The following is a 1,089,609-nucleotide window of genomic DNA, read 5'->3' on the forward strand; positions in this document are numbered from 1 at the left end:
AGGAATATTTTCCATTACTTGAAGCTGAAGAAACAAAGTATAACAATAATTGACATCTCGCATACTGGATTTTAAGTGTTTGGGCAGGCAAGCTATTCACCTTGTCCCACTATAGCTTCTTGCTACCTGTTTCACAGAATTTCCAGCCGTACAAAAAAAAGTCATTCACTCCACTCTGGAGCCCATTGTAAGAAAAGTTCAGCTGCTCGCTCCCTTATGCTCTCTCCCAGTCCTACAAATTTTTTCTATTTGGATATTAACCTCCCATTTAAAGAATGCAATAAAATCAGACTTCCCTATTAAATCTGCATTATACCCATCAGATGTGATGTTGGATTTTTGAGAGGGGGGGGGGTTGGTTTTTAAGTTGCATTGATCATTCCAGAGGAAAAGCACCATTATATAGTCTTAACATTGCCATAAATAGCAATTGCCCAAACAGTTGAAAACTTAACAGATGCCCAAGAATAAATGGAACAATATCAAACTTTAGTGATATTTTAAAAATATTTTATTTTTGATTTTCAAAGACTCCCACAAATCCAAACAAGAACTTAAGAAAACCCCAAAGTAACCAAAAATACAAAAGCTAACAAAGAAAATACAAGAGCACATCACCTGCATCACGACCCATTTCATTGATCTCAATCATTCTACCACTGGCCCAGATCATTACCTTTTTTATTCAGAAGGGTTATAATTATATCTATATCAATGTGTTGCAGATAAGGCTGCCATACCCTCATGAATGTCATATTTCCTCAAATTGTATGCGATTTTCTCTAGGGGAATACAACTGCATTTCTGTATTCCATCATATAATATTTAGTTGGGAGTCGGACTTCCATGAGACGGCTATACATTTCTTGTTACCACCAAGGTAACCTTCACAAACAATTTAGTTTCTGAGAAGGTACAATTTTGGATCCTGTGGAAAATCACCTTTGTAATTTTTTTTCAGAATGTCCCCCAGGTCCTCCCAGAAGGATCTCGCCTTTCTACACAGCCAGGTTGAATGAATAAATGTTCCAATCTCCACACCATACACTGATTTAGATCAATGTAATTTTTGAGATGTGAGTGTACAGATGATGTAGGAAATTGTATTGCACCAACCTACACCTTGCATTAATAACTGCTGTTACCCTACACAGGTCTGACCAGCACCGCTCATGGATTGTTGTGCCCAAGTCCAACTCTCATCTTTCCCTCACCTTGTGTAAGCCCAGCTTTGGGCTCTCACTTTAGAGTAAGAGATCCATCATAGTGTGACAGAATATAGAAATGTATTTGGGAGATAAATTGGAGCAGATCTTATTTAAAATACTGGATCACTGCTCATGCTAGACATATTTGGGGCAACAGTCTTTGCAAAAGCTTTGGAGAGTGCCCAAGAGACTTCACTAATGGATTCTTTACAAAAAGGCAACGGGTGAAAGAGCTTGTCGGAGCCACATTCTTTCTGGAGTGGAACATGTGGTTTTGCAAGCAGAGAGAGTAAAAAAGGCTGTGTGTGTGAGAGAGAGCGAGAGAGAAAGTTTCTACAGTTTTACAGTCAGCTGCAACTGGAACAGGACAAGCTGGCAACCTTGTGGAAAACCCCCATTTGGAAGGTGGGTTGCGAGTGCTTAGTTCAGTCTAGTTGGTTGATCAAGCCCTTGTGGTTGATGCAAGAGGAGAAGACTGGCTGTCTAATGTTTCACTTGGAATAAAAAACAAAAAGGCAAAAATGGAGGATGGAAGAAGAAAGAAAAATGGAGGGCGGAAGGAGAAAGAGAAAATTGAATTTTGAGTTGCAGAGACAACAATATGAGGCTGAAAAACAGGCTATACAAGGCAGAGGAAAATTTTTTAAAAATATGACTTGGAAAAGATTGAAAAGGACAGACAGTTTCAATTAGAGAAGTTAAAAATTGAGATGGAAAGAAGTAAGAGAGTTGAGGCTGTAATGCTTGGGGAGAAATTTTTGGCTAATAGAGAGCAGGGCCGGGGCTAGGAATTGCGGGGCCCAATTAGAAAATTGATAGCGGGGCCTCTACAAAAGTCAAAATTGAAGTTTTATATTTTGTGTACTATGCCAATCTTGGCATAGTACAAGGCATTGGTGAGGCCAAATTTGGAGTACTGTGTACAGTTTTGGTCACTAAATTATAGGAAAGATATAAACAAAATAGAGAGAGTGCAGAGAAGGTTCACGAGAATGTTGACAGGATTTCAAGGTTTGAGTTACAGGGAAAGGTTGTGCAGACTGGGGCTTTTTTCTCTGGAGCGTAGAAGATTGAGAGGGGACTTGATAGAGGTGTTCAAGATTTTAAAAGGGACAGACAGAGTAAATGTGGATAGGCTTTTTCAATTAAGAAAGGGGGAGATACAAACTAGAGGACATGGTTTAAGATTGAAGGGGGGAAATTATAAGGGGAACATGAGGGGAAATTTCTTTACGCAGAGGGTGGTGGGGATGTGGAATGAGCTTCCGGCAGACGTCGAGGCGGGATCATTGGTTACATTTAAGGAAAGACTGGATCATTACATGGATAGGAGGGGACTAGAGGGGTATGGACCAGGTGCTGGTCAGTGGACTAGGAGGGTGGGGATTTGTTACGGCATGGACTAGTAGGGCCGAACTGGCCTGTTCTGTGCTGTAAGTGGTTATATGGTTAAAGCATTAAATGCTTGATATACTAAATATTGAAAGACAATATGAAAGTTTTATTTTTTTAATACAATTACAGACATACTGTTTATGCACAAGTCTTTTAGAAACAGATTTTTCTGTTTTTTTTATTTGCAAAATCAACATAATTTCAAAGTCAATGGTTTTAGTAATGTCATTTTCTATAGATAGAGCATCACCAAATTGTTTAGTCTCTCGTGAAATTGTTGACCGTAAGTATGTTTTAATCAGTTCTAGTTTTGAAAAACTTCTTTCGCCCGATGCGACTGTAATGGACATTGTTAAGTAAATCCTCAAAGCAATAAAAACTTTAGGAAATGCTGTGAATCGATTGTTTACTACCAGGTATTCAAACAGAGCTTGAGACTTAACGACACTGAAGCGAAGAAAAGTTTTCAGAACTTCAAGTTCTTCGGCCAACAGATAACTATCCACATCTTTAGTTGTTTCAGTAACTACCCCTCCATCAGTGCTCTGTTTTAGTATGGTGTCAGTTAAAGCTGCTTCAAGGTCTGCTGTGTGTTTCCTTATTTCCAGAGCTTTGTAAGCTCTGAAAGTTATTTAAAATTACAAATGATTTTACATGGCTTTTAAGCTGCTTAAATCTCGACAAAGATTGAATAGCTTTGTCTAGCACTAAGCTGAAGCACTGAACTCTGTGCTTCTTTTGGATCATCTAAAGCTTGATCTTTTGCCTCATATGAAAACATTCTCTTCCTTCTACGTAGTTTTTTTTTCTTGAAATTGTCTAAACTCTAATGGTAATTCAACTGCTTCAGCCAATTCATTTGCGCCTATTAGGACATCATTAAAACTGCCCTCTCTATAAATTCTTAGCCATGATGATAGTTTTTCAAATGACTCCATGCCTTCATCAATGCCCTTTGTTTCACCTTGTAGTTCCTTGCTTACATAGTTAACTTTAAAAAGTACTTCATGCCAAAATATCAAAGAAACTAAAAATTTGTAGTCTTTTAGCTGGTTTGCTAAAGATTCAGCTTCTGCTTTTACCTTGGGCTCATCTGTTATATCTGATATTTCCACAAGTGCATCATATACTTCTCCAACCTGATAACGAATAGCTTTAACACTATCAATCCGACACTCCCACCCTGTGTTGCTCAAGGGTTTCATTGATAACCCAGGTGCATGTTTGTTAAAAACTGTTCACCTCTTAGTTGAAGCTGAGAACAATATCCCAAAAAATGTTATAGCATCTGGACAACACTTGGCTACACCTCCAAGTAAAAGGTTATAATTGTGACATCCACAGGGTACAAAGAAAGCTCTTGAATTATCCTTCAGCAGTTGTGCTTGTACTCCAGATGTGTGACTTTTCATGTAACGTCATAGCCTTGGCTTCGAATGTCTTTCTCCTCTAAATTTAATTCCTTCAGCATGTTTAATAATGCTCTATATAAATCTCCTGTGCTACTTTCAACCTGCATAAACTATGAAATGATCATAAACACCTGAAGGAGCCAAGTTACCATCAGATACATACCTGATTGTTAGAGATATTTGCTCTTGGTAACTCATCAGGTGTGCAGTCTAAAATTATGGCGTAGTACTGAGCTGCTTTTACACGTTTCACTATCTCATTCAAACAGCTGTAGTCATAATGTCTAGTAGTTCATTCCGAGTATTTTTTCCTAACTAGCGATTACGAATTTTGTGGGTTTTAACTTCGCAAATGTTCAAGAACAGGGTCAAACTTTCCAAACAGCTCAACAAGACCTAAGAAGTTTCCATTGTGTACATTCTTATTACTAACTTTTTCCTCTGTTCCTCTAAATGCTAGATTTCTCTCAGCAAGAAACTGCACTATTGCTATTAGCCTTTTGAAAACTTGCTGCCAGTGTTTTGCATGTTCATTGATTATTATTTCAAGTTCTTTGTCAATTGTCTATCTACTACAAAGTCTTTGGTGTAACTCCCAGAAACTCCATGTGGCTTCCAAATGGTTTTTAGAATTTTCATGCTCACACATCCTTATGAAAATTAGACCAGTTGTTGAATGCACTTGTTGATAATGCACTGGTTATGTTCTTACTAAAAAGTTTACAATAAAAGCAATAAATTCTATCAGCAGACTGAGTATATAATCCATGGACTTTCAACACACTCTCCATTTGTAAGTTTCTTCTTACAGTGAAACTTTGAAAACAATCCCTTTTCATTTTGTGGAAAGTTGTTCACTGGAATAGGAGGACCTTTCATTGTTAAATAATCTCATATTTTGATTTATATATGCTGGCCAATTGGCTAGGTTATCATAAATGTTAATTACAACTACTCATGGATGATCCATCACTGTGTGATGTTTGGGCTTTCCACTTTGGCACTGTCTTCTAGTGTATTGAGATTGTCTTCAATTTGATTCACAGCTGCATCATCCTTTTATAACTTGTTATCAATTTCATAATTGTATTCATCAACTGTAATTGGACTCAAGGCTATTGTCATTTTCTTAATTGTTTTTGTTTTCTTCATCCTCAATACATAGGCGCTTCAAAGATGGAGTGACAAGAAATTTTGTGATAGCACCTCTGTTTTTCATTTTCAGCTACCTTAGCCTTGGTCAGTGCTCGTTTCTGGTTGCCGCTTAAATACTTACACCCTTTGTCTCTATCTCTGCTTGTGCTTGCCATGTAAAATGACATACAAATTTTAAGCTGCTAATTCTCTGGGCTATATTTTTAAGGTAAAATAAGTATATTTTAAAAGGTTTAGATTTAAAATTATACAAAGACTTGATTTGTTACAAAAGCAATTTGTTATAAAATTGGACTCGACATCCCGGATAACAGTGGAACAATGTTGTCATCATCCTTGGTACAACGTAAGTAACCAACGTCAATCCCTTGTCATTTTGCTCATGAGCATCCAACTCTCAACTTGTGAACGCCACTGAACAGCAAAACAAGCGACCAATTCTGGATTTGTTGAATGATGACAACTTCAAATAAGGTAAGAATTGTTTTTTTTTAATGGCTAGGAATTACATTCCAGAGTGGGGACGCACTTTAATTTTGCCATTTTTTTTTAGCTGATTTTCTAGTCAAATGTCTAGCACTAGTTTGTCGCTAGATATTTGGCTAAAAAATCAGCGGAAAAACTAATGTGTGTAATGGATGAAATTTGCCCCCCAAGAAAACAATTTCTGCATGGTCAAGCTAAACTGCACCTGTTCCAAATAACCAAGAACATGAAAGAGGCTATATTAAGCCCTAGTAGTGCAATAGCATAGTTAGTAACAGTAGCCTAGAACTATTTTGATACTAAATCAAACCACTGCAAAATTATGAAACAATGACAGAGGCATCCTTGCTAAGAATATCCAGATCTTGCAATGATGAATAACCCTGAGACATACAGTACATGCCCCTATAGCTAAATAACCTTGTAAACCAGCTCATAAAGATGTAGACTATAACCGCCCACAGCGACCTAGCCTAGTAAAGATCAACTTAAAGTAACCTAACTTCGGGGTTATTCATCTTTACAAGTCCCAAATATCCTAACCAATTCCATCTACAATTGCTAACATTGTTAGAAATTCTACGCTAAGGCTTAGGCTATTTACATTCAGGCTAACTGCTTAAGTCTCGGGTATAGGTTAGGCCCTAGGTTAGCATGATGCTATCTCAATCTCATATTGAAGTTCTCATTGATTAGCCTATAGCCTGTTTTGATATTGATAATAAGAGATGCTTCATCAGCTCCGGAATACATCTATCTTACTGGGTCAAATGAAGATGAAACGTGAAATTTTTGGCTAGGGAGACAAAGGAGCCTATAGGCAGTGGTTTAATCGAAGACATACTTTCTAAAAATATTTCACTGAGGTAATACGATCAATTAAAGGCAATAACTTCACGAGTTCACTGACAAATCCCTTAGTTTATAAGGCCTATAGTTTATTATTTTCTTACCAGTTTAAATGAAGTTTAAACTGCTCAAGGTCTGGGCTCAAACATGTGCGCGGGGGCCCCTTGAGGCGCGGGGGCCCCTTGAGGCGCGGGGGCCCCTTGAGGCGCGGGGGCCCCTTGAGGCGCGGGGGCCCCTTGAGGCGTGGGGCCCAATTTTATCAAATTTTTCAAATAGGCTTAAAACTGGCCCTGGTAGAGAGGTAAACCTAGTTCCTCCTTTTGAGGGAGATATAGATACATATTTTTTAGCTTTTTGCAAAGCCTCATGCTTTAAAGTGTATTGAAAGGAAAAGCACAAATTGCATCCTCTAGTTTGACTACAGAGCAAGTTACAAATTATGATACTGTTAAACAAGCAGTATTGAAAGCTTATGAATTGGTTCCACAAGCATATAGACAAAAATTTAGGAGTTTGGTGAAAACATGGAATCAATTTTATATGGATTTCGCCCTGAGAAAATGTGTATGTTTTGACCGTTGGTGCACCTCAAAAGGAATAAATAATGATTTTGACCAATTGAGAGAATTGATATTGAGGAAATTAAAAGGTGTGTTCCAACTGAGATTAAATTATACCTGGATGAAAGAGACGTGGGGACGTGGTGGCAAATGGCTAGATTAGCAGGTGAATTTGCTCTAATTCACCAAAATACATTCCAGAACAGTAAGCATTTTCAGAGAGTTAATGTGGAACAGATTAATAAGATTGTTCAGAAGATTAATGTGGAGCGGACTAGTAAGCCTGAAATTAAGTCTGGAGAGAATGTTAATAGAAATGATGAAGGTAAGGTGGGAAAGGACAGAACTTCTGGATTTGTATGTCATTCTTGTAAGAAACCTGGTCATGTTCTTGCGAATAGTCTAGTATTGAAAAAGAGATGAGAAAAGGAGGAGAAACATGTATTCAGATAGTTGAATTTAAGGAGAGCAGATGATCCAAACCTAGTAATGATGTCATGGATGTTTTCCTACCTTTTGTGTCAGAGGGCTTGGTTTCAGTAAAGGAGGGAGAATCACAGGTTCCAGTTAAAATTTTTAGAAATACTGGGGCTTCTCAGTCACTTTTGTTCGAAAATATTTTAACTCTTGATCAGATGACTGACACAGGGGAGACAACTTTGATTAAAGGTGTTGGAGGTGAGGTAGACTCAATATCTCTTCACAATTTAGTGCTGAATTCAGAATTAGTTAAAGGACCGGTTGTAGTAGAAGTAATTTGAAGTTACCCATGCAGGGTGTCTCATTTTTATTAGGAAATGATTTAGCAGAGGATAAAATTGGGTCAGTTTTGAGATGAACAAATCGGCCTAGTAAGGATGAAGTTGCAGAGGATTGTGAGATATGTCCTGCATGTGCTGTTACAAGGTCTTTGTCTAAGAAAATGATGAGAGCTGATGAAGATCCAGTTGATAGAGACTTGCCCAGCGCTTCAGAAATAGTTTTGAAAGAGCAGTGTAATTGTGAGAGAAAGAATTTCTCTTTGTCAAGGAAAGAGTTAATTCAGCAACAGTGGAGAGATGCAGATCTTCTTGACTTAAGGGACAAAGCCGGAAGAAAACAGGAGATTAAAAGAAGTGGCTTGTGGATATTACTTGAAGGGTGAATTGTTGATGAGGAAATGGAGACCTCTTGATATTCCTGCGAATGAAGAGTTGGGGATGATTCATCAGGTGGTCATTCCTAGAAATTACTGGAATTAAATTTTAAATCTAGCCCACAGTACACATTTGGGTGGTTATCTTGGTGTAAAGAAATCCATGAATAAGATTTTGAGACAATATTTCTGGCCTGGTTTGAGGAAAGATGTTGTAAATTGGTGCCGGACATGCCAATTTTGTCAGGTGGTGGGGAAACCTACTAACCATGGTCCTCCACTAGCTCCATTGCAACCTATTCCTGTTGTTGGGGAACCTTTCACTCGGGTTATTGTGGATTGTGTAGGTCCCCTGCCTAAATCTAAGTCTGGGAATCAATACTCATTAACAATTATTTGTACAGCGTTGAGATTTCCAGAGGCTATATCCTTATGGAATATTAAAGTCAAAACGGTGGTAAAGGCTCTGGAAAGATTTTTCAGTTTTTGGATTACCTAAGGAGATCCAGAGTGATCAAGAATCTAATATTATATCTGGGTTGCTTCAGCAGTTGATTTATAAGTTGGGAATAAAACAGATCACATCATCTACATGCCATCCTGAAACTCAGGGAGCTTTGGAAAGATTTCATTCTACTCTTAAAAATATGATAATTTATTGTCTGGAGAATGGAAAAGATTGGGATGAAGGTATTATTGTTATTTGCAGCAAGGGAAGGTGTACAGGATTCATTAGGTTTCATCCCTTTTGAAATTGTGTTTGGACATCAAATTAGAGGACCTTTTAATGTTGATAAAAGAACAGTGGGTTAATGAGGAAGTGCAGTTGGACTTGTAGGATTATGTAACTAAATTTAAAGATGGGTTACATAAAGTGGTGGCTTTGGCTCGAGAGAACTTAGAAATGGCTCAAGGTAAAAAGAAGCATTTATTTGACAGGTAATCTCAAGTGAGGAATTTTAAGACAGGAAGTAAACTTTTGATTTTGTTTCCAACACATGACAATCCTTTGAGAGCTAGATTTCTTGGTCTGTATGTAGTAAAATCAAAACTAAATGATGTTTACTATGTTAAAACTCCAGGTTGAAGGAATAAAACTCAGGTTTGTCATATAAATATGATACAATTTTATTATTATATTAAGGGTAGTGGAGGACAATCTGTATCAGAGGTGTTAGCTGTTGACAGGGTTGAGGAAGCTATGGATCATAAGATTATGGAAACAGAATCTTGTGAGGGTAACCTTAAAAAACCATGGTTCCTGTGTGCCTGTCTAACTCGGCAATATTGGAAATGTTACACCATCTTAATTCACAAGAATAGATGCAGTTGAAATAATTAATTTTGAAATATACAAATTTGTTTCCTGATTTGCCAAAAAGGACATCAGGCAAGTTCCATAAAACAACACTCGTATAGAATAAACATTCAGAAGAGTAAAACCAAACCATGGATCAGGAGGTGGAATATACATTGAGAAATTATATTATTAGACCTTCAAATACAGATTGGAGTTCTCCTTGTATTCTGGTACCAAAACCAAATGGAACTGTTAGGTTCTGTACAGATTACAGGAATGTTAATTCAGTAACTAAAACAGATGCTTATCCTATTCTGAGAATAGATGACTGTATTGATAAAATTTAGAAGGCTAAATTTCTTACTAAGTTGGATTTGTTGAAGGGTTACTGATGTGTGCCTTTAACTGAGAGAGGAAAGAATATTTTGGCTTTTGTAACTATCTGGTTTATATGAGTATAATATGTTTCCTTTTGGCATGAAAAAATGCTCCTGCAACATTCCAAAGAATGATTAATTTGGTAATACAAGGGTTAACACATACAGATGCTTATATTGATAACTTGATCACAAAAAGTGACACATGGGAAAAACATTAAGGGAATTGGACAAAATGTTTGCAAGATTATCCAAAGCAAATTTAACTGCTTTAGCAAAAAGTCAATTTTCAAATGCCACTGTAACATATTTGGGTCATGTAGTTGGTCATGGCAAAGTTGCACCTATTCAAGCTAAGGTGAATGCAATTTCTGAGTTTCCTATTTCCAATGGCAAGAAAGCAGTGAGAAGGTTTTTAGGAATGGCAGGATATTATAAGAAATTTTGCTGATGTTTCTCTTCCTTTAGTAAATCTTTTGAAGAAAGGTGAGAAATTTGTGAGGACTAAGTTTGTCAGAGAGCTTTAGAAAATTTAAAGGAGATGATATGCCATTACCCTGTGTTAAAATCTGAATTTTGGCAGGCCATTTTCTTTAGCAGTGGATGCCAGTGAGGGAGCAGCAGGTGGATTTTATTACAAAAACATAATGAAATTGAACATCCAGTTGCCTACTTTTCAAAAAAATTCAATGTTCATTAAAGGAACTATTCCACTATTCAGAAAGAGCTGTTGTCTATAATATTTGTTCTGCAGAATTTTGATGTATATCTTGGTACCTTTCATGAATCAATTGTGATATTTACTGACCACAATCTTCAGGTGTTTTTGAATAAAATGATGAATAAAAACAGAAGATTGTTAAACTGGTGTTTAATATTACAAGAATATAATCTGCAAATTAATCATATCAGAGGTACAAATAATGTGATAGCAGATTATTTGTCAAGATATTAAAATTGATCATGTATAGAAAAATATACTCTCATCATTGGGTCACTTTATTATAACATGTTATATATTGTGTATTGTTATTTCTTTAGTGATTTTAAAGACAGTTTAGTTATAACTGAATTTTAACTCGAGTTAAAATTCATTGTGACAGAATATCGATATGGTTTTGGGAGATAAATTGGGGCAGGATTTTTAGTGTAGGTAACAAACAAATATATTAAAACAAATCTTATTTAAAATACTGGACCTCTACTCATGCTAGACATGTTTGGGCCAACAGTCTTTGCAAAAGCTTTGGAGAGTGCCCAAGTGACTTTACTAATGGATTGTTGCTTACAAAAAGGCAACAAGAAAGAGCTTGTTGGAGCTGCATTCTGTCTGGAGTGGAACTTGCTGTTCCAGGAGGGTCATGTGGTTTTACAAGCAGAGAGATTAAAACAGGTTTTCTTTGTTTGTGTGTGTGTATATGAGTGGGAGAGAGAGACAGAGATCAGTTGTACAGTTTTGCAGTCAGCAGCAGGAACTGGAACAGGATAAGCTGGCAAGCTTGTGGGAAAACACCATTTGGAAGACTGCATGCAAGTGCTTAGTTCAGCCTAGTCAAAGCCCTTGTGGCTCATACAAGAAGAGAGGACTGGCTGTCTAATATTTCACTTGGAATAAAAAAAACAAAAAGGCACTCTTTGGTGACCTGAAAGAAAGAGGTTATCATCTGGAGAACCCTGAGGGGGCAAGATTCGTCAGCTAGACACTGAAGTGGCTGATGGAAGTATATCAGTTGTGGATGTCCTGGAACAACAAATTTCTCCCTGAAAACTGAAAAGAACCTTCCTGAGCAGTAACCATTTACCTTTCAATCACCAAAGCCTGGTGAACTTTATAAATGTTAAATTCTCTGCACAGTATAAGAATTGTCTGCAACCAGTGAACTTGGAGGAATGAGAAGTGAGATTGGACTGTGAATCAAATAACTTTTCTGAAATTACACACACATTACATACACATGTGCTTAGAATTAGAAGGGGTTAAATTGGGTTAGTTAAGTCAATAGTGATAAGTTAAAGTGAGATTTTGTTTTCATGTTTAAAAATATTTAAAGCAACTTTTGTTTGAGTAACCATTTGACTTGGTGACTATATTGCTGCTGGGTTTTGCGATCCTCTGGGCTCATAACAATAGAAATAAACTATGAGTATTCCTCCTTCAAATTAGAATCTCCATGTCACTAAACAGAGGCAGGCCCATACATGGTCTGAAATTATCCCTTAAGAAAGATCTTAGCTGAAGATAGCAGAAGAAAGTTTTATTCAGCAAATCATACTTATTCCTCAGCTGTTCGAATGACGTGAGCTATGCCCATTCTTAACAGTCCTCAATACACCTGATCCCCTTCCAGCACCAGGTGTCCAGGATCATATTATCCAGATGCACAGGTATTAATTTGTTCTGAGACAATTGCATTTAGGAGATAATAACACTTTAGCCCAATATATTTTTTTAACCATGTCTGAATTACATGTTTTAATATAGGGTCACCTGTTTCCCTTGATATCAATTTAGTGTCCCACTTCTATATTAAGCCTTCTGCTATTTTTTTAAATCATACCATGTGTGGTCCAATTTGTGTTGGGGGGGGGTTACCACCTCCCTCACAGAGAGGTAATAATCCTCGACTGGGCCACCCAATAGTACTTTTTAAAATCTGGTAATTTAATACCTCCCAGTTTGTAACCCTGTCAATTTTTACACGGAGACCTTGGCCATCCTTCCATTCCACAGGAATTACTGACATGTCTGCAGAGAGTTTTAAAGAAGCTCTTGGGCAATGGAATGGGCAAGAACTGAAATAAATTATGTGGTCTTGGCATCACTTTCATTTTAATAGTAGTTTGCCCCAGTCCAGGCACAGGGAGAGCAGCAGCGGCCCCGGCCCCGGTCCGGGCGAAGGGTAGACGGCGGCGGCCCCGATACGGGCAGGAGCAAGGGGGAGACGGCGGCCCCGGCCTCGGTCGAGTGAGGCAGGCGGAGGCCCCGGTCCGGGCAGGGATTGGGAGGCGGCGGCCCCAGTCCAGGCACAGGGAGAGCAGCAGCGGCCCCGGCCCCGGTCCGGGCGAAGGGTAGACGGCGGCGGCCCCGATACGGGCAGGAGCAAGGGGGAGACGGCGGCCCCAGCCTCGGTCGAGTGAGGCAGGCGGAGGCCCCGGTCCGGGCAGGGAGTGGGAGGCGGCGGCCCCAGTCCAGGCACAGGGAGAGCAGCAGCGGCCCCGGCCCCGGTCCGGGCGAAGGGTAGACGGCGGCGGCCCCGATACGGGCAGGAGCAAGGGGGAGACGGCGGCCCCGGCCTCGGTCGAGTGGGGCAGGCGAAGACCCCGATCCGGGCAGAGAGTGGGAGGCGGCGGCCCCAATTCAGGCACAGGGTGAACTGCGGCGGCCTCGGCCCCGGTCCGGGCAGTATGGACCGACCTAGGAGGGGAGGCAGGCCCCTCCAGCCCGGGTAACAAACCTGCATAGGAGAAGGCCACTCCGATATAAAACCTACGACCCAAGGACCTCGCTGCCACGTCCCAGCTTGCTCGGCCACGGCACACGAACCATGGGTGTAAAGGGTGGGGCCAGTACTGCGCGCACTGCACTCCACCTAAAAGCTCCTTTGCGCAGGCCCGAGGACAGGTCCACGTCCTCCCCCTCCACGTCCTCCCCCTCCACGTCCTCCCCCTCCACGTCCTCCCCCTCCACGTCCTCCCCCTCCACGTCCTCCCCCTCCACGTCCTCCCCCTCCACGTCCTCCCCCTCCACGTCCTCCCCCTCCACGTCCTCCCCCTCCACGTCCTCCCCCTCCACGTCCTCCCCCTCCACGTCCTCCCCCTCAAAAGATGCTCACAAACTCAAGCTAGCATGCTGGAACATCAGAACCATGCTAGACAAGGCTGACAGCCACCGACCTGAACGTCGGTCTGCCCTCATTGCACATGAACTCCTCAGACTTGACATCGACATAGCCGCTCTCAGTGAAGTCCGCCTGGCAGATGTAGGCAGCCTCCAAGAACGCGGCGCGGGCTACACACTCTACTGGTCTGGCAAGCCTTCGGATGAACGACGCCTATCTGGTGTAGGCTTCATGGTCAAGAGCTTCATTGCCTCCAAACTCGAAAACCTTCCGACAGGCCTCTCGGACCGAATCATGTCCATGCGACTCCCACTTCAAAACAAGCATCACATCACCCTCATCAGTGTCTATGCTCCAACCCTCCAGGCGGAACCAGCAGAAAAGAACAAGTTCTACACCGACCTGCGCAACCTCATCCAACGTACCCCTACAGCCGACAAGGTTGTCATCCTGGGCGACTTCAACGCTCGTGTCGGCAAAGACTCAGAAACCTGGCCAGGAATCCTGGGCAAGCATGGCGTCGGCAAGTGCAACGACAATGGGCGCCTCCTGTTGGAGCTCTGCGCAGAACAGCGACTTGTCATTACAAACACCCTTTTTCAGCAGAGGGACAGCCTTAAGACCACCTGGATGCATCCCCGATCCAAACACTGGCACCTCCTGGACTACATCCTGGTGCGAGAAAGTGACAAACAAGATGTGCTCCACACCAGGGTCATGCCTAGCGCGGAATGCCACACTGACCACCGGCTGGTTCGCTGCAAGCTCAACCTTCACTTCAAGCCAAAGCCCAGGAACAATAAAGCCCCCAGAAAGAGGTTCAATGTTGGAAAACTGCAGTCAGACAAAGCGAGAGGAAACTTCCAGGCAAACCTCAAAGCAAAGCTCGACGTTGCAACCCGCCTCACGGACCCGTCCCCTGAAACCCTCTGGGATCAGTTGAAGACTACCATACTGCAATCCACTGAAGAGGTACTGGGCTTCTCCTCCAGGAAAAACAAGGACTGGTTTGACGAAAACAGCCAGGAAATCCAGGAGCTGCTGGCAAAGAAGCGAGCTGCCCACCAGGCTCACCTTACAAAGCCGTCCTGTCCAGAGAAGAAACAAGCCTTCCGTCGCGCATGCAGCCATCTTCAGCGCAAACTCCGGGAGATCCAAAATGAGTGGTGGACTAGCCTCGCCAAACGAACACAGCTCAGCGCGGACATTGGCGACTTCAGGGGTTTCTACGAGGCTCTAAAGGCTGTGTACGGCCCCTCACCCCAAGTCCAAAGCCCGCTGCGCAGCTCAGACGGCAAAGTCCTCCTCAGCGACAAGATCTCCATCCTCAACCGATGGTCAGAACACTTCCAATCTCTTTTCAGTGCCAACCGCTCAGTCCAAGATTCCGCCCTGCTCCAGCTCCCTCAACAGCCCCTAAGGCTAGAGCTGGATGAGGTTCCCACCCTGGATGAGACATATAAGGCAATCGAACAACTGAAAAGTGGCAAAGCAGCAGGTATGGATGGAATCCCCCCAGAAGTCTGGAAGGCTGGCGGCAAAACTCTGCATGCCAAATTGCATGAGTTTTTCAAGCTTTGTTGGGACCAAGGTAAACTGCCTCAGGATCTTCGTGATGCCACCATCATCACCCTGTACAAAAACAAAGGCGAGAAATCAGACTGCTCAAACTACAGGGGAATCACGTTGCTCTCCATTGCAGGCAAAATCTTCGCTAGGATTCTACTAAATAGAATAATACCTAGTGTCGCCGAGAATATTCTCCCAGAATCACAGTGCGGCTTTCGCGCAAACAGAGGAACCACTGACATGGTCTTTGCCCTCAGACAGCTCCAAGAAAAGTGCAGAGAACAAAACAAAGGACTCTACATCACCTTTGTTGACCTCACCAAAGCCTTCGACACCGTGAGCAGGAAAGGGCTTTGGCAAATACTAGAGCGCATCGGATGTCCCCCAAAGTTCCTCAACATGATTATCCAACTGCACGAAAACCAACAAGGTCGGGTCAGATACAGCAATGAGCTCTCTGAACCCTTCTCCATTAACAATGGCGTGAAGCAAGGCTGTGTTCTCGCACCAACCCTCTTTTCAATCTTCTTCAGCATGATGCTGAACCAAGCCATGAAAGACCCCAACAATGAAGACGCTGTTTACATCCGGTACCGCACGGATGGCAGTCTCTTCAATCTGAGGCGCCTGCAAGCTCACACCAAGACTCAAGAGAAACTTGTCCGTGAACTACTCTTTGCAGATGATGCCGCTTTAGTTGCCCATTCAGAGCCAGCTCTTCAGCGCTTGACGTCCTGCTTTGCGGAAACTGCCAAAATGTTTGGCCTGGAAGTCAGCCTGAAGAAAACTGAGGTCCTCCATCAGCCAGCTCCCCACCATGACTACCAGCCCCCCCACATCTCCATCGGGCACACAAAACGGTCAACCAGTTTACCTATCTCGGCTGCACCATTTCATCAGATGCAAGGATCGACAATGAGATAGACAACAGACTCGCCAAGGCAAATAGCGCCTTTGGAAGACTACACAAAAGAGTCTGGAAAAACAACCAACTGAAAAACCTCACAAAGATAAGCGTATACAGAGCCGTTGTCATACCCACACTCCTGTTCGGCTCCGAATCATGGGTCCTCTACCGGCACCACCTACGGCTCCTAGAACGCTTCCACCAGCGTTGTCTCCGCTCCATCCTCAACATCCATTGGAGCGCTTACACCCCTAACGTCGAAGTACTCGAGATGGCAGAGGTCGACAGCATCGAGTCCACGCTTATGAAGATCCAGCTGCGCTGGATGGGTCACGTCACCAGAATGGAGGACCAACGACTTCCCAAGATCGTATTATATGGCGAGCTCTCCACTGGCCACCGTGACAGAGGTGCACCAAAGAAAAGGTACAAGGACTGCCTAAAGAAATCTCTTGGTGCCTGCCACATTGACCACCGCCAGTGGGCTGATAACGCCTCAAACCGTGCATCTTGGCGCCTCACAGTTTGGCGGGCAGCAACCTCCTTTGAAGAAGACCGCAGAGCCCACCTCACTGACAAAAGGCAAAGGAGGAAAAACCCAACACCCAACCCCAACCAACCAATTTTCCCTTGCAACCGCTGCAATCGTGTCTGCCTGTCCCGCATCGGACTTGTCAGCCACAAACGAGCCTGCAGCTGACGTGGACTTTTTACCCCCTCCATAAATCTTCGTCCGCGAAGCCAAGCCAAAGAAACCCTGCCCAACAAAGTTATGGGCAGGTTTCTCCATCTACGAAGGTCATCCTCAATCTTCTGGAGCAAACGGAGATGATTGTGTTTATATAAATTATGTAAATCCTTGTCCAATTTCATCCCCAAATATTTGATGCCCTCTTGTGGCCATTTAAATTAGCTCCCTTTTTTATGTGATTTCCATTTGCCAAGGGCATGATTTCATTCTTGTCCAGATTTATCTTGTATCCTGAGATCCTGCCATAATCCTCCCATGTGGTCCTCAGCCTGGCCAATGACCCCATGGGGTCCATCATATATACTAGCACATCAGTGAATAAATTGATTTTATGCTCTTCCTGGCCTTCTCTGAACCCCTTTATATCTGGATCCTGCTGAATGGCTTCTGTTAGTCATTGAATGGCCAATATAAACAACACTGAGAACAACAGGCAGCCATTTTTTTTAAACTGAAGAATTATGTGTGGACAATACAGCCCATCAAAGTTTTTTGAGATGGTAAAAGGCTAATTTACAGGATGAAACTTTGAATCCAGTCCTTTAGAAGCTTTTTTTTAAAACTTTATTTATTCGTTCAAAAAACAAATAATATATGACATATACAGCAATTAAACATGAAAGTTTATATATATATCTTCTTTGGCTTGGCTTCGCGGACGAAGATTTATGGAGGGGGTAAAAAGTCCACGTCAGCTGCAGGCTCGTTTGTGGCTGACAAGTCCGATGCGGGACAGGCAGACACGGTTGCAGGGGAAAATTGGTTGGTTGGGGTTGGGTGTTGGGTTTTTCCTCCTTTGCCTTTTGTCAGTGAGGTGGGCTGTGCGGTCTTCTTCAAAGGAGGTTGCTGCCCGCCAAACTGTGAGGCGCCAAGATGCACGGTTTGAGGCGTTATCAGCCCACTGGCGGTGGTCAATGTGGCAGGCACCAAGAGATTTCTTTATATATATATATATATATATATATATGTATATATAAAATATATATATGTGTGTGTATATAATATGTATATATATCTCGAAAAAAAAAGAAAAGAATCCCCCCCTTCAGCCAACTCTCTTAAGGAGAGCCATAAAAAACAAAAAAGAAAGAACATTAAAAAAAAGAATTAAATATACATATTAAAATATAATCAATATAAATTTAAATGTAAATATTCCAAGTATAACAGCCACTTATTAATTAAAAATTATAATTATCATGTGAAACATATGTAATTTTTTCCATTATTAAGCAATATTTCATCTCATTATGCCATCTATTAATATAATCATATTTGTATCTTTCCACATTCTAGCAATACATTTTTTCGCAACGGATAAAGCTAAATATACAAAAACAAGCTGGAATTTATCTAATCCCAAGCCTTTCAAAGGTTGCAAACTACCCAATAAAAATACTGTTGGATCTAAAACTATTTTAATCTTATACAGATATTCTAAAAACGATTGAATTTTTTCCAAAAAGATTGTATATGTATACATAACCAAACAGCATGAAAAAAAGTTCCAACTCTATCACCATATCTAAAATACAAATCTGATTCATTAAAACCATTTTTTAAAATTTTTCAGGTGTCAAATATAATTGATGTAAAAAATTGTAATTAATCATTGCATAATGTGCATTTATCAATCTAGTTACACTATCATAACAAATATCTAACCAATCATCTTCAGAAAAAATAAAATCAATATCCGCTTCCCATTTAAGTTTAGATCTATCCCAACCCTTTTTATCCATACCATCCTGTAGTATTTGATACATAAATGAAATATAACCCTTCTCTGGTACCTTCATAAGAAAAGTCTCAAATTTACTCATTTTGGGTAAAATCATCTCTACCAAACATACATTTTACCAAAGATTGAATTTGATAATAAAGAAATAAAAAAATTCTTATCAATACCAAAATCTTCCCTCATTTGATTAAAAGACAAAAACTTACTCTCTTTAAAACAATCTCCCAAATTTTTCACACCTTTAAATCTCCAATGCAATAAACTTTGATTATGTATTGAAAAAGAAATAAGTTGATTATTATACAATGGAGTTAAAGCCAATAATTTACCCCTAGAGCCTATCATTTTATTTTTCTTTATCCATAACTTCATTAAATGTTTCAGTATAGGCACATTATATTGTTGTAACAAATTTATATTCCACCTAAACAAAAATTGGCTTCTTATTTACTTGAACTGCAAAAATTGATGTGTTTCAAATTCAGAAATACTTGCCATCTCAATTTTAGCCCAACTAGGAGGCCATACCAAATCCATCAATGAACTAATAAATTTAAGTTGGGCTGCCTCATAATAATTTTGAAAATGTGGTAAACGTAGTCCCCCTAACTCATATTTCTAAGTTAATTTATTCAAGGCTACTCTCAAAAATTTACCCCTCCATAAAAATTCCCTAACCATTTTATTTAAATCTCGAAAAAAAATTTATCAAGTAAATACGAAATAGATTGAAAGATATTCATCTTAGTTGTATTTATCCTTCCCACTAAATTAATAGGTAAATCTTTCCATTTAATCAAACCAGTTTTAATTTTTTTTCATTAACAGAGCATAATTTAATTTATATAAAGATTGATAAATAACATTCGAAATTATACCCAGATAATTTAATTTGATCAGTCCACTTCAAATTAATGATATTCTTATTATGTTTAATCGGACTATTTAAATCCTCGAACATTAAAAGTAGCAAACCTCAACTTTGACATATCTACTATTATTATTAAATACCAATAATATCTTTATATAAAAACTCAAATCAATGTATATAGGCCCTCCAATAAAAAAATCACAAAATAAAAACTAAAAAAAATAATTAAAAAAAAGAAAATCCCCTCCCCCAAAAAAACTACCAAAAGGTAGTAATTCCCTAAAGAAAAATTGAGTGTGGGTCACCCACCAGTGGCTGATGACTAGTAAAGAACTTAGTGCAAATCTCTCCCTCACCAGCCAGTCAGTGACATCAAAATATCATTACAAAAGAAAAAATAGAATAAGAAAATTATTTTCATCCAGAAGATTCCAATCTCGAATATCCCATTTCAGAAGCAGGTAGACTCTTTCCATTCCCATTTTTCCAATTTCTGGCATTTCTTCCGTTTCTAGAACAACCAGATTTTTCTTTAGGAAACAATGGTGGACTACGTCTTTGTCCTCTTGTATCTGGCAATGAATCAACAAAAGTCATTGCTTCACGATCAGTTTCAAAAAACCGAAATTGATAGTCTCCATAAAACACCTTCAACATTGCAGGGTAACAAAAAGTAGACTTAAAACCTTTACGCCATAAAACTTCTTTAACTGGATTGAATCGACGTCGACGTTGAATGACCTCTTGACTCAGATCAGGATAAAAAAAGACTCTGCTATTCTGAATCAATAATGGGATTTGTCGTTGTCTCGCATTTTGTACTGCAAGTTGAAATATTGCTTCTCTATCCAAATAACTCAAACATCGAATTATTACTGGTCTCGGTGGTTGACCAGCTGAGGGTGTTCTTCTTAAAGCTCTATGGGCTCTTTCCAGTGCCAATCCCCCAGAGAAAAATTCTTGCCCTAATATTTGCGGAATCCAGTCTTTAAAGAAACGAAGAGGATCTTGTCCTTCTATACCTTCTGGCAAACCAACAATTTTCACATTATTCCTTCTGCTTTGATTCTCCAAATAATCTATTTTTCTTTCTAGCTCCCTCTCACATTCTCCTAATTCTATGACTGATTTTTTTCCACCTTCAACACTTTTTCTGTGTTAGAAGTTACTTGTTGTTTACAGTCCAAAAAAGCAGTCTGAAATTTTTTAAATTCTTCATAAGATGCATCCACACGTGTCTTAACCATATTTAATTCTGAACTTATACCAGCATTCATATGAACCATTTCATTCATTTGAGATGTCAACAGAGGTTTTATAACAGCTTGGATAATTGCATTCAATTGCATGCACTGTTGGTCAGTAAAGCTCAGCTCTGCTCTCTCTGACAAGGTAACTGCAGCTCCTTCTGCAACTCAACAGAAGGCATTTTAAAAGTTTTACTGCGAGTCTGGACTCTCAGCGATGGCACCCCGACTTCCTCATGGGGTTGCCGCTGGTCTCCCCCCGTATCTCGTTTTTTCATTAATTCACAAAGAAAAGCGATTTCTTCAGATTGAAATACTACCTGATGCATTTCCAACAATGAAGTCGTCTTCCTGCGTGCTCCCTCCGTTGAAATGGAAAAGCTTTCCAAATCTGGGTCCACTTCTTGGGAACACGCACCTTCTTCCGGAGAACGGGTAATTCCAGCGCCATCCTTCATTTAGTGAGCAATAGATTATTTTCAGCCCCCACAGGCGATCTTTGGGGTTTAGACAATGAAGAGATTGAGCCTGGGGCTGTATCAAGTCGTCTAGGCCCCAAATCTTCAGCACTTCAAAATGTAACTTCTTTTGAACTTGAGGTTTAGTCTTTTTACCATTAGTGGCCATAATAATTCCTTAATACTTTAAACTAAAATTTAAAAAGTTTAAACTTGAAACCAAAGGGTTAAAAAACGGGTATTTAAAAGTCTGGCCAGAGAGGTCAAGATTGTATGTCTAGACTCTACGCCATCTTGCTTTTGAATTTTTTTTTACTCCGTGCATTGTAGGCACAAAGGATGTGTGACTATCATCATTTCATCCAAGAGCCGGAAACTTCTGTTGCAAATTTCAGGTATTTTGACAGATTTGAACTAGGTCTGTTTATGATGCACTGACTTTCAATCTGGGCAAATAAATTAAACGAGGTCAAAACATGTTTGAGGCAACTTTTGGGGAATAATGAGTGATCTGTAGCAGTGTTTTTGTTCTTAATTCTGATCCAATTTTAAACTATATGAACAAGTAGAATGTAATATTTAATCTAAAAATTTTTTTTCCAGAGTTCCATGTCATTATTCTGACATGACATTACAGTATGGCATTGAGCAAGAACTGCCCAATCAATATTTTGTCTTAAAGTGGAATTCGAAGTGGGAACTCGCTGGTTTTCAATTTGTACAAAGTGTTTTATCCAACTGAAAACCAGTGTACATTTCTACCACTGAAGATCAGCAACTGAGGCCTGATGAATTTTGACAGTCATACTAGTTAAATTTAAAAGTTATGGTAAGAAAATCTGAAAAGGTAGAAACTACAAAATGAGGAAGGAATTACAGGAACCATATAATGGATTCAAGGAACAACAACATATTCCCAAAGAAAAGATTCAGAGTAATTGGATATAAGAGGATAAATTTTGATGTACCAACTTTAAAATTATCTGACATGTTAAATTCTGATGTGCGCAAGTATTAAGTAAAATATAATGCTAGAAATACTCAGAAAGTCAGGTTAATTTTTCAAGTCAAGTTTATTATCTGATTGCACAAGTACAATCTGCCACTAGTGGGTTTTTCCACACCCAGTTACTACATTGGTGTAGTTTTGGGAATTTTTTTTGTTTGTGTAGGTTTTTTTCAATATATTAGGATTTTTTTCTGTATTTTACTTAAAGGGAGTTTTTAAGCAAAGGGAGCCTTTTTTGTTATAGTATGAATTTTGTTTTTAGTAAAAAATGTCTAATTTGAATTTCGTGACTTTTAATGTACAGGGATTGAATAATCTGATTAAGAATAAACATGTGAAGGTTGATATTGCTTTTCTGCAAGAAACACAATTAACTGAAAAAGAATATTTAAAATTGAAGAGAGATTGGGTAGGGTATGTAGTTGCTTCTTTTAATTCTAAGGTGCGAGGAGTGGTGATTTTGGTTCATAATAAAATATGGTTTGAGTTGGAATCATTTACTGAAACTGCAGGTAGGGTTTTAATAGTGAATTGTAAGGTATTTTGCAGAATCGTGGATGTTGTTGAATGTTTAAGTGCATAATGTTGATGATGAGCGATTTATATCTGAAATTTTTTTGACATTAAATCAGGCTAATGAAAACATTTTAATTGGAGGAGACTTTAATTGTCTTTTTGATTCGTTATTGGATAAATCTTCAAAAATATAAATAAATCTAAGATGGCTGTACAAATGGGGTCTTTGATGAAAGATTTGAATTTGGTTGAAATATGGAGAAGACTAAATCCAACAGAAAACAATTTTTCTTTTTATTCATCTAGGCATGATTCATTTTCTAGAATAGATTTGTTCTTGATATCAGTAATTCTTCAAGCTCGAATTGTTCAGGCTGAATATAAGAATAGGATTGTGTCCAATCATTTTATCTTATTTATATCTTGTGCTGGTTCTGAGGTGATGCAATCAAAATATCGGTGGAGATTTAATGTAATGTTACTGAAAAAATCTGAGTTTATTACTTTTGATAAGGAACAAATTGCTTCTTTTTTGAGTACAAATACTAATTCAGTAGAGAATTATTTTATTTTATGGGATACCTTGAAAGCATATTTACGGGGCCAAATCATTAGTTATTCAGCAAAAGTTTTTAAGAAAAGCAGTATTTGGCGGAAAGTTTGACTTTGAGAAACAGATAACTGAGTTGGAAAAAGAATTTCAGAAGAATGTTACAGAAGATTAAAAAAAAGCAGTATTAACTAAATTGAAATTACATTATAATACTTTGCAAACATATAATTATGAGTAATTAATTCAAAGATCTAAGCAGGGTTATTATGAATTAGGTGATAGAGCTTATAAGGCATTAGCTTGGCAACTAAAAACAGAACCGGCTTCGAGAACTGTTAATGCTGTTTAAAAAGAATTCAATAGTTACTTATAAACTTCAGGAAATGAATGACCAATTTGTTTATTTTATCAGAAATTATATACTTCTGAGGGAATTCAAGATGATGGTTCTATTGAATTTTTAAAAATCTTATTTACACTTGCCAGTTTTAAGAGAAGATTAAGTGAAAGAATTGGAGTCTCCATTTACAGATTTTGAGATTAAAGAGGCTAAACAGGAGATGCCAAATGGGAAGTCTCCAGGTGATGATGGATTTACAGTAGAGTTTTATAAGGTGTTTTATGAGGATTTGTCCCATACATTTATGGATGTGCTTCAACAAATAACCGATGAACAATCATTGCCAGAATCTTGTTCGAGTGTGATAATTAAAGTAATTTCAAAGATAGACAGAGATCCATTGAATGTGGCATTATATCGACCAATTTCTTTATTAAATGTAGATTATAAAATATTAATTAAAATATTAGCAAATAGTATATGTTGATCAAGCAGGTTTTATTAAGAATAGGTATGCTTCCAGTAACATCCTTAGACTGATTACGTTGATCAATGCATCGAGGCAGCAACCCAACCAATCAATGGTGGACGCACTTGATGCTGAAAAAGCATTTGATCGAGTTGAATGGAATTTTTTACTAAAAGTGTAGGAAAAATTTAATTTTGGGCCTTTTATTTACTGGTTGGGTTAAGGCACTATATAAAAATCCAGTTGCTAGGGTGGTGACAAATGGCCAAACTTCCTTGCCATTTAATTTAGCATGATCAACAGGTCATCAACCTTATTTACATTGGTCATTGAACTGTTAGCCCAAGCAATTAGACAATATTATAATTAAAGGGATAAAAATTGCAGATGATTAATATAAGATCAATTTTTTTGCTGATGATGTATTGATTTATTTGACACATCCAGAAAAATCTAGAAATAAATGGGAAAGTGATTTATCTTATGATATACCTCAAGAAGATTGGGAGGTCATGTGTCATGAAGGGGTAACTAAATTACTTAATGTAAGATATAATTTGGTTAATTATAATTTTTTACATCAGTTGTATTTGACACCTGAGAAATTAAAGAAATATGGATTTATGTTTTAGATGTGGATTACATACTGGAAAATTTTTACATGCAGTGATAAAATTCAGCCATTTTGGGAAAAAATTAGAGTATTTTTTGATAAATTATTTAAGATTAAATTACTGTTAGACCCAGAAATTTTTTTGTTGGGTTTTACTGTTTCATTGACTGGTTTAGGGATGGATAGCTTTTATCATTTTAGCAATAGCAGTGGCACAGAAATGTTTTACGATTACTTGGAAAACTCATTGGCATAATGAATTGAGATCTTGTATTTATATGGGAAAAAACATATAATTTGCATGACAATTGTTCTTTTTTTGTTCAGAAGTGGTCACCTTATTTGGAATGTATGGGTTTAGAAATACCTTAAAATATTGTATAGTTTAAGTGTAATTATTTGATTTTTTTAGCTCCCCTTGTGGGGATGGCTGAAGGGGGGAGGTTTTTTTGTTTAGTATGTTTTTGTTTTTATGTATTATTTATATGTAATTTGAAAATCTTAAAGTTTTTAAAGAAAGTACCAGCTTTACCAGTATCTGACATGTTAAATTCTGATGTGCGCAGTGTCAAGTAAAATATAATGCTAGAAATACTCAGCAAGTCAGGTTAATTTTTCAACTCAAGTTTATTATTTGATTGCACAAGAACAATCTGACAGAACAGTGTTCTCTGGTCCTCAGTGTAAATCACACAGACACACAAACAGACATAGCACACATAAAGATAAACAATACTATTGCAGGACAAAAAAATAAACAGTGTTTTGTAATTTCCTTTGCTTGTTCAACATTCTCACTTCCCGTGGGAATTCATGGAGAGATCTCAAATTTGTTTTTATTTCAGATTGCGAGCATTTGCAGGCTTTTGATTTCCAATGTTGTTAACAAAAATTATGATGAAACAAAACTGTTTGCAAATTAATCTCAAAATCAGAATTTATTGTCATGAACAAGTGACGAAATTCAGTGTTTTGTGGCAGCGTCACAGTGCAAACATTTATATTATGAACCATCTTACAACACTAATATATAAATAAAAATAATAGTGTGTGAAAAGTAAGAAAGTGTCTGGTTCATTGATCATTCAGGAATCTTGATGGCAGTGGGGAAGAAGCTGGCCTTGTCTTTAGGCCCCTGTACCTCCTTCCCAATAGTAGTAGAGTGAAGAGGGCATGGCCTGGGTGGTGGGGATCTTTGAGAATAGAGACTGCTTTTTTTTAAGACACTGCCTCATTGTGGATGCTTTCGATGGAGTGAAATCTGGTGCCTGTGGTGTCACAGGCTGAGTTAACAACCCTAACCCTAATCTTCCAAGATCCATAAAATCTGCAGGAATTTATCTCGAGATCTTCCACATGTTGAATGGGATTGGGGAACTCTTAAGACAAAGCAAGGTAGCATAAAATAAACGTAAGTTCTATTTAAATCTCTAGAAGAATAAAAACCGGTAAAGGTATGTGAGATGAAAACAGCAAAAATAATAATTGCATTATTTTTTTGTCATTAAAACTGCTATATTAGATTACCTTTTGCAAATGTGACTTGAAGCCTATTAACGAAGAATATTTTCAGAGCCCTAGAGGTTGATCATCAATAATCATGATGCTGTATGTGTGAAGACTGGAGGAGAAGGGTATGACTGACAGCAATTTCAGCATTGCCACATTTAACTATTCTGTCTGCCTTTATGTAGGTGAAGTGATTGTGTTGACCAATAGAGGACTGACACTATTAATATTAATAGTACAAAATCTAGACCAATATTAGTAAGGGAGCATATTGGTAAAGAAAGCAATTGGTGGGCATACAGAGGAACTGTCATGGAAGCTATTTATCAGGCCAGAGGTAGTAAAGACAATGGAAGGAGGCATTGTTTAAAAATAAGTTATGCAAAACAAAATAATGCAGACCAAGGATCTGGGAAGAAAATGGTCGAAGAGGCAAAGGGATTGGAAAAAATGTTGACATTTGAGGGATTTCAAACGTTTTAAAAATATTGCATAAGATATTCAAGACTAATACAGAATCTTTGATAATAAAAATTAGAAAATGGCAGACATTTAAATAAATCAGTTTTCACATTGGAGGAAGGGGATCATGTGTAGTGGAGTAACAATTGGAATTTATTTATGTTGCAAAAGTGAAAACAAAACGATATTAGAAAAAAATAATTGTGCTAACGACTTGATGGATTCCAGATGATGGTTTCAATAAAAGGGGGAACAGCAGATTGAAATGCTATTCATCAATTAAAGCATTTACCTCAGATTTTTTTTATATCTCAATTGATTAAACTGAACTGAAAACTGAAAAGATGGAAAATAGCAAGGGAGTACTGAAAATTTCTATAATTTTCTAAATCTGTTATTCAATGTTCATCCCTTTATGATTTGCAGTTGCATTTTCCCTCAATATATTACACAAAAGACAAGATGAAGAAACCAAGAAATTATAGATACTTGTCTGATGTCTACTTTGGGGAGGTATCAATCATTAAGAATGGTGGCATTCTCAAGTAGATAAATTTCAGATGTTGGTCAATTAAGTCCAATAAATCCAAATGAATTTTTTATTTGAGGATATAAATAAAGTATGAATATAAAAACACAATTTCAAAATGATCTGATAAAGATGCCAAGAAATAAAGCTTATGGCTTGGAGACCAGTATTGGGATCCCTGCAAGATTGGTTAGAAAAAGTCTATTGGGGGGAAAATATGGGGAAATAATCTAATTGGAATGTTGTAATCAGTAGTATATCCATGGGGATCTCCGCTGAAACTTCAAACTTTTAGCACGATTGTTGACGTTTTTGCTGACACAATTGACAGCTGGATACTTCTACTCACGATTGAATTTTAAAGACGCTAAAATTACAAAGACATGTTGATTGAGAAAAGACTGGCAATGCAGGTATGTTTTAATGCAGAAAATTGTAATATAATCCAATAAAAATATGAGCAGAATTGGTCTTGAGAGGAATTTGAGGAAGATTGAAGTTATCGCCATATGCTAAACACTCAAACTCAAAGAAAATAGTTATTTAAAATTGCAAAGTTAATCAAAATTAAGATCTAAATTATGTTCTAAGTCATGGGTGGCCAAACATTTTTGGTTGTGGGCCACAAACAGCAAAATATAAGGAGATACAGGCCAAACAAAATTAAGCCTGGCAGTTTTCAACTGGTTACGCCGCAAAAAAAGTTTTGAGACTAGAAAACACCTGTGCCATCAAAAATTAATTTTCTATCAAAATAACTATATGACACTACTGAACAGTTTAACTATTGACATTGATGTGCTCACATATTACAGTAAGCATTTCTGTACCTGCTGCTCTTTAATCAAAATGAATACAATAAAACTCTAAAACTCATTCAAAAAGCAGGACTAAATAACAAGCAGTACAAAATAACAAGTGGTAAAATAAAAACAGGAGATATAATCAAGAAAGGGACAAGACAGTCTCCAACATTCTTCCACAACACTCAGTTCATGGGCCTAATGAACATATTAATTATTATAATGCAATATGTAATCTGTAGTGGCTATTAACTGATTCCTTGCAAATCAAACAAATACACTTCCCCTTGACTTCTGTGGAAAAAGTATTCATTTTCCCACACTGTCTAAAATTTTCAGCACTCCTTTGCTATTTTCCATCTTTTCAGTTCTGCCAAGTTTAATCAATTGAGGTAAATTATTTTTTTAACTGAGGTAAATATTTTAATTGATGAATAGCATTTCAAAGTCCCGGCTCAGCTAATCTTGCCTCAAATGACTTATTTTCCATTCCAGGCAATAGCCTGGCAAATCTCCTCTGTACCCTCTCCATAGCTTCCACATTCTCCTATATGAGACCAGAGTACAATACTCTTAAGTGTGGCTTCATCACAGATTTGTAGAAATGCAACATGATCTCTCAACTCTTGAAATCAATTCCCTGTTCATGAACCCCAGCATCCCATAGGTCTGCTGAAGTATTCCATCAACCTGCAATGGCAACCTTGAGAGATATATGGATTTGGACCCCAAGGTTCCTCTGTTCCTCCACACTGTTAAGTACCTGATCAGTAACACTGCACTCAGCCTTCTGGTTTTGCCTTCCAAATGCATCATCTCACACTTCCCTGGATTGAATTCCATGTCACTTTTTCACCCAACTCTTCATTCTGTCCATATCCTTTAGTAAACACAACTCCTCCAACCTTCAAATCATCTGCAAAATTACTCATCCTCCTCCTTCTTCATCTTGGTTATTTATGAAAATTGCAAAGAGCAGGGCTCCCAGAACAGATTCCTGTAGAACTCCACTTGTCACTGGCATCATGCATAATACTTTCTTTTGATACCACCTCAAAAAAAGTTCATAAATCCTATCCTTAAGAACCCATTCCAATGGCTTCCCTACCATAATTCCCAGGATTTGCCCTATTACATTTTTTAAACAAGGAGACCAAATTTTTCATTTTTAAAAATATTTTATTTAAATTTCCATACATGTATTAATATCCAAATACAAAAATGTAACATATTCCAAATTAATTACACATGTTATATATTATACCCCCCTTTAATCCCTCTCCCAATAATAATTCCCAAAGAATAGAAAACAACAGAAGTATAAGAAAAGAAAAAAAAGTAAAAGAATGTAATAAAAGTAACAAGAAAACAAACCTGGTTATCAAAATATCACCACCATTTGGCCTTCTCAATATAATTCATTTACTTATCCCAAGGAGTTAGTGAGGTTTCATGAGGTTCACAGAAAACTGTATAAATTAATACCTACAATATGTAAGTATAGGGACCAAATTTTCAAAAAGGTATCATATTTATTCCTTAAATTATATGCAATCTCAAGAGGTATACATCTACGTACTTTTGCATGCCATCTTTCCATTTCCTAAATGGGAATCTGATTTCCATGTCACTGCTATACATTTTCTTGCAGCTAATGTAATTTTCACAAATTTTTTTAGGAAAAAAAAATCAATTTCAATTTCAGTCTTATCACCAAAATATTACCCATTTAAAAAAACATTGGATTTTGTGAAAATTTAATTGCCTTAACTTGTTTTCGAAATTTTCCTAATTCTATCCGAAATGGCCTCAATTTTGAACATGACCAGGGAGAATGCAAAAGTAGTACCTAAAACATTTATCTGATAGATCTGATTTTAATCTATTTATTTTTTGTGGAGTAAGGTACAACTGATGTAAAAAGAATTATACTGAACCAATCTATATCCAACATCTATTATCGTTGTCATGCTACCGTAACATAATTCCTGCCAATTTTTCTCCACGATGCTTATATTTAGAGATGTTTCCCATCTCTATCTCGATCTATGGATTCCCTGCTTCGAAGTTCTCTTTTGCAAAAATATATACATAATAGAAATAAATTTCTTAATGGATCTATTGCAAATCAAAGTTTTTTTAATTTCACTTCTTTCAGGGAGTAACATTGTTGGACCTAATTAATCTCATAAATATGCTTTTATATGATCATTGTATTTTGTTTTTTTTCTAGACTTTATTTAAAATTTTATAACATGAATACAATAAAGAATTACATTTAAAGAAAAATAGAAAAAAAAAATTAAAAAGGTATGATTACAAGATCATTGTATTTTGTATTCCATATTTATTTTTTTAATTGGTCAAATTACATTAAATTTCCTCCTTCACATGTTTGCCATTCTCAAATCCTCTGGTACTTCCCCTCTGGCCAGTGAGAACTCAAAGATCATAGCCAATGCCCCAGTTATCTCTTCCCTCCATTCCCACAGCAACCTGGGATATATTACATCTGGTTCTAGGGACATCGTTCTTAATGTTTTTAATCTTCCCTAATCTCAACATCATCCAGAACACAAGTCTGTTCTATTCTGACCTCACCATAATCAAGGTCCTTTTCTCTGGTGAATACTGAAGCAAAGTATTCATTTTGTTTTTATATTAACCTTGGACTTCTTAACCAATGGGCAATGGGCCTTAATTGGCCCAGGACCATAGTTTGGTCACACCTGCTATTTGTATTCTTGTCTTCTGAAACAATTAACAATGAATTCTAAAGGTAATATAGAATTCATTTTAAATTAAAGCTAATTTTGGGACAATGCTTAATGTCCATATTTCTTAGCCCAGTGGCATTTTCTGTTGAAATAAAAGATCTGGTTGTATTTGGACTATCTTAAGTTGTGTAGTTGGGGGTGAGATTTAAAATAATTGTTTTGCCTTAATTTTTTAATGTAGGTTCAAAGACCACGAGTATAATTAATCTATCCTATTGCTTAAGCCTACCACACTATTCAATAAGTTCATGGTTATACTCACTTTAATACATAGTCCGAGAAATCAGACTGCTCAAACTACAGGGGAATCACGTTGCTCTCCATTGCAGGCAAAATCTTCGCTAGGATTCTACTAAATAGAATAATACCTAGTGTCGCTGAGAATATTCTCCCAGAATCACAGTGCGGCTTTCGCGCAAACAGAGGAACCACTGACATGGTCTTTGCCCTCAGACAGCTCCAAGAAAAGTGCAGAGAACAAAACAAAGGACTCTACATCACCTTTGTTGACCTCACCAAAGCCTTCGACACCGTGAGCAGGAAAGGGCTTTGGCAAATACTAGAGCGCATCGGATGTCCCCCAAAGTTCCTCAACATGATTATCCAACTGCACGAAAACCAACAAGGTCGGGTCAGATACAGCAATGAGCTCTCTGAACCCTTCTCCATTAACAATGGCGTGAAGCAAGGCTGTGTTCTCGCACCAACCCTCTTTTCAATCTTCTTCAGCATGATGCTGAACCAAGCCATGAAAGACCCCAACAATGAAGACGCTGTTTACATCCGGTACCGCACGGATGGCAGTCTCTTCAATCTGAGGCGCCTGCAAGCTCACACCAAGACACAAGAGAAACTTGTCCGTGAACTACTCTTTGCAGATGATGCCGCTTTAGTTGCCCATTCAGAGCCAGCTCTTCAGCGCTTGACGTCCTGCTTTGCGGAAACTGCCAAAATGTTTGGCCTGGAAGTCAGCCTGAAGAAAACTGAGGTCCTCCATCAGCCAGCTCCCCACCATGACTACCAGCCCCCCCACATCTCCATCGGGCACACAAAACTCAAAACGGTCAACCAGTTTACCTATCTCGGCTGCACCATTTCATCAGATGCAAGGATCGACAATGAGATAGACAACAGACTCGCCAAGGCAAATAGCGCCTTTGGAAGACTACACAAAAGAGTCTGGAAAAACAACCAACTGAAAAACCTCACAAAGATAAGCGTATACAGAGCCGTTGTCATACCCACACTCCTGTTCGGCTCCGAATCATGGGTCCTCTACCGGCACCACCAGCGTTGTCTCCGCTCCATCCTCAACATCCATTGGAGCGCTCACACCCCTAACGTCGAGGTACTCGAGATGGCAGAGGTCGACAGCATCGAGTCCACGCTGCTGAAGATCCAGCTGCGCTGGATGGGTCACGTCTCCAGAATGGAGGACCATCGCCTTCCCAAGATCGTATTATATGGCGAGCTCTCCACTGGCCACCGTGACAGAGGTGCACCAAAGAAAAGGTACAAGGACTGCCTAAAGAAATCTCTTGGTGCCTGCCACATTGACCACCGCCAGTGGGCTGATAACGCCTCAAACCGTGCATCTTGGCGCCTCACAGTTTGGCGGGCAGCAGCCTCCTTTGAAGAAGACCGCAGAGCCCACCTCACTGACAAAAGGCAAAGGAGGAAAAACCAAACACCCAACCCCAACCAACCAATTTTCCCTTGCAACCGCTGCAATCGTGTCTGCCTGTCCCGCATCGGACTGGTCAGCCACAAACGAGCCTGCAGCTGACGTGGACTTTTTACCCCCTCCATAAATCTTCGTCCGCGAAGCCAAGCCAAAGAAAGACATAGTCCCCATATTACTTGATACCATTTCAGCCCCAAATTCTGTGGATCTGTTTTATTTATGCTTAGCATAAAAGGAAGTCTCGGATTCAAAGTGCATTGAATACTGAATAATCTCTGTTGTAGCTCAAAGCTAGGGAATGTTAAGGCTTTAATTCCTCAAGTCTACTCAGTAGGTGATCAACGAAATAAATAAATCACCTCTTGTTTCCTTCTAAAAGAACAAAACACATACTGAGAATTGATCGAGTAAAATACAAAATTACTGGAAATGCCAGCATTGGACAGCACACGTGAAGATGGAAAAATGGGACAAAAAGGCAGCAGAGGTTGATGAATTTCTTTTGATAGTTGCTAATGTATAAAATATTGCAGTCACTTTGTGAACAAAAGGCTCTACCTATCAATGATGATAATTACTTTTATGATGTTGAGAGATAAATATTAGCCAGATGATCTATCAACATTTTGCAATCTACATAAGAAAGCTCATTGTATTTTACATCTGCCCTGTTTGATCAAACCAGTGTTCTATTTGAATGTATGCCTCCTGAATCTTGAACATTAATTACACATGTTCCAATTGGCAAAAGTTGTTTTAAATTTGTTTATGTTGAGCATGATCTCATATCTTTTGAATTTGTTACACTCACTTGTTGCTGTTAATACATTAATTGGTACTGATATTATTGGCATTAATTGATATTAATAGACTATTCCTTCCTCTGCTTGGGAAGGAAAATGCAATCTATACTCATCCTTTGTTTTTCTTTGGACTACTAAAACAGATTCTCAGTGAGCACCATTGAAAGTATGACCTTGAATAACAATTTTGTTTCTGTGCTGCTCAATAATTCCTCAATTAATTCTAACAATGCCAACAAAGTGTCTTAAAATGTTGCTAATGTAATCTGCTTTCAAATATGGTATCTGGAAATGGTAATTGTACCTCACCTACATAGACCCCTCTCGTACATAACATTTGTTAACAAATTCAAGTGTTTCAACCAATTGGGATTTGAATGGAGAACATTTGATCTTTGTTTGAGTAACCCTATTAATGTTGTGCAGGTCTAGATGCTATGGAGAGCTAATATTATTCATGTGGGGTCATGTTACTGCAAGACTCGAGCACTAAACTTGGCCACATTTACACATGCTGAAACATAGCTTGCTGGAATGAACAGCTTCATGGTGGTACAAATAAGATGGTTCCCTACTCTCCTTTCTCCATCACCCCTTACCTACCATAGCTGTTGACCAGGATGAATATAAACACCATCCCTTCTTTCACTGGAACAGTTCATTCAATCTGCCACCCTGTGACATCTTTAACCTTCATTTAGGCATGGACCTTAGGAGGTTCCAATGATAAGTAGGTTATCTAAAGTTAATTGAAGCACTTTGTACTAAAAGTCCTGACTTAGTGGGTAAAAATGTTTGAATGTGCAAGGCCCACTAATCATCTTTGCATTAACTGCAGTCCTGTTAGAGTTTGCATCCTTTTGGCATCATCCAGCTGTATTGGAATAGATTTAAGTGGACTCCACATTTGTATTAATTACATGTAAAATAAATAGAAAATTTGAGAATGACTATTGTACTTCTCATTGAAGTTTACATTCCATACCAGTTCCAATTCACTCTGTGTGCCATTGTTGGATGTACAAGTTCCTTGGACTTCATATAATTAGTGACCTATCTGGACACTCAACATCTCAGTTTTTAGGGTTACCAACCATCATTATGTCAACCTTCTATAAGTAGGTCTATGGAGAGCGTCCAGACTGACTGCATCACAGTGAAAATGATCAGAGGTCAATCCTGAGGATTAAGAGTGGCGGAGAGGATCAGTGGAGTTTCTCTCTCTTTCACCACCCCCACAAATTGACGTGATCTACGGGGATCATTGTGTAGAGGAGGTGCAAAATTATTGAGGACACCTTCCACCCTGTACATAGCATATTTCAGCTGGGGGGGGGGGGGGGGGGGTTGGAAGGAGAGAAGAGAGGAGATGCAGCCTTATCAAAGCACCATCAGCCAGAAGCAATAAGAATGTTGGAAGACCAAAGGAATTGCTCACACAAACCATCTGAGGCTCTGATTTGTACAAAGCTATACTTGTATGTTTATTTTTATAGGTAAAATACTTGTCCTGCAAATGTATTATTTGTCTGTATGTGTGTTATGTCTGGTTATGTGTCTGCATGTTTTGTACCGGAGAACGCTGTAAACTTGACTAATTAAAAAAATTCAAATAAGTAAAATGGCTGTTAATGGTTGGACTTATTTTAAAGAACGGTAGTGCTGAGTTGACTCGTGTATGCTTTAATTCTCTTTGGACGTTATGGGCGAGCTAAGCTTTCGCTATTTATCTGAGTCGGCAACATATGTTATCAATTTACAAAAGAAGCCACGGTTTAATTGTGACAATATTAAGTATATTCTTTGAAAAGAGATTAGATTCTTGCTGGAATGGTTCCAAACATGAGGAAAATACAAGGACATCACGAGGTTTGTATTCGCGCGAGTATTTTGGATAAATGTAGTGTCAAGATATAAAGGAGTGAGACAAATTGTAAATGATGTAGGATTCTCGGGTAGTCATGAGGAATTCAAAAGAAGTGTGGGTCACAAAATAAATATTAAAATCCAACCAAATATGCCTGATAACATGGGGTTTAATTTAAATTCCAAATTAAAAATTGTTTGGATTTTAAATCGTTTAATTCATCCAAATCACCCCGGTTGTTCTTCTACCTGCAATTTTAAAAGATTTATAAAGCCACAATACTTTAGCTGATTAAGTGTCAACGAAAATTCTCTGAACACGGTTTGGATCATCTGATATTTTAAACTTCATTTCTTCGTTCGTGATTACCGGGTAATCAAACGTAACACCGGATTCCACCCGTAAACTAATCTTGTCAAAGTTTAAAAAATGTAATGGGTACGAAATTCGATGCACTGTCCCCGTCTTGAATCCACTATTCGATGTAGATTAATCAATAGATTAATTTTACCTGATATCCACATTCACTTCAAATTGTATTTGCATAATGACAAGAATTTCGTTAAATAGATAGGAATGAAACATGGATAGAAATGAAAAAGTATCTAAATGCATTTTCTATAATCTGTATAAAACATTCGGTGAATGCATGGGATTCTTTTGAGTACACAGTACATCATTCTCATAACTGAAGGGCAACGCTTTAAACATCCACACGTTCGTCCTTTTTCTTTCTATTTGAGGTGTTGATTTCCACTGCTTTGTTTCTCTAGAAATAATTATGCAATTGCACGTTGTTCAATACTTGAAGATAAACCATTTACGCTATCCTTAGTCACAGCAAACCCGAAGGCAATATGCACCTAATGCCCGCCACCTTCATTTCATTCCCAGCTGACGGGTCATCAGAAGTACGAAGGTGCATCGTCCCCATCAGAAGGGAATGATTCTGTATTAAACGCTGTCCTCGCAGGAAGATTGGGCGGTTCCAATTTCTGATTCCAGCGTCCTACATTGGTTACAGCTGCTTTCCCAGGTTTTCTTCTAATAACTGTTTTATTGGAGGTCCATCCCTTCGCGATTAGCATTTCGCGAGATGCAGCTGTCACTCTGCAACCGCGTAACCTGCGTCTCACAAGTGCAACCCTGTTTCTCTCGTACCAAAGCCAAACGGGTTGAAAGCTACCTCTTTCTATTGCTGCTTTCAGTCATCGAGCAGCGAGCTTGTGCCAGAATCCAACTGTCTCCATCTAGCTGGCAATAGGGCCACTTCTTCCAACTGGTTCGCTGTGTACGCACAGGCAACAATGAAATTACATTAACGACATTCACCTTGCAGGTAACATTGATTCTATTTCCCATCCTCTTCGGTTTTTTTAAATTGATATTTTGCTTTGTGAACCAATCCTAGAGGAATCGTAGAATTGGTGTACTGGAGTTGCGAAGAAAACTAATTTGACTATTTTGCATCAGCCTCTCAAAAAATGGGATGGATAAACAAGAACAGGATTTTTCTAATTATGCTTTACAGGCGGTCGTGTTCGTTAAACCGTTTACTCCATATTTGCTATTGGAAAGAAGCCCGATCTCCTCACTTTGAGGTATCTGTAACAATTGCATTTCCAGATATATATTTTAAAGTAGATTTGTTTGGTAGTTGTCGATCGTTTAAGAACATCTTAAGTATATCTTCGTATTGTCAATCAGACTAAAAAATGCGTGCTCGATTTCTCAGGATTGTGTTTCTTTGCAATGATTGCGTTCGGTTATTTAAACTATTGCGAGTATTTGGGGCTGTTTTTCGGTTACGCTGCTAACTGAGTAATAACGAACCAGGGTCACAAATATTCACTGCATTTCGTGGTATCAAAAGTACTAGAATGTAAGCATTATGCAGTATGGTACTAGAGAATTGTTAGAAATCATAAACCAGTATTCTACATCCTTAAACTGCAACTTATCGAAAGTTACACGGCAATCTGATCGGTCAAACGACTAATGTTTCAGGTGCCCTTTCAGAAAAGAATCTCTCTGTTGATTTTTGCATGGTGGTGGTCTATTTTCGTTACACATTCCCGTTTCCTCAGTTGGATCGGTGCCCTGCTACTATTGCCATTGAAAAGCCATTGGACAAGTCGGAAAGAGTTCAAGCATCTGAAGAGCCTGGGCTTCCATGATCAAAGGCAGATTCCTTGGCCCGATGTCCTCAGTTGTGGCCCCAGCTCAAGAATTCAACAGGATGGAGACCAAGAAGGTGGAGCTGATCTTAGTGAAAGAACAGAATGGCATGCAGTTTCTCAATTCGACGCTGGTCCGCTCTCCCCAGTCGCCCGCGGAAGGAGAGACCGAGAGCCAGGTTAGAGAGACCTGGGCCAAGAAGATCGATTTCCTCCTCTCAGTTATCGGCTTTGCGGTGGACTTGGCCAATGTCTGGAGATTTCCTTATCTCTGTTATCGCAACGGCGGAGGTAAGAAACGCTACTTTCGTCCGCTCACTGGCAAAGAAAATATACACCGTCTTTAAAATCTGTACTAAGAGCGACTTGGATAGGAATGGAGAGCGCAGAGGAACAGGATATTAAACGGAATACGGTGGCAGTAATGGCTTGACTTTTTAACCCAGAGACTGGGCAATAAGTCGATGATTCTCCACCTTGGCATGTTCCCATCACTATTTGGCCATTTAACCGAAAAAAAATGTTTTCAGAATTGAATGTTTTATTGCTATTAATTATCCGCGAAGTGTTTAAAACTTAAAATAGCGAACAACAGATTGCAAGTCGTTGAAGTCCACCTATTTATTCAGAGCGAAACGTAGTCTGGGTGGGCGGCCGACGAGTCGAATGTGTCCGCACAGCTTGCCTCTCCCCTTTCATGGTGCTTCGCGCTAAAGAGATTCTGTTTACGTCTAGGAGCCTTTCTCGTTCCTTACTTGTTCTTCATGTTCATCGCTGGAATGCCCCTTTTTTATATGGAATTGGCACTGGGACAGTTTAATCGCCAAGGCGCTGCAGGGGTTTGGAAGATCTGTCCCATATTTAAAGGTAACCCGAGCTTTTCCATTTTCCAGCAAACTCTGATTTTAATTCCCGGTCACTTCTTATTGTTTTCGGTGAAAACGGATTGTTTCTTTATTATTCAGAACCACAGCTTCTGGTAATCGCGCCCTTCTCAATGTTGTTTGGAAGGACAAGCCAGAAGGCTGAGTAGATGCTTAATGGTAGATTATTTATGAGTGTGGATGAATCGAGGGACCTTGGGTCCAAAAACCATGGTCCCCACACAGGCTGAAAGGAGAATCAAGAAGGCCTATGCGATGCTTGGCTTAATTAATAGGGGATTAAGTTCAAGAGCAGTGTGGTCATGTTGCATCTCTACAAATCTCTTGTGAGATCACACTTAGAGTATTGTGTTCAGTTCTGGTAACCTCATTAGAAGAAGGATGTGGAAGCTATGGAGAGGGTGAAGAGGAGATTTACCAGGATGGTACCCGGATTGGAAAATAAGTCTTGTGAGACGAAGTTAGCAGAGATGGTAAATCTCCTCTGCACCTTGGAGTGTAGAGGGTTGGAAGGAGACTTAATAGAGGTCTACAAGATTATGAGAGGCATAGATAGGGTGGACAGCCAGCACCTGTTTCCTAAGGCAGGAATAACAAACACCAGAGGACATATGTACAAACTGAAGGTAGGAAAGTTTAGGGGAGACATCAAAGGTAAGCTTTTTTGTACAGAGTTGTGGGTGCCTTGCCAGGGATGATGGTGGGTTACGGGATAGGGAGGGATTAGTACTTTTTTTGTCAGGAATATAGGGGTCAGCACAATGTCGAGGCCTGAAAGGGCTGTGCTGTAGTGTCCTATGTAACTGCTTTTTTTGTCTAGTGGTTGTACTGAGAGTGCAACTAGCAGTCAACAGAGCTCAAATGGGGGTTAAAAAAAAACACTTCAAAATTGGAGCTATAAAGAGGTATGTGCTCTGGGTATCCTACAGAGATTTTAAGACAATCATCTCTTTTTGAGAATTAAATGCTTCTGTAAAGTACTTGAATGAAGGTTCTTGCAATTGGGAACACCTTAAACATCCTTAGTTTTTTTACACCTTGGCGATTATCAATATTTTCTCCATTGTTATCCAGATTGGTGGCACTTTACTCCTCATTGAAATAAGAAGATTATGATTTTAAAAGTTGCTTTTGTTACTTTTAAAATAGCAATCATGGAAATTACACCAGATTTTGATTCCCTGTTACCTGCTCCATTGTTTTAGGTGTTGGCTTCACAGTTATCTTGATTGCACTGTATGTTGGTTTCTATTACAATGTAATCATCGCCTGGGCACTCTATTACCTTTTTTCATCCTTCACAATGGAACTACCTTGGATCCACTGCAACAACAAATGGAACAGCCCCAATTGTTCCGATGTCACTAACTTTACCCAGCAGAACTCATCCACCAAGTATTATGAGTACAAAAACAATCCTGCAGCTGAATATTATGAGTAAGTAATTATTTATCATAATTACTCGTTATCTGATGTAGATATTGGCCTAGTATTCTTACCATACTGTAACCCTCATTCTCATAGTAGTGGGAATATGTATCATTAAAAATGTCACCATTCAGAAATGTTATCGGGAATGTAATTCTCAAACTGACAGTAACTGAAAGTTGTATTGATCTTTCTGACATGTACATTAAAAGTATGAAAGTTTGAGATGTTTTTTGCCCTCTCATGTTTTTCTTTACCTTTGCTTTTCATTTTCTCTCTCAACATTTAATATTTTCATGATTGTATTGTTCCACTATCCTCCTCATCTGACCATTTTAAATATATCCTTTGATGCAGGGTAAAGATGAGCAGGTTTACACTATTCTCATTGGAATTGAGAAGAACCAACGTTGATATTAATATATAGTATAGTATTCTGAGGAGGATACTGAGTTCTATAGTTTCTGGGATGAGGAATTCTGAAGTTTCTGAGTCTGGAATTTTCTAACACAGAGAGCTGTGGAAATTGAATTATGGTATCTATTCAAATCAGTGATGACCAGACAATCAAATAAAAGGTCAGCAGGGGATGTAAGGAGAGAGCAAAAAGTGGTGTTGAAGCTGAGATGGGATCAGCCATGATCGGATTGAATGGTGAAACAGGTTGATTGACCTACTGTGGTTTCCACTTCCCATGGAGTGAAACATGATTGTAGTAAAGCACACACTCGACATTACATACAACCCTGAGATTCTTTTTTTCCTGTGGGCAATGCAGAATTACCAATTATTGGGAGTGCAAAAAAAATGTACACGATGTGCACGTGAACAAATAACTGTAAATAGATAACAAATGTAAACAAACTGTGCAATACTGAGATACTTTAAAAGAGATGATAAACTGCACGACTGACAGTCCTTAAATGAGTCCCTGATTGTTGTTGAGGAGTCTGATGGTGGAAGGGTAGTGCCTCTTCTTGTACCTTGTGGTGAGAGTCTTGTGGCACCTATTCCTCTCTCCTGATGGCAGCAGCAAGAACAGAGCGTGTGCAAGCTGACGTGGATCCTTGACGATTACTGTTGCTCTCTGACGGCAGTGCTCCCTGTAGATGTTCTCGGCATTGGGGAGGGGTTTGTCTATGATGTCCTGAGGTGTGTCAACTAACTTTTGGAGGGGTTTACACTCAGGGGTATTGGTGTTCCTATACCAGACCCTTGATGCAGCCAGTCACCACATTTTCCATCACAGAAATTTGCCAGGGTTTCTCTTGTCATACAGTTGTAGGCGCAAAGTGAGTAGAGCAGGGGACTAAGAACACAGCCCTGTGATGTTCTAGTATTGATGGAGATTGTGAAGGAGATATTCTTAGTAATCCTCTTTGAGAAGGTATATAACCAACATTTTGGCCTGAGCCCTTCTTCAAGGTATGGTCGAAAAGCAGGTAGGTGCCTGAATAAAAAGACTGGGGTAGAAAGGGCAGGGGGAGGGGTATAGACAGCAGACAAAAGGTGATAATGGGACATGAATAAGAGGACAAGAGAGGAAAGGTGAGAATTGATCAAGCGAGTTAGCTCAGCGAATGTAGTGCTGAAGGAAAAGAGACAGAGGGAAGGAGAGAGCTACAGGAAAGGAAAAATAGGGATCAGGAAAGGGAGGGATGTGGGGAGTTGGGGGATGGGCTAATGCCATCTGGTTGATGTTAATGCCATCTGGTTGAAAGGTGCCCAGATGAAATATGGACTGCTGTTTCTCTGATTTTCCAGTCCTTAGGCATCATTTGTAAATTTGTGGGTGTTCAGAAAACTATATTCAAGGCTTCCATAATTTCTTCCCTCCACAATCAAGGATGCACCTAGACTATGTGATGTATTCATTCTAAGTGTAGCTAGCTTTTCAAGTACTATCACTCAACCTTTACTCATCCAAAACCTCAAGATCATCTTTCTTTGCTGATACTATTTTCAAAATTGTCTCCTTTGTTGGAGAATGACATAAAGTAATTAGTACCTCAGCCATCCCCCTTGCCTTTCACTAGTAGATTTCCTTGTTTGTTGTGAATATCCCCATTACTCCTTTAACAACACTGCTCACATTCACTCCATTAGAATATTTTTGGATTCCCTTTCACATTTACTGCCAATTTAAAAAAAAAATGTTTCCTAGCCTGCCCTAATTACTTTCTCCTTTTAAACATTCTATTGTTAGCCAGGTCTCTCTTGAGCTAATTTGTTTTTACTCTACATTTATGGTCAACCTGTGAGTTCTGGCCTTAATTTCCCTACCCGTCTCCCTCTTCCATCCAGATTTTGGTTGAAATATTTCCAACAAGAAGGTCCTCTAATTATTTTATTTCAGTATTGCTTGTTAATCTTTGACCTGAATCTATTCAGAACTAAATTCAACAATATCAGTCCTGGAAAGTGTTGAGCCAGAAATAAATTAAGTTCCTTGAACACACATCCGAAAGTCCTCCAACTTATTTCCTTCTATTATTGCTATCCTTGTCCATATTTGAATGAATGAAGTACCTCATAATTACTACAAAATTGCATTTGCACCTCTCAGTAATTCCTAACAGATTTGCTGCACAATATCCTTCCCACTTAATTGCCTGTGATGTAGTTCCAGTTGTATAATTGCATCTTTCCTTCCCCCTTTGCTCTGAACCAGTAGATTTATCCTTAATCTTTCCAGGCAATGTGTGCTAAGAAACATGTACTAATGAGGGGGAGACTGAGTTATTGCTTCAGTTTGATAACTTTTTATTATGATGATGGGTTATTGACATGAAACATTCAGAAAGGCAAACAGAGTTGATGTTTCTATTTTATGACCTTTCATTCAAACTAATGAAGAGTCAATGACCTGAAACAATTTCTCTGCTTTTCCCTCTACACACACTAAATGATCTGCTGAGTATTTTCAGCACCATGTTTTTATTTGTGGTGGATACTGCTGTTTCTAGTTAGAGAGGGCTTATATTAAAGTCCAAGACCCATTAAAGTTTCAATGCCTTAAAGCTACTGGTTTTAAATGAAATAATGTTTTCCATTTGGGGAAGATTCACCTGATTGACCTTTAGATATACTATGAAGTTTCTCAGCTGTATTACTTTTAAAATATACCTTTTGCCCTTCTTGACAAGGACACCATTGATAAAAGTCCCCTTACCCTTTTGATTTGATCAGTAATTCATTGGACTGGACCTTTCTTATATGGTGTTGTCCAGAATCAAGTTGGATCATAGAGGAAAATATGTAAAAAAAAGTTATGCAGTGCAGTCTGTCACTGGCTGATCTGAATTTTTCTTTGAAAATTTGACAAGTCGGTTATTTTTCAGAAATAAATGTTTTATTTCAATTTAAATTTTGTAGTTATCATTTTTATTAATTGTTGCTTGTTGGAATACTGTGCTGGTGTTTTAGGTTTGTTGTTATGTTCAGATATGGAAGGAAGCATGGGAGCTAAAAGTGTACAAAGTATGTCATTTAGTCCACAGAAGTCAGCTCATTTTGGTTTTAATTTTCATGGGGTGCCATTATTAGCAGCAGGATTTAGATCCAATGTTATCGACGGACTAATGGTTTCAAATCAGGTTGGTGTGCAACTTTGGGAATGTGGAGGGGGTGGGAGTAGTACCTGCAGATGGTGGTATTCCCCATGTTTACTGCCCTTGTCCATGTTAGAGAGATGACAGATTTGTGAGGTTCTATTGGAGTAGCCTAGGCAAATAATTGCAATGCAATTTGTTTGTGGTTAACTGGACAGCTCACTGGTAAATGCTTAGGATCATTGATGGGGGTCAGTCAAGCAGACTGCTTTGTCCTGGATGGTTGTGAGCAAAACCTGGTGGAAAAGATTTCATCATGCTTGTGGATGATGGAAATATGTTGGGATGTCAGGATACTCAGCAACTGAACTGGTCTTGCATCTGTGGTAAGGCTGCGGTGTGGATGCCAATTGAAAATATAGGGCAGATAGTTAGACTCTCTGAGGGAAATGGTCATTATTTGGCCTTTTTTTTTCAGGATGAATGCTACTTTACGGTGCTTGACCCATAGACGGCTTCACTTGCTGAGGAGCTGTGAACAGAATTGAGCATTGTGGAGTTGTCGATGAGCTTCTCCACTTAGGATGTTGCAGTGGAAGGAAGATCAATGAAAAGCACCCAAGGATGACTCGTATTGCATGAAGAGCTCCTGCTGTGCCAAATAATCATAAATGTCTTCCCTTGCGCTGTTTACCCTTGAATGCCCATTTAATTCATTTTTTACTGGGCCTCCCTGGTGCATTTATGATAAGGATAGTCATTTTCTTCTCATCTCTGGAATTGGTCTGTTTGGTCTATGTGATGAGATTTGCAGTGGAGTGATCCTTGTGAACCCAATTGTGTATCAGTGAGTAAGTGCTGCTTTATAACAGGGTCTATAATAGGTTTAATCACACTACCAATGATTGAGAGTTGACGTTCAATCAATCAGCAGTGGAGGAAGAAGAGTGTCCTACTGTTTTAGACTGTTATCATTGTCTGACTTTAGGTAATCCCAAATAGCACCAGTCTACCTTCTCCCACCTCTGTGTAGGCTTGTTCGAGATTCAAAGGAATGTCTGGGCCAAATGACGACTGGGATTGTATCCCTAAATGCTTCATACTGCTGAGTATTCAGAATGAATATTACTTCATGTTATAATGTGCCACATGGATGTTTAGGTCATGTATGATTCTTGGTGGGCTCCGTTCTCCATTTCTGGTCTCTTCCCTGATTCTTGAATAGCTTCACCATTTTAAAAACCCTGTCTTCATCTGGTTTGCCCTCAAGCTCTGGTATTTCTATGCTAAAACCACTGTCAATCTGCTTCTTAAATCCTATTTTAAGGTTCCTTTATTGTATACAAAAATCACATTATTTGTTTTTGTTTGCCCTGTAAAGCCATGCAAAGAGCTACCACTTGTCCTGCGCTCCATCAAGAAGAGAAAGAAAAACAAGAGAGTCCCTTCTGAAAGATTATGGCCGTGGATCCCACCACTTACTCTGATTCTGCCACCTCTTGTGGTCTCCTATCCTGTAGGATCCTCTCTCAGGCTTTTCACTTTCAGTAGAGGGAGGTAGGTATTCTCCCGCTCCAATGGCCTGTGGAGGTCCGCTTCTCCCCTGGAGCCTGCAACCTATGTGGTCTGGGCTGTGAAGCATGGGTGCTTCTTCTTGGTCTTGGACCTCGGCGAGTGCTCTGATGTAATAGAAGCAGCACTGGGCCTGTCAGGCAATTTGGATCTGTGCAGGGCTGAAATGTTTAACGTCCAAGCAATAGGACCCCATAGAACAGCTCTGGAACACATCTCTGATCTCCCTCACTCCACACCAGTGACAGTGCGACCATAACAGCAGATACAGCAACGTTGTCATACTTCTTTGTTCATCCATCTAAATACCCATTTATATGATTTGGTATCTAATGCTTCTATGTAGTAGAATACTGTATTAAAGGGCATATAAAATACTAATTGTTTAGAAAAGGCTACATCCTTTGCTAGCTGATATCAAGAGTTATAATTCATCATGCTGTACCTGATACATTAATCCATTGAACATGATGCTGGAGGTATGGGGTGAGGATAATAGTCATGGATTTTGTGTGCCCTCCGTTTCCTTTGCATGGTTAAATTCAGTTAGTAGTTACAATACCAATCTGATATAACCATTTTGTGATCACCATTGCTTCTCAGTCTGTTTTGTTTCCTGTTCGCTTCAATTGTAGAGTTTCCCTGCAGCTAGGTTCACAATTACCACTACAAAGGTATTTGTAATGTAAACAGACCTTAATAAATTCCCACTTATGGATTCTTTCAGCATCTACATGTTCAAGCTGTAACAATCACATGATCTGTTCAGTGTTACTGGGGCTGTAAAATTTGTACTTCTGAACAACATTACAGGTTGCAACCCCTCGCAAACACTTCAGAACATGATTGCAAGACAGATAGATGGGGCTGAATTTGTCAGATGTGTTTGAGGGATTTCTGACACAATATGTGGACCAGGCAATGAGAGGAGAGGCCATACTGGATCTAATTCTGGGTAATGAACCTGGTTAGATGGTGAACCTCTCAGTGGGAAGCATTTTGGTGACAGTGACCACAATTCCCTGAGCTTTAGCATGGCTATGGATAAGGATAAAAGAAGACAAAATGGGAAAGCATTTAATTGGGGAAGGGATAATGACGATGCAATGAGGCAGGAATGAGTAAGAGTAAATTGGAAACAGATGTTCAAAGGTGAAAGCACCGAACTAATGTAAAGGACATCTAGGGACCTCTTGTGCTGGGTTCTAGATGAGTTTGTTCACTGGGACATGGAAAAGATGGTAGGAAAAGGGAACCATGGTTGACAAAACAGATGAGGCAGCAAATCAAGAGGAAGAGGAAGCATACATTAGGTTTAGGAAACAGGAAGGGCTCATGATAAGTATATAGTAGCCAGGAAGGTGCTAAAGAAAGGACAGAGGAGAGCTCAAAGAGGACATGAGAAGGCCTTGACAAATAGAATCAAGGAGAACCCCAAGGCATTCTATGTGTATGTGAAGAACAGAAGAATGGTGAAAATGAAAGTGGGGCCACTAAAGAATAAAGGAGGCACCATGTGCCTGGAGGTGGAGGAGGTTGGGGTGGTTCTAAATGAATACTTTGCTTTAGTATTCACAAAAGAAAAGGACCTTGATGAGGGTGAGGTCGGAATAGAACAGGCTTGTGTGCTGGTCGGTTGAGATTAAGGGAGAGGAAGTGTTGGATCTTTTTAAAAACATTAAGATCTTTATGACCCTGGAGTGGACATGATATGCCCCAGGCTTCTGTGGGAAGTGAGGGAAGAGATAGCTGGGGCAGTAGCTATTATTCTTGAGTCCTCTTTGGCCACAGGGGAGGTGCCAGAGGATTGAAGAATGGCAAATGTGATCCCCTTGTTTAAAAAAGATGATAGGGAGAATCCTGGGGATTATGGACCATGAGTCTGACGTCAGCGGTGAGCAAAGTATGGGAGAAGATTCTCAAGGATAGGATCTATGAGCATTTGGAGAAGTACAATCTACACAAGGAAAGTCAGCATGGCTTTGTGAAAGGAAGGGCCATGCCTTGCGAGCTCAATTGAATTTTTTGAGGATAGGGTGGTTGATGTGGTCTATATGAATTTTAATGAGGCAGGCAGCATTGTTGGCAAGATGGTTAGCATAATGCCTTTACAATGCCAGTGATCAGAAATGAACTGGGGTTTGAATCCCACGCAGTCTGTAAGGAGTTTGTACGTACTCCCTGAGCCTGTGTGGGTCTTCTCCAGGGGCTCCAGTTTCATCCCACCATTCAAAATGTACTGGGGTGTAGGTAAATGGGGTATAAAATGGGCAGCACTGATTCATAGGGCCAAAGTGGCCTGTTACAGTGCTGTATGTCTAATTTTACAAAAGAATTGGAAAGGCCATCCATGAGGGACTTGTTCAGGAAGTTATGAAGCAAGGGATCGATGGAAACTTGGTTGTGGGTATAAAAAAAAGTGGCTTGCATGTTGAAAGCAGAGACCAGTAGTGGAAGTGGAGGTCAGTGACTAGTGGAGTTCCATGTGGATCTGTTCTGGGACCCCTGCTCTTTGTGAATTTTATAAATGACCTAGATGAACAGGCAGAAAGATGGGTCAGGAAGATTGCGGATGGAGGAATTGTGGATAGTGCTGAAGGTTCTGTCATAGATTACAAGAGGATATAGATAGGATGCAGAGTTGGATGAAAAAGTGGAAGATGAAGTTCAATCCAGTGTGAGATGATGCATTTAGGAAGATCAAACCAGAAGGCTGAGCACAGGATTAATGGTCAGTTACATAAGTGTGTGGATGAATTAGGGTACCTTGGGATCCAAATCCATACATTTCTCAAGGTTGTTGTGCCTATAGGATGCTGGGCTTAATTAGTAGGGGGATTTACTTCCAGTCAAAAGATCATGTTGCAACTCTACAAATCTCTGGTGAGACCACACTTAGAGTACTGTGTTCACTTCTCATCACCTCATTTTGGGAAGAATGTGGAAGCTATGGAAAGGATACAGAGGAGATTTACCAGGATGTTGCCTGAATTGGAAAATCTGTCCTGTGAGGCAAAGTTAGAAGAGCCGGGATTTTTCTCTTTGGAGCAAAGAAGGATGCGAGGATACTTAATAGATATCTACAAGTTTCTGAGAGGCATTGACAGGAAAGACAGCCAGTGTTTTTTGTTTTCCCAGGGCTGGAATAGCAAACGCCAGATGATGTATGTACAAATTGAAGGGAGGGACATTTAGGGGAGACATCAAGGGATGTGGATGCAGGGATTACCTTGTCAGATGATGATGGAGGCTGAAGCATAAGGGGCATTTAAGAGACTCTTATACAGGCACATAGATGAAAGAAAAAAAGAAGGTTGTGAGGCAGGAAGGGTTTAATACTTTTTTTTTGGAAGGAATATATGCGCCAGCATAACATTGAGGGCCAAAGGGCCTGTAATGTGCAGTGGTGCTCTATGTTTGACCATAGAGTAACACAGGGCAGGAGGAGATCCTTCAGCTCATGATATCTGCTTTGAACATGATGCTCATTAAAATAAGACTGTGCCTATTGCTCTATTTCCTGCATAGCCATGTCTATCTAGATGCCTCCACTTTGCTGATACTGTCTCAGAATTGAAGAGGGCTGGTGGGTTCCTCCCCATCAATCCAGCTGAATGTAGTTTTAGATTGCAGATAGAAGGGCACTCACCCAGAGCTGCTGAGGTTCTTGTCTAAAGTAGAATGCCTGAAAAAGAATGCTCCAAACATGTCAGGATTGAAGGCCAGAAGAAGTTTGTCTTGGGTCTCCCCTATTCTTGGTTCACACCACCCATAACAACCTACTTTGTAGCCAGAGTTCTGCTACTGCCTAAGTTGGTTCAGTAGCACCAGGTGCTGAGCTTACTTGAAGTTGAAATTTATTGGGGTGCATGGTTCGGGTAGCAGTTTGTGGAACACTATTACAGGATCAGCAATCCAGTTTTGCATCCAGTGCTGTCTGTAAGGAGTTTGTCTGTTTTCCTCGTGTCTGCGTGAGTTTCCTCCAAGTGCTCCTGCTTTCTCCCATCTTCCAAAGATGCGCGGTGTTAGAAGGTTAATTGATCACATGGGTGTATTTGGACAGCATGGGCCGTAAGTGCCTGTCAACATGATATATCTCTAAATTATGCATGTACATTTATAGCAGCCACGTGTAGTTTTTAGAAAGATGGATTTTTAGCAAATTTAAATTTCAATCTGAAGATTATTAAGTTTAACCTCTAATCAAAACTCATTCAATGAATTCCATTGTCTGATCTGAGAGTTATATATTTTCAAAAATAAACTGGTAAAGTTTCCACACTGGTTCATAGTGTAACCTTCCTGTCTGCAGAGGGTCTGTTTATGTGCTGTAACACTCTAAGGTGTTTTTTATTGTTGTTTCTAAACAGACGTGGCATGCTTCACCTCCATGAAAGTGCGGGGATCCATGATATTGGCAAGCCCAGGTGGCAGCTCACCTGCTGCTTATTTGTAGTAATTGTGATCCTTTACTTCAGCCTGTGGAAGGGAGTTCGAACATCTGGCAAGGTGAACTCATAATTCTGTTAAATTCCACCATGGCACTGACATCAAATTTGACCAACTGCTTAGAAGGTGGATTATCTGCCATTATCATATGATTACTAATGTACTCTTAAATGTACTCGCTTCAATATGAATTGTGTCAAATTATGAGATGGCGAAAGTCATTGGTTTCAGAGACCAGAATAGAAGGCCTTTGTTTGGATGGTCAGATCTGCTCTGACACCATCCAAGAGCAGTCCACTCTCCTATCCCCATGTCTCTGCAAATTCTTTGCAAGTTCAGCTCTCTTTTGAACATAATCAAACTTCTCTCCAGTGCTCCCCACCCTCCAAGCAGTGTTTTCCAAATTCAACATGTTAATGTACTTTTCCTTCCTTCACCTTGGTCCTTTTTGCACACGATCTTAATTTGATGCCCTCTTTTTTCCTTGACCCTTTGCTAATGGAACAGTCTTTACAACTATATTCTGAATTTCTCCATAGGTTTCCCTCGTAACCTCCCATCTTCCAATAGGAGGAACCCCAGATTCTCCAGTCTATTTCCACAACAAATTAAAACCATCATTCTTGGAATCATTTTGGTAACTTTCTCCTGCATTCTCACCAAAAACTATACATCCTTCCTAAAGTATGGCACTTGGATTGGACACAAAACTCCACCTGTGGTTCCACTTGTGTTTCTAAATGGTCATCATGAGTTTCTTGTTTAATACACTTCATTGCCACTTTTCACAATCACGATTTCAACCTGCCCTTCCACTTTGAATGAAATATTCACAAATACCTCAAATCTCTGTTTTTGTACCTTGTTTATATTTGTGACCTCTAGATTTGTATTGTTTCTTCTTGTTCTTCCTACCAAAATACATCAACTCACATTTCTCAGCATTAAATTTCCCCAGTCATCTGTCTGCCCGACCATTCTGTCATTTCCTTGGTGTATTACTATCCTAACCTGAAATAGTACAGTCCTTATTTTTAGTGACAGGTAGTACAGTAAAATCCTTGATATCTGTCAGCTAAAGGGATTGTTAGCTGCCAGATAAGTGAATTTCCCAGATGTTTGAGACTGCGTGTTGTGGAAATGTAGCATGAACGATGAGGTGTCCAATTTTAAACTTCCATATTTTTCTTTTTTAAAATTTATTGATTTTTATCATACAACCGTACAAGTCCATATAAATTAAATATAATATCCATTTGGATTGGCATCAAATAGAAATAATAATACATGGACTCCTTTCTAATCTAAACATATAAATAGTAAAAAAAATAAAAGGTTGATTATAAAGATTTAACCCCATTCACCCATCAAGTTGAAATTGGTATTCAAGTAGACTTGAAATTCAGCAATGGCTGCCAGAAATCCAATGAAATATGACAATTTACGGCATCCTCTTTCCTTGATCATTCCAAGTAAGCTATAAATAAACCCCAAATCTTATCAAAAGAGATCTTGATCTTCCTAACATTATGTCTGATTTTTTTTCCAAACTTAGAAAGGACATAATATTCAGTAACCAGTCTATGGGTGAGTGGAAAGTCCTCTTTCCATTTAATCAATATTTGTCTTCTAGCCAGTAATGTAGAAAATGCTAAGATCTGTTTTTGGTTAGATGTTAAATATATGTTTACATCACTAGAGAAGCCAAACATTGCAATCAACAGACATGATTCTAGATGGATCCCAAAAATGGTTGGAAATGTTCTGAAAATAGCTGTCCAATATTCTACTAAATTTGGACAAAACCAAAACGTGTATCAAAGAGGCTTCAAATCTTTTGCGTTTTGTCACACAATAAGTTGATATCTGGGTAGATTCAAGCAAGCGTAACTTTAAAAAAATGTACTCTATGCACCAATTTAAATTGAATCAAACTGTACCTAGAGCACAGAGATGAGTCATGGATTAGAGCCAAATTGAAATCAGTGTCTACTGGGTGTGGAGCATCTGGTTATTGTGCCCTCCCCATATAGTAAAGGTAAGTGTGGGTGATCGGGTCTGGGCAGCAGCCCAACTCCAGCTGAAATAGTCCATTATGCACATGCCCAAATTAATTCTGATATGATTTGACAGATATTTAAATATGCCATCACATTAAGTAGCTTTGTCTGTCATTGTACAATTATCTTTACATACACTTGTTTATCTAACTTAATTTACAGAAATATTGTGTTACCTCCTCCTCCCTATTTGATGGAAATATTTAATGTATTACATCATTTGTCTTTGTATTAAATATTCACAAGTTTCAATGTTGAAGAAATCCAGAAGAAGTAGTGAGGGTGAATATGTTTTTCCTTGAAATATAACAGGTTGTCTGGATTACTGCTACAATGCCTTATATTGTTCTTACAATCCTGCTGCTTCGTGGAATCACCCTCCCTGGAGCAATAGATGGTATCAAGGCCTATCTAAGTGTTGACTTCTTGCGGCTGCGTAAGGCCTCGGTAAGTCTCTAAGATCAGCATGTCCCTTCTTTTGCATCGAGTTACAAATGGGCACTTGTTTCTCCCCATGTTGAAATATGACTGGCCATCAATCATTTTGTACATATTTGGTATTATAATACCACTTTTTAAAAAGCACCAGCCAGATTTTGAAATACTCTATTGAAAAGGTTAATTTAGAAAGAGTAAAATAAAAGTTAAAATAATAGATGGAAATTCTAAATAGAATAACTGGAGACTTGATTCAGAAAGAAAATGTTGAAGGTGCACAGGCCAGTATCTGAGGATGGAGAAAAAAATAATAACGATCTGCTCAGCAAAAAAAACATAGCAGTTTCTGAAATTCAGAAATGGAAAAAAAAACACTAATTTCAGCAATTGTGTAGCATCTGTTAAGAGAAGAAACGATTTTAGACCTTTGTCTTTGCACTTGGGCTATTTTTGATCAAAGATCTTTAACCCATTTTTTTCTCTGTCCTAAATGTGGCTGAATCTGTTGGGTTTTTCCAGCATTTCTATTTTATTTCAAATTTCCAACAACTTAATTTTTCTGCATATCTCTGTTCCAGTATTTTTTTCTCCCTATTTCTCTTTTGTCCTTCTATTTGCATCTCCACCAGATGGATCAGATATGATTAATAAATCACTTTTTTTAGCTCGTGCGCCACCATTTGTGTCATTCAGTCTCTCCACTCTATTCCCTTTGTTCTTCTCACCCCTTTCCCTTCCCTGCAATTTAAAACGTGTTCATTTACTCACTCTACCTAGTTCTAATGAAAGATCATGGGCCTGAAACGTAAATTCAATTTCTCATTCCACGGAGGCTGGTTGACCAGAAAATATAATATTTTGCCAATGGACTAAGAAACAATATCCTTTTTTTGTTGCGTAAATCTTTGAGTTGGTTAATCTAACTTAATCATAGAATCTCAAGGGAAGTTCTGAATCCTCTGTTAAAATAATAATAATTCTGGATAAGGTTGTGAAATGTGTACAATATTATAGCATTTGTTGTCATACATTAATAGTCATGGTTTAGTAAATCCCAGTACAGCACTGCCAGGCAACAACAGTGTGCACAGATCTAGAGGGTTTACTATTGAAATCAGAGAAAACTATGTGCATCCAGGGAATGGGTATAGTCTTGAAGAAAGCCTTTGAAAATGGTGTGCAGGGCTCTGATGTGATTGACTGCTTAAGAATGTGCAAGTCTGAGAGAGAAAGAAAATTAAAGCACCCCAATCCTGATGATTTCAATTGTTCTGAAATGGGAAGACCTCAACATTTGTGACTCCAGATTTCACCTGTCACTTCCCTCCACACTCAAATGATGGTTCTAAATAGAGCATTGATGATCTGATATAATAAAAGAGATGCTATTTAGGTAAGCAAGGCAGCACTGTGGTCTGCACTCCAGGGAAGTACTGAAAAAGTACTTAATTCCTTTTCAAATATTTTGCCAGCTCAAGAATATCTCAACCAGATCAATTATCAGGCTTCAGCCAAAAGAAGCAATATGAGGGCATTGAATTAATTGGCCTGTTGATTGGCATGTTTAAAATGATGATGATAACCGGATGAGCTGTTTAAACAGAGATAAAACCTCCAGTCCATGATGCAAGTAAAAAGAAATTCTGAGCATGTACTATATGTGGAAAAATAACTGAATTCTTGCTGTTTTAACAGGAAAACAGACCTCCATCTCACCAAATCTGTTAAACTTTACCATGTAACCTATTTAATAAAATTTAATTTTCATATAATTTATTTCACTCTTTGTGTTCTTAATTATTTTGATTTCCCTTTGAAAAGAAAAACAAAGTTCGTGCAAAAATGTTTGGGCCATTATTTTTTATTGGGAACTAAATTCTGCCACCCATTGAATTCTTTCATAATTTGGAAGAACACTTGGAGCAGCCATCATCTGATGTGACATCAGAGGAAATCAAAACAAGAACAACCTTGTGCAATGGACAAAGTTAAAAGTTCAAATTTATTGTCAGACTACATACAACCCTGAGATTCTTTTTTTCTGCATTCAGACAGAATTTCTATATCAATAACTATACTCAAAGAAAGAACTGTAAACAACCTGTGCAGCTGCAGATGTAGGTATATACAGTAATAAATAACGAGTCTCTGATTGAGTTTATTGTTCAGGAGTCTGACAGTTGAGGGATAGCATCTGTACCTGAACCAGAAGGTATGGGTCCTGGGGCACCTGCACCTCCTTCCTGATGGCAGCAGTGAGAACAGAGCACGTCCTGGGTAGTGTGGATCTTTGATAATTGATGCTGCTTTCCAGCAACGTTCCACGTAGATGTCCTGGATGGTGGGAATAATTTTGCCTGGGCTGAGTTCACTACCTTTTGCAAGATTTTTTACTCAGATGTTGGTGCCCTCCTACCATGCCGTGCTTCAGCTGGTCAGCCCGCTTTCCACCACACATCTGCAGCAGTTTTCCATGGTTTCCAATGACATACCAAACCTCAGCAGATTCCTGAGGCTCTGTCATTTTTTTAACAATGGCATTAATGTGATGGGTTTAGGGAAGGTTATCTGAAATAGTAACACCCAGGAATTTAAAGATGCTCACGCTCTCCACCTCTAATTCTCCAGTGTTTGCTAGATTGCAATCCTCTGGTTTTCATTTCCTGAAGTCCACAATCAGTTCCTTGGTCTTGGTGACATTAAGTGAGTGGTTGTTGTTAGTACACCATTCAGCCAAGTTTTCAATTTCCCAACTGTATACTGTCTCATTACCCCTTTTATACAGCCACTACAGTGGTGTCATCAGCAAACTTATTGTTTTTGTACTTAGTCATAGGCATAAATCAAGTCGAGCAGGGGGATAAATACATATCCCTGTGGTGCTCCAGTGCTGATGGAGATTATGGAGGAAATACTTTTGCCGATCTAACTGGGGTCTAGAGGTGAGGAAATCCAAAATCCAATTGCATAAATGGGTGTTGAAGCCCAAGTCTTGGAGTTTACTAATAAGTTTTAAGGGATGATGATGTTGAATACTGAGCTGTCAGTAAAGAGCATCCTTAAATATGCATCTTTAATGTCCAGATGTTCAAGGGTTTTGTGAAGAACCAGTGAGATGACATCTGAAGTAGACCAGTTGCTATGATTGCCCATGTCCATGTCACTGTTCAGACAGGAACCGATATGCTTCAACACTAGCCTCTCAGAACACTTCATCACCTTGGATGTGAGTGTCGTTTAGACAGGTTACCACGCTCTTCTTGGGCACCAGTACGATTGAAGCCTATTTGAAACAGGCGGGTGAAATGTTGAAGGTATCTCTGAATATATTAGCTAGTTGGTCAGCATAGGTTTTCGGGTCACAGCCAGGCACTCTACACCAGATTCTTTGGTTCACTCTCCAAAAGGCAACCTGCATGTCATCTTTAGATACTGACAGTGGATGTGAGGGTGAATGGTGTTTCCTCCTTGTTCTGGTGGTCAAATCAGGCATAGAAGGCATTAAGCTCATCTAGCAGTGAAGCTTTGCTGTCTCCTATTGCACAGGATATAGATTTTGAGCAGGTTATGTCATTTAAAACCTTCCACAGCTGTCAGGTATCTTTTGTTTATTCCATTCTACTCTGGAATCCCCAATTCACTCAGGAGATGTCTTTCCATGGGTCATACCTACGCCTTTTATAGTGTTCTGGATCTCTGGACTTAAATGTGCGTGATCTAGCTTTCAGATTTAATTGTTCATCCAGGGCTTTCGGATAGGCAAATCCCTGAATGATTTGGTGGGGGGAACTCTCATCCTCAACTCTTTTAATAAAGTCTGTACCAGCCCTGGTGTAATCATTCAGATCCTCAGCTGAGTTCTTGAACATAGTCCAATCCACTGACTCGAGGCAATCCTGTAATCATTCTTCAGCTCTCGCAGCCAGATTCTTGCTGCCCTGATCTCTGGAGCCTTGCTTTTTAAGCTCTATCAGTATGCAGGTAGCAGGATAACTGCCTAATGGTCTGATTTGCCAAAATGTGGCCTCGGGGAAAAATGATGGGCATTCCTTTTTGTAATCTTGGAGTAATCAAGTGCTCTGGGACCTCTGGTACTGTAGGTTACTTGCTGGTGATAATAGACAGGGATTTCTTCAGACAGTCCTGATTAAATACACTGACTATAATTTGTATTTCTTATTTGCAAACCACATTATGCAGCTCGGTGAGGGAAAATGGACAAGATTGGGGAAAAATAATCCATATGAACAGCAGTGGTGACACAGTTAGCATTGCCAGCAACCTGGGTTTGAAACCAGCACTGTCTGTAAGTGTGTCTTCGTGGATTTCATCCGGGTTCTCCGGTTTCCTCCTACCCTTTTCAAAATGTTAAAGGGTTGTAGGTTTATTAGTGTTTTTGCACGGCATCAGCTCGTGGGCTGGAAGGGGCCTATTCCATTTTTTTTTTAATGGAAAGAAAATTCCAGCTTGCTATTTCATCACCATCCTGTGGTTGTGAAATCTGGACACTCATCAAGGCACTGGAAAAATGATCTGGGTATTTTTAAAAATGTGATGCTTCAGAAGACTTCCATGTATACACTATGTTATATGTGTGGCAAGCAGCGCCTGTCAAGGATCACTGGGTATAGCCACTTCAGGACACTCATAACAAACCTCAAAAACTGGCTGAAACGAACCATCAACATCCCCTACAGGATGGATAGGAAGAAGGGGAGGAGGAGAGGAGGAAGAGATAAAATAGGTAGTCATTGTGTATTACTGAAATTAATAAATAAAATGAAGATGCAAATGCTTGGAATTGTTTGTTTCCACCTTCAAAAGGGAAGATTAGAAAAACAGGAGTGGGCAATTCAGTACATTGAATATGCTTCATTCCATACATTGATGGCTAATATTTAATTTCAATATCTTATTCCCTATCTCCACCCATATCTCTTGATGTTTTTTGTATTTGACTCCTTAAATCATTCAGTGACTTGACCTCCACTGCCCTCTGCATGAAGAAATGCTTCATCTCAGTCCTGCATACCTTGCCCTATATTGCAGGATGACCACTTCTGGGCTCGCTTAGCCGGGGCAAACATCCACACACTGCAGGCAGCATATCAAACCCTGTCAGAATTGAATGTTTTTGAAGTGAGTCTCTTATTTGTCTATCTCTAGTATATAAAGTAGAGGTGTTGGTGTGTCTTCTTAACATTTGCTTGACTATATTGGACAATATGGTTGAATGACTTTATTATTAAGTTAGATGACAAACAATGAACTCAGCACCAATCCCTGTGGTACACCACAGGTCACAAGTCTCCACTCTGAGTAGCATCCCTTCACTGCCACCCTCTATGTCCTACCATCAACCTATTTTGTATCTAATTGACCAGCTCACCCTGGATTTATGCTATCTGACACCAAACCAGCCTACCATACAGGACCTTGTTACTGCCTCACCAATGTTCAGGTAGATAAAATCTGTCACTTCTTCAAAAAAAAACTCAATCAAAATCATGAGACAGGATTTTCCATATACAAAGCAGTGACTATCATTGATCGATACTTGCTTTTCAAATCCAAGTGGATTCTGTCTCTCAGCATTCCCCTTGTAATTTCTTTATGGCTGACATTAGGTTCATCAGCCTGCCTGGTTTGTCCTTACAGCCTTTCAAAATAAATGCACAACTTAGTGGCCCTCCAGTGGCACCTCACCCACGCTCAACATTGAAGATAATATCTCTGCCAGCACTCCTGTAATTTCTTTCCCAACATCCCATAAATTCCTTGGACACACACTTGATCAAAATTTTTATGCACAAGACCACCAGCACTCCTCTTTTATCATGTGGGTTCTCTTCAAGACATCACAATTTACTTCCCAAATTCCCTAGTCTCTATGTCTTTCTCCATGGTAAATACGTAGAGAAATACTCACTTAGGACCTCACCCATCTCCTGTGGCTCCACACATATTGTAGATGACCTTGTTAAACTTTAAGGGATCCCATTCTTTCCCTTGATATGCTTTTGGCTTTAATACACTTGTAGACTAGGTAAGTGGCAAAGAGAAATCAAAAAAGGAGATGATGGACTATGAGAGAAATAATTTGAAAGGCAACATAGAAAGAAGGAGGGGGATGTGGAACTAATATGAATTCTCTGTTGGAGCTGGCAGGGACACAATGTCCCATCTCAGTGCTACTTGGGTAAGCTTGGTTGATCAAGAACAGCAAGCAGCAAGCGCACTTTGGGACAATATGAAATATTCTCCCAGAGAGCATTCTTACAGGAGTATTACAAAGGGAGTGACATCTATGAAACTAAGTGGAAATTACATCATCCATGCAACATCAAGTAATTCCTGGAAGTGCCCAAATTTCTGAAGTGCTGCAGTTTGATCCAGACACAATTGCAAAGATGGTCCACTCTGAAAACGAATAACTTTTATTGATGTAACATAGAGCAAAATCTTTCAATGAAACTGAATTTATTGATCATTTAATTTTACTTCAATCTTTGGGAAACTACTGAAACAAAATTATTGTTCCCTTATTGAGCAATTCAAATTACAGCATTGTGCAAAAACTCCAGTTACTCATTTGTCAGCATCCCTTCCAAAATTGTGTCTGCTGATCAGAATGCTTGGATCAAGAATTCATGACGCTAGTAAAATACTGGGCAATTGAAAAACACAAGATTCTGGGAGCTAGTCAGCACAGATTGTTAAAGATACAATAGTCTCTGATGAAGCAACAGATGAAAAAAAAAGGAAAGATCTAGATTCATTAAAGCCTGGCATCAGTAGTGTGGAAAATGAGAGTTTATTGTTAAGGATGTGAAAGTACCAGAAAACATCAATGGGATTAAACAAACGCAACAAAACGGAAAAAAAAAATTGACAATCTCATTGGAGTTTGGTCAGAATGCAACTCGAGGAATAGATCAGATAGACTAGCAGATATGGTGCATTTGGACTTTAAGAAGACTCGATGTGCCACACAAAATGTTATCAAGTAATACTGGAAGCACATGTGTGGCACTATCCCGCCATTGATGACAAACAGGAAATGGAGAGGAGGATAAAAGGATATTTGTATTTTTCCAGCTTGCAAGTAACATACAAGTGCTTGGGCCCCAAGATATATGAATGAGTTGAGTGTACCCCCACATAAACTGTGAGTTTTGAAGAGGACGGAAGGAGGCCTCAATGCAATTTGGATATATTCAGCAAATGTGTATATGGCAGATGTAGCATAATCGTAACGTGCAACATTAACCACTGAGATAGGACAAACATAAATATGTTGATGCAGAAAGGGGTTTGGGTATTCTTATATACAAGTCACCAAAAGCCAACAGTTAAGACAAACCAAATGGTGCATTTCATTGTTCCTACAATCGAAATGTCTTGAAAATTAAGTCCAACCCTACAACTTCAGTGGACCTTTGCTGGATCACCCCTGGGGTATTGTCCACTAGTTTTGCCTCCTTACCCAAGGAAAGCTGCTGAGAAAAGATAAAGATTCACCAGACCAATCCTGAGAGAGCGGAGCTGCTGTATGAACAGATATTGGATTGACTGAGGAGATTTTGCATGTTTTTAAATGCAGGTACTCCTCAACTTATGACCTAAGCGAGTTATGTCCACCTGCATATACAACTGAATTTTTAAAAAATACTGTACATTTGCTGAGATTCTTCATTAAAGATTCATTAGTTGAAAATATTTTTGAAAATTTGCTTTAAAACCTTGTTAAAACATGGGAATCCAACTTATGCCCAATCCGAGTTTTGACCAATCCTTTGGTCCCAATTATTGTCATAAGCTGAGGACTACCTGTACTCTATCAAACATCTATAGATGAACTATGGAATGTACACTGATGGTTATATCACAGACTGATTTGGAAACTCAGGTAGCCAGGAGTGTAGAAGGATGCAAAGTGGTAAGCCAAGCTAGGTCCGTTACAAACATTATCCATTGAAGACAAATATTTAAGGTCCTGCCTCAAGAAAGCAACCAGCATCCAAAAGGATCACCATCATCCTGGGCACAATCTCTTTTCACTGCTCCCTTCAGGCAGAATGTATATAAGACTGAAGTCCAGTGTCGCCAGGTTTTTATTCAATGGTTATCAGGCTCTAAAGCATCCCTGTACTGCCCTAATCCTAACTGTAAACAAGTGCGGGACCACCAAAAGATCTGCTTGTGCTTTTGAGAAATATGATTTTTGCACTAACTGAAAATGTGGACAATTACCAATTTTGTATTTAATATCTCTCTCTGTCTTGACATAGTATGTAATCTAATGCATATTATTGTAGTTGGTGCACCTTGCAAAGCTGTTTGCAGCAAGTAAGAATTTTGATGCGTATGTATATTGTACTTGTGTACGTGACAATAAACTCATTATTCATTAGTTAGCATGGCTAGTAAATTTGAGGATAATGATAAAATTAGTTGTATTGCAGATAGTGAAGGTTATTTAAAATTACAGCAGGATCATGATAAACTGGGAAAGTGGATGTAGGAATAGCAGATGGAATTTAAGTCAGACAAGTGTGAGGTGTTTCATTTTGGTAGGTTAAACCAGAGCAGGACTTGTATGGAGAATGATTAAGACTCCGAGGTGTGTTGTAGAACAAAAAGATTTGGGAGACACAGACATAGAATTCCATGAAAGTAGCAACATAGATGGACAGGGTAGAAGGTATTTGGCATGCTTGCCCTTCATCAGACAGGGCATTTAGTACAGCAGCAGGGACATCATATTACAACTGTACAAACTTTGGTGAGACCACAATTGGAATATTGTATGCAGTTCTGGTCACCCAGCAGTAGGAATGATATCATTAAGCTGGAAAAGATACAGAAAATATTTCACAAAAATGTTACAGGGATGGGTAGCCTTGAATTAATAGGAGAGGCTGGATAGGCTGGGACTTTTCTCCCGGCCGTGTAGAACTCTAAGATGTTTATAAAATCAAGAGAGGTGTAGATAAGGAAAACTTGTAGTGAGTGGTGCAGTGAATAAAGCACAACAGAATTTGTCTGAGCTGAACCAAAAGAACAGTTTAATGGAATCTTTAAGGCGTTTAAATAATTACATTTGGCATGCTATCACAATCACCCGACTCGGAAATCATGCACCCCCCCCCCCCCCAGAGTTCTTTGCGCTACAAGGAACTCCTGATCCTGTGGGGGCCCACAACTATGGAGTGATAATGGAGTGGTGAGGTTCGTTACAACTTTGTCTTTTTCTGCAGGGATATCAAAAAATAGTGGGCATGAATGTAAGGTGAGATGTGAAGGATTTAAAAGGGACCTGAGGGACTGCCTCCTCACAAAGAGAGCCATAATTATATGGAATGAACTGCCAAAGACAGCGGTAGAAATGGTTACAAATGTAATGTCCTAAAGTCATTTAGATGGGGTACGTGGATAGGACAGGCTAAGAAGAATATGGGCTGAATGTAGGTAAATGGGACAACCTTGGTCAGCATGGACAAGTTGAGTCAAAGGGCCAGTTTCTTCACTGTAGAATTCAGACCTAAACTAAGGGATAACATTCAGTGGACCCCACATATTTTGGGATGTTGGAGGAAAACATGGGATCTTATGAAATCCTTCCCAGGGGCTCCCCATAAATTCTCTATTCAATTTACTCACATTTTCAACCCTTCTCTCCACTTCCCTGCACCCCCAAGGCCTCAGTCAGACTGCACTGGAATTCTGCTCCTCCACAACTGTCTGGTCGCAGGCTGTGACCCTTTACTTGCCTGCTGATGGTGCAGGAGGTGAAGGGAAGTAAGTAAGGGCCTTTCCATCTTGCTTTTTGCTCTGGGCCTTGGGTAACTTTTGGATTTTGAAGGATAGACCAATAACTGAAATGGACATCCATGCACTTTGTAAATGTAATGGACCATGGTTTCCTTGAGGACAATGAATTTGTAGGCCCTTAGCATTTGATTATCTTTGCTCAAGTTGTACTCCAAGTGGAAAGTCACATTTACTATTGTCCAGTGTTTTTAACAGGTTCCCATTCTATCCAAAGCCCTTCCCATTGGTGCTATTCACCATGCAGACCCATAGTCTATAATCTCTCTTAACCTCCCAGGTTCCAATTAACACAAAGACACCATCAGTTTTCCCTCAACCCCCAATGTTGCTGGTGCTTCCATCTTTTGCTTTTAAAGAATTATGTCACAGTGTAACCAGAGGTTGTGGTTGTTCCTACAACAGCTTTCCTGACAAACTTAAATTTAGATCAATAGTTCCCATTAGATGAATGGGAGACATGCTACAAGGAATAGGCCCTTCAGCCCAACTTGTCCATGCCAATCAATATAGTATACTGGGCTACTCCCATTTGCCACCATTTGGTCCAGATTCTTCCAAGTGCTATAAGATAAATCTGTCAAAATGTCTTTTGAACATCAGAATCATGCCTACTTTTGTAGTCTCTTTTGGCAACTTGTTTCAGATACGAACTACCCTCTGAGTGAAAAGGTTGCCCTTCAGGTCCATACATATTTCCCCTCTCACATTTCAACCTAGGTACTCTAGTTCTAGAATCCATCTATCTTGCGACAAAAGACTGAAAATCCACTTTATTCATGCCTCTGATAATTTTATAAACCTACAAGGTCACCTGTCAGCCTCCCATACACTAGAAAATATTCAAACTCTCCCTATAAATCAAGCCTTCCAGTCCTGGCAACATCCTGGTGAATCTCCTGTGCATTCTTACAACTTGTATGTCCTTTCTATAGCTAGTTGACCAGAAATGAACAAAGTAATCAAGGTCTTGTTTCGTCAATTCATTGAAGATCAAAACCTTTCATCTCGATACTCCACTCATTGAGGACAAGGATGCCAAACAATTTATTCACCACCGTGCCCACGTGCGTTGCCACTTTCAAGGAAGCATGCACCAATACCCTGAGGTTTCTCTATTCTACAATACTCTTCAGGGGCCTCCCTTTCATGGTGTAAGTTCTACTCTGGTTTGACTTACCAAGTGCAACACTTCACACTTCTCAGAGTTAATATCCATTTGCCACTCCTCGATTCGCTTCCCAACTAATCTAGATTCAATTTTAACTTTCATATCCTTCCTCTTTGTCCACTGCACCACTAAGTTTGGTGACATCAGCAAATTTACTAACCATGTTAACTGCATTGCCATCTAAACCATTAAGACAGTAAACATCAGTGGATGCAGTACTAATCCCTGTGGCACAACACTATCACAGGCCTCCAATCAGAAGAATATTCCTCTGCTGCTACTTTCGGAATCCTTCCATTAATTCAATGTTGGATCTAATGGGCAAACTTCCCCTCTTCCTTTGGATCCCTATGTGATCTAACTTTCCATGGGGACATGGGGGTCTTGTCGAAGGCTTTGTTAAAGTCTACATGTTCAATGTCCACTGTCTTGCCCTCATCAATCGTCTTCATCACTGCTTTCAGAAATACTCTATCAGAATCATGAGACATAATCTCCCATTTACAAAGCCATGCTGACTACCTCCAATCAACTCCTGCCTATTCAATTGCTGGCAGATTCTGCCCCAGAATTCCCTCCAGTATTTTTCTGACCACAGGTATTGAGCTCACTGGCCTGTAATTCACTGACTTGTTCTCCCCTGCACTTTTTAAATAATGGCATGATATTGCATAATGATTACTTTTAATGTTTACTGGTTTAATAGGTGATGGAACACAGGGAGGCTTCAAAAATGGAAAACAAAAGAAATACAATTGCATTTAATCTTATGGACCTGGTCGTGCTGAAAATGCATATTTGTGCTTTCTCTGCATTACGCTGTCCTCTACATTTGCAAGTTTCCATTCCTACTAGTTCCATATTATCAGCTGGTGCAGCCCAACATCAGTGGATGTAATCTGCTGAATCATCTTGGAGCACCCCTTTCCAATGATATTGGTTACATTGCTTAAGAATGGAAGCTGACAGTACCCGGTTATGGCGAGAGTTAACAAATGAAAATCACGAATAGGCACACACGTGCTTCTGCTAAAAACAGATTAGAAAGAGGATCACATGTCTGAGTAATTTGTGTGCAAATATGTTATTTTAATGAAAATAATTCAGTGGGAAGATAAAGTGTGTGCTTGTAGTTTGCAATAAAAACATGGCTTTAATTTGTTGTTTCAAAACCACAATTTCCAGATCATTTGAAATTATATTTCTAATAATTCTGAGAAAAGTGATATTTGCTTTGATTATTTTATGATTTTATTTACTTGTGGAAGTTGCCATGGAAATAGATCCTGGCTTTTCAATGGCAGGTATAACAGCTCTGATTTAAATGCCAGTAACCGATCAATATTAAATAATTCAGCACAATTTCAGAAAAATTTCTCTGTACATTTATTGACTCCCTGCACAGAATGTTTTAATCCAGTTTTGTTTTTGCTAAATTTTCTGCAAATAGAAATATATATATATAATATATATATATATGAAGAATCAATTTATGCATCTTTCCCTAAATGCCTAGTAACCAAATTAGGAACAAAAAGAATTCTACAGATTGCCCTTATTTTAATATTGTCTTTCATCTCAGTGCTGAATAGGTTCCTGCAATTATCTCTAATAACAGCTTCTTTGTGTATCTGTTGTTGTAGGTCTGGATAGATGCAGCCACACAGATATGTTTCTCTCTTGGAGTGGGTTTTGGTGTATTAATAGCATTTGCAAGCTATAACAAATTTCATAACAATTGCTACAGGTAGGCTATTTTGCTAGGTCTTGTTTATTTGTGTCATGGTTCTAATGCCTTTTTGAATATTCAAAACCTTAACTATAAATTGACTAGTAATTTGTTATCGCCATCTGAGTTATTATTTTCTAGTTACCTTATCAAGAGACAAAAGTAAGTCCTTCTAAGGTAACATGTGCACTTAAAAATCAACCACATGGTTCATTTTTTTATTCTCTCATGGATATGGGAATGTCTGCCAATTCTTCGTCACTAATTATCTGATTCGGGGTTCGCAGGTGAGGTAAACACCTCTATGATCAACCATTACAGTGCTAAACCATCTCCTTTGACCAAATGCAATTTGTGAAGACACATCCATTTGTGTGGTTGGGTAAGAAACTCCAGCCAAGAACAATAAAACACAATATATCTTCAGTTTGACTTGGAGGCTGGTGGAATCCCCATGCACCTGCTGCCATTGACCTGAAAGATCATGGCATTGATGGGGAGGGTGTTGTGTCAAAGCAGCCTTGGTGAATTGATGCAGAGCATTATGCTGCAGCTGCAGTGCCATGGTGTGGAGTGAGTGAATATTTAACTTGAGAATCAGAATCAGGATTTATTGTTGTGAAATTTCGTGTTTGCAACAGCATCGTAGAGCAAACATTCATACATATAACCATCTTAAAACATTACTATTAAAATAATACCAATAACAGTGCATGAAAAGTAAGGTCTTCAATTCATTGATTATTCAGGAATCAGATGGCAGCGGGGAAGAAGCTGTCCTTGTGCTGCTGCGTGCTCCACTTTAGGCTCCTGTACCTTTTCCCTGATGGTAGCAGGGAAATCTTTGCGATTGCATCAACATGGAGGCTCCAGGTCAGATCCTCAGAGATGTTGACACCCGAGAATTTGAAGTTCTTGACCCTCTCCACTACTGAGCCCTCGATGAGGAGTGGGTTGTGTTCCCCTGACTTCCTCTTGAAGTCCACAATCATCTCCTTGGTTTTGCTGATGTTGAGCACAGAATTGTTGTCATTACACCATCCAATAAGCTGATTTATCTCCCTCCTGTATGCTTCCTCATTGCCATTTGTGATTCTGTCGACAGCTGTGTTGTCATTGGCAAACTTGTAGATGACATTGGATTTGTGCCTGGCCACACATTTGTGGGTGTATAACGAGTCCAGCAGTGGGCTAAGCACGCATCCTTGGGGTGTGCCTATGTTGATGAGGAGGAGACGTTTTCAATTTGTACTGAGTGTGGTCTTCAGATGAGAAAGTCAAGGATCCAGTGGCAGAGAAGGGTACAAAGGCCTAGAGTTTGTAGTTACTTGACCAGCACTGAGGGAATAATTATATTGAAGACTGAGCTGTAGTCAATGAAGAGCAACCTTATGTATGAGTTGTAGTTTTTGAGGTAAGTGAAGAGCCAGCAATATTTCAAGAACTGAGGCTCTTGAAAATATGAACTGCATTCATCCACACAAGTGGAGAGTTCTCCATCACATTGCTGACTTGTGCATTAAAGATGGTGGAAAATATTTTGGGAGTAAAAGGATGGGGAATTGCTCTCCACAGGGCAACTAACATCTGACCTGCTCTCATAGCCACAATACTTTTGTTGCCTTGCCCTTTTAATGGTTGCTCTCTCGATATGGGAAATGGTAATTCCATAGAATGTTCAGAAAGGAGACGGACCCTTTCAATTGTCTGAGATAATTGCCCTTTGTCTAATCCAAGAAGATAACATTCGTGCCAATCATTCTGTGTAGCCACAATCTAGTGCAGAGTAACTGCCGTGGATAAGAACTATTATTATCTGAAGAAATACAAATGAGTATTGTACAGTCACCAGAGCACATTCTGGTTTCTGACCTTGTGAGGGGAAGAGACAACCAAGGTCATTGATGAACCAGGTTGGCCTGGGAAACTATGCAGATTGGTTTCAGATCCAATACAGGAGACTAGAGCTAGTTAATATACTCAGGAAACACAATAAATAATTTTCTGAGGAATTTTCTTTTCCTTCCCTTAAGACCGTCACATCTCTTGCATTCTGAGATTATGGTAGACCAGCAGAAACTATCAAGAAAATACACAAAAGCCACTTCTGGATTTTTAATCTCCTAATCTCCTCTTAAATGCATAAAGGTAAACCGAGAGCTCCCACTTAAAGAAAAAAATAAGGAATAAAGAATGTAAGAGAGATGACTATAATAAGGAACAAAAGATAATTATATCATTTTAAATTATGACAAGTATATTTTAAACTACAATGTAGGCAACTGATAAGGAATTAAAGTACTTCATGTTTTATTGTAATTCCATTGCTGTAAATGGTGTTACTCCTATTGATGTACAATTGTCTACACGTGCCTGCTCCATCTCAGTCTTTTGACTCATCATTAATTATGGATGTAGAATATTTGTAAACATCTGGGTAAATACATGGTTCTAAGTGTAGTTTGAAATGGGGATACAAATGCTCAAGGCACTGGGCCAATAATGGGGTGAAATGCAAAGGGATGGTCTTTGCAAATATCTGGGTGTGATCCAGTGTCCTGTGACAGCAATGAACGGGGGTCGTAGATTACGTTTTAAAGACAACAAATATAGTGTGGAAGACAACAGGGAGAAAGTTTTTTTTTAAAAGATGGCAATAACACAATGCATTGTTTTTGGTAACAACAAGCAAGAGGTGGGTGTGCGGAACTAAGAGTTGAGGGGTCTTGGCTGTGTAGACTGCTCCACATAGCCAAAAAAAAGCAGTCATAGCTGGAGCCCTTTCACTTAGATGGGATAGCCATTGGTAATAACAACCAGACTGTGACATAAAGGAACCATCTGAATCAGTATATAAGGAAAAATGTAAAGATAATAAATTAAAATGAAAAGCTCTCTATCAAAATTGAATAAGCCCATAATGTGATAGATGAGTTACTGCCAACAACAGAGAGGAACAGATTTAATCTAAAAGGCATAGTGCCAAGGTGACCAAGATTAGGTGCTGAACATTCCAGAGAATCTGATGCTTTGGAAAGGCAGACAGTGGGATGAAATGGGCTGCTGATGCATGGACACAAAAAGATTATCTTATTCCAATAATGAGGAAGAATCTGAGCTCAGAAGTAAAGTCAGCTTTATTTTGATAAGGGTGGATAATCATGGTGATAAAGGTAACGAAGATGATGCCATAATTAATGGGGACTTTCATGTATGCACAGGTGGTGGTGATAACAAGCATTTCCACCAGTTCCTCTGAATTGTCCTAGATCCCATGTTGTGCTGTATGTATTTATTGCTAGTGTAAACCACACTGCTTAATGCTTTCCTGCAATTATTGGATTTGTCACTCACTTACCCTTTGAGTTTCAAAGGCTAAGACCTGAGATTACTGTGCCTAGTTTTAGGCTATAGCACCCATGTGAATCAGAGCAGGGCCAAGATTGTTTAAACCTTAACTTGGTACTATTAACTTGATTCTGGGCATAAATTTTCATCAGTAGTTACTTGGTACAAAAGGGCCATTCCACTGATCCAGACACTACAATCTGAGTCACTGCTTTCTGGGGTCTCTCTTTTTGATTGACAGCATTCATTAGGAATATTGCTTAAATAGGGATCAAAGAATTATTGAGGACTCTTTCCATCCATCACATAGTATCTTTGACTACCATCAAGAAGAAGGGGTACAGGAGTATCGAAATCAGGGCTGAGGATAGTTTCTTCTTGCAGGCTGTGTGATTGTAAATTATTACAAATTATTTTACAAATTAATTACAAATTAATTTACAAAGTAAATTATTACAAATTATTGATATTATGTATCTTATTTAATGTTCTTATATTCTTGTGATATGTATATGTGATTATTATGTGTTGTGCATTGTGTGTTTGTGTGTGTGTATTGGCACTGTGGTCTTGTTTTGTTTGGTTGTATATGTACAGTCAAATGATAATATACAAGAAGATTTGATATGCTCTCATATTTTGTGTTTGGTGCCTTGTAGAAGGTAGGCTTGCTGAGGCATGCAACATTATGATGAAGACTTGGTTCTTTCCAATGCTGAGAAGCCATGGATCAATCCCTGTAACTGACATGTCCACCAGAGATGCTTCATCAGGATGCTTCTTAATACTGTATTTCAGGGATGTGTTGTCCTACTAGAAGCAAAATCTTTGTCTATGATACATGGCCCTTCATTTCTCTATCCCCCTCAGACCATAACTTAATTTTTTTTTCAGGGATGCCATTATTACCAGTTCCGTCAATTCGGTGACAAGTTTCTTCTCTGGTTTTGTTGTCTTCTCTTTCCTGGGCTACATGTCAAAGCGGCGTGGGGTGTCTCTGGAGGATGTGGCCACCGGCGGTGAGGACATGGAGTTTATTTCTCCCCTATTCATTCTATGCAACCAATAATCACCTGAATAAAACAAAACACCAGTGTACAGTAAAACCCCCGGTATCCAGCTCCTTTGGGGTTTGATAGAAGCTGGATAAGTGAATTTGCCGGTTGTTTGAGACTGTGTGTTGAGTGGATTGGTGAACTGACCACTAGGGGGTGCCAATTTTAAACTATTGCATTTTTTATCTATTTATTTTCCCCAGTTTTTTTTTGCCAGTTGCTTGGGGATGCTAGTTGCATGAATTTTGGATAATAGGGATTTTACTGCACTTTGTTTTTGCAAGGAATGGCTTGGCATCTTTGCATGAGAATAGGTTCAAAGTCAAATTCACAAATGTTTCTTTTAATGAGCTTCAAATTTTAAATTAGTGAAATACTTTTCTCCTTTTAAAAATATTATAAGAGCTGATAAACCTTGATTAATTTTTGTTTTTGATAATTTGCCTTCTTTGAAGGGGAAGTGATGCTGGGCTTTAACAGCATCATCCAATGGATCACATTATCTTGAAATTTTAAAAAAAGTAACTTTTTTTCAGAAGCCGGATTGGTCTTCATCATTTACCCAGAAGCAATTGCCACTCTTCCTGGTTCGTCAGTCTGGTCAGTCATCTTTTTCATCATGCTTCTGACTCTTGGGCTGGACAGTGCAGTGAGTGCATAATTTTATCATTTAAAGATCAATAAAACAAATGGGACTCTTCACTACCAATATAAGGACGCACCATTCTCAAAGCTTTCAGTTTTCTGCAACATAAATCTGAGAAAGGCATTAATTCATTTCAATGTCCCTACTGTGAATTCATCATTCATACATTCTCCTGGGGGAAAAAAGAAATTCTCCAAATCTGCTTCAATCCTGTTCACTCGATGTCTGTTGGGGGGGGGGGGGGGGTGGGGTGGGTGTTAAAGTGGGGTGGGTGTTAAAGTGGGGTGAGTGTTAAAGTGGGGTGAGTGAAGGATGCAGGATATTAAGAGGACAACTTCATTGACAATCCTTTCAACTCTGCCTCATTGCTTACCACAGGCACATCTTTCTCTAGCTCTTTGATGCTACTGGCCATTTTGTGCCACCACATTCTACAAGAAAGAAGAGCAAAATTGTGCCTGTGTTGTCTTTTTTTATGTTTCTGCCAATGGTCAAATACAGCCAATATGTGTTCATGCAGCTCAGTTTACCAAACTTCATTGCTGCAACTAGTGTGAAGATGAGCTTAAGATTGCTGAACTCTGATTCACAGGAATTGGTAAAAGTAGGTAATGGAGCTGCAGTGAATTGAAAAGTTAATGAACTTTTACAGTTACTGAACAAGAAAATTCTTGATGAAGGAAAATGGTCCTGATTGTTGACCGTCAATCATCTTTCAGACCTCACTGCCAGAATACTTCAGGCAGGTGACGACAGTATGAGCAACTTTAGCTGTTCTCCAGAGACCTTACTTTCATCAGGAAGTCAATGGGGAGGTCGGGGGGTGTGGGTGGTGGGAAATTATCACTGATCATTGGATGTACACCTTTTCAGAGAGTGAAACAACACCAAGTCCACATGACATTGTTCGTCAAGTATCGTTGGCCGTGAGCAGACTGAGTCTAACAATCCATCCTTCACACACTGTTACCAATACTGAATCTCCCACTCTCAACAATCAGGGTATTAGCAGTGGGCAGAACCAACAAATGTCTCTCATCTCACTTTTGTTTATTGTTGTTCAGCTTGTCTTTTTTTACATGACTTCAACTTTCTAATTCACAACTAGCATTTAAAAAAAAATATTCTCTCCTCAACATTTAACCCATGGCCTTCACTATTTCCTTCTCCTCTGCATCTCTCTCCCCATCTTGCTTCCTACCTGTCCTTTGGCTACTTTGTCTATTTTCTAACTTTTTAATCCCATCGTGGGCCCATTCCTTCACTCTGTGCAGCAAGTCTTGCGTCATATCTTGGCCGATGCTCACTTCAGGATCGCTTCTTCCTATCCTTTCTTGCTGTTTGCAGCCAGAATTGGTTTCCATTTCCAAGGAGCCAGAAAGCTGCCATCCAGGGGTTGCTGGGCTGGGTGAAGTGCAAGTCATCAATGCAGTCGCACCCTGATCACAGTAGCATTTGAAAGGGAAGCTGGTAGCAAGTACGTGAAAAAAAAGTTGTGACAGCTTATGATGTATCTTTTCAGTAATTTACAAAGAGGTACAGTCCCAGCATTAAGAATCCTCTACTTCTGTAACTGTTTTTCCTGTTCCTACAGATGGGCGGCATGGAATCGGTCATCACAGGAGTGATTGATGAATTCAAATTCTTGCGTAACCACAGAGAAGTCTTCACATTTTGCATTATTACAATTACTTTTCTGGTGTCTCTCTTCTGTGTAACCAATGTAGGTCACTCTCAGATGGAATCATTTTGAAAAATAATAACAAAAATTTCCTTTGCTGGTAAACATTAGAATACAGCACAGGAATAGACCATGTGATTGCACCAAGAATGATGCCCAAATTTACCACGTTAAACCTCTATTGTTTGCAAATAATACATATCTCTCTAATCCCTGCATGTTCATATTTATCCCGAAGCCTCAAATATTTCTACCTGCTTCCATCGCTACTGCTAACACTCTTTTGAAGTCACCTGCCACTGTGTAAAAAAAAGACTTGCTCCATGCATCTACTTTAAACCTCCCACCCCCCACCCTCTACCTTAAATGTAAATTCCTACCTTTGTACCTTACAAAAAAAGTTTCTGTCGATCCTATCAATGACTCTCATAATTTTCTAAACTTTATCAGGTCACCCCTCAGCTTGCAACATTCCATAAAAAAAACCAACCCAAGTGTATCCAACCTCTCCTTTAGGCCATATCTTCAAATTCAGGCAGCATCCAGGTAAATCTCTTCTGTACCTTTCCTGTACTGGAGGTGATTAGAATTGGGCCCAATACTCCAACTGCGGTCTGATGAACCTTTTGTGGAGCTGCATGATAACTTCCTTACTTTCATATTTGGCACTCTGCCCAATGAAGCTAAGCTCCTTACTTTTACCATCTTTTCTACTTGTGTGACCTCGACCACTAGATCTCACTGCACATTCATGCTTTTAAGACCCATGCTGTATAAATTCCCCTTGCATTTGATTTCTGAAAGTGCAACGCCACACACTTGTCCCAATTCTCAGTATTGTTTAAGAAAGTTGACACTGCAGTTTGGTTAAATGATGTCATCATGGTCCTAAACCTTTACTTGATTGGACAGAGATCCACCATTGCAGATTGGATTTGATTTTCAAATGTTGTTTGCCCATCACACATATCATCTGTTGTTACCTCTCTTGGAATGTCTTTTGTGTCTAGGGTGGCATCTATGTGTTCACGTTGCTTGACAAGTTTGCAGCAGAAACAGCCATTTTGTTTGGAGTGCTTATTGAAACCATTGGAGTATCTTGGTTTTATGGTAAGTTCATTTTGACTGGTCCTTTAACCCTGAGAGCTGAAATTTTAGTCCATCTGCCAAATTTTGATTTTGCTGATGATAATGGAAGTATTGTGGTTTATTGACAGTTATTTGTCAATCTTTGTTCAGTTAAGCTAGTAGTGGAAGGCCAGATAGTTCCAATTCTGTGTGCCACCTCCTCACCCAGAAGAATGCTTCTTTCTTCATTCTCTTATTCACAGGAGTGATTGATGAATTCAAATTCTTGCATAACCACAGAGAAGTCTTCACGTTTTGCATCCTTAAAATTACTTTTCTTGTGTCTCTCTTTTGTGTAACCAATGTAGGTCACTCTCAGATGGAATCATTTTGAAAAATAATAACAAAAAGTTCCTGGAAACTCCTGTATTGTATCATAATAGTTTCTGAACAAGTGTGATGGGGGCTGTTTAAAACTGGATAGCATGCTGATCTCTTTGATCTATCTCCTTGCAGAATCCACAGGTTCTTCCTACCAGGTATTATTATATGCAGGGAATGACCAGATGTCTCCTTATTTCACACTTATTCTTGTCTTTGTTGGAAATGGCTGCACCTTCGTGCAAGAAGTTAGAGGCAAGCCAGTGGTCGCTTGGTTTGAAATACTTTATCAGTGCGCTCTCTCTTTAAATATACAGAACAATGAAGAGAGACAACTGAAAGCAATTAGACACATGCCCAGTGTAGCTATAGATACTCCACTCATGCACTGTCATGGAAGGAGAAACTTAGTGACCCAAAAGTTCAGATGTAAATCACGAAGTTCTGTCGACACCGTGGTTGAAGTAAAAAAAACACAAAATCCTGGAAAAGCTCAGAAGGTCAGTGTCCTTTATGTAGGAAAGGTACATAACTGACATTTCGGGCTTGAGACCTTCATCAAAGTATGAGAAAATGTCTGCAAGCATCCGAACAAAAGAATGGGGTGGGGGTTACATAGGAACATAGGAAGTAGGAACAGGAGTAGGCTAAAAATGGCCCATCGAGCCTGCTCCGCCATTTAATACAATCATGGCTGATCTAATTTATGACCTAACTCCACCTACCTGCCTTCTCCCCATATCCCCTAATTCCTCTATCATGTAAAAATTTATCTAATCGAATTTTAAATATGTTTAATGAAGCAGCCTCAACCACTTCCCCACTTCTTGCAAAGGCAGGAGATGAGGGGACAGCAGCAACAGGGGAAGGAGGGATGGCTGGGTGGGTAGAAAAACTGGAAAGACAGGAAAAGGGGGAGAGGAAAGAAAAGGCAAGGAGGTTTAGTGGAAGGAGGTTTAGTGGAAGGCAGTAAAGTCAATGTTAATGTCATCTGACTGGAGAGTGCCCAGACGAAAAATTAGGTGTATTCCTCCAATCTGCGGGTGATCAGGGTCGGATAGAACACAAGGCCGTGGACAGATGTAAGATTGGGAGTATGACTTGGAATTGAAACAGTTGGCCACTGGGCCATTGTTGTGGTTGTAAATGGAGTGGAAGTGCTGACCACTGTGATCTCCTAGTCTGTGACCGGTCTCTCCAATGAAGAAAATGCCACAAAGGGTGCACCAGATGCAGTAGATAAGTCCTCTGGATGTACAAATGAAGTGTTGCTTCACTTGAAAAGCCTGTTTGGGGCCCCAGACCATGGTAAGGAAGGAGGTGTGGGTGCAAGAGTTGCACCTCCTGCAGGCATAGGGGAGCGATGAGTTTATGATGGAATCACAGAGGGAAGGAGAAAGAAAATTGTATCTGGTGAAGAGATCCTGTAGTAAGTGCTGGAAAATTCTGGCGGATGATGTGTTGAATGTGGAGGCTGGTGGGGTTGTAGGTGAGGATGAGGGGGATTCTATATTTGTTACATCTGGTAGCAAAGAGGGCCAGGGCAGATGATCGGGAGATGGAGGAGCTGCAGGTGACGGCTGAGTTGATGGTGGTGGAGGGGAAACCACATTTGTGGATGAAGGCAGATATTTTGGAAGATCAGATGCTCAGTTCTGGGTCAACTAACAGCACTCCAGAAATTCAGCTGAGCATTTTCACTCAGGGTGAGATTCCAATGTCTGTCATACATATTGCAAAATAAACTTGACCAAATTGTCCTCACACCAACCATCATTGGGCATTCCCAAAAAAAGGTGGCTTTCACACCATAGTATACAGCCTATCCTGCATTATGGGGTGGTGTGAGGAGGGGTGTTGAGATCATAGAAGACAGCCTGTGTCATGATCTTCCATGATGCTAAATCATATTATCTGTGCCTGTGAGTTAGAAGGAAAAAAAAGTTTTTTTTTAATTTCATAACTTTTTTTTTCCTCTGGTAGTAATTTGTGAATTACATAACCATATAACCACTTACAGCACAGAAAAACCCAGTTCGGCCCTACTGGTCCATGCTGTAACAAATCCCCACCCTCCTAGTCCCACTGACCAGCACCCGGTCCATACCCCTCCAGTCCTCTCCTCTCCATGTAACTATCCAGTCTTTCCTTAAATGTAACCAATGATCCCGCCTCGACCACGTCTGCCGGAAGCTCATTCCACATCCCCACCACCCTCTGCGTAAAGAAAATTCCCCTCATGTTCCCCTTATAATTTCCCCCCTTCAATCTTAAACCATGCCCTCTAGTTTGAATATCCCCCACTCTTAATTGAAAAAGCCTATCCACATTTACTCTGTCTGTCCCTTTTAAGATCTTAAACACCTCTATCAAGTCCCCCCTCAATCTTCTACGCTCCAGAGAAAAAAGCCCCAGTCTGCACAACCTTTCCCTGTAACTCAAACCTTGAAATCCTGTCAACATTCTCGTGAACCTTCTCTGCACTCTCTCTATTTTGTTTATATCTTTCCTATAATTTGGTGACCAAAACTGTACACAGTACTCCAAATTTGGCCTCACCAATGCCTTGTACAATTTTATCATAACCTCCCTACTCTTGAATTCAATACTCCGATTTATGAAGGCCAACATTCCAAATGCCTTCTTCACCACTCCATCTACCTGAGTATCAGCCTTGAGGGTACTATTTACCATAACTCCTAAATCCATTTGTTGCTCTGCACATCTCAATAGCCTACCATTTAATGCATATGACCTATTTAGATTTGCCTTTCCAAAATGTAACACCTCACACTTATCTGCATTAAATTCCATCAGCCATTTCTCAGCCCACAATTCTGCCAGGCGAATCCCTGTTGCCTGAACTGTTTAGAAAGACACGGCTCACCTATACTTTTTTTAATAACCCTGGTCCCCATCTTAATTCTTGTATCAGAAACCCTGATTTTCAACTGTTACCACCAAACCTGATGATTAAGCCAAATGTCACCATATCGCTCATGTCCCAAACTTGCTCACTGATAGAGTTCCTCCCTGATCACAGACCTTCTCACTAACCCCACAAAAGGACAAGATTAACCAGTGGTAATGTTCATTACCTAGACCTAATCCTGAGTTCCTTCAAGGCTTGCACTTTGAACACTACTGAATTTTGTAGTTTTTTTTAAAATATGCTGCCATTATGCCATCCAGTGTGCCCATTAGAATATCTAGGCCACTATCTCTGTTCATCAAGCATTTCTCAACTGCACTGGAGTCTTTATCTTCAGGATGCTTATATTGGCTGCTACTGTAAGGCAGTTCTATCACTCTCTATTGTACTTTAGCCAGGTTGCACTGCACATGCAAAAATCCAATCACAGACATCACCTTAATAATATTTCATTGTAATGTTAGGAGGTATGAAAATTCCCATTCAACCATGAACTGATGATCACTGCACTTTTGAGACATACATTATGAGACATACCTGAAAAATAAATCAAAGTTTGTGTCACAGATAATAATTTCTTTACTAGGAGTTGACCGTTTCAGCAATGACATTGAAAAAATGATTGGTGCAAGACCTGGCTTATACTGGAGACTGTGCTGGAAGTTTGTCAGCCCCTGCTTCCTTCTGGTAAGTCAAAAAATTGCTTTATTAGTGTGGATTGCTATTGAACCCAACATTTAACGTCTCTTTCTTTTGCCTCAGTGATACAACTGAGTAGCTTCCCAGGTCTGTTCAAAAAGTAGCCAAGAGTCAATGATAATTATGGATTTGTAACCTAGAGCATTGTAGGACAATCTCGCCCTGAATTTCTGTATGGTTCTCCAACACTTTGGTTGATTCAGATGGTCAATCATTGCTGCCAATTGACCTGTTCCCAAAAATTAGAAGAGAAACTTCCCCTGACATTGTAGGTGTCTTTAATCTGAACACTTTCTGTTAGAGAAGGTTTTGATTACAACTCAAAATATAAAAGCTGTTTTAGACATTGTTTGACATCTTTCTTTCTTCATCTTTGAAGTCTGTTGTGGTCATCAGCATTTCAACATTTAAAGCTCCAGAATATGACAATTACATCTTTCCAGACTGGGCCAATGTGATTGGATGGTGTATTGCTACATCTTCAATGGCACTCGTACCCATTTACGCAGTGTACAAATGTATCAGCGTGCGTGGGTCTCTACGTGAGGTGAGCACACCTGCAAGGTACAGTTGATTAGTTTGCAGATACCTTTTCTGTTCTTGTAGTCGGCTTTTTAAACAAAACTTCTGTTCTTTATGATATCTTCTGTTAGGAATTTAAACTGCACCTATTTCTTTGAATTTTCTGTTCTGGCACGCAAAATTAGATGATGAGCACCAACCAGTATAACTCAGAAACCTTTTATTAATACCTGACAAATGGAGCAATACAAATACAAGCACAACAAATTATATTACACATGTTACATGGCATTACTAAAGGTAAGGTATAAAATGTTGCAAACTAACTTTGAAACCTTATCAACTTTGGACTCAAGTGCCAGTAGACTGGAGGGTAACTAAAACATTATTTCAAGGGCAACAAAAGACAAGCCAGGAAACTGCAGATGTCAGCAGTGGGAAAGTTACTTGAGGGAATTCTGAGGGACAGGATGTACCAGCATTTGTATAGGCAGGGATTGATTAGAGAAGGTCAGCATTGATTTATTTGTGGGGGATCTGTCTCACGAATCTGAGTTTTTAAAAAAAATGTGACCAAAAATATTGATTGATGATGGCAGGACGGTGGATGTTATCTTGTTATCTTTATAGACAAGCAAGCCTTTTGAAAAGATCCCCCATGACAGGCTAGTCTGGAAGTTTAAAATCACATGCTATTGGCCTACTGCAGGGGACAACCATTGTACCTGCAGGTAGGTAACCTGAGAGGCTGACCCCACCTTGCTGACTGTCAATCACTAGCCCATAAAAAGATGAATTGGGCTCAAGGGCTTGTTCTGTCATTGCAGCTGCTGCCTCATCTCTGCCCCCAAATGGCAAATCCAGTTTGCAATTGGCTTGTGAGCTACCCTTTCAATTTGAAACACGAGTTAATCTCCAACTCTATTTAACTTTGGCTAGAACTTACCCTGACCACCACTCGGGTTATTCTGACTGCACAAATGGACCAAAGCAATAAAACAGCAAATTTTTAAAAAACACTAAGGCAAATTAGAACTATGAATCTGTTCCATTAATTGGCTATGGTAAGTAAAATAATGAAAGGGAAGGTAGGGGATATATAAGAAAGGGAGTAGGATTGGGCAGATGTAGCTTTGTTAGGCCAAATGGTGGATTCCATTGTCTTAAAATGATAAAATATCAAAAAGAGAAAATAATTGAAAGTCAGTTTAGATAAAATCCAGAGGATTTAAAGGTTTTAAATAATCAACAATAATCCATGCAACATTGTTAATCATTTCAGAAGCTAGCTTTTGCAATAACATCAGAGAAGGACCACCACCTGATGGAAAGGGGAGAGGCCCGTCAGTTCACTGTGAGTAATGGATTTCAGAGAAGTGAACAAACTTCAATCTCTCCCCACCTCCTCCTCCTCATTCTCTACCCCTATCTTCCCCCCTCTCTCTAACCCCCACCAGCCCTGCCCTCCCTCCCTGCTCCCTACACTCTCCCTCTCTACACACCCTCTCCACCTCACTCTCTCTCCCCTCTCCTCCCTCATTCCTCTTCAATGAACCACCCTCCTACCCTCCTCTTCCCCTCCTTTCTTCATTCTTTCTCCTCCCTCTCCACCTCCCCAACCCCTCTTGCCTCTTCTCCACCCCACCCCTCCCCTCCCCTCCCCTCCCCTCCCCTCCCCTCCCCTCCCCTCCTCTCCCCTCCTCTCCCCTCCTCTCCCCTCCCTTAGCATTAATTGTTCCTTTCTCTTTCAGCTCCACCATTGGCTTATTGTCTGAATATGTGAAAGAGCGATCCCACCCAAAAGGATAATTATACAAAGGAGCAGCAAGATGTATTTACTCTCAACAACCAAGTTATAACAGAACAGCCCGACGCTTTACTTAAAATATTGTCTCTGTTCTGTACATGATGGTACATTTATTAAGGCATGGGAAATTCTTCCACTTCTTTGATCATGCTTGCTCCGTTAGAAAAATGTTGGATCTATTTTCATTGGCCAAAGATTTTGATGACCCATTTGGTGCATTAATACATATGGTTAACTAACCTATCTAACTTTACTACCATAAATGTACAACGGTGTTGGATTTATCTGCAGTTCATAAAATCACCTACTGGAACTCTGATTATCAGATGCTAAAATACAAGCTTTATTTCCTACAAACCCACTTTGTTTGCATTCTCATATTTGGGCAGATGTTTGTGGGTTCCAATGCCGTTCCAGATTTCAGCTATCATTCTACATCCTTTGTGCGTGATGTTAAATTGAAATCCCACCTCAAGTGGTTTAAGTGAAAAACCTTAGAACTGTGATAAAATCTGAAGGATAACTTTTAGATAATATCCAATCAATATCATTAAAATGGATAACATCACTATAACCAAAAGTAGTATGTCTTTCATTGATAAAGACATATATAGTCTTTCAGGACCAGCTTGGGAAAAGCAACATCCATTAAATTTTAGTGTTTAATAGGCAAGTCCCTTGAAATCCAAACCACATAACATTTTATGTTAACTATTCTAATACAATAACAACCACATCCATGTAATTTTGAAAAATGATGCCATTTCCCCATGGTCTTTGACACGTTGGAAGAGAATGTGCAGTCCTGCGCGCTTGAGAGTGAGCACAACAGAGCTAACATGGGTCTTTGTTTTTTAATTTTTTTTATTTTTCACACCATAAATCACATTTGCCATGATATACACTTTTTCTTTTTCACACATATACAGTGACTTTTTCTTTCCCCCCCCCTCCCTCCTCCCAAGCCACCCCCCCACCCCCCCCCCCCATCCATTTTAGGTATACAATCTAGGTTGTCTTTGTGATGCAGGTTAGATAGGTGAATCACTTTGTTTGGTTCTTTGAAACCACATCAGCAACTCACACACTGCTCTTTATTTTGCTCATTTTTCACCTCCAGCATCCCATCAGCTTCCACTCTCCTGTTCCTAAATATCAAGCAGCCAGATCTAGCCTCAGGAAAACAGAATTGACTGCATATTTACAGGTTCAAAATCTGCAGTGGCCAGATTGTTGAACTCAAGGGCCAAAGGTTTTCATTGAAAGGTTCGACATCCCACTCCTGGAACCTCAAGGCTTTTTATCAGTTACATTAGGATTGAGATTCTAAGATTATGAGGGTAACTCATTTCCCATTGCATAACTTTGTCATACAATTGGGTGAATGAACACAGTGGCATATAAATGAATATTAGTTGAAAAAGAGCACAGAATAAAATGCTGAAGACATTCCTGTTCAACACAAAAACATCCCATTCGGTGAGTGATATTCACATTTTCCACAAGGCCAGTGGTGATATTAAAGAGTAGTTTTCTTATTGGAAAATGTGAAGCAACTTACCAACACTATCACTGGTGAACTACAAGCCTCAATCTAATTTCCCTTTCAGTCCTTTTGATGTCATCTCAACAATTCATTTTGAACACCAAAGATGAACAAAACTTGGTTGCTTTTAATGAAGTGCTTTCAGAATTCCTACCTTAAGGTGTATCTGTAGAGATGGAGATGCTCCAGTATCCTGCTCAAGGTCTTATAATTGTGCAGCCACATTAGATGTCATGAAGTCTACCCTCCAAGAAAGCAGTTCTTTCTCAAGCGACAAATGATTACAAGCCCAATGTCTATCCAAGGAGACCATAACAGAGAGAGCAGATGAAAGATGATCAATTAGAGGACAAATTTAAGAATGAAATTTAGCAGCAAACTAGTTTACCTCTTTGTGCTCAGTGTTAGTGACTTAATAATAGTACCTTCACAAGACTGTTATTGTAACATTGTGGATAATGAATTATAGATAACTTTGGTATAACTTGTGACTTTTTTGTTATTCTGTGTTGAATATTTTTTCAATTTTTACGATGATGTCATGAGTTTTACTGCCTTGATTATTTACAGTGTTTGTTGTTTGCTCTCCATTTTGTTCTTGTAACAGATTTCAATGTCTCATTTATCAATGTGGAGTGAATAATGTCTTGTAATACTCAAAATCAACTTCAAAATAAACATACATGTCCTTAAAATTTCTAAAGCATCTTGAGGATGCAATTTCACGGAGTTTCTAGAAATGTTTTCACCACAGACATTTAATATATCCATGAAATCAAAACATTTATGTCGAGGGGACTCCAGACTACCAAAACTGAAACAAGCACCAATTATATATTTATCCTGATTCATCACATCCCTCTTTATTCTTGCCACATTCCCTTCAACTCCCCTAGATTCCACCAATAACCTGCACATGAGGAACAATTCACAAAGGCTAATTAAATCTATCAACCTGCACATCTTTAAGATGTGGGAGGAAACCACAACTAGTTGCAGGTAGAGCTCACAAACCAGAGGGAGCTGGCTCCACTGCTAGAACAATAGAATGATCTATTGTCACACCACTGGGTTTTAAGACTGTCCTGGTGGAAGGTAATGTGTTGTTCCTGAAATTTGTTTGACATGCATAAGGCAGAGGGCAGTCATATCTGTGTAGAGATGGTTGAGAGGGCTATCTTCGGCTCACAAATGGGGCAAATAGGCGTTCAGCAAAGTTGTTGCCAAATCAGTGTCTGGTCTCACCGATGTAGAGGAGGCTATTCCAAATATAGTAGATGAGGTTGGAAGATGACCATGTAAATCTGTTTGTGGCCCTGCATGGAGGTGAAGGGAGAGATGTAGGGTCAGGCTTTTATACTTTTTGCAATTTCAGTGAGAAATGTCTGAGGGGTTGGAAGAATGGATGGGGAGAGAAAAATGGACCAGGGAGTCTTGGAGAGAATGATCCCCACAAAATGCAGATTGGGGGATGGAGGGGAGGATATGGTTATTGGTCGGATTGTACTGAAGTTGGTGGTAATATTGGAAGATAATGTGTCAGAATCAAAGGTTGGTGGTGTACAAGGTGAGGACCAAAGAGACCAACAAGCACCATGTAGTCATCCATGTAATAGAGAAAAGGTTGGGGAGTGGTGCCCAAGTGGAGCACAGACTGCTGCCTGTCTCCAAGTTCCTCAAACAGCCCATCGCTTGCATTGGATATGCTGGAACATGGCAGGCTAAAGGGTGACCTTCCAAAGATTTACAAAAATCACAATGGAGTGAATGAGTGAGGTGGTTAGATTCATTCGCCAAGGCAGGAGAATCTAAAACTTTAAGGCACAGGGTTAAAATGAGAGGGAAAAAATTTAAAGACGATTTGAAGGGCAAGTTTGTCAACACACAGGGTGGTGACCAACTGGGATGCAACACAAAGAGGGGCAGTGGAAGCTGTTATGAAATATAAAAGGCATTTGTACAAGTACATGAATAGCAAAGGAGTTGAGGTTTACAGGCTTACTGCAGATCAATGGGATTAATGTACAAAGGCATCACGATCAGCCTGGACTTGATGCGCTAAAAGAACCAGTTTCTGTGCTGTGCATCTCTAGGATTATCATTCTATGAGCCTTACTTTTTCAATTCTCACAGCTGAAATGAGAGAGTTTTTGAAATTTGCTTCAGCTTCCATAATAATCTGCCATCTGAGATGCATTTCATTTGAACCAAAAATTTACTTACTTCCTCACTATAAAAATCAACATTGTGGGTGGTACAAAATATAGGCGAACATGTTTTCATTGCCTCTTCCAAAGGAAAGTTGTTCATCTCTTGCAGACCTGACTCTTTCGGTCATTACACACTTCTTTCAATTTTCTTTTGTGTTGTCTGTAAGTCTTTTTTTCATGCAGTATTCGCTTTCAGCCCGACAAACTCCTTTCGCTGCTGAACCATCTCAGAGATCCCAGTAGCTGACACCTTATGCAATTTGCCGTTCAAAGAACTCCAAATTTGACAAAAATCACAGTAACCTGAATTCATCCCAGTGCTCTAACACAGATGGCCACAGTCCATTTTATTCAACTTGGAACCTGTTGCTACTTGAAACAGATGCACTTCTCCAGATATTCAACATAGTTCTTATGGGAAAGTGCCAAAGCATAAATACTTGAGTTAAGTGTCAATATTTGATTGGGACTTGGATAATCTTGTACCACAGGTTAAATTTGGGACACAGAAATAGAACAAGGAATTCCCAGAGTCAGGAGAGACTGCTCAAGAACCAGAATCTTACAGTTAGATGCTGGACACTGAGGATCAGGTATGAGGTTCCACTGAGCCCTTTAATTCAGCTAAGCAAGGATACACCTGCACCATTTGTTTCCAATGAAACAAGTTCCTCGCTTTGTTTTCATAAATCCCTGGGATCAGGAAAACCAGTCTTAAGAAAAAGAAATCAAGAACATATCTACTTGTTACAAGAATTCCTCTTGGCTTACCTCATCAATTTGACGTCAGCAAACCTAGAGAGAAAACAACGCAAGGCCCATCTTCCAGGCTAAATTTGCAATAATAATGAGATTTTTCAAAATGTTATCTATATTTTCTAGTATTTTACCTTTAAAATATAGCCAAAGATAAATATTAGAATAAAATTTAGTCATGCAAACAAAACTTACAACAAAAAATCCATTATCTTCCAAAATTATCAATTACAGTGATGAAGATGTTCACAACATAATGGTGAAAGGAGAATGGGGAGATAAAACCCAGCCCACTAAAGCATTGGGGGTGGATTGGGGATAAGGCACAATCAAATCATCCCATTTTTCTAGTTTTCTCACAAGCAGTTAATTTGAAAATAGAAAATAAAATATAAAACATTGTATTGTACAGCAATGAAACAGGCCCTTCAGCCCATATGTCAACACCAAACATGATTTTCAAATCAAAATTCTGCTACTTGCACACACTCTGCATATTCAGGTGTCCATCCAGAACAATCTTAAATGCTCCAAAAGTATATGCTTCCACCACTTGCTCCTGATGGCCCTTTCTAGGTAACCTCCACTCTAATCAGTCTGCTCTGCGCATTTCCTTTAAACTCCCATCCCCCATTTGATGAATGTCCTCTAGTATTTGACATTTTTACCCTTGGAAGATTTTTTGGACTGTCTAGCATATTATGCCTTGCATAATTATATAAACCTATCAGGTCTCCCCCCTCAGTCCTCAACATTTCAGAGAAAAGAACCCAACATTGTGCATCCTATCTCCATTATCTAATTCAGGCAACTTCCTGGTAAATCTCTTCTGTACTCTTTCTATTGCCTCCACATCCTTCCTGTAATTGGATACATAATGCTCTAAGTGTAGCATAAACAAGCTTTTATACAGCTACAAGATGATGTTTTTACACTCAGCGTCTCACCTAATGAAGGCAAACATATCACACATTGGTTTATCACATTTTCTATTTGCATGGCCCATTTCAAGGATCCCTTTGTGCTTTTATGTATATTTTCCCTTACAAGATTCAATTTATTGTCATGCAATAAAACACTGTCATATTACACAAGGTTGCTTTTTGCCTGCTCTAATGCAAAGATTCACTATTGGCAGAATTTGCCTGAAGCGCCTCTTACAGTCAGAGAAAGAGAAGCAAAAAAAAAGTCCTTTCAGAGTCACTAAGTGTCCGTGGATTCACCTCCTGCACTCTTGCAGTCTCTGCAGGCTCAAATGACTCCAGTTCAGTTCAAACCATCAGCAATCCAAGCCCAGATCCAAACCTTTGACATGATGAGGGAGCCCTACAGGAGCCCTTCCTACCTGTAGCACCCCAGTTCTGAAACCTGGTTCTCATGAGCCATTTGACAGCAGTCCACAACCTTTTGACCTCAAGTCACCAGCAGCCCGCAGCCTGTGCATATCCTTCAGTGGCAGAGCCCATCGCTGGTCCGTATCCTTAGGGTCACCATCGTTAGGGTCATCTTCTCGGTTTCTCCTTCTCAATGGGGGTGGGGGGGGGGAGAAGGGGAGAGGGTGTTCTCCCTATTTTCTGATACCCTGCACCAGTGTGCTGCTGTGCTGGAGTTTGCAAGGCCTCGAGGCAGCTGCCAAACACAGACTTCCATCTTGGGCCCATAATTTTAAATAAAACAACATCAACTCCTTGAACAGGCTGCTTATAGCCTATACAGAGCTGGCAGCAGTTGGACTAGGTAGTAAAACCCTGGCGGGAAGTGCTGTGTCTCCTCGTCCCGCTCTCCTGAGACAGTACAAGCAGCAGCGGTGCCTTAAGTTTGAAGTTTAAAACATTTAAAATGCTTTGGGATTCTCTTCCATTCTGCCACCAAGTACATTTCGTAGCCCCTTTTGCCTTCCTGATTTCCTGCTTGTAATCATCCGGCAATCTTTATATTCCTCCAGGAGCCTGACTGATTTTTAGCTTCCTAAATCTTATACAAGCTTCATTTATCTTTTTAACTAAAATCACGATCACTTTCTAAGGTTCTTTTCCCTTACATTCCACACATCCTTGCTGGAACATACAGGAACTGGATTCCAATTAAGTGATCCTTAACTAACTCCACATGTTTGTTGTGGACTTGCCCAATGACAGCTTCTCCCAATGAACTCCTCAACTCCTGTCTAATATAACCACAATCTTACCTCCCCAGTTTAGAATTTTCCCACAATTTCCTATAAACATGTAAAACTATATTGCATCTTCCAAATTTGTGTATATCATGCAACTTTAAGGAAGCCAAGACTTTTCCTCATAACCATCTTGAAACTTAATGATGGTGATCACTATTCCAAAAACGTTCTCTCACTGAAGCTCTGATCACCTGGCCAGACTCATTTCCCATTACAAGGTGGACCACGGCCAAGTACTGGTCCAAGTACTTGTGGTGGGACATGGTAATGCAGGTGGAGGGCCTCACTGAACTGCTCAAGTTGGCCTGCCTCCGACCTGGTAACTCCTCCCTGAAATTTCTCAATAAAGGCTGATAGCTCTAGTCTCCTTCCTCAATCCCAGCCTTGGATTCGGGCCAGAAGCACATAGTTGTATGCTGGAGATTTGAAGACCTTTATGAAGCGCCGTAAGATCTCAGCTGATGGCGATGAGTATGATCTGTTTGTTGCATCAATGGACCACTGAGCCTACCAAATAATATGGGACTGTGAAAACTACGACGACATGATAGCCCTCCCGTGACAGCAATATGGGGCTCCCATTAATTCGATTTATGCTTGGTCTTACCGGGCAGCTGACACCAGGGCCCTGGGGAGTCTGTTGATCATTTTGTGAGGGCCATGAGAGAGCTGGAATAATCCTGCTGATGCAAGGATGTAAGGGTTGCTGCCTACCAAGAAGAACTCATCTGTGATGGGTTAGTGGCCAACTTCCACTCAAACCACATCCACAAGCTCCCGGAGAAGGGTGACTGGACCCTTGCAGAAAGTCATACAGGTGGCTCGATCATTAGAAACAGCCCAAAAGAATGCGGAAGCCTACTCAGCAAACCACGTGGCTGCTAGATGGGGTGTATGGGTGCTGCCATCTTGGGACTCAGGGACCATGACTGTTGTTGCAGCTGCTGAGCAGACAAAGTGGAATTACTGTGGCCAAACCCAACACCCGAGAAAATATTGCCCAAACCGTAGAGCGACCTCACTCCCTTCCTCCCTCTCTGAGAGCAAAGCTGTTCTGTCCCTGCCTGCAAAGATCACATGCTCTCCCAGGCCAGCCATATTCTGCACCTTTGTTGCTCTTTCTGCAAAAAGCACTCTGCAAAAGTCCTGCAAATATTCTGTGTTTTAAAATGTGTGTGTGCAAGCTGCTCTAGCAATTCCTCTCAAACCACCTCTAAATAATCTGTCACACATCATTTCTGGTAGCCAAGAACCAAACTGTGGGAATGGGAGAATGATGACATGGGATGGCATCACATTTGCATCCCTTCCAGACCCTGCCATGTGTGATCCATCTTCGAGATCCCCTGGGCAGCCATTTTGGAGGCATCCATCCCAATGTTACAGCAGCAGTGACTCCAACAACTAGTTGACACTGGCCTCTTTCGTGCTGGATCAGAACAGGCCACGCCCACTGGCACGATCAATGATGGACATCGAGGTAAATGGCCACACCATGGGATGTTTGTTTGATACTAGGAGTACTGAGAGCTTTATACTTCTGGACACAATCCACTGCTGCACCCTGCCAGTGTCCCCTGCCAAGTGCAAGGTAGTGTTGGTGGCCAAGTCCCACTCCATGGAAATCCATGGGTGTTGAACCTTGACCCTAACTGTTAGGGGCACAAAGTATAAAAACCTCAAACTGGTAGTAATGCTCCATCTCTGCATGCCAGTCATACTGGGGCTAGATTTCCAGTGTCAGCTTGAGAGCATGCTGAAGCAATTTGATGGCCCCACTCCCAATCAGAAATAATCAATTCCTGGAGGGCTCACTCCCCCCTCTTCGATCGCAGCCAATCACACACCGGAACGCCATCGAGGGCAACTGACCTGTGGGATGGCCACATTTCGGGTCCCTCCACCCTTCCTGTTCCTGAGCCTCCCACTGATTGCAAACCTGTCGCCACGAAAAGCAGGCAATACAGCACCAGGGACAGGGAGTTCATAGAAACTCAAGTGGGGCAGCTACCAGTGGAGAGTATCATAGAACCCAGTAACAAGCCCTGGAGGGCACAGGTGGTGATAGTTAAGTGGGGATAAGCATCAGATGGTCATCGATTATAGCCAGACCATCAATAGATTTAATGTATTGGATGCCTACTCCCTTCCTCGCATAGCCGACATGGTGAATGAAATCGCCAAGTTCCAAGTCTTCTCCACCATAGATCTCAAGTCAGCATACCATCAGATCCTGATCTGCCCAGGGGACCGTCCCCACATGGTATGAATCAAACTTGTGTTTTAGATGTGGTGATACGGTTGGAACTTTATTTCATGCTGTTTGGTCATGTATACATATACAATCATTTTGGAAGAAAATTCAATCGTTTTTAGAATATCTGCATAAGATTAAAATAGTTTTAGATCCAATAGTATTTTTATTGGGTAGTTTGCAACCTTTGAAAGGCTTGGGATTAGATAAGTTTCAGCTTGCTTTTGTATATTTAGCTTTATCCGTAGTGAAAAAATGTATTGCTAGTATGTGGAAAGATACAAATATGATTGATATTAATAGATGGCATAATGAGATGAAATATTGTTTAATAATGGAAAAAATTACATATGTTTTGCATGATAATTATATTTTTTTATTAATAAGTGGTCGTTATATTCAGAATATTTACATTTCAATTTACATTGATTAGATCTTAATATGTATATTTAATTTTTCTTTAATTTTTTTTCTTTTTCTTTCTTTATGGCTCTACTTAGGAGAGTTGGCTGAAGGGGGTGGTTCTTTTCTTTTCTCTTTTTTTATATATATAAAAAATAACGTTCATGTTTACGGTTAATCATATGTCATATATTATTTGTTTTTTTGAACGAATAAATAAAGTTTAAAAAAAAACAATAAAGAGTGGGGAAAAAAATCAAAAATGACGAGATCATGAGGTGGAGAATTGAACTGTTCACCTTCAATTATGAGATCTTGTATCGGGTGGGGAAGCACAACGAGCCACCTGATGCTCTGTCCAGGGGAACCTATTCCAGGGTGCGAGTAGTTTGCATCCAAGCTCTCCATGATAGCCTCTTCCATCCTGGGGTTACCAGGCTCTATCACTTCGTGAGGGCCTGCAACCTTTCCTATTCAGTGGAGGAGATCAGGGAGCTGACTTATAACTGCTCGGTCTGCATAGAGTGCAAGTTGCACCTCTACTGGCCAGAGAGAGCTCATCTGATCAAGGCAACTCACCCATTTGAATGTCTCAGTATGGACTGCAAGGGGCCCCTCTCATCCACGAAGAGGAACATCTACTTCCTGAATATCATGGACAAGTATTCACATTTCTCATTTGCAATTCTCTTCCCAGATAGGACCACGCCAATGGTAATTAAAACCCTCTGCAATCTCTTCACTTTGTTTGAATTCCCCAGTTATATTTACAGTGACCGGAGATCCTCCTTCATGAGAGAGGAGTTGTGTCAATACTTTCTGACCAAGAGGATAGCAACAACCCCCGCAGGAATGGGCAGGTAGGAAGGGAGAACAGCACTATCTGGAAAGCAATCCTCTTGGCCCTCAAGTCAAAAAGGAATGTCCATCTCCCTGTGGCAAGAGGTCCTCCCAGAAGCACTGCATGCCACCAGGTTCCTACTCTGAATGGCCACAAATGCCACCCCATGAGAAACTTTTGTCCTTCCCTCGGAGGTAGGCATTGGGAACCATGCTGCTAGTTACTAGCACCTTGTTATATAGTCAGGGTAATGTGGTAATGTCAGGGTAATGTTGTAACCGTTTAAGAATGCACCATTCTCACTGTAGTAACTGTAGTGCATCACTGTGGGGCATGTGTGTGTGTGTGTGTGTGTGTGTGTGTGTGTGTGTGTGTGTGTGTGTGTGTGTGTGTGTGTGTGTGTGTGTGTGTGTGTGTGTGTGTGTACACAAGTTTCCTGAGATGGTAGAAGACATCAGTAAGTAAAATCTCTTCTGTTATTTGAATCTTGCATCTCAGTTATTTAAGAAGCCTCCCAAGTAACACAGAGACATAACATGGTGGCAGCGGTATAAGAGAACAAGAATAAAGCCATAAAATTGATGGGAAGCCACTGAAATATGAAGGGGAAGAAGAAAAAATACATTGAAAAAAATGCTGCATTAACAGTGGTTCATCCAGTGATGGACTGGGAGGCTGAAGACATTGTTGAATTGTTTAAAAGGTTTCATCAGAAGTGTAATTTAGCATTTAAAACCTATTTTAAAAATGCAACAGCAGAGGAGAAGGTCAGTTATATACTTCTCTAGACAAGTGAGTGAAACCTTGACTTATTTAATAGCTGGGAGCTTACAAAAAGGTGGGGGAAAATGATCCCGAGCAGATATTTGCAAAGTTTGCTTCTCATCTTGAACCCAGGTCTAATCATAGAATTAAACGCTATGAATTTCAAGGCTTATTTTTTTTTTAATTTTTAATTTTTCACACTATGAACCATACTAACCAAAATACACACAAACATTTCCCTCTTGAATATACACAGTGTCATTTTCTCCCCTTTTCCCCCTCCCTTCCCTTCCCTCCCTCCTTCACCCCCCCCCCCCCCCTCACCACCCACTCAACGTTCAACCTATATGATACATTAAACCCATTAAATAATGTCATCACACAATGAAAATAAACAAGAAATTTGTGTCTTCTACTTTTACCTACTGGGTCAGTTCATTTTGTCTTCTTCTCCTTCAGTCATTTTAGGTGGTGGAGGTCCACGGTAGGACTTCTCTGTTGTGTTCTATGTACGGATCCCAAATTTGTTCAAATACTGTGATGCTATTTCTTAAATTATATGTTAATTTTTTCCAATGGAATACATTTATTCATTTCTATGTACCATTGCTGTATTCTCAGGCTATCTTCTAATTTCCAGGTTGACATAATATATTTTTTTGCTACAGGTAAGGCTATCATGATAAATCTTTTTTGTGCTCCATCCAAATCGAGTCCAAGTTCTTTACTTCTTATATTACTTAGAAGAAAGATATCTGGATTTTTTGGAATGTTGCTTTTTGTGATTTTATTTAATACCTGATTTAGATCTTCCCAAAACTTTTCCATTTTCTCACATGCCCAAATTGCATGTACTGTTGTTCCCGTTTCCTTCTTACAACGAAAACATCTGTCTGATACTGTTGGATCCGATTTATTTAACTTTTGGGGCATGGTGTATAGCCTCTGTAACCAATTATATTGTATCATGCGTAACCTCGTGTTTATTGTATTTCTCATAGTTCCGGAGCATACTTTTTCCATGTTTCATTCTTTATCTTTATGTTTAGATCTTGTTCCCATTTTTGCTTGGGTTTACAGCTTGTTTCCTCATTCTCTTTCTCTTGCAGTTTTATGTACATATTTGTTATAAATCTTTTAATTATCATTGTGTCTGTAATCACATATTCAAAATTGCTTCCTTCTGGTAACCTCACCCTGCTTCCCAATTTGTCCTTCAAGTAGGTTTTCAGTTGGTCGTATGCAAACAGTACCATGAGTTAAACCATATTTGTCCTTCATTTGTTCAAAAGATGATAATTTATTTGCCAAAAAACAAATTTCTATTCTTTTGATCCTTCTTCTCTCCCATTCTCTAAAGGAAAGGTTATCTATTGTGAAAGGGATTAGTTGATTTTGCATCAATATTAATTTTTGTAGTTGATAATTTGTTTTATTCCTTTCTATGTGAATCTTCTTCCAAATGTTGAGCAGATGGTGCAATACTAGTGAATTCCTACGTTGCACCAGCTTTTCATCCCACTTATATAGTATATGTTCAGGTACCTTCTCCCCTATTTTATCTAGCTCTTATCTGGTCCAATCTGGTTTTTCCCTTGTTTGATAAAAATCTGATAGGTATCTTAATTGTGCTGCTCTATAATAATTCTTAAAGTTTGGTAGCTGTAAGCCTCCTTGTTTGTACCATTCTGTTAATTTATCTAGCGCTATCCTCGGTTTCCCCCCTTTCCATAAGAATTTCTTTATTATTTTCTTTAGCTCCTTGAAGAATTTCTCTGTTAGGTGAATTGGTAACGATTGAAATAGGTATTGTATCCTTGGGAAGATATTCATTTTAATGCAATTTACCCTTCCTATCAGTGTTAGTGTTAAGTCTTTCCAATGTTCTAAGTCGTCTTGTAATTTCTTCATTAATGGCTGTTAATTTAGTTTGTATAGATGGCCTAGATTATTATCTAGTTGTATACCTAGTATCAAATTGCTTGTGTTTGCCATCTAAATGGTGATTCTGTCTTAAACTTTGTGAAATCCGCATTATTCATTGGCATTGCTTACTTTTATTTGTGTTGATCTTGTACCCCGATATTTCTCCATATTCCTTTAATTTCTTATGTAATTCTTTTATTGATATTTCTGGTTCTGTTAAGGCCACTCCGATATAAAACCTACGACCCAAGGACCTCGCTGCCACGTCCCAGATTGCTTGGCCACGGCACACGAACCATGGGTGTAAAGGGTGGGGCCAGTACTGCGCGCATTGCACTCCACCTAAAAGCTCCTTTGCGCAGGCCCGAGGACAGGTCCACGTCCTCCCCCTCCACGACCTCCCCCTCCACGTCCTCCCCCTCAAAAGATGCTCACAAACTCAAGCTAGCATGCTGGAACATCAGAACCATACTAGACAAGGCTGACAGCCACCGACCTGAACGTCGGTCTGCCCTCATTGCGCATGAACTCCTCAGACTTGACATTGACATAGCCGCTCTCAGTGAAGTCCGCCTGGCAGATGTAGGCAGCCTCCAAGAACGCGGCGCGGGCTACACACTCTACTGGTCTGGCAAGCCTTCGGATAAACGATGCCTATCTGGTGTAGGCTTCATGGTCAAGAACTTCATTGCCTCCAAACTCGAAAACCTTCCGACAGGCCACTCGGACCGAATCATGTCCATGCGACTCCCCCTTCAAAACAAGCGTTGCATCACCCTCATCAGTGTCTATGCTCCAACCCTCCAGGCGGAACCAGCAGAAAAGGACAAGTTCTACACTGACCTGCGCAACCTCATCCAACGCACCCCTACAGCCGACAAGGTTGTCATCCTTGGCGACTTCAACGCTCGCGTCGGCAAAGACTCAGAAACCTGGCCAGGAATCCTGGGCAAGCATGGCGTCGGCAAGTGCAACGACAATGGGCACCTCCTGTTGGAGCTCTGCGCAGAACAGCGGCTTGTCATTACAAACACCCTTTTTCAGCAGAGGGACAGCCTTAAGACTACCTGGATGCATCCCCGATCCAAACACTGGCACCTCCTGGACTACATCCTGGTGCGAGAAAGTGACAAACGAGATGTGCTCCACACCAGGGTCATGCCCAGCGCAGAATGCCACACTGACCACTGGCTGGTTCGCTGCAAGCTCAACCTTTACTTCAAGCCAAAGCCCAGGAACAGTAAAGTCCCCAGAAAGAGGTTCAATGTTGGAAACCTGCAGTCAGACGAAGCGAGAGGAAACTTCCAGGCAAACCTCAAAGCAAAGCTCGATGATGCAACCCGCCTCACGGACCCGTCCCCTGAAACCCTCTGGGATCAGTTGAAGACTACCATACTGCAATCCACTGAAGAGGTACTGGGCTTCTCCTCCAGGAAAAACAAGGACTGGTTCGACGAAAACAGCCAGGAAATCCAGGAGCTGCTGGCAAAGAAGCGAGCTGCCCACCAGGCTCACCTTACAAAGCCGTCCTGTCCAGAGAAGAAACAAGCCTTCCGTCGCGCATGCAGCCATCTTCAGCGCAAACTCCGGGAGATCCAAAATGAGTGGTGGACTAGCCTCGCCAAACGAACCCAGCTCAGCGCGGACATTGGCGACTTCAGGGGTTTCTACGAGGCTCTAAAGGCTGTGTACGGCCCCTCACCCCAAGTCCAAAGCCCGCTGCGCAGCTCAGACGGCAAAGTCCTCCTCAGCGACAAGATCTCCATCCTCAACCGATGGTCAGAACACTTCCAATCTCTTTTCAGTGCCAACTGCTCAGTCCAAGATTCCGCCCTGCTCCAGCTCCCTCAACAGCCCCTAAGGCTAGAGCTGGATGAGGTCCTCACCCAGGATGAGACATATAAGGCAAACGAACAACTGAAAAGTGGCAAAGCAGCAGGTATGGATGGAATCCCCCCAGAGGTCTGGAAGGCTGGAGGCAAAACTCTGCATGCCAAACTGCATGAGTTTTTCAAGCTTTGTTGGGACAAAGGAAAACTGCCTCAGGACCTTTATGATGCCACCATCATCACCCTGTACAAAAACAAAGGCGAGAAATCAGACTGCTCAAACTACAGGGGAATCACGCTGCTCTCCATTGCAGGCAAAATCTTCGCTAGGATTCTACTAAATAGAATAATACCTAGTGTCGCCGAGAATATTCTCCCAGAATCACAGTGCGGCTTTCGCGCAAACAGAGGAACTACTGACATGGTCTTTGCCCTCAGACAGCTCCAAGAAAAGTGCAGAGAACAAAACAAAGGACTCTACATCACCTTTGTTGACCTCACCAAAGCCTTCGACACCGTGAGCAGGAAAGGGCTTTGGCAAATACTAGAGCGCATCGGATGTCCCCCAAAGTTCCTCAACATGATTATCCAACTGCACGAAAACCAACAAGGTCGGGTCAGATACAGCAATGAGCTCTCTGAACCCTTCTCCATTAACAATGGCGTGAAGCAAGGCTGTGTTCTCGCACCAACCCTCTTTTCAATCTTCTTCAGCATGATGCTGAACCAAGCCATGAAAGACCTCAACAATGAAGACGCTGTTTACATCCGGAACCGCACGGATGGCAGTCTCTTCAATCTGAGGCACCTGCAAGCTCACACCAAGACACAAGCGAAACTTGTCCGTGAACTACTCTTTGCAGATGATGCCGCTTTAGTTGCCCATTCAGAGCCAGCTCTTCAGCGCTTGACATCCTGCTTTGCGAAAACTGCCAAAATGTTTGGCCTGGAAGTCAGCCTGAAGAAAACTGAGGTCCTCCATCAGCCAGCTCCCCACCATGACTACCAGCCCCCCCACATCTCCATTGGGCACACAAAACTCAAAACGGTCAACCAGTTTACCCATCTCGGCTGCACCATTTCATCAGATGCAAGGATCGACAATGAGATAGACAACAGACTCGCCAAGGCAAATAGTGCCTTTGGAAGACTACACAAAAGAGTCTGGAAAAACAACCAACTGGAAAACCTCACAAAGATAAGCGTATATAGAGCCGTTGTCATACCCACACTCCTGTTCGGCTCCGAATCATTGGTCCTCTACCGGCATCACCTACGGCTCCTAGAAAGCTTCCACCAGCGTTGCCTCCGCTCCATCCTCAACATCCATTGGAGCGCTTTCATCCCTAACGTCGAAGTACTCGAGATGGCAGAGGTCGACAGCATCGAGTCCATGCTGCTGAAGATCCAGCTGCGCTGGGTGGGTCACGTCTCCAGAATGGAGGACCATCGCCTTCCCAAGATCGTGTTATATGGCGAGCTCTCCATTGGCCACCGTGACAAAGAAAAGGTACAAGGACTGCCTAAAGAAATCTCTTGGTGCCTGCCACATTGACCACCGCCAGTGGGCTGATATCGCCTCAAACCGTGCATCTTGGCGCCTCACAGTTTGGCGGGCAGCAACCTCCTTCGAAGAAAACCGCAGAGCCCACCTCACTGACAAAAGGCAAAGGAGGAAAAACCCAACACCCAACCCCAACCAACCAATTTTCCCCTGCAGCCGCTGCAACCGTGTCTGCCTGTCCCGCATCGGACTTGTCAGCCACAAACGAGCCTGCAGCTGACGTGGACTTTTTACCCCCCCCATAAATCTTCGTCCGCGAAGCCAAGCCAAAGAAGAAGTATACTATGATGTCATCTGCAAATAGACTGATTTTATATTCCTTCTCTTTTGTTTTTATCCCTCTTATTTTATTTTCTGTTCTTATCAATTCTGCCAGTGGTTCTATAGCTAATGCAAACAGTGAGGAAGATAGTGGACATCCCTGCCTTGTTGATCTGCTTAATTTAAATTGGCTTGATATATATCCATTTACTTTCACCTTCGCCAATGGTCCCTTATATAATGCTTTAATCCAACTGATATATTTCTCTGGTAGGTTGAACCTCAGTAGTACTTTGAATAAATAATTCCATTCTACTCTGTCAAAGGCTTTCTCTGCATCTAAGGCAACTGCCACTGTTGGCGTCTTGTTTCCTTGTACTGTATGGATTAAGTTAATGAACTTACAGATGTTGTCTGTTGTTCGTCTTTTCTTAATAAATCCAATTTGATCTAGTTTTCCTATTTTTGGTACACAGTCAGCCAATCTGTTTGCTAATAGTTTAGCTATTATCTTATAATCTGTGTTAAGTAGAGATATTGGTCTATACAATGTTGGTGTTAGTGGATCTTTCCCCGTCTTTAGTATTAATGTAATTATTGCTGTTTTGCATGAATCTGGCATGTTTTGTGTTTCTTCAATCTGGTTCATTACTTCCAGGAGAGGAGGAATTAATAAGTCTTTAAATGTTTTATAGAATTCTATTGGGAGTCCATCCTCTCCCGGCTTTTTATTGTTCAGTAGTTTTTTTAATATATCCTGTATTTCATCTATTTCAAATGATTTTATTAATTTATTTTGCTCCTCTTCTTGCAATTTCGGTAGTTCAATTTTAGCTAGAAATTCATCTATTTTGTCTTCTTTCCCTTCGTTCTCAGTTCGATATAGTTGCTCGTAGAATTCCTTGAAGTTTTAATTGATTTCCGTTGGGTTATATGTAATTTGTTTGTCCTTTTTCCTTGATGCCAATACCGTTCATTTAGTTTGTTCTGTCTTAAGCTGCCAAGCTAGTATTTTGTGTTTTTTTCTCCTAGCTCATAATACTTCTGTTTTGTCTTCATTATGTTCTTCTCCACCTTATATGTTTGTAGTGTTTCATATTTTATTTTTTTGTCCGCCAATTCTCTTCTTTGTTGTATCTTCCCTTATTGCTAATTCTTTTTCTGTGCCTGCTATTTCCCTTTCCAGCTGTTCTATTTCCCGATTGTAGTCCTTCTACATCTTAGTTACATAACTTATTATCTGCCCTCTGATGAACATTTTCATTCCATCCCATAGTATAAATTTATCTTTCACTGATTTCGTATTTATTTCAAAGTACATTTTAATTTGTCGCTCAATGAATTCTCTAAAATCCTGTCTTTTAAGTAGCATGGAGTTTAATCTCCATCTATACATTCTCGGTGGGATGTCCTCCAGCTCTATTGCTAATAACAGGGGTGAGTGATCCGATAACAATCTAGCTTTATATTCCATTTTCCTAACTCTCCCTTGGATGTTGGCTGACAACAGGAACAGGTCTATCCTTGAGTATGTTTTATGTCTACCCGAATAATATGAGTATTCCTTCTCCTTTGGGTGCTGTCTCCTCTATATATCCAAATGTTGCATTTCCTGCATTGGTTTAACCATAAATTTAGTTACTTTGTTCTTTCTGCTAGTCTTTTCTCCAGTTTTATCCATCTTTGAGTCCAAATTAAGGTTAAAGTCCCCTCCTATCAGTACATTCCCCTGCATATCTGCAACCTTCAAAAAGATATCTTGCATAAATTTTTGATCCTCTTCATTAGGTGCATATACATTGAGCAAATTCCAAAATTCTAAATATATCTGACACTTTATCATTACATGCCTCCCTGCTGGATCTATTATTTCCTCCTCTATTTTGATTGTTACCTTTTTATTGATTAATATAGCTACTCCCCTGGCTTTTGAATTATATGATGCTGCCGTTATGTGCCCTATCCAGTCTCTCCTTAATTTCTTGTGTTCCACTTCAGTCAGATGTGTTTCTTGCATGAATGCTATATCAATTTTTTTCTTTCTTCAGTAAATTTAACAGCTTCTTCCTTTTGATTTGGTTATGTATTCCATTAATATTTATAGTCATATAGTTCAACATGGCCATTTCATACTTTGTTTACCTTTCCTTTCCGTTTCCTCATCACCACCTTTCCTCCTTATCCATTTCTGTTTTCTTTTTTTGAACACATTGTAAGACAACACTTCTAAAACATAAAATATTTCCACTATTCCCACATCTAAAATTCCCTTAACCCCAAATGCCCCCTCCCCCCTCTCTGAGTTGCTCCTTGTCCCTTGCCGGGCAACCACAACTCCCCTCTCCATTTGGATTGCGAACCCACTTGCGAGCATCAACTGATTTCGGAGTGACTGTTATTCTCTCCCACCCAGCCCCCTCCAGAAAAGACTTTTATCTTCACATCTAACAAAGCTCTTCCTCTTAATTCCTCCCTTACTTCCTTTCTTCCCTTTCTTTCCCTTCTAAGTTCTTACTTATACATTATTTTTCTTCTTTATATGAAGTTTGTCATCATTCTTGTTCTTGTTACATCTCTTCATCTCTCTGTCTGCTTTGCAAGCGTTCTGCAAATTCTTGTGCTTTCTCCGGATCCAAGAACAGTCTACTTTGCTGCCCCAGAATAACTATTTTAAGCATCACTGGATATCTTAACATAAATTTATTGCCTTTCTTCCATAGAATTGATTTTTCTGCATTCAACTCCTTCCTCTTCTTCAGGAGCTCAAAACTTATGTCTGGGTAGAAAATTTTTTTTGACTTTTGTATTCCAGTGGCTTTTTCATTGCCTTCTCCAATATATTTTCTCTTGTCGTATATCTCAGGAAATTTACTCGAATGGCTCTTGGTTTTTGTTGTGGCTGTGGTTTTGGGGCTAATATTCTGTGTGCCCTTTCTATTTCCATTCCTTCCTGTATTTCTGGCATTCCTAGGATCCTGGGGATCCATTCTTTTATAAATTCTTTCATATCTTTGCCTTCTTCATCTTCCTTAAGGTCCACTATCTTTATATTGTTTCTCCTATTATAGTTTTCCATTATATCCATCTTCTGAGCTAACAACTCAAGTTTCTTTAACTTTTTTATCAGATTCTTCCAATTTCCTTTTTAAGTCGTCCACTTCCATTTCTACGGCTGTTTCTCGTTCTTCCACCTTGTCTACTCTTTTCCCTATTTCTGTCATGACCATCTCTAATCTACTCACTTTTTCTTCTGTACCTTTTATTCTTCTTTTTATTTCATTAAATTCTCATGTCAGCCATTCTTTTACTGCTTCCATATATTCTTCAAAAGATTTTCTATCTATGTACAGTCCATTCCCTTTATCTTCTATTTCTCTGTGCAGAGCTTTATGTTCTCCCTCCTATTCCCCTGTGTCCACTCAAGAACCTGTGTCATCTACCTCTCTTCCTTGTATCTGTGTCTCTTCTGACTTTCTTGTTGGGCTGTTTATCTCAGGTTTGCTGTTTTTTTTTTAAATGGTGTCTTGATGTTGGTCCTCTGGGCTGGTCATCTGCTGTGTCTCTGATTTCCTTTTTTCATTCTCCTCCCTCCCGTTCCCGTTATTTTCTATATCTTCCCGCTGGGAGCCCTGCTGTCGGGTCTTTCTCAGCTGTTCAAGCTGTGGAGTTCCACTCCACAGCTGATCCCCCCTCCCGTCAGTGTTGTCTTTGTCGTGCGCATCGTGCATGCATGAGGAATCGCACATGCACGGTTGCGCACCTCTGATTGGCTCCGTGACCCATCCTTGTAGTCCTGCGTTCAGTGGGTCACGACCCTTCGGGGTTTCCACTGACCTCAGGGAGTGGGCTCCTCTTTCCACAGTGGGTCCCTGCTTCTTCGTACAGGTAAGGCCTTCACCTTTCTCTTCTGGCGTCTTTCCTTCTTCTTTTGGTGCCATTTCCTCCACACCTTTATTTTTTATTTGTTGTGGTTTGTGTGTCTGTGGCTTTGCTTTTTCTTTTCTATTTTCCTTCTTTTCTGGAGGGGGCTGGTATTCTCCTATCGGCCACTACTCCATCACAAGACTCCTCCCAATTTCAAGGCTTATTGATAACTTCTTCACTAGACTAAAAATTGTTGCTGCAAAATGGAGATTTAAGGATATAGAGGATAGATTAGTTGATCAACTAATATGGGGGTGTGCCCACCCCAAAGTGCAAGTCTCTTATAGGGAAGGATAGCTTGAAGTTGGCCAAAGCTATAGACACAGCCAGAGCCTTCGAAGCCACAAGAATGCAAATGAAATTGCAATCTATGGAGAACCACCTATAGCAAAGAGAAGGAAAGGTTGATGCTATAAAGAACACAATCAGAAAATTGCAAACTCCCAAGACCTGCAGGAAGTGTGACAGACAGCAACCTTTCCAGGACCAAAACAAATGACCCTCATATGGTTCTGAATGTAAAGCCTGTGGTAAAGCAAACTACTGGGTGAAGATGTGAAAGTCTGGTATGAAGAAAGCAGTAATACAAGTGAAGAAAAAATAAAGGAAGAATATCCACCACATAAAAGGAAACCACAATGTGAACTCTGACACCCAGATACTGGACATAGAATCCATACACCTTTACGAGAAGTTGGGCAAGATGAAAGAAGGAAGAAAGTTGCATACAAGGATCCAAATTCAGAGGACAATCCAGAACAAGCCTATGATATTTAACCTCAAGGTGGATACTGGATCACAAAGTAACGTTCTTCCACCCAGACTCTACGGCCAGATGTTACCAATGTACATAATAAAAGAGTATTCATTAGACAGTGCTTTGGAAACAGCAAATGTCACATTAACGGCCTATGGTGGACCCATAATCAAGCAACTAGGGAGAGCTAAGATCAATGGCTGCCATAAGGGAAAGGACATCCTCTGTATGTTCTATGTGGTAGATGCAGATGGACCAGCAATTCTAGGACTGGATAGATTGCAAGAGTTGCAGTTTATCTCTGTCAATTATGAGATCCAGACGAAGAAGATATCCAAAACCATCAACAGAAATACACAATAAAAAGAGGAAATGATTTCCACAGAAGTACCTGCCAAGCCAGGACACACTGTGGGAGCCAACTTGTTCACCGAGAATCAAGAGTGGTGTTTAATAGTACTGTTACTACTCTAAATTTCCATTCATCAAAAGCATGAAAGACCTGAAAGCACTTGGCTGCCCAAGAAATATCCGAGCAAGTAATATGTGACTATGTAATATGGAACACAGATCACGTCACAAGAATTCAGAAAGATGGCTGCAGAATATGGGTTTGTTATCACTACATCATCCCCATACTACACTAAAGGTCATTGAAAGACAAGTGCAAACTGTGAAACACACACTAGTTAAGTGTCGTGAAACAAAAGAAGATCCAGACTTAGCTCTCCTATCATTACGAGCAACACCCTTAAGGGCTGACATGAAGTTCCCAGCAGAATTTCTAAATGGCAGGAGATATAAAACAACTCTGCCAAGCAAAATACCAGAAGACCAGGAGAAAACCAAAAGACTGGCTGACACACAAGTAGAAGGATGTCAGCATTATAACAAACATGCACAAACATTGCCAGAACTCTTCAGAGGGCAACATGTGCAAATTCAAGAGCTAATGTTGAAAATACGGACCCCAGCAAAGGTCATCAGAGAAGCTGGGACACCAAGATCATACATTGTCGAGACAAACTCAGGCAATCAGCTGAGGAGGAACAGAATTCACATCCAGCCAACATAAAATGTGATGAAGCAGAAAGCTTTAATACCAGCAAAGCCTGCAACACCAATATCAAGTGAAGAGACCACAACCACTAATACTGAAACATCAACACAATAGTTGTCAGATGAAGTGCCACAAGCTACATCACCTACACATGTTCCAGCAACACAGAGCCCAATGGTCACAGCCAAATCCACAAGATGGTGAAGGAACATACTGCCACCAGTGCGATATCAATAAGAACTATTTAAAAATAGTTGTGTAAATAAACTAGTGTACAAGTTCGATTACTTAAGTTGAACTGGAAATAAAGTGATAAAGAACACTAAATTATTTTCTTTATCTTGAGAAGGAGGGATGTTATATAGTCAGGATAATGTGAACTATTTTGTAACTGTGTAAGAATACACCCTTCTCTCTGTGGCAACTGTAGTGCACCACTGTGGGACATATGTATATGTTTATATGCAAGTGTGAACAATTTCCTGAGATGGTGGAAGACATCAGTAAGTAAAATCTCTTTTGTTATCTGAACCTTGCATCTCTAAGTTATTTACAAAGCCTTACAAGTAACTCCAGAGACATAATAACCCCTAGGCTGGTGCTTCTCCTCAAACACATTAGGACTCACAAGGCAGACCTGCTAGTCAAGGAGATGCACCTCTATGCTAAACCCCAGTATGCCCACGTACAGTACCTGGATGGATGGAAGATATAGGGACCATCAAGAACCTGACTCAAGCATGGGCCCCAGCATGGGAGATGCACCCAGAAGCCTTTGTTAGTGAATAGCTGGCCCCAGGTATCATTCAGGTAAATGAGCTGTTACAACCATCACCATGACCACTCAGGCCTCCGCCCCATACACCCCTGTAACTCCCATCGGAACAACTAACATTGCCACCCCCACCCCCTCCACAACTCCGAACCAGTTCATACTGGCACAGCTCAGCCCCCCGAGCACTCAGCCTGCCAGACGGGTTTCCACACCACAGGAGCAGATGACGACACCACCAGTGCTCCTCCCCATAGTTTCCCAATAAAGGCTGAGAGCCTTGGATCTGGGCCAGAAGTTTATAGTTGTATGCTGGACGTCTCAGGACATTAAAGCCTTTGGCCATGATTGAGCTACAGTACTGATCAAGGCTCAGTTCATCTGCTGAAGAGTTTATTTATGAGAAACCCTCCCTACAAGGATATTGGCTCCTGTCCAGTTTAGTGTGCAAATCCCACCTGCCCTGAACAGAATTCAATAATCTATAAATCTGAAGCATTGCCTCCTTCACCACCAAATGCATGAAGTATATTCGTAAATGTTTCTGCACATTTATTCTATTTTCCCCTGAACTGGAAATGCACAAGACGATTATTTTCCATCTCTCGAATTGAAAGTTCTAACTTTCCTTTAGGAAATTGTAACAATTTTCTGCTCTGTCATTCAATCAAAATATTGGAAACTTCCTGCATTTGAAACATACTGGAATGCTCTCCAATATTCCTGCATACCATCAGTTAACCCTGTAACAGTGAGAAAAAGCCGGAGAGGCACTCAACTTTTTTTCAAAAGATAGAAGTGTAAAGGTTTGGCCAAGCAATATGGCTACTATGTAAGCAATTTTCTTTTTGAAATCAAAATAAAGGGAGATCATCTCACAGGTAGTGTGCACTGAAAGCAAAGGCTGGAATAATATCAATTAAATTTCAGTTATACCTCTCAGTGGTTTACTGCAGAGTAGGTACTACTTTTCAATGGCAAGCATTATGTTGCAGGACCAATTTTAGACTGGAGGAACAATTGTTTTATATTAGAAAGAAAATAATTTAATGAGAAAATATTTGGCTGGAATATTCCTCCTGAACAAACTTTGTTGATTCAGGAGCCCAGATTTTTGAATGCAATTCAAAATTATCAGGAAAACCCTGATTCAAGCAGGGATTCCAGAGAGCAGAAAAATCAGTCAAATTATTACAGACAAATGCAGATTCACAAAAACATATCCAACCAACACATTAAATTATATTACATCTTCAAAATGTGTGTATATGATGTAACTTTAACACTTCCATCTTGTTTATGAATATATAAAATGCTTCTTCCTAAGGATTTAGTAATGTGAGGTTTTAGAAGTGCAGAGAAGATCCCAGCTTGATTCAGTCAAAAATTAAAAATAAAAATTAGAGCATCCCATACAGCCTGTTCCATCATTCAATAAGATCACCAGTGAACTTCAATCCCATTCTCTTCTGTTTAACCCCCATACACTCTAGTTCCCAAATATTTACCGTATCACCCTGGGAAATACTCTTTGACTATGCACAACAGACTTCTGGCAAAGAGAATTCCAAAGCTTTACCATCCACCAAGTAAGGAGAGTGAAACATGAAAGACTGCAGAAGCTGTGATTGTAGTCGAACACACCAAAATGTGAGAGAAACTCAGTCAGTCTCTCAGTGTCCATAGGAAACAAAGATATATTGCTGATGTTTTGAGCCTGAGCCCTTCTTCAAGGAATAAGCAAAGGTAAAGGCAAAGATTCCATTATTGCCACATAAAGAATATAACATTCATGATTTTTTTTTGTCTAATGTGAGGCAGACAGGAGGCCCATTCACACTTGCAAGTGGTCCCAGGAATTCATGGCCAAGTGGCCTAAAAAAGGATCTAGTGTGAAAGGAAAATCTCAATACTGGCATGAGATGATATCATCTGACACCAGGGATTGACGGCCTCGACCCCACGTACAATCCTCTGCAGACGCCAGCGTTGCAATCATGTAGAATGGCCAATTGCATTCTGGGATAGAAATGACCTAAATTTTTGCATGAATGCAGGAATGTGAAGGAAGAAAAGATTAAAATGAAGGTATAAACTTTGCCATGGGAAAGTTGCAATGGGGGGGGGAGAGAGAGAGGAAATAAATAGCAATAAATAGCAATAGCGAACAATTTTTTAACAGCCTGGGAAAGTTGGTAGCGCTATAGCGCCAAATTTATAAAGACCATGGGAAAAAGTGATGGCGGACCTGACTTCCCAGAATTCCGTGCAGCAGAAAACCCGCTCCCCCCCCCCATAAGTGCTCCATGCATGCAGCTGTGTATGCAATTCTGGGAGGACAGGTTTGTATAGCTTTTTCCCACGGTATTTATAAATTGTACATGATAGCGCTACCAAATTTCCCTCGCTGTATAAATTGCACGCAATAGCTGTGATACCATTGTATTACTATTGGTTACTATCTCTGTGCCGACTGTAATAGTGACTCCTCCCATTGGAAACCCCTAATAAAGGCTGTTACGCCCAGACACCTTCCCCATTATGAGCTCTGGAATCGAGTCAAGCAAAATGAGTGTACATACAGTTCTAAGCAATTAAAAGCCTATCATTCTGGCAAATTATATTCTTTGTAGTTATTGATAGTGTGAAATATAAAGTGTTCACAATCACTACTTTGGAGACAAAGTCTTGGAGAACAGGTTCAGCTTTATTTTGGGTCTGCAGAGCCGGATATCTCTCAGTCCAAAGACACACTGGAGGTCCAGAATCGTCACTCTTTTGTACAGTACCACGCTCAACATCACCACACCTTCATTTAGTCTCTTCCAATTGGAATTTCAATACCTTACTACCTTCCCCTTTTCTCTTCCATCCCTGCAGATACCACACAGTACCTCCAGTTATGTTAATTAAGCAGTCCCATCCTTAGAGGCTTCTAATTTATATTCATGCCTTTATTAAGCAAGCACAATAGTGGCTATGGGGTACCCTACGTCACTGTACCAGTCTGTACCAGATTCCTTCGTCCTTAAGGATTCTGATAAGAAAGGGGCCCACTAGCTAGTGTTGTCTATTCTCAAGCTTTAATCTAAATATTTTGCATTCCATCACCTTTCACAGAATGGTGCAAGTTTAATCATCTTTCAGCCATTTTGCACAATAGTGCATCAATTTTAATTGCTTAATTTATTTTTTGCCCACTATGGACAAGTTACTGGACAAACTTGAAATTAATCTGTGAGCGCCCAAAGCTTTAGGCAAATTTGAGGTCTGGCTACAGTGCTTCAATGCCTTCCTACTGGCATCTACCAAGGTCATTCAATCAGAAGAAGACAACAAAAAACTTCTGCTATTCACGAGTCAACCATCATGTGTACCCGATAGTCAAGTGCTGCACAACATTCACAGCAGCCTTGGAAAAGCTGAATTGACAGTATCTCAGGCTAGGATGAATGAGGTCTATGCGAGGCACCGTCTGGCCAACAAAAGCAGCAAGCCAGGGAGCCAATCAACAAGTAGATTTGTGCCTTGTGTGAGTTGGGAGAGGCCGAGACTGCAGAGACATCATGGCTGGGACATATACTGACAAACTCATCCGGGATGCCTGTGTAGTAGGCATCTGATTGGACTGTATTCACCAGAGACTGTTGGAGGACCAGGGCAATCTGAAGCTGCAGAGAACCGTCGACCTAGCCAAAGCGCTAGAAATAGCCATTCACAACATAGACTCCTTCTCTTCTGGCAATGGCCCAGCTTGTGGGGGTTGCAGGCACTGCCATCTTAGGACACAGGATCCCAACCCGCCACCTAGGCCTTTACCTGCATCAAAGGAGACATCATCAAGGCCACAATGCATGCTGTGGATGAAACTGGAGAGCAGTGCCTCCAGTTTTGCCCTGGCTGTCACTCTTAACCAAGTAGGCAGACCTGCAGCCTTTATCTCCTGCATCTTCCAGGGACCCAAACTCTGACACTCCTCCATTAAGAGTCCCAGGCTATTGTTGAGGCACGACACTGGAGGCACTAACTGGCCGGGAAAAGATTTACCATGCTGACTGACCAACGTGCAATGGCTTTTATATTTAATAATAAACAGCGGGGTAAAATCAACAACGACAAGATTCTGTGGTGGAGAATCAAATTCTCCACTTACAATTATGATATTTTGTACTGGCCTGGGAAGCTCAACAAGCCTTCAGATGCCCTGTCCCGGGGGACCTGTGCTGGCACGCAGTCAGACCAACTACAAGCACTCCTTAATGACCTCTGAAACCCTGAGGTCAACAGACTCTTCCACTGACTCAATAAAAGCCCGGTCCCTGAAGCCTGAAACCTCCCCTACTCTACTGAAGATATCAGAATGCAAACCACACTTCTACTGTCTTTACAAGTCACACCTGATAAAGGCCACCCAACCCTTTGAATGACTCAGTATGTTCAAGGGACCCCTGCCCTCCACTAAGCACAACGTGTATTTCCTCAACATCATTGATGAGTACTCCCACTTCCCCTTTGCTATCCCCTGCTCGTACATGACCATAGCCATCGTTGTGAAGGCACTGCACAATATCTTTACACTATTCGGGTACCCGAGCTACATTCACAGTGATCAGGGATCCTCCTTCATGAGTGATGAGTTGCGTCAGTACCTGTTGATAAGGGGTATCACAACCAGCAGGACCACTAGTTACAACCCACGAGGGAATGGCCAGGTAGAGAGGGAGAATGCCACTGTTTGGAAGACATACCTCCTAGCCCTGAAGTCAAATGGCCAACCTGTCTCCCCCTGGCAGGAGGTCCTCTCTGAGGTATTCCACACCATTAGATCCCTCCTACCAATGTCACCTCATATGAAAGACTGTTTTCCTTCCCCAGGAAGTCCATATTGGGGACCACACTGCCATCCTGGTTATGTCCCCAGCAGTCTTTGCCTCTTGTTGCCCTGAGATTTGAACTGAATACTGGAGTTGTGACTGAAAAGAGGAATTTTTGGTGACAGCATAATACGTTTTAAAATGTGTCTTATATGTTAACCATATAACCACACAGCACAGAACAGGCCAGTTCGGCCCTACTAGTCCATGCCGTAACAAATCCCCACCCTCCTAGTCCCACTGACCAGTGCCTTGTCCATGCCCCTCCAGTCCTCTCCTATCCATGTAACTATCTAGTCTTTCCTTAAATGTAACCAATGATCCCGCCTCGACCACGTCTGTCGGAAGCTCATTCTTCATCCCCACCACCCTTTGCGTAAAGAAATTTCCCCTCATGTTCCCCTTATAATTTTCCCCCTACAATCTTAAACCATGCCCTCTAGTTTGAATCTCCCCCACTCTTAATTGAAAAAGCCTATCCACGTTTACTCTGTCTGTCCCTTTTAAAATCTTAAACACCTCTATCAAGTCCCCTCTCAATTTTCTACGCTCCAGAGAAAAAAAGCCCCAGTCTGCACATCCTTTCCCTGTCACTCAAACCTTGAAATCCTGTCAATATTCTTGTGAACCTTCTCTGAACTCTCTCTATTTTGTTTATATCTTTCCTATAATTTGGTGACCAAAACTGTACACAGTACTCCAAATTTGGCCTCACCAATGCCTTGCACAATTTCATCATAACCTCCCTACTCTTGAATTCAATACTCCAATTTATGAAGGCCAACATTCCAAATGCCTTCTTCACCACACCATCTACCTGAGTATCAGCCCTGAGGGTACTATTTACCACAACTCCTAAATCCCTTTGTTGCTCTGCACATCTCAATAGCCTACCATTTAATGCATATGACCTATTTAGATTTGCCTTTCCAAAATGTAACACCTCACACTTATCTGTATTAAATTCCATCAGCCATTTCTCAACCCACACCTCCAGCCTTCCTAAATCACCTTTTAATCTACGGTAATCTTCCTCACTGTCCACAACACCACCAATCTTTGTATCATCCGCAAACTTGCTTATCCAATTCTCCACCCCTACTTCCAGATCGTTAATATATATAACAAACAATAGTGGACCGAGGACCGATCCCTGAGGAACTCCACTAGTCACTGGCCTCCAATTGGACAAACAATTTTCTACCACTACTCTCTGACATCTCCCATCAAACATTGCTGAATCCATTTCACTACCTCCTCATTTATAGCTAATTCCTCCACCTTTTTTCCTAACCTCCTGTGGGGAACTTTGTCAAAAGCTTTACTAAAGTCTAAATAGACAACATCCACAGCTTTCCCTTCATCAACCTTTTTTGTAATCCCCTCGAAAAACTCGATCAGGTTTGTCAAGCATGATCTACCCCTGACAAAACCATGCTGATTACTCCCTAGCAATCCCTGTACCTCCAAATAATTGTAAATACCATCCCTCAGAACACTTTCCATCAACGCCCACCACAGACGTCAGACTCACAGGCCTATAATTCCCAGGTTTACATTTAGACCCTTTCTTAAACAGCGGAACCATATGCGCCACCCTCTAATCCTTTGACACTACCCCCGTGGCCAGTGACATCCTAAATATCTCTGTTAATGGCCCCACTATCTGTCCACTAGCCTCCCTGAGTGTCCTTGGGAATATTTTGTCCGGTCCTGGAGATTTATCCACCTTTATCTTTTTCAACACAGATGAATGTTTATAGCTGTTGAATCTATTCCCATATTCTAAGCAACTCAATGGGAGGTATCCCTTCAAACCCAGCCCTACCCCATTCAGAAAATAATATAATGGATTTTGAGACAGAATGGACTCCAGTCAAGGACATAAACATGTGGAGGACAACAGGATAGAACATGACATCTTTTATTAAATGGTATCTCCAGTCATATAGCTATACTAAACCTGGGAGAAAGGTGATGCAAGGCTCTTAGTGTATACAATGAGACATTTATTTTGACATAAAGCATATCGGTGGCTCACTACTAATTGGATGGGTTCCTGTTAATTGAAATATGTGAATCCCTCTACACATCATGTACAAGAGCTACACCAGTCAGAAGTTAGGGCTATTGGCTAATGAATCGCTTAAGTGGTTCCAAGCAGCTAAAGGAAGGTGTATAGAAATCCAGCCATACTTATTTGATCAGACAGATAATATGACTCGAGGAGGTTGTCAGGGTACTCGCTTTTACAACGCAATCACTTCTGAATTAGCACAGTCAGCATATTTCTTAAATAATAGTTTTGATAGTACAGGATGGGAACGTGGGTTAGTAAAATTAAAAGATGATTTGTCTTGTATAGAGAACACTGCTGGGAGCAATTAAGGAAGGACACTTCTCATGTGCTTGTTTAAGGAAGGAATGTTTGAATCTAACTCGAGGAACTCAGGTAGTTTGTGGGGATGCTGCTAGGAAAAACAATGGAAAAAATATTGTAAGAATAGGAAAAATCACCCTCGATTGTATCTCTCTCTCTCTCTCTCTCTCTCTCTCTCTCTCTCTCTCTCTCTCTTTCTTTCTCTATGTAAAAAAAGAGAGAGAGAGAGAGAGAGATCCCAGATATTGGTACCAACAAATGTACTGAGACCCCACCGCATGTATTCAATTCAAGAAAGCCTATGTATTACAGGAAACAGCCTCCTTGACTTGTTTGCCATGGGGACGTTAGGACTTCTTGTCATCCCATCCCCAGAAAACACTCGAGTTAGAAGATGGATTATCGCTGAGGGTTGTCAAAGGAACTTGTACGGACTATAACAATCCTGTTATCCTAGGATCTGACATTGGATGGGGAGTCTTCAGCTCTATATCCCTTGGAAGATCAGCTGGGGTGGTAGCTGCCGAGAATCGCAATCATCTCATCTGTGACTTAACAGTGTTGGGCGATGAGACCGTGGCAGGTTTGGAGGCTGTTAATTGAGAATTGAGGCTTTTCTCATTCTCACAACAAACCAGATGTGCGATGGATTATCAGTTTGTTACCCAGGGTGGTATCTACTTGATTGTAAGGGATAAGTGAATTACAAGGATTATAGATGAATCTTTCAATATCTCAGAAGTGATGCAAGATATCCATAATCAGATCGACAGTTTCAGACAGGGACCAAGTGGCAGAATGGATGGTTGCTTGGCTAACCTGAATATTTGAAGGGTCATGGGGGTTGCATATATCTTGCATGCAATTTTGATATTAGCTAATTAAAAATTATAAACCAAAATACAATACTAAGAAAAGGAATGTAATATTAAAGTGAATATTAAAATAATTTAGGTATCTGTTTGGAGAATATTGCTGCACTTTTATACCCAATAACACTAATCCAGAGGGATCATTTACTAAGGCAATGAACAAGCTAAAAAAAAATTATAGAAGTTAAACAAAATGTAGGTTTTGGACATCAGTTTTTTGATTGGTTAGAACCCCACCTAGGTGGTTAGGGAGCATGGTTTACCAAGATTGCATTGATTGCTGGCTGCCATTGTCATGCTAGTCTGTATACTTGTAGTGTGTTGTTTTCTACCCTTTCTTAAGTCCCTTCCAGTGCAGGCTACAGTGAAGCGATTCCTGATGTTCCCGGAAGTTGTGGAAAGGCACCTCCAAAGATGTACTGATTTAACCTGCACAACATGCAAAATGATAATACTGAAAATAGTCCTGGGTCTTTTTTTTCTCATTTCAGTGGCCCAGGGAGTGAAAGAGAGATACTTTGAAGACTAAGCACAAAATTTTGAAAATAACCCAGTTTTAGAGATAGCTATTGTAGTTTAATCTGACCTTTTAAGCGTGCAGCTTTTGTCTTCTCTCTCTCTACGTGAGACCATTTAGGGGGTATGTACCTATGTACTATTCATTATGTATTCATTAATCCATTAATATGTAACCATTTACTATGTACTTCAACTAAACTGTTTATGGGGAACATTAATGTAATTAAGTCACAGTATGTAGAAAAGTTGTCTGATTATAGTATGTGTAGAATTTGCTGGCTCCAAAGCCTGCTAACTTTAAAAGACAAAGAAGGAAAATATTTTCTTCCCCAAGGTTACACAAAACTCCTAACTTTAAAACACAAATCCAAAGAGAAAGCATCAATGTCATACAGTCAAATCTAAGAATATAATAGTGGTTACAGGCACCAGAAGAACAAGCAATTCCAACAGGATGAGATCAGGGGAGTAACAGGAGATCAGATAGAAGTTAGACAAGATGAGGTAGGAGGAAACCATAGTGGTGAGTGATTTATTCTGAAACAGGCTGGTTACAAGATAAGTGTAGCACAAGGAGAAGTGATGAGAGTACCGTGACCGAGAAACAAAACCAGGATGAGCTAATTGGTACAAAACATCAAAGTCGAACGTTGGTAAGTAACTGAAAATATGTATAAAAAAAGGAGTGTGTCTCATAGCAACAGGCATTTCAGAGTCCAGGCTTTGATTTGTCTCAGCTTTGGTTTGCAAATAAAGGCTTAAACTTTTCTAAAGAATTCTCTGAATTTCCTGACCCATTTTTGGATATCAAAACACCAGAATTACTTCAGAGATACAGCAGTTAATATTTTGTATTCCTTGGTGAACCTCTGACCTCAAAATTGAAGATGACCTCAAAGTGACCCACTGATCAGGATATTCTGGGCAAAAAATATTTGGCACAGAAGCAAAACAACATCTACCTGCACTAAAACCCCAGAAACACTGCTCGCAACCCTCAATGGGCCATAGATGCACATACACTGACGTCATGTCATTACACTGATACCATGTTATTCCAACCTTCTACAGAGCTTGTGTAACCTGAATGCCTATTGTCAACATATTGCCACTCAACTGTCCAGAATTAAGTGTCATTCAAAGCCATCATTTAATTTTAACTCTGCAGCACAGGAGAAAGCCTTTCTTGTCTGTGAAACCTGTGCTGCCCCATTATATTTAATTAACCTGCCAATCCTGTATCTTTGGAATGTGGGAGAAAACCAGATCACCCAGAGAAAACTCATGTTGGTCATGGGGAGTATGTACAAACTTCATACAGAGAGCACAGGATTCAAACCCAGGTCAGAGGCACTGTAATGGCATTGCATTAACTATGTCACAGAACACTTATCAGTATTACCCCAAAAGTTCATCATCTGTATTTGATGGTAAACTGAAATTATTTATTGATAGTTAATATCCTTTATTAACATGGCTCAAATTTCCAGAAATATTTTAATGTTTATTTAATAGGAAAAGATTCAAAGACTTCATTATGCTACATTATAAAAAATGTGGAAAAATACAAATCCTATTCATCTAATAATTAAATATCAGAAATTGCTAAAATGCTAATTCAACCTAACCCTTTTTGCAATCACTTTTCAACACTGAAGATGAGTTAATTTTGTTGTGCATACTGATCTGAATAGAAGGAGGAAAGCCATTTTGCTTTACAGATTTGCTATGCAAAGCTACAGCTGATACCCTTTTAGTGTAGAGTATTATAAATATGAAGCAACACACTTTTTCCACAGACACAAAGGATACAATGATCCTTTATCATAAGGTAAAGTGGAAGACAGCTGAGCAGGCAGGGTCTGCATGTTGTCGAACGAGACGTTCTGTGTGCTGCATATATTTTTGGCAAGAATTAAATCTCAGTACTAATCTAATACAAGCCTGTACAAATATATCTCTCAGCAAAAGTCTAAGTGATGGAGAAAAATCAGTTGATTAATATAAAATATTTGTGTCATCAATTGTACATGTGATGGACATTGCAACTAAAGAATATACTGTATGAAAAAAAACTAACAGCTTTTTAATATAAAAACTATTTAAAAATGTTAAAGAACAAAAAAGGACACAGCTGTTTACGTAAAAATGTTGAAATTGCACAAGAGATTATTCATATAGTTTTCAATTGTCATTATAATTGTCTCTCACCAAACAAAACTGCCTTAAAGAAAAGGGCAGTTACAAATATTGAGAAGGCAATAAATGACTCAAGGATAACAGTGGAAAAAAAGGTCTAATTTCATATTAAATTAAATATCAACATTTGAGGGGGTGATCTTTGGAATAGCTGTTCTTATTTTTCCTCTTTTTAAAGATTCATAGCATCTCAGAGCAACCCCAACATTCATTCAATGCATGTAGTCTCCTACAACAGCTTCAAGTGAAGCCACAGAGGTAAATGCAAATAGTGGAAGACTTCCAGCCCACTATCTCAACTATTAAGTTAATACAGAATGAGCAATGATGTTCCACAAGTATTTATTAGGTTAAATTCACTGCAATCGGTTGACAATTCACTGACTTGCCCAGTTTAAGTAGCATTGCCCTTCCTTTGTATAGCTTAATTATCCAAATCCATAAACTAACTATAGAACAAGCAATATCTCCACTATTACTTGCTTCTGAATTTGTCTCACAACCTTCATTCTCCCCTTTTCATCTACCATTGAACAATGGTAGAACAGGGTTTAAATGCCACAGCACCGACACTTGCTCCCAATTCTTATTTCATTTTTTTCTGATGTCATACAATTCTATTCACCCATCAAATCTAGATCAGTATAAAGGCCAACTCACCAAACCCATTCAGCGTATTTTCCTGTAACTTTCGTGCCTCCCATGCTCATCACCCTTGGGTTAATTTACAGCAGATAATGAATACCGGTAACCAACCATTTACTTTTGGGATACGAGAAGCACCTTCACAACCATCTTCAAAAGTTTACTCAGGGCAACCCTGATTCCACATGAAATTACATTTTTATTTCTTCTGTACATCAGGCTGGCTCAGTGATGAATCCTCCTCCTGTCTGGAGAGCAAGGCTTTGCAACATTGGTGGAAGAGTTGCTGTCAGACACTTTGGGCACTGAGATCCTGCAGATTTCAGATCTTCCTGGATTGTGGACAATGCAAAATTAGAGTTTGGCAGGTGAGAGGAGTGGCCTCATCAGCCATCTTAATTATCCACCGGCAAAAAGACCAAACAAACCAGGTGTTGGAGGCTGGGCATGGCTAGTCCACTCAGAAGAACTCCAACAGATGCTAAGTCTAAATCCTGAAATGAACCAACTTTCATACTGCTTAATTTTGGGCATCAGCAATCTATTAAAGTGGAGTTGAAAATATCCATTGGCCTCTCTTAGTAAGAGGTACAATTCACCTCTCACCAGTTACCACTCAGCCAGCAACATCTGAACAACGTAATTTTTCTTTTATCTGATTGTTCACAGTTAATCACGTTACATGTAACTTCCACTATTAGCCATCAGAACATAGATCACACTAAGTTGCAATTAATTGACTGTGAAAAATTCTGTCACGCGATGAAAACATTGTTTTTAAAAAGTTATTATTTTCCATATTTGTATTTCTTTTCCAAAGAAAACTTTATTCACAATAAAAAAATATATATATATACAAAAGAAAAATAGTACGAAGTATCATTACCTTCTCAATGTCATATTGCCACATACATTCTGTACATCATAGTGTTAGCCCAATAATTTATTTTAACCACATTGCCACTAAAGAAGTTTCCTGAGGTTACACACACTTCACTTGTTTGTGAGGCTTCCCTATTGCACTCAGTCCATAAATCAGAGTTCTCTGTAAAATGCTGAGGATGAACTGTGCCAAGGACCTTTGCATCTTTCTCCATAGTCTCTTAGCAAATTTATAGTCTGCAAAGAGGTGGACAACTGCCTCATCCCTCTCACAGTTGTCTCAGAGATTGCGTGCATTGAAGGATCTGACTGGATGGATTCCTCTCCCTGCCAGCCAAGCAAGGTCCCTGTGCTTGTTAGTGAGATATGGCAATGAGATATCCTGTCAGATGGTCTGGATAGTGACTTCAGGACATTCTATGGTGACCACTGCATCAGGGACTTGTGGTCAAAAGTATTTGTCTTGAAAATATTTTCCACAAAGAACAGGAAATATGGCAATGTCCAACTGACTGGAGCATTGGATGGCAACAAGGCCAGGCCCATCCTTTGCAACACCTGGGAAAGATAGAACATCAGCACATAGTGGCAGTTGGATGCCTCTGTATTTTGATTATATGCACAGCCTAATGCAGTCACACATGGAAGTAGTGATCAGAATGAGGCTCACATTGAAAACACCCTTGCCCTGGTTGTCGTGATCCCAATGGCATAGCTGGCAGGGTACTGAAAATCTGTCCCCAACTAACTAGCTGGAGAGTTCAGAAATATCTTCAATCTCTCAGTGCTGCAGTCAGAGGATCCCACTTTCTACAAAAGGGCATCAATCCTACTGGTGCCCAAGAGCAGAATGAGTTGTCTCAATGACCATCGCCCAGTAGCATTCACATCTACTGTAATTAAGTTCTTTGAGAGGTTGATCATGGCTCGAATTAACACACACTTAAGACCTGGACCCACTGCAATTTTCCAACCACCACTGTTTTGTCTCTGTGTTACTTGGGAGGCTTCTTAAATAACAGAGATGCAAGATTCAAATAGCAAAAGAAACTTTACTTACTGATGCCTTCCACCATCTCAGGAAAGTGTTCACACACTCGACATACATTCCCCCACAGTGGTGCAGTACAGTTATTACAGTGAGAAGGGAGTATTCTTACATGGTGACAAAATAGTTCACATTATCCTGACTATATAACATCCCTCCTTCTCAAGATAAAGAAAATAATTTAGTGTTCTTTATCAATTTCTTTCCAGTGGAGCTTAAGTAACTGAACTTGTACACTAGTTTATTTACACAACTATTTTAAAATAGTTCTTATCAATATCGCACAGACGGCAGGATGCTGTTTCGTCATCTTGCGGATTTGGCTGTGACCATTGGGCTCTGTGTTGCTGGTACATGTGTAGGTGATGTAACTTGTTGTACTTCACCTGACAACTGCAGTGTTGATGTTTCAGTATTAGTGGTTGTGGTCTCTTCACATGATATTGGTGTTGCAGGTTTTAATGATATTAAAGCTTTCTGCTTCATCACATCTTGTGTTGGCCAGGTGTGAATTCCGTTCCTCCTCAGCTGATTGCCAGAATCAGTCTTGACAATGTATGATCTTAGTGTCTTAGCTTCTCTGATGACCTTTGGTGGGGTCCATGTTTTCAAAATCGGTTCTTGAATATGTACATGCTGCCATATAACCATTTACGGAGCGGAAACAGATAATGTCGGCCTTTCGAGTCTGCACCGGTTCACTAGAACAATTTCACTAGCTCAAACCTCCCGCTCACCGCCAATAACCCTCCAACCCCCTCACCTCCATGTACACATCCAACCTTCTTTTTAATGACAAAAGGGACCCTGACACAACTATCTCATTCTGAAGTTCATTCCATTCTGCCACTACTCGCTGAGTGAAAAAGCCACCTCTAATATTTCTCCTAAAGTATAGAATATACCCATTAAAAGATTCATCAGACACGCCCTGTTCAATGATTTATCAGATACTTAATGAGGAATATGAAAAATATCACACAAGGACGGACTGCAGGTGGCAGCAGCGCTCCACTGTGCAGACACCAGCTCGCCCCCCCTCCCCCCCCGCCGGTGGTCTGGAGGAGGAGGAGCTTCAGTGACAAGTGCCCCTTGCAAATCACCTCTTGCCCCTCTCCTCCATGGTGCCCCTTGTGTGGCAGCTCAGAACTTTTCCAGGATTCTTGGCAGTGTTTTCCCTTTGCGTTGAAGGCTCCCTTTGAAGAGCTTTGGCAATGTTTGTGCATGTTTGTTATAATGCTGGCATCCTTCTACTTGTGTGTCAGCCAGTCTTTTGGTTTTCTCCTGGTCTTCAGGTATTTTGCTTGGTAGAGTTGTCTTATATCTCCAGCCCTCTTAGAAGTTCTATCAGGGACTTTATGTCGGCCCTTAAAGGTGTTGCACGTAATGATAGAAGAGTTAGATATAGGTCTTCTTTTGTTTTGCGACACTTAACTAGTGTGCGTTCCACAGTTTGCACATGTCTTTCAATGAACCCTTGACCTTTGGTGTGGTATGGGGATAATGTAGTGATAACAAACCCATACTCTGCAGCCAGCTTTTTGAAATTTTGTGATGTGAACTGTGTTTCATTGTCACATATTACTTACTTGGGTATTCCTTGTTCAGCAAGGTGCGCTCTCATTTCTGAGGTGATAGTTGATGGTCTCAGATCTTTCACCCTTTTTGATGAATGGAAACTTAGAGATGTAACAGGCTACTATTAAATACCACTCTTGATTCTCAGTGAACAAGTCTGCTCCCACTGTGTGTCATGGCTAGGCAGGTACTTCCTTGGAAATCATTTCCTCTTTTTGATGTGTGTTTCTGTTGATGCTTTTGGATATCTTCTTCATCTGGATATCATAATTGACAGAGATCAACTGCAACTCTTTGCAGCTATCCAGACCTTGAATTATTGGTCCATTTGCATCTATCATGTAGAACGTACAGAGGCTGTTCTTTCCCTTATGGCAGCCATTGATCTTAACTCTCTCTAACTGCTTGATCATGGGTCTACCATAGGCCATTAATGTGACATTTGCTGTTTCCAATTTACTTTTTTTGGATACCCTTTATTATGTTCTCTGGGAACATCTGGTGGTAGTGTCTGAGTGGAAGGACATTGCTTTGTGATCCAATATCCAGCTTCACCTTGAGGTTAAATATTGTAGGCTTGTTCTGGATTGTCCTCTGTATTTGGATCCTTGTGTGCAACTCGTTTTCTTCTTTCATCTTGCCCATCTTCTCGTAAAGTTGTATGGATTCTATGTCCAGTATCTGGGTGTCGGAGACCTCATTGTTGTTTCCTTTTATGTAGTGGAACAACTTCTTTTCTCTTCTCTTCACTGGTATTACTGTTTTCTTCATACCAGTCTTGCATATCTTTGCCCAGTTGTTTGCTTTACCACAGGCTCTACATTCAGAACCATACGCAGAACTTTTGAGGGGTGTTGTCTGCCATGCTTCCTGCAGGTCTTTGGGGTTTTCACTTTTCTGATTGTGTTCTTTATAGCATCAACCCTTCCTTCTGTTTGCTCTGGGTGAATCTGCATAGATTGGGAATTCATTTGCATCCTCCTGGCTTTGAAGGCTCTGGCTGTGTCTACAGCTTCGGCCAGCTTCAAGCTATCCTTCCCTATAAGAAACTTTTGCACTTTGGGATGAGCTCTCCCCCGTATTAGTTGATCAACTAATCTTTCCTTTATATCCTTAAATCTGCATTTTGCAGCAACAACTTTTAGTCTAGTGAGGAAGTTATCAACCTCTTGCATTAAGCCTTGAAATTCATAGTGTTTAATTCTATGATTAGACCTGGGTTCAAGATGAGAAGCAACTTTGCAAATATCTGGTTGAGATCATTTTTCTCCACCTCTGTAAGCTCCCAGCTATTAAATAAGTCTAGGCCTCACTCCCCTGTCCAAAGAAGTATATAAACTGACCTTTGCGGTTACATTTTTAAAATAGCTTTTGAATGCTAAATTGCACTTTTGCTGAAACTTTTTAAACATTTCAGTCTCCCCATCCATCATTGGGTGAACTGCTGTTGTTCGAGCCATTTTTTCCAGTAATTCAATTTCTCTTCTTCCCCTTCGTATTTCAATGACTTACAATAAATTTTATGACTTTATTCTTAGTCTCTTATACCACTGCCACAATGTTATGTCTCTGTGTTATTTGGGAAGCTTCTTAAATAACTTAGAGGTGCAAGATTCAATTAAAAAAAGAGACATTACTTACTGATGCCTTCCACCATCTCAGGAAACTGTTCACACTCGCACATAAACATATACATATGCCCCACAGTGGTGCACTACAGTTACCACAGTGAGAAGGGTATATTCTTATGCATTTACAAAATAATTCACATAATCCTGACTATACAACATCCACAATCGCTCCAGAACAGATGCAATATTATTAGCTCTCCATTCAGGTCTGGATCACCTAGACATCAGCATTATATACATCAGGCTCCTTTTCATTGATTACAGTCAGCAATCTCAAAAATCTGGACCTCGGCACCTGCCTCTTCAACCAGATCATTGACTTCCAGATTGGAAGACGGCAGTCAGAGCGAATTGGTAACAATGTCTCCTCTTCACTGACAGGTGCATGTCAAGGATTATCCCACTATCCCCTAGCTCCACTCCCATGACTGTGTGGCTAGGCAGAATTCAAATGCCATCTACTAATTTACTATGATACCATGGTTGTCAGTAGAATCACAGACAGCAATGAGGAAGCATACAGGAGTAAGATAGATCAGCTCGTTGAGTGGTGGCACAACAATAATCTTGGACATGTTAATAAAACGAAGTAAATGATTGTAGACTTCAGGAAAGGGAATCAATCCTGATAGGATTGGGGATGATATAGTGATACTCTGCAGCCACCTTTCTGAATTTTTGTGACATGAACTGTTGTCACCAAGGAGTCAGCAGTGGAGAGGGTAAAGAACTTCAAATTCCTGGGTGTCAACATCTTTGAAAATCTATGCTGGACCATCATGTCAATGCAATCATGAAGAAGGCTCACCACGGGCCATACTCGTTAAGATTTTGTGAAGATTTAGTATGTCACCAAAGACTCTTGCAAATTTCGACAGGTGTACTGTGGAGAGTATTCATACAGCATCTGGTATGGAGAGCCACTGCACAGGACAGAAACAGGCTACAGAGAGTTATGAACTTAGCCAGCACCTTCATAAGCATGAGTCTTTACTCCATTAAGGACATCTTCAAGACATGGTGCCTCAAGAAAGCAGCCTCTATCATCAATGATCTTCACCACCCAGGCCATACCTTTTTCTCATTGCTACATCAGAAAGGAGCCTGAAGTCAAACACCCAATGGTACAAGAACAGCTTCTTCCCCTCCACCATCAGATTTCTGAACGGACCATGAACCACAGACATTACCTTACTTTTCTTTTTGCACCAATTTATTTATTTTGAAAAAATGTCATTTTTGGCAATTTTTGCACCTGCATTTGCTGCAACCAAGCAATGAATTTTGTGACACATTCATGGCAATCAATTCTGATTCTGATCGCAGATGGTTCCCCAGATGAACTGAAGACAGCATGAATGACTGACAAGGCAGAGGCACAGGGGATGGACCATACCTGCACCAAGTACAGCAGTACAGAGAGCAGCTCACACCAATGAACTGAATACTACTCCAGTCTAAGATGAAGCTATAAACAAATCCAAAATCTCATTATTGATTAGTCTAAAACCATCTCAATTGTTTCTGACCGCACCCTTCTTGTACTACTCTCATAAGCTGATGGCATTCACTACTTCAATGTGCTTTTCTGTGACCACTACCCACCAGCTTCAACAAGATTCCACCAACAGAATCTTGAAGGAATCACTTATTACACAACTCATGGTCCGCTCTATGACCGTGCCTTCCCCTCTTCCCTTCCCATGATCTGAGATCCAAAAAGTTTTTGCAGTGAAGCTGTGATTTATTTGCACTTCTTCCAACTCAGTGTGTCATATTCAGTGCTCCAGATATGGTTATGTCTACGTTGGAAAAAACAAACTCAGTTTGAGTGATCCCATTGTGGAGCACCTGCATTCAGTCACCAGGAGTGAACCTGAGCTTCTGGTCACCTGCCACTTTAATGGACCATCTCACTCCAAACTGCCCTGTTACAATACAAGGTTAAGGAACAGCAGCTTTCTTCTGGGCACATCACAGCATCAAATTGACCAAGTTTAAATAACTCACTTTTTTTTGTCTTTTTTGCTTGTGAACTACCTTAGATGTTGACTAAGTTTTTCTTTCTCTATGAGTTCTTCCTGGACTGCTGGTTTGTCCATTAACCATGTTACTAGCCTCAGCTCAATATCAAAATCAGTGAGGATTGGTAAGAACATCTCTTCCACAATCTCTATCAGTATCGGAGCACCAGATGGTTGTGTTTTTCGCCCCTGCTCTACTCACTTTACACCTACAACTGTATTGCTCAGTATGACAATAACACCATTCATAAATTTGATGATGATGCCAAAAAGGGGACAATGAGTTAGGGAGATTGAAAATTGGATGAATGGTTTACTAACTACCTCTCACTCAATGTCACCTGTTATGAGCCCAGAGGACCCCAAAACCTAGCAGCAATAGATATTTACCAAGACAAATTATTACTTTAACAAAAATTGCTTTAATTATCTTTAAACATGAAAACAGAATCACACTTTAATTTATCACTATTGACTTAACTAACCTAACTTAACCCCCTTCTAAGCGCATGTGTATGTAATGTGTGTGTAAGTTCAGAAAAGTTCTTTGATTCACAGTCCAATCTCACTTCTCATTCCTCCAAGTTCACTAGTTGCAGGCAATTCTTATACTGTGCACAGAATTTAACATTTATAAAGTTCACCAGGCTTTGGTGCTTGAAAGGTAAATGGTTACCGCTGAGGAAGGTTCTTGTCAGTTTTCAGAGAGAGATTCATTGAACACTGGACACCCACAACTGATTCCTTTTTAATCAGCCACTTCAGTGTCTTGCTGATGAAATTAGCCCCCTCAGGGTTCTCCAGATGATAACCTCTTTCTTTCAGGTGACCACAGAGTTCCTTTTTGTTTCTCTTATTTCAAGTGAAACATTAGACAGCCAGTCCTCTCTTCCTGCATGAACCACAAGGCTTTGACCAGGCTGAACTAAGAACTCACAACCTGTCTTCCAAATTGGGTTTTCCACAAGCTTGCCAGCTTGTCCTGTTCCAGTTCCAGTTGCTCCTGCTGACTGTAGCACTGCAAAACTGATCTCTGTCTCTCTCGCTCTGAGAGAAAGCCCATTTGACTCTCTCTGCTTGCAAAACCACATTACCCTCCTAGAAGAGCAAGTTCCACTGCAGACATTCTGCAGCTCCGACATTCATCTGTTGCCTTTTGTAAACAACAATCCATTAGTGAAGTCTCTTGGGCACTCTCCAAAGCTTTTGCAAATGCACTGAAGCCCCGACATGCATGAGCAGAGCTCCAGTATTTTAAATAAGATCTGTTTTAAAGTGTTTGTATGTGACCTACACTAACAAACCTGCCCCAATTTATCTCCCAAAACATATCTGTATACTGTCACACACCAAAACCAAGGAGCTCATTGTCGTCTTCAGGGGGGAAAGCGAGAAGTTTACAATCCAGTGATCATTGCAGGATGACAGGTGGAGAAGGTGAGCAAATTTAAATTCCTTGGAGACACTACCTCAGAGGTCCTTTCTGGACCCAATACATGAATGTCATCATGAAGAAAGTACGTCAGCACCTCTACTTTCTCAGGTGTTTGCGGAGGACAAAAGCTTTTGCAAACTTCTCCAGATGTGTAGTAAAAAGTGTGTTGACAGCTGCCTCACAGTCCTATACCTCTGAACAGAAAGCCCTGCAAAAGGTAATGGAACAGTCCAGTACATCATAGGTAAAACTCTCCCCGCCATCAATAAAATCTATGTGGAACAGCAAAGAGCAGCAAAGATCAACAAAAATCCACATAACCCAGGACATGCTCTGTTCTCACTGCTGCCATCAGGAAAGGGCGATACATGCCACAAGACTTATACCACCTGGTTCAGGAACATTTGCTACCCCTCCACCATCAGACTCCTGAACAACAGAGACTCATTTAAGGACATTATCATTAAATATTTTTCTGTATTTACACAGTCAGTTTGTTTACATTTCCTTCTTCTATATTTCATTCTTTTATACACATATCTTCCCCTTGAGTACAGTTTGCATTACTGATAAGTAGAAATTCTGCCTGGCCCACAGGAAAAATAACTTTAGGGTTGTATGTGATGTAATGGATGTACTCTAACAATAAATCTGAATTTGGAACCTTATACCAACAAAGAAGCATAATCCATCACATTGGTAAAACCTATCAAAAAATCCTATAATTCTCCTCATCCCTTCCTATTCTATAGTTTGAAGCTTAGTTGCTTTCTCTCTTTCCTTGTTCTGATGAAGGGGCCTAGATGTGAAATGTTACATCTACAGCTCCTTTCAGCATCAACAATGATTTTGTTTTCAAATAAATCCCAATCTGCTCCTCAATATGAATAATTTCCTTTATCTTTAAAGTATTCAGACTTTTTGCCTTTATTCAGTTGTGCACCACAGTTTCACTGCATGTCCAATTGTGGTCCAATGGTCATCTGAATTCATACTGTAGGTTAAGACTTCAAAATTTCACAGATTATGATACCAACAAAATATGCATCAAGGTTACTGATTATTGAATACCTGAAATCAGGTATTTCATGTTTTCAAAGATAGTTTAGTATTTTAGCAATTATTAGCAAAGACTGCTTAAAGAAATCTCTTGGTGCCTGCCACATTGACCACCACCCGTGGGCTGATATCGCCTCCAAACGTGCATCTTGGTGCCTCACAGTTCGGCGGGCAGCAACCTCCTTTGAAGAAGACCGCAGAGCCCACCTCACTGACAAAAGACAAAGGAGGAAAAACCCAACACCCAACCCCAACCAACCAATTTTCCCTTGCAACCGCTGGAACCGTGCCTGCCTGTCCCGCATCGGACTTGTCAGTCACCAACGAGCCTGCAGCAGATGTGAACATACCCCTCCATAAATCTTCATCCGTGAAGCCAAGCCAAAGAATACTATTTTGCAAGATACAAAAGTTATTTTAATTCTCAGTTACTTTGCTGCCAATATTCCATCTGGATTTTAACATGAAGTCCTTATCAGGATCTAATTGGGCACAATTAGAGCAGCAGATAGCACAATGGTATTATAGCACCAGAAACCTGTGTTCGAATTCAGCATTGTCTGCAAGAAGTTTGTGTGTTCTTCCTATTATATGTGTGGGTTTCCTTCGAGTGCTCCAGTTCCCTCCCACCCTTCAAAAAGTGTGGGTTAGTAAGCCCGTTCCTGTTCAAGCTACTGACTCACGACTGCATGGCTAGATCCAGCTCCAACAGTGTCATCAAGTTGGCAGATGACACAACAGTAGTTGGCCTCATCAGCAACAATGATGAATTGCACTACAGAGAAGAGGTAGAAAGTTCACTGGCTCTCCCGAGGAAAAGTTTTAAAAAGTGGAAAAAGAGTGGGGACAAAAATTAAACTATCGGAAACTGTTCATAAACAGACAGAGAACATTTTACAAATATCACCAAAAAAGGATAAAAATGACCCTGGCCTATCAGGAGCACAACAAAGAAAACAGCAAGGGCAAGAAGAAAGGCCTACCTTGCAGATGGATCCGGGCACTGTGCTGAAGGCTCCCAGTTGAGTGGAAAGAGCTCCTAAGGCAGCAACACAGCGAATTGTAGTGCTATCGCAGCCGCAGCAATGGAGGCACAACGAGGATGAAGAAGATGTGCCACTGCGCAAGCGTGAGAAGTTATAGATGGAGGTTTAACTCTATTGTAGCAACTGTATTGCAGTGCGAAATGAAGAACAAGAAAATGATCAGACGTCGTCGAGTCAAAGTTCAATAAAAGTTATTTACTCAAACAGTCACCTGTAGCTTTTAAAACCACCCACGTTCCAAATGACATTACTGCATTGTGATATCATGACATCACTCAGAGCCTCCCAAGCCAGTTCAATTAAGCCTCCGGTGAGCCGCTACATGCGACCCCCCCCCCCCCGAACTAGGAGGCTAAACCTCTGGTGCCATTATTGTCCACCGCTCTTGGGCAGTCATCTGCGCCTTTGCATTCGGGGTCGTAGCAAGGGCCAATGAAGGTTGAGAGGAGCGGGCTTTAGTCAGTCAATTGTAAATATTTCTGGATACCCCCAATGTCCAGTACACAAGTTGTACGATTGTTTCATGGCAATCTAAAGGGGACCTCATACGGCCTCTGTGAGGGTAGACCATGTGCACCATATACTCAAACACAAACTCACAGTCCTGAAGTTCCTTTGGGATGAAGGGTGTCAATGTTCCATGCTTTGATGTGGGAATTTTCCAAGCTGTTCCCGCAGTCTGCCTAAGACTTCAGTCAGTGGCAACTCCTGTCCATGTGCTGCAGGCATGAACTCCCCAGGTACAATGAGTGGGGCCTCATAAACTAACTTTGCCAATGAGAAGTTGAGATCCTCCTTGAGTACTGTTCTTATTCAGGCCAGCTCATTCGCCCAATCAGTGCAGCTTTCTTGTGCCTTTGGAACCACTCCAACATGCTATTTGACTGCAGGTGGTAGACTGTCATATGGTGGAGCTGCATACATAGCAGTTGTGACAAAATGTCCCAGAGTGTGGAAGTAAATTGTGGGCCTCTGTTGGAGGTGACGTGTGTGGGTAGGCTGAACCAAGATACCCAGGAAGAAATAAAAGCTCTGGCGCATGAATCGGTCAATGAATCTGTCACCTAGTGAATCTGTCGATGACCATTAACAAGTACCTAGAACCCTGTGACGCCAAATGTGGGCTGACAATATTGACCTGCATGTGGTTGAATCTGCGCTGCAGTGGCTGGAAAGGCTTAAGCGGGTGCCTTCATGTGCCTTTGCACTTTTGCAGATTGACAGTCTGTGCACGTCTTTGCCCAGTATATGACCTGCTGTTTGAGATCATACCACACACACTTGTTGGCTATCAGGTGGACCGTAGCTCAAATTAAAGGGTGCAACAGTCTGTGAATGGCATAAAAAATGCAACGTCTCCACACAGCAGGGACAACAGAGCGAGGCTGACCTGTGGAAACATTGCATAGGAGAGTGGTACCTTGTGGCCCAAAGGCTACATCTTCGAGTTACAGGCTCATGACAGCAGTTCTATAAGCTGGGAGATTGTCTTCCTGGGCTGAACTTTAGCGAGTGCCATGTGGTCTACACCGAGAGAGAGGGCACGTACTGCCTGAATGGAGGAAGAGCATTAGTCACCACATTACTCTTACTGGAGATATTTAATCCTGGTTGAAAACTCAGATACATAGGATAAGTAGCATTGCTGGTAGCTGACCAGGGATCTGATGCCTTCGTGAAGATGAATGTTAGTGGTTTGTGGTCAATAAAATCCGTGAAGTCACTGCCTTCCAAAAAAATAGCTAAAGTGTCTGACCTCTAGGTACAACACCATAAATTCCCTATCGTATGTGCAGTATTTCATTTCTAGAGGGCAGAGGTGCCGACTTAAAAACACTAGAAGCTTCCATTGTCCATTGGTGTACTGTTCCAAGACTCTGCCTACTGCCATTTCAGATGCATCTATCGTCAAGGCAGTTGGTGCATCCATTTGTGGATGGACCAGCAATGTTGCCTTCATTGGAACATCTTTGGTCTGCTGGAATGCTACCTTCTTCTCCTTTGTCCACTCGAGTTCTTTGGCGCTGCTGAACATGAGGTCAAAGAGGGATTTCATAATATGAGCTGCAGAGGGTATAAAGCAACGATAGAGTTTGACCATCCCCACAAATTCCTGGAGTCCTTTGATGGTATTGGGCTTTCGAATTTGAGGATGGCTTCCACTTTGCTAAGCAATGGAATGACACCCCGGCTACTGATCTGATGTTCCAAGAACTTGAATTTGCACTTAGCAGGGTACACAGTTAACATCTGTAGGTGGTGGCAGAGTAAACACAGATGCTGCAGATGCTCTTTGTCGTCTAAGTATATGGAAAAGGAAGTCCATGCCACGCCCCATTGTGTCAATTAGTTGCTGGAATGTTTGTGCAGCATTTTTGAGCCCAAAAGGCATTCTCAAAAATTCAGAGATTAAAGGGTGTTATGATGGTGGTCTTGGGCATATCCTCCGAGTTTACAGGTATTTGGTGTTACCTAAGCACCAAGTCAATTTTAGAAAATATCCTGGCCCCATGAAGATTAGCTGTAAAGTCCTGTATATGGAGTGGTCTGCAGTGGTAGCATCGTTGAGGCACCTGTAATCCCTGCAAGATCTCCAGCCTCCCATGGGTTTTGGCACCATATGCAATGGCGATGCCCTCAGGCTATCAGATGTGTATATGATTCCAATACCTCCATTGAAAGCCTCAAATATTTGGGTGGCAGGGGTCGGGTTCGGACATGTAGAGGAGGACCTTGGGTGAGGATGTGGTATGTGATGCCATGTTTAGGTGTGGCAGTGGAGAGTTGGGGAGTGACAATGTCAGGAAGCTCCGCAATAAAAGTGACGAATTCATTGCTCGAGTACTTCCAGCGTCTAGGTGAGGGGTGAGTAGTTTGACTTTTCCAAGGCAGAAAGTCTGGAACGTTGTGGTGTTCACCAAATGGCGCCCTTTTAAGTCAGCACCTAGCAACAGCCAGGACACAGCATCAAGAATGAACTTCCATGTAAACATATTGCCGAATTTTAGAGTATAGTCTGTGTCCATACGTACAATTTGAACTCCCCACAGCGAGCACTGGATCTGCACTCCTGGAATACGGGTGTCAAAGCCCGAAGGAGGAAAGACACAAACCTCCTCACCTGTGTCGACTAGAAATATGCGCTGGGAAAGTTTGTCCCAGACATGGAATAGGCTATTACAGTGACCAGCCTTCATAGCCATCATCACGGAGTCATGCTTGTCCATGGGAACATGAGCCCTTGTTGCCATTGCTCATGGAGCCTGCACCTTTGGGTGTGACACAGCACTAATTCTGTGGGCCTTGCGTCTTAATGTTTTGTGCACCACAGAATGTCTGCACAGGCAGCCACTGTTTGAAGGTTATGTCAGCCAACATGACGTGGATGTCTTCTGGGTATATGCTCTAAAAAGAACTCCTCAAAGAGCAAGCAAGGCCTATGGCCCTCTACCAGTGCCAACATGCCATTCATTAACTCTGAAGGGGCGCAGTCCACAAGGCCATCAATGTGGAGGAGCCGTGCAGCTCACTCGCGTCGACCGTAAATCCTCAGAAGGAGGGCTTATAAAGCTTTGTATTTGCCAAGAGCTGGTGGGTCCCGAAGGAAATCCACTACTTGACTGGCCATGTCCTGGTCGAGGGCACTTACCACATGATAGTACTTAGTGGCATACACTTTTACCTTGTAAATGTGGAACTGTACCTCAGTCTGTCCGAACCAAACTTCGGGTTGAGTGGTCCAAAAGACGGGCAATTTGAGCGAAACCACTGTGTTGTCCATGTTGGTCCAAAATTCATTTGAGACCATCAGGTTTACCAATGTAGCAATTGTGTCGCAATGTGAAATGAAGAACAAGAAAATGATCAGACATAGTCAAGTCAAAGTTCAATAAAGTTGTTTACTCAAACAGTCACCCACAGCTTTTTAAAACCCCGCAAGTTCCAAATGACTTCACTCAGAACCTCCCGAGCTGGTTCGATTAAGCGTCTGGTGAGCCACTACACTATGTTATCTAAAAAGGAAAGATTTTTGTGAATTTATTAATAGATAAGAATCTTCTTTGAGACTAACTCTAATTTGGTTACAAATAAATTTACTATATGAAGGAGATGAAGGCATATATACGTGGTCAAATAATAAGTTATACCTCTAAAATTAAGAAGGACTATATGAAAGAAGTAGGACAAATGGAGATAACGAATTTAGTAAAAGATCTACAGATTCAAGTAAGTGAAGATAAATGAAGATCTCATAAATATAAAGCTTCAATATAACACTTTACAAACATACAGAATATAAAAAGCGATAATGAAAATTAAACAGAGGTACTATGAATTAGGTGAAAGAGTGCATAAGGTTCTTGCATGTCAATTAAAGACAGAACAAGTATCAAGAATGATTATTGTAACTAAGAATTATTTAAATTTAATTTATTATAAACCTCAATAAATTAATGACAACTTTAAACAATTTTAATGTTGTATCAATCAGAGTCTTGAAAATATGATAATAAAATCAATATTTATTTTATCTCAAATTAATTTACCTAATTAAATTTGGATGATCAAAGAGAGTTGGCTGTTCCTTCTACATTAATAAAGGTTAGGGAGGTACTGAGTTCATTACGAAGTAATAAGTCTCTGGGAAAGGATGGTTTCCCATCCGAATTTTTTTAAAGAGTTTAAGGATTTATTAATTCATGTTGGCTTCTCTCCTCCAAAGAAGGAAGAAAGAAATCTCATTTGTACTGATTTATCAGAATTTTTAAAATATGGAAATTGTAAATATCCCAATTCAAATTTCCATGTTAATTTTTCTAATGAGACCCTTGGCATTTTGCCCTTCTAAAGAAACTTTCTGACATTTATTTAATAATTGAAAAGTTTTCTGTTGAATAAATATAGGCAATGTTTGAAAAAGATACTCTTTTTTCATTCTTTCTTTCTGTTTTTATGTTCTTTGGGGTTATTATTTAGGGGAGGGGCTGGGATATTGATTTGAGATATATGAGGGAGATTTTTCTGCATCTGGATATTAATGCATATATGGAAATTTAAATAAAATATTTTTTAAAAATGAAAACCGCGTGACATGGTGCAAGAGTCACAACCTGAGTCTAACGTCATTTATAGGGAGGGGTTGGATTATTAGGATTTTTTTCTCTTTTCTTTATTTTTTCTTTTTATTAGTAGAGATAAAATAGGTAAAATGGGTTTAACTGTGGATCATTAATATCACAGAATAAGATCAAAATACCTGAGAAGTATAAAATTCCTTTTGTGTGTGATATATATATATATACGAATCTTAATTCTTTCTAATCTATTTTCTATTCAACATTAATTTTGGCTATATTATGAGGAATGAATTAATTGTTAACTCAATACAATTATAGAATTTGATATTTTGAATGGGTTAAGTAAATAATTATGGTTATATTTCTGATTTACAATTTTTGTTTGATATATATACATGATTTGATTTATTAATTAGAAGACCATGTATAAAGGATTTTTAAAATATATTAAACTCAATAAAAATGTTTTAAAAAGAAAGAATAACCTGAATCCCAATGTGACAGGACGAAGGAGATGGTCAGGGACTTCAGGAGGACGAGGAATGACCACCCTCCATTACACATCAACAACTCTGTAGTGGAGAGAGTGAACAGCACGAAATTATTTGCAGTTCACTTAACTAGTGAACTACTGTGGAAACACACCATCTCTTCACTTGTCAGGAAGGCACAACAGTGTCTGCCCTTCCTGAGAAAAATGAAGTGCGCAAGATTACTGGACACCATTATGTCAACCTTATACAGGAGCTCTCGAGAGAGTGTCCTGGCTGGCTGCATCAAAGTGTGGTATGGTTGCTGCAGTGAAATGGATTTGAGGTCAATCCGTAGGACCATACGAATGGCAGAAAGGATTCCCTCCCCTCATTGACGTGACTTTCTGGGATTATTGTCTGAAGAAGGCATGCAAAGTCATTGAAGACCCGTACAACTCTGCACACAGCATCTTTCAGCTGCTCCCATCAGGAAGTATCAGAGCCAGCACCACCAGGCTAAGGAAAAGTTTCTTCCCATGGGCAGTGAGAATGTTGAACGACCAAAGGAACTTCTCACACTGAACATCTGAGACTCTCATATTCATGAAACAATATGTATTTACTTGTATATATTAATACTTGTTCTGCACGTGTATTGTTTGTCTGTATGCATGCATATTATGCCTGGTTTTGTGTCTGCATGTTTTGCACTGAGGAACACAGAACACTGTTTTATCAAGTTGTACTTGTGCAATCAGATGACAATAAACTTGACTTGGCTTTATTGGGTATCATTGGGCCACACGGGTTTCATGTGCTGAAAATAAAAAATAAAAATTTAATCTTTTAATGGTTTCCTTCTGTAAATATGCAGGATCTGAAATTAGTGGTAAAATAAGAAGATCAATGATCAACATGGGACAGAAGGTCCACATTTGATGGATTGTGGTTTTGCTGAATTTGTGTCTTGGAGGAATCAACAAATAATCTTGAAATATGTATTGTGTCAAATCCAAACATAGGAGATTGACAAAATTAATTCAGTTAAATAAAAAAAATCTTGAATTTTATTAGAACCAATAAAAGTCATTACAAAATGGTTGAGTTGTGTCAAGAGCAAACTGGATCTGGAGGGACACAGCAGGTCTGGCAGCATTGAGGGAGAGAAAAGGTTAGGAAACATTTTGGGTCATGACCCTTCTTCCAGACTAGGATGCAAAGAATGGATATAGAGCATTAATGGGAAGGATGGGAGGGCCAAGAGCTAACATGATACTGGACAAATGAAGGAGGGAGTGGTGGATAGACAAGGAGGGGAGAAGACCATGGTGGGGGAGCGGGGAAACAGGCAGAAAGTACAGCTGTAGGTAAAGGACAGATAGAAAGTGGAACTGGATCGTGAAATTGGAAAAGTCAATGGTCGTGTGATTGGTTTTAAGGTGACCCAGGAACACGAGGTGTTATTCCTTATGCTTACACAGTCTCATCCAATAATGGATGAGGCCAAGAATGGTGAGAGAATGGGGAAAAAGACAGGCAGCTAAGATGTCCAGCCAACCCTTATGGGCATTGTGCAAGTGTTCAGGAGAGCACTTGCATGCTTTGCATCTCAAAGTTATGAAAACATATTTATGAGGGAAAGGGACCTACTGTTGGTACCTTGCACAAGCTTTATCAGTGAGATTCACCAATTTGATTGATTGATAAATTCTCTCCTCAGTCACCTAATTACATAAAATGACAGAAACACTAATATACAAACTGCCATAATTTAATAATTTAAGGACCATCACTTTCTCTATCCTTATGCTCTGAGAATGAATGAAACAACCACTCTTTCCTAAAGTTGGACTATATTGAACCAGATGATGTCTTTTGCAGACTTATCCCTGGAATTATGAACATCAAAGCTATAATTCACTCCATCCCATGAGAAAATATACAATTTCTCAAGAAAAAGAAGCCACTAAATCATAATCATCAGACAATTCCATTGGGCAACATCATCTCCTTGTGACTTGAGCTCCAAGCGCAATATTAATTTTTGGAGCTGAACGTCGATTGCATATCCCGTAAGTTTTTACTTCAGAAAGGTAGAAGAGAAAATTGAATGATACAATCAGAAGCTAAACTCTTTGAAGCCAGGCTGAATAGATGCAAGAAGACTATAATCAAGTCACAGACATCATTGAGGGAAAGCAATAAAAGATGAATGCATCCATCTTGGTTCCAATAATTGCGGTCTCTATCAATTTATATGAGGCACAACATGGATACTTAACTGCTAATAATGGACAAATCGGAACAACTATGCAATTATAATGACATCTATAACATAATAAAGTTGAAAATATTGTTAGATCAGGAAAATAAATCCCAAGCCGGTAATAAGCATTTTAAGGATGTGCAGTTACTTTTAACAATGAGTCCCTTGCCTGGGATTAATTCAGTTAAATGTAACTAGTGGAGATATGTATTAAACAATGATTGGTACCATGTGGATCCTGCTGTCAAATTAACACAACAATTTACAGCACGGAAACAGGCCATTAGGCCCTTCTAGTCCGCACCGAACCAAACACCCCTCTCTAGTCCCACCAATTAATGAGGTGTCGACAACAACTTAAAGAGGGAGTTCCACCACATCCAACTGATACCAGATTCTTACATTTCATGATTCAGGCACATTTTCTCACACAATCAAATTTCTAGCCACTGAGATATCTACATAATGTTATCGACATTGCTGTTAGGTAATAGAATCTAATATAATATTCTGCTTCCATCCCTGGCACACTATAGCTTGTATGCTCTTCATGACTCTGTGTCTCTACTTCATTATGATTCCCAGCTAAAATTCATTATCTTTTATACTTGGGCCCAAACAGAAGTCTCCCAATCCCAAATGATGGCTCTGCATTTGCCATCACTAAAGGATATTGGCTACGCAGAAGCATATGACTTAATGTGTAATGAAATATAAATACAAAAACTATTGATAATCTTTTCAGAAAATATATTTCTATTGAAATTGAACACTGAAATGACATTTCAGTAACACCTGTATTACTATGGCCTTATTTTACGACCAAGACAAACAGGCACATTTGTGTAATAACTCAGTTACCAATAAATCAACAGGAACTCGCTGATGAGTGACAGTCCAAACCCTCTGCAGTCAAATAGTCTGCTGTTTTCTTGATCTGATTTACCACTTCAAGATCCACTGCATTTAACGCACATTTCTTCCCTTAATTATTTCTGTGTATATTTGGCAAAATTTGACAAGGAACGGAATATCCTTGAGGCAGGGTGAAGTGATTAAAAGATTTCATGAGAGCATACGTGCCTGTGCAAACAGTCAGTTGATAATAGTCAGGGAGTAATATCCCTCAGTGGTGAGAGAATTGGCTGCAAACCCAATCAAAGCACACATGGTTTCAGTTGTATGGATTTTTAAAGATTGCATTTGTTAAGAACCCTGGTTGAAATCAATACAAATCAAAATGATCTTTGTGAAGAAATTGAACGAGGCAGCAGCAAAAACATGAGTATTATAAGAAATAACAAATGTCCTTTAAGCCCACAAAAACTTGCGATCTGCAAACCCATGAAGATTGTAAAAGTCAATTGATTTCAAAAGCCATCAAAGTGAAGTATAGGCAGCTTTCCATCATAAGGGGAAATAAAATCAAGGGTCAGTGACAATATGCTGAGGAAGATTAGCTGCTGGGCACATTTGTAAGGTATGGCAGTATTTTTCATCGGAGTTAAGTATTTTGCTAAAAAGAGCACACATAGACATCACTCGAAACAAGATGCAGCTGGATCCGGCTAAATATTAGAAAGTTCTGCAAAATAAGTAACTTCTTCCATACTAAGTAATGAAAGTCCACCACTGGGCTAAACAGTAGAAATATTTGTTTATCAATTGGCTGGCAATTTCAGCATTTTTGGGGGTTTATTTCAGATTTCTAACATCTACTTCACACTGAAGTTAAGCCTCCTCTGCAAGCTTTATTTCCACCCATATGGGTGGGATTGAGCTGACTGGAGTAATTGATTTTGAAGGTGAGGCCGTAATCAATAAGCAGTTGTCTGAGATAAGTGTTCTTGGTGTCCAGGAGTTTCAGGGTCAAGTGGAGGGCCAAGAGGATGGCGTCTGCCACGGGCCCGTTTGAACATAAATGAAGTGGGTCAAGGCTGGCTGGGGGCTTGAGGTGATGTGAGACATGATCATACTGTCAAGACATTTCATGATGCTGGATATCAGAGCCAGTGGTCGAGAGTTATTCAGGCTGTAGCGTGTTTGGATCCATGAAACCTGATAATACAAGTGTCTCCAGATGCATATACAATAATCTTAAACAATCTTATCCAATATAATCCTCATCTGCTATCTCCAGAGAAGGACATGTATACACATGGTTCCACTGCAGGACCTTATACAAGATGCAATCTGATCCTGGCACAGTTGTAGCTGCTTGTCTGTGATAACCACGAGGTGCAGAGCTTACCTCCAATTCCAAACTATGCTGCGATGTCATGGACTGCCTTTATCTGAGCTGATGGCTATGAGCGTTCTCATCCATTTCTTGTGCCTCACCAATTCCAGTGAAGCTAAAAGATCAATGCATGTGGCAGGCTGGTGATGACTCAAAGCGAGGAACTCACAGAGGATGTGGGCTGCTGGAGACTGCTGTTGGGAGACTCGCGCCCGGATCCAGACTGATGGAGACTGGCTCAAAGCTGGCTGAAGGGGTCCAGGTATCAGAACCGGGATGCGAGGGGGTGCTGAAAGATTCCTGACCTTGTCAGAGGTTTGGATCAGGAACTTGGCTTGCCAGTGGTTGGGATTGGACTCTGTGTGGCTGCGGAGGCTGCAGAAGCCCTGGAGTGAATCCATGGACACTCAGTGACTCTTAGGGAACTTTGTTTGCTTCTCTTTCTCTAACTTAAAGATATGCTTCAGGCAATTCCTGCCGATAGTGAATCTGTTTGCCTTACAGCAGGCAAAAGCAATTTCACATAATATGACAGTTTTATGACAATGACAATAAACTGAACCTTGAATCTTGAGCTCCAGATCCAAACCTCTGATACGATCAGGGAAATTTCAGTGCCCATGGACCTTCTTGCCCTTAGCACTCTCTTGAATCCTGGTTCTCATACCTGTGTCCCATGAGCAAGTCTCCAGCAGCCTGGTGTGAGTCCTTCGACCGTAAAACATCAGCACCTGCAACCAATTTTGGTCCTTTAACCACAACTCACCAGCAACCCTCACTGGTCTGCTACCATGGTCACCTTCCTGTAGGGTCCTTCGACTGTAAAACATCAGCACCTGCAGCCAATTTTGGTCCTTCAACCACAACTCACCAGCAACCCTCACTGGTCTGCTACCATGGTCACCTTCCTGTAGGGTCATCTCCCAGGTTTCTCCTTCTCAACGGGGTACCCTACACCAGTCCACTGTTCCATCAGAATGTGCAACTTTCTTTTTCAAGACTTGATTATTTTTTAATTTCGGCACATTTACAGGATAAGGTTATATCTGTGGATTATAAGGCAAGGTTAGTCTCGGACCATTCATTGTTATTACTGGAATATCAAAGTTCTCAAGTTACACAACATACTTTAAGATGGAGATTTAATACTATGTTACTACAAAAGCCAGAATTTATTGTTTATTTGAGAAAACAAATTGAGGATTTCATTGCTAATAATGTTCACTCTGTTTCTGATCAGTTTGTTTTGTGGGACGCAATGAAAGCTTTTTTACGAGGTCAAATTATCAGTTATGCATCCAAACTGAAGAAAGAGAGAGTTAGAGAAACTGAGGATTTGGAGAAGAAAATAACAATCTGTGAAAAAGAATTTCAAAAGAAAGCTACTGAATTCCAAAAGATCCAATTAACTAATTTAAAGTTGAAGTATAATAAGTTACAGTCATATCGATTTGAATGTCTGTTGAATCGTTCAAAAAATAAATTTTATGAATGGGGTGAGAAAGCTCATAAAGTATTAGCTTGGCAATTAAAAAAAGAACAGTTATCTAGGATTATACCAGCTATTAGAAATAAATCGGGTATTAATTTTAGTCAAAAAGAAATTAACGATGAATTTTGTAATTTTTATAAAAAACTTTATTTGACTGAATGTAAAGAGATAAAAGAAGATGCAATAGACTCTTTTTTGAAAAATATTAATTTACCACAGTTATCTCAAGAAGACAGACAAGAGTTAGATAAACATTTTACGGATAGTGAAATTGAAATGCCTATAAAAGATATGCCAAATGGAAAAGCGCCTGGTGGAGATGGTTTTTCTATCGAGTTTTACAAGACTTTTTATGTTGATATATCTTCCTTATTTAAGAATATAATACAACAACTTTGTGATACTTTTCAATTACCTGAGTCCTATTCTAATGCTATAATTACAGTTATACCAAAAAAAGATAAAGATCCCTTACAGGTAGCTTCTTACCGTCCTTCTTATTTCTTTGGCTTGGCTTTGCGGATGAAGATTTATGGAGGGGGTAAATGTCCACGTCAGCTGCAGGCTCGTTTGTGGCTGACAAGTCCGATGCGGGTCAGGCAGACACGGTTGCAGCGGTTGCAGGGGAAAATTGGTTGGTTGGGGTTGGGTGTTGGGTTTTTCCTCCTTTGCCTTTTGTCAGTGAGGTGGGCTCTGCGGTCTTCTTCAAAGGAGGTTGCTGCCCGCCAAACTGTGAGGCGCCAAGATGCACGGTTTGAGGCGATATCAGCCGACTGGCGGTGGTCAATGTGGCAGGCACCAAAAGATTTCTTTAGGCAGTCCTTGTACCTTTTCTTTGGTGCACCTCTGTCACGGTGGCCAGTGGAGAGCTCGCCATATAACACGATCTTGGGAAGGCGATGGTCCTCCATTCTGGAGACGTGACCCACCCAGCGCAGCTGGATCTTCAACAGCGTGGACTCGATGCTGTCGACCTCTGCCATCTCGAGTACTTCGACGTTAGGGATGAAAGCGCTCCAATGAATGTTGAGGATGGAGCGGAGACAACGCTGGTGGAAGCGTTCTAGGAGCCGTAGGTGATGCCGGTAGAGGACCCATGATTCGGAGCCGAAAAGGAGTGTGGGTATGACAACGGCTCTGTATACACTTATCTTTGTGAGGTTTTTCAGTTGGTTGTTTTTCCAGACTCTTTTGTGTAGTCTTCCAAAGGCGCTATTTGCCTTGGCGAGTCTGTTGTCTATCTCATTGTCGATCCTTGCATCTGATGAAATGGTGCAGCCGAGATAGGTAAACTGGTTGACCGTTTTGAGTTTTGTGTGCCCGATGGAGATGTGGGGGGGGCTGGTAGTCATGGTGGGGAGCTGGCTGATGGAGGACCTCAGTTTTCTTCAGGCTGACTTCCAGGCCAAACATTTTGGCAGTTTCCGCAAAACAGGACGTCAAGCGCTGAAGAGCTGGCTCTGAATGGGCAAATAAAGCGGCATCGTCTGCAAAGAGTAGTTCACGGACAAGTTTCTCTTGTGTCTTGGTGTGAGCTTGCAGGCGCAAGATTACCGTCCTATATCTTTGTTAAATGTAGACTATAAAATAGTGGCTAAAGTTATGGCTAATAGGTTGGCTCAGTATTTACCAAAGATAATACATCGTGATCAAACAGGTTTTATAAAAAATAGGTATGCTTCGGATAATATTCTACGATTAATTACTTTGATAAATAGATCTAAATCTCAGAAGAATTATCCAATGGTGGTTTCATTGGATGCAGAAAAGGCATTCGAAAGAGTAGAATGGAAGTTTTTATTTAAAGTACTTGAAAAGTTTTCGTTTATCCTGTCATTTATTGGTATGATTAGGGCTCTGTATAATGGTCCGAAAGCTAGAGTTGCTACTAATGGTTTGCTTTAAGAATCCTTTAATTTAACAAGATCTACTAGACAAGGATGTCCATTATCACCCACCTTGTTTGCTTTAGTTATTGAACCTCTAGCACAATTAATACATCAGAATGATAGTATCAAAGGTATGAGAGTCTTGAATGAAGATTATAAAATAAATTTATTTGCGGCTGACGTTTTGCTGTATTTGGTGGATCCTGATGTTTCTCTGCCAGCATTTATGGTCAATTATCTGGTTATAAGGTTAATTGGACTAAAAGTGAAATTTTATCAGTTAGTAAAGATGATTATTCAATGTTTAGAAATATTACGAATTTGAAGTGGACGAAACAAATTAAATATTTGGGAATTAATGTTAATACTGACTACCAAAATTTATATTCACTTAATTATCTTCCTTTAATGAAGAAGATTAAGGCAGATTTAGTTAAATGGAAAGATTTACCTTTGGGTTTATTAGGAAGAATTAATACTATAAAAATGAATATTTTTCCTCGTATACAATATTTATTTCAATCAATTCCTTGTTGTTTACAAAAAAGATTTTTTAAGGATTTATATAAAGTAATTAGGGATTTTTTGTGGAAAGTAAAATTTCCTAGGGTGGCGTTGAAAAAATTGATGTGTGATTTTCAATTTGGAGGGTTACGGCTACCTAACTTTCAATTTTATTATGAAGCAGCTCAATTTAGATTTCTTAGCGCATTAATGGCCACACAAGATACGCCTAGTTGGGCACAGATAGAATTGGCAGTTATTTCTGAAAAATTTTCGAATGAATTTTTATTTCGATGGAATAAAAATTTGTTACGAACTTATGATGTACCAATATTGAAACATTTAATGAATTTATGGACAAGTAAATTACATAAAATGGGATTGAAAAATAAGTGGTCAGGAAGATTACCATTATATAATAATCAACTTGTTCCTTTCACGGTATCTAATACTATTTTGAAACAATGGGAGGAGAAAGGAATACATAATTTATCTGACTGTTTTTTAGAAGGTCATTTTTGTTCTTATGTAGAATTGCAAAAGAGATTTGATATAAGTGGTTATTCTATATTTGTGTATTATCAGTTAAGATCTTTTGTAAAACAGGTATGCGGTCGTCAAATGAATTTACTGTCTGAAACTGATTTTGAGAAATATGTGCTCTCATTTCCAAAAAAGGGTTATATATCAGGTTTGTATCGTATTTTGTTGGAAAGTGAAAGTAAAATAGATTGGGATAAAGATAAAATGAAATGGGAAAAAGATTTAAGTTTAACAAAAACTGAAGATTGGTCTGAAATCTGCCGTAATAGTGTTCGAAAATTGATTAATGCTAGATTGGCGATGATTAATTATAGTTTTATACATCATTATATTTAACACCCGAAAAATTTAAAAAATTTGGTTTTAGTAAGTCAGATCTTTGTTTTCATTGTGATCAGGTTTCTGGTACTTTTTTACATGCTGTTTGGTTGTGTGATTGGTTACAACAATTTTGGAAAGGTATTCAATCTGTATTTCTTTCTTCTTTCTTTGGCTTGGCTTCGCGGACGAAGATTTATGGAGGGGGTAAATGTCCACGTCAGCTGCAGGCTCGTTTGTGGCTGACAAGTCCGATGCGGGACAGGCAGACACGGTTGCAGCGGTTGCAGGGGAAAATTGGTTGTTTGGGGTTGGGTGTTGGGTTTTTCCTCCTTTGCCTTTTGTCAGTGAGGTGGGCTCTGCGGTTTTCTTCAAAGGAGGTTGCTGCCCGCCAAACTGTGAGGTGCCAAGATGCATGGTTTGAGGCGATATCAGCCCACTGGCAGTGGTCAATGTGGCAGGCACCAAGAGATTTCTTTAGGCAGTCCTTGTACCTTTTCTTTGGTGCACCTCTGTCATGGTGGCCAGTGGAGAGCTCGCCATATAACACGATCTTGGGAAGGCGATGGTTCTCCATTCTGGAGACGTGACGCACCCAGCGCAGCTGGATCTTCAGCAGCGTGGACTCGATGCTGTCGACCTCTGCCATCTCGAGTACTTCAACGTTAGGGATGAAAGCGCTCCAATGGATGTTGAGGATGGAGCGGAGACAACGCTGGTGGAAGCGTTCTAGGAGCCGTAGGTGATGCCGGTAGAGGACCCATGATTCGGAGCCGAACAGGAGTGTGGGTATGACAACGGCTCTGTATACACTTATCTTTGTGAGGTTTTTCAGTTGGTTGTTTTTCCAGACTCTTTTGTGTAGTCTTCCAAAGGCGCTATTTGCCTTGGCGAGTCTGTTGTCTATCTCGTTGTCGATCCTTGCATCTGATGAAATGTTGAGCCATGAAAGACCTCAACAATGAAGACGCTGTTTACATCCGGTACGGCACGGATTGCAGTCTCTTCAATCTGAGGCGCCTGCAAGCTCACACTAAGACACAAGAGAAACTTGTCCGTGAACTATTCTTTGCAGACGATGCCACTTTAGTTTCCCATTCAGAGCCAGCTCTTCAGCGCTTGATGTCCTGTTTTGCGGAAAATGCCAAAATGTTTGGCCTGGAAGTCAGCCTGAAGAAAACTGAGGTCCTCCATCAGCCAGCTCCCCACCATGACTACCAGCCCCCCCCCACATCTCCATCGGGCACACAAAACTCAAAACGGTCAACCAGTTTACCTATCTCGGCTGCACCAATCTGTATTTAATAATCTATATAATCTTCATATTGTGTTAGACCCTGATATATTTTTATTAGGGAATATGCAACCGTTGATTGATTTAGAATTAGATAATTACCAGATCTCTTTTATTTACTTAGCGCTGGCAGTGGCCAAGAAATGTATAGCGATTACTTGGAAGAATAGAAATGTATTGTCTTTAGATAGGTGGTATTCAGAGATGAAGTTTTGTTTGGTTGTGGAAAGAATATCTTTTTCTATACAAGATAAGATGTCTTTTTATGAGTTAAAGTCGACCCCATTTATTGATTAGATACAATTTGAATAAGTCTGAATTAATCATTTTTTTCTTTAAAAAACTTTTTTTTATTATATATTTTTTCTATATATATGTTTTCTTTTTCTTTCTTTCTTTTTTTCTTTTTTTTTCTTTTTTTCAGTTTTTTTTATTATTAGTTGGTGTTTTTTCATTTAAGTTCTTTTTGTTTCTGTTTTTTCATATATATTCTTATATAATAAATTTTTTTGGATTAATAATTAATACTTAATTAATATTTTTTTTGTTTTTTTATATATATCGCCATCTTTTTTTTAAGATATATATTTTTTTATTTTTTTTATTATACTAATAGTATTAATTCTTCACTCTTTATCGTGGGGGTGGGGAGGGGGGTTTAGGGGTTAAAAATCGTTTTTTTTTAGTCTTCATTTTTAGTTGTTAGGGGGAGATGCCGAGATTGGTATTGTATTAACTATGTTACTTTGTACTTGTATTACTTTATTTTGTATTTTTTCTGTACGTGAATTACTTACTTTTTTCATATGTTAAAATTAATAAATAAAGTTTCGAAAAAAAAGGAAGGGAAAAAAAAAGAATGTGCAACTCCTCGTAGTCTGCTGTCCAGCACAGGCATTGCCATCTAGGGCACAGACGTCTGTGGTTACAGGATGTTAAACAAAACACCATTAGCTTCTCTAACATGCTGTTAAAGCCTATACAGCTGTTAACATCAATCGGGCAATAGGATTCTGCAGAGCAGCACTCTTTGCTCTCCTGGATTTGCACCTGCGGCACCACTGCCGTTACAGCTGTTTTATCTCTATCTTTATCTACCTTAAAGCTGCAAAGACAGAGCTTCATTGCTGTTTTATACTCATAATATTTGTTGAAGGAACAAACAAATGAAAAAAGCAATAAAGATATATATGCCATCAGAGCGAATTTGGTCAAGGTAGACAATGCTGCAAGAGAAGGTTCTTTGTGATCTCTCTGTCCTTTCTCCATATGTCTTCATTATTAAACATTCTAAGTTTCATCTTTTGCAGGGTGTAGAAATGACAGTGTTGTTGTTATGGGAGACTTCAATTTCCCCAATATTGTCTGGCACCTCCTGGCTCCGAGGGAGAGATGGGGCAGAATTTGACAGGTGTGTCCAAGGAATCCTAACAGAGTATGTGGACCAGCCAACTAGAGGAGCATTTTCCGGATCTAATTCTGAACAATGAACCTGGTCAGATGGCAGGGGAGCATTTTGGTGATAGCGATCACAACTCCCTAAGCTTTAGCATAGCTATAAAGGATGATAAAAACATGCAAAAATGCAAAAGTGTTATTTGGGGAAGGAATAATTATGATGGGATGAGGCAGGAACTGGGGAGAGTAAATTGGGAATGAACGTTCATGGGAGAAATCAATGTGGAGAATGATTAGACACCCCAATAGTACTAGGTTTAGGACAAATTATTCCCAATGAGACAGGGAAAAGATGGTAGGAAAAGGGAACCATGGCAGACAAAACAGGTGAGGCAGCTAGTTAAAAGGAAGAAGAAAGCATATATTAGAAAAAGGAAACAGGAAGGGGTCATGAGAATTATATGGTACCCAGGAAGGAATCTAAGAAAGGACTTAGGAAAGCTTGAAGGGGACATGAAAAGACCTTGTAAAATAGGATAAAGGATAACCCTAAGGTGCTCTATGCAAATGTGAAGAACAGAAGGATAATGAGAATGAAGCTGGGACCATTTAAGGATTAAAGGAGTCAACATGTGCCTAGAGATGAAGGAGGTTGGGGAGATCATAAATGAATACTTGCTCTTTAATATATTTTTATTAATTTGAAAGAGTAATATTACATGTCATGTGTAGAACAGAAAATAGTCATCAATCTTAATGCATTAACATACAAAATAAGAATTAAATGAATGCTTGCATCAGTATTTTACAGAGAAAAGGACATTGATCGGGGTGAGAACAGGCTTGTGTACTGAACAATGTTGAGAATGGGGAAGGACATGTATGAGATCTTCTTAAAAATATTAAGATTGATAAGTCTTCAGAGCTGATTGTGATATACCCAAGGTTGCTGTGGGAAGTGAGGCAAGAGATAGCTTGAGCGTTGGCTATGATCTTTGCATCCTATTTGGTCATGGGGAAGTGCTGGAACATTGGAGAATTAAAAATGAAGTCCCCTTGTTTAAAAAATGGAGAATCCTTGGAATTATAGATCAATGAGTTTTACATCAGTGGTGTGCAAATTATCAGAGAGGGCTCTTCAGGACAAAATTTATGTGTATTTGGAGGAGTATAGTCTTCTCAGGAATAGTCTGATAGCTTTGCGAGGTGAAGATCCTGCCTCATGAGCCTAATTGAGTTTTTTTGAGGAGGTAACAAAAGAAATTCATGAAAGCATGGTGATAGATGTGGTCTATATGCATTTTAGTAAGGCATTTGACAATGTCCCCATGAGAAATTTATTCAGAAAGCCATGAGGAATGGCATTGGTTGTGTGGATTAAAAATTGGCTTGCATGTAGAAAGCAGAGAGTAGTAGAGGACTTCTGCAAGGTTCTATTCTGGGACCCTCTGCTCTTTGTGATTTTTATCAATGAGCTAGATGAAGAAGTGGAAGCATAAGTCAGTATGTTCGTGATGATACAAAGGTTGGAGAAGTTGTTAATAGTGCAGAGGGTTGTCATAGGTTACAAAAGGAGGTAGACAAGATGCAGTGCTAGTCAGAAAAATGACAGATGGAGTTCAGTCTGGATAAGTGTGAGGTAATCCATTTTGAAAGGTCAAACTAGAATGATAAGTACAGGGTGAATGGTTGGTACTTAACAGTGTGGATGAACAGAGGAACCTTGGGGTCCAAATCCGTACATCTCTCGAGGTTGATGCACAGCTTGATAGGATAGTTAAGAGGACCTATGAGATGCTGGGCTTCATTAATAAGGGGATTGAGTTCATGTTGCAACTCTACAAATCTCTGGTCAGACCACACTTGGAGTATTGTTTCACTTTTGGTCATCTCATTATAAGAAGGATGTGGAAACTATGGAAAAGGTGCAGAGGAGATTTATCAAGATGTTGCCTGGATTGTAAATAAGTCTTAGGAGGCAAGGTTAGCCAAGCTTGGATTTTTCTCTTTTGAGTGAGGAGGTATGAGAGGTGACTTAATACAGGTCAATAAGATTCTGAGATGCATAGATAGAGTGGACAACCAGTGCCTTTTCCAAAGGCCAGATGACAGCTGTACAAAGTGAGGGGAGGAAAGTTTAGGGGAGACATCAGGGGTAAGTTTTTTTTTGTTTTACACAGAGGGTTGTAGGTGCCTGGAATGCTTTGCGGGGTGGTGGTGGAGGCTGAAATATTGGGGGCATTTAAAGAACTTTACACAGGCACATGGACAAAAGAAAAATGGAGAGTTTTTAGGTAGGAAGAGTTTCTTAATTTCAGTAGGAATATATAACTTTGGAAAACATTGAGGGCTCTGATGTGATGTTCTATGTTCTAATATAGCCCTTCTAACAATTTTACCTTTAGCAAAACATATGATTGATTTCCTTTTGCAATCTTCAGATTTCTTTACTGTTGTCAATCAGAGTGAATTGTTGATCTATCTTCAAATTAGTTTATCAAGACCTTGAGATTCATCTGTAAATTACTGATATATAACACAAAAAGCAAGGGGTATAATATTAGCCTAATGCCATTACAATGCCAATTTTTTCCCATTAATAAAACAGCCATTGAACATTATCCTTTGCTTCCTCTACTTCAAAACAAATTGTGTCTAACATTATTGAATTTTAAAATCCTTGAGTTTTTTTTTTTAACCTGACCAGTCTGGCTTGTAAAATTCTTGCCAAAATCTGTATTGACTACTGTACATCAAATATTTCAGCTCATTAATTCTTGTTGTTTCCACATAAAATCAGATCAGACTAGTCAAGTATATGTTCCTTTAATAAATAGTCACTGAGCATTTTCAATCAATCCATACTTTTCAAAACAATTATTCATAATTTCCCTCCAAAGTTTTTCCAGCAACTTCACAAATCTTGATGCAAGGCTGGAGACAAGTAAATGCACATAATGGAATCTGGATCTGCCATTACCTGATGTATGCCTTCTTCTCCCTGACCAGCCTCCTAATGTCAATCATCAGCCAAGGTTTTCTGTTCTTGCCAGCCTTGCCTGTCACTCTCACAGGATCATGCTGGCCTTGAACTTATTTTTGAGAGACTCCCACTTGCCAGTCATCTCTTTACCTGCAAACAGTCTCTCTCAATCAATTCTTGTTTATTCCTGTCTAATGTCACCAAAATTAACCTTCTCCTATTTAAGTTGAAGAATCATCTTATCTTTTTCCATAAATATATTAAAACTAATAGCATCCTTGTTACTAGTCCCAAAGAGCACATCCATTGACAGACACATCAACCATTGACTCAGCCACATTTCTAAAGTGGAGACCAAGTGTAGCTCCTTCTCTCGTAGGTCTATCTACATATGGCTTCAGAAAAATTAAATAGAGTGCAATACTGGTTCTCCTATTGGGGAATGAGACAAGACAGGTGACAGAAATATGTGTAGGGGAACATTTTGTATCCAATGATAATAATGCCATTAGTTTCAAGTTAATTATGGAGAAGAATAGTCCTGGGCCTTAGGTTGATATTCTAAATTGGAGAAAGGCCAACTTTGAGGAAATGAGAAAGAATCTAGAATGCGTGGATTGGGATATATTGTTTTCAGGCAAGGATGTGAGAAGTAAATGGAGAACCTTCAAAGATGAAATTTTGAGAGTACAGAGTTTGTATGTTCCCGTCAGGATTAAAGGCAAAGTAAACAGACATAGGGAGCCTTGGTTTTTGAGAGATGTTGAGGATCTGATTCAGAAAAAGAGAGTGATGTATAGCAGGTATAGGCAATATGGAGCAAATGAGTACTTGAGGAGAAGAAAAATGCAAGAAAAACCTCAAGAGAGAAATCAGGAAGGCTAAAAGGAGACACGAGGATGCATTGGCAGAAAACGTGAAGGAAAATCCTAAGGGTTTCTACAGGTATATTATGAAAAAAAGGATAGTAAGGGACAAAAATTGGTCCCCTTGAAGATCAGAGTGGTTGGCTTTGTATGGAGCCAAAAGAGATGGGGGAGATCTTAATTATTTTTTCCCATCAGTATTCACTCAGGGAACAGGCACACAGTCATAAGTAAGGGAAACAAGCAGTGAGGTCATGGAACCTCCTTTGTCATCACCCCAACAATATCCAAAGCAATATACCTTTTCAAGAGCAGAATAGCCATATGGGTTGGAGTATCAGAAATACAATGATAGAAAATGTTGGCTTGGCTGCATGTGGAGTATTATGTACAATTCTGATCACATTGAGCTCGAGGTGGTGCAACGAAGAATCATGAGAATATGGCCGAGATTTGGAGGGTTTGAGTTATTTGGATAGACTGAGTCTGTTTTCCTGGAACAAAAGAGACTGAGAAGTGAGATAACAGATTTTAGCAAAGCTTTTGATAAGGTTCCACATGAAAGGTTAGTAAGGAAGGTTCAGTCACTAGGGATTAATATAGAAATAGTAAGATGGGTTCAGAGGTAGCTAGAGGAAAGACAGCAGAGTGTTAAGGTGGACAACTGTCTGTCGGGATGGAAGCCTATGACAAGCAGCGTGCCTCAAGGATCGGTGCTAGGTTCCCTGTTGTTCATAATTTATATTAATGATTTGGATGATGGGGTGGTTAACTGGGTAAATAAATACGCAGATGATATGAAAATAGGGAGAGTGGTGGATAGTGAGGAAGATTTTCAGGGATTACAGAGGGATTTGGTTTGTCTGTAAAATTGGGCTGAAAGATGGCAGATGGAATTTAATGTAGAGAAGTGTGAGGTGCTTCATTTCGGAAAAAAAATAATCAAAATAGGACATATGTACTAAAGGGGAGGGCATTGGGGAATGCACAAGAACAAAGAGATCTTGGAGTTATGGTGCAGTGTTCCTTGAAGGTGGATTCCCATGTTGACAGGGTGGTTAAGAAGGCATTTGGTATGTTAGCCTTCATCAATCATAGCATAAAGTATAGGAGCTGGGAAGTGATGCAGTGACTGTTTAAAGCATTGGTGAGGACAGATTTGGAGTATTGCATTCAGTTCTGGTCTCCAAATTATAGGAAGGATATAGATAAGGAGGAGAGGGTGCAGAGAAGATTTACTAGGATGTTACCTGGCTTAAAATACCTAGAGTACAGAGAAAGATTGAAGAGGTTAGGATTTTATTCATTGGAACGTAGATGGTTCAGAGGGGATTTGATAGAGGTGTTTAAAATTATGAAGGGAATAGATAGACTAGATGCAAGTAGACTCTTCCCCCTGAGAGCAGGCGAGGTTGAAACAAGAGGACACAAGTTGAGGGTAAAGGGGAAAAATTTTAGGAGAAATATTAGAGGATGCTTCTTCACTCAGAGAGTGGTGGCTGAATGGAATAATCTTCCAGAGGAAATAGTTGAGGCAGAGCCAATTCTTTCATTTAAGAGGAGGCTGGATATATACTTGGATAGGAGGGGGTTGGAGGGTTATAGGCGGAGAATAGGTTGGGGGATCTAGCAGAGTTGTTTGAGTGAACCAGCGTGGGCAGAGATGTCCTGTTTCCATGCCATAAACTGTTATATGGTTATATAAAATGTTGAGAGGCATAGAAAGGGTGAGTTTGTTTCCCATGGCAGGGGCATCTAAAATTAGAGGACATAGGTTAAAGGTGAGAGGGAAAAGGTTCTAAGGGGAACAGAGGGATGCATTTTTCATACAAAGAGTATTTGGAATGAGCTGCAAGAGGAGGTGGTAGAGACAGGAACAGTAACAACATTTAAGATCTAGACAGGAACTTGAATGAGCAAGAAGTAGAATGATAGGGATTACTGCATGCAAGTATGATTAGTATAGATAGATATGATCATTGGCAGGTCCTGTTTATATGCTGTGCAATTCTATGACTGTGACACTTGGTGTACTGAGTATATAGGAATGTTGAGTCATAAATGACAGGAGCATTGATAGAAGAGTGCATTACAATTCCTTTTGATTCTGCGATCCAGAAAAAAAAACAGAAGCATGTGCAAAATTACAAGAAAAATCAGACAGAAATGTCAAACCAACACTGAACATGCTGTGTATTTTGGTAAGTAATGTCAATCTTTTAATCCATAGACATGTACTTACTGCAATTACAAAGCATTTACCAAGTGCACTGCTGAGAATGACAATTTCCCTGATGGGGGTTTCAATTTAGGAATAATTTGCATTTACAAAAACTGCAGATTTTCATCTGTCGAGCTTGAAGCAAAATCATTCTGTTGAGGAAATATTTGAAACTTGAAGGTTGCCAGTCATGGTTCTGGAAATTCAACTCTTGATAACCATTCCAATATCCAAAATGTCAACTATACAGTTGTACATCCCACTAATCTTTGTTATTTTGCTTTAGGTGTTTATGCTCTCAGACCTATGTAAATTTTATTTGAAGCAATTTCCCATAAATGTACAGTATATTATGTGTTGCAATTATGCACTTTAGTTGTTATAATTTATTTTATGTCATTTTGAAATGATTATTGCTGAAACATAGAAGTCCAAAAGTCCAAACCCCAGAAATCCAGGCCTCCCACGAATCCAGACTTTCCAAAAGCTCTCAAACTTTGTAAATTTAGCGGGCTTTTGTGTGCATGTGTGTGCATTCATAAGTGCCACAGATACACAGCCACAACATGCGACCATGCTAGTTGACTTTATTTTTCTTTAAAACTGTTCATTTTGACAAATGAAGCAAGCTGTATTTGCTAATGAATAAACCATCAAAATTTACCTGTTCATCTCTTCTTTATTCCTCCTTAAAGTTGAATTTTAAAAGTACTGCCTGAGAATCTGGAAACCCCAAAAATCTGGACTGATCCAATCCCCGGGCAGTCCAGATTTTCCGACTTCCACTGAAACCAGAACTTATAAAAGTAATGTAACTCATTATTTTCATAATATAGGACAGACTATCCGAGCACCATAATAAAATGATCAAGAGCTTGGAAAGGAATATTCCAATAATAAATTATCATTAGTACTAATCCACAACAGCAACAAAAATTGCAAGAAGCCAATTAGTTGCACCTTGAGAAAAAATTCTGTACTTCATTCATATTTCTTAGATCTAAAGACTCGTGCTGCTGAAGATTAATCAATCTCTTTCGCCCAACAAACTTTAAGGTTTATTATGTTGTGGCTTTAAGAATGATTAGCTTTACATGAACAGGCATAAGGTACCAACTGCATCCACAGCTCTGCCTGTGGGGAAGGATTTCAACACTCTTTTCCAATAGGTTTCTTCAAAAGGCCTGTGAAAATAAATTAATGTTAATGATGTTAGCAGATAATATATAACTTGTTCTGCTAATATTCCAATGCCCTCCAAATTTCACATTCCAAGTTGTGGTAGTTTATAGTCAAAGGACTATAGACATATGTCCAGAATATAAACAACCGTTACAACCCACCAAACTGCATTGAGCATCAAGCATCCAGCATCCATTAATGCCATTCCCACACTAATCCCACATTCTTCACATATTTCCCTCAACATCCTCCAGATTCTATCACCTTCCTACACAATAGAGGCAATTTGGTCAACAACCAATTAATGTGGCAATCAACATGGTGTATGATGGAATTTTTTAGAAACAAAATTTTGATTTTTATTAAATCAATAGACAATGAAAAGAATGAAAGTGATTGCTTACTGAATAAAAACAACTGCATCATAAACCAATACAGATCAGATAATTGCATGCATAAACAATAGTTTGCATCAAAGTTATTAGGCAAGGGCTCGAATAGCGCAACTTCTCACTGCCAATACTTACCCTGTTGCTCCCTTTATCAGGATCCAAAGCTTGAAGTTCTCTCTATTTTCAGCTCCAAGTCAACTTGTCCATAGGATTCACGTTTTCATTTTCTATGTCATTTGTGCTCACTGCAAAGCCTTTTCTGATCTTCATTATCACGGACACGTGTTACTTTCTCTCATTTTTGTGACAAAGTGCTTCCAAATTGCACAATTTCTCTGAGCCAGAAAGGTATTTTAATTATTAAGTTAGAAATACCAGTACAGTAACAGGATCTTTAAACCCACAAGCCTAGGCTTCCAAAATACACTCATGCCACTAATCAATCTATTAACATCATGCATCTTTGAAATGTGGGAGGAAATCGGATCACATGGAAGAAACAGGAAGAACATAAAAGTTCCTTGTAGACAATGAGGGATTCGAACCCAGATCTCAGGTGCTATAGTGGCTTTGTGCTAATCACTAACCATGCTGCTCTAAAATAGCATATGAGGTCAATCCAGAATAGTTCTGTTTGGTATCTCCCATCCATTGAGATTGTGAGTAAAGTGCTGGTAAGAAGATGAGCCCTTCAGACATCTGCTGCTGAGCCTCAATTGTTTACTTCCAATGGTGATAAACCCACATTCAACATGTTCATCCATCTCAGCAGAAAGTGAATTTGCAATTCTTGAGTGAATGCCATCACTTTCTGATCTTACTCTCTTATCAACTATGATTTAACCATATAACTATTAACGGAGTGGAAACAGGACATGTTGTTGATTGTTAACCCATATAATTGTTCACATTTCTTCTGGGTGTCCAAGAGTCAATTAATGACCTGTATAAATCTGATGAATGTTGTTTATTCAATGAGTGTGACAATCGGGAGCTTGCACTAAGAATGCCATTGCCATATAAATAAGGATGAGACAAGTAAAGAAACATGGATGATTTCCTAAAAATAGGGGTGTAAAAAGGATAATGTGAGGAGATGGAAAGTATTTTGAAGTTAAAAAAGCTGCTGCTTAGATGTAATGAGAACATAGAGAAATGTGACAGAATATGTTTAACAAGACACAATGAAAAAGTGAAGGTGGCACATTCATTTTCCCCAGTATGGTTGCCATCTTACTGTAGACAAAATGATAAACTGAAGGTCCTTCTGTCTTCTTGGACAGGCACAAGAGATCCCTTGACATTATATTCAATTTGTGTAATTATCCCTAACAACCCTCCAATATATATATCTTGCAGTCAACATTAGAAAAGTAGATTATCTGGTCACAAACATATGGCTGTTTGTGGAAGTTTGTTGCTTCTAAATTGTTTGCTGCACTTGATAAATGATTGCAAGGACTACACTTCACCAATGCTTAATCACCTGTTAATGCTTTAGTGTGACCCGAGCCCATAAAGGGCAGCCCAAGTCTTCCCTTAGTTCCCTTCCACTTAAATACATTGTATTTATAATTAATGCATGAATGCAATTTCGTTCAAATATATAATTTGTCTAAATTCTTCTGCTAAAGCACAGCCACGTTGTCTGGTATACCCATCTTTAACATGTGAAAACATGAGAAACATGTTTACTTTTACACGACAGTTAACTTTCATACTAGAATTGATCCCAAGTGAGTATAGCTATCTCTGAGCTGTCATCATAATTGGATTCTTTAAATCTTCCAGCAGCAATGGTCCTTGCTTCAGTTGATCTCATTTATAAACATCTAATGGACAAAAGTATTTTGTCTCCTTTATTTAATGTGACCTGCAGGATTAAAAAAAACCACTTTGTTTAAAAGTGTTTGAAAAATAAATACTGTGCTCCCAATGAATTGTTTGCAGTGTTTAAAATTGTAAAGAAGAGTACATTCCACTCCACAACAGTATTTTTATATTCCAGAACCTTTCCACTATTGTGATTTAAAATACATTTCAATTGGACCACACAAATATATACTTGAAATGTTTAAAAATCCATGAATCAACCAAGCATTCAATAATAGTTTATAGCTAACCTTCATATTAGGATTATCTTTTGTTATTTCCTCTAATGCCATAAATTGAGATCCAGTTTTCTCTTTGCTCTTGTTCATGAACTGATTAATGCATGTTTTAAATCAGTGATTCTCAACCTTTTTCTTTCCACTCACATGCCACTTTAAGTAAACCTGATGCCATCGGTGCTCTGATTAGTATGGAATTGATTAAGGTGGGAAGGGAAGGTTGAGAATCACTGCTCTAGACCCCATTGTGACTGAAATATTTTGCTTGATAAAAATTGTCACTGGCCCATTTCCTTTGGATTTATGAAACCGTGCACATAATGCTTCAATTAGGTACAATTAAAACAGTGATTTTCAAACCTTTTCTTTCCACCCACAAAATACCTTAAACAATCCCTTACTCATCACAGAGCACTTATGACATAGGGAATACTTAAAATGGTATGTGAATGGAAAGAAAAAGGTTGATAACTAATTTTTTAAATATTGAGTAATTATTTTAAATGTTATCCCAGTGGAAAATAAATAGATTGATATCTGCATTCAAAACAAAATCACCTAATCAGAAATTTAAAACTTAGATTAGTTCATGGCAAGAATTGTTTAAGTTTAAGTTTATTTACCATTCAATAACATCAGTGCAACCCAACAAAACAGTGTTCTTTAAGGCCTATGGGATATTGGGCTTCATTAATAGGGATTGAGTTTAAGAGTCAAGAGCTCATGTTGCAACTCTATAAATCTCTAATGAGACCATACAGATTATTGTATTCAGTTCTGGTCGCCTCATTATAGGAAGGATGTAGAAGCTATGGAGAGAGCACAGAGAAGATTTACCAGGATGTTACCTGGATTGGAAAATGTCTTATTAGGCAACATGAACAGAGCTGGGACTTTTCTCTTTGGACCAAAGAGGATGAGATTTGAGAGGAGACTTAATAGAGGTCTTCTAGATTCTGAGAGGCATAGAAAGGGTGAACAGCCAGTGCCTTTTTCCCAGGGCACGAATAGCAAATAACAGAGGGCATATGTACAAAGTGCAAGGAGGGTAGATTAGGGGAAACATCAGGGGTAAGGTTTTTTTTAGACAGTGTTGTGGGTGCCTGGAATGCTTTGCCAGGGATGGTGGTGGAGCGTGAAACATTAGGGGCATTTAAGAGACTCTTAGACGGGTACGCAGATGGAAGAAAATTAGAGGGTTACAAGGTAGGGATGGTTCAGTACTTATTTTTCTGAAGAAATATATGGGTTGGCACAACATTGAGGGCCAAAGGGCCTGTACTTTGATGCAGTGATCTATCTTCTAAATAGTGTAGTCTCAGAGAGTTGTTTTAGTATTTCAGCATTCTCACTGCCCATGGAAGAAGCTGTTCCTCAGCCTGGTTGTTCTGGCTCTGATACTCCTGTATCTTTTTCCTGATGGGAGTAGCTGGAAGATGCTGCATGCAGGGGTCTTCCCTAAATTTATGAGCTACTGTTAAACAACATTCCTGGTAAATTGCATCAATTAGGGGGAGGGGAGGGGGGAAGGGAGAGGGAGGCCCCAGTGATCCTCTCTGCTGCTTTTATGGTCCTGTGGACTGACCTCTGATCAGATGCTCTACTACTATGATGCAGCCAGTCAGGAAACTCTTCTTCAAGCTCTGAGAGAAAATGAGAGAATGGTCGCTGGTAGCCTTGCCCATCTCAGCCTTCTAAGGAAGTGTAGTAGCTGTTGTGTCTTCCTGTCAAGCAAGGAGATGTGGCATGTCCAGGTTAGGTCACTTCTTAAGTGGACTCCGAGGGACTTGGTGCTCGCTACTTTCTCCACTACCGACATGGTGAATTTCTCCTGGTGCTCCGTACAGTATCACTCTCTAAATAATAATGATGGCAATCAGAAGATTACCCACAAAATCTACAACCTACTGCACAGTTTGTTCATTCAAATTTCTTGTTATAAAAGTTCTGTGTACTAGCATTAGAAGGTAAATATTCATATATTTAAGAGTAGTAAATTAGCGTAGATTTACAAATGCATTTAAGAATAAATTTGTCATGAAAAATTATCAATTTTACTTTGATTAAAAATAATAGATAATTAAATACATTTGGACAATTCACTGGTTCCACTTGAGTGAGTTTCTTTTTTAAAACTGAGCCTCTTATGCCTGTGTGGAGCCAAATTATTGTACACACAAGGAAATTAGCAGAGGATGATTTTGATTCATCTACCTCTGGATTATCGGCCCTGCTTGCTTCCACTATGCCACTCTTCCAGTGGCCACCCATTTCAATTCTCCATCCCATTCCCTTGCTGACATGTGTGTCCATGGTCTCATATACTGCCAGACTGAGACCACCTGCAAATTGAAGGAATAAAACCTCATCTTCTGAATGGGCACCCTCCACATGGATGGCATTAATATCGACTTCTCTGCCTTTCATTACAACCCTACTCCCTTGCTTCTCCCGCCGTCTCTCCATTCCTTGTCTCCTTTTGCACAGATATGATAAATTCTACCTACTCCCTTATCGCATCCAATTAACACCTATTGTTGGTCTGGATTCTTCCCCTGTTGTTTGAATTCTGAGACTTTCAAATATATCCTGCTTCTGCCTTTTTCTGATTTTTCCTTGAAGAAGGGCTTAGGCTCGAAACATTGGCAATATATCTTTGTCTCCTATAGATGCCGAATAGACCTAGTTGAATTCCTCCAGCATTTCAGTGTTTTTTCTCTTATGCCTGTGCACCTAAGAACACTAATGCAGATTTTAAGTCATTGTTACCAGCTTAACTTTGTCAGTCATGCAGTTTATTTTACAGTCAGAGCTTCATACTGGTGAATTGAATTGAAACCAGTGTAAAGATTATAGTGGGTCTGGGTATAATTCACAGGTTCAAAATTCTTTTATTTTGGCTCAGTGAATTTTGCTTGATTTACCTGGCAAAAATAAGCAGAAACATGGCTCCAGTATCTTTATGCCTTCAAGAAGTATCAAATAGGTTAAATGATTTAAACAAAATTTTGTGGAATTATATGATTTCCAGCAACACATCTGTTTGTTGATTAAGGAATAACCGAGACTTTCACCTACAGAGTTGAGATTAAAGTTGGATCTTTCATGATCTCTTTAAATGATGGAGCACTTACAAATGGCTGTAATCTGCTCTTCCTAATTTATAACTTCATATGTAATTTAAAATATAAATTTAGACATACAGTACATACAGTAACAGGCCATTTCAGCCCACGAGACTGTACCGCCAAATTTACACTTCATTAACCTACAACCCCACTATATTTTGAATGGTTGGAGGAAACTGTAACCTTTGGGACTAGAGATGCTTACAACATCTACTGGAGCTATTTGGCCCATGGTGACTCTTTTACTTCTTTATTGGAGAAATCTAACATTCAGTTCAATGCTTAGTCTTCATCTGAAAATGCCAGTTTAAACTTCTCAATGCAACTGTCTTCCAGTTCTACATTATATGAGGAATCATTTAGAAGAATAAAACTTCCAGAAATCTGAACCCAGAATTTCATTTTTTTTAAATTTAACATAGCCACACATGGATAAATTCCACTACAATTGTCCATCAGATCAATAATACCAATTGCAAAATGGTCATCAATGTTCCATTTATCAGAGCCCAATAGGGACAGACTGATTCAAACAGTATGGATGCAGCAATTTTAAACACATTTAATCATTTAAATGAGATTTTCATAATCTCAAATACAATTTTCCTTTGTGCAAAGATGGATAATAAATAAATTATACCTCAAATTCAAAATATGTTCTTTCCTTTTATTTTAAACTAGGATATTTAACTCTCTCACACACATACACAGGATAAAAGTCTTTTGCATTTTTAAATAGTGCTCACAATCTATTTTTATGAGCTGTTTTTAAAATAAGGTTGTTCAAACAAAAGCTGATTGTTTGATATCAATTTAAGAATCAGATTACAAAACATGAACATTTAGAGAGCCTTTCATATGTTGGAAGACAAGACCGACATTTTGACAAACAGTGGACACTTTCATTTTTGTTCTGTTTAAATGCTACATTGTCAAAGAAGCCCAATTATGCAGCACTTTGGGCTGAAGAACACAAAGTAATAATGCTATTACACAGCCAATTCTCCAGCAATTATAGATAATTTCTATCCTAGGTTCTGAGGACAAGGTCTAAAAGCACAGATAACAAGATACAAAGCATGATTTTGAAAAACAAAGACAAAATTGATTTTGGTTCCTGAGCTATCTAGTTTAATGCTAAAAACATTACATAATTCAAAACAACTTTGTCTTCTCTCAGCTTTGAATAACAGTGATCTATTAATCAAATTACAATTATTTAGGACATATTTTATATTCTGCATTTATCAAATTGTAAGGAAAACTATTAAAAAGGGATATGAACTCAAAGTTACCTGCAGAGAGGGGGGAATAGGGCAAGCAGCAGACATTTTTTCCATTGGCATTAATTTTAGGTCTGTGCCATTTTAACTTGCAGCTGGCTAGTTAAAATCTAAAAGCCCAGAACAAATCTGCCATTTGTTAGATAAATGTTAATGCTTTCTCTGCAGCGTCTTGTGATTGAGAAAATCACATTTACAAGATAAAGGAGAAGTGGGCCCATTGGCCCATCAAGTCTGCTCCTCCATTCTAATCATGAGCTGATCCATCCACCCACTCAGCTCCACTGCCTTGCTTTCTCCCCAAAAAACTTGATGCCATGACTAATCAAATACCTGTCAATCTCTGCCTTAGATAAGCCCAACAAGTACTACAGACTCACAACCCTCTGACTAAAGAAATTTTTTCTGCATCTGTTTTAAATTGATGCCCTTTTATCCTGAAATTATGTCATCTTGTCCTAGAAACTTGTGCCATGGAAGACATCTTTGCCACATACACTCTGTCCAGGCCTTTTCTGCATTTGAAATACCTGTACTACCCATCAACCACAAACAGATGGAGAATCATGATTAATAGGCTTTAATCACTTTAAAGTGTCAGCCCAGCTTGCATGTTGCTGGGCCAGTTCGGAGGCAGGTACTGAGGGAGGGGTTTGGGCATAACAGTCCTTATGGGGATATCTTGGAGGAGTCACAGGTTCAGGGGATGGGTCAGCCCATAAGGTACCTATGTACATCTATATACATAGTGGTGGCACCACCTTCACTCCTCCTTTTTAAACAAAGTTCGGTGGGGTGGTATGATTTAATGTTTGTTGGAATTTCAAGTCCCTAACAGATTCAGCCTGTCCAGTGGTCTTGTCTGTCACTGCGACCGTCACAGGGTCTGCTGTGGCACAGCTGTTGGTTCCTAGGCGGTGCCTCTGGTGGCTGAGGGGGTGTTGGTTCCGTGGTGCTGTTTGGGTTGGTTGGCGTTTGGGGCATAAATTCGGGCACCAATAGTGGGGCCGATTGGTCAGGGTTACTGGGGGAGGGGATTGGCTGGTTGGCCCAGCGGTCTCCTGTGTGCACCAGGTCCTGGATGGAGCCTGTGTCCTGTTGACCATCCTGAAACTCCACATAGGCATATCAGGGGTTGGCATGGAGGAAGTGGACCTTCTCGACCAGGGGATCAGTTTTGTGGTGTCTGATGTGCCTTTGAAGCAGCACAGGCCCAGGGTTCATCAGCCAGGATGGTAGAGTGGTTCCGGATGCTGGTTTCCTGGGGAAGGAAAAGAGTCTTTCATGTGGTGTTGCATTCTTGGCTATACAGAGAAGGGATCTAGTAGCATGGAGTGCGTCAAGGAGGGCGTCCTGCCATCGATAGGTTGACAGTCCTTTCGATTCAAGGGCTAAGAGGTCTGCCCTCCAAATGGCGGCATTTTCCTTCTCTTCCTGCCTGTTATCCCAGGGGTTATAACCTGTGGTCCTGCTCATGACTATGCCCTTGGCAAACAGGTACTGGCACAGCCCCTTGCTCCTAAAGGAGGGCCCCCAGTTGCTATGGATATACCAGGGGTACCCAAACAGAGCAAAGATCCTACATTATGCTTTTATGACCATGGCCATGGTCATATCTGGGCAGGGGATGGTGAAGGAGAGGTGAGAGTATTCATCCACGATGTTCCTGATGGTGGATGGAAGAGGTCCCTTAAAATCCATGCTCAGCCACTCGAAGGGGCAGGTGGCTTTGATAAGATGGGTTTTGTCTGGCCAGTAGAACTGGGATTTGCATTCAGTGCAGACCGGGCGTGTTATCTCCCTGATGTCTTCAACTGAGTAGGGGATGTTGCAGGCTCTAACAAAGTGGGAGAACCTGGTGACTCCAGGATGGAGAAATTGTTGTGAAGGTGTCCCCTGGGACAGGGCATCAGGAGGCTCATTGAGCTTCCTAGGCCAGAACAAGATCTCATAGTTGTAGGTTAATAGCTTAATTCTCCACCTCAGGATCTTGTCCTTGTTAATTCTTCCCTCACTCTTTGTTGTCGAACATAAAAGTGACTGCACATTGGTCAGTCACAGGGTGAACGGTTTTCCAGCCAGGTAGTGCCTCCAGTGGTACACAGTTTCCATTATGGCTTGGGCCTCCTTCTTAGTGGTCTTCTCCAAGTTTTTAAAATTTTCCAGTCCTCTATCTTCCCACTTATTTTTTCTTCCTTTCCTGCTCTCTCTTTTGCTTTTACTTTAACTTCCCTCATTAGCCACAATTGTCTAATTTTTCCCATTCACAATTTTATGGTTAATGTAGCAGTTAGTGCAATGCTGTGACAGCCCCAGCAATCAGGACCTGGGTTCGAACCCCGCACTGTTTGTAAGGACTTCATACATTCTCCTCGGGGGCTCTGGTTCCTCCCATCTTGTAGGTCAATTGGGTGTAATTGTGTGACATGGGTTGGTGGGCCAAAAGGGGCTGTTACCATGCTGTATGTCTAAATTTAATTTAAGTGTAAAATTCATGATTATTTTTGGTATGTGCCTGTCCTGCACATTCTTCATTTCGTACGTAAACTCCAGCTATTGCTGATCTGCTGTCTTCCCCATTACTGTGCTTTTCCAATCAACTTGCACCAGTTCCTCTCTCATACAACTGTAATTTCCTTTACTCCACTGAAATACCAACACATTGGACTCTATCTTCTCCTTTTCAAATTTCAAAGTGAACTCAATCATATTGTGATCACTGATTCCTAAGGGTTCCTTTACCTTACACTCTCTAATCACCCAATCCAGGACAGCCAATTCCCCCAATGGGGTCATCAACAAATTGCTCCAAAAAACCATCCCGTAGGCATTCCACAAAATCCCTCTCCTGATTCAGACATTAAAGTTATAGAGTGGGCCAGGATGAGCACAAAATTAACATTCACCTATGACATACTGATATATCTGACAGACCCTGCGACTTCTCTGCCTCAACTGCACATGGTTCTAGAAGACTATGGGAAACATTATCAATTGGGAAAAGAGTGATGTGATGCCACTCAATTTAAATAAAATTTAAATAAAATAGTAATTGAAAGTGGCTGTAGGAAGGGATCAAATACCTAGGAATTAATATTGATGGTAACTTGAATAATATATACATTAAACTATGCCCCCTTGCTGGAAAGAGTTGAGGAGCACCTAAATAGGTGGATGCCCCTGCCCATAACATTGGTCGGCAAGGTTAACTGCATCAAAAAGAATGTGTTGCCAAGATTCCAGTATCTTTTTCAAATATTGCCTGTGCTGTTGCCCCAGGGTTTATTTAAACAGCTGCTACATAAGGTTAGAAGGCTTCTCTGGAGGGATAAGGTGGCAAAGGTCTCTATGGAAAAATTAACATGAGACTATAGTCTTGGCGGATTGAGAATGCCAGACTTCAAAAAATATTTTTGGGCATCTCAGTCGAGATATATCACCTCTCTTTTTCAGGGAGGAGGTATACCATCCTGGGCATAAATTGATCTGCACTTGAGAGAAGATAACAGAGGATTTAATTTACAAATGGGACACCAAATTGCTGTCATGGAAGGACAGCCCCATACTAAAACAAGTGATTAGTATCTGGACCAAATTAAACAAGTATCTGAACACTAAAGTGAAGCTGTGACTAAAAACACCCCTGCCTCCTAGTAAATTAATACCATTAACAGTACATAACTAGATCCTGGACACCTGGCACTGTAATGGCATCAGGTGCATAGAGGACTGTTATGAGCAGGGGCAATTATTGTCATCTGAGCAGCTAAAAAATAAATATGCTTTGCCAAATCAGACATTCCACTGCTATCTTCAAGTAAGGTCTTTTCTATGGGATGTATTAGGTCCAAATATGGCCCTACCTTGATGCAGTAACATAGAGGCCTTGATTCAAAGGGAGAGCAGTAAGAAATTTATTTCAGCAATGTATTACCCATTCCAGTTGGAGAGACTCAAACCAGGCCTTCATAGGTTGAGAGAAAGAGGGAAGCCGGACTTGGACATTGCAATTGATGAGAGATACTGGTTCAACAGTCATCAATCTAAGGTACATGCTGATGCAGTATAACTTTTTGCACCAGCTGTATCTAATGCCGCAGAAAATAAACCAGTCAAAGCCAGAACTCTCAGATCAATGCTTCAGATGTGTCACTGTGACCAGGACATATGTGCATGCAACCTGGTCATGTACCAAGGTGAAGCCCTTTTGGGTAGATCTAGGCCAAGTCTTGGAGAAAATTATAGGCAAGCGATTCCCACAGAACCTGCTGGGAAATATATTGGAGATAAGGCTTACAATGAAGCTGTCCAAATTTCATATCCAATTTGTGTTAATCTCATTGGCAGTGGCCAGGAAGTACATTGCAGCAACTTGGAAGTCAGACATTAATCTCAGTGCAGAATGATGGAACAAGGAAATGCAGAGCTGTGTTCCCCTGGAGAAAATAAGTTATAACCTGAGAAACAAATATGGTATATTTCGTAACATCTGGCAGCCATATATGCCCTTCATAGGTACATGGCGGTGATTGGTTTCCCCATTTCTTGCTGCGGCTTCCTCTCCCTTGCACTGATCTTGATCAAGGAAAGTCAGATATGAATATTGGCCCTGAGACATCCTATTGAGCTGCGACAATCCCTGCCCCTTATTTATTATCCTGATGTTAAAGTTTTGTTGTTGTTGGTTGAAGTTTGAGTGAGTCATCTTGTTTCATATGTGGGGGGAGGGGGTGTTGGTAGAGACACGGGCTTGTATAACTATTTTAAAAATTTATATATATATTTATATCTCTCTCTATATATATTTTTATATATATAGACACATAGTTATAAAGAAAATGAATATATGTATATTTGAATGTGAACTGCCATTGTTGGCAGGACACTGTGTATGGCTGTACATACTTGTGTGAAAATATAAATATTTAAAAAATTAATTGCAAGGCACATTTTGGAGATTCAATCCATATCAAAGAATATTATTATTCATATTAAGAAAACTATTCAAAACTTGGTTAAAATATGATTTTTTAAAAATTGAATAGAACTGTGCATTATCAGATTTTGTTAAAAAACATTTGACCACGTAACCTGGACACATGGCTTTGCCTTTGCCAAATTATGATTTGAAGGTGGGTGATGGTAGTGTTGGGGGCCAGCGAAGGCAGGCATGCAGATATGGATGGAAAACTTGGGAGAAGCTGAAAAACAAGAGCAGATTACTGGTCATGAGGAGAGCGGCAAGAAATATACTCTAAAACAGAATGAAGATATTAAATTAGAGTTTTGGGGGTTATAGCAAGACTCAACTTTAATCACAAAGGACATGTAAAAGGAAAGGCGCAGGTAAAGAATTGGACAGCAGAGAACATTATGAGCGTAATTTAGAAATGAAAGAGAATAGAGTGTATAGAGGTTAAAACGTGTTTATGATTTATGTTTATTTTATGACTTCCCCTTTAAGGATTAATTTTTTTGTAGAGTTACCAATAGTTACTATGATGTCATATGTTGTAATATCCAAGGAGACGAGAAGCTCATTCTCATTCTTAGAATAACCCTGGAAGGAGAGTAAAGTCACTCAAGAAACTTTTCTTTGAATTTATCATTATCCATCATCATTATTATTCATTGTTAATCATTTATTATCATTTTAATTTGTTTATCATTTGATTATCAAGTTGAGTATCGCTATCATTGACAATATTCTTTGTTTTACTCATCGTTATGAAGTGCGAAGCTATGAAAATTTTTATTCGCTTTTATCAGTGAAAAATTAAAGCTATTTACAGCTGAAATTATGAAGTTTGATTCGGAATATCGAGGCTTACTTTTCTTAGAAGATGACATGTTTGAGATTAGAAAATATTAGTTGCTGGGAAATGTCATCTACACTTTATTCAAATAAAAAGTGTTTTATAAAATTGTGTATTTGGTTGGAAGAAAGAAGATTTAAAGAATGTCTTTTAGAAAATTCTGGAAGCTTCTATGAGAACATTTCTGGAATTGTACAGATAGAGCATGTCTGTCTGACTGCAGGCACCTGTAACCTTGAAAGAGAGATAAAAGCTCTCTGATTTGCAGAAGAAAGGAGCCATGGGCAGTAAGCCCAGATTCCTTATTCTATAAACAGATATTGCTGTCAGTTTGCAAAACACAAAACTAAGAAATACTCTTAAAAGGACCATGCAAAATAAAAAAAAATTGTTTACAGTTCCAAGAATAAGCTAGGAGAAGACAGGCTCCAGTGTGAAGAATTCAAGATAGAGAAGAAGAAGTCTCATCGGACTAAAGACCTCAAGCAAACAGCTCCTCTTGCAAAGCTGTCTGATCGTGAGTTGAACCAGCAAGATGGATGGATAAGGCTTGGTGAAAGGTTGGAGTCAGTGACCAGAGAAGAATCTGCTTCAACTACCAAGCAGAAAGAAGATTCCATTAAGGCACTGCAGGCCTCAAATGGGTATTTTAGAGGTTAGTGGAACTGGAACAGATGAATCTACAGTGAAAAACCCCACTGGTGCTGTACCGAGTGAAATGCTGAAGATAAAGACTCATTGGTATCTGAATGTTCAGATGTGAATCCTGATGATAGTATTTCCAGGGTTATGAGTGCAGGAAGATCTTCAAATTCTTCAAAGACATCTCGAGCAAGAACAACTTAGGATGCTTCAAGCATATCACTCTGCATGCAGGCTTGGCTACGATCTGTGCACAACATGAGTGGTTTGTGATTAAAAACATGCTTTAGAAGATATGGAAGCTGAAATGAAGAAGTAGCAACTTAGGCAAGAAGCTGAAATGAAGATTCAGCAAAAAGAACAAAAAAGATTCTTGGAGAGAGAAAAGAAAAGACTAGAGCTTGAGGAACAACATGCTATGAAGGTAGCCAGAGTAAAAATATTAACTTAGGCTTCTGCAAGATCTATCACTCAGCCTGAAGTACCCAAGGAGCCATCAGCAACAAGTATACTCAAGCAAGGAGCCACAGGTGGTGCTGCTAGTGTTTGAATGTCAATGACCAACCCTGTGGGAAGGGTTAGCAATATTCTATTTTTTGAGCGCACCATTTATGAATCTTCCTGAAAGAAGACCATTTCAACCAGTTTCAACCATGCGAGTTGATCATACTCAACAACTGATGTCTCTTTGTGTTGTTTAGAACCAGCGATAAGTCAAGGTTTCCATCAATGCCATCACTTACATACCAAGGAACCCCATCAATGCCATCATTTAAATATCAAGGTCCAATACCAATGGCACCAGTTCTAGTTCAGTCAGCTCCATTGACAACAAAACAATCATTCGCAAGCCATGGTGGACAAGAAAATATATTATCACTCATAGCAAAACAATATGAAATTTTTGCTGTGTTAGTACAGCAACAATGTTTATATGGTTAACTAAAGGAAATTACAGTTTTTACTGGAGATCCATTGCAATATCTGAAGTTCATGAATTCCTTTGAATATCACATTGAAAGTAATACTAAAAACGCCAAAGATCATCTATATTACCTGGAGCAGTGTACTGGAAGACAAGTGAAGGAATTAGTCAAATGTTGCCAATATGTGGATCCACATCAAGGTTTTAAAAGGGCAAAAGAATTATTGGATCACCATTATAGCGATGAACACAAGATCACAAGGGCCCATAGCGACAAGATTCTATTTTGGCCAGCAATAAAATCAGAGGATGCAAAGGGTTTACAAGCATACACACTCTTTCTGAGAGGATGCTGTAACACAATGGGAAGCCGTGTACATTTGCAAGAGCTGAATTTGCCTTGTAATTTGAGGATTATGGTCAATAAATTACCTTACAAGTTGAAAGATTTATGTAAACCTAAAGTTACAGAGCTTAAGATGCTTTCTGAAAGAGACACTTCCATTGAGAATGTTGTACAATTCTTGGAATGGCATGTGCATGTTAACACCATACAAGCATTTAGAAATATTAAGGATATTTCAATAGTTCCTAAGAATAAAGAAGTCTAAATCATCGTCTCAACAGAACCCAAAGGGAAGGACCTTTGTTACTGCTATATCAGATACAACCACAAGAAAGAACAAGGAAACAAAGGAAAAAGAAGATCAGACTGTTCAGGAAAGTTGTTTGCATTGCAAAAATAAGCATGCTTTAGAAAGATGTTCACGATTGGAGAAAAAATAGTATGACGAGAAATTAACCTTTTTAAAGAAGAATGGAATATGTTTTGGTTGCTTGTGCAAAGGACACATCAGTAAAACTTGTAACAAGTGCTCAGTTGTGATATATGCAGTTTAAAGCATCCCAAGTTACTGCATGCTCAACGAAGTAAATTTGAGAAGAATGTCAGTTATTCTGAATCCAAGACTAAAGACATAGTCAAAGAAATGCCTCAGCTTCGGTTCAGAGAAACAGTCTTACTGTGGCCAGTGACAAAGCTCTCTCGATAGTTCCTGTACAGATTAAAGCTAAAAAAGTTTCATACTGAAGATATATGCATTTCTCGATCCAGGAAGTACCGCATCATTTTGGACTGTTGAATAAATGAATAAATTTAATCTTCATGGTAAAAGATCACAAATCTTCTTCAAGACAATGAATGATGAAAGGAACATTGAAACTAATATATATAGTTTTAAGTTTACAGATTGCCGAATTGGATAGCAATAAATTTTGCAAACTTCCAAGTTTATATACTCAGAAGACTATGCCTGTGAATAGGGAGAATATTCCTACCAGAATGACAGTGGAATCATCTAAAAGAGATTTGCTTACCCGAGATTGATGCTAAAATCAAGTTGTTAATTGGATTGCATGTACCAAAGGCTCGCGAACCTCTAGAAGTAATAAGGAGTCAAAACAACAGAACTTATGTCATGAGAACATTGCTTGGATGTCCAATTAATGGATCATTAGGAGAAAAATTAAATAATGATCAGGAGTTGTTGAATGTTAATGTCAACAGAATTTCAGCTGTCAAATTAATGATCTATGGGAATAACAGTTTAATATTGATTTCCCTGAATGTCACAAAAATATTCAAGAACATTTGAAGGAGTATAAACAGTTTTTGGATTCAATTTTAAATTCTGTGAAACATGTTGATGGACATCACCTGAGAAAGAAAAAATAAATTTGTATGCCAGATAATAAAATAATTGTAGAACAGGGTATGCTGAATTTGAAGAGAAAATTCAAGAGAAATCCTTTCTTTCATTTGGAATATACCAATGTCATGTCGGATATGATAAACAAGGGTTATGTGGAAAAGGTATCAGAAGATATCTTGGAACGTAAAGATGGTAGAAAATGGTATTTACCACATCATGGAGTTATACATCCACAAAAAGAGGAACTACGTGTAGTATTTGATTGTGAAGCATCATTTCAAGGAGTTTCATTGAATTCTCAACTTTTACAAGGCCAAGACTTAATCAAGACTTTAATAGGTGTTCAGATAAGATTTTATAAAGAGCCTATTGTGATTGCAGCAGATATTGACGCGATCCTTCATCAAGTGAAAGTACCATCAGAAAATTAATTTTCTACTATTGTTATGGTGGCCTAATGGTGATTAATATGATTGTATATAGAATGACAGTTCATTTATTTGGAGCAACTTCGTCACCAAGTTGCGCAAATTTTGCTCTCAGGAAATGTGCTGAAGATAATGAAGAGCAATTCAGTTTTCAAACCATAAACATCATCAGAAATAATTTCTATGTTGATGATTGTCTTAAAGATTTATTGCTTCTTTTTCTGAAAATACTTATCATGAATTAAAAGAGATCTGTAATTCAGGAGGTTTCTTCCTTATGAAATGGATTAGCAACAGTCGAGATGTGTTGGCTGTTATTCCTGAGGCTGAAAGAGCAAAGGGGATAAAACATCTTGATTTGGATTGTGACGTTCTACCCGTCAAAACAATTCTGGGGTGTGTTCAATTGGATGTTTTCTAATTCAAAAGTATTTTGAAGGAATGGCCTTTAACAAGAAGAGGTTTTCTTTCGATCGCAAGATCAATATATGATCCTTTGGCAATACTGGCCACCAGTATTATTAATAGCCAAGAAAATTCTGCAAGAATTGTGCAGAAGAAAATTTGGATGAGATAAAGTTATACCAGATTCCATCGCACAAGATTGGGTGAATTGGATTGAGAGTCTTAAAATGTTAGAAAATTTTGAAACCTTCAGACTTTGGAATTGTCACATTTGCTCAATGGTGATTTTGGTACTGTGAAATAACTCAAGAGTGAATAAATTGTGGATTTGTAATGGGAAAGGCCAGAGTGGCTCCACTAAATGAAATTGACTGCTGCTATTATAGTGAGAAAAATGGACGCTGTATTAAGAAGAGAATTACAGGTGGAGTTAGCAGATTCTATGTTTTGATCTGATAGTACATCAGTGCTCAAATACATTAATAACAAAACCACCAGGTTTTGTACTTTGTGACTAATAGAATTAATGAGATTGAGAAAGTTTTGCATTTTTAATCAATGGAGATATGTTAAAACAGCAGAAGATCCAGCTGACATGGCTTCACAAGGATCAAAACTTCAAGTGTTTCTGGAAAGAGCCAACACCTGGATATTCAGTCCTCAATTTATTTCATAATCTCAAGGAGATTGGCCTCAAAATCCAGAAAAGTTAAAGGAAATTTCTATGGAGGATCCAGAAATCTAAAACACTATCGTGAATACAATTCAAATACCTGATGAGGAAGATCCGATTATTCAATTAATTTACAATTATTCCTTGTGGTTTCATTTGAAAAAGGCAGTAGAATGGATTTTCAGATTAAAGGCTAAATTTTTACATTGTATCAGGAAAGAAAATTTGAAGTCTCAAAGGAGCTGTTATCTGACAGTTGATGAATTGGAAAATGCTGAATTAGAGATCATTTGTTTTTGTCAAAGCAAAGCGTTTGTTAATGAGATATCAAAATTAAAGAAAAATCTGAATGTTACAAAGGCAAGTAATGTTCACAAGTTAATTCCTATTCTTGTAAATGATGTATTGAGAGCAAGAGGAAGATTGAAAAGAAATTGAGAAGAAATGAAATATCTAGTTATCTCAACTAAAGAATTTCATATTTCTGAACTGATTATTCAACATATACATGAGGAAACAGGTCATGGTGGTTGTAATCACATATTATCAGAATTGCACCAGAAATATTGAATACTTGGTGCTTTGTCATTGATCAAAAGAATGATATCAAAATGTGCTATTTGTCAACAGGCAAATTCTAAACCGGTTTTGTCTGATGAATCCCCATTTACATATGTGGGAGTTGATTATTTTGGTCCTTTTCAAGTAAAACGAAGAAGTGTTGAAAAATGATACGCAGCTATTTTTACTTGTTTAACTATGAGAGCAATTCATATTGAAGTAGCGTCATCACTTGGTACAGACTCTTATCAATGTTCTTCGATATTTTATCGCCAGACGTGGTCAAGTGAATGAGTTATGTTCTGATAATTTTATAGGAGCTCAACTAGAGTTATGTAAAGCAATTCAAAATTGGAATCAACATCAAATTCAAGATTCATTACTTCAAAAGGAAATTAATTGAATATTTAACCCGCCTACAGGGTCACATCACGGCAGTATGTGGGAAAGAATGATTAGATCAATCAAGAACATTCTTAATTCCATTTTAAATAATCAAACGCTGAATGATGACAATCTTCAGACAGTAATGTGTGAGATTGAAGCGGTTTTAAATAGTTGTCCAATAACTAAAATTTCTATCGATTCAAATGACATTGAGGCACTTACACCGAATCTCTTACTTTTTAAATCTAAACTTTTAATGCCTCCGGGTTAATTTCACAAAGATGATATTTATGCAAGACACTAATGGAGACAAATGCAGTTCATTGGAAATTTATTTTGGAAAAGATGGATTAAAGAATATCTTTCATTATTACAAGAAAGACAAAATGGTCTAAAGCTAAACATAATTTTGTATGTGGAGACATTGTAATTATTATGGATGATTCTGCACCAAAAAATTCTTGGTTGCTGGGGAAATTCGTGGAAACAGTTCCGGACAAAAAAGGTTTCATTTGGCAAGTGTGGATTAAAACCAATACTGGTTACTGAAATTGACCTATTAGTAAAATCTGTCTTTTACAAAAAGCAGAAAGTTTTGATTTTTAATTTGATATTTACCATATTTAATTTTGTATCTGTAATAGTAATTATGTATTATTCATTAATGTCTATTATAATAATAATGGGTTATAATGTAGAGGTTAAAACCTGATGTTTATCATTTGTGGTTGTTTTATGACTTTCCCTTTAAGAATTAATTATTTTTTGTAGAGTTACCATAGTTACTAGGACGTCATATGTTGTAATATCTGAGCAAATGAGGAGCTCATTCTCATTCTTTGAATAACCATGGAAGGAGAGTAAGCTCACTCGAGAAACTTTTCTTTGAATCCATCATTATTATTCATCATTATTATTTATTTATTATCATTTTAATTTGTTTATATTTGTTTGAAATTGAGTATCATTATCATTTTGTTTTACTTATCATTATGAAGTGCAAAGCTATGAAAATATTTATTAGTTTTTAATCAATGAAAGATTAAAGCTATTTACAGCTGCAATTACGAAGTTTGATTTATTTGGATGAATAGATACAATTCAGAATATTGAGGCTTTTCTTCGAAGGTGACATGTTTGAGATTTGGAAATATTAGAAGCTTGGATGTTTCATCTACAGGGTGAGGTTACGGCAGTGGTGGAAGAGAGAATTGCAACAAAAATAAAATAGGAATACCATGGCTCAAAAAAGTGTGCGATTTCAATTAAGAATTATGAACAGATTCAAGCCTCAAACATGGTCTGTCATTGAATAAGATTACACGATTTTATTGGAACCTCGATTTGGTTTTCCACCTTATTCCAGGTAACCTTTCATTTGCTTACTCATCAATATTTCTAAAGTACATACTTTCAAAATATGCAAAATTTCTGTCTCCATCATCCTTTGAGGAAATCTTCCAAAGTCAGAGAGCCTATAGAGGGAAAAGATGACAACACTTATAGTGCCAGGGACCCAGGTTCGAATACTGTGTTGTCTATAATGAGTTTTACATTCTCCCCATGCCTGCAGGGAGTTTCCTCTGGGGGCTTTGGTTTCCTCCTACCCTTCAAAACACAGGTGTTGTAGGCTATTCAGGATATTTTGGCACCACAAGCTCATGGGCCAATAGGTTCTGTTACTGTGCTGTATGTCTAATTAAAAAAAAATAATTTAATGCACAATGACTATTTTTATAAAAATGATTTGCCACCATATTGTTTCACAGAAGGAAACATGTTCCACAATGCCTCCAATCTTAGTGTCATCTGGAAGCTTGCTTATGCAAATTAACACATTATCATCCAGATTAAACAACAATGGTCACAGCACCAATCCCTAAAGCTCACCACTAGTCACTGGCCTCCAGCCTGAGAAGGAATCATCCACCACCACTCTTTGCCTTTTCCTGTGTAGCCAATACTGAATCCAGTTGACTACCTCCCCAGGAATACCCACCAATTGAACCATTCTAACTAATCTCTTATGTGGAACCTTGTCAAATATCCATGTACACATCATCCACAGACTTTCCTGATGTTTTTTGAGGAGAAAATTCTTTAATATTGGTTAAATGACCCATCATGCACAAAGCTATGTTGACCATCTCTAACTAGTCCATGGTCATCCATATATTTGTATACCTGATCCTTAAGAAAACCTTCCAACACCTAGTACCAGGCTCAGCAGTCTATAATTTCCAGAGTTACTTTTGGAGTCTTTTTCAAACAATGGAACATGAGTTACTTTCCAATCATCTAGCACCACACCTGTGTTTAAGAACGTTTTAAATATTTCTTCTAGAGCTCCTACAATTTCTGTATTAGTCTCCCTCAAGGTCTGAGGGAATACTATGCTCTTTGTTAAAAGCTGCCTCTTAGATCTTTCCATCTTACAATAAACATTTTCACAGGCCTCCAAATGAAACATAAACCTTCACTGCCACCCTCTCACATCTACCATCTAGTTAATTCTGTATCCAAATGCTCAGTCACCCTGGATCCCAAGTGATCTGACCTTCTGGACCAACCTACTGTGCAGGATATTGTCAAATGCCTTGCAATAGCTGATGTGAACCATATATACCTTTATGCCTTCATCAGTCTTAGTTGTGATGTTTCCTTTATTATAATAAAGAAACTGGTTATTTTATAACAACAATACTTTATTACACAGTATTCACCACCTCGTGGAGACATCCATTTTATATCTACTCCTAGCTGCAACAACTTGTCTTCGACTCATGGTCAGGATCATCTCTAGCACTCTATCATTACATCCCCTTTCTTTGAAATGTTTAATATAACAACCTGACTCGCTAATACAGTATTCATTTCAATTTAAAGTTCAACACAAATGTAAACATAAACATCAGCAACAAACTTTTTAAGTGTGCAGTTTTTCTTCTTTTAGAGATTCAATCTGTCAGGTGCTTTGATAACATGTCTGGATCTTTTTAAACACAGGTGCTTATGTTGGTTCTGTTGCTCCACTATTGTCTAGCACTGCTGGTGTTTCCTCTTCTGGATTTGTCTGTTCCTGCAGTGTTTCTTGCATTTTCAGCAGGTTCTTTCAATTCAGTATTTGACCATCCTCTGTTCTGACAATGTAGGATCTTAGATTTACTACCTTCATAACATTAGGCTTTTTGTCCCAAGAGTTGGAATCTCTGAGTCTCACTGTGTCATGTTGTGCCAGTGGCCCTAAGCTTCTTGCTGACTTGTCATAGTTTGCCTTTTGTCTCCTTTGCAGAAACTTTAGTTTCTGTTCGACATCTCTGTTCTTGTTTGGGTCTGCAGAGTAGACTAGTGTGGTGCACAGTCTACATCCCATCAGGTTCAAGTGAAGAAGCTTGGTAACTCCATGGAGCTAGCTAAGGATCTGAGCCACTGTCTAGTGCTTTCTTAAGCAACTGTTTAACAATGTGAACTCCTTTCTCTGCTTTACCATTTGACTCTGGATGCAGAGGACTTGAAGTCACTTGTCAGAAATCATACTCTTCTGCAAAGTTCTGTACAACTGTAGCATGGTTCATTGTCACTGAAGACAGTTTGAGGAATTCCATGTCTTGCAAAGATAGATTTCATATATTTGATCACACAAGCAGCAGATATGTTAGGAAGCAGCACAATCTCCGAATAGTTCAATAGATAACCTATAACCAGCAAGTAATTCTTTCCACCCACGTGGAACAGATCAGTCCCAACTTTCCGCCATTATTCTGCTGGTAAGTCAGTTATTATCATGGGTTCCTTTGCCTGCTTTGCATGATGTTTCAAAGTTTTCACAGCTTGAAACTATCCTACCAATGTCAGCAGCATTTCTGGCCCTCTTGCATTTTTCCATCCCATTGTTCCCCTCATGCACCTGTTCAGCATCTCTTGTCTAGGTGATTGTGGAATGATAATTCTGCTCTGTCTGAGTAGAAGCCTATTGATAATACTCATCTCACTTCTAGGCCATCCTTCATTCAGATTCTTGATGACCTTCTGTAGAATTGTGTCTTTTTTCTGTTTCAGCTGTAATCTGCTTAGATTTCATGTCATATACGGGAAGAAACTCAGTGATCAGCTTCATATGGAGACTTACATCTGTCTCTGTGGAACTCTCATTGTATGCTTCGCTCTGTATCATTGCCCTAGACACTACATCAGCTAACAAAATAGGTCTCCCTGGTGTGTACACCCTCTTGACTAGGCTTAAGTTTTCACACGATTTGCCACCCAGCAGTGATTCATGTCCATCTGGGACTAATGTAAACCTGAGGTGGTGCTCTTTAGCTTTAACTTTCACCTCCAGTTCACATGCAACTTTTGTGTCAATGCTCTGTCCATTTTAGGATTTGAGCTGTACAGGATACACATGGATGTATGGCTTTATCTTCATTGCCCTGATGTCACATTCACAGATCAAATTGACCTTTGCCTAGCCAGATGACCAGGGCAAATTTGACAAGATTGTGAACATTGTTCACCAAAGAAAAATGAAACATTTGAGAGGTAAGTGTTCCGTTCGTACTTGCAGCAGCAGAGAGAGGCCTTGGATACTTTTTTTTTATAAATGGACTTGAAATTAAAAGCAATAGCATACAATTTAGGACCACTGCAAGATTCAATGATCTGTGATCAAGTTGTTCTTGGGATTATTGAAAGAAGGTGAGAGAAGGGTTGCTTTTAGAGACAAAGCTTTCCTTAACTGGAGTGGTGAAGATATGCCATACCATTGAAATAGCTCTTCAGCATGCATAAAGGTTTGATGATGGTGCAAAAGCCAGTGAAAATGAAGGCATAGTTGTAGTCACAGTGTCTGGCATACAGAAACAAAAAATGAGATAGAGGAAACAGCAAAAAGGTGGAGAGACAGGCAATTGTAAACAATTTGGCACTCAACATGCACCAAAATGAAGCCCAGCCTATGGAAAAGTCTGTAATAAGTGCAAAGGGCAGAATCATTATGCCACATCGCCAATATCCCTTGAAAAAAAGTTCAGGGTTCCCTATGCCTGGTAATTTTTTTTTTCTAAAGGGAAACAAAGCAGAAGTGAAAGTGTGCACACTATATGGACTATAGAAGAAACTTCCCTCGGTGATGCACTCTTCATTGGCATGGTAGCACAGAAAGACACTGTACAGCCAGGCATGAACAGAATTGAGCAAGAGAAGTGGACTGTCATTACATACAAATAGAACAAATACTCCTTTCAAGTTGAAAATCTGTAGTGCTTGAGGTTCCCACACAATCTTCCATGCATCCAGTTTGTCATCGAGTCCAATGGCTTGCAGGTACAGCATAAATCGATGTTTGAACAACCTCTACGTGGTTGATATTTTCAGTCCAATTGACAGGGTCAAGAGTCTTTATACTCTCCATGTTTTGTGCTTCCATCGACTGATTCTCACTTTGTACCCTCCTGGTATTTCTTACACTCCTGGTACCATGTGATATTTCTCTTATTGTAATAAAGAAACTTTTGAATATACTCGCAGCTGAAACAACTCATCTGACTCCCTCTAGTGGTCAGAAGTATTACTATCACTCTATCATTACATTGGTCATCTCTTTAAAAATAACTCAAATTAAATTCTTGGGACACAACTTCCCATGTGCAAAGCTATGCTGACAATCTCAAATCAGTCCTTGCCTGTCTAAATGCTGGCGGATCCTGCCTTTCAGAATTCCCTCCAGAAGCCTACTCACCACTGATGTTAAATGGGTAGCTTGTAGGATGGTGTGCTCTTTCACCACTTACACAGGGCTTCTCTGTACATGCAAGGCATGCACTCAAGATTCCTATAATCTTCTTAATGCCCCTTTTTCCACTTTGAATGACCATGCACTAGGTATTCCAAAGAGTCAGGTCAATGCTACATTTTTTTTCAAGTGGCTTTTAGCACATTTTGTATCTTTTTCCTCATGAAGGAGCAGAGGAATGCATCTCCTTCCGGAGCAAGCACATGAAAATTGTGTTCTGTCCTATGTAACCTGTCAAGTGTAACTGGGCTGCTGGTGCTGGGGATGCAGTCCTTGACAAGGAACTCATGTTGGTTTGATTATCCTTCCAGTGAATTTGGAGGACTTTATGGATACATTGTTAGTTTTACCTGTCCTCTGTCTGAAGTTTCTTGCTGCAGGTGATCCAGGTCATAGAAACACCTGGGAGAAGCAGGGATATCCATTGCTCAGTGAACCATTAGTTCTGTTCTGGGGTGAGATCTTGGTCTTTCATCCACTATTTCCCTTAAGGAACCAACAAATATGTAGTGAATTGAAGGCAAAGGTAAGATCTTCCCCCATTACTTGAGGTTCCACACATAGTTGACCACTAATCCTCTAGGGAACCAATTTTGTCCCTTTTACTCATAATATTCTTGTAGAAAGCCTCCGGGTTTACCTTCACATTATCAGCCAAAGCAACTTCATGTCTTCTTCTTGCCTTTCTGAGTATTTTCTTGCATTTTCTGTACTCTTCAAGAACCTCATTAGCTCCTTGTTGCCTATACTTGCTATACACCTCCCTCTTGTTTTAAGGACATCGCCAATATCCCTTCAAAAAAAATTCAGGGTTCCCTATGCCTGGTAAGTTTGCTTTTAATCCTAACAGGAACATGCAATCTCTGCACGCTCAAGATTTCACATTTTAAAGCCATCCACTTACATAACATCCTTACCAGAAAACAACTTATCCCAATCCACTCTTCCAAGATCCTTTCTCATATCCACAAAATTTACCTTTCTCTAATTTACAATGCCAACATGAGGACCAGACTCATCCTTTTCCATAATTAACTTGAAGCTAATGACATTACAGCACTGAAACAGGCCAGTTTGACCCTTCTAGTTCATGCCGAACACTTTCTCCTACCTAGTCCCATTGACCCACACCTGGCGTATAACCCTCCACACCTCATGGTCACTGGATCCAAAATGTTCATCTACACATTCATCTGTCACCTGACCTGTCTTGTTCCCCAATAGGGGATCAAGTACTCCACCCTCTCTCATTGGTTCTTCTATATATGAATTTAGAAAACTTTCCTGACATTTCAAAAACTCTAAGCCATCCAGCCCATTCATACTAGGGGAATCCCAGTGAATATATGGAATGTTAAAATCTCCAGATAGAGGAATGATGCAGGAGGTAACAGAAAAATAGCTAATCATTAAACACTTCAAATAAAAACATTGACAATTGACTCAGAAATTCTCCAAACATTATTATAAAACCATTTTAAAATTACAATCTTTAAATGCTTTCTAATTGAGCATTTAAGAAACAAATGATGAAATCATTCAGCAGCTGAAAGGGCTCAGCCTGCTGAGCATTTCAATCATCTTAATACATCAGCCATTTTTCAAACTGTGGAACAACACGATGGGCCAAGTGGCCTAATTCTGCTCCCACATCTTGTGGTCTTACTGCCATAGTTCATTTCAATTCTTTGCTTTAAGGTCCACTAACTTATGAAGATTCAATTTTCAAATTTCTTCAATCCTCATTCAAAATATACACAATATACATTTTGAAAATGACAGTCTTCAGATTTTTCAAGCATAAATCAACCAAAGTAGAGCTTGTAATACTGTTACACATTTTGAAAATGAAACTGTACCCAATATTGAATCAAAGTGTTGATTTTATTCCTTGATACTCTATTTCAAAATGGAGTTTAATAGCATTTTAAATAGTCAAACTAGTTTATTTCTGTGGCAGACTGGGCAGTGACTCAAATATAACTGAACAAGCAATATTTTTAGCCTCAGTTGCAACGGCCGATGGTCATTCACAGAAGAAAATTAACATGTAGCTGAAAGTGGTAAGAAGTGCTAGTCTGCCACCAAGTGGTGGACAATATGTTTGCAGGAAGATCCAATTTCTCCAGTAATTCAAATAGAATTCTCCCCCTGCAGCTATAATATCCTAGTCTGAATAAAGAAGTAGAAAATAATAGGTTCTAATATTTGCAACCCATTTATATTATGGATTTTTATTTCACCTAGAGACCTTAAAATACTAGTACAGATCAACAGAAGTTTAACTGTTGTGGTGACACCACCACTACACTGGCTGCACTCCTACCAGCCTACTGTAGGGGGTAACCACTGTACCGGCAGGTAGGCATCCTGGGAGCCTGGCCCCACCTGCTGGCTGTCAATCACCAGCCCAAATAACGACTCAAGTTGGCCCCTTTGGAGACAGTCAGACATGTGGAGCCAGCAAATATACTAAGACCATAGTGTACAAGTTTAAGCTAATTAAAACCTGTGTACAGTCTGTGGACTTTGTGTCAGAACTATTCATACAGCAGCACCCACAATCGTATCAGCATAACGTCATACAATGAAGTTGTAGATGGCAAACTAGGTTGTGGGAGAGTACAGACTGTCACATTTGTGGCCCGAAATGTGAAGTTAATAAAACATTAAACACAAGTTTATCTGGTAAACTTCTTAGTGTCTTTTTATTCTCCGGTTTCCTTTGTTCTCCTGCTTGTGTTCTTATCTTTCTCTCATACCACGTGACTTCCGGTATATCTCATACATATTCATTATCATGACATCCCTCCTTTAATCAGAAATAAACTTTACCTTCACTTATCAATATTCCTCGGAAACATACAAACATCGTAACTAATGGTAATACTATAACTCAACTACATAAAATTTACTTCCTACAGCATTCATACATGCACTTTATGATATAACATTAAAATACTGTCCCAAAGTTCTTATTAAAACTATGGCACAAAGTCTTCGTATCGTTTGGGCACTTTCCGGTTTCGTTTCGGCCTGCCTGCGATATTGTCGTCGCTTCTCGGTTGTTCACTCTCAGCGTCGGAAATACTGCTCGCCACGGCTTCAGGTGTTTCTGGCGCTCTAGTCACTTCATCAGGAGTGCTGGTAACTGCCTCTGGAACATCATCAGGTCTCTCAGTTTCAGCATCTCGTATTGGCCTTTCAACCTCTTCGCTCGATGTATCTCTGGACTGGTACCTTTTTACACTTGATACATTTCTCTTATACAGGACTCCAGTCGGAGACTTGACTGTCACCATACTGCCACTTCTGGATACGACAGTATAGGGTTGATGGTAATAAGGTGTGTCTAGCTTACCACCAGTTTCATGCCTCACTAGAACATTATCTCCTGGCATGATGTCTGAGTACTTGGCTCCACGTTTCGAATCTGTGTACAGCTTTGCTGCACCTTTCTTTTCTGCATCGTGGTCCCTCATCTCCTGGTCGTCTCGGATTTCCTTTATTTCTGGCATTTTTGTGCGGATTTTTCTCCCAAAAAATGCTTCTGCAGGACTTTTTCCAGTGGTTGCATGAGGCGTTGCTCGATAGACAGCCACATAAGATAGCAATGCTTCTCGCCAATTTTGTCCTTCAGCGTGTGCAATCCTCAATCGTTTTTCAATGGACTGATTTTGTCTCTCTACTTCTCCGTTGGCTTGCGGCCATTTCGGAGTTACTTTATGATGGTGGATATCTGTGGTCCTCATGTATTCTGCAAATGTCTCTGAAATAAATTGTGGACCATTGTCAGAGTATAATGTAACAGGTAATCCATATCTTGCGAATATCTCTGCTAACGCTTGTATTGTTTTTTCAGTGGTTGTGGACTTCAACACCACGTAGTCATAGTATCTGCTGTAGTAATCTATCACTACCATAATTGATTCACCCGTCGGTAAAGGTCCAAGAAAATCAACAGCTCCGGATCGGTTCTGGCGGATTACTCCTACTTGTGATTTGACATCCGTGACAAGTTTTAACAAATCTCTCTGCGTCTTTATCACAACCTGGCCACCATACCTTGGTTCTGAGGTTTTGCTTGGAACCAATAATACCTCGGTGTCCTTCATGCGCTAAGGATACGATCTTCGGTCTCAATCTTTGCGGAATCACCAATCTGCAACCTCTCAATACACACTGTCCGATGCAACAAAGTTCGTCTCTAATGGGAATGTAAGCCTTGTGAGTACACTTGTCCCATTGTCCACTCTGTATGCATTCTCTTACTTCCTTGAGTTCTGGATCACGTTCGGATTCTCTCTCGACCTTCTTCATAGTCACAGCTTTTGGTGTCGCCTGAATAGCTACGAAGCATACAAAGCTCTCTGTTTCTGTTCCCAATTCTGACTTGGATTGTGGACATCCATCCTTCACCATCTGGACAGCGGATCTGCAATGTTTGCTTTCCCTGCAATGTGGATTACTTTATATTTGTAGAGTTGTAGTCTGAGTACCCATCTCTCTATTCTGGCACATGGTTTGGATCTAGGTGCATAGATCACCTCTAATGGCTTATGATCTGTGATGAGTTCAAATTCAATGCTGTATAAATATGCATGGAATCTCTCACAGGCCCATACAAGTCTGAGTGCTTCTTTCTCTGTCTGAGAGTATCTTCTTTCCACATCTGATAACGATCTGCTGGCATAGGCAATGATTCTTGGTCCTCCATCATGCATCTGGACCAACATGGCTCCTAAACCAACTTGGCTGGCATCCGCTATGACTTTGGTTGATGCCGCCGGATCGTAATATCCAAGAGTTTTTGCATCTGTCAGGCTTTGCTTCAGCGCTGTGAACACTTTCTTCTGCTCAGATCCAAAATGAAATGATACACCTTTCCTGGTTAGTTTCCTTAGTGGTTCTGCCACTGTAGCGAAATTAGGAATGAACTTTGCACAAAAATTGACCAATCCCAGGAAACTCCTCACCTCTGTTGCATTCTGAGGTGCACGTGCCTCTTCAATAGCTTTCACCTTGGCCTCTGCAGGGTTTAGTCCTTTCCGTGTAAGTCTGTGTCCCATGAAATCCATTTCTGACACACCGAACTGGCACTTGTTTCCATTCACGGTAAGGCCTGCCTCCTGTAGTCTAGATAGTACACGCTTCAACCGTTTGTCATGCTCTTCCTTCGTTGGTGCATGGACTATGATGTCGTCAGAAATGTTGGCAACTCCAGGAATGCCTTGAATCACTCGATGGATTTCATACTGGTAGATCTCCGAAGCTGCATTAATTCCAAATGATAGTCTCTTGTAACGATACAATCCACAGTGAGTCACAAATGTAGTTACATCTCGGGAACCTGGATCCAGCTCTAATTGATGATAGCCCCATTTCAGATCAATTTTTGAGAATACCTTGCTGGTAGTTAGTTCTTGAAGTATTTCCTCCACCGTTGGTATAGGGTGTCATTCTCTAATTATAGCTTCATTGGCCATTCTCATGTCAACACATAGTCTTATGTCACCCTTTGGTTTGGGCACAATCACTACGGGACTGACCCATTGTGTCGAATGTTCCACCGGTTCTATAATGTCTTGTTCGATCAATTCTTTAATTTTGGCTTCGACTTTCCCACGAAGTCCAAACAGAGTTCGGCGCATTGGTTGTGCCTTGGGTTTGACCGTTTCATCTACCGCTAGCTTTAATTGTTGATCTTTCAGTTTTCCTACTCCTTGGAAGACTGCGGGGAATTCTTGCTTCATATCCTCGTATGACTGAATTGAATTGACACAAGCTCAAATATGAAGTATTGCCAGGTCTTGCGCTGTGCTTCTACTCAGCAATGGTTCTCCCCTCTCTTCTATGACCATAAACTCTGCTTCGGTGTACTTATCTCCAGCTTCAACAGTTGCAGTAAAACATCCAATGGTCTGCAATGGCTTGGTTGCTGTGTATGGATACAGTTTCTTGGAACACTTCTTTGAGGTACAGATGATCTTTTTCCTTTTCAACTTCTCCCATAAATGTCGATCAATCACATTACTGTCACTGCCTGAGTCTACAATGACCTGCACTGTCACTCCACCAATGATCACTGGGACCTTCTCATGATGTACTTCATTCAACGTAAATTGGTAACAAATCTGTTCCTCCTGGGTATCATCATCGTCACCGTCTATCTGGCGAATGGTATCTTTCTTTCCAGGATACATTCCTTTCCCCCAGGCTTTGCCTTTGGAAGTTGTACTCTTCCTCTTCTGGTCTGCATTGGACTTGCTTTTGCACTTCTTTGCAAAGTGGTCCTTACCTCCACACTTTCTGCAAACTTTGCCTTTGGCCGGGCAATATGGGTCTTTTCCAAAGTGACCTCAGTTTCCACATCGATAACACTCCACGTCATGTGTCGGCGTATATCTTGGCTGATTATGGCGATGTGAGAGCCTCTTAATTTGCTGGCTTGAGTTGTCTTTCAGGGTCATGGTATGAAATTGCCCTTCAACAGCCTCTAATGCAGCAGCAATGGTTAAAGCATCAGTGAGTTCCATCTCACTACCTCTTTCCAGTAGACGTCTTCTGAGTTTATCTGATCTGCAGTGCTGTACGACTTGATCCAATAATTGGTTGTCCAAATCAGCTGGCATGTAATTGCATCCAACAGCTAGCTGGCGTAGTCTCGTCACGTACTGAGCAATTGTCTGGCCATCTTCTTGTCTCGTTCTCCGAAACAAATGGCGTTGAAATGTAGCATTCGGTGTCACTACATAGTGTGCATTTAATGCATCTACCGCTTTCCAGTACTCATCCTTTCTTCCAGTATTCAAAAGTGTCTTAAATGTTTCCCAAACTGAGGCTCCAGCAGTGAAAAGAAGTAACGCCCTTCTCTGCGCTTTTTGTTCAACTGTACTGGTATGTAGAAATAGGCCACGACTGTCAGCATAGGATTCAAATTCTTCCAGCCATGCCTTCCACTTCACACTTACAGTGCTTGCATCACCAGTCGGGTCAAAATGAGCAATTCCACTATGTGTTAGAAAGTCACCGTCTGCCCCAGCCATGAGGAAATATTCCAGCCCCAAAAGTACTGAGACAAAGAGAAAATTCTTATCACCTTGAAGTTGTCTGTAAACCTCTGTAATCTTGTTTAGTCTTTAATTTTCTTCAAGCTTATCCCATCCTCGTCGCCAATGTCACATTTGTGGCCCGAGATGTGGTTAATAAAACATTAAACACAAGTTTATCTGGTAAACTTAGTGTCTTTTTATTCTCCGGTTTCCTTTGTTCTCCTGCTTGTGTTCTTATCTCTCTCTCATACCACGTGACTTCCGGAATATCTCATACATATTCATTATTATGACACAGACGGGCACAGATCAACTGGAAAGTTGGGTGGAAGGAATTTAATTTGGACATGAGGCAATGCACCTTTGAAAGTCAGCTTCTGGAAAGACTGACAGATTAACTGGTAGGGAGTTGAAGAATTTTAATGAACAGAGGTACCCAATGAATTAAGTCCATTTGGTGATGGCAAGTGGTAACACAGGTCGACGGGGTAGATAGAAAAGCATTTGGTGTCAGCAAAAGAGGATGTGGAAGAGGTTCACCCCAATGTGGCTTGCAACAGATAGCTGTATTTATAATGGGAGGTTTGATAGACTGGGTTAATTCCCACTGGAATGTAGAAGGCAGAGGTGTGATCTTAATGAAGTTCATAAAATTATGAGGGTCATGGATAGGATGGATACTTGGAGTCTGGGCGAGAAAGCCTAGAAGTAGATGGCACAGAAATTGAAAGGAATCTGTGGGGTAAGTTTTCTTTACATAAATGGTGGTGGTTATTTAAAATGAGCTGCCAGAGGAAGCAGAAAAATATAAGTTATAATGAATGAAGGGCATTTGGGCAGATAGTGGGATCACATTCACTAGAAGAATTTCAGAACCTATAGAACACTAGAAAATTACAAACCAGAGCACCTACCATCTTTCAGACTACAGTTTCAGAATTCCTTGATGTCAATCATCAGATACTTGGAATCAAGTTTCAAACACACCAGCATTTCTTTTAATTTTTGGCTATTTTTTAGTTCCTTCAATTCCTCCTCCTACTGGACCCTTAATCCTCTAATATACAATATTCCTACACTCTCCAAAGGGATTGTATTCTGAGAGAATAGTCCTCATCATGCTTTCTGTAACATTAGCTAGAGGGAAAAAAATTGACAACATTGATTGTTCATTTCAGTTTTTATTTAGCTTTTTGTAAATTCTGTGGGACCAAATGGTAATCCCTCCCTCAAATTTCTGATTAGTGAAGACAGCAAGGATGACATTTTCCATTCAAACTGTTGTGCCACAAACGTACATTATGTTTGCTACTCTTGTGTTTCTTCAGCTCTGAAGATAGAAGCCAAGAAAGTATAATACTATTGAAAAGACAAGCTGTGTGCTACCTTTCTTCAATCTGTTTCCAATGTAATTTTATCTTTAGTTCTTTGCAAATTTTAAATTATTGTCACAATTATTGGCATTGCAAATCAGTATTGCCAAAGAAATTCTTAAAAATCTATTGCGACAATATTCAGTAAAACACTGGTATCTGAAAACTAAACTGATTTTTGCCAAAAGTTGGAAATGAACAATTTCAGTAAAGGATTATTCATGAATATTTATTTATTATCTATGGATTGTGAAAGGTTATGGAATTACAATCTGTCATATCAATTTCAATGGACTTAAAGAATTAATGGATGTCACATTGTTCAATGAAGTATTTTTACTTGTCAACAGTAGAGATTTGCTACATTGGTTTCCCAAGCAAAACTCTTAAATAGTTTCCTGCTGAGAATTGAATGCTCTTTCCTTAAAGATGAGGCATCCGTTTGATTACTATAGAGAGGTTAAATAGAACAAAGAAAATAGAGCAATATAGCACAGGATTAGACTCATCAGCCCACCATGTCTGCACTGAACATGATTCCCAAGTTAAAGTATAACTCAGTTGCTTGCATATCATATATATCCCTCTGTTCACCATAAATTCATGTGTCCATCCAGAAATGCTACTATTGCAATTGTTCCACCATTATCCCTGGTGACTCATTCTACCATAGTCCCTATTAATTATTTGCTTTGTACTTTAAACTAACATTCCACTACATCCACCTCCTCTTCTATGCGACAATTTTATCCTGAGTTAAGGATTCTGACTGTCTACCCATACGAAGTCCCTCATGATTTTTTTTCTGCAAGGTCTTCTCTCAGCCTGCTACTATCAAGAGAAAACAACCTCTCCACAAAGCTCATACCCTCTAATCCAGGCAACATCCTGGTAAATCTTTTGTGCCCTTTCCCAAGCCTCCACATCCTTCCCTAATGAAGTGGCCAGAAGGATGCAAAGAGTTTCTTTGAAGACCGGTTGTCCTTTGAATTAATTAGCCCTATATCCTCAAGATGTTTGCAATTCTGTAATTTTATAGACAATTGCTTTAACATTTTAAGGGAAAATTTGCATTCAGTCACAGTTCTATAAGTCAGATCTTCTCGAACCCAAGGTACCCTGGTATATATTAAGACAAACTATTGCAGCCAAGCAGCAGAGACATGAGTCATGTTGATGTTTTGGGGTCACCATCCTCCAACAGGACACTCGAACGTTTGTTTTGTAATTATCTGCATGTGTGGGTAACCTATAACAAGTGCCTGAAGCAGCAAACCACATGGGATCTCTTTCTGAACTCAGTGGCTTTGCAGAATTTGATAATGGCCATTTGCAATCAGGAGTGAATCCAGCATCTGGCAAACAAACATTTTTTCCCTTCTTAAAATCGCTTCTTGGCTTTTGTCATCAAGATGGTATTTAAAGTCTATTATTCTCTCCACAAATATTGCCTGATCTGTTGAGTAGTTTCAGAAAGTTTTTGATATATTTTAGATTTCTAACTCTTTCAACATGTTATTTTTAGATTACTGTTTTTTCCTGCTTTATTGGTAAAGCAACCAGATTTTCCCACAAGATTCTGAAATCTCCTGCGCTTTCATATAATTACAGTATAGGGTTAAATGTTAGGAAATTAGAATGCAATATTCCCTTCCAAGGTTAGTAATTATGGAAGAAATAATGATAGTGTCCAAGATTAGATAGTTTATGAACAAAAATTGTACGTTGGAAATGCAATATGTGTCAACATGATTACTACTTTTGACTTGTATGGGACATAAATACTGATCAGGATTATTTAAGGTCATTGGCATGCTCCTGTATTGAAACTTCATTTCCTATGAAATAAATCCTTATTGTGTTGCATTTATGAATACAAATCAATACATAATCATTATAGAATAAACATTAAAGCCCATTGCCACAAAAACAAAAAAAATAGTTCACATGCTCTCAAATGGGAATTGTTCTCTGGCCTAAATCTCAGGTGAATGTCCTGCAATATCCAATTAGAAAAACATGATTAAATTCAGATTAGAATCAACTATTGGTCCCTTTCCTGAATTTTGATGAATGGAATATGTTCATCTTGGGTCAGAGAAATGCAATTTATTTTACACTCTCTGATGATCAATGTCTATTGGATCAACGGCTATTGGATCAATGGCTATTGGATCAACGGCTATTGGATCAACGGCTATTGGATCAATGGCTATTGGATCAACGGCTATTGGATCAACGGCTATTGGATCAACGGCTATTGGATCAACGGCTATTGGATCAACGGCTATTGGATCAACGGCTATTGGATCAACGGCTATTGGATCAACGGCTATTGGATCAACGGCTATTGGATCAACGGCTATTGGATCAATGGCTATTGGATCAACGGCTATTGGATCAACGGCTATTGGATCAACAATTTAAAATGGTACCACAAAAACAGATTTGCTTATTTGCAATTCATAAACATTGAGTAACACCTTCTTGCAATCACTAATATAATATTTTACAACTGTTTTATACAATACTGCAATTTATATATATATATACATCAACAGTTGCATTGCTGACCATAATTATCTGAGAACAAAATATAAATTCTGCCTCTGTTCTAAAACAAATCAACCATACAAGGAGAAGAAGCATATCAAATTTATTACGAATTGCTTAAACTTCTATTTTTATGTAGATGATATACGTAGAAATGGGATGGGCCATTGTCAACCTTGTTTTAATCAGGGAATGTTTACTTCTGCAAATATGTCTGGAAATTTGAATACACAAGCGTGTAATCAAAACAAAAGTCTTTATGCAATAAACTGATTAAGAACAGCAAGAAAAGACAAATTCCAACACATTTCTTTATGCCATTGTGGCTGTGTACATGATTGATGAACAGGCAAACCAGCTTAATATGTCATGTGCACACCCACTGGAGCAGCCGCATCAAGCATGACGCTGCACATTCATCTCTTCCGCTGGAGGCTCCAGGCCTGCATACCCACGGACTGCATACACACAGACACAGCTTCCAGCATAGGGGTGGGATTTCCAGTGACCTTAAAGTACAGTGTGCTAAAAATCCATGTATTTTACAAGGGTAGATGCAGAATTACTGACATTTAAAAATGAAACCTTCAATTTAATCAGCAATATTTTGAAAAAATATTTTAATGATTTGAGTATCTCAGCTTAATTCAGAGTCAACAAAGTGGCCAGCTGGTCACCACGCAATCCTTTTGCATTTGCCTTTTAGAGTGCACTTCATCTAATTTTAACTCCATTTGCTAATTGAATATATGCACACCATATAGTTGGCTGCCAGGGTAAATAGTTGGTAACAGCTTTCATTTATTAATAACAGCAAGTTATTTAAAAGGGTGCAAACACTGATTAGATGAGTGAGGTGTTTAATTCAGTAAGGTGAAGGATTGTTGGATTTATCATCATGTGACTGCAAATGATGCAGAAAGCTGAGAGAGAGAGTGCTGGATAGTTTGGGAGTTAGGATATGGACCTGGTACTAAACTGACATAAGAAGTAGAGAAGTAATCATTATCTGGAGCTGTGTTGATCAATGCAAGGCTGAATATTCAGAAATGGAATTTGACTGAAATTACATAAAGGAATGGAAAGGCACTGCTTATTTGAAACAAAGGATTGTGAATTGTCCATTTGGCCCCATGAGTTGAGCAAAGGTTCAATTTGTGCTGAGGCTTGATTTTATTTCCAATGTTGTTTTTTGCCCTCCTCCAGGAAAGCCACCTGCAGTGGGGGGTTGGAGAATGGGGGGCAAAGGATGGAAATTGTTAAATAACAAAGACACCACATCCTGTTGTGCCAGACTGAAAATTAAAAAGACAAGTGATATCCTGCTGCTCAGAGTGTAGAGGAATTACAAATCACAGCCATATCCCCAATCTTCTGTGACAAGTGCAAATAATTCTATGGATTCAGTTATTGTTAACTGGGCTCATGACTCCAGCACTTAGATGGATGACCACCGGATTATACCTTTGGTTTATATTATTACAAGATCAAACCAGACACCACAAAGAAGGCATATCACACAGGAGTAAAGATGAATAATTATTTAATTAACAAAAATTCACCTTCAAACTTTAATTCAAAATCCCCCCTTTTATAACAATGTCCACTGGTTACTATGCAAATTTCTATAACAGTAAAACTAATAAACTCCCCAGCCTAAATATAACATATGCAATTAAAGTCTAAGTTATTTTTCCAACCAGCCCACCGAAAAACACAAATCAAACACAAAGCACACAAGAGTCACAAAACTTCGATCTCAACTGAAGCAAAGATCAAACAAAATTCAGTTTGATTGGTAAACTGAATCCAAAAGATCTTGGGGAGAGAGAGAGAGAGAGAGAGAGAGAGAGAGAGAGAGTGAAGAGAGGAGAGTGAGGAGAGAGAGGAGAGAGATGATAGAGAGGATAGAGAGGAGAAAGAGAGGCGAGAGGAGAGAGAGGATAGGAGAGAGAGGAGAGAGAGGGAGAAGGAGAGAGAGGGAGAGAGGGGAGAGAGGGGAGAGGAGAGAGAGGAGAGAGATGATAGAGGACAGAGAGGAGAAAGGGAGGAGAGAGGAGAGAGAGGATAGGAGAGAGGAGAGAGAGGGAGAAGGAGAGAGAGGGAGAGAGGGGAGAGAGGGGAGAGGAGAGAGAGGAGAGAGAGGAGAGAGAGAGAGGAGAGGAGAGAGAGGAGAGGAGAGAGAGGAGAGAGGAGAGAGGAGAGAGAGGGAGAAGGAGAGAGAGGGAGAGAGGGGAGAGAGGGGAGAGAGAGAGGAGAGAGAGAGGAGAGAGAGGAGAGAGAAAGAGAGAGGAAAGAGAGAGGAGAGAGAGGAGAGAGAGAGGAGGGAGAGAGAGGAGAGAGAGAGGACAGAGAGAGGACAGAGAGGAGAGAGAGAGGATAGGAGAGAGAGGAGAGAGGAGAGAGAGGAGAGAGAGGAGAGAGAGAGGAGAGAGAGAGAGGAGAGAGAGAGGAGAGAGAGAGGAAAGAGAGAGGAGAGAGAGGGGAGAGAGAGAGAGGGGAGAGAGAGGGAGAAAGGGGAGAGAGAAAGGGGAGAGAGAAGAGTGAGAGAGAGGAGAGTGGGGAGAGAGAGGGGAGAGTGGGGAGAGTGGGGGGAGAGAGAGAGGAGAGTGGGGAGAGAGAGGGGAGAATGGGGAGAGAAAGGGGAGAGTGGGGGGAGAAGGGAGAGGGGGCAGAAGTGGAGAGGGGTGAGAGGGGGAGAGGGGGGAGAGGGGGAGAAGGGGAGAGAGGGGAGAGAGAGCAAAATTCAAAGTTCTCTTGTGTTCCTTGCAAAGAGAGGAACAACTGGCTTGGTTTGGATCCTTCTGGCTCCCCTCGGAATGTTCATCCTTTTTGAAATTCCAACATTCTAAACTGTCTTTCTGACCATGACTCATGCTCTGGGCCTTATTCCACTCCACAGCACCACCCAGTGGTGGCTTATCATCCAAGTCCAGAAATTTTTAGATCATTTTCTGCACATGCTCAGTCCGTCTCCCACTCTCTCAGCAGTCCACATTCACCTTGGCTCTCTAAGGCAAACTGTCACTTTTCAACACCAAATCACACAACACGTAGGCCAATAAACAACACAGGACTCTAACAATATCAAGAAGTCATTGATAATCATTGGTCAGAGGAAGGGTCATACAAACAGACAGAGGGACATTTGACCACCCAAGGATCTCAAATGCAGAAGTTGACATTTATGTCCATGTGGATGTCTGCTGTACAAAATCACTGCACATCTTCCTCCATCTCTCCTCCCTATCACAGAGAAGGTAGCAGACAATCTCATCTGAGTAATATTGGTGGAGTTGGCCTTAAAGACAAAAGAGTTTTAATGAGTCCATTCTTGGGGCCAGGATCCGTGGAAACAGCTCCATTGCATCTGACATTTGAGGCATCATTCAATTCACAGGCTTGCTCGAACACTGTTGCAAGATGGTGAATCTCACCAACATTTGCAATGATTCAACTATTGCAGCCAAGCAGCAGAGACATGAGTCATGTTGATGTTTTGGGGTCACCATCTTCCATCAGGACACTCGAAAGTTTGTTTTGTACTTGTCTGCATGTGTGGGTAACCTATAACAAGTGCCTGAAGCAGCAAACCACATGGGATCCCTTTCTGAACTCTGGCTTTGCAGAATTTGAGAATGGTCATTTGCAATCAGGTGCTGAGATCCTGCAGTTAGTGAATCCAGCATCTGGCAAAAAGACAGGGAGGCCCAACAGTATCCAATTTTCCCTCATATATAGAAAAACCCACTGGGTTTGGAATTCAACCAACTGGCAAAACATTTAGAAAAGGAATATAAATGTTAAGAAAAATAAAATAACAAGCAAAAAATACTAAGTTTAAAATAGTAAAAGTAAATGTTCTCTGAAGTAACAGATAATTCTTTTGTGAAGATGGAAGCAAATATTTAGCCAGTGGAGTGCTTTGCTGACAGCACTTGTTTGAATAGCAATAGCATCACCCAGGATACCGCTTGCCATTGGGGCGACTTTCTTAAAGTGTCTCCCTATCCCTAATGAGTAAGGGATAAAGTAATTTTCGGGGGGGTGGGGTAAATGGGGGGTTAATTATCTATAATCTTATTTTTTTTGGTGGCCCTGTGGAGGGGGAAGGAATCTGCAGATGTAGTGACAGTGAAATGTTAACAAAGAATATGACTGAAAATAAAAATACTTACATGTTTATATATTCATTCAATAGACATTTGTGCAGTGCAAGTACAGTGTAATATTTTTACCTTTTAAACTGTTATTCTTAATTCAGGAGTATTAGTTAGGGATTTACAAGAGCAAGTCTCAAGAAACCAGAAAATACAGTCCCAATAGGTACCAGCAGATGGACTGGTGCTGCACCATTGTAATTTAATTGGACATCTGTTGGGGAAGGTTTAAACTAGTTTGGTGGGGGTGGGGGGGGCGGTGGGAATCAGAATGAGAGTACAGAGATTAGGGAAGAAGAACACCTAGATTGGAAGGAATGGAGGGAACAGAATGCAAAAGTAAATGGGGTAGAGAAGGTAAAGGTAGTTGGTAACAAAAGGAGTATATGTGGAGGACAGTCTCTCAAGTGCACATATTTTATTGCAAGGAGCATTGTAAATAAGGAGAATGAGCTTAAGGCATGGATAAACACCTGGAAATATGATATTGTGGTCATCAGTGAAACTTGGTTGCAGGAAGGGCATGTTTGGCAGTTAAATATTCCAGGTTTCCATTGTTTCAGGCATGATAGAATGGGGATAAAAGGTGGAGGAGTTGCATTGCTTATTACAGAGAACATTATGGCTGGTTTCGTGAGATTGTCCAGCAAGGCTATTTGGGTAGAATTGAAGAATGGCATGAATGCATTAATGAGAGTGTATTTATAGACCACCAAATGGGCTGAGGGAATTAGAGGAGAAAATCTGTAAGGAGATTCCATATATGTGTAACAAACAATGTAGTAGTTGTGTGAGATTTCAACTTTCCGAACATTAAATGGGACGCCCATACAGTAAGAGGGCTGGATGGGGTAGAGTTTAAGTGTGTTCAGGAAAGTTTTCTTAATCGATACATAGAAGAACTGACTCGAGAGGGAGCAGTATTGGATCTCCTATTAGGGAACAAATTAGGTCAGGTGATTGAGGTTTGTGTTGAGGAACACTTTGGGTCTTGTGATCACAATACTATTAGTTTTAGGCTAGTAATGGAAAAGAATAGAGGTGGGCCAAAGGTTGAGATACTTGATTGGAAGAAACCAAATTTTGAGGGGATGAGAAAAGATTTGGAGGGTGCGGATTTGGGTAAGATATTTTCAGGGAATAATGTAGCAGATAAATAGAGGATATTCAAAGGAGAAATTTTGAGAGCAGAGTCAGTATGACCCCGTGAGGATTAAAGGAAAGGTTAGAAACTGTAGGGAGCCAAACTTGGTTCAGAGGAAGAAGGATGTGTCCAACAGGTGTAAACAGCAGGGAATAGGTGAATTGCTTATGGAATACAAAGAATTATAAAAAATCTTAAATTATAAAAACTTTGGCAGACAAAGTAAAAATAAATCTAAAGGGTTTCTATAGGTACATTAAAAGAATAGTGAGGGATAAAATTGGACCCCTTAAAGATTTGGGGGTAGGTTCCATGAGAAGTCAAATGTAAACTTTTGTTCAGTATTCACTAAGGAAAAGAAAATTTAGTCAGATGAAGTGAAGAAATATGGTAGGGATGTCATGGATAATACAAGGATTAATGAGGAGGTAGTGTTGGCTATATATAAAAAAGTCCAAAGTGGATAAATCTTCAGGTCCTGACAAAATATTCCCTAGGAGCCTGAGAGAGATTAGTGAACAAACAGTGGGGGCGTTGACAGAAATATTTAAAATGTTATTGGCCACAGAGAAAGTGCCAGAGGACTGGAAGGTGGCTCATGTAGTTCTGCTGTTGAAAAAAATATCCAAAAGTAGACCTAGTAATTATAGACCTGCAAGTCTGATGTCAGTGGTGGGTAAATAAATGGAAAGTGTCCTTAGAGATGGAATATCCAACTATTTGGAAAGACAGAGATTGATTCGGAGTAGTCAGCATGGCTTTGTATGTGGTAGATCATGTCTAACAAATCTTAGTTTTTTGAGGTGGTCACTAAAAAGGTTGATGAGGGGAAGGCAGTGGATGTCGTCTATTTGGACTTTAGTAAGGCTTTTGACAAGGTTCCCCATAAGAGGTTAGTAAGGAAGATGGAAGCAATAGCTGTTAATGATGAAGTAGTGAAATGGATTAATCAATGGTTGGATGGGCGATGCCAGAGAGTAGTGGTGGAAAATTGTTTGTTGAATTGGAAGCCAGTGACAAGTGTAGTACTTCAGGGATTGGTACTGGGTCCACTGCTGTTTGTCATATATATTAACAATCTAGATGATAGGGTGGCAAATTGGATTAGTAAATTTGCAGATGATACAAAGGTTGGCAGTGTTGTGGACAGTGAGTAAGATTATCAAAGCTTACAGGGTGATATAGGACAGTTAGAAGAGTGGGATGAAAGGTGGCAGATGGAGTTTAATACTGATAAATATGAGGTGCTACATTTTGATAGGACTAATTAAATAAAACATGTTAAATGGTAGACAATTGAGGAGTGCAGTGGAGCAAAGAGATTTAGGAGTCATGGTACACAATTCCCTGAAAGTTAATTACATGTGGATAGGGTGGTGAAAAAGGCATTTAGTATGTTGGCTTTCATAAATCAGAGTTTAGAATACAGGAGTTGGGATGTTATGCTGAAATTGTACAAGTCATTGGTGAGGCCAAATTTGGAATACAGTGTGCAGTTTTGGGCGCCGAATTACAGAAAGGATATAAACAGAATAGAGAGAGTGCAGAAGAGGTTTTCAAGAATGTTGCCAGGGTTTCAGGGTTTGAGATATAGGGAAAGATTGAGCAGGCTGAGACTTTATTCCCTGGAGCATAGAAGATTGAAAGGTGATTTGATAAAGGTATATAAAATTATAAGGGGGACAGAGAATCAATGTGGATAGGGTTTTTCCATTGATGGGACTGGGAGGGAGACTCCAGTGATCTCTGCCATTCTTATGGTCCTGTTGATTGACCTCTGATTTATTTCTCTGTACCAACCATACCACAATGTGATGTAATCAGCCTGAATGTTCTTGATAGTGCACCTATAGAAGGTTGACATAATGGTGGCCAGAAGTCTTGCCTGTTTCATTCTTCTAAAATGCAGTTGCTATTGTGCAAGGTGACAGGTGAAGAGATGTTGAATGCCCTCATTAGTAAAGTAAACCCCAAAGAATTTGGTGCTCTCCACTCTCTATCACAGAGTTGTTGATGTGTAGTGGAAGGCAGTCCCCCTGAAGTTCAAGATCATCTCCTTCATCTTGTTCTCATGGAGTCTTGGGTTGTTTACTCTCATACATTTCACAAGATTTTCCAAATTTACACACAATCCATTAATGAGAAATGAGTTGAGAATTTGGGCTCAATTGAGGAAATTCTTCAGAATTAATGCTTTATTTTAAACTGGCCAGTTCTATTATATATAACCATCTTTTTCAACTGTCTTTGTTGGTTTCATGGAATGGAATAGAAATTCAAAGTTTTAAAAATAATTTTATTTGAGATAATTATGCCTTTTTCAAACAATTATCAGAAATTTAATCTTTTTCACAGACACTTAGATATTTACAAATTAAGCATTTTGTTCAGTCTAAGCTTTGATTTTCTGTGAATTTCCAATACTAATATTCTTCATCAGATTTTAAATTTACATTTTTATTTTCATTGTAAATTAACATCATGCATTTATAAAAAGATTGAATAAAAAAACGAGTCCCCATGGCTGGGATTAAGAGCAATTGGGAACAACATTTGAACATAAAATTTTCAGATTAAGATTGGTATTCTACTCTCAGCTGGATTAATGATTCCTCATTTTGTACAAGGTGTTGTTTATTACAATTTAAGGTGATACACAGAACATGTCCAAACTTACATCATCTTGCTTTTATGCAGATATTGATCTACAATGTGAAAACAATTTTTGAAACTTCTTGAATTTAGAGAGATTCTGGAAAGACATTTTCCAAACTTTATCAATGATTCTTAAGTTTAATATAGAACCTTGCCACTAATTGCTGTTTGGTTTTTCTCATGATTCAGCTAAGTCTATATTAGCATCTCAGGAAAAAGTTGTAGATTTTGCAACATTGATAGCCAGATAAGCAATTTCATTGAAATAGAAAGATATTAATCCCCTACTCATAGGTATTGGTTAACTGATGTAATGTCCTATTTATGTTTAGATAAAATGAGATACAGTATTAAAATTAGAAGGTACCAATTTATGAAATTGTGGGGCCCATTCTTAGAATATTTTATAATTGGAAGAATGAACAATTATTACATGCTCCAGTGATTAATTGCTTGTCCTCCAGGGTCACCAGTGGTTCCACCATAGAACACTACAGCACTGAAATCAGGCCATTCTAATCTGTGCTGACCATTGTTCAGCTAGTCCCAATAACCTGTTCCCATTCCATAAACTTGCATAACTCTCCCATCCATATATCTATCCAATTTATTCTTAAAACTCAAGATCAAGTCTGCATCCACATCAGAAGGCAGCTCATTTCACTCACACCACTGAGTGAAGTTCCACTTAATGTTTCCCTGAAACCAACATCCTCTAATATTTAACTCTCCTAATCTAAGTGGAAAGAGACCATTTGCATTTACTATCTATACCCCTCAATTTTGTAAACCTCTATCAAATCTTCCCTGATTCTTCTTCATTCCAGGGAATAAAGTCCTAACCCAATGGTTCTCAAACTTTCTTTCCATTCACATCACTATTAAGTATTCTCTATGCCATAGGTGCTCTGTGATTAGTAAAGGATTGCTTAAGGTGGTATGTGGGTGGAAATAAAAAGTTTGAGTACTACTGTGTCCTGGGTAAACTTGTACCTCTCACTTTGTTCGTTTTAGATTGGTCACAGTGTTTGAGCTACCGAAAGAAAATAGACACCTACACCGAGAGCAGTTCACTTTATACAAATGTTTATTACAAATTCAAAAGCTGATTTCAAACTACAATATGCAAGCCTTTCCCAATTATACTTATCAACGCCTGGACTGGTCCCAACTGCCGAAGCGAGGCAATGACTGTACACTTGTAGTAGGTTGTCGGGGCGCCGGTAGCAGCTTCTCCACCTCCCCCGACCGGGACATTAGCTGGACTTTAGAAGTTGTTCTTCTTGCTGAGAGACATTTCCACCCCTCAGAGAGTGGGACCATGGCTTATATTACCCAAAAAAATTGTTTACTCATAGCTTATCTCTTTGAATAAATGATTTAATTATCTTCAAGGTCTCCTGACAGTCTGCGACCAACAAAAGGCAACTAGATCTCTGGGCCTCATGGTGTAAATTAGATTATGTCTACTTGATTCATATGCATGCCTGGGCTCCATGATGGAATTTAGATGTGTCTACTAATTCATATGCACCCTGGGCCTCAAGGTGGAATATAGATTATGTCTTCTGATGCAACTGCATCTCTTCTTGCACAAGCTGGTCTAAATCCTCCATTACACACTGTTTTAATCGTACCTAATTGACTCATAATGTGCACTGTTTCATAACTCCAAAGGAAATGGGTCAATGGATTTTCCTCAAGAAAGATTTCAGTAACAATTGGGTCTAGAGCAGTGATTCTGAACCTTCCCTCTCACATACTACCTTAAGCAATCACTTACTAATCACAGAGCACAGATGATATAGGGATTACTTAAAGTGGTAGATTAGTGGAAAGAAAAAGGTTGAGAACCACTGTCCTAACCTGTTTAATCTTTCCCTGAAACTCAACTCCTGAAGACTCAGCAACATCATGGCAAATTTTCTCTGCATTCTTATTGATATCCTTCCTGTAACTAGGCAACCAAGACAGCACACAATATTTCAAATTTGGCCTCACCAATGTCTTACATAACTTCAACCTAGCATCCCAACTCCTATACTCAACACTTTGATTTGTAAAAGCCAAGATACAACCTACCACACACAAAGCCATGCTGACTATCCTTGATCAGCCCATGTCTGTCCAAACACTGATATATATTAATTCTTAGAAATCCTTCCAATAGTTTACCTATTACTGATGTCAGGTTCACTGGTCAATAGTTACCTCGTTTACATTTGGAGACATTCTAAAACAGTGGGAGAACACGAGCTACTCTCCAATCCTCCAGCACCTCTCCTGTGGCTAAGGAGATTTTGAATACATCTGTTACAGCCCCTGCAATTTCAGCATTCATCTCCTTCAAGGTCCAAGGGAATATCATATCCAGCCCAAGGGATTTGTCTACCTTTATTTACTGTAAGGCAGCTATCACCTCCTCAATCTCCATAGGGTTCATGACAATTCTATTTGTTTCTATTCCACCCATATGGCACTATTCCAGTTTCCTGAGTATATATTGATGCAAAAAAACTCCAAAGATCTTCCTCATTTTGTGAGGCTCCACATATAGTTGACCACTGATACTCTAGGGGACAAATTTTGTCCCTTATTATCCTCCTAATCTTTATACTTGTCGACACCCTTCAGATTTAGCTTCACATTATCTGCCAAAGCATCTTAATGCCTTGATTTCCTTCTTTAGGATTTGCTTACATTTCCATACTCAGCAAATACCTCATTTGCTCCTTGTTGCCTATACTGGTTAGACACCCCTTTCTTAATCATGCCATCATTATCCTTTAAAAACCAAGGTTCCCTATGCCTGTTAATTTTTCCTTTGATCCTGGTAGGAGCATGCAAACTCTGCACCCTCAATATTTTGCCATTGAAGGCCTTCCACTTGCTGGACACATCCTTGCCTTATTCTTATTGACTTTTCCAAGATCTTCTCATTTCAACAAAATTGGCCTTCCTCCAATTTAGAACCTCAACTCAAGGACCAGACCTATCTTTATCTACAATTAACTTGAAGTGACATTATGGTCACTAGACCCAGTAAGCTCACCTACATAGATTTCTGCCACCTGACCTGCCTGGTTCCCTAATAGGAGATCAAGTATTACATTCTTTCTCATTGTAACCTCTACATATTGCTTTAGAAAACTTTCCTGTATACATTTGACAGATTCCAAGCCATCTAGTCCTTTTAACAGTATGGGAGTCCTATTCAATATGCAGAAAAATTAAAATCTACCACCACAGTTTTGCTTCTTACAATAGTTTGCTATCTCCTGACAGATTTGCACCTCCAATTCTCTTGGGCTATTGGGCAGTCTATAATACAAGCCTATAGTGTGCTTACATCTTTCCTTTTCCTTAGCACCATCCATATAGCCTCTGTAGGCAAGTCCACAGGGCTATCCTGTCTAAGCACAGCTGTGATATTTTCATAGATTAACAAGGCCCCTCTATCACATCTGAAATATCAGAAACCCAGAAGATCAAGCTGCCAGTCCTGCAACCATCTCACTAATACCAATATCATAACCCCACTTGCAAATCCACACTTTAAGATCATCTCCCTTACCAACAATACTCCTTGCATTGAAATAGATGCATTCGAGATCATTTATTTTATGTACAAACCTCTGCTTTGTCTTTACATGCAATCTTCTCATAACCCTTACCATCCTCTACCTCATCATCTGCTCTATCACTCTAGTTGCCCACCCCCTGCAAATCTAGTTTAAACCCCCAAGAACAGCACTAGAAAACCTACCCACAAAGATACTAATCCCCCTCCAGTTCAGGTGCAAAAGAACCCATTGGAACAGGACTCACCATCCCTGGAACAGAGCCCAATTGTCCAGAACCATGAAGCCCTCCAACCTGTACCATCTCTTTAGTCACACATTCAGCTGCATTATCTTCCCATTTCTAGTCTCACTAGCACATGGTACAGGTAGCAATTGTGTAATTGCCACCCTGGAGGTCCTGTACTTCCACTTTGCTCCTAACTCTCTAAAATTTCCTAGCAGGACCTCCTCACATCATTGGTCCCTGCATGGGCCAGAACATCTGGTTGCTCACCATCCCTTCTTTATGTTTAAAGAAAATTAAAAGCATAAGCAACTATTTGTCATGATTCATTTCTATTGCTGCTGGGTTTTGGGGTCCTCTGGACTTGTAACAATGCATAACTGATGTTTCAGGCTTGAGCATTTCATCATACATTGCTGAAGGGCTTAAGGCCAAAACATCGGTTCTGTATTTTTACCTTTGCTGCAGAAAGGACACTGTTTGACCTATTGAGTTTCTCCAGCATTGTGTTTTTACTTCAACCATGAAATAAATGGGACCCAACAGTATCAGATAGATGTTCTCGCTGTAAGGAGGAAACGGGAACAACAATGCATGCAATTTGGGCATGTGAGAAAGTGGAAAAGTTTTGGGAAGATCTAAATCAGGTATTAAATAAAATCACAAAATGCAACATACCAAAAAATCCAGAGATCTTTCTTGTAAGTAATATAAGAAGTAAAGAATTAGGCCTCAAACTGAATGAAGCACAAAAAAGGTTTATTATGATAGCCTTAGCTGTAGCAAAAAAATGTATAATGTCAAAATTAGAAGATAGCCTGAGAATACAGCAATGGTACATAGAAATGAATAAATGTATTCCATTGTAAAAAATAACATATAATTTAAGAAATAACATCACAGTATTCAAACAAATTTGGGAACCGTACATGGAACACAACAGAGAAGTCCTACCGTGGACCTCCTCCATCTAAAATGATAGAATGAGAAGAAGACGAAATGAACTGACCCAGTGTGTAAAAGTAGATGACACAATTTTCTTCTTTATTTTCATTGTGTGATGACATTGTTTAATGGGTTTAATGTATCATATATGTTGAATGTTGAGTGGGTGGGGAGGAGGGTGGGAAGGAGGGAGGGAAGGGAGGGGGAAAAAGTGGTGAAAATGACAGTGTATATTCAAGAGGGAAATGTTTATGTGTATTTTGGTCAATATGGTTCATGTGTGAAAAATATTTTTTTTTAAAAACCACGGTATCTACAGATTTTATGTATTACTTGTGTTATGTCTCTATGTTACTTGAGAGGCTTCTTGAATAATTTAGAGACCCAAGATTCAAATAACAAAAGAGACTTTACTTACTGATGTCTTCCATCATCTCAGGAAACTGTTCACACATTCATATACATATACCCCACAGTGGTGCACAACAGTTACCACAGAGAGAAGGGTGTATTCTTACATGGTTACAAAATAGTTCACTTATTCTATCAAGCTAAAGAAAAATTTAGTGTTCTTTATCACTTTCTTTACAGTACAACTTAAGTAGACTAGTTTATTTACACAACTATTTTTAAATAGTTCTTATTGATATCGCACTGGCAGCAGTAGGTTGCTTCGCCATCGTGTGGATTTGGCTGTGACTGTTGGGTTCTGTGTTACTGGTACACGTGTAGGTGATGTAGCTTGTTGTGCTTCACCTGACAACTGCTGTGTTGATGTTTCAGTATTAGTGGTTGTGGTCTCTTCACTTTATACCTCACTTGATATTGGTGCTACAGGCTTTGCTGGTATTAAAGCTTTCTGCTTCATCACATCTTGTGTCAGCCGGATGTGAATTCTGTTTCTCCTCAGCTGATTTCCAGAGTCTGTCTCGACAATATATGACCTTGTTGTCACAGCTTTCTGATGACCTTTGGTGGGGATTATGTTTTCAACATCAGTTCTTGAATATGCACATGCTGTCCTCTGAAGAGCTTTGGCATTGTTTGTGCTTGTTTGTTTTAATGCTTTAAATCTGTACCTGATGCCTGGATCTGCCCATTCAAGGGATGTAATGATTGAAGGCATCCGACAAATCCTGATGAGACTCAATTTTATCCTCAAGCAATACTTTCACTGAAATGGACCGTAAACAATTTTATTTTTGACTGAGGACCGGACTGAACCTACTGTGGAGGATATGACAGCTGCTAGGAGCTGAAGAGCACCAGGCTACCACTGGGGAATTTTGACAGCTGTCAAAGCATGGGAACCACGCGCTGGAAGTCCGTGGGCTCGCAGAAGAGCAAGCCTGCGGCTGTTAACCTCTCTCCACCAATGGGGAGAGCAGGAGGCAGTTCTGGGCAGTTTAAAAGCCCAACATACTGGTTTTGGAGAGGTTAGTCAGTGGATTGGACTGCAGAGAGTTAGACAGTTGGTCTGACTGTGCATGCTCACCCAGCAGCTTCAGCAAGCCACCTGCTGAGTTACTTTGTTCACAGGTGCTAGCACTGCTGTCTGGAGCTGTAAGTCAGCATGTTCACCCAGTAGTTTCAGTGGGAAAAGAAAGACTGAATTACTTTGTCCACGAGTGCCAGCCCTGTTTTTCTGACAGAAGTTTGGGGGGTTCTGATACCCAGAATTTGCGAGGGGCTGACCAGTGCCTCTCCTGTCCCCTTTCAAGAGGAGGACTTCGTGTGACAGGAGTCACGGGACCACTCAGGAAAGGAGAGGACTTGTTAAAACTAAAGAGGGCTTTAAAAAGACTTGTGTGACAGAAAGTCAATCGTTAACCCTAAAGAGAGCTTTGGAGGAGTGAACCTCATGTGGTGCCCAGGAGGTCACTGGTGAAGGAAGTAAAGGTGGTTGTTCCAGTCTCATGTTCCCCTGATACGGTTGAAAGTCTATTGGGACCACAGTTGTCTGGATACAGCCTCAAACTAAAAGACCAGTGGGCATGGAAACAAATAATCCTAAGTCTGGAGACCAGATTTGTGAGCTGATCCTTCTTGACAGACTTGTCGTGACTGACTTGGAGGGTTTTTTTGCTTTGTGAACTTTGGTGATTTTTCGGGGCATTTCAGCTTGGACTGTAATGATCTGGGTTTTTTTTTTCATATATGCTTTGTTTAGATAGAGTGGCCATTAAGGCTGGTGTTTGGGTGTTAAGTTTATCTTGTTAATTCTATTGTTGTTAGTTTGTTAATAAATTTTGTTAAATTTAACCCGTTTGTTTATGTGCTTCCCAATTGCTGTCGGGGAGTGTAACATCACATATTAATATTCTGATTTGCTTGAACATCAGCTCAGTCGGGCAAGTAAAGGCATTAAAAAAACATACCTGATTTGACATCAAAAAGCCTTTCTGATTTAGTTCTTGAGTTTTCTTGTGCATTTTTTAATGAAACTCAAGAACCTCATTTGCTCTGTGTCCCCTCTACCTGCTAAACACCTCTCTCTTCTTCTGGACCAGATCCCCAACATCCCTCAAAAGCCAAGGTTCCTGGAGCCTGTTAACTTTGCCTTTAATCCTTTAACCCCCCCCCCCTCCCCATATCTCCATCGGGCACACAGAACTCAAAACGGTCAACCAGTTTACCTCCCTCGGCTGCACCATTTCATCTGATGCAAGGATCGACAAAGAGATAGACAACAGACTTGCCAAGGCAAATAGCGCCTTTGGAAGACTACACAAAGGTGTCTGGAAAAACAACCACCTGAAGAAATACACAAAGATCAGCGTGTACAGAGCTGTTATCATACCCACACTCCTGTTCGGCTCCGAATCATGGGTCCTCTACCGGCATCACCTACGGCTCCTAGAACGCTTCCATCAGTGCTGTCTCTGCTCCATCCTCAACATTCATTGGAATGACTTCATCACCAACATCGAAGTACTTGAGCTGGCAGAGTCGGCAAGCATCAAATCCATGCTGCTGAAGACCCAACTGCGCTGGGTGGGTCACGTCTCCAGAATGGAGGACCATCCCCTTCCCAAGATCGTGTTCTATGGCGAGCTCTCCACTGGCCACCAAGACAGAGGTGCACCAAAGAAAAGGTACAAGGACTGCTTAACTGTTGCTATCCTTCTCTGTTAGTCTGCTGCACATCATTCTTGTTAGTGCAAAGCTTATCTTGAGTGTACAAGGTCACATTGACCACCGCCAGTGGGCTGATATCACCTCAAACTGTGCATCTTGGCGCCTCACAGTTCGGCAGGCAGCAACCTCCTTTGAAGAAGATCGCAGAGCCCACCTCACTGACAAAAGACAAAGGAGGAAAAACCCAACACCCAACCCCAACCAACCAATTTTCCCTTGCAACCGCTGCAATCGTGTCTGCCTGTCCCGCATCGGACTTGTCAGCCACAAACGAGCCTGCAGCAGACGTGGACATACCCCTCCATAAATCTTCGTCCGTGAAGCCAAGCCAAAGATATTGATTTAGAAAACTTTACTGAACACGTTTGACAAACTCCAAGTGATCCAGCCTTTTTCCAGTAATTAATTTAATATTTTTTGTTCTGTTACACATATGCTGTTTAAAGCAGCAATAAAAAAAGTTGATGCTCCACCAAATAAAATCTGAAATTTAAGCACAGTATCATACCAGGACATTTCCAAAATAATGATACAATAGGAACTGTGAAATTCCTGCCCTGAACTGCCTGAATAAATAAATCATACCTTGATGAAGGGTTCAAGCCCAAAATGTTGGCTATGTATTTTTACTTTTGCTCTATAAAGAACACTGTTAAACTTTTTCCAGCATTGTGTTTTTACTCCAATCAGCACATCCTTGCCATGCTAATTACTGAAAAAAGCATCAGGACAATAATTCCAACCATAGACCTGCTGAAAAGTCTGCAATGGCAGTACAATCACCAAAAGGAAGGGGTTGTGATGATCAACCACAACACAATTGATGGCCCTAATTAAATCCCATGCATCACACCACTGCAAAATGCAATGTGATCAAGGTACTGGATGATTTATTGAAATATGGAAATGTGGTGATCAATGAAGGGAGCCAGTGATTTTTTTTTTAATGAACTGGATATTAGAAAATGAAACTGCGGATCATTTAATTAACCTGAGTTCAAAGTTATTTTCATCGATGTTCAATGAAGCTCCTAAGATACACCTAATAACTCCAATACATTCCTCTACCAGTACTATATGACACTGTGATGTGGATGCTCTCGATAGAGCTCCTATAGAAAGTTTTCAGGAATGTGGCCAGTTGCCTTGCCTGTCTCAGTCTTTTCAGGAAATGCAGTCACTGTTGTGCCTTCCTGACCATTGAGGAGATGTGTGTCCAGCATAGGTCATTTCTTAAGTGGACTCTGAGGAATTTGGTGATCTCTACTCTCTCCAGTACTGAATTATTAACGTGTAGTGGAGAGTGGTTGTTCCTGCTCCTCCTGAAGTCCACAATCATCTCCTTTGCCTTCTTGTTGTTTTTTCCCCATTTCACGAGATTTTCCACCACTTCTCAGTAGTGCGACACATCATTATTGTTTATGAGGCCAACTACTGTTGTGTCATCTTCAACTAGATTATTCTTTTGGAGCTGGATCAAGAATTACAATCGTGGGTCAGTAACATGAATGCTGAGCACACAGTGATCCTAAGCCAGTGTTCACCATGATGGTGTTCATGTTCTGCTGCTGACTGACCTGGACAGTCTGTGGTTTTCCCATTAGGAAGTCCAGAATCCAGTTACCGAGAGTGGTGTTGAGTCCCAGCTCTATCTGACTCATGCTCACACCCATTGCTACATGAAAAGCGAACCAACAGGCTAGAACATAATGATGCAGATAATGATGATCATAATAATGTTTATTGTCATACACATTGTACAGGATACATAGAAGTAGGGGACTGTTAGGTCTGCTTTGTTCATGAATGAGTGAGTCAGACACCAGACTGAGTCGAAATCAAGGTTCTTTGTTCTTTATTACCAGATTGTAACACTTGCAACTAACAGTGTTAGTTGGAGAAGGCGCATTCTGCCGTTATCAGCAAGTGGTGTTTTTTTTATACCTCAAGATACATACTTAGTAAATTATCATACCATTACACTGTCCAATGAATAAACTGTTGCTATCCTTCTCTGTTAGTCTGCTGCACATCATTCTTGTTAGTGCAAAGCTTATCTTGAGTGTACAAGGTCACATCTGCATTCTGTTACTCCTTAGTACTGGGTGACTCCTTCTCCGGTCCCATCTCATGATGTTTTTACCTTACAGGGACATAACTTCAAGTTCCAGGGTCGTAGATAAGGATGGAGATGAGGAAGAACTGCTTTTCCAGAGGGTGGTGAATCTATGGAATTTGCTGCCCATTGAAGCAGTAGAGCCAACCTCAGTGAATATATTTAAGGTAAGTTTGGATAGATTTTTACAAAGTAGAGGAATTAAGGGATATGAGGAAAAGCATGGAGATGAGTCTATCAGATGATCAGTCATGATCTCATTGAATGGTGGAGTAGGATAAGCAGGCTAGATGGACTGCCCTTGCTCCTATTGCTTATGGTCTTATGCACCAAAATTCCCACACTGCCACTGCCCGCCCTCCCCCCCCAATCCACCCACCTACTCACAAACACACACACACAAACACACACACACACAACACTCCTTTTTCCTGGTATTAACTCTACTACAAATTTAAAACAACTACTAATCTAACACTATAAACAAGAATTTAGCAACATGAAAGGATAAATATACATCTCTACATCTCACCTGTTTTAATGGGATCGCAATGTAATTACTAGGAAAAGTACATGACACAATAATACAAGTATGAATGTGAAACTAAAATAATCAAATACTTAAGAACTACTTAACATTAGAAGTTACATTTAGATGTAAATACATAATGAAAACTAAGACGTGTAGCTGGTAACACAACATAGCCTATATATGTATAACATGTATTTGAGCATTCATGAAATTTGAGTTAACGCTGCCTGATGTTACATAAATATAAATAAATTGTTTGTCACTAAAGAGGAGAATGACAAAACAAAGCATTTCTAGCGCCAGCCTGAGGGGGACACCAAAATCAGAAAAAAATAGGGACCCCAGAAAGTAAAGCATGAGGCTAGTGCAGTTTTGACACACACTCTGCAAGAAAAAATGTCAGAAACCATGCTAGAGTTTATTTTTTTTATTTTTTTAGGGTCAGTATTCTTCCTTTGATTCGATCATTAATTTTATTATATTTTTCAATTCTAAAACATAATGATTAATTTGTTTCAGGGAGCTTACGCTGTTGTATTAATCTGTTTCAGGGAGTTTGCGCTGTCGTATATTCAAAATGAGCAGACCAACCAAGCAAAATGTTCGTCAATATTAGTGGAGTTCTTGAAGTTTGGGTTTATACCTACTGTACATGATGAACATGCACCTTTTTGCCTATTATGCCAACAGATTTTGACAAATGAATCAATGAAAGCAGGCCATCTTGAAGCTCATTTGAGGGTAAAACATCCTAACTATATCAATTTGAAATTGAAATATTTTAATATTTGCCGTACATCAGATGTATTGATCAGGAAGAGTTTCAAGAAGAGATGTTGTTTTGTGAATCACTGAAGACAACCACTATTGCAGTTGATATCTACAGCAAGCTCAAAAATTATTTAGATGAAAATGAAATACCAAATGGAAACATTGTATCTTGTACTGCAGATGGTGCACCTGCTATGCTGGGTCAAAAAAACAGGATGTTTAAAATTAATGAAGGATTAAAATCCAAACATTGTGTTATCCATCAGGTTGTTGCCAAGTAAATTTCCCCTATTCTACATGAGATACTGCATTCTGTGATCAAGTGTATCAATGCCATCAAAGCCAATGCCAAATGTGAACGTCTGTTTAAGCAGTTTTGTTTTGATGATAAAAATGCTGAACATGTGAAATTATTGCTTCACACTGAAGTAAGATGGTTGTCAAAGGGTAACTGCATCAAGAGATTTATGGAACTGTTTGATCTCCTCAGTGAATATTTGAAGGACAAACCTGAAATGAAGCTCTTGCTAACAACAGATGGCAAAGCTTATGAGAGTTACTTGATAGACATTTTGGAGAAACTAAGTACATTGAGCAAGCAGTTCCAAGTAGCAAATATGACACCCATTGATGCAAAACAAAGATATTTAGATTCATGATACTTCTAGAATTATGCCAAAGGAATATTTCTTCAAGAAATTCTATTGGTTGAATAAGTGTGGGGTAACTAATGCTCCGACAAATATCATTATTGACCATTTGAAAATGTTGGTTACCGAATTCAGTGATAGATTTTGTGATTTAAAAGCAATGGATTTTCCCTCTTGGTTAACGCAGCCATTGCTGGTGGACTTATTTGAAGTTCCAGTGGAATACCAAAAGGAGTTATCTGAGTTTCAACATGAAGAATCTGTCAAAACTCTGTTCAAAGTGAAAGGAACCATGATGTGGCTGCCTAACAAGATTGAAAAGAAATACCCAAACTCAGTTACTTTAGCAAGGGAACTATTGATACATTTTCCATTTTTCTTATTTAGTAGAAAGTGGCTTTAGTGCTGTTAGTAATTTGGAACAAGCTAAGAGAAACAGACTGGAAATTACAAAATGTGGAGATTTAAGGTTGAAACTAATAAAATTAGTCCCTCAAATCAAAAGAATCTGCAGCCAGCATCAAGGGCAAGGTTTCCAATGAAGTGACAACAATTGCTGAATGTGTGTTTGAGATGGTTGACATATTGAAGTAGTAGTTGAATATGAAATATGTGTTCCAATGTATTCCTGACCTTAATTCCATTGAAATACCGGGCACAGGGAGAGCAGCAGCGGCCCCGGCCCCGGTCCGGGCGAAGGGTAGACGGCGGCGGCCCCGATACGGGCAGGAGCAAGGGGGAGACGGCGGCCCCGGCCTCGGTCGAGTGAGGCAGGCGGAGGCCCCGGTCCGGGCAGGGAGTGGGAGGCGGCGGCCCCAGTCCAGGCACAGGGAGAGCAGCAGCGGCCCCGGCCCCGGTCCGGGCGAAGGGTAGATGGCGGCGGCCCCGATACGGGCAGGAGCAAGGGGGAGACGGCGGCCCCAGTCCGGGCACAGGGAGAGCAGCAGCGGCCCCGGCCCCGGTCCGGGCGAAGGGTAGACGGCGGCGGCCCCGATACGGGCAGGAGCAAGGGGGAGACGGCGGCCCCGGCCTCGGTCGAGTGAGGCAGGCGGAGGCCCCGGTCCGGACAGGGAGTGGGAGGCGGCGGCCCCAGTCCAGGCACAGGGAGAGCAGCAGCGGCCCCGGCCCCGGTCCGGGCAAAGGGTAGACGGCGGCGGCCCCGATACGGGCAGGAGCAAGGGGGAGACGGCGGCCCCGGCCTCGGTCGAGTGAGGCAGGCGGAGGCCCCGGTCCGGGCAGGGAGTGGGAGGCGGTGGCCCCAGTCCAGGCACAGGGTGAACTGCGGCGGCCTCGGCCCCGGTCCGGGCAGGGAGTGGGAGGCGGTGGCCCCAGTCCAGGCACAGGGTGAACTGCGGCGGCCTCGGCCCCGGTCCGGGCAGTATGGACCGACCTAGGAGGGGAGGCAGACCCCTCCAGCCCGGGTAAGAAACCTGCATAGGAGAAGGCCACTCCGATATAAAACCTACGACCCAAGGACCTCGCTGCCACGTCCCAGCTTGCTTGGCCACGGCACACGAACCATGGGTGTAAAGGGTGGGGCCAGTACTGCGCGCACTGCACTCCACCTAAAAGCTCCTTTGCGCAGGCCCGAGAACAGGTCCACGTCCTCCCCCTCAACGTCTAAAGGTACAAGGACTGCCTAAAGAAATCTCTTGGTGCCTGCCACATTGACCACCGCCAGTGGGCTGATAACGCCTCAAACCGTGCATCTTGGCGCCTCACAGTTTGGCGGGCAGCAGCCTCCTTTGAAGAAGACCGCAGAGCCCACCTCACTGACAAAAGGCAAAGGAGGAAAAACCCAACACCCAACCCCAACCAACCAATTTTCCCTTGCAACCGCTGCAATCGTGTCTGCCTGTCCCGCATCGGACTGGTCAGCCACAAACGAGCCTGCAGCTGACGTGGACTTTTTACCCCCTCCATAAATCTTCGTCCACGAAGCCAAGCCAAAGAAAAAAAAAGAAATGATTTAATTAAAACTTCTTTTGAACATATAACTTCTTTATGCTAATGGTGGGGCGTACATTTTTTTGAAAAATTAAAGTGGAGCCAAAAAGATTGAGAACCACTGCTTTACATGTGAACTCTGTGTGCAGTTTATTTTTATGTGCTGTGCAGTTCTTTTACTTGTTTACCTGTTTGTGCTGTGTATAGTTTATTTTGCACTACCAATCAACCATGCCCGCAGGAAAAAGGAATCCTAGGGTTATATGTGATGTCTGACAATAAACCTGAAATTGAATGTTTTTGATGCATGTTTCATTGGTTCATGAAGTCTGGGGATTGCTGACCGGGCTGCAATGTATCCCCCCTCTCTCTAAAGAAACACTTGGTAATCAAATCTCATGTAAGGTATTCATTTCAAGTACAGATCTGAAGTCAATCACCAAAAACAAACCTGAGTGTCCAAAGTGGACCAGAGGTTCTCTTCTCCTCTGAAAACTCTTAGTGATCCAGTTTGATATTTGTCCAGCAGTTTTTATGGTCATTTTCGCAAGTGGCAGCTCCTAAAACACCAGAACTTTTGTATTCCTCTTCACAATTAACCCTTGGGCCGCAGGATTTTGGTTGTGACTTAGCATTGTAACAATGACACAATTGTTCCTTATGAAACTATGTGCAATGTTATGCACTTCTTTGCTTTTTTTCAGATTATCCTTTCATCTTGTTTTTGTCATCCCCGTGATTCCCCAAGTATGAGATGAAGCGATGGACATTTTCACCTCAAAGACTGATCTACCAGCGGAGGAGTGTAGACATTTAGATTTATTTGTATTATAACTTATGTTTATACAGTAGGTCATTACGTGCTTCAATGATTTGCAACAAAGCTTCTGGATCATAATTACAAGGCACTGAAATTGAACAGTTTGCTGCTTATCATGGTAAGTGGGGTGTACAAACTGAATCAGGGCAGTGGAAGAGTGGAAGCGATGCAGCCAAAAGGAAATGGTTAGTTCAAGGCTGGCACTGAAATCCACAGAAGGTCAAGGTAAGTATGAGGTTAAAGCATTAGAAAAGGAAAAATCTGAGAACAAAAGGGAAGGAAAGTGCAGAATGAAAACAATCTGAATGGAGGCAGTGGAATGATGGAATGAACATAGCCTTGAGCAAGCACAGGGTCATTTCAAGGTCAAGGTTATAAGCAAAGGAATGAGCTCAAAGGGGTGAGCGAAAGAATGCATGAATAGGAGCAAATAAACCAAAAAAGATGGACATGAGATAGAAGCAATAGAAAAGAAGAGAAAGAAAGCAGGGTTAGAAAGGACAGTGACAAAGGAGAGAGCAACAGTAAGGATGGGAAGAGACAGTAAAAGGAGAGTGTCAAAAATGCCTTGTTTGGGGTCACCTGATGCAGCAGAACTAGGAGGACATGGGCCCTTGGTCTCCCCAGTAGAATCTTATTTTTACTTTTTCTTTTCTTTGGCTTGGCTTCGCGGACGAAGATTTATGGAGGGGGTAAAAGTCCACGTCAGCTGCAGGCTCGTTTGTGGCTGACAAGTCCGATGCGGGACAGGCAGACACGGTTGCAGCGGCTGCAGGGGAAAATTGGTTGGTTGGGGTTGGGTGTTGGGTTTTTCCTCCTTTGCCTTTTGTCAGTGAGGTGGGCTCTGCGGTCTTCTTCAAAGGAGGTTGCTGCCTGCCAAACTGTGAGGCGCCAAGATGCACGGTTTGAGGCGATATCAGCCCACTGGCGGTGGTCAATGTGGCAGGCACCAAGAGATTTCTTTAGGCAGTCCTTGTACCTTTTCTTTGGTGCACCTCTGTCACGGTGGCCAGTGGAGAGCTCGCCATATAACACGATCTTGGGAAGGCGATGGTCCTCCATTCTGGAGACGTGACCCACCCAGCGCAGCTGGATCTTCAGCAGCGTGGACTCGATGCTGTCGACCTCTGCCATCTCGAGTACTTCGACGTTAGGGATGAAAGCGCTCCAATGGATGTTGAGGATGGAGCGGAGACAACGCTGGTGGAAGCGTTCTAGGAGCCGTAGGTAATGCCGGTAGAGGACCCATGATTCGGAGCCGAACAGGAGTGTGGGTATGACGACGGCTCTGTATACGCTTATCTTTGTGAGGTTTTTCAGTTGGTTGTTTTTCCAGACTCTTTTGTGTAGTCTTCCAAAGGCGCTATTTGCCTTGGCGAGTCTGTTGTCTATCTCATTGTTGATCCTTGCATCTGATGAAATGGTACAGCCGAGATAGGTAAACTGGTTGACCGTTTTGAATCTTATTTTTTTCTTTGGCTTGGCTTCGCGGACGAAGATTTATGGAGAGGGTAAAAAGTCCACGTCAGCTGCAGGCTCGTTTGTGGCTGACAAGTCCGATGCGGGACAGGCAGACACGATTGCAGCGGTTGCAGGGGAAAATTGGTTGGTTGGGGTTGGGTGTTGGGTTTTTCCTCCTTTGCCTTTTGTCAGTGAGGTGGGCTCTGCGGTCTTTTTCAAAGGAGGTTGCTGCCCGCCAAACTGTGAGGCGCCAAGATGCACGGTTTGAGGCATTATCAGCCCACTGGCGGTGGTCAATGTGGCAGGCACCAAGAGATTTCTTTAGGCAGTCCTTGTACCTTTTCTTTGGTGCACCTCTAGAATCCCCTCAAACTAGCTGAATAGCTAGAATATGATTTTTAAAATTAAGAAACAAACAAAGTAATTTAGTCAGCAATCAAAATCCAGCTTCTACAGTAGAAACCATTTCAGGAATGGGCCGTCGAGAAAATGGCACAATGGTGGCCATGAAAGCCTCGATGTCTGTGGAGGGATTCATCCACGGAAAGGGCCAGCCCAATAGCAACTTGTCCTCCTCCAGGAGATAAACAGTGGTAATTGTGATGCAATGGGTTAATTAAATATATGTTTATAAAAGGGATTAGAATTGGGTTAGCTGTTTGGTTGCATGCATTTTACAGACAGAATGATGCCTTGCAAAGTTCCAAGGGCAGGTGCAAACAGAAGGTTCTGGACTTTAGCAACATTTGCAAGCACACTCCAGAAATTGAAACATTTGCAGAGAGTTGGGGCGATGTGTTTTTTGTAAAGCCTGGAAATTGCAATATTTGCAAACTGAAATCAAAAAATAAAGGTGCCTGGAACATCAGAAGGGGAGGGGCAGAGAATGAGAGAGAAGGCAGTGAGCAGAAAGCAGTCTGAGAGGGGGCTGGTCAGTAGCGGAGCCTGCGGAAAAGGTGCCTTTCTCAAGACTGGACAGATTCTGATATGGTAGCCTGAATGTACTCTCTATGGAAATCAGGAGTGGTGGCTAGTCTTCCTGGTGTGGCGAAGAGGAGCTCTGTGAGAAGAACAGAATTTGGGGCGTCCAAAAAGCAACAACCATCTCTCTGTAACCCTGCACAACTTTCCAGACAGGTAATTCTAAGTAAAGCACTCAAGTTTGCTTGAATGTAATGACTGTTTGATTCTGTGCACAGGATGGAAGATTACAGGAAAATGTAGCCTTGAAAATGTGGAGAGTGGAAGAACAGCCAGTATAAAGGACTTTCTTAAAAGCACATTGTAATGTATGTACAGGATGGCCCGCCCTCCCAAAAACATCCTTTTCTAGACTCCTCCCTGGACTCCTCCCATGTGGCCCAGGCCATAAAGATTGAGTCCCCTCTTCCTCTCCTCATTTCCCTAGCCTTAACCCGGGGCAGCAATCTCTAGTTTAATAAAGCCTATCATTCCACTCAGTCTTTGTCTGTGTATTATTGGGGCAACTGGTAGTGCCCAACACACATTACACACACTTGCACTTAGATTAGGTTGGGGGGGGGAGAAAGGATTGTGTAAAAAACTTAATGTTGATAAGTTAAGTGTTGATCTTGTTGTTCTATACTCAGAGAATTAAACTAATTTTGTTTAAGGAACCATTGCTTTAGTGTATTTCTATTGCTGCTGGTACATGGGGTTCACTGAAATCATAATACTAGAATTGATTCATTTTTACTTTCAGTCCAGAACCAATTAAGAGTTTTGAATATTGATTAGAAAACAAGAATAATGTCTGATTATTCCCCATTATTAATGGAATTTGAATTCACTGAAAAACATCAGCCAGTATATAGATGGAGATTAAATTCGATGTTATTAAAAACAAAATATTTTCATGATTTTATAAGAGAACATATCAAACTATTTTGTGATATTAATTTACAATCGATGGATGATATTTTTTTTACTTGAGATGCGTTGAAAGCATATTTGAGAGGATAAATAATAAATTTTACTTTGAAAATTAAAAAGGAATAAGTGAGGGATATAGATAAATTAGAAAAAGAAATAACTGTATTGAAAAAGGTATAAAAACTACAAACAGAAGACAAACGTAGGTATTTAATTTATAAAAATGTTACAGTATAATGCATTGTCAACTTACAGAAAAGAAAAAAAATATTCTTAGAGCTAAATAAAAATATTATGAATTAGGTGAATATTATGAATTTGGGAATGAAAAGCAGAACAAGCTTTGAGAACAATTGATGCAATACAACAAGATAATAAGAAGGTGACACTTAAATCTCAAGAAATAAAATAAACTTTTAGAGAGTTTTATGAAAAATTATACACTTCAAAATCATTACAAGATTATAATAATATAGATAATTATTTGTCATAAATAATATTGCCGAGATTAACTGAGCAAGATAAAGATAATTTCGATAGACCATTTACAGAACAAGAAGTTAAGGAAGCACTTAATAGTTTACAGAACAATACATCTCCAGGAGAGGTTAGATTTCCTGTGAAATTTTATAAAGAATTAAAAGATTTAATAATTCATTTACTTATGCAAGTAATGGAACAAACTTCTAATGTGCGTGCTCTCCCAGAAACTTTTTCAACAGCTATTATTATGGTTATTCCCTAAAAAAGATAGAGATCCATTAAAACCAGCTTCATACAGACCTATTTCATTGTTAAATGTTGACTATAAAATTATGGTGAAGATACTAGCAAATAGAATTTAAAAATTGTCTTCCGGATTTAATAAGCATAGATCAAACTGGTTTCATTAAAAATAGACACAATTTTGAAAATATAGTAAAATTATTAAGTATAGTTCATTTAGTACAAAAAGAAGGAGATTTAAGTGTAGCAGTTGCACTGGATGTGGAAAAGGCTTTTGATAGATTAGAATGGGATGTTTTTATTTAAAGTTTTAGGTAAGTTTGGTTTGGGGTTAAATTTTGTAAATTGGATTAAAGTACTTTATAGAAGTCCTAAAGCTAAAGTAATAACTAACGGGCAAATATCTCAATCATTTAATTTGACTCAGTCATGTAGGCAAGGTTGACCTTTATCTCCTGCTTTGTTTGCATTGGCTATAGAACCTCTTGCACAAATGATTCATGTAGATCAACAATTAAAAGGTTTTATGGTAAATCAAACTGAACATAAGATTAGTCTATTTGCAGATGATATGTTGGTATATTTGACTCAACCACAATTATCATTACATAGACTTTATAAGCAATTGATAGATTATGGAAACGTTTCTGGTTATAAAATAAATTGGGATGAAAGTGAAGTTATGGAATTAGTACATGGTGATTATTCGCAATGTCAAAAAATATATTCAATTTAAATGGACTAATATTTGGATTAAGTCATTAGGAATACAAAGTGATAATAATTAAAAATATATAAATTAAATTATATTTGGGTACTTAAGAAAGTAAATGAAGATTTGAAAAGAGAGATAAATTTGCCTAAAAATTGGAAGAGTTAATTATATTAAGAATAATATCTTTCCAAGAATTCAATACTTGTTTCAGACTTTGCTAATTTCTATACCACAAAAATTTTCAGGAACTAAATAAACAAGTTAGAAAATTTCTTTGGAAATGTAAGCTGGCAAGAATATTGATAGGAAAAATTAACATGGAAATATAAACAAGATGGGTTACAACTTCCTAATTTTAAGAATTATTATAAAGCAGTACAATTAAGACGTCTTGTCTCTATATTTGGAAATATTAAACTATCATGAGTGGGGGTTGAATTAAATAAAATCAAATAAGATATAGCTGAAGAATTTATTTATAAATGGAAACTAAAATTAATGACTGTTGACAGGGATCCTCCATTATTGAAACATTTGATCAATATTTGGATTAAGATTTAATTAGAAAAATGATGGAAGCTCTCTGCACAAAAAATGCCATTAGTTAATCTTCTTATAACTTTTTCAAAAGATAATCCTTTTTTAAGTATATGGTATAGTAAAGGAATTTTTAAAATAGGAGATTGTTATGAGGGTGGTAGACTAATGTCATTTGATCTATTGAGAATTAGATATAACATTCCAAGTAATACTCTATTTTGTTAATTTCAATTGAGAGCTTATTTGAGAGAAAAACTAGGACCAGAAATAGTTTTAAAGGACTGTACAGAATTGTCAAGAAGTTTATTTCATTAGCATATGTGAAATTACAAGAAAGAACACCTAAATTAAGTTTATTTATGTCAAAGGAAAGAAGGGAACACAATTTAAATATATCAATAGATCAACATATTTGGCAAAATCTATGTAAAGATGCGATATAGATTACTTCAGTATAATTTTTTACATCAATTGTATTTTATCCCTCAAAAGTTGAATAAATGGAAATCGGACATATCAGATAAATGTTTTAAATGAGGTGAAGATACTAGAACTTTTCTTGATTCTATATGGTCTTGTTCAAAAGTTAAACAATTTTGGATTTCTGTAAGTAAATTTTTGAAACAGGTGTTTTTCAGTTATTTTTGATGGGGAGTTTTGAAAATATAATTTCTAAATTACATTTATCAGATTTTTGGTAAATTTGGTAAATTAGCCCTGGTGATAGCAAGGAAATGTATTGCTGTTACTTGGAAATCAGATGTTATTTAACATTAGGAAGATGGCAAACAGAGGTTCAACGTTGTATTCCTTTAGAAAAACATTACATATAATTTGAGAGGGAAATATTTTATATTTTACAGATTTGGAGATATATGTTCAAATATTAGGTCAAAATTTATAAATAATTCCTTTCAATCCTTCAGACTAGTGAAGTCTTCCCTTAATAAATTATGTTCCTTTGTGAAATGTTTTTTGGATCTTTGAATGTTTCCTAAAGCAATCCAATTTAATATATATCCATTTTTTATATAATATTTTAGCAATTTAGTTTTTTTTTAGTTTAGTATAGTTTTAGAGGGGATAGATAGGAGATAGGGTTGGGAGGGGGTTTTAGAGGGGTTTTCTTTTTGTAGTTTTTCTTTTTTCTTCTTTCTTTTTATAGAGTTCAACATGTATTCAATTAATTATTTGTAACAATGTGATATATGCTTTCTATTGTTTTACATATGTTGACTTTACCTAAAGTATTCAAAAAATAGTACAGACGAACATTTTTATCCTAGATAAAATCACTTCCTGGTTTTTGTTATCAACATGGTATTTAAAGTTTGTTATTTTCTCTACAAATGTTCCCTGATCTATTGAGTAGTTTCAGAAAGTTCTTGATATATTTTAGATTTATAACACATTAAAAGTATTCTTTTTAGATTAGTTTTTTTTTCCCCACAAGACTCTGAAATCTTCTGCACTTCCATATAATTACAGTATAGGGTTAAACATTAGGAAATTAAAATGCAATGCTAAAGGTTTACATTATTCCCTTCAAGGTTAGTAATTCTGGAAGAAATAATGACAGTGTCCAAGATTAGATAGATTATGTACAAAAATTTACATAACATGTAAACAAATAAAGAACTATAAACAGATAACAAATATAAAGAAACTGTGCGATGCAGAGTGAATTTTTTTTTTAAATCAAGGGAGTGCACAGGTAAGGGTCCTTAAATGAGTACCTAATTGAGTTTGTTTTTGAGGAGTCTAACATTGAAGGGGTATGAGCTGTTCCTTGACTTGATAGTGTGAGTTTTGTGGCACCCATACCTCTTTCCTGATAGCAGCAACAAGAACAGAGTGTGTGCTGATTGGTGTGGATCGTTGATAATTGCTGCTGCTCTATGACGGCAGTGTTCCCTGTGGATATTCTCAATAGTGGGGAGGGTTTTGCCTGTAATGTCCTGGGCTGTGTATCTGAACTTTTGGAGGGCTTTTTGCTCAGGGATATTGGTGTCCCCATACCAGAATGTGATGCAGCAGGTCAGCACAATTTCCACCACAAATCTGTGGAAAATAGCCAGGCTTTCTGGAGTCAAACCAAACCTCAGCAAACTCCTGAAGAAATTGAGGCACTGATGTGCTTTCTTCATGATGCCATTAGTGTGTTGGGTTCAGGAAAGATTGCCCCATGATAGTTATTGCCAAGAACTTAAATTTGGTCACTCTCTCCACCTATTACCCCTCATTAATCGTTTCATTGTATACCTCTGGCTTTCCCTTCCTGAAGTCAACAACCAGCTCCATATTTTGCTGACATTGATTGCAAGGTTGTTGTTGGTGCACCATTCAGCCAAGTTTTTAATCTCACTACTGAATGCTGAATCATCACCTTTTTTTACACAACCCACTACCATGGTATCATCGGCAAATTTGCAGATGGTGTTGATGTTGTACCAAGCTATACAGTTATAGGTGTAAAATAAAAAGAGCAGGGAGCTAAGAACACAGCCCTGTGGTTCTCCAGTACCGATGGAGATTGTGGAGATGTTCTTACCAATCCACACTGATTATGATCTGGAGGTGAGGAAATCCATCATCTAATTGTACAATGGGGTCTTGGTGTTTGCTGATCAGTTTTAGGGGATGATGGTATTATATGCTGAATTGTAATCGATAAAGAGCATACCAATCATTGCATCTTTCATGTTCCAGGGTTTTGTGTAGAGCCAGTGAGATGGCATCTGCCGTAGACCTGTTGCTATGATAGGTGAACTGGAATGTATCCATGTCTGTATTCCAAGCTGTAGTTCAAGAGTCATAGAGTCACAGAGATCAGATCATGGCTTGGCTTTGCAAATGAAGATTTAGAAAAGGGGCTGTCAATATCTGCTGCAGACTTGCTGGTGGCCAATGCAGGACAAACATGCCCGACCACAGTGGCTGCAAGGGAAATTCTGTTCTGGGTTTGGTGCTGCTGTTTCAAGGTTATTTTCCATTTCCTCAAGGCCAGCCCTGCAAGCATTCTCCAAGGATGAGACAGACTAGTGAATGGTTGGTCGGCAGGCCATGCGATAGAAGGCTAGAGCAGACCACTGGTAAAGGTGAATATGACAGACATCAAGGGATTTCTTCAGAGAAGTCTTTGTACCTCTTTTTCAGAGCCCTTCTGTCATGGTAGCCAGTGGAGAGTTCGACATACAGCACAATCTTGGGCAGGCAATGAACCTCCATCCTAGAGACATGCCATGCCCAATGTAGCTGTGTTTTCAACAGCCTGGTCTCAATTCTGGTAACCTCCACCTGTTTGAAGTCTTCAATGTTGGTGATGAGGTTACTCCAGTAGATGTTGAGGATGGTGCAGAGGCAGCACTAGTGGAAGCGCTCAAGGAGTTGTAGATGGTGACAGTAGATGACCCATGACTCGGAGCCTTACAGGAGGGTGATCAGTACAACAGAGATACACAGAGATACACAGCACACAAATATGAACTTTGGCCAAATGTCCTTGACAACCAAGTTACCTATCTGAGCTAGATATATCTGCCTGCACTTTGTCCATATTCCTATAACCCTTTCATATCCATGTATTGCCCTAATGCCAAAACTGTACCCACCTCTTCCACGACCTTTGGCAGCTTGTCCATGATCCCCTACACTCTGTGTGAAAAAGTTGCCCCATGGCTCCCTTTTCAACCTTTACCCCCTCATGTTAAAATATATGTTGCTTGAACTTCAGTGCCCGACATACCATTGACAGATGTTCATCATAGTGGGCTGAAGGGCCCATTTCTCTGCTGTATGACTGCAATTTTACAGGAAGTGACTATGCTACATTATAAGTTAATGGCTGCTTGGGATGGTAATATTTAAGGGAAAAAGCCACTCATTTCACTGATATGGACCAGCATATCCTTTCTGACTACAAAAATATGCCCTGCATCAAACAGTTGTGTTCAAGAATAAGTTAGATGGGTTCAAAGAGAATCAAGGCTGGACGCATTATCAACAAACAGTGAGCATTATTTACACAATGGGGAATTCACAAAAGAGAACACACTCAGACAAACCATCCCAAATAATACACAAATAACTACACTCCGGTTGAGAATAAATAACTACAAAACATTCTCAACTCTCTTTATCTCTAGCAGCCACAGCAAACAAACAAACAGGAAATTAATTACAACTAACAAGTATATCAAATGGACCTGGTTTCCAGCATCACTCACGGTTTGGGATCCATTGCATTCATCCCTCCGGAGCTGCCCGTGGCCTGCAGTCTGAAGTTCAGTCATGGTCTTTATGTAGCAGCAGCAAACAAAGAGAGAGAGAGCAAAGACCACATGTGCGTGGCTTTTTCAAGGCAAGACCTGTCCATGTGACCTGTGAGGACCAATCATATATCTGCCTCACCAGTGGATGATCTAACCCTTGACTGGCAGGTGAGGTGACATCCAACTTGGCTCCAGCCAGAGTGGTCACATGACCCTCCACAATTCACACTGCACAAGCATGTCAGAAAGACTGTCAAAAATGAAATGAAGCTCCTCTGGTAGGAGGTGGGCAAAGAAATAACACGGTGAATTGAATCAATCTGGAACTGGAAAAATGGGCATGCATGACCGCATTCATTTGTTGCTCTAATCATTCAGAATGTTACTGTGGCATTCACAGCACCCAAATATCAAGAAGCAACATACAAGCATGCAAGCACATGCACATATACAGGCACACATGTACATACACACATGCATACTTGCATGCGCGTGCACACACATGTGCAAACATACATACACACACATATGCTCACACATACTGAACATGCACACACACGTGCACACATACATTCACGCATACACACATGCATATCAATACATTGATGCACAAATACACATGCAACATGACAGCCGTATCTCCACATTTACTCCTTACAACGTCTCTTTCTTCACCTTCAACAAACAACTGATTTGTATGTTGATAAAAAAAACCTTTGTTATAAACTCTCCTTTTTGCCTTCTTAGATCCCTACTGGATCCCAAAGCCATCTGGTAGGAAACTATCAGAAGGGAATCATTCTGTCTCCAAAGTATCACTAGTTCAAGAACGTTGCCTCTAGGAAATTCTCAGTTCATCATTTTTCTCCAGATGGGTATCTCGTAAGTGAAGAGGACAATCATATTTCTTTTTTTAAAAATGTTTTAAATTTCTTGCACTATGAATCATATCAATAACAACATTCACAAATGATCATCACTAATATATATACTCAGTGGCATTTCCTCTTTTTCCCTCTCCCTTTTTCCCCCTTTCATCCCTCTCCCCCTCCCCAGCCCCCTTCAAAAACCAATAAATAATGAAACACATAAAACAAAGAAATAACAAAAAGCAAAGAAGTCATATCGTGCACTTTCACATATTTGAATCTTACTGTGCTCACAATCATGTTGTTTTAAGGTCTGTGGTCGGCATTCTCTAACATATTTTATGTATGGTTCCCAAATTTGTTTGAATAATGTATATTTATCTTTCAGGTTGTATGTAATTTTTTCTAATGGAATACACTTGTTTATTTCTGGATACCACTGTTGTATTTTAAGGTTTGTTTCCATTTTCCAGGTTGTCGTAATACATTTTTTTGCTACTGCTAGTGCTTTCATAATAAATCTTATTTGGGCTCTGTCTAATTTTAGTCCTAATTTTTTGTCTCTTATATTATTTAACAGAAAAACTTTTGGATCTTTTGGTATATTATTTTTTGTGATGTTGTTTAATATTAGGTTTAGATCTTCCCAGAAAGTTTTTACTTTTGAATACGTCCAAATTGCATGTAATGTTGTTACAGTCTCTTGTTTACAGCGAAAGCATCTATTCGATGCTGTTGGGTCCCACTCTTTTAATTTCTGAGGAGTAATATATAATATATGTAGCCGGTTATATTGTATCATACGTAATCTAGTATTTATCATGTTCCTCATTGTTCCTCTACATAACTCCTCCCATGTTTCGTTCTTTATGTTTAAATCTTTTTCCCAACTTTGTTTCAGTTTATACTTTGTTTCATCCTCTTCCTTATATTGCAGTTTGATGTACATGTTGGTAATAATTATTTTAATTATCATTGTGTCTGTAATTAAATATTTATAGCTGCTACTTTCTGGTAATCTCAAGCTATTTCCCAGTTTATCTTATAAATAAGTTTTCAACTGGTAATATATAAACATTGTGCCTTGTGTTTTTCCATATTTATGTTTTAATTGCTCAAATGTTAATAAATTATTTCCAAAAAGCAATCTTCTATTTTCTTGATTCCTTTTCTATCCCATTCCTTGAAAAATAAATTATCTATTGTAAAGGGGATTAATGGGTTTTGTGTCAATAACATTTTTGGTATTTGATAATTATCTTTTTTTTCTCCAGGTGTATTCTTTATCATAATTTAAGTATGTGATGTAGTACTGGTGAATTGTTGTATTGCACCAATTTTTCATCCCATTTATAAAGTATATGTTCTGGGATATTTTCTCCCAATTTGTCTAATTCTAACTTAGTCCAGTCCGGTTTTTCTCCTCTCCGATAAAAATCTGATAATTGCCTTAACTGTGCTGCCCTGTAGTAATTTTTGAAATTTGGTAGCTGTAACCCTCCTTGTTTGTAACTCCATGTTAATTTTTCTAGCACTATTCTTGATTTCTTACCTTTCCATATTTTCTTCAGTTTTGGAAAAAATATCTGTCAAGGGATTGGAAACGTTTGGAATAAATATTGCATCCATGGAAACACATTCATCTTAATACAGTTTACTCTCCCTATTAAAGTTAACGGTATCTCTTTCCAATTCTCTAAATCTTCCTGTATTTTTTTAATTAATGGTTCATAGTTTAATTTGTATAAATGTTTTAAGTTATTATCTATTCTGAAACCAAGGTAACATATCGCCTGTGATTGCCATTTAAAAGGGATTTCTTTTTTAAATTCTGAATAATCAACTTTGATCATTCACATCACTTTGCTTTTATTGGTGTTATTTTTGTACCCTGATATCTCTCCATACTCTTCCAGTTTCGTATATAGTTTTTTTATTGACCTATCTGGTTCTGTTAAATATACTATGATGTCATCTTCAAATCGGCTGATTTTATATTCTTTCTCTTTTATTTTTATTCCTTTTATCATAGTTTCCTTCCTTATCCACTCCATCAATGTTCCAATAACCAAAGCGAACAGTGAAGGGGATAATGGGCATCCCTGTCTTGTTGACCTGCTTAATTTAAAGTGATCTGATATATAGCTGACGTGGACTTTTACCCCCTCCATAAATCTTCGGCCGCGAAGCCAAGCCAAAGAAGACTACCTTTGCTAACGATCCATTTTACAATGCTCTAATCCAGTTAATAATTTTTTCCAGGGTAGTTTAAATTTCTGTAACACTTTAAACAAATAGTTCCACTCTACCCTGTCGAAGGCTTTCTCTGCATCTAACATAACAGCTATCATGGCATTTTATTTATTTGTGCTTCATGAATTAAATTGATAAGATTACAATCATTATCGACTGCCCGTCTTTTTTTAGCAAATCCAGTTTGGTCTTGCCTTATTAGTTTCGGTACACAGTCATTCAGTTTGTTTGCTAGTAATTTTGCTATTAATTTACAAATTGTATTCAATAATGATATTGGTCTTTATGATGTTGGCAATAGCGGGTCTTTTCCCTCTTTCAGAATTACTGTGATTATTGCTGTTTTATATGATTCTGGTAAGTTTTGGGTCTCTTCCACTGATTCATTACTTTTAGGAGGGGAAGGATTAATAGATACCTAAACATTTTATAAAACTCTATAGGGATTTTTTGGTGTTTTATGGTTTGGTCGTTTCATTCATATATCCTGTATTTCTTCAATTTTTTTAAGGGTTCTTTCAATTTATTTTGTTCTTCTATTTGTAGATGTGGTTATGGTTTGGTCGTTTCATTCATATTTCCTGTATTTCTTCAATTTTTTAAAGGTTCTGTCAATTTAATTTGTTCTTCTATTTGTAGATGTGGTAGTTCAATATTAGATAAAAATTCATCAATTTTGTCATTTTTTTCCTATATTTTCAGTTTGGTATAATTGTTTATAGAATTTTTAAACATTTTCATTAATCTCCAATGGATTACATATTGAGGTTGTGAGTCAGGGCGCTCTGGGAGCTGATAATCCACTCTTTGCAGCTGTTCATGAGAAGAGCTCAAAACCGAAACATGTTTATGTGCTTTTATCTTTGCTGCATACATAAAAGACAGTGTTTGACCTGTTGAGTTTCTCCAGCAATTGTGATTTTACTTCAACTACAGTGTCTACAGATTTTTGTGCTTTTCTTGTTTATAAGTCCTGATCTGTGGTGACAGAAACTTATCGATAGACATCTATCCAAGCATTTTAAGGTGGATGGACTGGGAAAAGACTGGTGTCAGACTTACACTAAAGTAAATGACCAAGTGAATCCATGTGATTCACATTGTATCTATAAATGCAGTTTCCCAACATCTCCATCTGGTGTTATCTTCTCATGACTGTCTACCAAACTCAGGGATCTTTCCTTTATTGGGAAAGTTCACTTTAGTTCACACAGTAAATTGTGAAAACAGAATTAGCAGCCAAAATGACTGCTTAGGCTATGGTCCCATTTTATAGTTGAAAGAGAAAAAAGTCATAAACTACCAGTATTTGTAGTGTGGATTATGGAGAGTCATGGGACCCCCTCCACCTAGAACCTGATGGGAATGTGGATTACGAAAGGGCATGTGATCTCTCCAACTAGAACCTAATTGGAAGTCACCTCACCTGCCAATCAAGGTCAAGCCTTGCCCTCAGGACAGTGCACACCTTGTCATTGGCCCCTTTAATTGCTTCATCGACATCTGGGCCAATCTCTCCAGCTGATGGTACTATAAAGCCCACCACATGTGAGCCATCAGTCTTTTTTTCTTGGATGAACTCTAGCTCCATTCCAGATTGAGAACTATGGGCAATGCTGGAGAGTCATTGTTAAGGTAGGCACCAACAAAGGGTGGAGAGGTGTAGTATTGTGTGTCTGGAAATTATTGTCCCTAGATTAGTTTAGATCAGAGGCATGCCAGCTAGAGATATCAAAGGGTGGTGGGTATCATATATTGTAACTTGATGGTGTAGCTTTCTATCCGTGAGTGGTTGCAAGTGTGTCATTTAATCCGGCAAGTGTATGTGTGTCTTTTACCCCTTTTGTGACTTCTCTACACATGCAAACAGCCATGTTCAGATTCATTGCCCTTGGGACTCATCGAACCGGTTTCACACACACAACAATATTGAAGCTGTTCTTTTGCAGATTTTATTAATGAGATATTCTCCAAAGATCAGAACACTGCCAAAAGATTTCCTGAAATATTTCTTCAGAATAAAATTCAAAATATGACATTAATCACTATGAAAGCAAAATTCATTTTTAGAAATAAAAGTATTTTCTTCCCAAATTAAAATACTTATCAAACTTTATATATATATTTGATTTTTCTTTGTTTTATTCAAATGACTTGATTTGAGTTACTGAATAACTTGAATTGTTGAAGATAAAATTGGTTTTTGAATAATAAGAAAAGGAATTAAAAAGATAACATTTAACACCTCAAAATTTTCAAGTCAGTGAAAGAAAAACATACAGAAAATATTTTATCACCTTTAAGATCTGGTTGAAAATTACATTCCAGAAGACAGCAGTAAATACACAGCAGTAACCAAAAAAAAATGGGGTAAATGAGTCAACCTTTTGTAAATCCAATCAGCCCAATACCAGATAGTCTCCACACACCAAAAAGTAATTGAGACTCTCCCTACATAGGTAATCACGTAGGGAATGCAATATGTTTACTTGAATCAGAAATTGACCCTTCTTATCTCTCCAGCTATTCCTGTCATTTTGCCTGCACCTCCACTTTCTGGTGAGGAGTAACGACCAAAGAACAAAATGCTCTGTGTTTTGTTGTGTTTAATGAAAAACAGGAAAGGATGATCTGCCTTAAATATTGGTGCAATGGAAAAACCAACAACGGTTGCAATTATTCCTGTAGCCGCAGCTGCTTCTGTGCCCTCTTCATTAACATCCACAAAGGATTTATGAATAACCTTTGACACAGAGAGATCTTTTTTCTCAGACATGCGAGAGAAATTGGCCCTTGACCGAGCAAAAGCGTTGATCATACCCATTGCTGAAAGTATTTCTTCAAGATTGAACTGATCTTGCAGTTTAAATCTGGGCAGGTGAACGTCAACTTTCCTTTTCATCATTTTTTCCGAGTTAATCAATGGGAGCAGTGTATTGTTTGCAAGTTCTCGTTCAAGCTGTCAAAAAAAAGCATAGTCATGAACTTAAAGCAAGCTGTTAGTTTACTGTGTAGCTTAATAAGGAAATTTAATTGTTGTGACACAATGTGGTAGCAGCAAGCAGACACAAAACACAAAAGACTACTACAGGCTTTATTCTGCTAAAAGTCTGGACACACCATAGAAACATAGAAGATAGAGCAGGAGTAGGTCATTCGACCCTTCGAGCCTGCTCCGCCATTCAACGAGATCATGGCTGATCTTAAAGTTCAGTACCCTGTCCCCGCCTTCTCTCCATAACCTTTAATACCCTTATACTGAAGAAATAGATCTAATTCCCTCTTAAATATATTTAATGAACCTGCCTCTACTGCCCTCTGTGGCAATGAATTCCACAGGTTCACCATCCTCTGGGTAAAGAAATTCCTCCTCATCTCGGTCCTAAATGGTTTGCCTATTATCCTCAAACCATGGCCCCGGGTTCTGGACTTTCCCATCATTGAAAACATCCCATCTGCATCCATTCTGTCCAGTCCTGCCAGAATTTTATATGTCTCTATGAGATCCCCTCTCAATCTTCTAAACTCCAGGGAGTACAATCCCAATTTGCGCAATCTTTCCTCATAAGTCATTCCTGCCATTCCAGGTATCAGCCTGGTGAATCGCCTCTGCACTCCCTCCATTGCAAGAACATCCTTCCTTAGATAAGGTGACCAAAACTGCACACAATACTCCAGGTGTGGTCTCACCAAGGCCCTGTACAGCTGCAGTAAGGTATCCTTGTTCCTCTACTTAAACCCTCTTGATATGAAGGCTAACATACCATTTGCCTTTTTAACCGCCTGCTGTACCTGCATGCTCGCCTTCAGAGACTGGTGTACAAGTACCCCTAGGTCTCTCTGCACTTTCCCCATCTCTTAATCTATTGCCATTCAAATAGTAATCTGCCCTCTGGTTTGTATTACCAAAGTGGATAACCTCACATTTATCCACATTGTAGTGCATTTGCCATGTATCTGCCCAGTCCCTCAATTTATCCAAATCACACTGGAGCTTCCTGACCCCCTCTTCCATGCACACAACCCCTCCCAGGTTCAGCTGTGGTGGCTCCCAAGTGACTGGCTCAGGAGGGGCTGGCTCAGGCTTATAATCGGGTTGGTGGATTGACAGACGGCCAAGTGGAGTCAGCCCCCAGGTGGTCCTTCTGCAGGTACGGAGATCATCCCCTTGTGGTTGTATCACCACATTCACCCCCTTCTTAAAATAGTCTTGGTGGGGGGGGGGGGGTTAGATGGTCCAGTGGCTATCAGAGTCTCTGTGACCATCGCAGGGTTGGTTCCTGGTCAAAGGTCGGTGAGGGTGTGGTGGGTGCCGGAGGGCTAGTCAGGTCTGGTGTGGTTGGGTCCAGTGCTGGGGCGGGCAGTGTAGCATATGTCCGTGGTGGTGTGGCTGGGTCAGCATGGATCAGCAGGAGAAGGAGGCGCTGGAGGGTTGGGGAGAGTGGTTTGGCCCCTTGGTCCTGGGAGGGCCAAAGATGCTTGTGATGGGGAAATTGCGTCGGATCAACGGATCAAATTAAAGCCTGTATTTAACGTTCACTCTGCTTCATGAGGTTGATGTCGGTCACAATTTAATAGAGTGATTTATATCCAGGATGGAAGCTACTCCTGTCCTTGCCCATGCTCCTGACTCCACCAAAACCAGATCTAAGGATCCAAAAATGGAGGTGTCCCCCACGCACATGCAGCCAAGTATGGACCAGGCGGGGTGCTGCAGGACAAAAGCCATGGCGCAGAGAGGGACTCACCCAGTGACCGAGGACTGCAAGAGAGTCAGAAGCATCTGGGAACAGGTAAAGAATGGCCCAGAGCCCTGTCTGTTAAGTAACTCTCTGGGACTGGGTCCAGCCACGCAGCCCACTGGGCTCCTGCTCGATAGTCAAGGATTGCGATAAGCGTGGGCAGAAGGCATACGGCAAGTATTCCTCCCGATCTCGATCTACTGCCAGGACCACAAGGACAGTCCGCTCCCCCAGAGGCAACCTCAGCTAACCCTGACTCCTTAGAAGGTGCACATGCTTCCCCAGGATCGAGTAGCCGCATGGGGAAGGGATCAGGCTCGGTATGTGCCCCCACTGCCACAGAATCGGAGACTCTAGTTCAGCCAGGTGCTGAGGCCAGACAGGCTGGAACTGGAACTGGACCCCCGGGGCAAGCACTCACTTCAACTGGTGGCAGAGGTGTTTCCTCAACTACATGGGGGTTGATGGGGCATTGGAGGAAGAAATACTTATGCTACAGCTTGGGGATTCGCCCATACTCCCTTATATGGGATGCTAAGTCCTATCAAGAGGCTATGAGCACTTTGTAGAGACACTATAATAAAGGGCACAGCGAGCTCCACTCCAGGCACAGGCTCATGACTACCTCACAGCCAGGACAACATATAGCAGCAGTATCCCCCTGGAGCGATCCAAGTGCTCCTTTTGCGGACAACACAAGCACCCCAGAGCTCTCTGCCCAGCAAGAGAATCGAGCTGTTCAAACTGCAGAAAGAAAGGGCATTAGGCAAAAGTCTGCTCCTGCCCAAGCCTCTTCTTATGTAAATGAGAGGCAGGAAAGCTCTGCTTCTTTCTCCTCAGGTAGACAGAAACAGAGTGCCACGTGCAGCCGGCCATGTTAGACAAAGGATGCCAGACAGAAGACACCACCATTGGGGAAGGAATATGACCCAGAGTTCTACTATGATCAGGACATTGAATACCAGAATGGAGGACATGCCATGCTGGGCTCCCTACGTCTGAACCAGACGAGTCCACACGATTTATCAAATGAGACTGTTATTATTAAAATTAATGGGTCGAAAGTAAATTGCCTGATGGACAGCAGGTGTACTGAAAGTTTCCATAGACCGGGAGCTAGTAGAGCGCCTTGACCTGAACACATATTCTAGTGACCAGCAGATTTTGTTTGTGTCCAACAGCCACACAGCTAAAATGTCACACTTCTGCAAGGTCATGTTGGAAATACAAGGTACAGAGTATGAGGAATTTAAATTGTTAGTTCTTCCCCCGTCTCTGTGCTCCGGTTTGCTTGGGCTGGACTTTCAATGTCAATTGGAGAGCATCACAATGGTACACAATGGGCCCCTTCCCCCCCCCCCCCCCCCCACCACTGCTCCTTAAGAACAAACAGCCAGCCCTGAATGTAGAGCCTCCCCTGCTATTCACTCATCTCACCCTGGACTGCACGCCAATAGCCACCAAGAGCAGGAGGTACAGGCCGCAGGATAGAGAGTTCATTAGAGCGGAGGTTTGCAGACTCCTACAAGAGGGCATTATAGAGAAGAGCTCCATCCCCTGGAGAGCCCAAGTAGTTGTAGTAAGGTCGGGGAAGAAGCAGCAGATGGTGGTCAACTACAGTCAGACCATCAATATGTTTACACAGCTGGACGCCTACCCACTACCACGCATAGAGGACTTGGTGAACAGCATTGCGCAGTAATAAGGTGTTCTCCACTATAGACCTCAAGGAAGCGAATCACCAGTTGCCCATTAGAGAGCGCAACTGCATGTACATGGCGTTTGAGGAAGATGGCAGACTGTACCAGTTTCTCCATCTCCCCTTCAGCATCACTAATGGGATGTCACTGTTCCAGATGGAGATGGACTGCATCGTTGATAAGTATCAACTCCAGGAAGTGTTCCCTTACGTTGATAAAGTTACGATTTGTGGCCACTCTCAAGTCGACCATGATACAAACCTCAAGCGCTTCTTCCAGGCAGATAAGGAACGTAACCTAACATACAATAAGGACAAATGCATCTTTCGCGCTAATAAACTGGCCATCCTGGGATACATAGTACAAAACGGGGAAATCAGCCCAGACCCTGCCCGCATGCACCCACTCATATAACTCCCAGTCCCTCATACACAGAAAACGTTAAAGAGATGTTTGGAACTCTTCGCATACTAAGTGGGTTCCTAACTATGCCGACAGGGCCCGCCTGCTCATAAAAGCCTCTGTGTTTCCCCTCGGCCCAACGTCTGTCAAAGCCTTTACAGAGATTAGGGACCTGATTGCAAAAGCAACCTTGCGGGCCATAGATGATACAATCCCCTTCCAAGTGGAGATGGATGCCTCAGATGTAGCACTAGTGGCCACACTGAATCAGGAGGGGCAACCCATAGCCTTTTTCTCGCGGACCCTACAGGGGTCAGTGGTGAGACACTCGGCAGTGGAGAAGGAGGAACAGGCCATTGTAGAAGTGGTGAGGGATTAGAGACATTACCTGGCTTGTAAGCGCTTCACTCTGGTCATGAATCACCGATCCGTGGCATTCATGTTCGACAACCAGAACAGGGGGAAAATTTTTAAAAATGACAAAATTTTGTGCTGGAGGATAGAACTGTCCACGTACAATTACGATATTCTATACCAGCCCAGGAAGCTCAATGAGTCCCCAGATACGTTGTCCATGGGAATCTGCGCAGGCCTCAATCACACATACTAGCTGCAGAGCTTGCATAATGAACTGAGCCACCCGGGGGTCGCTACATTGTTCCATTTTATAAAGACCCATAATCACCCATTCTCAGTGGAGGAGGTAAAGATAGTAAACAAGGGCTGTCCCACCTGCACGGAATGCAAACCGCAGTTCTACCGGCCAGACAGGGCTACATTGATAAAAGCCACCAAATCCTTTGAATGCCTTAGTCTCAACTTTAAAGGCTCGCTTCCTTCCTATGACAGGAACATTTACTTCCTTAATTACATAGATGAATACTCCCACTTCCCTTTCGCATTTCCATGCCCCAATGTGTTGACAGCCTCAGTAATAAAGTGTCTGCAATCTATTTTCAGCATGTCCAGCTATATACACACCGACAGGGGTGCTGTATTCATAAGTGCAGAAATTCAGCTCTACAAGCTACAACCCCAGGGGAAATGGGCAAGTGGAAAGGGAAAATGCCACTATTTGGAAAACAGTACCGTTGACCTTAAAGGCAAAAGACCTACCCATGGCCAGATGGCAGGACATGTTACCGGAGGCTTTACATTTGATACACTCACTCTTGTGTACTGTCACAAACACAACTCCACATGACTGCTTGTTTTCATTTTCATTTTCAAGGAAAGCCGCGACGGGCACAGTGCTGCCTAGATGGCTGATGGCTCATCTGGAAGTACTGCAGGCCCCACAAAATGGACCCGCTGGTGGAGCCAGTAGAGCTGAGGGTACGCGAACCCCCACTACGCAGTTGTTGCATTCAGGGACGGACGGGAAGATTCAGTAACCCTTAGGGAGATTGCGCCGGCTGGTATTGTGTATGATGAGGAAGGATCACAGACCCCAACAGACCAGAAAGATGGACAGCAGACATCAGGACAACCGACCATCATATCACCCCAGAACCAATGACCAATACACTCCCAACAGCCGGTACCCATCCGGAAAGCCCTACATCCCCTCAGCATACCCCCTACTCTGCAGCTGCCGAGCATCCATGCACCCTCAACCACCCAATGACAGGACCCCCTGCCACCAAATCCCTCACCTCCCCTGCCCCTGTACCCGGAAGGTCCAAGAGACAAAGGAAAGCCCACCAGATCCTGGACTTGTGAACTTGTGGGGGGCAGGGAATGGGGCTGTGTGGCCAAATTCCTTTAAGTGGGGGTGAATGTGATGATATGCCATTACACCACTAGGTCACTGGGGGCTACTGTGATAGTACAGATCTATCACCAATGTACATAGTGTATATAGTTACTGTATCTAGACTGTGCTTACAGCGATTGGCTGAGAGCTAAGCCACACCTATTGTCTGGGCCTTAAAGGGTTGTGTCCCTAGCCAGGTCGGATCATTCCGGACTGGTCGGCCACCTGTGAAGAGCTCCGGTCTTTTGCTAATAAAAGCCTTGGTTTGGATCAACAAGTCTTTGGTTCTTTCGACGAGCTCTACAATTTTATTAGCAAAAAGAATTTTTTTGAAAGGGATGGAGCGTTTAACTCGGCCAGAAAAACTTGATATCGACCCACAGTCAGCTACAGCCTTCAAAGCCTTTAACTTCTGGCTGCTGAACTTTGAAAACTTCCTGAGACTCATTGAGGTGGAGGAGGATAACCAGCGTCTAACAGCATTGCTGTCTATGGTGTCCTTGAGAGTCTACGAGAACATCCAGGATGAGACCACTTACACCGCAGCCATAAAGGTACTGAAAGGACTGTATGATCAACCGGTGAACAGAGTTCACGCCCGGCTTGTGCTTGCGTCGAGGAAGCAACAGCCCGGTGAGTCCAGCAGGGCATATTTACAAGTATTAAAGGCATTGGGCAAGGACTGTAACTGTGCGGACAAAACTGCTGCCGAGATCACAAATGACCTCGTCCGGGATGCCTATGTGGCTGGGCTCAGATCAAATGAAGTGAGGCTGCGCTTGCTCAAGCAAGGGGTAGAAAAACTAGAGGACGTGGCCCGGATTGCAATCACAATGGAGGATGCAGCCTTAAAGTCCACCGAGCTCTCTAGGGACTGGACCCCTCGTTCTGATGTGAGTAGAGTGCCCTTCTACCCTACCACCCCACGAGAAACTGACGGCCTGTCGGCTGCTGCTACACTGCCCCGTGCGAACCCGAAATGTTATTTCTGCGGGAGGGACAAGCACAGCAGGTCCCAGTGCCCAGCAAGAAAAGCCAGGTGCCAGAAGTGCCTTAAAAACGGCCACTTTGCTGCAGTCTGTAGGTCTAAAATGGCCGCCAGCAAACACAGTGCCTCGTGTGAAGCCCAATCGCCGCTATCCCATTCAAATTCTTCTTCCCCAGAGCTCTCGTCCAATGAGAGCGAGGGCTCCCCTGCACGGCAACGCCTGACGTCACGGAGACGCCGAACCCAGAAGGGGCAACCCACCCTCGCAACCATGGTGATGGCCCGCCTCTCGCCCCCGTGCGGAACACTCCACGCTACCGCCGCTGCTGCTGCCGCCACAGACACCCCCGGGGCCGACGCTGCTGCCGCCGCCACAGCCACCCTCAGGGCCGACGCTACCGCCGCTGCTACCGCCGCCACAGCCACCCCCGCGGCCAACCAGGTGCTCACCTTAGCATCCATCGCCGACGACCGCCAGGGCTCGACCGCCGCAACCACCGACCTACCCACCGCCAATCGCGAGCAACTACAAACCCCACTACTTACCATTCACCCGCCAACGCCGCCACAACAGCACTTCCGGGAGGTGCTCCAACCTGCTCCTCGAGCGTTGACTACGTCATCCCGTTGCGTGATGTCATCCCGTTGCGTGACGTCATCGCGCAAAACTCCCCTGTCAACTGCTTCAATAACATTAAACCAGCAATGCTCTCATCCCCTCACCAGAGCAATGGAACTGATTAAAGTGCATGGACACTACACCAATTGCTTATTTGACTCTGGGTCAACTGACAGTTTTATCCAGCCAGATCTGGCTCTCTGTTGGGGACTTGACATTATCCCCACTACCCAGAGGATTTCATTAGCAACGAGGTCGCACTCGACTGGGATAAAGGGGTATTGCATCGCCACGCTGGAAGTACAGGGCGTGACGGTCACCCACTTCAAATTATTCGTCCTTCCCCAATTGTGCGCCCCAGTGTTGCTGGGATTAGACTTCCAGTGTCAGTTCCAAACGGTGTCCCTACACTTTGGTGGACCCCACGCCCCCCTCTCGGTCTGCCATCGCCCCACTCCCGAAGCACCCGAGCAACCCGCCCCCGTGCCCCGGGGCCAATCCTGCGGCCTTTCCACACTCCGGATTGCCCCGCCAGCACTCTTCGCAAACCTCACCCCTGGCTGGAAGCCTGTGGCCACCAAAAGTCGGCAATATAGTTACGAAAACAGGCAATTCATTAGGAGTGAGGTGCGTAGATTGCTGGATGAGGGTATCATCGAACCCAGTTCAAGCCCCTGGAGAGCCCAGGTGGTGGTTGTCAAGAATGGGGAAAAACTACGGATGGTGGTCGACTATAGCCAGACCATTAACCGTTTCACGCTCCTGGATGCGTACCCCCTGCCACGCATCACGGATGTGGTGAACCAGATCGCCCAATACCGCATTTTCTCCACTATTGACCTACGTTCGGCCTACCACCAGCTCCCGATCCGCTGCGAGGACCGACCATTCACGGCCTTTGAAGCAAATGGGCGGCTACATCAATTTCTCAGGGTACCATTCGGGGTCACGAATGGTGTCGCAGTCTTCCAGCGGGAAATGGACAGGATGGTGGACCAGAACGGGCTAACCGCTACCTTTCCGTATCTGGACAATATCACCATCTGCGGCCACAACGTGCAGGACCATGACGCCAACCTAGACAAATTTCTTCAAACTGCCCGTCGGCTAAACCTGACTTACAATTTGGACAAGTGTGTCTTCCGGACCACACGACTCGCTATTCTAGGTTGTGTGGTGGAGAACGGGATAGTCATGCCAGATCCTGACCGCATGCGTCCCCTAATGGACTTACCCCCGACCCCCCCCCCCCCCCCCACATACCCAGAAAGCTCTCAAACGTTGCCTGGGCCTTTTCTTATATTACTCCCAATGGGTTCCACACTACGCCGACAAGGCGCGTCCTCTTATCAAGACCACCTCTTTTCCCCTCTCGACCGAAGCCACAGCGGCTTTCGATCGAATCAAATCCGACATCGCTGCTGCGACGCTGCACGCGGTCGATGAGTCTGTCCTGTTTCAAGTCGAGAGCGATGCATCCGACTTCGCCCTGGCAGCCACCTTGAACCAGGCCGGTCGGCCTGTAGCCTTCTTCTCCAGAACCCTCCAGGGTCCGGAGAGTAGACACTCCTCGATCGAGAAGGAGGCCCAGGCCATAGTTGAAGCGGTGCGTCGTTGGAGACATTACCTCGCTGGGAGGCGCTTTACACTGTTGACTGATCAACGCGCGGTCTCCTTCATGTTCAGCAACACCCAGCGTGGTAAGATAAAAAATGACAAAATCGCCAGATGGAGAATCGAACTCTCCACCTTTAACTATGACATCCTGTACCGGCCTGGTAAGCTCAACGACCCGCCTGACGCGCTCTCCAGGGGGACGTGCGCCAGCATACAGATGGACAGACTACGGAAACTCCATGAGGCGCTCTGTCATCCAGGGGTCACTAGGTTTGCTCACTTTGTCAAGGCGCGCAACTTACCCTACACAGTCGAGGAGATCCGCTCCATGACCCGAGCCTGTTCGGTGTGCGCTGAATGCAAGCCCCACTTCTTCCGTCCGGATAACTCACACGTTATCAAAGCCACCCGCCCCTTCGAGCGTCTTAGCGTAGACTTTAAGGGGCCCCTACCGTCGACCAACCGTAATACCTACATCCTTACAGCCATCGACGAGTACTCCCGCTTCCCATTCGCTGTGGCCTGCCCAGACACCACTGCCACCTCAGTGATACAGGCTCTTCACAGTATTTTCACCATCTTCGGGTACCCCAATTCTATCCACAGTGATAGGGGGTCCTCATTAATGAGTGCAGAGCTGCAACAGTACCTTCTGGAGTGTGGTATTGCTTCAAGCAGGACCACGAGCTATAACCCACGCGGTAATGGCCAGGTCGAGAGGGAGAATGCCACCATATGGAGAGTGGTTACACTGGCTCTCCGGTCTAAAGGTCTCCCCACCTCTCACTGGCAGGAGGTTCTCACTAGTGCCTTACACTCCATCCGCTCCCTCCTATGTACTGCAACAAATGCCACCCCCCACGAAAGGATGTTCCTTTTCCCGAGGTAATCCGAATCGGGAACCACTGTACCGGCATGGCTCACCGTCCCTGGCCCCGTCCTTTTGCGACGCCACGTCCGGCACTCCTTGGTCGACCGAGTGACTCTACTCTACACGAACCCACATTACGCCTACGGGGAGTTCCCAGACGGGCGGGAGGACACTGTTTCGGTGCGGGACCTAGCTCAGGACGCGGTAGACCCAGCAAACCCCCCAACTCCTTATTCTCCAGGCCCCGTGCCTCAACAGAAGGACCAACAGTACCCCAATGACCCGGGCCACCCTGCCGACAACACGACTGGGGAATTGAGCGACGGAGCAGTCGCACCCGACGAGCCCGCTGGCGACACCACTCCAGCGACCCCAATCCCGGCACCACGGCGGTCACGCCGGATGGTCAGACCCCCTGACCGCTACAGTCCTTGACCTACCCCTTCCTTTCATTCTCTCCCTCGTTTTTGTTTTTTTTTCCCCAGGGTCAATTCTCCAAGAAGGGGTGAATGTGATAGTACAGATCTATCACCAATGTACATAGTGTATATAGTTACTGTATCTAGACTGTGCTTACAGCGATTGGCTGAGAGCTAAGCCACACCTATTGTCTGGGCCTTAAAGGGTTGTGTCCCTAGCCAGGTCGGATCATTCCGGACTGGTCGGCCACCTGTGAAGAGCTCCGGTCTTTTGCTAATAAAAGCCTTGGTTTGGATCAACAAGTCTTTGGTTCTTTCGACGAGCTCTACAGCTACCACCTGACAATTGGAGCTCATGCTCCTCCTTTTGACCAGGGCTTGCACAGAGGCAAGACTTAGCTGTATATATCACTCTATTAAAGCTTGCACTTAACCTTCACTCTGCTTCGTGTGGTTGATGTCGGTCTCAGTTAACTAGAAGCATTAATGGATATGGGTGATTGGAGTTCGGTTAGAATCTTAGTGAATGTTAGAAACATAAAACAGTACAACACAGAAACAGACCCTTTGGCCCACCTTTTTTTTCAATCACAATTCCACCCTGAGCTAAACCATTCTCACATCTCGTTCCAAATTCCAGCTTTTTCCCTATATCCCTTGATATAAACTACTAACCTTCAGCTCCCCCAGTGATCCAGCCTCCACAGCTGTATGTGGCAATGAATTCCATAAATCCACCACCCTCTGGCTAAAGAAATTTCTCCTCATCTCTGTTTTAAATGGGTACCTTCTAATTCTAAGACTCTGCTCTCTTGTCCTGGATTCACCCACCAAAGAAAACATTTTATTCACATCTACTCTGTCCAATCCTTTCAGCATTTGAAATGTTTCTATGAGATCCCCTCTCGTTCTTCTATACTCCAATGAGTACAGTCCAGGAGCCTCTATATGTTCCTCATATGTTAGCCCTTGCATTCCAGGAACCATTCTGGTGAATCTTCTCTGTACTCTTTCCAACATCTAAGATAAGGGAGCCAAAACTGCACACAGTATTCCAAATGTGGTCTCACCGAGCTTCATCAACACCTCTTTACTCTTATACATTATTCCGCTTGAAATAAATGCTAGCATAGCATTCGCTTTCTTTACTGCTGATCCAACCTGGTGGTTAACCTTTACGTTATCCTGTACGAGGACCCCCAAGTCCCTTTGCACTTCTGAATTGTGAATTTTCTCTCCATCCAAATAATAATCTACCTGTTTATTTCCAAAATATACAACAGTACATTTTTCAGTCAGTTCCAAATGATTATTCTGCCTACTCCCTTTGACCAGCACCCACACTATGGTCCTCCTCTATGAATCTATCCATTCTTCCCTTAAATGTTGAAATCGAACCTGCACCCTCCACATCAGCTGGTATCTCATTCTATACTTTTACCCCTTACATATAACATATAACAATTTACAGTATGGAAACAGGCCATATCGGCCCTTCTAGTCCACACAATTTTACGTGAAACTCCACTAGTTAAACCTATCCACTCCCCTGCCCATAATCCTCCAATCCCCTCACATCCATGTACTCATCTAACCTCCTCTTAAATGACAGAATTGACCCTGCCGCAACTATTTCTTCCAGTAGATCATTCCACTCTCTGAATGAAGAAGCATCCTCTTATATTACTCCTAAAGTTTTGCCCCCTAACCCTTAACTTATAACCCCTTGTTCCAATCTCCCCTATTCTCAGGGGAAAGAGCCTATTCACATCTACTCTATCTATTCCCTTCATAATTTTAAATATCTCTATCAAATCCCCTCTCAACCTTCTATGCTCCAATGAATAAAGTCCCAATCTACTCACTATATGTTGACTGTGGAGAAGGACTTGGAAGTCAGCGAGTTCAGGAGAAGGAACAATGACTTCCTGGAGCGCATCTACATCATAAAGGTGTTGGAGATCATGCTATGTGTGAAGAAGTTCTCCCTCATGTTGCCTTTAAATAATTTTATCTTTCACACTTAACCCATGTGCTCTAGTTCTTGTCTCACCCAATCTCAGTGGATAAAGCCTGCCTGCATTTGCCCTCTCTATACCCCTGACAATTTTCTATACTTTGATGTTTCCTGGATTGGAGAATAAGTCATTGAACCAAGGTTGATAGTTTTCTTTTTGGAGCAGCAAAGGATAACATGTATCTTAAAAGAGGTAGATAAGATTATGAGGGGATTAGATAGGGTGGTTAGTTAGGACCTATTTCATGGAGTAATAAATAGCAATTACCAGTAAACTTCTGTTAAAGATGAGTGGAGGAAATTTTAGGGGAGATGTCAGAGGTAAGTTTTTTTTAAACTCAGAGCGTGCTGGGTGCTTGGAATGTATTGTTGGGGGTGGTGGTGGAAGTTGATAAAAGAGGGAAAATTGAAAGATTCTTAGATAGCCACATGGATGTAAGAAAAGTAGAGGGTTATGGGTGTGAGTTGAGGAAAAATTAGATTGTTGTGGAGTAGGTTTACACAGTAAATATCATACAATATCATAGGCTGAAAGGGCTGTACTGTGCTCTAATATTCTATCTTCTAAACATCTCCTTATTTTCCAAAACTCCACGGAATGATGTCCAAATGTATTCAACTTCCCCAATAACTCAGATCCTGAAGACCTGCCAACATCCTTGTAAATTTTCTCTATATTCTTTCAATCTTTTTGTTATCTGTCCTGTAGGAATGTGACTAAAACAAAAATGTCCATTTAGATGTTGAACAAGATCTGATCCTGTTCCTATAATCATCTTTCATTTACTTTTATGGAACTATGTAATGGAGATGACTATTTAATGATTAAAAATCCAGTGATCAAATCAGCCCAGGAAATCAATCTCTCTGTCTCTCTCTCTCTCTCTCTAAGGTTCCCCTCTCATTGTAATTGATCTTCTCATTACCTCTTCCAGTCCAGTTGTGTCATCATTGATGCCATCAGGTAGCAGTACAATCATGCTCAGTTCCTCCTGTTCATAAGGAAGCTCAAGGACACTGGTCTTGAGTTCCTCAATGTAACCAATTTTAAAGTCATTCGTCTGGAACATCATCTTTACTGATTTGGTCTCCCTCTGTGAAGAAAATAAAAAGTAACATCAGTATGAGTTTGAGGGTATAATAAATGTAAAATTTTGCTTAGAACTATTTTAACACCAGAGCAGCATACCTTGTTCAACTTGAAAGGGGAAACATAGGTGTCTTTTTCATCAAATTTGCTCTCCCACTTCCCTTTAAAGTAGATGGCATTTACAAGAACAAGAACTGTTGCAGGACCAACTGAATTCTCTGGCAGTAAATTTTTTATTTTACCTAAGTTAGAGATCATAAATTGAATGCTCCAGTTAACGTATGCATAAGTAGTTTTTAAACAAATTTGCCACTGACAAATAGGGGACTATTATATCGCATTGCAATGGCCATAAGTTTATGAACACTCCTCAAGTTGTAATCCTGTCCATAGACACAAAAAGGATTGCAGATGTCTGAATCTTGAATGAACAAAGAGAAGTTGGAGGGACTCAGTGGGTCATAGCAGATAAAGAGACCTGTCCCAAAATATGGACAGACCATTTTACTCCATAGATGCTGCCCGACCTGCTGAATCCCTCCAGCTGCTCTTTATTCACACCAGTCATCCAGGTGCCAAACTAAAATCCTGGACAAATGAGTTCAGATCTCACAATGGCAGTGAGAAACTTTAAAAATAGTGAAATAAAATGGAATTATAAAGTATAGCAACCATTAGAGTAAAAAGTTGGCAGAAAAACTTGGCTAGTTTGTGAATATTCTTTCAGGAAGGAATATTTTTGTCTTTGCCTACTATGTGGGATTTCACATCCATCTCACTGTGCCTGACTTTATGTGCCCTCTGCAATATGCTCAAAGGCCATCAGTTGAACCAGTTACTACTTCAATATGTTCCCTGTCTGATTTATAGCCCATTTGATGCTCGCATGAACCAGAAGAGATAAATGCACTCCAAATAGTGACAGGTCAATATAATTAGATGCCCAATGCAATAGATCCTTAATGGAGGGATAATTGGCCTCATAGAGGGCATTTAAAATGGTTTGGAGATTTGAGGGATTCAGTGGAACAGCGTCAGTGGCATTTCTCTGATGCTTTGAAGTGCATGATGTCTCTAACTTGTTTGTATATTTGAAGTATACAAAACTCTGAAATGAAAATCAGTGCTACAATGCAGACCTTGCGCTTTGAGCTGGGATTAAAGCCTTGATCCTTGAACACCTCTTTCCTGAGTAGGACACATGTTGTACTGACTACACAAGAGAATTTCATCACCGATGCTATATTTGCTGAGAGGTGGCTCCAGAGAGATGAACAGTGCCTCTCATTTCCTTTTCTAAAACATGACAGAGATCCAAGATACAAATTCAAAAATTATGAATCTTTCTGATCTGCGAGGTAGGCATGTCAGGGGATTGCAAAGTCAAAACAATTGTGATCATTTACTTCAGAGGTGTCACGGTACTGACTGGTGCAATGGGATGTTATTTGGTGAGGTGGATGAATCATTACTTTATCAGCATGAAGTGCAATTGTCTTTAAAAAGAGAATACATCTTACCCTCAGTCTTTTTTTCGACAAAAGTATTGATGTCATTCCTGGCAGCTTCTGGTTGTTTTAGAAAACTGACAGGAATCAATTTTGCCTCATAGTATTTCCAGCTGAGTTGTTGAAATTCCTGCAGAAAAGAAATAGAAATGTTTCAGCATTTTACACAGAACAACATAAAGTTTATTTCCAGCCAAAGGTGAAATCAGAACAGACATACATTTGTGAATCTTTCTACTGTTTCTGATGCATTTAAGGAGCTTTTGGAGGACCATTGTATGTGTTATCTCCTTGTAGGGGGGAAATGTGTGTGAACACATCCATAATCTCATTCAATTTTATTTAGTTGACCATTGGTCTCCACCTGATCCCTGCACCATGCCCACCAGACATCAATATGTATCAGTTAACTGATCATTAATTTGATAGGTCTGAACTATTAAGTTTTCTAAACTTCCACCGTCTGCCCCCAGGAGTCAGAGCAACCAGCTCAGTAACTACAGAGGAGCAGAGAAATAGAATAAGAAAATACACAGTGTTCAGTACTATACTTGAATTAATTTGTGAATTTATGTTAGCTATGTTTTATCAAGACTTTATGAACAGTTGTGATCATTTGTCCTCCGTTTGATCTTACTTTGAGAAAGTTGTAGGTTTCTTCTCCATATAAACGGTTGGCCAGTCGAAGAAGATAAGGAGCATCATGTTTGTTGATATGAGACATTAATTCCCTGAAACTTGCATGGACATCTGTTTCTGTGTGAAAATGCAGAACCTAAGATGAAAATAATGTTGAGGATGAGAGTCGAGGCTTAAGTCAGAATTAGTTATCAGATAGAATTCCCAGCTTTCGAAAAGCCCGCATCCCATCTTCATGTCACTCATGCAAAAATTTTCTTGTAATTTATTGATTCATGAGCAGAAATAGTACAAAAAATATAAATTTATAAATGGAGAAAAGGACATACACACCAGTTCACATAACTTATTCATAAATTACTATTTCTCAAGATGCTGGTAAGGCCCTTCTTCAATTGCCCTCAGGACATGGTGATTGGTTAATTTCTTGAACTATCGAAATTCTCCATTCTTAAGTGTGTTGAGAAGGTGGAAGGATATATCCAATGGATATGTGTTATTTTGTATTCATAAATGCAACACAATAAGGATTTATTTCATATACAAAGTTACAATACAGGAGCATGCCAATTACCTTAAATAATCCTGATCAGTATTTATGTCTCATACAAGCAAAATGTTGTAGCACATTCCATTTCCAATCTACCATTTTTGTTCATAAACTATCGAATCTAATCTTGGGCACTGTCATTATTTCTTCAAGATTTATTAACCTTGAAAGGGAATATTCCTATATTTAAATTGTTAATTTAAATGAAATTCATGGACTGCCTAAATTGCATTTGGCACTGTGAATGATGTTGTTTCTTCATTGGAGAACACATCCATTTAGGGTGCAAGTGATACAATGAGTAAAGTTCATCTGTTACTTTAATTTTCTCAACCCTCTCTTACTCTGTCCTCTTTGACTTCCATCATTCCAATCAAGTCCACAAAAGTTCAAGGGGCACCATTTTACCCTCTGAATGCAACACAGAACTCAACCATTTTAGATAACTAGTCTTTCCAATTTATATCTGTATTGGCAAGCTTTGAGCGAGATTTCATATTAACATTTTCGAATCTGCAGGAGTCATGCATTAATTTGACATAATTCGATCAGACTGAGAAGTGGAAAGCCAACAGGATTGGGTTGAATGACAAGATGTTATTTAACAAGTCTTCTATATTCTAACCCAACAAAACCCCACACAACAGTAAAGCCATGCAAAATGGACCCTTTCATTCCCTTGTCCTGATTTGCCCATGTTGTTAACCCTCACTTACCTTGGCCATCTCAACTGCAGTGTTCCCTTTAGCACCAAGGTACAGCATGCCCAGAGCAACTGAGATACTTAATGGAGACATAAACATGTTCTCAGTTTTATTTTCTTCATTTAGCTTTGTAAATAGAGCACTGGCAAATGTGTCATTTCCAGCAATTAGAGAATCCATTGCAGAGTCTAGAAGAAACAAGATGTGCTCAAAATGCTAATTTGTGGCAAAATATGTAAAGCAATGCTACTTCCAATTGGACTGATTTATGCAGACGTACTTCAATCAAAGATCAATGTTGGAATTGATTGGCAGTGTACATACATGACATTTACATACAACTCTGAGATTCTTTTTCTGCAGGCCAGGCAGAATTTCTAATTAATGTAACCTGTGCTCAAAGGAAGATAGAACTGTAAATAACTGGCTGTGCAAATACAGAAGTATAAATATACAGCAACAAAAAATGAGCAAAGCACAAGTCCTTAGATGAGTGTGTGTTCAGGAGTCTTATAATTGAGGGACAAGAAATATTCCTGCACTTAGAGACATGGGTCCTATGATATCTCTACCTTCTTCCAAATGGCAGAGCAAGGACAGAGTAATGCCTGGGAGGTATGGTCATCAAATATCTAGTTTCAGACACTACCTCAATTGAAATAAAGGATATTTGAACAACATTCTCAATAAAATATTGAAGGAATTTTGAAAATGCAGGTCATCTGTGGAGAGAGAAGCAATAATTTCTGTCAGTGATCTTGCATTAGATACAGCTGAATATTTAACATCAGCAGAAGGCCATTCAGGCCCTTGTGCCTGTTCCACGATTGCAAGAGATCAAGGCAGAACTTTGATCTCAGCACCATTTTCTATAGTAACCCCATCTCTATGAAATACAAATTCACATCTGCCTTGAATATAATGAACCAAACCTTTTGAGTCCTCTTTAATAGAGAATTCTAAAGTTCACTCTCCTCTATGTGAAGACATTTCTTGTCATGTATATTTTTGAAAGTAAACTTGTCCAGGCTGCACTTACCAATCTCTTCATCCCTTTAATAAATGTGACTGAACAGATCCATTGAATGAAGTTGTGCATAAAGTGAGAAGCGCTACAAGTTGTACTTTAGGAACAAGTCTCTATAAAAGCACAAACTGGAGATGGGGATGGGAGGGAGGCAGTACGTTTTGTTTGTCCTGCATCATACAATATTCCAACACACACAAGGAGTATGACATTGTGTACAATATGTACCCAATTGCATTTAGTGACTGGGCCTTGTGTAAACATTATTCTACATCATCCAACATTATACTGTGCAGTGTAATTTCTGAGCTTAGGTTTAAAATGAGCACAGATTCATTTAAGGCATGAGGATCCATTCATCTCATGCCCATATATTTCATTCACTGGATTCTGTTCACCATCTGGTTGCATTCATCTCTTCCTTAATGGTTCCCATAACCAGCTTCTTTCCATCCAACTTTACCACCTCTAGTCTTTGAGTCACTGCTTTTTACTCCCAATAGCTGTCTCCAACTTCACTCACCCTTCTCCATAATGGCTCAGTTCGCTTTCTTCCTTGTCTGTTTCCACCTACTCATCATTCTTCTATCCTCCTTTTTTCACCTATCACCTGCTGACCCTTGTCTTACCCATTCCCCTGTCCTCATTGTACTGGTTATCTTCCCTCTCCACTCTAAGGAACTCAAACCAAAATGTCAGCAACTCTTTTCCTTTCAGAGATGCCTCTCGACCCATTGAATTCCTCCAAAACTCCTTTGACCTCTTCCCACTGTCAATTCATTACTTTCTCTGTAACCAGCGAGACCAGTTCAATGTCACAAACCTATTCATGACTCAGCTATAATTTTAGCATTAAATTACCATCCTGATTGGGAAAAAAGCAACAGAATATTTGGTGTAAAAAGGGACATTCAAGGTTCTGAGTTTGAAATTGCAGCATATTATCAATCTAGTCCCACTGTGCCTCATCCGAGAGAGTACGATGCTGGTTGTCATAAATATAAATAGATCAAAAGGTTTTAAATCTTCCAATTTCAAATTAAAGACAATGTATTCTATTCACAAAAAATTATTCTTAAATATGTTAAATTATGCAACTTAGAGATATTAATTTTGGTCAAGAACTTCTACATAATTAAAATGTCCACAAGTGCCCAGTAAACCTATTGCATGAAGGAAGTTAATCTTCACCTATGAGGACATGTGTGCAATTAGAAAAGATAAAGAATTAATCTTTATCTAAACATGAAAATTAGTAACTAAAAACTCTCAAATACTTCCTTAATTAACATGTCATTGTCAATAATATTAATTTCCTTTCCTGAAAAATCTCTATGTGTTCAAGATTATTTGCTCTAGAATGCTCGGGATGTTTTAAATTATTATTTTTTTAAATTTAGACATACAGCATTGTAACCGGCCATTTTGGCCCACGAATCCATGCCACCCAATCTACACCCCAGTACATTTTTGAACTGTGGTTGAAAGCCCATGCTGTCACGAGGAGAATGTACAAACTCCTTACAGACAACACAGGATTTGACCCCAATTTTGATCTCTGGCACTGTAAAGGCATTGTGCTAATTGCTATGCCAGCCATGATTTGTTGATATATAAAGTGCCACATGCTCTATTCTTTTCATATTGAACTTAATAATGTTAGCATCAAGCAAACCATTTGGAAATAATAAAGATTTTCAGTGATTGTTTCAATATTTATCTGATTGTCTTTTCTGTTTATTTTAGTGTAATGTGTTCATTTATGTGTTAACAATTAAAGCCACCATGATTCTGTTACTTGTATGTTAGTTTCACTGCTGGTGCAAATCTGTGAGACCAAAAAAGTGCAAAATCCTTTGAGTGCTTCAAATTTGTTCTTGATGCTTGGATCCTGTTTGCTTTCAGCTTGTTTAAGGGATGTAATGAATGAAGGCATCTGACAAATCCTGATGAGACTCAATCTTATCCTAAAGCAATACTTTTGCATTCGCACATCAGCTCAAGTCAAGCAAGTAAAGGCATAAAACAATTCCTGATTTGACTTCACAAAGCCTTCCTGACTTTGTTCTTGAGTTTCTTCATGCATTTGTATGCTCCTTAAGTACCCTATTTGCTCTGTGTAGCCTATACCTGCTCTATACCTCTCTCTTCTTCCAAACCAGATCCCCAATATCCCTCAAAACCAAGGTTTCCTATACCCGTTAACTTTGCCTTTAATCCTGACAGAACATATAAATTCTATATTCTCAAAAATTCACCTTTGAAGGTCTTCCACTTACTTTGCACATCCTTGCCAGAATACATCCTTATCCCAATCCATGCTTTCTAGATCTTTTCTCATTTCCTGCAAATTGGCCTTTCTCCAATTTAGAATCTCAACTGAAAGTCCAGACCTTCTCTATAATTAACTTGAAACTAATGGCATTATGACCCAAAAGTTGAAGCCAGAGAGTGGTAGTGGATGAATCTCCTTATCTTCTCACATCTGGACTACACTAACTCTCTATCTTCTTTGGCTTGGCTTCACGGATGAAGATTTATGGAGGGGTAATGTCCACTCTCTATACACTGGTATTAGCCAGTCCTTCCTATCCCACTTGCTTTCAGTTCAGAATACCATAGCTTGGGTCCCGATAGGTGCCAATAAGAGGGACCATATCACCCCAAATCCCCAATGCAGCTCAGAATCAACTTAAATCTACTGCTATTTACATATAAGGCCCTCAACAACCTTGTTTCCCCCCCCCCCCACCCCATATCTCCATTCTGCTTCCACCTCACTCCACTCCCAAGCGGCTCAGACCAGCTACTGCAGGATGCCTGGCTGTTCCATGCACTAAGCACACACAAAAGGGAGACCGGGCCTTTGTGACTGTGTTCCCCAAACTGTGGAACAGCATTCCCCTGACCATTAAACTAGCCCTTTCCCTCAACCGATTTGAATCCAGGTTAAAAATGTACTTTCCGTCATTAGCGCTTAATCTCTGAAACCCTTTGTACATTCCAAACCTCCGACTGTGTTGCACTATTCACTGCAATTGTGGTTTATTTATTATGTCTGTAAATAGTTGTACCTTCCTCAATTGATTGCCTTGGTTTGTACGGTACCTTTGTCAATGCAGGTTGAAAAAATATGCTACATAAATAAAGAACTTGAACTTGAAATTGAACGCTTCTCAGACTGCAGGACTGTGACTCGCAGTGTGCCTCAGGGATCAGTGCTGGGACTATTGTTGTTTGTCATTTGTATCAATGATCTGGATGATAATGTGGTAAATTTGATCAACAAGCATGCAGAAGACACAATGATTGGAGGTTTTGTGGACACCAAAGAAGGCTTTCAAAGCTTGAGAGGGATTTGGGCCAGACAGAAAAATGGGCTAAAAAATGGCAGATGGAATTTGATGCAGGCAAGTGTGACATGTTGCATTTGGAAGAACAACCCAATTAGGACATAGATGGCAAATGGGAGGACACTGAGGAGGGTGATAGAATTAAACAATTGGAGAATATGGATACATAATTCCCTGAAAGAGGGGTGACTGGCAGATAGCATTGTAAAGAGAGATTTTGGCATATTGAATCATTATTCAAATTTTAATATCCAAAGGTTAATGAATATTATTTACTCTCCATCAAATACAATTCCAGAATGTATAATATCATTAGATGCAGAAAAGACTTTTGATGCAGTGGAAGGGAACTATCTGTTTGAAATTCTGGAAAGATTTCATTTTGGCCCTGGTTTTATTTCATGGATTAATTTGATTTCTCATGCTCCTGTTGCTGCAGTACTTACTAATGATCAAAAGTCCTCTTTCTTTTAATCAGTTTCAAGGAACTAGACAGGGTTGTCCATTCAGTCCTTTATTATTTAACATAGTCTTCAAACATTTAGCACTTCATGTCTCCAGTGATATTCGGGTATTAACAGAGGAGATGTAGTTCATAAGGTATCTTTATATGCAGATGATCTTTTAGTATATATTTCATATCCTGAGAAATCTATTTTCTCAATGCTCTCATTGCTTTCCCAATTCAGTATTTTTCCAGATATAATTTGAATCTCCACAAGAGTGAACTATTTCCAATGAATATGCGTATACCTTTTAGTGTGGTTAAAGAACATTTTACATATCTTGTGGTTAAGATCATTTAAAAAGTTAAAGATATATACAAATGTAATGTTCTTCCTTTGATTGACTATGTGAAACAAACACTATGTGAAACAAACACTTTGTAGATGGTCTCCTTTGGCCATAACTTTAATAGGCCATATAAATACTATCAAGATGATAATTTTACACAATTTTTTGCATATATTTCAAGCAGTTCCAGTTTTTATTCCCAAATCATTTTTTGACAATATTGACTCTAAATTTTATTATTCTATATGGAATAACAAGAATGCTAAGTTGAGTAAATTTAATTTGTGCAGAAATTAAAGAAAGATGGCATGTCTTTACCTAATCTTAGATTTTATTATTGGGCAGTTAATATTCATTGTATTATTTTCTGGGTATATTATTCTGACAAACCTGAATGCCCTCATTGGACTGATTTGGAATTGAAATATGTAGAGGTATTCATTAGCTTCCTAATTGGGAGCTGCTAAGATTATTACTTAAACATACATTATAGATTTGGTTTGAATTTCACAAATATTTGATTTAAAATATTTTAGTTTATTAAATCCTATTTATCACAATTATTTTTTCTCATCATCTATAATGGATCAAGCCTTTTCTTTTAGAAAAGCAAAGAAATTGTCTATTTTTCAGATCTGTTTATAGATGGATGTTTAATGTCTTTTGATATAAATACCTATTAAATATAATATACCTAAAGTCATATCTTTTTAGATATTTCCAAGTTTTTTAAATAAGATATTAACTACCTTTCCTATATCATATCAACCTGATTTGGTTGATACTCTTTTTCATTTGAATATGTAATATTTACAATAATTTACTAAAATTGCAATTGATTTCTAATGATAAACTTAGAGGAGCTTGGAAATTGGAACTTCAGTCATTTCAATACCACTTTATTATGTGCTCAATGCACATTGATTCAGTTTAAGGTAGCACATCGGGTTCATATGTTGAGAGATAAATTGCCCTTCCTAATTTAGTCCTATGTGCGTAAATCACAAGTGGCCACATTAACACATATGATTTGGTCTTGCTCTATATTGGAGAAGTATTGGACAGATATTTTCAAGATTTTGTCAATTATACTGGGTATAGATTGCAACCTAATCCATTGACTGCTATTTTTGGAATAATAGTTCCAGAGGTGGGTCGAGTTCCCACTTCTGCAATTCAGGCTGTAGCCTTTTCTAGACTATTGGCCAGAAGAGCCATTCTATTTAAATGGAAAGATTCTAATTCATCTAATCTGATGCAATGGCTTTCTCAAGTTATGTCATGTACCTCTGTTAAACTTGAAGAGACTTGGTATCATTTTTCAACTATTTTCATATGAATTAATTTGTATTTTGACTTTACCTTCCAGACTGTTTTGGATTTCTGTTGTTTTTTTTATTATTAGCAAAGATCAGTTAAATAGTTTGTATTGATCTGTTGGAGTGAACTCTCCAGCCTTTTTTTTTTTGCTGTTTTTTTATTTATTTTTGTAACAGATGGGGTTTAAATAATAATTTTTTCACTTTTTTAAATATTTCAAATTGAGGAGAAAGGGATAATATTGTTCAATATGTTATAATATTGTTCAATATTTCTGTATTCTATTCTCCTCATGTATTGTTTACTAATAATATGTTTAATAAAAAGATTGAAAAGAAAGAAAGGTAAATTGGATTAGCAAGTTTGAAGATAACACAAAGATTGGAGGTGTTGTGGACTGTTAGGAAGGCTTTTAAAGCTTGCAGAGCAAACTGGACCAGGTGGAAAAATGGACTGAAAAATGACAGATGGAATTTGATGCAGACAAGTGTGAGATGTTGCATTTGGACGGACAAACCAATAAAAAGACTCATGGTAAATGATAGGGCAATGAAGAGTGTGGTAGAACTAAACAAACTGGGATACATCATTCCCTGAAAGAGGGGTGACAGGCAGATAGTATAGTAAAGAGAGATTTTGGCATATTGGCCTTCATATATCAAAGTATTTAGTGTAGGATTTGTGATGTTATGGTAAAGTTGTATAAGACATTTGTGAGGCCTGATTTAGACTGTTATGTTCAGTTTTGATCACCCACCTACAGGAAAGATATCAAATATTGAAAGAGTGCAGACAAGATTTACTAGGATTTTGTCTGCACTTCAGGAACTGAGTTACAGGGAAAGGTTAAACCAGTTAGAACTTTATTCCCTGGAGTATGTAACCAGGGGAGGTTTGATAGAGGTACTTAAAATTATGCAGTATTGACAGAGTACATGTAGGGATGCTTTTACGACTGAGGGTAGGTGAGATACAAACCAGAGGACATAGGTTAAGGATGAAAGGAGAAAAGTTTAGGAAAAATATTAGTGGAAATTCTTCACGCAGAGTCATGGAAGATTGGAACAAACTGCCAGCTGAGGTAGTAAATGCGTGCTCAGTTTTAACTTTTAAGAAGAATTTGGACAGGTGAATGGATAGGAGGGGTATAGAGGGCTTTGGATTGGGTTCAGGTCAGTGGGATTAAGCAGATGAATAATTTATCGCAGACTAGAATGGTCGAATGGCCTATTTCTGTGATGTAATATTCTATGGTTCTATGACCAGGATTCAGTTGTTAGAATTTGGTTTTTAATGAGCATCCGAGCTGAGTCATTTCATAGTCGCAGTCATATTGCACCATAATGAGCTGTGTTTCAACATGTCCATGCCAACATTTTAAGCAGTTTCCCTTATTCCATTGAACATATGCTTTTCTGCTTTGCTAATTTAAGTGACATTCTGACTACTTTATAATGTATTCATTACATCTGATTCTACCCAATCTTCGGGCAGCATTTCCAGATATCGACCAATCATGATGTTAAAAAAATGTTTATGCCTCAGATCCAGTTTAAACCTATATCTTATATTTGACATTCCTTCCATGATAGAAAGATTTTGACCATCTCCCATTATCTATGCTGTTCATAGTCTTACACACTTATATCAGATGATCCTGCATCCTCCTTTGATCCAGAGAGAACAATCTCTCCTTGAAATGTAACTCCTAACCAGATAACATTCTGGTGAATTTTCTCAGCTCAATCACATCATTTCCAGAGAGTAGCAACCAGAACTGCACCCTGTACTCCAAGTGTGGCCTGAGAAGAGTTTTGTTAAGTTGCAATATAATGAATGTCCCAACTTTGTAATCTTTACCATGAACTATGAAGACAAGCCTACTATATGCCTTCTTTACCACTACATTGACTTGTGTTCTCACTTTCAGGTTAACATGCACTTGGACACTTGGGTATCTCTGTTCATCAATGCTCCTTCATGCCCTACCACTTACTGTCACCTCACTGTTGTTGGGATTAAATTCTGGTAAATGTGCCGCCCAATTAAATACTGGCTTAGACTACAATGGGTAATTTTGCATACATTTCTGAGCATCTTGCTACCTGTGGGGAAATACAACTCCTGGCTTTCAACCGATATTTTCATTTGCCCTAACATAATTTTTCTAGCATCAAACGTTCCTGAATTAGATAGACCATAGTGTAACAAGCAAAATTCATTTGCAGTGAGATTTTCAAATTTACCACGCTGAGACATGACTGGCTAGAAGTTAATTTCACCTTTTTTGTTCTGTTACACACATGCTGTTTAAAGCAGCAACCCCAAAGTTAATGCATCACAAAAAAAATCTGAAATTGAGAAAACTATCTGAAGCTCAGTGCCATATGTCCAAAGTAATGATACAATGGGAACGGTGGGATTCCTGCCCTGAGCTGTATGAACAAATAAATTCCAATCAGCATATCCTTCCCATGCTAATCACAGGATAGGACAAATAATTCCAACTATAGTCCTGTTGAAAAGGATGCAATGGCAGTTCAAGAACCAAGAGGAAGCAATCATAATGATCAACCCCAAAACAATTGATGCCCTGATTAAGTCGCATGCATCACACCACTACAAAATGCAATGTGATCAAGACAGAGGTCACTGAATGTATTCTTGAGGATTTATATGGAAATGCATTGATCAGAGAAGCGAACCAGCTGATATTTTTAGGAACTGGACATTAGAAAGTATAATTGTAGATGTGTGTAAGATTGGAGATAAATTAACTGATCTGAGTATAACACATGACCTGTGAAATCATCAAGTGAGGAAATAAAGCAGGAGAAATGGACACAGGCACGTTTTGTCAAAATCTGCAATGGGCAATATTTCCTCTGAAAATTATTACGGGCATGAAGTATCTCATGCTAAATTACTTTCATGCATTCTTTGTGTATGATAAATGACATCAATAGATCCAATTTCCAGCCTGACAGTTCTTACTGAAAAACAAAAACCTGTTTTACTAACCCAGTTTCCCCAGAAACAAGGCAGCTGAAAACACCAACATTTTCCATTGAGATCAGAAAGCAACTGCAACTTCAAAATCAGTCTCACCTACATGCCTGGATTGCTCTGACCATGGAGGTCAATATCACTCACAGCTTTCTAGCATAATCCAAACTGCTCAGCTCAGTTTGCTCCAATAGGGAGGGACCCTGATCTCCATAATCAAAGCCAATCTTTTCGACCCACAGGAGTAGTCATGCTGGCTACTTTTCCAAATTCATTGTTTGAGCTCAAAGACATCAAAAGCAACTCTTTGCCAGGGATGCCTGGCTGAAAGGCCTGGAGAGACATCAACAGTACCTTGAAAAATAGTGTGCCTTCTACAGACACAATAGTCCACCAACCTCTCCAGGTGCCTTTGACCCACAGGGAATACCCTCCCATTAATAGTTGTTTGCATTGTGAGGTCTCTCTATGAGTTGCCTTCATGCTGTACTAAAAGCCTACATCTCTAAGAACATCCAAAACTTCAATAAAAATGCTCCACCAAATATGTTAGCTTCAATGCAGTATTATATATGAAAACTAATACTATTCTGTCATCCCATTATTAAATGCTGCTTCAACATTACAAGGAATTTCTCACCCTTGATCTCCATGTTTTACCTCTCCTTTTTGGCTCTATCTAGTTTTAATCTCTTTTGCTGCCCAACCTGCATATATGTTTATATCTCTCTTTCTCTTTTCCCTTTCTCCCTTTATCATCTTTCTTGTTCTACTCATCCTGGTCCAAGAGTGAAGTTCAAGTTAAATTTATTATTATCTTATTTTACAAGTACCACCTGACTAAACAGTATTTTCTGGTGCAAACCACCCGAACAAGCAACAAATATAACACACATACAAAAGTACGATACATGTGCAGTACATATACAGGAGCTCCTCTGCATAGGTTTTGACTTACGATTTTTCAAATTTACAATGCTGTGAAAGTGAGACGCATTTAGTAGAATCCGTACTTCCAATTTTGAATTTTGATCTGTTCTTGTGCATGTAATATGCGGAACATTCTCTATTGCAATGCTGGGCGTTGGCAGTATTTTCTGGTGCAAACCACCCAAACAAGCAACAAATATAACACACATACAAAAGAACGACACATGCGTAGTACATATACAGGAGCTACCGAAAGAAATAGACACACACACCGAGAGCAGTTCAGTTTATACAAATGTTTCTTTCTTTTTCTTTGGCTTGGCTTCGCGGACGAAGATTTAAGGAAGGGGTAAATGTCCACGTCAGCTGCAGGCTCGTTTGTGGCTGACAAGTCCGATGCGGGACAGGCAGACACGGTTGCAGCGGTTGCAGGGGAAAATTGGTTGGTTGGGGTTGGGTGTTGGGTTTTTCCTCCTTTCCCTTTTGTCAGTGAGGTGGGCTCTGCGGTCTTCTTCAAAGGAGGTTGCTGCCCGCCGAACTGTGAGGCGCCAAGATGCACGGTTTGAGGTGATATCAGCCCACTGGCGGTGGTCAATGTGGCAGGCACCAAGAGATTTCTTTAGGCAGTCCTTGTACCTTTTCTTTGGTGCACCTCTGTCACGGTGGCCAGTGGAGAGCTCGCCATATAACACGATCTTGGGAAGGCTCCATTCTGGAGACGTGACCCACCCAGCGCAGCTGGATCTTCAGCAGCGTGGACTCGATGCTGTCGACCTCTGCCATCTCGAGTACTTCGACGTTAGGGATGAAAGCGCTCCAATGAATGTTGAGGATGGAGCGGAGACAACGCTGGTGGAAGTGTTCTAGGAGCCATAGGTGATGTTTATTACAAATTCAAAAGCTGATTTCACTCTACAATATGCAAGCCCTTCCCAACTATACTTATCAATGCTTGGACTGGTCCCAACTGCCGAAGCGAGGCAACGACCGCACACTTGTAGTAGGTTGTCGGGGCGCCGGTAGCACCTATTCCCAGCACAGTAAGAAAGATAAGCGAGGAAGCTAGCATGCTTAGGCTTCTATCGAATAACGTAATTTTCAGCTTATCACTTTGAATACAATGGTTTATTTTGCATCAAGGCTAGGCCTCTGACAGTCTGTTACCAAAACAAGCAGGAAGATTAAATGTTCTTGGTACACAGATGTCCTTTCGTCAGATAACAGCATCTCTGGCCCCTTGGTGGAATTTAGCTTATGTCTGCTGATTCTAAAACACAAGCAGGTTCTCAGCCTTCCAGAACCCAGAGCTGCAAGTTTAAAAACACAGGTTAGAATCTTCCATTACATTTTACCCCTTGGTCACAGGCTGTCAGACACGAGACTTGACAAGCATAAGAGTACAAAAAAGAGTAAAAGAGAAATTAAAACTACAATAATCACAAAAACAAGCAATAATGCGAGCAACCAACGGAGAATATTGTGGCCCAACCCCCCAAATGTACCAGCTAACCATGAAAAAGGATTCCAACCAAGGCTCACATTATCCTTGTTGGCCACAATACCCAGACACTGAAGCTCACGAAAAGATTGCCTTCCCGGAGAAGTGCGAGCCATTATCAGACTGAATCTCTTCTGGTACATCATAATGAGAAATTAAATGATTTAGTCCTTGGATAGTGCTAGCTTGGTCAGCCGTCTTGGTGGGAAAAGCAAAAATCAGGCCCGAAAAGGTGTCAACCATTACTAGGGCGTAACGTTTACCCATACAGTCTGGCATAGGGCCTATGTAATCAATTTGCCAAACCGCAGCTGGGCGAGCACCCCATTTTATTCGGCCATGCGGACCAGGAGGAACGACACGGGACTTCACAAGTTGACATTCTGGGCATGTACGCACGACCATGCGGACATCATCCTAATGGACGGGTAAAGCATGCGTACGGGCCCACATAGCTGATCCCTTCTCCCCCAAATGACCACTCTGTTTATGTGCCCATTGAGCCTGGGGGACAGTATCAGCACGGCTGATAGTGGCAAGCTGATCTGCAACTGCATTATGTTGAGCCATGTTAGTCGCCACATTAGTATGGGCATCAACGTGATACACAGTTATCTCACGGTGGTGGGAAGCATTCCACAACAGCTGCCACAGCTCTTTTCCCCACACTGGGTGGTCATGTATCATCCAGTCATTCTTTTGCCAATCAGGCATCCATACCACAAGTCCATTAGCCACAGCCCAGGAATCAGTAAAAAGGCGAAGAGGGTGATCATGGGGATCTAGTGGTAAAGTGACTGCCTTCAACTCAGCATACTGACTGGAGCCACCATCCCCCTCCTCTGATAAGTGAGTTCCTGACTTGGGATGGTAAGCCACTGCCTTCCACTTTTGCTTTCCTTGCACCCACCGGCTGCTACCATCAGTAAACCAGGCATCCTCTTGTTCTGCTTTCTGTACCATCTCTTCCGTGGCCCCTTGGATTATTACATCATCAGTATAATGGTGAATTGAGATGGAAGGGGATACTGGCACCGCCTCTAAATCATGGGCAATTAGGCAAATAGTGGGAGAGTGTACATAACCATGAGGGAGGCGGTGGAAGGTATACTGGCGCCCCTTCCAGGTAAAGGCGAACTGATCCTGTGAGTCTTCAGCTATAAGAATACTGAAGAACGCGTTAGTGAGATCAATGACAGCATACCATGTTCCCGAGTTCCCAGTAGCAATGTTTTCAATAAGAGTAACAATGTCCGGAGCTGCTGAAGCAAGTGGTGGGGCATGTTTGTGCAAAAAGCGATAATCAACTGTCATTCTCCAGGAGCCGTCCGGCTTCTGGACCGGCCAAACAGAGCTATTAAAGGGCGACATTGTGGGCCTCACTACCCCTTCTTCTTGCAAAGCATCAATGGTGGCACTAATCTCTTCTTGCCCTCCAGGGAGGCGATATTGTGGAATGGACACTGGTTTCATGGGGGGTGGCACCATCACAGGATCCCACTTAGCCTGACCCACTACTAGTTTTTTTGTAATAGTCCGAATTCCAAATGCAAATCCCCCTTGGCTAGTATTAAGGGCTGTACCGGCCAACATATTAATACCCAGGATACACTCGTCAGTTCCAGCCACAAGGGCATGTAACCAGATAGGGGAAGGGCTGTCACCCACCGTGGCACGGACTTTTATTTCCATTGCCAGAGTGACCGCTCCTCTCAACCCCTCTATTCGAAAGGTCGGTCCAGTCCAGAGGTCGGGGTTACCCGGAATCACCGAGTGCTCCGAACCGGTATCGACCAAGACCAAGTATTGGCGGTCATTACCCCCACCCCAATGGATTGTTAATGGTATGTAGGGCCTTGGGTCCTCGTGTATCCGCTGTATCTCAATGGTGTAGACACGGGAGCCCTGCCCACACCTTCATGCTTTAGTAGGGTTTGGGGGCTTCCAGGCCCACATGCCACTATTATCCATAAGAGCCTTGTTAACCATTTGTTGTACCTCATCACGGGTAACTGGAGCAGGAAAAGCCTGCTCGATAGAAGCAGCAGGGGGAGCAGAGGGCACAGCTGAGCCAGGAGGACTCAGCAGCTGGGGATGATGTTCCACTGCTTTTCTCTTATAAGGGCATAAAGGACTGCAGTAGGTTTCCCATCAATATCACTTTTAGGTACGCCTAACTTTAACAAGGTTAGAAAAAGGTCCTTCCTTGTTGGTCCGTTATTAGCAGCAGCCCCTCTCCCTTCATCCTACTTGTCTGATTTAACCTGGGTTGAACGTGAGTGGATTTTACCTCCCAACTCTAATTCTCGAAGCCCAGATAAGGCATGCACCGCCTCAGACACAGGGTGCCCAATTAGCGGACTAGTTACGGACAGAACCAGCCTCCGTGTAGTGAGTTGGTTGAACAAACCAATCTGGTATGCATTCCAGCCATGAATATCTCTTCATCAGGGCTCCCCCCATGTACCCACAGCCTCAAACGCCCTGCATACAAGGCAGAGGCCAGGGCCTGTTGACGAATTACTGCTACACCCTCCTCTGGGGTTCTCCAATTGTTCTGCAAATGTAAATCCTAATCTACTGGTGATGGGTATACTCGTAGCAGGGCATCCCCTAGAGTAGTATGTAAGTAATCCACCTCTCTTCCTTTACCCCGCAGCTCAGCAGTGTCCCTGATATCAGTAGTCAATGTTCCTAATCCCAACAATTCCTCAGGGGTTAAATATGCATTCCCCCCTCCTTGTTTCCAGACATGCAGGAGCCAGGCTGCCAGAGTTTCTCCTGCCTTTTGCCTAAATCGATCTCCAATAACAGCCAGCTCTTTTATAGGGAAGTCACGTATCATTGACTGTTTCCGACCCCTGTTCCCACTTTGGCCCGCAGGGACCTCCACCCAGTCTAGGGGAGGAGGTCGAGGCCATCCCGTAGAGGGAGTAGGCCATAGAGCATAAGCAGGGGTTTGGGTGCTTTCCTCTGGATCTACTTGGGAGATCGGGGTATCTATCCCTTCAATCTCTACCCTTACATCATCCCCCCTTCTGTATGTTTGGGAAGTCTGCTGCCTTATGGGGCGGGCATGAACAGCAGGTGGAGAGGGCAGTATGTTAGGCACATGCTGAGGAGTCTCTGCATTATTACCATTGTCATTCCAGATATTCCCATCCCAATCCTCAATTACATCAGGATCGTCACCATTCATTATCATGGCACGAATATGATATGGATCGGGTTCTACTCCTTGCCTTTCCTTATCTGCATAGAGCTGCTGCCAGAGTTTAATATTACGGCAGATTGTTTGGACATGCTTATCTTCCATTCTTTGGCTCTGTCCTGACTGGTGCGAACAATCTCACTCATCATGGAACAGTGTTGTCGCATGGCTTCTAGCTCCTCCTCTAATTGCTTTCTCTTGCACTGAGATTCTACTTCTCTTTGAACTGATTCTGCTTCACGCTGAACGGAGTGGCGTAAGGCTGTGGCCAGCAACCAAAAACCATCCGTCAGCGTCCCCTTTTTATCAGGAAATTTTCTTTCTCGAAGGAGAGTGGCAACCCGCTCTCCCAGAGGTGCACTTGATGAATCTAATTTCTCATCCCAACTAATGGGTGGTCCCAACAAAGACAGGGTATTGGCCAACATTCCAAACCCATCGTCTTTGGAAGTCCATCCAGGAATCAAGAACTGCTCAGGCTCACCCCTTTCTTTCGGCGAAACATCTAGAGAGCAACCCTGCTCGCTGCGCCAATTGTCTTGGGTAAACTTATACCTCTCATTTTGTTTGTTTTAGATTGGTCACAGTGTTTGAGCTATCGAAAGAAAATAGACACACATACTGAGAGCAGTTCAGATTATACAAATGTTTATTACAAATTCAAAAGCTGATTTCACACTACAATATGCAAGCCCTTCCCAACTATACTTATCAACGCTTGGACTGGTCCCAACTGCCGAAGCGAGGCAACCACTGCACACTTGTAGTAGGTTGTCAGGGCGCCGGTAGCAGCTTCTCCAACTCCCCTGACCGGGACGTTGGCTGGACTCCAGAAGTTCTTCTTCTTGCTGAGAGATGTTGCCACCTCTCAGAGAGTCTCAAACTTCAGCAGCAGGACCATGGCTTATATTACCCAAAAACTGCTTACCCAAGCACCTATTCCCAGCGCAGCAAGAAAGATAAGCAAGCAAGCTAGCATGCTAGGTTAACGAATAACATAATTTTCAGCTTATCACTTTGAATACAATGGTTTATTTTGCATCAAGGCTAGGCCTCTGACAGTCTGTGACCAAAACAAGCAGGAAGATTAAATGTTCATGGTACACAGATGTCCTTTCCTCAGATAACAGCATCTCTGGGCCCTTGGTGGAATTTAGCTTATGTCTGCTGATTCTAAAACACAAGCATGTTCTCAGCCTTCCAGAACCCAGAGCTGCAAGTTTAAAAAAAACAATAGACAATAGACAATAGACAATAGGAGCTGGAGTAGGCCATTTGGCCCGTCGGGCCAGCACCACCATTTTAGATCATGGCTGATCATTACCATCAGTACCCCTTTCCAGCCTTATCCCCATAACCCTTAACTCCGTTACCCACAAGAGTCTTATCTAACTCTCTTTTGAACATAGTCAGCGAATCCGCCTCTACCACCCTCTGTGGCAGAGCATTCCACAGATTCACACTTCTCTGGGTAAAAAAATGCTTTCTCATCTCCGTCCTAAAGGGCCTACCCTGTATTCTTAAACTATGCCCTCTAGTCCTCGTCTCCCCCATCATTGGGGGGAGACAGCTGCCCAACCTGCATGTATGTTTATATCTCTCTTTCTCTTTCCCCTTTCTCCCTTTATCATCTTTCTTGTTCTACTCATCCTGGTCCAGGAGTCAAGTTCAAGTTCAAATTTATTATTATCCTATTTTACAAGTACCACCTGACTAAACAGTATTTTCTGGTGCAAACCACCCAAACAAGCAACAAATATAACACACATACAAAAGTACGATACATGTGTAGTACATATACAGGAGCTCCTCTGCATAGGTTTTGACTTGAGATTTTTCAAAGTTACAATGCTGTGAAAGTGAGACGCATTTAGTAGAATCCGTACTTCCAATTCTGAATTTTGATCTGTTCTTGTGCATGTAATATGCGGAACATTCTCTATTGCAATGCTGGGCGTTGGCAGCAAGCCACACCATTCACTCAACTATGCGCACAGTCAACACTTAACAACATTTGAAATTCAAAACTCTTCTCCAACAGGGATTTCCCCCTACTGTGCTCTTTCCAGAACATAAAAAGCAGAGGTGGGGATCCTTTTGAATGTGAGTGCACTCAACAACGGCACACACCAACACCATACACAACTCTTTATGGGAAAACCGGTGGTCCTTGTCACCTACCCAAACCTTGGTCTGGTAGTCTTGACTGGGAGCCCCCCCCCCATCCTGCTCCACATATTCAAGCACTTCTAATAATCTGATGGCTTCCAGGATGAATTCCTGGTTGCCATTCCCATGAGAGGTAGGACCACTAATTTTTGTAGTCTGCTAGGACATCAGTCACCTTTGTGTTCTCAGGGAAATGGTACTTGCTGGCACAGGGAAAGCAGCGGCGGCCCCGGCCCTGGTCCGGGCAGAGGGTAGGCGGCGGCGGCCCCGACCCGGGCAAGAGCAAAGGGGAGGCGGTGGCCCCGGCCTCGGTCGAGTGAGGCAGGTGGAGGCCCCGATCCAGGCAGAAAGTGGGAGGCGGCGGCCCCAGTCCGGGCACAGGGAAAGCAGCGGCGGCCTCGGCCCCGGTCCGGGCAGTATGGACCGACCTAGGAGGGGAGGCAGACCCCTCCAGCCCGGGTAAGAAACCTGCATAGGAGAAGGCCACTCCGATATAAAACCTACGACCCAAGGACCTCGCTGCCACATCCCAGCTTGCTTGGCCACGGCACACGAACCATGGGTGTAAAGGGTGGGGCCAGTACTGCGCGCACTGCACTCCACCTAAAAGCTCCTTTGCGCAGGCCCGAGGACAGGTCCACGTCCTCCCCCTCCACGTCCTCCCCCTCCACGTCCTCCCCCTCCACGTCCTCCCCCTCAAAAGATGCTCCCTCTCCATAAATCTTCGTCCGCGAAGCCAAGCCAAAGAATATCCCCTCACTAATCGTGTTCCATTGTGGCCAATTGTATAGATCCCATTCTAGCAGAGTGGTGTGTCGGGCTTGCACTGCAGTCACCACCTGATCCCATAAGGAGGAGCCATTGCCGAATCTTTCAGGCAGTACCCACAGGACATTATTAATTGCTGGTCTGATAAGCTACCCAAGCTGCTCGCTTCCTGATGGGAGGGATTCACATTGGGGTCCCCCTCGTCCCACGGCAAGGTGTTCACGTGGGCATTGGCCATATTGGTCAGTCAGCACAGTCAGTTTTCACTGAATATTCCTGTGTCACTGTGGTTTTACAACAGCCATGGGCATGTCCAGCAGAGGTCCTCCCGTGACAGATTATGTTATATTTTATATTGTATATAGATATGTTTTAAAGGAGATAAATTGTGGCAGGTTTTTTTTAGTGTAGGTCACATGCAAACACTTCAAAACACATCTCATTTAAAATGCCGGAGCTCTGCACTAGCCAGACAGTCCAGACTCCAAGTGCCTTTGCAAAAACTTTGAAGAATTGCTATAAGGATTTCACAGTTCTACAGTTCAGCAGCAGCATCTGGAACTGGAACAGGACAAGCTGGCAAGTTTGTGGAAAAACCTCATTTTAAAGATGGGTTGTGAGTTCTTAGTTCAGCCTGTACAAAGCCCTTGTGGTCCATACAAGAGGAGATGGCTGGCTGTATAATGGTTCACTTGAAATAAGGGAAACAAAAAGGAACTCTGTGATGACCTGAAAGAAAGAGGTTATCATCTGGAGAACCCTGATGGGCAAGTTTCTTCGACAAGACACTGAAGTGCTGATCAGAAGGAATCAGTTGTGGGTGTCCAACGAGCAACAAATCTCTCTCTGAACACTGGCAAGAACCTTGCTGAGTGGTAACCATTTACCTTCCAAACTCCAAAGCCTAGTGAAATTCATAAATGTTAAATTCTGTGCACAGTATAAAATTTGCCTGAAACCAGTGAACTTGGAGGAGTGAAAAGTGAGATTGGACTGTGAATTAAAGAACTTTTCTGAACTTATACACACATTACATACATGTGTGCTTAGAATTAGAAGGGGGTTAAGTTACGTTAAGTTAGTAGTAATATGTTAGAGTTTGATCCTGTTTTCATGTTTAAAGATAATTAAAAGCAACTTTTGTTTAATTAGCCATTTGTCTTAGTGTATTTCTATTGCCGCTGGGTTTGGGGCCCTCTGGGCCCATAACACTCCCATTCTCTGATGCTTGTCTGTTCTGTAGAGTCAGTGGAATGCCTTGGTGGTGGATCTGTGACTGCATGGTCACCAGTCTAGCCTGCAGGATTTTGGGTGTGAGGGAGGGAGGATGCCTGGGCAGATTTAATCCTCTACACTCTCATCACTGCCCATCCACATGGCCCCCTCCACCGATCATGTGTCAAGCCCATCCGCTCCTACATCTTGCAGTCTTACCGCCATATTTTCAAAATCTACACATTTATTTTTTTCATTTAAACATTTAGATATATTTTAAAACAATTAAGATATCTAAATAAGACTGATCAGCCGCCAGTTCAGTAGGCATTTTCCCTGGTAGCTGAGTTGGAGAATTTCTATAAGTTCGATGCAATACAGAAATTTACCAGCAAAGAGTAGCCAGCAGGTTCTGGACTTCATTTTTGCTCAGAATTCCTCAATTTGTTGGCACTGATGTGGGAAAGTCCTCCCAATTTCATTTCAAATTTTTGCATTAAAGTCCATTCTATTTTTAATTTCCTTCAATCATATTCAAAATGTACACAATATACATTTTTTAAATGACTGTCTTCAGATTTTTTTCAAGCATAAATCAACCAAAGTAGAGCTTGTAATATTGTTACACATTTTAAAAATGAAAATGCACCCAATACTGAGATCAAAGTGTCAATTTTTTTTTCCTTGACATCGATAAATGGAGTTTAATAGCATTTTAAATATTCAAGTTGGTTTATTTCTGCTGCAGACTGGGCAGTAACTAAATATAACTGCAAAGGCAATAATTTAGCCTCAGTTGCAACGGCTGATGGTCATTCACAGGAGAAAGTTAACATGATGCTGAAAGTGGTAAGAAGTGCTAGTCTGCCACCAAGTGGTGGACAATATGTTTGCAGAAGGATCCAACTTCTCCAATCATTCAGATCGAGTTCTCCCCCTGCAGCCACAATATCCTAGCCAGAGTTCAGAGGCAGAAAAATAATAGGTTCCAGCATTAACAACCCCATTTAATGTTATGGATTTTTATTTCACCTTGTGACCTTAAAATACCACTTGTACAGATCAACAGAAGTTTAAGCGTAACAGCATAAGGTTATACAATGGAGTTGTAAATGGAAAACTAGGTTGTGGGAGAATACAGATGGGCACAGATCAACTGGAAAGCTGGGTGGAAAGAATTTAATTTGGACATGTGTGAGGTAATGTACCTTTGAAAGTCAGCTTCAGGGAGGTGACACAGTAACTGGCGGGAGTAACCATGACTATCTTAGGAGAGTTTTCCCTCAAGAAGAGGGAGGTAACCGCCCCACCACTTCACCATGAACTCTTACGGGTTCTGTGCCATAGAGGATGTACCTCCACACTGGAAATGCCTGCAATGAAGAAATGACGGGCGGCAAAACTGATCCCTCGAAGCAACTCCAATAGCCGTATGCGACCCAGGTAAAGCCAGAGGATGAGAACAAGCCTGAAGACAGCTTCAACAGAGATTCTGTCTAGCTTTAAATGCAGGCTTGGTAACTTAGGTTGCCAGGGTCTGCACGATATTGCTAGAGAAGCGCTGTGGTGCTCCAGCCCCGGAGGAGCACTGGAACAAATTATTCCCATCTCTGAGTGGCAGAGATTCAAAGTGACTAAGGACTACAACCCGGTTGTAGATACTATTGAAAAGACATTTACGAGTTTTAGACTGCAATGTTGGGAAAATCACAGAAATAAATAACATGATAACTGTCCGTGTGATTGTTCACACTGGATGCCTTTTTAGTGTGCAAGTACCTGAGTGCAACAGTCCCGGTGGTTGGACATGCACTAGAGTGGATGGCTGTCGTGAATTTGTCTGGTACAATTTACACTACAGGCTTCATCCAAAAAGTTGCAGTGCAAGCTAAATCACGATGCGGGAATTGACTCAAAATTCCTGCACATTCCTTTTTAGACTGCCCGTATATCGGCAAAATTCCTTGATTGTGTCGTTATATGCCTGCAGTCTAAAAACCATAAATTTCCAATGAAATTTATCTTCAGTTCCTTGCAAATTTTAATTTATTGTCACAATTTTTGGCATTGTAAATCAATATTGCCGAAGTAATTCTTAAAAAGCTATTGTGACAATATACAGTAAAATGCTGGTATCTGGAACCCATAAACTGATTTTACCAAACGTCAGATATTAACAATTTCAGTGAAGGACGATTTAATATGAATATTTATTTATTATATATCTATTGTTTGTTACAGTGATATAGAATTACAATCTATCACATCCATTTCAATGGACTTAAAGAATTAATGGATGTTATATTGTTCAATAAACTATTTTACCTGTCAATAGTAGAGATTTATTACATCAGTTTCCCAAGCAAATCTCTTAGTTTCCCACTGAGAACTGAATGATTTTTCTTTAAAGATGAAGCATCCATTTGATTACTGTGGAGAGGTTAAACAGAACAAAGAAAATAGACCAATATGGCACAGGATTAGCCTCATCAGCCCATCATGTCTGCACTGAACATATTCCCAAGTTAAAGTATAATTCAGCTGCTTGCATATCATAAATTGAATCTGTTCCCCACATATTCCTGTGTCCATCCAGAAACTTCTTAAATGTTAATATTGCAACTAACCCATTCTAAGTACCTACCACAGTCTATATAAATTACTTGTCTTGCACAACTCCTTTCAGTTTACATTCCACCACATCCATCTCAATGCATGTCCTCTCAAATGTTGAGTTAAGGATTCTGATTGTCTACCCAAATGAAGTCCCTCATGATTTTATAAATGTCTTACAGGTCTTCCCTCAGTCTGCTACTCTCCAGAGAAAACAACATCTCCCCAAAGCTCATAACCCAGGATCAGCGCCAAGAGGGAAAATCCCCATGCCGTTCTGGTGCTAATGCTGTCATATCCTCTAATCCAGACAACAACCTGGTAAATCTTTTCTGTGTATTTTCAAAAGCCTCCACATCCTTCCATAATGAGGTGCCCAGAAGCATGCAAAGAGTTTCTTTGAAGACTGGTTGTCCTTTAAATTAATTAGCTCCACATCCCCTCAAGATGTTTGCATTTCTGTAATTTTACTGACAATTGCTTTAACATTTAGGAAAAATTTGCATTCATTCACAGTTATATAAATCAGATCTACTCTAATCCAAGGGACCTCAATATACATTAGGACAAATTAGAAATGAACATATTTTTCCTAGTTAAAATAGCTTCTTGCTTTTTGTCATCAACATGGTATTTTAAGTTACTTAGGAGAAAGATCTCTGGATTCTTTGGTATATTGTTTTCTGTTATTTTATTTAATATCTGATTGAGATCATCCCAAAATTTTTCTACTCTCTCACATGTCCAGATTGCATGAATTGTTGTTCCCATTTCTTTTTTACATCGAAAACATCTATCAGATATTATTGGGTCCCATTTATTTAACTTTTGCGGTGTAATGTATAGTCTGTGTAACCAATTATATTGTATCATACGTAGCCTCGTATTTATTGTATTTCTCATCGTTCCAGAACATAATTTCTCCCATGTTTCCTTAAGATAGCCCTAGCCGTAGCAAAAAAATGTATTATGTCAACCTGGAAATTGGAAGATAATTTGAAAATACAACAATGGTATATAGAAATGAATAAATGTATTCCATTAGAAAAAAATAACATATAGTTTAAGAAATAATATTGAAATATTCGAACAAATATGGGAGCCTTACATTAAATACAATAGTGAAAACCTACCGGGGACAAACATTACCTAAGTTGATGGAAGGAGAAGGAAAGAAAAGAATGGACTCAGTAGAATTTCTGGTGTATTTTTGTTGAATGACAACATTGTCTGACTGGTTTAATGCAACCTAGATTGTATACCTAAAATGGATGAGGGGGGGGTGGGGGGGTGGCCTGGGAGGAGGGAGGGGGGGGGGAGAAAAAGTCGCTGTATATGTGTGAAAAAGAAAAAGTGTATATCATGGCTAATGTGATTTATGGTGTGAAAAATAAAAAATTTTTAAAAAAAACATGGTATTTTAAGTCTGTTATTCTCTCCACAAATACTGCCTGATCTGTTGTGTATTTTCAGAAAGTTCTTGATATATTTTAGATTTCTAACACTTTCAACATGTTCTTTTTAGATTACTGTTTTTCCTACTTCATTGGTAATGCAACCAGATTTTTCCACAAGACAAATCTCCTGCACTTCCATATAATTACAATATAGGGTTAAACATTAGGAAATTAAAATGAATTGTAATATTCTCTTCCAAGGTTAGTAATTCTGGAAGAAATAATGATAGTGTCCAAGATTAGACAGTTTATGAACAAAAATTGTATGTTGGAAATGCAATATGTGTCAACATGATTACTACTTTTGACTTGTATGGGACATATATACTGATCAGGTTTATTTAAGGTAATTGGCATGCTCCTGTATTGAAACTTCATTTCCTATGAAATAAATCCTTATTGTGTTGCATTTATGAATACAAAACAATACATAAACATTAAAGGCCATAAACATTAAACAGAAATAGTTTACATGCTTTCAAATGGGAATTGTTCTTTGGCCTCAATCTCAGGTGAATGTCCTGCAATATCCAATTAGAGACACCAATGAAATTCAGATTATAATCAACTATTGGTCCATTTCCTGAATTTTGATGATTGCAATATGTTCATCTTGGGTCATAGAAGTGCACATTATTTTACACTCCCTTTGATAATCTTGTCTATTGAATCAATGGATTTCATGGTACCACAAGGCTCCAAAAGTAAATCTGGTAATTATAGGCCTGTGAGTTTGACGTCGGTGGTAGGTAAATTCATGGAGAATGTTCTTAGGGATGGAATTTACAATTATTTGGATAACCAGGGACTGATTAGGAGTAGTCAGCATGGTTTTGTGCATCCTAAATCATGTCTAACAAATCTTATTGAATTTTTCAAAGAGGTTACAAAGAAGGTTGATGAAGGGAAGGCAGATGATACTAAGATTGGTGGTGTTGTGGACAGCGAGGATGGTTTTCAAACCTTGAAGTGAGGTTAAGGCCAGTTAGAAGAGTGGGCTGAAAGATGACAGATGGAATTTAATACTGATAAGTGTGAGTTGTTGCATTTTGGTAGGAATAAACAACAAATGTTGTATATGTTAAATGGTAGACTGTTGAAGACTGCAGTAGAACAAAGGGATTTACAAATTATGTGACATAATTCCATGAAAGTGGAGTCACATGTAGATAGGGTAGTATTTTGATCTTCATAAATCAGAGTATTGAGTACAGGAGTTGGGATGTCATGTCAAAGTTGTATAGGGCATTGGTAAGGTCAAATTTGGAGTACTGTGTGCAGTTTTCATTGCCAAATTATAGGAAGAACATCAACAAAATAGAGAAGGTACAGAGAAAATTTACAAGAATATTGCCTGGGTTTCAGGGTTGGAACTACAGGGAAAGGTTCAACTGGCTAGGACTTTATTCTCTGGAGCATAGAAGATTGAGGGGTGATATGATAGTGGTATTTAAAATTATGAAGGGGACAGATAGAATAAATGCGGATAGACCTTTTCCATTACGATTAGGTTCATACAAGGGGACATGGATTGAGATTGAAGGGGGAAAGTATAGGGGAAACAGAAGGGGGAATGTCTTCACTCAGGGGGTGGTGGGAGTGTGGAATGAGCTGCCGGCCAAAGTGGTAGATGCGAGCTTGATTTTAATATTTAAGGAAAAGGTGGATAGATATATGGATGAGAGGGGTATGGAAGGTGATGGGGTGGGAGAATGTGTTTCAGCATGGACTAGAAGGACCCAACTGGCCAGTTTCTGTGCTGTAATTTGTTAAATGGTTATACAAAAACAGATAACTGTTAATCTGCAATTCTGAGTAACCCCTTCTTGCAATCACCAATCCAATATTTCACAACTGTTTATGTAATACTGCAAGTTTTAGACACTGGCATTGCTAAGCACATAATTATCTGAGAATAAAATATAAAATTCTGCCTCTGTATTAAAACAAATCAGACATGTAAGAAGAAGACGTTATCATATTAATTATGAATTGCTTAAACTTCTATTTCCTGTAACTGATATATGTAGAATTGGCTGAGCTGCGGGTGCATGGTCAATCTGGTTTTGATCAGGGAGCATTTAATTCTGCAAATGTCACAATACATAAGGTGTGTCTGGAAATTTGAATGGATTACTTACCTGTGCATGTAATCAAAACAAAGGTCCTTATGCAATAAACTGATTCAGAGCGCAAGAACTGACAAATTGCAGCACATTTCTTTATACCATGCATTTTACAAGAGTGGATGCAAAATTACTGTGACTGTGGGGTTTAAAAATGAAACTCTCAATTTAATCAGCAATTTTTTGAAAAAATATATGTTAATGATCTGAGTATCTCAACTTACTTCGGAATCAATGAAGTGGCCAGCTGGTCACCACACAATCCTTTTGCAGTTGTCCTTTTAGAGCAAACTTTATCTCATTCTATGGTTCTATTTTTAAGAATAAATTGGATAGATACCTGAATGGGAGAGGTCTGGAGAGTTATGGACTGGGTGCAGGTCAATGGTAATAATGTTTTGGCACAGACTAGAAGGGTCAATTCTTCTGTTTTCTGAGCTGGAGTGTTCTATGGTTCATTTTAACTCCATTTGCTAATTGAATATATGCACACCATTTAGTTGGCTGCCAGGGTAAATAGTTGGTAACAGCTTTCATTTATTAATAACAGCAAGTTATTTAAAAGGGTGCAAACACTGATTAGATGAGTGAAGTGTTTAATTCAGTAAGGTGAAGGATCATTGGATTTATCATCATGTGACTGCAAACGCTGCAGAAAGCTGAGAGAGAGTGTGCTGGATGGATCGGGAGTCAGGATATAACCTAGTCCTAAACTGACATGAGAAATAGGGAAGTAATCATTATCTGGAGCTGTGTTGATCAATGCAGGGCTAAATACTCAAAGATGGAATTTGATTGAAATTGCATCAGGAATAGAAAGGCACTGCTTTGTTTCTATAAGGATTGTGAATTGATCATTTGGCCCCTTAAGTTGACCAATGGTTCAATTCATGCTGAAGTTTGACATTATTTCCAATGTTGTTTCCTGCCCTCCTCCAAGAAAGCAACCTGAGTGGGGATTGGGGAAGGGGCTATGGTGATATGGCTATATGTACTGGCTGACCCGCCCTCTGGGTGTCTCCCTGCCTTAGCTGCACCCTTGATCCTTCCCATGTGACCCCTGGCCATAAAGGTTGAGTCCCCTCTCCTTCCATCACATTTTCCTAGCCTAGACCCGGGCCAGAAGTCTCTTGCTCAATAAAGCCTATCATTCCCCTCAGTCTTCTGTCTGCGTCATTATTGGGTTACTGATAGTGCCCAACAATTTGAGCAAGATTTTAGAACTCTCCGGTTATGGAGAAATTGCTGCGCCCTGAACGGCTGGAAGTAGACCCCCAAGTCCCGAGTGCATCGGTACTCTTCGAACAGTGGGTGAACTGTTTTAATAATTTCCTCGATACTGCTGTGGAGGTGATCGACTCAGATGAAAAGAAGCTCAAGATCCTTCAGGCACGAGTCGGCCAGAAGGCCTACCTGACCATCCAAGTCTGGATGACCTACACCGAGGTGATGGCTGAGCTGCGGGTGCTCTATAAACCCAAGGTGAACTCGGTTTACTCCTGTTACCTGTTGGCGTCCCGGAAACAGCAGCCTGGTGAGTCTGCCAAAGAGTTCATCTGGTCCTTGGTCACACTGGGAAAAGACTGTTTGGGGATTTTCACGGGCCCAGGCACGATATTGCTGAACCAGTGCGTGGAAGAGCTGATCAGAGATGCCTTTGTGTCAGGGTTGAGGTCAGACTACATCCGGCAAAGACTCCTTAAGGAGGACCCGCTACCTCTCAAAAAGGCAATCGAACTGGTCAGAACTCTGGACTTGGCCCAGCACCAAGCAGTGTCGATCGTGGGCAGAAGTGGGCCAACTGTGTACATTCCACCACGAAGGCCATCGGCCTGGGACTTAGTGGCAGGCGTCAGCGACCCAACCGCGGCTGCAATCATGCCGACCACATCGTCGAGATGCAACTTCTATGGGCAGGCCAAGCACGCAAGGCGCCTCTGCCCCACAAAAGGAGCAACGTGCTTGGTCTGTGGAAAGAGGGGCTACTACCAAAGGGTCTGTAGGTCCCGATCACAGCCAGCAAGCAGTGAGGCGTGTGTTCCTGAAGAGCTTCCAGTGCTGACCGCGTGCACGGTGAGGGGAACGCCATCTTACTGGCCACCACTCCCAATCTCGGCACCTCAGCCTACCACGCTAATGATGTCACTTCCAACCACCTCAACTCTACTTCTGGCTTCTTTTTCATCCAATGCTGCGTGATCAACTTGGAGGTCACCATCTTGGGTGGGCCTCCCCACCGATGACAACGATGAAGGAACACCACTCCTCACTTCAGTGACACTAAATCAAGCAGGTCCTCATCCAATCTTGAACTCAATGATGCAGATCGAGGTGAATGGACATAAAATTAACTGTCTTTTTGATAGCGGCAGTACGGAAAACTTCGTACACCCCGATGTGGTCCAGAGACTCTCCCTCTCGGTCTGATCCATGACCAACAGATGAGTATCCAGGTGTATTGTGTAGCGTTGCTGATGGTGGTGGGGGGCGGGTGTTATAATGACTTTGTGTTATTAATCATTCCCTGCCTCTGCGTGCCAATCCTCCTAGGCCTTGACTTTCAGAGTCAGTTTAGGAACGTGATGATGGCGTTTGGAGGCCCCCAACCACTGTCGACCATTCGCAGCCCTCAGCATTTGGGTGATGATCCCCGACTGGATGGCCAGTCCCTGTTACCGTCCTGTAGCCCCAGCACCCAATCTCCGGCAGTCAGTCCTCTGTACTGTCCAGCAGTCCCAGCACTCTGTCCCCAGCTACAATCTGTGGCCTCACCACCTTGAGGGTGCCCCCTTCGTCGCTGTTCGCGAACCTCACCCCGGATTGCAAACTCATCGCCTCCAAATTTCGGCACTATTGCTCGGAGAATATGCAATTTATCCGGTATGAGGTTCAGCGACTCCAGGCGGAGGGGATCATAGCCCCTAGCACCAGTCCCTGAAGAGCACAGGTCCTCATGGTTAGAGGGGCAGGCAAGCCCTGGATGGTCATTGATTGTAGTCAAACCATCAACCGCTTCACCCAGCAGGATGCATACCCGCTCCCCTGAATAGCCAACTTGGTCAATAAGGTTGCCAAATACAGAATTTTTTTGACTATTGACCTCAAGTCGGCTTACCACCAACTCCCCCTCCGTCCGAGTGATCGAATCTATGCCGAACTCGAAGCCAACGGGAAACTCTTCCACTTCCTGCAGGTGCCCTTCGGCGTTACTAACAGTGTTTCTGCTTTTCAGAGAGTAATGGATTAGATGGTGGAGGAGCACGAGCTGACGGCAACATTCCCCTACCTCGACAATGCCACCATCTGCGGCCATGATCAGCAGGACCACGACGCAAACCTCACCAAGTTCTTGCGTATGGCCAAGTAACTTAACTTGACGTACAACAAGGACAAGTGCGTGTTCAACACGGAGCGCCTGGCCTTTCTTGGATGCGTCATGGCATATGGTGTCATTGCTCCCGACCCTGACCGCATGCGACCACTTCTGAAACTCCCTGTCCCAAACACCCTGAAGGGACTGAAAAGATGCCTAGGGCTATTCTCATACTATGCACAACTACCCCGATAAGGCCCATCCCCTAATTCGGTCAACCACTTTTCCACTATCGGCAGAGGCCCAAGCTGCTTTTAATCAGATCCGTGGGGACATTGCTAAGGCCATGATGCATGCTGTGGCTGAGTCCATCCCCTTCCAGGTGGAAAGCAATGCCTCCAACTTCACGCTGGCCGTCACATTAAACCAGGCAGGCAGGTCAGTAGTATTTTTTCCCCACACCTTTCACGGTCCCAAACTCCGGCACTCCTCCGTTGAGAAGGAGGCGCAAGCGATCGTTGAGGCAGTGCGCCACTGGCGGAACTACCTACCCGGTAAAAGATTTACCCTGTTGACTGATCAGACGGCAGTGGCCTTCATGTTCAGTGCCAAACAATGGTGTAAAATCAAAAATGTCAAGATTCTGAGGTGGAGGATTGAGTTATCCACCTACAACTATGTAGGTGACCCCCCGGATGCCCTATCCCGAGGGACGTGCGCCAGTGCGCATCTTGACCATCTCCAGGTCCTGCACAACAGTCTGTGCCACCTCGAAGTTTCGAGGTTCAATCAGTTTATCAGGTCAAGGAAACTCCCCTACTCCGTTGAGGATATCGGTCCATGACCAGACGCTGCCAAATCTGTGCCAAGTGTAAGCCTCAGTTCTACCGGCCAGAAAAGGCACACCTCATCAAGGCCACCCGCCCTTTCGAACAACTCAGTGTCAATTTCAAGGGCCCTCTCCGTACCACAAATAGGAACACCTACTCCTGATGGTGGTGGATGAATTTTCCAGGTTCTCCTTTGCAATTCCCTGCCCGGATATGACCACAGCCATGGTCATCAAAGTCCTGAGCAGTATCTTCACTCTGTTTGGGTACCCCGACTGCATTTATAGTGACCGGGGGAACCTCGTTTATAAGTGAGGAGCTGCATCAGTACTTCCTGACCAGAGGCATAGCCACCAGCAGGACCACCACCTATAACCCTAGAGGTAATGGCCTGGTGGAAAGGCAGAACAGCACCATCTGGAAGGGGGTGCTCTTGGCCCTCAGGTCCAAATATTTACCAGTGTCCCGCTGACAGGATGTTTTGCCTGAAGCCCTCCATGCTATCCGGTCGTTACTCTGCACCCCCTCAAACACCACCCCGCATGAACGCCTCTTTGTTTTCCCTAGGAGGTCAGCGAATGGTTCTTCTATCCCTCCCTGGCTGACATTCCCAGGGCCAGTTCTCCTTCGAGGGCATGTCAAAGGCCATAAGGCAGATCCACTGGTTGAACACCTCATTCATGCCAACCCCCAGAATGCATTTGTGAGGTACCCGGACGGCCACGTGGACACTGTGACCATATGAGACCTAGCAAGGGCTGAAGACCCCAAGATTGCCTTGCCAGCAGCCGACCACACTGCGGACCCGATGGTGCCACATCCAAGCACAGCCCTGGAGTCCAAGCTGCCTACCCTGCAGCCGGACATCCAGGCTCCTACCACTCCTGCAGCTGCGGAGGACCCCACCAGGAGTCCACTGCCAGCACCCCAACCCCCACAGTTCCTGCAGCAGATAATCCTCCTTCTTCGAAGGATATCCGGATCCAGAAGCAGGAGGTTATGAGTAAATTGTTGGGACTGAGGGCTGATAAATCCCCAGGGCCTGATGGGCTGCATCCCAGGGTGCTTAAAGAGGTGGCTATGGAAATTGTGGAGGCACTGGTCGACATTTTCCAAAGTTCCATAGATTCCGGGGAGGTCCCTGAGGATTGGAGAGTGGCTGATGTGGTGCCGCTTTTTAAGAAAGGAGGGAGGGAGAAAACGGGAAATTATAGACCGGTTAGCCTGACATCAGTGGTGGGGAAGATATTGGAGTCCATCATAAAAGGAGAAATAGCAGAACACTTAGTCAGTAATAATAGTATAAGGGCTAGTCAGCATGGATTCCTTAAGGGTAAGTCATGCTTGACTAACCTTCTGGAATTTTTTGAGGATGTGACAAAGAGGGTGGATTCGGGAGAGCCAGTAGATGTGGTGTATTTGGACTTCCAGAAGGCCTTTGATAAGGTACCGCACGGGAGTCTAGTGGGCAAGATCAGGGAGCATGGTATTGGAGGTAAGGTGCTGACATGGATAGGAAATTGGTTAAGAGATAGGAAACAAAGGGTTGGAGTAAATGGGTCTTTTTCAGAATGGCAGGATGTGACGAGTGGAGTGCCTCAGGGATCGGTGTTGGGTCCTCAGTTGTTTGTAATTTATGTTAATGATTTGGATGAGGGGATTATAAATAACATGAGCAAATTTGCAGATGACACTAAACTGGGTGGCGGTGTGGGGTGTGAGGAGGAGGTAAGGAAAATGCAGAGGAACTTGGACAGGCTGGAGGAGTGGGCGGCTAAATGGAAGATGAATTTCAATGTGAACAAATGTGAGGTTATTCATTTTGGGGGAAGTAATAGGAAAGCTGAGTATTATTTAAATGGAGACAAGCTAGGGAGTGGGGAAGTGCAAATGGATCTGGGTGTACTTGTTCACCGGTCACTGAAGGCTAGCATGCAGGTTCAGAAAGCTGTGAAGAAGGCAAATGGAATGTTGGCTTTCATAAAGGGGATTGGAGTATAGGAACAGAGACGCCCTTCTGCAGTTATACAGGGCCCTGGTGAGACCCCACCTGGAGTATTGCGTCCAGTTCTGGTCTCCAAACTTGAGGAAGGACATACTAGCTATAGAGGGTGTGCAGCGCAGATTTACAAGGTTAGTTCCAGGGATGGCAGGGTTGTCATATGCAGCAAGGCTAGAAAAACTGGACTTGTATCCATTGGAGTTTAGAAGGATGAGGGGGGACATGATTGAGGTATACAAAATCATCAGGGGGATAGACAAGGTGAAGTCTGATTACTTGTTCCCAATGATGGGGGAGATGAGGACTAGAGGGCATAGTTTAAGAATACAGGGTAGGCCCTTTAGGACGGAGATGAGAAAGCATTTTTTTACCCAGAGAAGTGTGAATCTGTGAAATGCTCTGCCACAGAGGGTGGTAGAGGCGGATTCGCTGACTATGTTCAAAAGAGAGTTAGATAAGACTCTTGTGGGTAACGGAGTTAAGGGTTATGGGGATAAGGCTGGAAAGGGGTACTGATGGTAATGATCAGCCATGATCTAAAATGGCGGTGCTGGCCCGACGGGCCAAATGGCCTACTCCAGCTCCTATTGTCTATTGCCGTACTGAAACGCCGGTTCTCCAGCGGTCCGGCAGACAGAGGAGGCCTCTTGTGTGGCTCACCATCCAGCGGGGGGGGGGGAGAGGGGGGTCCACTTTTGTAGCCAGTTGTCGTTAATTGTTAATTATTATTGTTCTGTTGTTATTGACTCCAGGTTTTGTTATTACAGGTGGGTTTTTTTTTTAAAAAAGGTGGGGGTGAATGTGGTGATATGGCTGTATGTACTGGCTGGCCCACCCTCCGGTATCTCCCTGCCTTAGCTCCTCCCTTGATCCTTCCCATGTGACCTTGGGCCATAAAGGTCGAGTCCCCTCTCCTTCCCACTCATTTTCCTAGCCGAGACCTGGGCCAGAAGTCTCTTGCTCAATAAAGCCTATCGTTCCCCTCAGTTTTCTGTCTGCGTCATTTTTGGGCTACCAAAAGTGCCCAACAGGGGCAAATGGTGGAAATTGTAGACAACAAAGACACCACATTCTGTTGTGCCAAACTGAAAATTAAAAAGAAAAATGGTATTCTGCTGCTCTGAGTGTAGGTTTTGTGCAAGAGCTTATGTACTCTGGAATTACAAATCACAGCCATAACCCCAATCATCTGGGTCAACTACATTTACAATGATTCAACTATTACAGCCAAGCAGCAGAGTCATGTAGAGCCATGTTGATTTTTGGGGTCACCATCCTCCATCAGGACACTTGACAGTTTGGTTTTGTTTAATATTTTTCATACTTGCCTGCATGTGAGGGTAACCAATAACAAGTGCCTGAAGCAGCAAACCACATGGGATCCCTTTCTGAACCCAGTGGCTTTGCAGAATTTAAGAATGATTGTTTGCAATCAGGTGCTGCAGTTAGTGAATCTAGTGACTGCTAAAAAGACAGGGAGGCCAGCAGTATCCAATTTGCCATCAAATATAGAAAAACCCAATGTATCTGGAATGCAGTCACTGGCATATATATAGATCTATATATATAAATTGAGGAATATAAATGTTAAAAAATAAAAATAAAAAATACTAAGTTTAAAATAGTAAAAAGTAAATGTTCTCTGAAGTAACAGACAAATCTTTTGTGAAGATTGAAGCAAATATTCAGCCAGCAGAGGGCCTTGGTCGTGCTTTGCTCATAGCAGGTTTCTGAATAAAGTCTTGTGAAACAGCAATGGAGTCTCCAGGATGAAGAGCTGGTTGATGCCGTTTTCCATTGGGGAACATAGGAAGTAGGAACAGGAGTAGGCCAAAAATGGCCCATCGAGCCTGCTCCGCCATTCAATACGATCATGGCTGACTCTCTTAAAGTGTCTCCTTATCCCTGCTTAGTAAAAGTTGCCTCAGTCTCTAAACTTGGGTGGGGGTGGGGGCTCTTTAATTATCTATAATATTATTGTTCATTTTTTTGGTGGTTCCGTGGAGGGGGAGGAACCTGCAGATGCAGCGATGGATAAATGTTTACAAAAAATGACTGAAAATAAAGTGGTGGTTTATCCAGTGTAAGTACAGTGTTGTGTTTTTGTCTTTTGTCTTTTAAACTGTTTATTCTTAATACAAATGCATTAGATAGGGATTATAAAACTAACTCTCAAGCAACCAGAAAATACATTTATCCCTTTAGGGTCTGTATAACAGAGGATTTACTGTAGTGCAACATTGTAATTTAATTCTTAATTGCTTCCAAATGTTGCATTCAACAATTAAGGGGAAATCATTTAAAATTTCTTTTGGAATAAACAAAAGCATTTCCTGCACCTATCTCTTTTTATCAACAATGATTACTCATCAAGTCAGGTCTATTGTCATCTGATTGTTTTGTTGGGTTGTGCTTGTACAAAGTTTTCCGGTCCTCGGTGCAAAACTTGCAGGCACACGTAACCAGACGTGCACACATACAGACAAATAATACATATGCAGGACAAGTATTTTATCTAGCATAAATAAATAAATAGATTTTGTTTTGTGCAAATGAGAGACTCGGATGGTTAGTGTGAGCAGTTCAGCATTCTACTGCCCATGGGAAGCAGCTACTCTTCAGCCTGGTGGTACTGGCTCTGATAATCCTGTATCTCTTCCCTGATGGGAACAACTGAAAGATGCTTTGTGCAGGGTGAAAGGGGTCCTCATTGATTTTGTGTGCCCTCTTTAGACAATGATCCTGGTAGGTCACATTGATGAGGGGGAGGGACACTCCAGTGATCCTCTCTGCCACTCTACGGTCCTGTGGATTGACCTCCGATTTATTTCTCTGCAGGAACCATAGAGCTCCTATAGAGGGTTAACATAATGGTGGCCAGTAGCCTTACCTGTTTCAGTCTTCAAGAATTGTAATCACTGTTGCACCTTCCTGATAAGTGAAGAAATTTGAGCGTCCACAATAGATCAATAGTTAAGTGAACTCCAAGAAACTTGATGCTCTCCACTCTCTCTGCTACAGAGTTGTTGATGTGTAGTGTAGGGTGGTTGTTCCTCATCCTCCTGAAGTCATAGATCATCTCCTTTATCATGTTCACATTGAGACTCAATTTTTTACTCTCACACAATTTCACAAGATTTTCCACCTCTTTTCTGTAGTGCCGACTGCTGCAAAAACAACACTGTTGGAGCTGGATCTGGTGATGCATTTGTGGGTCAGTAGTGTGAACAGGTGTTGGCTAACCAAACAGCCCTGAGGTACACCAGTGTTCAGCGTTATGGTACTCGATATTCTCCTACCATCCCAGATGGACTGTGGTCTTTCCGTTAGGACGAGCAGGATCCAATTACAGATGGACGTGCTGAGTCCTAGTGAGAACAGCTTTCCATAAGCCTCTGGGAATAATTGTATTAAACACCAAGCTGAAGTCAGTGAAGAGCAGCCTGGTGTTTTTCAGGTGGACCAGGGTGGAGTGAAGTGACAAGGCTATAGGATTCTATGTGGAACTGTTTCTTCATAGGTAAACTGAAATAATCCAGTGTCTCCAGGAGGTGTGCTTTGATGCTCTTCATCACCAGATACTCAAAGCATTTCAGAATGGTGGTCAGTCCCACAGTATGGTAGTCATTGAGAGTTCAGACCTGGCTGATTTTAATGCCATCCTACACCCTGTCCTGAAGGCAGCATCATGAGTTCTGAGAAGGACCTGGATCTCTGCATCCAACCATGCTTTCTGGTTAGTTCTGGTTGTAAAGCATTTTATTCCTTTGAAGATAACAGGAAAAAAATGGCATTTTGAAGCTCTATGTATTACAAGAGATACCATATTTTATTAGAAGCTTACATGGAACTAATAATCAAAGTGGCTATTGCAATACATGAATACATGACAAAAACTGGTGTACTAGCAGATTTGCAAAATTTGGTAAATACACAATGACATAATCTTTAGTATTTCTAGGGATGTCGGTTGAGAGATGAATAATCATCACCATCTAAGTCAAATCCTCAAATAATGCCTCTAAGAATGCAAAGGAAGAAGGGGTCTGAAATAATTTTTTTGAGGTAAGATGAGAAGGTTGATTTTTGTGAGTAGTCCATCCATACATAGTTCAACAATAAAAAAAATCTCTATGGAATGCAGTCAACGCATCTGCCTGCATGTATTTAGACTCCCCCTGTAATGACTCCGTAGAGTCCAAGTAACATACATTATAATGCAACTATGAATTTCCTCCACTGCAAAGACCAAGGAGTAATCCAGATGTAGAATTATAAGATGAGATAGAGGAAGATGAAAAGTTTCTTGAAGCTCAAATAGTGAGGTGCTTGCGTCGTGAGTTATCCTTTCAGGAATGATATTTTGAAGTATTTTTGAGTTCAGCCTTCAGAGACTTGGCTTATTTCTAATTAATTCTGACAGTGAATCACCTCAGTCATTATTTTATTTTTATTCAGAATTCAGATTTATTGTCAGAGTACATACATGACATCACATGCAACCCTGAGATTCGTTTTTTTCTGGGGATGAGGCAGAATTACTACTTACCGGTTGTGCAAAAAGAAATGTAAACAGCATATACATGTAAATCAGTGGTTTTCAAACTACCCCCCTAAACTCACATTCCACAAAAAAATAATTCGATAATACAGTAATTATTATAAGTCATACAAAATGATACAAACATTTTTTAATTTTTCTCCCCAACCCCCCCTCCCTTCCAAAAAAATGAAGGAAGAAAAAAAGAACACCTTTACAAATATTTGGAAGAGCAGGGATTGATAGGAAGTAGTCAGCATGGTTTTGTCAGGGGTAGATCATGCATAACAAACATTAGAGTTTTTCGAGGGGGTTAAAAAAGATTGATGAAGGGAAGGCTGTGGATGTTGTCTATTTAGACTTTAGTAAAGCTTTTGACAAAGTTCCCCACAGGAGGTTAGGAAAAAAGGTGGAGGCATTAGGTATAAATAAGGAGGTAGTGAAATGGATTCAGCAATGGTTGGATGGGAGGTGTCAGAGAGTACTGGTAGAAAATTGTTTGTCAAATTGGAGGTCGGTGACTAGTGGAGTTCCTCAGGGATCGGTCCTGGGTCCACTACTGTTTGTTATATATATTAACAATCTGGAAGAAGGGGTGGTAAATTGGATAAGTAAGTCTGCAGATGATACAAAGATTGGTGGTATTGTGGACAGTGAGGAAGATTACCGTATCTTAAAAAGAGATATAGGAAAATTAGAGGAGTGGGCTGAGAAATGGCTAATAGAATTTAATACGGATCAGTGTGAAGTACTGCATTTTGGAAAGGCAAATCTAAATAGGTCATATACATTGAATGGTAGACAATTGAGGAGTGCAGAGCAACAAAGGGATTTAGGAGTTATGGTAAATGGTACCCTCAAAGTTGATACTCAGGTAGATAGATTGGTGAAGAAGGCATTTGGAATTTTGGCCTTCATAAATCAGAGTATTGAATTCAAGAGTTGGGATGTTATGATGAAATTATACAAAGCATTGGTGAGGCCGAGTTTGGAATACTGTGTGCAGTTTTGGTAACCAAATTATAGGAAGGGTATAAACAAAATAGAGAGAGTGGAGAGAAGGTTCACGAGAATGTTGACAGGATGTCAGGGTTTGAGTTACAGAGAAAGGTTGAGCAGCCTGGAGCTTTTTTCTCTGGAGCGTAGAAGATTGAGGGGGGATTTGATGGAGGTGTTCAAGATTTTAAAAGGGACAGAGAGAATCAACGTGGATAGGCTTTTTCAATTAAGAGTGGGGGATATTCAAACCAGAGGCCATGGTTTGAGATTGCAGGGGGAAAATTATAAGGGGAACATTAGGGGAAATTTCTTCACGCGAAAGGTGGTTGGGATGTGGAATAAGCTTCTGGCAGAGGTGGCTGAAGCAAGGACGTTATTTACATTTAAGGAAAGACTGGATAATTACATGGAGGGGAGAGGATTGGAGGGGTATGGACCAGGTGCTGGTCAGTGGGACTAGGAGGGTGGGGATTTGTTCCGGCATGGACTAGTTGGGCCAAACTGGCCTGTTCTGTGCTGTATATGGTTATATGGTATTATACATATATAATAGTATTAGCATATATATTCATTGATACTTGTCAGCCACAATCGAGCCTGCAGCTGACGTGGACTTTTACCCCTTCCATAAATCTTCGTCTGCGAAGCCAAGCCAAAGAAGAAAGAAGCATATATATTCATTGATTCTTTTTGTAGTTTCAAATGGAGAGGGGTAGGTTAAGTGGAGAAGGTGGATGGAATTTTATTCATAAAATCCACATATGGTTTCCAAATTTTATAAAAGTTTTCAACTCGATTTCTTAAACTATGTATAATTTTTTTCTAAAAGTATACAAATTTGCCTTTCAAAATGCCATCTGCCTAATAATAACACATTTTCAGTTTTCCACGTTACCACTAGAGATTTCTTTGAAGTTGCTACTACTATATTTAAAATAAATTCTTGATATTTATCCAATTTCAGTTTTATATCTTTTTCATATATATTCATAAGTAAAAATACTCTTGGATCTTTTTGTATCTTTATCTTCATAATTTGTCCTAGTAATACACTCAAATCCTTCCAAAATCTTTCCAATCTTTCACAGGACCATATCAAATGCAGAAAAGTCCCTGTTTTCTTAATACATTGAAAACACTTATATTAATAATTAGAATCTAGTCAATTTAATTTATGTGGCATATTGTATAATTGATGAAGAAAATTATATTGAACCATTTGATATCTTGCATTAATTATATTTGTAACACTCCCTTGATGCAATCCTCTTGGATTTGTACATTTAAAACTCTCTCCCATCATAATTTTGATTTGTACAAATCTTTTTTCCTTGTAGTTTCTTGTAATTTTATATACATATTAGTAATAAATTTCTTAATAATAAGGCATCTGTTATTATACCTTCAACTTGACTTTGTTCTGGGAGTCTCAAATCTGTTCCTAATTTCTTTTTTAAGTATGATTTTAATTGGAAATATGCAAAAAACTATTATTTCGCATATTATATTTATCTTTTAATTGCTCAGAAGGTAAAAAGAAAGATCCTAAAAAAAAAAACAATTTTTTATCCTCTGTAAGCCAACTATCAAATAAAGAGTTATTCAAAGCAAAAGGAAAAGGTTGATTTTGTTTTAACAACATTTTTAGTCGTTGATAACCCTAACCCTCTCTCCATATGAATCCCGTTCCTTTCAATCTGAACCCAAGCTATTTTTTTACCCATTTGATAACAGGGAGACAAAAATATTAATTTAATTTTTAAAATTTGGAACTCTTCGTCCTCCCTGATCAAATTTTCATGTTAATTTTTCATGACCAACTCTTGACATCTTATCTTTCCAAATGAATTCTCATATAATTTTATTCAAACCCCAAAAAAAAATAATTCTGGAACATGATTGAAATAAATATTGTATTCTTGGAAAAATATTAATCTTAATACAATTATCATTATTGGTAAATCTTTCCATCTTCTCAAATCTTCTTCTATCTTTTTCAGCAGTGGTGAATAATTTAACGAAAATAAATTATTTATATTTCTATTAATTTTTAATTCCTAGATATTTAATTGCATCATTTTGCCACTTAAATTTTGTCAATCTGTTACATTTTACACCCATATCCACCATAGGCATCACCTCACTTTTATCAACATTGACTTTATAACCCGAAACTAATCCATCTTCTTCTTAATCTCATATTCAGCTTATTTAATGATATTTCTGGTCCCGTTAAATAAACTATAACATTGTCTACAAACAAACTAATTTTATGTTCTTTATTACCTATCTCAAATCCTTTGATTTCTTTATCAATTTTTATTATTTCTGCTAATGGATCCATTGCTAATGCAAATAAAAAAGGTGACAATGGGAAACCTTGTCTCGAAGACCTTTCTAACAAAAAAGGGTTTGATATTTGTCTATTTGTAACCACTTTTGGTTTTGGCTGATCATACAATGTTTTTTATTCAATTTACAAAAATATCTGAAATCCTAAAAGCATTAAGTGTTTTAAACAAAAAATCCCATTCCAATCAATTCTACATTATGTTCTTTTAAGATTTTTTGTAGAAGAAATAATTTGTCCTCTCAGTTAAGCTTTAAGCATATCCCATATCAAAAAGCTGTTATTAGCAGAGGAGAGATTTATCTCACAAAATTATTCTATCTGTCTCCTAATAAACTCACATACATCTGTCATTTTCAACAACATGGCATTAAAACACCATCTGTGCACATTTTCTTGTTTTTCCAGTATCGCATTAGTTAAAGTCTGACAGTAGCCTCGCCAAGTATTCCATTTTTATCACTCTACTTTTTAACTGTGCAGATATTAAAAATAAATCAATCCTTGTATGTGAGTCATGGACCCTTGAGTAGAACAAGTAGTCTCTCTCTGTGGGGTTGAGCTGCCTCCAGATATCAATCAGATTTAAATCTTTCAAATATTATAATGCTGTTTTTGTGACCTTTGCGCTTGATACCATTCTCGCTGATTTATCCAATATTATATCTAGACAGAAATTAAAATACCAACCCCCCACCCCCAGCCAATATATATTGTCTACCTTCTGCTGCTTTTAAAAATATATCCTTCATAAAGACTACATCATCATAATTTGGAGCATAAATATTCATAAACATCCAGGATTCTGCATAAATTTTACACTGTACCACCACAAACATTCTGTCTTGGTCAATCAATACATCTTCTACTATTGCTGGTACATTTTTATTTATTATAATTGATACTCCTCTCACCTTTGAACTGAGAGAAGACGATATTACTTGCCGCCCCACCCATCCTCTTTTTAATTTACCATGTTCCACTTTAGTAAGTTGTGTTTCCTGAAGGAACACTACATCTGCTTTTAGTTTGTTTTTTTAAGTGTGGCATGACCCTTTTCTTTTTCACCAGCCAATTTAGCCTGTTAACATTCAGACTAATAAATTTTAACATCATATCCATACCAATATTATTTTTTTAAATTGTTCAGCAATAAAAACCTTTTTGATTTATTCAAATAATAGTTATCGTTCCCCTTTAAAAAACATGTATCTGTCTGACGGTGACGTGAACGAAAATTCCCAGCAGCCCACAAAAAAAAAAGTCCAGCATATCCTTTCCAGCTACAAAAATATGCTCTGCATCAAACAGTTTTATTCAAGAATAGGTTTGGTGGGTTCAAGAGAATCAAGGCTGGACACGTGTTATCAACAAACAATTAACTTTATTTACACATAGGGGAATTCACAAAAGAGTACACATTCACACAGACCAACCCACAAATGATACACAAATCGGACACATCGGGTGCAAATAAATAAACATTCTCAACCCTTGATTGGGAATGAGAGGGTTAAACACATGGTACCATACACTCTCTCCATCTCTTGCAGGCACAGCACCCCAACAAACAGCAAATTAATTACAACTAACAAATATATCAAATGAACCTGGTCTCCAGCATCACTCACAGGTCAGGATCTAGGACAAGCTCATTTTATTCAGCCCTCCAGAGTTTCTTGTGGCCTGCAGCTTGGAGTTCAGTCATGGTCTCCTTGCAGCAGCAAAGAAAGAGAGATTGCATGACCATGGCTTTTTTTCAATGCAAAACCTGTCCACGTGACCTGTGAGGACCAATCATCTGTCAGCCTCACCTGTGGGCAGATCTAACCCTTGACTGGCAGGTGATACTCAACTAGGCTCCAGCCACCGAGGTCATATGACTCTCCGCAATCCACATTTCCACCAGATTTGTGACAGAGGTGCCATATTATCCTGACAATCCATACTCCCACCAGATTCAAGAAAGAGAGAGGTCACATTACCCTCCACAATCCACACCGCACAAACATGCCATAAAGACTGTCAGAAATTAAACAAAGCTCCTCTGGTAGAAGGTGGGCAGAAAAATAGCACAGTGCATTGAACTATTTAGGCCCTGGAAACATAGCATCCATGACCTCATTCATTTGTCGAGGCAAATGCTCTGAGCCTTCAACCCTTCAGAATTTTGCTGTGGCACTTGCAGAACCCAAATATCAAGTAGTAACATAGAAGCATACACATACACATGCACATGCACACATACAGGCACACATGTATATATGCACATGTGCACACACATATACACACACATATGCACATGCACACACATAATTGTGCACACGTACATGCAGACATGCACACATGTAAATACATGAATCCACAAATATACAAGCACACAGACACATGCTCTGTTGTGAGTGAGGAAACAAGTTTGGTAGGTTATTTGACAATTAATAATGAATGTGGGGGTACTAGCATGGGAACAAAATACACACACACACACACACACACACACACACACACACACACACACACACACACACACACACACAATGAACTGCACATACAATGATCAAGGAAAAATCACTATGATGGCCGACTACCCCTTGACTCAGTGCAAGCATGGCTCTCTGCTACAAGGGACACTAATTAAATGCTCTCAACCCTTTTAGCAATGCACATCTTACCAACAGTTTCTCCAGCACCATTCCACATTTCTAGGCCTGGAGTGAAGCAGGGTAATCCCAAGCTGGCAAAAAGGGAGAAAACAAAGTGCACATGACACCTTTATAGTGCTGAAGGGTCCAGCCCAGGTAATTTACATGGACACAACAGCGAGGTATGCACTAATGGGTGAGGTGGAACAAAACCTTGATTGGCAGCTGGTATGTCCTCCGACTAGGTAGGAGGCAGAGTTGTCACATGACAGTCGCAACCCTTCCCAACACCACTCGGAGGTCACATCACTCACCAATTATGAGACAATCAATAAAAAAGACATTTTAAAAAAACAATACTAATCAAGTGGGTCAATATATACACCAGTGCCTTCCAAATGCTGGACAAATTCCACATAGTCAAATTAAATGGCAGCGCCTCATCAGTCCCCCACTCCTGTTGTGTAATCGATGGAGCAGGGTGCTGGGGGAGCTGCTCCCCAGTGTCAGAGGGGAAGGTAGAAAAAGGAATTTGTTTGGTCACTGACTTATATGCTTGTCTTCTCTGGCTTGGCTGGCAAACGTGAGCACCTTTACCACCAATGTCTGCAAGCAGGTAGTGCAAGGTCATCCATCAGGTGCAAGAACCCTCTCTTTGGTTGCACATCTAGCACCTTAGCATCATGTATGGGTGCTCCCTATGCACAAAGCCCAGATGCCTGTCACCATTCTATCCTGAGGTGAGGCAGGGGGCAGGCCAGCAGGTATACATCCAAGATGTACCTGGAGCACCCATTTTTCCAGGCTGATGTTTGACACCAGGATGCCATTCTGTGGTGATACCATCACCGAACTGTCTGTGACTGCCTATGCCCATCTGCATTTCTATCTACCTACAGCAGGTGGAAACCTACTGTTCCTGCAGGGAGGTAACCTGTGAAGTTGGCTCCATCTACTCCTTGTCAATCACAAGCCCTATATAAAGGTTCACACCGGGCCTTGTGTAGGCAGTAGAACACATGGACCCAGAAGGGATAATGAACCATTTTTGCAAGTTTTAAGCTAACTAAAGCCCGTAGTTTGAGCTTATTTGTTCGCACTGCAGTGTATCATGTGTTCCCGCTCGCATTCTCTTTCAATGGGTGCCTCAAGTGCCTGTGTTGGATCCCAGTAATGATAGCTAGGAGGAGTCAGGATGGAAAGTACATCAATTTAGTATTTTTAAATAAAGGCTCCCACACAGCCCCACCCCATGAGATGCTTTTTTCTATTAATGGGAGTTCTGGCGTGATGTATTCATCGTGAAACAAAATATACACAATGTTTCCTACCATGGTCTGATCGATGCCAGTTAACTTACAAACTGTAACTTTGCATCCACAGATTATGTACCTATAAATTATATGTTCAGTTTCTCTGAGTGTGCTTAGATATCATGCATAGCTCGGGGTGCCATTTTTTTAAAAATCGATTACAAAGGCTTGATAAGCTAGAATGTCCAGTGATAGTTTCCATGGCAACACCTGTTCTCTTGCTGAAACTTTTTTTCATAATGTGGTAGAACAAGGTTCTGCAGGAATGTCGGGGGATGTCCTCACTGGGCTGGGGAGGATGGCCCGCCTTCTGTTCCTGTAGCTCCTCCCCATAAAGGCTGAAAGCCTTAGTTTCCTTCCTCCTGCCTTGGACTTGAGCCAGTAGCAATGTAGAGACAGTTCTGTGTCTTCTGATCAATAAAGCCTTTGACTCTTGCTTCGTGTATGCGAGTGGTCATTGATTGCGTCACAGTTTATTGATCAGAAATGTTAAAGTGCCCTGGACAAGGCAATCCAACTGGAGAAGCTGGAGATTGATCTAAAGGATCCAGAGGCCTCAGTAAAGTTTGATATGTGGCTACACTGTGGTATTAATTGACAATGTAATGAAATGTGAGAGGCCAAGGAAGCTCGGGGTGGTGGCCCTTCAACGTACTAGGGGACTCGTGGGGGGCATTCCTACATTACGGTTCTATTGTACTCCTGGAAATTCTCATCGTCCTTTTGCTTAAAATTATATGCTCCATACACCAATGTCTAAAAACATACGGCTTCAACCACATTATTTAGAATTTAGTTAATTATCATTTCCATGATAAACAGGGGGAAAGTGGTATTGGTTGACAATGTAATGAAATAAATGAGCTGTGTATAAGAGTTAAGATGTTGGATACTTTGAAACAATTATTATAACCGTATTATGAAAGGTAGAGTAGACTTTTAAATGATTGCTGTGACTTACTAAAAAATGGGTGTTGGGACCCCCACACAGACAGGTTAGCTGCAACTAACAACATTCCATATAACTATCCACTATCACCACTTGCATGAAGCCATCTCCAGGTCCCCTACAATAGTGCTATTGCCCGCCCTTACACATAATGTTCTGTCAGACACAGCCCATTCATAAACGGGTTCCAGTCCAAAATCAGCTGACGGCACTACAAGCTTGTCAAGAATGTGGAAACATCAAAAGCCTGCAGAACGACCAACTTGGTGCTGATGGCTTTGTTTCAGCATCTAGTTGAATTAGGGTCATAATGAATATGGAGAATGCTGGATAAGCAACCATTTACATGTGCCAAGAGCCAGGCTAAACACTGTCTTAAAGGACCCTTTTGAACTATTGTTATCATGTCTGCCACAAATCCATATCCTTTATAGAAATAATCAATGATAACCATTTTCCTGCCTTTAGAAATGAGCAAACACTGACTGTAACACCTCAGCTTGTAACAATCCCCTCAAAGGAATGTTACTTCATCATATGCTGCAAAAGTGCCTTCAATATTGTCCTCTGTAACTATACTTTGAATGAGGTTCAACAGTATTAGGGAGGTGACCGTGTCTACCCAACCCTAACTACTGCTCATTCCCGCTAGCATGACTCTAATAAATTCTCTGTGTGTTGTATTTTGTGATTTGGTTGTACTTCTTGTACCTTGACAGGGCTAAACTATTATACACTGTTTGAAGCCCTACCTGAGGTTCCACAAAATCACAACTGATGGTGATCAGAACAACATGCTCTTCGCAGCGGTGGGCCACCGTGGGTGCCAATTAATTTGCGACTGCACTGAATACGAAGAGGCAATGGCCCTAGGGAGTCCCGAAGAATGTGATGTATGCACGTTTCCAGCTTGGCTCCCAACACCAGGATCCAGGTTGTTTGGTCGACGGTTTTGTGAGGGCCATGCGGGAGCTGGGACGAGACTGCATATGCTAGGATGTGACTGAAGTGACCTACCAAGAGGAGCTCATCCGCCATGGGCTAGTCACTGGATTCCACTCCCATCAAATACAGCAACGACTCCTGAAGAAAGGAGATCGGTCCCTACAGGAAGTGGTGCAAATGGACTGAGTGATTGAGACTGCTAAAAAGAATGTGGAGGACTACTCAGCGGGCCATGCAGCCATCAGGTAGGGAGAACAGGTGGCGCCATCTTGGGACTCGGGGCCCCTGCATGCCACTGCCACCAGTGAGCACTTGAGGTGCAACTACTGCGACCAAAGCGAACACCCGCAAAAGTACTGCCCGGTCTGTAGCACAACCTGCTCGGAATACTGGAGGAAAGGACATTATGTCATTCTAAGCCCCTCTCTAGCCGTGCTATGTGTGCACCACGACCCATGTCACCACCTTGGGCTGACCCTCTTCCGTAGTCATTTCTGGTTGCTGAGAACCAAACTTCTGGGCCAAGGGCACAAAGACATGGAGGGACGTCACATCTGGCTTCACTTCCAGACTCTACCGTGTGCAATCCATGGAGATGGCCATCTTCGTAATCTCCCGGGTGGACATCTTGGCAGCAGCCAACCCAACAACATGGCAGCAGTGATTCAGACAGTGAGCTGATGGTGGCTTCCATTTTGCTGGACCAGAGTAGACCACACCAGATGGGACGATTGATGATGGACATTGAGGTAAACAGTCACACCACTGGCTGCCTGTTCGACACGGGAAGCACCAAAAGCTTCATACACCTGGGCACAGCCGAACGTTATTCTCCGACCATATCCCCAGCCAAATCCCTCTCTACGGAAATCCATGGGAGATGCACCGTGTCTCTAACCATGGGGGCACCAAATAAAAGAACTTCAAACTGCTGGTGATGCCCCACCGCTGTGCACCCGTCATATTAGGGCAGCTTAAGGGTGTGCTGATGCAGTTTGGCGGCCCCACCGCCCCCTCACCATCAGTAATAACCAATTCTGTGAGGTCCCTCCCCTCCCCCCCCAAAGAGGCCCAATCACTTTCCTGAACGCCAGGCCAAGCTTCTAACCTGCAGCCTAGCCATCCTCCAGGTCCCTCCACCTCCACTGTTCCAAAACCTCACCCTGGACAGAAAACCTATGGCCACAAAGAACAGGCAATACAGCCCCAAGGTCAGGGAATTCATTAAGTTGGAGATGGAGTGGCTGCTGGGGGAGGGCATAATAGAACCAAGTATCATTCCCTGGAAGGCACAAGTAGTGGTGGTGAAGAGTGGGGAGAAATACTGGATGGTGATAAACTACAGTCAGACCACCAACTGTTTCCCTTTACTGGATGCCTACCTTTGCTCTGCATAGCTGATATGGTGAATGAGATCACCAAGTATAGTGTCTTCTTTACCATAGACCTCAAATCGGCATACTACCAAATCCCGATTTGCCCAAAAGATCAGCCATACACAGCATTCTGACTCTATCATTTCCTATGGGTCCCATTTGGCCTCATGAATGGGGTGTCAGTGTTCCAAAGGAAAATGATTCGCATGGTGGATGACAATGAACTAAAGGCTACAGGGGTGACTACCATAGGATGAGGGAGGAATTGGGAGGAATTGGGCAGAGTGGACTGGGAGCACAGACTAATTGATGTTGAGGAACAGTGGAAGATTTTCAAAGAAATATTTTGTAATGCTCAACAAAAATATATTCCGGTCAGGAAAAAGGGCAGCAAAAGAGGGAAAAATCAACCATGATTAACAAAGGAAATAAAGGAGATATAAAATTGAAGGTGCAGGTGTACAAAGCTGCAAAGAGCAGTGGGAAACTGGAAGATTGGGAAAACTTTAAGAGTCAACAAGGGGTTACAAAGCGGGTAATAAGAAATGGGAAAAAGGATTATGAAAGTAAAATGGCACAAAATATAAAAACAGAAAGCAAAAAAATTTATACATATATGAAACGGAAGAGGGTGGCCAGAGTTAACATAGGACCCTTGGAGGATGAGAAAGGAAAACTGGTAGCAAAAAAATGAGGAAATGGCCGAGGCATTAAACAAATATTTTGTGTCAGTCTTCACGGTGGAAGACACGTCCAGCATGCCCAAGTGCAGAGTTAAGGATGTGAATGTTGGGGAGGGCCTTGATAAAATAGTTGTTACAAAGGAAGTAGTGATGGAGAAACTAATGGGACTAAAGCCAGACAAATCGCCTGGTCCTGATGATATGCATCCAAGGGTTCTGAAGGAAATGGCAGAAGTTATAGTTGATGCATTGGTGGTCATATACCAAAATTTCTTGGATTCTGGGCAGGTCCCGGCAGACTGGAAAACGGCAAATGTCACGCCACTTTTTAAGAAGGGATGTAGGCAGAAGACTGGAAATTATCAGCCAATTAGCTTGACGTCTATAGTTGAAAAAATGCTTGAAGCCGTCATTAAAGATGAAATAGTGAAACTTTTGCAATGTAAGGGTTCAATCAGGCAGAAGCAGCATGGTTTTAGAAAGGGAAGATCTTGTTTGACAAACTTGTTAGGATTCTTTGAGGATATAATGGGTGCGGTGGATAGAGCGGAACAGGTTGATGTTGTATATTTGGATTTCCAGAAAGCGTTTGATAAGGTGCCGCACAAGAGACTTCTCAGTAAGTTACAGGAAAGTGGAGTCCGGGGAAGTATATTGGCCTGGATTGAAAATTGGTTGTATGACAGGAGGCAGAGAGTTGGGATAAATGGGAATTTTTTAGGTTGGCAGAGAGTGGTAAGTGGGGTGCTGCAGGGGTAAGTGTTAGGCCCACAACTGTTCATCATTTACATTGATGACTTGGAGGAGGGGACAAAATGTGGTGTAGCCAAGTTTGCAGATGACACCAAATTGAGTGGAAGAGCAAATTGTAATGAGGATGTGGAGAGTCTGCAGAGGGATATAGTTAAGTTGGATGAGTGGGCAAAGGTCTGGCAGATGGAGTACAATGTTAGTAAGTGTGAGGTTATCCACTTTGGCAAGAAAAATAAAAGAGCTGAATAGTATTTAAAGGGTGAAAAACTACAGCATGCTGTTGTGCAGAGGGACTTGGGAGTGCTTGTGCATGAATCGCAAAAAGTTAGGTTGCAGGTACAGCAGGTTATTAAGAAGGCAAATGGAATGTTGGCCTTCATCGCTAGAGGAATTGAATTCAGGAGTAGGGAGGTAATGTTGCAACTGTATAAGTTACTGGTGAGACCGCACCTGGAGTACTGTGTCCAGTTCTGGTCTCCATATTTGAGGAAGGATATACTGGCTTTGGAGACGGTCCAGAGGAGGTTTACTAGGTTGATCCCTGGGATGAAGGGGTTGACTTATGATGAAAGATTAAATTGTTTAGGATTGTATTCGCTCGAGTTCAGAAGAATGAGAGGAGATCTTATAGAAACATATAGGATTATGAAGGGTATGGATAGGATAGATGTAGGAAGGTTTTTTGAGCTGGCTGGGGAAACTAAAATGAGAGGACATAGTCTCAAGATTCGGGGGAGTAGATTTAGGACAGAGATGAGGAAAAATAGTTTTTTCCCAGAGAGTAGTGAAAGTTTGGAATTCTCAAACCAGGGAAGTGGTTGAGGCTGCCTCATTAAACATATTTAAAATTCGGTTAGATAAATTTTTACATGATAGAGGAATTAGGGGATATGGGGAGAAGGCAGGTAGGTGGAGTTAGGTCATAAATGAGATCAGCCATGATCGTATTGAATGGCGAAGCAGGCTCGATGGGCCATTTTTGGCCTACTCCTGTTCCTACTTCCTATGTTCCTATGTTCCTATGTACGTATCCATATCTGGACTATGTCACCATCTGTGACCATAACCAGAAGGAACACGACGAGAACCTGCAGAGATTCCTGGCCACCGCAAAGGCCCTCAATCTCACATATAATAAGAAAAATAGTGTGTTTAGCACCAAGTGGCTGGAAATTCTGGGGTGCATGGTGGAGCATGGTGTCATTGGCTCCGACATCGAGAGCATGTGGCCCCTTCTGGAATTATCTCTGCCACAGAACTCCAAGGCTTTGAAAAGGTGCCTGGGGCTTTTCTCGTATTATGCTCAATGTATCCCCAACTATGTAGACAAGGCCCAACCCCTAGTGAAAACCATGACCTTTCCCCCATCAGCGGAGACCCATAAGGCTTTCAAGGACATCAGGGACAAGATTTCCAAGGTGGAGATGCATGCCATTGATTAATCCGTCCTGTTCCAAGTGGAAAGTGATGCCTCCAACTTCGCTCTGGCCACCACACTGAACCAAGGAGGCAGGCCAGTGGCATTTTATCCCACACCCTCCAAGGCCCCGAACGCAGGCACACCACTATCGAGGAGGCACAAGCTATAGTGGAGGCTGTGCGCCATTGGAGGCACTATTTGGCCTGAGAACCATTCACCCTGTTGATGGACCAGAGATCCATCACTTTTATGTTTATCAATAAACAGCAGGGTAAAATCAAAAATGACAAGAAAATGATGTGGAGAATTGAGCTGTCCACCTACAAATATGAGATCTTGTACTGGCCAGGCAAGCTCAATAAGCCACCCGATGCCCTATCCAGGGGAACCTGTGTCAGGATGCAAGTTGATCGCCTCCATGCCCTCCACAATAGACTCTTCCACCCCGGGGTCACAAGGCTCTACAATTTTATGAGGGCCTGTAACCTCCCCTACTCAGTGGAGGAAGTCAGGGAGCTGGCTCATAATTTCATGGTCTGTGTGGAATGCAAACCACAATTTTACGGACCAGAGAAAGCCCAACTCATCAAGGCCACTTGCCCCTTCGAACGTCTCAGCGTGGACTTCAAGGGGCCCCTCCCATCCAGAAATCTGAACATCTTCTTCCTGAGTATCATGGACAAGAACTCATATTTCCCATTCGCCATCCTCTGCCCCGACATGACCATGTCCACTGTCATTAAAGCACTCGGTACAATATTCACTCTGTTCGGGTATTTCAGTTATGTTCATAGCAACAGAGATCCGCCTTCATGAGTGAAGAGTTGTGGCAATATTTCCTTTCCAGGGGCATAACTACAGCAGAACCACCAGCTACAGCCCCCACAGGAATAGGCAGGTGGAGAGGGAGAATGGTATGATCTGGAAGGCAGTCCTTTTGGCCCTCAAGTCGAAAGGATGCCCATAGCCCAGTGGCAAGAGGTCCTTCCTGAAGTGCTGCATGCCACCAGGTCCCAACTTTGCACAGTAACCAATGCAATGCCCTATGAAAAATTGTTCTCCTTCCCTAGGAGGTCAGCACTGGGAACCACATTGCTGGTCTGGCTGATGTCCCTGGGCCCAGTGCTTCCCCGGAAGCATGTTAGAATTCACAAAGCAGACACATTGTTCAAGGAAGTGCACCTCCTTCATGCGAATCCCCAGTATGCGCTGGTAAGGTACCCGGACCGATGAAACAATACAGTGTCCGTCTGGGACCTGGTGCGAGTGGGGGCCCCAACAGGCAGCGACCAGTCAGCATCAGGGATTGCCCTGATAGACAAAGTAATGATCCCACCTCCAACACAGCCCCACCGAGTGTTTCTCCCCCCCCCCCGGAGTGTTTCTGCCCCCCTTCTGCCACATTTACAAACAAATATCCCACCCCCTACAGACCTAGTAGAAACACTGTTCAGCCCTCCAACATTCAGCCCGTCGAACAAGCCACAGTTCCGCTGGAACCAATATACAGCCAGTTGTACTTTGGAGATCTCAGCACTGAATAAAACCACTGAAGTGGTGAACCTTTAAACTGTATGGACTACAAGACCCGTGCCGATTGACATTGCCCCACCGCATTTCATTCAAAAAAGGAGGAGTACAAGAATGTCCGGGCATGTCCTCACTGGGCTGGGCAGGCCGACCCACTTTCTGTACATGTAGCTCCTTCCCATAAGATCCCCTCTTAAAGGCTGAGAGCCCTAGACTCTTCCCTCATACCTGCCTTGGACGTGAGCCAGCAACCAGCAGCATGTAGAGGCATGTCTGGGTCTTCTGCTCAATAAAGCCTTTATCTCTTGCTTCGTGTCTGTGAGTGGTAATTGATTGTGCCACACATAATACATGACAAAATGTTTTGTTGGTCAGTAGTCAGTTCAGTGTCTTTGTACAGGGGCTCGCAAAATCATAAGCGGCCCTGAGGAAAGTCTTGGCCGATGTCCCTGCATCGAATGGTTGTAGCAAGCGGTGGCACCAGGCGGAGATTTTGTCCAGAAGCCTGCCAAAGGTCCCATTCAGCGACCGACTCGCTGGCCGAGATCTGTAATTTAAAAGAAACACCTGCCTGGCTGTGTCAAAAACAGCCTGTTGTTCTCGTCCCCATAAGAATGTGGGTTTCTTATGGGAGACCCCATGAGGTGGTTTAAAGAGCATGGTAAGGTGGGATATGTGCTGTCGCCAATAACTTAGGAGGCCATGAAGCTCTGGGTGTCTGTTTTATTTGAGGGGATGGCAAAATTCAACGTTTCCTTCTTGGCAGTCTGTGGTGGTAAACCACCGGCCTACTGCAGGGGGAAACCTCTGTACCTGCAGGAGTGTAAGGGGACAGGACAACACCTGGCCAGCTGTCAATCAGTCGGCTTGAATGGATCAAGCCCCACCCGGTTGGGTGTCAATCATCCTCCGGGATATATGCCTGCGCCGGCCTCCCGAGGCCTCACTCAGAGTTGCTGCAGCCACAGCCAGCCTAGCTCTGTGGAAGTCTTTGTGGATTAAAGCCTGTTGTACAGTCTTTATCTTTGTGTGTTTCTGATTCTGGCTAAGAGTGCACCACACAGTCTCAGAAATATCTCTTTGGCCTGAGCACCCAGGAACCGGACATTCTGGCTGGGGACTGGACCCTTTCAATATTAATGAGCCAGCCCCACCCCATTTCCTGAGGTAGATTAGCATGTGAAGGGCCTCTGAAACAATGGTATAATGGTCAATTGACACCTCTGGGAGAGGGTTGAATATTGGACATTGCAGCAGATTAAACTGTGGAATGTGTCTTGCCTCTCCTCTTTGTCCCAAGTAACTGCAAATTGCTCTTGTGAGTTGAATTAGAGAGGAATGGAAAAGAAAGTATTCTTATTGCAGGGTCTGTACCAAGGGATACAGACAATCTTGGAGGGAGGGGAACAACAACTGATTCCCCTTTGACTGTCCCATCTACAATTGAAGCCTGTGCAACCCCAAATGTAAACTTGCTCCTGTTCCTTTAAAACATTGATCCCTAGAATGCATTCAGGGAAAACAACTGTTAAAGGTATATGTGGCCTCGGGTCCCCCAGGCAGGAGTGGACAATGGAACAAACATGATGGGGTCCTGGCCTTAATCCTATAGGGGGGGGGGGGGGTGTGGTGGACAGTGGAGGTCTGCCACCCTGTGGGTGAGGATTCCTGCTGGCACAAATGGGGACAGTTCCTGTCTCATCTGGTGTCTGAGCTCAGCCTTGAGGGCAGAAGAGACTGTTTCAAGTGGGGGAGGAGCAGAGACAGTACCAGTGTCACCAGGGGCAGCCCTAGGCTTTATCCCAGGGTGGTTGTAGGTTTTCCCTTGGCCAAATTTCCCCATTCAAAGCTTTTTCCACAGGGCATAAATGGCAGAGGGTGGGATCTCATCTACGCTGACATGGTCAGCCCCTGTTCTCAACAGTTCCAAGTACAGCTGCCTGCACGTAAAGCAGAGAGGGAATGTGTTTCCAGACCTCACTGCTCCCCTACAGACCTGGGTGGGAGCTCCACACTGCATGTATTCTAGTCCTTCCAAGAGGGTGATGGCATCCCACACGGTCTTCCCATTAGCCGATGCCATGACTTTGAATGAGGGCATGTGGAGGTGACCAGGTATCCTGCTTTTGTACTGGTCACCTGGGTATTTTCTAAAAAGTTATGGTCACAGGCTCCCTGGTAGATGTCGTTGACCAGCGGCCACTCTCTAATGACTCAGGTACCCTCAATGACCATACCCCATTGTGGGTGCTGGTGTAGATCCAACTCTAAGATGGTTGGGTACTGGACCCTCACCACAGTCACTACCTGATTTCACAGGGTAGTCCCTTCCCAGATCTCTGACTGTGGTGCCAGAAGGCCATTGATGATGCTTTGTTGGTCAGAGAGGCTCCCTAGGGCATTCATCTCTTGCTGAGAAAGGCTCAAGTTGGGGGCCTCCTCATCCCACAACCAGAGAAGACACACGGCCAGGTGCTCATCCAGCTATTGGCAGTAGCAATCCTCTAGCTGAGTCAGATACTTTGGGGTCTCAGAGTGGCCATGGGCATGCCACTTGGTCATCTGCATCCTTCTCTCCAGTGGACCTGGGACCACGTGGTGATGGGTTGAGCATGTAGGGGTATGGATGCATAGAGGGGAGAGTGGTTGTGGGCTTAGGCTCCTCAGGCACCCACTCCTCATCACTGTTTAACTATATATCCCTACCCCCAGCCATGCATCCAGCTTGTTGTCATGCTGGACCAGGGCTCGGAATTTTGCTGGTCTGTCTGGCAGCCAGACCTGCAGCTTGAGCTACCCATGCCTGCTGCAGCTGTATTAGCCTGCAGGCGACTTCAGTGCCTCCGTTGTTACAGAGTTCTGTGTTGTGTATTGGCCTCAAACCGTGCATCTTGGCGCCTCACAGTTTGGCGGGCAGCAGCCTCCTTTGAAGAAGACCGCAGAGCCCACCTCACTGACAAAAGGCAAAGGAGGAAAAACCCAACACCCAACCCCAACCAACCAATTTTCCCTTGCAACCGCTGCAATCGTGTCTGCCTGTCCCGCATCGGACTGGTCAGCCACAAACGAGCCTGCAGCTGACGTGGACTTTTTACCCCCTCCATAAATCTTCGTCCGTGAAGCCAAGCCAAAGAAAAAGAAAGAAAAAATTGGCCTATGTGTTGTGTGGTTTTGTGTTGGAAAGTGACAGTTTGCCTTAGAGAGCCAAGGTGAAGGGTGAACTGCTGAGAGAGTGGGAGATGGAATGGGCATGTGCAGAAGATGCTCTAGAAATTTTTGGTCTTGGAAGACAAACCACCACTGGGTGTGGCTGTGAAGTGGAAGGAGGCCCAAGCAGAGTCATTGTCTGGGAGGCAGTTTAGAATGTTGGGCATTTTAAAAGGGTTGAACATTCCGAAGGCAGCAAGAAGGATCCAGACCAAGCCATTGTTCCTCTCTCTCCAAGCAACACAAGAAGACAACTTTAAATTTTGTGCTCTCTCTCTCTTTCAAAGATCTTTTGGCTTCAGTTTACCAAACAAACTGAATGTTGTTTATGACCTTTGCTTCGGTTGAGATCGAAGTTTTGTGAGTCTTGTGTCTTTTGTGTTTAAGTTTTTCTGTGGGCTGGTTGGAAATATAACTTAGACTTTAATTACATATGTTATATTCAGGTTGGGGAATTTGTTTTACACTGTTATAGAGATTTGCGTAGTAACCAGTGGGCATTGTTATAAAAGGAGGGTTTTTGAATTAAAGTTTGAAGGTGATTTATTTGTTAATAAAGTAATTGTTCATCTTTACCCCTGCGTGATATGCCTTCTTTGTGGTTGCTGGTTTGATCTTGTAACAGCCAGACCTGCAGCTTGAGCTACCCGTGCCTGCTGCAGCTGTATTAGCCTGCAGGTGACTTCAGTCCCCCTGTTCTTGAGATTGTTGGCTCGAGTCTGGGCAGGCTGGACTGGCTCCTGTAGCATGCAGCAGTGCTCTTCTAACTCCCTATCCTTTTGGATACATAAATGCTGGATCTGGTTAGTAATCCTGACCTGGCATCTCAGGAGCGACGCAAATAGCCAAAAGGCACTCCTTTGACTCCCTTTGGCTTTTTGGGAACCGCGTCTTCTTAAGGAGGGAGACCACACGTTGCCCCAGTTTTTCACCATGTGGGCCCAACTGCTCAGACCAGTCCACTGGTTTACCGTGGTCTGCCAGCAAGCTGGTCATGCCCTCAAATCCCTCCCTCTCATCTAGCCACCCGGGAATCCTATCCTTGGTGCCTGCACTGGCTTTTTTGCCCCTGTTCTAGAACATTTCCCCTTGACTTGTCCAGCTAAGACCCCTGAGACCCTGCTCGCAGCATCAATTGTTGTGAGAAGTAAACAAGTTTGGTAGGTCTCACCAAGAACTCTGAACACAGTTTTGTTAGCAAATGATTTTATTTACAGAAGGCAAGTGTGGGAAATGGTAACTGATGCAGCATGCACGCACACGCGCATGCACAAATGCATGGACACAGGCACACACAAACAAACACACACACACACACACACACACACACTCTCACACACACACACACACACACACACACACACACACACACACACACACACACACACACACACACACACACACACACACACACACACACACACACACTGAACTGGTACATTCAATGAACAAGGAAAAATCACTATGATGGCCCACTATCCCTTGGCTCAGTGCAAGCATGGCTCTCTGCTACAAGGGCACTAATTAAATGCTCCCAACCCTTTGAACAGTGCACATCTTACCAACAGTTTCTCCAGCACCATTCCACATTTCTCAGCCTGGAGTGAAGCAGGATAGTCCCAAGCTGGCAAAAAGAGAGAGAACAAAGTGCACATGGCACCTTTATAGCACTGAAGGGTCCAGCCCAGGTAATTTACATGGATCCAACAGCGAGGTGTGATCTAATGGGTGGGGTGGAACCAAAGCTTGATTGGCAGCTGGTGTGTCCTCTGACTAGGTAAGAGACAGTGTTGTCACATGACAGCCACAACCCTTCCCAATACATGCATGGACATGCACACACATGGCATAAAAGTTCTGACTCAACATATACTCTTCAGACCCTCACTTTCTTCACAGCACATAAACCTTCAACTTAGAGATGATATAAAACTTTGTTATAAACTCTCCTCTTTGCTTTGCTGGATCCTTATTGGATCCTAAAGCCATCTGATATGAAACTACTGGCTCCTCAACATATCACAAAGAAATCATTCTGTATCCAAAGTCTCATCAGCTCAAGAACATTTCCTCCTTATTAAACTAGGGAATTCTCAGTTCGTCATTTTTCTCCAGCTGGGTATTTCATAAGTGAAGAGGACAACCATATTTCAAACACTACTTTGGAAGACATCTGTCTGCATACCAACTTCTGATAGCATTTCCAGATCACAGGCAACATGATCTGCAAAGCCAATTGACCCCACTGAGGGGAGAGGAGAAAGTACCCATGAATTCCAGGTGAAAGATTCTTTATCTAAAAATGGGTCAGTCAGAAATCAAATTTGTTTTAGCTGTAGAAAGGACCATTTAAAACTAATATTTCCTCAGTATCCCAGCTATTACAAAGGGGCTTCAACCTAAAACATTAACTCTGTTTCTCTTTTTATGGATGCTGCCTAATCTGCAGAGCTCTTCTAATATGCTAATTTTTTACTTCAGATTTCCAAACATATGCAGTTTTTTAAAAAAATTCAATTGTGCACAAGGTTTGATGAGAATTGCAAGTTTCTTGTATGGGTTCCCCGCGTCATGATTGGACAGCAGCTATAACACAGCTCTAATGAATTATCTGACAGTGAAAGGACCCACAAAAGAAGACAAGAAAAATGGACAAGGCCTTCTGGAATCTTTTTCTCAATCTTTGGTGGAAGTAAACATATTTCCTAGGCCAGCAGTGATGAGGAGCTCAACATCAACCAATGGTGATGGCTCCATGGTTTAACATTTCATGGAGTTGGTGTTTCCATCCAATCAAGTAGGTTTCAGAGGAGCTTTGATCTGTTCTACATGAGTTTTATTTGCCATCCAGAAATTGAAACCTGTTCTCTGGGAGCAGACTTTTTCCAGAGGTCCTACCAGGGATCAGTTTACTGTGGTCCAGGAGCAGGCAGTTGTTCTAACAGGTATCTGTTAGTAGTCTCTTACCATCATAGATCATTGGTCTTGTGGGCCATTTTGAAGCTGTAATAGCTAAAGACATTGATATCGCCAGGTTTTTCTGATCTGATAATTGTCTGGAATAGGTGTCCAGCCTGGCCAGGCCTAGAGAACGTGAGCAATTGTCTCCAACCATGGTTTCCATAGAGAACAGGAGATGCAGGATTTAAATGACAAGGGGAGGAAATGTGAATAGAGGCAGCAGGATAAGCAAGGAGGCAAAAGAGGCTTGCGAGGCTGACAGGAAGGGTGGCAAGGATGCTCAGGGCAACCTGAGAAGATGGCATGTGGAAGCTGTACACAGATAATTTGGGTGGCATGGTTACCGTAGCATTTAGTGCAACACTATTACAATGCTAGCAACCCAGGTTCAAGTCTACTGCTGTCTGTATCTTCACCTTTACTACATAAAGGCACTGTTTGACCTGCTGAGTTTCTCCAGCATTTGTGTGTTATTTCACTTAACCACGGTGTCCACAGAATCCAGTGTTTTACTACTATGCCATAAGTGTTCTGTGATTAAAAAGGGATTGCTTAAGGTGGTATGTGAGTGGGAAGGGAAGGTTGAGAATCACTATTCTAGACCCATTTGTTACTGAAAAATTTTGCTTGAGAAAAATTGTCATTGGCCCATTTCCTTTGGAGTTATGAAACTGTGTACATAATGAATCAATCAGGTACATTTAAAACAGTGGTTTTCAAACATTTTTCTTTCCACTCACATACCACCTTAAGCAATCACTTACTTATCACAAAGCACTTATAGCATAGGGATTGCAACTTCTCTACATGTAAATAAAAATTACTGTACAACCAGCTGTGTTCAGGTTCATTCCTCTTGGTACCCATTGAAACAGTTTCACACACACAAAAATATTGAAGCTGTTCTTTTGCATATTTTATTAATGTGATATTGCCCAAAAATCAGAACACTGCCGAAGGTTTTCTTGAAATGTTCCTTCAGAAGAAAATTCAAAATTTGACATTAATCACTATGAAAGCAAAATTAATTTTTAGAAATAAAAATATTTTCTTCCCAAATTAAAATACTTATCAAGCCTTATATATGCTGTATGTAATTTTTCTTTATTTTATTCAAATTACTTGATTTGAATTACTGAATAACTTGAATTGTTAAAGATAAAATTGGCTTTGGAATAATAAGAAAAGGAATGAAAATAGATAACATTTAACACCTCAAAATTTTCAAGTCAGTGAAAGAAAAACATACAGAAAATATTTTATTGCCTTGAAGATCTGGTTGAAAATTACATTCCAGAAGACAGCAGTAAATACACAGCAGTAACCAAGAAAAGAATGGTGTAAATGAGTCAACCTTTTGTAAATTCGATCAGCCCAATACCAGATAGTTTCCATACACCAAAAGGTAATTGAGACTCTCCCTACAAAGTAGTATAGGTAATTACGTAGGGAATGCAATATATTTACTTGAATGAGAAATTGACCCTTCTTATCTCTTGATCTATTTACAGGTATGTGCATTTTTGGACCTGCTGTGTCGTGTCGCTTGCACCTCCACTTTCTGTGATATCACCCACTGGTGATGTGTAACGGCCAAAGAACAAAATGCTCTGTGTTTTGTTGTGTTTGATGAAAAACAGGAAAGGATGGTCTGCCTTAAATATTGTTGCAACGGAAAGAGAAGATCTGAGTAAATGTATGGATGTAGCTGCAGCTGCTTCTGTGCCCTCTTCATTAACATCCACAAAGGATTTATGAATAACCTTTGACACAGAGAGACCTTTTTCCTCAGACATGCCAGAGAAATTTGCCGTTGATGGAGCAAAAGCATCGATCATACCCATTGCTGAAAGTATTTCTTCAAGATTAAACTGGTCTTCCAGTTTAAAACTGGGCAGGTGAACTTCAACGTTCCTTTTCATCGTGTTGTCCGAGTTAATCAATGGGAGCAGAGTTTTGTTTTCAAGTGCCTGTTCAAGCTGTTAAAAAAAACATACTCATGAACTTAAAGCAAGTCGTTAGATAACTGTGTAGCTTAATAAGGAAATTTAACTGTCACGATACAATACAATCTTGAGTAATGTGTGATAATTTTGTTCTCAAGCCAACTGTGTCAGCTGACTACAGTGTTGAGTTAACTGTACTCTGTTTGGTATCCCTTTGTTCAAAACAATTTCTCCAAGTCTCTTCAAACCTCCATCCATAGACTATTCTCACCCATCAATGTTTCTTTAAACTGATATGAATCTTTGCATCTCTTCTAATGATAAATCCAAGGCTTAACACTGCACACCTAAATCCATTCATTTTAAAGGCATCTGTTATATACAGAGGAAACTTGGGACTCTTTTATGCTGGAGCATGAACACTGCAAGTCTGTAAGAGCCACATCACACTTGAGTGGTGAGCATGCTCAGTAAGACACGTTGTAAGAGCCACATCACACTTGAGTGGTGAGAATGCTCAGTGCGACAGTGTATCAATGCCAGATGGGTAGCCTAATGTAAGTAAAGATTTGTGCTGTTAAACTTGCAAGCTCTCTTAGTGTTTATTAAGATCGCCGATGGTACAATGAGGACACAACCTGGTGGCAGCGTGGGATCGATAGAAACCCATACCATATAGATAAAAAATCTCTATAAACCAAAATAAACACGAAGAGAAGGAAACAAAGAAAAAGCAGCATTACCTGACTACCAGAGCTGGAGAAGAAGATGGCCACAGCAGTAGCAACATTACACCCAGTCATGGACGGGGAAGCTGACGATATCATAGAGGCTTTTAAAAAGTTCAAGCAGAAGTGCAAGCTGGCATTCAAAAGTCTCCTCAAGGGAATCACACCAGAGGAAAAGGTTAGTTACATCCTTCTTTGGACGGGGGAATGAGGACTAGCCAGCTGGGAGCTGGCTGAAGGAGAAGAAAATAACCCAGAAAGGATATTAGAAAAAATTTTCTCTCATCTGGAACCCGAAATCCAACCATAGAATAAAGCGATATGAGTTCCAGGGATTAAAACAAGAGCCTGATGATTCGGTTAAAGAACATGGCAGCAAAATGCAAGTTCAAAGGAATAGAGGAGAGAATAGTCGACCAACTATGTGGGGAAGGGCTCATCCTGAAGGGCAGAAAGCTCTCATAGGAAAAGACAGCTTGAAACTAGCAGATGCCGTAGACACAGCCAGGGCCTTCGAGGCCACCAGGAGGCAAATGCAATCCCTCTCCGAGCAGGCCAACATGCAGCACAGAGATAGAAGGGTTGATGCCATAAAGCACACAGAGAGAAAGTCCCAGACATCCGAGAACTGCATGAGGTGCAGCAGACGACACCCCTTCAATGACTGCAAGAAATGCCCCATGTATGGTTTGAAGTGCAGGACCTGTGGGAAGGTCAATCACGGGGAAAAGATGTGTAGGTCTGACTCGAAAAGAGAGAGAAACCAAGAATACAGAAGGAAAGTGTGGTGATCCTTGGTATTGCTTGCTTGTATGTAGAAGTAGCTGCTTGTAGTTGCTTGTTCTTAAGGAAGACTGGCTCTGTAGACTAACCTATATATAAGTGTCCTGATCTCTGCTCTTTGTTCAGTTTGGGACTAGCCTTGTGGATGGCTAGCACTGCTGTGTTCTTGCTAATAAAAGCCTACATTATTCGTTTGACTCAATTCTCGTGAGTTATTGACTGCGGTTCAGAAAGTACACTATGTCGAGAGAAGTGACAGCAGTGACTCCGATTCACTGAGGCTCGGCATTGAAACAATACTCCTCCATGAGACGTCCAAGAAAGGGAAGGGAGAAAAAAATGAATTACACACCATGATCCAAGTAAAACGAAAGATAGGAAAAATATTCAACTTGAAAATAAAGTTGGATACAGGATCACAAAGTAATGTCCTCCTGATTAGACTGTATCGCCAGATGTTCCCCGATCACATAAAGAATGGGTACCCGGAGGAAGGCACACTAGAAGCCATAAATGTCAAGCTCACAGCCTATGGTGGCCCCGTGATTAAACAACTAGGAAAATACCAAGTAAAAGGCAGATGTAAGGGAAAGAGCATCATATGTACATTCTTCATGGTTGATGCCGATGGACCAGCAATCCTAGGCCTGAATAGTCATCAAGAATTATAGGTAATCTCTGTAAACAATGAGATCGGGGAGAAGAAAATGTCCAAGAGGATCAATAGTGACACCCCTCTTGCGCCACGCCTTCTGATCACGAACAAGGCAGAGCTCATGGACATGTACCCTGAATGCTTTGATGACACAGTCGGGTGCTTTGGGAACTTTGAATACCACATTACTATAGACCCAAAATACAAATCCATGATCCACGGAAGGTGCCAATAGAGCTGAAACAAAGGCTAAAGCAAGAGCTGGAAGAAATGGAAGAAAAACGAGTCATAGCAAAAGTAGTCGAGCCAACTGACTGGATAAATTCTATAGTAGTAAAAGAAAAGCTGAATGGCCACCTAAGAATATGTCTGGATCCCAAAGACCTAAACCAAGCAATCAAAAGAGGGCACTATCTAATACCAATGCTGGAGGACATCACTTCGGAACTAGCGGAATCCAAAATCTTCAGTAAGCTAGATACCAAGAATGGGTATTGGAATGTGAAGCTGGTTGAAGTATCGACACTGCTAACAACTTTCAACACTTCATTCGGCTGGTACAAGTTCCTGCGCCTACCTTTTGGCCTAAAAGTGAACCAAGACGTCTTCTGGCAAAAGATAGATGAGACCTACAGGGGATGAAAGGGCACTGTCGGCATCGCAGATGATATCTAGATCTTTGACAGAGACGAGAAAACTCACAATCTCCACCTACATGAGGCCTTGGAGAGAACAAGATGGGCCGGGATCAAACTCAATACAGACAATGCATCATTAAGGTGGAGGAGAGCCAGTTCTTCGGAATGGTAAACACACCTGAAGGGGTCGGGCCAAGCCCAGAGAACATAACAGCCAGTGCTGAAATGGACCACCCAAAGGACATAAAGGAACTAAGAAGCTTCCTCGGCCTGGTCCAATATATGAGTTCCTTCACCCCACACATGTCAGACCACACAGCCAACCTCAGAGAGTTGCTGAAAGAGGATGTGGAGTTTCAGTGGTCACCATCACATCAGCGAGATTTCAACAAGCTAAAGGAAGTGGTCTGCAGAGAAGTAGAACTGAGCTACTGTGACAGAAAAAAAAACTGTCACATTACAAATAGATGCTTCCACCAGAGGCCTCGGGGCATCATTGGTGCAGGAAGAAAAACCAATAGCCTTTGCATCAAAAGTCCTGACAACAGCAGAGACCCGATAGGCCAATATTGAAAGGGAGCTGTTGGCAGTCGTATATGGATGCAAAAAATTCCACAAATTTCTCTATGGGAGACAGTTTGTGATAGAGAGTGATCATCGCCCATTGGAGCACATCCAGAAAAAGAACCTAAGCAAGGCACCAGCTAGATTACAGAGGCTACTCCTCCAGCTCCAATGTTACAACTTTACTTTGAAGTACAGGCCAGGGAAGGAAATGGTGCTTTGTCACGTCTTACCCCAAATGAAAAATACAAAATGAAATCAAGATGCATCACCTCGTCAGGGTGACTAATAACAAACTAAAGCTGATTAAAGAAGAAACCACAAAGGTTGAAGAACTACAGCTGCTCTCCCAACAGGTGATACAGGGATGGCCAGAAAGGATAAAACTGGTACAGGCTACAATATACCAATATTGGTCTATCAGGGATGACATATCCCTGGAGAATGGTGTACTGCTGACAGAGTCTCAGCTGATAATACCAAAGTCAATGAAAAAAGAAATTCTCCAGAAAATATACCAAGGCCACATGGGAATGGAGAAATGCAAACTTAGAGCAAAGTCAGCAGTTTACTGGATAGGCATGTATAAGGACATCGAAAACATGGTGACTATGTGTCCGGCATGCCAGAAATACAAAAGGAAGAGATGATACCCGCGGAAATACCTGCCAGGCCATTGCACACAGTGGGAGCAGACCTGTTCACAGAAAACCAAGAATGGTTTCTGATTGTGTCCTGCTACTACTCCAAATTCCCCTTCATCAGGAAAGTGAAGGACCTGAAAGCACCAACCATCACTGCTGCAGCACGTGCACTCTTCACTGAACAGGGGATACCCGAACAAGTGATATGTGACAATGGGACCCAATTCACATCGCGTAAATTCAGAAAAATAGCTGCAGAATATGGGTTCACCATCACTACATCATCACCACATTACCCCAAGGGGCATGGATTCATTGAGAGGCATGTACAGACAATTAAACGCACTTCACAAAGTGTTGAGAGACGAAGGAAGATCCCTATCTCGCTCTTCTGTCACTGTGAGCAACACCCTTGAGGGCCAACATGAAATCCACAGCAGAGCTTCTGAATGGCAGAAAGTACAAGTGAACCCTGCCAAGCAAAATCTATTCACCAGATGACCAAGAGGAATCAAGAAGAAAGTTGACTAACATGCAAGAGGAAAGTCATCAACATTATAATAAACATTCACAAACACTTCCAGAACTCTTCAGAGGGCAGCATGTGCATGTTCAAGAGCCAGTGATAAAAACCTGGGGTCTAGCAAAGATTATTAGAAAAGCTGAAATGCCAAGGTCATACATCATTGAAAGTGCCGGAAGCACCAGCAGCTTCAGCTTCTGAAATTAAAGAAATCATGGAAGATTTAACGGAACTAATGGCTCAAGTAGAGGGTGAGCTGGATAAAACAAAAGACAGATTAAAGGACCCAGAAGAAAAAGCAAAAATATGGGACACAGACAGAAAAGGAATGATGGTCAAAATCAATTTTATGGAAAATTTCAGCGGATACAACAATTCAAGAATTATTGGACTGAGAGAAGGAAATAAGGGAAAATTTGCAATGAGCTTCTTTGAAATATGGATCCCACAAATGCTGCGACAAAGCAAGTTAAATGTAAAGCTTCAAATTGAAAAGCTTCACCGGACCCTCACACCCAAAAGAACTAGTGAACAGCGACCATGACCAGTCCTAGTAAGACTTTTAAGTTACCAGGAGCGAGATACAATCTTGGGAGCAGCATACAAATATTTTTAAAATAACAATGGCCCATTAGTGGTGGGCAACGAAAAAATAATGTGTTTTTTCACGACCTTAGCCCTGCCTTAGTCAAACAAAGAAAAGAATTTGATGAGGTAAAGACACAACTGCAATCCAAAAATTAAAATATTCAATGATTTTCCCAGTGATGCTGAGGGTTGATGTCCCAGAACGTATTGATGAATTTTCAAGTGTAACAAAGAGTGAAAGTGTTTTTACAAAAGTTTTGAAGATATTTGAGTTGCCATATAGGATCAAAAAGACCATTTTGGAATGGGACTAACTGAAAGCTGTATCTTTTTTTTCTATTTTGTAGTCCTGAGTTGTCTTGTTTTTGCTGCTAAAAGGAAAATCATTGTAATATACAATGGAAAGAAAGGAAGATAGTGAGAAAAGCGGCAGAGTGGGGACCATGATTGACGGGGGAAAATGACACCAGGAGAGGAGCAGTTTTAAAAAATGGCGCTAAAGGGAGGGGTTCTTCTTCTTTGAAAGATTCCACGGACTTTTATCATGGGCTTTCGGGTTGTATTGTTTACATTACTATCAGAGTTAGGGATTTGTGTGTGTTTCTTAAAATGGGAAATGTTTTTTAAAAGGGAAATTATTCTTAAAAGGGAAATAAAATATCTTGGAATAGCAACTGACAACAATTTACAAAATCTGTATAAACTAACTTATGTTCCTCCTTTGGAGAAGATAAAAGAAGGCATGCAGAAATGGAAAGACTTGCCGATTACTCTAGTGGGTAAGGGTTAACTATGTCAAAATGAATGTAATGCCAAGACTGCAGTGTCTTTATCAATCATTACCCATTCTGTTACCTAAAAATTTCTGTAATTATTAAGCAATCATATGAGACAGTTCCTATGGAATAATAAGGTAACAAAAATTGCACTGGAAAAACTGACATAGAAGAGGACTTAAACTTCCAGATTTTAAGAAATACTGCTACGAGCCCAGAGGACCCCTAAACCCAGCAGCAATAGATATTCACCAAGACAAAAGTTGCTTTTAATTATCTTTAAACATGAAAACAGGATCAAACTTTAACTTATTACTATTAACAACTTAACCTAACTTAACCCCCTTCTAATTCTAAGCATACGTGTATGTAATATGTGTGTAAGTTTAGAAAAGTTCTTTAATTCACAGTTCAATCTCACTTCTCATTCATCCAAGTTCACTGGTTGCAGGCAATTCTTATAATGTGCACAGAATTTAACATTTATGAAGTTCACCAGGCTTTGGTGCTTGAAAGCTAAATGATTATCACTCAGGAAGGTTCTTGTCAGTTTTCAGAGAGAGATTTGTTGTACGCTGGACACAAACTGATCCCTTTTAATCAGCCACGTCAGTGTCTTGCCAAAGAAACTTGCCCCATCAGGATTTGCCAGATGATAACCTCTTTCTTTCAGGCCACCACAGAGTTCCTTTTTGTTTCTCTTATTTCAAGTGAAACATTAGGCAGCCAGTTCTCTCCTCTTGTGTGGATCACAATGGCTTTAACCAGGCTAAACTAAGTACTCACAACCCATCTTCAAAATGTTTTTCCACAAGCTTGCCAGCTTGTCCTGCTCCAGTCCTAGCTGCTACTGCTGCTGAATTCACTCTTTTTCACTCTCTCTCTCTCTCTCTCTCAGAGAAAAGACTGTTTTTTTCTCTCTGCTTGCAAAACTACATGACGCTCTTAGAACAGCATCTCCACTCAGACAGAGTGCGGCTCCAAACTTAATCCTCTCAGTTCTTTTATCTGTTGCTTTTCAAAACAATAATCCATTAGTCAAGTCCCTTGGGAACCCCCCAAAGCTTTTACAAAGATATTCGGAGTTGGCCTGTCTGACTTGAGCAGAGCTCCAGTATTTTAATATATAGAAGATAGGAGCAGGAGTAGGTCATTCGGCCCTTTGAGCCTGCTCTGCCATTCAAGGAGATCATGGCTGATCTTAAAGTTCAGTACCCTGTCCCCGCCTTCTCTCCATAACCCCAAATTCCTTTATACTGAAGAAATATATCCAATTCCCTCTTAAATATATTCAATGAACCTGCCTCTACTGCTCTCTGTGGCAATGAATTCCACAGATTCACCACCCTCTGGGTAAAGAAATTCCTCCTCATCTCGGTTCTAAATGGTTTGCCTATTATCCTCGAACCATGGCCCCAGGTTCTGGACTCCCCCACCATTGGAAACATCCCTTCCGTATCCATTCTGTCCAGTCCTGCCAGAATTTTATACGTCTATGAGAACCCCTCTCAATCTTCTAAACTCCAGCGAGTACAATCCCAAATTGCACAATCTTTCCTCATAAATCATTCCTGCCATTCCAGGTATCAGCCTGGTGAATCGCCTCTACACTCCTTCCATTGCAAGAACATTCTTCCTCAGATAAGGCGACCAAAACTGCACACAATACTCCAGGTGCAGTACAGCTGCAGTAAGGTATCCTTATTCTTATACTCAAACGCTCTTGATATGAAGGCTAACATACCATTTGCCTTTTTAACCACCTGCTGTACCTGCATGCTCACCTTCAGTGACTGGTGCACAAGAACCCCAAGGTCTCTCTGCATTTCCCATCTCCCAATTTATTGCCATTCAAATAATAATCTGCCCTCCGGTTTGTATTACCAAAGTGGATAACCTCACATTTATCCACATTGTAGTGCATTTGCCATGTATCTGCCCAGTCCCCCAATTTATCCATATCACACTGGAGCTTCCTGACCCCCTCTTCAGTGCACATAACCCCTCCTAGCTTAGTGTCATCTGCAAATTTGGAGATATTACATTCAATCCCCTCATCTAGATCATTAATGTAAATTGAGAACAGCTGGGGTCCCAGTACAGATCCCTGTGGCACCCCACTGGTCACCGCCTGCCACTCAGAAAACGAGCTGTTTATCCCAACTCTCTGTCTTCTATCTGCCAGCCAGTTCTCAATCCACATCAATACCTTGCCCCCAATCCCATGAGCCTTGATTTTGCATGCCAGTCACTTATATGAGACCTTATCGAAGGCCTTTTGGAAATCCAGGTACACCACATCCACTGGCTCTCCCCCATCTATTTTACCTGTCACCATCTCAAAGAATTCCAATAGATTTGTCAAGCACGATTTACCTTTTGTAAATCCATGTTGACTCTGTCCAATCCCTTCTCTGCTAGTCATATGCACCGCTATTACATCCTTAATAATGGATTCCGTCATTTTGCCCACTACTGATGTAAGGCTCATCGGCCTATAATTCCCCGCTTTTTCTCTACACCCCTTTTTAAATAGTGGGGTAACATTAGCTACCCTCCAATCCATGGGTACTGATCCTGAGTCTATCGAGTTCTTAAAGCATCTGCTATCTGAATGTCCACTTCTTTAAGTACCCTTGGATGTAGATTATCAGGCCCTTGGGATTTATCAGCCTTCAATCCCTTCAATTTCTCTATGTTTCCCAACATCCTTGGGAGGTTATTTGTATCCTCTCTTGTGAAAACAGAACTAAAGTAAGAATTTAATTGGTCTGCCATTTCCTTATTCCCCATTATATATTCCCCTGATTCTGACTGCAAGGGACCTACTCTGGATTTCACCAATCTTTTCCTCTTGACATATCTATAAAAGCTTTTGCAGTTGGTTTTTATGTTTGCCGCAAGCTTACTTTCATAATTTATTTTTGCCCTCTTGATTAATCCCTTTGTCCTCCTTTGCTGCATCTTAAACTGTTCCCAGTCTTCGGATTTGGTACTTTTTTTGGCCAATTGATATGCTCTCTCCTTGGACCTAATGTTATCCATGGTTGAGTCACCTTTTTTGGTTTATTTTTATGCCAATCCGGTATATACGATTTCTGTAATTCTTCCATTAGATTTTTGAATGCTTTCCATTGTCTATCTACTGTCAACCCCCCACCCCCCCACAAAGACCACCCAATCAATCTTACTCAACTCCCGTCTCATACCATCATAATTCCCTTTATTTAAATTCAGGACCTTAGTCTCGGTTTTAATTTCTTCACTCTCTATGTCGAGTGAGAATTCAATCATATTGTGATCGCTCCTACTCAAAGGGCCTCGTACAACAAGATTGCTGATTAGTCCCTTTTCATTTAATTGAGATCAATTTTGAAATGTTTGTATGTGACCAACATTAAAAAAAACCTGCTACACTTTATCTCCCAAAATCATATCTAGAAACAATATAAAACACAACATATTCTATCACAATATTATCAGGTTGACAGGATAGATTTCTCACAGTCTCCTTTGTGGAAGACCATTTCACACCCCCCCCCCCCCCCGCCCCACCCAATTCTTGGATTCAGATGAGAATACACAAAATGAGGGAGAGGGAAGTGAAAGATTTTATCTATAAATAGAGTGTCAAATCTATAGAAAAAAAGACAGATAATCCCATACTAAAACATATGATCAGAAAGTGGCAAGAAATTAATGAATGTATAGGAAAAAAAAGTAGGGTTATCAATAAAAGCTCCACTATGTGTAATTGCCTATGCACATGGGCAAAAGAATATTAAATTTGTGACATGCCAAATGCAGAAGATATATTATAGACTGCTATACAAAAGGAATTCATATGTCCTTCAAACAACTAAATCACAAACATGGAGTGACCAATGGACCTTCTTTTGTTGTCTCCAACTTAGATCATTTTTAAGAAAAAGATGGGGACCAATTTTGATCCCACCTGAAATAAGTGAAACTAAACAAATTGTTATGATGGGGAATACATCGAAATTTATAACAAAAATGTCCTATGTTCTCCAGAATGAAAATGCAAAATCAAGGTTACAGAGGTCGGGGAAAGATGGGAGTCAAGACTTGGGTGTGGTGATTTCAGAAAAAAGCTGGTCAAATTGGTGTAAGGGCAGCTTAACTTCAATTATAAATGCAATATAGGGAATGGTTCAGTATAATTTTTTTTAACCCCAATTATATTTTACCCCACAGAAATGATATAGATCAAAAGCAGAAATATCAGAGATGTGTTTCAGACGTAGGACTGAGACAGGAACCTTTCTACATGCCACATGGTCATGCGTGAAGCTGAGGTCATTTTGGCAAAATATCACAGAAAATTTAACCAGGATAACAGGAGTGGTCTTCACGGGCTACCTGGAGCTATATCTACTAGGTAATTTCATGGAAATAAACAACAAATTGAATAAATATCAAATCTCATGTATGAAAATAGCGCTGGTTTTTTTTAAGCAAAAAATGTATTGTGATTACTTGAAAGTCCGACGCCCCTCTACTTATAGCACAATGGACTAGGGAAATGAACAGCTATATACCTATGGAAAATAAAATCACATTATAATTTAAAGAATAAATATGACACTTTTGTAAAGGTCTGGGCATATAGGGGCCCAAATACAGTAATTTTAAAAAAAGGACTTTTTTTCTTTTTTCTTTGGCTTGGCTTCGCGGACGAAGATTTATGGAGGGGGGTAAAAAGTCCACGTCAGCTGCAGGCTCGTTTGTGGCTGACCAGTCCGATGCAGGACAGGCAGACACGATTGCAGCGGTTGCAAGGGAAAATTGGGACATATCCAAATGTGATTTCCTTAATTGCATTCTATATATTTAAAAGATATATAAGCTATGACTTTGTGTGGATCTGTATGTATGGAAAGGGGGAGGGAGGGAGGAACTGTTTTGTTTTTGTTGTTTGTTTGTTGTTTGTAAGAAAAAGTTATTTTTAAAAATGTTGAAATCAAACCCACACCCACCATACTCTACCCCCCTATGTGTGAAGAAGTACCCTCTCACGTTCTCTTTAAATAATTCATCTTTCACACTTAACCCATATCCTCTAGTTCTTGTCTCACCCAATCTCAGTGGAAAAAGCCTGCTTGCATTTGTCCTCGTTATACTCCTGACAATGTTCTATACCCCTGACAATTTTTTAAACCTTGATGTTTCCTGGATTGGAGAACATGTCATTAGAGCAACAAAGGATAACAAGTGGCTTAATCGAAGTAGATAAAATTATGAGGGAATTAGATGGGTGGACAACCAACACTTATTTCCTATGGCAATAATAGCAATTACGAGTGAACTTCTGTTAAAAGAGAGTGGAGGAAAGTTTAGGGGAGACGTCAGAGTTAAGTTTTTTTTAAAACTCAGAGAGCGGTGGATGCTTAGAATGCATTGTCAGGGTAGTGGTGCAAGTTGGTATAATATGGAAATTCAAAAGACTATTAGATAGGCACATGGATGTAAGAAAAGTAGAGGGTTATAAGTCTGAGGTGAGGAAAAATTAGATTGTTGTGGAGTAGGTTTACACAGTTTGGTACAATATTGTAGACTGAAAGGCCTGTACTGTGCTCTAATATTATATCTTCTAAATCTTTCCTTATTCTCTAAAGCTCAAAGGAATAATGTCCAAATCTATTCAACCTTCCCCAATAAATCAGATCCTCAAATCCTACCAACATCCTTGTAAATTTTCTCTATTCTTTCAATCTTTTTGCTATCTGCCCTGTAAGAATGTGACCAAAACTCCAAATTTGGCCTCACCGATCTCCTATACAACTTCCACATAACATTCCAATTCCTGTTCACAATATTTTGATTTATGAAGACCAATATGACAAAGCTCTCACCACAGCCATATTCAGAGCAAAAGGTCCATTGAGATGTTTAACAAGCCCTGCTTCTTCCAATAATATTCTTTCATTTATTTTTGAGGAACTATTTAATGAAGATGGTGATTAAAAATTCAATGATCAAAACAGTCCAAGAAATTAACATCTCTTTCTCTAAGGTTCCTCTCTCATTGTATTTGATCTTCTCATTACCTCTTCCAGTCCAGTTGTGTCATCAGTGATGCTGTCAGGTAGCAGTACAATCATGCTCAGTTCCTCCTGTTCATAAGGAAGCTCAAGGACACTGGTCTTGAGTTCCTCAATGTAACCAATTTTAAAGTCATCATCCTGGAACATCATCTTTACTGATTTGGTCTCCCTCTGTGAAGAAAATAAAAAGTAACATCAGTATGAGTTTGAGGGTATAATAAACATAAATGTTTGCTTAGAACTATTTTAACACCAGAGCAGCATACCTTGTTCAACTTGAAAGGGGTGACATAGGTGTTTTTTTCATCAAATTTTTTCTCCCACTTCCCTTTAAAGTAGATGGCATTTACAAGAACAAGAACTGTTGCAGGACCAACCGAATTCACTGACAGCAAATTTTGTATTTTACCTAAGTTAAAGATCATAAATTGAATGCTCCAGTTAACAAGTATGGTTAAGTAGTTTTTAAAACAAATTTGCCACTGACAAATAGGGGACTATTACATCGCATTGCAATGGCCATAAATTTATAAACACTTCTGAAGTGATATCCAATCCAGACAAACGAAAGGATTGCTGATGATTAAATCTTGAATGAACAAAGAGAAGTTGGAGGAACCCAATGAGTCATAGCAGATAAAGAGTCCTGATCCAAAATAGTGACAGACCACTTTGCTCCATAGATGCTGCCCGACCTGCTGAATCCCTGCAGCTGCTCTTTATTCACACCAGTCATCCAAGTGCCAAAATAAAAGCCTGGTCAGATGAGTTCAGATCTCACAATGGCAGTGAGAAAACTTTAAAAATAGTGAAATAAAATGGTAAGGTATAGCAACCATTAGAGAAAAAGGTTGGCAGTAAAACATAACTGGTTCATGAATATTCTTTTGGGAAGGAATATTTTTCTCTTTGCCTACTATGTGGGATTTCACACCACTTCACTGTGCCTGGCTTTATGAGCACTCTGCAATATCCTCGCAGGTCATCAGTTGAACCAGTTGCTACTTCAAGATGTTCCCTGTCTAATTTATAGCCCATTGTTGATCACATGAGCCAGACAAGATAAATGCACAATGAATGGAGACAGCTCAATGTAGTTAGATCCTCAATGCAATAGATCCTTAATGCAGGTGTAATTGTCTTCATAGAGAGCACTTACAATGGTTTGGAGATTTGAGGGATTCTGTGGAACAGCATCAGTGGCATTTCTCTGATGCTTTGAAGTGCATGTTGTCTTTAACTTATTCATATATTGGATGTATGCAAAAAAAAAACTGACACCATGACTCTAAAATGAAGGTCAATGCTACAAAGCAGGACTTGAGCTTTGATCTGGGATTAAAGCCTTGATCCTTGAACACATTTTCCTTGAGGAGGATATAGGTTGTACTGCCATACTATATACACAAGAGAATTTCATCACTAATGCTATATTTGCTGAGAGGTGGCTCAAGCGAGATGAACGGTGCTCCCCATTTCCTGCTCTGAAACATGGCAGAAATCCAAGACACATATTCAAAAATTATGAAATTTCCTGATCTGGGAGGTGGGGGGTTGGGGGGGGTGGTAGACATGTCAGGGGAATTTCAAAGACACCACAATTTTGATCATTTTCAAGGAGGAGACAAATGTAGTTATTTCATTACAGAGGGGTTATGGTACTGACTACTGCAATGGGATGTTATTTGGTGAAGTGGGTGTAGCAGGAATAAAATCTCTCATGACTGGAGGGAGAACAAGTGTTTTTATTAGCTTATAACTAAGGGTAGGGTCTCACAGTAGTCTTCAGAAGGTTTCTGGGTTTAGGCGGGAAACCAGGGTTATAAGTGAGCAGATGGGGGCGGAGCTGGGAGGCAGGGCCAGCCAATAACACAAAACACTACCAGTGAATCCCAATTCATTGCAGTGGGTGAATCATTTCTTTATCGGCTTGGACTGAAATATGGAGTGCAATTGTCTTTACAAAGAGAATAAATCTTACCCTCAGTCTTATTTTCTACAAAAGTATTGATGTCATTCCTGGCAGCTTCTGGTTGTTTTAGAAAACTGACTGGAGTCAATTTTGCCTCATAGTATTTCCAGCTGAGTTCTTGAAATTCCTGCAGAAAAGAAATAGAAATGTTCCAGCATTTTACCCAGAACAACATAAAGTTTATTTCCAGCCAAAGGGGAAATCAGAACAGAATTAAATTTATGAATATTTCAAATATTTTGAGGACCATTTTGTGTATTTTCTCCTTGTAATGGGGAGATATGTGTGCACACATCCATAATCTCATTCAATTTTATTTAGTTGACCATTGGTCTCCACCTGATCCCTGCACCATGCCTACCAGACACCAATATGCATCAGTTTACTGATCATTAATTTGATAGGTTTGAAATACAGTATGTGCCTGAACTTCCACTGTGCTCCCCCAGGAGTCAGAGCAACCAGATCAGTAACTACAAAGAAGCAGAAAAATAGAATAGGAAAATTTACAGCATTCAATACTCTACTTGAATTAATTTGTGAATTTATGTTAACTATGTTTTCTCAAGACTTTATGAACAGTTATGATCATTTGTCCTCTGTTTGATCTTACTTTGAGAAAGTCATAGGTTTCTTCTCCATATAAACGGTTAGCCAGACGAAGAAGATAAGGAGCATCGTGTTGGTTGATATGAGACATTAATTCCCTGAAACTTGCATGGACATCTGTTTCTGTGTCAAAATGCAGAACCTAAGATGAAAATCATGTTGAAGATGAGAGTCAAGGCTTAAGTCAGAATTAGTTATCAGATAGAATTCCCAGCTTTTGAAAAGCCCACATCCCATCTTCATGTCACTCATGCAAAAATTTTCTTGTAATTTATTGATTCATGAGCAGAAATAGTAAAAAAATATAAATTTATAAATGGAGAAAAAGACATACACAGTTCCACATAACCTTTTCACAAATTATCAATTCTCAAGATGCATGTATTACTGGTAAGATCCCTCTTCAATAGTCCTCGAGACAGTGGTGTCTGGTTAATTTCTTGAACTATTGAAATGCTCCATTCTTAAGCATCTTAAGAAGGTGGAAGGAAGCCACTCTTGAACTGCAACATTCACGTTTCTGACGAGTTATAATGAGAGTTTAAATATTGAATGAATCAACAATGATATCTTTCAAAAACAAAGTCTGATTTGCAGATGGTGGTTTGGCAAAAGCCAACTGCTCTAAATCATTTTGGAAATAGAGGTCAGGGGTATGGGAGGAGTTGACAAACAAGCCTCAGCACAGTTGCTGATGTACATTGCTAAGAAGGTACTGCAAGTGGAGAAAAGGATTGATTCATTGGTATCAATGATCCTTTCAAATTCTTATGTTCCACATTTTAGATTCTGGAGATACTATGACCTAGACCAGCAGCCATAGAAATTCACCAAGATAATGGTATCTTTAAAACAATATTTTTTATTAATAACTATTAATAATATAACATTTCTTAACTCTAAACATAACTTTACTATGCGCAAATGTGTGTAGGGCAGGTCCCAAATGTTTACAATTTAGGCACAATTGTGAAAAGTCAATTTTTGAAATTCAGTTTGAGAAAACATTTGTGTTGAAACTCAGAATCTTTACTGTTCAAAAGTAATTTATGGAGTAGGTGTGAGGCAACAGACCTGTCAAAACTCAAAAATATTTTGTAAAGTTGTTTACAGAGAACTATTTCTTTATACGAATGATTTTCCACAAATGCCCCTCCCTTTCATGGAGGTTCTAGAAATTGTATTTTACATGATGAGTTCACAAACCCAGGCAAGGGTTACATGCATGAATTGGCCATTTAAAAATGAATATGATAAAATTGCCCACTCTTGACAAAGAGACAGTGAAGTGGTTCTTTGTTTTCAAAACAACTGATTCTGTGCACCTCCCATGATAAGGAAAATACCACAAAAGACCTTCTCCTAAATATGTCTCTGCATTTTCTGACTTCTAATGAAAACTGGTGCTGTATTAAAGATGCCTTCTTGAAGGTGTAATCATATGACATAATTCAAATGTTTATGAGCAAATGCCTCTGAGTTGTCTGAACAGCTAATCAGCAGATGATTTTCTTGTGTACACAATTGTTTCTCTAGCAAACATTCATTGCCTTCAACATTTCAATGGAAAATCACTTCATGTTATGGCAGTTGATATATTTCATCTGAACAATGAATTTGCAGATATTTCAACTCTCAACATTAATTTTCCATGTCCCTGTTGTGACAAATTATATTTTTTATTGTATATAGATATGTTTTAAAGGAGATCAATTGTGGCAGTTTTTTTTTAGTGTAGGTCACATACAAACACTTCAAAACAGATCTCATTTAAAATGCTGGAGCTCTGCTCAAGTCAGTCAGTCCAGCCTCTGGGTGCCTTTGCAAAAACTTTGAAGAATGCCTATAAGGACTTCACAAGTAGGTGTTAATTGGACATGCTGTGGAGTAATGGATTATTGTTTTGGAAAGCATTAGATGAATGGACTTGGAAGATTAGGTCTGGAGCCACAGTCTGTCTGAGTGCAATTGGTTGTTCTAAGAGGGTCATATGGTTTTCTCTCTGTGTGTGTGTGTGTGTGTGTGTGTGTGTGTGTGTGTGTGTGTGTGTGTGTGTGTGTGTGTGTGTGTGTGTGTGAGAGATAGAGAGAGAGAGAGAGAGAGAGAGAGAGTTCAGCAGCAGCAGCTGGGACTAGAATGTGATAAGCTGGCAAGCTTGTGGAAAAACCCCATTTTGAAGATGGATTATGAGTTCATCCTGGTCAAAGCCTTTGTGGACCATACAAGAGGAGAGGGCTGGCTGCATAATGTTTCACTTGAAATAAGGGAAACAAAAAGGAATGCTGTGGTGACCTGAAAGAAAGAGGTTATCATCTGGAAAAACCTGATGGGGCAAGTTTCTTCAGCAAGACACTGAAGTGGCTGATCGGAAGGAGTCAGTGTGGGTGTCCAATGAGCAACAAGCACTTTCCTGAGTGGTAACTATTTACCTTTCAAGCACCAAAGCCTGGTAAAATTCATAACTTAAATTCTGTGGACAGTATAAGAATTGCCTGCAACCAGTAAACTTGGAGAGGTGAGATTGGACTGTGAATCAAAGAACTTTTCTGAACTTACACACACATTACATATACATGCATTTAGAATTAGAAGGGTGTTAAGTTAGGATAAGTTAAGTTAATAGTAATAAGTTAAAGTTTGATCCTATTTTCAAGTTTAAAGATAATTAAAAGCATTTGTCTTGGTGAATGTCTATGGCTGCTGAGCTTTTGGATCCTCTGGGCTCATAACACTGTATACAACTCAAAATATGTTAACTAAAATAATATATTTTATTACTAAAGATTAGTAATAGCACAATTCCATCACAGGAGGATATATTTTTTCCAACCTTTCAAAACTTCTCCAAGACAATGTATGGATGGTAATGACAGGACATTTTTGTTTTCTGTAGTATTCTGTTACTAAAAATATGTCCTTTTCAGATCCTGCACATTTTCAGTTTTTTTAAGAGATAGGGAGGTGCCAAGTTAAGGGCAGGGGACAGAAATGTGGTGCTTGTTTGAAGCTTTTAGATATTATCAAGCAGAAGTCAACCACATGAGGGGAGGTTCTGTCTTAGAGGGGAAATTGGATACAGATGGTCTCACTGTCTTTTTGATTCACTAAATGCAGCATCTCAGCACATGATTGCATCTAACCAGCTGCAAATTCTGCAAAGCCACTGAGCTCAGAAAGGTCTTCCATATGGTTTGCTGCTTTAGGCACTTGTAATAGATTACCCATCCTGATAGAGGGTGGTGACCCCAAACATCAACATGTCTGCACATGATTCTGCTGCTTGGCTGTAATAGTTGAATCATTGCAAATATAGGTGAGATGCACCATCTTACAACAGTGTTCACGCAGAGGCAAGCCTGTGAGTTGAATTATGCCTCAAAAGTTAGATGCAATGGAGCTGTTTACACAGAACCTGACACCAAGAATGTACTCATTAAATCTCTTTTGTCCTAAAGACCAGCTACACCAGTATCACTCAGGTGTGATCATCTGCCACCTCCTCCATGGTAGGGAGGAGAGAACAATGGAGGGAGACATGCAGTGACTTTGTACAACAGTCAGCAACAAGGACATATATAGCAACTCCTGCAGCTGAGAAGTTAGTGGGTGGGGATCACATGCCCCTCTGTCTGTTTGTTTTCCCCTTTCTCTCATAAATGATTATCAAGGACACCTTGATATATACCAGTTATCTGACCCAAGATGAACATATTCTATTCATCAAAATTCAGGAATGGGACCAAAGGTTGATTCTAATCTGAATTTCATCCTGTTTCTAATTGGATATTGCAGGACATACACCTGAGATTGAAGCCAAAGGACAAATCCCATTTGAGAGCATGAAAACTATTTCTGTTTTTCTGACAATGGCCTTTAATGTTTATTCTCCAATGGATATGTGTTATTTTGTATTCATAAATGCAACACAATAAGGAATTATTTCATATGGACTGAAGTTACAATGCAAGGAGCATGCCAATTACCTTAAATAATCCTGATCAGTATTTATGTCCCATACAAACAAAACATTGTAATCAAGATAGCACATCGTATTTCCAATGTACCATTTTTGCTCATAGACTAACGAATCTAATATTGGGCTCTGTCATTATTTCTTCCAAAATTACTAACCTTGGGAGGGAAAATTGATTCACTTAAATTGTTAATTTCTGACTTTCAGCAACATCAGTTTATAAATAGTTCTGAGCAACAGGCTCCTTACAAAACTCATGGACTGTCTAAATTGCATTTGGCACTCTGAATGACAATGTTTCTTCATTGGAGAACACATCCATTCAGGGAGTGTAGTGTAACACTGAGTTAAGTTCATCTGTCACTTTAATTTTCTCAATCCTTTCCTACTCTATCTTCTTTGTCTTTGGAGCTTCCGTCATTCCAATCAAGTCCTCAAAAGTTCAAGGAACAGCATTTTATCTTCTAACTTGAGTCCTCAGAATGCAACTCAACCATTTTAGATAACCAGTCTTTCCAGTTTATATCTGTATTGGCCAGCTTTGAGCAAGATTTCACATTAGCATGAATTTACTTGATCCATAGATGTTGCATAATCTATTAGGTGTTTCCAGCATTCTCCTATTTTTCATATTTCCAACTTCCTCGGGATTCTGGCTCTCAAAGTACTAAAACTGCTTCTCTCTTTTCTCCGTCATCTGTCATTCTTCCACATTTACATCTCTTCCAGACAGATCATCTACAATTAACAATCCATCAACACTTCTTTGGCTGGAACCACCAACAGTTACATCATTCAATCTCTCTTGGTCTCCACCATGTTACAAATGTTCCATTTGGTCTCTTCACCCCATCCCTATTCTCTGCAACTTAATAATTGTACCAAACTCTGAGCAAGGTCACCTTCCTGAAATGTTCATTCTGTTTTATTGTCTGATCTGATGAGTAGGTCCCCACCATTTTCAAATCTACAGGGGGCATGCATTAATTTGATATAATTCGGTCAGATTGAAAGGTGGAAAGTCAATAGGATTGGGTTGAATGACAAGATGTTATTCTATATTCTAACCCAACAAAACCCCACACAACAGTAAAGCCATGCAAAATGGACCCTTTCATTCCCTTGTCCTGATTTGCCCATGTTGTTAACCCTCACTTACCTTGGCCATCTCAACTGCAGTGTTCCCTTTAGCACCAAGGTACAGCATGCCCAGAGCAACTGAGATACTTAATGGAGACATAAACATGTTCCCAATTTTATTTTCTTCATTTAGCTTTGTAAATAGAGCACTGGCAAATGCGTCATTTCCAGCAATCAGAGAATCCATTGCAGAGTCTAGAAGAAACAAAATGTGCTCAAAATGCTAATTTGTGGCAAAATATGTAAAGCAATGCTACTTTCAATTGGACTGATTTATGCAGACGTACTTCAATGAAAGATCAAAGTTGGAATTGATTGGCAGTGTGCATACATGACATTTACATACAACTTTTTCTTTTTCTCCAGGCCAGGCAAAATTTCTGATTAATGTAACCTGTGCTCAAAGGAAGATAGAACTGTAAACGACTGGCTGTGCAAATACAGAAGTATAAAAATATGGCAACATAAAATGAGCAAAGCACGAGTCCTTAGATGAGTGTGTGTTCAGGAGTCTGATAATTGAGGGCCAGGAAATATTCCTGCACTTGGAGACATGGGTCCTATGATATCTCTACCTCCTTCCAAATGGCAGCAGCAAGGACCTGGGAGGTGTGATCAACAAATATCTAGTTTCAGACACTTCCTCATTTTAAATAAAGGATATTTGAACAACATTCTCAATAAAATATTGAAGCAAGTCTGAAAATACAGGTCATCTGTTGAGAGAGGATCAATGATTTCTGTCGATGATCTTGCATTTGATACACATGAATATTTAACATCAGCAGAAGGCCATTCAGGCCCTTATGCCTGTTCCACAATTGCAAGAGATCAAGTCAGAACTTTGATCTCAGCATCATTTTCATGCAGTAACCCCTATCTTCAAGAAATTAAAATTGACATCTGCCTTGTGTTACAGAACTCTGTGTTTTTTATTCACCTATTTGTTGTGTGGTTTTATGTTAAAAATTGAGTTTGCCTTTGAGAGCCAAGGTGAAGGTGAATTGCAGAGAGGGAGAGATGGACTGGACATGCGCAGATGATCTAGAAATTTCTGGACTTGGAATACAAACCACCACTGGATGTGGCTGTGAAGTGGAAGGAGGCCCAAGCATGAATCATTGTCTAGGAGGCAGTTTAGAATGTTGGGCATTTTAAAAGGGTTGAACATTCCAAAGGCAGCCAGAAGGATCTAGACCAAGCCATTGTTCCTCTCTCTGCAAGCAACACAAGAGGACAACTTGGAATTTTGTGCTCTCCCTTTCTCTCAAAGATCTTTTGGCTTCAGTTTACCAAACAAATTGAATTTTGTTTATGATCTTTGCTTCAGTTGAGATCGAAGTTTTGTGAGTCTTGGGTGTTTTGTGTTTGTTTTTCTGTGGACTGGTTGGAAATATAACTTAGACTTTAATTACATATGTTATATTCAGGTTGGGGAATTTATTAGTTTTACACTGTTATAGAGATTTGCATAGTAACCAGTATGCATTGTTATAAAAGGGGGGTTTTTGAATTAAAGTTTGAAGGTGAATTTTTGTTAATAAAGTAATTGTTCATCTTTATCCCTGTGTGATCTTGTAATATAATTTGGGAGAATCGTCCAGAATCAAACCAATTTGGGAGCATTAGGGGCGATAGACTTGTGCTTAGTTATCATTTGTCTGAATTTGACTCAAGCTCCAGCTTGAAATTTTAAAAAAAAGGTGAGTGTATAAATCACCAGCAGAAAAACCAGCAACTATGAATATTGACCAGTTCATAGCGAACCCTTCAGTGGATAATTTAATAAAGGCTAAAAAGTCAGAAGTGATGGTTATAGTTGCCAAGTTAAAACTTCTTACAGTAAGAACTGGGATGAAAAAAAAGGAAATTGCCCAAAAGATTGTTAAGCACAATGTAGATGTAATGGAAGATTTAAACCATGTTTTTTACTTTTGCAGCCTTTGCTTCTGCAAGGCTGAGAACCTGCTTGTTTTTTAGAATCAGCAGACATAAGCTAAATTCCACCGAGGGGCCAGAGATGCAGTTATCTGACGAAAGGACATCTGTGTACCAAGAACATTTAATCTTCCTGCTTGTTTTGGTCACAGACTGTCAGAGGCCTAACCTTGATGCAAAATAAACTATTGTATTCAAAGTGATAAGCTGAAAATTACGTTATTCGATAGAAGCCTAGGCATGGTAGCTTGCTCGCTTATCTTTCTTACTGTGCTGGGAATAAGTGCTTGGGTAAGCAGTTTTTGGGTAATATAAGCCATGGTCCCACTGCTGAAGTTTAAGACTCTCTGAGAGATGGCAACATCTCTCAGCAAGAAGAAGTAGAACTTCTAGAGTCCAGCCAACGTCCCGGTCGGGGGAGGTGGAGAAACTGCTACCGGCGCCCCGACAACCCACTACAAGTGTGCAGTCGTTGCCTCGCTTCGGCAGTTGGGACCAGTCCAGGCGTTGATAAGTATAGTTGGGAAGGGCTAGCATATTGTAGTTTGAAATCAGCTTTTGAATTTGTAATAAACATTTGTATAATCTGAACTGCTCTCGGTGTGTGTGTCTATTTTATTTTCGGTAGCTCAAACACTGTGACCAATCTAAAATGAACAAAGTGAGAGGTACAAATTTACCCAGGACAATTGGCATAGTCAGCAGGATTGGTCTCGAGATGTTTTGCCGAAAGAAAGAGGTGAGCCCTGAGCAGTTCTTGATTCCGGGATGGACTTCCAAAGACGATGGGTTTGGCATGTTGGCCAATACCCTGTCTTTGTTGGGACCACCCAAAAGTTGGGATGAGAAGTTAGATCCATCAAGTGCACTTCTGGGAGAGTGGATTGCCACTCTCCTTCGAGAAAGTAAATTTCCTGTTAAAAAGGGGATGCTGATGGTCGGTTTTTGGCTGCTGGCCACAGCCTTACACCGCTCCGTTCAGCGTGAAGCAGAATCAGTTCAAAGAGAAGTAGAATTCCAGCACAAGAGAGAGCAACTAGAGGAGGAGCTAGAAGCCATGCGACAATGCTGTTCCATGATAAACGAGATTGTTTGCACCAGTCAGGACAGAGCCAAAGAATGGGAGGATAAGCATGTCCAAACGATCTGCCGGCAGCAGCTCTGTGCAGATAAGGAAAGGCATGGAGTAGAACCTGATCCACATCGTATTCGTGCCATGATAAGGAATGGCGACGATCCTGATGTAATTGATGATTAGGACGGGAATATCTGGAATGATGACAATGGTAATAATGCAGATACTCCTCAGTATATGCCTAACATTCTACCCTCTCCACCCGCTGTTCACGCCCTCCCTGTAAGGAAGCGGATTTTCCAAACAGATGGAGAGGGAGAGGGGTGGAACGTAACTGACAAGATTGAAGAGGGAGATGATCCCCTGATCTCAAGCGATCCAGGGAAAAGTACCCAAACACCTGCTTATACTCAATGGCTCACCCCCTCTACGGGAAGGCCTAGGCCTCGTCCCATCCACTGGGCAAATGACCCTGTGGGCCAAAGTGAGGGCAGGGGTCAAGAGCAGTCATTGATACGTGACTTCTCTATAAAAGAGCTAGCTGCCATTGGAGATCGATTTAGGCAAAAGGCGGGAGAAACTCTGGCGGCCTGGCTCCTGCATGTCTGGAAACAAGGAGGGGGGAATGTATATTTAACCCCTGAGGAATTGTTGGGATTAGGAACATTGACTACTGATATCCGGGTCACTGCTGAGCTGCGGGGTAGAGGGAGAGAGATGAATTACTTACTTGCCACTCTAGGGGATGCCCTGCTACGAGTATACCTGACACAAGAAGATTGGGATTTACATTTGAAGAATAATTGGGGCACCCCAGAGGAGGGTATAGCAGTAATTCATCAATAGGCCCTGGCCTCTGCCTTGTATGCAGGGCATTTGAGGCAGTGGTTACAAGGGGGGAGCCCTGATGAAGAGATATTCACAGCCAGAATGCATACCTCATTGGTTCGTTCCGCTCAACCCACTGTACGGGGACTGGTTCTGTCCGTAACTAGTCTGCTAATTGGGCACCCTGTGTCTGAGGTGGTGCACGCCTTATCTGGGCTTAGAGAATTAGAGGTGGGAGGTAAAATCCACTCACGTACAACCCAGGTTAAATCAAACAAGCAGGATGAAAAGAGAGGGGCTGCTGCTAATACTGGACTGACAAGAAAGGACCTTTTTCAAACCTTGTTAAAGTTAGGTGCACCTAAAAGTGATATTGATGGGAAACCTACTGCAGTCCTTTATGCCCTTTATAAGAGAAAGGCAGAGGAACATCATCCCCAGCTGCTGAGTCCTCCTGGCCCAGCTGTGCCCTCTGCTCCCACTGCTGCTTCTATCGAACCGGCTTCTCCTGCTCCAGTTACCCGTGATGAGATACAACAAATGGTTAACAAGGCTCTTATGGATAATAGTAGCATGTGGTCCTGGAAGCCCCCGAACCCTACTAAAGCATCAAGATGTGGGCAGGGCTCCCCATGTCTACTCCATTGAGATACAGCAGATACACGGGGATCCACGACCCTAGATACCGTTAGCAATCCATTGGGGTGGGGTTAATGACCACCAATATTTGGCCTTGGTCGATACCGGTGCGGAGCACTCGGTGATTCCGGATAACCCTGACCTCTGGACTGGACCAACATTTTGAATAAAGGGGATGGGAGGAGCGGTCACCCTGGCGAAGGAAATAAAGGTCCATGCCACAGTGGGTGATAGCCCTTCCCCTGTATGGTTACATGCCCTGGTGGGTGCCACTGATGAGTGTATCATAGGTATTAATATGTTTGCCGGTACGGCCCTTAATACTAGCCAAGGGGGATTTGCATTTGGAATTTGGACTATTCAAAATGTTAAATCTCCAGGTGAAGATGGTTTTTCATCTGAATTTAATAAGGAATTTAAAAATTTGTTAATGCCTCCATAATAGAGGTATTGAAACATTCCATTCTTTACCAGAGTCTTTTTCTAATGCAATTATCACAGTAATACCTAAGAAGGATAGGGATTTCTTAAAGATTGAATCTTATAGGCCAATTTCATTATTTAATGTTGATTATAAAATAGTAGCTAAAGTTTTAGCAAATAGATTGGCTAAATATCTACCAAATTTAATTAATTTAGATCAATCTGGATTTGTTAATAAACAATATTCTGCAAACAATATTGCTGTTAGTTTAATTCATGCTACTAAGAATAAATCTGATTTAGCAATGATCTTATCATTAGATGCTGAAAAGGCATTTGATAGATTGGAATTGAGTATTTTATTTTATTTAAGGTGTTAGAAAATTTTGTATTTGAGTCAGAGTTTATTAGCTGGATTAAAACTTTATATAAAAATCCTTTTGCTAAACGTGACAAATGGACAAATACCTTCTGGCTTTTCATTAACTAGATCAACTAGACAAGGATGTCCTTTGTCCCCAACTTTATTTGTTTTAGCAATCAACCCTTTAGCACAATTAATGACAAGATATAAATATTAAAGGAATTAAAGTTATTTCAGATGAATTTATTTGCTGATGATGTTTTGATTTATTTACTGGATCCTGAAAATTCTTTGCATTCATTGTATATGAGGTTAAAGGAATATGGTGAAATATCATGTTATAAAATTAATTGGGATAAAAGAAAATTTATGCCTTTGGTTCAGGGAGATTATACTCAATGTAAAATAAATTGTTCAATTTCATTGGTCAAATAATGGAATTAAATATTTAGATATTAAAATTGATAAAAACTTGGATAATTTATATGTTTACTTACCATTATTTTTTTAAATAAAGAGGATTTGAATAGATGGAATGATTTATCTATATTTTTAATAGGTAGAGTGTATTTAATTAAGATGAATATTTTCCCAAAGGTTCAATATCTTTTTCAATCTATCCCTTGAAATATACCTCAAATCATTTAAGGATTTAAATTCAATAATTAGGAAATTTTTGTGGAAATGGAAAATGGTAGGAGTATCTTTTGAGAAATTAACTTGGAAATTTGAATTAGGAGGTTTACAACATTCATGTTTTCAAAATTATTATAAAGCTGTTCAGTTGAAATTTATTAATGGAATGTTTGACTTGGAATGTTTAACATGGGCTAATGTAGAATTAACTAAAATGGATGAAGAACCTAAACTAAAATGTATTGATAAAAGTAATACTAAATTATTGATTGGTAATAAGGACCCATCTATACTGAAACATTTAACTGAATTATGGAGTAAAATAAATTATGAGATAAGTGGGAAAGGTAAGATTTCATGTAAAACACTTTTATATCAAAATGAACATTTTCCTTTCAATAATAATAATATTTTTTTAATATTGAATTAAATGGGGATTAAAATGATCAAAGATTGTTTTGAAGCTGGTTATTTTATTTATTTTGAATGAATGAAAAATATAATGTTCCAAATAATACTTTTTTGTTATTATTAAGTTAAAGATTTTTAAATTGATAAATTAGGTCAAAGTTTAAGATTACCTAGACAATCTGAATTTGAATTTTTACTTATTAAATGAGATATTAATAAATTTATTTCAGAAATCTATAAATTACTTCAAAGCAAAATGCCTAAATCAAATATTCATAAATCAAGATTAAAGTGGGAAGTTGATTTTGATAGAACAATAGATCAAGATGAATGGAGAATGTTATGTAAAGATAATATTGTGACAGAGTATTTAGAGGTGTTTTGGGAAGGAATTATTAGAGCAGGTTGCACACAAACATTTTAAAACACAGAATATTTGCAGGACTTTTGTAGAATGCTTTTTGCAAAGAGAGCAACAAAGTTGCAGCATACAGCTTACCTGGGAGACCATACGATTTTTGCAGGGAGACAGAACAGTTATGCTCTCAGAAAGGGAGGGTGTGAAACAGAGAGAAAGGAGAGATAAATCAGTTCCAGAAGGACAAAGCTGGCAAACTTTTGGAAGACTCTTTGGTCAAAGGAGAAGACTGGCTGTCTGAAAGGTGACCTGAAACAAGGTGGATCATCTGGAGAACCCTGAAGGGGGCAAGTTACATCAGCAAGACTGATTACACTGGTATTAGGTGTGGATGTCCTGGAACAAAAGGAATTTCTCTTTGAAGAACAATAAGAACCCTCCTTAGTGGTTACCATTTGCCTGTTAAGCACCAAAGACTGGTGAACTTTGTTAATGCTAATTTCTGTGCACAGTACAATAATTGCCTGCAACCAGTGAGATTGGATTGTGATCCAAAGAACTTTTCTAAGCCTATATACACATTGCACACATTTGTGCTTAGTATTAGAGGAGCGGGGTTAAGTATATTAGGTAGGTTAAGAAAGTAGGTTAAGTAATAAGTTAAAACTTAATTCTGTTTTCTTGTTCAAATATAATTAAAAACTACTTTTGTTTAAGTAACTCTGTGTTGTGGTGTACATCTATTGCTGCTGGGTTTTTTTGGGTTCTCTGGACTCGGTAACAATATGACTGAAATTATTAATGTAAGATATAGATTAACACAATGTAATTTTTACATCTATTATATTTAACACCTCAAAAATTAAAGAATATTTAATTTCTTCAGAATTATGTTTTACAATGTTTAGTTTAAAATTAAATTAAATTGAATTTTTACAATTGGCTCTAGCTGTTTCAAAGAAATGTGTAGCTATCACTGGAAGATTCCAGACACCCACAGCTCCAGTGATCAAGAAGAGGATCTGCAAAAGCAAAGGAAAGTTCAAGAACGACCTACAATCAAGAAAAAAGCAGAAAAAGGTACAGAGGCTTCTTTATCTTCTGGAGAAATGAAGCAATTTTTAGACTTATTTTGACAATCTATGAAAGTATTAACTGATGAAGTAAGGAAGATGGAAAGATTAATGCAACAAGTTGATACTAGATTGGAAATAGTAGATGGTAAAATTAAAGGGAATGAATTAGAGATTCAAAATCTCAAAAACCAAATGAAGAAAGTATAAACAGAGATGCTGCTGCAAAGCATGATCAGTTAATGCAAAAGATAGATGTTTTTGAAAACTTTAGCAGACAGAATAATATTAAAATTGTTGGACTGAAAGAAGGGGATGAAGGTCAAGATATGAAAAAAATTGCAATGGTGGATATCAGAATCTTTGGGTCAGACTGAATTTCAAGGAAATCTGGATATTGAATGAGCCCATAGGGCACTGAGACCTAAACCTTAGCCTGACCAAAGGTCCCATCTAATACTTGTCACATTCCTTCGATATGAAGTAAGAGAAAAGATATTGGAATTGGCAGCAAAACAAGCTAAAGAAGGACAATCAACTTTGATTTATAATGGAAATAAGATATTTTTAAAAATCTAGACAGAAGTTTTGAATTGTTGAAAAAGAGAAAAGAGTTTAATCCGGTTAAAGTTGTGTGATGGAAAAAAAAGCCTATGCCTTTGTTTTGAGATATCCAGCTGTATTGAAGGTCTTTGTCCCGGAAGGGAGGAATAGATTTTTTACTGAGCCGAATGAAGCAAAGGTATTTGCCAATTCATTGGCTGCTAAAGACCAAAAAATGGTCATTGATACCTGAATTAATTGCACAATTGAAAGTTTTTTGCTGTAACTGAAAGTATATTGCGTTTCAAGAGATTTTAAAGGGGGAGAAAGGTTTAACCTATAATGTGTGTCATCTATTATATTTGATAAGATTAATCAATTATAAGGTCTTTTAAAGACTTTTGTAAGGGGTGGTATGGTATTTCTTGTGACTGCCTAAAGAAAGCTCTTGGTGCCTGCCACATTGACTTTTGCCAGTGGGCTGATATCGCCTCAAACCGTGCATCTTGGCGCCTCACAGTTCGGCGGGCAGCAACCTCCTTTGAAGAAGACCGCAGAGCCCACCTCACTGTCAAAAGACAAAGGAGGAAAAACCCAACACCCAACCCCAACCAACCAATTTTCCCTTGCAACCGCTGCAACCGTGTCTGCCTGTCCCTCATCGGACTTGTCAGCCACAAACGAGCCTGCAGCTGATGTGGACATTACCCCTTGTCTTGGGTAAACTTGTACCTCTCACTTTGTTCATTTTAGATTGGTCACAGTGTTTGAACTACTGAAAGAAAATAGACACACACACTGAGAGCAGTTCAGATTATACAAATGTTTATTACAAATTCAAAAACTGATTTCACACTACAATATGCAAGCCCTTCCCAACTATACTTATCAACACTTGGACTGGTCCCAACTGCCGAAACGAGGCAATGTCTGCATACTTGTAGTAGGTTGTCAGGGCGCCGGTAGCAGCTTCTCCACCTCCCCCGACGGGACGTTGGCTGGACTCCAGAAGTTCTTCTTCTTCTTGCTGAGAGATGTTTCCACCTCTCGGAGAGTCTCAAACTTCAGCAGTGGGACCATGGCTTATATTACCCAAAAACTGCTTACCCAAGCCCCTATTCCCAGCACAGCAAGAAAGATAAGCAAGCAAGCTAGCATGCTAGGCTATTAACGAATAACATAATTTTCAGCTTATCACTTTGAATACAATGGTTTATTCTACATCAAGGCTAAGCCTCTGACAGTCTGTGACCAAAACAAGCAGGAAGATTAAATGTTCTCGGTACACAGATGTCCTTTCTTCAGATAACAGCATCTCTGGCCCCTCGGTGAATTTTGCTTATGTCTGCTGATTCTAAAAATAATTAGGTTCTCAGCCTTGCAGAACCCAAAGCTGCAAGTTTAAAAAAAAAGGTTCTCAACTCTGCAGAACCAAGAGCTGGAAATTAAGAAAAAACAGGTTAAAAAATAGGTTAGAATCTTCCATTACACCCCTCCATAAATCTTCATCCGCTAAGCCAAGCCAAAGAAGAAGAAAGAAAGAGTGGGAAATATGATGCTGACCTCTGCAGAGTCATGGGCACTAATGTGATACTTCTTGCATCCCACATATGTCAGGGAATAGAGAATCTTCAACATCACATGGCTCTGTGGTTTTTATTTACTTTTTTCTTCTCTTTTCCTTTCTCTACCTTTTTTTGTGTTTTATGCTTAGACTGTTCATATATGTAGTATATTATATAGAGAGGGTTGTGGTGAGTAGGAAGGGGAAGTGGGATGCTGGATGGACAAATGATTTAATTTTGGTGTCTAATGGTGGGGAAATTATCTTTTATTAGTATTAATGTTAACAGAATTCAGAATCTGATAAAGAGGAAAAGGTTATTAAGCTATATGGAAAAAAAACTAAAGAAGATGTAGCTTTTTTTACAAAAAAAAACTCATTTAATGGAAATAGAATATGTGAAATTAATGTAAGACTGGATAGGAATGGTATTGTCTTCATTTAATTCTAAAGCTAAGGGAAGTGGTGATATTAATAAATAAAAATTTATCAATTAAAATATTTGATGTAACTATTGATAAAGTGGGGAAATTTGTTATGGTAAATTATAAAATTAATTCTGAATATTCGACTTTGATGAATATATTCTTTCTTTCTTTGGCTTGGCTTTGCGGATGAAGATTTATGGAGGGGGTAAAAGTCCACGTCAGCTGCAGGCTCGATTGTGGCTGACAAGTCCAATGCGGGACAGGCAGACACGGTTGCAGCAGTTGCAGGGGAAAATTGGTTGGTTGGGGTTGGGTGTTGGGTTTTTCCTCCTTTGTCTTTTGTCAGTGAGGTGAGCTCTGCGGTCTTCTTCAAAGGAGGTTGCTGCCCGCCGAACTGTGAGGCGCCAAGATGCACGGTTTGAGGCGATATCAGCCCACTGGCGATGGTCAATGTGGCAGGCACCAAGAGATTTCTTTAGGCAGTCCTTGTACCTCTTCTTTGGTGCACCTTTGTCACGGTGGCCAGTGGAGAGCTCGCCATATAACACGATCTTGGGAAGGCAATGGTCCTCCATTCTGGAGACGTGACCCACCCAGCGCAGCTGGATCTTCAGCAGCGTGGACTCGATGCTGTCGGCCTCTGCCATCTCGAGTACTTCGATGTTAGGGATGAAGTCGCTCCAATGAATTTTGAGGATGGAGCGGAGACAACGCTGGTGGAAGCGTTCTAGGAGCCATAGGTGATGCCGCTAGAGGACCCATGATTTGGAGCCGAACAGGAGTGTGGGTATGACAACGGCTCTGTATACGCTAATCTTTGTGAGGTTTTTCAGTTGGTTGTTTTTCCAGACTCTTTTGTGTAGTCTTCCAAAGGCGCTATTTGCCTTGGAGAGTCTGATGTCTATCTCGTTGTCGATCCTTGCATCTGATGAAATGGTGCATCCGAGATAGGTAAACTGGTTGACCGTTTTGAGTTTTGTGTGCCCGATGGAGATGTGGGGGGGCTGGTAGTTATGGTGGGGAGCTGGCTGATGGAGGACCTCCGTTTTCTTCAGGCTGACTTCCAGGCCAAACATTTTGGCAGTTTCCGCAAAACAGGACGTCAAACGCTGAAGAGCTGGCTCTGAATGGGCAACTAAAGCGGCATCGTCTGCAAAGAGTAGTTCACGGACAAGTTTCTCTTGTGTCTTGGTGTGAGCTTGCAGGCGCCTCAGATTGAAGAGACTGCCATCCGTGCGGTACCGGATGTAAACAGCGTCTTCATTGTTGAGGTCTTTCATGGCTTGGTTCAGCATCATGCTGAAGAAGATTGAAAATATATGAATATATATGCATCGAATATAGATAATGAAATATTTATACAGGTTGTTTTTTTATGCAATTAGCTAAAACAAAGGGGAAAATAATTATGGGAGGAGAATAATTTTATTTCTGATTTGAAGTTGGATAGATCAGGTGGAATTATGGATTAAAATGAGGTAGTTAAAGTTGTGAAGAATTTTATGAATGAAATGAAACTTGTTGATAGTTGGAAGAGAATGTATCCTGATGTTAATGATTATTCATTTTATTCCATTAGACACAAGACATATTCATGTATAGATATGTTTCTAATCTCCTCCCAACTGCAAGCTAGAGTTGAAAATATTCAATATCAAGCAAGGATAATGTCTGATCATTCACCTTTGGTTATGTCAAATTTATTGGAGGAAGATCAAAATATAAGTTATAGATAGAAGTTTAATACTGCATTGTTAAAAAGGCAAGATTTTTGTGAATTTATAAGGCAAGAGATAAAAAATTTTAGACATTAAAGGTTATTTAAAAGGACAAATAATAAGTTAAACGGCTAAGGTTAAAAATGAATATATGTCTGAAGTTAAGCATTTGGAAAATAAAATAATAAAAATGGAAAAAGAATTGAAAAATCAAGTAAATGATGAGAAACGAAGAATATTAGATTTTAAAAATTTGATATTTCTTTGGCTTGGCTTCGCGGTCAAAGATTTATGGAGGGGGTAAATGTCCACGTCAGCTGCAGGCTCGTTTGTGGCTGACAAGTCCGATGCGGGACAGGCAGACACGGTTGCAGCGGTTGCAGGGGAAAATTGGTTGGGTTTTTCCTCCTTTGCCTTTTGTCAGTGAGGTGTGCTCTGCGGTCTTCTTCAAAGGAGGTTGCTGCCCGCCGAACTGTGGAGAGAGGCATAAGGCAAACCCCACAAAAATATTATGATAGAGCATATAGAGTTTTAACATGGCAATTGAAGACAATTATTGAGAACAATTACAGCTATAAAAGATTCAAGTCATCTTACTTATAAAACACTGGACATTAATGGCATTTCTGTGAAATTTTATAAGAAATTATATTAATCAGAATGCTTGAAGATGGAGATAAAATAGATGAATATGTGTCACAAATAACTTTGCCAAAATTAAATATAGAAGAGGAGGCCGAATTAACCAATCCATTTACAGTTAGAGAAATATATGACATAGTGATGTCTTTACCAAATAATAAGGTTTTGGATGAAAATGTTTTTTCTCTGGAGTTTTATAAAGAATTTAAAGAGTTATTGATTCCTATACTTATGGGATTGTAAGGCCAAAGGAAGATCTTTGTGATTTACCTCTGTTATTAAAAACTGCATTAATAACATTTATTCCAAAAATAGATTAGAGTGGGACTATTTATTTAAAGTCTTGAAGGTTTTTGGAATTCCTATAAATTTTATAAAATGGATAAGAATATTATATAATTGTCCAAAGGCTTGAGTAATTATAAGTTGACAAATATCAAAATCTTTTTTTATTGGAAGGATCATCTTGACAAGATTGTCCACTATCTCTTTTTTTATTTGTGTTGGCTGTAGAAACTTTAGCAGAGGTGATTAGAAGAAATAATGAGATTGAGGGATTTAAGATAAATGATCTTTGGCTTGGCTTCGCGGATGAAGATTTATGGAGGGGTATGTCCACGTCTGCTGCAGGTTCATTGGTAACTGACAAGTCCGATGCGGGACAGGCAGACACGGTTGCAGCAGTTGCATAGGAAGATTGGTTGGTTGGGGTTGGGTGTTGGGTTTTTCCTCCTTTGTCTTTTGTCAGTGAGATGGGCTCTGCAGTCTTCTTCAAAGGAGGTTGCTGCCCACCGAACTCTGAGGCACCAAGATGCACGGTTGGAGGTGATATCAGCCCACTGGTGGTGGTCAATGTGGTAGGCATCAAGAGATTTCTTTAAGCAGTCCTTGTACCTCTTCTTTGGTGCACCTCTGTCTCAGTGGCCAGTGGAGAGCTTGCCATAGAACACGATCTTGGGAAGGGGATGGTCCTCCATTCTGGAGACGTGACCCACCCATCGCAGTTGAGTCTTCAGCAGCATGGATTCGATGCTTGCGGACTCTGCCAGCTCGAGTACTTCGATGTTGGTGATGAAGTCATTCCAATGAGTGTTGAGGATGGAACGGAGACAGCACTGATGGAAGCATTCTAGGAGCCGTAGGTGATGCCGGTAGAGGACCCATGATTCGGAGCCAAACAGGACCGTGGGTATGACAACGGCTCTGTACACGCTGATCTTTGTGTGTTTGATAAAGAACATAAAATTAGCCTTTTTGCAGGTGATGTAACATTACATCTTACAAACCCTAAAAGTTCATTAAAAAAAAGTTCAATTGGTGAAGTATAAGTTAATGTCAGATTAAAAGGTAAATATTGATAAAAGTGAAGTAATGCCAATGACTGAGACAGATTACACTCAAGTTAAAAAAAAATGACAAAATTTAATTGGCAGAAGGAGTCAGTCAAGTATCTAGGAATTAATATTGATAAGAATTTAAATAATTTATTTGAATTAAATTTACATTAAATTGAATTAAATTGAAAATTAAATTGAAGAAAATTAAAGAAGATGTCATAAGATGGAAGGATTTGCCATTTTTTTAATAGAAAGGATAAATTGTGTGAAGATTAATATTTTTTCCTAGAATGCAATACTTATTTTAATCAGTACCAATAATGTTTTAAAAGTGTATGAAGGTTTATTTGGTGAGACAAAATGCTTAGGATGGCATTGAAAAAACTAACATGGAAATATGATCGGGGGGCTACAATTGCCTAATTTTAAAATTTATGAAGCATCTCAACTTAGATTTCTGTCCTCCTGTTATCAGATAGGTGAAAAGATAACATGGGTACAAATTGAAATGAGTAAAATAGGAGAAAATAATTCTGAGCATATTTTGTATAAATAACATGAAAGAGTGTTGAGATGGGAAATTGATACACCAATTTTGAAACATATACTTAAAATATGGAATGGAATACATGTAGAAAGGGGAATGATCAGTTGGCTAGAAAGTTCTGAAAGCAAACTCCTTTGATTTCTTTTGTTAATAATGTTTATTTTAACAGCTGGTATAATTGTGGATTAAAAAGGATAAACGCTTATCTTATCTTTTCCGTTGTCATACCCACACTCCTGTTCGGCTCCGAATCATGGGTCCTCTACCGGCACCACCTACGGCTCCTAGAACGCTTCCACCAGCGTTGTCTCCGCTCCATCCTCAACATCCATTGGAGCGCTCACACCCCTAACGTCGAGGTACTCGAGATGGCAGAGGTCGACAGCATCGAGTCCACGCTGCTGAAGATCCAGCTGCGCTGGATGGGTCACGTCTCCAGAATGGAGGACCATCGCCTTCCCAAGATCGTATTATATGGCGAGCTCTCCACTGGCCACCGTGACAGAGGTGCACCAAAGAAAAGGTACAAGGACTGCCTAAAGAAATCTCTTGGTGCCTGCCACATTGACCACCGCCAGTGGGCTGATAACGCCTCAAACCGTGCATCTTGGCGCCTCACAGTTTGGCGGGCAGCAGCCTCCTTTGAAGAAGACCGCAGAGCCCACCTCACTGACAAAAGGCAAAGGAGGAAAAACCCAACACCCAACCCCAACCAACCAATTTTCCCTTGCAACCGCTGCAATCATGTCTGCCTGTCCCGCATCGGACTGGTCAGCCACAAACGAGCCTGCAGCTGACGTGGACTTTTTACCCCCTCCATAAATCTTCGTCCGCGAAGCCAAGCCAAAGAAAGAAAGAAAAAGGATAAAGGATTTTTTTAGGTTCTTTTTTTTGACTTTTAATCAATTGAAAAATAAAAATTGCAATTTTTTTCTTATTATCAGATTAAATCATATTTTAAAAGAAAGTTAGGGATGAATTTTAGATTACCGGATTAAAGTCAAATTGAATATTTAATAACAGATAGGTTTACCAAAAAATTTATTACTAGTATGTAGATAAAATTGCAAGAGACTATGCACAAAAAGGATTTATTTAAATCTAAATTGAGATGGGAAAGAGATTTAAATATACAAAATTCAAGAAGAAGTATGGTCAAAATTATTTCTTGAAAATATAACTAATACAATAAATGTTAGATACCAAATGGTACAATTAAATTTTTTATATCATTTACATTATACTGCATATAAATTACATGGAATTAATTCAAATTGTTCTGATAAATGTTTTAAATGTAATAAAGAAGTAGGAACTTCTCTCCATGCAGTTTGGCAATGTGAATAGTAGGAACATTTTGGAAAGATATAAGTATTCTATTGGGACGAGTTATGAAGGTGCAAAGTTTTCAAAGATCCCAAAATATTTTTATTATGAGATATTTTTGATTTGAAGTTAGATACTTAACAGAAGTTTTTAAGTGTAGCAATACGAAAGGAATGTATAGCCGTATCATGGAAATTAGACAATAATGTGAGGTTGAATAAATGGCAAAAGGAACTACTGAATTATATACCATTAGAGAAAATAATGTATAATTTATGGAATCAACCAGAAAAATTTGATAAGATTTGGAAACCTTATTGGACTTTATTGCCAGGACTTTATCTACTGTGCCTGCCACTCCCATTGCAACTCACCTTAGTTAATTCAAGGTACAAGATCATTAGGTAAATTTAAATTTAATTAATCAAAAGGTTATATGATTATCAGCCGTTTTTTTTTCTTTTATCTTTTCTACTTTTTTGGGGAAGTGGGGGTGTATGAATTTATGTACTCTTTTTGCATTGTTTTTTAATTTTTTTATGATATAAATACTGTAATTGTATTGATGCAAATTAAAATTAAAATTTACAAAAAAAATGGATGAGATGCTTGTACTAGCCGAGGGCCATAAGCCCTGTCATATACACTGATGATAAACCATTGACCTTCACCTTCACCAAGGTTTTGGATCCGTGGACCGCCCACCAGCAGAGACACCTGTCATATATCTTCAAGTTCACTACCTCCTTCCATCATCTCTCCAGTAAATGCAATATCATCATTGATGCCCTCTCCAGACCAGCCGTGTACACACTATCGCAGGATGTAGACTTCCATAAACTTGCCAATGGCCAGGAGTCCAACCCTGACATGAACTACTTCCACATAGTCATCACCGGCCTCCAGCTGCAAGACTTGCTTTTAGGCGATGGCAATGCCACCATCCTCTCTGACGTCTCCACAGGCACCCCCCCCCCCTAGCCAGTAGTACCAACAAAGTGGCAGAAGGCAGTTTTCGACTTCATACAAGGTTTGTCGCACCCCTCCATCCAATCCACAATCCAGATAATTTCCAACCAGTTTGTCTGGCATGGCATGGTCTCTGCAAGAGTTTCATGGGATGGGCGTGGGCCTGCCTAGACTGCCAGATGGCGGAAGTGCAGACTCACACACAAGCACCCATCCAGCAGTTCAATTCTGCCACATGCTGCTTCCAACACGCTCATGTTAACATTGCAGGCCCCCTGCTCTTTTTGAGGGGGTATCGTTACCTCCTCACCATGGTGGATCGATTCACCCGGTGGCCAGAGGCAACCCTTCCCCCTTCTCGACATTGCCGCTGACACCTGTGCAAGGCCTTTCCTGTCCACTTGGGTCTCCCTTTTCAGTGCTCCCCTCCCTCATCATCACCGATTGCAGCACCCAGTTCACATCGTGACAAAGAAGGCAATGTGTCTCCTTCCCTTCTGTGTCAGAAAGGAGGTTGGCATGCGCGATGGGTTAGACATGATGCAAGCAACGGGATGCACGCGTGGTCCGACTGGCAGCCTAATAAGCGAGTGCGCAAAGTTTAAAACAACATTCAGTTGTGACACTCGAGCCAGTACTCTGCATCTCCAGTCTGTGCAACCGTTCTCTCTCACAATGCACTACACAATATAAATTTTCATTTTTTTAAATATAAGCTGAAACTTTTTTCTCTCAATTTCATTATAAAGCCCATACATATTAAAACTTACAAATTTTAATATGTTCTAACCGCCATTTCTTAAATCAAAAAATTAAAGAAATCTCACCAACACCACCCCACCCTACAAAATGGACCCTCCTCCATAAAAACCTTCAATTACCTTTAACATCTCCAAGCAGAAATGAATAAAAAGAAAAAGGAAACCAGAAAAAAAACTGGGGGAAAAAAACATTAAAAATGTAATGATAAAAAAAAACAGTACTACTTCCGTTATTGTGCGGGAAATGGCCTTCGCCACAAAATGGCACATGGTTACGGAAGGAGAAGATAAAAAGGCCACCTCTGCTGAACAGAATATACATTACTTTTTAATTAAGTAGTTCATTTATAAATGTAAAAAACTTCTTCAAAGTCTTTATTCACTTGCTCATCATCGATTTCAACCAATTCTTGCTGCTTTGACACCTGTTCTGCAACTTGCATCTTCTCAGGTTGGTCTGTCAAAATTTGCTGAGTAACTGAACTCTGCACATCCATTCATTGATCTTGTTTAATATGCAGAAAAGAATTTGCAAATTCCAAAGTTTCTTCTTCATTTGTAAAACAAAACATGATTTATTTTCTCCAGAAAACACTTTAAGTGTAGCTGGGTGTCAAAAAGAAAATTTATATCCTTTTTTCCAGAATACTGATTTCACAGGGTTAAAGTCCTTTCTTCTTTTCACAATTGATATGCTTAAATCTGCATAGAAAAAATCCTTGTCATTTTCCACTGTTAATAGACCTTGATATTTTCAGGCATTTTGTACAGCCACTCTTAAGATCGTTTCTTTATCTTGATAATGTAAACATTGAATAAAACCACCGTGGTGCTTGTCACGCGAATGGCTTCTTTCTATTAGCCCTATGTGGTTGATCCAGTTCAATTCCATTTGAGAAATTCTCAGGACCCAGAACTTCTGGAATCCATTTTTGAAAAAAAAAATTTTTTTTTTCAAAATCTTCAACCAACCCAACAATCTTCACATTATTCCTACGACTATGATTTTCCAATGCATCAATCTTTTGTAAAAGCTCTTTCCTTTCTCTGCCATAACAGAATCTTCCATTTTATTAACTATCTTTACATTATTCAACTTCATAACGATAACCTTGAATATCATCTTCAAGTTTCTGAACTTGAATTTTAACTTTAGTATATTTTGATATTTCTTCTTTAATATTTTTCATTTCACCCTTAACATATTCAAATTCTGCTTTAACTTCACTTCTGACATATATAAATGGCAAATCCATATGTTTATACATTAACTGCATTTGGTTGATTTGAGGTTGTACCTGAGCTTCCACTCCTTGAGTTCTGGCTTCAGGATATCTGAATTGTACATGTACAGCTTCAATCCCTTGTATCAGTTGGGCTTCATCTTTTTTATATTCTACTCCTGTTCTCTCCAATGCTTCGTAAGTTTGACTTCTTTCTCTTTATCTTAGTCTTCATCCTTTTGTCCCTCTGAGTCACTTCCAGATGGTCCTGGTGCTGTTTCTGGTGAGCAACACTGCTGACAACAGCTTTGATAGGTTCAGTTTGCTCCATTGAGCACTGTGTGAACTTTTACCCATGTGCAGTTGTTCCTATGGCGTCTGTAGTTCAATTGTCTTCCTCTGGAGTCATATGGATCCTTGCCATTGCAGTGTGGGTTGCTCTTGGAGGAGAAGGAACTTGAACCTGAATCTCCATCGTTAAAGTAGGCCCAACTTCTTCAACGATACTAACCTCTTGAACCACTGCATTCTTAATTGTTTAAATCTTCTCTTTCCTTAAAACCATAGTATATCGATTAATGAATAAATTTCCAAAGTTTTAAAGTTGAAGAAAATTTGAAAAAAAATAGCCTTTGGTTGGTTTTTGATTAAGTCTGCTGAGAGTTTCGCATCTCCATTCTATGCCATCACGCCATACACCACACCCCCACCCCCCCCCACACACACACACACACGCACACACACACACACACACACACACACACACACACACACACACACACACACACACACACACACACACACACACACACACACACACACACACTCGTGTTTGACCAATCTTATAGAGTGTTTGAGGAGGTTACCATGAAAATTCATTAACAAAAAGCTTTGGATGTTGTCTACATGAACTTTAGTAATGCCTATGACAAGGTCCCACAAAGGAGGCAAGTCAGGAAAGTTCAGTTGCTTGGTATTGATGGTGAGGTTGTAAACTGGATTTGAACCTAACTATACAGGAGAAACCGGAGAGTAATTTTGGTTGAAAAATCACAGACTTGGAGGCCTATGTGCTTCAAGGCTCAGTGCTGGGACTATTGCTAGATCAATGATCTAGATGATAATGTGATACATTGGAGAAGCTAGTTTCCTGATGACACAAAGATTGGAGGCATTGTAGACCGCAAGGAAGGCGTTTAAAGCTTGCAGAGGGATCTGACCAGCTGGCAAAATAGGCTGGAAAATGGCAGATGGTATTTGATGCAGAAAAGTATGAGGTGTTGTATTTGGAAAGACAAACCAATAAGAACATACATGAAAAATGGTAGGGCACTGAGGAGTGCAGTAGAACTGAGGGATCTGGGAATACAGATACATAATTCCCTGGAAGTGTGGTGAGAAGCAGATAGTGTGGTAAAGAGCTTTTGGCATATTGGCCTTTATCAATCAAAGTATTGAGGATAGGAGCTGTAATGTTATGGTAAAGTTGTATAAAACATAGGTGAAGCCAAATTTAGACTAATGTGTTCAGTTTTGATCGCCTAACTAGAGGAAAGAGATCAATAAGATTGAGAGTGCAGAGGAGATTTACCAAGATTTTGTTTGCACTTCAGGAACTGAATAATAGGTAAATGTTAAACAGATTAGAACCTTATACCCTGGAGTTCATAAGAATGAGGGGAGATTTGACAGAGGTATTTAAAATTATGGAGTATCGACAGAGTAAATGTTTGCAGGTTTTTCGCACTGAGGGCATGTGAGATTCAAAACAGAGGACAAGGGTTAAGGATGAAAGGAGAAAAGTTTAGGGAAAATATTAGTGAAACCTCTTCACACAGACAGTGGAGGAAATGTGGAACAAGCTGCCAGCTGAGGAAGTAAATGTGGGCTCAATTTTAACATTTAAGAAAAATTTGGATAGTGGCATGGATAAGAGGGGTATGGAGGGCAATGGAGTGGGATTAGGCAGAATAATAGTTCAAGACAAACTAGAAGGGCCGAAGGGCCTGTTTCTCTGTGTAATGTTCTATGGTTCTATGACCAGCCCTCAGATTGTTGGAATTTTGTTTTTTATGAGCATCCCATCTGAGTTATTTTATTGTCACAGTCACTCTTTTAAGCCATTTGTCAACATGTCCATTCCAACATTTTAACCAAGTGTCCTTATTCCATTGACCATATGCTCTTCTGCCTTGCCTGTTTAAGTGACTGTCTGGATACCTAGTAATATATTAATTGCATCTGATTCTACCATGTCCTCGAGTACCATTTCCAGTTATTGACCAATCATGATGTTAAAAAATAGTTATGCCTCAGATCCTGTTTAAACCTATGACCTGTGTTGACACCCCTTCCATGCTGGAAAGATTTTGCCCATCTACCCTATCTATGTCTTTTATAACCTTACACACTTATATCAGATGATCCTGCATCCACTTTTGTTTCAGGGAGAACAAGCTCGCCGAATCCACTCTCTCCCTGAAATGTAACTCCTCCTATCCAGGTAACATTCTGGTGAATCTCCTCAGCTCAATCACATCATTTCCAGAGTATGGCAACCAAAACTGCACCTAATACTCCAAGTGTGGCATAAAATCCCAACTCTTGTATTCTTTACCAGGAACAATGAAGACAAGCCTATTGTATGTCTTAGTTAACACCACATTGACTTATGCTCTCACTTTCAGGATAATTTGCGCTTCGACACCTGGGTCTCTCTGTTCATGCCCTACCAGTTACTGTGTATGAACAAAATGAGTCACCTCACTGCTGTTGGGATTAAATTGTGCTCAATGTGCCGCCCAGTTAAAAACTGGCTTAGACTACAATGGGCCATTTTGCATACATTTCTGAGCATCTTGCTACCTGTTGGGAAATACAATCCTGGCTTTCAACTAATATTTTCATTTGCTCTAACATAATTTTTCTGGCATCAAATGTTCCTGAATTAGATTGACCATAGTGTAACAAGCAAAATTCATTTGCAGTGAGATTTTCAAATTTACCACATGACTGGCTAGAAGTTGATATCACCTTTTTGTTTGTTTTACACACATGTTGTTTAAAGCAGCAACACCAAAGTTGGTGCACCACAAAAAAAAATCTGAAATTAAGAAAAATATCTGAAGCACAGTGCCATATGTCCAAAGTAATGATACAATGGGAACAGTGGGATTCCTGCCCTGAGCTGTATGAACAAATAAATTCCAATCAGCATATCCTTCTCATGCTAATCACAGGGAAAGACATCAGGACAAATAATTCCAACCATAGTCTTATTAAAAAGACTACTATGGCAGTTCAAGAACCAAGATGCAAATATACAAGTATATTAAGAGTAAAAGGATAGTAAGGGTCAAAATTGGTCTCCTAGAAGGTCAGAGAGGTCAACTATGTGTGGAGCTTCACGAGATGGGAGATCTTAAACAGTTTTTTTATGTAAATATTTACTCAGGGAACTGGCATAGTGTAGAAGGAAGGGAAGGAAACAAGCAGTTGTTTCATGGAACATATAGAGACTAAAGAGGAGGAGGTGCTTGCTGTCTTACAGCGACTAAAGGTAGATAAATCTCCCTGGCCCGACATGATATCCCCTCAAACATTGAGAGATACTGGGGTAGAAATTGCACGGGGCTTGGCATAAATATTTAAAATGTCCTTAGCCGTGGGTGAGGTGCCAAAGGATCAGAGGGTAGCTTATGTTGTTCTATGTTTAAAAAAAGTAAATCACTTTTACTACAGTCCGGTAGTAGGTAAATTGTTGGAAGGAGTTTTGAAAGACTGCCAAATAGAAAGGACCCACCCGTTCCTCTTTCCACGGCAGGGTCTGAGTCGAAGACCTCGTTTTGTCCTGATTAGACTCCTGAGGTATGAGGATAGGAAATGGATTCTTGGAGAGGCAACTGTGGGCACGAGGGAAAGAGGAAGTCCGATGGAGTTTGAAGGGGCTAAGGTTTTTTTTTACCCAGATATCAATGGAGTGCTGTTAAAAAGGCGCAAAGAATTTGACCTGGTCAAGAGATCCTAAAGCAAAAGAGATTTAATTTCCATCTGGCGACCCTGAAAGTGATGTTGCCTGGGGGCAAGGTGGTGGCGGGGAGGAGAAGTTTTTTTATAGAGGCCAAGTAGGCAATGATCGCTGCCCAGGACAGTCCCTGAGGAAAGCCAGCCAGGAGAAAATTAAAGAAAAAGGAGGACCTGGCTGTAAATACTGTAGATATAACAGAAAATATTATTGTACTTTGCCTGTTATTAAAATAAAAACTAAACAAGAATTTGTTGGGAGCTCTGGGGTGGTTAGGGAGGCTATGAACTGGGTACATGGATACAATGAGCATGCTCCAGGATATGGAGGGAGATGGCACCAAGGTTTTGTGGGTTGATTCCAGGGGGGCCATTAAAGTTTTTTTTTGGTCATGTATTGTTAGGGAAAAGATGTTAAGATAATATGTTATTTTTTTTTATCTTTTGTTTTCACTTTCCAGAGCCAAAAGCATGAATATCATGGACCGGGTGAGGGGCAAGTCTTTTAAGAAAATGATAAAGGGAAGGAATCTGGAGAAAGAGCACCAAGGCGATGGAGGAAACAGTTAAGTTCTTGAGCTTCAAGGTCAATGGCTTAAATGGAAAGTGAAGAGAAAGAAGGTCTTGGAACACGTTAAAAAAAAAGCAGGTGGATGTGGCTTTTTTACAAGTAATGAGCTTCAAAAATTAACTCCAAGGCTAGGGGAGTAGCTATTTTAATAAGGAAAATGTTCCAATAAAGGTGGAAGAAACATTTATAGACCCAGAGGAACACTGTCAAATATATTCAAAACCATGGACACTAATGATGATGGAAAAAAATATCCAAAATGTAATTTTACATTGGCAGAAGGGCAGAAAAATGTCTTAATTGGAGGGGATTTTAATTTTTGCATGGATCCGGCATTAAATAAATCTGAAAAAAAAGTGACAAGAGCTACTCTAGCTCTCGTGAAAGAGTTAAATGTGGTGAAGGCTTGAAGATGTTGGCATCCGAGGAAAAGGGATTATTTCTTATACTCAAAACAACATGATTTTTACTCCAGAATTAATTTGCTTCTAGACTTGGCCCAGTTAGAGGGCAGAATTGTAGAAACTGAGTACACAGCAAGGCTATTATCAGATCATTCACCTTTGACTTTAACCATTTTCATGCCAGACAAACAAGCGATGGTGTACAAGCAATGCCTTAATTTGTTGCTATTGAAAAAACAGACTTTTGTACTTTTATTCGAGCTCAAATAGAAATATTTTGTTAGACAAACAGTACCTCTACTCCCAACAAATTTCTGTTATAGGATGCATTAAAAGCTTATCGGAGAAGCCAAATAATTGGATAAACTAAAGGCATTAAAAAAGAGTATATGAAGGAGGTCAATGAATTGGAACAAGAGATAACGCAATTGGAAAAAGATTACCAAAAATTAGGCTCTGAGGAAGAATACAGAATGCTAATAAATAAGCATTCTGTCATTCAAAAAACTCAAATACAAAACCATGCAAGCATGCAAGGTCTGGAGGGTTATGGACTAGCAGAATAATATTTTGGCACAGACTAGACAGGCCAAATGGCCGGTTTTATGTGCTGTAGTGTTCTATCATTCTAGGGAGGAGTTGTGATAATCAATCCCAACACAACTGACTTCCCCGATTAAGTCCAATGCATCACACCACCACTGAAAAATGCAGTGTGACCAAGGTAGAGGTCACTGAATGTATTCTTGAGGCATTGGATGGAAATATGGTGATCAGTGAATGGAGCCAGTGATTTTTTTTCGGAACTGGATATTAAAAAGTGTAATTGCAGATCTGTGTTAGATTGGAGATTAAATGATCTGAGTACAATGATTATTTTCGTAGATGTTCAATGAAGCTCCAAAGATACCCCAATAACTCCAATATATATTGGTCAGGGAGGAAACACATAGCACATGACACAGCACATGACCTGTGAAATCATCGTGAAGAAATAAAGCAGGAGAAATGGACACAGGCGCGCTTAATCAAAACCTGCAATGGGCAATATTTCCTCTGAAAATTATTACAGGCATGAAGTACCTCATGCTAAATTACTTTCATGCATTCTTTGTGTATGATAAATGACATCAATAGATCCAATTTCCAGCCTGACAGTTCTTACTGAAAAACAAAACCGGTTTCACTAACCCAGTTTCCCCAGAAACGAAGCAGCTGAAAAAAGCATTTTCCACTGAGATCAGAAAACATCTGCCACTTCAAAATCAGTCTCGCCTCCATACTTGGATTGCTCTGGCCATGGAGGTAAATATCACTCACAGGTTTCTTTCTAGCATAACTCAGGACTGCTCGGACTGCTCTCTCCTCAGCTCAGTTTGCTCCAGTAGACCTCTATACTGAAAGGCAATATTCTTCAACCCACAGGAGTAGTCATGCTGGCTTCTTTTCTAAAATGCAGGCACTCCTAGTTTAAGCTCATTTACATACATAGACATCAGTAGCAACTTCTTGGCCAGGAATGCCTGGCTGAAAGCCCTGGAGAGCCATTTTCACTCCCCACCTGAGAAGGAGAAGCAGAGAAGACAACCTGCAGGGACAGTGACCACGGCGGTGGACCAGTGAGCTCTGTGACCGAAGGGCCGGTGCATGCGGCTGGCTTCTGGTGACTCGAGACGAGGAACCTGTGGAAGCTGTGGGCTGCTGGATACTGCTGTTGGGAGACTCGCCCTGGACTACGGACTACTGCAGACTGGCTCAAACTGGCTGGAGGGGCACCACGTATCGAAATCGGGATATGAGGAGTTGCTGAGGGCGCTGAAAGGTTCCTGTCCATGTCAGAGGTTCAGATATGAGTTCAGGTTGCCAATGGACTGGAGTTTGTGTGGCTGTGGGGGCTGCAGAAGCACTGAAGATGAATCTACAGACACTCAGGGACCCTGCGGGGGACTCTTCTATGCTTCTCTCTCTCTGACTGTAAGTCTGACTGTAATGCTGTAAGAGGCACTTAGACAATTCCTATTGGTGGTAAATCTGCCTTGCAGCAAGCAAGAAGAAATTTCATGTTCTATGACACGGTTTTAATACTATGATAATAAATTGAAACTTGAATCATTACTTTGAAAAATAGTGTGCCTCCTGCAGACACACTTGTCCACCAACCTCTCCGGGTGCCTTGGATCCACAGAGAATACCTTTCTATCAATAGTTGTTTGCATTGTGAGTTGGCTTCAGAGATCACACATGCTGTACTAAAAGCCTATATTTCCAAGTACATTCAATACATCAATAGAAAATGCTCCTCCAAATATGTTAGCTTTAATGCAGTATTATATATGAAAACTAATACTGTTCTGTCATCCCATTATTGAATGCTGCTTTAACATTACAAGGAATTTCTCACTCTTGATCTCCATGTTTTACCTCTCCTTTTTGTCTCCATCAAATCTTTAATCTCTCTTGCCGCCCAACCTGCACTTATGTTTATCTCTCTTTTCCCCCTTTCTCCCTTTATCCATCTCTCTTGTAAAATAGGATGAGAATAAATTTGAACTTGAACTCATTCTGGTCCTGAGGCAAGTTCAAGTTTAAATTTATTCTCATCCTATTTCTCAAGTGCAACCTGATGAAACAGCTTTCTCTGGTCCTTGGTGCAAAAACATGGAAAAAAATAACAAATATAACAAACATACAGACATACGATGCATGTGCTGTACATATACACACACACATACATCCAAAAATAGAGGGTTTGTATCAGCAGTTCATTCAGTCATTCAGGAGTCTCATTGCCCATGGGAAGAAGCTGTTTCTCACTCTGGAAGTTATCACTCTGATACTTCTTTATCTCCTCCCAACAGTAGTAACTGAAAGATGGTCTATGTGGGGTGGTCCTCAATGATTTTGTGAGTCTTTTTCAAACAACAATCCTGGTAGATCACATCGATGGGAGCCGGGTTGAGGGTGGGGAGGGAGACCCCCAATAATCCTCTCTGCCACTCTTATGCTCCATTAGATTGACCTCTGATCTATTTTTCTACACTTAACAACTGTACCAAACCATGATGCAGCCAACCCAGACACTCTCGATCGTGTTCCTGTAGAAAGTTGACAGGAAGGTGTCCGGTAGCTTACCTGTCTCAGTCTTTTCAGGAAATGCAGTCACAGTTGCACTTTCCGGACAACTGGGACATGCGTGTCCAGCAAAGGTCAATTCATGAATGGGCTCTGACGAACTTGGTGATCTCTACTTTCTCCACTACCAAGTTATTAATCTGTAGTGGAGAGAGGTTGTTCCTTGTCCCTCTGAAGTCTACAATCATCTCCTTTGTCTTGTTCACATTGAGACCCAGGTTGTTGTTCTTGCACCATTTTACAACTCATTATTATTACTTATGAGGCCAACTATTATTGTGTCATCTTCAAATTTGATGGTTCTTTTGGACCTGGATCAGGCATTGCAGTGGTGGGTCAGTAACATGAAGAGCAGCAGGTTGAACACACAGTGATGCTGAGCCAGTGCTCAGCGTGATGCTGTTCGATGTTCCTTTGCTGACCCAGAAAGACTTCCCATTAGGAAGTCCAGAATCCAGTTACCGAGAGTGGTGTTCAGTCCCAGCTCTATCTCACTCATGCTCACACCCATTGCTCCATGAAAAGTGAACCAACAGGTTAGAACATAACAATGCAGATAATGATGATAATAATAAAGTTTATTGTCATACACATTGTACAGGATACATAGAAGTAGGGGACATAGCTTCAAGTTCCAGGGTCGTAGATAAGGATGGAGATGAGGAGCAACTGTTTTTCCCAGAGGGTGGTGAATCTATAGAATTTGCTGCCCATTGAAGCCATGGAACCAACCTCAAGGAACATCTTTAAGACAAGTATGGATAGATTTTAACAAAGTAGAGGAATTAAGGATTATGAGGAAATGCAGGTAGGTGAAGATGAGTCTGTCATCAGATCAGCCATGAATGGCAGAGTAGACTTGATGGGATGGATAGACTGACCTTGCTCCCATTGCTTAGAGCCTTATGCACAAAACTTCTTACTTGCTACAACTGAACAGATATATACAGAAAAATCTATAATATAAGCTAATGGAATTGAATTAAAAGAAACAATAAATGTATAATGCAGATAATATTTACTGTAATCCTTATGCACAAAAACGTTTTATTGTGAACTTCAACTGTTTATGCAGGTGCTTGACCCCATTCACAGCATTGACCTTGCTATAAAATAGTGTAAGAAGTAATTTCATTAATGGGATGCTCTGTTTGGAAAATTATCCCACAGACAAGTCCAGCAAAGTTCCACTGCAATCATATTTACAGACTGAAATTTATCACAGTAAATCATCATTGCTGGAAAATATGGATCCAGAATCTACTGAGACTAATCATCAACATTAAACTTTATATACAGAGAATTCTCATGAATTCAGCAGAAATAAAATCAAGTAAACTTGCTTAATATCACCACCCAATGAATGGAAAGAAAATTGGGGGAAATGTTAAACCGACTGTTGAATCAATCAACGCCATTTCATTAATTAACAGTTCACTTTACCTCAATGTATCTGATTGGAATGATCACAATTCTCCCTTCAAAAAGTGGAATTCCAGGCAAGAAAAAATAGAATATAAGCTTTACAATCCAAGTTGGCTTGGCAGTTTGATGTTTAATGAAGCATGAAACATTGTGTTTGTCCAGGTTTTCTGCCACACCTCATCTCAATTTGAGTTCACACCCATCTCTAGTCTCATTGATGAGTTCACACCCATAAACAGCATTCTTTGCTAACTAACTCAAAGCTGGGAGGGTTTTGGTGTGTATTGCAATCCAGTAAAAAAATACTTCGTGGAATAAAAGTTACAAATTTATTCTATGTCTTCCTGCGACTCCCAATATTTTTGTGCAAGGAGGAGCGAATAAGTTCTTTACAGACCCTGGACGAGTGCAAGAATATGGAGATGTCTTTCCAACCATTCATCGAGAAGAAGAAGAAAAAAGAAGTTGAACAGAGGGCATCTGGAGTTTGAAATTCATCTTGATTGATGAGGAATGAATTGAAATTACTTTATTCCGTTTAATGGAAATTATTCAGAATAATAATAAACATTCAGGTGGCAGGGGGGGCACTGGAGAGAAATGGACTGACATCTATTGAATCATGTGTGCTTTTGTGGCATGGGCCACAACCTGTAAAATAGAGGGGAGTAATATTGTGTATTATTTGAACAAGGTTAGTGGGGGGAGGGGGTTCTATTATTTTTATTCAAAATATGTTCTTTTTTTCTTCCTTTTCTGCCTAGATTGATGAGATGGATATATTTTAATATAAGAGTTAAAAAAAGATTTGAAATACCAAGGATTTGGAAGGAGAGAGGTGAAGGGGAGGTATAGTTGCCAATTATTTTTAAAAGAGATCAATGGATAAATTATTGAACATTTTAAGTTTTAATAATAACGGGCTTGACAGCTCAGTGAAAAGGAATAGGATTTTGGCATACATTAAGAAAATGAAGGTTGATATAGTCTTTTTGCAAGAAACTCATTTAATTGAACAAGAACATCAGAAGTTAAAGAGATATTGGGTAGGATATGATGTGGCTTCTTCATTTTATTCAAAAGCTAGAGAAGTAGCAATTTTAATACATAAAAATCTCCTGATTAAAATACAAAATGTAGTTACTGATCCCGAAGTGAGATATGTTATATCTTTTTTTCAGAACATTGGACATTTGAATATATATTCATCAAATAATGATAACAAAAAAATTATAAATTTAGCAAATGCACATGAAAATACATTAATAGGGGGAGATTTTTATTTTTGTTTAGACTCAGCTGTTGATAGATCTACAAGATAAATAACAAGAACAAAAGCAGCTAAAGCCATACTGTTGCTAATGAATGATTTAAATCTAATAGAAGCATGGAGAAAAATTCATCCAAGAGAAAGAGACTTCTCTTTTTACTCAAACAGGCATAATTCTTACTCTAGGGTTGATTTCTTCTTAATATCTGCACAACTTCAAGGTAGAATACAGCAAATGGAATATAAGGTGAGAATGTTATCAGATCATTTCCCTCTGTTTCTGACAATAACAATGTTGGATAGAGAAGAATCAGTTTATAGATTGAGGTTTACTTTTCTATTAAAAAGAAAAGTGTTTTGTGAATTTATTAGAAGACCAATAAGGAGTTTTTTTGAGACCAATTCTAATTTGGTTACTAATAAATTTATTTTGTGGGATTTAAATGGTCAAATAATGTTATACTTCTAAAATTAAGAAAGATTATATGAAAGAGGTCGAACAATTAGAGATGGAAATAACGAATTTGGAAAAAGATTTACATTGACAAGTAAATGAGAATAAACAAAAACAACTTATTAAGTAAAAAGCTTCAGTATAATACTTTACAAAAATATAGAACAGAAAGAGTGATAATGAGAACTGAACAGAGCTATTATGAATTTTGTGAAAGGGCACATAAGGTGCTGGTATGGAAGTTAAAAACAAGAATTGAGAATGATTATTGCAACTAAAAATGATTTTAATTTAATTACTTATAAACCACAAGAAATTAATGAAAGTTTTAAACAATTTTATACAAAATTATATCAATCAGAATCCTTAAATGATGACAATAAAATAGGTAATTTTTTCACAAATAAATTTAAATTTAGAAGAGCAAAGATAATTGACTTCCCTTTTATCCCTAGTTGAGGTTAGGGAAGCTTTGAATTAATTACAAATTAATAAGTCGCTGGGAGAAGAAGGTTTACTGCCAGAGTTTTATAAAGAGTTTAAGAACTTATTAATTCCTTCATTTATGGAAGTATTAGGACAGGTGGCTGAAACACATACTTTATACGAATCTTTCAATACAGCAATAAATAAGGTAATACCAAAAATGATAGAGATCCTTTAAAACCAGTATCACATCGACCAATTTTGTTGTTAAATGCAGACTATCAAATAGTAGCAAAATTAATAGTAAATAGGTTGGCAAAATATTTGCCAAAATTGAGAAACATGGACCAGACTGGTTTTGTTAAAAAGAGAAAAGTAGAAGATAATATGGTTAGATTATTGAATATAATAAATTTTGCACATAAAAGAAGAGGTCTAAGTGTAGCAATGGCCTTAGATGCTGAAAAAGCATTTGATAGGTTATAATGGGATTTTTTATTTAAAATGCTTGATGAATTTGGATTGGGACCAATATTTGCTAAATGGGTTAAAGCTTTATATACTGTACCAGGAGCAAAGGTTGTAACCAATGGACAAATGTCCACTTCTTTTCAATTAACTAGGTCCAGTAGACAAGGACATCCATTAATTTCAGCTTTATTTATTTTAGCAATAGAACTATTAACAGATTTGCTTCAGTCTAAACCTGAAATTAAAGTTTTAGAGTTAGCACAGAATATAAGATTACTTTGTTTGTAGATCATGTAATAATTTATTTGACAGAACCAGAACATTTATTGTGTAAATTATATTTAAGATTAAAAGAATATGGAATAGTATCTGAATATAAGGTAAATTGGGGTAAAAGTGAGATATGCCACTAGTGTAAAAGACTCTCTCAATTTAAATGGCCGTTGAATAGAATAAAATATTTAGGGATACAAGTAGATAATAATTTTAAAAGTATATATAAATGAAATTATGCCCCTTTATTCAAGAAAGTTGATGAAAATATTTAAAAATTGGATGAAATTGCCAATAACACTATTGCGAAGAGTTAATTGTATAAAAATGAACGTATTTCCAGGCATTCAATATCTTTTTTAAACATTACCTACATCTCTTCCATAAAAACAATTTTCAGGAACTAAATAAATAAATATGTAAATATGCATTGCACAAGTTGAAATTCTGTCTTGTGGCAAATCTTCCATTTGTTGTTGTCCAGGTTTAGCAGTTGCACGTCGACAAATAACATATTTTGATATAATTCTTTTGATCAATGAAGAAGCACCAAGTAACCAATATTTCTGGCGCAATTCTGATAATACGTGATTACAACCACCATGACCTGTTTCTTCATGTATATGTTGAATAATCAATTCAAAAATATAAAATTCTTTAATTAAGATGAATGGATGTTTTATTTTATCTGGCATTATTACTTTTTTCAATCTTCCTCCTACTCTCAACACATCATTTACAAGAATAGGATTTAATTGTAAACATGACTTGCCTTTATAACATTCAGATTTTTCTTTAATTTTGATATCTCATGATGAAACGCTTTGCTTTGACAAAAACAAATTATCTCTAATTAAGCATTTTCCAATTCATCAACTGTCAGATAACAGCTCCTTTGGGACTTCAAATTTTCTTTCTTGATGCAATGTAAAAATATAGCCTTTAATCTGAGAATTCATCCTACTGCCTTTTTCAAACGAAACCACAAGGAATAATAGCAAATTAATTGAATAATTGGATCTTCCTCATTAGATATTTGAATTGTATTCACATCAGTGTTTTGGATTTCGGGATCCTCCGTAGAAATTTCCTTTAACTATTCTGGATTTTGACGCCAATTTTGTTGAAATTGTGAAAGAAATTGAGGACCGAACAACAAAGTGTTGGCTCTTTTCAGAAACACTTGAACTTTTGATCCATGTGAAGACATGTCAGCTGGATAACATGTCACTGTTTTAACATATTTCCATTGATTAACATGCAAAACCTCAATCTCATTAATTCTATTAGTCACAAAAGTACAAACCACCATGGTTTGTCTATTAATGTATTTAAGCACTGATGTACTATCAGATCAAAACACAGAATCTACTAACTCCACCTGTAATTCTCTTCTTAATACAATGTCCATTTTGCTTGCCATAGTAGCAGCAGTCAATTCCATTTGAGGTGACAGGCTTTAATTGAGCCAATCTGGTCTTTCCCATTACAAATCCACAAAGTATTCGCTCTTGAGTATTTTGCAGTAGTAAATCACTGACAGTACCAAAACCACCTTTACTTGTGTCAGCAAATGTGACAATTCCAAAGTCTGCTGGTTTAAAACATTAGTCAATTTCAAAATTTTCTATCATTTTAAGACTTTCAATCTAATTCACCCAATCTTGTGCAATGGAATCTGGTACAGCTTCATCCTATCCAAATTTTCTTCTGCACAATTCTTGCAGAATTTTCTTTCCTATTAATGCTACTGCTGCCAATATTAAATTGTAATTATATTATATTATATATAAAATATTATATATTGAGCTTACGATCAAAAGAATATGTCTTCTTGTCAAAGGTCGTTCTTTCAGAACAATATTGAATTTGAAAACACCATTGCACTCCTGGAATTCTTTCGACAGATAGAACGTCACAATCCAAGTCAAGATGTTTTATCCCCTTTGCTCTTTCTGTCTCAGGAATAACAGCCAACAAAGCTCGACTGTTGCTAATTCATCCATTTCGTAAGGAAGAAATCTCTTTTATTACAGATCTCTTTTAACTCGTGATAAAGATTTATTGCTTCTTTTTCTGAAACTACAAATACATGATCCTTTATACAGACATCTAAAATTTGGAAACCTCCAAATTCCGGCAAGTGGGGACCAGCGGTCGGGTGAGGCATCTGAGAGATGGGCAGTCAGGGGAGGCAGTTGAGGGACTGGTGGTCAGGGTAGACTGCTGGGTCATCGTGGGAGACTGTTGGGTGGTCGGTGGGAGGTGGCCGGGGAAGACTGCTGAAGAAACGTGGTTGGGGGAAGTGGCTGGATGGCTGAGGGACCGGCGGTCGGGAGAGACTGCCAGGTGGCCGAGGGACCAGCGGTCGGGGGAGGAGGCTGGAGAGACTGCTGGGTGGTCGGGGGGGAGGAGGCCGGGGAAGACTCCTGAGGGACCGTGGTTGTGGGAGGCAACGGACGACCGAGGGACCAGCAGTCGGGGGAGACTGCCAGGTGGCCAAGGGACTGGCAGTTGGGGGAGGCAGCCGGGGAAACTGCCAAGCAGTCAGGGGAAGCAGCCGGGGGAGACTGCCAGGCGGCCGAGGGACTGGCAATTCGAGGAGGTGGCCGAGGGACTGGCAGTCGGGAGAGTCCATATAACCAGATAACCATATAACCACTTACAGAACAGAACAGGCCAGTTCAGCCCTACTAGTCCATGCCGTAGCAAATCCCCGCCCTCCTAGTCCCACTGACTAGCACCCGGTCCATACCCCTCTAGTTCCCTCCTATCCATGTAACGATCCAGTCTTTCCTTAAATGTAACCAATGATCCCACCTCGACCACGCTGCCGGAAGCTCATTCCACATCCCCACCACCCTCTGCGTAAAGAAATTTCCCCTCATGTTCCCCTTATAATTTTCCCCCTTCAATCTTAAACTATGTCCTCTAGTTTGAATCTCCCCCTTTCTTAATTGAAAAAGCCTATCCACATTTACTCTGTCTGTCCCTTTTAAAATCTTAAACACCTCTATCAAGTCCCCTCTCAATCTTCTACGCTCCAGAGAAAAAAGCCCCAGTCTGCACAACCTTTCCCTGTAACTCAGACCCTGAAATCCTGTCAACATTCTCGTGAACCTTCTCTGCACTCTCTCTATTTTGTTTATATCTTTCCTATAATTTGGTGACCAAAACTGTACACAGTACTCCAAATTTGGCCTCACCAATGCCTTGTACAATTTCATCATAACCTCCCTACTCTTGAATTCAATACTCTGATTTATGAAGGCCAACATTCCAAATGCCTTCTTCACCACACCATCTACCTGAGTATCAGCCTTGAGGGTACTATTTACCATAACTCCTAAATCCCTTTGTTGTTCTGCACTCCTCAATTGTCTACCATTCAATGTATATAACCTATTTAAATTTGCCTTTCCAAAATGTAGCACCTCACATTTATCTGTATTAAATTCCATCAGCCATTTCTCAGCCCACACCTCCAGCCTTCCTAAATCACCTTTTAATCTACGGTAATCTACCTCACTGTCCACAACACCACCAATCTTTGTGTCATCCGCAAACTTGCTTATCCAATTCTCCACCCCTACATCCAGATCGTTAATATATATAACAAATAATAGTGGACCCAGGACCGAACCCTGAGGAACTCCACTAGTCACCGGCCTCCAATTGGACAAACAATTTTCTACCACTACTCTCTGACACCTCCCATCCAACCACTGCTGAATCCATTTCACTACCTCTTTATTTATACCTCATGCCTCCACCTTTTTTCCTAACCTCCTGTGGGGAACTTTGTCAAAAGCTTTACTAAAGTCCAAATAGACAACATCCACAGCTTTCCCTTCATCAACCTTTTTTGTAACCCCCTCGAAGAACTCAATCAGGTTTGTCAAGCATGATCTACCCCTAACAAAACCATGCTGATTACTCCCTATCAATCCCTGTACCTACAAAAATTTGTAAATAGCATCCCTCAGAACACTTTCCATCAACATGCCCACCACAGAGGTCAGACTTATAGGCCTATAATTCCCAGGATTGCATTTGGACTCTTTCTTGAACAGAGGAACCACATGCACCACCCTCCAATCCTTTGGCACCACCCCCGTGGCCAGTGACATCCTAAATATCTCTGTTAATGTCCCCACTAACTGTCCACTAGCCTCCCTGAGTGTCCTAGGGAATATTTTGTCCTGTCCAGGAGATTTATCCACCTTTATCTTTTTTAACACAGCCATCACTACCTCCTCGGTTATCATTATATGCTTCATGACCTCCCCACTATTTTTCTTTACTTCAACTGGTTCAACATTTTTTTCCCTAGTGAATACCGAGGCAAAGAAATCATTCAAAATTTTCCCCATTTCCTCAGACTTCTCACTCAGTCTACCCTCGCTATTTACAAGGGGTCCAATTTTATCTCTCACTAATCTTTTACTTTTAATGTACTTATAGAAACCCTTTGGATTTATTTTTACTCTGTCAGCCAAAGCCTCTTCATGCCTTTTTTTGGCCTTTCTAATTTCTTTCTTAAGATTCCTTCTACACTTCTTGTAGTCCTCCTTCAACTTCTCAGCTCCCTGCTCTTTATACCTCTTGTACACCTCCCTTTTTCTCCTAACCAAATTTCCAATATTCCTCGAAAACCAAGCCTCCCTATGACTTCCAGCCTTTCCTTTGATCCACACTGGAACATAACTACTCTGTACCCTCAAAATTTCTTTTTTGAATATCCTCCATTTTTCATTAACATCCTTACCTGAAAATATCCTGTCCCACTCAATACTCCCCAAATCCCTTCTTATTCCTTCGAAATTTGCTCTTTTCCAATCCAGAACCTCAACTTTAGGCCTCTCCTTGCTCTTCCCTAAAACTACCCTAAAACTAACAGAATTATGATCACTAGACCCATTTGGTTCTCCAACATTAATGTCCGCTACCTGACCTAGCTCGTTCCCTAACAGGAGATCCAGTATTACACCATCCCGAGTCGGTTCTTCTACTAACTGATTTAGAAAACAATCCTGAGCACATTTAACGAACTCCAGCCCATCCAGCCCTCTAACCGTATGAGTATCCCAATCAATGTCTGGGAAGTTAAAATCTCCCATGATCACTACCTTATGATTTTTACACATATACGTTATCTCCCTACAAATTTGTCCTCTAATTTTCTTGGCCCATTTGGTGGTCTATAATACACCCCTATTAGCACCCTCTTGCCTCCTCCACCCCTCAATTCCACCCAAACAGCCTCACTGGTCGATCCCTCCATACCATCCTGCCACCTCACGGCAGTAATGTCCTCCTTAACAAGGAGAGCAACTCCTCCTCCTTTTTTTTACCCCCTGATCTATCACATCTAAAACAAATGTATCCTGGAATATTAAGTTGCCAGTCCTGCCCCTCCTGTAGCCAGGTCTCACTAATTGCCACAATATCGTAACCCCAAGTATCTATCCGTGCTCTCAGCTCATCTATCTTGTTCACTATGCTTCTTGCATTAAAATATATGCATCTCAGAGAATGACCCTCACATATATTCTCTTTTTTACCTTCTACCCTAATCTCCATCCTACCTTTGTTATCTTTTTTATTCCTATCTAGGTGGCCATAGTCCCTGGACACTGCTCTCACACTCTGTTCCCCACCCCCCTGCCAAACTAGTTTAAACCTTCCCCCACAGCTCTAGCAAATCTGTTTGCCAGCACATTGGTCCCCCTCCAGTTCAAGTGGAGTCCATCCCTCTTGTACAGGTCCGACCTTCCCCAGAAGAGATCCAAATGATCCAGAAATCTTATCCCTTGCCCCCTGCACCATCTCTTTAGCCATGCATTCATCCTCCGCATCCTCCTATTTCTACCCTTACTAGCTCGTGGCACGGGCAGCAATCCAGAGATTACTACCTTGGAGGTCCTGTTTTTTAACTTCCTACCTAATTCTACATAATCCTGTTTCAGGACCTCATCCCCACTTCTAACTAAGTCATTGGTCCCCACATGGACCACGACTTCTGGCTGTTCTCCTTCCTCTTGCAGAATACTATGTACTCGATCAGAGATATCCCTGACCCTGGCACCAGGGAGGCAACATACCAACCTGGATCCCCGATCTCATCCCACAAACCTTCTATCTGCCCCTCTGACTAATGAGTCCCCAACTACAAGAATCCTATTCTTATCCTTCGGCTTATAGTCAGCTGGGGAGACTGCCGGGTGGTCGGGGGGAGGCAGCTGGAAAAGACTGCTGAGGGTACATGGTTGGGGGTGGTGGCCGGGCTGCTGAGGGACCGGTGGTCGGGGGAAACTACCAGGTGGCCGAGGGACTGGCATTTGGGGGAGACTGCTGGGCAACCAAGGGACCGGCAGTTGGGGGAGGCGGCCAGGGAGACTGCTGGGCAGTCGGGGGAAGTGGCTGGGGGAGACTGCTGGGTGGCTGAGGGACCGGCGGTTGGGGGAGACTGCCAAACAACCGAGGGACCGCGTTTGGGGGAGGCAGCTGGGTGGCTGAGGAACCAGCAGTCGGGGAAGACAGCTGAGGGACTGCGGTTGGGGTAGACAGCCAAGGGACCAGCAATTGGTGGAGGCAATTGGGCGGCCGAGGGACCGCGGTTGGGGAGACTGCCAAGGGACGGATGGGGGAGGTGGATGGATGGCCAAGCAACTGGCGGTCGGGGGAGACTGCCAGGTGGCCGAGGGACTGGCAGTTGGGGGAGGCAGCCGGGGGAGATTGCCGGGCAGCCGAGGGACCAGCAATTGGGGGAGGCAGTTGAGGGACTGGCGGTCAGGAGAGTCAGCAGGGGAGACTGCCGGGTGGTCAGGGGAGGCGGCTGGGGAAGACTGCTGGGTGGTCAGGGGAGACGGTTGGGTCCGCAGTTGGGGGAGGTGGTTGAGGGATTGGCAGTCAGGGGAGACTGCCGGGTAGCCGAGGGACTGGCATTTGGGAGAGACTGCCAGGCAACCGAGGGACCGGTGGTCTGGGGAGGTGACCGGGGAGACTACTGGGCAGTCAGGGGAAGCGGCTGAGGGAGACTGTCAGGCGGCTGAGGGACCATGTTTTGGGGAGGCAGCTGGGTGGCCGAGGGATCGGTGGTCAGGGGAGACAGCCGAGGGACCACGGTTGGAGGAGAGAGCCGAGGGACCAGCAGTCGATGGAGGCAGCTGGGCGGCCAAGGGACCGCGGTCGGGGTAGGCAGCCAGGTGGCTGAGGGACCATGGTTGGGGGAGGAGCCTGAGGGATCGCAATTGGGGGAGACAGCCGGGCAACTGGAAGGGGGTGGGGGTAGATACAGCAGCACAATTTGGGTGGGCTTTACGAAATCCAAAAAAATCCGAAATTCGGAACACACTGTCCCCCAAGGGTTTCATAAGGAAGAAACCTTCTTTATTACAGATCTCTTTTTACTCATGATAGCTTCTTTTTCTGAAACTACTGAAGTAAGACAATCATCAACATAGAAATTATTTCTGATGATGTTTATAGTTTGAGAACTAAATTGCTTTTCATTATCTTCAGCACATTTCCTGAGAGCAAAATTTACACAACTCAGAGATGAAGTTCCTCCAAATAAATGAACTGTCATTCTCTATTCAATCATATCTTTATTAAAATCGCCATTAAGCCACCATAATAATCGTAGAAAATCACAATCTTCTGATGGTACTTTCTCTTGATGAAACATCACTTCATTATCTGCTGAAATCACATTAGGGTTTTTACAAAATCTTATCAGAACACCTATTAAAGTACTGGCTAAGCCTGAACCTTGTATAAGTCATTTTCAGCCAGGGACATGATCTGTTCATGTAAGCAGCTCATCCCTACAGGATTGGCCCCTGCACAGGCCACTATATTCTACTTCCACTTAATTATGGAGGACAGCATGATGGGGAGGTGTGCCCGGATTGTGACTTTCTCTGTAGCTAGTAGTGTAAGGTAGCAGGCGAACTGCTGACACTCAAATATGGAGTAGCGGGAGGCAGCTTCGGGGAGGGACTTGATTCAGAAGCCAAGTGGGACTGCGTGACCTTGCCTTTTTTGCCAGAGGCTCCACTAACCTATTGTCTTTGTGGCAGAGACTTGTAGTTCAAAAGACACTTCACTCTGGCCCTTTCAGCCCACAAGCCCGTACTGCCCAATTACTCCCAATTGACATAAAACCCCCAGTACATTTTGAAGGGTGGGAAGAAACTAGAGCCACTGGGGAAAACTCATACAGATATACGGAATGAACTTACAAACTCCTTCCAGATAGTGCATGATTCAAACCCTGGTCCCAATCGTTGGCGCTCCAACAATGTTGGGTTAACCACTACACAAATCTTACTGCCACTCAGATCCCCACTGAAACATTGCTTTTTGTCAAGAAACACTGTAGAGTACATGGAGGAGCATGGTGAGGTGGGGTAAATGTTGGCGTCAGTAACCCAAAAGGCCCACAGAACTTTGCATATCAATGTTGTTGGGCATCACAGCGGGAATATTTCTTTTGCAGCCACATGGAATTTCTCTGCTTCCGAAGTGCCATTGGATGCCCTTCTTGGCTGGGTTCCTATACCTTTTCTAAGTTAATAGCTCATTCTTGTGTCTCCAGGGAGATATATAATACGTTGAGGGATGTGCTACTGAGTCCTCTGAATGGTGCTAGAGGAGGATATCATCAATGTAATATGCCACTGAAATATTAGGAGAGAGTGCGATGTTATTTAAGTCCAGGACAAACAAGTAGTGCCACAATGCTGTGCTGTGTGCATAGACCTGGGGCAGATGGAAAATGGTGCATTGTCTGCCCTCCCAGATAAATGCAAATTGATCCTGGGAGGCAGGACTGAGGGAGATGGAGAAGAAAGTATGATGAATATTGACAAAAGCTTACCAATATTTGTTCTCCCATCATCCAATGTTCCCCACCAGAATTACCCCATTGGGAACTGCACCGATGAGTGGTGGGGGTGCGAATTTGTTCAGTTGTCTGTAATCAATGGTCATGCCCCATGTGCCATCATTCTGTCACAAGGGCCAGACCAGCCTGTTAAATGGTGAGACTGCAGACTGGATGACTCCTTCCCGCAATAGACTGTCAATGGATTCTGTAATCTCCTTGGTGCCCCCAGACACCCGCTATTGTCAATTAATGACAAGCTTGGAGAGTGGAAGAACAATTATGGGATCCCATTTGGCCACCCCAACTAACATGGTTGTGCGGGTGACCCAATGTTGAATTTTCCTTTGTTGATGTGCAGGGATTGACCCTACCATAAGTTCATGCCCGATATATACTGGACATTCAGCAATCAAGAGGGAGGCACCACTCAGCTCTTCCCCCACCCACAGTGGTGCCTCACTCCCTTATGAAAGAGTTGGGAACTCTGCTGAGAGAAGAATGTGCCTATATCAGGCAACAGGAAACATCACCCACAGGATGGCAGACCTTCAGGCCCATCATGGGTGGTTATGGGTGGTGTTATGAGTCCCGAGGACCCCAAAACCCAGCAGCAATAGAAATTCAGCAGGCTTTGGTGTTTGAAAGATAAATGGTTACTGCTCAGGAAGGTTCTTGTGTGTTTTCAGAGAGAGATTTGTTGCTCATTGGACACAAACTGATTCCTTCTGATCAGTCATTTCAGTGTCTTGCCGAAGAAATTTTCCCAATCAGGGTTTTCCAGATGATAACTTCTTTCTTTCAGGTCTCCGCAGAGTTACTTTTCTGTTTCCCTTATTTCAAGTGAAACATTTCAAGTGAAGCAGTTTTGATTCATTGTTTAAAATACCTGGATAAAGAAATGATTTTACGTATGGCAGTACAAAAAGCGCGACAAAACCAATCTCCATTAATGGTTCAAAATAATAGAGTGCTTTTCTATGCTGATTTGAGTCAGGAAGTTATTCATAGATGGCGAGAATTCAATACAGCCAAAGATGTTCTGTGGTGATAAGGTTATAAATTTGCTTTTCATTACCCTGCAATTTTGAAGGTCTTTTATGGAAACTTTCAATCTCAATTTTTTGAAAATGATCATGATGCCTTAGTTTTTGCAAACTCTCTGCCGGAATTGAGAAGAAATGGTTGTTCTCCGCCTTTGTCTCCAAAAAGGAGATTAAAAGGAAATGGAAATGGCAGTGGTAATGGAAAGAATAGGAAGAATGGAAAAAGATGGAAAGAAAGAAGAAATTCAGAATCCTCTTGATATTGAAGATCCGGAGCAATCGTTGGGTGTAGAGTTACTGGGTTGAAGTATGGACTATATTTGAATGTGTTTATCTATATAATAAATATGTATCTGGCTGGGGTGGTGGATGACACTGAAAACTTTGCTAGTCATCTGCCACCAGTGGGTTTCCCACACCCAGTTTTTTAGGGTAATACTGCCTTTGGGTGATTTTTCTTTTGCTTGTGTTGTTTTTTTATTTTTGTTTTATTTTTTAAAGAGGGTTGTTTTCCTCCTTTTTTATTTTTGAAGGATTACAAAGGGCAGCATTATTTTATAGAGTTTAATTTTTTAGTGTGTGTATTTACTAATAGTTAAAATTATGTCTAGATTGAACTTTGCAACTTTTAATGTTCAGGGGTTAAATAATCCAATAAAGAGAAAGAGAGTATTGGCGAATATAAAAAAGATGAAAATTGATATTGCTTTTTTACAAGAAACACATTTGACTGAGAAAGAACATTTAAAATTGAAAAGAGACTCGGTTGGTCAAGTTTTTTATTCTTCTTTTAATTCTAAAGCAAAAGGAGTAGCGATTTTAATTCATAAGAACTTACCATTTGAATTGGAATCTACTGAAGGGAATGCTGGTAGAGTTTTAATTTTTGCGGAATTTTGGACACTGCTTAATTTATTTGCACCCAATACAGATGATGAGCGGTTTATTTCAGAAGTTTTTTTTCTTGTTAAATCAGGCTAATGAGAATATTTTAGTGGGTGGTGATTTCAATTGTGTTTTGGATCCTTTATTAGATAGAAATCCGAAGAGTATAAGGAAGTCAAAGTGGCTATACAACTTAATGCATTCATGAAAGATTTAAATTTGGTAGATATTTGTAGAAAAGTTAATCCTACAGAGAAAGATTTTTCTTTTTATTCTTCAAGGCATGACTCATTTTCCAGAATTGATTTATTTTTGATATCAGCACATCTTCAGGGTAGGGTACTGCAAACTGAATATAAAAGTAGAGTTATATCAGATCATTCATTATTAATCTTCTCTTGTGAAAGTTCGGAGATAATACATTCAACGTATAGATGGAGGTTTGATGCAATGTTATTGAAAAAAACAGAATTTGTTACCTTTGTAAAAGAGTATATTTCTCTATTTTTGACCAAAAATTTTATTTCTGTGAAGAGTCATTTTGTAGTATGGGATGCTTTAAAAGCTTAGTTGAGGGGACAGATCATTAGCTATTCTACGAAAGTTAAGAAACAATATATGGCAGAAAGTTTACAGTTGGAAAATCAGATTGCTGAACTAGAGAAGGATTTTCAGAAAGATATGACAGAAGATTTTAAAAAAGCTCTATTAACAAAGTTAAAGTTACATTATAATACTTGACAAACTTACCAGTTTGAGCGCTTAATTAATAGATCTAAACAACATTATTATGAGTTGGGGGAAAGGGCTCACAAGGCATTTGAAAGCTGAACAGGTGTCTTGAACTATTAATGCTGTTAAGAAGAATTCAATAATAACCTATAAGCCTCAGGAAATAAATGAGCAGTTTTATTCATTTTATCAAAAATTAAATACTTCTGAGGAGAAACAGGATAATGGTTCTATTGATTCTTACTTATCTAAATTAACATTACCGATACTAGATGAGAAAGATATTCAGGAGTTGGAATCTTCATTTACAGATTTTGAAATCAAGGAAGCTATTTAAGTAATGCCTAATGGTAAGTCCCTGGGAGATTATGGGTTTCCTGTGGAATTCTATAAACTTTTTTATGATGAATTTTCTAATATATTTGGGAAAGTGTTAAATCAAGTTACTGAAGATCAGAAGTTACCAGAAACTTGTTTGAGTGTTTTAATAACTGTTAGCCCAAAGAAAGATAGAGATCCTTTACAGGTATCTTCATTGAATGTAGACTATAAAATTATGGCGAAAGTATTAGCTAACAGACTTGCTAAATATTTACCTAAATTTGTATATATTGATCAAACAGGTTTTATTAAGAATAGAAATGCTTCAGATAATATACTTCGATTGGTTACTTTGATCAATGCATATCGGCGGCAACCTAATCATCCTATGGTAGTTGCATTAGATGCCTAAAAAGCTTTTGATAGGGTTGAATGGGACTTTTTATTTAAGGTATTAAAGAATTTAAATTTGTCCCTTTCTTTATTGGTTGGGTTAAGGCCCTGTATATGAATCCAATTGCTAGGGTGGTGACAAATGGACAGACATCTTTACCTTTTAAATTGACTTGATCAACTCATCAGGCCTGCCCATTGTCGCCAGCCCTATTTGCATTGGCTATAGAACCATTAGCACAGGCTATTAGACAAAATGAGTATATTGGAGGGATGAGAATTAAGGATGAAGAATATAAAATTAATCTATTTGCAGATGATGTGTTGATATATTTGACAGAGCCTAGAGATCGTTGAAACAATTACATGAGTGTATATCAAAATTTGGAGAATTGTCAGGATATAAAGTTAATTGGGATAAAAGTGAAATTTTGCCAATTGGAGTAGAAGATTATTCGTAATTTTAAAATATTAAAAAATTAAGATGGATGAATAAAATTAAATACTTAGGTGGGTTTGTGGATAATGACTATCAATCGTTATATCAATTAAATTATGTACCTATATTGAGGTGGATTAAAGCAGACTTAACTAAATGGAAAGATCTTCCATTAACTCTAATTGAATGTGTTAATTGCATTGAGTGGTATATCTTTCCTTGAATTCAATATTTATTTCCAAAGAGTTTACTTCCAAAGAGTTTTTTTCAGGATTTGAATAAAGCAGTACGAGTTTTTGTGGAAAGGTAAATTAGCTCGAGTAGCATTGCACAAACTTACTTGGAAATATGCATTGGGTGGCTTACAACTGCCATATTTTCAAAATTATTATGAGGCAGCTCAGTTGAAGTTTATTAGTAGATTGATGGATTTAGATCAACTTCCTAGTTGGGCTAAGGTGGAGATATCATGTCTACCTAGAACAGAGACACATAAATTTATATTCTGTTGGAATTTGATTTTATTACAGGAATATGATATGCCAATACTGAAACATTTATTAAAGATTTGGATTTTTTTAAAATTTTAGGATCCAAAGATAAATTACCAATTTTAACTCCATTAAACAATAATCGGCTTGTTCCTTTTTCAATGTTTAATAATTATTTAAAGATTTGGAATTCTAAAGGTATAAAGACAATACAGGACTGTTTTCTAGAGGAACAATTTCTTTCTTTTATCCATTTGAGAGAATGATTTGAAATACCTTTAAACTCTTTATTTGTGTATTATAAGCTTAGGGCTTTGGTAAAAGATAATTATGGTAGGGAGATGTATTTACCTACTTTGTCGAAATTTGAATCTTTGACTTCTACTATACCAAAGAATGGTTATGTTTCAGTTATGTATAATCTATTACAAGACAATATGAATACATCAGATTGGGGAAAATCTAAACTTAAATGGGAGACTGATTTAGTGTTTACTTTTCCTGAAGATGATTGGGCGAACGTGTGTCAGGACTAATGTAAGATATTGTATGGTCAATTATAATTTTTTACATTGATCGTATTTGACCCCAGAAAAGTTTTTTTTTTAATGGGTTTAGTAATTCAGATTCTTGCTTTAGATGTGGTTTATGTATTCATAGTTTTTTACATGCTGTTTGGACCTGTGTGAAAGTCCAACCATTCTGGCAAGATATTAAAATAGTTTCAAAAAAATTGTATAATTTTTAACTACCTTTGGATCCAGTGATTTTTTTGTTGGGAGATTTGTATTAATTCAGGGGAATGGGTTTGGATAAAGTTCAAATTGCTTTTGTACATTTGGTGTTATTGGTAGCGCATAAATATGTTGCTATTACTTGGAAAGATGATGTAGAAATTAATATAATATGCTGGCATAATGAATTGAAAGTTTGTATCATTATGGAAAAAATTACTTATAATTTACATGACAATTATTCTTTTTTCGTTGATAAGTGGTCTCCGTATTTGAAATATATGCAATTAGAATTATTTTGAATTGTTATTAACATTTTTATATATATAAAATCTATTTATTTATTTATATATATAAATGATTTAAAATTTTAGCTCCCCTTAAGGGAATTAGCTGAAGGGGTGGGGTGGGGTTGTTGTTTTTTTAAAAAAAATTTTTTATTGTTTGTTGTGTTTTTTTTAATATATATAACTAGATGCAATGCCTCTCATCACCAGGAACTGGTGCAACTCTTCACTCATGAAGCTAGACCTGTGAATGAATGTGGAGCATCCGAACATGGTAAAAAGCTGCACCAGTTCCTTGATAACAGAGGCCGTGGAGGTATCGGGTCAAAGGATGGCAAACAGAAAATGGGATTATTCGTCTATAACTGAGAGGAAATAGACGATCTTGTTTGTGGAAGGCAGTAGACCTTTAAAGTCAATGCTGAGTCGCTCAAAGGGCCAAGTGGTCTTTATTACATGGGCCTGCGCTGGATAAAAGAAGCCCGGTTTGCATTCTGCATGGACCTGGCTATACTCAGTCATTGTCCGGACTTCCTGGACAGTGAAGGGGAGATTTCAGGATTTCACAAAATGGTACAAGCATGTGACGCCCGACTGGCAAAGGGTGTTGTGCAGTGCCTGAAGTTGGTCAAAATGGCGCAAGTCTGGGACAGAGCATCAGGGGAGTCATTGAGCTTCCCCAGCCTATACTGAATATCATAGTTGAACGTGGCCAGCTCAACTCTCCAGCGCAAGATCTTATCATTTTTGTCCTTGCCTCTTTGGTGGTGCTGAACATGGGGGTTTAAGAGTCTTAATGAACAGAGGTACCTGATGGTGTAAGTCCATTGGTCATTGGTGACACAGGTCGACGGGGTAGATATAAAGGCATTTGGTGTCATAGCAAAAAGAAAGTGTGGAAGAGAATCACCCCAATGTGGCCCGCAACAGATAGCTGTGTTTACAAAGGGAAGTTCGATAGGCTGGGTTAATTCAACTAGAATGTAGAAGGCAGAGGTGTGATCTTCCTGAAGTTCATAAAATTATGAGGGGCATGGATAGGATGGATACTTGGAGTCTGGGTAAGAAAATCTAGAAATAGAGGGCACAGGTTTAAAGTGAGAGGACAGAAATTGAAAGGAGATCTGTGGGGTAAGTTTTCTTTACACAAATGGTGGTGGTTATCTAAACTGAGGAAGCAGAAAAAAACATAATTGCAATGAATAATGGCCATTTGGACAGATAGTGGGGTCTATCTACTACTCTACAATCCTCTGGAAGAATACCAGAACCTATAGGACCCTAGAAAATGACAAAACAGAACTTCTACTATTTTTCAAACCACAATTTCAGAATTATTTGATGTCAATCATCTTTCAAACACACCAACATTTCTTTTAATTTTTGCCAAATTTTTAGTTTCTTCAATTCCTCCTCCTACTGGACCCTTATTCCTCTAATATACAATATTCCTGCACCCTCCAAAGGAATTGAATTCTGAGAGAATAATCCTTATTGTGATTTTTTTTGGTAATACAAACTTGAGAAAAAATTGACAAAATTGATTGTTCATTTCACAAATTGTTTTTATTTAGCTTTTTGTAAATTCTGTGGGACCAAATGGTTATCCTTCCCTCAAATTTAGTGAAGACAGCAAGGATGACATTTTCCATTCAAACTGTTGTGCCACAAGCATACATTATGCTTGCTACTCTTGTGTTTCTTCAGCTCTGAAGATAGAAGCCAAGAAAGTGTTTATAATACTATTGAAAAGACAAGCTGTGTGCTACCTTTCTTCCATCTGTTTCCAATGTAATTTTATCTTTGCAAATTTTAACTTATTGTCACAATTATTGGCATTGCAAATCAGTATTGCCAAAGAAATTCTTAAATTTGTGACAAATATTGTGACAATATCCAGTAAAACACTGGTATCTGAAAACTAAACTGATTTTTGCCAAAAGTTGGAAATTAACAATTTCAGTGAAAGACAATTAATAGAAACATTTATTTATTTATTATCTATCCATGGGTTGTTACAGTGATATAGAATTACAATCTGTCACATCCATTTCAATGGACTTAAAGAATTAATGAATGTTATATTGTTCAATAAACTATTTTACCTGTCAATAGTAGAGATTTATTACATCGGTTTCCCAAGCAAAACTCTTAAATAGTTTCCCACTGAGAACTGAATGATTTTTCCTTAAAGATGAAGCATCCATTTGATTACTGTGGAGAGGTTAAATAGAACAAAGAAAATAGAGCAATACACCAATACAGCCTCTTCAGCCCACCATGTCTGCACCGAACATGATTCCCAAGTTAAAGTATAACTCAGTTGCCTGCATATTATATATATCCCTCTGTTCACCATAAATTCATGTGTCCATCCAGAAAACTCTTAAATGCTACTATTGCAATTGTTCTACTACTATCCCTGACAACCCATTCTACCACAGTCCCTTTAAATTATTTGTCTTGTACAACTCCCTTAAACCACACCCACCTCAATGCATGTCCTCTCACACGTGACAATTTTATCCTGAGTTAAGGATTCTGATTGTCTAACCATATGAAGTCCCTCATGATTTTATAAACCTGTCAGGTCTTCCCTCAGCCTGCTAGTCTCCAGAGAAAACAACCTCTCCACAAAACTCGCACCCTCTAATCCAGGCAACATTCTGGTAAATCTTTTCTGTGCCCTTTCCAAGCCCCACCATCATTCCATAAAGTAGTCCTGCAATTTTTAGACACTTTCATTGCTGATCACATATTATCTGAGAATGAAATATAAAATTCTGCCTCTGAATTACAACAAATCAGCCAGATAAGGAGAAGAAGCATATCAAATTTATTATGAATTGCTTAAACTTCTATTTGACATACGTAGAATTGGGATGGGCCATTGTCAATCTGGTTTTGATCAGGGAGCATTTAATTCTGCAAATGTCACAGTACATAAGGTGTGCCTGGAAATTTGAATGGATTACTTGCCTGTGCATGTAATCAAAGCAAAAGTCCTGATGCAATAAACTGATTCAGAGCAGCAAGAACTGACAAATTCCAGCACATTTCTTTATACCATGCATCTTACAAGAGTGGATGGAAAATTACTGTGACTGTGGGGTTTAAAAATGAAACTCTCAATTTAATCAGCAATTTTTGAAAAAATATATTTTAATGTTGAGTATATCAACTTACTTCGGAATCAATGAAGTGGCCAGCTGGTCACCACACAATCCTTTTAAAGCGAACTTCATCTCATTCTATGGTTCTGGGTGCAGGTCAATAGGACTAGTTAATAATGTTTTGGAGCAGACTAGAAAGGTCCGTGCTGTCATGTTCTATGGTTCATTATAACTCTATTTGCCTATTGAATATATGCACACCATTTAGTTGGCTGCCAGTGTAAATAGTTAGCAACAGCTTTGAATTACTTAATAATTGCAGTGAGTTATTTAAAAGGGTGCAAACACTGGTTCAGTGAGTGAAGTTTTCAATTCAGTGAGGTGCAAGATCATTGGATTTGTCATCTTGTCATTTCATTAATGGAGGAATTAAAATGTAAGGGACAGGTGATGCAAATGGTGCAGAAAGCTGAGAGAGAGAGAGAGTACTGGATGGTTCAGGAATCAGGATGTGGTCCTGATGCTAAACTGACATGAGAAGGAGAGAAGTAATAATTATTTCAAGCTGTGTTGATCAATGCAGGGCTAAATGTTCAAAGATTGAATTTGTCTGAAATTACATCAAGAATAGAAAGGCACTGCCTATTTGAAACAAAGGATGTGAATTATCAATTTGGCCCCTTGTGTTGAGCAAAGGTTCGATTCATGCTGAGGCTTGACTATATTTCCAATCTTGTTTCCTGCTCTCCTCCAAGAAATCTACCTGCAGTGGGGGTTGGAGAAGGAGGCAAAGGGTGGAAATTGTAGATAGCAAAGACACCACATTCTGTTGTCCCAGACTGAAAATTAAAAAGAGAAGTGCTCCGAGTGTAGGTTTTGTGCAAGAGCATATGCACTCTGGAATTACAAATCACAGCCATATCCCCAATCTTCTGTGGGGATGCAAATATCCCCAATCTTCTGTGTAAAGTGCAAATAATTTCATGGATTCAGTTGTTGTTAACTGGGGTCATGGCTCCAACACTTACAGATGGATGACCATGGATTACACCATTAGTTTATATCAAGATGTCATTGAAAATCATTGGTCAGAGGAAGGGCCATACAAACAGACAGAGGGACATGTGAGCCCCCACTCCCGCAGGAACTCAGATGAAGGAGTTGTTATATATGTCCATGTGATTGATTGCTGTATAGAGTCACTGCAAGTGTCCCTCCATCAATCTCTCCTCCTTACCACGGAGGAGGTGGTAGACAATTGCTCCTGAGTCATACTGGTGGAGCTGGTCCTAAGGACAAAAGAGATTTAATGCATCCATTCTTGGGGTCAGGATCTGTGGAAACAGTTCCTTTGCATCTTACTTTTGAGGCTTCACTCAACCCACAGGCTTGATTCTGCTCGAACACTGTTGCAAGACGGTGCATTTCAACTACATTTACAATGATTCAACTATTACAGCCAAGCAGCAGAGTCATGTAGAGCCATGTTGATTTTTAGGGTCACCATCCTCCATCAGGACACTCGATAGTTTGGTTCTGTTTAATACTTTTCATATTTGTCTGCATTTGAGACTAACCAATAACAAGTACCTGAAGCAGCAAACCACATGTGAGCGCTTTCTGAACTCTGGCTTTGCAGAATTTGAGAATGGTTATTTGCAATCAGGTGCTGAGATGCTGCAGTTAGTGAATCCAGTGACTGCTAAAAAAGACAGTGAGGCTAACAGTATCCAATTTCCCCTCCTATGTACAGAAAACCCTACTGGTATTGAAATTCTTACCAATCTTCACTGATTGTGGACTGGAGGTGAGAAAATCCATGATCCAATTATGCAGTGGGGTGTTAACTCCCAAGATTTGGAGTATGCTGATCAGTTTTGAGGGGATGATAGTGTTAAATGTCAAACTGTAGTCTCTAAAGATCTTCCTACTGTATGCATCCTTATGTCCAGTTGTTCCAGGGTTTTGTGTAGGGCCAATGAGATGGCATCTACCGTAAACCTGTTGTCACGTTAGCCATGTCACCACTTGGACAGGAGCTGTTATGCTTCATCAACAGCCTTTCAAAACACTTCATCACTGTTGATATAAGTGCTTCTGGTCGATAATTGTTAAGGCAGGTTACTGCGCTCTTCTTTGGCACCTGTATGATTGACGCCTGTTTGAAATGCAAAACATGCTGACATACATAACCAGACATACACACACATACAGAAATATAATACCTATGCAGAACAAGTATTTTAACTATATACATAAATAAATAAATACTTTTTTTTTAACAAATGAGAACCTCAGATAGTTAGTGAGAGCAGTTCCTTTGGTCGTCCAGCATTCTCACTGCCCATGGCAAGAAGCTGTTCCTCAGCCTGGTGGTACTGGCTCTGATACTCCTGTTTCTCTTCCCTGATGGGAGCAGCTGAGACATGCTGTGTGCAGGGTAGAAGAGATCCTCAATGATTTTGTGTCCTCTCTTTAAAGCGTGCAAGACAATAATCCTGGTAGATCATGTTGATGGGGGGCGGGGTGGGGTGGGGGAGGGAGACTCCAGTTATCCTCTCTGCCATTTTTATGGTCCTGTGAATTGACCTCCAATTTATTTCTCTGCAACAACCATGCCACACTCTTCTGTTCTATAAGTCGATATTGTATAATATTGTAACTTTTTAAAATTAATTAACTGCCAGTGTTTATCTTCCGATGATATTTTTTGTATATCTTTTTCAAATACTGCTATTTCTTTTTCTAATTTATCAATATCCTACATATATTCCTTCTTAATTTTTGAAGTAAAACTTATTATTTGACCTCTTAAATATGTTTTCAATGCATCCCAAGTAATAAAGTTATCAACAATATCACAATATCACAAAATAATTTAACATGATATATTTTAAAAATCACAAAAATCTTTTCTTTTTAATAACATGGGATTTAATCTCCATCTATATACTGACCGTTGCTTTTCAGCAAATTCAGTTACCATCAATAATGGAGAATGATTAGACATTATTCTTGCTTTTTAATCAACATTTTATACTCTTAATTGATTTTGAACTGAAAGTAAGAACAAATTGATTCTAGAATAAGAATCAAACAGATTAGAGTAAAAAGAATACTCTCTATCTCTAGGGTGAATTTTCCTCCATATATCAACTAAATTTAAATCCTTCATCAATTGATGCGGAGCTTTAGAACAAACTACTGTTCTTGAAGATCTATGTAAAAAAGGGTCCAAACAAAAATTAAAATCACCACCTATTAAAACATTCTCATATGCATCCGTCAAGTTAAGAAAAGTACCTTGTACAAATTTTTCATCATCTAAATTAGGTGATTAAATATTTAAATGAGTCCACATTTCAGAAAATGTTTGACAATTCAAACAGGATCTGTAACAGGATCTGTAACAACATTATGAATTTTAATTGGTATTTTTTTCTTAATTAAAATTGCCACTCCCTTCACCTTAGAATTAAATGGAGAAAAAAACTACTTGATCTACCCAATCTCTTTTCAATTTCAAGTGTTCTTTTTCAGTTAAATGAGTTTCTTGTAAAAAAGCAATATGTAGCCCTAATTTCTTAATGTAAGATAGTAATTTCTTTCTTTTTATTTTTCTGCTAAATCCCATTAATATTGAAACTAATAATCTTAATTGCTTTATTCATATTTCCTTATTTTTAAATATTTTAATCCTTTCTCTCCAGGAAGAATTCTCATATGTTAACATATGATCTCGAGCGTTACCACCTGCAATCCAAAAAAACTGTACATAGTATATACATGTAAACAAATAAAGAACTATAAACAGATAATGAATGTAAACAAACTGTGCAATGCAGAGTATTTAAAAATCAATAAAGTGCTCAAGAGTCCTTAAATGAGTACCTGATTGAGTTTATTGTTGAGGAGTCTGAGGTTGGTGGAGTAGGAGTTGTTCCTGAACCTGGTGGTACGAGTTCTGTTGGCAGCTGTGGGAAACAGAGCATGTGCTGGGTGGTCCTTAATGATAGCTGCTGGTCTTCAACAGCAATGTTCTCTGTAGATGCTCTCGATTGTGGGGAGGGTGTTGCCTGTAATGTCCTGGGCTGTGTCCATGAACTTTTGGAGGGCTTTTCACTCAGGGATATTTGTGTCCCCATACCAGACCGTGAGGCAGCCAGTCAGCACAGATTCTACCACATATCTATAGAAATACTCCATGGTTTCTGGTGTCATACCAAACCTCCATAAACTCCTGAGGGAGTAGATGAAATTATGTGCTTTCTTCACAAGTGTATTGGGTCTGGGAGAGATCATCTGTGATAGTGGCTTCCAAGAACTTAAATTTGCTCACACTCTCCACCTATGATTGTATACCTCTGGCTTCCCCCATCCTGAAGTCAACAATCAGCTTCAGAGTTATGTTGACATTGAGTGCAAAATTGTTGTTGGTGCACTATTCAACCATCCTGAATGCTTTACAATCCACTACTGTCAGCAAATTTGTTGATGGTGTTATTGTCATACCAAGGTTTAAAATGAGTAGCTAAGAAGACAGCCCTTTTGTTCTCCAGTACTGATGGAGATTGTGGAGGTGATGTTTTTACCAATCCTCTGTGACAGAGTGTATAGATATGTTTCTGGGAGATAAATAGGGAAAGATTTGTAAGAGTAGATCACATACAAACACTTTAAAACAGATCTTATTTAAAGAACGGGAGCTCTGCCCCATGCTAGACATGTCAGGGCCAACAGTCTTTCCATGAGCTTTGGAAAATGCCCAACAGACTTCACTAATGGATTGTTGTTTACAAAAAGGCAATAGATGAAAGATCTTGTTGGAGCCGCAGCTTGTCTCGAGCTGTTCTAACAGGCTTTCTCTCAGAGAGAGAGAGAGAATGAGACAGAGATCTCTTCTACAGCATTAGAGCCAGTAATAGCAGTTGGGACTGGAACAGGACAAGCTGGCAAGCTTGTGCAAAGCCCCATTTTGGAAGACGGCCGGGTCAAAGCCGTTGAGGTTCATACAAGAGGAGAGGACTGACTGTCTAATGTTTCACTTGGATTAAGAGAAACAAAAAGGCACTCTGTGATGACATGAAAAAAAGAGGTTATCATCTGGAGATCCCTGAAGGGGGCATGTTTCGTCAGCAAGACACTGGAGTGGCTGATTAAAAAGGAATCAGTTGTGGATGTCCTGGAACAACAAATCTCTCTCTGAAAATTGACAAGAATCTTCCTAAGCTGCAACCGTTTACCTTTCAAGCACCAAAGCCTGGCGAACTTTATAAATGTTAAATTCTATGCAACCAGTGAACTTGGACGAATGAGAAGTGAGATTGGACTGTGAACCAAATAACTTTTCTGAACTTACACACACATTACATACATGAGCCCTTAGAATTAGAAAGGGGTTAAGTTAGGTTAATTACATTAAGTTAAAGTGTGATTCTGTTTTCACGTTTAAAGATAATTAAAAGCAACTTTTGTTTAAGTAACTATTTGCCTTGGTGCTTGCTGCTTGCTGCTTGGTTTATGGGTCCTCTGAGCTCATAACACCTCATTGATTGTGGTCTTGAGGTGAGGAAATCCATCATCCAATTGTACAATAGGATCTTGGTGTTTGCTGATCAGTTTTAGGGGATATGGTGTTATATGCTGAATTGTAATCGATAAAGAGCATCCCAATCATTGCATCTTTCATGTTCCAGGATTTTGTGTAGAGCCAGTGAGATGGCATCTGTTGCTATGATAGGTGAACTGGAATGTATCCATGTCTGTATTCCACGCTGTATTTCAAGAGTCATAGAGTCACAGAGATCAGATCATGGCTTGGCTTTGCAAACGAAGATTTAGAAAGAGGGCTGTCAACATCTGCTGCAGACTTGCTGGTGGCCAATGCAGGACAAACATGCCCAACCACAGTGGCTGCAAGTAAAATTCTGTTCTGGGTTTGGTGCTGCTGTTTCATGGTTCTTTTTCCATCTCCTCAAGGCCAGCCCTGCATGCATTCTCAAAGGAGGAGACAGACTGGTGAATGATGTGTCATGTGATTGGATGGATTGGTTGGATTGGATTGGATGGATGTGATAGGCACCAAGGGATTTCTTCAGAGAGTCATTGTATCTTTTTTTTTTCAGAGCCCCTCTGTATGATGGCCAGCAGCGAGTTTGGCATGATCTTGGGTAGGCAATAATCCTCCAGCCTTGAGATGTACCATGCCCAGTGTAGCTGTATCCTCATCAGCAAGGTCTCAATGCTGGTAACCTCCACTGGTTCGAGGATTTCAATGTTGATGATGAAAACACTCCAGTAGATGTTGAGGATGGTGCAGAGGCAGCACTAGTGGAAGCGCTCAAGGAGTTGTAGATGGTGATGGTAGGTGACCCACGACTCAGAGTCTTACAGGAGGGTGATCAGAACAACAGAAATACACAGCACACAAATACAAACTTTGGTCAAACATCTTTGACAACCAAGTTGCCTATCTGAGCTAGATATATCTGCTTGCACTTTGTCCATATTCCTCTTTCCTTCCCATGTACAACACTAATGTCTTATACATCGCAAAACTGTACCCACTTCTACCACGAACTTTGGTAGCTTGTTCATAATCCCCTACACTCTGTGTGAAAAAGTTACCCCATGGCTCCCTTTTCAATCTTTATACCCTCAACCTGATAGATCTTATTCTTATTCCTTATTCTAATATATCCGAATTTTAAAGTATCATCTTCCAAAAGCATGTACTACGATATTCTGAATTTTGATCTCTTTAACCCATAAATCAAACTCTGTGGTGTTTAATGTAGTTTTAATTAATTAATAAAACAGATAAAGATTTTGTATAGCTTCACATTAAGACTTTCATAATGATGAATAACAAAGTATTTACTACATAATGATACAAAGGCTTCAAGATTATAGCTTAAAGAAATACACAAACTTTAAAGAGATGAAAAAAGTATTTAAAGAGACATGTACATGTCGAACAATCAAATCAGAAATATGAAATTCCTTAGCACTTCTGGCATTATTGCTTTTTCCATTCTTCCTCCTACTCATTTACAAGAGTAGGATTTAGCTTGTAAACACGATTTATTTTTGTAACATTGAGATTCTTCTTCAATTTTGATATCTCATTATCAAACTCCTTTTTCTGACAAAAATGAATTATCTCCAATTCAGCATTCACCAATTCATCAACTGTTAGGTAACGGCTCTTTTGAGTCTTCAGATTCTCTTTCTTGATATGATTTAAAAGCATAGTTTTTAACCTAAGAATCCATGCTACTGCCTTTTTCAAACAAAAGCATGAAGAGTGATAGCAAATTAATTGAGTGACTGGATCATTCTCGTTAGATATTTGAATAGTACTTACATTAGTATTTTGGATTTCAGGTTCCTCCATTGAAATTTCTCCATTGATTAGCATGCAAAACCTTTTCAATTTCTTTAATTCTATTAGTTACAAAGGTACGAAACCTTGTGGTTTTGTTATTAATATATTTAGGCACAGATGTATTATCAGTCCAAAACATAGAGTCTGCTAACTCCATCTGTAATTCTCTTCTTTATTTAATTTTTTTTTAAATTTTTCACACTATGAACCATATTAACCAAAATACACACAAACAATTCCCTCTTGAATATATACAATGTCATTTTCCCCCCTTTTTCCCCCTCCCTTCCCTCCCTCCTTCCCACACCCCTCCAAACCCATTAAGCGTTCAACATATACAATACAATAAACCCATTAAACAATGTCATCACGCAATGAAAATAAACAAGAAAATTGTGTCATCTACTTTTACACACTGGGTCAGTTCATTTCATCGTCTTCCCATTGTGAAAGCAAAACATACAGAAAATATTTCATTGCCTTAAAGATCTGTTTAAAAATTACATTCCAGAAGACAGCAGTAAATACACAACAGTAACCAAGAAAAAAATTGGGTAAATGAGTCAACCTTTTGTAAATCCAATCAGCCCAAGACCAGATAGTCTCCACACACCAAAAGGTAATTGGTATACTCCCTATAGGTAATCACGTAGGGAATGCAGTATGTTTACTTGAATCAGAAATTGGCCCTTCTTGTGCCTTGATCTATTTAGGTGCATTTTTGGACCTGCTGTGTCATGTTGCCTGCACCTCCACTTTCTGTGATATCATCCACTGGTGATGTGTAACGGCCAAAGAACAAAATGCTCTGTGTTTTGTTGTGTTTGATGAAAAATAGGAATGGGTGGTCTGCCTTAAATATTGTTGCAATGGGTTGAGAAGTAACTTCTATAATTATTCCTGTAGCCGCAGCTGCTTCTGTGCCCTCTTCATTAACATCCACAAAGGATTTATGAATAACTTTTGACACAGAGAGATCTTTTTTCTCAGACATGCCAGAGAAATTGGCCCTTGACCGAGCAAAAGCGTCGATCATACCCATTGCTGAAAGTATTTCTTCAAGATTAAACTGGTCATGTAGTTTAAAACTGGGCAGGTGAACTTCAATGTTCCTTTTCATCATGTTTTCCCGATTCATCAGTGGGAGCAGAGTATTGTTTGCAAGTGCCCGTTCAAGCTGTTAAAAAAAAATACTCATGAATTTGAAGCCAGTTGTTAGTTTAAAATGTGGCTTAATAAGGACATTTAACTGCCACGATACAATACAATCTTGAGCAATCTTTTTGTCAAGACAACTGTGTCAACTGAGAACTCATTGTTGAGTCAAATGTATCCAGTTTGGGATCACTGTTCACATCAATTTCTGCAAGTCTCTTCAAAGCATAATGTGCTTCAACCCTCCACCCATAGACTATTCTCACCCATCAATGTTGCTGTAAACATCTCTTTCTTTAAACTGGCATGAATCTTTGCGAATCTTCTCATGAAAAATCCAAGGTCTAACATTGCATCACCTAAATCCATCCATTTTAATGCCTGCATTCATTCATAGCATAATTAAATTGCTTGCTACAAATGTGGATTTGCAATTAGATCATGTGTTACAATGACCCCATTTTAAGAATATAGCTCATTGAATTTGAAATGACCACAAACTTTGAGAAATAGCAATGAAACGAAGGGAAAAACTTAAATTAAATTTTGTTTCCATGTTAGGCATATTCTTTAAACTAAGGCTGGCAAGATAGCTCCCTGGAAAGACAGGTGCAGTGGAGATTTCAAACATATTTCCACCAATGACAGTAGATGATGGTCAACTGCTAATTTTAAATTTGAGACAAGTTACTTTTGTTAACTAGAAGTATTAAGGGATATGGGTTATTTGAGTTCTGTTAGAATCTCAGTGAATGTTAGAACCATAAAACAAGCCAATTAGGCAGCCGCCTAGGGCACAGACTTCAAAAGGGCACTCAGAGTGGCTAGACGTCTGGTTTCAGGCTGGACATTCTGGCTTTTGACTTTGAGGTGTCCCGGAGTTCATATGTTTCCGCATTGGGTGCAAGTTCAGCAGTTCAGTTTTGTTGGTACCAGGCAACTCCCTCCGTCTCCATGCCCTACACCCTCGCTCCAGTTTCACTGCCGGACTCCAGTTTGAAATTGCCTCTGATACTGGGAGGCATGGATGCTCAGATCCTTGGCCCAGGCCCAGTTTTGGGTCTGAATTCCAACATGGAATGCTTTCAAGCACGCTGGTTTGAAAACTTGGAATAATTTCAAAACATTGGCACTTGTTACATTCGCTGAGCTCCTGTGCAACACTAAACTCTGAGTGGATGGTTCCAAATTCCGTGGTGACCCTCTGGACAATCGCAGCTCAGACTTTATTTAGCCCTGAACTGAGTAACGTTTACGTTTGAATCCTGCAAACCGCAAGGGGAGAGATTATGTTCATGGAGCAGGAAAAAAACCTACACCTGACTTGCCCTATGTTTATCTTCACTGAGAAACCCCTAGTGTTATCCATGGCCTGCAGAGGATTCTTGCAAAACAAATGGAGAGTCAGAGTGAGAATTCAAGAATTCACCCTAACCCCTGATGTGCATGTTCTGTTCCCCACTGAAACTGGCCAGGGTTATTCTGCTGTTGAATCAGGCAGTAGTGAGAAAGTGAGAATGTCGTAACAGAGTCTAGATGGCTTGGCAATTATATCAATTGAAAATACCCAGACATCATCTCTCAATCTGATTGAATTGGTGACAAAATTTGCAAAGGAAAAGGCTTTGCAAAGTGAGATTTTTATGTGCCTGGAATTGAAATTTTTAAGAGACTTAAATTTTAACCACACAATTCACAAGATTATTACCTCTGACAAGGAGGCAACGTTTTTAATCCTCTTTGTCTATTTTTTGTTTGTTTCTCTGCCTGACTGTAAGCAAAATATTATCATAACATGATGGGCTGGTTATATCAAGACACCTTTAAAGGTATATAGATTTAAAGATGTGTGAAGTAAAAGGGTTTAATGTTGTGTTGGCCTTGGTGGAGGTATGCATTTTACCAAGTGCCCTTTAGTTCAAAATGATTTGTTTGCCAAAATATTTTCTTCTGTATTTGAGAAAGATGATCAAAAGTTGATGTATTACTTATTCTTGCAATTTAAAATAAATTTAGCCATTTCAGGTTTTGTGCTTTAAATTTTTTCTACAAAAACATATGGTTTTTGAAAATTGAAGTTTGGAATTTTATTTGGTAGGGTGCAAGTAGTTGGGTTTGCCTAGGGTGAAAAATATCCGGGACCGGCCCTGACTACTACACAGAAACAGGCCCTTCAGACCTTCTAGACCATTTCAAACTATTATTTTGCCTACTCCCTTTGACTTGCACCCAGACCATAGTCCTTCATACCCCTCCCATCTATGAACCTATCCAATCTTCCATTAAATGTTGAAATCAAACCCGCACGCACCACCTCTGCTGGCAGCTCAATTCACAGTTTCACCACCCTATGTATGAAGAAATTGTCCCCTCATATTCACTTTAAATATTTAATCTTTCACACTTAGTCCATGTCCTCTCATTCTTGTCTCACCCAATCTCAGTGGAAAAAACCTGCTTGCATTTGCCCTCTCTATATCCCTGATGATTGTCTTTACCTGGATGCTTCCTGGATTGGAGAACATGTCATTGAAGCAAGGTTGACAGAGCTAGGGCTTTTCTGTTTGAGTGACAAATGTAACAAAGAGGTAGATAAGATTATGAGTGGATTAAATGGGGTGGTCAGCCAACACCTATTTCATGGGACATTAATAGCAATTACCTGTGAACTTCTGTTAAAAGTGAGTGGAGGAAAGTTTAGGGGAGATGTCAGAAGTAATTTTTTTTCCCCACTTGGAATGGTGGGTGCATGGAATGCATTGTCAGAGGTGTTGGTGGAAGTTGGTACAAATAGAGAAATTCAAAAGACTCTAAGAGTCCCAGTGAGTACCGGCGAACTGTGAGGGGCCTGGATATGGTGAGGCCCAGTGAGGCTCAGAGGAAGCAGTGGCAGGCAGTGGGAGCAGCAGCAAGGTGCTTGATCATGGTGATGCTCGGTGAGCCCCAACAGTGAGTCCTGACAAGCAGCAAGGAGCCTGAACACCCGAAACATCGGCGAACATTGACCTCACACACACCTTATGACCTGTTGAGTTCTTCCAGAGCTGTGTAATGCACTTGGTGGGGGGGGTTGGTGGGAGGATCTTGGAAGCCTTCCTATTGCTTCAGATTGACAGGAGAGACCACAGCAAAATCTGCCCAGAGAAGGAAGATCACCCGAAGAAGAAGCGAGCGAAAGGTCATCCAAGAGGAGTGGGAGTATGCCCAAGAGGAGATTTAGTATTAGAATAAGAAATAAAATGAGTATATGGTTTGCTGGTAGTGTAGTGTATCACAACTTTCAGTGATCTCCTGGTGCTCTGCTTGACTGCCATTAAGGAGTCGGGGAGAAATTTTCCAAAGTTTTTCCTGCAATTGGCCAAAACAGATTTTTACTTTCGTTTTTAGCCTCCCCCAGGAGCTACGTTATCAGCATATTAGGGCAGAGAGTCAGATAGAGAGAAATAGGGTCAGAAAGAGAGCAAATTAGAGAGTTGGACATGGCAGCCAAGGCAGAGGAATGCCCCTCTTGCAGGATGTGGGTGATCAGGGAATCCTTGGTATCCCTGACTACCTCATCTGTGAGAAGTGCATCCAGCTGCAGCTCCTGAAAAATGAAGTTTAAGGAAATGGAGCTGGAGTTAGATAAACTCTAGAACATTCAGGAGACAGAGTGGGTGGTTAATAGGAGTTATAGTGATATATTGCACCTGGGATGCAAGAGAAAGGTAGATGGGTAACAGTCAGGAAAGGGAAAGGGAAGAGTGCAGTGCAGGGGACCCTATGTGGGCATTCCCCAATAACAAGTATACCATGTTGGATAGTATTGAGAGGGATGACGTACCAGGTACAAGCCATGGATATCAGGTTTCTGGTACGGAGTCTGGTTCAGTGGTGATGAAGGAAGGGTTGAGAAGAGGGGAGCTGCAGTGATAGGGGAATCCAGTAGGCAGTGGGACAGATAAGAGGTTTTGTGGAGCAGATCAAGAATCCTGAATGGTATGTTGCCTTCCTGATGCCAGGGTTTGAGATATCTCAGATCAAGTTCACTGTATTGTCAGGAGAGAGGGTGAGCAGCCAGAGGTCATACTCCAAATAAGGACCAACGGCGTGGGTAGGAAGGGTGAGGAGGTCCTGAAAGGAGAGTTCATGGAGTTAGTCACAAGGTTGAAGGAGAGGACCTCTAGGGTAGTAATCTCTGGATTGCTGCCTGTGCCACATGCTAGCGAGTTTAGAAATAGGAGGATAATGCTGCTCAACAAATGCCTAGAGACATGATGTAGGTGGGAGGCCTTCAGGTTTCTAAATCATTGAGTTATCTTCCAGGGAAGGTGAGACCTATTCCGATGGGATGGTTTGCATCTGAACTGGAAGGGGACAAATATCCCTGCGGGCAGGTTTGCTAATGCTGCCCTGGTGGGTTTAAACTATATTTGCAGGGGAAGTGAAACCAAAGTGTTAGAGTAGGTAGTGAGGTGGAGAAGGGTAAAGGTCATATAAGGATTTCATGTATGGACAGAAAGGTTTGTAAATGATAGAAATGCTTTCAGGTGCTTTTGTTTCAATGCAAGGAGTATTGTCAGAAAGGCAGACGATTTTAGGGCAAGGATTGGCACATGGGATTATGGCATTATTGCTATTAGTGAGACTTGGTTGCAGGAGGGCCAGGACTGGCAGCTTAATGTTCCGGGGTTCTGTTTCAGATGTGATAGAGGGAGAGTGATAAATGGGGGAAGAGTAGCAATGCTAGTCATGGAATATATTACAGCTGTGCTCAGACAGAACAGCCCAGAGAGCTTGTCTACAAGGGCCATAAAAGGTGGAGGAGTTGAGGAACAGGAAAGGTGTGACCACACTGATAGGATTGTATTATTGACTGCTCAAAAGTCAGAGAGAATTGGAGGAGCAAATCTGTAGGGAGAGAGCAGACTGATGTAAGAAACAGAAATGGTATGAGATTTTAATTTTCCATATATTCACTGGGACTCCAATACTGAATGGCTTGGAATTTGTCAAATGTGTTCAGGAAAGTTTTCTAAGTCAGTGAGAGAGGATGATCTCCTATTTGGGAACCAGACAGGTCAGGTGACAGAAGTAAGTGTAGGCCAACATTTTGGGTCTGGTGACTATAATGTCATTAGATTCAAGTTAATTATGGATAAGGATAGGTCTGGTCCTTGAGTTGAGATTCTAAATTGGAGAAAGGCCAATTTTGTGGAAATGAGAAGGCATCTAGGAAGAGTGGATTGGCACGTTGTTTTCTAGCAAGGTAGTGTTCGTTAAGTGCAACGCCTTCAAAGGCGAAATTCTGCTAGTGCAAAGTTTACATGTTCCTGTCGGGATTAAAGGAAAAGTTAACAGCAAAGGGAACCTGGGTTTTCGAGGGATATTGGCGATCTGTTTAAGAAGAGAGAGGTGTATGGCAGGTTTTCAGCACAGAGGGCTGAATGGCTTGTATTCTGTGCTGTAGTGTTCTATGGATTCTATTGTATAGGCACATAGATGTAAGAAAAATAGAGGGTTATGGGTGTGAGGTGAGGAAAAATTAAATTGATGTGGAGTAGGTTCAATATTGTAGGCTGAAAGGGTTTAATGTGCTCTAATATTCTATCTTCCAAACTTCTCCTTATTCTCCAAAGCTCCTGGGAATAATGTCCAAACCTATTCAACCTTCCCCAATAACTCAAATTCTCAAGTCCTGGCAACATCCTTGTAACTTTTCTCTGTATTCTTTCAATCTTTTTGCTATGTGCCCTCTAGGAATGTGACCAAAACCCCAAATTTGGCCTCAATAATGTCTTATGCATCATAACATTCCAACTCTTGTTCGAAATATTTTGATTTATGAAGGCCAAGGTGACAAAGTTCTATCCGCAGCCTTCTCTACCTTATCTGTATCCAGAGTAAATATAGATGCAAAAAGATCTGCTCTTTCCTATAATCTTTTTTCATTTATTTTTGTGGAACTATTTAACGAAGATGGTGATTAAAAATCCAATGATCAAAACAGTCCAAGAAATTAAAATCTCTCTCTCTAAGGTTCCTCTCTCATTGTAATTGATCTTCTCATTACCTCTTCCAGTCCAGTTGTGTCATCATTGATGCCATCAGGTAGCAGTACAATCATGCTCAGTTCCTCCTGTTCATAAGGAAGCTCAAGGACACTGGACTTGAGTTCCCCAATGTAACCAATTTTAAAGTCAGCCGTCTGGCGCATCATCTTTACTGATTTGGTCTCCCTCTGTGAATAAAATATTAAAGTTACATCAGTATGAGTTTGAAGGTATAATAAATGTAAAATTTTGCTTAGAACTATTTTAACACCAGAGCAGCATACCTTGTTCAACTTGAAAGGGGTGACATAGGTGTATTTTTCATCAAATTTGCTCTCCCACTTTCCTTTAAAGTAGATGGCATTTACAAGAACAAGAACTGTTGCAGGACCAACTGAATTCTCTGGCAGCAAATTTTTTATTTTACCTAAGTTAGAGATCATAAATTGAATGCTCCAGTTAACAAGTATGGTTAAGTAGTTTTTAAACAAATTTGCCACTGACAAATAGGGGACTATTATATCGCATTGCAATGGCCATAAATTTATGAACACTCCTCAAGTTGTAATCCTTCCATAGACGCAAAAAGATTGCAGATGCCTGAATCTTGAATGAACAAAGAGAAGCTGGAGGGACTCAGTAGGTCATAGCAGATAAAGAGCCCTGACCCAAAATACTCCATAGATGCTGCCTGATCTGTTAATTATCTCCAGCTGCTCTTTATTCACACCAGTCATCCAGGAGTCAAACTAAAAGCCTGGATGAATGAGTTCAGATCTCACAATGGCAATGAGAAACTTTAAATATAGTGAAATAAAATGGTATTATCAAATATAGCAACCATCAGAGTACAAGATCGGCAAAAAAACTTAGCTGGTTCATGAATATTCTTTCACGAAGGAATATTTTTGTCTTTGCCTACTATGGTACATGTGGGATTTCACACCCACGGCACAGTTGATCGCATGAGCCAGACAAGATAAATGCACACTGAATGGAATCAGCTCAATGTAGTTAGATCCTCAATGGAATAGATCCTAATGCATGCGTAATTGGTGTCATAGAGGGCACTTAAAATGGTTTGGAGATTTGAGGGACTCTGTGAAAAAGCATCAGTGGTATTTCTCTGATGCTTTGCAGTCCACGTGGTCTTTAAGCTGTTCGTATACAAGAAGACTATAACACTGTGACTCCAAAATGAAGATCAGTACTACAAGGCAGACCTTGCGCTTTGAGTTGGGGTTAAAGCCTTGATCCTTGGAACACCTCTTTCCTGAGTAGGACACATGTTGTACTGACTACACAAGAGAATTTCATCACCGATGCAATCTTTGCTGAGAGGTGGCTCCAAAAAGATGAACGGTGCTCCCCATTTCCTTTTCTAAAACATGACAGAGATCCAAGATACAAATTCATAAATTATTAATTTTTCTGATCTGCGAGGAAGACATGCCAGGTGATTACAAAGTCAAAACAATTGTGATCATTTTCAAAGAGGAGACAATTGTAGTTATTTTACTTCAGAGGTGTCACGGTACTGACTGCTGCAATGGGATGTTATTTGGTGAGGTGGATGAATCATTACTTTATCAGCATGGAGTGCAATTATCTTTAAAAAGAGAATACATCTTACCCTCAGTCTTATTTTCGACAAAAGTATTGATGTCATTCCTGGCAGCTTCTGGTTGTTTTTGAAAACTGACAGGAGTCAATTTTGCCTCATAGTATTTCCAGCTGAGTTCTTGAAATTCCTGCAGAAAAGAAATAGAAATGTTCCAGCATTTTACCCAGAACAACATAAAGTTTATTTCCAGCCAAAGAGGAAATCAGAACAGACATATATTTGTGAATCTTTCTACTGTTTCTGATGCATTTAAGGAGTTTTTGGAGAACCATTGTGTGTGTTCTCTCCTTGTAGGGGGGAAATGTGTGTGAACACATCCATAATCTCATTCAATTTTATTTAGTTGACCATTGGTCTCCACCTGATCCCTGCACCATGCCTACCAGACATCAATATGTATCAGTTAACTGATCATTAATTTGATAGGTTTGAAATACACTATGTGCCTGAACTTCCACTGTGTTCCCCCAGGAGTCAGAACAACCAGGTCAGTAACTACAGAGGAGCAGAGAAATAGAATAGGAAAATATGCAGCGTTCAGTACTCTACTTAAATACTACAAGAACAATTGTGATCATTTGTCCTCTGTTTGATCTTACTTTGAGAAAGTTGTAGGTTTCTTCTCCATATAAACGGTTGGCCAGTCGAAGAAGATAAGGAGCATCGTGTTTGTTGATATGAGACATTAATTCCCTGAAATTTGCATGGACATCTGTTTCTGTGTCAAAATGCAGAACCTAAGATGAAAATAATGTTGAAGATGAGAGACAGGGCTTAAGTCAGAATTATCAGATAGAATTCCCAGCTTTCCAACAAGCACAGATCCCATCTTCAAATCACTCCTCATCCAATAATATTCTTGTAATTTATTGATTCATGAGCAGAAATAGGAAAAAAACATAAATTTATAAACTGTTTGAGTAAATTACTTTTACTGAACTTCGACTCAACTACATCTGATCATTTTCTTGTTCCTCATTGCACACTGTGACACAATGTTGGGCTGTCCTGGGTAAATTTGTACCTCTCACTTTGTTCGTTTTAGATTGGTCACAGTGTTTGAGCTACCGAAAGAAAATAGACACACATACCGAGAGCAGTTCAGTTTATACAAATGTTTATTACAAATTCAAAAGCTGATTTCAAACTATAATATGCTAGCCCTTCCCAACTATACTTATCAACGCCTGGACTGGTCCCAACTGCCGAAGCGAGGCAACGACTGCACACTTGTAGTAGGTTGTCGGGACGCCAGTAGCAGCTTCTCCACCTCCCCCGACCGGGACGTTGGCTGGACTCCAGAAGTTCTTCTTCTTGCTGAGAGATGTTGCCACCTCCCGGAGAGTCTCAAACTTCAGAAGCGGGACCATGGCTTATATTACCCAAAAACTGCTTACCCAAGCACCTATTCCCAGCACAGTAAGAAAGATAAGCGAGCAAGCTAGCATGCTAAGGCATCTATCGAATAATGTAATTTTCAGCTTATCACTTTGAATACAATGGTTTATTTTGCATCAAGGCTAGGCCTCTGACAGTCTGTGACCGAAACAAGCAGGAAGATTAAATGTTCTTGGTACACAGATGTCCTTTCGTCAGATAACTGCATCTCTGGCCCCTCGGTGGAATTTAGCTTATGTCTGTTGATTCTAAAAAACAAGCAGGTTCTCAGCCTTGCAGAAGCAAAGGCTGCAAAAGTGAAAAACACTGTGACACAATGTTGGGCCCAAACAGATTTTGGACCCAACATGGACAACACAGCGGTTTTGTTCAAACTGCCTGTTTTATGGACGACTCAACCTGAAGTTTGGTTCAGACAAACTGTGGCGCAGTTGTACATTCGCTGGACAGAAGCGGACCCCACTTACTACAATCATGTGGTACGTGCCCTCGACCAGCACACGGCCGGTCGAATAGTGGATTTCCTTTGGGACCCACCAGCTCTCGGCAAGTACAAAGCCCTAAAAGCCCTCCTTCTCTGGATTTACGTTTCCTCACAGTGTGAGCAAGCCGCATGACTCCTCCATATTGATGGGCTAAGGGAACACGCCCCTTCAGACTTAATGAATGACATGTTGGCACTGGCAGACAGACATAGGCCTTGCTTGCTCTTTGAGCAGTTGTTTTTAGAGCATATGCCAGAAAACATCCACCTCAAGTTGGTTGACGAGGACATTAATAACCCTCGAACAGTGCTAGCCTGTGCAGTCATCCTGTGGCACGTGAAACAGCAAGGTGCATGGCCCACAGAAATGAGTGCCGCATTACACACAAAGGCCCAGGCTCCACGAATACTAGCGATGAGGGTGATCGTTCCCCCAGACAAGCATGACTCTGTGACAATCACCTGGTGTTTTTCCAACAACGCTGGGGTTCTGCAGCTTGCCGTTGCCGACCCCCTTGCATCTTTCCAGGAAAACACCATGGTCATTTATCACTAATGCCTACAAAGTTTGGCCACCATAACAGACTAGTCTATGTCTGGGATGAAATCTCCCAGCACAAATTTCTAGTCAACACAGATGAGAGGATAGTGTCCTTCCTGCTTTGGGCTTTGACACCCGTAACACAAGTGTGGGTGCAGAGCTCACTGTGGTGAATAACAGTTTGATTCATTGTGATAGTATAGATCTATCACCAATGTATATAGTGTATATAGTTACTGTATCTAGACTGTGTTTACAGCAACTGGCTGAGAGCTAAGCCACGCCTACTGTCTGGGCTTTAAAGGGTTGTATCCCTAGCCAGGTCGGATCATTCCGGACTGGTCGGCCACCTGTGAAGAGCTCCTGTCTTTTGCTAATAAAAGCCTTGGTTTGGATCAACAAGTCTTTGGTTCTTTCGACGAGCTCTACATTCATATTCAGTGACAATAAGTTCATATAGAAATTCATTCTTGCTGCTGTGTCCTGGCTGTTGCTGGGTGCCAACTTCCTCAGAGCCCACTCACTGATGATGGACTTAAAAGGGTGGCCATTGGTGAACACCACAACGTTCCAGACTCTCTGCTTTGGAAAATCCGAACTACCCACCCCACACCTAGACACCTGGGAGTACTCAAACAATGAATTTGACAAACTTATGGTGGAGTTTCCGGACATGGCCTCTCCCCAGTTCTCCACTGCCACACCCAAACATGACATAGTACACCACATCCTCACCCAAGAAACTCCTGTACATTCCTGAGCCTGACAAGTTGCAGCTTGAAAAACAAGAGTTCACAAAATGAGGAACTTGGAATCATATGCAGGCCTGAGAGCCCATGGGCTTCCTCGCTGCATAAGGTGCCAAAAATCATGAGAGGCTGTAGGGGATTACAAGCATCTCAACAATGAAACCACTGCAGGACCTTACAGCTAATTTTCATGGGGCCAGGATATTTTCTGAAATTGATTTGGTATGTCGGTACCATCAAATACCTGTAAACACGGAGAATGTGCCAAAACTGTTCAGCCTCTTCAAATTTTGAGAATGCCTTTTGGGCACAAAAATGCTGCACAAACATTTCAGTGACTAATGGATGAAGTGGGGCGTGACAAGGCGTTCCTTTTCATATACTTGGTCAACATATTCATCACCAACCACTCCCACAAAGAGCACCTGCAGCATCTGTGTTTATTCTGCTGCCGCCTATACGAGTTTGGGCTAACTGTGAACCCTGCCAGGTGCAAATTCGGGCAGTCTTCTATCGAGTTCTTGGGACTTCAGATCAGTAGCTGGAGTGTCTTCCATTGCCTAGTAAGGTGGAAGCCATCCTCAAATTCATGAGGCCCGGGGGGGAGAGTCAATTTCTGTCGCCACTTTCGACCCTCTGCTTGTTTGAAGCTTTTGGATGTAATCAAGCAGAAGTAAACATCACATGAGGGGAGGTGGTATATAAGAGGGGAAATTGAATATAGATGGTCTCACTGATGTTTTGGATTCACTAACTGCAGCATCTCAACACATGATTATGAAACCTCTCTTCGACCTCATGCCCAGCAGTGCGAAAGAACTGGAGTAGAGAAAGGAGATGACGGTAGCATTCCAGCAGACTAAAGATGTTCTAGTGAAGGCAAAATTGCTGGTCCATCCATAAATGGATGCACCAAACGGCTTGATAATAGACATGTCCAACACAGCAGTAGGTGGAGTCTTTGAACAGTAGACCAATGGACGATAGAAACCTCTAGCATTTTTTAGTAGACACCTCCACCCTCCGGTAACAAAATACAGCACATTCGATAGGGAACTGCTGGTGCTGTACCTAGTGGTCAGACACTTCTGCTATTTTTTGCAAGGTAGGGACTTCATGGTGTTTACTAACTACAAACCGCTGGTATTCATCTTTATGAAGGCATCGGATCCCTTGTCAGCTCGCCAGCAACTCCACCTGTTTTACATATCCAAATTTTCAACCAGGATTAAACATATCTCCGGAAAGAGTAATGTGGTGGCTGATGCCGTGACCCACGCCTCCATTCAACCAGCGATACACTGAGTTAAGTTCATCTGTCACGTTAATTTTCTTAACCCTTTCCTACTCTGTCCTTTTTGTCTTTGAACCTTCCATCATTCCAAACAAGTCCCCAAAAATTCAAGGAGCAGCATTTTATCTTCTGAATGCAACACAGAACTCAACTATTTTAGATAACCAGTCTTTTCAGTTTTTATCTATATTGGTCAGCTTTGAGCTAGATTTCATATTAACATGGATTTTCTTGATCCATGGATGTTGCATAACCTATTAGGTGTTTCCAGCATTCTCCTATTTTTCATATTTCCAACCTCTGCAGGGTTCTGGCTCTCAAAGTACCAAAACTGCTTCTCTCCTTCCTCTGTCATCCATCATTCACCCACATTTATTTCTCCTCCAGACAGATCATCTACAATTAATAATCCATCAACATTTTTCCTTGGCTAGAACCACCAACAGTTGCTACATTCAGTCTCTCTTGATCTCCACCATATTACAAATGTCCCGTCACCCCATCCCCATTCTCTGCAACTTAATAACTGCTTTGATGCCATTTTACCAAACTCTGAGCAAGGTCATCTTCCTGAAATGTTCATTCTGTTTTAATCTCTAAAAATGTTGTCTGATCTGATGAGTGGATCCACCATTTTCAAATCTACAGGAGTCATGCATCAATTTGATATAATTCAGTCAGACTGAAAGGTGGAAAGCCGACAGGATTGGGTTAAATGGCAAGATGTTATTTAACAAGTGTTCTATATTCTAACCCAACAAAACCCCACACAACAGTAAAGCCATGCAAAATGGACCCTTTCATTCCCTTGTCATGATTTGCCCATGTAGTTAACCCTCACTTACCTTGGCTATCTCAACTGCAGTGTTCCCTTTAGCACCAAGGTATAGCATGCCCAGAGCAACTGAGATACTTAATGGAGACATAAACATGTTCTCAGTTTTATTTTCTTCATTTAGCTTTGTAAATAGAGCACTGGCAAATGCGTCATTTCCAGCAATCAGAGAATCCATTGCAGAGTCTAGAAGAAACAAGATGTGCTCAAAATATGGAAAGCAATGCTACTTCCAATTGGACTGATTTATGCAGACGTACTTCAATGAAAGATCAAAGTTGGAATTGATTGGCAGTGTACATACATGACATTTACATACAACTTCGAGATTCTTTTTCTGCAGGCCAGGCAGAATTTCTAATTAATATAACCTGTGCTCAAAGAAAGATAGAACTGTAAACAACTAGCTGTGCAAATACAGAAGTATAAAAATACGGCAACATTAAATAAGCAAAGCACGAGTCCTTAGATGAGTGTGTGCTCGGGAGTCTGATAATTGAGGGCCAGGAAATATTTCTGCACTAGGAGACATGGGTCCTATGATATCTCTACCTCCTTCCAAATGGCAGCAGCAAGGACAGAGTATGCCCTGGGAGGTGTGATCAACAAATATCTAGTTTCAGACACTTCCTCATTTTAAATAAAGTATATTTGAACAAGATTCTCAATAAAATATTGAAGGAAGTCTGAAAATGCAGGTCATCTGTGGAGAAAGAAGCAATAATTTTTGTCAATGATCTTGCATTAGATACACCTGAATATTTAACATCAGCAGAAGTCCATTCAGGCCCTTGTGTTTGTTCCACGATTGCAAGAGATCAAGGCAGAACTTTGATCTCAGCACCATTTTCTGTAGTAACCCCATCTCTATGAAATACAAATTAACATCTGCCTTGAATATAAATGAACCAAACCTTTGCAGTCCTCTTGAATAGAGAATTCTAAAGTTCACTCTCCTCTATGTGAAGACATTTCTTGTCATGTATATTTTGTAAGTAAACTTGTCCAGGCTGCACTTACCAATCTATTCCTCCATTTAATGAATGTGACTGAACTGATCCATTGAATGAAGTTGTGTGAGAAGCGCTACAAGTTATACTTTAGGAACAAGACTCTAGAAAATCAAAAACTAGAGATGGGGATGGGAGGGAGGCAGTACCTTTTGTTTGACCTGGGTCCTACAAGATTATGACATTGTGTGCAATATGCAACCAAACGCATGTAGTGACTGGGCTTTGGGTAAACATTATTGTACAGCACACAATGACATTATGCTGTACAGTGTAATTTCTGAGTCTAGTGTTAAAATTAGCACAGATTCATTTAAGGGACAAGAGGATCCATTCATCTCATGCCCACATATTTCATTCACTGGATTCCCTTCACCATCTGGATCCATTCCCTTCAATGGTTCCCATTAGCAGCTTTTTTCTATCCAATTTCACCATCTCTAGTCTTTGAGTCACTGCTTTTTACCTCCCAGTAGCTGTCTCCATCTTCACACACCCTTCTCCAAATTGGTTCAGTTCGCTTTCTTTCTTGTCTGTTTCCACCTACCTGGATCCATCTGCCCGTCATCCTTCTCCCCTCCTCTTTCCACCACTTACCTCCTGGCCTTTGAGTCTCCCATTCCTCTGTCCTTGTTGTACTGGATATCTTCCCTCTCAACTCTAAGGGACTCAACCCAAAAATGTCAACAACTCCTCTCCTTCCCAAGATTCCTCTCGACCAGCTGAATTCCTCCAGCATTTATTTTTGCTACTGATTCGTTTGACCTCTTCCCACTGTCAATTCATTACCTTCTCAGTAACCAGCAAGACCAGTCCAATGTCACAAACTTATTCATGACTCACCTGTAATTTTAGCATTAAATTACCATCCTGATTGGGAAAAAAAAGCAATAGAATAATTGATGTAAAAAGGGACATTGAAGGTTCTGAGGTTGAAAGTGCAGCATATTATCAATCTAGTACAACTGTGTCTCATCTGAGAGTGTACGATGCTGGTTGTCATAACTGAAGGAGTTTGGGTTTAACGACCTTTATAGGGATTTCCCGGAGGGAGGAGTCACAGGTTCAGGGAGGGGGCCAGCTTATACAATATATATAATACAGTGATTGCACCACAGATATAAAAATTGCCACATGCTCCATTCTTTTCTTATTGAACATAACACTGTTGACAAAATGAAAAGCATTTGGAAATAAAAATGATTTTTGATAAGTTTGCTTCATTATTCATCTGATTCCCTTTTCTGCTTATTTTAGTGTAATGTGTTCAGTTGCATGTTAACAATTATAGCCACCATGATTCTGTTACTTGTATGTTAGTTTCAATGCTGATGGAAATCGTGAGACAAAAAGCTGTAAAATCCTTTGAGTGCTTCAAAACTGTGCCTGGTGCCTGGATCCTGTTGGCTTTCTTCCCGTTCAAGGCAGCTGACAAATCCTGATCAGACTCAATCTTATCATTAAGTAATACTTTCGTATTCACACATTAATCTTCTGATTTGCTTGCACATCAGCTCACTCAGGCAAGTAAAGGCATGAAAAAAACATTCCTAATTTGACCTCAAAAAGCCTTCCTGACTTCAATCTTGAGCTTTTTCATGCATTTTCTTATGCTCCTCAAGTAGCTCATTACCTGCTATACACCTCTCTCTTCTCTGGACCAGATCCCCAATATCCCTCAAGAGCCAAGGATCCCAATGCCTGTTATCTTAGCCTTTAATCCTGACATGAATATATAAATACTGAATTCTCAAATATTCATCTTTGAGTGTCTTCCACATACCTCGCACATCGCTTGCCAGAATACATCTTTATCCCAATCAATGCTTTCTAAATCCTTTCTCATTTCCTCCAAATTTGCCTTTTCCCAATTTTGAATCTCAAGCTAAGGACCAGACCTATCCTTCTTTATAATTAACTTGAAACTATTCACATTATGAACCAAAAGGTTCCCTGCACAAGCCTCTGACACATGTCCTGTCTTGTTCCCTAATAAGAAATTCAGTATTGCATCATCTCTGGTTGGTACCTCAATATATTGATTTAGAAAACTTTCCTGAATACGTTTGACAAACTCCAAGTGATCCAGCATTTTTCTAGTATGGGAGCCCCAGTAAATATGTAGAAAATTAAAATCTCCTACTTCCACATGTTTTCTTTTATCTCTCTGCAGATTTGCTCCTCCAATTCTCTATTGGGTGGTCTATAATACAACCCCATCAGTGTGGTCATACCTTTCCTATTCCTCAGCTCCACCCATAGAGCTCTATAGTTGACCAACTCTGTAGTTGGTCTGTCCTATCTGAGCACAGATGTTATATTTTCCCTGAAGAGAAATACCACTCCTCCATTTTCATCCCCCTGATATATCATCTCTGAAACATCATAAGCTTGGAACATTCTCTTATAACCAAGTTTCACTAATGGCCACAATGTCATAATTCCACGTGCCAACCCACGGACTAAGCTTGTCTGCCTTTCCAATAATACTCTTAATTAAAATAACTGCATCTAAGAAAATTTCCACCACGGACATCCTTTAACTCCACGTACAACTCTTTGATGTCTTAAAGTAAATAAGGCTGGATAGATCCTCAGGGCCAGACAAGATATTCCTTTGGATCTTGTGGGATACTATTGTAAAAATTGCAGGGACTGGTGCAGGAATATTTAAAATGTCCTTCACCAAGGGTATGGTGCCAGTGGATTGGAGGATAGGTCATGCTCTGAAGTTTTAAAAAAGCTTCAAAATTAACCCAAGAAATTATAGGCTGGTGAGCCTGTCACCAGTAGTAGATAAATTATTGGAAAGTGTTCTGAGATATTTAATATATAAGTATTTGTGTAGCCAGAGAGTGATTAGGGATAGTCAACATGGTTTTATATGTGATAGATCATGTTTAATAAATCTTATAGAGTTTTTTGAGAGGTTACCAGGAAAGTTGATGAAGGAAAGGCTGTGAATGTTGTCTACATGGAACTTAATAAGGCCTTTGACAAGGTCCCACATGGGAGGTGAGTCAGGAAATTAAAGTTGTTCATTATTCATCCTGAGGTTGTGAACTGGATTCTATATTCGCTTTACAGGAAAAGCCAGAGAGTGGTGTGGATGATTGCTTCTCAGACTGGAGGCCTGTGACTTGCAATGTGCCTCAGGGATCTGTATTGGGACTATAGTTGTTTGTCATGGTCATGAATATGAATGATCTGGATGATAATGTGGGGAAATTAGAGAAGCAAGCTTGCAGGTGACACAATAGGCCATTTCATGCCAGGCCTCTGCCTGGAGGCCGGCTACCTTTCATAGAGCAGCCCTAAAAGGTGGCATCAGCGTCACATTCATGTCAAGTGGCATCTCGTATCGCCCTCTGGAGCCGATGGCAGTGGGGAAACTGGTGCCATAGCGCCACCTGTCATAAATACAGGACAGAGCAATAGATCTCTTCCCTACCCATAACACCCATGCAGCTGTTTCCCAGAACAGTTCCAGCTACATTTGGGATTATGGGTAGGGAAGACAGCCATTGATCTGCTTCATTTTGAGTCACAGAGAGTGGCCCTGAAGGTGGAAGCAATCCAGTGAGACACCTGCCCTGATGGCCTCCATCACTCCCCGCTGTCTTGATGGCCCCCACCATTCCCCGTTGCCCTGATGGCTCCCACTGGCACCTGCTGCCTTGTTGGCTCTCACCAGCCCTTGCTGCCTGACAGTTCTTGCCTGCAACCCCTGCCTTGAGGGGGTCATGGAGGGAGACGGGTGAGTTGGGAGATGGTTCATGGTCTGATGGCGACATCAGCCTACCCCTAACCAACTGCTTGTAGCACTGTGCTCCACCGATTAACCTTCTCTGAGAAGGGTTGCATTCGACGCCTGGGCGCCGGCCATGATGCATTCAGAAAGGTAAGTCTCTAGTTGTAAGGGCGGAGATCCTCTGACTTACAGTCGGGCATTTTCCTTGCTTGAAAGGGCCTAATGATAGGAGGCACTGTAAACAGTAAGGAAGGCTTTCAAAGCTTGCAGAGGGATCTGAACTAGCTGGAAAAATGTAGTGAAAAATAGCAGATGTAATTTGCGCAGACAAGTGTGAGATGTTGCATTTGGAAAGACAAACCAATAAGGACATATATGGAAAATGGTAGGGCACTGAGGAGTGAAGTAGAACTGAGTGATCTGGGAATACAGATACATAATTCCCTGAAAGTGTGGTGAGAGGCAGATTGCGTTGTAGAGAGCTTTTGGCATATCGGCCTTTATAAATCAAAGTATTGAGTAAAGGATCAATAATGTTATAGTAAACATTGGTGATGCCAAATTTAGACTATTGTGTTCAGTTTTGATCACCTAACGAGAGGAAAGATATCAATAAGATTGAAAGAGTGCAGAGAATATTTACTAATATTTTGTCCGCACTTCAGGAACTGAGTTACAGGGAAAGGTTAAACAGGTTAGAACTTTATTCCATGGAGTGTATAAGAATGAGGTGAGATTTGATAGAGTTATTTAAAATTATGAGGTATCGACAGAGCATATGTAGGTAGGCTTTTAGCACTGAGAGTAGGTGAGGTACCATCCAGAGGACATAGGTTAAGGGTGAAAGGAGATAAGCTTAGGGGAAATATTAATGGAACTTATTCACACAGAGAGTTGAGGAGGTGTGGAACAGCTGCAAGCTGAGGTAGTAAATGTGGACTCAATGCTTATATTTAAGAAGAATTTGGACAGGTGCATGGATGGAGGTAAGATGTACGGAAGGTGTATGGAACCTTGGTTTTCAAGAGATATCTGGTTAAGAACGGGACCATTAGAGGGCGCACAAAATCAGTGAACCGGTGCGGACTAGAAAGGCCAACATGGCCTGTTTCCGCTCCGTAAATAGTTATACGGTTATATGGTTATATGGTGGGCTATGGTGTAATGATATAGATTGTGTATGCTAATTAGCTCAGTCTGGCCCGCCCCTTGATGACACTCTTACCTGGACTCCCCCCCTGGGACCCAGGCCAAAAAGGTCGGGCCACCTCTCCCTTCCCTGTACTTCCCTAGCTTGGATCCGGGCTAGCTCAAGCCTTCTGTACAATAAAGCCTAACGTTCCCCTCAGTCTTTGTCATTGTAATTATTGGGGCAACTGGTAGTGCCCAACAATTTATTGTACAGAAATTTTAATGTTTCCGATAATGGAGAAGCTGCTGTGCCCCGATCAGCTAGAGGTGGATCCTCAAGTCCCGGGTGCATCAGAACTCTTCGAGTTGAATTGCTTCAACAATTTCATGGAGGCAACTGCCGGAGTGGTTGATTCAGACAAGAAGAGGCTGAAAGTCCTACAGGCAAGAGTCGCCCAATTTGGTAAGATGTGTTCCATATAGAAAGATTACATCTGCCTTTAATTGTTTTTAAATGTGCCAAGACCTGATTCATTTTCAGCGGCCCATTTAGCCCATTAACAGTAAAACTAATAAATGTTAACATTCTATATACCAATTTTTAGACAAATATTGTTTAGCAGTGAACCATGTTTGATTATTTAAATAATACAGTGACCTTTCCCTTTTAAGAAACACATACAATGACCCTGCCCTGATGGTGAGGTAAACATGAAACCTTGAAAGTCTGCGAAAAAAGCCATGGATCTTTCGAGGTAGAAGAAACTCTCCCTTTAACACCATCCTTAGCACCTTTCCCAGTGTTATTATCCCCATTAGACTGGAGTCTCCACCCTGATAATACTTTTACCAAGTTTTCACTCTTTCCTGATCTCTCCGTGAACATTTCGATAAAATTTCCTTTTAACAAAAATACAAGTTGTTTAAAAAGTACAACTTTTACTCAGCCCCATTGTAAATATTCGTCTTCTTTGGTAACCTTAGTCTTTTCATAATCCTTCTAAAATAATCTTCCAACTCTTTCTTAGTCTTCAAAAATTGCCGATTACTTTCCGTTACTTCAACCCTCAGATTTGCGGGGTATACCATCAAGTATTTCAAATGTTTAGAACACAATTGTCTTTTTACATCATCAAACTCCTTCCTTTGCTTAATCAAAGTAGAACTAAATTATTGAAAGAATAGCACTTCTTCATGGTAAATCTCAGGAGGGGCATGATTTTGCTTAGAATATTCATATGCTGCTCCCAGAATTGTCTCCTGTTCCCAGTAGCTCAAAAGTCTTACTAGGACTGGTCATGGTCACTGATCACCAGTGTTATATAGTCAGGATAATGTGAACTATTTTGTAACCACGTAAGAACACACCTTTCTCACTGTAGAAAATGTAGAGCACCACTGAGGAGTGCATGTATATGGAGTGTGTGAACAGTTTCCTGAGATGGTGGAAGGCATCAGTAAGTAAAGTCTCTTCTGTTATTTGAATCTTGCATTTTGAAGTTATTTAAGAAGCCTCCCAAGTAACACAGAGACATAACTTGGTGGCAGTGGTATAAGAGAACAAGAATAAAGCCATACATACAATTGATTGTAAGTCACTGAAATACAAAGGAGAAGAAGAGAAAATACATTACTGGAAAAAAAATGGCAGCAGTAACAGTAGTTCACCCAGTGATGAACTGGGAGTCTGAAGACATTGTTGAATTGTTTAAAAAGTTTCAGCAGAAGTGCAATTTAACATTCAAAAGCTATTTTAAAAATGCAATAGTAGAGGAGAAGGTCAGTGATCTATTTCTCTGGACAGGGGAGTGAGGCCTTGACTTATTTAATAGCTGGGAGCTTACAGAGGTGAATAAAAATGATCCCGAGCAAATACTTGCAAAGTTTGTTTCTCACCTTGAACCCAGGTCTAATCATAGAATTAAACGCTATGAATTTCAAGGCTTAATGCAAGAGACTGATGAAACTGTTGATAACTTTCTCACTAGTCTAAAAATTGTTGCTGAAAAATGCAGATTTAAGGATAGAGGAAAGATTAGTTTAACAACTAATATGGGGGAGAGCCCATTCTGAAATGCAAAAGTCTTTTAATGGGAAGGATAGTTTAAAGCTGGCTGAAGCTATAAACACAGCCAGAGCCTTTGAAGCCATGAGGACATAAATTAAATCTCTATCTAAGCAGAACCACCCACAGCAAAAAGAAGAAAGGGTTGATGCTATAAATAGCACAATCAAACACTCAGGGAGGCTTGTGGACAGATAGTGGGGCCATTAACAGAGATATTTAGGATGTCACTGGTCACGGGGGTAGTGCCAAAGGATTGGAGGGTGGCGCATGTGGTTCCGCTGTTTAAGAAAGGGTCCATATGTAAACCTGGGATTTATAGGCCCGTGAGTCCGACGTCTGTGGTGGGTAAGTTGATGGAAAGTGTTCTGAGGGATGGTATTTACAAATATTTGGAGGTACAGGGATTGATAGGGAGTAATCAGCATGGTTTTGTCAGGGGTAGATCATGCTTGACAAACCTGATTGAGTTTTTCGAGGGGGTTACGAAAACAGTTGATGAAGGGAAAGCTGTGGATGTTGTCTATTTAGACTTTAGTAAAGCTTTTGACAAAGTTCCCCACAGGAGGTTAGGAAAAAAGGTGGAGGCATTAGGTATAAATAAGGACGTAGTGCAATGGATTAAGCAATGGTTGGATGGGAGGTGTCAGAGAGTAGTGGTGGAAAATTGTTTGTCCAATTGGAGGCTGGTGGCTAGTGGAGTTCCTCAGGGATTGGTCCTGGGTCCACTATTGTTTATTATATATATGAACGATCTGGAAGTAGGGGTGGAGAATTGGATAAGCAAGTTTGCGGATGATACAAAGATTGGTGGTGTTGTGGACAGTGAGGAAGATTACCATAGATTAAAAGGTGATTTAGGAAGGCTGGAGGTGTGGGCTGAGAAATGGCTGATGGAATTTAATACAGATAAGTATGAGGTGTAACATTTTGGAAAGGCAAATCTAAATAGGTCATATGCATTAAATGGTAGGCTATTGAGATGTGCAGAGCAGCAAAGGCATTTAGGAGTGATGGTAAATAGTACCCTCAAGGCTGATACTCAGGTAGATGGTGTGGTGAAGAAGGCATTTGGAATGTTGGCCTTCATAAATCGGAGTATTGAATTCAAGAGTAGGGAGGTTATGATGAAATTGAACAAGGCATTGGTGAGGCCAAATTTGGAGTACTGTGTACAGCTTTGGTCACCAAATTAAAGGAAAGATATAAACCAAATAGAGAGAGTACAGAGAAGGTTCACAAGAATGTTAACAGGATTTCAAGGTTTGAGTTTCAGGGATAGGTTGTGCAGACTAGGGCTTTTTTCTCTGGAGCGTAGAAGATTGAGGGGGGACTTGATAGAGGTGTTTAAGATTTTAAAAGGGACAGACAGAGTAAATGTGGATAGGCTTTTTCAATTAAGAGTGGGGAAGATTCAAACTAGAGGGCATGGTTTAAGATTGAAGGGGGAAAATTATAAAGGGAACATGAGGCGAACTTTCTTTACACAAAGGGTGGTAGGGATGTGGAATGATCTTCTGGCAGACGTAGTTGAGGTGGGATCATTGGTTACATTTAAGGATAGACTGGATAGTTACATGGAGAGGAGAGGACTGGAGGAGTATGGACCGGGTGCTGGTCAGTGGGACTAGGAGGGTGGGAAATTGTTACAGCATGGACTAGTAGGGCCGAACTGGCCTGTTCTGTGCTGTAAATGGTTATATGTTATATGGTTATATAAACCCCCAAAACCTGCAGGATATGCAGCAGATAACACTCATTTGATGACCAAATCAAATGCCCTGCATACCGTTCTGAATGTAGAGCCTGTGGTAAAGCAAACCACTAGGCAAAGATGGTCTAGTATGAAGAAAACAGTAATACCAGTGAAGAAAAAATACAAGAAGAATATCCACCACATAAAAGGAAACACAATGAGAACTCTGATACCCAGATACTGGACATAGAATCCATACACCTTGTCAGCAAAGATGAAAGAGGAAGTGAGTTGCAGACAAGCATCCAAATACAGAGGACAATCCAAAACAAGCTTACGATATTTAACCTAAAGGTGAAGCTGGAGACTGAATCACAAAGCAACGTCCTTCCACTCAGACTTTACCTCCAGATGTTCCCATATAACATAATAAAAATGTATCCAAAAGACAAAGCATTGGAAACAGCAAACGTCACTTTAACGGCCTATGGTGGACCCATGATCAAGCAGCTAGGGAGAGCTGAGATCTATGGCTGCCATAAGGGAAAGAGCATCCTCTGTACATTCTACGTGGTAGACGTGGACAGACCAGCAATTCTAGGTCTGGATACCTGCCAAGAGTTGCAATTGATCTCTGTCAATTATGAGATCCAGATGAAGAAGATATGCAAAAGTGGCACACAGTGGGAGCAGACTTGTTCACCAAGAATCAAGAGTGGTATTTAATAGTATATGTTACTACCCTAAGTTTCCATTAGTCAAAAGGGTGAAAGACTTGACTAAGAGCATCAACTCTCACCTCAGAAATGAGAGCGCTCCTTGCTGAACAAGGAATACCCCAGCAAGTAATATGTGACAATGAAACACAGTTCACATCACAAGAATTCAGAAAGCTGGCTGCAGAGTATGGGTTTGTTATCACTACCTCATCCCCTTACTACCCCAAAGGTCAGGATTCATTGATAAGACAAGTGCAAACTGTGAAATGAACACTGGTTAAGTGTCCTGAAACAAAAGACCCAGTCCTAGCTCTTCTATCATTACGAGTAACACCTTTGAAGGTTGACATGAAGTCCCTAGCAGAACTTCTAAATGGCAGGAGATGTAAAACAACTTTGCCAAGCAATATAAACCCTCCAGAAGACCAGGAGGAAACCAGAAGACTAGCTGACACGCAAGAAGAAGGACGCCAGCGTTAAAACAAACATACACAAACACTGTCAGAACTCTTCAAAGGGCAGCATGTGCATATTCAAGAGCCAATGTTTAAAACATGGACCCCCCCCCCCCCAAAGGTCATCAGAGAAGCTGAGACACCAAGATCGTACATTGTCAACACAGACTCTGGCAATCACCTGAGGAGAAACAGAATTCACATCCAGCTGTCACAAGATGTGGTGAAGCAAAAAGCTTAAATATCAGCAAGACCTGCAACAGCAATAACAAGTGAGGTATAAAGTGATGCATCAGATGCAAGGATCGACAATGAGATAGACAACAGACTCGCCAAGGCAAATAGCGCCTTTGGAAGACTACACAAAAGAGTTTGGAAAAACAACCAACTGAAAAACCTCACAAAGATAAGCGTATACAGAGCCGTTGTCATACCCACACTCCTGTTCGGCTCCGAATCATGGGTCCTCTACCGGCACCACCTACGGCTCCTAGAACACTTCCACCAGCGTTGTCTCCGCTCCATCCTCAACATCCATTGGAGCGTTTTCATCCCTAACGTCGAAGTACTCGGGATGGCAGAGGTCGACAGCATCGAGTCCACGCTGCTGAAGATCCAGCTGCGCTGGATGGGTCACGTCTCCAGAATGGAGGACCATCGCCTTCCCAAGATCGTGTTATATGGCGAGCTCTCCACTGGCCACCGTGATAGAGGTGCACCAAAGAAAAGGTACAAGGACTGCCTAAAGAAATCTCTTGGTGCCTGCCACATTGACCACCGCCAGTGGGCTGATAACGCCTCAAAGCGTGCATCTTGGCGCCTCACAGTTTGGCGGGCAGCAACCTCCTTTGAAGAAGACCGCAGAGCCCACCTCACTGACAAAAGGCAAAGGAGGAAAAACCCAACACCCAACCCCAACAACCAATTTTCCCCTGCAACCGCTGCAACCGTGTCTGCCTGTCCTGCATCGGTCTTGTCAGCCACAAACGAGCCTGCAGCTGACGTGGTCTTTTTTACCCCCTCCATAAATCTTCGTCCGCGAAGCCAAGCCAAAGAGAGAAGAGATAAAGTGAAGAGACCACAACCACTAATACTGAAACATCAACACAGCAGTTGTCAGGTGAAGCATAACAAGCTACATCACCTACACGTGTACCAGTAACACAGAACCCAACAGTCACAGCCAAATCCACAAGATGGCGAAGCAACCTACTGCTGCCAGTGCGATATTGATAAGAACTATTTTAAAATAGTTGTGTAAATAAACTAGTGTACAAGTTCCATTACTTAAGTTACACTGCAAAGAAAGTGATAAAGAATACTAATTTTTTTTCTTTAACTTGAAAAGGAGGGATGTTAAATAGTCAGGATAATATGACCTATTTTGTAACCACGTCAGAATGCACCCTTCTCATTTTAGTACATTCAGTGCACCACTGTGGGGTGTATGTAGATGTGAGTTGTGTGAACAGTTTCCTGAGATGGTGAAAGACATCAGTAACAACCAAGTTATTAATGTGCAGTGGAGAGTGGTTGTTCCTGGTCCTACTGAAGTCCACATTCATAACCTTTGCCTTGTTCATGTTGAAACTTGGGTTGTTATACTTGCACTATTCCATGAGATTTTCCACCTCTTCTCTGCAGTATGACTCATCATTATTGCTTATGAGGCCAACTATTATTGTGTCATCTTCAAATTTGATGGTTCTTTTGGACCTGGACCAGGCATTGCAGTGGTGGGTCAGTAACATGAAGAGCAGCAGGTTGAACACACAGTGATGCTGAGCCAGTGCTCAGCGTGATGCTGTTCAATGTTCCTTTGCTGACACAGAAAGACTTCCCATTAGGAAGTCCAGAATCCAGTTACCGAGAGTGGTGTTCAGTCCCAGCTCTATCTGACTCATGCTCACACCCATTGCTCCATGAAAAGTGAACCAACAGGCTAGAATATAATGATGCAGATAATGATGATTATAATATAGTTTATTGTCATACACATTGTACAGGATACATAGAAGTAGGGGACATAGCTTCAAGTTCCAGGGTCGTCGATAAGGATGGAGATGAGGAGCAACTGCTTTTCCAGAGGGTGGTGAATCTATAGAATTTGCTGCCCATTGAAGCCACGGAGCCAACCTCAGGGAACATCTTTAAGACAAGTTTGGATAAATTTTTACAAAGTAGAGGAATTAAGGAGTATGAGGAAAGGCAGGTAGGTTTAGATGAGCCTGTCATCAGATCAGCCATGAATGGCGGAGTAGACTTGATGGGTTGAATGGACTGACCTTGGTCCCATTACTTAGAGTCTTATGCACCAAACTTCTTACTTGCTGCAACTGAACAGATATATATATAGAAAAAACTATAATATAAGCTAATGGAATTGAATTAAAAGAAACAATAAATGTATAAGGCAGATAATGAATATTTACTGTAATCCCTATGCACAAAAACATTTTATTGTGAACTTCGACTGTTTATGCAGGTGCTTGACCCCATTCACAGCATTGACCTTGCTATAAAATAGTGTAAGAAGTAATTTCATTAATGGGATGCTCTGTTTGGGAAATTATCCCACAGACAAGTCCAGCAAAGTTCCACTGCAATCATATTTACAGACTGAAATTTATCACAGTAAATCACCATTGCTGGAAAATATGGATCCAGAATCTACTGAGACTAATCATCAACATTAAACTTTATATACAGAGAATTCTCATGAATTCAGAAGAAATAAAATCAAGTAAACTTGCTTAATATCACCAGCCAATGAATGGAAAGAAAATTGGGGGAAATGTTAAACCGACTGTTGAATCAATCATCAATTAACAGTTCACCTTACCTCAATGTATGATTGGAATGATCACAATTTTCCCTTCGAAAAATGGAATTCCAGGAAATAAAAAGTAGAATATAAACTTTACAATCCAAGTTGGCTTGGCAGTTTGATGTTTAATGAAACATGAAACGTTGTGTTTGTCCAGGTTTTCTGCCACACCTTCTTCAGTGGTGAAATACAAGTTCACACCCACAAACTCTATTCTTTTGCTAACTAACTTAGAGTTGGAAGTGTTCTGGTGTGAATTACAGTTCCTCCCATGCAGATAAGAGTGCCAAACATTTTTACTACTTAAAAGCCAGGAGAACAGACAAAATATTGTAGATTTAGATGTGGGGGATAACTTAAATATCCAGTTCCACCAGCAACATAGCTGCAAGATTAGCAATCCCTCACGTGTGACTTTCACAAAATTTAACATTAAATTGGATGTTAAACCAAGAGATTAGAAAATCTTTTTTTTTGCATTAAACAAAAAATAGTCAGGCAGCATTTGGGGAGAGAGAAGCAGAAAAAACGCTTCAGGTTAATGACTTTTCAACTGTATTTTCAGTCGAACTTATTCACATTTCTGAGTTCAGGTTCTATCAGTATTTTGGCTTTTCAGTGCGAGTTTTATTGGTTCCTGAAGTCTGGAGATTGCGGCGACGCTGCACTTGTCTCTCTCTCTCTCTCTCTCTCTCTCTCTCTCTCTCTCTCTCCCCCCCCCCCCCCCCCAACCTCTCTCTTAAGGAAACACCAGACAATCAAAACTTCAGCAATGTACATGCTTCAAGTACAGATCTGGTCAATCACCAAAAACAGACCTGAGCGTCCAAAGCGGACCACAGGTTCTCTTTTCCTCTGAAATCTCTTAGTGATCCAGTTTGATATTTGTCCAGCAGTTTTCATGGTCAATTCCTCAAGTGGCAGCTCCTAAAACACCAGAACTTTTGTATTCCACTTCACAATTAACCCTTGGGCCGCAGGATAGTGGTTGTGACTTAACACTGCAACAATGACAAAAGCATTCCTTATGAAACTATGTGCAATTTTATGCACTTCTTTGCTTTTTTTCAAATGATCCTTTCATCTTATTTTATGTCATCCCCTTGATTCCCCAAGTATGAGATGAAGCGATGGACATCTTCACCTCAAAGACTGATCCACCAGTGGAGGAGTGTAGACTTTTAGATTTATTTGTATTATAACTTATGTTTATACAGTAGGTCATTACGTGCTTCAATGATTTGCAGCAGAGCTTCTGGATCATAATTATGTTTGCTGCTTATCATGGTAAGAGGGGAGGACAAACTAAATCAGGGAAGTGGAGAGTGGAAACGATGCAGCCAAGAGGAAATGGTTAGTTCAAGGCTGGCACTGAAATCAAGAGTAAGTGAAGGTAAGTCTGAGGTTAAAGGATTAGAAAAGGAAATGTCTGAGAACAGAAGGGAAGGAACGTGCAGAATTAAAACAATCTGAGTGAAGCTCAGGGCCATTTCAAGACCAAGATTATAAGCAAAGGACTGTGGTGATATGACATTACACCACTTTGTCACTAGGGGCCGCCACCTGATCAGAGCTCCTCCTCTGACCTGGGCTTGCACAGAGGCAAGGCCTAGCTCTATACTTCACTCTATTAAAGCCTGCATTTAACCTTCGCTTTGCTTCGAGTGATTGATGTCGGTCTCATTTGAATAGAGTGAGTTATATCTGGGAGGAAGCTACTCCTGTCCTTGCCCACGCTCCCGACTCCACTGAAAGCAGATCTAAGGATCCAAAAATGGAAATGTCCCCCATACACATGCAGCCAAGTATGGACTAGGCAGGGAGCTGCGGGTCAGAATCCACGGTGGAGAGAGGGACTCGCCCAATGACTGAGTACTGCGAGAGGAACAGAAGCACCTGGGAGCAGGTAAAGAATGGCCCAGAGCCCTGCCTGTTAATTAACTCTCCGGGACTGGGTCCAGCCACGCAGCCCACTGGGCTCCTGCTCGATAGCCAATGGTTGCGACAAGTGCGGACAGAAAGCATACAGCAAGTATTTCTCCCGATCTCGATCTACTGCCAGGACTGTGAGGACAGTCCCCTCCCAGAGACAACCCCAAATCCCCAGAAGGTGGGAACTGGACCCCAGGACCCCTGGGACAAGCACTCACTTCAACTGGAGGCAGAGGTGTTTTCCTAAACTATGTGGGGGTTGATGGGGCATCGAAGGAAGAAATGCTTATATACTGAAAGCACAGCTGGGAATTCGCCCATACTCACTTATACAAGATGCTAAGTCCTATCAAGAGGCTATGAGCACCTTGCAGAGACACCATAACAAAGGGCACAGCGAGCTCCACTCCAGACACAGGCACATGACCAGGTCACAGCAAGCCAGGGAGTTTGTAATGGATTTCATCCTCGCCCTGAAGGACTTAGCTAGGCAGTGTACTTTTAAAACTGAATCTAATCAAGAGTATTCGAAGGAGCTCATAAGAGACAGGTTTGTAGCAGGCGTCAGATCTACCGAGATCAGGCAGAGGCTGGAGGATACCAGAAAAGAACTGGAGGAGTATACTTTGCTGTACTCATTAGCCCTGCACAAGGAGAGGAACACTAGTGCCCAAGCGCAACATATAGCAGCAGTATCCCCACTGGAATGCTCCAAGTTATCCTTAGCGGGCAGCACAAGCACCCCAGATCTCTCTGCCAAGCTAGAGAAGCTAGCTGTTCAAACTGTAGAAAGAAAAGGCATTATGCAAAAGTCTGCAGAAGCCCTAAGGCTCCCGCCAAAGCCTCTTCTCATGCAAATGAGAGGCAGGAAAGTTCTGCTTCTTCTTCATCAGGTAGACAGAAATAGAGTGCCATGTGCAGCCGACTGATACACCCCCAACAGCCGGTACCCGTCTGGAAAGCCCTTCATGTCCCCACGTACCCCTACTCTGCAGCTGACGAACATCCCTGTGCCCTCATGAACTTGCAGGGGTGGGGGGGGGGGTGGTTGTGTGGCCAAATTCCTTCAAGGGGGGGGTGAATGTGGTGATATGCCATTACACCACTAGGTCACCAGGGGCCACCACCTGATGACCCTGTATATAAAGTCGATCGTAGCTCATGCTCCTCCTTCTGACCTGGGCTTGCACAGAGGCAAGACCTAGCTGTATAGCTTGCTCTGTTAAAGCCTGCATTTAACCTTTGCTCCGCTTCGTGCGGTTGATGCCGGTCTCAGGAATAAGCTCAGAGGGGTAAGGGGAAGAAGGCATGAATGGGAACAGATAAACCAAAAAATGGAACAGAGAAGGAAGCAATAGAAGAGACAGAAAGCAGGGATAGAAGGACAGAGACAAAGGAGAGAGGAACAGTATGGATGGAAGAGAAATGGAAAAAAGGCAGATAGAGATGTGTCAAAATTGGGGTTGCTGGAAAGGAGGGATAAAAATTGGGGAGAAAAGTAAGGGAGAGAGAAAAAAAGACCAACAGCGAGGGGTGAGAAAGGGAGAGGTTAAAAGCACTTTCAGCTCTATGGCCTTTATAGAATCGAAGGATCCAAAGGAGGCCATTTGGCTTGTTGATCTGCTTGAAGAACAGGAAAACACATTAGTTCTCCTTTTCCACACCCCTTCCATTTGCTTTCAAATATTTCTCCGACTCTTTTTTACCGCGACTGTTGCACCTGGTTCCATCATGACCTCTGGAAGGGCATTCCAGACCCTAAGCACTCATTTGAAAAATAATTTCCTCATGTTCTCCCAATCATCCTCATTCTACCTCCAATTAGTCTTAACTTTTGCCAATGGGATCAATTTCTGGCAATATATATCCATCATGATTTTATATCTGTTAATCCAATCTCCTTGTCCCCTGTGAATCATAGTATTACCCAGCATGTTCAGACCACCACATGGAATGTGGCCATGCCATGTCCAACATGTTGCAAACCCTTTCATGATTACAAGAACAGCATCACAGTTCCTCAGGCCATCAATATAACAAAAGTCCCTCATCCTCGTATTTTACTAATCTGTTCTGTAGTTTTTCTGAGCTATTACATTTGTCTTACAGCATGATACTCAGAATAAGATATAACACCCAAGTTATAATCTAACCAATGTATTACAACTTCCTTTTACTTGCACTCACTTCCTTTATTGACAAGGACCAGGGTTCTTCTTGTCTTTTTAAACATTTTCTCAATCTGCCCTTCAACTTTCAGTGAATTATGCTCCCACACCAGAATCAATCTGTCTTCTACACTTTATTTGAATAGCACTCTGTTGTGTGTGAGAAACTGGTTTGATGGGTCCCAAGGCAACAAATTTGAACACTATTGGTTGAACAGTAGTTTTTACTTACATGTGTAGGGCAGTCGCAACAGGCATAAAAGACCCACACATATGCACACTCACCAGATTATATGACACACTTGCAACCAGTCGCGGATAGAAGGCTATACAATCTAGTTACAACATACGAACCCTGCAACCCTTTGATATCTCTGGCAGGTCCAACATTGAATAACAAAATTAGAGACAGTCATTTCCAGACACACAAGACAACAGCGCCCAACCCATTTTACATCACATACAACCCTAAGATTCTTGTTTTACCTGCAGGAGAAGCAGAATTACCATTTATTGGTAGAGTAAAAAATACTGTACACAAATAATGAACTGTAAACAGACAACAAATGTTTACAAGTACAATTTTTCTTTGTTAAATGTATGATTTTGGCTAGTAGTATCTGCAGTTTTTAATTTTCCCACCAGGTGTCACTGTTTTCACTTTGTATAAATAGGTTTTTTTTAATAGTTTTCAAAGACTTGAAAGTGTGAAATGTTTTCCTAGCAAATCATAAAATCTAATACCATGTACACTGTGTTGAGTACATATTGAAATGTTAAAATAAAGTATCTGTGGGTAATTGAGGAACAGAATGATGTGTGTGACACTGCTTGTTACTACCTTCCTAAGGGAACAAAGGGGCAGAAAAAGGAAGAAAAACCAGAAGGCATTGGTTGAATTATTTTGTCTTCTACATGGGGAGTGAATTCCATGGGTTGTCTCTTTTTCCTCGCCCAATGTAAACCTTTTACAACTGCTCCTTCAGCACTGACAGATGCATCTGTGGTAAGAGAGAGCAAGGCCTTGGGGTTCTGAGGTAACAGGATTGTGGTATTCACAAGTGCAGTCTTTACATCGTTGAAAACCTGTATGTCATCGTCTCACAAAGTCAATTGCCTTTTGGACATGGACTTATCAGATCCTTTCATTTGTCCAGTAAGGGGTAAGAGAGATGCTGCAACTTTTGGCAGGATTCGGCGATTAAAAATTCATCATGCCCAAAACGCGTCACAATTGGCCAAACGTAATGGGTGCAGGATATTCTTGAATCTCTCATATTTTCGATTCATCAGGCAAAATACTGTGTTGGTAACTCTATGTCCCAAGAATATAAGATCAGCAGCACCAAAAACCCATTTATTGGGATTGGTCACAATGCCAACCTCATCAAGCCTCTGAAACAATGAGATAAGGTGGCGCTTGTTCTCCTCTTCATCCACACTTGCGACTAGAATATTGTTTTTTTTTTGGTTTTTTTTTTACCTTTTCTTTTTTTTTAAATTTTTCATTTTTCACACCATAAATCACATTAGCCATGATATACATTATTTCTTTTTCACACATATACAGTGCGACTAGAATATTGTTGATGTAAAGTTTATATTGTAAACAAACACAAAATCGAGGCTGGCGAGTATGTGGTCTATAAACTGTTGGAAAGTCTGAGCTGCAGTCCGTAGACCGAATGGCATTCGGAGAAACTCAAACTTGCCAAAAGAGATAATAACTCCCATCTTTGCGACATCCAAATGAGCAACTGGAATCTGATAGTCACCAGCTACCCCCACTCTCTGTGTGTGTCTCTCCCACTCCCTGTCTGTTAGAGGCTATCACTCTCTGTGTGCAGCTCACTTGCTCTCTGTGCCCTCCCCACCCTCTGTTGTGGATATACCCTTCCCCACCCTCTGTGCTGGAGACATCCCGCCGTCTGCACGAGACTCCCCCCACCACTCTTTGTACTGGAAACCCCCCACGCCACTCTCTGTGTGAGATCCCCATTACTTTCTCCCCCTCTCGTGGTATCATTCTCCCTCCTCTTACATTATCCCGCTGTCTGTGAGAACCTTCTCCTCTGCGTGAGACCCTTCTCTTCTGTGAGAGACCTGTGTCTATGAGAATCCACCTCTCTCTCTCTCTGCAACACACATCATTTTTGTAACGTTCTTTAAACTTATCTCTGTATGGTACTTCTCTCTCTCTCTCTCTCTCTCTCTCTCTCTCTCTCTCTCACTCACACACTTCTTGTTTCTGTATGTAGGACATATTCTGTGTGTGCATATGACACTATCTTTCTCCCCTTGTCTCTCTGCCTCCATGGGTTGGACTCCCCAGCTCTCTCTATGTGAATCCTTTGTGTGTGGCTCCCCCTATCTGTGCGTATAAATCCTTCTCACTCTATTACTTCCTCTCTCTCTTAGCCTATATATAAGCTTTTTCAGGTGCATTCTACGCTAAAAATGTGCCTGAAGAAGCAGAAACGGCCCTTTAAATTGCTGTTCAGGTGGCAGCGTTTAAAGCGCAACGCTGGCCACCTGAAGGACACAGCTGCACAGGATGCGGCTCTGAGCACACTCCGACTCCTGCCCAGTGTCAGCTGTGATCTTGCCCACTGATGTGATGTCATTTTGAGCACAACAAGAAGGAACACAGGACAATGGCAGACCCTGTGAAGAAAGGAGACATAATGATGATGATTTCAGCGTTTCTGAGTGTACAGAATGAGATACGGCAGATCCTTGGTAAGGCTATTTGTGCTGTTGAAGCTCTTCAATCGTCCTTGAGATCTGAAAATCGCATGGGTGCAATCAGGAGAAGGTTCCTGCAAAGGTTGAAGGCAATAAGAGGGCAGTCGAAAGGCGCGTGGAGCAAAAGCGCTGCAGACGAAGGTAAATGCTGCTGATCAGTCAATTAGTTCTGGAGTAACGTCCTCACCAAATTCGATGATGCTGAGTGGAGCAGACTCTTTCGTATGTCGCGTGGCACATTTCACTTCGTGCTCGAACTCATAGAACCTCACCTGAAGACGCATATACCAGACTTGCAGCGACCATTGGAGCCTGGACTTCGATTAGCTGTGGCCTTGTGGTGGTATGCCACCCCTTGTGAGTATCGATTCATCAGTACCATCTTTGGCATCAGCACCGTGTGCATGGTGGTGCAGGAGGTGACTGCTGCCTTGAGGAAGTTCCTTGGTAAATGTTTCATCTCCCTGCCAAGTGGAACACGTCTCTAGGAGACCATTGATGGCTTCACCCAAAGGGGATACCCAATGTGTGGTGGTGCCATTGATGGGTCACACATTCCCATTATCACACCCACCATGGATGCTGCAGCCTACTGCAATTGCAAAGGGTGGCATTCGGTGGTTCTGCAAGTGGTGGTTGACCACAGATTCCGGTGAGTTAAGCCTCTATTGATGTACATCACATCACATTTCCAATGACTATAATTTCACTGTATGATTTCCACTGTGATTTCCATTCATATTACAGCTTCTCAGATGTGTTTGTGGGGTGGCCAGGCTGCGCACATGATGCCCGAGTGCTTGCCAACTCTCCTCTGTATAGAAAAGCTGAGGACCAGGGTGGATACCTCTTCCCACGTGATGTAAGTGTTCATCCTTCAAAGCTCCGTGTTTCAAATGTTATGCATGCTTGCTGTGTCAACGTTCAGGTGCATGAATTAACTACATTTCTGCATCGTTGTTCCTGCAGGTGTCCAAGGATGTTGAGGGAGTGAGGTTCCAGCACATCTTGTGGGTGATGCGGCATACCCCCTACAAAGCTGGCTGATGAAAGGGTTTACACAGCACTGAGTACTGGATCAGGATCAGAGAAGATTTAAGAAGGCCCTTAATTCAGCAAGGATAGTGGTGGAACATGCATTTGGCCATCTAAAAGGCCGCTGCCGATGCCTGTCCAAGTGTCTAGATATCTCTACCGCCTTAGTCCTAGATGTTGTGTTTGCCTGCTGTGTACTGCACAATATATGTGAGATTAACAAGGAAGACTTCTCTTCAGAGTGGACATTGGTTGAAGCAGATGGTCCTGCACCCAATAGCGCAGATTGTGCTGCTCAGCAGGGCCATGGGCACCAGGTCATCCATTCTGCCATCATGTCCATCCTGTAAGGGTATGTCCCTGCTACCCAGCTCCCCATTTTCCACAACTTGTACCCTCCCCACCCAATGTGGTGACATGAGTCTGCTGCCTGGCATGTTATGTGTCCTCGCGAATGAACGGGTGCATATAATTGAAACTTGTGACTTGTGTGCTTGTCAAAAATTTAATAAAATTTTATAAAAGATGTTCTTTGAGAAATCACACTGCTTCATAAATATCTGAGGTAGATACCTCAACGTTAACATTTCACATCATTCTTAAACTTGAAGGAAACCATGAGAGTGCCGCCTCGCCACTTCCAGGGAGAGTGACCTCTCTCAGGGGCATCCAAATCGGTAGCTGCCGGGTCCTCAGTGGTGGCCTCCTCCTCCTGGACCAGCATGTCTCCTCCATTGCCCTCAGGGATGAGCTCTGGGGATTCAGGGGTCTCAAGAGCGCTGGCTACATTCAAGGGAGTAGCTGAGCATCTAGCTCCCCAAAGAGTGTGGCACTGGTCGAAGTACTGCTGCTCCTTGTGCCCACTCCTCCTGTTGTGGTCCAGGACTGCGTGGAATTTCTTCCTCATGCTCTTCAGCTTCGTGACCACTTGGTTTTTACTACGCTTGTGCCCTTGTGCTACGAGCACTCCAGACAGCCGCTCAAAAGTGGGACCATCCCTAACTGTCCCAGTGAGCTCCTTTTCCTGGGATTCCTGAGTCAGATGGTCTAGAAGCAGTCTTACCTCTTCTTCAGACCGGTTACTACCCTTTCTTGGAGCCATTGTTCAAATGCAGTTTCCTTTCATTGCTAAACAAAATGACTGAATCTGCACAATGTGCTTCAAGATTCGCGGCAGATGTCTCAGGTTGACGATGTCACAGCCACGTCAGCAGCCTGATTTTTAACATCCTCTTTCAGCTAGCTGCATTCAGGTGGCTGGGGAAGCCACTGAGCTGAGCTGATTATCCCTCTTGGAGGAGGGTTACGTAGCTCACCTCAAGAGTGCCTCCTGCACATTCAGGTGGCCTCAAAACAGCCGCATATTGCCTAAACCTGCGGCTTTACATGCGGGGCAATTGGCCACCTGAAAGTGCCTTCTGTGTGACTCATCCTCTCTCTGAGACACGCCCCTCCATCTGCATGACCACCCCTTCTCCTTGTGTGAGGCTCACCCTCTCTTTGTGTGGCATTCCCCCTCTCCAAAGTGACGTCCTCCCCTTATCGCTGCAGTCTGTTTAGGGGTTAGTTATTTTGTTTTCATTGTGACTCATTTTGTTCCTTTTGACTTTTATATTTTTTTAAATTGTGTCATTTTATTGTGATGGCTTTGTGACTTTGTGGTCACCAGCCTGCAGGGGTTCAGGTACGACGTGGGAGGAAACCTGGGACACCTGCCAATCCACGTCCCTTTCTCCCAACCATGTGTCAAGCCTGTTCCCATTTCAGATAATGGCCCGGACCTTAACCGTGTCTGTCTGCCACCTGGACCAGTGAGCTGCAAGCAGCTGCTGCATTTTAAGCAGCCTGCAGGCTTCCTCTGTACCTTTCACCTTGAGATCAGTAGCTTGGATTTGGACAGTCTGTGCTGCCTCCTGCAGTGCATAGCAGTGCTGTTGGAGTGCCTCCATCTCTCTATTTTTCTGGGAACTCTCCCAATCTTTCTTTTCTATAATCTCAATCTTTAGCCAATAAATGAAAACGATTCTGCTTTAGAATCAGAATTTATTTTCGTGACCATGTTGTCATGATAGAGTGCTAGTGATATTCCTGACCACCAGAGGGAGTTGGAGATCAGTTGTTGCAGCTGGGAGCAGATTCAAAATGGATGCTTGCATGAGTTGTGAGCACATAAGCCAATAAAATATAGTTGAAATAAAAGAACCCAAGTTACTTTATTACAGTAAAAGAAGCATCGCATGGTCCCAGGAGTAGAAAATACACTAGAAATTGAAGAAATACCAGGAGTGTGCAGAATGAGAATCAGTCGATATCAGCAGAAAACATGGAATCTGTAAATTGGACAGGAAATGTCGACCATGAGTGGAGGTTGTTCAAACAACGATTTATACTGTACCTGCAACCCATTGGACTCGATAGCAAACCTGTTGCACGAGAGCCATGGTTTTCAAAGGATACTGGAAACTTTATTCGAAAAAAGAGGGAGACCAACAATAAATATAAGTAACAAGGAAAAAAGGAGATGCGTGAGAATACATTGAATGTAAAAAGAATCTTAAGAAAGAATGTAGAAAAGCTAAAAGAAGGTACGAGATGGCTATAGCAACCAGGGTGAAAATAAATCCAAAAGGGTTTCTACAAATATGTTAATAGCAAAAGGAGAGTGAGGGATAAAATTGATCCCTTAGAGAATCAGAGCGGACAACTATGTGTGGAGCCAAAAGAGATGAGGGAGATCTTGAACAATTTATTTTCTTCAGTATTCACTAAGGAGAAGGATTTGAATTGTGCAGGGTAAAGGAAGCAAAGAGGGTAATTATGGAAACCGCAGTGATTAAGAAAGGGGAATACTAGAGCATGTGAAGCATATTAAGGTGGATAAGTCTCTCAGTCCCATAGGGATATTCCCCAGGGCCTTGAAAGAAGTTAGTGAGGAAATAGCAGAGACTCAGACAGTGGTTTTTCAAATGCCATTAGAGACATGTAAAGTGCCATTGGATTGGCATATTGCACATGTGGTTCCTTTGTTTAAAAAGGGTTCGAGGAACAAGCCTAGCTATTATTAGCCTGTATGTTTGACATCTGTGGTAGGTAAATTAATGGAAAGTGTTCTTAGAAATAGCATATATAAGTATCTGGAGAGACAGATCAGGAACACAATACGAATTTGTGCATGGAAGGTCATGTTTAACCAATCTTGTTGAATTTTTTGGAGAGGTGTTTCAGAATGTTGATGAGGGCAGAGCAGTGGATGTTGTCTACGTGGACTTCAGTAAGACCTTCAATAAGGTTCTGCATGGAAGTTTAGTTACGAAGGTTCAGTCGTTAGGTATTAATTTTGAGATAGTCAAATGGATTCAATAGTGGCTGGAAGGGAGATGACAGAGAGTTGTAGTGGATAACTGTTTGTCAGGCTGGAGGCTGGTGACAAGCGGTGCGCCTCAGGGATCTATATTGGGTCAATTGCTGTTTGTCATATACATAAATGATCTGGATGAAGGAGTGGTAAGTTGGATTAGTAAATATGCAGATGATAATAAAAATAGGTGGAACTGTGGATAATGAAGATTGTTTTCAAAGATTGCATAGGGATTTAGGCTGAAAGATGGCAGATGGAGTTTAATGCTGATAAGTGTGAAATGCTTAATTTTGGTAAGAATAATCTAAGCAGGACACAGTAAATGGATGGGCATTGAAGAATGGAATGGAGCAGAAAGATCTAGGAATAATGGATCATCATTCCCTGAAATTAGAATCTCATGTGGATAGGATGGTGAAGAAGGCTTTTAGTATGCTGGCTTTTATAAATTATAACATAGAATACAGGAGTTGGGAAGTGATGTTGAGACTGTACAAGGCATTGGGTGAGGCCAAGTTTGGAGTACTGTGTGCAGTTCTGGTCACTGAATTTTAGGAAAGATATCAACAAGGTAGAGAGAGTGCAGAGAAGGTTTATGAAAATGTTACCTGGATTTCAGAATCTGGACTACAAAGAAAGATTGAGCAAATTAGGTCTTTATTCTTTGGAATGTAGAAGGTTGAGAGGGGATTTGATAGAGGTATTTAAGATTATGAGAGGGATAGATAGAGCTGATGTGGATAGACTCTTTCCATTGAGATAGGAGAGCTTGAAACAAGAGGTCACAAGTTAAGAGTTAAGGGGCAAAAGTTTAGAAGTAACATGGGGGGATCTTCTTCACTCAGAGAGTGGTGGCTGTATGGAATGAGCTTCCAGGAGAAGTAGTGGTGGCAGGGTCAATTTTGTCATTTAAGGAAAAATTGGATAGGTATATGGATGGGAGGGGAATGGAGGGTTATGGACAGGGTGCAGGTAGGTGGGACTAAAGGATTATTTGGTTAGGTATGGACTAGAAGGGCCAAAATGGCCTGTTCCATGCTGTAATTGTTGTATGGTTACATATGTTTTTCCAAAGGGAAAACACTAGAGGCAATCTCCAGGTTACAAACATTTGGATTATGAACAACTCGTACTTACAAATGGGCTATTCCCCAATTCATGCATGTGCATAATTATGCCCCAATTTGTGTGTCTGCATAAATGCACATAATGTCACCTCATGAACGCTAATTAAGAACCGCAAGTACCTGTTCCGCCTAATGTACAAATTCAGCTAATGGTCAGGCCCAGTAACGGATCTCATTTGTAACCTGGACACTGCATGTATAGAAGAAACTGCTCTCAGTGATGCATTCTTCTTTGGCATGGTAGTGCAGAAAGACTATAAACCAACAGACACTGAATGGCCAAGCATGAACGGAGTCAAGCAGGATAAGTGGACTGTGTCATTGCATACAAATGGAACAAATATTCCTTTTAAGCTGAACACAGGGACAAAGGTCAATTTGATCTGTGAGCACAACATCAGGGCAGTGAAAATAAAGCCATACATCTATGCAAATCCTGTACAGCTCAAAACCTACAATGGACAGAGCATCGACATGTAATTCAATATGAAAGTTAAAGATAAAGAGCACCACCTGAGGTTCACTGTAGTCCCAGATGGACATGAATCACTTCTTGGTGACAAAGCATGTGAAAACTTATTGTGTTGCCTGATGTATTATCCAGGGCAATGACACAATGAGAGTTCCACAGAGACAGATGTGAATCTCCATGTGAACCTGATTACTAAATCTCTTCCTGTATCTGAAATGGAGACAAGCTAGGGAGTGGGGAGGAGCAAATGGATCTGGGAGTACTTGTTCACCGGTCACTGAAGACTAGCATGCAGGTTCAGAAAGCTGAGAAGAAGGCTAATAGCATGTTGGCTTTCATAAAGAGGGGATTGGAGTATAGGAACAGAGACGCCCTTCTGCAGTTGTACAGGGCCCTGGTGAGACCCCACCTGGAGTATTGCATCCAGTTCTGGTCTCCAATTTTGAGGAAGGACATACTAGCTATAGAGGGTGTGCAGCGCAGATTTACAAGGTTAGTTCCAGGGATGGCGGGGTTGACATATGCTGAAAGGCTAGAAAAACTGGACTTGTATCCGATGGAGTTTAGAAGGATGAGGGGGGACATGATTGAGGTATACAAAATTATCAGGGGGATAGACAGGGTGAAGTCGGATTACTTGTTCCCAATGATGGGGGAGACGAGGACTAGAGGGCATAGTTTAAGAATACAGGGTAGGCCCTTTAGGACGGAGATGAGAAAACATTTTTTTACCCAGAGAAGTGTGAATCTGTGGAATGCTCTGCCACAGAGGGTGGTAGAGGCAGATTCGCTGATTATGTTCAAAAGAGAGTTAGATAAGATTCTAGTGGGCAAAGGAGTTAAGGGTTATGGGGATAAGGCTGGAAAGGGGTACTGGTGGTAGTGATCAGCCATGATCTGTAAAATGGCGGTGCTGGCTCGACGGGCCGAAGGGCCTACTCCAGCTCCTATTGTCTATTGTCTATTGTCTATTGAAATCCAAGCAGATCACAGCAGAAACAGTAAAGGACACAGCTCTACAGAAAGTCATCAAGAATCTACATGAAGGATGGCCGAGAGGTAAATGTCAGCCATAATACAACATCAGAGATGAGCTGAGTGTTGTCAATGGGGTTATAATCAGACACTTTAGAATTATTGTTCCTCCATCACTGCGACAAGAGATGCTGGAAAGGGTGCATGAGGGGCACCTTTGAATGTAAAAATGTAAGAGGATGGCCAGAACTGTTATTTATTGGCCAGGGATAAATGCTGACATTGAAAGGAAGGTTTCAACCTGTGAAAGCTGTTTGAAACATCATGCAAAGCAGACAAAGGAACCCATGATCATAACTGACAACAGTGGAACCATAGCAGAAAGTTGGGACTGATTTGTTCCACATGGATGGAAATAATTATAGTTGCCTAACCTTTTATCCATGATTCCAAACACCAGAAACCTCCAAACATCAGCACTTTTCTCAGTAATGAAAATGCCTGACTGCCTCGCTCCTTGCCCTTCCCACTGGCTGTCCATTGGTTGCTCGTCGGTCACCCCCCCCACCCTAGTAGTCTGTTGGTCACCCCAACCCCCAATCCCAGCCATCCATCGGTCATCCCCCTCCCATCCCAGCTGTCCCTCCATCCACGGCCATCCGTCAGTTACCCCCGCCCCCCAACTATCTGTCGGTCACTTTTGCCACCAGTTGTCTGTCTGTCGATCCATCACCTGCCCCCATCTAACTCCCAACGCAGTAGCAGAGGTGCAGTGCTTCTGAGCCTGATGTTCATTCATGGCAATGGCTGTCTTTGTTACCCATAATTCCCCATGAAGCTGGAACTGCTCTGCCAGCACCAGAATGGTTCCAGCATGAGGGATTATGGGTAAGGAAGACAGTCATTGCTCCTGCATTGAGGCAGCTGCCAGCCGCTGCCTGCTTCTCTTCCACCAGGTGCTCAGGCCCAAGAGTCTCCTTCCTACTGAAGGTAGGAGAGGGCAGGGACGGTGGGGATGGGGATAGTGGGGAGGTAGGGACAGGGACCAGGACAGGGATGGAGGCTTGAGCCAGTTTTATTTAAAAATAAAAAAAGACATGCTAGTGATATTATGGTCTTTTATGGTCTTTATTTATCTAAATTCATTTTAACACCACGCACCACCTGTTTTGTGCGATTTTGAAACATTGCATTTGTTTAAAGGGACCACCATTTTATAATGATTCCAAAATCAGAAAGATTCCGAACAATGACAGGTGTCCAATCCCGACAATCCTGGATAAAAGGTTAGGCACCTGTATTTGCTGGTTATTGACTACCTAACCAACTATCCGGAGATTGCACTGCTTCCTAACCTGTCTACTGCTTGTGTGTTCAAATTTATTGTGATGGATTATATCATATTTTATATTGCATATAGATATGTTTTTGGAAGAGATAGATTATGGGAGGGTTAGCGTAGAAAACATTTAAAATGCAAGAACTCTGCTCAAACCAGACACTCTGGACCCAGTGCCTTTGTAAAGCTTTGCTGAAGGTTTTTGCAATGAGGTGAAAAAAGAAGAGCCCATATCAGGAACTGATAAGATCTTTCAGGAACTGAAATCTGTTTGGTGGCAGTTTGCTGTTTTATCAGAGGTTCTGGTTTTTACAAGCAGAGAGAGAGAGAGAAGAACATGTGATTCTTTGGAAGAGTTTTCTGCAGTGGCTTCTGGAGGCTGCAACACAATAAGCTAGTAGCTTGTTTAAACCTCATTTTGACGATGGGTTGTGAGTTCTGAGTTCAGCCTGGTGAAAACCATTGTGGTCCTTACAAGAGGAAATGGCTTGCTAGAATGTTTCACCTTAAATAAGGGAAACAAGAGGAACTCAGTGGTGACCTGGAACAAGAGATTATCATTTGGAAAACCCTAATGGGGCAAGTTTCTTCGGCAAGACACTGAAGTACTGATGGAAGTAAATCAGTTTGTGTGTGTCCAACAAATATCTCTCTGTAAACCGACAAGAACCTTCCTGAGCGGTAACCATTTAACTGTTTCCACCAGAGCCTGGTGAAAATTCATAAATGTTAAAATCTGTGGGGGAGTCACGTGATGGAGTAGTGGCCGGATGGTGAACTCCAGCCCTCTCCAGAAAAGTCGGGAAAAACAAGAGAAAATACAAAGGCACAGAAATACAAGTTAAAGAAAAGTGAGTATAAAGGTGGAAAGAAGATGGAGACAAAAGGAGAAAAATCAAAATCAACGGAAAGAAGAGAGGAAGAGAAGACAACGGAGGAAAAAGGTGAAGGCCTTACCTGTCCGAAGAGGCCCGCTGTGGAGAGAGGAGCCCACTACCTCAGGTCGGTAGAAAAAGAACTACAACAATGGCTCACAGAGCCGAGTAAAAGTTCGCAACCGCGCATGCGCGATGCGCATGAAAAAAAACACACCGACGGGAGGGGGGACCAGCTGGGGAGTCGATCTCCACAGCCGGCAACGACAGCTGCAGAACACCTGCAGCAAGAGACCACAGAAGACAATGGAAACAAGAAAGAAGAGGAGGAAAGGGCATCAAAGAAACAACAGATGGCCAACCCAGAGGAAGAAGAAGAGGAAGAATACAGTGAAATAGATAAAGGGAAAGGCAAGGTAAAGGATATACTTGCTCTTGTTAGAGGATACATGGAGTCATTTAAAGAATGGCAAACACAGGAATTCAATGATTTAAGAAGAAGAATAAACAACACAGAAAAGAAAATAAATAAAATGGATATGACCTTAACAGAAATGGGGAAAAAAATGGACAAGATGGAAGAACGGGCAATAGCAGCAGAAATGGAGGTAGAAGACTTAAAAAAGAAATTGGAGGAATCTAATAAAAAAACTAAAGAGACACAAGAATTACTAGCTCAAAAAATAGATATAATGGAAAATTATAACAGAAGAAATAACATAAAGATAGTGGGCCTTAAGGAAGATGAAGAAGGCAAGAATATGAGGGAGTTTATAAAAGAATGGATCCCTAAGGCCCTAGGATGTCCAGAACTACAGCAAGAAATGGAAATAGAAAGGGCACATAGAGCATTGGCCCCTAAACCACAACCACAACAAAAACCAAGATCTATTGTAGTAAAATTCCTAAGATATACTACAAGAGAAAAGGTACTGGAAAGACAATGGAAAAAGTAAGAGAGGGCAACAAACCACTGGAGTATAAAGGGCAAAAAATCTTCATTTATCCAGATATAAGTTTTGAACTCCTAAAGAAGAGAAAAGAGTTCAATACAGCAAAAGCGATTTTATGGAAGAAAGGATATAAATTTACACTGAAGCATCCTGCGGTATTGAAAATATTTATTCCAGGACAACAAAACAGACTGTTCTCGGATCCAGAAGAAGCACGAAAATTTGCAGAACAATTACAAAAATAGACTGAGGGATGAAGACGGGTAATGAGAGTAAAAATGATCACGATTGATATGTATGTGGGTAAAGACAAAAATAGACTGAGGGATGAAGACGGGTAATGAGGGTAAAAATGACCACAATTGATATGTATGCGGGTAAAGAGGTATAAGAGTGAATAGAGACAATGGGCATACGTGAAAGTATCTGTAATTAGAGGAAAACATAGATAGTATAGACAAGAATTAATAAGGGAAGGTAATGGAATAGAGAGAATAAGGAGGGAATTAAAAGAGTGACCTTTGTGACATATGAAAAGTGAAATCTTTTCTGGGGGGGGGGCTGGGTGGGGGAAAAGAGCGGTCACTGCAAAATCAGTTGACGCTTGCGAGTGGATTCGCAAATCCAAATGGGGAGATGTGGTTGTCCGACTAGGGATAAAGGACAACTCAGGAGGGGAAGGGGAGATTGGGGATAAAGAAGATAAAAATAGGAGAATAAGGAAAATGTTGGATGTTGTAGGAATGTTGTCTGGTAAAGATTTGAAAATAAGAAAACAGAAATGGAAAAGGAGGAAAGGTAATGATGGAAAAACGGAAAGAGAAGATAAACAAAATATAAAATGGCTACGCTGAACTATATGACTTTAAATTTTAATGGAATACATAACCAAATTAAAAGGAAGAAACTACTAAATTTACTGAAAAAGGAAAAAATAGATATAGCATTTGTCCAAGAAACACACTTAACTGAATTGGAGCACAAGAAATTAAAGAGAGATTGGGTAGGACATGTAACAGCAGCATCGTATAATTCAAAAGCAAGAGGAGTGGCTATATTAATTAGCAAAAATGTGCCATTTAAAATAGAAGAGGAAATAATAGATCCAGCAGGGAGATATGTTATGATAAAATGTCAGATATATTCGGAGCTTTGGAATCTACTTAATATATATTCACCTAACGAAGAAGATCAAAAGTTTATGCAAGATATCTTTTTGAAGGTAGCTAATACGCAAGGGAACATACTAATAGGAGGGGATTTCAATCTGAATTTGGATCCAAATATGGATAAAACGGGGAAAAAAATTAACAGGAAGAACAAAGTAACCAAATTTATAATTAAATCAATGCAAGAAATGAAACTTGTGGACATATGGAGGAAACAAAACCCAAAAGAAAAGGAATACTCATACTACTCGACTAGACATAAAACATACTCAAGAATAGACCTATTTTTGTTATCAGCTAGTATGCAGGATAGAGTAAGAAAAACAGAATATAAAGCGAGAATGCTATCGGACCATTCACCCTTAATACTGACAGTAAAGCTAGAGGACATCCCTCCAAGAATGTATAGATGGAGATTAAACCCCATGCTACTTAAAAGACAGGATTTTAGAGAATTTATTGAAAAACAATTAAAAATGTACTTTGAAGTAAATACGGAATCAGTGGAAGATAAGTTTATACTATGGGACGCAATGAAAGCATTCATTAGAGGACAAATAATAAGTTATGCAACCAAGATGAAGAAGGACTATAATCAGGAAACAGAGCAGTCGGAAAGGGAAATAATAAACATAGAAAAAAAATTAGCAATAAAGGAAGATACAACCAAAAGAAGAGAATTGGCAGATAAAAAAATGAAATATGAAACATTACAAACATATAAGGTGGAGAAGAATATAATGAAGACAAAACAGAAATATTATGAACTAGGTGAAAAAACACACAAAATCTTAGCATGGCAGCTTAAGACAGAGCAAACTAAGAAAATGGTATTGGCAACAAGGAAAAAAGACAAACAAATTACATATAATCCAAAAGAAATTAAGGAAAACTTCAGAGAATTCTATGAACAATTATACCGAACTGAAAACGAAGGGAAAGAAGGGAAAATAGATGAATTTTTGACTAAAATTGAACTACCAAAACTACAAATAGAGGAACAAAATAAATTAACAGAACCATTTGGAACAGTAGAAATACAAGAGATAATAAAAAAATTACCAAATAATAAGACACCAGGAGAGGATGAACTCCCAATAGAATTCTACAAAACATTTAAAGATCTAATAATACCGCCCCTCCTGGATGTAATCAACCAGATTGATGAGACACAAAACTTACCAGATTCATGTAAAACAGCAATAATTACAGTGATACTAAAACAAGGGAAAGATCCACTCTCACCAGCGTCATATAGACCAATATCTCTGCTAAACACAGATTATAAGATAATAGCTAAACTATTAGCAAACAGATTAGCAGAACAGGTACCGAAAATGGTAAATTTAGACCAAACTGGATTTATCAAAAAAAGACGCACAACAGACAATATTTGTAAATTTATTAACTTAATTCATGCAGTAGAAGGAAATAAAGCACCGGCAGTAGCAGTTGCTTTAGACGCAGAGAAGGCCTTCGACAGAGTAGAATGGAATTACTTGTTCAAAGTATTGCAAAAATTCAGTTTACCGGAGAAGTATATTAATTGGATTAAAGCATTATATAAGGGACCGTTAGCGAAAGTGACAGTAAATGGACATGTATCAAAGCAATTTAACTTAAGCAGGTCAACGCGGCAGGGATGCCCACTATCACCATTATTGTTTGCGCTAGCTATAGAACCACTAGCAGAATCGATAAGAATAGATAATAATATAAAAGGAATAAAAATAAAAGACAGGGAATATAAAATCAGTCTATTTGCGGATGATGTGATAGTGTACTTAACAGAACCAGAACTATCAATAAAAGAACTATATAAGAAATTGAAGGAATATGGAGAAGTGTCGGGATACAAGATAAACGTAAATAAAAGTGAAACAATGCCTATGAATAACGCGGATTTCTCAAAATTTAAGGAGGAATCCCCATTCAGATGGCAAATGCAGGCAATAAGATACCTAGGTGTGCAAATAAACAAAAATCTAGGCCAATTATATAAACTCAATTACAATCCACTAATGAAAAAATTACAGGACGATTTAGAGCATTGGAAAGAGCTACCACTAACACTGATAGGAAGGATAAACTGTATTAAAATGATCATTTTTCCAAGGATACTATACTTATTTCAGGCATTGCCAATACAACTGACAGAAAAATTCTTCAAAGAGTTAAAGAAAATAATAAGGAAATTTTTATGGAGAGGGGGGAAACCGAGGATAGCACTAGATAAATTAACAGAATGGTATAAACAAGGAGGCTTACAATTGCCAAACTTCAAAAATTATTATAGAGCCGCACAATTAAGGTACCTATCAGATTTTTATCAAACAAGGGAAAAACCAGACTGGACGAGACTAGAATTAGATAAAATAGGGGAAAAGATACCTGAACACATATTATATAAATGGGACGAAAAATTGGTACAACATAGAACTTCTCCAGTATTACACCATCTCCTCAATATATGGAAGAAGATTCATGTAGAAAGAAATAAAACAAATTATCAAATACCAAAACTAATATTGACGCAAAATAAGCTACTCCCTTTTACAATAGACAACCTTTCCTTTAGAAAATGGGAAAAAAAAGGGATTAAAAGAATAGAAAATTGTTTTTCAGGAAGTAGATTCTTATCCTTTGAACAAATGAGAGATAAGTACAATATAACTGGAGATACAGCGCTGGCATATTACCAACTGAGATCCTACTTGAAAGATAAATTAGGAAGCAATTTGAGTTTACCAGAGGGAAGTAACCTTGAATATGTGATTACAGATACAATGTTAATCAAAAGATTTATAACAAATATGTATATTAAACTGCAAGAAAAGGAGAATGAGGAAACAAATGGTAAAACTAAACAAAAATGGGAACAAGATTTAAATATAAAGATAAAAAAGGAAACATGGGAGAAATTATGTTCTGGAACGATGAGAAATACAATAAATACGAGGCTGCGTATGATACAATATAATTGGTTACACAGACTATACATTACACCGCAAAAGTTAAATAAATGGGACCCAACAGTATCTGATAGATGTTTTCGATGTAAAAAAGAAAGGGGAACAACAATTCATGCAATCTGGACATGTGAGAGAGTAGAAAAATTTTGGGATGATCTCAATCAGATATTAAATAAAATAACAGAAAACAATATACCAAAGAATCCAGAGATCTTTCTCCTAAGTAACATAAAAAATAAAGAATTTGGAATTGACTTGGAAGATGCACAAAAAAGATTTGTTAAGATAGCCCTAGCCGTAGCAAAAAAATGTATTATGTCAACCTGGAAATTGGAAGATAATTTGAAAATACAACAATGGTATATAGAAATGAATAAATGTATTCCATTAGAAAAAATAACATATAGTTTAAGAAATAATATTGAAATATTCGAACAAGTATGGGAGCCTTACATTAAATACAATAGCGAAAACCTACCGGGGACAAACATTACCTAAGTTGATGGAAGGAGAAGGAAAGAAAAGAATGGACTCTAGAATTTGTGGTGTATTTTTGTTGAATGACAACATTGTCTGACTGAATTAATGCAACCTAGATTGTATACCTAAAATGGATGAGAGGGGGGGGGTGGGGGGGTGGCTTGGGAGGAGGGAGGGGGGGGGGAGAAAAAGTCACTGTAAATGTGTGAAAAAGAAAAAGTGTACATCATGGCTATTGTGATTTATGGTGTGAAAAATAAAAAAATTTTAAAAAAAAGTTAAAATCTGTGCACAGTATAAGAATTGTCTGATGCCAGTGAACTTGGAGGAGTGAGAAGTGAGATTGGACTGTGAATCAAATAACTTTTCTGAACTGATACACATTACATACACATGCACTTAGAATTAGAAGGGGGTTAAGTTGGGTTAGTTAATGGTTAATAAGTTAAAGTTTGATCCTTTGTTTATGTTTAAAGAAAATTAAAAACTTCCTTTGTTTAAGTAACCATTTGTCTTGGTGAATTTCTATTGCTGCTGAGTTTTGGGATCCTCTGGGTCTGTTACAATATGAAATTGATCTTTGCAAGACATGGAATTCCTCAGTTTGTATACAGTAAAAATGGACCATGCTACAGCTGTAGAGAAATCCAGAATTTTCAAAAGAGTATTATTTTATACATGATGTGACTTCGTCCTCTGCATCCACAGTCAAATGGTAAAGCAAAGAAAGGAATTCACATAGATAAACAGCTGTTTCAAGAAAGTGCAAAACAGTAGCTCAGATCCTTATCTAGCTCTATTGTGTTACAGAGGTTCACCACTTGAACATGGCATGTCACCCACTGAGCTTCTGATGGGATGCTGACTATACACGGCATGTCCCTACTATGTAACCCCAAACATTGCCATCTGTGATTGTGTTGACAATCATTGTGTCATCTGCAAATTTGTAGATAGCATTTAAATTGTGCATAACCACACAGCCATAGAGTAGTGTGTTGAGCATACATCCTGAGGTGCACATGTGTTGTACAGCATTGAGGAGGGGACATTGTTTCTAATTCGTACTCACTGTCTTCTGATGTGTAAGTCATGGATCCATTTGCAAGGGGTTTGGGGGGGGAGGTACAGAGACCCAGGGTTTGGAGCTTGTTGACCAGCACTGGGGGAGTAATGGTATTGAAGGCTGAGCTACAGTGGATGAAGAGCAGCCATATGTATGTGTTGCTATTTTCTAGGTGATCCTGAGCTGAGTGGAGAGACAGTGATATTGCATCTGCTGTGGAGCGATTGTGATGCTTGGTGAATTGCAGTGGATCCAGTCCTCTATTTAGGTATATGTAATTTGTGGCTTTGATCAACCTCTCAAAGCATTTCATCACAGTGGATGTGAGTGCTACTGGGTGATATTTGTTGAAGCAGTTCACTCTGCTCTTCTTAGATTGATGTTCTTTTGAAGCAGGTGGGAACCTCTGACTGCAGCAGTAGGAGATTGAAAGATTGAACCCTGGGTTCTGTTTTTCTTGTGATTATTTTACCACATATCATTTGAATGAAAATCTTTGTTTTTCAAGATTGCTCCAAAGCTTCAAACTATACTACATCCAACATATGCTTTTATTTACAGGTAAATACCTGATAAAAAGGCAGACATAGCTGAGGCTAATACGTGTGCCCATCGTTGCACCCTGGATCTAGAGGAAATGGCAGGAGTCAAAGGAGCACAAACCAATTCCACCAAGCAGAGCAGAGTGTTAGTTGATAAGGATTGAAGGGTTCGCAGTTAAAAAAAAAACAATTGGAGGTCCCTGAGGTCTTCTTGATAGTGAATGGTTATGTAAAAGGATTGCACATCCGTTTCTTGGTGGGGGAGAGGGGGGGGGTGGGAGGGCTCCTCTTATTTTGTTCTTATTTCTTTCTATATTTTTCTCCCTTTGGTTGAACATTGATATTGAATTTTCAGTTTTGTAGTATTATTGTATTTTTTCTTTCTTTATAATAATTGAATCACATGCTGACTCTTCTTTCTCTCTTTCTTCAAATTCGACATATGGATCAATATTTGGATTATTTTGTTAATATTATTGATATCGATGTTTTACTTTTTTATGATTCTTCATTTCGACTGCATGTTGATTGATTGAAGTTTCTCAAAATAAACTATTCAAAAAAAAACTGCACATCCCTGGTAAAGATAAGGCGGGGGTGGGGCAGAAAATTGGAAATATTCAAAGAAGTGGTCCTGGATGTTGAGGTGAAGGGACTGAATGAGGGGGGACTGGGTCAAGATGGTGAAGATCATGTATGAGGATATAAGTTCAGCGGGGCAGGAGTTGGTGAAGCAATGGGTCTACCAGCCCAGTAACGTTTGTAAATTTTGGGTATGAGATAGTGGTGTGGTGTGGGGTTGGGGAACTAACAGATTGGAGGTGATAGCAGGGAGATGATCTGAAGTGGTGATCTGGGATATGACATAACGTAACTTGAAGTTAAACCATGTTTTTCCTGGACAGTCGTAAACCTAGCAGTATGAACATTTTGCTCATTATAGGTAATTACCACTTCCATCTGGTTCTACTGTTTACTTCTTCCCCTTCCCCCTTCCTACCTATCTCTCCACCTCTCACCTCTTCTGTCCTATACCCAATTACTTCTGGGCCCCTCCCCCAGCTTCTTTCTAAACATAATATCACCCCTTTGTTTTGATAAAGTGTTCAGACCTGAAACATTGACTGATCATTTCTACCCAAGAATGCTGTGAGTTCCTCCAGCAATTCCTTTTGTTCTTGAGAAAGTAAGGGAACTTGGTGTTAAATTCAAAGATTCCTGAAGGTGGCAGCATTGGTCAATAGAGCGATGAAGAAGCCAGGCAGGATCGTGACACAAAGTTGAGCAAATAACAAGCAGCTGGAAAACTCGATAAAGCGTCCCAACATGCAACATTGGCTGCCCATTTCTACCCATGGAAGTTGCCTGACCTACTGAGTCTCTCCAGGTGCACATTGTTCACTCAAGGTCAACAAGATGTTTGCCTTCATTATTTGAAACATAGAATATTAGGTCAGGGTTTTTAAATTATTTTATCGAACAATGCGCAAGGCTGCAGCTGGAGTCCTGGTTTCCACATGATCGTATTAGAGAATGTGCAGGGGAGGTTTACTGAGACATCATCAGTTACAAGGAGAGACTGAACAGGTGGGGCTTTTTTTTTGTAATGGAAGAGACTTAGGAGACCCTAATGGAGATATAAAATTATGAGGACCATAGATAAGGCAGAGAGTAAGAAACTTTTTTCCCACGGCTGTGATATCTCCTACCAAAGGGAATAGGTTGTGAGGTGTGTAAAATCTCGTGCACGCTGCCTGAGAAGCGTTAGGACTTTCAAGACATTTAGGAAGCCCTTGAATCGGCAAGTGTAAGCGCAGACGTGCGGGAACATGAGATTAATATAGAAAAGTGCTTGATGATTGGTATAAACTTGGTGGGCCAAAGGACCCATTTCTGTGCTGTACATCTCTGTAACTTTACTGGATATGTTCATGATATATTGTGGATAAATAGTTGCTTGAATCGATCATGTATAAAAAGTGTGTGGTGAACTGCTGTACACTCTTTAATCTTGCTCTGCCCCACCCTATGGCTGGAATCATGGCCCCTCCTTTGACCCTGTATAAAGGCTCCAAACACCTCAACTCCTCCCCAGAAAGCCCGGGTCACAACACAGGATGACCTTTAAATTTATTGTAAATAAGTCTAAAGTTCCATAACTCTCGTCTTTTGAGTTGTTGATAGTGCATCAATTTTATTTACAATTTTTTTCTCCAACAATGGAACAACTCTTGAAGCCTGGTAAACTGGAGATTGATCCATAATCACCAAAAGCCTCAAACAACTTTGAACTCTGGCTATGCTGCTTTGAGGTCTTTCTGCAGAACTCCACCGGAATCATGGCCACAGAGGCAAACAAGCTGCACTTCCTCTTCTCCTGGGTCGAACATTGAGTGTTCTCAATGATCAGAGACACCTCAACGAACACGTAGGCAGTGAACATATGAGTACAGGGAGAAAATTAATGAGGTATACGCCAGGCAGATGCTGGCTACCCATAGACAGCAACTGGGTGAATTGAGCAATGAGTTCCTCCAGACCCTTCGTGGACTTGCACAAGCATGCAACTTCTAGTCAGTGTCGGCCACCCAAAACATGGAGGACATGATCCGGGATGCCTATGTCACAGGCATCAGATCAGACTATATGCGCCATAGGCTACTCGAGCAAAGAAAGTTAGACTCAAGAGGGGCAATTGACTTTGTGAAATCGCTGGAGATCGCCGTCTGTAACATGGAAGCATTTTCGACAAACGGCACAGGGTCCACAAGGGTGCCACCGTCTTGGGACTCAGGTCCACGGGCCAGAAACCCACTACCACATTCAATGAGCAAACTCACCACAGCCACAGTCTCCCACAAGCACATGAAGTGCTACTTTTGAGGTCAACCGAAGCATCCCTGACAACACTGCCCGGCAAAAGACACTACATGCTTGAAGTGCAGAAAGAAAGGACACGACGCGATGGTATGTCAATTGCAGCTGCCTTCCAGTCCCAATGCCGCATGGCAGCTGTTATCTTTGCTGCTGTCAGCTTCCGAAAATGACCATGTTGTGACACGGTGGCTGCCATCTTGGACATTGCCAACTCCTAGGGATAACCACGCCGTCGCCTGGGCACATTATGTTCACAGACCATGAGTCAACACGGGCCAGACTACAAACCGACACTAACCTCTGTGTGCTGGACCAAAATAGTCCACATCAACTCTACCAGTCTATGATGGACATCTCAATCAATGATCAGGTGACAAGATGCCTTTTTGATAGCAGGAACACAGAGAGCTTCATCCACCACAATATGGAGCAGTGTTACTCCCTTAAAGAAAAGCTAGTAAGCTATAAAGTCAACCTGGCCTCAAGGTCCCACTCAACTGAGATCTGCAGCTACACCACTGTGATGCTGACTGTGCAGGCCATAACTTATAGGAATTTTAAACATTTCATTATGCCCACAGCTCTGTGCACCAGTGCTGCTGGGATTGGACTTTCAATGCCACCTCAAGAGTGTCACAATGCAATTGGTCCCCTCCCCACCCCGGTTGGCAATCCGCTGTTCGTCAGCTCACCATCCACCACTGCCAGCCCAACCATATAGGTAGAGCAGTCTCTCTACTCTCTATATCAATCCTCCACCACTGTTGGTGAACCTCACCCCCAACTGTAAGCCAGTTGATCATTGAGCCCAGTACCAGCCCATGGCGAGCCCAAGCAGTGGTGGCCAAGGGAGGGGAGTAAACACATAATGGTGATTATAGCCTCATTATTAACACAGCTGGATGCGTACCCTCTCTTTTGCATTGAGAACATGGTCAATCAAATTGCCTAATATCATGTCTTTTCCATGATTGACTTGAAATCCACCTACCACTCTCTCCCCATCTGTCTGGAGGACTGCCAATACACTGCCTTTGAGACAGACGGCCGCCTCTACCATTTTTTTAGGCCGGGATCCCCTTCAGGGTTACCAACAGTGTCTCCGTTTTCCAACGGGAGATGGACTGGATGGTGGACCAAAATGATCTGCCACCTTCCCCTACCTGGATAACATCACAATCGGCGGCCACGACCTGCCATGACGCCAACCTCCGGAATTACCTCACAACAGCCAAATGCCTAAACTTCACCTACAACATGGATAAATGTGTTTTCCATACTACTCACCTGGTGATCTTTGACTGTGTTGTGGAGAATGGGGTTATTGGCCCCAACCCCCACCGCATGTGCCCACCGCTAGAGCTCCCCCTTCCCTACAACCTCAAGGCCCTTAAAAGGTGCCTGGCGTTCCTTTCCTACTACACCCAGTGGGTGCCCAATTATGCAGACAAAGCTTACCCCCTTATCAAGTCCACATCCTTCCCCCTGACAAAAGAAGCCTATGCAACCTTCAGTCAGATAAAAGAGGACATTGCTAAATCTGCAACGTATGCGGTGGACGAATCCAACCCATTTTAGGTTGAGAGCGATGCGTCTGATTTCGCCCTGGCCGCCAGGCTAAACCAGGCAGGTTGGCCAGTGGCCTTTTTCTCCCGTACCCTCCAGGGCCCTGAAATCCGACACTCCTCCATTGAGAAGGAGGCTCAGGCAATAGTTGAGGCAGTACAGCACTGGAGTCATTACCTGGCTGGCAGATGTTTTACCCTGCTTACGGACCAATAGGCTATGGTAAGATAAAGAATGATAACATTTTGAGGTGGAAGATTGAACTCTCCACCTATAACAATTATATTCTGTATCAGCTGGGGAAGCTCAACAAGCCCCCATATGCCCTATTCCGAGAGACATGCCAATTCCCAGCTAGACTGCCTGAAGACCCTCCAAAATGACCTCTGCCACTCCGATGTCACGAGATTTTTTTTCTCTTCATCAAATCTCATAATCTGCCGTACTCCATTGGGGAGGTCAGAGACATGATCAGAAACTGCCGGGTCTGTGCAGAGTGCAAACCACACCTCTACCAACCAGATAGGCTATGCCTGGTGAAAGACTCATGGTTGTTTGAACAGCTGAATATGGATTTCAAGGGCTCCCTCCCCTGCACCAACTGCAAAGTGTATTTCCCCATGGTCATTGATGAATATTCATGTTTCTCCTTCGCCATCTCTTGCCCAGACATGACCACCATCATAGTCATCAGGGCACTGCACAACTTGTTCACTCTATTCATGTACCCGTCATACGTCCATAGCAATCGGGTTCCTCAATCTTCAACAATGAACTGTGCCAATACCTACCTTGCCAGTGGTATCACCACCAGCAGGACCACTAGTTATAACCCCCGAGGGAATGGCCAAGTGAAGAGGGAGAACATCACCATGTGGAAGGCCATCCTCCTTGCCCTCAAGTTTAGGAAACTGCCTGCCTCTCACTGGCAGGAGTTTCTTCCTGAGGAGCTAAGGCAATCAGGTCACTGCTATGTACTGCCACCAATGCTACCCCTCATGAACTAATTTTCTGCTTCCCCAGGAAGTCCATCTCAGGGACCACCCTGGCATCCTGGTTAACATCTCCAGAGCCATTCCTACTACGGAAGCACGTGAGGGGCCATAAAAATGACCCACTGATCGAAAGGGTCCAGCTCCTCCATACAAACCACCGATATACATACGTGGCCTACCCAAATGGCCGCGAAGAAACTGTTTACATCCGGGTCCTCACGCGTATGGGGGCACCCAAGGAACATACCCACCAAACAGCATCCTCCTCTCCCATGGACGCACACTACATCCCACAGCATCCTAGCCCCATCCCCACTCTAGTCACTCCAGTTGAGCTACCACGCCCCCAGCAGGTTGATGCAGCACTGGAGGCCCAGGAGGAATCAACAGCCCCAGCTATAGCAGAATAACCGACTCTCCGCTGGTCTCAACAGAAAACCAGACTGCCAGACAGACTTAAACTTTAAGACTTTTGTAAGACTTTGTGCCCAATGTTACCCTGCTGGACAAAAAAAACAAATCAAAGGCCGAATGTGGTGAACTGCTGTACAATTTATAGTTTGGCTCTGCCCCTCCCTGTGGCTATACCCATGGCTCCTCCCTCTTGACCTTGTATAAAGGATGGATCACAGCACAGAATGAGCTTCAAGTTCAGTAACTCTAGTCTTTTGAGTTATTGATAGCACATCAAGGTGCAAGTCACATAGTTCTCTGATATAAGCCATCATATCCTTCTGATGCAAGAATGAGCTCTGCTTTATGCATGGCCAAAAGGGCTGACTGAAATGAAACCAAGCTCCCCTGGCAAGAGACAGGCAGAGAAATTATAGTGGGTTGGCCACTGTTGGAAATATTGCAGAGGAAAGATAATACCGTGATGTCATTCATTTTGTCTTGGTGTTCAGATTCTTCTGAATTTTACTTGCATTACAAAGCTATAAAGCAGCAACATATACAAGCAAGGATGGATTTTACATGACAGCCCTGTATTCATACATACTTTGCAACATACAGAAATTGATCTACAGCAAAGATCTTGTTATAAAAATTGGATGTAAACTTAACCTTTTGTCTTGAAGAAGAGCAGAAAAGACAATATAAAATTAACTTGCTTTCTCAATGCACCAGCTCTGATGAAGACTCTTCACCCCAAAATGTTAACTCCATTATCTTTCCAGAGACCAGTAAAACACAAAAGTCTGTAGACACCATGACTCAAGTAAGAGCTCAATGCTGGAGAAACTCAGCAGGCCAAACAATGAACTTAATATAGCAAAGATAAAGATACATAACCAACATTTTGACCTTTAGCCTTTCATCAAGGTATGACAAAATGGAGGCAGGCACCTGAACAAAATGTTGGGGTGAGGGGCAGAGGAAGGAGCACAGTCCCAAAGGTGGTAAGGGAGGGAGGGGTAGTGGCTCTATGAATGCAGAAGGGGTGGAGAGCTGGAAGAAAGAAAACAGAAGGAATAGGAGGGAAGGGAAAACAGGGAGTAGGCTAGCAGAAAATGGAGAAGTCGATGTTAATGTCATCTGATTGGAGAGTGCCCAGACAGAAAATCAGGTGCTGAAGTCTCTAACCTCATCACTTCTGCTTACCTCTCTCCCACAGCCTCCATCTTCATTGTTTCCAATCCCTGCATTGCCTGGTTTTACCTCCTACCCAAAATATACAAACCCAATTATTCACGTAGATCCATTGTTTCCACATGGCCCTGCTCCAACAAATTAGTATCATCTTATCTTGACTCCATTTTTTCTTCCCTGGTCAAATCCCTCCCCACCTACATCCTTGCTACCTCACATGCCCTGCATCTCTTCAATAACTTCCAATTCTCTGAACTTGATCATCTTATTTTCACAATGGATGTTAAATCCCTTTATACCTCTATCCCCATACTGAAGGTCTCAAACCCCTTTGTTTCTTTTCTTAACAAGAGACCTAACCAGTCACCCTCCACTACCACCCTCCTCCACCTGGCAAAACTTGTCAGGAAGCTCCAGTGTGATTTGGATAAATTGAGGGACTGGGCAGATACATGGCAAATGCACTACAATGTGGATAAATGTGAGGTTATCCACTTTGGTAATACAAACCGGAGGGCAGATTACTATTTGAATGGCAATAGATTAAGAGATGGGGAAGTGCAGAGAGACCTAGGGGTACTTGTACACCAGTCTCTGAAGGCGAGCATGCAGGTACAGCAGGCGGATAAAAAGGCAAATGGTATATTGGCCTTCATATCAAGAGGGTTTGAGTATAGGAACAAGGATACCTTACTGCAGCTGTACAGGGCCTTGGTGAGACCACACCTGGAGTATTGTATGCAGTTTTGGTCACCTTATCTAAGGAAGGATGATCTTGCAATGGAGGGAGTGCAGAGGCGATTCACCAGGCTGATACTTGGAATGGCAGGAATGACTTATGAGGAAAGATTGCGCAAATTGGGATTGTACTCCCTGGAGTTTAGAAGATTGAGAGGGGATCTCAGAGAGACATATAAAATTCTGGCAGGACTGGACAGAATGGATGCAGATGGGATGTTTCCAATGATGGGAAAATCCAGAACCCGGGGCCATGGTTTGAGGATAATAGGCAAACCATTTAGGACCGAGATGAGGAGGAATTTCTTTACCCAGAGGGTGGTGAATCTGTGGAATTCATTGCCACAGTGGGCAGTAGAGGCAAGTTCATTAAATATATTTAAGAGGGAATTAGATATATTTCTTCAGTATAAGGGTATTAAAGGTTACGGAGAGAAGGCGGGGACGGGGTACTGAACTTTAAGATCAGCCATGATCTCGTTGAATGGCGGAACAGGCTCGAAGGGTCGAATGACCTACTCCTGCTCCTATCTTCTATGTTTCTATGTTAATAATTTCTCCTTTGACTTATCCCATTTTCTTCAAATCAAAGTAGCCATGGATACCTGCATGGGTCCTAGCTATGCCTAGATTTTTGTGGGTTTTGTGGAGCAATCCATGCTGTAAGGCTGCGCAAGCAAGGATCCTCAACTCTTCTTCTGCTATAATAATTACTACTTCTGTGCTCGTCAACTTCATTCATTTTGCTGCCAACCTTCACCCCACCTCAAATACACTTGGTCCATCTCTGGCGACTCCTCTTTCTTGAACTCTCATCTCCATCTTGGGAGATAAGCTTTCTGCAGATATTTTTAACAAACCTACTGACTCTCACAACCACACCACTACATTTCTGTAAGGATTCTACTCCTTTCTCTTAATTTCTCCATCTCCATTCTTCTAGTCCAGATCATCTGAAATATCTTCCTTCTTCCATAAACATGGCTTCTCCTCCACCACTATCAACTCAGCCCTTACCCTCATCTCCTCCATTTCCTGTTCATCTGCCCTGGCCCCCAGATGCAACAGAAAGAGGATTCCTCTTTCCTCATCTACCACCTAAGTAGCCTCCTCAATCAACACATTATCCTTCATAATTTTCCCTACCTACAACATGATCCCACCACCAGACACATCTTCCCTCCACTCTCTACCTTCTGTTGGGACCTCTCCCCTCTGTGACTTCCTTTTACACTCATCCACTCCCTTTAATCACTCCTCCTTGGCACCTTCTCCTGCAGCTGCAGGAAGTTCCACACTTGCACTCACACCTCCTCCCTAACCACCATTTGGGGCCCCATAGTCCTTTCAAGTGAAGGAACACTTCACTTGTGTTGGCTGCAGGAGTCATCTACTGCATCAGTGCTCCCATTTTGGCCTTATCTACGTCAGAAAGACTGGATGCAAACTGGGAGATCACTCCACTGAGCATCTTTGCTCTGCCACATCAGTGACAGGGATCTCCCAGTGGCCAACCATTTCTATTCTGCACCCTACTCCCATGCTGGCATGACAGTCCACGGCCTCATGTACTGTCAAGCAAAGACCATCCATAAATTGAAGAAGCAACACCTAATTTTCTTTTGCTTTTTATACAGAAATCCTACAATATTACTGTAAAGAAGACCTGGCATTAAGCTGGCTTTGGTTGTTTACACTGAATCAAACAAAACCATCTTATTGTCGGGTCAGTGTGTTATTTAACACTGCAAGCCAGCATTCTGAGAGCAAAAGAGGCGGAAAGTGTTACACAACAGCGTCACGTATAACATACCATATTTGACAGTGTATTAGACTCACTTTTTTTCCCCAAAAAATGACTCAAAAATATTCACCAGTCCTATATGCCAAGTTGAAATTAGGGCTGTTGGGATCAGTGTGGAGGCTGCTGGTGAGCTGTCGGGAACGTCTCCTGGCAGTCCATTGTCGGTCCCTGCACTGGACATTGTTGTGTTGAGAAAGTATGTACTTCGATAGAGACAAGTCTGAACATAAGGGTTTGCAATCAAACGTTACTTTTATTAATACACAACAATTAATAAGAGTGTGGGAAAATTGTAGTGCAAATAAAACACACATGCACATTATAGATCAATAATGGATTTCAAACTTTTTCTTTCCACTCACATACCACCTTAAGTAATCCCTTACTAATCACTGCTGTTTATAACTGGGAGCTGATGGTAGGCTGTTGGAGGTGGTGGGGGGTGGGGGGTGGAGTGGGGCAGTGGGCTTTATACTTTTCAAACTGAGGCCAACCCCACAGACCAGAGCTTACTCACAACACAGGGTGACTCGAGTCACCTGGGGACAGCTGAGAGCGGGGCAGTTGGATCAGTGTGGGGTCTCTCTTTTATCAGAATACCACTCCCTAACACTAATCTCTTCTCCCTTAATGTCTGAAGGTCTGTCAGTGACTGACTTGAATACATTCAGTAACTAAGCATTCACACCCTCCTTCTGTATCTTTTATCTTCTTCACGAATGATCAAGCCCTATTTTGAAAGATCAACAGCCACACCACATCGGTCCTGTCAAAATCATGAATTATGTACTTATAAATTAAATCATCTCTCATTCTCCTCCTAGCAACACATCAATGCTTCATCCACCTAACGAAATGGTGAGTCTAGTAGAGGATGTGTCACTTTTTCATCTCCAGCTCCACCATTTCATCTGCAGCTCATTTCAGATTTCTAGATTTATAACAGCATGCATAGACATCCAAGATGGTCTAAACCCCAAGTTCCTGCATGTCAGGTATTCCCTAGTGACCAGCATCAACCTGGCAAGGTATCATTCCCAGTACATCATTGATTTGACACTAGGTCAGCCAGATTGACTCTGCCTTTTACCTTTGCTGTATAATTGCAGCTCAATCTGGCAGTCCTAGTGTCAAATCAGTGATGTACTGGGAATGATACCTTGCCAGGTTGATGCTGGACCAGCCACTTCAGACTGTTCAAACTGAGGACAAACCTACAGACTAGCTTGCACACAGCACAAGGGAGTAGAGGCACCTGGGAAGAGCTGGGAGGGGGGACGGTGGGATCAGTGTGTGGGATGATGGTGGGCTGTTGGGATCTCACCCGGTGGCCCGCTGTCAGTCTCCACACTGGTCCCAATGCCCCACTCCCCTCCAGGAGAGATTAGGTAGCGGGCTGACATAACAGGCCACTGGGAGAAAGCAGGCATTGGCTGCCGGGAGAGAGTGGGACAGTGGTATTATTATTAAAAAGATTTTTTTCTGTTGTCCTACTTGCATGTTTCGTTACTCATAAATACGCTAAAAAAAACACATACACATGCACATCCTTTCCCATCATGGTGCTGGAATGCCAGATTGCCCTTTTTACACAGACAGTGATCCAGTTACAACCTCTCCTGCCAGAAAAAAGCCGGAATTGGAATGACCAACCCCCCCACCATTCCGCGTCCGTACATTTTACACAGAAGGCATAGTGGAATAAAGCTGCAAATATCCTGAACGAAGTGGCTGTGTAAAAAGGCCATCTCTCTGGCCACTCTTCAACTGGATGTCATTAACAATGAATTCACCATTTTCTGCTAGCCTACTCCCCATTCTCCCTCCCTTTCCATTCTCTCTTACTTATTTCCTCCAGCTCTCCAGCTCTTTTCTTTTCCATTCAGAGCCACCCCCACTTCCCGTTTGCTGGTGTGCTCTCCCTCCATTATCTACCTACTACCTCCTGCCTGTGGGACTGTTCTCCTCTCCCTGCCCCTCCCCCCCACCATTTTGTTCAGGCATCTGCCTACATTTTGTCATACGTTGATGAAGGGCCAAGCCTGAAATATTGGTTTTGTATCTTTATGTTTGCTATATAAAATACACAGTTTCTCCAGCATTATGCTTTTACTCTTTTTCCAGAGATATTGCTTAACCTCATGAACATTTTATGTTTTATTTCAAATGCCCCAACATCTGCAGGTTTTTTTTGCTACTTTCAATTGACCATTATGAAACAGATCTGACAAGAGATCCAAGTTCCCATGTGTGAACACCCAGCAGTAGTGGGTAGCAATTACAACAGTGGTTCAATGAAACCAGCACAACTCCCTGGAATACAAGGATATACTAGTTCTGATCTGGAATGGGTAGAAGAATGATTTTGGGAAAGGTATTGCAGTATCTGTTGATATGCTTGATGTATTTTCTGACCAGTGAGACATAAGGATAATGGATGATTCCTTTTGGAAACAGGATCTTTAGTGGGACTAGGTTTACATTCTTTCCAGGCCAACAGAAGTAGGCAGCTCAAAGCCAGCTGATGGACATGGTGTTTGCCTCCAGTCAGTTAGGCTTGAATGGAATCTCGATCTGCTCCAGTTTGAGCTTTGCTCACCATTCAGGAGTTGAAACCTGCTCACTTGATTTCAACTGTGGGAGCAATAAACTTTTACCTGCTATCAGTTTAATGCCTTCTCTAAGAAGATAGCAGTTCTAACAGGGATGTTATTTGGGAAGCACACTCTTACCTTCAGGGATAGATGCTGCTAGCAAGCTTAATGTCATATGCTGGGAGAATGCCAATGGCATAATGGTTAAAAAAACGCTGTTCTCTCTCATTATATTGGCATACTTCCTTTTGCCATTAATTTTCTGACAATAACCTTTCAAATGCCTCACATTCAGCAATCCATCATTTCTAATGGGCAGCCAGTGATGTTGCAATGAATAGCTCCATCATGGATATCTGCTGCTCAAGCCTCTGAGAGAGAGAGTGAAGCCTTCTCCTAGCTCTGGGAAGACACTGCACAGAAAGAGTGGACAAGAAAAGCATATTAGGGAGTTTTCAATAAGTGCATGAGAGAGAGAGCTGTTCAGGTCATAATAAAACTTGTAAGTTTCTTCTCAATGCTCAATAAAATTTTATTCAAGTAATGGTTTTCTCCCATCAATTCCAGGCTATGCACTTTTTATGAAATTTGTTGGTGGGAGAAAGAGGAAGGCCCCAGGAAGATGGAACAGGTTATGGCGAATCGTGTGGATTGTTGGCGTAATTTAACTATTGTGAGATCTAACAGATCATTAAAGTAACCATTTCATCCCATGTTTGAAATGTAGAAATTCTCTTCAAATTTTCCTTCCCTCACCGAAATAATGCTGAATTTCTAAAATGTGGCAGAGAGGAGTTTCATTCACAAATTTACAACTTCACCTCCTTTGGGGTGAAGACATGTTTCAGGATCTCAAGGGAAGTTATAATCATTTCCATTTCAAGAAAAGACAAATTTCCCATTGTGTCACTGCAGAGAGAAGTCACCATTGTCGGTCAGAGGAAAAGCTACCTGTCACTTCCTGTGTTTAAAGAACTGCTTTACAAATCACAATGTAGATTTCATCCACCTGAGAAGTGATTTACTGATCAGAATGTAGACTTCATCCACATGAGAGCTGCCTCACCTTGAGGAAGGGCTCAGGCCCTATATATTAGTCGTATATCTTTACCTCAGATGGCTGATAACGGACCTTTCTCCAACACTTATGGGTTTTCACAAATCATAATGTAGATTTCACACCTGATGAACAGTAAACACTTTTAAAATTCACAAGTCCATTTCATTCATTAAAACATGTAAAAAATAAAACAAACAAAGGTTGGAGGGACTCAGCAGGTCAGGAAGTATCCGTGGAGAAAAAAAATGTAGCATCAATGTTTCAAGATTAGACTGGAAACATGTCTCGACTCGAAATATCAGCATGGATGCTGCCTGATCCGCTGACTCGAGCTCCTCATTGTTTGCTTAAGATTCCAACATCTTCAGATCTTGTGTCTCCATGCAAGCACAGAGCAAGATTGTCTTTATGTTGATCGTCTTTCCAATCGAAACAGCCAGGCATCAAGTGGATACATTCTTTGAACAAAGCATCAACGTCACAGAGGGTCGCAACAACTCAAAGAGAGATACAGGGGACATCATGAACGAGAGCTTTTCTTTATCCTGTTCTTGATCCTCAAAAGCCATGGCAACTCCATACAGAAGCATCTCAAGGCGCTAATGCTGTCTCCAAAAGAACCCCAAATCCACTGACAGCAGATGCACACCAACGTCAGCGTTCTCGACCCTAACTGCTCGGATTGATTTGTGCTTTCTCATAACTTTTGTGAATAGATCCAGTTTGTCAAATCTCTTTGTTTCCACCCTTTCCCGACATTCTGTCCCTCATCACCTGCAAATGAGCGGCTTGACGACTTCGGAGCACTTCCAGATTTGTCTCTCAGTTCAACTTTGATTCTTGTTTACCCTTTGTTTACGAATGATGTGACTCGTCAGGTCTTGACGAAAGGTGTCCACTCACCACCTTTCCAAGCGTGGCGAGGAGTTGGAGCTCGTCCTTCGGCGCACGTTGCCCGCCCCTGTGGGCAGAGCGCTGACCTCGGCGAACGGGGCTGGAATGCCGGAAGTTGCCGATGATTCCCGATGTTGGGCGGACGGTGTGACTCACGGTTCCAAGATGGAGGAGAACTGGTAGAGGTGGCGGCGATTGCTGCTCGCTCCCCTCCCTCCCTCCCTCCCTTCCTTCCTTCCTTCCTCTTTCTCCGCTTGGTGGCGGTTGCCGGCCGGGGTCAGGCTCGGGATCGGGATCCACGTTTTCCGGGAGGATTGGAACCGTGCAGTCCGAGGAGGGAGAGGAAGAGGAGGCCGCCGCCGCCGCCATGAGCTGCGCAGAGGGGGCGGAGGACGCGTCCGGAGACGCCGATATCGCCGCGTTTTTCCGATCTGGTAAGTTACTGGAAAAGGCGTCCGGCCCGGCCAGGCCCAGTGGCCGTGGGCGGGTGTCTCCAACCGTGGCTCCCAAAGGGAACGGTAGATGTCGGAGGTGGAAGACAAGAGGAGGAAGGGTGAATGGAGGCGGCAGGGAGGGGAAAGACGGAGATACAAGGAGGCAAAGGGGGGGGTTGCGAGGCTGACAGGACAAGAAGGGTGGTGAGAAGGTTCAGGGCAACCTGAGGCGGTGGAGTGTGGAAGGAGTGATAGAGATGGAAAAGGAGGAATAATGAAGACAGGATTGAAGAGGACGGGCGAGGGAATACAGAAAGGGGGCTGTCAGGTGGGACAGGAAAGGGATGTGGAAGAATGGGGGTCACTGGGGTTTTCTTTCAACGCGCAATGATTTGGTTAAACCCTAAAAAAAGGACAAGATTGTATCAGTCAGCGGCAGAGCTGCGTTTGTCTCAACCTCGTATGGTGCATAAGTGCACTTTTCGCTGTGAAGGAGAAAGTCGGGCTTCACTTACTTCCTCACTCGCCCGAGGATTCTTAAATCCATTTTATTATTCGTGCTATTTGTTAGAAATCTGACAAGTTTTTTTTTCCCAAAGAGGAAATACCTTCTAGCTTTTTGGTTATGAATCAAATGTCGAGTTAAAATTGTGGAGGGGAAGATGTAAGTAAACTAGAAGGGGGTGGATGTGAAAATTGGAAAATTAAATTATCCAAGCAAAGTAGAATGGTGAAGTGAGCAAGGAGAAGGAACATTGAGAAGATGAAAATTAAGATGGCAAAAGGAGAGGGAATGAAGTTGGGGTGAAGACAAGCAAGGGATAAGTCAACGCAACTTTGGATGTGGGAAGTAATGGGAACAACAAAACAATGTCAACTGCAGGAAGAATGAGTGTAAAAACACAGCTGAAGACACAAAAAGGAATATTTTTATGAGAAGATGGCAATTCTCCAATGAAATTCTGAAACTTTAGTTTGGAATTTAGCGAGTACACGAAAATACGTGACTCTAACTCGTGATGTTTTTATTTCTATTTTGCATTTTGTTCTTGAATGTTTTAAGGTGACAAGAACTGGAGATCTAATCAGTAATCGTATCTTAAGGTTGTTTTGAATCTGTGAAGATTCTTGTTAAGCCATAACAGATTTTCAACAGTTTCAGTATTACCTGATAGTAATCAGAGAAAAAAGAACACTGGTTTTATTGAGGGCAAAGGATTCAATTATTTGTTGTGTTTAGGGGTCCACCTAAAGTTGTCATCTTTTTGAGAAGGGATGTTTTTATCTGAATATTACAAGAGCTGTTACTTTGTTTGTAAACATGAAACTCACCTGCTCTCAGAATTTGGCATTGTGATTGTTGTGAAAAACTATAAATAAAACATTTATAAATGGGAACAAATGTTTTCTTTTTAGTGGAGATTGAATGGAAGTTGGATACTTTGTTTTTCTATTGGAATCTTGCATAACATATTTGTGAATTGGTAAAAATTGCCCATGTAAATATTAAAAACTACCAGCAGATTAAGCAGCATGCATGAAAGAGAGAGTTTATGATCTTTAATATTTCCTCAATTATCCAGCCTAATTACAATTCAAAAATGTTTTAAATTAGTTTTGAATATAGTTGATGACAGAGCACCCACAGCCTTGGGGCAGAGAGTTCCAAAAGTTTGGAACATTGCTAGGGATGGTGGGGAAGGGGGAGGGGTGAGGTGAGATTGCTCCACCAAGCATTGTTCCTTTCAACTGAAGAGTATGTCCCCTATTGTATCTTCCCATCAGAGGAATTTGCAGCATCTGCCTTGTCAAGCTTCCTCAAGGACATTTGTGTACTTTCAGTGAGATCACCTCTCTTACTTCAAGGTTTTGGAGTGTTTCCTCTTGGGGCAAAACTCCCATTCCTTGAATCAATCTCATGAATCCATACTGTTTGGATTATAAGGAAAAGATCATTAAATGTGAAGTCCAAAATGTTTCAGCAGTTGTGGTCCTCCTAAAACCCTGTTTAAATGCAATAAAACCTTTATACTCCAAGAAAGCTGCCATCCCATAATCCTAATTACTTGGTCCTTTTTCACACTAACTTTGTGTTTCTTATACAATGTCACCAGATATTTCTGAAATCTTTAAACTCCAACATTTAAATGTCTTGCATCATTTTAAAAAAGTTTTATTTTCCTATTGTACTTTTTTGAAAAATCATTTATAAGGTTAACAAAATACATAATAAACAAACTAAACAAAACTAAAAAAAAAACTAAATCCCTACTTACCCCCCCTCCTCTCAACCCCCACCTACCCCCCCCCCCCCCCGTTTCAGAGCAAAAAAAGTTATATTGGGTATTTAATAGTTGCTGCTTGGTGTGCCAACCCTTCACATCACGAAAAAAACCCAATTTATATCTAAACCCATACATTTCAAATATAAATTCCACATTTTAACAAAAAAAATTATTTTGCAAATTATAAGTTATCTTCTCCAAATAAAGACACTATTGTAATTCTGTTCTCCACATCGAAAACACAAATCTGAAGAACCAAAACCTTATTTTTTTCAACTTCTCAGGAGTTAAACACAACTAATGTAAAAAGTTATAATTAACCAAATTATATCTCACATTAAAGACAGCAACTTAACCAACCAATGATGGTAGTGCTAGATGTGGAAAAAGCTGTCAACCGTACTGAGTGGAATTTTTTATTTAAAGTGTTAGAAAGATTTAAATTTGGACCACTCTTTATTGGTTGGGTGAAGACATTATATACCAATCCTTCTGCTCGGGTGGTGACGGGTTTCACCTGCATTTAGTTTGTCTAGATTGACTAGACAGGGCTGTCCATTATCACCTGCCTCATTTGCATTAGTTATAGAACCATTGGCTCAAGTGTTAAGACAGGATGTTAATATTAAGGGAATTAAAATAGGTGAACAAGAATATTAAATTTTCTGAATCAATATGGAGCAATTTCAGGTTATTAAGTTAACTGGGATGAAAGCGAGACATTATCGATATCAGGTGAAGATTATTCAGACTGTAAACAGCTTACGGAGTTTAGATGGTCTAATAAAATTAAATATTTAGGGGTACTAGTAGATAGAGAATATCAAAATCAGTATGGTTTAAATTATTTACCATTATTAAATGATTAAATTTGATTTAAAGAGCTGGAAAGATTTACCATTAACTTTGATTGGACGAGTAAATTGTATCAAAATGAATATATATCCTCGTGTTCAATATCTTTTTCAGTCTATTCCATGTGCTATACCAAGGAATTTTTTAAAGGAATTAAATAAAGTAATTGTTTTTTTTAGAAAGGTAAGTTGTCAAGAGTTTCCCTGCAGAAGTTGATATGGAGATATGATTTAGGTGACTTCAATTACCACATTTTCAGAATTATTATGAAGCAGCGCAACTAAAATTTATCAATAGGATGCGTGATATTGATCAACCCCCAGTATGGGCGATGGTGGAATTGGATCAGATATCTGAGAATGAAGTACATCATTTTACAGATAAATGGAATTCTTTTCTTTTGCAAAAATACAAAGTGCCAGTATTGAGACATTTAATGGATATTTGGTATAAACGGGACCAGATTATAGGAACTAAAGGTAAAATTTCAGCTAAGGCACCATTATATATCAGAATAAAATAATTCCCTTTGCTCTTAATAACCCCTATCTGAAAGATTGGCAAATGAAAGGTGTGAAGTTGGTGGAAGATTGTTTTGAAACAGGTAGGTTTCTTTCTTTTACTAGACTTAGAGAGAAATTTGGGATATCATCGAACTCTGTGTTTACTTATTATCAAGTTTGAGATTTATTGTTAGAAAACTTTGGATGAGATTTGGTGTTACCTGGTCAAACTAAATTTGAGATATTAATTGCTGATAAGGGAAAGAAAGGGTTTATTTCTGAGATGTATGCGTTATTACAGGAAAAGATGACTAAAGTTCATGTATGTAAAAAGAAGGACAAATGGGAGAAGGATTTATCGATTACATTATCCTGGGAGGAATGGGCGAATATGTGTTGATAGTGTAACGAAATTAATTAATGTGAGATATAGTTTGGTTTATTATAACTTTTTACATCAGTTGTATTTAACTCCTGAGAAGTTGAAAAAATTGTACTCCATTCTTGATGTTTTTTTGCCAGTCTGCACAACCTCTTTTTATCGTCCATCAGTCACTTAGGTCACCTAAAATTAACTTGCCTGTTTTTGTGTTACCAACCTATATGGATATATTTCAATTGATCCCATCATCCAAGTAGAATGTATAATAATGATGCCCTAGCACTGATACCCTAATTCCTCACTAGTTCATAGTTTACTCCCTTCTTTGGTAGAACTTGAAATGTAATTTTTCTTTAGTTCTGCATGTTTTATTTTTCTCCTACCCCATTAATTCAAATTCATTCAAAATGACCGAGTACCCACCAGTCCACCTTTCTAGTATAGATGACCGACCCAGAATACCAGGTTCATTATTGGTTAAAGTTCAATGTTTTTCTCAACGATGTCGTACAAATTGATATAACTATCAGAGTGACACCATTATGATTGAACAGTTCAGCTATTTTTAAAGTGCGGTTCAAAAATGCTTATTTCAATTTCATGTTCTACTTCACAGATTGAAGAGACATGCTGTATAAGTAGTTATTTTTAGACAGTATACTGATAAGAAAGGAATGAGGAAAGATTTTGCTCCATAATTAGAGTTTGTTGCCTTCGATAGATTTTACTAAACTTCATATTTAAAGCCCTGCAGTTTTCCTGAATTTGTCTAAAATTGTCTTGTACTGGATATTTTTTTCATTGGATTAGTAACTATAGATCAATAGAATGCCATATCATATTCAGCCTACTTGAAACCACAGACTCGCACTGGATGTTACTGTCTTCTGCATGGGATCCAAGAACTGAGTTGAAGAAGATTGTATGCATCTTCTTAAATCAGTCAGATTGAAGGATTCACAGATTCAGGCAGAGTTTGAACGAGAGAGAGAGAGTAATTTTTTGTTAATCCATTGCAAAATTATGTTTTTAAAAAAAAACTAAAGAGAAATAATGATAAAATGAAGAGAAAATGAATGAATGAATGAAAGGGAAAATTTTATAAATAATTTAATTAAACGTACTGGTATGAATTTTCAGCATCAGGTTGTTTGGTAATAATCAATATTCTTGTGCTGTTTATCATGTGCTGAAATGGACAAGTTTCCAACCTTTTTTGAAGTGAAGATTGTGGGTATCAAATCAAAACTGCAGCATTGCTACTTGATGCTGAAAATCTGTGAGTATGCTGCTTTAGAAAAGATTCTGAAGGAATAGAGCAATGCCCTTGCCATTTCTTTCACTGCAATAACCAGGCCATTCTCTCTGCCCTTGTGTTGTCCAACTGATTCATACTTTTACAGCCAGCTTTCTTTCAGTTAACTACTTTTTATTCAGAAAGGAAAAAGCCCTACATGTTCACTCTTTTCTAGTAGCTGCAATGTCGGTTGTAAAACAATTCTTGTAAATACTTCACACTTTCTCCAGTGTCCCACTTTGTGTATAGAGTACAGACTAGGATAGTGCACAGAGCACTAAGTGGAGTCTCATTCAAGTTGATTTAGGTTTAATATAACTTAGTGACTGTTGGAATCTTATCAACTTATGAATAAATGGCCAGTGCTGCATTAGCATTTATGTTGCCATGCTGACCCATGATGCTGCTTTTAAATGGGTTTTTTAAAGCTAGGTCTATGGATCTTTCTGCTTCTGCCCATTTGGTTTTTTTTCTAAAGTGCAGCTGATGTTTATATTTTTCCTTGCTGGGGTATATCTCTTATCACATGTTAAAGTGTATTTGCTATTCAGCTAAATAGCACAAAATAATACAAGAAGTCTTGTCGGCTATGTTGAAGTTTTGCTTCATGCTGATTACATCCCTGCCAAGGTTTTGTGGAAAAATTGATTAAAGCAACTTATTCCCAAGTTGCCACAGCACATTTAAGGGGGGGGGGGGGGGCACGGATTGTAATCATAAAATATTTCTTGTTTTTTAATAGTTGGAGAGAGGTACTGAAGAAACAAGCTGAACTTTACTGCTTCACAGGGAATGGGGCCCATAATCTTTGAGCAGAGTCCTAAAGGGGCCATAGCTAAAAGAAAATGTTTGGGATTGGTCCAGTAGCGCCAGTTCTTCCTGTAAAGTTATAAACTAGCATTCTGTCAGTAAAGTGGAAAATTAGTCAGTTAGCATGCAACATGCACCAGGAAAAAACTGTTCTGACTATCTAGTGAAAATCTGTGGAGGCTGACTACCTGAAATGAGATCAGAAAATGCTGGATATGTTTGGCAGGACATGCAAAATTGGTGAAGAAAGAAGCAGAGTTGCTGACCTTGTATCAGGGATTTAACTGATGTGCAGTAATTGTCCTGTCAATGCTGAATGAAGGGGGAGTGGGGGGGGGGGGTGGGGAATGGGGGTTTATTACTCAGCCCTTACCAGTTATGCAGATCCTTGTGTTACATCTGCATTTGTATCCTGCCCGGTAGGGTATTTGCATATCATTTCTATTTTCTATCTTTGGTTGCTCAGCCAGTATCCCAGTAGAGATAATAAATTGACTTCAGTTCCATGAACTTATGCTTTTGTAAATGGTCGCCTATGGTATTTCATCAAATGTCTGCTGGAAGTGTATGTAAATAGATATTCCTTGGTCTCTTTTAGATATATTTTGGAGTAAAAAATCCTTTGGGCGTGTCAGGCATGATCTGCTCATAACAGATCAATATTGTTTGTGTCCAGCTGAAAAAAAAATCAAGTTGTTCTGTCATTAGTTGTAGATTATAGAGCTGTCAGTGGATGTTGGGTGAACTGGACTCATTCCTAGGGAACCCCTGCCTCCCCATCCTCCACTTTAAATTCTACAATTTTCCATTTATAGTTCCTAAATCTAAAGAACTATTGAGCATAAGCAATGTTTTTGTTTCTTTTCAAAACAGGGTTAATAATTGGACAATGGACATGATTTCGTTGAGACATTTTTATATTATTGTTCATTTTGATGGGTATCCATTTCTCATTCAATTTTCCCTTGAGGAAGTCAATGGCAGATATCCTGCTGTAGGTAAATATCCTGCTGTAGATAATGATGTAAAGTAACATGTCTGATCTCTCTTCCTTTTACTGTACATTCTCATTACTAAATTAGTTGTTAGGCTGCTTGTGTTGTATCTAACTGCATTAATTTTTCCTTGGGTAATTGCACATTGGTTGATTTTAATATCCCATGCAATTGTGTTCACAATATTTATGAAGGCATTTACTATTTTTCATCTGGTTGTTAGGCATGTTTTAGACTTTTTTCATGCTTTCAATGTTGTCGCTTCAAGTTGTCTGTGGGTTTTGGTTTGATAGCTAGGGATACTTGCTCCTTGAAGTTCTTGAGCAGATTCTACAACTTATTTCTGTCATATAATTCGTGTCATTTAAAATAATTTTACAAGAGGCAGATTTTTTTGCCATTATCAAAAATGTATGATAAATGCTGTGTTCTGTGTTTTAAGGGAGTGGCTATATTACGTATTTCACAATTTGGATAATTGTTATTATATGATAGAATATGAATAAAAGTTGTTAATCTAGGTTTTAGTGATGCACTTTCCTTTTTGACAATTGATTTAAAAAAAAAATATAACCACTAATTCTAAATATATGCTGCCAAGTTTGTTTCCTAATATAATTGCTTGAAATTAGTTAGTTTTCTCTGAAGGAATTGAATAAAAATACACTCATATTTTAAGATTAATTGTTCTGCATTCAATTGTGTAGGGAGATGGTTGGGATTAGAAACTGGTATCCCATTGGTTAATTTGAAACGTGTCTTCTCTCCAGGACATTCAGTCTTGCAGAGTTGCTTTGAGTGTTGTCAAAAAGATAAAGTTTTTGGAAATAAAGGTTTGACTATCTCAAAATTACAATACTGCTTTGCAAAAGTATCTTCTGCTTCCTTTAGTACGCTTTTAATTGTTTCATAAGATGCAAGGATCGACAATGAGATAGACAACAGACTCGCCAAGGCAAATAGCGCCTTTGGAAGACTACACAAAAGAGTCTGGAAAAACAACCAACTGAAAAACCTCACAAAGATAAGCGTATACAGAGCCGTTGTCATACCCACACTCCTGTTCGGCTCCGAATCATGGGTCCTCTACCGGCACCACCTACGGCTCCTAGAACGCTTCCACCAGCGTTGTCTCCGCTCCATCCTCAACATCCATTGGAGCGCTCACACCCCTAACGTCGAGGTACTCGAGATGGCAGAGGTCGACAGCATCGAGTCCACGCTGCTGAAGATCCAGCTGCGCTGGATGGGTCACGTCTCCAGAATGGAGGACCATCGCCTTCCCAAGATCGTATTATATGGCGAGCTCTCCACTGGCCACCGTGACAGAGGTGCACCAAAGAAAAGGTACAAGGACTGCCTAAAGAAATCTCTTGGTGCCTGCCACATTGACCACCGCCAGTGGGCTGATAACGCCTCAAACCGTGCATCTTGGCGCCTCACAGTTTGGCGGGCAGCAGCCTCCTTTGAAGAAGACCGCAGAGCCCACCTCACTGACAAAAGGCAAAGGAGGAAAAACCCAACACCCAACCCCAACCAACCAATTTTCCCTTGCAACCGCTGCAATCGTGTCTGCCTGTCCCGCATCGGACTGGTCAGCCACAAACGAGCCTGCAGCTGACGTGGACTTTTTACCCCCTCCATAAATCTTCGTCCGCGAAGCCAAGCCAAAGAAGAATGTTTTAGAGAGAAACCTTTCGAGGTCCAACTCTGCTCATGTACGCAGAAACTAGGTACTAAACCATGGGTTGCAGTTTGGAAAAAGGCCACTTATAGAGTTTGTCTCAGCTCTAAGCAAGATATATCCAGCTCATTCCCCTTCTGGCTTTCTTGCACAGTTCCTCATTTTTATTTCCTTTGACGTACTTGCTGTGTTTTGAATGCCAGGATTTATCTGCTTCTATGAAACCACCACCTCAACTCTAGCAGTATACTTTAGTATCTAAGTGGTTAAGTTGCTGGACTAGCAGCCAAAGGTCTGGACCATTAATGCAAAGATATGATTTTGAATCCTACCATATAACTGCAGAATTTAAATTCAGATAATTAAGTTCATATCTGGAAATGGGAAATAAAGCTTTTGTCAGGATTGGCAACTTTGAAACTGTCAATTTAAAAAAAAACTTCATTCTCTGATTTGTGTCAGGTAGGAAAATATACTTTCCTTAACCAATTTGGCTTCTGTTATTTCAGATTCACTGTAGTGTGGTTAACTTTTAACTGCCTTAGTTCAGTACATTGAGCGATAGCTAATACTTGTTGAAATGGCCGTTGATGCTCCCATCTGCCCTTTTTGTTTTTTTTTAGTTTCAGAAGACCAGCATCTATGGCATATTGCTTTACATTTTTCACAACCTGTTAACTATGATCATTATCCCAAACAATTCCATAATTTTAATAACCTTTCTGGTCAGATTTAAATATGGTATTTATTCAAATGTGTATATTTGTTATGACTTATTCAGTAAATCAAAGTTTTCTATATGTACACTGTAATTTTCATTATTTTTGTTTTGTGCCTTACTGAATGTGATGAGAATAATGTTGGGAAAATGCCATCTCTTTAGACCTTTATGTTCAAAAAAGAACATTGGATATCCTAATTGATCTTGAAATTGGCTTCTGACTCCATCTCCTCCATCAAAACTGCAAACTTGCATTTTTTTTGTCCAAGCCTCAACTTGTCTGCTGTTAACATTTTCAACCATGGTCCTGTTAACTCAGGACCATCAATTTCCATGCTTTCCATCTTGCGCACTCTGGAAAAATTTAGGTACTTAAACTTTCTGCCCATATCCTTGCTGAACTATATTTGCTTCAGTTATCTCTTCATATTTCTCTGCTGTCTTGCTCTTGTGATTTTCTGTAAGGTCTACAATTCTCAAGAATTTTGCTATCCCTTCATCTCTGCTGTCTGAGCCACCCATCTTCTCATTTATTGGACCAGTGGTGATTATCCTTTCAGCTATCTGTCGATTAAGCTAAGAATTGACTCTTTAAACCTCCAGCATTTCAGATCTTTCTTTTAAAATTCTCCTCAAGTGACCAAATTTAGCAAGCCTCATATATGTTTGGCTCTGTGAGTTCATTGCGATAAAATCTTTGGAGATTGTACTGTGGTTGCATTATTTAAATTAATATATTGTTAGAACAGTTTTGTCATTGCAAGTGGTTTTAGTAGAATACTTTAGATGTTGGTCCCCAGGATGCAGTAAAAAAGATTTGGATACTCTGAGTAATATAATATTGACATTACTTAAAAACTGTTAAATGGCAGTGTATGAAATTCCTTCATGTCTGGTTGGACTGATCAGAAGGCTTTAAATTTGATAGCTTTTCAGAGACGCTTGCCCAGGAGCTGTATAAATGCTGTAAAAATCAATACTTCAGGTGGCATTTGTGTAAAGAAAAATAATTAATGTTTCAGATCATTTGTGTTTCTTCACTGCTCTTGTATTAAGTGCCATTGCATCCCTTGAACATCCGTAGGCATGAAGAAGTATGACATTACAAAGAAAAATTCTAAACACTTAGCATTTGGAGCGGCAAATGTGGAGAGGTTTTTAAAGAACATTTCTAAGATCGATTCGGAGCTAGGAAAGGGGAGTAGGCAAGATTTTTCTTTAAAGTGAGCAAAACGAAAAGGATACACTCTAGAAAGAAATAGTAAGCAAGCAATGAAACACAAGTGGAGTTCAATGAAGCTTGTAAATTAGAAGAGGAAAAGGAGGGTGAAGAATGGAAAGTGTGGCAAATGGCAGTGTTTCAGTGGCCAGCGAAAAGTAGAAAATAAGCAAGTAGAATAAGTACACCAATATATTTTCCAGCCCACACTTCTACTTTCACTAACTTAATGGACTGAGAAGTGTTGTCTAAATCTCCACGATTTGAGTGAAGTGTTGTCTAAATTTCCACTATTTGAGTTTTCTTCTGAAATGTTTTGGGATTAATGACTGCGTAACAAGTATGTGATAAATGCAGGTTGCTGTCCCTTATAATTTAAAAAAGTGAAAGAATAATAGCTAATAATGGTTTAAAGAAAAAGTAAACAAATATTCCAAACCTAAAATTAAATTTGAGGTCTGAATTCTGGACATTACATGTTTGTTCATTTAATGTAAATATTTTAATCTGAATTAAAACAAATACTTTAGCTTCAACTGTAAATAGTTAATAAAGTTTCTGTTCGATTTTTTTTTTTCCAGAATTTATTGTCACAAAATGTGTCCTTTTACAGCAGCTTTACAGTCGAAATATTTCTCTCGACCACATCTCAAAGGAAAGAAAATAGTGCAGGAAAAAAAAAGAGGCTAGCTGCGCACTACAGGGAAGAAGACACAGGTCAAGCTCTACATTTTATTAGGGGCTCTGGCCCAACTTTTATGCTCCTCACGTTCCTGCTATTTCCCCCTTTTGCTTCCGTCACGATCCGCGTAACAAAAGCGGGTTTCCCACTCACGGTTACCTTCTTGAATAACAATCCCTTCTTCCCGGTGCGTTGTCCCTGACTATTGGCTGTGCAGCAAGGGCAGCACCCCGTTGGGGTCGCTGGCCTTTAAGCTGCCCTAGCTTTCTGCCCGCTGGTTTGCTTGCTGGGGATGGGGCCAGTGCCGCTGCATGGTCTGCTGGGCTTAAGTTGCGCTCACTTCCCAGAGAGCCGGCTTGATTGCTGCAGCAGCGTGCTGCCACAAGACAAAATAGGGCAGTGTGTGTGGTTCCTTGTAAGCTGTGCTTGTGCCACTGAGTACTTGTCTTCAGGCTCCTTTACCTTTTTCCCAATGGTAGCAGATTGGAAGGCGTGGTCTTGGTGCTGGGGGCCCTTGAGGATAGAGACTACTTTTTTTAAAGATACTGCCTCTTGTAGCTGTCCTTGATGGAGTGAAGACTGGTGTTTGTGATGTCGCAGGTCATTAACAACCCTCTGAAGTTTTTTCCTCTCCTGTGAGGTAGCACTTCCATACCAGACAGTGATGCAACCAGTCAGAATGCTCTGCACAGTGTACCTGTAGAGGTTTTTGAGAGTTTTTGGTGGCATACCAAATCTCCTCACAAATTATTATAAGCTTTCTTAATGATTGCATCAATGTGGAGACTCCAGGACAGATCCTCAGAGATGTTGACACCAGGAATTTGAAGTTTTTGACCTGCTCCACTGCTGACCCTTGATGAGGTCTGGATTGTGTTCTCCTGAAGTCTACAGCCATCCTCTTGGTTTTGTTAATGTTGAGGGCAAGTTGGCTGTTGTGACACCACTCAACTAGCTGATCTATCTCCCTCCTGTACCTTTCCTCATTGCTGTCTGTGATTCTGCTGACAACTGTGGTGTCATTAGCATATTTGTAAATAGCATTTGAATTGTGCCTAACCACACAGTCATGGGTGTAAAATGAGTAGAGCACTGTTCTAAGCATGCATCCTTGAGGTGTGTCTGTGTTGATCATCGCAGGGGTGGGGAGGAAGGAGAGATGTTGTCTCCAAATTCATACTGACCGTGGTCTTCCAATGAGGAAGTCAAGGATTCAGTTGGAGAGGGTGGGGGGGGGGGGGAATAGGGTGTGGTGCAGAGCCTCTGGCTTGTTGACCAGCACTGAAGGAAGAATAATAGTGTTAAAGTTTGAGCTACAGTTGATGAAGAGTAGCCAGATGTATGAGTTGCTGTTGTCTTGGTGATCAAGAGCTGGGGGAGAGCCAGTAATATTACTCTGCTCTGGAGTGATTGTGACGATAGGCAAATTGCTGTGGATCCAGTCCTTTACTTGGCTATGAGTTAATTCTGGCCATGACAAACCTCTCAAAGCAATTCATCACAGTAGATGTGAGTGCTGGTGGGCCAGTCATTGAGGCACCTCACTCTGCCTTAGATTTTTGTTTTGCTGATTGACACAGAATATGGTGAATGTTACTTTTTCCTGACTTAATTTTAGTTTTGGTAAATTTATAGGTGCAGTAATATTTCATTGTTTAATTATTTTTCTCTTTGTAATATAGACTATAAAACACCAGCTTTTCTGAGTCAGTAATGGATTTTGTTAAATCCTCCTGAGGTAGTTGTGGAGTGCAGTTGGTGCTTATCCTTTCACTGTGTATTTTTTCTTTTGGAGTAGTTATTCAGAATTAACCAATGTCTTAGTTTCTGACTGAATATTACTATCATCCAGATAACACTGAAGTGATTTTTGTCTTGCATTTAAATGCTTACAAAATGGAACTGTTTGATTGTAGCAAAAAGAAGTACGAAACTATTGAGACTTGACAACATGTGATTCTCCTAAATTCCTCCATGATTCATTATTTTCTTGATATTTCCTTAAAACATTGTGAAATGTTGTAATTTAGATATTTATACAATATTTTAAATCCTGTCGATTGAACTATGTGGGTTGTGATCAGTTTTGATTTTTGCTTTAGTGAGGAAGAATGATTTAACCAATAGTAATTTTTAATCATGAGTTAGACAGGAAATGATAAGAGTTCACAGAGACAATTTTTTTTGGGTGAATTAAAGTTGGTGAAGGAAGTGACTAAGTGCATTCGAATTTTCCTCCCTCTCTTTGGAGCCTTGTTTGGCAAGTTGGAACCCTGAGGCATGTCTCCTGAGGGTTAAAGCTAGATATTTTTCAAGAATGAGATTAGGGAGATAAGAAGGTTGAACTCTTGTATGGCCAGTACAGAAAGAGAATTAGTTGCCTAAATTTGGAGAGTTTGGCATTGACTCCAGAATACTAACAGAGGGAATGTGTTCTTCCTCAAGCTTGTGCTTTGCTTTGTTACAACAGTGAAGCAGGCCTTAGACAGGAATGCCAATGTGGTTTGGGGTTTTAAAATAGCAGACAACCTGGAGCTTGGGGTCACTCCTACATAGTGATCACCCAATTTATGTGTAGTGTTATGATCACAAATGACTCAAAAACTAGCAGGAACAGAAATTTACCAAAACAATGGCTACTTATACAAAACTAGTTTTATTTTCTTATTACATAGCAATATCTATACTTGGTACTCTTAACTTAACCCCTTTCTAATTCTAAGTGTACATGTAATGTTCATGTGTTCAGGAAAGTTCTTTTTCACTGTCCAATCATTCATTTTTCACTTCTCCAAGTTCAATGGTTTCAGGCACAGAATTAAACATTTATTATATTCACCAACCTCTGATGCCTTAACTTAAGTTGTTACTGCTTAGGAAGGTCTTCGTTGGTTTCAGAGATTTGTTCATTGGACACACAAGCTGATCTCCTTTAATCAGTAACTGGTGTTTTGCCGCCTCTTGGGTTTTTCCAAAAGATGACTTTTTCTTCCATGAGTTCTTCTTTTTCCCTTATTTCAGGAGAAATACAATAACCAGCCATAACTCTGCAATTGACTATAGAGAATAGGCTGACCTCAGAACTCAAAACTCATCTTGAAATGGGGTGGTGAAGCAGGTCTCCCAACTTGCAATCTTCACCACCAACTGTTGCAGAATACTCTGACAAACAATGAATGTTTTCTGTCTGTTTGCAAAGCCACTTGGCCCCTCTTCGGGTTACAAACTTCAACCAGACATTTAAAACTCTGACACCAGTTTAAAAGCAAAAGAGTTCTCAGTTCTTAGCCTGGAAACTGTTCAAACTTGCTGGTCTATTAACACCTACTTGTGAAATTCTCACAAGCACTTCCATTGTCTCTGCAAAGCCAACTGTAGACATAAAGTCTACCCTTTCATAGCTCTTGCATGGCAAATAAGATGTTTGTGAAATGTGACCTGATAACTAAATCTTACTCTTTTAAGATATATTTCATCATAATTTTATTAACTTATTCTGTAATACTCTTCTCCCTACAAAGGAATTTTGGCCTCGAGTTCAAATTCTTTTATAACCTAAACTGATTTCTAACTTTACAATCACTACATGTTACAGGAATGTATCCCAATAATGAAAGTTTTTCTTTTACATGTTCATTTTAACATCTAGATAAGCAATCTGTTATCATTATTTGTGCCTTTTGATATGATTAATTTGCAGATTACATTCTTGCAAGATCAAACTCCAGTTTAATAATCTTCTATTTGTATTCTTCATTTTATTCAAAAACACCACAGGATTGTGGTCATTAAATATCATTTCTGGTTCATGGGTTGTACCCAGATACACATCAAAATTCTGCAGAGTGAGTATTATGTTTATGTTAGCTGTGAACATGTATTGCCATTCTTCGAATGTAAGCAAATTTGCTGCACATCGTACAAAACTTGATGCGTACAATGGCAGATTCGTGCAAGCAACATGTTCATGTGATCAGAAATACGTTGAAGGAGAAATTAAAGAGAAACAGGGAGCTGTTTAAGGCAGAAATGTGCGCAGACTTTAGACGCTGTAGGCGGAGACGTTTCATTCTTGTGAGTCAATTTGCACTGTTCTCAGATAGAATAATGTGGAGAAGAGAGACCACACAGGCCTGAGTTCTGGTCAAATGTCCTCAACAATTTTGATGAAGATGAGTGGCAGAGTCATTTTCCTATGTCTTGGAACACTTTGGACTTTTGACTCGTCGAGCCATACCTGACGCACAAGGAAACAAACTGGCGACAGCCTCTGGAACCTCAGCTTGGACTTGCCGTTGCTTTGTGGTGGTAAACTACCCCAAGTGAATAGCGATCCATTATTATATTTTTGGTGTTGGTGTCACAACTGTGTGTGCGTTGGTATGCCAAGCATTGAAGAGGGTCCTTTTTAAATGTTTTGTTGACCTGCCGAGTGGTGCACATCTTCAGGAGACAATGGGCGTATTTGAAGAATGGGGGTATCCAATGTGTGCTGGTGCCATCGATGGCACACGTACCCCCATCATCGCCCCCCCTCCCGCCCCCATGACGATGCACCAGCCTACTACAGTTGGAAAGGGTGGCACTCCATTGTTCTTCAAGCTGTTTTTGACCACAACTGCTGGTAAGGATCACGGCCTGAGTTACAATTATTTGTTTTTAACAATTAATGTGTTTCATATATCGATCTATACACAATCTTTTTGTTGTTCCAGCTTCCAGATGTGTTTGTGGGTTGGCTTGGGTGCACACATGATACTCGAGTTTTAGCCAACCGGCTCCTCTACAGAAGGCCAAAGATCAAGGCGAGAACCTCTTCCCACGTGAAGTAAGCTTATATACCCCATTGTACGCTAATATATGTGTAGATCAATCAATCATGTTTATTTTTTACTGTGATTGTGTCCTATATGGTTACATATATATAATGTTTAAACTGAAAAAATGGTGTATTGAGTCTACTTCAAATAAAACTTATGACAAGTCCAAGGGTCATGTTCAATCCTTTTAGTGTAAAATGGCCACTGGAAAACAGTAGTGAACTGATTGTTTATGATCCAAGAGGTTGCATAAAGTACTTATACATCTACACTGCTCTGCCCACAGAAATCCAAAACTGTTAATGGAGTGGAAATCCCCATGCAGCTAATTGGAGACCCAGCTTACCCACTCAGGAAGTGGCTAACCACCACACACTTGATCAACGTCAGCGATGCTTTAACTACCGTTTGATCTTGGCAAGGATGGTGGTAGAAAATGCTTTTGGACGTCTCCAAGGTCGCTGGAGGTGCCTGGCCAAGCGACTTGATATTTTTTCCACTTTTGATTCAGACATTGTTGTTGCATGTTGTGTTCTACACAATATATGTGAAATTAAAAAGGAACACCTTGCCAGGGTGGAATACTGAGCTACCCGATCTCCCTGAGCCTGTTTGAGTTGCTTATCAGGGTGCAAAAGCATGCAGTCACCAGGTTATCTATGAAGCAATTAAGTCTATTTTGTAAACAAATAGCAACTTTTAAGTGATGTATATTGCCCATGTCAGAGAATAGTAGTGTACAGGAAACCTGTAAATAACAATAAAAAGGGTGAATTCAGTGGTGTATAGCATTTACAACTATGCAAATAAACTAAGCATCAATGACCATGTGTAAAAATAGTAAGGCATAACACAGTGTGGACAACTGTTAAATCACTTCAGCAGCTGGAGGAAGGAGGAGGCAGAAGGTAGTTGAAATAACTCGTGTCTCATCTATGTGGTAGATGCTGTTATTCTGCTGTGGTGGCAGAGAATAATACTACCTCTGGGGTGCTGGAGCAGGGTGCTGTGGTACAGGAGCTGCTATGAGTGCAATCAGGTCCTGCTTAAGTGAGGCCTGATTGTGCATCTCTCATTGAATATTTTAAAATGTGTTGTCAAACCCATTCATTTCATCTGCCCATTCCTGTCTATCAGCCTCCTGTGCTGCCATCTCCACCTCCTGCGCCTCTCTCCTCAGCTGCTCTTCATGGGCCCCCTGCATTTCTGTTCGAAGGCACTCCCTCTCTGTATCCTCATGGTCCATTGCCAGTAGTGTCCTTGATTTCCTTTGTCACCACCTGGGCTTTTGCTCTCAGAAATCTGACTATGCACATCCTCCCATAATTTTAAATCCTTATTCAAGACAGCAATGAACTGTTTTATGTTCATTAATGACTAGATACTGCATTTTTCCATTAGATTAATTATAGGTAGTGTTGGGGTGAATATTCAATGATATGAAAGAGTTATAGCAAGTAATGCAGAGAATTATGACATGGGTAACTACAGAAAACTGATATTTGTGATTTACAGAGAAAGCAGCTTGTCGATTCTTAGAAATGGAATTCCTTATGCAATCCTGTTGGCTTATTTTATTGGAGAGAGACAGGACAGCATTTGACATAGGGTCCTCTACATGAAATATTAACTTTTTAATACAGTGCTGTTTGATCTGCGAATTATCTCTAGCATTTTCTGTTTTGATTTCTGATTTACAGGGCCGACAGTGTTTGATTTTTCAATTTGGCAATCAGATTGTCAGGCTTGGAGGGATGCAGTAGAGATTGACTGGAGTGATCACAGGGATAAATTATGAAGACATCAGACATACAGAATAGGATGAATCTTAATTAATGCCTGAAAAGATTGGAGGGGATTTATGTCAATTTTCTATTCTTTAACAGTATTGCTATTTATGGTATTGTAGCAACTACTTCGGTAGAGCTACTAAAGCAATACACATACACCAGGTTAGTCAACACAAGAGTGTTTATTTGGGCTTTACTTCTTTTGTATCCCTCACATCCCGGGCTCCACAGGATGGGGTGGTGACATCACTGAGTTTGCCGCCGATCCGCGGGGCTGGCAGGTTTAAATTAGACACAGTGGGGGCCCTATGCCTTCTGGCAGGAGGCACAGCAAACCAATATGCCGTTACTCAACACGCAGCACTGTGCGTGTACAGTCCATTAACCAAGTGAGTTCCCTGCAGTCTAGCCTATGGCTCTGTGTGCCTGCCAAAGAACCGTGCCCGCTATACCATCCCCTCCAGAAACATCACCCGAAACCGGTCGCATGCACCTTAGGTGGACGTCCTCATCGTCTGGGCTGGGGCAATGAATGGGTGAAGTGGGATCCACGTGGGCAGGATTGAGTCTGTCTACACTGAACAGTTGCGAATGCCCCCCGATGTTCAACATATATACAACCCCGTCCTTCTTAATCACGTGGAAAGGGCCCTCATATGGTTGTTGCAATGGTGCTCTTGGGACCTGTGCGCAGAAAAACAAAGTCAGCGCAAAGAAGCGGTGGGGGCACATGCTGTTTAGGGGTTCCATGTCAGTTGTTTGGAATAGGTTTGCTGACTGCGACAGCATGTCGAAGCTGCTGAAGGACATCCAGTTGGATGTGAAGTGAATGTCCCCTGAAACCACAAGGACTGTACTATAAACCATCCCTGTGGATGATGCAGGCAAGTCTTCCTTGGGAGCAGTGCTCACTCCAAGTAGAACCCATGATAACTCATTGACCCAATTGGGACCGGTGAGTTGAGCCTTGAGTGTGGACTTGAATTGTTGGTGGAAACATTCCACAAGGCATTTGGCCTGCAGGTAGTACGCTGTAGTGTGATGCAGAAGTGTGCCACAAAAGGAAGCAAGAGCAATTCACAACGCAGAGGTGAATTGCGCTCCGCGATCTGAAGTAGTGTGTGTCGGGACACCAAATCTAGAAATCCAATTGACAAAGAATGCACTGGCGCGTGTCTCAGTCTCACTGGATGGCAACAGGATGGCCTCTGGTCAGCGCGTGAAATGGTCTACGACTTAGGGTGTATCTCATGTTTTGAGATACTCGCAATGGTCTGGCCAGGTCCACATGCACATGTTCAAAACGCTGGTATACCACCGGGAAAGGTTGGAGAGGTGCCTTGGTGTGCCGCTGAATTTTTGAAGTCCGGCAGGAGATACATGTCCAGGCCTACTGCGCAACGTCTTTTTTCAGTCCATGCCATACTTATTTATTCAACATGAGCTTGACAGTTGTTCTGATGGATGGATGAGACAAGCTGTGTACCTGGTCAAAAAGGCGTCGCCTCCAAGATGCCAGAATCACTGGTCTAGGGTAGCCTAGAGACATGTCACACAGTAGAATTGGATAGCCCAGTTGTGGTGCCACCCGCTGTATGTCCAGGTTAGAATTGACAGCACCGTATGCCTGAACATCGGGGCACATGGCCTGTGCACTGGCCAATTCAGGAATATCAACGCCACCCTGAATATGATGTACATTCGGCCTGGACAGTATGTCAGCGACAAGATTGATTTTACCTGAGGCATGGCGCACATCCATCGTGAATTCAGAAATGTATGACCAGTGACACTGCTGCCTGGCCGACCATGGGTCCATTATTTTGCTGAAGGCAACAACGAGCGGCTTATGGTTTGTAAAAGCAGTGAAATGCCGACTCTCCAAAACATTGGAAATGTCGTGTGGCTAGATACAATGCCAACAGCTCTCAATGCACTGTATTTTATCTCCGATGGCTGTAGGTGTCAGCTAAAGAAAGCTAGGGATTGGCAATTGCCATTCACTGCTCAAGAACTTCACCTACGGTCGTATCTGAGGCGTCAGTGGTAAGTGCCAGGGAAGCGTTGGGATTAGGATGTGAGAGCATCTCTATGTTGGCCAAAGCGTGTTTGGCAGTTGTAAACGCAAGCTCTGCCTCTGTTGTCCAGTTAATCTCCCTGTGCTTTGTGGTGAGGATCTGAAACAGTGGTCGAAGAATGTCAGCGACTGCTGGAATGAACCGGTCAGTGATAGTTTATCATGCCCAAGAATTTCTGCAGTCCCTTAACCATAGTAGGTTTCGGAAAAGCATGGACTGCGTCTACCTTGCCGGATAAGGGAAAGACACCGTTGGCTGTGATCCTATGCCCCAGGAAGTCGATGGTTGACTTGCCAAATTGACATTTGCTTGGGTTGATGGTAAGACTGAATTCCTCTAGCTGTTGGAACAGGCAGCGTAAATGCAAGTGTGATCCTGCTCAGTCTGACTAGCAATGAGGATGTCAACTAAGTAGATGTAAGTGAACTCGAAATCCCTGCTCAATGCATCCATAAGCTGCTGGAATGTTTGAGTGGTGTTCTTCAACCCAAATGGCATCCTAAGGAATTCAAAAAGCCCGAAAGTAATAATTGCTGTTTTGGGAATGTCATCCTTATGGACTGGGATTTGATGGTATCCCTTGACAAGATCAACTTTGAAGAAAACACTGCAATTGTGCAAATGGGCAGTGAAATCTTGTATGTGAGGAATAGGGTATTTGTCAAGTGTAGTTATATTATTGAGCCTACAGTATTCACCACAGGGTCTCCATCCACCTGTTGGGTACCATGTGTAACGGCAATGTCCAAGGACTGTTGGAATGCTGAATGATACCCAATTCTTCCACTGCAGTAAATTCTGCATTTGTCTGCTGCAGCTTACCAGGTGGAAGACAACTAGCTCTGGTGTAAACTGGCAGGCCTGAAGTGCCGATGTAATGGGACACACCATGGGCTGTTTTGGAGGTATTGAAATTGAGAGAGAGAATACCAGGAAATTCGCTGAGCAGGGCAGCATAGGCGTCTTTGTGCAGGGGGTGCACCCTGAGTTGGGAAACTCGCCCTTTGCTGCATACCAACGGGTATGTTTGAAAAGTGGTGGCATTAACTAATTTCCTCCGCTTCATGTCTACCAGCAATCAATGGGATCTTAAAAAAATCTACACCCAAAATGGGCTGTGCAACAGAAGCCAAGACGTAATTCCAATGGAATGTAGCCCTTCCTATCCCAATTTTGACGCGTCGTGTGCCAAAGCTGGACATGGAAGTCCCATTTGCTGCTTGAAGAGCCAGGTGTTGTTGCTTATGTGTCTTCTCAAATAGGTTGGCGGGAATAAACTGACCTCAGCACCCGTGTCTACGAGAAACTTACCATTGTCATCTTTTTTAAAAAAAATTTTTATTTTTCACACCATAAATCACAATAGCCATGATGTACACTTTTTCTTTTTCACACATTTACAGTGACTTTTTTCTCCCCCCCCCCTCCCTCCTCCCAAGCCACCCCCCCACCCCCCCCCATCCATTTTAGGTATACAATCTAGGTTACATTAAACCAGTCAGACAATGTTGTCATTCAACAAAAATACACCAGAAATTCTACTGAGTCCATTCTTTTCTTTCCTTCTCCTTCCATCAACTTAGGTAATGATTGTCCCCGGTAGGTTTTCGCTATTGTATTTAATGTAAGGCTCCCATATTTGTTCGAATATTTCAATATTATTTATTAAACTATATGTAATTTTTTCTAATGGAATACATTATTCATTTCTATATACCATTGTTGTATTTTCAGATTATCTTCCAATTTCCAGGTTGACATAATACATTTTTTTGCTACAGCTAGAGCTATCTTAACAAATCTTTTTTGTGCATCCTCCAAATCAATTCCAATTCTTTGTTTTTTATGTTACTTAGGAGAAAGATCTCTGGATTCTTTGGTATATTGTTTTCTGTTATTTTATTTAATATCTGATTGAGATCTTCCCAAAATTTTTCTACTTTCTCACATGTCCAGATTGCATGAATTGTTGTTCCCATTTCTTTTTTACATCGAAAACATCTATCAGATACTGTTGGGTCCCATTTATTTAACTTTTGAGGTGTAATGTATAGTCTGTGTAACCAGTTATATTGTATCATATGTAGCCTCGTATTTATTGTATTTCTCATCGTTCCAGAACATAATTTCTCCCATGTTTCCTTTTTTATCTTTATATTTAAATCTTGTTCCCATTTTTGTTTAGTTTTACCATTTGTTTCCTCATTCTCCTTTTCTTGCAGTTTAATATACATATTTGTTATAAATCTTTTGATTAACATTGTATCTGTAATCACATATTCAAGGTTACTTCCCTCTGGCAAACTCAAACTGCTTCCTAATTTATCCTTCATGTAGGATCTCAATTGGTAATATGCCAGCGCTGTATCTCCAGTTATATTGTACTTATCTCTCATTTGTTCAAAGGATAAGAATCTACTTCCTGAAAAACAATTTTCTATTCTTTTAATCCCTTTTTTTTCCCATTCTCTAAAGGAAAGGTTGTCTATTGTAAAAGGGAGTAACTTATTTTGCGTCAATATTAGTTTTGGTAATTGATAATTTGTTTTATTTCTTTCTACATGAATCTTCTTCCAAATATTGAGGAGATGATGTAATACTGGAGAAGTTCTATGTTGTACCAATTTTTCGTCCCATTTATATAATATGTGTTCAGGTATCTTTTCCCCTATTTTATCTAATTCTAATCTCGTCCAGTCTGGTTTTTCCCTTGTTTGATAAAAATCTGATAGGTATCTTAATTGTGCGGCGCTATAATAATTTTTAAAGTTTGGCAATTGTAAGCCTCCTTGTTTATACCATTCTGTTAATTTATCTAGTGCTATCCTCGGTTTCCCCCCTCTCCATAAAAATTTTCTTATTATTTTCTTTAACTCTTTGAAGAATTTTTCTGTCAGTTGTATTGGCAATGCCTGAAATAAGTATAATATCCTTGGAAAAATGTTCATTTTAATACAGTTTATCCTTCCTATTAGTGTTAGTGGTAAATCTTTCCAATGCTCTAAATCGTCCTGTAATTTTTTCATTAGTGGATAATAATTGAGTTTATATAATTGGCCGAGATTTTTGTTTATTTGTGCACCTAGGTATCTTATTGCCTGCATTTGCCATCTAAATGGAGATTCCTTCTTAAATTTTGAGAAATCTGCATTATTCATAGGCATTTCTTCACTTTTATTTACGTTTATCTTGTAACCCGACACTTCTCCATATTCCTTCAATTTCTTATATAATTCTTTTATTGATAGTTCTGGTTCTGTTAAGTACACTATAACATCATCCGCAAATAGACTGATTTTATATTCCTTGTCTTTTATTTTTATTATTATCTATTCTTATCAATTCTGCTAGTGGTTCTATAGCTAACGCAAACAATAAAGGTGATAGTGGGCATCCCTGCCGCGTTGACCTGCTTAAGTTAAATTGCTTTGATACATGTCCATTTACTGTCACTTTCACTAACGGTCCCTTATATAATGCTTTAATCCAATTAATATACTTCTCCGGTAAACTGAATTTTTGCAATACTTTGAACAAATAATTCCATTCTACTCTGTCGAAGGCCTTCTCTGCGTCTAAAGCAACTGCTACTGCAGGTGCTTTATTTCCTTCTACTGCATGAATTAAGTTAATAAATTTACAAATATTGTCTGTTGTGCGTCTTTTTTTGATAAATCCAGTTTGGTCTAAATTTACCATTTTCGGTACCTGCTCTGCTAATCTGTTTGCTAATAGTTTAGCTATTATCTTATAATCTGTGTTTAGTAAAGATATTGGTCTATATGACGCTGGTGAGAGTGGATCTTTCCCTTGTTTTAGTATTACTGTAATTATTGCTGTTTTACATGAATCTGGTAAGCTTTGTGTTTCATCAATCTGGTTGATTACATCTAGGAGGGGCGGAATTAATAAGTCTTTAAATGTTTTGTAGAATTCTATTGGAAATCCATCCTCTCCTGGTGTCTTATTATTTGGTAATTTTTTTTATTATCTCTTGTATTTCTACTGTTCCAAATGGTTCTGTTAATTTATTTTGTTCCTCTATTTGTAGTTTTAGTAGTTCAATTTTAGTCAAAAATTCATCTATTTTCCCTTCTTTCCCTTCGTTTTCAGTTCGGTATAATTGTTCATAGAATTCTCTAAAGTTTTCCTTAATTTCTTTTGGATTATATGTAATTTGTTTGTCTTTTTTCCTTGATGCCAATACCATTTTCTTAGCTTGTTCTGTCTTAAGCTGCCATGCTAGGATTTTGTGCGTTTTTTCCCCCAGTTCATAATATTTCTGTTTTGTCTTCATTATATTCTTCTCTACCTTATCTGTTTGTAATGTTTCATATTTTATTTTTTTATCCGCCAATTCTCTTCTTTTAGTTGTATCTTCCTTCATTGCTAATTTTTTTTCTATATTTACTATTTCCCTTTCCAACTGCTCTGTTTCCTGATTATAGTCCTTCTTCATCTTGGTTACATAACTTATTATTTGCCCTCTAATGAATGGTTTCATTGCATCCCATAGTATAAACTTATCTTCCACTGATTCCGTATTTATTTCAAAATACATTTTTAATTGTTTTTCAATAAATTCTCTAAAATCCTGCCTTTTAAGTAGCATGGGGTTTAATCTCCATCTATACATTCTTGGAGGGATGTCCTCTAGCTTTACTGTCAATATTAAGGGTGAATAGTCCGATAGTATTCTAGCTTTATATTCTGTTTTTCTTACTCTATCTTGCATACTAGCTGATAACAAAAATAGGTCTATTCTTGAGTATGTTTTATGTCTAGCCGAGTAATATGAATATTCCTTTTCTTTTGGGTGTTGTTTCCTCCATACATCCAAAAGTTGCATTTCTTCCATTGAATTAATTATAAATTTGGTTACTTTGTTCTTTCTGTTCATTTTTTTCCCAGTTTTATCCATATTTGAATCCAAATTCAGGTTGAAATCCCCTCCTATTAATATGTTCCCTTGCGTATTAGCTACCTTCAAAAAGATATCTTGCATAAACTTTTGATCTTCTTCGTTAGGTGAATATACATTGAGTAGATTCCAAAACTCCGAATATATCTGACATTTTATCATTACATATTTCCCTGCTGGATCTATTATTTCCTCTTCTATTTTAAATGGCACATTTTTACTAATTAATATAGCCACTCCTCTTGCTTTTGAATTATACGATGCTGCTGTTACATGTCCTACCCAATCTCTCTTTAATTTCTTGTGCTCCAATTCAGTTAAATGTGTTTCTTGCACAAATGCTATATCAATTTTTTCTTTTTTCAGTAAATTTAGCAGTTTCTTCCTTTTAATTTGGTTATGTATTCCATTAATATTTAAAGTCATATAGTTCAACTTTTATACTTTTATACTTTGTTTATCTTCCCTTTCCGTTTTTCCGTCATTACCTTTCCTCCTTTTCCATTTCTGTTTTCTTATTTTAAACCCTTTATAAGACAACATTCCTAAAACATCAAACATTTTCCTTATTCTCCTATTTAAAACTTCTTTAGCCCCAATCTCCCCTTCCCCTCCTGAGTTGTCCTTTATCCCTTGTCGGACAACCACATCTCCCCTCTCCATTTGGGTTTGCGAATTCACTCGCAAGCGTCAGCTGATTTTGCAGTGACCGCAACTCCTCCCCACCCAGCCCCCCCCAAGAAAAGATTTCACTTTTCATATGTAACAAAGGTCACTCTTTTAGTTCCCTCCTTATTCCCTCTATTCCATTTCCTTCCCTTATTAATTCTTGTCTATACTATCTATATTTTCCTCTAAATATGGATACATTCACGTATGCACATTATACATATACACTCTTATACCTCTTTACCCACATACATATAAATCGTAGTCATTTTTACTCTCATTACACGTCTTCATCCCTCAGTCTATTTTGTAATTGTTCTGCAAATTTTCGTGCTTCTTCTGGATCCGAGAATAGTCTGTTTTGTTGTCCTGGAGTAAATATTTTCAATACCGCTGATGCTTTAGTATAAATTTATACCCTGTCTTCCATAAAATCGCCTTTGCTGTATTGAACTCCTTTCTCTTCTTTAGGAGTTCAAAACTTATATCTGGATAAATGAAGATTTTTTGCCCTTTGTACTCCAGTGGCTTGTTGCCTGCTCTTACTTTTTCCATTGTCTTCTCCAGTACCTTTTCTCTTGTAGTATATCTTAGGAATTTTACTAAAATAGATCTTGGTTTTTGTTGTGGTTGTGGTTTAAAGGCCAATGCTCTATGTGCCCTTTCTATTTCCATTTCTTGCTGTAGTTCTGGACATCCTAGGATCCTAGGGATCCAATCTTTTATAAACTCTCTCATATTCTTGCCTTCTTCATCTTCCTTAAGGCCCACTATCTTTATGTTATTTCTTCTGTTATAATTTTCCATTATATCTATTTTCTGAGCTAACAGTTCTTGTGTCTCTATAGCTTTTTTATTAGATTCCTCTAATTTCTTTTTTAAGTCCTCTACCTCCATTTCTGCTGCTACTGCCCGCTCTTCCATCTTGTCCATTTTCTTTCCCATTTCTGTTAAGGTCATATCTATTTTATTCTTTTTTTCTTCTGTGTTGTTTATTCTTCTTCTTAAATCATTAACTTCCTGTGTTTGCCATTCTTTAAATGACTCCATGTACTCTTTAATAAGAGAAAGTAAATCCTTTATCTTGCCTTTCCCTTCTTCTATTTCACTGTACTCTTTCTCTTCTTCTTCCTCTGGGTTGGCCATCTGTTGTTTCTTTGTTGCCCTTTTCTTCTCTTCTTTCTTGTTTCCATTGTCTTCTGTGTTCTCTTCTTGCTGCAGGTGTTCTACAGCTGTCGTTGCCGGCTGTGGAGATCGACTCCCCAGCTGGTCACCCCTCCCGTCGGTGTGTTTTCTTTCATGCGCACCGCGCATGCGCGAGGAGTTGCGCACTTTTACTCGGCTCAGCGAGCCATTTTTGTAGTCCCATTTCTACCGACCTGAGGGAGTGGGTTTCTCTCTCCACCGCGGGCCTCTTCGAACAGGTAAGGCCTTCTCCTTCTTCCTCCGTTGTCTTCTCTTCCTCTCTTCTTACCGTTGATTTCGATTTTCTTTTTTTGTCGCCATCTTCTTTCCACCTTTATACTCACTTTTCTTTAACTTTTATTTCTGTGCCTTTGTGTTTTCCTTTTTTTTTCCGACTTTTCTGGAGAGGGCTGGAGTTCACCGTCCGGCCACTACTCCATCACGTGACTCCTCCCCATTGTCATCTTGAAGATACAGGAGGCCAGTACTTGTGCCAGCTGCTGAGGCCACTACTGGCAGCCGTCTTTGTCGTTTCCCAACTTTTTGCTGTGGTAGCTACATGGTGGGACGCATCTATGGGGATTTTTCCCCCAACGGTGCTGGTAAAAACACTATTCTCGCCGCCCCTCAGCACATTCCTCCTCCTTTCTTTGAACCACGGACACAGGAGATTCGTAAGGCACGGGAGATATATCTGCAGTAAAAATAGGCTGTATGTGAACAGACTCTTGCGTTGGTGTACGTTAGAGTCCGTCAGCCTCTATTTGTCTCATATTGAAACTCGACCCGGGAGTTTTGACAGGAATAGAGTCTCAAAAAGCAAGCAATGAGAATGAGCATCCGCTAATGCGAGCATCTCATTCATTAGATCGGATGGATTCCTGTTACCCAGTACCTCCATATTCAAAAGCCACTTGTCGCGTTTGTGCCTGGTCAATTCCAGCATGTCCAGGAGAAATTGGCGGAACCTGGTGTACTGGTTGTCCGCTGGGGGATTGGCAATAAATTCACTTACTCTTGCTGCCGTAGTAGTGTCCAGCACACAACGTGCCAGAATTTGGTGTCCTCTGCCGTTATGCCACGAAGACGAATCTGGGTTTCAGCCTGAAGCCATACCCAAGGATGATGGGTCCAGAAAGGAGGTAAGTGAAGTCCCACCGCATTAACTGAAGCCGTGGCGGCAGCTACTGCCGCTGCTGTAGTTGAGTCCATGATAACTGTAGATTCAAGCTTTGGCTGAATCTTGCAGTTGGGGTCACCAATTGTAGCAACTGCTTCGGTAGAGCAACTAAAGCAATATGCATACACCAGGTTAGTCAACACAAGACTTCTTATTTGGGCTTTACGAGTTTTATATTCCTCACGTCTCGGGCTCCACGGGACAGGGTGGTGACATCACTATGAGTTTGCCGCTGATCTGTGGGGCTGACAGGTTTAAATTAGATACAGTGGTGCCCGGTGCCTTCTGGCAGGAGGCACAGCAAACTAATGTGCTGTTAATTGACAAGCAGCACCGCGTGTGTGCTATGGCTCTGCGTGCCCGAAGAACTGCACTGGCGACAGTTCACGATACCCACTCAGCCCGCTACACAGCCACTACACCATGTGAATTGTAATTAGCTCAGAACAACAAATATTGCACATGACAATTTAGCTTTGTAAACTTTCTGAAGATACTGAATAGGTGAAATCATATAATGAATCAAGGTATTTTAAAAATTGTTATGTTTGTTGATACATGTCTAGCAGGATTGACATTTGCCTTCTCGTTGGTTAAGAACAATTCAGCACTAGTTCAGTATAGAAAGCCCTTTAAGTTCCAGTTACTGATAGGAAAAAAAAAGATGAATAGTCATCCACTTGAAGAAATTATCCTGAGTTTCTCACTAGTATTAAACTGCCAGTGGAGCATACTGATCAATGATGCAGAAAACAAACTTGACTTTCACAGATTTGAAGTTGTAAACTTGTGTTTCCAAGCTGGTTTGATGCTCCACAGTGAACATCCTATAGTTACGGCAGTTTAAATGATGTAATACCAATAGTTAGAGGTGGTGTTACAAGCCCAGAGGACCCACAAACCCTGCAGCAATAGATGTTCACCAAGACAAATGGTTACTTAAAAAAAGTTGTTTTTAATTATCTTTAAACATGAGAATAGAATGAAACTTTAACTTATCACTATTGACTTACTGAACCTAAATTGGCCCCCTTCTAATTCTAAGCGCACGTGTATGTAATGTGTGTGTAAGTTCAAAAAAGTTATTTGGTTCACAGTCCAATCTCACTTCTCATTCCTCCAAGTTCACTGATTGCAGGCAATTCTTATACTGTGCACAGAATTTAACATTTATAAAGTTCACCAGGCTTTGGTGCTTGAAAGGTAAATGGTTACCACTCAGGAAGGTTCTTGTCAGTTTTCAGAGAGAGAGAGAGATTTGTTGTTCCAGGACATCCACAACTGATGTACTTCCATCAGTCACCTACCTCCGTGTCTTGCTGATGAAATCTTCCCCTTCCAAGTAATACCCACAAGCCATTTCTTTAATCTCCTGTTCAGTTAGTGCTTTATCTCTGAAGTCAACAAGATCTGTATTTGTTTTCTGTTGTTGAATTAACTCTTTCCTTGACAAAGAGAAATCCTTACTCTCACAATTACTCTGCTCTTTCAAAACTATTCAGAAGCACTGGGCATGTCTCTATCAATTGAATCTTCCTCAGCTCTCATCATTTTCTTAGTCACATACCTTGTTACAGCACATGCAGGATATATCTCACAATCCTCTTTAACCTTATCCTTACCAGGCTGATTTGTTAATCTCAAAACTGACCCAACTTTATCCTCTGCCAAATCATTCCCTAATAAAAATGAGACACCATGCATAGGTAACTTTGAAATTACTCCTACTACAACAGGTCCTTTAACTAATTCTGAATTTAACATTATGTTATGAAGAGATATTGACTCTACCTCATCTCCAACACCTTTAATCAAAGTTGTCTTCCCTGTGTCATTCTTCTGATCCGGAGTTAAAGCACTTATCAACAACAGTGACTGAGTAGTCCCAGTATCTCTAAGAATTTGAACTGGAACCTGTGATTCTCCCTCCTTTACTGAAACCAAGCCCTCTGACACAAAAGGTAGGAAAACATCCATGACATCATTACTAGGTTTGGATCATCTACTCTCCTTAAATTCAACTGTCTGAATACATGTTTCTCCTCCTTTTCTCATCTCTTTTTCAATACTAGACCATTCGCAAGAACATGACCAGGTTTCTTACAAAAATGACATACAAATCCAGAAGTTCTGTCCTTTCCCACCTTACCTTCATCTTTTCTCTTAACATTCTCCCCAGACCTAATTTTAGGCTTACTAGTCTGCTCCACATTAACTCTCTGAAAATGCTTATAATTCTGAAATGTATTTTTATAAATTAGAGCAAATTTGTCCGCTAATCTAGCCGTTTGTCACCATGTCCCCACGTCTCTCTCATCCAGGTATAATTTAATCTCATTTGGAACACTTTTTAATTTCCTCAATTAATATCAATTCTCTCAATCTGTCAAAATCATTATTTATTTCTTTTGAGGCACACCAATGGTCAAAACATACAGATTTCTTCTGAGCAAAATCCTTATAAGATTGATTCCATGTTTTCACCAAACTCCTAAATTTTTGTCTATAAGCTTCCAGAACCTACTCATAAGCTTTCAATACTGGTTGTTTAACAGTACAGGTACGTGATCCTTTATCCGGAACCTTTGGGTGACAGTGTGTTCCGAATTTTGGATTTTTATGGATTTCGGAATGCCAGATTTAAACCCACCCGAATTGTGCTGCCATATCTACCCCAACCCCCTTCCAGTTGCGCTGCCATCTCTCTCCCCCCCCCCCCCGCCTCACGCTGCTGGTCTCCCCCCCCCCACCCCCCTGAGTCGCGCTGCTGGTGCCTCGCCTGCCCAACTCACTTTGCCGCCTCTCTCCCCAGTTGCTGGATTTTGGAGCTTTTCAGATTTTAGATGTCCAGATAAAGGATCGTGTACCTGTATCATAATTTGCCACTTGCTCTGTAGTCAAACTAGAGTATGCAATTTGTGCTTTTCCTTTCAATACACTTTGATGCATAAGAGGCCATTTTTCTTTTGGCCATCTTGAGCTCACAGCAACCTTTTCAAAAAGCTGAAAATATGTATTTATATCTCCCTCATCAAAAGGAGGAACTAGATTTACATCTCTACTAGCCAAAAACCTCTCCCCAGGAGTTACAGCCTCAATTCTCTTACTTCTCTCCATCTCAATTTTTAACTTCTCTAATTGAAGCAGTCTGTCCGTTTCATTCTTTTCCAAGTCATATTTTATTTGTCTTTCATCATCCTCCCAATATTTTTCAGCTACCTCTAACTCCTATTTCCTCCATTTTTCAGCTTCCTCTGCCTCATTCATCAGTTTCTCTCTTTCCTCTTCCACCCTCAATTTCACCAATTCCAATTGGATCTTAACAGATCTATCCACTGGAAAATTATCTGTCTTTCTCAACAAATTTCCCCTCACCTATATAACATTTCACTATAATCCTCTGTATCTGTATTTTCCTCATCCATAAAGCTGACTTTAGTCAGCTTTAATGCCTTAGAAGTAACCATCAGTTCTTCTTTTCTCTTGCTCTGCAGGTGATGGTTGTGACAAAAATGTATCATCATCCATTGCTGCTGTTTTTTCAACACACAAGCTTTAAATTAGCTTTGGAAAAAAACCCAATTAACTAATAAATCAGAAAAACTCCAATTTTGAATCCAAATGGACGAGTCCCCATAAAATGTTATGAGCCCAGAGGACCCATAAACCCAGCAACAATGGATATTCACCAAGACAAATGGTTACTTAAAAAAAGTTGTTTTTAATTATCTTTAAACGTGAAAATAGAATGAAACTTTAACTTATCACTATTGACTTACTTAACCTAAATTAACCCCCTTCTAATTCTAAGCGCACGTGTATGTAATGCGTGTGTAAGTTCAAAAAAGTTATTTGGTTTGGAGTCTAATCTCACTTCTCATTCCTAAGTTCACTGGTTGCAAGCAATTCTTATACTGTGCACAGAGTTTAACATTTATAAAGTTCACCAGACTTTGGTGCTTGAAAGGTACATAGTTACATCTCAGGAAGGTTCTTGTCAGTTTTCAGAGAGAGGTTTGTTGTTCCAGGACATCCACAATTGATGTACTTCCATCAGTCATCTCAATGTCTTGCTGACGAAATTTTCCCCTTCAGGGTTCTCCAGATGATGACCTCTTTCTTCCAGGTCACCGCAGAGTTCCTCTTTGCTTCTTTATTCCAAGTGAAACATTACACAGCCAGTCCTCTCCTCTTGCATGAACCACAAGGGCTTTGACCAGGCTGTCTTCCAAAATGGGGCTTTCCACAAGTTTGCCAGATTGTTCTGTTCCAGCCCCAGCTTCTGCTGCCTGTAACACTGTGAAAGTGACATCTCTCTCTCTCTCTCTCTCTCTCTCTCTCTCTCTCTCTCTCTCTCTCTCTCTCCTCATGAACATTTTTGAGGGTCTGTAATTCACAAACATAAAATGCTCTATTTGTGATCCATTGCTAGAGTCTGGTAATTGGTTGGTTGAAATTTTCAGATACACGAGAAATTATCGGCTGTTTTTTTTTTGTGTTTTGCAGCAGGAAAGGCTGAGGGGGAATCGTTAAGTATACAAAATTGAGATTCTCATTCCATTGTCTATGACCATATGGCCAAGGTTAAGTAGTCAAGCATGGATACATATGAGCAAGATTTTTTTTTATGCAGACAGTGATTAACATCTGAAATGCACTGCCTAAGAAGGTGATGGAGGCAGGTGTTCTCACAACATTTAAGCATCAGGAGGAACACTTGAATTATCAGGATATGGTAGGACATGGACAGAGTACTGGTAAATGGGAATAGTGTAGATTGGTACTTGATTGTCTGTCTGAACACATTGGACCAAAATGCTAATTCTATGGTGTTTGGCTCATTGATTCTGAGAGAGTGCTTTGGGGCTTTTGTTTGTCTGGGAGTTTTGCATTTGGTGGCACTTGCACAGAAAAGTGCTGGCAATTCCCAATGTGATCTGGCTCGCTAGCTCCTCTATTAAAGTAGCTGTGACTTGAGGTATTGGGGGAATTAGTTCTCTTTGATATTCCTTTCTGAAAAAATGGTCCTATATGCCTATATAACAACTCACGTAGTGAGTAAATTTGGCTGTGAATTTATGGCCACTCTTGTTTGCTCTGCCACATCCCAAGGAAAATCTTAAATCCCACAATTCTCTTCAATATTTATTCACAAGGTGATGAAGGATGTCCTGTGAAGATTAAAATAATTTAACCTTATTAAAAGGCATTAAAGGATTTCAGCGAAGTGAGTTAAAAAGTGAGTGGAATTAAGCAGTTAAGGATGAAATTTGGTGTTTTTGATGAGTGCATTGATTTGTATTATCCAGTTTGGCTCTGGAAAACTTCTGGCTCTGAGTTTGTTTCAGCAAGTGCAAAAGTTTGATTGGAAGTTCAAACAAAGAGTTATGGGTAAGATCAGAAAAAGAAATTGGGAGGCCAAATGTGTTTAGGATGTTGGAGAGCAATGGGAATTCAGAGATTGTGTGGTTTTCAAGGATCAAGTAGTTGAAGGTTAGTTTTGTGTGATGAGAATATTTGAAAAGGGAGAACCCAAAATTGTTTCAGCTAATATCGAGAATATATCAAGAAGAGCGTGGTAATTTTTTGTGAATCAAGTTGATGAAACAAGTGAGAAAAATGATTCTTGTCTGGTAGGAAATGATAATAGAAGTAGTGCAAAGGGAATTGGAAACACAAAAGACCTGAGATCAGGATAAGGAGAACCTTCAAAGATTGTCTTGGTGGCCGAAGAAATTGGAGGGGAGGAACCACGCAGTTTACCCAGATGGTGTCCAGAGAACTTGTTATGCTTACTGGAGGTCAGATTGAATTAAATGATCATAATGAGGATTTGCATTAACAAGGGAAACAAAAAAAATTAGCCTTTTAGAATGATATTAGAACTTAAAGCTTGCCTTAATATATATTTGAAATTATTTCTGTACTACCCAGATCTATTTAACATGTGGTTGATGGAAGTGAATAATTGAGGACATATTTTAGCAGAGGCTGTTTTAATTAGGAAAAATTACTAAACCAGAAATGTATAGCAATCTTTGGGGAAAGAATTTGCTTTCAAAAGGGGATGTTGCTTCTTTGTGATTAGTCATTTAATGTATGATGCTACTTCATTTTAAAATTGCTGCCAAAATTGGAACATGGCCATTGAAATAAAACTCACTTTGGCACTTGCATTTTTACAAATGAAAGACCAGTTTTTGCCTGCTCCAAACCTTATTCTTAAAAATGTTTAAATAGGTTGATTGTGACTTTCACTGAGACAACTGTAAATTTGTATGAAGCATTCATTAGTAAAACTAATGGGATTGAAAATATATTTTTGTATCTGAAGTGAGCAGAATGCAATTTAAAAAACATACTGGGATTTTATCACTGAAAAATTAGATTATTTTCTAATTATGAGTATATTTGTAAAAAAAAATAATAATTCTCCAAGTATATGCTTTGTTAAACTGAGATTAATAAAGTAACATCATATTTGTATTGATCTACATCAGCCATTCTCAGCAGGGACCCTACGGCCCTCTCGGGGCCACTATACATTTAAATAAAAGCCTTGTTTTTGTTTCATCTCATGTAACGTAAATTTTTTTTGTTTTTTATGTAGTTGGTAGGAGTTAAGTATGGAAGAAACCAAAATGTGACTGCTTCACAGGGAAGGGGTAGCATAAATTTTGAGCAGAGTCCTGGCTGTGGTGGTTGTGGGGGGGGTGGGGGGGGGGGGCAGGGGGCAGAGCCAAAAAGGTTGAGAATGGCTAATCTACATCACTGGCTTTTTAAACCTAGAGTACTACAGCAAAGGCCCTTCAGCCCACATTTGTGCTGAGCATGATGTCCAAATTAACGTAAAACTGCTCCTTACAGTTGATAAATATTCTGCTGGCGAACTGGCCCCGCTTGTATCGCCACGTGGTGGGGCAGCCATGAGGAAATGGCGTCGGCGGAGGTTTCTCTCTGACTCCAGCATCCCTTCCAGCGCCCACCCTGGGCAGCGATTATGATGTCACAATGCACCAGTTGACTGAGCTCATGCTGCCCTTAAAGGGGCGTGCTGAATTTGAATAAAAACAGTCATTATCGACCCTCAACGTGGTGACTGTGTTTCTTCCACTGCTCACACCGCCATAGTGGTGACCCCTGACGAGCCCAGACGTTTTTCTGGACTCAAAACACCATGGATTCAGCAGAGGTTTACTGTCTCCATCAAGCTTCCCCCCCTTTTTGGACCCACCAACCAAGAACATGGTTCAGGCAGGCGGAAGCACAATTTCAACTCTGCAACATCTCCTCAGACGCCACAATGTTCTATCATGTCGTGAGCGCTCTGGACCAAGATACGGCAGTGAGGGTGGACAACATCATCCACTACCCCGGCTATGGGCAAGTACACCGGCCTCAAAGACTGCTGCTTGGAACTTTGGTGCTAAGTCCGCAGCAACGGGCTTCCAGGCTCCTTCACCTAGATGGGCTTGGGGTAGTCTGTCGGCGCAGATGGATGAAATGCTGGCCCTGGTGGAAGACCACAAGCCTTGTTTTCTCTTCCGCCAGATATTCCTGGAACAGATGCCGGAGGACATCCAGCTGCTCCTCACAGGTGAAGACTTCTCGAACCCGAGGAGAGCAGCAGCCCGTGCGGATGCCCTCTGGTGCATGAAGAAAGAGAACGAGGCAGCTCTCAACGAGGTGGCACGACCAGGAGCCAGCTGACCCCAAGCCGCTCCCAAGACCAAGCCAGAGGAGGGCCATTCGACCTGGTGTTTCTACCACCAGCACTAGGAAACGCAAGCCCGTAAGTGACGCCAGCCCTGCTGGTTTCAGGGAAACAACCAGGCCAGCCGCCGTTGATGGCTGCGACAGCTGGCAGCACAAACAGCCTCCTTCATGTGACGGACAGATCCACTGGCCGCCGATTCATGAGCTCAGCATCTTCCCCCTCCCCCCCCCCCCCACCCCCAGCAGCATTAGAGACTCATACATGATCTCGAGGTCCAATGCTGTGGGCAGCCAAAGGCTCCACCATCAGGAGCTACGGCACCCACAGGGCACAGATCCAGATTGGGAAGGAGAAGTTCCACTGGAGGTTTGTCCTAGCCTCCATGGGTACCGTGCTGTTAGGGGCCGACTTCCTCAGAGCTCACGGCCTACTGGTTGACGTGAAGAGCAAAAGCCATGTCAACGCCCGAACGTTCCACTCCACCCGACTGGACACAGCAGAAGCCCACAGGCCTGAAATCACCGCCGTAGCCGCCACCAAGGACAAGTTCGAGATCCTGCACAAATTCCCCGCCATCTTAGAGCCACAGTTCAACGCTGCCCTGCCCCAGCATGGTGTCTTCCACCACATCGTCACACAGGGCCCCACGCTGCATGCTAGACCCAGACGGCTGCCTCCTAAGAAACTCCAGCAGGCAAAGGAGGAGTTCTCCAGGAAGTAGGAATTGTCTGGCACTCGGATAGCGCCTGGGCATCGCCGCTCTATATGGTCCTGAAATCGTCCGGGAGCTGGAGACCGTGTGGGGATTACCGTTGTTTGAATGACACAACCACCCACGACATGTACCCGGTGCCCCACATACAGTACTTCTCCGCCAACCTCCACGGCGCACGGGTATTCTCCAAAGTGGACCTTGTGCGGGGATACCATCAGATCCCGGTGCATCCAGATGACGTGGGTAAGATGGCCATTATTACCCCTTTCGACCTCTTCAAGTTCCTGCGTATGCCCTTTGGTCTAAAGAACACGACCCAAATATTTCCAGCGCTTCATGGACGTGGTTGGAAAAGACCTGGACTTTGTGTTAATTTACCTGGATGATATTCTCATTGCCAGTTGCAACCATAACGAACATAAAGCCCACCTCCGCACACTCTTTGCCTGGCTGGCAGACTTTGGCCTCACGGTCAACGCGGCCAAATGCCAGTTCGGCAAGGAGTCCCTCCAGTTCCTGGGGCACACCATTTCGGCAGCTGTGGCTGCGCCAGCGCCGGAGAAGGTAGTGGCTGTTTCACGATTTCCCATACCCTCCACCCTGAAAAGCCTCCAAGTGTTCGCGGGGATGGTGAACTTTTACCATCATTTCATCCCTTGAGCCGCGCGCACCATGCGCCCATTGTTTGCGCTTATGACCAGCAAAGAAAATACTTTATTGTGGTCAGAGGAGGCGGACAGGGCTTTCGTCGCGACAAAGGAGGCTCTAGCCAGCGCCACACCACTGGTGCACCCGCGGCCGGAGACGCACAGGCGCTCTCCGTGGATGCCTCAGCTACGGCATTGGGGGGGGTTCTGGAACAGTGGCTTGATGGACAATGGTGCCTGCTAGCCTTTTTCAGCAAGCAGCTGCGCTCGCCGGAGCTCAAATACAGCGCCTTCGACCAGGAGCTCCTGGCGCTGTATTTGGCCATCCGCCATTTCCGCTACTTCCTCGAGGGCAGGCCATTCACAGCCTTCACAGATCACAAACCCCTCACTACTGGCGATGGCCAAGGATCCGTGGTCCGCCAGACAGCAGCGCCACCTCTCGTACATGTCTGAGTTCCCGACCAACATCCGACACAGCTGGCAAGGACAATGTAATGGCGGATGTGCTCTCCCATCCAGCCATCAACACTCTCGCGCCTGGTTTGCATTACAAGCAAGTGGCTCAGGCACAGAGGAACGATGCGGAGACGCAGGCCTTGCAGACTGCCATCTTGGGCCTCAAACTCAAGGATGTCCGGGTGCCCAGCAGCCTGGACACATTGCTCTGCGACGTCTCAACAGGCACGCCACGCCCTGTGGTCCCGCCGCACTGGAGGGCGAAGGTCTTCAGTCTGATCCACAACCTCGCTCACCCAGCAGTAAAGACAACCGTGCGGATGGTCGCAGAGTGGTTTGTGTGCCACGGGCTGAAGAAAGAGGTGGTGGAACTGTCCAGGAACTGTACCTGGTGCCAGACCTCCAAGGTCCAGCGACACACGTGAGCCCACATCCAGAACTTTGACCTGGCGGTTCGTAGATTCCAACACATCCACGTTGATGTCGTCGGGCCCCTGCCGGTGTCCAAGGAGGCTCGTTACCTCCTCACAGTGGTAGGTCGGGCAACAAAGTGGCCAGATGTCGTCCCAATTAAGGAGGCCTCCGCGGAGACGTGCGCCAGGATTCTGGTCAGCCAATGGATCTCCCATTTAGAGTCCTGGCACACCTCATTAATGACAGAGGGGTGCAGTTAACGTCTGCCCTGTGGATTCAGAGGGTGAACCTCCTGGGGGTCAAGCTCCACCACACCTCAGCATACCACCCGTAGTCCAACAGGTTAGTGGAGAGGTTCCACAGGCACCTGAAGTCATCGCTTATGGCCAGGCTCTTCGGACCAGATTGGGTGGATGAACTACTCTGGGTCCTCCTCGGGATTAGGACAGCACCCAAGGAGGACCTGCATGCTTCAGCAGTGGAGATGGTCTATGGTGCACCACTTTCCCTGCCAGGTGAGTTTTTCGGCCCAGACCCTGACACCATGGCCACCAACAAAAACCTGCTGGTGGACCTACACAGGTGACTGGCCTCCCAAGCTACCCCACCCCCGGCACGCCACCGCACCCAGCTCTTTCATCTCCCCAAAGAGCTCAACTCAGCCCAGTTCGTTTTCGTGCGGAGGGGATCACGAGGTGCACCGCTCAGCGACAGTACGAGGGGCCATACAAAGTCTTGCACCGGTCTAGTGCAACCTTCACCCTGGACGTTGGGGGGAGAGAGGAACTTTTTACGGTGGACCGCCTGTAGGCCGGTGCAGACGGCTGCGCCCAAGCTCTGGGTCCGGCCACCAAAGTGACAGGACGCATAGCCGGTTCTAAGGTGGGGGGTTGTGTGGCGGCGCACATCCTCATGGCGAACCTGCCCCGCTTGTATGTACGTGACAAGGCAGCCATGGGGAAATGGCATCGTCAGAGGTTTCTCTCTGACTCCAGCATCCCTTCCAGCGCACACCCTGGACAGCGATTATGATGTCACATTGTACCAGGTGACTGAGCTCATGCTGCCCTTATAGGGGCGCGCTGAATTTTAATAAAAACAGTCGCTAACGACCCTCAACATAGTGGCTGTGTTTCTTCCACGACTCACACTGCCAACAATTTTCTGCCATTGTATCTGTTTCATTACTGTTCCTGGCAGCTTATTTTAGGTGCCTGCCAGTCTCTGTGCAAAATATTTGCCCCACACATCTCCCTTCAACTTCCATCAGTATCACATACTAGATGACATGCATTTACACTGATCCTAGGTTAAAAGATTCTTCCTCTTGTGATTTTAATAAACCAACAATAGGTTTTGTCTTTGCCAAAGTTTGTCCAATCTGTTCCCAAAACTCGTGCACACTAAACCAAGGATAGGCTAATAGTAGCTGGCGAGCCACATGTGGCTCGCAGAAATATGTTGGGTGCGACATGAGTCATACGAGCTGGTGCTCACAATGGTAGTTTTAGTGCACATGGCTTGTGATTGAAAATATTTGGTATGTATACCGTATATAAGTACGTAAAAGTCAACGCCATATTTTTGACTCCGGCCGCCCTTTGACACCCTGACCTACCACCCAGTCCTGGCCGAGCCCCACTTGCCCATCCGAGCTCTCGACGTCCCAAACATCGCAGGTACTTTTATGGTTGAAAGTAGTATGCATGCAATAGTCAACCCTCTAAATTTTACCATAAAAATTGGTCCACTTTACTTGACTATATGTGTACTTGTTGATTACTGAAGCTAATATAAATTAGCAGTTTAAAAATTACATACATGAATAAATATTATTACATGTATTTTTATATATTTGCTTAAATATTTTATAATAATGTGCACATAAATGAAAATATATTTTTCATTTCTTGTGGCTCTCAAACATCTGAAGTTTATTGTATGTTGTTCTGCACTCTCATCAACCACCTTTGTCACCTTTTTTAATAAAAAAAATCTCAAACTGTTCAGAGGTGACCTGCCCTCATGTTAAATGTCCCTAATATATCCATGACTTTCCAAATGTGCCATCAATCCATCCATAAGTATCTTTACTAGTAGTTTTCTTTGCATCGAGGAGAGTTTTACTGGCCTTTTTAATTTTCTGGATTTTTAAAAAATATTTTGTTTTTGATTTTTAAAGACTCATATAAATACAGGCAACAATACTTATGTATAACATACTAAGTCCGTTTTTCTCCTCCTTACCCCCTCCCCTCCCCATGCCCCAATACAACCAAGAATAAAATTATAGAAATACAAAGAAAAAAAACAGGAGCATGTCATAATTTTCTCGATTATCTTTGAACAAAGTTTTAACATTAGTTTGCTCCAGTACTCTGGGACCTCTCCTTTCACAAGTGAGAATGCAAAGATCTCTGTCAAGGACATAGCCATCTTTTCATTTGCATCTTTCGATAACATATATATCCCATCAGGCTAACGGGACATCTGTCTTAATTTGCCTCAAAAGACCCAACACCACCTATTTCTTGATCTCAAAATGCTCTTAACACGTTATAATCCAATCCTTTCTTCTATGTACTTCTCCTTGGTCAACACTGATGCAAAGTTCTCATTGAGTACCACATAAACTTCTACTCCAAGTATAAATTCCCTCCTTTATCCTTAAGTGGTCCTACCCTTTTGTTGGTCATCCTCATGAACCTGCATCTATCTTGTTTGAAGTGGAGGTTTAAGAGTATACCTGTTACTTGGGCCAAAAGAATTGCTCATCATTGGTGGTTGATTGATGAATTAATACTCAATTAATTTTAGAGAATTAATTGAACTCCAATCACCCATTTTGAAAATTTGAATGAAGACTTGCACTAATGACAGACCAAGAAAGCGATAATCCTTACATTGCCATCACTAAAATTCCTAATCTTTGAGATTAAGGTCTGCAATTGAGCTTGTCAATGATTTTTCACTGAACTTGCCTGTAACCTTTGAAATAAATTGAAGCATCTCTTTGTATTATTTCTCCTGATGGGAATTTTAGGGAGAAATCTTTCTGGCAAGGCAGAACCCATCTTAGAAACAAAACAAAAAAGTTGTGTTTCTGGTCTTAATTGGTAATTGATCTTTTGAAATATTGGCATCTTGCTATTGTTGTTGCAGAAAGAGGGGTGAGAGGAGGGATATAAAATTAAGGGTGAATTATTGAGTGAAGTGAGGTTGAGGCAAGGAGAGAGAGATACAGGAAGAGAAGTATCAATGACTAATCCTTTTTGTTAAAAAATGGAATGTTCACATCTCAAATTACTACTGTTACTATTAGTTTGGATTTGTGTTTTCATAATCGATGAATATGATTGAGTTATAAATGAGAGTGGTGGTGATAAATTGATGGGACACTTGTGACTATGTTCATTGTAGTTCTCATTACTTTGTAACACATGATGAGAAGAATATGAAGGTTTTGGAGAGAGGACAGAAGAAATGACCAGATTTATTTTCAGAGATGTGAACTGTAGTTCTAATTATAGGGGTTACATATAGCCTGACTTGCTAAATCTTTTTTTTTGAATAGTTCATAAATTTTAAGCCACAATATTAATTACATTTCATTAAATTCAAAAATTGTTCAGAAGGTTATACATTAGCATATTTTAAAAAAAAGAACAAACCCTACTTCCCCTCCCTCCAAAACCGCTAAAAAGAAATAAAAATTTAAAAAAGATTGAAGAAGGACCAGAGAATGTCAAGGAATAAAGCATTTGTAACATAAATTCTAATATTGGATGTTATCAAGAAGTGAGGGCTTCAGAGAGCTTACCAAACGTACAAACACACATTTTGTAAATATGGGTGCCATATTTTCCAAAACCAGTGATACTTGTTTTGTAAATTAATATGTAATCTTCTCTTACACAGGTACACGATCCTTTATCCGGAGCCCTTGGGGGACAGTGTGTTCCGAATTTTGGATTTTTCTGGATTTCAGAACAAAAGCCAGCTGCCCCAGATTTAAGCCCACCCGAATTGTGCTCCCATATCCACCCCCTTCCTGTCGTGCTGGTGTCTCTCTCCCCCCACCTACCTGAGTCACGCTGCTGTCTCTCTCCCACCCGAGTCACGCTGCCGTCTCTCTCCCCCCTGCCCGCCTGAGTCGCGCTGTCGTCTCTCTCCCCCATGCCCGCCCGAGTCGCGCTGCCATCTCTTCCCCCCCCCCCCACCTGCCTGAGTCTCACTGTCATCTCTTTTTCCCTCCCTCCCCCCCCAAACCTAGTCACGCTGCTGTCTCTCTCCCTCCGCTGTACCAGCACCAGGAAAAAAATTGCTGGTTTTTGGAGCTTTCCAGATTTTAGATGTCCAGATAAAGGATTGTGTACCTGTAATATACAACTATGAAGTTCTGTATGCCATCTTTCCATTTCCAAATCTATATATGACTTCCATAATATTGCTATGCATTTCCTAGAAACTGCTAAAGCAATTTGTACAAATTCAATTTGATGCATAGTTAATTTTAATTTAGATCATATAACTGATATTACTCAGTAAAAATAAGATTGGATCCTGTGGGAACTTGACCCCTGTAATCCATTGCAAATTATTACTGACTTCCAACCAAAAATGTCTGACTTTAGGACATTGCCAAGTAGAATGCAAAAAAAAAGTTTCTATCTTACATCCACACCTAAAACATAAATCTGACTGCAGGATTTAATCTATTTAATTTTTATGGAGTCAAATCTGACTCTACACAATTTCTTGCATGTTTTTCAAGCATTTTTAGTAATTTGCTTTATATATCCATTAATAACTGAATACAATTTATAATCCACTAGTTTTATTGCAAGTAGTGTTAGGATGAAATTTCAATGAAATAAAAGAATCACAGTAAGTATATGTCGAACAGTATGAAGTGTTTCGCTATAGAAAATGGACATTCAAACAGTTTTTAAACTATTCAGTTTTTAAACAAGAACAGAGATATAAATACCACCAATTATTTGACTTTGTACAGTGTTGATAAAATAAAATTTGGCTTTTTTGATTTTGAAGCAAATTGTGACTGAGGTTATGAAATATTTAGCTCATGCAGTTAACTAAAGATTGATTTCACACCTACGTGTGTAATAGTCGGTACATATAAAAATCAAACCCTCGCGTCCCCCCCCCTTATTTTTGGCCTGGACGCCCGCCCTCCAGAGCTCCCAATGTCATGGCTACCCTCCCTTCGAAGCTCCCAATGCCCTGGCCGCCATCCCATCTGAGCTCCCTACGTGTCAATTGTGGACTCTCGCGTAGACTTTGGTCAGCCTCCCTCCCGACGCCCTGACCGTTGTGTCTCACCTAAGCCCCATCTGAGCTCCCCACACCTGTTCGCGGAGTCTCAACTAGGCCCATCTGAGCTCCCGACACCTGACTGCGGAGTCTCACTTAGGCCCCAACTGAGCTCCTGACACTCGACCGTGGATTCTCACCTTGGTCCTGACTGCCCGTTCACCCATCCAAGCCTCAAATGATGCAGTACTTAACACTGTCAAAAGTAATAGTCAACCCCCTAAATTTTACCATAAAAATTGGTCTACAAAATTAGACTATTGCAAGTGTATGTACGGTAACTGAATCAGTGGAACGGAAAACTGACTGTTGGAGTCTGCATTCATGTGAAGACTCTCATTTTATGAGTTTACCATTCCATTGGGATTAACATTTATTTATGGATCTTGGAATCATCATTAAGGATCTTACTAGAGATTAGAATAAAGAACAATAGTTTGCTGATTGCTATATTTAAAAAAATGTTGTTTCATTTATAAATTACATTTTTATGTAGCTAGAATCTGTTTTCCTTTAACAGGATAAATGAGAGATAAATTTTCCAGAATTTTGTGGCGAATTGTGCCACTCCATTATCAGACCTGCATCTGTAGTTGTGAGCCCCGCAGGAGCAGGAATTCCTGGTGGCCAGGGGGCACAAATAACTCAAGGAGCACATGACTTCAGAAGTCGGGTGATTGTGTTAGCATACCAATTGTAATTATTTAAACTCCTGCGAATATTCCATAAAGCAGTTGTGTTGGTTCAGTTCACAGACATCTTCTGTCGTGTTTTATTCACTACACCACTTGTTATTGGTGATCCCGATAGTCGAAACGACATTTTGGACCTCACTACGGATGGACAGAAAGCCGTTGCGATCAAGCTTCCAATATTTTGGACCTTGTAGCCACAGGACTGCTTCAATCAGGCAGAGGTCCAGTCCATCTACACCAGATTACCCCTGGTGCATTGAAGTACTACTATGTCGTTGCATCACTGGACCAAGACACCATGGGGCATATTGTTGATTTCTTACGTCAGCCTCCAGCCAACGACAGGTATGAAGCCATCAAAGTCCTGGTCATACGTATTTTTGGCCTTTCCCAATGCAACAGGGCAGCCCAACTTCTCCATATGGAAGACCTGGATGATTACACTCCTCCTGAACTAATGAATGAAGTGCTGGTGCTCATGGATGGACACAAGCCCTGCCTGCTTTTTGAGCAACTGTTTCTTGAGCAAATGCCAGAAGACATCCGTTTGTTGCTTGCAGAGAAATTTTTAATGATCTCTGTCACTTAGCAGCCCATGCTAATAAGTTGTGACATGCTAAGCAGCATGGCAGACTTCTGATTGGGCGCATAGAGGTTCCTCAGCAAAGGGCACGAACCTTGCCCACTCCAGATAGCGGTGTGGTGTCAGACTTGACTGGATGCAGCGCAGACAGAGAGCATTGGTGCTATTACCAAAAGAGATGAGGAGCTGCAACCTGCTGCTGCCATCCCCCTGCACGCATCTGGGAAATGCTGAGGCCAGCCATTAGTAGTGGCCGTGACAGCTCATCACATGTACAACATCCTTTTTCTCTGGGATAGACACTCAGGCTGTCAGTTGTTGATTGACACTGGAGTGGAGGTTAGCATGTTTCCCTCCTTTGCCGAGACACGTTCAGGAAAGAAGGGCCCTCCTCTCACAGCCGCCAGCAACATCAGCATCCGGTCATACAGGTCACGGACAATTCCACTCAATTTCACCTCGTCGCAGTTCAACTGGTCCTTCACCATTGTTGATGTAACATTGCCACTCCTGGAAGCATTTTTTTTCGCAAGCACACTCCTAGTAGATCTCAAAGGTCACCATCTAGATAATTCGAAGACTTTCGACCCCTTCGCCTTGCACCCTGTGGTGTTGCCTGCCCCTCACCTCGACTCCAAAATTGACCTGGTACACCGATACCATCAGATCCCAGTTCACCTGGACGACATTCCTAAGACTACCTTGACAAGCTGTGAAACTCTTTGACAAATGAATAGGCCAGAATCCTAGCAGAATTCCCCAGCATTATTACTTGCATTTCTCGACGGGCCAACTGAAACGTGAAGTACAGCACCACATTCTGACTCATGGACTTCCTTTGCATGCTCGAGTGCGCAGGCTACCTCCAGATAAAATGCGATTGGCTAAAGACGAATTCAGACACATGGAGGAAATGTGAATTGTTTGCTGCTCTGCCACCCCTTGGACATCAGTGCTACATATGGTGCCTAAGGCGTCTGGAGAGTGGAGACCTTGTGGGGACTAGAGGTATATGAATGATATCACTGCGGCAGATTGCTACTTGGTTCCCCATACTCAGAATTTCTCTGCAATCCTTCAGCGCTAAGATTTCCTCAAAATCGACCTGGTGCCATCAGATCCCATTTCACCTGGACGACACTCCTAAGACTGCCTTGATTACCCGATTTGGGCTATTTAAATTCTTCTGTATGCTCTTTGGTTTAAAAAAAAGTAATATGGGCCAGACATTTCATCGCCTAACAGACACAGTTACCCAGGGACTTGATTTCGTGTTCATTTATTTGGATGACATCCTTATTGCCAGCCACTCACGGCAGCAGCACCGGGCCCATCTCCATTAACTCTGTCAACGGCTAGATGACCACAGGTTAGCGAACGATCTGGCCAAGTGCCAGTTTGTCCTCGCATCAATTGATATCCTCGGCCACCACATCAGTCATTACGGAGCAGTTCCACAACCTTCCAAGGTCAACACCATTTGCAAATTTCCAAGACCCTCTACTTGGCCATATGGCATTTTTGCTATTTCCTAGAGAGCAGAGGGTTCACAGTTGACACAGACCACAAGCTGTTAACTTACGCCTTTGCCAAGGTATCAGATCTGTGGTTAGCACAACAACAACAATTCTTCTACATTTCAGACTTTACGACTACAATAAAACCTATTGCCGGGAAGAACAACCTAGTCTCTGGCACACTAATCCGCACCACCATTGCTACCCTCCATTCACTTGCTCCTAGTATAGACTACACAGCTTTGGCACAGCAGTTCAGTAGGAAGATGAAGAGATGGCCAAGTATCGCACTGACATATTGGGACTGAAATTGGAGGACATACATTTTGGTCCAGCAAATGGCTCCCTACTTTATGACATATTCACTGGCCAACTGAAGCCCATTGTACCTGCTGCGTGGCGATGTCGGGTGTTTGATGCCATTCATAGTTTGGCTCACCCTTCGATTAGGATGAACACAAAGCTCGTGGTGGGCAAATTCATGTGGCATGGCCTGTGCAAGCAAGTCAGTGCTTGGGCAAGGATATGCATCCAGTGCCAGACCTCAAAAGTTCAGCACCACCCCAAAGCCCCACTCCAGGTTTTTGTACCTACACTGCTCAGGTTTGATCACATCCACATGAATATTGTCAGCCCATTGCCAAGGACACTATTCACCTCTTCACAATAGTAGACAAGTTCATGAGATCTCTGGACTCAATGACTTGTTGGCTTGTGAAAAAAAAATACATTTAAAAGGAGCTAGAGAAATATTATTTATTGAATATTTTATTTCTCATTTGTTAATGCTTCTTCTGGAAAGAGTTTAACCAAAACTATTATTAAACATTTATTTTAATAAGAAAAAGTTTAACATTGCATATGTTGAAAGAAGAGAAAACATGCAGATGTTGTTGAAAATTTTCAATAAATATTTAGTTTGGCCCACGACTTAGTCCAAGTTTTTAATTTTCGCTCTCTGTGAATTTGAGTTGACACCCCGGTCTAGAGGTTGTCCCACTCGCTGACATTTCCTCTTCAGCTTGTGCGGGAACCCTCATCACCAATTGAATAGCGCGTTTCAGACTATCCATGCATATCTCCTCTGACAGAGGACCTCAGTTTATGATCAGATTATGACCACAATCACACAGTTGCTGGGCACACAACTGCATAAGTTGACAGCCTATCATCCCCAGTCCAATGGCTTAGTGGAACCTTTTCACCGTCATACAAAAATAGCTCTCATGGCATGTCTTAAGGGACTGGATTGAATAGATGAACTGCCTTGGGAACTTTTAGGTTTCCGTACTGCACCTAAAGAAGATCTAGCTACGTCCTCTGCAGAATTGAGGCCCACCCTAACAGTCCCGGGGATTTCATTCTGGCAGCCAGTGGGCAGCACATGTTTAAAGGAGAAGGTGGGTACACTGGTGCCTATCCTGGCCTCCGGACATTTTGCCTGAACTCAAGGACTGCCTTTACATATATACACAGGATGCTGTTGCAAAGGCCATATGAAGGTCCTTTCAAGGTTGTATGGGATGATGGTTCCACATTTGTAATAGACATTGGCGGCAGGCAAGAAACTTTCGGTAGATCGCCTTAAGCCAGTAGATGTGGACCTAGATCATCCAGTATGGGTGGCATGCCCTCTGTGCAGGGGGTGTCCACCGGCCTGTTCTAGCCGTATAAGCGAGACTGTGGTGTGAACTCCAGTTTTGGGGTGGTGGGGGGGTTATGTGGCGAACTGTGCCACTCCATTATGAATCTGGCATCCGTAGTTGTGGCTCCTGCAGGATTAGGAGTTCCAGATTAGGGGGGGGTGCACAAAGAACTCTGGGGGCGGGTGATTTTAAAAGTGGGATGATTGTGGTTGCATGCCAACTGTAATTATTTATACTCCTGCGAAGATTCCATAAAACATATCTCTTGGTTCAGCTCACAAACAACTTCTGTTGTGCTTTATTCACTGCAGCACTCCTACATTAACCATCATTAAGGATTTTACTAGAGGTTAGAATTGCCTGGAAGTCAGCCTGAAGAAAACTGAGGTCCTCCATCAGCCAGCTCCCCACCATGACTACCAGCCCCTCCACATCACCATTGGGCACACAAAACTCAAAACGGTCAACCAGTTTACCTATCTCGGCTGCACCATTTCATCAGATGCAAGGATCGACAATGAGATAGACAACAGACTCGCCAAGGCAAATAGCACCTTTGGAAGACTACACAAAAGAGTCTGGAAAAACAACCAACTGAAAAACCTCACAAAGATAAGCGTATACAGAGCCGTTGTCATACCCACACTCCTGTTCGGCTCCGAATCATGGGTCCTCTACCGGCACCACCTACGGCTCCTAGAACGCTTCCACCAGCGTTGTCTCCGCTCCATCCTCAACATCCATTGGAGCGCTCACACCCCTAACGTCGAGGTACTCGAGATGGCAGAGGTCGACAGCATCGAGTCCACGCTGCTGAAGATCCAGCTGCGCTGGATGGGTCACGTCTCCAGAATGGAGGACCATCGCCTTCCCACGATCGTGTTATATGGCGAGCTCTCCACTGGCCACCGTGACAGAGGTGCACCAAAGAAAAGGTACAAGGACTGCCTAAAGAAATCTCTTGGTGCCTGCCACATTGACCACCACCAGTGGGCTGATCTCGCCTCCAACCGTGCATGTTGGCACTTACAGTTCGGCGGGCAGCAACCTCCTTTGAAGAAGACCGCAGAGCCCACCTCACTGACAAAAGGCAAAGGAGGAAAAACCCAACACCCAACCCCAACCAACCAATTTTCCCTTGCAACCGCTGCAATCGTGTCTGCCTGTCCCGCATCGGACTCGTCAGCCACAAACGAGCCTGCAGCTGACGTGGACTTTTACCCCCTCCATAAATCTTCGTCCGCGAAGCCAAGCCAAAGAAAAAAGAATTAAGGACTATAGTTTGCTGATTACTATATTTTTTTTAAAAAAAGTTGAGTCTCATTTATAAATAACATTTTTATTTATCTAGAATCTGTTATCCTTTAACAGGATAAATGAGAGAGAAATTTCCCAGATTTTCTTGTAATTTTAGAATTACTGACTTACGGACAGCCCAAGTTTTAACACACTTCATTAATAAATAGGGACATCATTGCATTCTGTGTTTTATACATCTGGAATTTCTTTTTATATTTTGAATAAACTGCTAACCATACAAAAAATTCATTTTAAGTTTCTTTATAACAAAATACAGTGAGAATAATTCTTCTGCTAACAAACTAACAGGTTATCTCTAACTTAGCACAGTTTGAGAGAGTATGGTATTACAATGAAAAGAGAGATCAATGCCATAAATAAGGTAGGATTACATTTTTTTACCAATGCTAAAATATAGAACAAATCCACCTTATGAAAATGCTAGTTGTCCAACAGACAACAAGATTTGTTCCAAGTCTGAAGAATCAACGAAAAAAGATACATCAATCTAACAAGTTGCCTCACAGGAGCATAAATAGCAAATTTTATGTTTGCTTAATTCCCAATTCCAAGTTAATTTCACAGGATCACATATACATAGGAGCAAGCATAATTTAAATCATTTCATAATCTATTTCACAATAAAACATAATACTAATTAATTCATTTCTATTTTTAAAGTGTCTTGCATTTTGACTCTCATTTATCCTTAATCATGACAGGACCAATGTACCCTTAAGATACCAAAATAATAAGCAGCTTTTAGGGTGATCCACAGACATTTCTAAAAAGAACCCAATTTTTCTTTCAAACTACTGCAGTATTGTTTATTTGTCCACAAAAATTGGCATAGAGTGAAAAGTGTTGGACAACGTACAGCAACACCGCAGCGAAGACTGGATTGGACTTGAAGCTAGACTTCCCATTATCAAAGAGTGATTATTAAACTGATTATATTGGTTGAATTGAAAGCATGAGGCAAATGGGATGTTTAATTTATCTTGTACCACAATTTTCTGTTCTTAGCCAAAGTAGTAATGAATGTGGCAGATAGTTTATATAGTTGATTGCACTAACATTTTCATTTTAAGCACACAATTTAACAAAAATCACCTAGTTAACTTTTTATATGTAGGATTATTTTCAGAAACCGATTTATTAAGACATTGATTGGAAAGGTGAGAGAGATTCAATGAATTGCAATTGTTACGAGCCCAGAGGACTGCAAAACCCAGCACAAATAGATATTAACCAAGACAAATGGTTACTGAAACAAAAGTTGCTTTTAATTATCTTTAAACATGAAAATAGAATGAAACTTTAACTTATCACTAACCACTTACTTAACCCCCTTCTAATTCTAAATGCATATGTATGTAATGTGTGTGTAAATTCAGAAAAGTTCTTTGGTTCACAGTCCAATCTCACTTTCATTCCTCCAAGTTCACTGGTTGCAGGCAATTCTTATACTGTGCACAGAATTTAACATTTATAAAGTTCACCAGGGTTTGGTGATTGAAAGGTAAATGGTTACCACTCTTGTCGGTTTTCAGTTTTGTTGTTCCAGGATATCCACAACTGATGTACTTCCGTCAGCCACTTCAGTGTCTTGTTGATGAAACTTGCCTCTTCAGGGTTCTCCAGATGATAGCCTCTTTCTTCCAGGTCACCACAGAGTGCCTTTTTATTTCTCTTATTCCAAGTGAATCATTAGACAGCCAGTCCTCTCCTTCTGCATGAACCACAAGGGCTTTGACCAGGCTATCTTCCAAATGGGGCTTTCCACAAGCTTGCCAGCTTGTCCTGTTCCAGTCCCAGCTTCTGGTGCCTGTAACACTGTGGAATCGATCTCTCTCTCTCTCTCTCTCTCTCTCTCTCTCTCTCTCTCTCTCTCTCTCTCTCTCTCTCTCTCTCTCTGAGTGAAAGCCTGTTTGACTCTCTCTGCTTACAAAACCACATGACCCTCTTAGAACAGCAAGTTTCCCTTTAGACCATCTACAGCTCCAACAAGATCTTTCATCTGTTGCCTCTTGTAAACAACAATCCATTAGTGAAGTGTCTTGGTCACTCTCCAAAGCTCTTGCAAAGACTGTTGGCCCCAACATGTCTAGCATGGGGCAGAGCTCCAGTAATTCAAATAAGATCTGTTTTAAAGTGTTTGTACTTAACCTACTCTAACAAATCTTTCCCAATTTATCTTCCAAAAACATATTTATATACTCTGTCACACAATACACAAAAGTGCTAGAGAAATTCAGCAGGTCATGCAGCATCTATAGGAAATGGTACATTGACAAGAGTGCTCTGGCCTGAAATGTTAGTCACCATTGACCTTTTATAGATGCTGTGTGACCTGGTAAGTTTCTCCAGCACTTTTGTGTGTTGTACAGCAATCTCAGGGTCTGCAGACATTCCTGTTTAACTTCAATGAATTGAAGATATTTGCACACAATGGAGCATCTTAAATTTCATTCAAAGGAAATGTATACTGTAATTGAACAGGGACCAATCTCCGATGGACCAGTGAATGATGGGGTTTTTTTGGGAGATTTAACATTTTTCATTTTTTATTTGCAATTTCGAGTACTACATTGAAAAGAAATAATTTTGCCATATCTGTTGTCAGGTTGCCTTTTTGCAGACGTATCTAGGACAAAACTAATTAATTATTCTGGGGAATTCTTTTTTGGCCATTATTGCACCACATTGTCCTATTACTGTCTGCATGTAGACAGTGTATGTGCTCTGAATGCTAATCAGATTAAGATGGAAAGTTAGTAATACTGCCTTTGTTTCATACATTTAAAGCATTCATCTTTTACAGTAGCAAGTTGAAAGATTTGTGTTAAAATTGCATCCCATAGAAAATGAAAATGTGCCCGTGTAGTTTTGTGTCTATCCTTTCACCCATTATCCTCTTGCTGTGGAGCAGCAATTGGCTGTAGTTACATGAATAAGATAAAATCAAAACCTGTTCCAACCAATGCCAGTACGAGCCTGATGACTTTTTTTGTGCCTGATTTGAATGATTGTACACAATTTGGGCAATTTAAAAAAAGTGCAGATGCCTGAAATTTGAAATAAGAGGCACATATTCTGGAAACACTGAACTGATCAGACATCACTTATGGAAGTGAAACAGTTAATGTTTCAGGCAAGGAACTGAGGAAGTGAAAAATCAAGTTAGTTTTAAGAAGCTTGGGGTCCTATTGAGGTTGGATAGCCCAGCAGTGCTTGGTGGAGGTGATGATTAGTAATTGCCACTTATGCCCATGATAGTATTCTTGCATTTATGATGTAGAAAGAGACCTTTCATGCCATTATCTGTGCTGGGTCACTGGCCTTTCCATCAATCCCATGCTCTCACATTTTTCTTAATTTGTTCTCTCTTGCATAGCCACCCCCCAACCCCGGCCCCCCAAAAACACAAGAGGTAATTTATAGAACCAATTAACCAGCTAATTTAGAATGCTCGGGAAAACCAGAGAACCTTGGAGAAGTCTGTATAAGGTCAATCAATGATTTCTAAGTTTGCAACAATCTTGAGTTTCTGAAGCTTTGCAGTAGCAGCTCTAATTACCATGTCACTGGGTCATACAAATGTATATTCAAAAATTAGGATGGAATTTCCATTGTGATTATTAACTCCCCTCTGCTTTCTTGCTTTATTCCTGTGGTGATGGGACTCAGGGCTGGAACTTGAAGTCAGTCTTCCCAGGTTGTGGGCCACTTGCATCCTCTTAGCAAATCCCTTTAATTCTGGATCCAAGGGATTATCTGTGAAGGCTCCCGCTCTCAGGCTCCATCTCTGAGCTTCGACGTACCAGCACTGTCAGCTCTTCAAAGTGAGTGTAAACTACCTTTTCCTAGCATTCTTAAATGCTTGTTCAAATATTGTTCTTGTGGCCAATCCAGCTTTAAAAAAATATTTATTAAAAGCTGGCCTAGTTTGGATTTGACCTGAACCTAGCCTGGCTCTCATTCAAAGTCATAGGCAATGTATATCCAATGTACCTGGAGCACTTAAGGTTTTGATTTCTTTAACATGTTAATTGGGTTAATTGCATTTTATTTTCTATTATTTTATTTCTAGGTTATAAGGGTGATATCTTTGAGCTAAAATAATTATCTTTTTCTATTATATTTAGAAAGTGTCTTGAGAAATCCACATGAGAATGTGTAGTAGACAGATTGTTATTTGACTATATTCATTCTATGATTATGCCATAATTAACTACTGCAAGACCAATGACATATCGGCCTTTTTTGGCATATGAATGTATCTGGCAGGGCAGCATTTATTGTCTATTCCTAAATGCCCTCAAAGGTGATAGTGCACCACCATCTTGAATTGCTGTCTTGTTGAGTGAAGAGCTCCAGGATTTGGATAGGTATTCAGATTGGGATGGTGTATGACTTGTCTTCTTTTGTGATGAAGTTGCAAGTTTGGAGTACATATTTTTGATGGCATCCATTTGTAGTCAAGATTGCAAGTGTTGTAAGAAATTAATGTTCAGAATGGTGGTTGGGATGATATCAAGATGGCTGCTTTATTATGTTGACCTGCTTACAAGTTGTTGGAGCTGAACTCATCCAGGCAAATGGAGAGTATTGCATCACTGTGCTGACTTGTGCTTTTAGAGGGTGAAAAATTCTTGGAATGTCAGGTGATGAGTCAATATCCACAACATTTTCAACCTTTGATTTGTGTATCATGTTAAATTTATGATCTGTAGTGTTCTTTAAGATTCTTGTGACGAGGTTTTAAATATCCATGTCACAAACTTGATATGTCTGGTTATCCCTTGATTTTCTGTGTGTGTTCTGCAGAAAGCTGCCTTTAACAAGTTTCAACTAATTAGAATGTGTCACATTGATGTCTGACCGAAACTAACAGTACCTGCAAGTCAGGTTGTTTAGGTTCCTTCAACACCCACTACTCCTGTGGTTCAAGAATCAGCCTGCTTTGACACTGTCATCTTATAGTGAATCATAAAAGTTTTTTTTGTGTGAAGGGTGATACTTCAGCATCTGAGGAAATTTTTGAATCTGTTTACAGTTTTGTACATATAGATTGGCTATTTAAATTGTACAAAGCAGTGTTATTGTCGCATCGCTAGGAATTGTCTTGATCCTCTTTGCTGAAGAAAATATGGATAGCAAATCTGTTTTTCCTTCAATAACCATATAACCACTTAGAGCACAGAACAGGCCAGTTCGGCCCTACTAGTCCATGCCGTAACAAATTCCCACCCTCCTAGTCCCACTGACCAGCACCCGGTCCATACCCCTGCAGTCTTCTCCTTTCCATTAACTATCCAGTCTATCTTTAAATGTAACCAATGATCCCGCCTAAACTACGTCTGCCGGATGCTCATTCCACATCCCTACCACCCTTTGCGTAAAGAAATTACCCCTCATGTTCCCCTTATAATTTTCCCCCTTCAATCTTAAACCATGCCCTCTAGTTTGAATCTCCCCCACTCTTAATTGAAAAAGCCTATCCACATTTACTTTGTCTGTCCCTTTTAAAATCTTAAACACCTTTATCAAGTCCCCCCTCAATCTTCTACGCTCCAGAGAAAAAAGCCCTAGTCTGCACAACCTTTCCCTGTAACTCAAACCTTGAAATCCTGTCAACGTTCTTGTGAACCTTCTCTGTACTCTCTCTATTTTGTTTATATCTTTCCTATAATTTGGTGACCAAAACTGTACACAGTACTCCAAATTTGGCCTCACCAATGCCTTGTACAATTTCATCATAACCTCCCTACTCTTGAATTTAATACTCTGATTTATGAAGGCCAACATTCCAAATGCCTTCTTCACCACACCATCTACTTGAGTATCAGCCTTGAGGGTACTATTTACCATTACTCCTAAATCCCTTTGTTGCTTTGCACATCTCAATAGCCTACCATTTAATGCATATGACCTATTTAGATTTGCCTTTCCAAAATGTAACTCTTCACACTTATCTGTATTAAATTCCATCAGCCATTTCTCAGCCCACACCTCCAGCTTTCCTAAATCACCTTTTGATCTACTGTAATCTTCCTCATTGTCCACAACACCACCAATCTTTGTATCATCCGCAAACTTGCTTATCCAATTCTCCACCCCTACTTCCAGATCGTTAATATATATAACAAACAATAGTGGACCAGGATCGATCCCTGAGGAACTCCACTAGTCACCGGCCTCCAATGGACAAACAATTTTCTACCACTACTCTCTGACACTCCCATCCAACCATAGCTGAATCCATTTCACTACCTCATTATTTATACCTAATGCCTCTACCTTTTTTCCTACCTTTGTCAAAAGCTTTACTAAAGTCTAAATAGACAACATCCACAGCTTTCCCTTCATCAACCTTTTTTGTAACCCCCTCGAAGAACTCAATCAGGTTTGTCAAGCATGATCTACCCCTGACAAAACCATGCTGATTACTCCCTATACCTCCAAATATTTGTAAATACCATCCCTCAGAACACTTTCCATCAACTTACCCACCACAGACGTCAGACTCACGGGCCTATAATTCCCAGGTTTACATTTGGACCCATTCTTAAACAGTGGAACCACATGTGCCACTCTCCAATCCTTTGGCACTACCTCCGTGACCAGTGACATCCTAAATATCTCTGTTAATGGCCCCACTATCTGTCCACAAGCCTCCCTGAGTGACCTTGGGAATATTTTATCCGGTCCCGGAGATTTATCCACCTTTATCTTTTTCAACACAGCCATCAGTACCTCCTCGGTTATCCTTATATGCTTCATGACCTCCCCACTATTTTTCTTCAACTAGTTCAATATTTTTTTCCCGAGGCAAAGAAATCATTCAAAATTTCCCCCATTTCCTCTGACTTCTCACTCAGCCTACCTTTGCTATCTACAAGGGGTCCAATTTTATCCCTCACTAATCTTTTACTTTTAATGTACCTATAGAAATCTTTGGATTTATTTTTACTGTTTGCCAAAGCCTCTTCGTACCTTTTTTGGCCTTTCTAATTTCTTTCTTAAGATTCCTTCTACACTCCTTGTAACCCTCCTTCAAACTCTCAGCTCCCTGCTCTTTATACCTCTTGTACACCTCCCTTTTTCTCCTAACCAAATTTCCAATATTCCTTGAAAACCAAGCCTCCCTATGACTTCCAGCCTTTCCTTTGATCCTCACTGGGACATATCTACTCTGTACCCGCAAAATTTCTTTCTTGAATATCCTCCATTTTTCATTTAGTTTTGAAAAGGAAATTACTACAATGCAAATTAAAGTTGTTCTGAATTTACTAGATGAGAAGAATCTGGAATAAATTTCAAGGAAAAGATATCAAGTTATCAGAGTTTAAAATAAACTTTTCTATCATTCCAAGAAATTGGATGCCATCATCGTAGTCTATTTATGTGTTATTCATTATCTATAATATTCATAACATTTTCTCTTTTTTTAAATGCTTGTTGGCCTATTGTAAAGTTAGAATTTTGAAAACAAATTGAAATGTTTTAATGGTTCAGCTAGTCCAGCAAATCTTAATAATTATTCTGTATAATTACCTGATATTCAGGTAATGTGGTATAAAAAGATTTGCAAAATCCAAATGATGCAAGTTAACAACATACTTGCTCATACTTGATTATTGTTTATTTCCTACTTGGGATCTGGGTGTCACAGGAAATGCTTGTACAGTATTTATTGTTTCTGAATAGCTGAGAAGGTTCAAGAACTTGAATGACTCCATCCTTAAGATGAAGGTCTTTCTATAGAACTGTTTGGTAGGGAATTCCAACATTACAACCCAGCAACAATAAAGTGAATACTTTCAAAGCCTAGTCTAAACAATTTGCTGTGAGCTTTATGTATTGTTTCCGGCTGTAATAATGCTTTGTTTAGAATGCCTTGCATTCAGGTGATCTATTTCCAAACAACATATTGAAATGTAAGCTTGCAAAATGTATGATTATTCAACTGGTGAATTAATGTGAATGCTTCAATTATACAAAATATATTAATATACTATTAACTGTGTAAAATATAGATGTAGATAAAGTAAAATAGGAGGTTATGGGTGTATCGTAGGGAATATTTAGTTTGCTGCGTAGATTATTGGTCAGCACAGCATTGTGGACCGAAGGAGTTGTACTGTGCTGTCATATTTTATGTTCTATGTCATTTACATTTGTTTAATGAAACATGAATATACTTTGTTGTATCCCAATAAACGGTAAGTTTTGACACTTGGGAGATTTTCTTCTGGCTCCATGGTTATGGGTTAAAACTTGAAGTCTTTTTGTTGACAAATGAATTTTTCTAATCTCTTAAGAGTAAGTGCAATATTGAATGTTTAATGAAAATCATTCATGAAATCTGTGTCTTCATTGAAGATATTATTGTACTCTTTTGTTTTGACTCACGTGTTGGACAGATATTTTCTTGTGATATCTCTTTTATATTGTGGGATAAAGTCACAGCGGGGTTTCAATATTATAAAATAAAATTTTACAAAAACTTAAGCCAGTTCTTTGAATTGGAAAGGAATTAGAAAAAACATTTTTGCACAAATATGATGTGACAACAAATTCTTCTGATCTTCATGGTCCTCATGAAAGCATCAGATGTCCTTAAAGATGCTGGATTGATGTGCCCTTTGAGCGTTACATTTAAATATTACGCTGTTACACCTTTATCGTTACAAGATTATAAATGTATAAAAGTCAATATTTGCTGTGAATTTATGTAATGACAGAATTCACAAATCAACTTGTATTTTGTGTTTTTTTTTTAAATGTGATGATTTGAGCCATCTATAGGATGAGAAGACTGGCTTAGGAGGTTTCAGTAAATATTCTTGTGATTTTTTTTCAGCTCAGGTATCTATCTGTCCAAAATGAAGGAGTTTTTATATTTGTATTCTTTTCACTAAACATTGCTGATGCTACTTAGTCAACTGGTATGGTTTCATCTTGAGGTATTACATTTGCAGTCAAAGGAATTTTAAAGAAAACTGAAATATGAAACTGAAAATCTTTTAATATTGCTGTTTCATGATGTAGTAGGTATCATTGAATTTGTCATATTTTTCTTTGTTTAAAAAAAAACTTTAACCTATATTTTATCTGATGAATACTGAGGTTATCAAATGTCATATTTATTGTCAGAGTCCATGTCCGACATCTCATACAACACTGAGATTCTTTTCCTCTGGCCGTGGCAGAATAACACTGATTGGTAGTGCATAAAATAATTGCAACACAAAGTACACATTTAAATAAACAAATTTTGCAATATAGTGAGAATAAAAAATAAAGTGTGAAAGTAAGAATCCTGATATTAGTCCCTGATTGAGTTTGTTGTTGATGAGTCTGATGGTAACATTTGGCTTCACAGGTGTTTGTTATTACTTAGGTTTGTTTAATTGCTTCATTGGTCCAGGTATAAGTGAGCTCGGCTTGCTTCTAAGCTTTTGATCAACTTTGGAGTCTGTAGTTTGCATTTTTCAGAGTTGTGCCAATGAAAGTCAAAGATGCTATTATAAGGCTGAAAAACAGAAGAATTCTCATAAAAATACCCAAATGTATGGCTGACAGATCAGAAACACACTTCAGATATGTCTTTGCTCTTGTCATCACTGAGCTACAGGTTAATCTTGGACTAATCTGCCCACAGATCCTTTTCCAGAAATTCTGCAGGCTCTATTAAATACTTCTTGGCAAAATGTAATCTGGCTTCCTTTCTGTGGCTAACTAGTGGTTTGCATCTTGAAGTGTAGCCTCTCTATTTCTTTTCATGAAGTCTTCTGCAGACAGTAGTCATTGACACATCCACAATTGCCTCCTGAAGAATGTTTTTGATCTGTCAGATAGATGTTTGGGGATTTTACTTCATTATGATGAGATTTCTTCTGTTATCAGCAGTGGAGGTCTTCCTTGGAATACCAGTCCCTTTGTAATTACTGAGCTCACCAGTACCCTCTTTCTTCCTAATGATGTTCCAAACTGTTGATTTTGGTTATCCTAAGGTTTTAGGTTTAGGTTTTTCAGATTCACAATGGCTTCTTTGACTTTTATTGTCTACAAGATTAGAGATGAGGAAAGTCGTAGATAGGGTGGATAGGTAGCATCTTTTTCCCATGGCAGGAATAGCAAACACCAGAGGACATATGTACAAAGTGAAGGGAAGGAAGTTAGGGGGAGACATCAGGGGAATTTGTTTTTTACACAGTGAGTTATGGGTACCTGAAAAGCCTTGCCAGGGATGGTGGTGGAGGCAGAAACATTAAGGGCATTTAAGAGACTCTCATAGGCACATGGATGAAAGAAAAATAGAGGGCTACAAGGTCGGAAGGGTTTGGTATTTTTTTTTGGTTTATAAAAAAAATAGGTTGGCACAACATTGAGGGCTGAAGGGTCTATGCTGTGCTGTAGTGTTCTATGTTCTAACTCTGGCTCTCATGTTGAAAAATAGCAACTACAGAGCAAGCTAAGCTCACTTATACCTGCACCAATGAAGAAATTAAACATATCTGAGTAATCACAAACACATGTGAAGCCAAATTACCCAAACATTATGGCGCACTGCAATGAGGGAACTGTGTTTAAAAGTGCTGTAAAATAGCCTTGAATAAAATATGGAATGTGCACTTTAATTACATATGAATTGCTGGATTTCAAATTTAAAACTGTGGACCACAGAAGCAAATTAAGGGAAAAAAAGGTGTCTCAAAAATTATGGAGGGCACTATATGTGCGTTAAACTGAAATTTGCCCAGGACCTTTCTCTATGCTGCTCCCATGATGTTGGATCTAACCCTATTCTGTGATATAGATGGAGAAACAAGAGAAGGGAAGAAACCAAGATAGAGCTTGCAAAAATGATACCCTGAGTTGAATTGAGTGAGTTCTGTATGATTGCCAGAAGCAGTATCAATACAATGTCAATATCATGGAAAAAAAGTTGAGGGAGGCAGAGTTAGACCTTTTTGCATCCTTTTGGGTTCATACTGAATTCAATACTTTTAGATAACTTGCCATTTCTTTTAACTTCAAAACTGGCTAGGTCTGCTGTAAGTTTTATCAGTTTGTTGTATTAACTCAGTTTTTCTTTCACCACAGACACTACCAAATCTGCTGAGCATTTCCAGCATTCACTTTTTTGTTTCAAGTTTCACCATCATCTCTGACATGCATTTCACAGTTTTATCATAATTGTTTTATTTTTCTATTTCTTTATCTGTTATGATTAATCAGATGGGACTGTAAATAGCAGGATTATTGTAACAAATCTGACCTGACCTCAACAATTCCCGAACCCCTCTGTTTCTGCAACTTAAAACTAGTTTGTCTTCTCACTTAAAAAAAATAAAATGCAGGAAAATAAAAGTAGGCAGATTGACAGCATCTGTGAAAAGAGAAATCATGTCTATGTTCCAGGCCAGAATTTTGATAAAATGCCTTTGACGAAACGTTAGCTTTCCATTGTCTAATCTTGTAGACATTTTTTAAAAAATGTATCGCAAGATTGACAACAATCGTATGCTGTGGCAGTTTCACCCATTTCTGACTGATGACCAGATTTTCCTAATTTAAAAGCTATTCATTTTTTTGATATTTAATAAGTGCTTTTGCCTCTTCCTGTGGTGTTGGCACAATCTGGAACTTATTTATTGATTGTGATCATTACTGAGCAATTAAATTTTCCTGCTCAGTAACATGCAAGAAATATTTTAAGTTTTGTTCAACACTTGTACATGATCTGCAATAAATAGATTGCCAGAATAATTGGAATAACTTTTCATAAATGCTAGTTGTCCATAAAATCAGATTCAACAAAATATGCACCAAGCTCAGCATCAAGTTCTGGAAACCTGAATTAAAGACAGAGGTTTTTGAAGAATAAGGTTTGAAGATGAGTGGCATGTGGAATAAGCAAGAAAATGGAGCTGAGTCCACAGATGATTTTCTTGATGGTGGAGCAGGCTCAGCAGGCCAGATGCCCCACTGCTGGTCCTATTTTTATGCTTTTTTTTGTGTAAAGGAGAACCAATTTAAAAATAAACACAGCTAATCTTTTCCAGTTTCCTTGGGGCTAGAATTCTTTTGCTGAAATTTCTTGGTACTTTACTAGCTCATTATACCAGTCTTAGGATTGTTGATTCAGCATGATCCTGACTTGATTTAGTTCCTGAATTTTATGCCTAGTTGTGCACGACTCCTCTTGCACACAGTTTTTTTTTAAACACTTCTGTTTAATCTATTTTGATAGTTTTGTTTGCATTGAAAATTGAATCTTTAGTATTGTCTGGTTATTTTTATTTTTTTTCTTACCTGAAAAACAGAAATTGTATGAAAATTAAAGTGGGATTGTAGCTAAAGGTCAAACATTTTTTTAAAAAAGGTTTCAGAGCAAAATGCAATTCAGTTACCCAAAAGAAGAAAAGTTGTTAATTAATTGAATAACTAAAGAATTTAAAAAAATGTATGTGAGAATAAAGTTGCATTCAAGAGAAACCATAACAGTCAAAACACCATTTAAAATTTAAGCCATTTTTACACAGGAATCCCACAATACTGCCATAAAGGAGACCAGTCATTAAGCTGGTTTTGCTTGTTTACACTGAACCAAGCAATGCCTGCATAATGCTAGGCACTTTATCTGAATGCCCGCAGTATTAGAAATAAGGTTAGTGAACTTGAGGCGCAAATCGGTACCCATGTCTATGATTTGGTAGCCATCACGGAAACATGGCTACAAGGTGACCCTAAATGGGAATTAAACTTTCAAGGGAATCAGGTGGTGCAAAGAGATAGACAGGATGGTAAGGGAGGTGGAGTTGCACTCTTAATCAAAGATGAGCTCCAGGCAGTAGTGAGGGATGATATAAGATCTAGAGAGCATAATGTTGAGATCATTTGGGTAGAGATAAAGAATAACAAAGGGAAAAAATTATTGGTGGGTGTTATCTATCGCCCACCAAATAACAATAGTTTAGTGGCACAGGAAATAAGTAGAGAGATAAGTGAGGCATGTAATAATGATACGGCAGTAGTCATGGGGGACTTTAACTTCCACATAGATTGGGAAAATCAAGTTGGTTGTGGGAGTCTGGAAGAGGACTTCATAGAATGTATCCGCGATAGCTTTCTTGAGCAGCATGTTAAGGAACCAACAAGAGAAAATGCTCTCGTGGATCTAGTGTTGTGCAATGAGATAGGTAGAGTAATTGATGTAATAGTCAGAGACCATCTGGGAAAGAGCGATCAAAGTATGATTGAATTTCTCATTCAGGTGGAAGGGGAAATAGTTAGATCTAAAACTAATATATTATGCTTAAACAGGAGTGACTACCATAGGATGAGGGAGGAATTGGGCAGAGTGGACTGGGAGCACAGGCTAATTGATGAAACAGTTGAGGAACAGTGGAAGATTTTCAAAGAAATATTTTGTAGTGCTCAACAAAAATATATTTCGGTCAGGAAAAAGCGGAGCAAGGGAGGGAAAAATCAACCGTGGTTAACAAAGGAAATAAAGGAGAGTATAAAATTGAAGGCGCAGGTGTACAAAGCAGCAAAGAGCAGTGGGAAACTGGAAGATTGGGATAACTTTAAGAGGCAACAAGGGGTTACAAAGCGGGTAATAAGAAATGGAAAAAAGGATTATGAAAGTAAATTGGGACAAAATATTAAAAACAGAAAGCAAAAAATTTTATAAATATATAAAACGGAAGAGGGTGGCCAGAGTTAACATAGGACGCTTGGAGGATGAGAAAGGAAAACTGGTAGCAAAAAAATGAGGAAATGGCCGAGGCATTGAACAAATATTTTGTGTCAGTCTTCATGGTGGCAGACACGTCCAGCATGCCCAAGTGCAGAGTTAAGGATGCGAATGTTGGGGAGGGCCTTGATAAAATAGTTGTTACTAAGGAAGTAGTGATGGAGAAACTAATGGGACTAAAACCAGACAAATCACCTGGTCCTGATGATATGCATCCAAGGGTTCTGAAGGAAATGGCAGAAGTTATAGTTGATGCATTGGTGGTCATATACCAAAATTCCTTGGATTCTGGGCAAGTCCCGGCAGACTGGAAGACAGCAAATGTCACGCCACTTTTTAAGAAGGGATGTAGGCAGAAGACTGGAAATTATCGTCTGTAGTTGGAAAAATGCTTGAAGCCATCATTAAAGATGAAATAGTGAAACTTTTGGAATGTAAGGGTTCAATCAGGCAGACGCAGCATGGTTTTAGAAAGGGAAGATCTTGTTTGACAAACTTGTTAGGATTCTTTGAGGATATAATGGGTGCTTTGGATAGAGCGGAACAGGTTGATGTTGTATATTTGGATTTCCAGAAAGCATTTGATAAGGTGCCGCACAAGAGACTTATCAGTAAGTTACAGCAAAGTGGAGTCCGGGGAAGTATATTGGCCTGGATTGAAAATTGGTTGTCTGACAGGAGGCAGAGAATCGGGATAAATGGGAGTTTTTCAGGTTGACAGAGAGTGGTAAGTGGGGTGCCGCAGGGGTCGGTGTTAGGCCCACAACTGTCCATCATTTACATTGATGACTTGGAGTAGGGGACAAAATGTGGTGTAGCCAAGTTTGCGGATGACACCAAATTGAGTGGAAGAGCAAATTGTAATGAGGATGTGGAGAGTCTGCAGAGGGATTTAGTTAAGCTGGATGAGTGGGCAAAGGTCTGGCAGATGGAGTACAATGTTAGTAAGTGTGAGGTTATCCACTTAGGCAAGAAAAATAAAAGAGCTGAATATTATTTAAAGGGTGAAAAACTACAGCATGCTGTCGTGCAGAGGGACTTGGGAGTGCTTGTGCATAAATCGCAAAAAGTTAGGTTGCAGGTGCAGCAGGTTATTAAGAAGGCAAATGGAATGTGGGCCTTCATCACTAGAGGAATTGAATTCAGAAGTAGGGAGGTAATGTTGCAACTGTACAAGTTACTGGTGAGATTACACCTGGAGTACTGTGTCCAGTTCTGGTCTCCATATTTGAGGAAGGATATACTGGCTTTGGAGTCGGTCCAGAGGAGGTTTACTAGGTTGATCCCTGGGATGAAGGGGTTGACTTATGATGAAAGATTAAATTGTCTAGGATTGTATTTGCTCGAGTTCAGAAGAATGAGAGGGGATCTTATAGAAACATATAGGATTATGAAGGGTATGGATAGGATAGATGTAAGAAGGTTTTTTGAGATGGCCGGGGAAACTAAAACGAGAGGACACAGTCTCAAGATTCGGGGGAGTAGATTTAGGACAGAAATATAGTTTTTCCCAGAGAGTAGTGAATGTTTGGAATTCTCTAACCAGGGAAGTGGTTGAGGCACCTCATTAAACATATTTAAAATTCGGTTAAATAAATTTTTACATGATAGAGGAATTGGGGGATATGGGGAGAAGGCAGGTAGGTGGAGTTAGGTCATAAATTAGATCAGCCATGATCGTATTGAATGGCGGAGCAGGCTCGATGGGCCATTTTTGGCCTATTCCTGTTCCTACTTCCTATGTTCCTAGTGTGTCACTTTACACAGCATTCCAGGAGCAACAGAGTCAGGATGTGAAACACAACAGTGTTGGCATCTAGTGTGATGTATAACATACCATATTTGATGGCATGCAAGACCCACTTTTTCCCCCCCAAAATATCCCTGGGTCTTGTATGTGAAATTGACATTAGGGTGATAATGGTGAATAATGCCGACAGTCATTGTCGCTGGGTGGCTCACTAGCATCACCACTAGCTATCTTTGGGGCCTGGTGGCAGGCTGTTGAGGGGGGAGTGGGATTTGTGTGGGGGCTGGTGGCAGTCTGTCGGGAGACTCTCCCAGTGGCCTTCTGTTGGGAGAAGGGCAGTGGGACAAGCGCAGGGATGGACAGCAGGCTGCCGGGAGAGAATGGGACAGCAGTATTATTATTAAAAAGATTTTTTCCTGTTGTCCTAGTTGCATGTTTTGTCCAAGTTTTAAATGCTTACCTGTAAATATTCCTTTAAAAAAAATCCTGAAACAGAGGGACAGTACACATCCTTTCCAGTCATGATCCTGGTCTGCCAAATCACCCTTTTTACACAGTCGTCAATTTGGCTCTGTGACTACCTCTGCTGCCGTCTTAAAGGTGGGTCTACAATGAGCCCCCCTTCACCCCCATTCCACGTTCATACCTTTAACACAAAAGGCAATAAAGGAGCAATATTCCCGCATTGAAGTGATTGTGTAAAAGGGGCTATAGATTTAGCAGCTAAATTCAGATTTTGCTTTGTTCTGTTTCAATTTTTATTTTAATCCTTTGTATCCAATTATATTTCTCCACTGCAGACAGTGAATGAGATGTATGGTGTACATTTAAACTCTATTTTTGATCTTTGAAGCCACTCTGTTTGTTGGCAGCTGTACTTGCACTTTCTTACAATGATGCTAAACTTCATAAATCTGGACAAAATGACAGATTCAGTGTGCAATCAGAATCTGTTATCCTTGGGTCTTTTGTAAAGGATATAGCTGAAAATATCTTCATAAACAGTTCCATGCATTTTGTGAATAACAATACCTTTTTCCATGAATCTGTGCAGTTCCCATTTGAATGTTTATGTGTCCGATGTGAGTTGGTCCAAAGTTCTGGGGAGAAAATAGAAGTGATAACTTTTAACCCAGCGTATTGCTCAATTAACATAGTTTTTATTTTGGAAAAACTGTAATATTTGGATGTCCTTATGATATACCTTTTTTCCCCAAAAATTGGCTCAGAAATACCCCCGGGTCTTTTATGTGAAGTTGAAATTGAGCAATTCGCCAGCTACTCGCTCTGCTTCAGGAAGCCTGTAGAGGTGCTGCAGCTGTCCAGGATGTGGGTCTGCAGCTTCATGGCCCTTGCTTTCCAGAGCCAATGCTGCTCACATCCCCCTGGTGAGAAGGCTGTCTGCAGCAGCCCCCACCAGCAGCACAAGAGGTACAGGAGGAACCCATTTGTCAACTTACCTGTAAATACACTAAAACTTTTTTTAGCACTGAAATGGGAGGAGTGGGAGGATTCTTGTATGCTGTCAAACACGGTATATTATCGTTGACAGTTTTCCTGCTGGTGATGTCAAGTTCTTTGTATCTATTATTTCTCATATGGATATTGCTTTTTAAGCAGTCATAATTTCTTTAAATAATTAACAATTTTAGAAAACAAAAATTGGAATAATAATGGCATGTTACTGGAAGAAAATAAATAGTGGTGGAAAATAAAAGTTGCAACTTCACCTCAGTTTGAAAAAGTAGAAGAAATGGGAGAGTAGATTTCACATGTTTTCTCCAATAATGTCAGAAGTTAACAGCTGGAACATATGAAATAAAAGCAAACTCAAATATTGGTATCCTAAAATGTCGTTAAAAGGTTTTGGGACTCACATTACAAGTTGATTGTAACTTTTAGTTCATAGCAATTTTGTAGAATCACTTGATTATTTTTTTTTGTTTGTCAATTGCCGGCATTTGCAATTCTGTTTGCCGTTATACTTTTTTCAATCTATATTTTTACCAAATGCATGAGGATTGCTCACTATTAAGCCAACAATGAATAGAAAGATGTTTAGCAGCCAGTTTATTGTGAAATTTAGAATAAAATTCTATCATGGCATATTTATTTCTTTATTTCTTTTTCTTTTTACTCTAGGCTTTGACAATAGTTAATGATTTGAAAAAGGCAGAAATGAGAAACAGAAATTTATCTGAGAAAGAGTTGATTGTTTCCACCTCCCATTTTGACCAAGGAGTGGTATGCAATTTTGTTTGGGGGCTGTAAGATTGATAAGCCAAATTCACTTCAGAGGAGCACTGATCTGAGACATGAACATGGCTAAGTCCTGATGTGTTCTGTCAGATATATGAAAAGTAAAAGCCTGTAATGTATTAACTGCTTACTTGCTGTTTCTTTGGTATCAAACAAGCTAGTAATAATTATCCATCCAGAAATTATCCAGAAATATCATTATATAAGTTGAATATGAGATTAATAGAATATGGATTAATTTAGGGTTATAAAGTTAATGTTGATAAAAGTGAGGTGATGCCTATGATCGATACGGATTATTCACAATGTAAGCGATTGACAAAATTTAAGTGGCAAAAAGAAGCAATGAAATATTTAGGAATAAAATTTGACATAAATATAAATAGTTTATTTAAGTTAAATTACTCATTGCTATTAAAAAAGAGAGAAGATCTGAGAAGATGGAAAGATTTACCAATAACGTTACTAGGACAGGTGAATTGTATTAAAATGAATATTTTTCCAAGAATACAATATTTATTTCAATCATTACCCATTCATGTGTCAGAAATGTTCTTTTGGAGTTTGAATAAAATTGTGCAAAAATTTATTTGGAAAGGTAAAATGTCAAGAATTGGTCTTGAAAAATTAACATGGAAATTTTTTCAGGGTGCTCAATTAAGATTTTGTCCTCCTGTTATCAAATAGGGGTGAAAAAGGCTTGGGTTCAGATTGAAATGAATAAGATTGGAAAAACCATCCCAGAACAAATTTTGTATAAATGCAATAGTGAATTATTTAAAGGAAAAATTGAAGTATCAATTTTAAAACATGTATTGAAAATATGGAATGGGATTAAAAATGATCAATTACCTAAAATGTTGTGAAAGCAAAATCAACGTATCCTTTTCATTTTGAATAATTCTTTATTTGATCATTGGTATAGTAAAGGTATGCAGAGGATAAAAGATTTTTTTTGGGATCTTTCTTTTTAACTTTTGAGCAATTAATAGATAAATATGATATACAAAATAATACAAGTATTTCATATTATCAATTAAAATATTTTTAACAATTAGAAATGGATTTGAGACTCATGGAACAAGGTCAGGTTGAATGTATAACAAATAGATTATTAAGAAATTTATTAATATGTATATAAAATTGTAAGAAACAAAAAGAAAAAAAGATTTATATAAATCAAAATTATGATGGGAAAAAGATTTAAATATACAAATCTTAGAGGAAATATGGTCAAAATTGTGTCAAGAGAGTGTTATACATACAAATGCAAGATATCAAATGATTCAGTATAATTTTCTTATTTAGTTGTTTTATGTTCCTCATAAACTGAATGGACAATTCTAATTATCTGAATAAATGTTTTTGATGTTATAAGGAAATAGGGAAGTTTTTACATTCAGTCTGGCCCTGTGTGAAAATGGAACAATTTTGGAAAGATTTGAGTATATTGTTAGGACAAATTATGAAGATAAAGATACAAAAAGACCCAAAAATATTTTTACTTTGGAAGATATATGAAGAAGATCTATAAAATTGAAATTTGATAAATATCAAGAAATTTTTAAAAATATAGCCGTAGTGACAGCAAAGAAATGAATAGCAGTAATGTAAAAAACTGAGAATTTGGTTTAAAAAAGAGACAGATGGCATATTGAAATGCAAAATTGTATACCTTTAGAAAAAAATATTTATAATTTAAGTAATTGAATTGGAAACTTTTATAAAATTTGGGAACCATATAGATTTTATGAATAAAAGTCCATTCACATCTTCCACTTTGCCCACCCCTCTGTTATTAATTATAAAAAATAGTCAATGAATATAATATATGTTGACATATATATGTAGAAGTAGGTGTTCTCTCCTTTTCTTTCTTTTGGGGTGAGGGGGTTGGGCAGAAAATAAAAAAAATATTGTATCATTTTGTATGGTTTATTAAAGTTACTATATTATTGAATTTATACTGTGTACAAATGATAAATAAAATTAAAAAAAAAGAAACCGTAGCTGATTTCCCCCCCCCCCCCCCCACTTTTGTTATTTACATACGCGACACAAAAATCGTCAAACTATTGAAAGGTTTGAATTTTATTATTTTTCTCTGCTTGGTGATAGGTAGATACCCATTTCTCCTAACCCACTCATTGAAGTACATTTTGTGAAATTAATCCAGCTAGTTTAAATTAGTTTGAAGGAAGACCTCGTGCCCATCAAATATGCAGTAGCTTAATTTGGTCAAGCAAAGTACAATCAAGCATTAGATTGTACCCAGTAGAATACTATACCAGTAAATCATTTGGCCCAAATGGAAGGTTAGGATATTTATTTTGGAAACTAAAGGAATTATTTTTCCCAGATAGGTATCAGGGATTTCCTCCAAATTATTTCCTCAGTACAGTACTTAAATGATACTAAGGCAGAATGGGAAAGTCATCTCTATCTGTTGAAACTCCTCATCTCCCATAAATCCTTCTCCATACTTTCACAACAATGAACATCAGCGTGCCTAACAATCATCATTAATGTGCCTCTCAAGCTTCAAGTTCTTTACAGTTTGTTGGAATAAGCTTGTCTCTGCCAGTGAGGTGCCCAAAATGCAGGGGATGTGGCCATGTGACAAGACTGAGCAGATGTGCTTTGGCTGAGCTCTCTGAGAAGAGTTTTTAAAAGACGACTCAAAAGTACCTTTTTGAGTTTTTTCTTTTACGAAAGCTTACTTGTATTGATAACTAACAAAGATGACTAGGAAAAAAAATTGAAATCAATGTTGTAAGAAGCTCTGAGTTTGCCTGTGACATCGACTGATAGTCTGAAAGGAACTGCTTCAACTTCAGGAATATCTACCCAGGTAATAGATTAGATAATAATTTAGGCCACCTATACAAATTAAATTATCAGCCATTAATGAAGAAATTACAGGATGACTTAGAACATTGGAAAGAATTGCCGCTAACACTGATAGGAAGGGTAAATTGCATTAAAATGAATATCTTCCCAAGGGTACAATACCTATTTCAATCGTTACCAATTCCTTTAACAGAACAATTCTTCAATGAACTAAAGAGAATAATAAGGAAATGCTTATGGAAAGAGAGGAAACTAAGGATAGAGCTAGATAAATTAACAGAATGGTACAAACAACGTGTTTTGTAGCTACCAAACTTTAAAAATTATTATAGAACAGCACAATTAAGGTATCTATCAGATTTTTATCAAACAAAGGGAAAAAACAAGTTGGACCAAGATAGAGCTAGATAAAATAGGAGAGAAGGTACCAGAACATATACTTTATAAGTGGGATGAAAAACTGGTGCAATTTAGAAGTTCACCAGTACTGCGCCATTTACTCAACATATGGAAGAAGATTCACGTAGAAAGGAAAAAAAAACAAATTACCAACAACCAAAATTATTATTGATGCAAAATCAACTAATCCCTTTCACAATAGAGAATGGGAGAGAATGGGAGAGAAAAAGAATTAAAAGAATAGAAAATTGTTTTTTGGGAAATAATTTATTATTATTTGAACAAATGAAGTACAAATATGGAATAACTCATGGCACAATGTTTGCATACCACCAACTGAAAACCTACCTAAAGGACAAATTGGGAAGAAGACTAAGATTACCAGAAGGAAGCAGCTTTGAATATGTAATTACAGAAACAACGATAATAAAAAGATTTATAACAAACATGTACATCAAGCTGCAAGAGAAAGAGAATGATGAAATAAGCTATAAACCCAAACAAAAGTGGGAACAAGATCTAAACATAAAGATAAAAAATGAAATATGGGAAAAGTTATGCTCTGGAACTATGAAAAATATAATAACCACGAGGTTATGCATGATACAATATAATTGGTTACACAGGCTATATATCACACCCCAAAAGTTAAATAAATGGGATCCAGCATTACCAGATAGATGTTTTCACGGAAAGAAGGAAATGGGAACAACAGTACATGCAATTTGGGCATGTGAGAAAGTGAAAAAGTTTTGGGAAGATCTAAATCCGGTATTAAATAAACTCACAAAAAGCAACATAGCAAAAAATCCAGAGATATTTCTTCAAATTAATATAAGAAGTAAAGAATTAGGCCACAAACTGGATGAAGCACAAAAAAGATTTATTATGATAGCCTTAGCTGTAGCAAAAAAATGTATAATGTCAACTTGGAAATCAGAAGGGAGCCTGAGAGTACAGCAATGGTAAATAGAAATGAATAAATGTATTCCATTGGAAAAAATAACATACAATTAAAAAAAAATAAAGTCACATTATTTGAACAAATTTGGGAACCGTACATGGAACACAACAGCGAGGGCCGACTGCGGATCTCCACCTCCTAAAATGATAGAATGAAAAGAAGACAAAATGACCTGATCCAGTATGTAAAAGTAGATGACACAATTTTCTTGTTTACTTTCATTGTGTGATGACTTTGTTTAATGGGTTTATTGTATTGTATGTGTTGAACGTTTATTGGGTTTGGAGGGGGGTTGGAAGGAGGGAGGGAAGGGAGTGGGGAGAAAAGGGGAGAAAATGCCACTGTGTATATTCAAGAGGGAAATGTTTGTGTGTATTTTGATTAATATGGTTCATAGTGTGAAAAAAAAAATCTTCAGGAATATCTGCTCGAGAAGAATTCCAGGGATTATAAGGGATAGAAGCCTTAGGAATGCGGTTTTCAAAAGTTGAAGGAGTAATGAAAGTTTTACCGGACTCTTGCAAAAACTTGGGTGAGTCAATCACTGATTTTATTAGAATGAATGAATGAACAGTGCTGAAAGAGACTTAAGAATGCACAATAAGAAATTGGAAGGACTGCACAACCAAGCAAAACAGTGAGCGATTGATAAACAAATGCTCCTTGATAAGATTGATCAAATAGAGAATTTTAGCAGACAAAATAATGTACGAATAATTGATTTAAACGAAGGTGTGGAAGAGATGAGGTTAAATTCTTTCAATCTTGGATTCCTGATGTATTTCGTGCTGAGTCACTCGACAGACAAGTAAGGACTGAGAGAGCCCATCAAATCCTTGGACCTAAAAAAAAATGTGGATATGTGTTCTCGACCATTCCTTGTGAGGGTGTTGAGCTTCAGCGATCGAGAAGCAATCTTATGAGCAGCATTTGAGGACTCTAAAATAAATAATGTCCTGCTTAAATGGGATGGACAAGAGATCATGTTTTTCCAAGATTTCAGCTCAGCAGTCATACAGAAAAGAAAAGAATTTGATGAGGTCAAGTGGTAGCTATGGGCAAAGAATCTCAGGTACTCAATGGTTTACCATGGTGATATTACGGGTGGAGGTGGTGAAAGGCAACCGGCAGTTTTTCAAGACAAAACAAGAGGCATAAGAATTTGTTCGTGGACTTTAAGAAGAAAAATGATTTTGAAAGAGAACTTTATGAAGATTTGTATTTTTACTTTGAGACCAAAACTGGGTCCAAGCAGAGACCCCAATCTATCCTGGTTAGATTTTTGAACTACCAGGATAGAGAGAGGCTTCTTGGTTTATCGATGAGAAAAGATTTTATTTTTGTGGACTAAGTAAATATTTCTTTTTGGAATCATCTGATATTTATTAGGTAATGTTAATCTTTCTTATTGATACTTCGCGGAGAGCTCAGGGAAATGTTGAATAAGAAACAGCAGGTCTAAGGGGTGGGGGGAATGGGATCAGGAGATATGTTTGTTTTAAAGATGGTGATTTAGGGTGGAGCTCTTCTTCTTTATCCCCTGAGGATTCCGTGGGCATTTTTCATGGGTTTCCGTGGTTTCTTGTTTATGTCATCGTCAGAGCAGAAACTTTGCTTTTTTTTCAAAAGGGAAGAGATCATGAGATTGTTTAATTATTTACTGTGATTATTACTGTGCAATATTTGTCTAAATCAAAATGGATAAGACGTTAAAGTTTATACGTTTTAACATTAGGTTTAAATGGGAAATTAAGAGAAAAGATTTTGGCTCGCTTGAAAAAGTTAAAGGTAGATGTGGAAACACATCTTACTAAGATGGAACATAAGTTTAAAAAGGGGATGGGTGGAGCAGGTTTTCTCTTCGTCGTTCAATCCTAAGGCACGAGCGGTTGCGATTTTAACAAATAATGGTTCAGGTTATTGTAGAGAATATATTAAAAGACCAAGTAGGGTAGATATGTGATGGTAAATTGTAAAATTTATTCAGAATCATGGATGTTCATGAATATTTATGCACCAAACTGCAATGACAAAGCCTTTAAGAAGGATATATTTTGAAAGCTGCTGAGGGGAGACAAATTATTTTGATCGGAGGAGATTTAATTTCTGTCTGGATCTGATATTGGATAAATCTGCAAGAACAGTAAATAAGGCTAAGGCTGCTAAAATGACATTATCTTATATGAAGGATCTAAATTTGATTGTTATTTCAAGGAGCTTAACCCAACAGAGAGGCTGTTTTTCTACTCAAGGGTACATGATTCACATACAAGAATCAATTTATTTTTTTTTGGAAAATTTTATTTAACTTTCCAAATTACACACGCAAAAAATCATAAAATTACTATAACCCCTCACCCCTACCCCTATAACATAAAAAAACCACCAAAAATCCAAAAAAAATCACCTAATCCCCCCTCCTCCAAAAAAAACTTACAGCAAAAACCAATATTCGCTGATTGGTGTGCCAAAATTATTACAGTTATCTAATTTCTATAGCCATATATTTCAAATATAATCCCCACATATTAATAAAAAAAATAATTATTTTTTACATTGTTAATTTTTCTAAATACAAACAAGATTGCAATTCATTATGCCATCTTTGCAAATTTAATTGTACATCATTCTTCCATATAATAGCTATACATTTTCTTGCTACTGCTAATGCTAACTTTAAAAAAGCTAAATATGGTTTAGGCATTCTTGAATCGTCAAATGGAATCTTATCATAACCCAATAAACATAACTGGATTGAACTGAATATCCATTTTAAACAAATCTCTCAAAAATTTTATAATTTCTTCCCAAAAATATTTAATTTTCTTACACGACCAAACTGAATGCACAAAAGTACCTTTCTGCTCTCTACATCTAAAACATAAATCTGTTATACTAAATCCATATCTTTTCAATTTCTCAGGAGTTAAATATAATTGATGCAAAAAATTATAAAAATTAACCATATTATACCTCACATTAATTAATTTTGTAACAATGTCAACATACATTTGTGACATTCCTCCCTTGCCAAAACAATATTTCAATCTTTTTCCCTTTTCTCTTTAATCTTGTACATATGCACTTTTTCCATTTTTTCCTGCAACAATCTATACATATCAGAAATAAAACCATTTTCACTTTTATCTTCAATCAATAATTCAAATTTCGTTTGACCTGGCAAATTTATTTCCTTACCTTAACTCTTCTTTAAAAAATCTTGAAATAGATAATAGGCAAACAAAGAATTTGACGCAATACCATATTTCTCTTATAATCTATTAAATGAACAAAACTTCCCTGCTTCAAAACAATCTTAACATTAACTATTCCTTTATTTTTCCAATCCTTTAAATAAGGACTATTCAATGAAAAAGGGATTAATTTATTGTGATATATTGGTGGTCTTATTGAAATCATCCCTTTAAACTTATAATTAAATTACGATTATACCAAATATTCATTATATGTTGTAAAACAGGCAATTCGAATTCTTGTATCAATGAAGGATTCCATTTATAAATAAAATGTTTGCTATTACCTTCCAAAATCTGATTCATCACTCTTTGCCCACCTAGAATATTGTTTAGTATCAAATAATCTATTAATAAATTCATCTGTGCCGCTTCATAATAATTGTAAAAACAAAGTAATTGCAAACCGCCTAATTCATAACTCCAAGTAAATTTTTGTAAAGAAACTCTTGATAATTTACCCTTCCATAAAAATAACGTAATTTCTTTCTTTATTTCCTCAAAGAACTTTTTTGGTACCAAAAGTATTGAAAAAAATACTGTACTCGAGAATAAATATTCATCTTTAAACAATCCACTCTTCCAATTAACATAAATGGTAAATTTTTCCATTTATCTAAATCAATTTTAATCTTATTTAATAAAGGTGCATAATTTAAATTAAACAATTCATGATCATTTTTATTTACAACTATTCCTAAATATTTAATTTTATTTGACCATCTTAATTTAGTAATTTGTTTACAGTCTTTATAATCTTCCTCCATTGTTGGTAAAATCTCACTTTTTTCCCACTTAACCTTATGTCCCAATAATTTACCATATTTATTCAATAAATCCTGTAATAACATTAATGAAACCTTTGGATTAGTTAAATATATCAAAACATCATCTGCAAAGAAACTAATAATAATTTACCAACATATGAGAAAATGATATTGAAGTCTAAGCAACATCGTTATGAATTGGGAGAAAGAGCACATGGCAACTTAAAACTGAGCAAGTATCAAGGACAATTAATGCTATTAGGAAGAATGGAGAAATTACTTATAAGTGAAAAGATATTAATATTTTTTTTTAATTTTATGAAAATTATATACATCAGAAGGCAGTCAAGATATTGATCAAATTAATTTATTCTTGGATAATTTAAATTTACCAATGTTGAATGAAGTAGAGGTAAAGAATTTAGGTATTTAATCTACTGAATCAGAATTGCAAGAAGCTTTACAATCGATGCCTAATGGGAAATCTCCTGGAGAAGATGGATTTACGGTGGAGTTCTATAAAGAGTTTAATGATTTATTATTTCTGTTATATAAAGATGTTTTGAAGCAAGCAACTGAAACAGGTATATTTCCAGATTCTTTCTCAAGAGCATTGATTACAGTTATACCAAAAAAAGATAGAGACCCTTTAAAAGTATCATCATATACACCGATATCATTATTAAACATTGATTATAAATTGGTGGCGAAAGTTTTGGCTAATAGTGAATTATTTACCAAAATTGGTTCATATTGATTAGGTAAATTTTGTTAAAGGTAGGTATTCAGCAGACAATACAGTTAAGTTGATTTCATTAATTAACGTTGCAAAACAACAAAATAATCAACCAATGGTTGTACCTTTAGATGTTGAGAAGGCGTTTGATCATGTTGAATGGAAATTCTTGTTTAGAGTATTGGAAAAATTTAATTTTGGCCCATTTTTTAGAGGTTGGGTTAAGGCCTTGTATGCGGGACCTACAGCAAGGGTGTTAACAAATGGTCAGATTTCAAAATCCTTTAATTTGTCTCGTTCTACAAGACAAGGCTGCCCTCTTTCACCTGCTTTATTTGCTTTAGTGATTGAACCTTTAGCTCAGGGGATTCAACAAAATTTAGGTATTAAGGGATTTAGAGTGAAGGAAAATGAATATAAAATCAATTTTATTTTTACTGTTGGCTGGACTAAAAGATGGGATGATGAAGTTAGAATATTTATTGAGGCTACTTTCTGATCACTCATGGTTTACGCTGACTATTTCAATGGTGAAGAAACAGGAAGGTGTTTACAGATGGTATTTGAACCCATAATGTTAAAGCAGGAGGATTTTAAACAATTTATTAGATGATAAATAGAAATCTTTTGTGAAACAAACTTGGGATCAACAGATAACAGCTTTTTAATATGGAATACAATGAAGGCTTATTTTTTGAGAGGTCAGATTATTTCATTTGGGAAAAATGTGAAGAGGGAATATAATGCAGAATTAAATAAATTTTAAAGATATTGGAACTAGAAAAAGAATATCAGAGAGCAGATGAACAAGATAAATATAGAACAATGAAAAACAAAAAAAATTATAATACTGTACAAACCTGTAGAGAGAATAAACAATACTTAAGACAAAGCAGAACTATTATGAATTGGAGGAACAGGCTCATCAGGTGTTGGCATGGCAATTAAAGGCAAAAGAGTCAGCAAGGGCGATAAATGCAATACAGAATGATGCCAATGTAGTTGCATATAATCCGAAAGAAAGAAATGATCCCTTTTGGCAGTATTACACTGAGCTTTATAAATCGGATATATCGGGGATGAAAACAAAATATGTGAGTTCTTAGAAGGGGTTGAACTTCCTAGATTGGATGAAAATTATAGAAATGACCTGAATGCTGCTTTACAAGGGAAGAGATTGAGAAAACATTGAGTATGTTGCAGGCTAACAAGCCTCCAGGAGACGATAGGTTTCCACCTGAGTTCTATAAAGAATTTAAAAGTATGTTAATGCCATTACTAATGGATGTATTCAATGGAGCAGTGGAGACAGACACTTCTGGAATATTTTTCAATGGCGATAATTACGGTATTACACAAAAAGTATAGAGATCCATTAAAAACGTCGTCATATAGGCCAATTTCTCTTCCTAATGCTGACTACAAAATTGTAGCAAAGGTATCAGCCATTAGACTGGGGAAAAATCTACTGAAATTAATACATCCGGACCAGGTGGGATTTGTAAAGGATAGATAGATATTCAGCCAATAATCTAGCTAGACTGTTTAATATAATACATATAGCAAAATCAGGATGTAATTCAAGTATAATAGTTACTCTGGATGCAGAAAAGGCATTTGACCGATGAGAATGGTCATTGTTGTTTAAAACATTGGAAAAATTTGCTATAGGAAGGGGATTTATTAATTGGATTAAGGTGTTATATCACAGTCCACGGGCAAAGGTAATTATGAATAGTCAAATGCTGACAGTATTCACTTTGAGTAGATCGAGTAGGCAAGGATGTCCTCTGTCTCCAGCATTGTTTACGATGGCAATTGAACTTCTGGCTGAAATTATTAGAAGAGATCCTGAGATTAAGAGTTTCATGGTCAGACAAGATGAGCATAAAATTAGTTTATTTGCGAATAATGTATTATATTTGTCAGATCCTGAAGGGTCCTTGGAAAAGTTACAGAAGACTCTCAGAAGATATTGGTAGATTGACTGGTTATAAGGATAATATGGTCAAAAGTGATATAATGCCCTTAACAAATCATTATTGTGAAAGATATAAAAGAAGCAGTAGGTTTAAATGGAAATTAGATTGGATGAGAAGGCAGAAATATTATGAACTGGGGGAATGGGCTCATAAGGTGTTGGGGCATGGCAATTAAAGGTGGAAGAGTCAGCAAGGGTGATGAATGCAATACAGAATGATGCCAATGTAGTTGCATATAATCCGAAAGAAAGAAATGATCCCTTTCGGCAGTATTACACTGAGCTTTATAAATCGGTTATACTGGGGATGAGAACAAAATACATGAGTTCTTAGAAGGGGTTGAACTTCTGAGATTGGATGAAAATGATAGAAATGACCTAGAAATAGTATAAGCTTAATTATGTCCCTCCAGGACTTACAAAATGGAAGGATTTGCAGATAACACTGATAGGAAGAGTGAGTTGTGTAAAGATGTAAGTAATGCCAAGACTTCAATACTTGTTCCAATCATTACCTATAGCTTTACCTAAGAATTTTTTTCTAATTTTTTTATATTTATTTATAATTATAACATTCATGCAGATATATAATTAAATAACCCCTCCCAATCTCCCTCATCCACCCCATTAACACCCTCACTCCTCCCCCTTCCACCTACAAAGAAAGAAAGAAGAAAGGAGATCATCATTTAAAAATGACAATTATCAACTTTTTAGCTATGGAAACTGAGACACCAGAGATTGAGAGATTAAATCTTCAAACCAAGAATTTTTAGATATGGGCTCCATACTTTTACAACCAAAAATATTTATCTCTCAAATTATACATTATCTTTTCTAAAGGAATGCAGGTTTCAATTCAGTATGCATCTTTGCATTCTTAAAACTAAATCAGATTTCAAGTGATGGTCAAACTTTTTTTTATAAATGACCAAAGCTAGACGTAAAAATTCAATTTGATACAAAGTCAATCTTAGTCCTAAAGCAATCGTCTTAATGTCCCCTAATAAAAACAACATTGGATCAAACAGAAGACTAATTTTTAATACTTGCTCCAAAAACAATTTAACTTGTGTCCAAAAAGTCTTAACTTTAGAATAAGTCCAAATCAAATGGGGGAAAAAGGTACCTATCTCTTGTCCACATCTAAAATACAAATCCAAAGAAATTAAATTAAATTTCTTTAAGTTTTGAAGGGTTAAATATAATTGGTGTAAAAAAAATTATACTACTACATATGTGTATATACACACACACATACACACACACACACACATATATATAGTACTAATCTATATTTTACATTGATAACCTTAATCATACTGTCCTTACACAAATTTCTCCAAAGATTTTCATCTACCTATTTAATTCAGATTCCCATTTTAATTTTGATTTATGAACATATAACCGAGGCATTTTATTTTGTAATAACTTATACGTTTCAGAAATAAACTTAATTTTTCTTCCTTAGTACGTAATAATTCCAAAGTAGAATGTTTAGGTAATTTTAAACTATAACTAGGAACTTGAAATCTCTCCTTCATCCGATTAAAAGATACAAACTTCCCTGCTTCAAAGCAATCTTCAATGTTTTAAATCCTCAATTGATTCCATATTTTTAAAAACTGATTATTAACAGTAAAAGGAAAAAGTTTATTTTAAAATAGAGGCATTTTTGCTGAAATCCTTCCTTTTCCACTTATCTCATAATCAATTTTATTCCATATTTCAATTAAATGTTTAAAATTTGGTGAATCCTTAGCAATTAACAATTTTGAATTCCAATTATAAATAAATTCTGATAAAAACTTCTCATCAATTTTATCTAACTCTATACTTGCCTAAATTAAAAGTTTATTTAAATCAAACATTGCATTAATAAATTCCAATTCAGCAGCTTTATAATAATTCTGAAAATATGGAAGTTGTAAACCACCTAATTCAAATTTCCAAACTTAATTTCTCCAAATGTACCCTATTCATTTTCCCTTTCCATAAAAAATTCCTTACAATTGAATTGATCTTTAAAAAAAATTGAGGTACTAAACAAGGAATAGATTGAAAAAGATATTGAATCCTTGGAAAAATATTTATTTAAATAAAGTTCACTCTGCCTATTAAGGTATAAGGTAAGTCATTCCTTCTATTTAAATCATCTTTAATTTTATTACATAATTTGTACAAATTATCTCAATTTCTATCAATTCTAATACCTAAATATTTAATCGAATTTTGTGTCCACTTAAATTGAGCTACATGTTTACATCGATCATAATCTCCTTCTACTAATGGCATAACTTCACTTTTATCCTAATTCTCCCATAATCTTGTAATTTTCTGTATAGAATAAAGAATTTAAAGAATTTTCAGAATCTGTTATATAAATCAATACATCATCTGCAAACAAACTAATTTTATACTCCTCCTTATCAACTTTTATTCCTTTAATTCTAGAGTCTTCCCTTATTGATGTGCCAACGGTTCAATTGCTAAAACAAATAAAGCAGGAGATAAAGGACATCCTTGTCTACCCGATCTAGTTAATGAAAAAGAAAAAAACTTGTCCATTGGTAACTACTCTAGCCAAAGGATTTCTATATAAAGCTTTAATCCAATTAATAAATATTGGCCCAAATTAAAATTTTGCAAAACCATAAATAAATAATTCCATTCTAATCTGACAAAAGACTTTTCAGCATCTAACAATAAAATTAATGCTAAATTTGTTGTTTCTGAGAGCTATGAATTAAACATTAATTTAGCTATATTATCAACAGAATATCTTTTTAAATAAATCCTAATTGATCTAAATGACCCAACTCAGGTAAATATTCAAACAATCTATTAGCCAAAACTTTAGCAACAATCTTGTAATCATCATTTAATAATAGTATAGGCCTATAATACTCAGGTTTCAATAAATCTTTATCTTTATTGGGTATTACTGTTATTACAGCATTTGAAAAAGATTCTGGTAATGAACATGTTACAGTCGCTTGTTTTAATACTTCCATTAATAAAGGCATCAATAAGTCTTTAATTTCTTTTATAAAATTCAGACATAAACCCATCTTCACCAGGAGATTTACCACTTTGCATAGAATTTAAAGCCTCAGTAACTTCTTTCAACATAAATGGAGAATCTAAATCCTTTCGAGCTTGGCAGTTCAAAGATGGAAGTTGAAGCTTCTGTAAAAAATCATTAATTTCACCTTCATTATTCAATGATTGAGATGAATATAACTTAGTATAATGCTCTCTTCTTGACAGCATTAACAGTTCTTGATGCTTGCTTCGTTTTTAATTGCCAAGCTAATATCTTATGTGCTAATTCTCCATTTTTTATTTCAGATGGGTTTTTTTGTAAATTTTTTGCAAAATTACTATTTCCTTTTGTAATTTATCTACTTCTTTAAAATAATTTTTTCTTAATTTTAGACTAATAACATTATTTGGCCCCTTAAATAAGCTTTTAATGTATTCCATAAAACAAATTTATTATCAATTGAATTAATATTTGTATCTAAGTACATCTGTATTTGACTTCTCATAAAGTACAAAATTCTACATTTTTTAATAGCGACAAATTCAATTTCCATCTATAAATTGAATAAATTCTATCAGAATTCAAACATGACATCAATAATGGTGAAGTGATCTGATACAATTCTTGGTATATATTGTACATATTCAATTCTTCCTTGTAAATAAGCTGAAACTTTAAAAAATCTATTCTAGAATAGATAAAATGAATAATCTCTCTCTAGGATTCAATTTCCTCCAAATAATTACCAAATTTAAATCTTCCATTAACATCAATATTCTTTTAGCCATTTTTATTTTCATTAAAGATTTTGTAGGTTTATCTAAAATTGGATCCAAACAGAAATTAAAATCTCCACCAGTTACTTATTTCCATTTACTTCCAGCAAATTAAGAAAAAACATCTTGAATTAATTTTTCATCATCTATATCAGGAGTTTCTTTTCAAATTGTTAAACAATCAAGAAAGACAATTCTTATTGAAAAACAATGTGCCCTAAATTGCATTGGAAAAACTAACCTGGAATTAGAAATGAACAGAGCTGAGACTTTCAGACTTAAAAAAAAAAGTTACATGGCTGCACAAATGAGATTTTTAGCATTTTTTTAAAGGGAATTGACCAAACTGAGTACATATGGAGCTACATTCCATGAATGAAGCAATAGCTAAAGACTTTATTTATAAATGGAGCATTAAATCAATAAAAAAGACAAGTAACCATATGGTGGAAATATGGCAGGAAATTAATAAATGTATCAGGGGGAAAAAAAGTGGGTATTTCAGTAGGACCTCCATTATGTAATAATGTATTGTTACCTATGAATATGTGTAACAGAATTCTAAACATATGCTTACCAAAGGGTATATGCTGTATAGCGTACTGTTATAAAGATGGTGTTTTGTTGTAATTTGAACAAATGAGACAGACCTATGGTGTACCTAATGGAACATTTTTATGTTTTCTTCAACTAAGAGCTTTCTTGATGGGGGCAGACTATTGAAAATTATTAAAAATCTGTTTTTATATTTTGCTGTTTTATGAATAAAAGTTGGCTTTAGGTGAAGTTCGGAAAACTGGGAAATAATGAACCGATTGGGAAAATTTTTTTTAAAGATTGATTCAATGTTTTGAGTATGCTAAGCTTGCTTTGAATGAGTACTTCTGAAATTTACACAGTGCTAATTTGCTGCTGACACAGGATTAAAATGCACACAATTTATAAAAGAGCATGGGAAAATACATGCACAATTTAATAAAGCATACATGCATTATTTATGAGAGTATGTGAAAATATACTGCATATTGATCTTTAGATGAGGTTCAATCAGATTAGGCCCTCGATTATCAAGGCAAGCAAAAAGAGCTAGGACCATTTTAGATTATTTAGAAAAAACACCGATTTCTCTGAGATTTACTGTAAATGATTATTTAAAAAAGGATTTGATTAGGTCCTTAGACTGGTTAAGGAGAGCCAGTTGTGTAACTCGCAGGAGAAAGCTGAAACACCAGAGAATCTTCAGCCGCATGAATTAAAGTCCACATGTAGTTTTATTCATTTGCTTTTTAATTTATGCTTCAATTCAGCAGTTTAATCATTATCTCTGATCCTAAGTATGTAATTTCACACTGTAATAGAGTTGTATGGATGTTGTTGACCTTCATTGGTATTTGTGAATGCAGTTGGTTGCGTTGATGGAGGGTAGGCTGACTCCTACAATCGTCACGTGGTGCCTGGCAGTCTTTCAACACTCATTTAGCAACTATTTAATGTTTCTTATGGACCATAGATCATGCAGTTTTTATCTCATTTCACACAGCAAGCCAGAATTTCGGGAGCAAAAGAGGCGGGATGTGTAATACAACAGTGTCTGATTCTAGCGTCACATGTAACATACCTTATTTGATGGCATGTTAGACCCACTTTCCCCCCCAAAAAATGGCTCAAAATACTCCCCCAGTCTTTTATGCAAAGTTGAAATTAGGGAGTGATAATGGTGAGTAACGCTGATAGTGACCATCATCTCTACGTGGCTCACTTCATCACCACTGTCTATTGTTGGGGGCTGGTTGTGGGCTGTTTGGGCAAATGGGGCAGTGCAATCAGCGTAGGAGCTAGTGGCAGTCTGTCGGAGACTCACCTGGTGTCTGCTGTTGGTCCCTGCGCTGATCATTGTTGTGTTGAGAAAGTTTCAGGTTCGAGAGGGATGAGTCTGGATACAAGGGTCTGCAATCAAATGTTATATTTATGAATACACAACAATTAGAAGAGCATGGGAAAATCATAGCAGGATTAAAATGCACACAATTTATAAAAGAGCATGGGAAAATACATGCACAATTTAATAAAGCATACATGCATTATTTATGAGAGTATGTGAAAATATACTGCATATTGATCTTTAGCAGTGGATTTCAAACTTTTTATTTCCACTCACCACTTTAAGTAATCCCTATACCATTAGTGCTCTGTGATTAGTAAGGGATTACTTGAGGTGGTATGTGAGTGGGGGGAAAAAATGGTTGAGAACTACTGCTCTAGACCCAATTATTACTGAAATATTTCGCTTGAGAAAAATTGTCATTGGCTCATTTCCTTTGTAATGAAACTGTGCACTTATCGAGTCATTTAGGTATGATTAAAACAGTGGTTTTCAAATGTTTTCTTTCCACTCACATGCCACTTTAAGTAATCCCCTCCTGATCACCGCTATCTATTGTTGGGGGTTGGTGGCGGGCTGTCTGGAGGAGTGGGGTGGTGGGCTTCAGACTGTTCAAACTGAGAACAAATCCACAGATCAGCTTGCTCGTAGCACAAGGTGACTAGAGATACCTGGGGACAGCTAAGAGCATGGCAATGGGATCAGTGTGGGGGATGGTCTTTTATCACAATGCCACTCCCTAACACTAATCTCATGCCTTAATATCTAAAGATGTCAGTGACTGTTTTGAATATATTCAGTTACTGAGCATTTACATTTTATATTCTTCATGAATGATCAAGACCTATTTTGAAAGACCAACAGCCACCCACATCTGTCCTGTCAAAACCATGAATTAAGTACTTATGAATTAAATTATCTCTCATTCTTCTCCCAGCAACACATCAGTACGAAACAGTAAGTCTAGTAGAGGATGCATCACTCTTTCACCACCAATTCATTTAATCTCCAGTTCCAGCCATTTTATCTACAGCTCATTTCAGACTTCTGCATTTATGGGAGCATGCATAGACATCTAAGATGGGCTAAACACCAAGTGCCTGCCGGCCAGGTATTACCTAGTGAACTACTCACTGTCAGGCAGATTGACTCTGCTTTTTACCTTTGCTATATAATTGTAGTCCACTGTGGAATAGCGGATTGCTGGGAGAGAGCGGGACAGCAGGCTGCCAGGATAGAGCAGGCCAGTGGTATTATTAGAAAGATTTTTCCTGTTGTCCTACTTGCATGTTTTGTCAAAGTTTTAAATGCTTACACTTTAAAAAAAAACCACTTACATGTCCTTTCCTGTCATGGTCCTGGAATGCTGGATCACCCTTTTACACAGATGGCGTTCCGGCTCTGTTACTACTTCTGATGCCGGAAAAAAGCAGAGGCTGGAATAATCCTCTCCCCTCCCCCCCATTCCTTGTTGGTGCCTTTTACACAGAAGAAATAGTGTAAAAAATCTGCACATATTCCGGAATAAAGTGGCTGTGTAACAGGCACCAATGTTTAAAAATGTGGTTGTGGCCATCAGTGGGTTTTTTTTTGCTTCGATTACATGGCATGATGAGTTTCTGATGTATTAAACACATCAGAATGTCAATAAAGTCTCTCATGTCTAATCCAGTTCTGTGCTTGCCTTATAATTCATACATCGATTTTCCAACGGAATAGTCTGTTTCTGTGTATTCTTCTGCCAGAATGGTAAACAAAACTGAAAGTGCTGGTTGCTGAGGTAAACAAGTGTTGATTGCCTCACATGATATAAAGGCATAGTAATAACCTCTGAATCCAGTTTATTTTCCCTCCTCAAGCCTCCATAAGCCACATACTCTGCTTACTGGGTCCCCCATCCACTCCCCTCTGTTCCCATCTGCCCACCATACATCACTTTTTTGGTTCCACTCTTTACCTTCCTTATCAGATTCCATCTCCTGCCCTTTATTAGCCCCTTTTACACTTGCATCCACTAAATTGGCTATTCAATGTCCTAGAATGGGAATGGGATTTTGCTTTTCACAATTGACTAACTGGAACACTGAGCACTTTCACACTTGCAAGGAGCCATCTCTGGGGTTCCTTCTACTGATGACATCATGATAAATCAAGTGATGGTGGACCTACCCTAAATCCTAATCAATTTATTATGATCTTATATTTGAACAAAATTAATCATCCCCAATTGTAACATAGTTAAGCTTTATGTACAGCACTGCTTGAGCCCATCAGCCACTGTTGTTGTGCCAAACTATATAAACCTTTATAAGGGACCATGGGAAAGTGCTAGCAATAGCAGACAATTTTTAAACAGCGTGGGAAAGTTGGTAGCTTTCCCCCCCACCATCTTTATAAATTGTGCGCTATAGCGCTGCCAACTTTCCCATGCTGTTTAAAAATTGTTCACTAGTGCTATTTCTTCCCCCCCCCCATCTCTCTCTCCCCCACTGTGACTTCCCATGGCAAGGTCTATACCATTATTTTAATCTTCTTTCACATACCTGCACTCACGCAAAAACTTGTCATTTCAATCCCACAATGCAATTATCTGTTGCCTGATTGGAACACCGATGCCTGCAGACGCCAGGGATTGTACTAGGGGCCGAGGCCATCATCCCCAGTGTGAGATGATGTCATCTGAAGCTGGAAGTGAGCTGATTTTGCTTTCACACTAGACACTTTAAAGGCTGATTGGCCGTTAATTCCTGGGATCACTTGCGAGTGTGAAAGGGGCTATTGTCTCCACTGATCATCACCCATCCTCAGTTATCTCTGCCCTTCCTTCCCTCTCCATCTGACTCTCTCTGCCAATTAATCCCATCGCTCCTGTATCCAACTATCACTTGTCAGATAATGTCTCCCCTCTTTTTCTCCCCCCCCCCCCTCACTTCTCATTGCCTCTATTTTAGCTATCTTCCTCACCTCTCTCAGTGCAGATGGAGTATCTTGTCCTGAAATGTTGACCTTTTCTCTCTTTGGATGCTGCTTAACCTGTTGAATGCTCCAGCAGTTTATTTTTATTAGTCTAGATTCCAACATTAGCAGTTTTTGCCTCCATGGTAACCACACAAACTGGTGAAGTATGTTTTTGATTTCATTTGAGATGTGTTGTGCATCCTTTTAACAATAACCAAATCAGATAATTTAAATGTTTTTTTTCCCCCACAAGAATTTTTGGGTGCTTGAATCTGGTATGAAGAAACTTAAATAACATCTTTGCACTAAAATTGATGAACACAAAAATCTTCCAACCCATAAGAATTTGAGATCCCCCCCCCCCATTTTATTTTTCATTGTCCTCTCAGCAGTCTACTTTGCGTGAATGCGTATTTGTATTAACATGTTTCTTGAAATCACAATGTGTTTGCTCTCAGTCAATAGTGTCATTGGGCTGGACTATCAATGGATTGACTTGATCATACCTACATAGCCTTCAGATGGCAGTCACTAAAATGGTCCACACAATCAATGCCATTGAACTTTGCTGCCTACAATGTGTCGAGTTTAAAGTTGGCACCAGTTTTTCTTCCTGTTTTTCAGATCAGCCCATTGATTAGTCTTATAGTTGCAGTAACTTCAGCTGTTGCCACATACTGATCAAAAATTTCTTTAATAATAAATGCTTCCAAGGAGGTCTTTACTGGTCTGCATCTGTGCTTTGCTGCAGGAGGAGCAGTCAGACTGTCTCTATGGCTTGGGACAGGCTAAGCCATGCAACAACTGCAAAATGTTGACTGCTGTACTTTGGATAAAGCCTGCTCTGATCTTATCTGAAATATTGTGAAGCATTAATATTTAAACTTGAAGAAAAACTTTCCATTCATAGGAATATACAACAAAAAATGGAAGTGTAATTTTGAGTAATGCACCCACGCTTCCCACCACCACCAACCTCCCTCACGGGCATCTGCACTCCCTCTCACTTGTGCTTTCTCTTGCACTTGCTCACATTCTCTCTCGCGCTCACTTTCGTATGAACAAAATTTGAAAGGAACTGTAAATAAATTTATTTAACAAATCTGGTTGAGGCTCACTGTTCTTTAGTATTGTATGTCGTGAGAATGTGAGTTTGTCATTCACGTAAGTACAATGTACATAAGCAGAAATTTCTTGCTCTAGCCGAACTGATATACCAGTAGTTAACTTTTATATTGCCTCAAATGCAAGAGAGATAGAGATATTAAGTACGAAAGGATAGAAAAATATTCACAGTTGCTGATGGTGCGTGGAAAAAAGTGAAGTTTCAATAGTGTAGAACGTTGCTGTTGTGCACTATGTAATGTTCTGAAAATTAAGAAGGTTGCAGAAGATTTAATTTTGTAGAAATATTTCCTAAATAAAGGGGAAAATATTCAGTTATTCTGAGAATTAAAGTTAAATCTGGCATTTCTCAAAAATAGCAACAAACGTAAGATTTCTTGGTTTTCAATCATATTTTGCATTTTTGTGTACATTATTCATGTCATAAGCTTTCTTCCATTTATCTTGTTAGGTCTACTTAATCTTTTGTTGCAAGATGTCGGATTTTAGATTTATTGTCAGACATGACATCACATACAACCCTGAGATTCCTTTCTCCTGCCGGCACAGCAGAATTGCCACTAATTGGTAGTGCAAAAAAAAACTGTGCACAGTGTAAACATGTAAACAAATAAGAATTGTAAACAGATAATGAATATAAACAAATTTCAATACAGAGAGAACAAAGAAAATTAATAAAGTGCACAAGTTGGTCCTTAAAATAGACTCTGATTGACTCAGTTGTTGAGGAGTCTGATGGTGGAGGGGTAGCAGCTGTTCATGAACCTACCTTGTGGTACAAGTCTTGTGGCATCTATACCTCTTTCCTGATGGCAGCAGTGAGAACAAGAGCACATGCTAGGTGGTGAGGGTCTTTGATTGCTGTTGCTCTCTGATGGCAGTGTTTCCTTTAGATATACTCAGTAGTGGGGAGGGTTTTGCCTGTGATGTCCTGGGCTGTGTCCACAACCTTTTGGAGGGCTTTATTCTCAGGGCTATTGATGTTCCCATACCTGACCATGATCCATCCAACCACCACATCTCTAGAAATTTGCCAGAGGTTCTGGTGTCATACCAAACCTCTGCAAACTCCTGAGGAAGTAGAGGTGCTGATGTGCTTTCTTCATTATGCCATTGGTGTGTTGCGTCCAGGAAAGATCCTCCAAGATGGTGACTCCCAAGAACCTAAATGTGCTCACTCTATCCATCTCTGATTCCACCGCCCCCCCACCAACCCACACCCTGTGATCACTGGATTTTATACCTCTGGTTTTCCTTTCCTGAAGTCAACAACCAGCTCTTTGGTTTTGGAGGCATTGAGTGAAAGGTTGTTGTTCGTGCATAAGTTTTCAATCTCCATCCTGTGTGCCGACTCATCCCCTTTCTTTATACAACCCACTACTGTCGTATTGTCAGCAAATTTGTAGATGGTGTTATTGTCATACAGAGCTATACAGTCGTAGGTGTAAAGTGAGTAGAGCCCTGTGGTGCTCCGGTACTGATGGAGATTGTGGAGGAGATATTCTTTGTGGTTTGGACGTCCAATTACACAGTGGGGCGTTAATTGGTTTTAAGGGGATGATGGTGTTAAATGCTGAACTGTAGTCTATGATATATGCATCTTTGCTGTCCAGATGTGCCAGGGCTTTGTATAGAGCTAGTAGCTGCTTTCAGGTGGAGCAGGCCAGAAGTGTCTGCGAAGGGATGTTCAGGTGACAGCACTGAAGGAGGTGTTCTGCCACCTGAAAGGTCTGAAGCGGGGAGAGGGGCCATAGAGCAAATGCCGGCTCCTGAGTCCGGGCAGCTCGCCTCCCCGCTACCTGACAGCCCCCTCCTCGCTGCCTGAAGCCCTCCGGCGTGGGACTCCAGGGCTGGGGCCGCCGGCCCCGAGAATCCAGACTTATCGGAAGCTCTCACCTTTTAAATTTAGCAGAATTTTGTGTGCGTGTGTAAGCCTCGTAGTCCCCTGCAAGGGGACTGTCAGGCAGCGGGGAGGGGTAGGTGTCCGCAGTGGGGAGGGTAGGTGTCACCAGCGGGGAGGGTGGCTGCCAGAGGGTCTCCAGCTGACTGTCAACAGCCTGCCTGCTGCTAGGTACCTGAAAGCTGCTAGCAGCTTTGCCTGAGCTGCTTTCAGATGCAACGGGGGATTCTTGGAGCAGGATATTTTACCTACAGGAGAAGGGTTAGGTAGGTAAACCTCCTGGCCGTGTTCTCCACTTTCAGGTGGCTACCCGACAGCCGCAAAGGAATACAATAAGCTGCTTTACAGTCAGGTATTGTGGCCACCTGAAAGTGGATAGTGAGAAGGCATCTGCCACAGACCTGTTGAAACAATTTAAAGAAACATACATTTTTAAAAGATTTTTTAGTTGCTTTTTTTAATAATTACTACTCATTTATGAACCTCTGCAAACATCAGATGCCATTAAGCATGGCTGTAAATGTAGCATTTTATAATGGTATCAAACATGCTCTCTGATCATTGCATTTTATTCTTGATTATAATTAAATATTGTATACATACTTTTTCTTGCATCATTGTTTGTTAGTGTATCCTCTGCTCTCAAATTGTGGTGGCATTCTTCCTTCAGAAGCCTATGTTGAAGTTGGAGGAATATTTGTGTACATTAATTTCATCACTTAAGCATTCATGAATAAGCCCATTTCCAAATATTTAAGGATAAATCTCAGTGCTCTTGAGAATGTTTAGAGGATTTTGTTTCCCATTTTTCTTTTGGTTTAAGATGCTTGCTTTTTGTATTAATAAGACTGACTTACATACTTATTATCTACATTTTGTAAAAGTATTTTAAGGTAGAGATGACACTAAAATTTAAACATTCCTTTTTGTAGTTATTACTGTACAAACAACTGAAGTTAACAGTTCTAAACCACTCCTTGGCTGTCGATTCCATTTGTTACCTTGTTCAGTGGCATGTAAGAGTGAACCACTGGCACCAGATTTCATGTGCCCAATTCATAAAATATTTTATTATTGAATTACTAAATGAGTGATAAAGATGTCATTGTTTATTATTAAGCATGCATATTTTCATAGTCAAAAGAGCCAACATTTTAGCCCTTTTGTGATTTGATCAGCTTGCTGTCAGCATATTAATGTTTAATCTGGCTCTGATAGCTCTGGTTAGAGCACTGGTCTGTTACACTCCCCAGCAGCAATTGAGAGACCCATAAACAAATGGCTTAAGTTTAACACTAAATTTATTGAAAAGCTAGCAATAATAGAAATAACCTGATAAGCTTAACACCCGAACACCAGCCTTAATGGCATCTCAATACGAACAACAGATTATTATATGGCATATATGGGAGGGAAACCCAGACCATTACAGTCCAAGCTCAAATGTCCTGAAAAATCAATAAAATTCCCAAAACAAAATCCCCAAGTTAGTCACTTCAGGTCTGTCAGTCAAGAAGGAACAGCTCATGGATCTGGTCTCCAGGCTTGGGATTATTTGTTTCCTTGCAGTTCCTTTCCTTTAAGTTTGAGGCTATATCCTGATAACCGTGGCCCCTGTAGACTTTTAACCCTATCAGGGGTACACGAGACTTGCTTGAGGTTCAAATGTGGCAACAACCACCTTTACTTCCTTCACCTGGGAATTTTCTCGCTGACCTCCTGGTCACCACTTGAGGTTCATGCCTCCTAAGCCCTCCTTAGGGTTACCAAGTGACCTTCTGTCACATGAGTCCTCTCGTTTGGATACCCTGGCTTGAGTGGTCCCGTGACTCCTGCCACACAAAGTCCTCCTCTTGAAAGGGGACAGGAGAGGCATTGGTCAGTCTCACATACACTCTGGGGATCAGAGTTCCCCAAACTGCTGTCAACAACAGTGTTGGCACCTGTGGACAAAGTACCTCAGTCTTCCTTTTTCCACTGAAACTATTGGGTGAGTACACTGACATACAGCTCCAGATGAACAAAGCAACTCAGCAGGTGGCTTGCTGAAGCTGTTGGGTGAGCATGCACAGTCAGACCGACTGTCTGACTGCCTGCAGTCCAATCCATCAACTGACCTCTCCAAAACCAGTGCGCTGGGCTTTTTAAACTGCTCAGCACTGCCTCCTGCTCTCCCTATTGGTTGAGAGAGGTTAACAGCCGCAGGCTCGCTCGCAAGTCCACTGGCTTCCAGCATGTGGTTCCCATGCTTTGACAGCGTCAAAATTCCCTAGTGGTAGCTTGATGTTATTACAGCTCCTAGCAGCTGCCAAATCCCCCACAGTAGGTTCAGTCCTGCCCTCAGTCAAAAATAAAATTGTCCAAGGTCCATTACAGGTAAAGCAGGGGTCATGAGTTTGCTTCATTACTGGGGCCTCATTTCTGTGAGGGATGTTGGACAAAGTGGCGACTCTGTGTCTTCCTTACGGTAGACAAAGTTAAAGAATTTCATGTATTTTACATTCTAAATTTAATATTATGTGACAACCTTTACCTTTTAATGATAATAAATTACATTTTAGATTTAACAAACCTTTCAAGAAAATCATAAAATAGTTAGAATTTTAGAAAATGGGCTGGCTGTAAAAGAGCAGGTAAAATTTAATGAAGACCAGAATGCGATGCTGCACTTTTGGACAACGAACCAGGCACATTAAATGGCAGGGCACAATGGAGGGCAGCATAACAGAGAAAATGTAAGAAGGATGTTGCTAAGACTTTAAAGCTGAGTTATAAGGAAAGGTTGAATAGGTTTGGACTTTATTTCCTGGAGTATTGGATAATGAGAGATTTGTAAGAGATATACGAAATTATGAGGGGCATAGATGGAGTAAATGCAAGTGGGCTTTTTTCCACCAAGATTTGGTGAGATAAGAACTAAAAGATACAATCAAGTCGTCAAGTTTATTATCTTCTGATTGTACAAGTATAACCCTAAGAAATTGCATCCTCCAGTCCTCAATACAAAGCAGACACCAACCAGGCATAATGCACATACAGACAAACAATACATATGCAGGACAAGTTTTTCATCTATACAATGAATTAATCAATATTGTTTTGTAAATATGAGAGTCTTGATTGATTAATGTGAGCAGTTCCTTTGGTTTTCCGCATTCTCACTGCCCATGGGAAGAAGCTGTTCCTCAACTTGGTGGTGCTGGCTCTGATGCTCCTGTATCTCTTCCCTGATGGGAACAGCTGAAAGATGCTGTGTGCAGGGTGGAAGGGGTCCTCTATGATTTTGTGCACCCTCCTCAGACAACGATCCCGATAGATCACATGGATGGGGGTTGGGGGGGGGGGGTATCTCCAGTGATCCTCTCGCCATTCTCGTGGTCCTGTTGATTGACCTCTGATCCGTATCTCTGCAGCAACCATGCCACCTTGTGATGCAGCCAACCAAGATGCTCTCAATAGAGCTCCTATAGGTTGACATAATGATGGCTGGTAGATTCTGCTTATTCCTTGAAAAAGGGCTCAGGGCCGAAATGTGTTACAGATGTGTTGCATCACAACCATTCTGTATGTTATTAATTGTGCATGTAACAGGTAAAAGCTTTTGGTTGATAATGTATCCATGAAATGTAGTGAGACGCATTATTAAGGCACAGCCATCAAATAATATGCCAGTTTGTTGCTGGCTAATTGAAAGCTGGCAGCACTTGTTATAAAACCTTGAATCTTGTGTGGTTTTTGAAATAAAGTGAAGCAACAAAAAGTTAAATTTAAATTTAGACTTTCTGCACAGTAACAGGCTCTTTCAGCCCTCGAGCTTGTGTCGTCCAATTGCACCCAATTGACCTATACCCCTCGTATTCGTTTGAATGGTGGAAGAAAACAAGAGCACCTGGAGGAAACCTATGCAGACACAGGGAGAGCGTACAAACTCCTTACAGGCAGTGTGGGATTTGAACCTCAGTTGCTGGTGCTGTAACAGTGTTGTGCTAACTGCTGTGCTAACCGTGCCACCCACAAGTTTTTCAATAGTATTGTAAAGTTGTTATTAGAAATTAAAATAGAAGAATTTTTCTGGTTGATGAAAATATTTTAAATGCATATGGTAGTAAAATTCATCACATTTTAACCTTTTAAAATACTTAGTATAGGGAATAGTATATAATTATACTATATATTAAGTATATAAATAGATGTACTTGCGGTGCTTATTTAAAATATTGAATGAAAATTATTCTTGTTAGTTGCAACAATGTTGTAAGAATATCTCTGTTTAAATCTGCCTGGGTAATTGTATTTGTTTGCTTTTATTTGTGTATTTATGTACAATCCAAGTCGTTTACTAAATGAAAGGGATGAACGAAAGGCTGCATATTCTTGTGAGGAGAGAGTTTAAGTACAGAAATGTAAATGTGCAGTTCAGTGATATCCCTTCATAACCATAAGGCACCTGGTGCTGTTGAATATTTGTTCATGATGAGTTCAGTCTTCGCATTAAGTAATCTCCTTGTCTATTGATATCCTATCTCAACCTTATCTGCTTTCCTTCTTCTTTGCCATGTTGTCACTGGCTACATCCTCTTATGTGGAAGGATTAATTTCCACTTGTTTGTTGATGGTAATCTCAGTAACTTCCCTTGAATGCCCCCCCCCCCCCCATCCCAAATATATTTATATGGAAAGACAATTTACTTCCACTTCACTGGGATTTTGCAGTGATCCATCAGCTAATCATAACTAAAGGATCCTCCACTGGATTCTGTACCCCTGAGCTGGAAAAGGAGAGAAGATCTGTTCTTATTTTTGGACATCAAGTCAATGGCCTTGCAATATTTAAGAAATTAAACAATGGTGTCTTCTTTAATTGAGCACTGTTGTAGCACAGCATGTACTTGTAAATTACATAGTCTGTCAAGTTAGCAAAGAGGACTGTCAAATATGGTGAAACAAAGTAGTTCTTTTTTATTTGCTTGGGCAGTTTCTTTCACAATGTGCTACTTGTGTTAACATATTCTTCAGTGGACATTTATTCTTGCAGCTGTCATTCTAAAGGGAAAGTACATCTAGGATCCCAGAAATGTGATCTGGCTGTAAAGACTTTGCTGTAAAGTTTTTCACTACAAGAACTTAGAAAAATATCTGTATCAGCTGTTACAGCTGCTTTTCATCTCCTATGTTTCAAATGTGAAAATTTGTCCTTAAAGGGGCAGTGAAAATGTCATAAAGTGCAACATAATATGAATAAGAAATTAAGTTTGGTTAATGGAACTGATAGAGTTGATGTATTTGCTGTGCTTATTTAAAATATTGAATGAAAATTATTCTTGTTAGTTGTAATATCGTAAGAATATCTCTGCCTAAATTTGCCTGGATAATGTTTTTTTTTGTTGTGCAATTCTGCACAATCTAAGTAGTTTACTAAATGGCTGTTGCATACTGAAGGCTTTTTGTGTAGAGAGAATTTGAGGACAGACATTTTAATATGCAGTAATATTAATAGAAAATAATAAATACCAGATGCTAAGCATCAAATAACTAATTGTTCAGAAAATAAAGTATGTTATCCTCAAACATGGTAGTATCAAAACTTGCTTTTGTAGAACTATTAGACCAGTGGTTCTCAATCTTTTTCTTTCTCCTCATATACAACTTTAAGTAATCCCTATGCCATAGGTGCTCTGTGATAGTAAGAGATTGCTTAAGGTGGTATGTGGGTGGAAAGAAAAAGTTTAAAAACTATTGATTTAATCGTACCTAATTGACTCATTATGTGCACGGCTTCATACCTCCAAAGGAAATGGGCCAATGACACTTTTTCTCAAGCAAAATATTTCAGTAACAATTGGGTTTAGAGTAGCGATTCTCAACCTTCCCTTCCCACTCACATACCACCTTAAGCAATTCCTTACTAATCATTCAGCACTGATGGCATAGGGTTTACCTAAAGTGGTATGTGAGTGGAAAGAAAAAGGTTGAGAACCACTATATCAGATGCAGGTACAATTTTTTTTAAAGTTAATATTTTTTGGACACTTTTTTCATCCCATTTATTGCTGTAATGATTTACAAATTAATTTTGTTTCCCCATATCTCTACTATGGAAATTTTACAAGTTCTGAACAGCATTTAATATATTTATTCCTCTTGGCAGTCTCTAAAGAGTTAATTTCATGTCTGACTTGGCAGAAGAAGGTCTTACCAGCTAACCACACCACTTTGGAAATGAAGTCAGATATTCCTGTAGAGCACCCATGGTCATAGTTGTTTCATGTCATATTTTCACATTGTGTCATTATTTTTTGACTGAAGACATTTAATCTATAAAGTCTATACGAACTCTGAACAATCCCCTTCCCCTGGTAGTTTTCAGAGTTCAGATATGTCAACCAGCTCCTCCTGATTTTCCCATCAGTCATATTAATGGGATAATATATGGCATTCCATTACCTTAACAACGAGCTGATCTTTGGGATGTGAAAAAAATAAACACGTGCATTCACAGGAAGAACAGATCACTTCCAAATCACGGTTAGCATAGTGATTAGTACAACACCTTTACAGTGCCAGTGATCCCATGCTGTCTGTAAGGAGTTTGTACGTTCTCCCCGTGTCTGCGTAGGGTTTTCCCGGGGACTTCGGTTTCCTTCCACTCTTCAAAAGGTACCGGGGATGTAGGCTAATTGGGTGGCACGGGCTCATGGGCCAAACTGGCTTGTATGTGTAAATTAAATTAAATTTTCAGGATACCATAAGACCAATTCAGGTACGAGCAGAAATAGACCATCAACCCATTCAAATCATGGCTAATGTATTCTTTCTTGCAACCACATTCTCCTGCTTTCTCCAAAAACCTTTGACCATGCAGCATTTTACCAAGTACTACCAAAATAGCAAGGTGCAGTACTGTATATACTCGTTGAATAGTTGAGTTTTGGGGATCAATTTTTCAGGTCAAATTTGGGATTGACTTTTTGCACAGATACTACCTTTGACCACAGTAAGTGCCTTTGTCGCTCAAGGCATTGGGAACTTGGATGGCCAGATGGTAAGTCTGCGTTCAGGGCATTGGGAGCTTGGGTGGGTGGGTGGCCGAGGCAAAAATTTGTGGTTGGGGAATCAGGAACTCAGATGGGCGTGTGTCCGAGGCCAAAAATAGGAGGGGTCAACTTTTACTTGGAATATATTGAAAATGTGCAATATTTGGGCCAAAAAAAGGGAGGTTTACTATTGGATCAACTATTACTCAGGTATAAACAGTACTCTATTAGAATCCTTCACCTTGTCAAGCAAAACTGAAATGAATAATGATAATTGAATTGTTGCAGAGGTCCAAACTGATAAATGAACGGAAATTCTTTCTCTTACAGTTGTTTATATCACTTGCATTCCTCTATCATATTTTTGCCTTGAGTAAGGTTAATGACCACTCTGAGCAATTCCCTTTGAGAAACTGCTGTGCTCAATGATAAAAGGGAACTGTGAAAATAATAACTCAGGACTACAGGTACATCAGTAAATGCCTGCCACCTTGTTTAAATCAGTTTATGCACACATTAAGCTTAGTGAATGCTTGAAACCGATTGATTTCTCCATTATTGTATTTAGCACTTTCTGTTTTAAAATATCAATCTAAGCTAAAATAGATAGTTTTGTTTAAAACAAGTTAAAGTAGAATAAAAAATTATTTTTTAAATGTAATCCAAATGGAGTTGTGGAATCAAACTTGACACACAGTAGTGAAGGAGTACTTTATTCTAAATTTATCTGAAGTCTTCTGTCCACCCTCAGTGGACAGGTGTTGCTACCTGACTGTCATTGAGGGATACTTTAAGGCAATGAGAATGCTGAACGACCAAATGAACTGCTCACACTAATCATCTGAGATTCTCATATTTATGAAACAAAATTTATTTTTTATTTGAATGGATGAAATATTTGCACATGTATGGTTTGTATGTGTGTTGTGTCTGGTTGTATGCCTGCTTTTGTTTTTGCACCAAGAGTGGGAGAATACTGTTTCATTGGGTTGTACTTGTTCAATCAGATGACAATAAACCTAACTAACGACTGGGAAAGTGCACCATGATCCCATGCAGCAATGCCCTATCCACTGCTGGGCTGACTATTGCTCACTGCCAGTGACTGACTGAAGATGGCCTGGGTAAAGTACTAAGCTGGGTGAGCATAGTGTGGCACAGCCAGTTGGACCTGAACTGGAATCATTGGGCCCAGACCTTTTGGATATAGTAGCATCCTGACAGACTTGGGCTGATGAACCAGGCAATTTCATTAAGGTGGCAAATGTAATTTACTCTGCGAGGCTCTGGTCTCTGTAAGCAATTTGATCAAGTTGTGAAATTTAATAGACTCTGTGTGGCTTTGTTGGGTGTATTTAAAGCAAATGCCATTTGTTATTAGAACTTGGGTTAATTTGTAATTTGGCCTTCCTCATCATGATCATTAACTGTAGCAATCCAGAATTCAGATTTGCCAATCTGTAAAGGTTGTCATGATCCTTTATGTCCCTTGTGACAGATTGTTATATTTTATATTGTAAATAGATATGTTTTAAAGCAGATAAATTAGGGCAGGGTTTTAGAGTAGGTCATATACAAACACTTCAAACAGATCTCATTTAAATACTGGAGCTGTTCATCTATTTGGACGATATCCTCATTGCTAGCAGCAGTTGCAAAGATCAGGCCACCCATTTGAGACAACTTTGCACCCGCTTAAGTGAGTTCGGGCTGACGATCAACCCTGCGAAGTACCAATTCGTTCTGGACACCATCGACTTCCTGGGGTACAGGATAAATAGACATGGGCTACACCCCTGACAGAGGTTGAGGTGGTCTGGCACTTCACTAAGCCATGCATGGTAAAAGGGCTACAGGAATTCACCGGTATGATAAATTTTTACCACAGATTCATACCAGCAAATGGCAGGCAAGTCAAAAGACATTACTTGGGACGATGAATCTTCAAGGGTGTTTCAGAACGCCAAAGGCGCACTAGCCAACGCCACCATCCTGGTCCACCCCAGTCCAGAGGTACCTGCCGCTCTTGACAGTGGTAGGCCAGTGGCAACCCCTGATTGCTCTCAGTGGGCATCCCCCCACCCCCTGAACTCAAATACACTGCCTTTGACCAAGAGTTATTGGGGCTGTACCTGGTGGTAAGATATTTCTGTTATTTGTTCAAGGGTCAGCAATTCAAGGTCTTCACCAATCACAAGCCGCTGACATTTGTCTTCCATAAGGTATTGCATCTGTGGTTGGCCTGGCAACAGACACTCGTCCTACATGTCCAAATTTACCACAGTCATACAGCACATCGCGGGGAAAAGCAATGTGGTAGCTGATGCTTTGTCATGCCCTGCGATCGAGTCAGTACACGCCCTGTCCCAAAGGGATGCCTATATGTTCCTCACCAAAGTGCAACAGCAGGACCCTGAGATCCTCGTGTATAGGACAGTTGTCTCCCTCCTTAGAGTGGAGGACATCCCCACTTGCCCAGATAACCTGACACTGCTGTGTGACGTCTCTACCAGCAGACTCTGCCCCATCATTCTGGTTGCATGGAGGTGCCAGGTTTTTAATGCCATCCATAACCTGCCATACCCCGTAATCCATATCTCGGTCAAAATGGTGGCTAGCAGGTAAACAGGTTAGCCAGTGGAACAAAACCTGCACAAACTCAGTTCTCCAAAGTGCAGGTTCACACAAATGTGCCCACATAGACTTTTGAACCAGCGCGGCACAGGTTCAGCCATGTATGTACACATCGACATAGTGGGTCCCTTACCAGTTTCCCATGGTTGACCACTTTACAAGGTGGCCTGAGGTGGTCCCTCTGGCTGATAGCACCACAATAACCTGTGCCAGGGCACTCATCGACACATGGGTGTTCAGGTTCAGGGTCCCAGAGCACCTAATCTCGGACAGGGTGTGCAATTCACCACTGAGCTCTGGGCAGTGCTGGCTAATGTTTTGGGGGTACAGCTCCACCAATGACCCAACGGGGACCCTACAAGGTCGTCAGCGACAACAGCTCTATCTTCGTCCTCTACATTTGCAGAAGGAGGAGTCATTTGCCGCCGACTGTCTGAAACTGGCATATCTGAACTGTAATGAGCTGGTTTCCACTCCTCCCCCATGATGCAGCGGCAGACTGCCCGAGGCTACAGACGATGGCCCAGACGTCAGTTCTGGGGGTGGAGGCCATGTAGCGGCCTCCACACGGAGACACAGACCGGCTCGCAAAATGGCTGATGAAAGTGGCAGCTGCCTGTACCTGGAGGGGTGACATCAGCTGTCATCCCAGGAGACCTCCACGTGGCTAGAAGCTGGGCAAGTGTTGCGGGAATGCCGGCTAATCCCAGACTGGCACTCCAATGATGCAAGGCCATGACGTCAGTGCCTGGGGCCCATATAGCGTGACAGCCAGAGCAATAAACCAGTCTCGTTTTCCAAAGCTTTGGTATACATGTCGTCCTTCTCCACGCTTGCGTCGAAAATGCTACAGGCTAACGGATTTTGGGGAAAGGTGGAAACACAGGAGACTGCAGATGCAATAATCTGGAACAACAAGCATTCTGCTGAAAAAACTCAGTGGGCTGTGGAGTAACAATGGGAGATGAGGAATTTCAATGTTTAGGGCTAGAACCCATCAAGACTTAAATCAAAGTTTGTCTAGAATATTGAGAGAGAAGTGGATGAAAGTTGGTATGTAATCAAGTTGGCGGTGACAATGAATTTTTTTTGTGTGGAGGTTGCAAACCTTCTGTTTGTAACCTGTGCAGGAAGCTACATAATGCCAGTGAGTTGAATCTGAACAGGATTTAAAATTATCTTTTTATCCAGAACCCGTGAAAAGTTTAAAGAACTTTTGTATGTGTATTCACACTATCCATTAGATCTACGTGCATGGAATCCATTTGCAAGTGACCTGATTGAACATCAGACCCTCACCTAACTTAAAGTGTTTGCTTCAACTTTCTAGCTTCTTTAGGTCATCAGTTGCTCTGTTCCTGAGCTTTTGGACAAAAATAAGTAGTTGCTTGGCCATTAAATTGATAGCCGACAACTTTCAATTAAGCCAGTACCCTGCATGGTTACATTTTTTTCTATATTTTGGTTTGAGGGATCAAGTGAATTTTGCCTTCATCAGTATCTAATCGCTACCTTGTGATGAGGAAGAAGACCATTGAATTGTGCAGAAGTAAGCCATTTTGTGCTGGCTTCTGATCTTAATTTTCATTTCTCTGCTCCTTCCACGTTATCCTGGCGATTATTCTGTCAGTGCCTTCCAAAGGGAATTGGAGGGATTTATTCTGCTTTCAGTACCCTTAAAGTTTATGAATTTGATATTCCAATGAGTAAGAAAAAAATATTCCTTGCATCATTTTTACCTCAAATTTTAAAGATTAATGAAGAAAATAACATAAATCAAGTTTTTGATATTTCTTTCCACAATACTCTATGTATTCTGTTTGCAAATAAATAGCATTACTGACACTAAATGTTATGAGATAAAAATATTACTTTCTTGAGGAAGGTAAAGAAAACTTGACTTTTCGCACTGAATTTTTCAGAGCACAAGCAAAAAATAACCAGTAGCGCCATCATCATTTTTTCCTGTTGCATGAAGGTTAAAGTTCATTCCATTTGTTTTTCCTGTTGCATTTGTACCATGGAGGATGCCTGCGAATTAAGTGTTTTAATTCCACAGTGCTGGCCACCATAGTATATAATAAAATCATTTCAATAGGAAGCAGTTTTATAACCTAAGATCAACATTAATGGTTTAAGGTCTAATGAAGTGCTCAGCTAAGCTGGTGGACTCATTGAGTTCTCTTCATGTACACTAATGCCAGGGTACAATTAGCAGTATAACCATTTTGTTCCACGAAAGGATTGCATATTGTAGACTGCACCTGTGACCGTTTGTAATAGCCTGCCTTGGAAAAACACCATACATGATATGTTTATTATTGGTTAATAATTAGGATTTGAGATTCTTAGATGACAGTGGTAAGTGAGGAAGGTGATTTTTTGATTGGGAGAGGATGATTTCCCCACCTCAACTTTACACCCTGGTTTCCAAAAAGTTAAGAAAGTGTTCAGTTCATACAACTTTCAGATTGTAAAGCCAGTTTGTGGAATATTAAGAAAAAGCCTTTGGACAATCTTTTATTGGTAGTTCAAAAAAAAAACTACACAGCATATACAAATAAGGAACTATAAAGAGCTAATGAATGTAAACAAATTGACTGTGTAATACAAAGCAAATATTTTTTTTTAAATCAACAAAGTGCACAAGAATCCCTAGATGAGTCCCTGATTGTATCTGTCGTTGAGGATTCTGATGGTGGAGGGGTAGCAACTTTTCCTGAACCTGATGGTGTGAGTCTAGTGGCACCTCTACCCATTTACTGATGGCAGTAGTGACAACAGAGCATGTGCTGGGTGGTGTCGATCCTTGATCATTGCTGCTGCTCTCCGTTGGCAGCGTTCCCTGTAGATGTTCTCGATAGTGGGGAGGATTTGGCTGTGATGTCTTGCACTGTGCCCACTACCTTTTGGAGGGTTTTATGCTCAGAGGTATTAGTGTCCCCATGCGAGACCGTGATTCAGCTGGTCAGCACATTTTCCACCACACATCTGTAGAAATTTGCCAAAGTTTGCGGTTTAATACCAAACCTCCGCAATCTCCTGTGGAAGTTGAGGAAGAGTCAAGACACCATTATTGTGTTGGTTCCAGGAAATATCCTCCGAGATAATGACTCCCAAAATTTAAATTTGCCCACCCTCTCTACCTCTGATCCCTCTGTGATCACTGGATTATACTTTGATGAAATTGCTTTATGTGGAATTGACCTGAATTTGTAGGAAAAAAAACTTCCACTCATCTTTGATTCAGTGTCTTATTCATTTGTCTATTTTGATATTTAAATAATTCTATTTCACGAATGATTATTGCTTGTGCTTGTTGCACAGTGAAATATTATTTTTACCTGTATCAGCTCTTGACATCTTTTTCAATTGTCCATTCAAGTATTGCAATAATAACACTGATTGATTAATGGGAAAAGAAGCATGTGAAATGTAATGAAATGATCCCTGTTAGAAAATTAGTATTGTATCACACAACTTGAAATTACAGTACATGTACCTCAGATATGACCATTTTGAATATGTGGGTATTCTCATGCCCTTCTGGATGGAATCATGATAAATGTCAGTTTTCGTTTATTAAGTAGATCTTAAAATTGTGTCCTGATTCCTACATTACAATGTTGGTTTACTTTATTTGAGTGGATGTTTTGGGCTTGTTTACATGTAAGGAGACATTTCTGTGTTTTTAATAATAAAATTGTGTCAACGATAGGGCATTAGATAACTTTTGGGGCACTAAATTATTGAAATAAACATTTTGGAAATTCATTTATTAGTAATTAAGTCATTCTTAATAAATAAAGTCAATTACCCAGACAAAGTTTTTTAAGTGCTGGTTGGTGTTGAATTAAGTGATTTAGATTTCAGATTTACTGTCAGAGAACACACATGACATCACATACCAACCGTAAGACTTATTTTTCCCATAGGTGTGGCTGAATTACTACTAAATGGTAGTGCAAAAAATAAATTGTACACAGCGTAAACATATAAACAAAAGAACTGTAAACAGATAACGAATGTAAACAAACTGACTACAATGCTGGGTGGTGTGGGTCTTTGAGGATTGCTGCTGCCCTCTGACGGCAGCGTTCCCTGCAGATATACTCAATAGTGGGGAGAGTTTTGCCTCTGATGTCCTGGGCTGTGTCCACTATCTTTTGGAGGGCTTTACGCTCAGGGGTATTGGCGTTCCTATACCGGACTGCGATGCAGCCAGTCAGCACATTTTCCACCACATATCTGTAGAAATTTGCCAGGGTTTTTGGTGTCATACCAAACCTCCGCAAAATCCTGAGGAAGTAGAGGCGCTGACGTGCTTTCTTCACAATGCCATTGGTGTGTTCAGTCCAGAAAAGATCTTCCGAGATGGTGACTCCAAATAATGTAAATGTTTTTAAAATATTTAATACTCCATACATGCAGTAACTCTTTGGCTAGGCTTCGTGGATGAAGATTTATGGAGGGGTATGTCCACATCTGCTGCAGGCTCGTTGGTGATCGACAAGTCCGATGCGGGACAGGCAGGCACGGTTGCAGCGGTTGCAAGGGAAAATTGGTTGGTTGGGGTTGGGTGTTGGGTTTTTCCTCCTTTGTCTTTTGTCAGTGAGGTGGGCTCTGCGGTCTTCTTCAAAGGAGGTTGCTGCCCGCCGAACTGTGAGGCGCCAAGATGCACGGTTGGAGGCGATATCAGCCCACTGGCGGTGGTCAATGTGGCAGGCACCAAGAGATTACTTTAAGCAGTCCTTGTACCTCTTCTTTGGTGCACTTCTGTCTCGGTGGCCAGTGGAGAGCTCGCCATTGAACACGATCTTGGGAAGGCGATGGCCCTCCATTCTGGAAACGTGACCCACCCAGCGCAGTTGGGACTTCAGCAGCATGGATTCGATGCTTGCGGACTCTGCCAGCTTGAGTACTTCGATGTTGGTGATGAAGTAATTCCAATGAATGTTGAGGATAGACGGCGCTGATGGAAGCATTCTAGGAGCCGTAGGTGATGCCGGTAGAGGACCCATGATTCGGAGCCGAACAGTAGCATGGGTATGACAACGGCTCTGTACACGCTGATCTTTGTGGTTTCTTCAGGTGGTTGTTTTTCCAGACTCTTTTGTGTAGTCTTCCAAAGGCGCTATTTGCCTTGGCGAGTCTGTTGTCTATCTCTTTGTCAGTCCTTGCATTAGATGAAATGGTGCAGCTGAGGTAGGTAAACTGATTGACCGTTTTGAGTTCAGTATGCCCGATGGAGATGTGGGATGGAGATGTGGGGGGGCTGGTGGTCATGGTGGGGAGCTGGCTGATGGAGGACCTCAGTTTTCTTCAGGCTGACTTCCAGGCCAAACATTTTGGCAGTTTCCACAAAACAGGATGTCATGCACTGGAGAGCTGGCTCTGAATGGGCAACTAAAGCGGCATCGTCTGCAAAGAGTAGTTCACGGACAAGTTTCTCTTGTGTCTTGGTGTGAGCTTGCAGGCGCCTCAGATTGAAGAGACTGACATCCGTGCGGTACCGGATGTAAACACCGACTTCATTGTTGAGGTCTTTCATGGCTTGTTTCAGCATCATGCTGAAGAAGATAGTAAAGAGGGTTGGTGCAAGGACGCAGCCTTGCTTCACGCCGTTGTCAATGGAGAAGGGTTCGGAGAGCTCATTGCTGTATCTGACCCGACCTTGTTGGTTTTCGTGCAGTTGGATAATCATGTTGAGGAACTTGGAGGGGCATCCGAGGCGCTCTAGTATTTACCAAAGCCCTTTCCTGCTCACGGTGTCAAAGGCTTTGGTGAGGTCAACAAAGATGATGTAGAGTCCTTTGGTTTGTTCTCTGCACTTTTCTTGGAGCTGTCTGAGGGCAAAGACCATGTCAGTAGTTCCTTTGTTTGCGCAAAAGCCACACTGTGATTCTGGGAGGACATTTTCGGCGACACTAGGTATTAGTCTATTAAGGAGAATCCTAGCGAAGAATAACTACAATTATTATATTAATAGATATCAAAAAAGAACAAATTGATTACATACATGATGATTTTCAGCCCACCCCAAAACTCCTCCCTCACACTCAACCAACCCCCAAAAGAAAAATAATATACAAATTGAAAAAAAGTTTAAAAAAAATAGATATAAAAAGATAAGAAAAAAGAGAAAGCAAATAAGATTGTTTGGATTGCAGAGGGAGATGCCGTGCAGTACAATTCATCAATTCTAACATAAACATATAGAGGGAAATTCTGCAGAACAAGAGGCATAAAGAGGACAACACTACAAATTTAATCCCATTATATGAGTATATGGGCACCAAATTTGTAAAAACATAGAATATTTATTCCATAAATTGTAAGTAATTTTTTTAAAGAGAGATACAACTTTGAATCTTGGCATGCTCCTGTGGCAAATTTAAAGATGTCTCCAATTTTAAAGTAATTGCAATATATTTTCTCACAACTGTTAATGCTAATTTAACAAATTTCAATTGATGAATTCAATTTCAATCTAGGAGTTGTACCTTCAATATTTCCTAATAAAAACAGATTGGGATGTAACAGAAAAACAACTCCTGTAACTTGTAAAAAATTCCTATAGATGCCCAAAAGGGTCTCCCATTTGGACAAGACCATGTTGAATGTATGAAAGATCCACATCCTCATCACATCTAAAACATTGATCTGATAAATCTGATTTCAATCTTTACATCTGTGGTGCAAGTTATAATTGATGTAACAAATAAATATTCTTGACAGTCCCCCTCCTAATAAGTTCTACCTTAGTACAATTAGGCAAAAGCATTGTTGGCCCTAATTTATCTCTCAAACATGCTCCTAATTGAAAATAACAAAAAAGGGTATTACATGTTATATCATATTTGTTCCTCAAATGTTCAAATGACATTAATTGTCTTCTTTCATAGCAGTCTTAGACATTAACAATCCTTTTATGATACCATATATTTAAGAACTAATTATCTCTTGAAAAAAAACCAAAAGAGGATTAATCAATGGCATTTTAGGTGATAAAGACCTAAATATCTTTATTCATTTTATTCCAAACATTAAGTAAATGCTTCAATAGTTGTGTGTCTTTATCAGCAACCAACGGCTTTGATTCCCACTTCTATATAATTCTTTTGATTTATTTTTTCCAATTTTGTTCAGTTCTATATTAACCCCCAAGAACTTAAATTTGTTCACCCTCTCCACCTCTGAACCTCCATTGATCACTGGATTGTATACCTCTATACCTTTCCTAAAGTCAACAGTCAGTTTCTTAGCTTTGATGACATTTAAGTGCAAGGTTGTTGTTGGTGCACCATTCAGCCAAGTTTTCAATCTCCATTCTGTATGCTGACACATTCCCATCCTTTATTACAACCCTCTACAGTGGCAAATTTGCGGATGGTGTTATTGTCGTACCGAACTACACAATCATGGGTATAAAGTGAGTAGAGCAGGGGGCTAAGCACACAGCCCTGTGGTGCTCCAGTACTGATGAAATTGTGAAGTAGAAGTTCTTACCAAACTTCACTAATTGTGATCTGGAGGTGAGGAAATCCATGATCCAATTACACAGTGGGGTGTTAACCTCCAGGTCTTGGAGTTTGCTGATCAGTTCTGAGGGGATGATGGTGTTCAATGTCAAACCGTAGTTAATAAAGAACATCCTGATGTATGCATCTTTGCTGTCCACCATGGCGTCCACCATACACCTGTTTCTACAAAGGTGAACTGGAATGGACCCATGTCACTGCTCAGACAGCTGATCTGCTTCATCACCAGCCTTTCAAAACACTTCATCAATGTTGATGTAAGTGCTACTGGTCGATCGTCGTTAAGTGGTTTTGCATTGTGAGCCCATGATAACTTTCTAGTCATTTCACATACAACTCATGCATCAATAAATATTGGAAAATCGTTTTTTTATTATTTGGAGTTGGATACGAAGCAGAGGTGAAATTGAGTGTGCATTCAATCTTTCCTACCTCTGTTCATTTTTCCATTCTATCCTGATATGTTCTTTCCCAAAATAGTTCTCGATTTCTGTCTTGAATGTACTTAACAATTAAAGTCCCTAGTTTCCCAGGTTGAGAATTCCAGACATTCGCTGAACTTTGGGTGAAGAAAATACTGCTCATCTCTGATCTGAATGGTTGACCCATTACTTTTAAGTTTCCCTTTTGCTCCATCTTGGGTGACCATCATCTCCCGTATGGCCCTATAAGAATAGATTAGCATTCAAAGATACTGTCTTTCCTTGTTTATACTCTGCAGAATAGGGCCTTTGTGAATTCACCTTTCTTTGTAGGATAATCTCTCATTGCTCTCTCTGTATCATTTTGTACCTTTTCATGGGAAGCAGACCTAGTTTCATGAGAACTTATATAATTGCAGTAAAAATCTTAGTTCTTGCACTCAATTCCTTCTGCAGTAAAGACTAACTTACAATTTTCTGCTTGCAGTTTCTGATATTTAGTTTTTTGTGCACAAATCCCTTGGAGCCTTTCAATCTCTTGATTAATAACATAATTTGCTTTTTTATTTCTTCTACCAAAGTGAAAAGCTTCATATTTTAACACATCATGCATCATCTGCCATTTCTTTGACCATTCACTTGACCTGCCTATGTTTCCCTCCCTCTCTCTCTGCATCCTCTTTGCAGCCCACATTGCCACCCAGCTTTGCATCATGTCTAAATTTGGATTTGTTATACTTGACCCCCTCATATATTTCATTAAAATAGGTTGTGAACAACTGGAGCCCCTATGCAGATGCCAGTGGCATTCCCCTAATCACTCAACCCCAAAATAACGTACATATCACTCCCCTTCTGAAGTGACATGGTACAGACAGCCATTTTCAATGTCAGTGCTCAGGGTCTCATTCCAAAATGACAAAGGAAGATTGGGACAATCTCTGCAAAAATGAGAGGATCATGTTATTCATTGCAGCATACTTTTGCAAGGGATATATCGTGAGGTAGTGAAAAATGCTTTGAAAATAAAATTTCTTTTACTTGTGCGTGTATTGAATGACCATTTTTCATGGGAACATAGGCACTACTTCAGGTTGGAAGATTAGGAAGTTGCCTCGTTATTTTGTGATGTAGACCTGAACCCCTCTCTGATTGTCAAGCAGTGGATATTTATCAATTTGTCAAACATAAAATAAAACATGATTATAGCTCAAAAATATAGTGGAAATACAAATTAACAATAATGGATAAAAGAATATTTTACTCTTCAGTTATATTTAGCTATATCCATTGTTTCTGACAGATTTTGGGCAGTATCAATTAATATCTTTCTCGCAGTATTCAGAAATTACCTTGTCTCTACCAGATCAGTTGAAGTTTAGTTTATTTTAGCCTTGTAATTTATGGATGTTGGGAAGAGTATGAAAGCATGCATCAACAGGCTTAGTTTTCCCTGCAGCCATCAGGCTCCTGAGTGAACCCCATGACTAAGTTCTCATGCTGCCCTTGTTTGGTGCTAATTGATCTTCCTTTTCATTGTAATCCTATACTCTGTAAAATGTGCCCTTTTCATGGCTATATGAATATTAAGGATAACTTGTTAGTTTGCTGGCAGAACAGCCCTTCTCACTATTTTGAGACAATTCTTTGCTAGTAGTTTAAAAAAAAATGTCCATGACACAGCTGAAATAGTGACACACCACAGGGACCAGTATTTGAACTAAATTGAGTTCTCCATTGGGAGAAGTCAGCTTGCTGCTGTGCAAAAGTAGAAAATACGTCATGGATTATGTTGAGTGGAATGAAAATGACCTATTTGAATTGAGATTTCTTTGGATAAAGAGGACAAGAAGAACTTCGTACTATCAGGTTCAATTTCTTTTCTCTTGATTTGAGCTATTAATTTACATAGAATTTGAACGTGAATTGATGAAAATAGGTTATTACTGGATAATTTAAAAATAATTCTTAATTTCCAGGTTCCATAAATTACAAGAGGCTTTTATTCTAAGATACTTCAGACAAATGAGACATTTAAACAGAGAAATGTTCATATGGTAGGTGCAGTGGAATACTTGGCATGGATGAAAAGTTAGATTTTTGACTGGTTTTAATTTCTGAATAAAATTACTTGCATGTCGGAGAAATGCTGTGGCATTTTTATTGTTGCTAGATTAAATATTTATGCAGAAACCTAACTTAGCTTAGACTGTCATAGAAAGTGCATAAAGTACTGTACAATTTTGATGTTTATTTCAAGTTTCTTTATTTATCATCCGATTTTTACAACCTGACGCAGTGTTCTCTGATCCCTGATGCAATGCACTGCAAACACATATGAACATAATAAATATATATTATATGCACACACACACACACACACACACACACACACACACACACACACACACACACACACACACACACAGACAAACATTACAGATATAAAATATTAAAATAGATAAATATTATTGTTAAATCAATGGTTGAGTCATGGATGGTTTGTATGAGTAGTTCTTCAGTCAGTCAGCAGTCTCACTGCCTGATTCTAGCTATGATACTCCAGTATCCCTTTCTCTCTATGAGTAGCAGGACGATGCTGTGTAGGGGTCCTCAATGATTATGCGAGCCCTCTTTTGACAACCATCCAAGTAAATCCCATTGTTAGGGGGAGGGAGACCCCTATGATTCTCTCTGCGCTCTTATGGTCCTGTGTATTGATCTCTAATATCTATAGTAGACATACTGTACGGTGATGCAGCTGGCCAGGATATTTTCGATCGAGCTGCTCTAGAAAGTTGACAGGTTGGTGGTCGGTAGTCGTGCCTTCCTTAGTCTTCTCAGCAAGTGCCCCTTCAAGACATGTGAGGAGATGTTGTGTATCCAGGATAGGTCATTTCTTCAGTGGATTCCAAGGAACTTGGTGTTCTCTACTTTCTCCACTTCCGAGTTATTAATGTGCAGTGGAGGGTAGTTGTCTTTGATCATTCTGAAATCCACAATCATCTCCGTCGTCTTGTCCACATTGAGCTTTAGGTTCTTATTCTTGCACCATTTCATGAGATTTTCCACCTTTTTATAGTGCGACTCATCATTGTTGCTTATGAGGCCAACTACTGTTGTGTATCTGCAAGCTTGATGACTCTGTTGGAGCTTGATCTGGTGTCGCAGTCATGGGTAGCGTGAACAGAAGTGGGCTGAGCACACCACCCTGATGTGTGCTGGTGCTTAGTGCGATGGTGATCAATATTCTGTTGCTGGTTGGTCTTTGGTCTTTCCATTAGGAAAGTCCAGATTCAGTCACAGAGAATTGTTGAGTCCGACTGTGAACAACTTCTCCATGAGCTTTTGTGGTGTGATTGTATTAAACGTTGAGCTGAAGTCAATGAACTTACGAGATATTGTTCTCAGGGTGGGAGAGGATAGAATGGAGGGTCAAGTCTATCGTATCATCAGTGGAACATTTATTAAACAGCTTTGGCATTTGGTAATTTGGTAATTGCCAGACGTGGAAACGCCACAAACCTATTCTTTAAAATGTCATTTAAATTTTAATATTTATACGGGATATCATTCCTTTGAAACCTAGGCATGCTGCAGCAATTATTAGTGACCCAGGTTTAGTTTGTAGGAAGTAAAAATAAAACCCCTAATAGCACATAGATTTTCCCACTTTTTTTTTACTGCAATTTCTGACTTAAGTTTCATTTCAATACTTAACAGGGATGCTGGGTTATGCAAGAGCAATATTTGAATTGGTGTTATTTCATTAACCAATCAGACAGAATAGTTTGTAAAATATATGAAGTTCATGCCAGTAAGTGAAACTCAAAATCTGTAGATCAGGGGTGGGCAAAGTACACCCCACTGGGCCAACTGCAGCCCATTGCCCTTTATTTAAAAAGTGGCTCAGGGTGAACAACTGGACCAATTGTTGCAATGTTACTCATCACTGAAAACATTTACCTCAATTGAATAAACATGGTGAGACCTTAAAGATGGAAAATAGCAAGGGAGTGCTGAAAATTTCAGACACAGTGGGAAAATGAACACTTTTTCACAGAAGTCAAGCGGAAGTGTGTTTGATTTTTCAAGGGATCTGTTAACTTCAATAATCTATCTTTAATAGCCTATCTACAGATTTACTCGTTGCATCATAATCATTTAGGTGGACACTTGGACCATGAACTGCATTCACTGAGAGTTGTAGAGGAATGTTGAGACTGTTTTGTCCCTTTCTTGATCTGCTTTTTGAATGAGAGTTTTAAAAATCTGGGTGAAAAATAAGAACAGGAGAAAACTCTCATTCAAAAAGCAGTGCAAAATAATGAGCTTTATTATATTCATTTAAGACCAGCAGATACTGAAATGTCTTCTGTAATATGTGAGCATATCAATAAACTACTGTAATGTAAAGTTAAACTGTTTAATAGCGTCTAATGTTAAAATAATTTTTTGATGGGACGTGGGTCTTCTGGTCTAAAAATACCATTTTTATTCGTGTAACTGGTTCAAAAGTGCTGGGCTTAATTTTGCTTGGCTCATGACTCCTTATTTTTTTCTGTATTTGCCCAATATCTTCTGTAGTTGGTAAAAGTCTGAAATAACAACAAAAGTATGGAGCAAATATACAGCAAGTCAGGTAGCATTAGTAGAAAGAGAAATGTTAATGTCCAAGATGTTCTATCATACTGGAGGAGACTTCAACTTGAAATGTTCACTCTGCTTCTCTTTTCATAGAGTATTTTTTATTTCAATCCCAAAATTGTAGGTTAGAATAATTAATAATGAGCAATGGGGAGATAGGTCCTTTGCTTTTTTGATACCTATTAATGATTTTATTAAGAAGTTTGCAAATTATAGCATAACTGACATTCTGGTTGATTGTGAAATTGTAGGAAGATATCATTAGCGAAGCAAGAAACAAATTGACACAAGGAATTAAATCCAGAGACTTGGAAGATCCTGCATTTGGGGAAGGCTGAGAAGGCAAATAAATACAGAGCAGAAAATAATATTAGGAATTCTAGAGAGACATGGGGATCTTTGGGAAAGTTGGTAGCACTATTGCGTACAATTTATAAATACCGTGGGGGGGGGGGGGGGGGAAGCGATGGCAGACCTGCCCTCCCAGAATTCCTTGTGGCAGAGAAAAAGCTGTATGACTGGCTGCAGCAAAGGAGCATTTACAGAAAGGTTTCTCTGCACACAGCATTCTGGAAAGTGAGGTCTGCCATTGCTTTTTCTCTGGTCTTTGTAAATGCTGAGTGGCAAAGAAAAGAAGACAAAAGGAGAAAATTGATGTATAAGGGGGAACAATTTGGCTGTACCAGTTTCCATCATTATCAGGGAAAAGTGGTTTATGTGGATGAAATTGCTCAAAGGTTCAACTATGTTAGATTGATTGCTGTGCTGACCCGCTAATTTTAGCAGTGATGTTGGGTGTAAAGCAGCGTTGCGCATACTGCTACACTAATCATGCTTTCCCAAACAGTTTCTGTTGTACTTGAAGCAAAATAATGAAAAATAAGTACAAAATGGTGGAAATCCTAATAAACAGGAATGTGTAGTTTAATATGTTATCAGATCAAGCATAACCTAATTGAATGGTGGAGCAGGCCAGAAGAACAGAATGGCCTCTACTGTTAATTAATATGTTTGTGTTCTTCTTTGGCTTGGCTTCGCGGAAGAAGATTTATGGAGGGGGTAAATGTCCACGTCAGCTGCAGGCTCGTTTGTGGCTGACAAGTCCAATGCGGGACAGGCAGACACGGTTGCAGCGGTTGCAGGGGAAAATTGGTGGGTTGGGGTTGGGTGTTGGGTTTTTCCTCCTTTGTCTTTTGACAGTGAGGTGGGCTCTGCGGTCTTCTTCAAAGGAGGTTGCTGCCCGCCAAACTGTGAGGCGCCAAGATGCACGGTTTGATGCGATATCAGCCCACTGGCAGTGGTCATGTTTGTGCATGTTCATATCAAATAGAACTAAGAAGAATAAGAAAACAGATGTGCTTTGAGTTGAAGAGAGGGTGAGGGGTAGAGAGAACAAAGAGCATGTATGGAACAGGATGGAGATGAAAGAAAAATGGATGAAATAGATTGATGTTGGCTGAGTAGGGATAATCAAGGTTTGTTAATGACAGTGAATCTCTCTTGAGAAGCTGCAAATAGAGTGAGACCATTAAAGGCATTAGAAAACAGTCCTGAAATTGTGAGGGATAGAAAAGGGCATTTGCTGGAATTCTGAAATAAATGCTAAACGTGGTGGGGGGTTATCACAACAGGTCAAACATCCAAGGAGTGACATGTTTAAATATCTAGATTTCTGTTCTTCCCTGTTATTAGTTTCCTGGTGCCGTTTACTCATAACAGATCTTCTTCAAAGGAGAAAAGTAAACCAGCATATTTTTTTGTCAACAAGCATTTTTTTCTCTACCTATGGACATAAATCTGCATTAATAATTTAGTTTTATCCTCTCCTCGGATGCTAGGCTTTTACAAGATTATCTTTTATTTCAAATTTCCAGCTAGTTTCTTCTGTACTTCACAAATCCGGCACTCTATTCTTTGATGAAGGCCTCAGGCTCATAATGTTGATTATGTATTTTTATTTTTGCTATATAAATGGAATTGTATGTCCTGATGAGTTTCTCCAGCATTTTGTTTTTACTTCAACCACAGTGTCTGCAGACTTTTGTGCTTTACTTTATTCTTTTCTTCCTCATGTTCTCCCTCCATTTGTACCGCTTCAAGATCGATTCACTGCTATTGACAAATCAACATCAACCTTGTTCAGCTAACACCAATCTTCGCCATCCTATTAAAGGCTTGCCCTTTATTCTTGTCACCCCCTCCACCTCTCCAGAGCAACCTTTATCAGTAAAATGCCAAAAAATTAAGCTGTTTAAAAACTGTTTTAACTTTGGAACTGTTATGCCTCATTGCAAAAGGTATAAGTGAGCTTTAATGTGTTTGAAGCTATAATTATTACTTCACAAACACTCAAACCCTTTAATATGATTATGGGTTGTTATTCCCTCGAGTCTTAGGTTTATTTGAAATAATTCAGCTTCTGCATTGAGGTGTGTTCTAATCTTCATACAGGTAGTCCTCGACTTCCAACCCATGTGAGTTCTGTCCACCCGCATATATGACCGAATTTTAAAAAATTCTTTATTAAAACTACTGTACAAGTACTTGTAGTTGAAGTACTGTATACAGTGGTCCCCGCACCCAACGGCAGCCCTAAGGTTCTCGATCCCTGTGGCAGCCCAAGGACCTTCACTCCCCGCAGCAGCCTTAAGGTTCCTGCTCCCAGTGGCAGCCCGAGGTCCCCTCTCCTCGCGGCAGCCGGTCGCCCGAGCCCATTGATTTTATTAAATACTAGAAGTTCGTATAGGGTTGGGAAGTATCTTTATTGAAGATAACATACTGTACATATGTTTACATTCTTCATTAAAGATTAATTTGTTAAAAATCTTTAAAAAAAATTATTTATGGTCTTGTTTAATTGTGTGTGGTGAATAAACCCAACTTACAGTCAATCTGAGTTACAACCAAATTGTCGGTCCTAATTACGGTTATAAATTGTGGACTACCTGTTATTGAAAATTGTTGACAATATTAGCAAAAAATTGCATTTGTTGCTCCCCAGTATGTTGTTTGTGAGAATATGTAGTTACCTTGAAGACATCTTTGCTAATGGAGGCCAGGCACATTGTAACTGGAAAGCCAAAACCTACTCACTGTAATGAAGAAAAAGTCCTTGCCACAGGGATCACTTGACCATATTCCTGGTCTTCCCTGAATTTCACCAATTTTTTTTCCGCCACAAAACAACTTGATTTGTTTCTCTGACATTTTAAAATTTCAAACCAAAGCTGCAACTAGAATCTTGAGCAAACAATGAACTACTGGAAGAACTTGATGAGTTAAACATTCAGTATTTTGATTAGAACACTTTAAGTTGAAAGTGGGAGTGACATCATGGGAGAAGGAAGCTGGGGTAGAGGTAAGTGGTGATTGGTTATTGGACAGAAGGTGGAAAGGCAGGCAGAGGGAGACATCACAAGGAAAGAGGAGAAATAAGTTATAGTGAAAAGAAAGAACAGGAGTAGGTAAAGGAGAGATGGAAACAGTGAAACCATTAGAGGTGGAGATTACCTGAAGTTAGAAAATTGTTATTCAGATTGTCCAGTAGGAACATGATGTATTGCCCCTCAAATTTTTGTTTAATCTTACCCTGGCAATGGAAAAAGCCAAGGATAGACATGTCAATGTGGGAATGGTGAAGTGAATTAAAATGGTTGGCTAATGGGAGTTCAAACTCATACATAGTACAGGAGTTTGACAAACCAGTCATCCACATCAAGGGAAGCATTGAGCTCATTGCAAAGTAATAAACCCGTGGGAGAGGAAGGGTTCGCATCTGAATTTTATAAAGAAGTTAAAGATTTATTAATCCTTCTCTTATGGATGTATTTGAACAGACATGGTAACACACATGCTCCTGGAAACTTTCTGTACAGCGATAATAATGTTAATATAAAAAAAAAAGATCCTTTAAAACCAGCATCTTATTGACTCTTTTCTTTGTTAAATGTAGATTATAAGATAATTGCAAAAGTTTTAGCTAATAGGGTTGATGAAGTTTCTACCAAAGTTGAGATATATGGATCAGACAAATCTGTGGATGATGTAACTAGCAAAATACATTTAGCACAAAAGAGGGAAGATTTAAGTGTGGCAGTGGCTTTGGACACAGAAAAAGCATTTGCTAGATTAGAGTGGGACTTTTTGTTTCAGGTGTTTGAGAAATTTGGGGTGGGTCAGGTGTTTATAAATTGGGTTAAAGCCTTATACAATAACCCTTAAGTTAAAGTTGTTACAAATGGGCAGGTTTCAACATTGTTTCCATTGACTAGATCTAGTAGGCAAGGATACCCTTTATCACCTACATTATTTATTAGCGATTAAACCTCTTGCAAAACTAATACAAGCTGATCTGGATATTAAAGGGTTTAAGATTAATGAAGAAGAATATTAATTTATTTGCTGACGATGTTTTGATTTATTTGACAGAGCCAATATGTTCCTGACGTAAATTATTTTTAAGATTGGAGGAATATGGTAAGGTTTCAGGTTATAAAGTAAACTGGGATAAAAGTGCAATTATACCTTTTACTATAGGGGATTATACTCAATGTCAACGAGATACTCAATTTAAATGGCTAGCGATTGGGATAAAATATTTAGGTATATGGATAGATAATAAATTAGAGAATATATATAAACTGAACTATGTACCTTTACTTAAGAAAATCAGTGAGGATTTGAATAAATTCAAGATGTTTCCAATTGCATTATTGGGTAGGGTTAATTATGTTAAAATGAATATATTTCAAGGGTTTAATATCTATTTGAAACATTGCCAATAATGATACCACAAAAGTTTTTAAAGAATTAAATAAATATATTCAAAATGTTCTTTGTAAGGATAAGGGAGGGTTTCTTTAGATAAATTGACTTGGAAATTTGAGTTAGGAGGTACACAGTGACCAATTTAAAAAAATTATTATAAGACAACTTGATGGAGATTTTTACATTCTTTATTTGATGCAGAAGAAAAACTAGCATGGATTAAAATAGAAATTGATAAAATAGGAGAGAGGAAATAGGAAGATTTTATATATAAATGGGAAGCGAAGTTATGATCTGGGGAACGGGAAGCACCTCTGCTGAAGCATTTGATTAATATCTAGAATAATGTAAATGATGAAATTGTAATGAGGAGTGCTGTCAGGTCTAAAATGCCTTTGATGCAAAACTGACTTAATGGATAATCAATTTTTAAATATTTGGTTTCAGAAAGGAATTAGATATATAGAAGATTGCTATGTACAAAGAATTTTATTGACATTTGATCAATAAAAAATTAATGTGGGATTCAAAATAATACCCCATTTTGTTACTATCAACTATGGACTTATTTGAGAGATAAACTGGGTCTGACAATGTCATTACCGAAATGTGATGTAGAAATATTGATACCAAGTAGATATATTTAAAAATTTATTTGGTTATGTGTACTCTATTGCAGAAAGGAATATTAAACAGGGGATAAATAAGTCCAGACAACATTGGGAGACAGATTTAAAAGTTAATGTTGATTAAATAAATTGGTCAGAGTTGTGTCAGAATAGTATGACAAATACTATAAATGTTATATATAGGTTAGCTCAATACAATTTTTTGCATTAACTATATCTTACTCCACAAAAGCTAAACAAATTAAAATCAGATTTATCTGATAAGTATTTTTGGTGTGGTCAGAAGGTAGGCACTTTTTAACATTCCACTTGGTCTTCCTCTAAAGTGAGACCCTTTTGGTCAAATTGGCATTTTATTTAGAACAGATTATGGGAATTAAATTTCCACAAACTCCAATATTATTTTTATTAGGTAAAATTGAGGAGATAAGACTGAAACTGAAACTATCTACACATCAAAAACAATGTTTAAAGATTGCCTTGGCAGCAACAAAAAAATGTATAGCAGTGACATAGAAATCAGATATCCACTTGCTTATGGAACATTGGAATACAGAAATGCACAGCTAAGTTCCTTTGGAGAAGATCACTTACAATTTGAGAAATAAATATGATGTATTTTTGAAAATTTGGTCCTGTACTTAAGAATCGAACTTCCATGAAAGTATTAAAAGTTATAAATGATTAATTTTGTGTGGTAAGGGGGAACTTACAGCAACCAGGTTTCTTTTCTAGTTTCTTATTTATTTCATTTCTTTTTCATCCTTCTTTCTCTTTTTCTTTCTCCTTTTTTCTTTTGGGGTTAGTTTAGTGGGGAGAGGGAGTTGGGGTTTATATCATCATGTAATAGATTTGATATTAAAATTTGATTGTTATACCTTGTACCTGGATATCATTATCGTATATTTTGGCGTATGTCAAGTCTTGAAACGCTCAAAAATCAAGGGGTTGACATATATACCAGATACAAAAATAAGACCTTATGTTCAACTGAAAAAAAACACTCAATGTAGATTTGGTGTTAAGATGACCCTGGAAGCACTTCCTCACCACTGGTGCCACCATCAAAAATGTTGTGTTGATTTAAGCATTGCTCAATGACACCTCCCCACAGCTGGGCGCCATCATAATCCACCCAGACAATGGTTGAGCCCGAGGTCCCCACTCCAGCTGGGAGCCTGAGGTCCCCGCTCATGCCCGATATGCTGAGGTCCCCACTCCTGCCCAGGAGCTGACACATAGCTGTTCCTGCACTGAGCACATTTGGGCAGTGAGGTGACTTCTTCGATATGGACGGCACCGCACCCAATGTTAAGAATGGAGTTGCCGTCACTTATTCCGGCTGCAGCCGATGTTCAAGACTTGAACTCAGCACTATTTGGCATCTTCCTGGTCAGGAGCTAAAGTTTTTTTTTAAACTATTTTTAATTTGCTTTATTTACAGATTTGTTACTTGACAATTGGGGTATTGTAACAAGGTTTGAATTGTTGCAGGGAGGCCTAAAACCATGAAAATGAGGCTGAAAAAGGGGACCCGATTTATCTGAAGGTCGACTTATATGCCGAAATATACAGTACATGTATGAAAAACTTAAATAAAAAATTCCCCAAAAAAATCAACAGGAATTGGAGGATCTTTCTTAAATTTAATAGGCCTCAGATTTGTCACCATTCTCCCATCTGTTCCACAGTGTTGATCAAGTTTGCCACAAACTCAATACCTATTCAAATTCAGGTTAAGCAATGTTATGTTGTTAGGGAAACTCTTGTTCATCTTTCATACCTTGATGCTTCACCTGAAAAAAGTTGCTAACTGGAGTGAAATTATCCTACAGGAAGAATGGCAAACTACTCAAATTTAACTGACTCCATTTAAGAACCAAACTCATGCCAGCTTCAGTTATTAAGTTAATAGTACTTTGATGATATTTAAGTTAAGTACATGCTTGGAGGTTGAGCTCAATATCAGTTTAGACCTTTTAATGATTAAAAAACACATGTGATAGAGATAGGCCATACTCACGTGTCTGTCTATGGCCTCACGTACCATCAGATTTCAGATATATTTCAGATTTATTGTCAGTACATTCATAACATCATATGCCATCCTGAGATTATTTTTTTCTGCAGGCGACACAGAATTACCACATATTGGTAGTGCAAAAAAATAACTGTACGCAGCATATACATGTAAACAAAGAATTGTAATCAGATAAGGAATGTAAACAAACTGTGCAATACATGGAGAATTAAAAAATCAATAAAGTGCACAAGTAAGAATCCTAAACGATTCCCTGATTGAGTTACAAGAGGCATAGCAGGCATTATATTCACTGTACAACAAGTCCAAGAAAAATGTGGATAGTAGTGGCATCATTCAATGACCTTTTGAGATCTCTAAAGCTTTAGATTCTGTTAATTGACAGGAATTGGAGGATCCTACTTAAATTTAATAGATTTGTCACCTTCCTCAACTATCCCACCAAGACCACCCATAAATCAGAGGACTACAACTTTATTTTCCATTTGGGCAATCTCTAACTGGATGGCATTAATATCGACTTCTTCGGTTTCTGCTAATCTAATCTTCATTCTCCCTTCCCTTTTCCCTTTATCTCCTTTGGCTTAGTTCTCCACCCTCTACCCCCTCCATTCACAGAGCTTCCCCTGCTTGCTGCTATGCCCTCCCTCCCTTATTCACCTACATGTGAGTCGCTGCTTCTACATCTACTCCTCCCCCATACCATTTTTTTTCAGGCGCCTGCTGACAATTTTCCATTCCTTGATGAAAGGGTCAAGTCGGTTATGATTCTTTGTCTTTGCTATAGAAAGTACATTGTTTGACCTGCTGAGTTTCTTCGGCATTGTTTTGACAGCAGACTTTCATGTTTTATATGTGATAGGGTAGGCTTTGTTCTATGATCTTTTCAAAGGTATAGGTCTTTCACCAACCTCTCATCACTGAAATCCAAGTCTCAACAATCAAGGTGCATAATGATACCGTGGCCCATGAATACCAATTTTGAAATTGTGGGAGCCAGCTCTCACCAAGGGTAAATGTCGATGCCAACACCCTGAGTGTGCTGATCAACATTCGACTATCTTGTGTAAAGATCATAGCCTTTACATCGAGCACTATACTTCTTGTCAACCAAAACAGCAGGAATCTTTGTCTTCCTATGTGTGTTGGATTCATGCAGAACTCACAATTTGGACCTCAAAGTACTGGAGAAGTAACACCAAAGCTTCCTTTGCAGCAGAGGCTCACTGATGATAGTCATGCTTGTCCGACTCGTGTTGATGAGCAAGATTGTCACATGCCTGACAAACCATTGGCAAAATGGACACTCTTTTCCAAGCTCTTTCATGGAACTCCTTAGTCATGCAACTGCCCATAGAACTGGAATCAAACCAAAGCAATCCTTGCCCCAGGATACTTCATAAGATGATGTTACTGTTGAGTGCAGGAGTTTAAACCAACATAGACAAAGGGCAACATATATCCTGATTGCAAAGATGCGTGATGTAGAGGAAAATTGTGGAGCTGGTTGTTTGCTCATATGTCCTTCTCAGAAGTACAAATTATTGGTTTAGGGGCTACTATCAAAGAAGCTGTTTGCTTCAATGTGTTTTGCTGATGCTATCCATGCAGCTCTTGCATACCGGAGATGAGAAAGATTTTCTTAGCATGATTGATGGGGTGCAATCAAGCATGTATTTTTTCCTGGAAATTGTTGAGCTTCAAGCTGCACTCATCCAATAAAGTGTTTCAAATTTCATCACTCTGCATTTGCATCCCGAAGACATTGGAAAGTCAGGAAATGAGCTATGTTGCAAAATGCAGAGTTTCTACCCTGGTTTTATAGCCACAATGTTTGTGTCAAGTTAATATAGGAGGATCCATTCCTACCCAGGTGTTGGAGGATGCAGCAATAATAATACAATTGAATGTCAAAGGTAAGTTGTCATGCTGCCTCTTGTTGGAGTTGCATTTTTTGTTACATTTGGCATTTTGCAGCCTTTGCCAGAATATTGTGCTGTTAGCAGACTACTTTGTTTTCTGAGGAGATTTGTAGATTTGTCATTAAATGTCATGAAATGTCAATAAATTTGATTTTGAGGTGGAAGGAAGCATTTGAGATATCAACTGTATATGATTGGACTGATGAGAATTTCCTAAAATCATGGAGTGATGTATTGGGGTTTGAATGTTAATCAATACCATTGTTCTTTTGTGCTGTTAAACTGCAGCAATGAAGAGAATGCCTCTTGATTCCCATTGCCAATTTTGCGAGGTTCCTTAATGGGACATTCAGTCATGTGCTGCCATGATATCTTTTATCACTCTTTTGGAATTTAACTTTTGGTCCATGTTTGAACAAATCCCTATTGTGATCTAGAGATGAAGGGCCTTGCTGAATCAATATTGAATATCATTAATGAAGGAATTGGCAAGGAAGTTTTGCTAGAAATCATTGTTGATAGTACTTTGCTAATGGTTGCAAATCAATTGATTAGGTAGATTGGATTTGATTTGCTTCTTGTGGACTAACTGGAACAGCTTGGAGAGTAATATGGCTGTTTACTGAGTGCAAGTCTTCAGCAATGGGTTTTACCAGATGCAGACCTCTGAGCTGTTATCATGTGGATTAAATTATATGTTTAAAGACTGGCTTCTGTGGTTTTGAATTTTCTGCTGACAATCAATAATTAAATTTTGCAAAAAAAGAAAATTCATTCCTTTGACAGGTATTTAAAAAAAAAATGCAATGTATCTTCGGATGGGAAAGCTTGATTTATTGAATACACCACATTGGTGTATTTCCACTCAGTTAAGCCTCCAATGTCCTGCAATCCATTGTAATGTTTGTCCAATTTACTACTGGATCACAGCTTTATATTCTTGAACCTTTTCTTGTTTCCTTTTTTTTTGGAAAACAATTATTTATATTTCAGTTATATTAGTCAGTAAATGTAACTGGGAAAGATATCCTTGAAAAGAGCATTATATTTGTGATGTCCTTGTCATATCTGTTTGAATATTTGGAGAAAGTTATGCTCAATTGTTTTAGTGTTTATGCTCCACACACAATTCCTTCTATCCTTTCTCATTTAATCATATTAGCATTTTTCATTTCTCTAAACTTTCCAAAGTTGAACATTTTATCTGTTCATTGTTCAAATGAGTATCTGAGCAGCTTAAAACTCATGGATTTATTAATAGTACTCTTGCTTCTAGTTTGGGAATCCTCACAAAGGGATGTACACTTTGTACACCCCATAACTTTTTAACTACCTCGATTGGGTTCTGTACTGCCATCTGTTTAGTAAGCTTGTGATATGTTTTAAGTGTCCATTTGGACATACTCCAACTTCAGGCAACTCACTTTCTTACTGTGTATCAGAACTGGCCATTTCCACTGTACATCTTTCAGTGGTGATATAAAACATAAGAAATAGGAGAAAGAGTAGGCCATCTGGCCTTCTGAGAATGCTCTGCCATTCAAAGAGATCCTGGCTAATCTCATAATAGGCTCATCTCCACTACCTGCCTTTTCCCCATATCGCTTAATCCCCCTACTTTGTAAAAAATCTATCCAACCTTGCCTCCAATTTCATAAATTCACTAACCTCTGGGAAAAGCAGTTCCTCCTCATCTTCTCTACTCTAAATCTACTACTCTGGATCTTGAGGCTATATCCCCCTAGTTCTAGTCTCCCCCACCAATGGGAACAATTTACCTATCTTATACATGTCTTTCATAATTTTGTACATTTCTCTAAGATCCCCTCTCATTCTTCTAAATTAAAGGAAGTACAGTTCCAGACAACTCAATATCTCCTCATAGGCTAACCCCCTCAACTCTGGAATCAACTTAGTGATCTCCCTTGCACCATCTCCAAAACCAGTACATCCTTCCTCAAGTAAGAAGACCAGAACTGCACACAGTACTTTAGATGGGGCCGTACCATTGGCTCAATGTTTCTTTCTCCACGACTTCATCTCAACTTGCAAGGAATGCCCGCCAGACCTTCTCTTTATTTGCACTCACAAACTGCCCTCATCTCAGAGCATCTTCATTTTTGATCAACTACGTACTCTATTAATGCATTGACAGGATAACCTCCGCACTGGCAGTTCTGCTTTTGTCCATGTTGCAGAAGGGCAAAATCTGTGTTATGATGATCAGTTAAATTAAAACAGAACTGGTCTTACAAACAATTGCACAAAAATCAATCTTTTAAAATTCATTAAAAGAAATCTAAAATATATCTTCTGTACTCCTAATATTCTCTGCCTCTCAAATATTTCTATTTACTCTATAGATTACTCTAAATCTACCCAAAATTGTTATCTCCTCACTAAGGGTAAGAAATAACTTTTAGTTCAAGCCACCCTCTTTTGAAGTAAACATTAAATCGTATTTGAAACATTAACCTTCTGAATGTAAAAAAAACTTATAAATTTTAATTTAAAAAAGTATTTATAACATGGTAGAAACTTTTTAAAATTTGAACCTAGGTTGCTGGTGCGTTAATAGTGTTATGCTAACTGCTACACTAATAGCAACACAAGAGACTGTAGATGCTGGAATCTAGAGCAACAAAGAAACTAGAGGTGCTGATACATTAACTCGTTCACTCTCTCCTTAGCTCGAGTTGGCTTCCAACAATTTCAAAGATGCCACTTCAGGTTTAAATTTATTAAGGTATTAAAGTTGCTAAGTCTATTGTAATCTCTGGATGACGTTGATAGTGGGTAAAAGTTTATCACCTTTTGTCTCTTATATCAATAGTATTTTAACAATCCGGGCAGCATGGTTAGTTGTGGACGGCATGGTTAGTGTAGCAGTTAGCATAATGTTATTACAAAGCCAGCAATTCGAACTGGGGTTCTGTGCTGTGCGTTCTTCCCCTGTGTGCGTGGGTTTCCTCTGGGTGCTTTGGTTTCATCCCACTGTTCAAAACCTACTGGGAGTTATAGGTCAATTAGGTGTAATTGGGTGGCATGGGCTCATGGGCCGAAAGGGCTTATTATCATACTGTACGCCTAAAAAAACAATTTGCAGAAGGTATTAAATTTATGACTGCAGAACTAAATTCATGAAACAACTTTGAACAAAGATAACTAAAAGCTGCCTGTTCCTCGTTTAATAATGAAAACTTTTTAATGAGGGAAAATAAAATCTTTCCAAGTTCCAAGAAAGAGAGTATGAACAATGCTTAAATCAACACAAAATTTTTGATTGGCTAATGTGAGATGTTTCATGAATCCAAATTCATCTTCCCTTCTGTAGAATATAAATTTCAATAACACAAAATTATAGTTCTGGAAGACTAAAACCCATAGTTATATTCTACCTATTTATATAAAATTATCAATTCATTGCTGTTTTGGTAGTGTTAAGATTCAGAGCACCTTCGTTAAAAATAATTCTACTCTTCATTTTGTTTCTCCTCAACTTCATTTGTAGACTTTGTTCAATCTCATCCAGAATACAACACCTTAGTATCTTCCTTCATGACCTCAAGTAGAATTTTAGCTTTTTGGGGAAGCAGCAGAGATATGATTTAAACTAAGCTGTGGCTCAGGATTGTAGCACACTTGAGCTGCCCTTCAGATGCTTCATAATACACTAGTTGGCATTCTGCAAAAGACCTGTGCATATTCTGAAGGCCACAGGACGAGGTCGTGCCCTTAACACTAAAAGGAGTGAACCTTCAAAAAAGACAAATAAACCTCAGGTGGGAAAGTCTAGAACAGAGCATGGAAGCTGAGGGTGTGTGGATGATAACTCATCTATGTACAGAATGAAAAAAAGGAATTTTCTGAGATACATTTTAATATTAGCTAAATACACATAACTGGAAAGAAATGAAATCTGAGATGATCATCAAAATCAGATTTAAAAAAAGGCTAATGTGAATGATGAATTAACTAGGCTAATTGATGCTGTCTATTCCAATGCCTTATTTGCCCAAAGCACAGAACCTATTGTCAGAGTACATATATGACATCACATACAACACTGAGATTCTTTTTCCTGCAGGTCAGGCAGAATTTCTACTTAGCAATAGTGTATTCAAGAAAAGATAAGTATACAAAAGAAAGAAATGTAAACAAACTGACTGTGCACTTTGGGGAAAAATATTCAATTATAAATAATGTGCAAAGTAAGAGTGTTTAAATGAATCTCAGAGTTTGTTGTTGTGGAGTCTGATGGTGGAGGGGTAGCAGTTGTTCCTGAACCTGGTGGTATGAGTCTTGTGGCACCTAGACCTCTTTCCTGATGCCAGCCACAAAAACCGAACATATCCTGGGTAATGTGGATCCTTGATGATTGCCCCTGCTCTCTAATGGCAGCTTTTCATATACATTTTCTCATTGGTTGGAAGAGTTTTACCTGTGATGTACAGGGCTGTGCCCATTAGCTTTAGCTGGGCTTTCCGCTAGAGGTATTGGTGTCCCCATACCAGGCCGTGATGGGACCTGTAGAAGTTTGCCAAGGTTTTCAATGTCATACCAAACCTCTGCAAACTCGAGAGGAAGTAGAGGGGCCTATGTGCTTTCTTCAGCACGACATTATAGTATTGTTTCCAGGAAAAGTTCTCTGAGATAGAGAGTCCCAGGAATTTTAATTTGGTTTCCTTCTCCACTCTGATTCCCCCAATGATAACCAAATCGTACACCTCTGGTTTTCCCTTCCTAAAGTCCACAATCATCTCCTTTGTTTTGGTGACATTTAGTGTGAGATTGTTGTTAGTACACCATTCAACCAAGTTTTCAGTCTCCCTCCTGAATGCTTACTCATCACAGCTTTGTCTGCAGCCCACTACTGTGGTATCGTCAGCAAATTTGTAGATGATGTTTTGTCATACCGAACTGTAATAGTTTAGCCCTGTCAAGGTACAAGAAGTACAACCAAATCACAAAATACAACACACAGAGAATTTATTAGAGTCATGCTAGCGGGAATGAGCAGTAGTTAGGGTTGGGTAGACACGGTCACCTCCCTAATACTGTTGAACCTCATTCAAAGTACAGTTACAGAGGACAATATTGAAGGCACTTTTGCAGCATATGATGAAGTAACATTCCTTTGAGGGGATTGTTACAAGCTGAGGTGTTACAGTCAGTGTTTGCTCATTTCTAAAGGCAGGAAAATGGTTATCATTGATTATTTCTATAAAAGATATGGATTTGTGGCAGACATGATAACAATAGTTCAAAAGGGTCCTTTAAGACTGCAGAACTGTTAGCCTGGCTCTTGGCACATGCAAATTGTTGCTTCCCCAATGATCTCCATATTCATTTTCTTTAACAGGGTTAGTTGAATTCTAGATACTGAAACAAAGCCCTCTGCACCGTTCTGCAGGCTTTTGATGTTTCCACATTCTGCTTGACAAGCTTGTAGTGCCGTCAGCTGATTTTGGACAGGAACCCGTTTATGAATGGGCTGTGTCTGACAGAACATTATGTGTAAAGGCAGGCAATAGCACTATTGTAGGGGACCTGGAGATGGCTTCATGCAAGTGGCGATAGTGGATAGTTATATGGAATGTTGTTAGTTGCAGCTAACCTGTCTGTGTGGGGGTCCCAACACCCATTTTTTAGTAAGTCACAGCAATCATTTAAAAGTCTACTCTACCTTTCATAATACGGTTATAATAATTGTTTCAAAGTATCCAACATCTTAACTCTTATACACAGCTCATTTATTTCATTACATTGTCAACCAATACCACACTCCCCCCTGTTTATCATGGAAATGATAATTAACTAAATTCTAAATAATGTGGTTGAAGCCGTATGTTTTTAGACATTGGAGTATGGAGCATATAATTTTAAGCAAAAGAACGATGAGAATTTCCAGGAGTACAATAGAAGCGTAATGTAGGAATGCCCCCTAAGAGACCCCTAGTACGTTGAAGGGCCACCACCCCGAGCTTCCTTGGCCTCTCACATTTCATTAAAAAAATGTTTCTATCTTGTCTATTTCTTGGGAGATATGTTGTGACAGATCAGTAATATTAGAGGACTTGTCTAGAATGTAAGTACAGCATTCCTTCCTGATAAGTGCGCAGGTCCCCCCTTTCTCGACCAATATTAAATCCAGAGTCATTCAGTTTTGTATAAGCATGTGTCTTATAGCAGTCATTTCAGTGGTGATGGCAGATATCTGGTCCTGGGTGTGGGTTAGGGATAGTGCAGTGGAGTTTGCCACTTACTCGTTCAAGGGCTGCTGCTAGCTAGATTGATGATTTCCCGTGAGTTTCTAGCTGTGCCACATGCAGGGAAAGCAATCAACCAGAATCTCTCACCTTCTGTAATGGCCCAGGGTTGTCTATTTAAATGAGGGTGGCTTTGTAAGAGATGTAGGGTTCAGAGATGGGGGACCACAGAAACCAAGTAGCAGCAACCCGTCCATAGCATGTGGTCCGTTTGATGTCCGTCCTGTGGGCAGTTTCCCCAGGGAGCCAGGTATAGGCTTAGATAGCACAGACCCAATTTGTGCCATTTACTGGTCTGGGCAATGGCCCTGTGGCCCTGGAGTGGGTCATGCAACTGCTGTTACCAAAGAGAATAGTGTCTCCCCTCCTGTCAAAATTACAGAAACAGACGGCCTTAATGGGGTTCCCTTAATGTGGCTCAGGCACTTGAATGTAGGGCCATCAGATAGGTGCCTTTTTGTCTGGTGTGTAGCTTATGTGAGGCCTAACGTACCACCCTTCAAAACACTTAAAACCACAGTCGCCCTTAGTTCCCTGGCAGTTTGAGTGTAATTAGACAGTGTCCATGTAGAGCACAACTCCCACATATTGAGGTGAACAACTGAGATGGGAATCATACTTCTGCCATGAGGCAGGATCTCAGTGCACACCCAGCAGTGGTTACTATGGGCGATCTTAGTGTAGTGGAACCATAGTGACAGGAAGGTGTTTTTGACTGAATTCCTTGCCGCAGGTAGGATGGTGGCTGTTGAAAGATTAAGGGAGGTGGTGGTCCCGTTACCTGGACTGGGGTGGCCGTGAAGAAATCTGGATCCACCCCAGGGGTGGGTGATCCATACTACGGTTAGGAGCATAGTATAAAAGAACCACATTTTTCAGTTCAGTCACTCAAAATGTTTTTTTCTCAGCTGTGGTGGTGATTCTCTTGCAGTCAGTATGGTGGATCTACCTGGGATTTCCCGAGACTTTCAGTGTGGTTGGCGTGGAGAGAAGTACTTGGGCAGGTCCTTTCCACTGTGGTTCCAGCTTCTTATGGTCCCAGTTGCGAATGAGCACGAAGTCCCCTGGTTGGAGGTAGTGTCGCCTTGTCCTTCGGGTACTGGCTTCTCAGTCACAATAACCTGTGAATATAGAGCTGACAGCATGTGAATTAGTTTCTTTACGTACTCAATCATTCTCTCACTTAGGGCATGTAGGTCGAGGGTCACCTGCACGCTGGTCTCTGCTGCCCATGGGGTGCGCAAGGGTTGGCCAAAGATGATCTCCACTGGAGTTAAGCCGGTGGATGTTTTGGGGTTACCCTTATTTAGAATAGCACCAGCGGCAGGACCGTGACCCATTTCAACCTTGTCTCCTCAGTCAGCTTTGCTAACTTTGTTTTTAAAATACCATTGGTTCTTTCTACCACCACTGCTGCCTGGGGGCAGTGGACACAGTAAAACTGCTGTTTCATTTTAAAGTGATCACATTTTTTTTGTTAAGTGCAGCTACGAAGAGTGGCCCGTTGTCTGAACTGATGATATTTGGGGAGTCCAAATCTAGGGACTATCTCTTGTAGTAGGATTTCCACCATTGTTTCCACAGTAGCATTAGTGGTGGGTATGGCTTTGATCCATCTGCTGAAAAGTTCAATTACTATTAAACAAAACTTATAATTCTGCACTCTAGACAGTTCTATGATCTCTATCTGTAGAGCAGGGGTGTCAAACTCAAATTCATGGAGGGCCAAAATTAAAAACTTGGACTAAGTCGAGGGCCGAACTAAATATTTAATGAAAATTTTCAACAACATCTGCATGTTTTCTCTTCTTTCAACATATGTAATGTTAAACTTTAGGATATAACTTTAGGAGGATAATGTTACAGGTCAGGAGTAGGTAGCTCAAGTTCACCCTTTGCTTGACCTGAGGGAAACCTATTTGGTCCCTGTGGAGATGTAGTCAGCATTCACAGGCTGTGTCCATTTTGGCCTGCATCAGGACTCAGCATTTCCTGCTCACTCCTCTGGCTCTAGGCCTCTATTCACCCTCGACCCATCATCCCTCTACCTGACCAGTCCTTTACCCAACCTCTACTCACCCCTCACTCCACTCGCTCTGCCTATACCCACCCCATCCTATACACGCCCCTCTACTGCCTCTCCCCTCAACCTGTTCCTCCCTCGACCCGTCTCTCACCCTCTAATCAGCCCTCCCCTACTCGCCCTGCCCTTCCCCTTTTACCTCTTCCCTATCCACCCCTCCTTCTACTCATCCCTCCCTCTAACTGCCCCTCGCACCACCATAACTTCCCCTGCCCATTACTCCTCACCTACACCCTCCACCCATCCCTGCTTACCCACCCACTCAGGCCCAGCGCGCTGCCGATCAGCCTTTGCGGACAGCCACCATCTCTCTCTTCACGTGCAGGGCCGAACCAGCCGTCCCTGGGGTCCGCGCGGGTGCAAGCGCTGAAGGCCGTGGCGACTGGGAGAAGTGCGCTCGCACTGTGGAAGGGCCGTCCGGTGCCAGTCGCGCGGGGCTCGCGCTGCCCGGGGGCCGTGCGCAGCCTGCCATGCCCGTCGCGCCGACAGGAAATCACAGGCGCTCGCCAATCCGCCGCACCGCTCGACAGGTGGGAGAAGTGACTGGTTGTGCGGAGAGCCTTCCAACTGGCTTGCCGGCTGATGACATCGACAGACTTCTCGTGTTACAATTTCTCGTGTTACAATGGGGAAGGATGTGCAATGAAGGGGGAGGATGGTGGGGGTGACATTACCAAAAAACAGCATCGGCTCTCGCTGCAGGGCGGGCCACCTCTAATACATTTTTGAAATGATCTTGTGGGCCAAATATAATTGGCCCGCGGGCCAGAGTTTGACTTGTGTAGAGTATTGAATGGCCATTGTGGCATTGGAGTAACTTCCTTCATACATTGAAGTGCTTTTCCCGGGTTGTAACTTTTACATATAACACATTCTGATACCACCTTTAGGGCTTCTTGGTTGATCTTTTGGTGCCACCAAGTTTGTTTAACCATTTTTACCATTCCCTCCTTTCCAGAGTGTGTTAAGAAGTGTACATACATAAGGAGTAATGGCAAGAAAGTATCAGGTACACAGGATTGTCTGAGAGGGGTGAGCCAAAGACCAGTAGCATCGTCTATTCTACACCCTTTTCATTTCCATTCAATGCGTTGCTCTGCAGGGGTGCCCCCCCTGCACTTTGATTATCTCTTCTCTGTCTGGCATAGCCGGTCTATTTACCAGTTGTTTGTTGACCCCCGTGGGGATGAGGAGGTACTGTCCTCATGCTGCATCTTTGTCTGCAAATGCATTACCCAGGGTGACAGGATCCTTACCACTAGTATGTCTTCTTTGGCTTGGCTTCGCGGACGAAGATTTATGGAGGGGGTAAAAAGTCCACGTCAGCTGCAGGCTCGTTTGTGGCTGACCGGTCCGATGCGGGACAGGCAGACACGATTGCAGCGGTTGCAAGGGAAAATTGGTTGGTTGGGGTTGGGTGTTGGGTTTTTCCTCCTTTGCCTTTTGTCAGTGAGGTGGGCTCTGCGGTCTTCTTCAAAGGAGGCTGCTGCCCGCCAAACTGTGAGGCGCCAAGATGCACGGTTTGAGGCGTTATCAGCCCACTGGCGGTGGTCAATGTGGCAGGCACCAAGAGATTTCTTTAGGCAGTCCTTGTACCTTTTCTTTGGTGCACCTCTGTCACGGTGGCCAGTGGAGAGCTCGCCATATAATACGATCTTGGGAAGGCGATGGTCCTCCATTCTGGAGACGTGACCCATCCAGCGCAGCTGGATCTTCAGCAGCGTGGACTCGATGCTGTCGACCTCTGCCATCTCGAGTACCTCGACGTTAGGGGTGTGAGCGCTCCAATGGATGTTGAGGATGGAGCGGAGACAACGCTGGTGGAAGCGTTCTAGGAGCCGTAGGTGGTGCCGGTAGAGGACCCATGATTCAGAGCCGAACAGGAGTGTGGGTATGACAACGGCTCTGTATACGCTTATCTTTGTGAGGTTTTTCAGTTGGTTGTTTTTCCAGACTCTTTTGTGTAGTCTTCCAAAGGCGCTATTTGCCTTGGCGAGTCTGTTGTCTATCTCATTGTCGATCCTTGCATCTGATGAAACATATAAGGCAATCGAACAACTGAAAAGTGGCAAAGCAGCAGGTATGGATGGAATCCCCCCAGAAGTCTGGAAGGCTGGCGGCAAAACTCTGCATGCCAAACTGCATGAGTTTTTCAAGCTTTGTTGGGACCAAGGTAAACTGCCTCAGGATCTTCGTGATGCCACCATCATCACCCTGTACAAAAACAAAGGCGAGAAATCAGACTGCTCAAACTACAGGGGAATCACGTTGCTCTCCATTGCAGGCAAAATCTTCGCTAGGATTCTACTAAATAGAATAATACCTAGTGTCGCTGAGAATATTCTCCCAGAATCACAGTGCGGCTTTCGCGCAAACAGAGGAACCACTGACATGGTCTTTGCCCTCAGACAGCTCCAAGAAAAGTGCAGAGAACAAAACAAAGGACTCTACATCACCTTTGTTGACCTCACCAAAGCCTTCGACACCGTGTGCAGGAAAGGGCTTTGGCAAATACTAGAGCGCATCGGATGTCCCCCAAAGTTCCTCAACATGATTATCCAACTGCACGAAAACCACTAGTATGTGCGTCACATTTAATGACAGCCAGGGAATTGGGAAGGGAAATGGCTTCCATTAAGTTCTGGACAAAGAGTGAGTTTTTGATCAGGGTGTCTGTGGTCGTGAGGAATCCCCTGTGTTGCCCCAAAATCGTGTGCCACCCCAAAAGCATATCGGGAGTCGTGTATATATTCAAAGACTGACCTTGTGCAAGGATACAGGCTTGTGTCAGGGTGAATAGTTCTGCCTGCTGGGCAGAGGTGTGTGCCTGGAAGACGGCTGCTTCAATGATTTTAGACGTCCCTTTAATGATTGTATATCCTGAATTTTTGAAACCAAGCACGTTGATGAACGCTGAGCCTAGGTTTGCGTTCCTGGTATTGGTGTGTCCTTTAAATCAGGTCTTGTTCCTGCGAGAAGTTTGTTCCTGCGAGAAGTTTATTCCTGTGGAGACAATGGGGGGTGGCTGAGGTAAGCAGAAGGGTTGATTGTAGTTCAATTGTGAAAAGTCAGATAGGGGTTTGACAGGAGAGAGATTTTGTAGCGTTCAGCCTTGCCTGCATAAAGTGCCGTGATTGTGTAGATGTTAGCAGTGAAGCCACATGGTGCTGTGTATAAACTTTAACTTGCTGATGGAGCATGGTGTTTGCGGCAGCCATAACAATGGCAGGAAGGACCTGGGTGCACGGAGGGAGCCCCTGGGCTACGGGGTCTAAATTAACTGAAAAATATGCCACCGGTCTCTGTACATCCCCATGATATTGTGTCAGAACCGCTGTCACACATTCCTCTTTTAAGTTAACAAACAGCTGAAATGGACAGTCATATAGCGGGCGTCCCACAGCTGGTGCAGAGCCTAGGGATGTTTTTAGTGCCCGAATGGCAGCTGCTTGCTCTGTTATGAGGGACAGTTTGCGTGGGGCATTCTCAGAAGCAAATGGGGATAGAAGTTTTGTGGATAAGGCAACGTTGGGAATCCATTGTCTACAGAAGTTTACAAGTCCTAAAAATACTCGCATTTGCTTCATTGACTCAGGTTGGGGGAACTGGGTAATTGGTTCCAGGTGACTTTAGGTGAGTCGTCTTTCTTTGGCACTTAGTTTTATGCCTAGGAATTTTATCTCCCTTTGTCCTTTGGAAACTTTCCTTTCTGGGATTACATATCCCCAGTTGTGTAATGCCTTCAGTAGAGCGACAGTGTCTTCCTTGTTCCGATCCTCTCCTGTACTCGCAAGTAGCAGGTCGTCAACATATTGAATGATAGTAGATGTCCTTGGAAGTGACAAGTCTGACAGTTGTCCCTGTAAAACTTGTGAAAACAGTGTTGTTGAATGCACAAATCCTTGCGGTAAGCGGGTCCATGTGGACTGCTGACCCTCGTAGGAGATGGCAAAGAGGTTTTGGCTGTCTTTGTGTAGTGGAATAGCAAAGAAGGCATGCTGAAGGTCCACCACAATAAAGACGCAGGCATCTGGGGGTACCAGGCTCAATATGGTTGCTGGGTTAGGGACAATCGGATGCAAGGGGGCCACAAAGCCGTTTACTGCCCGCAGGTCCTGTACCAGGCACCATTTGGTTCTCCCTGGCTTTGGCACCGGGAATATAGGAGTGTTGCATGGTGATTGGCAAGGGACTAGGATTCCTTGAGCTACGAAGGATTTTACAAGTGAGCAGATTCCCTCCTCTGCCTCCGACTTAAGTGGATATTGTGGAATGGACAGTAGCTTCACCGAGGGCTTTAAGAGTATCTCAACAGGTATGCAGTTAATTTTCCACACCTCGTATGGGGATGCGGACCATAGTTGTTCTGCGATGGCGAACCACATAGAACGTAGTTGTAAATTGAGCAGAGCTGGGGGGGTAAGTATGCAGCACTGTGGTGTTCCAGTACTGATTGAGATTGTGGGGAAGATCCCAGTTTTTGGAGTTAGCTGATCATTTTTGCAGGGATGATAGTGTTGAATGCTGAACTTTAGTCAATAAGGAGCATCTTGATATATGTGTCTTTGCTGTCCAGCTGTTCCAGGGCTTTGTGTCGAGCCAGTGAGATGCCATCTGACTGAGACCTGTTGCTGTGGTGGGCAAATTGGAATGCTCAGACAGGAGCTGATATGCTTCAACAGCAGCTTCTCAAAACACTTCATCACAGTGGATGTAAGTGTCATTGGTTCGTTGTTGTCATTGAGTATAATCTCCTCAGTCTCCCATAAGATTAAAATATAATGTTCACATGAATGCACACATATACAAGGATATCACTGAAAAATTCTATATTTTCAAACTAGGTTATTGCTTATTTCTAGAACTACAATCAACTGGCAAAAGCTGCTTAAATGAATAAGGGAAACAAGAAAGTCTGCAGATGCTATCTCGGCTGCACCATTTCATCAGATGCAAGGATCGACAATGAGATAGACAACAGACTCGCCAAGGCAAATAGCGCCTTTGGAAGACTACACAAAAGAGTCTGGAAAAACAACCAACTGAAAAACCTCACAAAGATAAGCGTATACAGAGCCGTTGTCATACCCACACTCCTGTTCGGCTCCGAATCATGGGTCCTCTACCGGCACCACCTACGGCTCCTAGAACGCTTCCACCAGCGTTGTCTCCGCTCCATCCTCAACATCCATTGGAGCGCTTACACCCCTAACGTCGAAGTACTTGAGATGGCAGAGGTCGATGGCAGAGGTCGACAGCATCGAGTCCACGGTGCTGAAGATCCAACTGCGCTGGATGGGTCACGTCTCCAGAATGGAGGACCATCGCCTTCCCAAGATCGTGTTATATGGCGAGCTCTCCACTGGCCACCGTGACAGAGGTGCACCAAAGAAAAGGTACAAGGACTGCCTAAAGAAATCTCTTGGTGCCTGCCACATTGACCACCGCCAGTGGGCTGATAACGCCTCAAACCGTGCATCTTGGCGCCTCACAGTTTGGCGGGCAGCAACCTCCTTTGAAGAAGACCGCAGAGCCCACCTCACTGACAAAAGGCAAAGGAGGAAAAACCCAACACCCAACCCCAACCAACCAATTTTCCCTTGCAACCGCTGCAATCGTGTCTGCCTGTCCCGCATCGGACTTGTCAGCCACAAACGAGCCTGCAGCTGACGTGGACTTTTTACCCCCTCCATAAATCTTCATCCGCGAAGCCAAGCCAAAGAAAAAAAAAGTAAAAATACACAGAAATGCTGGAGAAACTCAGCCGGTCTCACCATCCATAGGAGTTAAAAATATTGTGCCTCCCAATTTCACCCAAATGAACTACACCACCAGTATGTTCTGAATGGCGGGAAAACCAGAGCACCCAAAGGAAACTCACACAGACACGGGCAGAATGTACAAACTCCTTATAGACAGCACAGAATTCAAACCTGGGTCGCTAACAATGCAAGACTAACCGTGCGCCTGTTTTGGGCCTGAGTTCTTTCTTCAAGGAATAAGCAAAGAACAAAAAGGCATCAGAATAAAGACTGGCAGGGGGAGGAGTCCAACCCAACAAAAGGTGTGGATTGGATATGATAAGAGGAGAGGTGAAAATTGATTTTTGGCTCTGTGAAAGGAGACCGAGGGAAAAGGGAAGAGAGAGGTGGAGAGAGCCAGAGCTGAGGAAAGGCGATGGGAAAGAAGTCGGGGTGAGTGGGGGTTTAACGGAAGCTGAATAAGTTGATGTTAATGCCATCTGGTTGAAGGGTGTCCAGATGGAAGATGAGATGTTGTTCCTCCAAATTGCAGGTGGTCTCAGTCTGACACTAGCAGTGCATGAGACCATGGAGAAACATCAGCAAGGGAATAGGATAAGGAATTGAAATGGGTGACCACTGGGAGATCCATGTATTGCGATGGACAGAGCTAAGGTGCTAAACAAAGCAATCTCCCAATAGTTTGGGGCCTCAAATCATGATGAGGGAAGATGTGTGGGCACAAGTGGAGCATCTCCTGTGGTCACAAGGGAAGATGCCAAGGTGAAAGGAGTGGACAAGGGAGACATGGAGGGAGCACTCCCTGCAGGGAGGAGAGGGAACTATGTGTCTGGTGGAGGAATCACATAGGAGATGGCGGAAATGGCAAAGGATGAAATGTTGGACACAGAGGCTGGTGGGGTGGTAGATGAGGACAAGAGAAATCCTGTCCTTGTTACGCGTGGGGATGGAGTGGGCCAGGGCAAAGGTGCCAGAAATGGACAATATGCAGGTGAGGGCCAAGTTGATGGTAGTAGAGGGAAATCCATGTTGTTTGAAGAAGAAGGACATCTCTGATGATCTTGCATGGAAGACCTTGTCTTGTGAGCAGATGCGCGAAAATGGAGGAATTGAGAGAAAGGAATGGAATCCTTCATGGGGAAAGGGTGTGAAGAGTTGCAGTCGAGGTAGGTGTGGGAGTTAGTAGGTTTGTAGAAGACATCTGACAAGATTTTGTCTCCTGAGATGGAAACAGAGATCAAGGAAATGGAGAGTTTTGCTCAATGGGTGGCACGGTTGGCATAGCAGTTAGCACAACAAATTTACAGCGCCAGCGATCAGGACCAGCATTTGAATCCCGTGTTGTGTGTAAGGAGTTTGTATGTTCTCCCCTTGTCCACGTGGGTTTTCCCCAGGAAGTTTGGTTTCCTCCCACATTCAAAAAGTATTGGGCGTGTCAGTTAATTGGATGTAAATTGGGTGGCGTGGACTCATGGGCTGAAATGGCCTGTTACTGTGCTGTATTTCTAAATTTAATTTAAAGATGGACAAAGTGAATTTAAAGTCAGGGTGGAAGTTGGCAGCAAAGTGAATAAAGTTGATGAGCTCATCATGTGTGCGTAAGGCAGCACCAAAGTAGTCCAATAGCAGTAGATATTGCTGATTGCTGGCGATACTGTTTGATTTCTGGGGAAATTGAATTGGGAATATCACTGAATTAAGTGGAAAATTGACCCTTTGCATGATGATGAATCACAAATTGGGTGGAGAGCTATTGAACAAATTATTTTGTGCATAAAAGAACTATATTATCAAAATGGAAAAAAAAAAGAGTTTTTACTTTTTCCAGAGATGCTGACATCTAAATTTTGGTCAGTAATGCTAATGCATTTAGAGATCTATGGTTGAAATGTCTTTAAAATTAATATTCCCATTTGAAGAACATAAATCTGAACGGCCTCCTTCCTTCCTGCAACTAGCCCCTCCTAACATAAATCTGAACGGCCTCCTTCCTTCCTGCAACTAGCCCCACCTAACATAAATCTGAATGGCCTCCTTCCTTCCTGCAACTAGCCCCTCCGAACATAAATCTGAACGGCCTCCTTCCTTCCTGCAACTAGCCCCTCCTAACATAAATCTGAACGGCCTCCTTCCTTCCTGCAACTCGCCCCTCCTAACATAAATCTGAACGGCTTCCTTCCTTCCTGCAACTAGCCCCTCCTAACATAAATCTGAACGGCCTCCTTCCTTCCTGCAACTAGCCCCTCCTAACATAAATCTGAACGGCTTCCTTCCTTCCTGCAACTAGCCCCTCCTAACATAAATCTGAATGGCCTCCTTCCTTCCTGCAACTAGCCCCTCCTAACATAAATCTGAACGGCCTCCTTCCTTCCTGCAACTAGCCCCTCCTAACATAAATCTGAACGGCCTCCTTCTTTCCTGCAACTAGCCCCTCCTAACATAAATCTGAACGGCCTCCTTCCTTCCTGCAACTTGCCCATCCTAACATAAATCTGAACGGTCTCCTTCCTTCCTGCAACTAGCCCCTCCTAACATAAATCTGAACAGCTTCTTTCCTTCCTGCAACTAGCCCCTCCGAACATAAATCTGAACGGCCTCCTTCCGTCCTACAACTAGCCCCTCCTAACATAAATCTGAACGGCCTCCTTCCTTCCTGCAACTAGCCCCTCCTAACATAAATCTGAACGGCCTCCTTCCTTCCTGCAACTCGCCCCTCCTAACATAAATCTGAACGGCTTCCTTCCTTCCTGCAACTAGCCCCTCCTAACATAAATCTGAACGGTCTCCTTCCTTCCTGCAACTAGCCCCTCCTAACATAAATCTGAACGGCCTCCTTTCCTGCAACTAGCCCCTCCTAACATAAATCTGAACGGCCTCCTTCCTTCCTGCAACTTGCCCCTCCTAACATAAATCTGAATGGCTTCCTTCCTTCCTGCAACTAGCCCCTCCTAACATAAATCTGAACAGCTTCTTTCCTTCCTGCAACTAGCCCCTCCGAACATAAATCTGAACGGCCTCCTTCCTTCCTGCAACTAGCCCCTCCTAACATAAATCTGAACGGCTTCCTTCCTTCCTGCAACTAGCCCCTCCTAACATAAATCTGAACGGTCTCCTCCCTTCCTGCAACTAGCCCCTCCTAACATAAATCTGAACGGCTTCCTTCCTTCCTGCAACTAGCCCCTCCTAACATAAATCTGAACGGCTTCCTTCCTTCCTGCAACTAGCCCCTCCTAACATAAATCTGAACGGCCTCCTTCCTTCCTGCAACTAGCCCCTCCTAACTTAAGTTACTGATAGCAATCTCTAGACATTGACAACTTTGTGCATGCTTCCCAACTGTTAATATTTTAATTCCTTAATGAAATCTTAGCAAAGCCAGAATAGATGGAAGTGGAATTGAACTAGTTAGCTCTTTTTTTTAGTTGACATAGATGCAAATGGCCACATGGGCTCCTTCCTTGTTGCAGTCTTTTTGTCCATGTACCTTAACAAATGCTGCAGACTGATGTCGGAAGAGGCCTGCAATCAGGTCAGCTGTTATCACATCTCACCCATGCATTGTCCAGGAAGATTAAGAGCTTGCTAAGTGATTGAGTTCATTGATTACTTTGAGTACTTCCAGAGCATTATGAAGTTTAAGATTTTGGGAGAAAAAAAATTAAATGACATTTAATAAGCTGCTTACTGATGCAGTGCAGCTGCTTCAGCCATTCAGCGCTGGACTACACTTGATCTGTATTGTAAATCACAACAGAATTGGCACCATAAATAATCATACCAGTCCATTCATGTATGTCTGCATCCTCAGCATAAAATGAGGCTGATGTCATCTATTTAAACTCGGCTCTCTGCAAAGAAGGTTATATCCATGACAATTAGTGCAGTGGTTGTAGTGAAAATTCTCTGCAGATCAGAGATGCACTACACCGACAGGACTGATGTTAACATGATCAATCAGCATGAAAATATTTTTCTGCTATAATGGGAGTGAAATTTCAATCTGTTAAATTGAGCACTCCTGATTCTCAGCAGAATTGCAGTTTTTAGTAGTAGGCACTAAATCTTACTAAAATGTGAAAAAAGAACAAACATTTGAATTTTTTTGTACCCATGTGACTAGATTAATACATTGGCACAAAGGATTAATTAATGTTCCATGAATTTCTTAAATATAACATCTACACACCTATTAATTGAGATCTTACATTTATATTTTTAGACCAGATGATGAGGAATGACTTCCTCTGGTAGGGGAATCTAAAGCCAGGAATGATTCTTAAATATTAGAACTTGGCTTGTAATAGGTTTTTACCCATGATGTTCAAAGTTCATATGTTCAATGCAGATGTATCATTTTTTAAAAAATTACATGATTACATGAAGGGACATGTATCAAAACTGGATAATTGGCTTGGAGGTATAACTCAATTACAATTGTTATGAACCTGGGACATTTTTTAAAAAAAGTATATTTGGGATCTGTCTCTAATCACAAGGCTTGCTTTTATTACTCATCTCCAATTAAAATTATTTTAAAAAATACCTGATCTTGATGATTTAGCTCCTTGAATCACAGCATCCTTTCTGGAAAAGATAAACCCAGAGTGCTGTGGAAAAGAGCAGTCCTGGAGATCAAGTACTGACAATATATTTCCAAGTCAGGACCAGTTTGTTTGCCAGTTTGTTCCACATGGCCACTATCCTCAGAGTGAACAGCTTTCCCTTCATGCTCCTAAATCCCATCACCCTGTGATGGACACAGAAGACTCCAAAACCCAGCAGCAATAGAAATTCACCAAGACAAATGGTTACTTCAACAAAAGTTATTTTTAATTTTCTTTAAACATAAAAACAGGATCAAACTTTAACTTATTACTATTAACTTAACCCCCTTCTAATTCTAAGCGCACATATATGTAATGTGTATAAGTTCAGAAAGGTTCTTTGATTCATTGTCCAATCTCATTTCTCACTCCTCCAAGCTCTCCGGAATCAGACAGTTCTTATACTGTTACATAGAATTTACCAGGCTTTGGTGCTTGAAAGGTAATTGGTTCTTGTTGGTTTTCAGAGAGAGATTTGTTGCTCATTGGACACACACAAACTGATTCCTTCCGATCAGCCACTTCAGTGCCTTTCTGAAGAAACTTGCCACATCAGGGTTTTCCAGATGATAAACTCTTTCTTTCATGTCACCACCAGATTTCCTTTTCTGTTGCCCTTATCTCAGGAAAAACATTATACAGCCATCCATCTCCTCTTGCATGGACCACAAGGGCTTTGAACAGGCTGAACTCAGAACTCACAACCTGTCTTCAAAATTTATTCCTGTTTTTCAAAACAAAGAGGGATTTCAAACAAGCTTCCAAGAGCCACTGCCGAAAACCTGCACTCTCTCTCTCTCTCTTAAAGAAAACCTGTTTGGTCTCCTCTCTCTCTGCTTGCAAAACCACATGACCTTCTTGGAACAGCAAACTGCATTCAGACAGATTGCAGCACTGGACCCCAATCTTCTGAATCTGTTCAACTGTTTGATTTCCAAAACAATAATCCATTACTCCTTAGCATGTCTAATTAACACCTACTTGTGAAGTCCTTCAGCAAAGCAGTTCTATTGTCTTTAAAAAGGCACTGGGTGCCTGGACTGTCTGGCTTGAGCAGAGCTCTCGCATTTTAAATGTGTTGTGAGATGTTTGTGTGTGTTTGTTTGTGACCTACACTAAAAAAACACTATTTATCTCCTATAAAACATAACTATATACAATAAAAAATTAACATAATCCATCACAACACTGCTTTTACAGTTATGCCCATTTGTCTTAGACTCTCTTCCTCTCAGAAGCACACTGTCACTATTCATCTTACCTATGCCCATCATGATTTTATAGAGCTTAATAAGATCCCATACAGTAGGACTAGTTTTTTTTCCAGTCTCTCAAGGTAATTCAATTTCCCTAGTCTTCTGCATCCTCTCCAAATTATAATATCCTTCTTATAGTTAGGGAATCAAAACTGCACACAATAATCCAAGTGTAGGCTCACCACTATCTTGTATAATTTCAACATGACATGCCAGCACTTGAATTTAGTTCTGTGACCAATGAAGGCAAGCATCATGAACATGCTCTTCACTACTGTGTCTATATACACTATTTACCTGCACCCCAATTTCCCTCAGCTTCATAACTCCCTTCAGGGCAATGCCATTAACAAAGTAAGTACTGCCCTGATTCAGTTTACCCAAATGGAGCACCTTGTACTTCTGAGTTTAACTGTATATGACATCCTTAGTCCAGTTCCCATCTGATCTTGATTTCATTGCAAATGCAAGTGACCTTCTCAGTCCACCATTGGACATATTTTCTTAACATATACAAATGTACAAAAAAGAAAAATAAATGGTGGAGATGCCAGAGTTGCTGCAACAGCGACACTACTGCTGGTACGCGGGGAGAGGAGACAGAACTCCTCAGCAGAGTTGTACAGCCCAGTCCAAGTACCAGTGGCTCAGTGCAGGCTTTAAATGGCCTGTTAAAGGAGACGATGGTTGTTTTATTTTAAAATCCTGTGACCATGAGGACTGGGCACAAAATGGAAGCGCCTGTGTTTGGAAGCAACCTCGGTGGGTTGCAGACCCCGGGGAAGTAGAAATCTGGAGCAGAGCACCAGAAAACATGGAGACCACCCCTTGTTTGAGAAGGAGAAGCAAAGGAGACAATCCAAGAGACAGTGACCACGGTGGGGTGGCTGACCAGTGGGGTGCTCTGCAGCTGGAAAAATGTAGGTAGTGTGGTCGGTGTTGGCGACTGCAGGCAACAAACCCACACAGGCTGTGGGCTCCTGGTGACTAGTGGTCAAAGGACTCACACCAGGCTGCCAGCTGCTGGAGACTGGCTTGTCTGGCTGAAGGGTATAGGAACCAGAATGCGAGAGGATGCCGAGGGTGGTAAGGGATCCCTAGGGCCCTTGGGTGCTGAACACTTCCTGTTCGTCGAAAGTTTGGATCTGGACCTTGGGTTATTGATAGTTTGAACTGAAGTCTGTGTGGCTTCAGAGACTAAGAATGCATTGGAGCTGAATCCACGAACACCCTTTATAGCAGACTAAATGCAGTTTAATGTAATTTTACTTCTATTTTATTACATGACAATAAAAGAATCACTTGCCTTTCCACAAAAATCCTTGTCCAAATCGTTTATGCTAATTCAAAAGCAAGGATCCTAGTACTGAACTCCAAAGCCCTCTACTGGTCACAGACCTCCGATGTTGAAAAATTGCCCTCTGGAACTACATTCTGATTCTTATCATTGTGCCATTTTTTTTAAATCTAATCACTAATTGGCATCCCATTCCATGTGCTCTAACCTTCCATACCAACATAACATGTGTTTTAGTAAAATCCATATAAATAACATCAACTACCTTGCCCTCGACAAACTACCTTTGTCATCCCTTTTAAAATTTCTATTGTTTGTCAGACATGATTTTCCATGCACAAATCTCCTTAGATTTCTCCTGGCCATTTAAATGTTGATAGAATCTATGTCCCAGAATCCTTTTCAGCAGTTTTTTTATGTGATGGGCCCAGAGGACCCCAAAACCCAGCAGCAGTAGAAATTCACCAAGACAAATAGTTACATAAACAAAAGTTACTTTCAATTTTCTTTAAACATAAAAACAGGATCAAACTTTAACTTAATACTATTAACTTAACCTCCTTCTAATTCTAAGCACACGTGTATGTTCAAAAAGTTCTTTGATTTCACAGTCCAATCTCACTTCTCACAATTTAACTTTTATGAATCTTCACCAGGCTTTGGTGCTTGAAAGGTAAATGGTTACTGCTCAGGAAGGTTCTTGTCAGTTTTCAGAGAGAAATTTGTTGCTCGTTGGACATAAGCTGATTCCTTCCAATCAGCCGCTTTAGTGTCTTGCCGAAGAAACTTGCCCCATCAGGGTTTTCCAGATGATAACCTCTCCTCTAGGTCACCAGAGTTCCTTTTTGTTTCCCTTATTTCAAGTGAAACATTATACAGCCAGTCATCTCATCTTGTATTGACCACAAGGGCTTTGAACAGACTGAACTAAGAACTCACAACCCATCTTCAAAATGGGGTTTTTCCACAAACTTGCCAGCTTGTCCTATTCCAGTCCCTGCTGCTGCTGCTGAACTTAGAACTGAATCTCTCTCTTTCTCTGTCAGAGAAAACCACATGATCTCCTCAGAACAGTAAACTGCATTCAGACAGACTGCGACACTGGACCCAATCTTCTGAGTCTGTTCATCCAATGTTCCACAGTATGTCCAATTAACACCTGCTTGTGAAGTCCTTCAGCAAAGCAGTTTCTATTGTCTTTACAAAGGCACTGGGAGCCTGGACTGTCTGTCTTGAGCCAAGCTCTTGCATTTTAAATGAGATCTGTTTTGAACTGTTTATATTTGTTTGTGACCTAAAAAATACCCACTATTTATCTCCTTTATAAAATATAACACAATTTGTCACATTTACCACTGATGTCAGAGTCTTGTTGTTACCCAGAGCACTTTAAAAACAATGTCACCACATTTGTCATCCTCCAGATCTTTTAAACCTCAGCAATGAGTTAAAAATGTCTATCAAAGTCCCAAATCCCTGCCTTCCCACAATGTTCCCTGATGCACCTATTCTGGACCCTGAAATTTGTGTACCTTGATTTGATCTAAGACTGTTAACACCTCTTCACTGCTGATGCAGATGTAACCCTAACCCAACTTTGATTTTTACCTTCATAAAGCGATGTTGATTGTACTTAATTGTATTATAATGTTCCTAGAACTCCTTCAACTACTTGATGAATTCTGGCATTTTGCCAATAGTCAAACCTTTTTTGAATAAAGGTGAATTCAGTTAGGTCGGACTGCCTTCTTCCATGATTCTAACACTTTATTAATCAACTCCACAATTGTGGCCAAAGTAATTTATGCCTGGGTGTTAAATTTAGCTTTGTCTCAAAGAAAACTGAGTTTTCTTGTGCAAGAAACAGTGTGTAACTGGGAAGGCAGATGGCGGCACAGGACCACTTAAATTTATTTGGCACCATTCTGCAAGACATCAGGCCTCGCTTCTGCAGGATCTGGTTGCGCACATGCCCTTCAGATTTCAGATTTATTATCAGAGTACATCACATACAACCCTTAAATTCCTTTCTCCTGTGGGTGTGACAGATTTACCACTAATTGGTAATGCAAAAATTAAACCACACATGGTGAATATGTAAACAATCAAAAAAACTGTAAATAGATAATGATTGTAAACAAACTGTGCAATATAGGGAGAGCAAATAAAAATCAATAAACTGCGTCAATAATTAGTCCCTGATTGAGTTTGTTGTTGAGGAATATGATGGTAGAGGGATAGCAGCTATTCCTGAACCTGGTGGCGTGAGTCTTGTTGCACCTATATCTCTTTCCTGTTGGCAGCAGCAAGAATAGAGCATGTGCTGGATGGTGATGGTCTTTGATGATTGCAGCTGCCCTTCGACAGCAGCATTCCCTCCAGATGTACTCAATAGAGGGGATGGTTTTTCCTGTAATGTCCTTTTGAAGGGCTTTGCATTCAGGAGTATTTTTCCATACCAGACCATAATGCAGCCAGTCAGCACACTTTCCACCACATATCTATACAAATTTGCCAGAATTTCTGATGTCATACCAAACCTTCGCAAACTCCTGAAGAAGTAGAGACACTGACATGCTTTCTTCACTATGCCGAGACTCCGAGACCAAGACTCCAAAAAACCTACATAGGCTCACCCTCTCCACCTCTGATTCCCCCAATGATCACTGGATTGTATTTCTCTGGTTTTCCTTTCCTGAAGTCAACAATCAGCTCCTTAGTTCTGGTGGCATTGAGTGCAAGTTTATTATTGGTGCACCATTCATCCATGTTCACCTGCAATGCATCACCCTTCTCCCTCTCCATCAAACACTCTCAGGCCAGTACCATGCTCCTGCACCCCAGAGGCAATTCTATTCCCCACCTACAAATGACAGTCATAGCCTTGTCCAGACAAATGAAGCATATGAGTCGTATGATCTCCTTCATCCTCCTCCTTCCTCCATCTGCTGCAGTGATCACCTCTGAGCATACTTATGATTGTGCTTTTTATTTTGCACTGTTGAGAAAAGTTTACTGACATTAAATTTGCACTCTTTATTGTTATTGCTGTTTAATTTTACCTTCGCACTACATTTCTCAGACAAGTGCCGTAGATCTTTAATGAAAATCATTAAATTTTGCCTTAATCTGCCTACCAAGTTACTTTGCCTAAGTGACATAATTGGTTCACGGATAGCTTGGTGACTCTGCTTGTGCCCCCCAGATAGGTAATTCGGTCAGGCTCAGGGAAATGGGGTAGCTTAGTGGTCCACTCAGGCACAAAGTGCTCCTTTTTAATTTCACAAATATTGTGCAGATCACAACAGGCAACAACAGCATCTGATCCTCGACTGGTATTAATATCAAGTCTCTTGGCCAGGCACCTCCAGTGACCTTTGAGATGTCCAAAGGCATTTTTTTTTAACCACCATTCTTGCTGAGCTCAAACATTGATTAAAGGTCCATTGATGTTGATCAAGTGAGTGATGGTTAGTGAACCCCTTTATCAGCCACTTCCTGAAGAGGTAGGCTGGGTCTCCAATTAGATGCTCAGGGACTTCCACACTATTGACAGATGACAGATAAATGTAGATGTATAACTACTTTAAGCACCCTATGACATCTCAAACAATGCTTTCTGGTGACTGTTTATAAAATGATAGCACCTGACCCCTTGTACTTGTTGAAAAATCTCATTTGAAGTAGAGTAAATCACCCATTCTTTCATTTAACAAGCATGTATCTCATTGTCATTGCATCCTGTTTGGTTACACGTGACACGAAAAAAAAAACAAGAGATTGCCTGATCCCCACATACATCACTTGTATAATGGGGAATAGAAACTTACTTAATGTGGGAAGAGGTACCCACCTTGATCTTCGGCCCATCTGTAGATGGATGAGTTGGGTAAAACTCGAGCATCATACGTTCAGCCAGGCCAACCCATCTACACATCTGTGAAGCTGGAATAGCAAGACACAAATGCATTCATTGACATTTGCTGCAGATTAATTGATAATGACAAAAGATTGTCATTCAGTCCGAGATCCTTACCAGAAGCTGTGGTCAACAACAGCTTGAAGAAGAATCGAGTGCCACCTTTTCTGATTGTAGTAGGCTTGAGCATCTTTGAGCATTTTTGGGGGGGTGGGGGGAATGATGGGAACATGTGTGCCAGCAATGGCATCAGCGCACATTGGATATCCCCATTCTGGAAATCCGTTCATTGTCTCCTGAAGATATGCATCACTTGGGAATTGGACATAACATTTGGTTAGGACTGCCCTCAGTGCTCTGGTAACCTGGCATACCAGCACACACACAGTGGAGACACCCACTCCAAAAATACAACTGATGGATCAATATTCATTTGGGGTTGCATACCACCTCAAAGCAACAGTGAGTCTAAACCGAGGTTCCAGAGGCTATTGCCATTTTGCTGCCTTGGCCTCAGATGGGGCTGAATAAGCCCCAATACAAAGTTGAAAGTGTCCCCAGATATACGGAAATGAGTCCGCCACTCCACTTCATCTAAATTGTTGAGGACATTTGACCAGAACACAGGCCTGTGTGGACTTTCTCTCCTTCACTTTCTTCTATTGGTGACCATTGTGAATCGACTCATAATGTCAGCACGCCTGTCTGCCTCAAACTGCTCCCTGCTTTTCTTTAAATTCTCCTCCAACACATTTCTGATCACACGAATGCATTGTTCACATGCATGTGACAATGCATGCATCAAAAGGGTGATTACGACATGGAGAAGATTTGCCTGCATCTTAAGACTGCTATGTTTCATACCCCGCCTCTTTTGCTCCATCAAGCGGGCTTGATATGTGAACAGACACAGTGACCGTGCTTTTTTTCTGCTGTGTGTGAACAGCCAGTCGGGCTTCCAGAGGCAGTTCATCCATACGCCAACTAGGTTTTTTTTTCTGTGTGAAAGGACCTTTTAATTCCGAGGCAAGTACATTCTTAAATAATTTATAAAAGAGATTCAGCAAGTTGACCCATAGGGTAACCGAGTAAGGTCAAAGAAAAGATAAGACCAATGTTCTCTGATGTTTAGAGGAATTTACAGGTGATCTTACTGAAAAATACAAAATGAGGGAGTTTACAGGGAACATGTCTGATGATGTTTTCCCCAGTGGGAGTTTTGAAAGAGAAGCATCAACTCTGGATAAAGGAGGATCCATTCAATACTGAAAATAAGAGCATTTTCTTCCTTCAGTAGATTGTGAATCTTGGAATTATCAACTGCAGAGAGCTGTGAATGCTGTGTTATCAAGTGTATTCAAGGCTGAGACATTTATCGTGGAATCTAGGGTTCTGGATATCAGGCTGGAAAATAAAGATGGGGCATTCCGTCAAATAAGACATGATTTTGTATGGCAGAGCAGACTCACGGGATAAAATGCTCCCTTGTCCTGTTCAAGGTCAAATGGTTTCTCCTCTGTTTATTAAAGTCAGAAAATTTAAAAAAAAATTGGAAGCATGTTACTTTGCCTTTAAATAAGGTGTGCATGAATGAATTTACACACTTTGGAGTTATGGATCAGAGCACTGGGCTGTTGTAATTAGCAACTTTATTCAAGGAAATGTGGTCCGGTTTGGGGGTGGGGGGTGTTGGACAAGTCAAATTTTTACTTCCTCTTTGGAAATGGTACAATGCATAATGCAAGTCACAGTTGAATAATAAATGTTATATGGAAAGACATAAATAGAAGAATATTCTGTGTTTCGTAACTGCTAAACTTAATATCTGGTTTTAGTCAAATAATTTGTTTTTTTGTTAATAGTTCATTGCAGAACTGATTGTGTTAACAGTTTGGATTGTGGCAGTTTTAATGCATATCTGAAGGTGAGGGCTGCAAGAAAATGATCAAAAATATAAAAATACCCAATTAGCATTGTTAAAGAACATTTAAAAGTAGAAAGTTGGGTATCATGTTGATGTTAAATTTCTTTTATCTGACTTTAATATAATTGTTTTTCAGGTTTTCGTAAAAATGATGAGATGAAGGCAATGGAGGTTCTGCCAATACTGAAAGAAAAGGTTGCATTCCTCTCAGGTAAACCAATGTATTAAATTTTAAATATACCTTTAAGAACTTGCACTAGTTGAGAGGAAGACCAACTGTCAGCATTTGCCTTTTCCTTTCACCACACCATACCCCTCTCCATCTCCCATGTCCTCTTCTCTCTCCATCTTGTATCTCATCTTGAACAAAACTGTGTTCACTTTTAAGAGTGGCTTTTAGATGTTTAAGAGGCAGAGAGGATGATGTAGTGAGTTGAACCAGGTTGGGGGGGGTGGGGGTGGGGGTGTGGGAGAGTGGAATTTCTGTTGCAAAAGGCATGTCAACTAATTGAAGGGTGATTTAATTCTCAAATGTGGAAAAGGAGGGTTATGAGACTTGGAAGATAGAGGGAGAAAAGGGATATAAAGGCATTGAAATGTAAAATTTTCAGCCAGATCAGTGTAACCTGAAGTTTTGAGATGATCAGTGAATGAGACAGTACAACTTAGGATGTGAGCAGTAAAATTGTTCTTGTTTATGTCTGTCTTCCAGGGTGATTCTGAAATAGTGATCACATTTAGTTGAGAGAAGCAGGACCCAATAGAGCTTTTCTTGTACCGACCAAATCTGGTTGATGAATATTTAAACTCTTTGCCTGTCGTAAAGATTCAGTCTAAAACCTTTAGATGAATGACCTGAGATGGAAGCTTCACCTGGTACAAATGAGAAAAAAAATTTTTTTTTAAGATAAGGGCATTATATTTACATAGATTAGAGGAATTTCTTGCAGGCATCTGCAGATTCTAAAATAAAAATCTTCTTGATTTGGCTTGGCTTCGCGGACGAAGATTTATGGAGGGGGTAAATAAAAATACAAGCTATTGAAATGCTCATCAGATTGGCTAATAGCTGTATTGAGAGAAACAGTTAATGCTCATGGAAATCAGAACTGATTTGCTGAGTATTTTCTACTTCTGTTTTTTAATTTTGTTTTAGTCATTTCTAGCATCTCTGACTTCACTTGTATGTATTTTACCCTAATAAATAATATTTTTTCCAGAATTAATCATTGCTGATTCATGAATAAGTTTTCTACTTTGCAAATGCACACATTTCACATCTGTGTTTTGTTTCAGCAAGCCATACATCTCCCAAGAGCAGTATTTTTGGCATTTTATGTCTGGGTTCTGAGTGTGGTGGGGTGAAGGATGATTGGAGGGTTGAGTAAGTGGGGAAATAGGGTAGTTTGCTGAGCATTTTCAGCTTAGCATTAAAATCTTGGAAAAATATGATATTGAAGCAGATAAAATAATAAATGAATGCTTGCATACGATTGTGATTCTCTTGCATATCTGTTAAATCTGGCCACTAGGATATTTGTGAGAAGAATGGGATGGGATGTGGGTTTCAGTTTTGGAGATTTTATGTCGTGTCTTCTACATGGCATTTCACATCAGATGGATCAAGGCAACCACTGGTAAAACTCATATAGCTGATTTGTGCAATACATAATCAACACTTCGCAAAAGTATTTATTTCATAGATTGCTAGCAACTACTTTATTATGATTATGTAATCAAGGATGACAAATCTGTCAAATTAAACACAAAAACAAATTTGAATTTATCGTAATGGAATTCAAGGTATCTTAAACTTCTAAAAAAATATATATGTTCAGAATTACTGTAAATATTCAAGTATAATGCAAAAAATTTCCCTTCAAAAATAGGGGGGTCGCATTATACACGAGAGTAAAATTTTTTTTAAAAATTCTGCAACTCGAGTGGTGGTCGGCAGCACGACTCGGGCAGGTGGGTGAGCAGTAGTCGGCAGTGTGACCTGGCTGGGCGGGCGAGCAGTAGTCGGCAGTACAACTCGGGCGGCGGCCAGGCGAGCAGGCAGACGGCAGCGCGACTCGGGTGGGCGGTGAGCGGTAGACGCCAACGTGACTCAGGTGGGTGAGGGGGGGGTCGTGAGAAACGGCAGCGCGACTCGCGTGGGCGGGCGAGTGGCCGGAGAGATGGCAACATGACTCAGGCAGGTGAGGGGAGGAGGGTCGTATTATACACGGGGGTAAAATCCCCCCCTTTCCCCTCAAAAATGGGGGGGGGGGGTGGTCCCGCATTATATACAGAATGCATTATACACGAATATTTACGGTAGAATTCTACTAGTTCTATTCAGCTTGAAAAGGCCCAAAAATAACATCCAGATTTGTTTGTCAAATTCAATCCATTTTGATTTGTTCAAAGAATAGCCTGTTTTAACTTTTAATTTCTTGTCCATATATTCATTTGATAATTTTTATATTAATGCATATTTAATATATTTGCTATTGTATGAATTAAATTACTAGTTTCATGGAGCTTATCTCTGAAGCATGAAGGCAGTGGAAAAGTTGAATTGTGTGTCATTATCATTTATTGATCATTGATTCCATTCTGAGCAACCATATGTCAAAAAACCACAGATTACTTTTGGATGCTAAAAATGACCAAGACTTAGTTGTAAAAATTTCAAAATTTGCAGAGTCAGGAGCAAGTTCCTAATTAAAATTGAAATGATACTGTCTTCAAAAGGAGCCTTCTACATTCAAATGCAAAAAGACAGAAGCTATTTTTATTGCATACTCAATTAATTCTGCCTGCGTTGACCTTGTATTTTAAAAAAAACTGCAATAGAAAATAATTAATTTTTACTAAAACTGTTCAGAACCTGTATTCATTGGGCTTTTCTGGGGGCATCTTTACAGCTAATTTTGTACTCCAAAAGAAATTTAAATGGATGTGGTAGCACACAGTGATCAACCCCATATCAATTAAAGACAATACCCTAAGAAATAAAAATAGACATGGAGTATGTATACCATTGATTCCACTTTGGCTTGGCTTCGCGGACGAAGATTTATGGAGGGGGTAAAAAGTCCACGTCAGCTGCAGGCTCGTTTGTGGCTGACCAGTCCGATGCGGGACAGGCAGACACGATTGCAGCGGTTGCAAGGGAAAATTGGTTGGTTGGGGTTGGGTGTTGGGTTTTTCCTCCTTTGCCTTTTGTCAGTGAGGTGGGCTCTGCGGTCTTCTTCAAAGGAGGCTGCTGCCCGCCAAACTGTGAGGCGCCAAGATGCACGGTTTGAGGCGTTATCAGCCCACTGGCGGTGGTCAATGTGGCAGGCACCAAGAGATTTCTTTAGGCAGTCCTTGTACCTTTTCTTTGGTGCACCTCTGTCACGGTGGCCAGTGGAGAGCTCGCCATATAATACGATCTTGGGAAGGCGATAGTCCTCCATTCTGGAGACGTGACCCATCCAGCGCAGCTGGATCTTCAGCAGCGTGGACTCGATGCTGTCGACCTCTGCCATCTCGAGTACCTCGACGTTAGGGGCGTGAGCGCTCCAATGGATGTTGAGGATGGAGCGGAGACAACGCTGGTGGAAGCGTTCTAGGAGCCGTAGGTGGTGCCGGTAGAGGACCCATGATTCGGAGCCGAACAGGAGTGTGGGTATGACAACGGCTCTGTATACGCTTATCTTTGTGAGGTTTTTCAGTTGGTTGTTTTTCCAGACTCTTTTGTGTAGTCTTCCAAAGGCGCTATTTGCCTTGGCGAGTCTGTTGTCTATCTCATTGTCGATCCTTGCATCTGATGAAATGGTGCAGCCGAGATAGGTAAACTGGTTGACCGTTTTGAGTTTTGTGTGCCCGATGGAGATGTGGGGGGGCTGGTAGTCATGGTGGGGAGCTGGCTGATGGAGGACCTCAGTTTTCTTCAGGCTGACTTCCAGGCCAAACATTTTGGCAGTTTCCGCAAAGCAGGACGTCAAGCGCTGAAGAGCTGGCTCTGAATGGGCAACTAAAGCGGCATCATCTGCAAAGAGTAGTTCACGGACAAGTTTCTCTTGTGTCTTGGTGTGAGCTTGCAGGCGCCTCAGATTGAAGAGACTGCCATCCGTGCGGTACCGGATGTAAACAGCGTCTTCATTGTTGGGGTCTTTCATGGCTTGGTTCAGCATCATGCTGAAGAAGATTGAAAAGAGGGTTGGTGCGAGAACACAGCCTTGCTTTACGCCATTGTTAATGGAGAAGGGTTCAGAGAGCTCATTGCTGTATCTGACCCGACCTTGTTGGTTTTCGTGCAGTTGGATAATCATGTTGAGGAACTTTGGGGGACATCCGATGCGCTCTAGTATTTGCCAAAGCCCTTTCCTGCTCACGGTGTCGAAGGCTTTGGTGAGGTCAACAAAGGTGATGTAGAGTCCTTTGTTTTGTTCTCTGCACTTTTCTTGGAGCTGTCTGAGGGCAAAGACCATGTCAGTAGTTCCTCTGTTTGCGCGAAAGCCGCACTGTGATTCTGGGAGAATATTCTCAGCGATTCCACTATGCTATTCCAAATGATCATGTTTGATCTGATTGTTCACTTCTCCCACTCTGCTGTACAAGAACCTCAAATTTATGATTCCTGAATAATTCCAAGAATTTATCTCAACCTTGAATACACTTAAACTGAATATTCACTCTCTGGGTAGAGAATTCCAAAGATTCTGAACCCATTTAGGGAAGAAGTTCACACTCATTCTTTGATCTAGAGACTCCTCCCTCCACCCCCACCCACCTGAGGGGAAACAAATTCCTTGTGAAACCATCGTATATATTACGTTTCAAAAGGATAATTTCTCAGTCATCTAAACTTCAGAGATAATTGATTCATGAATACGTAACAAATGATTGAAGGTCCCAGATCATGATCATTTAGCTTCTCTGAATGTATAATTTTAACCAAGTTGTTACTATAAAATAACCATCAAATATTATAATGTTTAGGTTTTCCTGAAGAATCATAGAATCCAAGAAAGAGGTCGCAAAACTTATATTGACCATTCTAGATATTTAGAAAACCACTAACATATGGAATCACAAACTCTCTTGAGTTTTGCCTGGCAGCATGGTTGGCATAGTGATTAGCGCAAAGCCTTTACAGTCCCAGCGATTGGAACTTGAGTTCAAATCCCACGCTATCTGTAAGGAGTTGGTACGCTCTCCTCGTGTCTGCGTGGTTTTCCTCGGGGGGCCCCGGTTTCCTCCCACTGTTCGAAATGTATCAGGGGTGTAATTGGGTGTAAATTGGGCGCATGGAGTCATGGGCCAAAAGGGTCTGTTATCGTGCTGTATGTCAAAATTTAATATTTTGAATCCCTGTGTTGAGGGATTCATTTAAAAACAGTCTGATGACAGATAACCTCCCCACCTGGTTACTTGGTTCCATCTACCCATCCTTCCCCACCCCATCTAGTTTGACCGTTGACCTACCAATCTCTGTCCCAGCCCCTCTACTTCACCTGATTCCATATTTCCCATCATTCTGTCACCATCTGGTTTCATCATTCACTTACCTTGCTCCATTTCCCCTCTCCCATACCTGCGCCGCTCCTCCCCCCCCCCCCCCCCCCACATATAATGGAAATTTTTCCTGTTCCCTCTCAATCCTGATGCAGAGACTTGACTCAAAACATCAACATAACCATTTACCTCCACAGATGGTGCTTCACTACTGAATTCTTCCAGCATTCTGCTGTGTTATTAAGAAATTCTTGAGGCAGAGTAGAATATTAGAGCACTGTTTTTCAAAAGAAGTCTGACAAATAATTGATTGGTGTTGCTTTAGAAGGAAACCCTTCTGTACAGAATCAGAAACAAAAGAAAAGAAAAATGAAGGGATATCTTTGCAGTCTGATGATTTCTCACCAGTGTCCATCTTTGTTGGAGATTTGTTTTGGCAACAGACGGTAATTATTGTGGTCTTTTAAAATGGGTTGTTGAATTTGGTAGTATGAAAAAGACAATTTCCTTCCAAATGTACTGTCGTAAAACTTGCTGCATTTTTTTTTAGGAAAGTCAAGAGGGTTGCCTTAGTTTTCCTCTTCATTTATCTGTTCCTGTACGCTCTTTATCTAGGTGGACGAGATAAGCGTGGAGGCCCCGTCTTGACATTTCCAGCACGCAGCAACCATGACAGAATAAGACAAGAAGATCTGCGACGCCTTATCTCTTATTTAGCTAATATTCCTAGGTATGAAATATATACTGCAATTTCATTTCTGAAAATTGTATACGTCATTAATTCTTTTTGCTACAGAATTGTAATTAATTTTCTTTGAAATGTAAGCAGTTGATGAAAACATAGACATTCTCCCAAATATGAATTTGTAATTTTGCTTCAAAGGTAAGTTATAAATATTAAATGATGACAATAGCATTGAAAAGTACTTTTACTCTACTGTACTTTACTGATGATGTCGGATTGAAAGTATCAATGGCATAATATATCACAGAAAAGTAACAATATGAATTGAATATTTTCTTTTTTCCTTTTTATCAGAAACTGCAATTTGAAAGGATCTCCATGTTCAAATGCTGAACTTGAAGGGAAGCATTGTACCACAGAGTTCATTTCTCTTTTCCTGTGGTCTAAATGTTTTTAAAAAATCAATTTTTTGGGGTGCTCTTGATGGCTGAAGCACATAATATTAAATAAGTGCCTTTGACCACAGTATTTTAGACCTGAATATTTGTCAATTTTTTTTAGCACCACAGTGAACAGTGGAGTAAGTGGCTCGGATTTCCCTACTTCCAGCTCATTTTCCATGCTTCTTATTAAACAGCACCAACTGCAAATTATTAACAGAAATATAACATCTATTCTTTGGTTTCTGGTTTGGTTAATGGGTCAGTTGAAGAAAACAATTTTATTAAACACAATGTCAGTAGAGACTAATGGTTAAAGAAAATATGTTGATTTTTATTTTTAACGTGATTTTAAAATGGTTTGTTATTATTTATTGCTAACTTGGAATCATATATAACTCAATCATTGTTCTTTAACTGAAAAGGAAAAAGAGGAGATTTAATGGAATTCATAGGATTTCTAGTAAAAAAGCAGAAACCTGGCTGAAAATGGCAAATTTTACTTAATATTGTCAACCAACGTGGCAAAACTGATGAGAATTTTTTTTGCAGTAAAGGGATTCTAAATCTTAATGGAAAAATAAAAACTAGTGAAGAGACTTTTGGAAAGAACTGGGCTATATTACCATTAAGGTTTCAACCATTTAGCTCCTTGATTCCTTTGTACCATTCACTAGGACATTTTGGTTCAGGAATGTAGCTAAAGTCATCACCTTTATTTGTCATTCATACTATGCATTGCACAGTAAAGACGAGATAGTTTCTCCAGAACCTTGGAGCAAATTTACATAAATAAAGGTTAAATTAGAAGTTAAAATATTAACACATATACAATAAAAGTCCACGGTACACTATCCACATATGTTCTGGGAATTCAGGAGTCTGATGGCTTGTGGGGAAAATACTCTTGCCCAATCTGGACGTAAGGGCCCGAGTGCTACAGTACCTCCTACCAGATGGCAGAAGGGAGAGAGGGGAAAGTGCAATCAGGAGCAATATGCCCGCTGTTTATTTGTTCTGATTATTCTTGACATTCAACTAATATATTAAAGTGCAGGATACTTCAAGTAATTATTAAAACCTTCTTAATCAGTCAAAATTAATGTGTTTGAATAAGGGAGAGTTTCATGCACATGTACTGAATGTGCCTTTCATTCAGACTTGGTTCTCTCTCTCTCTCTCTCTCTCTCGTCAAAGTCTGATGAGGTCACTGCATATGCCTCTTACGTTCATATGAATAATTTTGGGGGTAGCATAACTCAGTGTAATGTATTCATCCCTGCTGATGACACAAAGTTAGGTCTGAGCCATATCAAGAAATCATGCTTGGGAAATGGATGGGTTAAGTGAAGGGGCATGGATGTGGAAGGTTGAGTGTAATTTGGGAAAATGTCAGATATAACCAGATAAAAATTACAGCATAGAAACAGGCCAACTTGGCCCTTCTCCCACCTAACCCCACTGACCTACACTCAAACCATAACCCTCCACTCCTTTCCTATCCAGATATATATCCAACTTCTCTTAAATACTAATATTGAGCCAGCCTCTGCCACTTCATCTGGAAGTTCATTCTACATGCCCACCACTGAGTAAAGAAGTCCCCCCCCCCTCATGTTTCCTCTGAACTTTTTCCCCCTAACTCTCAACTCATGTCCTCTTGTTTATATCTCCCCCTTTCCTAAAGGGAAAAACTTCTCCATGTCAACCCTATCTATACCCCTAATAATTTTGAATACCTCAAATCCCCTCTTAACCTTCTATGCTCCAAAGAATAAAGACCTAACTTATTTAACCTTTCCCTATAACTTAGACCCTGTAACCCTGGCAACATTCTAGTAAACCTTCTCTGCACTCTCTCCAATTTGTTGATATCTTTCCTATACTTTGGTGACCAAAACTGCACCCAATACTCCTTATTTGGCCTCACCAATGCTTTGTACAATTTTAACATAGCATCCCAGCTCCTACACTCAATGCTCTGATTTATAAAGGCTAACATACCATAAACTTTCTTCACTATCCTATCCACCTGTGACTTCAGGGAACTATGCATTATTCCTATAATACGGTTCACCATGTATTAACTCTACCAAAATATAACATCTCACACTTAGCTGCATTAAACTCCATCTGCCATCTTTCAGCTCACTCTTCTAACTGGCCTAAATCCCTCTGCAAGCTTTGAAATCCTTCTTCACTATCCACAACTCCACTTATCTTATTATCTGCATACTTACTGATCCAATTTACCATCCCAGCATCCAGATCATTAATGTATAGAAAAATAGTAATGGACCCAATATTGAACCCTGAGGCACACCACTCACTAGCTTTCAATCTGAAAAATATTTATCTACCATTACTCTCTGGCATCTCCAATTCAACCATTGTTGAATCTGTTTTGCTACTTCAATGTTAATACCTAATGATTGAATCTTCCTAATTAAGCTTCCCTGAGGAACCTTATCAAAGCCCTTTGATATATACATATATACAACATCCACTGCCTTGCCCTCATTAACTTTCCTAGTAACCTCCTCAAAAAATTTGATAAGGTTTGTTAAACTTGATCCTCCCCTCTCAAATCCATGTTGACTGCTTAATCAAACCCTGCCTATCCAAATATTTTTATATACCATCTCTAAGAATACTTTCCATTAAGTTACCACTACTGACGTCAAACTTGCAGGCCTATAATTACTAGATTTCCTCCTAGTGACTTTTTTAAACAATGGAACTACATGAGCTACCCTCCAATCCTCTGGTGAGGATTCCCATTACTAATGACATTTTAAATATCTCCATCAAAGTCCTTACTATTTCTACACTAACCTCCCTCAAAGTCCTAGGGAATATCTTGTCAGGACCTGGAAACTTATCCACCTTTATTTTCCTTAACAGTGCCAGTATTTCCTCCTCTTTAATTTAATTATCATAACTTCCCTACTTTTTTCCCTTATTTTACACAGATCAATACCCTTCTCCTTAGTAAATACTGAAGAAAAAAAATGTCACAATCTCCCCCAATCTCTTTTGGCTCCAAACATAGCCATCCACTCTCATCCTTTAGGGGACCAATTTTATCCCTCACAATCCTTTTGCTCCTACTATATCTGTAGAAACCCTTTGCTTTGTCAGGTAAGGTGAAAATAAATCTGACGTCATATCTCCTCTTTGCCTTTATCATTTCCTTCTTAAGATTCTTTTTACATTCTTTATATTCCTCTAACACCTCATTTACGTCAAGCTGTCTATACTTTTTGTATATCCAATTTTGTCATAAAAAATAGGAATGGAGAGTACTTTTAAATGGTGAGTGAATGGAAGGGTTTTAAAGGGACCTGGTTATCCTTGTACACAAGCCACTGGGAGTTAAAATCGAAAGACATTGAGTTTTCACGAAAGTAATAGTTCAGTTTGTGTGTAAGAGTAGAGATGTTCTACTTCAATTGTGTAGAACAGGGACAGTCTAGTATATTATATATGGATCTGCTCACATAACCGCATAGACTTGCAATAGAGGAAGTTCATCAGAGTTTCACTGGATTGATTCCTTTGATGGCAAGTTTGTCATTTGACATTGGACCTAAATGTAAAGTTTAGAAGAGTAGGAGATGATCTCATTGACAGGCCCCTTGCAGCATTGATGTTTTTCCCAAGCTGGACTGTCTAAAACCATGTCTTAGTCTCAAATTAAAGGGATGCCCTTTCAGGGTGGAGATAGGAAACATTTCCTTCACCCATGGGATCCTGAATCTTTGAAACTCTCAACCAAGAAGGCTGTGGCATCTCTATCACACATAATCAAAACAATAGATATATAGATTTTAGGAATAATCCAGGAATATCAGATGAAATCTAAAAAATTAGCATTGAAGTAAATGATAAGTCAAGATTTCATTAAATAGCCTATTTCTCAGTCATCCCCCCCCCCCTCTCTCTCTCTCTCTCTCTCTCTCTCTCTCCCCCTCCCTCCCTCCCCCTTTTTTCAGCCTGTTGTATTAACACTCATATTTTGTTTAATCTCTCTCTCCTTCATTTTAATTCATGAACTCTAGTTCTCCATCGCTTTCTTTCATACACGTACTCATTTTCTCACTCAACCTCTCTCCCAACAGTGGATAATCATACATTTTTCCACATTGCATCCAACCATGCCAATTCACTCAGCCCATCTGCTCCTTTAGAAAACTGGCTGATTGACATAGCTCACACTGTAACTTACAGTGATATCGTCAGTTGCGTTAGATGTGACCCATTTATTCCTTCCATTTTCTGTTCATTAACCAATCCTTCATCCACACCTCTATTTTACTTTAACCCCCACTCCCAATAATGTCTACTTTATCTTTGTTTCCTAATCTCTTGCAGCATTCATTATCAAGGCTTTCCAAAAGTGCAGTCATGTTCATGTAGTTATGTGTTCTGTATGCTCCATCTCCTCAGCTACATGCTCTCTCCATTTGTCCACCACATCCCCTTCCCTTTCGTGACACTCCTCAACTTCCATCTCAGCCATATATGCTCTCACCCCTCCCCCCAACCCAACTATTCATGCCCAACTCTTGTGTTCATTCTCTACCTCTTCCCACTCCACCCTCCCTGTCTCATACTCGTCCTGTCATTAACCATCCATCTCACTCGCACTCGCCTTCTCCTTCACTCTCCGCCCTCAGGCTCACCCTCCATCTCTACCCACTGCAATCAACTTAACCCTTGGACAACTCCCCACTCTACCAACCTTTGGCCATTACCACTGACCCCACTCCCCATCTCACTGATAAACCTTTTCAGCTGCCTCCTCCCTCTGCACTCACACAATGTCTCATTTTCTACCCCTCTCCTGTCACTGTCATTATTCATTTGCTCTTCAAGACAGGAGAACACAAACCTGTCTTCATTGAAATGTCAACAGTGGAGAGGGTCAAGAACTTCAAATTCCTGGGTGTCAGTATCTCCAAGGATCCGTTTTGGAAGCTCTATGTCAATATAATCATGAAGGCTCACCAGCGGCTATACCTTGTGAGGAGTTTGATCTGTCACCAAAAACGTCTACAGATGTACTGTGGAGAGCATTCTGGTTGGTTGCATCACACTCTGGTGTAGAGGTGCCAACGCTCACGTCAGGAAAAAACACCAGAGTGTTGTTAACTCGGCCTGCGACATACAGGCACCAGTCTTCACTCCTTTAAGGACGTCATAAGAAAGCAGACTCCATCCTCAATGACCCCAACCACCCTCTTCACATTGCTACCATTGGGGAAAAGGTACAGGAGCACTCAGTTGAATAAGAAGAGCTTCTTTTCCTCTGCCATCACATTCCTGAGTGAACAATGAACCACAGACACTACCTTACTTTGACTTTTCTTGCACTATTTTTATTCGTAATGTAGTTTATATAAAATTTTGCTCTGTGATGCTGATGCAAAAGCACAAATTTTGTGACTTGTTCATGGCAATAAATTCTGATTCTGATTTTTCATGCTATCTTGGTTTCTTGTTGATATATATAAAATACATGTACGCTCAGCATGTGCCTTGTTTTCTTTACCCCAGTGAAGAGGTGTGCAAGCGTGGATTCACTGTGATAGTTGATATGCGTGGCTCCAAGTGGGACTCCATTAAACCGCTGCTGAAGATTCTACAGGAGTCATTTCCTGGCTGTATTCATGTTGCACTGATCATCAAGCCAGACAACTTCTGGCAGAAGCAAAGAACTAACTTTGGCAGCTCAAAGTTTGAGTTTGAGGTACTTTTAGACTTAATATAAGAATAAATACCAAAGTGAACTTTGCGACTTTCCGTGCATATTTTTTGTAAAACATGCAACCTTCATTCCTCTTCATTTAAAAAAAAAGTTATTTTAAAATTTCAGCCTGGCTGTAAGTTGTGCAGTTAACGTGAAGTAGTTTCTAAACTTGTCTTGCGAAAAAACATACATTGTTGAAATGAAATTATTTAATCCATTGAAAAGTAGTACTTAGGGCTGGCTGAAGAATTTAGTCCCTGAACCTAATAAGAATTTTTTTTTAAACTTTGTTTCTGTATAACATTTTCATCCACAGAGAATCCAAGGCTCAGTACACACACCTACTTCTTCACTGTGTGATGAAATGATATTCAATTCATTGTTCAACCTATTGGAGCAAATCATTTAGGCAGTTTGTAACTGTTTTTACATGACTCTTTATTAAACTGTTCTGCAGACTAGATCTCCAACTAGAATCAGATTCTGTAACTGCGACAGAATGATGACAAAAAAATCCTGTTTTTACCTGAAACGTTGGTGATGGATCTGTGACCGACATCAATCACACGAAGCAGAGTGAAGGTTAAATGCAGGCTTTAATAGAGTGATGTATACAGCTAGGTCTTGCTTCTGTTCAAGCCCAGGTCAGAAGGAGCATGAGCTCAGATCGGCTTTATATACAGGCCACACAGCAACCCCCCACCCCCACCGCAAGTTCACAAGACCAGGATCTGGCAGGCTTCTTTAGTGTCTTGAACCTTGGGCAGGGGAGGTGGGAGGCTTGGGGCCGGGGGCCCTGACGTTGGGTGGTTGAGGGCACAGGGCTGCTCGTCCACTGCAGAGTAGGGGTATGGTGCGGGTGGGGGGGTGGAGGGGGGGAGGTGTAGGGCTTTCCAGATGGATACCGACTGTTGGAGGCGTTTCGGTTGGCAGTTCATTTTGGGGCGATATGATGGTTGGTTGTCCTGGTGTCTGCTGTCCATCTTTCTGGTCTGTTGGGGTCTGTGATCCTTCCTCGTCATCCACAATACTGGCCAGCGCAATGTCCCTTATGGCTACCGAATCTTCCCATCTGTCCCTGAATGCGACGACCACGTAATGGGGGTTCGCATACCTCAGCTCTACTGGCTCCACTAGCGGGTCCGTTTTGTGGGGCCTGCAGTGCTTCCGGAGGAGCGCTGGACCCGGTGTCATCAGCCATCTAGGCAGCACTGTGCCCATCGCAGCTTTCCTTGAAAATAAAAATAAGCAGTCATGTGAAGTCTTGTTTGTGGCGGTACACAACAGTGAGTGTATCAAATGTAAAGCCTCCGGTAACATGTCCTACCATCTTGCCATGGGTAGGTCTTTTGCCTTTAAAGTCAACAGTACTGTTTTCCAAATAGTGGCATTTTCCCTTTCCACTTGCCCAATACCCCTGGGGTTGTAGTTTGTAGTGCAGTTTGTGGTGATACCTTTGTCCTGTAGGTACTGCTGGACTTCTGCACTCATGAATGCAGCACCCCGTGTCGGTGTATATATTGCTGCGGTACCCACACATGCTGAAAATAGATTGCAGGCACTTTATTACTGTGGCTGCCGACACCTCAGGGCATGGAATTGTGAAGTGAAGCGGGAGTAATCACCTATGGTGTTAAGGAAGTAGACGTTCCTGTCGTAGGAGGGGAGTGGGCCTTTAAAGTCGAGGCTGAGGCGTTCGAAGGATCTGGTGGCTTTTATCAATGTAGCTTTGTCTAGCCGGTAGAACTGCGGTTTGCATTCCGTGCAGATGGGACAGCCCTTGTTTACTATCTTTACCTCCTCCACTGAGAACAGGTGATTATGGTTCTTTATGAAATGGAACAATCTCGTGACCCCCGGGTGGCCCAGTTCCTTGTGCAAGCTCTGCAGCTGGTATGTGTGATTGAGGGCTGCACAGATTCCACTGGACAGCGCAGCTGGGGGCTCATTGAGCTTCCTGGGCTGGTATAGAATGTCGTAATTGTACGTGGATAGTTCTATCCTCCAGCACAAGATCTTGTCTTTTTATTTTCCCCTTCTTCTGGTTGTTGAACATGAATGCCACGGATCATTGGTCTTGACCAGAGTGAAACGCTTACAAGCCAGTTAATCTCTCCAATGCCTCCTTCTCCACTGCTGACTGTCTCACCTCTGACCCCTGTAGGGTCCGCGAGGAAAAGGCTACCGGTCGCCCCTTCTGATTCATTGTGGCTGCTAATGCTACATCTGAGGCATCTGTCTCCACTTGGAGGGGGATCGTCTCATCTATGGCCCGCAGGGTTGCTTTTGCAATCAGGTCCCTAATCTCTGTAAAGGCTTTGACAGCCACCAGGCCGAGGGGAAATGCTGAGGCTTTTATGAGCGGGCGAGCATTGTCGGCATAGTTGGGAACCCACTGTGCGTAGTACGCGAAGAGTCCCAAACATCTCTAACATTTTCTGTGTGTGAGGGACTGGGAGGTCTAGGAGTGGGCGCATGTGAATGGGCTGATTTACCTGCTTTATACTACATATCTCAGAATGGCCAGTTTCTTAGCACTAAAGACGCATTTGTCCTATTGTATGTCAGGTTACGTTCCTTAGCTGCCTTGAAGAAGCTCTTGAGGTTCGTATCATGGTCAGCTTGAGAGTGGCCGCAAATGGTAACATTGTCAACGTAAGGGAACACTGCTTGGAGTTGATATTCATCTAATATGCAGTCCATTTCCCACTGGAACAGTGACACCCCGTTAGTGATGCTGAAGGGGAGACGGAGAAACTGATACAATCTGCCATCTGCCTCAAATGCTGTGGAAATGCGGTCATTCTCTCTGATGGGCAACTGGTGATACGCTGCCTTGAGGTCTATAGTGAAGAACACCTTATATTGCACAATGCTGTTCACCATGTCCGCTCTGCGTGGTAGTGGATAGGCATCCAGCTGCGTAAACTTGTTGATTCTGACTGTAGTCGACCACCATCCACTGCTTCTCCCCCGATCTTACTACAACTAATTGGGCTCTCCAGGGGATGGAGCTCTTCTCTATAATGCCCTCTTGTAGGAGTCTGCGAATCTCTGCTCTAATGAACTCTCTATCCTGCGGCCTGTACCTCCTGCTCTTGGTGGCTTTTGGCGTGCAGTCCAGGGTGAGATGAGTGAATAGTGGGGGAGGCTCTACATTCAGGGCTGGCTGTTTGTTCTTAAGGAGCAGTGGGGGAAGGGGCCCGTTGTGATGCTCTCCAATTGACACTGAAAGTCCAGCCCGAGCAGGACCGGAGCACAGAGACGGGGGAGAACTAACAATTTAAATTCCTCATACTCTGTACCTTGTATTTCCAACATGACCTTGCAGAAGTGTGACACTTTAGCTGTGTGGCTGTTGGACACAAACAAAATCTGCTGGTCACCAGAATATGTGTTCAGGACAAGGCGCTCTACTAGGCCCCGGTCTGTGAAACTTTCAGTACACCTGCTGTCCATCAGGCAATTTACTTTCGACCCATTAATTTTAATAATAACAGTCTCATTTGATAAATCGTGTGGACTCGTCTGGTTCAGCATGGCATGTCCTCCATTCTGGTATTCAGTATCCTGATCATAGTAGAACTCTGGGTCATATTCCTCCCCTGATAGTGGTCTCCTCTGTCTGGCATTCTTTATCCAACATGGCCGGCTGCACATGGAACTCTGGTTTTGTCTACCTGAGGAGGAAGAAGCAGAGCTTTCTTGCCTATCATTTGCATGAGAAGAGGCTTTGGCGGGAGCCTTAGGGCTTCTGCAGACTTTTGCATCATGCCTTTTCTTTCTGTAGTTTGAACAGCTAGCTTCTCTAGCTTTGCAGAGAGATCTGGGGTGCTTGTGTTGCATGCAAAAGGAGAACTTGGAGCGTTCCAGGGGGATACTGCTGCTGTATGTTGCCCTTGATCACTAGTGTTCCTCTCCCTGTGCAGGGCTAATGAGTCCAGCAAAGTATACTCATCCAGTTCCTTTCTAGTATCCTCCAGAGCCTCTGCAATCATTTCTGCCTCATCCAGCCTGACTGTCCCCTTTTCTAGCAGCCTCTGCCTGATCTCAGTACATCTGACACCCGCTACAATCCTGTCTCTTATGAGCTTGTTCGTATACTCTTGAGCAGATACAGTTTTAAAAGTACACTCCCTAGCTAAAGCCCTTCAGGGCGAGGATGAAATCCCTAACAGACTGTGAGGTGGTCATACCTCTGCTACCGGTTGATGTGAGTGCTTGCTCCAGGTGTCCTGGGGTCCAGTTCCAGCCTGTCTGGCCTCAGCAGCTGGCTGAATTTGAGTCTCTGATACTGTAGCAGTGGGGGCACATACTGAGCCGATCCCTTCCCCATGCAGCTACTAGATCCTGGGGAAGCATGGGTGCCCTCTGGGGAGTTGGGGTTAGCTGGGGTTGTCTCTGGGGGAGTGGGCTGTCCTCGTGGTCCTGGTGGTAGATCAAAATCGGAAGAGATACTTACCGTACTCCTTCTGCCCACGCTTGTCGCAACACTTGGCTATTGAGCAGAAGCACAGTGGGCTGCGTGGCTGGACCTGGTCCCGGAGACTTACTTAACAGGCAGGGCTCTGGACCATTCTTTACCTGCTACCAGGTGCTTCTGTCCCTCTCGCAGTCCTCTGTCACTGGGCGAGTCCCTCTTTCTGCCGTGGCTTTGGTCCATACTTGGCTGCACCTGCATAGGGGACATCTCCATTTTCGGATCCTTAGATCTGGTTTCAGTGGAGTCGGGAGCGTGGGCGAGGATAGGAGTAACTTCCATCCTGGATATACATCACTTTATTAACTTGTGACTGATATCAATTACGCGAAGCAGAGCGAAGGTTAAATGCAGGCTTTAATAGAGTGATATATACAGCTAGGTCTTGCCTCTGTGGAAGCCCAAGTCAGAAGGAGGAACATGAGCTCAGAACGGTCCCTGGTGACCTGGTGGTGTAGTGGCATTTTGGAATGAATTACAAAAGGCCAAATACATATTGAGTGGAGGTAAAACAGGTAAAGGACATATTGTGATTTACCTTATCAAATACCTCTGTTTAATCCTTTTCGTGATGGCAGTTCTTTCACTACTTTCTTTACCGTTGCTACATAAAGGCACTGTTTGACCTGCTGAGTTTCTCCAGCATTTGTGTGTTTTTTCACTTAACCATGGTGTCAACAGAATCCTGTGTTTTACTGCAAGGGCAGTGGTATGAGTAAGAAAGAGGAGGTGGTGCAAATGCAATATATTGCCAGTACATAATTAGAAATTGCTTCCATATAAAATTAAGAAGAAGGAAACTCTTATTAAGGAAGAGAGATTCAAGGCATTCTTGATGGAAGTTGTGAAGCAGTGAGAGAATCTGCGTCTTGAATGCCTTTGGAATTTAATTGGGAAATTGGGAATGAATTACAAAAGGCCAAATACATATTGAGTGGAGGTAAAACAGGTAAAGGACATATTGTGATTTACCTCATCAAATACCTCTGTTTAATCCTTTTCGTGATGGCAGTTCTTTCACTACTTTCTCTTATTCAACGTGTGCATGTTTGTGAGCAGTTGAGGAATCAATATTTTAATCCAGTGACAAAAATCTAAATATCTTGTGTTTTAGCAGTGTAGGAAAACTGATCTGAGTGTTTTTCTCCATATACATTTTCCTTAAATTCAAATAGAGCTTCATATTAGAAATTGTATGAAGGTAAATTTAAAGATCTATATTTTAAGTTATTAAAAAGACAGTGATAGTACTTCACTTTCCAAATAAAAGTCCAGGAAGAGTTTGTAAAGTTGGACAGTTAATAGTTTTGCATAGACAGGTACACAGTAAAACCTTGTATGAAGTACCCAAACTTTAGTTTTTGTGATGAAAAAAACATTCTTTTTTTGCAAAGTGCTCTTTTTATGATTAGCTCTAAAGTTCTTCATGTAATAATGGTTTGAACCACCAATCTCCAAGTAATCTAATCCTTTTCTGCAAAATAAATATAGACCCTGTATACTTTTCTCTGGAGGTAAGGGAAAGATTTAATTATATGATTTTAAACTATCCATCACATAAGTTTTCAAAGTCATTTATTTTTTAAATATAGGGATAGAGCACAGTAGCATGCCCTTCCGATCTTTGAGTCCATGCCACCCAATTAACTTTCTCAACCTATACATCTTTGGAATTAACATTCTATTGCTGGTGAAATGGGGTATCTTGTAAAAGATCCCACACGATCTTTCACTGGAGGGGAATCACAACTATGAAAATCGTAAAACACAAATTGTGCCAACATTTCCCAGGCTATATGATAAGTTTTAAATACATGTAATCATTGATAGTAACTTACTGACCAAATGGGTAACTGGCTTTTATTTTTTGTTTTTAGACCAACATGGTGTCCATTGAGGGTCTCACCAAAGTAGTTGACCCATCTCAGCTCACTCCAGAATTTGATGGCTGTCTGGATTACAACCATGAGGAATGGATTGAAATCCGTGTGGCCTTTGAGGACTTTATCAGCAATGCAGCACACATGCTGTCTCGATTGGAAGAGCTGCAGGAAATACTATCCAAAAAAGACTTCCCTCAGGACTTGGAAGGAGCTAGAAAGATGATTGATGAGCATACACTACTGAAGAAGAAAGTTATAAAAGCTCCAATTGAAGAACTGGACCTGGAAGGGCAAAAGTTGCTACAAAGGATTCAAAGCAGTGAAAGTTTTCCCCATAAAAACTCGATATCAGGGAATGCAGACTTTCAGGGCCTTGTACCAAAAGTGTCCAGTATGTTGGACAGGCTACACTCAACCAGACAGCATCTGCATCAGATGTGGCATTTACGTAAGCTGAAACTTGACCAGTGCTTTCAGCTAAGGCTGTTTGAACAAGATGCAGAAAAGGTGAGTATATATAATAAGCCATTTAGGATGCATAATTATTCCTGATTGGTCTAGGATTGTTATTTGTGAAATTAATTTCAAACATGTTTAGAATTATCAACATTTATAGAACCGTAAAAAAAAACATTATTTGTGGAAGATTTGTCCTTTACTCGTATGAACCAAAAGCCATTAAAGGTTATAGTTCTTCAGGATCTTTCTGCACTGTCCGTGGTGGCAGCAATTGATGTGTTCTGAGAAGCTAATGGTGAGGGGAAAGGAACAGGGGAGAAGTGTCAAATGTCTAAAAATAACTTGTTCAAAAGAATAACCTGTTCAACATGTTTGCTCTGCCATTTTATCCAAAAATCCAGATATCTGTGTATTTTAATAACCATCCATATTGATTCAACGAGCATCAATATTCTTACTCAACAAAAATGTATACAGCTTGGCTTTAACTTTTTCTGGGAGGTAGAATTTCCCATACTGGTTGAGGGTATGTCTCCTGTTGTTATCCCTGAGCGACCTGAAATGTAATGCTAAAAACTGAACTAAATGTGCTCAATACAAAGCTTCAAATAAATTAAACAATCTTAAACTCTTTTACTTTTTAAAACATAGGGTAACATTCTATTTACCCTTTTTAATTTTGTCTTGTATTTGTCAGTCTTTTTGTACTGAGGCCCCTAAATATCCCTGGGTCCAAAAGGATAAATTCACACTTCTGATTTAATTGTGTGCTAGCAGTTTTCTCATTCTGTCAGTACCACTTTTTAATTTTAATTTCTTATTTATTAATTTGAAGTCATCAGTTACTTTGGATATACAGTAAAATTCCCATTATTTGGCACCCCGGGGTTGATGAGTGCTGGAAATGCAAATTATCTGGTTTTCTGAGACACACTCTTACAATGCCTAAGTAATACACCTGCATTAAGAATAAACAGTTTAAAAGATAAAAGACAAGTATAATTTGGAAAAAAAATCATATTGCAGTCTTCAATTTTGTAAAGTTCACTTGTAATTAAGTAATTACTGTAACTTTCAGAATTTAAATTTGAACCCTGGTTGCTAGCACTGTAACAGCATTGTGCTAGCCGCTATGTAATCATGCCGCCATCATAATTAACACCCCTCCCCCAAGTTTACAGATAAAGCCGTACGAATATACCTAATACTAATTAAGATATAGACTCGTGCTAGGCAGGGAAAGGGAGACACATTTGGAGAGTTGTCCCCGCAGCGGCAAGCGGCTTCAGCCGGCTCTTATTCTGGTCTCATGGTCAGGCCCTTGTTGCAACCCAACTCACTTCCTCACCAGAGTCCTGGTCAGGCCCTCGGTGCAACCCGACTCACCTCCAAGCCTGTGTCCTGGTCAACCCCTCAGTGCAACCTGACTCACCTCTCTGCAAGTGTCCCAGTCAGGCCCTCAGTCCAAACTGACTTATTTACAGGCAAGTGTCTCGGTCAGACCCTTGACGCAAACAAACTTTGTCCTATAAAACTGAACACCATTCATGAGCGCTGGAACAGCATTGTGCTAGCCACTATGCTAATCATGTTGCCATCATAATTAATTCCCCCTCCCCCAAGTTTACAGATAAAGCCTTACTAATATACAAAAATATACTGATAAAGATAAAGACTATTGCCAGGCAGGGATAGGAGACAGTTTGAGAGAGTCGACACGGTGGCGAGCAGCACCAGCCAGCTCTTCATCCTGGACGCCACCATTTTATTCAAATACAACTTTATTGAATTTTTATTCAAACAGCTGCTGCGGGCAGGGCATGTCCGGGGCACTCTACTGGCTGAACATTTGCTCCCAAGGGTTGTGTGTTACTTTGGAGAACTTCTACAATTTTAAACTTTTATTTAAAATTTATTCTTATTTATTTATTTCCTCATTTTTTTCCGTTTGTTTGAGTTTCTGGTTGAATGAATGCCAAATATTGGGGATTTTACTGTACTTTCACCTGTATTAATATGGGTAAAGCTGGAGCTCCAGAATAGGTCTCTGGGAGATAACCCATCTCTTTTCATAGATGGTGCAGTGTCTGTTTTTTGTCTCTTATTGCTTTTTCCTACTTTAACTAATTGAAGTTCAGATAAAATATATAAAATCGACAAAAGGTTGAAACATGCTTTTAAACTCATCACTTAAAAAGAACACAAGAATGTAACCAGAAGTTAGATTGGCTGTGGCTTCATTGAGCCTGATCTGCTATTCAATAAGACGGCAGCTGAATTTCTATAACAACTCAATTTTTCCATCAAAGAATTTTACATGCGATCACCTCAAGTTTGCAAAGCCCTAGAAGTTATCAGTCAATTTTACATAATCTTTTTTTTATCACAAGCTTTCCAGACCAAAAATCAATGCACTCCATTCTCCTCAATAGTAAGTATAGTATTTTGATACTTTGGTGGGGGTGGGGGGAAATGATGGCTTACCAGGGACAAGCCATGGCGATCAGGTCTCTGGCACAGTGTCTGGTCCTGTGGCTAATAAAAGAAGGGAGTAGAGGAGGGAAGCTGTAGTGATGGTGGAAATTCCATAGATAGGGCAACGGATCAGAGGTTCCATGGAGGGGATCGAGAATCCAAGGTGGTATGTTGTCTCCCTGGTCCTAGGGGCAATGATACTTCAGATTGAGTTAATAGCATTCTCAGGAGGGAGGGTGAGCAACCAGATGTCATGGCCGATGTAGGGACCAATGATGTGGGAAGCAAGGGTGAGGAAGTCCTGCAAGAAGAGATCATGGAGTTAGGAGCTAAGTTGAAGGACAGAACTTCCAGGATTGTGATCTCAGGATTGCTACCTGTGCCACATGCCAGTGAGGTTAGAAATAGGAGGATAGTGCAGCTTAACATGACTGGAGGGAGACTATTATCCTTGAGGGAAGGTTTGCTAGTTCTGCTTTGGGGATTTAAACTAGTTTTGAAGGGGGATGGGAGCCAGAGTGCCAGACCAGATAGATGAGTGGAGGAGAGAAAAGTATGGAAGTTGCAACATTAGAAGTCAATGGGTTTTATATGATGTTTTAGGTGTATTTATTTCAATGCAAGGAATATTGTAGGAAAAGCACACGAGCTTAGATCATGGATTAGTACAATGGATTTCAATCAGGATAAGTGTGAGATTATGCATTTTGGAAGGACAAACCAGAAGGCAGAGTACAGGGTGAATGGTCAGTTACTTAAGAGTGTGGATGAATAGAGATACCTTGGGTTTCAAATTTATACATCCATCAAGGTCGCTGCACAGGTTGATAGGATGGTTAAGAAGGCCTATGGGATGCTGGAATTCATTAATAGGGGGATTGAATTCAGGAGTAGAGAAGTCATATTCCAACTCTAGAAATTTCTGTTAAGACCACACTTATTGTGTTCAGTTCTGGTTACCTCAGGAAGGATGTGGAAGCTACAGAGAGGGTGCAGAGGAGATTTACCAGAGTGTTACCTGGATTGGGAAACAAGTCTTAAGAGGCAAGGTTAGCAGAGTTGTGATTTTTCTCTTTGGAGCATAGAAGGATGAGAGGAGACTTGATAGAGATCTACAAGATTATGAGGAGTTTAGGGGAGACGTCAGGGTACATTTTTTATACAGATAGTTGTGGGTGACTGGAATGTCTTTCCAAGACGGTAGTGGAGGCTGAAACATTGGGGCATTTAAGAGACTCTTAGACAGACACATGGATGAAAGAAAAATAGAGGGTTACAAGTTAGGGAGGGTTTAGTACTTTTTTTTCCCCAAGGAAGGAATATATGGGTCAGCACAGCATTGAGGGATGGCCTATACTATGCTGTATTGTTCTATGTTAGATTAGTGAAACTTGGTTGCAGGAGGGCAGGACTGGAAGCTCAATGTCGGAACATTGCTTCAGTCACGACAAAATGGGGAGATAGAACGGGGGATAAAATGGGGGAGGAGTGGCATTGCAAGGCAGGGAAAATATCACAGCTATGTTCAGGCAGGACAGACCAGAGGGCTTGACAACTGAAGCTATACGGGTGGAGCTGAGGAATGGGAAAGGTATGACCACATTCATGGGATTGTATTATAGACCACCCAATAGTCAATGAGAATTGGAGGAGCAAATCTCTAGAGAAATAGGAGACAGTTGCAGGAAATATAAGTTGTGATAGTAGGGGATTTAATTTTCCACATAGTGACAGAGACTCCCTTACTGTAAAAGGGCCTAATTGCTTGGAGTTTGTCAAATGTATTCAGGAAAGTTTTCTAAATCAATATATAGAGGTATCAACTAGAGAGAGTTCAATACTGGATCTCCTATTAGGGAATGAGACAGGACAGATGACATGTGTAGGGGAGCATTTTGGTACAAGTGATCATTAATACCATTAGTTTCAAGTTAATTCTGGGAAAGGACAGGCCTCGTCCTCGGGTTGAGATTCTAAATTTGAGAAAGGCCAATTTTGAGGAAATGAGAAAGGATCCAGAATGCATGGATTGAGATGTTGTTTTCAGGCAAGGATGTGCAAGGTAAGTAGAAGACCTGGAAAAGTGAAATTTTGAGAGTACAGAGTTTGTATGTTCCTGTCAGCAATACAGGAGGGATTTTGGGGATCTAGTTCAGAAGAAGAGGGAGATGTATAGCAGATATAGGCAACACAGAGCAAATGAGGGACTTGAAGAGTATAAAAATGCAAGAAAAATCTCAAAAAATAAATCAGGAAGGATAAAAGAATACATGAGGTTGCTTTGGCAGACAATGTAAAAGAAAATCCTAAGGGTTTCTAAAGATGTATTAATGAGCAAAAGGATTGTAAGGGACAAAATTGGTCCCCTTGTAGATCAGAATGGTTGGCTATGTATGGAGCCAAAAGAGATGAGGGGGATCTTAAACTGATTTTTTTTTGCATCAGTATTCACTCAGGAAACTGGCACAGAGTCGAGGGAAGTAGGGAAAACAAGCAGTGTGGTCATGGAACTTATACAAAGAGGAGGAAATGCTTGCTGTTTTAAAGCAAATAAGAGTGGATAAATCCCCAGGACCTGACAGGATATTCCCTCGGACCTTGAGGGAGGTTGGTTTAGAAATTGCAGGGGCTCTGGCAGAAATATTTAAAATGTCCTTATTCACTGGTGTGGTGCAGGAGGATTGGAGAGTAGCGCATGTTCCGTTGTTTAAAAATTGCTCCAAAAGTACCCCTGGAAATTATAGGCTGGTGATCCTGATGTCAATAGTAGGTAAGTTATTGGAAGGTATTCTAAGAGATTGGATGTACAAGTATTTGGATAGCCAGGGACTGATTAGGGATAGTTAATATGGCTTTGTGTGTGGTAGATTGTGTTTAACCAATCTTAGAGTTTTTTTTGACCAGTTTATCAGGAATGTGGATGAAGGAAAGGCGTTGATGTTGTCTACATGGAATGTATTGTGGTAAGGTTCCACATGGGAGATTAGGCAGGAATATCCATATGCCGATTATTCATGGTGAAGTAGTAAACTGGATTCAACAATGGCTGGACAGCAGAAGCCAGAGAGCATTGGTCAATGATTGATTCTCAGACTGGAGGCCTGTGATGAGTGGTGTGCGTCAGGGATCGATGCTGGGACCATTGTTGTTTGTTATCTATATCAATGATCTAGATGATACTTTGGAAATTGGATCAACAAGTTTGGAGATGAGACAAAGATTGGAGGTGTTGTGGACAGTGAGGGAGGCTTTCAAAGCTTGCAGAGAGATTTGGACCAGCTGGAAAGATGGGCTGAACAATGGCAGATGGAATTTAATGCAGACAAGTGTGAGGTGTTGCAGTTTGGAAGGACAAGCCAAGGAAAGACATACACGATAATTGGTAGGGCACTGAGAAGTGCAGTAGAACAGAAGGATATGGGAATACAGGTACATAATTCCCTGACAGTGGGATTACAGGTAGATAAGGTCATAAATAGAGCTTTTGGCATATTGGCCTTCATAAATCAAAGTATTGTGTATAGGAGTTGGGATGTTATGGTATGGTAAGACATTGATGAGGCTAAATTTGGAGTATTGTGCTCAGTTTTGGTCACCTAACTACAGGAAAGATATCAATAAGATTGAAAGAGGGTAGAGAAGATTTACTACAATGTTGCCTAGATTTCAGGAACTGAGTTACAGGGAAAGGTTAAACAGGTTACGATATTATTCTCTGGTGTGTAAAATAATTGAAGGGAAATTTAATAGAGTTAATTAAAATGATGAGGGGGATAGATGGAGTAAATATAGGACAGCTTTTTCCACTGAAGGTAAGTGAAATACAAACCAGATATGGTTTAAGGGTGAAAGGGGATGTTTAGGGGGAACGTCTTCACTCAGTATCCCTCCTCCCCCTCATTGCTGCTGCTCCCTCCCTCCTTTCTCCACCTATCATCTCCTGCCTTTGCCACTCCCCCACACCCACTCTTTTTTTCAGATGCTTGTCAGCATTTTCTCATTCTTCGATGGGGCTCAAGCCCAAAACATTGCTTATGCATCTTTGCCTTTGCCACATAAAGGACACACTCTGACCTGCTGAGCTTCTCCAGCATTTTGTAATTTTTACTTCAACCACGGTGCTGACAGAATTTGTGTTTTACTTCTATCCACTTTAAATATACACAATGACTTCACCTCCACAGATTACCGTGGCAACAAATTCCACAGAATTCATCATTCTCTGGCTAAATAAATTCTCCTTCTCTGTTCTAAAGGAAATCATTTATTCTGAGGCTGTATCCTCCAGTCCCAGACTCTCCCACTTCTGGAAACATCTTCTCCATATCCACTCTATCCAGGCCTTTCATTATATGACAGGTTTTAATGAGTCCCCCCCTTGTCTAAACTCCGGTGAGTATGAGCCCAGAGCCATCAAATGTTCTTCATACATTAACTTTCTTATCTCTGGAATCATTCTTCTAAGCCTCCTCTCTAATGCCAGCAAAGCCTTCCTTAAATGTTGGGCACCAAACTGCACACAATTCTCCAAATGTCGTCTGTCCAATATTTTCAGTCCCAATCTTTTCATTTTTTTAAACTAAAGCTCACTTCTTTCTCGTCTTCATTTTTGTCAGTCATTTTGTTCTCCACTAATTTTGGGATGTTTTCTGAAACTTGTACTGTACAGAATGACATAAGTACTTGTTTAGTTTCACTGCAGATAATACAAATCAAAATTAGGATGGGATGGTTATCGTAATGTAAGCGCATCAGCAACCTGGGTTTGAATCCAGCATTATCATAAGGATTTATACATTCTCTTTGTATCAGTGTGGGTTTCCTCCGGGTGCTCCAGTTTCCTCCCACCCTTCAAAACCTTCGGGGTTGTAGGTTCATTGGTGGATTTTTTTGGGGGGGGGGGGTGGTGAGGGCTTCTGGGCCAGAAGAGCTTGTTACCATGCTGTGCATCTAAAATTTTAAAAAAGCATAATTTTAGTCAAAGTACAGAATGCAAAGTATGGGTCAGGAGTGAACTACAGGCTAGGAAATGTTATCTAAATGCTTAAATTAACCAGGAGCAGTGTGATAGCAGTTATTTTGCTATTGACATGCAGTTGAACAGGATTTGCGGTTATGATGCTAAATATTTCCCGGAGTCATGATAGTTAGATTTCAGTGCATTTCCAGGGATTGATGGAGAGCAGTAAAAATGTAAGATGATTAATGTATTCTCTGCAAGTTTTAAATTTTAAATTTGCTACTTTTTCTTTTTTTCTTTGCTTGGCTTCGCGGACGAAGATTTATGGAGGGGGTAAAAAGTCCACGTCAGCTGCAGGCTCGTTTGTGGCTGACAAGTCCAATGCGGGACAGGCAGACACGATTGCAGCGGTTGCAAGGGAAAATTGGTTGGTTGGGGTTGGGTGTTGGGTTTTTCCTCCTTTGCCTTTTGTCAGTGAGGTGGGCTCTGCGGTCTTCTTCAAAGGAGGTTGCTGCCCGCCAAACTGTGAGGCGCCAAGATGCACGGTTTGAGGCGTTATCAGCCCACTGGCGGTGGTCAATGTGGCAGGCACCAAGAGATTTCTTTAGGCAGTCCTTGTACCTTTTCTTTGGTGCACCTCTGTCACGGTGGCCAGTGGAGAGCTCGCCATATAACAGGATCTTGGGAAGGCGATGGTCCTCCATTCTGGAGACGTGACCCATCCAGCGCAGCTGGATCTTCAGCAGCGTGGACTCGATGCTGTCGGTCTCTGCCATCTCGAGTACTTCGACGTTAGGGGTGTAAGCGCTCCAATGGATGTTGAGGATGGAGCGGAGACAACGCTGGTGGAAGCGTTCTAGGAGCCGTAGGTGGTGCCGGTAGAGGACCCATGATTCGGAGCCGAACAGGAGTGTGGGTATGACAATGGCTCTGTATACGCTTATCTTTGTGAGGTTTTTCAGTTGGTTGTTTTTCCAGACTCTTTTGTGTAGTCTTCCAAAGGCGCTATTTGCCTTGGCGAGTCTGTTGTCTATCTCATTGTCGATCCTTGCATCTGATGAAATGGTCCAGCCGAGATAGGTAAACTGGTTGACCGTTTTGAGTTTTGTGTGCCCGATGGAGATGTGGGGGGGCTGGTAGTCATGGTGGGGAGCTGGCTGATGGAAGACCTCAGTTTTCTTCAGGCTGACTTCCAGGCCAAACATTTTGGCAGTTTCCGCAAAGCAGGACGTCAAGCGCTGAAGAGCTGGCTCTGAATGGGCAACTAAAGCGGCATCATCTGCAAAGAGTAGTTCATGGACAAGTTTCTCTTGTGTCTTGGTGTGAGCTTGCAGGCGCCTCAGATTGAAGAGACTGCCATCCGTGCGGTACCGGATGTAAACAGCGTCTTCATTGTTGGGGTCTTTCATGGCTTGGTTCAGCATCATGCTGAAGAAGATTGAAAAGAGGGTTGGTGCGAGAACACAGCCTTGCTTCACGCCATTGTTAATGGAGAAGGGTTCAGAGAGCTCATTGCTGTATCTGACCCGACCTTGTTGGTTTTCGTGCAGTTGGATAATCATGTTGAGGAACTTTGGGGGACATCCGATGCGCTCTAGTATTTGCCAAAGCCCTTTCCTGCTCATGGTGTCGAAGGCTTTGGTGAGGTCAACAAAGGTGATGTAGAGTCCTTTGTTTTGTTCTCTGCACTTTTCTTGGAGCTGTCTGAGGGCAAAGACCATGTCAGTGGTTCCTCTGTTTGCGCGAAAGCCGCACTGTGATTCTGGGAGAATATTCTCGGCGACACTAGGTATTATTCTATTTAGTAGAATCCTAGCGAAGATTTTGCCTGCAATGGAGAGCAACATGATTCCCCTGTAGTTTGAGCAGTCTGATTTCTCGCCTTTGTTTTTGTACAGGGTGATGATGGTGGCATCACGAAGATCCTGAGGCAGGAAATTTGCTACTAAATGTGCTTTTATTGGGTATAAGTTTCATAGATAATAGAACATACAATATTACAGCACAATACTATCCCTATGGCCCATGATGGTGTGCCAAGTGATAGAAACCTACTCAACAAAGCTTCCCTACCTTACAACCATAACCCTCTATTTCTTTTGTATCCATCTGCCGGCCTAAGAGTCTTTTAGATGTCACTATTTACCAGCCTATACCAGTACACTCTGTTAAAAAAAACCCTGACATCTCCCCTAAACTTTCCTCACCTTGCACATATATCCTGTGTGTTTTCTACTCTTGCCCCGGAAAAAGCTGCTTGCTCTCCATTGTATCTATGCTTCTCATAATGTTATAGACCTCTATTAAAATAGTCTCCTCTGATCCTTCTTCACTCTAAAGAGATAAACCGTAGCTATTAACCTTGCTTGCCTCATAAGACATGATCACCAAAGCAGGCATCATCCTGGTAAATCTCCTCTACACTTTCTCCATTGATTCCACATCCTTCCTGCAATGATACGACCAGAACTGTACACAATATTCCAAGTGTGGTCTAACCAGAGTTTTATAGAGCTGCAATAATACCTCATGACTCTCAAACTCAATCCTCCAACTAATGAAGGCCAGCATACCATAAGCCTTCTTAATTACCCTTTCACCCTGCGTAGCAACCTTGAGAGCTTTGGATTTGGACCCTAAGGCCCCTCTGTTAAGAATCCTTCTAGTAACCATGTGCTTCAAGTTTGACTTGGAAAAATGCATTACTTCACACTTATCAGGATTAAACTCCATCTGCAACTTTTCTGCCCAATTCTGCATCCTGTCTATGTCCTGTTGTAATCAACGACAACCTTCTACACTCTCTACAACACCTCCAATCTTTGTGTCATCTGCAAACTTTTTGACTCATTCCTCTATTTCTGCTTACTGGTAATTTATAAAAATCTCCAAGAGCAGGGGTCCCAGAACAGATCCCTGTGGAACTCCATTAGTTGCTGATCTCCAGGTGGAATACACTCTATCTACTACTACCCTCTACTTTCTGTGGGCAACCCAATTCTGAATCCACACAACCATGATCTTCAATGGTAGACTCATTCAGAAAGTCTACCATGGGGGATCTTGTCAAATGCCTTTCTAAAATCTGTATACACCACATCTACAGCCCTACCTTCATCAATTTCTTTAGTTACTTCCTTACTTCTTAACCACACATTAGGTTGTATAGTTGAGAAGTTGCTCAGATATCTTATTCTCATTAAAACTAGACCCCTGCATACTAAAAGATATCCTCTGTAATAGAATTGAAGGATAGAGGTAAAAGTCTGAAATTAATGCATACATGATGAAAGAAATACCGTTTTTAAAGTTTTGAGCATTTTTTATATTAAAAGTATTCACTTACAAATCAATATAAATGATAAATTATAATGGTATGTCCTGAATCTTGGTCCATTACACTAGCTATTACATTTTTTCCCTTAATTTGTAAAATTTAAAACCAGGAGAGATTGCATTGTGAAAATAAATAATGACCAGTGTTATAAAGAATTCTCTCAGTTTAGTATTCATAGGATTAGTAGTGGATAATTCACTCAATTGAGCTTGTTCTGCCATTAAGGAATATCATGACATCTTTACTCTGTCCATCACCTCAGCTCTGAATATTTGATAGTGTTGTGTAGCAAAATTAACTCCTCAGGTTTAAAAGTATCACCAAAACCTATTGAATGTGTGGGAGAAAAATCCACGCATCTATCTTACTTTGAACAAAGAGTGTTTTCTGAATCCTGTCCTAATGACCTGCCATAAGGCAGACAAAGAGTCAGAATCATTGTCGCCCAGTGACCCTTACAGTGCTAGAGAAAGAGAAGCAACAGGAATTCCCTCAGAGCCACTGAGTATCTGTAGATTAGCTTCCACTGCTCACTCAGCCTCTGCAGCCGTACAGACTCCTGTTTGATCCATTGGCAACCTGATCTCCAGATCCAACAAGGAAGCTTGCAGCACCTGAGGCCCTTTGAGAGCCCTTCTTGTCCTCAGCACCCTCTCGAATCCCAGCTCGAATTACGTGGTTCCATGAGCCAGACTCCAGCAGCCCGTAGTCCACACTGGTCCCTCGACTGCATCGCCCACATACTGTGTGGGTCCCTCAGCTGTTTAGCCCCTCACTGCTCTACTGCCATAGTCATCATCCTGTAGGGTTCTTATTGTGGAGTGTTTTTGCTATGTAATTACCTTTCAAAACTCAGATTAAAATTAAAAATTAATAAAGGGTGTCTATGAGATTTACATCACAAAAGGAGTCCAAGGTTTGAAATAAAAAACCATCATTATTTATTTTGAAATCGATCCAGAAAAGGAAGCAATTATAGTAAAACCCTGGTTTCCGGTACTTGTGAGGATTGTTAGATGCTGGATGAGTGAATTTTCTGGTTGCTTGAGATTGCATATTGCCTGATTGGTGAACTAACCACTAGGGAAGGTACCAATTTTATTTTTTTTTGCAATTTACTTTCAAATTTGTACTGACTGTGGTCTTCTGATGAGAAAGTCAAGGATCCAGTTGCAGAGGGGGTACAAATGCAACATCCTATTAACTCTTCTCTGCCTTCTTTCTATCTTATTGATATCTTTCTTGTAGTTAGGTGACCAAAACTGCACACAATACTCCAAATTTGGCCTCACCAATGTCTTGCACAACTTCACCATAACATCCCAGCTCCTATACTCAATACTTTGAGTTATGAAGGCCAATATGCCAAAAGCGCTCTTTATAACCCTATCCACCTGTGATGCCACTTTCAGGGAATTATTTACTGTATTCCCAGCTCCCTTTGTTCTTTCATACTCCTCAGTGCTCTACCATTCACCATGTATGTGCTTTGTTAGTTCTTACAAAATGCAACACCGCACACTTGTCTGGATTAAATTCCATCTGCCATTTTTCCAGCTGGTCCAGATCCCTCTGCAAGCTTTGAAAACTTTCTTCACTGTCCACAAGGCCTCCAATCTTTATGTCAATAGCAAACTTGCTGATTCAATTTACATTAGCCTCCCTCAATGTCCAAGAGCATATCTTGCCAAGCCCTAGGGATTTATCCACCCTTATCTGCTTTAAGGCAGCAAGCACTTCCTCCTCTTTAATCTGTATAGGTTCCATGACCTCACTGCTTATTTTCCTTCCAACAACTCTGTGCCTGTTTCCTGAATAGATATTGATTTAAAAAAATTTAAGATCTCCTCCATCTCTTTTGCCTCCATACAAAGTTTACCATTCTGATCTTCAAGGGAAGTAATTTTGTCCATTACTATACTTTTGCTCTTAATATACCTGTAGAAACCCTTAGGATTTTCCTTCACATTGTCTGCCAAAGCCACCTTGTGTCTTCTTTTAGCCTCCTGATTTCTTTCTTGAGGTTTTTCTTGCATTTTTTATGTGGGTCAAGTACCTCATTTGCTTCATGTTGCCTATATCTGCTATTCACCTCTCTCTTCTTCTAAACCAGATCCTCAATATCCCTCAAAAAGCAAGGTTTCAATAGACAATAGGTGCAAGAGCAAGCCATTCGGCCCTTCAGGCCAGCACCTCCATTCATGGCTGATCATCCATAATCAGTACCCCAAACCTGCCTTTCTCCCTTATCCCTTGACTCTGCTATCTTTAAGAGCTCTAGCTAACTCTTCCTTTTAATCCTGACAGGAGCGTACAAACTCTGTACTCTCAAAATTTCACCTTTGAAAGTCCTCCACTTACCTCACACATCCTTGCCTGAAAACAACTTATCCCAAACCATGCATTCCAGATCTTATCTCATTTTCTCAAAATGAGCCATTCTCCAGTTTAGAATCTCAACCCAAGGCCTAGACCTATCCTCCATAATTAATTTGCAACTAATAGTATCATGATCACTGGACCCAAAACGTACCCCTACTCTGTCACCTGTCCTAGCTCATTCTCTAAAAGGAGATCCAGTATTGCATTATTTCTAGTTGGTACTTCTAAATATTGATTTAGAAATCTTTCCTCTTACAATATGGGAGTCTCAGATGATATGTGGAAAATTATAATTCTCCCCCACCCCTCCCCACTATAACAACCTGCAACTGCTTGCTATCTCTCTATAGGTTTGCTCCTCCAATTCTCATTGACTATTGAGTGGTCTATTATACAACCCCATGGTCATACCTTACCCATCCCTCAGCTCCACACATATAGCCTCAGTAGATAAGCCACACATTAGGGTTAGGGTTAGGGTCATCGTGCCTGAGCACAGTTGTGATATTTTCCCTATCAAGCAATGCCATTTACCCCCCTTTCATTCCCCCCTCAGTTCTATCACATCTAAAGTAACAGAAACCCAGCTGCTTGTCCTGCCCCTCCTGCAACCAAGTTTCATTAATAGCCACAATGTCATAATTCCACATGCCAATCTAAGCTTGTCTACCTTTCCTACAATACTCCTTGCATTGAAATAGATCCACTTTAGAAAATTTCCACCATGTACAATCTGTTGACTTCTAATGGTGCATGCAATTTTCACATCATCTCTTCCCTCCTCCACTCCTCTAACTGTCTGGCACTGTGGTTCCCACCCCCCTGCAAATATAGTTTAAACCCACTGGAGCAACACTAGCATACATTCCCACAAGGATATTAGTCCCCCTCCAGTTCAGATGTAAACTGTCCCATCAGAACAGGTCCCACTTTCTCCGGAAGAGAGCCCAATGATCCAGAATCATGAAGCCCTCCCTCCTGCACCATGTCTTCAGTCATGTTTTAAGTTTCATTATCCTTCCATTTCTAACCTCATGTGCATGTGGCATGAGTAGCAATCCTGAGATCACAATCTTGAAGGTTCTGTCCTTCAACCTAGCGTCCAACTCCCTGAACTCTCCTTGCAGGACCTCCGCACTTCTCCTACCCATGTCATTGGTCCCAAGATGGATCATGATATCAGGCTGCTCACCCTCCCTCCTGAAAAGCAACAAACCATTTGGGATACTCAATCTCTTTCTCAGAACCTCTTATCTGTCCCCAACTATGGAATCCCCTATCGCTACAGCTCACCACCCTTCCCTTCTTAGCCACAGGACCAGGCTCCATGACAGAGACCTGTTCACCATGGCTTGTCATTGTAAATCAACCCCCCAAAGTATCCAAAGTGGTATACTTGTTATTGATGGGAATGGCCACAGGGGTGCCCTGCATTTCCTGCCTGTTCCCTTTCCCTCTCCCTCTCCTGACTGTCACCCATCTACTATCCTCCTGCCTCCTGGGTGTGATAGTGTTTCTGTAACTCTGTCCTGTCTGCCTCCCAAATGATCCAGAGTTCATCCAACTCCAGCTCTAATTCCTTACCTCGGCTTATCAGGAGCTGCAGCTGGATGCACTTCTCACAGATGAAATCACCAGGGATTCTGCTGGCTTCTCTGACAGCTCACATTCTGCAAGAGGAGCATTCCCCTGTCTGGTCTGCCATTCCCACTGTTTATGACTAGAGGAACAAAATATGATGTATAAAACCTGCCTTTACCTGTACCTACCTGCTGAATTCTTTTTGTTCATAAAGAGGTGCACTTTCTGACTTCAACTCCTACTATTTCTCACCTCTTACCTGTCCTTGCAGAAGCCTGTTGAGCCAAAACTTACCACTCTGACTCAGTCCACTAAGATGATGGTTGCTCCCTCGATTCTTAGTACATATGTCCTCCCATTATTTGGCTTTCCAAAATGAATCATTATTTGTTTCTGAAAGATTTTCTCTAAAATATTGCTATTTTGCTGTCTTTCTTCTTTGGCTTGGCTTCACGGACGAAGATTTATGGAGGGGTAATGTCCACGTCAGCTGCAGGCTCGTTTGTGGCCGACAAGTCCAATGAGGGACAGGCAGGCACGGTTGCAGCGGTAGCAAGGGAAAATTGGTTGGTTGGGTGTTGGGTTTTTCCTCCTTTGTCTTTTGTCAGTGAGGTGGGCTCTGCAGTCTTCTTCAAAGGAGGTTGCTGCCCGCCGAACTGTGAGGCGCCAAGATGCACGGTTGGAGGCGATATCAGCCCACTGGCGGTGGTCAATGTGGCAGGCACCAAGAGATTTCTTTAGGCAGTCCTTGTACCTTTTCTTTGGTGCACCTCTGTCACGGTGGCCAGTGGAGAGCTCGCCATATAACACGATCTTGGGAAGGCGATGGTCCTCCAATCTGGAGACGTGACCTACCCAGCGTAGTTGGATCTTCAGCAGCGTGGATTCGATGCTGTCGGTCTCTGCCATCTCGAGTACTTCGATGTTGATGATGAAGTCGCCCCAATGAATGTTGAGGATGGAGCGGAGACAACGCTGGTGGAAGCGTTCTAGGAGCCGTAGGTGATGCCGGTAGAGGACCCATGATTTGGAGCCGAACAGGAGTGTGGGTATGACAACGGCTCTGTATACGCTTATCTTTGTGAGGTTTTTCAGTTGGTTGTTTTTCCAGACTCTTTTATGTAGTCTTCCAAAGGCGCTATTTGCCTTGGCGAGTCTGTTGTCTATCTTGTTGTCGATCCTTGCATCCGATGAAATGGTGCAGCTGAGATAGGTAAACTGGTTGACCGTTTTGAGTTTTGTGTGCCCGATGGAGATGTGGGGCGACTGGTAGTCATGGTGGGGAGCTGGCTGATGGAGGACCTCAGTTTTCTTCAGGCTGACTTCCAAGCCAAACATTTTGGCAGTTTCCGCAAAACAGGACATCAAGCGCTGAAGAGCTGGCTCTGAATGGGCAACTAAAGCGGCATCGTCTGCAAAGAGTAGTTCATGGACAAGTTGCTCTTATGTCTTGGTGTGAGCTTGCAGGCGCCTCAGATTGAAGAGACTGCCATCCGTGCGGTACCGGATGTAAACAGCGTCTTCATTGTTGAGGTCTTTCATGGCTTGTTTCAGCATCATGCTGAAGAAGGTTAAAAAGAGGGTTGGTGCGAGAACGCAGCCTTGCTTCACGCCATTGTTAATGGAGAAGGGTTCAGAGAGCTCATTGCTGTATCTGGCCCGACCTTGTTGGTTTTCGTGCAGTTGGATAACCATGTTGAGGAACTTTGGGAGGCATCCGAGGCGCTCTAGTATTTGCCAAATCCCTTTCCTGCTCACGGTGTCGAAGGCTTTGGTGAGATATTATTACACTTATTACCTAACAGATAAGTATAGCAGCAGATGTTCTTGTTGGCATTTGCAGTATTAACTTTCTTTTTTGTAATTGTTTTATATAGTGAATGTTCTGCATGTGTTTATTGTACATAGTTTTCACATTAATTTAACGAAGCCATCTTACCACAAATTATTTCATTCTATTTTGGGAAAACAGAGTGCATGAGGTGTTTTTTTTTAAACTTTCAAATGATTCTGCTGGGTTTTTTTTATTATAGGGGAAGCATGGAAACTAATACCACATGACGCCTCCCAATTCATTGAGTAACTGGATGTTACTATTCAAACAAATTATTTTTAAGGACAAAGTAAAGCTGACAGGAGGAGTAGTTGGTGTTTAGACCAATTGATGTCTTGCACACCATACTTCTTTTATTTTTTATTATTGATGTGCAATTAAATTAAATAATCAATTCAATCATAATGAAAAAAACACAAATGCTGGAGAAATTTAACAGGTCAAACAGTGTCTTTAAGTAGCAAAGGTAAAGGAACATCACCATCGTTTTGGGCTTGAGGCCTTCATCAAGGTGAGGGGGTACATGAGAGATGGTCGGACATCTATCATGTACCCCCTCACCTTGATGAAGGGCTCAAGCCCGAAACATTGGTGATGTTCCTTTACCTTTGCTACTTAAAGGCACTGTTTGACCTGTTGAGTTTCTCCAGCATTTGTGTGTTTTTTTCACTTAACCACGGTGTCAACAGAATCCTGTGTTTTACCTCCAATTCAATCATAATGAGTTGTTGCATAAAGATGATTGAGATTGAGTGTGTTTAATACATTTATTTTCATTGTAGATGTTTGATTGGATCTCCCACAACAAAGGACTTTTTTTGAATAGCTACACAGAGATTGGAGCTACTCATCAACATGCAGTGGAACTTCAGACACAACACAATCACTTTGCAATGAACTGCATGGTAAGTACACTAGTAAGAGGCAGTCAGGTAATTATGAAAAAAACACAAAAGTAATCTAAAGCCTCATCAAATGTGATATGTAATCAGTTATGATTTTCTAAAAATTCATTTTCTGAGACACAAATAACAAAACAGCAGAACAAATTGGGCAAGCCATACAGTCCAATGACCCTGTGTCACCATTACATAAAGTTATGGGCTGATGCTCATCCCCATCTATTTTACTGACATTTCACTTGAATCCTTTTCTATTTCAGCACTTAACATTTTCAGTCTATAATGTACTAAGTGATTGATTATCAATAACCCTTTGGGATTTCTCTTTTTCTCTAATCCTCCTTCTTCCATTCCTTCTGCTTGTGGTCCCATTTGCCTCTACCCAGTCTCTACTATCCCTTTGTCTTCTTCTGGCACAAATTTTTCCTCTTTCAGTTCTCTTCATTTTTTTTGGTTCATCTGCATATGCCCTACAAATGTACCTAAATCCCTGTATGTTTTTGAAGGGTGGGATCAAAGTGCCTTTCAAAAACTTTTTCCACCAAGAACCCGCACTCTCAAAGTTCCTCTTTATTTGTCCTCAGATTTTCTTCCTTCTTCCAAACTGATAAACCCCTATCACTTATTCTGATCATGGAGATGTACCAACATTGAGACTTACTGTGCAAACTTAGTAAAACACCAGTTGCAAATTGAAATGTATGCAATTGAAATTTAATGCAGGATTATTTTGTTATGGGAAAATTACATTTTAAATTTTTAAAGTTTTAAATTTAGATATACATTTCAGTAACAGGCCCTTCTGGCCTACAAGCCCACGCCATCCAATTAACCTTCAACCCCAATATAATTTTTGAAGGGTGAGAGGAAACCAGAGCACCCAGACATGGGAAGAACATATAAATTCCTCCAGTCAGCACTGGATTTGAACACAGGTCATTGGTACTGTAATAGTTTTGTGCTATCCGTGAACCTATGGAATAGGACAAATAGAACTTATCCTATTGATAAATTAATTCCTCTCAGGAATTTATGAAGGGGGCCTGTTATGTGCAGAATTTTATTTTTCCTTAATCTTCAAGCCCATGTACTGATTATTTAATGGCCTGGAAGATGCAATTGTACAATAACACTATTCATATGTTCAAAACAACAACATATTTTTAAAATCTGCATTGCTATCAGTAGTTCCCTGCTGTATGAAGTTGCATTCTTCGTTGAAGCATGCCATAAATAATTAATTAGTTCACTTGAACCACAACCATTATCATACTCTTTTTGCAATAAATACTGTTGATACAGATGTTTTGGCTCTTGAGTAGCCTTCTAAACAATTTTATTTGATGTACGCTATCGCTTTCCTTTAAAAATGAAATTTTACAATTATGAAGTTGGTCATCAAGATAAAATTTAAAAGAAATGAAATTATTTTTGAACATCCTCTTCACGATATTTCAGAACTCATATGTGCTAATGTTAGGATTGAATGATATATAGTTTTATTTCCTGCTTTACTGTGTGTGATCATTTTTTTTAATTGATTGGCTACTTGTTCCTGGATAAGTTCAAAATTTATGAATAGTGGAGGTGAGTAATCTGGAACCTATTACATTTTTGGAGCAACTTTCCTTGGGATCATCTGTGAGTTTTGCTCATTTTTGTCAACTATAAAATAAATTAATCCTTAGATTGGCAGGCAATGAGTGGTGCGGTGTGACACCATGCTTCCCTGACAACTATTCACATTCTTTATCTTTTGGCTGGAGAAACTAAGTATAATATTTGCAAATTTGCTGTTGATATAAATCGAAGAGATAATGCATTGAGTGACGAGGATACAAAAAATCTTTAATTTGGAAATATGCAAGCTAAGGAAATTGTAGTTGGAGTACAATGTAGATAAAGATTAAGAAATTCTGATGTTCAATGTATTAAATCATTGGGAATTGCAAGGTGTCACCCACAAAACAGAAGTAGAAACAGGTGTAGGCCAATCAGTCTTCAAAACTCCTCTTGCATTCAACATGTTTTTATGTTATTTTTCTGCCTTACCATATGCTAGTTTTCTTTAATTTTCAGAATGAAGGAGGCCTTGCCTTTCTTGTGTACTAATCACAGAATGCTAACATGCAAGTGTAATTGATAATTTGGAAACTAATAGTATGTGTGTTCTTACTTCAAGTCAACTTGAATACTTAATAACCAAGTCTTAATGCAATGATTATACGGTCTTGCTGAGATCATCTCTGGAGTTCTGTGTACAGTTTTGGTCTCTACCAAAAAAAATAGTTAGTGTAGAGGAAGATTAGCCTTTATGTTTCCTGTAATATTGGGTCTATCATTTAAGTGGGTTAGGGGATTGTTCTGTAGAGTTTAGAAGAATGAGTGATGACTAAATTGAAGTCTTAAGAAATTCTTAAAGAGGCCTTATTGATGTGGATATGGAGAGGGTATTTCCTCTAGCTGAGGAGTTCAGTAAAAGGGGTTATAGTAAAGAAAAATCACTTAGGACTGAAATTTGAAACTTTTTATACCAGAGAATTGTGGAAACTCAGGTCAGCAATTATGTTCTAAACTGTAATCAACAGATTTCTGAAAATTAAAGGAAGCAAGTGTATGGTGATAAGGCAGGAACGTGGCATAAAAATGTTTATTGAATGGAAGAGCTGTTTTGAAGACTGATTGGGCTATTCCATATACTTACGTTCTTGTGGTCGAAGTATTGGAATTCCCAAAGATTTATTACATTGAATGTTTGGGCTGTGAAGATGGAAGCTACAAAAAAGATTTGTTCTTAAGTCACCCATTGCTGTCCAAGAATTGCTAATGGAAGTGGTGAAATTGCTTTAAATGAGGCAAAACAAAGCAGTCTTATCCAATAAATGATTTAATTGAGGTACCTTCAGGCTTTTAGTCTTTATGAAGTTGCAGACTGGAATCATCAACTTCTTAATGGAGGGAAAGATGAGATTGAGGTGGGGAATTACATATTATGATTAAACAAAAAACAAAATTGCTGAAAACATTTACCAGGCTAGGCAGCATAAGAGCGAAGAAAATATCAGCAAATGTTTCAGGTCAATGATCCTTTGGCAAAACGATATTGCCAGGTAGAGTGTACTGATTTAGAGAAATGTGGGTTGTCTCAAGACACATTTAGGTTATGATTATGTCATTTTAGGAGATTACAATTAATTCTGATCTCAACTAACTTAAGACATCTTCTTTGGTTGGACTAAAGAATGAATAATACTTTACCTGACCCAACCAGAACTACATTTCCATCTCTCCTCCATTGACCCGTTGAGAAATTCACATTTTTTTCTGTAAAGCTTTTAGTCATCTATTCTATTCTGTCCTTGGGATTTATCAAATGTAAGGCAATAAGAGTTCTGTATTTTTAAAGACATAAGTCATTGTGTGGTGCCTGGTGCTACCCTTGCACCTCCTCACAAAATAAAACAGGACATTTTAGTGAGTGAGCTGGCAAATGAGAAGTACTTGTGCTGGTATTTATTGTGATTATGGCAAGCTATGGTTCTCATTTTTGATACAGCCTTCATCACAGATAACCACACCAACATTTCTCCTGATTCATGTACTTTCCTAGAACTCTTAAGGATTAATCTTTCGTCCACTGTTTCTTATTTGCCCATTTTCTTTCAACGATTCTCTTCCTAAAACACGTTTCTACCTGTATACAGATAATAATCAGTGCTATTCGTCGCTTCTTCGCAGCTGTGAATTGTTTCTGATTTGTCACTCTACAACAATGAGAACCAAAATTGGAAGCTAGTGTTTCCATCACGAGCAGCTCTCTCAGTTGAATCGGACCATTTGCAACCTCGACGTTTTATGATCTTAAGACAAAAACCTCACCATAAACAACTCCATAAGATAGCCTAATTCTTCCTACGATGACTTTCTGCTCTTCTTCAGAAACGCTCATGTTTTGTTGCTTCTAGACTTCATTTTTTCAATGCTCACCTTGCATCTTGCAGAACCTTGAGTACAACCAAAACTTTGCTGTCAATATCATAACGCTCTCCAACACTTTTGATGTACAACAGCTCCCTGTCTTGCAATGACTCCGATTTAAAATTATAGGAGTAAAATGACAATGCTGGAGAAACTCAGCAGATCAGAGTACTTTAGTTATCAAAAAATAAAGATACATAACCAAATTTTCAGGATTGAGCCCATCATCAAGGAATGAGAAAAATGTTGGCAGGCGCCTGAATAAAATGGTGAGGAACAGAGGGAGGAGCATAAGCCCACAGGCAAAAGATAATAGGTGGATAAGGGAGAGAGGGCAGGGGAGAAAACAGAGGGAGGGTGGGATAGGTCTATGAATAGAGAGCGAAAGGGGAAGAGAGCTAGACAAAAGGAGACAAGAGGGATAAGGAAGAAATGGAGAATGGGGAGTGGTGTAGCAGAAGTTGGAGATGTTGATGTTAATGCTATCCAGTTGGGGAGTGCCTAGATGGAATATTACGGTAGGTGTTGCTCCTCCTATTTATGTGCAACTCTGACTTGACAGAGTATAAGGCCACAGACTGACTTCTTGGTGTGGGGATGGGGCATCGAATTGAAATGGTTTGCAACAGGGAGACCCCTGTCATTGATGCGGACAGAGTGAAGGTGCTCAGCGAAGCGATCCAGTCTGTGTCCAGTCTCTCTGATGCAGAGAAGGCCACAAAGGGAGTACCGGATGCAGTAGATGACTCCTGCAGATACACATGAAGTGTTGCATCACTTGGAAGGACCAATTGGGTCCCAAAAGGTGGTTAGGGAGGAGGTGTTGGAAGTATCGCACTTCCTGTGGTCCCAGGGGAAGTTGCCAAGAGGCGATAGTAGGAAGGGATGAGTGGATGAGGGAGTCATGGAGGGACAAGTCCCTGAGGAAACCAGAGAGGGGAGAATGAGTCCGATGGTGGGATCATGATGTAATTGATGGAAATTGCAAAAGTTCATATATTGGATGTGGAGACTGGTGGAGCGGTAGGTGAAGTCAAGGGGAATCCTGTTCTTGTTATGTCTAGGGGCAGGGGGACCAGGGCAGATGTGCAGGAAATGGGAGGAGATGCAGGTAAGGGTTGAGTTGATGGTAGAAATGAAGCTGCATTTTTTGAAGAAGGACATCTCCGATGATTTGGAATAGAAGACCTCATCTTAGGAGCAGATGGGACAGAAATGGTGGAATTGAGGGTAAGGAAAAGAATCCTCACAGGAGACTGGATGTGAAGAAGTGTAGTTGAGGTAGTTGTGCGGGGTTGGTACGTTTATCGAAAATGCCTGTAGGAAGTTTGTCTCATAGAAACATAGAAGATAGGAGCAGGAGTAGGTCATTCGACCCTTCGAGCCTGTTCTGCCATTCAACGAGATCATGGCTGATTTTAAAGTTCAGTACCTCATCCCCGCCTTCTCTCCGTAACCTTTAATACCCTTATACTGAATAAATATATCTAATTCCCTCTTAAATATATTTAATGAACCTGCCTCCACTGCCCTCTGTGGCAATGAATTCCACAGATACACCACCCTCTGGGTATAGAAATTCCTCCTCATCTCGGTCCTAAATGGTTTGCCTATTATCCAAAAACCATGGCCCCGGGTTCTGGATTTTCCCATCATTGGAAACATCCCATCTGCATCCATTCTGTCCAGTCCTGCCAGAATTTTATATGTCTCTATGAGATCCCCTCTCAGTCTTCTAAACTCCAGGGAGTAGAATCCCAATTTGCGCAATCTTTCCTCATAAGTCATTCCTGCCATTCCAGGTATCAGCCTGGTGAATCGCCTCTGCACTCCCTCCATTGCAAGAACATCCTTCCTTAGATAAGGTGACCAAAACTGCACACAATACTCCAGGTGTGGTCTCACCTGCAGTAAGGTATCCTTGTTCCTATACTCAAACCCTCTTGATATGAAGGCTAACATACCATTTGCCTTTTTAACCGCCTGCTGTACCTGCATGCTCACCTTCAGAGACTGGTGTACGTACCCCTAGGTCTCTCTGCACTTCCCCATCTCTTAATCTATTGCCATTCAAATAGTAATCTGCCCTCCGGTTTGTATTACCAAAGTGGATAACCTCACATTTATCCACATTGTAGTGCATTTGCCATGTATCTGCCCAGTCCCTCAATTTATCCAAATCACACTGGAGCTTCCTGACCCCCTCTTCCGTGCACACAACCCCTCCTAGCTTAGTGTCATCTGCAAATTTGGAGATATTACATCCAATCCCCTCATCCAGATCATTAATGTAAATTGTGAACAGCTGGGGTCCCAGTACAGATCCCTGTGGTTCCCCACTGGTCACCGCCTGCCACTCAGAAAACGAGCCATTTATCCCAACTCTCTGTCTTCTACCTGCCAGCCAGTTCTCAATCCACATCAATACTTTGCCCCCAATCCCATGAGCCTTGATTTTGGAAGCCAGTCGTTTATGCGGGACCTTATTGAAAGCCTTTTGGAAGTCCAGGTACACCACATCCACTGACTCTCCCCCATCTATTTTTACCTGTCACCATCTCAAAGAATTCCAATAGATTTGTCAAGCACGATTTACCTTTTGTAAATCCATGTTGACTCCGTCCGATCCCTTCTCTGCTAGTCATATGCTCCGCTATTACATCCTTAATAATGGATTCCATCATTTTGCCCACTACTGATGTAAGGCTCACAGGCCGATAATTCCCCGCTTTTTCTCTACCCCCCTTTTTAAATAGTGGGGTAACATTAGCTACCCTCCAATCCATGGGTACTGATCCTGAGTCTATCGAGTTCTGGAAAATAATTCTTAAAGCATCTGCTATCTGAATGGCCACTTCCTTGAGTACCCTAGGATGTAGATTATCAGGCCCTTGGGATTTATCTGCCTTCAATCCCATCAATTTCCCCAAGACCATGTCCTTAGAGATACTGATTTCTTTCAGTTCCTCCCTTGCATTAGTCTCTATGTTTCCCAACATCCTTGGGAGGTTATTTGTATCCTCTCTTGTAAAAACAGAACTAAAGTAAGAATTTAATTGGTCTGCCATTTCCTTATTCCCCATTATATATTCCCCTGATTCCGTCTGCAAAGGACCTACTCTGGATTTCACCAATCTTTTCCTCTTGACATATTTATAAAAGCTTTTGCAGTCGGTTTTTATATTTGCCGCAAGCTTACTTTCGTAATTTATTTTTGCTCTCTTGATTAATCCCTTTGTCCTCCTTTGCTGCATCTTGAACTGCTCCCAGTCTTCGGTTGCTGTACTTTTTTTGGCCAATTGATATGCTCTCTTTTTGGACCAATGCTGTCTCTAATTTCCCTTGTTATCCACGGTTGAGTCACCTTTTATGGTTTATTTTTATGCCAAACCGGTATAAACGATTTTTGCAATTTCTCCATTAGATCTGTGAATGCTTTCCATTGTCTATCCACAGTCAACTCCCCCATAAACACCACCCAATCAATCTTACTCAACTCCCGTCTCATACCATCATAATTCCCTTTATTTAAATTCAGGACCTTAGTGTCGGTTTTAATTTCATCACTCTCCATGTCGAGTGAGAATTCGATCATATTGTGATCGCTCCTACCCAAAGGGCCTCGCACAACAAGATTGCTGATTAGCCCCTTATCATTGCATAATACCCAATCTAAAATGGCCTGCTCTCGAGTTGGTTCCTCGACATATTGGTCTAGATAACCGTCCCATAAACATTCAAGGAATTCCTCCTCCTCTGTATTTTTACCAATTTGACTAGTCCAATCTATATGCAAATTAAAGTCTCCCATGATGACAGCTGTTCCCTTATTGCACGCTTTTCTAATTTCTCTTTTAATGCCTTCCCTCACCTCTACACTACTATTTGGAGGCCTATATACCACCCCCACTAACGTTTTCAGCCCCTTGCTATTCCTCAGTTCTACCCATATAGATTCCGCATCTTCTGAGTTAATATCCTTCCTGTCAATCGTGTCGGTCTGTTCTCTCACCATCAACACTACCCCACCCCCTTTTCTTTCTTGCCGATCCCTCCTAAATATCGTATACCCCGGGATGTTAAGTTCCCAGGCTTGCCCACCCTGCAGCCATGTTGCTGTAATCCCAATCAAATCATATTTGTTTATCTCAATTTCTACAGCTAATTCATCTACCTTGTTCCGAATGCTTCTTGCATTAAGATATAAAGCCTTCAGATTTGCTTTTTTCACCCTCCTTGCTCTTTCTGATTTTTTACTTTCGCTGCCTAACCTAACTTTTCCTGTTTTATCTTTTCTGTCCTTTGCCCTATCATACAGGTTCCCACCCCCCTGCCAAATTAGTTTAAACCGCACCCGACGGCTGTACCAAACCTAGCTGCCAATATATTGACCCCTTTTGGGTTTAGGTGTAACCCATCCTTCTTGTAGAGGTCATGCCTCCCCCAAAAGAGATCCCAATGATCCAAGAAGCCAAAACCCTGTCCTTTACACCAGCCCCTCATCTCCTGAGATGGAGACAGAGATCAAGAAAGGAAAGAGTGTTCACAAAACGGGCCAAGTGAATTTGAGGTCAGGGTGAAAGTTAGGAACAAAGTGAATAAAGTTGACAAGCTCATCACTAGTGCATAAAGCAGAAGAATTGAGCCTTGCCTGTGTAGGCTTGCATCATGGATTACTCCACAAAGCCAACACAGCTGGGACCCATGTGGATTCCCATTCCTACTCCTTTGACTTGAAGAAAATGGGATGAGTCAAAGAAGATTTTTGAGAGCGAGAACAAGTTCTGCCAGGTGGTGGTGGAGGAGCACTGGTTTGGTCTGTTCGGACAAAACTTTTTCTCACATGCTGACATGTCTGTCCATGGCTGCATGGACTGCCAAACCAGGGCTATCTGCAAATTGGAGGAACAATAACTTATATTTCATATTGCACTCTCCAACCAGATGCCATTAACATCGACTTCTCCAGTTGCTGCGAGTCGACTTCCCATTCTCCCTCTCTTCAGTATCGCTCTGTCCTCTTTCCTCCAACTCTCCACCCACTTTCCTCTCTATTCACAGTGCCATCCTTCTCCCAGTGTTTGCGGTTGTGCCCTCCCTTATCTACTTATTACCTCTTGTCTGTGTGCCTGTGCGCCTTCTCCTGCCCATCCCCACACTGCCTTATTCATTGTATTTTGCTCATACTTTGAGGAAGGGCTGAAGCTCGAAATGTTGGTTGTGTATCTTTGCTCTATAAAGAATGCTGTTTGACCTGCTGTTTCTCCAGCATTGTGTTTTTACTTCAATCACTGCATCTCCAGACTTTTGTGTTTCTCTCCTTTAAAATTGTAGGTCCTAGATTCAATTTTCCATGGTATTAACCCTCTCAACTTCCACAACCACTTGCAACCCAACCACACTTTATTTTTTCTGTGCTCTTTCAATTCTGGTCCTGTTTATGCCTTCACCTTAACTCTTCCACCATCACCGTGCTTTTCATTGACTTAATCCTGACTGTGGAACTCCCGCTCATAAACTCTGTTTTTTTCCATTAAGCTTTAGGTCATCTATTTTAACATCAACGTGTAGCTTAGCCAATAAAATGCTATATTAATATGCTCTTGTTATGCCTTTTGAAATGGAACATTTTTTACTGATTCATAATTTTGGATCTGGGAATTGCTGACAAGACCAGCATTTATTATCATGCATAATTTTGAGAACTAGCAATATTTATACCTAATATAAATAGAATATAAGCAACATCGGTATATTTTTTACATTCAAGAAAATTTAATATAAGAGTTGAAAATTTTTCATAGAAATGATCTTATTAATATGCTTTTTAAATAAATATGAATAAACAAATTTGGGTTTTATATAACTAAAATATAGTTATATTACAGACTATCATAAAAATTGAGAAAAAATAAATTTTATTTGCTAAACTAATGCTTCTTGCAGGTCACTTGCACAATTTTATCAGTTGACCATTTCAATTTTTAAGACAGAAGCCAACAATTTCTCTTGGACAGTGATGATATTCACCAGGATAATTATTGTTCTTGTATTGAACAACTACCGTATTTTCACTCATATAATGAGCAGAAGATTATAAATTGTGTAAAATTATTTTCTTATAATGCGCCCAGTCATTAACCATGTGGGTGTGGTATTCCAAATTCCAACTGACAAAAGAAATTTGCATTTAAATGCGACATGACAGGCAAAGTACATACCACAGTTAATCTCCCACAATTAATACCCAATCAGCTTCGCCCAGAGATGTCAATCGCCCATTATATAGAGGATATCCTGCTGCCACACATTAGCAAGCTTTGGAGAGAACAATCGATTAAATGATCGAAGAAAGGCTTCAGACTTGAGCAAGATTTTAATTCTAATGTTGTCCCTTAGGGACAAGTTCTGGGAAATTAATATTGATAAGGTGCAGTGCCCTAACCAGAATGTCAAGTTTATAGGAATACCATGGCATTCAATACAAAGAGATTTTCCCCAAATCAAAATTACTCACATCCGCTATAAATTGTGCCCATTCTTTCATTGCTGCTGATACATTTTCATGCTGACTATAATATTCCCTCGGCCACTATAAATTGTGCACATTCTTTCAGTGCTGTTCTTATATTCTCATGCATGCTATAAATTGCCAGTTCGACTTTCCCATGTCCACTATTAATTGTATGTGTTCTTTCAACATGTAAAAATATTCTCGTATAGAGCGCAAATGCATATAACAAGTGGGGGGAGATGCCTGGTTTGTAGAGTATGCATATAACACGTGTGTAACATGCGTAAACATAGAACGTAGCTGTGGAAATTTGTGCCTTTTTGGGGGGGGGGGCTACACAGAGCAGTTCTGTTTCAGGCCCATTGCCTCTTCTCCTTTTCCATTTCATTGTCAGGTGTATTGAAAGTGCTTTCCGCAACTTGTCAGCCACAAACGAGCCTGCAGCTGACATGGACATTACCCCTCCATTAATCTTCGTCCGTGAAGCCAAGCCAAAGAAAAAAAATATGCCAAATCCAAACATTGCTAAGTTCTGTTGAAAGTTGTTTATCAGAAATGTTGACTCAATTTTCCTCTTCACAAATGCTCCCTGACCCACTGAGTCTACATAGGATTTCTTTGCTTTCATGCAGTGCTGAAGACTTTTGTTTCTGTTCTCATAATGTACTTAACCAAGCAGTTTCAAATGCAGCTACAATACTGGCATCTACTGGGCAATGTGAAAATCTGACCAAGTACTTTATACATAAAAAAAGGACTGTTAACTATCATTAACAAACCAATGAAGGAGGTAATTGATGTTGTTACAAAGGCTCCTTGCTGTGACCTTTCCTATCTTCTCTCTTCCACCTTTTTATTCAAGCACTTGCCTGCCTTTTGCTCATATCTTAACAAATGGCTCAGGCCCGAATCGTTGTTTCCCCTTCACTTCCTATAGTTTCTCCAGCACTTTTGTGTATGCATTACTGGCTGTACAATGTTTTGAGCTGAAGTATCTTTAATTGTTTTATCAATAGTCTTCTCTCCAAGGTAAGGTTGAAAATGAGGCATTTACTAATGGTTGAATTCCATTTACAACTTCTAATAGCTCTCTATGTATGCAGTTAGCCTGGCATGGACCACTTTCAGGCATGGGCAGATGGGGGTAAGTCACTGTTGTGCTACATACTAGGCAGGCAAAGACAGATCCAAAGAATCATGACACCTCATTATTCATTTGCTTGTACAATCTCTCAATCAGCATCGAGGTGTCATCTTTGACCAGAATATTGACTGGGGATCGTACAAAATCCAGAAAATAATTTCCATATTTGACAGCATATATGATCTACTTTTTTCTCCAAAAGATTGGCTAAAACAATACCCCCCAGGTCTTAAATGCAAAGTTGAAATCGATCAGGTTGCCAGCTACTCACCCAGCTTCAAGAAGCCTGCGGAGGTGCTGTGGCTGTCCAGGAAGCGGGCCCACAGCTTTGCGGGCCACCTTCATTCGGGTGGCCTTTGCTTTCTGGTGCCACTGCTGCTCACTTCCCACGATGAGGGCCGACCACAGCAGTCCCCACCAGCAGTGCAACACATGCTTTCTGGAGCTACCGCTACCGCTGCCGCTCACTTCCCCGGTGAGAAGGCCGACCACGGCGGCCCCCGCCAGCAGTGCAGGAGGAACACGTTCGCCAACTTACCTGTAAATATTCCCTGCTGAAATTGGGGGGGGGGAGGTCTTTTTTTGCCCTTGGGTCTTATATGTTGTCAAATACAATAGTATTCTGTGACAGACTGCTTACTTTACCCCTCAAAAATCTTCTAGAACACAGAGATCAAGTGTTCTTTTCCCTTGGTTGAAGGAAGAAGTTCAATATCATTTAGCACAAAGTAGCCAGCTGATGACTAATCATTATCTCCATCACAATCATGTCATGGACCTTTACAAAATGCAATTGATAGGGTTATCCAGCCATCTGTGACGACATCTCTCCCACCCATAACTCAGTTAAAACAGAAAATGTGCAAACACTCAGCAGATTGGGCAGCATCGTTGGAAAGAGAAATTACCATAAGTGGTTTTGCATATTTTTGAGTTGTGTAGAACTTTGTTGCCAGATTATGCTTGTGGCTTAGAAAACCAACAGGTTGTTTGATAAGACTAACCAATATTCTGTTTGCGTTTCCACAGAATGTATATGTAAATATCAACCGCATCATGTCAGTGGCCAATCGTTTATTGGAATCTAATCATTATGCATCTCAGCAAATCAAGCAGATTGCCAGTCAGCTGGATCTGGAGTGGAAGGCATTTGCAGCAGCATTAGATGAGCGGAGTACCTTGCTTGACATGTCTGCTGTTTTCCATCAGAAAGCTGAACAGGTTAGTACAATTTCATTACTCTGCAGGTGAGGTCACATCTATGAGAAGAAAAACAGTCAATGTTTGAACCTGAAATATTGACTATTCCTCCTCCCCCAGATGCTGCTCGACCTGCTGAGTATTTACGGCATTTTCTATTTTTGTTTATAATTTCCGGTACCTGCAGTTTTATTTTCAGTGGATGTACATTTACCATGCGATTGCTGAAGAAGACCGCAGAGCCCACCTCACTGACAAAAGACAAAGGAGGAAAAACCCAACACCCAACCCCAACCCACCAATTTTCCCCTGCAACCGCTGCAACCGTGTCTGCCTGTCCCGCATCGGACTTGTCAGCCACAAACGAGCCTGCAGCTGACATGGACATTTACCCCTCCATAAATCTTCGTCCGCGAAGCCAAGCCATAGAAGCTGTAAAACTTAAAAAGTGCGTTGCCAGTAATTCAGATATTTCATATTTATACTTTTTTTTAATGAATATTTTTTTTTAGTTTCTTTGCATCAATTGGCATGTTGCCTTACTTGATCAATGTTTTATCCTTGACAGGTATCAGGTCAATGCGGTTCCTTGCAAATGATTCAGTTCTTAAAGGTGTTTGAAATAATTTCTTGACTCCTGCTTTCCACATCAATGTCAATAGTAGAGAATAACTTATTTTGCAAAGAATCCCACTTAATTTAATCAATATACCTCAATGGTGTATGCACTAACACGCTTGAATAAACTTCTGTTTGTATTTTTCTACTGTTTGTATTTTGTTAATAAAATGGATGTTTGAAACATGGCATAATTGGATTTATAAATTAATCATTAAAGAACTGTTCCTTGCATTTTCTATTGTTTTTAATTCTTTTTGCCCATGAAATTTTGTCACTTTATAATTAGACGTACAGCACAGTAACAGGCCATTCTGGCCCACAAGTCTGTGCTGCCCAATTTACACCCAATTAACATACACCCCCGGAACTTTTCAAACAGTGGGAGGAAAGCAGAGCCCCCAGGGAGTACTCACGCAGGCACAGGGAGAATGTACAGACTCCTTACAGACAGTGTGGAATTCGAACCCTGGTCCCAATTGTTGGTACTGTAACGGCATTGCATTAACCACTATGCCAACCGTGTCACCCTTAGAGACATATAGAGAAACAAATATAGGCCCAGATGGCAGAGGTAACTCTCCGGATTTTCTGTGAGGTGGGATCTTTAGATCTTATGCAGGCCAAACAAATCTTTGATTTAATGTCTTATTTAAAGGCAGAGCCAATTGTTCAGTACTCCACAGGAATATTGGAAATAATTAGCTATTAAATTTTCAAAGAATAGATCAGTTTGTATTAATATATTTTGTGACCTAATTATTTTGTGAGCTCAGCATTGCTATATATAACAATAGAATAAGATGTAGCCACTGATGTCGCAGTGGGTAATTCAAGAGGAGAGAATAACGAGTCGCAGTTGAGAGGAAGTTCAAACAAAACTGTTTAAAGATGCGTGCAACTTTTTAAAAAAACCCTGCGTCATACACCCCAGTGACGTCACTGCATTGTAACATCATGATGTTCGGCAGCCTGTAGGGAATGATAGGGTGCAGTTGTCCTGTCAAGGCATCACAAAGTAGCGCATTCCATTGAGGTCCGAAAGCCAGCTCCTGGAGCTGCAGGTTTGTATTGGCCATCTTGTAGTCAGGTATAAGTGTATCTTGCTGTTGAGCCTCTGCCAGGGTCAAAGTGAAAGTTAATGGTTTATGGTCTGTAAAGACCGTAAACTCTCTGTTCTTGAGGAAGTGCTGAAAGTGCCTGGCCGCCAGGTAAAGCGCCAGCAGTTCCTTATTGCGTGGTGAAAGTGTCGGCTGAAGAATGCTAGTGGCTTCCATTGTTCATTCACATATTGTTCTAGCACCCCTCCTCCGGCCATGTCAAATGCATCTGTTGATAAGGCGGTTGGTACATCTATCCACAGGTTACTTAGCATGGTTGCGCTGGCTAGCGCATCTTTAGTCTCCCAAAAGGCCGTTATCGTTGTCTCAATCCAGCAAAGTTTTTTTAAATTCTGAGCTATCAGGTCGAAAAGGGGCTTCGTGACATGTGCTGCAGCAGGAAAGAAATGGCGGTGATGGCCTCCACTTTAGCGGTTACCAGAACCATGCCCTTGCATGTGATTCTGTGTCCCAGGAATTCAATGGTCAACTGTCCGAACTGGCTCTTTGCTGGATTAACCGTGAGTCCAAACTCTCACACGCAGCTAAAGAATAAACACAGGTGGTTTGAATGTTTTTCATGGGTGTGGCTAGTGAGGAGAATATCACCTAAGTAGATGAAAATCAAGTCCAAGTCATGCCCCACAGAATCCATCTGGCGCTGAAAAGTTTGTGCAGCATTTTTCAGCCTGAAGGGCAAGCGCAAAAATTCAAATAAGCCAAACAGCGTTATACTTGTTGTCTTAAGCACGCCAAATCTAGTTTTGAGATAATTTCGGCCCTGTAAAGTCTAATATATGGGGCACAGGATAGCGGTCTATTGTTGTTGCGTCGTTTAGGTGGTTCTAATTGCTGCAGGGTCTCCAGCCTCCCGTGGCTTTGGCCACCAAATGGCGATGCCCATGGGCTTTCTGACCTGCGTATAATGCCTAACTCCTCCATTTTAGCAAACTACTGCTTCACAAGGTGCAAGTTTTCAGGCAGTGGTCAACGGGCTCTGGCATATACAGGTGGCCCTTGGGTCAAAATATAGTGGCCTACACCATGTTTCACAGTAGCAGTGGAGAACTGGGGAGTGACGACGTCAGCAAAGTCTTTGAAGATTCTGGCGCATTTGTTCTTCGTACATTCGAGGGTGTGCAAGGTCGGGTAACCTTGAGTCTCCGAGGCGGAAGGTTTGGAAAGTCATGCTGTCTGCCAAGTGGCGTCCTTTCATATCCACCAATAGGGATTGGACTCAGAGGAAGTCTGCTCCCAGCAATGGCTGGGACACAGCAGCAAAAGTGAACCTCCATGTAAGCTTGCTGCTGTCAAATTTCACAGCCACAGTTCTTGTCCTGTACATACGGATAGTGCTGATATTTACAGCCACGAGGTCGGGACCTGCTCCTCTGGTACGAGTGTCAAACCTTGAAGGAGGAAGGATACTAACCTCCAAACCAGTGTTCACGAGGAATCTTTGCCCTGAGCACTCACCCCAGACATAAAGCAAACTGTTTCAGTGGCTAGCCATCATACCCATCATCGACGGCTGGCCTGGGCATTTCCTGAGAAACTACAAGGAACACGGCATTTGTAGGAACCAGCTCCTCAACATTGGTGATAGAAGCACTAGCTGTTAGTCTCTGAGTCACATCTGTCCGATGGAGACCGTTTTCTTGTCATTCGGACTCGAAGGTTCAGTGCCTTGGGGCATGACGCAGTATTTATTTCGATGGGCTTCACGCCCTGCTGCTTCGCACACTACAAGATGTCTGCCTGTGGAGCCACTGCATGAGAGTCACTGAAATCCTCGTTGGATAACATGAGGCCAATGTCTACTGGCAAATACTCTAGAAATAGCTGTTAAAAGAGCAAACACGATGTGGCCACCCGCCATTGCCAACGTGTCACCCATAAGCTCTGAAGGGGCGCGGTCTCCCACGTTATCGATGTGGAAGAGCTGTGCAGCTTGCTCACGCCGGGAGAGCCCATAAATGCGCAGGAGGAGTGCTTTCAGTGCCTCATACTTGCTGGGCGGTGGTGGTTCCCAAAGAAAATCTACAATGTGGCCGGCTGTGTCCTGATCCAAGGCGCTCAATTGCCTGGTAGTACTTGGTGGCATCCACCTCTATTTTTCTGATGCCTCTGCTTGTCCAAACCAGACTTCGGCTTGCAACGTCCAGAAGACAGGCACTTTTAGGGATACTGCTGCACTATCCATTGCTGATCCAAAATTTCGATTTGGGCCCATTGGGGTTACCGATTGTAGCCACTGATGTCGTAGTGGATAATTCGAGAAGAGAGAGTAACGAGTTGCAGTTGAGAGGAAGTTCAAGCAAACAAACAAAACAAAACTGACGTGCAACCTTTTTAAAAACTCTGCGGCACGTGCCCGATGACATCACCGCGTAGTGATGTCATGACCTTCAGCAGCTGATTCACTGGAACTTGTAGTGCCACTACAAAGACATTTTTTCAATATTTTGTAAAAATGAGTGATTTGATATGCTCCGAACAGCACCACGGGGATCTATAAATTAATGCCATGATGTTGGTAAAGGAACAGCCTTCTGCCTCTCATGTTTTATTCTTCTATCAAAGGATTTTGCACTTAGTACCCCATTATTGTTTACTGCTGCTAATTATAAGAATTTACTTCATTTCACTTGATAGTCCAGTTCACTGATTTGTTACGATTGTTAAAATCCATGCTCCTTGTAGTAATAATTAAATGAATCACAATTCAATGGCTAAATTAAACACAATCATTTCAGTGAGCTTAATTACGAGCAGAAGCTACGTGTACAAATGACATTAAACATTACTCATCTGGCCTGATCGCATGGTAGGGGTAGTACTTTTTTAAAAACTTTATCTTAACCTGTTGTATTTTTGAGTCTATATCCTTTTCATTAAAATCCAAATGCTCCTTCACGTTTGAGTCAATAATCAAATTAGCTATGATCTTATTGAATGGCGGTGCAGTCTTGATGGGCCGGATGACCTACTCCTCCTCCTATTTCTTATGTTTATGTTCTTATATTTGGGACAGATACACTTTTTTTCCCCCTTTTGTTGCCCCTGTGCACCACAATTTTAAATTTGTAATCAAACAATTCACATATTAAAGTGCACATTCCAAATATTAGTCAAGTGTATTTGACCTTCTGGTTGAACCATGCAGAAATTAGCATTTCAGAGCACCATAATATTTGGGACATAGCAATGTATATAAAAGTAGTGATATTTAGTATTTTTTTGCATATCCCTTGTATGCAATGACTGCTTGAAGTCTGTGATTCATAAACATCACCAGGTGCTGAGTATCTTCTCTGGTAATGCTCTGCCAGGCCTCTAGTGCAGCCATCTTCATCTTGTCCCTTAAGTTTTCTTCAACATATGAAAGGCATACTCAATTGGATTTAGATCGGGTGTCTGACTTGGTCTTTCAAGAATTTTCCAGTTATTAGCTTTGAAAAACTCCTTTGTTGCTTTAGCAGTACGTTTGGGATCATTGTCTTGCAGTAGAATAAAGTGCCGTCCAATGAGTTTGGAGGCATTTGCTCAAACTTGAGCATATAAGATGTTTCTATATACCTCAGAATTCATTTTAGTACTGCAATTAGCAGTTATATTAGCAATGAAGATAATGTGGCAGCCATACACACCCAGGCCATACCACCTCCACCACCAAGTTTTACAATGAGGTGGTATGCTTTGGATCTTGGGCAGATACTTTACACCTCCACATTTTGCTCTTGCCATCACTCTGATACAAGTTAACCCTGGTCTCATCTATCCACAAGATCTTTTTTCCAGAATTCTTCACTCTCTTTTAAATACTTCTTGGCAAACTAATCTGGCCATCCTGTTTCTGAGGCTAACTAGTGGTTTTGCATCTTGCAGAGTCGCCTGTGTATTTCTTATGTGGAGAGTAGTCATTGACCCACCCATACCTGCCTCCTGAAGAGTGTCTCTAATCTGTCAGACAGGGGTTTGGGAATTTTTCTTCATTATGATGAGAATTGTATTATCCGCAGTGGAGATCTTCCTTGGCCTATCAGTTCCTTTGTGATTACTGAGCTCACCAGTACACTCTTTCTTCTTAATGATGTTCCAAATAGTTGATTTTGGTAATCCTAAAGTTTGGGCGATGTCTCTTACTGTTTTATTCTTGTTTTTCAGCCTCATAATGACTTCTTTGACTTTCATTGACATAACTTTGGTCCTCATGTTGAAAAATGACAATTACAAACTCCAAAGGTGATCAAAAGATTAGAAGCAAGCCTCTTTTTCTTCTCTTTGGCTTGGCTTCACGGATGAAGATTTATGGAGGGGTATGTCCACGTCTGCTGCAGGCTCGTTGGTGACTGACAAGTCCGATGCGGGACAGGCAGGCACGGTTGCAGCGGTTGCAAGGGAAAATTGGTTGGTTGGGGTTGGGTGTTGGGTTTTTCCTCCTTTGTCTTTTGTCAGTGAGGTGGGCTCTGCGGTCTTCTTCAAAGGAGGTTGCAGCCCGCTGAACTGTGAGGCGCCAAGATGCACGGTTGGAGGCGATATCAGCCCACTGGCGGTGGTCAATGTGGCAGGCACCAAGAGATTTCTTTAGGCAGTCCTTGTACCTCTTCTTTGGTGCACCTCTGTCTCGGTGGCCAGTGGAGAGGAGAGCTCGCCATAGAACATGATCTTGGGAAGGCGATGGTCCTCCATTCTGGAGACGTGACCCACCCAGTGCAGTTGGGTCTTCAGCAGCATGGTTTCGATGCTTGCGGACTCTGCCAGCTCGAGTACTTCGATGTTGGTGATGAAGTCATTCCAATGAATGTTGAGGATGGAGCGGAGACAGTGCTGATGGGAGCGTTCTAGGAGCCGTAGATGCCGGTAGAGGACCCATGATTCGGAGCCGAACAAGAGCGTGGGTATGACAACGGCTCTGTACACGCTGATCTTTGTGTGTTTCTTCAGGTGGTTGTTTTTCCAGACTCTTTTGTGTAGTCTTCCAAAGGCGCTATTTGCCATGGCGAGGCTGTTGTCTATCTCTTTGTCGATCCTTGCATCAGATGAAATGGTGCAGCCAAGGTAGGTAAACTGGTTGACCGTTTTGAGTTCAGTGTGCCCGATGGAGATGTGGGGGGGCTTGTGGTCATGGTGGGGAGCTGGCTGATGGAGGACCTCAGTTTTCTTCAGGCTGACTTCCAGGCCAAACATTTTGGCAGTTTCCGCAAAACAGGACGTCATGTGCTGGAGAGCTGGCTCTGAATGGGCAACTAAAGCAGCATCATCTGCAAAGAGTAGTTCATGGACAAGTTGCTCTTATGTCTTGGTGTGAGCTTGCAGGCTCCTCAGATTGAAGCAAGCCTAGCCCTCTTATAACTGCACCAATGAAGCAATTAGACATATCACAAATACCAGTGAAGCCAAATGTCCCAAACATGGTGCCCTGAAATGTATAAAAAGTGCTGTAATTCTAACATGGTCAAACCAAAATGTATACAAATAACTTTGAATAAAATCTGAAATGTGCAATTTAATCACATGTGAATTGTTTTATCACAAATTTAAAACTGTGCAGCACAGGGAAAATTAAAGGAAAAAGGTGTCTGTCCCAAACATTATGGAGGGCACTGTATATCAATAATTCTTGTTCTTCTTGCTGATCAGGAAACTTGCTCCAATTTATTCACCCTTTTATCAAATGATTTGCTATCATCAGACTGAAATTTGTCCTTTATTACTTTGAGAATGCTCTTGTTCCACTCTTGTCATAGTGAACGTTGATATTCTGCTTTGGGTTTCCTTTGGACAAAAGGCAGAGAGTAAAATTAAAGAAACACACTCAAATCACAGTGACTGACAAGTCACTGTGACTGGGTGCTCCAGTTTATTAAACTTTCCTGTTTAATTTAAAAGTATCCCTTCACAATGGAAAATCTGAGAGATAACTTTCTTCAAAGAGCACTGCTGTTTACACTTGATATGAACAGATTAGACTTTCAAATCAAAAGTATGAGTTTTAAAATTGCATATGACACCAAATTGCATTGTTGTGAGTCAACTCTGGGATAGTAGTTAATGAGATGGACTGTCAATGGATGAAGTCCTGAAGGCAGATTTTAAGGAGTTAAGAAAAGAAATTATTATCTCCAAGTTACTTTCTGTGGCACATTCCACTGAGGGTAGAATTGATACCTGTTATACGAAGAGAGACTGCAGGAAGGTGGAAAACCAGCACTGACTAGATAGTTTGCACTTCCACGGGTGACATGGCTAGTGTAGCAGTTGACACAATCCAATTACAGCACCAGGTACCAGGTTTTGAATTTGGCATTCTCTGTAAGAAGTTTGCACATTCTCCCCGGGTCTGCTTGGGTCTTCTCTGGGTGCTCCAGTTTATTTCCTCCATTCAAAACGTACCAGGGGTGTGGGTTAATTGGGTGTAATTGTGTGGTATGGGCTTGTGGGCCAAAATGGCCTGTTACTGTGTTGTATGTCTAAATTTAATTTTAATTTAAATAAAAAAATATATTATTGGGAGGCATGGCCACATGAGCCAGAAGGGCCTGTTACTGTTCTGTAGCTCTTAATTGAAAAGAAATTCTAGAGAACTAGGCCTATGGGAAAGTTATTGGAATGTTTGTTGTGTGGGGCTGCTTAAACTAAATTGGCAGGGATGCAGGGACTGATGTAGCATTTGAAAAGGTGCAGAAACCATTTGGAGAGAAAACTAGAAGCTGAACAAAAAAGAGAAAAAACTTTGACACGACCAGACCAAGAGAAAGTATACGAAGGTGGGCTGGATTCACAGTACCAATATACTGGTACCTACACCAACAGTAAAAAAGACAAAGAGTGGGAACCCAGAGAAATGTAAATATTGTGAAAGGCTGAGTGAAAGGACATGCTAGTGGGACAGAACATGCTAACAGGTGAAAGTGGGTTTAGATGAAGGTTTGTTAATTCAATCTAAATAATGCCGAGGAGGAGGGACTCTGAAAAAAGATAAGTTGGAGTAGTTGTAGTGGTTTTTGGAGCAAAGGAGGTGAGGGAATCTGATTAAGTTATTTAAAATAATGAATGAAATAGGTTGAGGGGGTGGTGGGATAAAGAGATCCTGTTTAATTCGGTGAAGGTATAAAGAATTGGGGGAAATAAAAAAATATATAATTAACAATTAACTAAAAGTTACATGAAGGAAAACATTTTTCATGAGAGTGATTAAGATCTGGAATTACCTGGAAGAAAAAGAACTGTGAGGAGGGTCGAAGAAGGGAAACCTTGTTGGAATGTTCTTACTGAGAGCTGATATGAATGAAGCAGTTCACGTGGTCTCCTTCCAAACAGCAGTAATTCCGTTATAAAGGTTCTAGAATGAGAATATTTCCAAGTAGAAACCATTGCTATCAGGCAGTCAGGAGAAATCTCATTGGGGATTGGGAAGGAACATCTTTGACCAAACAATGGCGTCAATATGAAGTTGCTACCATAGAGAATAATTGAAACAAATGGTGGTGATGAGTTGAATGAAGAGGAGCAGACATAGATCCAACATGAACCATTTGGGCTAAATGGCCTGGTTTTATCCTGTATATCCAATGTAAATTTTATGAAATAAGTTGGTGCTAAATTCATGGACTGTATCCAAAACTGTGGAGAGTTGTTCTGAACCTCTTGTACTGTAAGGGGCTCCGTCCGCCTGACACTAATGATGACTCTTTCTCTTAAGACAGGCAGAAGGCAATTTCATGTAATGTTAAATGTCCTGCACAATTGCATGACAATAAAGAATTGTAACTTTTGGAGAGAGTTTGTTATAACTAGTTATATCCAGCAGAAGATAGTTTGATATATAAAAACAACTAATTCATTGTTATCTAACAGATACTTCACTATTTTATTGTTTATTTTCATCTACACTGCACTTTTGTGTTGTTTCTAACATATTTCCATGTAAAATGCGAGTTATGCCATGAGAGAATGACAAATATTATTACAATAGTTGGTGTTTATTTCTGCATTAAAATAATAAAATTTAATTGACATGTAAAATATATAAAAAATGAAACCAAAAAGATTTTCAGATCAAGATCCCATGAACTGAAGTATCCTGTCGTTAATTTCTGTTTCCAGTACATGAGCAATGTGGATTCTTGGTGTAAGGCCTGTGGAGAGGTGGATCTCCCTTCAGAGCTGCAGGATCTAGAAGATTCCATTCACCATCACCAAGGTTTATATGAGCAAATAACATTGGCATATTCTGAGGTAAGTAAAGTGCTGAAAAGGACAGTATTTTGGAATCAATTTAGTCCACCATTAAAAGTGGATTTCTTTGACTACCCGACAAACTAAAGCACAATAGATTTCTGGAACAATTTATAATCAAGGGAATTTTTTTAGCACTAGAACTTAAAAGGTAACAAAAAAAATTGGCATAAACAAATGAGAACCAGGAAAGCATAATTTTTTTTAACTTATCATTTAATATCATCTTCATACATGAAAACTTTATTTAAAATATTTAAGAAAATACATTTGTGGAAGCTGTTTAATTCTGAATGTAAATTGTTTTGATGGCAAAATTTATTCAAAGCCATCAACTTTAACTTTCACAAGCTCCATACTCCCTCCATAATTTTAAGATGAATTAAACTTTCACAGCTTTGTTGTATTCTCTGTCCCAAAAGTTAGCTTTCAACCCCTTATCCTCCTTGTCCATTTTGTAACTTCCAGTTCGCTCTGTACATCTGCTGATGTGTTCCACATGAGCCTCAGAAATGTTCCACCAATGCAGCTTCTTTCTGCATACTTCTTACTTCAGGCAAATTTCTTACTCCCATGTTCTCTCCTTTATGAATCCCTAACCTCATCCTCACTCAGTCATCATCTGCTCTCATTGTTTTGTATTTCAAAATCTTTTGCATTTGTTTCCTTCAGAATAATTCCCTAAACCCTTCAATTCTTTTACTCTTATCCGTTGAGCACCACTGCTTGTTCCCCACTATTAGTAACCATACATTAGCCAGCTAATTTGTATTCTGTGAATTTTTTTCCCTCGGTGCCACTGCCTCTTCTGCTCTAAGATCCATTTAAAACCCATCTTTTTGCATAAGTTTGTAGCACTCCCACCTAAGCTTTCCTTGACTTGGCATCCTGTTTGGAGGTAATTGGTTGACTGTGTAATGCAACATTTTATGGTTTGGCTGATAAACATGTTTCAAGAAATACCCCAGAGCAGCAACAGGCTGAAAAACTTGCTTGAAAATTGAAATGGTCAGTCTGTTTTTTTGAGGCCAGATCTTTATCTTTATCAAGACTCTGATTTCAGGTCTGTAGTGCATTTCTCAGGAATGCTTTGATGGATGTTCACCTGATCTGTAGGGAGATCAATCATTCTCCATCTGTCTTATCAGCATCTCCTGCTGAAAGCACAGAACAGGATTTTTCAGTTGATACCCTTGACAGTCAAAAATGCTAATAACACTCATTGTTTTGCCTCACATATTGTCAACTTCTGTTGTTCCTTTAAAGACTAACTATAAATTAATGACTTTAAAACTTAGACATAATTAAATTTTCTGTGACTTACAGTTTAGATATTTTTTTGTTTGAGATTAATTGAATTGGTGAGGCTTCATTTAGAATATTGAGTACAGTATTGCTTGCTTAGCTGTAGGAAGCATATTATAAAGTTGGGAAGTGTACAAAATAACTTTGCAAAGATAGTACCAGGATTAGGGAAGTTGAGTTATGAGAGACTGGAAAAACTAGGCCTGTTTTTTTAAAGAGTGTTGGAGGTTAAGAGGGGATTTAATTGAAATATATTAAATCAGGAGGGGCATAGGATCAGTAATAGTCTGTTCCTAAAGCAGCTGAATCTAAGATGAGAGGACATTCCATAAAGTAAGAGGGGTGGGATTTGGAAGGGACCACTCAGAGGGTGGTGGGCATATGGAACAAGTTTTCTGCAAAGGGATAGAGGCTGATATGTTAGCTTTCTTTCAGAAAATATAAATTGGATAATTCAGATTTCAATTTATTTAAAGATTACATTGCACCAGCCTAGACCATACATTAGTTGTATTGCTCATGCTGACCTGACATAGGTCAGGCCAACAAAATGGATCAATTTCTATACCCAAATCTGATTCCCACCTCTCTCTTGACTTCTCTAGCCCTGGTTTAGCCTGAAGTAAGAAATACATTTTCGAGATAAATTTCTTTGTGATCCCCTTTTGAACCAGAATCTCTATTTCAGTACATTGCGGTAAGGTCAGTGCTGGACCTCATTTATCCCTTAAATAAGATCTTAACTGAATACAGCAGAAAAGGGATGTATTTAAAACTCCAAATTTATTCCTGATTTGTTCAAATGTCATATATTGTCTCTGCTCAAAATAATCTTCGATATATTTGATCCCACTCTGAGACCAAGTTTCTAGAATTTTATTATCAATTGTTAAAGGAATTAATTTATTATGAGCTAGGGGTGTTTTGGGTGAGAGCTCTGCGCCCCCAACACCAATTTGACCAACTATGTTGACCACATTGAAATGCGGTCAAGATATAAGGATCTTTTTGCATCCAACCTGGTTATGCCCTACAATTAAGATATCTATCAGATTTTTATCAAACAAAGGAAAAACCAGATTGGACCAGGTTAGAGCTAGATAAAATAGGGGAGAAGGAACATATACTTTATAAGTTGGATGAAAAACTGGTGCAATATAGAAGTTCACCAGTACTGCACCATCTGCTCAACATTTGGAAGACGATTCGCGTAGAAAGGAAAAAAACAAATTACCAACAACCAAAATTATTATTGACATAAAATCAACTAATCCCTTTCACAATAGATAACCTTTCCTTTGGAGAATGGGAGAGAAAAGGGATTAAAAGAATAGAAAATTGTTTTTTGGGAAATAATTTATTATCATTTGAACAAATGAAGTACAAATATAGAATAACTCAAGGTACAATGTTTGCATACCACCAACTGAAAACCTACTTAAAGGACAAACTGGGAAGCAGGCTGAGGTTACCAGAAGGAAGCAGCTTTGAATATGTTATTACAGACACAATGATAATTAAAAGATTTATAACAAACATGTACATCAAGCTGCAAGAGAAAGAAAATGATGAAATAAGCTATAAACCCAAACAAAAGTGGGAACAAGATCTAAACATAAAGATAAAAAATGAAATTTGGGAAAAGCTATGCTTCAGAACTATGAGAAATATAATAAACACGAGGTCACTCATGATACAATATAATTGGTTACACAGGCTATATATCACTCCCCAAAAGTTAAATAAATGGGATCCAACATTATCAGATAGATGTTTTCGCTGTAAGAAGGAAACAGTACATGCAATTTGGGCATGTGAGAAAGTGAAAAAGTTTTGGGAAGATCTAAATCAGGTATTAAATAAAATCACAAAAAGCAACATACCAAAAAATCCAGAGATCTTTCTTTTAAGTAATATAAGAAGTAAAGAATTAGGCCTCAAACTGGATGAAGCGCAAAAAAGATTTATTATGATAGCCTTAGCTGTAGCAAAGAAATGTATAATGTCAACTTGGAAATCAGAAGAGAGTCTGAGAGTACAGCAATGGTACATAGAAATGAATAAATGTATTCCATTGGAAAAAAATAACATATAATTAAAAAAATAAAGTCACATTATTTGAACAAATTTGGGAACCGTACATGGAACACAACAGAGAGGGCCTACCGCGGACCCCTAAAATGATAGAATGAGAAGAAGACGAAATGAACTGACCCAGTGTGTAAAAGTAGATGACACAATTTTCTTGTTTATTTTCATTGTGTGATGACATTGTTTAATGGGTTTATTGTATTGTATATGTTGAACGTTTAATGGGTTTGGAGGGGGGTGGGAAGGAGGGAGTGAAGAGAGTGGTGGGAAAAAGGGGAGAAAATGACACTGTGTATATTCAAGAGGGGAATGTTTGTGTGTATTTTGGTTAATATGGTTCATACTGTGAAAAATATTTTTTTTTAAAAACCTGGTTATGCCCTAAGGTGAGATCCTGCTGGGAAGATTTGGGGAATCTCCTATAACAAATTCGATACCCTCAGGTGCCAGAATTGTTTTTATTGGGGAAATTAAGACCTAAAATGAGGCTGTTGAAATATCAATTGAAATTTGTTCAACTCGCTTTAATGGTGGCACATGAATCTGACCCGCTGGAAGTCAATAATGTAGAGTTGTGCTCCCCTGGAGAAGATTACTTACAACCTCAGAAATTGTTAGAACATGTTTTTAAGAATATGTACAGGAGTTTACCTTTGATGATTCCCCCCTCCAGTCTCCAATGTCATTATCTCCAGTATCCATAGCGATGTCTATGTCAAGACATTTATTCCTTAAAGTCAGCTCTGGATGAATCACATAATATTTCGTGTATGTAATTAATGCTTTTAGAAAACAGATGATTTTGTCACATCATATGGAGAATTACCTCTTTTTTTTCTTTAGGGAGGGGGGACTTTCTCTTTTTATTTTTTACTTTTTATTGGTTTCTTACTTTTACGTATTTATTGTATTTATAAACAATAATGCAGAATGTGATAATTGTGATAATGTGTTGATTCTTCTTTCTTTGTACATCAGCATGTAGTTTGGTTTTATTGTATATATCTGTGATGTTCCTTTGATTTTGTTTGTTTTGTAACTCCATGTTGATTGAAACTCCTTAATTTAAAAAACATTTGAGTAATTACATGGATGGGAGGGGTTTGGAGGGCTGTGGCCTAATGCAGGCAAGTGGGACCAAATCAGGAGGTCACGTGGTTCAACATGGACAAGGTTGGCCTGTGAGCCTGTTTCCATACTTTAATAAGACTCCATGGCTCAAAATTTACAGCATCAGTTTTGGTTTGAATTCAAAATGTTTTAATATGCAGGTGAGTCAAGATGGAAAAGTTCTGCTGGATAAACTCCAGCGGCCCTTGACCCCGGGAAGTGCTGATTCATTAATGGCAACAGCCAATTATTCAAAAGCAGTTCATCATGTCTTGGATATTATTCACGAAGTCCTCCACCATCAGCGACAGCTGGAAAATATCTGGCAGCATCGAAAAGTTCGACTTCACCAGCGACTCCAGCTCTGTGTATTTCAACAAGATGTACATCAGGTGAATGACAACATTTTATTGCTGTCTTAATATATAATTAATAGAACAATGTTATTTTCAGCTCCAATATACTGTTGTTCATATTTATTTTATTTTTTACAAATAAGCCACAGGAAATTCAGGTAGTTAATAGAAAGGAACAGAAAGTTAATAGAAAGTTTAGGACTTAGAATGTTTACAGGGATTGATTGTTTCTTTCATTTTTGTTAAAAAAAAACAGATTGAATTCACAATAACTGCAGATCAAATGTACTGCATGTGAGGCATGTTCAAATCTATTATTGCTGAAGCTCCATTCTAATCCATGTTTAATTGAGATTAACTCATTCTATATATCATTTTAAGATTTAACACAATGAAAGCTGATATAATACTGAACAAATTCTCCAATATTAGACATCAGAAGAATGGTTAGGTGTCTTGAAATAACTGATCCACCTTCTGACACCACAAACCTTTCCACAATCTGCAAGAAGCAAATTAGAAGCATTTCAATGTACTTTCCTGTGTGATAGCAGCTTCACGACAATTCAAGAAATGTGACACCGTGTAGGACAAGCAGAAAGCTTAATGTTGTTCACCCGCTATCTTAAACATGCACTCCCTTTACCCCAGGTGCCCAGAAGCTGCTGTGCACACCAGGTACAGTTTATGTACATTGTTGTTATCCACTTAGTAGACACTAATAGGGCTTCCCAAGCTTGCAATATCAGTACCAAATATTTGGGATAAGAAATCAGTGAACACCAAGAGCTATATATTTTCCCCCCCACCCCAAACCACCACCAGCACCACCACCCACAAAGTCTAATGTAATACTGGCGTGACAATTTATTAACATCTTACTAAACTTGACTATGGTGTACCTTAACCAAAAGTTTCAGAAATGAATCAAGAAAAAATTTTGCCAAATGTTTTAGTCATTAAAAGCATAAGAATTCTGCTTTAGTTTTGACTGAAAGTAATGGAGTTAAACACAGAAGGAAAACCTAAACTAATCTGAGGCTTTTTCAAATGTTCAAAGGTACTATATTTATGAAATTGTAAAGTAATTATTTTTACACCATTGTAGCAGTTCAAAAACAGTGTCAACTGTGGTGAAAGAAGATGTATGTAACTAATAATTTTTTTTTGTCTTTGTCAATAATTGCATGATTCAGAAAAATGGGAATATTTTGGTGATGACTGAAAATCATTTTGTGATCATTGGTTTGGACAGAATATCGAAAGTGTATTTCCTTAGAGTGCTTTTGATAAATGTTTCAGGTGTTGGACTGGATTGAAAATCATGGGGAGGCTTTCCTGAGCAAACACACTGGAGTGGGAAAATCACTACATAGAGCCAGGGCTTTGCAGAAAAGGCATGAGGATTTTGAAGAAGTTGCACAGGTGAGTTGAGCTTATGTAGGCTGAAAGGTAAAGAATTTAATAAAGCGATGCACAATATCTGTACATTTGTTCAGATTCTGTCTGCACAGATGATCCTGACTTCCATTTCCATCCCACACATATTTTGGCCTCTGTCTTTGGTTTCTTGTGGTGTTCCAATGAAGCCCAATCTAATATTGAGGAACAACATCTTCTCCTGTGACCAGACTCATTACAGCCCTCTGACTCAACAGTGAATTTAGCATTTTCAGATTGCGGCCTTTCCAGTTTGAATCCGAGCTGGCTAATGAAGTCAGCAACCTGTAATGTTAAATCAGTTGATCACCATCAATACTGCCCAATCAGCTGGTTACTTCCAGTAATCTTATTTGTTTAAAATTTGCAGGAAGTGCCCCATTCCATATCTCACAGTTTCAGTCGTGTTTCTCACTGACATCTTTGTTTTCATTTTAAATTTCCAGGAAGTGCCCCATTCCATATCTCACAGTTTCAGTCGTGTTTCTCAGAGACATCTTGATTTTCATTTTAAATTTCCAGGACTTTTCTTCAAATTTCATCTCTGTTGAATTTTTACTTTTTGAAAGCTTGAATTGTTAAGCACATTATCATTAATTAAATGTTGGACTTCACAAATTTATTCTTTCTTCATCTTCCATGAATTTTATGGCTACATTTTATTTTTCATTCTTTTGATTTGAAGGAATAATTTTCAATGATCGTTAACATCTTTCTTCCAAACAAATCTTTTCCATCCAACTATTGGATTTAATTTTCTGCAGTTTACAATCCTTTGCCAGTGTTTGTGAATATTTGCAGAACAGAGACAATAGTAATAGAAATGTTAACCTTTTATTTTAACATCCTCATTAATCAGAATATGGCATTTGTAGTTGATCAGAATGCATTTCCAATTCCTGATGTTTTTTTGCCTAAATTATGTTAAGCATTGTGATAACTGTACTCAGAAATCACCATGTTTCAATGGGATTTATCAGATTAAATTTTTTAAGTGGTGTGAAAACATAAAAATGTCCACTATGGTAAGTCATTGTTTCATTATAAGGTTTTTTTTTTAATTTTTTTTTAAATTTTTTTATTTTTCACACTATAAACCACATTGATCAAGATACATACATTTTCCTTTTCAAATATATACAGTGTCGTTTTCTTCCCCCCCCCCCCCTTCCCCTCCCTACCTCCCCTCCCATTCATTTAAAGTTCAGAATCTAAGATACATTAAACCCGTCAAACAATGTTGTCACTCAATAAAAATAAACAAGAAATTCCACTGAGTCAGTTCTTTTCATTCTCTTTTCCTTCTGTCATTTTAGGTGGTAGATGTCCCCGGTAGGTTTTCTCTATTATGTTTCATGTATGGCTCCCATATTTGTTCAAATATTGTAATATTGTTTCTTAAATTATATGTTATTTTTTCTAATGGAATACATTTATTCATTTCTATATACCATTGTTGTATTCTCAAGTTATCTTCTAGTTTCCAGGCTGACATAATACATTTTTTTACTAAAGCTAGGGCTATCATAACAAATCTTTTGGGCACCATCCAAATCAAGTCCAAATTCTTTGTATTTTATGTTACTTAGGAGGAAGATCTCTGGGTTTTTTGGTATATTGCTTTTTGTGATTTTATTTAATATCTGGTTTAGATCTTCCCAAAATTTTTTCACTTTCTCACATGTCCATATTGCATGAATTGTTGTTCCCATTTCCTTTTTACAGCCAAAACATCTGTCAGATACTGATGGGTCCCATTTATTTAACTTTTGAGGAGTAATATATAGCCTGTGTATCCAATTATATTGTATCATACGTAACCTCGTATTTATTGTATTTCTCATAGTTCCTGAGCATAACTTCTCCCATGTTTCCTTCTTTATCTTTATGTTTAGATCTTGTTCCCATTTTTGTTTAGTTTTACCATTTGTTTCCTCATTCTCCTTTTCTTGTAGTTTAATATACATGTTTGTTATAAATTTTTTGATTATCATTGTGTCTGTAATCACATATTTAAAATTACTTCCCTCTGGTAACCTCAGACTGCTTCCCAATTTGTCCTTCAAGTAGGATTGCAGTTGGTAGTATGCCAACACTGTATCGTGAGTTATATTATATTTATCCTTCATTTGTTCAAAGGATAATAATTTATTTCCCGAAAAGCAATTTTCTATTCTTTTGATCCCTTTATTCTCCCATTCTCTAAAGGAAAGGTTATCTATTGTAAAAGGGATTAGCTGATTTTGCGTCAGTACTAGTTTTGGTAGTTGGTAATTTGTTTTATTCCTTTCTACATGAATCTTCTTCCAAATATTGAGCAGATGATGTAATACTGGAGAATTCCTACATTGTACCAATTTTTCATCCCATTTATATAATATATGTTCGGGTATCTTCTCCCCTATTTTATCTAGTTCTAATCTAGTCCAATCTGACTTTTCCCTTGTTTGATAAAAATCTGATAGGTATCTTAATTGTGCGGCTCTATAATAATTTTTAAAGTTTGGCAGTTCTAAGCCTCCTTGTTTATACCATTCTGTTAATTTATCTAGTGCTATCCTCGGTTTCCCCCCTTTCCTAAAAATTTCCTTATTATTTTCTTTAACTCCTTGAAGAATTTCTCTGTCAAGTGTATTGGCAATGCCTGAAATAGGTATTGTATCCTTGGGAAAATGTTCATTTTAATACAGTTTATCCTTCCTATTAGTGTTAGTGGTAAGTCTTTCCAATGCTCTAAGTCACACATGTCAAACTCAGGCCCGCGGGCCAAATTTGGCCCGTGATATAATTATATTTGGCCCGTAAGATCATATAAAAATGTATTAGAGCTGGCCCGCTGGCTGCCGCACCAGTATAGTGCATGCACATCTAATACTACAAATCCCAGAATGCTTTGCAAATGCATTGGTGCCGGCCCGTCAGCCCGCTAATCGCCCCCACCTCCTCTGTTTACTTTCATTAGCATCTGCGACCTGTCGCCCAACTCACATGTAATAAACCCCTTACGAAAAATGGCCAAACGAAAGACAGAAAACAGGACCTTTCAAGACTGGTGGGAGGCAAACTCTGACCCCAGAGTTTGATGAACTTGCATCTAAAAAGAGATGCCAAGTATCTGGTTTTCGACCCAGGTGCATCAGAGTAAATCACAGTGTAGCAAGCTAAGCTTGGATTAATATTTTCTTTGGTTAACTTTGGACTGTTCATAGTTGAAAGATTGGATTTTCATTGAAGCAAGTTGTTATTTTTTTGACGTTGGCTTGTGAAAACAAAATACATTTAAAAGGAGCTTAAAGGCTAGAGAGAAATATTATTTATTGAAAATTTTATTTCTCATTTGTTAATGCTTCTTCTGGAAAGAGTTTGACCAAAACTATTATTAAAGATTTATTTTAATAAGAAAAAGTTTAACATTACATATGTTGAAAGAAAACATGCAGATGTTGTTAAAAATTTTCAATAAATATTTAGTTTGGCCCACGACTTAATCCAAGTTTTTAACTTTGGCCCTCTGTGAATTTGAGTTTGATACCCCTGCTCTAAGTCGTCCTGTAATTTTTTCATTAGTGGATAATAATTGAGTTTATATAGATGGGCGAGGTTTTTATTTATTTGTATACCTAGGTATCGCATTGCTTGCATTTGCCATCTGAATGGTGATTCGTTCTTAAATTTTGAGAAATCCGCATTATTCATTGGCATTGCTTCACTTTTATTTGCGTTAATATTGTATCCTGACACTTCTCCATATTCCTTCAATTTCTTATGTAATTCTTTTATTGATATTTCTGGTTCTGTTAAGTATACTATAACGTCATCTGCAAGTAAACTGATTTTATATTCCTTGTCTTTTATTTTTATCCCTTTTATTTTATTTTCTGTTCCAATCAGTTCTGCTAGTGGTTCTATGGCTAACGTGAACAATAAGGGCGATAGTGGGCATCCCTGCCTTGTTGATCTGCTTAAGTTAAATTGTTTTGATACATATCCATTTACTGTCACTTTCGCCAATGGCCCCTTATATAATGCTTTAATTCAATTAATATATTTCTCTGGTAAGATGAATTTTTGTAGTACTTTGAATAAATAATTCCATTCTCCTCTGTCAAAGGCCTTCTCTGCGTCTAAAGCAACCGCTACTGTTGGAGCTTTATTTCCTTCTACTGCATGAATTAAGTTAATAAATTTACAAATATTGTCTGTTGTTCGTCTTTTTTGAATAAATCCAGTTTGGTCTAGATTTACTATTTTTGGTACATAGTTGGCTAATCTGTTTGCTAATAGTTTAGCTATTATCTTATAATCTGTGTTAAGTAAAGATATTGGTCTATATGACGCTGGTGTGAGTGGATCTTTCCCTGTCTTTGGTATTACTGTGATTATTGCTGTTTTGCATGAATCTGGTAAGCTTTGTGTTTTATCAATCTGGTTGATTACTTCCAGGAGGGGAGGAATTAATAAATCTTTAAATGTTTTATAGAATTCTATTGGGAATCCATCCTCTCCTGGTGTTTTATTATTCGGTAGTTTTTTTTATCTCTTGTATTTCTACTATTTCAAATGGTTCTGTTAATTTATTTTGTTCCTCTGTAATTTCGGTAGTTCAATTTTAGTTAAAAATTCATCTATTTTGTCTTCTTTCCCTTCGTTTTCAGTTTGGTATAATTGTTCATAGAATTCTCTGAAGTTTTCATTAATCTCCATTGGATTATATGTGATTTGTTTGTCTTTTTTCCTTGATGCCAATACCATTTTCTTAGCTTGTTCTGTCTTAAGCTGCCATGCTAGAATTTTGTGCGTTTTTTCCCCCTAGTTCATAATATTTCTGTTTTGTCTTCATTATGTTCTTCTCCACCTTATATGTTTGTAGTGTTTCATATTTTATTTTTTTATCTGCCAATTCTCTTCTTTTAGTTGTGTCTTCCTTCATTGCTAATTCTTTTTCTATATTTGCTATTTCCCTTTTCAACTGCTCTGTTTCCTGATTGTAGTCCTTCATCTTGGTTACATAACTTATTATTTGCCCTCTGATGAACACTTTCATTGCGTCCCATAGTATAAACTTATCTTTTACTGATTCCATATTTATTTCAAAGTACATTTTAATTTGTCGTTCAATTTATTCTCTAAAATCCTGCCTTTTAAGTAGCATCTATACATTCTTGGAGGGATGTCCTCTAACTCTATTGTCAATATCAGGAGTGAGTGGTCTGATAATATTCTAGCTTTATATTCTGCTTTCCTAACTCTGTCTTGCATGCGAGCTGATAACAGGAATAGGTCTATTCTTGAGTATGTTTTATGTCTACCCGAATAATATGAATATTCCTTTTCCTTTGGGTGTTGTTTCCTCCATATATCCAAAAGTTGCATTTCTTGCATCGATTTAATTATAAATTAGGTTACTTTGTTCTTTCTGTTAATTTTCTTCCTAGTTTTATCCATGTTTGAATCCAAATTAAGGTTGAAATCCCCTCCTATTAGTATGTTCCCTTGCGTGTCTGCTATCTTCAAAAAAATATCTTGCATAAATTTTTGATCTTCTTCGTTAGGTGAATATACATTGAGTAAATTCCAAAACTCCGAATATATCTGACATTTTATCATTACATATTTCCCTGCTGGATCTATTATTTCCTCTTCTATTTTAATTGGTACATTTTTACTGATTAATATAGCTACTCCTCTAGCTTTTGAATTATATGACGCTGCTGTTACATGTCCTATCCAATCTCTCTTTAATTTCTTGTGCTCCACTTCAGTTAAGTGTGTTTGTTGCACGAATGCTATATCAATTTTTTCTTTTTTCAGTAAATTTAGCAGTTTCTTCCTTTTGATTTGGTTATGTATTCCATTAATATTTAAAGTCATATAGTTCAACATAGCCATTTCATACTTTGTTTATCTTTCCTTTCCGTTTCCTCATCATCACCTTTCCTTCTTATCCATTTCTGCTTTCTTTTTTTGAACACTTTATAAGACAACATTTCTAAAACATCAAACATTTCCCTTATTCTCCTCTCTAAAATTTCTTTAACCCCATTATCCCCTCCCCTTTCTGAGTTGCCCTTTATCCCTTGTCGGGCAACCACATCTCCCCTCTCCATTTCGATTTGCGAATTCACTCGCAAGCGTCAACTGATTTCGCAGTGACCGTAACTCCTCCCCACCCAGCCCCCCCCAGAAAAGATTTTAATTTTCATATACAACAAAGGTCACTCTCTTAATTCCCTCCTTACTTCCTCTCTTCCCTTTCTTTCCCTTATTAATTCTTATCTATACTCTATATATTTTCTCCTAAATACACATACACACATGTACACACATATATACATACACACACACACATATATATACATATACATATATATATATATATATATATATATATATATATATATTTATATATACACCCATATACACACATACATATAGTTCGTGGTCATTTTTGCTCTCGTTACATGTCTTCATCTCTCTGTCTGTTTTGTAGTTGTTCTACAAATTTTCGTGCTTCCTCCGGATCCGAGAATAGTCTGTTTTGCTGCCCTGGAATAACTATTTTAAGTACCGCTGGGTACTTTAGCATAAATTTAGATCCTTTTTTCCATAGGATCGCTTTTGCTGTATTAAACTCCTTCCTCTTCTTCAGGAGTTCAAAACTTATATCTGGACAGAAAAAATTTTTTTGACCTTTGTATTCCAGTGGCTTTTTGTCTTCTCTTATTTTCTTCATTGCTTTCTCCAATATATTTTCTCTTGTTGTATATCTTAGGAATTTTACTAAAATGGATCTTGATTTTTGTTGTGGTTGTGGTTTAGGGGCTAATGTTCTGTGTCCCCTTTCTATTTCCATTTCTTCCTGTAATTCTGGTCTTCCTAGGACCCTGGGGATCCAATCTTTTATAAATTCTCTCATATTCTTGCCTTCTTCATCTTCCTTAAGGCCCACTATCTTCATATTATTTCTTCTATTATAATTTTCCATTATATCTATCTTCTGAGCTAACAGCTCTTGTGTCTCTTTAACTTTTTTATTAGATTCTTCTAATTTCTTTTTTAAGTCATCTACTTCCATTTCTATGGCTGTTTCTCGTTCTTCCACCTTGTCCACTCTTTTTCCTATTTCTGACATGACCATCTCTAATCTATTCATTTTTTCTTCTGTACTTTTTATTCTCCTTTTTATTTCACTAAATTCTTGTGATTGCCATTCTTTTATTGATTCCATATATTCTTTTAAAAAATATATATCCATTGTCTTGCCCTTCCCTTCATCTTCCATTTCTCTGTCTTCTTCTTCTTCTTCTTCCTCTGGGTTGGTCATCTGCTGTTTCTTTGATTTCTTTTTACTCTCTTCTTTCTTGTTCTCGTTGTTTTCTATGTTCTTGTTGTGCTATAGCTGTCATTCTCAGCTGTGGAGATCGACTCCTCAGCTTGTCCCCCCTCCTGTGTTTTTTTTGTCTTGCGCGGTTGCGCACTTTTGCTTGGCTCCGCGAGCCATTTTTGTAGTCCTGAGCTCGGGACTTCGACTGACCTGAGGGAGCGGGCTTCTCTCTCCACAGCGAGCCTCCTCGGGCAGGTAAGGCCTTCACCTTCTTCTTCCGATGTCTTTTCTTCTTCTCTTCTTCCCGTTGCTTTCGACTTTTCTTTCTTCGTTGCCATTTTCTTCCCAGCTTTACTTTCACTTTATTTTAATTTTCGTGTTTGTGCCTTTGTGTTTTCTCTGTTTTTTTTAAACTTTTCCGGAGAGGGCTGGAGTTCCCCAACCGGCCACTACTCCATCACGTGACTCCTTCATTATAAGGTTGATGATAAAAAATAAAATACCACAGGATTTTACCACACTATAAAATTGGTTTCGTTTAACATTGTTTCACTTTCCAAGAACATATCAACAACATTAAGTGAAGACCTGCTGTATTTCAGAGCAAGTAATAATTCTACATTTTCAATAATTGCTCTCATCTGTCCCCAGCCAGTTGGTTCACCTTTTTCCACATAATTACAAGTTTGAATGCACCCATCATTTCATGTTACTGTGTACCCAACATTCTTGTGTTTCAATCGATCTGGTGATAAATTGGGGTTGATAATTCAAAGAGTAAAAATCCTTCTAAAATTTAAATTGGGACAAAGTTAAAGTATGTTTTAAGGAGGAACGTGATCAGAAGGACTTTAGATACCACAAAATTAAATCTTGTAACTAATTTGTAATGCTGAAAACGAAATCTAAAAAATCTTAAATCTCATTTAAAAATGAGTGGGAATTTTTATTTGCAGGGAGATGGAATGAGTTCATATAACTTTCGAAAATTCAATTAATTTCTGGTGCAGAAGGAGGTCTTTATTCATCATGTTCATGCCGGCAGAAGAAAATATTCAGACTCATTTCACTTCCAGGCTTTCAGTGCATAGCTATGTAGGCATGGCCCATCATGAGCTCCAATTAGTACTTTTTAAAATCTGATGAAGGTTGCTCCCTTTACTGCATGCCCAACTTTTTACATAGTGAGGTCCAGAACCTGGTTTAGATTATAAGAATTTTCCACATCTTCCACCTAAATTTACTGTTTAAATTTCAAAACATATATTTATTTCATCATTGATCATATATTGATTTTTGACTCTGTATTCTGATTTTGTCCAAGTTTTGGAATTAGTTGAGAACTGTTTGGCATCCCCCTTCTTCTAATTCCTATATCCTCAAACATAAGAGGATCACTCTAAGGCATTATTTTTCCATCATTTTTCTTCCTCCTGTTGGAACTAACTGCTTGTGAAATTGGTTACTAATTGTGGGCTAGATTTTTAAGTTCACGTGTATCATTTTATGCAGGACAAGGTTTTACCTGAAAATTGATTGTTAAAATTATTTTCCACATGGCGCACCACTCTTGGAAAAACAGTTCCTCCTCATCTCCATCCTAAAACTTCTACCCTGAATCTTGAGGTTATGCCCCCTAGTTCTGGTCCACCCCACCAATGGAAACAACTTAACTACCTCTATCTTATTTGTTTCTATAATATTCCTTCTCATTCTTCTAAATTCCAGAGAGTATAGTCCCAGATTACTCAATCTCTCCTCATAGGGCTAACCCGCTCATCTCTGGAACCTCTTCTGCACTGCCTCCAAAGCCAGTACATCCTTCTTCCAATAAGGAGACCAACTGCATGCAGTTCTCCACATGTAGCATAACCTCCCGGCTCCTAAGTTCAGTCGCTCAATCATTGAAGGCCCAGATTTCATTTGCCTTCTTAGTCGCCTGCTATACCTGCAAACCAACCTTTTGTGCATCATGCACAGGAACTCCAAGTCCTTCTGCACAACAGCATGCTGCAATCACTTTCCACTTTAATAACATGCTGATCTTCCATTTCTATTTCCAAAATGGATAACATCACATTGACCAACATTGAACTCTGTCAGACCCTTACCCACTCACTTAATCTATCTATATCTCTGCAGTCTCTGGTATCCTCTACCCAATTTGCTTTTCCACTCAATTTAGTGTCATCAGCAAACCTCTTCTAGATGGTTTCTCTACATCATAAAGTTGTGCAGCACACAGCTAACCACTGACTGCCAACCAGAAAAGCGCCCTTGTATCCCAACTCTTTGCTTTCTATTGGTCAACTAATCAATATCCATCTGCTCCCCTCTTTCTACTGCACTCGTTATATCCTCAAAGGTCTCCAGTAAATTAGTCAAACCAGACTTGCCTTTGCGGAATCCATGCTGCATCTGTCTGATGGATCCATTTCTATCCAAATGCCTCGCTATTCTTTCAAGCATTTTCCCTACTACAAATGTTAAACAAACTGGCCAATAGTTTGCTGCCTTTTGCCAACATCCTTTTTAGAATGATGGCATGACATTTGCCGTCTTTCAATCCACCAGGATTTGCCCAGAGTCCAGAGGATTTTGGTAAATTATCAGCAAAGCCTCTACTATAACTTTTGCCATTTCTTTCAGTACTCTGGGATGCATTCCATCAGGACCAGGGGACTAAGTTTTCTGGGTACTGCCTCCTTAGTGATAGCTATTATATTTAGGACCTCACTCCCATCGCATCCATAACATCTATCTTTGGCCAACGTGAATATTGACACAAAATAGTAATTCAAAGCCTCAGCCATTTCCTAAATCCATAACATCTATCTTTGGCCAACGTGAATATTGACACAAAATAGTCATTCAAAGCCTCAGCCATTTCCTAATTACCCACTATCAATTTCCCCTTCTCATCTTCCAAGGAACCAACCTTCACATTAGCCATCCTTTTGCGCTTTATGTAATTATAAAGACCATTGCTGTTCATTTTTATGTTTTGTGCCAATCTTTTCTCATTCTCTCCCCTTCCCTCTCCTTGTTGCTCGCTTTATTACTTTTGCACTTGACCTTTATCTTCTTTTTCAAAAAAGCTTGTTTTTACTTTATCCACACTCATCTCTTTTACTTCACCTTCCCTCTCCAATCTGTTGAACCCACCTTCTTTTTATTTTAAAGCCCTGTCCACAATCTTGGTTATGCGATTCACCAGGATTTAGGTCCTATCAAATAGAGCCCATTCCTTTTGGAAGTCCCTACCTTCCCCAATACTGGTGCCAATTTCCCAGGAATTGGAACTCATCTCCAACACCAATGCTTGAACCACACATTTAATTCTCTAATCTTCTGAACTCTGTGCCAATTTGAATGTGGTTCGGGTAGTAATCCAAATGTTACCACCTTTCTGATTCTGCTTTTTAATTTGGTCTCCAGCTCCTCAAATTCCCTTAGCAGAACCTCTTTCCTGGTTCTACTTATGTCATTGGTACTCACATGGACCACGGAAACTGAATCTTCCCCCCTCCCAATGCAAATTCCTTTGCAAGATGTCCTGAACCTGTGCACCAGGGAGGCAACACAGCCTTTGGGATGATCTATCCCTGCCATAGAGAACTTTAACAAATTCCCCTAACTGTACTGTCTCTAATTATTACTACATTTTTCTCCTCTCCCCACTCTTGAATGTCTTCCTGAACCTTGGTGCCACAGTTAGGTTGCTCATTCTTCCTACATCCTCCATTCTTATCCACACAAGGAGTAAGAATCTTAAACTTGTGAATCAAGATCAAGGGCTGAGGGTCCTCCAGCACTGTCTCTTGGATCCTACTACCTGCCTCACTCGCAGTCGCACCCTCTTGTCCCTAACCACAGGCTAAATTTGATGTAGTTATTCTAATGAGTGTGACTGCCTCCTGAAACAAAGTGTGCAAGTACCTCTCCCCCTCCCTGATGCATCATAGTGTTTGAAGTCATCAATGTTGAGCCTGAATTCTTTGAGCAACCAAAACTTGGCTGCAGGTGTAGTCATCACGAACCACAACGGGATCCACCCGCTTCTACATCATGCACTTACAATACATTACCTGATTGTGCATGCCTACTTTAATTAATTACCTCTAATTTATTGAGTTTTATATAACACTAGAAAAGCCTTACTTGCTCCTCACCTATGCCTCTTAGGTGAAGCCTCTCAAGTCAAAGCATCAACAGGCCAACTCCTATACTGCGCCACTGCACACTGGCTGGTCTACCCCGGATGCTTTGTTACTGCCCCTAATTTGTGGCAGCTACTCCAACCAGTCACCATTATGTTTAATGTTTAAACTGTCCACTAATTTATTTGAACTAAGCACTGGTTCTGACATTCTTTTATCAGCGAGTCCTTGCTCCACCTCTTTCTGCAAAAGTCCCAACACTCAGTGGTAACAGGGCATTAGGTCCAGCTCATCCCAGACAACAAACAGGTATCCTTTTGTATTAACTCCATTGCCCAGCATTTGGTCAGTAACCCTCTTCACCTAAGTGGCTCAAGTGTTTATTGGAACACTTCTTAAATGCTGTCAACAACCCAGCTTCAACCATTCTCTCAGACAGTGTACTGCATATGAAGAAAGGTCCCCTCATATCTCCTCTGGATTTCTTCTCTCTTACCATAAACCTTATTCATCTAGTTTTATCTATCTTTCATATATGGAAAAAATTCCTGCAGTCTACCCTATCTATACCCCTTATATTTTTATATACCATAGTCATGTCCATCCACCCCCCCCCCCCCCCCCCACATCTTTAACCTTTGCTCCAGATAGAAAATACGTAGCTTGCCTAGTTTCTCTTCATGACTGAACTCCTTTATCCCTGTCAGCCTTCTGGCAAATCTCCTCTGCAACTCCTCCAGTGCTATCTCTTTCTCCCTTTACCTTAGTGACCAGAGCTACACACAGTATTACAGCTGAGGTCTAAATGTGGTTTTATAAAGTTGAAGAATAAGCTATCTCCTGTTGTATTTAATGTCCCCATTTATTTGTGCTACGAGTCGGAAAACAAACCAGAAAATATATTAAGACAGGTAGGAGCTATATATAGGCCATTGATAGCAGCTGGGAAGTTACAGAATATATGGTTGCAGAAAATTATAAGCAGGTCAACATGTGTGCACACATTTTGACAGGTATTTTGTTGTTTATCACAATTTTTATGAAAGTTAGAATGCATCACCAAAACCACAGAATCTTGTCTCACAACCGTTTAATCTCTTTATTAACAAATACTTCACTGAACACTTGCTACCAGAATTCTATACAGAACTTCCACGGTAAAACTTACAACTGAATCAGCTCATTATCTGCCTGTGTCAGATTTTCTGACCCTCTATTCCCTTGATTACTTCGTATGTTCATCTTTCAGTCCCAACTGGCCTGGAGCGCATGGCTATTTTGCTTCTTGAAGTATTTCCCATGGCCATTCTATTTGTTCCTTAAATTCAGTACATTTCACAATATTCTGCTTTTGGCTGACAAACTTAAACCTATCTTTCAACAATGTAATGTTTTTTTTTTCTTTTTTATCTCTTGATTTAAGTTACATTTTAGTTTTTCTTCATTATCTAATATGTAGTGCTCATAACATTTTCTTTTAGAATTACTGCTTTAGCATAACCTGTTCCATCCTATTTTCTAATTTTTCTTTGGCTTGGCTTCGCGGACGAAGATTTATGGAGGGGGTAAAAAGTCCACGTCAGCTGCAGGCTCGTTTGTGGCTGACAAGTCCGATGCGGGACAGGCAGACACGATTGCAGCGGTTGCAAGGGAAAATTGGTTGGTTGGGGTTGGGTGTTGGGTTTTTCCTCCTTTGCCTTTTGTCAGTGAGGTGGGCTCTGCGGTCTTCTTCAAAGGAGGTTGCTGCCCGCCAAACTGTGAGGCGCCAAGATGCACGGTTTGAGGCGTTATCAGCCCACTGGCGGTGGTCAATGTGGCAGGCACCAAGAGATTTCTTGAGGCAGTCCTTGTACCTTTTCTTTGGTGCACCTCTGTCACGGTGGCCAGTGGAGAGCTCGCCATATAACAGGATCTTGGGAAGGCGATGGTCCTCCATTCTGGAGACGTGACCCATCCAGCGCAGCTGGATCTTCAGCAGCGTGGACTCGATGCTGTCGACCTCTGCCATCTCGAGTACTTCAACGTTAGGGGTGTAAGCGCTCCAATGGATGTTGAGGATGGAGCGGAGACAACGCTGGTGGAAGCGTTCTAGGAGCCGTAGGTGGTGCCGGTAGATGACCCATGATTCGGAGCCGAACAGGAGTGTGGGTATGACAACGGCTCTGTATACGCTTATCTTTGTGAGGTTTTTCAGTTGGTTGTTTTTCCAGACTCTTTTGTGTAGTCTTCCAAAGGCGCTATTTGCCTTGGCGAGTCTGTTGTCTATCTCATTTGCGATCCTTGCATCTGATGAAATGGTGCAGCCGAGATAGGTAAACTGGTTGACCGTTTTGAGTTTTGTGTGCCCGATGGAGATGTGGGGGGGCTGGTAGTCATGGTGGGGAGCTGGCTGATGGAGGACCTCAGTTTTCTTCAGGCTGACTTCCAGGCCAAACATTTTGGCAGTTTCCGCAAAGCAGGACGTCAAGCGCTGAAGAGCTGGCTCTGAATGGGCAACTAAAGCGGCATCATCTGCAAAGAGTAGTTCACGGACAAGTTTCTCTTGTGTCTTGGTGTGAGCTTGCAGGTGCCTCAGATTGAAGAGACTGCCATCCGTGCGGTATCGGATGTAAACAGCGTCTTCATTGTTGGGGTCTTTCATGGCTTGGTTCAGCATCATAATTTACAGTGCTGGTAACAGCCTTTTTATCCATTCTACCAGGGGCTTGACCTTGGCCTAGTTTTTTCTGTGTTAATTCAAAAATTTATCAAAGCTGAATAAACCGGTTAACAGAAACTACAGTTCAACAGAGAGCCCATAAAATTATGTTTTCATTCAAAAGTCAATTATTTCTGTGAGGGCACCAGACTACCAATAAAGTAAAATGGCACTTTTACACAAAGTTGTTAGAGAAACCAAGCAGGTCACACAGGATCCAGAGAAAGCAAAAGATAACCAACATTTCAGCCTTGAGCACTTCATCAGTAATCAGGAAAAACAGGTGGATGCATCCCTCCACCCTCTCCCCCCCCCCCCCCCTCCTTTCTCTCCTCTCCTCCACCCCCACCTTTTTATTTGGTGTATACCTGTTTTTCCAGGCATTTTGAGCCCAACAAAGGGCTCAGGCCTGAAACCATGGCTACCTTTCAATTCCTATGAATGCCGTGTGACCTGAGTTTTTCCAGCATTTTAGTGTATTGTACTCAACTCCAGCTGATGTAGCATCAGTAATTCACAAAAGGCTGAGTAGTGAAATATTCAAGCTTTTAATAGCTATCAAAAAAGACATCTACCTCCTTGACTAATCAGTGCAAAAGGAAAGGGGCACCCTGCAAGAGGACATGGGTAGGATTGGTCACAGGAGGCATGTCCAGTTGATAACAGCCAATCAAGGTGTAACAGTGGTTTACCATATTCGCCCCTCCTTTTTAAGAAGAATCCTGTGGGGTGAGAATAAGAAAGTGAAACAACTGAACATATACATACTTTACAGATTAAGTCTATCAGGGGGTCTCCTCTGACACAGTGAGTGATGTGGTGGGGGGGGGGGGGGCGCTGCTGTAACGTCATGATCAGGTTGAGGGGTTGCGGAGGGGTGGGAACAGGTGGGGGTGTAAGCAAGTGTGGTGTGGTGCTGGTACATTATTGGCAGCAATAGTAGCCTGGGGTAAGGGGTGGTCAGCTTCATGTTTGGGGGCCCCTGAGGTTGAAGTGAAGGGAGAGTGTACGTGGGGAGACACTGGTGGTCAGGTGGGATCCCAATGGTGCCAGGTTTTGGATTGAGACAGAGTCTTCTCACCTATCAGGGAAGGCAACAGGCATACTGAGGGTTAGCAAGTAGGAGGCAGAACCTCTCAACCAGTTAGGTCAGTCTTAGGGGGTGTTTCTACTGAGCCGGGAAAAGCGCGGTGATGCGAGGTGAAGTGCGGTGATGCGTGGTGACACCTTAAATCTGGCCGCACTGTAAACACATCCGGTTGTGGCCAATGTGCGGCAATTTGAGGTGCTCCGGTGTCCTACTTTTGAGGTGGTCGATGCAGGGTGATGCGAGGGACGACCTCGCAGTGGACTCACCGGAAGTCGCAATTTTTCACCCGCGGTTTTGAATTGCACATCAGATTTTCTGGTCACCTTGCATCGCCCTGCATCACCTCGCATCGCCCTGCATCACCGCGTATTCATCGCTCGGTAGAAACAGTTCGGGTAGTCCTAAAACGCGCGGTGATGCGAGGGACAAAAAATCGCGGTGATGCGGGGTGATGCGAGGTGTCCTTAGTATAAACACACACTTAGATTGCCTGACATATGGAGCAGGACAGATCCTGGTGAGGTAAGCCAGGTGGGAAGTGGTCCCTGAAGCAGACTTCCATTCTTGAGATGTGCTGCTGGTGGCCGTACATAAAAGTGGCCAAATGGATTGAAGTGCATCTGGGAGGACTTCTTAACAATGGGAGATTTGGAGACGTAACCTCAGTGGCAGGAGGATGGTCTTCCAGACTGTCGCATTTTCCTTTTCCACTTCCCCATTAACCCTGGGATTGTAGCTGGTGGTCCTGCTCATGGCAATGCCCCTGTCCAGCAGGTACTGCTGCAGCTCATTGCTCATGAGTCGCTATGGATAATGCCGCGGTACCCAAAGAGTGCAAAAATGCTATGGAGACCTTTGATAGCAGTGGCCGTGGTAATGTCAGGGCATGGGATGGTGAAAGGGAAATGGGAATATTCATCAATCACAGTAAAGAAATAGACATTCCAGTTGGAGGAGGGGAGGGGACCCTTGAAGTTCATGCTGAGGCGCTGGAAGGGGCGCGTAGTCTTGATGAGATGCACCTTGTCTGGCCAGTAGAACTGTGGTTTGCATTCGGCACAGACCTGTCAGTTTCTAGTCATTGTCCAAACCTCCTCAACAGAGTAAGATAGATTCCGAGATTTGACAAAATGGAAAAACCTGGTAACATTGGGATGAGAGAGGTTATTGTGAAGAGTCTATAGTTTGTCCATTGGAAGACTAGCACAGGTTCCACAGGATAGGGCATCTGGGAGCTCATTAAGTTTGCCAGGTCTGTAGAGGATATTGTTACGAGCCCATATGACACATAAACCCAGCAACAATAGATATTCACCAAGACAAATGGTTACTTAGACAAAAGTTGCTTTTTATTATCTTTAAACATGAAAACAGAATCATACTTTATCACTATTGACTTAACTAACCTAATTTAACCCCCTTCTAATTCTAAGCGCACGTGTGTGTAATAATGTGTGTGTAAGTTCAGAAAAGTTCTTTGGTTCACAGTCCAATCTCATCTCATTCCTCCAAGTTCACTGGTTGCAGGCAATTCGTATACTGTGCACAGAATTTAACATTTATAAAGTTCACCAGGCTTTGGAAGGTTCTTGTCAGTTTGAGAGAGATATTTGTTGTTCCAGGATATCCACAGTTGATGTACTTCCATCAGCCACTCCTGTGACTTGTTGACAAAACTTGCCCCTTCAGGGTTCTCCGGATGATATCCTCTTTCAGGTCACCACAGAGTTCCTTTTTGTTTCGCTTATTCCAAGTGAAACATTAGACATCCAGTCCTCTCCTCTTGCATGAACCTCAAGGGCTTTGACCAGGCTGTCTTCGAAACAGGATAGCCAGCTTGTCCTGTTCCAATCCCAGCTGCTCCTGCTGGCTGTAACACAGCATAAGTGATCTGTATGTGTGTGTGTGTGTATCTCTCTCTCTTTCTCTCTGCTTGCAAAACCACATGACCCTCTTAGAACAGCAAACTCTCTTCCAGGCAGCAGTGGCTCCGGCATGCTCTTTCATCTGTTGCCTTTGGTAAACAACAATCCATTAGTGAAGTCTGTTGAGCACTATTCAAAGCTCTTGCAAAATGTCTGCGAAGCCGATATGTCTTGCATGGGGCAGAGCTCCAGTATTTCAAATAAGATCTGTTTTAAAGTGTTTGCATGTGACCTACTCTAACAAACCTTTCCCAGTTTATCTCCCAAAAACATACATTATTTATATATACATATATATATATATATATATATATATACATACTCTGTCACAATAGTCAGCATGGCTTTTTGTATGGAAGGTCATGACTTACAAATTGATTGAACTTTCTAAGGAGGTGATAAAGATGATTGATGAGGATAGGGAAATGGATGTAAGATACATGGACATTTGACATGTTCATGTATCTCACATACATGGAGATGTAAGGCTTTTGACAAGGTTTCTCATGTTAAGCTGTTACAGAAGATTAAGGCACATGGGATCAATGGAGAGTTGTCCGATTGGAATCAGAATTGACAGCCATGCAAGACAGGGAGTAGTAGTGGAGGGGTTATTCTGACTGGAGGTCTAAAACCTGTAGTGTTCTACAAGGATCAGTGATGGGATTGTGTGTAATCTGGACAACTATTAAGTATTCTGAGACATCAAGTCGAAGAGTAAAGTAACAATAAATGGTGAGACCCTCAGGGGCATTGATATAAAGAAGGATTTTGCAGAATAAGTACAAAGCTCCCTCGAAGTGGCAGCACAAATAGATAGAGTACATTGTTTAAGAAAATTGCTTGGGAATTTTGCAGTCAAGTCAATAAAAGTGCCATTTTGTTCATTATCATTATGCTGAAACTGATACCACACTTGGAAAATTCAAGTAGAAATATTTCATATAGAAATTACAAGTTGCCATGAAGCAATTTGCAAAAGTTCCCACCACAAACAAGTTGAAATGACTTCTATTTTATATTATTTTGTCATATGCGTTTTGAAGTTCTCCGAAAATGTTGCTTCATTGTTTGCCATCTGTGCATTTTACATGGTCTACTAAGCCTTAGAAAGCCATCTCCCCTCATCTTATGCTTGCTATCTTCCCTCCCTACTTTAGTCTCAACCAAGAATTCCAACCTGAAGCATTGATTGGCCATTTCTCTCCAGCTTCTCATCATTCACTCAAGGTTCCAGCATCTGCAATTGTTGTGTTTCTCAAAGCCATAATTATAGTTTTGCTTAATATCTGGCCATTTATTTACATTTATTACAATGTCCCCATGAATAGTTCAACATTTTATAACATTTAATCAGATTATGGCATGATAATGAGTTTATTGTTATACACATTGTACAATGCACATATGCACCCAAATTTTTGCTGCTGCCAAACAAGTACTTTTGAAAAATCCACAATGATATTCATTAAATTAAAAATAGAAAATAAATCTAAAAGGTAGGTCGTAAATAAATATTCACAGTTACCATACTTCATGAGACAAAAATAGTTCTATAGGAGATAAATTGAGGCAGGTTTTTTTTAGTTTAGGTCACATGCAGATACAAACACTTCAAAACATATCTCATTTAAAATGCCAGAGTTCTGCTCAAGCCAGACAGTTCAGGCTCCGAGTGTGTTTGCAGAAACTTTGAAGAATGCCTGTAAGGACTTCACAAGTAGGTGTTAATTGGACATGCTGTGGAGTATTGGATTATTGTTTTGGAAAGCAACGATGAACAACTCAGAAGATTAGGTCCGGAGGTCCCAGTCTGTCTGAGTGCAGTTAGCTGTTCTAAGAGGGTCATGAGGTTTTCTCTGAGAGAGAGAGAGAGAGAACCCAGTTCTACAGTTCAGCAGCAGCAGCTCGACTGGAACAAGACAAGCTGGCAAGCTTGTGAAAAAACCCCATTTTGAAGACGGGTTGTGAGTTCTTAGTTCAGCCTGATCAAAGCCCTTGTAGTCCATACAAGAGAAGATGGCTGGCTGTACAATGTTTCACTTGAAATAAGGGAAAGAGAAAATGAACTCTGGTGACCTGAAAGAAAGAGGTTATCATCTGGAAAACGCTGATGGGGCAAATTTCTTCGGCAAGACACTGAAGTGGCTGATCGGAAGGGATCAGTTGTGGGTGTCCCACGAGCAACAAATCTCTCTCTGTAAACCGACAAGAACCTTCTGAGCAGTAACCGTTTACCTTTCAAGCACCGAAGCCTGGTGCACTTTATAAATGTTAAATTCTGTGTACAGTATAAGAATTGCCTGATACCGATGAACTTGGAGGAGTGAGAAGTGAGATTGGACTGTGAATCAAAGATTTTTTTTTTGAACTTATATGCACATTACATATACGCGCGCTTAGAATTAGTAGGAGGTTAAGTTAATACTAATAAGTTAAAGTTTGATCCTGTTTTCATGTTTAAAGATAATTAAAAGCAACTTTTGTTTAAATAACCATTTGCCTTGGAGAATTTCTATTTCTGCTGAGCTTTGGGGTTCACTGGGCTCATAACACAAGTTACTACTTTGTACACTGTCAGTGACAATTCATTAATTTGATAGACTATTAAGTCACTCAGTATTATCACAGTATTAGTGCTCTAACTCTCGTTGAGCTAACTCTTGATAGCATCAGTCTAAAGCACTTTCAAAGCTTTCACAATGGATGTGTTGAGTCCAGAGGCCCCGTAACAGATGTGAAAAGGACTGTAGAAAATGCAAGGTTTTTGAAATCCTTTCTTCTTGAATTAATACAGGGTATTTACAAATAAACATGGCCTTTCTCTTCTCAAATTTGTTGTGACTGTCCTCTGAATCCTTGTAAAAGGATCAAACTCCTTGATTTTTCCCCTATTCAGCCAAATAATAACCATATAAATACACAAACTTTCAGTTAATTTTTGAAAAAGGTGTCCGGGATTATAAGGGAGTGATTAAAGGCTGAAATTTGGGAACAGTTAATCTTTTACTAGTCAGAATTTAATAGTATTGATTGTTTATATTGACTGGCTTTGTTGGCCTTTTGTGTCTTTTAATAGTCAGTAGGCAATGGGAGACCATTTTCAATGTCAGCCAGGGTAGAATAATGGGAAAATCATCAGAACAAAAGCAGGTAGGTAGAAATTTAACTAGTTTTCTATTTTGATCTTGCTGCCCCTCAAGGTGCCACATTTATTCAGCTCTATCGAATAACATGCACAATAGGGATTTCAGAATCAGAATTTGTTCTCATGAACCAATCATGAAATACAGTATTTTTTGCCACAGCATCATCTTCTGACACTACTACAAAAAAAAGTAAGAATAATAGTCCACGAAAAGTAAGGCAGTGTCTATTGTTCATTGATTATTCAGGAATCTGATGGCAGCGGGGAAGAAGCTGTCCTTGTGCCGCTGAGTGCTCGTCTTTAGGCTCCTGTACCTTTTTCCCAATGGTATCAGAGTGAAGAAGGCATGGCTTGGGTGGTGGGGGTCTTTGAGGATAGAGGCTGCTTTTTTAACGACACCGCCTCATGTCAATGTCCTCGATGGGGTGGTCTGGTGCCTGTGATGTCACAGGCCAAGTTAACAATCCTCTTGTCATGAGAGTTGGTGCCTCCATACCAGGCAGTGATGCATCCATACAGAATATTCTCCATGGTACACCTGAAGTTTATGAGAGTCTTCGGTGACATACCAAACCTCCTCAGACACCTCACAAAGTATAGCAGCTGGCGAGCCTTCTTTGTAATTGCATCAACATGGAGGCTCCAGGATTGATGCCCAGGAATTTGAAATTCTTGACCCTCTCTTCTACTGAGCCCTTGTTGAGGACTGACTGGGTTGTGTTTCCCTGACTTCCTCCTGAAGTCCAGAATGATCTCCTTGGTTTTGCTGACATTGTTGTTGCACAAGGTTGTTGTCTTTACACCATTCAGTGAGCTGATCTATCTCCCTCCTGTACACTTTTGATTTATTATTTTGCCCCAGAGACTCTCAATGTTTCAGGTGTGGGCTGGAATTGCATTAAGCTCTTCACAATTTCTGAGAGATTTGATTTCCAGACACTGTTAAATCCTAGTACATGGAAGTTGGTACAAATGTGAATGCAGATTACAACTATTTATTCACCTCCAATGACAAATAAGATTCAGATCCAAATTGGAAAAAAGTAAAATTGATAAATTGTAGCTTGTTTGTTCAATGTCATCAATCAGTTGGTTAGGTTATGGTAGTAAATGTTTTTCATAAAACAAATTTAAAGATGCATTTGTGTTTAATCACATCATTAAAAAAAAACTATTTTCCCTTCAGCATGGATGATGCCTGTTAGGAATAATTTCCAAATATAAAATGAGTAAACTGGTGACTCCTGTATTTCTTTTTACAGAATTCACAAATTACTACACAAACATTTGAAATAGGAATAAAATTTACTGACTGAATTTATGTGGAAAAGAAAATCAACATTTTTTGCAACAACCTTTTTGATATCAACACAGCTGATACACCTCCATACTACAGATATGAACTGTTTTCTAGGAACAGGATTCCACCCCCACCCCCACTCCCAATAATGTGGGGGACGTCTCTAGTTCCTCATGAGACAGTCCTCCATGAATGAAGTAGAATTTTGTAATAGCTTTAGTAGATGCATGTGCTTGGTTTCCTTCTCATGTGCACTACCTTTCATGGTCATACGTGCAATTTCAATATCATGAACTCTCTGCATACACATGCGTACAGTGCCATACTTGTGTTCTCATGCACTTGCAATTTCACGCTCACTCTCTAACATTCATATTCTTGTACATTTTAATTTTTTTAAAATTTACAGCATGGTAGAAGCTGATTTTGGCCATTTAAACACATGTCCTCCAATTGCACCCAAATTAACCTACAACCCCATATGTTTTGGAGTGTAAGAGGAGACCTGAGTACCTGGGGGAAACCCATGCAAACGCAGGTAGAAGATATAAACTCCTTACAGACAGCACTGGATTCTAGCCCAATTTGTGTATGATGTATGCAAATAGATGCCCAGAGACACATTTTCTTTTATTTCCCACACTTGCATGCATTGTTATGTGCATATCTATGCATTTAGAGTTACAGCACCTAGAGAAATGTGACATACACTCCATTATTAAAATTAGATGATAAACCAATTGTGTTTCATGTGAATTAGCTATTTTAGATACTCCTCAAAAATAAAACAAAATACATATTCATTGCAGCAGATTAACTTGTTTGAATAAACTTATGGTTATAGCTCCTTTTGGGAATTGGTTACATTTTATTCCACAGAGTAAATGTTAGTTGCATGATAGCAAGAACTATAAAAACATTTTTTTTTCGTTAGAACACATACACTAATGCAGATAAACTCCTGGAAGCAGCAGAGCAACTGGCTCAAACTGGAGAGTGTGACCCTGAAGAGATTTACCAGGCAGCTCATCAACTGGAAGATCGAATTCAGGACTTTGTGAGAAGAGTAGAACAGCGGAAAATTTTATTGGATATGTCAGTCTCATTTCATACACATGTAAAAGAGGTGAGATGTTATTTTGCCTTTTGTTAAAGATATATTCCATATCTTTTAAGTATTTCAGAAATTCCTAACTCGTCTGGAATTATTATTGCCAATAGATTACCATTTGTAGAAGTCAAGAAACTGCACCCAATCTGCTAAGTTGGATCTTAAACTCCATTTTAAGTTGATTGAAAATATGATTCTGCCAAATGAGTGATGGGGAACTCCAAGTCTATTGGCAGATGTGGGTTAATTGTAACCACCAAGAAAGTCTGAGAAAATGCTTATCTGTTTTGTAGAAATATTACAATCGATTTGGGAACTATTGCCGTATGGGTCATATGATTATTTTTTAATTTAATTATAGATCCAGTTCGGTAACAGTCCCTTCCAGCTCACAAGCCCAATGCAGCTGAAATACACCCGTGTGACCGATTAACTTTCTAACCCTATACATCTTTGGAACATGGGAGGAAACCGCAGCACCTTTAAGAAACCCATGCAGACATGGGGCGGGGGGGGGGGGGGGGGAACAAACAAACTCCTTAACAACAGCACCAGGTTCAAACACAGATCGCTGGCATTGTTATAGCATTGAGCTAGCAGTTAGGCTAACTGTATCAATTTAGGGCAGGAGGTTTCTCTTATTAGATGTTTTTATTAGCTCCAGAAACTGCATGTTTTTTGTTGAATTCTAACTGTAAACAGTCATGGGTTGAAAAGAATCTCATTTGTAAGAGTTTGCTTTGTGATTGTCAGGAGTTTATATACTCTGAGGTAATGTGTTTATTTAATTTCTGCTGTCAGCTGATATTTTGGCTTGTTCATTGAATATTTCATTAAAAAGTGCCTAGATCACTTTTCGATAAATTATGGCTATCTCCCAAAGGTTGTGCTTGGCTTTTGGAAATATAAGTTGATGCCCCTCACAAAATGTCCTGTTTAGGCGAAAACATGATGTATATAGCAGAGTAGATCTTTCCTCATTTTTTTTTTAATTAATCACAAGCCCTTATTGTACTTGGTATTAATGTTTTTGTTCTTGGTATTTGCAGCTATGGACATGGTTGGAAGATTTGCAGAAGGAACTCCTTGATGATGTTTATGCTGAATCTGTGGAGGCAGTGCAAGACTTGATAAAACGCTTTGGACAGCAGCAGCAAACCACACTCCAAGTGACAGTAAATGTCATCAAAGAAGGGGAGGCCTTAATCCAGCAGTTGAGGTTGGTAATTAGGTTGTTTTAGGTTTTTGTCACTGTTTCAAATTATCCTCTTCTATTTTAGTGACAGGATTAAAGGGGATTGACAAACCACACTTATCATTTAACTAATTTAGCTATTATGGTTGTGTAAGCTTGGGAAGAGCATTCAAAGATAATAGACCGTCAATATTCTCCTTAACTGAATAACAGCAAAAATGTGGTTTTCTGCATTAGTTATTAAAACAGTTATGAGAAGTATGTATTATCTTAAAAATGTATACCTTTTCAAATTCAGATAGATTACCTGCAGAGCAAGATTCTGTATCAGATCAGATACTATTTATAGTCATCTAATAAAATAGAAATGTAATATTACACAAAATTGCCTTTAGTCTGCCATAAGGAAGACAAAGATTCACCATTAGACATTGCCTGGCACCCCTTACGATAAGAGAAGGAAAAGCAAAAGGGAGTCCGTCCCCCCCACCCCAGTAGCATGATCTCCCATTGGCCATCCCTTTTAATTCCTTATCTAATTCCCTGGCTGACATGTTTGTTCATGGTCATATTCGCTGGCAGACTGAGACCATCTCATCTTCTGTCCTGGCATCCTCCAACTAGATGGTGTTAACATGGATGTCTGCAGTTTCCATTAAACCCCACCCCCTCACCTCCTTTATCTTCCTCTTTTTTCCTCTAGTTCTGTCTGTCTCTCCCCTTTTCTCTCTGTTTCCTTTCACAGAGCCAAAAGCAATTCTCATCTTTCCTCTTATTATATCTAATTGTCACCTTTTGTTTGTTGGTCTGGTCTCCTCCCTCTCCCATTCTTTCCAAGTCTTTAGTCAGATGCCTGCCTGCTTTTTGACTATTCCTTGAAAAAGGGCTCAAGCCAAAAACAACGTTAATATATCTTTACCTCCTACGGATGCTGCAAGTCCAGCTGAGTTTCTCAGTATTTCTGTGTTTTATCTGCCATCTTGGGCCCAGACCCTGCATTTGCAAGATTTTAAAATGAAACACCACCGGCTCCTTTAACAAGCTGTTTAAAGCCTGTATGGAGCATCGACAGTTTGATTGAACGCTAGGACACTAAGGGAGAGCAGCATTCTCTGCTCCACACTCTGCGACAGCGCTGCCATTACTGCAACTCAGGCAATAAAGAAGAAAGACCCACTCATCCCAAACTACTGTTGCACATAATCCAGCAGAATATAGCAGGCCTGGAAACAGGCCCAAGTGTAACCTCCTAGACTCGCCTGTGAGATTGTTCTATGAAATACATATGGCACTCAAAAGATTAATAACTTGGCATGATAAAGGAATAGAGTATTAATGCTGGCAACTTCAAATAGAAAATGCCAGAAATGGCACCAATAAAATGCCATTTAGAACATAGTTTACTTTTCAGAAAAATGATTTGAAATAACAATCTTGATGTTCTACACCCTGTGCCTTTCAGGTGCAAACCTGTGAGACATTTCTTTTCTTCTGCTTCCAACGTATTGGCATGATTTGAAGGTGTGTAAGCTCTTAAAAATATCTACAAGAAGCAGCAGTAGTCTTCACGGATTTACAGCAGCAATCACACCTCAATTAACCTTGTTTTCTCCAGGTTATAACACTCGTCCACAATTATCCTTAAATCCAAAGCTTTTAAGTTAAGTTCCAGATATTGATCCATGCCTCTGAGAGTATCACATGCAGTGATATTTGGATCTCATCAATCTCATTCTTTTCAGGAGAGGGTATAGAACGTAATAAATTGAACGTAATAAATTGAACGTAATAAATTGACCACTTTAGGAATCTGACAATGGCACCCTAGTACTTACTCTTCAAAGGAAAATCAAATTTAGAAACAGTTGAAGGAATTTCACTATATGACACATCTGACAGGAAGAAGCCAGTTGCCTTAGGCAACATTAAACAATATTTCCCTTTAGAAATTGTTCTCATTTGAATTATTACTGCATTTAGATTTTTACTTGTCAGAGAGATAGGCTATAAAATGGAAAATCCATCAAGTTATATGATCTCTCAATAGTGTCTTTAAAGTAATTTTACCTCCAAAAGAAGTGACACATTTAGTCATTGTGTAACTATCTGTTGCAGTTGTTTACTCTCGTTTCTTAATAGGGAGTCTGCCATTTCAAGCAACAAGACACCCCATAACAGCTCTATTAATCACATAGAGAGCGTTCTTCAACAACTGGATGAAGCCCAGGCTCAAATGGAAGATCTTTTTCAGGAGCGCAAGATCAAACTGGATCTTTTTCTTCAGCTCAGAGTATTTGAACGGGATGCAATAGATGTACGTGTCATCAGCAGGAAGTAGAGGTTTGCTAGAACATTTTGTTTAACTTGCCGATGACATTATTTGGGAAATAAATTTGTGATAGTAAGTTTTTGTTTAGTTATTTTTTTTCTCTCTGTAAGAAAGTAAGTTGCATTTAACTGTGCTGTGTCTTGTTCCTTCCACATTTGGAGACAGATAGCGTATAGTGTTTAGGCATTGTACTATCAGCTTCCATTGTCATCACTCAGGAATCATTCATATCAAGTAAGAGCTTTCTAAAACAAGATTTCAGTAACTGTCTCCTTAAAGTGCTCAATTTAGTATGAGCTGAATTTATTATGAAATGATAATCCTGTATTTAGTTAAATGCTATTCAAGGTTCCCTAAACTCTACTTATTCCCACCCCCTTTAATTTCCACTCCTTTGTGCCCCTCATTTATATAATTTCTTGACTTCCTGCTATTTGTGTTCAACATTGCCTCTGTGACTGGCTCAATAAATCTATACAAAAATCAAACTGCTAAATTTGGTCCCTGAAACAAGTAAAGGAATTAAAACATTAATCTGACTAGTGATGTCTCAGATTTAATAAAGATGGATAAAATCTTGTTTGTTTTGATGTGAAATAAATCTAATTTAATCTTGGAAGTAGCAAGTAGCACTCAGGAAAATATTTTCTCAGGTATTCCTCATTATTTGTTGCTACATTCCAAAGAAACCAGGGTATTTTGTCTTGCATCAATTGCATAAAGACATTCCACCCTTAAAGATAGTAGCTGACTTGTTACGAGCTGATATCTGATATGAATAATTTGAGATGCAACCAGTACTAACTGTAACTGGTTTATTTTAAAAAAGCACCCTGAGATTTCAGAAATCTTTGATACATTTTAAAAAATCTTGTATATACTGGCTTACAAAGTTGATTAAATTCATACAGTTGTCATTCTAAAAGTAGTGGTGAGCTGGACAGGTTAGCTACATTTTCATTAACACAGTAAAATTCTCCTGGTTCAGCAGCCTTTGAGCTACCACGCTTTTATTAAAAGAAAGGAGTTACATTAATAGATAATACCTACAATGCCTATTCTTGAAAATATCTGGTTTTCAGGTGTGTGATGGACTGTTCCTGGCAACTGAGCAATCAACTTATAATTATTGATGTCATTTTCTTCATCCATGAGAATTAATGTTTGGGTTTCTAGGACAAAAGGCCACAATTTAACGATGTCAATTTAAAACAGAAATGTGGAGAAATTTCTTTAGCCAGAGAGTTGTGAATCTGTGGAACTTGTTGCCACAGGCGGTAGTGGAAGTGAAGATGTTGAGTGTATTTAAGACAGAAATTGACAGGTATTTAATTAGTCAGGACATCAAGGCTTACTGGGAGAAGGCCAGGGAGTGAAGCTGAGTGATAAGGATCAGCTCATGATTAAATAGCAGAGCAGGCCCAAATGGGCCGATTGGCCTCCTTCCACTCTTATATCTTGTAATCTTGTGAATTTTTACCTGGTCAAGTTGGCCATTTCTGCTGAATAAGTGTTTATTAATAATATGCTTCTGAATAGTGTGGATTTCAAGGATGCTTACCAGCCATGTTATAATTTTGTATCTTGCTTTGCATTTTTCCAAAAATCAGATTTGAATATTTACATTTCATTGTGGTGATCATTGATAGGAATATATAAAACAGATTTCAGATTTAGATTTATTGTTAGAGTACATACCTGACATCACAATAAAGTACAACTCCAATTATCCGAAATGGTTGGGACTGGGCCTAAGTTGAATAAACATTTTTTTTGGAGAACTCATCATTTTTAAAAACAGCCTACTAGCAACAGCAAATCACTTGTTTCAAAGTTTAAACAACAACAAACAACAAGGGAAGGCTTTTTAAGTATTAAAATAATGTTTAATTCTCACCAATCACCGAGACATCCCTGACACAAATTCACCACTGCCGCTGATCCTGGGCCGGTGGAACACTCACTGGTGAGTCGGTGGGCTCCTGTCTCCCCTGTCACCAGAGCTCCCGACATTGAAATCCAGACTCCAAATCCTCCCCTCGACCTACCATACATGCACATGGGGAAGTAGGCCAGGGAACAATTTGGAGTCGGCATCAGCTGTGCTGAGGAGGGAGGGAGGAAATGGGAGAGGATAGGAGGGGAGGGAATGCCACTGAGCCCGAGGTCCTGCTCCTCCCCAGGAGGCGGCGGCTCTCCTTGATGCTGGGACAAGGAATTCTCCTGACCATTTGCGGCTGGAAGACAGTGGCACACAGTTTGAGAGGGAGAGTTGGAGAGAAAAGTCAATAGGGAAAGATAAATAAAAAATGGAAAGAGAGAGGGGAGGGAATTACCTGAAATGAGGACAATCATTGTTCTAATTTCATGTCAGGGACATTTTTTTCAACCTGTGAGGTCAGTTCTGCTCCAAGAAAATTTCAGATAAATGAGGATTTCTGATTTATTTCTAATATCCTCATTTATCCAAATTTTAAAAAAAAAATTCAGATAAATGAGGATTTGGGAAAATCCAATTTCAGATAATTGGAATTGTACTGTACAACCCTGAGAATCCTTTTTCTTGCAGGTGAGGCAGAATTATTACCAATTGATGGTGCAAAGAGTAAACAGTTCACAGCATAAGCATATAAACAAACAAAGAACTGTAAACAGATAACAAATGTAAACAAACTGACTGAGCAGTACAGAGAGAACAAAAAGAAAATCAATGAAGTGCACAAGTAAGAGTCCTTAAATGAGTCTCTAATCAAGTTTGTCATTGAGGAGACTGATGGGGGAGGGCTTCCTGAATCTGGTGGTGTGAGTCTTGTGGCACCTATACCTCTTTTTTGACAGCAGCAGCGAGAACAGTGTGTGTGCTGGGTGGTGAGGGTCTTTGATGATTGTTGCTGCTCTCCAGCAGCAACATTCCCTGTAGATGTACTCAATAATGGGGAGGGTTTTGCCTGATATTTCCTGGGTTGTGTCCACTACATTCTGGAGGGCTTTATGCTTGACTCTTGGTGTTCCCATACCAGAGCGCGATGCAGCACACTTTCCACCACAGCTCTGTAGAAATTTCTAGTGTTATACCAAACTGCAGACTCCTGAGGCGCTGACGTGCTTTCTTCACAATGCGATCAGTGTGTTGGGTCGAGGAAAGATCCTCCGAGATAGTGACTCCCCAAAACTTAAATTTGCTCACTATCTCCACATCTGAAGTCAACAATCAGCTCTTTAGTTTTTGGTGACATTAAGTGCAAGGTTGTTATTGGTGCACCATTCAGCCAGGTTTTCAGTCTCAATCCTGAATTGAAGTTATTAATATATGTTTTAGTTATATTGACTTAAATTGCTAGCAAATAACTTAAAACATTAAAATAAAACGTAAGCAACTTAGCTTCTTTTTTTCAATAGTATATGGTCATGATTCTCACTCCAGTCATGCTTCTGGCCCCTTTGTTTGGCATATCAGTGCTTTGTTAGCAGACTAGATGAGTTCAGTAGCAGTTTGGTTGTTCAGATGTATGATATCTGCCCTCTGGCTGATCTTGAACTTGTGAGTTACCTTATGGAAGCTTCATTTCATTCAAGGCAAATGGATCCTACTGCAGATGCTCAGTTCATTCTGAAGACCACTATTTGTTTTGCCCACAGTTTCATTCCCCTGTTACCCCACCCACTGCCCATTGTCATAGCTACCCACATACCAGGAATGATCATAGCCTTGCCTCATAAAATCAAAGAAAAAGAGAACTGATTGCATTATATTTCTAAAAGCAAAAATTAGCACATAAATTCATCCAGTTCTTTTTAATCAGATGAGTTCATGATGAGAGTTTATTGTCATATACATATACATAAGTATACATAAGTACAATGCGCTGGGTAGGTCACGTCTCCAGAAATGGAGGACCATCGCCTTCCCAAGATCGTGTTATATGGTGAGCTCTCCACTGGCCACTGTGACAGAGGTGCACCAAAGAAAAGGTACAAGGACTGCCTAAAGAAATCTCTTGGTGCCTGCCACATTGACCACCGCCAGTGGGCTGATATCGCCTCAAACCGTGCATCTTGGCGCCTCACAGTTCGGCGGGCAGCAACCTCCTTTGAAGAAGACCGCAGAGCCCACCTCACTGACAAAAGACAAAGGAGGAAAAACCAAACACCCAACCCCAACCCACCAATTTTCCCTTGCAACCGCTGCAACCGTGTCTGCCTGTCCCACATCGGACTTGTCAGCCACAAACGAGCCTGCAGCTGAAGTGGACCTTACCCCTCCATAAATCTTCATCTGCGAAGCCAAGCCAAAGAAAGAAAGAAAGAAAGAAAGAAGAACATAAGTACAATGTACAGATGCACCAAAAATTTTATTTGCTGAAATCACACAGGTACACCAACTATAGCAGTATGGATGAACTTATTACAATGTGCCAAGACTGGAAAAAAAAGTTTAAAAGTTAGATAAATATTCACAATTACAGTTCAAGCAAAGAAAAGAGATATTTCAGTGGTGCTGACAGATCTTTTTGTGGTCCTGGGGTATTCAAGAGCTTGACAACTGTTGGGGAAAAAGGGTGCTACTCTTTTGGCTTCTGTACTTCATGCCTGAGGTAGCAGTTAGAAGAGGTTGGAACCACGAGGATGAGGATCCTTCACGTTGTTCACTGCCCTTGTCTTTAATGGATGGGAGGTCAGTGCCCATGATGAACTTCAGATTTCAAATTTATTCTCAGAGTACATACATGCCATCACATGCAATCCTGAAATTCTTTTAACTGCAGTTGAGGCAGAACTACCACTTATGGCAGTGCAAACAAAACTGTTCAACGTACACAATAAACAAATAAAGAAATGCAAAATAAGCTGTAAATACAGCCAGTGGGCTGATATCGCCTCAAACCGTGCATCTTGGCGCCTCACAGTTTGGCGGGCAGCAACCTCCTTTGAAGAAGACCACAGAGCCCACCTCACTGACAAAAGGCAAAGGAGGAAAAACCCAACACCCAACCCCAACCAACCATTTTTCCCCTGCAGCCACTGCAACCGTGTCTGCCTGTCCCGCATCGGACTTGTCAGCCACAAACGAGCCTGCAGCTGACGTGGACTTTTACCCCCTCCATAAATCTTCGTCCGCGAAGCCAAGCCAAAGAGAGAGACAGAGAGAGGGAGAGAAAAAATCAATGAGGTGCAAAAGTTTTATTTTAAATAAGTCCCTGATAGAATTTGTTATTGAGGAGTCTATGGTGGAGGATTAGCAGCTATTCATGAACTTGGTGGAGTGAGTCTTGTGGCACCTATATTTCTTTCCTGATGGCAGAGGGTGTGCAGATGGTGTAGATCCTCCATGAATCTCTGACAGTACTGTACCCTATAGATGTTCTCAATGGTGGGGAGGGGTTTACCTGCGATGTCCTGGACTGTCCCATCTTCCTTTTGGAGGGCTTTATGCTCAGGCATTGATGTCTCCCTATGGGACCATGATGGAGCCGGTCAGCACCCTTTCCACCACACATCTGTAGAAATTTGCCAGGTTTTCCATTGTCGTGCCAAACCTCCACAAACTCCTGAAGAAGGTGAGGCTTTCTTTCTGATTTCAGGTTTTTATCAGAGTACATATGACATCACAATGCCTTTAGTGTGTTGGGTCCAGGAAAGATCCTCGAGATAGTAACTTCTAAGAACTTAACTTTGCTCACCCTCTCTATCTCTGATTTCCCAATGATCACTGGATCATACCCTCTGGTTTTCCCTCCTGAAGACAAAGATCAGCTCCTTGGTTTTGGTGACATTGAGTGTGAAGTTGTTGGTGGTGCTCCATTCAGCCAAGTTTTCAATTTCCCTCCTTTATCCTGTTTATACAACCCACTACCATGGTATTGTCACCGAATTTGTAGATGGTGGTGTTGTACCAAGCCACACATTCAGAGGTGTATAATGCATAGATCAGGGGCCTAAGAATACAGCTCTGTGGTAATGTTGATTGTGGAGGGTTTGCCAACCTTCTGCAGAGTAATTGTACTCATGCGTGTTCATGTGCGACCAAGATGATTTATGTTTTTCAAAGCCTGAGAATCACAGGTTATTTTTATTTATTTATTTAATCTCATTTAGCTTCAATGGCCAGAATCAGACAAAAAGTCCACCACAAGTAGAGATATTTGCTGGATATTGTGTGACTCAGCTGTGATGTACTCTGCAGTCAAATAGTTTGCCAATTTTTTTGTTTGCATATCAACTTACAAATATCGATTAATAAGTTATTACTCTGGCACCACAAAAAGACAGTCTGCATGATCTAAACACTAACTTTAAAATTATGAATTGAGCTATCTGTCCATTTTTATTAACTTTTTCCATACTTTGATAATTTAATATACACTAATACATTTTTTTTAATACATGTAGCTGTTTGGGTGGAGAAAGTAGAAATTTTGATGCAGATATACTTTGTGTTGATTTGTATAACAATAAACATCATTATAAGAAACTGTACCATCATAGATGTTGATACTTAAAGTAGATGGAAAACAACTGAAGGAATTAATGAATTTAATAACAGTTTTGCCATTCATCTACAATACAACTCCAATTATCTGAAATGGTTGGAACTGGCCCTATGTCGGATAAACAGTTTTTTCGGAGAAATTGTCATTTTTTAAAATTTCCCAGTTGAAACAGCAAATCACTTGTATCAATGTTTAAACAAGGGAAGGTTTTTTAATCATTAAAATAATGTTTAATTCTCATCAAAAAAATGCTGTTGCAACACTGCCACCGATCACTGACCGCTGGCGCCAATCCCCAAAGAGGCTTCCTGGGCCAGTGGAACACTCACTAGTGAGTCAGCAGGCACCTGCTTCTTTGGTCACCTGAGCTCCTGGCTCCCGAGTCCCGACTCCGAATCCTCCTCTAAGCCTACCGCACATGCACACCGGGTACCCCACTGAGCCCATGGTCCTGCTCTTGCCCAGGGTGCTGCTCTCCTTGATGACGCCGGACGGAACAAGGGTTTCTTCTGACTGCTTGCGGCTGGGAGACAGTGGCATGCAGTTTCAAGGGAAGAAATGGAGAGAAAAGTCAATAGGGGAAGGTAAAGAAGAAATGGAAAGAATGAGGAGAGGGAGTTACCTGAACGAGGACAATAGTGTTGTAATTTCATGTTGAGTGAATTCTTTTTCAACCTGAGAAGTCAGGTCGGCTCTGAAAAATTTTTTGGATAAATGAGGATTTCTAATTTGTTTGGGATAGTCATTTATCCGAAATTTTTAAATTCGGATAAATGAGAATTTCAGAGATCCAATTTCAGATCATCGGATTTGTACTGTAGTTAATGTGCAAGAGTAAAGCAGTTGACAAGAATCATGAAAGATTTTTAAAAATTGCTGAGTAATCTGAAGTGTGCCACCCTGCAGCACAGCACAGTAATGTCACAGAATTAATTCACTTAGTTATGCAAAATAAACCAGTCAATTTTTCAGAGTGGAATTGAGGTTACTTCTGTGTCTAGGTTACAAATGTGACCTTTTATGCACAGAGTTGGCCTGTTTCAATTTCAGTACAGTTTACAGGTAAGAATTTTTAAGTGTAGAAATGGACAGGGATGGTTTGCATGATGAACAGATGTTTGTAAGGTTCATCTGTAATTGGGTTGCAGGGTAAAAAGTGAAATCTGTTGTACTTAACTATTTTCTGAATTCCCAGATTAATTTCTGGAATTACTGAGGAAAGATTGATGGTTTCACTACAATTACTACTTAGCATATTGACTCAACATACTGTGGCACTAGGCTCAGCTGAAGAAAGCATAGCCACCACGTTGAGGGTCATTAACGACTTTTATTTGAATTTAGCGTGCGCCCCTTTAAGGGCAGTGCTGGCTCAGTCACCACATGCGTGGTGACATCATAATCGCTGCCCAAGGCGCGCACTGTGCAGGAGGCTTAAGTCAGGAAGAAAACCTGACGGCGCCATCTTCCCATGGCTGCCCCGCCACGTGGCATTACACACGGGCCCGGTTCACCATGAGAGAGTGCGCCGCCACACAAACCGCCCCCCCAGAACCAGCTACATGTCCCACTGCTTGGGTGGGCGGCCTAGGTGTTTAGGCACGGCCGTCCGTGTTGGCTGCGATAAATCCAAGTGTGCTACCTTCAGGCGGTCCACTGTGAAATGTTTCTTCTCCCCCCCCCCCCCCCCCCCACCAAGTCCAACGTGAAAGTTCCGCCGGATTGCTGGAAGACCTTAAAGACCTTATACAGACCATCGTATGGGCACTGCAATGGTGCCATCTGCATTTCTCTCCGGACGAACATGAATTGTGCTCAGTCCAGTTCCTTGGGGCGGTGAGACATTTGGGTGCCATGGCACAATGGTGGGGAGGCCAGGGAGGCGAGTTTTCTGCGGAGATCTGCCAGCAGGTTCGTGTGCTTGGGTGCGGTGCCGGATTCTGGGCCGAAAAACTCGCTGGGCAAGGAGAGTGGCATGCCGTATACCAGTTCTGCCGATGAAGCTTGCAGTCCTGATCCCGAGGAGGGCCCAGTCTGGGCCGGTGAGTCAAGCCATGAGTGCGGATTTTAGATGCTGATGAAACTTCTCCACCAAATCATTGGATTGCGGGTGGTAGGCTGTGGTGTGGTGGAGCTTAAGCCCCTAGGAGTCTTGCCTGCTGGGCCCAAAGTGCGGTGGTAAACTGGGCGCCCCTGTCACTGGTGATATGTCGTGGAACCCCCGAATTGAGCGATCCACTGACTGACCAGGTTCCTAGCACACGTCTCTGCGGAAGCCTCTCTGATAGGGATGGCCTCGGGCCATCTCGTAGCTTGGTTCACCACTGTAAGGAGGTAGCATGCTTCTCTGGACACTGGCAAGGGACCAACGACATCAACATGGATGTGCTGGAACCTCCGTGCCGACAAGTTGAAGTGTTGGATCAGAGCCTGTGTGTGCCGGTGGACCTTGGAGGCCTGGCACTAGCCATCTCCGCCACCTCATTCTTGAGCCCGTACCACACGAATCGCTCCGTCACCATCCGCAAGGACGTCTTCACCGAAGGGTGAGCTAGATCGTGGACTAGGCTGAAGACCCTCGCTCTCCACTGTGGTGGACTACCAGACCCGGTGGGCCAGTGGAGACGTCGCAGAGCAGTGTGTCCGGGCTGTTCAGCAACTGGATGTCCTCGAGATCACGGGTCGAGATGGCAGTTCAGAGGGCTTGTGTCTCTGCGATGTGCCACTGGGCCTGGGCTAGCTGCGTATAGTCAAGGCCGGCGGCAAGAGTGTTGATGGTCGGGCGCGAGAGTGTGTCTGCTACCACATTGTCCTTGTCCGCTTTGTGCCGGATGTCAGTGGTGAACTCTGACACGTAAGAGAGGTGGCGCTGTTGCCTGGCTGACCACGGGTCCTTGGCCATCGCGAGTGCTGGCCGAGGGGTTTGTGGTCTGTGAAGTCCATGAAGGGTCTGCCCTCCAGGAAGTTACGGAAGTGGTGGTTGACCAAGTACAGGGCCAGGAGCTCCCAATCAAATGCGCTGTACTCGAGCGCAGCTGCTTACGAAAAAGACCAGTTGGCGCCATTGTCCATGATGCCATTGCTCCAGCACTCCCCTGACCGCCATGGCAGAGGTATCCACCGAGAGCACCGTATGTGCCTCCAGGCGTGGATGCACCAGTAGCGTCATGCTGGCGAGGGCCTCCTTTGTTGCCGTAAAAGATCTGTCTGCCTCTTCTGACCAGGATAATGTCTTTTCCTTTGCAGCGATCAGTGCGAACAGTGGACGCACTGTACGGGCGGCGCCGGGGATAAAACAATGGTAAAAGTTCACCGTCCCCACGAATTTCTGCAGGCCTTTGAGGGTGGCTGGTTTGAGGAAACGTTGGACAGTCTCCACCTTCTCCGGTGCCGGAGCAGCCCCAGCTGCTGATATGGTGTGCCCCAGGAACTGCAGTGATCTGTCTGAGCGCCGGACAATCCCCAACTCTTGCAGCCTTGACAATTCCTCCTTCGCCTGTTGCAGCCTTTTGGACGGCAGCTGTCTGGGTTTGGCGTGCATCGGGGGGCCTTGCGTGGTGATGTGATGGAACACCCCTGCTGTGGCAAGGCGGCATTGAAGCATGGCTCCAAGATGGTGGGAAACTCATGGAGTATACTTGAATACTTGTCCATGACGGCGGCATTGTCAGCGATCTCAGGTTTGCAGGCATCTGCGGTGTCCAAATGCACTGAGTTGAATGTACGGGCGTTGACCAGCCTCTTGTTCTTCATATCGACCAGCAAGCCATGATCCCTCAGGAAGTCGGCCCCCAACAACGCAGTACCCACCATGCTCTGCGGGTACTGTAGGTCTTGATGGTGGAACCATTGTCCGCCCACAGGGTTGGACCGCGAGATTGGGTGCGAGTCTCTAGAGCTTTGGGGGGTAGGGCGCTCAGCTCGGCCCCTGTGTCCACCAGGAAATGCTGAACGGTGGATTTATCGGTGACATGAAGGAGGCTGTTCACGTGGCCAGCCGTCGCAGCCAACAACGGTGGGTGGCCTGGTCGTTTCCTTGGAAGCTACAGGGTTGCCGGCACTTACGGGCTTGCGCTCCTCAGCGCTGGTGATAAAAGCACCAGGTGGAATGGCTCTCCTCTGGCTTGTGCTTAGGGGTGGCTTTTGGTCGGCTGGTTCCTGGTCGCGAAACCTGGTTGAGGGCTGACTCGTGCGCCAGAGGGCATCCGCCCGAGCCGCAATTTTACGTGGGTCCACAAAATCCTCGTCTGCTAGGAGCAGCTGGATATCCTCAGGCATCTGCTCAAGGAAAATCTGGCGGAAGAGGAACCAAGGCTTATGATTCTCCGCCTGGGCCAGCATTTCTTCCATTACTGCTGATGGGCTGCAGTCCCAAGCCCGTACAGGTGCAAGAGCCTGGAAGCCCGCTGCTGGGGGGGTGAGGCCAAACATGCCAAGGAGCAAGTTCTTGAAGGTGGTATATTTACCCTCTGCCGGTAAATGGTGTATGAGGTCGTCCACCCTAGCTGCTGTTTCTTGGTTCAGCGCGCTCACGACATGGTAGAACGTCGTGGTGTCTGCTGAAATGTTTCTGAGCTGGAATTGCGCTTCCGCCTGCCTAAACCATGTCCGCGGGCAATGGGTCCAGAAGGGGGGAAGCTTGATTGCCGAGTCCATGTCGTGAAGACCAGAGAGACATCTGGGCTTGTTGTGGTTACCAATGTGGTGCTAGGCGCAGCTGGAGAAAGCACAGCCACCACGTTGAGGGTTGTTAACGACTGTTTTATTTGAATTTCACGCATGCCCCTTTAAGGGCAGCACAGGCTCAGTCGGCACGTGTGTGGTGACATTATAATCGCTGCCTGAGGCGCGCGCTGCGGGGGAGGCTTGAGTCAGGAAAACCCCCTAACAGCGCCATCTTCCTATGGCTTCCCCGCCACGTGGCATTACACGCGGGGCCGGTTCGCCACGAGAGAGTGGACCGCCACAATACATATAATTAGCTCCATGTATTGCAAATATTGAGACAGAAAATGTCTTCTTGAAGGCCACCCTTGTGATTTGAAAAATAAAAGCAAGTTAATGGTTCCATTGAACTGCCGTTTATTTTGTGAAATTCAAGTATTTTATAAAAGTAGATATTTTTGCATTTTAATAATGTGAGGTAGACAATGCAGAGATTATTTGGAAACTTCACCAATGATTTTATTTAAATGACAAAATGCTAGTATTGACCTTCAATTTAAATGAAACGGTTTCATCGGAGCACTGCTAAGGTCTCATATATTTTGGTCTGATTATCTGGTGAGATTGAAACTTGCAGTAATTCTCCCTTTTTGTGTTAAGTACATTGAGTCATCATGTTCTTTAGTCAATTTTGTTTTTCAGTGGTAAATTATTATTTTTACTCTTTAATGGCATTGTATAGAAACCAGTGTATAACCTTATGTTTTAATGATAAGCTTTAACAAATTAATTTTCATCACATTGAAAGCAATCTTGCCACTTGAAGGCTAGAATCTGTCCATAAACTATGATGGCTTGCTTCTTTCAGATTATTTCAGACCTCGAATCTTGGGGTGACGAACTGTCTCAGCAGATGAATGATTTTGACACTGAAGATTTGACTCTTGCTGAACAGAGGTTGCAACACCATGCTGATAAATCCCTAACCATGAACAACTTGACCTTTGATGTCATCCATCAGGGACAAGAGTTACTCCAGTATGTGAATGAAGTTCAAGCTTCAGGTAGGTTCTAATCATTGTCCTTTCGATTATAACCTTCCAGGAACTATAGAGGATGCAGGATCTAAATTATCTCCACAATGATAAATAATTTCATTTGGATAATTTTTTTAATGTTCGAATGGCTCATGTTTACAAAGGGTGCAGAGTGGAAGGTTGATGATTGGAGAAGTTGAATCTTGGTATAAGGTAAGAGTGAATGAAGATTCCAGCTTCAGTCCAACTTAGGTAAGGCTATCGGGATCATTATGGAAGTAAGTTGTTTGTGAATGGAGAGGATGTGGATCAGGTATTGTGAACAGTCTGTTTCCAACTCTCAAAAAATAGGCACAGTATGGGCTTAGTGCCTGGAAGACAGAGTTTGGTGCAGAGATCAAACACATTTAATTTTGGACTCTCTGATATTTAATTAATTTAATTTATTGCTGTCATGTGCACCACATCTTCTCTGTATTAAAATCATAGGTGGCAAATATTGCAAGTTCTTTGACAATTCAAGATGAATTGTCATAAACCTAGAACCATTTAGACTATATACACTTCCTCTTGGTCCACTAACTCCTTAAATATTTTGTCTTTAAAAAAAAGAAATAACTGTCAATCCTCCAGACCAGCAAGGAGTCAAGAGTAAGTACTTTGAGAAAACAAGTATTTGGAAACAAAATTATATTATTTTTGTATTTGCTCTTTCCTTTTAGGTGTTGAGTTAACGTGTGACAGAGATGTTGACATGGCGACTCGTGTGCAAGACCTGCTAGAGTTTCTGCACGAGAAGCAGCAGGAATTGGACCTGACCGCAGAGCAACACCGTCGGCACTTGGAGCAGTGTGTGCAGCTGAGACACCTACAGGCTGAAGTTAAACAGGTTAAAATTCAGTATTTATACCCACATTTACCCCCTCCATAAATCTTCGTCCGCGAAGCCAAGCCAAAGAAAAGAAGAAGAAAGGGAGTGAATTTGTACTGAAAATGTACTAGATTGACATGAGATTGGAATTGAAGAGCAATATTTTATGTAGTTGGCAATGATAAATTTCCTCACTCAAAAAATGGCTAATCTGATCTTAAACACAGAAACTTTCTAGTGTTGCATTGAACTAACATTCATCTCTGTGAAGTGCAACAAGTTGGGCCAGATCTGACATGCAACTCTTCACATTTGAAGTTTTTAGTGATAGTCATTCTGGTTGAGAAGGGGTGGGGACTTTGGTTGATAAGAGTTCTCAACAGTAATTTCTTACATTTTGTTCACTGTCATTGCAGGAGCTGAAACATGCAATGTGTATGTGTGTTGCCTCTTGGAATGTTTGCTGTGTAGTGGCAGCTACAATAGTGTAGTCCTGAAAGAACACACACAACCAGACGGGTTGAGCTCAGTGAGCAGACTGGTTTATTGCTGGCTGCTGGGCTGCACTTATACTCCCAGCCTGGACCTGGCTGAGAACCGCGCTGGAGGTTGCTGATGTCACCCGGGCGTCACGTGGTCCCCCAACGCGGGCTTCTGAGCCCCGTGCTGGGAGGAAGGGAAAACCCCCGACGGCACCATTTTGGCTGGCTGCCCCGCTGCGTGGCTTACAAGCGGGGCCAGTTCGCCTGCCTAGTGGTGAGCCGCCACAGCTGTTACTAAAAATATAGGATGATCAAGGAAGTGTTCAAGCTTTTTTATGCCAGGTAATATGCACTTCAGTGATATTCCTCATTTTTGGAGTTAGTAAACTAAATAGACCATCAGGTTCTGGTTCTTACCCGCCCCCCACCCCCCAAATCTCCCTGCCCCACCTATGGGAGAGGTTTTTAGTAACCTAGGCCAAAGGTATGAAATTCCCTCCCAAATCCTTCCATCTGATTCTCCTGAATTGCCATTCCTTTGAACCTTTATTGTATATCATCAGTTTGTGCTTTTGGTTTTGTTGTAGGTGCTGGGTTGGATTCGGAATGGAGAATCCATGCTAAATGCAGGCCTCATTACTGCTAGTTCACTTCAGGAAGCTGAGCAGCTACAGCGTGAGCATGAACAGTTCCAGCATGCTATTGAAGTAAGACAAGTTTTTGCCTGTACTGTGCCATTATTGTACTGGCAGTCAATGCCATTTTATCTTAAAAGATTTTTGAGCTAAAATTAGCAGTTATTTACAAACTTCTTGTGTTGTATCATATATTCAGGAATACAGTATACACTTAATATATACTTTTTGTAGAGTAATAACTTTTGTCCGACCAAAAGAACAGTTAAGTTCCTAAAGGTGATCTTTTTCTGGAAGATAACATCTGGAAAGTGACTTTCAGACATGAAGTTTTGACCTATAATGTCAGACATGTTACTCCAGTTCTCTTCATCTTGGCAGCAGTTGGCTCACATATACTTGGAACATTGTGGAAAACTAATGTATGTCCCACATTTTAGTGGGGGGAAGGAAAATTATACAAAGGTCAGCACCGCAATAGAACAAGAGCTGGTGATTATCTGCCACCACTTCAAAAAATAAACTGCTTGTCTTGACCCCTATTTCATGACTTCATACCAACTTTTCTATCTTTCTTCTCCAGATATGACTACTCCCAAGTATTTCCCATCAGTCCGATTTGTCCCTTTGCGCACATTCCAACTCTTAAAAATCTGTCTTGATCCTGTTTGCAATGTGCTCATTGACCCTTACCTCACTGAATTACTTTCACTTTCAGTTTACCTGGATCACTGAATTGTTTTTTCTCTCTCTCGAAAGCTACTGGACCTCTTCATATCTGTGTAGCTCCCCCAATACTCCAAAGATTATGCATAGAAACTCAGAATATTTCCCAACATAATTTCAATGAATTGCATCTTTTGTTCTTTTTTCTCCCTCTTCCCTTTCCATCTTTTCATTATACAAGCAGTCATGCAATTGGGAGGGAAACTGGCAAGGTTTTAAGCTATTTCCAATTGCTGATCATTATATGTTTAGTTTAAGATCTCTGGTCTTTGCTCCTCAACCCACACTCTGCTACTTGATCCATTCCCATCCTGACTGTGAAAAGCCTCACGTGACTGATAACCAACATTGAGAGCGACTGTGTGGCACTATGGAGCAGTGTACTCATTCAGGGTTGAGATGGTTCTTAATCTGGAATGTAAATGAAGTCTTATGAGAAATAGTGTAGACATGCTGTCAGTCTTACACAAATTTATGGGCAGCATGGTTAACAGTGAGTCGTGATGCTTTCTCATCCTTTACTTCTATTAGACTAACATAGCTACTGACACACAGAGATATATATATATCTATATATATCTATAGATATCTATATATATCTATATATATCTATATATATCTATATATATATCTATATATAGATATATATATATAGATATATATATATATGAAGGGTGACATCATAATGTCCAGCAGAGGAGGAGCTTATACCCAACACTCTTCCCCCACCTTGCAGTAAATGCTGACTGAGCCCCTTCAAACTAATAAGACTCCAAGTGAGAATTAGAATACATCTGAGGAATAATTATAAAAGGGAAAATATTTAATAATAATCAGGGCACATAGTCCTTTAACCGTTCAGGTGGTCTTCTTTCTCTTTTGGATCCTTTAACCGTTCAGGTGGTCTTCTTTCTCTTTTGGACCCTTTAACCGTTCAGGTGGTCTTCTTTCTCTTTTGGACCCTTTAACCATTCAGGTGGTCTTCTTTCTCTTTTGGACCCTTTAACCGTTCAGGTGGTCTTCTTTCTCTTTTGGACCCTTTAACCGTTCAGGTGGTCTTCTTTCTCTTTTGGACCCTTTAACCGTTCAGGTGGTCTTCTTTCTCTTTTGGACCCTTTAACCGTTCAGGTGGTCTTCTTTCTCTTTTGGACCCTTTAACCGTTCAGGTGGTCTTCTTTCTCTTTTGGACCCTTTAACCGTTCAGGTGGTCTTCTTTCTCTTTTGGACCACCTTGGCGTGGTTTGCTCTGCCGGTCTTTGCTCGGGACCCATAGGTAGTTGGGTCGGCGATCGAGTCTTTATACTGTATAATCTTGTACCAGAACTCTAACACCCACTTCCAATGTTCTCGGTGAGGTTTGTGGCAGTGCTGTTTTTTTCGCAATCGGAGACCCATATCTGGATGAACTGTGGACAGCCTGATCTGCAGGCTGCGGCCAAACATTAGTTCTGCTGCGGTGTGTTTTGTGGTAGAATGTGGTGTGTTTCTTTACCCCAATAGGAAATCTGCAATTTTGTGTGTCCAGGAAGCATTTAGAAGTTTAAAGGTTTTCATTTCTTTTTTGAATATTTGTGCAAAACATCCTGCCTCCCCATTAGTACTCGGGTGATAGGGTGCTGATAAAATATGTCTGATATTGTAGTCGCACATAAATTTTTAAAAAATGTTCTGATGTAAATTGAGGCCCATTATCCGTAATTAATTCACGAGGCAATCCGTAAGTGGCAAAGATTGCTCGTGGGATATGCTTTGGTGTTTTTCAGCTGTGAAATTACTGGCCGTTTGGAGTGCGTGTCCACAGCTATTAGGAAAGTCTCACCCATGAATGGTCCAGCGATGTCTACATGAATCCGATGCCAGGGTTTGGATGGCCATTTCCATGGGTTAGCTTCGGCTTGCGGCATTTTTGGCTGCATTGACTGACATACTTTGTATTCTCTTACCGTTGTTTCAATGTCTCTTTCTATGGAGAGCCAGTGTCTTCATTTGTACCATTCCTGGATGGTTGTGGTGCAATTCTGATAACATGGTAATTTGCCATTTGGCTGGAATAATTGTACAGGTGCCCCACAGTAAACATCCTTCTTCGACTGATAGTTCATGGTGGCATGTGTGGTAAGGTTTTAGATCTTCTGGGATAACTTCAGATTCAGGCCACCCATTAAGGGTGAAGTATAGGATCTTGTTTAATGTTGCCTCTTTTCAGGTTTCCTTTCTGATCATCTGGGCTGTAATGGGCAGTTGTTGAATTTGTTCTTGGTTGATGGCTGCTGCCTCCGCTGTCCATTTAATAATTTATTCTCGTTCAGTCTCGAGTAGCGGCATGTGTGATAAGGCATCTGCATGGCTGTTGAATGTTCCTGGTTTATGTTTTATATCAGAGTTATACACTGCTAGTAGCATGGCCCACCTTTGAATTCTGGCCACAGCTAATCCTGTGTGGCCCCAGGATTAAACTAAGAGGCTTGTTGTCTGTGATCAGTGTGAATTTTCTTCCGTAAAGATATTGGTGGAATTTTTTTTACACCAAAAATGATTGCCAATCCTTTTTCTAGTTGGACGTAATTGTGCTCGCTTGTGTTTAATATTTGCAAAGCAAATGCTACTGGTTGCTTATCTTTTTCTGTGATTTGGGGTAGTACTGCTCCTAGTGAAGTAACCACGGCTAGTGTAACTTCTTTTCTTGGGTCGTAGTGGATCAGCACTTATTTGTTGATGTTAGTATTTCCTTTAGTTGATCGACTGTGTTTTTAGTTTCTGCATTCCAATACCATGTTTGATCTTTCTTGAGTAATTTGTTCAGCAGGCTACATAGTGTAGACATATTAGGGATATGTTTTTGGTAGTGATTAACAAGTCCTAGGAAAGACTGTAATTCCAATTTGTTGAATGGGTATGGGGCCTTGCGAGCGGCTTCTGTTCCTGCTGGATTCATTTGCGCCCCCTCATTGTCGATTGTAAAGATAGAAATGTTACTGAAGGGCGCATGAAGACACATTTGTCCTTTCGTAATCGTATATTATCCTTTTGTAATCTGATTAAAACCTTTAAAAAGTTTTGTCATTGTTCACTGTTGTTTCGGCCCATGATGATGACATCATCGAGGTAACACCCAACTGAGAGTCCATGTAGTCATTTGTCCATTGTTGGTTGAAAAATCACAAGTGCTGCTAAAATTCCATAAGACATGTGTGTAGGTGAATAGTCCCAGATGGGTATTGATTGTCAAAAATTCCCTCGATTTTTTTTTGTCCAATTCTATCAGTTGATCTTCTTATGACAAATCTAGTTTTTTGAATTTTTGCCCTCCGTTTAGTGCTTGGACCAATTCTTCTGCCTTGGGGTTTGGGTGTTCAGGTATTTTGAGTGATGGATTGATGGTAACTTTGTAATCGCTGCAAATGCGAATCTCACAGTTTGATTTTCGTATGGGTACGATGGGCGCTGCCTAATCACTGTATTGTGTTGGTTTTAATATGCCTTTGTTGCTTTAGTCTGTTTAATTCAGCCTCACTTTTCCCTTTCATAGCAAATGGGACTGTTCTAGCTTTAAAGAATTTTGGTTCTACATTGTCTTGTATTTGCAGTTGGCTTGAACACCGTTAATTTTCCCAATTCTTGTTGGAAAACCACGGATTTCTTCCGATTTGGCTGGAAGGTGTCTGTGTGGTTTACATTTAGTATTGAACCGATTTACAGCCAGTCTAAGGAAATGTGTTGTAGCCAGTTTTTTCCAAAGAGTGCTTGTCCCTGGGTATCTACGATGTTGTTTGTATTGAACTTGGACCGTACATTTTTCAAACACTTTGATTCTGCCTCCTGTAACAGATCATGGTAACAAGCATTCCTTTACATGTAACGGCATTAGGGACACCTCTGCCCCTGTGACTAACTCCATCTTCAGGGAGTGTCTGTTTATTTTTAGCTGTAATATCTCAGGACCTGTAATTTCAACTGTTGGGCTGTTATCATCATTATTGTCCCCCTCTCTCTGCATTTGTTTTGACTTTAGTTTATTTGCAGACCACCTGCACTTTAGAAGTGGGCATTTAGCCTTGATATGGCCTTCTGTTTTGCAAAGGTTGCATTTAGAATTTTCGAAGAAACAGTTTTCTAGTCGGTGGTTGTATTTCCCACAACGGAAGCATTGTTGGCGGGTAGACCTCCCAACCAGAAGGTCTGGTTGACCCACATCCAAGTTTTTATCTGCCATTTCAGAGTTGCAGGCAGTTTTGTATGCAATTTGTAATGTAACATCTTCATCCATTGCTAATAATTTTTGCCTTGCTTAGAGATTTGCCAGCCCCTTCTGTCTCACAGTGCCTGATTTAGAAACTGCTCGAAATGACAGTGCTCCACCAGTTTACGCAATGATGCTAGATATTCACTTACTGTTTCTCCTGGTCCTTGTCTCCTTTCATAGAATTGTTGCCTTCCTGCCATAACTGGTGGTTTGGGGCTTAAATGGTTCCTTAGAGCTGTGCTTTGTTGAATGTCTTCATCCCTGGATCCTCCGGGGCCAGCAAGGTCTTAAGGAGGTCGAATGTTTTGCTGCCCATTATACTGAGGAAGAGGGCAAGTTTGCAGTTTACTGGACCTTCCACAATATTGTGGGCTGTGCAGTATTGGTTAAACTGTTCTATGTAGTTATCCCAACCTTCTTCTACTTGGTTGAATTCCCCAAACTTTCCCTCCTCCATTTTGGCACGCTTTCACCTTGATCTTTTTGAGGAAATCTGTTAGGGTTATTAGGTAATGGTTTTCTACCTTTCTTCAGTTGTTTTCCTTCTCACAGTTGGGGCATGGAGTATGTATTGGGTTCATTTCATTCCTTGTCGTCACTGTTGTGTATGCACTCACACAATTAAGACTTGGAGACGTGATGCTTTCTCATCCTTTACCTCGATTGGAATAACATGGCTACTGAGACACAGGGTTATATATATATATATATATATATATATATATATGGAAGGGTGACATCTTGACGTGGGCATCATGATGTTCAGCAGAGGCCGGTCTTATACCCAACAGGAAGCTCTGGTTTCCTCCCACCATGCAAACATGTATGGGGGTTGTGGGTTAATTGGTGCATTTGAGGGGTGTGGACTCATGGGCTAGAAGGGCCTGTTACTATGCTGTATGTCTAAATTATCAAGGTTTGTTATTTTGCCCAGTGCTATTCCCTCTCCATTGATTGCAGTCATTGATAATAGATGCATATTCCTCGGCAGCTTTTTCTTGTTGCTTTAATGTTAATTCCCTTCTAAAGCTGTATTGCTGAAAAAAATAACGTCTGTTGGGCAGTGTTTGATCCGTGATTTCATATGCATAGAATTTGGCCTGCGTATGAGCCTTTACCTCCCCTGGATCATCTCACTTATTCAATGATTTCTTTTTATTTTTAATTTTTATCCAGGTTTCTCTTAAATTGATGCAGTTTGTTTCAGCTCGCCTTTGTGCTGATGAGTTATACATCTGTATTTGACAGTGGAAGAAACGCAGAATTTAAATCCATTTTAACTTGAGTATACAGTGTTAGTAGACTGAACTTTACAATGAAACTATCCACATGAGAGATTACTGCACACAATTTAAAACTGAAATCCGGTGGCTTCTTTGAACTGCATGGAGCCTTGTCCCACAAATCCTATGTCTGATTATTTGAGAATAATCTTATACTTTGATGATTGAGATTTGTGTAAACTTTACTGGCATTCTCATCTATTATTAGCGCTCAGATCAAAAAAACCTAATTCCATATAATTGATAATTGAGTTAAACAATGTTATGGGGTTTTAACAAAGTTATTTGAATGTTACCTATATTTTCACCTTAATCATAATGCAAATGTTTGCAATACCCATAATTTTCAGAAGGAACCATGAGCTATCAGCTGTTCAGATTTCTGTGCATGTATGGTGAAAAGCAGAACACTGAGAAGATATTCTTGAAGTCAGATGCTCGCTATCCGACTTCCATTCTGCTGCCTGACTCACTTAAAGTGAGCCCAGTCCAGAGCTAGGGCTTATTAAAGAGTTGGGGTGAATGCACACCACAATAAACACTCAGCTGTATGCCCAGGGAAAACTGATATAAATAAGTTTGACAGATGTCGTGCACCAGAAAAAAGTTTTAAGTATTTCAATTTATTATAATATTTTTGCATTTGTTAGTATTTCGAATGGCTTTTCATTTTCTTTTAATGATTTAAATTTATATGTATTTGAATCCTTTTCAAGCGTCCTGCTAACAGCTACAAAATAGCGCCTCACAGTGGCAACTCTTTGCAAGCAGCTCTGATGGGAATAATCAAATATTCCCATTCAGAACTCCTAAAAATCAAACAAAAAACAAGAAACTGTAGCAGCAGCTACACAGCTACTGAAAGAACACACAACCAGATGGGTTGAGCTCAGTGAGCAGAACTGTTTTATTGCAGGCTGCTGGACTGGACTTATACTCCTAGCCTGAACCTGGCTGAGAACCATGCTGGGGGGCGTTGACGTCACCCGGGCGTCTCATGGTCCCCCAGCGCGGGCCTCTGAGTCCTGTGCTTAGAAGAAGGGGAAAACGCCCAACGGCGCCATTTGGCTGGCTGCACTGCCGCGTGGATTACAAGCAGGGCCGGTTCGCCTGCCTAGTGGTGTGCTGCCACAAACCACAAAAACAAACTTATCCAACAGCATGGATAACAGATTCCAACAGATTGCTTGGAATCGGCAGAATCAGCAATTTCCGTCGGCCGAGGAACCTTTAAACATCTCATGCAGGTACAACAACAAATCCGCTGGAGTTTTAAACAACCCAAGTAGGTACAACACTCTTGCAGGTGCAACAAAGCCTCCTGCAGGTGCAACAAAGCCTCCTGCAGGTACAACAACAACTCCAGCAGTGGACCCATGAGCCAGGTAAATAAGACCCGAACACGTGGCACAGAAGGGGGGGCTACAGGTTAAGCTGAGATGCCAGACCTGAGGCTTCTGCTCCCTCTCATCCTCCTGGCCAACATTCAGTCCTTGGAGAACAAACTTGATGAGCTCCATGCCAGACTTCAATACCAGCAAGACATAGGGAGTGCTGCGTGATGTGCTTTACCGAAATATGGCTAAACACGGACATTCTGGGCATGGCACTGCGCCCGAAGGGCTACATCCTGCATCATGCTGATTGAACACCGGTGTCTGGAAAAATCAGGGAAGGTACTTATGTGTCATCATCAATTCATTATGGTGCACAGATGTGACGGTCATGTCCCAGTCCTGCCCCCCTGAGCTGAAACATCTAGCGATCAAATGTCACCTATTCTACCTGCCGAGGGAGTTCACCACATCATCCTAGTCGCAGTGTACATTCCTCCCAAGGCTAACATCAGACTAGCACTGGAGGGACTGATCACTGTGATAAACAGCCAGGAGAAAGCACATCAAATGCCTTCCTGGTCATTGTGGGTAACTTCAATCAAACCAACCTGAAGAAGTCTCTGACAAACTCCCACCAACATGTCATATGCAAGACCAGGGGAACCAACACACATGACCACCACTACACCACCATGAAAAACGCATACTGAGCCATACCATGACCGCAAATCCGATCACCTAGCTGTTCTTCTACTCCCGACGTACAAGCAGAGACTGAAGACCACAGCACCAGTGGTGATGATGGCGAAGGTGTGGTCCTGGGGAGGCGGAGGAGCATCAGCAGGACTGCTTTGAATTGGTGGAGTGGAAAATATTCAAGAACTCGTCCATAGATTTGAATGAATATGTGACAGGTGTCACTGACTTCATCAAGATCTTAGTCAATGAGTGTGTGCCCATGTGCAAATATCGGGTGTTCCCCAACAAGAAGCCCTGGATGAATCAGAGAATCCGCAACCTGCTGAGGGTGAGAACAAGGGCGTTTAAGGCCGGGGATCGAGATCTTTACAAGAAGTCCAGGTACTACCTGTGGAAAGCCATCTATGAAGTGAAGTAGCAATTCCGGAGGAAGCTCGAGACAGAGCCAGATACACGCCAGCTATGGCAGGGAGTGCAGGCCATTAAAGTCTACAAAGCAAAGGCTGCGATGTTCACTACCCAATGAGCTGAGCATCTTCTATGCCCGCTTTGAGAAGAACTAAACAATGCCTACTAGAATCCCTGAAAAGGCTGAGGACCCTGTGATATCTGTCTCTGAGGGCATCATCAGAACATCATTCAAGAGAGTGAACCCTCGCAGAGCATCAGGCCCTGATAGCTTACCTGGCAGGATACTGAAAATCTGTGTCAATCAACTAGCCAGAGTGTTCACAGACATTTGAAATCTCTCATTTTGGAAGTCAGAGGTTACCACCTGCTTCAAAAGGGCATCAATCATTTCAGTACCCAAGATGAGTAGCGTGGGCTGCCTCAATGGCTGCTGCCCAGTTGCACTAAATTCTACTGTGGTGAAATGCTTGGAGAGGCTGGTCATGGCCAGAATTAACAGGTACCTAAGTAAAGATCTGGACCCACTGCAATTCGCCTATTGTCACAATTGCTGTTGAGCAGATGCAATATTGCTGGCTCTCTATTCAGCTCTGGATCATCTCAAAAACAGCTGCACCTCATAGACTACAGCTCGGCCTTCAATAACATTATTCCCTGAGTGCTGGTCAAGAAGCTACAAACTCTAGGCCTCTGTACCCCACTCTGCAACTGAATCCTTAACTTTTTCATCGGAAGATCGCAGTCAGTACGAATTGGAAACAAGGTCTCTTCCTCACTGATCGTCAACATAGGCCCACTGCTCTACTCGTTATACACCCTTGACTGTGTGGCCAGGAACAGTTCCAATGCTATCTACAAGTTTTCCAATGACACCACAGTTGTCAGCAAAATCACAAATGGCAATGAGGAGGCGTACAGGAGGGAGACAGATCAGCTCGTTGAATGGTGTAACAATAGCAACCTTGCGTTCAGCGACAACAAAACCAAAGAGATGCTTGTGGACTTCAGGAGAAAGTCAGGGGAACATGACCCAGTCCTTATTGAGGACTCAGTAGTGGAGAGGGTCAAGAACTTCAAATTCCTGGGTGTTAACATCTCTGAGGATTTGTCCTGGAGCCTCCACATTGATGCAATCACACAGATGGCTCGCCAATGGCTATACTTTGTGAGGAGTCTGAGGCGGTTCGGTATGTCACCAAAGACTCTTCGTAAACCTCTACAGGTGTACCGTGGAGAACTTTCTGGCTAGTTGCATCACTGTCTGGTATGGAGGCGCCAGCTCTCAGGACAAGAATATACTCCAGAGGGTTGTTAACTTGGCCTGCGACATCACAGGCACCAGACTTCGCTACATCAAGGACACTTACATGAGGCGACGTCTTAAAAAAGCAGCCTCTAGCTTCAATGACCTCCACCATGCAGGTCATGCCGCCTTCACTCTGCTACTATCAAGAAAAGTACAGAAGCCTAAAGACGAGCACTCAGTGGCACAAGGACAGCTTCTTCCCCGCTGCCATCAGATTCCTTAGTAATCAGTGAACCAAAGACACTGCCTTACTTTTCGTCCACTACTACTGTTATTATTATTTTATTTTATATTTCTATGCTGTTGCAAAACACCAAATTTCAAGACTTGTTCATGACAATAAATTCTAATTTTGATCTCTCAGAATGAAGCCAAATTCATATTAATTGTACTGCTAAACAGTTTTTTGACTCTCTTGAAACAGGTTTCTGTGTTTGCCTCTCCAGGTCCTCCTTCGAGAACATCAGCCATTATTCCATAAATGCCTTAAAATGTTGAATGCTGCCAGGAGCAAAAACATTTTTTCTTTGTTCAGTGATGTAGAGCTGCAGCTATAAATTGGGTGACTGTCCTGTTTGGTGGTCATGGCAACTGGCAATCTGATTTTCTGTAGGTGTTGATGAACTGGATGGAAATGCCTGCAGGGTGCATTTTCTCTATTATTGTGCTGTTGTTCCCTTGCTCCTGCCCTCCAACGCTTCATTTTTCCATAGTGCATGCAGGCCTGGAATAAGAGGGAACTGATTTCCAATCTTAATATCTGTGCCAATAGTAAAATGCAAAATGATTGAATAAGTGATGACTTGGCCTTCTCTGATATTCCCTGGTCTAATTTGCTTTCTTAGGTGACTTGTTATTTTGGAAATGGAGTAGTGTCTCATCTTTTTCCCAAATTTACAATTAAGGGGAGCTCAGGCAAAATTTAGAGGCACAAAAATTTTGGCACCAGCTGATAAAAGTCAGTAATGAAGCCTTGATTGTTTTTTCAGAGCCATCTGACAATAGTAGCACTTTCTCAGTCCTCATCAGACTAATTTTAACAATTAAACTACAGGATGAAACTGTACTAATATTTGGACACACTTGCAGATCAAAAGCCATGTGAAAGCCTGATGAATTTAATGTAGATATCACTAATGCCCAAATTAATTTTCAGTTGTTCTTAGAAAAATTACAGCTGTTTTCAGCTGTCGTTATATCATTATCTTGATTCACATAAAGGACACATTTTTGGTGACCACAATCTTGTTGATTTTCAATTCATTTTGATTTTGACAATTTCAGAATTATTTTGGAATCCAAGTTCAGTCTTTTGAATCTGTCTTGTTTCTGTACTAAAAAAGCATTTTTTGAAAATATTGCTTGCAGTTTACATTTTCTCCAGAACTGGAAACTACTTGATTGCATTTAAAAACACATCTGCAGTACAGAAGTTGAAACATGACAGAAATAGTGAATATTATTGGAACAATTTATTTAGCGGTTCTATGCCTGTAAAGTAGTGAATTTGACAATGCATTTTCACATTCTTTTCATTTTTGGTATCACAGAAAACTCATCAAAGTGCTCTTCAAGTACAGCAGAAAGCAGAAGGCTTGTTGCAGGCCAATCACTACGACATGGAGATGATCCGAGAATGTGCAGAGAAGGTGGCTTCCAATTGGCAACAACTTATGCTCAAGATGGAGGATCGGTTAAAGCTTGTCAATGCATCAGTTGCATTCTATAAAACTTCTGAACAAGTAATGAAATAATTTTGTAAAGAATTTGCAAGTGGTCTACTATCTGGACTCAGATTTTCAGTATATTATTAAGTTCCTGTATAATTTAAAAAAAGTCCTTCATTAATTGGGTATTTCAGATATCCATGGAGTAGATTAAATTCAAAAAGTGAAGCTGCATGAAATGTACATGAAAATGAACACAATAATTGTGCAATTCACATCAACCATGGGACCATAGGTATTAGTGAAACATCAGGACATGAGAGTGAAGTTATCTTAAAACAACAGACTAATTAGTAGTTGTATTCAGATCTTAGTTAAAATTTAAATATTTGTTTAAAAGAAAAGAATAATTGGCCCTTTTTTGAAAATAGTATCAGAATGGTGACTACACCTGCGCTCAATCCAAAAATATGAAAGATTTTGATTGATAATTCAGATGGAATAGTTGAATTCAGGATGTACATAAAATTGTGAAAGCAAAGCTTTTAATGAATTTGTCAAATTAATAAAAAAATTAAAAATGTGAAAAGGAAAAGGAGAACAGCACAGAAACAGGCTATTTGGCCAAACTGGTCACTGCTGACCAATATACCTGCCTTTCCCTTCAATGTATCCGTCTAAATATCTTTTAATCTTATGTAATTGTATCCATCGTCTCTACCACTTATGGCTGCTCATTCCACATATTTATCACCCTCTGTGTGAAAATGTTGCCTATTGGCTCCCTTGAAGATCTTGCCTCTCTCTCTGTGCCCTTTACTTTTAGACCTCTACCCTGGGGAAAAAAAAACTGTGACCATTCACCTTATCTCTGTCCTATTGATTTTTTTTAAACCTCTACAAGGCCACCTTCAGTCTCCTGCACTCCAGGAAAATAAGCCCCAGCCCATCCAGCCTCTCATAACTCTAGTCCTCCGACATCCTTGTGATTTCAAGCCAGGTAGAAAGTACAAAGCTATGAAGACTATAGAACACTTCAGCACAGTACAGGCCCTTTGGTCCTCAATGTTGTACCGACTCATATATTCCTTAAAGATAGTGAACCAAATTCATCAGGTTTAGTTTATGCTTGATTTCTATTGCCCTTCTGCTTCTGTTTCGTTATAATGACATGAGTGTAAATGGCGCATTGATTAGCCTTAGTAGTTCAGCATTCCAATCAGTCACCCATGTTCATTAGTTTCAGGATGGTGTTGTGATGAGTGTGCAGTCTGTTTCTGAATGATTTGGTAGTTGGATTAAAATCTTTTGATTTTTGATCCTGAAATTGCTCAGATCATTTGGGGTTGGAAGCCAGGCCTCTGGAAACGGAACTTTCATTAGAGACACAAAAATTTTGGCACCTGCCGATATTCATTATCGTAAGTCTTGAGTTGGACTGAGGATGAGAGGATGCTTTCTGAAGACATAAACAGCATTAAGGATCACACTGATGTCACTTATAGAGCATATAAGGGTCAAGCAATGCTGTCTCCAACAAATTCGTTTATTTGTCATCCAATTTTACCGGTACAACCTGACAAAACAGCGTTCTCTGGACAACGGTACAGAGTAGAGCAAAAGATGCTTACAGACAAACAATATACTCAATACATATGTACATATATTGAAATTTTTAAAAAGAGGTTCAAACTATGTCCCATCTTGTATGTGGAAACAAGTTGCTGGAAGTCACAATGGTCCAGAAATTTTACAATTAACCATATGAAGAAATCAGGGGTGAGTATTCCCTGGGGAGTAGTTTACCTCCTGTCTGTGCATCTTTGGGCACACTAGAAAGCTGATTGAATACTTTTCAGTGGTCTGGCTGAGTGCAGCTCCAGAAAGAGTTGGGAAGAGCAATGCCATCTAGAATATAACAGATTGTTCGATCAATGCATCAGATATGATCAATCAGTAAATTAAATCCCAAGAAATGTCTTAGAAAACATGGATACATACATTGCACTCAGTCTGCTGTGAAATGCTTTCTGTGAATTAATAGTTGTTTATTTCATTGTGTAGGTCTGTAGTGTTCTGGAGAGTCTGGAGCAGGAGTACAAAAGAGAAGAGGACTGGTGCGGAGGAATCGATAAGCTTGGTCCAAATTCTGAGTGTGATCATGTGACCCCCATGATCAGTAAGCATCTCGAACAAAAGGAAGCCTTTCTCAAAGTAAGTGAAACCATTGTCCTTATTATTTCCTATTTCCAAATTGATGTTCACCTAGTGGAGTTCACCAGCAAGATCAAACATAACTAGAAAACAAGTATACAATAACTAATGATTATACAGACAGTTCCACATTTCCTAAAGTGACTTTTAAAATTGATAACTATCTAAAAATTAGTGATGTTGATGAAGAACATACTGTTGAAATTTATTTTGTGTTACCTATTCATGCCAATGAGTTTCAAAAGATTTTTTTAAAATGGGTGTCTAAGTTCAAAACATTTTGGATTGTTACTAAATTTAATGGTTTTGCACAACTTTCCCTACTTTTTGATCATGAGGTATTTGTATTCTGTCATCGCATGCAGATTTTGTGAGAATGATGGCAGCAAAACAATTGTTGGTCAAACATTGACCATCTGCTATCAGCATATTGGAAGGACTTGGACATGGTAGCATATTTAGTGTAATGCCGAAATCGACTGAAACGTTAAATTTGGTGATAGAACCCTGAATGTCTGGAGGATATTTCCCTGGCTGAGAGGGCCAGACAGGGATTGGAATACGATAACAAAATGTAGCTCATTTAGAAGTGATGAAAGGAATGTTCTGCAGATGGGGGGGCGTGGCAAGATGGCATAAGGAATAGACGTGCCTTCCAGTCCTCTCCCGACTGGTGTTGTTTTGTCTTTAAATGCCCGTTAAAATCTTTTCAAGGTTAGATATAGTTAGAGCTGTTAAACTAGTTTCCAATGGTACAATTGTTGAAAAAAAAGCAAGAAAAAACGGCAACAGATTGTTAAGAGATTACATTTTCCGACGATATCAGAGCCTACCTGTTTACAAGAAGCCAGGACTCAGCGTGGAATGGATCCAGGAGGAGAAGCACAGGAATCAGCAGCGGAGCTCCGTTCTCTGCCGGTAGGGCTCTTTAAAAATGGCACCCGGCAGCCCTTAGAACAAAGGGCTAGCCAGGTGCGTGTATTTCAGTCAATGCCCGCTATGAGCGCTGTCACAGAGCCTTTGACAGCTGAAACAGCTGGGAAGCCACCAGCTGAAGGCTTGCAGTTAAAGGGATGTCCACTGACTGATGTAGTGGTGGCGCTGCGAAGTGCACCACCTGAAATGAAGATTCCTATAGACCTCGATGCGTCGGAGATGCTTGACAGAATATGGCTTGGGGATAGCCCTCGCCATCAACCTCCAAATATTACTGGGGAGGTTATGGCAGGGGTTTCTACACAAAGTCACACTGCAAGAAAAGCAGTTAAATTAAGGGAGAGAATACAAGACCTTTTGGCTATTCAGAAACAACTGGACCCTACTGTGTCTGAATCTACTTCAGTGGATAAGTTTCTTAAGAGTCTTGAATCTAAGTTAACTGCTATATTGAAAGAATTTATTAAAGCTTTAGATCAACTTGATACTAAACTTAATACCTTGGTGGATATTAATACTCAACAGATGGCTGATTATGGAGCTTTTAAGCTTAAAACGAGTGAAAAACTTGATTTTTGTGACCAAGGTTTAGTTGAGGTACAAGATCAATTACAAGGTGTCAATAAAACAATTGAAACTTTACAAATTCAGAATAAAAATTTAATGAAAAAGGTTGATTATTTGGAGAATCAATCCAGACGGAATAACATAAAAATTGTTGGTTTACCAGAAGATATGGAAGGATCAGATCCAAGAAAATTCTTTACTGAGTGGATTCCACAAGTATTAGGACAAGATAAGTTCCCGGAAGGCTTAACACTGGAACGTGCACATAGAGCTTTGAGAAGAAAGCCTTCTTTTGGACAAAAGCCACGACCTGTTTTGGTTCGTTGTTTAAATTATTATGATAGAGAGACAATTTTGCGTGTGGCCATAAGAAGTGCACAACAAAGAAGATCTCCTTTGATGGTTCAGAATAATCATGTTTTTTTTTAAATCCGGATTTGAGTCAAGAAGTTATGTCTCAACAACGTGAATTTAATTCTGTGAAAGAAGTGTTGTGGAAAAAAGGTTATAAAGCAACATTTAGATATCCTGCGGTACTGACGATTTTTCAAGATGGTTACCAATCAAAATTTTTTGATGATCCTAAGGAAGCTATGGATTTTGCTCAATCGTTACCAATTATACAATTTCAGGAAAGATGTAGTCCTCCACGGTCTCCAAAGAGAGTGGAGATACAAGATGGGAATCGAATTCCAAGGAGAAATGGAAATAATGGTGGTTAAAGTAATAAAGTTGATTAAAATATACTAAAAAGAAATTTTTTTTTCTCTTTTTGAGAAAATTTTAAATAATGATGATAGTTTATGTGATACGTGAGTTGGGAGAGGGAGCTGGGTGGGCACTATTTTCCAGAAGTCATCAGCTACGTGTGAGTTATCTCACACCCGATATTGTGTGGGAGTTACCGCAATGAGTGATTGACCCAGGAGGAGGTAGCAGTTGCCTCCTGCCTGTTTTTTTTTCTTATTAATTTTTGGATTGAGGAGTGAAGGTTTTTTTTAATTATTTTTTTTTAAATTTATATATTTTTTTGTAGTTTTAGGAGGGGATAGGGGAGGGAGTGTTTTTTTTTCTCTCTTTTTTTTCCTTTTTTTTCTCCTCTTTTTTGTGTGTTCTTTTAAGTAATGTTTAAATTTAAATTTGTTTTTTTTTAATACTTACGGTTTTAATAATTTTATTAAGTATAAGAAAGTATTTGCTTGTTTAAAAAATTAAAAGTTGATGTGGTTTTCTTTTTGTAAAGTTTATTTAGTAGATAAGGAATATTTGAAATTTAAATCTGAATTGGATGGATAAGTTTTTTTATTTTTTATTTAACTTCAAGGTGAAAGGAGTGGTAATTCTGGTGTAAATTATTTTATTATCTTAATTACAGAACGAAGGGAATAATGGTGAAAGTTATAAATTGAATTGTACAATTCTTAATAAGGCTTGAATTTTGTTTGTTGTTTATGCTCCATTTGTTGAAGATATAGTTTTTGTTGTAGATGTGTTTTTATTATTTGGATATGTGAATATTAAAGTAATGATTGGGGATATTTAAATGTGGTATTGGGGCTTTTATTGGATAAGTATTCAAGAGCAAAAGGGAAAAAAAGGTGGAAGAGTACTAAAATTGAATTGTACAATGCTTAATGAGGTTTGGATTTTGTTTTAAGATGGTGGTTTATGTGACTAATATGATGATAGATGTGAAGTTAGTTGATATTTGGTGAAGGTTTATTTTTATAGAGAAAGTTTTTTTTTAAATCTTTTTTTCTCATGCTACAATTCTTTTTTAAGAATTGATTATTGTTTAATGTTTTTGTTTTTTTTGTAAGTGGGTTTCTTTTTCTCTTACATATATTACTAATCTTATTAATCCTTCACTCTTTATTGTGGGGGGGAGAAGGAGGGGAGGGTTGGATTAATTTGAGTTGGTTTATTAATGTTGTGTAATAATTATTGGAGGGGGGTATAGTTTGTTTAGATTACTGATGTTGTATTGTAATTTCATTATTTCATTTTTAATATCTTTTTTAATGTAATCTTATATCTTATTCATGTTATAAAATCTTAAATAAAGTTTAAAAAAAAAGGAATGTTCCGCAGATGACGATGGTGATCTTAGGAATTTTGTGGTTGCTCAATTATTATGATGAATCAAAATCGAGATCAATTGATTTCTGTGTACATTGGAAATAAATGAAAATTTGATTTGTGTGTAAAAATAGTATTATGATCAGCCATAAACTTGACGAACTGCCCAACACCTATCTTTGAAATTTATTTCTGGAAATAACATAAATATTCCACTGCTTGAACCCTGTAAAGACTTGTCTTATCATACAAATCCTAGGTCAGCTTTGGCAAGGAGTTTATAAACAAATATGAACTTTATCTGTGGGATTAATAAAATTGGGTATGCAGACAAAAACATGGTCTCATTTCTCTGACCAATGTTAGTTGATATTTTTTTTATATATATAGGCTTGCACTTTAGCTCGGAGAAATGCTGATGTTTTCCTGAAGTATCTCCACAGAAATAGTGTCAACATGCCGGGAATGATGAGCCATGTCAAAGCACCTGAGCAGCAAGTAAAAAGTGAGACTTCCTCATTTTTACTAGTTTACTAAATCTTTAATATGGAATTGTAGAATTTACACATAAAGGAATTGTGCAGCCATATGTTTGTGCTGAGTTATAGAAAGAGATTGGATACTTAATCCCACATTCCTACATTTTGCTCCTAGAAGTCTTATCTCTTTGTTGTATCCTTTGTTAATGAGTAACACAGTGTGGAGTTTACATTTTCTCCCCTTGACCTCATGGGTTTCTGTGTGGATGCTTTGGCTTCCTCCTGCAATCCAAAGATTTGTTAGTTGGTTAATTGACATCTAAATAACTCCTTATTGAAGGTAGTTGAAAAAGAATCTCAGGGATATTGTAAACCATGTGCGTAATAGTATGGAGAAATATGGAGAGCAGGAATGAGACAAATGGAATTCTTGTACTGAAAGCTATTGGACCCAATGACTTAAATGGCCTCCTTCTGTATTGTTGTAATTAAATATTTATAGCCCGTTATTGTCCAGAGGAAATAATTTCTCTTTATCAACTCCAAAATAAATTCACATTTGGGCAAACCTCCGAACTGATATTCCTGTTCAGAGTCGTTGAGCACCATGCAGAGAACATCCAACATTTAAAAAAAAACAAGAACAAAGCAAATTAATTTTTTAAAAAACTCAATAGCAAAACGATCATGTTTCTCAGTATGCAAGAAATCAAACTTCAATTGAAACTATATTTTGGAAGGCGTAATGTTGATTATTTTATACTAAGAATCCATTTAAAATCCATTTTGATCTCAAACTAACCTGAGACTCACACCACTGTTCTCTTCCCTGCAAACAAGTTGTGTCTCATCTTACAGGGGTGGGTTCTTTGGCATGTATGGAACACAGAATAGGGCATTTTGTTCAAATCACAGCCTTCGAGCAGGACTGCATGAAGAGTTCAGTTTTAGAAATTTTGTTAGGTGTCACCATCCTCTTAGTATATAAACCTGTAAAGTGGTTGGTGATTCTTACTGGTTTGCATTATTGCTGAACTACCTGCATTTTTCAATATTCTTCCATTACCTATATGTTTTGTAGCTGCCTACCTGAACGTAAATTAAAGGAAGCTTTCAGTCTCTGGATGCACAGCATAGACTCTAGCCACTCCTCAAGTTTTATAATCTGAAGCTTGTGGACATATGTTTATCCAGAATACGTGAAGTGGTCTGGAACAGGTTGTACATGCTGTGAATCCCCAGAAATGCCCTGTTATCAATTCACTCAGGCAGCGTAGCATTAAAAACATGTCCCAGAATATCGCAACAGCTTTTGACAGGAGACAAATATAGTGTATGGTTAGAATATTGTCTTCTGTCAGAGACTACAATATTTTTATATGTTGTAAATGCCTCTGATACTAACTGTGTTGGAAATTATTTTAAAAGCCGAAACAAGTGTTAATGATTATAATTATTTAAATGATGGTAATATTAATTTCATTTTTAATTATTAAAATAAACCAAAATAATTGGAAAAAACCACCTCATTCTCCCAGTTGAGAATTCCCATTCTTGTAATGGGGTCTTGAATCCTATATCACATCTGATTGGCAGAAGTTCAGAAAGGTGATATCCTAGTGGAATCCCTGAGCTCTCCCTTTGGCTTCCAGTTATTGAATGGAATGAAGTGAGATTTGTTAGTAAATTTCAATCTATGGCAGGTGAGATTAAGTCTGGGATTGGAGGTGCCTGAACTCTGTGGAACTGCAAACCACAAACAATGTGATTCAGCTGTATATTTTTGATAATGGGTTTTAATGTTTTGTGTGTTACACTCTAGTATCTTCACGTAAATGCATCTTCAGAGATTTCCCTGTGTTTCTAACATTTTTATCTTGCTTTGAATAATTTTTGTTTTCCACCCAATTCACTACTTTAAACAAAAATCTTGATGTAGTTTCCTTTTGATTGTCATTTTACACATTCAGTTTTATGATTTTTTTAATGCAATAATTCCTGGGCATGGGATCTTCTGAAAATGTTGACAAATGCACATATTCATTGCCTTCAAATTATTTTTTATTGGGCTCTCAAGAGGGATAGATCATTTGTATTGGCTTGTCACTTCCCTGTGAGCTCTTACAACCCACAATTCTTGTCCCCAAACTTTCCCCACTGTTGTGTTCTCCACTTCTGAATCTGGCCTCTTGTATGTCTCTCTCTATATTCCTCAGACTTCAATCTGTGCTCCAAGGTCTGGAAATAGTTCTGTAAATTTTTCCGTCATTCTCTGTTTCTTTCATAATCTGATTGAAATTAACAATTGGATGCCATAAGAAACACAAGAACCATAAGAAATAGGAGCAGGGGTAGGCCATCCGGCCCATCAATCCTGCTCCGCCATTCATTAAGATCATGGCTAATCTGATCATTGTCTCAACTCCACCTACACGCCTTTTCCCTATATCCCTTAATTCCTTTTTTACGTAAAAATCTATCTAACTGAACCTTAAATAAGTTTAGTGAAGTAGCCTCAACTGCTCCCCTGGGCAGAGAATTCCACAGATTCACTACTGTCAGGAAAAACGGTTTTTCCTCATCTCCGTCTTAAATCTATTCCCCTGAACCTTGAAGCTGTGTCCCCTAGTTCTGGTCTCACATACCAGTAAAAACAATTTTCCTGTCTTTATCTTATCTATCCCTTTCATAATTTTGAATGTTTCTATATGATCTCCTCACATTTTTCTCAATTCGAGTGAGTCTAATCCCAGGCAATTTAGTCTGTCTTCATACGTAACCCCCCCCCCCCCCCCCATCTCCGGGATCAACCTGGTGAACCTCCTCTGGACTGCCTCCAAGCCCAGTATATTCTTCCTCAAGTATGGAGACCAGAACTGCCCACAGTACTCCAGCTACCTTACCAGTACCTTGTATAGTTGCAGCGTGACCTCCCTGCTCATGATTTCAATTCCTCTAGTGATGAAGGCCAACATTCTATTTCCTTTCTTACCTGCAACCCAACATTTTGTGATTCATTTCATTTAACATTTTTGGTTATGTCTTTAAGAAGTACCTGGGATGTTTCTCTTTGCCAAGGGTACAATATAATTGCAAATAGTTATCTTTGTCCATGTCCTTTGCCATCTTGATAACTCTTGTAGATTTGCTTTCTCATTTGTTTGCATTAGAATGTTAACATATTTATTTTGAATGCTGCAGACATTCTTAATGAGTTATTACAGAGGGAAAATCGGGTGTTGCATTTTTGGACCATGAGGAAGAAGAGATTGGACCAGTGCCAGCAATATGTAGTCTTTGAGAGGAGTGCTAAACAGGTAAGTTATGTAATTTTGAGAGGTTTGTGACACTAAAGAGAATTCTATTTAAAGATTGAAAATTTCAAATAAAGGAGGGAAATGCATTAGAATCTATCTTGGCTCTTAATGAATTCTCATTGGCCTAGGTCAATGGTTCTCAACTTTTTTCTTTCCACTTACATACCAATTTAAGTATCCTATGCCATAGGTGCTCTGTGGTTAGTAAGGGATTACTTAAGGTGGCATGTGAATGGAAGAAAAAAAGTTGAGAACCACTGATCTAGGATATTTCCAAATTTTACAAAAATCTGGCTGTTGCTGCTTTTCATTTCATTTGAAATTCCTTCAGGTTTTAGATTTGGATAATAAGGAAGAAAGGATGCATTTCTCATTTCTCTTTTAATTCATACATTTTGTATTATTAGGTATTTATTGAGAAATTTCCCTTCCTAAACAGTTGGAATATTCATACAGCATGGAAACAGACTCTTCAGTCCAACTCGTAATGCCAACTAAGTGGCCCAACTGAGCTAGTCCCATTTGCCAGTGCTTGGATCTTATCCTATCCCTGTACTAATCCAAATGTCTTCTATGTGTCATAATTGTACCTGCCTCGACCACTTCCACTGGGAACTTGTTCCATGTACCAACCAACTTGAACCTTCTTGCTTGCCCATTTCTACCCCAGGAAAAAGACTGTGACTGTTTACCTTGTTGATGCCCCTCATGAGTTCGTATAGCTCAACCCTCAGCTCCTATGGTCCAGGGAAAGAGATCCCTGAATGTCCAATCTCTCCTTGTAATTCACATCCCAGTTACATCCTCATAAATCTTCTTTGTATCCTTTCTGGTTTGATGGCATACTTTTAGCAAGGCAACCAGAACTGAACACATTATTGCATATGTGTTCTCATTAATATCTTGTACAGCTATAACATGACATCCCAACTCCAGTATCCTGTGCCCTGACTAGCAAGTGCAAGTCAACCAACATCTTTCTTCACCACCCTGCCTACTAGTGATGCCATTTTCAGGGAACAATCTGCCTGTTCCGCTAGGTCTCTTTTGTCAACAACACTCCCCAGGGTCCTAGAATAAGTATAATCTTCTTTACATATAATATATATATTATAATATATAGATATAACATACAGCAGAGGATCAGGCCCTTTGGTCCATCATGTCTCCTTTAAGCATGATGCTAAATTAAACTAAATCTCTTCTGCATGCATATGATCTATTTAGTCCATTCTTTGAATATTCATATCTATTTTTAATGCTACATTCACTGAGATAAATGGCCGTAATTCTGGAAATTATATTAATATTGGCCATGTACTGAACATTTTTGATGTGTGAAGAGGGCAATTGAAGTGTACTGTATTTGTCTCAAACTTTTTTATATTTACGTTATCTTTAGTATACTCAGCTGAGTTTCAAATTGAAATATTACAACTAACTCTAAATGTACACTCTCTGATTAAGCTAAAAGATGGAAAAATCTATATACCAATAAAATGAAGGAGATTGCTACAGACCAATGTTTAAATTATGTAAAGTACTGTACTCTGAACCAAGTAATTTCCGATATTGTCTTATCATTTAGAATGATATATGAGTGAGTGTGTGTGGAAGAAAGAACACAGTCTATCTGGTTCAGTAGCAGAACATCAAGCACCATCACCATTAGACACACCACAGGGCTGAGTGCTTAGCTACTGACCTAGATCCAGATCCAAAGTCATCAAGTTTGCAGATGACAGCACAGTAGTTGTCCTCATCAGCGACAATAATGAGTCACACTCCAGAGCAAAGGTGCAAAATCTCATGATATAGTGCAAAAATAACAACCTGAATCTCATCGTGGACATGACAAAGGAGATGATTGTGGACCTGAGGAGGACCAGCCTCCACCACACATCAATAACATCATAGTAGAGAGCAACAAGTTCCTTGGAGTTCACTTAACAAGTGACCTATCATGAACACATAACATCTCACTTGTCAGGAAAGCACAACAGCAACTGCACTTCCTTAGATTACTGAGGCTGGCAAGGCTACCAGCCACGATCATGACAACCTTCTACAGGAGCTTTATTGAGAGAAATGCTGTAGAGAAATTGATCGTAGGTCAATCCACAGGACCATAAGAGTGGCAGAGAAGATCGCTGTCTGATGAGGGCACACAAAATTGTTGAGGACCCGTACCACCCCTCAAGCAGAATATTTCAACTACTTTTGCCAGGAAAGAGATATAGGTGCATCAGAGCCAGCACCACCAGACTGAGAAACAGCTTCTTCCAGTGGGCAGTGTTACAAGATCAAACCTGCAACCAAAAAAAAGGCATATCATACAGGGGTAAAGATGAACAAAAAATTTATTAACAAACTTTAATTCAAAATCCCCCCCCTCCCCTTTTATAACAATGCCCACTGGTTACTATGCAAATTTCTATAACAGTGTAAAACTAATGAATTCCCCAGCCTAAATATAACTTATGTAATTAAAGTCTTAAGTTATATTTCCAACCAGCCCACAGAAAAACTTAGACACAAAACACACAAGACTCACAAAACTTCAATCTCAACTGAAGCAAAGATCATAAACAAAATTCAGTTTGATTGGTAAACTGAAGCCAAAAGATCTTTGAGAGAGAGAGAGAGAGAGAGAGAGAGAGAGAGAGAGCACAAAATTCAAAGTTGTCTTGTGTTGCTTGCAGAGATAGGAACAACTGGCTTGGTCTGGATCCTTCTGGCTGCCTTCGGAATGTTCATCCCTTTTAAAATACCCAACATTCTAAACTGTCTTCCAGACCATGACTCATGCTGTGGGCCTTCTTCCACTCCACAGCACCCCCAGTGGTGGTTTATCGTCCAAGTCCAGAAATTTTTAGATCATTTTCTGCACATGTTCAGACCGTCTCCCACTATCTCAGCAGTCCACCTTCACCTTGGCTCTCTAAGGCAAACTGTCACTTTTTAAAACCACACAACACATAGGCCAATACACAACACAGAACTCTGTAACAGCAGGGAAAATGCTGAATGACCAAACAAACTGCTCACACTAACCAACTGAGGCTCCCATATTTACGAAACAGTATTTATTTATTTATTTTTTTATTCAGTGCCTCTATAATGTTCGGGACAAAGAGATTTTTTTCCCCTTCTATTTTTCCCTGAGCAGCACAGTTTTATATTTTTAATCAAACATTCACTGGGTGGCAGTGTGAAATGCGAGGAGAATGTTATGAGAAATGCAGGGGGACTTGGACAGGTTGGGTGAGTGGGCAGATGTATGGCAGATGTAGTTTAATGTGGATAAATGGAGGTTATCAACTTTGGTGGCAAGAACAGGAAGGCAGATTGCTATCTGAATGATGTCAAGCTAGGAAAAGCTAGGTATCCTTGTTCACCAGTCACTGAAAGTAAACATGCAGGTGCAGCAGGCAGTGAGGAAAGCTAATGGTATGCTGGCCTTCATAACAAGGGGAGTTAAGTATAAGAGCAAAGAGATCATTCTGCAGCTGGACAAGGCCCTGGTGAGACCACACCTGGAGTATTGTGTGCAGTTTTGGTCTCCAAATTTGAGGAAGGACACTCTTGCTATTGAGGGAGTGCAGTGTAGTTTCATGACGTTAATTCCCAAGATGGCGGGACTATCATATGTTGAAAGATTGGAGAGACTTTGCTTGTATACACTGGAATTTAGAAGGATGAGAGGGGATCTGATTGAAACACACAAGATTTTTAAGGATTGGACATGCTAGAAGCAGGAAATGATTTCCAGATCTTGGGGGAATCTAGAAGCAGAGGCCACAGTTTAAGAATAAGGGGTAGGCAATTTAGAACAGAGTTGAGGGAGACCTTTTTCACCCAGAGAGTTGTGAATCTGTGGAATTCTCTGCATCAGAAGGCAGTGGAGGCCAATTCTTTGGATGCTTTCAAGAAAGTTAGATAGAGAACAGGGTACTGATTGTGGATGATCAGCCATGATCACAGTGAATGGTGGTACTGGCTTGAAGGGCTGAATGGCCTACTCCTGCACATTCCAGGTTTTATTCAAGGTTATTTGTATACATTTTGATTTGGCCATGTAGAATTACAGCACTTTTTATACATAGTTCCTCCATTTCAGGGCACCATAATGTTTAGGACATTTGACTTCACAGGTGTTTGTGATTAGTCAGATAAGTTTAATTGCTTCATTGTTACAGGTATAAGAGAGCTAGGCTTGCTTTCAAATTTTTGATCATCTTTGGAGTGTGTAGTTGCATTTTATCAATATGAAAATGTGAGTTGTGCCAATGAAATTCAAAGAAGCCATTATGAGGCTGATAAACAAGAATAAAACAGTAAGAGACATCACCCAAACCTTAGGACACAAAAAATCAACAGTTTGGAACATCATTAAAAAGAAAGAGTCTACTGGTGAGCTCAGTAATCGCAAAGGGTCTGGCAGATCAAGGAAAACCTCCATTGCAGATGACAGAAGAGTTCTCATCATAATGAAGAAAAATCCGCAAACGTCTGTTCGACAGATCAGAAACACTCTTCATGAGGCAGGTGTGGATGTGACAATGATTTCAGAAGAAATACCGAGGCTATACTGCAAACCACTAGTTAGCCACAGAAACCGGATGGCCAGATTACAGTTTGCCAAGAATTATTTAGAAGACCATCAAGAATTCTGGAAAAAAAGGATCTTGTGGACAGATGAGACCAAGATTAACCTGTAGCAGAGTGATGGCAAAAGCAAAGTGTGGAGGAGTAAAGGAATTGCCCAAGAACCAAAGCATACTGTTACGAACCCAAAGAACCCCAAAACCCAGCAGCAATAGACATTCACCAAGACAAGTGGTTTTTAAATCAAAAGTTATTTTTAATCAACTTTAAACCTGAAAAATAGAATCAAACTTTAACTTAACTCTATACTTAACTAACCCAAATTAACCCCCTTCTAATTCTATGCGCATGTGTATGTAATGTATGTGTAAATTTAAGAAAAGTTCTTTGGTTCACAGTTCAACCTCCCTAATCCTTCTTCCCAGTTCTCTGGATGCAAGCAATTCTTATACTGTGCACAGAATTCAACATGTATAAAGTTCACCAGGCTTTGGTGTTTGAAAGATAAATGTTTACCGCTTAGGAAGGTTCTTGTAGGGTTTGCAGAGAGAGATTTGTTGTTCCAGGATTTCCACAACTGAGGTACCACCATTAGTCACCTCAATGTCTTGCTGATGAAACTTGCCCCATCAGGGTTCTCCAGATGGTAATTCTTTCTTCAAGCTACCACAGAGTTCCATTCCTCTTATTCCAAGAGAAACATCAGACAGATAGCACTTCCAGCCATCCACTGCTTTGGAAATTTGTTTCCAACCAGCTCTTCCTGGCTTGCACTGTTCAGCTGCTTTAGTGTCACACACACTAGCTGGGAGAGCTTCTCTTCTCTCTCTCTCTCTCTCTCTCTCTCTCTCTCTCTCTCTCTCTCTCTCTCTCTCTCTCTCTCGCTCTCTCTTTCTCTCTCTCTTTCTCTCTATCCCACTCTCTCTCTCTCTCTCTCTCTCTCTCTCTCTCTCTCTCTCTCTTCAACTGAAACTTCCATGTGACTCACTCACTTGCAAAACCCCCACCTTCTTCAGCAAACAACAGGACTTCTTTCTTTTGCTCAAGCTGTTGTTAGATAAACAAAACCCAGGAGTGACCTTCCTTTAAGCACCCTGCAGAAAGGTACTTGTAGCCAGCCTGTCTCCAGTTCCAAACAATTTATGATGTCAGTTCAATTAACACCTACTTGTGAAAGGTGCTTACATTCTCCAGAGATCTTCAGTATTACCTGTCTTTCAAATAAAATCTATTTTATAATGTGTGTATGTTTGTAACCTACTCTAAATCTTACCAAATTCTCCCCATACATTACCAAATTCTCCAAAATTATTTATCCATTACAATACTACCTCATGTGTGAAACATGTTGGTGGGGGTGTTATGGCTTGGGCATGTATGGCTGCCACAGGTACTGGCGGACCTATCTTCATTGATGATGTAACTGCTCATGACAAGAGCAAAATGAATTCTGAGATGTATAGAAACATCTTATCTGCTCACGTTCGAGCAAATGCCTCCAAGCTCATTGGACAGTGCTTCATCCTACAACAAAGCAATAACACCAAACATTCAGCAAAAGCAACAAATGAGTTATTCAAAGCTGAAAACTCAAAAATTCTTGAATGGTCAAGTCAGTCACCTGATCTAAATCCCATTGAGCATGCCTTCCATATGCTGAAGAGAAAATGAAGGGGACAATCCCCCAAAGCAAGCAGAACTAAAGGTGGCTGCAGTGGAGGCCTGCAGATCATCACCAGAGAAGGTACTCAGTACCTGGTGATATCTGTGAATTGCAGATGTCAAGCAATTATTTAAGGGATATGCAACAAAGTACTAAATATGCCTACTTTAAAATACATATCATTACAATGGCTCAAATAATATGGTACCCTAAAATGAGGGGAGTTTGTATAAAAATGCTGCAATTTCTACATGATCAAACCAAAATGTATACAAATAACCTTGAATAAATCTGGAATGTGCACTTTAATCATATGAATTGTTTGATCATAAATTTAAAACTGTGGTGCACAGAGGCAAATATTGGAAAAATGTATCCCAAATATTATGGACTGTACTGTATGTATATTTGTTCTGTGTATGTATGTATGTTTGTCTTTGTGTGTGTGATGTCTGGTTGTGTGCCTGCATGTTTTGTGCCAAGGACTGGAGAATGCTTTTTTGTCGGGTTGTACTTGTGGAATCGAATGATAATGAACTTGAAATTGAACTATTATCCAGTGTCTCAATAAAAATGTCCAGAAGTGTTTAGCTCAGCATCGCTGAAAAAATAAAATGAAATATATAATGTCTAGTCAGTGCATCTTTGTTCTCATTTAATTATAATGTAAATCTACTTGTGTGATACAGTGTGGTTCACTTCTTTGTAGGCTCTGGAGTGGATTCATGATACCGGGGAGTTCTACCTGTCCACACACACATCCACAGGGTCCAGCATGCCACACACTCAGGAGCTTTTAAAAGAACATGAAGAGTTCCAAATTACTGCAAAGGTAAATAGAATCTCTTGAGTTTGATCTCAAACATGTATGAAGAGAAACTTCAATTTTTATTTTGCTTTGAACGTTCCTGCAATGGTTTTACTGATTTATTCAAGTTATTTTACGTCTTACACAGACTGGACTTAATCTTCATCTTGACCTCTTGTAAATGTCCACAAACAAAATTTAATTGCTACAATTTTTAATTTGTTCCTATTTTTGTTAACAGCAAACCAAAGATCGTGTGAAACTATTGATACAGCTGGCTGATGGGTTTTGTGAAAAAGGGCACTCCCATGCAGTGGAAATCAAAACTTGGGTGACAGCAGTAGATAAGAGATACCGGGATTTTTCCCTCCGCATGGAGAAGTATCGTGTAGCATTAGAAAAAGCACTGGGTATCTCGGACTCCAAAGCAGTGAGTTAATGTGGCCAATATGTATACAATCACTTTATTTTCACTTGTCATCCATGTTTATTGAGAACCTTTCTTCTTAACCTCCCTATGTAGAGCAAAGACTTACAATTAGATATCATCCCAGCAAGTGCTCCTGGTTCAGAGGTGAAACTTCGTGATGCTGCCCATGAGCTTAATGAAGAAAGGCGTAAATCAGCTCGCAGAAAAGAGTATGTTTTGATATCTTTCAAGTTGCCTTTCTGTTTACAAATTTAGTGCAGTGAAATTAAGTTAATGTAATTATTTCTGCCTTTGCTATTCTGTCATTATGGTTAGACAATTTAATTCCCTTTAAAGCAATGCTTTATCCATGAAAAATAGTTTTTTTCAAGTAGATATAATGGAGCACATGACAATTTATGTCCAAACAATGTTCATAATTTCACATTATGAATAATTAATGAAATAAATTGAAGAGCACTGATGGCCAGAGATTTAGAAGGTAACAGCTGACCTGCTGAATTCTACCAGAAGATTGTGTTTAGTTTTAGATTCCAACATATGAAGTTTTCTTTGTATCTGCAGTTGATCACAAGCTGTTTGTAGCTTAAGAATTCTTAAACTTCCATGGTCAAACACAAGAATCTAAAATTTCCTGGTGGTCAGATGCTAATGCATCTGCCTGAACTCGTTATAAAGTCCAACAGTGAAGCAGTGTCTCTGAAAAAAATCTCTCTTCTTTCCATCCTATCTTCAACTTAATGCCAGAAGCTCTCTGTAGTGTTACTTTATTGCATTATTTTTAATTACTTGATAGGGTTTATTATGTTGTTTCCCTTTTAATACATAACTTAAATCTATTTTTTAATTTAAAAGTTGTAAATACAATGTATTTGATAAATGAAGCAGTAATGTATTTCTTGGAGCAGAGACTTGGATTCATTGAGTGCAAGTGGGAAGTTCGCTTGGTGCATCCAGAAAGACTAAGCTCATGCAAGCAGACACTGTGGGGAGATAGAACAGGCATGTGCAGATTCCAAGCTAATTCAACCCCTGTGAATATATGAGGCTCTTAATTAAACAAAAAGTTCAGAGTTGGTGGATTAAGATTACTTCTAAAGCATTGGAAATTAATAAAGCATTATGAATTTTGACATAATCTGTGCATTTATCCCCAGATTCATCATGGCTGAATTGATACAAACTGAAAAAGCTTATGTACGGGATCTCAGAGAGTGTTTGGAGGTATGTTTCTGGAACTACTAATAAATTGGAAACACCTAGCAGATCATGCAAGAAAAAAGAAACAGATGTAATGGTTCAGATTAAAGGCCCAACATAAGAAGTGGAGAAGTGATAAAACAAGTTAATTTGAATTTTCAGAGTGGATGGGGATGGACAGATAGAACAAAGGAAACATCTCGGATAAGATGAAGCCAGAACTACTGAGGTGATTCTGCTGTCTACAGAGCCATCTGCTTAAAAGTTTAATGAGGGCAGTTGGAAATATTACAGCGCTGGCACCCTCGGTCAAATTTTAAACACTAAGGAGTTTGTCCACTCACCCATGTATTCAATGGGTACTTTGGTTTCCGTCCATGTTCCAAAGACATACGAAATTAATAGGTCACATAGGTATAATTGGGCAGAAGATGTCTGCTACTATGCCGAATCTATAAAATTAAATTTATTTGAACATCAAAGAAAGTGTGGTGTTAAAACTATGAAGAGCAGATTAGAGCTGGTAGAATGAAACCAAAAGGGGAAGAATAGCACCTGATACTCCGCATTGGCCCTCTCCAATCTGATGGCTTTAACATTGATTCAACTTCACCAGTTTCTTTTAGGCTCCCCCCTTCCTCTCCCTCTCCATTCAGAGAGCTATCTTTTCCTCCTTTTACTTGCCAGCTTTTTTCTCTTCTGCACTCCCACCTATGGTCTGTTGCTTATGGGCCTGGGATCCTCCCCCCACCCCCTGCCCCTACCCCCACTATTTTATTCAGGAGCCTGCCTTCCTTTGATCATACCTTGACAAAGGGCTTAGCCCTGAAACATTGGTTGCATATCTTTACTACATAAAGAACACTGAATGACCTGCTGAGTTTCTTCAGCTCTTTTGTGTATTGAAAATGAAAATTATGTTATGCTCCTCAATCTTACATTGAGTTGCCTAATCAGGAATGTGCAGGATGACAGAGACCAGGCATATAGATCAGAATGCAAGTATGATGAGAATAAAAAGACCATTAACTTGGGTACTTGGTAAAGCAGCGATAAACTTACACTTCCAATTAGTGTTCTGCATTTGGTGCTCACATTGTAGTCTTGTCGACACAGGAAATCAAATGCAGAGTGAGTGATTGGTTTGCGGAGTACCTGGATTCAGTCTGCAGGGTGATCCTGTGCTTCCCATTGCCTACCACTTTAATTCTTTATCCCACTCATGCACTGACCATTGAACTGGCCTCCTGTCACAGTAGGTTCTAATGCAAGTTTGAGGAAGAGCCGGTCATTTTCAATCTGGGCACAGTCTTCGGGGCTCAATATTGAATTGTACAACTTCAGATGATTTGACTTTTCAGTCTATATCAGTAATCTATCTGTAATATTTGTTCAGCTTGTTTCTTTTTCTTTCCTTTCATTTCTTCTCTCTCTGAGATTGGAAGGCATTTTCAGACTGATCTCCTGCTCTCCATTTCACAATTCTCGTATTTTTTTTGTTAGATTCTTTTGTCTATTTTCTCACCCACAAACTGCTCCCATTGACTCATGGACCAGATAACTTTGTTTGCAGCTTATCCCCACAGTCACCCTGGTTTTACCTGATCAGAGACATCCCGACTTCCCACCCTTCTTTTAGTTTCTGACAAGGGCTCTGACATGAAATGTTGACTCTTGTTTTTCTTCCCACAGCTGATTTGCTATTTTGCACTCTGTTTTTGTTGCTTAATTTCTTTGCCCATACCTTTTGTTTGACTTGTTGAGTGTTTCCAACACTGACTGAATTTATTTCATTTATAGAGAGCTGTTTTTATAATTTTGAAAATTCTTACCAATGAAATATCTACTGCTGTTTGTTGTAAAAAAAAATACCCACAATTCACAATTACATTCCTCAGCAATGTTGTTCTCTTTCCAATCCAGACATATCTTTGGGAAATGACCAGTGGGGTAGATGAAATTCCACCTGGGATTGTAAATAAAGAACATATTATATTTGGTAACATGCAGGAAATATGTGAATTCCATAATAAGTAAGTATGCTTTAGGGCAGCATTTTTGCATGTTCTATGAGCAAATTAATGTATAAATGACAAGTTAATCATCGATCTCATTGAGTAAAACTGGGGATGCAGATGTGATCATGTTCCTGTATTTTCTTTGCAAGATCATTATATTCTCACTTTTGGAAATTGTTGAAGAAATAACTTTCTCTGGTAGAGTTAAGTAATTCATCCACATCATAGCAAGTGTATGAGATTAGTCCACTTTGCAAAATGCAAAAAAAAGTTGACTAAATGTATATTTAAAAGCATCCAGACTTGGCAGCTGACGTGGACATTTACCCCCTCCATAAATCTTCGTCCGCAAAGCCAAGCCAAAGAATAGAAATAGAATATTAGACGTCACAGAATTACATCAAGGATTCAGCCCATGTATCTGTCAGCTCTTAAAAACCGTACTCCCATGGACCAGGATTTTTTTAACCTTTTATATTGATATAAACTTGTGAATTTGTACAAATCTTCCTAAGATTTTTAACATACTAAAGATCCAATAGCCTTTAATTATTTCAAGCAAATTTATACAGTGAACCATATTGTTTTCAGGGAATGATCAGAAGCTGCTCTAAAGAGGTGAGCTTTAAAGATGATCTTAAAGGAAAGAAAGAAAAAACAAGGTAGAGAAATGTATGAAAGAAACTCCTAAGTCTAGGACCTTGACAGTTAAAGGTACTGCTCTCAACAGGTGATAATAACTAGAGAAAAAAAGCAAGTTGCTAGAAGTGGGAAGTGCTGAGATCTGGAAGTTGGGAGGAGGGTTCTTTGTTAAATCAAAAGATTTAAAGGAAAAGGTTAGAACTTTAAAATGAAAAGTCATTAGTTTGCTTATCCGCTTAGGCTCCCAATTAGGCAAAAGATGACACGTTAAATATCTTGACACAAGTTAAGAACCAGGTACTATGTGTCCTTGGATTTGCAGAGATAGAGCCCGGATAGATCTTTGATTGAGACTGTGGCAGCAATCAGGGATAAGGAAGAAGGCTTCAACAGTCAGTGAGGTGAAGAGAATGGAGGTGAAAATAGCATGAATGTGTTGTGTAATATATGTTTCTTGATCTGATGTTGTAAACAGCCTAGTTAGGAGCTGGTAAATTTCAGAATTTATTGTCATGAACAAGTTACAAAATTTATTGTTTTGCAGCAGCGTCAGAGTGTAAACATTTATATAAAACCACCTTAGAAAAATAAATAAAATAGGGCACAAAAATTCAAAGTAAGGCAGTGTCTGTGGATCATTGATCATTCAGTGGGGATAAAGCAATCCTTGTCCTGCTGAGTGACTTTAGGCTCCCGTACCTTTTTCCCGATGGTAGCAGAGTGAAATTTTTAACATGAACCAAAGGTGTTCACAATGCAATACAAATTAACATGTGATTTGATTTTTATATATAATTTAACAGTGCCCTTCTTTGTAACCCAATTGTAAAATATTGACCTAAATGCTGTTGGAATATTGCAGTGGAAGCACATTCTTCTATCGGTTTATGTACTTGTAAATATCTTCACAGTTTATTTCTGAAGGAGCTAGAGAAGTATGAGCAGTTGCCAGAAGATGTGGGTCATTGCTTCGTAACCTGGGTAAGTAATTTCTAATTTTCAGAAAATTCTTTTCATCAGATAATTATAAAGCCTATGGGTAGACAACTTTATGATTACTTACATACTGTTAAAAAAAACCCGTTTCCTCGCAAAAGCAAAATCTAAATTGGCTTCCTCTTACTCACTAAGCACAACCTTAGTGTTCCCTCCATAAATCTTCGTCCGCGAAGCCAAGCCAAAGACAAAGACAGTGTTCCTTGAAAGATAAATTGGTAAAAGCTGTTAACATTGAGGTTGTGAAAAGTCAACCTTTGACTGGTTATCTAGCTAAGGAAGAATTCTCAATCCCAATTATTAGATAGTGACTTTTGATTAAAACATATGGTCATTAAATGGGGTCAGAATCGTGAGAAAAGAGTATGAAACTGGAGGGACAGCATCCATGGAGATAAATGGACGGTCTGTGTTTTGGGTCTCCTTTCTTGAGACCTTGTAATCAGAACTGTGCTTGGCATGATATGTCAGGATCAAAAGTAATTACCAATTGTAATGTTACTCAGCTCTTTCAAGTTATTCTTGAATGTGTTGATTCTGTAAAAATGGAAGGGAGTTGTACAACATTTCTTTCACATGCATGTCAGTAAGATACCTGGTTACAAAACTCTGCATTCCTAAGTGACATTCTTAGAGATAAATCTCTGTTCAAGAATAAAATTATTTTCCCAGCAATTTGAAGGTGGCTCGAAACCAAGGACTTATAATTTTCTTGATACCTTGCCCACTTTGACCTTTGTGCCTCAGGTCAATTGTTTTTGCCTATGATACCCAGCATTATTTTGTTCCTGCTGCCATGGCATAGTGTGTTTCTAAATAATGCATTTATAGAAACAGTCTGAAGCATTAACACAATACAAGACCATAAAGATACAGGAGCAAAATGAGGCTGCACCACTCAAATCATGGCTCTGATGTTTTTTTTGTTAACCCAGTACTCTTGCCTTCTCCCTTTCACCTTTGAAACCCTTACTGATCAAGTAACCTCTTCTTTAAATACACACATTTGGCCTCTGCAACCATATGCAGCAACAAATTCCACAGATTCACCATCCCCTGGCTGAAGAAACTTCTCTTCTCTATTCTAAAAGCACACCCTTTTATTCTGAGGCTCTTTTCTCTCATTTTAGACTCTGCCACTACTGGAAACATCCTCTGCACGTGCACTCTATCTAATCTTTTCAATACTAATAAATAGCTAGTACTACCTGACCTGACCCCAGCCCAAAGAGTTCAAATTGTTTTTTTTTAAATCACTCTAGGCTGAACTTGATGTATATAGTTTGTTTCTGTTAATCCTGGGTTGAATAGCAAGACTCTAATACACAAAACAGTGTTTGGTCTGCAGTAATGTTGGTAAGTGCAGGGAAGGCCTGCACGATCTAGATTCAATTCACAATGGCCAATTAGTCTAACAGCCAGCATATTTTTAGGATGTGGGTATGAAAATGGGCACTTGGAAGAAACCCACCCAACCACAGAGTGAATGTGACAACTCCACAAAGTCAGCACCAGAGATCTGGCTGGATCCTGGGTTGCTGGAGCTTTGATGCAGCAGTTCTCCTGCTTGTTCCAGTATGCTGCCAATGGCTGCAAATGGGGAATGGCCAATGGTTCATCAGGTGGTCATTCCTAAAGTCTACTGGAATGAAATTTTAAATTTGGCACACAATACACATCCTTGGGAGGTCATTTAGGTGTGAAAAAGATCATGAATAAAATTTTGAAACAGTTTTTCTGGCCTGGTTTGAGAAGGGATGTTGTAAATTTTTGCTGCTCATGCCACATTTGTCAGGTTCTAAGCAAACCTAACCAGGGTCCTCCAGTAGCTTCTTTGCAACCTATTCCTGTGGCTACCTAAAACTAAAGCTGGAAATCAGTACCTGTTAACAATTATGTGTGCAGCATCGAGATTTCCAGAGGCGGTACCATTGAGGAATATCAAAGCAAAAACAGTGGTAAAGGCTTTGCAAAAAATTTTCACACTTTTTTGGTTACCTAAAGAGATCCAAAGTGATTAAGGAAGCAATTTCATGTCTGGATTGGTGTCTGAGCTAGGAATTAAACAAATCACTTCATCTGCATACCATCCTGAAACTCAGGGAGTTTTGGAAAGATTTCATTCTACTCTCAAAAATATGATGAGGATTTATTGTCTGGAGAATGGAAAAGATTGGGATGAGGATACTAATTTATTGTTATGTGCAATGAGAGAGTCTGTGCAGGAATCGTTAGGTTTTAGCTCTTTTGAAATTGTGTTTGAACATCAAGTGAGAGGACCTTTAAGGTTGTTAAAAGAATAGTGGGTTGATGAGGATGTACAGTTGGATTTGCTGGATAATGTTTCTAAAGTTAAAGATTGATTGGAAAAAGTTTGGACTTTGGCTCAAGAGAATTTAAAAATGGATCAGAGAAAAATGTAACAATTGTTTGAAAGTCTCAAGTTCAGAATTTTAAGCCAGGAAGTAAAGTGTTAATTTTGTTTCCAACACTTGACAACCCTCTTAGAGCAAGATCTTATGGACTGTATGAAGTTAAATCAAAACCAAGTGATGTTGACTATTTGATAAACACTCCAGACCATAAGTATAAAACTCAGGTTTGTCATATGTTGAAGGCTTACTCTGAGAAAAATAGTCATGTGGAACAGGTTATATCAGAGGTGTTGGCTTTTGACAGGGTTGTGGAAGTTATGGATCATAAGATTGTGGAAACATCATCTTGTGAGGGTTACCTTAAAGAAACCATAGTTCCTGTGCATCTGTCTAGCTCAGCAGTTTTAGAAAACAAAAAGTTATGCCATCTTATGCCACAAGAGCAAAGGCAGTTGAAACATTTGCATTTGAAATATGCAGAATTGTTTTCTGATGTTCCAAAAAGGATGTCAGTGCTTTTTCATAATATGGATGTGGGAGAAGCAAATCCTATAAAACAACACCCCTATCGAATAAACATTGAAAAAAGTAAAATAATGGATAAGGAGGTGGAATACATGTTGGAGAATGATATTTTTATAAATTCAAATTCAAATTCAAAGTTAGTAATTTAGCTATAGTAATTTAGTAATTTACCCTAGGGTAAAAATTCCTTTGAAAGGGAAGTGTGACACAATGGGTTAATTAAATATTGTGACGCAATTGGTTAATTAAATATATGCCTATAAAAGGGATTAGAATTGGGTTACCTGATAGATTGTATGCTTTTCACAGACACAGCCTTGCAAAATCCGAGGGCAGGTACAAACAGAAGGTTCTGGGCTTTAGCAAAATGTGCAAGCACACGCCAGAAACTGAAGCATTTGCAGAGAGTTGGGGCCATGTGTTTTTTTGTGTAAAGACTGGAGATTGCAACATTTGCAAACAAACCAAAAAAAATAACAGTCCCTGGAACATAAGGAGGGGAGGGGCAGAGAATGAGAGAGAAGGAGTTAGCAGAAGGCAGTCTGAGAGGGGGCTGAAAAGAAGAGGAGCCTGCTGAAAAGGCTCCTTTTTCAAGACTGGGCAGAGTTCTGATATGGTACCCTGAATGTACTCTCTGTGGAAATCAGGAGTGGCGGCTAGTCTTCCCAGTGTGGCGAAGAGGAGAAGAACTCTGTGAGAAGAACCTGGAAAAAGACAAGTTTCTTCTGGAAGTCACTCTGTTTGGAGTGTCCAACGAGCAACAACCATCTCTTTTTTTAAAATATTTTATTTATAAGAAAAACAACTATGATTACAGACAATACAATAAAACAGCATATCAAAATTCAAACATGGTTTATATATATATAGAAAAAAAACTAAAGAAAATACTAAAAAAAACCCAATCGCCCCTCCTCCCAACCTCAAACTAGACCCTCCCTCCAATCTCCCCAAAACCCCATAACTATCAAAAAAAAAGAATACCAAACACAATTCACTTAATGTGGACGAAGGAGACTCCGCCGACCCAAATCCCCATCTTTAAATTTTCAAATTGAAATAATCCAGGTATGGGCTCCAAATATTTTTAAATATTTATCTGTTAAATTATAAGTTATCTTCTCCAATGGAATACACAGCCTTAATTCCAAATGCCATCTTTGTAAATTTAGGTCCATCTGATCTTTCCACGAAATAGCTATACATTTCGTCACCACTACTAACGCTAATCTCAAAAAAGATAAATGAAATTTATCCAATTTATAAAACAAACCCAATTCACTAATATCTCCAATTTTTAAAAAATTTGGATCTAAAGAAAATTTTATTTTCAAAATAATCTGTAAATAATCTCTTACCCGAAACAAAAAAAAACTTATCACAAAACCATACTGAACATACCTTTCTGATCATTATAGCAAAAACACAAATCAGAAACACTCATATTATAACTTTTCAAACGCTCCAGAGTTAAATACAATTGAGGTATAAAATTATAAGTTACAAGCCTATAATCTAGCATTTATAATTTTTGTCATACTATCTCTACAAATATTTTCCAATGATCCTTATCAAATCAACTCCCAAGTCTTTCTCCCATTTAAGCCATGATTTATGCAAATCAATTTTAAGAATATTCTGTTGCAATAATTTATACATTTCTGAAATAAAACCTTTCTTCCGTCCATCACAAACCAACATTTCAAATTTCGACTCCTTAGGTAAAAGCAAATGCTTCCAAAAATATTCATACAACATTGATTTAATTTGATAAATAAAAAAAGAGTGAGAGTCATTATTTGATATTTTTCCTTCAATCTCTCAAATGATAAAAAACAACTCAATTCATAATAATTATTTTTCATCTTAATCCCTTTCTGATCCAAATCTTAAGAAGGTAATTATTAACCATAAAAGGAAAACATTTATTCTGAAACAAAGGAGTATATCTAGACAATTTACCTTGATTACCAATTTGTTTATTTATCCCTTCCCAAATATATATCAAATGAGATAAAATAGGTAATTTATAAGAACTTATTAATTTAACATTCCATTTATAAATAATCACTTCTATCTTCATCAAGTCTATTTAATTCTATATCTGCCCAAGACAAAGTACTATCCAACTTAATCTCTTTCAAATCTATTGATTTCTCCAGTTGTTGTCTAGTCTAATCATTCAATATAGGTAACTGCAACCTATTTAAAAAACCCTCTATTTTATCATCAACCTGTTGCTCTTCAGAAGTATATAATTTTTTTTATAAAATACTTTAAACTGTTCATTAATATCTTGAGGTCTATAAGAAATTTTTGAATTTTCCTTAACTGCTTTAATCGTTCTAGACATTTGTTCAGATTTCAATTGCCACACCAAAACTTTATGTGCCTTTTCCCCTAACTCATAATATTTCTGTTAAGATCTTTGCAATAACATTCAACTCTATAAGTTTATAATATATTATATTTCAATTTCATAGAATCTAAATAGGCTTTTTTTCCCTTATTTAATGTACTTTTCTGTAACTTTTTCCAAAACACATCTTTTTTCCAATTTATCAACTTCCACTAAATATTGTTTTTAAGTTTAACTGTAAAACTAATCATCTGACCCCTTAAAAAGGCTTTTAAAGCATTCCATAATACAAACTTACTATTTACAGAATCCCTATTTATATCCAAAAACTGTTGAATTTGTTCATTAATATACTTACAAAAAAATTCATCATTTTTCAACAACAAAGAATTAAACCTCCAGCATCAGAAGAAACCATCTTATCCATTCCAGCATATGTTAATAAAACCAATGAATGATCTGACAAAATCCTAGGTTTATATTCAGTCAAAACTACATTATCCAGTAATGAGGTCGACAATAAAAAAAATAAATTCTGTAATAAGTATCATATTGAATTGAATAATACGAATAATCTCTCTTTTGGGTTTAATATCCTTTAATTAAATTGTAATTATTTAAATAATTAAATTAAATTCCTTCATAAAAAATAACAATTTCTTAACCATCTTAGTCCTAGGTGTTGCTTTACTTGATTTATCAACTAAAGGATCCAAATAACAATTAAAGTCACACCCTATCATTATTTGATCATTAAAGTATGATAGATTAAGCAAAACATCCTGAAAAAACATCTCATCATCCACATTTGGAGCATAAATATTCAGCAAAGTCCAAGATTCTAAAAAAAATTACAATTAACTATCAAAACCCTTCCAGTTGACTCATACACTGAATCCAAAATAAAAGCTATTTTTTTATGAATTAAAATCGCCACCCCTCTAGCTTCAGAATTAAAAGAAGAATACAAAACATGTCCTACCCAGTCTCTTTTCAACTTTTCATGTTTAATTTCTGTCAAATGAATTTCTTGCAAAAATGCAATATCAACTTTAAATTTCTTAATATAGGCTAAGACCTTATGTTTCATCGGATTATTATGCCCATTCACATTAAATGTAGCAAATTTTAAATTAGCCATCTACAATATGGCAACAATATCCATACAGCTGAGTCTCCACCTCCACAAAAAAAATAAACACTTCTCCTCAAAGAATAAAAAGAAAAAAAACAGATACCTATTCAGATACCTATTCAAAAAATATACAAAAAAACCTAAACCCCCCCTGCCCCCTCCTCTTTTAAGTGCCAAGTACTACTCCCCCTAAAACGTGGGTAGCGGCGAAAGCTACTAAGTGAGTAATGGTGTCGGCTGAGCTACAATGTGATTTTACATCTCCCCCAAACAGATTAACCACATTATATATAGTCCATAACTTCAAGTATGACAAACTTCACTTGATCATCATCAATCAAAATTTCTTCAGAATCACTTGAATCTTTCTGCTGCATTCTCCTCCAACCAATCTTCCTGAACTTTCTTTTATTTTTCCTTTCTGAACTCCATTACTGTTACTATTCTTTTTAACAGCTCCATTGGATTTTTGCACTTGAGAAGACAAAGATCGACCTTTCTTAAGGTCTGGCAAAGAATTAGCAAAAACCAATGCATTTCCATCATCATCAAAAAATTGACTCATATTCCCGAAAAGAGACTTTTAAGACAGCAGGGAATCTAAAATCAAATTTATATCATTTCTGCCAAAGAACAGTTTTCACAGAATTAAATTCTTTACACATTTTAATAATATTTTGACTGAGATTCGCATTAAAAAAATACTTCTATTCTGAACCATCAAAAGACCTCCATGTTGTCTTGCATTTTGGACTGCCAATCTTAAAATTAATTCTCTATCCTGATTTCTCAGACACCTGATCAAAACAGATTGAGGTGGTTGGCCAGGCAACGGTTTCTTTCTCAAAGCTCTATGTGCTCTGTTCAATTCCAAACCATTCTGAAACATTTCCACTCCTAAAACATCCAGTATCCATTTTGGAAAAAAATTTAATCAGTTCCAATCCTTCAAAATCTTCCGGGATACCCACATCCTCACATTATTCCTATGGCTCTGAATCTCCAATGAATCGATTTTCTTCAATAAATCAGCCTTCTTAATCCTCCATCCCGTAAAAGAATCATCAGAAATATCCAGTTTTTGCTGACATTGATCAATATCACAAACACAATCTTCCAATTTATATTCCATCTTCTTAATTTTTTCTTGAACTTTATCCACCACTTCTGCATATTTTGCAAAATCTGCTGTAACAGTTGAACTATCTTCCATTACATTTGCAAGTTTACTATTAACAGATGTAAAGCCCAAAGAAATCTGTTATGACATTGCCTGAAACTGTACTTCAAAATAATTTTTATATTTAGAGAAGTGCCTACCCTGGCCAACAACAGCCTTCTCTTGTATTTTTTCTTGTTCACTAACTAAATCTTCTTCAGAGCTGGTTTCTTGATACCTCTCCTCTCTTGCTGCACCAGCTCTTTTATCTTGTTCCACAACAGTAACTTTTTTACCTCCCCCCACCGATCCCAACTCACTGGATTGATGAGCACTAGCCCCCCCACTCGTGGTGGAAGAAGCTCGGAATAGTGCACATGCGCAAAGATTCTTCAACTTCAACAGAAGAACGTCGGTTGCGATCTTGACTAGGCCTCCATAACCCAGGCGCTGGCGTCACCTTCGGAGTCGCCGGTTGTCTTTGCTGAACACAAGGAGGAGGAATACCCGATGTACCTGGTTCCAGCTCCGAGGTAGGCTGAACTTCTTCTAAACTTACCGATTGTTTGAAAATCGGCTTCTTCATCATTTGGGCTCTCGTTTTTTTCATTCTTATATTTAATTACTTCTAAAAACAAACGCTAAAAACTTCATATATTTAAAGGGCACTTGAAAACTTTTTTTATTCAAATCTGCTGGGAGAGATGACCACCCATGTCTCTTTCCTATGTCATCACGCCATGCCTCCCAGCAGCAACCATCTCTCTGTAACCCTCCACAACTTTCCTGCCTGGTAATTCTAAGTAAAGCACTGAAGTTTGCTTGAATCTAATGACTGTTTGATTTTGTGCACAGGATTGAAGATTACTGGAAACTGTAGCCTTGAAAATGTGGACAGTGGAAGAATGGCCAGTAAAAAGGACTTACTTGAAAACACTTAACACACTTGCGTTTAGATTAGGCTGGGGGGGTGGGGGGAGGAGATTGTGTAAATAACTTAATGTTGATAAGTTGTTCTATACTTCGACAATTAAACTAATTTTCTTCAAGGAACCATTGCTTTGGTGTATTTCTATTGCTGCTGGTATATGGGGTTCACTGATCTTGAATGGAGAGGAGGATATACCTGCCATTCTTAAGAGGTAGTTTGTGGAAACATTCAGCTAACTTTCTGAATACAGGCAGAACCTTGGTTTAAATGTCATCTAAAAGCTAGAGCTCCTGTCATGGTAGCAATCTTCAAATAGGAGTCCAGATTATGAACTAATATTTGAGGAACTCAAAGCTTAGTTTTCTTCAAGTATGCTGCCAGTAAGCTAAGCTAAGTGAAGTGTTAAAGTTGGCTTGATGATGGGTCATAGCCCACATAAGTCAGCATTGTTGGCTCTGCTTATGTATGTATGTGCATATGCACTTTATTTTAAAAAATTGAAATTCTCCTTTGTTTATCAAATAAAGCGATCCTTTTTGATTTCTCAATAAAAGTTCACCAATATAAAGCTATTTGTCATAACTGTACTAGTGCCATAAGCCTGCTAATTTTTTTGACAAATAATAAACTTGTCTCTGGCTATTAACAAATGTGTTTTTTTATTTTATTTTTCCCACATGTTCTTTCCTTCAGAGTGGGACTAATGAAGCAATGAGGATGTGATTTGTGACAGTCTCACTTTCTCTAAACAGGCTGACAAGTTCCAGATGTATGTAACTTACTGCAGGAACAAGCCAGATTCCACCCAGCTCATACTGGAGCATGCAGGAGCATACTTTGATGTCAGTATCATTCATGTTTTGGCATTTTTTTAACCCTCTCTTCTTTTCCCTTCATGATGGTCATTTTTAGTAATATTTTAACAATCAAAGAAAAATTTTATTAGACAAAGCAGGAGAGATGGGTGAACTTAAGGTGCATGTCAGGGGTTGGGGAGAGAGAGAGAGCATTGTGAAACAAGATTAAGGAAATGGATAAGCTGCCACTACTTGGTCTCATAAAGACAGGGACATTGCATGCTTTTCAAATTATGCTGCTTGAAGGAGAAATCTCACCATAGTTTTATCTTCCTTGTTGTGGAGCACTTTGCAGTTCTCAGATTACCGTTACACTTCATTGGAACTGAGAATCATTCAGTATGCACTACATTGAACAAGTTTGAGAGAGGGTCAGTAGACTTTAAGCTTGAAAGGTCATTATCCTGTTGGGTGCGGTGGAGAAAACATCGATGATTATCAATACCAATTGCACCTGTTCCCTCATTCCACCTAACCTTGTAATAATAACATTGACTTCATTCATTGAATTTTTTTTAAAAAAGCACATCTGTGCTAAGCTTCTTAAAACTCAGAAGAAATAAATAGAACAGAAATTGGACTGTGTCTAAAATTGGATGTGATTTTGGTGTTTCGGTAACATTAGCATACCAGAAGAGGAAAACCTACTGTAGGCTTGCTTCAGAAAAAACCTTTAACTAATTTTTCAGAGTTAAGCAAGAGATTCTGAACATGCTGGTGTGAATGCAATGCACAAATGTGCTGGAGAAACTCTGCAGGTTATGGAGAATCTTTAGGTAATAAAGGATAACTAACTTTTTGGGCCTGAGCCCTTTGACAAGTACGAGCAAGAGCAGGTCGGGGAATGGAGGAGGTGGGGGTTTCGAGGAGAGGAGGGAGAAAGGGGTAGGGGGAGGAGCACTGGCTTACAGGTAGATGGGAGAAGAAAAATGCTGGGAAGTGATGGGGTGGGGTAGCTCTCTGATAGGGAAAGGGGTGAAGCCGGTGGAAATGAGACAGAGGGATTGGGAAGGAGAAAGGCTCGGGGAGAACTTAACCAAAATTGGAGTAGTTGATGTTAATGCGGTTTGGTTAGAGAGTACCAAACTTTTCCGAGCTAGTTTCTCTCTTGTTAACTAAGTTAAAGTTGTGCCCATTTAACAATCCAGAAACAGGTGATGCTGCATTGTGAATGTAATTCCCATGGCAACAGAGATGTGAGTTATCACAGTAAAGATGTTTAGATAAATGTTTTGATGCAATGGCTTCAAAAGAAATTGGCACATTGTGATTGACTACATTTTCTTTCTATATTAGCAGTTATCTCCCATGTAATAAATACAGGACAAATATATTGTCTTTTAAATAGGAAATACAACATCGTCATGGACTGGCCAACTCAATCTCTTCCTATCTCATCAAACCTGTACAGCGGATAACTAAATATCAACTGCTTTTAAAGGTAGGAATCACTAAATCTTGCAAAAAAGTAGATGTGCTGAATTTATTAAAAAAAATAATTTTTTGTTTCATTTTTAACTTTGCATTTACAAATTCCAACTGCAAATAGACAATTACACTTGCATTGTAATCCATAACAGAACTGAATACCTAACTGATTATATCAGTGTTACATTCCTTTGTAGAATACAATAAAACCAGCATTCAAGCCACTTGCAACCTCAAGGAATTGGCAAAAAAAAAGGAAAATAAATAAATATTGCTCAATGAATTAGAATAAATACAAGTGTAAAATTGTAAAAGTAAATGTTCTCTGAAGTAAAACATAAACCTTTGGTGAAGCTGGGAACAAATATTCAGCCAGTGGAGTGCCTTGGCCATGCTTTGCTCGTAGCAGCTGTTTGAATAAACCAGGATGAAGAGCTGGTTGATGCTGTTCGCCATTGGGTTGACTCTTACAATGTTTCCTTATCCCTGTTTAGTAAAAAGTCTTTATCTTTATTAGTATATTATTAAGTATTAGTTAAGCTTTATCTATAAACTTGGGAGAGGAGGAGTTAATTATGGTTAGCGTAGCGGTTCTCGCAGCGGTTAGCACAACGTTGTTACATGGCTGGCAATCGGGCTTCGAATTTAAATTTACATTTTGTAAATTATGGGAATTATCTGATTAAAGTACACTTCACATAATTAAGGACTACAATGCTGATTTGTTTCAAATTACTTTATATTTTGCACTGCTGTTGCTTTTAAACTGTTTACTCTCAATGCTGATGTGTTAGTTTGGCATTGTAAGAGTGAATCTCAAGCAACTGGATAATTCGCTTATCCAGCATCTACCAATCCCCGTAGTTGCTGGATTACAGAGGGTTTACAGTATATAGATTCAAAAATCAATGGATTTACAAATTCATATAATTTGAAATAATAAGATCTTTTAGAATGCCCTTTTCTTAACTTTATAAAGGCTTATCAGTGGCAATAAACATATATTTTCCATGGATTTGTTAACTTTCAGGAACTGCTGACATGTTGTGAAGAAGGAAAGGGAGAAATTAAAGATGGCTTAGAGGTGATGCTGAGTGTGCCAAAACGAGCCAATGATGCCATGCATCTCAGCATGCTGGAAGGTGTGTATGTAGAACTGAATGCAAAGGATATAATTCTTCAGAAATAATCATGTTTACCATCTTCATACCTCAAAGTAAAAATTGAATTGTGTGAGTCTTAACCATCCCATATTTATCAAGATTTCATGTAGTCCCTGCTCGATAGATAGATTTCAGATCTATTTCTTGCCAATTAAATGATTAAAGACAGACAGCTTTGTCACTAAAGACGCGTGGCAATGACAATGCTGAATATATTTCATACACGCAATTTTGAACTGAAATAATACCTTATTTGTTTTGAATATTTTCACCAAAAAAACAATCAGCAAGTTCAGAATGTGAAAGAATGAATTGATTGGACCTTTAACAAAATTGAATTATGTTGTACTCAGGTTTTGATGAGAATCTGGAATCCCAGGGAGAACTAATCCTCCAAGAATCTTTCCAAGTGTGGGATCCAAAATCTTTGATCCGCAAAGGCCGAGAGAGGCACCTCTTCTTGTTTGAAATGTCACTTGTCTTCAGCAAAGAAATCAAAGATTCTAATGGCAGGAGTAAATATATCTACAAACATAAGTTGCTTGTAAGTACTATAAACAGATTCTGAAATAATGGTGCTGCAGAAATGAAAATGAAAATTCAGTCTTGTGGATTAGGAAAGCACTGAATTGGAATGAATCAAGTGAAATGGAGACACATGACTTTGGAATTTGGTTTCATTAATTTGTAATTCTTGATGAATCAACAGCGCATTTTCAATATTTTTATTGTGATGGAACTGCTTCATTTTAAATGTTCCATATCAATTACAAGTAGGATTCTTGTACCTGGATCATGAATGTAAGTGACCTTGAAGTTGTCAAACATTAAGCGATAGTATAAGCTAAATGCAACCTCATGACTTAAATTGTTTTTACAACAGTAAATATCTAATATTAATTTTAAAATATCGTCTGGTGCTTTGCAGAAATTGAATCGCTCAATATTTGACCACTAAACCACCTAAGGCAGTACTTGGTGGAAAGTTAAAAGAAGTAAATTTCGAATGGCAACTTGAAGGGGAGGGAGAAAGCAAAGTGAGATAACAAGGGAATTCCAGGAGTGGCAATTAAGAAGCAGTTAAAATCAGATTATTGTATGTGTGCTTTTATCTTTTTTTAAATTATCTTCTTGCTTTTCATGTATTTAATAAGCATCTTAGGATTTTTTTGAGTGCTTTTCCATCTTGATCATTGTTTCTTCAATTTCCTTTTCATGTCATTTCAAATTTTTTTATTCTCTCGTACACTTGCTGCTATGAGAACATGTAATATCCAACATAACTTCCTTTTTTCGACTCATCATATCCTCTTAACTATCTGTTAATGATGAAGTTCTAGAGTTGGCAGTAATGTTTTTTGTTTTTGGGAGTATGTTTAACATGAACTTAATTCCTTAAATGCTCTGAGATTTATTCTCAAGTAATACTCCTTGGTCTCTTGTGCTAAATTACTTCTCAATCTGGAAAATTAGTCTTATTACTATTTTATCTTTTGTAGCCATGTGCTATTCAAAGTAAAGACACACGAGTGTAGTCAGGTATAGCTCTGATTTATTGGGGCTAAAGAACAACTTTTATATCATTTGTATTCCCATTTGCCAACTTCAACAAGAAGTTTGCCCACATTTGTTGACATCACTGCCTGCATAACAATAGCGGGTTTCCCGCGCGCAGGTACATTCTTTCATGATAATAACTTCTTCCCACAGGCTGTCCCTATCTGTTGGCTGTGCAGCGGGGCCAGCATCATGTTGGGGATGCTGGCCCCTACGCTGCCTTAGTTGCTGGTTCGCTTGCTGAGGCCAGTGCTAGCTTCTGTTTGCACTTGCCACCCAGAACGCCAGCCCGATTGCTGCCGCGGCATGCCGCTACTTTGTCTTCTTTACAACTGTGCTAAATCTGAATTGTAATAATTAGCTGGAAATGTTCTCTTACTGATGCTCATTATACTTTGAATCATGGAGCTGGACAGCATAAGAAAAAAAGCTTTTCAGCCCAACTTGTCCATGCCTATCTGGGTTAGTACCATATGCCTTTATAAACCTTTCCAATCCGTGTACTTCTTCAAATGTCTTTTCAAAGTCATAATTGAACCCACCATTTCCTCTGCAGCTCTTTCCATTTATACTTCATCCCCTCTGGTCCCTTTTAAATCTTTTACTTCTCACATTTTAGACTGTCTTTCCCTGGGGAAAAGACTCTGACTGTTGACCTTACCTATGCACCTCATGATTTTATATCACCTCTCAGCCTCGTACACTATAAGGGGAAAAAAATCCTAACCCATTCAATGTCTCTTCACAAGAAATGCAAGCATGCCAAACAACCTTCACCTCCTTCAGATCTGTGTTGTTCCTTTAAGGGAACTATGCACCTGTGCCTATCAAGCTAGCTCCCGTGTCCTGTGAGGTGTTGAGCTTCTTGTTAAAGTTGTACTTATCCAGGCAAGTACTGCATTTGGGTGAAGGCTACTTCATTATCTGAGGAGACAGACATGGTGCTTAACATTGCACAATCGTCAGAGAACATCCCTAATTCTGACCTTTTCCCTGAAGGAAAACCATTGATGAAGTAGCTGAAGATGGTTGGGCCAAGGACACTATCCTGAGGATCTCTTGCAGAGATGTCCTGTAGCTGAGAGGATAGTACAACTATCTTCCTTTGTGCGAGGTTTGATTCCAACCAGCGGAAGATTTTCCCTCTGATTCTCATTGATTCAGAGCTCCTTGATCCCATTGCTTGATCAAATGCTGCCTTGATGTCTAAGGCAGTTATTCACCTCTGCTCTTTTGTCTACATTTGGACCGAGGCTGTAATGGTTAGGAGCTGAGCGAATTTGGCAAAACTAAATCTGAGCTTCTATGAGAAGGATGTTACTAAGCAACAGCCCACTCACCAACTGTTTCCCAAACTTTCATTGATTTTCTGCTTTCTATTTCTAGTTCCATTTCCTTCTCAATCTGTGCTCAGCTTTTTATTTGTAATATTTCATTCATTATTATTGTTAAAGCCAAAAGCACTCCAGAAAATAAAACAGAGTAATATAAACATTTATCTGCAATGGATTCATCATCAGTTGGAAGGTAATAGAGAACTGAACTAACCTTTTCTTGTTTTGCATAGACCTCAGAACTTGGTGTCACAGAACATGTTGAAGGAGATCAGTGCAAGTTTGCATTATGGATTGGGCGGACTCCAACCTCAGACAATAAAATTGTTCTTAAGGTATTTCTGATTTTTTTTTTACAAGAATTTAAGAGTTTTGTGATAAATGTCCAATGCCAATTCTATTCTTGCTGAGTTTAGTTGAGATGTAGCAATCCATATTCCATCACTTTCCAATGTTCTCTGTAAAAACTATAGTCAATCAAGATTAAGACTCCTTCCATACAGCAAGTGAATGAATTTTATTAAAAGCTGTATCATTATTTTGTAGACTAATTGATAATTGTTCATTATGAGAAAGAAGCCCCCTATTGTCTCAGTAATTCCCTTTTGAACTAAGTTACTATAATAATTTGCTATAAAATATTTTAAAAATTTAATATTAGGGCTGCACGTTAGTGTAGTAATTAACGCAATGCTATAAAAGTGCCAGCAACCTGAGTTTGAATCTGGCGCTGTCTGGAGGGAGTTTGTATGTTTTCTCCGTGTCTGGGTTTTCTCCAGGCGCTTCCCTCCGTCCTCCAAAAACATATAGGGTTTGTATGTTAATTGGTGTATTTGGGTGTCACAAGCTCTTGGGAAGGAAGGGCCTGTTACTGTGCTGTTTCTCTACATTTAAAATGTTTCAATTTAAAACATTTTAAATACAATTCTTCAGTATATACATACAGTTCCTTTCCTTCAAACAACTTTTCCACATTCCTCTGACCACAAGCTACTGCAGTGTAGTCTACAAGATAATATTACATTACAACATAAATATTAAAGATTACAGTAGAAGTATAAAAATCCAGATGCCAAAAATTCTGACCACTCAAGAATTTGGACTTTTCGACAGTTCTCAAATTTTTTTTTAAATTTAGCGGACTTTAGTGTTCTTTTGTGCATGCGTACGTGCCACAGATGCACAGCAGCATTTTTCTTTTTCTTTAAAATTATTTGTTTTTATAAATGTAGCATACTGTATTTCCTAATTAATCAAATATAAAAATGTACTTGTTCCTCTCTTCTTTATTCCTCCTTAAATTTGAATTTTAAAAGTGCTGCCTGAGGATTCATAAAATCCAAAAATCCAGACCGATCCAATCCTTGAGGAGTCCAGGTTTTTGGACTTCGACTATATATATTTCCCCACTGCATTTTATTATCCTCTAATGTTTGTTTAATTATGTTTGTAAAGTTTAAATTTGAAATTTTGTGGGAAGAGTCCCTTTACATGTTAAGTGTACTGAAATAATTTTTAAATAAAAACTGATTTAAACATTTGTTTCTCAGTTCACACAATTACACTTGACAAAAGAAACCTTTCTTATGTTTATTTTTCATGATAAAGGCATCGAGCATTGAAAATAAACAAGATTGGATAAAACACATTCGAGAAGTTATACAGGAAAGGACAATTCATCTTAAAGGTGCACTGAAAGAAGCGATCCATCTGCCCAAGCCTGCATCTCATAAGCATAAAGGAAGGAGGTGAGTGATTATAAACTGCTGCTTCTCTCCTTGACATGATAATTATTGCATACATTATGGTGATAATCCAAGATGATATCCATATTTAATGGGCATTTTCCAGCAATCAAATCATTCTTTTAAAATCATGACTGGAACATTTTTATTCTTTCAGACGTATTTGTAACTTGCCAGATTATTTCTGAACAATGTGAAATTCATGTTCATAATGTTTATTAATTTCGTAAACTTAGCCTTGTCCAAAAATATCCTGCCTGCCCACTAACTTGCAGCAAGTTCCTATCATCAGCCCTTCACTGTCAGATCTGAATTAGTGACCAATCTAACAATGGTTCAATTTTAGTATTCTCACCCACCTTTTCGAATCGCTCCATAGTTTCACTTTTTAGAATCTGTAACTTCTTAGCATCCAGATCTCCAACTCATGCAAAACTGGTATTATTCAATCATCAGCTTATTCCTTCCAAGGAAATAAGCACTGTATTGCCTTTATTTGAGGAGAAAAATACCACTTACTTTCAGTTTGAAGTTTGTTCAGGCATTCTCAGGGTCAAGAGAAACCAAATACAAACTTGCTAATGGGATTTCTCATCAACTGAAAAGAGTGAATAAGTCAATTTTGCATCAAATGTGATTATAAACATATGCTTTTCTAGGGAGGAAAGAGTGAATTTTTGTGATCAAGCTTAAATAAACATTAAAAAAAGTACCTTTGATGGAAGAATTATAATAATTAGGTACCATATCTGTTAAAATTTCCCTGAAGTGCTAAATGTGATGGGATCTTTCTTGTTTTTTCAGAGATGGAGAAGAACTAGACAGTCAGGGAGATGCAAGCAGTCAACCTGACACAATCTCCATTGCATCACGGACCTCACAGAATACTTTGGACAGTGATAAGGTAAGAAACGCTGTGATGTTCAATGTGATACTCCAGAAATAGTACTCTTAACAATTAAACATTCAATTTTTAACCAATGGGTTGTGTATTTCTATTTTTTCTGAAAGTGGAGGTCAATGGCATCTTCCACTTAAATTTGTGATCTGAAATTAAAATATCATTTACTAATTTATTCTTCGGTTTTCCTTTCAAAAAGCCCACAATTACTTTTGGAAAAATTAATGTAAATATGTCCACTTGTGTGCTGCAAAAAGAAAACAAAGCCTAACACCTTTGTATTATTGAGAAAAGTTTAGTTTATTTATATAGCATATTTAAAACAACTCATGTCGACCAAAGTGCTGTAAAGATTACAAATTACATACTACCTTAAGCAGCTATTTAAAGTCCAGTATAAAACAGGTAACCGAGGTTTAGAATTGTACATACAACATGGTAACAATCAACAATCACTTCATATTGCTTGCAAATAAAAATACAACTTCAACCTGGATTTTAAAAAGTTAAAGGAAGGGGCTGATTTGATGGATAGAGGAATATTGTTCCACAGTTTGGGGATTGCTATCATGAAGGCGCAATCTCCCCTCAGTGTGAGATTTGAGCACAGAACAACCTAGCGCCTTAAATTGGCTGATCTGAGGGATCTTGAAGTGAAGAGATTGGTGATGTAAGAGGGGGCTAGTCCATTGATGGCTTTGTCAACAAACTGGAGAACTTTAAAATCTCTCCTGATCCAAACTGGCAACCAGTTAAGGGAGGCGAGAATAGGGGGTAATGTCCCTTCTCTTGGCTCCTGTCAGGAGCCTTGCTGCCACATTCTGAATCGATTGTAGCCAGGATAATGATGACTGCCTAATTCCCATGTAAAGAGAGTTAGAGTAGTCTAAACAGGCAAAAATGAGGGTGTGAATAACTTTCTTGAAGTCTTTCAGTGACAGGAATGATTTGATTTTGGCAATATTGCAGAGCTGGAAAAAGCTAGCTTTTACTACTGCATTGACTTGTTTGGCAAACTTGAAGGTGAAATTGAATATCACTGCAAAGGATTTGACACGTGGTTTAATGAAGCTGGCTAAGTTGCCAATGATATTGGCAATAATTTTGGTGGAGTTGGGGAGTCCAAATAGAATGATCTCTGATTTGCCTTTGTTTAGCTGCAGGAAGTTTTGAGCCATCCAGCACTTTATGCCCTCCAGTCGATGAGGCTGGTTATCTTTGTTTGATCGTTGGACTTCAGGGGGAGATAGAGCTGGGTGTCATCAGCGTAGCAGTGGGAGGAGATGCTATGTTCTTGGATGATATGGCTGAGCAGAAGCATGTATAATGAGAAGAAAATGGGGACCAGAATAGACCCTTGTGGGACCCCACAGGAAAGGATAGCAGATGAGGTTGAAAATTTGCCCATGTTGACAGCGAAGGTCCTATCACTGAGTTCAGGATAGTACTGTCGACACCGATCCTGTTGCTGGAGGTGATCTATTAAAATAGAGTGATATGCAGTTTCGAATACTGCAGGAGAATGGTCCAGGAGAAATAGAATGGTGGAACTCCCTGAGTCAGTGGCGAGGAGCAGGTCATTGTGCTATGGTGGGCCTTATAACCTGACTGGAATTTTTCATATATGTTGTTTTGATGCAGGTAGGACAACAATTGGCTAAGAACAACTTTTTTGAGGACCATTGACAGGAATGATGGTTTAGAATCAGGTCTGTAATTTTTGGGTGTGGAGGGTTCTAGGTTGAGGTTTTTTTTCAGGAAGGACTGGATCACAGCATGCTTGAAACAAATTGGAACTGTCCCAGTGGCTAAGGAACTATTAATAATAGAGAATACTAGGACCCGCTGCATCAAAAACATCCCTCAGGAGAGGAGTGGGGATAATGTGGAGGGGGCAGGTTGTCGGCTTCATAGCGAACACAAACTTTCTAAGGGTGGATAGTGTGATTGGGCTAAAACAGTCTAGGTTGGATGAACAGTGGTACAGTGAGATTGCGGGTGGAGGGGGGAATGTTGGTCCTTATATTCTCGACTTTGTTTAAGAAGAATTTTTAAAATTCTTCTCTTTTTGTAATGGAAGCATCAGAGTTGGTGTTAGGTGCAAGACTATTGATTGAGTTGATGGTATTGAACAAGACCTTGGGATTTTGGGAGTTGTTGGAAATTAGGTTGGCAAAGTATTTTGTTCTTTCGGCCTTTACTGTATCTTGGGATGTGTGAGGGTTGTTTTTCAGAATTTTGAGGGAAATTTGTAATTTGCTTCCACTTATGTTCGGTTATCCTGTACTCCCTCCTCTGGGCTTTGGTGATGTTATTGAACCAAACTGCAGTCTTGAGCTTAAGTTTTTTTCTCCTTGAGTGGGGCTACAGTATTTCAGAATAGAAGAACAAGTGGTATTAAATAGGGACAAAAGTTCTCTGTGTTGAGGTGAGAAGAGGACATCCCATGGTGGTAGAACTTGGGGAAGCTTTAAAGGCCTCTGAGAACCTATTCATGGTTTGTGAGTTAATCTAGTGAGAGTAGCAAATAGGAAGACTAGGTTTGTTTGGGGAGCGAGGCAGGGCTAGGTCAAAAGTGACTGCTGAGTGGTCTGACACACAGGTATCAATTAATACTGGGTTGTTAATAGATAAATTGGATGACAGGAGTATGTCGTTAGTGTGTCCTAGCTTATGAGTGGGTCCTGTTGGAAGCAGTTCCAAGTTAAAGAACTCAACTAGGTGCATGAATTCACTTACAAGAAGTTTGGTTGGACAGCACACCATGGATATTGAAATCATCAAGAATCAGAACTCGATCGAAGTTGGGAATGCTGTTTAAAAGGAAATCTGCAAACTGAGTGATAAAATCCTGATGTATTTTTGCTGGGTGATATACCAGAACGATTAAAAAGGAATTAACTGTGGAATTAGTTGGAATTCGAAGGAGGAGAAATAACCTGAATTCAACAAACAGCATTTGTATTGCTTTTTCAACACAACAGCTAAACCTCCACCCAGTCCTGAAGCTCTGGGTGTACTGGAGCAATCTCGCCAGTGTTTAACCAGGTTTCTGTCAATAGTAGGAAGTCCAATACTTGAGTGGTGAAGAAGTCATTAAAGATAAAAATCTTGTTTGATAACGTGGCGTTAACCAGAGCATTTTAGTTGGGATGATCTTGTGATTCAACAATGGACTCCATTTTAAGGAATGAAGATTTTGGAGGACTACTCCACCGCACTTTGCCAATGGCCTAACAGGGAACTTGTTGGGTGGTGATTTGGCTTTGGTGTTTGTCGTTGGGTTAATCTTTGGGAGAATGGTGTGCTGGTCTTGAGGAAGCATTGAAGGACGAGGTAGTGAGATCAGCCAGGTCTCCAATTGTAGTGCTGGGTAAAAACATGGACAAATCTCTTTAGCTCTCAAATATTGTTTACATCATAAAAGACTAAATTGTATCTTTTTGTTAATGTAAAACTCAAAAAATGTTTTTAATTCTGAATGTGATCTTATACCTTCAAAGTTGTTCGCATAGAAAAATACTGCTGAGAAGAAAATGAGAAAAAAAAACATTGATTAATCTTATTGGCTCATAAGAGAATAGTTAAATAATTAAAAGCCAAGCTTCTTGTTTGAATATGTGCCTTTTAGCTTTGTTTTTTGGATGGCAGTTCACAGTATAAGTGATAGGAAGTTCTGAACATGAGTGATTTGGAAAACAACTCAAAGATATAACCACTTGTTTGTATGGAGCTGAGCCTTGTTAGAGAGGATGTGACCAGGTCTTTTATTTGGTTGAGCAAGAATGAATTGTGATAATTGCAATAATTTGTTGTAGAGAGCAATATTAAATCATGTTTATGCATCTTGTCCAATAAATCACATTGTAGAATGCATTTGAACAGAATTAATGAAAATGTCCTGTAGTCAAGAGGCTTCCAGGCTGATTAAGGCCTTTATTTCATGTAGGAACTCGTACTTGGATTAATCCTGGCAGGACTATTTTTCTAGAAAGAAATTTACCTCAAAAGCAGCAGTGGAAATCTATTTTCAAACCAAGTGTTACTAATGTGTCTAATGTAACTCAGCAGCTCAAACAGTCCTTTCTATAGCAAAGATAAAGATACATAATTGACTTTCAGACTTGAGACCTTCATCAGGTATGGAAAAATGTCAGCAGGCACTCAAATAAAAAGGTGTGGAGGAAGGTGCATGGTTGCAAAGACAGGAGGTAATAGGTGGAGAAGGGAGGGAGGGCACAGCAGCAAGCAGGAGGAGGCGGGATGGCTAGGTGAATAGAGAGGGAAGAGGGTGGAGAGCTAGAGGAAAAGAAGATGGGCATGGTAAGGGGGGTGGAAAAAGAGATCAAGTTATCAGAAACCAGAGAAGTTGATGTTAATGCCATCTGTCTGGAGAGTGCACAAACAGAAAATCAGGTGAAGTTCCTCCAATTTATGGGTGATCTGGGTGGGATAGCATGAGGCCATGGGCAGACTTGTGAGTATGGGAGTGGAACGAAGAATAAAATGGTTGACTACTGGGAGGTCCCTGTCATTGGTGCAGACAAAGGTGCTCAGTGAAGCGATCTCCAAGTTTGTCCCCAGTCTATCCGATGCAGAGAAGGCCACAAAGGGAGCATTAGATGAAGTAAATCAATCCTGCGGATACACAAGTGAAGTGTTGCTTCACTTGAAAGGATTGTTTGTAGCCCCGAACTGTGGTGAGGGTGGAGCCTCACAAGTGTGTGGCCACAGGGAAGGTGGGAAGGGGGTTAGTTGGGAGGGAATGGGTGGGCCATTGACAGAGAGGCAGAAGTGCACAAGGGAGTCACAGAGGGAGCAGTATGGAAGACAGAGAGGGGAAGATGTGTTTGGTTGTGGGATTCTTTTGTAAGGTCTAAAATTTCCAGAGGAATTCCTGCGCTATCCGTAAGGAGTTTGTACATTCTCCCTGTTTCTGCGTGGGTTTTCCCTTGGAAAACTCCCACATTTCAAAATGTATTGGGATGTGGGTTAATTGAGTGTAAATTGGGCAGCATGGACTCGGCCAAAATGGCTTATTAGCATTGTTACGGGTTATATTATATTTTATATTATATATAAAAATGTCTTTGAAAGAGATAGATTGTGGGGGGTTTAGTGTAGGTCTCTTCACAAACAAACACTTACAAAACACATCTCATTTAAAATGCAAGAGCTTTGCTGAAAGAGAGACTTCATGTCCACAGTGACTTTACAGAAACTTTGAAGAATGCCTGTGGAGATGTCACAGGTGGGTGTTAATTGAACTGATGCTGTGGAGTAAATGGACTATTATCTTTAAAACAACAGATGCCCAGGCAAAAACTGATTCTGGTGCCGGGAATCTCTCTGGTTGCAGAGGGGTCATGTGCTTTTGCAAGCAGAGAGAGAGAGAAGACCAAACACGCTTTCTCTAAAAGGGAGAGAGAGAGAGAGAGAGAGAGAGTTCTGCAGTGGCTTTTAGAGGCTGCAACTTTGCAAGCTGGAAGCTTGTTAAAACCCCATTTTGAAAATAGGTTGTGTGTGGAGTTCAGCCTGCTGAAAAAAAACCCTTAGAGTGTTTGTCCTGAAATAAGGGAAACAAGAGGAACTCTGTGGTGACCTGGTAGAAGAGGTTATCATTTGGAAAACCCATGATGGGCCAAGTTTCTTCGGCAAGACACTGAAGCAGCTAATTGGAACGGATCAGTTGAGGATGTCCAACGAGCAACAAATCTCTCTCTGAAACCAACTAGAACCTTCATTTACCTTTCAAGCACTAAGGCCTGGTGAAACTTCACAAATGTTAAATTCTGTGCACAGTATAAGAATTGCCTGTTACCAATGAACTTGGAGGAGTGAGAAGTGAGATTGGACTGTGAATCAAAGAACTTACCTGAGCATATACACAATACATACACGTACGATTAGAGTTAGAAGGGGGTTAAGTTAGGTCAAGTTAAGATATTAATAATAAGTTAAAGTTTGATCCTGTTTTTATGTTTAAAGAAAATTAAAAGCAACTTTTGTTTAAGTAACCATTCTTCTTGGTGAATTTCTATTGCTGCTGGGTTTGGGGGTCCTCTGGACTCGTTACACCGTGCTGTATGTCTAAATTTAAAAAATAATATGTTGGATGTGTTGATAGGTAAGGACAAGAGATATTCTGTGTGTTTGTTGTATCTATGGGCAGATGGAGCCAGGGCAGATGAGTGGGAAATGGAGGAGATGTGGGTGAAGGCTGAGTTGATGGTGGTGTAGGGGAAGTCATGTTTGTGGAAGAAGGCAGAAATTTCAGATGTTCTGGACTGGAAGACACATCTTGGGAACAAATGTAGTGGAGACGGAGAAATTGTGAGAAGGGGATAGAATCCTTGCAGGGCACAGGGTGTGAGGAAGTTAGTCGAGGTAGTTGTGGGAGTTGGTGGGTTTGTAATATATGTTGGTGGAAAGCTTGTCTCCTCAGATGGAGACAGAGAGATCCAGGAAGGGGAGAATGTTGTCACAAATGGACCAGGTGAGTTTGAAACCAGGGTGGAAGTTGGCAGCAAAGTAAATGATGCTGAAGAGCTCATCAAGGGTGCATGAAGCTGCTGATATAGTCATCAATATAAAGGAGGAAGAGTTGAGGGGTCTTGCCTGTGTAGGCCTGCAGCATAGATTGCTCTACAAAGCCCACAAACAGGTAGGTGTAGCTGGGACCCATGCTGGTACCCATGGCTACTCCTTTGATTTGAAGAAACAAGATGAGTTAAAGGAGAAATTATTTAGAATGAGGACAAGTTCTGCCAGGCGGAGGAGGGTGGTGGTTGAGGATAACTGGTTGGGTCTGGTCCAGAACAAATGGGGGATGGAGGTATAAAAGAAATGGACATGCATCGTAAAAATGAGATGGTCCAGTTTGGGGGATCCAAAGTCATTGAAGATATGGAGGGCATATAATGTATTGCGGATGTAGATGGGGAGGGATTGGACCAAGATAGAAAAGAAATGGTGGAGAAACTCAACAGATCAAACAGTGTACTTTGTATGACAAAGATAAAGATGCATTACCAACATTTCAAACTTGAGTCCTAACAAATGTTAGGTGGTCAATAGAGGGAAGGCAAAAATGTAGGCAAGTGCCTGAATAAAATGGTGGTGGGGAGGAGCACAGGCCCACAGACAAGAGGTAATAGGTTGAGGGAGGGATAGCACAAGAGAAAACAGAGGGGTGGGGAGATCACTCTTTGAATGGAGAGGGAAGGGGGTAGAGAGCTAGGGTAAAGGAGACAAAGGGAATTCCCTTCTCTGTCCCTCTGTCTCCATCCGTTTGGAGAGTGCCCTGACAGAATATGAAGTGTTGCTCCTCTAATTTACGGGTGGCCCCAGTTTGGCAGTGCATGAGCCATGAACAAACAAGACATTGGGGGAGTATGGTGCATAATTGAAATGGTTAGCCACTGGGAGATTTGTGTGGGCAGAGTGAAGGAGCTCATAGAATCAATCTTCCAGTCTTTCCGATGTAGAGAAGGCCACAACAGGAACATGGGATGCAGTAAATGGCTCCAGCAGATTCACAAAAGTGAAGTGTTGCTTCACTTGGAAGGACTGTTTGAAGCCCTGAACAGTGGTGAGGGAAGAGGTATTGGGGTAAGTGCGGCTCTTCCTGCAGTCACAGTGGAAAGAGCCAAGAGGGCAATTAGTGGGAAGGGATATCGATGAGGGGGTCACGGATGGAGTGGTCCCTACAGAAGGCGAAGAAGGGAGGAGATGTGTCTGGTGATGGGATCATGTTGAAGGTGATGGAATTTTGGCAGTTGGATGAGAAGCTGGTGGGGTGGGAGGTGAAGACAAGGGGAATCCTGTTCTTTTTGCATCTACAGGCAGAGTGGTCCAGAGCAGATGTGCTAGAAATGGAGGAGATGTGGGTACATTTCTAAAATTGACCGCCTCAGTTTTCACTGTGAACATCCACTCTCTCTTCACCTTCATCCCCCATACAGTAAGTCTTAATACCCAATGTTTCCTTCTTAACAATAGACCAAACCAGTCCCCCTCCACCACAGCCTCCTCCACCTGGAAGAACTTGTTCTCACCCTCAATAACTTCTCCTTTGACTTGTCCCACTTTCTCAAAGTCAAAGGAGTGGGCATGGATATCTGCATGGGTTCCAGCTATGCCTGTCTTTTTGTTGGGAAGTGGAACAATCCATGCTGCAAGCCTACACAGGCAAGGCCCCCTCAACTCTTCCTCCCCTACATTGACAACGGCATTAGTGCTGCCTCATGCACCCATGATGAGCTTGTTAATTTTATTCTCTTTGCTGCTGACTTTCACCCTGACCTCAAATTCACTTGCTCCATCTCCAGTGGCACTCTCCCCTTTCTTGATCTCTTTGTCTCCACCTTGGAAACATCCATTTCAGGGAATCTGGATAGCTTGGAGTTTGTCAAATGTGTACAGGAAAGTTTTCTAAATCAATATGTAAAGGTACCAACAAGAGAGGATGCAATATTTGATCTCTGATTAGGGAACCAGACAGGTCAAGTGGCAGAAGTATGTTTAGGTAAGCATTTTGGGTCCAATGACCTTAATGTCATTAATTTCAAGTTACTTGTGTAACTTAAAAGCTCTGGTCCTTGAGTTGAGGTTCTAAATTGGAGAAAGGCCAATTTTCTGGAAATAAGAAAGGATCTCAGAAGAGTCGATTGGAATGAGCTGTTTTCTGGCAAGGATATGTCTTGTGGGGTTTTAGGAGGGATGGGGTTGGGGGGAGATTAAATGCAATGCATTATATGTATGAGTAATATTTGATGTATGCATTATAATTTTGTAATTGACTGCATTGTGGGTGAAAACTTTAAAAATATAATATTTTAAAAAAGGATGTGTCTGGCAAGTGGAAGGCATTCAAAGGCAAGATTTTGAGGATGCAGAGATTGCTTGTTCACACCAGGATTAAAGGCAAAATTAGCAGGCCTAGGAAATGTTGGTTTTAAAGGGATATTGGTGATATGATTAAGAAGAGAGAGATAGGTGTATAACTGGTATATGCAACAAGGAGTAAGTGAGCTATTTACAGAGTATAGAAAATGTAAGAAAATAATAAAGAAGGAAATCAGGAAGGCAAAAAGAAGACTTGAGGGGGCTTTGGCAGATAATGTGAAGGTAAATCTGAAGGGTTTCTACAAGTATATTAAGAGTAAGAGGATACCAAGGGACAAAATTGGTCTCCTTAAGTATCAGGATGGTCAGCTATGTGTGGAGCCTCAAGAAATGGGGAGATCTTAAAACAGTTTTATTTTTGCATCAATATTTATTCAGGAAACTGGCATAGTGTGTACAGATGGAAGAGAAACAAATAGAAATGTCATAAAACCTACGGAGATTAAGGAGGAGGAGGTGATTGCTGCCTTACAGCAAATAAAGGTAGACAAATCACCTGGGCTGGATATGATATTCCCTTGGACCTTAACAGAGACAAGTGTTGAAAATGCAGGGCCCTGACGGATATATTCAAAATGTCCTTGGCCACAGGAGATGTGCCGGAGGATTGGAGAGTAGCTCCTATTGTCCTGCTATTTAAGAAAGGCTCCAAAAGTAAACCAGGTAACCATAGACCAGTAAGCCTGACATCAGAAGTAGGTAAATCATTGGAAGAAGTTCTGAGAGATAGGATATATAGATATTTGGACAGCCATGAGCTGATTAAGAACAGTGAGCTTGGCTTTTTATGAGTGATAGGTCGTGTTTAACAAATCTTGTAGAGTTTTTCGAGGAAGGTACCAAGAATGTAGATGAAGGAAAGGCTCTGGATGTTGTCTATATGGACTTTAATAAGTCCTTCAGCAAGGTCCCACATGGGAGGTTAGTTCAGAAGGTTAAGGCACTAGATGATTGTAAACTGGTTTTGAATTGGCTGTGTGGGAGATAACAGAGTGGTAGTAGATGGTTGCTTCTCAAACTGGAGGCCTGTGACAAGTGGTGTGCCTCAGGGATCTGTGTTGGAACCATTGTTGTTTGTTGTCTATATCAGTGATCTGGATGATAATGTGGGAAATTTGATCAGCAAGTTTGCTCTTGACACAAATTAGGAGGCATAGTGGACAGTGAGGAAGACTTTCAAAGGTTACAATGGGAAAATGAGCCAGTAAATGGATGATAGAGTTTAATGCAGACAATTGTGAGGTATTCGATTTTGGAAGAACAAATCAAGAAAGGTCATACATTGTAAATGGTAGGGCATTGGGGAGTGCAGAGGAACAAAGAGACCTGGGGATACAGGTACATTGTTCCCTGAAGGTGGCATCACAGGTGGACAGGCTTGTAAAGAAATCTTTTGGCATCTTGGCCCTTATAAATCAAAGTATTGAGTATAGGAGTTGGGTCGTAATGTTGAAGTTATAGAAGACATGGGTGAGGCCAAGTTTGGAATATTGTGTGCAGTTCTGGTCGTCTAGCTACAGGAAGGATATCAACAAGATTGAAAGAGTGCAGAGAAGATTTACTTGGATGTTGCCATGTCTTCAGGAGTTGAGTTACAGGGAAGATTAAACAGTTTAGGACTTTATTTCTCGGAGTAAAGAAGAATAAGGGAGATTTGATAAAGGTTTACAAAATTTTGAGGGATATAGACAGTAAATGAGGGTAGACTCTTTCCACTGAGATTAAGGAGATAAATACGAGATGTCATGGCTTAAGGATGAAAGGGGAAAGGATTGGGGGAACCTCTTCACTCAGAGAGTGGTGGGAGTGTGGAATGAGGTGCCATCTGATGTGATGGGTGCAGACTCGATCTTGAGTATTAAGAATAAATTGGATAGATACAGGGATGGGAAAGGTCTGGAGGGTTATAGAATGGGAGCAGATTATAGGGACTAGCTGAACAATGGTCAGCACAGACTACAAGGGCAGAATGGCCTGTTTTCTGTGCTGTAATGTTCTATATTTTTAAACTTACAAAAGAAATTTTCTACAAACCTACCAACTCCCACGATTACCTCAACTACACTTCTTCACATCCATTTCCCTGTAAGGATTCTTTTCCTTTCTCTCAATTCCTCCATCTCCATTTCATCTTTCAAGATAAGGTCTTTCATTCCAGATCATCTGAGGTGTCCTCCTTCTTCAAAAAAACATGGCCTCTCCTCTACCACCATCAGTTCCACCTTTACTCACATCTCCTCCATTTCCTTCACATTTACTCTGGCCTGCTCTCTCCCTGTATGCAAAAAAAACAGGATTCCCCTTTGTCCTCATCTATCACCCCATTAGCTTCCGCATCCAGTATATTATCCTCCACAATTTCTGTCAGCTAAAACATGATCCCATCACCAGACTCATCTTCCACACTCTGCCTTCCAAAGGGCCCACTCCCTCTGTGACTCCCTTGTCCACTCATCCCTTCCCATTAAATCGCCTTTTTGGCACCTTTCACTGTGACCACAGAAAGTACCATGCTTGCGCCCACACCTCCTCCCTTGCTACCATTTGGGGCCCCAAACATTTATTCCAAGTGTAGCAACACTTCACTTGTGAATCTGCAATAGTCATCCTCTCCATTCGGTGCTCTCATTGTTGTCTCTCTTCATTGGAGAGACTGGATGAAGACTGGGAAACCGCTTCACTGAGCACATTCGCTCTGTCCTTATCAAACGACAGGAATCTCCTAGTGTCCAACCATTTCAATTCTGTGCCGCACTCCAGCGCCAACATATGTGTCCATGGACTTGTGCTCCGCCAAACCAGCACCACCTGTAAATTGAAGGAACAACACCTAATATTCCATCAGGTCATTTTACAACTGGATTAGAGGTATTAACCTCAACTATCCCTCTTTTTCCTTTCCTCCATCTCTCCACCCACTTCACTCTCCATTCACTGAGCTATTCCTCCCTCCCCTATTTCTCTTGTGTCCTCCCTCCCTATCCCTCTTGCCTAATGCCTGTGGTCCTCACCTGCCCCTCCCCCACTATTTTATTCAGGCACCTGCCACATTTTGCTCATATCTTGCCTCAAGCCTGAAACATTGGTTATTTATCTTTACCTTTGCTATATTAAATTCACTGTTTGATCTGCTGAGTTTCTCCAGCATTGTGTTTTTACTTTAATCACTGTAGTTGTGGACTTTTGTGTTTTATTCCTTCTATGCCTTGCCACTGTAATATCACTCTAAATGCTTATTAAATATTGTGATTACATCTGAATCCATCAGCTCCTGTGTCAGTGTTTTCCAGATATTAAATTCTCTTTAAAATTCAGTTCTCTTTAAACTTCCTTCCTTTCTCTCTCCAAACATGTGCTTCTTAGATAACCCTGCCACGGTGATAAAAAAGATTTTGACTATCTACCTATATACGCCTCTTCTACTTTTATACCTCTATCTTGCATTCCCTCACGCAAGGTATAACAAACCCAACCTATTCACAATCTCTCCCAATAACTTGTTCAGATAACCTCCTGGTGAATTCCTCTATAATCTCTCAGTGCAACCACATATTTCCCATAGTGTAATGACCAGAACTGCAAACAGAGCTCCTCAGGTAATGTTGTGGAATATTCAGCTTAAATTAAGTGAATCTTAAATTGTGTCTGCAGTATTTTGAATTGGAAGCAGATCTATTCTACAAAACTGTCCACTGTCCTGAGACCTTGAATAGACTTGTTGCTTATTCTGCTAGATTGGAGTTAATTATAGAAGCATTAGTCAGTAAAGGTTTTCTTTCATTTTTTTTTACTCAGATACTTGACAACTGTAATCCCATGGCCTAATCTCAAATTGCATTTCCCACCTCTCGCAACCACTCTGTGGCCCCTGTGTGTAGCTGCATAACTGTGCCAGAGTGCAGCAATTTGTCAATGGCAACCAGGCCTCAGACAATGGAACCCAAGGCACCATCCCAGGACATTGCTCATACAAAGTTATTCCACTCCTTCTAAAATAATCAGAGACATTTGAATTAGATTTAATTGCCAAAAAAATTAATCAAGTAAAACATGAAAAAATGATTTGTAAACAAGAAATTTATAAAAGTAAGAAAAACTTACAACCCATGACCCCATTCAAATGAATAGGGCTGGTATAATGCATGTGGGACCAGATATAAAGTGTATCCTGTCCATCAACTCAGAATATTTGTGCTCTGCTCCTGAGTTCAACAGCGAAGTAGGAGATTAGGTGTCTGACTTCCTTGTAGGTGTGGAAATCAGGAAGACTGTGTCTTGGAAGAAACATCACGGCGGCAGTTCAAACGCTGATTGCTTCATCCCATTGTAACCAAAAACACACATTGTTTTAATGCGCTGATTAGTCACCAAGGACAATATAAAAAATGTAATTTGGAGTCATGGTATTTACCGTACAGAAAAGGGTCTTTCAGCCTGTATCCCTGTGTTTAAGTTCATGTTCCATTTCTCCTACCTTCCTCATCCACCACAAGAGATTTGAGATAAATAATTTGCTTATTTCCTTTATAAATAGAGATTATTCAGCTACAGTGGGCTTTGAGTTAATATTGCTTCTATTCACTATCAGGATCATGGTGTGATTCATTACCTTCTCATTGCTTTTAAACTAAGCCCAGCTCTTTTGCAGTGATTGGTGCAGCAATTGAGAGTAATCATGAAGCAGAATTCTCATCTGAGTATAAGCACCCTTGGTTGGCTTTTCATCAACACAGAACCTTCTCATTATGCTAATATATTACCTTTAAAGTGAAGAGAATTCATTGTATTTCGAATTTGCCAGAATGAATGTCCATCCTACTTTGCTGTAAAATAGATAAAGAAATCCAACTGGTGTGGGTTTGAAACTGCCTTTGAAGCTATTTTAGTGTTTCTAATATTGCAAGAAAGCAATGGAAAATGTGAAGGATTCATCTGGTAGTTCAAGACGAAGTATGGAATCTGTGACCCAGCTTCTGAGCTCCTTAGCTGTTCCTCATCAAAACTGGGTAAGTTTCTTCGACTGTGGCTTGCAGGAAAATAATCTATAAATGTGGTTGTGCAGGCTTTAATTTCTTACGCTTGGAATAACATTGGCAAAGCATTATGCAACAGAATCTAAACCTGTTAACTAATTAATTTTCCAGCAAAGATGCAGGGTTTAGAGTTCTACAGAATTAACTGCAGAACAGAATCATTCAACTTTAATCATCCAGCTTTGCTCCTCTTCAGTTATGTAAGATCTTACACTTCTGTAAAAAAATTAAACATTTTTCTTAGAAGTATGGACAAGATATTAACCTATTGCCATGTACCAAATTTTCTATTTAATTTCTTCAGAGAAAGATTCATCCAGGTGTCTGAATAGAATACAAGTTATTCTTCTAGCTAAAATATACTGACATATTTATTCATTTTATAGTTACGCTGTGGGTTATCCATAATGATTTGTCTTCAGTGTACTAATAAAGGTACTAATGATGGAAATGCACTTGCTCATTAATAAAGACTAATTAAAACATCTTTATAATTTTGGGAACCATATCAAATAGTTCCTTCCTCACGAATGTATTGAATTCTAATTAAATTTCAGATGTTTATTCAGGGTTGGTTATAAACTAATTCAATATCATTAGCTGAACATCCATTGTTTTAATGATAAATAATTTAAATCTCAGGTTAAAAGTCTACTGCAAATAATGTAATAGCATGCTCTTATTTCTACAGTAAAAATGATTTACAATGTATAATGTTTTCATTTTTCTTTGATTTAATGTAATTCAGTTATTTAGAAAAAAAACATAATTTAGAGTGAACAAATTGCAAAATGTAAATGCACCATAGCAATGACAGAGAGCTTGTGGCTTCAGATTGCCGTATTTTCCCCTATTCATGCACCATGCAGATAAAAATCATGGATGTTGTACATGGTTTAATCCTTGAGGAATGTGAATATATATACCAAGTAGGTGATTGATAGGTCTCTGCTCTAAAGAATTAAGATTTAGACTGTACACTGAAAGGTTTTCTTCCTTTTAATAAAATATAATTCAATTTCATAAAATGCATTTTATGAATTAACCAGTATATTTTTTTTCCTGACGATATCAATTAGCTATCAAGTATAAAAGCTTGGAAATTGTTTTACACCTCAAAAAGTGTGTTAAATTGGGGCTGCATGGTGAACCAATGCATGTTTTATTTAATAAGTCATTAAGTCAATGTAGGGGTGAACTTGTGACTGCAAAGCCAATCCTCTGCAAGGCATTTATGATAGATTGAGGAGCAGGGTCACAGTTTACAGGGGATGGTGCAGAGAGGGTTAGAACTTCAGTCAGGAAATACAGAAGAATGTGTCAGGTTGGTGAGAAGGAAATTTGGTTCACTGGCCCCAGATGGCCAAGATTCAAGGGTCTTAAAGAAAATGGTGTCAGAGTTAGTGGGTCTGTTGATAGTAATCTACAAAAATTTGATGTCGGTTGCCTTCTTGGGAGCAGTGCCACATATAGATGTCTTCAGTAGATGGGAGGTCAGAGTTTGTGATGGACAGCTATCTTTGCTATCTTCTGCAGTCTTCAGTCTTCCTGAGAACCCAAATGACCAAACCAGCCTGTGATATAAGCAGTCAGTAGACTTTCCACTGTACTCCTATAGGAAGTTTGATAGAGTATTTGATGATGTGTCAAAATAACCTCAGACTTCTTAGAGTTCCTTTGATGTGCTGGCTCCAGGAGAGATCCACTGTTATGTGTACTCTTAGAAACTTGAAGGTTCTCATCCTCTTTACTTCTGTTCCATCAATGCAGAAAGTTTGTGGTCCTTCAGCCTCCCTAAAGTCTACAATAAGCTTGTCAGCCTTATGACGATGAGAACGAGATTATTGTTTTGCACGCAGCCTTGAGGTGCCTCTGTGATGCTGGTCAGCAAGGAGGAGGCAATGTGGCCAATCTGTACTAATTGGTTGCTCCACAACTTGTCTGCCAATAAGGAAGTCAAGGGTCCAGTTACGGGGAAGCAAACAGCATCCCAGATCCCTGAGTTTAATCATAAGTTTCGCTGGCATAATATTGTTGAACGTGGAGCAAAAGTCATTGAATAACAGCAGGTGTAAATAATTTAAGTCCTGTCAGAATTTTCTTTCGGTGAGATCCCCTCTCATTCTGAATTTTGTGACTTGTTCATGACAATAAATTCTGATTCATTCCTCTAAATTCCAATGGGTATAATTTTAATCTATTGGTCTTTTTTCATATGTCAGTCCTGCCATCCCAGGAATCAGACTGGTGAACCTTCACTGCACTCTATCAATAGCAAGAATGTCCTTCCTCACATTAGGGGACCAAAACTTTACACAATACTTGAGATGTGGCCATATCAAGGCTCTATACAATTACAGTACAACATATTTGCTTCCGTATTCAAAACCTCTCACAATAAATGCAAAATGACATTTGCTTTATTCATTTCCTGATGTACCTCCATTTCAACGTTCACAGGAATTTGAGCCTTAGTACATGAAATTTAAACATTTTAAGTATTGAAGTTAATAAGGAAAGCTAATGGATATATAATGGATACTGGCCATTATAGCTGTGGGTATAAATATAAAAGTACTTGTACAGAATATATGACACAATTTCACAGACAGCAGATAAGACCACATCAGGAATACTGCATACTTTGCTATTCATATTTATGGAATTATGTACTTCTATTGGAGGCAGGCCAGTGGAGTTTTATTGGGTTGAAAGGGATTGATATTAACAAAAAAGTTGAGCAGATTACAGTTTTGAAACATACAAGATTTTGAAGTGGATTAACATGGTAGATTTATTCTGGTAGGGTTAGAACCAGGGGACATAATTTAAGCATATGTACTCATCCATTTAAAACTGTGATGAGGAGCATATCTTGTCTAAGGACCATGAAGGTGAGGTAGATTACCTCAGAGGGTTGGAGAGGCAGTTATACATGTTTCAGGTGCAGATTGACTGACATTTAAAGTGCAAGGGACTCATGGGGTATGGGAAGAAGATTAGAAATTGTTTGATGGGCTCTGATCCTACAACTGGCAGAGTAGGTTTCTTCTTTTTAACATTTTTTAATTGATTTTAACATATCAACTAACATACAAAATTTTAAGGAAAACACATAGCAAGTTATTTCATATACATACAAGTATTGTACAAAAAAAAATTGATGGAACTACATTAGATAGTTCCTTGATGTACATGCAAACCATGTTATTGAATTAATCTACGATAACCATGTTAAACCCATATTTGCCAAGTTAATCCAAATAAAAAGAAAACAAAAAAAAACTTAAAAACCAAATCTAATGTACCCCCTCCCTCTAATCAAGGATGCCTTTGTTTTTAAAAAAAAGAGAAATTGTGGATGCATAGTAGGTTTGAGGAACCAGTTGGCTGGTTATCTTCTTATCACCCATTGAAGACATGGTGTGAGAATAGGATTGTAATAAGGCTTGGAACTGGTGTCAGGGAAATTGCAATTGAATCTTGCAATGAAGGGAATCAAGTTTATAGGGGCAAAGATTGGTATATTGGTGCTTAAGTTCAGTGTAATCGTAGAAGGGATTTGTTTACAAAATTTTGCACTAAATTGTTCAATGCCAGATCAAGTAAGCTGGCTTTCCTTTAACTTGTACAGAAGTAGACATCACTTGTTTTGTGAAGACCTGTTTCTGCCTGAATAGCCCACAACAGTCAAGGATGCAATGGCCCTCTGCACCCACAAACCTAGTAGCTGTGCACCTACAGTTGAGTTTTAAATTAAATTAGTTGTATGTCATTTGCACAAGTCCTGATATCTCTGTGCATAAGCATATCATGTTCATGGAAGAAGTACACCAAACTTCCATGCAATAAACTGCAGTTGACTTTTAGCTGAAATGCCGTCATGTCATACACAACTGTTACATATACACCTTAGGATCTGTGGCTCAAAGTCTCCGTTACCTTGAGAATCTCAACCACCAGTGCTTCAATGATAATGTCAACGTTGACATAAATTGCATTCACTGTTGTGTTTTGTTGGTTCTTCTGAATATATTGTAACAAATAGGACTTCACTGTAAATGATTTACTTTGGTTCAGTGCATTTATGGAGTCCATTATGGCTTAGTGTTCGGACCACTGCTTGTCACTTAAAGCGTGTTACACTACTGGAGGTGAATATCTTTTCAGTGAGGCATAGGGCTACATCACATTAGTTCAGACCTGCTTTATGGAATCACTACCCCAACGTTTTCACTTTAATTGGGCCACTTGCCGAGAACCTATCTCATTAGCTGTCCATACAACACGGATTTGGATTACAGCTAGCCCCTTGAAATGAAGTCACACCCGAAAATGGGTTAGGTTTGAAGCAGCGACTGACATTAATAACTTTAAAGATGAAGGAAATGCATTTCTTAGTACATTATTAAAAAGATATCAAGATAATCAAGAACATCAAGATGGACAGCAAGGTTAGCGTATGGCTTAGCATGACATTTTTACAGTGCCAGTGACCTGGGTTTGAATTTCTCATTGTCTGTAAGGAGTTTGTACATTCTCCCAGTGTCTTCATGGGTTTCGTCCCACACTCCAGTCATGGTTTGTAGGTTAATTAATTGGTGTATTTTGGTGGTATGGGATCATGAGGAAGAAGGGCCTGTAACCATGCTGTATCTCTAAATTTAAGTGGAGTGGTTGGCGTAGCAGTTAGCACAACACCTTTACAGTGCCAGCGATTGGGACCGGTCTGGGATTGGAATCCTGCGCTGCTTTTAATGAGTTTGAACGTTCTCCCTGTGTATGCATGGGTTTTCTCCGAGGGCTCCTGTTTCCTCTCACCATTCCCAAACGTACTGGGGATGTAAGTTAATGGGGTATAAATTGGGTGTCACGGACTCTTGAGTCGAAATGGCCTGTTACAGTGCTGTATGTCTGAATTTAATTTTGTTTTTAAATCTCAATTTGAAATCAAATCTGGCACAGGTTCCAAGTGGCTTTTTCCCAACATAATTCGAGGGAACCCTGTCTGGCTGCCACCCTGCCACTGCACTCCATGGGAAGCCCAGGCACCAAGTTGTTGGCGGTTTTCAACCAACAAAGTCATCAGTAAGACGCAAATTGTGCAAGTTCAAGACTTTAATTTGAATGGCAGCAATAACAAACCAAAGCAAGCACAAAAAAAATGAAACTTCATTAGCTCCCTCAGGGGGAAATAAAAGATCCCATGTAATAAATTGAAGTAGAGCAAGGAATTTCTATCTATGTATTTGTTCATGGAATGCACTGCTAGGGGTAATGGTTGAGGATGATACAGTCAGGATATTTAAAAGACTTAGGCAGATGGATGTAAGAAAACTAGGGGGCAGTGAGGCAGTGGTGCAGTGCTATACAATTAGCACCTCATTGTGGGCCCAAGGTTAATATTTATCCTTCAACCAAAACTGCAAAGAGATTTTGCAGTTTACTGGAACTTGCATACACTAGCACTTCTTATGTCACATGAATGATTACATCCAGATGTATCTTATTTGATTAAAGTACTTTGGGATACTTTGAGATTGTGAAGGGTGTTATTTAATGTATTTACAATATCAAATATGCATTTTGCATTTGCAGTAGAAACATTAGCATTCCCAGCCATGAATAAATTGATCAAGTTCATCAATGGCTGAACACTTCAATTAATCTGAAGTGGAGAGTAGGTGGATGGGGTGGGTTGGGAATGGAATAGCTTAGGTTTGATCTGTTTATCATAGTTTGTTATGAAATAAAATGTACATTTACATTATTAGATCGGCAAATTTAGACTGTGAAAATATACACATTTTAAAATGTTTACTGTTTTTATTTCAATCTAATTTCTTTACAAAATAATATTTGCATGATATACATGTTGAATTTAATGCAAAGAATTCAACTAAATAATTTAAAGAACATTGAAAGCTGGTTAAATAATTTATTGATTCTGTTAACAGTCTGAAGGCAATAATTACTGTAATTACAGGCTGCTTATGGTTTTTACTCCATCCATGACATTTAGAATGTACTCTTTATTTGGTGCACACTTAAACATTAATTATGCAAACTGTGTTGGAAGTTGGCCATGATTCTAAAATGTACAAATACCTGAGTTACATATAGTTAAGTGCAGTAATTTTCCATAGTTCAAAGTAAAATATTCACCACATTGAATAGTGAGTCATTAGAAAGCTCCGAGCTTGCTTGTGTTTTCCTCTTGATTGAGTATAGCTTTGTGATAGTGGGAGGATCAATCAGCATGAAAGGTCACACAAAAATTCACTGAGTTACATGCAAGCAAAAAAAATCACAATGGTATGGGAGCAAAGTACTAAGATCATTTGAAAGTTGATGAATAGAAACAATAATTGGGAATAATAAGTTTTTTTTTCAAGTTTGCCTTGCAGTTTTTTCATAAATCCAAATAAAATCTAAGGTTATTTGAATATTTTTAAACTTGAGTTTAATCCATTTGAATCATCTAATTTAATAATTGACATGTGAAACTCTGCCTCACCTGAAAGATCTTGTTTTGTCCCTGGATGGGGGTGAGGGTGAAACAGATTTTCATGTTCACCACCAACCTCATTAACTCTATGCTGTGCTCCCAAGGTGGCCTCCTCTACATCAGTGAGCCCAAAAGTAGATTGGACATCCACTTTGTCAAGCACCCACACTTTGTCTTAATGAAACTCCTGGTTGCTAGCCATTTTAAATCCTCTTCCATTCCCATATAGACCAGTCTGTCCTCAGCTTCATCTATTGCCAGGTTGCCAAGCACAAACGTGAATAACAACATAGTGTATTCTGCCTGCGTAGCCTACAACTCAATGGTATGAACATTGAATTTTCCATTTTCAGGTAACCCCCCCCCCCACCCCAATCTGATTCCACTGTTTCCATCTGCCTTTTGCCTATTCCTATTCTCCTGTCTCATTCCAGTACTTGCTTTTCACTAACATCACCCCTCCCCCTAATGGTCTCCATCCCTACTCTCCTGCCAGTATCCTTTTATTTTTGGCTCCTGTGTAGCCTTCCTGCCCCATCCCCCTTTTCATGCTTGCTTTGTCCCTATCTTCATCTTGATGAAGGTTGCAACCTGAACTATTCATTTCTCCCCATGAATAGTGCCTGATCCTCTCAGAGTCTCCACAGCTTCTCAATTTTTGTTCAACATTCCAGCAGTTTCTTTTGTCTTTATTCTGTTTTTAGAATCTTGTATACAGCTTAGCTATGTGTTTCATGAATTACTTCTTGAAGTTTAGTTACTTATAGGCTGTTAAGTGCTTTGAGATATCCTGCAAAGAGATTGACTGTAAGTTGGTGTGTCAGAAACATTATATCAACAAAATAACATTCAGTCAGTCAATGTGAAAACCTTTTTGAGTCAGTAATGTGAAATTATGAATATTTACAAAGAAAATCTCTGGAATTTTCAATGTTAATAACTACCTGTTTGACTAACTTTTTAAACAAAGCATTTTGCCAACTCAATAGTATGAATGATTTGAAAAATAAATGTGACATTTAATTAACTTTCTGAATGGCATTTTGATATGGGAAGAATTTAAGAGAGATTCCTGTTCTTTGTAAACTGCAAGAGTTGCAATAGGTATTGGTGATGAAATTTGGAAATGGACACATGATATTTTGACAGTCAGTATGTTACATCACTCATGTCTTTCTTCATCCCCCTCACAGTTGTCCGGTGGATGCGAGTTAACAGTTGTTATCCATGATTTTTCGGCAACCAACAACAATGAGCTGAGTATTCGGCGGGGTCAGACTGTGGAGGTTTTGGAGAGACCTCATGACAAGCCTGATTGGTGCCTGGTGCGTACAACTGATCGATCACCAGCTGCAGAAGGAGTAGTTCCCAGCAGTGTTCTCTGTATTGCACATTCGCGTAGCAGCATGGAGATGGAGGGCATTTTCAACCATAAAGGTAGGGTAGATCATTATTTTGGAAAAAACATCATGCAGGATTTATTCAACCAAGCAAAGTACTTGGATCTTGTGCAAGCCCTCTTCCTTATTATTTATTTATTTTATGTGTGAGAACACCCCCCCCCCCATCGTAAATAACAAAAGCCACAACATCATTGATGACTAACTTAATGCTTTTACTAATTACATACTACAAGCATTACTATGAAGCATTCAGTATTAATCAGTTCCTCACGTCATTGCATTCACGTAATATTCAACACTCTTCCCCCTCTCCCACCCAGCATACATAGTCTTTGAAATGTTCCGGTGGGTGTGTGGTTTATTTGGATCTATGAAAGGGGGTGGTATCGGTTGGGGCATTTTGTTGTTGTAAAGGAGCTCTAGGCATGATCTGTTTTAGTTCATCGGTCAAGATATAACTGGGCAGAGGAGAAGATGATATTGGCAGTCTTTTCGGAATTGGGGTGTGAAGACCCAGCAGACTAGTCTCTGGTTTCAGATGCCCTTCTTGATGGTATCTCCTTGATCGGTGATCTCGGGCCTTCCCCGCGTCCGTCAACATGTGATGGAGTCGCTTCTACTGGTAGTCGGGTAGTTGATCGATGTATTCTTTCCATCTCATTGTTCCCTCTGAGAATATGATACAAGTATGGGCTGAGTTTTTTCAGGACTACTCCCTGCACCCATGGAGCTTTGTGGATGCGGATGTGGTAGTCTTGCACCAAATCTTCAATCGATCTTGGGTCTCTTTTAGTGGAAGCTATCTGTTGCCGACAGTCTGGTCCTTAGATCTCTCCCAAACCTCAGCTCTGCCGGTGTTCTTTTGGTGGTTGAATGTGGTGTGTTCTGATAACTCTGCCAGAAATCAGCAGTTTTAAGGGACAATGACGAGCCTGAATTTTGTCTCATTTTCATGGCTTTCTTGAAAGTTTGTTTGAATCGTTCTGCTTCTCCGTTTGCACTGGGATGGTATGTTGCAGACAGTATGTGGCAAATATTATTGTGGCGCGTGAAAGCTTTAAATTCTGCTGATACCAATTGCGGGCTGTTGTCAGAGATAAGTTCAATTGGTAATCCATGTGATGCAAAAACTTCTCTGAGTTTTTCAATGGTCTGACCCGCAGTCGTTTTTTTCAAGCGGATTACATTTGGCCATTTTGAGTGCGCGTTGACTATCAGGAAATTCTTTCCCATGAATGGCCCCACAAAGTCTATATGGACCCGATGCCACGGGGTTTGCTTCTGCCTGAGGTGCTTTGGGTTGTGCCTCCTGGCATGTACTGCACCTTCTGGCTGTGTGCTCGATATCTTTCCCTTATGGAAGGCCACCAGACATGCATCCTGGCTACTACTTTCATACGCACTATCCCTGGGTGGTTATTGTGTAGTTCAGCCAGGTCATCTTGCTGCCACTTCTTGGGAATGACAGTCTTGGTTCCCCATTGTTGGCATTCTTCTTCGACGGACAGTTCATCACGTCTGGTGTAATAGGGTTTCTTTTCCTCTGACATTTCCTGATCTTCTGGTCAGCCATTGTCCGTGAAATAGAATACTCTGGACAATATTATATCTTTCAGGGTTTCTTTACTGATCCCCTTTGCTGTTATCGGAAGTTGATTCAATTGGCTTTGATTTATTTCTGTTGCTTCTGATGTCCATTTCACGATTATTTCATTCTGCTCTGTATCTGGGAGTGTTAAGCGGGAGAAGGCATTTGCTTGGTTATTCTGTGGCGCTGGTTTGCGTTTTAAATCAAAATCATATGCTTGCCAAGAGCATCGCCCACCTTTGAATTAGGGCTGCTGTCACCATTGGTATTCCTTTTTTTGATCCCAATATTAGACTCAGTGGGTTTGCTGTCTGTCACCAATGTAAACTTGTATCCGTAAAGGTATTGGTGAAATCTTTGTACCCCAAAGATGAAGGTTAGTCCTTCTCTTTCCAATTGAGCATAGATCTGCTCACAAGCAATTAGTGATCGGGAGGCATATGCCATGAGTTGTTCTCCCTTTTCAGTTTTCTGTGACAGTATGGTGCCCAATCCTACAAGCTACTGCCAGTGTTAGTTCTTTGTCCAGATTGTAATGAATCAAGGCATGGTTATTGCTTGTTAAAATTGTTTTTAGTTAATCAACAGCTCATTTGGTTTCTGTATTCCAGTACCATTTCTGAATCTTCTTAAGTGGTTCATTCAGGGGATTACACAACATAGACATATTTGGAATGTGTTGACTATAATGGTTTACTAGACCCAGAAATTATTGTAGTTATATTTTATTGGTTCGGGAGGGAGCATTCAGTACAGCTTCTGTACCCTTGTTGTCCATTTATACCCCTTATTGATGGTGAAACTTAAATAGGTCACCAATGGTGCCATGAACACCATTCAAAATGAGAAGTGAAACCTGGATAATTGCGATTCCATGGGTTAACAATAAAGAAATTGTAGTGGAGATGCTTCTACTGGTAGCCGGGTGTCATTGAGTCGTCCACTGGTCTTAGTTGGTCAATATGTCTTCCTGTTGTAGTGGATTCAGAATAATATCTAGGGTAGTTAGATGCTCGGTGTCGTCCCTGCCGGTAATGATGATGTCGTCTCAGTAGCAGCCTTCGTTGAGTCCTTGCAGTAACTTGTCCATAATTGCTTGGAATATGGCTGGTGCTGCAGATATTCCGTACGGCATACAGGTATATGTAAATAATCCCAAATGTGTGTTTATGGTTACATATTTCCAGGAGCTTTAGTCTAGCGCCACCTGTTGGTAGGCCTGTGACAGGTCCAGTTTAGTGAACTTTTGTCTTTTGGTTAATGTTTGGAATAATTCTTCAGCCTTTGGAATAGGGTGTTCTGGAATTTGTAGTGCTTGATTGATGATCACTTTGTAATCACTGCAAATATGTATTTCTCCGTTAGCCTTGTGTTCTGATACTATTGGGGATGCCCACTCGGAGTACTGGATTTTTTCTAATATCCCTTCTCTCTGCAGACTATTAAGTTCCGATTTGATTTTTTCCTTTATTGCGAAAAGAACGGCTCTGGATTTCCAAAATGTGGGTTCTGCTTCGGGTTTCACATGCAGTTTCGCACGTACGCCACGAATTTTTGCCAAACCATTTTTGAATACTGTGTTGTAATGCTTTAAAATTGGAGCTAGTCTGGGGACCGTGGTTCGCTGCAGGTGTTCATCCCACTTTTCTTTGTCCTGTTGGCTGATTATCTTCCCTATTTTTTGCCACTCCAGATGAAGGTTGAGACCAAGCAATGCTGGCCCCTCGATGTCGATGATATAGAGGGGCAACTGGTTAGATTGATCCTTGTAATTTACACGTACTTTGCACTTTCCAAAAACTTGTATTCCCTCCCCCGTAACAATTTTTAAGATGGGTCCATTTGGAGCAACTTTGCGTGCGGTAGCAGGTGGTCCTTCATTGTTTTGGGCATTAGTGAAACTGCTGCTCCTGTATCTAGTTCCACCTGTTTCAGTTTGACATGATATGGAAAAGACACATTGACCAAATAAGACCAGTGGATGACTAAATGACACCCGGCTACCAGTAGAAGCATCTCCACCACAATTTCTTTATTGTTAACCCATGGAATCGCAATTATCCGGGTTTCAGTTCTCATTTTGAATGGTGTTCCTGGATGCATGCATTTTGCTCCTGTTGCAAAGCTAACTCACTGCCACCTACTTGTACTGCTGCCACTAGACTTAACTATGAGCCATGAGAAACAGCCAAACTCTGCCTTTTGTGCCCTCTTAAAAAAATAAAGGTAGTAAAGACAGCTTGAAGATAATTTCAGCCTTACTGGTCTTGAGTACTTCCTCTGAACCTAAAGCACCTGGTTGGAACCCAGGTCATTTCATGAAATCAGTGATGGATTTGTGGAAGAATATTGACTGTACTAGTGTTTTAATTTTTCTTTAGCAATTGTGATAATGCCAGCTGGACCAGAGGAACACTGAGAGATTATGGAAACAATTAGATGAAGAGAGGCAAAATATTTAAATCTTGTGTATAAATAATAGAATTTAGTCAATTCCAATGACTAGTTTCTGTTATTTAGAAGTAAATCATGAAAATCTGTCGACATCATGTTAGAAGTTTCTGTTATCTACTCAACAAGTTCATTCATTACAGCAGACAAATACTCCAATGTATTCCTTCCATTTATTATATTGACATCTTCTTCTTTGGCTTGGCTTCGAGGACGAAGATTTATGGAGGGGTAATGTCCACGTCAGCTGCAGGCTCGTTTGTGGCTGACAAGTCCGATGCGGGACAGGCAGACACGATTGCAGCGGTTGCAAGGGAAAATTGGTTGGTTGGGGTTGGGTGTTGGGTTTTTCCTCCTTTGCCTTTTGTCAGTGAGGTGGGCTCTGCGGTCCTCTTCAAAGGAGGTTGCTGCCCGCCAAACTGTGAGGCGCCAAGATGCACGGTTTGAGGCGATATCAGCCCACTGGCGGTGGTCAATGTGGCAGGCACCAAGAGATTTCTTTAGGCAGTCCTTGTACCTTTTCTTTGGTGCACCTCTGTCACGGTGGCCAGTGGAGAGCTCGCCATATAACACGATCTTGGGAAGGCGATGGTCCTCCATTCTGGAGACGTGACCTACCCAGCGCAGTTGGATCTTCAGCAGCGTGGATTCGATGCTGTCGGCCTCTGCCATCTCGAGTACTTCGATGTTAGGGATGAAGTCACTCCAATGAATGTTGAGGATGGAGCGGAGACAACGCTGGTGGAAGCGTTCTAGGAGCCGTAGGTGATGCCGGTAGAGGACCCATGATTCGGAGCCGAACAGGAGTGTGGGTATGACAACGGCTCTGTATGCGCTAATCTTTGTGAGGTTTTTCAGTTGGTTGTTCTTCCAGACTCTTTTGTGCAGTCTTCCAAAGGCGCTATTTGCCTTGGCGAGTCTGTTGTCTATCTCGTTGTCGATCCTTGCATCCAATGAAATGGTGCAGCCGAGATAAGTAAACTGGTTGACCGTTTTGAGTTTTGTGTGCCCGATGGAGATGTGGCGGGGCTGGTAGTCATGGTGGGGAGCTGGCTGATGGAGGACCTGTTTTCTTCAGGCTGACTTCCAGGCCAAACATTTTGGCAGTTTCCGCAAAACAGGACGTCAAGCGCTGAAGAGCTGGCTCTGAATGGGCAACTAAAGCGGCATCGTCTGCAAAGAGTAATTCACGGACAAATTGCTCTTGTGTCTTGGTGTGAGCTTGCAGGCGCCTCAGATTGAAGAGACTGACATCCGTGCGGTACCGGATGTAAACAGCATCTTCATTGTTGAGGTCTTTCAAGGCTTGTTTCAGCATCATGCTGAAGAAGATTGAAAAGAGGGTTGGTGCGAGAATGCAGCCTTGCTTCACGCCATTGTTAATGGAGAAGGGTTCAGAGAGCTCATTGCTGTATCTGACCCGACCTTGTTGGTTTTCGTGCAGGTGGATAACCATGTTGAGGAACTTTGGGGGGCATCCGAGGCGCTCTAGTATTTGCCAAAGCCCTTTCCTGCTCACGGTGTCGAAGGCTTTGGTGAGGTCAACAAAGGTGATGTAGAGTCCTTTGTTTTGTTCTCTGCACTTTTCTTGGCATAAATAACTGCAAACTGTGCAAATGTAAACTTAACAACTCTCATGTAAAAGTCACAATCTCGTTCCCATCTGAGGTCTGTAATTCGATTTTAAAGGAGGATTCCAATTCTTACAATGGAAAGTTGTACCAAAAACACAAAACAATGCTTTTTAGAAAAAAATAATGTATATCAGAGCAGTTTACAATTTGGACTTGTGGTGGGGATAGTGGGGGCAGTTGAATGTCAGTACTTACAAATGGTCTTTGGAAGTAATAGGCTGGAATTTGTTGAAAATATGTGCATTTAAAGTGTGCAATTGCTTTGCATATTGTTGCAAACACAAGGAATTGTCAAAAGTAACATAAGCAAGTCTAATGGTGGTGATAAATGACAAATCCCAAAGTACAAGGGGGTTCTGTTTCAGCTTAAATTAAGAAAGATGAGAGGTGAAATCAGATAAATACAGACAGATCCCTTTCATTATCCAGAAATTAAGAGAATCTATAATTAAAGCCAGATACTCAGCATGAATTTAAAAAGCATGGATCTCTGGCATTTTGATAGAAGTTTTGGAGAGTTGACGAAGTGTTTGCAAGGAAAATAATTGCATTTGTTAATATATTCTTTCAGAAACCATTTGACAACATATTTTATGTTAAAGTGGAGCTCATGGAATTCACATCAAATAATATTCTAGTGAGTGAATTGGAAGTGCAGCAAGAGACAAAGTTTGAAAAATTGGCTAATATTGGAAACATCAGGATGTAATTAGTTACTAGCGTTCTTGTCAGAGTTCTCCATTGACTAAATTAATAATTATGAAGTACAAAGTCAAATATCCAAGTTTGTAAAAATGAAAGATAGGCAACAATTTAAGCAATATATTTGGAAGCATTAAAGAGATATTAAAGATTGAGCAAAACTGTTCCAAATTAATTTCATTGTCAGAAAATATGAGGTTATCAACTTTAAAGGTAAAAAGTTCAGAACAGAAACACGGACGCATAGGATGTCAAAGGAGATTTTTGGATTCCTGTCAATAAAATGTCGTGGAAAGGTAAAGAAAATCATCAAGAACATTAATGAATTTTCTTTTGCATCAAAGGGCCAGAGAACAACAGCGCAGCAATTATGCCACGGTGAAACCTAAGTATAATAGTTTAGGCATATCTGAGCACTACATTTTGGGTGGAAAATGTTGGGCTTAGAAGAAAATGTGGTACAGGTTCATTAGAAAGATCGCAAAGGTTAAGTTGCAAAGAGAAATTAAAGAAAGTAAAGTTATACTTTTGGATAAAAGATGGTTATGAAGTGATTTGATTTGTGTTTTAAAATAAAATAGGGAAGTAATACAGTAGCCCCTTCTCCCCCCATCCCCCACCACTGATTGAGGAATCAAGAACTATATTCATTCTCGGATGACTTTTACAGAGTTAAATGAGGAAGCTTTACAACACGCAGAGTTTGAGAGAAAGTTGGAACTCTTTTCAGTGGTAACCATTTGTTAATTTGAATCCATTATTATTTCAATTACTTGCAAAAATTCTGAAAATTTGATCCCACCAGTAATAACATTATACCTTGGTACTGTCTCATAGCTGATGGAAACAATTGGGACAAGATAGGCCATATAATTAATTCTGTATATGTAAACAAAAAATACATTGAAATAACCCTGCATACATTTCATATTTGAAAAAAACCAAAATATAATTTCTAGAGGCACAAGAGATTTGAGATACTGGGATCTGAAGCAAAATACAAAGTGTTAGGTCAGGGAACATCTTTGGAGGCAGAAGGATAATTAATGTTTCTGGTTGAGACCCTGCATCCAAAATGAGTGTAAAGAAATTAAAAAGAGACTGTGTGGGTTATGTCACAGCCTCTTCATTTAATTCAAAGCAAGGGGAGTAGCAATTTTGATAAAGAAGATACTTCCAGTCACGATACAAAATACAGTCATTGATCCTGCAGGGAGATATGTTACAGTACAATGTCAAATTTTTTCAGAATTTTGGACTTTTTTGAACCTGTATATACCAACGGTGGATGATGAAAAATGTATACAAGAAACGTTTCTTAATTTAGCAGGACCACATCAGAATATTTTAATAGTTGGGAAATTTAATTTTTGTCTAGATTCAATTTTAGATAGATCATCCAGAACAGCAATAAGAGCAAAGGCAGCAAAAACCACAATAGCACGAAAGAAAGATTTGAACTTAACAGACATATGGAGAAGAATTCAACCAAGGGGTAGAAATTATTCTTTTTATTCAAATAGATTCGATTCCTATTCCTAAACTGGGCCCAACAATGTCATTACTGAAATGTGGTGATGAAGAAATATTGATACATAGTAGATATATTAAGAAATTTATTTGGCTATGTATACTTTGTTGCAGAAGGGACAACATTAAGAGACAGATTTAAATGTTAATTCTTTCTTTCTTTGGCTTGGCTTCGTGGACGAAGATTTATGGAGGGGTAATATCCACATCAGCTGCAGGCTCGTTTGTGGCTGACAAGTCCGATGTTGGACAGGCAGACACGGTTGCAGCGGTTGCAAGGGAAAATTGGTTGGTTGGGGTTGGGTGTTGGGTTTTTCCTCCTTTGTCTTTTGTCAGTGAGGTGAGCTCTGCGGTCTTCTTCAAAGGAGGTTGGTGCCCGCCGAACTGTGAGGCGCCAAGATGCACGGTTTGAGGCGATATCAGCCAACTGGCGGTGGTCAATGTGGCAAGCACCAAGAGATTTCTTTAGGCAGTCCTTGTACCTCTTCTTTGGTGCACCTCTGTCACGGTGGCCAGTGGAGAGCTCGCCATATAACACGATCTTGGGAAGGCGATGGTCCTCCATTCTGGAGACGTGACCTACCCAGCGCAGTTGGATCTTCAGCAGCGTGGATTCGATGCTGTCGGCCTCTGCCATCTCGAGTACTCAAAACGGTCAACTAGTTTACCTATCTCGGCTGCACCATTTCATCGGATGCAAGGATCGACAACGAGATAGACAACAGACTCGCCAAGGCAAATAGCGCCTTTGGAAGGCTACACAAAAGAGTCTGGAAAAACAACCAACTGAAAAACCTCACAAAGATTAGCGTATACAGAGCCGTTGTCATACCCACTCTCCTGTTCGGCTCCGAATCATGGGTCCTCTACCGGCATCACCTACGGCTCCTAGAACGCTTCCACCAACGTTGTCTCCACTCCATCCTCAACATTCATTGGAGCAACTTCATCTCCAACATCGAAGTAAATGTTAATATTGATTAAGTAAATTGGTCAGAGTTGTTTCGGGACAATATGACAAATACTATAAATGTTAGATATAGGTTAGTTTGCAAAAGTTAAATAAATTGAAATTTGATTTATTTGATCAGTGTTTTAGATGTGGTCAGGTGGTAGGTACTTTTTACATTTTACTTGGTCTTTGCTCCAAAGTGAGACGTTTTTGTTTAGAATGGCTATTGGGAATTAAATTTCCACAAACTTTAGTGTTATTTTTATGAGGTAATATTGAGGGGATATGACTGAAACTATCTACACATCAAAAACATTTTTAAAAATTTGCTTCAGCAGTTGCAAGAAAATGTAAAGCAGTGACATGGAAATCAGATACCCAGTTAGATGGAACATTGGAGAAATGCACAGCTGTGTTTCTTTGGGGAAGATCTCTTATAATTTGATCAATAAATATGATATATTTTTTAAAATTTGGTGCCCGTACTTAAGAATTGAGGGAATTAATTTATAGACCTTTTCCTTAAGCCTCAAACTTTGTTAATCTCTGAAAATATTAAAAGTTATAAATGATTAATTCCGTGTGGTGAGGGGGAACTTACAGCAACCAGGTTTCTATTCTCTTTTCTTATGTTTTCTTACTATTTCATTTATTTTTTTCCCCTCCTTCTTTATTTTTTTCCTTTTGGGGTTAGTTTAATAGAGGAGAGGAGGGAGATTGGAGTTTATATTATCATGTAATAGATTTGATATTAATATTTGAATGTTATATTCTGTACTTGGATATTATTGCATGTATGGAAACCTTTTAAATAATTTTTTTAAATTAGTGTAGAGGTGAGAGAGGATTGAGTCAGGGGCTGGCAGGTGATAGATGAAAGATGAGATGATAGCCGGCTGGAGAAAAGGGTGGAGTCAAGATAAAGTGAATAATGGGTAGAGACAGATAAGGAAAGAAAACAAAATCAAATAAAAGGAGAAGATTGAGCTAGGAGGATGCAAGTGTAGACATAGGGACAGAAGCTACAAGGTGGAAATGAAGTTGTAAATGAGGAACCTGGTAAATAAGAAAGGTGGGCGGCATGGTTAGCGCAGCACTATTACAGCGACAGTGATCTGGGAACAATCCAGTGCTTTGTGTAAGGAATTTGTATGTTTTTCCTGTGTCTTCATGGGTTTTCTCCCACCCTTCAAAATGTGTGGGAGTTATATGGGGTTGTAGATTAATTGGTGTATTTGTGGGGCATGGGCTCGTGGGCTTGAAGGGCCTGTTATCAAGCTGTATGACTTTTAAAAAAAACAGATATGAAATGAAGATGGTCAAATAGAACCAGCTGAGGAGAACCGTGTGTGTGTGTGCGCGCGCGTGCGTGCGTGCGTGCGTGCGCGCGTGCGATAGGATGATGGAATAAAGTGGAGAGGAGAATGAAAATTGGTGCCAAGAATGAGGGACCAGGGTAATGAGAAGGACAGAGAAAGGAACATGTATTATTTTGTAAGTTTGCAAACTAGAGATTTATGCCATATTGTTATGGATCTGGCTCATGCCAAATGCCCATTGTCTCTCTGTATTCAGTCACCAAATATTGTTCCACTGCTATTCTGCACATTTGAGTCCAGCAGTGAAGTCAATGAGGAGGCAAAACTGTAGGCATCACAGTGCTGAGGCCTTCTGCAGACAAGCTTTCACAAGCTGGCAGAGCTGGAGGCTCAACTTTACCAGATGTGAGAGGCATGTAGTATTTTAATGATTTCTAAATGTCTCTGACTTTTAGTAGATTAAGACGACAACTACTTTATCTTTTTAAGAATTAAAAATGATTGTTGATAATACATTCAGCTGAAGTAAAATATTTTCAAGGTCATAGCTTTCTTTTCACCTCTTCTTTCACCAAAAACTCACCCCATTGAAATCACAGGACATTAGTTTCGTAGGTCGTTATGGTACATGCGCTAGACATCTAAAGCCACAGCCTTCCAGAACTCAATGAAATCTGTCCATTTTTCTACTTCCAAGGTCATTATAGGCCCTCCAGTCTGCTGCAGTTGCTCAGAATTGTCAGGAGCTACTTCATCACAGTTGGTAACAGGTAAACCCCAACTTACGGGTTCAGATCAGGACTTGCATCGTAAATTGATGTTATCGCATGTTGGGGTCTACATGTACAGATTTTTAAAATACTGTGATAGTCTTATCATGCATTCCTGGAATAAGCCACGGGTAGGCCGGGGCATTGGGAGCTTGGATGCGTTGGCAACCGGGGAGAGTACCCACGGTTGAGAGGATACTGAAAACCTTTATTCACACATTGCAGTTTGATCCCCACAGCCATAGCATCACAGCAACCAAGAACTCCACTCCTTCTCTCCTGAGAAGGCTGTGTTCAACTCGTTGGAGGGAGACATGCTCAACGTTTCTCTCCATCCCACTGCTCAATCTACCCCTTGTCTTTTGGCGGTGGTGGTGGGTGCACAAGCAAGATGATCCTGCTCTCAGCACTCCCTCTCCCTCAATCACCATCTTCTTCTCACGGCACTGGGTAACTAAGGGCAGCAACATCACCTCACAACCTACATTGTGATTTGGAATGCATGCGTCTTGATGGCAATATGCCCATGTGTTCCAAATAAACTTTTTTTTTAAAAAGTCAGATAAAGCACGTTTCCTTGATGTCAAAATTATGATATCTGGGGGGGTGGGGAGTGGTAGTGGTGGAAAGTTATCTGTGTGCGATGATTGGATGGAAGCATTTTCTTCAGAGAAGGAAAAGCAACCTTGTTGATACAGGTAGACCCCGATTTACCTTTATTCAAACGGATTCTGATCATTGTAACTTCAAAATATTCTAAGTCTGAATATTGTAAGTTGGGGTCTATCCGTACTGGGAAATTCCATCTTGACAATAGATTTGCTTCTAATTGCACTAAATCCTGGATTAAGCTATCTCGGTTATCAATGGAGACGGAAAGGGGGCTCATGCAAAAGAAAGTGAATCTTGAAGAAGGCCCAAGGCAAATTTTACAAATACCAGTCAAAGATAAATTACCAGACGTTAAAGATTTTCAGGAATTATTCTGAATTCCTACAGAAAATTAGCAATGTGGGATCTGTAACTATATGCAGTTATAAAAGACCAGAATTTGTAATTCCAAAAATCTTTTGATCTTATAGAAGATTTTAGATTAGAAGTCCTGAGAATTAGTGAATCCATATATCAGTTAATTATTTGCACAAATTTCTCCAGAGGCATGTAGGTTACTCATTGCAGCAGCAAACAGGTCTGGTACAGTATCCTCCTCTATTGCAGAGAAATTGCTCCTACAGTACCAGATGTTTCAGTAAGAGCCCAATTGTCACATTTTAACTAATTTGGCTCTTAACGTTTATTAATGGATTCATACATTTTATATTTGCATAATTTGTGTCTCAGCAGAATGCATTGATTTTTTTTACCTGCCCTTTCATCAAATTGGGATTATCCAGAGTCTCTTTCATCATTATTGAGGGGAGGACATTGATAATGTTCCCTTACTTTAGGTTTTTACATCCTTCAAGTTATAAAGTAAACATTTATCACCTACCTGGATTTATGTATTCATTCCCCCTTGTTCTGCTCCCTGGGGACAACCTTCCTTTTTCCCTTTCAGTCCTGGAACATGGACTTGCACCTTTTGGCTGCACAGATACCGTTTGACCTGCTGAGGTATCCTAGTGTTTTTTTTTTGTTCTGTCTTATCATCTTAGCTCAGATGATTGACTTGTTCTGCAAATCAGGGAGGTTAAGAAAGAATGTACACAACAGATCCATCCTTGTTTACTTCCTTTGTACAGTCTCTCCAAGGTTCAGATTGCCTTTGCCAGTTCTTCATTAAATTTTAAGTTTTTTGTGCATGGTTTGATTTTGAATTTATCATAATGAAGAAAATGTAAATGTTGGTTGTTTTACACCTTGAAACTGACAGAATTTTCTGGAATATGACCAAGCAATTAAGTCAGTTTTAGTGATTCATGGTTGCATTTTAGTACAACCTTTCATTTCATTTTCAGAAATTCTCACATTTTATGAACCATTCCAATTGTAAAATACCCAAAAAACATTTTTGCATGCAGTGTATGTAAATTGTAATCTGCTCATTAACCTTTAAAAAGCATCCGAAATTTATAGCTGTTTACAATCAGCTATGAAACCCTTTCCTACTCTACGGAAATGTGATGAGACAATAAGGGTTATCTCAAGGCGCTGGAGAAGTATCATTTTTCTGCAAATTTTGCATATAGAAGATTGATGAAATACTTATCAGTGCTTAGTTTGTAACTCTACCCCTGTACACACATGACTGTGTAGCCAAGTTTGACTCCAACACAATGTACAAATGTGTTGATGATATCATGTTTATTGGCTGATTAAGTTGAAATAATGAGATTCAGAATGGAGATTGAGAGTCTGGTAGAGTAGTGCTAAAACAACAATCCTGCTCTCATTGAGACCAAAACCAAGGAAATTATTGTGGATGTTTAGGAAGGAGAGGCCAGTGAATTTTGCACCTGTCTACTTTTATGAGACGGAGATGGAGAGGGTTAGAATTTTCATGTTCTTGGGAGTTCATATTTCAAAAAACTCTCTCGGCACTAACACATTGAAGAAGGCACGCTAACACCTCTACTTTCTAAGGAGTGTGAGGTGATGTGGCATGTGGTGGAATACTTCATCAAACTTCCTCAAGTGCACTGTGAAAAGTATTCTGACTTGTTGCACAAAAGTCTGGTTTAAGGATTCAACTGCCCAGGAACACAGAAGGTAACAAACGTAGGCAGGTCGATCACAGACTCAATCTATTAAATACATCTGTGAGGCACTGCCTCAAGAAGGAAACCAATATTATAAAGGACCACCCTCACACTGATAACAACCTCTTCTCAATGCATCTTTGAACAGAAGGTGCAGAAGCTTGAAGACCAGCAACTTCAGGTTCAAGAGCAGTTTCTTTCCAACTGCTATCAGGCTCTTTAAACTCCCTTGTTACACTAATTGTGGACTGCACCACAACCACAAAAAATTGTTGTACTACTGCAGTTATTTTTATGGACGAGGATAACTATGAATATTTATTATCTATTTATTTTTTATTTATTGATTCTTTTTAATTTAAGTATTAAGTTTATTTAATTTTTGTTCTTTTTAATAAAATACTTATTCAGGTGCATAAAAATGTCAGTGCATGTGTACATTATCAATGTGTATGATAATAAACTTGTTATCGTTGTCAACACCAACATGAACATCTCCAAGTGAATCCAAGAAGCAACAGTCTTTTTCCATCTTCTAGCTACATCATGTGGATATAAACTTCACATAGCTAAGATCTGTCATAGATCTGAACACCTTTGAGTTACTTTCTTAAAATATTGGAGGAAGAAAGTACTGGATCCTTATAACTACCTGTAATAAAGCAGATAACCTTTCACAGTGATGCATTCATCATTTTACAAAGCCACGATACCAGCCTTCTTGTGAGCTTTGTTTTTGGTCTTTGATGAGATAAAAGAAAGGTGCTGGAGAATGTGATCATAACATCTGTGTGAAATACTGCCACTTCCTCAATTATTAATCATACTCGCATACCATGTGGATATCATATTTGTAACTCGGATCATTAGAGAGCTAGAGGCAGTAATAGAGAGGACCTTCAGGTAGACAGTCACATCCCCCAAAAGTCAGGAGGAAGGTAACTATTTGGAGAGGGAAGGGGAATAAGCATAAAGTGCAGAGCACCCCTGTGGCCATTCCCCTCAACAACAAGTATGCTGTTTTGAATACTGGTGGGGGTGGGAGAAACAATCTACCAGGGACAAGGAAAGGTTGTGATAATCACGTCTCTGGCACAGTGGCTGGCCCCATGGCTCAGAATGGAAGTGGGGAGAAAAGGAGAGCTTTGATGATTGAGGGCTCATTAGTTAGACAAGTGGAGAGAAGGTTCTATGAACGAGATCAAGGGTCCCAGATGGTATGCTGCCTTCCAGATGCCAGGGTCAGGGATGTCTGATCGAGTTCACAGCATTCTGGAGGGGGAGGGTGAGCAGCCAGGTGTTGTGGTATACATGGGATCCAATGGCATAGATAGGAGTGTGGATGAGGTCCTGAAGAGGGAACATGGGGAGTGAGGTAAAAGGTTAAAAAGCAGGGCCTCAAGGGTGGAAATCTCAGGATTGCTGCCCGTGCCATGCGTCAGAGAGGGGAGGAATAGGAAATAATGGCAGATGAATATGTGGCTGAAGAGTTGTTGCATGGGGCAAGGGTTTAGATTTATGGATCATTGGCAAGACCTTTTGGGGAAGGTCAGATCTGTACAAAAAGGACAGGCTGCACCTGAATTGGAGAGGGACCAATACCCTGGTGGGCAGGTTTGAGGAGGGTTTAAACTAGTTTTGAAGTAGAAACCCGAATATTAGTGCAGAGAATAGGGCAGAAGGTCAAAAGCATGATGCAATGTGTTCTGAGCTTGTGAGGAAGGACAAGCAAGGTACAAAGCACATGGTTTTTTTTTTAAATTTATTTAAAAGTTTTTTGAACAGTATACAATCAAATAACAAAAGAACCCCAATTTTTATATATATATATATAAAACAAAAACAAAAACCCTTCCCACCTCTTCAGCCAGCTCCCTTAAGGGGAGCCAACTATAAAAACAGAAGAGAATATATACAATATTTCAAAGTATTTCCAAATTCATTTATTCCAAATAAAAAGACCACATTTTAACAAAAAAAGGAATAATTATCATGCAAATTACATGTAATTTTTTCCATAGTAATACAAGCTCTCAATTCATTGTGCCAACGTGCTATATTAATCTCTACGTTATCTTTCCAAGTACTAGCTACACATTTTCGTGCTACAGCCAACACTAAACATACAAATGCAATCTGAAATTTATCCAACCTTCAAAGAGACCATATAACCCAACAAAAAAATCGATGGGTCTAATGGTAATTTGATTTTGAGTAATTTTTCCAGAACCAACCTAATGCCTTCCCAAAATGGTTGTACTTTGACACAAGACCAAATGGCATGTAAGAAAGTTCCAATACATAATCCACATCTAAAACAAGAATCTGAATTACTAAACCCATATTTTTTCAGTTTCTCTGGAGTCAAATGTAACTGATGTAAAAAATTATAATTAGCCATTCCATCTCTTACATTCATCAGTTTAGTTACGCTTTCATAACACATAATTTCCCAATTCTCTTAAGGGATAATATGTTAAATCACTTTCCCATTTAACCCTTGACTTCTCCCATTCCGGTTTATCCATACCTTGTAACAATTGATAGATATCCGAAATTTAACCTTTCTTTGGTATAGAGGAAATCAAAGATTCAAATTTCGACAACATAGGTAAATTCACCTTTTTACCATAATTATCTTTTATCAGAGCTCTGAGTTGATAATACACAAATAAAGAATTTACAGATATATCAAATTTCTCCCTCAATTGGTTAAAAGAAAAAAAACTGACCTTCAAAACAGTCCGGAACTATCGTTATACCCTTAGAATTCCATCTCTCTAAATGATTATTGAACATTGAAAAAGGAATAAGCTGATTATGATATAAAGGGGTTTGAATTGATAATTTACCCTTCGATCCTAAAACCATATTTCTTTTAATCCATATCTTTAGCAAATGTTTTAATACCAGCCTATTACATTCCTGCAATAAGTTCATATTCCACATAAATATAAACTGGTGTACCTCAACTTCAGATATACAAGCCATTTCCACCTTCGACAAACTCGGGGATTGGTCCATATCCATCAATCTACTAACAAATTTCAACTGAGCTGCTTCAATAATAACTTTGAAAATGAGGAAACTGATATTGGATTCGAGGAAACATATTCATTTTAATGCAGTTTTCTTGACTAATTAATGTTAACGTAAGATCTTTCTATTTAATCAAATCCATTTTAATCATTTTTAATAAAGGAACATCATTTATATTAAGATTGATCATCTGCATTTACTATTACTCCAAAATATTTAATTCTATCTGACCATTTTAATTCTATAGTATTTTTTATATTCAGAATAATCTTTTTCCCCAATTGGCAATATTTCACTCTTGTTCTAGTTTACTTTATATCCAGATAACTCTCGAAATTTCAACGATCTTCCAAATATTTCAAAGACTGCTCCGGTTCTGTCAAATACTCCAACACATCGTCTGCAAATAAATTAATCTTATATTCATCATCCACAATTCTTATCCCTTAATTGTATCATTCTGTCGTATTGTCTGAGCTAACAGTTTGATAGCCAATGCAAACAAGGCTGGTGATAATGGACAACCTTGCCGGGTCGATTCCGTCAATTTAAATGGTAAAGAAGTTTGACCATTTGTCACCACCCTAGCAATTGGATTTGTATATAGAGCCTTAGCCCAACCAATAAAGTAAGGGCCAAAATTAAACTTCTCTAAAACCTTAAATAAAAAATTCCATTCAAACCTAACAAAAGTTTTTTCCACTTCCACTCCAACCACCATTGAGTGGTTGGGTTGCTGTCTAGATACATTGACCAATGTTATCAATCTAAGGATGTTTTCAGATGCGTTTCTATTCTTAATAAAGCCTGTTTGATCTCTATGTATCAACTGAGGTAAATATTTAGCAAGTCTATTCGCTAACACTTTTGCTATAATTTTATAATCTACATTTAATCAAGAAATAGGTCCATATGAAGATACTTTCAATGAGTCCCTATCTTTCTTTGGAATCACAGTATTATAGCACTCGAACAAGATTCTGGTAACAACTGATTCAGTTATTTGCTGCAATACCTCTCCAAATACAAAGGATAAATCTTCATAAAATACTTTATAAAATTCAACTGAAAATTCGTCATCCCTGGCGACTTTCCATTTGGCATCTCCTATTTAGTTTCTTTAATCTCAAAATCTGTAATTCCTTAACCTCCTCCTCCCCTAAAACAGGTAATTTTAATTTGGATAAATAAGATTCAATAGAACCAAGTCCTGCTTTCCCTCAGAAGTATTCTGTGAAAGGACTGGATGGGTTAGAGTTTGTGAAATGTGTGCAAGATAGTTTTTTACAACAATATGTAGAGGTGCCGACCAGAGAAGGAGCAGTGTTAGATCTACTGTTGGCAAATGGGATGGGTCAAGTGACGGAGGTTAGTGTTGGCGAGCACTTCGGGTCCAGTGATCATAATGCCATCAGCTTCAATGTCATTATGGAAAGAGAGAAATCAGGGCCAAGGATTGAGGTTTTTGATTGGGGAAAAGCTAGATTTGAGGAGATGCGAAAGGACTTGCAGCGTGTGCATTGGGACAATTTGTTTTATGGGCAGGATGTAGTAGAGAGATGGAAGTCTTTTAAAGATCAGATTTTGAGAGTGCAAAAGCTTTATGTTCCTGTTAGGTTAAAAGGAGGGGCAAAAGGTTTGAGAGAGCCGTGGTTTTCAAGGAATATTGGAAACTTGGTTCGAAGAAAAAGGGAGGCGTACATTAGATATAAGAAGCATGGAGTTAAGGAGATGTTTGAAAGATACATTGAATGTAAGAGGAATCTTAAGAGAGGAATTAGGAAAGCTAAAAGAAGGTACGAGAAAACTATGGCAAGCAGGGTGAAAACTAATCCAAAAGAGTTCTACAAATATGTTAATGGTAAGAGGAAAGCTAGAGACAAAATTGGTCCCTTAGAAAATCAGAGTGGAAAACTGTGTGTGGAGCTTAGAGAAATGGGGGAGATATTGAACAGTTTCTTTTCTTCGGTATTCACTAAGGAGAAGGATATTGGGAGATGTGGGATAAAAAAAGCAAATTGGGTAAATATGGGGAATATAGAGATTACAAAAGGCTTTTGAAGAGTATAAAGGTGGATAAGTCTCCGGGACCAGACGGGATCTTCCCCAGGACATTGAGAGAAGTGAGGGAGGAAATAGCAGAGGCTCTGGCGGTAATTTTCCAAATGTCATTAGATATGGGGATAGTGCCGGAGGATTGGCGCATTGCGCATGTGGTTCCGTTATTTAAAAAGGGTTCAAGGAGGAAGCCTGGCAACTATCGGCCTGTAAGTTTGACGTCTGTGGTAGGTAAATTAATGGAGAAAATTCTTAGAGATAGTACTTATAAACATCTGGATAGACAGGGTCTGATCAGGAGCACTCAACATGGATTTGTGGGAGGAAGGTCATGTTTGACCAATCTGATTGAATTTTTTGAAGAGGTGACTAGGAATGTGGATGAGGGTAGCGCAGTGGATGTTGTCTATATGGACTTCAGTAAGGCCTTCGATAAGGTACCACATGGAAGGTTAGTTTGGAAGGTGCAGTCTTTAGGTATAAATTTTGAGATAGTCAAATGGATTGAACATTGGCTGAATGGGAGAGGCCAGAGAGTGGTAGTGGATAATTGTCTGTCAGGTTGGAGGCCGGTGACCAGTGGTGTGCCTCAAGGATCTGTATTGGGCCCATTGTTGTTCGTTATATACATTAATGATCTAGATGATGGGGTGGTGAATTGGATTAGTAAATATGCAGACGATACTAAGATAGGTGGAATAGTGGATAATGAAGAAGGTTTTCAAGGATTGCAGAGGGATTTGGGCTGCTTAGAAAAGTGGGCTGAAAAATGGCAGATGGAATTTAATGCTGATAAGTGTGAGGTGCTTCATTTTGGTAAGAAGAATCAGAATAGGACATATGTGGTAAATGGGAGAGCATTGAGGAATACAGAAGAGCAGAAAGATTTAGGAGTAACGGTACATCGTTCCCTGAAGGTAGAAACTCACGTGAATAGGGTTTTAGTATGCTGGCCTTTATCAATCATTGCATGGAATATAGGAGTTGGGAGGTGATGTTGAGATTGTATAAGACGTTGGTGCGGCCTAATTTGGAGTTCTGTGTGCAGTTCTGGTCGCCTAATTATAGGAAGGATATAAACAGAGTGGAGAGAGTGCAGAGAAGGTTTACCAGAATGTTGCCTGGGTTTAAGCATCTGGAGTATGGGGAGAGATTGGACAGATTGGGTCTTTATTCTTTGGAGCGTAGAAGGTTGAGAGGGGATTTGATAGAAGTATTTAAGATTATGAAAGGGATAGACAGAATGGATGTGGATAGACTATTTCCGTTAAGAGGAGGAAAGATTAAAACAAGAGGACATGAGTTAAGAATTAAGGGGCAGAGGTTTAGAGGTAACATGAGGGGGAACTTCTTTACTCAGAGAGTGGTAGCTGTGTGGAATCATCTTCCGGGAGAAATAGTGGCGGCGGAGTCAATGTATTATTTAAGAAAAGGTTGGACAGGTATATGGATGAGAAGAAGATGGAGGGTTATGGGCATTGTGCAGGGAGGTGGGACTAGAAAGGGGTGTTTGGTTCGGTGCGGACTAGAAGGGCCTAATGGCCTGTTTCCGTGCTGTAATTGTTATGTTATGTTATGTTATATAATTTTTGGTAAAATGAATAAAACTGATCATTAATTTCCTGAGGTTTATAGGTAACTATTGAGTTCTTTTTAACAGCATTAATAATTTGCGATGTCTGTTCGTTTTTAATTGCCATGTTAATACCTTATGAGCTCTCTCACCCAGTTCATAATAACGTTGCTTAGATTGGTGAATTAAACGCTCATACTGGTAAGTTTGTAATGTATTATAACGTAATTTCAACTTCGTTAAAGCAGCTTTTTTGTCTTCAGTTACATCTTTCTGAAATTCCTTTTCCAACTCAGTAATTTGCTTGTCCAATATTAAACTTTCTGCCACATATTGTTTTTTAACTTTTGTAGTGTAATTAATAATTTGCCCATGCAAATATGCTTTCAAAGCATCCCACAATACAAAATTACTACTTACTGAATTAGTATTCTCAGTCAGGAATAAAGTAATCTGTTCCTCAACAAAAGTAATAAACTCCGGTTTCTTCAGTAGCATTGTACTAAACCTCCATCTGTAAGACAATTGCACCACTTCTGGACTTGCACAGGAGAAGAACAACATAGAATGATCCGATATGACCCGGCTTTTATATTCAGCCTGTAGTATTCTACCTTGTAAATGTGCCGATACCAAAAAAACAATCTATTCTAGAAAATGAATCATGTCTAAATGAATAAAAAGAAAAATCTTTCTCTGTAGAATTTACTCTCCTCCAAACATCAATTAAATTCAAAACTTTCATCAAAGCTCCTATTTGTATTGCCGTCTTTGATTTCCTTATACTTTTCGGAGATCTATCCAATAAAGGATCTAAAACACAGTTAAAATCTCCCCCAATCAAAATATTTTCAACAGCTTGATTTAACAATAAAAAAACATCCGACATGAACCGTTCATCATCTACATTAGGTGCATAAATATTTAACAAGGTCCATGATTCAGCAGAAATTTTACGATTCACCATCAATACCCTCCCTGCATTTCGTTCAAATAATTCCAATTCAAGCAGTAATTTCTTATGAATTAAAATCGTGACACCTCTTGCCTTAGAACTAAAAGAAGAAAACACATGACCAACCCACTCTCTCTTCAATTTCAAATATTCTTTTTCAGTCAAATGTGTCTCTTGCCAAAAAACAATATCAACTTTAATTTTCTTTATGTCAGCCAATACTCGTTTACGCTTAATGGGATTAGTCAATCCCTGAACATTAAAAGTTGCAAAACTCAAATTAGACATTTTGTTTGTAATAAACTTCACGCTACTATAAAATTGCTCTCCTTTCTAATTCCCTTAATATTCTGAACCCTCCACACTATATAAAAATTCCACAAAGTCAAAAAAAATATACTACCCCAAACAAACTACTAAAGAGTAGTAGCTCCCTAAAAATCTGGGTGTGGTAAAACCCACTAGTGGCAGATGAGTATAAGGTCTCAGTGTCATCCACCACCCCCCCCCCGCCCCCCAGTCAGACTTTCACAAAGTACATAATCAAATATATTCAACCCAATGATTCCAGTCCCAATGATTGTTCCAGGTCTTCAATGTCAAAAAGACTTTGCGTCAATTCAACTTTCTTTCTATTCTTTCCATGTTTCCTATTCTTCCCATTCCCATTACCATTTACCCTCCTTTTAGACAACAATAATTGTGACCATCCACTTCCTCACAGATCTGGCAACGAATTAGCAAAAATTAATGCATCATGGTCATTTTCAAAAAATTGAGATTGAAAATTCCCATAAAAACTTTTGATACAGCCGGGTAACAAAAAGCAAATTTATAACCCTTTCGCCACAATACTTCTTTAGCTGAATTAAATTCTCGGCATCTTCTAATAATTTCTTGACTCAGATCAGCATAAAAAAACACTCTGTAATTTTGAACCATCATTGGAGTTTGATTTTGCCGTGCCTTCTGCACCACAACTTGTAGTATCATTTCTCTATCAAGATATTTCAAACAATGAATCAAAACTGCTCACGGTGGTTGACCTGGAAACGGTTTTTTCCTCAATGCTCTATGTGCCCGGTCTAGCTCCAGATCATCCGGAAAAAATTAATTGCCCAGTACCTCAGGGATCCATTTCTTAAAAAACTTTACCGGATCTGAACGTTCCATATCTTCCAGGAGACCTACAATTTTTACAGTATTTCTTCGACCTTGACTCTCTAATGAATCAATCTTCTTCAATAATTTCTTCTTCTGAATCCCCCAATCCACAAAAGAATCCTCCACTTTTTCCATTTTTTCTCTATTATGATCCACTTGATTCTTACATTCAAAAAAAAGCTTCTTCAGTTTTAAAAAAATTATCCTGTAGAGAATCCACTGTTTTTATACATCTACTAACATCACTTTTAACTACAATCATATCTTTCTTCATAGAAGTCATCTTCTTACACATATTCTTCATTTTAGTTTTCACTTCCATAAATCATTGATTTATCTGAGTAGACACCTGCATTGACATGTTTTCCATTTGATGAGCAATCCCTTCCAATATTGTAAACACAGAATCCAGTCCAGGTTCTATCACTTCCCCTTAAGGCCTACCTTCTCTGGTCCCAGTCCCCATATATTCTTCCTGTGTTGATTCCAATAATGCTGTGCTTTTTCCCTCTTCTGATACAGTGGTTCCTCTTCCCGTGCGGCTGTGGGTCTGGATACCCGTCGACAGCGTGCCGATCTTGTCAGCCCACCGTCTTTCGGGCTCCCCCACAGCCCACACCTTTTCTAATAGTTCTCGGACTCGTGATGCACCGCACATGCCCAGAAGAGTCACCGATCGCGCAGGTGCGTCTTTCGACGCTACACTGCACGCCCCCAGACCACCAGGCATGTCTGCGGGCTTGTGAGTCTGTCCCTGCTCGGCCGATCTGCCCGCTCACCTGGACTCACGGGGTCGTGAGTCAGGGCCGGCCGAGCTCGTCACAGAACTGGCGCCATCTTGCGGTCGTGCAATCGGCGCCGGCGTAACACTCAGCTGAGCAGGGGTCCTTTGAGGCTTGGGAACTCCAGTCGACGACTCCGTGGCTTCAACATGATAGGTAGGCCTAAATTCTTCAACTCTTTTATAAGGTAATTTCTTTTGTAACTGAAACTTTGATTTCTTCACATTTGTAGCCATTGCAATCCTCTACTATTCCAAAGTCTGCAAATACTATTTTTAACCACTTTTACAGGTTTTAAAATCGGGTATTTATAAGTCTAACTGTGGAAAGGTGGAACTGCACGTCTTCCCTCTACTCCATTTTGCCACACCCCCATACAAAGCATAAGTGTAGCCAATTAGAGGATTGAGATGTATCTATTTGAACACTAGGAGTATGAGGAATAAAGGGGATGAACTTGGAGCATAGATCAATACATGGAGCTACAATGTTGTGGTCATTACAGAGACTTGGCTGGAAGAAGGGCAGGATTGGCTGATGCATGTGCTGGAATTTTGGTGTTGTAAATGGAATAGGTGGGTGGTAAGAGAGGGGGTGGGGAGGGGGAGTTGCATTATTAATCAGGGATAGTATCATGGCTATAGAAAAGGAGGAGGTTGTATCATTGTGGGTGGAAGTCAGAAATAGGAAGGGAGCAATCACTGTGCTAGGAATAGTCTATTGGTCCCCAATAACCCTTGGGGACCAATAGGATCAAATAAGCAGGCAGATTTTGCAATGGTCCAGGAAATTCAGGGTTGTTGTTATGGGTGATTTCAATTTCCATACTATTGACTGGCACCTCCTTACTGCAACGGGGATAGATGGAGCTGAATTTGTCAGGTGTTTCCAAGAAGGATTCTGGTCTCAGTATGTGGACCAGCCAACGAGAGGAGAGGCCAGATTGGATCTAATTCTGGTCAGGTGGTGGAGCATTTTGGTGAGAGTGACCACAATTCCCTGAGCTTTTGCATAACCATGGAAAAGGATAAAAGCAGAGAAAAGTGCTTAATTAGAAAAGGGTTCATTATGATGGAATGAGGCAGGAGCTGGCAAGAGTAAATTGGAAACAGATGTTCAAGGGAGAAAGCACAGAACTAATGTGGAAGAATTTAGGGACCACTTATGATGGGTTCAGGATAGGTTTGTCTCAATTGGACAAAAAAATATTGTAGGAAAAGGGAATTATGATTGACAGAACAGGTGAGGCAACTAGTCAAGAGGAAGAAAGAAGTATATATTAGATATAGGAAGCAGGAACAGGTCATGAGAAGTATTTTTCTTTGGCTTGGCTTCGCGGACGAAGATTTATGGAGGGGGTAAATGTCCACGTCAGCTGCAGGCCAGAAAGGGCTTGAGAAGGCCTTGGCATGAAAGATTAAGGAGCATCCCAAGGCATTCTATGCACATGTAAGGGGAATGTTTACAGTTGTTAGCAAGAGGGAGCTGGTGGTCTAGGTCCTTGAAAGTGGTTACACAAGTAGATAGAGTGGTTAAGTAGGTGCATGGTATGCCTGGTTTCATTGAGCATAAAAATAAGGAAGTTGGTTGCAGCTATTTAAAAGTTTGGTTAGACTGCACTTTGAAAACTGTGCAAAGTGTCACATGCTAGAGAACATGCTTTTAAGGACTTGTGGTCAGTGGGGGTGGGGGGGGGGAAGTTTCAGGGAAATTTTCAGGGCAAATATTTTACTCAGAGAGTAGAGGGTCCTGGCAAGTCGTGGTGGAAGCTGATATAACAGTATAATTCAAGAGGCTCTGGATAGAGACATGACAATGAAGGGGGTGGAGAGATATCTATCAGGTGCAAGCAGCATAGTTTGTTTAATTTGGATATCATATAACAGCAAAGGCATGCAAGCCAAAGGGTCTGTTCATGTACTGATGTGTTCTTTGTTCATGAAGACCTAAAGTAGAACATTAAGGTGTGACCCAAGGTTTCCTTTTCTCATGTATTCTGCCTGTCAGGATAACCTTTGAAGGTCTCCCTAAATATTTTTTTTTTATTTTCATAATTACTGATCTTGTGCTTTTGTGACTGTAGGGAGTATAGTTTAATATCTATTTTTAAAAACTATCCTTTTTTTTAAATAACATCTGCCAAAGACAGATTTTGTGGGGAATAGAAATGTGATGTACAGATTATTCTTTGGACAGCTGTATACTGGGAATAAACTGCAGATTATAGATAACAGTGAAATACTAAAGTCTGCATACACTGTGATTGTAGTAAAAACACACCAAAATGCTGGAAGAACTCCGCATTCATAAAAAGCAAAAATATATTGCTGACGTTTGGGCCTGAGCCCTTCTTCAAGGATTCTTTATTCTGCTTATTCCTTGAGGCTCAGGCTTTTTATGGATGCTGAAAAGACCCGCTGAGTTCCTCCAGCATTCCAGTGTGTTTCTAGATCATAGACAACAAACAAGCTACCATTTAACTTGACAATTCATTTCCTTTTATTCAGCCTTGATTTTCCACATCAAATCCTTCAGTTTCCTTCTAATGATTCTGTTTTTCCATCAAGTTAGAGTAAATATGATTAAAATAATTTTTTTAAGTTTGTTTTCATTTTTATCTTTTATGGATCTTAAGGCATTAAGAGTTGCTGAAGCAGTTTCATTTGATTGACTTGGTAGATTTGAAATACTAACCTCTAGTTATATCTCCCACATGTCTTCAAAGAGAACATGAAATGTGCATTAAAGAAAAGGAATGTAAAAAGCATTCCAGTTGTTTAGTTGCGAATTGACAAGCAGAATTCCCACTAATTTCACTTAAGTAATAGCAGAACCCAGCTTGTACTTCAGATTTTGGAGTTCAAATCAAATTAAGCATTGGGGCGAAAACTTCTGGGGAAACATCAGCCTTGAGCCATGTACAGGTTCTCAGTTTTATCCTGGCCTTGGATGCTGTCAGTTCAGAGTTTGGACAATCTCTCTGTGATTATGTGGTTTTCCTTTAGGTGCTCCAGCTTACGAAAGATTTGTTAGCAGTTTAATTGGCTTCTTCCACTTGTTCCTTGGTATAGGTTAAAAGCAAAAAGAACCAAAGGAGTGTTGATGGCACTTGATGGCCCAGATGACCTCCTACTGTGGTCACTCTAAGCGTAAGATGCAAGTACAAGTCTTTCCTGCTATGGTTGAGTAATTTAGATTAGAATTCTCAAGCATGCGTGAGCAAACATAAAAGTACTTGCCCAAAATCCTTATTAATGTAAATCTTCTTGCAACATTTCTAAACTGTTGCTCCATATCACCTTGAACTGTGTGTTTACATTGACCTCAGCATTTTCTTTAAAAGTCTATTAGAATGACTGAAGTCTGTTTAGAGTAAGGCAGCTCCTTCCCACAGTATAAATAAATTGCATTAAACCTAAAGAAACTGGAATTGATAAATTTTCCAAGCAAGATGTTCAATTTAATATTGGTACAGTATGTCTGAACGGCACAGTTGGCATAGCAGTTAGTGCAATGCCTTTACAGCACTAGCGAATGGGACAGGGGTTCGAATCCCATTCTGTCATTAAGGACTTTGTACATTCTCCCCATGTCTGTGTGGGTTTTTCCTAGGTGCTCTGGTTTCTTCCCACTATTCAAAACATACCAGGGTGTAGGTTAATGGGGTGTAAATTGGGCAGCACGGACTCGTGGGCCGATATGACCTGTAACCATGCTATATGTCTAAATTTTTTTAAATGTTAAAAAAATTTTGATCAAATTCTTTGCATACTAATTCTTGAAAGCTTAAATCAATGGTTTAGATTTATTAATTATGCAGAAAAATATATAATAAAACAATCTGTCATTTAAAGGTAGATTTATTTTTGTGGCATACAAATATTTAACACAGTTTCACCTCTTTCATGGAGAACACGACTGAAGGTGCTAGAATCTGGATCAAAAAATTAAACAGGTCAAGCAGCATTTCTGGAGGCAAAGAGATGATTAATGTTTCAAGTCAAGACCCTGATGCACTTATTTATATCAGCTTAGATTGCTGCTCTGTTTACCTTTCCCTAATCATCTATGATCTTGTGAGTTTGTGCAGGATTTCCTGCTGATACCTGTGCTGGTTGCTTCTCAGTTAAAAACCTGAACTTGTTCAATTTAATGTTGGTACAGTATGTCTGAACAGCACAGTTGGCATAGCAGTTAGTGCAATGCCTTTACAGCACTAGTGAACTAATATATATAAAAATATAAATCACAATAATTGTGTTAGTTTTCTCTCCCTCTTTCCCCTCTTCCTAATCACTGCATTTCCCTTCCTTCTGACCCCTATCTCACTCAATCCACCTCTTTTTTTCTTTCCCCACACTTTCTTTCCCATTTCCCCCAACTCCACAATAAACTTCTCTCATTTTCCAGCTATCAATTACTCACTCTCTCCAAAAGTGGAGCTGCTAATCAATCGCTGCTTAAGGGGCATGACCCATTTCTCAATAACCCTCCCACATCAGTCCCTGCAGCCATGCTTCCCTTAACCAGTGGCTTATCCAGGATACCCTGGCATCTTCCCTTCAAACACCAGTACCTATAGCCCAGTGATAAGCATCACCTCCAGAGGAATTGTTTCCAATTCTTAAATCACATAGCCATGCCAGCCATTTGCAATGTTTCCAATTTCAATTCTCATTTGCAACATTGAGACAACTTCCCTTATTAACAAAGAACTAACAAATCCACTGCAAAAAACTGAAAAATAGCTAACATTTTGAGGAAAGGTATGAACAAAAATCCAATATCTAAACAGAAAAGAATATGAGACTCATCCAGAGTTGTGAAAATAAACCTCATCACTGAAGGCACCCTACCCCAAGGAAAGTTGGGATCCAGTGTAATAGCATCATTATCCTTTCCTGTCTTTCCAGAGCACAAACTTTTAAGGCAAGCGGTGTTGTGTTTGGAAGAGTATCAGGTTTGTTCGGTTCATAGAGAGATGAGTCTGGGCACAACTGTTAAAGTCACAGGTAACTTTAATAAACACAAAGGAAACAAATGGTGAGAACATCAAATGGTACTCAGTTTGGTTGGTTGTTTTTCCAGACTCTTTTGTGTAGTCTTCGAAAGGCGCTATTTGCCTTGGCGAGTCTGTTGTCTATCTCATTGTCGATCCTTGCATCTGATGAAATGGTGCAGCCGAGATAGGTAAACTGGTTGACCGTTTTGAGTTTTGTGTGCCCGATGGAGATGTGGGGGGGCTGGTAGTCATGGTGGGGAGCTGGCTGATGGAGGACCTCAGTTTTCTTCAGGCTGACTTCCAGGCCAAACATTTTGGCAGTTTCCGCAAAGCAGGACGTCAAGCGCTGAAGAGCTGGCTCTGAATGGGCAACTAAAGCGGCATCGTCTGCAAAGAGTAGTTCACGGACAAGTTTCTCTTGTGTCTTGGTGTGAGCTTGCAGGCGCCTCAGATTGAAGAGACTGCCATCCGTGCGGTACCGGATGTAAACAGCGTCTTCATTGTTGGGGTCTTTCATGGCTTGATTCAGCATCATGCTGAAGAAGATTGAAAACTACTACTAAACAGCGCTAGAGACATTCACATCAGACCCAGTTTGGTCTCAGATACCAGTGGTCACTTATATTCTACATGCTCACACACTCTGCAGACATAGACTTGCGCGCGCACACACACCTGCTTCCCTGTACCAACAGGGTTGCAGCTTTGCAAGCACTGACCTATCACATTACTATGGCTCAGCTCAAGTGTAATGCACACCTTACCCCTTACACTTTCAGCAATGTCCACAATAGTGACCTGGCATGGAGTGATGTCTAGGGCTTGGACCACGAGGCATGGAGAAAGAATATGCTATGCTTTGATGTTATATACGGTTCTGATCTTGGCGCCTAGCCAATAATGACCCAAGGTAATTTAAATGAGCCAACAGCAAGATGTGCACAAATACGTACCAGAGTTCAACCTTGATTAACAGGTGATGTGACTTCCGAGTAATTTGAAGACAGGGAGAACAATTGACCACCCGCAATCCACAATATTCCAGACAGGAAGGGAGGCACATGTTTCTTCATAATCCACATATAATAAGGGGGATGTAAAACACAAGCATCTGTAGATACCCTGGTTGAAGTAAAAACCCAGTGCTGGAGAAACTCAGCAGGTCCAACCGTCCCCTTTATATAGAAATGATAAAAATAGATAACTGATATTTTGGGCTTGAGCCCTTTATCAATGTATGGAAAAATGTTGGAAGGTGGCCAAACAAAAGAGTGGGGGGGGGGTGTGGTCGCAAAGGCTGGATGTGTTAGGTGGAGAAGGGAGGGAGGGGTCAGCAATGATCATGGGGAGGAAGGATGGCTAGGTGAATAGAGAGGGAAGGGAGGGAAGAGAACTGGAAAGTGGGGGTTTGGGAAGAGGAGACGAGGTTAGCAGAAACCAGAAAAGTCCATGTTAATACCATCTGACTGGAGAGTGTTGTTCCTTCCATTTATGGATGGTCTTGGTGGGATAGTACATGAAGTCATGGACAGACAAGTGAGTATGGGAGTTGACACAGAACTGAAATGGTTGGCTACTGGGAGGTCTCAGTCACTGGTGCAAACAGAACAAAGGTGCCTAGCACAGTTTCTCTGATGTAGAAAAGGCCACAAAGGGAGCATTGGATGCAGTAAATCAGTCCTGTAGATACACAAGTCAAGTGTTGCTTCCCTTGAAAGGACTGTTTGGGGCCCTTGACCGTGGTGAGGGAGGAGGTGTGGGTACGTGTGGCACATCCTGCAGCTACAGGGGAAGGTGCCATAGGGGTGATTGGTGGAGAGGGATGAGTGCTCGAGGGAGTCACAGAGGAAGGGGTCCCTACAAAAGACAGAGAGGGGAAGATGTGTCTGGTAGTGGAATCCTGTGGAATATCCTTTGGAAATTCCAGAGGATAATGTGTTGGATGCAGTGATTGGTAGGGTGGTAGGTGAGGATGAGGAGAATTCTATGTTTGTTGCACCTAGGGACAGATGGGGCTGGGCAGATCAGTGGGAAATGGAGGAAATGCTGGAGAGGGCTGAGTTGATGGTGGTGGAGGGGAAGCCACATTTGTGGAAGAAGGCAGACATTTCAGAAGATCTGGATTGGAAGATCTTGGGAACAGATGCAGTGTAGATGGAGAAATTGAGAGAAGGGGATAGAATCCTTGCAGGGGACTGGAAGTCATCAACATACCAGAGAAAGAGTTGAGGGGCCTTGCCTGTGTAGGCTTGCAGCATGAATTGCTCCACAAAGCCCACAAACAGCCAGGCGTAGCTAGGACCCTTTAATTTGGAGAAAGTGGGATGAGTTAAAGGAGAAGTTGTTTAAAGTGAGGGCAAGTTATGCCGGGCAGAAGAGAGTGGTGGTAGAGGGTGACTGGTCAGGTCTCTGGTCCAGAAAGAAGCAAAGTGTTTTAAGACCTTTTGTATGGGGGATGGAGGTATAAAGGAATTGGACATCCATTGTGAAGATGAAGCAAACCAGTTTGGAGAATTGAAGTCATTGAAGAGATGCAGTGCATGTGAGGTACCACAGATGTAGGTGGAGAGGGATTGGACCGGAGAGAAAAGATAAGATGGTAAGATTAAACTTGTTCTGTAGGACAAGAGCAGGCAGGAACAATGGGTCTACCAGTTGGTTGGGTTTGTGTATATTGGGTAGGAAGTAGAAACGAGCAGTATGGGGATGGCGGCCATGGGAGGGAGATGATCAGAGGAGAGGAGTTTGGAGATAGTGTTGGAGACAGTGGCTTGATGTGCCATGGTGGAGTCCTGTGGGAGGGGTAGGTAAGAGGAGATGTCTGAGAACAATTGTCTGGCCTCAGCGAGGAAGAGGTCAGTGCACCAGACGACAACAGCACCACCCTTATCTGCGGGTTTTATGGTGAAGTTGAGATTGCCAAGGAGAGAGTGGAGGGCAGAGCTTTTGGAGGAAGTAAGATTAGAATACAAGGAGGGGGTGGGGGGGTGAAGTTGTGATGGTTGATATCTTGGCAACAGTTGGAAATAAAAAAGGCCGAGAGCGGGTAACTGGCCAGGACATGGTGTCCAGGAGGAGGAAGAAGGCAAAGTGGGAAAAGGAGTCTTGGGTTGGGGAGGGTGGTGAAGAGTCATGATCATGGAAGTAAGCCCGGAGGCAGAGGCAACGGAAGAACATTTCAGCATCGTAGAGTGCGTGGAACTCATTAAGTTGTGGGTGCCATCTACCACAAATATGGTAGAGGCACCACCATCAATTCAGCCTTCATCCACATCTCCTCCATTTTCTGCTCATCTGTCCTGGCCCCCTCTGCCCCCAGAGCAACAAACGTAATATCCCCCTTATCCTCACCTTCCACCCCACCAGCACCACATCCAACACATTATCCTTCGGAATTAATGGCACTTGCAACAGGATTTCACTACCAGACACAGCTTCCCCTCTCCTCCTCTCTCTGCCTTTCGTAGGGACCACTCACTCTGTGACTCCCTCGTGTAGTCATTCCTCTCCACCAATCATTCCCTGTCACCTTCCCGTGACCACAGAAGGTACCACACTTGCACCCACACCTCCTCCCTCACCATGCTCCTGGGCCCCAAGTGGGCCTTTTAAGTGAAGCAACACTTCACATGTGTACAGGGTCGGCGCCAGAACAAGTCTTAGCGGGGGGCCACAACCTGACGCTGGGAAACTTGCTCAGCAGACAGGGAGGATGTTCGGGATGGGGAGAGTTACAATACCTCTGCGCCAGACAAGATCTGCACCTCTCCGGCCAGTCCTGAGGCTGTCACAGCGCCAAGGCAATGGGAGAGGATGGGTAACACCACCCTGCTTCCCCCCACTGCAGGAGTGTACAAACAGGAGGTGCTTGTCCTTGCTCCCCTCTGCAGCCCTGGAGTCCAGGTACACAGGCCTGCAGCTCCAGAACTCCTGGCTGCAGGGACGGTTGTTCAAATCAAATCGACCACTGGGCTTGACGCTACCGACAAACCAGGTGGCAGCATCAGGAGAGAACCAGAGCCGCCACAATCATCCAAGCAGTTTGAAGAGGTCATCAAGGTCAGCGAGAAATCGCCAGGCAGGCGCAGGCTGCAGGCTGCAGCTTTGTTCTGATCATGAAATTGTTAAGGAGCATTGGCAAGCACCAGGAGGTAGAGAAGGGAGGCAACTATGGAGAAATCCAGGGAATTATCCACAGATGCTTTCGGGGGATAACCCCCAAGGAGGTCCACTTGCACACAAACACAGTGTGGGATCTCAGTGCCAGAAAGGTGGCGAGCCGGAGAGCGCAGCTCAAAGCGAAGAGACCAGCAATTTCGATCAAACCCTGCAAAGTGACCGTACATGTGAAGGCGTCAGTGAAGACATGAGCTGAGATAGATAAGTACCTTATAAGCACCGTCAAAGCATATCGCCAGCCAGAGATAAATGGGGAGATCAGCCCTGTCCCTAGAATAAAAAAGATAACAGCCTATAAATATACTGGGTCACAATACCTTGTTTTGGGGGGGTGTAATGCCCGCGAAAGAACTTCTCCCCCCACCTTGGCACCAACCCTACTTGTGTATCTGCGTGACTTATTTACTGCATCCGGTGCTTTTCTGGCTTTCTCTACATCAGAGAGACTAGGCGCAGATTGGGAGATCGCTTTGCTGAACACCTTTGTCTGTCTGCACCAGTACCTCTCAATAGCCAACCATTTCAGTTTTGTGTCACATGTCTGTCTATGGCCTTGTCTACTCTCCCTCCAAGACCACCCGCAAATTGGAGAAACAACACCTGATTTCCATCTCGGCATTTCCAACCAAATGGCATTAACAACAACTTTTTTGGTTTCTGCTCTCCTCTTCCCCTTCCCCACTTCCCTTCCCCTTTCCAGTTTCTTCCCTCCTTCCCTCTCTATTCACCTGCCCATCCCTCCTCCCCTTGCTCTCCTCCCTCCCTTCTGCACCTATCACCTCCTGCCTTTGCAACCACACCTCCCTCCCCTATTCCTTTCTTTGGCTGCCTTCTGACGTTTTTCCATACCTTGTTGAAGGGCTCAAATCCGAAACATCAGTTATGTATTTTTACCTTTGCTATATAAAGGACGCTGCATGGCCTGCTGAGTTTCTCCAGCATTGTGTTTTTACTTTTTTTTATAATAAGGGGTCAATGAAAATGTAGATTAACATGAATGATAAAATTGTATAGCTGTGCTAAATATAAAATGGAACTTAAGGTGATTTGACAGAGAGGTAACAATTACTTCAGATGCCATTGAATTCAAGCAAGAACAACATTGAGCAATAGAAACATGAGGTTGGTCTTATATGATGTATCATGATCTGGGTTTTAGAGTCAGATTAATGCAGCTATGTGCTGTAAGTATCAAATCAGCACCTTGACCTTCCGTTGCTGCAATTGTCACAAATCATTGCAAAAATTTTGTAGCTGCAAATAATTTTAGTCATCGCCTTTCTCCCTGAAATAGGTTCTTTAAGGCAAGAAAATAGATTTCAGATTTATTGTCAGAGTGCATACTTGACATCGCATACAACCATGAATTACCACTTATTGGTAATGCAAAAAAAAGGGGTTTTATTTTGACGAAACCTGTCATTGGAACCTTTGTGTGTGCAGGCCAATGAGAATTTGAGAAGATGCCCATTGTCATAATATTGGTGAAAGCAACAAACTGCAGTGTATTATGCTCTGAATTGAGAAAACTATGCAAAGTGGATGGCAAATGAGCAATAAGTTAGCCTTCTCGGCTTGTTATTAATACAATGTGTCAAAAGAGTACAGATGTCCTTTAAGGGTTAATATATATATACAGAGCAGGCTGGAACAGGATTGAATTAAATATATGTGTTTGAGAATGCGATCAAATGATGACCTCTGGTATGTGGCAGATTAATTGTCTTCACTGTATTCAAGGTTCGCTGCAGACATTTGTCTGCATTACAGAGTAATGGTTGGAAGAATTTGCAATTAATTTTACAATGAATTTACAATTAATATTTGGTATAAATTGAATTTATGTGATTAGAGAAATTAAAGAATTACAGCAGATCTCTTTGAACTTGCTCAGCCTTTCCATCTGAATATGACTGACTCGGTCACAAATCAATTTCCTGCCCAGTTTCAATATACTCATTGTGTCCAAAATTGTGATCAAACACAAAATATTTCTGGTACAGCAATATTAATGAGGTTGTTGACTGCTGTTTGGTGTTGATTTGTATTTTTCATCCATTGATGTTTTTTTATAATCAGTCATATCATTTGAATTTACTACAAACTGATGAAGGACAAAACTCTATTTATTCTGGATTATGTTGATAAAGAATAAATGCACATTAAACTCTTCAAAGTTACAGCAACGCCCCTCAGAATCATTAGTTTCAAAAAGGTTACCTCTCCTTATGCTAAATTCCATGCACTTTACAATCAATCTGCTCTTACATCACAAGACAAAACCCCTGTATCACAAGACTAAATCTAATGAAACTTCTCTGAACTGCCTCCAATGCAAGTATATCCCCAATTCAATAACAATTACCTCATAAGTTTTGAAAAACAAATTTCTGGAGTAACTCAGTGGGTCAGGCAGCATCAATGGAGGAAAGTAGTCTCCATTTTAGGTTGAAATCTTAACTCAGTCCTGATCTGCTGAGCTCTTCCAACAATTTGATTTTTTTTTGCTCTAGATTTCCACATCTGCAATCACTTGTGTCTCCTTTGCTTGCTGTACTTAAGGTGTGATTTCACTAAGGCCTAGTATAGTTGGAATAACACATCTCTATGTTTGTGTTAATCTGCTAATAAAGGCAAACATTCATGTACCTTCCTAATTTATTGTTAAACTTGTGCTATTTTGATGCAGGTTGTGAAAAGATAAAGCCAACACCAATATCATAGTGTTTTATAAATGTACCAATGTACATTTGATTCCGGAGGATCTGATTTGTCCAATCAATTTAAAACCAATACTGCATTATGTAAATAGATTAGCTCCTACTATTGCTGCTGCTTCTGGTCCTGTTCAAAGCCATTTTATGATTAGTGAGCTTTCCATAGATTTTGTATGCTTAGGCTATTTGTTAGTCACTTATTGTCACACCATAATGTAACTGAAATTCTGTTCATTTTAATTATAATATTTCAAATATAATTTTAAATTGTGACTGAAATTAATTTTGTGGAATTGAATTCCTCAACACTAATATTCCACAATTAATCTTGGGACAGCTGATACTTGGCAAAGTGGGAGTGGTAACCAGAGCAGTCAATTTGTTTGTGGAAAAATTGAATTTTAGATGAATTTGAAAAGCAATTTGTCTCACAAAATGACATGCAATACAGACTTCTGCTTCAGTATTCATGTTTCCATTATCTAATTTTTTTTCTCTGTTTCCTATACCCTAGAATACACATGTCAAACTCAGGCCCGCAGGCCAGATTTGGCCCGTGATATAATTATATTTGGCCCGCAAGATCATATTAAATATGTATTAGAGCTGGCCCGCTGGCCGCCGCACCAGTATAGCGCATGCACAGCTAATACTACAAATCCCAGAATGCTTTGCAAATGCATTGGCATCAGCCCGCTAATCGCCCCCACCTCCTCTCTTTCATTAGCATCTGTGACCTGTCGCCCAACTCACATGTAATAAACCCCTTACGAAAAATGGCCAAATGAAAGACAGAAAACAGGACCTTTCAAGACAGGTGGGAGGCAAACTCTGACCTCAGAGTTTGATGAACTTGCATCTAAGAAGAGATGCCAAGTATCTGGTTTAGACCCAGGTGCATCAGAGTAAATCACAGTGTAGCAAGCTAAGCTTGGATTAATATTTTCTTTGGTTAACTTTGGACTGTTCATAGTTGAAAGATTGGATTTTCATTGAAGCAAGTTTTTATTTTTTTGACTTGTTGGCTTGTGAAAAAAAATTTAAAAGCTTAAAGGCTATAGATAAATATTATTTATTGAATATTTTATTTCTCATTTGTTAATGCTTCTTCTGGAAAGAGTTTAACCAAAACTATTATTAAACATTTATTTTAATAAGAAAAAGTTTAACATTACATATGTTGAAAGAAGAGAAAACATGCAGATGTTGTTGAAAATTTTCAATAAATATTTAGTTTGGCCCACGACTTAGTCCAAGTTTTTAATTTTGGCCCTCTGTGAATTTGAGTTTGACACCCCTGCCCTAGAAGATAGAATAAAGAAAATTTTGTTTTTGGTTTTTCTGACAAGTCTTTTTTTGTTTAAAAAAAGTACTAAATTGAGTTGTTTTATTTTCTGCATTATTTGCATTAATTGTTGAAACTTTTCAAGTGTGTTCCTGCACTAAATCAGTTTATTGCAGAGATCTGTGCAGCATTTGCAAAAATCAAAATGTAATACAAGGTCAAATAAGAAACGTTTGCACTTTTGAATTTGCCTAGCCAAACTGCAATTCTGTTTTCTGAAATAAAAAGTGTAATTATGGATCAAAATTGACTACTATTTTTCTCAGTGAGACACCATGTTACATCATATTTTTGATTCAAGTAAACAAAAGAATACATTCCATTTTAAGGCTTTTTTTATAAAAATAGAAGGCAGTTTCTGTTCTTCATCAAAAAGTAAATAAGTGCAATGAGTTTTCAAGAATAGTGTGAGAAATGAAGCTGATTCAGACTAGCCTCAGTGCAATTTGAATGTAATACAATTGATAAATTAGGTTACAAAAAATAGAATTCATGGTAAATTTATCCAAACAATAAATATAAATAATACATCTGCTTTTTTTGTTGAGTGGCTGATCATATGGAATGCATTTTTTTGGTATGGAGGCTAATCATACAGAATACAGTGGACTTGGGGCTGTAACTATAGTAATTACGGTACTCTCTGACTCATGCATGCATAACCCTGTGGCATTGCTTAGTTTCAGAGTTGTGTCTGAGTCTCTCGGTGGATGATATTTCTCAGGAAAGAACTGATGTTTCATGAAGTCATGACAGTGGATCAAGATTGTTAAACGATAAAAACCCTTTTTCAAAAAACTTTTAGTGGTAGAGGATAAAGGGAAATGCAACCTCCTGGATATTTCACTTAGAATCCAGTCAGTTATTCCGTCTTAACATGTCAAAAAGCAGGAAAGAAATCCATGCATTACATGCTAATTGTTCATTGAACTCTTGTAGTTCCATGCCTTCCAGCAACTGCAAGTTTTGGATTCTTGATTTAGGTAAGAGTTTTTAAAAATGTTTAGCTCGCCTTGCTTCTTTATCTCTTTAGTAATTTTTAAATATGAACATTGTGATCAAATGGATGGGCTTTTTAAGGCAGGCAGGCTAATTATTTTATTCATTTAATTGCTGTATTGAAGAGTTTAGCCTTTATTCCATTGACACCTAAATGTTTACCAAGATTCCATTGCTGAAGTGTAATTCAATGATCAAAGTGTTTTTAAAAAATTCATCATAATAATTTATTGTATAATATTTAATGTCTCCTATATAGTCATTTGCTTGGTATTTGCAGGTTAACCAAACATTGTTCCAGCTTTGCTTCTTTTGCTAGACTAAATTTGGTTCTAATAGTGTAGATATGATAAAGAGAGCCATTATAATTGCATTTATTCCACTTAATGCAACGTATTCAACTACTCTATTTGAGTGATGATGAGGAAATTGAGCAGATTTCTACATTATACCTACATCTTAGATGAACAATTTTTTGATGAAAATGAATTCTCATCTATTACCAAGTTATCCTCATGAATGAACTATGTTTATGTATTTTTGTCTTGGTTTCCCACGTTCTGCCATGGGAACTGTCTTTTTCTGCTTCTTCCTAACTTTGATTATGAAATAACTTAATAATTGTTCTGTGCTACCATTTCACTCTGATTTTTGTTCTTTCATTTTGCTGTATTCTTGTTAAAATTTAGATTTGTATAGTCTTAGTGCTTTGGATTCTAACTGAATATTTGTACCATTTAATGGTGTATATTTTGAGCTGGTAACCTCATTACATTCTGACCAAAGGAAAACAGCAAATCATACTCCACATATCGAAATAGTTGAAATATTTCTAAATTTCCATAGTCCTTGATTCCCTGTTCAAAAATAGGATCATCCCCATTTTGTAGTGTGCTTATCAAATTAGTTTTAAGGACAAGGAAAAAGATGGCGGTTTCCTACAAATTTATAACCAAACACCACAGAAAATGTACCAATAGATCAATAAATTAACTGATTCATATATTTGAAATGATTACATGAAAGATACCTTGAGTTCCCCAGATTCTTATCAAAGCCAAAAGGAATATTGGGCAAGGCATTTGAAACAGGGTACAAAATACATCAGATTAATACTTAAAAGTGCATGCAATTCCATTTCAAGCAACTGGATCTGTGTTATCTTCTCACTTCTGTGATTCCTCCACCAGTACTATATCCCTTGGTACCCTTAATATCCATAAAATTAGCAATTAACTTGACAACTTAGTCTCCATGGAGTAGAAAATTCCAAAGATCCACCATCCCCTGTGTGAAGAAATTTCTCCTCATCTCAGCCCTACATCTTCTGTGATCCCTGGTTCTAGACTCCAAGGGAATCATCTTCCCTGAATCTAGCTTGTCAAGCTCCATTCGAAATTGGTGAGTTTCAATGAGATCATCCCTCCTCCTAATCTTGATACACAACTAGTCTTACTCAATCTCTCCTGCAGCAGACTTGCCATTCCAGGAACCATTCGCTTGAATCTTTACTCCATTCCCTCTAAGGCAAGCAGATCCTTCTTTTAAGTAAGAACACCAAAACTCTTCACAGTGCTCCAGGTGTTACTAGGACACTGCATAGTTGCAGTAAGACTTCTTTATTCCTGCTTTTGAATCCTTTTAAATAAAGGCTTTGATCATATTTCCTTCCTTTTTGCTTACTATGCTTGCTTTCAGTGGCATACAACACAACTCGATCCCTTTGAACAACAAAAGCTAACCCATCTCCTGTAATTTAATAAAAAATGGTTTTCTGTTTATTGCACCAAAATAGATGACTGCACATTTTCCATAACTCAACCTATCCATATTCCCTTGAAGCCTCTACATTCTTTTTGCTGTTCACAATCCTATCTGACTCAGTATAATTAGCAAGTTTGGAAATTAGATGTTTGATCCACTGAACCTAACGGACACAGATTGAGGATAGTTGGACTTCAAACTGTAATTCCTACAGAATCCCAGTCCATACAGTTAGCTGTACTAGACATGATTTGTTAATTTCCTTTCTTTGCTTTCTGTCCATTATCAGTTTTCCAATATATATGAATCCATTTATTGTGTTCCAGCTTCATTGACTGACCTGTGTAGGGGCTCATCAAAGTCCTCCCAAACAAAAATCCAAAATTATAAAAGGAGTTACTGATAAATCATATGCCTGAACATATATTCAATAATTTCTGAATTTGCAATGCCAATCATTCGAATTATCTTTTGCAAAAATATGATCAGATCTTCCTTTCTTTTAAGCATTCTTCTTATAAAGTGTTTATTTTTTTATTAAGCAAATTGTGCTATTAACTGGCTTATGAAAAGATAGCTGTGCTCTCCTGTTTTTCCAGGATATTTGCCAATTTTCTTTTAGTCCTCTTTATGGGAAACTGAAATGTTCACCAATTACATCATGCGGACTTGGGAAAGAGAGAAAGGAAGTTTGCCATGTTTTTTTTGTGAATAACTAGAAAATGAAATTGAAAGGGTGGTCCTCAAATGTGGTGTGGTCAAGCTGATCTTTTAAGAACCAAAAAGACCTTGTGTCTGACTGGGTGATAACTTTTCTCGGGCATTGTGCTGTATTCCACTGCGGCATTTTGCAAGTAGGAATGTTTCACAGCTGTATTTTGTGGTTTTGATTGTGTTATGAATTATATCTCTAGTGATTTCAAGCAAGCATTTTTGTTTTTCTTATTTCCAACATTTGTCTGAAAATACTAAAAAATACTATTAACCATTTCTACTTCGACATGAGAAAATTTCAATCTTATTTTCTGACATCATAGAAGAAATAATATAGAAGCATATAACTAATGTTTTATTTCCATATTCAAATTTTTGTATATATTATAATTTACTAGTTGATAGATAAGGTCTCTGTATTTTTTTATTTTTCATTGGAAAGTAGTTGGAAGTATGAATGCAGTCCTCGTGCAGTAGTAACAGTTCTGAAATCCTATGTAATAAAAAGAAAATGTGACCCACTTTGTCACAATGGACAAGTTGTCCAGATTATAAGTATTGGGAGTATAATAGTTCATTTGCCAGGCCATTAATCTAGAGACCTGGGCTAATTATCCATAGAGACAAGTTCAAATTCCACAAGAAAGCAGGACAATTCAACTGAATTGAATTCTCTGGGAGAAGAAGTTACTGGTAATAATGACTGTAAAGCCATCTCATTGTCATTTAAAAGCCTGCCTTCCTCACTAATATCTTCCTGGAAAGAAAATCTGTCTTCCTTATCTGCATTGGGCTGAAAAACAAAAGGCTCCAGACCAAAAGCAATGTGGACTGTCATCTGAAGTAGCAAGTTACATCAGACTTGTCAGCCACAAACAAGCCTGCAGCTGACGTGGACATTACCCCTCCATAAATCTTCGTCCGCGAAGCCAAGCCAAAGACTGGGATGGCACAAGTTTTGACTACATAGAGGCGCACAGTCTAGTGCTCATACACCTCCTTGGTAAGCTCTGGAAATTTGTGTGTAAATTTCGGGAAAAAATTTTTACAGACCAGTTAATTACAACTTGTCACTGAAAAATATCTTTAACCATTGTCACCTGATTCCTAGTGTGACCTTAACCCACCCTCAAGTTGGATCTGCTGCCTTTGTGCTGAAATAATGACTTACAGTCAAAAGAGACAAGCCTACTAAAACTCATCCCTGACCCAGCAGGTCAGGCAACAACAAGAAGCCTTCTTCAACTCATCATTTACCCTGGCTAATGAATTGAACAAGACTGAGACTAGTGATGACACAAAGTGTATTCAGGTTTTTATTAAAACTGGGATATATACCATCTTTAAAATGGTAAGATGAAACAAAAGCAAAAAGAGGAAAGGAGAACCAATTTATACCGCTCAGTTTATACCACATTAACCTACACCCTGGTATGTTTTGAACGGTGAGAGAAATTCGGAGCCCCTGGAGAAAACGTACGCAAACATGGGGAGAACGTACAAATTCCTTACAGACTTTGGGGATTTGAACCCCACTCCAGACCCAATTGCTGGCGTTGTAAAGATGTTGTGCTAACCGCTACGCCAACCATGCTACCCTAAAGAAAGAGAGATTTTAAAAGAAAGGAAAATGTTTAATGGGGAACAAAAAGTCAGTTTTGACGAGATGTAAATACTGTACAGAAAATTACCAGAGGAATGTGGAGTGAATGCTGCAAATCAGAAATAAAATATCAAAAATGCTGATCATCTGAAATCAACTCCCTTTGAGTCTGGAAAACAATAATGTGCTAGTTCAGAAGAAGAGATGTTTTTCCTTCACCTACAATAATGAAGGAGGCAGACATTAGAATGGGAGTGATCTGACTTGGCATCTTACAGCATTCAGGTCTCAACATCAAATATAATAATTTCAAATAACCATCCATTCCCATTTCCATCAGAACTGGCCAGGTCTGTTGAAAAACCATCAATCTCAATTTTCTCTCTCCACAGATTTTGCCCAAGTTGTTCATGCACTTTCAAGTTGACAATAAATGCAATATTTTGTATTTCAGAGTTCTTTCATTGTTATTTCACTCCTCTGTTCTCATTCACCTCCACCAATTTACATCTCTTTCACAAAGCCCAGCTGTGAACACCAAATTTCACCATAATATCTCAGCTGGCAACATTGCAAATGTTATTCAGTCTCTTGGTTTCCACCCTAAAATACCCATTCCTTTGGTTCCCTCTCCACTGCTGTCACCGCAACATAATTTTTTTTTGTTTTCCAACTTTTTTCTGGAACTAATTAGAAAGCTGTTAAATTGATCAATTAATGTTTATGAATGATCCCTGAACTTTTGAAGATTCCAACGTTTTCTGGTTTTATTCCAGAATTTATTAATCTGTCAGATTTCATTTGCAACTTTGTTTAAATTTTGCAGTACAGCTTGAAATCTTTCTTGATTCACTTGTGATTTTAACTTTTGCGGTTTATAGTTGGGGGAAATATTGTGACTTTCTTTTATTTATTTATTCCCTTCTCTTTTCTACATATCTCTGCTTCAGGAATTTTTTTTTTATCATCCAAGGCCTTAATAAATTCCAAAATATTTTATTTTTTTAAGTTAACAGTTCAGTTCCAAAATCTCCTTATCACTTTAAATGTGAAAAGCCCACAGAATAAATCATTTATATTACACAATGTACAATCATTAACTTGAATGAGATGACAAAACTAATTTGCTCATTCATCATTTTGATGAAAGCCTGTCCTGCAGTATAACTAAGTCATTCAGTGAATTTCAAAGGCCATTCATTCTTCAACATGGATTTTCTTTCACTGGGCTTTGGAAAAAAAATTGTCTCACACGAGGAGGGAACATGCTACATATTCATCCATACAATTCTGAGAACATATTAAGTATCATTTGATGAATAAATCAAAGGAACCTTTGAAATTCAATTAAAACCCTCATTTTGACAAAGCTAGAACACCAATATCAGCCTTTATTACATCTGGGAAAATTGAACCTTAAGTGATATATGGAAATGTATGATGGAGTTACTTTTCTCTTTGATAGCTAATACAGTCAATCAGTGCTTCACCATATGTGTTGATAACATGTAGTTAGTTGTGAGTGAGTTCTAATAGTCATGAATTTAGCAGTGAAGCTAGGGTGTAAATTGGAAGTCACTCAAGATTCATAGTTGTATCCCAGATAATCTTACAGGTGACTTTTGCAAATATGCAAGTGGTAGATCAGTTTTTATTAGAAATGTAAGCTGCTTTTAAAAAAAAATTGTAGACAGCATGTAAAGCCCAGAGAATATCAGGTGGTTTTATTTTCAGCTTTCATTTTACTCATGGCCTTTCTTGTGCCTTGTACATTATTGGGACAAGTTCAGACATTGTGGCAATGACCAGCAAAACTGGATCAGGCATGACATACCACAAAACCTGCATGTATCATCAAATACTTTGATTAATACTGTCATTACTGAGACCACTGAAGTAAATTGATATTTTAAAATTAAAAACTAATAAAATGGTTATACACGAGAGACTACAAATGCTGGATTCTGGAGAAACACACACTCTGCTGGAGAACCATCAATAGGAGAAGAAAAAAATAATTGTCAGCATTGCGAACCGGATCCTTCCTCAAGGCTGAGAGTGTGAAGGTGAGAGATCTGGTATAATGAAGACAGGGTGGGAGGGGTAACCCCAGGGTCAGTGAGGGATTAGTGGACCAGGGAGAAGCAAAGGACGATGGACAGAGTCAGATGATGCTAGATAGAGGGAGAAAGAAAGCAAGGGATGAGATGAAGGAAGATGAGCCATACAGGCTGGGGTGCTCAATAGATAAGAACAGACTGGCAGTGCTGGAATCTGTAAAAATAGTGGTGGCAGTCTTGGGAGAGCCAGCTGGAACCAAGTGGGGTTGGAGAGAGAAAGGGAAATTAGAGGTGGAAGAGGGAACCAAAGAAAGAGAATGGTTGGGGGTGTGGGAAAGTGGAAAAATGATGGGGAAGGGAAGGGAAAGAATGAAGAATGGGAATAGTTTGGGACGAAACCTGAAATTGGAAAATTCTATGTTTATGCCATTGAGCTGTTGATTGCCCTGGCGGGATATGAGATATTGTGCCTCTAATTTGTGTTGGGTCTCATTCTGGCAATGGAGAAAGGCCAAGATAGACAGATAGTTGATGGAATGGGAAGGGAAGCAGAAATGGCATCTAACTGAGAATTCTGAATAACCATTGCAGGCAGAGCTCAGATACTCTGAAATGGTCCTCTAGCCTGCATTGGCCTCACCAATTTTGACAGGCCTTATCTGGAGCAGTGAGTGCATTAAATGAGGGAGAAGATGTGCATGAATCTATGCCTCACCTGGAGGGGCTGTTTAGATTCCTACATGGCGATGAGGGAAATGGTGTAAGATCAAGTGTAGTGCTTCTCGTGATTGCAGGAGAGGTGAGGGGTGATGAGAGGACAAGGGGGTAATGGAGGAAGTGATCCCTATGAAAGACAGAAAAAGATAGGGAGGGGAGATGAGAATGATGGTGCCACTTAGATGCAGTTGGCAGAAAATTACGAAGTAAGTATTATTGAAGTATCAGTGGAACAGTTGTATAAAAACACATTTGCCCTGAAGTATTAAAACAAAAGCAAGCCAATGAATAAACTCAATTTAAGTTCTGTAAATTTAACTGAGAACACAAGGTATTATGGATTTTGCTTCTCATAACTCCAACTTGATGTATAGGGACAAAATTAGAGTTCAGGATTTAAAGCTATAAAGTACTAAAGACTTTGTAGCTTTCTTTGATTGTCCTTGTGCATTTGAGTACTGGTCTCAGCTGACCAAAGTTGAATCAATTTAAATAAAGTCGCAATTGATATGTGAACAGACTACAAAATGAGAGCAATTATATATTGTCCAGTCTCAGAAACAATACTTTGGTCTGAAGATTTTCACTGTAATGACAATGAATATCTGTCATTGTATATTGTTTCTTTGGTGTGCAGTTCCCATCTTCAGAGATACCTTCACACAAGACTGTGTAATATACCTTTCAACTCACCATTGCTATTGCTTAACAAAAGAATTAGCCCTTGTTCAATCAAGAACTGAATTTTGTATAATATACTGTCAGATTTCAGATTTATTGTCAGAATGCATACATGGCATCAAATACAACCCTGAGATTATTTTTCTTGCAAGAATTACAACTAATTTGTAGTGCAAAAAGAACTACAACGTAAATGAAAACAAAGAACTAAACTGATAATGAGTGTGAACAAGCTGACTGTGCCTTACAGAGAGAATAAAAAAGAAAATCAATAAAGTGCTCAAGTGAGAGTCCTTAAATTAGTTTGTTGTTGAGGAGTCTGATGGTGAAGGGGTAGCAGCTGTTCCTGAACCTGGTGGTGCGAGTCTTGTGGCACATGTACCTCTTTCTTGATGGAAGCAGCAAGAACAGAGAGTCTGCTGGGTGCTGCTCTCCAACAGCAGCATTCCCTGTGAATGTATTCAATAGTGAGGAAGGTTTTGCCTGTGATGTCCTGGAATGTGTCCACTACCTTTTAGAGGGGTATCTGTGTTCCCATACCAGACCATGATGCAGCTGGTCAGCACACTTTCCACCACTCCTCTGCAGAAATTTGCGAGGGTTTCTGGTGTCATACCAAACCTCCATAAACTCCTGTGGAAGTAGAAACGCGATGTGCTTTTTTCACGATGCCACACTGTCATAATTTCTACTGAACAATTTGACTGGCACTAAGTCTCATTCCCTTAGAAATTGTAAAATTGCAGCATTTTTAAAATTATAAATTTATAATCATAGCATTTAATGTTTTGATACATCATCTTTCCCAATCTTGTAGTTGAGTGTCAGTCTTTACTTTGCATGCTGGACTGAATTAACTTATTCAAAATTACAACCTTTTTCTTTTCAGATACACTGTTTGAGATAATTCCTAAGTTCTGATTGGTACCCCTACTATATTGCATGCCGCACTTCTTATATGAAGACCATAAAGTTCAAAGTCACATCTAAATAGAGTAACTTCTAAATCCTGAGCCCTGCCAAATCTTATTCTGGTCAGCTGACTTTTTTCATTTTTTTTCTTCAATCTTTTCCCATCTTCATTTCCATTTAATCATAAGTAGTTGTTGTGACTTGCTAATTGACTGGGATCCAGCATTTCCCTTATTCAATGTACTGGCTTTGTTATTTCTCACCCAAAAAACTGATCACTTGAAGGATGTGCAGCAATAATCCTGATATAAATCTCTCTGCCTTTTAATGACTGCTTTTCAATGCAGTTGCAGCCCTAGCAAGAGCAAGGTAGCCCAAATCATTTGCACTTGGGGCTTTCCTGATTTTCAGAAACGCAGGCAGACATGTCTCGAATGTTTAATCTTGTTTACAAACTGAACAATTTGGATGCTTCCACACTTTGCATGCTGGTGGTGAATGTCTAATGAAAGTGGAAATGTACACTGAGTTCAGATGTGATGAATAAACAATGACTGTTACTTGTTGTGTTCAAAAACAGTAAAAGTTATGGTTAACGTTAGGTGTTCTGGTGTTCTTCATTTTTATGAAGTACCCCTTTGAGATTATGTGTGATCAGTGTTCAAGATATTAAAATTTTCAACAAATGTGTACTTTGTATGAACCATGACTTCATCAAATTAAGACTTAAGGACCGAACAACCAGATGTGGAAGGGAGGCAACGCTCCTGGCTGGGGAACTTGTTTTTCCCACCCGCCTTTCACTTAAACAGACCCAGCTGTACGTTGTCACTGAATCCCCTGATGTTATGATTCAGCCACAGAAAATCAGGCACTAATATACAAATCTAGTAGACGTCTTTACTGTCGTTATAAATCAATTCTGAGATTAGGGAACAAATAAGTTCCTGGCCCATATCAACTGCCCAAGTAACTTGCAAAGGAATGCTGCATAACTGCTTATAAGTAATTTAGTTTTGAACAATGGCAATGTGAGTGAACATTTTAAGCAAGCAATAAGAAAGGAACTTGTAAATAAAATAATTTATAAATGTTTAAATTTGGATTCTAAGCAAATATTTAGCACTTTTAATCTTCAGGATTAGCATTAAACAAGAGGTTTTTTTAATGCAGTGGGAGTAGATATATCTAACAAATAAAATGTACTTCTGTGACTAGATTGTTAAGTTTCCTTGTAAATTTGTGCATCTGATCCTTCTTATTTCATAAAAATGATCAAGTAGCCAAATATATTACAAAATTGAATGCATTTCTTTTCTGTGCACAATGAAAGATGATGACAATCTAGGTGTTTAAACTTACAATGGGCAATGGGATAATGACTGAATTCTCTCAGTAGATAAGGAATATCTTGAAAAATTAGATGAAAGCTAAACTACAAATCTGTGTAAGTCAATATACCATATGTCTGGGGTGAAAGGAACAGATAGCATTTTAACCTTTCCCATACTCAAATGTTTATTTTTCTGTAAGATTTATTTTACAGCTTTGAACTTTTTAATGAATTTAGGATCGAAGCTTCCATGGGTCCGAGCTTAGGTAGACATCTTGGTTGGTACAACAAATTGGGCTAAAATACCTGCTTCCATGCTTTAAAACTCAATTATCCATTCCAGCAGTGCAACTCAATTTATTTTAACTTATCTCTCACCCAATCAATACTTAAGCCTCAAATTATTTTTAAACGGCTTCAGTTATTCTTGTTAATAGTAAAAAGGTTAAATATATTAAATAATTTAATATACTTAAAAATCTGATCACAGATTGTAGTGACATACTGAACAGGAAAATAAGGTGATATCAACTCGGCAGCAATGTAAAGTCAATGTTACCCACTTGAGGAAATACTGAAGAGCTGTCTAATTTTTGAGCTAAAAAAATAAGATGCAGGATGCAAAAGCAACCTTGGATGTTACATTTTGTTGTTTATTGTTAAGAGTGTCTCAATTATACAATGCCTGATTGTATTAAAAAAAAACTGTATCAGATTGAGAATAAATGTGTGCAATTAATCATATTGCACAGCACTACCACAGTGCTGAGTACAACAGTCATGAATGCCCATAAAACTCAAGTGGATTCCTCCCAGTACTGACGAAATACCACCAATATTGTCAGTGCAAAAACACGATGAATGAAATGGCCACCACCTATTTTTGTTTATTATTTTGTATATTATTCTACCATTGTAATGAAATTATTAAATGTGAATGCCACCAAAGTGATTAACTCTTAGCTTCTATGTCAATAGCAACTTCAGTAGATATGCGTAATAAAAAATATTTTCATTAATGCACAACTAATTATATTGTTCAAATATTAATGACACCTAATAAATTGATTCCACATCTTTTTGACCCCATTATTTCCACAATAGTGCTGAATGTAAACCTGATTTTCCCCAGAGGAAATATTCCTCCAACTGGTGGATCTTTACCATTTTGTGGTTTTCTTCCACAGATTCACTATCAGTGTCCAGCAATGATGCAAGTCCTCCTGCTTCAGTGACCTCACTTCAGCCTCACTCTGTAAGTACAACACAAAGTTCACCAGGACCAAAACGGCCAGGAAACACTCTGAGGAAGTGGCTCACCAGCCCTGTGAGGCGTCTCAGCAGTGGAAAAGCAGATGGCCACGTGAAGAAACTGGCTCACAAACACAAAAAGAGCAGAGATGTCCGCAAAAGTGCTGATACTGGCACTCAAAAGGACTCCGATGAGAATGCAGCTACACCCCAAGAAGAAACTATGGACGAAGTGAGTAACAGTTATGAAGCATGGTAGAATTTTAAGAGTTTAAAAGGAAAGAAAAAACATGCAGGAATATATGTACCAAGAACTTTTTTGGGATTACTCCTTTGGTCTGTGAACATTTAAAAATTCTCAGTTCCAACCTCCTTAGGTCAAAATCTCTTCCTAATATTCTCATTCCCTCAATTTGTAAAAACATAAGAATGAAAAAATGAGCTGAAGTGGGTTATTTTCCCCCTCAAACCTGCCCTCCCAGCCTCATAACTGACCATCTACTTCAATGTAGTTTAATATTCTCTATTTTCCTTGATTCCTTTAATATCCAGAAATCAATTGATCCGTCTTGAGCACAGTCAGTGCCTGAGCCTTCATCGCCCCTTGGAGTAGAGAATGTCAAAGATTTACCACCCTTTGAATTAACATTTGTCCTCATTTCAGTCCTAAAAGGCCTGCTCCTTACTTTGAGGGTATGCCCCACTAATTCTAGATTCCTCAGAAAAGGGAAATGTACTGCCCTCATCTGCCTTGTTCAATTCTCGAAAGAATCTTGTACATTTCAGTGAGGTTAACTCTCATTCTTCCAATTATTCTTCAAAATAAAGACCTAGCTTTCTCTGCCTATCTTCGTGATTGACCTGCCATCCTAGGAGTTAATCTGGTGAATCCTTGCCTTATTCCCTTAATGGCAAGTATATATTTTTTAGTTCAGGAGTTTGAAATTGTACGCAGATCTTCATGTGTGGCCTCACTGAAGCCATGTTTAATTGTAGAAAGGCTTTTTGCCAAAATCAATATTTTCTCAACGCTTCTCAATCTCGTGCTACTTAAAATGAAATGTTCATTATATCTATTTTTTAAAGTGGTGAATAACCTCATATGTTTCCACATTCCAGGGCAACTACCATGTTGTAACCCACTTTAATAGGTCACCTATATTCTCTTGAAGCATCTTTGCACCTTCATCAATATTCACGAACCTTTATGTCAATCAGCAAATTTGGAATTATTACATTTGGTCCCCTCAGTTGAATTGTCATTATGGATTGTGAATAATTGGAGCCCCAGTACTCACAGCTCACCAACCTACAAAATATCTGTTTTCTCTTTATTTTCTATTGTCCAACTTTCAATCCATGCTAATGTATTGGCCCCAGTTCCAAATTTATAAGTTTACTTTTGTGTGGAATCTTAACAAAGCCCTTTTAAAATCTAATTATTAGCTCCACCCCACACTCCAACAGATCAGGTAAACATAATTTATTTTTCTAAATCCGTTTTGCTTCTGTTCATTTGTATTGTTTTTGAGCGTCTTGATATCCCATCCTTTATCCTGGTTTGACCACCATTGTTAGCCTAACCACCAGAAGTTCCCTGTTTTCAGCATCTGTCCTTTTTTAAAAAAAAATAGTAAGGACACTTTTGCTACTCAGCAATCTCCAGGAACCAATCCTGAATTGATAGAATTTTGATAGACGATAATCAGCACATCCACCGTCCCTATTGCCACTTCATTCAGAATTCTCCAGTCAGGATCCTTGGGATTTATCAGGTTTCAAGCTCATTAATGTCTCCAAAAGTATTTTTTAACTAATACTGATTTCTTTTCTTTCCTCGTTTGCTCTGGACCCTGGGTTCTCCAGTATTTCTGGGAAGTTTTCTGTGGCTTCGTCCATGAAGAGAGAGACAAAGTATTTGTTAAATTCCTCTGCCATTTTGTTTTCCCATTTAAATTCTCCAGTCTCTGTGTGTAAGGGAGCTACATTGATCCTTGCTGTCCTTTCCCTTTTCCCTATCTCGAGATGTTCCTGCTCTGTTTTGGATGTTTCTTGCTAGTTTACTCCTATCTTCTGTTTTCCTCATCTTGAGCAGCATTTGCTGGATTCTAAAATGCTCCCAATATTTGTCTTACTGATTCTTCTGGCAATTTTACTTTTAATTTCTCTTTTTCCTAATTTAACACTTCAATCCACTACACAGCCTGGTTTGGATGTGACTGTCAATCCCAAAATCCATGTCATTTATCAATACAGAAATAATTGTTCCCTGAATGGAACAAGACCTCACAAGTCACTTTCTGTCTCGGGCCACTTTCCTAGAAGAGTCAAGAGGATGACTTCAATTTCTTGTGCTCAATGTCAGCCACTACTTTCTTGTGAGGTACTTCATTAAATGTTCTCTACATAATAACACCAATAAAAAAAATCTAGCTACTACTTTTAAAAAGCTGTTTTAAGAAAAAAAATCAGCAAGGTAATAATTAGGTTGACAAATTCATTCTGGATTTGTTGTTATGGGCTGTAGTAATAGCCCAGCTGTTGGTGTTGGCTTGTAATTCCTTCAGTTCCAGGTATCACCTTTCTTAACTAGCGGAATGATGTGCACATTTTTTCATCATTAAAGCCGCGTGTAAAAAATTATAGTTAGAGCCACAGCAATGTAAAAAACTTGTAAAATCGAGTGAACCATCTCGTCCTGAGGATTGTTGCTCTCTGGTGCCATCATTTTTATTTTCATTGCAGGTATTTTTATCTATTGATTTTGTTAAGTCCTTTACAAATTAGTATTAGTTTTTTCAAGATAACCATGAATTTATCCTTTTCCTCAAGTGAAAACTAATCATTCCACATGCCTGCCTTTTCATTCCCCAATCTTTCAAAACTTTATCTACCATTTTGATCTGACTTCCATAACCTTTTGAAGTAGAGAATTCTAGAGATTCTCTAACCTGTGTAAAAGTAAATTCTGACACACATCCATTCTAAGGTATGGTGGATGTATTTTTGCCCTAAAACATCGCATTCAGAGATGGAGGAGACAAAAGATAGCTAACAAGATCTAGATTATTTTCAGAAGATAAAATAGGTATAAGAATTTATCAGTTTTAAAATGCAGCAGAATCCAGCAATGGTGTAGATATTACATGATTCCACAGCAAGAACTAATAAAAAAGACAGTTTTCTCCAATAAAATTGGAAAATGTTTGTGATTACACAATGAGAACATATGTAGGCGCTTGCAGCATTAATTGCCAGCAATTCATCCGAAGCATGCACTCCACGTGTTCTGCTTTGCTTTTGAAATGAGGTCCTATTGGCCAATGGAACTGAATTTCAGAAGTGGGATACAACACACCATTGCTGTTGTATTGTACACTTACCATGACCCATTCAAGGATGAATCTCTACCTGCTTTGATTAATTATTACATAACCAGGGTTGCTTTGATGAATCTGCTTTATTGGTTTTGACTTTTTTTTCCCCCCACAGAGGGGACGGAATGAAGGACTCAGCAGTGGCACACTGTCAAAATCGTCATCTTCAGGAATGCAGAGCTGTGGAGAAGAAGAAGGTGAAGAGGGACCAGATGCTGTACCTCTTCCCCCTCCTATGGCAATTCAGCAACACAGTCTTCTCCAGCCTGATTCCCAGGATGACAAGGTAAAGCATCACATTCTCCAAATTCGGCCAACAAAAGGCTAACTAATATTTCTGAATTAGATTTGCTGGGCAGTCCTTTCAAAAATCAAGGATTCAAATTTAACTATTTGATTTTAAAGATTTTCCAATTCCTCACAAAATTTAAAGTGAGGAAAATTAAATCTTTGTACTGATTTTTAACCACATAAGCAAAGGAAATGGAAAGTACATTTGAATTTAATTTTTTATCTGGAAAAATATATAGCAGAACTCTGATGACATCTCAAACTTCCCATTAGTGATATTACTGTCAGCTTATTCACAATACACTGCCTACTTAAGTAGTAAAGATTCAGCATTGAGACAGTACTTGTACAATGAAGCAGGATATTATTTTCATTATGTGTAAAATTGAAATTAGCAGATTGTTAGAACTCTGAAGTTTGTAGTAATTGAATATTTTTTTAATTTGTGGTAGCATATCGTTTGAAGTCTGTCATTATGTGAAAAGATAACTTGTATGCTGTAACTAATTGGTTTATTTTCTCTTTTTTAACTGTATTCTTCTTGCAGCATTATGTTGATTTATGTTCTGTCTCTGTATTTTCTCAGTTCCCTTATCTTTCCATTTAAGTTATTGTGCTTCCTCTATCTTGTCCTTTCTGTTGAATTACTTTTCTTGTTCCTAATCCACTTTGACTAAATTTTGTGTGAAGCTTGCTATTTGCAAGGTTCAACATAATCATATCAATCTTTTTTTAATTAAAAAAAGAACAAATGTTGAAAGTTGTTTATTGTGCTTGACAAACCTCCTGTTTCACAAGTCATTTATTATAAGTTGTCATGTGGAAATTCAGTTTGTTGTGCACTTAATGGTACATGAAGCACGTAAAAACCATGCACTTATATTTTACTCTGATTGGCTAAGTGTCCCTTCCCAGAAATCCTTACTGTTGGTTCCCACCAATATTCTGCCAGCTGCATGCAATTTTGTGCAACTATACATAAGTTGACGACAGATTGCTTTTGAGGCCAGAGATCTCCTAAATTCCTGCAGTCCTGGTCTGGAAACAAATCCATACATCCGAATATACTTTGAGGATGCTGCAGAAATGGTGAGCCTTGTCCCCTTTAAAAAAGTAAAACTCAACAATTGTTTTATAGAAATGCCTGGATATCCTGCATTGATAATTAATTGCAATATTTTAGTCATGTTTCTTTTTCTTTTTTTCTTTAGCTATCAAAGCAGGTGTCCCAAAAGAGAAATTTATTCCTTCAATGAACTTTCTCCATCTTCTTTCTCAGACATCCTCGCGTTTATCAGTACGTCCCACTAGTTCAGAGACACCCAGTGCAGCAGAGCTTGTTAGTGCTATTGAAGAACTTGTGAAAAGTAAAATGGTAAGCTTGATACCAATTTACTGTCACAGATTAAAATAATTAATTTAAATTTTCCCTGATATTTTGACTATGAAGGATTGGTCCAACAGTGTAGATGTCATTCTTGTAAGAATGTGTATTCAACAATTTATATTTTATTTCTTAATATAGAAATGCCCAAAACACTCAGGGGAAAAAATTGGGACCTCCTCTGCCTCCAGGCACATGTTCTCTTCCCCCCACCCCGTTTGTCCCTAAGCAGTTCTACCCTCACTCTTGTCATTCTTTTGTTCTTCTCGTATGTATAGAACACCTTAGGATTTTCTTTTATCCTTCCTGCCAAGGTTTTCTTATGCCCTCTTCTAGCTCTCCTTCTTTTATTTCCTCCCTGGTTCCCATATAATTGTCCGGATCCCTTCCTGACTGGGAAATAGAGCATGCTTCAGTGATAAGCACCTAATGCAGTGCCTAATTGAGCATAGCCAGATGCATGTGGACTGCACTGTGGTGCTCAAATAAGATGCTTTCATCCTGACTATATCATTATTCATGCATTTCCCATGGAAATTAAGTTTATGAGTATTTTGATTGGGATTGTCTACTACTTCAGTTTCTTCCGGATAACAAGAATTAGAGTTCAATACATCTTTACTTGTAAGGAATGACTAATATGAATTTAGTTGGTTAGGGATGGATTAGAGTTCAGGCATTAATTGAAAAGGTTACCAACACAATTTCACTAACAGTGTCCAATGATTCATAGTTGCATGTTAGAATTCCCTTAATATTAGTACCACAGCACAACCTTCATCACACATTTAAGAAGGCATACCAGTATCTTCTCAAGGGCAATTAGACAAGCGCAGTCGATTCATTATTTGTTTGAACTATCCACATTTAAAACAATTATATGTTAGAAATGTAATGTAAATTAAGTGATAACAATCTAACAGACTTTTGGAATTCAGTTTTTTAATATTACAATTACTAACGATATTCAATTCTTTATTACAAATTCAATAAAAATACACAGGCACTGGAAGATCGCCCAACATCCCTCTCTGTTGATCAGGCAGATAGCAGTAGTCCATCCTTCAACCCATCTGACAACTCTTTGCTGTGTACTTCCTCCTCCTCTCCCATTGATGAAATGGAAGAAAGAAAATCTAGCTCCTTGAAAAGGCGCCAGTAAGTAATGTGTCCATAATTGCAAAGAATTTTGCACTTACTTTGAATTAGGAAGTATGTTAAACCCTAATTCCTGAAAACAGGATTTTTCATTTCTTGGTATGTTTAATTGTAGGCAAGATTTGAAATATTACATAGCTCTCATTCTGACTGGCCTCTAGTGTTGAACTATTTATGTTCAGCAAGGGAGCAACAACTTCTTACAGTTTCCTCTTTATAATATTGGCAACTGAGCCAGTTAGGTATGATGCAGGTTCAGTGTCTCCATTCATTTCAATGGGGGCAAATAACCTGAAGATAAGTTTCAGGTAATTTAAAAGTTTCAAATTAATTAAGATAATTTAAATGTATTTACTTGTCTTAAGTATTGTTAATGTTTGGTTTTTCTAATTATTTTAAATGTGATTGTATTTTAAGTTTTTATTGTTTTTGAATCCCTCTATGTCTTGATGTATGGTTAGCTTAATAAACTGTCAAAGTAATTTGGACAGTAGTGCATGCTATTTTTGTCACTGGTCAGGCTTAAGGGACTGAATTGCAATTCAGTGGAGTAGGTCGCAGAGAGTCATTACTCCTCAATGCCAGCTGTCTGTCCCATGGGCCACATCCAGTCCACAGGACATCAGTTGTACACTTCAGATCAGTTTACATGGTTGAAATAAGATGCTCTTTATAAAAAAAATGTTTTTGATCATATCACTTGATAATACTGTTCTTTTCTTGTAGCTATGTTTTACAGGAATTGGTTGAAACGGAGCGTGATTATGTGAGGGACTTGGGATGTGTAGTAGAGGTGGGTTTGCATATAATTTATGTTTCCATTATTATGCATTTACTCTGTGTGAACTGAAACAACTATATTTTGAAAGCACGGATGCCATTATTTTATTTTTAATTTGAAATTCCATTGAGCAAGATAAATGCCAATTTAATCCTAAATATATCCTTGAAAATTAAATTGTCTTCCATCTGCTTTGCAAATGTTGTGCCATAACTACATTTGGTTCAAGCATATTTCTTACTTCATACTGAAACTCAAATGTCTGTTTGTGATGGTGGGACCAGATGCTGTATTTCAACCAATGTTATAAGTTGCAACTCCTTTCACTTCAAAGACAACATATGTGTGTTTTATCCTCTCAGCACTGCATAAAGGATGTTGGAAATGTATTACCAGCATGTGTGTGATAGCAACTATCATCAAATTGAATTATTTTTATTTATTTTTCTGGGATATGGGCATCTCTGGCGGGAGCAGCATTAATTCCTCATCCTTGAATGCAGCCAAGGGTGTGGCGATGGGCCATCACTACACTGTCCCAAAATTTAGCATCCCAGTGTATGTTTGTATCATGGATGTGATAAAATTAGAAGCTTGCTAGTCCTAGTAAAACTTGAATTGGACATTGGTGTGCAGGTTATTAAAGGGTAAGTGCCTATTACTGAGAAAGCACTGTTACTGACACTTTTCACCATTGGTGAGACAAGTGGGACCATCTTAACTAGGCATCTTAATCAATGTAGTCATAATGGTCCAAAAGGCCCTTTTCCATACTGTGAAATTCTAAATTCTGACTTTACTAATGATTGAGAGCTGGTATCGCAGATTTAGAGGTAATTATACCTGCTGCACAGAGTGGCAATTAAATTTACATGTTTATAATTTGAGAGGAATAAACAAAAAAAAAATGTGCTTCTCGCTTCAGGGTTACATAACATTGATGAAAGAAGATGGTGTTCCCGATGACATGAAAGGGAAAGACAAGATTGTATTTGGTAACATACATCAGATCTACGACTGGCACCGAGAGTATGTAAAATTATTTACCTGCCTTTCCTTCAGCTTGGCAAAGTTATGAGGTTAAACTGTTGGGAAAACTATTATATTTGCACCAATAATCTGCATCATTTCCTGGTCAGGTTGAACTAGCCAGTTTGTATGTGCATTATTATTCCTATTCAGATATAATATTACCGGTTTCTGTGGACAGAGATATGAGATTTCATTGTTTACTGGAGCTTCATATATTTGTGATTCTTCCCCAAGCAATGGAAAGCCAATGTACATTGGGAAGTTTTAAAAACTTTTCTGTCATTTCATGCTACTTTCCAAACCATGAAACTTTTTGCATGATTGAAGGCATTTGAATGCAGACAAATTGGGATCCAGAAATCAGTTGATCTGACTGATTTTCTCTCCAGTGATTAGTTGGCAAGCCAACTAAAGGACAATATTAAGGTATCTGCATGGAAGTGTGAATGTTCATTACATTGGATAACTGCATCAAGGCAGATGATGTCAGCAAATCTTACATTGCAAACCACACAATCATTCTTCAGGATACTGAGTGAACAAGGACGTGCTTCACTTCTAACTGAACATCATGTATCTTCACATGTGAAAGTTGCCCATAACAGTACCCTGAAGTGACCTTCGGTGTTTTGTGGGAGTAATCTAATCCAAAACTTATTGTATTCCCTCAGTTTCTCCCTTAATTTCTGAATCTTGCTACGCAAGTGATTTTTTGGGGTTTTTTTCCCCAGTTTTATCTCTCAATTTTCTGTAGTCAATAATGTAATTCCATGTTAATAAATTTCTTGTAAACACTTTTTTTCACTCTCCTTTGTGACTGCTTCAAGTTGATGGCTCTTATATTTGATTCCACAGTCAGAACAGTTTTTAATCAATAATCAGAAAAACAGTTAATAGACACTTGGTTTTTCAAGATTTCTCTATTGCCATATACAAAATACACAACATTGATTAACTTTTGTTTGTCACCAGCCCAGTGCCCCCACCAACAAGCGAAAGAGAAGCAAAAGAGAGTCCTTTCAAAGACACTGAGGATTTGCTTCCTGCAGCCACGCAGCCTCCTGTCCATTGCAGCAGTGAACCCAAGCTCCTAGTTCCAAACCTTTGATATGATCAGGAAGTTGCTAACAACCAAGGCCCTTTGGGAATACTGTTTGCCATCGGCACTCTCACGAATCCCAATTCTAATACCTGGTTCTCACGAGCTGCATGCAGTCTGATGTGCGTCCTTTGAGCTCTGAGCCTTTGCTGGTACGCTCCTTTGGTCACCTTCCCTGTTGTCTTTCCAGACTTCTCCATGATAGAAGGAGTGTTTTCCCTCTCCAGAATCCTGCCCACAGCCTTTGTGATCTGCTGCAAGCATGGGTGCTGCCATCTTAGAAATGAACCAGATTAGAAAGCAGTGGATGTCATCCATAAGGATTTTCAGGAGGCATTTGACCAAGCCCCATACAAAAGACTGGTTAATAAAATTGATCTACATTGATTCCAAGGGTCATTGCCAAAATGGATAAGAAATTGGCATACGGAAGACAGGTCATTCTAATAAATGGCTGTTTTTCAGACTCAGAGTATGGTGTCAAAGGAACAAAGTAAAATCTTTTGATTTAAATTACTTGAGTCCAAATGTCCAGGGTAGAAATTTAGAATATATGGTTAACACAAAATTGAGGTGTGGTCAGCGTGTAGGATGACGGTACTAGGCAGGCTATGTGGTGACATAACATGTAGGATTGGGAAGATGAGCAATTGCTGCAATTTCCTACAGGAAAATGTGAAATGATACATTTGGGCAGAAAGAACGAGGAAGGGCAAAGTGCAGCAAATGGTTTGAAAGGTTGTTCAGAAAGAGAGGTATAGGTGTAGAATAAAGGTGCATAAAGCTTTGAAATTGGCAGGTCGTGTTGAAGGAAATACAAATCAAGAATATGGAATACTGGGCTTCATAAGTACCAAAGTCATTGAGTAGCAAAATAGAAATGATTTTTTTTAAAATAAAGCACAGGTTACTGGTTAGGACACACTAAAGTATTATATCAGTTCTAGACGTCTAAGGATGAGAAGATCTGATGGAGGGTGCAGGAAAGATTTATTTAAATGATTGCGGAGGTGAAGAGTTTCATTTACATCTGCGGCAGGTGAGATTCTTCTTGGATCAAAGAAGGCTCAGAGGAAATTTGACAGAGGTGTGAAAGATGCCAATTGATTTAGACAGGATAAAAAGAGAAAATCTGTTCGCATAAACAACTGGTTTAAGAACTGGGCAGACATTTAAAGTAATGGACAAAAAGTACACGAGGGACGTAAGAAAAATAATTGTAGTCAGAGTTAGTGTGATCTGATACTTGCTACCTGTAAAGGTGGATAGAAACAGAATTTTTTTTTAAATGGAAATCAAAATACACTTTAGAGAAAAAAAATTGGCAGGTTACAGAGAAAGTAAAGGTGAATAGAACAGATGGGATCAATCTGCAAAAAGCTGATGAAGATTTTGTCAACAAAATCACCACTTCCTTTCTAGCTAACAAATGTTTGGGTTATCCTTTGACATATTGGGGATATTGGTATTTTAAAACCTATTGATGGCCATGCCTTAAACCAGCTAACTTTTGTGATTTGGAATTTTCTCCTGAACCATTCTTTTCCTCTACAGCTCTCTTCTCTGAAGTTAAGTTCTTTCACCAAATGTTTGATCATCTAACCCAAGCAGGACAGACATTTAATAAATTAAGATCACCTACATTTTTAGTTGCTTTTGTTGCATCCCCAAGCAACTTACAAACAGCGAAGTACTTTGGAATTGTAGTTGCACATGTAAAATTGAAAATGCCATAGTTCTTGTTTCCTGTGGGTTGAAACCAAATTTTCTCTGAGTTAATTCAGGGAATTAACGGAATGTTCTGCTACTTTGTAGTTTCACTTTTAAAGCATGTGTTTTATATAAAATTTCAATATGGCACAGCCGCCTGTTTTATTTGGTTCTTGGAAAAGCTTGCTTAACCAAACAATAATTAAAATCCAAAGAAATGATTAGCCACAAACAGGACAATATTCAGCTTAGATTTTTTTAAAATAATTTGTGTTCATCATGCTGCTTAATAACTATGTCTACACTTAAATTGGGAACTTTTTTTAAGTTTTAAAGGATTGTTTTGCATGTCTCAAGTTAATAAGTATCTCAACTTATGCCCTTTATTAATTTTATGCAGTCACCAAATTAACATTGTTACAAAGGTCTGGAAGTGATGAGCAAACAGAAGTAAATTAGCTGCCTTTCAGTTTTTAGTGTACGCAGCAGACACCAGGACTCGTGAGTTCTGATGAAGTCACAGTTGTTTTTAACCATAAATTGGAGCTAACACATTATGCCAGTGCAATTATTTTAAATAGACTTGCAGCTATTACTCAGTGTGTGAAAGACAGTTTATTGAGCATTCATGAGGTACTGTTTCAGTCTGTTAACAGCTGTTGGAAAATGTCATAGTTAGAACATCCAGTGATTCGTAATTGGCATTTCAGTATCAAAGTGCATTAATAGGCTTATGTTAAGTTTAACAACATGAGCTTTTACGTGCAAGTCTGTCCTGTTAGACAAGATGTTCATTACTCTTTGGTGATGGGATCACTTGGACATGACTTGCATTTTAATATGCCCAATATTAAAACAGCATCCACCATAATAGCCCAAATTGTATCTTGAATTTCATTTATCTGAGTATTCAAAGGTGCTTTCTTTCATTGAACGATATTACAAAAAAATTAACAAACACAGATCATAGATCATACCTGGTCTGATTGAAACCTCAACTCCACATTTCTTCTGTCTGTGCTCACCTTTCATTTTCCTGCTTATCAAATATCGCCCTGCCCCAAACATGTATTCATAGATTCTACATCCACTACCTTTTGATGAAGGTGACAGTGATAATTTAACAATGATCACAAATTATCTTGGACTGTTATAAATCTCTGATCTGCCATGTCATTTAGCATCACTTTTTAAAAAAAATATACAATATTAAGAGAAATCCAGCACATGTTGATATGGAATGTGCCTTGAGCATCTGGGAGGGGCCTATAATCCTTCCAGTGTCAGGGGTGGCAATGATGTAAATAGAAAATGGAAGTAACAATGTAGATTGATGGAAATGTATGGATAGGAAGGTTGGGAAGATTCTTTGAATGGCTTTCTTTTTCTTGCAAATAAAGTCTATTTTTGGTTTAAAAAAAACCTCGACTCTTGTTAATTCATCTCCTCTACTTTAAAAATTGTTGAAAAGCATGGACAGAGTAGATGTAGAAAGGTTGTTTCCCATGGTGGGAAAGTCTAGGACAAGGGGGCACAACTTACACTGGAAGGATTATAGGCCCCTTCCAGATGCTTAAGACACATTTCACATCAACATGTGTTAGATTTCTCTTACTATTGTATTTTTTAAAAAGAACAGCAATGCTAAATGGCTCATTTTAACCAAATAATGTTTTAACATATATTGTTTGCTAATTAAAGAATTGAAGATGTAAAGCTTTTTTTTAACAATCATTTGACCACAAGTCATAATGTTAAATCTAAAATATTTGTGTTCTAAGTGTCTTTATATGCTGATTAACATTTACTTCTGATCCAAATTTTATTTAAATACTGGTGCTTAATCTTTTATCCAAAATCCTTGGGACCAAACACTTTTCAGAATTTGGAATGTTTTGCATAATGGAATAATATTAAAATGGCAGTACTTTTAAGTAATTGCATGGGGGGGGGTCACGCCAGCTTTCGATGGGGGGGGATAAAGATGACCGCTCTCTCCCCTCTCACTCACCCACCTGAGTTGCACTGCCACTCTCTCCCCACTCACTCACCTGCCTGAACTGCACTGCCGCTCTCTCCCCACTCACTCACCTGCTTGAGCTGCACTGCCGCTCTCTCTCCACTCACTCACCCGCCTGAGCTGCACTGCCGCTCTCTCCCCACCCACTCACCCGCCTGAGCTGTACTGCCACTCTCTCCCCACTCACTCACCCACCTGAGCTGCACTGTTGCTCTCTCCCCACTCACTCACCCACCTGAGCTGCACTGCCGCTCTCTCCCCACTCACTCACTCACCCACCTGAGCTGCACTGCCACTCTCTCCCCACTCACTCACCCGCCTGAGCTGCACTGCCGCTCTCTCCCCACTCACTCACCCACCTGAGCTGCACTGCCGCTCTCTCCCCACTCACTCACCCACCTGAGCTGCACTGCCGCTCTCTCCCCACTCACTCACCCGCCTGAGCTGCACTGCCGCTCTCTCCCCACTCACTCACCCACCTGAGCTGCACTGCAGCTCTCTCCCCAAGCTGCTCTCTCTGTCCAATACCCTTTCAGTGGATTTGGTGAATTTCTGCTGGAGGACAATCCCTGTATTTTGACGTAAAAAAAAAAGACTTCAAACTTAAGCTGGCTCAAACTATGCTAAACACCTGAAAATATATTGTACATGCAGTTAAAAAAAAAGTTTGATTATTCGAGGTTTTCGGTTTTCAGAATTACGGATAAAGGGATAAGCACTTGTAGTTGAAATTTTTTGGGCTGAAAATATTTAATTTTTCGGTTTTTACAGTCATTTAACTATCTGAGGTATTATGCGAGAATGTTGGTTTTACTTTTGTAATTATGTCCCCTATTGAAGCAAAATTTATGAGGTCTTAAGTTACCAAAATAATGCAATATTGCAATTAAAATGCAAAATTTTACATGAAACTTTAGAACCAAACTCGCACACCACTTGCACCACTTTGAATAAAAACAATAATCACCAATACTTCTCTCTCAATTATCTTATAGTTCAGCGAGTATGACTTTGTGTTTGTGGAAACAGTCCCCTATCGTTTAATAAGATCTTGGTTGATCTGCTTATAACATCACTCCTGTATGCCCTTCAATCTATCTCAGCCTTAAAAAGAATCAAAGAATATGCTTCCTTTGAGGAGGGTGTTTTAATGATTTGCAATGTTCACTTCATCTCTGCCTTAAGTGGGCATCCATTATTAAACAGTGTCTCCTAATTCTAAATTCTTAAACAAGTGGAAGCATCTTCTCCAACTCCACCCTGTCAGGACTATACAGGGTTTTAGATGTTTAAGTCACTTTTCTAAACTGCAAAGGACACAAGCTGATCCTGTCCATCCTTTCCTCACAGGTATGTTGCCCATTAGTCTAACAAAACTTATGCAAACTGTTTATAATGCATTAATAACCTTCCTGAAACATGGAGACCAATACTGCATACAATCTCACACAATTCACATGTAAATGAAATGTAATATCCCTTCTAGAGTATTCAATTCCTCTTGCAATTAACAGGAATGTTAGTTTGATATGCATAAGAAAGACATTTTAGCTTTCCTAATTACTTTCTGTAAAAGAGACATAAACCATAATTACATCTGATTTGAAAAGCATCATTTGTAATGTTTATTAAAGTTATACTGAAGCATATGTTTTGCTTGGGAAAATATGTTGGATCATTTTTCAGAAATTTTAAAGCCATGAACTATACCCTCCATGGTTCATTCTGCGGAATACCACTGGTCACAATCTCTAGCCAGAATAACACCCTTCCATCACTGCACAATGTCTTCTCTGAACAAGCCAATTCCAAATCCAAACTATTCATGATGAATCCTATGCATCTTTACCTTGTTCAGCCTACCATGTGAGACCTTGTCCATTTACATATCTGCTACCCTAATCAAAAACCTCTGTCATTTCCTCAAAAAAATCTCAACAATATGGTGCAAAGTTGCTACCTTCACAGATTTGCAAAATGTGACCTTGACCTGCCCTACTGACTGTCTCTAATCTGATCATGCCTTTGTGAATGATATCAATTCTATCCTTGGGTATCCTTTCCAATAGTTTCTCCACCACTATGCAAGGTTTACCGGCTTAAAATTTCCAGGATTATTCCTACTTCTCTTCTTGAACAAAGGAACAACATTGGCTACTCTTCAGTCATCCAGGGCCTTTCCTGTTGCCAGTGAGGATACAAAGATCTTGGGCAAGGCCCTAGCAGACTCTATATTGTCTCTTTGAATAACCCAATGTTTGTTAAACGATAGTAGCAATAAATAAGCGGTTTATCTGCATATTGGAAAAATATGTTTAACCATGTATCTGCTGCTCTCTTAAATTTCGGTGCCATTTATCTCAAAATAGTGGCATGCATCATGTTATGTTGACAAAAAATGTGGTCTATTGCATACTCTTTTTTTATCATTTTTTTTTATTCCTAGCTTCTTTCTTGGTGAGTTGGAGAAGTGCCTTGAGGATCCTGATAAACTAGCTTCCCTCTTTGTCAAACATGTGAGTTACAATTTGCAAAAATATTTCCTCCATCTCAGTGTTTCCCTTCTAATAAAAGTGTAACAATATGGTGCAAAGTTGCTACCTTCACAGAACATTCCAAATTAGAATAGCTTTTTGAATTAGTACAGCATGATGTTCTTATGCCAACGATAAAGCAAGCTATTTTTATAGACAAAGCACAGGTCTAACTTTCACCTTTTGTTTCTTTGCTATCCATGACATGGGACAATTTACGGCTGTGGGTGTGATCAAGGCAGTTACTAAGAAAGAAGTTGCTTTAAAAACCACCAAGGCTGCCACTAAATTATTAAAGAAATGATTATACCACTGATCACCAAGATTTTGCAAGCCCCAAAACTGACACCAACAACATTTTTCCTACCTTAAAAATAGACATCCTCCTAAATGGAACATCATGCTTTCAAGTCACCTTATTGACTTGTATACGCAACAGAATAACTTAAGATGTGAATGTTTGCATGGTAGTGTTGGACAACACAATTTCCCAAAAAATTAATCCAAGCCTTAATGTACTGCAAGTACGGTAAAACCTCTGGAATTTAGCATCCACGTGGTTGAGTAGATACTGGATAGGTGAATTTTGTAGTTGCTTTAGACTTTATGTTGCATAATGGAAAACTAATGGCAAAGTGTGCCAGTTTTAAACTTCCATATTTTTACACATTTATTTTTGACTTTTTTTTGCCATTTGGTTGAATTCTGGAGGACTGGGAATTTACTGTGCAAATAATTTTTCAAATTTGGAAGACTAAGGAAAGAGTATATGTTAACTACACTTTTTATCTTTGTTTCAATCAAAAGGAAAGAAGACTACATATGTATATAGTTTACTGTCAAAATAAACCCAAATCTGAGTACATTGTGTCAGAATACATTGACACTTATTTTGAGGTAAGAATTTTGCTTATATTATTTGTATGTTTTTGAAAAAAGATCATTGATGTGAATATTAATATAAATAGGAGTAAAACACAAAAATGCAGATACTGTGATTGAAGTAAAAACACAATTCTGGAGAAACTCAGCAGGTCGAACAGTGTACTTTATGTGGAAAACCAGTGTTTCAAAACGTAGGTAGGAGTCCAAACAAAAAATAGTGGGGGGGGGGGAGGAGCACAGTCCCACAGGACAAGGGAGGGAGGGCACACCAGCAAGAAGAGGGAGGGGGCTGGCTCTGTAAATGGTGAGGGAAGGGAGTGGAGAGATGGAGGAAAGAGTACAGGGAATGGGAAGGGTAGGAGAGCAGGGAGTAGGCTAGCAGAAACTGGAAAGGTCAATGTTAACCTCATTTAGTTGGAGAGTACCCAGATGGAAAATTAAGTGTTGGCCCTCCAATTTATGGGTGGTCTTAGTTTGACAGTACATGAGGCCAAGGACAAACATGGGGGTATGGCACAGAATTGAAATGGTTGGCAATTGGGAGATCCCTATCACTGATGCAAACAGCGAAGGTGCTCAACAGGAACACCAGATGCAGTACATGGCTCCTGTTGATACACATGAAGTGTTGCTTCACTTTAAAGGATTGTTTGTGGACCCGAATGGTACTGAGAGGAGGTGTTGGCGCAAGTGTGGCACTTCCTATAGCAGAGGAATGTACCAATGGGGGCAATTACAGGGAAGGCATGTGTGGATGAGAGTTTCATAAGGGGTGGTCCCTACAGAAGGCACAGAATGGAGGAGAGGGGAAGATGTGTCAGGTGGGATTATGTTGTAGATGGTGGAAATTACAGAGAATAATGTGTGGGATGTGGAGGTTGTCAGATGGTAGGTGAGGACAAGGGGAATCCTGTTTTTGTTGCGTCTAGGGCATGGGGGGCCAGGGCAGATGAGCGGGAAATGGAAGAGATGGGGGTACGAGCTGAGTTAATGGTGGTAGAGGGGAAGCCACGTTTTTTGGAAGAAGAAGGACATTTTGTATGATTTCGTCTGGAAGACCTCATCTTGGGAACAGATACGATGGTGACAGAAATCGATAGAAAGGAATAAAAACCTTGCAGGGGACTGGGTGTGAAGAAGAGTAGACAAGATAGTTGTGGGAATAATGTCCGAGGAAAGATTGTCTCTCAAGATGGAGACAGAGGGATCAAGAAAGGGGAGAGTGTCGACGGAGATGGACAAAGTGAATTTGAGGTTTGGGTGGAAGTTGGCAACAAAATGAATGAAGTTCACGAGCTCATCACGGGTACATGAGGAAGCACTGATGTAGTCATGAATATAGTGGAGGAAGAGTTGAGGGTCCTTGCCTGTGTAAAATGGCAGCATGGATTGCTCCACAAAGCCTTCAAACAGGAAGGTATAACTAGGACCCTTGCAGTTACCCATAGGTTCTCCTTTGATTTGGAGAAAGTGGGATGAGTCAAATGGAAAGTTATTAATAATGCAAACAAGTTCTGACAGATGGAGGAGGATGACTGGTTCGGTCTCATATCACGAAAGAAACAAAGGGCTTTGAGACCTTCTCTATGGGGGAAATAGAGATGTAAAGGTATTGGGCGTCCATAGTGAAAATGAGGTGGTCAAGTTCAGGGAATTAGAAGTCATTGAAGAAATGGAGGGCATGTGATGTATCACGAATGTAGTCAAGGAGGGATTGAACCAGGGGAGAAAAAAATGGAGTTGAAGATTATACTAATCCATTAGGGCAGAGGTATGCGGAAACGATGGGTTTATCTGGATAATTGGGTTTTTGTATCTTGGGTAGGAGGTAAAACCAAAACCAGGCAGTGCAGAGATGGGAAACAATGAGGTGGGAGGCCGTGCAATGGAGGTGACCAGAGGTGATGAGATTAGAGATAATGTTGGAGATGGTGGCTTGATGTTCTGTTGTGGGGTCCTATGAAGAGGAGGTGGCTGAGAGCTGTTGTCTGGCCTCAGAAAGGTAGAGGTCAATGCACCAGACCACTACAGTACCATACTTGTCTGTGGATGTGATAGTGAGGTTAGGATTGTTGCAGAGAGGGTGGAGGGCAGAGCGTTTGGAGGAAGTGGCATTGGAATAAGAGAGGGGAGTGGTGAGGTTCAAACGGATAATGTCCAGGCAGCAATTGGAAATAAGAAGATCCAGAGCAGCTGGCCAGGACGAGGTGTTCAAGCAGAGGAAGAAGGCTTAAAGTGGGTGAAGGCGGATGAAGGTAAGGCCTCTACTGAGGACCGAGCGCTCCATCTCATAGAGGAGAAGGTTAGAAGGGATAGTAAAGACCAAACAGGGATCAGAGAGGGAGTCGGTCTGGTAGAAGGTGTTGGGGAGAGATGGAAGGTTAGGGAGGTCAGAGGGTGGAGATGGTAGGTAGGGGAAGTCAGAGGTGTGATGTGGATGGTTGAGAAATATTTGCTATGCCCAAATTTGAACAAACTCAAATTTAATATTGTGTATTTATATGATACATGCCAATTATCTGTATTTATGTTTTCTGCTGTATTTTGAACCCAAACTAGTATGTTCTGATATTTGTACCTCAGACTTTTGAGTCCACTTGTCTTTTTTTTTAATCACAAGCTGGAAAAGCAATATTTTTCCAGTCATTTTCAGTGTTGCTCTGAGCAACTCGGAAGCATTTGAGAAGCTTCAGTCTTAAATGTTCTTCACATATTTACAATATTAAATGTTATCATTTAAATTAAAATAATATTTTTCAAGAGCAACATGTATTGCATGGAATTTTCATGATTGTTCTACTTTCTTCTGCAGTTACATTTTAGATACCAAAGGAAATTGTCCAGTGTGTTTACAATTACATAGAATCCAGGTGGAAATGAATAGGATATGAATAAAATATAACTTTATATTTGTTAACAGTGACATTTAAAAAATGAAATTACATGAATGTTAATTTCAATATTTCAAGGATCTAAAACAGCGGCTTGGTCATCGACTACAATTGACTGACCTGCTGATAAAACCAGTGCAGCGTATAATGAAATATCAGCTCTTGTTGAAGGTAGGCTCTTCGTGGGAAGGCTGACATTGAAGAATGCGTGTGCATTGTGTTTTACATTCTGCCCTTGTGCATATTCTTGAACTGGATTCAATTTGACTGTATTTAGTCTTTTCCTATGTATAATACTAACCAAAAGACTTTGTTGGCAGTTCATTGACATGATTGCAGAAATCCTCTCATATTTAACTGCATTAAGCCAAATGTGTAAAACAACTGTTGTTGACAATTAAAATAATAGGTTTTGCAATCTGCTTTTGTTGATGGAATAGAGTACAATAAAATTTCTTCTCAAACTTCAACTAATTTCATGATGCATGTTCTCAAGTCAGTTTCTGAATTATCAGTGATATGTTGGCTAATTTTGTTTCTATTCTTTGCGCAGGACTTCCTTAAATATTCCAGGAAGGCTGCTGTAGATGCCACAGAGCTAGAGGTATTGTTTTATAAAACCCATGACAAAATTGACAATTCCCAAGTATGAAAACAGCGTTGGTGCATATTTGTAAGACATTTAGACATTAAGGTTGATTCCATTAATTGTATTTAATTGGTTGACTTTAAATATATTTTCATAATTTTTGAGTTTTCTTGTGTTTAATTTTATTGTTAAGTGTGGTATGTTTTATAATTTCTAGAAGTGTATGAATGGCAGAATAATGGTTAATTACTACACTAGCCAGTAGAGCTCTGTCTCAATGATACAGTGATGTGAGTTCAAATCTCACCATGGCAACTAGGAAATTTAAATTTAAGTAATTAAACAAATCTGTATTTTTAAGTAAAAATTGGTCTCGGTAAGGGTGAATAAGGAACTTCCGGGTTGTTTTAAAAGCCATCTGTGTCACTGATATCCTTGAGTGTTGGAAATTTTTCATCCTTGTGTGTAGCACAAGTAACCAGTGTTGTTCATTCTTAACTGCCTCCTCAGATCTGGGGCAATTCAGGATGGACAATAAATGATGACATTATCCACAAAGTCCTCGACTTGTGAACAAACTATTTCTCTGCTTCTCCTTCTCAATAGGGAGTGTTTTTCCTGTTTCTGGTGCCCTACGCTGGTCCGCTGCTCCGCAGAGACTCCAACTCCTTGTGGCCACTGCCGAGCACAGGCACCGTCATCTCGGGAACAGAACTCCACAGTTGCAAGATTTTAAATGACACAGCTGGTTCCTTTAAAAGGCCGCTTAAAACCTGTACAGTGCTTTCAGCATTAGGACCAAGCGTTGAATCCTTCAGAGCAGTGCTGTGTCTCTGGTCTCTGCTCTCCTGAATCTGCACCAGCAACAACACTGTTATTACAACCACTCCAGCAACACTGCCATTTTCTTTTTCATATCTTCTTCTTTGGCTTGGCTTCGCGGACGAAGATTTATGGAGGGGGTAAAAAGTCCACGTCAGCTGCAGGCTCGTTTGTGGCTGACAAGTCCGATGCGGGACAGGCAGACACGATTGCAGCGGTTGCAGGGGAAAATTGGTTGGTTGGGGTTGGGTGTTGGGTTTTTCCTCCTTTGCCTTTTGTCAGTGAGGTGGGCTCTGCGGTCTTCTTCAAAGGAGGTTGCTGCCCGCCAAACTGTGAGGCGCCAAGATGCACGGTTTGAGGCGTTATCAGCCCACTGGCGGTGGTCAATGTGGCAGGCACCAAGAGATTTCTTTAGGCAGTCCTTGTACCTTTTCTTTGGTGCACCTCTGTCACGGTGGCCAGTGGAGAGCTCGCCATATAACACGATCTTGGGAAGGCGATGGTCCTCCATTCTGGAGACGTGACCCATCCAGCGCAGCTGGATCTTCAGCAGCGTGGACTCGATGCTGTCGACCTCTGCCATCTCGAGTACTTCGACGTTAGGGATGTAAGCGCTCCAATGGATGGAGCGGAGACAACGCTGGTGGAAGCGTTCTAGGAGCCGTAGGTGATGCCGGTAGAGGACCCATGATTCGGAGCCGAACAGGAGTGTGGGTATGACAACGGCTCTGTATACGCTTATCTTTGTGAGGTTTTTCAGTTGGTTGTTTTTCCAGACTCTTTTGTGTAGTCTTCCAAAGGCGCTATTTGCCTTGGCGAGTCTGTTGTCTATCTCATTGTCGATCCTTGCATCTGATGAAATGGTGCAGCCGAGATAGGTAAACTGGTTGACCATATAGATATATATATATAAATTATATCCCAATATATAATTTTCCTTATTTTCCTGCAAAATACTAGGCTTGTACACTAAGGAGCTAATGTTCCTTCCATGTTTCATGAAGTAATATAACTGAGTTTTCAATGACAATGTGAGGTATGAGGAAATGGCGTTTAGAAGTGTTTAAGGTGAGCCGCTAAATTGGCTTGAGATTGCTCAGTTCATTTATAATTTTTACCAATTTTCAATGTGGCTACTTGCTATGGGAGATCAAATTTAATTCAGAGTTTCAGCCTAGTGTTGGCCACAGTGCCCCAACATCTGACCTGCTGCTGTCCCAAGGTGGGAGGAGCTGATTGCACCAAAAGAAGCTATGGTAAATATAAAAAAATTACTTCTGTGTGAAATCCTTGCAGATTAAGAGGATTATGAGTGCCATGCCATGACTGACAGGCCCCTTGGTCTCTCAGAACCTGGCCTTCCCTCTTCCTCTTCACTTTCAAACCCTCTTTCCCAGGAGTAACCATTTCAATAAATGTCCTTTTAGATCCCTGGAAGCTCAAATTTCTCTTCCCACACAACCTCACTGATATTAGTCTTGCCATGGAAAGGACATGATATTGTTTATTCACATGAGGTCTAACAATTAAAGTCATTCCTCGCAGGGCCTCGTTTCTGTGAGGGACGCTAGACAAAGTGGCGATTCTCTGTCTTCCTTACAGGAGACAAAGTTAAAGAATTTCATGTATGTTGCATTTTAAATGTTGTATTACTTGACAATAATGGAACCTTTACCTTTAAACTGGCACTAAGACCATAAGCTGTGGCAGCAGAAATTGGCTATTCAGCCCATCGACTCTCCCGCTATTTAGTCATGAGCTGATCCATTTTCCCACTCAGCCCCCCTGCCCAGTCTTCTCCCCATAACCTTTGATCTTCTGGCTAATTAATAACCTGTGAATCTCTCCCTTAAATACACCCAATGACTTGGCCTCCACAACTGCCTGTGGCAACAGATTCCACAGATTTACTGCCCTTTGTCTTAAGAACTTCCTCAACATCTCTGATCTAATCTGACGCCCTTCAATTCTGAAAGTGTGCCTTCCACAACCTTTCAACATCTACTCTATTCACAACTTTCAATGTTTGAAATATTTCAATAAGATCCCCCTCATCCTCCTAAATTCCAATGAGTTCAGGCCAAGAGTTGTCAAACACTCCTCATATGATAACCCTTTTATTTCCAGAATCATCCTTGTGAACCTCCTCTGAATCCACTCTGTCAGCACATCCTTTCTTAAATGAGGGTCCCAAAACTGCTCACAGCACTCCAAGTGAGGTCTCACAAGTGCCTTATAAAGCTTCAATACCACATCCCTGCTCTTGTGTTCTATTCCTCTTGAAAGGAATCCCGCCGTTGCATTTGCCTTCTTCGCCACTGACTCAATATGCAAGTTTACCTTCAGGCTGTTCTGCATGAGGACTCCCACGTTCCTTTGCATCTGGGTATTTTTAATTTGATTCCACTTTTTTTTAAAAATGGTCCTCCTGTTTATTTTTTATACATGACCATACATTTTCCAATTTAGTATTTCATTTGCCAGTTCTCTACCCATTCTCCTAATCTGTCTAAGTCCTTCTGCAGCCTCCCTGTTTCCTCCACCTAACCAACTTAGTGACAAATCCATTTATTCTATTATCTAATTAATTAATATACAACATAAAAAGAAGCAGCCCCAACACCAACCCCTGTGGAACAACCCCAACATTGACTCCTGTGGAACACCACTAGTGCCTGGCAGCCAAACAGAATATGATCCCTGTATTCCAACCCTCTGCTTCCTGCCAATCAGCCAATGCTAGTGTGTTTCCTGTTATATCATGGGCTCCTCTTTTCTTGTTAAGTAACCTCATATGCATCACTTTGTCAAAGGCCTTATGAAAATCCAATTGCAGTAGTGGTGTCCGGCACCTCCAGGGGATTGGAGGGTATGGAAATTTTACATTTGCTCAAGACTCAGTCTTACAGTGCCAAACTAATACACCAGCATTAAGAATGAACAGTCTAAAAGACAAAAGACAGTACAAAATGTAAAGAAATTTGAAAAAAATTAGTATTGTATTCCTTAATTATGTAAGTTCATTTAAATCAGGTAATTACCATAACTTAAAAATTTAACTTTAAGTTAAAACCCCAGTTGCTGGTTGTGTAACAGCGTGGCATTAACCATTAGCTAATTGTACTGCCATCAAAATTAAACCCCCACCCATATTTACAGATTAAGCCTTTCTAATATACTTAATAATATGCTAATAAAGATAAAGACACTTACGCAGCAGGGATAAGGAGAGACTTTAAGAGAGTCACACCAATGGTGAGAGGCATCAACCTGCTCTTCATCTTGGGCACTGCCATTTTATTCAAACAGCTGCTATGAGCAAAGCACAGCTAAGGCTCTCTGTTGGATGAATATCTGCCTGCATCTTCACCAAAGGCTGATATGTTACTTCAGAAAACATTTACTTTTACAATTTAAATTTTTATTTAAATATTCATTTATTCTTACTTATTTCCTTTTTTTTTGCTTGTTGCTTGAGGTTGCCAGTTGGCTGAATTCCGGATAAAAGGGGTTTTACTGAACACAGCATCCACTGCAACTCCATTATCTAACCTGCTCGTCACTTCATCAAAGATACCTCATGCTCATTACCTTGCAGGAGATACTCTCCTGTCTACCCCTTAATGTGGTAGTTAAAGGCCTGTTACTCTATCCCAGAATGAAGAGTGCTTCGTATTAACAAATCAGGAATATGTGAATCGCAAGGTCCAAATGTAAGCAAGTTTAGGTAGACCACTTAGTTGTCATGGACAAATTGAGCCAACAGTCTGTTTCCATGCTGTTAAACCCAATAATTATGTTGCAGGACTAGCTTTACAATGACTCTTTTTTAACTCACATTTGGGAATGAATTGTGTGAGATTGGAGGGTAAAATCAACAAAAGGATGTGGAAGGTCACTTTAAAAGAGAAAGGGAGAGTTCTAAATGCAAGGCTTTTACGTGTCTGATTTTATTTTTATGTGCACACATCCATCTGGGAATACTACACTTAAGAAAGATGCTTTTTAATGTATTCAATTTTGTGTACAATAATTGATCATTAAAGTTATAAATATTAGACGCTGATATTTTCTTCTTTTCTTCCTTACACAGAAAGCTGTGGAAGTCATGTGCATTGTACCAAAACGTTGCAATGATATGATGAATGTGGGAAGGCTACAAGGATTTGATGTAATTTTTGGTTTCTTTTCTCCATCTGATTATTTGAAAAAGCCTCCTAAGTCATTTGATATTGCTTATTTTATTTTTTAAATCTGAAGTGGTTTTTAAAATTATAGGTTATCTGTTCATGAGGTAAAGAAATGATTTAGAAGAGGGGACTGAATGCAGCATAATAAAATTTGATGAAATTAAAATTAGTGGAATAGCATATTGGGCAGATGATGCAGAGAGGGTGTAGAGAGATTTAGATATTTTAAATGAGTTTGCAAGGACAAGTATGATAGGTGGAATCCAATGTTGGTAAATGCGAGATCGTCCACTTGGGAAGAAAAAATAGTCAATCTGATTATTATCTAAATGATGAAGGATTGCAGCATGCTACAGTGCGGAGGGACTTGGGAGTACAAGTGCATGAATTTACAGGTATTCAAGGAGGCAAATGGAATGTTGTTAAAGGGATTAAATTTAAGAGCAGTGTGGTTCTGCTGCAACCATTAGAGGTACTCATGAGGCTACACTGGAATGTTGCATGCAGTTCTGATCTCCTTTCTTAAGAATGGATATACTGGCTTTGGATGTGGAGCAGAGGAGTTTAACCACATTGGTTGCAGAGTCCATATTCTTAAACTGTCTAAGTCTTTCTGCGGCCTCCCTGTTTCCTTAATACTACCTGCTGTGTAACACTTGTAAATTTGGCCACAAAGCCATTAATTCCATAATCTAAATTATTAATATGCAACAGTTCTGGAGCCACCTGTTTTGAGAAGAAGCACCAGAAACCCATCAATACAGAAGTAAAGATGCAAAGATTAGCCTATGGGGAAAGATAATCACTAGAACTATACAGGGAATTCAGAAGTACGAGAGGTAATCTTTTTTTTTTGAGAACAAAGAACATTTATTATAACAACAATGCAAAGTTGGGGCTTCCCCTTACCCTGGGAATACACCAGTACGAGAGGTAATCTTACAGAAATATATAAAATTGTGAAAGGGATAGATATGGAAAAGTTGTGGCCGCTGTTAGGTGAGATGAGAATGAAGGGACATAGCCTCAAGATTCGATGGAGTAGATTTAGGATGGTGATGAGGGGAAACATCTTTTCCTAAAGTGTAGTGAATCCCTGGAATTCTGCACCAGGAAGCAGTACAGTAAAGGCTGCCTCATTAAATATAGTTCAGAGTTAGACGTTTTTTGGCATTTTTTTGGAACTATGGGATATGGGGAAAAGGCAGGTAGGTGCAGTTGAGTTCACAGCCAGATCAGCTATGATCTTACTAAATGTCAGAAAATCCTAATTCTTATGTTCTTATTACTTCACACATCATGTAAAGTAGAAAAGCATGGTTAAAATTTTAAGTTAGTAATATTTGGTATTTTGTCACTTTCAGGAAATTAGATAATACATAACAGTATAATGGTAAAAGGAAGATTGAATGGGCCATAGATTTCTGTCATTTTTCATTAGTAAAAACAGTGATGGCCTTGCTTGCCTTTATCTTTTTTCATTAACACCATAGTTATCTCCTAAGATTATTAAAGCACCCAGAGTGGATCATTTGCCCCTCATACCTGCTCTGCTATTCAGTAATCCTGCAACAACCTCAAAATCCTCGATTCACTTGGTGTCCAAAATACTGTACATACTCGATTAATCGTTGACCCCCCCCATCACCCCATTTTTTGGCCTGAAAATCGGATGTTTTTGTATGACCCATGTAAAAGTCAAAGCCACCAATGTTTGGCCCTGACTGCCTGCTCCTCTGAGCTCCCAATGCCCCAACCACAAACCATCATCCCAACACCCCAACGGCAGGTTCTCACCCTGGCTGTCTGCCCACCAGAGCTCCTGACACCCCAGCCACCGGAGCTCCTGATGTCCGAGCAATAGATCCTTTCCCCGGCCACCTGACCATCCAAGATCCTGACCACAGATCCTCACCCTGGCTGCCCACCCATCCGAACTCCCTACTGTGGACTTAACACCCGGTCCCAGCCATCGAGCTCCCATCACCTTGAAAAACGCAGGTACTTACAATAGTCAAAAATTTGATCCATGTAAAAGTCAACCCCTCCCTTTTTGTTTTGGCCTGAAAAAGTGGTCCAAAAAAGTTGGCGATTAAATACACATCTACAGTAACCAACGTTTTGGGCCTGAGCCTTTCTTCAAGGTATAAACAAAAAGCTGGCAGTTGCCTGAATAAAAAGGCTGGGGAGGAAGAAGAAAGGACATAGATGGGAGAACAGGAGAGGAAAGGTGAGAATTTATCAAGGGAAGGGGAAGGTGAATGCAGAGCTAGAGGAAAGCAGGCAATGAAAGGGAGATATAGACAAGAGTTAGAGGAAAGGGGAAGGGGAGAGGTGGGGGGAGTCAATGTTAGTATTATCTGGTTGGAGAGTGGCTAGATGGAATATGAGGTGTTGTTCCTTCAATTTGCTGGTGGTCTCAGTCTGGCAGTGCATGAGAACATGGACAGGCATACTGGGGTGGGGAATTGAAATGGGTTGCCACTGGGAGATCCCTGCTATTGCAGCGGACAGAGTGAAGGCGCTCAACGAACAATCTCCCAGTTGACGAACAGAGGAGGCCACAACGAGAGGACCGGATATAGTAGATGATCGCTACAGATTCACAAATTAAGTGTTGCTTCACTTGGAAGGACTGTTTGAAATACCAAATGGTGGTGAGTAAGGAGATGTGGATTCAAGTGTCGCATTTCTTGCAGTCACAGGGATCAATACCAAGGGGCGATTGGTGGGAAGAGAGTAGAGAAAGGAATCACAGAGGAAGTGGCAAGTAGGGAAGGAGATCGGAAGATCTTTCTAGAGGTGGGATCACGTAGTAGTCAAGTCAAGTATATTGTCATCTGATTATACAAGTACAACCTGGTGAAACGATGCTCTCTGATCCTCGGTGCAAAATATGCAGACACACAACCACACATACAGAAAAATAATACATCTGAAGGACAAGTATGATAGCTATTAAAAAATAAATAAATATTGGTTTAGAGAAATGAGAGTCGCAGATGATTAGAGTGAGCAGTTCCTTTGGTCATTCAGCATTCTCAGTGCTTGTGGGAAGAAGCTGTTCCTCAGCCTGGTGATGTTGGCTCTGATACTAATAAGTAGCGGAAATGGAGGAGGATGATATTTTGGATGCAGAGGCTGGTAGTGTTGTAGGTAAGGACAAGGGTGTCATGTCCTTGTTGCACGTGGAAAGGGGGCAGCCAGGTACGGCAGATAAGCGGGTAATGGAGGACAGGCTGGTAAGCACTCTGTTGATGGCAGTAAAGGAAAACCCACATTTGTTTGAAAAAGGGCATCTTAGGTGATCCTGCATGGAAGACCTCGTCCTGGGTGCAAATGTGATTGAAGTAACTGTATTGCAAGAAAGGAATGGAATGAAGAGGGTGGTCATGGTAGCTGTGGGACTTGGTTAGAGAATTCCAAAAATGTGGGACTTGGTTAGAGAATTCCAAAAATGTGTTGCCCTAAGGTGAAAAAGTTCCTATTGTAATTTGAAGACATTTCACCCCTCTTAGAGAAGAATGGAATTTGTTGATTGATTTGTGATCTCAACAAAGATAGGAACAGGTAATCATCTGTACTTTAATTGTACATTCCAACCTTTTTTTGTTAGATACTCTCACTTTTTTCTTGATGATTGCTGATAAAGTCTTTATAATTCTTTGGAAAGAATTATGTTTTTCTCTCTGATTTCAGGGAAAAATTATAGCCCAGGGGAGATTGCTTCTCCAGGACACGTTCCTTGTTGCAGATCAGGATGGTGGGCTCCTTTCACGTAGTAAAGAGCGTAGAGTGTTCCTGTTTGAGCAAATTGCAATTTTCAGTGAACCCTTGGATAAGAAAAAAGGCTTCTCCATGCCTGCCTATTTATTTAAAAACAGTATCAAGGTAATTTAATATTCTGCTTGGAGAATACTCGGTACATTCTATTGTCCACAAATACACCAAAACTAATTGCTCCGGAGAATTTAATTTATCTTAATTAGCCTCTAGTTGACATTTGATTTAGCAAAGGAGTTGGGCATAAGTGTGTGCAGCTGTACTTGTAGTATTATCATGCACCAGTCATTCATCACACTTCCATCATGCAATCCAATCAATAACCATTGCCATTTTTCCACCAAGTCCTTGTGATTTATTTGTGCACAAAATGGCATCCATTTCTGGATATTGTCACAATGCAAGGTGGGCAGACCCAGCAAGTTGAAAAAAATTACCAGTATTTCTGCCAATTTATGAACATTTTTTCAATAAATTCTAAAGAGGGAATTGTATTCCATCTTTTAAATTTTTGTTCTGAGATTTGTGCATTCTGTGAGGGCAGATTTCCATAAACCAAACTGTTTTAACTTAGGGGTTATCTGTAGTATTAACTATTATTGCCACAAATATGGTCTTGCTATTTTGTGATGTATAGAGATAGAACAACCTGACATCATTCCCAGGATTTTTTCCATGTCCTGATCCAAGATGCTCAATTCCAGCTGCTCTCCCATTCTCTGGGGAGAAATAAATCAAATAATAAATCAATTCATGCCACTTTAATAAATCTTGCAACTTCTAATTCTGAGTCACATAGATAAATATCTTGATTGTTCTCTTCTGAAAGTCATTTGGTAAACTAGAATACCTAGAAATATTGTTGTATGTATAAGTGATTTTGTATGCTAATCATTATAATTTGTTAAAATTGCAATTGTATGACAAAAGCACTCATCCCAAAATTAGGTCCTGGTTCTCTAATCTGGAGGATGCAAGGTTTGAACCTCTGGTTTTGAGTCACAAAATTGTAGAGTTTGACTAAGGTCTATGAATGGCACCTCCTTTAATTTAAGGATTTGCTAGTTACTGCTCAACCAATTAACTTCTGCACATCCATCCCACCTCCTAAACCATATACCCCACTCATCTTTCTGAACCCCTTTACTCATCGCGAAACAATTCACTTATCACTCTTGATCTTTTTCCCAATCATCTCTCTCCCCTAATCATTTCCGAGTGCATTCCTTCTCCTAATCACGAGTACAATCTTTCTTGATCAACGCCCTGCCTCTTCCAAACATCTCTCCAACCCTTCCAATAATCTCTCAAACCCTCGACACACAATTTATGTATCAAATACCTTACTCAGTTTTCTTCATTTCACCTCTGATAGTCATGTTCTGCGCTTCTCTGCATTGAATTCCTATTAGACAGAAAATCTTATCCCCCCCCCCACCCCCCACAGTCTCCCAACCCTGACTTGATCGCTGCACAGCAGGTTCTTGTCCCAAATTGCCCTGTCATCCTTTTCCCCATTCTTATGCCAAGATTTTCTCAGTGTTCTGCATTATTGCCAATGTTCAGAGTTTCTCAGACATTTCTCCTTCTCTATATGTAATGATAATGTTTATTTTCATAAACATTGTGGAATGTACAGTGGAATCCCATTATAACACGATGGTTCCGAGTCCAGAAAATCGGATCATGAGAAAAGCAAGGTTGTGCTAAATCAGGGTTTCACTACTGTGTTCAATATATACACACATTGATCACGGCAGCAGCCCCACCATCCCCCCTCTGTTTGCAGCAGCACTCATCCCACCACCCCTACTCCCGTTCACAGCAGCACTAACACCCATTCTCAGCAACACACACCACCCCCCTTCATTAATGTGATGAGTTTCTCACCAAGATAAACGTTACTTTACTTTCTTTAATCGTTTAGACGCGCCACTTCTAAACATTTGCTATGCCATAGGGTTGCCATCCTGCTACTGCATCTTTTAAAATGGGCTCGCTTAATGTCCTATCTCAAAGAAGGGAATGTGGACATTAAAGGGTCCAATGACTCATCACATTATATCCGAATTTGCATTAAATCAGTGTTCCACTATACATATACACCAAAATTCTTACTTCCTACAGCTGAATAGGAACTTTTATTGCAATGCTTATGCCATTGCAATAGCATAAGTTAAATGGAAAAAGAGATACTAAATACAAAAGATCAATGATAAATATTTGCAGTTACCATAGGGCAAGAAAAAAAATGGTTTTACAATAGTGTAGACCATATGCACAATACCTGAGTATCTAAATCTGAAGACCTTGAATAAATCTTGTGCTAACACAGCATCCATTTAATTTTGGTAGGATTTCAAACTTTCAATTTATTACAGTTTCATGTCTGTATATCAGCTGGCCAGGGCATCCCAATCCTTATTCCAACATAAGGGAGTATGTTATTTAAAAATGTTTATACAAGTGTTAATCTAATTTTAAAATCTGTATAATTATCAACTGTTTGAAAATCTCTCTATATAAAGTACATCCAAATATTTCCTGACTGAAAATTGTTCTGCATTAATTTTTCATTTGCACTAAATGATTTTAAAATACTGTTCATTCTTAGTTTTAAAGGACTATTGTTGGGATGAATATTAAATATAGCCTCACTGCCACACATATATAACCATATAACCGTTTACAGCTCGGAAACAGGCCATGTCGGCCCTTCAAGTCCGTACCGGTTCACTTGAACAACTCCACCATGATATAAATTTTGGTATATTATGAATTGAAAATACTTCTCTGTTCTTGGTATGGGCTGGAAGTATATTTTGCAGTTTTTAGGCTAACCTTAATTACTTTCCATCAGCTATTTTAATAGATTACCTATCTTGTAAAGTTTTGCAATTCATACAATTAAAATTTGTGACCTAACTCATGCTAAAATTTGATTTATTACACTGGATGAAGCAGGTTATTAATTGTGTTCCAGGTGAGTTGCCTTGGCTTGGAAGAGAATGTGGATAATGATCCGTGTAAATTTGGACTTACCTCACGATCAGCAGATGGCAGTTTGGAAACTTACATTTTGCAAGCATCAAATTCTACAGTTCGTCAAATGTGGATCCATGAAATCAATCAAATTCTGGAAAACCAGCGCAATTTTTTAAATGGTACCTACAGATTTTCTTATGAAGGTTATATGAAACATAACCTCATCATTCTCTTTTATGTTCACTGTTCAAGCATACGCCCACTTTAGTTATTGCATGACACACAATGTGATTCATACACCAAAGGTTAGGCTGGAATGATGTTGCCATTTGTCTTCAAATCTACGGCCTTGTCTTCCCTATCTCCTTTCCACAAAGAAATAATGATTATGATTTTTATTTTAAGATAGCTTTTTTCATGCACATTGCTTAATATATGATAAATAGCCTTGGTGAGTACCAAGGTTACAGCTCTGCTCCTTCTCGGGAGGTAGACTTGTTCTTTGAAACTGGCTAATGATTAGTGTCTCCAAACCCATGAGGGATTTCCTCATCAAAAATTATACACACTGCCCCTGAGAAATAATCAGAGCCCAGCTATTGTTAACACGATCAAAGACTGAGTGACCATGAGTCTCTGATCATCACAGGCATTCAAAAGTAATTAGAAATAATTATTAAAAAACAAAATAACTTTAGCCTTTAAAAACATTAAAATTAAAATGCAATGACTTTTGTTAGCAATTAGATACATGTAGATTAACTCAATTAATTCAACAAAAAACACACAAATGCGGAGAAACTCAGCAGGTCAAACAGAGCCTTTACGTATCAAAGGTAAAGATACATCAAGTGTGGTTCAAGCCCGAAACGTTGGTGATGTATCTTTACCTTTGCTACATAAAGGCACAGTTTGACTGGCTTAGTTTCTGCAGCATTTGTGTGTTTTTTCACTTAACCACGGTGTCAACAGAATCCTGTGTTTTACCCCCAATTAATTAAACAAATGTAATTGAAGCTTGCTATCTTCATGCCAACCATTCTCCTCCATTAAAATAAATGCAGTTGCTGAACCTGTGCCAATTCTGGGAATTTGCAGGAAGGTGAATTCTTGACCGTGACTCCATGAGTAGTCTGTTGTTCAAGTGCGATCAAATCAGACCAACGAGACTTCTCAAGATGTCTGTAACTTTCATGTTCACACCCACTGGACCACAGAACAGCTTTGATTTGTCAGGGTGACTTAGCCTAAAGAAAACAGACATGACTAGTTTAAATTGCATGTTCAGGCATAAGTAGTGGTATTGTATTTTTGTTTTATGTCGATTAGAGTGCTTAATGTCTTTGTAAGACACCATTTCTTTAATAACAATAGGTTATACATTATTTAGTTTCAGTCTTGTTTCCCTCTTTGTGTCATGTTTTGCTTCTAATTTCCCAGAGAGTATTATAACTGAAACCAAAGGGAAACAAAGTAATCTCCAGGGTTATTATGAGATGCATTTATGAAATGAAGTACTGGTATTCTCCCTCCCAAGTATAAAACTCATTGTCCAGCTGCACCACACATTATTTCATCTGAAATTAGAAACTTGAAAAATTGTAAAATTAAACCACATTTCAGTCATTCATTCATTCCCCCAAAAGAGCAGCCTTTCAACTTTTAAGCATCTAAAAATGCATTGACCTTTGAAAGCTTCAAATTAATCCAAAATTGTTAAGAACCATGACTTTAAAAGTTTACCGTTTAAAAAAAAGATGGAAAATAATTTAAAGTGCAATTGTATGCTATGCTGTTTTAACCTCAGCTGTGTTTTAACTTATTGTATCAAAATCACTTGCATAACAATGGTAAAGTGGAGCTAAAATGGACAATGGAGTTGAAAAACATGTCAATGGTGACCTAATTGAATGGTAGGGAAGGCTTGAGGAGTTGAAAGCTTGTGTAAACAATAATTGTGTCATAAATACCCCATGAAAGTTTGCAGTTGCATTTTCTCAGCAAGTACTGCTGAAAGAAAGGTACCAATTGTTAAATTAACTCTTCCAGTCATCTGCAATTTGAACTTGTAAGAGCAGTGCAGAATCTATCATTAAATTCCTCCTACCATTGTGAAATGTGTGTTAATTATAAGCATAACATCACATCAACCCCTCTGTTATAAAGTATTCACCAACATTCAAAGGACCAGCAAGGATGATCTGCATGCAGATAAGAGGGAAATATTTGAGAATGGCTTATAACATTTGAGAAGGGGATTCTAAATAACACATTATTCATCTGAACCTAGCATCTATGATTCACAACACAAAAGTGCTGGAGAAACCCAGCAGGAGCTGCTGGGTTTCTCCAGCACTTATGTGTACTGCACTCGACCCATGCATCTGCAGATTTTCTTGTTTACCTCCATCTGGCTTCTATAATCCTCAGTTTTCATTCATCCCAGCCATACAATGATAAACTTGTCTAATTCACCTTTTTTTGGCTCCAGCTTTGACATCTCCGATTGAATACCAGAGGAACCATGTCGGCCCTAGCGGACCAAATAGCTGTAGTGGAATGAGCAGCACAAGCCGCTCCAGACCTTCTCGGATACCCCAACCCATCCGGCACCATTCCCCAGTCCTGGTCTCCTCTGTGGCCTCGGCCCAGGCAGAGGCAGACAGATTGACAGGTATGTCCGTTCGCAACCCTACCCTGACGACACTCAACAGCACCCTAGATTCTGGCTGCAGCCAATCTGACAGGCATCTGGAACGGGAAGTCAGCGACAATGACTTGGAACAAATTCCTAGAACAAAAGTCCTCGAGAGCCCCAGGAAAACATTAGGATCGCTTACCAACACAGGAGATGGAAGCCTAAAGGAATTACGAGGTAGCCTAGAAGAGAACCGGTCACCAAGAGGGAGTGTGGGCACTCTGGCGATAGGAAAGCAACGACCAGGCACAACTTCACCCCTGAGTTCACCGCTGTCTACGACGTTCCCATCCTCTCCTTTCGGCAAAGAATCCTTCCCTCCCAGCAGCCCTGTTCTCAAGGGCTCCTTCTGGAGCTCACACCCAGCTTCGCCTGCCAGCCGCCCTGGCTCTTTCACCTTCCCAGGGGACGTGGACTCCCTGCAGCGCCAGATCCACCGTCATTCTACGCACAGCAAGGACACTGATCGTATGAGCACGTGCTCCTCGACCAGCGAGCAGTCGGTGCATTCCACCCAGAGCAATGGGGTAAGAGCGGAGCACGTCTGTCCTGTGAGCTCCTCTAAAACCTTCCCACGCTCTCCTTCTGTGCGTCAATATCACTCTCCGTACTAATAATTCCTCCTGGCTCTGCAAAAAAACTGCTCTGTTCTGAAACTTTAAAAACCTGCCTAATTAATCATCGCTGTGACTCTCTACCTGTCAAGATTTTATTTTAAAAAAAAACTGATCAGCCTAAACATCTACTAACCACTGCTCCTGCAACTGCCTCACTTGCAGAAGGCAAATAACAGCTAATGCAGATACTTACAAACTTCTAGCTGCTCAACTTTTGGCAAAAAATCAAACATCTGCTGCTTCACGTTTTCCCTTATACTTCAGCATACCGCATATATTAATGGGCCATTTCTCTGGACTGGTAGCACTATTTTAGATTTGCTCTTTCCAACTTTATTTTTATTGCCAGTTGCTGATTCAAAGCATCCTCTCCACACCCCCCCACACCCCAACTCTTGTTCAGCCCACTTTCTGCTGCTGACATTTGGAGTTCTCTGTTCGAGAAGCTGTTCAGCTTGACAATGTAAGACATTGAAACTGCTTAAGAATGCTAGAACGTCTGAAAGTTTTAATTCAGTGACAGTCTCAGATTAATTTTATATATAATCACAGAGATTGTCACTTAAAATAATTTGTTTTTCAATACTTTGTAAATCTGTGATGACAATATTCCCTCAAAACAAAAAAAAAGCAATTTTATCTAATGTCTTTCTAGAATTGTTTAATTTTTCCATCATTTATTGAACGCATTGTATCAATTATTAATCAGGATGAAAATGTTTCACTGAACGGTGTACACAACTTACAAAAGCATTGTCACTTAGAATTTTTGCCTGGCTTATTTCTTTAAAACTCCTGCATGATCACAAGACATTGCATGTCCCATCACTTTCCAAGCATGGCATTTTGGATAAATTTTAAGTTTCACTGTATTGATCCAATTTGCTTGAAAGAATGTGCATCTTGCTGCATTAGTAGATGCTGAAACAATGTGTAAATTATGGCATTCTGCTCTTCCACTACCTGTTCTCGTCTTTAACTTTCTTTTTCTTTCTTTCATCTCTGTTTCGATTTGTATGTTTTTCTGTCTCAATTAAGGAAGCAACTTTGTACCAGTTGTGTTTTAAAAAAAAACGATTCCTGTTGTATTTTGTATGTCAAAAATGGTCGAATGTAATCTACGATTAAAATGTGTAAAGTATTTGTGGTACTGGTTTGTGATGTAGATGGAAGTGAGGTTGTGAAAACTGATGCTCAGAAATGAGAAGTCATTTTATAGGCTGATATGTGGGTGTTCTTAATAATGTGGCCTGGCAAAAGACAAAGGGCAGAATATTTAAAGCAGATATTTTTCTTGCATGAGAACTGTTTCGAGAAAAATCATGTATTTGAGTCTGCAAATATTGCAAAGGGCAAGATGCATGTGGTGCCCTAATGAAACCTGAATTTTGAGGCAAGGTGCAGTAAAGACATACCGGTATTATTCTGCAACACTTGGAGACAAATATGAATCACTCTGGTTCATTTTCTTTCCTTTTTTGACCTAATAAATGGCAATCATTTGCCTATTCATTTGAAGAAATCAGCAAATTATAGAAAAGACCACATTTATTTGAAAACAGATATCCTCCATCTGTCAGATTTGTATGTAATTTGCAGCTAAATTATTTATTTTCTGCCCATGTATAGCCTCACTCTCATGCTGTCAAAAAATGTTCATAAATGTTCCTTGTTGAGTATTAATGAATCCTTAGATGATAGAACAAATGATATAAACTGTTGGTTTTTAAAATAACAGGGTGGTGGTATTTGTACATCATATTTTGTACACATTTGATGAGGGAGGGAATTTGAATTTGTCAGGCTGCATTATGAAACATCTGCCATTTTAAATTTGTGATGCTTTAACTTAAATAATGGCTACTTGTCACATTCACAGGTTGTTTAAACTTTATGTAGGTAAGTGGTATTATTGTGAAAATTCCCCTGGGGTAAGGAAATCCATTCAAATCAGAAAGCTCGCAGCTTTGTTCTGTTCTTTGTGCTGAGTTAGCTAATTTTAACTGGAGGATGATTTGCCTTCATTATATTTCTGGTTAAGGGAATGGAAAGAAACCCAATGTTCCTTCTGCTAATTGCTATTCAAAAGATTATTTAAAAATGAACACAGGTGGACACTAAGTCAGGAGAGAATTGGGTTTAGCTGTTATGCCTCTCTGTGATTAAATAATGAATCTAGGCTCAAGCATGAATGCTTGCCACTTGTACTCTGAGACCAGAACTCAGCAAAGAATTAACTTTTTAAATGAAAGAAGGGAAGAGAGAACATTGGTGGAAAATACAAAATAGTTCGTCTCTTTCAAAATAAACTGGAAAATGCCAGCACATAAGGTTTAAAGGGTCAAACCTGCAAAAACTTCAAACTACTCTACATAATTTTATCAAATTTGTGAAAGCTACTTTTCAACTTTCAAAAAGTCCATATAATAGAGCATATTACAATTATACCAGAGAGGCAGAGACCCAAAAGTAACGTTTACAATAGAAGCATTCTTTTTTTTTAATTTCAAGAAAAGCATATTTTCCAATGTGCTGAGGCCATATTTAATGTTTTACTTGTCAGTTTGTTGTATCTATTTGTGTAAGTCAATAAGAGTATTTCTCACATTATCTGATGTTGTAAGCCAATAAGATCAGGTTCATTTTAAAGCCTTTCTTACTGGTAGTGGGACAACTTGTTTGTCAAACTAAAATAGTAGATTACCAATTTGTGCATTATTATTGTGTGAATTGTTTGAGAAATACGTTTTATTTTTCCAACCTTGTCTTTTCCTCCCTTGTAGAGTGAAAGTAGCAGCAGCAGTAATATCTCCACCATGCTGGTAACACATGATTACACCGCCGTGAAAGAGGATGAGATCAATGTCTGCCAGGGCGAGGTAGTGCAGATCCTGGCCAGCAACCAACAGAACATGTTTTTGGTGTTTCGGGCAGCTACTGACCAGTGTCCTGCAGCTGAGGGATGGATTCCTGGCTATGTTCTAGGTCACACAACTATTATAATCCCAGACAACCCTGAAGGAACATTAAAGTTAGTCTGTTTTCATTTATAGTTTGGTTGTGTTACTCTCAAATAATCTCTCTGGCAGTTTGTTACAACTCATTATTTGCTAGTATGAAAACTATTCATTATTCTTGATGAAAACTGAGTGACCGTACTTAGATTTTTCCCAATTTTCTCTTTCCCGAGGTATAGCAGCTTTCTGGTAACTGATGCAAGTGGCTGTAATTTATGTGAGAGTCCAGACAGCCAATTAGGCAAGGTGAAGAGGGAAGGAGCAGAAGAACTTTTTTTTTAAATCTCTTAACTTTACCTAGAAACTACACAGGTTCTACCAGCGATCACTGGTTTGGATATTTCCTTTCCCATCTCCAGTCCAACAGCACCAAGGGTAATTGAATTACCCCAACTAAGATTAACTTCCTTAGCACAAGCTGGGGATTGAACCTGGAACTTCCCTGGTCCCTTTGTTCTCATCTGGTAAGAACTGAGTGGTATTATTATAGAAGGCATACATTTGTACATTTCCATTCCAACCATCTTGTAATGTGGCTTCCAAAATGTATTGTCAGCTCCTAGAGAAAGCAGCACTGCTGACTTCAAGCTACTCGTTTAAATAGCAGGTTGCTTCTGTGCTTTGAATATAGATCACTTTTGATGTTTGCTTGTGATTGGCCAAACATTTTTGAGATTCCAGAAACCCTGTGTAACCCTGTGATGGGTAATTTTATTGTTCTTTGGAGCAGGAATGGGAGACTTCCATTACTTCATCATTTGGTACATGAAAAACATAAACTCTCAGTGGCAGAGAAAGAATCTAAAAAATCCATACTTTTTTCATTGATGTTTTAACGTGTCTCAGAGCTACATGAAAATAACTTGAGGAATGAATGCCTGATTTTCCCCATCCCAAAAGGCCTCCAGTAATTTTATCGGATAAATCACGGATAAATTGCAGTGTTTTGCTGCACCAATGTTCCACATCCAAAATCTATAATTAGAAATTATAGTTTGCATTTTTTTGTGCCCTGATGATCATGGAGTTTTATTTACGATTTAAATTTCTAAAATGAAATGTGTTCTTCCTCCTGTCCTCCTTCCTCTGGTTTGAAAAATGACATTAGAAAGTCAACATCTTGGCATACTGCACTCCGTTTAAGAAAGAAAAATGAAAAAAAAGATAAAGATAGCAAGAAAGATGGAAAGCTAGAAAATGGTTTCAGAAAATCAAGAGAAGGATTACCCAATAAGGTATCAGTTAAGGTAAGTGTGGGTAAAGTGTTTTTTTTTTAATTCTCCACAATGATGTTTCAGCCATTTTTCATCCCAGTCTTCTTAAGTGAATTTGTAAACCCAAAGATAGAAGATTATAATTCTACCAAAATTTTCATTTGCAAGCTAATTCTCTGTTAAATAGAATTATTTTTGTCTTAATGGCAAGGGAAATTAATTCATTACTAATTCCCAATAATCATTATCAGCTTGCAACTAACCAGTGTGTCCTCATTCCTCAATGTGAACCAAATGATGAAAGGACCTATGCAATGTGCACATGCATGAACAATGCTTAAACCCACATAATTGCAATATGATAAAACTTTCTTTGTTAACTGCACTTTCCCCTCAAATGGTAAAAGTAGCCAGGCTTGATGCTGGCAATTAAAGTAAGGCGACAACCTAGCTAATAGATAACCAGCACTTGAAAGTGAAGGCCACCTTGTTCACTCATGGACTTGTAGAATCCAAACTGAGTATAATAGCTTACTCCAAGATGAAAATGTTGCTTATCCATAGTACTCTAAGAAATTTGGATTCTATATGATCTACTAATTGAAACATGTGAATCCACCTCTGTGTACCAACTTCGAATTGCATTTTTACACAAATGTACCCAAAATAAAAGTTTATTTCTGGCAGTGAAAGAAGAGTCACATTTTAAGTATACATGCAAATTCAATTCAAAATTACCAAAATGTCCATTTTTCATTGCTATTACAAATCTTGGTCAGCTTTTATTTAAAATGTTCGCAATCATTGAAATTGTGCAGCGTAAGTACAGTAATTTAAAAGAAACTCTTTGCTCAAAGTGGCATCTTACTCCTTACTTACTCCTCTATGGAGATAATATTGATACATTTATGTCTCTAAAAGATAAATAAGTTGCAGGTTATTTTGAAATGCATTCGTGCACCGATAGATAGATGTGTAACTATAGATATGTATGTGTATAAACACAGTAAAAACCCCTGTTATCTGGAATTCAAGCAACCAGCAAAAAAAATTTGGAAAATAGATAAATAAATAGACAGAAAATAAATAAGATTAATTAAAATTTAAATAAAAGTTTAAAATTGTAAAAAGAAATGTTCTGTGAAGTAACACATAAACCTTTGGTGAAGATGGGAGAAAATATTCAGCCAGCGGAGTGCCTTGGTTGTGCTTTGCTTGTAGCAGCTATTTGAATAGTTTGATAGATAAAGATGTGTTTGAATACAATAGTGTTTCCCAGGATGAAGGGCTGATGCCATTTGCTGTTGGGGTGACCCTCTTAAAGTGTCTCCTTACCTCTGCTTAGTTTAAGACTTTATTAGTTTATTAAGTATCTGTAAACTTGTGGGAGGGGATGTTAATTATGATGGTGTAGTAGTTAGCGCAACACTGTTACAGCACCAGCAACTGGGGTTCAAATTTACGTTTAATTATTTTAAATTAAGGGAAGTAACTGATTAAGGTGAACTTTACTTAATTAAGGACTACAATACTGATTTTTTTTCAATTACTTTACGATTTTACCCATCTTTTGCCTTTTAAGTAGTTTATTCTAAATACCTCTAATAGTTAGGCATTATAAGAGTGAGTCTCAAGCAACCGGAAAACTCTTATTTGGCATGTATCAATCCCTGTAGGTGCCGGATTACTGGAGTTTTACGGTATATATGCATATACCTGCATATAGATGTATATGAATGTAGGTACATGAATTGTTCCCAGTCATCAATGCAAAGTGTAAGAATTTTAATATATATATATAATGCTACAAATTCAGAAAGGAATTTAAAAACATGGAACAGAGGCAAATAATGTTAAGAATGAAGTGTTCAATTATCAAATAATTATTTCTTTCTTTTTCAGCTCCTGAATCCTAATTACATTTATGATGGTAAGTTATTGTAAAAATCTCACTTTTCACAAGGTATCTTTCTTTTATATTATCAAGAATTTATTGAGTTTAAAATTTGAGAAAAGCAAAATGATGTGTATAAAATTACATTGACAACACATTCTGATACGCACAAGAGCAATCCTGTTACTTACTCTCTTTTGCTGTTTTGCTTTAGCCATATATTATTTTTACTCCAAGGCTACTGTTGAATCCATAATCCATTAATCAGTGGTAATTTCAGATTTATTTTCAGAGAACATACATGGCATCACATACAACCCTGAGATTCTTTTTTTCCTATGGGCGCAGCAGAATTAGCTCTAATTGTAGTGCAAAAAAAACTGTACACAGTGTATACATGTAAACAAACAAAGAACTGTAAACAGATAATGAACGTAAGTAAACTGTGCAATACAGAGAGAACAAAAAGAAAATCAACAAACTGCACAAATAAGAGTCCTTAAATGAGTCTCTGATTGAGTTTGTCATTGAGGAGTCTGATGGTGGAGGGGTAGCAGCTGTTCCTGAACCTGGTGGTGAGAGTCTTGTGACACATATACCTCTTTCTTGATGGCAGCAGCAAGAACAGAGCGTGTGGTGGGTGGTGAGGGTCTTTGATGATTGTTTCTGCTTTCTGACGGCAGCATTCCCTGTAGATGTACTCAATAGTGGGGAGGGAGTTTGCCTGTGATGTCATGGGCTGTGTCTACTACCTTTTGGAGGTCTTTACGCCCAGGAGTATTGGTGACCCATACAGACCATGATGTAGCTGGTCAACACACTTTCCACCACATTTGTAGAAATTTACCAGAGTTTCTGGTGTCATACCAAATCTCCACAAACTCCTGATAATGTAGAGGCGCTACATGCTTTCTTCACAATGCCATCGGTACGCTGGGTCCAGGAAAGATCCTCCAAGATACTGTCTCACCCTCTCCACCTCTGATCTCCCAATGATCACTGGATTGTATACCTCTGACTTTCCTGAAGTCATCAATCAGCTTTGATGACATTGAGTTGTCTTGCACCATTCATCCAAGTTTTCATTCTCCATTCTATATGCTGACTTTCTTTTATACAACCCACTACCATGATATCGTTGGCAAATTTGTAGATGGTGTTATTGTTGTACCGAGCTACACAGTCGTAGGTGTAAAGTGAGTAGAGCAGAGGTCTAAGAACACAGCCCAGTACTGATGGAGATTGTGCAGAAGTTGTTATCAATCTTCACTGATTGTAGTCTGGAGGTGAGGAAATCCATGATCCAATTACTCAGTGGGTATTAACTTGGAGTTTGCTGACCAACTTTGAGATGATGTTAAATGCTGAACTATAGTCAATAAAGAGCATCCTGATGTATCTGTCTTTGATGTCCAGGTATTCCAGGGCTTTGTGTAGAGATGTCATCTGCCGTAGACCTGAATACCCAATACTTAAAGATACCCAAGTAATCCCCTGGCTACTCAAGTCTTCACTGATTTTATCTTGCAGTTGAAACCTCTTCCATCAAAAATTCAATTCTTGTTGTTTCTGTCAAAAGAACAGGATAAAAGTTGCATGTGTTATGACATGTGTTCAGCATTTACAACAAAGGACAAATATCTTTCCAAGTTTAAAGTATTCAAACCCTTTATAATTTTAAACATCTTTGTCAAAAGTCATCAGATTTTTCCTTTCAGACAACAGCCCAGCTTCAGCACTGTCCACATCACTAATAACTCATCTCCATGAAAATTTGCAGTACACCTCCTCTATACCCTTTCTAAAGCCTTCACTATCTTTCTAGACTGGAGTATCTAATGTGCTGGGACCATATTGTATGTTTAGCATCATTTCCTGGCTAACAGAAGTAAAACACAAAAATCTGTCGACACCATGGTTGAAGTGAAAGCACAATGTTGGAGAAACTCAGCTGGTCAGTGTCCTTTATATAGTAAAGCTAAAGATATATAACTGACATTTCGGGCTTGAGCCCTTCATCAAGGTATGGTTAGCTAAGTTTCTCCAACATTGTGTTTTTCTTGGCTTCCATACTTGTTTGAAGACTGAGATTTTAAAAAGAAAAAAGCTTGTAACAATTTAATTGAAAACCCAATTAAGTGTGAAAACTTATCTGTTAACATCCTTAATATGTCTGACCTCAGTGTTCTGTGCAAGCATCTTCTAACATTGTAGATAGGGATAAAACGGAGTTCTTGCAATGAAACTGAATTCCATGGTAAGCTTGGCAAATCAGTGAGAGGGGAAAAATAATGTTCATAAAAATAACTAGTTTATATCCCAAAGAGGCAAGAGCTCAGCTTACCAGAAAAAAGTGCTTGGCTAAAGGATTGTGAAACATGAATAAAGGCAAATTGCAAAATTTATCCAAACCACTTGGAGACATACAAAAAAAATCCAAAGAAGTTAAACAGATAGTAACAATAGCAGAAGAGACTATGAAAAGAATTCTGAAAGGCACATCGAGTTACGATCATATTTGTTGGTCAGGAGTAATGTAGGCCATTTAACATGGTGCTAATAGAACGGAAAATAATGAAATAGTGGACAAATTGAACAAATATTTGCTGAAGCAGTTAAACTAGGAATTAGCTCGTCCTTTCATAGAAATGGAAATTTTGTAGCTGCAAATAAGTTCTGAGAATAAACTATTTGCATTTTTTTAGCTTATTTATGTCAGTGAAGTTTTGAATCGCCAGTAAGCCTTTTCTACTTTTAGGTGTTTTCATTGAGTTTTCACATATTTTAAAACTTTATTTAATTTTTAATGGTTATTGTATAGAAGTGCTTACAAAATTATAGCTTGGAAAGATCACACAAATGGAAATGTGGCTTTGTCGTCCATTTGTGGATTGTGATTAAGCTTTTTATAGTCAGCCTTCATGACCTAATTATGTCAAGAATTCCCTGGTGCCTTTTTTGGGTCTTGCCAATTGGGTTCAGAATGCTTTCATCCAGTTCCTATTTATGAAACTATGTGAACAATGATATATCACAGTCGCAATCCACGCTCAGTTTTAAAAACGAATGATGTTGAAAAATTAATGATCCCAAAGGTTGCAAGTACTTAAGAATTATTTGTTTTCATCTATTTTTAAAAGAATTAAATTGTCTTTCTACTGTTTAAAAATTATAATAGACAAAAAAAGGCAAATGATAGGAGTCAGATGAACATATTTTACCAGGAAAGTGCTAGATGAACCAAGCATTAACAACTTCCAATAATTCAGAGCAAGCACAGATTATTTGAGGATAAGACTTGTCTGACAAACCTCACTGAATTTTTTGAAGATGTAATTAAAGTAAGAGACAGGAATATTCACAGTTATTACTTTTTTGATGTTACAAAAGCTATTTAATAAATTCCTCATAATTGATAACTGAATAAATTGAAATTGTGAACATGAAGGCAAATCATAGATGGTAAAGAGTAACAGGAGAAAGCCAGGGATAAAGGGCAGTATGGCAGGGTATGATTAGTTGAGACTCACGTCCATTCAATATAATCATTATTGATTTTAATAATGGAATTGAACATCAAAATCCATCCACTTAAATACTGGCAGCATTATAAATGAGAAATAATATAACAGATATTGGACTGGAACTTGCTGAAGGCTGCCCAATGAACCTAAAAGAACAAATGGATAGTCACTGGTCCTCTACTGGGTCAAGTACCTTACCACTGGACCCATTGAGTGCTGCAGCTTGCCAGTGGACCAATGGAGAGCATATGGCTAACCGTTGGGCCCATGAAGAGTAAGTGATTACCCCTCTTGGTCTAAGGCAAGCCAGCAGCTAGCTGCATACTGAATTAAGAGCAAGATGCTCGCCACTTATTAGCCTCAGTGTGAATAGCAGCCTGTGTCCCCTGGAATCCCCTGGACTCTATTGACTTGGTATTGCTGGCTTAATTTGAAGGATAAACTTAGGCATGTATACTGTTTATTTTGTAGCAAGTCGCTACAGCAGAGAGTGGAAAAACAACACATACTCGATGTGGTAATAGACAAGGCTGGTTTATTGCACTCTGCCCCTGCTTATATAGGCCCAGTAGAAGAGATGTTAGCAGCGTTCCGGTCACTGATTGGTCAATGTTCCTGCTGCACCAGCAGTCAGCCAAGGAGAAAGGCCATTTTCCTGTGGAGGCCTTGTGCGATCGCCACATTTGATCGTCATTTTGTCTGTCAGGCTGCCTCCCAGGCCACTGCACTTTTTCTTTATTTAAAAGTATGTTTGTTTCACATTTTTTAAAAATGAGAACAGTCCTTTCTGGGTTGAAACGAAAAAATATTTGAACAAAACCTGTTGGAAATTTGGAACTTTTTACACAATTGATAGTGATGTTAGGTCACATGATAAATTTAAATTCTGAGATTGTGACCTTGTTAATGAAAGGAATAGACAGAAAAGAAGGATTATGTGGAATTGTATCATAATCGAGTTTAGGTTTCATTGGCACAATAAGTTTGAGAGAATCATTCCAATTCAAGGAACTAGTTGCTATTACCACATTCAACGATTGTGCATAGTACATTTTTTTCACCTTGTTCCCCTTTAAAATGCAATTTAACACACATTGTCTATGCTTATTTTTGCACCAAAAATGTGTCATCATCTTTTTCTGTGCTGAATTTCATCTGTCTAGTGTCTCCCATTCCATCAACCTGTCCATGTCTGTTAGTACCTACCTTGAACCTCCTTTTCATTAATACATAAATGTATAAGCAGTAGTGGTCCTTTGCTGCACCGAACACAGTTTCACTTCTTCAACCCAAATGTAAGCTTTCATAAAAACTTTTTCATGACTCTTAATTTAATGTTATATCTGCTTTGATATATTCCGCAATTTTGGAAACAAATTAAATATCTGATACAGTTTGTTTCCGATTATCTGAAATGCTTGAGACCAGACATTTTTTAGTTAACCCGGTTTTTCAGATAACTGAGAAATGGCTTTAAGCAGCCCTGTAGCATCAGTAGAATACTTGTATCAGCTGCCATCAATCCACAACACCTCCCCTCTGCTGTGGCCGATCTGCCAGGGAGCCCAAAGTACTCACTCCTGCCACCGCCACCGAGCCCTGACACCTCCCCACCACCGTCGCCTATCCTGCCTGGGAGCCCAAGGTGCCCACTCCTGCCTGGGAAGCCACTCTCCTTGATGATGATGCCAGGACAGTGGAAAACCAAGTACAGTGGAGGGTAAAGAAGAAATGGAAAGAGGGGAGGGAGTTACCTGAAATGAGGACAATCTCCCCATGTGCTGCATGACCCGCCGACTTGCTCCAGACACTCATTGATGGCTCGAGATTCCAGCCTGCTTCTCTGAGCCAGCATCCAGCCATTCAGCGTCTGTCTTCCTGGCTAGTTCTGAGTTCTGTTGTTACCAAATTGGCGCTAACAGCGTGTCAGGGCCCCACATGAGCATGTCAGGTGCAATTTTTTTTTCCAACTTGTTGCCACCAAAGAAATTTTTGGATAACTGAGATTTTCGATTAAGTGGTTTTTTGATAATCAGAAACATACTGTATCTAAAATGCCTTTTGGGTAATACTCAACAAATCAATCATATTTACCCGTCCACCCTTTCTGTTTCCTCATTAAAAACAAGTCAGTGATGATCCATTAGCTATTATAAAGACATAGATGGATAGTGTCCCAGAATGGGAGTTAAAGTTCCAATGTCCCTGATATTTCAACATTGAAGAATTAATTCAGGCAATAGTGGGAAATATCATTGACCCAGAAGAATCAGAATGAATGGAAATGAGCATTATCAAAGAATAATAAACATCTTGGGAATAGTTCCTTCACCTTTTGGGCATTCCCTGCTTGGTGTAAATGACCTGACCCAAACTTCATGGGTTGGACTTTCTATATCAGATTTGGTTTATGTGCTGAAGTATTGGAGATGAGAATGTGCCTTGCAAACACAGCAGATTTCTTTATCCATGTAAAGATGATCTACTTAATGCATTGGCTCTTAAATGGAGTGTTAACGGTGATAGAATCATAGAGCTGCAGGATACAGCACTGATACAGGCCTTTTGGCCCAATTCATCAAAGCTAACCAGGCTAAAGTGAATTGGGAAATTGGAATTATTTGGCACTAGAAAACAATATTTAAATAAAGTGTTCATAGCATTTCAATGAATATAATATACAGTATTCCAAAGTCACTGTGGGAAAAATGACCATCCATGCCCAAGGATGGTTATTGGATTAAAATAAGAGTAATGAATGGAATGTCTGAGGACTGGGAGAATTTTAGGAATTAGCAATGAATGGCTAGAAGATTCAGATAAAAATCAGATCATTTTTAAAAATGTTTTATTTATTAAGACACAAAAACTCAAAACTATATACTTTACATACATAAATTCATATTTTCTTTTCCATTTTCTCCCCATCCCTTCTCCCTCTCCTCCCTCCAAAAATTAAACACAAAAAATGAAAAAATGGGTGTCATCTGGTTATTATCCAATTTTTATTGACATATATATATATTACATTCAGTAACATACATTATATTATCCCTTTAAGAGTTGGAGGTTTGAATCTGGGGATCACCAATGAACTTTATATATGGTTCCCAGATATTTTTAAAATGTCCAAAATTATCTGTTAAATATAGGTAATTTTTTTTCTAATGGAATATAGCTATCTATTTCTATATACTAGCACTGTATTTTCAAAGATGTTTCCATTTTACAAGTTGTCGGTATACATTTTTTTGCTACTACTAAAGCAATCATAATAAATTGTTCATAAAGTCTATCCAATTTTAACTGTGTCTTTATCATTTATATTACTCAATAGAATTTTTTTTTAGATCTTTAGGTCTTTTATTTTTAGTTAATTTGATTTAATATTAGATTCAATTCATCCCAGAAAAATTTTACTTTTCCGTCTGTCCAAATTGTATCAATTTCTAGTTTACAACGCAAACACTTATCTGATAATGTGGGATTCCATTCTTTTAATTTTTGAGGTGTAATATATAATCAATGTAAAAATTATATTGTATCATACGATACAGAGTATTTATTGTATTTATTATACCATTACATAATTTAGACCAAGTTTCATTTTTTATCTGTATATTTAAATCCTCTTTCAAATGTTGTTTTGATTTGTACATTTGTTTTTTTTTTTCATTTTTATTATTTTGTAATTTAATATAACTATTTGTAATAAATGTTTTAACTACAGGTACACAATCCTTTATCCGGACATTTAAATTCCGGAAAGCTTCAAAATCTGGCAAATGGGGAGAGAGATGGCAGCGTGAGTCAGGCAGGCAAGGGGGAGAGACCGGCAGCACGAGTCAGACAGGCGAGGGGGAGAGGCCAGCAGTGCGAGTCGGGCAGGCGAGAGACTGGCAGTGCGAGTCGGGCTGGCAAGGGGGAGAGACTGGCAGTGCGAGTCGGGCCAGCGAGGGGAAAAGACCAGCAGCACGAGTCGGGCGGGCAGGAAACCAGCAGTGTGAAATTCGAACACACTGTCCCCCAAGGGTTCCAGATAAAGGATTGTGTACCTGTAATGTGTCTGTAATTATATATTCAAAACAGTTTGACTCAGGTAGCCTTAAACTTGTTCCTATCTTCTCCTTTAAATATGTTTTTAATTGATAATAATAAAATATGTCATTTGATTTTTCATATTTTTCAATTGATCAAATGTCATTAAAATATTACCCAAAAAAACAATATTTTATTCTTTTAATTCCTTTTCTTGTCCATTCATTAAAAAATTTATTGTTCATTGTAAATGGATTTAATTGATTTTTCTTTAACAACATGTTTGATAGTCGATAGTTTACCATCTCTCTTTCCAAAAGTATATTACTCCATATTTTTTAATATATGATGTAATATTGGTGTATTTTTATTCCTTACTAATTTCTTGTTCCATTTATAAATTATATGTTCAGAAATATTCTCTTCTAATTTATCTCACTCTATCTTGAGCCAAGCCATTTTTTTACCTAATTGATAGAAGTTTGACAAATTTTAATTGAGCTGCCTTATAGTAATTTTTAAAATTTGGTAGCTACAAATCCCCTTGTTTATATGACCATGTTAACTTGTCCAAAGCCACTCTTGATTTCTTACTCTTCCATAGAAATTTTCATGTTAATTTATTCAGTTTTTGAAAAAATTTCCTGATAAGGGAATAGGTAACTATTGAAAAAAATTTTGTAATCTCAGAAATACTTTCATTTTTATATAGTTTCCCCTCCCTATCAGAGTTATAGATAAGTCTTTCCATTTTTCTAGATAATCTTGGATCTTTTTTAATAGTGGTTGATAGTTTAATTTAAACAGATGATTTAAATTATTGTCTATTCTAATACCTAGATAACATATTGCCTGTGTCTGCCATTTAAAAGGAGATTCCTGTATAATCAGCTGTGTTCATTGGCATTACTTCACTTATATCAGTGTTAACTTAATATCCTGATACTGCACTGTATTCTTTCAATTTAGTATGTTACATTTTGATTGACTTTTCAGGTTATGTTATGCAATAATATCATCATCAAATAGGCTAATTTTAAATTCTTCATCATTTATTTTTATTCCCTTTATTGTTTTATCTGATCTTATCAATTCTGCTAATGGTTTTATAGCTAAAACAAAAAGGGACGGTGATAGTAGACATCCCTGTCTAGTTAACCTATTTAATAAGCAATCAGATAAATATGAGAGTAAACTAGCAAAACACAAAATAAATAGAGCTTTTTACTATGTAAAAAGAAAATGACAATAATAAATGAGTCATATAGATTCAATATGTTCAGAAATTATAACAGAGAATAATGAAATAAACAGTTGAATGCATAATAAATGTAGTGTAGACCCAGAGTCCAGTGATAAATGGGGAACTTGAAGTAATTAATACTCCCAATGGAAAAGGTCTAAAGAAATTAAAAGGAAGCAAATACATCTTTGGACTGGATAATCTCAGCAGTTGGATTCTAAAATAGATGACAGCAGTCAATGAGGGGGTACTTGTGCAGCCACAGTAGAATGAAAGTCGCAATATATTATTCAAAAAACGATGGAAAGAGAAAATCAGTTTAAGTTTATTGTCATCTGATGGTACAAGTACAACCCAACAAAACACATTTCCGGTCTCAGTGCAAAATACAAAGGCACACAACCAGGCATAACGCACATACAGACAAATAACACATATACAGGACAAGTATTTTAACTCTACAAATAAATAAATATTGTTTCATGTATATGAGAATCCCAGGTGGTTAGTGTGAGCAAGTCCTATGGTCGTTCAGCATTCTCACTGCCCATGGGAAGAAGCTGCTCCTCAGCTGGTGGTGCTGGCTCTGATACTCCTGTATCTCTTCCCAAACAAGAGCAGCTGATCGATGCTGTGTGCAAGGTGAAAGCAGCCTTCAGCGATTTTGCTTGCCTTCTTCAGACAACGATCCCTGTAGATCATGTTCATGGAGGGGAGGGAGACTCAGTGGTTCTCTTTTCCACTCTTATGATCCTGTGGCTAGTACTCTGATGGATTTCTCTGCAGCAACCATACCACACAGTGATGCAACTGGCCAGGATGCACTCGATAAAATAGAAGGTTGACATAATGGTGGCCGGTAGCCTTACCCGCTTCAGTCTTCTCAGGAAGTGCAGTCACTGTTGCACCTTCCTGACAAGTGAGGAGATGTTGAGTGTCCACGATAAGTCACTGGTTAAGTGAACACTTAGGGTACAATTGTGTGTGGGGGGGGGGGGGGGTTTAAAATTAATGGATTTTAAAAAATATTATTGGGCAGCCCAGGCAAGGTTTATTGCCTCACTATTTGAGGGGTGGGGGGGGGACCCCCCATTCCTGTGCACAAATTGGACTAGATGCAATAGGTTAAAAGATGGCAGGAGAATTTATAACAAATGGGGCACTAAATTAACTTAAAAGAAAGCAGATAACCTCATACTAAAGCGTATTCCTCAGATATGACAAAAAAAAATCAATATATTGGATGGGAGCCTTTGACCAAGAACAAGCTTCATACCCTTGACTCTGGGTAATAAGATCTTGGACACCTGGTGCCAAAAGATGTATTGAGGACTCTTACAAAGGCGGCTTATTGTCATTCAAGCAGTTGAGAAACAAATATAGTCGGTCTAATAGGAACTTCTTCGGCTATCTGCAAATAAGATATTTTTGAAGGGAAAAACTAGGTCCATCTATGACCCTGCCTAGGTCTAGTAATGTGGAGATTCTAATTCGACAAGGGAATATGTGTAAATTTATTTCTTGAATATATTACATCTTCCAAAGTGAGGGCCCAACGCCTGGCTTACACAGGTCGAAGAAGAGATGGGAGTCGGATTTAGGGACAATCAATGAAGAGTGGTGGCAAGACCTGTGTTTGGTCAGTGTGACTTGGGTCATTAAAACCAATATAACCTGTACCAGCTGTAACTCACACCACAAAAATTACATAACTCAAAGCCTGAAATTTCAGAAATGTGCTTTAAGTGTGGTGTGGCGATTGGAACCTTTGTCCACTCCACCTGGCTATGTACAAAGGTGAGACCCTTCTGAGAAGACCTAGGGGACATTCTGAAAAAAAATACAAATGTGGATTTTCCACAAGATCTGGAGATGTACCTTTTGGGAGATGTTGGAAACGTGAGTTTTAGATGATCCAAATATCAAATTCAGTTTGTGAAGGCCACCTTGGTGGTAGCTAGGAAGTATTTAGCGGTCACGTGGAAGTCTGACTCCCAATTAAATACCATAAGATGGAATATGGAAATGCAGAATTGCATTCCCCTGGAGAAAATCACTTACAATCTAAGGGGGAAACATGACGCATTCGTTAAACTGTGGCAACCATATCTGAAATACATGGGCATGTAGATTGACTAGCTCCCCCTCCCCATGAAATATGGATATTATAAAAATCTGTCCCAGTAGGGAAAGGAATGGGGTTAAGGAAATGGAACAGGGCACAGGTGTCATGCGTGTTTTCTTTTTAGCCTTTTTTAAAATTTGTTTTATTTTAGTTTTCCTTTTATTCCTTACTTGTGTTATTTGGTGAATTAGGTTATTCTTTTTTTTAGGTTTTGGTGGGGGCTCTGTATTTATTGGTATTAGTATAATGTATGATTGGTATAGTTATATGTTTGGGGGCAAGGGAGGAGGGGGGAATAAAATACAGACTCTGTATGTTCCATGAATGTTGAAAAAGATTGTATTGATTGTTGGAATTACTTTGAGTCTGTAAAAAAAAATCAAAATAAAGTATTCAAAAAAGTGAACTCTGAGGAACTTGGTGCACTCCACTCTCTACTACAGAGTTCTTTATATGTAGTGGAGGAAGGTTGTTCCTGGTTATCTTGAAGTCCACGATCATCTCCTTTGCTTGTCCATGTTGAGAATCAGTTTGTTACTCTCGCACCATTTCATGAGATTTTCCACCTCTAATTCAACATCATTTGTTCTAACAATGTTGGATTTTTTATTGACATTATAAAAAAGGTGCAAATAAACTTAATTATGCACTCATTTATGAAAAAACAATTAAGAATGTGATAGGACACAGTGCAGACCTTTGGCCCACAATGTTTTGCCAACCTATTCAACTATCTAAACAATCCCTACCTCACATTTTTCTTGCATCCATGTGCCTAAGAGTCTTTTAAATGTCCCTTTTGTACCAACCTCCAACACCACACCTAGCAATTCATTCCAGATGACCACTACTGTCTGTGCAAATAAAGAATTACCCCCTGACTTCTCAACTTTTGTTCCTTCTCCTTATACTCCTAATAGTAGTATTTGCTACTATTTCCCCAGACACCCTGGCTGTCCCCTCTATGCCTCTCATTGTCTTGTAGATCTCTATTAAGTCAGCTCTCCTCCTTCTTCACTCCAAAGAGAAAAGGCCTTTAACCCTACCTCATAATTCACATTCTCCAATCCAGGCAACATTCTGGTAAATCTCTTCTACACCCTCACCCTCTCATTACTTCCTGCAATGAGGCAACCAGAACTGAACAAGTGAACATAACATTCCAAGTGTGGTCTAACCAGAGTTTTATAGAACTGTAATACCTCATGGCTCTTCAACTCAATTCCCCAATTAATGGCAGCCAGCATACCATAAGCCCTCTAAGCTAACCTGTCAACCTGGAACACAAATCTATGGATTTTGAAACCTCATGTTCCATACCTTTTTGTGTTGAATGTGAGTAACTTCAAAAGGAGTTGAGTCCTATGGTCCAAATGACCAAATGCTTTGCTGGTTTGTGATCAGTGACCAAGATGTGTCTGCTACGTTGCAGACTGGGTCAACAGTGTAAGCTATCTTTGGCCATATTAACTAATGGTGTTTGGAACATCAGAATTTTGTCGTGATAAGAAGTGTACAATGCAAGTTGCATTTTAAATCTTGGTGTTGCCACATTAGAATGAATCATTATGCTATTTACACCCACAAAACTTTAGCCAGTTTTCATATTTTATTGTCCATCCATATCTTTCTGAAATTTCATATACAGTGAATCCCTCTATCTTCCTCCTATACCACTTCACTCTCATCCAGTGACATTGCATCACACTTGCTTGGTTCCCATATCCTGTAGTCTCTTGCTGGACCATCTCCTTTGCTGTCCTCAAGTTTCTGTCCTTGAGGCCACTTATCTGCATATTTCTCCTTGGAAAGATCATTTAAAACAAAGCATCAGTTTTCACCATGGTGAAATACAATATTGAGTAAATACCAAACTTTTAGAAGTCACATCATTCCATCAAATGTTTAATTGAGTTCCAATCTTGCTGAGTTGGATATCAGAGATCTCGTGGTGTTGTGTTATAGACAATGGACATTATCCTTGGTGTCCTGGTCAATAGTTAAGTCCTTCCCCAAATGAGTTGCTCTTGATTAAGTGTTGGTCAATGATCATAATTATGTGTAGGTTGGTGTCAATTTTTGTTTGACATCACTGCTCAGATTGGTATTGGTAATTTTGGAGTGCTAAAATCCTTATTGGAGTGTAAATTTTTGGCATTATATATCTTGAGTCCTGGCATCAAATAGCAAAGTAAATGTGAATTCTGCTTTTTTGTCATTTTGCCATCTTAAAATCATCTCTGAGCAAGAGATGTAGTTGTGTAAAGTAAAATCTCTTTTCTGGTTTATTGCTAATTTCATTCTAATTTCGCTAATCTGAATATATCCAGGTTCTGGCAAACGTTGAATATTTCAAAATAAGGGATCTTCCATTAAAATAGATAAAGAGAAGATTTTTCTCTAAAGCTCATGTGTATTTAGAATTCTGTGTCCGAGAGAGCTCCAAAAGATGCGCCTTAGAACTATTAAATACGCCTAGAACTATTAAAGGCTGAAACAGCTTTTTTTAGACAAAATGGAGGCAAGGATTAGGGGAACAAGCAAGAATTGAAGTTGACTCCAAGATCATATCACCCATGATTTTACTAATTGATAGAGCAGTCTATTTATGACATTCATATCATATGACATTCTCCAATTTCTCCCTGTAATATCTGTGTTATTCCTTTGACATTCAATACTGTGCTTCAACTCTTGTTCTGATGCACAATTTTCAAATTTCATATTTATTGTCAGAGAACATACGTGATATCACATACAATCCTGACATTCTGGAAAAAAAATTGGTTTGTGTCTGCAGTGCAAGCATACCTAATTCTGTCATTACCTCTTTCGCCCAGTTCCCCCTGAGTTCATCAACCCACTGACAGATATATCCTGTGAGATTGGTGAGACGGCTACTCTGAAATGCAAAGTCTGTGGTCGTCCCAAAGCTATGATAACGTGGAAGGCCCCAGATCACAGCACTTTGTGTAGTGACGGTCGTAACAGTATTATATACAGGTAAGGGCCAGGTTTTTTTATGAGGAGAATTTTATTTGTGTCTCAAATTATTAATGCCTCAAATAATGTGTTAATTGTGTTGTATGATGGTCATTACAGTGATTCTGGTGAAGCTACCCTTAAAATATTGAATGTGACCACTGATGATGATGGTACTTATACGTGTAGAGCTGTAAATGATGTGGGATCAGCTTCATCTTCTGCAATTCTACGAGTTCTAGGTAAGATTTTTGACAACTCGCGTTGATGCAATTGAACCTATTTAAATTATTTTCCATTAGGATTTGATAACATTTATTACTGTCTTTTCAGAAGATGCCATTTGAAAATCTTTTCCAGTAGCTTTCTTCAAGATATCCCAAAAATTATATTGTCAAGATGCAATTTATTGTCATGTAATAAGTGTCATATGATACGAAATTGCCTTTGTCTGCTGTAAGGCAGACAGATGTGCCATTGGCAGAAATTGCCTAAAGTGCCTCTTACAATCAGAGAAAGAGAAGCAAAAGATAGTTCCCCCCCCACCCCCCACCCCCCACCCCAGTCTGTGGATTCACCTCCAGTGCTCCTGCAGGCACAGAGTCCAGTCCAATCCATCAGCAACCCGACCTCCAAATCCATGCGGTTAGGAGCCCTTCAGCGCCCTCAACACCCTCTCGCATCCCGATTCAATACCTGGTACCTCCTCAGCTAGACTCTGCACTCTGCAGCTTGGAGCGAGTCCTTTGACTGCAGCCTCCATCCCTATAGGTTTCTCACCTCGAGTCACCAGCAACACGCATGTGTGGGTCCTTCAGACACAGAATCCGTCATTGGTCTACCACCTTGGTCACCATCCTGTGGGTCATCTGCTCTGCTGCTGCTTCTCAAATAGATGGTGTTCTCCCCATTTTCTGTTGCTGTGCGTCACTCCTCCCCAGGTCTGTATCCCCTTGTGGCTGCTGCCGACCATAGGCGCTGCCAACTTGGGCGCAGATCCCACAGTCATGGGATTTTAAATAAAATGATCATTGTTTTCACTGTTTATCTGAATGAGTGAGACGTTTGAGTGGAGCCAGGGAAGAGGGACACAAGTCCATCAAATCATCAAACACATTGAGGTTGTACTTGCAGATATATAATGTGTGCCTGTTTAATGTCTCCCTCTGGAGGCAGTCAAAAATAAATTCCTGAACAGACCCATATAAATTCAAATATGATTTCAGATTTATTGTCAGAGAATATGCATGATATCACATACAACCATGACTTTGTTGTTTAGGTGTCTGATGATAAAGAGATATCAACTATTCCTGAACCTGGTGGTACGCATCTTGTAGCACCTATACTTCTTTCCCGATGGCAGCAGCAAGAAGATAGCATTTCCTGGGTAGTGGGATCCTTGATGATTGCTGAGTTCTGTGTAGATTTTCTCAATGGTGGGGAGAGTTTTGCCTGTTATGTACTGGGCTGTGTCCACTTCATTTTGCAGAGCTTTCTGTTCAGAGGTATTGGTACCCCATATAAGGTCGTGATTAAGCCAATCAGCACACTTTCCACTACACAGCTCGAGAAGGCCTGATTTAAATAGAGCAGCACTAACGTAGCAGTGCTGCTGTGGTGCAGACCCATGCGGAGCTAGGAAGCGGAATTGCTCCGCTCCTATGAGGTCCAGCCACCTAGTTGACTTCCGTTGGCTCCAAACGGGCTTTGAACAGCCCGTTGAGAGAGCCAATGGGGGTTTTTATTTGAAATCGCGCGACCACGGGTCTGCGCCCAAGATGACGGCCCCTATTAATAGGAAGCAGCCACGTGGGGCTGCCGACTCCGGGGAAGCCGAGGACTGGAGCAGGGCACCAGAGGACGGGAAGATCAAGCACCATCTAGGAGGGAGAAATAGAGAAGACGACTCGCAGGGACGGTGAGCATGGCAGTGGACCAGTGAGGGGGACTCTGCAGCTGAGGACTAGCGCATGCAGCAGGCTGCTGGTGACTCGAGGCGAGGAACACGTGGAAACTGTGGGCTGCTGGAGACTAGCCCAAGCTGGCTGGAGGGGTACCAGGTTTTGGAACCGGGATGCAAGGTGGTGCCGAGGGCGCTGAAGGATTCCAGACCATATCGGAGGTTCAGGTTGCCAATGTTTTAGGTTGGATTCTGTGTGCCTGCGGGGTCTGCGGAAGCATTGTAGGTAAATCTACGGACATTCGGTGACTCGGGGGTCTTTCTTTTGTTTTTTTCTTTCTGACTGTAAAAACTGTAAGAGGCGCTTTGGCAATTCCTGCCTGTGGCAAATCTGTCTGCTTTGCAACAGGCAAAAATGGACATTGTTTTATTACTGTGACAATAAATTGAATCTTGATGTTTGCCAAGGTATCCAAAATCATACCAAACCTCCACAAACTCCTGCAGAAGTAGAGGTGCTGACATGCTTTCTTCACGATGACATTAGTATGTTGGGTCCAGGAAAGGACCTCCAAGATAGTAACTCCCAGGAATTTAAATTTGCTCATTCTGTCCACTTCTAACCCCCTAATGTTCACTGGATCGTACACCTCTGGTTTTCCCTTCCTAAATTCCACATTCAGCTCCTTGGTTTTGGTAACGCCATTCCTTCACTGATGTGACGACAATACTTGGAGACTATTGTCATAATGGTCAATTAACAGAACAATAATGTAGAGAATACCTTTTATATCTCACTTTGGCAGTTTAAGAAAATGAAAAATCAGTTATCAGTGATCCATCCATCTCTAAGAATCATTATTGGATGAAAAGAAGAGTAATGAGTGGATTGATAGTTTTAGAATTGGCTTGCCCACAGGACACAGAGGGTAGTATTGGAATTTATTATTCCAGCTGGAGGTCCATGACCAGTAGTGCTCTGCAGGCATGAATGATATGACCCCTCCTGTTTGTGATATACACAAATGATTTTGATGAAAGAAGTAGATGGTTAGGTTATTAAGTTTGCAGGTGACAAAATGATTGGTGGACTTTTGGACAAAGTAGTGGCCTATTGAAGAATGCAACAGGATACAGATCAGCTACTGATATGGGCAGAGAAATGGCAGATGGGGATTAATCTAGACAAGCAATAAGTTGTCAAATAGGTCAGGGCAATGAGCAGAAGAGTGAAAAAAGACAAGTTGCAGCAATATAAACCTTTTGTGAGGCCACACTTGCAATACTATGTGCAATTCTGGAGGCAACGTTAAAGGAAGAATGTAGAGACTTTGGAAAAGGTACAGGACATATATTGGGATGCTGTCTGGTTTAGAGGACTATGAGGAGAGATTGCACAAACTTGGGTGATTTTCTCTGATTAGAGGCTGATGAGAGATGTGCAGTCAAGTTTTCTGCAGGATAAAAATATCAGATATTGCAGAATGGGCGTTTAAGGCATGGATTGGAAAGTTTAAAGAAGTTGTGCAGAGATAGTTTTTTTTTCAACACCATGTTAGGTGCAGTAATGGAAGCAAATGCAAGAGTAATGTTTAAGAGGCTTTTATATTTGACAGCACATGCAGGGAATGGAGGGATATGAATCACATGCAAACAGCAGAGTACTTGTTTAAGTTGGGTAGCGTGTTTGGCCCAGATATATGGGGAAAAAGGGGCTGTTCCTATTCTGTACCACTCTATGTTCTATTTTTTAAATCTCTAAATGGAACCTGATGTTCATAAGCACAAGAGTATAATCGTGATGGTGGAAACATCCACTGGTTTGTTCGTGCTCATGGGAAAGGTGACCTGCCATTTCTGCCAGCCTACCCTTTCAGTGACTCTAATGTCATATCAATGCTCCTGACAACTGATCACTTGCTAATGTAGTCTAGTAAGGCAGGACACTGGACATCAGAAGTAAACATAGGTAATCTCCATTACCTGGGAATAAATAAAAGAATATCACACAGTATTAGATAGAACATTAGGAACATAGAACATTACAGCACAGAAACAGGCCCCTTCGGCCCTTCTAGTCATTGCTGAACCATTTTTCTGCTTAGTCCCATTGACCTGCACACAGTCCATAGCCCTCCATACCTCTCCCATCCATGTACCTGTCCAAATTCTTCTTAAATATTAAAATTAAACCTGCATTCACTACTTCAGCTGGCAGTTTGTTTCACACTCCCACCACTCTCTGTGAGAAAATGTTCCCCCTAAACTTTTCCCCTTTTACCTTCAACCCATGTCCTCTGGTTTGTATCTCAGTGACCCACAGTGGAAAAAGCCTACCTATATTTATTCTATCTATCCCCCTCATAATTTTAAATACCTCTATCAAATCTCCCCTCATCCTTCTCCGCTTCAGAGAATAAACTGCTAACCTATTTAACCTTTCCCCATTACTCAGTTCCTGAAGTCCAGGTAACATTCCTAGTAAATCTTCTCTGTACTCTTCTAGCTTATTGATAACTTTCCTATAGTTAGGTGACCAAAACTGCACACAATACTCCAAATTTGACCTCACCAATGTCTTATACAACTTTGCCATAGCATCCCAACTCCTACACTCAATACTTTGATTTATGAAGACCAATATGCCAAATGCTCTCTCTACCTGTGATGCCACTTTCATGGAATTATCTATTTGCATTCCCAGACCCCTCTGTTCTACCTCAGTTCTCAGTGCCCTACCATTTACCATGTATGTCCTTTCTTGATTTGTCCTTCCAAAATGCAACACCTAACATTTGTCTGCATTAAATTCCCTCTGCCATTTTTCAGCCCATTTTTCTAGCTGGTACTGATCCCTCTCCAAGCTTACAAAACCTTCACTGTCCATGTTGTGTCATCTGCAAACTTGCTGATCCAATTTACCAGATTATCATCCAGATCATTGATATAGATGAAAAACAACAATGGTCCCATCACCGATTCCTGAGGCTCACCACTAGTCACAGGCCTCCAGTCTGAGAAGCAATCATACGCCACCACTCCTGTCCATCCATTGTCAAATCCAGTTTACTACTTCACCATGAATACCAAGGGTCTGAACCTTCCTGACTAACCTCCCATGTGGCTTTGTCAAAGGCCTTAATAAAGTCCATGTAGACAACATCCACAACCTTTCCTTCATCAAACCTCCTCAAAAACCTCTCAGACTGGATAAACATGACCTAGTATTGTAAGGTAAAACATCATGAGATGGGAATGTGTAGGGAGTTACCCTGTACAGGGCAGTAACAAGAAGGGGAGGTGTCCTTGTACTCCTGTTAGGTAAAACATCATGAGATGGGACCGGAGAAGGAGTCACCCAGTACTAAGGAGTAACAGAATGCATCCTTGTACTTACAAGATAAGAGAGACATTGATGGATTGAGAGGCAGGAAGCTAGCAGGGAAAGGATAGCAACAGTTTTAGTCATTGGACAAGTAATGATATGATGATCTTCTAAGCATGTATCCAAGGGTATAAAAAATCACCATTTTGCTGATAACGGCAGAATGCATTCTCCGACTAACCTGGTTGGTCGCAAGTGTTACAATCCGGTAATAAAGAACAAAGAACCCTGATTTCGACTCAGCCTGGTGTTTGTCTCACTCATTCATGAACAAAGCAGACCTAACAGTATGCACAAAGCCATGTTGACTATCCGTAATTAGTCCTGGCTATCTGAAGACTTGTATAGCCGATCTCTTAGAATACATTCCACAATAATTCATCTACTACTGATGTCAGGTTCACCAGCCTATAATAAGGCTTACTTTTGGAGCTTTTTTATAAAACAGCGGTACAATGTGACCTACCCTCCAAACCTTCAACACCACATCCAAGGATATTTTAAATATTTCTGTCAGAGTCCCTGCAATTTCTACACTGGCCTCATTCAAAGTCTCAAGAATGTTTTGTCAGGCCCTGGGGATTTATCCACCCTCATTTACTTTAAGACAGCAAGCACCTCCTCCTCTTTAATCTGTATAGTTTCCATGACCTCACTGCTTGTTTTCCTTACTTCCCTTAACTCTATGCCAGTTTCCTGATGCAAAAAAAAATCATTTAAGATCTCCCCCATCTCTTTTTGCTCCATACATAGCTGATCACTCTTCGAGGGAACCAATTTTGTCCCTTACTATCCTTTTGCTCTTAATATACCTGTAGAAACCCTTAGCATTTTCCTTCACATTGTCTGCCAAAGCAACTTCATGTATTCTTTTAGCCTTTTTGATTTCTTTCTTGAGATTTTTCTTGCATTTTTTTTATACTCCTCAAGTACCTCATTTGCTTCATGTTGCCTATACCTGATATTCACCTCTCTCTTCTTCCAAAGCAGGTCCAAATTTCCCTCAAAAACCAAAGTTCTCTATGCCTGTAAAGTTTGCCTTTGATCCTGACAGGAACATACAAGTTCTGGGCTCTCAAAATTTCACCTTTGAAGGTCATCTACTTACCTGGCACATCCATGCCCAAAAGCAACTTATCCAAATCCACGCATTCTCATTTCCTCAAAATGAGCCTTTCTCCAATTAGAATCTCAACCCGAGGCCCAAACCTATTGTTCTCCATAATTAACATGAAACTAATGGCATTATGATCACTGGACCCAAAATGTTCTGTAACCTGTCCTGTTTTGTTCCCTTATAGGAGATCCAGTATTGCACTCTCTCTAGTTAGTGGTCTCTGTGTATTGATTTTGAAAACTTACCTGAACACATTTGACAAACTCCAAGCCATCTAGCCATTTTACTGTATGGGAGCACCAGTTAATATGTGGAAAGTTAAAATCTGCTATTACAACCTTATGTTTCCTGCAGCTGTCTACTATCTCTCTACAAATTTTCTCCTCTAATCCTATTTGACTTTTGGGCAGTCAAAAGTACAACCCCACAAGTGTGGTTATATATTTTCTGTTCCTCAGCTTCACCTATATAACCTCAGTAGACTATCTCTCTGGTTTGTCCTGCCTGTGCGCAGCTGTGATATTTACCCTGACCAGCAATGCCACTCCTTCCCCTTTCATTCTGCCTGTTCTATTGTATCTGGAGCAACATGAGCCCAGAATATTGATCTGCCAGACATGCCCTTCCTTCATCCAAGTTTCACAGGTGGCCACAGTGCCATAATTGCATGTGCCAATCCATGCTCTAAACTCTTCTTCCTTTCTTATAACATTCCTTGTATTGAAATAGATGCACCTGAGAACATTTCCACCACACACAACACATTGACTTCTAACGCTACATGCAATTTCCACATCATCTTTTCCCTCCTTCACTTCACTATCTGCTCTAGCACTCTTGGTTCCCATCCTCCTGTAAATCTAATATAAACCCTTCAGAGCAGAACTACCAACCTTCCTGCAAAGATATTAGTCGTGCTCCAGTTCAGATGTAAACTGTCCTGTCGGAACAGATCCCACCTTTCCTGGAAGGTCCAGAAATCTCATACCATCCCTTCTACAACATGTTTTTAGCCATGTGTTGAGCTGCAATTTCCTCCGATTTCTAACCTCATTGGCACATAGCATGGGTACCAATCTGAGATCACAATCCTGGTGGTCCTGTCTTTCAACCTAGCGCCTAACTCCTCATCCGTCTTACCCATGTTGTTGGTCCCTTCATAGACCACGATATCTGGCTGCTAACCCTCCCTCCAGAGAATGCTGTGAACTCAATCTGAGCTATCTCAGACCCTGGCACCAGGGGAGGCAAAATACCATCTGGGATTCTCAATCCCTTCCACAGAACCTCTTATCCATCTCCCTAACTACGGAATCCCATCTCTCTGCAGCACGCCTCTTCTCCTCCCTTCCCTTCTTAGCCACAGGACCATAATCCATGCCAGAGACCTAATCGCAGTGGCTTGTCCCTGGTAGGTCATTTCTCCTCCCCCAACATTATCCAAAATAGTATACTTGATAGAGGGGAACAGGTGGATTTTGCATATGGCTCGGACTTTTTTCACTGGAATTCAGAAGAATGAGAGAGGATCTTATGGAAATTTGTAAAATTATGAAAGGGATAGATAAGATGGAGGCAGGAATGTTGTTTCCATTTTTTGGTAGGACTAGAACTCAGGGACATAGTATCTAGATATGGGGGAGTCAGTTTAAGAAAGAGCTGAGGAGGAACTTCTTTTCCCAGAGTAGTGAATCTGTGGGAATCACTGATCAAGTAAGCAATAGAAGCTGCCTCATTAAATGTATTGAAGACATTGTTTGACAGATTTCTACATAGTTGGGGAATTAAGGGTTATGGGAAAAAACCAGTAGATGGAGCTGAATCTTTGGCCAGATTAGCCATTATTGAATGTGGAGCAGGCTCGAAGGGCCAAATTGCCATCTCCTTGTTCTCATGTAAATATAGAAATCATAGGGTCTTGGTACTAAAACCAACATAATGCAGCTTGATAATATGTAGCTCATTTTGGAGAGTGAGGAAGTGATAGTTTGCAGCCACATAGAGTATGTAGAGAACACCTCTTTGCCATCCTCCTCAGCAACAGTTGATTGTTCTAGATAGTATGGGGAGGATGACCTGACAGAAGATGACCATGCACTGAGCATGGCTCTGCAGCAGAGAGGCCAAAGAGGCATAGGAGATTTCATTATGAGAACAGACAAGAGATTCTGTGAGCCTGATAAAGGAGGACCATCGCCTTCCCAAGATCGTGTTATATGGCGAGCTCTCCACTGGCCACCGTGACAGAGGTGCACCAAAGAAAAGGTACAAGGACTGCCTAAAGAAATCTCTTGGTGCCTGCCACATTGACCACCGCCAGTGGGCTGATAACGCCTCAAACCGTGCATCTTGGCGCCTCACAGTTTGGCGGGCAGCAACCTCCTTTGAAGAAGACCGCAGAGCCCACCTCACTGACAAAAGGCAAAGGAGGAAAAACCCAACACCCAACCCCAACCAACCAATTTTCATCTGCAACCGCTGCAACCGTGTCTGCCTGTCCCGCATCGGACTTGTCAGCCACAAACGAGCCTGCAGCTGACGTGGACTTTTTACCCCCTCCATAAATCTTCGTCCGCGAAGCCAAGCCAAAGAAGACATACATAACATCACATAAAAGCCTGAGATTATTTTTCCCGCAGGCGAGGCAAAATTATCACTTATTGGTAGCGCAAAAAAAACCCCACAATGTACAAATGTAGACAAATAAAGAAATGTAAACAACTGTGCAATACAGAGAGGAATAAAAAATACAAATAATAAAGTACAAAAGTAAGAGTTCTTAAATGAGTCCGTGATTAAGTTTATTGTCAAGGAATTTGATGGTGGAGGGGTAGCAGCTCTTCAGAACCTAGCTGTGAGTCTTTTGGCACTTGTACCTCTTTCCTGATGGCAGCAGTGAGAACAGAGTGTGCGCTAGATCATTGATGATTGCTGCTGCTCTCCGATGGCAGCGTTCCCCATAGATGTGCTCAATGGTGGGAGGGTTTTGCCTATGATGTCCTGGGTTGTGTCCGCTACCTTTTGCAGGGCTTTACACTCAGGGGTATTGATGTCCTCATACCAGACCGTGATACAATGGTATGTTGCCTCCCTGGTGCAAGGGCTCAGAGTCTCCAATCGGGTCCAGTATGTTCTGATGGGAGAGGATGGACAGCCAGAAATCTTGGTAACATTACACAAGTTAGGAGGTCCAGAAGAGGGAAGATAAAGGTAAAGGTGGAGCCGACTGCTACAAAGAAACACACACACTTGCAGTGTGGGAGGTTAAGCTCTGAGATTTATTGAGGCTGGAAAGGCACCATTTATACAGTTGGAGTTCCCGCCATTTGTTTGATTGGCTGACATCAGCCGCATGAGTAATAATAGCGGGCGGGAACATTCTTGCATGTGAATACCCTTCTTCCACAGCTTTTTATTGATCTGTTAGCTGGGCAGCTTGGCCAGCGCCATTTTAAGGCTGCTGGTCTTGTACTGCTCCAGCTTTCAACCACGCCAGCTATATCTTGGCTGTTTGACACTGCATGCACGTCTTGGCCCACCCGCTGATTTGTTTCCGCAACCCATGCCACACATACTTACTGGCTACCAACCGAACCATGGTCCTGATTGATGGAAAATTTGTCGCCTCCATGCCGTTTGGACGATAGGTTAAACCTACCCGGTGGTCACATCACATAGGAGGGTAGAGTTACCTGTGCCAACTGGGATGTCCTGAAGCTGCAGCCTTGTGACGGCAGTCCTGTACTGAGGTATCACATTGTCCTGCTGCTGTGCCTCCGCCAGTGCCACGAAATCCAGTCCATTAGCCAAAGTGGATGCTCTATTTCAACAAGGCGTCCACGACCATGTTGTTTTTTCCCCGAGTTGTGCCTCACATCGGTGGTGTAATCTGAGACGTAAGACAAGTGTCTCTGCTGGTGGGCTGACCATGGGTCAGAGTTCTTGGCCAGGGCAAACGTCAGTTGTTTGTGGTCCGTGAAAGCCCTTCCGTCTAGGAAGTACCAGAAGTGGCGGATGGCTAAGTACAGTGCCAGTAGCTCTCTGTCAAAAGCACTGTACTTTAGCTCAAGGGGCCACAGATATTTGCTGAAGAAAGCTAGCCAACGCCACTTCCTTCCATCTACTGCTCCAGAGCTCCGCCAATCACCATTCCTGAGGCATCGACTGTGAGGGCTGTGGGTGCATATGACCTGGGGTGGGCCAGGAGGGCAGCATTACCCAGGGCTTCCTTTGCTTCCATGAACGCTCTTGCGGAGTCGTCATCCCAGGTCAAGTCCTTTGGTTTGCCGTCAGGGTGAAGAGTGGGCACGTAGTTCGAGCTGCTGCAAGGATGAATCTGTGATAAAAGTTGAGTGTCCCCACAAACTCCTTCAGGCCTTTGGTTGAACTGTGCCTTGGGAAGTTGTGGATAGCCTCCGCCTTGCTGGGTAGTGGTGTGGCCCCGCATTTGGCAATCCTGTGGCCCAGGAAGTCAATCGTGCTCAGCCCGAACTGACATTTAGCCAGGTTGACAGTAAGGCCGAACTCACGTAGGTGACTGTAAAGGATTCAGAGGTGTTGTAGATGTTCCTGACAGGTTCTGCTCACCACCAGGATTTCATCTAAGTAGATGAAGGTGCCATCCAGGTCTCGGCCCACCGTATCCATCATTAGCTGGAAGGTCTGTGCCACGTTCTTGAGCCCGAATGGCATCCTCAGGAACTCAAACAGCCCGAATGGAGTGATGATGGCTGTCTTGGGGATGTTGTCAGGGTGCACTGCGATTTGGTGGTACCCTCGCACCAAGTCCACTTTGGAGAAGATCATCGCTTCATGCAGGTTTGCCGCAAAGTCCTGGATATGCGGCACGGGGTAACAATCTGGAGTGGTGGCCTTATTAAGCTGACGGTAGTCGTCGCACGATCTCCAGCCCCCAGATGCGTATGGCACCATGTGCAGGGGAGAAGCCCATAGACTGTCCAACCGCCGAACGATGGCCAACTCCTCAAACTTGCGGAACTCCTTGGCCAGTTGGAGCTTCTTCGGGGTAAGTCGTCTCACTCTTGCATGGAGAAGTGGACCCTTAGTAAGGATGTGATGCCTGACGAAAGGTGGACGATCTTGCTGTACAGCTGCAGATTGAAGGGTGCAGTCCTGTGGCCATTACTGAGTCATGGCTAAAGGATAGATGTCATTGGGAGCTGAACATATAAGGATACATCGCAAGAATAATAAAAGCAAGAGGGAGATACAAGGAAGCATGGGAAGATAGAGGACTGGGAAACATAAAAACTTGGAGAAGACAAACTAAGAAGGTGATGAGGAAGGAATTGATTAATTATGGAAGGAGGTTAGCAAATAATATCAAAGAGGATACTAAAAGCTTTTTTTAAAAAATATATAAAGAGTAAAAGAGTGACCAAAGTAGACATGCGACTGATAGAAAACAAGGCTGGCGAAATTATAATGGGAGCAAGGAGATGGCAGAGGAACTGGATGAATATTTTGGACCATTCTTAATTATAGAAGACTTTAGTATCATACCAAACTCTCAAGGCTCTCTGGGAAGAGAAGTGAGTGCAGTGACGATCGCAAGAGAAATGATACTTGGGAAGCTAAATGATCTAAGGGTAAATAAGTCTCCTGAACCAGATGGAATGCATCCTCAGGTTCTGAAGGAGGTAGCTGCAAAGATTGTTGAGGCATTGGTAATGATCTTCCAGGAATCAATGGATTCAGGCATGTTTTTGGGGGACTGGAGGATAGTGAATGTCACTGCTGTGTAAGAAGGGTACGAGGCAGCAGAAAGGAAATTATAGACCTACAGTATTAGCCTGTCATCAGTGGTTGGGAAGCTGTTGAGTCGATTGTCAAGGATGAAGTTACAGAATACCTGGAGGTGCCTGAAAAGATAGGCCGAAGTTAGCGTGGTTTCCTCAAAGGAAAATCATGCGTGACAAACCTATTGCAATTTTTTGAAGTAAGAAGGAATCACAAGTCGTATAGACAGAGGAAATGCAGTGGATGTTGTGTATTTGGACTTTCTAAAGGGCTTCGACAAGGTGTTAAACAAGATGAGAGCCCCTGAAATTACAGGAAGGATACTCGCATGGTAGAGCATTGGCTGATCGATAGGAAACAATCAGAATAAAGGGATCCTATTCTAGTTGGATAGTGGTTACCAGCGGTGTTCTGCAAGGTCGATGTTGGAGCCGCTTCATTTTTCATTGAATATAAATGATTTAGATTGTGGAATAGATGATTTTGTGGCTATATTTGTAGATGATAGCAAAATAGGGGTAGGGTGGTTGGTGCTGATGATCCTGAAAGGCTGCAGAGAGAATTGGATAGATGAGGAGAATGGGCAAAGAGGTGGCAGATGAAACACAATGTTGGAAAGTGTACGGTCATGCACTTTGGTAGAAGAAATAGACGTGGAGAAAAAGTCAAAAGAACTTGAGAATCCCCATGCAGGATACTCTAAAGGTTAACCTCCAGTTTGAGTTGGTGGTGAAGGAGGAATAGCATATAGGAGCAAGGATGTTTATGTTGAGTCCTTATAAAGCAATGGTGAGGCCTCACTTGGAGTACTGTGTACAGTTTTGGGCACCATATTTGAGAAGAGACATGCTGGCACTTGAGAGGGTTCAGAGAAGATTTACTAGTATAATACCAGGAATGAAAGGGTTAGCATATGAGGAACGATTGTTGGCTCTTGGACTGGACTCATTGGAGTACAGAAGAATGAAGAGGTTGACCTCATCGAGGCGTAGCAAATGCTGAAACTCCTGGACAAAGTAGATGTGGCAAATGTTTCCCATGGTAGGGGATTCTCAGACAAGAGGGCATAATCTCAGGATAAAAGGGCATCAATTTTAATCAGAGATGTGGAAAGATTTCTTTAGTCATAGAGTTGTGAGTCTTTGGAACTTGTTACCACAGATGGCTGTGGAAGCGAGGTCATTGGGTGTATTTAAGGCAGAGCTTGACAGATATTTGATTAGTCAGGGGATCAAAAATTACAGGGGAAAAAGCCGAGGAGTGGGGCTGAGTAGCGGAGAAATCTCGATGGGCCAATACATGTGATCTTGTGAATGGCGTAAATGTGCCATTTTTATCAAGTCAACATGTGCATTCAGAAGCAAGTACAGCCTCACTGTTTCCTGCTTACATTTACCTGTGGGGTATGCTGTGTTAAATCAGAAGGCAAGCCCTTGAAAGCAAAAGTCATTCCTTTGTAATTGACAATGAATTCCAGGCTATTTAATGTAATAAAATGTCATGACATTTTGTGGAGGTGAAGAATGTTGATCATGGGAGCTTTTAAACAACCTGAAATCTTGTGTTGTGCCAGGGAGAATGAAGTTGAAAGTTAGGCAGCATTATGGAGAGAAAGCCAGATTAAGTTGAAAGTTATCTGTGAAGTTTTAATTATGGAAGTGACTAGATGAATGAAGAAATATGAGGTGAATGCAGGGAAATTGGAACAGCTTCCTCAAGTAGGATTGATGCTGACAGATTTGAAATGTTTTGGTGGTGAATCAATCCTATAATCTAAGATGATAGAACAAATAATATTAAGGAATTTAATTCCCTTTTCACCCCCAATACTGCAATCTTTGTAACACATGATCTCTTCCACAAATGTTAATTTCCCATGCAATAATTACTATAATTTTATATTTCCATGTATCCCTCCAGGTCAATACTACTTGAATTCCATGTTTCACCTTTCCAGCCAGTAACCTGTCAAATCTTGCTGCTATTATGTAGTTAATCAGCTCGCACTGTCTTAAAGATTTCTTGAACACCCATGATTAATGGTAAGATGTTTTTTTTTTAATTTTAGGACCTAGAAGTGACGGAAGAAGGGTCATCTGGAAGGATAACTTTGATTCTGTTTACACTGAAATTGCAGAAATTGGCAGGTAGTCTTTCTCATCTCATCATTCGCATTAATGCTTTTTGACATTTCTTCATCCATTACTTTTCCTACAGATTTTGAAAGACGTTTCTCATATGATGCTCCTTTTATTTCTTTTGAACAGTCTTGGTGGTACTGAATTAATGTCGCAGATAGAAGGCATTGAGGGAATTGTATAGACACAAGAGACTGCAAATGCTGAAATCTGGAGCAAAAATGAACACCTAAGAGATGTCAGTGGTTCAAGCAGTATTTGTCGGGCAAAGGAATGTTCGAGGTTTTGGGTAGATGAGAGTTTACTGTCATATATGAAAGTATGATGTACAATGCTAAAAATTATTACTTGTAGAGGTTCAAGAACCTATTAGCTGATGGACTTCAGGTTTCTGTACCTTCCTGAAGGTCACAGTGCACAGTGAGAAGAGATTGTGACCAGGTTGCGGTGGGGAGGGGGGGGGGTGCGGGGGGGTGGTCATAATCATAATTTTGACTATCTTCAATAAATAGGCAGTTGGAGCCTGTGAAGTTGTTGGGTCGGTTTGCTATTTTCTGCAGCCTCCTGAATTCCTGGGCACTTGAATTACCAAATCAGACAATGATGTAACCAGTCAGTGCACTTTCCACAGTACACCTGTAGAAGTTTGATAAATCTATTCAATGACATGCCAGATTTCATTAAACCTGTAAATGGATATTTGATCTCTTGTGTATTCTGTAACGACAGTGACTGGGTTCTTTCATTTTACACATAATCTTTCAAAGATTAATCTTTCATGTCAGTTGGAGAACTAATCAGCTACTTTTGTGAGTTCAGAGAAATATTTGATTGCATAGTCAGGTTTGTAATTGTTTGAAAAGTGGAGAATAATCACTTGCTTAGAATTTAAAATGGAAAGTCACAATCCTAAATTATATAAACCATGTCTGTTCAGTGCAGCGCTTTTCAAAATTTCCAAGTCACTTCATGATAACGTGATAATTTAGTGAAATTTAAGAATGTTACTGTTTTACATATGTAAATATTTCAAGTACTGCTGGTAAGGATTTAATGACTCATTTCTATGCAGGGCTGAACCAAAATTTCACGCTATAATTCTACCATATTACAAGGAACAAAGATGTAATAATTGAGATTTTCTTTCATTAGAATCTGTTAATGGCAGAGTTATTGATGTTTCCTTAATTGTTCTTATTTGCTCCAACTTGCTTCCGGAAGTTACATTTGTACTTACATTTCTAACGTAGCTGATATGTGCAACATCTCAAGTATTTTACACTTTATTTTACACTGCAGAATCACTTTGCAGTCAATTCATGCATTTCAAGATCCCACACTATCAATGAGATGATTATTGGTCAAAATAGTGTGTATTTCCTTGAATAGTGTGATAGATTCCAACTTAAACCAGAACAAGGGGAGATACGCGAGGGTTAAAACCCATCCTTAAAAAGTGAGCATCTCTAACATTATAGTTCCACTCAAAATTGAAATATGGTGTTATTTTAGATTATGGGCCCATGTCCAAGATTGAAATTAAGTCTAACCATTCTGCAATATGTTGCCACTGTTTAATTTCTGGTTCTATATATTTTAAAAATTGTGTGCAAATTTGAAAAATATCTCGTGATATACAGAAGACTGTTAAAAGATTTGATTTTATTTCAGAGGAAGGTTCTCTGTGGTGAAAAGATGCGACCTGAAAGGAACTAAACAGGAGGTGGCTGCGAAATTCATCAATAAGAAGATGATGAAACGGGACCAGGTTGTTCATGAACTTGGAATCATGCAAAACTTCCAGCATCCCCAACTCATTAGCCTTCTGGATACCTTTGAAACTTTGTCCAGCTATATAGTCGTACTAGAACTGTAAGTGACGATTATCATAATCTTGTGTCTTTGTTCAAAGCAGCAGGATGAATTGATCAGAACAATATCAACATCACAACGTTAATGACCACTTTCTCTGAAAATTGTATTTTTTAAATCATGATGGATATATTGAAACAATTAATTAATAAAACAAAAACCATTCCAAAAATACATACATGATATTTTAAAACTAACCCCCTACAACCAACCCACCCCCCCCAACCTATCCCAAAAGATAAGAAAGTAAGAGGAAAAAAAAGAAAGGAGATCACATAACAACAAAATTCATCAGTTAATTACCATGGTTTGGAGTAATGCCACTACTGTGCGGTCAGGGAATTCAAAAATTCAGGCCCATATAATCCAAGTATGGGCTCCACGTTTTAATGCTATATCTGAATTTTTCCATGTAATTGCCAGATATTTTCTAGCTGCAGCTAATGCCGATCTCAAAAATGCAATTTGATATCTATTTAATTTTAATTCTAAACTGAACGCTTAATATTACCTAACAAAAATACTAAAGGATCTAATGAAATTTTCACTCTCAGAATAACTTCTAAAAATTCCTTGTTTATTCCAAAATATTTTTACTGTTTCACATAACCAAATAGAGTGTAAAAAAGAACCTAAATCCTTATGAGATCTAAAACATAAAACAAAATAAATAAAATTATATCTCTTCCCCCCCCCGAGTTAAATATAATTGATGAATAAAATTATAAAGAACTAATCGATACCTTACATTTACAAATTTAGTCATACATAAGTACATAATTTCATCCAATCATCCTGAGAAATAAGTATACCTAAATCTTTCTCCCATTTCAATCTAGATTTATGTAAATCCAATTTAAGCATTTTATTCTGTAATAAAGCATACATCTCAGATATAAATCCCTTCTTACCACCCTCAGTAAGTAAAATTTCAAACTTAGACCGTCTAGGTAACTGTAAAGTATGCCCAAAATTATCCAACAATAAAGCTTTAATTTGATAATAAGATAAAAGAGTATTTGAAGATGTATCATATTTCTCTTTCATTCTTTTTTGAAAAGAAATAAAATATCCTGCTTCATAACAATCTTGCACCAATTTAATACCCTTTTGATTCCATAACTTCAAAAGCTGATTAGTAAGTGTGAAGAGGAAAAGCTTATTTTGATACAAAGGAGTTTTATCTGAAATCTTACCTTGAGTACCTATAACTTCATTTTTTTAAACCACAAATCCATTAAGTGTTTCAAAACAGATAAATTATAATTACACAATAACTTAGGGTTCCATCTATAAATAAACTGATCCATCTTCTTCTCACCAATATGAGATAATTCAATATTAGCCCATATCAAAGATTTATCTATTTCAAACATCCTATTAATAAATTTCAATTGTTCTGCATCCTAATTCTTATTTCCAAGTTAATTTTTGTAAAGATACCCTTACCATTTTATCCTTCCATAAAAATTTCCTCACCAAAGCATTTAAATTCTTAAATTTTTTTGAGGAATCTTACAAGGAATAGTTTCAAATGAATACTGAATTTGAGAAAAAATATGTATTTTAATACAATTAACTCCTCCTATTAAAGTAATCAGTAAATCTTTCCATCGATTCAAATCATGTTTAATTTTAGACAATAGCAGCAAATAATTTAATTCATATAAATGACTATAATTACAATCTACCTTAACACCTAAATACTTAATCTGATCTGACCATTTGAATTTCACAATATGCTAACAGGAAGAATAATCCATTTCAGATAATGACATAATCTCACTCTTTTCCCAATTAATTTTATTACCTGATATCTCACCGTACTGTTCCATTCTGTCATGTAAACACCAAGAATTCTGAGGTTCTGTTAAATATATCAAAACATCATCTGCAAACAAATTCATCAGATTTCACCTTAATACCTTTAATATTATTATCTTGCTAATCATCTGAGCCAAATAGAGCTGGTGACAAAGGGCAGCCTTGTCTAGTCAATCGGGTCAACATAAAAGGTAAAGATATCTGTCCATTTGTCACAACTCTAGCAGTAGGACTTCTACATAAAGCCTTAATCCAACTGATAATAAAAGGACCAAATTTAAATTTCTCTAGAACTTTAAATAAAAAACTCCACTCTACTCTGCATGCAATGAAATAACCATTGGTTGCATGGTTCTCTCCTGAGAAGTGTTAATTAATTAAAGAAATCAACTTCACAATATTATCTGCCAAATAACGATTTTTAATAAAACCCACCTGATCTAAATGAATTAAATCTGGTAAATATTTAGCCAATCTATTAGCTCGAACCTTCGCTACAATTTTATAATCAACATATAATATTGAAATTGGTCTATAAAACCTAGCTTTTAAGAAAAAATATTCATTTTAATACAATTAACTCTTCCTATTAAAGTAATCAGTAAATCTTTCCATCGATTTAATTATTTGTTGTTGATAGATAAAATACAGTTTTTTAAAAATAAATGTGGATTCAGTTAATAGTATTGAAACAGGCGACAGAGGTTCATTCTTTTTTGGATTCTTTTTCTCAAGCAATTATTACAGTTATTCTTAAGAAAGATAGGGACCCATTGAAAGCTGGGTCTTATAGATCAATTTCAATGCAAATGCACATACACCCCTTAAATGAGTGGATACTTGGAATCCAAAGTCTTTGCCTGTTGGGTTTGATAACTGTTTAGGTCATTTTTTTTAACTGCTTATACTTTTGTTTTCCTCATAATTGCTTTCCAGGATATATCAACAATATATCCAATATTTTCTAAAAAGTTACAAAAACTTTAGAAAATGGGATTTTAATTGTTCTGCCGGGGGAAGTGATTTTCCACGTCTTCTCCCTATGCCACCACGCCACGCCTCCCAAATGTCATGTTTTTAATGAAAGACCATGACTAAGTCCACAGAAATGAACATAACACAATCTTTGTGCATTGCATTTTTAAAAATTAATTTATGTCTTCCAAACTGCACTGTACTGACATGTTGCTGCATTAATCTATATTTGTTTTTTTTCCCAGACAAATATCAGTTTATTTTACCATTGCTATATTATCATCCATATATTTTCACTTGAACTGTCTCTTCCTAATGGTTATTCAGTGCAATAAGTACTGGATGATGCAGTATACTTTATAATATATTGCAAGAACAAACTCTAAAGTACAATTGTTGAAAAAAAGTAATGTTTTACATTTGCAGAAAAACCAGTTCAGAAAAATCTTCCTATATCCAATTTTTTTTTTTTGTTAATTCTTAAATACTTCATTATTTAAAACTCTTTGTCACTTTGTACTTTAAAAAGTGATAGATGATATTTTCTTAAAGGTTACAAGCTTTTGACAATAGATTATGTCATTGTTGATGTGCAAATATTAATTGAAACTAACCAGCTACCAAATTTCAGCAAGATTTTTTTGTTTAAAAAAGAGATGCTAAGCAAAATATAAAGCTTTTAAATTCTGTGTTGCTGCAGTGTTGTAGACAAAATTGGAAGTTTCTTGTGATGGAATGCGATTTCCCTTTTCCAACTCAGTTTTTCTCATGTGTAGATAATCACCACTCAGTAAAATCATGACTGATCTGATCTTGACCTTTGTTCTAACTTTCTGGCTATTTCTTATCCCCTTCATCTTTGCAATAGAACAAAAATGATAACCCGCTCCCTATTCACTGACTGCACCACTGTAGCTCCCTTGGGTAAATAAAAGATCCATAATAAAAGGGAAAACTCTTATTCTGAAATATTCACATATATGTTGTTAGTGGCAATGCATCACATGCTTTGGAGGCAAAACTTGTTGATGAAGATGAGGAAAATTTCTTCTGACAGGACGGTAAATCTGTGGAGTATGTAGTCACAGACAGTAGGATATATTTAAAGTATAGGTTGAAAAGTTCTTGATTAGTAAGGGTTGCAAAGGTTATGGGGAGAAGGTAGGAAAATGGAGTTGAGAAGGAAAACATATCAACCACACTCGATGGGCTGAATGGACTAATCCAGCCCCTGCATTTTGTGGTCTTAAGGAAAGGGATATTTAAATACAGTATAAGGGTTAGGATATGTTTAAAGTTGTAGGTTAATGGGAATCTGAAAGCAACATTTGGAGTAGCTCTGCTAATTTGTTTATGCATTTAATCTGGTAAAATGAGTTGACTCTTAACAATTTTGAATAAAAGGATAGTAAAACAGTTGAGAGACTGCAGTTAATACAGATTTTTTTATGATTGTGTGACTATTCAGTAATTAAAACATGAGAACTTCTGCAATTCTGAATACATTTTATATCATATAAACCATATAGATCTGAAATCTCTGAGATAAAATGATATTCACAAACTCTGCCTGTCGTTTTGTCTTTACTGTGTGAATTTAGGGAAGGAAATTTTCTATTTTTATATCCCTGGTAGCACTCACTACCATGATCATCAAGAAGTTCTTCAGTTCTGTATCTGTATATGCCGTATATTTCAGTGGATAAGACAACACTTGAAGCACCCAAAAAACACCCCAAAAAAGGGGTCGTCCTATAGGCCAGATAGAAAAACAGTGACCTTAAAATTCTACTCAAAATACCATTTGATTGGTTCCATAACCCACCCAGACCCCACCCTATAACAAATGTTTAAGCTATCAGTATTTTTTTTTAAAGATGCTGTAGTGTACACAATTTTTATTTTATAAAATCCATTACCAATGTAGTGTTAAACCAATGAAGGAATTGTACAATTTAAAAAAACACATCACACACATTTAAAATCCTAAATCATTAGCTTCATCATCTGAGGCAAAGAATTTGGCAAGCACATCTGGAATCTCACTGCCTACACTGTCAGCATATGGATCCCAGACTGAATCTGGTGAGTCGGCTTCATCTTCGTCGTCAGTGACTCACAATAAATCATCCTCTGTACCATCCATTGGACTAGAGATACTGCACTTTTTGAAAGATTTTATTAGTCTACTTTCACTTTATCCCATGCTTTGATCACAAAATCAATTTTTGTTTTTTGTTGTATTACCAGATTTTTCCTGTTCTTGCAATGGTTGCACCAGCCTACCATACCTTTAAAATCTCAACAGAGTTTTTGATTTGACCTTGCCCACTTCAGTGCATATGCTCTGATGTTATTTCTTGTAACGTGTGCCGTGGCCAAGCAAGCTGGGACATGGCAGCGAGGTCCTTGGGTCATAGGTTTTATATCGGAGTGACCTTCTCCTATGCAGGTTGTTTAACCGGGCTGAAGAGGCCTGCCTCCCCTTTGAGGTCAAACCATTTCTGGAGATCTACAACCGCTGTCCCCAGTTATGGAGTGGTGCGCCCTGGGATCGGCCTGCGTGCGTTTACTCCTGCTGCAGCCGAGTAAAGGGGATGCAGCATTGGTTGAGGATCAGAAAGAAAAGTTCTAGTAGAAAATTTTAAGACTGGCAAGAACTCTGCTGCCACCCGGGGGGGGCCCGAGGTGTAAAGGGTGGGGCCAGTACTGCACACACTGCACTCCACCTAAAAGCTCCTTTGCGCAGGCCCAAGGACAGGTCCACGTCCTCCCCCTCAAAAGATGCACACAAACTCAAGCTAGCATGCTGGAACATCAGAACCCTGCTAGGCAAGGCTGACAGCCACCGACCTGAACGTCGGTCTGCCCTCATCGCACATGAACTCCTCAGACTCGACATCGACATAGCTGCTCTCAGCGAAGTCCACCTTGCAGATGTAGGCAGCCTCCAAGAACACGGCGCGGGCTACACACTCTACTGGTCTGGCAAGCCTCAGGCTGAACGACGCCTATCTGGTGTTGGCTTCATGGTCAAGAACTCCATTGCCTCCAAACTCGAAAACCTCCCGACAGGCCACTCTGACCGGATCATGTCCATGCGACTCCCCCTTCAAAACAAGCGACACATCACTCTCATCAGAGTCTATGCTCCAACCCTTCAGGTGGAACCAGCAGAAAAGAACAAGTTCTACACTGATCTGCGCAACCTCATCCAACGCACCCCTACAGCCGACAAGGTTGTCATCCTTGGCGACTTCAACGCTCGCGTCGGCAAAGTCTCAGAAACCTGGCCAGGAATCCTTGGCAAGCATGGTGTCGGCAAGTGCAACGACAACGGGCGCTTCCTGTTGGAACTCTGCACAGAACAGCGGCTTGTCATGACTAACACCCTTTTTCAGCAGAGAGACAGCCTGAAGACTACCTGGATGCATCCCCAATCCAAACACTGGCACTTCCTGGACTACGTTCTGGTGCGAGGAAGAGACAAACGAGATGTGCTCCACACCAGGGTCATGCCCAGCGCGGAATGCCACACTGACCACCGGCTTGTTCACTGCAAGCTCAACCTTCACTTCAACCCAAAGTTCAAGAACAGTGGAGCCCCCAGAAAGAGGTTCATTGTTGGAAACTTGCAGTCAGACGTAGAGAGAGGAAACTTCCAGGCAAACCTCCAAGCAAAGCTCGAGGATGCAAACTGCCTCGCGGACACGTCTCCTGAAACCCTCTGGGATCAGCTAAAAACGGCCATACTGCAATCCACTGAAGAGGTACTGGGCTTCTCCTCCAGGAAGAAAAAGGACTGGTTTGACGAAAACAACCAGGAAATCCAGGAGCTGCTGGCAAAGAAGCGATCTGCCCAACAGGCTCACCTTGCAAGGCCTTCCTGGCCAGAGAAAAAACGAGCCTTCCGTCTTGCATGCAGCCATCTTCAGCGCAAACTCCGGGAGATCCAAAATGAGTGGTGGACTAGCCTCGCCAAATGAACCCAGCTTAGCGCCGACATTGGCGACTTCAGGGGTTTTTAATGAGACACTAAAGGCGGTGTACGGCCCCCCACCCCAAGTCCAAAGCCCTCTGCGCAGCTCAGACGGCGAAGTCCTCCTCAACGACAAGATCTCCATCCTCAATCGATGGTCAGAACATTTCCAATCCCTTTTCAGTGCCAACCGCTCAGTCCAAGAATCCGCCCTGCTCCAGCTCCCTCAGCAACCCTTGAGTCTAGAGCTGGATGAGGTCCTTATCCAGGAAGAGACATATAAGGCAATTGAACAACTGAAAAGTGGCAAAGCAGCAGGTATGGATGGAATCCCTCCAGAGGTCTGGAAGGCTGGCGGAAAAGCTCTGCATACCAAACTGCATGAGTTTTTCATGCTCTGCTGGGACCAAGGAAAGCTGCCTCAGGACCTTTGTGATGCCAGCATCATCACCCTGTACAAAAACAAAGGCAAGAAATCAGACTGCTCAAACTACAGGGGAATCACGCTGCTCTCCATTGCAGGCAAAATCTTCGCTAGGATTCTCCTTAATAGGCTAATACCTAGTGTCGCCGAAAATGTCCTCCCAGAATCACAGTGTGGCTTTCGCGCAAACAGAGGAACTACTGACATGGTCTTTGCCCTCAGACAGCTCCAAGAAAAGTGCAGAGAACAAAACAAAGGACTCTACATCACCTTTGGCAAATACTAGAGCGCCTCGGATGCCCCCCCAAGTTCCTCAACATGGTTATCCAACTGCACGAAAACCAACAAGGTCAGGTCAGATACAGCAATGAGTTCTCCGAACCCTTCTCCATTCACAACGGCGTGAAACAAGGCTGCTTCCTCGCAGCAACCCTCTTTACTATCTTCTTCAGCATGATGCTGAAACAAGCCATGAAAGACCTCAACAATGAAGACGCTGTTTACATTTGGTACCGCACGGATGGCAGTCTCTTCAATCTGAGGCGCCTGCAAGCTCACACCAAGACACAAGAGCAACTTGTCCGTGAACTACTCTTTGCAGACGATGCCGCTTTAGTTGCCCATTCAGAGCCAGCTCTCCAGCACATGACGTCCTGTTTCGCGGAAACTGCCAAAATGTTTGGCCTGGAAGTCAGCCTGAAGAAAACTGAGGTCCTCCATCAGCCAGCTCCCCACCATGACCACCAGCCCCCCCACATCTCCATCGGGCACACTGAACTCAAAACGGTCAACCAGTTTACCTACCTCGGCTGCACCATTTCATCTGATGCAAGGATCGACAAAGAGACAACAGACTCGCCAAGGCCAATAGCGCCTTTGGAAGACTACACAAAAGAGTCTGGAAAAACAACCACCTGAAGATCAGCGTGTACAGAGCCGTTGTCATACCCAAGCTCCTGTTCGGCTCCAAATCATGGGTCCTCTACCGGCATCGCCTACGGCTCCTAGAACGCTTCCATCAGCGCTGTCTCCACTCCATCCTCAACATTCATTGGAATGACTTCATCACCAACATCGAAGTACTCGAGCTGGCAGAGTCCGCAAGCATCGAATCCATGCTGCTGAAGACCCAACTGCGCTGGGTGGGTCACATCTCCAGAATGGAGGAAGACTGCCTTCCCAAGATTGTGTTCTATGGCGAGTTCTCCACTGGCCACCGAGACAGAGGTGCACCAAAGAAGAGGTACAAGGACTGCTTAAAGAAATCTCTTGGTGCCTGCCACATTGACCACCGCCAGTGGGCTGATATCGCCTCCAACCGTGCATCTTGGCGCCTCACAGTTCGGCGGGCAGCAACCTCCTTTGACGAAGACCGCAGAGCCCACCTCACTGACAAAAGACAAAGGAGGAAAAACCCAACCCCAACCAACCAATTTTCCCTTGCAACCGTGCCTGCCTGTCCCACATGGGACGTCAGTCACCAACGAACCTGCAGCAGACGTGGACATACCCCTCCATAAATCTTCGTCCGCGAAGCCAAGCCAAAGATTTCTTGTAACTATGTAACAATCCTGCCTCTGTTTGAGTACCCATTTTGCAATGTGATATTCCAACTCTGGCCAACAAGTGATTCCTCTTCTCATCAAACATTGTTTCTTTGGGATTTTTCTTAAAACATCTTCATTCTTTCTTCACTCTCACCATCTTCTCAGTTATGTGAAGTGTCCTTGCAGGAGCAGAGATGTTAGATTCCTCAGCCACTTCAATGACTTTTAACTTAAAATTTGCTTCCTACTTTCTTCATTTTGCTGGTGGCTGAACCGTGAATTGCTTTGTGACAGTGCTTCACCTACCTACTGGCCATGCCTACCAGCTCAGTTAACACACATAGGCTACCGGTATGTTTGGGGGTCGTCTTGTACCACCAATATGAGCTAAAACCATGAAATTCAGACTAAAATTGGGTCTTGAGTTATTTGCAGATTGCCTTATCCACTAAAATATAAGGTAATTTAATCTGTTGATCTTTGTTAATGATTCAATCAGGAAGCAGCAAATACAGTAAAACCCTCGGTATCCACCACCTGTGGGGATTGGCAGATGCCAGATAAGTGAATTTGCCGGTTGCTTGAGATTGTGTGTTGCATGATTGGCAAACTGACTGCTAGGGAGTGCCCATTTTAAACTTTTTTATTTTTTATCCATATATTTTTCGCATTTTTTTTGCCAGTTGCTTGAATTCTGAATAACAGACATTTTACTGTACCAATACTCTTAAATTAGAATTACAAATTTTACCATGTTAATCTGTCAAAGCTCTAGTTTATTGTCTATTTCTAACTCGTGTTTTTTGCCTCATCATTTCCAAGTCATTATTTCCCAAGAATCTACTTCCCTTTTTGAAAACCTCTAGAGCAGAATATTCTGCATCCCACAAATGCTTGACTCATTTTTTTTCCTGGATTTACTTGTATTGGATTACTCAAATTTTAGGATGTATGTTGGAGACTAATTCATCCACTTCATCACTTTAAACTCATTGATCAAATCAACCCTTAACATCTTCATGACTGGAAAACAGATGTCAAATTTACCCATTATTCTTAAATTCCTGAAACCTAGTTATCTTCTGATGAACTGTAGCTGATCTTCCAAGCCATTGAGTACACAATCTTGGAGTGATACAATTAGACTTTATGACATTAATTTCCTGTGAATTTTCTCAACACCTTTGGGTAAGGCAGCTAAGAATAATAGTGTTTAGATTTTTATTAAAATATCTCTGATACTTCTGAGTCAGTAAGTCTACAAAACTCTACATGTTGCAATTGGAGTGTTTATAATAATTAATGAATACAAATTAAGTATATATTCTGGGTTCCTCAAAGTTGCTTGTTGGACCTGGCCATGCACAAATTATCAGCTGTGTTTCACCACGTTTGCAACAGGGACTAATCTTCAAAATGTTCTTCAGTGTCTCTGGAGTATTTTAGAGCATTTTGACATATTAGAGGACACTGTGGAAATACTACTGTTCTTATCTTTAATGTATTTCATTGGGAGAAAAGACAATGAGCAAAAAACTGAAAAAGAATGTTGAAATGTAATAATTCATGATTCTCCCCAGCATCTCCAGATCATTTTCAGAAACATTTTTAGTTTTTATTTACTGTGATTTTTCATGAGATTAAAAACAAAATTGCAGGCTGCTTTTGGGCTGTGGCAGATTTTTTGCAACACTGTATTTGTTTTATTTTGTGAATGTCCATGATGTAAAAAAAGATTAAATTTCAATCCCTTAATCTTATGTAGCAAATATGTAAACTGACATCCGATTTTTATTTGATATACATTCAAAACAATAATAAAAGATAAATAATGAAATGGTTGATACCTTTGCTTTACTAAAGTATCTAGTTGGTGCTTAAAATGTGAGGGCTCCAAATTAATATTGATAAATGTTGTCAAAGTTAGAAAATGAACGAGCTCAAAACAAAATGTTACGACAATCAATTGTCGATAATGGACCTTTTTTCTGAAAGTGGAAGATACAAAATATGTGAAAGAAACTGCATCAGTGATACAGGTGCTTCTCTACTTACATTGGGGTTACGTTTCGATAAACCCATCGTAAGTATAAAAATTGTAAGCTGATAAAGAATACTGCACCTACTGAATATCATAGCCTAGCTTACCTTAAATGTGCTCAGGCCACTTACCATACCCCAAAACAAAGCCTATTTTATGTAAATGGTGAATGCCTTTTATTCCACACTGGCCATTTTTTAAAATATAGCGCCAGCCAAAACATCCATCAGCTGTTGCACAATAACCAATAATGACTGTCACACCAACACATAGCTTTGAAAAATTGTAAGTTGAGCCATCAAAGTAGAGGAGCATCAGTGCATGCAAATTATTGCCATTGTCACTTACAGTCACATATAGCAACATGATTAGTTATTGAGATTATCCATTGGAATATCAGAAGCAGGAAAAGAGCTTGTCCACATTTAATAAATCTTGGTTTGGTCACATAATTACAGGAAAGAGTGCAGAGAAAATTTACAAGGATGTTGCTGCAACTTGAGGAACTGAATTGCATGGAAAGGTTGAATAGGTTAGAGCTTTATTCCCTGGAGCATAGAAGAATGAGAGGAGATTTGATAGATAAAATATGAGGGGTACAGATAGAATAAATGCAAGCAAGCTTTTTCCACTGACGTTAGGTGAGACCTAGCTGGAGGACATGGGTTAAGGGTGAAAGGTGAGATGTTTAGGAAGAATTTAGTGAGAGTGTGGAACATCCTGCCAACTGACTAGTGAATGCGGGCTCAGTTTTGACATATGAGAAATATTTGGAGAGCTACATGGATGGGAGGGGTATAGAGGCCTGTGGTCTGGGACTAAGCAGAATAATAGTTTAGCATGGACTAGGTAGGCCAAAGAACTTTTTTCTGTGATGCAGTGTTCCTTGTTTAATCCAAACATTCTCCTTGCCAATTTCCTGAAGTTTTCACCTGTCCCTAGACTCTCTATTAATTCAAATGCCTGACAATCTCCCTCCTGAATATATTCAACGACTCTTTCTCCTCAACTCTCTGAGTAGAGAATTCCAAAGTGTCATAACTCTCCTCGAAGAAATTTCTCCTCTGTCTGAAACAGGCAATCCCTCATACTGAAACTGTGGCCTCTAGTTCTGATAGCTGCCCTGGTGGAAACATCCTCTCAGCATCCATCCTGTTAAGCTCCCTGAGAGCCTTTCGTGTTTCATTATGATCTTCTATGCTTGGAATATATGGCAATCTACTTAACCTTTCTTCTCTTGATGAAGCTCTCTTCATCCCAGGAACCCATTGAAATAGCGTTCTCAGGTCCTCATGCAAAACACACAGACACACAACCAGATATAACATGCACACGGACAAACAATACATATGCAGGACAAGTTTTCATATATACAAATAAGTAAATATTGTTTGATAAATATGAGAGTTTCAGATAGTTAGTGTGAGCAGTTCCTTTGGTCATTCAGCATTTTCTCTGCCTGTGGAAAGGAGCTGTTCCTCAGCCTGGTGGTGCTGGCTCTGATACTCCTGTATCTCTTTCCCAACGGGAGTAGCTAAAAGATGCTATGAGCAGGGTGGAAGGAGTCCTCAGTAATTTTGCACACCCTTATCAGCCAACGATCCTGGTAGATCATATCGATGGGGGGTGAGGAAGACTCCAGTGATCTTCTGCTACTCTAATGCTCCGCAGCTAGCCAGGACTGCTGTTCATCAATTTCAGCTCAGCGTTTAATACGATCATTCCTCTGAGGCCAATAGAGAAGATGTCCTTGCTGGTACTGTAGAAGGCTGACATAATGGTGCCCGGTATCCTTGCTGCTTCAGTCTTCTGAGGAAGTGCAGTCACTGTTGTACCTTCCTGGCAAGAGACGAGATGTTGTGTGTCCTCAATAGGTCATTAATTAAGTGGACTCCAAGGAACCTAGTGTTCTCCACTCTTTCCACTACAGAGTTATTGATGTGTAATGGAGAGTGGACATTTCTGGACCTCCAGAAATCCATAATCATCTCCTTCGTCTTGTCCACATTGAGACTCAGGTTGTTTCTCCCACAACATATCATGAGATTTTCCACATTTTCTCTGTTGTTGCTGATGAGGCCAACTATTGCTGTGACATCTGCAAACTCAATGACACTGTTGGAGCTGGATCTGATGACGCAGTCATGGGTCAGTAGCATGAACAGGAATGGGCTGATCACACACCCCTGAGGTACGACAGTGCTTGACATTGCGCTACCAAGCCAGACAGTCTGGTCTTTCCACTAGGAAGTCCAGGATCCAGTTACAGAGATGGGTGTTAAATCATAGCAAGGACATCTTCTCCACTGCCTCTGGGGAATGATCAAATTAAACGCTGAGCTGAAGTTGATGATGAGCACCCTGGCATATAAGGCAGGTGGGTCAGGATGGAATGAAGGGACAAAGCTGTGGAATGGTTTTGTCCTTCGGCGAATTGAAGTGGGTCCTGTATCTCTGAGAGCTATGCTTTGAAGTGTTCCATAACCAGGCCCTCAAAGCATTTTCATAATGGTGGAAGTCATTGCCTCAGGACGGTAGTCATTGAGGCCTATTATTGTCGCCCTTTTAGGTACCGGGATGATGGTGGCTACCTTGAAACCTCCTTGGACAATGCAGAACAAAGCTATTTGCAATAGTCCAAATGTAGTCTCACCAGCACTCTGGAAAGTCACATCAAAACATCTCCTTTACTCTATACTAATTACAATAAATGGCAATGTTGCATTAGCCTTCCGAATTATTTGCTGCATCTACATGGTAACAGATACATTTTCATGGCCAAGGTCCTTTGTCAGAACAGCATTTTCTATTTTTATTTCAGATTTCCAGCATCTGCAGTAATTTGTTTTGCTTTTCATTTACTGACAGCTCCCCTTGTGTATTTCATGCATTCGAATCTTCTAATTCAAAAGTTCAAAGGTTTCTTTTACTGTCATGTAATAATTCATTAAAAATATAACATATACAATATACTTCAACTTTTATCTGCCGTAAGGGACACAGAGAGAGTAGATTTAAGACAAAGCTGAGGTGTTACCAGAGAGTATTTAATCTGTGGAATTCTTAGCCCATTGAAGCAGTGGATAGTCCCTCATAGAATGTACTTAAAGATGCAGTTAAACTTCTGAATAATATGGGAAACAGGCAGCTAAGTGGAGCTGAATCCACTTGGCTGAGCAGGCTCGACAGGCTAGATAGCCTACTCCTGCTCTTATTTCTTATGTTCCCATCTAATATCTACCAACATCCTTACCCTTAATTCCTCCATCTATGTCCATTGTTGGTTCTTGGCATGCTCACATGCCATTTGTTGACTTGGCCATTTGTATATAATCAGCCCACTTGGCTACAGTACTAGATCTTCAATATAGATTGTTAATTGTAAAATCTGATCCCTGTGCTGTGCTGCACGTTAATGATTGCCAATCTGTAAATAACCCATTTATCATGACTGTCTTTTCTTAGTTAACCACTCCCCTTTCTGTATCAATATATTATCCAAACTCTGTAACACTTTGTGGTTTGGTGCAGTAACTTTTTGTCTGTTACATGAAATCCCATCAAGAAATCCACACACTGCATCTACAATCAATCTACCATTTGTGTTCCATCCTCAAACCACACTAACAAAGTTATCAAACACTATTTTCATTTTGCATAGTTGGATGACTTTGCTTTAATTGTCTTGTGCCTTTACCTTTATAATGGATTCCAGCATTTCCCCCAATAACAGATGTTAAGCTAACAGGCCTCGTTTGCTTCTTTTTGTTTCTCCCTTGGAACTACATTTTTGTTGTTCCAGGCATCTGGACCTCTTCAAATTTGTGGAATTTTCGTAGATTACAATTATTCCATCAACTATTTCTAAGGCAACTTCCTTTAAGATCCTAAGATGCAAGGCCTAGGGGACATGTAAGCTTCCAACTCCTTAACTTCCCTCTGTGCTTTATTTTCTTTAGCTGTAGAGATTATTTTACACTCCTCACTCCCTAAAATATACAATAGATCTTGTAGTGTCTTCAACTATGAAGATCAATCCAAAATAATGATGTAAAATCTCTTCGATTTCGTGATTTTTCCCATTACTACTTCCATTGCATCACCCTCTATGGGACAAATGTATTTTATTATCCTTTTGATATACCCAGTCTGGTTTTTTTTATAGTATTTGCTAATTTACTTCCATTTTCGAACTTCTAGCTTAGAATTTTTTTGACGTTCTTTGATGGTTTTAAAAAAAAACTCCAAACCCTCTCATCTACGAATATTTCCACTATTGTTTTATTTTTCTCAATTTGATATCATCTTTAACTTGTGTAGTAAAACCGGGGATGTTTCTTCCATGTTAGAGTGAATAAAATTTATTTAAATATCTACCATCTTACTCTTCAATATATTTCCCCAATCTACATTAGCCAACTCTGTCCTCATGCCATTGTAGTTGTCTTTGGTTTAAGAGACTCATTTTAGATTCAAGTTTCTCACCCTCATAGTGCATTGGAGAACCATTCATTTCTATAGCATCCTTTATATTGAAATGTTTAATTAATCCTGTCACAGTGAACCACATCCAATCTGAAGTAGCCCACTCCAGTTTCATTGCTAAGTGTATTATTCAAAGAAGCCACCCAAATATGCTCCAAGAACTTGTCCTCAAGTTGATCCTTGTCAATTTAACCTGGCCAAACTATATGATATTGAAAATCGCCCACAAATTTGTCCCCATTTTTTTAAATTTATACTCTATCCAAGACTATAGCTGATATTAGGATCCTATATGCAACACCAAACAATGGCTTCACATTCCTACAAATTATAAATCTTTTGGATGGGGATAATGTCTCCACCATGGGTAATTATAATGTGATTATTATGGATTAATATGAATTCAAACTAGAGTCATTATCCACTTGAAGCTAAGTTTGAATCTAATTTTTAATAGTAACAATTTCAACAATGTTGATTTGCTTTCCACTGAGAAGAGATTTTTTTAGGATATTAGATGACTGATATTTAAGTACTCAATCATTATGCTGTGGAGCTGTGATCAAGATTAGCATTGGCAGTTAACATGAACAACATGGGCAAGCAAGAAGCAGTCATGTACAAGTCAAAAGGGAAGGTAAAATTGACAGGTTCCTCATCCTAACAGCCTTGAACATTTTATGATTACAGTGGAGAAGAGCAAATAGATAACTAGCTGCCTCAAATCAATGAATGCTGAAGCTTAAAGCAGGAAATGAAAAACATTGTTTTATTTTAATTGTTTCTATCACCATCGTTACAAAATAGGGTTTGTTAAATTTGAGGGGCTTTTTTTTCTTTTTCAGAGCAGACCAGGGTTGTCTTCTTAACTATATAATAGAATGGGGTAATCTGACTGAAGAAAAGGTGGCATCATATCTCCGAGAGACTCTGGAAGCTATACAGTATCTACATAACTGCAAAATAGCTCACCTGGATATAAAGGTTGGTGATATGAACATGTTGATGCATGAAGGGATGAGTGCATTCCATTTGTTTCAATTTCTGCAGTACTATACAGTATGCGAAGACCATTGTAATGGTGTACTTCCAATGCATGGTTTTGTGGGATGTGAATCAAAATTTTCTATGTCCAGTCTCAGACCTTGCAGGGAACAGCTGAGTGGCAGCTTTTTATTAATTTTTCAGGATATAGACTTTACTGGCAAAACCCATCTTTATTGTCCATCCCTAACTACCTTTATGAGGATGGTGATAAGCAGCCATCTTGACTTTCTGATGAACATAATGTTGGGGAGTGAATTCCAGGATTTTAGACCCATTGACAATAAATGACTGATGATGCACTTCACCATCATTCAGGATGGGTTGCAACTTTCTGAATGGGGAACTTGAAGCTGACGGTCATCCTACATGCATGCTGCTCTTTTTTAAATATTTTATTTTAAAATTTTCCATACATGAAGTCATTATAATTATTATAATACTGATATCAAGAAGCAAATTAAAATTACATACATGATGGTTTTCACCCCCACCCCAAAACCTCCTCCCTCCCTACTATCCCCATTTTAAAAAGTATATAGAGAAATATAAATAAAAAGAAAGGGGAAAAAAGCAAAAGAAAGTCTTTGGATTTCAGAGAAAGGTATCATCCAGCACATATCTCCAGATCTATCACAAGCACCCAGAGGAGAATCTCATGGGTTTAGAGAGGCATAGGAACGGTATCATTACAAATTTTATCCCATTATTTGGGTATATGGGTGCCAATTTTGTAAAAACAAAGGGTATTTATTCCTCAATTTATAGGTAATTTTTTCCAAAGGAATACAACTTTAAATTTCTGTATGCCACCTTGGCATAGCCAGAGATGTATCATATTTCCAAGTAATTGCAATACATTTCCTTGCTACTGCTAACCTAATTTAAGAAATTCCAATTGATAGATTGATAATTTTAGTTTAGGTCTTATACCTTCAATATTTCCTAATAAAAATAAATCAGGACTTTGCAGAAATACAATTACTATAACTTATTCCAAAAGATTGCACAAATCTGCCCAAATTAGGTCAAGACCACGTTGAATGTATGAAAGATCCTACATCTTCATCGCACTTAAAATATTGCTCCAATGAATCTGATTTCAATCTATTCAGCATCTGTGGAGTAAGATACAGCTGATGTAAAAAGTTCTATTGGACTAGTCTATATTAATAGTATTAGTCATACAATCCCTACACAAATTCTACCATGTTCATTCATCATTTGTAATATTTAAATCTGTTTCCCATCTTTGTCATCTTTATAAAGTCCTGCTTGTAAAATTTTTAACAATTCCACTCCTAATAAGAAGTTCTGCTTTGGTACAACTAGATAAAAACATAATTGGTCCAAGCTTATCCCTCAAATATGCTCTTAATTGAATGTAGCATATTCATTCCTCAATTGCTCAATGACATTAATTGACCTCTTTCATAACAATCTTCTACATTAACAATCCCTTTATGAAACCATATGTTCAAGAACTGATTGTTCCTTGAGAAAACTATACGAGGATTTTGGATCAATGGCATTTTGGGCAATATAGACCCTCTTGTACCAGTATCATCATTTATTTTATTCCAAATATTAAGCAAATGTTTCAATAATGGTGTCTCCTTGTCAGCAACCATCAATTTTGGTTCCCACTTATATATAAATTCTTCTGGTTTCCTCTCTCCTATTTTATTCAATTCTTTATTAACCCATGCTAATTCTTTTTTACTTTCAAAGAAAGAAGCAAACAATCTCATTTGCACTGCTCGATAATAATTTCTAAAGTTAGGAAGCTGTAGACCTCCCAGTTCATATCTCTATGTTAACTTTTCTGTAGAAACTCTTGACATTTTACCTTTCCAAAGGAATTTCCTTACATGTTTATATTATTCTTGAAATTTTGTTTGAAGTATTAAGATAGGTAATGTTTGAAAAAGATATTTATTCTTAGAAATATATTCATCTTTATGCAATTCACCCTTCCAACTACTTATAGGTAAATTAATCCATTTTTATAGGTTTTCCTCAATCTTTTTAAAATTATGGTAAATAATTCAATTTATATAAGTTATTCAAATTACTATCTGTGCGTATAACTAAATATCTATTTAATATCCTCTTTTGGCCATTTAAACTGAGTATCCCTTTGACATTGAGTATAATCACTTTCCGTTAATGGTATAATTTCACTTTTATCTCAATTTATTTTATAACCTGTAATTTTTCCATATTCTTCCAATTAAGCATATAATCTTCATAAAGATGGCTCAGGATCAGTCAAATATATTAAAATGTCATCCACAAATAAACTAATTTTATGTTCCTCTTGACCCACCCTAAAACCCTTAATTTATAAATCAGACTGAATTGCCTGAGCAAGTGGTTCTTTGGTTAAAATAAATAAAGTTGGGGATAAAGGACATTCTTGTCTACATGATTTTTGTCAATTTAAATGGTGTAGATACTTGTCCATTAGTTACTATTTTAGCTTTGGGGCTCATTCTAATCTATCAAAGTCCTTTTCTGCATCTAAAACTACTGCATCACTCAAATCACCTCTTTTTTGCTCTAAATGAATTATACTAAGTAACCTGGCGACATTTTCTGAGGATTGTCTCTTTTTAGCAAAGCTTGTCTGATCGATATTTATTAATTTAGGTAACAATTTATTCATTTATTTGCCAAAATTTTTGCAACAATTTTATAATCCACATTTAATAATGAAATAGGTCTGTACGATGAAGGTTTTAAAGGATCTCTATTTTAGGAATCACAGTAAATTATTGCCATCGAGAATGATTCTGGAAGAGTATAAGTTTCCAAAGCCTGTTCTAATACTTGCATAAATATAGGATTAATAAATCTTATAATTCTTTATAAAATTCAGGTATAAAACCATCTTCTGGAGATTTATTACTTTATAATGAAACCATAGCTTCCCTTACCTCTACCTCAGTAAACAGGGAATTAAGTTCAGTTTGTTCTTCTAAACTTAAAGTAGGCAATAGTATCTGTGATAAATAATTATCTATTTTACTCTTAAAGACTCCAAAGTATATAATTTTAAATAAAAATTCTTAAAAGATTCATTTATTTCTTGACACGTAATATCATCTTTGTTTAATCAAGAGGGGTGCAATTCTGATTTTTTAAAAAAAGAATCTTCCGATTAAAGACCAAAATGTTATTTCAGACCCTGCAGGGAGATGTAATAGTACATTGTCAAATATTTTCAGAAATGTTACTTTTTTGAATTTGTGTGCTCCTAAAGTTGATGATGAGAAATTTATTCAAGATACATTTCTAAATTTTAACAGAGGCACATGAAAATATTTTAGTACGAGGGAATTTTAATTTTTGCTTAGACCCATTATTGAACAGATTGACCTAAGAAATTTCAAGAACAAAACCAGCTAAAGCACTGTTGGGTTTGATGAGAATCCCTCCTAGAGACAAAGAGTATTCATTTTATTCCAGTAGATTTGACTCTTATTCTAAAATTGATTTATTTTTAATTTTGGCTCAATTAAAAGCTAGGATCTTTGATGCAGATTACAAACCGAGAATTTTATCTGATCACTTACCTTTGTTAATAATGATGAAAATGCCTGATAAGGATAAGTTAATCTATAAATGGAAACTGAATTATTTGTTGTTGAAAAGGAAAGATTTTTGTGATTTTGTTCAAACTCAAATTCAGACAATTTGAATTCAGTAGATGATAAATTTATTATATGGGATGCTTTAAAGGCATATTTAAAAGGTCAAATTCTAAGTTTTACTTCTAAAAATTAAGAGAGAAGTAGAATAATTACAAAGGGAAATTACAGTTTTAGAAAAGGACCTTTAAAAGCATACTTCTGAAGATAACATAGAAATGTGATCAATAAAAAGCTTCAGTGGTAATACAAACTCATCGACCTGAGTAAGCTATCACAAGAACAAAACAAAGATATGAATTAGGTGAGAGGTCACATAAAGTATTAGCTTGGCAATTAAAGGCAGAACAGGCCTCAAGAATAATTAAATGCAATTTAAAAAGATACTAATGTAATTACATATGGCTCTTGTTTCTGATCATAAACATCAATGAGTTTGAGAAGTACTGTTGGAGTAGCCTTGGCAAGTTACTACAGTGCATCTTGCAGATGATACATATTGTAGCTATGTACAAGAAGGGTATTGCTCTGGAGCATTCTCTGACAGTATATTTAGAGGGAAAGTGAAATGCATGTGAATCCTCTCCTACGTGGATGGTGTGATCAATATACTGAAAATAAAGAGCAGGAAACCAATGAATGCCCATCAAAAAAGATGTCTACATTTCAAGTAATTAATTGTCAAATTAATTTTAAAATAGGTTTTCAACATGATTGAAAATGTAATATACAATAGAATGTTTATTATTCCAAACATGAGATAGGTTTGACTGCTGAGAAAGTAAAGTGAGGTTAACAGGACCACCAGTATTTATTTTTCCACAAATCAGGAGGGTCCTGATGAAGGGTAAAAATTAGTATATGTAAACTGCTGTCAAGAGTTGCACTACTCCTCAGCGAGATGCAAGAAAAAGACTTCTCGCAACATGGCTTACCATTCGAATTTACCAAACTCCACCTTATAGTCTCGTTTGAAATTTAAATGATATTTTGTTCGTTTAAAAATGAAATAATTCTTTGAAATACTGTACTTATATTATTTATTGAATGTGTAATGAGCTTTTCTATTACTAATCAGCTCTGTATTTCCATCATTTAAAGCCAGAAAATGTGCTTGTAGACCTCAGCAGGGCAAAGCCACTCATCAAGCTTGCTGATTTTGGGGACACCATGCAGCTAACTACAACATCTTACATCCACCAGTTGCTGGGAAACCCTGAATTTGCACCTCCAGAAATTATTTTAGGAAATTCTGCCTCTCTTACATCAGATATATGGAGTGTTGGGGTACTTGCTTATGTCCTTCTTAGCGGTGTGTCTCCCTTTTTGGATGAGAGTGTAGAGGAAACGTGTTTGAACATTTGCCGATTGGACTTCAGCTTTCCTGATGACTACTTCAGAGGAGTTAGTCAAGCTGCCAAAGATTACATTGGTTTCTTACTGCAGGAAGATCCAAACAAACGACCCTCAGCTGCATTGTGTCTCCAGGAGCTGTGGCTGCAGTCAGGTATCAAGAGAAATACTGAAACTCTAAACACGTCAAGACTGACTTCATTCATTGAGCGGCGCAAACACCAGAATGATGTTCGGCCAGTTGGTAGCATCAAAAACTTTTTGCAAAGTAGACTCTTGACAAGAGTGTGACCCTAAAAGGGAGATTTTTTTGCTCATTCTCTTTCACCTGCCAATAAAGTTGGAGACAATGTCTTCAGCCAGTCAACCGTTGACTCAAAATAAAACTGACAGAAAATTGGCTGCTATATTCATGTGTCATTGTGTGGAATTGCATACCAAGAAACATTGCACAGAGAGTACTTGGAATTCAGTGCCACCAATGCAATGTAAAGCTGGTGGAGAGGACCATGTAAGCTCCACACAACCAGCTGGATTCTCATTATTTTGACAGTATTCATTTTCTGATTGCTGGAAATAAATCGTATTGGAGAACATAAAGAACAAATTGTTATAATATTTAACTAAACTCACAAATAGTTTGAAACATTTCATTTTGAATACAGATTAGTCAGCAAAGAACTTTTTTTTCTTTATTTTTTTTCTCCATTCATTGAATTTAATCACGTATGCCATAGAATATTAAGTGGAATCCTGGAAAATGTATGATTTTTACTTGTCATAAAACTTTCCAATGGCTTCACTGGTGTATTTAAATTATAATTCCATGCATTTGGCCAGATTGGCCCAAGTTTTTACTGCTGCGACTTTAACCGTGGATCTTTTGCATATGATAGAAACGAGTTCTGTTGCTCTAATTATGCATAAGCCTTACTTGTATATAGACCGTTATTTGCCTTCAGTCTGTATTTTTAATGCTGGTTTGCCATTCTAGAATCCTCCCCCTAAGCCAAGCCGCAGATGCTCTTTTATTTCTGGAGGGGGATTTTGGAGTTGCACCTGCCATTCAGCTTGCAGAGCAGTTAAGGAGGAATATGTACTGTAAATGCACTCATTGTATTTTATGTTTTAATTCATACCATGTGCAATGTTGTGGCTTTAACATTTTATGCAACTCTATTTATGAAGACTTCTGTTGTATCTGTAATAAATATTAAAATTGCGTACTTTGTACTGCAAATTACAGTGATTTGATTTCTTTAGCGAGTTGTCCTTTTACCTGATCATGAGGAGTTGCGTCACAACATAGTTGTGGAATGCAATCTAATTATGCACCAAACGCAGTGTTTGTAGCTATGTAGTATGTTTATGTTAAGCATGAATTTAAACTGTAGTGTCTTATGAAACAACTCTGCACGAAAAAGAAAAGAATTCAAAACTGGATGTCTTGGCACCAAAATCTCACGTTTTTTATAAATGCATTCTAGCTTGTTCATCGTTTTAAGTTTGAATTCTACTTTGCATGTATATTTCTTTTGTACACAATCGATTGTTTTGCTGAATGTGTTGTAAATATTTTCTCTGCCTTTGGTTATAATTAAATGTTTGCAATGTCTTTTTTTTTATTTTTCCTGCATCAGTTTGTCCATTCCTTGGAGTTCATTATAGGTCAGTTATATTTGGAGATATCGGAAAACAATGGTACAGCTGTAACAGCATAATTGTGTGCAACCTATCAAATGTTTATGTGGGTTTGCCAATACTCTAGTTTTGAACTATAAAACTTCCATCCCATGGAGACTTTTTGAAGAAAATAAACTATACAGGTTACCTTGGAAACTACAGAGCATTTACAATACAGGTTACGTTGGAAACTACAGAGCATTTACAATACAGGTTACGTTGGAAACTACAGAGCATTTACAATACAGGTTACGTTGGAAATTACAGAGCATTTACAATACAGGTTACGTTGGAAACTACAGAGCATTTACAATACAGGTTACGTTGGAAACTACAGAGCATTTACAATACAGGTTACGTTGGAAACTACAGAGCATTTACAATACAGGTTAAGTTGGAAATTACAGAGCATTTAAAAATTGCTTACATCTGTGGTGAATATTACTGAAAAGACAAGGATTTTTACAATAATTCAGTAGTTTATTGGTCATTTTGATTTATATCAGGTCGTTTTTTATTTTCTTTTTGTCTGTTAATTGAATTCTGATTCTTGTACAATCATATTAGATTTTGAGCTCTAGTTTTCCAGATTCTTAATTTTTTTCAGACCAGTAACACCTCTTATCACCCCTTTGTTTCAAACCCTTGTCACTTTAATCCCAATTCACATTGTATTTCACACAGACCCACATTCCCCCACACTATTCGGTTCTCTCCAGCCTACTTTACCAAGTTTACTGCTTATTAAGAGGGTTGGTGTTGTAAAAGGGGCTAGATTCAATGCTGAACCTATCAATTGTTGGTCTGTTCTCCCTTGAGAGTTCGTGCCGAAACAATTTAAACATCCCTTATATCAATACTGCACATTTATACTCTGCTTGAAATTTGGAACTTGAAGGCTCAGTCTCTAAGTTTCATTGGTTATAAAATCACATACTTTTAACTGCTGTATAAGCATGTAAACCAAGAACTCTCCAGGTTCCTAACAGTGAGATGGTGAAATGTAGATGCCAGTGAGGTCCAGTTCAGTGTCTTTGTCCACCCACCCCCAAACACTCAGATGCTTGTTGCAGCCCATCTGATTGAGGATGACTAGCGCTGTCATGGATGCTAAGACCTGTTCTACCATTCATCATACCCTTGGCATCTTCCAGCAAGTAAAGATGGGTTAGGATTCCTTTGTAACTGGAATTGCAGGATACATCATCAGGTCAGCAGATCCTAGAGGAGGAAGAATGGTGAGGAAGAGACTGCACTTAACATTTCCTTGCACTAGCTCAGGTGGTGTTCCACCTGGACCTCCCTGAGGCTATTATCTGGCAACTTTCCAGAGTCACACAACTGCTTCTTTAAATGACTCGGATGATATCCATTTCAAGCAGCCTTACTGAGAAGGCCAAACGGATGCAAGTGGACATACTTAAGCATATTTAACAGCCAGGCAGAAAGCCTGCATAAGGAAGTCTGGGACAAGAGGACACAGTGTCAGAATAAAAGGATGTCACTTCAGAACAGAGATGAGGAGAAATTAGTCGGAAGGTAGTGAATCTGTGGAATTACCACGGATAACTGTGGAGGCAAAGTCATTGGGTATATTTAAAGTGGAGATTGATAAATTCTTGGCTAGTAAAGATGTCAAAGGCTATGGGAAGAAGGCACAAGATTGGGTTTGAGAGAAAAGTTACATCAGGCATGAATAGAATGGTGGAGCAGACGATGGGCTGAATGGCCTAAGATGGTGGGAGTTAGGAAGCCACCACTGGGTTATCACTTTATTTTCAGCAAACTCTGGAACATCTTCGCCTGATGGAAAGAGATGGGGTTTCTCCAAAGCACGGTGCAGAAGATGGAGTAAGCTTCTGTCCACAGGAGACAGAAGCACTGGTCACTCTAGGTCAATGTGCCACAGTGCCCTTGTAGCAAGTCACACACAGTTATCATCTTGTGCTGTGTGAACAATTCTCAGGACAGTGATCCCAGTTCCAGCACGTGCAGAGTTGTCAGGTGCCAGAGGATACACAATGCCATTTGAAGGCAATGGTGTTTTGATCCCACCACGAGCATTTCAGCAAGTGCCACACGTACTCTAATGGTTCCATCTCAACTTGTGGAGCCAAACCTGATTGGGGTCAATCTAGACCCTTGTATTTCTCACTTTCAGAAATAAATTTGAACATTGGGTAAATTTCTCAAAGTGAGAGATTAGTTTTCACCTTTTGAATTCAACTGTTCACTAACAGCAGTCAGGTTTACTCCAGTTACATTTTTTTCCATTGGAATGAGTGAAAACAAGTTTGTTGGCTGTTTTAGATATCACATTGGATGCCTCCCTTGTCCATCACTTGAAAATTCAGTGGTCTAAAGCAGCCATTCTCAAACTGTTTTGGCTATGTCCCCCTTAGGACACTACTTAAAATTTATGGGCCTTCTTCCTTATGAAGCAGTCAAGTTCAGTTGGTTTCTTCTGTACTTCTCTCCTACCGACTACGTAAATATTTATGTAATATGAATATGAATGTGCTGTTGCCTTCGGGGGGGGAGGGGGTGGGGACATATGGCCCCTGTTGAGAATGGCTGATCCAAAGTATGAATTATTTGCTTTCTCCATAGATGTTGTTTGACGTGATGTGTATTCCAATATGTTTCACTTTTTGTGACATCTTTACTTCATTTGGTACTTCCTTCTGTTTTATTTTTGTTTATTTGCAGGACTTGGCAAGGCCAGCATTTATTGGCCTCCATAATTACTCCTGAGATGTTGCTGATGAACCACCTTTCCTCGGGAAAAAGTCATCCAAATACAATAGGGTTCATGTTAATTGTGAAAGTGATGCAGTTTGATCTGAAAACAGGGTTTTCACTCTAAACAAAAAGCAACAAAAAAAAAACTGCATGTAAGCTGGAATGTGGGAAGGGTTAGGGTCAAAAGTCTTAAAAGTCAAGTGGTAACAAGATTCTGACAAACTTTCAGCAGGCTGAAGTGCTGAGGCTGAGGTGTAGTACGCTCTTTTGTTTACATGAGGCAGTTCAATAACCAAATAGCAGATATTTCATTTCCCACACATATTGGTGGGGCATCCTCCACTATTCTCAACCCTGATTAATCTTACTGCTTGCCTGTCTGTTGCATTATGTAATGTTCCTGATGCTGCCCTGTTGCAGGTGTGCTGTAGCCCCAAGAGGACCACTTGGAACTTATAGCAGAAATTAAACACTTGACAAATGAGAGGTAAGTCAAACCAGGACAGGACTTGCACCGTCAATGGTAGAGTTCTGAGGAGAGTCTGAGGTGCCTAGTTACCTGAATATGGTGATTCAGATTGATACAGCAATGAAAGTGACATTTGGCACAGTTGCCAAGATCAGGCAGGGTATTGACTACAATAATTGGGGCCTCATAATTAATAACATAACATAACAATTACAGCACGGAAACAGGCCATTAGGCCCTTCTCTTCTTTTTATTTGGCTTGGCTTCGCGGACGAAGATTTATGGAGGGGGTAAAAAGTCCACGTCAGCTGCAGGCTCGTTTGTGGCTGACAAGTCCGATGCAGGACAGGCAGACAGGCCCTTCTAGTCCGCACCGAACCAAACACCCCTTTCTAGTCCCACCTCCCTGCACAATGCCCATAACCCTCCATCTTCTCATCCATATACCTGTCCAACCTTTTCTTAAATAATACAATTGACTCCGCCGCCACTATTTCTCCCGGAAGATCATTCCACACGGCTACCACTCTCTGAGTAAAGAAGTTCCCCCTCATGTTACCTCTAAAGCTCTGCCCCTTAATTCTTAACTCATGTCCTCTTGTTTTAATCTTTCCTCCTCTTAACGGAAATAGTCTATCCACATCCACTCTGTCTATCCCTTTCATAATCTTAAATACTTCTATCAAATCCCCTCTCAACCTTCTACGCTCCAAAGAATAAAGACAGTGGTGAGATCTCACTTGGAGAACTGTTTGCAGTTGTCGTCCAGCCATCAGAAGGGCATCAATAAGCTGGAAAGGGTGCAGAGGAGATTCACTAGGATGTCGTCAGGACTGAAGGGCTTGACTGGAGAGAGGTTGGATAGTCTTGGTCTTTGTTCCCTGGAATATAGGAGAATGAGGGGTGACCTTATAGAGGCACATAAAATCATGGGGGATATGGATAAAATGAATACTTAAATCTTTTCTCCCTGGGGTTCACGATGCGAGAACTAGAGGGCACAAGGTTAAGGTGAGCAGAGGCATTTAAGAGGGACCAGAGAGGTTACCATTTTCATCTAGAAGGCAGTCGGCATATGGAACAAGCTGCTTGATTAAACTATAGAAGCGGATACAGTTACAACATTCAGAAGACATGAAAGCAGCGGTGTATCTATGGAAAATAGTACCTATGGCAAGCACTGAAATTGCACCTCTGTCCAAACATCTTACATAACTTTACCATAATATCAGTTCAAAAATACAAGTCAAGCTCATTAATCTTTTAATTAACAAATATGGCACTACATGAAAATTATAACTGCACCTTTCTTGCAAATTGGTCTATGATGTGATCAAAATCCTTTTTTTTTTCAGTTTCTTCTTTTTCTATACTCAGCAAAGCAAGATCACAGAATCTGCCGTAACGAGGATGTGGGTCAAATACTGGCAAATGAGACCAGTAGCAAAGGTCAGCATAGAGGAGCTGGGCCGAACAGCCAGTTTCCATGCTGAGTTGGGGTCTCACCACTGCTCGCTGCCTCCTGCATCTGGATGGGTTGTTCTCTGTATCTCCTGTAATGGTTCCCTGGCAGGTTCAGGGACCACTGGGGCCTAGGGCAGTGAAGGAGACCACCTGGGGCATCTGGGGACCCAGGGTGGTGGTGGACCACTAAGGGAGGTGTAGGAACCACCAGTGAACGGAACTACCGGGGATAGTGTAGGGACCACCAGGGTCTGGGGCAGTGGCCTGGCTGAAGAAAATTGGTGAAAATTATTTTTTCACTATCCAGAGCTTATCTGACTTTAATAGAAACTTCAATGGCCTCAACCCTCCCCCAACCCCCCCCCACAACTTTTCAAGTGGCCAGGGCATACACCATACCAACCATACCTTAGATAAGACACTGATGGAAAAATGTATGGATAGGAAGGGCTTAGAAAGATCTAGCAGATGCATCAAATGGGTCCAGCCCAGAATGCCAACTTGGTCAGCATGGACAAGTTGGGCGAAAGGCCTATTCTGTACTGTGTGACTAAGTACACTGCTATGGGCTGAATTGGTTTGACTGTCACATTTGTTAGGGCCAATATGTGCAAGTATGCTAAAAGTATGGCCCAAAGAGCAGATTATGTCATGTGGGGAAGATAAATTGGGTGGGTTCAAATAGCAATGAGGCTGAACACAGGAAGAATCTTTATTAAAACACATAGGTTTGAAAAGTATCATGTTCAGTGGGTTCACAGAGAGGTGAGTCTGGACACAAGTGTTACAATCACAGATAACTTTAATGAACACACAGGAGACCAAAGGGAGAACGTCAAACGATACTAAATTACTATATGACTAAAGTACTATATAGACATACTCATTGGATCCAGGTTGGACTCCAAAACCAGTGTCTGCCTATACAGCACACCAGGGTCGGGAAACCTTTTATCACGGGCCAGATGGTGTGTCAGTGGTTGAATGGTGGGCGGTACTGATACAACCATAAATGAAATAAATACAGAATCATAGGCATTATGTAATTTAAGTTTTTGCTTGTCCCACCCTGAAATATGTAATGCACAATGAATGAACGTAACTGACGATAATGTATCAAAAACCAATCAACAGGAAAAATTTCAAGCAACGAGATCAACCATATCTATAAAACTACGATGATGTATTTCAGGTCAGGGAAGGCATCTTCAAATCGGAAATGCACCAAAAATCACGAGTTAGTCATTAAAATGATAGTTTTTTAAAAAATCATAGAAGTCAAAAAGAGAAAAAAATGTGTCACTATGAAAACAAAATAACTAACCCTAAAAGAGACCGCAGCTCGGCTGAGTAAACCGAGGAAATCAGGGGAAACTTGATTTTGTTTGTTGTCTGAAAGTTTTTCGAAATTGGGTATTCGATATTGACTTAATTCCAGCCCAGTGGAGTTGGGGGTGGGGTGGGGGAGGAAGGGGAAGGAGAAAGAGAGTGCAAGAGAGCAAAAGATGGATGGGGAGGAGAGGGTGGCCAGAGGGAAGGCTGGTAAAAAGTGAATAAGGGAAGAGAGTGAAGTGGAGAGAGACAGGGAGGAAAGTAGATTCCTGATGAAGGGCACAGTCCTGAAACCTTTTACTTTCTATGAATGCTGCTTGACCTTCTCAGTTTCTGCAACACATTTGTGTATTGTACTAGACCCCAGTAACTGTCTAATTTCTTGTTTGAACTCCATGATCACACTGTTACTTGTTAATCTCGCCTATCTAATACTTGATCATTTGAAGGCTGGTTTACTCTAAATGGCGTGGAGCCATGTAAAACGATGTTAACATTAGGTCACACTGGACCGACTTCCATTCCAGCCCGTGCCCACTCTCTCCACCTGCCTCCCTCCTTGCCTTGAAGCTCCTCCCTGTCCTGTGTTCAAATTATCTTCCTCATCCCAGAATGATTTCCTACGGCACCAACCAGTTGTGGCCTGCTGACCCGGGGAAGCCCTGATTGTGCCTGCCAGTAAACATTGGGATGTGGGATCTGGACATCAGTTTCACTCATTCACCTGCTGGCACTGCTGCCCCAGTGACGTCCGTGCCCATTACCGCGAGCTGAACCTGTACATTCAAAACTCAACGGTTGACTGTTTGAAATCAGATTCCACTGCCCACCTGGCATAGCAGTGCTTGATTGTCCCACAATGCATTGGACTATAGTTGCTGAACCAATCACTTACGTGCAAGCTGCCAATGTTGGCAGTGTTTTTAAAAAAATGTAGCTAATTGCTGAGCGTTGGGTCGCGGGCCGGATAAATTTGGATCGCGGGCCATAGAAACATAGAAGATAGGAGCAGGAGTAGGTCATTCGACCCTTCGAGCCTGCTCCGCCATTCAACGAGATCATGGCCCGTCCCCGCCTTCTCTCCGTAACCTTTAATACCCTTATACTGAAGAAATATATCTAATTCCCTCTTAAATATATTTAATGAACCTGCCTCTATTGCCCTCTGTGGCAATGAATTCCACAGATTCACCATAGGTTGCCCATCCCTGCTCTACACGCTCATACATGTGCACACACTCAGCAGACAGGGAGTTTCAAACACACTCCAGGTTCCCTGTGCCAATGAGGGTGTGGGTCTCTGCAAGTTCTAATCTATCACAGTACTATGGCTCAGCTCAAGTGTAGTGCACACCTTAGCCATGACATTTTCTACAATGTCCACAGTAGTGACCTGGCATGGAGTGATGTCCAGGGCTTGGACCACGAGGCAGTGAGCACGAATGTGCTATTCATTGATGTTATATACAGTTCTGATCTGGGCATCTAGCCAATAATGACTCTCGGTGATTTACATTAGCCAATGGCAAAGTGTGCACTAATGGGTGACCAGAGTCCAACCTTGATTGACAGGTGATGGGACTTCTGAATAAGTTTCAGACAGGCAGGATATATGACCACCCACAATCCACAATATTCCATACAGGTAGGGAGGCCACATGTTTCTCCACAATGTAAGGGGATTGCAACAGGGATAACACACACTAGTATTCTCAATCACAACACAGTATAATCAGTCACATCGGGCTTAACTCTACCAATACTAGTAACTGTGTACAGACTTACAAACACAGTACAACCCAGTCACATCGGGCTTAACACGACCAATACTAGCAGCTGTGTACAGACTGACAAGCACAGTACAACCCAGTCTCATCGGGCTTAACACGACCAATACTAGCAACTGTGTACAGACTTACAAACACAGTACAACCCAGTCACATCGGGCTTAACATGACCAATACTAGCAACTGTGTACAGACTTACAAGCACAGTACAACCCAGTCACATCGGGCTTAACACCACCAATACTAGCAGCTGTGTACAGACTTACAAGCACAGTACAACCCAATCACATCGGGCTTAACACCACCAATACTAGCAACTGTGTACAGCAGGGGTCTCAAACTCAATTTACCCGGGGGCCGCTGGAAGTAGAGTCTGGGTGAGGCTGGGCCACATCAGGTTTTCCACAAGAGAAACTCTTATAAAAACATTCCAATGTTATCAAATGTCTTTATTTTTATTTTTTAACACAAAATAAGATGAAAAAATAAATAAATTAACAATTCATAAGAAAAAAAATAAAATAAATCAGTAGTAAATAAAAAAAACAAAAATAATAATAATACAGCAGATATAGAAGACTGAAGAAACCACATATAGTTGCTGACTGGAGAAATGTAATTATATTATTATTCAGATTCAAATGTCTGTATTAACAGTTCTTTAACCTTTAACTTTCTGAACATGAATGGAACATTGAACATAAACTGTTATGAACATGTCTTCTTCTGCCTACTTCTTTCTACTAGAGATCTGGCAGCGCTTCCTCTCGCATAGCCGAGCCACATTTGGCTTAAGAGAGGAGGCAGTTGAGACCCTCAGTAGGGCTTGAAAATGCTCGTCAATAAGTCTGGACCTGTACTTGGACTTATTGAAGTTCAAGGTAGAGAAGAGCTTTTTGCACAAGTATGTGCTCCCAAAAAGATACATGGTCCGCTTGAACATTCGGGAAAGCTCAGGGAAGCAAGGGGGCAATTCTCTCAAAAATTGCCCAAGCTTGTCTGCTTTTCCACTCACCTCCCTTGAACTTGGTTTTGAGTTCAGAGTTGCACTGCAGGTCAATGTTTAGCCAATGCGTCTTTTCCACTTCTTTTTCTGTCCCGCTGAGCAACAACTTCCGGGTTCAGACTGGACACTGAAGCGCGTGAAGCGGGAGCGGCCGCGGAAATTGCGCATGTGCCGCGTACATATAATGACAAATAGAAAATGCACACAAATATGCTTATATTCGCAATAAGCCCAGCCGATGTCCTGCCCCCGAGAGCAATATACCCCACTGTGATTGGTAGGTTCGTTCAGCTCCGCACACAACACTGAAAAGTGCCAATCATATCAAACTCGTGGGCCGCACTAACATTAAACTTTCATATTAAGGCGGGGCCACAAACTATCATCCCGAGGGCCGCAGTTGGCCCGCGGGCTGCAAGCTTAAGACCCCTGGTGTACAGACTTACAAGCACAGTACAACCCAGTCACATCAGGCTTAACACCACCAATACTAGCAGCTGTATACAGACTGACAAGCACAGTACAACCCAGTCACATTGGGCTTAACACCACCAATACTAGCAGCTGTGTACAGACTGACAAGCACACTACAACCCAGTCACATCAGGCTTAGCACGACCAATACTAGCAGCTGTGTACAGACTTACAAGCACAGTACAACCCAGTCACATCAGGCTTAACACGACCAATACTAGTAACTGTGTACAAGCTTATAACAACCAAGGATTATAATACGCTACCCATTGTTCCTTGTCCAACATGGGCACATCTCCAAGGCTGTATAACAACTCTGATCCCTGTGCAGTGCACACCTTACCAACGTCTCCTCCACCATTGTCTACAATTCGCAATCTGGAGTGGAGCAGGGTTCGTCTTGGGACTGCAGAGTAATGAGGAAGAGCTACTGCACATGGTGGACTTTAAAGTACGGTAAGCTGGAGGATCTGGCCCAGGTAATCACTAGGTGATTAAAGGGGCCAGTGGTCAGGTGTGCACTAATGGGTGGGCAGAGTCCAACCTCGATTGGCAGGTGATTCAACTTCTGACTAAGTTCCAGATGGAGAGGTTACATGACCCTCAACAATTCACATTCTCACCAGGTTCCAGACGGAGAAGCCACATTACCCCTCCACAATCCACACTCCGGTTCCAAAAGGAGAGGTCACATGACCTGCAACAGTCATCGATTAGCTATTCTAGTTGAATCCTTAACTTGGTCATTCAAATCCAAATGTTTTAAAACAAATGCCCTGAATTGGTAGGTGAGACTAAAACGAGGTGACATATCCATAACGTTCAGGGGAGTAGTTTTAAGACACATGAGGAGGAACTGCTTCTGCCAGAGAGTACTGAATCTGTGGAATCTTCTACCCAAGAAAGCAATAGAGGTGTCTTATTAAATATAGTTAAGACATATTTTTGCATAGTAGGGGAATTAAGATTGATGGAGAAAAGACATGCAAATGGAGCTAAGTCCATGGCCAGATCAGTCATGATCTTGTTGAAGGGTAATCAGGCTCAATAGGCTAGGTGGTTGGCTCCAATAAACATGTCAAAGGATCTCAAGGGTTGGATATAGAAAACAGTGGCTCATGATAGATTCAGAGAACTGAAACCAGAAAGGGTCCTATAGGAGTGTGCAGGGTGTTGAGTATTTGTATGAATAGATGAGGAGGGGATACAAAGCAGCACTGGTGGACAAGATTGAGGAAAATCTCAAAACATTGAACCAGTATATCAAGGGCAAGAAGCTAAATGGGAAAAGAGATGGATTTATTGCAGAGCAAAGTAACAGTCTGTGTACAGAGCTGGAGGAAGTGAGTGGCTACTTAAATGAATAATCTGTATTCACAATGGACAAGACATAGACATTTCAAGAAGGCTACAATGGAATTTTAGAATAAATTACTGTTGCAAAGGAGCAGTTATTAGACATATTAAAAAAAGATGGCACCATACAGCGGCAGCTCTTTACTTGCAGATCTGATGGGAATTATCACATAGTCCCATTCAGAACTATTACAGCTCAAACCCACAGCCACAGAAAACAACTTGCTTGTAAGTAATGATGAACTAAGAATGCTAGCAGATCTTGTGATTTTGGGGAACGGCAAACTCCAGCAAACTGTATGAGATTCAAACAGCCAGCATACAAGCAGCCAACACATGGACTATTTAAATACCAGGGGAGATGCAAACAGCTGACTCAAGAGCCATTTAAAAACTGCGGAAGACCCGATCATGTAGACACAGAGGGGGCCCTGCAGCCTCCACACCCTACCATCCTCCTGACAAACACACAATCCTTGGAAAATAAATCTGATGAACTCAGAGCCAGATTACAGCAGCAAATGGACATCAAGGATTACTGTGTGATGTGCTTCACAGAGATATGGCTGAACGAGGGCATTTTGGACATTGCCTGAGGCCTTATCCTTCCACCACGTAGACTAGATACTGGTGTCAGGAAAAACCAGGGGAGGTATGTTTGTGTCATCATCAATTTATCATGGTGCACAAACATGACAGTCACATCTCAGTCCTGTTCCCTCGACCTGGAACATCTGGTGATCAAGTACCACCCATTCTGGTCACAGTGTACATTCTGCCCCAGCTAACATCAAGCTAGCACTCTCGAGGCTGAGCACTTTGATCAGCAGCCACACAACAGCGCACCCTGATACCTTCCCGATCATTGTTGGGGACTTCAACTAGGCCAACCTGAAGAAGTCTCTAATGAACTACTACCAGCACATTACCTGCGAAACCAGAGGGGCCAACACCCTCGACCAATGCTGCACCACCATGAAGTACACCTACCGAGCCATCGCATGACCGTACTTCGGCAAGTCTTCTTTTAATTTATTTTGAGTATTTTCAATCAACATGCAGTCAAAATGAAGACTAATTAAAAAAATAAAACATCATTATCCATAATATTAACAAAACAATACAAATACATTAAATATATTAATATATTAAAGAAAGTGAGAAAGAAGAGTGAACATGACTCAATTATTATCAAGAAAACTTACACTAATACTACAAAAATGCAAATTCAATGTCCATGTTGAACCAAAGGGAGAAAAAGATCATAGAAAGATAATAAAGAGAAAGAACAAAGTAAGAGTAACCCTCCCACACCCCAAGAAACAACAAGAAGAAAAAGAAAGAAAAAGAAAGGATTGGCCTCACCTAGGATAAACCCGACTCCCATCAAGGGACAAATAACCTGACTTATCTAAAGTTCTCGGTGCTGCGAGCACTTGGGGGGGGGCGTAGTAGGAGGGGAATCAGACTTTGGCAATTTTGATCACCTGGCTGTACTTCTACTCCTGGCGTACAAGCAGAGACTGAGGACTTCAGTGGTGAAATTATTCCCGAGTGAAGTAGAGGAGCATCTGCAGGGTTGCTTTGAATTGGTGGACTGGACCATATTCAAGGACTCATCCTTAGACCCAAAATGATGTGTGTGTGCCCATGCACACATTCCGTGATTTCCCCAACCACAAGGTGGTGGGAGTGTGGAATGAGTTTCTGGCCAAAGTGGTAGATGTGGGTTCTATTTTAATATTTAAGGAAACATTGGATAGGTGTATTGATAAGTGAGGTGTGGGCCAATTGTGGGTCAATGGGACTAGGTGAGAGTAGGTGTTCAGCATGGACTAGAAGGGCCAAATTGGCCTGTTTCTATTCTGTAATTGTTATACGGTTATGGATGAATCAAATATTCGTAACCTGCTGAGAGTGAGATCAAGGGCATTTAAGGCCGGTGATCCAGATGTAAGACCTGTGGAAGGCTATCTCAGCATCAAAGAGGCAATTCAGAGGGAAGCTAGAGAAAGAGTCAGATACTCGCCAGCTATTGGCAGGGATTACAGACCATTACATCCTACAAGGCGAGGCCAAACACCATAAATGATACACTACCCGATGAGCTGAATACATTTTCTCCTCGCTTTGAGAAGGAGATCTTCAACAGTGCCTATGACTATCCCTACAGAGACTGACAACCGTGTGATATCTGTCTCTGAAGCTGACATCAGAACATGATTCAAGAGGTTGAGCCCACGCAAGGTGTCATGCCCTGTTATATGTGGATTGTGAAGAAACACATCTGGGATATTGTGGATTTCAGGTGGTCACATGTCCTCCCTGTCTGAAATTTATGTGGAAGTCACATCACCTGTCAATCAAGGTTGGACTCCAGCCACCCATTAGTGTACACCTTGCCATTAGCTAATTTAAATCACCTTGGGTCATTATTGGCCAATCGCCCAGTTCAGAACTGTCTAAAACATCAGTGCATAGCACATTCTTTCTCTCTGCCTCTTGGTCAAAGCCCCGGGCATTGCTCAATGTGAGGTCGCTACTGTGGACATCGCTGGAAGTGTCGCAGTTAAGGTGTGCACTACACTTAAGCTGAGCTGACCTCAACAATGAAGACGCTGTTTACATCCGGTACGCACGGATGGCAGTCTCTTCAATCTGAGGCGCCTGCAAGCTCACACCAAGACACAAGAGAAACTTGTCCGTGAACTACTCTTTGCAGACGATGCTGCTTTAGTTGCCCATTCAGAGCCAGCTCTTCAGCGCTTGACGTCCTGTTTTGCGGAAACTGCCAAAATGTTCGGCCTGGAAGTCAGCCTGAGAAAATGGAGGTCCTTCATCAGCCAGCTCCCCACCTTGACCACCAGCCCCCCCACATCTCCATCGGGCACACAAAACTCAAAACGGTCAACCAGTTTATCTACCTCGGCTGCACCATTTCATCAGATGCAAGGATCGACAACGAGATAGACAACAGACTCGCCAAGGCAAATAGCGCCTTTGGAAGACTACACAACAGAGTCTGGAAAAACAACCAACTGAAAAACCTCACAAAGATAAGCGTATACAGAGCCGTTGTCATACCCACACTCCTGTTCGGCTCCAAATCATGGGTCCTCTACCGCCATCACCTCCGGCTCCTAGAATGCTTCCACCAGCGTTGTCTCCGCTCCATCCTCAACATTTATTGGAGCGCCTTCATCCCTAACATCGAAGTACTCGAGATGGCAGAGGCTGACAACATCGAGTCCACGCTGCTGAAGATCCAGCTGCGCTGGGTGGGTCACGTCTCCAGAATGGAGGACCATCGCCTTCCCAAGATCGTGTTATATGGCGAGCTCGCCACTGGCCACCGTGACAGAGGTGCACCAAAGAAGAGGTACAAGGATTGCCTAAAGAAATCTCTTGGTGCCTGCCACATTGACCACCGCCAGTGGGCTGATATCGCCTCAAACCGTACATCTTGGCGCCTCACAGTTCGGCGGGCAGCAACCTCCTTTGAAGAAGACCGCAGAGCCTACCTCACTGACAAAAGGCAAAGGAGGAAAAACCCAACACCCAACCCCAACCAACCAATTTTCCCCTGCAACCGCCGCAACTGTGTCTGCCTGTCCCGCATCGGACTTGTCAGCCACAAACGAGCCTGCAGCTGACGTGGACATTTACCCCCTCCATAAATCTTCGTCCGCGAAGCCAAGCCAAAGAAAGAGTACTGCAATAGATCAGTGCTTGCAGAGAGCTGCACCCCTGTTGGTATATGGAACTGGGTGTGTGTGTCTGTCTTGTTAGAGTGTGTTAGTAACTATATATTACTTAACACTGAGCCACACGCTAAGGAACAAGGATCAGGAGTGTCTACTGAGGCCCCTGTCTGTGAATGTGTGGAAGATAGGCAGCCATTGATATTAGAGTCCAACCTGAGTCCAATGTGAATGTCAATATAGTTGTTTTGTAACATAGTAATTGAGTTTCATTTGACATTCTCCCCTCCTGTGTATTCATTGAAGTTACCTGTGATTGCAACACTTGTCTCCAGACTCATCTCTCTGTGAACCTACCAAACCTGATATTTTTCAAACCCAACAATTTGCACTGCAAGCAGGGTCAGAGTTTCAGCTGGACACACATGGATTACTAACCATGTGGGAGGTTATACAAACGAGTGTGCTTGTGGGTGTCCTGTCAGGTGCATGCATTACTGTGTACCTGCTCACTAATGGGACAGCAGGAGGCGACCCACAACTAGTGTAGGATCCCTAGGAACAGAATATAAAATTCCCCGGTGCACCAACGACCCTCAGGGGTTCAGCTGTTCGCTAGCATGGCTGGCAAGCCACGCCATGTTGATTGACGGGATCAACAAGTGGGCCCCCATGGAGAGAAGATAGTGGTCTCCCTCCTGGAGGAATTGGGGACTCCTGAGGCCAGGGGGAGTCGTGGGAGGACCTTATAGTTACTGATCTCCCTACTTAGGCACCAGTGGGGTTCACGTTCAATTTTAGTAATCAGGGTGCCCAGAAAGAAGAATCCCTGCAGTATCACTGTTGTTCACTACAGCAGGCAGTGCAGACTTGAAAGTCATGGAGGCAGCTTCTAAGTTGATTGAAATGCAGCAGCTGCAAGCAGTTCACTGGTCTGGCTGGCAACCTGACCCAGGCAAAGTCCAAACCATTGACCGGCGGGCGTTAGGGGATTGACATGGTTGGATGATGCGTATGTGTGGATGGATGGTGATGACCATGAGGAAACTAAGCCCTATGACACCCTCCTGGAGGGATTAGATTACACGGAGCGGAGTGCACCTACTCAAGCTTGTAGGGAGGGCTGAGGGGAGGTTCAGCAACATCACCATAATGGTGACTCACAGATTCATGTTTGCTCACTGGACAGAGCATTGCAAGGGGAAGCCACATGGGGGTGAAGCTGGACCAGCCTCCCCTCTGGTCCATCCCCACCAGAGATGTCCCCTGATTAATCTACCTTTTGAGCTCTCCCAACACCCACCCCCACCCCAGAAGACTATCCTTCAAGCTGTTCCTCTTCTCAATGTGAGGGTCTACGAAATACTCATCACCCAGGCCATGCCTCTTCACACCGCTACCCCCAGGAAAGAGGTACAGGAGCCTGAAGATGAGTTCCCAGCGGCACAAGGACACCTTCTTCCCCTCTTACACCAGATTTCTGAACCACACACACTACCTCACTTTCTCCTATTTTCTTGCAGCGTTTCTTTATTTTGAAATGTAATTTCCGGCAATATTTGCACTATAATGCTGTCAGAGCACAATAAATGAGTGACATGTTCATGACAATAAATCCTGATCCAAAAGAAAACTTTTAGTAAACTTAAGGGTGGATAAATCCCCTGGGCGATGTGTTGTATCGCAGGTTGATCGCTGAAACTGATGTAAAAATCATTTACAATACTGTCGTTGCAAGAGTGTTAGAGATAGAGAATTTAGGTTAAAATGGCTTAAGTTAAAATGTGATGATTAATCATAAAAAGGGAAGCCAGAACGGACAGGGAGCTTACTAGCAGCCAAGGACAAAAAGTTCAGCTGGATATGTTTTTTTTAAACATATCTTTTCATGGTCATAGTGAGAGACATGCAGGAGACAAAAGATTGATAAGAAGGGTGAGAAACAGAATTTAGTGTATGTAGAGTTCGCAGCGTACGTAACGAACGTGATAATTAAAAATGCAGTTGTACTTAGAATGCTTTTGCAATACTAACCAATTAAAACAGTATTAATAAGAAGGGGAAGGGCAAACAACAAGGGTATAAAAATCAATGCACTGTATGTATCGGGGCTTAACTGGTGAGAAGCCAGTTGAGTCCAACTCTGCAGACTTGTAAATAAAGCTTGTCATGTCATCAGTTTTAAGGAGACTCATGTGTGAGAAGTTTTATTTCTGACAAATGGGGGCTCGTCCGGGATCTACACTCCGGCCGTGAGGGGAGGCGAGAAGAGGGACATCGGAGGTGGTGCACCCCGCTGAGTTCAGCGGCTCCTGGTCCCTTGCTCGTCGCTTCGGGCGGCTTGAGCGAGTGGTATCCGGACAAGGTGACACGACAAAACGGAGAGGAGAAGGGTGACGGTTCAATCCCCGAGAAGACACCGGTAAGTGACGACTTACGATTGTGGTATGGGGATTGGGTAACAGGTGTAACGGGATACACCTGTTTGGATAAAAAAAACCTAACGTAATAGATCAGGTATAGACCTTTTGTCGTGGCGTGAGGACCCTGTCGTGGGACTCTAGGATAGACCCCAGGGAAACCTCGGCGGTAACCGAAGGAGGGACAGCACCTCCGACGAAGTGCCGAGAAGAGAGGGGTCAACCCCAGGGAAACCTCAGCGGTAACCGAAGGAGGGACAGTACCTCCGACGAGGCGTCTGAGAAGAAGGGAGTAGGGTCCAGAACGAGAGGGTCCTCAGCAACGATAAACGGATCTAGGTGGGAAAATGGGAGGATCAAAATCTAAGGGCTCGTCTGAAAATTCAGGACAATTCCTGGGAGTTCCCCTTGACAGCCCTTTGGGGAGAATGTTTGAAAATTGGGATAGTAAAAGATATCGAGACAAAAACAAGAAAAAGATGGTTCAATATTGTCTCCTTTGGTCGAAACAACCTATTAAAGGTTCCTCGGTCTGGTGGCCGAAATTTGGATCTGATGAGGATTGGGTTAGACAAGCATTAAACATATATGTAAATTCGAGACCAAAGGTGAATCAAGAAGAGTCAGCATATGCATTTTGTTGGGTTCCCTGGCCAGGATCCTTAACAAAATGTTTTAAATTGAGAGTAGCGGGAGAAAAGAAGTGGGAACCTCTGGACAACCTTCCCCCTCCTTATATTCCCCCGGTGCCTACTGCGCCCGAGGAAAGCTCATTACCGGAGGGGAAAGGTGATGAATCTGATTGCCCCGAAAGGGGCCGGGAAAAAAAGAATGAATTAAGGGAGTCGGACCCTAAACTTCCACCGGTAAACCGACCCTGGACAAGATCCCAGACTGGTCCAGGACCATCAAAGTTTTCAGTAAGCCTAAATCCCCTGAGGGAAGTTCCTATGGGAGGACCGGGAGGGGGAACGGGATATGTGAATGTTCCCCTAACTAGTACAGAGGTGCGGGGATTTAAGAAAGAAATGAAAAAGTTATTGGAAGATCCTATAGGACTGGCCGAACAGCTCGACCAATTCCTGGGACCAAACACATATACGTGGGAAGAGATGCAGGCAATAATGGGAACATTATTCTCACCCCAGGAGAGGCAGATGATTCGATGGGCTGCCCTCCTCATGTGGGAATATGAACAACCTGGGGACCCCAGACCCCATGAACAAAAATATCCCTTAAATGAACCCAGGTGGGACAAACGAACACCCGAGGGATTAGCAAGTATGAGACAATATAGAGAGTGGACAATTAAAGGGATACGGGAGGCTGTGCCAAAGGGTCACAATTTCACCAAGGCATTTGGGAACCACCAGGGGAAAGACGAGTCCCCTACTGATTTCTTGGAGAGGGTGAGAAAGAATGTCCAACAGTATGCGGGCGTGGACCCTAGTACACCAATGGGTGAACAGCTTATTCGAATTGAATTTGTTTCCAAATCATGGCAGGACATTAGAAAGAAACTAGAAAAGGAGGAGGACTGGAGCAAAAAACCCCTAAGCGACCTGTTAAAAAAGGCGCAAAAAGTATATGTGCAGAGAGAAGAAGAAGATCAAAAGAGGGCGACAAAGGTTATGGTACAGACTATCCGACAGATGAATGCCGAATCCAGAGGGGAAAGAAAACAAAACCTTCCTCTAAACAATCCAAGATATCCAAGAGAGGGAAGACCCCGGAGGTTCGTTAAGTGCTATTACTGCAATGAGGAAGGACACTTTAAGAGGGAATGCCCCCGATACAAGAGGGAATTGCGTGCCCTCGAACTTATGGAAGAAGATTAGGGGGGTCAGGGGTTCCAAATGTTGGGGACCAAGTATGAGGGAACCCCTGGTAAAACTAAAAATTGGTCCCAAGGGAGAAGAGGTGGTGTTTATGGTGGACACAGGAGCGGAACGAAGTAGTGTAATAACTGTGCCAATCGGGACTGAACCTGTAAAAAGTAATTTGAAAATTTCTGGGATAGAAGGGGCTCCCAGAATGGTATCAATAATTCCCCAAGTAACAGTGAAACTGGAAGAAAGAGAAGGGGTACAAGACCTCTTGTTGTTACCGTCGGCTGGATTTAACCTCCTAGGAAGGGACTTACAGGCTCTCCTAGGTTTGGGTGCTCTCCCTGTGGACGGAGAAGTGCGAGTCCACCTCTGTGCTCTAAAGGAAGAGGATGAACGGCAGATTGACGAGAGAGTCTGGTATAAGGAGGGAAATCGAGGAGGTCTGGACATCCCACCTTTACATGTCACATTAATACCAGGTCATCAGCCGGTAAGGAAACGTCAGTATCCTATTTCTTTGGAAGGGAGAAAAGGGCTACAGCCGGTAATTGAGACTCTAATACGAGACGGACTATTAGAAGAATGCATGTCACCTTATAACACCCCTATACTCCCAGTGAAAAAGTCAGATGGATCCTATCGCCTAGTTCAGGATCTAAGAAGTTTGAATGCTATTGTTCAGACCTGCCACCCAGTGGTGCCTAATCCCTATACTATTATGAGTCGGATTCCCCCAGACCATGAGTGGTTTAGTGTTATCGACTTGAAGGATGCCTTCTGGACGTGTCCATTAGAAGAGGAAAGTAGAGATATGTTCGCGCTTGAATGGGAAAATCCATGGACAGGTAGACGGAGACAGCTTCGGTGGACTGTATTGCCCCAAGGGTTCACTGAATCTCCGAACCTGTTTGGACAAATGCTAGAACAAATCCTGGTGGACTATCCACAATCTGATGATTCCCAACTAATGCAGTATGTGGACGATTTACTATTATCAGGACCCAAGGAACAAGAAATGAGGGGAGATACAATTAGACTCTTGAATTATCTGGGGAAAAAGGGTCTACGGGTGTCCAGGAACAAGTTACAGTTCGTTGAGAGAACTGTGGTATATCTGGGACACCAGATATGTAAAGGACAGAAACGGATTACCCCTGAACGGATTGCGGGAATCACTAGAATGCCGTTACCCCGTAATAAGAAGGAAATAAGACAATTCCTGGGACTCTTAGGTTACTGTAGGTTATGGATAGAGGACTACTCAGCGTTGGTGAAGTTTATGTATGAAAAGCTGACAAATGAAAATGAATATCCATTGAAATGGACCCAGGAGGAGGAGGGATGGTTTGAGGACTTGAAGCATCGCCTGACACGAGCCCCAGTACTCACTCTGCCCTCTTTAAAACAGCCCTTCCAGCTATTTGTCACTCATAACCAAGGAACAGCTGTGGGAGTTTTAACACAGGAAAAAGGCGGTCAGTGACACCCAGTGGCTTTCCTTTCCAAAATGATGGACCCAGTGTCTCGTGGATGGCCGACGTGTATCCAGGGAGTAGCGGCTGCTGCTCTGTTGGTAGAGGAAGCACGTAAACTTACTTTTGGAGGAAAGATGACTGTGTACACCTCCCATTCTGTGAGTGTTTTATTAACACAAACTGCCCATCGATGGCTGACTGATTCTCGCATATTAAAGTATGAAACCATTTTAATGGTCGGAGAAGATCTACAGTTTGCAAAGATTAATAGCTGCAACCCAGCTCAGTTTTTATACGGCAGTGAAACAGAGAGAGAGGTGGAGCACGACTGTGTCGAGTTGACGGATCTTCAGACCAAGACCCGAGAAGACCTTTGCGATACTCCTCTGGGAGAAGGATATGAATTCTACATTGACGGCTCCGCCAGATGTGTTGATGGAATGAGAAGAAGTGGGTATGCTATAATAGAAGGAAATACTTGGAAAGTAGTAGAATCCACGAGACTACCCGGAAGCTGGTCAGCACAGTCCTGTGAACTATATGCCTTGCAGAGAGCCCTCAGAATACTGGCAGAGAAAACTGGAACGATTTACACTGATTCCAAATACGCATACGGGGTAGTGCATACCTTTGGTAAGATCTGGAAGGAGCGTGGTCTAATTACATCAAGAGGAAAGGAATTGGCACACGAACAGATGATTACTCTGACTTTAGAAGCCTTGACATTACCCCAGGAAATAGCAGTGGTCTACATACCAGGCCATCAGAGGGGAGATACCCCGACAGCAATTGGAAACAGACTGGCTGATGAAGAAGCCAAAAGGGCAGCCATGCAACAAGAAGTCCGTTTGCTGACCTTAATCCCAATAAGACAAGGCATAAAGAAGGCTCCCATTTTCACTGCTAAGGAAGAAAAGGACATGGCTCAGCTGGGCGCAAGCCAGCTGCCTGATGGAACATGGAAGACACCAGATGGAAGAATGGTTCTAAATAAAGAAATAACTCGCAATATTTTAAAACACCTGCATCATCAGAGCCACTGGGGCACCCAAGCCTTATGTGACACTGTGCTTCGAGAATATGTGTGTAAGGGAATCTACACCTTGGCCCAACAGGAGGTGCAGAACTGTCACCTATGCACAAAAATTAATAAGAAGGTAATGAGGACGAGTACCATGGGAGGTCAACCGTTGGCCATACGCCCCTTCCAAAGAATCCAGATTGACTTCACAGAGTTACCTCAAATCCAAAGATGGAAGTATCTGTTGGTGGTGATAGATCACTTTACCCGATGGGTGGAAGCCTTCACAACAGTAAATGCTACAGCCTCTACAGTAGCTCGCCTCCTCCTAGAGCAGATAATCCCCAGATATGGTATAATGGATTCTATAGATTCAGACAGGGGTCCACATTTTTGTTCAAAAATCCAGCAATTGATTTGTAATGCATTACAGGTCTCTTGGAAATTGCATACCCCTTGGCATCCACAAAGCTCAGGGAGGGTTGAACGTATGAATGGAACCCTAAAAATGCAATTGACAAAATTAATGGTGGAAACTAAAATGCCTTGGATAAAGTGTCTGCCCCTGGCTTTATTGAGAATTCGTACTGCCCCACGCAGGGATGTGGGGTTGTCCCCTTATGAGATGATGTTTGGGCTTCCCTTCTGGAGTACAGTTGAGGGGTGTCCCACCTTGGGGGAAGGGGATATTTTTGTTAGGAACTATTTACAGGCACTGTCACGCTCTCTTACAGATTTACGAAAGAGAGGACTATTGGCACAAACACCGCCTCTAGACTTTTCTTTACACAAAGTGGAACCAGGAGACTGGATTCTCATCAAGACCTGGAAAACTGAAAAACTCCAGCCCCAGTGGGAAGGTCCATACCAAGTTCTCTTAACTACAGAGGCTGCAGCACGAACAAGAGAGAAGGGGTGGACACACGCATCCAGATTTAAGGGATCTGTAGAGGCGCCTCAGGACCCTGATACTAACTCAGATTGGACTTGTGTTCCTGGAGAAAAACCTCTTACCTTGCGATTTCGCAGAAAGACTTGATTCACAATGTTATTGTTATGTTCTTTGATTTTTCTTAGTTTGCCTATGTCTTTATCAGGTGTGAAATGTAAGAAATGCAGAGACACAGTGGTCCTGTTTCAGGACCGCATTTGGGGAAGAAAGGAGGGTAATTTTATTTCCCATACCTCAGTTCCTGAGAAATGCTGGGCAGAAAATACCACCCAACATCCATATACCCCTTGTGTGGAAAAAGAAGGAAATAAGATGGGTCATTATATACAGATTCCTAATACCACTCCTTTCCCTCTTAACGGTTGGAAGGGTGACTCAGGCCCACCATGCCCTGATGGACTCTGGTTTTGCATACACCAGCGTACTGTTCCAATAAGAAATTCCATTCCACACTCAAAAGTGCCTGCCCCTTTAAGACAGCCGGACTTAGTTCGAGTCCATCCAAATAACCATGAAAGTTTCGGTCACGCAGTTGGGGGAGATAACCTTTTTGTTGATCTTGCAACTAGAATTGCAGGAACTTTTAATGTAACCAATTGTTGGGTCTGCGGGGTTCCACAGATGTCAGAGCAATGGCCTTGGTGGGGGGAGTCCCTCAATTCATTGACCATGATTTCCCGAATTTGGACAACTAACCGAACGAGATCAAGAGAAACTTGGTCTCTCTCTAACGTCCCCTCTGGTTTTTATTGTCTCTCACGGATCGGCAAATACCCAGTAGGAAAAAGTCCCTGCAAGGCTGTGTGGATTCGCATTTCGCCTAGTAATTTCATTTGGTTTCCTAAACCCCTGACTTGGTTCTTATCCACTGTTTTTAAAACTAATTGCCTACCCCTGTCTAATAGCAGTATTCAGCTTTGGAATTGTACCAGTTCCACCATCACAGGACCATACCAATCAAACCCCACTCTTAAAAGAGTTTGGGAACGGGGATATGGAGTATCCCCAAATGGATTATTCTGGATATGTGGTAATAAAGCTTATACTCGTCTCCCCTTACAGTGGAGTGGAACTTGTTTCCTAGGAATAATCCGCCCAGAATTTTTCCTCCTACCCCACGATCACGGTCATAAATTAGGAGTGAAGATTTTTGATACATTACACCGTCAGCCCCGCTCTAGCACGGTACATTTGGGACAATGGGTAGATGATTGGCCTCCAGAACGCATAATTCAATATTATGGTCCCGCTACATGGGCTCAAGATGGATCCTGGGGTTATCGTACTCCTATTTATATGTTAAATCGCATTATTCGCTTGCAAGCAGTCCTTGAAATTGTTACAAATCAAACAGCTCTAGCCCTGCAATTACTTGCATCCCAGCAAGGTCAAATGCGCTCTGCTATATATCAGAACCGTCTGGCCCTAGACTATCTCCTAGCTACAGAAGGAGGTGTATGTGGAAAGCTTAATTTGACTAACTGCTGCTTACAGATTGATGATAATGGCCAAGCCATTCGAAAAATCGCTGATAATATTCGTACTTTGTCCCATGTACCGGTTCAAACCTGGCATCCTTTTGCAAAATTAAATTGGATGGACAAATGGTTTGGAGGAACCTGGTGGCGTACCTTATTGTGGGTCATCGGAGGTATTTTATTCCTCCTACTTGTTTTGCCCTGTATTATTCCCTGTCTACGCAGCCTGGTGATTTCCATGGTCCAACAGGCTATGCAACCAGGGGAACTGGGAGACCCCGTTAGAATTTTACTTCGGCACGAAATTAATTTATCATGAGACGTTTCTCTTCCCCAAGTTAAAGTCCCCATTCATATATATAATACACACATTTTAAAGAGAGAAAGGGGTGGATTGTTAGAGATAGAGAATTTAGGTTAAAATGGCTTAAGTTAAAATGTGATGATTAATCATAAAAAGGGAAGCCAGAACGGACAGGGAGCTTACTAGCAGCCAAGGACAAAAAGTTCAGCTGGATATGTTTTTTTTGAACATATCTTTTCATGGTCATAGTGAGAGACATGCAGGAGACAAAAGATTGATAAGAAGGGTGAGAAACAGAATTTAGTGTATGTAGAGTTCGCAGCGTACGTAACGAACGTGATAATTAAAAATGCAGTTGTACTTAGAATGCTTTTGCAATACTAACCAATTAAAACAGTATTAATAAGAAGGGGAAGGGCAAACAACAAGGGTATAAAAATCAATGCACTGTATGTATCGGGGCTTAACTGGTGAGAAGCCAGTTGAGTCCAACTCTGCAGACTTGTAAATAAAGCTTGTCGTGTCATCAGTTTTAAAGAGACTCATGTGTGAGAAGTTTTATTTCTGACAAGAGGACTGAGGAGAGCAAATGCAAATAGAGCAGCAGAGATCAGATGGGTAATGAAAGGCCGCCGAATCTAATGCTTATTGTGGGAGAGGATCTGAAGCTTGGGAGAGGGAGGAATTAAATCAAGGAGGCTTGTTTCTACGATGGGATGTTTGCGACCCGTGACTGCCCGCACGGAGCGAAAGGCCAGACTGCACTGGGATCATCGGAGGAAGTGAGGCCCTCCCTCGGTAACTTTGACGGAGAGACGAAGGAAGGGGCTGGCCCACGTCAAGTCTGTGATGAGTAGCTGCATCTTTGACCGAGGGGGCGTCGACAACAGGGAGAAAGTGTTGGAAAAGGTACTCGTTTCTTCACAGGAGAGAAAGCCGCCCAAGTTTTTTTTTATTGCAACTTGCTGCAGGTTGGAGCGCAGTGTAAAGATTGTCAGCTGGTTGAGCTGCCGAGTTCTCGCTCCGGGCGCACTGCGAAGTGACGGGGGGCTCGGCGCGGAGCCTGCTCCTGCTCCCACTCCAGTGGCCCAGGCTTCCTCGAGATGTGGCTGGAAAGCTGCGCCCCTCGCCCCGTCGGGGTCACTGGTCCGCAACCTTCCGGGTTGGCCCGGCACTTCCAGCTCCAGCGAGCCGGGTTCGTTATCCCCGGGGCCCGAGAGGCTCCCCCGCTGTTCCGGGTTCCTCTCGCCCTTCCAAACGTGGTGGGTTAATTGGGTGGCGCGGGTCTCTGCGGCACTGTGTTGGCAATATTCTTTAAATTAAAAGGTGTTTCATTTCCTGCCATCTGACTGAAAAGGATACATCACTGTTGGGTATCAGCCCGCCCTGCACGACATCATCACGTCAACGTCATGACGTCAACCCTCCTCTAGGCATCTGTCTGCATGTCAGCCGCCATGTGCTTCTGATGTTATGAAAGAAGGAGAAAATCCCACGTCTCCGAGCCCTAATTGTGTATAAACGACAATCACCGTTTCTCCACCAGTTCTAGATGAAAAATAATCCCTTCAATTTTACAGAACGGAAAGGGGCCATTGAGCCCATCTTGCCTATGCCAACCAATCCCTCACCCAGCTGTTCTCAACCTTTTTCTTTCCACTCACATGCCACTTTAAGTATTCCCTACACCCATAGGTGCTCTGTCATTAGGAAGGGATTGCTTAAGGTGATACGGCGGGGGGGGGGGGGTTAAGAAAAATGGACTCGTTGTATGCATGGTTTCATCTTCTTTGGCTTGGCTTCGCGGACGAAGATTTATGGAGGGGGTAAATACCTCCAAAGGAAATGGGCCAATGACAATTTTTCTCAAGCAAAATATTTCAGTAACAATTGGGTCTAGAGCAGTGATTCTCAACCTTCCCTTCCCACTCACTGATGGTATAGGGATTACTTAAAATGGTATGTGAGTGGAAAGAAAAAGCTTGAGAAACACTGCCTAAACCGATGTAGCAACCTAATTTTTTTTAAGCATTATAATTGTCCCCACTTCTACCATCTTCTCTGGCAGCTTGTTCCACATACCCACTGCCCTTTGTGTGAAGTAGCTACTCCTCAGTTGCCTTTTAAATATTTTCCTTCTCACCTTAATCTATGGCCTATAGCTTTAGATTTCCCTGCCCTGGGGAAAAAAGCCAATAACCATTTCCATGGGGGGACGTGGCAAGATGGCGTAGAGTCTAGATGTGGGATCTCAACTTCTCTGGCTGGATTTTTAAGTACCCGTTTTTAACCCTTTGTTTTCAAGTTTAAACTTTTAAAATTTTAGTTTAAAGTATTAAGGAACGGTTATGGCCATTAATGGTAAGAAGATTAAACCTCCAGTGCAGAAGAAGTTACATTTTCGAAGTGTTGAAGATTTGGGGCCTAAACAACTTGCTACAGCTTCAGGTTTAATTGCCTAAACCACCAAGATTGCCTGTGGGAGCTGAAAAATAAATGTCTACTACTCACCAAGTGAAGGATAGCGCTGGAATTACCCGTTCTCTGGAGGAAGATGCGTTGCGTGTTCCCAAGAAGTGGATCCCGATTCTGGCAGCCTGCCGATTTTAACGGAGGGAGCACGACGGAAGACGACTCCATTGTCTGAAATGCTTCAGGCACCACTCCAACCTGAAGATTTTGATCTTATCTGTGATTTTCTGGAAAAACAACAAGCTGCGGGGGGAGCCCGGTACCGACCCCCTGAGGAAGTCAGGGTGCCGTCGCTGGGAGTCCAGACCCGCACTAAAACCGTTAAAATGCCTTTTGTTGCGTTGCAGCAGGAGCGGCAGTTACCTGGTTCTGCCACTACATTAGAGAAAGCAGGGCTGAGCTTTTCTGAGCTACAATATAAGCAGTTAAATGCTGTCATTCAGCCTATAATGCAAGAGCTGGCTCAAATGAATGTTAGTATAAGTTCAGAATTCAATACAGTTAAAGCACGTGTGGAAGCATCTTGTGAAGATTTAAAAAAATTTCAGTCTGCTTTTTTGGAATGTAAACAGCAAGTGGCTTCTAATACAGAAAAAGTGTTGAAGGTTGAAAAATCCGTTATATAATTGCGAGAACGTGAGAAGGAGTTAGAGAGGAAAATAGACTATTTGGAGAATCAAAGTAGAAGGAATAAAGTGAAAATTGTTGGTTTGTCAGAAGGTATGGAAGGACAAGATCCTCTTTGTTTTTTTAAAGACTGGATCTCACAAGTACTAGGGCAAGAATTTTTTTCTGAAGGCTTGGTAGTGGAAAGAGCTCATGGAGCTTTCAGGAGAACAGCTTTACCTGGTCAGCCAACGAGACCTGTAATAATTCGATGTTTGAATATTTGGATAGAGAAGCAATACTTCGACTAGCAGTGAAAAATGCGAGAAAACGACAAACTCCGTTATTGATTCAGAATAGTAGAGTTTTTTTAAATCCTGATTTGAGCCAAGAGGTCATTCAATGTTGACGTCGATTTAATCCAGTTAAAGAAGTTTTGTGGTGTAAAGGTTATAAGTCTACTTTTCGCTATCCGGCAGTGCTGAAGGTGTTTCATGGAGACTATCAATCTCGGTTTTTTGAGAATAATCGTGAAGCAATGATTTTTGTTGATTCATTGCCAGATATAAGAGGACAAAGACGCAGTCCACCATTGTCTCCTAAAGAAAAATTTGGTTGTTCTGGAAACGGAAGAAATGGGAAAAACGGGAATGGAAAGAGTTCAACTTCTTTTGAAATGGGATCTCCGAGTTTGGAACCTCTTGATTGAATAGAAGAATCTTCTTATTCTTATTTTACTTTTTAAGTTATTATGATATTTTGAGATTCTTTTTTGTTTGGCTGGGGAGGGAGAGATTTATTCTAGGTTCTATTAGTCATCAGCCACTGGTGGGTGATCCACACCCAAATTTTGTTTAGGGATTACTACCTTTTGGTAGGTTTTTTTTGGGGGGGGGGGGGTTTGTTAATTTTTAAAAATTTTTATTTTATCTAGCTTTTAATTTGTGATTTTTTTACTCCTATTGGAGGGCCTATATACGTGATTTGAGTTTTCATATAAAGATATTATTGATCTTTAGTAATATTAGTAGATATGTCAAAGTTGAGATTTGCTACTTTTAATGTTCGAGGTTTAAACAGTCCAATTAAGCGCAAAGATGAGGGACAGTTATGGTATTGATAAGAACTCTTTGTTTCTTTATTACTAAATTCGATCTTTGGTAAAACATGTGTTTGGTAGAGATATGATTTTATTTGAAATGACTAAATTTGAGACTTTTCTGATGAAGGTACCAGAGAAAGGTTATATTTCATTTATGTATTAAATGTTACAGGATGGTATGGATGAAAAGGGTTGGGATAAATCCAAAGGTAAATGGGAAGTGGATATTGGTTTTATTTTTTCCAAAGATGATTGGTTAGATATTTGTTATGATAGTGCAATTAGACTGATAAATGCATGCTATGCAATGATTAATTATAATTTTTTATATTAATTATGCTTAACACCTGAAAAACTAAAAATGTATGGTTTTTGTGAATCAGATTTGGGTTTTAGATGTGATAACTCTGTTGGAATTTTTTTATGCTGTCTGGTCATGTATATATATATATATATATATATATAATCTTTTTGGAAGAAAATTCAATTGTTTTTAGAATACCTGTATAAGATTAAAATACCTTTAGATCCGATAGTATCTTTATTGGGCAGTTTGCAACCTCTGAAAGGTTTGGGATTAGATAAATTTCAACTCGCTTTTGTATATTTAGCATTATTTGTAGCGAAAAAATGTATTGCTAGTACGTGGAAAGATACAAATATGATTGATATTAATAGATGGCATAATGAGATGAAATATTGTTTAATAATGGAAAAAATTACATATGTTTCGCGTGATACCTATAGTTTTTTCTATTAGTAAGTGGTTGTTATATTCAGAATATTTACATTGTGATTTACGTTGATTAATATGTATGTTTAATTTTTCCTTAATTTTTTTTCCCTTTCTTTATGGCTCTCCTTAGGAGAGCTGGCTGAAGTGGGGGGGGGGGGGGGGGGGTGGCATTCTTTTCTTTTCTTTTCTTTTTTTTCTATAAAATATAACATTCATGTTTTTGGTTCATTGTTGAACATGTTATTTACTATCTGTATTTTGAATGAATAAATAAAGTTTAAAAAAAAAAACATTTCCATTATCTGTCCCTCATAATTTGATAAACCTTTATTCACTTCCCCCCCCCCCCCCCTTACTTGTACATTCGGGAGCAACCCAGTGAATATATAAACATGGAACTGCTTGCCTACCAAATGCAATAAGCGGCAGGCTAGAGACAAATTTCAACAATTCAATCAGCACATAGTTGTTGTCTAAGCATATCCATCCATGAGTTTCTGAAGCCAACAATGAGAACGCGAGGAGGTCAGTTGGTCAGACACCATCCATGGAGAGAAATGGTCAGACAATGTTTCAGGTCAGGACTCAATTTTCATGAGTTTCTGGCATTTATAAGGAGTTTTTAAAAAAAAGATTTGAACATTTTGTGACCACATCTACCCCCCCCCCCCCACCCCCACACTCTTGTGTTCGTACATCTCCCAACATTTTTCCATACTTTGATGAAGGGCTCAGGCTCGAAAAATCAGTTATGTATTTTTACATTTGCCATATAAAGCTTGAAGGAGGCATAAGAAGGCCTTGGGATGTAGAATTAAGGAGAACCCCAAGGTGTTCTATGCATATGTGAAGAACAGGATGACGAAAATAAAGGTTGGGCACTAAAGAAGGCAAATGTGCCTGGAGGCAGAGGAGGTTCGGGAGGTCCTAAATTAATACTTTGCATCATTATTCACAAAAGGACCTTGATCACAGTGAGTTTGAAATTGAACAGGTCAGTGTGCTGGACAATGTGGAGAGTAAGGAAATGGAAGTGTTGGATCTTAAAATCATCAAGATTGATTCCCCAGGGGGTGTACATGAAATGCCCTAGATTGCAGTGGGAAGTAAGAGAAGAGATAGCTGGGGCAATAGCAATAATCTTTGAATCTTTGTCCACAGGAGAGATGCCAGAGATTGGAGAATTGCAAATATAGTCATCTTGTTTAAAAAAGGTAATAGGGATGTTACGAGCCTTTGGGCCCCAAAACCCAGCAGCAATAGAAATTCACCAAGACAAATGGTTACTTAAACAAAAGTTGCTTTTAATTTTCTTTAAACATAAAAACAGGCTCAAACTTTAACTTATTACTATTAACTTAACCCTAATTCTAAGTGCATGTGTATGTAATGTGTATATGTTCAGGAAAGTTTTTTGATTCACAGTCCAATCTCACTCCTCACTCCTCCAAGTTCACCGGTATCAGGCAATTCTTATACTGTGCACAGAATTTAACATTTATGAATTTTCACCAAGCTCTGGTGCTTGCAGGTAAATGGTTACCAATCGGGAAGGTTCTTGTTGGTTTTTAGAGCGAGATTTGTTACTCATTGGACACACACAAACTGATTCCTTCCGATCAGCCACTTCAGTGTCTTGCCGAAGAAACTTTCCCCATCGTGGGTTTTCAAAGTGATAACCTCTTTTTCCAGGTCACCACAGAGTTCCTCTTGTTTCCTTTATTTCAGGAGAAACACTCTAGCCAGCCATTTCCTCTTGTATGGACAACAAGGGTTTTCAACAGGCTGAACTCAGAACTCACAACGTGACTTCAGAATGGGATCTTCAACAAGCTGCCAGCTTGTCAGTTGCAGCCTCAAAAGCCACTGCAAAACTTTTGAACTGAATTCTCTCTCTCTAAAACATTGAATTTTTGCAGCACTTTTACAGAGTGCTTTTTGCAGAGGAGCAACAAAGTATCAACATACAGCTTTCCTAGGAGAGCATGTGATTTTTGCAGGCAGAGACAGAACAGCTTTGCTCTCAGAAAGAGAGGGAGTTAGAGAGAAGGAGTCACAGAAATCAGTTCCAGAGGGACAAGCTGGCAAACTTTGGAAGGCTGCCTGGTCAAAGGAGAAGACCGGCGGTCTGAAAGGTGACCTGAAAGAAAGAGGATCATCTGGAGAACCCTGAAGGGGGGAAGTTTCATCAGCAAGACTGATTGAGAAGGAATCAGTTGTGGATGTCCTGGAAAAGGATTCTCTCTCTGAAAACCAGCAAGAACCCTCCTGAGTGGTAACCATTTGCCTGTAAAACACCAAAGCCTGGTGAACTTTGTTAATGCTAACTGCTGTGCACAGTACAAGAATTGCCTGCAACCCGTGAGAGTGGACGGTAATCCAAAGAACTTTTCTAATCTTAAATATACATTACACACACATCTGCGCTTAGTATTAGAGGGGGAATTAAGTGGGTTAGGTAGGTTAAGTAATAAGTTAAAGTTTAATTCTGTTTTCTTGTTCAAATATAATTAAAAACTACTTTTGTTTAAGTAACCCTGTGTTGTAGGGCATATCTGTCGCTGCTGGTTTTTGGGGTCCTCTGGACTCCGTAACAATGAGATCCCCTTTGTGAAGTGTGTGTTTGTGAAGTGAGGTTCACACTAAACCCCTACAATCTATCTCTTTTAAAAACATTTATATCTCATATAAAATATATTACCCATAAAAATAATAAATATCCAAGTGATATTGAGAATGTATTTTAGCAGCTCTGTTGCAGTTCATGCTTGTTTTATTGTTAGTTGCTCGTAAAGTTTTCATTTCCATGTTTCTTTAACTATTTTGACCAATACTGTGCATTTAATGAATTGATACTAAAATGAGAGTGTTTTGTTCTAATTTAACATTTATCATTTTTTTTTTCTGCAGCTGTATGCAATGAGAGAAACATTGGAAATGGAATATATTATGCAGTTTCTGAACTGGATCAATGCAGGAATTGAAGCAGTATTTTGGGTAGCTGATTTTATGTTGTTTTGCTTTGCTGTAATGTCAGCAACTGGATTGGTTATAAATTACATTTGTGCAAAACTCTTCACCAAAGGCAGATTAACATCCAAAGAAGATACCACACCTAACAGAGATGTCTGTGTCAACAAACCATTATCAGAAGTAAAGGAACAAATCACCTTGAGCACACAGACTGAAAACAACAGTGAAACATTACAAAGAGGAAATGATAAGGATGCTTTCAGGAACTCAGCTGATTTACAGAGGCACGATAATAGAGTTGATACATGTGGAACTTCAGTTGAATGTGATAGGAATGAAGTTCTGTCTTTAATGAATGCCTCTGAATCAACAGATCTTGATATCTACACTAGTGGTCGCCATACTGATGTGAATTTCAGTGGTCCAAGCAGGACAGTGCAATTAACCAGGTAATGTAACATGACATTGCTGGTGTATAGGATCAAAAATATCATTTCAACATTTTCAGATGTTGTCAGATTTGAGATTTGGACTTGAATTTGATTGATATTAAGGTTGGACATAACTGGCAAACTAATTCCAAGATATGTGTGAAGTTATACATATTAGTTGTAAGAATAAAAAAAATTAAGGACACAAAATCATTGTAAAATCAAAGTTTGGTATTAGATAAGACATTTTTTAAAAATCAACACGTCTGACAGAAATATTAACAACCAAAATTTAACTAAACCTTGCTGGGGAACTTGGTCTGATAGAGAGCTATATGAAGTACATCTTTCAGGATAAAATAAAGTTTAGGAAGAGAATTCCAGAGCTTAGGTCCTTGATAAAGGCATATTTTGCTTGAGGGCAACTGATTAAGTTCACAGATGGAACCATAGAAACAGGCCTCTTTGGGCTTTCTAGTCTGGGCCAAACCCTTTTTTTTTTTGCTTAGTCCAACTGACCAGCACCAAGTCCGTGAAACTCCATACCTATCCCATTCATGTACTTGTCCAAATTCGTCTTAAATGTTAAAATTGAGTCCATATTCACCACTTCAGCTGGAAGCTCGTTCCACATTCTCACCACTCTCTGTGTGAAGAGCTTCCCCTCATGTTCACCATAAACTTTTCCCCTTTCACTCTTAACCCATGTCCATTGGTTTGTATCTCACCTACCCTCAGTAGAGAAACCCTATCTATATTTACTCTGTCTATCCCCTCATAATTTTAAGTACCTCTATCAAATCTCCCCTTATTTTATGGTCCAAGGAATGATGTCCTAACCTGTAACTCAGTTCCTGAAGTCTAGGCAACATCCTGTAACTCTTCTCTGCACTCCTTCTATACTACTGATATCTTTCCTGTAGTTAGGTGACCAAAACTGCACACAATACTCCAAATTTGGCCTCAACAATGTCTTATACAACTTTAATATAACATCCCAACACCTGTACTCAATACTTTGATTTATGAAGGGAAATATGCCAAAAGTTCTCTTTACAACCCTGTCCACCTGCGTTGCCACTGTCAGGGAATTATGTATCTATTCCCAGATCCTTCTGTCCTACTGCACTGATCAGTTTCCTACCATATACCATGTATATCCGTTCTTCATTTGTCCTTCCAAAATGCAATTCCTCAAACTTTCTGCATTAAATTCCATTTGTCATTTTTCAGCCCATTTTTCCAGCTGGTCCAGACCCCTCTGCAAGCTTTGAAAACCTTCTTCATTGTCCACAGCACCTCCAATCTTAGTGTCATCTGCAAACTTGCTTATCTAATTTACCACATGATCATTGATATTGATGACAAACAACAATGATCCCATCACTGATCCCTGAGGCACACGACTAATCACAACCCTCCAGTCTGAGAAGCAATCATCCACCACTACTTTTTGGCTTCTCCCATCCAGCCATTGTCGAATCCAGTTTGCTACTTCACCATGAATACCTAGCATCTGAACTTCCTGACTAACCTCCATGTGGGCATTGTTAAAAGCCTTAATAAAGTCTAATTAGATAACGTTCACTGCCTTTCTTCAACTTTCCTGGTAACATCCTCAAAACACTCTATAAGACTAGTTAAACATGACCTACCCCCACCATGATATCCAAAATGGTATACTTGTTATTGAGTGGGACAGCTATGGGGTGTCCTGCACACCTGCCTGTTCCCTTTCCCTCTCCTGCCTCCTAGATGTGTGTCCTTGTAATTCCTCTCTATCAACTCCCCCCCCCCCCCCCCCCTCCCCACCTCCCATTGCCTCCCAAATGATCCGGAGTTCATCCAACTCCAGCTCCAATTCCTTAACTCAGCTTATCAGGAGCTGCAGCTGGATGAAGTCATTAGGGAAACTTCTGGCTTCCCTAACAACCTACATTTTGCAAGAGGAGCATTCCCCTGCCTTGGCTGCCATTTTCATAGTCGCTGACTAAATGAACAAAATATTTGATATCTAAAAAAAACCTGCCCTTACCTGTGCATACCTGTTGAATCCTTTTTTGTTCCTCGAAAAGAGTTCCTCTGACTTCAACTCCAACTATTCCTCGCCTCTTTCCTGTTTTTACCAAAGCCTGTTGAGTCAAATCCTTACCAATCTGACACAGCCCACTCCGACGATGATTCCCCCTTTGTCTTCAACTGTTGAACTCGATTGTCCAATCAACTGCTATCAGCTAAGTCTCTCATTTTTCAACCCCTTTGACTTCATCTGTTGAACTTGACTCGAGGTGATGAGGACATCAGAATTTAAGGGAAATGAGTAATGGACTCATTATTCTGAGGATTAGAATACTGGAGGAAGTTATTGAATTATGGAGGGTTATTAATGATTAAAGGGGGGGGCCAAAGTTTGTCAATGGGCCGAGAATGACGGGTGGCTTGTATGAGGACAAAAGATGACCTCAGTTTTACATGCTAGAAGGTAGGAGGCAACCAGGGACAAAGACATGAATGAGCTTTCAGTTGCAGATAAGTTGGTACATTATAGAGGTAGAAATAAATGGGGTTAGTAATCTCTTAGCAATGTATGACCAGGTATGTCATCATGATTGCACAAGGTTTGGCTATAGCCTCACTCATTTATAAGAGGGATGGTGTTTTGGCTGGAAAATGGAGTTGGTTGATAGGAATTCTGTATTCAAGCATTTATTTGGAAGTGATTTATGTTTTCAAGTGGACAAGCAGTCTGTCAACCCATAACAATGGGGTGGTGTGGAGTAGTATTGTCAATGTGCGTGACAAAATGGTCATTGCTTTCATTTAAAGGTCTCAGTGTAGATGAGAAATAACAGGTAAAAATATAGATGTTTGGAGACACAAGATGAAGTGGTTCAGGAGCAGGAGGTGAAACCAGCAGGAGTGAATAATGAGATTCAGCTGCCAGATATGTGATTTGCTGGTTGGTCATGACTGTCAAGTTAAATGTTAACTGCTTGTTCAGAGCCAGAAATCCTACCCACTGAGTAAATATTCAGTGTATAACAACCCAATAAACCAAAATGTAGCAATATAGAACATTACAGCTTAGTACAGATGTTGTACCTACCCCTCCAAAAAAAAAACTAAACCTTCCCCCCCACCTCCTCTTGACTTTCTATATTTTTCTTTCAGTCTCTTCAATGCCCCTATTGTCCCAGCCCCCACCACCACCCCAACCAAAACATTCCAGGCACCCATAAGGCTCTGTATAAAAAAAATCCTATCCCTGATGACTTCCCTCCCTTCGTTTTGTACTGATATCCTCTGGTGTTTGCTATTCCTGCCCCGGGAAAATGGTGCTGACTGTATACATTTTCTATGCCTCTCAGAATCTCGCGAACCTCTATTAAATCACCTCTCAGCCTGCCTTTGGCATCCTTGGCATCTCAATTTATGATTTTTTTCATTTCCCTGGAAAAATTTCATATCAGAGGTTTGATCAACAGTAACAACATTTGTGCTATTGGCCATCACTTTGGAAATTTAATGTTCTTGCAAGGTTGTTCAATCAACAAGGACTCAAGAAAGAAGAACAGCAAGGATTATCCCAAAATTTTGGATTCTATAATAATAATTTTATATATCCACACTTTTTAAAATTTAAATTTTTTAATTTAGGCATAGAGTATGGTAACAGACCATTTTGGCCCATGAGTTCACGTCGCCCAATTTATACCCCATTAACACATCCCCGGTACATTTTGAACGGTGGGAAGAAGCTGGAGCCCCTGGAGAAAACCCACACAGACATGTGATCAATGTACAAACTCGTTACAGACAGCGCAGGATTCAAACTCGGTCCAGTCGGGTCCTGATCACTGGTGCTGTAAAGGCATTGTGCTAACTACTATATCAACTGTGCTGCCTTGCGACCAGGCACATGAATCGGAAATTTTGATGGAATGCTCAAGTTTAAACCATTGGATGGTATGAATAAATTGGATAGAATGAGCTTTTCAATGAAGATTAAAATGTATTTGAATAAATGAAACAGCCTTTAGAAGGGGTTAGACTTAACGAGCTAAATATAGGTACAACTCCAATTATCTGAAATGGTCAAGGCCCATTTTTCGGAGAACTGGTCTTTTTTTTTAAAATAGCTCAGTAACAATAGCAAATCACTAGTAACAGTGTTTAGGCTTTTTAAGCATGAAAGTAATGTTTAATTCTCACCAAAAAAATTCTGGATACTGCCGATCACCGACACCTTCCCACCGAGGTCCTGCTCGTGCCAGGAGCCCGAGGGTCCAGCTCCTGCCCGGGAGCTTGGGATCCCTACTGTCATCGCCAGGAGCCCAAGGTCCGTTGCTGTCGCTGCCGAAAGCCCGAAGTCCCTGGTCAGTTCAGCTCCAAAAAAATTCTGGATACTGCCGATCACCGACACCTTCCCACCGAGGTCCTGCTCGTGCCAGGAGCCCGAGGGTCCAGCTCCTGCCCGGGAGCTTGGGATCCCTACTGTCATCGCCAGGAGCCCAAGGTCCGTTGCTGTCGCTGCCGAAAGCCCGAAGTCCCTGGTCAGTTCAGCTCCAAAAAAATTTCGGATAATCGAGGATTTCAGAGAATCAGATTTTGGATAATCAGAGTTCTACTGTTATGTCTTAATGTATGTCCATTCCTTATGGTCCAAGACTTAGTAGGGTTGTTCAGCCCAGTCCATTAAGATCGACACAACTCTGCATCCCTCGACTTGTTAGATTTTTTTGTCATACTTTCCCTATTTATATCAGGATCCTTATCTCACTCATTCCTGTGGTTGCACCATTCTTCACCCAACTTATTACCAATATGCAAATTCCAAAGCAGCCAGGACCAAAATCTCTGAACTATTGGACAATGAATCAATTTTCAACTGAAATAATATTATTAATTAATCTAATGCTTGTAAATCTCTGCTTTCAACTGTAAAAGGAAAATAGAGTATTTTCAATGCTGGTAATACTGATTTGTTTAAAAATTTTTGAGAATTTAGTTTTCACAGTAAATCTATCAGTACTCGATGCTGATTTTTTTTTGATGGGCTTGAATTGTTCTTGTACACGAACAAATTAGTATCAAAATAGAATGGAAACAATAAATACACAAGGCTAGTGAAATGCTCCATTTATCACTGATTAGGTGAGCTGATACATTGTTTCATCCTTCATATTTGACAGTGTGAAATTCTGGAGTGTTCATTTTTATGCATTTTTTATTTATCTAGTAATGAGGAAGAAGATTTGTACCGTAGTGTGGATGGCGTTAAAGAAAGAATTCTGAGTAATTCAGGTACTCTTTTGGTGCTCTGTATGTTTATTTGTTATAATAGTGTTTCATCCGTAGCTTCTGTGTGTTATTTTTATTAAGTTGCTAAGAACACATTTTCATTGTGACAACCTGAGGCCTGACCACATCCACAGTATATGTGGTAGGCAGACTGCTGGGGACAAGGATACAAGAGCAAGGAAACAAAACACTGGAAATTTGTTTTAAGAAGGGCAGATGCTGAAAATATGAAATAAAAATAGTAAATGCAGAAAATACTCAGCATGCCAAGCAGCATCTGAGGAAGGAGAAATAGAGTTAAAGTTTCAGATGAAAGACTTCAACATTTCACTTGTGTATCTGCAGGACTGATTTATCATGTACTATCCCACCAAGACCACCCATAAATTGTAGGAACAACACCTTATTTACTGTCAAGGCACTCTTCAACTTCAACCTCCAGTTTCTGCTAACCTGCTCTACTTTCACCCTCCCTTCCCTTCCCCCTGTCTTCTTTCCCTCTTCTCTTCATCTCCTTCCCTCTTTATTCACTTAGCCATCCCTCCTCCCCCTGCTTGCAGCTGCGCCGTCCTTCCCTTCTCCACCTATTATCTCCTGCCTTTGGGGCCATGCTCCTCCCTTCCTCACCTTTTTGTTCAGACTCTGTGTTATTATGCATGTAAATAAGAACCACACTTCCCAGCATGCAATTTGTGTGGTTGGGCGGAAACCAGAAGTGACATATGATGTTGGAAGTCAGTTGAAGAAGCTCAAGTAAAATAAAGTCAGTTAAGTGTTAAACCCATGTAAAATTGTTGTTCTTGAAAGAACAAGCTTAACATGGTATCAGAAGTGTCTGAGTGAGTAAGAGAAGACAATAATTCATAAGCATGGATAAGTTAAGTCCTCCCACACCAATGCAGTTTACTGGTAATAATCGGAAATGCTTCAAACAGCAATTCAACATTTATTTAGAGACTAGCGGAGCAGGAGAAACTGAAGGAAAACGGAAAGTGTCTATATTTTTGAACATGAAGGGTGAAGATGCCTTGAACATCTATAACAGATTTCAAATTGATGAGTCAGATTTCACGTTGGACACTGTTGACAATATTTGGGAGTATTTTGTCACATTTAAGGGATTCATGTTTCTCCCCTGTAACCAGAAACAATATTTGAGCTTTGACCAATACTTAGCCAAGCTTCACCCACTGAGTAAGTCCAATGAATTTGGAGATTTGAAAAAAGAAATCACTCATTAAAGGCAATAGTTTGTGGAATTCCAGATAATGGACTTGCGTGAAAAAGATTTGACTCTGGAAAAGGCTGTGAATATGTGTAGGGGAGCAGAGACCACATGAGCACAAGCTAAGGAGCTGCACAGGACAGACACAATAGTGCATGCGAGGAAAACAGAGCACCAGGAGTTTCCCAAAGCAACAACAAAGCAAAGTGGTAGACTCAAACAGCAGATACAGCAGGTGCGGAGGTGGACACATTCCAAAGATGTGTTCTGCCTATGGAAAGTCCCGCTATAAATGTGGGATAAGAATCATTTTGTAAAGTGCTGCAAAGCATGGGGATACCAAGAGAAAGGTGTACACAATGGATGAAGAAATGGAGGATTCTTCATGGATTCACTACAGAATGCCGCAGGCAAAATGGAATAGATCATTCCAGTGACTGTGAATGAGACAGTAAGCTCAACACTGGAGCCCAGGTGAAGCTGTTATCCATGGATGATTACAAGACCTTCACCATAAAGAGCAAGATTTATCCAATGAAACTAAGTGACAGGCTACACTGGAGAGAATATTCCAGTAAAAGGGGCTTTATGGTGAACTTCAAACTCAAAAGACAGCATCTAAAGTCACAGCTACTGATTTTAGAAAGGAGAGTACAGGCAATATTAGGTCTGCGTGCATGTGAAGAGCTCAACCTGGTGAAAATAATTTTCATAATGGCTTCACAGACTGAAGATAAGAATAAAGGATAACTACATTGGAGAAGTGATGCCTTGAAAGAGAATCATCCTCATTACATGATATCAATGACAAACTGGAAAATGTGTTGGCAAATAAGGATGCCTTCTTACGCTGGCTAGAAGACAAAAATAGACAGTTAAAGGAATGCCTGGAACTTGCTGAACAGAAACTGCAGCAAACAATGAAGTGAGCAGAAACGTTACCAGAAGTGGAAGCTGAACTTGCCCAGTGAATTGCAGCTCTGACAGTTGAAGAGTGGCATGGCTGCATAGAAGAACATTTGAGACATTTAGAAACTCCGCTTGTCTCTAATGAACAACTTCTGCATCTAAAAGAAAGAATGGCTCCATTAGAGGATAAGAATATATTGATACAAGAATTTGAAATCTTAAGAAAACAACTTGAAGAATCTCTTTATGATAAGGAATTGGAAAATGCAAACCATCTTCTTGCAACTACAAAGCTTAAAAGAACTGGCAACTATAGCCACTTTTAGGTGCTCGGACGCAGATAATGCGCTGGCAGACGCGACTGGGGGAGTGCAGCTGGGATGTTCAGGTGGCCGTGGAGAAGACACCTTTCTTTCACCTGAACGTGCCGGCTGAAGGAGAGCCGCGTTCTCTCGAATGCGGCTCCTGTGGACTGTGGCCATAGTGTTAGGTCTACTTTGTTCATGAATGAGTGAGACAAACACCAGGCTGAGTCGAAATCAGGGTTCTTTGTTCTTTATTACCGGATTGTAACACTTGCGACTAAACATGTTAGTCGGAGAATGCATTCTGCCGTTATCAGCAAAATGGTGATTTTTTTATACCCTTGGATATGTGCTTAGAACATCATCATATCATTACTTGTCCAATGACTAAAACTGTTGCTATCCTTTCCCTGCTAGCTTCCTGCCTCTCAATCCATCAATGTCTCTCTTATCTTGTAAGTACAAGGATGCATTTACATCTTGTTACAGCCCTGTACATTCCCATCTCATGATGTTTTACCTAACAGGAGTACAAGGACACCTCCCCTTCTTGTTACTGCCCTGTACAGGGTAACTCCCTACACATTCCCATCTCATGATGTTTTACCTTACAATCCCTCCTTTGTCCTCTTTAGAGGACAATCTCGCCCTGACTATGCTACCACCGCGTTACATTAGTTCGCCTATTATTGCCAAGCTCTATACGGGTTCTGTTCACAGGGCAGTTCGGCTGGTGGGCGAGGGCTCCCCCAACCCTCCTTTGCGTACACCCCCCATCCGTCACCCCGATCCCATTGCCCGTTTACAAGTTTCATCCCATTTGCCCCCAAGCAAAAAACTAGCTAACCCCCCGTACATTAGTAAATTCCCAAGTTAACATATGGTCTACAATCTAATTCATAATACTTGTTCTACAATCTGATTAATAATGTTTGTGTTACAATCAATGTTATAATATTTGGGTTACAAGCAAGGTTAAAATTATATGTGTAACAATCTAATTCACAATCCCTCCTTCCCATCACATTCCCCTTCAGACTCTAGATCGATCTCAGCAACTTTCTCCGCCTCCTGTAATGTGAGATAGTCTTGCTCCACAGCCTGCACAGCTTGATATTTCGGAGGCAGTTCATCACGGTCAGCAAAGGCTTTCTCTATGGTCCTCGTGACCAGCGTTCGAATGCATGGAATACAACAACAGCCACAAGTGATAAAAATTGATACAGAAATGAACAAACCCAGCAAAAGTTGTCCTAACAATGTGCTCCATCTCCCAAACACTCCCTGTAACCAGGATAAAACAGGATTGGAGACTCCAGACTGGGCTTTTAATTCTTTCGCCAATGCCCTAAGTTTCGTTAACCCCTTAGTGAGTGATCCATCTGGCCCTGTGTTATTAGAGATAGAAGTGCAGCATAGATCTCCAAACATAGCACACACTCCACCTTTCTCTGCCAGGACCATATCAATCGCTATCCTATTCTGAAGTGTCATAAGGGAAGTTTCTGACAGTTGTTGATGTATTGCCTCAACAACGTCCCTGGTCAAATTTGCAAGGCGCTGGACATTATAGTGAATAAGGTTGATCCTATTAACATTCTTATTTACAGTGATGGGAAATATTGCACTAAAAACAGGAAAGCTTTCAAACCCAGCTGCAATCTCATCGGCTAATTTAAATTCGTCCGGAATATTCCGGGCTTGGCCAATGGCATCAATCCATACCCCATCAGGGTTCCTTCCTCCCGGCCCCAAGAGTCCAACACTCCTCCTTTTTCTCCACAGCCAACTCTCTGTGTGGCGCAATTCTAGGGAATCCTCGTCTCCCTCCTGCCTTTTGACAATCAGCACTGGCGCATTAAGGGTTACTAGAGCACACCGACCATCCCAGTTAGCGGGGAGCCAGTTGTACAGCACTCTTCCTCCACAAAACTCATCTGTGTAGTCATTCAATCTGCTACAAGTCTCCTTAGTTTCAGATTCATTTTTTTTTGTTATGGGACCTCAAAATCATCCCCTGTATATGTTCATGATAACCAGTAACCTGTTTGGCTGCCCTGTCAGGCACCCATGTGGCGTTTTCCCTGCTAATAGTAGGTCGTCTACATACTGAATCAGTGTAACATCTTCCGGGAGCTTTAATTTCATTAGGATTTCGCTAAGGGCCTGATTGAACAGTCCTGGACTGTCCTTATAACCCTGAGGTAATCTAGTGTATGTGTACCGATGTGCTTGGTAAGTGAAAGTGAACCAGTCTTGGCATTCCTCAGCTAATTTCAAGCAGAAGAATGCGTTTGCCAGATCAATGACAGTATAGTATTCGTGCTCCGGACTCAGAGCCCTAAGTGCTACATATGGGTCTGGGACTGGTCTCCGATGGTCTTGGTAGCCAAGTTAATCTCCCGGAGGTCGTGTACCATCCTCCAGTCTTTTCTACCCGGTTTGGGAACAGGCATGATGGGCGTGTTCCACATACTGTCAGGTGCCGCCCTTAAAACCCCTGACTCCATTAACCCTTCTATCGTTCCTTTAATACCCTCCTCCTGACTGGGCGACAAGCGGTATTGTTTTCTCCATATTGGTTTCTGCCCGGGGTTGGCCAATTCTAGAAATACCTCTCCTTTTATTACTCCCACATCATAGGGCCCCGTTGTCCATATATGTGGACTCAGATTAGAAAGATATTTGTCTGAGTCTCTGTGATCAATATTTTCTCCTTCTATGGCTCGGTCTCTTTCTACTTTCTCATTCACAACCTGGTCCCATGCTTCAATATTCAGTCTGACAAATTTTCCTCCCTCCGAGGTGGAATATCCCGGGATTTCTGTCTGCCTGTATTCACACCCTATCGCTTCCTTTACCATCGGACCCAGCTGTCGAGCGTGATGATCTTTGGCAATACCCAAGGTCACATGAGGCATACTTTCTACTCCTAAGCAGAACCACTCCATTTGTTCTTCTGTCATGACAACCATAGCAGCTATTCCCTCCTTACCTACAAAGATAAATGGACAATGTATCGTTTCTGTCTTCCCTTCTTTTAGAGAGTCCCACCTCTCCTCATATTCCTGGTCCGGGTGGATGGTGTAGTTTAATGTAACATGCATAGGATCTAGTGGATAATGGTAATCCCCATACCGAGGAATACTGGCCCTCCACTCAAAAAACTGTTTAATCAGCCCTAGGCCTGGTTCATCATACAGTAGCCGACTCCAGAAAATACTAACCTCCACAGAGTCTTCTGAAGCGTTAGATGGGGTCATTACTATAAACTGTCCTCCCCTTCTTATTGTATCCCCTGGGTATGTTAACCGAAGGCCCTTCTCAGAACATTGTATGGTTATTCCTAGTTTGGTAAGAATGTCCCTTGCTAATAAATTAATGGGGCAACTTGGCACAACCAGGACAGGCGTTTTAACCCTTTGTCGTCCAAATGTCATGTCGATGTTATCTGTATAGGGCTGTGTTTCCCTTATCCCGGAGAATCCTATTGTAGATAATGTTTTGCCCGAAAATGTGCTGCCTGGGGGTTTTTTAATCACTGTCGTAACTGCTGCCCCTGTGTCAACCATAAATTCAATTTTTTCTCCATTTACCGTCCCCCAAATTTTTGGTGGCTCCCAGGGAGGCGTGATTTTTGATTCTCCTGGGCACCGTCAATAATCAAATTCAGCACCTTCCTCAATATAGTCATTACACTGAGGTGCCTGGACTTGTTGATCACTCTGCCACCCCCCGATTCTCTGGGGCCCATCAATGTGTCCACCCCTACCCCTTGCTTGTCCTCTTAAATTTCCTCCTCTTCCCCGATAGCCTCTCATAGAGGGTAATCTTTTTCCCCTTGCTCTCCCAGCCTCCGGACAGTTCCGCTGGTAGTGTCCAGGATTTTGGCAGTACCAGCATACTGCATGTTCCCCTCTATACATTGTACCTAGCTGTCTTTCCCAACCATTTCTTACTTGGGGTCCCGGATTTATCACTGGCTCCATGACCTGTGGGACTATCTGTTGGGCCGCTAATTTAACCCCTATATGTTCTATGGCTCTCACCAATTTATCGGTTGTCTTGTCCACCTCCTTCTGGGTCGCACTTTCTGACTTAGCATGCTCTGATTGACGATGTCGTTTGATTGCATGTGTCAGGTGTCTTTTCCACAAATCCTCTGACATTGTCTCTACTCCCACAATGTCCCTTAATTTTGCTTGAACCGTAGCAGGTAGTCCGTTTATTATCCCATTACGAAAGTGAGCCCTTCCTAAGGGGCTGTGGTCGAGTCTTTCTCCAGTCCCTGTTTCCCATAAGTCCCATGCTCGAGTGAAATACTCGTGTGCAGTCTCTCCTTCCTTTAGTTGAAGGGTTACCAAGGCATCCAAACTATAGGGTGTAGGAAATGTTTCTCTAAGTGCTTCCCAAAATTTATTCCAAAGTGGGTTAAATTCTATTTCATCCCCCAATTTACTGCTTCTTACAATTTTCTCTATTTGCTTCAGGGCCCCTTCTGCCTTTAATTTTATCATGATAGTTCTGACATCTGCGAGTGCTAATTGTTCTTGGCAGGTTTCTCGCTCAAAACAAGAAATCCATGGACTAGCCCCATTACTCAACGGAGGTAGTTTTTTCATTAAACTCTCTAAGTCCATTCGTGACCAGGGTACATATTTTTGAGTTCCCCGTCCCGTGATCAGTAATGGGCATTGATATCTCAATTTTGGGGATTTCTGCTCCTTCTTTACTCTTGGCATGCATTTATTTATCCAACCTTGTTCTGACTCTTCTTCGTCACTGTCACTGTCCCTATCAGCTTCCAATGTCTCAGGGTCAAAGGTATATTGGTCACGTTCATCTCTAAGATAATCTTTTCGGCCATAGTTTAGTTGTTTCACATCTTTCTCTTTTGTTCTAACTATGTCCAGGTAGGCATGTCTATTTTTCTCCCTCCCGAGTCTTTTCCTTTTACTTTCCTCCATGGTGGATCGTATCTCGTTTCCTCATCTGTACTACACTTTTCGTCCTTTACTCCTATTACCATTCCTTCAGCTTTAATTTCTCCTGACAGTGTTGTAGTTATCTTTTCCACTTCCTTAAATACACCTACCATTAATTCTTTTTGATCCTCACTGATCTGCCCCAGCACATTAATATCTCTGTTTAAGTTTTTAATGTTATCCTGAACCTTTTTCATGTTCCATTTCTGTATCTCTAACTCCTTTTCTATTTTCTTGGACTCCAGAGGGGTCTCTACATCTATTACTCCCCCTTCTATTTTTATTAAAGGGGCCTGTACCTCGTCTGATGTGTCCCTATTCCCGAGGTTCTTGTCACACCCCAGTGTCTCAATATCTGGATATAAGGGACGTGACTCCAGTATCCCATCTGGGGTGCCAGGGGCACCTTGTGACTCCACATATGCATAGGGCGGGGGTCTACAAGCTATTTCTACAGGGGCCATAATAGGTGGGTTATCAGGGAGACCAAATTCTTCGAATATAGCTAGGACATCGCGGTACTGCATCTCCTTGTCTCTCACCCTCTTTTTTGCTGACTCGCGATTAAAGATTTTGTTTTCTGTGTCCCGTTTTGTTTAATTGTATAAGACTCACTTATAAATGATTTATTGTCAGAGTACATACATGACATCACATACATCCAGAGACTATGAGAGAGAGAGAGAGAGAGAGAGAGAGAGAGCATAGCGAGAGAAAGAGATAGAGAGGCAGATACACAGAGCACAAGAGATAGAGAGAGAAAATGCCTTGCACTGGCCCCACTGGGAGAAAAGTCTTCAGATTAACACTTTCGTTTCATAGGTTTTAAAAGGTTCTCATCCTGTGATCACTGGTCTGGATCAGATTGGGTCTCCCACCACTGGGAACTATCACTCCTTCCTTCCCTCCCACCTCGAGTGAGCTACACGTCAGCCCACAATGTCTGCCCTGATCCCGCAATGGTGGGGGTGCGGGAAAGAGGGAGGGAGAGAGGATAAAACAGGATCCCATTTGATGCGGAGCTGGAATTGTGGGCACAAAATTAAAACCAAATTGTATTTCTCTGCCCTGCCCAACCTGGGGATTTCAGGGCAGCACCGCCACAGATTGGGATTGGGAGGGGGAGTGGGTGAGAGAGGAGGGGGGGGAGAAGAGAGAGAGGGGGAGAGAAGAGAGAGGGGGGGAGGGTGAAAGGAGGGAGGGAGAGAGCAAACCCGGACACTTCGTGGCTGGAAACTGGAAACAGGCACTTTTCCTTTCCCTTCTGTGTTTTGTTTCTTCCAGCTTATCTAAGCCTCTACGTTTTAAAATTTTTTTCCCTCACCTGTCAGGAACATCTCAGTGCCCCCGGGTAACCAACCCCTCTTCCTCCAGCGGTCTACACATTTTCGGAGCATTTTTTGTTTTTCCAATGCCGCATTACTGGTATTTCGCTCCTCTAATTCCTGATTAATTTCCTTAATAACTTGGTCAAAAGTCTTAGCAGGCAACTGTACAGCCAAGGCTGCGGGACCGCTTTCTAATGCCTGTTTTAATTTAGGTTTTTGTCCGTTTAGGGGATCTATGTCAACGAAAATTGCTTTTAAAAATGTCTCCTTGCAAGCTGGATGACTAATATCTTTTAAAAGAACAGTCTCTAAGTCTTGTCCTCCAATTGACTTCAGACTGTCCTGTATACTCTGATTGCTCGTTTTCCACTCTCTGTTTTCCCAAAGGGGTCTGAAAGTTAAATTACAACTAGAAAACCAAATATTTGGGCTATACTTTTGTCCTGTTTCCCTGTACCAATCTATGAATTTACGTAACTTTATCTCCTTGGTGATGTTGGGAATACCCTCATTTAACTTATCAAAAGTATTTCGAATAAACTGGGTGTCTCTTAGGAGTTTGTCAACTTTTTCATTAATATCTCCTACCTGATCCGGACACAGCTGTCGCAGCCTTCTGTCGTCGTTCTTGTTCACCAGGCAGGCGTCCCTGAGTACTTTTTTTGTTGTCTCAAGGTCTCTAGTGTCTGCTGTGGTATTCAACCACGGCGAATTGGGGAAATAAATTCTTAACTTCTCAAGTGTACAGACATTATCATACCTACCGGACATTTATAAGTCAGTCTCTCAGATACAATTGAGGCCAATAAGCCTGAACCTTTGTTTTCTTTCAAAGCCCAACCTTCACGTGGGAGATTTCTCCTCTTAATAACCAGTTTAGGGCAGAAAACTCAGGTCCTCAATTGTTTATAGACCACCTTCTCACTCTATTGGACTTTGCAACGACACAATGAAGACTTTTAAACTCTAGTAGTTTCTTGCGAAGCACTTAATAAATGTCATTCAAACACCTTAAGGACTTTTATCTTGTCTGTAATCACTTACGTGTTACAATCCTGGCATGCGACCTTCAATTGTGGTCGTCTAATTTGTCCGATCTCCAGTTCTTACTGACAATCATAAAGATTTTAAAAAAAAAAAGAGAATTTTGTTAAAACAGGCTTCTCTGGACCTTTTTATCAGCCGGCTGAGATGATTGTCAGAAAAAACAGAAACCGTCGTCCAGTGTTCACTCACCCATCACGTCGGGGTCACCAAATTGTTAGGTCTGCTTTGTTCATGAATGAGTGAGACAAACACCAGGCTGAGTCGAAATCAGGGTTCTTTGTTCTTTATTACCGGATTGTAACACTTGCGACTAAACATGTTAGTCGGAGAATGCATTCTGCCGTTATCAGCAAAATGGTGATTTTTTATACCCTTGGATATGTGCTTAGAACATCATCATATCATTACTTGTCCAATGACTAAAACTGTTGCTATCCTTTCCCTGCTAGCTTCCTGCCTCTCAATCCATCAATGTCTCTCTTATCTTGTAAGTACAAGGATGCATTTACATCTTGTTACAGCCCTGTACATTCCCATCTCATGATGTTTTACCTAACAGGAGTACAAGGACACCTCCCCTTCTTGTTACTGCCCTGTACAGGGTAACTCCCTACACATTCCCATCTCATGATGTTTTACCTTACAATAGTCACAGCTTGTTTATGGAGCACTACATGAAAATAATGGAAAAGAAATAAACTTTAATTGTCGTCCACAAAACAGTTGTTGGTTTGTTTTCAGGAGGACCATATCTCTGCGCGTTATCCCTATTGATGTATCCTTTGCTCTTGATCAATGATAATTTATGACAGAATTTCTGCGGGTTTTGGTTTATCAGGTTTAAGGATGCAATGTGTAGAGCTCTCTCCAGAATGAAAAAAATCAATATGAAAGATTAACTGCAACTAACAAGCCTTCCTCATTCTCTATAAACCGACATCAAATTGTGGTTGGCGCGGGACTACATGGCTGGAGCAGGTTATCAGGGCCCCGAAGTCCCACGCCAGTTGCCCCAGCCCCGTAGTCCCCCACCGGCTATTCCAGCCCCGTAATCCCACACTGGGGGACTGTCAGCTAGCGGGGAAGGTAGCTGTCGCCAGTGGGGAGGGTGGCTGTCACCAGTGGGGAGGGTGGCTGTCGATGTCAACAGCCCGCCCACTGCTAGGTACCTGAAAGCTGCTAGCTGTTGCTTTCAGGAGCCTAGGGCGAGCATTCTGAGCCAGAGAATATACTTCCCCGAGGAGAGTTAGGTAAGTGCTCCTTGGGGCCAGGTTCCCCACTTTCAGGTGGCCTCCCGATAGCCGCTTTCGGGTTTTTTAGGCGGCTTTACATTTGGGTATTCTGGCCATCTGAAAGCACCTTATGTTTCCCACTGCAGCAATTGTGGCTAAGATTGTGATGCCTGGATTGAAGCTCATAGAGTTGTATCATGGATATGTTGAAGCACAATATCAATTGCTATTGGCAAAACAGGAAAATAGGAGAGTGAATGAATATTTGGATGAAATTGTGTAAGAAATGGAGGTGAAAGTGTCGCTTCTTCTTTTTCAATGTTTTTATTGGCTTATCAAATACATGTTTCATAACAATAAAATAAAGTATTAACAAATCTTGTATAGCAATGCAAATAGTACTGAAACTGATGTTACATTAAAAACAAAGATAAAAAGAAAAACACTATACTAATTATCTAATTCAATTCCCTCCCTTTGGAGGCGACTGGCTAACATAAACAGCCCACTTCTAATAATAAATAAAAGGAAGGTAAACATTGGGTTCAAAAACCAAAAACTAGTTAATCTTACAAATTTTGGAAATAATTAAGAAAAGACCCCATAAAGAAGCAAAGTTAAGATTCATTTCAGTAGTGGAACATCTATTTTTTTTTCCAAAGTCAGTCATGCCATCATATCAGACAACCATTGATTATGAGTGGGAGGGACAGCGTCTTTCCATCTCATTAAGATGGCCCTTCTAGTGATAAGAGAGGCGAGGGCAACGTGGGATTGTGAAACCAGGCCCATTTATTCCAAAGAGAGCAATAAAAGGATTTGGAATCAAAGTAATATTAAGAACTAAAGACGAGGTACGAAATACCCCTTCCCAAAAATTGGAAAGAAGAGAACATAATCAAAACATCTGCTGCAGTGAACCTTCTTCAGTTATACATTTATCACATTTAGAAGAGAGATTAGAATGGAATTTAGCCAAATGAACTTTGGAATAGTGGGCCTGGTGTATTACCTTAAATTGTAATAATAAGAGAGGATGAATGTACTTGTTTCAGAATAGAATTCCTTGTAGTTTCAAAAAATGGCTGTTGAAAATCTTGATCCCATAATTTTTTAAAAATTCTGTCCAGGGAACTATCCTTAGAATTTAGAAGTAATTCATAAGGCCAGATGCCACCCCTTTATAATTGTTGAAAATTATAAATCATCCCGATCATATTAGGTTCTAGATTTTCAGAGAGCTTCAGAATTAAAGAATTTAAAAAGGTCCTAACATGTAAATAGTGAAACAAATGATGTCTAGGTTTTTTAAATTTGGTGAATACTTGTTTAAAAGAAGCAAGATTTTGCCCAGTGAAAATATCTGAAAAAGATTGGATACCACTGACAATAATTGCTATCTTGAACTGATGGTCAAATAAAAGGAATTACCTAAAATAGGACTAATTAATAAAAATCTATGGTACCCAAAATGAAACCAGATTCTCAATGTATGTCTAACAATAAAGTTATCAGTTAATTTGGAAGCCAAACAAAAGGTAAAGGTGCTTCAAGTATCAAAAGAAGAGAATATTTTTTAGTAGATTTAATTTCTAAATTAATCTAACTTAATGCATCTAAATTTTCCTTATGATTAATCCAAAAAGTAATATATCTAATATTAGCTGTCCAATGATAAAACATAAAGTTAGATAATGCCAAGCCCCCTTTTAAAAAATATTTTGAAGGAAAACTTTCCTATGATGGGACATTTATTTTTCCATATAAAAGAAGATATGAATCAAAAAAGGATTTGGGAATGAGCACCAGTGTGCAGAATATGAATGTATGCAAAATTCTGTGGTAAATCTCTTTGCTAAATTAGAAGCTGCCATAAAGGAAATTGGCCGTTTACAAAAGTGCACTGATGAGGCGAATCTTCATGCTTCATTACTCAACAGGGAGTATCAGAGATACAAAATGCAAGGGTCAGATCTTTCACAGCAGAATAGGGCGCTTTTGATGGAACTCAAAGATGTGTGAGGAAATCGTATTTTGCGTGAAGATGAAGTTCTGCTGACATAAGCAGTTCATCTGAAGCGATTTCTCAGCATCCGGTGACCTATCGTAACGTTGAGGAACTGCAACCGCAAAATCAACAGCTACAAGTGATTGTTCATGAAGTTGCTGATAACAGGAAAAGGAAGAGCAGGATAAAACCTCCACAGATTTCTGAACTTCAGCTGAATCTTGCGGATGCCTTGAATGAAATTTAATGATTTCGTGAAGCTAGAAGTCATCAGATGCACTGGTGGAAAGAGACTGGCCACAGAATGTAGATACTTTTGTAGTAAACATAGTATTGTGTTTTTATTTTTTAAAAAAAGGGAAAGATATGTGTGTAAATAAGAACTACATTTCCCAGTATACAATGCGCCAGAAACCAGAAGTGGCATATAACGTTGGTTGTTGATTGGAAGTCAGTTGGAAGTTGGTTCAACCAGCTCAAGGAAAATAAAGTCGGTTAAGCGTAAAGCCCACATAAAGTCGTTCTTCTTGAAACAACAAGCGTAACAGATGCCTTCTGACATTTTCCATTCTCGAAACGTCAGTCCTGTATCTTTATCTTTGCTATATAAAGAACACTGTTTGACCAACATTGTGTTTTTACTTCAATCATGATGTCTGCAGACATTCAAGTTTTACTTCTGAAATATTATGGCTTTTTTTTTCTTCCACAGATACCTGAATGTGCCTACATTTGTATTTTTTTTTTGTAATTTCAGTAAAGCATGGTTTAGCCACAGTAAATGTATAATGTCCAATTATGAGTTGCATATGTCAGGAAAGATCTAAAGGACTTATAGAAAGTCCAGATTTACAGCAATGATTTTTGAAATGAGGGATTTTACTTGGTGGATTACATGAAGAAACTGGGGTTGTTGTCAAAGGAGCAGAATATGTTGGATGGGCTTGGGTAGATGTATTTAATATTGTGTAAAATACCTAGAGAAACAGCACCCAGCAGCAGCGTAAAAACACCAGAGGAAAAAGAATCAAAAGTTACACCAGGAAAGACCTTTTAAACACAGAGGTTTATGTAGCAAATCTGTGCAGATTAGTTAGAAGCATAGAATGCTGCAGCTCAGAAAACAAGCCATTCAGCCCTTCTAGTCTGTGCTGACCATCATTCCACTCGTCCCAATGACCCTCCAGACCTCTTCCATCCATATATTTATCCAATTTATTCTTAAAACTTAAGATCAAGCCCACATTCACCATGTCAGATGGCAGCTCATTCCACCCTCCCACTACTCTCCGGGTGAAGAAGTTCCCCATAATACTCCTCCTAAACTTTTCCCCTTTCACCCTAAAGCCATGTCCTCTCATACTTATCTCCCCTATCTAAGTGGAAAAAGCCTACTCTCATCCACTTTATCTATACCTCTTATAATCTTGTAAACCTCTATCAAATCTCCCTTCATTCTTCTTTGTTCCAAGGAATAAAGTTCTAACCTATTTAATGTTACTCTGTAACTCAACTCCTGAAGACCCGGCAACATCTTAGTAAATCTTTTCTGCATTCTTTCAATCTTATTGATATCCTTCCTGCAGTTAGGCAACCAGACTGCAAACATGTTCCAAATTTGGCCTCACCAATGTTTTAAACAACTTCAACATAACATCCCAACTGCTATACTCAATACTTTGATTTATAAAGGCTAAGATGCCAAAAGTTTTCTTTACAACTCTGTCCACCTACGACACCACCTTCAGAGAACAATGTATCTGTATTCTCAGGTCTCTTTGCTCCACTTCATTCCTCAGTGCTCTACCATTTACTGTGTATGTCCTACCTTGGTTTTCTCTTCCAAAATGCAACACCTCACACTTGTTTGCATCTGCCATTTACTGGCCCATTCTCCCAGTTGATCCAGATCCCTCTACAAGCTTTGAAAATCTTCCTCACTGTCCATTACACCTCATATCTTTTTGTCATTAGCAAATCTGCTGATCCAATGTACCACGTAATCATCCAGATCATTGACATAGACACAAACAAAAATGGTCTCAATGGCACACAACTAGTCACAAGCCTCCAGTATGAGAAGCAGCCATCTACTTCCACTCTCTGTTTTCTCCTACACAGCCAATTTCAAATCCAGTTTACAACCTCTCCATGCATACCTAGTGTCTGAACCTTTTGAACTGACCTCCCATGTGGAACCTTGTCGAAGGCCTTACTTAAGTCCATGTAGACAACATCCACAGCATTTCCTTCATCTATTTTCTTTGTAACTTCCTGGATAAACTCTACAAGATTTGTTAAACACGACCTACCACGCATAAAGCCATGCTGACTGTCCTTAATTGGCTCATGGCTGTTCAAATACCAACATATTCTATCTCTCAGAACTCCTTCCAATAATTTATTGACGTCAGGCTCACCAGTCTATAATTATTGGTTTACTTTTGGTGCCTTTTTTAAACAACAGGACAACATGAGCTATCCTCCAATTCTCCGGCACCTCACCCGAGGCTAAGGACATTTTGAATATATCTGCCAGGGCCCCTGAAAATTCTTCAGTAGTCTCCCTCACGTCCAAGGGAATATCACATCCAGCACAGAGGATTAGTCAAACATTACTTGGTGAAAGGCAGCATCACCTTCTGTTCCTCCTTAATCTCCATAAGCTCCATGACACTTCTGTTTGTTTTCCTTCCTTTCTTATGTACTATGCAAGTTTCCTGAGTAAATACTGATACAAAAAAAAACTATTAAAGATCTCCCCCATTTGGTGTGGCAATGGATTTTTAACCCAAAAATTGCAGACAAATTTATTCATGTATTAAAATAAATGCATAAATTGGTGGATCATAAAAATGCTGATACAAATTGACATGGGTTGAGAAGAAAGTTCAAGCACGATCTCAGAAAACTTCCTTTGAATCACTTTGTTCTTTAGACGTTCTCTAATATATTTGATATGAGCACTGTGATTTCTCACTAGAAGTTAAATGTAAGAAATTTCTAACAATCAATAATACAATGACAGAAGATATTTTCTTTTTGATCTTTGACAAATTCAGGCAATGGGCTCAAAAATTACCTTATTTCACAAAATGAAGCTGATCAAAATGCGACTAAAATGGAGGTAAGGTTTTAAATATAGTTCTGAGCATTTTTAACACATGAATGATTATAATTTGTAGTGCATGATAGGGGTCTCTCTACAAATTTTAAGATATGTATGATGCATTGAAATGAAAAGGCAGCAGAAATTATTCAGATTCTTTCATGTGGGTCGTCCAACTAAGACCGCAAGAAGAATCCGATCGTGGCCTCATGGAATATACGAACTCTGTTGGACATGCTATTTCTGATCACCTAGTGAGGTGTATTGCATTTGCTGCTTGTGTGCTCAAGGACAACAGAGTGGACATTGAGGCTCTCCAGGGCCCGCTTTGTGAAGAGAAAGAAGAGTACACGTTCTTCTGGTCTGGCAGGCCGGAAGAGAAAAAATAGAGAATCTGGTGTGTGGTTGGTTATCAAGAACTGCCTTATATATGATTGAATCCAGACCTTGCGAATACCTCTGCAAGGAAAGCACCACCTCACCATAATCAACATTTATGCCCAACTCTGCCTAATCTCAGTGAAGTCAAGGAGGCATTTTGTAGCTGAAAACCACCATCAGTAGTGTGGCAACCTCCAACAAACTGCTGATGCTGGGAGACTTTAATGCTCGGGTTGGCAAGGAGTCCACTCTGTGGCCTGGTGAGATGTGATTGGACAGCAATGCATTGGCAACAGTATCAGTAATAGTCTACTGCTTTCTCGATGTGCACAGAATTCAAACTGTATTACTAACACACTGTTCAGATTGCCAAACAAGCTCAAATGCACATGGATGCATCACAATCTAAAAGCTGGCCTCTCATTGACTATATCATCACCTGACTATGAGACATCTCTGACATTCGTATCACCAGAGTTAAGCGTGGAGCTGAGTGCTGGTCGAATCTATGTTTATTGATCAAACCTCCATGCAGTCTGATTGCTGCCAAACCACCCAAAAAGTTAAACACTGCAAATTGAAACAAGTTGAGCGTGCTGATGTCCTGAAATCATGGAAACTGCACTAAGCAGACTGGTAATCCACTAGATAATATTACTGAGCACTGGAATGCTTTCAAAGAAACAGTCTACAGCACTGCCCAGGACACCTTGGGGAAAAATCAAGTGCAAGCATCAAGAGAACAACCAATCTGAGAAAGGCCTTCTGAGAGCTAAGGCAGTTGCACACCAAGCTCTTCTTCAACACTCAATCTCAAGTTCCAAAAAACATACCTTTTTGAGTGCAAAATCAACTTTGCAGAGGCAGCTCAGAGCTATGAAAGACCAGTGGTTGGCGATCAAGGCCAAGGAGTTACAAGCCTTTCGTTGACTGTAATGACTCAAAAAGCTTCTATGAAGCAATCAAGGTTGTGTATGCTCCATCAAAGCAAGGTGCCTCACAATTCCTGAGCAAAGACTGTATATCCACATAAAAAGATGGCAAGAACACTTCTAAAAGCTGTTGAATAGTCCAGGAACCATCACCGATGAAGCACTGGGCAGTGTACACCCTTGACCGTTATTGTTCAAGCTAGATGCTCTCCCTACTCTTCGTGAGGTCATCAAAGAACTAAAACCCTACAAATCACCAGGGCCTGACTGTATTACAGCCGAAATCTACCAGTATGGTGGTAACACACTGATATCATACCTGCACTCGCTGTTCATAAAGTTGTGAGGAGCTGCAGAACTACCACAAGATTTTAAAAATGCATCAATTGTGACCATCTACAAGAACAGGGGAGACAAGAGAGATTGCAACAATTATCATGGCAGCTCTCTTCTGTCAGTTGCAGGAAAATGACTCTTGAAGATCATCCTTAGACGTTTGGTGTCCAACATCAATGACAATATCCTTCCAGAAAGCCAGTGTGGTTTTCGAACAGGCCATAGCACAGTGGATATGATCTTCCCACTGAAGTAGCTCCAAGAGAAATGTGTTGAGCAGCAGAGAAGTTTCTATGTCACATTTGTTCTTCTAACCAAAGTGTTTAACACTGTTGTTAGAGATGGACTGTGGAAGCTCTTACCAAACTTTGGTTGCCCCCCATCCCTAACCAACATCATCTGTCAGTTCCACAAAGGTAGGGAAGGCTGCATCAATATGCATGGTGAGTTGTCAAACGCATTTCCCATCAACATTGGCTCAAAACAGGGTTGTGTTTTGGCTCCTACTCTGTTTGGACTATTCTTCGCTGCTGTTCTTCAGGATGCCACATCAGACTTGGAATTAGTGGTCTTCTTACAAATGAGGGCTGATGGCGTGCTCCTCAACCTCACAAGACTGAGAGCAAAAACAAAAGCTACAGTTTGCTGATGACTGTGCACTGGTTTCCCACTCTCTTGAAGACTTGCAGGAGATCACCAGTCGCTTTGTCAGTGCTGCTAAGAACTACGGATGACAAACAACCTGAAAAAGATGGCCCCTGGCTCAAGCTGCGAAGAACCAACTGTCCTCATTGATGATGCTCATCTCAATGCTGCCAACGCATTTTGCTACCTGGGCAGCACAATAACATCCTCAGCTTCTCTAGATGTAGAGATTGAGTCAAGAACCAGAAAGGCTTAATTTGCCTTTCGTCAGCTGAAATATTGGGTTTGATCACAGAACACCAAGTTGGCCACAAAGTGTAAGGTATACAGGGCCTTGCTATATGGATGTGAGACGTGGTGCCCATATAAGAGTTACATCAACTTGACCAACTACAGCAGCATCACCTACATTCTCTGATGAAGACAAGGTCTCCAATATCGAGATCCTTTTCGAGCTGGAATGCCAGCAGTTTCAACCTTGGTGATGTCAGTCCAACTGCACTGGGCAGAAGATGTCAGAATGCCTGATGGAAGACTTCCCAAAGATATCTTGCATGGCCAACTGTCCAGTGGTATCCGAAAACGAGGAGGCCAGCAACTATGGTACAAGGATGTTCTGTACAGAACCCTCAAGAAAGCTGACATTGCCCCATCAACAAGGGAGGATCTGGCTCAAGATTATTCACAGTGGACGGTCACCATCAGAAAAGGTGTGGACGCTGCTAAGGAAAAGCTCAAAGAGGCAACAGAGGAGTCACAGGAAGTGCCAAAAACAGAGCCATTGCCCCTCCAGGCCTCACCTGCCAAATATGTGACAAGCAGGGCCTGTCAAGGATCAGCCTGTACAGCCACTCCAGGATGCACATGTCAGACCCCACAAACTGACTGAAAGGAGCCATCATCATCTTACAGGATGGATAGCCAGGAGAAAATTAATGAAGCCATCTTCTAAACCTACCACTATAATAATTGCTTTCCTGTGTTTTTCCCTTTAAAGTTGTTGTCCTACTTCTGCCTTATCCATGGTGTCTCAACTTAGACTGGGCTCGTACCTACACATATAGTATGCTGTTGTGAATTAACATGCCAAAATGCCCTAAAAACCTGTACATCAATAAGACATGGAAAAAGAAAAATTGTATATTTTAGCATCAAGGGATAAAAACAATAAAAACCACAGAAACAGGCCCTGTCAGCCCTTCTCGTCTAGCTCTGTCATCCATGAACCTGTCCAAATTCTTCTTAAAATTGAGCATGCAGTCACCACTTTATCTGGCAGCTTGTTCCACACTCCCACCACTCTCTGTGTGAAGAAGTTCTTCCTCATGTTCTCCATAAATTTTTCCCCTTTCTCCCTAATCCATGTCTCTGGATTCAGTGGAAAAAGCCTATTTACATTTGCTCTGTTTATATCCCTCATAATTTTGTAAACCTCTATCAAATCTCCCTCATTCTTCTATGCTCCAGGAAATAAAGTTCCAACCTCTGAAGTCCGGGCAAACATCCTAGTAAATCTTCTCTGCACTCTCTCTACCTTATTGATATATTTCCTGTAGTTAGGTGACCAAAATTGTACACAATGCTCCATAAATTGGGGAACAGGTCTGAGAAGAAGAACTACTTGGCAGCAAGTTGAAATCGTATTTCATTTAAAGGGTAAAAGAACCATTGCTGGAGTTCCTCAGGGTATTGTTATAGGCCAAAGTCTATTCAATGTTCTTTAGTGACCTGTGTTCTATCACAAGGAATGTGGCAGGAAGGGTACAGCTGCCATTACACTTGAAATTCCATACCTTCCAGGATCAAGATCGGACCTTATCCTACACTTTAAAATTTGCTTCCTCCAACATATGAACTGCAAGGCTGCACTAAAATTACTTTGATAACATGTCCCTAACCTTCACTATCCAGAAAAACATATCAGGTGGCAAACAAGTTCACCAGAAACTAGTTCTCTTCCAAAGCACATGCTTCCTAGCTTTGAATTATTGACATTCCATCTTTGTATGAGGTTAAATGTTGGAACTCTGTGCCTAACAGCACATAGGGGTTACCCAGGGCCAGATTAATGTAGAAGCCAAAGTAGCATATGCTACGGACCCCACTTTTAAAGGGCCCCCACATTTATTACAGTACTATGAATTATGAATCTAAACATTTTCATTCTTATCATTGTGCAGCAGCTATGAGAAACTACACTGTGTTAAAAGCCCCAATTAAATGTGGTAATTGGCTAAAAATCACTAGCTTTAAAGTTAGAAATTTTATCTTATTATCACCCCTTAATCGGGGTTATTAAAAAAGACTATGGGTGTGTTGTATCTCACAGCCACTGCAGGCTGCCCAATTTGCAAATAACCTTCACTTCAGTCAGCTGGTTGGTTTTGTTCATTTATGTCGGGAGAGCTGCATGCTACAGATAGCCATGAGTAGAGCCGGAGATATTAGACGTCATTATGGTTCTGGATGTGCAAAGCATAAAGCGAAGGAAGGAAAAGAAAGAAGAGACCAACTTGTGATATCAAAACCACAAAAATTAACAGAAAATTTTGATGTTCATGGTGTTACATGATCAAACCAGCAACCACAAAGAAGGCATATCACACAGGGGTAAAGATGAAGAATTACTTCACTTTATTAACAAAATTTCACCTTCAAACTTTAATTCAAAATCCCCCCCCACTTTATAACAATGCCCACTGGTTAATGTACAAATTTCTATAATAGTGTAAAACTAATAAGTTCCCAGCCTAAATATAACATATGTAATCAAAGTCTGTTATATTTCCAACCAGCCCACAGAAGAACAAATTAGACAGAAAACAAACACAAAACACATAAGGCTCACAAAACTTCGCTTACAATCAAAGTAAAGATCATAAACAAAATTTAGTTTGTTTGGTAAACTGAAGCCAAAAGATCTTTTAGAGAGAGAGAGAGCACAAAATTCGAAATTGTCTTCTTGTGTTGCTTGCTGAGAGAGGAACAATGGCTTGGTCCAGATCCTTCTGGTTGCCTTTGGAATGTTCATCCTTTTTAAAATGCCCAACATTCTAAACTGCCTCCCAGACAATGACTCATGCTTGGGCCTCCTTCCACTTCACAGCTTCTAAGTCCAGAAATTTCTAGATCATCTTCTGCACATGCCCAGTCTGTCTCCCACTCTCTGCAGTCCACCATCACTTTAGCTCTCAGGCAAACTGTCATTTTTTAACATAAAACTACACAATACATAGGTCAATATACAACAAAGAAATCTGTAACAATGGTGATGGTGCTATAATGGCTGAATCTGGAAATATAGAATCAAGTAGTACCAATGCGGTAGAAGGCCTACAGCAACAGCCAGCATCCATTGAATACGAAAGAACAAGTGAAAAGAACAAGTTCTCTATTGATATCAGTGAATGGCAAAACAACCTAGATGATTATGATTGTGAATATTGGATAGCCAAGGGAAGTGATGAACGTCAACATGCTAATAATGACTTCTCTTCATCCATGTGATTGTGTGACAATGAAAAGAAACCTTGGCCCTGTCAGAAGTTTTATTTTACACATTTATAAACCCATAAAGCAACATGCAAGTAATTGGTTATGCTATGCAATCTATTATGTCGACATGAAGAAAGTTCCTCTAATAGACAAGATTTAATTTCACTGTTGATGCAAAAAAACAAATGTTTACATGTCGATTCCCAACTTATGAAAGAAATGGAGACTGATCAAAAGTAGTGTGGCACACTTCTAGAGCGAATAATTTAAGTGGTGAAATTTTTAGCATAATGAGAGCTTTCATTTCTGAGGCCAAGAGAAACTTGTCCGTGAACTACTCTTTGCAGACGATGCCGCTTTAGTTGCCCATTCAGAGCCAGCTCTTCAGCGCTTGACGTCCTGTTTTGCGGAAACTGCCAAAATGTTTGGCCTGGAAGTCAGCCTGAAGAAAACTGATCCTCCATCAGCCAGCTCCCCACCATGACTACCAGCCCCCCCACATCTCCATCGGGCACACAAAACTCAAAATGGTCAACCAGTTTACCTATCTCAGCTGCACCATTTCATCAGATGCAAGGATCGACAACGAGATAGACAACAGACTCGCCAAGGCAAATAGTGCCTTTGGAAGACTACACAAAAGAGTCTGGAAAAACAACCAACTGAAAAACCTCACAAAGATAAGCGTATACAGAGCCGTTGTCATACCCACACTCCTGTTCGGCTCTGAATCATGGGTCCTCTACCGGCATCACCTACGGCTCCTAGAACGCTTCCACCAGCGTTGTCTCCGCTCCATCCTCAACATTCATTGGAGCGCTTTCATCCCTAACGTCGAAGTACTCGAGATGGCAGAGGTCGACAGCATCGAGTCCACGCTGCTGAAGATCCAGCTGCGCTGGGTGGGTCACGTCTCCAGAATGGAGGACCATCGCCTTCCCAAGATCGTGTTATATGGCGAGCTCTCCACTGGCCACCGTGACAGAGGTGCACCAAAGAAAAGGTACAAGGACTGCCTAAAGAAATCTCTGGTGCCTGCCACATTGACCACCGCCAGTGGGCTGATATCGCCTCAAACCGTGCATCTTGGCGCCTCACAGTTTGGTGGGCAGCAACCTCCTTTGAAGAAGACTGCAGAGCCCACCTCACTGACAAAAGGCAAAGGAGGAAAAACCCAACACCCAACCCCAACCAACCAATTTTCCCCTGCAACCGCTGCAACTGTGTCTGCCTGTCCCGCGTCGGACTTGTCAGCCACAAACGAGCCTGCAGCTGACGTGGACATTTACCCCCTCCATAAATCTTCGTCCGCGAAGCCAAGCCAAAGAAGAGTGATGAAGCTGTTGGTTCTCCACATAATGGAAATTACTTGGGGATTTTAGAGTTACTGGCCAAATTATTATAAACTTTCATCAAGGTTGTAACTTGGCACACTCAACTGCCTCGCTCCTAGCCCTGGCCATCCACCCCCTCCCCAAACTCCCAACGTGGCAACAGGTGTGCAGTGCTGCCGGAGTTCACTGGAGCACTTCTCTGCCACCTGATCGGGCCACTTTGGAGCCACCATGGTAGCTCGTGGAGACGGGACAATGTGGAGCAATGGCCCTCTTTGTTATCCATCATCCCTCATGTAGCTGGAACTGCTCTGCCAGTGTCAGCGCCAGCGAAGCACAGAGCGGTTCGAGCTGCATAGGGGATGATGGGTAACAAAGAGGGCCATTGATCTCACATTGAGCCCAGCTGCCAGCGGCTGCTGTAAGTAAGTTTTGTTTTAACAAAATGTAGGCCGCAATTTCAGTGTAAGTGTTGGTACACCACTGACCTACTGCAGGGGGAAACCTCTGTACCTGCAGAAGAGCATGTTAGACAACACCTGGCCAGCTTTCAATCAGCTGACCTGATCACCCTCCGGGATATAAGATAGAGCCGGCCCTTCGAAGACTCACAGAACTAGCAGCAGCACTCCTCACAACTGACTTTGTGGAAGTTTATGTCGAATAAAGCCTGTTGTACAGTCTTTATGTCTTGTGTGTTTGCTTCTGTCCGATAGCGCACCACAGTAAGTGTAATGCTTCCCCCTCACCGTGCATGTGCCAGCCGGCACAATTTAGGGCCCCTTTAAAATTTAAGCTACAGGCTGTGCAATTCTTAATCCGGCTCTGGGGCTATCTTCACCACAATGACTGCATTGGTTCCTGAAGTTGACTCACCATAACGTCTGAGGACAGATACAGGTGGGCAATAAATAAGGGCTTTACCTCTAACAGCCCTCATCTTGGGAATGAATAAAGAAAATCTTTTGGAATTCCCTCTCTAGAGCTGCCTGCCTTTCCTCTTTAGACCCATCTCTTTATGATTTAGACGCCAATCTGCCCACTGCATTTCTGAACAAATCAATTATTTTCACTTTTGTCTTGGTGAAAAATCTTTGAAGGTCAATATTTTTGTTTATATTAGTGGTTTTCAAACTGCCCCCCTAAATTCACATTCCACCTTAAGCAATCCCTATCCCATAAGTGCTCCGTGATTAGTAAGGGAATGCTTAAGATGGTATGTGAGTGAGAAGGGAAGGTTGAGAATCACTGCTCTAGATCCAATTGTTACTGAGATATTTTGCTTGAGAAAAATTGTCACCTTTGCCAATTTCCTTTGGAGTTTTGAAACCGTGCACATAATGAGTCAATTAGGTACAATTTAAACAGTGGTTTTCAAATCTTTTTCTTCCCACTCATATCACCTTAAGCAATCCCTTACTAATCACAGTATACTTATGGCATAGGGATTACTTAAGGTGGAATTTGAGTTTGGGGCAGTTTGAAAACCACTGGTTTATGTACTCACAAGTATCTGCTGCCAATATATCCGATAACATTATGAAATTTGGTCACATCCAAATTAATAGGTTACCATCATTTCTTGTATTATTCTGCAGGTATTGTTCAGGGTCAGGTAGTATCACACAATCAGGTTTTTTTTCTCAGTCACTGGAATACTTTGGGGGTTGCCAGTTTAAAGCAATGTTTAACTGGGAGAAACAAATTTATTCAACTGGAATTTGGTGCAGGGAATTGTTTAATTTGAGATTTATTTGATTAGTATGGAACATCTTTTTTTTTAGTTTATTGAATGTATTTGAGTACATTGCTCACTCCCTTCCCCTGCCCCCCCCATAAGGTTGAACATACTATAAGTTTGAAGAATGATAACTATCATCAATTACGGAAGATTGTGTATCTGGCATTGGTCAAAGGCAAGCAACTCCCTTCTTGGATCTTGACTGAGGAGGTTTCTCAGGTAAATCAGGAATTGATTCAGTTATTCTATTTTGTTTGTACAATATTCTGATGCTTACTGCAGCCTGTATACATACCTGGGTATCTATAATCTATGTTTAAACTCCAGCTTTGATTATATATTCAACTGTTGGTGACAACACCCTTCCCTGCAGCTGTCCAATATTGTGCTGTTCATCAGTATTTGCAAATCCATGAGAGTAGAATTTTAAAAAGAGGAGCAATGATCTTTCCAGGATTATTATGCCACCCAGTCGACCATGGGAAACAGAGGAATAGATATGTAAGCAAATCAGAGAAGCATGTACGTTCAGTGAAGGATTTTAACTTTCCCAATATCAACTGGGATTAATTTAGTGTAAGGGAGATAGATGGAACAGATTTTGTTCAGTATTCAAGAGTTTTTTGAGGCCTATTGGTTTCTAAGGTAGTTATCAAGGACCACTACCACCCCACACACAGCATCTTCCAACCGTTCCCATTGGGAAAGAGATACAGGAGTAGCAGAGCAAGCACCACATCTTCTTCCCACAGGCAATGAGAATGCTGAACAACTAAATGAAGTGGTCACACTAAACATCCAAGACACACACACACACACACACTTTTCATAGGTGCTTGTCATTATTCAGGTATTTTGAATTGCTTCATTTGTGCAGATATAAAAGAGTTAGGCTTGCTTCTAAGCTTCTGATCACCTTTGGAGTCTGTAGTTACCATTTTTCAACATGAGGTTCAGAGTTGTGCCAGTGAAAGTCAAATAAGCCCATTATGACACTGAAAATCAAGAATAAAACAGTAAGAGAAATCACCTAAACATTATGATTATCAAAATTAACTGTTTGGAACATCATTAAGAGGAAAGAGGGTACTGGTAAGCTCAGTAATTGCAAAGGGGCTGGTATTCCAAGGAAGACCTCCACTCCTGATGACAAAAAAATTCTCATCATCATGAAGAAAAATTCACAAATGCCTGCCTGAACACTCTTTAAGACCCACATGTGGACATGTCAATGACTACTGACTACAGAAGACTTCATGAACAAAGAACACTGCAAGATGAAAACCATGAGTGAGCCACAGAAAGGATGGCCAGATTACAGTTTGCCCAATATTTAAAAGAGCCTGCAGAATTCTGCGAAAAGATCTTATGGACAGATGAGACCAAGATTAACCTATATCCCAGACACAATTCCAGTGCTATCTGTGTTTGCCAATGACACCACAGTTGACAGTAGAATCACCAACAGCACTGAGGAATGGTACCAGGGGGGAGACTGATCAGCTTGTTGAATAGTGTAATGACAACAACCTTGCGCTCAACGTTAGCAAAGCCAAGGAGATGATTCTGGACTTCAGAAGGAAGTCAGGGGACCATGACCCAGTCCTCCTCGAGGGTTCAGTAGTGGAGAAGGTCAAGAACTTCAAATTCCTGGGTGTCAACATCTCCGAGGATCTGTCCTGGAGCCTCCATGTTGATGCAATCACAAAGAAGGCTCACCGGCGGCTATACTTTGTGAGGTGTCTGAGGAGATTCAGTATGTCACCGAAGACTCTCATAAACTTCTACAGGTGTAGCGTGAAGAGCATACTGGCTGGTTACATAACTGCCTTATATCGAAGCACCAACTCTTAGGACAAGAATAAACTCCAGAGGGTTGTTAACTTGGCCTGTGAAATCACAGGCAACAGACTTCACTCCATAAAGGACATGTACATGAGGCTGTGTCTTAAGAAAAAGCAGCCTTTATCCTCAAAGTCCCCCACCACCCAGACCACACCCCCTTCACTCTGCTACTATCAAGAAACGTACAGGAGCCTAAAGATGAGCACTCAGCGGCACAAGGACAGCTTCTTCCCCACTGCCGTCAGAATCCTGAATAATTAGTGAACCAAAGACAGCCTTACTTTTCGTGCTCTATTATTTTTATTTATCGTAATGTTATAAGATGGTTATAATATGAATGTTTTCACTGTGATGTTGCCTCAAGACACCGAATTTCATGACTTTCATGATAAATTCTGATTCTGATTAGAGTAATGGCAAGAGCAAAGTGTAGAGGTGTAAAGGAAATGCCCAGGATCCAAAGCATACCACCTTTGCCATAGTTTGCATCTTGCAATGCAGCCTATATATTTCTGTACATGATGTCTTCTACAGTTAGTAGTTATTGACACACTCACAACTGCCTCCTGAAGAATGTTTCTTATCTGACGGACATATGTTTGGGGAATTTTCTTCATTATGATGAGAATTTTTCTGTCATCAGCAATGGAGATCTTCCTTGGAATACCAGTCCCTTTGAGATTACTGAGCTCACCAGTATGCTCTTTCTTCCAACAGACGATTTTGGTAATCCTAAGGTTTGGGTAATGTCTCTTACTGTTTTATTCTTGTTTTTCAGCCTCACAATAGCTTCTTTGACTTGCATTGGCACAACTCTGATCCTCATGTTGAAAAATGGCTTAGAAGCAGCCCTCGCTCTCTTATCCCTGCACTAATGAAGCAATTAAACATACCTGAATAATCACAAACACCAGTGAAGCCAAACGTCCCAAACATTATAGTGCCCTGAAATGGGGGAAATTATGTATAGAAAATGCTGTAATTTCTACAAGGTCAAACCAAAATGCATACAAATAACCTTGAATAAAATCTGGAATATGCACTTTAATCACATGTGAATTGTTTGATTACAAATTTAAAACTGTGGAGCACAGGGACAAATAAAGGGAAAAGTGTCTTTGTCCCAAGTGTCTCTGTCTTGCTTGTTTGTATGTATATGTCTGGTGGTGCATTTGCACCAAGGACCAGAGAACACTGTTTTGTCATGTTGTGCTTGTGCAATTGGATGATAAATTAACTTGAACTTGAAAAAAAATTAAGGTTAGCCCTCTAATTAAGGTCTTGAATTGGGAGAAAGCTGATTTTAATAACATGAGAGAGAGAGATCCTATACCAAGTAGATTGAGGATGACAGGCAAAATAACAGCAGGCAAGTGTGAGTCTTTTAAATGAGGCAAAGGTGCCAAGATTGGGGAACCTGGGATGTCAAAAGATATTGAAAGTTTAATTTGAAAAATAAAACATACAACAGGTATAGGTAACTGGAACTGAGGGAGTCTTTTGAGGAATATATTGCACAGCATAGAACTTGAGAAATAGTAGAAGATCCATGAAATGTCCATGGCAAGTAAAAATTAAAGATAATCCCAAGACATTAAGTATATTGTGGTGGCCCGCTACCCAATAGGCATCCCAGCACACAAGATGGTGGTCAAACATGGCGATCCCACAAGGACCACGCCAACTAAATGGCTTTTCTCCCCGAGCTGCAGGGTGCATGGCGAAAAACGACAAGCACTAGCAGGAATGCCAACCAACAAACCCATGATGTCATTTCCACTGGAAGCGGTGGGACAACTAGGTCTATATAAGGCAGGGCAAACTATTCAATGAAGCAGTACAGACTATACCTTCCTCTTGTGTGTGTCTTACTTCAGCCCCCTCCTGTAGCATGCATTACAATATCAGGATTAAGTTGGCCAGCCAGGGGTAATCGGTGTGTGGAATATTGAACCTTACAGCACACTATAGGCCCTTCAGCTCATGTTGTTGTGCCGACCTATATAAAGCTACAATCTAATCTTTCCCAAACTCGCACCCCTATATCCTGCTATTTTTCTGACATCTATGTGCCAATGTAAGAGACTTTTAAATGTCCCTATCCACCACCACTCTCAGAAATGCATGCCAGGCCCCCACCACTCTCTGTTTAAAAAAAGCATGCTTCAGATATCTCCTGAACCTTAAACAGATGTCCTCTGATATTTGATATTGTAGTCCCAGGAAAAAGGTGATGGCTGTTTACCCTATCTGTGCCCTTCATTATCTATATACCTCTACTGAATCACCTTTCATTGTTACTCCAAAGAGAAAAGCCCTAGCTCTGCCAACCTTGCTTCATATGACACATTTTCCAATACAGTCAACATGCTGGTAATTTTCCTCTACACCATTTCTAAAGGTTTGACATCCTTCGTGTAATGAGGTGACCAGAACTGAACAAAATACTCCAAATGTACTCAACCAGAGTTTTTTTAGAACTTCAATATTACCTCATGGCTCTTGAACTCAATCCCTGATGACTGAAGTCAACACACAATATGCTTTCTTAACCACCCTATCAACTTGCATTGGAACCTTAAGGGATTTGTGGACCTGGATGTCAAGATTCCTTTGTTTCCCCTCACAGTTAAGAATCTAGCCATTAACCACCTACTGTACTCTGCCTTCATGGTCCACCTTCCAATGTGCATCACTTCATCCTGTCAAAATCCTGTGCAACCTGCAACAACCATCTACACTACCCACAATACCTCCAACCTTTGATTCCTATACAAACTTACTGACCCACTCCTCCACTTCTCCATCCAAGTCATTTACATTTAAAAAAAAATCACAAAACCTAGGGGTTGTGAGAGGAGCCTTAAATGAATACTACTGGATGAATAGAGATATGTGGAAGAATGCAAATTTAGGGAAGGGGAATGTGGATAATCTGGAGCAGGATTGTAATAAGAATTTCTGATTTTCCAAAGATGATGAGCAAATGTTTCATGTGCTTAAAATGTTCTTCTTTAACATTTGCCGTTAAACTAGATATAATATTAGTCCACAAGGACCTTAAAATTATTTAATTAAAAAGCCATACATAAACTTTACCTAACCCAAGCTATAAAAGGAACACTTGTTGAACAAAGTTCCTCAATTCCTAAATTATGTCAATACGAATATTGTGGAAATCGGTACTTTGATACTGGCTGGGGACAGCCTTGGTTGTATATTTTAGGAAGGTGGTAGAAGTTATCTGTGCATGGTTGGGAGAATGAGGTTACAGGATGTGGAGGAAAGTCCTCCAGATGAGATGAGTTTAAGAAATGAGAAACGATGGCTTTGTGATCAGTCATTGTCCAAAAGAGTTTTGAAGAATTTCTGTTGCTATTTCGTCAGCAGTATGAAAAAAGTTAGAAAAAAAGGCCACCGAGAGGTTCAGGTAAATCCAGAAATCAGAAAAAGTCCAGAATTGGGTGAACTGTGTCAAGTGGTGGACAATGTAAGAATACTGAATATCATGTTAAACTGAAAATTTCTTGAGATGGGGATTTGGGTGAGATCAGCTGTGAATGGATTTCTCAATATGACAGTGGAGTGTTTCATTGACAGTAAGGTTATGTTGTGGTGATATACGTAGGCATCATTTGTGATAGTATGGTGAAGTCAGATATGCCATGTTTGCAAATGTGTACCTCAGGCTCAAACAGCTAGTTGTCAGCTATCTCTTCCCTCACTTCCCACAGCAAACTGGGGTATAGTGTGTCTGGCCCCAGGGATTTATCAATCTTAATGTTTTTAAGAAGATCCAACAATTTCTCTCTCTTAATCTCAACACTGTCTAGCACACAAGCCTGTTCTATTCTGACCTCAACTTAATCAAGGTTCTTTTTTTTATGACCTCGCCAACCTCCTCTGCCACCAGGTACATGTTGCCTCCTTTATCCTTTAGTGGCCCCATCTTCATTCTCATCGTCCTTCTGTTCTTCACATAAGCATAGAATGCCTTGGGATTCTCTTTAATCCTACATGCCCTACTGCCTATCATTCTGCTCATTTGTTTTGACAGATTTAATTGATCATTCATTTGAATATAAAATGGAAAAATAGCCAAGTTTTCCACAAAATTAAAAGTAGATACTACAACATTACATGAACAAGAGAATGTTCAGGGCTCAGGGAACATGTTTTAATATTCATAGATTCCCAAAAAACTGGCACAGGAAGGCTACTGTTGGATAAATCAATGGTGTATGGAACACAAATTTTGTGGAAATTGCATTGAAGAACTGGAGATTTGTTTGGAAACACTTCGGAAGAAGGTACAATTTTTTTATTTTATGGTTTAATGTGGTGTTTATCTACAAATGGGTATAATGAGCACAGGAAATGAATATAATGCTTGAAAGTAAAAGCACAAATGAGAAAATGTCTGAGTTGGGATATTCAAAAAAAAAGAGAATGAGGCAATAAAATAAACCTTAGGCTTCAAGATTGGTGTAATTTGTGTTTCCCCGCACCCCCCTCCTTCTAACTGATTAATAACTTAACACATTGTATCCAGAAGGATTTCTGTCCAAATGCTGGATTTGGTCGCTCCACCAAAGCAGAGTAGTCCAATGTTAAATAAAAATATCAACACATTAGTTCCAAATAATAGCTGTTGCACTAGTCCATCTTAACAATGATTTTTTCTTTAAAGAATAAGTTTTCACTTATACTAAAACATTACTTAAACGTTTAATCTTCTATTTTTGAAAGACAATTTCACATGCATGGATAATATAATTTGAACTTTATTTGAGAATTAAAACTTATTTACAACTATTTTATAGATGTACAAATTCTTTTTACAGTGGACATTAATTTGTTCCATACAAAGTGAAACTGGAAGAGCAAATGAATATAAAAGCCTGGTTGAAGATCAAGTGACTGAGAAAAAAGTTTATGAAGCCATAAAGTTTCTAATGTTGTACAAAGCTATTCATCTTCACAATACCATGGAAAACAGAAGAGCTGTTCCTGAATTTTGTAAACATTTGTTTGCAAGGAGTACATCACCTTATCCATACCATCTCATGATAAATCATTTAAATTTGATTGGCCACACCAGATGTTTTGAAGAGGTAAGCAATGATGCTCTCTATTTTGATGCATGAAATTGAGTGAAAAAATGTGGATAAATCAAATATTTGGCTTTTATATAGGTTGTATTCTTTTCTTTTTCTTTCTTTTGGCTTGGCTTCGCGGACGAAGATTTATGGAGGGGGTAAAAAGTCCACGAATTCACAGCTTAACTAAAAATCCTCTGCTACCCAGGCAGCACATTCTAGACACCTACCACTCAGTATAAAAAAAGCTTGCCTTCTCCAGTATAAACTTTCCCCCCCTTACTTTAAATATTAGACATTTTTCCCCTCAAAAATATTTTATCCTCCCTGTGCCTCAATTTTATAATTAATTTTATAATTAAATGGGATATTTTGAGAGTCTGTAGAGAAAAAAAAATCTATCCCCTTTTCAATAACTAAGAGTCCTGGGTATTGCAAGACCATTTTACAAGGAATTTATTAAACTCCCTAATAACAAGACAAAAATCAGAAGTAGTTTTCCACATGAAACTCTTTGAAAACCAGTGAAACATGAAAGTAAACAGACTCTGTGACTGTCATAAAAAACACAAAAAAAATGCTGGAGGAACTCAGCAAGTCACTCAGTGTCCATAGGAGTTAAAGATATATAACTAATGCTTCAGGCCTGAGCCCTTCAAGGTACCTTCAGACCCAAAATGCTGGTTATATATCTTTACCTCCTATGGATGCTACATGACCTGCTGAGTTCCACCAGCATTTTTGTGTTTTTTCGATGAAAGCCACTTGCATTTCTGATTTTGTATTAAGCTGCTGCAATTATGCAAACTATTTGTGGTCACAAAATTTAATTGCGACCCATATCCTCCATCTTGCTTTCAGCCCCAAAAAAGTAGGTTACTGTCTGGAAGGCAACCAATAGGTAAATGCAGAATTAATTGGACCAGTTGCTGTGCAGTACTATTTTATGGACACCAAAAATGGAAGCAAATGAGAAAATTTGAAAAGTGGAGTGTAAAGTAAAAGGATCTTTTGCATGTTAAGGGCAAACATCAAAATATAAGGGAAGTTGAGAGAAAAAGAAAAATAATGAACTGGTTCTTCCTGCTTGTGACAGGCCATCCACCTATGCCTCTCAGATCACATTCAACAAAGACCAGTCAGCAGGTTTGGCTCTCCGTGCTTGCACAGAAATCCACAAAGTAATGGCTGTTACCCATAAATTAAAAACTCAGCAGTTTAACATGTTGGAATTTCCCAGTAAATCAAGATTCAATAAAATGTCATAAATGCAGAAGTAAGATTGTGAAACAATTAAAGAACAGAAAGTGGACAACAGACACAATATCAAAAGTTAACATCTATTTCATTCGTAACATTTTATATGATCTTTGCTAAAAATGCCTATTAAAGACACAAATGTCCAAGGGTTCCTTTTATCTGCGTTAAACAACCCAAAACATGCCATACACTTTCAATCTCAACAAAACCATTGACTGCCCAAATTGTGTTCCTTGTTATGTAATAATGGATTTCAACATTTTCCTATTATATGGCTAACTAATAATTTTAAATATTTGTAAAACTCAGAGTTTTTAATCAGTTGTTCTCTTTCTTCCCCGCCCCCCCCCCACCCCCCCACTCCCCAAATGAACATACATTTGAAGTTTTCCAGTCCATTGCAGAATCTATGGAGCTTTAAAAAATAATAATTAATATATAAAGCCACTTCTTTCAGAATTGGGATGCAGTCCTGTGGTGCTATTAGTTTGCTTGGTGTTCACTTTCTCTGGTGGCAATGTTTGCTTTAATTTGGTATTTGTTAACTCGATTGCCTATATTAACTTGAGGTTTGTGCTTTTGTGTCTTCTACAGCAAACAATTATTCTGTCTGTGTTTGATATCTTTTCCATTTCTTTTTTATTAAAAACATCTCTTTTCTATGCATCTGAGGGCTAAATGTTTAATTTTATTATGTTTTTCAAAGAATAAAATTGCTTATAGAAACTTGCAATCTGATTTTAAGCCTTCACCGATCACTCGTTCTCTTTCTCTTAAATTGTTGATGAAATTCAAAGGCCCTTCTCTCAGCCGAATCACATCCAAGACATCTTTAGTTATGGATAGACATCCTTTTATTGTTCAGTCCTTTCCATCATTGTTAATAATAAAATCATTTTTTTTTTAAATCTGCATGGATCCTCTATTACCATAATAATTTAATCCAACTTCCTCATGTACATTGGCCAGTTTACCCCTCACATTAGTGTTCTTGTTCCAAGTTAAACTTAGTATTCTTGCTTCAGGCTTAAATTTGTTTGTCTTACAACAAATTGGATTTTACATCAAATTGTTCCACAAGTGATCCATACTATAAATTTGGTTTCACATGAAAAAGGAGCAGAAGTCAGCCCATCAAGTCTGCTCTGCCATTCTAATCATGAGCTGATCCATCCTCCCACTCAGCTCCACTCCCCAGCTTTCTCCCTATAACCCTTGTTGCCCTGACTAATCAAATACCTGTCGTTCTCTGCCTTAAATACACCCAACAACCTTGGTTCCACTGCAACCTGTGACACGTTCCACAGAGTCACGACCCTCTGACCAGACATTTTTCTGCATCTGTTTTTAAATTGACGGCCTTTTATCCTGAAGTTGCACCTTCTTGGTCTAGACTTCCCTACCGAGAGAAACATCCTTGTCACATCTACTCTGTCCAGGCCTTTCAGCATTCGAAATGCCTCTTTGAGGTATCCCCTCATCTTCTGTACACCAATGAGTAAGGACAAGAGCCGATAAACATTCCTCATGTGCTAACCCTTTCATTCTTGGTATCATTCTAGTAAATCTTCTCTGAACCCTCTCCAATACCAGCACGCCTTTTCTCAAATAAGGTGCCCAAAACTGTGCACAGTACTTGAAGTGAGGTCTCACCAGTGGCTTATAGAATCTCAACATTAAATCTCTGCTCTTTAATGCTGTTCCTCTAGGAATGAATGCCAACATTGCATTCACCTTCTTCACCACTGTCTCAACCTGGAGGTCAACCTTTAGAGTATCCTGCACAAGGACTCCAAACCCCTTTGCAGCTCAGAATTTTGAAATTTCTCCCTATCTCAATAATAGTCTGACCATCTGTTTCTTCTACCAAAGTGCATGACCGTACACTTTCCAACATTGTATTTAATCTGCCATCTCTTTGCCCATTCTCCTAATCTATCCAAGTCCCTCTGCAGCCTTTCTGTACCCTTAGCACCACCCACCCTACCATCTATTTTTGTATCATCTGCAAATTTACCCACAAAGCCTATTCCATAATCCAAATTATTTATATACCATGTAAAAAGAGGTGGCCCCAATACTGACCCTTGGGGAACACCACTGGTAACTGGTAGCCAACCAGAATAGGATCCCTTTGTTCCCACTCTCTGTTTCCTATCGATCAGCCAGTGCTCTACCCATGCTAGTATCCTTCCTGTAATTCCATGGGGTCTCATCTTGTCAGCAGTTTTATATGTGGCACCGTGTATAAGGCCTTTTGAAAGTCCAAATACACAACATCCACTGCATCTCCCTTGTCTATCCTACTTATCCTTTAAGGAAATCATATTGACTTGGGCCTATCTTTTCATGTAGCGTCAGGTATTTCATAACCTCATCCTTGACAATTGACTCCAACAGCGCCCCAACCACTGACATCAGGCTAATAGGACTCTAATTTCCTTTCTGTTGCCTCGCTCTCTTCTTAAACAGCGGAGTGATATTCATGATCCTCATTGATTCCTGGAAAATCATTACCAATGCATCCATAATCTCTACAGCTACCTCCTTCAGTACCCAAGGGTACATTCCATCTGGTCTGGAAGATTTATCGGCCCTTACACTGTTTAGCTTCCAAAGTACCTTCTCTCTCATGATCTTGACGCACTCACTTCTCTTCCCAGAGACCCATGAGAGTTCAGTATGCCACTAATGTCTTCCACAGTGAAGATTGATCCAAAATATTCACTCAATTCCTCTGCCATCTCCTTGTCCTCCATTACAATTTCTTCACCATCATTTTATATCCATCTTGCATCTACTTTGTCCCCTTATTATACTTTATGTATTTAAAAATACTTTTAGTATTCTCTTTGATATTATTTGCTAACCTCCTTTCATAATACATCTTTTCCTTCCTAATCACTTTCTTAGTTGTCTTCTCCAAGTTTTTATAAGTTTCCCAGTGCTCTATCTTCCCACTTATTTTTGCTTGCTTGTTTTCCCTCTCTTTTGCTTTTATTTTGGCTTTAATTTCCCTCATCAGCCACAATTGCCTAATTTCTCCATTAACAAAATTCTTTCTTTTTGGTATGTAATTCTACGTCCTTCCATCCTACTGAATATAAAATTATGTATTCCCTGATTAGATTCAAAAGGTTTGAGTAAAATACCCTTAATTTGTTGAGTCCAGGCATAATATTAACATTTTCTGTTTTGACATTCTAAATCCCAGTTTTTATTGATTGATATTCAATCCAATGTTATTCTCTTCATATACATGTTGTACATTCCAAATTTTGGCTTGTGTCCTGAAATCAAATGATAATGAATTGATCATTGTAATTAACCATTCAAAGCTGGTAAGTTCTAAACAGAAAAGGAAAATAACTTGCAGGGTTACAGGAAAATAAGGAGTAGGAAAATTACATGGATGAGGTTAGCCAAGCTCAGAGCCAATATATATCCAATGGCTAAATGGTCTCCTCCTGCTTCATATGTCAGTCAGTTAATAGACTTGTAATTCACCAATGATTAGTTTCTGTTTTTCAAAGGATGTGGGGAGGGGGGGAGGACATCAGCACTTCTATACTTTTAAGTTTATGCCATAACATATTCCTTCATATCCAGTGTTATTGGATGACAGTGATATGAATATATATGTGGCTGAATTTTCTTAACAAATTTTTAAAAATTAGGCATTCCTTGGCTTTCCTCTCCCAAATCTTTATTTTTCATAAATTAAATGTAGAATTTACCCTTATTAATATGGCAATTCTGGTTTAGTTGTTGACTAGATGTTTCCTGCTGTGCTGACATGATGATGAAAATGGTTTATTCTCAAAAAAAGGTCTGCAAATGCTGTTTCTAATGTGCAAAATGTCAGAGGTTAAAATTCAAACAGTGTTGGCAATTCAAGTTGAAGTGCACAGCGGCATAATTGCATCTTAAAACAGAAACAATGCATGTGTGTCATTTTATTTCAGACTGAAATGGAGCTTCTGAAATACACTTTGGAAATTACAATGGCTGACAGCCTGGTCCTGAAGTAAATGAATTACTGGCATTCATGTATCAAAAACTGTCATCATGAATCCTCTGGAAAAAAAAACTGTCATTGTGAATCCTCTGGATAAAATCAAATTGGAACAACAGACCTACATTACCCAGATCCGCCGATAAAGGGACAGCTGATTTATTTTCGCAATTGGTGGATTCTTTTCAAATTCTGTTCATGTAGAATGAACAGCAATGGCTAGAAAACACAAATATCACATCCAAAATAAAAATAAATGCAAATTATTTTTAAAACAAAGGAACAAAAGGGCTTTGCAACTCTGGAAGGGCAAGCCAAAAAGGGGTGGGTGGGGGGGGGGGGGTGAGGGAGAGAAAATTTGCATAAACTTGATCCATTTTGCAAGCACGTCCCTTTAGGGAGATGTGAGCTTGCTTGCACAAATAACTGTTCAAAATTTGATGAGAATGACAAAAAAACTTTCATAAATGCAGCCTCAGGAAAAGAGCAAAAAATAATCAGGTGTCACTGTAAAGTTGTCTAAAGGATGAATGTCCGCATTGTGACAAATGATCAAAAAATTGCTCAAAGATAGTAACTTGACAGTTGAAAATAGATTAAAGAAGCAGAAAGGAGTTTTGGAATCAAGGTTCAATTTATTGCACAAAATATATACAAGTGAATTCATTGGCAAGATGCTGATCATGTGGGGTGTTGTCTCAATGTTTCTGCATGTGATAATAGATGTGGCCAAAGCCCCATTCATTCACCATGCCAGTCACCCGAGTCATTTTACAATGAGGTCCTAACTAGATTGTGAAATATCAGTCACTACTAGTTATTTTCTCACAATACATTTATGAGTAAATAATCCCACAAACTATTCACCTTGAAGATGAAAACATACCTAAAAATCTCTGCGATTCTACCACGCACATACTTTTTGCATACCCAACCACACTTCAAAGTTAGGAATAGATAAATACACAGAGAGAAAAATATACAGGAACACAAAATGCTCTCGATAAAACTGATTGTAGGTCTTTTCAGAGGTTTTAAAAGAATGTTTGTTAGTTGTGGTGATCTCGGGTGTCAGGATCTCCATGGTTGTGGCAGCCCAGCCGATTGTCTGTTGGCGCAGTGACTAGTGGAACAAGGCTGGTGCATGGCCTGGTGTCTCAGAAACCTATCTTGCAGACTGGGTCCCCTTCAGCCCCATGAGAGCTTGGGGAATTTCAGGTAGTGTGAAACATAAAAGTCTGCAGACACTGTGATTGTAATAAAAAACACAAATGCTGGAGGAACTCAGCTGGTTTCACAACGTTCATGGGAGGTAAACAGATATGATGATTCAGGTCTGAACCCTTCTTCAAGGAATGAGTAAAAAGCAGCAGGCATCCAAATTAAAAGGGACGAGTACAGATCAAGAGACAAAAGGTGAGAATTAGATGAGAGGAGGCCAGCAGAGAGAAAAAGTGAGAATTGATTGGGAGAGTGGGATAGGTTTGGCTAAGGGAATGCAGAGCTGGGGTGAAGGAGACAGGGTAAAAAAGGAAGAGAAAGCTAAAAAGACGGGAAGAAGCGGGGATGGGGAGTTGTATGGAAACTGGAATTTGATGTTAATGCAATCTGTTTTGAGGGTGTCTGGTCGGAATATGAGGTATTACTCTTCCAATTTGTGGGTGGTCTCAGTTTGGCAGTGCATGAATATGCGTGTTGGCAAGGGAATGAGGCAGGAAATTCCAATGGATGGCCACTGGGAGATCCCCACTACTGCAGCAAACAGAGCCAAGGTGCTCAACAAAGTGATCTGCCAGTACACGACCAGTCTCTCCAATCCACTGGATGCAGTAGATGATTCCATGCAGATTTACAAGTGAAGTCTTGCTTCACTTGAAAGTACTGCTTGGGGCTCTGAATGGTGGAGAGGGAGGATGTGTAGTGCAAGTGAAGCACCTGTAGTAATAGAGATGGGTGCCAAGGGGCGATTGGTAGAAAAGGAGGAGTGACCCCTGTGGAAGGCAGAGAGGGGAGGAGCAGGGATGATGTATCTGGAGGTGGAATCTCATAGTACATGGTGGAAATATGTTAGATGTGGAGGCTGATGGGTTGGTAGATAAGGTCAAAGAGTATCCTGTCTTGTTGTGCATGGGGGCGGAGGGGGTAATGGAGGATATATAGGGTGAGAACTGAGATGCTTCGTGGTAGAGGGGAAGTTCTTTGAAGAAGGAGGACAACTCAGATTATCTGGCATGGAAGACCTTGTCCTGGGAGTAGATGTTAATGAACCGACAAGAGAAAATGCTCTCCTGGATCTAGTGTTGTGCAATGAGATAGGTAGAGTAAATGATGTAATAATCAGAGACCATCTGGGAAATAGCGATCATAGTATGATTGAATTTCTCATTCAGATGGAAAGGGAAATAGTTAGATCTAAAACTAATATATTATGCTTAAACAGGAGTGACTACCATAGGATGAGGGAGGAATTGGGCAGAGTGGACTAGGAGCACAGGCTAATTGATGAAACAGTTGAGGAACAGTGGAAGATTTTCAAATAAATATTTTGTAATGCTCAACAAAAATATATTCCGGTCAGGAAAAAGGGCAGCAAGGGAGGGAAAAATCAACCGTGGTTAACAAAGGAAATAAAGGAGAGTATAAAATTGAAGGCACAGGTGTACAAAGCTGCAAAGAGCAGTGGGAAACTGGAAGGTTGGGAAAACTTTAAGAGACAACAAGGGGTTACAAAGTGGGTAATAAGAAATGGGAAAAAGGATTATGAAAGTAAATTGGGACAAAATATAAAAACAGAAAGCAAAAAATTTTATAAATATATAAAACGGAAGAGGGTGGCCAGAGTTAACATGGGACCCTTGGAGGATGAGAAAGGAAAACTGGTAGCAAAAAATGAGGAAATGGCCGAGGCATAAAACAAATATTTTGTAACAGTCTTCACGGTGGAAGACACCTCCAGCATGCCCAAGTGCGGAGTTAAGGATACGAATGTTGGGGAGGGCCTTGATAAAATAGTTGTTACAAAGGAAGTAGTGATGGAGAAATTAATGGGACTAAAGCCAGACAAATCACCTGGCCCTGATGATATGCATCCAAGGGTTCTGAAGGAAATGGCAGAAGTTATAGTTGATGCATTGGTGGTCATATACCAAAATTCCTTGGATTCTGGGCAGGTCCCAGCAGACTGGAAGACAGCAAATGTCACGCCACTTTTTTAAGAAGGGATATAGGCAGAAGACTGGAAATTATCAGCCAATTAGCTTGACGTCTGTAGTTGGAAAAATGCTTGAAGCCGTCATTAAAGATGAAATAGTGAAACTTTTGGAACGTAAGGGTTCAATCAGGCAGACGCAGCATGGTTTTAGAAAGGGAAGATCTTGTTTGACAAACTTGTTAGGATTCTTTGAGGATATAATGGGTGCGGTGGATAGAGGGGAACAGGTTGATGTTGTATATTTGGATTTCCAGAAAGCGTTTGATAAGGTGCCGCACAAGAGACTTATCAGTAAGTTACAGGAAAGTGGAGTCCAGGAAGTCTATTGGCCTGGATTGAAAATTGGTTGTATGACAGGAGGCAGAGAGTCGGGATAAATGGGAATTTTTTAGGTTGGCAGAGAGTGGTAAGTGGGGTGCTGCAGGGGTAAGTGTTAGGCCCACAACTGTTCATCATTTACATTGATAACTTGGAGGAGGAGACAAAATGTGGTGTAGCCAAGTTTGCGGATGACACCAAATTGAGTGGAAGAGCAAATTGTAATGAGGATGTGGAGAGTCTACAGAGGGATATAGTTAAGCTGGATGAGTGGGCAAAGGTCTGGCAGATGGAGTACAATGTTAGTAAGTGTGAGGTTATCCACTTTGGCAAGAAAAATAAAAGAGCTGAATATTATTTAAAGGGTGAAAAACTACAGCATGCTGTTGTGCAGAGGGACTTGGGAGTGCTTGTGCATGAATCGCAAAAAGTTAGGTTGCAGGTGCAGCAGGTTATTAAGAAGGCAAATGGAATGTTGGCCTTCATCACTAGAGGAATTGAATTCAGAAGTAGGGAGGTAATGTTGCAACAGTATAAGGTACTGGTGAGACTGCACCTGGAGTACTGTGTCCAGTACAGAGGAAGGCTATACTGGTTTTGGAGACGGTCCAGAGGAGGTTTACTAGGTTGATCCTGGGATGAAGGGGTTGACTTATGATGAAAGATTAAATCATCTAGGATTGTATTCGCTAGAGTTCAGAAGAATGAGAGATCTTATAGAAACATATAGGATTATGAAGGGTATGGATAGGATAGATGTAGGAAGGTTTTTTGAGTTGGCCGGGGAAACTAAAATGAGAGGACACAGTCTCGAGATTTGGGGGAGTAGATTTAGGACAGAGATGAGGAAAAATAGTTTTTCCCAAAGAGTAGTGAATGTTTGGAATTCTCTAATCAGGGAAGTGGTTGAGGCTGCCTCATTAAACATATTTAAAATTTGGTTAGATAAATTTTTACATGATAGAGGAATTAGGGGATATGGGGAGAAGGCAGGTAGCTGGAGTTAGGTCATAAATTAGATCAGCCATGATCATATTGAAAGGCGGAGCAGACTCAATGGGCCATTTTTGGCCTACTCCTGTTCCTACTTCCTATGTTCCTATGTGACAGAACAATTGAGAGAAAGGAATGGAATCTTTACAGGGGAAGGGTGTGAAAAGGTATAATCGCGGTAGCTGTAGGAGTTGGTGGGTTTGTAGAAGATGTCTGTGGAAAGATTTTCTCCTGAGATGGAGACAGAGAGATCGAGAAAGGGAGGGTGTTTCTAGAGATGGATCAAGTGAATTTGATCAGGGTAGAAGTTAGCAGCAAAGTGGATTAAGTTAACATGCTCATGGGTACATGAGGCAGCACCAAAGTAGTCATTGATGTAGTGGAGGAAGGGTTGAGGGCCTTTGACTGTGTAGGCTTGTTGCATGGATTTCTTCACATGGCCAACAAAAGGTCAGGCATAGCTACCCCTTTGACTTGGAGAAAGTGGGATGAGTCAAAGGAGAAGTTATTTAGGGCGAGGACAAGAAATGCCAGCCAGAGGAGTGTGGTGGTGGAGGTTGTGATGGATTTGTGCTAATATCAATCTTTAAAGTTAAAATCTTATATATTTTTAAGGTTTTTGGGTGGACAGGGGCACATTTACTGACACCACAGATCAGAAATCTCTTTGAAAGTTGAATTGTCTGTTAAGATATTGTTCTGCTGGAAGCTTATTTGCTTAAAAAGACTGCTAATTCAAAACTGCAAACAGTCATAAAAATCTTATGGCCATTCTCCATTGAGAACTCGAAACAAAAGGTGTTTGCTCAGTAAAATCTGTTTACGTGCACACCCATTCTGCTGGATGATTAACAGACAGTTGGAGTCCTTTGCTCTGGATTCATACTTCTGAATTGGGTCTAAGTGAACAGAGATGCCTTTAGCATATAGATGTGAATTAACTTTGAAGGAACTTCAAAGACAGAAATAGTGTCATGTGTCATGTGATGAGACATTTTGGAGAAACATATTACTGCCCCAGAAGCAGAGGGAGTTGACCATCCTGTGGGGGAGACAGGAATGAAGATACAATAGCTAGAAAAGGTACTAGTCAAAGGAAAACACAAAATAAGTTGCTTTTGAATGAGGAAAACCACTTCTGACTTCAAGATAAAGAGGGCAGCTTCATTGTGTCCATGGAACTGGTCAATCTTATCTAGAAAGCAAAAATAATCACATTTGAAACATAGCCTTTTATATGGTTACTTCGTTCAGCCCCTTCCTGGGTTTGTGAAATCATCATGGAAGAAAATAGCCTCTTCACTGTCTCTTTGAAAAGAGGACAGATTCATCATGTGGAACACAGATTCTGAAACCTCCGTGCAAGAGAGGAAAAAAAATCACTCGTATGAAGAAACATTATTTTAAAAACAACTCTACAAAAAAAAACTGAGTTTTAAAGCGGTCTGATGACTTGATATTTCAAAATACTTCACAATTGTTTTTGAGCAACAATATAAAGAAATCTGATGCCTCACCCTACTCCATAATTGCTTTTTAAAAGCAGTAAGGACTGAGTTTCTACACAAAAGCTTTCAGAGATTGAACTTTAAAATCTCTTCAAAATCAAGCTTAAACTATAATGGTTTGGATTTTAACATACAGACATTTATACATTGTGGTATAAGAGTGGGGTTAAGTTAGAAATGCTATTAATACGAATAAAATTCATTGTTTTGAAAATACCATTGCTGCTGATCTAGTATGTAACAAGGGTGAACTCACTGGGTCTGTTGTTGAGAAAGAAAAAAGGGTTTTGATGCCTTTGGCATGGGAGATGGATGTGCATGGTGATTGGATATCCATGGTAAAGATGAGGCGGTTGATTTCAGGGAACAGGAAATTGTTGAAGTGATGGAAGGCATGTGAAATATTGCGGGTGCAGTGGAGATGGACTGGACTGGCGGGACAAAACTGAGTCGAGGTAAGTGGATACCAATTTAGTGGGGTAGGAGCTTGCAGGAGTAATGGGTCTGCTGTGATCCTTGGATTTGTGAATTTTGGGTAGGAGGTAAGACTGAGCAGTGCGAGATTGGGAAACAATGAGGATGGAGTCCGTGCAAGGGAGATGACTGGAAATGATGAGTTCATAAATAGTGCATGAGACAGTGGTTTGATGAATTTTGGTGGGAAAGATAGTTGATGCCTTAGTAGCAGTTGGAAATAGAAAATGGTTAAATGATATTATGTCTTGTTTAAGTTTAGAAAAAAAAGATATGCCATCAAAGATTCAAATATCAACTTCCAAAAGACATGGGGCCCTTTTATGGACCTTTATCATAAACTTAAGAATTAGGATTGTTCTGAAACTTTAGTTCTGTGCTATCCATTTCCAAGTAGTTGTCACTTGATTCCTATATTTTAACTTTTAACCTTGCTTAGTGGTAGGGGGTTTTGATTTAAAAAAAATCTTTTGGTTTTGTTTTGTTTTGTGCTTAATGATTGTGGTCTAGAATTTTTTTTATCATGAAAATTTTTTTTGTAATAATTAATTTTTTTCTTTTGAACCTTATGGCATAATATATAGCTACTGTTTAAATATTTATAATGTATTATATAAAAATATTTTTAAAAGCAATAAATAGAAAGGTAAGAACAAGCAGAAGGTCAGTACGAGGTGTCCAGAAGGAGGAAAGAATTTTAAAGTGGGAGAAGGGGTCTTCAGGAGGCCGCAAATCCTGGTTGTAAAAGTAGGCACAGAGACGGAGCTGACAGAAGGAGAGTTTGGCACCACGGAGTGCACAAAACTCATTGAGGTGTGGGGGAAGGGGGCTGAGGTGAGGGTTCCACTGAGGACAGAGTGTTCTGTCTCTGAGAGGGGAAGGTCAGAGGGGATGGTGAAGACCAGGCAGGAGTTGGGGGTGGGGGTCAATGAGGTGGAGGATGTTGGTGGGGGGGGAGGGAAGAGCAGCCCCATTCCAGGTATTCTTGTTTTACTTTCACATTTGTGAGTAAATATATCTGGATTATATTTAGTGCCAATCAAATCTTTATCACCGCTGTGTTTAAAATCCTTATATGTCCCTTGTCAACACCATAATCACTTTATTCATTCTCATGTGCCTTCTGCTTCTTCATGTTCCTCAATGTCTTAACACTGAATAAGTAATTTATTTCTGACGCTGTATCTTTAAGAAAGAGGCCATCCATTGGTGTAATTTTGTCATTCCAGTTATAAAAGCAAGGGTGTTTCCTGCCACTGGTTTAGGTTCTCGTCACTGCCCCAGGCTAGTTTCAAACCCTTGAAATGGGTCTGGGTTATTGTGACACCATCTATTAATTTGGGATTGAATGTTGCACAGATCACCATATTGCCAATTCTGCTGCTCTAATATTCCTGTCTGGGAAGTTCTGTGATGTGACTGAACCACTATGACACCATACGACTACACTAGGGTGGCCTGAAATAGAAGTTTTATCAGGGAAAATAATGGGAGTTTCTGCTCATCTGGTGGTTGAATGCTTCACTTTACTGGGGAGTTAAAGACAAAGCCACACAACATTGATTCCACACCATGTTTTCCTGCTCCCACCCTGGAAGCCATGCACAAAATTTACCAGCGGCTATCCTGTTCGTTCTTTGGATTCTCCCTCAATCATTTTTAGGATAAATTATATTTTCAATATATTTGTCCAAATCCAGCACTGTCTGTAAGGAATTTATACGTTCTCCCTATTTCCGCATAGATTTCTCTGGGTGCACCCAATTTCTCCCACGGCCCAAAACATATGGGGTTGGGAAGTTAATTAGTCAAATCGGTTTATCTCAGCAGCAGGCACTTGTTGGCTGGAATGGCCTGTTACTGTGCTGTATCTCTGTTAATATTAAAAATTTAAAAAAATTAAAATCTGACATAAATGTGTTTCTTCACCATTGAAGATTTTACACCAGCAATGTTTGATGTTAATATTCAAGGATAGGTTGGATAGGTATATGGACGGGAGAGGTGTGGGGGGTTATGGGCCAAATGCGAATCAGTGGGACTCGGTGGGAGATGATGTTCGGCACGGACTAGTAGGGCCAAGCTGGCCTGTTTCTGTGCTGTAATTGGTTATATGGATATATATGGTTAATGTGAGCCCCATCACTGTGTAATCCCTCCCTTGGATCACAAGGGTCCATTGAACTACTTAGTTCTGGGGAACTGTGCCATAATTTTACCTGCCTGGTAAGAGTGGTACAGAACTGTGTTCTGCAAGTACAGTCAATGGGTTTAGATCGATAAGATAAAAAAATAGTGTTGTATTGCCCAAAAAATTAAGTAGGTGTTGCTCCCATTGTGAAAAATCCTGCTTTGCATGGTCAGGAGCATGCAGGCAAAAGCCTCTGGTCCTAAATCTATGAAGACAACATCCCATAACTTTCCCTTGTCACCTGTTTGTCACTTCTTGATAAAAGTCAATCAAATTAGTGACACAATTCATTGCAAATAAAGCTTTGTTGATCAGACCTGCCTTCTCATATACAGATATATCTTGCCCCTCAGAATTCTATCCAGTAACTTCCCAACCACTGATATTAGGCCCTTTGATCTGTAGTTCACTATCTTATCTTTGCAGTCCTTCTTCAATAAAGGCAGAACATTAGCCACCCTACAGTCTTCTGATATCTCACCTATGGATATCAATAATATAAAGTCTAACATGCCACCAGCCAAAAAGACTAGAGAAGTGGGAGACTTTTTTCCAGGGGTTTAGGAGGTTCTGAGGAGGGACACGATTGGTCTATATTGAAGGATGAGGTGTATGGATAATCATCAAGTTTATTGCTGTCTGATTGTACAAGAACAACCCGAACAAACAATGTTCTCCAGTTCTTGGTGCAAAACATGCAGCCACACAACCAGAAATAACACACATACATACATACAAACAAACATGTATTCAGAAATACAAATAAGTATTGTTTCATGAAAATGAGAGTATCAGCTGGTGTGTGAGCAGCTCCTTTAGTCGTTCGGCATTCTCACTGCCCATGAGAAGAAGCTGTTCCTCAGCCTGGTGGTACTGGTTTGATACTCCTGTACCTCTTCCTTGGTGGGACCAGCTGAAAGATGCTGTCTGCAGGGTGGAAGGGGTCCTCAATAATTTTATATGCCTCTTCAGACAACAATCCCGGTAGATCATGTCAATGTGTGTGGGGGAGGGGGGGGAGGAGGGGGGTGTAGAAGGGAGACCCAGTTATCCTCTTTGCCACTCTTATGGTTCTGTGAATTGAGATCTGATCCATTTCTCTGCAGCAACTGTATCACACTGTGAGGCCCCAGGTCAAGACTCCCTCAATAGAGTTCCTGTTGAAGGTTGACGTAATAGTGCCTGGTGGCCATACCCATTTCAGTCTTCTCAGAAGTGCAGTCATTAGGTGTTTTCCTGCTTCAAGGCCGGCTGCAGAGGCGGATAATAATTTTAAACTTAGCTGTTCACGGAACAGCATTGACTGGAGCCGCTGCAGGTAGGACGTTGCCCATCATAAATGCGCGGCAGAGCAATGGCTAACTTCCCTACCCATAATCCCTCATGCAGCTGGAACCATTCTGGGAAACGTAGAGCATTTTCAATTGTGTGGGGGATTATGGGCAGGAAAGATGGCCATTGCTCTGCTGTGTATTAAGTTGCTGACACTGACAAGCGGCCACAAAGGCCAAAGCAGCCCGATGAGGTGACAGAGCGGCTAGCAGGGTTGTCACAGCCTGCACCAGCTGCCCCCTGATAGCCCCCACCATCACCCCTGCCCTGACAGCCCCACTGGCCGCCCTTCCCCTGATGGCCCCCACCATCCGCCCCTGCCTTGATGGCCCATACCTTAAGGGGGTCATGGAGGGAGAGGGGTGAGTGAGATGGGTCGCAGGCTGACGACAGCACCTCAACGTCATCAGTCCGCCCCTAGCCAGCCACTTGCAGTGGAAGAACATTCATGCAGGGTGAAGGACACAGTGCTCCACTGTTGACCCTGGGAGGGATTCCAGTCGGCGCCTTGGAGCCTGCCAGGGTGAGTCTCCCAATGAAAGGGTGGAGAATCTCAGGTTTTTTGACTGTATGAAAGTGCCTAAAGTTACACCTTCCTGGATAAATGAGAAGATATGTGTTCATGATAGATCGTTAGTGAAGTGAACTCCAAGGAAATTGATACTATCCACTCTCTCAATGTTCAATATGATCCCTCTCCCTAAACGGACCACATATTGTTTCAACAAACTCTCTTGGATTTCCCATCTAAGTCCCTGCCAATAAGGGAGTCCTAGTCAATGGTGGGGAAGAGGCAGCTTTCAGCAGAAAATGTCAGCAGATAATGTGATAAAATTTTATAAGGACACTTTTTGTATGTCCTCGCGATGGCAACCACAGAGACCAGAACCAGTATGTAGATGCAGAAATCTGCCACTGGAGGGAGCAGCATTGCAAGCACACAAGCTAATGTTGAGCTGCTTTCCCTGTATTGGCAGGAAAGCTCTACCCTACCGGTTTTATACCACTTGTCCTAATGGCTGGACGTCCCATAAAGTGATCAAATCCCCATTGGGACCAGATCTATCAGCATCAGAGATTAGTGGTCTCATCCATGAACGAATTGTAAAGCTAGTGCAGAAAAACTTGAGGCTGCCCAGAAAGCAGCTGTTATAAAATTGAGCTTTTGGGGAATTTAGAGACATTGTACATAGTTAAATTGGAAAAACTTGCTGTAAAATGCAACAAAGCAGTCAGAATTCAGGTCATTCCTGTGTTTCAAAATGCAAAAGAATCCATGAAAACATTTCAAATTGACTATGATGGTCTATATTTTAATGAAATGGTTGAGGAAGGGGGACGAGAAGAAAATGTTTTTACATGCCAAGAAAAATTAGGGAAAAGGGACATAAAAAATTAAGATTAAGAATTAAAATCAGACATGAAACTCAGCAACCATTAATAACCTACTTTATCTACATGATATATGACATCTCTTGCTTTCCACATGGCCTGCTGAGTTCACCCAGCACTTTGTGTGTTAATTTAGTTTCCAGTATCTGCAGACTTCGTTTACATTTGGAAATAGAGTGGCCAGTCAGCCACTCAGAGAAGGGGTTGCATTTAGGCAAAGGTGACTGGGGAATCTCCAAGTTAGAACTAGAGAACCATGGAACATTACAGCACAGAACAGACGCTTTGGCCCTTCTAGTCTTTGCCAAAGTATTTTTCTGCCTAGTTTACATGACCCGCACCAAGTTCCTTACCCCTCCATAGGTCACACATCCACGTACCTGTCCAAATTCTTCTTAAATGTTAAAATTGAGCCTGCATTCACCCCTTCAGCTGGAAGTTTGTTCCACAGTCTCACCGCTCTCTGTGTTAAGAAGTTCCCTCCCCCCCACCACCTCAAGGAGTCACGTGATGGAGTAGTGGCTGGTAGTTTCGTATATAGTTTTTTTATTGACCTATCTAGCTCTGTTGAACATACAATGATGTTGTCTGCAAATAGGCTGATTTTATATTCTTTCTCTTTTATTTTTATTCCTTTTATCATAGTTTCCTTCCTTATCAATTCCACCAATGGTTCTATAACCAAAGCGAACAGTGAAGGGGACAATAGGCATCCCTGTCTTGTTGACCTGCATATCCATTTATTACTACCTTTGCTAACGGTCCATTATATAATGCTCTAATCCAGTTAATAAATTTTTCTGGTAGTTTAAATTTCTGTAACACTTTAAACAAATAATTACACTCTAGCCTGTTGAAGACTTCCTCTGTGTCTAGCGTAACAGCTACCGTTGGCGTTTTATTTATTAGAGCAGCCAGTGTAGTGGTTGTATCACCACACATGCCATGTATGTTTTAATCTAAATTATTGATGTAGATGACAAACAGCAATGGGCCCACCACTGAACCCTCTGAAAGACTGAACAAATGTGTCATTTGAGCATTTTTGATTTTTCTTTTTTACAGAACTTGTTGAACCCAAATATTTCATAAAATTCCAATGCAAAAAAAAGCTCACTTTAGTAAAGGTTTTGCAAAAGATTCTAATATTTAATTCCATATCCATTTTCATATTTCAGACTTTTTAAGGGAGGTTCCTTCCTTTGTGCTTTGCCTGCTAAAATTATGGATTGGAATGTTAATATTTAATAAATATTCTTTAATGAGCCAAAGCTCCCCATGAGGAACAAACTCAAATTTATCTCTTTATAATTTTTAATTCAAAAACATTGGACAACAAAGATTTTGCATCCTGAATTTTTTTGGGTATATTTTATGGATTTTGGGGTGCTGATCATTAAAATTAATTAAAAATTTTCCTATAATTTTGTTTTTTAGATATTACCAATTTTTGTGATTTCCAGTCATGTTTTAAGTCTACTACAGCTGTAGTATATTGCCCACAAAGCAAACTGCTTTGTTCAGTCCAAGTATGCCTGGGAATGCACTCAGTGCAGGTGCTATGCAAATGTTGTCTTAGGCCTGGGCATGCTTAGTTAAGATAGATGCAGACAGATATAAAAGCAGCTCACATGTACAGATGATGTGCATTACTTTGATTATAGATTGAATGGATGGTGATGCACATGTTCTTCAGGCAATAGTGAAGTGACTGTACTTAACAATAGCATTTATTGTCTTCAAGAAGATTCAAAACAGTAGAAATATTGCATCAATGTCACAAGAGCTGTGATACATTCTGTTACATTTGAGGTGAGTATATGCTTAAGGCTCAAAGATGCAACATGACTGCCCATTAAGAAAGCCTATAAGATTAACTTTGGTTTTAAAATTGGTAACCAAATCAAATCCTGCGCTCCTCCTATTTGTTGTGCAACATCTGCAGTCAGCTTGAGAGTATGTATTAGCATCATTATGCAATTAAATATGTTACATTTGATTTTAAAAATGCTTCTCCAACTTCCTATATGATACAGCGAATCTGAAATTATCATCATGTTCGGCTTGAAGTTGTCTATCATAATTTTCGGAGCAAATCTTTTGAAAAAGAATTGTTGTCCAGTGTAATTATTCTGGACAATATTTAAAATCAGATGTATTTTGTCAACTTGTTGCTCTCTGTGTGGATATTAGAGAGTCACGGCCGCTTACTTGGTGATGCATCAGAGGCAATGCTCGGGAAATGTAAGGTGCATGTGCATGTTGAAACGGGAGAAGGAACAACCTAGTGGTTAACATGCATGCACAGAGTTGGAAGGAGGAGAGAAAAAAGTGTCATGGTCACCTGCGTGAGAGGCTGCTCGGAAGAAGGTTGGTGCAGAATTAAAATGTTGACACAGGTTTTTGCTGAAGACCGTTGGGTGTATTTTTTTTATTGTTCACCAGCATCTACAACAGAAATGTTCTTGTGAATAAAGGGATCTGGTTGAGCCAGTGGAAGTGTCAATTAATCCTATTATTTATGAACTAGGAAAGTGAAAATTACTGTGAGCTCCCATTCCTACTAATTCCATAGAAATATTTGCTGGTCTGCCTGCAACCAAGAATAGGATCGAGAGTCAGCCGTACCCTGGTGGACCCTCTTGGACTAGATTGTCTGAAAAATGGCGGCATCAGGATAACAATGAGAAGCTATGGTAATAGTCATTAGCTCAAATACGCACTTAGAGAGAAAACTGGTTATTTGATGCAAAATTATTTAAAATTGACTAAATTGTACAACATTGGGGAAAGAAAAATTAGAGCTAATACTTTCAAAAACGTGATATTTGTCTTTAAAAAAAACAGCTCGGAATAGGTCACTGAGACTAAATCAACAAACTCGAGGTATATCCATTGCTTGGTCATAACATATCAATAAAAAATAAAACTTATTTGTTTGATAACAGATGTATATGCAAACATCATGTGGCTTTCCATGCAAATGTGATTTAAAATACAATACCATGGCTCCAAAGGACTTGTTCAAAATTAATTTAGAGAATTCACAGATTTGCCTCAAAAAACGAGTCCTTAAAAATTCCATCATGGCGTTATTTAGAAGATATATTCAAAAATCCTGCCAAAACACCATTTTCTGATTGTACAGATGGACATAAAGTCAGTTGTGCAAATTTCCATGTAAACATGGGAATTCAGAAATAAACATGTACATGTTAATTAAAGGGAAATTGCTAGAGTTGCACACAACTGTTATACTTAGCCAGTACACAATGATCTGGTCCCAGCCATTGGCCCCAAAGCTCTTAACGACCACTTGTTCCACAGACCCCATGCCTCACTATGCATATCACAGGCGACTAACGAAAAACTTGCTATCATACACATGACGTATGGTAGAATACGTCATCCTATTATAAACTTAAGAAAATGACAGAGCTGCTGTAACAGCAGCTCTGCTATGGACCTGCAGGGAGTGGAGCGGAGACACAGCGCTCCCGTGGATTTCAACAGCCCAGTCTGACAGGTATCAGTTCCTTACAGGCTTTAAATTACCTGTTAATGGAGAGTCTGGAAAAACAACCAACTGAAAAACCTCACAAAGATAAGCGTATACAGAGCCGTTGTCATACCCACACTCCTGTTCGGCTCCGAATCATGGGTCCTCTACCGGCATCACCTACGGCTCCTAGAACGCTTCCACCAGCGTTGTCTCCGCTCCATCCTCAACATCCATTGGAGCGCTTTCATCGGTCGACAGCATCGAGTCCACGCTGCTGAAGATCCAGCTGCGCTGGATGGGTCACGTCTCCAGAATGGAGGACCATCGCCTTCCCAAGATCGTGTTATATGGCGAGCTCTCCACTGGCCACCGTGACAGAGGTGCACCAAAGAAAAGGTACAAGGACTGCCTAAAGAAATCTCTTGGTGCCTGCCACATTGACCACCGCCAGTGGGCTGATATCGCCTCAAACCGTGCATCTTGGCGCCTCACAGTTTGGCGGGCAGCAACCTCCTTTGAAGAAGACCGCAGAGCCCACCTCACTGACAAAAGGCAAAGGAGGAAAAACCCAACACCCAACCCCAACCAACCAATTTTCCCCTGCAGCCGCTGCAACCGTGTCTGCCTGTCCCGCATCAGACTTGTCAGCCACAAACGAGCCTGCAGCTGACGTGGACTTTTACCCCCTCCATAAATCTTCGTCCGCGAAGCCAAGCCAAAGAAAAGAAAGAAAGAATGGAGCAGACGGTGGTTTTATTTAAAAAATCTGTGACTGTGAGGTCTGTACCCAAGATGGCTGTACCTATGATTGTCAGGAGTCACAAAGGGTTGCAGACTCCAGGAAGGGAGAGGACTAGTGCAGGGCACTAGAAAATGGGAAGACCAACCCCCGTTTGAGATGACCCATGGGACGGTTACTATGGTTGTGGACCAGTGAAGGGTTCTGCTGCTGAAGGAAACACAGGTGGCAGGCTAATGGCCAATCAAGGTGAGGAACGCATGCAAGCTGTTAGCGGCTGGCGACTGCGGTTGAAGGATTCACAGCAAGCAGCAGACTGCTGGAGATTGGCTCAAAACTAGCTGGAGGGCTGTAGCAATCTGTCCCAGCAGGTGATCAAGGAAGTGGGTCATGGCGCAGGCAATGTATTTTTTTTTCAGTTTTAGTTCGATTTTTAAAATTTCTTTTTAATTTAATTTAAGATCTTTTTAACTTTTTAAAAATCCTTTGTTACTTAGCCTTTCTGATAGTTTTTCCCCCTTGGGTTTTTCCTAGGGTTCTGTATGGCTCTTTGATCCCACCAAAATTTGTATTGATGTAATTTAATTGACTGTACTTTGTCGTCTGAAGATGGGCGAGGGGGGGAGGGCAGGGGGGGGTAGATAAATACAGACTCTGTATGTTAAAAAATATTATAATGCTTGCTTGATGGGTCCATGAAAATTAAAATAAAATATTCAAAAAAAAACTAGCTGAAGGGTACCAGGTATTGGAAATGGGATGTGAGAGGGTGTTGAGGGCTTCCCGATCATGTCAGAGATTTGGATCTGGAGCTTGGACTGTTGATGGTTTGGACTGGACTCTGTGTGGCTGCATGGGCTGGAGGCAAATTTACAGACACTCGATGGCTCTGGGGGCCCCCTCTCTTCAGGCAATTTTAGTCGATGGCAAATCTGTCTGCCTTACAGCAGATGAAAGCAAATCTCCCCTTTCAAAGTACTTTCCTTGAATAAGTGGTGTAAACATGACTTACAGATCTTTAGATATCATGATAGTATCATTCAACTCCAAGATGAATTCATGCTGTTATTCAAATTGTTGCACTTTAAAATGTTTGTCCATCTTTTGGATCCATTCTCATAAAATGATTGTGTCATTTTGATTTGTCCATGATGGATACATTGAAGTGAATTTGCCACTTAACTGCCCAGCCTGTGTGATTTCTTATGTCATCTTGTACCATATTCTACATGTTACCAGTACTTACAACGCCATTACTTTTCACTTGCCGATTTCAACAATGTTCTGGGCAATGTTCCTTGTTCCCAAGTCAAAATTGTTAAGACAAATGATGAATAATGATAATCTTGGTACTGATTTTTGTGCAACATTGCTTTCTATTCTTTTCTTCCTCTTGCTCGTGAATGCCATTTTAAATTATACTCCGTGTGCCAGACCCTTCTTCACTCATTTAACCCATCTATATCTTTCTGTAGACTTGCTGCATCCTCTTGCTTTTCAACTCATTTTAGTGTCTTCAGTAAACTTAGATACACTACATTTGAAACCCTCTTCCAAATTGCTAATGCACATAGTAAGCAGTTGCTGGGCCAGCACTGATCCCTGCACCACTCCACTCACCACTAATTGCTAACCAGAGAAAAACCTATTTTCCCAACACTCTGCCTTAATGGTCCATTTCTCTATCTACACCTATATGGATACTCCCATCTCCATACATTCTTATTTGACAGATAAATCTTTTATGTGGCGCTTTATCAAATAACTTCTGGAAATACAAGTATACAACATCCACCTGTTCCCCACTATCCACAGCACATATTATATTCTCAGAGAAGTCCAGTAAATTTGTCAAACATGACCTTTCCTTGCTGAAACTATCTAATCGAACAGTTTCTATCCAGATGCCTCGCTATGATTGCTTCAAGCATTTTTCCCACAAATATCAAGCTAACTGGCCTATCGTTACCTGCTTTATAGTCCCAATCCTTTTTTGAACAGTGGTATGACATTTACTGTCTTCCAATCTGCCAGTACTTCCCCAGAGTCTCGAGAATTTTGATAAATTATCATAAATGCCCCTCCTATAATTTCCACCATTTCTTTCAGTACCCTAGAATATATTCCATCAATACGCAGAGGGCTTATCAACCAAGTTTAGGCCCATTAATTTCCTCAGCATGGCCTCTTTAGAGAAAGCAATTCTATCAAGGTTCTTACCTCCATTTACATCAATTGCATCTTTCTTTGGCACATGTGTCCTCCAGCATGAAAACCAACATAAAATAGTAATTCAAAGCCTCAGCCATTTCACATCTTCCAAGGGACTCATTTTATTTTAGCCACCCTTTTCTAATTTATATAATTAAAGAAGCTTTTACAATGATTTAGATTACAAAAGTGAACTAGTACAAAAATATCTGGCCTTTTTTTATTGCTTGCTTTGTTGTCCTATGTTTTCCTAATTTTCCAGTTCCTCACAGCAACTTTATATGAATGAGCTTTTAGTTTGATGCCTACTTTTGTTTCTGTCCCCATCCTGATTGCCCTTGCTTTTAACTGGAATATCTTTAAAAGTTTTCCACTTCCACCATATCATCTGTGATCCTACCATATGCTGGCCAACCCCCTTCCTCATCTCCTTGATTCAGCATAATCCACTGGTTTTAGATCAAACTATTGCATACATATTATCATACTGTGATAATTCTTTCCAAGAGGAATCGCTAATAAACTATAATTAATTTTACCTGTCTCGTTGCACAACACCAGATCTTAGATAATATGCATGGATTCCTTCTATGAGGGTGCATGGTTAATGTAGTGGCTAGTGCAGTACTGTTACAATGCCAGCAGTTGCGACCAGAGTTCAAATCCCGCACTGACTATAAGAAGTTTGTACATTCTCCCTGTGTCTGCATGGTTTTCCCCAGGGTCTTTGGTTTCCTCCCACCCTTCAAAACATACTGGGGGGGTTGAGGTCAATTGGGCGACACAGACATGTGAGCCAAAATTGCCTGTTACCGTGCTGTATGTCTAAATGTTTTAAAAATATCAAAAGATTTAAGTCCTCCTTAAGACTGCCTCAACCAACCAACCAATCTATGGGCAAGTTAGTCCGCCATGACAATGTTTGGTCCATTCTTACCTGTGCCGTAATAGATAATTCCTACAGGTGATATTTTCTTTTTACTATTCTTCATTCTAAAAGGACAAGAGTTTATGGAGAGCCTGCAGTCGCCTAAACCACCAACAGAACTCTCAATTTCAGCAGTTATAAGTTCATATTTAAACAGTTGAAAACAGACAAGCTATTAATTGTTTTTCCATTCCTCATTAAGTGTCTGATGAGTCTTTCAAAAGGAGGTGACTGGCCAAAAGTTATCAACTTCCAAAGAAAAAGGAGAGAAAGCAGCCTAAAAAAAAAAGAAATGGCTGGGTTCGAAACAAAACCTGCCTCAGGACTTCTGTGACAGATTATGTTATATTTTATATTGTATATGCTTTTTGAAGATAAATTGTGGGGTTTTTAGTTTAGATGCAAACACTTCAAAACAGATTTCATTTAAAATGCTGGAGCTCTGCTCAAGCCAGACAGTCCAGGCTCCAGGTGCCTTTGCAAAAACTTTGAGGAATGCATATGAGGTGTTAATTGGATATGCTATGGAGTAATGGATTATTGTTTTAGAAAGCAACAGATGAACGAACTCAGAAGATTGGGTGTGGTGCCGCAGTCTGAGTGCAGTTTTTTTTAAATTTTTCACACCATAAATCACATTAGCCATGATATACACTATTTCTTTTTCACACATATACAGTGACTTTTTCTCCCCCCCCTCCTCCCAAGCCACCCCCCCCCACCCCCCCTCTCATCCATTTTAGGTATACAATCTAGGTTGCATTAAGCCAGTCAGACAATGTTGTCATTCAACAAAAATACACCAGAAATTCTACTGAGTCCATTCTTTTCTTTCCTTCTCCTTCCATCAACTTAGGTAATGTTTGTCCCCGGTAGGTTTTCGCTATTGTATTTAATGTAAGGCTCCTATACTTGTTCGAATATTTCAATATTATTTCTTAACCTATATGTTATTTTTTCTAATGGAATACATTTATTCATTTAAATTTAGTAGTTTCTTCCTTTTAATTTGGTTATGTATTCCATTAATATTTAAAGTCATATAATTCAGCGTAGCCCTTTTATATTTTGTTTATCTTCTCTTTCCGTTTTTGTCTGAGTGCAGTTTGATGTTCTAAGAGGGTCATGTGGTTTTTGTTCTGCAAGACAGAGAGAATTCAGTTCTACAGTTCAGCAGCAGCAGCTGGGACTGGAACAGGACAAGCTGGAAAGCTTGTGGAAAAACCCCATTTTGAAGATGGGTTGTGAGTTCTTAATTCAACCTGGTCAAAGCCCTTGTGGTCCATATAAGAGGAGATGGCTGGCTGTATAATGGTTCAGTTGAAATAAGGGAAACAGAAAAGGAAATCTGTGGTGATCTGAAAGAAAGAGGTTATCATCTGGAAAACACTAATAGGGCAAGTTTCTTTGGCAAGACACTGAAGTGGCTGATCGGAAGGGATCAGTTGTGGGTGTCCCATGAGCAACAAATCTCTCTCTGAAAACCAACATGAACCTTCCTGAGCAGTAACCATTTACCTTTCAAGCGCCAAAGCCTGGTGAAATTCATAAATGTTAAATTCTGTGTACAGTATAAGAACTGCCTGATACCGATGAAATTGGAGGAGTGAGAAGTGAGACTGAACTGTGAATCAAATAATTTTTTTTGTACTTATATACACATTACATTAGAATTAGAAAGGGGTTAAGTTAATACTAATAAGTTAAAGTTTGATCCTGTTTTCATGTTTAAAGATAATTAAAAGCAACTTTTGTTTAATTAACCATTTATCTTAGTGAATTTCTATTGCTGCTGGATTTTGGGCACATAACACAAGTTACTTCTTTGTACGCTGTCAGTGGCAATTCATTAATTTGATAGACTATTAAGTCACTCAGTATTATCACAGCTGTTTAGTGCTATAACTCTTGTTGAGCTACCTCCTGATAGCATCAGTCTAAAGCAGGGGTGTCAAACTCAAATTCACGGAGGGCCAAAATTAAAAACTTGGACTAAGTCGAGGGCCGAACTAAATATTTATTGAAAATTTTCAACAACATCTGCATGTTTTCTCTTCTTTCAACATATGTAATGTTAAACTTTAGGATATAACTTTAGGAGGATAATGTTACAGGTCAGGACTAGGTAGCTCAAGTTCACCCTTTGCTTGACCTGAGGGAAACATATTTGGTCCCTGTGGAGATGTAGTCAGCATTCACAGGCTGTGTCCATTTTGGCCTGCATCAGGACTCAGCATTTCCTGCTCACTCCTCAGGCTCTAGGCCTCTATTCACCCTCGACCCACCATCCCTCTACCTGACCAGTCCTTTACCCAACCTCTACTCACCCCTCACTCCACTCGCTCTGCCTCTACCCACCCCATCCTATACATGCCCCTCTACTGCCTCTCCCCTCAACCTGTTCCTCCCTCTACCCGTCTCTCACCCTCTAATCACCCCTCCCCTACTTGCCCTGCCCCTCCCCTTTTACCTCTTCCCTATCCACTCCTCCTTCTACTCATCCCTCCCTCTAACTGCCCCTCGCACCACCATAACTTCCCCTGCCCATTACTCCATACCTACACCCACTGCCCACCCCTGCTTACCCACCCACTCAGGCCCAGCGCGCTGCTGATCAGCCTTTGAGGACAGTCACCATCTCTCTCTTCACGTGTAGGGCCGAACCAGCCATCCCTGGGGTCCGCGCGGGTGCAAGCGCTGAAGGCTGTAGCGACCGGGAGAAGTGCGCTCGCGCTGTGGAAGGGCCAGTTGCGCGGGGCTCGCGCTGCCCGGGGGCCGTGCGCAGCCTACCATGCCCGTCGCGCCGACAGGAAATCACAGGCGCTCGCCAATCCGCCGAACTGCTCGACAGGTGGGAGAAGTGACTGGTTGTGCGGGGAGCCTTCCAACTGGCTTGCCGGCTGATGACATTGACAGACTTCTCGTGTTACAATTTTTCGTGTTACAATGGGGAAAGATGTGCAATGAAGGGGGAGGATGGTGGGGGTGACATTACCAAAAAACAACATTGGCTCTCGCTGCAGGGCGGGCCACCTCTAATACATTTTTGAAATGATCTTGCGGGCCAAATATAATTATATCGCGGGCCAAATTTGGCCCGCGGGCCAGAGTTTGACATGTGTGGTCTAAAGCACTTTCAAAGGTTTCACAATGGATGTGTTGAGTCCAGAGGCTCTATAACAGATGTGAATGGCACTGTAGAAAATGCAAGGGTTCTGAAACCCTTTTTTCTTGAATAAATATTTACAAATAAACATGGCCTTTCTCTTCTCAAATTTGATTTCACTATTCTCTGAATCCTTGTAAAAGGAACAAACTCCTTGATTTTCCCCCTATTCAGCAGAATAATCCGTGTCTCCAAGTAAATCTACCAGATCTCTAGAAGTGGGAGAACCAGTACTAGTACAAGACTACCAGGACAATAGGAAGCTATGGGTGAGAGGGGTTATTCTTAAAAAAAAACTAAGTCCCTGTTCTTATTCTACACTGGTGGGATCTAAAATATGGAAATGGCACATCGACCAATTGAGAGCAATGGATGATCCCATGGCCACATCCACTGCTCAAGATCCCAATCAGATGAGATTCCCTGGGTTGATTCTGCTGTCAATATTCCAAAACTATGGTCGAGTAATGAACCCCCGTCTCAGTCGTGCAGTCCTGCTCTACATCCTGTTCAACAACATAGTCCTATGCAACATCTGAATGGGGTTCGCCAAAGGCAAACTCCACAAACCTTGACACCAACTGAGGTACTTCCCCAAAAGGCAAAGAGTCTGGAGAAGTCACAAAGTATCCCGACGGATTCTACCTCTCCGAGACGATCAAAGAGGTTAAAAACATCCTTCCAAATGACTGAAAGACTATGTACAGTGACTTATCATTTCTTATTCACTTTATAATGTAATTATAATCCTCACTATTAGTATAGGGGCACCACATAATTATTGTAGCTTAGTATCAGTGCTGCCTGTATGTTATTTTCGCAAAGCATTTGTTTTGTGGGGGGGGGGGGAGGGAAGAGGGTTATGTATTTATGCCTCTGTCCTTATGACATCATCACTCATATATACTGTGTGCTGTGGGGAGCCATTTTAGATTTGTATTAAGCATTGAATGAAGCTTCACATCTTTGTGTGCAGTGTATTTCTAAACCTCAAATACATAACAGTGGATTGGATTGATTTGGTGCCCAACAACACCTAAGGGTAAATACGAGGGAATAGGGAAGCTGTAAAGAAACTTAGAACTTAGGGACAGTCTTTCCCACACTTACAAAATACTTGGTAACAATTTGCTAAGTATATTGCCCACCAGGTAAATCTAACCAACTGTTATGTTTGTATGGCAGTTCTCCACTCAGTCAAGAGTCTGGTACATCTTAATCCCTTGCCAGAAGATAGAGAACTATCATTTAGGTTGGCCTAAATATTAATTGCTTTTTAACATAGATGATGAGTTTCTCCAGTATTTTTGAGTATTGTTCTAGACCCCAGCATCTACAGACTTTCTTGTTTAAATCACTAGTAAGTGCTCCTCTTATCAGTTCATCTACAAATGTAAGAACAAAGGGAATGTTATCATTTTCCAAAATCAAAATACAGCAAGAGCTTAGTAAAAGGACCCTTGCTTTGAAGGTAATTATTTAAAGGGTAAAATATCATTCACATTTGTTATGTTTGAGGCCCCCCCCCCCACCCCGTTGTAAATAAAAGACAGCCACAACATCAGTGCAGGCTAACTCAATGCTTTACTAATTACATACTACAAGTATTAGTACAAAGCGTTCAGTATAAATCAGTTCCCCACATCATCACATTGATGTAATGGTGTCATATCCAACATTCTTCCCCCTCCCCCCACCCAACATACATAGTCTTTGAAACATTCAGGTGGGTGTGTGGTTCATTTGGATCCTCGGAGAAGGGTGGTATTGGTTGGGGCACTTTGTTGTTGCAAAGGAGCTCTAGGCATGATCTGTTCTGGTTCATCAGTCAGGATATAACTTACATATTATCAAGTATGTTTCTTGGTTAGTGGAGAATTTAGGGTGTGAATTGAGTTTACCTCAATGTTCTAAGTTTAAACTTTTGATGATGGAAGGGAGCAAAAAAGGTTTTATCTCAGAAATGTATGATTTGTTGTAGCAGATGGTCAAGTCTGATTTATATAAAATGAAAAATAAATGGGAAACTAATTTAGCTACTACAATATCTCAGGAAGAGTGGATGATGATGTGTGAGGATAGTGTGGCCAAACTAATTAATGTGAGATATAGTTTAGTCCATTATCATTTTTTTACATCTATTGTATTTTACTCCTGAGAAGCTAAAAAGATATGGCTTCAGTTCTGCAGATGTGTCTTCGATGTGGGAAAGAGATTGGTACCTTTTTACATTCGGTTTGGCTCTGTGAAAAGGTGAAACTTTTTTGGCAATGGATTATGGAGTTTTTGGAAGGTTTACTTAAATTTAAATTAATACTTGATCCATTATTATTTTTAGTGGGATGTACTACCACATTGACTCTGGGCTTTAAAGTGGATAAATTTCAAATGGTGTTTATTTGCTTAGCTTTGGCATTTGCTAGAAAATTTGTAGCAGTTCCGTGGAAGGACAAAATTGAGTTGAATAGTCAAAGATGGCATGCTGAAATGAGAAGCTGTGCTTCTTTGGAAAAGATAATTTATAATTTACATGATAATTATTCTTTTTTTTATTAAAAAGTGGGATCTGTACCTGAAATGTATGGGTTTGGAAATAAAATAGTTTAGTATAGATGAGAATGGCTCTCTCTATGGTGACTAATAATGATAATAATAATTAATGCTGCTCCTATTGTTTGTTTTTTTTTGGGGGGGAGTAGAGGTTAGTGGGGGGAGGGGGAGGGGGCTATATAGGGAAAAAAACTTTTGTATTGTTACACTTTAACATCTGTATTTTACATTTTTCTGAATAAATAAAGTTTTTAAAAAAAATAAAACATACAGGATTAGTAGGGTAATTGGTCATATTTAGGTGGAACGGGCTCATGAGCTGTAAAGGCCTGTAACCATGCTGCATCTCCAAATTCAATAAAAAATAGATTTAAAAAAAAGCCAGGATATAACTGGGCCGTGGAGAAGATGCTCTTGGCAGTCTTTTCAGCATTGGGGTGCAAAGATCCAGCAGGATGCTCACCTGGTCTCCGGTTTCAGGTACCCTTCTTGATGGTATCTCCTCAATCAGTGGTCTCGACCCTTCTCTGTACCCATTGACGTGTGGTGGAGATGCTTCTACTGGTAGCTAGGTCAGCCCCTCACTAAACACACCGTCCTTTAGGCTTCGGGTGTCATTGCGTCGTCCACTGGTCTTAGTTGATCGATGTGTCTTTTCCAAATCATCTTCCCTACTAGGATGTGATACGAGTATGGGCTGAGTTTTTTCAGGTCTACTCCCCATACCCATGGAGCTTTGTGGATGTGGTAGTCTTGCACCAACACTGGTTCCCCCACTTCAATCGATCTTGGCTCTCTTTTAGCGGAAGCTGTCTGTTGCAGGCTGAGACTGATATTTGGACACATTGCCGACTGTCTGTTCTTAGATTTCTCCTGAACATCAGCTCTGCTGTTGTTCTTTCGGTGGTTGAGTGTGGTATGTTCCAGTAACTCAGCAGGAAATCGGCGACAATGACGAGCCCGAATTTCAACTCGTTTTCATGGTTTTTCTGAAAGTTTGTATGAAACATTCTGCGTCTCCGTTTGTATTGGGATGGTATGGTGCAGACAGTATGTAGTGAATGTACCCAATCGGAGTACTGGATTTTTTTCTAATATTCCTTTTTTCTGCAGTCTATTAAGTCTGATTTGATTTTTTCCTTTATTGAGAAAGGTACGGCTCTGGGTTTGCAAAATTTGGGTTCTGCTTCGGATTTCACGTGTAATTTGGCGCGTACCCCACAAATATTTGCCAAACCATTTCCAATACTGTGCTGTAACATTTTAAAATTGGGCTAATTTGGGTCCATGGTTCGCTGCAGGTATTCATCCTGCTTTTCTTTCTTTTGGTTGATTATCTTTTCTATTTCCTGCCAATCCAGTTGAAGGTTGCTTAACCAATCACGAATGAGCAATGCAGGCCCCTCGGTGTCCACTATATAGAGGGGCAACTAGTTAATTGATCCTTGTACTTAACACATACATTGCACTTTCCAAAAACTTGTATTTCTTCTCCATTAACAGTTTTTAAGATGGTGTCCGTTTGGAGCATCTTTATGTGTGGTAGCAGGTGGTCCTTCATTGTTCTGAGCATTAGGGAAACTGCTGCTCCTGTATCTAGTTCCATCCATTTTGGTTTGTTGTTAATGTAGACATGGATGTAAAAATCCAGCACTTTGTGGGCCAGTACGTGGATGTGCATTACTTGTATAACACGTTTAATTTTGTTTGGTTCCTCTTCTGATTCATTGGTATCTGTGTTTTCAGTGTCTGGGCTTTCTCCTGTCTTTTGTGCAAATTGTATTTTTCTGGAGCCTGGCTGGTAATTTTTCTTGAGTTCAATCAATTGGGCATCTTGCTTTGATATGCTCCTTCTCATTGCATTTGTGGCATTTGGCTTTTTTTGAAATAGCAATTATTGGGACTGTGATTCATCTTCCCACAGTGAAAACATTTTTGGTAGGCAGGTTCCCGGTGGGAAGAATCTTGGCACCAAGATTTATTGATAGCCAAATCTCTCTGGCAGACACCTGCATTGCTTGCCGCCGTCTCGGCAAGTCAAGTGTCAGATTTCGTGTTGCAATTAGTTTTTCTTGGGTAGTTTGTTCAGCTAAACCTATTACTAATTGATCTCTTAACGCACTGTCTCTGAATTGTCCAAATGCACAGTAGCTAGACAGTTTACATAACACAGGCATGAAATTTGGGACAGACTCTCTGTGCTGTTTATGTGGGCAAATTCTATGTCTTTTTGTCATTTCTGGAGGTCGGGGTTTAAGGTGCTGACTGAGAGCTTGACAGATTTCAGCATATGTTTTCGTTGAAGGCATATGTGAGCTAGTTAGTGATCTTAAGAGCTCATAGGTGCCTCCTCCCATTAAGGTTAGAAACAATGCCCGTTTTTTTATTCAATGGAGGATTTTCTGTAATATCATTTACAATACAATGATTATCAAAACATTCTACATATGCTTCCCAAGAGTCATTTTCATTAAATTTGTCGAAGTGAACTGCAGGAACTGCTGCCACCATCTCTTGGGATTCCCAGCTTTTCGTTGTCTTCTGTAGAGATGATATATGTGTAATGGTTGAGTGAGTTCTCCCATCCTCGTCGCCACTGTTATGTTTGAGTCCCCCCACCCCTTTGTAAATAAAAGACAGCCACAACATCAGTGCAGACTTATTCAATGCTTTACTAATTACACACTATAACCATTTCTATGAAGTGTTCAGTATAAATGAGTTCCCCACGTTATCACATTCATGTAATGGTGTCATATCCAATAACATTGTCTGAACAAAAATGCTGTTGAAAGGAATGATTTGTGACTTCAAAAGAAATGTTCCAAAACCCTGCCAGTGACAGTATTTCAATCGCTCTAATCACTAAACATTATCACATGACCATTTATCAAATACAAGCAGAATTGTGGGAGCATGGATGCTTTTATGAATTCTGGCATTTGCTAAAGGAATAAAAAAACTCACCTCAGCTATTGTAATTGCTTGTTTGTGTACAGTATTATATCTCAAACTGGGGGAGACGTGCAATATATTACAGAATTCTAAACTGGGGTGGCCAACTTTTTAATTTAGATATACAGCACGGTTACAGGCTATTTCAGCCCACGAATACGTACCAGGGGTGTAGGTTAAATGGGTAGCATGGACAAGTCGGCCAAAATGGCCTGTTACCATAAAAAGTTAGGCACCCTTGCTCTAAATTATTCCGACTAAAGACTACCACATTCACTCCCAAATGCAAACATCCCACATGCACCACCAGTTTTGTTTCACTCTTCTACCTTCATTCCAACTGCCTTTATTCAAAAAAATAAACTTTATTCACAATAAATATTTATAATCAGAAAATCATTCAAAGTCTCTTTGAATCCTTAGTTTCATGTCCATTCACATCATTGTATATTGTTACATACTACATATGTATTACAGGCACAGGCTAGCCTGCCTTCCTGATGACATCCTCTCCTAGACTCCTCCCTGTGACCCAGGTCGAGTCTTCTCTCCCTTCTTTCATTTCTGTAGCTTGGACCTGGGCCAGCAGTCTCACGTGTAATAAAGCCTATCGTTCCCCCTCAATCTTTGTCTCTGTAATTATTGGGGTAACTGGTAGCGCCCAACAATTTATTACACATGATTTTTTAAGGTCTCCGGTAATGGAGAAGTTGCTGCGCCACGATCGGCTAGAGGTAGATCCCCAATCCCTGGGTGCATCCGAACTCTTTGAACAGTGGGTGAACTGTTTCAATAACTTCCTCGAGGCCACCGCTAAGGTAGTTGATTCAAATGAGAAGAGGCTGAAGATCCTACAGGCAAGAGTCGGCCAGAGGGCTTTCCAGGCCATCTGAAGCAGAACGACCTACACCGAGGCGATGGCTCAACTATGGGCACTATACAAGCCAAAGGTGAATGAAGTCTACTCCCGCCCGTTACCTGCTTGGATCCAGAAAACAACAGCCTGGTGAGTCAGCTGAAGAGTTCATTCGATCCTTGGTCACACTGGGAAAAGACTGTTTGGGGAACCCCATGGCCACGATATCGTTGAACCAATGCGTGGAAGATCTGATCCGAGATGCCTGAGTGTCAGGATTTTTATTTTTTATTTTTCACACTGTGAACCATATTAATCAAAATACATACAAACATTTCCCTCTTAAATATACACAGTGGCATTTTCTCCCCTTTTTTCCCCCCTACCTTCCCTCCCCCCTTCCAAACCCATTTAATGTTCTACATATACAATACAATAAAACCATTAAGCAATGTCATCACACAATGAAAATAAACAATAAAATTGTGTAATCTACTTTTACTCACTGGGTCAGTTCATTTCGTCTTCTTCTCATTCTATCATTTTAGGGGATGGAGGTCCATGGTAGGCCCTCTCTGTTGTGTTACATGTACGGTTCCCAAATTTGTTCAAATAATGTGACTTTATTTTTTAAATTATATGTTATTTTTTCAAATGGAATACATTTATTCATTTCTATGTACCATTGCTGTACTCTCAGGCTCTCTTCTGATTTCCAAGTTGACATTATACATTTTTTTGCTACAGCTAAAATTATCATAATAAATCTTTTTTGCACTTCATCCAGTTCGAGGCCTAATTCTTTACTTCTTATATTAGAAGAAAGATCTCTGGATTTTTTGGCATGTTGCTTTTTGTGATTTTATTTAATACCTGATTTAGATCTTCCCAAAAGTTTTTCACTTTCTCACATGCCCAAATTGCATGTACTGTTGTTCCCATTTCCTTCTTACAGCAAAAACATCTATCTGATAATTTGGATCCCATTTATTTAACTTTTGGGGCATGACATATAACCTGTGTAACCAATTATATTGTAACCAATCATGTGTAACCTCGTGTTTAAATCTTTTTTCCACTTTTGTTTGGGTTTATAGCTTATTTCATCATTTTCCTTCTCTTGGAGCTTGATGTACATGTTTGTTATAAATATTTTTATTATCGTTGTTTCTGTAATCACATATTCAAAGCTACTTCCTTCTGGTAATCTCAGTCTGCTTCCCAATTTGTCCTTTAAGTAGGCTTTCAGTTGATAGTATGCAAACATTGTACCATGAGTTCCATATTTGTACTTCATTTGTTCAAATATTAATAATTATTTCCCAAAAAACAATATTCTTTTAATTCCTTTTTTCTCCCATTCTCAAAAGGAAAGGTTATCTAATGTGAAAGGGATTAGTTGATTTTGTGTCAATAATAATTTTGGTAGTTGGTAATTTGTTTTTTTCCTTTCTACGTGAATCTTCTTCCATATATTGAGTAACTGGTGAACTTTTATATTGCACCAGTTTTTCATCCCACTTATAAAGTATATGATCTGGTACCTTCTCCCCAATTTTATCTAGTGCTATCTTGGTCCAATCTGGTTTTTCCCTTGTCTGATAAAAATCTGATAGATTTTCTTAATTGTGCTGCTCTATAATAATTTTTAAAGTTTGGTAGCTGCAAACCACCTTGTTTGTACCACTCTGTTAATTTATCTAGCGCTATCCTTGGTTTCCCCCCTTTCCATAAGAATTTCCTTATTATTCTCTTTAGTTCATTGAAGAATTTCTCTGTTAGGGAATTGGTAACAATTGAAATAGGTATTGTATCCTTGGGAAGACATTAATTTTAATGCAATTTACCCTCCCTATCAATGTTAGTGGCAATTCTTTCCAATGTTCTTAAGTCATCCTGTAATTTCTTCATTAATGGCTGATAATTTAATTTGTATAGGAGGTCGAAATTATTATCTAATCTAATACCTAGGTATCAGATTGCCTGTGTTTGCCATTTAAATGCTGATTCTTTTTTAAACTCTGTGTAATCCGCATTATTCATTGGCATTGCTTCACTTTTATTTGTGTTGATCTTGTACCCGATATTTCTCCATATTCCTTCAATTTCTTGTGTAATTCTTTTATTGATGTTTCTGGTTCTGTTAAATATACTATGATGTCATCTGCAAATAAACTGATTTTATACTCCTCCTTTATTTTTATCCCTTTTATTTTATTTTCTGTTATCAGTCCTGCCAAAGGTTCTATTGCTAAAGCGAACAGTGAGGGAGATAGTGGACATCCCTGACTAGTTGACCTACTTCATTTAAATTGGTTCGATACATATCCATTTACTGTCACCTTCGCCAATGGACCCTTATATAATGCTTTAATCCAATTAATATATTTTTCTGGTAGGTTAAACCTCTGTAATACTTTGAATAAATAATTCCATTCTACCCTGTCAAAGGCTTTTTCTGTGTCTAAAGTAACAGCCACTGTTGGTGTCTTATTTCCTTGAACTGCATGGATTAAATTAATGAACTTACAGGCATTATCTGCTGTTCGTCTTTTCTTAATAAATCCAGTTTGATCTAGTTTTACTATTTTTGGTACATAGTTGGCCAATCTGTTTGATAATAGTTTTGCTATTATCTTATAATCTGAATTAAGTAGAGATATTTGTCTATATGATGGTGTTAGTGGATCCTTCCCCATCTTTGGTATTATTGCTGTTTTACATGAATCTGGAAAGTTTTATGTTTCTTCTATCTGGTTCATTACTTCCAAGAGAGGAGGAATTAATAACTCTTTAAATGTTTTATAGAATTCTCTTGGGAGTCCATCCTCTCCAGGCATTTTATTCTTTGGCAGCTTTTTTAATATATCCTGTATTTCCTCTATTTCAAATCATTTTATCAATTTGTTTTGCTCCTCTTCTTGCAATTTTGGTAGTTGAATTTTAGCTAAAAATTCATCTATTTTGTCTTCTTTCCCTTCGTTCTCAGTTCGGTATAATTGTTCATAGAATTCCTTAAAGTTTTCATTAATCTCTGTTGGATTATATCTAATTTGGTTCTCCTTTTTCCTTGATGCCAATACCGTTCTTTTAGCTTGTTCTGTTTTAAGTTGCCAGGCTAATATTTTGTGCGTTTTTTTTCTCCTAGCTCGTAATACTTCTGCTTTATTTTCATTATGTTCTTCTCCACCTTATACGCTTGCAATGTATCCTATTTTTTTTTGTCCACCAATTCTATTCTTTTTGTTGTATCTTCACTTGTTGCTAGTTCTTTTTCTGTACTTACTATTTCCCTTTCCAACTGTTCTATTTCCCGATTGGAGTCCTTCTTCATCTTAGTTACATAACTTATTATCTGCTCTCTGATGAAGGCTTTCATTGCATCCCATAATATAAATGTGTCTTTCACTGATTCTGTTTTTATTTGAAAGTCCATTTTAATTTGGCGCTCAATAAATTCTCTAAATTCCTGTCTTTTAAGTAGCATGGAGTTTAATCTCCATCTATATGTTCTTGGTGGGATGTCCTCCAGTTCTATTGCTAATAACAGGGGTGAATGATCAGATAGCTTTATATTCCGTTTTCCTAACTCTCCCTTGAATATGGGCTTTCAACAGGAACATGTCAATCCTTGAGTATGTTTTATGTCTACTCAAATAATATGAGTATTCCTTCTCCTTTGGGTGCTGCCTCCTCCATATATCCATAAGTTTCATTTCCTGCATTGATTTAACCATAAATTTGGCCACTTTATTCTTTTTGCTAGTCTTTTGTCCTGTTTTATCCAAATTTAGGACCAAATTAAGGTTAAAATCCCCTCCTATCAATATATTCCCCTGCGTATCTACAATCATCAAAAAATATCTTGCATAAACTTTCGATTAGGTGCATATATATGGGGCTTTCCCTTGGTGTCTGCCTCTCAATGTCTAGTGACAGAAGCACTCTAGTCTGGCCCTTCCCCACAGTGCCCTCATGTTGAATGCACCAAGCCTCAGTGAGTCCTTCAGCACATACTCCTGCAGTCTGGAATGTGCCAGTTCGTTGCACTGCATCACCAACACTTCAGTGTTCAAGTTTCTTTGGCTTGGCTTCGCGGACGAAGATTTATGGAGGGGGTAAAAAGTCCACGTCAGCTGCAGGCTCGTTTGTGGCTGACAAGTCCGATGCGGGACAGGCAGACACAGTTGCAGTAGTTGCAGGGGAAAATTGGTTGGTTGGGGTTGGGTGTTGGGTTTTTCCTCCTTTGCCTTTTGTCAGTGAGGTGGGCTCTGCAGTCTTCTTCAAAGGAGGTTGCTGCCCACCAAACTGTGAGGCGCCAAGATGCACGGTTTGAGGCGTTATCAGCCCACTGGCGGTGGTCAATGTGGCAGGCACCAAGAGATTTCTTGAGGCAGTCCTTGTACCTTTTCTTTGGTGCACCTCTGTCACGGTGGCCAGTGGAGAGCTCGCCATATAACACGATCTTGGGAAGGCGATGGTCCTCCATTCTGGAGACGTGACCCATCCAGCGCAGCTGGATCTTCAGCAGCGTGGACTCGATGCTGTCGACCTCTGCCATCTCGAGTACTTCGACATTAGGGATGAAAGCGCTCCAATGGATGTTGAGGATGGAGCGGAGACAACGCTGGTGGAAGCGTTCTAGGAGCCGTAGGTGGTGCTGGTAGAGGACCCATGATTCGGAGCCGAACAGGAGTGTGGGTATGACAACGGCTCTGTATACGCTTATCTTTGTGAGGTTTTTCAGTTGGTTGTTTTTCCAGACTCTTTTGTGTAGTCTTCCAAAGGCGCTATTTGCCTTGGCGAGTCTGTTGTCTATCTCATTGTTGATCCTTGCATCTGATGAAATGGTGCAGCCGAGATAGGTAAACTGGTTGACCGTTTTGAGTTTTGTGTGCCCGATGGAGATGTGGGGGGGCTGGTAGTCATGGTGGGGAGCTGGCTGATGGAGGACCTCAGTTTTCTTCAGGCTGACTTCCAGGCCAAACATTTTGGCAGTTTCCGCAAAGCAGGACGTTCAAGTTTATTTACTATCTAATTGTTACAGTATGACTTGACGAAGCAGCAAAAACAATGCATACACACAGACATAACACATACAAACTATACATACACACAAATACACCGAACCATGCTTCTTATACATGTCTTATATATATTAAAAGTAAATTATTATTAAATAGTGGCGTGAAGAGGAGTCACTTTAGCAGTTCAGCAGTCTTACTACCCTTGGAGGAAGTTGTTCCTCACCCTGGTGGATCTGGCTCTAATTCTTCTGTATCTCTTTCCTAATGGGAATAGCTGGAAGATGTGTCTGTGTTGGATGGATTGGGGGGGGGGGGGGGGGTTGGGATCCTCACAGATTTTGCAAGCACTCTTTAAACAATTGCAGTAAACCTCGGTGATCCTTGATGCCACTTTTACGGTCCTGTGGATTAAGCTCCAATCCCCACTACGTGTGGCAGCAGCCAGCACAGACACTTTTTCAGGACCTACTTCTCCCCTGACGCCCCTCTCTGAACTCCACCCACTAAACAGGTGGCCTACCAACTTCCTCCTAGCTCCCATGTTAGTTGAGACTTTAATACTTATCTCAAACTCTAAGTGCTGCCCCCTCCTCCTGTTCAGAGACCAGCACATTTTGGTCAGAGTCGAGGGTCTGTCAGCACACTGCGTGTGTCCCGTTGACCAAGAGTTCTCTCCCCCCCCCCCCCCCCCAGCTGCTGGGGACCAGCCGTCACCTTTCCCTCCCCACGAGACCCACTGAACCGTCATCCTGTCTCACAGCCCGATTGGCTGAAAGTTTTCCCATGGCGTGAGCTGATTGGCGGTTCCGGCCGCCAATCAGAGCGCGCAGGTCGTGTGCGGGGGGGGGGGGGCGCTTCCTGAAAGTTGCGGGAGCGCTGAGGATGGGGATTTTAGTCGTGGACGAAAGCGCCAATTCCACCGTCTCAGGTAAATAATGGACCTCCATTTGAGGCTGGGGAAGGAATACAAAATGCGGCTGCTTGGGTGGAAAACTTTTACCCCTCACCCCCCCCCCCCCTCACCCCACCAATAACAAGTGAGGGCAGCTCAATCTTAAAGGAGAAGGAAAGCATCCGGTCCGTGGCCAGGAAGAAAGGCCTCCTTCTCCCTTGTGCCTCGGAACTCCACCCACTTCACAGCTGACCGTCCGACTCCCTTGTTGATACTGTAATGCACCTCTCTCTCTCTCCAGGAATGGCCTCACTCCTCCTTCCAAACTGTTGTTCTCACAGCATTTGTGCCATCGAATCCTTTTCATCACCATGCCCCAGGACCGAAACGGCTCGGATCACTGTCGGCCTTCGTGTTCATAACAAAATAGTTCATAATTTCTCGTCCTACTCGAATTGCATTGCTTGACACAGTTCACTGCCTTCCCCTCTGCGTTCTAGCCAAACGATCGACTCTACTCCATTCTCTGCTTGGACCCCCCTCCTCCACACACACACACACCGTTATCTGGTCGCACTCGGATCAATCCTTGATCACTCCTGCTTCGCAACTCGACGCCACTCCCTCAGCTGTAACATCGGAAAACACGGTACTGATTCCCACATACAAGATGCAACTAAAAACCTATGTGGACCAAGCTTCTGACCCTCTGGCCAGTTGGTTGTGTTGTGCCTGTGAAGAGTGATATAGCGACTGTGATCTACTTTTAGGTTAGAGTTCTATTAACCAAAACAACCCCGGCAGCTGCTTCATCGTATTCATTTAGAATCTTGCTTCTTTTGCATTTGGATATTTTGCAACATGTGATTATTATCCCTGCTGTATGATGTTCGACAATCAGATCCTCTAAGGCATTTATTGTTACAATCATGTATGTTCAATTTATGTCTCTATTATAGAATTGTATAATATCCAAATAGGCCATTTGACCCATTTTGTCCATCTGAGCTAGTTCAATTTGCTTGCATTTGGTCCATCCTTATCCCTCCATGTCCATGTACATGTCCTATATGTCTCTTAGCTGCTGCAATTGTACCTTCCCTGACGTTACACCTTCCCTAGAGTTCATTCCATACCCCCACCCCACTTCAGTGAGAAAAAAAAGTTATACTTGGGTCTCTTTTAAATTTTTCCTCTATCACTTTAATTCTATGACCTTAGGTTTAAATTCTCCTACCCTGGGGGGAAAAGAAACAGTGATTATTCACCTTATCGATGCCCATCATGATTTTATATATTGTACTCACTTGCACTCCAGGAAAAAAAGTCTCTGTCTATCCAGCCTCTTCTTGTAGCTTATGCACTCAGATCCTGGTACATTCTCATCAATCTTTCTGCATCCTTTCCAGTTTAATGACACCCTTCCTAGAGTTGAAGAATGCACAATTTTCTAACTGTGCTCTGAACAACATTTTGTATAGCTGTAACACAATGTCCCATATCCACCTTGGAGAATAAAATGAATGGAATGGAAAATGCTGTAAATTTGAAATTTAAAAACTCGAGTTGAATGCAACAATTCTGCCCATATTAGTAATGAAAAAAGACAAGTCTTTCGGAGGTTGAAACATTGGATCTGATGAAGTATATTGTTACTTCATGGATGCCACCTTGTTTGCTGTGTACCAACTTGTCATTGTCATGTCAATATACAACTATATTGAAATGTTTAAGGACTCTTTCCTTGTGTTTCAAAACTGAAATGTAAGCAGTGGCAAAACAGTAGCAAGACAAGGAAGTATTGGGCAAAGCATGCGAGTAGTTCCATCCAGAACGATCAGTATATAGCTTTGTAAGTTGCACCATGTTCAGGGTTTCCACATGATTGAAGAAGTTCCAGAATTGCTATGTGTTGTTCAGTGATTTTTCTCAAACAAGAGTCTATTGTAATGTGGAAACTTGTATTAATAAGGAATATTATTAATACTCCTTAATAACTGGTACATTCTCATCAATCTTTCTGCATCCTTTCCAGCTTAAAGATACCCTTCCTTTAGTTGAAGAATGCACAATTCTCTAACTGTGGTCTTAACAACGTTTTGTATAGCTGTAACACAATGTCCCATATCCACCTTGGAGAATAAAATGAATGGAATGGCAAACGCTGTAAATTTGAAATTTAAAAACTTGAGTTGAATTTAACAGTTCTGCATTCAACCTATGTTAACTAGGACAATGAGCTCATTGATTGAAAAAGGAAGTGAATGAACATGTAGTGCCTATTTATCTTAGTGAGGTTTTCTTTTGTTTTCATTGGGATGTTTCATTTTTTTCATTGTGAGCTTTATTTAAAATCATGATTCCTGATGGTTTGACATCGGCTACACCAGTGGCCACAGTTTATTTGAGTTATTTTTGGGTCTGGGTTCAGGCAGATTATAATGTTATTTATCATCAAGCTTGCCTCTCCTTTTGGCAATGATAATGAGTGCTGATATTCAGCAATTGTTGACAATTGGATCTTCAAAAATAGATGCATACTTACTAAGTTGATGAGGAGAGAGTAGCAGCATCTCATCTCTAGCAACAAGTTCTATCTGGGCTATCAGGTTGTCAAGTTAGTGTGACTCAGAAGGAGGCCAATCAGACCAGTGGATCTAAGACAGTTCTCAGCAGAGTAAGTAAATCACGAAAATCTGTAGACACCGAGGTTGAAAGCACCATGCTGAGTTTCTCCAGCATTATGTGTTTTTACTCTCAGTGGAGTAATCCCATCAGCCCCAATCTCCTGTAACTTCCTTGTAACCTGTTGTCTCACACATGTCCATAAGCTCTCATTGATTTGCCTGCTATCCATTTCTTACCAGTACTCGTTAATCTAAAAATAGATCTGTGGGATGTGGGAGGAAACTGAAGCAAAAGGGAAATCCATGTGCAAACTCAACAAGACTGTATCCAAAGTCACCATTGAATCTGAATCACCAAAATTGTAGGAAGCAGCACCAGCTGCCGTAATGATCTTGACATCATCAAGAAACAAGACATTTCATACACCTACATTCATTTTACATGATTATTTTGTGTATTCTGTCCATGTTTATGAGATGAATGTTATTTTCATGACTACTTGTATAATAAATTATGTAAAGCTAGCAAATGTAAATTTTGATTTCCTTTACCTACATTTTAAGAATGACTTTGAATCAATTACTGATGCATCTTTATAATTGATTAGTCCTTTCATTTGTGTCTGAATTGTGGAATCAAATATACACTCTGGCTTCCATTATCTACCTGTCCTGCTGCCTTCACATGACTGTGGACGTGTGCTCAAGATCCCGCCGCTCCTTCTCTATTTTGCGTTCTTTGTTATGTTTTACATCCCAATCTACAAATTGAATTCCATTTGCTACTTTTGTCCCCATCATTTGGTAATTTAGAGCTTTTTTTCTATTATCAACCACGTCATTGTGGTGTTTTGGCCTATCTTATTTGTGGACCTTTAAGACCACATCATTTTAAATCATAACCTAAGGTAGCATTGTAATGAATTTAAGGAAGATAACCTATATATTTAAGAAATGTGATTATAACAATTCCAGAAATTAACATTTGCATAAAATGAATGATATGTGAACAATTTCATCCATTTTTGTTGATCACTGATTTTCTTTGATTCCACTACTGATATCATAACCTGTTGAGCAGCAGGGAATTGGTTATAGCAACTTTTAGATTCCTGTTTTTAATTTTACTTCTGTATACTATAGAATTTTGTCATTGTCATTTTTAGTCTGCAGTTTTATTTTAGCATACCTATCCTCATCATTGCAGAAAATAATTTTGTTTTTCACCTTTATATTGCATTACATATGTAATGGATAAATATTTGGAGAATTTGGTAAGATTTAGAGTAGGTTACATACATTAAAACAGATCTTGTTTGAAAGACTGAAGAATTCATATTCAGTAACATTGCAGGATCTTTGGAGACTTTTATCCACATTTCACAAGTAGGTGCTAATTGAAATGATGTCATGAAATGAAAGACCATGGTTTGTAGGAGACAAACTGGCTGTTAAAAAGTACTTACAGTGTGCTCACAGAAAGGTCACTCCTGGGTTTTGATTATCTAAAAGAACAGCTTGACCAAGGAGAACTCCTGTGGTTTGCTGAAGAAGGTTGGGGTTTTGCAAGTAAGAGAGTCACATGGACTTTTTGGCAGTTGGAGAGAGAGAGAGAGACAAGTGAACAAGCTCCCTCAGCTTGTGTGTGTATCAGTCACGGCTGAAACAAACCAGGAAGAGCTGGTTAGAAACAGAAAGTTCCAGAGCAGTGGATGGCTGGAAGTGCTATCTGTCTGATGTTTCTCTTGGAATAAAAGGAACATAAATAAACTCTGTAGTAGCCTGAAGAAAGAGGTAAATGTCTATTGCTGCTGGGTTTGGGGTCTTCTGGGCTCGTAACAATTGGTACTTGCAGAGGCCCAGACTCTGAAATTTTTGTCAGGTTCTCTTTGTTGGGCATTTTTTTATCAGACATATGCCAATTTGTAATGGCATGTTCAGGGATGGTCAGTTTAGATTTATTCCTAATTTTGGACAATTAATTAGGCAATTTTACAGAAAACAGATGTGTGATTTAGTAACACAATTATGTTATAAATGAGGCATACAAATCATGTCAAATAAAACTAAAATAAAGACATGGAGTGGATAGAGTTACATTTGTTTTATTTAACTTTCATGAAGATTGACACATCAGCACTTCTGACATTTACCAAAACTCAAGATTGTTACACAAACCCAAAGTTCGACAGTTACATTTGTAAAACAAATTATAATCTTGTATTCTTGAATAATTATCAAGTTTTCAGTTTACAACATGAACTTTGTACAGTATGTAGCATTGACATACGGAGAAAAAGAATGGTCAATGATTCAAGCTGAAACTTTTCTGACAGTCCTCTGTCTCTGCCTCACCTTGCTTGGTTCATGAATCCTTTATGGTGCGCCAGTCTTACACCTCCCCCTACCCCCACCCATCTTCTTTGTACTGCTTCCTCAGTCCTGATGAAGAGTTTTGGCTTGAAATATTAACTATTCTGTTTCTCCCACTGAAGCATCTGACATCTCATGTGTATCTTTCTTTTTATTAATCATATTATAGATAAACAATACATGAGGAGAATAAGAGTACATAATCAAAAGGGGAAAACATTTGATACAACATAAAGCATTGCAGCACAATTAACAAATATATTCTCATTTCCTCAAACTGAATTTTTTTAAAAAAAAAGAGAAAAATGTTTTATTATATAAAGCCCTACCTTCTCTAAAAAAAAAGAAAAAGATGGATAGCTTTTCCTGAGAATTTATTGATTAAAAATTAATCATCTGGTCTTCACCACCAAAGAGAAAAGAAGTAAAATATAGTCCAGAAAGGAAAATAATTATACTAAGTCATGTGAAAACAATTTATAAAATGTTGCCAAATCTCTTCAAATTTAACAGAAGTATCAAATGTACAACTCCTTTCTCTAAACTTAAACATGACATAATTTGAGAGAACCATTGAGTCAAAGTAGGTGGATTAGAATCTATCCATTTAAATAAGATAGCTCTTTTAGCCAATAGTGTAAAAAAAGTCTACACAACCTGATATGTGGAAATGGGAACTCATTGCACTTCTGGAAGTATTCCAAAAAGAGCAGTCAATGGGTTAGGTTGCAAACTGATATCCAGTATCGCTGAAAAAAATCTTTAAAATACCTATATAATACCTCTCAAACATAGGGCATGACCAAAACATATGAGTTAGAGAAGCTACTTCTGATTTATATTTATCACAAATAGGACTAACGTTTAAAAAAAAAGGGCCAATTTGTGTTTAGACATATGAGCCTAATGTATCACTTTAAACTGAATCAAAGAATAGAGCGGTCATCTCATGGGTATCCCTCTACACATCATTGTCAGCTGCTATTTTAAGATTTTATTTTCCAAATGACTTCTGCATGTATTTAAGGGTGTGTAATGTTGTGATTGAATATCAGGAAGGAACACAAAATTAAATGTAAATATTTAAATAGTACATCAACAGAGGAACTGGGGAAGTATTGCTGGGATTGCTGTGCAATGGATTTAGATGGCAAGAAAGACCATGTGTGATCATGTGAGTGATAAGTCTGTGTTGAAACCCTGGTATATTGGTCCAATACTTAAGCATTCAAAAGTAAACATGTGCAAGATGGTACAGTATGAAGAATTAATGCAGAATCCCTTAAGAATTAGCAAGTCATCCTTGACCCTGATGCAGAGGAAAAAAATGAAGAAACAGAAACTCTAAAAGGATTGCTTGTGCAAATTGATAATGTGATGAAGCAACATGTAAAGGGGCTTTGTATCTTGAGGATCTGGGGAATACTGTGATTATTTTGGGGTCATTGAATTTGCAAAGCATTTCCGAACGAGGGAGCCGAGCTGTACCCTTTGATTTCTCCCCTCCCAAATGACTTCTATGTGGTCATTGTTGTTTTATATGTTGCCTGATGAAAAACATTTACAACTGTTCAGATAAATTTGTGTTCTTGGCTCACAGACTATAGTTTCACATCAAATTCTAATCCAGTTACTTTTTTAAAAAGTCAGGCAAATTTCTGACACTTAACCTTTACAAGCAGTAAAATTTAGACAACCACTCTATTTCCTAATTTTTTTACTACTTTAAGCAAATCTGTAATCCTTGGCTGTTGAGCTCAGATAAAATAGTTTTTTTCTTGTTCACCCATTTTAAATGATTAAATCTGACTTGGCATTTTTGTTCCAAATCTGCCAAGTCCTTTCCTTTCCTCCTCATCATTAGGTTTCTCCAAAGTTGACATTATTTCCATAAATCACAACTGCAGCCCATTGTCATTGCATTCTTATCCTGTTCTTCCTCCGGAATTAAATATTACATTCTAGCTGCAGATGAACTATCATTTTATAAAATTTTAGCATGACTTCCTGCTTCTGTATTCTTTGCATAGATCAACAATGTTTCCTGTATAATTTTATTATCCTTTAGCCTATCATTTATCACGTGTGTCTTGCCATGTCTCCCTCATTTGCATAATTAAACACTTCTATTGTTCTCAACTTTCCTCTTCTCTAAACAGTCTGTTGATATCTTCCTGCATATGGCATTTTTTTTGTCACACCACCATTTTTTGTATTATCTGCAAGGTTCTTACCATGATCCTGCAAAACATTGATGCATACTAAGTAAAGCTCGGGACAGTAGTCTGGTCCCTGAAGAGCTCAACTGCATATGCCTTTCCAGTCCTGAAAATTCCCACCTCCCTTTTGCTTCCCACAACTTAGCTTGTTTTGGATCTATCTTTTTGATTCCACCAAGGGTAGAGGAGCTGGTGGTATCATTCCATCATTATTCAGGTAAGGTACAGAAGGCTGTGAACTGAGTGCAGGTAAATTAGATTGGTGAAGATGGGCAAAAAGACCCAAATGAATATGGTGGGTGTAAGGGTGTGTTTCAGTGCTCCAGAATCCTCTGATTCTTTTTGATCAGTCAGCTATATGGGCTTTACAAAAATCCAAGAGCACCTGATCATCCTTTCTAACACCTTAAGATATTCAATCATTAGTTAAGCAGAACTTTTCCTTAATAAATGTGCTTAGAATACTTAATTTTGTTTCTCTAAGCTAATGATTTCCACAACAGTATGAAAATACATTATCTATCCCTTTCTCTGATTTTAAAAAACATCAAAACATGGGCAACATTCCTTCAGCCTCATGCCTGTAATCAGAGGGACAAAAAAATTGTTAATAAAAAAAATCTGTTGTATCATGTAACTAATTATGGGACTAATTTCATTTAATAACTTCTCTATATTCAATTCTCTGAATATTTGTCAATTATACTATTTCATATTCATGCACCTTAACTAAGATGTCAATAATTATTTTTTGTGAACTCAAACTCAGAGTACTCATTTTATGATTCTGTCCATTTGTGTATTTAGTTGATTTTACTTTGATTTGAATTGCTCATACCTTTTCCCACTTGATCTAAATTAGGGCAAGTATGAGCATCTAAAAGACCCCAAGTCTCAGATTTTCTGCATTAGTGGTGGTTCTTTCAAGATTCAAGATTATTTTATTGTCTTGCAATAAAATAGAATATGTGATATTACATAAAATTTCTTTTAGAACCATAAGGCAGAGATTCCTATCAGCAAAAATTGCCCAGTTCCTGATATAGCTACAGAAAGAGAAGCAAACGAGAATCCTCCCCCCCCACCCCCTCCCTCCCCCCCGTCACAAAATGCCCATGGCTTTGGCTCCAGCACTCCTGCAGCCACACACCAACCGTTAAGTCCAAACCATCAGCAACCTGAGCTTCAGATGCACGTCCCTGATGCGATCAGGAAGCCTCCAGCACCCTCTCCCATTCCAGTTCTGATGCCTGGTACCCCTTCAGCCAATACAGCCTGGTGTGGGTCCCTTGATCGCAGTCACCTGCTGCCTTTGTGGGTTCCTCACTGCAAGTCGCCAACACCTCACTACTGGTGTGTTCTTCAACCGCAGAGCCTCACCGTCCTGTGTTTTTTTTTTCCTTTGCTTCTTCTCAAACAGGAGGGGGGGATCTCCCTGTTTTCTGGTTCCCTGCCCAAGTCTTCCACTTCCCCAGAGTGCACAACCTCTTGAGGCTGCTGCCGATCATGGGTATCACCATCTTGCCCCAGAGCCTGTGATTGTTGGATTTTAAAATAAATCATCATCGACTCCTTTAATAGGCAGTTGGACCCCACAGGGAAGCGCTGAGGATTCGCACTCTGCTCTCCACGGGTCCATACCAACAGCCGCACTGCCATTACAGCAGCCCTGGAAGTTTATTCATTCCATCCAGAGTTAAAACTGTAGTTCAAAATTTCTGAGTCCAAGCCTGAACAACACGTGCCCACACATGTTAGATAGTTAGTAGAAGAATTCTTTCAGGCACTACAGATCTCTGTTCTTGGTGAAAGGAAATGCTCACTTTATGTGAGTAAAATGCACAATCCAGTTGGACTTCCCATTGTTTTCGGAAAAGAAAAATGGGTGTAAGAAACTTCAGATTAAGACAAAATTGAAGTACTGCCATTTGCTGAAAATCTGGGGGGAAAAGCAGAAATTACAGGTAATAGTAACTAATTCATTTCGAGAAATAAAGTCAGGACCTTAATATTCACTAAACTATAAAAATGCAATAACTAAAATTGCTGAAACATTTTTAAAAATAACTTGAAAACATTTTAAAATAATGCTTGACAATTGAGTAGTTAAAATGTCTTTCTTGCTGCTGCCAGAGTGACATTCACTTGAGTAATCTTGTGGATCCTAAACCAGGTTTATTGTGATACAGAATCCATAACTAACTTCACTTGTAGGGCATCTTGGCAATGTCGCCAGCTTGAATCTGTCAGGAAGTTCAGGACTTGCTTGTTCTAATACATATGTTGAAGTTTCCAAATCTGCTGCTAGTTGTAGGTTAAATTTCCACATTTCCCATCAAGAAACAGCACAGTGCTTCATGTCTATGACCATATTCTTGTAACTAGTTTAATCATAATATCTACCAAGCTGTTGTTAAAATAAAGTCTGAAAATATATTACATTGAAATGTTTCCAAATAATAACCCCACTGATCTGATAAAATGTGTGCCTCCGAAGGGTGGATTTCAATTTACTTTGACCCATTTCCATCTTTGCTATTTTCTTGAAAGAGGTCTCATTTCTCAAAACAGTATTTACAACCTACCTACTGACGTGCAATTCCTAGTAATATGCTGAGATCGCCCCATATTTTATTATTATAAAGGGATTTTTGATGGTCTTTTCCAATAGGCAGAAAGGGGACTTCATCTCAATTCATGCTTCTGGGCTACAGTTGAGTTTCATAATGAAAAGCAAAAAGACAATGAGCTTATCTCATAAGAATTTTAATTTTGATAACTAAGAAATATCTTTTAACATTGATTCTTCAAAATACTTAAGCAGAATACTAAATTTAGTTGAGCTTATGTAGTACTTCCTTTTATGCTGCTCTGATTAGAAGGGAATTAGTTGCAGAGAAGGGAAATACATTTTGCAAATAAAACATTTGCTTGTTGTGATCTTTGTAATGTTCTCTAAATGAGGTTCAAACTAAATGATCATAATACCTGATTGGATGCTTTCAGTGGTGCACCTGTAGAAGTCATTAAGGGATGCGGATAAAATACAAAGTTTCCTCAAGCTTTGAGGAAGTCGATGCTGGAGTACTTTCTTGTCCATTGCATTTACGTGGGTGGACCAGGACAAATCCCTGGAGATGTTTACCCCCTCTAATGAAGTTGTTCATTATCTCCACCTTGGCACTGTAGATGAGGACCTGGGAGTGAGCTGTGCTCATCCTCTGGAAGTCTATAACCAGCAGATCTGATCTTGCTGATGTTGAGAGAAAGTTTGCTGTGGTGGCACCAAGCCATAAGTTCCTCCATCACTCTTCTGTACTCCATTTTGTTGTTGTTAAAGATCCTACCTATGACATGGGTGTTATACACAAATTTATAGTTGGAGCTATGTTTGGCCATGCTTCATGGGTGTACAGGGAGTAAAATAGAGGAATGAGTACACAGCCTTGTGGTGCCCTGGTATTGAGGATTATCGTCGAGGAGATTCTCACTGATTGTGGCTGTGGAAAGGAAGTCCTGGATGCATTTGCAGATGGTGGTGCTGAGGGTCAGATCATATAGTTTGGAGATTAATTTGTTTGGTATTCTTGTGTTAAAGTAGAGCTGCAGTTGCTAAATAGTATGTCTTGGGTGTTCTTGTTCAGATGTTCCAAGATTGCATGTAGAATCAGGGAGATGGATACTACTGTGCTCTTGTTTTGTCAGTATATGAACTAGAGTGGATTGAGGGTGGTGGGGAGGCTGGAGTTGGTGTGAGCCACGATCAACCAGCTGAAATATTTTACAATGGTGATGTCAGAGGCATTAGCCAATTTTTATTTAGGTCTGCCATTACATTCTTCTTGGCACTGAGATGATGTGGTCTTCTTGAAACAGGTGGGTGTTACAGCATGTTGAAGTTGAGAATCTGTGAATACAGCCTCCAGTTAATCCTCACAGGAACTCTAGTCCAGTTACTTTTCACTGGTTCAGTCTCTGGAAGGCTGATCTGAGATCTGCATCGATGAACGTGTATAGAGGTGTGCTTAATCTAACAGTGGTGTGCTCCACTGGCTCATTGATTCTCTGAACATAGATGCATTGAGCTCGTCTGGGAGGGTTGCACTGTTTTTTTCTGGCATTGCTTTGTAGTCTGTGATTGTTCAGCCATAAGCATCTGGTGTCCGTGAAGTTTGTCTGGGACTTGGCATCTGCAGAAGTTGTACTTGACATTCTTGTATTGGGCTGGGCCACCTGAATCAGTTGCAAAAGCACCTCACTGGTCAGCCATAGCTTCTGTTTGGGCGAGGGGAGAATATGGATTGTTCCCTTTGGCACATAGTCTTCTACACACTTGCTGATGAAGCGATAGTGTATTTATTTAGCTTAGTTGCTGACTATATACATAAACCACCAGAGGAAACAGTGTTAATCTGGATCACCATGCAAACACATACACAGAACATATCACATACATACATAAAAATATATAAAATAAATATGCATATATATTCTGAAATAATTTACTCAACTTCATTAATAATACATTCAAAGCTACATGATGCCACAGCCTGAGGGAAGAACATATTCTCAGCCAGGAAGTCCTAATTTTCATGCCCCTATATCTCCTTCCTGATGGTACTTGGGCAAAAGTACTGTGTGATGGACGGTAGGGATCCTCAATAATACTTGACATCCAATTTAAGCAACATCCCTGGTGAATATCCTAAATAGCAGAATGAGTGATTTCCCCCATCCCCAGTTATCTTGGCCATTTTAATGGTCCTCTCTTGACTTCTGGTCTGATACTTTGCAACTACCACACCACCCAAGGCAGCCAAATGAGTCACTCTTGATTGTACTTCTGTAAAATGCTGTTAAGATACAAAGCAATCACATAGGATGTCATATGTTTCTATTTGCAGCATTGCTTTGCAACACCAATGAACTTCCTTTGGGAGTGGATTTAATCTTCAGAATTAATGGGGAAACTGTTCATTGTATTATCAGTTGTTTGCACTAGCTGGCTACAAGAACTTGCTGTGTTTCTTTGCAGCAGTCTGCATTGTTTTGTGGATCTGTGTTAACAGAAATATTTAGGTTAAGTTATATTTCTTATAAAAATGTCTTAGTAAAGTAAATTATAGTTAAAGCATTGTATATTTATTAGTAAGCTAGTTGTGGGCTGGTGCAGGGTCACACACAGGTTGCAGCACATTTACAGAGAACCATTGTACTCAGAGGAGAGCTCATTCTCAGAGTCGCAGCATCTTGGAAATACAGAGCTAATGGATCTGAAGTGGTTCTTAATTCAAGAAAAACCAAAAATTGAAGTATCTAAGTATTCAATGGGAACTGCTGAAGGAAGGTATTTGTTTTTAAACTCAGAGCCATGTGAGTGATATACTTAAGCCTTTGAAACAGAAGTGAGGTAATATTTTGGCGTTGTGTCATCTACATGTCAGAGGTATGAAGATCACATGGTTTGCAACTATTAATTCAATAACTGATCACATGATTTCCAAGAATTGGGACTGACCTCGATGATGTAATTGTCACATGAATTGGTGAAATATATTATTGAATTCCAACATTTTTTAATCCGTTCAATTTTTGGAGAGTAGAGAAGTCAAACCCCTGTGACACACAGATCTTGGAACATTGTGAAAGACAGGGCTGAATAGAAGTAACCAGAATAGGTGCTGTTGTGTGTTACTCCTGGGAAAAGGGAACACAGAATAAGTGGCTTTTGAAATAAGGAAGACCACTGTCTCTTTGGAAAAGAGGACCAAATTCTACTGGGTCCTTTTTTGTATGGCCATTTTGTTTAACCATTGTCTAGGTTTGTGAATTCATCATGGAAGAAAATAGCCACATTAGTCTCTTTGAAAAAAGGGCAGATTCTTTGTATGGAAAACAGATTCAAAATCTTCAGTAAAAAGATTTGATCCTGGGAAGGCAGGAATTGTATTCTCCTTTTCACAGGAAGTACATTGGTGGCTGAAAAGATGTCACTTCTATTTAAAGAACATCTCTCCAGACATTTCATGAGAATAATTGTGAGTAAAGGGGCCTGAAGATATCATGTTTAAAAGTGCTTTATAATTATTTCTGAATTGAGAATTAACTTTAATTACACACACACACACACACACACACACACACACACACACACACACACACACACACACACACACACACACACACACTTACATTTGCACATAGAGGGGTTAAGTTTAGAGATAAGTAAGAAATGTTGTTATTAATAAAAACTATTATTTTGAATTTACCAATATCTGATGAATTTTCCATTGCTGTTCCTTTGTTAGTGCCCTTTAGTCCCAAACAAAAAAAAAATTAAAAGGGTTGTTAGTTCGTAATATCTTCTTTGGCTTGGCTTCGCGGACGAAGATTTATGGAGGGGGTAAAAAGTCCACGTCAGCTGCAGGCTCGTTTGTGGCTGACAAGTCTGATGCGGGACAGGCAGACACGGTTACAGCGGCTGCAGGGGAAAATTGGTTGGTTGGGGTTGGATGTTGGGTTTTTCCTCCTTTGCCTTTTGTCAGTGAGGTGGGCTCTGCGGTCTTCTTCAAAGGAGGTTGCTGCCCGCCAAACTGTGAGGCGCCAAGATGCACGGTTTGAGGCGATATCAGCCCACTGGCGGTGGTCAATGTGGCAGGCACCAAGAGATTTCTTTAGGCAGTCCTTGTACCTTTTCTTTGGTGCACCTCTGTCACGGTGGCCAGTGGAGAGCTCGCCATATAACACGATCTTGGGAAGGCGATGGTCCTCCATTCTGGAGACGTGACCCACCCAGCGCAGCTGGATCTTACATATATATATATATATATATATATATATATGCACACTTAAAATGTATTGTGTTCCTTATGGACCTCTTCGTATGTGTTGAATGGAATGTGAAATGTGTAAAGAAATGTAAGGTGAGAAACATAACTATTGTTCCAGATCAATAATATTTTAATAGAAAAGTACTATCATTAAAAAAAATGTTCTCTCCGTCTGAAGGCTGTCCTGGTGAGTACTTCCATGCTTTTATTTCAGATTTTTATCAGGTGCAGATTTTTGCTTTCTGTCAATGGTTTGAAATTCTCCTTTGGTGGTAAGCACATAATCATGCTGACATTTGATTGAGTGCCATGTGAAGTGCTGACTTTCAGAAGAGGGAGTTAAAAACAGATAGTGTTTGTATCCCACCTCAGATGAAGATATAGAATTCCATCATCCTATTAAATGAAAGAAAAGGGCATAACTCTTGGCCAGCCATTACAGTTTTCCATTCCATTCCCTTATTGACGTGTCTATCCATGGTCTCAAGCAATTCCCGACTGAGACCACCTGCGATTTGGAGTATCAAAACTTCATCTTCCATCTGCACTTCCTTTAACCGGATGGCTTTAACATCAACTTCTCTGGTTTCTGTTAACCCTGTTGCCCCTCCCCCTGCCGCCTCGCTTCCCCCTGCCGCCTCGCCTCCCTACCCCTCCCCCTTTTGGACTGCCTCCCTTCAAAGAGCCAACATGAATTATCTCCTTTTCTCTTGGCATATGTGGACTCCTTTCCTTGCTATTCTTCAGTCTTTATTCAGATGCCTTCCTTGTTTTTGTATATATCTCGAAGAAGGGCTCAAGCCCAAAATGTCAGTAACCTATCTTTACCTCATGTGGACACTGCGAGACTGGCTGAGTTCCTGCACCATTTATGTGTGTTTTTGCATAAAGGAAGTTGTACAAAGAGGAGTCATGTGATGGAATAGTGGCCGGTAGGAGAATACCAGCCCTCTCCAGAAAAGAAGAAAAAAAGTGAAGAAAACGTAAAGCTCAAGAAATACAAAGCACAACAAATAAAAGGTAAAGGTGTGGAGAAAAGAAAGAAAATAGCACCTAAGAAGGAAAAACCAAAAACAGTGGGGAAAAAAAGAAGGAAAGACGCCGGAAGAGAAAGGAGAAGGCCTTATCTACATGAAGAAGCAGGGACCCGCCGTGGACAGAGGAGCCCGCTCCCCGAGGTTAATGGAGACCCCACAGGGTCGCGACCTCCTGACTGCAGGACTGCAAAAATGGCTCACTGAGCCAAACAGAGATGCGCAACTGCACACAATAAAGAAAAGGAAAAACCAACGGGAAGGGGGCCCGCCTGTGGAGTGAACCTACACAGCGCGACCAGCTGAGAGATGCCCCACAGCAGGGCTCTCGGCTGGAAGAAGAGGAAAGCAACGGGAAAGGGAGTGATAAGAAAGAAAAACAGCAACAGGAAGCCCAACAGATAACTAGCCCAGAAGAAGAGGACCAACATCAAGAAGCCATGAAAAAAAAAAACACCCAACAAACTGAGGCAAGCAGCTCAACAAGAAAGTCAGAAGAGACATAGATACAAGGAAGAGAAGTAGAAGAGACAAACCCAAGAGCAGACAGAGAAGTAGAAGAAGAAGAACACCGAGCTCTGCACAAAGGAATAGAAGGTAAAATAAATGGACAGTACATAGATTAAAAAAAAATTCAAGAACAAATGAAAGCATTAAAAGATTGGTTGACACTAGAATTTAGTGAAATGAAAAGTACAGAAGAAAAAATGAGTAGAATAGAGCTGGTCATAACAGAAATAGGGAAAAGATTAGAAAATATGGAAGAATGAGAAATGGCTGTAGGAATGGAAGTGAACGACAAAAAGAAAATTGGAAGACTGACAAAAAAGTTAAAGAGTCACAAGAGTTGTTAGCTCAGAAGATGGATATAATGGAAAACTATAGAAGGCGAAACAACATAAAGATAGTGGGCCTAAAGGAAGATGAAGAAGGCAAAAATATGAAAGAATTTATAAAAGAATGGATCCCAAAAGTCCTTGAAATGCAGGAAAGAATGGAAATAGAAAGGGCACACAGAACATTAGCCCCGAAACCACAGTCACAACAAAAACCAAGATCCGTTTTAATAAAATTTCTGAGACACACGACAAGAGAAAATATATTGGAGAAGGCAAGGAATAAAATTAGAGAAGACAAAAAACCATTGGAAAACAAGGGTCGGAAAAAAAAATTCTACCCAGACATAAGTTTTGAACTCCTAAAGAAGAGGAAGGAGTTTAACACAGCAAAATCGATCCGATGGAAAAAAGGCAATAAATTTATGTTAAGATATCCAGCGGTGCTTAAATTAGTTATCCCGGGGGAGCAAAACAGACTGTTCTCAGATCCGGGGAAAGCACGAGAATTTGCAGAACGCCTGCAGGACAGAAAGAGAGATAAAGAGATGTAACAAGAATGAAGAATGACGACAAACTACATATAAAGATGTAAAAATAATGTATAAGTAAAAACTAAAGAAGGGAAGTAAGGGAGAATGGGGGGAAAAAGAGGAGAGGGAAAAAAAGAGAAGAAAAGAGAGGGAGCTTTGTTTTAATGTGAAGATAAAAGTTTTCTGGAGGGGGTTGGGTGGGAGAGAATAACAGTCACTGCGAAATCAGTTCACACTTGCGAACAGGTTCGCAATCCGAATGGAGAGGGGAGTTGTGGTTGCCCAGCAAGGGACAAGGGGCGACGCAGAGAGGTGGGGGGGTGGACACTTGGGGTTAAGGGAATTTTAGATGTGGGAGTGGTTGAAGTATTTTATGTTTTAGAAGTGTTGTCATACATTGAGTTCAAAAAAGGAAAACTGAGAGATGAAAAAGGGGAAAGGTGGTGGTGAAGAAACGGAAATGAGGTGTAAACAGAGTATGAGATGGCCATGTTGAACTATATGACTATAAATATTAATGGAATACATAACCAAATCAAAAGGAAGAGGCTATTAAATTTACTGAAAAAAGAAAAAAATAGATATAGCATTCGTGCAGGAAATGCATCTAACTGAAGTGGAACGTAAGAAATTAAGGAGAGACTGGGTAGGGCACGTAACGGCAGCATCATACAATTCAAAAGCCAGAGGTGTAGCTATATTAATCAATAAAAATGTACCAATCGAAATAGAGGAGGAAATAATAGATTCAGGAGGGAGATATTTAATGATAAAGTGTCAGATATATTCAGAATTCAGTCAATATATATGCACCTAATGAAGAGGATCAAAAGTTTATGCAAGATTTTTTTTGAAGATTGTAGATATGCAGGGGAATATATTGATAGGAGGAGATTTTAACCTTAATTTGGACCCAAAGGTGGATAAAACTGGACAAAAGACTAGCAGAAAGAACAAAGTAGCCAAATTTATGGTTTAAATCAATGCAGGAAATGCAACCTTTGGATATATGGAGGAGGCAACACCCAAAGGAGAAGGAATACTCATATTATTTGAGTAGACATAAAACATACTCCAGGGTTGACCTGTTCCTGTTGTCAGCCCATATCCAAAGGAGAGTTAGGAAAACGGAATATAAAGCTAGATTGCTATCTGATCATTCACTTCTGTTATTAGCAATAGAACTGGAGGACATCCCACCAAGAACATATAGATGGAGATTAAACTCCATGCTGCTTAAAAGACAGGAATTTAGAGAATTTATTGAGCCACAAATTAAAATGTACTTTGAAATAAATACAGAATCAGCGAAAGACACATTTATATTATGGGATGCAATGAAAGCCTTCATTGAAGGGCAGATAATAAGTTATGTAACTAAGATGAAGAAGGAATACAATCGGGAAATAGAACAGCTGGAAAGGGAAATAGTAAGTACAGAAAAAGAACTAGCAACAAGGGAAGATACAACTAAAAGAAGAGAATTGGCGGACAAAAAAATAAAATAGGAAACGTTACAAACGTATATGGTGGAGAAGAACATAATGAAAATAAAGCAGAGGTATTATGAGCTAGGAGAAAAATCGCACAAAATACTAACCTGGCAACTTAAAACAGAACAAGAACTGTATTGGCATCAAGGAAAAAGGAGAAACAAATTACATATAACCCAACAGAGATCAATGAAAACTTTAAGGAATTCCATGAACAATTATACCGAACTGAGAACAAAGGGAAAGAAGACAAAATAGATGAGTTTTGGCTAAAATTGAACTACTGAAATTGATAAAACCATTTGAAATAGAAGAAATACAGGATATATTAAAAAAGCTACCGAACAATAAAATGCCTGGAGAGGATGGACTCCCAATAGAATTCTAAAAAACATTTAAAGACTTATTAATTCCTCCTCTCCTGGAAGTAATGAACCAGATAGAAGAAACACAAAACTTGCCAGATTCATGTAAAACTGCAATAATTACAGTAATACCAAAGACGGGGAAAGATCCACTAACATCAGCATCATGTAGACCAATATCTCTACTTAATTCAGATTATATAATAGCAGAACTATTCGGAAACAGATTGGCCGACTGTGTACCAAAAATAGTAAAACTAGATCAAACTGGATTTATTAAGAAGAGAGGGACAACGGACAATGTCTGTAAGTTCATTAACTTAATCTATGCAGTATAAGGAACTAAGATACCAACAGTGGTTGTTGCTTTAGATGCAGAGAAAGCCTTTGACAGGGTAGAATGGAATTATTTATTCAAAGTATTACAGTGGTTCAACTTAATTGGATTAAAGCATTATATAAGGGACCATTGGTGAAGGTGACAGTAAATGGATATATATCGAACCAATTTAAATTAAGCAGGTCAACTAGGCAGGGATGTCCACTATCCCCCTCACTGTTCGCTTTAGCAATAGAACCATTGGCAGAACTGATAAGAACAGAAAATAAAATAAAAGGGATAAAAATAAAGGAGAAAGAGTACAAAATCAGTTTATTTGCAGATGACATCATAGTATACTTAACAAAACCAGAAATATCAATAAAAGAACTACATAAGAAATTGAAGGAATATGGAGAAATATCAGAGTACAAGATCATAGCAAATAAAAATGAAGCAATGCCAATGAATAATGCAGATTACACAGAGTTTTAAAAAAGAATCACCATTTAAATGGCAAACACAAGCAATCCAATACCTAGGTATTAGATTAGATAATAATTTAGGCCACCTATCCAAATTAAATTATCAGCCATTGATGAAGAAATTACAGGATGACTTAGAACATTGGAAGGAATTGCCACTAATACTGATAGGAATGGTAAATTGCATTAAAATGAATATCTTCCCAAGGATACAATACCTATTTCAATCATTACCAATTCCCTTAACAGAGAAATTCTTCAATGAACTAAAGAGAATAATAAGGAAATTCTTATGGAAGGTGGGGGGGGGGGGGGGGAAACCGGGGATAGCGCTAGTTAAATTAACAGAATAGTACAAACAAGGTGGTTTGCAGCGACTAAACTTTAAAAATTATTATAGAGCAGCACACTATCAGATTGGACCAAGATAGAGCTAGATAAAATAGGGGAGAAGGTACCAGAACATATACCTTATGTGGGATGAAAAACTGGTGCAATATAGAAGTTCACCAGTAATGCACCATTTCACGTAGAAAGGAAAAAAAACAAATTACCAACTACCAAAATTATTATTGACATAAAATCATCTAATCCCTTGCACAATAGTTAACATTTCCTTCAGAGAATGGGAGAGAAAAGGAATTAAAAGAATAGAAAATTGTTTTTTGAGAAATAATTTATTATCATTTGAATAAATGAAGAACAAATATGGAATAACTCATGGTACAATGTTTGCATACAATCAACTGAAAGCCTACTTAAAGGACAAATTGAGAAGCAGACTGAGGTTACCAGAAGGAAGCAGCTTTGAATATGTCATTACAGAAACAACGATAATAAAAAGATTTAAAACAAACATGTACATCAAGCTCCAAGAGAAGGAAAATAATGAAATAAGCTATAAACCCAAACAAAAGTGGGAAAAATATTTAAGCATAAAGATAAAAAATGAAATATGGGAAAAGTTATGCTCTGGAACTATGAGAAATATAATAAATACGAGGTCACGCATGATACAATTTAATTGGTTACACAGGCTATATATCACGCCCCAAAAGTTAAATAAATGGGATCCAACATTATCAGATAGATGTTTTTGCTGTAAGAAATAAATGGGAACAACAGTACATGCAATTTGGGCATGTGAGAAAGTGAAAAAGTTTTGGGAAGATCTAAATTAGGTATTAAATAAAATCACAAAAAGCAACATGCCAAAAAATCCAGAGATCTTTCTTCTAAGTAATATAAGAAGTAAAGAATTAGGCCTGAAACTGGATGAAGCGCAAAAAAGATTTGTTATGATAGCCCTAGCTGTAGCAAAAAAATGTACAATGTCAACTTGGAAATCAGAAGAGAGCCTGAGAGTACAGCAATGGTACATAGAAATGAATAAATGTATTTCATTGGAAAAAATAACATATAATTTAAAATAACCATATTATATGGTTATATGGTTATATAATTTAAAATATAAAGTCACACTATTTGAACAAATTTGGGAACTGTACATGGAACATAACAGAGAGGACCTACCATGGACATCCACCCCCTAAAATGAGAGAATGAAAAGAAGACAAAATGACCTGATCCAGTATGTAAAAGTAGATGACACAATTTTCTTGTTTATTTTCATTGTGTGATGACATTGTTTAATGGGTTTATTGTATTGTATATGTTGAACGTTTAATGGATTTGGAGGGGGGTGGGAAGGAAGGAGGGAAGGGAGGGGGAAAAAAGGGGAGAAATGCCACTATATATATATATTAAAGAGGGAAATGTTTGTGTATATTTTGATTAATATGGTTCATAGTGTGAAAAATAATTTTATTTTTACACAAGGAAGTTGTACAAAAACATATGAAGGATTGATAAAATGACTTCAATGTGGAAACCATAATAGTTTGAAGCAACTGTGTTTCTTTAAAAAAAAATTGAAATTTTTGCACTTCTCTTGCTTCCTTTGACTGAGTTTTCTTTCATGCAGAGACAAAGTTGTATTCCTTAAGTAATGCAATCTCCTGGATCATTGGTTGGACCTGGAAAAAGCTTCCAAATCCATTCATTGTTGGAATTGCAACAATTTTATTAAGTTCATGGTTTGTTGGAGCACCTTATAAATGGGTAGGATATCTTCTGAAATGGTAAGTGTACTGATTTACTGATTTTTTTTTTAACAGGTGTTCCTTTGTATGTCAAGCTGTTGTGTTGATCCACTGATATCTTTTCATGATGTTTTGATAATCGGCATTTTTTTTTCCCTCTTCCTTCCAGGTTAGGTTAGCATACTGCTGTTTCAGTGCCTGCCATTTAAAGTTATGGCGTCTTCTGAAATTCATTGATATGCAGTTAATACTGCTCTTAATATGTCTGTTGTTCTCAAAACCAATATAGCATGACCCTGCATCCTTGTCCACAGCTATAATCTCATTGAGGGAAAGAACACAATAAAATTTTATCATCAACAAAATCTTGCACAAGTTTGTCCCTCTAAATTTACTTGACCCTTCATCATCTGGGACAGCGAAAACTGCAGAGGAAGTAAAGTATAAATTTCGCAAACGGTACTTTTCAAAGAACATTGAGGCATGCGTTGGCTGTGGTAGACTGGGAAATTACATTAAAAGGTCAAACCATACACAAGCAATGAGACTTTTAAAGAATTAACACATCATTCACAACTTTTAAGGTACAAAAAGCATGATGAGCGTGAAGTTAAACAATGGTATTAAAACAAAAGATGATGTTTTATTGAGAATTTCAGACTTGGCAAAGGAGGACAAGGGATATTTGATAGAGAAAAAAAAGAGAATCTTTTGGCAGAAAACATTAAACAGATTGTAAAATGTTGAGATATGTTAAAAAATATATTTTTTAATATACAGTAGGTTCCTTCCAGACTCAGATAGTAGACATTATATTGGGCGATTACTCAGAAATACAGCAAATAGTTTTGATGGCACAAGGTTGAATCTTTACAAACCAACTCTGTTAACTGTTTTTCTTCTGGGTTCTGATGTGTGAGTGTGGGATGTAATGCATGACCTGACACCCAGTTCCCTGACTTTCATTTACAATTTCATGACCTAACACATGGTAAGGACCACTTGTGTAAGAAGGCCTCACCCTGCATTGAAGCGATGGTTTGGAGCAGGTTCCAGGCCGTGGACTCCAGCAATAGTCCACTGACTTAAAGATTCATTTGCCATGTTCCCTCTTTAACCTTCTCTCATTCCTCCTAATATAATTGTGCCCTCACCTACTCTCCAGTGAAGGGCATACTCCTACAACCCAATATCCCCTGAGTTTTCTCATCTCCTTTGTAACCTCCTCTCAACCTCCCGACTCCCAAAACTGAATTGGTGACAATGCTCTGCAAGATGCAAGAAGAAAATCCTTCCAACACATTAAGCATACAAGGCTTGGTCTGTTGAGCTCTCTGTGTTGGGACTTGCAAACAAAAGAATTTTGCCATTAAAGGCCCTTGATTTGAGAATATTTCACCACCTTGTACTGTTGGAATAACCTTGTCATGTGCAGAAGAAATTCTATGCCAGAGGGTTTTTGAGTTTTATTTCTTTCATGTTCCTCACAAAAAGTACATAAAAAAAAACCATCGTATTTGTGCATGGTTCTCACTCAACTCCAGATCTGTCTGGCTTGCACACAATGGACAGACATTCATCAAACACAGAAATGGGAGCAAATGGTTGGCTTGACATTGCAAATTTGAACTTTTTTTGAAATATAAAGTTGAATGGTTTGTATCTGTCTTTAAAAAAGAGCTTACTCAGATTTGACATTTCTCCCATTTTACATTGCAGGTCATTAAGAATGAAAAGTAAAAGTAAGGTCACTTATTCTTTCTGAAATGTTTAATTTTCTTTTTTTTTGTGATTTTTGCTTCCTCGATTGAACAATGAAATAATTTTTATTTTTGTCTCGTTTTGATTCAGAAAAAATTTCTGTTGGTCCATTAGTGGATCTCTTGGAATATGCAAACGTTGAATGGAATGGAGATACTAAGCAAGCTGAGAAGATAAAAAGGGTAACAATAGAATATTTTAACTCAAACTGAGGCATCCATTCCATAATTGCTTTTATTTGAAAATCGGCTGTTTTATTTGAGGGGTAATATCATCAGTTTTTCTGTGTAAGTGTTACTGGATTCCTGATTGTGTCTGTGGTAGAAGTCGGGGAATATGAAGCTTCAACAATTGCTACCAACCTACACTGAGTATTTATTAGTTAGAAATGAAGCTGGATTCTTCTCCATTAATTTCAATAGAAGAGGACAACTGCTAGGAATTAAAGTTAGCATTTCAATTTTGTTTTTTTTAAAATTATTATTATTATAGTCCTATTTAAACGTTTTTAATGTTTCAGTTAATTTGTTCATTAGTTCTAAATGAATAATGATTTGATTAATAGTTTTGGAATAATTTTTGAATGATTTTAACAAAACATTGATGGATTTCGACATCCATCTAAAGTAGGGATTTGAAGTTTAGCTGGCTTTGAATGTTTTATTTCAAATTTTATATGGGTTCGACACCCATTTGCTCCTTCCACCCAACTCAACCTCCAATGACAGAGCCTGCAACTGTCAGAGATGGCTCTGCTCAACTCCAATGACAAGTGTAGCAATTCTGGCTTCTTTTGAAATTCTATTTTGCTTAATGTTCTTCCACAGAATCCACATTTGAACTGAAAAATTATCTTGAGTGAATGACCACAAACAAGGAATTTTAACTGTATTCCATGCAAAAAGATTTGTGGAATATTTTTGTTTTACTAGTTGGCTAAACATCGTCAGCCTTCTATCAGGGAAAGATCAACTCCGACATTTTTTTCCTATTAAATGCATTTAAATTTTTTAAATTTAAATGTATTTTTTAAAATTTAGACATACAGCACGGAAACAAGCCTTTATAGCCCATGAATCCATGCTACCCAATTACACCCAATTGACCTACACTTCCTGGTACCTCCGGTATATTTCTTGAAGTGTGGGAAGAAACCGGAGCCCTTGGGGTAAACCAATGCAGACACGAGAAGAATGTTCAAACTCTTTACAGAGAATGATGAGGTAATGTTGAGAACTTGAATTTTTTTTTTCCCTTGAAGGTGAGATATTGTTGTTGGCAACTTCATTAAAATGTGAAAAAACTTTGTAGTGAAAAATGATTCTGTACTGCAATATTACCTGCCAAACATTTTATTTATATCCATCAAGAACCAAGATGGCATAAGACTTTAAAAAAAAATTTTTAAATCTTTTCTAATCTTGCCTATTATTATGTTTTCATTTTGGATCAATACTTATAAGCACATCCAAATTCACTACATCTTCAAGAGTAGAAACAGAATTTTGATTTTGTATTTAGCTTCTGAATTTACTTATTTAAAAAAAAATATATCAGTTTTTGTGAGATCAGAAAATATGGCAGGAACTGGATATTTGTAAATTTTATTTTTAAAAATTTGTGATTTTTGTGTGGGGTTTCAGGAGTTCTAAATATCTTGGGTTTTTTTTCCCAAAGCTCTTGTTATAAATGGGTAATCTATTTTAATATTCTAGTAAAATTTTTGGAGCTGTTGTATTTCAGTCTTTGACCAGGATAAATATACAGATTCAATTTCATTCATTCATGCTATGTTGACTTTCCTTATTAAATCTGATTTGTATGATATGGACATGTGGAATGTCAGTCATAAACTTTTATTCACTGTTTCTCTGCAGACAATGCTCCATCTACCACTGAGCTTTTCAACAAGATTTAAATTATTTTTCAAATTTAGATGAGGAAGAACAGATTGCACAAACTTTAGTAGTCCTGTAAACCAGTCCAACTTTGTATTTGCATTAAACTAATATCAATATGATATATTTTTGCTTTACATTGACACTTACAGTGTAATTATGCTCACCATTTAGTGTCAGAATCCAATTTAAAAATTAAATTTTAAAAAATGAGGATCTCCAAATGAGTGGATCTTGTTCTTTGAAGGGTGGGAGTAGCAAACACCAGAGGACATCAGTACAAAGTGAAGGGAGGAAAGTTTAGGGGAGAGATCTGGGATAGTATTTAAAAAAAAAAGTTGCAGGTGCCTTGAATGCATTGCCAGGGATGGTGGTGGAGGCTGGAACAATAGGGGCATTTAAGAGACTCTTTGGCACATGGATGAAAGAGGTATAGAGAGTTATGAGGAACAGAGGTTATATATATAAAACATAACACATCGTGGACAGAAAGGCCTGTACTGTGCTGTAATATTCAATGAAATAAGTTTGGGCTGCCAGAATCTCCATGTTTAATATTTGTACAGGTAGTTTTGTATTAATGCCATTATTCAATTTATGCAGCCTAAATGTGCTATTTATAAAAATAAACATTCAACTAAGAATGGCCAGCAGTGATTCTTTCATGATATAACACATTAACAAATGATCATGCCATTATTAGTGTGAAATCTGCAAATAATAATTTTGCTTGTGGTCTATTGAGTAATAATTTGTATAAATATAAATTGGGACTGAGATTTATATATTATATATGGAAAGTTGAGAACTTGCATATTGATAAAATTGTAAGTTTGAAGTTCAAAATGCCTTAATCTGGTTACAATTTCTTGAAAGTGGCATCACAGGTGGGTAAGTTGTGAAGAGAGTTTTTGTTGCAATGGCCTTCATAAATCAAAGTATTGAGTAGAGGATTTGGGACATTTAGTTGAAGCCAAATTTAGAATGTTGTGTGCAATTATGATCACCTACCTATAGGAAAGATCAATAAAGAGTGCAGAGAAAATTGACGAGGATACGGTAGAATAGGTTAGGACTTCTTTCCCTGGTGGAGAATGAGGGGAAACTTGATAGAAGCATAAATAATTATGAGGCATTAGGGTAAATGCAAATAGGCTTTTTCTACTGAGGTTGGGTTAGATAAGAGCTGGAATACATGGACGAAAGGTAAAATGTTTAAGGGAAACAGTAGAGGGAGGAGTTTCACTGAAGACAGTGAGAATGTGCAACAAAGTACCTCGAAGAAATTTGGATTGTTATATGGAGGACTCTGGTCTGGGTGATAGGACTAGGAGGAATAATAGTTTGGCATGGTGTATGTATATGGGTGAAAGGGACTGTTTCTGTGATTTGATGGTTTATATGCTAAATATATGTTACATTTGGAAATTGAAATCTAACTGGCAAGCCCCAAAATGCTAAATATAAAAATCATAATTATTATAACTAAAGAAATGTGCATTTAGCTATTTAATTGCTGTTGATATTAGGGGGACAAAGTCATGTAAAACTAGTATATCTGACAACTTGCATGCCAAGGTTCTACAATAGATGATTTCAGTGATGGGGATCATTTTAAGAAGGTGATTAGAGACTTTAGATCATTGTGGTTTTAGAAAGCAAAATTAATGTTTCATTCATGCAATAGATTTTGATATTGAGGATGGAACTAGAAGAGTAGTTAAGGGCAAACCAGTAGGTGTAGAGTATCTAGATCTTGTAAAGATATTACAGGAAATTTGGGTGATATGTCAGTTTATTGAAGATTGGTTAAGGGGCAGAAGAAAACAACTGTAATAAACAGATCTTTTATGGTTGGCAGATTATTTCCAATAGAATAATACTGGGTCAACTCTGGGTCCTCAGCTATTAGCAATTGATGTTAATGACAAAAGAAGAGATTTGAATTGTATAAGAGTCTGAGTGGGATGGACGGGGTAGGTGTCAGCCAATTAGAGCTATGATTGTTAATCTGTATCCCAGATGTCTAATAGTGATAATATCTTGGACATTAAGGTGTAATAATGAGTGGTAATATGGACTTGTGACATGATGTTCTGAGTGATAAGGCTGGCTTCAAGAGTCATATAGGCTAGTTATGTATGGTCTATTTCTTAAAGTTTGATAATTACATGTTCAATTTCTATATTCCAGGCTTATGAAGATATTTATCTGGTGCATCACATTAAACACATACTAAAAATCAGAGGAGATAACTACTGTGCACTGAGGGCAGTATTGTTTCAGATTTTCAGTCAGGGTATACCTCTTCCATCATGGATGAAGGAACAGGACATAACCAAGGTAACTTTGAGCTTGTAAATAGCATGGACTCTATCTAAAACTGTTGTCATTCAAAATACATTTTTTTATTTTTATGCAGATGTTTATATGTATTTCTAATAAAAAATTGTGAAAACATTCAGAGCTGGTGAGCATGAAAAGAATTACTGTTACACTTTTATATCTTGCACTGAGTCATATCAATAACAACATCCACAAATGATTCTCATCAATATATACATTGTGACATTTCTTCTTTCTCACCCCTCTCCAAAAATCAATAATAATAAAACAAAGAAAAAAGTTGAATCGTCCACTTCCACACATTCAAATCTTACGTGCTAATAATTATGTTCTCGGCCTTCTCAGACATATTTTATGTATGGTTCCCAAATTTGTTTGAATAATGTATACTTGTCTTTCAAATTGTATGTAATTTTTTTCTAATGGAATACACTTGTTTATTTCCATTTTCCAGGTTGTCATTTTTTTGCTACTGCTAGTGCTCTCATAATAAATTATTTGGGCTCTGTAATTTTAGTCCTAATTTTTTTGTCTCAATATTTTACAAAATTTTTTGGATCTTTTGGTACTTTTTTTGTGAATTTTTTTATTAGTTCTTCCCCAAAAGCTTTTACTTTTGAACATGTCCAAGTTGCATACAATGTTGATCCAATCTCTTGTTTACAATGAAAGCATCTATCCGCTGTTGGGTCCCTCTCTTTTAATTTCTGAGGAGTAATATCGAATCGATGTAGCCGGTTATATTGTATCATACATAATCTAGTATTTATTGTGTTCCTATACATAACTCCTCCCATGTTAATAATTGACAGAACCTTTTAAGACTGAAGAAATACAGGATATATTAATAAAACACCAGGTGAAGATGGATTCCCGATAGTTTATAAAGTTTTTAGGGATCTATTAATCTCTTCCCTCCTAGAAGTAATGAATCAAGTAGAAGAGACCCAAAACTTACCAGAATCATGTAAAACAGCAATAATCACAGTAATTCTGAAAGAGAGAAAAGACCCGCTATTGCCAATATCATTATTGAATACAGATTATAAATTAATAGCAAACAGACTGAATGACTGTGTACCGAAACAAGCAAGGCAAGACCAAACTGGTTTGTTAAAAAAAGATAGGCAGCTGATAATGTTTGTAAACTTAATTTAATTCATGCAGCACAAATAAATAAAATGCCAATGGTAGCAGTTACATTAGATACAAAGAAAGCCTTCAACAGGGTAGAGTGGAACTATTTGTTTAAAGTGTTACAGAAATTTAAACTACCAGAAAAATGTATTAACTGGATTAGAGCATTATATAATGGACCGTTAGCAAAGGTAGTAATAAATAGATATGTATCAGATCACCTTAAATTAAGCAGGTCAACAAGACAGGGATGCCCATTATCCCCCTTCACTGTTCACTTTGGTTATTGAACCACCAGCAGAGTTGATAAGAGAAAGAATATAAACTCAGCCTATTTGCAGATGACATCATAGTATATTTAACAGAACCAACCAGATAAGTCAATTTTAAAAAATCTACATATGAAACAGAGTATGGAGAAATATCAGGGTACAAGATTAACACCAATAAAAGCGAAGTGGTGCCAATGAACAAAGTTGATTTGGAATTTTAAAAATAAATCCTTTTTAAATGGCAATCACAGACAATACGTTACCTTGGCATCAGAATGCATAACAACCTAACACATTTATACAAATTAAACTATGACCCATTAATTTTTTTAAAAATCAGAAAGATTTAGAGAATAGGAAAGAACTACCATCAACTTTAATAGGAAGAGTAAACTGTATTAAGATGAATGTGTTCCCACAAGTGCAATATCTATTCCAAATATTAAAAATTTTTGCAAAACTGAAGAAAATAGTAAGGAAATATTTATGGAAAGGTAATAAAATTAAGAATAGGGCTAGAAAAATTAACATGGAGTTACAAACATTGGTAATACTCTGCCATGCTATCTTTGAATTAAATGTTGAGTTACTACCTTAATTTGAATTGTGATGCAAGTATGTTGAAGCAATGAATTGTTCAACAGGTTTTTCAAGGCAGTTACATGTAGTTGTTGTAAACTTGGTGTTCATTATCAATAGTGTTGCAATAATGTAAAAAGATTTTAAACATACAAGAATAGCATTTGCTACGTGCCAAGAATTGTAAAGTTTGTAATACTGCAATGCCACTAAAAGTGACACTTTGAATACATCTACGTGTGTGTGCACACATGTGCTTGCTCGTGTAATGGACACGATGAATACTTGTAATTGTGATGTTTAATCCATCAAGTCCTGCTTGTGGAACAAATTTGATTTGCAGTTGAAATGTAAAATTAAAAGGATTTGTAATTGATCTTGTTACGAGCCCAGAGGATCAAAAATCAGCAGCAATAGAAATTCACCAAGACAATGGTCAAAGAAAAATGTTTTTACGTCTCTTCATATATATGATCAATATTTAACTTATTACTATTAACTTAACCCCCTTCTCATTCTAAACACATGTATATAATGTGTATGTGTTCAGGAAAGTTCTTCGTTTCACTGTCCAATCATTCACTTTTCACTTCTCCAAGTTCACTAGCATTAGGCAATTGTCCATACTGTGCACACCATTTAACATTTATGATCTTTACCAGATTTTGGTGCTTTAACTTATTGCAAAGGAAGGTCTTTGTTGGTTTCAGAGCAATATTCATTGTTTGTTAGACACAGAGACAAACTGATCTCCTTCAGTCAACCACTTTAATGTCTTGAAGAAACTTGGTCCCTCATGGGTTTCCCAAAAGCTAATCTCTTCTTCCAGGATCTTTTCCCCCTATTTAAAGAGAAACACATTAACCAGCCACATCTTCTTACAATTGACTACAAGGGTTTAGCATAGGCTTAACTCCAAACACAACTTTGAATGGGGTCTTGCTGCAATCGCTGAAGTAAACCTGACTCTCCAAAAAAAAAATTTTCTTTCTTTGCAAAACCACATGACCCCTCTTAGAATTGCATCTTTCAACCAGCACCAGTCTTAATAGAAGATTTTCAATTCTTGAGCCTAGACACTAAACATTGTGATCCATTAACATCTACTTGTAAAATTGTCACAAGTATTCTTCCACTGTCTCAGCAAAGCCAATTAGAAACATGAAGTCTCCACCTAGGCATAGCTCTTGCATTTTAAATGAGATGTCATTGGTGAAATGTTAATGTCGGTTTGTGAATTGCCCCCAAACTAATACTTAAACTAAACCCCCACAATCTTTACCTTTTAAGATACATTTTATCATCATTTTATTAACCCATTCCATAACATTTTTTTTTAAATTTTTCAGTTACCAAAAAGAATACTTGCACATGGCTGCAACTGGGTACAGCAATACAGCTTTGGTCCTGAGAGATATACTGGAAACAATGTTTTTGGAAAACTACGCAAGTGTTTGGAACTTTTAGAAGTGCAGGTAATGTGTGTGAAGTAGTCGCTTGGCCATCAAAGAACTTGCATTTCTACAGACCCATCTGATCTAGTTTACCAATAATCTGATGAGAAACTAAAGGTACAAATGCTAGAATAGAGTACATGAAGGAATTCAGCAGGTCAGACCGTAGGAGCGAACATTTTGACTCATGGTTGGTATTTGACCTACATAGTTCTTCCAGCAATTCTTTGTGTGGTCTGTTGATGGTTCATTACATCAGGCAGAAAAGAATGTGAAACTAACAACAATTCAATAACATCCAGTGAATTGGAAAATGAATGTGTTCAGTTAGAACTTGGTGAATTTAGAGAGATTAAAGGTCTATTATTAAAAGAAAATTACAACCGTTTGTTTCTAGATGAAAGAAAGCTGTAATTTGAAAAGCATTTTGAATTATAGTTATCTTTCAACTTTCACATAGTATTGGATTTTAAAAATATTTTCATTATAAATGTTCCCAACAACTGCTTTAGATTTCTTTCTTCTTTGGCTTGGCTTCGCGGACGAAGATTTATGGAGGGGGTAAAAAGTCCACGTCAGCTGCAGGCTCGTTTGTGGCTGACAAGTCCGATGCGGGACAGGCAGACACGGTTGCAGCGGTTGCAGGGGAAAATTGGTTGGTTGGGGTTGGGTGTTGGGTTTTTCCTCCTTTGCCTTTTGTCAGTGATTTAGTAAAATACTTAATACATTTTATTTCTAAAGGAGTCATTAGATACCTTTATTTTGACTCTTAATTCTGTCATTAAGCCTCCATGTAAAATATCTTACCAAATTCCTGTGTAAGACTGGCGTCCAAATCAAACTAAAACTCTGCTGCTTTACTTGATAGATGTTCATCCATCCAGAAGCCTATTAATATCACATTTGTATCTGGTTCCACCAGTACTCTAGGCAGCCCATTCCAGGGACTTTGTTTTTAAACCACAAATTACCACCCAGTCATCTTAAACACACATCCAATTTGACAATTTGCCATGGGGGTAAAGATTTTAACTGTCCTCCCTATTAATGCATTACATGATTTTATCAGGACTCTCCTCAGCCACCTACTCTTCAGAGAAAATTACCTAAATTTTAACTTGAGACATTCAGCACAGTATTTGGCCCTTTCGAACGATGAGCCCAATTGACCCATATCCCACCTCCCCCCCACCCCTTACGTTTTGAACAGTGGGAGGAAACCAGAGCCCCTGCAGAAAACCCACGCAAACATGGAGAACATACAAACTCCTTGCAGGCAGTGCCTGATTTGAACCCCCGTCACTGGTGCTGTAACAGTGTTGTGCTAATCACTATAACTCTGTTGCCCTTTATCCCACCACCTACCCCATAACTTGTACCCTCTAAGCGAGGAAACATCTTGATACACCTCTTTTGTGTCCTTTCCAAAGCCTCCTATAATGGGGGCCACCAGAAATGCAGTGTCCAAGTGCAGCCAAACCAAAGTTTTATAAATTCCTTACTTTTGTGCTCAATGTCCCAATCAATGAAGGTAAGCTTACTATTCTCCATCTTTACCACCCTTTCTTTTTGCATGCTGTTTTAAAAGAGCTGGACCCCAAGATCATTAAAAGTCCTGGCATTGGCTGTAAATTTCTCCTTGCATTTAACCTCCCAGAGTGCAACACTTCAAACATGTCCATCTGCCATTTCTTTGCCCTTAGCTATAACTGATATATATATCCTGTTGTATTCTTTGATAGCCCTCTATGTGGTCTCATAAGATCACCAATTTTTGTTTTGTCAGCAAACTTACTAAGTCATTTATGTATATCACAAGTAACTGGGAATCTCAGATTACCCCAATTCATAAATCTTGAAACTCCAGGAAAAAAAAAAATCACTCTGTTCAAAATGTCCCCCCAGTGAAACTGATCACTTGGGCCAAGCTGATTTGCCAATACCAGGTATAGTATGGCCCTTTCTTGGTTCAGCACTAGGCAGCTGCTGCAAAGAACTCTCCAGGATGCACTTCATAAAAATCAGTCCTGCCTAAGCCTTTGGAACTAAGAACTTCCCAGTCAATGTATGAAAATTAAAATCTCCTACTAATGGGATAACCCTGTTGCTTTTGTAACTTGCAATATTCCATCCACATATTTATTCCTCCACCTTCCTGTGGCTACAAGGAGGCCTCTGTAGATCCCAGAGTGATATTACCTTTCTTATTTTGGATCTCCATTCACATCGTCTCAGTAGCTGATCCCACCATTTGATCCTCTCTGGATCCAGCTGTGACACACTCCCTGATTAGCAATGCTTTGCCTACACCTTGTTATCCCTTTTTTAATTTAATTTTTTAAAAAAAATTTTTCACACTATGAACCATATTAATCAAAATATAAACAACCATTTTCCTCTTGAATATACACAGTGTCATTTTCTCCCCATTTCCCCCTCCCTCTTTCCCACCCCCCCCTCCCCACCCACTAATCATTTAACATATACCATACAATAAACCCATTAAACAATGTCATCACACAATGAAAATAAACAAGAAAATTGTGTCATCTACTGTTACACACTGGGTGAGTTCATTTCGTCTTCTTCGCATTTCATCATTTTAGGGGGTAGAGGTCCTTGGTAGGCCCTCTCTGTTGCATTCCATGTACGGTTCCCAAATTTGTTCAAAGTGTGACTTTATTTTTTAAATTATATGTTACTTTTTCCAATGGAATACATTTATTCATTCCATGTACCATTGCTATACTCTCAGGCTCTCTTCTGATTTCCAAATTGACATTATATATTTTTTTGCTACAGCTAAGGCTATCATAATAAATCTTTTTTGTGCTTCATCCAGTTTGAGGCCTAATTCTTTACTTCTTATATTACTTAGAAGAAAGATCTCTGGATTTTTTGGTATGTTGCTTTTTGTGATTTTATTTAATACCTGATTTAGATCTTCCCAAAACTTTTTCACTTTCTCGCATGCTCAAGTTGCATGTACTGTTGTTCCAGTTTCCTTCTTACAGTGAAAACATCCATCTGATACTGTTGGGTCCCATTTATTTAACTTTTGGGGCATGATATATAGCCTGCGTAACCTCGTGGTTATTGTATTTCTCATAGTTCTGGAGCATAGCTTTTCCCATATTTTTTTTATCTTTGTTTAGATCTTGTTCCCACTTTTGTTTGGGTTTACAGCTTATTTCATCATTTTCTCTCTCTTGCAGCTTGATGTACATGTTTGTTATAAATCTTTTAATTATCATTGTGTCTGTAATCACATATTCAAAGCTGGTAACTTCAGTCTGCTTCCCAATTTGTCCTTTAAGTAGGTTTTCAGTTGGTGGTGTGCAAACATTGTACTGTTAGTTATTCCATATTTGTACTTCATTTGTTCAAATGATAATAAATTATTTCCCAAAAAACAATTTTCTATTTTCTATTCTTTTAATCCTTTTCTCTCCCATTCAATAAAGGTTATCTATTGTGAAAGGGATTAGTTGATTTTGCGTTAATAATAATTTTGGTAGTTGGTAATTTGTTTTTTTTTTCCCTTTCTACGTGAATCTTCTTCCAAATGTTGAGCAAATGGTGCAGTACTGGTGAACTTTTATATTGTACCAGTTTTTCATCCCACTTATAAAGTATATGTTCTGGTACCTTCTCCTTGTTATCCCTTTCTCAATCCCATCCAAAACAACTAAATCCACAACATCACAATTCCAAATACTAATCCTGGCTGCAAGTTCATCTGCTTTATCTACATTACAGGTGTACTCTTTTTACATTAAAATAAACACCAGCCCCTCAGAGATTCCTGTCCCTTCATGTCTTTCCTTTCAGGTTTTCTTGCCCTTGCATCTGCCATCCCATCAACTCCTCCACTTGTTGCCCTGCTGCCCAGGTTTCCACCCCTCACTACTCTTAATTTAAACCCTCCCAAATAGTACTAACAAACCTCCCCACAAGGATATTGGTCAAGCTCCAGTTCAAGTGCAACTTGACTCTCTTGTGCAGGTCTCACTTTTCTTGGAAGAAAGCCGAATGATGCAAACATCTGAATCCCTCTTTCCTGCCAGAGATGCATAAGCTACACATTTAAACAACACTAACTGGTTGCTTCTTACCTCATTGGCATAGCTGACAGCATTCCATCAAGTTCTAACTTTTGAGTATTACATTAGAATTTTTTTCCTGACCTAGAATTATTTTCTGGGTTGGATCAATGTCCATACATTTTTTTTTGTTTAAGTAAACAATATTGCAGCAAATTAAATGTCATGTGAAAATTGACCTTTCTTTAGAAAATAACCTTTTCTGCAGGAAATAGAGGTAAATGGATCACATGCAAGCAGCAGAGTTTTAGTTTAATTTGGGCATCCTGTTCAGAGTGAACATTGTGGGCCAAAAGGCCTGTTCCTGTGCTGTAGTTTTGTTATTTGTTTTCAGAGTTGCTTCTCACCATCTTCAGTTGTACATTTTAATATCGCCATATTGTGAATATGGAAGGAAAGGGCACTCAGATAGTCAGGATACCAGGTGGAAGAAATGGACAAATATTACACTACTATTGGATGGGTTTTACTGAGATGTAGGATTTGCCATATGATGCATCTGGCTGATGCATCTGGCTGAACAACAGCTTTCTCAAAACAGGAAGACCTCCCTTCTCCATCAACTTGGATGTAACATTAAAATCTAACCTGACTACTACCAATCCTTGTCTAGGTTTTCCTGGGTATCTCCATAAATAATTAAAAACATGTATGGTCTGACATGAGCCAAATCCAGACATTTTTCAGAATATTCACCCAACCTGATGCATATAGTAATGTTCTGTCAAATTCTAATCAGGTAGCAAGGCTGTATTCCCCATGCCTAACATTAAATATTTTGAAATATGATTTTATTAGTTCTTTGACCAACAGGGGGCTTTTGCTTCAGTGTCAGTTGAATGTTTTGTTCTCAGTTCATTAATTTAATATGCTTAACAGATCAAGATTAAAAACATTTTGTTGGGGTTTGATGAACAAAATCTTATTGCAGTGGATCAACATTCATGGAATTAAAGACCAGGAGAAAAGAACTGAAATGTGTATGAAGATATTCAGTGAGCAAGAAAATGAATACAAGATGTATGAAGCCATGAAATTTCTTATGCTCTACACAGTGTTTGAGCTCCACGAAGGCATAAAAGATGGAGATGATGTTCCTAGCTTTTGTTCTCTTCTCTTTGCCCGAGATTCTTCTCCTGATCCTCTGAGTTTTATGATGAACCATCTGAACCAGGTTGGTGACACAGGTGGACTTGAGCAGGTAAGTCGCTGTGACCACGATTCCCTTCCCAATTTTCTTTAATGATGTAAATGAAAGATTATCTTGCTACATCTGTATTCCAATAGCACCAACATGTGGCAATATTATTCAAGATCACAAGGCCAGTGGCCCAATTCTGTTGCTAGGTCTTTCAGCCCATCAAGTCTCCATTTGATTATGGCCAATTTATTTTTTCCCCTCTCAACCCAATTCTCTTGCCTTCTCCCTGGAATCTCTGATACCTTTACTAATTAAACCATCAGTCTCTGCTTTTATATACCCTTGGATTCCACAGCCTTTGGCAATGAATTCAACCCTCTGACTGAAGAAATTCCTCCTCTGTCTAAAGGGGTACCCTTTTATTTTGAGGCTGTGTCTTTCATCATACACACTCCCACCACTGAAAACCATCTTTCCACATCCATTCTATCCAAGTAGATTATTCAGTAGGTTTCAATTAGCACCCACAAGAGTATTCCAAACTCCAGCAAGTTTCGGCCCAGAGCCTATACCCTCATATCCCAGACTGATCTTGTAAACCTCCTCTAGACCCTCCAAAGCTAGCATATCCTTCCCTAAGCATGGGGCCCAAAACCATTCAAAATACTCCAAATGTGGTCAGACCAACACCTTGTACAACCTCAGTATTACATTCTTGCTTTTGTATTCTAGTCCTCTCAAAAAGAATGCAAACATTGGATTTCCCTTCCTTACTATTGACTCAATATGCATGATAACTGAGGGGATTCTGCATTATTGGACCTCCAATTTTTGAAATCTCTCCCCATTTGGAAAATAGTCCACACCTTTATTCCTTCCAAAGCGCATGATCATACACTTACCTCGACAGAATTCCTTCAGCCACTTCTTTGCCCATTTCCCCAACCTGTACAAGTCCCTCTTCAGACCTTCTGGTCACTCAACAATTCCTCCTCTACCCATCTTTACATCTTCTACAAACTTGGCCACAAAGTTATCAATTAATATACAAAGCGAAATGTACCAGTCATTGGCCTCAGCCAAACACCAATGACTAGTCACATTTACAATTTTTCAGTCCTCTGGAACCATTCCTGACTCTAGCATTGATTAAAAGATCATTAGAAGGCCTCCACAATTTCTTCAGCTACCTTTTAGAACCCTGAGATGTAGTTCATCAGCATCCAAGCACCTGCTCATAAGTAATAGCCACACATTCATTTGTGCCTCCCTACTCTCTCAAATATCTGATTTCTTCCACAGTGAAGTCTGATACAAAATACTTACTGTTTATACCGTCATATAGGACGATACAAAACTTCAAAATTTTGCCTTAAAATCAGGGTTGTCCTATATACCAGGTCTAAAAATCTTACCTTAATGGCGGATTCAACTCCGGTGCCATCATGCTGCCAGCTCCAATGGAATCTTACACATGCCCTGTTATTTATCAGCCAAGTGTCAGCGCTCCTCCACGGGATCCATCCACCGGGTCCAACTGCTGTTGGACCTGTACAAGCTTTAAAGAGCCTGTTATAGGAGCCAACAGTGATTTATTTTAAAATATCTAAATTAAATTGAAACATTTTACATGGCAATTTATTATTAAAATATTGTATTGTGATTTGATTTTAACAGCATCTACTGCTCAGCACTAAGTACCAGATTTGGGGAGCAGGTACAAAGGATACCACTCAAATCCAACATTTTAGATGGAAATTCCAGGGTTTGTCCTATACAGAGTCATCCTATACAACAGCATATACAGTATTCAGTTCATCTCCCATTTCTTTGTTCCCCATTGTCCACCATCATTTCCAAAGGTCTGATGTCCACTCTTGCCTCTCATTCTCTCTTTATGTACCTGAGAAAGCTTTTGCTGTCCTCTTATGTTATTGGCTAGCTTACCTTCATGTCATCTTTTCTCCCATTATTGCTTGTTTGGGTGACTTAATTTTTAGCTTCCCAATCCTCTTGCTTCCCACTAATCTTTGCAAAAATATTGCACACCCTCTCTCAATTTATGACTTCCCTTAACAGCTATGGTTGCCTCATCCTCCCTTTAGAATGCTCCTTCTTTGGGATTAAGTGATTCTGCATCTTCTGAATTATTCCCAGAAACTTCTGACCTTACTGGTTTTACTGCTCAGGTCCCCTTCCAATTAACTTTGGCCAGCTCCTCTCTCATGCCACTATAATTATCTTTACTCAACTGTAAAATTGATACATCTGATGTTAGCTTCTCCCTCTCAATCTACAGGTTGAATTCTATCACATGATCACTGCCTCCTATGGGTCCCTTTCTTTATCTTGTGCTTCTGAGCAAATCTAGTTCATTGCACAACACCAAATCCAAAATCGCCCATCACCAGTAGGGTTCACCACAAGTTGCTCTAAAAATCCATCTCATAGCATACCATGAATTCTTTCTTTTGGGATCTCGTGCCAGTCTAATTTTCCCAGTTTACCTGCACATTGACCACCTCACTAACTCTGGATGTAATTTGAACCCCACATTCTGCTACAATTCAAAGGCCTGTATTGGACTCCTATCAGGATCTTTTTTTCCCCACCCTTGCAGTTTCTTAAATGTATCCACAAGGATTCAACATCTTCTGACTGTACATCCCTTTTTGCTGAGGATTTGATTTCATTAAGCCTTTTCACACCATGTAAAGTGGGGATTTCCAGGAACCTTCCCGTGAACCGGCGAAGTGAAAATGTCATGGAATATTACCTCTTAGCAAGGGCTGCAGGCCCAAATAATTTCCCCAGGCCACCTTCTCCCTGCAGTGTGAAAAGGCAAATGATAGAGCAAGGGAAGAGATTGCTTGCATGCTGTATCACATAGGTGATTAAAATAAAGAATCATACCATTAATTATTCCATAAGGAATATTAGAAGATAGAGGTTAATATGAGACTACTTTGTAAATGGGATGTAAATTTACTTTGTAAATTAGGAGTTATATACAAAATATTAATCATAAATTAATATTTATGATTCTACTTAAATATTTATATTGGTTTTTCTATATTTGGGGGGGTTCTTTAGAGGGAAGGGGTGTAGGGTTTAGGTAGGTTCAAGGGATCAATATGTGATTACTTAATTGAAGAACATTTTCCCTTATTTTTAATACAAGGGAAGTTTAGTGTATATTAGATGTAACCATTGACGGCACAGAAACAAGCCAGTTTGGCCCTAGTAGTCTGTGCTGAACATCATCTCCCACCTAGTCCCACTGACCCACATTTGGCCCATAACCCTCCATATAACCATATAGTTATATGGAGGATTATCCATATCTCTCCTGTCCATATACCTAGTCGACTTTTCCTTGAAAGTCCATTCCATATCCCCACCCTCTGCGTGAAGAAATTTCTCCTCATGTTTCCCTTAAACTTTTCCCTTTTTCTCCTAATCCATGCCCTCTTGTTTGAATCTCCCCACTCTCAGTGGAAAAAGTCTATCCACATTGATTCTATCCATCACTCTTATAATTTTGAATATCTATTAAATCACCCCTCAACATTCCTCAACCATGGCCTTCCTGCAACCAAATTTCACTGATGGCCACAATATAGTACTTCCATGTGGCCATCCATGTCTTAAGCTCATCCTCCTTATTTACAAGGCTCCTTGCATTAAAATCTATGCACTTGAGAGACTGTCCTCCACATATACTCCTTTTGTTACCAATTACCTTTACCTCCTTCCCTCCTTCATTTATTTTTATATTCGATTCCCTCCATTCCTTCCAATCTAGGTGTTCTTCCTACCTGCTCGCATTCTGATACTCACCCCCGCCAAACTAGTTTAAACACTTCCAAACAGCTCTAGCAAATCTGCCCGCCAGGATATTGGTCCCCCTCTAGTTCAAGTGCAGTTTGTCCCTTTTGTACAGGTTAGACTTGCCCCAGAAGAGATCCCAATTATCCAGAAATCTAAACCCCTGCCCCATGCACCAGCTCCTGAGCCACACATTCATCCTCCACAACTTCCTACTTCTACCCTCACTAGCATGTGGCACAAGCAGCAATCCCAAAATTGCCACCCTTGAGGTCCTGCTTTTCAACTTCTTTAACTCTTATGTAATCCCTTTTCAGGACCTCATCCCCACTTCTAACTATGTCATTGGTCCCCACATGGACCACAACTTCTGGCTGCTTGCCCTCCCCCTCCAAAATGCTGTGGACTTGATCAGAGATATCCCTGACCCTGGCACCTGGGGTGCAACCTACCTACCAGGATCCCCAACCTCATCTAGCAAACCTCCAATCTGCTCCCCTAATCAGTGAATCAACTACAGGAGCCCTACTCTTTTCCTTTCTTCCCCCCTCCCTTTCCCTTTTGAGTCAAGGGTCCAGCCCCTGTGCCAGAAACCCAACCTCCATGATGTCTCCTGTAGATCATTCCACCACCCCCCACCCCCCCCAAGCCCCCACCAAGTATACTTGTTAAGGGGAACAGCCACAGGCATACTCTACACTGCCTGTCTGTCTTCCCCCCCCTCCCCCCCCCTTTCCTTTTCCTCACAGTCACCCATTTCCCTGACTGCTGACTGTTGGTAATGACCGCCTCCACATAACTCCAATCTATCACTGCCTCCCTTATGATTCACAATTCATCCAGCTGCCACTCCATTTCCCTAACCCAGTCTTCCACGAGTTGCAACTGGATGCACCTTTTGCGGGAGTAGTCATCAGGAATATCTATGCTGTCTCTGACCTCCTACATCCCACACTCGGAGCACTTAACTGTCTCCAGCATCTGCTCTTCAATTTGGAGTAATTTAGATAAACTTAAAAAAAACTCAACAAACCTTACCTCACAGGGAACTCTTCCTCAGTTTGCCAAAGCCTTGAAGTTCCACTCCTCACTGGGATGCTCCTTTAGCGAACCCTCCTTTTTATTGGTTCGTGCGAATTGTCATAATTAGCCATTTAATCCCTCCCACAATAATCAGTTACAAGCAGTGATGATACTCACCTGGCTGAAGGCTCTTCACCAAGTGAACAGCAAGGGAAGCTGTCCTTTTTAAGTTCTGCTGCCCGACCAATGTCACGTGCCTGCGCTGTAGGCCCCCCACCTGACTTTCAAAGCCAACTCGTAAAATTAAATAAATTAATAGATAGGTTTCAATAAATAAACCAACCTTTAGAGTTAAATAAACAAATAGATACCAATAAATAAACATCAATAAACATGAATAACTACTCATGGATAACCAGCGACTCACGTGGCTAACCAATTAATCTTAATTATTGGAGGATTTTTATTCAATTTAATTAATATTTGGAGATGAAGATATTAACATGAGATTACTTATAAGGTAGAAAGTTGTCATTATTGATGTAATTATTTTCAAAGTTACTTGTATTGTAGATTGAAACTCTAAAATAAAATTAAAAATAAGGATCATACCACCTGATAACAACGGGCTGCTTCGAGGCGTTGCGATGGTGGCTCAATGTGGGATTAATGGCCATCCTCATTACCCATAATCCCCCATGCAGCTGGAACCACTCTGTATTTCCCAGAGCAGTTCCAGATGCATTGTGCTGCAATTGCAACGTGCTGAAGCGGTGGGGTGGGGGGGGATGATGGACAGCCGGGGGCGCGGGAGGCCAGGGGTAGGGGGAGGCCAGTGAAACACTTACTCATACTTTTACTCCTGTGAATGCATAATGCGTCATCGCCGAGGGCGGGGGGGACCCTCTCCAAATTGCTGGAGAGGGCAAATCAGAGGAAATTTGGACCATGGTGTGAAAGGCCCGGAAGGTCCTGCCTTCCTGGAAATTTCACCCAGGTCCAAGTAGGGTCATCGCTTGCCGGCTGTGTGAAAAGGCTAATTGTTTTACCAACGGAATGACCCTCTGCCCATCTTTTCACTAGGATGTGCATCCTTGGCTGTTATTTCCCAGCTGTGATTTCTTTCACCCACGACTCTATCATACCTGCCAATTTCTAACTGCATTAAGCTCATCTGCCTTGGTTCATACATTGCATGTATTTAAATACAACCCCTTCAGTCCTGTAATCACCACCCTTCTCACAAACATTGCCTGAGGTTAAATTCTTATTCTTTTCTAAACTTTGTCTTTTTTTTTTAAATTCTGAAAACTTCAGTAACCTCTGCTGTACTCTTCTTCCTTTTTGCTTTATTCATACTTTATTCAAACCTATCCCTCTTCTATTTAGTTTAAAGCCCTATAAGGCTGTACCTCAGGACCAGTGTATTGTGACATGGTATAATACCACAAATATTATAATTATGGATAATACTTCAATAGATAACACTTCAATAGAATATCAAGCACATCCCAGCTATTTCTTTGGCTTGGCTTCGCGGACGAAGATTTATGGAGGGGGTAAAAAGTCCACGTCAGCTGCAGGCTCGTTTGTGGCTGACAAGTCCAAATAAGCCACATGAGTCCTTTAATAATGGCAATCTATTAACCTGCTATGCACGAGCAGCAATATAGTTAGAGTCTCGAAGTAGTCATAGCAAATGCAAGGCACATTTTGTAAACGAACAGTTAAATAAGCATTTGTCTTTTCAGCAAATCAGGTAATGTATTTTAATTTGAATACCTTGCTCTCTACCAACTGCCAACTGCTGTTTAAATATGGAATTTATCAGAGCCAGTACTGTTGTTTGGAAATTATCTTCATGCCGCAAGATTTCTCATGTTAATCTATTATTGTGGTGTGTACAACATATTCATATAGCTGTTTTGTATAGCTAAATCCCCTTTCCTTTCACTTTAGGAAATAAAAGATGATCAAAAATGCCTAATCATTCATAAACTCTTTTATCTTTATCACAATTCTTAATTCTAGCTCTATATACTGGCATAAGAATACATTTTTTATCCCTAAGTTTGACTGTTTAACTATGCTCTTAATTGTCTTGATAATTAGCAATTCCCAACAAACATGACCCACTGTAGCTCTGATTCATCATGCTGCAGGTTGTAGTCCTTTTCCATCCCTTTCTTTTCAGTGATTTCCCTAAGACTTGTTTTGAATCTGACTTAAACAGTTGTAGGGTTTGGTGCTGGATTCCATTGCTACTGATTCCATTTGTTTAGGCAGAATTCCTCTCAGAATTGTTTTTAATTGCCACTTCAACATGTATGGGCAAGTATGGTCAATACTTCATAAATATGGATGGTTACAGAAGTCACTAGATATTAAAAGGACAAAGAGAATAAGAGCACTTTATCTGAATGCCCGCAGTATTAGAAATAAGGTTAGTGAACTTGAGGCGCAAATCGGTACCCATGCCTATGATTTGGTAGCCATCAAGGTGACCCTAAATGGGAATTAAACTTTCAAGGGTATCAGGTGGTGCAAAGAGATAGACAGGATGGTAAGGGAGGTGGAGTTGCACACTTAATCAAAGATGAGCTCCAGGCAGTAGTGAGGGATGATATAAGATCTAAAGAGCATAATGTTGAGTCCATTTGGGTAGAGATAAAGAATAACAAAGGGAAAAAATTATTGGTGGGTGTTATCTATCACCCACCAAATAACAATAGTTTAGTGGCACAGGAAATAAATAGAGAGATAAGTGAGGCATGTAATAATGATACGGCAGTCGTCATGGGGGACTTTAACTTCCACATAGATTGGGAAAATCAAGTTGGTCGTGGGAGTCTGGATCCGCGATAGCTTTCTTGAGCAGCATGTTAATGAACCGACAAGAGAAAATGTTCTCCTGGATCTAGTGTTGTGCAATGAGATAGGTAGAGTAAATGATGTAATAGTCAGAGACCATCTGGGAAATAGCGATCATAGTATGATTGAATTTCTCATTCAGATGGAAGGGGAAATAGTTAGATCTAAAACTAATATATTATGCTTAAACAGGAGTGACTACCATAGGATGAGGGAGGAATTGGGCAGAGTGGACTGGGAGCACAGGCTAATTGATGAAACAGTGGAGGAACAGTGGAAGATTTTCAAAGAAATATTTTGTAATGCTCAACAAAATATATTCCAGTCAGGAAAAAGGGCAGCAAGGGAGGGAAAAATCAACCGTGGTTAACAAAGGAAATAAAGGAGAGTATAAAATTGAAGGCGCAGGTGTACAAAACTGCAAAGAGCAGTGGGAAACTGGAAGATTGGGAAAACAACAAGGGGTTACAAAGCGGGTAAGAAGAAATGGGAAAAAGGATTATGAAAGTAAATTATAACTGAAAAGTTATAGTGGTCATATACCAAAATTCCTTGGATTCTGGGCAGGTCCCGGCAGACTGGAAGACAGCAAATGTCACGCCACTTTTTAAGAAGGGATGTAGGCAGAAGACTGGAAATTATCGGCCAATTAGCTTGATGTCTGTAGTTGGAAAAATGCTTGAAACCGTAACTAAAGATGAAATAGTGAAACTTTTGGAACGTAAGGGTTCAATCAGGCAGACACAGCATGGTTTTAGAAAGGGAAGATCTTGTTTGACAAACTTGTTAGGATTCTTTGAGGATATAATGGGTGCGTTGGATAGGGGGGAACAGGTTGATGTTGTATATTTGGATTTCCAGAAAGCATTTGATAAGGTGCCGCACAAGAGACTTATCAGTAAGTTACAGGAAAGTGGAGTCCAGGAAGTCTATTGGCATGGATCGAAAATTGGTTGTCTGACAGGAGGCAGAGAGTCAGGATAAGTGAGAGTTTTTCAGGTTGGCAGAGAGTAGTAAGTGGGGTGCCGCAGGGGTCGGTGTTAGGCCCACAACTATTCATCATTTACATTGATGACTTGGAGGAGGGGACAAAATGTGGTGTAGCCAAGTTTGCGGATGACACCAAATTGAGTGGAAGAGCAAATTGTAATGAGGATGTGGAAAATCTGCAGAGGGATATAGTTAAGCTGGATGAGTGGGCAAAGGTCTGGCAGATGGAGTACAATGTTAGTAAGTGTGAGGTTATCCACTTTGGCAAGAAAAATAAAAGAGCTGAATAGTATTTAAAGGGTGAAAAACTATAGCATGCCATTGTGCAGAGGGACTTGGGAGTGCTTGTGCATGAATCGCAAAAAGATAGGTTGCATGTGCAGCAGGTTATTAAGAAGGCAAATGGAATGTTGGCCTTCATTGCTAGAGGAATTGAATTCAGGATTAGGGAGGTAATGTTGCAACTGTACATGGTACTGGTGAGACCGCACCTGGATTACTGTGTCCAGTTCTGGTCTCCATATTTGAGGAAGGATATACTGGCTTTGGAGACAGTCCAGAGGAGGTTTACTAGGTTGATCCCTGGGATGAAAGGGTTGACTTATGATGAAAGATTAAATCATCTAGGATTGTATTCACTCGAATTCAGAAGAATGAGGGGAGATCTTATAGAAACATATAGGATTTTGAAGGGTATGGATAGGATAGATGTAAGAAGGTTTTTTGAGCTGGCCGGGGAAACTAAAACTAGAGGACACAGTCTCAAGATTCGGGGGAGTAGATTTAGGACAGAGATGAGGAAAAATAGTTTTTCCCAGAGAGTAGTGAATGTTTGGAATTCTCTAACCAGGGAAGTGGTTGAGGCTGCCTCATTAAACATATTTAAAATTCGGTTAGATAAATTTTTACATGATAGAGGAATTAGGGGATATGGGGAGAAGGCAGGTAGGTGGAGTTAGGTCATAAATGAGATCAGCCATGATCTTATTGAATGGCGGAGCAGACTCGATGGGCCATTTTTGGCCTGCTCCTGTTCCTACTTCTTATGTTCCTATGGTTAACTGCAAGGAGCATTTTACCTAATGGGGGGATTCTAAGATTGCAGACTCTGCTGCTATTTTTGAGTAGAATGCATAGATCTAGATAATTGTTCACATCAGCATACTGTTTTTCCCATTCTTGTACTTCCATTTCTTGTTGCCATTGTTATGGTTTTAAATAGCTGAGATCTTTATGGTCGTCTATCAATTAAGATGTGTGCATGGACTATATTTGATGACAATGGTCGGGGATAAATGAAGGTTGGAAATAGTATGGCAAATAGTAAAGACAGAGAGGCAGTTTTATTTTGAGGAAAGACAAAAAAGGTGGCTTTTGGATGGCATTTTTTTTTCCTTGAGACAAATACATCAGACAGTTGAAATCATTATTTCACTCTTTGCGTATTTATTTCTAGATTGAAATGTTTCTCCTTGGATTCACATTTTGGCTGAAGATCAGAACCTTCAGACTCTACAAATATGGTACTGAAGAATTTGTATCGTTGTATCCTGAGGACTGCTGCAGGGAATGGCAGGAAGTTCTTATTCTAACTGAAGATGACCGCCATTATAATGTTCCCATTATCTGCAGCTGAATGACATTATCAAGAATCAGAGTCAATTTTTTGTGATTTTTTTTGTATTGACTTAACATAGTTGTCCAGAATCTTCTGTGCAAACTTTGTAGCAAGAAAATCTATTACTTTTATAGAAAATTTGTTGAATGTGCACCTGATATTTCCAACATGCTGCAAACCTAAAAGTTTCTTGAAAGGCACACATTTTGATTTAAATATTGAAACCAAAAAAGCACATTTCCAAAATAATATTACTCAAAGAATGAATTTATTGATGTTACATTTTCTCTCATCTGCTCCATATCAAGAATATTACTCCATTGTTTGATATATGTATATTTAAACAATATTATTCTGATGTACTATTACTGGAATATTATTTTTGGTAGAGTTGCCAACCTCACACAAGTGAAATAAGGATAAATTCTGGAATATATAAAATCATCCTTTATTCTGGAGTTCCTGAGCACCCAAACTTCATCTCTTCTTTGCTCATACAATGCAGAGTCGAGCCCCAGTGGCTAAGAAGTTCAAGTCTCGTAACTGTAGCCCATATGTTTAATGTACTGCTCCTCCTCTGGTATAAAATGTGCTGTTAAGTGAACCAAAGGCAACTAATAGTGTGGGTTAAGAATTCCACAATAAAATTAACAAGCCAATGTGAGAATTGTTTTGACAGGAGTTACTGAATGATCTTGGACTCCATTGCAGAACTCCTGTAGAATTTAGAGTTCCCTCCCTACGATCCTGGCATGGTTTTTTGCAGCTGGATTTGGAAGAATAGATTAATTATTTGGCTTGTGCCTTCTCTAGCCCTCAACTGATCTGGACATCGTGACTGAGTATGATATTAATTTATTCAGCCAAATTATAATTTAATGTTTTTGAGAAGTGAATTGAGTGTTAAATATTGACTTTGTTGCAAAAGAATAAAAGTACAAAAGTGAGGAAATCTTGCTAAGATTGGCTAAAGACTGGGGTGAGATCTGATTTTGAGTATATTGTACTATTTTAGTTTTTATTCCTGGGGAAGAAATGACTTGACTTGAAGTTCAAGTGACATAGATTCACTAAATTGATTCAAAGAGTATCTGCTTCTCCTGTGCTCACCAGAGTTGAAGAGAAGCTGCAATGTACAAGATTCTGAGAGTGATTGATAGTGGAAAACATGAGATATTGTTTGTTTCAGCTGCAGAGAGTAGAATAAGGAAGAGGCTGGCCATTGGGCACTGAGATGTTGATTAGCTATTCTTAGCTGGGGCCCTACAGCCACTCAGGGGACCACAGTAAATATAAGTAAAATTCTTGTTTTCACCTCATGTAACATGATTTTTAAAAAAATGTTTTATATTTATAGTCAGTAGGAGAGAAGTGTAGAAGAAACCAAAACTTGACTGCTTCACGGGGAAGAGGGTCCATAAACTTTGAGCAGAGTCCTAAGAGGGACATGCCCAAAACAAAGGTTGAGAATGGCCAATATAGATTATTGTGACATTTTGTAATTCTCTATCTGAGTTGTGAATACTTGTTCAGTATGTGCAGAGCTAAAATTTATAAATTTTGAACACCAAATTCTGAGAATGTGGGAATTGAGTGGCATGGTTCACTTGAGGCACAAGATTAACTATGATCTGATTGAATGATGGCTGTTGGAAGGCTTCCTCCCTTGTTTCAGAACACAAGAAGAAATAATTTAGTGTTCAAATAGTGCCAGGTTCAGACAGGTGGGATCCTCATTTTAGCAACAGTTATAATACTGGCACCTCATAATGCAGCACTGTTAATTGGTCTGATCTGAACTGAATCTTCTGTGTGTGTGTGTGTGTGTGTGTGTGTGTGTGTGTGTGTGTGTGTGTGTGTGTGTGTGTGTGTGTGTGTGTGTGTGTGTGTGAGTGAGTGAGTGCGTGAATACACATTCTTCTTCTGAAACAAGGATATAATCACCATGACAAAATAACTTTGAACAGTCGTGTTTCACAGTGCCAGAGACAAATTTAAACCCTGACCTTGAACGTTATCTGTGTGGAGTTTGCACATTCATGTTTCCTGTGGGTGCTTTGGTTTCCTCCCACATCCTAATAATCTGCAGGTTGGCAGATTGCCCCCAATGCTTAGGTGAGGGTAGAATCTGGAGGGAGTTGTTGAGAATGCCTGAATAAACATAAAGGGATTAACACAGGATTAGTGGAAATGGCGAGCATGAATGGCTTTTTTTTTTCATGCTCTGTGCATTGGGTCATTCCTCTGGTCCCTATAAATGGATGGTCAAAGGCAAATATCAGCATCAACTAAAAATCATGCATTGCTGATTTGGTTAGCATAAAATACTTGAACTTTTGTTGTGTGGAGTGCATATAAATTATTTAATTGGCTGTAAATTTCTTTTGAGCAAATACTGCACTGTAATGAACAATAGTAATGTGTGATCTTTTCCCTTTTATGCTAATAGATGGTGCATTTGTTAAATTGTTTCTGTTCTCCATTGAAGCATTCAAGAAGACAAACTGGCATGTTTTCGCATGCATTTTTATACACTAATGTGTACTGTAACGTGTGTATCCTTATCAGTGCAATACTCAGCTTTAACAGGATTTCTTTGCATGAATCTTGACGTTTTCTCAACATTGTCAAGTTGAACATTTTAAGTAGTCTCCACATATAAAACATATTTTCTATCAAGTCTGCTGTGTCTGTACTGAGATTTTTGTTTGATACATAAATCTGTACAATTGCCAAACATGAAAGAAACATTTAATTATGTTCATTTCTTTTTGATCATTTGGGGATGGCTATTCAGTTTGGTGATTGTAATTATTTTTGTACTGTTAAATAAAAAAATGCTTTGAATAAAGAATTCCATAGTATTTGAAATGGGGTCATTAGAAGATGTTCTGTTTAAGAAAAAATGTTAATGTACTGAGATATGTGAATGTATTCCATGGCACTAAACTGAAAAAGATAGATTTCAAAAAAAAGATTGCTTTTATTACTGAATAACATTTCAGTGGTTCTAAGCTAATTTTCTCAAAGATGTCAGACAAAATGGTTGGTTTTATAAAAGATAAAAATAAAGCTAGGTATTTTAATTGAGATAAAAGTATATGGCAGGAGCAATTAGTATCTTACAAACAAATTTTTCTTGGAATAAGATGATCAAATCACACTTACTTTAAATTCTTCAAGCTTTTTCAACAGACATATAACAAACTTTTGTAGTCATTCATAATAATTTATGCCATTAAAGTTAGGGCACTAATAGAGCCAAATCGTTCTTTCTTTGATAAATATGGATTAATTTTTCTATGGAAAATGTATATTGAAGCAATCTTATTGAACATTTGCAGGAATTTATATGCTGAAATAGGTTATGGGCAATAAACTTTAAAATCTTTAATTTGTTTCTAACATCCTATTGGCCCAACTTCTCCATGCTGACCTATCTACACTAATTCTATTTGCCTATATTTGGCACATACCAGGATGGAACATTGCCTCCCAGGAGCCAGGGTCAGGGATGTCTCTGATCAAGTTCATAGCCTTCTGGAGGGGGAGGGGGAGCACCCAGATGTCATAGTCTATGTGGGGACCAATGCATTGGGTCAGATGAGGAGGCTGAGGTCCTGAAGAGGGAATATAGGGAGTTAGGAAATTTTTAAAAATCCAGGACCTCAAGTGTGGTAATCTCAGGATTGCTGCCTATGCCATGCCAGAGAGGGTAGTTGTGGCAGATGGACGTGTGGCTGAAGTGTTGGTGCAGGGGTTCAGATTTGTGGATCATTAGAATCTTCTAGGGAAGGTCTGACCTCTACAAAAAAGATGGGCTGCACCTGAACTGGAGGGGGACCAATATCCCGGTGGATAGGTTTGCTGGAGCTGTTGGGGAGGGTTTAAGCTAGTTTGACAATGAGGTGGGAATCAGAACATGAGTGCAGAGATTAAGGTAGAAGGTCAAAAGCATGAGGCTAGGTGCTCTGAGTTGGTGAGGAAGGACAGGCAGGGGACAAAACAAAGGTAAGCAGAGTATTAGGAATAAAGGGAATGAACTTAGAGCATGAATCAGTATGTGGAACTACGATGTTGTGGCCATTACTGAAACTTGGCTGGATGAAGGGCAAGATTGGCTGATGCAGGTACCAGGGTTTAGATGTTTAAAAAAATATAGGATGAGAGGTAGCAAAGGGGTAGAGTAGCATTACTGGTCAGGGATAGTATCACAACTATAGATAGGGAGGATGCTGCAGAGAGAGTGTCCACTGAGTTGGTGTGGGGGGAAGTCAGAAACAGGAAGGGAGTGATCACTGTGGTGGGAGTAGTCTAAAGGCTCCAACTAGCCCTCATGACACCAAGGAGCAGATAAGCAGACAGATTTTGGAATGATATGGGAAATACAGGGTTGTAGTTATGGGTGATTTCAACTTCCATAATATTGAATGGAACCTACCGACTGCAAGAGGAATAGATGGGGATGAGTTTGTCAGGTGTATACAAGAAGGCTTCCTGACACAGTGAGTGGACTGGCCGACTAGAGGAGAGGCCATACGAGATCTGGTTCTGGGGGATAAACCTAGTCAGGAGGAGGAGCATTATGGTAAGAGTGACCATAGCTCCTTTAACTTTTACATAGTTATGGAAAAGGATGAAAACAGTCAAACTGGGAAAGTGCTTAACTGGGTAAAGGCTTATTATGAAGGGATGAGGCTGGAACTAGAAAGAATAAATTGGAAAAATGTTTTAGGGTAAAAGCACAGAAGTAATGTGGAGAAAGTTTAGGGACCACTTGTTCAAGATAGGTTTGTCCCACTGGGACAAGGAAACGATGGTAGGAAAAGGGAACCAAGGTCAGGCAGCTAGTCAAGAGGAAGAAGGAGACATACATTAGATTTAGGAAGCAGAAAACAGGAAGGGCACATGAGAAGTATATGGTAGCCAGGAAGGAGCTTAAGAAAGGACAGAGGAGAGCTTGAAGGAGGCATAAGAAGGCCTTGGGATGTAGAATTAAGGAGAACCCCAAGGTGTTCTATGCATATGTGAAGAACAGGATGACGAAAATAAAGGTTGGGCACTAAAGAAGGCAAATGTGCCTGGAGGCAGAGGAGGTTCGGGAGGTCCTAAATTAATACTTTGCATCATTATTCACAAAAGGACCTTGATCACAGTGAGTTTGAAATTGAACAGGTCAGTGTGCTGGACAATGTGGAGAGTAAGGAAATGGAAGTGTTGGATCTTAAAATCATCAAGATTGATTCCCCAGGGGGTGTACATGAAATGCCCTAGATTGCAGTGGGAAGTAAGAGAAGAGATAGCTGGGGCAATAGCAATAATCTTTGAATCTTTGTCCACAGGAGAGATGCCAGAGATTGGAGAATTGCAAATATAGTCATCTTGTTTAAAAAAGGTAATAGGGATGTTACGAGCCTTTGGGCCCCAAAACCCAGCAGCAATAGAAATTCACCAAGACAAATGGTTACTTAAACAAAAGTTGCTTTTAATTTTCTTTAAACATAAAAACAGGCTCAAACTTTAACTTATTACTATTAACTTAACCCTAATTCTAAGTGCATGTGTATGTAATGTGTATATGTTCAGGAAAGTTTTTTGATTCACACTCCAATCTCACTTCTCACTCCTCCAAGTTCACTGGTATCAGGCAATTCTCATACTGTGCACAGAATTTAACATTTATAAATTTTCACCAGGCTCTTGTGCTTAACGGTAAATGGTTACTGCACATGAAGGTTCTTGTTGGTTTCAGAGATTTGTTGCTCATTGGACACACCCAAACTGATTTCCCATGATCAGTGCTTCAGTGTCTTGCCAAAGAAAATTGCCCCATCATGGTTTTTTAACTGATACCTGATTTTCTAGGTCACCACCAAGTTCCTCTTGTTTCCCTTCTTTCAGGAGAAACTCTAGCCAGCCATACCCCTCTATTTTTCTTTCATCCATGTGTTTCAGCCTCCATCACCACCCCCAGCAAGACATTCCAGGCGTTCACAACTCTGTGTGTAAAAAAAAATATCAAAAAACAAAACCTTCCCTTAATTTTGTACACATGTCCCCTGTTGAGAATAGTTATTTTAGACAATATAATTATATCTGCTTCTACTACCTCCCCAATAACCTATTCTAGATAACCACCACTCTCAGTGCAGAAAAAAAATCCCCACAATCCTTTCCCTTTAAGTTTCTCTCCTTTCACCTTAAATATGTGCTTTCTAGTTCTAGACTTCTCTGCCGGTAAGGGGGGGGGGGGGGGGGGGGGGACCCTGACTACCTATCCTACTTATGCTCTTCGTTATATTATAAGTTTCTATGGTTAGCCCTCCAATTTTCCAGTGAGAATAATTCTAGCCCACCCAAACTCTCCATATAACTACAGCCCTCCATTCTAGGCAACATCCTGATGAATCTCTTCTGCGCACTCTCTATTTCTATCACATCCTGTAGTCTGCAACCAGGCCCCAAATGCAGTCTAACCAATCCTGTACAGCTGCAATATTCCATCCCAACTATTATATTTAATGCCTTTCTCCTCAAAAGCATTCGTACCAAATGCCTTCTTTACTACCCCATCCACTTTCCTCATTTTCACAAATGACTTGCATGCCAAGGTCCCTTTGTAGATCATTCCTTAAGATCCTGTCATTTACAGCATTTGTTCTGCCCAAATTTGAATTCCTGAAATACACATCTTCACTTTTCTCTCTATCTGCACCTCCGACTATTTTATATTGTCTGAAGCATCCAGTGAGGAGAAACACTATAAAAACGATCAAATTGCACTTGCTAATAACTTGCCATTGATGTTTAGTTTTTATTGTGTCGAAACAACTATTTTCTGGAGCTAATAACATCTTCAGTTCAAAGGCTTGGGGTGGTGGAGTGGTGGGGAGGGGGGGGGGGGGGAAAGCATGGTGCCAACCTTGGTTCAAACACTTGGAAAAAGTGCACTATTTCAGACGCTCATGTCAAAATTTGATCAAGAGGATGCCTAAATGTGCTGCTGTTTCTCCCAAATACCAAGATGTAAGGGCTGATTGGGAATTGGCCACTATAAAGTATCCCTGAAGTATAGATAAATGGCAGAATTGGGGAAGACCAGGGGTGGAGGAAGATGATTGGCCTATGAAAATAAAAATGGGAAGTGTAGGATTATTTATTTGGGAGTTTGATGGTTGGTGTGAACTCAGTGGGCTGAAGGGCTGTTTTGGTGCTGTATGATACTGACTCCAACTTCATCTCCCAGCAATGATGGCAGTAATTAATGAAATGGAAACCCTTTTACAAATGACTTCTTTAGCTGCCCAATTTATGTTATGAACTAGCATGCCCTTAACTAGCTCTAACCTAGGAACAGCAATTGAAAAGTTACCAGCTAATGATAAATTGAAAAAAAAAGTCTTTTAATTAAATTATTCCTCACATAACATCTCTCAATAACTCTAAACTTAATGCTAAATTAACCCATATGATGCACAAGTGTAAAATGTGCGTGCGGTTTCAAAATCCAGACGGGCTTTTGGAAACATCAATTTTAAAGTCCCATTTCAAATCTCTTGTTAAATGCTAGGATCTTTTCTTTAAATTATGTTTCCAGAAGTTTTTATGGAGCAAGTATGGACCATCAGCTTTCTTACAAACATCTTTCAATGAGTTAGCTTGTAGAGAGAATTCTTTTCACTGGTGTATTCACATATTTTCCCCAAGCCAACTCTTTACCTCTCATTTGTTTACTTTCGCTCTGTACTTTGATGCTTTAATTTCTAAATGTAACAGATCTGTGTTAATATGAATTCTTAGTTTAATATTAAAACTATATTTCATCTAGATATGATTTAATAAGTTAGTTTGGGTGGTTACAGGGGCACAAAGACAACATATTAGCATTTTAAACACACATGGTTCTTTGAGATGAAAATGGATGCTGATTGAAGTTAGAATCAAGAAGATGAAAATGATTTATGGTGGTTCTTGAGATATTGGAAACAATAGGTATTAGTTCAGAAGCACCTGTATAAATGTTCAGCCATTTTAGTTCTGAGGAAAGCAGACTTCTCAGAGACACAAGTGAACTCAAATGCTTTTAGCACATTTGTGTCAAAAGACCTTATGAGCTTCAAAGACAAAAATGATGAGACATGAGAAATAGGCTGGAAATATATGAATGAAATGAGAGATAAAGTGTTCAGTTTCGAGAATACAGAAGTCAAAACCCTGTGACACACAAGGGTTGGAACCTTGTGAAAGAAAGGGTTGAATTATAGTAACCAGAATAGATGCTGTTGGGTGTTACTCCTGGGAAAAGTGGAACACAGAATGTGACTTTTGAAATAAGGAAGACTACTTTGCAGTCTCTTTGGAAAAGAGGATAGAATTCTGTTTTTGTATGGCCACTTCATTTAACTGTTGTCTGGGTTTGTGAATTCCTCGTGGAAGAAAATAATCACATTAGTCTCTTCGAAAAGAGAGCAGATTCAAAATCTTCAGTAAAAAGAAGATTTGATCCTGGGAAGGCATGAATTGTACTCTCCTTTTCACAGGAGGTACATTGGTGGCTCAAATGATGACACTTCCATTTATAGAATATCGTTCGAGATATCTCATAAAGAATTGTGAGTAAAGAGGCTGAAGATATGATGTTTAAAAGTGCCTTATAATTATTTCTGAATTGAGAATTTAAGACCTTCAAGCAAGACTAAAATGATGCTGAAGTTTTTAAAATTGACATTTCAGAGTGGGACTTTAATAACACGCACACACAGATTTTACATTTGTGCATAGTGGGGTTAAATTAATAGAGTTAAAGTTTAGGGATAAGTAAGAAATGTTATGTTATTGATAATTAATAAAAACTATTATTTTGAATTTACCATTGTCTGGTGAATTTTCCATTGCTGTTCCATTGTTAGTGCTAATAAAGTCCCTTTGGGTTGTTAGTTTGTAACACCACCTACAAGATTTATCACCTCATTATTTGAGAGGAGGCCTCCACCCTCCTGGGCTCAAATTGGACAAGATGCAATAGGTGAAAAGATGTCAGAAGAGTTTATATATAAATGGGAAACTAAATTAATTTTAAAAAACAATCCAATACTAAAGCATATACTTCAAATATGGCAAATAATTAATTAATGTATTGGATTGAAGGTGGGATTATCTCCAAAATGCCTTTGACCCAGAACTATTTAATACCCTTGACTCTGGGTAATAAAATCCTGACAACTGATGCCAGAAAGGGATCAGGTGTATCAAGGACTGTTACAAGCAAAGGCAGCTCATGTCATTTGAGCAGTTGAAGAACAAATACAATTTGTCTAATAGAACATTCTTCTACTATCAGCAAATAAGATCTTTCTTTAGGGAAAAATTGGGACTGTCTATGACCCTACCTAGATGTAGTAATGTGGAGATTCTAATTTGACAGGGGAATGTGTGTCAATTTATCTCTAAGATATATTACATATTCCAAAGTGAGGGCCCGAAGCCAGGCTTACACAGGTCGAGGGAGAGATGGGAGTCAGACTTGGGCACAACAATCAATGAAGAGTGGTGGCAAGACCTGTGTCTGGACAGCATGTCTGGAGTCATCAGTGCCAGATACAGGTTGGTGCAGTGCAACATCTTGCACCAGCTGTACCTCACACATCAAAAATCTCACACATCAAAAAATTATACATATCAAAGCCTGCTTTAGGTGTGGTGGGCTAGTTGTAACTTTTGTCCACTCCACCTGGCTCTGTACAAAAGTAAGATCTTTCTGGTAAGACCTGAAAAAATTACATAAGTGGATTTTCCACAGGATCCATAAGTGTACCTTCTGGCGACATTGGAGACGCGAGTTTTAGACTGTCCTGTGGTGAATTGGTATACACTCATTAACCTGGCCCTGCCCATTCTGTGACTGTACCCGTGGATCCTCCCCCCTTGTCCCTGTATAAAGGCTCCAACACCATAAACCCACCCCAGAAAGCCTGGGTCACAGAACAAAATGACCTTCAAGTTTATTGTAAATAAAAGCCTACTGTTCCATAACTCTAGGCTTTTGAGTTATTGATTGTGCATCAATTTTATTTACAATTTTTTTCCAGTGATGGAACAACTCGAAGCCTGACAAGCTGGATATTGACCCACAATCACCAGAAGCCTCAGACAGCTCTGAACCTTGGCTACGCTGCTTTGAGGTCTTTCCATAGAACTCCACCAGAGTGTGGCCACAGAGGCAAACAAGCTGTACCTCCTCTTCTCCCGGGTCAGACACTGAGTGTTCCCGATGATCAGGGATGCCTCAACATACACAGAGGCAATGAACATACTCAAGGACCAGTGCAGGGAGAAAGTCAATGAGGCACATGCTGGCTACCTACAGTCAGTGACTGGTCAACACAGGCCACACCATGATGCTGGACCAAAACAGTCCACATCAATTCTCCCAATGTATGATGGTCATCTCAATCAACGATCAGGTGACAAGATGCCTTTTCGATAGCGGAGCACTGAGAGTTTTATCCACCCTGATACGATGCAGCATTACTCCCTTAAAGAAAAGCCAGTAAGCTATAAAGTCACCTTGGCCTCAAAGTGCCTCACCAAAGATCTACAGCTACACCACTGTGACGCTGACCGTGTGGGGCATGACTTAAAGGAACTTTAAACTCTTCATCATACCACAGCTCTGCACACTAGTGCTGCTGGGATTGGACTTTCAGTGCCTCAAGAATGTCACAATGCAATCCGATGGTCTCCAATCCTCCCCCCCCCCCCCCCCCCCACAGTTCGTCAGCATCTCGACTTGCTCCCCCCAACCCTGCCAGCCTAATCGACATTGGTCTCTCTAATCTCCATAACAATCCTCCACCACTGTTCGTGAACCTCACCCCCAACTGTAAGCCAGTCGCTACAAAAAGCAGACGATATAGTGAAGGAGACAGGGCTTTTATTGAAGAGGAAGTCCGGTGACTCGTGAATAAGAGTATCATCAAGGCCAGTAACAGCCGGTGGCGAGCCTAAGTGGTGGTGGTCAAGGGCAGGGGTAAACACAGGATGATGATTGATTATCGCCAGACTATTAACCACTATACACAGCTGGATACTTTCCCTCGCATTGCAGACATGGACAATCAAATTGCCCAATATTGTGTGTTCTCCATGAATGACCTGAAATCTGCCTACCACTAGCTCCCCATCCTTCCGGAGGACCACCAGTACACTGCCTTTGAGGCAGATGGCCACTTCTACCATTTCCTCACAGTCCCCTTTGATGTTACCAACGGTGTCTGTCTTTCATCAGGAGATGGACCAAATTGACCTGCATGCCACCTTTCCCTATTTGGATAATGTCTTCACCAAGGAGGATATAGGTTATGGTCAGTTAGGGGGCAGTGGTCATGCGGTATCAAGAGACTTGGGGAACTTTCCTGGGGAAGTAGGGGATCTAATGGATATCTGGATCCAGAAGCAGGAGATTGTGAGTAAATTGTTGGGACTGAGGGCTGATAAATCCCCAGGGCCTGACGGGCTACATCCCAGGGTGCTTAAAGAAGTTGCTATGGAAATTGTGGAGGCACTGGTTGACATTTTCCAAAGTTCCATAAATTCGGGGGAGGGTCCCTGAGGATTGGAGAGTGCCTGATGTGGTGCCGATTTTTAAGAAGGGAGGGAGGGAGAAAATGGGAAATTATAGACCGGTCAGCCTGACGTCAGTGGTGGGGAAGATATTGGAATCTATCATAAAAGGAGTAATAGCAGAACACTTAGGCAGAAATAATAGTATAAGGGCTAGTCAGCATGGATTCCTTAAGGGTAAGTCATGCTTGACTAACCTTCTGGAATTTTTCGAGGATGTGACAAAGAGGGTGGACTTGGGAGAGCCAGTGGATGTGGTGTATTTGGACTTCCAGAAGGCCTTTGATAAGGTACCGCACGGGAGACTAGTGGGCAAGATCAGGGAGCATGGTATTGGAGGTAAGGTGCTGACATGGATAGGAAATTGGTTAAGAAATAGGAAACAAAGGGTTGGAGTAAGCGGGTCTTTTTCAGGATGGCAGGATGTGACGAGTGGAGTGCCGCAGGGATCGGTATTGGGTCCTTAGTTGTTTGTAATTTATGTAAATGATTTGGATGAGGGGATTATTAATAACATGAGCAAATTTGCGGATGACACTAAACTGGGTGGCGGTGTGGGGTGTGAGGAGGGTGTCAGGAAAATGCAGAGGGACTTGACAGGTTGGGGGAGTGGGCTGCTGAATGGAAGATGACGTTCAATGTGAGCAAATGTGAGGTTATCCATTTTGGGGGCATTTTAGGAAAGCTGAGTATTATTTAAATGGAGACAAGCTAGGGAGTGGGAGGTGCAAATGGATCTGGGTGTACTTGTTCACTGGTCACTGAAGGCTAACATGCAGGTTCAGAAAGCTGTGATGAAGGCAAATGGCATGTTGGCTTTCATAAAGAGGGGATTGGAGTATAGGAACAGAGACGCCCTTCTGCAGTTGTACAGGGCCCTGGTGAGACTCCACCTGGAGTATTGCGTCCAGTTCTGGTCTCCAATTTTGAGGAAGGACATACTAGCTATAGAGGGTGTGCAGCGCAGATTTACAAGGTTAGTTCCAGGGATGGCGGGGTTGACATATGCTGAAAGGCTAGAAAAACTGGACTTGTATCCGATGGAGTTTGGAAGGATGAGGGGGGATATGATTGAGGTATACAAAATTATCAGGGGATAGACAGGGTGAAGTCGGATTACTTGTTCCAATGATGGGGGAGAACAGGACTAGAGGGCATAGTTTAAGAATACAGGGTAGGCCCTTTAGGATGGAGATGAGAAAACATTTTTTTACCCAGAGAAGTGTGAATCTGTGGAATGCTCTGCCACAGAGGGTGGTAGAGGCAGATTCACTGATTATGTTCAAAAGAGAGTTAGATAAGACTCTAGTGGGCAAAGGAGTTAAGGGTTATGGGGATAAGGCTGGAAAAGGGTACTGATAGTAGTGATCAGCCATGATCTGTAAAATGGCAGTGCTGGCTCGACGGGCCGAAGGGCCTACTCCAGCTTCTATTGTCTATTGACCAGCAAGATCATGGCACCAACATCAGAAATTCCTCACAACAGCCAGACGGCTAAACCTCACCTTTCTTTTTTCTGTGGCTTGGCTTCGCGGACGAAGATTTATGGAGGGGGTAAAAAGTCCACGTCAGCTGCAGGCTCGTTTGTGGCTGACAAGTCCGATGCGGGACAGGCAGACACGGTTGCAGCGGTTGCAGGGGAAAATTGGTTGGTTGGGGTTGGGTGTTGGGTTTTTCCTCCTTTGACTTTTGTCAGTGAGGTGGGCTCTGCGGTCTTCTTCAAATGAGGTTGCTGCCCGCCAAACTGTGAGGCGCCAAGATGCACGGTTTGAGGCTTTATCAGCCCACTGGTGGTGGTAAATGTGGCAGGCACCAAGAGATTTCTTTAGCAGTCCTTGTACCTTTTCTTTGGTGCACCTCTGTCATGGTGGCCAGTGGAGAGCTCGCCATATAACACGATCTTGGGAAGGCGATGGTCCTCCATTCTGGAGACGTGACCCATCCAGCGCAGCTGGATCTTCAGCAGCGTGGACTCGATGCTGTCGACCTCTGCCATCTCGAGTACTTCGACGTTAGGGATGAAAGCGCTCCAATGGATGTTGAGGATGGAGCAGAGACAACGCTGGTGGAAGCGTTCTAGGAGCCGTAGGTGATGCCGGTAGAGGACCCATGATTCGGAGCCGAACAGGAGTGTGGGTTTGACAACGGCTCTGTATATGCTTTTCTTTGTGAGGTTTTTCAGTTGGTTGTTTTTCCAGACTCTTTTGTGTAGTCTTCCAAAGGCGCTATTTGCCTTGGCGAGTCTGTTGTCTATCTCATTGTCGATCCTTGCATCTGATGAAATGGTGCAGCCGAGATAGGTAAACTGGTTGACCGTTTTGAGTTTTGTGTGCCCGATGGAGATGTGGGGGGGCTGGTAGTCATGGTGGGGAGCTGGCTGATGGAGGACCTCAGTTTTTCTTCAGGCTGACTTCCAGGCCAAACATTTTGGGCAGTTTCCGCAAAGCAGGACGTCAAGCGCTGAAGAGCTGGCTCTGAATGGGCAACTAAAGCGGCATCGTCTGCAAAGAGTAGTTCACGGACAAGTTGCTCTTGTGTCTTGGTGTGAGCTTGCAGGCGCCTCAGATTGAAGAGACTGCCATCCGTGCGGTACCGGATGTAAACAGCGTCTTCATTGTTGGGGTCTTTCATGGCTTGGTTCAGCATCATGCTGAAGAAGATTGAAAAGAGGGTTGGTGCGAGAACACAGCCTTGCTTCACGCCATTGTTAATGGAGAAGGGTTCAGAGAGCTCATTGCTGTATCTGACCCGACCTTGTGGTTTTCGTGCATTTCGTGCAGTTGGATAATCATGTTGAGGAACTTTGGGGGACATCTGATGCGCTCTAGTATTTGCCAAAGCCCTTTCCTGCTCACGGTGTCGAAGGCTTTGGTGAGGTCAACAAAGGTGATGTAGAGTCCTTTGTTTTGTTCTCTGCACTTTTCTTGGAGCTGTCTGAGGCCAAAGACCATGTCAGTAGTTCCTCTGTTTGCGCGAAAGCCGCACTGTGATTCTGGGAGAATATTCTCGGCGACACTAGGTATTATTCTATTTAGTAGAATCCTAGCGAAGATTTTGCCTGCAATGGAGAGCAACGTGATTCCCCTGTAGTTTGAGCAGTCTGATTTCTCGCCTTTGTTTTTGTACAGGGTGATGATGGTGGCATCACGAAGATCCTGAGGCAGTTTTCCTTGGTCCCAACAAAGCTTGAAAAACTCATGCAGTTTGGCATGCAGAGTTTTGCCGCCAGCCTTCCAGACCTCTGGGGGGATTCCATCCATACCTGCTGCTTTGCCACTTTTCAGTTGTTCAATTGCCTTATATGTCTCATCCAGGGTGAGAACCTCATCCAGCTCTAGCCTTAGGGGCTGTTGAGGGAGCTGGAGCAGGGCGGAATCTTGGACTGAGCGGTTGGCACTGAAAAGAGATTGGAAGTGTTCTGACCATCGGTTGAGGATGGAGATCTTGTCGCTGAGGAGGACTTTGCCGTCTGAGCTGCGCAGCGTGCTTTGGACTTGGGGTGAGGGGCCGTACACAGCCTTTAGAGCCTCGTAGAAACCCCTGAAGTCGCCAATGTCCGCGCTGAGCTGGGTTCGTTTGGCGAGGCTAGTCCACCACTCATTTTGGATCTCCCGGAGTTTGCGCTGAAGATGGCTGCATGCGCGACGGAAGGCTTGTTTCTTCTCTGGACAGGACGGCTTTGTAAGGTGAGCCTGGTGGGCAGCTCGCTTCTTTGCCAGCAGCTCCTGGATTTCCTGGCTGTTTTCGTCAAACCAGTCCTTGTTTTTCCTGGAGGAGAAGCCCAGTACCTCTTCAGTGGATTGCAGTATGGTACTCTTCAACTGATCCCAGAGGGTTTCAGGGGACGGGTCCGTGAGGCGGGTTGCATCGTCGAGCTTTGCTTTGAGGTTTGCCTGGAAGTTTCCTCTCGCTTCGTCTGACTGCAGGTTTCCAACATTGAACCTCTTTCTGGGGGCTTTATTGTTCCTGGGCTTTGGCTTGAAGTGAAGGTTGAGCTTGCAGCGAACCAGCCGGTGGTCAGTGTGGCATTCCACGCTAGGCATGACCCTGGTGTGGAGCACATCTCGTTTGTCACTTTCTCGCACCAGGATGTAGTCCAGGAGGTGCCAGTGTTTGGATCGGGGATGCATCCAGGTGGTCTTAAGGCTGTCCCTCTGCTGAAAAAGGGTGTTTGTAATGACAAGCCGCTGTTCTGCGCAGAGCTCCAACAGGAGGCGCCCATTGTCATTGCACTTGCCGACGCCATGCTTGCCCAGGATTCCTGGCCAGGTTTCTGAGTCTTTGCCGACACGAGCATTGAAGTCGCCCAGGATGACAACCTTGTCGGCTGTAGGGGTGCGTTGGATGAGGTTGCGCAGGTCGGTGTAGAACTTGTCCTTTTCTGCTGGTTCCGCCTGGAGGGTTGGAGCATAGACACTGATGAGGGTGATGTGACGCTTGTTTTGAAGGGGGAGTCGCATGGACATGTTTCGGTCCGAGAGGCCTGTCGGAAGGTTTTCGAGTTTGGAGGCAATGAAGCTCTTGACCATGAAGCCTACACCAGATAGGCATCGTTCATCCGAAGGCTTGCCAGACCAGTAGAGTGTGTAGCCCGCGCCGCGTTCTTGGAGGCTGCCTACATCTGCCAGGCGGACTTCACTGAGAGCGGCTATGTCGATGTCAAGTCTGAGGAGTTCATGTGCAATGAGGGCAGACCGACGTTCAGGTCGGTGGCTGTCAGCCTTGTCTAGCATGGTTCTGATGTTCCAGCATGCTAGCTTGAGTTTGTGAGCATCTTTTGAGGGGGAGGACGTGGAGGGGGAGGACGTGGAGGGGGAGGACGTGGAGGGGGAGGACGTGGAGGGGGAGGACGTGGAGGGGGAGGACGTGGAGGGGGAGGACGTGGAGGGGGAGGACGTGGAGGGGGAGGACGTGGAGGGGGAGGACGTGGAGGGGGAGGACGTGGACCTGTCCTCGGGCCTGCGCAAAGGAGCTTTTAGGTGGAGTGCAGTGCGCGCAGTACTGGCCCCACCCTTTACACCCATGGTTCGTGTGCCATGGCCAAGCAAGCTGGGACGTGGCAGCGAGGTCCTTGGGTCCGATATAAAACCTAAACCTCACCTACAACAGAGATAAATGTATTTTCTGCACTACCCGCCTGGTGATCCTTGGCTGTGTTGTGAGAATAGAGTCATTGGCTCTGTCCCGAACTGCATATGCCCACTGCAAGAGGTCCCACCTCACCACAGCCTCAAGGCCCTGAAAAGGTGCCTGGGGTTCTTTTCCTACTACTCACAGTGGGTGTCTAATCATGCAGACAAAGCTTGCAAGTCCACATTTTCCTCCCTGACAAGAGAAGCCCGGGCAGCTCTCAGTTGAATAAAAGAAGACATCGCTAAAGCCGCAACGTATGCGGTGGATGAATCTGCCCCATTTCAGGTTGAGAGCAATGCGTCTGATTTTGCCCTGGCTGCCACCATGATCCAGGCAAGTTGGCCCGTGGCCTTCTTCTCCCGAGCCCTCCAGGGCCCTGAAATCTGACACTCTTCCATCATGAAGGAGGCTCAGGCAATAGTTGAGGTGATGTGGCACTGGAAGCACTACATGGCCGGCAGACATTTTACCCTGCTCACGGACCAACGGGCTGTGGCATTCATGTTTAACAACAAACAGCGAGGTAAGATAAAGAAAGATAAAATATTGAAGTACAGGATTGAACTCTTCATCTATAACTACAATATCCTGTATCAGCCCGGGAAGCTCAACGAGCCCCCAGATACCCTTTCCCAAGGGACATGTGCCAATGCTCAGATTCACTGCCTCAAAACCCTCTACAATGATCATGAGATTTTTTTCCACTTTATCAAATCTTGTTACCTGCTGTACTCCATCGGGGAGGTCAGAGACTTGACCAGGGACTGCCAGGTTTGCGCGGAGTGCAAACCATAGTTCTACCAACCAGATAGGGCGCACCTACTGAAAGCCACATGGTCTTTCAAATGCCTGTGTATGGATTACACGGGCCCCCTCCATTCCACCAACTGCAACATGTATTTCCTCATGGTCATTAATGAGTATTCACATTTCCCCTTTGCCATCTCCTGCCCAGACGTAACCATCAGGGCACTGCACAACTTGTTCACCCTATTCAGGTCCCTGTCATATGTGCACAACGACCGGGGGTCCTCATTCGTGAGCAATGAGCTACACCAATACCTGCTGGCCAGTGGTATCACCACCAGCAGGATCACTAGTTATTACCCCCAAGGGAACGGCCAGGTGGAGAGGGAGAACATCACCGTGTGGAAGGCCATCCTCCTTGCCCTTAAGTTCAGGGTGCTGCCAGTCTTTCACTGGCAGGAGGTCCTTCCCGAGGCATTCCACACAATAAGGTCACTGCTATCTACTGCCACCAATCCTACCCCTCACGAATGAATTTTATCCTTCCCCAGGAAACCACATTGTGGACCACCCTGCCATTCTGGTTGATGTCCCCAGGGCCAACCCTGCTACAGTAGCATGAGAGGGGCCATAAACCTGACCCACTGGTTGAAATGGTCCAGCTCTATTGTAAGTGAGGGTTCGAGTGGGTCCCACAGGTTAAGAACCAGATCAAGATCAGGGACAAAGCACAAGTTTATTTTCAGGAGATAAAGATGGAGCCACAAGATCAAAATGCTAAATGAACCTAAACACACACAATACACAAGGGCTTGAATATATACTGTGGATAATGAGGGAAAACCGACAGGACTTAGGAAAGGACACAAGTACACATACCATCAACAATCAGGATTAAGGTGATGCTACGTGCCCCTACCCCTTGACTTGTACGGTCACGGCTCTAGCTAACTAACCTTGCGACTCACCCCAACCCAGAGCCACCAGGGGTCAAAAAGAGAGTACGCAAAGGGAAGCATGGTCCTTTATAACCCTGCAGCAGGAATTGGGGGCCAATCACTCGGGGCAGGCAGGGCCCATTGCCTGCTGTTGTCAATGGCTCGATGCCAAGTTCAAGGGCTCAACTGGGGTCAGCCCAGGTGATTCACCTGGGCCAATTGGGTGAAGGTCAGAAGCAAGTACAGGCAGGATGCCTGGACTCCAGCACCTGATCATTTAGATGGGCCAATCGCAAGGGTGACCTTGATGGCTTGGGGTAAGTCTGACCTTGATTGGCATGCGATGTGTCCCCTGAATAGAAGCGCAGCAGTGCCACCATGTGGAGGCCACAAGCTCCCCTATGCAAACGTGGCCTACTCAGATAGATGCAATGAAACTTTCTCCCTCTGGGGGCACCCAAGGAGTGCACCCTCCCCTCCCATGGACACTACATACTATGGCACCCTAGACCCGGCCCCACCCCAGCCACTCTGGTCGAGCCACCACGTCCCCCAGCAGGTCGATACAGTGCTGAAGATCCAGGATGAAACAACGGCCCCAGCTAAAGCAGAGCAACCGGCTCTCTGCCAGCAGAAGACCAGGCCACCGGACCGACTTAACCTGTAAGACTTTGAGCCCCCACATCACCCTGCTGGACAAAATAAAAAAACAAGGGGTGAATGTGGTGTACTGCTCATTAATCTGGCTCTGCCCCATCCTGTGACTGTACCCATGGCTCCTCCCTCTTGACCCTTATAAAGGCTCCAACATCATAACCCCTCCCCAGAAAGCCTGGGTCACAGCACAGGAAAACCTTGAAGTTTATGATCAAGGAAGTGGGACATGGCGCAGGCGACGTGTTTTTTTCAGTTTTGTTTTGAGTTTTTAAATTTCATTTTAATTAAATTTAAGTTAATTTGTTTTTAATAAAATTCTTCCCTTTGTTATTTAGCCTTTCTGATTGTTCTTTTTCCTACACGTACATTTCTGCACTGCTTTTCATGCAAGTTTTTTTGTGTACTTAAAGACATGACAACTTTGAATACTTATGATCTCACATAAGAAACATACAAGAATTTGAGTCAAAAAACAGAACCAACACTCTCTGCACTGAACTCCTCTTCTGGAAACACTTCAATTCTGTTTATGTACACTCTTTCAAGACCATCTGAGGTAAACTTTCTTTTTGCCGTTAGCAATAGTTGTACACTTAGTATCCCAATTTGAGCCTTGCTGCGAGACAAGTTAGTCAAAAGACTCAGAATTTAGAAAGCCATTCAAGAAACAATTGATAAAATGTAGATATTACTGTCCATTTCATGACAAGTAAACTGGGTAATATCTGATAACAGCATGTTAGCTAATGAGTTGGAAAAGGGATAGCTCATGCAGCCTTCGTATAATTGCCCCCCTGCTCTGAAATATGAACAAATGACAGGCAAAGATGGTTGATATTTAAATTGATATTTAAATATCAACCATATTTAAATGTATTTAAATACATTTAAATGTAATGGCTGAAAGTGCAGTTCTGTTGATTTATAAAGAAATGAGCTTGGTTTCCTCGGTGTAATCTAATTGAGCAATGTTACCAGTCTTTGGAGAACACTGTTAATATTCTATCTGTCACCGCTGAAAAAAGATCAGTTTATCTCATTCAATTCCTACGTCACATTTTGTTAGAGATATAGGAAAGCTAGAGGAGTGGGCAGAGAAATGGCTGATGGAATTTAATACGGATAAGTGTGAAGTGTTGCATTTTGGAAAGGCAAATCTAAATAGGTCATATACATTGAATGGTAGACAATTGAGGAGTGCAGAGCAACAAAGGGATTTAGGAGTTATGGTAAATAGTACCCTCAAAGTTGGTACTCAGGTAGATAGAGTGCTGAAGAGGGCATTTGGAATGTTGGCCTTCATAAATTGGAGTATTGAATTCAAGAGTTGGGATGTTATGATGAAATTGTACAAAGCATTGGTGAGGCCAAGTTTGGAATACTGCGTGCAGTTTTGGTCACCGAATTATAGGAAGGATATAAGAGTGCAGAGAAGGTTAATGAGAATGTTGACAGGATGTCAGGGTTTGAGTTACAGAGAAAGGTTGAGCAGCCTGGCGATTTTTTTCTCTGGAGCATAGAAGATTGAAGGGGGATTTGATGGAGGTGTTCAAGATTTTAAAAGGGACAGAGAGAGTCAACATGGATAGGCTTTTTCAATTAAGAGTGGGAGATATTCAAACCAGAGGCCATGGTTTGAGATTGCAGGGGGAAAATTATAAGGGGAACATGAGGGGAAATTTCTTCACGCAAAAGGTGGTTGGGATGTGGAATAAGCTTCCGGTGGAGGTGGTTGAAGCAAGGACGTTATTTACATTTAATTACATTTAATTACATGGAGAGGAGAGGATTGGAGGGGTATGGACCAGGTGCTGGTCAGTGGGACAAGGAGGGTGGGGAATTGTTCCGGCATGGACTAGTACAGCCAAACTGGCCTGTTCTGTGCTGTATATGGTTATATGGTTATTACACAATAATTTGTTCATTAATATATTGTACAAATGAAAGACATCCCTTCTAGATCAGTACATTCTTTGTCATATAAAGCTCCTTGGAATTTAGTCTAGATGATTTCTCTCATTGGTTTGTCAACCTGAAATAGTAACTATTTCTCTTTCCACTGATGCTGCCTAACCTGTTGAGTTCTTCCATTTGTTTAAATTTTGGGCTTCCAAGGTCTGCAATTTTATTTATTGTCACTGTTAATGATACATTTAACAATATACTGTCAAAATGACTTCTTTGTTAGACCATATCTTAAAGGATTAATTATGCAAATGAAAGTAGAATTTAATCCACATTAAAAAGGTGAGTTTCTGACATTATTATTTTGGATGTGGACAAAACATAATAAAATGACTGAATAAATACCCTTCACAAGCAAGTCAAGGTCACCGATGTCAACATCAACAGTGTTCATTCTAAGGACTATTCTGCAAAATGACAAATAATGACTGAAACAATCCAGAAAAAAATCTTGATATTGTTAGGAGCCAAAAGGACCACAAACCCCAGCAGCAATAGGCATTCACCAAGACAAGTAGCTACTAAAACAAAAATTGTTTTTAATTATCTTTAAATATGAAAACAGAATCAAACTTTAATTCATCTCCCTCACTCTCTCCCTCACTCTCTCCCTCACTCTCTCCCTCACTCTCTCCCTCACTCTCTCCCTCACTCTCTCCCTCACTCTCTCCCTCACTCTCTCCCTCACTCTCTCCCTCACTCTCTCCCTCACTCTCTCCCTCACTCTCTCCCTCACTCTCTCCCTCACTCTCTCCCTCACTCTCTCCCTCACTCTCTCCCTCACTCTCTCCCTCACTCTCTCCCTCACTCTCTCCCTCACTCTCTCCCTCACTCTCTCCCTCACTCTCTCCCTCACTCTCTCCCTCACTCTCTCCCTCACTCTCTCCCTCACTCTCTCCCTCACTCTCTCCCTCACTCTCTCCCTCACTCTCTCCCTCACTCTCTCCCTCACTCTCTCCCTCACTCTCTCCCTCACTCTCTCCCTCACTCTCTCCCTCACTCTCTCCCTCACTCTCTCCCTCACTCTCTCCCTCACTCTCTCCCTCACTCTCTCCCTCACTCTCTCCCTCACTCTCTCCCTCACTCTCTCTCTCACTCTCTCTCTCACTCTCTCTCTCAAAACCCCTGACCTTCTCCAGCAAACAATAGGAGTTGGTCAACCTGTTTACTTTAGGTAAACAAAACCCAGGAGTGACCTGAGTAAGCACTTTGCAGAAAGTTCAGAAGTCTCGTAAAAATGTTCAACACAACCGACCTGACTCCAGTCTAAGACAATGGTCTATTCCTTTCATTACATCATTTCAATTAGCACCTATTTCTGAAGTGTGCATAACATTCTCCATAGTTTCTGTAAAATCACTGAATATGAATTCTTCAGTATTTCAAATAACATCTGTTTTAAAGTGTGTTCGTGTATGTAACCAACTCTAATTTTACCAATTTATCTCCCAAATATACCTACAAATATTCCATCACAATATGAAAGTGTTATCCATCTTTAAATAAGTTTTTGTCAAGATGATCTGGATGCAATGCTAGGGATTTTGTTGATCTGTGTCCCACACAGAGGGAATTATATTGTGTGGACTGTTCCCTGAATCAAATATCAGTAGATGAATGGAAAAATCATCCTGCATAGTGAAAGACACCCTCTGGTATGTCTGAAATTCCCTGGTGCTCTAGATCAAAGTATTTTAAGTGCAGCAAACTGGCATAGTCCACTGCATCATGAAGAATGTGCTGAAGCTAAATGCAATGACAAGATTGTTTAAGAGGGAAGGGCCAGTTTTAGAACCTTCCTGTCTGTGATAGTACAGATTCTATCACCAATGTGTCATATGTACAGATGGTAGTGTAGGATGACTGTGATTGGTTGAGAGTGTAGACACACCTACTGGGAGGTCTTAAAGGATTGCTCCTAGCCAGACCAGATCATTCTGGACTGGTCAACCTACTTGTGATATGCTCCAGTCTTTTAGTTAATAAAAGCCTTGGTTTGGATCAACAAGTCTTTGGTTCTTTCGACGCGCATTACACTGTCATTACACACAAATCAGTTACATTAAGCTTGAAATGAATAATAATTGATGGGATGCTAATGTTAATATTAGGAATAACATGGTTATGTAATTAGAATGTTGACTTCAGCATTCTATATTTTTTCTTTATTCTGAACAAAGTACATTTTGAAATAAAAATACACTTCCGAGAATTTATTTTTAGTGGTGGAAACACAAAAATGCTGGAGTAACTCAGCAAGTCTCGCAGCATTCCTAGGTAAAGATACATAACTAACATTTCAGGCCTGAGCCCTTCCTCAAGACATGAGCAAAAATCAGGCAGGTGACTGAATAAGAGATGGAGAGATGGGAAGAAAGGGCAGGGGGAGGAAGAAAGGTGATAACTGGACATGGATAGGAGGAAAGGTGAGAATTGATCAGGGGTGCAGGTGGATCTGTGAATACAGAGCTGGAGGAAAGGAGGCAGAGGGGAAGGGAAAGAGAGAGAGAGAGAGAGAGAGAGAGAGAGAAAGAGAGAGAGAAAAGGAGAAACAGGGATAGGAAAAGAATTGGGGGGGGGGGGGCTAATGGAAACTGGAGAAGTTGATGTTAATGTCATCTGGTTGAAGTGTGCCCAGATGGAATGTGAGGTGTTGGTTCTCCAATTTACAGTGGTCTTAATCAGACAGTGTATGAGATCAAGGACAGACATGACAGCATGGGAATGGGGCAAGGTATTGAAATGGGTTGCCACTGGGAGATCCCTGCTATTGCAGAAGACAGAACTAAGGTGCTGAACGGAGTGGTTACCCAGTCTCTCTGATGTAGAGGAGACTGCAACACGAGCACACAAGATGCAATAGATGATCCCTGCAGATTAACAAATGAAGCGTTGCTTCCCTTGGAAGGTCGGTTTGGCACCCCAAATGGTGGTGAGGAAGGTGTGGATGCAAATGTAGCATTTCCTGTAGACAAAGAGGTAGGTGCCAAGGGGGCAATTGGTGGGAAAGAAGGAAGAAATGGATGAGGGAGTCATAGAGGGAGTGGTCCCTTTGGAAGGCGGAGAAGGGAGGTTAGGTGTGTGTGGTGGTGGGATCACATAATAGGTGCAGAAAATGGAAGAGGATTATCGTTTTGGTGTGGAGGCTAGTGGCCTAGTAGGTGAGGTCAAGGGGAATCCTGTCCTTGTTATGTGTGGGTAATGGAGGATTTGCAAGTGTGGGATGAGTTGATGGTACTGGAGGGGAAGCCAAGTTTTTTGAAGAAGGAGGATATCTTGGATGATCTTGCATGGAAGACCTCATCCTGAAAGCAGATACGATGGATGCAGAGGAATTGAGAGAAAGGAAAGGAATCCTTACAGGGGACATGGTGCGAAGAGGTGTAGTTGAGTTGGCTGTGGAAGTTGGATTGTTTGTAGAAAATGTCCGTCAATAGTTTATCTCTTGAGATATAGACAGAGATATTGCGAAAGGAGAGAGTGTTGCTAGAGATGGACCAAATAAATTTGAGGTCAAGGTGAAAGTTGCCATCAAAGTGGATAAAGTCGACAAGCTCATTAGGCAGCACCAAGAACCTCTTCAATGAAGCAGAGGAAGATTTGAACAAGTTTGGCTGTGTAAGCTTGTAGCGTGGATTGCTCAAAATAGTTCACAAAAAGGCAGGCATTGCAGAGACCCATGCGGGTATCCATGGCTGCTCCTTTAACCTGAAGAAAGTGGGATGAGTCAAGGAGAAGTTGTTGAAGGTGAGTACGAGTTCTGCCAGCCAGAGGAGGGTGGTGGAGGGGGACTGGTTGAGTCTGTTGTTGAGGAAGAATCGAATGGCTTTGAGGCATCCGGTATGGGGAATGGGGATGGAGGTGTATAGTGATTGGATGTCCACAGTAAAGATGAGGCGGGCAAGTTCAGGGAGCTGGACATTGTTGAAGTGATGGAGGTCACGTGAATAATCGCAGATGTAGGTGAGGAGGGACTGGACTGGGGGGCAAAACGGAGTTGAGGTAAGCGGAGACCAATTCAGTGGGGCAGGAGCACACGGAAACTATGGGTCCACTGGAAATATATTGAGTTTGTGGATCTTGGATAAGAGGTATAAGAGGTATAAGTGGTGGTGGGGTGGGGGGTTG

The 1,089,609-nt window shown here is 40.1% G+C and overlaps 7 protein-coding genes and 4 long non-coding RNA genes across 34 annotated transcripts in view; 5 read left to right on the plus strand and 6 right to left on the minus strand.

The window, feature by feature from the left end:
* The first annotated feature begins 37,367 nt into the window (after window positions 1-37,367).
* Window positions 37,368-80,766, plus strand: slc6a3 (solute carrier family 6 member 3). The gene is made up of 14 exons (XM_069916584.1): window positions 37,368-37,662; window positions 38,107-38,238; window positions 39,461-39,692; window positions 49,177-49,315; window positions 51,628-51,762; window positions 64,399-64,502; window positions 68,727-68,851; window positions 69,424-69,536; window positions 71,128-71,256; window positions 72,225-72,324; window positions 76,182-76,282; window positions 76,674-76,841; window positions 78,099-78,170; window positions 78,568-80,766. Exons 1-14 carry the CDS (start codon window positions 37,368-37,370, stop codon window positions 78,589-78,591), a joined length of 1,869 nt encoding a protein of 622 aa, XP_069772685.1. The 3' UTR covers window positions 78,592-80,766.
* Window positions 80,767-221,329: 140,563 nt separating this feature from the next.
* On the minus strand, window positions 221,330-249,437 carry LOC138751653 (leukocyte elastase inhibitor-like). 2 transcript variants are annotated; one of them, XM_069914210.1, is made up of 7 exons: window positions 249,331-249,437; window positions 238,884-239,059; window positions 237,616-237,753; window positions 236,991-237,108; window positions 235,570-235,712; window positions 235,307-235,474; window positions 221,330-222,208 (listed from the first exon to the last, which is right to left on the minus strand). In XM_069914210.1, exons 2-7 carry the CDS (start codon window positions 239,049-239,051, stop codon window positions 221,744-221,746), a joined length of 1,200 nt encoding a protein of 399 aa, XP_069770311.1. In that variant the 5' UTR covers window positions 239,052-239,059; window positions 249,331-249,437; the 3' UTR covers window positions 221,330-221,743. The 2 variants fall into 2 exon arrangements, with proteins under 2 accessions (XP_069770311.1, XP_069770312.1); XM_069914211.1 differs by lacking the exon at window positions 249,331-249,437 and adding an exon at window positions 239,521-239,594.
* Window positions 249,438-293,426: 43,989 nt separating this feature from the next.
* On the plus strand, window positions 293,427-344,147 carry LOC138751655 (uncharacterized). Of its 4 annotated transcripts, none has more exons than XR_011350105.1 (7): window positions 293,427-293,571; window positions 297,684-303,367; window positions 308,053-308,146; window positions 308,236-308,419; window positions 318,146-319,125; window positions 325,401-325,531; window positions 341,067-344,147. It is a non-coding gene; the product is annotated as an uncharacterized lncRNA (long non-coding RNA). The 4 variants fall into 4 exon arrangements; XR_011350107.1 differs by having other exon boundaries at window positions 297,684-298,070; XR_011350108.1 differs by lacking the exon at window positions 308,053-308,146.
* Window positions 297,273-346,302, minus strand: LOC138751654 (leukocyte elastase inhibitor-like). 4 transcript variants are annotated; one of them, XM_069914213.1, is made up of 7 exons: window positions 342,772-343,029; window positions 317,799-317,974; window positions 312,671-312,808; window positions 312,067-312,184; window positions 310,352-310,494; window positions 310,089-310,256; window positions 297,273-298,151 (listed from the first exon to the last, which is right to left on the minus strand). In XM_069914213.1, the coding sequence occupies exons 1-7, from the start codon at window positions 342,806-342,808 to the stop codon at window positions 297,678-297,680; spliced, it is 1,254 nt and encodes a 417-aa protein (XP_069770314.1). In that variant the 5' UTR covers window positions 342,809-343,029; the 3' UTR covers window positions 297,273-297,677. The 4 variants fall into 4 exon arrangements, with proteins under 4 accessions (XP_069770314.1, XP_069770315.1, XP_069770316.1 ...); XM_069914214.1 differs by lacking the exon at window positions 342,772-343,029 and adding an exon at window positions 346,156-346,302 and having other exon boundaries at window positions 297,274-298,151; XM_069914215.1 differs by having other exon boundaries at window positions 297,274-298,151; window positions 342,901-343,029.
* Window positions 346,303-374,041: 27,739 nt separating this feature from the next.
* On the minus strand, window positions 374,042-401,707 carry LOC138751656 (leukocyte elastase inhibitor-like). 3 transcript variants are annotated; one of them, XM_069914217.1, is made up of 7 exons: window positions 389,469-389,647; window positions 387,872-388,047; window positions 383,160-383,297; window positions 382,570-382,687; window positions 381,221-381,363; window positions 380,957-381,124; window positions 374,042-374,926 (listed from the first exon to the last, which is right to left on the minus strand). In XM_069914217.1, the coding sequence occupies exons 1-7, from the start codon at window positions 389,608-389,610 to the stop codon at window positions 374,459-374,461; spliced, it is 1,353 nt and encodes a 450-aa protein (XP_069770318.1). In that variant the 5' UTR covers window positions 389,611-389,647; the 3' UTR covers window positions 374,042-374,458. The 3 variants fall into 3 exon arrangements, with proteins under 3 accessions (XP_069770318.1, XP_069770319.1, XP_069770320.1); XM_069914218.1 differs by lacking the exon at window positions 389,469-389,647 and adding an exon at window positions 401,531-401,707 and having other exon boundaries at window positions 374,044-374,926; XM_069914219.1 differs by lacking the exon at window positions 389,469-389,647 and adding an exon at window positions 389,715-389,863 and having other exon boundaries at window positions 374,044-374,926.
* A 36,771-nt stretch (window positions 401,708-438,478) lies between these two features.
* On the plus strand, window positions 438,479-909,207 carry LOC138751657 (triple functional domain protein). Of its 10 annotated transcripts, none has more exons than XM_069914225.1 (58): window positions 439,042-439,275; window positions 450,640-450,743; window positions 587,686-587,760; window positions 593,655-593,769; window positions 599,724-599,916; window positions 606,274-606,786; window positions 624,090-624,212; window positions 636,875-637,066; window positions 646,873-647,004; window positions 651,672-651,902; window positions 653,169-653,291; window positions 675,886-676,077; window positions 677,112-677,281; window positions 679,397-679,571; window positions 691,611-691,806; window positions 692,502-692,668; window positions 693,720-693,839; window positions 705,323-705,514; window positions 707,504-707,653; window positions 711,626-711,740; window positions 714,916-715,031; window positions 722,012-722,134; window positions 722,352-722,540; window positions 722,634-722,749; window positions 723,698-723,764; window positions 725,664-725,773; window positions 727,312-727,381; window positions 736,633-736,722; window positions 738,086-738,178; window positions 739,196-739,307; window positions 739,682-739,872; window positions 742,453-742,554; window positions 743,828-743,967; window positions 744,769-744,868; window positions 766,507-766,750; window positions 815,146-815,441; window positions 818,702-818,872; window positions 820,157-820,252; window positions 821,265-821,419; window positions 822,146-822,212; window positions 823,126-823,229; window positions 830,508-830,577; window positions 831,403-831,492; window positions 834,450-834,542; window positions 834,925-834,975; window positions 839,876-839,953; window positions 843,672-843,863; window positions 846,739-846,919; window positions 849,232-849,965; window positions 852,839-853,086; window positions 854,181-854,319; window positions 856,189-856,216; window positions 869,951-870,113; window positions 870,213-870,334; window positions 884,326-884,404; window positions 886,067-886,267; window positions 902,388-902,526; window positions 907,341-909,207. In XM_069914225.1, the coding sequence occupies exons 3-58, from the start codon at window positions 587,706-587,708 to the stop codon at window positions 907,881-907,883; spliced, it is 9,057 nt and encodes a 3,018-aa protein (XP_069770326.1). In that variant the 5' UTR covers window positions 439,042-439,275; window positions 450,640-450,743; window positions 587,686-587,705; the 3' UTR covers window positions 907,884-909,207. The 10 variants fall into 10 exon arrangements, 9 of the variants coding, with proteins under 9 accessions (XP_069770330.1, XP_069770329.1, XP_069770328.1 ...); XM_069914222.1 differs by having other exon boundaries at window positions 439,189-439,275; window positions 450,608-450,743; XM_069914221.1 differs by lacking the exon at window positions 450,640-450,743 and having other exon boundaries at window positions 438,839-439,275.
* Window positions 716,825-717,761, minus strand: LOC138753504 (uncharacterized). Its single transcript, XR_011351209.1, has 2 exons — window positions 717,586-717,761; window positions 716,825-717,340 (listed from the first exon to the last, which is right to left on the minus strand). It is a non-coding gene; the product is annotated as an uncharacterized lncRNA (long non-coding RNA).
* A 24,521-nt stretch (window positions 909,208-933,728) lies between the features above and the next one.
* Window positions 933,729-984,216, plus strand: LOC138751659 (ubiquitin thioesterase otulin-like). Of its 5 annotated transcripts, none has more exons than XM_069914231.1 (8): window positions 933,729-933,994; window positions 940,912-941,423; window positions 946,645-946,709; window positions 962,808-962,872; window positions 971,818-971,937; window positions 977,754-977,873; window positions 978,408-978,677; window positions 983,888-984,216. In XM_069914231.1, the coding sequence occupies exons 1-8, from the start codon at window positions 933,935-933,937 to the stop codon at window positions 983,951-983,953; spliced, it is 1,278 nt and encodes a 425-aa protein (XP_069770332.1). In that variant the 5' UTR covers window positions 933,729-933,934; the 3' UTR covers window positions 983,954-984,216. The 5 variants fall into 5 exon arrangements, with proteins under 5 accessions (XP_069770332.1, XP_069770334.1, XP_069770335.1 ...); XM_069914232.1 differs by lacking the exon at window positions 933,729-933,994 and adding an exon at window positions 940,034-940,375; XM_069914233.1 differs by lacking the exon at window positions 977,754-977,873.
* Window positions 984,217-1,018,142: 33,926 nt separating this feature from the next.
* Window positions 1,018,143-1,066,320, plus strand: LOC138751662 (inactive ubiquitin thioesterase OTULINL-like). The gene is made up of 8 exons (XM_069914245.1): window positions 1,018,143-1,018,218; window positions 1,039,281-1,039,437; window positions 1,041,118-1,041,140; window positions 1,041,250-1,041,341; window positions 1,045,251-1,045,400; window positions 1,048,741-1,048,866; window positions 1,053,880-1,054,149; window positions 1,064,258-1,066,320. The coding sequence occupies exons 1-8, from the start codon at window positions 1,018,173-1,018,175 to the stop codon at window positions 1,064,435-1,064,437; spliced, it is 1,044 nt and encodes a 347-aa protein (XP_069770346.1). The 5' UTR covers window positions 1,018,143-1,018,172; the 3' UTR covers window positions 1,064,438-1,066,320.
* Window positions 1,047,331-1,058,458, minus strand: LOC138751666 (uncharacterized). The gene is made up of 3 exons (XR_011350114.1): window positions 1,056,866-1,058,458; window positions 1,055,505-1,055,658; window positions 1,047,331-1,048,232 (listed from the first exon to the last, which is right to left on the minus strand). It is a non-coding gene; the product is annotated as an uncharacterized lncRNA (long non-coding RNA).
* Window positions 1,064,669-1,089,609, minus strand: part of LOC138751663 (uncharacterized) — a 36,885-nt gene continuing 11,944 nt past the window's right edge. The window contains exons 2-4 of one of the 2 annotated variants that reach the window (XR_011350111.1): window positions 1,070,273-1,070,418; window positions 1,066,426-1,066,570; window positions 1,064,669-1,065,011 (exon numbers count right to left, since the gene is read on the minus strand). This is a non-coding gene — a long non-coding RNA (uncharacterized lncRNA). The remainder of the gene's footprint in view (window positions 1,065,012-1,066,425; window positions 1,066,571-1,070,272; window positions 1,070,419-1,089,609) is intronic. The other variant, XR_011350110.1, reaches the window with a different exon arrangement.

The sequence above is a fragment of the Narcine bancroftii genome, chromosome 1 (assembly GCF_036971445.1).
Source record: "Narcine bancroftii isolate sNarBan1 chromosome 1, sNarBan1.hap1, whole genome shotgun sequence".
Lineage (NCBI taxonomy): Eukaryota > Metazoa > Chordata > Chondrichthyes > Torpediniformes > Narcinidae > Narcine > Narcine bancroftii.

Bases quoted from the DNA above. Each gene is read 5' to 3' on its own strand.
- LOC138751662 (XM_069914245.1), top strand. From the start codon at position 1,018,173: ATGGGGATTTTAGTCGTGGACGAAAGCGCCAATTCCACCGTCTCAG. The intron at 1,041,141-1,041,249 runs GTAAGGTCACTT...GTTTTGATTCAG, and splicing joins ATTAAGAATGAAAAGTAAAA to AAAAAATTTCTGTTGGTCCA. The intron at 1,048,867-1,053,879 runs GTAATGTGTGTG...ATCTTATTGCAG, and splicing joins TGGAACTTTTAGAAGTGCAG to TGGATCAACATTCATGGAAT.
- LOC138751657 (XM_069914221.1), top strand. From the start codon at position 439,209: ATGAGCTGCGCAGAGGGGGCGGAGGACGCGTCCGGAGACGCCGATATC. The intron at 651,903-653,168 runs GTGAATGACAAC...TAAATGTTTCAG, and splicing joins TTCAACAAGATGTACATCAG to GTGTTGGACTGGATTGAAAA. The intron at 846,920-849,231 runs GTACCTACAGAT...TTTTGGCTCCAG, and splicing joins CCAGCGCAATTTTTTAAATG to CTTTGACATCTCCGATTGAA.
- LOC138751653 (XM_069914210.1), bottom strand. From the start codon at position 239,051: ATGGATTCTCTAATTGCTGGAAATGACACATTTGCCAGTGCTCTATTT. The intron at 237,109-237,615 runs GTAAGATCAAAC...TCTTTTCTGCAG, and splicing joins AAACCTACAACTTTCTCAAA to GAATTTCAACAACTCAGCTG. The intron at 235,475-235,569 runs GTATGCTGCTCT...TTTTCTTCACAG, and splicing joins CCCCTTTCAAGTTGAACAAG to AGGGAGACCAAATCAGTAAA.
- slc6a3 (XM_069916584.1), top strand. From the start codon at position 37,368: ATGATCAAAGGCAGATTCCTTGGCCCGATGTCCTCAGTTGTGGCCCCA. The intron at 49,316-51,627 runs GTGAACTCATAA...GAAATATAACAG, and splicing joins GAGTTCGAACATCTGGCAAG to GTTGTCTGGATTACTGCTAC. The intron at 51,763-64,398 runs GTAAGTCTCTAA...CTGTTGTTGTAG, and splicing joins TGCGGCTGCGTAAGGCCTCG to GTCTGGATAGATGCAGCCAC.
- LOC138751654 (XM_069914213.1), bottom strand. From the start codon at position 342,808: ATGCTTTTTTCAGCTGCTTCGTTTCTGGGGAAACTGG. The intron at 312,185-312,670 runs GTAAGATCAAAC...TCTTTTCTGCAG, and splicing joins AAACCTATGACTTTCTCAAA to GAATTTCAAGAACTCAGCTG. The intron at 310,495-312,066 runs GTAAGATTTATT...TCTTTAACTTAG, and splicing joins TGTAGAAAATAAGACTGAGG to GTAAAATACAAAATTTGCTG.
- LOC138751656 (XM_069914217.1), bottom strand. From the start codon at position 389,610: ATGCTGGAGGAATTCAGCTGGTCGAGAGGAATCTTGGGAAGGAGAGGA. The intron at 388,048-389,468 runs GTAAGTGGTGGA...TGTTTCTTCTAG, and splicing joins GGAGACTCAAAGGCCAGGAG to ACTCTGCAATGGATTCTCTG. The intron at 374,927-380,956 runs GTAATGAGAAGA...TTTTTTTAACAG, and splicing joins ACACAACTGGACTGGAAGAG to CTTGAACGGGCACTTGCAAA.
- LOC138751659 (XM_069914231.1), top strand. From the start codon at position 933,935: ATGAGTAGCTGCATCTTTGACCGAGGGGGCGTCGACAACAGGGAGAAA. The intron at 933,995-940,911 runs GTACTCGTTTCT...TTTTTTCTGCAG, and splicing joins GGGAGAAAGTGTTGGAAAAG to CTGTATGCAATGAGAGAAAC. The intron at 977,874-978,407 runs GTACAATTTTTT...TTCTTTTTACAG, and splicing joins TGGAAACACTTCGGAAGAAG to TGGACATTAATTTGTTCCAT.